Here is a 1,153,433-nt window from a genome sequence, read left to right as displayed (position 1 = left end):
TAATAACTTGGAGGGAAAAGGGGTTATATCTGCCACTTCAAGGGGGGCCTCTGCCTTCCCTAGCAGACACCTGTCTTTCAAAACCGAGACACAAGGGTACCAATACGTTTTCAAAGATCTAAAAACAAGCCAGGATATAACAGGAAGGCAGCAAAACCATGGCAAAATGCTTAAAATGCAGCAGCAAGAGCACACAGCCCTGCTGACATCCCTATCTGTGCTCGTGACTGGTAATGCCAGTGGATGTGTGGCTGCCGCACCTCCAGCATGTTCATTAGCATATGCACATTCACATGTCCCCTAAAATTTTGTCCTATTTAGTGCAAATTGTCCTTCTGTTCCCTTGTACCCTTGTGTGCATGGAGGCATCACCACAGAGCAGGCGAGAGGCAGGTCCAGAGCCTGTGCCAGACATTTCTCTGCTGCTGGTGGACAACAGGCAGAAAAAATTGTAATATACTGAAGGAAAGGAATAACAACTGGTACCTGCACCATCATGCTTTCTAGTAGCAAGAAGCCATTTGTTTTTCAGTTCATTTTCTAGCTGCTTACACAAACACAGCATCGCATGCACTCTTTTCTCCTCTGCTGCTATTTGCAGCAATAGAAGCCTTCAGGTTCTCTGCAGCACCTTGCACTTGTCTTGATTAAGGGTTTGTGCTCTCCATGGAGGGCCATCACTAGCTTATTCAAAATTAGTTGTCTCAGACTTTAATTAATTTAACGGAACTTATTTTATTTTATTTTATTTTATTTTATTTTATTTTATTTCCTCCCATGATTCTTCAATCAAAAGACAGCTTTTCTGCTTTCTGAGATGGTGAATACCTTCAAAACTACTGTTTAGGAAAAAACCCACAACACTTACAAATGGTTGCATTGTATTTTACTTAAAATCGTAGAGACATGCTTCAGTCCTGCAAACCTGGACTGTTGCTGAATCAGTTCTGCAGACATTGCCTATCTGTGCATCCACTGCCACAAGAATACCAGCCATCAGCTGGCACAGTTTTCATTAAGAAGTTTGAAAAGCTGCTGTATTTTCTCTCTGCTTCAAAGAGAACTCAGATGAGCAGAAGCCAAACAGTAAATCTCAAAAAAAGAGCTTTGTCTAAAGTATCACAGTAACCACAGTACTAACAGTGAATACCTGATGGAGGTAGTTGATTCCCAGATAAGCCCAAATCAATAAGTCAAGGATGAAGCTTGTGAGCATCAACAGTCTCCTTCCACCGGTGGCTGCAGCACAGGAGGGGGCAGGAGGTGGGCTCTGAGCAGGGCTGGTCTGGAATGTGCTTCCTAAATCGCATCCTTATCTATGCCTCTCACTGCAGCAGGAACACTCATGGCACGGAACAGCTGAAACAGAAAGCACAGAGAAAACAGAGTCCTTCCCAAAGCAATGGGTCTGCATCCTCCCTCACCAGCCTGTGACTATGGAAATTGTGGGAACTGTGACAATGTTTTTTCAGAAATGTTTTCCAACAGAGCCAGCACTGAAAAAAAATGTGTATGATACTCAGTTTTCCACAAAACCTCCATTTATTTCAATGGCCCAGATTAAACAAAGTGACCTTAATTTTGCCTATTAATATGCCCTTAATTTTGGCCTATTCTGTACCTCCGTAAAACAAACAGGGAGGGAATACTTCTGCCCCACAGAAATCAAACCTTTCCTAACCTTGCTCTGCAGATAACTGTTTGTGGGTAGTTTGAATGGCCAGAGTCTGAACACAAGGAAAGCACAGAGCATTTTCAGCTGGAACCAACAGCTGAAAAACACAGGGGTAGATGATGGGGTGCTGAATAACGTATGCTGAAGAACGGAAGAATGGAAGTGAAATATTGGATGCTCAGGACTTATTTAAATTTTAAAAAAATCTTATTAAAAAGCAGGCAAAGAATGTGGAAAAGATATAGAGAAAACGAGTCAACAACATTTCTTAAGCTATTTATACTGATGTTTTAGACTTAAACTCCTTGACATTACTTCAAACAAGCAGGCAGGCTAATCAAACTGACAACAGGAGCTATAGCAGCAGTTTGCTAGGAAAAAACTCACTCATTATAGGTCTTTGTACAAATACAATCCAGTTATATGAACTTAATACAAGGAGAAAACCTCTAGAAAGAAACCATTTTAATCTGAAAAGCAATTGTGTCACGTAAGTACCACTTCCAAATGACTGTAAGTGCCCTTCTGTCAAGATTTATAATTTTCAAGGATTTTTAGTACTATCAGATTTGTTCCTCATCCAGACAAGTGATCCCCTTCATGAGAGGGCACAAGCAGAAATCAGCCAAAGATCTTGCTGGTTAGAAGGACAGCAGTTTTGATAAGGTTCACTACAACTTCAATTGACATTGGTTGTGTATGTGACCACTGTGAGCAGAATGAGTGGCTCAGCACCAGGCACTTAAATGTTGCCATCCACCAGACTCTCACATGCCCCGATCTGAGCATTCCTTTGCCAGCTCCCCTTCTGCAGATATGTGATGACACACTAACTGGAGGAGGTGTAACATCAAAATATGCGAGCTGCACATCAAGTCTTGATGCTTAAAGCACCAAAATAATGGTTTCCTTTTCAAACAGAGACACTGAAGTCCTGCTGAACCACTGCAGTGTTGGAGGAGATGAGAGCATGGCAGAGCTTCCATCCTTTTCCACACAGCAGCTCTGCAGTTGGTCTACTCAGATGCTTTGAGATTAAGAAGGAACTTGTGGAAGGAGGGACTGAAGTCATTTAGATTTAATCTGACTCTTGGTATGCAACACTAAAATGTCAAGACAATAGATTTTGCATTATTTTTCTCTAAAATTCAGGGAAGTTGCCTTGGTTTCACATTTTTTCTTCTTCAGCCAGGCTCTTCACTGTGAAGTAAGAAGTTGACTTGGCTCTGTGATTTGAAAGGCTGGAATTTCTTTTTCTACATATGTGCATATCTCATCAGTTGCAAAACCATGTGAACCCCATGGCAGCCCCCCGAGGGCACGGCAGGACTGACAGCAGCCCTGCCAGCACTACAAGGAGGTGCAGCACTGAACTCACAGGTGACTCTGATGTGACACACCAAGCTGTCCAGGCACCTGAACTATTGACATTGATGGGGGAACCTGTGAATAAGAATACTTGTCAATTATGAATTTTGTGAATTTAGGCCCTGTTTACTCAACTTGCCCTTAAATCAAGTCTCAGATTGGAAAAACATGCCAAATGCTGTTATTTTTGTCATTTAACACATTGTGACTTAAGAACGTTAAAAAACCCCCAAGGCACATGTTATGCCAATTAGCTGCTTTCAATAGTTGATCACATCTGAATAATAAATTCAGTTACAACCTTTGTATGTGTGTTTTGCAAATGGGATGACACAAGGCCATACTGATGTTTATTTATCTGAGGATATACACTTAATGTGAGAAAAAAAACCCTTTTCCCACAGTGAAGTCCAGCCATACCCATTTCTTGCACAGGCCTGCAGAAACTGGTAGTCTCTTAAAGAGATTAACTGATTTGTGATAAACTCTTGTTCAAAGCTCTTGAGGTAGAAAAGACAGACATGTTGTGAATTATAACATGTCCTCTTTCTAATTTGAATTAACCTATGTTCCTTTAATTTTTTAGTTTCTACTTTTTTTTTGCTTTCACTGAAAAGCCGTATGAAAATCAAAACACCAGTCTTTAATAAAACTTGTAATGATTTGTTATTTATACTCTATAAATATATTAATGTTTGTTGAAATTTTTCTCTGCGGGTAAATGAGTCCAACAACTGTATTCTCAGCTCCAGACAGAGCACAAATTGTTTACACATGTATATTCAGTGAAAAGATGAAAATTTTCCTACTTTGTTTCCCCAATATTCTGAAGGCATGAAAATAAAACTTTGAGCACTGGACTCATAGACTAAGTAAACAAAGCATAGGGGAAACCTTGACTCCTTTACAGTTGTTGTGTTATAACTCCTCCAGACTGACCTGATCACTCTTGTCATAACCTTCTATTTAATTATGAGACAAATAATTACCTTGCACTAAGCATTGCATAAACTTCATATTAATCAATTTAGGGCACTAGAAGCAATTCCTGTTGAATCCCTATTTATCAAAGTTACCATAAATGAAAAGCAGGACATTTTAAAACACTGGCTGAAATTAAGGAAGCCTGGAGGCAGTGCTTCTTTGCAGCTGTCCATGCAGCCCCGCTGGTTTATGCCAGCTCTGAGGTGTCCCCTGGTGGTTATAACAGTAGCAGGACCAGCCACTAACCGGCCAAATCTTTCCTGAGAGATTAGATCAAATGCCCCAAAATGCAGAAAATGGATCAGTTTAGATGTAGGTAAAACATAAGAGATTTTAATTAAACAACAACAACAACAAAACTGAAAAAGCTTTTATATGATGAATTTTTTTCTTTCCTTGTTGCATGGGGAGCTGCCCACTCCTGAGGGTTTTCTATGTCATCTAACACATCTCTTGCTATGTCAGGGACCTAGCGTGACCTCTTTTCCTGAGCCACATTACAACTGCTTTGGTTATATTTTGCTTCAATATAGGAAGTACTGGCAAATACTCTGTGCCCTGCAACGTTCAGGTGTTTGCAGTGTAATGCAAACCTCATTCACATTACACAATGAGCAGCCCCTGGAATAGTTTGCTCCCTTCTGAATCTGCATTCCTCAAAATATTTCCTTGCAGAAGCTAAGCTTTATGATCCTGCCTTTTGGCACATCCTGTGCAAAGCTTTGCTTATTCAAACATACACTTTTTACTACACTATTGATGCTCAAAACAGTAAGAACAAACATAATATAACCCTTAGTGCAGCAGAGGAATTGCAGGTCAGAGATGTGAAGCCCCATCTCACAGATACTTACTACAGAGAAAATCTCTGTAGGGTAAACATTGTCTAGGTTAAAAGCAGAAAAGGAGTATGGACAGAAGGATAGAATAAATCAGCATCTTAGGAATACCTGAAAATGTGACCCGTGCTCTGTCTGTTCTGTTGACACTTGGTTCCTCACCTCTAACTGCAAATATGTATCCGAGGCTTGAGGGGATAGTAGGGTATAAAGTTTTGATTTGAGCTCACATGGCATGGCATGCCAAGAGAAATACAGCACCCAGGTCATCCATCTCAAATTAGTACCGATAAAACTTTTATGTACTTTCTCTGAGACTTGCGTGATGCTCTCATCTCAGTGCTAGTGGAGAACCATATAGCATCAAGTGCCTACACCACACTGCCATGATTCTGTCTCTGTTTCAGATGTTTTGGGTATTACTGCCCTGGAAGCCACAAAAAGGATGTAACTAATAAAAATGCATGGAGATATGAATGTTTTGAAGTTATTATTGAAGCAATTGTTTTATCTCTCTGCCTAAAAACCAAATATTTTATTTCTTCCAGGCCATGATGTCCCAACCACGCAAAATGCCGAAGAAGGTCCCCAGTAAAGGAAGTCTCAGTGGTGGAAAGCAAAACATGCCGTGGTGCTTTACTATACTATTGTGAGTGGCATAGCCACAGACTGACATTGAGGTGCAACCTGACCGCAGCCCACCTGCAAACCCATGGCACCAGTTCTGCCCTGCTGTTCTTCAGAGATGCCTGACCAGGAGCGAGGAGCCTGGGGAGGCCACAGGCAGCAGTGTCCCTCTGACACCGGATAGTCAGGGCATAATCCTAACCACCCTTTACTAGCCTTAAAGGGATGGAAACAGGGTTTTTTGAGCATGAGAACGTACTGACTTTAACAGCTACATAGACATTTTTAGAGTCAGAAATAGATGCTATATAGTACATAGAGAAACTGAAAATATCTCTGCTCTGGTAGTTGTACTTGAAACCTTGTGCATTTTTAAACTTTTTAATAGTGACAGACTGAATATTACTTTTTTAAATGTGGGGAAAGAAAGCAATATGAGAGAAAGAGAAAAAAAATGTAAAATCAGTAATGAAAAGAGGCTGTTTCAATGTGCTGAGTCCTTGAAAATTAGAGTTAATCCCAGAGAAAAGGAGTCACAGGTAAAGGGCAGGTGCATAAATCATTAGCACATTAATCTGTGCAATAACCTCATATTTACTGTAGCTGTCTGAGGAAGCTTAATTTATTCTCCTTCTGCTCACAGAATAACAACAGTTTTGGCCAGAGGTCGTTCTAATCAGTTATCTGCATTTGGTTGAACTTACTTAATCAGGAATACACTCCCTGATACAAAATGGCAACCCCGTTTCTCCTCCATTTTTAATATGTATTTTGAAAGGAAACTTGTCTCTGTGAAAAGATCACCCAGCAGGGATCAAAAAACTGACAAATACTACTGAGTTGTCAGGCTTAACACTCTCCTTTGGTCTTTCCCATTTCCTTCTGCCCCAGCTGTTTTCCTTAGTGGTGTAATGAATAAGCCAATTGATTTTGGTTTTAGTACAAGTTCCTTGCAGCTGCTGTTTTTAAGTATGAATTGGTCACTGAAACCCATGGTCATCATTGTGCCTCGAAGTTCTTCCTCTAGCTAATGTTGCCAGACTTAAATGTCTTGTTTTCAGGTGCATATAGTAAGCTTTAGCATTTGCACCAAAAATTTCAGGACTTGAGGCTTGGTTTGAGTTGTCCTTATTGTTGATTTTAAGCTTATAAGTCACTGTGATCCAGCTGTTTCAGGGAATTAAGGGAAAGTGTTGGTTGTAAAAAAAAAAATGAGGTATGACAGAGAGGGTCATGCTGGTGTCATCAGCATGCCCTGATCACTGTCAGGAAAATCTACCCACTCAAGTGTCATAAGTGGTGAGCATTAAAAAAGCAGAGTTTGTTTATAGCTGATAAAGACTCATTAGGGGGTTGACAGTGAATTTTCCAAACATGATTTAAACAGTTCTGAACAGTCCATGGCAGCAACTAATTAAACTTTTAAGAAGTGGAAGAAAGGAAGAAGGAAAAATAGAAAAACAGAGGTAGAGACAAAAGATCTGGGTCACCACCAGGGTTCCAGTGCTGTCTCTGGTCCAGTTCCTCCGGGTGGTGGGTACAAACACAGCCCCCTCTGTTGTGCTATTTATGGCATATGCACATTTTGTTATTCTTGAACCTGGAAGGGGGCTGGGGGCTGTTGTGGTTTAAATTCCCTTCCTCCCTGTTGGAGATGCAAATGCAATGCTGTCTCAAACTGTTTTTAGAGATAGTTACCAAGATAAGGAAGTCAGTCCCCCAAAAATGATATCCTGCCTCCACAAGACCCTCTTTTATAACCCCACTTTTTCACATTGGTATGGTAACATTCCCTTTTTCTTCTGTGCAGTGTTTGAGACATTAATTCCTTTAAGTTTACATTAACTCAGGTTTTCAGTCTCTCACAAGAAGCACATCCATGATGACTCACTATGCCAAATTTCACTTGCCACCACACAGCTGAGAACTCCTGAGTCTCAGTCTATGATCAGATTTTCTTTTATTGAAGAGAAACTATTTTTCACAAAGAGTCAGAAACATCAAGTAAACCTGAAAGGAAAATTAAACACAGAAGAGAGCTGGGGAACATACAGACTGCATAAATGCTTCAAGTCTTGCCTTGTATTCCACTTTACTCCATGGAAAACTGTGCCAAAGCACAGACCTGCAAACTGAGCCTTAAGGTGTCAGGGAAAAATGAACAAACTCTGCAACTACGTGTATAATTCCTCATAAAAAGAAGAATTCTTACTCCATAAGCTGATCCAGCATACTGATGTGGTGCAGCAGGACGAGACAGCCAGACAGTACTGGCGGCTTACAAAGCTTTTCAGAGTTTGGCACTCTGGCTTCTGTCAAGAGATTGCTTAAATTAGGGGTGAGCACACATGAAGCTCTTCAGTGGTGCACAGCACAAAAAGCATTGCCAGCACCTTTTCACAGGAAAACACAGACAGCACATTAGGACTGGGGAATGATCCTCTTGTCTGGCTCAGGAAATCCAGACCATACTCTCACTGACTGCTCTCTGCCCTTACTGGCTTCTCACCTGTGAAACTGGGCAATACTGCCTTTTGGCAATGTGCTTCCCATGTGAAACTGGTGTGAACGAGCAAGTGATTATTGTTTATTGCTACTCACAGTTGATACACCTAAACTGGGGAACCTGAGAAATGAACACATGGATGAGTGGCCAAGGAGAAAGCTAAACTGCACCCCACTGAACCTCCACTCATGATATGGGGCTTGGGAGATGCAGTCAAACACACTCATCCTACAGTTTAGAAAGAGTCTATTTAGCAACTGGCCTCACCCTTAATCCCTGTTAATTTAGTGGGACATTTTTCAGAACTGAATTTCCACAAGTGAGTGGAACTGCTCCAAGAGTACCAGTCCATCTCCAAATGCTCAGAACTGGATACATGCTAGAAATGCAAGTTGTGTTTACTTTCCACTGCTAACGTACACAAATCAGAAGCTCAGACTAAAAGTGCTTTCCCATGTTAGGCTTTTTCCTTAATCTTTTTCTGAAAGAAAAGATACACAAATTATTTTACACACCTCTATTGAAAATGTCTGAAAAATGTCATTGCATGCCACCAGTTTTGGACACATTTCTGTCAGAAGCACCCAGGTAGCAGAGGATGGATGATTTATGTGATGTTGCACTGTACTGACACAGATTGCAAAGTAAGTAGCACAAACATCAGTTTAAGAAAGGAAGTTAAAACTGTCTTCTAATACAGTTTTCAGGTGAGAACACGTATAAGACAGTATATAAATAGAAAAAAAAAGAATAAAAAAAGGTAAAATGAAGATACTATTAGGTAACACAGGCCAAATTCTTTTTTTACTTAATGTCTTTTCATTTAGTAATTCAAGACCCATGTGCTTCTTAAAGCACAGTATAAAATCTATAAAAGCAACTAAAGCAGTCATTCAAACTCTGTTTTCATGTCTGCAGCACACAGCAAGTGCTGAGGGTCACTGCAAGCTTACAGCCACTGCCACTGAGAGGAGAATTTGGTCAATGAGACCTCAAACTACTGGACTATCCATTGATTCTAATGCTTTTCAGTTCATGACTCCTTTCACTGAAATGAACTTTCCAAAGATAGGGTGAGAATATTCTTTTTCAAGATCTGACATTTACTTTTCTCCTCTTCCAATACACTGAAGTAATCTCTCAGTGGAGATCACAACAATACACCACCGGATAGCCCAGCACTTCCTGCCACCTTCTTCATTTTCTAATTTGTTTTTGCACACACCCGAACTCAAAAAGGTCAGCTCATGAACACTGCACACTCCTTTTGCTCTTCAGAGCTAGGCAGGTTTGGAGCAGCGAGCACAGGTTGAAAATGGGCAAATAGGAGCTGCATTGCAGCGGTGACAGTACTGCTGCATGGGGCATCTGGGCACTTGCCCCCTCTGATGCCACCAGAGACCCATGGTGACAGCCCATGCAGCCAGCTGGGGCTTTGGATGGAACTCAGGTGGAACTCGCATAGAACCAGAGAGTTTATGATCTTTGGAAGAAGGGACAGACACTTGGGAAGACTACACTGCCTTTGTGGTGTTGGGCAGAGTGAAAATCAGAAGGGCCAATGCCTGACTGGAAGTTAATTTGGCCAGTGCCCTAAAAAGACAATAAAAACTGTTTCCATAACTACATTAGCAACAAAAGGGCAGCTCAGGAGAACCTTCAAACTTTACTGGATGGAGGAAAATGACAGTGACAAAGGAGGAGGAGGAAGATGCTGAAGTACTTAATGCAAGGCCTGCTACACTACCCCGATCTCCTCCCAGGACAAGATGGCCCACTCAGCAGATGAGAGAAAGGCTGAGAGTATTCATTCCCTGGAGTTTAGAAAAGTGTTTAACACTGTTTCTCACAGCAACCTCCTGGAGAAACCGACTGCTCATAGTGTGCTCTTTGCTGGGTAAAATACCGGCTGTGGGGCTGGGCCCAGAGTGTGGTGGGGAATGGAGTCACATCCAGCTGCCAGACAGACACCAGTGGTGTTCCCCAGGGCTCAGCATTGGGGCCAGTCCTGTTTCATAAGGATGACTGAGGGAGCTTGAGGTGTTTAATCTGGAGAAGAACAAGCTCAGGGGTGACCTCACTGCTCTTTACATCTTACTGGATGTGGCACTTGGTGCCATGGTCTAGCTGAGAAGGTGGTGTTAGGTGAGACAGTCTTTGACTTCTACTCTGTCAACAAGCAGTTAATTCTCTGCTGAGTCTCAAGGACCAATAACAAATGGACAAATTAGAACAAAATGTGGCTGGAGAGAGGAGCCATGCAGAGATACTGCAGCATTTTTCTCTGAGGCCAGGCAAGGAAGGAAAGCAGCTGAATTATTACTGTTATTGAGGCAGGTGCAGAAAAATTACAGGAAGAAAAGGAGAAAAAAAAAAATTGGAAGAAAAGGTAGAGATGATGCTGAAGCAGGCTACTAATCCCCCAGCATTGTACAGATTAGAAAACTCATTACATCTCCTGAAGGAAGTGGAAATACAGGGAGTGATCCCTGTGATAAGGAACTAGGGGGAAATGATCCTTTATCTTTTTCAAATCCCCCCTGCCATGTGCATGAAGCCAGATCCACTATAAAACCTTGGGGTGGATGGGGACACCACACCCAGAGAATTATGCAGTTTGATCCAATTCAGGTGCCTAATTTGCAAGAGCCCTAAGTCAGGCAGGATTGAAATCCAGCAAATGGAATCCTATCAACGCAGACATAATAATGGCCCATACATTCAGATTCCAGTTGGTTCCTGTCAACTACAGTTGACAATTTCTAACAGATGCAGGAGAACAACACTCAATGCAGCAGGATGCTGAGAATGGGTGTATGACCTAGATGTCAATGAGTTAAAATCACTGGAGTAAATGGAGCAAGTGTTACCTGGTGAACCGAGAATTTACAGCTCTTGGGTGAGAGCAGGTGTCAGTCACTCACCTTGCAATTTAAGATCACAGTGAAAACATTTTGGGTTTCAGTGTTCTAAACTATGGAACCTGGTGTCTGCTGGACAGCAGTGTGTGGTCCTTCAGTTTAACGTTACCCCTAACACTAAAAGAAATCCAGAGGCTGCAGTGCACTCGCTCCATGGGGTGCCTGCATTCCCTGGTTCAAGGATTTCTGGTGTATCACAGTGCTGGATTTTGTTGTGGTGCAAGGTAGAATTCCTGCAGTTGATTTGGCCCCACTAACAGCTGCAGTACCAACACTGCAAACCTAACAGCCACAATAAAAGCAGCCAAGTGCTGGGGCATTGATGGGGTGGTACCAGACTGCAATACAAACTATAAAAAATGCCCTGTCTCTGAGAATTCCATGTTAAACCTGAGATGAGAGACAGAAGCAGTCACTAGAGGGAGACAGTGCAATTTCATAGAACAACAACTCCAGAAAACTTTTCAGTTGAAAAATTAATAACAAGCCAGAAAATCTATGCCTGGGGGTCTCATGGGTTAATTTGCTGGTATTACCTTGCCTAGTGAACTCAGAAGTACAGGATCAACAGATCAAGAAGATAATAGATACTACATAAAAAAAGAACTAGCCTGTCCATTTTTCTGTCTTAAGCAGTATTCACCTTTAAAATGCTTTTTCTGAGAGCCTAAGAGAAAAGACTGTCATATTCTCTGTACCTGAGTATATATTGCATGACTAAAAACTCTTCCTCCTCAAGTGATAACTCCTTTTATTTTGCATTTTTAGCCTCTGAATGAATTACTGTTCATTTAACCATGAAGAAATTAAAGGCCCTGGTACACATTTTCCTAACCCCTACTGACTCCTGATCTATGAAGTACTTAGTGATTTACAAATTTATTTGAAAGTGACAGACAAGCTTCTTCAGAAACAAAGCTTTGTGACCTACAAGGAACTGAGGAAACATGATGAGGCAGTCATAGAAATACATTTTTTATGCATTGGATTTAAAATACATTCAATTTTAAGGTCGAGGCAGGAAAGTTTACAAATTCACAAACTGCAGTTGTTCCTCTTCTTCATTCTCACTCCTTCCCTGTAGTTCTCTGTGTCATCCCTTTCCCCACTCTTCTTTGCCTTATGTTGCCTGTGTCAGCATTATCGATGACCTAAGGTTTAGCTTTCTGCATGTGTCCAATTGCAGACCAATCAGTTGAGTCTAATGAACGATGCACAATGATGACCATTTCACAAACAGCTTCATTAAGACTAAGGCCTGGATAAAGCAAATTGCATGCTGGATTCTTTGCCAGGAGTGCCTGGGTCAGTGAAGTCAACAGGTTTAACAGTAATGAGGAAATGCTGACAAAACACTGAGTGAGGGTTGGCAGTAAAATACTAGTTCCTGAGAGGGACTGTGAAAGGCTTGAAGATACTGCTGCCTCCAGGATGTCCTCACACTTCTCAAAGGTTTTTCCAATACAGAAAATTCCTATTAGTTTATCTGTGCCGAGTTAGCAATATTGTTCCAAGAGAGAATTGTTTATGCTAATCTAATCACCATTACTCATTTATAGCAGTATTTACACTGGGGGCTACCTAGCATGGTTATTTCAGTTTTTATAAAAATAATAACTAAAATGACACAAATCTAATTTTAGATGGACCTAGAAGTATGCAAAATCAGCACTGGATGCAAAAGGTGCTAGTCCAATATAACACATTTGTAAGATGCTTTACCAATATCCACGATAAGTGTAATTCATGGGGAAAATGCTGTTGCCCAAGGCCTGCTTTCTATTTATCTTTCAGACCCTTTTGAGAAAAAACTAAAGCATAATGAGCTTTGAACTATTTTGTGTTCTGAGTCTTCAGGGGAAATAATGATTCTACATGCTTCTCCTTCTGCCACTCGTGACAGCACTGAAAACATCCTCCTTGCTAGTTCTGCTTGCAGCCTCCAAGGGCTGCCCTCTAGTGTGACAAAGAATGTTTGTTATTTTCTTTTACTAAAATCACAGGTTTACTTTTTTTGTTAAAACTTTAAGAAAAAAAAAACCCTTATCCTCTCTTCAATCCTTTCATCCGATTAAATCTTATTCAAATGACAAAGGTAATTACATAAATTATAGAGAGTGAAAAGTGGTGTATTCATTTACTCAGGGCTGAAAATGAAGGGAATGAATATTCAAAGCAGTGTGATGTACCACCGTGTGAGGCAAAACCACACCAGCAATCTGAATTAACTGTTTATTGGCAGCACCTCTGAACTGGATCTGGTGGTTTTGAGTAATAATGTCACTTGTCACCTAGTTCTCACTGATGTCAGCAATCAGATGGAAGAGTGAACTGCCAGCTCCTGCCTTTCACCAGAAGCAAAATACCACACAGAGCAGTTTGCCTCCTTCTAAATTCACAGGATCTGGACAGATTCTGTAAGAATGAAAAGCATTTCTTGTGGAAACCCAGTTTCTGCTAAATTGGGTTTAGATGCACTCCTGCCTCAACCCCAAGGATTACACATTCTCAATATATTTTTAAAAATTCAAAGAAAAAGCACAGTTCAGAAACCCTACAGTTGGCATGCCTTAGTGGGTTTTTCCAAATCCTTGTCCCTTGTCACAGTATTTCACATTTTTCTTAGTTTGGGAGATTAGTTTGGTGCTGCCCTGGAGGAAGAGGTGAATTAATCTGCCTGATCCAACACAAAGAGCATGAATTCTCTGTGATGGTGGATGCGATTTTTAAAAGCAACAAGGTCAGCTAAGCCATGAGTGAGCAGTATACTCCTGAAGCAGTATGGACTTGAAACCCCCTGCCAAACAGACCTTTCTTGTCTCAGAGGAAGGATCTCTTGCTTTTTTGTCCTTGAGCTCTGATTTGTGGTTTTGCTCGAGGGAAGTGAAGAGCAGGCTGCTTGAATCATTTCAATTAAGTGGTTTCCATATCTTTAGAGCTGCCTGAACAGGCTTCTGTGTCATTACCAGGACTCTGACTGTACACACTATACACCAAAAAATCTTCAGATGGGAAAACAGATCAGATTTGGGTGAAAATTTGCATGAAGTTCCAAAAGCAGATAAACTAGCTGTCCAGCTTAGTGTGCAATCCACAGATTACAGAAGGTGGGCTCTGCTCCTGTTTCCATCCCTTTAAAACCCCTCTCTGCTGGGTCCTTCTTTGGCAGAGTAATAAAATTTTACTTACAGAAATACTATCAATGTTTATTTCAGAGCAACCTTACTGGATTTATTTACTTTCTAACAATTACTTCAGGCACTTCAAAATACTGTAAATAACTCAGATAACTAGCAAGAAGAATGCATAATTTATTTATATTCACTTGCCACTCCCAACCTAATTCAAGGTGTCATCTACAGATAAGAACTATTGCCACTAGTTTCATGCCTCTGTATGACACAGTAGACATTTGGAGAGATCATTAGGCTGAAGGTCTCTGTATCCCATGTTAATTCTAGCTTTTTACTGTTTCTGAATGCCATTCATTTATTACTGTGGATACAATTTCTGAAAATGCATTAGTGTTGGGAATCCCTAGATTGCTGTAAATTAGGGAATAACACTTTTATTTTCCAACAGGTGTTATTCAAATGTCACTACAAACCTCTATACCCCTGTTGCAAACTTCAACCTATTTTTCTCCTTGCTATTTGAAGGCATTCATCCAAAATTCCATGCTACCAAACATTAATTTGTTAAAAAAACAGTCTGGTTTTCTTCTACCACAATGTTTTGTTCAGTCATTGTAATTACTATTCATATCCTTACCCTAATTAGCATTATATTATCATGGCCTCATATCCTCACTGCTAATGCCCCAACTACCACATGCAGAATAGCTGCTCTCACCAACAGGTAGTTACACTGCTTTGCTGGAAATTGTAGCGCTCGGAATTGCACTAGACCACTTCAAAGCTTTTAAACTTAGTCATCAATCTAGCTTTCACCAGAAGTGCTTCTGAAGTGTTTCTTTTTCTAAATTGTTTCTTTTTTCCTCTGGTTCCTCCTGAGTGTGAAATTAAAAGTAACGAAGAAGCATCTGCGGGCTGTTCTGCAGTTTCTGCTGCCCTCCGATGGGCACAATGCTAGAGCAGCTTCGGGAACTCACTAATTTTACTGTGTTGTGCTTGTTCAATGTGAGGGATTTAAGGTCCTCTTTCTGCTCCTCAAGCGAATACTAAGCAAATACAAGTGAATACATGAGTTGTTGTTTATGCCCTCTCTTTCTCAGGTGGTCATTTGTATTTATGTAAAGGAAAGGAAAAAAAAATATAGTTACTCATTTCTTTAGAGAAAGAAAAGAAAAAATAAGGGATTTTAGGTTTCAGCTTTGGCATGGTTCTTACTTATACTTCAGCTTAAGTGTGTGGCCTCTCTGAAATCAGTCTAAACCTGGTGCACCATGAGATTAAACACTGTATGCTTGCTCTCCATCATAGAGTAACTTACCAGTTTCAAGCTGTCCTTTTTAGGTTTGAAGCCTCCCAAAGACACTTGTTTTGCCACACCTTGTCAGGTGGATCTTGCTCCTGCTTTAAAGTCCTTGCTCCTCCTAATTGCATGGGTGGTAGGAGCCAAACTCCTGTCTGCAACTCGAGCCTTGCACCAAGTGTTGATCCACTGAAGGTACCCACTCCAGCCCAAACCTTTCCCTCTCCCTGAAAAGGCTGAGAACTCCACTCATGCCTCCTCCCACAGCATACCAGTAGTTACTGCTGGTAAAAACCCATATTTTTTTCAAAAGGTACAGCTATTATGCTGCATCCTTGACCAAGCTGTGTATGAAAACTCCTTCATGAAGAGAATGGGTGGCAAAACTAAAAAAAAAACCTGTAACACTAGTGGCAAATTTCATAAGCATCAGCAAAGACAACAGTACGCTAAACATGATCTTAATTTGTGACATGCCTTTGAAGCTATGCTACATGCTGAGAATGCTGACACCATATACGTGGCATGTTCTATGCCCCCATCTGCACTGCTCTGCATTCAACATGAACGGGCAATCGCACTCAGAACTGAGAGAATCCAAATCAAAGCCAAGTCAAATATATGTATTTATTCATATCATGGATGGAAGTTATCAGGGTAAGAAAGTTTAGAATAGCAAGATGTTTTCCTTTGAAATAAATAAAGCAAATTTCCATGGTTTATTTTTAACATATTTTCATTCTCTTGAAGGACTTCTAATAAGAATTTCCAGTGAAATCTCCTGTTTACTCTCATGTCACACATACACTTGACAAAATTAAGTCAAAACTTCTCTCTATGACTGACTATGGTAGCCAAGCCTTGGTTCTAATTATGACAGGTACAGTACTTGCTGCTGATAGCTCTTTTAGCCTATCTGGATTGCTGTTAAAGCCATTGACAAGGATGCTATTTATTTAATTAACTTTCTACAGACCATTTTCTCTGACACAACTGTAACTTTGTCCAATCTGGACAAAGACTTTACCTACAGAAAGAACCAAAATATTATTTCTGTCTGATAACTTTTCCTCATCCCAATCAACTTTAGCCTGTAATCTGTATGTAGTTCTTTACTGTGTTGCAATTATGCTTTCTTTTTGCTTTTTAAGTTCCATTGCTATGCTTGGGATGTGTTGAAGGCTTCAAAGTAAAATGGTCTTGCCTCTAATGATCTTCTTTCAAACTTGATGGATATATAAAGAGAAGACAGGATACAATGAGAGCCAGACAGTTACTAATAAAAGTTGAGGTTTTTTTTTTATTTTCACCCCTGAAAAACAGAATCTAATCAAGAATATTTGTATAGCCCCAGCAATCCTATATGTTGCCCACACTTTGACCACAAAAAGAATCACTATGTTCACAGAAGCAGGGGAAAAAAAAAAAAAAAAAGATGAAGGCTTTTTGATTTGCAGTTAGAAACATTACACTATAAAGAGGTAAAAGAAAAACGAAGTAAGCTGCTTTCTATGTAGGAAGAAGATGAGATGGTGCCAGATGTGGAAAGATTCTAGCAGCAAAGAGTCCAAGTTTAACACCGACAGGGCCAACTAAAGCAACTAAAAGCAACACGTTCAGTACTTTTAGAAAACTTTAGAAATCAAAGCCATACAAACAAGGTGAAAGATTCTTAATAGCCTTCTGAAAATGAAGCAGCTACGGAAGGACACCGTTACACAAACATAACCCTGTTTAAAAAGGCCTGGGGTGGAGCTAGGAAATTATAGACCAGTTTGACCTTGGTGGTAGGCAAGATCCTAAAGATATTAATAAGAGATGAGATCACAAGGAACACAGACTGGGCAAAGTGATTAATGGACATAATCTACTTAGATTTCAAAAAAGTATTTGACATAAAACTGTAAAGTAGATTAATGTACCGTGGTAGCAAGCATAACACAGAAGGTGTCATCCTCGAGCGACTAACAAGAAGCACAAGTACTCCCTACATCTACCCTACATCTACTATCTGCACTCTTGGAGGAAGTACGATAAAATGTCATTCATTTGACATACAGACTGCAGACTGTGGCTAATTTACTGTCCTAAGGCTCCTGGTCTCTTAAAGATACAGGGGACACATTTTGCTCTCAGTCCCACAAGTGGAGTCAGTAGAATTACTCAAGCTGCGCAAAGTCTGGAATCTACCCTTGGTCACTTCCCTTTGCTTCAAAAGTGTGTTTCCTGTATTATTTTGCCAGAACCAGGTGTCTTGGTTGTTCCCCCCTGCTCTCAGTATACTGAACCAACTATTTTAGTGTCTCATCAATACCAGTGGACTGTGTGCTAGCACAGATTTACCACAGTGAGTGCTGAAGGCTATATATATTCTGTGTTAGGCATCATAGTTTCCTGTCAAACTAAATTATTTTGGTTTTTTGGTATTAGTTTGGGTTACAGCAGTGGAGATGAGATAAATATTTAGTCCTTCTTCCGCAGCATTGTGTTTTTTGAGAGTCACTTTTAGGGACCTGATCTGGTACCCTTCACTTGTATCAATATAAATCCTGGGCAAACCCAAGAAAGCTGTTGCACTAAAATGAATAAAAAACCCTAGCACTGAGAGCATTAAATGTGTACTTTGGGCCAGGTTGTCTGAAAAGTCAATTGCATCAATTACAAGAGAGAAATTGGCATATGTAGCTTCTTTACTGCTGATCCCTTGTAATGCCAAAAGGAAGTTCCAACACTGACAAGCTGACATATATAAAATGTGAATCCACTGGGACACTCTAAGTCTCCTTTGGAAACCCTGTCACCATCAACAGCTCAGGCTAATATCAGCAACTGCTGGGATAGTTGCTCAGAACAGTCATGCCTTTTCCAAAGTGTAAAGTTGAAATGGCAAGATAAAGTTGCTGCTTACACTCATGTTGCTGCTTCAGCCGGTTATATTTAACCCATTACTACTGGAGAGCTTGGCAGGTCGCTGAAGCATCGTGATGAACCAAAGTTAATGATAGCAGGGAAGCCAGCCCTGTTCCAGATTTGTCATGTGGATGTGATGCCATGTGCAGTGGACTGCAGTATCAATGAAAGGATCAGAAAGGAGTCAGCTGATCACTACAGATTCAGTCCCTAAAAACCACCCCACATCCACAACCTGAATTGCTCTCTGGGGGAAGAGGCAATACTACTGTGTACTTCTGGAACTAGGAGGGACTGCCAGCAGGAACAGGCCCAGAAGGGTGTGTGCCAAAGTGGCGATGGATCTCTAAGTTCAGCTGGGTAACTGAGAATGAAATTTGACTCAAATCTGCTGACAGCCATTCGTGTGCAAGTCACAGTGCCACTCATATGCATTCTCTTGGAAGTTTGGGTTATTTTGGTGGTGATGATGTTGCATAGAACATGTTCTGGAATTGGTTTTGGACTCTATTGGAAGTATTATCAGCACTTGAAAGTAAAAAAGTTCCAATAACTCTCTCTACATCAGGGACCTCACACAAACCCAGTCCTCTGACTTAGCAAAGTTGCACAACCTGGGTTGGGAAATGAAGGCTTCAGCTATTTACATTTACGTTTTTGCTAATGATGCTTACCTTTTGGATCTCTGCCAGGTAAGAATTTCACACATCCCTTGCCAAAAGGAAGAGAAAGCCACAGAAGCAATGTACTCAATCTGCTTCTCGCCCATGCCACAGATTTCTTATACAACTCATTATAAGGAGCCCTAGGGTGTACAATCCATGGCACCCTCTCTTGTGAACAAAATGCACTGTAAAAAAGAACTTTATATTTTTTTCTTTATTATATCTCCAGTCTTCATCAGAATAGTCATGAGCTGTTACAAATTAAAAGAAGGGAATCTTAGCTGCCAAGAGACTTTTGGAGATGACAAATAAAAAACCCCAATCTTTGCTCCCTGCAAACACTAAAAATGTTCAAGAGAAGTGTCTATCTATACTGGAGGCTGATATTTCAGTCTCTTTCTTTTCACTGGAAGCCTGGGCAATTTCTTGGCTACTGTTCTCTCAATCCTCCTCAACATCTCCTTCATTGATACTTCGAGCTTTGGTCATTCTGATAGGGTGGATTAGAAATAACATGTAAAGAAACGTGTAGGAACTAAGGTGACAAAGGAACTTGAACAGATGTAATTATGATGCTTAAGAAGAATCCAAATGCTTCACTACATGATTTAATGGAAGAGAAAACCAGATTCACATATTTTCTAAAGCAGAGAGAAAATGACCACTGCACAAAGAAATGGCACAATATTTATCCACTATGATACATCCCAATACAGAAAAATCAAATAAAGCCATGAGGAATAAGGTTTACTGAAATGATTAATGAGTATCAAAGGCCTGGGGAATGCAGGAGCTGGCACATAATATAAGACATTTCTGGAGAGTCATGGCTGAAACAATTTGTTTTCCCATGCATGAATAGGCTTTTCTTCTCTTTGGGCAACACAGTTCATCACAAAGAGTTACCAAAAATATAATCAAAAGTGACTTTTGACCCCATGACAAAAGCATTGTACATTAGTGCCAAGCTCTGCTAAGTTTTATTTTTCTTACATGGATTCTGAATTTGATATAGTTATGACTTTAGACCCTTGAGCTTTGTGGCCTAGAGCAAGCAGACGCAATCTATCCCAGAATTTAGACAGCACAGCGACAACATGAAAATATTTCTGTCCGCCTTATTCTTTGCTGGAGCTTTGTGCCAGGCTAAATAGAGAACGTGGTCCATTGTTCTGCATGACTTGAATTAGAATTGTTAACCAAACTGACACTCACTTAGGAAATATGTTCTTACTAAGAGTATTTCTGTTAAAACATTTAGACAGCAACAACACAGATACGTTAGCATATGAAATACTTCTCATCTGCATTCACCTAGCAATTTTATCAGGAAAAGGGTGCTACTCTCTAAACAGCTTACTCATAAAACATTTTATTAAATGACAATTATCAAACTGCAACTTTTCATGTAACACATTAGAATACAGAGGTGCTTGTACCTAGAAGTCAATTCTGCTGAGCCAAAGCTGCACAGTTTCAGATTCATGCAGCACCCCAGCCATAAAATTACCATGGCTTACCAGGCATAGTGAGAGGCTGGGCTTCTTCAGAGAACACACAGAAATCCAGGATGGGGAAACAGGGATGTCAATATCCTGAGCTTTCTGTAAAGCTGTGGGAAAAGATACACAAGACTAACAGATCCCTCCATCTTCATAGATGCTTGCCTCCTTTTGCTAGTAAGTAATGACCATGGAATTGCTCCCTTTTGGAGTGCTATCTATAAATTGAGGGCTGTGTTGCTGCACTGGAGGTTTAGCCGTAAGGATAGTGTGCTTTCTAAGACCTATAAAGGATTTCAGTAAGCAAGGGGTACTCCAAGCTGTGAGTCTGCCTGAATCTGTCTGTTCAGACTTGTGACTAATTGAGCATCTCACAAAATGAAGGAAACCGAGGGAAGGCAGTACTAACCAGGCATGCAAATTAAATTGTTACAAAGATATGTGTTGAACAACTTCAGATAAAATGAATCACGTTACTATGAAAAATTATAGGCTGTACAATTACAGAGACTGAAGATACTTCTAATTACCCAGTGTTAATTATCTACTTAAAATGCTTTGGGAAGGATGAATAGGAGATCTGTTAGGAAGTACACTTCTGTTTATTGTTTAGGAAGCAATCACTGTATATGAGCTAAACTGTCTGCTTGGTGAACAAAAAAAGGTGTTTTGTACTTTGGAAAGCAAATGTCTCAATAAAACTATTTAACCGTATGTCAAAATCACAAGAAAGAAAAAAATTAAACTTCCTCACAATTTGTAAGCCAATTTCGTGATCTGGTGACGTGTTACAAATGCTCTGGTGTAACTGACGCAGGTACTTTTCACTCTATTTAAGGAAAAAACATCCTGTATATTCTTTCTTGCCAGCATTAAATGGCTATGAAATTTTTCTATTCCAGCCCCATACACACTTTGACCCTGCTCTTCCCCATTCCAAATGAGAGGTGGTACAAGGTAATAAGTGCTTACATGCAATCCCACGTCAGTGCAAGCACACTTCCACAGCTGGTAGACAACAGCGTTAACAGAGCATTACATTATCTTAGAAATAATTGCAGAACAGAACTGGGATCTAACAACTCAGCGAGATGCTAAGGCCTCACAGAAACCAGAAGGAACAACAATTTGTACAGGAGAGAGGACTTCTACACCATAGCTGTAACATAGCAAGTGGTCCAAGATAAAAGATGAAGACATAGCTCAGGCAAAACCAACAGTTTGGTGAAATTTAAATTATATATATAAAAGAAGATATTAGACTAGAACTAACATTTCAGTTTTAATTACAAAGCTCACCCTGTAAACACTGACCAAAACTGAGCTGAGAAAACCTTCATTTCAGTTAGGATTCCAGGTTTCCACACTGCACACACAATGGCAAAAGAACAGGGATCTAAACAGACCTAATTATAGACTTTTCCTGTTCTCAAGCTACATGGAACCAAACTTCAAACAATTTAGCCTCTGGTAACCTTGACCTGGAAAGCAACTGCTGTTTTGGTCTATTAACAATCTTTAATGAGTGTATTGCCCAGGTTCTGGGTGGTCACTCAGTTTCCGGTGTATTAGCCTGCCATAGTAAAATCTAGGTAAGACTCTCAGCTTACAATGACAACTGAGAGGGCTGAAATGGAAATACGAATTGACAGTACAAGTTTCTCTGGTTTGCAGATCCTGTCTTTACCAACCAAAACTCACACAGCAAGGAAAATCTGCACATGGTCACAAATCACGGAGAAGAAAGCCCAGAAAAAAATTACCTTTAGGGAGAAGGACATTACATGTTTAAATCTCTTTCAACTGAGTATGTCTTTCTCTTGATTTTCTTCTCAGATATTAAGGGTCTGAGTCTATACACACCAAATCAGTGGAAAATCTTCCAGCTGTGTTAGGTTTAAATGTGCTCCTTAAAAATCTAAAAAATAAACCAGCCGTGATGGGTTTAAGAGTTCATTTCTGTACACAATGTAATTTTTCTACAGTTACTTGAAAAATAATCAATGCTGGTCCTGTTTGAATATTGTCCTAAAACCTGCCTCGTCCTTACACAAAACCAAACCAAACAACAAATCACACAGCTTTTTCAAGTCCTTGCAAGCATATTGACTTGGGTAATATTTTTATCTTAGTGAAGCTGCAGTGTTGACAGAATTCAATAGCACAAACTCACTCCTGGAACTACACCAGCTCCCTCTATGTACACCTTGGCAGACACATCTTCTGGCTGAAAGACTGCAATGAGATAGGAAATAGAAGTGGTGAAACTCAGCCTCAGCCTTCCCTATGCTGGTGGGTTCCAGAAGATTTATGGTGTTTCTAAGAAAGGCGCAGGGCCAGAAGTCCTGCAAACCCTTGCTCCGGGGATACTCGTGGAGTTTTGTCTATGCTTCAGGCCTGGCTGCCTTCCCATGCAAACGATGCATGAGGATTAGCTTCTGTGCCAAAGGAAGCACAGATAACTTTGCCTTGACTTGAATGTTAACAAGTAGCAGACCCCATGTGAGTGAGGTTTGAAAGGTAATTTTAAAAAGCAGCTGTTTCTTTAAACTTCACTGTACTTTCTAATTACAGTAAAGCTGAATGGCTTTCATTTGAAACCACATGCAATATAGCCTGGTAACTCTGGGTAACAGTTGGAGTGGAATCCTTGAATCCAAGGATGAATAACACCATTCCAGCTATTATATTGCTGAAGGTACATTTTCAAAGGCATACACAGACTCTGAAACAAAACATTTCCTTGGGGACAAGACAGATAAAAAAGTAACTTTTCAAACCTGCAGACCATTTAAAGCACAGTCTGCAATAGTAGTGGCTGTCAGCTGCTGTCTGATGTGAAAAATGTTAAGAACATGCTTTGTGTTTTACTGCAATAAAGGATTGTGTGGCAAAAGAAATTAAAAATACCTCGTTATCTGTCTGGAAATGAGCAGCTACCTTGTTTCACATATAATTGGAAGTGTTTGTTAAGAAAACAATTCTCACAGAGGTTGAAAGATACAAATTTTTATAGTCACATTATCATTAGTGAAAAGTGAAATACTTACCCTAATTTGTTCACAGCTTCACTTAGTCTCCTGATATTATTTGACTGAAATATGGAGTATTTACTTTCTCTTCTCCATTCATTTCATTGTAATAATGAAGATTTTAATTCTTTTTAACTTTTGTTTACTGTGTTTACTATTGTGTTGGCATAGATTTGACACAAAGGAAAATACATTGCTTGGAAAAGATGTTCTGTTTCTGTGGTGGAAAGCTGCATGTCAGATTAAAGGTTTATTTAAAAGGTGTTAGTTCCCTGCTGCATGTCTCTCTGAAAGTCAGCATTCATATTGTCTTCTTCCTTTTTTTTCTGGTTTGATTTTTTTCCCCTGTCCCCTGTGAACTTTGCCTATCTTTTCAAACTACTGGCTTGAAGAAAACCACCCACCCAGATTTTGTCTGGTCATATAACTCGGGAGAATTGCTGGAATTTTCTGTCCTTTCTTTTGCTTGCTCTTTTCTGCAGTACCTGACAGAAGGTTAATCAGAACTCTTTTTCATGCTCTGATAACCTGTGCAGAAAAAAAACACAGAAGGCTGGACTATGAAAGCCTTGATTAGTACATGTAGTACTAATCAATAGTACAATGTATCTTAAGCTATGCATGTTAGAATAGTTGCCCAATTCTATAAAATTTAAGTCTTCCATACAAAACCAGCAGCAGGAAGTTCTTCCTTGTCTTCAGAAAACTTACTTCTATTCATTAAGGAGAAAAACAGTGGAATGAATTTTAGAAGTGTATATTTTCAAAGAGAGCAGAAGGTGCTGAATCTTTATTATTAGTGTCTCAGGGAAAACCTTTCCATAGACCATCTGGAATTTCCTCAAAAGGGAACATTAATCTAATTCCACCTGATGACATCAGGATGTGTTTTCTATTTTCATATGCTTTATATTAGGTCCTGTAACTGGAAAAGCCAACGGTCTGTGGATCAAAAGAGAATCAATAGGTATTTGATACTGTGTGGCTTAATATTTTAACAGATTTAAAGTTATTACCAAGGAATCCATAGCAGCTAGCAAAAGGACCTCAGCAAAAAGACAGATGTAAGAAGATTTTTTTTCATCAGTTGTCTTTCCATTCCACTTCAATTAGATAAACCACATCAGAAGTGTTGGAAGCACCTGCTACTATTGATACCAGCATCACACAGAAAGAAGGGCCAGTGCTTTTCAGCTGGCTGGAGACAAGAGAAGCCCCTTGCTTGGGAACTAGTGCCCTCAGCAAGCAAGTTAACTAACAGCTCAAACCCTACATATGACCTGGTGTCACTCTGGAAATAAAAGCTGGTTTTCCCCACCTCTCCCGTGAGAAATGTCTGTGAGTGACTCTGCAAAATCTCCTTGCTGCACACACCAGTCCATGGTGTCTCGGCTGCAAAATCACAGAGGTCATGTTATGCACAGTCCTCGTGCACCACCAACACTGTCTTGTGCTCTGCTCTGGCCTTACATTATCATTACACCTGTAAAATACTCACATATGGCCCAGGCTGCTGGGAGTTCAATACTTTACTGATTGTTGTCCTGGGGTGAGAGTTTGGAACAGGGAGTCACAGATGCCTTCAGAGTTAAGTGTTAGTTTCTCAAGAATTGAGGGGAACTGTTTTAATGAAGTGTTGCAGCACAAGCTGTGTTTTAAAAAATGCCTCAGCCTCAACTCTCCCTGAAGTACCAGTGTTCTTCAACCACCTCAGTCTTCCTCCTAAAGTGGTGCTGCTGAGAACTGCTCTAGCTGTAAGCTGTTCTGCACTACAGCAAGATGCCATAAAGTGCAAATCAACAGTCAAAACACATTTAAATATTTAATTATATATAGGGCTCTACCTTAAAGCTTCCTTTTCAAGGTCCAAGAAGTTACATGCTTTGCCCAGTGACTTGAGACAAAATTCTCCATTACTACTTAGGAACACATGTAGGTCATAAATTACATTAACGTCCGGCTACTAACGCAGTCTGTACTATGACACCACTGCAGCCTCTCTGCAGATGCCTCTGCCACAAGAGCTGGTTCTGGTGTAGTGGGCACACTCACATTAACTTTTATCTAGCTAGAAACAGGAGTAATATAGACTCAGTAGCACACACTTCATCATTGACTGCACCAACCTGCAGAAAACCCTACCTATATATACACGTATATATATATATATATATATATATATATATATATATGAAGTCTGTGAGCCCTCACTATAACCTACAGTGCTATATTTATATGATTGTCAAATTGCATGCTAGCTGGATTTAACTTGGTGTGGTTATGTCCCATCATTTACTGAGTAAAGTTACTGCAAGTGCTGGCTCAATAGACTGATGCTGAAAGTGTTTTCCACACAACTTATGCTCTTATGCTGCCCCAAAATATTTTAGCATGGCTGAAACTAAACTTTCCATAGCAGGCTATAAAATACAATCAAAACAATCACATAATGAAATCTATTGTATTTTATATAATAAATAGGAACTTTGCCCAAACCTCATGTAAGTAGTTGGTTTTCATTCATATCCCGCAGCATGGTTGTACTTTTGTGTGGTATTACAGAGCATGGTTTGAAAATCATTTTCTATTACACTTGTGCATCTTTCTAGGAATATAACAACAGAGAACAAAAGGAAGTATTTGTTTCACAGTCAAAACACACTGTTCCTTCCCTCTGGAACAACTCACAGGGCTGTAACACCCCCTGTATCTCTCTTGCCCAACAGATGAGTAGGAAAGCAAGAAAGAGTGTAAAGAACATTTGATTCTTTGGCAGTAATGCTTTCTATATGTTGCACAGAACTCTCTTGCACTCCCATAAGGATGAGTATTTCGTTTCTACAGACTGGGCTTCTGTGCCCCAATCACTCGGACTGCTTTTACTAGCAACCATATCTGATGTGATGTGGTGATCTGCTATCTGCCCCTATTCCTGTTCACAGGATCAGCTCGCACTGAGCAATGGCTGGGCCACTGACAGTGTGTGATGATGAGTTTGGACAAGCAGTCAGTACAACTCAAAAGCACTATCTTCTTTTCAAATGTCACACTTCAGTGAAAAATCTGGGAACTGGAAAAAACACCCTGATGCTGTTAGATCTGATTACAGGAATTGAGGCAAAAATGTTACTTCCTCCTGAGGGAACTGCAAACCACTAAATCATACTAAGTTTAAAAATGCACATGCGGTCTTCTATTATGATAATTTACAAATGCGTTTCTTTTATTCTCAAGAATTTAAAAATCCTTAAAAGCAATTTTACAAATCAGACTCCCCAATGTAGGTGCATCTATGTACACATAAATGGCACAGTGGACTCCAACTAGTGGCATTGTGTGCACTGCGGAAGGACAGCCACACCTAAGATAAAAACAGAAGCTCATTTTATAGGATACAGTAGTCCCACACAATAGCACCGGCACAGAAGGAGTAAATGACGTCATTCATTTCAATTTCTGCTACCACAGGGGTACTCTAGGTATTCAGAAACTACATCCAAACAGAGCACCAGAACTAACAGCAATGGAAAACACCCCCAAGGGAATCAATTATATTTTTATATATCATCCAAAAGAAAAACACATCTTCATGTCACTTCAGGAAAAGAAATCACAGAGTCTATTTGAATTATTACTAAAGCCCTTGAACCCTAACAACAAAAATGCATGCTCATAAAAAGCATACACACAAGGATGTCTTTGCACTGTCCTCACACTACATATCCCATTCAAACACTGAGAAAACACTTATGCCACAACCACAATATGTTACTACTGATTTAATTCATCAGTCTTTCAGCACCAACTTAACAGCTCTAGTGACAACTATGCCAGGACTGTGGCTTTTAGGAAGTTTGTGCAAAGGAACACCTGAAATTTTCGTAAATTTTGAAGCATGCTTTTGAAGAACCTGTTCTTCCAAGTCACAGACTAATCTGAAAAGCAGCAAACTTAATTACAGAAATTGCAAAATAAAAAGTGAGGACTGCAAGCCAACAAAGAGATGGGGGCTGGCCCCCTGGGGGAGCAGCTCTACGGCTCTTCCCAGTGTCTGCCTTGTTCTCTAGGTTCAGAAGACCATTCCTGAAGAGCAGCAGAGCTCTGTCCCTGCCTGCTGGAGTCACTCACAGAAGTTTGGAGTACAAAGGCAGACCTTGAAAATGTTCTGGTACAGAGACAGATGTGATCACAGTGTTGTATGTGTGAAGTGGAGAATAGTGAGGGATAATGCCTTATCCTTTCCTGGACACACATGCGCACTGAAACATACACCAACAGGTTCCCCAAACTGTGTCAGGTGGCCCTTCTGAGGGTCTAACAATTCACAGTTATTTAGATCTGCACTTCATAAGGCAGCAAAAATTCCACCCTAAGATAAAGCAATAACATTTTTTACTGCTCTTGGGAATATTTTCCATTTTCTCAGAGGTTTATTTTGACTTCTCAGCTTCACTATTGCTGTGTTTACTAGTAAGTTCCAAGATATCTTCATTTTGAACTCAACTTCTTGATCCATGATCCCTGTTAAAACAAACATTTTCTTCTGCTACCTCAGTGACATGGCTGACAGCAAATCGAAATGAACAAATAACCAGGGTATCTAGCAGAGTCAAAACAGCTTTACAACAGCTTTGCAAACAGCTTTAGCAGAATGAAAAGTACAAAGGGTGATGCATAATTCCAAGAAGTTTTGATTAAATTTGGAATCCAGTAGATGAATTGTGCTCTAGAAATTGTTCTTCGGGTATAGAATTCACCTTAAGGTGAGGAAAGGCCAAGGATACATTCCTTCAATGTAATGAAACACAGAGAAGTGAGGAGGACTTACAAACCAATGGCATAGAACTTATTAAAGAATACGCAGGCAGAATTAGAATTATCATAGAGAGGATATTCTTGACTCTTGAGCTCCATAGGCTTCCACCTAAATAATCCTGGTTAGACCCTGAATTCTGCAATTTCTTGAACACAAACTACTACAGGGGTCAGCAGGATCTGACACTAACACAAAGCACTACCACAGACCTAGACATGACTGCTTAGAATTCATCCCAATGTAATTTCCTTCCATAAGGAAAATAATATGAAAAAAATGTACCTTCTTACTCTAGGCACACACTCCTGGTTTTTTTTTCATAATTGTGTTAAATACTTGAAGTGCTTTAGGACCAAAATATATTACTTCTTTTTTTGACTAAAACTCTGACAAATGGATACATTCCATTCCCACACAGTGGGACTGTATTCCCCTTCAGGCATCATGAAATAAACTTGTTTGGTGTATTTCAGTGACAAAACATCGGCCACGGTGTAACAGGGGGAAAGAACTCAGTCTGACTTTTTAGATTCAAGACTCAGTTTATGGTGCTTACATTGGAAAGTTATGCTTTTGATTTGTAAATGGAACTGAGTACAGGAACTATTCAGACAGAAAACGTATGGAACGGCCATTTTATCAAGATGCTTTTCTGACTGCAATTCCTAGGCACAAACATGCATAAAATTGCTTTCTTCCAAAATAGGAAAGTGGGTCTCTTGGATTGTTGCTCATAAAGAGAAAAGGGGAGCAGAAATAACTCCATTTTTGTTCTGCTTAAAATTAATGTAGCATGGAATTTAAATCCAAACCTGAGGCCTTTCAAAGATGGGTAGTAGTGACTGCCATAAGCATTAAATTAAAAAAAAAAAAATCACACAGAACCCAGAGGCATTTTCATCTAGAAGTTATTACAGGACTGGGTTTAACAAGGAATTCCATTTGACTTTGAGTTAACTGTCTGAGCTGCAAGTATTGAGGTCTAGCTTTCAAATTCTTCATTGCATATATTGCAATTTTTTAAAATACAGAAAAAAATGGGGATTTATTTCAGAGTCCTGATACTCTGCTTCCCACACAGCTGTCTAAGAACAGCCCTGATTACTCTGTGCCAGTGCTCCTTGTTTCCAGCTGCTAAATCCCATTAGAAGTAGCTAAAAATGAGTTAAGCGCTTTCCTAACATTACTTTTCCTTATAATCAATTTTTGTAGTTGTCATATGGATAAGAGACGGAAAGGCTGGATCAGCAATAAAATTAACTGCTCTCAGAGATGTGTTCAGCAAAGTTAGAACATACACAATCTTTGATTTCTGGGGTAATCAGGCACCTAATACCCATAAGGATTTTTTTCTTAAATTCTTGAGCACAGCCCTGCCTGTGCTATGATTAATTGTGAAGTTTCAAGACCGATTAATTTCCCAGTCTCACAATCCTGCTCTCAAGCCTACAACTAGCTAAGGGTAGATGAAAAATTCTGAGTATCTGCAATTTCTGTTGGAACACTCCTGCTTTGAAAGTGGGATAAAAGTCAGGCAATTGCTGGATTATAGTCCACCATTACAGTCCATTCCATAGGATTGCAGAGGAAAAGCATCATTTCCAAAGAAGCACTGGTTGTTTCTAAAGTGAAATGGAGCCCATTTTTATGAACCTACAGTGGTTTGCCAGGACACACTGGAGCTGTTAGTACAAGGAGTTTACAGAGAGGCAGTGACAAAGTGACTCAGACGTTGATTTGAAAAATCTGGAAGCAACAATGACAGGATGAATTAAGACAGTAGCTGGACAACACAAAAAACGCTGAAGAAGCCAGGGCCAGCACATATAAGTCACGGCACAGAGGCTCTCATGCACACAACATCAACAGCTGTACCAGGGGCTTTTTCTTACATTTTAAATGAGACTAGATATAGCTGCGGGAACTATTCATTGGCATCAACAGCGCATGCTTATATTTGGAAATTATGGATTTTTGCTGAGGAATATGCACTTCAGCATCTTGTTAATAGTTCCAATCACAGGATAAGAATCAATCTCTTTTAGATAAAAAGTATTGTTGCACCGAGATCCTGTTTACTTCCAGTTTTACATCTTGCCTCTCCAGAAATGTTAGTTAGGCTTGGCGTGTTTCCGATGTAGGGATTAGAGTACAGGAATTCCTTAATTAACTTCACACAACCTCTGACACAGGAGCCGAGGCCTCTGTACACGGAAGATGACGTGGAGAGTCAGTAACCGCAATACAAGACACACATCCCCCCCACACTTCCAGTTCTCTATCACAGAGAGACAGAAGGTGGTTACAGAGCTCTGCATCTGCTCTCATCGGTATCAGTGCAATGGTGTTTCTGTGGCTCTGAAACCGCGATAAGAAAAAAAAACTACACAAGACAGATACTGTCTAAACAAAGAAAAATATCTATACACACACACACAAATCCTGAAAAACACAAATCATGGTCTTTATCATTTAGTAAAAGATGCTTTACACCAGTTTACACTGGCACACAAAACAAATGTAATCTCAAGGCCCAGTCCGTGGATGAAAAATCAGTGTACACCCACTAAACCATCTGCAAGGCTCTGCCTCAACAGGAAGATTTCAGCCCCCATAGATGCCAATTACAAGTTCACGTTGGATCAATCCATATTAATCATAACAGCCCCAAGTCTGTCCTGCAAGCAGAGGGACACAAAAGTATTACTTCAACTGGCACAGGATCACGAGACACTTGGGTAGGAGCACAGCACACCCGCGTTTTTCTGCTCATAGCTAATCCATCCTATGTAAGAACACGTACTGGAACAGATTGTCCAGAGAGAGCATGGAGTCCCCCTCAGTGGAGACATTCCAGAACCGTCCGGACACAGCCCTGTCCCGTGTGCTCTGGGATGGCCCTGCATCAGCAGAGGCTGGGCCGGATGACCCACTGTGGTCTCTTCCAACCTGACACATTCTGTGATTCTGTGAATTGTGCCGCAACCACTGTGTCCACGCGCCCTATCGCTGCTGTCAATATTCAGAAAATAACACCTTAGTTCCAGTCACCGCCCAAGCATGCTCAGGCTTCCCTAGAGACGAAAGCCCTGGCGGAGGGTCAGTCCCCAAGCACCTCCAGCACCCAACGCGGTGCCCCGCCCAGGCTTCGGGGAAGCTTCGTTTAAAGGCGCTGAGTGCCCCCCGCGGTGACGGCACGGAGGAGGGACAGGAGTGAACCCCCAGGCCGGAGCCCCTTCACGCCAGGCCGGAGCCCCTTCACGTCAGGCCGGAGCCCCTTCACGTCAGGCGGGAGCCCCCTCACATCAGGCCGGAGCCCCTTCACGCCGCCCCAGAGCGGCCGCCCCACACGGGCCTGGCCCCGCCCCCGGGGCCGCCCCCGCCCCAGTCACGCCCTCCCCCGCTCTTGCCGCGCGCCGTCGCGCCCCCTCTCCTCCCCCCGCCGCTGCCTCCCCAAGTCTCGCGAGAGCCGCGCGGTCCGGCGCGCGCGGGCCGCGCCATGTCGGATGCCGTTGGGCGCAGCCGGGGCCCCGCCCCGCCCGGCGGCCCCAGCGCCCCGCACTGAGCCCGGAAGCGCTTCCCGGCCGCGCGCCCCGGGACTCCCGTCCCCGCTCCAGCCTCCGCTCCCCGCGCCCGGCGGGGCACGCGCCTCTCCCTTCCCCCTTCCTCAGGAGGAGCGGGGGGGCCCCCGCAGCGGGGCCCGGGCCAGAGCCAGGGGGCGGGAATGCAGCCGCCGGAGCCGGAGCCGCAGCCGAGCCCCCAGCGCAGCACGGTGAGAGAGGGCGGTGGTGAGGGAGAGGTGTGCGGGGCGAATTTGGGAGCGGGCAGGGCCGCCCCGCTGCCGGGGGTCAGTGAAGGGGGCTCGGGTGACACCCCCCCGCTGCCCCCATCCCGCCGGGCTGTGGGTGCCCCCCCTCCCCGGGTGGGAGCGGGCTGCAGCCGTCCCGGGGGACACGGACGGGCTGCCCCGGGGAGCAGGGGGTGTCCTGCCCTGCGTGGGCCCGGGTGCGGTGACGGGAGGCGGCTCGTGTTGATCCTGGCTCCTGTTTTGCTGCCGCACTCCCACGCACCGAGCAGGGAAAACTTTGGTCTTTGTTTTTGGAGCCCTTTGCGGAGCAAGGCGGGCGGGCTGCCCGGGGATCCCGTGCGGGTGTCCCCTCAGCAGGGGCTGTGGTGTCTGCTGGGCCACTGATGCTGTTCTTGCTGCGTAAAAATAAATAAATAATCAAAAAGCAAATGGATTCACAGGTAAACGCTGCCACTGCCCCTTGGACGTGACTGCAGCGCGATGCTGCTGCTGCTGCTGTGCCTTGGCTCTAGAAATAGAAGGGCCCCAAAGGTATCAAGGCCTTGGCTATGCTTTGTCCAGAATCTTGGCTTCAGATCGGGTTTGAGATCTTATCGACTGTTTGTATTTGCTCTGAGGAAGATTAACTCGAGTTTCATTTTGTTTGTTTTTTTTAATATGTATGGTGGATGGATGCAGCTCTTATTTATGCCTTGATACTGTTCACTGTTAGTGTAGGACTGTGCAGTCGCTGTGCTTTTTCCCCTGGTTCAAACATAACTTGTAACATGATATTGGCCGTTGTTTCCTTGGCTTTGGCAAGGAGAAAACAAGGAGACGAAAGGCAATTGCTTAGATGGCTTGGAAGTATCTGTATTTCATGGTTTGGTAGAGATGCCCTGTGTCCAGAAAAAAAACTGAATGGCAGAGATAGGCCACACTTGGAAAGTAATGGAAAAACTTAAAGTGAGACACTGTGTTCAGGTAAACATGCATAAAACTGTCATGGAAGGTCTCACAGGTGAGTGAGTGCTAACCAGTTTGAAGATGCTAGTCTTCTTCCATTCTAAATGACTATTGAGAGTGGTCAGGTCAACCTGTCCAGCTAATGTGTCAATATGTATTTGTTATTTTTAGTGCTGGTGTTTACTGTGACAAAATTGAGTAGTATTTCTTTATGGGCTTGTGTTCTGTAGCAGGTCCACCTGATCACTAATGTTTCCAGAGGACTTAGTATAACAGAACACTTAAAACTTACAGGTAAAGCTTGCATGATCAAAGGCCAGTCACTGTTCTGGTGACTTTAATTTTGTTTTCTAGATCTGCGAGAAAAGCAATGTTTTTTTTCTGCTCCTCCTTAAGTATATTTGCAGTTAACATATTTCATGTAAAAAGAAGAAATGTTAAATTCATTTCCTCTTTGTAGAGGGAGAGGAACAGGATTCTTAAAAATAAAATATTTCACAACATTTGTTAAAGCTTGCACTTTGTCCTGCCTTGTGAATGGTGTCTGTTGATAGCAGCAGTCTGAAGAGTGCCATAACAGCCTGTATTAATGTATATATAGACTGTCTCAGTTCATCCATAAAATTAACAATATACCAAATTTTGCATACATTATTGAGGAATAATCAGCATTTAAGCCTGCATTTAATCTTGAATCTTTTGGTTTAAACACAGGTAGCTGGATAAGTGTGATGTGTTCTCATTATGAAATTTTACTTTTATGATGTATTTTTTTCAGCTTGGGTCATAACCTTTACAGTTAATGATTGCGGGTAAATGTAAATAGGGTATTGTGAGATCTGTGTCCATTGTTGTTTCTTGGATCTCACTGAGGCTCCTTTTTCTTTCCATGAGTTTTCACCTTGGGGAAGACTAGATCAGTTGAATAGGTATTGTGAAAACATATCTGACTTTCAGCCAGCTTTGGTGATGTCTGTGCTGGTGTCTCTCTGTTGAGTTGCAAAGTAGAAGATAATCCTAATGGAAAAAGACTCCTTTGAAGTAAGCCAAGAGAATACATTAATGTGGTTCTTTGGGTTATCCAGTAATAACTTGCCTCTGTCCCCTCTCAAGAATTATGTAGTTTAAATGAAGTTTTTGGTTGCACTGGTCTGTAGACATTGTCCTGACTTCAAACCTGCAATGATTCATTTTGTATGTATTTGTAAACAGCATAAGTAGCCTCAAAGTATGACCTGCAAAAGTGTTCTTTGTTAGGGCAAGAGTTAGTGGGTATGTACTGCAGTACATAATAAATACGAAACCTAAGATGTTTTATTGAATTATTTTTCAAAGAGCTGTGTATTCAACTGGGATGATTTTCAAATCCCTACTTTCACAGCTGCAGTGTTTCAACAGAATCACTAACACAAGAAAAAGCCTTTGATTTACTTTTTTGACACCAAAGGTTTAGTGATGATCGAGTCATTGAGTAAATGATCAAATCTAGTAAGTTTTGGGTAACGTCAAGTCTATCGTGTGCTTAGTCATCCAACTCAACTATGCTATGACACATTCTGCTCTGGGAGCATCTATGGTGCTGCTGTTCCCACTGCTGTGAGCTGAAGTAGGTGCAGTGCCTGTGTGTGCACACATAAGTGCAGGTAAAGTGTAGCTAAAGGTGTCTGCAGTGGAAGTTATTTTTGTTACATGGTACGGTTAAAGGGCAGGTGACAAGTGGAGTGAAACTGAGAAGGTTGGTTCATGCAAAGCCTGAAAAATTATCACAAGCACCTTTTGGACTACTTTTGACTGCAAGTGTTTTAAGGTACATGGTAGAAATATCTCTGACTTGTGGTTTTGCAATATCTTTTCCTGTCCCTTTACTGTCTTTACTCAAACAGAAGAATAAAGCTGAACTGAAAATTTTTGGTGCTACCTGGTGTGGTAAACTGATACTAGGGATTGACTTTCAAATCCCTGCCAAAGTTTTCTATTATTGTCTTTCTTTTTTCTGAGTTGGAACTCTTGATTTTCTATATAATACAAATTTTCTGTAGACTTATTTCTGTATGGGCATAGCAGACTAAAATACTGTCCGAAGGGTAATATTGACTGTCTTGTTCTTGTGAGAGACTGAGAATAGTTCTGCAGAGGTTGAATGTGTGGTGATGTCATGGTGACAGTTCTAACGTGAGAAGCTCTCACCATAAATGGAAAGATGAGTTTTGAAATACTTGCTTAGACTTGCGTGTGCAAATGTTGAAGATGTTGGTTGAAAACACTGCTAGAATAGATTCTTGTAGTCTGCCAAACCTTGAAGCATCAGTCAAAGTTGTCCTTTGAAAGGCTTTCTAATTGGGAATGTGCTTGTAATACTTAGCAAACTGCTCTCTCCAGCTGCAGACAAACGGTAATAGAGTAGGTGGTTCTGTGGTACTGAATATCCGTCCTGGGTATCTCCTGTATGAGGGGAGGGTTGTTGGTCAGTAACTTCTGTGCTGTGTCAGTCAGTGTTTAAGAGGTGGCACTGTGGTATTGGTATCCAGGAGACTCATGTGCACAACTTCCAGAAAAAACATCACTGAGGCATTTTTATTGACTTGAGAAGCTGAAATACATGTCACAAAATTCAGTATGTAATAAGGGGACAATGCCACATTATTGCTGATACAGTTCAAGTTGTGCAGTGGGTTCTCATTGTTTGGTGTTTTGCTTGTTTTTTTTTTTTTTCTTTTTGAAGATGAATTATACTGGATTCATCACACTGTCTGTCTCAGCTTAATGTCAGTGGAAGTAACATTTCAGTACTCTTACACCTCATTGATTACTACATTGAATGCTTCTCCCTTTTCAAGTATTGTTTTACAATAGCCAGCATAGCACTAGACTATACAAGCGAAAAATGCCATTTCTGTTCAGGTTATGTACTGCTTTGTGTTTTTAAGAGGCATTAGTGTTCTTCAGTTCCTGGTGGGCTTTATTTTACTAAGGCCCTGAATTCAAAGTAGTGGGATTTTAAAAGCACTGAATTACCAGGTTTTGTCCTAATCTAGCTCTTTTGTAAGGAAAATTACTGCTCTTTTTCAGAGAGTTGTTTAAAGCAGGGAGCTTTGTAAGCAAATAGCAAAGTCACAGAGAGAGAGAGAGAGAGGTCATTCTGCTACAGTGGTATTGAGCAGCCTGGCTGCCACAGCTGAAGTACAGATGTTTTCCTATCTGTGTGTGGGCTTGCTGGTGGATCATTAAGAGTGTTTTCTTTAAAACACCTTTCTGCAGATTCTGTTCAGTCTGTCTTGTTCCACGCTCATAATGAAATACCTTCTTTCAAATGATATTGCATATCCACTAAAGTGTATATTAACTTGAAAAGTGGGTCAATTTCTGTGAAATCATGGTTGATCTAGGGACAAATTGAGAATTTTTAGAAAAAAAAACCCTGTTAGTATCAGTATTTGTCTTGGATGTTGTAGCAGGAAAAAACTTGAATGGTTTAATAAACTGCACTCAGTATTAGTCGACTGTTTCTTACCAGATTTGGTAAAAAGATCCACAGCAGTGCTGGTATTTTAATCTTGTTGCAACTTTAAGCTTAAGCATTTTTCCATTCCTTGGTTATATTCTGAGGTGATTTGCCCCCAAGTCTCATCTGTTTGAACAATTCTTCCTAGTTTACAGTGTCACAGCTGCATTAGACAATGGCTGGCACAAGGCTTGGTTTGCTCTATGTATGTTATTTGTCACATTGGTATAAATCTTCAAGTGTAATTCTTTGTGTTCAATGGGGAATTTGTATACTTTGGCTTGACTCAAGATGTGGACACTTTTTCCTAGCACTTGAAAGAGTTACAGATTTGTTTTGTTCTTTCGCATTGGGCATAGGATCAATAATAGTTGATAAATAGGAGGTGGTTGGTTTTTGTTGGCTTTTTTTTTTTACCTAGATGTTGTGCAAGTTATGAAAGAAATATAGAACTTGGCTTTCATGTGGATATTCTTGAAGATCAACTTGCAGAAATAGTAAGCCAGGCACTAGGCTTTTGCAGAGCATTGCATTAAAGTGTATCTGCCTTTTCTTCTTGAACTTCTTATGTTTATCTTGAAGGAATAGTAATTCTCACTGTAATCCTGCTAATGTTGGACCAGAAATGATGTGTCTAGATAAGGCAAAGTGTTAATTTGGTACAGTTTCACTCTGTTACTTCATATTTGCTCAAAAAAATATGGACAGGTTAAATTTCTACTAGGAAGCATTACATCAAATACCATCTTTCTTCTCACTGAGGATTTGAATGTGTTAAAAACTTTAAGTTATTTTCTGGACATTCTGCTGAAAAGTTACTTTATGTTCTTTCCTGGTAAAAATCAAGTTTTAGCTGATGGATGATCTGGAACTATGCAAATGTAACTTCAGTAATTGCTGAGTAAGTATTACAGCTGAATTCGGAACACTTACATTAAATTATATTTTAAAACTTAAATTTTTGTCAGTGCTTTTGTACATAAGCAGGGGTTTTTCAACTCATTAGTAAGTTTCAAATGGACAGGATGGGAACAGCTATTGTAGTCTTTTATCTATGCTTTGTTTCCTGCTGCTTGGGTAGCATCATGAAAATGTAAAAGTTTGCATGCTGTTACAACTTCATGAACATCAGTGTTTTATACAGGTGTTTCACAAGAAGTCTCATTGTTGGACTGAAAATGCTTCACGCACTGTGTGTTTAAGAGCTTTTTGAATAATTTTTCAGGAATATGTTTGTAGTTTTGCACTTTCTCCTGCGCTTACACTGAAGCGGTTAGTTGTCACTGTGTGCTGGTTTCAGTAGCAGGCAGTGACAGTGAGATAATTACCCCAGTTCACATCTAGTTTCCTTCTGTGTTGGTGTGAGTTCATTGACACTTTCTGCAACAAACATTTTTTAATTATTGTTTTCTTGGAATATCCAGTTTAAAGGAAGAGAGATCAGACAGGGAAGAGACTTTGTACCACATCTGTTGCAGTTGAATTGTTTATAAATGGCAGAATGTAGATTCTCTTAAATGAAATGTCTCTTTGCTTTTGAAGCCCATCCTCTAGATGCAGTAGATGCTTCTTTGGCTTTAAAGAAAGTTGCAAGTCAAGTAAATGTTCTACCTGCCAATCCTTTTCAAAATTTGACAGTTGAGGTAAAGGAGGCTGAAGGTAGCCTTAGGCCTGAGAGAGACCTAAGTAAGATCAGCTATTTTGGTCTGTCTTTAGAAGTTATGATCTACTATATTAAAAAAAAAGAGAGAGAAAAAGAGTCAAAAAATCACCCAAATGTTGAAATAAAGTTCCTTCATCTAGGAGTAAGGGGTCTGTGAGAAGTGGATGGCTTCTGTAGAGGACAACTTGGAAGTTTTCCGAAGAGAAGAATCATCTCAGCAACTCTGTACAGCAGGTCTTGATGTTCTTAGTTCCATCAGCTGGGTGACATCTTTCTATAGTAATGTGGACACTGAGGCATCTTCAGTGATCTCTGTTGTTGTTACTCATGGAGGCACTAGTACCCACAACACAGACGTTTCTGGTACTGTGGTAAACAGTACTTCTATTTCTGGAGGAACACCCAGTCACTTGAAAGCTGCTTTTCCTTAACTGAGACATTTTTCTGTAAAAATTGTAGCAAAAATTTATGACGCTTCTCCTAAGAGCATATGTTACCCAAGATGTGATCAGGACATGGAGGCTTGTGCTGTTTGGTTCTTATCTGTACCGTTCCGTTCTTGGGTTTTGTCTTCAGAAGTCCCAGTGCAGTTTGTTCTCATGTCCATCTGTTACTGAGAGGTTGAAACACAGCGTTACTGGACTGGCGTCTCCAGTCTGATGGAGGATTCCCATCCAGGAAACGCAGAGAAGATGGAGGAACAGCTCCTACTTCTCTTACCCTTTAAGAAATCCGTATCTTCTGAAAGAGAGAGTCTGCTCACTCTCCTGGTGGTTGGACAAGGTGGAGAAAACTTTTTATTGCCACTTCTGGGCTCACTGAAGCTGTGGTCTCTGTGGGGTTGCAGTTCACAGACTTGATGGCTCGGAGAACTAGCTGAAGGGAGATTAGTGTTGGGTAGCTGACAGGAAAGGATCAAAAGAAGTTTGACTCTGTTCTGTGAGCTGCGTTTTAGAAAGACCCCGCAAAACCAAGCAGTCCTTATGTGCTTTCCCCACCACTGAATCCTGTTAAAATCTATACCGTAGATATTGTTTGGTCCAGCTTCCTGTAAAGAAATCTAAAGAATGAGATTCTAGTCTCTAAATGTCTCTTGGTTTTGGAAGTTTTGAAAGGTAAGGTTTTTGTGAGCTCTAGAAAAAGAGGAAAGAAAAGGGTTAAGTGTTCTTCTGTGATTCAGGTGAGAAGAAAGTAGTTATTACATTGACATTTTGCTATGTTTTGTTCTTATGTTTTGATTATGTGCTAGAACACAGATTCCAGAAAGAACAGATGTGTCTCATGGGAGAAGTTGTGTCCTCGTGGCAGTAGCAAATTTCTGCTTTGGGGCTACTCTGAATAACTTGTCTTGAGCATAATCATTGGATTACTGTATCCACTTGTCCATGAATAGAATATTTGAGTTTAAGCTTTGCTAGTATCTTTAGTTAGTCAGCCTGGGAGTAAGGATTACAGATATTTTGAATTAGTTCCTAAGTGCTGCTTTCTGAACTTTTTTGCTGCTGTTGGTTGTAAGTGCCATCAGTAAAAATGGTTGACTGCCACATGCTTATGTAAGCTGCACTCATTTTTTAAGTGAAACTATTTATGGCACAGGCTGTTTAGTCTGTTCAGAAAATGAAAACTCTACATACTTAAGGGGAATGCATTTAGACTTGCTTAGGGCTTTCTTTTGTCTGCTTTTCTGAGTTTGGTTTTGTTTTGTTTTTTTCACCATAGCTGGTTTTGTGGTGGATGAGGGTGGTGTTTCTTTTGTTTTCCCAGCAAGTGTATGGTATACTTAGACTTGCAGGGCAAGTTATTTCTGTGTATAGTAGAATGAGTGAATTACGTAAGCATGTTACATGATCATAAATAATCTTAATTTTTATTAAACTATAGTAAATGTCAAGCAAGGAGAAAAACTTGATGTTTGGGATTATTTGTTCAGGACTAGTGATGATCCCATATTCTGTGCTACGAGCATCTTAGTTGTTTGGATAGCTGGTAGTATGTGCAGAGTGACAGAATGCTACTAGAAGACTATCCAGTAGACAAATACTCTGCCAAAAAATTGGATTTCTTTTTTAGATATTCAGAAAGTACTGTGATGATTTGAATAAAACATTCTTAAAAAGCAGTTAAACAGCTGTATTGCATTTGTAGTAAGCAGTATTTAATTTAAGTTCCTTTAATGGTTAATGATTTTGTTAGCTGTGAAAAAAAGACTGCTTAAACATTAAATGAGTTTACTAAGGTGTAAACCTCAAGGTTGAATTATAATAGGTTTTTATTATACATATATTCAAGTACATCAAATTTGTATTAGTTTCATGAAATGCTCAAAGATGAGTAACTTTTGAGTATATTACTGGGATTGTAAATCTGCAGAATAACTTTTCAGGAGGGATCTGGGAGGACTGCAAACTTGTCTTTAGATGTGTGTTTTAATTCTTACATGACACTGGATTAAACTCATATCAGTTCAATACATCTCAAAATACTAACATTTTTCAATCACAATATTAGTATTTTGTATTGTTTGCCCTGCTTTTTAGATTATTTTCTGTGTTCTGTGATTCGTATTTGCCAATCCCTGAAATTCATAACTAATCTGGTTTGATGGCTTTGTTTTTCCTGTGGTCAAGGCTAAGAACTTTTGCCAATTCTTACAAATAAAAAGAAAATGAAGATTCAGGAAGGAAGGTTTTCAGGAAGTTGAGAACCATCAATGCTTCTCCAAGGTTTAGATTTCTGGCTTGCTTGAATATAGATATCGGGATTTCACAGAGATGCTGATTGTTCTATCGTTTAACATGGAAAATAAGCCTTCTAGAAATGTTACGCGTTTTACTTCAGTGTCTAAATCACTGGGTAAAGTGTGACCAACCAGATACGTTGGTTGCAACCAGAACTGTTGATTGCATTGTTCCTTGCTACTATGAGGTTCCTGTGAGTAACAGGAAATCTGCTAAATGGAATCAAAGAGTTAAGACTTGAACTGTGACTTTGACTGCTTTCTTAATGGGAAAGTCTAATTTCTAGTAAGTTTTTCTGCCCTACCTGAAGGGAGAGTCTGTTCTGAGATCTTTGTGGTCAGATCCCATCCTGACACTTTGGTCTCACGTTTCTCTCTCTCTCTCCTTCCCTGGCTGCCTACTTCTGTCTCAAAGTTTTGTGTCTGTCTATAATGCAGGGTATTGCAGGGTTTTGAGGCAAGTCAGGTTGCTGATCCAGTTTGGGGGAGTATTTAGTGTTTGTAAATCAAAGTATAGCTTTAGTAATGTCCACATCACCATTTGGTCTCTAGATTTGTGGTGGTGTGTTGGGAGGAGCAAGCATTCAAAGGAAAGGAGAAGCAAATTCTTTCTTTAGAATTACTGTGTTTTTACTGGTTTAAAGTGATTATGAAACAGATGAAACTTCCTTTGTGACAATTTCTCTTGTGGAAGCGCCCAGAGTGTGTGCTATTGCGGAGCATTTTATGATGATAAATCTAGACAAAGATTTCACGCCCCGCTCCCCCAACTTATTTCCTGGAGTTAAAGGGTTTTGTGCCTAATATTCGCTTGTTTCAATTTTTTAATGTTTTTTCAGAGTTCAACAGCAATTTCAAAACCGCCTGTCTTTTGCTGGGATTGTTGTTTCCTTGGTGTATTCAGTCATGACACTGTATGCTGGGCAAAAAAATGGGTGGATTTGGATGTTCAGTGTTACTTTTCCCTTGTAACTGTGTATTTCTGTGTCTCTGCGTAGAAGGGAATTGGATTGCAGCCCTATGTTCCCAGTTTTAAAGTTTGTAAGAACCTTGGTATTTGAGTGTAATATGTTTGTAAATTTTGGTGTGGGTTTTTTTTTTTTTCCTTCTGTTAATTATTTTGTACTTTATGTTTAAGAATTTATTTTCTTTTTTTTTTTTTTTCCTGGAAGTAACATTCAATAGTATCTTACTCAGCAGTTCTCGTAGTCCAGAATTCACTGCTAAGTTGTCTTTCTACTGACTCCCAGACCAGTCTAGGATATGTTTATTATATAGTCTTCATTAGAGAGATATGGTCTTTTTTATGCTATTAATTTAAAAACTGATTTTAAAATCTAAAATACATTTAAAAATGTATTCAGTTTTATTTAGTTAAAAGCCAGTTTTATGAAAAATTTGCTAAATTAGGAAAATGTACTTTTGATTTCTAGTAATGAGATTTCCTTTAAATATTTGGTCCTTATTTGAAAAGAATAATTTGAATTTTAGAAGTCACTTTTTGTGATAAATAATGCAAGTTGAGAATTTTTAATAAAATTTAAGCATGCTTATTACGATTCTTTCATGATGTTATTGAAAGTTTACATAGTGAATAATAAGTAGAGTCAATATTACAGTGTTTGAACCTGTGGCTTAATTGTGCGCCTGTTTGGGGGGTTTTTTTGTGTGTAGTTTCTATTTATTCTGGACTTGATTCAGTTGAATTGAGCGTGTATTACTACAGAAAGAATGTCTTTATTCTCACACATACTTGGAAATGTGTTATTATAAAGGCAGTTTCTCATTAGGCTGTTTGGTCTATGGACTGTGTGCAGTTCATAAACTTCTCAAGTATGTAGAAAGTTGCTCTTATCAGAGTACATGGTTGAGTGTGGAAATCTGACAAGTAAAGTAATAGAGAATATGTATTTGAGGAAGTATGTACAGAGTTGAATGTGAATTTTCTTCTGCAAATGTTTAAATTTGTGTGAAATTTACTTTTAATCCATTTGAAAATTAGACAAAATATATAATAAGATATTTGAATTAAGAGTAACTCCATAGGTTAAACTGTGTAGACAGTGATGGAGATTTAGTGGGCGTTGAGTATCCAAAGTCTTGTGTATTCCCTGACTGGAGCCCAGTAACCCTTCTTGGCAGAAGTTGGCTGAAACAGAGAATCTGTAAGGTTGGAGGAGATGGTGCTACAATGTAAATCTGGTAACTGGGGGTTCTTTTCATTGTGGTTCTCAACTAAATATTGTTTTTAAAAAAAGATTCCATTGTTTTTCAGCCAAGAAAAACACCAAACTTTAAACAGTACTGAGTTTGGTTCACTATAATGGAAAACTGGTGGTGTGAAATAGTTGTGAAAATAAGCATCAATTATTTTTGTGTTGTCTGGGGATTTTAAAACATGAATTACCTTTGTTTTTTTAAAGCTGATGCTGAATCAAAAAACAGGCTTCTCAGAGGTATCTAATTACTTAATTTGCATATTTCTCCAGAAGTTGGAAGGAACACAGAATCTGCATATGATTTATAGTCAGACTTAACAGGTCTGTTATGGTATTGCTCAGCTTATCTGGCTATCCACGTACTGAATGTGTAGCATCGCTTTCCATCCTGTGGGGGAGGAATGACACAGAACAAAATAGAATCAGGCTTGTGCTTAAACAGCACTAAAAATGTCAAAGGTTTTCATCTCCTTCCTTCTCTTCCCTCTTCTTTAAAAGCGGCGAGAACCCAAAGCTTACACTTGAGTTTGGGTTGTGAAAATGCTTAGAGCTGAGTTTGCTTGCTGTTACGTTGTGAGAATTCTGAAGGAGTCATTGGGCTGTTTGGTGAAGCAGAGGGTGTGACTACTTGTGCTATGATTTTGGAATCAAGGCATCAGATTGCAATGTTATTTTAATACATTTTTGCTTTCAACTTGTTTGTTCGGTTTTTTTATTCAGGAATGTACAAATCTCTCACTTTGTGCTCTTTCGTCCAGGGCAGGCACTGTGTGTCACTTACTGGCCTCAGGGGAATACTCTGGTGACAATTGTGCTTGGCTGGCCAGGGGGAGACAGCAAGTTATTTTAAACTTTAGATTTTACTACTGTCTAACCTCCTGCTGTATATAAGAATGCATTGGCTTTGTGGAAAGATATGACCGTGATTTTTCTTCTTGTTTTTCCCCCTCTGCGTTTTTAGCAAACAATGCTCTTCTAAGACTCAAGGGAGTTATATGAAAAGACTGGTTTGAAAAGGTTGAAATTCTTAGTTACTAGAGGAAGAGCTGGGCATGCTCCACATTGTTGCATTCTACAAAACATATGGACACTGCCACTTCTCAACAGTAAAGAAATTGGGAGATTGGTTAAAGAACTAAACACCAAATCTCTTCCTTTGCTGTGGTATCTAAGCAAAGGAAACCACTGTGACAGATCAGGTGAAAGAAAGGTTTTTCCGTTCTTGTAGTGCATCTGAGACACTCATATTGTTGGGTGGGTGTCAGTTCCAATCTTCTGTTCTGGTGGAGGTGAAGAGCCCTGAGCACAGCACAAGTACCAGAGCAAGCTCAGTGTAGTGTAGAGAATGTTTCAACAGTTCTTTTGCTACTGCTTTACTGAGTTATCCACAAAACTCCATAGATCCTAAAAGAAGAGAGAGGTCTATTAAAGTAAAGGACATGGATTTTGGAGGCTGCACCTACCTTGAGCTGCTGGACAGCATCCTTTTGGTTTTGAGAAGAGAAATAATCCAAACCTCTTTAAGAATAGAATGAGTTAGTAACTATTTTAGGTTGAAGCTGCCTTTGAGCTCTAGTGTTTTTTTCTTCTTCTTCTAAAGCAGGATTATGAGGATAGCTTCCTAAAAGGGAAATGAAATCAGTGCAGTTTATCCTACCAACTTCAATGGAGTACAGTAAGGCAGATCAGTGTGGAAATTATTTGGCTTTAGAGAGATGCTGATTGCTTAAAGTGTTTAACGTGCATGTGTAACTTACATTTGGAAGGATATTTGTCATGTAGAATAAAAGTAAGTTATTGTAAAAAGCTGAAATTGTGAATAGGGACTTCTGGCTGAAATGCTTTGAGAAGTCAAGTACTGCTTATTCCTGAAAGTTTCAGAAAGTGTGCCTCATTCATTTTGTCTCATATGCAGATTTATACCTTTTTTTTCGGTATCTGTACCTGATGAAAGTGACATTTACTTGTAACTTCACCATCAGCCAGCCATGCAGTGTCAGCTTTGGAAAGACTGCCTAGTAGTCAAGGACCTCTTTCCCTCTACTTTGTATACTACAAGGCTGATTCTATAAAGCCACAGGGTTGTTTAACATGTTCTTGTTATAGCTTGCAGTCACAGCCTCTGTGGAAGAGGCATCCAGCTCTGTCCTCACAAAATTGGTCTTTTTATGCTTATCTGTATGTAAAAAGTTACACGTGTTCCAGCCAGGAATTGCGTTAATCTCATCACTTGGATTTGAAATTTTCTGGCCTGGTATCAGACCAACAAAAATAAACAAATGTTGTGATTGATGACCTGAATACTGCCAACCTGCCTTTGCAGGCAGTATCATTGAGTTGAGTAACTAAGGTGTCCAGACTGCAAACACAGCTTTGATTAACCTACCAGAGCCGTGACTTACAGCCTTGGAGAGAGAGCTAAAGTGTGGTTTTTACGAGGAGTTTGTGCTGTTACGTAGCTATAGCTGACCTATGAGTGATTATAATTCATTAACCTTCCAATTTAATCCTAGAAGAAAAAGAAAATTAGAAATATGTTAGAAAAAGTCAGTTTAAAATTGTGTCCTCAGCCCAGAGTGCACTGAAGAGCATGAAAGTTGACAATATGAAGACTGCTGCATTATTAGAATAGAATATTCATTAGCTGTAAGTATTGTTTTTTCAAATGTACAAACTTTGAATACTACATTGAGTTGGCAACAGAAGAATTTACCAAGTAGCTGTTAGATTTTTAATTTGGGAAAGGCAATAAATACAAGAAATATAAATAATTAATAAAAATATATTGACAAACATATATACATACACACAAACACACACTAAATATAAATCTAGTGAAAGGTGTCTCTGCCCATGGCATTGGGTTTGGATTTAGGTAATCTTTAAAATCCCTTCCAACCCAACCCATTCTGTGACTCTAAGCAGAAATTAATTCTGTTCATGAAAAGGTTTTGTGTAGGTGGCTGAAATTTTCCTGCTATTATCTGTAGTTTCTCAGGTGTTAAACCCAGAGCTCTCTGTAGGATACTCTAAAGCTTTCATCAGGTAAAGATATTGGATATTCCTCAAGGCCTTTGAAGCTGTACAAGAATTTTGGCAGGAATGCATCAGTGCATTTTAGGATGAGCAACTGTATTCATATTCTAGTTTTTCCATTATCTCTTTTGGCTTATCCTGTTTCTGTCCCAAGATTATGGAACAAGTGAAGCTGATATATCAAGACTTGGTTACAGAGATTTGCTGTTCAAGCTATTCCATAGACAGGACAGCTACAGCTTTATCTGAATGTTGATTCCTTAAATGTTACCTTACATACCAGTGTTTCTTGCTGCAACAGTTGTAACTTACGGAAAGAAGGGAAACTCACAGCTTTCCTTTCACCAGACCTTTTTTTTTGTATCCTGTTAGTATTTTTTAATAGAGAATGCTGAAGTCACTGTAGAATGAAAACGTTTAAAAATGACTGCATTGTGTAGTATCTAAGGTGCATCTCCCCAGAAAGTCAGTCTGGAGCTAAGCTGTAATAAAATAGTATTAATAGAGGATGATTGTAGTCTTAAAAGAAAACAAATCGTGTTGCTGAAACAAAAACCTAATTCTAGGGCTTTCTTCCCTCTCTGCCCCCAAAAGCAAAAGCAAAGAAAAAAAGTAAAAATAATAATGTAGGGCTTATATGACATCTGTATATATATAGATAGATATAGCTACATACACATACATGTCTGTATGTATTTATGTTGTTGGCAGATAATTTTTTATTTTAAGGTGTCTCCTGCTTTGTCCAAGGATATTGGGCACAGCAGTTCCTTGACTGTAGGACATGGTCAAGCATCTATACATGTACAGGTGTGATCATGGATAAACTCAATGTGTCAATGTTGTATTGCAATAAACATAAATAAATAACATTAATATAATGTGATATGTAACCTCTTGATGTGACTGTCTTGCAACACTCCCGTAGGCAGGTATTCATGCAAAGACTTGTCAGAAGATACCACAGAATCAGCAAGGTCTGTGTTACATTTCCTTATGTTAACAAATTCTTCTGGAATGATAGAAAAGACAGGCATGCTGCTTAACTTGTTCATTGTATATTATAGCAATTGTTCACGTCAAAGAAATTTACAGTCAGGCCACCAAAGCTTAATTCAAAACTTTGAAAATGGAAGTTGATGTTTTCTGCTGTAGTATGGTTCGTATTTTTCTGTACTGTTGTTCTGTATTGACTCCTGTCTGTTCCTTGTTTTTTTTCTCTATCAGCTTTCTCCCTTTTTCTGTCTTACTTTTTGTTCCTGTTTATATGTTCTTGTCTGCTTCCCTCCTCAGTTTCAGGTGTGGAGAGTCACATCCTCCATCAATTTTTGTTTGCTGGGGATCCTGAAAGATGGTTCTGTCGTCCCCTCACTCCTCTTCTTTCTAATCTAGGGTTTTTCTTTTTAGTTTCAGATGCCTAAGGTGAGGAGCGGCTGGTGTCATCAGGCCAGAGAGTGTTGAATGTTGTGCTTCCCAATATAATTTTCTCCTTTCTCAACTGGTCATATTGGGTGTAGAAATGTAGGGAATAAAGTGTGCAGGCAGTCTGCAATTGATGTTGCTTTTTGCAGAGTTGTCACTTATATGGGCTGCTAATAAACTTACACAGGTCACTTAACTTGAAACTAGTGCTAATTACAGTCTCTTCTGTCTCTGCAGGAAAAGGAATACTTCTGCTTTATGGGTGTAAATACACTTTGTGATCATTTTCTCAATAATGCAGAAAAATGTGAATGTTTAAGACAAGGTGTGTTACAGAAATTGTCTGCATCCTGTAAAGCTTTTCCATATATGCAGTTACCAACAAAATAGAAAGCTTTGATTCAGTGTATTGAATATAGAGTATTTTCAAGGTTTGTCATAGAAAAACTCATCAGAGAAACTGTACTAGTCTGTTTATTTTAAACTGTTGTTTGCAACACTACTATGGCAAGCCATCACAAAAGTCTTACGGCTATTTCAGAAGCAGGAAACCTGGTATTTAAGCAGTTGATTTAGAACTTTTTTCCTCTTCTCTCTGCCTTGATAATTGCTTAATTCTAATATGTCAAGTTTTAATTCAAATAGATGAAATTTTCTTTGGTAGCATAAACAATTGGGTTTTATTTTTTAAATTTTATGTTACTATAACTCATCCTATTGCTGATTTACTGCATGATTGACTAAAATAAGTGAATTTCAATTTTGTAGTTACTGCACAGCTTCAGCTCACTCTGAGAGGATGGCCAAGCTTTTTTTTGTAAAATTGTTTGCTGAGCCACCCAAGTAAAAAACTGGTGAAAAATTCAAATAGTGTAGCCCTGAATGTGTGAAGTGCAGTAGTGTGCCTTTTATAGAAGTATCTGCAGGCTCAGACAACTAACGTGATTGTGTTGCTTTTACTCTGCAAATGGAGCCTCTTTCAGATTTATTGATAGAAATTAGTTTGTTTAGAGCAGACATTTTTAATAGGAAGAAGCCCAAGCCAAAATGAAAAGGTAAAGAAAAGTGAGGGACACATATGGGCTAATTTTGTGATTAGCCATTGGAATGTGTAACAGCTGATGTATGAGCATAAGTAACCCCGAAACTTTACAAGTTCAGTGTGAGTAATCCAAATTTGGTGGGTTGGTTGTTTGGTTTTTTTTAAATTATGACTTTTGTCTTGAGTCTTTTTGCAAACTTCTGGCTTTAGTGAATTCTTACTGATCTGAACTCCTGCAAAAGTATGTGCAGTGTTCCATTTTGTAGAAGAGTCTTGTGGAGAGGCTCGTGTTTTTCCTGTTGTAAATATATCTTAGGAACAAAGCCTGTTCTGAATGTTTTACAGGTGAACTCAGTGCCTAGCAATGAGTTTGTCATGTAGGAGTAGGAGTTAATGCTGAGAGTCACCTTTTGTAGGAGCTATTAAACATCTCAAGCTGGAACAGCATTAAATTCCTGTTGAGCTGGTGAAGATTCAGACTGGTGCCCTGCAGATAACTCACTGTCCATAGTGATGTTTGGAGATACTGCTTCTTTGAGAAGTGTTAATCTCACAAGGAAGCTCACTTTCTCAAACAGATTGTGTATGAAACAAGAGTCCAGTATTTTTGCACTTTGTTAGCTCAGTTTCTCTCTTGTATAAACCTCAGCTTCAGTAATTGCTAAACTTGGAAATATGAATAGCAGACTGTATGTAAAGGTGAAGAAAAAGCTGAAGTTTATGATCCATGAATTTGCAGTAGACCTCCAGTGCTTTATACTATATACTCAGTGTCACATTTTCTGGTACCCTTTCTGGCTCATTTTGATTTCAAAAATAGGATATCACTACCAAAATCTTTTTGCATCATAAAACTGCTCTTAGCAGAGCCAACACAGAAGTTGATGAATTAGGAAATCTGACAGTATACTGTTCCCTGCAGGATTTTTCCCAGCCACAGGCTTATTTCACGAATGTTCAGTCAGAAATCATAGATCATATGTCCTAAGAAAGTTCATTGTTCTCATAGCTTTGGATACAACTGTGATACTTGTGGTAACCTCAAGATTATCTGTGAGCTGTACAAACTCACTTTGCGTTTGCAACTTCTGGTTGTGCCTGGTGTTCTGCAGAGCCCTTCTGGAAGCTGGTACTCGTGGCATAGTAGCATCATTCCTGAACTATCCCCTTACCTTGGAAGCTTTCTCTTTTGTAACTTCTCTCTGTAGTGAGAGCTGCTTCTATGTGCTCATTGGAGTGAGAGAACCATCAATTCCTTTGAAGTATTTACTGCTACCCTCTCAGTGTATGAGAGACTTAGAGGAAAGATTAAGGGAGACTTACCAGGGTCTGTCATGACAGGATGAGGGGCAATGGTTTTAAACTGAAAGACAGTAGTTTTAGATTGGACATAAGGAAGAAATTTCTGATGATGCGGGTGGGGAGGCACTGGAACAGTCTGCTCAGACAAGTGATGCCCCATCGTTAGCAGTGTGAGGCTGGACGGGGCTTTGAGCAACCTGGTCTAGCACCTCCTCAGCAGGGCTTTGGAAATGGAGTGATCTTTGAAGGTCCTGTCCGACCCAGACCATGCTGTGACTTACTTGGTAGAAGAATTACTGGCCAAGAACCTCTTAGCTACTTGCTAAAATGGGTATCATTGTTCCAGTTAAGTGGTTTTCTCATTATCATTCAGTTTTTACTATTTCCTGGTGTCATGTAGGTATTAAGAGTAAATTCTTCTTTGTGGAGATTTGACTTGTATATGGGGTAGAGATGAGTTCCACCCCTTTCGCTTCCAAAGCAATGGAATAAATAATGTCTCTATATAAATGTTTCATTTGAAAAGACAAGTTTTGGGTCCCTCATTCCAAGGACATTGAGGTGCTGGAGCATGTCCAGAGAAGGGCAATGGAGGTGATGAAGGGAACACAAGTCTCCTGAGGAGCAGCTGTGGGAGCCAGGTTTAGCCTGGAAAAAAGGAGGCCTCAGGGGTGACCTTATCGCTCACTTCACCTGCCTCAGAGGAGGTTCTAGCCATGTGGGGATCTGTCCCTTCTTCCCGATAACTAGAGGTAGAACTAAGGGAAATGAACCTCAGGGGAGGTTCAGGTTGGATGTTAGGAAAAATGTCTTCACTGAAAGAGTGGTTAAACATTGGAACAGGCTGCCCAGGGAAGGGTGGAGTCACCATCCCTGGAAGTGTTCAGAAAAGGAGTAGACATGGCACTCCGTGATATGGTTTAGTGGGCAGGGTGGTATTCAGTCAGAGGTTAGACTTGATCCTGGAGGTCTTTTCCAACCTTAATGATTTTGTGATGTAGATGGAAGAGAGAAAACAGTAAAGGAGTAACACCAAACACTAGTTCATTTAGATGTTGATGGCCCATAAGGATGGCAGTGTACTTAAAGGGAGGAAAGCAAAGCAAATACTAAAGCACACAAAATACGTGCCTAAGAGGGAATAGTGGTTATTTCTAAATTTTTGTAACAACCTGTGTAATTAACATGCGCACAGGTTACAGATGAAACCTTGTTATGCTTGAGTCATGTTTCTAGGCAGTGTCGCTGTTCTGCTGAAAATGGGTTTCCCCTGTCCAGGTTTCCATTACCTTGGAGTTATATATTGGTTTTTTGTGGTAAAGACACACCACACTGTATCACAATAGTCCTCATTTATAGAATCTGTGGAAAGAGTTTCAAACATGGATAAAACTGATCACTGCTTAAGTTTAAGCTACTGGGAAAAAAAACCAAACAAGTGAAGGAATGATTTTTGTTGCTCTACACTCCTTTTTCATCCGAGACAATAATATTCTAATCATGCTGACTTTAATGATTTACTTTCCATTTCAGTACTCTGAGCTGTTCTAGGCCATCACATGACACATCTGGGTAACTGTTGTGTGGATAAATGGACAGGGATATGGAATTGTCAGGAGAGCTTGTATAACTTTACCGTAAGAGATCGGTTGGTCAACAGTGATAGCTTGTCAGCTTTATTTTTAGTTTCATTCTGCTGTATACCTCTTCATTGTGCTTCACATCACCTTCCTACCATCTAGGGGATTGTGAATCTGTTGGTCTTTTACACAAGTGAATGACTCTTCATCAGAAGACAGCTTGCCAAACCATGAAGCTGTGGTTTTACTGACATAGCCAGTCGTTCAGAGCAGTGGCAGCAGAATGCTGAGCTCAGCTTTAAACGTTGACTGCTTTTATTTTACTTTGTTGAACTTTGTAACTCAGTATGAACTGACAAAATGTCTTTAAGTTTTGGTGTGTCTTTCCTACTATGTGAAGCAATACCGTCCCAAAGCTTTGGGATGTATCACCCTGTAAATAAAGAAAACTTCTCTAACAAATGGGCATTCTGATTTCTGAGGTGGGAAAGTTGTGCCTAGCTATATAGAATCCTAAAAATTATTTTAGCTGGACTGTTGCAGGGAAAAATAACTCTTGGTTTTTGTCATAGATCATGTTTATACAGTGAGTGTGTGACTGAAGATGGTTGTGAAGAAAAATTGCTCTTGGCACTGTGACAACACTTTAGTTTCTCATATTTCTGAGATTTTGAGATCTTCCAGCTAGCAAGTCTTTATGAAGGTGTCACATTACCATAAAATCATTTGCCTGCCTTTGCTGCAAGAGCAATCCAAGATTTTAGCTGGATGGATATGAGTGTTCTGGTATTTGCAGGATGAGTTAATTTTGTTTGAATGGTTAAATAAATGTAAACTTAGTGTACAAATCTGTTCTCTTTCTTTTTAGTATTGGAATTAGTAGATTGTGATGATTTTAAGCAATTACAGCCAGTGTAATTTTCTACTGCAGGCAGGCATCTTTGAATTTAAGGTAGCAGTGGTTCTAGAGGCTGCTTAAGGATTAGAGGTGGGATTACATGATTGCATCTGCAGCCAGGTCATATGCTGGGCACGTTTACAAGGCTATAATTGATGCCTATTAAATAATAGGTATGTGTGGGATGGGATGTTAAAAACCATGTTTTTTCATAGCTAATCCTTTGTGTGAAGCAACTTGGTTTGAATTTTTATCTTCAAATGACATGGTTCTATACAAGCTTATTTACAAAAGTGTTGCTCTTCAACAGCTTTTCTTCTGTGTGTTTGCAGTCATTGTAGGAAGTACCACAATAATTACACACCTTAACATCTACTTGAGTGTTGAAATATAGAAGTGGAATTGGGATGTGATGATGCAGTAATGGCTGAAATCATATTTATTTGTTAAAACCACAGTATTAGCTAAAACCCCAAAGATACTAATACTCAGTCTAATAAAGTGCTTTCTAAATGTGTTGGCTGAGCTAATTAGTCTCTTGTCTTCTCGTGTGTTGCTGTTGGCAAGCAGTATATGGACAGTATCCTGGCCTTTGGAAACATTTAACCAATGCGTCAGCAGAGATGTAGGGGGGGTAATCATTCCGGTGATAAAGAGCTGCTGCCTGTAATCAGTTGGTCTGTCATAGTTTTCAGGAAGAGTTTTGGTAGAGGATAGTGTTAGTGTTGCATGGACAGTAAGCAAGTGACGTGGAGCTTGAAGTGCAATTTCAGTTCTGACCTGGTATCTGGTGGTACCTTTGGAGCTCAGCTGACAGGCAGCTTTCTTGCAGTGCTACAGCATGGTCTCTGTCTAACTCCAATATTGACAGGACTTGGTTAAATCCCATCCTGGTTTAGTGCTGTTTGTACAAGAACAGCTTTGGCTTTTGTTCCAAGTCTGCTTCAGGTGAAGGTGTCTTTTTGTTACGGCTTTAATGAATCAGATGACTGACGTTTGCAGAAAAGAGGGGGGTGGTGTTCTTAGTTCTATATCCCTTTCCTCTTTTTATCTTCCCATCTTCCTGTACACAGCGGTGTGATGTTCAGGGGGTATGCATTGTGCAGGAAAAGCTTGTTAAACTAGTAAGAGGTGTTTGATTTGGTTTTTAAATTGTTTTAACAGGTTGAGCTAGTACGGTTGAGTTGACTGGAGGTGAGAAGAAAGGTGGAGAAAGTTGTTCAGTTGTATGTGTGTTGTAACTACCAAGGAGGCCATGAGAGTGGTGAAGGGTGAGGAGGAGCGGCTGAGGGCACTTGGCTTGCTTAGCCTGGAGGAGACTGAGGGAAGACCACACTGCAGTTACAACTTCCTCATGAAGGGAAAAGGACGGGCAGGCACTGATCTCTGCTCTGTGGTGACAGTGACAGAACCCAAGGGAATGGCCTGAAGCTGTGTCAGGGGAGGTTTAGGTTGGGTATTAGAAAAAGGTTCTTCACCCTGAGAGTGGTTGGGCACTGGAACAGGCTCCCCAAGACAGTGGTCATAGCACCAGCCTGACAGAGCTCAAGAAGAGTTTGGACAATGCTCTCAGGCACATGACGTGATTTTTGGGGCTGTCCTATGCAGGGCAAGGAGCTGGACTTTGATATTCCTTGTGGACTCCAGTATATTTATGATTATGTAAGCTGATTTTTTATTATTGTGTTCTGCCTCTTGATTTTTTCCTCTTACACTTCAATGCCCAATTATTGTTATAAACTCTTAACAATTAACTTTAAATTGTTAAGGCCTAAGAAACTGACTTCCAGGTAGCCTGTTTTCTGGAAATTCACTCAGGAATCACTTAATTGTTCCATACATTGTAATTGTATAAGTGCACATCAGTACATAATTTTTACATTTTCCAATAGTATTTACTGACATAATTTAGTTTTCAGTTGGATCTTATTCCTGATGATTTAGGTGTCTTCATTTTAATTGATTTAGTGCTTCAAAAATGACAGTAGTAGAATAGATTTTGTTCTCTACATATTTGAACAGATCTGTGGGGAGGATCAAGACTATAGTAGTTCTGCTTTTTTATTTATTTCAGAAAAGAGGCATCCGTTGGTTGATAGAACTGTTGGTTGTTTTCTTAACTTGTAATATACACAAATGGCTTAAGGAAAAGATTAAATGTAAATATATTGTTTTCACGTACATGTCATTTGGGCATGTAAAAGGTGTGAAAAAACAGATTATTGTATTTGTTTAGGACTTGAGTCATGGTCTGCATAATCCATGAGATTCTCTGAGTGTCTCCTGAGGTTGGCTCTGTGTGTTAACACAGTGGGACCAATTCTGTGACAATATGCTGTGGTTTTGCCATTAGAACTGCTGTGTATGTAGCACTGTTAATTTATTCCATCTTCATGAGATACTTTTCATCTAGAGTTTGGGTACCCTCAAATCATTTCTGAAAGCTACAGATGAAGCCTCTTGTTTTCATTTTGACTTTGGGTTGGTGTTTGATGCATTGAACTTTCAGAAATTACAAGGCTAGTCATGTAATGCACCTCAGTATGTCCCTTAGCCTGTGAATGCTGTGGAAGAAAGTCTTTGAAGGATTGCTTTCCTAGCCTGTTGTGGCTCAGCAGGAGTTCTTGTCTAAGCATCTTAGCTGCGTAGCCTTTGCTGTAAGCCCTTGGCTCTCTGAATAACTTGCGTCTCTGCCTGCCGTGTGCTGTGGGAGCAACATGGGAAGTGGGTATTGTATTCCAGCCAGTTCATGCCTGCTTAGAGTGGAAAATGTGCAGTCAGTTGTAGACAGGTCAAGCAGAATAAGCTGAACAAAATGCTGGACAATAGGTAGGACAAAAGGCTGGGCTTGTACATAATGACAATAGTGAATTCTGTGGTATTGGCTGGGAGGGGCAAAAACCCAACAAATTTCCACAGTAGCTTAGCCATGTAATCCAAGGATTTCAGAATGATTGTGTGTTAGTTCATGCTTCTCAACAGTTATTTTGTGTTTCTCATAGACTTTTTAAGGCTATCTGTGTAACTGTTAAGGCTGAAAGCTTCAACTCCTCAAAACGAAAACTGAAATTTGTTACCCATTGTGTTTAGAAGTCTGATAAAATTCATAGTTGGCCAGTAACTGCCAGTTACTTTGTGTTATACCTCTACTCACCACACATACTTGGGAAATGTTAGAAAACAAACAAAAAAATTAGCTTCTGTTGTTTTAAAACTGTAGTAGAAAAACACTGAATGTACTGATGATGGATCTTCAGTCCACATGTTACGTTTACACAGTCACCCGTGTTACATTTAAATTTTTATTTGAAGAGAGAAGTGATGCAAAGGCTCTTGTCCGTGTAAATGAAATTCTTATCATTATTAACTTCTGTTTCAGATGCTGTAATTTCTTATTCAACAGAGGTTTTAACTACAATTTATTCTGGTAGGGTACTCTTTCATTACTGCATTTCAGCCTTTGCATCTGGGGATAAGGAGAGTTGTCTAGAAACACATAGAGCTTGATTGCTGTCAGGTTTTCTTTGAGTATTCTTGTGATGCTCTGCCTTTCAGAGTATGATGTTTGTTTGTCATTTACAAAAAAGTAAGTTTTATGAAAGATCCCCTACTGTTAGTGTAGGTAGGAATTTTCTGGTAGAAGCTGGTGGAAGCTCCATTTCCTTTTAGAATAAAGCATTACTGCAGTGGACAGAAATGAATTGTGATATACAGTGTAAGTTTATTGCGGTACTTCTTAAGTCACAGCAATATAATTCACATATTTCACTGTTCTTTAAACTTGGCTCATTTATCTTGAAAAACTGTGTGATGTGGCAGGTGTCATAGTGGATACTGGAGATGGGACAGAGAGGGACCCTTTCTGTGAGGACACGTGGTGTTCAGTGAATGCTGATGGCAGCTGAGAGCTGTCCACATACACAGCCAGCAGATCGTGGACTGGACTTGCTTGACTCCTGCTTTTTTACTCCTAAAACTTTTACCAAGTTTGTTTTTTTTTTTTTTTTTTACCCTAAACCTGACACTTTCCTTTCTTTGAAGATATATATTCTGTTTTCTTGCTTATGAAAACAAGGAGACTTTCAGAGGAAAGATATAGGAAACTGTTGGAATACTGCCTAGAGGTATGTGTGCATTTGCTGGTCTGTTGTGCTGCTGGAGACTGCCGCTGGAGGTTGAGCTGATAAATGAAAGGCTGACTGGAACACCTGTGCCACGTGCCACCTGCAGATGCACTGAGGTTGAGATAAGCACGATTTAAACTTGGGTCTTTGGGTAGCTAATACATTATTAAACACCAGCTCTGCTGGTATCTGATTTTCGTTTCCTTTTTGAACAAAGCAGTGCATTCTCTGCAGTTAAGAATTCCACTGAGCAGTATTGTTGGAAAGGCTTTTGAAGTTTAGCAGTGATAGATGTGTAACAGGAGCTGTGTCATGCACCACCTCATGCAAAGTTTTTGTGAATCTTTGCCTAGACATCAGCTGCCTTTTGGTTACTGCTGTGATCTTGAGCCACAAGCGAAAAAAGCATTTGTTGACTGAGACTATATTTACCTTCCAGTAGCCCTTGGATACTGAAGTTCAGATAGAATCTTTTTGTTGTTGGATACAAGAATTTTGAAATGGAAAGTGTAGGGGGTTTTGTTTGGTTTTTGTCACTCATCATGTTAGTATGAATGTAATAGTTACTTTACAAAAATTTTACGTAGGTGATTATCTAATCCTGAAAAGGACTCTTTAAATTCTGTTTAATTCTTGTTCAGTTTCAGAAAAAATGCTTCAGGCTGCTTGGATTTGTAGTGATGTAAAGACAAAAGAGTTTGAGCTCTATTAATAGATGAGTATTTTTGGATAATTATGCTACTTAGTTTTCCAGACTGTTATTTCTAGTGTGTTGTAAATTAGACATCTATATTTTGTGATAGCTTCAACCTTTTCTGCAAACTGTGCAGAATTTCACTGGGAGTAAATATATAACAGTTCCATTTTACTCAGGTCAGACTAATTAAAGTTATGCCTACATGGTGGCACAGTGGGACTGAGTAAAGACCTGAACTAGCACATTCTAGTGCTATATAGACATACCTGTGATATGTTAAGTGTTTCAATGTCACTATTTGAGACATTATTCTCACCCTTGTGTTTAAGCTATTGTCTCTCTTGATAGCTAAAATGCATTAGATCTTGAATGCTAAAATGCATTATGGTAGTTTTTCTACACAAGCAGTTTAGGAAGGATGAAAAGGTGTGATGGCTTAAAAGATTGTATTTTCTTTCTTACAGAAAATGCCAGAAGCCTCAGAAGACCACAATCATTGGAAGGTCTGTTGACTTCCGTTTTCTGGTAATCTGGAACATCATCCATCTGGCATGGCGCAGGGCAGCCAACAGCTTGACGTGCAGGTACTCCACGATCTCCGGCAGCGTTTCCCTGAGATACCTGAAGGGGTGGTATCTCAGTGCATGCTTCAGGTATGGTAAAGAGTCTGTGTATTTTATTTTGGTATGAAATGTGTGTTTACTATGAGTATCCTTTTTAGTAGTACGCTTGGAGCATATATTTTTTTTCTCCTGGTTATATTTTAAAAGGTTGGAGGACTCCACTACTTGCATTTCTGTCTTGTCTTTTAGGTGTAAAAATTTTGTCATTCTTCACTTAGGTTTGTGGGGTTTTTTTGCATTGATGTTTTTTCGTTGTCTGTGTGACCTGTGACTGTATGCATTTGGGGAATAAAGAAAGTGGCTAATGGGATGTTAATTGGTGATGGCCACATAAATAACATACATATACTGGAGGAGGTTTTAATAAACAGTCACTCATCCTTCCAAGATAAGGAGCTGGACTTAGCTAGGAATCTGATAGTTTTCCCTCTTCATGGTGTCTTTTTCCCATGGCTCTCCAGAGGTTTAGTTTCACTTCTCTCTTTTTAGGTCAAGTGGTGGTTCTTCTCCCTGCACTCCTTTTCCTTTCCATTTCATCCTTCCACCTTCATCTAAAATCAGAAATTGGAAGTGATAATAAATTACCACATGTAATAAGTAGTGGTCATCTGGGAATATCTTCAGTGTAATGGGAAGATTCAGGAATGGAATAGAAACATGCAAGATCTGGTTTGGCTTTGGTGGCCATGGCTGAAGTTGGAAAGCTGTATTTGCATCCTGCCTGTCCCTGGTAGATGAGTAGGTTTACTTAGAACAGGGGTTGTAATTTTTGCATTTTGTCTTCTAAACCATATAAATAAAAATTAATTGCTTCCACAAAATGTAAAGCAGGGGAAGCCCTTCAGTTTAAAGCTTTATTTGTCCTGGCAGTCTCTCTTCTGTACTGTTAAGTACATGATCCTTTTGATGAACTGTGTTTGTCATAGACATTTTTAAACCAATAAAATTAAAGAACCCCTAATGCTGCAGAAGCATATGGTGTTCTGTGTCTATAATATGGCATTCTGGGTAGCTAGTTAACTTTGCACAGCAAATACTTGTTATGTTTTTAAGTATAGATTTTGTTACCAAACCCACTTTATATTTAAAGATGTGTGAGCTGGTTTCCAATAACCATTTGCAATAAATGCTCTAGATTTAAATCAGTTTTGAGTTTTAGGCCTGTCAAAAATTGCGGGTCCTTTGAAATGACAAATATATTCCATACCCTGATAAAATCAACTCGGAGCCTGTCCTATCTACATTCTCTTTACCTGCACCCTGACCAAGTGACCTAAGGAAGCTGAAGGCTCTGTTCATGAAATTCTGTTTAGATGGCCAGTGGCTGATGGTAGTGGTTCACATTTTTGAGACTCTTGTTTTGGCATTGTGGTGCTGGTTGTTATTACAAGGTCTGGTTTCCACATATTCTAGTCTTAATTTTTTAGTGATATGTCTGGATATTCCCACTGACAATTGAGGTCTAGAAGGAGAGCTCAGCATGAAGGGAGGTTGTCAGGGAGAAGTTATCTGTAGAGTGAGAGCTGTTCCTATTTAAGTGCTGGACTCTTCTGTCATGTTCAGTAGTAAGTCTTCAAATAAGATGCTGAATATGTGTGTTCATCTGATAGTGAAATCATATGAAATTTTGGGAAAGTCATCTTCACTCTGGTATTAAGACTGACTAGGTCCATGAGAAAAGAAACGTAACATGACTGTTCAGCCAGTGGATAAGCTGTTGAAAATTGTATTGCAAGGCAATATGTGTATTAATATGCATACAAGTTTATATATTGATAGTGTTTAAAATAGAAGTGCAGCCATTATTAATGTATATTCCTTAGAATGGTAATTTTAGCACACTGAGGAAAGCAGGGGTGTATGTTTATATATAAATACGTACACACTTGCTGTGGAGGGAGGTGCTCTCTGTCACAGAAGGTACCTTGGGTCATGTGTAACAAAGTTAGGGTGCTAAGAGCCAGATTTAGTTGAACTTAAAGTGAAATTTGTTTTCTTTAGCTACTATTACAATTAAAATCTGAACCACAGCTGAGGCAGGCTGTTACATGATAAAGTGGGGAGAAAAGAAGTCCACCATCTGGAATGCTTTCTAGTGATTTTACTTGTTTGGAAAAGCTATCATTTGTGTTGTTCTTTTAACGGATTACATTAAGCTAAAATGAGTGGAGAGGGCAAGAAGGGAAAAGGAATTCTCTGTTATATTTCTCATTTGATTAATAATTTATTGTCTGTATAGTTTCAACTGCTAGCACCACAGAACAAGTCTGTATAGTTTCAACTGCTAGCACCACAGAACAAATCAAACATTTAAAAGGGTTATTTGGTTTTTCACTGATGTATTGAATAAACCTTTTTTAGCCTTAAGCTTGAAATTCTTAAAGGCAGTTTAAATTTTGTTGGAGTTGTAATGTTCTTTGCAGAATCACCAGTACTTCTTCAAGCAGTACTTTGACTTCATTGTTGAGGTATTAAATACTGTTCTACCAATAAAAGCTGGTTTAAAATGTTGAGTTTTTAAACTTCCAGGTGAAAGAAATACTCAGATAAACAGTAAACTGAAAGTGAAAACAGTAGACACTCAGATAAACATTAAAATAATATCTGCATTTTTATTTTGCTTTTCCAGAGTTTGCATTTTTGATCTAGTTTAATTTGATTTGTATTGTTACTAGAAGTAGTTAATTTTACAGACCTGTTCCTTGAAGAACCCGCAAAGAGTTGTAACTGTTGCTTTCCTAAAACTGGACTGGTTTTTTTTAATATGTCATAATGTAACTAGTGTTACCAGAGCATTTTTCCAGATGCCATGTGAGCTATGTTTTACTTGCATACCATGTAGCAAATATCTTCATTTCACAATAACCTGTGTGTGAAACGTTACCCGTAGTTGTGTCCAGGCTGGACCTGGTTGTGGCCTCAGCTGAATGCTGAACATGGAGTGGTGACTCTTTCCTGTGCTCTGTGACAGTAATAGGTGTCTGTTCTTGCTCCTAGAACAACAACAACCTTGATGCCTGTTGTCGAGCCCTTGCGCAGGAGAGCAACAAGTATTTGTATATGGAGTACCACAGCCCTGATGACACCAGAATGAATAGAAATAGCCTTTTGCACATTAATCTGGGTATTCATCCTCATACCAGCTATCAAGCGGGGGATGGAGCTCAACTTAATGGTGGTCGTACACTGGTACACAGCTCAAGCGATGGACACATTGACCCGCAGCGCACGGCAGGTAAACAGCTGATTTGCTTAGTTCAAGAACCACATTCTGCTCCCGCCGTTGTGGCAGCTTCTCCTAGTTACAATCCATTTTTCATGAATGACCAGAATAGAAATGCAGCTACTCCTCCTCCACAGCCACCTCCACAGCCATCTTCCATACAACCAGGAATGAACACGTCTGCTATGCAAGGCCCTCCTCCCACGTATATGCACATACCTCGGTACAGTACAAATCCCATTACTGTTACAGTATCACAAAACCTCCCCTCTGGACAGAGTGTACCCAGAGCTCTACAAATTCTTCCACAGATTCCAAGCAATCTTTATGGGACTCCTGGCTCTATTTATATTAGACAAACATCTCAAAGTTCTTCAGGACGACAGACTCCTCAGAATACGCAGTGGCATTCATCGCCACAGGGCCCAGTTCCACATTATACTCCTCGTCCTCTACCTGTATATCCACATCAACAGAACTACCAACCTTCTCAGTATTCTCCAAAACAACCCCAGATCCCTCAGTCGGCTTTTCGATCACCACCGGCATCCCAGTGTCCCTCTCCCTTTGGCTCTCCTCAACACCAAGTTCAACCTCCTCAGCTGAGTCATCAGAGTTCACATGTTTTCATGCCTCCTAGCCCTTCCACTGTCCCACCCCATCCATATCAGCAAGCATCCCAGACTTTTCAAAAGCAAGGTGGTCACTCTGTATCATACCTTCCTCCTTTTGCTGGACCTAGTTTATCCAAAGGTTCCATGAATAAAATAGAAATTACAGTTGAGCCACCGCAAAGACCTGGGACTGCAATGAACAGAAGCCCTTCACCAATAAGTAATCAACCATCTCAGCGAAACCAGCACCCGCTGTATGCGCCCACTACTCCTCCTTCAAGCTCTCCATCCAGAGGTATGTCAGGACAACCCAAACCTCCATTTAGTGTTAATCCAGTATATATTACCTACACTCAACCAACTGGACCTGCAGGTGCACCAACACAGTCTCCTCGGGTAATGGTATCTCAGCCAAACCCAACCATTTTTAAAATCACAGTAGGTCGAGCACCGACTGAGAATCTTTTAAATTTAGTGGACCAAGAAGAGCGTTCTGCAGCACCAGAACCTATTCAGCCTATTTCTGTAATCCCAGGATCTGGAGGAGAAAAAGGAAGCCATAAGTATCAGAGAAGTTCTAGTTCTGGATCAGACGACTATGCTTACACTCAAGGTAAATGTTTCACCCTGCAAATTGTGGCATTGTAAAATGCATTTTCAGCTTGATTTTGCTACTTAGTGAGAATTTTTGAACCTGTACAGAGAAAAATAGACACTGTGTCAAAAATCAGAGTTTTTTTCTGATTTTTTTAAATACTGCCAAATTTCAGTCTAATACATAAAGAATTTCTAAGGGTCTTAACGTTGCTGTGGTTTTGATGTTAGGGGACTTTCTTAAAACACTGCAGTTAACAATGATAAGTAGTTTATTCATATGCTGTGTGTCAGTTTTGTGAATTCTGCATTGAAGAACCGAGTCATAAATTTACATGTGGATTTTTATAATTTTTTGTATTTGTTCCATATTCAAGTGTTCTAGAACACCTGAAGTACTGGCTTCTGTATTTGGTTTAGATTGAAGAATATTAAATGAAATAGGAGAGAGAGATAAGAATGCAGCTAAAAAAACTTTGTCAATACAAATATTTTTTTGAAAGGTAATAAAATAATACTTTGAAGAACTTAAAAGTTCACTTCTTCTACTTGAAATTTTCAAAGAGGAAGAAGAGATTGGCAGACAAATTTTAGGATATGTGTTCTGCTGCACAGGGATAAAACATAGTTTTAATGCCATATATAAATGAAGAATTCAGTAATTCAGTAAAGAAAAAAAGGGGAATTAAACCATAAGCTGAAAACTACTTTTCTTGGAGTCATCTGCTGTATAGATTTGTAATATTTAAAATTGAGCAAGCGAATCAATCTGCAAGCATTCAAACCAGTCATTTGGGTAATGACAGAATAATAACCTGCATCAGATATTTTCTGGATTTGTGCTTGGAAAAAAGAGTCTATCCCTCTGTTGTTCCTTCTAGCCTTTTTTTTACTTCAGTGAGCTGAAGTGAGACCTTATAGTGCTGCCCTGTAGTTATGCCTTTTGAGCTTTTCTAACTCATCAACAAAGCTGTTTTGTACATGGTAGACCCAATTAGAAAGTCTCTAGACCCAGTTCTTTAGTAAGAATTAGTGCCAGTAGGTCTGTGACTCTGAGGCCTTGTGCTTTATTTGGTAGTGTTACTATTACAGCTTCAGTGAAGGTTGTCATTTATGTCAGAAAAATACAAGTAGCTTCGCATAGCTGTGAAAAACATATTCTGAAACGTAAAACCTGGTTTTGCCTTTGTGTCTTCCACCAGATTTGTGTATCTGAAAAGCAAACCAAGTAAAATAATGAGTATATGCTTTTTGGGGTGTTTGCATTGGTGGCAATACCTACCTACCAGAGCTTTTTTTTATTGCTGCACTCTGAACTCTTGATAGAAATAAATTATAGAAGAAGAAACACTTTACTACCACAAAGGAGTCCTAGAAAAGAGTATATTTAACAGCTTAACAGGGAACAAGTTTATTTAATTTTCTCTTGAATGTGAACCATTGTAAAAAGCGTTACCAGAAATTCATCCTGGTGTCTGTACTTTGACTGCTTCTTTGTAATATGAGTCACGTTTGATGAGTTGTACTAGAGTATAATGTGAAGCTATGAAATGTAGTCACACCGTGTTAAGTTGGAGGAATCACACAAAGACAAGGTTTGGTAACAGTAGTGGAAAATTATTCAGTCTGGTATTGTACATTTTTTCTTAATTCTGCTTGCATGACTTATGCTACTTGAAAAAGTAGAGAACAGTTCTGTTCAATAATTCTGGTGCCAGAAGTATAAAAACACTTGGTGTTACTCTTTGCTAGGTTTTTGGGTGTTTGTTCTTTGGTTGTGAATTGGTGAATCCATACAAAATCCAAATTACAGTGCTACATTTTTGTGTGGAATGCTGATATCTGCTTCTAACAGGTTGGGTTGTTCTTAAGCTTTTGCAGTAAGTTGTCATGTTGCTGCTTATTTTTCTAACTCCTTTTAGCTCATATGTGAATATTCTTGTGTGTTACGTGCTTTTCCTTTGCCTTTGTTGGATGGGCTGAAGAAAAGGGCAAGTGCTGACTGGGGCTTTTCATGAAGTAGCTTTTGGCAGGTTCTGCAGCGTCCTTATTTTAAACAGTTTGCTGGAACATTGTTATATGAGCAGCATGTTTGTCTGAATACCCACATCAAATGTCTTATTTTTCTCTGTTCTAGCAGACTTCAATCACGTAAAACCAGCCTCATCAGAAAGGATTAAGCATCGCATTAACTTGGCCAGCTTTGCATCATGATGAAATACTGAGAAATGCTCTTCTTTAGGAAACTGAATATTATCTTCTAGCTAGTCAAAATTCTTTTCTTTGGTTCTCTGGGAGCCCAACATCAGCTTGTGACTGAGAGTCATAAATTTCAGTACCATGATGAAAATGAGGGAATGGCAAGCAGCAGAGAGAGGTTGGAGAAATCAATCTGTCGTAGAATTAGGAGTCTGAAGCACCTGAGCTGGCTCAACTTCTTATTTTCTGGGTTCTGTAGTAATTTTGTTAAAGCTCTATAGTATTTCCTTTGAACCCTGGGGAACTTACAGTATTGAGGATTACAGTATTCCCTAAAAAGCCAAGACTACTTAAGAGTTATACCACAGTTTGTAATAGCAGTGAAAAAAAACCAATTCAGGACTGACATTTGGCTAATGTCTCAAGGCTGGTGTGTCAGCTGCTGTTGAGCAGCAGGTATGAAGTGTGTGTTACCATCTGATCTTACCTCTGGTTTTTGTGTTGGTTTTTTTTTTTTTGTCAGTAGAGTATTAGTATAACTAGGTTGCTGTTTCATCCTGAGAAGTTGTCTCCTTGTACAGGTGCCTTTGTATTTTTGAGACGAGAAAGACCAAATGCAAAAAAAGAAGCTTTGACCAAAATGGTAATAACAACTTCAAGTTACTGTCTAAAATGTGTTTTTATTCTGGAAGAACTTTTTTCTAAATTGTAGTTCATTTGGCATGAAAGCATCTTCCCACTGATACTTGGCTGCATGTCTACAATCACTTTTTTTTTTTCCAGAAAGGTCACTCGTGAATCTTAAGCATAACTTAAGAATTCAGTGTTCCAGGTTTTTATGTGCTAGTAACTATTTCTTCTGTGTAAAACATTAGCCTTGCTGTTACATCAGCGAGCAAGGATGGAGAGATTAGCAAAGGAACTGAAGCTTGAGAAAGAAGAGCTCGAACGCCTGAAAACCGAAGTCAATGGTATGGAGCATGATCTGATGCAGAGGCGGCTTCGAAGAGTCAGCTGTACAACTGCAATTCCAACAGTAAGCAATTTGTTAGTATTTTAATTCAACATACACATTTATTTTTTGTGTTTTAATGAAACTAAAGTACTGTTCAAAAAATACTTTTGAGTATAAAATCTTCAATCTTTGGAGATGATTTAAGTACTTGATTTGTCATAAGGTAGTTGAACCAGATGTGTCCAGTTTTCTTAAGTGTTCCCAACAAAACTTCAGAAAGTTGTATGCATGTGCTCTTGTGGACCACAGAACTGAATATAGTTGCTTTCATAACAACCAATAAAAGTATGCCCAAGTCTATTCAATAAGCCTAAGCCATATAGAGCTTGGTGGTCATGCAGGAAGGTTTAACTTTTATTTTTAAAACAGTATTTTGTTGTTTGAGTAGTTGCTTCTCATAGACAGTATTTTCTCGTTTGGTATGTGCAGGATGTGCCAAATAACTTTTCACTGGCAGTGTTGCCTGAAAAAGTTGGAACTCTCCTATTTTCCTTGTTGATTCTTCTTATCTCTGTGACTTCCACCTGCAAGTGACTCTAGCTCAAATGTGTGTGGCTCTGATAAGGGAATGCATCTGGCTGAGAAGCAGCTTCCACTGTGTGCAGTTGTTAAGCAAATCAGCTCAGACTTACTGGCTGTGTTGACACAAACAGTGCACACAGGTGTAGGCTGGAAGGCACAGAAGGGCTGTTGGCTGCTTAACTACAGGGCAGCATTTGGCAAGGATGTACCTGGGAGAAGTGCAGAGGCGCTGAGTGTGCCAGGATGAGGTTAGGAAAGCCAGAGACCAACTGGAGTTGAATCTGGCACAGGATTTCAAAGACCAAAAGAAAGGCTTCTGTAGCTACCTAGGTGACAGCAGGAAGACCAGTGAAAATGTGGGCTCATGGATGAGCAAGATGGGAGAACTGGTTATGTAGGACATGGAAAAGGCTTCAGATACTGAATAAACTTGGCACAGTCTTTAAGGAATCCCAGGTCTCAGAGACCCTGGGAAAAGTGTGAAGCAAGGAAGGTATTCTCTTCCCTTAGTGGAAGAGAATCAGGTCAAGGAATGCTTAAGCAAAGCAGTCGTACACGAGGTCATAATCCTGGATGAGATGCACCTATGACTGCTAAGGGAGCTGGCAGGTGTCATTGCAAGGCCACTCCAGATAATCTTGAGTTGATTAATGGTGTTTGGGAAAGTGCCCAAAGACTAGAGGAGAGCAAATGTAACTGCTGTCTTCAAGAAGGGGAGGACCCAGGGAGCTACAGGCTGGTCAGCCTCACCTTGATCCTTGGGAAAGTGATTTGAGCAACTAATGCTGGTGCCTATTTCCAGGCACATGAAGGACAAGAAAGTGATCCGTAGTAGTCACATAGAATCACCAAGGGGAAGCCAAGCTTGACTGATTTGGTAAACTTCTAGGATGCAAAGTCTGTCCTGGTAACCTAGATAGACAGTGGTTATTGTCTGTCTAGACTTTGGCAAGGCTTTCAACATTGTCTCGTGTAAGATCTTTATAGAGAAGCTGATGAAGTATGGGCTGGATTAGCACTTAAGTTCATTGGAAACTGGATGAACAGCCAGGTCAAAAGTGTGGCAATCAGTGGCACAAAGTCTGGTTGGAGGCTTGGCAGAGCAGTTGGACCAGATGACCTCCAGAGGTCTCTTGCGACCTCAAATGTTCTGTAATTTTGTGACTGTGATGCTGCAATGTATCCTGGAATAAAACGTTAGTGATTGATGCTGCTAGCATTAAGAAAGCTTTGCATTCCAGTAACTTAGGGTTTCTTAATGATATGCAAATATATGCACTTAAATAACTGATTAGTCTGTTAATAATTACAATCTTTCATCATTGAATAATTTAAATATACTGGGCTAGAAGGTTTGGCTTCTTGGAGCTTCTTGGGTTGATGCAAATGAATAAAGCTTTTGACCTCATTCAGTTATAATTGAGTAATAGTTAATGTGGGCTACAGCTTGTATTCTATTTTCTGATCATCTTGATGCAAGGTAGCATCAGCAAGTCATCCATTTATACAGAATTTAGTGATGTGTGTGGTTTTATAAACTTGAGTTCAGCAACGTCATACTAACGAATTCTAGTATTAAGTAATTTGTCTGTTTGTTTTACTCATTACATGCCAATAGAAGAATGTTTTTTTGAGGGCAAATGAGTTAGGGGTAATGGGCCAGTTTGGCTTCTTTCAGTGCCCTGTCTATATTCAGTTTTTAATAAAGCTGTTAACAAAGATATAGCAATGTTATTTCTCTTTGAAATAAGATGCTGACTTTCCCACAATTACTATTTTGGGATGTTTCTTTCTAGCCTGAGGAAATGACCAGATTGAGAAGCCTCAACAGACAACTCCAGATAAATGTTGACTGTACACTGAAAGAAGTTGATCTCCTTCAATCTAGAGGTATTGAACTGATACTTTTTAAAAAACATCATTTGAATATGGACACAAATGTTAATCTGCTGGAGGGTAGGAGAGCTCTGCAGAGGTGTCTGGACAGATTGGATCAATGGGATGAGGTCAACTGTATGAGGTTCAACAAGACAAAGTGCTGGGTCCTGCACTTGGGTCACAACAACCCCAGGCAGAGCTGCAGGCTGGGGAAGAGTGGCTGGAAAGGTGCCTGGAGCAAAAGGGCCTGTGGGTGCTGGTCAACAGCAGCTGAACATGAGCCAGCTGTGCCCAGGGGTCCAAGAAGGCCAATGGCACCTGGCCTGGATCAGCAGTAGTGTGGCAGCAGGACCAGGGCAGTGATTGCCGCCCTGTGCTCGGCACTGGTGAGGCCACACCTCAAATCCTGTGTCCAGTTTTGGGCCGCTCACTACAAGAAAGGCATTGAGGGGCAGGAGTGAGTCCAGAGAAGGGCAATGGAGCTGGGGAAGGGTCTGGAGCACAAGTGTGATGAGGAGCAGCTGAGGGAGCTGAGGGTGTTCAGCCTGAAGAAAAGGAGGCTCAGGGGGACCTTATTGCTCTTTACAGTAATATGAAAGGAGGCTGTGGCAAGGTGGAGTCTCTTCTCCCAGGTAACAAGTGACAGATGAGAGAAACCAGCCTCAAGTTGCACCAGGGCAGGTTTAGATTGGATATTAGGGAAAATGTCTTCAGGGCAAGAGTTGTCAAGCATTCGAACAGGCTACCTAGGGAAGTGGTGGAGTTGCCATCCCTGGAGGTATTTAAAAAACCTGCAGATGTGGCAGCTGGGAACATGGGTTAGTGATTGACTTGGCAGTGCTGGGATAGTGGTTGGACTCAATGATTTTGGAAGTCTTTTCTAACCTAAATGATCCTATGATTCTAATATGGCATGTGCTTAAATGTGAATATTTGGAGTTTTTAGAGTTCAGTTTATATTAGCAATGACAACTTACCTTTAAAAGGTGAGGTTTTTTCAGTTGCAACCTAATAAGCTTGACTTGCTAATACTTTTGTTGGCCAAGTTAAATTCCAGTAGCAAGAAAGTGGTGACATAAAATGACTTTATCAAGAGCATATTAAAAAACCCCTATGCCTTTGTAAAGATCCTTTACTTAAAATTTTAATTTTTTGCTGGCAAAGGCTGTGGCCAAGTAATACAGAACTGAAGTATGAGTTGCAACCAGGAGGCTGGCAAACAAAAAATCTACTAGGGTCTTTAAAAATCTTTTTTGCGACAGAAACTTGTCTTAAATGGAAACAAACAGATTAGGATATCCACAGTCCTTTTTTATCAATGAAGTATCCTGTAGGAAGACATACGTTTCACATGTTTTCAAAGCAATACAAAATGTTCACTGGAGTTGATTTTTCAATATGGGGTTGTCTGGCTGAAAATTACTGTGATTGACAGAAAACTAAAAATATGTGACAAAACTTGTGAAAAAGCTAAGATACAGTGTCATAATAAAAAGATGTATAAAATAAGAAGCTTCTTGATGTTCATATCACTGGCATAGGCATTTAAATAACCTTCAAGTTACACTTTCTTTCCTTTCTTTTCGGACAGGAAACTTTGATCCGAAAGCCGCATGTAACTTCTATGATAACATAGAGCCTGGTCCTGTTGTGCCACCAAAGCCATATAAAAAAGGTAGGTCAACAAACAGGTATCATCACCTAATCTGCATTGAGTGAGGTTTTTTTTCTTTTTTAAAAAGTCCCTGTGGTGACAGGAAGCAACTCTACTTATTTAACTTTTCTCTCCATATAATTCAAACCAGAACACTTTTATCTAAGTGCAGTAATCCTAGCTACAGCTTGTTTTCCTCAGGCAGATTGTTGCAGATGAATGTTCTGTTAATACCACCTTGATTATAAGTAGTTATTCCCTATTAGAAAAAGAGCTGAAATAGCCAATGTGGAATGCTATGCTCTGATACAGAAAAACCAGCTGTCTTTTCCTGAAAATGGTATGTGTGATAAGATTTATAATATTGTGTCTCCTCTTGCTGTAACTAGCATGTACTGCACTTGTTAGTAAAAAAGAAGTAGCTCTTCTGAATCAGTAATCATACAGTCTCCCTGACACTCCATTTGTAAATAAATTCTGGTTGCTGATAAGCACTCCACAAAGGTTTCTGTAGGTGAATTTTGAATTCATATCAGGAAATTTTTCCCCTCTTTTGAAGCAAGTATCTTACTCCTCAATGTAATAAAAGTATTACTGTGTGGAAGTTTAAAAGAAAGGGAAAGCCCTGCTGCTTGTGGCTCAAAGAAAAGGTAGTACTGGGAGGAGTTCCCTGCATTAGGTAGCAGGGAGCATCAAGTGAGCCGTGGTGTGAAGGCAGCTGCCTGGGGTCACATTAAATTGCAGTGATCATCTGGTTGATTTAAGGACCTGTTGCTTTGTGATGCTTGAAGACATTCTCTTAATTACACTATCGTATTTGATTTATTATTTCAAAGCAAAATAATGTGCAAAACTGGCATGAAATAAGTTATTTTATTTAGTGGTTAGGAAGATAGTGCCTTGTACAACCAGCTTCCAGGTTTTGTCTGCCAGCTTATTAGAGATCGGTTCTAGGGCCGCTGTACTGTATTCAGAGCTTGGATTTTTACATGGAGACATCGGGTTTTGTTTTTTTCTTAAATAATAAATACTGTTTAATATTCAGCTGTTGAAAGTGTGGGCAGACAGACGAGGTGGGCAGACAAGGGTGTGCTCTATGCTGCCATCTGGCCAGTCAATGGAACGCAGTCAAGTGCCCACACTGCCCGGCTTACGAGGAATTTGTTGAGGTCAAGCACTGCTAATGTGACTGTGCAGCTTCTGGGCTGTTTTGTGTTTGCATCTAAGTGTTTGCATCTAAGCAAAGAGGTTACTTTTATTTCCTTTGTTTGTCTCTGAAGATTTAAGTACTGTTTGCACTAAGGTTGTCATCAGCAGTCTGCTGCATTTCTTAGCAGGTGGGGCAGCAACTGCAAATTACTTTGTGTGCAGTTAGAAATTGCAGGCCTTTGTTAGACATAAGTTCACAGATGTTTAGCAGCTGGGTATCTTAGCCATGCCTTCTAGGTATGCGTTAATGTTAATAAATATTAACATTTTGTAACATGCTGTGTTCCCACATCCTGGGAGTATTCCTTACTTATAGTAGATAACCTGAGATCTTGAGGTGGTGTCAGGAGACATGGAAAGCTAAGTGTTTCTGTGGGTTAAGACCTAATATGTGATTTGCATACATACTGGTTTTATGAATGAAAACAGACTTAAATGCTGCTTCATATACATACATCCCTGCTTCAAAGGCATGAGGAAGAATTGTCTTGTTTTGAAATAGGCCTGTCATTTTATTTTTAGATTGTATTCTTTTTCAGCCTGAATAAATGCTAGAAAAATGTCTTTTGTCAGACTGTTTGAAGGAACTAAGTTAGAAGTAGTTTTCCCCTTCAGGTAAAGCAAGGTTATTGTAGTTTAAAACTTGGAAATAGACTACTGTGTGTAAACCAGTGAAGTCTTTCCTTAACAGGATGGTGCTGCAATGCCAGTAACAAACTTGTATGTTTTAAGCTGTTAAACCTTTAGCAGGATCAGTGACCTAACAGTGGTGAGTGCTCTTCTTGGTTTTAAGGTGTTATGGTTAAGTGACTCTTCACAGAAATGAAACACTTTAAATATTCAGATTTCACAAACTGAATTAGAAGTGCCTTAGTAAAAGATTTCCATGTTAATTTTAAGACAGACTGTTTAATTAGATGACCTTCCAGTAGTGTGGTCTTGACTATTAACCCTTCTCTTCTGAAATAAAATGTTTTCTTTTGGCTTTTCTTTAGAGCATCAGAACAGCTCCAAACAGACTCCACGGACTCAGCCAAGAGATGAAGACTTTGAAGGGGCCCCATGGAATTGTGGTAGCTGCACCTTCCTAAATCACCCAGCACTAAATCGCTGTGAACAGTGTGAAATGCCACGATACACCTGAAATTCAGGAAGGGGCTGCATTGGGTTGAACACAGGCTTTCAAGCCAACAGCTGTAAGAGAAGGAAACATGGGGAACCTTTCAGTCCATCTGCCCGGCCTTTGCCAGTCAACAATCTTCATATTGCAAGGGGTGGGAGTAATGTGTTAGGATGTTTCTGCTTCTGCTGCACTAGAAAATAAATAAATTAAGGGTTAAATTCCTTCCCATTGCAGTGAGCAAAGCAGAAAACAAAACCTGAAAATGGGAAAGGATTAATTTTGAGAAGAATGTATGCAGGAAAGCAAATAACTACTGGTGTTTATTCCTGTGGTTATAGTTACTGCTTAGTGGCTCTAAAAAAAAACCAACCCACAACTACTGTTTTTTAAAAGAAAATTATAGGACTCTTAGTAATGGTGTGAAGTGTTACACTTAACCAGAAAAACTGAAGAGCCAGAGCTGACTTAACCTGGCCACAGCTAGCTGGAAAACAAAGGCTCCCTGTGCTTCTAGATTGTAAGCTACTGAAAAAGAAGACAGGTAAATGCAATGGTAAATTTTGCAATGTATAAAAAAACAAGGAGAAGGGTATTTGTAATTGCTGCTTTTTTTCAGGGTAATTTATGTCTACAAAAAATTGCTGATTGAAATAGTGACCTGAGGTGACTAAATGAGGAACTGTATGAGTGTTACAGAGAGTGTAATCAGAGGTAATTTTTTACAATCCCGTTTGCCTGTACAGTGCTCACGTGGCTGTGTCAACACTGGTAATAAACCGAGAATGAATTCTACCACGTTGCAGATGAAAATCCTGCTGCATGCTTTCATTGGGCCGTCGTGTTTCCAAGCTCAAAGGATGCTTTTCTACACAACCTTCTGAGCCTGTGCTGTGCAGCAGCATAGTGACATATGCCAAACACAGGCTACTCCAATTCTGCTTGGAAGACTTGGGCTCGGCCATGGTTGTGTTTGAGAAGAGTTTGTTCCCAGTTCCTTAGGCCTTTTCAGCTTCCAATTTGTGAAGAATTCATGATGTTTACAGCACAGAAGGTACTTTGTGCCCCAGATCAAAGTTAGCTGAAAAATAATTACTCAGCTCTTCAGTAAAGGTTTATTTGCACATTATTAATAAACCAGCCTGTACAAAACAGCAGATGCCAGATCCTGAAAAATTACACACTGCATTCTTTCTATTTTGGTCAGGAAATATTTGTCATAGGTTAAAGAACACGAGATGAGTTGAAAAATCCTACTGGTACTTTTCTGCCTATGATACACTGTATTCTAAAGGTGATGTTCAATCTGTCTGAATGCTTCAGGCTGCTGGAATAAAGCACTCGATACTTACGAGATCAAACATGGGTTTGGGCAGCTGAATGATTCTGTGACACAACCGTGTGATTGAGTAGGGTGTTCTGTGTGCTGGTCAGAGGCTGGTACAGTGCATTTGAGTTTTTATGGTATAACTTCATCACAATTCAGAGATGCAACCAAGCACTTCAGCTGAGTTATGGTAATTGACTTTGTAAAGCAAAATTTGCTGTTAACTTTACCATGAGAGTTTTAAACTACTTCATTTTAAGCTGTTCTTAGCTCATGGCAGCCACATCCATATTGTCAATTACCACAGTTCACTTGATGTGTGACAACATGCTAAGCTGTGGTAGAACAATCATATGTCTGAATCCTTATTTAAAATGAAGCAGCATTTGCAAGGGGTGGGTGGAGAAAAGCTCATCTTGACTGTATCGCTCAGTGTGGTGTTTCTCTCCCCGCAGTTTATAAAGACAACAGTAAGAACTGAACTGTTGATCTTAGATGAGGAACCAATATTTTATCTGGCATTTTTCAATATGTTCTTGCACTAACTAAATCTTCAGGATCATTTTAAATAAGCTAAGAGATCTCCAGCAATCACTGTGCACCACTGATGAGCAAAACAAAGTCAAAGGCATCAGAGATAGTTTTCCTTCCTTCCTAATGATTTACACTGCTGTGGGGGGAGCTCATCACATGTGGAAAGGGGTAAAAATGTTACTGTCAATTACTGTCAGCTGAAATGAAAAGATACTAATTTTGTGCATGTCAGTGGACAGTTTGACAGAACTGAGAACTAGAAAACAGATGAGCAGAAGCATTGCTGTTATCAGCTGTATCATGAATGGCTCCAAACAATACCAGTAACTTCATGGCTTTTCTATCCTAATGCCTTTGCCATTGTATTATTTCAATTTTCTGTTCATGTGTACTTCTGGTGAAGTTCTAGAAGCATTTGTTTTTGCTGGAATTACAAAAAGATAGCAACTGAAGTGACGGTCAGCAAATGAGAGTAGGGGTGTCATGCAAAAATACAGTTGTGCCATTTTCAGATAGAATAGATGCTACTTTTGAAGGAGGAGGTGCAAATATGCATTCAGTCCAAAAATGCCCTGAACTGCAATAACTATACATGGAGACTTGCAAATCTTAGTCCCAGCTTCACCAGAGGAAGAGAAGGAAGGCTGCCACCACAGCAAGATACTTTTTGAAAGAATGAGTGAGCGCCGTTAAATTGAAAAATAAGTCCTTTGTACCAATGATTTTCCTCGTTTTTTTCAATTACTCTCATTTGTTGCTTGTACAAACAAACAGAGAAAACCACCACACCCTTCTGTTGTATTCTTTTACATGTAAATGCCCATACTCAAACGTTAACAGTAAAGACTTGACATGGTGCTTGAATATTTCTAGTTTGTTAGAATGTAATTGTATTTTGAATATTGGAAGATCCATTTTCCTTCTGAAAGCAGGTGATGCCATTCAAACCCCAACTGAATTGTAGATTATACCAAAAAGATTGGTTTATGGAATATTTATTGAATGCACATAAAACCCTAATGTCAGCTGGCATACAAAATGCACTGTATTGTATAAAACGTGTGTGTGTGTGTGTGTGTGTGTGTGTGAGAATGGTGGGATGCTGATGCTGTTGTGTTAATGCACTACTTGTGTTTTCTTTTTTCCTTAATGACTGAGCTTTTCCTCAACCATGCTACTAGATTGGTAGTTTGTAACTGACTTGGACATTCAGTTATTCAAAATGATCTCACTGTTCATTGAAATTTTATAAAGCTTATTTTATATTTACTGTGCTCTTAAGATGAATTCCCTTTAATTATAGGATACTACTGTAGTTCTTTAAAAGTTTATTTAGAGTGGAGCTTGTGGAAAATTATTCAGAACATAGTCAACCAAAAGAAATCCTGAACTTTGGATCTACTTTTAATTTGATGTAATTATTAGTCTTGTTTGGGTGAAGAGGAAAGGGGTGGGAAGTCAAGCAAAAGGAAGTACTTTGTAAAATGTAGTCTTAGATCAGATTGAATTGTGTATCTGTGTGTCTGTGGTATGTGTGTGTTTCCCTTGAAAAATGGGAGGTGTGGTGAAAAGGTGTAATAATTCTTAAAAGAGCTGGTCTCAGTACTTTCTGATTATGATATGCTACTGAATCACGTTTTTTTTTTTAAAAAAAACCAACTTTTCTCTCAGTTACTTTATCTCTCCCAGCTATACATCTCTCCCTTCAATTTCTAAATACTTTTTCAATTTCTGAATACTTCTACATTTAATATTGATTGTAAAATCCCTTGAAACGGAAACAGAAATACTTGAGTTGAAATGGGGACAAAATAAAACCAATAAAGAATGTTTTAAAAAAGAATGTGAGAATATTAAATATGTTAAAAACAAGCTTGTCATCAGGATGATAGTTCTTTTTTTAAAATCCAGTGGTGTACCCTAGAATGTGAACATGACTATCCTGATGAGAAGTGGATGGTTGGACATAATTTAACAGCCAATTTGGTACCACAGAATTGATGTGCTCTGTACTTCAGTGACTCCAAATCCCACAAGGAAGGAAGACATGCACAGATATCACATCTCACAGTCAGTACTGTCTCTATGTGCAGCTGCATTTGTTTTCGTTTCAAATTGTCAATCTTACATGAACCCAGACATGGCTGAGTTTTGCCACAATTTCTTCAGTTGGGGCTTTCATTGCTGTTTATGTCCATAAATGCAAATATTTTTCTTGGAATAATCAGAAATCAATGGAGTTAATGCAATATTATAATCCTGGATTTCCAGTACCTTTGAAACCAATTTTAAAAAACTGTGTTCTTGAAACTTATTTATTTATGGTGGCACCAGTGTATCTAATCCATACTTCCTGCTGTGTGAAACCCTGTTAAATTTTTCATTAAAAAAAGAAGACACGATCTTGTTTAATCCTGTATATATGGTGTCTACATTCTAGATTTGTGTATGCTGTGAATGAACTTATTACTAAGAGATGAAATTGTATAAAAGCATTCAGAGGCTATGCATGCATGGTACCTCCAGAAAGTGCATACTCCAAGTTGCAGATTCCTGCAGAAATAAATTAATAAAACTAAGCAAACATCACATCCTGCATTTGTTTTTGTATGTAGTAGGAAACATTTTTAAAAGTACAGACTTTTTTGGCCTTCATAGCCTGATTGTTTCTGGTCTCCCACTTGAACCTGTAGCTATAGCAAGTTTGTTTCAGGGCTTTTGGAGTTTTTGTTTTTGCTGAATATTGAACTGGGGTCCAAATCCTGTTCCCATGGATGTGAATGAGCAGGAATCCCATTTAGACGATGGATATTCAGTGCAGCTTCTGGTGTGGAAACAGGACATAGCATGTTCAGAGTGTGAGGCTGACCTTAGCACTTCTCCCTTACTTTGGAGTGGAAGGTTGGTACTGAAGGAGTTGCTCTATCTTCTGTAGCACCTCTGGGCTGTAGCCTGGATGATGAGCTGGATTCCTGCTCATCAGCAGTGCTGAGTGTCTGCATCACAGAAGTCCCTCTCCTGCTTTAGCCTCTTGGAAAGGCACTGCTCTGGGAGAGGGTGGAGAGTTGGAAGAGCACAAATCCGAGTGCAGGCATTTTCTAGAGCAGTGTTCTCCATCGCCTCGATGGCATCAGCTCCCCACAACTCGAACCTCAGGATCTCCGGAGCTGTTCCCCTGCTGGGCTGTGTTCACACACACTGGAGGTTCTTCAGTGCCTTCCTGCTGACAAACCTGCTGCACTTCAGTCAATACACATAGGTAAGAATTTCATTTTGCATTCCTTTTGCTAAGTTGAGTTTATCACAATTTCAGGAGAGGTTTGTATTTTAATTTTTTTTTTTTCACTTTAGAAATCATTGCAGTTGAAACTGATTAAAAAAAAAAAAAACATACAAAAGTTAAGGTACCTGTAAAGTATACTGTGCTAATGGAAACCATACAGAGCCAAAAGACACCAGTCTAACAATGGGTGGTCACCATTTTTTGTTGTTTCCTTGAAGTCATGAGGAGGTGGATCTGCCTGAATTGCATAAAACTGGTTGATTTATTCCTCAGAATTACTTGGTTTTGGCAGCAGTGAACTATGTCTTAAACCTGTGGCTCTTGGAGAGATGGTTTGTCCTGTGGTCTGGTAAGTATTCCTGGAATTTAGTGCTGCTGCTTCTAGTCAGTTTAGTCCATGCTGTGATAGGTAAGTGCTGTGTATTCCTTACTGCACCATCTCTGGTTGTAAATGCACTTTTTAGAAGGAGGTGGTTGATATCTGATTTTGTCTGAACAGGTGCACTCAAAGTGTTGTGTACTCAATGGGTCACCTGACTTTTTGTGGAAGCCTTGTGAAGTTGTTAAAGAAGGGGCTTTGTTAATTTTTAGCTGGAGAGTCTGTGACTGTGACGTGTTCTAGTTTGATAGTAAAGCCAGGCCAGACTTGTAAAAGCCTCTTTCAGGAGTGCAACTCTGCTTCAGAAAATATTTTGTCTCTCTACAAAACATTAATGTATTGAGTAAAAAAAAAAAACTGCAAAAAACTGTGCAGGTAATTTTCCAGATAGGCAAGACTTACAACCGGGCACGTATTTGCTGCTTTTGCAAGTTCCATTTTGAAGATAAAATTAATTGTCCTTTTCTCTTGAAGTTAACAAAAGCTCTCTTGCCAGGTTTGCTTAAAAATTAAGTCAGTACAGTTCTGTTACTGCTTCGGAAATGAAACCACAATTCCTGGGAATTAAAAGATTTGCAATGCAGGTGCTGCTTTGCTTTTGACTAAAGGCTTCTTATTTTTTTGGAAGTGTTTTAGGAAAAGAAGTTTAGGCATGTGGGGGTTGGTTTTCTTTTTAGGAAAAGTATGGAATACTTCAGGAAAGAACCTGCTAGGTGAGGAAGGTTTTCATAGGTTTGAATGTGATACTCTGATTCCAGACTGGTACAGCCCAATGGTGTATGGTACAATTGGTGCCAAATTCTGGCATCGGTTGCAGTGATGGAATAGTCACAGCTGAAATATTCATCCCAAACTCTCAGTGGCTCTCTGCTGGATTGTTCTAAAGTATCCTAAACCAGTCTTGCACATTCCAGGCTTGGGGGATTATATTTCATTTCACCTGAAATTACTACTATCTGCTTTTGACCTATTCGGTTAAATCTAATGACTTTGCAAAGCAGAAGTTGCTTTTGGCAATACCCTGTGTGCTGGAGAGTGCCTGGTGTGACTGCCCACAGTCTGATCCATATGGAGGAGCTCCCCAGCCCCCAAGGACGGGGAGAGTGACAGTCAAATACATTTTCCAGGTGGATGATGGGAGTAAGCAGGGTCTGAGAAAACTTTGCAGAGAAGGACTTGTGCTTTATGACAGCTTGTGAATCCTTCCCTCCAATTAAGTTTTCATATATCCCTTACTTTGCTTCATGGTGAGAGCTGTGGTGGTGGAGAGCCTTGGGTGACTTTCATCACCGCAGATCCTGAAGCCTTATGGCTTGGTTACTGTTCCAGGTAACTGATTTTACATTTCCCCCCCCAACCCCCATTTGTCTCAAAACTGATTGTTCATAAGCCAAACAGACATCCTTTTATCTTTTTACCTTTTGTTTTTTTTTTTACCAAAAATGCTGTATGACCATGAAGCTGTCCCTGATCATCATCCTTCAACCTCTGAAAATTTCAAAGCTGCAGTGAGTAGGTAACAAGTTGTGTGTAGGTTCACACTCCTCACAACACTGGTACCTCAGGTCAGTGTTGTATCACACAGAAAGAACTAGATAAATATTCATGAATCAATAAAGAAAATCTAAAAAAATACATGTCATTTTGAAACTTACTGCAGGCTTTACTGTTCTTTTCAATGAAACTTAGAAGCAGACTGGCTGTCTTGATCCTGGTGCCCTTTTAAGAAAGTCAAGCCAATGCTGGTAGTAAAAATTGTTACCTCTAGTGAAACAGCGACTTCCAGCAAAATTTACATACCTTGTGTTGTGCACTGAAGTGAGATATTTGAAATAGGTTTTGTTTTTAAAATCTGTAAATTGGACTTAGCTTTTTATTTAATCTATCATGAGATTAGTGATTTGCATGCACAACACTGATCTAGCAGTCCGTGTATCACAATGTTAAAACTGAGGTCCATGATTCAAGAGAGTGATAGCAAAATCCTTTTTATTTTCAACTGCAGCACTACTAAACTTGCCAAACAAGATACCATGTGTCCTTTAAATGTTCTGTCATGTCTTCCCAGTTACTCGCCTTTCACTACTAATGTAAGATGAAATATATCCTGCTTTGGCCAATGAGGTTCCCCGTGTGTTTGATGGCTCCTTAACTGATGGATAGCAAAATTTTTCCGAATTAACAGCAGTTCTTGGTGTGAATGTTCACCTGGTAAGCATCAACTTCTCTCCAGCAGCACTTCTGTAAATGGAGTAGATTCTTAGAAGTGCAAAAATCCAAATAGATGAACTACGAACATTTAAAGTCAACCCTGGAGTGTTGAACAGCTGTGTGCAGGCAGGATATGTCATGAAAAACAGCCATTATTGAAACATTCTGAGGTGCTGCTCAATCTGGAATGGCAGCCAATGCAATTTATATCCCAGTACAAGAGCCTTCATTCATGTAGAACTTCAAGTTCTCTCTGAATTTAATACTGGAAGAAAAATGAGTTAACTGTATCAATGTGCTTTCTTGCTTGCTCTTTCCTAGGTTGCTAGTTAATGCCTAATTTTGGATTTTTCCCTTTCAGTGAGGCTGAGGTACAAAGCCCTAGTGTTTCTGATTTGTTATGATGTCTATTTTTTTTTTAACAAATTCTTAGTAGGAATTCAATTCTCTCTCATGAGAGGTTGACTGTTTCAAATCCAGCTGTATTCTCGATGTGTGGGGCTGAGAAACCGTGGTCACTCTGCTTTTTTGTCTTTGTGATCTGCTCCTACCTGTGCAGAAGGATCTGGTGTGAGGATCATACCCATGGCAGCACAGTAATGGCAGGCTGTTATGCTAAATATGGCTACGCTATTTAAGTATTCTGGTTGAGACTCGAATCATCTCTGCACCAAGGAGGGAAGTACAGATGTTTTCGTGAGCTATAGAAACCACCAAGTGTGTGGAATTCCCACATGGTGATGCTTGGCTTTAAAAATGAAAGCGAGTTTATTACAGCAGTAAATGCTGAGTGTGTAAATGTTTCCCAGTAGTTTTCAAAGCTGTTCTTTAAAACTGGATGTGAAAGATAACCCCTTTGCTCTTTTTCCAGCTTCCAAATTCTACTGACATCAAATTTGCTCTAGAAAAAAACTGTTTTGAAAGAAATTCTCTGCCCTGACAAATGAGGGACCTCTTCCATATCCAGACGAATAACTTACTGTCTCCCAGATATTAATTTTGTCTTGTCTGGGTTTTTCTAACTTCTGCAGATGTTCAGATTGTTATAATGCTCTTTTTCAGCTGTCACATTTTTCCACCTGCCTTTGCCCAGTTGCAGGCAAAGGCCTTTCCAGGCTCCTGCAGGCCACTACCCTGTGACAGACACGTGTGTGATCTAGATTAAGCGTCTAGTGACAGAATTTGTGAAGAACTACGGCCAGTTGCTATTTTTATTTACAATATTCAGTGTTCAGGTGTGAGAAGAGTAAGGTGATAGTGAGGAACATCAAGAGAAAGATGTGCTTTTACCTTGGTGTAGTTACTTACATTAAATACTGTGTTCAAAACATTGGTATTAACTTTTGCTGGTAGTGGTTATCTTTCCAGGTGGGTCTCATGAAAGCGGAGTAGAGGGACACAATCAGTTCCCTGGAGCTGCTGGCCACTCCTCTTTGATACAGCCCAGGACACCATTTGTTTTCCGGGGTACAAGTGCCCATGGCCAGCTCACTCCCAGCCTCTCATCCACCAGCACCCCCAAGTTGCCTGCAGTGCTACTCTCCCTGAGCTCTTCTCCCAGTCTGTGCTGGTGTCTGGAATTTCCCAGCCCAGGTGCAGCAGGTTCTGAAGGTCTTTAAAACCAATCAGCACTTCTACCTGTGCCCAAACACTTTATCCTATATCCTAAAAAGCCAGAATGGCCTGGAAAAATTGGTAAAGAGTGGTGTGAGTGCCAAGAGAAACCTGATGAGAAATTGATCATTGCGATGTCTGTGTAACAGCCTAAAAGTCAGGTAGAAGAGGGTACAGCAACTGCACTTCTTAACTTCTTGTGCAGTTCTAACTGCAGAGAAACCAACATTTTGTCTTCTGGGAATTGACTTCTGGTGTTTACAGTGCCTATAGTGTGTGTGTGTTCTCAGCAAATGAGACTGCAGTGGGCATTAACCTGAGCCACGCCCGGCCAATGCTAAGGCTGTTACCAGTAGTTGCTTGTAACACCAAGGCTGTCACTCAGCCAAAGCTTTCCATTCCAAATCCTGGCAAGACCACACATTACAAGGGCAAATTTCTGGAATATGACATAGTGCATCTTGATCATGTCATTGCAGGGGAAAAAATTTAGAATCAGAGACAGGCATTGGATCTGTAGGTATGGGGCTCTCAGGGCGATGTCTTGTCTTTTTAGGGGCTTAGTGGTCAGTTTTACTGAGCTTCATGAAGAGCCACGTGCCACAGCCCCTGTGCTGAGCAAACTTGCTGATATCGTCAGTCCTTTGCTGGATGTAGTAGAATTACCAAGTACAAACATGGTCAGCATCCTTCTCTGGAGGTCAGTGCTGTGCTGCTGTGTCACTTGTTAAAGCTGAGATAAGCCATAAGCCAAAGGAATGCCTGGAAGGCTTTTATTTCCCTCTCTCCCAACCAGACTCATCAAACAGTTCCATTAATCCCAGATGGGATAATGAAATAGTTGCTTTCCTAACAAAACAAGGGAAGGAAGCTATTTTTGAGCAGTTAAGCAGCTAACCTTCAAGCGGACAGCATTGACGCCAACGCATTCCCACAATATCCTCTGCCAGCAGCAGAGTGTTGCTGCTTCCCCACTGGAAGGGGTGAACCACAGGAACAAACATTGCACTGGCCCAGTGTCACACACCAGGGGCTGAACCCAAACCTGTCACACCCCGGTGTGACCCCAGCCATGGCATCGGGCCAGAAAACACCATCACTGCTTTCCGGATCAGTCCCATACAGCAAAATCAATACTATACAATCTTCATCTCAGAACAAGCTATTGGACAGCTGCTGAAGGAAATGATTGTGAACAAGTCATGGTTCATGGTGTTAAAAACACCTGCATCAACTTCTAGGTGCTATTAGAAAAATCTACTTTCATGAAAGCCAATATAATGTGAATCAACTACTTTATAGAATTACAAAATCATAGAATATCCTGAGTTGGAAGGGGCCCACAACGGTCATCACAGTCCAACTCCTTATGATTTACATGTGTTAACTAATTTTTAAAAAGATTCAATACAGGTAATAGGTAATACAAGCCTTGAAAATTAAGGAAAAGACTCTTTGCTACATCAAAATTAGAAACAAACAGAAATAGCCATTAATGTACTGAGGTAAAAGAAAACATAACCCCCTCTGTGGACAGATAAAATATGCCCAGCTGATCCTTACCAGTTTTCATGAAATTAAACTAGGTAAATGGAAAGTCTTAATACATAGAGAAGAGCAAAGTAAAAGATGTTTGCCTTCAGTCCATTCAAATTCAGTTATCCCCACAGTGGAAATGCATCAGCTCAGCCACAAACAGCTGTGGGGCTGCTGGGACTGAGCCTGTGTAGAGCAGCCCCACCTGAACTATTACTTTATTAGTGCATGAGTTTATGCTCACAAGAAATCATGTCTTCAGTATCAAGCCTGCAAAGGCATTTTTCACACTGAAAGAGAGCCTCCTGCACAAAATTGATTTCATTAAAGTTCTTAGTGTAAGGTACAAGGAGAAGGTTTCAAAACCAAGCTACAAAGGGAAATAAAAAATCTGCCTGCCTCCAAAACTTCAGCAAGAATCCAGTTGGTCACAGGTATGGCCTCTGTGTTACTGCCCCAAATTAGAGCCTCGGGGTAAATGAAACAGCTATCTCACAATCTCACAGGTTTTAATAGTATTTTGTTTCATATTATCTGAAGATATCTGACTTTAGGATATTCATATAATTCTGCCTGAAACAACTTAGATCCACATAACGCGAGCAAAACGTTTACTGAGAGTTGTCTAGCGCTGATTTGGATGTGTGACAACTCTTAACATGCTTTACAGCAATATTTATGAGAATGCAGTAAGCACAGTGTCCAGCAGTCAGTGTTCCATGTGCATTCCTGGAATATCTGAGCTGTAGCACTTACAGAGATTACACCACACAGTAAAAAGATATTACCCTGGAACACGCAGGTCTATTTATTTATAGAAGCTAATTTTATCTAACAGGAAAATATGGAATAAATCAGATCTAACATTAATGCAAGTTCTGATTTTCAGCACTAAAGCACCTTTGAAATCATGGAAATTCAGGGAAGAGTGTTAATGGAAAAAGTCTCATTGGTTCATGTGCTCAGTTCTCTTTTCAGTAAGAAAAAGAGGTTTTTGTCCAGGTCTTCTACAGATTTCAGTGCTTCCTTTTCAATCTATTTGTTACTTGTTTTGACAGCTTGGACTGTGCACATTAAGAAAGGCAGCAAAATTTGGTGCCAAAACACAGAGGTTACTTTATCTTGTAAACATAATGACAAGACATTTAGAGCAAGGCTGAATATTATCAAAGTAAACAGCAAATACCTACAAGTCCATTTATTCTCTCTTTCGTCCTGACAGGAATAATTACTGTTCAAAGCTCTCTACCTGAAGACCTATAATCTTCAGAAAAAATCAACAGAAATAATCACATCTTTCAAAACTGAGAAGAAATAAAACTACAAATTAAATTTTCCCAGTTTGTCAGCAATACCTGTGCATAATACAAGATGCAGCAAACAGTTGTCTCATTAAAAGAGCAAAAGAAGCATTTTTTTCACAAATAGAAAAAAGTCTTGAGAGTAGATTCTATGTAAATTACAGACATTAGGCACTGGAAGAAAATAAAAGATGCTCGGGTTGAGCTTCAGGTTTACTGTAACTCTCTTTTACTACAGCTCACAGAATTATTAAAGTAGACACTCAGCACAAAGCCCTTGTCAAAAAATCCCTATCTGCAGGGAAAGTTTGAAATTATTTTTTTCAAAGAAACCCTGAACACCATGTCTATTAACTGGGGCACCAAAACCTAAAATAAAAACAACTGAATAAATTATAGACACCTTGCTATTTTTACCATCCTGATCATCTTTTACCTGCAAAAAAGAAGAACCAATGGGGGCAGGGGTTTTGGGACAGTCATGGGTTAGCAAACATAGTCCCAGAAGTGATTTTCTTGCAAAGAGGTGCTTACAGCTTCCTCTGTGACTTGACAGAACCTATCAGCTGGCCAGTTTGAATATTGACAATTTTTTAAGCCACTTAGAATTTTGACCGCCTTATATGGTCCACATTTAAGAATGGACAAACCCTGGGAAGCTCTCCTTTGCTTCCGGCTTTGGGACAGGTAACTGGGCTGGGCCCGTACAGGGCCGGGCCACAGCCGTCCTGGAGCCGTGCAGCCCTGTTCCATCCGCGGCCCCCCACAGCCCCGTTACGTGCAGGCAGCGCAGCCCAGCTCCACACCCCCCATCCCTCCAGTGTGGCTGAAGATTCAGCTGAAGCTGCCCCGCTGCCCGGCAAAGCTCATGTGACCAACAGCGATAAGCGAACTCCAGCTGTGGGGCTGGGTGAGATTAACCCTTTTTTAGTGCTGTAAGTTTCCTCCAGAACAAATGAAGCCTGCAGACATTAAGTAAAGAAAGAAGAGCTGGGGTCCTGGGGGAGGAGAAAGAGGAGATGCTTGAAAGCTGGAATTCTGTTGTAAAGTTATGGTGGTGATAGACTATGATATATCAGAGTACCCGTTGTAATTTCATGAAAGCATGGGGGGTGGAGTGTTCAGACTGCAGTAGTGAGCAAAAGCACCTGCTCTGAGATAAGCAGATGCTGACGCAGCTGTAATTTGATAAGAAGTTTGAACAGGGAGAGATGGAAGCGATGAGAACTCTTGCACCAACTGGGAGGAGAAGACCTCAGTTCCTAGAGATGCTCCCAGAGATAGTCCTAGAGATGAAGATGATGAAGACCCTTTTTGCTCCCAGGGAAGGGGGAGGGCCTCTATTCTTAGAGATGAAGACGCTCCCAGAGATGGGTGAGGAGAACCTTTGTTTTGAACAGCTCAACCTTAAAATGGTACCCCAGTAGCTCAAGATTGGACCCTTGAAAGCAGCTGTGGAGAAAGCTGTAAGTTGGGGGAAGGGACTCTCACATGTGAGCAGAGAACCAACCTGGGCGGCTGGCTCGTGACACTGAAGCCATGAGAGAACTTCTTGTGGAGATGTCTCCATAGCATGAGCAAGAGAGACTCCTCTCCCTAAATGAACTGAACAGGTTATTGTGGAAGTGGTAAACTGACTGAACGTCTCAAGGGTTGTTTTTTTGCAGTGGGAAAAGGGGGAAAGGGAGGAGAGGTGTTCCGAAGGTGTGGTATGATTTTTTTTTTTTTCCCCTTCCTTTTAGGTCTGTTAATAAACTTCTTTGTATTCTTTTAAGTTTTGTGCCTGCTTTGCTTTTTCCTAATTCTTATCTCACAGAAAGTAAATAAGTAAGTGATAATTTGAACAGATCCACTACAGGGGCATTGGGGTTTTTTTTTTCTTTTTTTTTTCTGATCTTCACAACTCCCCAGTATAATACAGAATTAATTTAGCCAGTTTAGTCTTGCTTTATTCACAGGATCCAGGTGGAGCTATTTGCTGGTGCCTCACCAGGTACAGCTAAACACAGTTAGGGGCTAGGCCCACTGCGGTGCTGCCTAGCCCTTCATAGCACATTCCCCTTAATCTCATTCACAGAGTCATCTTTTCTAGGAAATTCCTTATGAACTATCAAGGTTTTAATTTATCATTCCCTAAACAATTCCTGGTTTTAACCCCAACACAGTAATTTAATCTCTGTTGACGGAAAGGGGTTATATGGAGCAGTTTATCATGATCTTGGTAGGCTATTAGGGGAAAAACTGAAATGGAGTTGTAAATCATAACAAGATAGAAAGCTCAATTTGGGGATTTCATTGTTCTTTATGTCCTACTGTATGTTAAATATTCAAAGATAATATTGTTTTCCTCATAAAGCAATAGAAGAAAAAAAGAAGGGCTAAGAAAATGTACTCATAAAGCAGAGAGGGCACTGAAATGAGATACTGAAAAAGGGATAGAGATTTTTTCTTTTTTTAAAGCATTTAAGTTTAAACTGTAATTAAACAGAAGGCTGGCTGGCAAGCTAATATAGAGAAGTTGTAAAATAAACATTGCACAATGGGAATTTTGGCTACTGCTACTACAACAGGGCTGCACATTGTCCTTTGGCTTGAGGGTCCGTGTGGGAAACCCAGGAATGAACAGTCCAAGCCCTGGAAACACTCACACAAATGCAGAGTTTGTCACGTTTCCTCAGGGGAGGGGGAAATTTTTAGCCATTCAGACGGTATTTGTTTTCTTTTACAGAGTCTCTGGTTAGTCCAGAGTTTATTTATAAAAAGTCCAACATGTAAATGCCAGGGGTTTTACATAAAATTGTAATAAAGAGGGTCACAAATCTGCTAATGGTGCAATGCTGGGTAATGATTAACTGAAAAGCCAAAGTAAATTAATAAACTATTTGTTAGGCTAGAATAATAATCTTCTTTTCAAACATAAAGGATGATGTATGAACCCTTCCAGACAGCAACAGAAACATCAGGCTTGTTGTCTGACAGCTGGGACTGTTCTCCCTTACATACTAGGTGGAACTAGTGGTTTTCCAAAAATAAACATTCCCTGTGATCTTGAGTGACAAATTTTGAGGGTGATAAAAGTCCTTAGCTTTTCAGGGCTCTTCTATCTAATTCAGTAATGACCTGCCAGTGCCTTTCAAAGGATAAATATAACATAAGAATCAATACTGAGGTACAGAAATCTTTGGTACCTTTCCCATTATTGATTAAACTCCTTTTAGAATTTAAGGCAATGAAACATTTATTACTCTTTCAAACTCTTTTTTTCCTGAAAAATTCTTACTCCGGTTTTGCCATCCTGTCCTTACATTTACTGTTCTCACTTTGCTTCAGGCACTCTGTATTTCAAAGAGCCAGTGATGTGAGATACACACTGAGATTTCCTCTACTTCTATTTGATCTGTCTGTTTCTACCAGGTCTCCTGAAAGGACTTAAGAGGCTGCTGTGCTGGATCTGCATATTCATTGTTCTCATTCAGCAAGGAATTCAGAGCTCCTGTCCCTCCTAGGGAGAAGGACTAAGCATGCAAATTGTTCAAAGCTGATTTTTCATTCTGGAAACACACACCTACGTCTTTCTCACTGAAGCTGATGATAATGTTAAAATACAGTTAAAATCCTTTTCTGAATGAAGGTATTTCCCTGGATCAGAGTATTACATCCAGCTCTTCATCCTGGGTATTATTTTTTTTTTCATTTGACTGTCCTTAAAGAAAAAATGCACTGTCAGGGGAAACTAAAATCCTTTGCTGTCCTTCACCTAAAAGATGGGAAAAGCACAAGAAGAAATACAACAAAAGTAATGACTAGACATCTTTTGATTTACAGATATTTATCTTAAATCATGATTAAATTATAAATAACATAACAATAATCTATTCCTTTATAGTTTTTTAATGAGGTTCTTAAGCTATCAAATGGAATCAATAGTTTTGTTTAGCTGCAAAAATAGAGATGCAGTCGCAGATACCAACAAATAGATGCCCTTGATTTAAACTCCAGCTTCATTCCATAGAAAAGATGCAGCCATGTTTCAGTGCTGGGTGAAAAGAGCTGTCAGGAAAATTAATCCACAAACACCAGAGGTTTATGTTCAAGAAGGAGACAGAGGAATCCTGTTACTTTATTCGCATAAAGGGAGAGGCCATGGGGCATTTTCCCTGGGGTCTCTCAAATTTTTGAAGGGCACAGCCTCCTATTTATCCTAATTTTCGACCGCATTTCCCCTCTCTCTTTCCCCATTGGCTGAGGTACTTGAGAGGTACAGGCTTCCTGAAATGCCTCATACCTAAGACTCCCTTCTAATGTATAACTCCACCTTTATTTTAATTCTTATGGAATTTATGGTTCTTCCCATTGTTTCTTTCATCTCTCAATATCCAATTTCATTTATCAGCAGACCTATAGTTTATTTGTAAAGACAAATCTCTTTCTTTCCATTCATCAATCAGTGGAATCCTTCCCATCGTTTCTTTTATCTCCCAGTACTAGTTTTATCTTCCAGCAGTCCCACAGCTTGTTTGTAAAGACAAGTCCCTCATTCCTTTCAGAGCTTATAAATTGTCAGGAAAGTGTTGATGTGTCTTGTAGAATTTAAAGTAATGGAATCATAGAATGAATTAGGTTGGAAGGGACCTTAAAGGTCATCTTCTCCTAACGTCCCTGCCCTGGGCAGGGAGGTTACTCACTAGGAGTAGGTTGCTCAGGGCCCCATCTAACCTGGCCTTGAACACATTCCAGGGATGGTGCACCCACAGCTTCCCTGGGCAACCTGTGCCAGGGCCTCACCACCCTCACAGTAAAGAATTTCTTGCTAAGATCTGATCTAAACCTGCCTTTTTTCACTTTAAAACCATTGCCCCTTGTCCTGTCACTCTGTCCCCATATAAGAAGTTCTTCCCTGTTGCAATCTGGTTTAGACCCAGGAAAGCAAAGCAAGCTAAGTCTCTGAGCATAAACCGGAAAGAACTTAGAAGGTTCAAAATATTCCCAGAAACGAGATTAAAACCAAACAACCTTAGATGTTGTTGCCAAAACATGGATGTATTTTATTTAATAGTAGAGAGGCAAAGAGAAGGGAAGAGAAAAGAAAGAGAGAAAGAAATAGGAAAAAGAAGTGTGTGGGGGGAGTGGGGGAACAGGGAGAGGTGACAGGGGTTAGGTGGAAGCATAGCACCTATCCAAGGGTCCCAATGACATCTTGTTGCTCCCCTCCATCTGGTCTGCTGGTGGTGAGGGTCCCCCATCGCTGCCGTGGCCACGCTGCCACACGCCAAAGAGTGCAGAATCCCGTGGATTAATACACGCTGTGGGCCAGGTGGGAACGCCCACGTGTCTCCCTTGCAGGGGCCGGCTTGACACTGTCCCCTGCAACACTGAGGGTCTGTTGCACCATCTCTGGTGCTCTGGTGCAGGGTCTGGGGACCCCTTTGAGGGGGGCCCCTGTGATGGGCCATGTCACCCCCTTCTGCTGTGGATAAGCTTCCCCTCCCCGGTGAGGACCCCTCAGCTGGGCTCCTCTGCACAGGGGAGGATGGGCAGTCACTGCTCCTCTCACCACAGGCTTTTCCAAGATAGCCAGAGCCTCTCCTCCCTCCACCCTTTGGTTTGAGGGTCTGTGCAAGACTGGCAGCTGATAGCCCTGGGGCTGTGGTCTCCACCTTGGAGGTGTTAAGCTTGTGCTTTGTGAATGTCGCCAGCGCTGAGTTGTTACTTTATCTTATCTTCATCATCATCGAGCAGTGTCAGGCCTCAGGGCCCCATTCAGGGTGTGGGAGTCTTCTCTGCAGCTTTTGTAATACAGTTTTAAAAGTCCTTTAAGAAAATGTTTAAGTCATAAAATAAAATATTTCAGTCTCTGACACTCCCCCTTCTTTTCCTAAACCACCTTAAGTTACTGGAATGCCACACTAACGTGTCCCGGCTCCTTCTCTTCTCCAGGCTGAAAAGCCAATAACTTTCCTCCTCTTAAAATCAAAATAAAACTCCTTCTGAGTTGCATTTACTAGGAACACAAGAAGCAAAAATTTTCCCTGTGCAAGTTAATATAAGAATAGAACTATTGTCCAATAAATGCAGAATTTGTAGCATTGTTTGAGGCTCGTGCTTGGGCAGGAGGAGGGTAAATCCTGTGTGCACTACTGTTGTGGGAGGTCCATGTCAGGCAGAAAGGGTGACTGGAGCGAGGGATTGACAGCTTCTTCATTTCAGTAACCAGACCATCATCATCCTCCCACCAGCAGCCCTCAACTCTGCTTTGCCAACACACCTGAAGGAAATGGTGAAATGGGATATACACACACCCCCACAACCTGCTCTCCTCAGCCTGCTGAAGCCTGTAGGATGACTGGACACTGGTGCCAGGCAGGGGGAAGTGCCACCAGGGTCAGCCCTGCAGCAGCTCCCCAGGTCTCAGCAGCCAGGAGTGACCCCTGTGCTGTGCAAAAGCCACACAGCAAGTCTTGTGCCCGTGGCCACTGCACAGGATTTTCTGGCAACAGGGCTACTAAAACCTCTGGTGGGCAGTCTTGTCGCTTCTGTTTCCACTCTTTGCACTTAATCTATTGTTTAGTGTGCTGGGTTACAACGGTGGGATGTAACTAAACTCTGAATTCTAGCCCCACTGCATTATTCCTGATGAACACTTAATGGTGGGTGGCTTGCAATGGCTGCCCGGGGCACACCCGACCCCCCAGGCTGCAAGCCGGGTGTCAGATAAGGGAAAGATCAAACCCTGCAGCAGGGCAGTGTTTCTTTGTCTTCACAAATGTATTCAACTGTGACAGCTACACCCGGCCTAAGGGGCTTATCTCTGCCAATGGCCCATAATGGCTCAAAGGCCCCAATGGGCAGCTGTAGTGACCTAGGCCATCAAGGAGTACCTAAAATATCCTGTGACTCATAGGATTACATCATTACATTGTGAAATTCCTTGCCCCGGGGGAGATACTGAACCTTCCTGCCTGAATCTGACCATATATAATCTGGGCACTTTGGGGACTTGGAGCAACCACCACTGGACAGATCCAGAGAAGGGCCAGACCTTCCACAAGAGGACCACGGCTTTTGACAGGACTGCAATCATCGCTTCACTAGGACTGCAACCACCGTCCTGACCACCATTTCTCCCGCTGGTTTACCTTCAAACCAGCTGAGATATAGGGAAAAGAAAACGAAACAGGCACTGTGTCCACGCAAACCATCACTGAGCCAGGACAGCCTAAGCGGGTAGCAGTCACCCCTGTTCAGAAAAGGAAACCCAAGACCAAACTGGCCTGCACAGCAACTGACAAGGAGGAGGCAGAAGGTGGCACAGCTCTTCATGGAAGGGGAACTGAGGAGAGCTGAGTTTGGAGCTGCGAGCGGGGCTGTCCAGCACCTGTCATGGCCAACCACACGGTGAAGGACGCGCACAGCATCCACGGCACCAACCCGCAGTACCTGGTGGATCATCCGCACCCGCATCTACGAGTCCAAGTACTGGAAGGAGGAGTGTTTTGGCCTCACAGCTGAGCTGGTGGTGGACACGGCCATGGAGCTGAAATATGTGGGGGCCGTCTATGGAGGGAACATTAAACCCACGCCCTTCTTGTGCCTGACACTGAAGCTGCTGCAGATCCAGCCTGAGAAGGACATCATCATGCAGTTCATAAAGAATGAGGACTTCAAGTACATTTGAATGCTTGGAGGGCTGTACATGAGATTGACAGGCACTGCCATCGACTGCTACAAGTACCTGGAACCACTGTACGATGACTATCGGAAAATAAAATGTCAGAACAGAAATGGGGAATTTGAGCTGATGCATGTGGACGAATTTATTGACGAGCTGCTCCATGAGGAACGTGTATGTGATATCATCCTGCCTCGACTGCAGAAATGGTACGTTCTGGAAGGAGCTGAGCAACTCGAGCCTCATGTTAGTGCTCTGGAAGAAGACATGGATGATGTAGAATCTAGTGAGGAGGAGGAGGAAGAGGAAGATAAAAAGCTGAAACGAATCCCGTCTCCTGACCACCACAGAAGAGGGTACAGAGACCTGGACAAACTCTGCAGATCTCCAGAGGTGCAGTACAGGCAGAGCCGGAGCAGGTCTCCAAGAAGGCACAGCTGCTCTCGAAAGAGAAGAAGGCCCTCACTGTGCCAGGAGAGGCATCATAGCAAAAGCCCAAGATGGCACCAGAGCAGATCCCAGGACAGGTGCCAGAGATCAAGATCTAAATCTCCAGCGCATCACCGTAGTCACAGACACATTCCATTGTGACATTCCCTACCCTGGGGAAGGTACTGGACCTTCCTACCTGAATCTGACCATATATCATCTGGGTGCTTTGGAGACTTGGGACACCACCACCACTGGACAGACCCAAAGGAGGACCTGAACTTCCACAGGAGGATCACACCTTCCATAGGACCACTGCTTTCAACAAGACTGCAACCATCACTCCACCAGGACTGCAACCACTGTTTAATTGGACTGCCACCACCACCCTCACCCTGACCAGCAGGGTGCCAGGCTGTACTCTGACTCTGTGGGTTTAAACCAGTTTTTCTGTATCATTGCATTTATTGTAATTTGTGGTGTTGTATTTCCCACTGATTCACATTTTAAATCTATGCCTTTCACATTGTTCCCCACCCTTTCCCCTGCCTCTAGCCCTGGCCACTCCCTCTGGCTCTCCCTGTTGGTTCCTGTACCCCAACTCCGCCCACGTACTGCCCCTGGGCCCTGAGAAAACCCCCCTGCTCCCTGACCACCAGGTCTCTCTGCCTCTGGGAATCGGCTTGTCATCGTGCAATAAAGGTTCCTTTGAGGCCCACATGGAAGGACCCTTCTCACCTCCTTTCCTGTTACTGTGTTGTGGGGCCAACAGCTAGCGGGAGCAGGTATGTGGGGCCATCCGGAAGGACTACGGAAGAGCGGAACTGCCGCTCTGTCCTAACCAGCCTCACAGCACTTCCCAAGAAGGCTGCTGCTTGCTAAACCAAACCAAGCACTGCAACAGTAATTCTATTATATTGTAACACCGACCTGAAATCTCTCACATCCACTGGTTTACTTTCAAACCAGCACGTTTAGTCATGGGAAGGAGAAAAAAGATGTCCTTGGGTGTAAGGATATGGAGCAGCAAGGAGTCCCCAGGCAAGGGCAAAGGAGGAACCTTATTTACAAAAACCTGGCCTTTTTATGCCATTCGTCAGTTGTTAGTTCACATAGTTTTAAGGCACAACAAACCCAATTTAACCAACCACCATACACCACAGTGCGGGCATGAGGCATTCACGCAGCATGCCTCACTTCCTCTATCCTAGCTGAGTCATTCTCCCACAGTCCATTTCTACTTAGGCTAAGTAACAGGCTGGAGCCATGATTTTACCAGGCCTTCTCTTTACAAAGCTCTACCTATCAGTCACACTTGGGCACTGCCATACTGCTCCAACAAGTGAGGAAAGTAAGGAGAGAACATCCTGTCTTCTCCTGAGCCCAGTTCATAGTCTTGGTAACTACTGGGGTAAACATTTCATCAGATTTAACCATGGCCCAGTCAACACCTAGGCATGTGCCCACATCCCCAAAACTTCCTCACTTATTCCCACTTTCTCCAATGAAGTTTCAGTGTTTGAAAATAAGCAAAGAAGTTGTTTAGAAGTAAATTTAGTTATTCATGAGCAAAGAAGACCTGAGCAAACCCCAAAGACATGTATAGACGCAATCAACTGCTCAGTACAAAATATTTATCCTGAAGCAGCTATGTGTGGCGGTGCAGGTGGCTCCAGCCACTCTTTCTCCTGAGCAGAACTCAGACAACCAGCTGTGGTGGTCAGCAACCCAAGTTTAGCATGTAACTTTGCAGTCATGGTGAGAACCCATGAGTCCCTTGCTCTGTCTTTTGCATGTTTTCTCATGATTAGTTAATGTTTTCCCCTGCCTGTTTTATGTATGAAGTTATGTATATTCATTTCCCTTCTTTAATATGTATTAGTTCTAGAAAGTTCCTTGTTCCTTGACACCCCATTGGATCCTTCCCTGAGTCCCTCCTATGTGTTCTTCCCATTGGTTCCCTTCCTGTCAATCCCACCTGCTTTTCTCTATCCATTGGCTGAGATCCCTCTCCCCACCTATTCTGTACCCAGTATAAGGTCCCTGGACCCTCCTGCCAATTGGGCTCTTCATCCCTGTCTTTTCGCGAGAATAAACCTGTGTGGAACACATACAGAGAGTCCCCTCTCTTTCTTCTTTGCCTGTGTGCCTGCTTAACAGCAACAGAAGGATACAGCCCCTTTTGGGTGAGGAGCTCTACCCCTTTTTCATTGTGTGATGGGCACTGAGTGCCGCCTTCCAGAGGGGTTTCAGTGTTGACCTCCGGGCTTTGTTGTGTCAGCATGCGAGGGGTAAAACCCCCTTCTGCCAGCTCTCAGTGGCTGAAAACCCCTCCAGCTACATAAACATCATTTGGGTGATTTCAAATGACTGTTCAGGGCTTGGAATAGAAATGTTCTCAGAAAAAGTTTTTTCTAACCAGCAATTAAATTCGGGGGTTTTAACTGCCTTTGGGGTATTTTGTACAAGTGCCGCTCATTAGCCCCATCAGGAAAAGCAGGAAGAGAATGAAGGTTATTTTGAAACTAAAATGAGCACTCAAAGAAAAGTACACTGGCTCAGAATTTAATCTGGAGCTGATCGCTCATCACAGTTAATAGGTAATAGATTTGTGACAGAATATAAATAATACAAGTCCCACCATGCAGTCTGGAAAGCACAATAATTGCAAGGATTTTACATATTCATCCACCTACTCACATTTTGATTTTAGAATAATTTTTTGACTTCTCGCATTCTAATAATGAACTGCTGTTTTCAATTTTCTGTGCCCCAATAGAAAAAAAAAATCAAACTACAACTTTTCAATGATTCATTTTGTTACAGATCAAATCCTAAAAAGCAGAAAATACCATTTAATTTTAAAAGGGAATAAAAAATAAAAATCAGCTATTTGACATATTACAGGTGTATGAAACACTGTAAGTGTAAGATTCTCTTTCAACACTTCACAAAGGGAGGCAATAGAAAAATAATTAACTTCAAGTAGAATAATCCTGACCTACTCACGCTACTCTACATCACAGAGAAAAAGAAAAGATACATAACGAGAAGATAATCCCTTGAAACCCAACAGACCTTCTATCTGAGAGCTGTCTTCCAAAGTCCAGTTAGAGGACATAAACATGCTGCCAAGTCCAACAACTCAAACACTACATGATTTGAAAAATAGAATTATTTTTATCTTCTTCTTGAAGCTTGAGAAGAGGTGAAAACAGAAGCCTTAAATATATACATATATACATAAGCATACATGCAATTGATATTTTTAATCCACAAGAGATTTCCACTGAGAAACCTGTATTAAAATAATTAAAGTTAACAGTGGCAATCCCATTAGGTGGAAGAGCGATCCCTAAGGAGGGAGAAAGTGGAAAAGCAAAAAATCAATGGCTGAGAAACCAGCTGCAGTCCCCTGGAGGAAGGGAATAAACCCTTTATCCTGCCTGTGCTCCTTAGGATATGCACCTATCTCATTTGCTAAATGCACCATCCCTGGGGCAGTGCTGAGATTTCATGACTTTCCTCACTAATTAAAAGGTTGGCAGTGAAAAACACCCACCCTTATCCCTCTGGGATGATCAATATATTAATTAAGAGCTTTACCTTCCACCACAGAACTACAACTGTATCACTGAAACCTGTTTGGGGCACAGCTGTAAATAATTAAATGCCACAGGCTGTGACTCATTTATTGATCATCCAGGAGTGCCACCAGGGCTTTTCCTAATGCATAAAACAAAGAGCAGCAGGGTCTCCTGTTGCCAGAGGAATGAGCAGTAATCAGGAGAAAAGCATGTATCAGGTGAAGGAATATGGAAGAACAGGGAAGTTCATCTTTAATATAACGTGGGGTACAGTAATACCCAGATAACACTGGATCCTGACCATCAGAGGGAACAAATAGAGACAGGCTGGCAATTCCTCTGCTTTGTGACCTTTTCCAGATGTATGCTCAGTGATGGCACTTTGTGTCTGACTGGAGCTAATCCTGCAAAATCTGGTCTTCAGCTACCGCCTCAAAGAAATTCCTCTTTGCTTGGCAACAGCTCCTTCCTGGGGAGAGCAACAAGCAGCAGCTGCTGCAAAAGGCTGAGCCTTTCCCTTTCTTATTTCTCAGAAACCATAAAAATTTCTCTATCTGCAAGGACAAGCACAAAAAAGCAGTAGAGAGAAAGACTAGGCCACATAAAAAACATTTCTATTTGTCCTTCCTCCTGCCAGTGGATCACAGAAAGGAAGAAAAAGAGATTGGGGTAAGAGGAGGAAAATTTCTCCTTGGATTTGCTGGGGTTTTTTCTGATGATTCTTTAGTTTGCATGATTGCCTGCAAGGAAGAAGGGCTCTGGGCTGGAGGGCAGCTCTCAGAGTGCCCTGGTCCCTGCAGAAGCTGAATATGGTGACCACCCACCCTGTCACAGCTGCCCTCTCCTCCCACAGCTCCAGGGGAGAGACGGATGGGAGGTTACCTCAACGCAGAGCTACTTGCATTAAGTCAGGCTCTTTGCCTAGAAATAAATGATGCAGGTCTTGTAGGAAGTATGCAGTAAATAGGAAGTATTAAAGATGGATTGTTAAACTCAGCGTGTTAAATGTGGAGCTGCTTCTTCCCTTTCCCTGCAGTGTCTGTAAATAAACCCAGTGCAACACTCCAGCTGCTATCCCCCTGAGCATCAGAGGGAAACAGCCAGGGCACCACTATCCCCCCATCCCCAGCTCCTGCCTGCCTCATCAGGAACATACCACACACCAGGAGTGTTTAAGCCTAATAAATATGTATGTCAGACCCTTGCTCAGGTGGCAGCCTTTGTGCTTCCTGGGGCAGTGCCAGACCACTTCTGCCACCTTAGGCCAAGGGGTGACACCTGCACAGTGACCACTGGTATTTAGTCCAGGTCAAGGCCAGAGTGCACCTGCAGAAAAACGAGTATTTAGTGAAATTGTAATGTGTGTGGCCACCACCTTCTTGTAGGTACCTCAAAAATCAGGTTATTTTGCAAGTTGTGCAGCTTTGACAGCTTGGATGTGTCAGAGCCAGGCCAGCACACAGCCTGCCTTCTGCTCCAGCTGTGACTTTGGGGCAGGGCAAGGGGAGAACAAGGGCTCTCCAGAGCAGGATGCTGCAGCCACCATTGTGGAGACAAGAGTGGTGTTTGGAAAAAGAGGGAACATAATAAACGTTGTCTGTCCTTTTGATATCAAAGTTACAGCTCCACTTGTGGAGGAGTTAGGCGTGAGGGGATTTGAGCACACGTGATGTAGGAGAGCTCCTCTCACAATTTTTGTGAGGTGGTTCAGACAACAGAAAGAAACGTAACCCAGAGGAAAAGAAAATCTGTTGAACATTAAGCATCAGTGCATTGCTTGTCAAGATATAGAAGGAAACCTCCAAAAATTCAGCTTCATTTTGCCAGAAAGCTGTAATTGGGAGTCAGTTAAGTGAGAACAGGGAAAATAAAGCTATGGCTCTGAAAAGGAGGCAGAAGGGAGGAGGAAGTGAAATGGAAGTGATGAAAGCACCACCTCCACTTTGAAGCCATTAATGATACCCAGCTGTTTTTCACCGCTGAGAATATTACTTTCCTCCCTCTGAAAGTTAAGCTAATGCATTCTATTAAACAGGAAAGAATTTGAATTGACTAATATCCACTCTTGTGCAGAGAGGTTTTGGCATGGTGTTTTCATCCTTCTCCTTCCTACTCTATCAGCAAAGCAGCAGAGAAAGCCATGTTGAGTAGCTTTACACAATTAATGCAATTTACGCACTAGCATTTTCATTAAATTCCTTTTGCCAAGATTTAATTATAAAAGTTCATGGTTTCCTTTTACATACTGAAATAAATTTTAATTTAAACTTTTGTAGTGCTTTAAGTCCACTTCCTTTACACAATTTATTTGATAAATTTGATAAACCTGAGAAATTGCAGTACTCTGGATTTTTAAATTAGTTTTATTTTTGTTGAAGATCCTGGCAGGTCTCTAAATGTCACCTGGGCAAAGCTGACATGGTGTGAGTGGCTGAGTGGGAGCTGCCTGTGGCTGCCATCCTGGTTAAGGACTTGGTCTTTGATCAGACTATACGTATCTGTTTAGGTCCTGCTGTTTGAGAGTCACAGCCCTGAACAAAAGAATCCTAGTGTGACCCCAGGTGGATTATTCAGTCTTACTGCAAACACAGAGCTTTGCTGCCTTTTAAGGCCCAAAATAATTCCTCAAAGTCCCTGAAGTGCCCCCCAAAGTACCAGCTTGTGCTGCCCACTGGGCACAAGTTTAGGGCCAGCTGCCCTGCTGTTAGTCTTATTTTGAGTCACTTAAACAGAGTGTGCCCATATCAAAACAGTCAGTGAATGAAGAGAAGTGAATGAAGGAAGGTGACTGAATGGGATCCAGAATGATGCCAGGTTGTTGCCTGACTGATCCAGCCACAGGGTGCTGACAGAAAGCCAGTGGTGTTTGCCCACCTGCTGATGATGGTGTTAAACACTCCTCCGTATCCATCCAACAAGGACGTACGCAGGGACAAAGTGTAATCTCACTCCACATCATCATGCCCAAAAAGATGGCCCAGATTTAATTGGCAGCAAGAATCTGCTTGGGTATGTGATGCACGAGGGTAAGAGAGCAAGACTTAGTGTGCTGCCTGCACATGGCTTCTTTTGTGAATAAACAAAGGGCTTCTGTTTGTCAAACTGCCAAGTGAGTGCCTTTAATTATAAATGAATTGAGCTTTCTTGAGAAATTAACACAGTCAACAAGTGTCTTTTCTTAAATTATAAACAGATGGTACTTTTCAGCAAAGGCAAAATGTGATTAAGAAAGCTCCTCTGTTCAGAAAATGCAATTTGTGCTTTAAACTTTCAATCAGTCAAAAGCTCCAGATTCAAAGCAGAACTTACCATTACCATGTGGATATTTTTTGTTCTGTTTTGTTTATATTATGGTTGTTTATAAATTGCACAATAATTTACTATGTCAAGTCACTTGTGGCATTAACTTAATGTTAACCCAGGTGGCACTAGCAAAGGATGAAAATGTCAAAGGAGCCAAACAAATATAGGCTTGTTGAAAATGAACATAGTAACATAGTAACTATCTATGCTAATGACTTCTGTGTATGAAATATGCATTGCTAAATGACAAGCCCCACACATGGGGCCAGGGATGTAGTTACTTGACTGATCAAACAGTATTTTCATATTTACCAGGACCACATTTCCTTAACATCTGCTCTGGTAAGAAAATGGCAGTGGTGACAAATCTATTTTTTGTTCTTTGGAAAATTTCCAAAGATGTGGGACGCTACTCAAGCTCAGTGTAAGGAAAAGGGGGACTGAGGAGTCAATCAATCTTACCTGTGCATAGACCCAAAATGAAGGGATTCTGCCACTGGGGGCTTTTGTAAACTATCACCATTAATTCTTTTCCTGCATTATTTGGAAGTTTGTCTTCACAGAAGAAAGATTAGTTTTAATAGACTGTATTTGTTCTAATTTGTTTAAATTAGAAGCATTATGTGACTTGCCCTGAAAAATGAGCTGTTGAAATTGCTCGATAACAGCCTGGTCTAGTTCAGGCCCAAGATGCCAAGGTGAGCTCTGCAAAAGCCTTTCTAAATGCAGAGAAACAGGTAACAGTAGAGCAGTTTTGTGGTGCTAGTACAGAGGTTTTAGACCAGTCCCCACCCCAATGCCCATGAAGCCAGTGAGAGCAGAGCGGTGCCGTTATGTGTAGTGTGTGCAGGCACCACATCATCAACCATGCCCAGAGCATCCTTCTGGCCATGGGCAGCACAGCTCTGCTGGCCAGGGGCTGCAGTGTGGGCCTGGCTTCAGCACTGAGCCTGGGAGTGAGCAGAAGTGTTTGAATTCATATAAATGCAGTGCATCAAACACTTATATTTTCTCTCCCAAATACTGTTTTCCAGAAGCAGTACTCTGTTCTTGACATGATGTAAACCAGACCTGTCAAAACCCCTACAAGATGCTACCCTGAAACCCAACAACCACTCAATGTGTGGACTTTGGCAGAACTCTTGTTTAGCTCATCCCTCCATATAGTGTTTCTTTTGGGCTGGAGTTACATATCTGACCATCAAGAGAAGGGACACACTATAAAGGTGAATAAAGGAGTACATGGTCTGAAACCGTGCTTTGAAAGTAGGATGTTGCCTGGCATCTGTGTGTGATTCCATATGCCCTAAGACTGCCACACATCATCTCACTGCAGTAACAGGGTGAGAGGACAGATTAAGAAACCCCAGCTCCTTGTTCCTGTTCTGAAACAGGAATGCTTTTACTGACACCAAGTCCAGACAGAGTGATGGAGTAGATAAGCAGACCCAAAATAATAATCCAGCAACTGTTAGCAGCCTTCTGAACATGTCTGTGTTGTTTACAGTGCCAGAAGAGAGCGAGAGAGAGGTACCTTGGAGGTGTGTATGCAAAGGTTGTAACTCAGTGTAATTTCAGTCCCATGTCTTATGCTCTACAAAACCTCTATCTTCAAAATAAAAGAGAAACAAGAGATCCACGGATCTTATATACGCCCTTTTTGTTCACTATGGAACATCAGTCATTTCAAAGTCTAGGCAGTGTCCAAAATGAAATACCCACTGAGAGAAAGAAATTATTAATTATACTTTAATGGGTATGGACTATTAAGTGTGTGTGTAACCTTAGCGCTGGTACTTCCTGACTTTTAGGTGAAAATTCATAATATTAACAATCTTAAGGGAATATCTGTAAATAGGAATTACCACACCACTTAGTTTTTAAAATTTTATTATGAAAGACCTCACCATCTTTCCTCATAAGTGTTTAGTACCACACATTTAGTGCAAACTAGTTTGTCAGTGCTGATCTACAGTGTGTAAGTGAGCTGCCTGCATGCTGATGTTATCTTTGTTTCTATTGTAAGGTAGTACAGCTGTGACTCATGTTTCTGCATAAATATTTAAATTATGATTTCAACATTTTCATTTTGACAATACCGTGCCAAATGCTGCTGTGACGGTTTCAACAGATTTTGAAAAGCAAGTGGGAATAACTGATTGGCTTTCTTTAATGAAGCTGTAATGAACTCTTCCAACAATTTTGGATATATCAAGGATATTCTGTAAACCAGTGTCATCCTACAGTTATGCCCTTTAATGATCCTGTTGCCTGTTATATGGATCTACTATTGTGTTACACTGTGTTCTGAACTGCTACAGTTCAGGTATGGTTTTTTCTACCTTTTCTAAGTGCTTACCACACACACAAAATAATAAAACCTGTCTTGGGGTGACTTTATGATGTGTATCCCATATCGCTGCCCCATGCCCAGAAATTAATTTTGTGCCTTTCTATGCGTTTAAACTGAGCCTGAGAGGGGAGAGAGAGACAAAACCGAGGGAACTTTCTAAGCAGTTTGCAGTTTGTTTTCATGTTTTCTAGGACACAGAGATAGAGACAGCTCTCTGTGTTCAGCTGCGGCAGCAGAGCGAGAGTGGGGAAGGCACCTTGCTTGCTTTCAGCCAGTTTTTCAGCTCCTTTTTTCTCCGGAGAGACACGGAGAGTTGAACTTTTGTTTTCCTGGGACTTCGTTTTTTTCTCTTTTCCTCTGCTGGACGATTTCAACATCAGAATACATCGGGAGGAATTTCCACCGAGGCCTTGGCCCTGGAGGTGGGCTCACCACCCCATCCCAGGTCCAAGGAGGGGAGAGAGAGATCTACGGAAGGACTCTGAAATTTTCCCAGGTTTTCTCTCTACAGTGAGAGGTTTCATTATTTAGCATTAGTATCCTTTTCCTGTGTATTTGTTAAATAAATAGTTTTATCTCTTTCCCTTTCCTTCGAGGAAAATTAATTTTTTCCTGAACCTGGTGGGGGAGGGGTGGTTGTAACCTGCCTTCTCTCAGAGGATGTATTTCCAAATTTGCCCAAACTGGCACAAAACCCTGTCTGCATATTCCAATATACAGCGTAGCTCATTTGCACATCAATTGTGACTCAGTATTTCACATCCTCATGAATAAGCAAATAACCTATTTCAAGATTAGCAAATAAAATCTTTCAGCACAATTACATTTCATTTAATTTAATCATTAATTATATTAATATGAACTGTGCTTAGCATTGCTTAACATTACTTAACATTTTGAAGTTTGAGAAACCCTGCCTTGTGTGCACTTGTTTGTTGGTGTGATATCTGCAGTCAAACGAAAAGCCTGGTAAGAGTCAAAGTAATGATGGCATGGTCCAAAATGTGTCGCTGGGTGTTGCAGCCCCTGACTTGAGCTGGAAGTTCAACAGTGAGCTGAAATCCAAAGCAAGACAAGGTGCTGTTTGTTTTCTTTAAGGTTTATGTGTTAAGTCACAGGGTAGAGGCATCAGATTCCACTTGAAGTGGTCTGCACCTCTTAGAAGACTAGAGTCCACATAAGAATAGCTTGTGTTGGGGATACAAACTTATTTCCGGGTGGAGAGACTTAAAAATATGTGTCTTGAACTTTAGCTGAGAACAATATTATAGTTATCATCTTGTATTTTGCTTCACAGTGACATGATTCTTGCACATTCCAAATTCCCCCCTTTTCCTCTTTTTCCTTAAAAAATACCCCATAAACTTGGAGAATATCTGATGCGTCTAGTATTTGTACTGTGAGATCTCTAAAAGCATTTTATTTTGTTGAAGCAGTTTCTTCTGCTGAAGAGTCAGTTCTTCAGAATTGTACAACTGAAGAATCAATTGCCCTTGAGGGCAACAAGGTTGACAAGCTGCACTGGTACATTCATTTCCTGAAAATGCTGTCCACAGATGACTTGGAGTTAGATTCTAGTTATAAGCTGATAGAGATTGAAGCAGTTTACATAGTTTTTCAAGTAACCTTCCTTCTTATTGGGGCAGCACTCAGCTTCAGCATTTGTGGAAGAAAGTGATGTTAATACTGAAACATCATGCAGGAAAGGGCATTAATATTTGTATTATGTATCCTCTCAACTGACTCCTGGTGTTGGAGTAGTAATAATGAAGGGATTTCTGTGCTCATAAAAGCTAAAGGCAAAGAGTTCATGAATCTGTATCTAATGATAAGCTCTGTGGCAATTTTTTAGCAATGGGTCCACCTGCAAGACAACTTATGCAAGAAGGAGGGATAGGACTGAAAGCTTAGAAAAAATAAGTGGCTGAAGTGATATATCCCAAATTCCTGAAGCTGTTTATGAAGTAGCAAAGGAAATGTGGGTGCTGTTGAGCATGCTGACTAACTCATCCTGTTGCCAAAACAAACAGAATACAACTGCAACTGGCTTTAGTGGTGGGAGGGAATATGCTTGTTCTAGACAGTGACAGCTGAGGGCCAGTGCCATCCTGTCTGTTTTCTAGTTGCACAAGACCTAGGACGTGTGTCAGGCGATCAGGAAGCCAGAGCTGCTGTATCCTCGGCTATCCGAGTGCCCCATCCCTGCAGAACTGAAAAGGAACAGTCCAGGAGATCCTTCCAGCTCAAGTGGATGTACTTTGAAGTCAGAGAAGGAACCCCCAGACCAGCAGCCCATAGATCTGAAGGAAAAAAACACTACAGAAAAACAAAATTAATTACTCCCAAACTGATGTCCTCAAAATTTTAAGGAACCCATACTTTCAGGTTTTTCTAACTGCAATTTAACTGTTACGTCTTTGGAAATGTGTTATCCCATGCTTGCCTTTTAGGCTCCTTTGAACCACCTGGTGGTGTGATTCCCTATGAAAAATAGGGTGTTAGATTAAAGTAATCATGAATCTGAAAAAGAGTCATTTTACTTAAACTCCCAGTGCAACTGCTTAAGAGAATGTCTCTCAGGATTAAACCAAGCAAGATAAGCAGCCCACACAGTTGGGCTGACTCTTCCAAAGCAAATACGTACACAGGGTAGCACAGTAATACTGCCAGCTAAAGAATGTTGAAATACAACAGTGAGTGACAGCTGGTTCATACAAACTGAACTGGTTTTGTCCAAATAAACCAGCATGGACTTTCCCTCAGCCTTTGTTCTGAGCTTGCTCAAGCCTTCAGCCTGAGCTGGGGATGAGCGGTGACTGATCTAACCAGCCCCACAGATGGACCAAGGCAGAAGGGCACCTCTGTCTGGGCCAGCCCTCTGCTCAGAGCATGGTCAGTGAGATCAGGGCTGTGTCCCATCAGGTTTTGAGTATCTTGGAGGATGGAGATCCCATCTTTCTGAGCAACCTGCTCCCTTGTGTGACCACCCTCAGAGTAAAAGATTGTTTTCCTTTGTTTGAATTGAGATTTTTTGTGCTCATTTGTGCCCTTTGTCTCTTGTTCTGTCACTGGACACCACTGAGAAGGGTCTGGCCTTTAGTCCCTGTGTAAGGAATTTATATCTGAGCTATCTCCAAGTTGAATATGCCCAGGTATCTCAACTTCTGACACATGACAAATGCTCCAACACTTCATCCACCTTTGTGGCCTGTCTGGTGTGTCTGTGTCTCTCTCATCCTGGCAATCCCAGAGCAGGATGTAGCACTCCAGGTATCACAGAATCATGGAATGCTTTGGGCTGGAAGGGACCTTATGATGATGTAGTTCTAACCGCTCTGCCATGGGCGGGGACACCTTCCACTAGACCAGGTTGCTCAAAGCCCCATCCAACCTGACACTGAACATTTGCAGGGGTGGGGCATCCACGGATTCTGTGGGCAACAGGTGTGTCTGAGGAGGGCTGAGTGAAGGATCACCTCTCCTGTCCTGCTGTGGACACTCGGCATGACCCAGCCCAAGATGCTGTTTGCCTTCTTTGTTGCAATTGCTGCAAACAAGGGTTCAACTTGGTGCCCACCAGAACCCCCCTGGACCTGTCCTGCAGAGCTGCTTCCCAGCAGGTTGGTCCCTGGCCTGTCCCAGTGCAGGGGTTTGCCCCTCCCAGGGGTGGGACTTGGCACTTCCCCTTGCAGAGCTCCGTCAGGTCCCCGTCAGCCCATTTCTCCAGCCTGTTGAGATCCCTCAGGACAGCACTGGGACCTCTGGACAAACCATTCCAGCAATGCTCCTGTGCCACTTCCCAGCTTTAAAGGGCTGCAACTCATTTGCCCATCCTTATCTCCACAATTGATGAGTACTACTTCCATAAATTCCAGTAATTTTTATTATATATAGTAATTAGAAAAACATATATGTACATATAGCAATCATACTGGGCCCAGGCTCCAGCTCATAATGGGACAGCATTCCAATAGCTGATACAGATCTAAGGCTCTTTAGATGGAAAGATTAGAGCTTGGATGCTGACACAGATATTAAGAAGCTTGCTTATACTGCATAGAGTTCCAGTAACAAACATTGTATTAGCTTTCACTGAAAAAAATTATAAACTTTAGAAACTAATTAAATTAATAAAATTCTAATAATAATATTCCAGCTTGATGAGTCATGAAATTTGAGTACACTCTTGTGCAGGGCAGCTCAGGGCAAGGTTGCAATTTTGCTGTGTGAAGACACTGGAGTCTCATGAGCAGAGAGAGAAGCCTGATATTGAGTTATAAAGTGCTGCCTCAGGCTTGTGTGCTGATGTGAAATTTAAACGTATTTTTGTTTCCAGGTGCATGTCTGTGTGTGTTTTGTTTCTGACTCTCACAACTGATTTCCATATAGGAGACTAACAATTTGTAAAGACTATGGATGAAGGCCATATCCTTCGATAATCATGGAGCACTGGATGTGTAGAAGGCAGCTGGAAGCCACAAGGAGACACAATCAGAATCCAGCAAGCACACTCCTTAAATGTTCCCATCAGATACACCCCATGCTCCTTTCTTAAAGTAACACAAACACCTTCTGCTCCCAGCTACCACCCCCAGCAATGTTTGCTATTTCATGAACTTCTGCCCCCAGCTCACAAAGGCTTTTGAACCTGTAGCAATCACCAGACTATGGTATAAAACCAAAACCTGTTCAGTGTATTGGCCCCACCCCACTTCTGCATCAAACCTGTACTATGACCGTGTTCCTTCCTGTCATTTTACTTGTATTTTCCTGCTTTTTCCTGAACATGGAGGGACTTGAGGAAATGTGATTTTTAATCCAGTCCTTGAGTCCTTGTATCACTGAAGCAGAATGCAGTACTGCATGTATTTCACCTGTACATCTGAGCAACTTAAAGCACATGTCTCAGAGAGGCTGCTCTAATGCTTTATTTGCATCAGTGTATACTCATGCCTCAGGTAAAAACATTAATGACAACGTGTCTGAAAGATGATGTGCAAGAATAAACCGACAACTTACATCAATTCATTTATGGTACTTTAATACCAAGTTAATGCATTTCTCAATTAGAATTTATAAACTGGTAATTCATAGAAAAAAAATAAATCACAGCTTCACAAAAAGCTAACTTGAACAGTTTGTCCCCTCCCCGCCAACAAGCAGTTTACAATATATTTCAACTATGTTGGTAGAAAGTTAACAGTGATGTGAAACTCTTAAAAAACATTTGCAACAGCAATTGAAAATAAAATAATGATTTTTACTCAGTGAAAAATTAATAGGAATTGTGTTTCCCACTAAAAGATAAGTCAGAAAAGCAGCAAAAAATCCCTCTCTTACTTGTTAGGTACGAGCTTTAGCCCGCCACATTTATCATAGGCAAAGGCAGCACTTCAGCATTATTCGTTCCCAGGTTCAGCACTTCAGTGGTTTTGGCAAGACTCAAAAGTCATACTCAGAGGTCCAGAGTTTGAGGTGTGTGCTGCCCCTGCTCCCTGTGCTCCACAGGCTGGTCTACTCCTCTTCCTCAGGGTACAGTGGGATCAGAAACAGCTCAGAGTAAAGGTAAGGAGTATGAAAATTTTTCTATTGGATCATATTCTTTCTTCACTCTTCACCTCTCCAATACAAACTGGAAACACCAGAAATTTTGGCTGTCACACTTCACATGTGAGTATTTACAGGAGAGACAGGATTTGGATGATGCTGTTATATTTTCACCTGTGTACAAAATCCCTTCTCTCTGCTGAGGTTATACATGCAACCACAGAACAAAAAATGTTCCTTCTCTAAGTCACATTTTCAAAAGTCATTGCACTTGACAATAAAAAGGCAATTAATATGCATTTGATATTAAATATATTGTACAGACCTGAACTTCTGTGCAACTCATTGCTTCGGACATATATAACATCCTTTTAAAAACTAAGCCTCTAATCATAGCTTAACAAAGAAAATCTTTGTTAAAGACAAAAATCTTTAAGAACAAACACACAAAAAACCGCTCCCTTTAACTCCTAGTGCATTTAAATAAATCTTTGAAATTCTCTATGTTGTTCCCACATTTAACCTCACTGCCATTCCATAATGATCTAATGACATTATACAAGAACACCTTTTCCTTGACCTAACCAATAAGGCTGGCATTTCGGATGCTGTTGGTACAAACAGGAAAGCTGAAGTTAAGATTATTATCTCACTCCTTTCACGTAGAAAACGAAAGGTTTCAATCAAGGTGGATGTAACTCAGTTGTCACCACTGTCTGTAAATTCCAGCGGTCCATTTCAGGTGCCAAGTACTTACTCTGCTGAGCCAGGGTTTTGGATTGTCCCAGCATATTTTGCAACAACTTGCAGTTAAACCTACGGACATGGAAACTGAAAGGGAGATTTTGGTCCCTGAGATATACTAAATGAAACCAAGACTAAAGTACTGATATTTAGTATGGAGTGGACCCTTTTTAATGAAAACTAAGTTATCTTCAACTTTCTAAAGTTTAACAAATAGTCACTTAAGCAAGATGACAGAATATATGCAGTATTGGTCAAGAAAAGTGCACTGTACAGAGTAGTTTGAAGAGTTACCAGTTACTGAGGACCAAGCAGCTGTCCTGTCAATAGCATGCTGTGTCAAACTTGTCTTTCCAAGCTAGCACAAAACCACAAGATGAAACATGGCCTTAACCAAAACTCTATCTTCTCTCATCTCTTTAAAGGTACAACTACAGGACTTGGTGTCATAAATACTTATGATGGGCCAAGTGACTACATGTGCCAGAGCCAAACCCAACTTTTTAACCTTGCAGCTGAACATTTCAGCAATACTCTGTGGACAATAGCAGCAAACTCCTCATTGCCAAACCAGTGGCAATGTGTGCAACTGGTAATCCCTCTTGGGCTAGTGTTTAAAAGGTTTGTACCATGGAAGGTGTTACAGACCAGTGGCAACTACAATAAAACATCTTTGGCAACCATTGACATATGAAAAGTAATTCACAGCAGCTGGAAGAATCGTAAGATGTTTATAAAGTTCCATAGTGCATCATGAACTTTCTGAAGTGTGTTGCATGAAGTACCAAACTCCTGAAAAGGACAGCTAAACATCTGCCATCATTACCTCAGAGATTGCAGGTTTTTTAATACCACTTTCTCAGACAAAGCTGGGCCTTGTGAAATTTTAGAGGATGATGTGAGATAGTTCACACAAAGGCTTCCAGTGCATTTGGAGTTGATTTGGGCAAGGGAACAGCATAATGAAGGGCTGAAGACTGAATTTTCAGTGCACCACCCGGAAATTACTCAGGGAGTAGTGACAGATGGATTCATGAATAGATTGAACCACAAAAGTAGCATAATCACGTTGGTGGTGGAATCTCTTCAGACAACAAAACAAACTGAAACAAAAAAATCAGCTGCATCCAGTGAGTCCACTAAGTAGCCTCATTTACCTTAAAGAAGAAAATGTGTGCATTAGGAACACAAAGCTTATTCTAAAACATTAGTAACACTCTATAACACAGCTGAGATATAAGAGGAATTCAGTAAAACCAACTTTTGTTTTTAACTACTGTAGTTATAAATTTGGTATGTCATGACACCAGATAAGCCAGCTCTTAAGTGCGTGGGATGTGCACACAGTAGGAGAGCAGAGACCACATTATTAAGATGGGTAAATTTTTAACAAGTAGAAGAATTGAAAGAAGATAATCTAAGCTTATTTTCTTCTAAATATGAGCTCAGCTTTCAGAACTTTGGAAAATATTATTGCAAGTATCTTGCAGAACTGCACAGTGATCCCTATATATAAATTAGGATGCAATTTGGCAGTAACTATCACAACACAAGAAACTAAAAAGGAAAAACAGAATCTTAAAAAAGCCCCCACAGGGTAATTAAGCAGACAGAATATAGTTTTGCTATCAGCACTGATGTCTCCTTCTGTGGGAATCAAGTCAAAGAACTTTATATCCCAGATGTCACATCAGACCCCATATATAGCCAATCCCCACTATACCTCCCTTGAAAGATGCCAATTTATGCCCACAAAGTAATTTATTTAAATTTGAGTCTAATAAAATATATGATCATTTTCAGTTAACTCCTAACCACCCCCTGAAAAAAAAAAAAAAAAGGTACAGCTATGGAATATATTGAAATCTTTCAGATATCCACTTCTAAAATGAGTGTGGAAAACATAAAAAAATCTCAGCATGAGGACTGCAGTTATTGTACACAGCTTGCTTCATTAGTGAAATAATACCATTCATTTCTCTCCAGGAAAGAAGAATGAAGACCATAAAATAAGGTACAAGTAATTGACCTGATTTTGATGAAATTATGAAATGCTATAATTAAATAGAGTATTGTTCAGTCATCAGGTGCCACATGAAAAGGCAGCTTAGCAGTTCTGTAAATGGGGTTTTGCTACGTTAGTGTTCTCTATTCGGGCACAGCAGATTTTTCCTTCACATTTCAGTAGCTGTAAAATCATGGTCCTGCCCTAGAGACGTGTTCAACATCAGCACTGTTGCTATGCGAGACTTACTGCTGTTTCAGCATGTGAAGCATGAATTCAATCCTCCCTAAATTCAATCCTCCAACCTACTACTCTGATGACTGCATTGGAGTTACAGTGTTTCACTAAAAGATAAAATGTAACAAAGTAATTAAATGGAGTTTCTGTACTGAATTAAAAGGAAAGCCTGGTCAGCAAGTTCTGCCTTTTAAATGCAAAAGGATATTTCCCAGAGCAAGTGTTTCAGGGGAAGCAGCCCTGCTCCACTTGACAATGCAAATTCTGTATTTCATGTTCTACACTAATGCACAGCTGGGCAAAACTGCAGCCTGTATGTACCATCACTGTTGCTGTTCCTTTTGAGACTTCATCATTTTTAAAACAAAGAACAGGAAATTTCTTACAACTTCTCCTGTCCCCAAGCTTACCATGTAAATAATAATGCAATATATTCACATATAAAGTAATTATATTGGTATGTATAACTATATACACATAGTATATCGATAGCTAGTGTTATCTGAAAACAAGGTCAAAAATGGGTTCTAAAGGCCACGGTGAGTTGAGATGAATATGTTTCCCACTTGTGAGTCAGCAAGGCACTGACAAGCTTAAGGTAGGGAGAAAAAGAAATCTTTTCTTATGAGTTCCAGCAGTGCAAGTTTAATATGCAAGTTACTGATTAGTTGTTTTTAGAAAGGAATTCCCAGAATTAAAGTTGCTTATCTGCTAATTTATCATTGATTTTCCATATTATTTTAGGTACCCTCTATGTGGTGAAGAACCTGACCTGGAATTTATATTCATATTACTTTGTTCAGCATGTTAAAAATTTACCCACTTATTCACAGCTGGTTTTATTTTATTCTTCATAACATAGATCTTTCTCACTCACAGATACATTCCAGAGTTAGTAAATGACTGTCAATCCATTTGTTCAGTTTGATTTTGGCTAGCACTTGTTTAGTTTGATTTTAGTTCTCCTACAAGCTGCAACCGTCTCTTCCATGCAAGGAAAATTACAATTGAATAGTTAATTCAGGCTGAATGAGTAGAAATAAAATACAAACACATCATCACAGGAGCATGCTAGAGTCCTCAACTGTCTAATTAACACCCTCTGCCTATCCCTCCAAAACCAAAACAAAAAAAGAAAACTAAACAACCCCCAAACAGCTTACTAAGCAGCAACAATGCCTATACTGTAAAATACTTCATTTGGAATGAAATTCTGCAACAAAAAGGAATAAATGACACCATCAAATAAACATCCTTTTCTTACTGTAAGAATATCTTAATGAAATGTCTTACTTCTGGCATAAGTAACTAACACTGTCTTCTATATTAAGAATTTTCTTTTAAAATAAATTGTATATTAACAGGTTGAAGATGCATCTTCATTGCATATGCACACAATCCCTTCCCAGTTTTGCAGCTAAGCCTTTTAGGGTCTCTTCTTTTTAGACTAATTTAATTCACTTCTCCATCAAGAGAAAAATACAAGAAGAATGTTTTATAGATTTAGTAGATGAAGATTTCTAACAATACAATAGTTTCAAGGGGTCTAGAAAAATCAAACAGGTGCATGAAGCCTTTCAGGACAGAAGAAAAAGTTTTCACTTAATTTAAATGAGATCCTCAAAATAATTAAAAACTGTGTAGGAAGAAACACAGGATAAAGAATGGAACCTTACTCTAACTGCAATGCACACTGTGAAGCAGGCAACACATAACTCTGCTAGGCTGCTCCAACCCAAACCCCTTTTATAAACTGTGTACAGTCTGCACAGAGAGACAAAGGGAGGGGAGAGTCCAAGGTTTCATGTACATCCAACAACTGCAAATTAAATGGCACGTGAGAATGGAGACAACATTCCCTTGGTTCTCTTAGGTAGATTATGCCTGAATGTTTGTGTGCATGAACAACAAAAAGCATCAGTCATTTTTGCTCCAAACAGATAGAATACAAAACCCCCCAAAACTTAAAATAGTGCAGATAGTTTTTAAAGTGATCTAGTTCAAATAATAACTAACCTGAGATGTACTTTGCTCCAATTAACATTACCATGCTACTCATAATAAAAATACCCAAAGGCAGACTAGAGAAGATACTAGTGTCACCTGATGGCATCCAGGGGACGGTGTTTCCAGTCAAGCAAATCAAAAGAGAAATATATATAAATTGCAATATAGGTGTTAAATACACAAAAAGTAACAAATGTAGTGACATTTGCAGAAGAACTAAAAAAATATTATGCATGAACCCCATAATAATTCAAAACAGGTTCTCCCTGTAAGAGTTCAAATCCAAATTCCCCTGTCAGCACTATCTAGGTTGAGCCCATTTCTAGTATTCTCCAATCCTACCCCTAAAGTATCAAAGAACTAAGGAAAAGAACAGGTGTTCTTTATTCTGAACCAGGTTTTCTGGTTTCCCCCCAGGTGTTAGTCCAGATAATCACTGAAGTAAGTTTTGATAAACATATGTCTTCACATTAATTGAAGAAAAAACCCCTAGTTTTATTTTCTGCAAGGCAGATTTTCCTTCAAAAGGAAATAAAGATATCTAAGTAAGATAAGCATCAGGTTAGATGTAAGGGTACTAAATCATAAAGGTCAATACTGAAGTGAATCATATTGCTCATGTTAAGTCACCTCTTCCCCTTCCCAATAGCCTTGGCAGAATTGTTTGTAAACCACAGTGTTAAATAAAATACTTAAACCAACATATAGGATGGCAAAAGGAAAATTTTAGCTTTCAAGAACAAAGTGACCACATGCAGCTTGAGGGCTCCAGCTGTGGATTTTGGATTGTGGGGGGAGTTTACATTTTGAGGATTCTTTACTTAATACTTTTCATTCTAATAGTTTTTCCAGCAAAAGGGAAATTAAATGAAGATAAAGCCTATAAATGATGTGTTCAGGATTGCTCAGGACTGAAAACTTATCCCAAAATAGTACTAAAATAAAAATTCAAATTATAGATCACAGAAGACTGCAGGTTTAATTTAATTAAAACATGGCAAATGAGAAAGCCCTCTACTTCAGAGGAAAGATCTTGTTCAGTCCCTCAAAAGTGTTTTCATATTTTCTCTATGTGAACAATAGGTCTGTGTAACTCTTGACTTCATTGATAACTTCCTGCTCTTACCCGCTACGGGTAAAATAGATTTTGATGTGGATAATCAATCCCTCCTTCCTACATAGCAAATAACGAAGGCAAGATACAGCAAGAAAAATCACAGGATGAAACTTTTCTCCTTTGTAGTGTGAGGTTATGGTATAAGAAATTTTACAAAATCCCTGCGCTCTTTGAATTGTGCTGTATCTAGTCTTGTAGGTGAGATTATTTTTCTTTTGTAAACCAGTACCATTCTGCAAAACCTGCAGCTGTTCTGTAAGATATTGCTTGTGCCCTCCTTTCAGGAGGAAGACCCAGCTTTCTATTTTCCTGCTCTGTTTCCACAGTGGATTTAAGTAATGATCTTTAAATCACTATAATAGTCCAGGGATGGTATGAACAGAAAAGGTCAACAAAAGCAAGATGAGCCACCTAGGCTAACTGGATAATTAATAATACTTGACCTGCATTAATTTTTGGTTTACCATTTGGACTGTCAGATGTCTCCCATCCCATAGATTTCATCACAGCTTTCTTCCATCTGGCATAGCGATATTCACTTTCTGAAATTAAGAAATCAGCAAACATCTCAATGCATAGGAATACAACTACAAGTATTTAAGAACCAGACACAGCAATACGAGTTTTTTACTCTTTTGCACAGTATCATTTGTTTGCACAGAGAAATTAATATAAAATCCTTTCTTGAATACAAAAAAACTCCACCCCAAACCCAGCAGTTATTCATAGTAACAAGAAATAAAAGACATTTTCTTCATGTTCACCAATAAGAAGATTTACAAGCAGAACAAAATGAAGCAATTGATATTTATGTAGAAACCCTTCAAATTCTGTCTTGAAGTAGGGATTTTAGACGTAATTATAATCAAAATGGTAAGACAAAATTATGCACCAAAAATTAAGAAACAACTGAAAAGACAAAAAAGCATTTATTTTGCACAGAGATTAATTATGTCAAGTAGATACTTTCTATCTCTACAAGCACTTAAAAATTGATGAGAAAGATAGCTAGCTAAAAAGCAATAATTAATGTAGGCTTTTTAAAGCCAAAAGAAGAGTATCCAAAACCAGTCCTTTCAATATCTGTGAAAAAAATAAGTTTGCAAGTCAGAAAACATGAAAAGGTTTTACCCTCTGGGTTGATCTGTGGTTCAAATCGTTCACATGTCACTGCTGTCAAATCTCCAGGATTCAGACTCCAAACTCCAACTCCTTCTGCAGCTCCTGCTGCCATAGCAGCTCCTAAAGCTGTTGTTTCAGGCATTGATGGTTTTACTGAAGCAAACCACAGAGAAGACCATAATGATTTTTAATGGAAGTCACCTTGATGACGTCAGAACTAAAGATTTACATATCTATCAAGATACAATAACAAAGCAAGCCATCCAATTTGCTCTCAACAGCCATTACAAACCAATGTTGTTGTCAGCATTAAAAAGAAAACAGGAGCTGTAAATTCATCTTACCTACTGGAATACAGAGGATGTCTGATTGGAGTTGCATGAGGATTTTGTTATTGGTCATTCCTCCATCTACTTGTAACTGACTTAGTGGAATCCCACAGTCCTTGTTCATGGCATCTAGAATCTAAAATATGAGTAACAGATGTTACAATTTAATTGCACAGAAGTGCTCTGATACCCTCCATGATACCCTCTGAGTGTAAAACACTGACAGTTCACCATTTGCTGAAGAGGGTTAAGTAGATCATTCCTCTCCCCTATAAAAAGCAAAACAGATGTAATGACAACACAGTTTTGTTTAATATACAGCACATGCATTCTGTTCATTACAGAAATCCTAGTGTAGAGATCTTTCTCCTCAGGTGCTCTAGATGTAGCCTATGTGCTGCTTATGTGGCCTAAGAAGAATTTTAAGAAAAGCTGATGTGAAAATTTATCAGAGCTAACAAGGGAAACAGCAGTAATAAATGGAGTCCTTCAGCTGATCACCCTTTGTCTAAATACTTTCTCTAATTTGATGGATTAAAGAATTGAAGAATTAAAACATTTGAACTGGCAATCTGGAAGACACTTCTGTAAGAACTGAGGAATATTCAAATGTTTTGAAAGAGCGACCTCTTCAAATATTTTCAGTTAGTTGTTGAAAACTGAGAATTTTATATCAAGCAATATAGACAGCAAAAATAAGCTGTTAGTATAATTTTTTGTAAAATTATGTTTCCTTTTGGGCACAGTCTGTAGCTGAAAAGTGTTGAAGTGTTTGCAAGGGATAATTAACTAAGACGGAGTATTTAATTCACTGATACCTCTCAATATGCTTTTTAGAGGATTTCCTAAAAACATCAGACCTGCCGCAAACCTTAGTTACTGGTAACACCATGGCATTACCCTACAAGCACCACTAAATACAGAATAGTGTTTTTTGTAGGGTTTTGTAAAAGCAATCAGTTAAATATCTCATTTACATTTTGTAAGGTTAGTGCATAATTTTTGTTGACAAGTTAGGCATTAAGAAGTGCAGAATGATTTTCTCTCTGTAATTTTTCAGTGTATTTAAATAAAAAAAGAGGTGTGCTTTTCTCAGCTTTAAATGACAAAACAACACAGACCACAAAAAAAGACCAAAACTACAACACATTCTGCCCTGTTCCGTAGCTACAAAGTACCCAGTAATACAATCCTTACCAGGAAAAGTCAACATGCTATTTAAAAATGAACAAAAAATTGTAGGCTTGCAAGACAGTGAAAACTACATGGAGATGAACTGTCCAGTAAATTTTCTCCCCATTTCCAGAAATTAAGCCAGCAAGGTCCGTAACCAGAAAAATCTTTAAAGGGGTGAAAGGAACTGCCCAGGATAAATAAAGGTTAAAAATCACAAGGTAAGGAGAGTAAGGCCAGTTTTCATGGTGGCAGCTTCTGCCCATGGCCCTGCACTGTTCAATGCACAAGAAATAAATTAGAAAACAGGATTCACAGCACAGCAGCAAAGTTTGCTGGCAATACTATACTAGTACTTATTTCCTTCACACATACCATTTTCCATTTGTCTAAGGCAATATTATCTGCCTTTTTTTACCGTTCAGAACTTCAGCACCATTGGAGGCTCTGGGTTTGTTTAACACTGTGTAAGGGCATGTGTAAGAGCACGCACTGTGTAAGAGCACGCACTCAGCAGAGATTAAAAAAATGAAAAGAATGCTAGAAGCCAGGAAGGGATGAAGGAACAAAACAAATCACGATCATGCTGCTGCTATCTATTGTACGGAGGTTGGATGAAGAGCAAGGATCCAAGTATGCAAATTTTGCCTAATGACAGCATTGTACAGCTCTTACAACTGAAAAATTGCTTATTTTGCCAAAATGCCTTCTGGAAGAAAAAATGTAACAAGTGTCATCTGCATAAGGAAGAAGCTTTTGGATAACAATGTACTCAGGAGCACTGAATGTCATGATAAAACAGGCAAGAATTCCAATGAATGTGACATGGACAGGTTTTCCTGAAGACTTCCATTTTCACTGGAATTAAAAGAACTTTATTTTTGACAACGCAGAACTAATGACGTATCTTTAGAAAGCATACATATATTTTACCTGTGTTGCTATGACTTAATCTGTTCATTTAAGAGTGTCCAGTGCCTGATCAGGCACTCCTGTCATTGTGGTAAAAGCACACTGAGTAAAGTATGGGGAAGTGTTAGATCTGTTCAAACAGTGAACTTCACCCTCACTCACTCTGACAGCTTTATTCCCCTCTCTCCTACTCCCAGCCACATGCCCAGCCTTGCATTCTGACATTTGCTGCATGCCTCTGTGAGGCAGCTGAGGTCATTAATCCAGCAGAAAAATAGCCCAGAAAAAAGGGATAATTTTCTGCTGAAAAGTTCACTGAGCTGTCACATGAGAGGGAATGGATGGGAGGATGGACAAGGAAAGAGGAGTAGACAACAAATCAGTTCACTTGCCTGTAACTTTACCCTTACTTCTAGTACAAGAATTAGAATGCTACTTCCAATTTCCTTCACAACCTTCTGAGGACTCAGAGGCTGTCAGCACAGCTTCAAAAGCAAAAGCCTGGGTGAAATTTCTGTCAGTCTTTTTCCATGAGTACTTTATTCTCTGTCACTAAAGAAACAGCACACTGGTCTCCTCATCTTACATGGTTTGAGCTGGGTGTTATTTTAAAAATCAGTATGTTTAAATAACAGCAGTTTAATTCATGCAATCAAATTAAGGTTTGATGGTTATCCTGCAGGGTCTAAGGATTTAATTTCCTCCTGTATTTGCACAGAACCCATGGACTGCAAACACAGGGAGGAGTAGATGGTGATATAAAGATTCAATGCTCATACTGATATCAATCCCTTTGATTTGGTTGGGGGATTCATTTCCTCTGTGAGAATTTCGGTTGGCTGTTGCAGAATGCCAGCTGAGGCAGTGAAGGATGGAACAGGCAGGAAGTGAATCCAGATTTCCCTTGGTATGTTTGCTGCTGTCTTACTTTAACTAGTTTTTGTTCTTGTGTACCAAAAGCAACATAAGTCCTCTCTGTCACAGCAGAGAGTATAAAGTGTAGTCTCCTACACTAATGATACTCTGTAGTTATGTCACTGCCCTGTCATTTAAATGATTCTATGTTCTGCCCCTCAAAACATTCACAAAATATGTTCACCTTATTTTACGTGCTGATAAAAAGCAGCATTACCACTCCAAAAAAATGTACCACTCAATTTTAGCTAAGTCCACAGGAGCAATTTTTCAACATTAGCAACAAGTAAAGACAAGAACAGCATCCAATTACAATATAAAGCATATGATTAATCTTCATTAAATCTTTTAGATCTCCTCTTTTCCTGGAGAGCTGCAGTTCCCGTTATCACACTAATTTACAATGAATTTAGGACCCAATTTGCCTTTACCTCTCGTGTTTGAAAGCAGACTGCTTCTAGTGCAGCGAACGCGATATGGCTTTTATTTGTAAACTGAGTAAGGCCACAGATGATACTGTTGAAGAGAGAAAAAAAAACCAATTAGGACACTCTTCTTTATCAGACATGAACCTATACTTCACACCTAGGTCTTATAATTCAAATCTCATTCAATTCCATTGTATGAAGATTACTTTTTAATATTAAAAAGCTTGTTTTTCTTTAATCTAAACAATCTCATTTTCCTGACAAGGTGCTTTCAGGGTCCAATCAATACAGTTACCATAAATTATGTTTTTTCCCAATCTGCATGCAGATGGATGTAGATTCATCCATACACACATACAAACACCCCCATAAATTCTAGTATGTCTTCAAGAAAAAAAAGATATGATTGAGGTTGATTTATCTTTAAAAAAATAATATACATTATCACTAAAATCTTAATAAATTCTCTAATGCTTTCAGTTCTTAAGGAAAAGCCCATATACATTGGTGCTGTGCTCTAAATGTTTGAAATTGTTTTCAGATCTAGTCTGATGATTAGTTGCTTCTGAACCTTCAAAGAGATTTTTGGATATGAGAAGTATGCTACATCTAACCATGAGTAAACTGAATTCTGCCAATGTACTCTGAAGTGCAGAGCAAATAACCATCCTTTATTCTATTTCAACATCTGAGGAGCAGCATGGTACTACACAGAAATACTGCTGCATACATGCAAGTTCAAAGATATTAAAGGATATTTTTCATTGTTACCACTCCAAAGATCAGTTTTTAACCATTAAAAAGTTAACCACTGTGATACGAAAAGCTGTAAAAACATCAAACTCTGAGATTTTTCTTTTTCCTTACATACAAGAAGCATCTGAATTCTAAAGATGCAACTACTTGAAACTTTGGGAACAAGATATCCTTTAAGACTTCTTTTTCCACTCTAGGAAAGTTATTCTATGTTTATATTTGTTATGCTTCCATGACTGGCATGTTGTGATTCCAACAACAGTAGCAAGCTCACAAGAGCAGAAAAGACAAATGAAAACATAGTTTGAAGTATTACCAGGTGGCTGAGTCTGAACTACCAGAAAAGGGACTGGAAAAAAGGAGTAGAAAAGAATTTTCAATAGACTGGAAAGAAAACTGTATATAAGGGGAAGGAGGCAAAGTGGGAAGGAGTTAAGTACTGAAACCGAACTCAAAACCACTAATCAGCACTAAATTCTTCCTTTAGTACTTTTGTTGCCTGACACAGTTCACAGGACTACAAACCTCTTCTTTTACTTGAGTGAGATGAAAATCCTTTCAAAACCAAAAATTGTTTTCCCTGCCCTAATCCCCCACACTGTTTTTTGGGGTTTTTTTTTGAGGAGTGGGACAAGGAGGGGAGATGAGGATGAGTAGCTGGGGTAGCTTTCCTCCCAGTAGCAGTTGCCGTTTTGAACAGTTTAAATACAAAACAGAAACAGTAGCCCATGAAGATACTACAAAGGACCATTTCACATACCTGGAAGGAATGGTATTTGTAAAATGATTAAATTCCCCTGCAAAAGCAGCGTTCAGTCAGATCCTTACCCCCTTGCACTGGGTTCCCAGTATGGTGCATACAGTCCTGAAAACGCTGGTACAAAGTAGCAGCCGTAAGAAGTTCCCACATCTGCAGCCAGTTTTTCTAATGCACACACAAAGCACTTACTTAGCTTTTCACAGCTGTACCAACACTTAATTACAGCACTTAATTATTATTTAAATAAGAAAAATATTCAGGATATCTTAGGTAGCTACAAATATAATCCAGACATGTATACAACTAGAAAATACAACCAATGCTGGCACTCTGTTCCTTGTTAACCAGTTTTCCTTTTGCAACAATATGAAAGGAAGAGATGGAGCATAGGGAGTTGTGGGAAATGTAAAATGCAAAATGCAAAATGAAAACTGAAACCCAATACTGTGTACTCAATATTCTGTCCTAGATTTTATGAGGTTTTCAAAGGTTATCTATCCTGTGGGTAAAGAATGCTGCCTTCAAAGCAGTCCAAAAGGTCACACTTTACTTACATTTAAGTCAAGGCAAGCAAGTGAAACTGGATCAAGACCAAAGGGAGTTAAGACCTAAATTCCCATCAATTTCAAATGGATTTAGAGCTCCAAATTGTCAGCTTAAGTATATAATCACAAGGCCAGCTACAAGGAAATCTGAAGTTTACTGATATGAGAACGGTAACTGTGGATGTATGAACTCCTCAATACTGAAATATTTGTAATTTTAAAAATTATATTAAGACATTTAGAATTACAGAAGAGATAATGCTAATGAACAGCTCTTTCCTAAAACAAGAAAGAAGAGCATTTTCTTTCTGCTTCTGCAGATTTCTTCTGTTTGCATTGATAATTGATCATCGATCATCTTTAAAAAGTCTTTCTAAAAGGATACTTTCATACAGACTCCACTTCAAAAAAGAGTGAAGGCAGAAGGATGGACAACAGTGACACAGAAAGAGATGATGAATCCCTACATGACTTTAACAACACTGGCAAGGTTAAAGGTCTTGAAACTTAGACCTTTCAAAGGTCTTGTCAAACTTGTGAAGAGGTACTATAGTGTCTCAACAACTGGCTAATTTATGTGACAGCAGTTTATATTCTTCTGTATGATCTTCAAAGCTTTCTTTCAAAAAAACAGCCTGATGCTCTAAGTTTTTGCTAAATCTTTGAAGTTTTACATAAAATTTTAATTCTAAATTTTCCCACCTTTGAATATGATATCAATTTATTAAAAATATGTAATGAATGTCTTTTTAATCCTAAATCTCATTAAATCAGTCACTTTCAAACTTTTGCCCTTGCATACTTCTGACATTTTTTGTTTTCCAAATTTTGGTATGTTCCTAGTTTTTATGTTACAAACCAGCTTGTTTCAGTTAATCTGAATCAGGAAACATCAGCTACACATATGCTAAAGGATTACTGCATTATTAGCCAAAACAGATTACCCTCCTCCACATCTTCTTAAAGAGACAACTTTGCAAACTGAGATCCCTACTTCAATGGATATGAAGCCTTCTACATAAATATTTGCACATGCAGGGCCTCAGGTTCTCACGTTTATGACAAGAATATGTAGGTTTAGGAACAAATATAGGCTGGTTTCTGTAATACAGACTTAAATACTCTTGGCTCTGTAAACTTCAACACTGTATAAAACCAGGAGATACTCAGTAAGTATAGTATCCTCCCGAATATGTGCTTACCGAGGAAACTACTAAAAAGTACAGATTGCAACAGAGCAAAGCTGACAAAGCATTTCCAAGACTGAGTTGATAGGCTCTATGAAATACATGTATCAATCAGTGAGCTCATGGATGCAAAGTAAATTTTTGTTGTGTTTAAACACAGCAAAATATATGCACCTTCCAGCTTTTCTTTACTTAAATATTTTGAGATTTCATTCACCAATAGAGACATCGTAACACTGGAAAATTTAAAAAACTGAACAACTCCATACTCACCAACTTCCTGTGAAGTCTTAGCAATACCCAGATTGTCCCTCAGCCAACGAACAACAGCACCAGCTATTGCAACAGATCCCTGAAAGAAACAAAGTCACTCCATTAGGAGACAACAACTGGTAGCTTTGCGCTGCTTTTTAAAAGACTGGGGAGGAGGGGTCGCTGTGGCCTCCAGCTGCAGGCTTACAGTCACAACTTGAAGCACTCCCAGGAATGCTCACAACCAAACCACAAAGTTTCTTGGCATCTGGAGACTGCCATGTAAAAAGGGCAGCCTGTTACACAGACTCCATGTAGAGAAGGTGTATATTGTATGCTTTTTTTTGTATGGGGGAAAGTTACAATGACATTTCCTAAGCAGTCTTCTTGTCTTTCTAATTTATGGCTTTTGAATATACAGTTATGAGGTTCAGTAGCCTCAGACTTCCTTTCCTGACACATTAATATTTTTATGCTTTGATTTAAAAAACAAGACTAATTATGTCTAATCTAAATACAAACATCCAGAAAGACAGAAAATTTAGGTGCTCATGCATTTGCCAGCAAATTTCTCTACTGCCTCAGCAAATGGCCCTGAAAGGCTTCATCACATCACAGACGAATGGCATCTAACCCCAAAGCCAAGTCCAGCAGACTAAGCTTCAAGTAAATCAGAAGCAGCATTATATTTTCATTCAAAGCCACTGTTAGAAGGGGCAGGGGTGTTTTCTATGCAGCTGGCTATTACAGTTACAAGATATCAGTTTGATTAAAGGAAAAGGCTGAATCCACATTTTTTGCCTCTCTGCAAAGTGTCTCAACCAGCAGATTGTACATGATTCTAGCATGGATACAGAACAAAGCACACTTAACAGCTTCTGTTGAAGCCATGTTTTCAGACAATATCATTAAAGACTTGGAGGTGAAGAAGCAGCAAAGTGCAGGTGTTTCAGCATGCAGGAATACAAATCACTCTCAAGACAGTTTCAGTTCTCGTTTTAAGAACACGGGTTAAAAATAAAACAAACCTCTCACACACCCACACACAACAAAAATCCCAGAGTTTGCTAGGTCATGGCAAATACAGGATTCACTTTCCTCAGAGAAGGAAAAGGAACTAAATGCAGCCTCCCACATCCTAATAAAGTACCATAAACCACAAACTATTCTCACAGTGAAAAAAATCCTGTGTTGTCTTTGTTTCACATGGAAAACACAGTCTGTCTACAAAAGCTCAATATCAGCATTCAGCGTATGTGTTTTGAGAATAATTATTATATTACAATACTTAGCACAGTAAGCAGCACAGATGGAAGAATAATCATTTTGCTGTTCCCATCAAAGCTTTGGTGCCAAATAGGTGCTCAGCTGATCTGTGCTTCAGAAGCAGAGCTATAGAACAATGAGCCCTGAAGTTTAAACATAAATACAATTTTCTATAGAATTTGGATGCCCTCAGACTTTCTCAGTTTGGAGAACTGAGAAACTGAATTCTGTAAGTAGGCACCTGAATCAGAGAGGTAAAAAAGCCAAATTGTTAGAGGATTTTTTCCCAGAAATTTGATTAAGATTTTTGAAAGTTAGAAGTAAAATCCATTAGAACAAAATAAAAAACATTTAGCTATGACTTTTTTAATGAGGTAATAACTGAAACACTAGTACTTCTCCCCCTTTTTTAAACCCAATTTAGTATTTAAAAAATCATGTCTTTTAATTAATATTTATTAAAGATTTGAGAGACTGAGTAGCAGAAAAAATGTTTTAGCCATCTAGCTCTGAAAGTATAAATGATGCAATGAAGAAATAGTTTTTATTAGATTACATGATATAGATTGGAGACAGGGATAACCAAAACCACACAGAAGCCTTCAGGCACACAAGCATAATACAGAGCTATTTTCATTTCCACACAGCTGAAGATACCATAAAAATACCAGATAACAGAAATAAACTAGATGTATCATTACAAAAAGGAAGAAACTACTGAACTTACCTCTAGTGCATAAAAAGCAGGTTTGTCTCTGCCCATTTTGTAAGCAATTGTGGTTATAAGACCATGCTCAGAAAACACAGACTAAATGGGGAAAGTGGAAAGAAAAGGTAAAGCATGAACAGAGGCTGAAAATATTGAAATAAAACCACTCAAATTATAATAAACAATGGACCAAACCTTCAAGCAAAATTTAAACAAAGTAATTTTCAGTCACTCTAAATAAACACCTAAGATAGAACACTCAGATTGCTGGTGCTAATTCTTGTTTCCACAAGCTGCTGCAGATCTTTCCATCCTCTTTATAGAAAAGAGTTGAGGGTCCTTAAGGGAAGATGTAAAGGAAAAGGAAGTCACAGTTTTGCGCTATTTATTCAACTCCAACTACAAAGAAATAATGAGAGAAAATGAAGGGAAGAAATAAAAGAGCAAAGACAAGGAAAAAAGCACATGGTTAAATAACATAACAATCCCGTCTGGGTGACGAGAAACATATAAAAGGGAAGAGCAAGAAACTTGTTAAGAAAAGTTCTGTTTGGAACCTTAAGGAGGTAGGAAATGGAGTCTTACAGAAATACGTTGAAAAAATTACTACTTTTATTCTTTCAGTTTTCAGTATGTGCTTTTCCCTATGTCTGGCAATATAATTGTTGTTAATAAGTCCAAGAATGGCTAACATACAGTTGTATTTCAGAACTTAAATAGAGATTGTGAAAAACAAAAAAGCAAACAAAAATGCAACTGACCTTCTGACCTGTATTGCACAGCAAGAAACAACCTGTTCCGTACCTAGCATGAAAGCAAAGCAAAGTTAAAACCACGATGTTTAAAGAATAACCTGTTACTGCAATCCATGAGTCCCCTGTGAGGAATCAACACACCACTTCCTGACCCTTGAAGGTTTTGCTACCATTAACTAATGATAAAACTATCCTCAAAAAGTTGATTTTAATGCAGCCTGAAGCTGAAAAATCTAGTCACATGTCTCTCTCTTTCTCTCTGGCTATTTTTTGTCTAACATTTGATCAAGGAGCAGATATGGCTGAAAACTAAGTGTAAATGCCTCTTTGGTGGCAGTGTTTACCTACTTCAATTTAAGCTGATTATGAGAGCGACTTTGTAAAATAAATATTTCACAATATTAAAGGGGAAATTTTAAGAAACTTTGTTCCTGTCACAAAGAAGAGGGTTTTCTTTAAACATATTCCATTAAAAAACTTCTAAAAATGCCATGTTTCCCATTTGAAGACCAAATCATAAATGTTTGTGCATAGACACTCATACAAGAACACAGTTTAATATAAGGAGTACAAAACCGCTCCAACTTACTCTAAGAAATTATTGTAGAGAAAAATGTTCCTTACCTTTTTAAAACCCTCAAAATTAGTATCTTAAACCAGTACTGAGATAGCCTTCAGTTATATTTGGAAAAAGAAATAGTAAAGAAATAACAGAAACAAATTTAAAAAAGATAGACTAATATGTAATCATACCTGTGAAACTCCCATACTGTGTATGTCCCTACATGCTTAGTTAAGCACCTGGTTGTAAATGGAGCAGTAAGTCATTTCAGCAGAGAGCTTTTCCTCCAATGATTGTTTGATTATACCAGTTGCCTGATTTAACTGATCAGCTATTTTAAACAAGGGACACTAGGAGGCTGAGAAACAGGAAAAAGCAAATTTAAAATTCTCCACTCTGAGCTAGACATAGAAGCAAAACTAAGCACTGCAACTGAAATGGACCTTTCCCATCTAGCAAATCTGTGTCATTCAAGTCTATGCAATCTAACTCACAGGCCTGTATTTGTTTAACCTTAGGTCACAATTTAAATGACACTGCAGCTGTTTTAATCTGTGTTTTGAAGAATGTTAAAATGAAACGCCCCCTGTCACATAGAGATTTTCTTCACACTGACTGTAACTAAATATACCTCAAAAGCCATGTAACTTTAATATCTTCATTACTTTATATAAGAGTCAAGACATGGTTTACTTTGAGGGTCAACACAGTCAAAAGGTAGATCTGCAATTACACGTTAAGAAAGCATTTGGCAGTTGCTTGAAAGAGAACATAATACTTAATTCAAAACAGAGCAGTATGTTTATCATACAACTTTCCTACTAACTTACGTGTTTTTTGCTTGTCCATCTCGAAAACACATTTGCCCAACAAGAGCAGCAGACTGGTCACCCAAGCACTGAAAGTGAAAGATTTTTTCATTTAGCAAATGTCCTCACATGAATTACATATTTGACTATAACTCTAATCTATGAGTAGCACACAGGTAATTGAAAGTGAGGAAAAACCTACAGAGAAAAGCTATGCTTTTTATTACTCTTCCCTCTGTAACAACTGCAAATGAAATGTGTTTTGATACTTACGGCGAACAATTTAAAGAAATAAAAACTAAAATTTACTACCTTTATACATGTTATTGGAAAAAGCTGAGAATTTGCCCTCCATTTCTGGATTATGTATATACTTCTTTTATATATATGAAGTAGAGCTTGCTTCCATTTTGTAATGTTACTCATTTACTTAGAGATGTAATATAAGTTTCCAGCAGCATTACACATATGCATTAAAGCTCTCATTTGTATTTCCAGAGCCAGACCTTAATAATAATGGATCAAGCCAATTAGTAATTCAAGAGTCTACTTCCTGTTTAACCTGAAGTAAAAAACCAAAATCTTAAATCATAGGAGGATTCACTCATCTTTAAAGCTTTTTCCTGTGAAGCTATGTTCATGCAGTCCCAGGTTGTCATGCCAGAATCTAAGTTGAAGTAGGACTTACCCCAGAAATTGGTACACCTGTCAAAGCTCCAGATTTCTGTTTTGCAAAAACAGAAGGCAAAACTCTGAGTTAGCTTTCCATGACTAGAATTGAAGGCAATGAAAAATAAGCTAAACTTCTAATGCTCAAAGGAAAACAAAGAAGGGTCATGTAAGCAACATGGTTCAATTCAGGTGTACACTTTGTTTCAGCTTAACGCAGCTCATGTCTCAACCACTAAGGAATGGAGAGCACGCAATTTAACAAATATACTTTATGTGACCTCAAAAGTTCATAGCATAAATTTTCTTAAAATATTACTATACAGCAAATCCAGTTCAGTGTAATCTGAGCAGTAAGTGCCAAGTGTAAAATGCAGAAGTGCAAAATGGCAAAGTGACTAAGAAAAAAACCGTGACATCCTAAGCAAAGACCGACGCCTGATTTTAAGATACAGTGTTTTAAATCTCATATAGAGTTTCTTCCAAACACTACCAGAGTTACTCAGTTACATTACTGTTACAGAATCATAAAATCATTTAAATTGGATAAGACCTCTAAGATCATCAAGTCCAACTGTTAAGTCAGCACTGCCAAGTTCACCGCTAACCCATGTCCCTAAGCGCCACATCTATACATCTTTTAAGCACCTCCAGGGATGGTGACTCCACCACTTCTCTGGGCAGCCTGTTTCAATTCTTGACCACCTGTGAAGGCTCTTTTTTTATCACTTGTTACCTGGGAGAAGAGACCAACCCCCACCTGGCCACAACCTTCTTTCAGGGAGTTGTAGAGAGTGGTAAGGTCCCCTCTGAGCCTCTTTTTCTCCAGGATGAACACCCCCATCTCCCTCAGCTGCTCCTCATCAAACTTGTGTTCCAGACCCTTCCCCAGCTCTGCTGCCCTTCTCTGGACTTGCTCCAGCTTCTCAATGCTTTTTTTGTAGTGAGGGGCCCAACACTCAGGTTCAAATCCTGAGCACAGGATTTGAGGTGTGGCCTCACCAGTGCCGAGCACAGGGTGGTCATGCTGCCACACTACTGCTGATCCAGGCCAGGTGCCATTGGCCTTCTTGGACCCCTGGGCACAGCTGGCTCATGTTCAGCTGCTGTTGACCAGCACCCACAGGCCCTTTTCCTCCAGGCACCTTTCCAGCCACTCTTCCCCAGCCTGCAGCTCTGCCTGGGGTTGTTGTGACCCAACAGCAGAACCCAGCACTTGGCCTTGTTGAACCTCATACAATTGGTCTCAGCCCATTGCTCCAGCCTGTCCGTCTGCAGAGCCTTCCTGCCCTCCAGCAGATCAACATTTCTGCCCAACTCCGTGTCATGTGCAAACTTAGTGAGGGTATCCTGAAAATTTTATTTAATTATTTAACTATTTCCTGACAATTTCTACTTGTTTCTTTAAATTGTTTCTTTGTGCAATTGTGAAAATGCATTTTCAGTAAAGCCATGCAAGTGTATTTCCAATCTGAATTTCTTTTTCTTTAATGCTCGTTTCAATTAACTGGATTTAAGATAACTGTGTTTATATAAATGCACTAAAAAAATCTACATGAATTTCATGTTTCGGTACTACAGAATTAGTATTTTTAAACAGAATGGACAGGTTTTCTCATTTATAAGATGTTACAGCTAACATTTATTAGCCAGTAACTGTATTTTTAGCTCACTATAAAAAGAAATATTCAAGTGTGGAAATTAAGACACATACATTGAGATAACATTTTAGAAATAATTTGGCATGAACTCTAATTGTATTATCTCAGATTTGGAAACACACAGCAAATTTATTGGTCTAGGAAGTGCACTTTTACTAATCCTTAAACCAATGAAAATGCACAGCATCTGAGCAGAATGGGCAAGATATACGTGGTCAGCCTAATGGAAGCCTCTACTCACCCGGCTAGGACAGATTTTCTACAGCCAGCAAAAGGAAGAAAAAGAAAAAAAAATGGAAAGAAAGGGGAAGAGAAACAGAAGTTCACATTTAAAGTGATGAGCAATTCTGTTCTGGTGGTCAGGCAGTATCTTTTTCCATTTACCTTGCTCATTCAGCTTAATACAATTCACTCTTATCTGACCTTCACATAAATTAACATCAGCGATGACTTCTAGTGGCATTTCCATTAACACACTAGCAAAAATATTTACATTTCAGGGAATTTAGAGTTCTATTTAAAAAAAAAAAAGTCTTGTAACTTTTCTTCATTACAAAATGCATGTATTTTTATTAAACAATAGCTCAAATTACCAGGAAAAAGAAGGCAAAAATCACAACATCCAGTTTATCCAATTTTGAAGATCACTAATTAGATGCAACTGTGTCAGAAGAGTTGGTGCTGCATTAAAGTAATCAAATACTCAACTTCCTATAATATTATATAACAGTAGGTAACAGCATATCAATCATAAATCAAACAATACTGGTCTAGAAAAAGCCATTAGTCCTAATCTATAGAATCTGTCAAATCCAAATGGGTACAGTTATATTTTTACAAGATTAATTTCACACAAATACCGGAAAACATACCATCAGGCCATAAACCTCAGAGGAGCTTCGTACGTTTGGAAGTATTTCCATAGGAATATCAAAGAACCTGAGCACAACAAAAAATTATGTATATTATATGTTCAGTGCTAAACCAGAAAGCATTTTGCATTTATTTCCTTAAATAAGTTTAAGCTATAAAGAAAAAAAAAACTATAAAAGGAACTTTTTTCTAGGTTTTAATCTATAGCTATGTGTTTTTCCACTTGTTACAGTGGACACTGAATTTTGGAGTAAAACAGCATATATTTCAATTTTTGAGGAATATCCAACTCTTTTACACAGAAATTTCATTCTTCTTCGAACAATATCTTAATAATACACTTGTTAATAAATTCAAATTTAAAATACAGACACTATCATTCTAGCTGCCTTACAAATTTGATTAAGTAATAAAGAAACTATTAAATCACAATATTCTGAGTTGGAAGGGACCCACAAGGATCACTGAGTCAAACTCTCAAGTGAATGGCCTGTACATGGATTGAACCCACAACCTGGGCATTATCAGTATCATGCCCTAACCAACTGAGCTAAATTGTTTCCATAAACCAGGCCTCCACCTACAGAAAGATTCTGCTACTTTTAGTTAATCCAGACCGTTGTAAATTGGACATCTGGAGAACAATGAATCTTAGTCATTAATTTCAACAGTAAATAGAACAGTACATGCTGATCCTAGTTCAGATAAGCGATTCTTACTTTTAAATGAGTTAGAAACTATTTAAATAACAGTATTACTGAAAAACTGAGCTTACTTGCAGAGCTCAGGATCCCATTCCAAGGAATGAATGTTGAACAACATCGTTCTACTGGCATTGGTGACATCTGTACAGTGAATGCCTCCATTCTTTCCACCTGTCAAACTCTGAACAAAAAAATAACGGCATTTGTCAAGGAGAGATATAGGTTTACTTCAACAAACTACAAAAAAAATTTCAAAATCACAAAGTTTTCAGCTTGGGACTGGGAACTCTGGTATTTCTGCAACAACCAAGAGGCAGGCCGAATACACCTTTCTAAAGTCCAAAGTTTTTCTGAAAGTGTGAGCAAAATTTTACAGCAACCTTTAATGGTAAACTACACATAAGCATCTAGACAAAAATATACTGGTACAGAGACAGTAAAAGTTCATCTTACAAGGAACTTTAATGGAATTTCTTTAGTGGCTTGTATTGGCATCATTGTGTCATCAGTGGGCATCGTGTACAACATGCACGGAGACTTGCATGATATGGAAATTGATTGTAAAAAGAGTGATAATAAACTCAAAAATACACACCCATATAAGCCATGAATCAATAGTCCCAAACATAGCTCTTCGATCCTCAACAGCTTTCCTAATCTCTTCCACATTATCCAAAAGCCACCGAAGTTTCACTGCACTAAAATAAGTGCTAAGTGGAAGACCAGTCTTAAACTGTAAAATTTAAAAAAAATCATTTAAACACCATGCAAGTATCTTTCCCCTAAATACTGTAGTTATATATAAAAATGGTGATAGTAGGGGGAAAAAAAAAGACACAAAACTCAGAGAAATTACACAAACTTGTTATTTAAATAAGTACTAAGCACACAACACACAAGTCTGAAAAAATCAAATGACCAGTGGAATAATGGACAAAGATCAAAGCTGATCTAAATGCAGTTCAAAGATCATTTATGTGGAAGAAGTTGTTTGCAGAAGGCCTGTCTTATCTAGGATATCTCTGTATCATTAAACAATAAGTAACAACAACAAAAATAAGCAGGACAACACAGGAAAGATGAAATTTGTATTCTACTAGAACCTGAAAATCTAGTTTATATACTAGTTTATATAAGTAAGTTTATATACTTTTTGACATCTGTTTCCTGCCTATAGGAAAACGTATGAAAAATACATAATACTTATACAATCAGTAAGAACAATATTAATCAAACAATTGCAACACCTTTTTGCAAGCAATTAGTTTCCAAATTGTTATATATTTGCTCACAAAAAAAGAATGAATTTGCTCTTTATGAATGATCTTCCTAGTTCTCAGATTGGATGCAATAATTTCAATATTAAGGCATGAGAATGCATAATACATTTCATACCAGTAAGTTATTTCCCAGTTTTTTTCTACTTGATCTCAATTTTTATGTGTAATGTTTCCTTAATATTGGCTAGATACCACAGGATTAGGTCTCACTATTACTGATTTAACTTCTCTAGTGAGAAATTAAAGGACTGTTAACCATTTATTTTAAGGAAATAAAAAATTTTCTAGTCTCAGATTGGTGTCTTAGGCCCATTTTTTATTATTTGACAAGCTAAGAAGAGACTAGAAACTACAGATGACTTTGTTTTGGGGATTTTTTAACACATAAAACCAAAAAAATACAAATTGCAGCAGCTAGCATTTAAATGTTCTGGAATATCTCTTACCTTAGAAAAAGTTTTGTTTTTTCCTGGAATTCTTTTAAGAAGACGTTCAACTGTTGACTGGGTTCTCAGGTCAAGCCACACTAAAACATGAATAAAATTAACTGATCAAGTGATTTAATACACAAAAAAATGACATGTTCAGCTTGCTTCTATGAAACCACAGCTCTTGCCAGTAAATTCCTGTCTCTTTTTATCTTTTCACGTAGTTGAAAGAATATTGTATTGCCATTGTATTTTAAAGTTACTGTTGTAAAAATTAAAAATGGTTAGATAAATTCATTTGATTTAGAAGAACAAACAATTTGAGAAACAAACAGGATTTACCACAAACAGGACATATACTTTATCAGAATATAAGCAAGTGACTACTGCTACTTTGCAGCAGATGAGTGTGATTAAAGCACATAGCAGGTTGATTATTTACTATTTCTATGTAAAATCTCAGCTAAAAGACTACATTGGAGTTATCAAGGCATAGCTGGTTTTAACACAAAGCTGTTAACTACATATATTTGACTACAGAAGAGTCCTGGTTTTACAGTCATACTATGCCAAACTACACCTGGCACTTGACATGACCTAAAAAGCCAATTCTAGACAATTAGCATTTTTCAGCTGACAAGATCTGAAAAGCTAAGGTAAGTCAAAAATAAAACTGAGTATTAATAAGTATTCATTAAGTCATCAATAAGTATTCATTAAGCCTACTTAACATGATTTTCCTTTAAAGTTAAATCAACAGCATACTGAAAATTTCCAAGGAAGTCTTTGGGTGCAAGTCAGAGCATTTTGTGCCAGGACCCCCTCAGGAACATTGGGGGTTTTTTTTTGAAAACCAATAAAGTGATTCATTAAGTAGTAATTTTTATGGAATATGCATTTTTAAACTGCACTGCTGTGTATACCAACACACATCTTACAACACAGATACCAAAAAATCCAAGAAATTACTAGGCTAGGCAACAACCAGATCTGCACAGGAAAATACAAAAGCATTTTTTCCACAACATGTTCATATTATGATATTACATATTTAGAAAGTAGCATAGTTACCAATAGCATTATAAAGAGGTTCTCCAGTTGTCTTGTCCCAAACCACTGTTGTTTCTCTCTGATTGGTGACTCCAATGGCTTCAGGACAAAATAGAAAGTATCCTTTTCAGAAGGTTTGTTTTCCCCTTTTGGGGGGGGGTGAGGGAGGGAATGGAGAGGTGGAGAGGAGGGAGGAACAGGTAAGGAGAAGAGGAAAGTAAATGGGAAATAAAAAGCTTCCAACTTTTTCAAGGTATAATCTAGAAATATTACTTCTAAGAACTCATCTTTGCTGATTAACCTATATGCTATAAACCTCTCTGTTTTTCGGCCACAAACTGAGACAACAACAACACTGACAGGGAAAACAGCTTTCCTGAATTAAAATCCTAAATTAAATTTCAGAATTTCTTCATCACCTGTCTCTGCGATTTTACAAGCTTAGGCTAAGTTTACTTTGTCGATTCTGCATTGCTAATATACACAAGGAACTTATTTTCTTATTATTCCTCCCCCAAAAAATGCTTTCAAATACAATTTAACGTTTTGTTTGAGGCTGGCACATGCTGCCACCTTTCTATTTATTAACTTAAAAACTATGGTATCTGAATTGCTCAACCATGAGCATGTTAAAGCCCTCTACCCATAAGTACCTCTTATGTTACCGATGTTTATGTTCAGTTGCTTCATTTTCTCACAGGTCTTTTCCACACATTCATAGACAGAGTTTAATATTTCCTTTGGATCTTGTTCCACCCATCTTTAACAAACAGTAAACACCAGTTAATAAAAAATAACATTAAAAAAAGAATACTAGTCTGAAAAACAAGCTGAGCATTTTAACACAATTATAGCTACAAAACATGTTTTACATACCTACAAAAAGTAAAAAGAATTTCAAACCCTTTTTAAACTGTAAGCTGTATTTTCACAAAAAAAAACCCCAAAACCATCTGCAGAAAACAATGAATTTTGTTTTGTTTTATTCTATACAGAGGGCATTGGCAGCAAATGGTAGGTCAGTTAGGAACAAACAAACAAAACCTCAGAGAACAAACTAAGATATTTCTATGGACCAAGCTGAAAACTGTGGTTCAACTGTAAAAATTACCAGCTTTATCACCTCAAATGAGATGTTAAGTCTTATTTAAACTTTAGTTTTAAACTTCAAAGTTTAGATGTTATGTATGTAAATGAGTGATCAGAGCAAAACACTAAGTACTTTTAGCTTCTGTAACTCAGGGCACATTCTGGACACCAAGTGGGAGCTATTTTATGACACTTTTTCTGCCCAGTCTTTTATAGCAGATACTGTGCTACTAAAAATTATTAAGCAGCTTCAGTTTTGATGACTCAGATAAAAATATATAAGCTCGACCAAAATGTACACAAATGAAAAAAAAAAAAATCATACCCTTCTCTAGGGAATTCTTGCTTTATTTCAACTTGATGGTGACTCAAGAGCTCTGCTGTTTTTGCATTAAAAACCTGCAAATAAATTACATAATGGAATTTTGTATGAACACAGAAGTTTAAACAACAATAATTAACATTTATTCTTTTGAACAAATGCAGTGCTGTGACAATGGACAGTAATTTTCTATCATCAACACCAATATCTATATAACCAGGATTCAGATATATGCATTTTTAAAACTAAGGTAGGCAAAGATTATTTTGGTAAACTTTGCTGTCAATCTGTCAATTTAAACTGCTTTTTTTTTTTCCTTGGTGGGTTGGAAAAGAACCAAATTTTTTCTTGTGGTGGTTATAGAAGTTAAATTCCTGATTCATTTTAGAATAGCTCTCAGTAAAATACCCACTGTTGTTGAAAATAACACCTCTTTAGCTCCTGTTGTGCCACTCTATTGCTGGAGGTATCTGTGTGTTTTCTTGGGTTAGCTCACTTTTAGGAAGAGTGAAAATCTGTGACAAATTATAGAAGGGACTAAACTGAAGAACAAGAAAGTACCTAGGCAAAACCCATTTTGTTTAAAAAAAACCTACAAGTACAGAGCTCATGAACAATCTGACAAGAAAAGAATGCCACTGCAGCAACACAACACATTAAAAAGAGAAGAACATGTAGAAAAGTAACTTAAATTTGGATATACTACAATAAAAACCAGCAGAGTAGAGAATCACGAGGACTCTATCAATGGGTATTCTTAAGGAATCACAAGTTAAGAGGTTCTGCCTTGCAGTAGAAGCTCATCGAGAATGCACAACAACCCTCATTAAGCACCAGCAGCCTGTTCCCAAAAGGAAGCTCTGCTGAGGCCAAGCTCAGGGACACCCAGTGAAACATTCAACTGAAGTGCACACTGAGTAAGCCAGAGTGCCTGGCTGGGGTGGTGGCATTCCTGTGGGAATGGCTTTCTCCCCAGGACCATGCAGAATCTTTTGTGGGAAGAACATTCTGGGACCTAGAAAGTAAAACCTAACAGCAGGTTCAGGTGAACTGCAGAACATGTCAGTGGCACACCATCCTACCTTTTTATGGCAAGCAGAGGTAAGCCAGATTTAGAAACCACTCTCATGCTAAAGAAACAAAATTCAGTTATAGCCATCCACCCTATAGGATACAACTGAATATTTTCTATACTTCCTTGTTAATGCTCTCTTCTCGTTCCACAAATTTTAGGAATTTCTCTTAAAGCTTTTAATCCACAAACTCTTGGTATCGTTTAGACAGTACACTTTACTCTGAAACTATCAGAACAATTCTGACAAAAAGGAGATGAAGTTCTGATTCTCCAGTTTCTTTGGAACCTTAAAGTGTATCTTTAGAGTGAAACTTTGAAGTTTAGAAACATTCTACTTATATATTAGAATTGCAGAATAATTCAGGCTGAGAGGGACCTTGAGACATCTCTAGTACAACCTCCTGCTCAAAGCAGGACCAGCAATGACATTAGATCATGTTGCTCAAGAACTTGTCTAGGCAGGTCTTGAAAACCTCCAAGGATGAAAACAGCACAAACGCTGGAAAACACTGAAAGCTCCACTGCCCAGAAAAGAAGCCTTAAAAAGGTACATGATCATTCTTTTCTGCTATCAGTTGGAAGGGTTGCATAGAAAGAGCACCACTGAATTCTTTTTACTATATTTACTTATCTGTGTTTCATCCACCAGCTCAGGCTTGACATGAATCTATCCTAATAAAAGAGAAAGCTCTGTCAGTACTACACATTTGGAAGGAACTTGCATAATGGGATATAGGTCTTAAAATGCTACACAACACAGTTAATAGGAGAGGCTGTTTTGCATGTATGCAGCAAGATTTTTTTACCTGAAATTGCCTTTCTGCCAAAAGCATATTCACATTTACTAGGTTTTTAGAATAAAGACAGAAAGACAGAAGATTTTTTATTTAACATGTATGTATATTTCTGACATACTAACAATGTTAATTATCATGTGGTAATCATTCATCATTAATCATTCAGTATTTCTTGAAACAGAAGACAATGCAAAGGATTCCTACTGGAAGCAGGAAGTCAGATTCAATTAGACAAAGTCATCAAGTGAAGGTGGATTGTGTGACTTGCAGACACAGCAATAAACTGTGACAGCAATACATTTTAAACAGAAGCAATAACACAATAAATGCACAGATATTTTCATGTCCATAGAGTAGAACTAGGCAAACACACTTCGCTAATGCATCACAAACAAACCTGCAAGCTTCTGACATTCTCAACAAAAGCAGTAGACAGTCCCTGTTATTCAGGGCAAGGGATTAAAAACTATCACTGGGAGCAATCCCTGTTTGAGGCCAGGTTGGATGGGGCCCTGTGCACCCTGGTCTAGTAGAAGCTGTCCCTGCCCATGGTGGGGGGTGAAACTAGGGAATCTTTAAGGTCCCTTCTGACCCAAATTATTCTATGACTGTGATTCTACACTCATAAACAGAATTCTGATATGTGAAAAGATGCCAAATATGAAAGAGTCACTAAATTTAAACCTACAAAATGATAAATAATGTAGGGAATAAATAGAACAAATGGGACCTCAAAGCCTTCCTTTCCCACTCCTTCCAAAAAACCACTACTGTTGTAAAAAAAAAATTCCCTATACAGTCTCTGTTTGACAGTGGAGAGATAGAAAAATAAGTGAGAGTAAGTCTGAATAATTCAGATAAGGTCAATACATCCCTGTTGAAACAGGTTTGAAGTGTATTTTTTGTAATTTGTTGGGACTAGAGGCTTTCAATCCTCCATTAAGAACTGATTCCAGTTTATGCTACTGATCTCTCAGTTGTTGTGTGTGGCAGGGGGAAAGCCAAAGTCAGTTTTGCCCTAATTTTATCAGCAGTAGTCATGAAGAATTGTCTAGGCTATTTGGACATGTACAGTTGTCTTGAACAGAGATGAAAGTGAAAGCCACCAGATACGTACTGAATTCTCTAGTGAGAGATTAAAGAAAAGGAATAAATAACATCCTTCCTCTACTCCCAACAAAGAATTAGAGCTTGAGCCTTGAGTCTCAGGACTGTAGAGAAGGAAGACCTACATAGGTGTGCTACATGTGAACAAGCAGAGAGGCACAAGGCCTGATCACTTAATTCAAGCTTTTTATAGGGTCTTTAATAGAATACATCACACCACATGAAGGGGTGTAGTTACATATTGTTACATGTTATTGTGTATTACATTCATGTTTTGTTATCTTAATGGAAAAGAATTCATATCAATCAGTTGTAGCAATTTTCAAGGAATGGCCATTAATATGAGGTTCATGGAAGCAATGCAAGAAGCTGCACAGCTGAAAAGACAATAATGAAAACAGATTTTAGAAGTAACTCTTCATATGTCTCAAGGTTTGTCATGTAACTCTGCAGAAAAGCTATTTCTGTTATTCTATGGTGTATCTTCATGAGTTTCTGTCAAGCTGGAACAGCCACGGCTCTGCAGCCAAACAAGCTCAGAGCTGGAGTTCTGAAATTTCATTGAAATCAACCCAGCTGGAAAAAGGATACCAGAAAAACAATAATTCCCTCTTTAGTACTTAACTACGAGTATCAGGCAGTCAGAATTTATGAAAAAGTACAGTTTAACAAGTCTCCTAGAAATTATCTTTCTTGGAAGGCTCATGATGAACAGATCTCCCTCCATCATCTAGAAGGTGCATACAATTATGGGCTTTACAGTAAAACTACACTGTATTTTAAGTGATAAGAGTGAGGGGAAAAACTGTATTTACAATATTTTTAACCCTTCTTGCTAGTTATAAAATCAAGTTTTTTTCTTTCCCAAAAGGTCATGTTACTTCAGTCGAGGGGTAAAATGGTTTCCCCTCTGAAGAGAAAGCTCAATGGGTATGAATGTCTTCCTTACTTAAAAATCAGGTTTTGTTTATTGAAAAGAATGCTTGCAGTGTGATATAGCTTTATTTGAATGTTTCTTCTAGAGAAAAGTAAAGGAAGAAAGAAATATTTCACAGAGGTGGAAAAAAATGTTCTGTGGCTGACTGACAAAACTAGAACGTAAAGTACTGTATAGGTACTTCACTGTGTATTTCAATTCTTGCTATTCCTGGATAAAATGACAGAAAGACTATCCAGAAAATATCTTTCAAGAAATCAAACAATGGTTCAGCTGGCCATTAGCTTCTGATCCTAAGACTTTTCACAAAAGAAGCTATAGGGTATTTTTTTATGATTCTTGAATAATATGAAATGGAACATGAGAGATGAAAGTATTAGGTGAAAATATTCAATGAAACATCTTGGCCAGAATTCAGTCATCTGGGTACACTTGTTTAGCCTACCCAATTTATTTTCCTGCTATAAGAAAATGAGCCTTAAACAATTGCACTGGTACTCGAAGCACTGTGCTCTCCCTGGTAACTCTGAATCTGGTTCCCGGTTCAACCCAACTTAACAGAAAAGTTGCAATCTCAAAAATAATTACAGCTTATTTTACAAAAGTAGCTAATAAAAATAAAGATCTAAAATAGGGTTTGTGGAGGGTAAAGCTACAGCATAAACTACCACTGTATGTGTGCTGTGTGAGAGGCAAGGCTAAATAAGGAGTGACAGTAACAGAAATGCACCTGAGTTCTGGTGCTTCTTTAGCCTCTGTGTTCATAGAGAGGAAGCAGGAGACTCAAAACTTGTGTCTGCGCACAGGATAATTTCTCTGAATCTCAGGAGTTCGCCTAGCCTAAATCGCTGCTCAGGTAAGCCTAAATTTAAGACCAAGCTGTTCAGGGTCTTTTCTAGCCAGGAACTAAGCATCTGCAAGGATGGAAGTTCGGAAGTTCCACACACTTTCTCGGCCCCTGATCCAATGTCCTCATAGTGAAACATTGTTTTGTTACATCTATTTGAAATTTCACTTGCTGCAACTTGTGTTCACTGCCCACTGTCTTTTTCTGTGCCCATCTGAGAAAAGGCTGGTTCTGTGTTCTCCACAAACTGTGGTTAGATAGCTGAGGACACCCCTTAGCCTTTCTTGGGAAGAAAGAACCCCCGATCTCCTAAACCCTCCTTCCACAGCTTTGTGCTGCAGTGCAGGGATCTTTCAGGGACCCCTTGCCTGGGTGAAATCCAGTTCTTCAAACTCTCTCATCTTCTGCAGGGTCCAACAGCAGACACAGTGTTCCAGATGCCACCTCCTAAGTGCTACACAGATGGTAAGAATTACTTTTTGAACTTTTCTTATGTGCACCACCACAAGGATGTCTTGCTCACATATATCTGACTTGCTGTCCAGCAGGAGCGTGTCTTTTTTCACTAAGCAGCTTCTTAGCATTCTGTCCCAAGTGCTAAACTTTGTTTAACTTTATTAATATTCTGGAAGCCCCCTTCTCCAACTGGAATTTCAGTCAACTGGTCACTCCCATCTGAGAGAACATTCCAACCCATCCCCATGGCTGTAGATGAAAGTACTATGGGGTATCAGCCCTTGCTACTGACTGCTAAGGAACACCATTGGTAAATCTGCCACTTGTAATAGTAAATTTACACTCTGAACTGCTGACACTACTCTTTGGCTCCATTGGACCAGACAGTTTTTCACCCAGAACTCTTTAACCCAGTCAAAAATCATATGTCTTCCACTTAAAAAATTAGGTAACAGTTGCACTGAACTACTGAATACACAAGTGCAAAGTAAGCAGCAAGTTGATTTTGACTTGTGACTTGGTGAAGACAAAAACTTTTGGAAACATTACATTTAAATTAACAAAAAGTAGATCAGTGAGAAGTGTAACCAAAACAACTAAAAGCAAAAGACCAAGAGGGAATAAGAAAGCCAAGGAAACAATCTGGGCACAAACAACAATACATTACATTCTGGCTTAAAATATTTCAAGGCAAAATCTCTTCTAACTGCAGTGATCCCCTTCCAGCACAGAATTCTCCAGATACATGTGTTGTTATCTGAATGACTGATGTGAGCTGTAGCAGATCTCTGCACATTTTGCCCTCTTCTTCCCCTCTCCCCCATGTTCTGATTTAATTCAGTGATCATGTATCTTATTTCCTCAAACCCGTGTAACTGTATTATCATAATGACATGATCACACTGCCAAGTTTAATACAATGCCGTATTTTGACATGAATTGAGAGAAACTGAGATGAATACAAGAAGAGACTTGAAGAGTGACAGACCCAATACACTTCTTGGAAAAATTAGGAATCATCTGAATCCTCATGTAGACAGGCAAAATCTCCCTGACTGCATAAATGCCATTGATGGATGTGTCTATTGTAAGAAATTCCTTCTAAGAGGAACTCGTAAAAATATTTGTATAAAGAGCTTAAGTTTTACTTCTACTACTGTTATCCTTTTAGGATAAGAAAAAAGTTAACTTGGCTTATACGTGAAAGCAGATAGAATTTATCTTCAGGTGTTACAGGGATCTTCTTCAAGTTTGTTCCCAAAAAGGACTCCTGACTGGCATCCAAGACAGCCCACTGGTGTCATTTGTCAGTTTGGAGTTTCTCTCCACCCCCAGATCTGTGTTTTGTCATTTGACAATCGCATGAAGGTCGTGATATTGAGTAATAATGGTAACATAGGTCAAGAAGATATTCTAGTCTCCTGCTTCATGAAGGAATGTTCCATGTGAGGGAAGCATTAAAAAAAAAAGCAAGGACAAACCAAAACATTCACCTTCCCAATTAACACTTTGCTCATTTGACAACATTTTTATCTAGATCTCTCCTTCCATGGAGGAAATTGTCACTGAGATTTAATTAAGTCAATCTACCATGACCTAACTGACTAGGGGACAGTATATTTGTAGACATTTGCAAGCAAAAGTATCTATAGTAATTTTCATACATAACAACATTAGTTACAGTCTATTGCATAATATAGAAATAACTAGATCCTTCAACTAAAGGGTCATATATAGATGATTAATATATTAATCCTCCCATCCTTATATCTTCCTCTAGTGTTTAAACAAATCAGTGTTTCACAAGGTGTGCAGGTTCAGCCACCTGAACACCGACAGTGCACAGGATGCACTGGCATTAGGGCTGGAACCGCAGCAGTCACTCCAGCAGGCCCCGGGTAGGTTTTAGCGGGGAACACAGCGGAGTCATCGCATTGTTTGAACACCAGCTAATCGCAGTCACCGAACTCGCACGGATCTATTTCCCCAGTGCCCGAGGACCTTGTCCACTTGATTCCACTCGGGGCGAGACACCCGACAGATTGAAAACCCGGCAGATGGCAAACGCAGCCTGCTCGAAACAGCGGGACCTCGCAGTCCCCTGGAGCAGCAGCAAGAGCCGCCGGTGCCCCAGACCGCTCCCCGCGGGACGGGCGCTGCTCCCCGCGCCGCGGCGGGAACGCGGCGGAGGGACAGCGGCGGATCCGGCACCCCCGGCCCGAGCAGCGCCGCTTCTCCGGGAGACAGGAGGCAGCAGCCGGGACCGCGCAGCCCGGCCCTGCGGGCCCGTTCCCCTGCCCTTCCCCAAGGGCACGGCAGAGGCCCCCGCCGGGATGTAGGGGAATAAAGGCGCGGAAGCCGCGGCTCCACTCAGGCCGCGGGGGCGCCGCCTGCCCCCGGTGCCGCCCCGATCGCCGCGCTGTGCTCACCAGGAAGCGGGTGGAGCTGGTGCCCTGATCGATGGCTCCCACCAGCGGCCCCAGCGCCGTGCGCTCGGACGCGGCCATGGGACCCCTCAGCGCCCGCTCCGCTCCCCGTAACGGCCGCGCCGGCACCGCGCGGGCAGCTCGCGGCCGGCGGCGCGTGGCGGCCGGGGTGAAGCCGGCGGGGGCGGGGCGGGGGCGCTGGCTCGCGCATTGTCAGCGCGCGGCCAATCGGCGCCCGGGGCGCGGCGGGGGCGGAGCGGGGGGCGGGGCCGGGCTCGCGGGAGGGGACGCAGGGGGTGTGTCACGTGACGCGCGGCGCGCGGCGCGGCCCCCTGCCCCGCCCCGCCCCAGCGGCCCGGCGGAGGGAGGGGGAGGCGGGAAAACTGAGGGGGCTCCTGAGGACAGCTCCGGCCGCTCCCGGGAGAGCAGCGGGGCCAGGTCCCGGGAATGCTTTTCGGGTAGCTTGTGCTGCCTTGAGGAGGTGTTCTACGGAGCGAAACGTGTCTCGCTCGTTATCGGGGAGAGTGGAAAGAAACCCCACGGAGGCGGTACCCCTCTGGGGAGGTGCCAAGCCGGCGTATCCGCTGGAAATCTTACTAGAGCGAATACTGCCGAGGAGCCGTGCAAGGCTGAGCGACCATGGATGACCGAGATACACATATTTATGATACAGCCCCAAAGCGGCTTCTATATTTTAAAGCTTTATCCTGCGTCGTGCAGATATTCATTGGCTTTAAAAAAATGGAATCTCGGTCTTCCTTCCTTACTGCGTGTTGGTAACTCGTGGTTCAAGAAAAACCGCTGGTGTTGTAAGAGCCGGGATGGAATTGCAAAAGCCGACAACGCTGACTGAACGGCCTGAAAAGTTACCAGTGACACGCGGTGCCAGTAAATCAGACCCCACAGACAACATTAAAATAGATATGCCTTCGCCATTACTCCACATTACTGGTGCTTGCCCAAACTTGGGGTGTTTTGCCGCAATTGCTCCGTGATAAGCAAAGTCTGATTGCTGCCACTTGGGAATGCTTTGCAAGATACCTTACCCAGCTCTCCCGACGTTTCCCTTCTTTGTTAGTGCTTCAGCTGGCGTCGAGGAGCCTTGGATGGGGCGGGAACAGCACTTGCTGCTCGTGTGTAATAGCAGGAATTTCATTGCAGCCTGTAACTGCAACATCTGAAATGAGGCAAATGCAGTCTTGTGGTAAGATCCACATCCACATTGTCAAGACTGACAGTAAGGAAACAATTGGGCCACTTGCCAAATATTATCAAAGATTTTCTATTATTCTCAAATTTTATAGCAAGACTGGTATTTTTTTGCTTGGAACTTAACTATAGCTAAGAGATTATCTTGCTCAGGAACATGCTGCAACCCTTAGAGAAGGTTCCACAGAGTTTGTACTAGAAGGTCATAATATCCTTTCTGGCTTTGCCAGAGATCCACCCTCTACTTCCCTCACTTGTCACAGGGAGCTTCTACTCTAAAGCCATGGACAACAACTGCAGTTTGTTAGGAAAATTTATGCAAGGCTACAGCATCTCCATGTAGATTAGTAATTCAAGGAATTAATCCCATGGGATTTTAGTTAAATCTGAATTAATTAGTATAATTCCTATTAAAAGTGTGGGGTTTGTGTTATTTCATTTGTCTCTTTTAAAAGCTGCAGTATTGTGTTCTGAGTGTATTCTAAGATGTGGCTCTTTTCAACAAAGGTTGAGGTCTCTCTAGATCCAAGAAAGGAGAAAGCAATATCATGACACACATTTATGTAAGACATGAAATACTACTGCCTTGGTAAGGATTACTGAGTTACAGAAATTCTCTAGGAGGTGCAGATCTGCCATTTCCTTATGTGTTTAGCAACGCCTATGAATGTTGATAGACCAGGAACAGGAGGGGTGACAGTAAATAACCTATGATATTTCCTTAACCCTCAACAGGCATGCAAGACAGGCAGAAGGGGGAAATATTTTAGTTCAAAACTAGAAAATACTGAGTCAGGGAGAATAGTTTATTCTTCCTAGCTCATTCAACGGTGTGTTCTCTCTTCCTTCACGTTCCTATTCAGTGTTTGAACAGAAGATTTTTCTCCTGTGGTATTTATTGTGCAACACTCTTTGCAGAGTGGGGATAGAGGGTACTGTCCCAGGGAAGCCTGCAGGGGAAGGAAGGACGGAGCTCTGGCCGTACCTTTACAGTAAGATGGGGTGAGGCCATGCTCGGGTGAGACACTTTTAAGGGAATTAGCTTCCTTTAAAGGAAGGAACGTGGGTACCCACGTGGACTGACTTCTTCTGCTTCTGGCTCAGATCTCACTGAGGCAAGTTCACACAATGCAGCTGAAGTTGTTAGCTGTTCTGTCTTCCTGATGAAGAACTTGCAAAACTGAAAAAAAAAAAAAAAGAAAATAAAGCTCAAGTGCTAGTCGAGAGCCTTGTATATATTTTTATCATGACAGAAGGAGAGATTTTGGAATTTAGATATACTTGCTGTAAGAATTTCCAGCCTGGTAGAAAATAATGGAGGCTCCCATTGATTTTGGGGGACTTAATTATAAGAAAGTTGAATTCAGTTCCTAAAAATGTAACATTTATAAAGTTGCTGATTATTTTCAACTGCCCACACAATGCAGATTCCTGTAAATGATGCTCTTTTTCCACATGCAGCTTTTTGACCTCTTGTTCTGTATACTGAACTAAAGTGGAAGGTTTTTCCATCTCCGAATACAGCCCCACTGCTTTTTTTTTTATGTGTATTTTTTAAGGTAGTGGCCACATTGGAAGACATTCATTAAGCACATAAATATTTGCAGCGCATTTTTCAGAGCCAACAATTTAGTTCCTAAAGAACTAGTTTCAGTAGCATATAAACCCAGTCGTTTGCTTCGTTTTGGGTTTTTTAGTTTCAGTTTGATTTTTGTCTTTTATCTCAGCAGAGTGAAGGGAAGTTGTCAATTACATTCTGCTCTTTCTGGCCGATTCTTCTTTACTGACCTCAAGTTAAGGACAAAATGTGACTCTGTCAGGCTACTCCAAGCATGTGATACAGTGTGAATTAAAGAGAGGATGCCAGAGGTCCATGTCTTTCCCTTCTGCCTCTTAGTGACAGAGAAGGCTTGGCCATCAAATCCTGCACTTCCTTACAGATATCGGATCCCTGGGTTCCCTCAGGAGGGACAGAAGGCACATATTTGGAGCTAGGCTGGAACAGGTGTAGTTGTAAAGTGTCCAGTGCACCAGGGCAACGAGTCACGCTGTCACATGCACCCTTTTGCCTGCTGGGAAGATGAGTGGTATATGTGGGGGTGCCTGTGCCTGCACAAGTGGATACAACCGTCTCTCTGGCGCAGGGAGCCAGCACAAACAGGTCGTGACCTTGGCTGCCAGTGCCTTCACATTTCTGTAGATCATCTGCAGCACCCGTGTGCAGGGAACATTTCCGTAGATCCCCAGGAGGGCAGGGCGATTGCAACGAACCACTCTGTGTTCCGTCTGCTACGTTTGTTTTGGAAGGTGTCCACATGCAGTACTCTGTCACCATTTGGCAAGAACTGTTTTATTATGAAGCCATGACTGTAGCGATGCAATGAATAGCAGGATATGTTTTACTTCTGACCTGGTATTAGACAATAGTTTTCCCTGAATGACATTTTATATTTAGAATCACTCTCGCAGTGTTCAAACCCTGAGTAATCGTTGTTGCAACTTCTGTCTTTCTCATGGATAATAAAATAAATAAATAATAAAAGTAAATTCACATTTTGAAGACAGCTAATGCTAAGTCCTTTGCAAAGCCATTATTAAGCCAGTAAGTCTTTACAAGAGTCATAGAATCACACAATGGCTTAGGTTGGAAGGGATGTCAAAGATCATCTAGTGATAATTTCCCTGTCAGTGAACAGGGACACCTTTCCCTAGACCAGGTTGCTCAAAGCACTATTATTCAAATCAAAATGGGGAAATCAAAAAAAAAACCCCACAATAATTTTGTATAGGTAAATGTTCTTGGGAATTAAAATGAATAATTCAAAGAAATATAAATATTCATTTGTGGTATAGTAGTTACTCATTGCCTCAAAATCCTTGACTGATGTACTTGGTCTTCTAGCTTCCATAAAAAATTATGGCAACTTACTGCAAAATTTACTCCTGAAATTATACACTGCACTGAAGGGACATATTAAAAATGTGTTAGCTTTCTACTGTTTTCATAACAACTGTATTTTGCTAGCTTTTTTTTTTTATTATTTTTATCAAATGAGTTAATCTAATTAGTGCTCCATAAGATGACGATAGGGCCAATTTTCATACGCTCATTCTGTACTTTACTTTAGCCTTAAGTTAGCAGAGGCAAGGCAAGTGCTGGATATAAAGGACATCTTTTCACTTTTTAGATTTTTTTGCACCGAATAGTGGATATCTCCAAAAATAAGCTTATGTGAAATTGCTATGTACAATAATAGGATTAGAAAACAGGTGAATTGCTCTAAATACTGATATTTGACAGTTTTGCCTCTAAATCCGTGTTGCAGGTTGAAAATCTAGTGATGTACACTCCAGGCTCTGGTTTTCATAGGTGGTGAAGATATTAAAACCACAAAGCAGCAGTGGAACTACATGAAGACCCTGAGACTGTTGCTAAAACAGGTTTAAATTTTGTTAATCCTGCACAAGTCTGAGCTCTTACATCATGTAGAAGAACTAAAACAAAGGAAGAGAATATAAAGTTTCAAGTGGGAGGTGCTGTATGTCTATAGGGAGTACAGAAGGGTAGTTTTTATTAAAGCATACTGTCAAATATATATTCTACTAAGAAAAATACATACCTAATAAAGAAAATATATCCCATGTTTTTGGTTCTCTATTTCAGTTTGGAGATGGTATGCTGAATAACTGTGCAACACCCTCAGATAGGCATTGAGAATTCAGTACTGATTATTATACAGTGATCCAGTCATTTACTCTAGGTAACTAGATGCCCTCAGGAACTGCACATTTGTCTATGAACATCAAAGGGTTTTTATGTACTATCTCTATGAAGCCTCTAGTGAAAATATAATGCCTCTGGCATTTTTTTCACAGATATGGAGATGGGCCCAGAGCAGCTAAATTACAGGCCAATGGTCACATAGCAAGTGCTTAGCAGAGCAGAGGTAAAGCACAGCTTTCTCTGAGGTCCAAAGGCATTGCTTTCCTTGGCCACTGCCTTTCTCAGGATCAGTAACTGCATTCCTGTTGCCCTTAGAGAGGACAGGACTGAATAAACTTGTAATAAGTGGCAGAGGCAGGATTCCACAAAGTGGATCTAGACTCACATAGACTCATCCTCACTAAAGGATGATGTTTTTACCACTACCATCCTGATCCTGCCCATGCAGTTTCCGCTTGTTGTGAAAGGGGTCTGGTTTTTACTGGATCCTTTCTTGAGTCCTCTGAGCTCATTAATATGGCAGAAAACATACCCAGACAAAATAAAAGCAGATTGTTCTCTGCCAAGAAGCTGAATTGACTCACTTGCTGTAATGAGTGCCAGAGCTGGTGGAAAAGCAGAGCTTACCACAGCAAGGAGCATGGGAAAGGTTAAGAATAAGTAGGAGATGATGTGGAGGAGACTGGAGACAGTATGAAATATTCAGCAGCTGCAACCTCTCAGATTGCCTCAGCTGCTGACAGACCTTCAGCCTCCATATCATCAAATCAAATGTTAGCTGTCTATTAGGAAACTCTAGAGATGTTAATGGCTGCATTATTATGAAGACTAGACTTTACTGTCTGCTTTTGAAAACAACTTTAATTCATTGATGTTTCCAATTTTACATCACAAAACAGGTGTATCTGTCATAAAACTGATGGAAGAGCTCAGCTACACTGAGGTCTTTTGGAGATTCTTTATGCTCTGCTTATACCATAAGGCAAAATGGTGTTAGTTACCTGCAGGTGGAGTTCTGGGGGACTCGTAGATAACGTAGAGACAGCTGCTAAGAGAAACGTGTTTACTTGGCCCTAGGAAGAGACAGCCTAGGGGACATCTCACTGCTGCCTATAATTTTACCTATTGGGAGAATATAGAGGAGATGGATCCCATCTCTTGTCTCTTGGAATGTCAGTGAGCCTCTCTTTGCGTGTAAATCACCCACTTTTTCTATGCTTTTGTTATTAATGCTGTTGTTGTCACTGTTCATTTTCTTATCTCATTGCTGTTTCCAGTAAATCATTCTTATCTCAACCTGTAATCTCTGCCTTTGTCTCTCTCGATGGAGTGGGGTGTCTTGTGGTTTTCTTTTTAGTGGGAATACTAAATTGAGCAATAGTATTTCTAACCCATGACAGCTGGAAAATATACCTCACTGGGGACACTGAAATGAACACCAGTCTTGCTGAGCTTCATAAAAGATGCCTTGCTGTGTTTGTATTGAGAATTGAATTGGATTTGAAATGAATATGGAAGATATTGCATAGCATGTATTTCTTTCTGTGGTTGCCAAAACAGAACCTCAAAGCTGTGCTCACGGAGAAAGAAAGTAACAACTCTGCTCTATAAAGAGAAGAAACTCAGATGTAATCCACTAAAATAAACTCCAAGAAAAACACAGAGAGAACGATAACTAAGCTGTCAATGAAACTGCCCAAGAGATAGAGGCTTTTCAGTAGTGGAGGATAACTGAGTTTGTGAGATAAACTCTAAAATATCCTGAAGAAAGCATGAGAAAGCCATGACATATCTAGTAGATACCATTAAGACAAAATGCCCACTTACCCAAAGAGAAAGTGGATGTGTGGACTGATCTTTAAAGACTGAATTTGACTTTTTGATGATTTATTGTATGCTTTCTGAGCATCTGCTGAGACCACATATTTTAAGCAATACTTAGGAACGCTGATCTAAAGGATGCACTTTCCCGGTGCACTGGTGGAGGAGCATGACACACAAAAAGAAGAAAACTGCTTGTCTGAAACAGTGACCAGTTCAGCTCTTGCTGCTACAATTCTGGAAGGTGAGGATGAACTGCTGACCATACTGTCCCGATCCAGCACAGACACCAGGCCTGTGTCAGTCCTGGAAACCCAGGGCAATGCTGGGGTTACCACTTGCTCTGTCAGAGCCAGCTGGTTTACAGCCAAACCTGCTGGGCAGGATGCTGGAGCAGAGGCAAAGATAAGGGGTGTCTCTCCCTGGGATGACCGTAAGGTAACACTTAGGTGGGAGCATTGCAGGCAAGGAGAGTGGTCAGGTTTGCATTCTGGACTCTAAAGCACAGACACTTGTGCAGCAGGAGATATTTGTTACAGGCTTATACATGCAACTTGAAGATGGCTCCACCTCTGCTATCACTTATGGCTATTTCAACAGATTGTTGTGGAGTTTTATACATGGTCAAATTATGTGAAGTTTATACACTGGCTGAATGGTTTCCCACCAGCAGGTTCCTGCTTTTCTTCAATATACCCCAAAACACAGTTTCCTGCTCAGGTTTCCTGAGGTGAGTTCTTGATAACTGTGGCACACTGCAGTCATGTTATCCCCTCGTATTCCAGGGCCTTTGACATTTCAATCTACCTATCAGTGGTTTGTTAACAGAATGTACGTCTATATCCATATTGCAGCTCCTTGTTTTCAACCTCTAATTGCAGTAATGCTCTTGGTCCATTATCAGAAGAGCTTATTCATAGCATTTGGTTCTTTCCAGACTACAGCGCTCTTCTGCAGGAGCAGAAGCTCCTTGGGGGCAGAGTTAGAGCTGGGGTGGAAACTGTCCCAGCTGCCTTATTTCTGAGTCATCCCTGTGAGTACATTAACTTCTTTTTAACTGCATTGATTCTTCTATGCAGTTTAATAAGATTCTAATGGTTACAAAAGAATGATTTGTCCATATATACTCCTTATTGAGGATATTAGGACAGAAGATAATAAGGGCATAGATAAAATCATAAGGCTATAAATTCACGTGATGAACATCCGTGTAGCAATGGTAAAATTCATCTATTTATTACAGAAGTAGAAAAATTATCTTTCTAACGACATAAGTTTCCTGTTATTCTAAGATAAATTTATATCTGGCTGTTCATTCTGTATGAAATTAATTTTGGTATAATAATACAAAGAAATTAAATTACTAACTTTAGCCTCTTTTATACATTTGTTTCTACAGGGTGTCAGCCTGAGGCAACACACTGCTCAGTGTTTCATATGCTATGTATGTAGTTTATTCTTTCTGTTCTATGGAGAAATAATTACGTAGCTAACGAGTGAGACACTGCACAGTGAGTGCACTACAGCTAAAAGCTTCAAAAATACTTTAGGAAAATTCTTGCTCCCCCTGCAGTCAAAGAAAGCTTTTGCAGTGAATTTAAGAAGGCATGGAGATGAGCCTTTCTTCTGTGGATGCCCGAAAATGGGCTCTATGTGTGTGTTTGCTTTGCTTAGTCACTGCTTACTTAAGAGAGAAACGAGATGAAAATGTTAGCATAAAAATGAGTTTCGTTCTGTTATCTTTGCTTACTGTTTTGTTTGCTGTACTTTTGTAAACAACATGAAAACAGTGAGTGAACAGAAAAGACCTATGCACATGGTGTATTTTGTACAGACTTCTCCGGTGGTGGAGTGTGTGAGTCTGCTAAAACAAAAGAGGACTGAGGGTATTAGAAATCTTGGAGGCATATGAAATGTAGAGAAATACAGTTCTATTACTTCAAAATAAAGGCATGAACTTTGAAAATAAATAGTATGTACACTAAATATTTATAATTAATAAACATATACATAACACATAATTGAGTAAATGTCTTCTATATATATGTAGTAAAAACAGGGAAAAAATTTTGTATAATATTTCCAGGTATTATATTAAAATAACATCCCAGCATAAATAGTAAGTGGATTTCTAATAATAAATACCATTATTTTAATAAAATAATTTAGGTTGGGAGGAAACTTAGAAAGTCACCCCATCACCCTCTTCTAAGGTGGAAAGCACCATCTGTTTTTTGCCTAGAGATTCAGTTATGCTATGCCTTCAGTTATCAAAGGACACAAAATCCAAATGAAAGAATTTCTTACGTATCTTCTCCAAAAAGACTGATTCCTATTTTCTTTATGCCTCTTCCTCTTTAAAATTTGTAATAATTAGAAGCCTGATACAAAACACAGAGCTCTTCTGTGGCTGAACAGGAGCAGAAGGTTTCACTTTTTTATAATTTTGACAACTGAGACAGTGTATGTAAAACAGGTGGTCCCAGCTAACAAAGCATATTTCTCCTGAGAGCTTTGTGGGCAGGAGAGGAAGGATTTAAGAATGGCACACTATCTTTTGGCTATGCAAAAAGTCCTCATCAGGTGGACTTTAAAAAACCAGCCTCCCAAAGTAATCTGATACGTAATCACTCACTGAGGAAGACGTTGTTGTGGAACAAAGGTGAGAAGATACTTTCCTTGAATGTGGTATGGCCTTCTGCACTGTCGTGGTTTGACGTGGTAGAGCAGCTGGTGTGTAGATACTGAACTTATTCCACAGTTGCTCTGCCTCTCATTTGTTGGTTCAAATTCACGGGCTGTCTTGATTATAGGCAATTTCACCAGTTGTGAAAAGTTCATTCTGCACTTTCACAAGCAATGCTCAGTTCATTTACCTCAGAAGGCAAAGAATGAGGAACTGGTCTGTGTTCTGCAACAGAAGCAGTTCAAAGGTGGAGTGTCCATTTATTAACAAATCCTATAAATTCTGTCTTATCTCATTAATTCAAATCTTAAGAGGTCCAAATGTTCCTTCTCATCTTTGTGCCTTTAGACATGCACCATGGAGCAGGTCAGTCCAATAATATTCTGTGGCTGTGGGCCTGAGGGCTGGAGAATTAAGGAAAAATAAAAAGTCAAATGTTGATTCTTTCCAGTCTTCAGGTAAAACAAGTTCTCAATTCTCAAGTGGTTTCATAAGAATACATTTTTTAGAGGACAGGACAAAGCTCCTTCCCTCCTGCTCTACAAAGATACCCACTGTTCCTCATGTCAGGTTGATGTTTATTGCATGAAGAAACATTCCACCCTGTAAGAGGTATGTCTGAATCATAAATAATTCAATTTAACACTTAAAACAGCAAAAGTGGTAACTTGGCTTCTCCTCCCCTTCCCTGCCCTCCAGAGCTGCCAGGGTTGTGAGTGCCTGGTAGTTCTGGTAGGTTGTCCTTTTTCCTGGGCTGCTCTAAGATCCCGCAGAGTTAATGGGAAGTGCCCATCCATTGCTGTGCAGAGCTGGTCAGACCTGCTCAGTTCATCCCAGAGGTCCCAATTGCTTGGCAGCAAAGCCAGAAACATAATGGCTAAAGTTGTCTCCTTTCTGTCCTCTCCTTAACCACAACTGGAAGGCAGCATGGCAGTGACCAAGCAGCCTCTGCTCTTCAGGATAGCTCGTGCTTCACACTGAAGATACAGCTGGGTCTGCAGAGAAACTGTGGCATGTAACTGGGGAGATATGGAGATATGGTCCCTTCCCAGTCTTCTCTTTAGAGTGACTTAGGTGATCCAAACACTTCAGTAAAAAAAAAAAATGTCCAACCCTTCAGGGCAGTCATCAGAGATCAGGACTGTTGACCTTAGCAGTCTTACTTTAGAGCTCCTTAGGGCTTCCAGAGAGCATTATCAATAATATGCCCACTTTTCTCTGCAGTCTCTGGGTGCTAAACAACCTGCTTTGACAGCAAGCAGCCTTAATCCTGAATTTTGCTGAGGCATAATAATATGGAGTTCAAAGTACTGTTCTAGTAAAAGATACAAATGTCCATGAAAATTGATTGCATCATGTATCACACATGGGTGAGTCAGGGATGTTGTGAAATGTTTTCCAGTTACTGGTAATAGTAAATCCATAGCAGAATGTGAATTATGCTCTCTAAGTGGTCCTTATCATGGTGTCTGGTATGTATAATTATTTTACAGACCTCTTCTATTATTTTATTTTACCCTGTGACTTAACACAAATGGCTCTTGAGTTTGATGAGGATACAGATGTCTGATAGTTCACTATAATTTTTAGGCTACAATTTCTGTGTTGTAAATAATGATGTTTGTGCAGCTTGATGTTATGGGAGATTTAAAAAAAAAAAAGCTAATACTAAACATCTCTAATTTCTGATGATTTATCTAGTTCTTCCCTAATAAATAGCTTTACCAAGTCATTAAAGATGCCAACTACCTAACATGAAATAAAAGATTAACAATTTAATTTAAAAAAATGAAAGAAATAGCCAATTTTACTTGACATCACAGCCTTACATTTTTTCAACATTTCTTTAATGCCCAGAAAGATACAAACATTCGTTAATACTGACTTAGGAGTCATCCACATTGTCCTGATCTTTAAGTTTCCTGCCTCTTATTGGTTTTCAGAAATTTCTCCACTCTTTTGGGATTCTTGATGCCAGCATTCATACCTTTTACTATGAAAATGTAATTATTTGGCCTGTGGCCACCACTTTTGGTGTTTTGCTTAGGGGTTACTGAAATCACTTGAATTTGTTTCCGTTTTTTGTAATCACACCCAAGAGATAGTCTTGTTTCTCTGAAAGTATTATGTAAACTCATGCTTGCTATTAAGTGATTTTATCAGTTGAGAAAATTAGTCACGTAATATTTACAGATCTCATTTGGAAACAGAGGATTTTGGCAGTGTTGCCAATATAGCCCCAGTTATCAAATATCAAATGCTGCTTTGAGAATAAAAATATTTCTTTACATTTAGTTTCCATTTTCCTCCTTTGTGGTTATTCTGCTACCACTTTGTCTAGTTTTATATCCAGCTTTTGTCTACTGTGTCATTGTGCTTACAGTCACACATATTTGTATATTTCGTTGTACTGTATTCACACATCAATGCTCTTTTATGCTGTAGTAGCAACAAAACTTTGCAGAGGAATATTCGTCGACTGTTGTATCAAATGCTGTATTTTCTATCTCCTTCCTATTTGGGATCACAGACCAGCTGAGGCAAGAAGGCAGCTGTGAAGATCCTCTGGTCCAAATATGTGTGCAGTTTGCTCAGGACGGTGTCCATTTGGTTTTGAGTATCTTCAAGGCTGGAGCAGAGTGGAAGGATCAGCTCTCTCAAACTGTAGACAATGCTCTATCTAATGCAGCACAAGATAATATTGGCCTTCTTTCTACAATGACATATTGCTGGCTCATAATTTAAATTTTTAAATTTAAAATGCTCTATCTTATTTTAAAATCTTTGTATTGTTTCTGTGCCAGTCTTCCTGAATATGTTTATGCATCTTCAGTAAATTCCCTAAGTACCACATCAAACATACACTTTTCATTAACTCACTGAGTTCCACCTTAGGGTAAATGTATTTGTTTTCTTCAGAAACCACATGGGATCCGTTTTTCTGAAATTGTTTTCCTCTTGTTTATGTAACTAAATAACCTTTTCCTACCAGTCTTCCTTGCAAAATTCTGGTTGCAGCCTCCATCTGAAAAAGCTTCCCTGGTTCTCCATGCCTGGGCAATTGATCAATTTCGTGTTTTTCTGCCCCTTTCCAGCAACCACCTCTTTCAAAAAAAAATCAACTCAGTGACCCTTTGCTTTCAATCTGCTTTTCAGAAAGTTTTTCATGATAACATTCCTCCCTCTCACTCCATTTGCCAGGTCTCTTGCCCCTGGATAATGCTCAGCAGCAGCAAACTGTGCTGAGCATCATTTCTTAGCAGATGGAACCAGTGATTTGTCCACACTTGTTCCAGACCCTCACATTTTCTGCTTTTCCTGTTTTTCTTTACTCATGGCATGGTTGCCCAGGATTACCTAACTCAAAAAAAACCCCCTTGGACAGTGATGGCTTCTGGTTTGCATGGACCAAAGTGGAGGAGGGTTTTCTATTATTAGTTTATTAAAAGTACTCAGCAGATCAACTGCTTTTTCTGTTGCTGCTTTCAGACACAATTTTCAAATGAATGTTACTGACATAGAATTTGGAATAACTGTAAAAGTTGACTGCTGAAAAGATGAAAGAGTAAGAAAGGGAGGGATGTAGAAATCAGTGTCAATTAAGAGCCAGTACTTGAGAAAAAAAATACATGAAATTCACCCAATTATCACAGGATGGCTCTACCGAGAAACTACTGACATGTGCCAAGACGCCTAAAGTAACCAGACCTCTGTAATACCTCTTGGATTTCTTCAATTTTTTGTGGTATTTTGATACACTAAAAAAAAAAAGTCCCTTCTTAGTAGTCCCTGACTGCCTCCAATTTTATTGTTACACAGAGATGTAGTAAAAATATAAAAAAGAAAGCCCTCATCTATTGCTCAGTCCTGTTTTACAGATAAAAGCTCTTTGCCTGATTGTAAAGCCTCACCACCAGTGAGTAGTTGTCACTGAACCAAGAAGTACATTAGCAGCCAGATGCATGATTTATTTTTAACAGAGACCTATTGCAAGCATTGGAATTAGAGTATGTATCATATTACAGGATTTTATACAGGTAGGCAGACTTTCAGACAATGTTTATTGTTCTTGGAAATGACATTTGAAACTTTTATAATATAATTAACCAGTTCTTCCTTCGGATTATCCTGTTTTATCCCACAGGGTGTCTGTAGCCACAGTGGGAATCTAGCAGAAAGCCAGGAAGAAAACTGCGAACACTGTACTGCACTCATCCTGCAGAGATGAATAGTCTTCCTTGTCCTCGAGGTGCAGCCAGGTGAAAGAACAAGCTCCTCCTCTTATCAGCTGGGTTTTGCTGAGGCTTAGATTTTATTAGATGTGGAGACCTGCTGAGAAGGCTATCATGAGCTCACCCAGAGGCAAAAAAGCAGAAAAAGATTCCTGTGAAAAGAAAGTCAAGCTCTGTCAAAATTGGTAAAACACTTCAGCTCTGCTGCCTAGGATGGTGTGGGCTGCTGGAATCTCTGCTTTAGACACTGCATCTGTAAAAAGACTCCTTCAATAGAAGGTGGAACCAGCAAAAATATTTCCTTCCCAACCTACTAGTTAGTCTTATCGGTAATCCAGTGGTACACCTTTCTATCTAAGAGGTAGGATGCAATTAGCTTCTACTTAATTAAGTGAGCATATGTGAGTTATCATTTCAGACTTGTGAAGCCAGGAGTGCAGTGTAACATCCCTGGGGGTTTCCTATGGTAGGAAGTGATCTGCCATAGTTAGGAACTCAAGCCCTTTTTATTCTGCAGGAGATGCTTTGGATTCAGGGATCTGGGGTATCTGTTTTATTTGTTTTCTACCTGAAATACTATTTTTGATCACTCCTATTTGCTATGCACACTCAGGTTTATAAAAAATTTGGTATTTTTTACATTGCTGAAATGATTTATGTGAATTTCAAGCATTTAAAGAAGTTTTCAATGTATGAAAACCATTAAATCTAAAACTGAGATAAACCACCAAACCTTCAGTGTATATGTATATATTTTGAAAATTTAAATACTTACAGAGGAATGATACATCTTAAGCAAAAATCACCCCTCCTTCAAAAAAAAAAAAAAAGTAATTGCTACAGCTACACTTCCTCTCTGAAAATCAACTTTTAAAGGAATGATGGGGCCTACCAGAACACAAATTCTGTGAAAGGATCAGAACCAATGTCTGCATCCCGGGAAACTTAAAAAATGACCCCAGAAGACTGTCTAACAAGTACTGGAAGGTACAAACATGGGAGTTAAAGGTGCTGATAAAGCCTTTTGCAGAGCTGGGTGGTGAGCTGGGGAAGAATATGCTTCATTGCTTGAGGAGTGGTTGTGGTTTGCATGCTCCCCAGTGTGCTGAGAGTCAGGCTTCTCTCTGCTGCTGACTGAAAGGCATCATTCCCTGGGGTATTTCAGTCAGCAGCACAGAGCAAGCCATGCACAGTATCTGTGGTATGCATCAGGATTTCAGGAAATATATTTCTATGTATCTGCACATTGTAGACCACCTCTAATGCACATTGTTATTTGAGGGCGCCAGAAAGTAGGTGGCATTTAGATATTCTTGGATGTTAGTTTAAAACCAACCATTTCTAAGTTATCAGGGTACTAGTTAGAAGACAAAAAAAAAAAAAAATATAAAAGAATAAAAAAAAGAGAAGTTTTTGGCTTCTGGCCAGACACTGACAGTGGAAAGAGGGCAGCTCGCCCAGCCTGCTGCCTTCTGATGCTTTACAGGCCACTCATGATTCATGCTCTGCAGTGCTTAAAGGCTTATATGCCCATGTGTGGTTATGCATGGAAACCTCAGGATAGTCTCTGCCATCAGTGGGATCACTTGTACAATAAGGTACTTTGTTCAGGATACATCAGTGCATTATTTATGACCATTAGAAAAAAAGGATATGGGCAGAACAGTTTGATCACTAAAGGTAGATAAGGGGTTATGAATGAAGAGAGGTTGAGACTGAAGGGAAAGATTTTTGAACTGTGACAAGATCAATCTCCTATTTCATGTAAATTAGTGAGAGAAGAAAAAAGACATGAACTGAAAAGACTTCATTAATTGGCTACTTGTTACTACAAAAGACTAATGCTGGGAACATAATGTAGAACAGCTTCAATATGCTATATCCAGTACTGTCATCTGTTCCCAAAGAAAACTCCCCTTGACCTTGGAGATTTTATCAGAGGGTGCAATGGTCTTGTTTATAATTTTCTCATATCAAAGGTCTTGCTTTTGTTTCCTTGATTTGCACATAGATTGAACCTGTAGAGATGTCTGCATATAACTAAATATTTATGTGATCCACAAAGGAGAAAAGAAATTTAACATAGGAATAAATTGTATATTTAATGGACTAGAAGGGGCATGAAAAGCAGCAAATGTTCCCTATTATTACCCTATTTGTACTTGAAGTACAAATGCCTCTCTAGTTAACGAAAAGATTTTGTGTGATGAAATGATTGCTTCATTTTGAAGTATCATACTCTGGGTGCAGAACTTGATGGACATAACTACATGGAAGGTGCTGTGCTCCCTGATTTCCTGGAGTTAAGGCTCTGGGCCCCAAGGACAGCCAGACTTCTCATTACTGCGTGGGCAATCACTGGCCATGGGCAGCTGGAAACAGCAAATATGTTTGGGCAACAAAACTCCTTCATCTCTTCTAGAATGGCAGGGCTCTCTGTGCATCCATGGTCTTTTTTTCCTCCTTGGAAGTGCATGGCCAAGAGAATGATTTCACAACCACCTTTTTTCCACACAACAGGTAAAGGGCTGGAGTAATTAATCCAGGAGACTCCCTTTGGCCTGAGATATCTCAAAACCAGACTTGCCTGGCACTCATTTGGAAGATGGGAATCCTCACATTTTACCTAGAAAATTCTACTGATCTATTTTCTACTACCAACAATGAAGGAGGAGGAAAGAAAACTCTGTGTGATGGAGGTTCTTCCCTGTTTAAAGACTGCTGGTTTACTCAAATAATTGATTATGCTGGTGCAATTAATGCATTGAAAATTGGGCTTTCAGGTCAAATGAAGTTAAACTTCCACATATACCGGGAAGCTTGAAATAGATCTGATTTTGCAGCTGTAAGGAATATAAATCATTCATGATTGTTTTTTATGATGAAGTACTGAGTAACATGCTTATCTCCTTCCCATAAAATCTTTCCTTCCAAAGGTCAAGAGACTTAAAAATATCCCTGTTGTCCTATTGCAAAAAGTACTTACAAACTAGGTAGTAATCTTAAGGTGGTATCTTTAACCTTTTTATTTCAAAATTCCTGGTTAAAGGTATAGACATATCAAATAAAAATACAGCTAAAATTGTTTGATAACCAGAGAGAGCTTGCTGTGTACATACCAGCTTGAGTATATGTACAGGAAAATTGATTTATTTTATGCACTTATTCCTACTATTAAGTTTAACAAAAAGCTATGGAATATTGTCTTATCAAAAGATCCCAATTTATCATTAATAGAATACAAACATTTTGCCTGCAAATGACAGGCACTGCCTTTGCACTCTCTGACCAAACAGGCCCAGGCTAAGCAGAGGCCAACCAAAGCAGAGTGAGGGCAAACAACTAACACATTTGTCTTGAAGATAAACTCTTGAACTTTAATAAAAAGCTAAGGATCAGAATTACTTAGGATCAAAATTAAAGCAATTTCCTCAAGGAAATTCCTTTTGAGTATATAATGTGGTAGAGAAGGAAACAAGGCAATTTACTTGAAATATTTTTATTTTTTTGGGGGTGGAGGTTAGGGATACACAATCTTGATGCATTGGGCTTGCTGTAGTGAATTACACTGAAAAAATAATTTGGCATGGCCTCAGACAATCTGAACTACATTTACAGATGAAGAGACTGACTGAAAGACTCCCTAAGGTGCTGAAGCTTTCTTCTCTTTCATTCTCTTTGTTTCGCTGGCTATGGGAGGCACAGCGCACACGGGGATCTTTGCAAAAGGGGTCAGGTGCTGCTATGTTGTACCCAGCTCATTGAGATCTGGATCTGGCCTCAGAGTGCTGCACTCAGAGCAGTTTATAAGCCACATGGCAAAAATTCATATAGGACAGTGCTGGTTAGCTGAGGACAACTCTTCCAAGGTCAGGAGTGAATGTGGAAAATGTCACTAGAGTAAGTGGGTATCCTGAAAGCCTAGACTGTCAGTATGTTGATGTGCATTTTCGGTGACAAGAAATGACAGTTTTACATCTGCCTTCTATAGGTACACAAAGCTGTTGTGCAGAAATGCAGGCAGTGTTTGAGTTCCTCTAGAGAACTGGAAACATTCCACACGCATGACAAAAAAAGGCCCCTTATTTTATCCAAATCTAGGTGCCTGAAGGTAAGTCTTAAAATCCATTCTTAGTTAAATCTATGAAAGTAGATTGATTTTACAGTGGTTCTGGGTAGCTGTGCTATTCTGGCACAGGAAGCACTTTTACTTTAAAATATCTGTCCATTTGTATCTTCCTGGTTTTGCTTTGATTTAGATTATTAAAAAAATATTTTGAGAATTCTCTGAGGACCTTTACAGAAATGCTTTTTTATTCTACCAAAGTTTTTTTCTCAACAGTCTAACTAGAAATATTGAGCTTCTGTGAATATAGAGCTCTCTGAATCTACAGAAGAGATAAAACCTCACAGATGTTTATTTCTTGCTCCCTTCAATGCATTTCATCCAGGTAAGGAAACATGGAAAAAAAGTGTTGGACCAGTATAAATTTGACAAGACCTGAGATTGGTCCATAGTACAAATGAGAGATCAGAGAAAAAATTACAATAATGTTAGTGCTAAGCATGAAGAGTTGATCTGTTACGGCAGTAGCTTTGTTTCCACAGGGAGCGCTTTTATAGCAAAGGTATCTGATAAGACTTGCATTAAACTGCCAGTGTTGTCCAGTTTTTGTGCTGTTTAGATGCTGTTGATCCTAGCCTGGCATATGACTGGGTACAATATTACTTATTAAACTGTTGTATAAATTAGCTACAGACGTGTAGGTAGGGCCAGACTGATATTTTTACTTTTTCCATACCTGTGCCTTAGAAGATTTTGGAAATGGCTTTGATATTAGTCCCAATAATATGTTGCATCATAGTGAATATTTAGGAAAATAATGTTAGTAGAAATATTGTTTCTGGCTGGCAGAGTTGGAGGCTTCTGAGAAAAACACATGGTACTGAATGAGGAAGCTAAAATTCACTGAGAATTAGAATATATTTCTGGTATATTTCTCTTATTATTGCAATGTATGGATGCATAATGATGCCTTTAAAAGCAAATTCCGTATGTCTGATTGGAATAAATTCAACCAGTCTGGTTATGTGTTTCAAACAGTATTTGTCTTCTGCCCCTTAAGGAACACTCCAACACCAATCTCAAAGCCAGATTCACTGTTGGCACACCTCACACTCGGAGGATGAATTCCTGCTTGCTCCAGGTATTTTCATCCACTGCCCCTGCTAAGACAAACTGCCTGGGTATGGTACTGAGTGCTAAAACAGACAAGGCCTAACTTTCAGGTCTAACTTTTGTCCTGGCAAGTGTTTCCAAGTTTGTCAAAGCAAAGCCTAATGAAGGAGCTGTGCTGTGCTGTTTGGTGGAAAATTATATGTGCAATGGTCCGCAGACAGCAAAGTAGGCCTGCTGTGCAATGCATTTCTGCTTTGGCACCTCACTCTTCTAACTTATTTGGCATGGCAGTCTTGACATGTCAAAATGTCTCACTGTGTCAGCTAAAAGGAGAGGGATGGATAGTGGCTGCAATGGGGTGCACTGTAAGCTGCCAGCAGATGAACTGTTTCTCTAAGATTGTTTTGAGTATTTGACCCAACAGAGTTTTTCTTACAACAGTCCATCTGCCTGGACTGAGTGTGGTGCAATCAGTTATTTTAGCAGTACACAGTTTCACAATGAAGTTTCATTTGGACATAAAAGAGGAAGCAAGTTCAGTGTGTTGCAGTTCAGCCAGTTATAAAACCCCCCCATCTCCTAAGGGACTTTCTTTCTATACTTCTTTGCTCTAGAGGATTAGAAGTAAAACAGATGTTATCTTAGAAGTGCAATTAAAAAGGAAATAAAAACAGAGCATTGCATTTTGGGGTAGGACAGACTCACAGGAAGCTTCAAACTAGTAAGAAGACATCAATTTTTCTGTACCTGGTCAGCTGCTGGATCTTTGGAGGTAAGAACTAAAATATACTGCACATTATAGAAATGTATGAAAATGTTGCTTTTGCTTATCAAAGTGTCTTGGTTCTGTTTTGTGGGACCACAGCTGATAGCTGGTAAAATGAAGATGCACTTTTTCTGTTTTAAATGCACGTGTTTGCAGAGTCTCAGCCGCTGTCCACAGGCAGTTTCTGCTGCCTTAAGAAGTGATGAGAACATTTCCGAGATGCCATCTTCACAAAAATGACCAACTGTGGTTGCAATGAGACTTCAAAATGAAAACAAATAAAATTTCTCCTCTGATATTTCTAAAGACTTTCATAAAATCAGACTAAACAGGCTTTTCAGACTATTTTTAAAGTGAGTCTTACTAGCTGTGTTGCATTTATCATAATTAAGATATTGTTATTGAAATTTCTGTGCATGTTACTGTACTAAGTAAAGTCCTCCAACTGGAGTACTCTATTTGTAGATTATAAATAAAAATAGGCACCAAAATAGATGAATATGGGCATCATATATTAAAAAGAAAAATCATAGAAAGAAAGATGAGACTTCTCTGAAAGCACGATGAAGTTAAAAATTATAAACAAAGAAACCTTATAACTACATTTTCCCAATTTTCAGTGAATTTCCTGGTTTGCTGGAAATTCTCAGCTCAACATGGGTGTACATGCACAACATTCCTCCTCTCCCCTCTTTTTCATGCTCTACAGCAAATGTGACTAACATTTCAATGCCTTTTTGTGGACCATTTCCATCACTCCTTCTGGGAGACACCTTCAGCCTTTTCTGTCTTTCTTGATTTACCCTTTAGTCTTTTCATTTCTAGAAACTGTATTCTCTTCAGTAAGAGTTCCCGTGGATTTATTGCCCCTTTACTTCAAATGCTTAGATATAAAATACTGTAATACATGTAGTTCAGTCGTAACAGCTAACAACTCATTAAAATAAACACAGACATCCAGAGACATGAAATTATTTCCACCCCAGGAAGAAAATAATAAAAGCACAGGGTAGAAATATTGTGTAGCCAAGTCTTCCTTGTGAATATGGAGCCTGATTCATTCCTGCCTCAGATTTCAAGCTGTTGTTTACAGCTGTGGATATGCGATGCAAAATGCTATTGAACAAGATTGATGGGGTCCTAAACCAACTTTGTCTAGGTGTAGATGATGAAGAAAGGTATGGAAAATGAACCAGGCTTGGTCTCTATGAAGTTTCTAACTAACTTGGATGGGAAACTTCCAGAGTTCACAAAGCTATATTTACAAATATACAGTTTTCATTGTATTTTTATGGAAGCATGTCCCCACAAACTCAACTTAGAGATACAACAGCATTCAAAAATACACTGAGAATGTGTTTCTAAATGAAAGAAGCTGAATGCTCCTGAAGCTCATTGTCATCCATTTAGCATGATCAAAACTGAGTAGGCACTTGTATAACAAGAGCATTCAACAGTATAGTAGACTTCTTGGGGAAGATGTCTCTCCTCTCTAGCTTCCTTTAGCCTGTACTTTCAGGAGATTCCCTCCTACTCTTGATATACAGGATTATTATCATCTCAAACCTACTTGTTCCCCTCAAACCAGCCCACATTCCCCCATGGGTGAGGAACTCCTAGGTTTTCTGCATATCTTCAACTGTCGACATGTGAATAAAGAAGATGAGCAGGGCTTATGTTTTCTCCTGTAGAAAGACCAAAAGATCAGAGTGAAGAGAGCTGTGAGGAGGGAACAAGAATGGTTTGGCTCACAGTGATTGCTGAAAGAGCCTCATGGTGCAGCTCTGCAGGCACCAGATCTTCCAGAGCCGCAGCAGCAGCAGCAGGGAGAGGAAGTGACACGTAGTGGGCAACATTCGGATGCTTGCACAAAACCACCCCCTGGCTATTCATCTTCTCCTCTGCTGTGGGCAAAGTGAGCCACTCTTACATCAAACAGCAGCCACTGCTCTTGTAGAATCATAGTCAGAGAGCAGCATAAATTGGACGGGACCTCAAAATATCATCTGATCCAACCTTTCATGGGAAAGGAAGCTTGAGATTATGTAGAGATTATGTAGAGATTATGTAGAACCTTGTCCAATCCCACCTTGAAAATAGTGAAGGGGACTCTACCATGTCTCTGGGGAAGTTGTTCCAGTCATTATTTGTTCTCACTGTAAAAAATTGCCTTCTCATATTGATATGAAACCTCTTCCCTCTTATGCCTGGGAGCATTAAAAATCATGTGGATGTGGCACTTGGGGACATGGTTTAGCAGTGAACATGGTGGTGCTGGATTAAGGGTTGGACTTGATGATCTTAGAGGCCTTTTCCAACCGAAGTGATTCTATTCCAATGCAACTTGTGCTCATTGCCACTTGTCTTCTCCATGTGGCCGCTTTTGAAGAGAGAGCCTCTGTCTTCTTTGCAGCTGCAAATACTGGAATACTGTGATGAGCTGTCCCCTTCCCCCAGTCTTCTTTTCTCTGGGCAGAAGAGTCCTAACTCCTTCAAACTTTCCTCACAAGGCAGATATTCCAGCCCTTTGATCATCTTCTTGGCCCTCCATTGGACCCTCTCCAGTCTGTCCACACCTTTTTTTATATTTTGGGGACCAGAATAGATGCTCCAGGGGCAGCTTGACAAATGCTGAGTGGGAAGATCCCGTCTCTATCTCAGCCAGCCGTGCCCCTGTGGGTGCAGCCCAGGATCTGATTTTCCTCATTACTGCAGCACTGCACTGCTGGCTCAGGGTCACCTTGCTGTGCACCAGGGCCCCCAGGTCCATCTCAGCAGGACTCCCCAGGCACACAGGTCCTGTGCTGGGCTCTTTGGTTGTGTCATCCCAGTGCAGAGTTGCCACTTGCCTTTGTTAAACCTGATGCTGTTATTGCTGGCCCACTTTCCAGCCTGTGCAGGTGTCCCTGTAACATATGTCCATCTCACCACAGTTTGGTGTCATCAGCATTATCTGTACCCAAGCCAAATGAGGTTCAGATACCAAAGATCTGTAGGTTTCAGGCATGAAAGAGAGCCTCTACTTACCCATGTGCACAGCTCATTATACTCATATACTTCACTATCCTGGTTTCCCCACTCTGACTGTCCTGAGGCTTCCTGGGAGCTGTTCCACACCAGCCCCAGGGGAAGGTGAGATATGGGTCCTGCAATACTTGTAAGCTTGCTGTACAGACTATCCTGCTTGCCAGGACTCCTGCATGTGTGTCTGGCAATCTCAGGTAGATCCCACACCTCACGGGGGGGATCTGTCTGTATCTCCACAGCCTGGAAAAAATGTCTCTTAAAATAGGGAAAAAATATTATGGATGGATCTATAGGATTTGAGTGCCCTCGAGACAGGGAGACTGTCATCTGGGATCCCATCTAGTAAATCAGATAGAACTCAAGGTATACCCTGTGGTAAGACTCAAGTTCCAGTCCCCAGCAGCACAACTTTAATGCCAGTCAGAGCCCTGCTCAGGGAACTGAAAGTCAGACACATCCAACACAGATTGTCTCTTCTGTCAGTTTCCATCCCCTCCTTTTGAAATGCAGAAGAATGTCCCTTTCCCCACGGAACTGCGATCGCAGCTAGCACCATGTAGTTTCCATTCTTTCTAGCAACTTTTCATCTTGCTCAGGTTTTTGAACAGGACACAATTTCTATCTCTTTGTGTTCACTTCTCAGGCTTTCCATAAGTGTTTTGCTTATCCTGGACCAAGAACTCCCATTCTGTTTTCCTGCTCTCAGACTGTAATCTGAGGTCTTTATGCAAACACTGGCACTGTGTATGAGCATTACAACCTAGCAAATTTGCTGCCACACACTGGTAATACCCCTGGATTCTCCATGTGACTTTAAACATTCATCCTGCCTTCAGGCTTTTCTTCTGCTGAAGAACTGAACAAAAACCTCAGGCAAGACATATGAGTTTTAAGATCATCTGACAGTAATAAAGACTATGTCAGATAGAAAAGACAGTGTAAACCAGACAGTTTTCTCCCTCTATCTCCACTAGGCTTAGACAACGTAGTCAGTGCCCATTGCCAGGGCAGTAGCTAAACAAGGAAAGTGTCTTTGTTCACCTCACATGCAAAATGTGCCAGATCAGAATTGTAAAAAGGACTGGTTTTCCTTGTGCAACAAAAAGTTATGCAATTATTTTCAGGCAGGTGAAAGTGAAATCTGGATTTGAGGAGCAAGAAACCCAAATATTAAAAGATATTAGATATAATCCCTGTGCCCTTGGAATCGTGGTGTATGTGTGTCTGTGGCACAGAGAGGGGATTAAGTGAAGAGGCACGAGAAAGCAGAATTAATGAGAACTGCAATCCTTATCAGATTTAAAATGCAAAAATTAAAGGTGACACAGTTGCATGACTTGGAATGACGGGATAATAACTTGACAGAGGTATATATTATATTAAGTACTAGGACAAGAGACACTACAGATACATGTGCCTCCCTTTTGTATTCATGCTCTCAACACTGCCTATCAAAACTTCAGTCAGATTTCCTTGTAGAGCTGGGAAAAGCCAGATTAGTGTGGCAGCCTTTTCCAGCTTCAGAGGGTAAGCTTGTAAGTCATTCAGCAGAACACACAACTCTGAGCACAATGAGACCCTAATATTTTTGAATTTGCCAGTTCTTTTTTTTCCACTTCTGTCTCAGACAGCGTGCCCCAACACTCTTAAAATAAGCATAACAGAATGCACTGCAAAGAAATGAAACCAGCAGTTTCATTTCCCTCATGTAGCACCTTATGGCAGAAACAACTCACATCTGGGGAGCAGGAAAGACCAAAGTGTCATGTGCTGCCCAAAGACAACTGCCTTTGCCTACGTTGGTTGAGCAGTGGACAGTTCATAAGTTACATTTCCACTCATTTCTCTGAATCCACGTTAAAAATAACGTGTGAATAAATGTATAACAGTTCCAGATTCAAGCTAGTCACAGTCAGTAGTGACTTTGCAATAAAGACATCTGGACCATAGATTGCTGGGGGAAGGGAACAGCCTTTGCAAAAGAGGGGAACAGAAGCAGAAGAGAGAGTTGACAACCTGAGCAGCTCTAGCATTTGGCTAAGATTTCTGTGGGGGCATCTTAATCAAAGCTAAAACCTAAAGTGAGACAACAGCAGCATACTGCAAGGACTGCCAAGCCCCAAACATTATTTTTTTCCCTTCTGTGTAAATAGGTCACTTTTAATTAAATGTTACTGCCTGTGAGAAATCTCACACAACTGCCAGCAACAAAGAGAATCCAGGGTCAGCAAGGCCAAACACCAAGATGTGTTTGGACACATCTAATTCCCATTAATATTTCTGCCTGAAGGAAGGTTATTTGCCCTTCAACCTTCTTCTTCATGGTGTGGAAGTGATTCCCTTTCCTCAAGGAAAGTGTTTTCTCACACTGTCTCCTTCTTAACGTCTGTGGAAAGTCTATCTCCATGCTTAGACAGGATTTAGCCAACAATTATTGTTGTAGCATTTTTCACTAGCGACTGTGGCACATGAAAAGCTTTACTAAGAAATGAGAGTCCCTTCACTCTTGGAAAAGACAATTTGTATTACATAAATAATTTTAATTTTAATTTATTTTCACTTTAAATCTGCTTTTTCTTTGCTGGACTAAACAATTTATTTAGAACATCTTTCCCATTGATTGTATCCTTGACATCTGTTACAAAAAAAAAAAAAAAAAGAGAGGTGGTCTTAAAACAATTTCGGTGATAGTGGAGCTGCTAAAACTTGGGCAGAAATTTACTGATGTGCAGATGCATGTATGTCCTTGCTAGCAAGTCCTGTCTTTAATTACTAACATGTCTGTGCAGCTTTTGGGTCTGAGCTGCCTGCTCAGAGAGTGGAGAGAGTTAGTGACTGCTGGAACTTGATTGTGCCTTTGCAGAAATGCAATGAAAACTGATTCCAGAGCTGTGGTACGACTAATCCCACAGTGAAAGAGTGATCTGGAGTACTTCTGAAGTGTGCACTTTCCTATGCATTGCACTGAAATCTGTCTCTTCAAAAGTACCCTGCAGATATCTACATCTAGGATCTAGTTTAAGATCCTTTTATAGCAGCTGGAGAGTGGTAAGCAAATCTAGGGCACAATTAATTTCATTTTGTTTTAGGTGTCTAAACCAGGCCAGATGAATCATGCCTCCAAAATATTTTGCTTTTTCCACTGACATTTTCATGTCTAAAAGTTGGAGACAATTAATTCCATCCTGATTGCAACGCAGAAGTGCAAAGTGCAAATTTAATGGTCTGAGATTTTTTAATGAAAAGGAACCACACCTACAGCTGTTGACTAGTCTGGAACAGAAGGGGTGATACTCTCAACATGAATCTTAAATCATCATAGTTCAGAGGCAGCTGACAAGCCATACACAACAAAAGTTGCTTCAAATCATATGAGAAAAAGGGGGAAACCCCTGGCTTCTTAAAAGCGTATGAGAAAAGGGGGAAGCCCCTGGCTTCTTATTGAATTCCAGAGCAAAATTAGATATATTTAAGTGTAAGCTATTACAGCAGCTGTTCCACAACAAAAGACTTCTTGTCTTCTCGCCATAACTCACTTGCCATTGGATGCATTGGATTTGCCACATCTTATTTTATACAGAATATGATTGATGAGATTGAGTTAATAGCACAACAGGGAGACTGGCTGATCACTTCACTCACTGACTCAAGTCCTCTAGCAAGGCAGAGACACTCTTGTTCATGTCCAAATCGGAGACTTCTCTTTGCAGCCAGTAACAGACTGGTGAGTGTAATCACAGCTCAGTGAGTTTAAAATGAACTGTTTGTAATTAACTTCTTCTTATCATTTTTCTGTCTGCTGGTGATTCCTTTCCTTTGGAGAAGGATGCTGTCAGAAGGTTATCTTCATAGAATCACCTACTTTTGTGAAGACCTGAACCCTGCACCCTACAAGAGTTTGCCTGATGAAGGGGTGTATGAAATGAGGTCCATTAATTATTCTTCCACGTGCGAAGCACAAGGAAAAAGCCTCCTTCAGAGATGCAGATCTGCTGGCAAGTGCATTTCCTCAGTCTGCTCTAGAGGTAGCAAGCACAGCAGAAGGCAGAAGGATAATCTCCCACAGCCTGTCCAGCACCCAACACCCACAGGGCAGCCACCTCCAGCTACACATGTCTGCGACGAGCTGATGAAAAAGGTCACCTACCTGGTTCCACCTTCCTGCAAGAGCATTTGTAAGAATTACAACGATTTGCATATAGCTGGGGACTATGTGGTGCCAATTAGCTCAGTCACAACAGATTTTGCTTGTGACAGCGGCATAGGCCCCTTCTTGGAGTCCTCAGAGATTCCTCCCGCCATGGAGTCTGTGAAGGCTCCCCCCCCAAGTGACACTGTCCGCAGGCCAGTCCAAGGCTACTCCTCGTGCTGGCGGCTGACGAGCTTAGGGCCCCACCTGCAGCCCCTCTCCGACTCCGCCCTGAACGACTACCTTGAGCAGAAGCTGGTGGAACTGTACAAGCAGTACATCATGGACAGCACAGCAAACAGGGCATCCCCCACCCAGATCCTGGCCTCGGAGCTAATCATGACTAACGTGGATCAAATCAGCATGCAGATATCACGGGAAAGGAACATGGAGGCTGTCAAAGCCAAAGACATTGTCATTAGCCGCTTCTTACAAATTGCCAGTGGGAAGATTTCCTCAGAAATGAGCACACCTACTCTGCATATTTCCCAATATAGTCACATTAATGCTTAGTGTTTGAATGTTAGAAAGTTTGTATATTTTTCAAAGTCAGTTTTTAGTTTAAGATACTTCTTAATAAAAATGTGTTTACCATCCACCACTTAAATAAAACCTTTGAGTACACATTAAATAAGGAAAACTACAGGTACTCCTGTCCTGTGCAGCTCCTATTGTGGACCAGTAAGTTGTTTGTTTTTTTTTTTTTTTTAAGTGTTTTTAGTGAACCTCAGACATTAAAAAAGTTTCATAGAAAAATGACTAGGAGCAGGTGAAGCTCTTCCACATGCTCAGGTGTTTGTTTTCTTCTTTCATACTTAGTGCATCATTTCAAATTTCCTCTCTCTGGCATCTGCCATCCTACCCTGGGTCTGTGCTTGTGCAGGCTGGCACTCATGCAAGGACAAGCAAGCACAGTGATGGCACAGCCACAGAAATACAGAATTTAGGATGCCATCTAGTTCACCTCCCTGCCCTTAAGGGCTTTACTTAGGACATCCTTCCCAGAAGGTTTTATAATTTGTTCTTAAAGATATTGAGGGATAGACACTTTGCTGTTCTTTCTATGCTAACCCTAATTATTTAATTGGTGTCTTCCTGTTCAAGAGTTTCCACCACTTTTTGTGAAGGACGAGCTCTGTTTCCAAACAGACATCATCCTCAGGAGTGTGTGTGTAAACCTCTGTGGTTTGCACTGACTTGAACCCTCACAATGAGCACTGGGGACCTGTGATCACAGACAGACACCACTTTTACCAGGTACTTACACACCTAACGCTGTGGAAGGGACATGTGGGGACAGTGGTGGTAATAAATAGAGAAGAGGAAGGAGAATTCAGCTTTGTTAAAAGAATTGCACTTTAAAGAAAAACGGTTACTCCAAAGTCCATTGGATTAATGTGATCAGTGCCCTGGAATGCAGAGGAAAAGCTGAAATGGAGGGCTCAACAGCATGGCTGAACACTTCTTTTGCTAGGATTGTTGTGTCATAGGTCAAGATCATTTGAACCTGATGTATTTCTGATAGAAGGTCCTATTTGGTAAAATTTCACCAAGTCTTAAAAAAGAAGAAAAAACAAATAAGCAGAGCTGCCTCATGGCAAGGGTTGGTACCTACTCTGTGTTCATAATGTAAAATGTATTGACAATGCCAATCCACCATTGGTTGAAGCTCTGTCAGTATAATATAAATACTAATTTATAGTAAATGTTCATAAAATGATTTTATGTTATTGTTTCCACAGTTTTGTTTTGGCTTTTGTGTGCTTTTTCTTTTTTTCTATTTTTTTTTTTTTTTTTAAATTTAAGGCAGGTTTTTATGTATATTTCAAAAACAAATGTAAGGTGATAAACATATCAGTTTATTCTACTGCTGCTGTTTTTCCAGAGATTACTAGGATAGCTCAGCATATTTTCCTGCATGTGCAGGTATACAAAAAAAGTTGCCATGAGAACCTGTGATGCTCGAATCCAGAGGGTGTGTCTCTGTTGCCATAACAGCCTACCCAAATACTATTATTCAGGATTTCAAGACAGACAATTTCTGGCATGCAATATTTCTAGACTGTGATCAAATGCTATTTACATATACAAAAAAACCTATTTTTAGAGGAAAATAGCAATCATGGTAATGCATAGGCACACACATACATTCTGCATGCAAAATCCATTAACAACAACCTGGAAAATGACTTGCAGAGGAGAGAAAAAGCAAGGAAGTGTAACAGTTTTTATTCTACAGATACAGATTCAGGCTTTTCAATATACGAGGCTTTTGTTCATGCCTATTGGCATTCACATCACTGAGTTTTAGTTCCAAAAGATGTAGTGGAAAACAACTTGCAGAGTTGAATGCGTAAATCAATACCCTTGCTGAAAGATCTGACTCCTTTATCAGAGGATGCAATCGATTCTTGCACTCAACTCTTCCCCACTCCACAGACCTCATCCTGCGCAAGCAAAACAGCATTTTATCGTCTCTTACTCAGAAATCCCAATGTTCATTTCCCCCCCAGACACGTGAGCAACACCTGGCCACCACGTCCCCTTTCTCAGAACTGAAGCAGGAGAGAGGGAAGGTGGCTGGACAACAGGAGCCAAGAGCTCTGCCAGAACCCGAGTGGAAACCTCCCCCAGCTGCTGTGTCAGGGGGCTGCAGCCAGAGCCAGGGGCTGTGCTCAGAGAGTAGCAGTGCAGAAGAACAACAAATCTTAAACACACAAAAGCAGGCTCATGCATATGAAGGGCATGTTTGATATTTATCAGTCAACTACAAACCGTTCCGTTCTCAGGCAGCTTTCTTCCAAGCAAATCACTTACTGCAGTCATATTGACCTTCAAGGAAAGATCTTGTTTTGTATTGTCAGACTGACATTACTAATTTTACTTTATTTTATAAAAAGGTCATAATCACTGCAGAAGCTGATTTATTCTGGAAAGATAGCATCAGCCACTTCTTCCCCACATAATGGTTATTTTATTTTCTCTGCCTAAATATAAATGCCCATTTCACTTTGAGCTCTTTAGTGTGCCTGTTTCTCATATGAATTACATACCAGCCACATCCCATTATCTGAAGCAGCTCTTGGATTTCAGGTAGTTTCTACATAAACAACTATTTCTTACATTCCACTACACTCAGATGAAAGTGCATTTATATCTCTGTCCTTCTTCCATTTAAAACTAATCTTGCTCTGCACAGGTGCCTCTCTAGGTGTGCCTGTTTCCTGCTGAAAGCACTTGGATAGCATCTAGGCTGTTATTACCATGACTCAGGTTGTTATCTAAAGCGATTATCATATTCTCTCTCCTCTCTTCCCCATCCCCCTTCTGCCTCAGGGTCAAACGTTTAAAGAGAGAGATCTCAATTTTTTCACAGCTCTCTTAAATAACTAATTTTTAGTCAGGGGCACATCATTTCTTGGCACGAGCTTGTCAAAATGCTGATAAGAGCCCTGGTGGCTGGGGAGTGTGTGTTGGAGAGGAGAGTTTGAATTCTGCCTCACAATACCTCCTAACATTATGGCTATTTTAATATGACTAACATAATTTAAGAAGGCAAAGAAAATTGTGATGAATATTTCAGTAACTCTTTGGTTGATATTTTGACCAACTGTCAAGAAACTGTTCTCAGAAGGATAGTTTATAGCCACCTTCAGCATACTCCAGCAGCTTCCTTAGGCGTTTTTTGCAGAACATATTACTCATTGCTGACAACATGATTACAGCAGCTAGGAATTTTATTGTTTATAGATGGTGCGACTGTGCCTCCAAGAGTCTGAACCCATCACTGTGGCAGATGAACATTACCTGTGGACTCTAGGAAGCCTGGACATGCAGCGTGACAAGAAAAATCTTTGTCGGAGGAAAAGAGAGGGAAAAGGGGTTTGTCAAATTTGTTGGAACCTGTAGGTCCTGCCTTTGGTTTTAACCCCTTTGCTGGCTCTAATTTCTTGTCTGTACCAAGAAACACTGGAGGGAAGAAAAAGGGATATAAAGTGCAGACTGGGCTTTGTGCTGAATGTGAAAGCAAGCATTTCATGTTCTGGTTGCTGGGTTCAGATGAAGGCAAAAAGCCAGGCATCTAAACCAGAAATAAATGAAGTTCTACAGTGCTGACTCCAGCCAGGATTGCTGGTATTTCACCGTGGGGACGCTGGCTCCTCTCAGCACCCCAAGGTTCATCTCATCTTCCTTCTGCTATCTTTTCAAAGATTGAAGCAATGGGGATTTATTTAGGACTATCACTTCCCTGAGCTTCTTCCCACCACAGGTTTCTTTCTGAGACAGGACCTGTTGGGGTTTAACCAGCTGCCAGTATAAGTGGCTTGGGCAGGAGGGGGTAAAAGGGACTGCAGGTTTTGTTATCTTGATTATCAGAATTGCTGTAACATGTCTTACTGGTATGGACGGTATGGGCTGGGAGGCATCCCTTGTTCTCCCAGATTCAGGAGGGATAATTATCAATTAAGGGAGATCAATCACCATGTTGCAGTAACATCTCACTGCAGATTTTAAACCAATGTTGAGATACGAAAGGATTGCTGCACTTTTGGTAACTTTGATGACCAGTGAAGTTACTAACTTGCCATACACCTTGTTAAATGCAACCTGTATGCCTACAACAGCTGGTGTGTGTCTGCTTGGCACTTCTCTGTTCACAGTCACCCCCTCTCTGACAGACTCATACAACAGCTATGGACAGTGCTCAGAAGGGACATGAATTTCTCCATCTGCATTAATTACACAGAGTGTGAGCACAACGAGCAGCTTAAGTCAATATATTGGCATCCAAACTGACAGGGCTGGCCTCTGGCTGGTGGAGACATGTCAGCTAACATGGACTGAGACCCGGTCCCCAATCTGTGTTGTGCTGGGTAAAACCATCACTGTCTTCAGAGAGCATTTGCAGTTTAGAAAGATGTAGCAAAAAATGACTAACGTAAAGGAACAGAAGTTTAGGTCAAACCAGAATTGTTCTGTGCACTGCAGTGTTACTTCTGCTTCTGCTGTACTGGGAAGAGCTGGCTTACTGTCTCTTAGGCATTTCTGCTGGCAGGATTAGGATGGCTTTTCGGAACATTAGGCAGGCTTTCTAAGGGCTGAAGGGAAAAAAGTTCTCGAGGCTCATTCTCAGACCTGCTTACATCTCTTTCAGGGCAAATATTGAATGAACTACCTTGATTGAAGTGGAAATCCCCTCTAGAAGTATTAAAAGTGCCTCATTTTGACTTAACATCTGGTTATTACTGAGCCCTGTGCTGCTGTCCTTCACAATGTGACACTCCTGCTTTAGCTTTCCACAGAGCTGGTCACTGAGGGCTCCTGCATTTCTGCCATGTCAGAACCTCCAGGACTGCCCCAGCGTTTCCCTCCATCCTCCTGCCATGCAACCCCACGTTTGGTGGTTTTGCAAGCTGCACTCCTGTGCTCTCTAACCTCCCCTTGCTGCTATAATCCTCCCTCACAGAAGATGATCCTGGGTCCCCTGACAACCAGAACCACCAGTGCAATGGCAGAATCAGATACTGAACTGGAGGGAAGCACTGGCAAAGGGAGAGGATGATGGGGAGACCTAAAGTGGTCTGGTGATGGCCTGAGTTCCTGTGGGAGAAGTGAAGGACTCCTGTGAAGGTGGAGGAAGCCCTTGCAGAGCAGAGTTTGTGAAACCTACTGGGAGATGGTGGGGAGCTGAGGAAAGAGGTTTCACAATTTTCCCTGTGAAGACAAGCCTGAGGGATGGCAGCATTTCCAGCCACTCCCTGGATGGAAGGAGCATCTCTGTATCTAAAAGACAGCAACCTCCCCAGCTCCACCCATGGCATTTTTCAAGCATGAAGAGTTGTAGAATCCAACATGAGGTTTCGTTCCTTCCCTCTGCAGCCACAAGGGGCCTCTGGCCACAGCAGTGCCCATCAGCTGTGCCAGACAGATGTGTTCCATTCTCTGTTCCTGCTCCTGGGGGTCACAATGGGGACTGGAGGAGCTGCTGGTGTGGCAGGAGCAGTGGCCACCCAGGCACTCCACAACTTTTCTCCAGACTGCCACACTGGCTTACTCAGCTCTGACCACCAGGTATTTTCCCCCTTCACTGAACTTTGCCTGCTAAACACAAACTGGGATAGGAGAGCTCTCTTAAGAACAAGCAATGAGAATGGGAAAGAAGGAATTACAAGCATTAATTTCATTACAAGCAATGAAAATGGGAAAGAGTCAGGCCATGCAGTGGCTTTTTTTACAGATTAATTTTTCTGTAACTAGAACTAGACTATATGAGTAAAATCATAGTTGTCAGAGCTGACTTTGATATTTTCACTGATGCAGTTGTGCAGTGTTCATCTTTCCAGACAAACTCCCTTGCCTGGAAATGGATCCTGTTTGGAGGGTAGGGGTGGAACAGGATAAAAAAACCAGTCAGTAATAATTTGATCAGTACCATTTTAACACAGGTGACACATTCCAATGCATTTCTACATCGAAATCATTTCAAAAAAAAAAAAAAAAAGAGCTTAACAAAGGTAGGCTCACCAATTTTAAGCAAGAGAGGTTAGAGGTTTACAGTTCCAGCACTTTTAATCTCAAGGTTTAATTGACCTATTTAGCAAAAGCTGGCTGAAGTGTCTCTTCAAAAGTCCAGTGCTTGACTAAAATACATTGAAGACCATGAAAGTATGCAACTCTAATTGTTATTAAGACGCTTAATTTTATATAAAGCTTCATGGTTCATTATAGACAGATGTGAGACTTGGAATGGGTGCAACAGTAGGAAGAAATTTATTAGTAGAAAAAAGAACTAGTTAATTACTTTTAATTCACAGAACTAATTTCTACTTCAAACTGTATTCTTCAAACCCATAGCATCAAATTTTCAGTTTTTACTCCAATGAAGCTACCAGCTCTTTGTATATATCTGCTTTATCATCTTCTCTTATCAACTTTGATTTGTGAGCACTTAAATTAATTTCATTTCCTCTGGTCTTGCTATTTTCTTTTTCTGTTACTTTGTCCTTTGGATATAGTCCTTTGGTCCAGGCAACTTGTGTGTCCTCCCTTGGCATAACAGTTGACATTACACAACTGAATCAATGGTGATACACAGAGCAGCCCTAAGGTAGCTTTTTTCCCCTTCCTACTTTTAACTCAGGCCTTGACCAGCTAAACTTAGATAAGAAGCTAGAGGTTTAGTCATTGGAAAAACTATTAAAATGAATCTATTAGAACAATATAAGCTCCTTAAAACAAGCATGGTAAAGTTTCTTATTTCTGTTAGCCTATGACTTATTGCAAAAAAAAAAAAAATTCCAGACTGAACATAGAATCCAGAGCACTCCTGTGGAAAACAGAAGGTCTGTTAATAAGTGTACTTTTGAAGACTGGAGCAAAGCAGAATGGTGCCTGATAGAATCATATTCATTAAATCAATTTGAAATTATTAAAGTTATAGAGTCACCCCTTTGTAAAATAATATATTACCTTTCAGCCAGAAACATGATTATTTACTAATTATTTTGTCATATTTCTAAGGTACTTGTGTAAAAATCAATTTATCTGATGTCAGCTGTCATTGCATACACTATAAAGGTTATTGAACCATTGATGTATAGAAATATGCAAGTGAAGATCAAAGGCAGTTGTAAGAAGATAAACCAGTTTGAGATTGCATTCTGTTTGCATGCCAGTTGTTATGTACTGTGAAATGAAGCTCACCAGTGACCTGTTTCCTTATTCTGCTCACAATGTGAACAACAGCATATGGGAAAAATCTATGAATCGTATTCTTTAATCTAAGGAAGTCACCCCTGATCCTTGACTGTTAGATGTGATTGATATATTTTAAAAAACAGTGAAGCAAAAGAAGAGGAAAAAAAAGTGCCATCTTTCAAATAAAAATTTTAAAATAATATTTAAAAGCCAACTTTTTTTATAGACAAGTTACATCATCTTGGCTCCAATTAAATAACAGTTTCCTTTGCAAGTCATGACCTCAGTGGACTAAGTCATGAAACAAAGTATTGCTCAGTTAAAGTAAGGCACCAGATGCAAGCCTTTAATACAAACAAAGAAAATTTATCCAAAATATATGAACAGTAACTTCAGTGATGTGACTATAACTGGTAGAGAAGCTATCTGTTAGATGTGCCGAGCTAGACTGAAGTTTTCACAATTAGGCATTTAAATCTCATTATCTTGGAGGTAGTGTGTTTCCATGCATCATTTGTTATTGTTATTATTATTTATTTATTTATTTAGCTTTTGATAGATGGAATAGGGTTAGGCTGTGAGGAGATGTAACACTACTTTTATTCATGTTTGATGATATGAAGGTAGGATAGCAGTGGAGGAATGAAGAAAGAAAAATTATGTGCTCAAAATTAGGAAATAGTAAAACAATCTTTGTAGAAGGGTAGGAAAGGCAGAAATGAATTAGTAAAGGATGTTGTAGTGCTTGAGAATGCAGTGTTGTAAAGTATTTAAACCTTGATAGTGTGCCCCAGCCAAACCATTTTTAGTTATTTTTACCAGAGCCCTCAGAGTGGGACCAGGCTGGAATTACCCTCACTGGCTTCACCTGGCCTTTCCACCTTCAGCTGCAGCACATCAGCCCCAAGAGGGTTTTTAAGCTCCAGTCTGAAGGCTTGAGGGGAGAGGTGGGGCAGGCTTATATTGGCTCTTTGTCATCTTGTTTGGCTTTCCTGGACTAACTTGGCTGCTGACCACTGGATGGGTTTTGTTGCTGTTAGCATCTCAATGCTGCTTGCCTGGATCAGGAGCCCCACCTGTTAGAGCCCTCAGGAATTCATCAAGGACTGAAAGGTAAACTGTGCTGAATTGGGAAAGAAGCTGAAAAATTAAATACCAAGACAGCAAGGAATTGATAAAAAAGAACTGTGCTGTGCTGGATTAAAACCAATCATATTATCAGAAAAGTGTGTGTGGAGCTCATGGACAGAATAGAGAAACCAATCAAGCAATGTGAGATCTCATGCACAGCAGTTGCAAAATGTATATGTACTGTATCCTGTAAAAGTAGGTAGAATGCATAAGTAAGAAAATGTAAAACTAGGTATTATATATAAGTAGTGTATTATGTATGAGTAGGTAAAGTGTATAAGTAAGTAAAATGTATAAGTACTGTGTTATGTAGAGGTTGTAAAAAGTATAAGTAGAGTGATATGTATATGTATAAGCAGTATAAGATAAGCAAGTGAAATGTATAAGTAAGCAAAGTGTATAAGTAGGGTATGATATCAAAGTTGTGAGATGTGTGAGTGGAGTGTATTTTAAACAATAAGAAGCTTCTGCGTAATCATATTGATTCATTAATCAGAAGGCATGAGCTCCCACAATGCAGAAGCTGAGAACTTGGACAAGAGCCAGCTGTATTTGTTGATGGACACCAGTTGTAACTGGAATGTGGAATAAACTGAAAGTAAAGGGACAATTTGCAGATGTAGTTATTGTGAAACCAAATAGAATTAAAGGAGGTTTTTTAAATTGTTGTTTAGACAGAATTGGATAAAACATCTTTGAACTGTGAAGGTAAAAATAGAAAAGAATTCAGGAGAAATGCAAAAGAAATGGTACTGGAGACATGAAGCTGTGAAGACAAACAGACGAGATCAAATTTAAAAAGGAGGGGGAATTGTACAAGAAAAATGAGGGCATGAAGAGGTAAAGTGTTATGGAATCGAGAGGTTAAAATGTAATTTTAATTTGGCATGCTCAACAGTTCTTTTATCAAGAAAAATAATGAAGGTGGAAATACGAAAAAGTGTGATGTCAGGTAAAAGATGTGAAAAGATCTAGAGCTGTGGTCAATGGATTTGCAAAAGCAGAGTAATTTGTCTAGGAGGACTTAGGAGTCGTGGCTGAAACAGGGAAAATACACAATTATGCTCGTAGGAAAAAGGAAAGAGAATAGAAAGGAGATATCTTTAGATGAAAAAATGTTATTGAACTGGGTGGCCATATAAAAGTTTGTGGCCCTGTTGGCTAGGGACAAGTGGGAAAGAAGCACAGAAAATGACAAGATTGGTAAAACACAAACAGTGAGAGATCAGAAGAAGACAGTGTTTGGTGAAAACAGCCCTGGAGACCTGACTGGGGCTGCCCAGTGTGTGGTGAAATGTATGGCAAAGGGTTTGTGTGAACACCTACCGCAGGAGCTGGAGGCAGAGACTGGAGAGAAAAAATATGTAAGTAGAATGAAATTGGGGAAGAAGACTCATGGGTTCAGGTTGCAGGAATTAGGAGGCATGAGGACAGAAGACCTTAAAATTTGTATTTAGATGAGAAGAAAGAGAGGAAAGGGAGAGAATGGAAGTGTTGAATAAGAGAGAAACCTGAGACTCCCAGAAAGTGCTCTGATCCAGGATGCACAATGTCAACTTGCAAGGAAAGGCAGTTACTTGAGTACCAATTTTAAAGACATAATTCCTTAAGAAAACTAAGTGCTTAAGGAAATGTCTAGAGACTCCAGATGCATGCTAACTTTTATAAATGGAGTGGTTACTCCAGAAATGGTAAGAGAACAGAGGGAAATAAAAATGAAGAAATGTAATTGTTCTGATGTGGCTTGTCATTCTGTATATCCAGATTCCACTTTTTGGCTAAAATGCAGATTGCTACCTTTCAGCATTTCCTCTAGAGATTTTTCCAACAGTGAACTCCAAATACTGAAGAGACTTACAGCAAGTAAAGATGTCATAATAATGTGCCAAGAGTATACTGAGCTATCTAGGACAAGAAGAGAGACTTTCAATTTTATATTATTGTTCCAATTTTAGTTTATGGAGTGAATTAATAATAAAAAGAAAGGAATGCAGTTGAGAAGTATACTAGTGTTATGTAGAGAAATCTATATTCTGGGTTAGGGATATTTTTGTGATGTTTAAATGGACTTTTGGATGCGAGCAATGGTTTGAGTATGTAAGTGTGCCTAGCCCTGAGAATGGGCTCCCAGTTCACCCTCGGACAGGGAAAGCTGGCAGCTTTCCTGCTGGCTTCCTCTTCCTCTTGAAGATGAAGATGGAGAAGAGAAATAGCTAGTCATTTCTTATTCCTTACTCACACTTAAAGGAGAACAGTCACACTGCAGGAAAGCTTTTCCTAGGCAGAATGCTCTGGAGATTGTTTTTAACCACTTGGAATTATTTAAGTTTCTTTAACATGTACTACATACCATGCCTGACTTCTCTGCTTCTCAGTTTCTCACTGGTGTGGGTGACTTGATGTGTCCCAAATGAGCACAGCTGTAGCATTGTTTGTGTCTGCTGTAGTGGGATCCAGAAAAACAAATGCATTTGAAAAATCAGGCCTCTAGATTTCAGCTGACTGGGGAGTAGTATGTGGAGAAGCAAACACAAATGAAAATGCTTCAGAGCAACTTGTCCTGATTAAAGGCATGCAACCACAGAGACCCTGGTATTCAACTTTGTGGAACCCCATCCAGCATGCACATGATCCTTACAGCCTACTGTGGCTGTGTGCTCTTTTGCAGCCTTTGAAGGAACAGATTAATTCAAAGCATAGATTGATTTTGCATTTATCTTCATTTCTACATTACTGACAGCTGTAGCAATGTAGGCTATGAAATGAAGGAGGCGATGAAATGAAAGCCACTGTGTCCAGATCCACATGCAAAAGGAAAACATGAATTTGCTCTTGGGGCAGAGAGACCTGTAGACTCCTTGACACTGTTCTTTCATAGTGCAGACTGAGAGATGATCTGAATGAATTTTGAGATTTCACAGCACTTGATGAATGAAGATCAGTATCTTTGACTGAAAGAAGGGTCATAAATTTGGTGTTCCTTGGGTGGCAAGCCTTGTTAAGGGTAAGAGATATTCTGCTGTGTAATTCTGAATTTTAATAAAACCAGAAGCCATGTTTGCTGTCTACCTTGGCAAATACCTTATTGATACTGAAGAAAGAAAATAAGACAGTTTATTGACTTTTGCCTGTGAGCTTTAAGGGGAAAGAATCAGTATGCAGCACTGTAGACAGAAAGCATGCAGAAATTACTGTTCTTACCTTTTTTCTACCTGATCTGAGTTTGTAGCTGGATGCGTTTTTATATAAAATGTGTATTATGAACAATATTTTGAAGCCATATTTAGTACTGTTCCTTTTCCATGTCTTGACTAAGGCTTAGTTTTGAAGTCTTCCTGATGCACATCATTAGAACTAATTTGAATCAGCTTTTTTTATCTTTTTTCAGTTTGTCTGTAAATTAGCAGAAGAAAGGCCTAATATATCTAGCATGACATATTTTGATGAATGTAAAATGTCATCTGGAAAGCTTCTTATTTCTTCAAAGTGGAATTAACTGTTCAAAAATACTCTCCAGAAATGGAAAACCTGTTGGGCTGTCTGTAGAAAGAAGTAGGAACATGGACTGATCCATAGCACCTTGGGAAATAAAAAGACTTTGGATCACTGAACTGTCATCTCTTAATTGTATACTCCTGTTCCAGAACTCCTTATGAAAAAAGAATAGATAACCCCTAATTAAAAATAATTATTTCAGACATATAATTTTTTTTCATACAAGTAAAATACAAGATGGTATGGGAATGAAAAGGACTTTTCAATCTTCCATTCTTCTAAGCACTTCTTCAGAAGTGTATTGCAGTATGGAAAAGGACATAATTTAAATTATCTGACCTCCATATTTTTTCCTTTCTTTCATTAAATTTAATCATGAGTGCAGTTTTGCTCTATAAGAAATGAGAAGAGACAGCAGTCTAAAGAAAAAGATCATTATAAGGTGAAGATTGTGGGTAGACAATAACCACTAAGCATTTTTTGTGTCTAACCACAGGAATTAAAACAGGCTCAAACTCTCAAATTAAGGTAAAAGTGAGTGATATTTAAGTTATGCCAAGGAAACACAGTTGGGGAAAAAACCTTAAAAAGTTGCCATCGGAGCCCTTCCACATGCAGATTAAGTAAAAAAAAAAACCTCTTCTTGAACTTTTCAGTCTTACACATTGAATTTATCTTTCACTCTTAGGAGGGAAAATATAGACTCTGCCATTACTTACAGCAGCATTTACAATTTATCTGGACTAATTGTGAAGCTGATATGCTTGAAAATATGATAGATATTTGATTTTTTTATTCAGAAGGGAGTGTGTACAATAAAGTGTGTGCATACTTTTTGCATAGCTTTTGATTCAGACCCAGGCGAATTTTGAAACAAATATTGTAAGTTAAACGAGAAAGAGGATCTGAATTTTAAATCTGCTTCAAGTGTACAAGCAAGGAATAAAATAACCTCTGAAGATTAGACCTTTATATTGAATTATTTGAGCAAAGGGTTTTTAGAGAAGACCAGACACATTTTCTGTGACAGTATTCAGTATCTGAACAATAAAAAGTATTCCATAATCACCTTAAATAATTAGCCGGACAATTCCTGTTTCTGCTTGCAGAAGGTGTAGTGAGAATGTTATTTTCTTGCATTTAGTCCACTGAAATGATATCTTAATAATTTCCTATTGGCATTTTATTCCACTGTGGAAGGACTCTGAACAGCTCAGTGTGAGTTGTCAGCTGAAATTCAAGCTGTGCCTGCTGATTGACCATATCAATGGAGTCAGGGAGCATTGATTTCTTGTCCTAATTGCAGGCTTTCCATAAGCTACCAGGACATCAAAACACTCAGAAGGATGCTGGATTGGATTAGGCAAGTTTAGAAGATCTGAAATTTCTCGTGGCTATACAAGCCTTATGTGCAGCATCTTTCTTAGAAAGAAACAAATTAGAGTCAAAATTTATTGGTTGGATGCAGAGTTTAGGTTTAAATTTTCCCCTGACCTTTCTGTGCAAAGTAAAGGTATTCCCCTAGCAGTGTCTGGGCTGTTCCAGGAGCAGATGTTTCCACCTGGGGCTCTCCAGCTTCAACAACACCTTAAACTAAATGAGCCTACTCAATGCCTTCAGTGACACAGGCATGTAAGGCTGGGATAAATGGAATGTGATTAAATTATCTAGTGTCTGGGGGTTACAAAATTGTCCTAAGCACTGATCTCTTCTCTCTAGTGACCAGTTTCAGGATTTCATTTGTTTAACCTCTTCTGCTTCCTTTTCACTGCATTTGGTGTCACTGCGGAGTAAATCTTCACCTGCTATACACCAACTCCACCTGTGAGTAAAAAAATTCCTAAATTTGCATCAAAAAAGCTAGCTTTGAGTCAAGTATTAATTCAGTATGCACACTGGTGCAATGATAGAGGTACCATTGCACACAAGATGAAGTGACTGAGTTCTGACTGAGCTAAATCTAAATAACAATCACTAAAAGACATGCAAAAACAAATCAGACAAAGTTATTTATCTTTTCCTTTTTATGAATGAATGACTGAAGAACTAGTGAGCATTTAGTCTGTGAAAGATTGAAGGTTGAGCAAAGCAAAATGAGAAGTCTTTTCATCAGAGTATTTAAAACAGTTTAGTTTTATCCAGTTTTGGGGGATTTCTATACTTGATCTTTTCACTTTTGGGCCTGGTGAACACATTGGACAAAGGGTATTAAGAAGAAGCAGAGATTTTTGTCTGCTTCTCAGAAATGGAAAAAAAATATATTTAAGGGATTTTAGCATTAATACATGCAACAGCCACAATTGAATTTAAGAACCAAATGACTAATTCTGAGGAAATATGTAAATAATCTTCCTCACATAAACAGTCTGATTTAATATTGTGGTTGTATTTAGGGTAGTGAAATTATATCTTGATGCATAGCTAAAAATGTATGAGTGCATGATTCAAGCAATTTGGTTTTAAATTCTTTTTATAATGTTTAGGCCATAATAAATTTAGGAACATGTTAGCTGTGCAGTGGTAATGTTAGTCCAAAGCTCCTGTAATTGAAACACATTGCACAACAGGGTTTTAAAGAAGGAATATTTCTTGGCTTAGCCATGACCTGATTGTAAGATCCAACTCACAGCAATTTCATTCAAGAGCTTTAATCTCAGATCACAGTTTTAAAACAAACCTCTTGTCCTCCCCAGAAGTTGCATGAATTTAACATCCCTTTTTCTTATGCACAAGTTCATAAAATACAGCAGTGGGCATGCTGTTATGATTTATTTATCAACTAAAGTGCAAGTTTGACTGGAGCTAAAAAGCGTTTTAAAATGAGCAGTGGATAGTTGAAATGAACCATCCCAAGAGCTATGGGAACATGTCTTAGCCTCTGGTGTGGTCGTGCAAAAATTACAGCCAGCTAATTGAAAAAGATTTTTTTTTTCCTTTTTTTTGTAGAGAGAGATCATGCAGCAGAGTTTGAATGTGACTCTATCCAGAATTTCCTTATCTCTCTGAGTCTGCTGGGAGTCTGAAAAACTGCTCTGAGCAAAGAAGTCAAGTATGAGCCATTTTCAAAAGATTTTTGATATATAGAACAGAAAAGGGGAGGAAGAAAGAGTCCAGAAAAATTCATCTGCTGCTGTTTCAAACTCGGGGACAGCAGCCCTGCTTCAATACTGCAGAAGGTATGTGGGGGTTCAGATGGTGTTGGAACCCTGGATTCTGAGAATTTCAGCCTTTCAGTGCTGAGAGGCAGTGATCCTCAGAAACACACTGTATTCGATCCAAAACCCTGGGAAAAGCTTCCTAAATTGTGTGATAACACTGAGGCTGTTGCTGTGTAATTAAAAGTTATGTCACTGGGTAAAATATGTAGAAATGTAGAAAATTAGATTTAGAGCATATAGGTAATAATAGGTTACAACATGGAGAATTTTGGGTGTGGATCTATGCCTTCTTCCTCCTCCTTCTTCACAAACCTGAATGTTCTGTCATTGGGTCAAAAGTTCTGCACTGCAGAACATGAAAAGTTAGTAATTGGATTGTAAGTAAAAACATCTCATAATTGATTAGTTTAGACTTCAAAAAGCTTGGAAAATTAAAACTCATGGCCATTTTCCACCCTTCCAACAAAGAGGCACACTCTGTGCAGCTGTATTACTGATAAGATATAATAAACAACTAAGTCCAAACAAGAATTCTTGATCTCCTGTGTCTCAATTCAAACTGTGAGGAAAAGAACTCGAGATGTAAAAAAAAAAAGAATAAAAAGTAATAAGATGGCACCTCCCTCAGCTGCCCTAGCCCACTTTTAAATGTCTTCATCCACATACCCACTTTCATTTCTGACTGGTTTCACCTCATCAAGGGCCGGGTGAGTCACAATATTTGGTATTTCACCACCACCAGCAGAAGTGTTTGAGCAGCACATGCTCAGTGGCCGGGCTGCAGTGGCAGGCAAGGGGTAAACAGGAATGACTGGTTGAATGCAAGGGTGTGGAAATGGAGGCAAAAAACAAAAGGTGCTCGTTACATTTTGAACATCTCTGCTCCACTTCAAGATGGTAAACCTGAGCCCATGCCATCTGGTTACTTGCCAGGTACTAGCTCAACCCTGGATAATTTTCTGGAGCTTTTTCTGTGGCTGTGTTTTGAGGGGAGGAATTCTGAGCTCTAGAAGCTCTTAATTCAAGCTCAAATATTAGTGCCAGGCAGCCTGTGGCAAGGAAAGATTTCATTATTTTTTTGTCAGGATTCCACATGTGTCAGGGGCTGTAGCAAATGAATTGTAAGAGGCTGGTGCAAGGGTTCATCTCATCTGCCATGCAGTTCACATGTTGCTTGTGTTAAAATGCCATTACTTCTCAAAGGGGTTTTACTAGGCAGGCAGATTCTGGAGGCTTTCTGAGGGGTTGACAAGCAGTGTCACTGATGCCTGAAGCTTTCAGCCTCCAGGTATTCCCAAAATCAGACCACCCTGAACCCCTAGTTTATGTGGTGGAGCAATGCTACCCTGAGGATTGAAGTGGCTGCAAATCAGAAGATTGGTAGCCCAAGGAAGCAAAAGGTCAGAAGAAACAGAGAGATTTGGGTACTTTCCAGGAACAAGAAATAAGAATATATTTAAAGGATTTTAGAAGATTCGGGATTTCATTATCTACTTCTGTGTTTAAGGTGGTAAAACATTAAAAATGCCACAGGTGTAGTTCACAACAGGGCCAAAGGATGTTAAATCTATCTCCAAACTCACAATAAGGATGGTTAATTCTCATTTGTGAGCTGTGAAAGTGCCACTCTTTATTAATTCCTTGAACTTTACAAACAGAAGGTAGGAACAAAGCAAGAAAGGAAGTCTCATTTGTTGTTTTTTCTCTGATGTAAAAATGAATGTTCATCAACTCACTTTAATGACTCAATGAGACAGCAAGCAAGTAAAAGCATCTCATTTGCTCTGTACATCAGGACATAAATATTCTATTTCCATGACACTGTAATAAAGAGTAAAAAAGCACATCCCTTTTTTTGGAGTTGCCTGGCTGTTTCAGTGTGCATAAGCATAATAACTGTTATTTTCTGTCATTTTCCAGCATTTTTATTTTCTCTTAAAAGCAGGCATGCAGGCAGTTGAGCTCCCTCATCTCTACTGAAAGTGGAAACCCAGAAATTGTCCCTGAAGTCAGATACCGATGTAAACTGAGTGAATACAGAACATACATAACAGGATGCTACACAATGGCAATAAAGCACATGTACAATGATCATGGAAAAACTCTCCTGCCTGTGAGCTTTGTAGCACTGCTGGATGCAAGAAGTATTCCAGCACCCAGGCGAGCTGGGCTTCAGGTGGGCCAAGAGGCATAAATAAATGGTGAGAAGAGGATTGGCTATTGTGAACTTGCCCTTGGCTCTTCTGCAGCTACAGGAGAGCTGGCAAAGCACAGGTGTAACTGAGGGCTGGTTTAGTCTCTGTCCGTAGAGCAAGTTTACAGGGACTGAAACTGGGAGGTGTAAATTGTCACATCTTTGCCCTGCTGAGCAGCAGTACCCCTCCCATCAGACAAATCTCCCAGTGGCACTTCACTTACCGGCCCCTCATGGATGATGAGGTGCAGGATGCCTCGTGTCAGGCTGTGATGTTTGAAAGATGCGAGATGAAGCAGAGCACATGCCAAGGCCTGCACTGCAGTCCTGAGCATGACATGAGGGTGGGATTTTTGGTTTAATGTGTGTTAGAGAAGCTCTGTGATTTTTTGGGTGTGCACTGCCTACAGCAGCAATCACTTAATGCTTCATTAGATCTTGCAGTAATTGGTGAGTACAAGCTCCTTTACAAGAGGAGAAGTGATTTCCACATTTTATGTAAGTGCACTATTAGTTATGTGCCACTGCTGATATATTTGACTTATTTGTTGTCTAATATTTGAGGTGAATGCTATTTAAGATTTATTTTGTAATTTCCACTGTGCCAATGTAAAACATATAGTTTGTTGCCATCAGGTTGGAAAAAAATTACCTCTTGATGCAAAAAGGGTGTCAAGATTTAAAACTCCCCAGTGACAAACGACAGAGGCACCAAATATACCTTGTTCCCGTATATCACTTCTTTGATGATGATGATGCGCTTTTTATATAACATTGTGGGTTTCATTCCTGTCCCCAGAATACCCTTGGAACTGAGTACTGCTGTCCCAGCAATGTTATTATGCTGACAAAAAGATTTTAATTTTTAGACTGTTATAAAATATATGAATGCAGGCATAATGTTTTAGTTGCATAATGTAATACCAGGAATAGCTCACCAGTCATCTTAATCAGATCATAATTCACTCAAAATCCCAGTAATTTGCAGTATAACTTGTCTAAATGGAGGTCAGAGAAGATACTGGTAAGGTCAGTAATCAGTGCTGGTACTGCAAGCTGGCACTCAGTAGATAGGAAAATATTTGTAAACAGTATAAAGTTTGAAATGTTTTACTCAAGAGGCTGCTACAATCTTGGGGTCTTTTTCAGTTTGTAGGAATTCTCATCCACTTATAGTCATTAATGCTTTCTGATTTGAAAAGATCCACAAATTAAAGGAAGAGCTGCCTTCAAGTCATTAGCTCTCCAGTCTTTTGGAGTTAATAGCATTGATATAAAATCACTATTATCAAGCCTTCTAAAATCTGATAAGAACTCTAAAGTGTCAGTGCACCACATCTGTTCCATTCAGTTATGACCATTTAAAATAATTACAATAGAAATTCCTCCTTACTGAGAAAACTCTGGACAGCTGGAGTCTTCCTTTTAACCTGCATGAAACAAACAGGCATCACATCTTTCTTGTTAGCAATTCTGCACATTTCTCCTGCCAGCCAGTGAATTTAAATCACCTGGTTGCCTGAAGTAAGGTCAAGGACATTGAAAAGAAGAGCAATTACTCTGAGTGTTTTTCAACAACATGAATATATTAGATAAGTGAAAACATTTATTATTCACTGCAAGAATAGTTACAGAACTATCTTGGAAATTTGCTGTATTCCTGAATAACAAGGGTCTAAATTATTCCCATCATTAGAAGGATGCTTTCAAACATTGTAAACATCAAGAACAATTTTAGATTAAAGATCTAAGCAAAAACTTGTAGCCGAAAACTTAGCTCATCAATAATTCAAAGTAGTTCTGGGAAATGTAATCTTTTTCTTGGCAATGCTTTATCTAAATCTGTGGCTGTGTGGGTTTGATTGCTCTTCTGTGCCACAAGGTGTCATTGTTTTACCATTATCAGCTTTTTAAAGCCACACTTTAGGAAAATTTGCAAAAATTCCTTCGTCTGGCATTTTAAGAACTTGGAAACAGACACAGATAATTATCTAGGTTTTAGTTGCCTGAGAAATGTAGAAAATAGCGACCTGTCAAAGACTAAATTAGAAAGATCTCTTTGACACCTACTAATGTACCAGCAGGCCTTCAAGGTCTTCAGGCTTGTTTTTCCCTTCCTAGTGTAGAGGCATTTTGTGTGGCCATTTGATCCCCTTACCTCGATAGCAGGTAAGGAACTTTAGTTCTGTTTTGATGGCTCGGAGGATGACGTGCCATTTGGGCAAACCCATATTTCTGTGCCCTCAGGCGAAGGTCAGGTTTCCTTCCACTGCATTCCCTGCCTGGCTGCTTGCCCTGGGAAGGCTGTCTCGCTGCTTGCTTGCTTGATCATGGAATGATTTGGGTCATCTTTAAGGGTCATCTAGTCCAGCCCCTCTGCCATGGGCAGGGACACCTTCCACTAGGCCAGGCTGCTCAGAGCCCCCCCAGCCAGGCCTTGAATGATTCCAGGTATGGGGATTTTACTACTTTTCAGGTCAACCTGTCCCAGTGCCTCATTACCCTCATCATAAAAAATGTCTTCCTAACATCTAATCTAAACCTCTTTCCATTTAAAGCCATTCCCCCTTGACCTATCACTGCAGACCTCATAGAAAGCCCTCCTCTGTCTTTCTTGTAGCCCCTTTAAGGTACTGAAAGGGGCTCTAAGGTCTCTCTGGAGCCTCATCTTCTCCAGGCAGCCCCAGCCCAAGCTCTCTCAGCCCGTGTAGCTGTGCTGGTATAATCAAAGCAGAGCTCCATGTGAGACTGAGCCTGTTATGCAGACATCAGGTACGACACTGCAAAGGAGAAATTCTGCTATTAAGAACATACAGGAAAGAATGGACTCAAGCATTAACACGGTAGTAAACCCCAGGAATATTTATGCATTCAGGAGATGTTCCAGATAGACACCTAGTTGCCAAAAAGTGGCTAGATATCTCAGGGAAAGTCTGGGGGAAAATGGGTATCCATCACTTTTACAGGGCTTGTCTGGTGCAGTGCTGGGAGTTGGCTGCTCAGCCAGGATTTCTCTGTTTTAAATGGGAACCACGTAGGGATCTCCTCAGCCAACTGGCTGTGCTCAGGGCAGCCAGAAACACTATTTCCAATGAGGTCATAACGCAAAAACCTTGAGAAAAAGCTAGGCGGTGAGAGAGGGGGGGAAAATGAGGGAGTAAGATGAGCTGGCTCACAAATACAGCAGGAGAGACCTGACATCCACTTGCAAGACTGGAAGAAGTGCTGGGAAAGAGGATGTAACAAGAAGAGTTGTAACAGAATGCTGTGCAGTGAATGAGGAGCTATTGCTTGGAATTTTTTGCCCAGGTACTTATGACCTTGGGGAGGACATTTGAGGTTCCCACCATGGGATGGTTTAATGGGAAATGTTGATGTGTCAATAGGAACCTGCTGGTGTACAACACAGGCATTCAATACTGAGATCAAAGACTGTGAGCTAAGAAGGCCAGATACAGCCATCCTATGTGTATCCAAAAATTATAAATCTAGCAACATACTGCTGAAATAAAATAAAACAAAATAAGATAAAATAAAATACAAAATAAAACAAACCAGATATCCTAGGCGTTAAATCATATCACTCTCACCTAAAAATGGATGTTTAAAATGGTGAGTAGATCTTTCATTTTGTAATTGGTCTTGGAAATCTCAGTGGACCTTCCAAAACTTCAAAACCACTGGAAATATTTCTTCCTCCTGGGATGAAGATTACTGACAGAATGGCACGTGAAAAGTTTGCTGGAAATTGCTGTCTAAATCACTATCTTTTCTGTGCAGAAGGAGTGACACACTGAAAAGTGTTGAAGTGTGGAAAAGAGGGGATTTATCCACAGGAGTTTGCTGGATTTCAGAAAGACGTTAGGCTGTGTAATTGCCTCAGTCAGTTTGCTGTAGGGAGAGGAAAATATGACTCTGTTGCATCAACTTTTCTTCTGAATTTTATCACTGGTTAGTTAGAGGTACATTTTTTGAGCAGCCAGAGAGCTGTCATTCAGTGTTGATACTAAAGAAGTCAGTAGTAAAAAAGCTTTATTCTCTCTGGGCCTCCTGCTTTTCTTTTCTTACCAGTGAATGTACCAAACATAGATTTTTTCTTCGATTTAATACACAAAACAAGTCACATTTTTTGTGCAGTATCTCTTACCAGAAGTTCCTGCAGGTGCTGGCAGCAGAGGTGAGCAGTGTGGCATCCACTGCACTGCGTGCTGCTGTCTCACCCAGCTCTGCTTCCAGCTCACACTGCTGCACATCTTCTCTGACAGGTTTCTCTGTGTTTAGCTATTTCATCCTACTTTTATTTCTGCTTTCATTAGGTTTCCCTAGCCAACATATGCATTCTTTTAAGTATCTAAACTGAAAATCAGCCTTCACAGAACCAATGTTGAATCTTGTACTGTCAGTCAGAGCATGACTTGTGTCACTGGGAGAGAAGGTCTTTATGAGGAATGCCTTTAGGACCTTTATGCGCTGTGTAAAACCTTTCCCCAGGCTGCCAAGGGTACCTATCACCTTTGCTAATGATTCTGCAAATGTCACCATGTTAATGATCTCTTTCCAGCTCAAACTGTAAGCCATAGATGTCTGTTTCTCTTGAGAGTGATAACTTTTGTATAAACTGCACCTCAAACCAAATGGAAAATAATAAATAGCAATAACATTTCTGATGGAAAATGCTTTCTAGAGAAGGGCTCAAAATGTCACATAACAGCTACAAAGATAATGTTTCCTCTATTATAAAAAACTCCCATCAGACCAGGAGCTTTTACTGTGCACTTTATTCATTGATCCTAGGAAGAGGTGAGGCTTCAGCCTTCTCTTTTGCCTCCTTGGGTGCCAGTGCAGATGCAGCAGTGGAGACTCTGTCCACTGATTGCAGCTGTGGCTGTGATGGCATTTGGGGATTTCTGGAGCAGGACCTCAGTCTGCTGCTGGCCAAATGTCTCAGCCTGGCCCTTCTTCCTCTGCTGTCCTGGGCAAAACAGCTCAAGTGCCCCAGTGCTGCTTCAGCCTCACTGAAAACACTTCTCTGGCCTTCAGAGCAGCAAGGGAAAGAAATGCCCCGGCTCTTTTCAGTGCTTAACAATCCTCATTTCATAAAAGCTTTTTGCGTTTGCCAGATCTGCAGCAGCTGATTAGGAGCTGCCTATGAAGGCACAGCTTGGTCCCTGAACACACTCCAGGCAAGGTGTCACCATGTATCCTGTTTGTGTGTCCTGCTGGATGCACAGTGGGGTATGTGGTAGATTCACTGAGAACCCTCAAGCTCTCGTGCATCAAAGAAAAGGACAAAAATCAAAGTATTTGTCCTTTCAGAGTCCTTCCAGGCTAAACAGACTGCCCACACAACCCCCCAGTAAAAACACTCAGTGCTTGGTCAGGTATTTCTCCTGAAATATGTATCCATGTAGAATAACCACCAACCATACTGAAGGCTCACATGAGTCACAGTGTTATGATGACAGAATTATCAGGGCAGTCAGACTGCCAAATTTTGGTACTCTTTGTCACATCACGCAAAACATTAGACCAGAGCTGTATGGATGCCAAATGCAGAAGCAGGTAAGATCAAAATTATCTTCAACATGGGGAAGAGAAAATCAGTGAGATTAGAGAGGACTTTCCTTATAGCCAAGTTTTACACTCACCAGGTTTAACCTGCATTTTCAGCTCCAAATCAGACTGTAGTGATTAATTGGACAGGTCAGTCAACTGTATGATTTTTCTCAGTGGAAAAATAAAGAGAAAAATGATGTGATCCCTTAGAGTATCTTGTCTCAATATAAAGAGGTACTGAAGACTGCATAAGAAGCAGGTTTCTGGTGACCAAAGTATTTTTTGTTCTTTCCCACTGTCATTATGTTAATCAAGAGATACGGGTGCTCATCTACCAATGTCTCATTAATGTTCAAAAGCACTTAACTCTTATTTTTGCCTTTGAAATTCTCCCCTCAGGGTACCAAACACATTTCCAGCAGTCCGTCATGCTCAGTGTTTATCACATACCCAGTAATCCCTACCTTCTCCAGCTTCTGTGCTGACAAACATTAGCCCTATATTTCAAAAAATTAATAACCACAGGGACACATTCAACTTAGCAGAAGCTCAGGGTTGTCTTGGTTTCCCACAGCAACCATTAGGAATACTGGAAGAAAATAGGTCAAATGAAAACGTTATTTCATGACAAAATCAGAGGCAGAGTTATCATAGTGTTATTTCTGAAAGCTGGTTGCACAATTGTTAAGATGGGATGTGCGTTACACACCAATTCCTCAAAATTATTTTAATTTTTAAAAAAAAGATTATACTGTAGGAATGTTTGACTAATTTTGGATAGAGAGCAAAATTAATGGGTCAAAGAAAAGCAACACTTTCACCTTTGTGTGGCATTTTAATGATACATTTTCTAAAACTTATGCACAGAGCAAATTCTGTTTTTCCTGTTTGGGAAATTGTTATAACGATTATAAATCTGACAGCTGCAACAATCTATAGTGCAGATAACAGAAAAATATTGATCTAGGATCAACAGGAATTTAACTTTAGCCTAAATTTCTTTTACCGTTTCCTTGGTTAGTAACATGTGAATACATCATAATTTTCTACTGCTTTTCTTGCTGCTATTTGTTATTTCATCCCAGAAGCATCTGGGAGAGTCTGTGATACTCTAGAAAATTCCTGTATAGAATACAGAGAGCAGAGGAGACTTTTTAAAATCATTATGATCCTTCCACAAAGATCATCTGTTCTTTGCAAAGGATAAGCTAAATGTGCTAGTGAATGAAGTGAATCTCTGAGAAAGTGTGAAGCAATGCAAACAGGGTTTAAATAGATCACGTGCTTGCATAAAAAATACAGTAGGACTAAATTTAGAAATAATTTGGTTAATAAATAGAGAGAAAATCCCAAATTTTCAATCAAGTGGGTCAAGTTTGAGAAAATATATGCGTTTAACATCATCACCTTATTTTGAGTAGGAATTGATTGCAATTAAGACAGTCAGTGTTCCTCTTGATAAACAGGCAAATTGAATTTCAGAACCTAGATGCCATCTTTATAAGCTCAGGAGAGCAAAACACTTCTCTCAATATAATGTATTGCTTTAGTTTTCCTCAAAACACTTTCTGTGGGAGAACAGAATTCTGTATTCACTGGATTGAATAGTGTGAAATGTTGATGAATGGTAGGGGTTTTGTTTGTTTCGTTGGTGTTTATACCTTTTTTTTTTTTTTTTCCACCTGGAAGCCATCATAGCACCCAAGTCTTTTATTTCTAGTTATGTGCATTATGGACCCAAGCTAAAGTTACCTCTTTCTTCTGCTGGTTCTGTTCAAAATCGCTGCATGATGAAATGTGGCATTGAAATTTTTAATTTGTTCATTTTGGTTTTGCTAAATTCTATTTCCATCCTTATACTTTTCTGTCTTCTGATCACAAATGCTAATTACAGAGTTATTCCTCTTCCCCTTTGGCCAGGTCCTGGCTTAAAATTTACCTCCTACCTAGGAGCAGCCTGGATTGAGTGGTCTTCTCTTATGGCACTGATCAACTTGTGCCACAAGACCTGTTTCCCTCCACCACTGGGACCTGCTCAGCCTCCATCCTACCTCCACAGAAACCCTGCCATAGTTCTGAGTTGAAGTGAGCAAAACCTCTTGCTTCTCACAGACTCTTATCTGGACTGTCATATCCTTTATCACAAACAGGAGACTTTGTGCTGTTCCATGTCTTTCAGGCATACGAATTTGAGATTTTTTTTCTATGCATGATTTAATACAAAGAGCATGATAGTCTGCTTTTACAAATAAACAGGAAGGAAATTAAGCATTAGACGCCAGCTGTTGAGTTTACTGTCAGCTACTTTGGAGCAAACTGTGACTAAATCTATGTAACAAGGGAACTTGCTTTAGAATTTGCTTTATTCTGCATTATAATGCAAATCTCTATGTCCTGTTACTCCAGCTACAGTATTTTATACCAAAATAGCTGATGATGCAAACCAGATTTCACTACTGTTGAGACCTTGCTCTCTGACATTTCTTCCATTCATTTGGGGAAAAAGCCCACAATTTCCTTCCAAATATCTCCCCCAAAAGCTTTTAAGAGATAGGCATTTTACCCCTGCTTTATTCTAATGTAAACTTGAACCCATAAAGTTTCATCAAAAGAGTGTAAATCTTTCCTCTCCAGAAGTTATCTGCCATGTTTCTTCTTATCCTTTGGATGACTGCAGTAATTTTTATGCTGTGCTGCCGGGAGTGTAATGTTAAGTGCTTCATTAATGATGATTTGTGCCACTGAAAAGTTTAAAATGGGCAGATCATGGCAAGGACCTGACGTTATTTATTTTCGCTCTTTGTATTAAACTCCGAAAAGAACATTTTAAGAGCAGTTTTGCTTCTACTTGGGGATGCCATAAGCAGTATTTTACATGCCATTGCCTCAGAGACAGCATTAACCAGGACAACAATAATAATGGCTGCACACATTGCTAATAAATATTTGCATAAAAGGGATACATTTCACTGTGTGAAAGGAAGGAGATAAGTAGAGAGATGCTTGTCTGCATTTGGAATAAATGATAATTCCAGAAATTTTCTGCTTGAAGGGTTAAGAACTAATAATTGTATCTCAAGGACTCAGGCCCTGCAGAGTGTGGTTCAGCAGTACAGCTGAGAGCAAATATAACTGGGAGCAGAGAATTGGCCTAGGAAACAGTCTGGGGCTCCCTGGGGTACCTTGCTAAAAATGAAAACGAAGGGATCTCACTTTGGATGTGGGGAGGCACAGGAAGCAGCAGGAGGAAGGAAGGGATGCCTCAACACTCCGATGTGTTGATGGATTTAGGTCCTGACCTGGCTTTTGGTTTGGGACCTGGTCCTGGGTTTGGGGGTGTCCAGCTTGTTGCTTGCCTGGAGAGTGAACCAGGGGGCAGAACTTGTGCTAAAATCCAGGTGGGATGATATAGTCACAGCACAACTCAGTACAGGAAAACTGAAAGACCTTTTTAGCATTTCACTATCTGTTTTCTCTTTCTCCCCACACTATATTAGAATATAAGAGGAAACAGAGACTCAATTGCTAAGCAAAAATCTTTTTTGCTAAGACCAGCACAGGGTGATATAATATGGTTTCTGTGCTCAACTACAATTTTTGCAAGATGTTGAAACAAACATAAATTTGAAACAAATCTGGAGGAAATGTAATTTTTTGTCTATTTGATACATAAATGGACATTTTGCTAAAGCTAACATTTCACATGACCTCATTTTGACACCAGGCACAGGGAATGCCAAATGGTAGGTTATTTCATTTGTGTGTTTTAGCTCACCAGGGCTGTATTTCTCTAGGCAGACTGGAGCTTAAGAATGTACATTGGGAAACTGAAGAGAATTACTTCTGAAGATTTGAAGCCCTTGTCTGTGGACTCCAAGGTGGCTTTCAGAAACAAATGATGAGAATTAGCTGCATTTCACAGTCAAAAAAAAAGGTTAAAAGTACAGGGTTCCAAAAATCAGTTTTAGGAACAGTATTAAATAAATTTGTAGGAAAGGAAAGGTCAAACATGGTATTAAAGGGCTCTGTATTTAATACCCTAGAGAAATTAAATTGTTAATAAAGACACTTAGAGCCCCTTTACAATTAGTGTTTCTTGGAACTTCGAAGAGACCAGATTGCCTGCGCAATGTAAAATGTCACTGCAAAAATATTCATTTAATCAGCATGGATTAAAATATATGAATCTTTGCCTGGTTCAGCTCAGCTGCAATAATTTTCCAGCACACATCTGTAGCAGTCAGACATCAGCCTAGATGAGTTTGGTCTTTGTAGTTCAATCATTCTTTGGTGTTCTTGTACGGGAAAAATCCAGAAATTAGTTTTATAGAGTGAAATTTTACAAGAATTACAATTCCCACAATAGAAATGTAAACAATAATTAGATATAAGGGGCCCTCACCAATTCCAGTGACCAGACTGCTACTTATTTCAATATGTCTGGAAAAAAACCCACACAAGTGGGTTTATGATGCAGGAATTATTTAGTACAGATTGTATTTAATTTTGCACTTGATCAGCAAGCATAATTTAATTTAATGGCGGAGAAACAGAGCAAACAAGGAGGTACTTGCCATGTGGGGAGGAAGAGACCCCATGAGGAGAGGAGTCACCAGGATGGAAAAGGAAGGAGGGAAGTCTAGCTGGAAGAGCACGCCAGTGCTGGTGCCTGCAGGGATCCCTCACATCTACCACACCTCTTCTGACATGAAATAGATCAACTTCTCACTCTCTCTGCAGGATGCAGCAACCTTGACACACTGCTACTCTGTGGGATGATGTAAAAGACAATAAAAGAAAGAAATGCATTCACTCTAATTGTCAGGGGAAAAAAATAATGAAGAAGCAAAGAAACTTCTGTGAACCAAATCTTATTAGGGTGCAGGCTCACCTTAGGAGTTGTCCAAGTGGTGCTATTCCCAATAAATCAAACTAATCTGAAGTACTGATGTTTATATCCAGGATTATGATGACCTCGCATGAGCAACAATTTGCTGGTAGTATTAACAGTGGAAGAACTGATACTCAGAAACTCCCAAAGTATTTAAAGCAACACAGATGTCTTATGTCTACTCCCAGTTAGCAGTACAAGACACTAGCAAGCTCAGTGATCAGTTTAAAAAAATTTTATAAATCCTGTATACATCCATTTGCCTTCTGAATAACGAAACTGCCTTGTGGGTTCATTTTCCCCTCCCATTTTCTCCACCTAAAAGCAGCAGTTTGGGAGGTTCATTTCCATTACAGATGCTGCATGTGCATAAAAGGAGAGTGCCTGTGGAGAAAGCTCCATTTTAGATGTGCTCCCTGTGGAGTGCATTTTTTATCAAAATCCATTTCTGATAAAACATGCTATTTGAGCTATTTTTCAGTTGTAAAGAATCTCATGCAAAACTGCTCCAGTTGGGCCACGGCGTGCAAAGTCTGGGGTGCCCAAGACTTGGTGCATGAACTGAAGCTGCAGCAGTGCTGGGTAAGGGTGTGGGGTCCAGCCAGGACACTGCAAATCACAAATACAGCTACATGGAATTTTTCAAATATATACATTACTCTCTTGAAATATATCTATAGACAAATCAAAATAATTTGTCAATATATTCTGAGTTTCATAAGTAATTCAGCCTTCCACACCTTCCCTTCTCCCCAGGTAGAAATGGAAATTGTTTTAGACCTACTTTTACATAATTCTTTCACCATAAACCTGTATCTGTTTGTAGATTTCAGATTGTCCACCTTGTGGAAATTTCAATTGTTATATTTTAACATATTAGGGAGCTGGATAGATAAGAAAAATACTTTATAGGCCCACTTTGAAAAAAGGTTGAAGTAAATATCCAGTTCATGTGAAGTATCTGAGGCTCCATACACAGAGAAAAGTGGATGCCTGTCCGAAAGGAAACATTTCAGGGAGAATTAATGCCTCATCACGTTTGTCACCTGAAACTCAACACAACTTATAAGCAATTAATCCTGTGGAAGCCAAAACTCATTTGGAGTTCCAGTCCTCATGACAGTAGAATCTAAACAAAGCTTCCTGACTTTTATGTCAAGTGATTGTAGAATTGTAGAATGGTTTGGGTTGGAGGGAACCTTGAAGATCATCTGCTTCCAACTCCCCTGCCATGGGCAGGGACACCTTCTACTAGACCAGACCCAAGGCTCCATCTAACCTGGCCTGGAACAGCTCCAGGGATGGGGGATCCACAGCTTCCCCAGGCAACCTGTGCCAGGGCCTCATCACCCTCACAGTAATGAATTTCTTCCCATTATCCCATCTAGAGCTACTCTCCTTCTGCTTAAGACCATTCCCCCTTGCCCCATCACTAAACATCCTTGTAAAAAGTCCCTCTATTTCTCTCTTGTAGGCTCCCTTTAGGTACTGGAGGTGCTCTAAGGTCTCCTTGGAGCCTTCTATTCTTCAAGATGACCAACCTCAACTCTCTCAGCCCATCTTCACAGGAGAGGTACTCCAGCCCTCTGATCATCTTCATTGGCCTTCCCTGGACTTGCTCCAAGAGGTCCATGTTCTTCCTGTGCTGGGATCCCAGAGCGGGATGGATTACTCCAGGAGGGTCTCACCAGAGCAGAGGGGCTGGATCAGCTCCCTTGACCTGCTGCTCACTGCTCATGTAAGGCAGTCCAGGATACATTTGTCTTTCTGGGCTGTGAGCCCACATTTCTGGGTCGTGTTGAGCTTCTCGTGAACCTTTGTCACCTTCATGAAGGCAGCAATTATCAATCTTAAAAATAATTAGTGTTTTTTGTCCTTATCAATTACAGAAACATTACTCCAGTGTCCCACCACTCTGGACAAGTGGGAAGAAAACAAGCAGCAAACAAGGCAGACAAAATTGGAAGTAATCACGAAAATATAGGGCGTTGAGGGAGTGGAAGGGAGGGAGAAAATGTTATCCTCATCTGAGCGGAAAAACTTAAAGAAACTGAGAAAGATGCTAAAGCATGACACAGCACTTACAGTCAGCAAATGTGGTGTTGGTGCTTCTTCTATAAAAGGAGAAATTTTGGGAGGTGATCTTTGCCTCACAGAATTGTTTAGAGGGGACAAGGAAATAAAGGAAGGAAAATCAGTCCGCTGTGGCCTAAACTGAGTATATATGTTTTTCCCTAAATTAAGACAGGGTATTTTTAAATCTTTATTTCCTAATAAGGGAATGTCATGGTTTCCTGGCAAACCTGTGAAATATGAGTTTGTTAACATCAGTGATGATTTTGACAGATAGACTAAAACATTTTCTGTCGTACATTAAAGAGAAGGAAGTTTATTAAAGGAATTTTTCTTCCAACTTTTTTATTAAGTCAGAATAAATTCAGTGGTTTTTGGCAGTTTGAATAAAAAAAAACATATACTGTGTGAATCAAACTCATGTTCTCTTTCAAACACTGGGAGCTTTTCTTTTGAAAAATATCTATATTTGTGAAGACTGAATATTTTGACATACTTTGTCTACAGAAAATGCAGAAAGCCATACAGGTATATCAACATGCCACACACATGAAATGACCATGTGTCTACTTTGGTATTTTAGTTTGAAACAGGGTTGCTTTTATGTCTCCTCTTTATGCATCTCACATCAGAGATTTGTCTTGGAGGATGCAAACTGGATTCCTTGATGAAAGTGAACTGGCAGACACTGTCCTGGTGGCTACGTAAGGCACTCCAGATGCTAATGAGCAATTATTCCATAAAGCCAGAGCAAAGCTGTTCTGGCATAACCCCCTCCCCAAAATTCTTATGGTGCATATGACACATGCTCAGCATCGACTGCTGCAGTCGGCAGATCTGCATTAGCAGTCTTGGTAATGGAAACAGCTTAGAAATGCCAGCACTCCATGCTCGAGTGCTGCACCAACCCGTGGAGCTAAAGTGCATTTGCCAGTCCTGGCTCTGGATGCTCAGCCTGGTCCTGTTTGGCCTCTGTGCCATGGTGAGACCACAGTGGCAGCATCGCAGGGAGATCTGGACCCACAGCCAGGGGCTGAGCTAAGATGCAGCTCCCCAGCTCCCTGGGCTGGACAACTCAGTGTCAGGCAGGTTGGGTCTATTATCCTAATAGAGACTGCCTGTCCAGAAGTGTAGCCACAGCTGGAGACAAAAAACTGCCCCTACACTCGGAGACTCAGAGGATGAGTTATTTGGGGTTTGTTTTTTATTACTCCTGAGAGCCCAATGTGTCAGTCTGCATGGTGTCTGTCTGACAAATTAAAGCTCTGCTCCTGCTGCTTTTCAGAAGTCACATCTGCCTTAGAAAAATTAGGATGTCTTACCTGAATGTACATTCCTATAAACTCTACTTTAAGTTCAAGTTAAACAGATAATGCTTGAGAAGCCATAAGTTACTGGTAATGTGTAAAAGGATGTCGTACCTTCTTCAAGGCAATCACAAAATTAAGGAAAAAACACAACAAGGAATACAGAGAAGGCCCCAATTTATTAGAGTAATCTTTTCTTTTTTTCACTAAAAAAAATGTCTGCCTTCTCAGGTGTAAGGCCCCATTCCAAGGGCTTTATTTTTAATGAAAAGAAACTACCTTGAAAAAACACGTAGTAGTATATAACCATACTAGACAGACAGACAGCTTTGTTAAATGATTTTTCCCTTCATAGATTTCTCAGGCATCTTAGACCATATGTGTGAGCAATGTAGCACATACAGAAAACAATTTTATTTTGGACACAGAAGAGGTCGAACACACATCACCATATTGACATTTGCACTCACTAATAAATGTACATGTATACTCACATGCACAGCCAAATAATCTTAAGCTTCTGCCTTTTGCCATTCTGGTATGTGTACAGCTATAGAAGTATCAGTATCTATATCATTTTGCCCATCTATATTTCTTTCTATGTATGATAAATAATTAGTGGTGTAGCTATAAAGCTTATGTATTTCTAGCCAATGACACCTTCAAGGTCCCTCTGCTGCCTACTGCTTGACCTTGGTTTAAAAGCACACAGAATGGAAACCTTGAAACCAAGATCAGCAGGATTCATTCTGACAGAAAACAGATGCAGCACAATGGAGAAAAATACACATTTAATTTTAATCCTTCTTTTTTTTTTAGCAGCCTGACTATTACCAGTTCTTAAAAAAATCCTAAGGTACAGACTGTCCTTCACAGAAGTATCATACATTCTAATACTCCAATTAAGTTTTGATTGGAAAACATTGTAACTGCAGTCACTAGCAATGTCTACATTATTCCTCCCTTTGGATACGGTAGCAGGGGAACACTGTGGAAGTAAGATAACAAAGGGCTGTGGCCTTAAGATGAGCCTTCTTAATGGAAGATTCCTGACTTCATCAAAGTACAATAAGAGGCATTTTATTTCATAATATTTGGACAGGAAGGTTACAAGACTGCAATATAGATAGATGACACACAGTGATGTGACCTTAAAGATACTGCTTTTGTCTTACATTACTTTTCCATTTTATGTTCTGTCTCAAGCCACCTTATCTTAGGTAGGGCTTAATAGGCTTCTTGTTTTCTGAAAGGGGATGGAAACAATTATCTTTACAAAGTGAGGAACAGTACTGAGGAACAGTCACATGTCACTGGTGCAGGACCATATGAAATGGACAAACCTATGCCTGGCTCTCCAGCAGCACTTGTCCATGGGAAATGATCACTGAATGGAAGTCTGCCTGAAGTCTTCCCACTAGAATGACTGCTTGCCACTGCACTGTTTGCTGCTCTTATAGAGAAGAAAATATAAACCTTTGCTGATATTGGTTGTCAATTGGTGCTTTTATTAGGAAGAAAAGATAAAGCTTTCTGGCTATTTTTGGCAACATCACAAAAATGAAAGGGTGCTTAAATAATGAAAAAAGGCAGATCACGTATCCTGGATTGCTCAAGCTATTGGTGACCAAAGAAGGAATGTCTTAATACTGCTAAAGCATGGAAAAAAAGAATAAGACAAGCTTGTATTACAATACAAGTGTTTAAGATTGTTCTGGAACGCAGCAATACTTAAAAGAATTAACTTAGTATAATGGTAAAAAGGACTGGCATTATATTTGAATGGAAAAAGGGGGATGTCCTAAAAGGATAGAAAAAGATACTCATAATGGTTGTAGGAACAACACTGGCAGACAGTGTAAATATCCAGAGTCCATTCTTCATAAGAGTGTGTGGGTATGGTTTGTGAAGGTCTTGAAGACCTTTCTAGTGATGTGTGTAATTAAGAACCACAATGTGAATGTCTGATTTTTGGAGACGGATGAAAATTGACTACATTCCACAAATGTTTAAAGACCCATAATAACAATAAATCTTGAGCCTACTTTGACAAAGCAAAAGATGGCTAACAAATTGGAAACATGGGAGGAAAGAATTGTTGTGACAATTGAATCTTTCTTTCTGTCATGCCACAAGACATTTCTGCAACAGAAAGGACTATTCCTTTCTTTTCCATGAGCATTAGAAAATCTAGTAATGCATGACTCAGACTTTCTCAATTTGTGAACATAGAACCATTTTTCAGTGCACATGCAGAGACTTCTAATAGTTTCATGTAGAAGATTAAAGATAAAGAATTTCTGAAATGGTGCCATTCCATAAATAATGTAAAAGCAGTAAGCAGGCTTCCAGAAGTTTCTTCATCACACATTAAGTATCACACTGTCTTCTTTTCTGTAATGGACATCTTTAGGGACCTCAAATCACCAATGTGGTCTCTTCCCAATCCCTTTTTCAATGTTTCTGTTTATCCAATTCAGTTCCAGCCTGGTGATGGTCTTAAGCCCTGTGATTAAGCCCTGAAAAATCAGGAATTGCCTGATGTTTCAAGCTTCCTTCTGGTGTTTTCAGGCATTTCCATGCCATGACTGGTCTCACAGTTCAGCACAGAACAAACCTCTTTTTCACTTTTAATAGGAGATTTATTCTCCGTTTCTTTAGGGATCACTGCCCTCAGGTATAGCCAGAGAGTCTTTGTCATGCTGATTTAGTAAGCTCTCTTTCATCTTTGCTTCCATTTCTGTGTGCACACATACTCAACGTATATTCATACCCATACCTGGATGTTTCAGAAGCTCAAAAAATTTGATTATAAAACTAAGTAAAATAGAGGAAAGGAACTGCTTTATTTATTCGGGGAATACAATTATGCATAGTTGAATGGGAGACTCTGCTGTATAACTACACACAGGTTTTTTTTTTCCTTTTCTATTTTCTTCTTTATAAAATTGAAAGTTTTTGTGGGGAAATGTGCAGATAATAATGAGAGCTCTAAGCACAAAATGTCTGATAATGACAAGAGCAATGAGAAGAGAAGCAGGATGGATAGAAGAATAAAGACACTGAAAGAAAGGCAGAAAAAAAATCCTGGAAACCTGCACACATGCTTGGGAGCATATTATTGAATCTGAACCATAAACTATATTTATGTAATTTTATCAAGTGCACTTAATTACAAGAGTGAATGCTGGCAGAGATAGAAAATACTTATCTGAATTGTCATGCTTATATTTCTCTCTCCTTATTTCTTTTTATTGTTAAACACTTTGAATTAACTTTTAGTTAAGACTGTTTAATCTATAAAACCATAAATGCCCTATAGCATGTTTTGGAAGGCAAAATAAGCTCTTAACCTGAGAGATGAGTAAGAGGAGCCTGAGGTATTTTTATCAAAGCAGCCTAAGAAATGGTGCATTGCAGACCTCAGCTAAGACAGTGCAATTAAAGGGAAAGTCAATTGATCACAGGAAGAGAATTACAAATATCAACATTTTCTTTGTTAATTAGACTTCTAAATTATTGTGTCAGATTCATGGTTTGGGGAAAGGTTAAAGCAAGAGATTTTGTAATGCAAGAATAAATATCTCTTGGGGAATTCATTGCTGATCTTCTGAGCAGTTTTCCACCCTTACGTTGCTGGAACAAAGCCTGGGGACCTCAGCGGCTGTTGTCACGCTGGGTAGGATGTGTCATTGCTTCTGACTGTACTAAACCACCATTAATTAGGTAGAAAGGGATGTATTTCACTCTTCAAAACAATGACATCAGTTAGAGATGATGTTTTGGGGTTTTTTACATGAACTGACCTTCACAGGTTTATCCACTCGGCAAAACCTTTGCTTTATATTTTTAGTTTTAAAACGATTCTTTAAGCTGCTTGAGCACGAGTAGAAATTTCCCACTGGAAGCTTCTTCTGTGGTTTTTGAAGAACTATTCATGAATAGGGCAAGTGTCATTTTCTTATCTTTTGAAGTGGTGTATCTCAAGGAGTCTGATTCAGGTTTAAATTAACCTGAAGTTCCTGTAGGCAAACACAAAGCATTGACAGTTCTATGAATAAAGAGAACTCTATAAATAAAGAGAGGGCAACTATTCATACACTCTGAAATGTATACTGATCACTGAGAAATAAGAAATGGACTTCAGAATATTGAAATACCTAGGACACATGGTCTTAATTAGATTTCTGTATCAATTTAGAGCTTAGAAGAACATCAAAAGGTTTGATTCAAAAGGAAAAAGCCAATACGTCTGATTTTCTAAGTAACAGCTGACAGTTTAATTTTACTGCCATCTTCTAGATTGTAATTTGGCAACAGGTTTTTTTTTCTATTTTAAATGAGGTTCTATAATAAATCCTACATTACACTGAAATAAATAAATTTGGCTTTGTTCAAGATCTTAGGCCAGAAATTGAAATTTTTCTATGATTTATCTTGAAATTAACATATCCAAGCTACTGTTTAAGCAATAAAACTACCTTTCCTTCCAAAATAATATGATTTATGTATTACCTGAAAATGTGGAGCAAAGCGTGAGGCTCCTGCTTATCGGCTGAGTTAAGCAGTTCAGCGAGTTCGACTTCAAGCATTTAGAAATTTTTAAGAAATGAACAAATTGAATCTACACTTCCTGGTCAATATGTATATATGGACTTGGCCATACTTTACTGACAGTGCAGGTAGCTGCCTCCCTTGTCAGTGCTCACCTCCAACCAGGTACTAGAGTGACCTGGATCTGAGAGTCCATAGTTAAACATAGCATTACATGTATTCTGCATTTACACAATAACCATAAGTCACTTTGGGCAGTCCATTTTCAGAAGGTGACTGCCTTGCTCTCCAGACTGAAATCTCTATTCTCTCAGCCTTGTGACTCATAATGCACCTTTAGTCATATTTTAACCTTCAGTATTGCACTCTCTGTCACATTTTATTGCTTAATTCATGCTGTTGAGCACAGCAACATCACACCACCAGATAAACCTCAGTGACTTCTGCATGAAAAACAACTTCACTCACCTTTTTAATGAGTTCCTTTTAATTTGAATGCTTAATATGAATGTTCCCCTTTGATATGAATGTTGCATTCATGCCCTTGACATAATCGCTCGATAACAACAACAATACTGTCTGTATACAAAAGCGTAAAAAGGGATATTTTTTGCCATATTATAAAACCATGTTGGTTCACTGGGTTTCATCTCATTAGTCTTAATACCTCCTTTTTTTTTTGAAGTTGACTGAGCTATAAAACACAATAGATTTGGGGATATTTCAGGAATGACTTGAATGCCTTTATATTCAAAGACACTTTCCCTACCATTGTGTATCTGATATGGAATTTAATGGAATAATGCTATCTGGGGAGAGGTAAAGGAACCCCCAAATGCAGTTGGTATTTCAGATGTAGCAATAATTTATTCTATGACTTTACAAACCATATGGATTTACAAACCTATATTCTATGGCAAACAAAAGGTCCTGGGCTTTTTCAAAAAAGAGAAGGTATCGAGCAATGTGATATGGAGTTGATAATCCTCACTGGTCAAACATCCCATTAATAAAAAGATAATGGGATTTTATCTGACATAATCTTCAAAGGCAATTTTTTTTCAATTTGTCTTTCAGTTGTTTTCACCCTTAGCTCAGTGTTCACCTCAAGCATAATTCCACTCAGATTTCAGAACCTGCTTGTAAGGATTTAGGGAGATTAATTGGTAAACCCCCTTTATGGGGAAGTGTATGAAGTTTATAGAAGTGAAGAGGTGATAAGCTTTACTCGTATCCTAGTGAGAGACAGTGAGAAGCTGAGTGGGATACTAGCAAACACAGACTGACCTCTGCAACTGTGGCCAATGAAAAGCATCATTAAATTCTCTGGCTTTTGCTTCATTAGTAGTTAGCACTTGCTATGGCCTCATTTTCACACCACAATAACCAGGAATGGGAGCTTGGCCAAAGCTCTGTAGAACTGGGCACAGTGTGGGGGCACAGACCACATCGATTCCCCTTGGGTGACCAGCCAGAGGCAGCTCCCTTAGCTGCATTTGTTTGCACTGATGTGTCCTGCAACTCCAAGGGTGGAGATAATTTATTCCCTGCTAACTCATTCAAGTTGCATCTTAGCTTAAAGCACAGTCCCCAGCTGTTAGAGTGAAACTCCAGCGGCTGACAGACACTGCTCCTTCCCTCTTGCCATGGGCTGCAGCACCACTACATGCACCCAAACTGAGTTACTTATAACCTCCTTAGCAGCCCTTCAATTAACTAAAAGATTTGCAAACAGCTTTCTTAGCTTTAATCTGCTTGCTTTCATCCTTTTCCTGCTGCTTTGATGGATTGTCCAGACAGGATAAGCAAGTGGCAAGACAAATGCTTTCAGAGGTGGGAAAGTATTGAGTTCACAGTGCAGAAAATACATGCCTGACAGTGATGGAGTCTAAATTTTAATTTATCAACTCTTATTTCTGGGAAAGAGTAAAAGGATGTCACATTTCATCCAGTCTACTGGATGTATTTAAATTAGCATTCTAACTTGGATCTGGAGTAAAATCTTGAAACTCTGCGCTCAGAGGGTGAGCGCCAAGTCTCCAGCTGGAATGGTTTCACTCTAGGGATTGTTTCCTGTCTGACCTGATGTGTGTCTGTAAACAGGCACAACATTGTGAATGTTCAAAGCTTGGACAGAGAAAGCAGTTCTTAGTGATGCTGCAAGAGAGCTCTTCTGCTGCTTAGGTCTGTTAATGTATAGCATGAATACATAGAGATACCCCAGGCTGGAGCTGCTTCTATCAAAGGCAGACTTTGGTAGCACAAATAAAATCCTAAAGTGAAGGGAAAAGTCAAGATTCCTGCATGGGGAAAGCAAATCTGCTTTGCTTTCCACATTTGGAACCAGCAGCATTGCTACCAGTGGGACAGAAGGACCTGTGCTCTTTTCTAGCTGTGTCCGAAGACAGCGCATAGGCACCACCAAAAAGTTCATTGGTAGTGCCAAAAGTAGTTCCTATTTTCTTGCTAACCTTGGAAGACTCCTTCATGAAATCTGAGCTAATTCTGGGCTGCATTTTTTTATTTTTTAATTTTTTAAATTTATCATCGATCAAAATAATGTAAAGAAATGTACAGCAGAAACTACAAAATATCAGCTTCCTCTGAGTATGTTTAATGAGGCAAATGGTTACTCTGTGCAAGAAATTTATTTTCATGCATCCTGAGAAGGTGGTAGCAAAGTCAGCCTGCATGTCTTGAGCCATCAAGGAAGACTGTCCAAAGTATGTCCAGTTCCTCTTTAGACCCACAAGATCTGAGTGCTCAGCGCCTTTCTGAAATCTAGAGGGGATGTATCAATGTGCAGCAGACTGCTGGTGATTAAATAAAAATATGTAAAGTAACTCTAAAATGCTTTCCAAAATCTGCTTTTACAGACTTAATATTCAAGGCTGAAAATAACTTCGTTTTTTAAAACCTGAAATTCATTAAGACAGTAAATAGTAAAACAAACACTACACATTAAATGAGGATATAAAAAATGTTGTTTTATTCAAAGTTTCACCTTAGAGAAAAGCAACAATCTCCTCAAATCACACAGGACTTGCAAGTACTGGAAAATATAATAAGAGAGAACTTGAGAAAATCATGCAGATATACTGTTTCACCATATTTACCCCTAATTGGAAAAAGGAAGGTAAAAATGAAGAGTCCTGTTTCCTCTTCCTGTGTTAAATGAAGAGAGATGACAAATAATATTGAACTGGATCATAAATAATACTCTCTGTAATCTTAAAAATATCCACTACAATGCCATGAGACATTTTAGCTCTAATAAACAATTATTTGGAAATATAAACTTATTTTCTTTTAGTTCTATGGGATTTTCTAAAAATGAAAGTATTTTTGATATTATTTAATACAGTCCAGAGAAAAGTTATTCTTTCTTAATAGAAGTTTCAGGGGACTTAAAGCTATCAAAATACTAATCTTTCATATGATGCATCATTAGCAGAACTAAAAATTCTCGTATTTTACAAGGTTTTGGAGCACAGCTCTAGAATACCCAGAGCACACCTCCCAGTAGCAGAAATTAAGCAGCTGGTTGCATGGTTTTGGACAGATCCCATCTCTATTATTCAAAAGCTTGCTTGTTGGAATAGAAATTTCACCCTTTCTGGTGAAGTGGGTAACACTCATTTCCAGCCCATACTTATATTGTTTGCTGGATCAAGACTGTCCCTGCGGTTCTTGATTTTCAGCAAAAGATTATATTTCAGAGGCACATGGAGAATCAGTGAAATAGTACTGACTTTGTAGCAGCTATATTTATTTAAAAAAAAATGGTGCTAAATTATTTTGTGATCTTTGGAAAAAAAAAAATCAAAAACTTCCCCCAGGAGCCTTTTTCTTGGTAGCCCCAAGTGCTGTGATTTGAAATAGGGCTTCAATAATGTTCTCAGTACAGAAAATTCTGAGTATTCCACTGGATATTAATAAAAGAACTAGAAGATTCCTGTTAAACAATGAGATTTTTAAAGATACAAAAAGAATTCAGGCCCTGTTTATGAGGCTGAGGAGAAACTTGTGAAGGAAAATGCTTAGTATGCAACTGTCTTTTTATAGTTGGAATAATCTCCTGACTCTTAAATAATTTCTTGCGTATCACCTTGTGCATGACAGAGGAGAGAGGAAGGAGAGGGAACTAGCTGATTCCTTCCTTTCTCTAGAACTGTCTCACTGCATAATCCTAAAACAAACTAAGATGCAAGGGACCTCTGAAGAGTACCTGGTCCAGGCTCCTGTATAAAGCAGACTGATTGTGATGTTATTTTATTCTTATGTTATTTTATAACACTATAATACTATATATGTTATTTTATAATATTATGATATGTTATTATTATGTTTTTTATGGTTATGTTGTTATATGTTATATTATATGTTATAGTATTATCTTGATGTTATTTTATTTATTTATGATTTCGATGCCCAGGCCTTGTCCAGCCACCATGTCCCTGGGCACCTGGCTACCAGCAGCACCAGAGAAGGGGGTGACTACTTGGCCCCTCCTAACCACATCCCCAGGCTGTGTCTGAAGAGGACTCTCAGAAAATTTACATCCCCTTGCCTCAAAGGATCAGAGAAGTTTGAGTCCACTTCTCTCTGCCTATCAGCTCCATATAGGATATTTCCCCTGCCTCTCTGGTCATGTGAAAGAGATTTGGAGCTCCCCCTCCTCTTCCTATCCAACACAGGGAGGACCCTGTCCTGCCATTGCACACAGACACATTCCTGCAAGCTTAGGTAGCACAGTTTGAAGAGGTAAAAATTGCAATCTCCAAGGCAGTCGTGTCAGCAGGACACCCCAGGGAGTTACACTTCTACTGCCAAAAATGCATTTTAAAAATATAGCTTCCTTTCCTCAAAATTCATGGCTTTACTGTGCTGCTTTTCTAACAAAAACAAGCCACAGGCCTACCAATATAACTGCAACTGCCTTCTGCCAGGGAAAGCAGACCCTAAAATAGCTTCTTGAAGATAAACAATACAATTTCTTCTACAAAAATAATGCCTACACCAAAAATTATACCCATATAACTGTACAGATGGAGCAGTAAGATTCCTCAGGATTGATCCTTCCCTGCACTTTCAAGTCTGGCTGCCTGAAGTTAGATCTCTCAATCTATTTTCTGGCACGTAGACAGGCAATCAGATTTTCATGAGTGCTCAGCACTCGTCAGATTCCCGGGAAACAGTTTACTTTTTAGTCACTAACGCCACTTCTAGAAACACTGAAAGACAGACAAATCTGAGTCAAAGGGTTTCCTCCAACAATTTACAAATTGTAATTTTTTTTTCTGGTCATCTTGCCTAAAAATAGAACGAATGCTACTGATTTAATGAATTTGAATGCCCTAAATTTAAAAAAAAAAAACCCACCCTTTTTTTAACAGTATCTCGCATTCTGACTTCAGAATGCCTCTGGGCATGGTACAAGCATGGGAAATGGTACAAGCAAAATGATATTCCTACCCCATGCGACATATGATTCCTCCAAGGGAAGAAAGTCGAGACCACAGATAACACATTCTCTCTTTCTAATTTTTATAGACGTTATTTAGCACTGCATGCAACTTTTTGCTCAAGTACTTATAAAGGTCTTCAACGAACTTTAAGGCAGAATGCTTCAAAATGAAAGATACCATTACCAGGGCTAGGTAATGGAGAAGAAAATAACAACTACAGAAGAAGAAAAGTGGGATTTATGGATTGTTTGTTGTTAATTAACTAGAATACATGTGTGCACACTCTCTCAGGAAGCACAGACCAGGAAGAGCAGTGGTGTGGGATTTGCTGCCTTCTGGTTTCTTTCCTGGGGGGCACCAGTCTGATCAGGATATCTGCTTGGGAAGGGAAGCCCAGACTGTTTTCTGAGAGGAGCAGTGGGTGATTGATATGGTTGGGATCACCAATTTGCTCTTCACTAGCTAATGTGACAATGTTAATACCCATTGCCCTTCATTTAGAATTTCTGGCACTGTCACAGCCTAGTCCTGATAAAATATGAAACAGTGCATTGTAGACTGTTACTGCACAGAGATTTTTGGTATGGCACATCCATATCTTTTTATGTCGTTTTACTTGCTGATATTTGAACACAATGAAGAAGTCTGCCTGCTTGCTCTAGTTAGCATTTGTAGTAGGGGTTTTTTAAAGTCATTTTTGACCTTGGTAATGTTGTTTAGTGTCCTTGAGCTTAGCTTTAATCTTAAATAAAAGCACAAGACATGCTATGTTTTCAAAGACACAGCTGAAAAGCCATTGACAACAAATATTTGCAATATTTTTATTCCACTTTACTAAACTCTTCTACTTGTTAAGAGCTCTGATTCAACCAAGTTAACAAGGTTATCAGATGATATGTCTATTGTCTTGTTATGACTTCCTTGGCTGAGCTCCTGCAGCAAACAATGCAGGAGTGATGCTTTGTTCGAACAGCAGGATGGAGGGAGCAGGGAGGAGGGAGCGGGGTGGGGATGGGGGTCAGGGAGCTGCCAAGGCCTCTGCAGCAGCCAGAGCTCCACCTGAGGTCAGGATTAATCAGTCTGGCTCCGGGGCTCCAGGCAGTCCCTGAGGGTCCGTGACAGCCCAGGACTCACCTCTGGGAATCTGCAAAACATCCTCGCACAATAGCAGGGATGCAAGCAAGCAGGACACTGAAGGCATGAGTTATTCAAGCTGACACATGCCAAAGACCTCGGAAGAGAGGTAATTAAAAGCATTTTAAGGGATTAAATCTATGCATTAGCTTAAAAATACATTTCCACTCCCCTCAACCTATGCCAGAGTGCCCAAGTTATAAGAATAACTGTTTAAATTACCTGTAAAAAGGCAAGATCATTTCATGCTCCCTTTTCTACTCTTCTGTATAAATGCCAGGTGCATTCAGCTTTCCCCTAAGCACTGTCATAAATTTGCTGTCTCCCTGCTGGCATAATTAATATATGCAACTGTTGCTATCTAAAGAACAGAGGGTGCCAGGGCAGCAGCTGCACAGCTGGAGGACTCTCATTAGCATCACGCCAGTTGGCTGACAATTCTAATCACTTTTGTACTGTCATGATACTTTGAGAAGCAGAAAAAATATTAGTTCCTTCTACAGTATCAGCTGGTAAAATGGAAGTAACCTCATGTGGCTACTGCAGGATTTACAGCATAGTTCAGTATTCAATTTTTTTCTGGAATGGTATACGTGGTACATAAGACACTATGGAACACTTTGATGGCCTTTTCCCTTCTTCTTCTGGCTCCCAGCAACTTTCAAGCAGGTAATGTTACTGTTTATGCTCCTTCCAGTGACTAGTGATTAGCTGAAGACACCAGTAGATCCCTTGAAATATTTTAGAGGTTTTATTTAACACCTGTAAAGACTAAAATCTGAGGTGTTTCTTTGAAATTTTGATGACTGAATGATAAGAAAACTCACTCTGCTTAGTTCTCCACTGACAATTAAGTTGTGGCCAGCATCCTGCCTCTGAACAGGATGGTTCAAAAATTGTATTCAAACCTGATCTCGGCTATAACATACCGAAGTTACTGCTGCCCCTATGAAAACCTTGTGCTGGCCAGGGCCAACAGCACCATAACTCAAACTGTGTGTGAAGCCGTCACCTCCAGCAGTGTTTTAGCAGGTGTGAGTACAGTGCCAGGCCCCAGCATCTTCTCCCCTAAAGGTGTGTGCCTTCAGCCGTGTCTCCAGCACTGTGCACTCCACCTGCCTCCCCTGTTCCTCCTCCTCCTGTGGCTGCCACTTGCCCTTGCAGTACCTGCCCAGCCCCACATGCTCTTCAGCACCTCTTGTCACTTTCTTATACATGTGCTGATTGCCCCTAAGTTGCCAGTATGTTTCTTCACTGTCCTCATTTTCTAAACGGTCTCTAAGCCTTTTTTAAATGCTTTTTCCAGGGGATGCTGCTTCAGTTTCAGCTTGTGGCTGCTGAAGTCTTTGCATGCACTGTGTGTTCCTCACCTTTTTAATTCAACTGTGCCTCAAACCCCATTCAGTCTTTCATGTCACTGTAGCTCTTGGCTTCACTTAGGAGAAAACCCCAATCCAACCCAACAATAACCCCCTGATGTTTTATTTCAGTGGGGTGCCTTCAGAAGGATGTAACCTGGCAGGGACAGGGAGTGTGGAACAGCCCTGCTGCCTGTAGCACTCTGCGTGTGCCAGTGAACCTCAGAGCTGCTGTCACAGAATTCAAACTCACAACCACCAAGAGATTTGCCAGAATAAAACACTCAATTGCCTTCAAAGCTAGGGGCAGACTGGGGTACTCATTACCCTTTATGCTCCTTTGTTGTGTGGCAATGTTGGAGGCCAAAGGTGGAGAGAAGCCAAGAGAAAGGATGGTGGATTCCTGCCCATTCCCTGCTCTCCCCTCACCTGAGAAAGAGGCAGCTGCTCTGAAACTGTTCGTGTCCTTATCCAGGTGTGCCCCTTGTTAGGACAAAATCTTCTCCACTCAGTAAAAGCCTACTGTAAAATGCTAATGAGGGCACTTCCAGACTGCTTTTTTTTTGGGTAGCAAAAGAAGTGTGTGTGTGTGGCATGGAAAAGAACAGATTTATAATTTCAAAAAAAACCTTGGCTCCAGACAAAGATTTGCTGTGTCACATTCATTTCAGGCCACTGTAGTGAGGTATTTAACTGAGGATGTTTGATGTTGCTTGCTTCCTAGAACTTCAAAATCAGTTTTACTTTCAGGTCAAATACAAACAGGGCGTGCACTGTTCATTACAACAAAGCATATGTTACTGGAATTCATACAGAGTCAAATGTGACTATTTCAAAGGCAAATGTCAGAGCATCCAGAAGGTTTTTGTCTGTATTTTTCTTCTAAATGCTGGTTTTCATCAGAACTTCACTCTTGACAATTTTCTTTGTGCTAGTAAAGTTTCAGTGAATAGAGCTGAAAACAACTCTCATGGGGACTCCACTAAAATGTCTTATCCCTATAGGAGCAGGTAACCAGGTCCAGTCTTTGTGGTTCAGGAAACAGTGATCTACACAAAGGGCACCAGATGCCTCTGCAGAGCCTTTGAGTCTCCAGATCCTTTGAGAATTTTATTTTCAAAACACTGCTGTGAAAGAAACATTTCAGTAACAGAGACACAGGTGACTAATCCACCACTGAGGTGTACAATGACACCTCAGTCTTCTGGGTTCCACAGGCTGAAACCCCTCTTGAAGAATTGTACTTGTAACCTTTCAAATCAAACACTGTGACATCCCCTACAACAGCTGAGACATATCCCCTCACCATCCCTTGCCTCTCCTCCATCCCCCACCAAAAAAAAAAAAAAACAAACAAAAAGCCAACCCAAAACCCCAAAGGACAAAAAAACCCAAACCCAAACTCTACAAAACAGAGAGAAAGAGAGGGAGAATGAGAGAAAAGACCATGTTTTGCATACAGAACTCCTGGATAGCACCCGACCATCAAAAATGTTCTTGGGACAACAGTGGAGGACAAATTCAGTGTGAGTCAGGAATGCCATATTGTGAAAAAGGCATACTAGAAATTAGGATGCATAAAAAGCACTACTGTTTTTAAGGCTTGTCAGACTGTTCCATCTTTACTCAGCATAGTGGAGACTTGGCTGTATCCAACTCTGGACACTGTGCTCAAAGTATAGAAAGTGTGCACAGAAGGGTAATAGGATGATCAGAATGATTCTTACACTCCTGGTATGGAAAAACACATCAGGTGTGTGTATTATTCTCCATTCTGTAAACAACAAGTCATTAACTTAAATATTCATAAAAAAAGGATGAAAAGACTGGATGGAGAAATGTGTACCAATAAAGCAAATTTGTTTTGGAAATCAAGGGAATTCTATCCATGTAGCATTTTAAGAGCAAGATAGACACAGCTCTGGTAGAAATGATATATACAGTTTTGGTTTCCTCAGGCAGAAGAGGAAATCTGTGTAATTCCCATTCTGCATAAGAGTTTACTCAACAAACTTCCAGGCGAAAGAGAACAAGTCATGTTTTGTGAAGTCTGCTTCACATGCTCAGCTGAAAGGGAGGCAGCTGGGACTTTGCTGAAGGGAGTTTTCAGATTTCAACTAGACACTGTCCAGCCTAGGGTCTTTTTTAGCATACCCTCAAGTAGCTTCTATGCTCCTGTGAATAAGTATTCGTGAAAGCTCGTAGGTTCAGGTTTCTCAGAGGTGAGTTGAAAGCAAGCAGGAATTTTGGAGGTATGAACTTTGGATGTGGTTACTTAGCAGAATTTTGGTTTCCCTGCATCCTTTAGAGAAAAGGCTTTCTTGGAAAGGTCATGGGCAAGAAGGAAGACCCAGGGAACTACAGGATCAGCCTGACCTCAGTCCCTGGGGTACCAATATTTTTGGAAGTCAATTCCAGCCACATGAACCAAGAAGGTGGATTTGCTAAGAGCAGATTATGCCTGACCTGATTTATCTGAGGGGCCGACTGACAGCGTGGATGAGGAGTGGATGTTTATCTTGCCTTTGGCAAAACCTTTGTCAGGGGCTCCTGGAGTATCCTTAAACTGGTGAGTTATGGATTGGATGGTGAGTTACAAATTGTCTGGGCTGTTGGGCTAAACCAGGGATAATCAGCAGTAAAAAGTCCAACCAGCAGCAGGGTAGTAGCTGGTGGTCCCTTCTAACCCAGAGGGCCCTATGCAAAACCCTGGACTGGAGTTTCCTTAGACAACATACTTAACACAGTGGGTTGTTTTGTAGATCAGGATGACTAAAGGACAGTTATAGCTATGTAATCCTTCTAGTTGAATGAAAACTAAATTTAAATGAAAACTAAGTGACCAGGCTATTGGGGATTAAGATGTTTTCCAGTGTTGAGACTGTGGTCTTGTAGTGTAAGTGAGCAGGGAATGTACAGTAAATCCTGGTGGGACATCAATCTTACTGGCAGCTCACCCTCCTATCTGCTTCTTAGCTGTTCTTCTGGGAGGTACGAGAAGAGAGAAAAGATCTCTTTGACAGCAGATGTTTTCCTTTGATGTTTGGTTAGGTGTCCTTGAATTTCTTAGCCTTTTCTCTCCTGGCAGCACGTTGGTGTGCATCCTGTTTTTCAGGAGGCAGTACATGCCTGCTAAATGTCAATCTCTCCCCTGCTTTCCTTCCATTATGGAACCAGGAAGGCAATGCATGAGTCTATAATTTATTTAACACTATTACATAAGTTTCACAACAAAGTCTGGCAGACTTGTCACAGCTAAACTACCATTCTTCAGGATTCAGCAATGATAAAGTGTATCTTGTACTAGAAAGAAATTTTAATTTGAATCACAAATTCTTTTGTGTCTGATTTATCAGCAGTATGTAGTGTGGTAGGGGTATTGGGAGTGAATCACTTTCCAGTCCAAGCTGTAAAATACTACTGGCCTATTGAAATTATATATAGAATACCCTTTGGGCATTTTAAGTTACTGCTAAAATTTCAATGGACAATTCCAAAGCATGCAATATTGTTAAGATGAGCTGGTGCTTCATTTGAAGTTCATGTCTATCAGCCAGAAGGCACAAGGCTTTGAATATAAAAATTATTTTAAAATAATCTTTTTAAAAAAGTTTTGGAAGGATGACAACTGAGTCATTTGTGGTTGGACATAGACATCATGCCATAACCCAATCAGAGAGGTAACATCTTCATCAACGTACTATAGAGCTCAACATCTCAACTGGGATAACCAAACCTTTATAACTCCAGACATGCAGGACTTATAAACTGATTAGGACTAATCTAACAGGTGACATCTCAGCTCATGACATGTCTTAGTTCAAAACTCAAAGCAGAGGAAAAAATAACCATCTTTCATGACACTAGAGTTTGGTACATTTTTTAAAATTTTCCAGCATAATTTCCTAGCAAAACATAGCTTTTGTGAGTTTGTCTGTTATTCCTCTTTAAACATTTTTTAAATTCCAGTAACAGCGATAGACATGTCATGGCCTCAGAGATGTGTTTATGTCTATGGCCCACATATGTTATCATTCCAAGCTATTATTTCTCATTGGTTTCATGCAGGATGGGCTTCCTGGGCCAAGAAATGCAAGACCAGAATTTCCATGAGACATGACATTTCAAAACCACCCCCAACAAGCCCCACATGCTATTCTGTAAGACTCTCAGCCTATTTTTATGTATTTCATGCACATACACAAAAATTTTAGTTGTTTCTCAGTGTTCAGTGAAATCTCAAATACAAGATTTAGTCATTATTGTTCCTAGTTTTAGAACAGAGCTACTGTTGGGATTAGATACCAATAAATATAATAATTAAACACTATAAAAAATTCTGCAAAACTCTGGGTAATGTCTCTGTTGTCAGACCTCCCCTTCTAATTTCTCTCTTTTCTACTTAAAGTGTAATCTTTGCAAGAATGGAACTCTCTCAAAATGCATTTTTGTAAAACCCTTGCCAGCTTGGTCCTCTGGGCATGAAAATAATAAGGAAAAAACTCTAGTAATAATATTTTTTCAGACTATTATGTGGGAAAAAACACAAATCCCTTATATGTGTAGGATTAATGTTCTGTTAGACTCACAGCTCTATCTTGTGTATGCCCGACTCTCTTGAGTAACGTGTTTGCTCTACTGAGCATAAGTAGACTTCTGTAAAATATACAAAACAGAAATCTTAATTTAAATTTCAGGAAAAAAAAGTTCTTATTCCAGCCATTACTCTCCCATCTTATTACAATTCAAGTCCTCAGGAAAGCCAAAATAAATCTAGGTAGTCCAGATTGGTTTGCATAGTGCTATTACAAAATATAAAAAATGTAGAAAAGAAGAAAATTAAGGAGAAAATAATTAATGACTAGTATCCCTTAGAAATGAAAGTGATTTAATGAACATTTTTAAACTCCTTAAGTAATTACCCATAAAAGAGGTGTGCCTTTTGGGAGAATTATAAATTTTAATTGTAGCAGTGTGATAGGTTTGACTCAATCACCTTGTGGTGTTTTGTTTTGTTTTTGGTTTTTAGAAATAGATTGCTCTTAGCCTGCAAACTCGTTGGGATTAGATCTCTCTTGCAGTCCAGTGTTTGCAGAGCCTAGCAATAGGTAGTAAAAATAATCATAACTTAGCCTAATTTATGCAGTTATAAATAAGGGTGGTTGATGGGTCATCCTGTCCCAGAAACATTTTCCTTACCAGTGCTGATTTGAAGCATTTTTGGCATTTTGTTATTACTTTTTTTCTGGTTTCCTTGTGGGTCATTTGCCTGGGAAAGATTTCTTGAGGGGATTTGGCAGCAGGCTTGACTGCTGGGCTTTATGAATGACTTCTTTTTCTCATCAGGGATATAAAGGAACAGGGCAATGCTATTTCATGTCATGTCAGTTTTGTGGGACCAGAGCTTGGAAGTGCAATATTCAGGTGAGCTTCCATGGCAAGTTAAGAAATGAAAAACCTGTGTTCTTTCACTCTCTCAAGTGCTTAAGATATAAGTTCTCTAACTTTGTGCAAGGTACTGAGAAATTTTTGGCAGTTATGATGAATTAGACATAGTACCCACGTACGACTTCTGACATTGGCTCTTTTTCTCTGGAATTTGACAAGCTGAACCAACTCAAACTTGTTTAACTTAATCCCTTTCGCCTCCCATGGAAATCTTTAACATGCTTCAATGTAGTTGTGGATTTGAAGGTCTTTCCTGCAGCCTTCTGGAAAAGTCTGTGAAGTCACTCCCTGATTTCAAGGTATATACAACAGAAACAAGAAAGAAAGAACCCAAGAACCAAGGGGGAAGCACATTTTTATATCTGTCTCCTTCCTTGCAGCACACCAAGGCACAGGGTGGAGGATCTGGGCACGTTCCAAAAGGTGCTGAACACAGCCGTGACGTCACCGCGTGAGTGGGATGCATTTTTCTGAGATAACACTCTGTGGGTCATGCCACACTGCTGCAGCCTCCAAGACGTGTGTTGTCCCCTCTGTGGTACACTCTGTAATGTCCTACCTTGTCCTTTCTCACCCTGATTGCTGTGCTGGCCAATACAGGCAGGTGGGAGGATAAGTGTATAGTTAGATAGCAACAAAGTGTACTTGCTAATTTTTCAGTGTGCTCAGTCCTTCTCTGGTGATGGAAATATGGCGATGAATTAAAGTTTTTGGTTTGGTTGGGTTTGTGGTTTTTTTATTTCTTTTCCTTTGTCTTTTGCTCGTCTACTTACGTCTTTTTACTGAAAGATATAGTCAAAGGCAGATCTGAAACTCCTTCCCTTTTTCCAAGGTCCAACAGACCTGAATTTTGTGCATGTTAAAAATCAAAGCTGTACCTAAGAATGATAAACAATTCAAATTTTCCAAATAATACAATAAAGAAAGTTTTTAAGCTGGAACAGTGCACACTACTGACATTGGAAAGGTTGGAGTTGGGGTGAGACAAGCTGATTTATGCTACCTGAGAACCTTGATCCCAAGCTGAAACCAGATTGTGACTGATACTACTTGGCTATGTACACCACAAGTTTCTTTAGTTTCTTGTCTGTCTTTAAACTGAAGTCCAACAGTGATTTTGTGGGCTGCAAAGAAATCCCAAGTCTTACAATTCCATCCTGAAAGACGCTGAACAGAGAACACACAAATTATTGGTGTTCTTCACATCAGTAGTAATACATCTTTTAGCAGGTTAATGGCAGCTTCTGAGTGTCTTAGTACTGGAAGAGAAATGACACTGAAGTTAGATTGTCTTTCCTTTCCTTTTTAAAAAAAAAACAACAAAATATTTGTTTATTCACCTTGAAAGTCCTTCAGAATAACATTTGCATTTGTTTAAACTGTGAGCAAAATGTAAAAGGTTAAGGCACTATTAGCCCATTCTACCACTTATGCTCAGATTTTCAGTTTTCATTATCTCCTGCTTCTTACAAGATTAACCAGAAAAGAATTAATTAGAATACCAAAGCTGAATAGATAACAGTGTTAATCCAGTGATTTTTTGTTTGCTCTGCTTCATAATTTTTATTCATCTTAAGAACTGACAAAAATTCATACAGATACAAATGTTTAAGGCACTGAGCTAGCCTGTGATTTGGAGGCTCATTCAGTTGCTTGATTTGAAAGACACTTCTATGACCTGAGGCTCTTGTAAAATGAAAATAATAGCACTCTGTAGCTCACAGAATGTTGTAAGAATTAATACATAAATATTTTGAGATGCTTCAGATGGATAGGGATTAGCTGGGTAATAAACGTAAACCAGCAGGTGAATTTATATCTATTTCTAAGAAGTAAATTAACTCTTTTAAAAGCACTGAGGGGACTACTTCAGGAAACCTCAGTTTTACAGTTTTAAGTTCTTGTAAAGAAATTTGGAGCAAAAATTACATAAAACCACAACAATTATAAGTTTTCAAACCTGCAGAAAAATAACCTCTTTTTTTCCCCTTGTTCATATAAAATGTGAAAGAGGGTTTTATTGCAATGTAAAAATAATTCTCAAGATTTTCAAGGTGCTTAATGCAATTTCAGATTTCTCAAGCAAGTTTTTCTGTAACACCACAAGTAATTTAAAATGTATTTAGACTCATGTCCAGATACACCCTAGGTCAGATGAATCTGAAGATTGGAATACGAAGGTCAGCTTATTTGTTCCTTCAAGCATTAAACAACAAAGTTTGGAAGATCACAGGAGACTAACAAACAGCAGATTGCATAAAACTTAGAGCTCAATGCAGAAGCATAAAACAAATGCCACAATATACTGAAGAATCACAATTTGTTTTAGAGACAATTTCATTTGAAGGAGTCCTGTTAATACTTGTAACTGATTCAGTAATGGCCTCAGCATATTTGTCAGGGGGAAAAAAATAATAAGCTTGTTTTCATGGTATCTAGGTGAACAAGGTCGAACTGAAGCATGGAATAAGATAATACCAATCCTAGTGTAAATATGAGAATGCTTTAGAGGCCAGTCAAAATACTGTGATGACTTTTCCAAAATGCACCTCTCCTATAGGAGGCTTGAATGGTATTTCTCTGCTGTCTTCAGGAGTATGTGTTTTCCATAAGAAACCCCAAAAATTGTCCATAATAAAATGAAAATGTTGTACTTCCAAGAATAATCAATATTTATGGTTTCAACAATCAAACCTTGCTGTTCTTTCTTGTAAAGGAGAAGTGCTGGTTTCTTTCAAGCCCTTTGAATTCTTTACTAAGCAATGCAGCTGATGATAGAGTAGCAGAATGTGCCTACTGTTGCTAACAAGGGAAATAAGTAAGGAGATGGTGTTTCCTAAAATTTACTATTGAGTACTGCTGTCTCTTAGGATGGAAGAGAAACTGCAAAGTAAGGCAGGACACAGCTCTCCCCATCCTCACCAATGTGCTGGCTCAGTCCACAGCCAGCTTCAGCTGAAGGTCCAGCACTTTGTTCTGTAACATGACTAATATGAGCTTATAACATATCATGGTGAAAAGATAGACTTTTTGGGTCATGGCACTCATTTAATTCTCCAAATTATTAAGATGAATAGTTACGGTAATTGCCATCTCAGCTATGGCAATTGCAGATGCTGTCCTTTGTATGTTGGAGCTTTTAAAAATCTAAATCATTTACTTCAAGTATGTGGTGACCGGTGAACATACACTACAAGGAACAGAGTAAGTAAGACAAGTCCCCAGTACCACAAGGACCACTTCATGTTAGGGAGACCAGAAAGGTTTCTCCCAGGACGCAGTGTTCTGTTATGTTAATCTACCCCAGTTTGGATTCCCCGGTTGCCTGTCAGCCTCTACCCCTCGTCACTCCTCCAGAGTTCCCCATTGGTCCCCGTTCCCTGGTCCCACCTTTTCCCCACCCCCAGATAAAACTGTGAGTTTTGGGATCATGTTTGTATTTGCCTCTGCACTCTTCGACAGTGTAGCAGCAATAAATGCTCCTGGCAGAACGCACCCAAATGCCCTTCTCGACTCTTTGCTGCCGACTGCAGCACTGAACCACCCGTGCGTCTGTGGGGGCACGCAGGACCCCACGGAGCTGGGCAGGGACAGTATTACAAGTACATTCTATTTTGGGTTTATTACTTTCTGTTTTCATAAAGGGACCTCTTGTCCTTCAAAGCAGGAGGGCTTGGTTGGCCTCCTCTGTTTTTCTCATTCTGTTGTATAACTGGCCCATACCTTTAAAAAAAAATTAATCTTTTAAATCTTCTTTTAAATGGGGAAACATGCTCCCTTCATTTCTGTTCATCATTCCATAGTGTCCTGGGTTGCAGTGTATTCTATTACCATCCTCATGAGGTGTTGAAATCAGGTGGGGCAGTGTTTCCTTGCCTCCTCCCCCCAGACTATCTTTCTGTTAATTGCCCATCATTGTCCTGCCGCCTGACTCAGAGATAACTCCCTCTGGACTATCTTCTGTTAATGAGCCTAATCAACACTCTGCCTCATGACTCATTACCCCATTGTGAGATGCTCCACCCAGAGGGAGGAACCAAGCATCCCATCGTGGATATAATCTGAGATTTTGAACAGCAGAGAGAACCCTTTCCATTGGATTTCCAGAGGACAGGAGCTACACAGCCACCACTGGACTTCCTGAGGAAGAGCAGACCCTTTTTCTACAGGATCACTGCTTCCAGAGGACTGCAGCCCCCATTCTACCAGACTGCTACCACCACCCTGCCTAACAGAGACTCAGGTTGTATCTTGACTCTGTCAGTTTGAACCAGTGTTTTCTTTTAGTTTTTTTCCTTTTCTTTAATTTCCCCATTAAATTGTTACTCTGACTTGGTGCCTCCCACTGGTTTGTTTTCAAACTAGTACACATAGTGTCACATTTTAATTTTTTTTTTTTAGCTTGGTTTCCTAAGGCTTGCATGTGAACTCACCTTCTTTGTAGATGCCTATATACCCTCATATGTTAATTTATAATGATATTCAATTCATTGACCAATTTTATCTAAATTTGTCAAGGGACAGAATCTCAAAGATGATTAGTTTCCTATAAATAACTTTTGAAGAAGTGTTAAGAGAAGATAGCAATGTGACCTCACCTTAGCAGACACCAGAAAATTCACAGCTGAAAGGGCCTGAGGGTGTTCCTGGGGAAAGTCTCCTTCAGAGGAGGTCTGATGCCCACTGGCAGACAGCTGCCAGGACATAATGGGAGTACCTGTTTTAATGAGTGGCTTAACGGAGAAAAGAGGAGAAATTGAGGAGCTTCCAGCATGTACTGGAAAAGTACTTGCATTTTCCCTCTTCTTCACTATAAATAGCTTTTGGAATTTTGTGCAGTAAGGGGCAAAACCCACTATGATCCTGTTCCTTGTGAGTTCCTTCAATCTTACATGATGACCCAGCTGTACCAGCCCCACAGGGCCAACCTCCTTGTGTGGAGCAGAAAGTAAGCCCAGAGCAGCTCTCAGGGCACTGGCTGCAGCCCAGCACAGGGATTATATGAGGAATTCACAGCCCTGCAGTCACCCTTGTTGTTGTTCCTGCTGCTGGGTGTGCTCCGTGTTAGTGCTGGAATCAGGAACCTGCTCACAGTCACAAAAACCCCACAATGGCAGTGGGGGCAATGTCAGGGAGCAGGAGCACTGAGCTGTGAGATCAGGCTCTGGTTTGGTGTGTATAAGGAGGTGTTAAACCCTAGAAATGGGCACTACCTCATAAGCATATATTTATTTTAGATCAACAAGGTCACATTTTCGTTTTCACACTCAATATATCCTACTCTGTTAATCCTGTAATAATGATATTAATTCTATTTTGAGTGTTCAGGAGAGTAAACAGTGTTTGAATTGGAAATTTATATTGTTCAACTCCAGCCAAACTGGAAATAGTAGGGGAGGTCAAAGAGGATGATAATGGTCTCTGTGTTGCTTATATGCATCCTTAGGGAATATTTTGCACTTTTTTTTCTTTTCACCTATAGTCTGTTATTACCACTACTATGAAATTTCAGTGTAGGGAATATGCTTGATCATTCCTAGTACTGCTAAATGCTTCTTCGTGTTAATCTCCTACAAGAGATGACTCCAGTGAAAAATAATTCAAGGACAGGGCCTGTGAAACTGAATAATCCTCTCTAATGTGAGCAGTGTCAAGGAAGAGAATTTTCCTCATGGCTGACAATTCAAGTACTATTTGCTTTGTATTAAAAGAAATTATTTTTTTTGCTTGCTCTCCTTCATACAAAACCAGTTCTAACTGCATGTGCTATCTGATAAGCAACTTGATGCTTATTGAGAGAGACTGATCCCCACCATACCAGCTGATCAGAGTGAAGAAGATTCCAGTTTCATATAATAGGGGAAAAAAAGTTGCCTATTTCCCCTAGAACACACAAACTGCTTTCACCTTTGCAGTCACTAATACTCATAAGGTGATGTTATCAGTTACTAAGGTAACATGGATCAAGAAACATATTTTCTTATCTTTCAAGGCCAGAAGGTTTTATCATAGTTAGGAGACAATGTTACATTAACCTAAACTTTCTGCTGCAACAGAAAACAATCTGAATTGTGCTTGGAATGTTTACTATTAGTTATACAAAACAATACAGCTTTAATTCTAATGATATCAGTTGTGATAAAAACTTCTAGCATGCAGTGTATTTAAAACTATTCCACCCATTTGGATATATATTTATAATTGACTTTTATTTAACATCAAACATCCTTTAAAAACACATAATTCTCATGTTTGTTCAATTCCTATAGTGCAAAATTTGCCAGATGGGCCCCTCCTCAAATGCCAAGGGATGTTTAAGATTGGTCTGGAAGCCCCTACAAATGGGAAGGGTAGAGCTGTCAGCCACATCTCTAATCTACCCTTTGTGCAGATCTGCTCTCTGCAGGGGCTCTGCTGAAATCCCAAAGTCAGTCTTACCAGCCTGTTCAAATAGGCAAGACTGTCCCTTCTAGGAAAAAGAAGTTAGATTTGACTTCTCTAGCAGTAGAATTGAAACAATTTTCAACGTAATTTTTTATTTTGACAATTCCAATAAATGTCTTACCTTGCTCACAGAGATGCTTCTGGAGCCACACACCCTTGAAGAACAATTAGGATGACTAAATCCATCAAAGTACCCTGAAAATCTTCCAAAAAGAAAGTAAAATTCATAGGAATAAATATAATTATCATGTTACTATCCTCACTGGGGTAAAAAAAAAATAAAAGGCGTTTTCTTTCAAAAATACGATTAGGATCATAGTTGCAATTGAAGCAATATTTTCACAATTAGAGAAATTTGAATGTAGGGGTTCTTTTCTATAACTAAATTTAATAATTCTGCCTAATCTCCACAGAATTTAATAGAATCAGGTACAAAATCCATCATACAGCAAAGTTTTCTTTGCACCTGTTTCCACAACTTGACATAATTTAATGCAGTTTTGTAGAGACAAATGCCCTGCTGCTCCAATGTCAGAGCTATCCTAAAGCCAGTGCTTCTGTAGTTGATTCCCATTGAGGAAATCCTTTATAGCATAAAATTCTGAGTATAGAACGAAACATTAGATTTTTCAGTTTTCATACAGAAGTCCAGGAAGGAAAAAAGCATTCTGTTATGCCTATATTAAAATACTTTTGCAACTGTTTACTTGAGAAGATTTATTGCTTAGGTCTTAGAACAGTGACCTTAAACAGGGCTGGAGGGCAGCTCTGCCACCAAGGCTCTGCCTACCATGTCTAACATTCCTGAATCTGGAAAAATTTAAACAAATAAGAAATCACATGTGTATGTGTTTCAAAGATGCGTTATCCAAACTGACTTAGTTAGAGGTTATCAGTCAGGAAATAAATTTATTTTGAGATTTCTTTGTACATGGCACACTTTGCTGTCCAGAGGTTAGAGCATAGGTCTTCCTGATTGTGCTGATCTTTGGCATCAAGTATTCATTTTCCCTGGATAAAAAACTGGAAAGAGGCTGTATATCCCCATTAAGTACTCATCCTTCTCTCTGGCAGGACTTGAGCAATACGGAGGAAAACAAAGAGGAAGCAGTTTCTCATTTTGCAGTACTTTGATTTTTAGAAATAGCAAAATCTCACATTTAAAGCAAGGAGCACTGAAAAGGATTATATTTATGGAAAGGTGAGCTAGCACAATTCTTTATTTTTCTTTTTGTCTTTTGCCAGCACTGGGGAAGTGCTTCTTGGCTGATGATATTGCTCATCAATTGCTATTGAAAGACTGATCAGGTGGTGAAGATACCCTTCAGACTGCAAGAAGGATTACAGTGACAATGACTGCTTTTGGGACACAAAGTAAAATTAACTTCTAGGTTATCCCCGTCAAGGACCATTAAGTCCTGAACTATGAGGGACACTGTGAACAAGTAATATTTTAACCTCCTGTGAGCACAAAAGCAGGCAGGTTCTTCTCCTCCCCCAACAAATCTGACCTTCAATGAAATTTATGTGAAAATGAAAAAATAAAAGAAAGCTGTAGCCCTGCCAAACTCTCATGAAGTGACTCATTTTAATTACTGGTATTTGGAAATTAAATGGCCTCAGTTTCATTCTGTAGTTTGCTGCAGGAAGAATGATTTAAGCAAGCTCCGGAGTTGCAGCACCTTTTACAGCGGGTGTGAAACAAGGCATTCATTTTTCTTTTAAGGGTGTCCTTGTAAGCGTAATAACAATTAGGAAGCCAGGGCTTCACATCAGAATCTCCTGTGCACTCTGGCATTACCTCCTTGGGCCACTTCATCACTTCTAATTTTCTCAACAAGTTCCTCAAACAAGAGCTTTAATAAAATGTCACTGAACAACATTAGATGTGGACAATTTCCCTAAAAGCAAAACATGTAAGAGACACAGACAGCCAGAACACATGCACTGCTAAAGGAAGTTTCTTAATTGACTGGACTTCTCCACCATGAATGCTTCCCCCAATCAGCTTCATTAAGCCAGAGTATCCACTGCACTCAAGCAGGGATTCTTCATTCTGTGTATAGAATTGCTGAGGAAACAAGAGCTGTCTTATGAGAGCAGTGCTGGGTTTCCTTGCTATTGCTAATTTTTTACGTAGTATTCATCTAACAGAAAAAGAGAAAGCATCAGAGGACTGTATTGTAGCAATGGTAGTACTGCCAACTACTTCTTATATATATTATATATTTAGTAGATCTTGAAAAAGCACAAATCAGCTTCAAAAGATACATGAGTTTGCAGTGCTATCTCAAAGAGAGATGGTGAACTCTCTTGAATAGAATTTTTCAGTACTGTTCAGTGTTTCTGATAATTTTTTATCCAGAAATATAAATTCTCACTTTTGAGAATAAGTAAATGAGGCACAGCTTTCAGATTTGAGGGGTGAAGGGAAGCTTAAAATGTTAATTAATTTGTGATTCTTAAGTTTACTCAGGATCCTGGAATAATTTAAAATATTTTTAAATATGTTTTGACTATAATTTACACTGATCGTTTTGAATATGATACTAATTATTTCCATTATTTTTATTAATGAGGAATTTCTACTCTTTTTATTAATGAGAAAAATGTACTATTTCAGACTATTAAGTACATATTGTTGTCAGCTTTTGAAACTGTATTCTATACCTCATCCAGTAACAGTAGGGAATAACCAAGGTATTTAAATCTGAACTTTACAATGATAGATAATGGAATAATTTCAGGAAGATGCTATTAGAGGGTACTAACCTGTATGCTTTTAAACTTACATTTTGAACACCAGTTAGGAATTAGTTATTAAATTTTCTTTATTAAGTATTAAATTTTTATTAAATATTAAATATTTATTAAATGAAAACATTTATGAAAAATCAAACACATTTTACTACAATACATAACTATCTCACAATAAAGAACAATCTTTCATCCTCAGTTTCATACATACTAAAACTTCTTTAAATGGTCTTCAACACTCTTGAACCATTTAAAGGTAAATTCTAAATAAAATTTCATGAGGGTCATACTGGCTTAAGTAGAAACCATGGAATAATAAACATTGCATCCGACTCCAAAAGACTGCAGAGTCCTGAAGATTCTTCTTTTAAGATAGTTTTTGTCCACATATTTTAAAAATACTGTGACTGGCTGAGATATTTTCTACCTTCCCTGGTGTTTCTTCATAGTTAGCAAAATTTCTACCATTATTGTTTCTTTGGGAGATCCTCCTCATAATACATCCACTTGAAGGCTGCTACTACAGGAATACATTTAAATTGTTGGTGCTCTAGTCCCAATAGTTGTGGTACAGAGAGCTTTGGAAGTGAAGTGTACTGTGCCACATCTCAGTTATGGAGTTATCCTGTAAGTCTGTACCCAATTGAAAAATCCAGAATTATTGATGGTCTAGTTCATCAGAGCAAAGAATGTCTGAAAAACAAATTACCCAGGAAGGATATGCAGTATGTACAGATTAAGGGAAGGTGCAAACAGATGTGCTCTGGAATGAGCAAAGTACCTGGTGCACTTTAAAAGGGGGGATCAATGTCAAATGGTGAGCAAATATATAAACTGCCATTTTTCACAGAAGTATTTCTGTCCACTAATATGAAAAAAATGATGGAAGTGAAGACTGGAATAGGAAAAGGTAGAACAGAGATGGATATTGTAACAGTGTTGCAAGTACTTAGTACTGAATTTAAATTATGCTGAAACATTACCTTGTTTTAGTGAAGTAAAAGCTAGTAAATAGAGAAGCGAAACTATGCTACAATAGTTTCTAGAGGAGAAGAGATCTCTACTTCTCTGTAGCATTGTTATTTTCACTGTTATAACTACATCAGTATTTCCATTCTTGCATTTTTGGAGGGCTTTTCCTGGTGTACAATATAAATTTTTGGGAAGGCTAGCACATAAGCACAGAGGAATGTACAAACAAAATGAGGTGAGTCTGTTCTATGGCAGATCTTATTCTGGGTTAATGGCTCCCAGCTTTCAGTGTGCACCTGGTCTGCTCCCTATCACTACTGGGCTTGGAGGAAAAAAAGGAGAGGGCAATATTTCATAGTCCCTTGGGATGGAGATGGATTAAGTAGAAGCTTAATTTCCTGTATACAAAGGGCAGCTTAATCATTATTCTGATGACTCTACTTTGACAGCTACATGCTCCATTGATTTATAATTTACTTGTATTCTTTGGCAGAAAGAAGTTGATACTCAATTTTGAACTGAGTCTATAGTCTGGAAAAAGAGTACTAAGTCTGATGATTTTGTTGAGAACAAGATTCATTAGTGTCAGGCCTTGTGATGCACACACCTGTCCTCTAAAGCTGTAACTCTGCTCTGAAATCAAATAACTGCATAATTCACAAAGAGCCACTAATACAAGAATGGTAGGATATGATTTCTCCTCTGGTGACATACAAATTAAGGTATTCTTTAAAAATCGTGCTTCCATGTATCCTATCACTTGGAATGTCCAAAGACTGTTATATTTATCTTTTCCCATATTTTCTATTGACTTTTAAAAATATCTAATTCAGCTCTTGTAATGCAAATTTTATCAGGAAGAAAAGGTATGTTAGAGGACCCAGCCTGTGTTTATTGACATAGTGCTATGATGAGATATAGCCTGTCAGTGCCAGGTGCATAGTTATATGGCCATTCTGATGACATGCACATGAAAAGAATGATTTTGCACATGAGATAATCACCTTGAATTATTCAAAGTGCAGCTTCTTCCTTCCATATCTATCATATATTACTGCTGGGTCAGGTAAGTCGGTGTTAGATGGTGGTGACATATTTCAGTCCAAAGTGGGCTTTTAAAGATGAATTATGAACCCCTAAAAATAAAATAGGAGTTTATCATGGGACCTTCAACTGCAGAATCACTAGTAAGCATAATTAATACTGAGCTCAAAAATGGGCAATATGCTGCAGTCCTGCACTGGAGAAGGAACATTACATGAATTAGAATGCCTCATGTAATGAAGAGAAAGAGATCTATTATTACCATAAACTTTCTGGTTCCATTATCTTCACCTCCAAATCTGTATCAAGTACCATAGTGGTATCTGTGGAAGGAATATGATCATTGCACACACGGTTGTCTCAGGAATTCTGAAATAAATACAGTCTGTGCTAAAGTTACAATGCATACTGAGACACCAGACTTTATTTAATGGTCAAAAAAGAAACAAGTACCAGAAATTGAGGAAAGGGTAACATCAAGGGTGAACTTGGGATAATTCTACCTGTGCTATATCTTTGTGGAGGAATAAAAGTGGACTGGCCTTGCCACTCAAGCTACAAGGACTTGATTAGACAAGCTGAGAGCAGGTAACAGAAGTACTCTTAAGAACAGGCTGACTCATAGCTCTTTGGAAAAAGCCCTTTTAACAAGGATTTATAAAAGAGGAGCATCTTTTGTTTGGCAACAGTGGAACACGATGTCAAACCTACCCTGATCCTCCTCTACGGATTCCTGAACAGTGGATTCCACTTATACTTGACCCATCAAAATACAGCTCTGAGTTTTACCACATACCTTGCATTATTCTTGTATTCATATTTATAGTTCTATATGTACTGTCACATATATTACTCACAAAAGACAGAGGCAACATTTTGCTTTATTAATGAAGAAACAGAAGCACAGCTCAAGTTTGTTGCCAAATTCATTTAAGTCAGCTGTAGATCTTTATTACCATTCACAAATATTAGCACAGGCTAACTGAAATATCTGTGTAAAATATGAACATTTTTTGAAAAATGACATTAATGAAACACAAAATAATTATTTTTAGACATGTCTACATATTTTTCATCTTTAAATTCTCTTTAAAAATGGAACATGGGGAAAATGGGTAGTAAATTTTATTATTTGGAAAAAAAAGATATAACAAAAAAAGCTTTCATTTCTTTTCAAAAAATACATCCTCACCAGTCTCTTCTTACATCTCCTGCTATCTCCACATTACATGGAGTGTGTGGTGTAGGTGTCCCTCACTTTCAAGAATTTATCTGTTTTAAGTGTCCTTCAAAACTATTTTTCAGTTATTATTTATATTTTCCCTGCCCACAAAACACCAGGATTGTCTCATGTGTTTCAAAAATAGAGTTATCTAATGTAATACAACTGAAGAAAATTTCTTTAGATCATTATAGCTGTAACAACATTGCAACTGCAAAATTGCAAAGATGGAAGTAAAAAAATATGCATAAAGAACAAAGAATCTCAAACAAGTACCTGATTTTTGAAGGACATATTTTATATTTATGATATACTAGTGGGCAGGAAATACCAATGTTTATTTATTTTCCTTGACATCCCAGTTGGTTTTAGTAAAAGATTTGTCTCTAGCACTATGCCTTGCTTTTATCCATCATGGCTGTAGCAGTGCTACTACTTTTTGAATATAGCCTTCACCTTGACTGAGGTCCATTTAATTCCTGATTTCTTTATTCTTACTGTACGAGTAGTGTGAGGAGTGCTGAGTAAGCATGGGGGTAGGGAAGGGCTTGAAGTGAATTCTTACCATGGAAGGGAAATAGGGGCTTTAACGTGGACATTTCAGAAGTTGTGGATCTCTGTCCTTGGAGACAGTTTTTCCTTTAAAGACCCAGCTATGCAAGCCCCTAAAAACCCAAACTCAGTGTTGAACCTAATTTGAGCAGGAGATTGGACTAGATGTGTTTCAAGGATTCATCCAAGCTGAGTGGTGCTGTGAGTCAGTGACAGCTGTACATGTGCAGTTCTGTAATGGGAGCTTGGTAGCAGAAATGAGCCAGGCCAGGTTGGACTGACTGTGCAGATTGATCTGTTCCAGCAGGTGAAGTCCTGTCCTTACCACAATTATCAGGAAGGCAGTGAGATTGCCAACACTGTTAGAAAGGACACTGTTGTGGCACAGGAAACTGAGTATTCAAGATGCACTGCATGTATGCAAGGCATTTGACCTATAGAAGCAACAGGATACAAAATTTTCCACTTAATCCCACATATTTTATATCATCTGTGGTCTTGGTGAGATTCTGCCCTTTGCTTCCTTTCTCCCTGAGTCTGAGAAGCTCTGGAGTGACAGACTACCCTCTGCATCTCTGACACACAGCCCCTTGCTGTGGAAGGGCTTATGTATATTCCTCCTCCATAGACAAAGCTGAGAACCATTTTTCTATTATCTACTGCTTTTTTGTCTTTTTTCTCTGTGCTGGAACTACTAAACTGGTATTTTTTAATTTGCTGCCTTGTTTTTATTTCTTGACGCATTTTTCAAGTTCTAGATACTGCTCCATGTTCTCCATCTAACTCTTTCTCTCTTCCACCACTTGATGTGTTAGTTAGCAATAACTTTCCTTGTATACTTCCCTGCTCCAAAGCAGTTTTGTTATTTTGCATCATTTAAAGTTTTTTTAAGCTTTCTTTCAAGGATTTTCACTTTTCCTTCAAGTTTTTCTCAGTAATTTTTCAATCACACCCGAATGTCACAAAGTCAGTTACATAGAAGGGTTACCAGTGTAAGAAAGCAGTTTAGTTTGTCACCCTTCTGGAGGCACATCCCCACCTGTGGGAACAGATTGTGTAGGCCATATATGGCTGCAATACTGCTCAAATTTTATCATATCTCAGGTGAGACACTGTAGGCCACAGCCTTGACTAGAAAATTCATAATGAAATGTGATGGAGGAGATGGAGAACCCTGTCATCCTTGTATTCCATATTACACATTGTCACCCTGTCAAGTTGAATCTAATATAAATGAATCACATTAATCAGAAAATGTGAATTTCTATTTGACAAGCTAAAGGAGCATAACGTCTTCAATTAGACTGGCTACCTAAAATTAGCTACTGACACAAGCAAATATACATGGTCAATTTGCCTGCCTGAAACTGAAAATCAAGTAAGACATATTAGATAATAGATAGTCCCAGAGTGAATGCAAGGCTGTAACTCACTCTGTGGGCCACACTGACATCAGGTGAAACCAAAATTAATTCAGCTATATATCCAGTTTGGGGTCATCTGTTGGTGTCTGATTTACAGTACATATTTTAATCTTAAATGGTTTATATTCTTCATCAATATTTCAGTTCTTTGGTTAGAAAATATGGTAGAAGCTGAGGTCCATCTTTGAGATGCATTCTTAAATCCTGGGCTGCTCTGAGATCCCAGCTATGAAAAAATGATAACAGGCTGGATAGGTCTTTTATTTTTGTTGGTTTAGTGCACAGTAGAAACTTATTTTCTGCAAGGTTATTAGGATGAAATAATGGGAAGAAAGGAAAATAGGAGAATATACTTCAGAGACATATGGGCAAGGGCATAAAATTCTTGAGTGTGGAAGATAAGGAAGGATGGTTTCTAGGTGCCCTCACCCTGAAGCTGAGGCTGGAAATTGCTGAGAACCTCACCAGGTAGGGTGCAAGCCCATGACCAGATGATTGCCCTGTCCTTGCAGAAGTGTGGGAATGTGTTTGTTCCCTTTCCAAATGGACAATACGAGACCAGTTCTTGGCACCCCTGTGCACCTTAGTATCAGTGTTTAGACAATCATTAGCCAATTACTGACTTAAAGATGCACAAATCTGCTTCTCGAGGCTAAATGAGCTCTTGCTATCAGTGTGGCAGAAAGAAATTAAATACACACTAGAGTCTTAGCAAAGATTATCAGATATTTCTGACCTTCACAGGGAATGAGAGCTCAATTCAGAGATTAGATTAATTGCTTTTCTTAGCATTTGCCTTCTGGATCTTCAGAAACTTAAACAAAATATATGAAGCTAAAAGTCTCTAACATTTCCATGTTTTAAAAAATCTATCTTCCTTCCATAAAGATCAGGACTATAATAATTATAGAAATAATAAATAGCAATTACAAGCCAAATAATAATCCAGCACTCACAGCATTAATTTCCTCTAGGCTTGTGCAACCATGAATATGTGATTGACACAGAAAGGTCTGTAACAGTTAAGTAAGTATCTGCTCTCTCACTTTTCTAGTTCTCTCTTGTCAGGTTTCTCTTCCCTCTCTTTTGCATATTCCTGGTGGTTTGATGTTTTTCAGTTCTCTGTCCTTCTGAGAGTAAGTTCCTTCGAGCTGTTACAATCAGTTTTATCTGATATGGGCTACTTCTATTTCCATAACAGTTAAAACTCCCTAATGATCCTAAACCTCAATTAGTCTGGCATCTTAATCACATCTAGAGAAATAAAATTCCGATAGAGAAGAATAAGCAGACTAAAGATACATGGATTTTGAGACCTGAGGGGAACACAGTGATCATGTGGTTTGACCTGCTGCACAATGTAAATTATTTTCTACTGATTGCAGCATCTTCATCAAGCTTTAAATTTCTCCCTGTAGTGATGTGTTATAGAGCGAAGAGCTTTTCCTCTAGTTAGCTTTTCTAATGTGTCACCTCTTCCTCCTGTGTGAACCTTCTCTTTAAAAGGAAATTTGATAAATATCACAGCTTGTCCTGTGACATTTACAGAATGGTCCTGCTAATATATGAGGAAAAAACAATGGCCACAGGCAGAGATTAGATAGTTTGGGCATAAAGTGAACAGGAAAAACATTGTTTTCCTTATTGTAACTGGACAAAGACAAAAGAGAACAGGTGAGTCCAGAAACAGAACACAGGATGAGACTGTACATGTTTATTGGGCAGATGGAAACCCCCTCAAATGTCTGGCTGCATCTGCCATATGACAGAAATGCACAGAACGGGGTAGAAGGCATAAGGAAGTGACTTCATATGCCAGAAATAATGCATTAAGCCACCTCTGTCCACTTCAATACAATACTGAAGGGACAGTTGGAGAACAGAGCATGAGACCAGTTGTTTGACAATTCTTCTGGTGGATTTATCCATCCTTCAGGCTGCAGACCAGTTTGAAGAACTGCTTCAGGGCTCAGGCCCATGAATGACTTACAGTAGCCCATCAGGAAATTTTACAGAGTGAGTTCATCATTCTTACCCTAGGACAGCAGTTTAGGATGAGATGAATGATGGCAAAGCGTGCCTCTGTCCCTGCGTTGGCTCTCTGAAGGGAGCCCAAATTACTTTGATTAAGTCTGCCTTTGGTTTAAGATGAATTTCACCTCATGAGGTGCAAGCTCATCCCTGTTGTACTGCTCAACCTAAGTATCAAAGGTCTGCCCTGAATAAAGGAAGGCCATTGTGCAGAAACCCTGACACAGATGATGAGCAGTAACATAATAGGAAGCTACAATCTGACTGTCAGATCTTTACAAAATGGAGTTCTGAGTTCCTAAAACCCTTTGAGAATAAATTGGATCTTTTTGCGTTGTGTCATCTTTGCTTTGAGAGCAGAAATTCTTTATAGATAGCACTTTCAGCCATAATTCACTGTACTAGCAAAAATAGATAATGAAGACCTTCAAAACTATATTTGTGGTCTGAAACCAGAAAAAAGACTTTTCACAACAACATCTTTTATCCTTTTCTTGGCATGGGTGTGCAATAATTTTGGAAAGCTCCAGAAAATCCCACAACTACAGGAAGAGTTTGACCCAGCTTGGATCCCACAGTTGAGTCAGAGGAGATTAAAAATCTCACTGGAAAGTTTGCTTTAATCTCAGGGAATTCTTTTTTCCCCATGTACTTGACTGGGAAAGAACGATAAGTTGAATACATATAAAAGGAATGCTATCATTTTCCATTTCAGTACCTTTACAGTTTTTAATTAAATACCTCCAGCATCTTTTGACAGTTTTGCTTAGGGTTTTTAACAAGTTAATTGAAAACAGAAACAGCCTTCAACTTTTTTTTTTTTTTTGTTATTCCTTTAGACTTAACCTTCTGTATCTCCCACAAATATAGAAATAGAGTCATAGAATATTCTGAGTTGGAAGGGACCCACAAGAATCATCATGTTCAACTCCTGGTCCTGCACAGGATCATCCCAAAGTGTCACATCATGTGCCTGAGAGGGTTGTCCAGACACTTCTTGAACTCTGTCAGGCTTGGTGCTGTGACCACTTTCCTGGGGAGCCTGTTCCAGTGCCCAGCCACTTTCAGGGTGAAGAACCTTTTTCTAATACCCAACCTAAACCTCCCCTGACACAGCTTCAGGCCATTCCCTTGGGTTCTGTCACTGTCACCACAGAGCAGAGATCAGCGCCTGCCCCTCCTTTTCCCTTCATGAGGAAGTTGTAACTGCAGTGAGGTCTCCCCTCAGTCTCCTCCAGGCTGAACAGACCAAGGGACCTCAGTCCCTCCTCACACAGCTTCTCCTCAAGGCCCTGACAGTACCATTATTATGAACTTCTTACTTCTAGTGTTTCTTTGGTAGATTGCTCTTCTCTTAGTTTCTCTGAAGTTGCAAGATGGATGCAACTTCCTATGTGGAAGTACAGAAGGAGGTGCCAGAAAGCAAATGCAATTTATTTGAAATACTTGTGAGTAATGCCATTTACTTGTGAGCTATTCAGCAGATCACTTGAAGAGGAGGCTGTCCAGGAGTTTGCAGTCGTATTTCATTTTACCACAAAAAATCTTTTCTGGTCAAAACTCTGTGACTTTTTCCAAAATCATAATTAACTGTGTCATTAGCAAATGAAAGAAATTTATATTGTTTTTACATTAATTTCTACAAGTAGTAGAAGTTTTTCATGCCTGTTTTCTGAGTGAAAATGTAACACAAACTTTTCTGAAATTGGGATAATATATATGGTAATGTAAATAAGATGCCTTCTAAGTTTTCTTACACCCTGTAGAACGCCATTTTATATTTCATTAAATGAAAATAGACATGATTGTTTATCAAAATGAAGTTTCTAGTTTTGATTTTTGTATTTCTTAGACTGATAGTGCGATTAAAATAATATTAAGAAAATGAAGAGTTGACATGAACCAGAGCCAAATGTTGTTTGGGGCTCAGTTGTTTGATTGTTACTGTACACAGAAAGGAGAGGATACCATCTATACAATAAATCATGCTATTATTAGCATGGATCATTAAAATATATGTATATCTTCATTCCCCAGAATTTTTTTGATAAAAGAAAGGATAATTCTTTATCACAGATATTCTCTGGTTTCAATCATGAAGGTCAAAAAACGAATGTTTTCAATTAAAAAAAAAAAAAAGGAAATTCACATAAGACATTAAGAAATAAGATTTTGAGTAATTTTCTTTCTGCCACTTAGGTACTGACTGTGCCATAGACTTTCACAGCTGTACTGAATATCCCTCACCTAAAGAGGGAAACACATAGGGAGAGTGCTGGCAGGCCCCCAGAGCAGCAGTTATTCCTGTTTCCTGACTACTGTAATTCTGTTCACATTCTTTTTTAATCCCACCCAATTGGACAACCTATAATTCAATTCCTTTAATTCAAATCCATTACCACTGTGTCTATCTAAGGATCTTCAGTTCTCCCAGAAACTTTGAATCCATTGGCAATGACCACATGGATTAAATGAAAAAAAAAAATAATTAAAAAAAAAAGACTTAAAACCCAAAAAGCAAATTAGCAGCAGCCACCAATATAAAAATAAACATAAAATTCTGTCCGGAGTCACCTCTCATCTGTCAAAGAAACCTGTAACACTGCATACTGATGAAAGATTTAAAAGTGAACTTCACAGACTGGATGCATCTCAGCCACTGATAATGCAGAAAAGATACTGGGCTTGTTTACTGAATAAACATCACATGAAAATCACAGAAAACCTTGGCTTGACTTATGCAAACATATTTATTTAGTTCACCTCACTCAGGGATTTTCCATTGTAGGTTTGACAGGAAACAGATTAATTTAATGAACTTTCCATGCAGTTACTGTGTGATTATTAAGGGCAAATGAATGTTTCATTCTGTCAGTCTATGTACTTCAGGTACTAACATCTCAGGACAGCTGTCAGCTTCACTTAGAATATAATCTTTAATTATAGGACAACAAAGAATGGACAAAAGGTGTAGATAGCAAGTACAAACCTTTTTTGCAACTGATGATTTGTCTGTCTTGGGCACTGCAACTTATCTAACCTCTTCACCGCCCAAAAATCCATATATTCTTTGGTCTAGCCTCAGTTTTCTCTTGCTACCTTTCAGAACAGAGGCCTGCTCAATAATATCCCTCCATAGGATGCCGGCCTTTCCTGCTGCTTGCTCAAACTGTGTTTCATTCACCTTTAAAATGTCTAATAAAAACTTTCTTGTTTCTCCCAAGATCTCAGCTACAGGAGGAGAAGACAAACAATGCTGATTTTGATCTTCACTGCTTTGAGGGAATTCTTGCAAAATGGAGAACTGCTGAAGCTCAGCTTCTACTTTCACTTTGATGAAAGCACTAGGTCAGTGATCTTTCCTTATGGCAAGGCTAGTATTAAAAATCACAGAAGAGGTTTTTACATGAAAGAACTTTATTAACTCACAGATTATTTGGAAATTTATAGTTGATATGATTTATTCAGCCTTGCAAAAGCAAAGCAATGAAGTTAAACCACCTGGTTACAACTTATCCATTCTTCTGACCACAACATGTTAGAAAATAGTAAATACTTGTAGTTTTATTTCTCCTTACTCAGCCTTCTCATCATTATATCCTGAGGAAGCTATTCTTATCAGCTGCTGAGGAATCTGGCACAGAAACATGTTGATGTGAGAGAAGACTGAATGGGAGAGGAAATCACAAATTTTAATGGTCTTATTAAGATTGTTTCAGCATGTGTGAAGAAAACATGCTGGTTTGAGACTCTGGCATTACTGCTCTTTGCAGGTAGGTTCTGTGAGTAGTTTTGAAACCTTCAAAACACAGTTTGTCATATATACGTTTTTAGAAATTTTTAATGCTTGGTAAAATACTTCAGACCTACTGATGAAGATGGATAAAGATGTTGTGAGCAGCTTGGAAAAAAAGAGCAACAGTGATCTGGAGATTTACAGACCAAGAAGAATTGCATACAAAGTCTCTGTGATGTATGTAAAATGCTGTTTTGCTATTTCTATCCAATGCCATAATTCTGTGTGAAAATTCACAATAAAGGTTTTTCAAGAACTACATTTTTGTTTCACAGAAAATCTATTCTGAAATGCAACTTTAGCTGTAGAATCACAGAACCTTTTGATATCTCCATATCTTTGCCAGTCATCCTCCTCAGCATATTGAAGGACACCCACTCAATCCCTTTATCTTAAATAGGACACACATTATCACCTCTTTTTTCCACGCTTTGCAGAAGGTTGGTCCAGCAGAGGCTCAGTTGCCTTCTCAGAGGAAGTTACACAAAAAAATTTGAGAAAAGCTTTTTTTAGCTAAAACTCAGACACTATTTTTGTTTCACACTGATTACTGAAATAGTGTTCAGCATTCATTTTCAAAGACCAAACAGGATATTCTCAATCTTTTTATGATTTTTCATCTTGTTTCTAGTATCTCTAAAAAAAAAAAGCCCAAACGAAAAACCCCTTCAGAAATCACTACATTGGTACTTACATTTTACTTCCCCCACCATCACTAGGTCTGACCCTGACAATGAAATATATACTCTGTTGAGAATATAAGCATATGAGCACTTTAGTGTTGTGATATGGCAGTGTAAAGAAAAGATCCTAACTTGTTTGTAAACTGATGTACTTCCACTGAAATAATGAAATTATGTTAGCTTCCTATTGATTGTGAAGATTTTTTAAAATAAATTGATTTAGAATTAAATGAGTTTACATACAAATTGGAAAAAAATAATTAGTTACCATTTCTTTCAAATAAATAGCATTGCCTATCCTTAAAGTAATCAACCTTTTTAACCTACCACAGCAGAGAAAGATATTTTTAAGGTCATTAACAATGAGCAGTACCTGATATAACACAAGTTAATCAGGCTGGCACCATGAAAATAGTACCTCCCTGAGAAAATAGTGTTTGTTGACATTATATATGGGGGAAACATGAGGAACAGGTGACTTTTTGAAAGACTGTGCTACTTGCAGAAATAGTTCATCAATGCACACATAACCTATTGAAAGATAAGAACATGCAGCCTCTCACAGAAAAATATAGAACTTATATTTGATTAAGGCCTCAGCAAAGCAAAATTATTTTGTTATTTACTCATTGAAAGAAAATCAATTGCTGCAACATAATCCTATTGACAAAACCTGCATGAATGTATGCCTATCAGCAACATAAACAATTACAGCACTAAAATAAATAAGCATTCAGACATTGAAAAATACCAACTAGTCATTTTGGTTTTACTGTTGAAATTGTCACACTATTATGCCAAACACCCACCAGGTTAACAAGTATTTATTTCAATTATTTCATGAGAATGAAAAGAATTCTGATTCATCTCTGCTGCCCTTCAAAAGCACTCCAAGCTGTGACCAAAGGACTCTGAACACTGGTTCCTCCTAAAAAGAATACTACTGTTTGTATCACCAGTATGTAGCACAGAAAGCAGCAGATGAGTCCATTTTTACTGGATGCAAGCTGAACTGACCAGCACTTTCCACATTAGTCTTTCTGGAGTGGATGATTGCAGCACAGAAATTTCTTAAGTTATGTAGGACTTGGACTCTACAAGACAGCTCTGTGAGCTTATGCAGAAAAATATTTTAAAGTAGATAAATTTTGACTATAATCCATACAGAGATGTGGGGCGGACAGAGATGTATAAAATATTTGCTAGTCCTTTATGAACTTTTACTCTACCTGCATTTTAACTTGTATCTCTATGGGAAAAAATAATAATTAGGCAATCACCCTAAATTTGCTCACCAGTCTGTCTAGCTGTTCTCCATCTCAGTAACTTTTAAGTCATGAAAACACTCCATTCCTATAATATGTGAAGTAACTTGACGCAGTGGGAAGGAACTCTATTAATGGTTCTACTTAAAAAAAAGGCTAATTTACATGTTTCTGTCTTTTTAGACATCAGAAAAATCTGTACTGGTACCTACTCCTGAGACCCAAAGGCAGACGTTTTTTTATTTTTAGCTGGCACTGAGAACACTGTGTGGGCCGTGTGCTTGTGCCACGAACAGGAAGCATTTAAACATTCCTGGGGCTTTCGCCTTTCTGAACATTTGAGAAATGCCTCACTCTCTGATAATCCTGGAAATGCTTATGCAGTGTCTGGATGTTCTCCAAGAAACTTTTCAGGCAGCCTTGGAAGAAGTCATCCAGAATTTCATTTTGCAAGAGAGTATGATACTGAACATGTTTCTTAATGCAGTAATTTAGCAATTCCCAATAACGGAGATTTCAGGACTATACCCACAATATTAGAAAAGCTAATAGGTGACATTAACTTCATCCCCAGAAGTAGAAGATGACTGGAGCAGCACTTTGTGAACTCCATCATCACAGATCCCTGGAACACATTTGCACTGTACAGCACCTATACAAAGGTCATGCATAGACTTCAAAGCTGTCTTCACTATAGAAGTCTTGTTTGAATCTTTGACCACAATTAAAATATTTCTTGCCTTCAGTAAAAAGATGAAGATTCATTATAAGATTTCACTGATCTCTTTTTAAAGACTTTTGAAAGGGAGTAACATTAGGTTTGGTTACATATAAAGTAAAAAAAAAAATCAATAGAAGCCCATCAGCTTTTGGATACACGGTGTGAAAATTAGAAATTCAGCCATTAAGTGCTATCACAAAGGCAAAATTCTTACAAACAGTAGATTCTAAGCATAATTATATAAAATTACAGTATTTACTGTGAATCCAATACTTGTATTCCTTCATTTCCTTGCACTACCTGCTCAATAACAAGTTCCTGGATGATTCCAGAAAGTGCTTCTGTATTTTCCACACCATGAAGGGCTTTGGGAACATCATATATCTGTTCATCATGCAAGAGAAAAAACTGTACTTAAATAGCAATCTGAAGATGGTGTTGCACCCATCAGAAATTTCTACATCATCAATAAGAAATATAAAAAGATGAATAGGACAGCTGGGAATGCATGAGCATGTACAGTGTTGGAGATCAGAAGCTTCGAAGAAGTAACAGTGTGGGTAGTGTAAGGGTGACTTTGAGAGTTAAGTTTCTTATTAACTTTTAAAATTAAGCCCTCATAAAGTGAATCATGGAAAAGTTTTTAATGGCTCACAAGTTTAACTGAATTACTTTAAAGTGCTGTAATGTCAATTTATTCTTTTGTGATTTATGTCATGCAAGAAGCCTTTACAAAGAAGCTGTTAGTATCTGTTGATCAATCATTGGAGGAATAACATAATTTAGGGGGAGAATCCATTTAGAGGAAATATTAAGAGACATTAAAATCAGACTTTTAAGGCGATCTTGAATTTTGAACACAGCTACAGCTGCAACTGCTTTCCTCTACAGAGCTGAACCTAAACTTGCATGCTACCAAAATATAAAAGAAAAGAAGGATGAAGATGAAATTTAGGAAAAATAAAGCAAATTTTAAGATGGGTTACAAGATATTATACAAATAAATGACACTTAAAAAAGATGAATTCTCATGTTAGGGAAAAAAAATTTTGCTTGCAGAAGTTGTGTTTTGTTTATCAAAATCCAAACTAGAGTATCATTATTTTTCCCACTAAGATCAAGTTAGAGTGCAGTCACTATTACCTACCCACTGTGTTTAGTTGAGTCTGCCAGCAGAAAAGAACATTTCAAAGTTATTTTTATATAACAGACATCCTCAACCTTACAGGAGAATGGAACTGAGACATAAGCTGATGACCTGATGAAATCACTTATTAGATCTAAATAAAGAAAATTCTATAGGCGTAAATTTATCTTAGAAAGACCCTCTCATGAAAGGGGTATCAAAACCACTCCACATCATGTCCTTTCAGGAAAGAGGGAGGATTTTATGTATTGGCAGGATTTTCTATCATTAAACACTGAGGTCTTTCTCCCTCTGGTAAGATGCAGCTTGGCTCTCCTGGGAAACTTTTCCACATTTAGTTTTGTCATGAGGGTCTTAAGCGTAGTACAGGTACTCTGGGACTGACACTTGTAGAAGTGTAAGTGGTATCTGTGACTTGGGAGGTCACCTCACAGATCAACTCTGTGCCTGCAAATACTGATACTTTTGTGCCAGCCTTTGATTCAGAACTCTTGCTTGACAGCAAGTTATTTTTAATACACATTGAGGAAATTTTTATGAAACTATGCATGATGATTAATGCTGCTGAGAAAAACTGCATGCAGGGGAAGAAGCAGTGCCCTTCTATGACTGTCTTTCCTCTATCAGCTTTATTCTTTCTAAAACCAAAATATCAGAGAAAGAAAAGATGTTCCTGGCTTCTTTGTGCATCTATGCTTTTTCTGTTCATTCAGTTTCCGAACCCTGGCCTGGTCACATAAAAATGCTGCTTTTCTGAAGAGTTGTCTCCTGCTGCTGACTCATCCCTCACAGGATTCCAGTTTATTCTCTTTTTCTCTCTGGGTACTCTATGTAATAGAGCTCCAAGAGCATCCTCAGCACTGAATGATTTTAGTTGTTGAAATGTAGCCTTAACCTTCCTTCCCTTGGAAGAATTTTGTCTCTCATCTGCCTCTTACTGGGATTTGCTACAACAATTGTGTCAGGGGTAGATGGACAACTTTCTGTAAAGTGGGAAGAGAATCACATTGTAGCCACATTAGCAAGCACTGCAGTGCAGCACAGTGGGAGGAACCAAACAGTGCTGAGGATTCAACAGTGATGTTGTCTGCATTCCAGGGGGTTTCCTGTGGGTTAACTCCAGTCTGGTCAGTTGAACCAATTCCATTAGCACTTGGAGAGCATCAGGTACATTCCTGGGGATAACATTTCAGTCTAGCTTTGCCCAGAAGAATCTAGTTTGCACAATCCAAAACCACTCTGTAACGCAGTCTGCAGGGATATTGAGCTGAACTGAAATACTGACTAGACTGCTGTATTAGGTTGTCAGGTTTCTGCGTGCTAGCTCAAAGAGAGCCCAGGGGTCTGGCCGCAACCCGACTGCACTACAGCAGGCACAGCCACACACAACAGCACAGGCAGACGGGGCTGCGCTCCTCTCTCGAGGGAGCCGTCCCTAAACAGGGTGTGAAGGCACGCAGAAAGAGGCAAAGAAGGGAGAGAGAGGGGACTCTCCATGTAATTCCTATTTAGAAGGTTTATTGATGCAAGACAATGAGGGAACAAGATGGAGAGCCAAGGATCTGACAAGGGTCCAGGGATTTTATAGTGGGGATAGGAAAGGCGGGGATAAGGGGTACAGCCAATGGGATACTTGACAGGAGGCAGGGTTGAGCACAAGGGAACCAATGGAAATAACACAAAGGAGGGATTTAGGGAAGGAACCAATGGGGCATCGAGGAACAAAGAACTTTCTAGAACTGGTAGATATTAAACTTGGGAAATGAATATACACAACCTCATATATAAAGCAAGGAGGGAAAAACATTAACCGGTCAGGGGAAAACATGCAAACAGCAGAACAAAGAATCATGGGTTCTCACCATGACTGCAAAGTTACATGCTAAACTTGGGTTACTGACCACCACAGCTGGTTGTTTGGGCTCTTCGAGAGACGGCGGTTGGAGCCACCTGCACTGCCACATTAAGGTTCTTTCTTCCCCACGTTTCTTTGTTTTTCTGAACTGGATGTGAAGCAAGCTGAGATAAATAAATAGCAATAGCAGCTGTGATGGTGGAAGCCAGAGCTGAGGAAATATTTTTAGCTCTATACTTCTCTTGATTTTCTGCTTAATATTTGCAGAAGCACATAGTAAAGCACTGTCTTGAATACTTTTAAAATAAGTGTCATGCAAAGACACACATCACAAGACTAGAAGAAAACAGCTAAGTCATTGTGAAAGAGTGTACACAGGAAAGCAAAATATATTTCAAATATCATCTTTAAATTTGACATTTATTATGCCTATATACTATTTCAGATGTTTCTGAACTATTAGGGGTGGCTTGTTCACTGGTATCAGAGAACAAGCTGTTTCTTCAGAAATGTGATCAATAAATTGGCAGAGCTGTCTAAGTTAAAAAGAAAGAAGACTAGTGAATACATAACTGTCACCAAAAAAAGTTAGGAAGGGATGAAATAGCATCAGCTATTAAATGAAGCAAGATTTTTAAAGAAGATAAGCAAGACAAAGATAGTAAATATTTATTCATTGCATCCTGGACAAGGCAAATGAATCAAAGTTTGCATTTTAGCTGATGTACACGGTATGAAGAAAATAGAAAAGTGAGAGTGAAAGTTGAAAATTGTCACTTAGAAGTTCCAGAAAATAAGTACATCAATTAATATACGGACAAAGGTGATTTTTAAAGTAAGTCTGTAGAGATGTAAGAAAATATATTCCCTTGAAAAAAAGACTGATCTGTAGCTTCAGAGAGAGGCCTTGAAGCTGTCCCTTGAATGAGTTTGCTCTTCTTACTGAAACTACTGCTTTTACTTTTCGTTTCACCTGCAATCAAACACTGATGAACCCAGGAGGGAGAATGACAAAAGAGAATCCCAGAAAACGCTAGAAATAAAGTGGCCATTTTCATCTCAAATCGCTGCAAGAAATTGTGAACACACCAATCAATTAAAAATGAATGTGATTACTTTATTCTCCCATAAATGTCACTGGCTTTATTACAATGTCACAATTTTTTCTTACTGATAACGTAATTTATTTGTAAACAGTTTTGTAGAAAAAAAATATCTAGGTTGAAGCAGTAAGGAAAAATAATACATCATGAGACTGCACTGCAGTAAACTGCCTTGTTCTGGGTATCAAATTTGCCTCTTACTCCCTCCAAAAAAATGGATATTCAGTGCATGGCTTCCTTTGGATCATATAGAAGGTGTCAGCAGAGACTCATTATTGAATGCATGCATGATAAACCTGTATGAAGCCAGTATCTCTTAACTGGTCAGGAGATTTGGCGCTTCCCTTATGAGTTTTCTGCCCTCTCTTACCTTTCCTTTTTAAAATCCGTAGTTTCCAAGCAAAAATTTAGAATATAAAAAATTACACAGTATCATGGTTTAAACACGTAAAAGACAATTCAGATTTCAAACTTCCAAAAACCTCATGAAAACCTTACATGTGTTTGCTGCCGCACCTTTTTTGTGTGCCTAAACAGGCTGAGATCAGGCTGTGCTGAAGAAGGAAGGAGATTCAAAGCACAGGCTTTGGAAAAAGAGAAAATCAGATTCAAAATGCAGCAGTGCACATGCACTTCTCAAACGATAAAAAGTATAAATTGGCAATAAGTTTTCACAAGAAAGATGAGGTCAGCTTGCCCTTGTGTGCTGTTGAAAGCTCTCAGTCATATAAAGCTGAGGACACTCTAATAGGTTGTACTTGTTGGTTGAAAAACTTTCTCCCTCGGTGGATCCAAATTAAGATTTTCCTGACCTTGACAGAAAGAAGCAATTAACTTGGAGTTTTCACTCATCTGCAGCCAACTTAAGGTTGGTCAGGCATGCTGTTATAGTATCTTTGTGAAGAAAACATAGCAAAAATAGATGAACTAGTGAAGAAAAAAGAAATACTGAATGCTAGGAAACTGCCTGTATAATTTCAAGACCTAGGCCTTCCCAGAATTATTTTTTTCATCCGCATACAATTTCACAGTTAAAGCAAAAAAATTCTACAACTCCATTTAGCCCAAATAATACCAAGTTCTTTTTATGTATGAGAATTTGCACAGTAAAACCCCAAAAGTAATTAAGATTTCTTATTCCTAATCTCTAATCATAACTAATTTGAAATGGAGAAAATGAAACTAACCACATCCAAGAAAAAAAATTAGAAAACATACTCCTAATCTACAAAAGATGAGATGTTTACTAATTTAATCAACTAAAAAGTTATAAAATAATAATAAAAAATAATTTCCCTCAGCAGTTTGTACACATTTTCATTAGTGCAGACCTTAAACCATATCCTTCTATCTGAGAAAAAAAGTGGTCATGCTCTTCAGAAATTCTAAAGCACAGGAGAATGAAGAGCTATGTACAGATATGAAAATCTGAAATCACTATTAGGAGCTAAAGGCAGTGTGAGATTAAGATTTTTGCCCAGCACAAATGCACATAGCACTGAGCCGGTGAGTGCATTTATTTTTAATGTAGTTTTTCCTTAGAGCAGACTTGGAATTTGAACAATGTTCCCTCCAGAAACTCGACTGAGCAATGTTTACACTATAAGCACACAGTCTAAGGGGAAAATACCCTTGAGTTCCATCCAGTCATGGTCTGCCAATATTAAACAGTAGAAATTCTTAACCCCTTAAAATATTTCAGTCCAACCTCTTCCTATGTCCTACTGACAGCTCATGGCCAATGCAAACCATGGATATCACAGTGACCCATGGTATTTTTCGTCTAAATGCTGGTGTAAGAAAACTGGCCTACAGATAGAAGAAAAATTTACAATACTAATAAAAGCAATGAAGAAAGGGATCTGGTGAGGTTCTCCATTGTCAGCTACCCTTAGGGCCATTTTAAGCATCTGGGCACATTATCTTTTATGTGTATCTATCTCAAAATATGAACTCCACCTAGATTTGCTTGTAATGCTTAAAAAGAAAGGTTAATGAAAATCAAAAGTTTGTAAAGATCAGTAACTGAATTTTCCGTAACTCAGCGCATAGTTTGGGATCACAGTTCCAGTTAGAAACCCATCGTGAAACTCATGAATTTCATCTGTCAGACAAAGACCCAGATGCAAAAAAGCTATATTAGTCTGAAACATTTGACAAAAAAAGACTGCTCATATTTATTGTCAACAAGGTGAAAAATGCCTTACAAAAGTTGCATTTCCTTCCTTCCTGCCTTCTTTCTACTGGGGGTAATTTCTGACCCATACTGACAGACCAGTATTACAGCTGGTGAGGGGTCAGTAGCTCTGACCAAGGAAGCTGTGACCAGTCAGGAGAGATGGTCCCAAAAGGAATCGCCTTCCCGAGGCCCGGTGTCTTCCCTCAGCTGCTGGCCAGGAGGGCCCGTGCAGAGACTGTCAGCTCTTCAGTGATTGTCAGCTCGTGATTCCAGCTCAGCTCTGCAGGGCATCCTCCAGACCAGAGCAGGGAGAGACAAGAGGCCCGTGTAGCTGTTCCACACAAAGTAACTTTATTGGTCCGCACTCCGGCGAAGGGGAACTAGGGATGAGTGACTCTCTGCCCTCGCAGGGGCAGGGGGCTAGCTTTATGGGGGTACATGGGATGGGTGTCGGAGGGTAAAGGCCAATGGGTTACAAAGGATCTGCATAGGGTCTCCCAGAGGATTCTGGGTCTGTCTTCTTCTCTCAATAACTGAAGAGTAGCTGCTTCCCAGGGTGGGTCCTGCTGGAAGATTGCTCCATCTCCTTATCTCAGCAGACATCCCTCCAGGGCAGTGGCTGGGCATACCCTACAGACCAGCACATACTTAGTGTTTGTATTAAAAGAGGAATCTTCAACACTGAGAATTCTTAATCAAGAACAAAGCATAAAACCTGTAGTTCCTGTTTGGAGTGTACTCTACAAAGACATACTTTTATATTTTGAAGTCCACACATGAACTAGTTTCACAAGAAGCTGTAAATAATTGCCCTTTTGTACTCTTTTTAAATACAATGCAAATCCTTATCCTATTTGGGACTGTTTTGGTGACCAGGAGCTCGTAACACAGTCTGAAATAAATTTTGAAAAACTATCTATCTCTGCAGTGTGGCAATATTTAGGTTTAAATACATTTTATAATTGGTCTTTGCATGGAACACCTGTTACAGAAGGTGTGATACCAGTAGAGCCCTATATTGTTACAACCACTTGCATTTTATACACCACCACAACTTTCATATTGCCAACGATAGCATCTCTGATCCTCTTGCAGCTGTTTTTTAAAAAGATGCTGTCCTTGCAAAACATGAGGAAAACCAAATAGAGCTGCCAGAAGATGGACTCTTCATAGCAGCTAAAACCTTTGGCATGCTTAGGGAACTGCTCTGAAAACAAAAGGGAAAACATACATGTTAAAAAAAGCCATTATGTTCAGTCATCAAAATTGTTGACTTAAGGCCTATCGAAAGGCAGAGGAATACTTCAAAGTTTATTTCTGGTCACTTTCATTAGCCACCACTCTCTTTTACCTATTTCAGAAGCTGGGTGTGAAGTAGCACCAAAGCCCAATACTGTCTGATCAGGTTCTTTTAGATATTCCATGGAGGCTGTAATGTTTAACATCAAATGTACTTATTTAAAGGTTGTGTTACATGGGAATTCTGATTTGTCAGAGTCATACAAAATATACTGCACAGCACAATACAAACGTAAGTTACACTTAGCTAAATGCATTTACAGGAGCTGCAATATGGAGTTCAATCACAATACCAAAGTGACGGGTTCAAGCCACCTCAGCCATGGGTTCAAGCCACCTCAGGCCTGTTGCTCCCTTTGAAACCATTTTGTTAGTTTTTCAGTTTCTGTACTCTGTGTTGAAGTAAGTCAGTATTCATTCCTCCCCCATGCTGATCTGTCCAACTCAGGGAGACATTCCCACTCTTCCAATGACATCAAGGAGAAACATTTACAACGCCTGTTGATCCACTCAACTGTTGATAGCTGTTTACCTAAAACAAAGGCCACCCTCTGGTCCCCTTTGTGCTAAGTCAGCTTCTATATAACAGCTTTGGTCATTCAAACCCTGCATTTTTCCCAAGCTTCTTGGGGAAATTTCCTTGCTCATCTCCTCTGCACCTTCTTCCCTTGTTGGGGTTTATTGGTCAGTCTCAATTAGTCTTAATTTACAGACTTAGAAAATCATCAAGGAGACTAAATTCAAATACAACTAAAAATATGAAACAGAAAAGAAAGAAAGAAAAAGAATAGTATGAATATAAATATGATAAAGCTGGATTTCAGTCATGCTCTGAGGTGTTGTACAGGAGCAGCCAGTTCTGGTAGGTAGAACCCCTCCTTCCCAGGCACACTATCCGTAACCTGTACCACTTCCTTGCGTTGCAGCTGGTGGAACTATCAAGTATCTGTATAAGCCTCCCTGAGCAACTGTTTCTCTGTCATGAATAAACATCACTTTCAAAACAGACCTCTGCAGCAGGAAGATATTTAGTCCCCTTTCACAGGCGGGAAATTGAAGTCTGAGACAGACTGTTTTATCCAAGGTCAGGCACAGTATCTGCTGTCTGAGCTGGGAGATGAGCAGAGACCTGCACAGCCATGCACCAGCACTCTGCCAGCATCCCATCTAGTTCTCTCATTATGTTTGTATTGAACATGACCTTAATTTAGACTTGCTATCAGTTTAAAATAAGGTGCTGCCTGAAAGCCTCCTCACAAGCTTGTAAGGGGTTAACACTGTGAGGCTAAAACATTCAGTAAATACAATTTATTTTAATTACAGCCCTCCACAGTATGACATTTTTTTCTCCAAACAACAAGAGCATAAGTCTCAATGCAATAACTTTTTCAAATGATTAATAAGAAAAGTGGGTCAATAGCAAGGATTAAATGGTACAGCAACACAAAGTTAATCAAAGTTAATATTTCATTCACCAGGAGAATAATCCTATTTTTTTATGTTCCAGACGATATTTTTAAATATAGTGCTAATATAGAAATAGAATTTCTTTTCAATTCTTTGCAATTCTAACATGAGCTCTGTAAGGTCACATCTTCCATTTCTGTTAAAGCACATTATACCACAGGGCCCATGTTTCCTGTAAAATAGTAAAATATGTAAGATCTAAATATGCACAGTAAAATATGTTAGATCTAAAATCTGAAATTAATAGTGCCATAATTATATTATTAAGCTGACTATGTGGACCTTTATAAGCAAGGTAACAGTTACAACTCTTTCAGTTTGTATATCCATAATTTTCATTTTCTTTATATGAAAAAAAATCAGAAACAAAAATTGCCAAAACCTTTTACACCACACTTTAGGATGGTGATTAACTAGAGAACCATTAACATGTGGAAGAAATAATTTAGCATCTAATGGTAAGCAGAAGGATGAAACAGGTGGTAAATGGAAATAAATAAAGGTTCTGTTAAGAGAGCACAAGAGGCAAATTAAATTAACATATTATTGTGAGATTCTTGAATTGCTTCATTGCACTGCCAGCATTTTTGTTAAACAATGCCCTTTTTTTTCCTCTCGGAGAAACATTTTATTTCTATTGTCCTTGGTATCTCTTGAAATTTTGTAATTATGAAATAATTTTAGAAGAGTGTTTCTAGTGAAAAGAACACTTGGCTTGTCACTGTTCTTTGCTTTCTGAATAATGTACATCATGTTTTTAAAGGTCATAGATGGAACTTTTAGTAAACAAGCTTTTCTTTTTCCCCTTTTTAGGTGTACCAAGTCATAAACATTTTTGGTTTTCATTTGTGTTTACCTGACAGTCAAAGCACAAACACTGAGATAGAAGCAGGGCTGTTCTGCTTATGTTTGTGCTCTGCCCATAACCCCTTTAAAGCTCAGAAAAACAAACTCAAAAATGTTTTGATACAATCACTAAGTCAAGGAAAGCAAGGAAATTGAAAAATAAATTAGTAAGTACAGGATACCCTTTTTCATTACTGAGTTGTGGGGGAAAAAGGCAAATCAAAATATTACAAACCAAGTTGTAGTCTCTGCTGTCACTACATGTTATGGTGATGTAGCTAAAGATGGTCACAGGAACCTAGGAACTCTATGCACAATATCCAAGCAAAGCTCCATTCATGCTAATGGAGCTCAGGGTAGCCCAGGACACCTTTAACAGATGCAATAAACTCCTCTGGACAGCAGCCTGCACTTCTACAATTCTGTGAATTAACATGTAAATTTATAACATATTAGAAATTGTCAGCATCATATGTCAAATATGAAAAACCTCTGCTCTGAAGGCTTGCTTTTCATTAAAGAAAACATGTCAGACTTTTGTGTACTTTAAATCCCTGGACCTTTGCTCTTTTCCCTTCCCAGCAGAACACATTGTGCGTGCATGTGACAGAATGTATCTGTGTGGTGTGCTTGAAACCCTTAGACTGACAGCTACGTGCCATAAACAGCAGTCTGAAAACAGCATTGATAATGTGCTGAAACGGTGTCTTGTTGAGGTAATTTAGAGCTGTAACACATTTCCCTTCACCTTGCCTGTGTCTATGCTCTGTGGTGCAGTTCTCAAGCACTGCAATTCCATTGCCCGGTGACCATCACAAAAGAGGGTATAGAGAAAGGTGAATTTCAAGTAAGCAGAATCAACAAATTCACTCAAAGAACTGTGTCATAAAAACAATGAATGTGGTGTGATAGACATGAGTCAACAAGGATGTTGTGCAAGGTAATCAGAAAAAAGCAGTGATTTTATGCACAGTTCATGAAGTATCATCGGACAAAAAAACAGAAGAAGAGGCTCTAACGTAATAAGAATTTAATTGCCTATTCTGTTGCTTAAATTCTCATCCTAATCTGGTGGATAGATTTGGTTTTAATGCCATTATAAAGAAGATACAGTTTTAAATATCAGATATTATTTTCCAAAGTCAAAAGAGGCCATAGTCTTAGCAGTGCAGGATTTGGCATGCTTAAGACTTTAATGATCTACTCTGAACAGTATTTGTGAGTATGTGGAGGGCCATGCTGAATATTTTTTCTAGATATTGATAACCTCTTCACTAAGACCACAAGCTGCTCATTGCATTTTACAAAGCATATCATCCTCCTGTGAATCCATTGCAGCTTTCACTGGGGTATGGACCAATTCTTTACAAATGGAATTTCAGCAGATAACATACAGACAAAAGGTATAGAAGACTGGGTACTCAGAAAAGGTACAAAGCCATCTACAGCTGTCTATATGCTTGCACCATGCAGGTTGGTAGTGTTGTTTTTGCACTTATGTGCATCGAATTTGCCCTTCCTTTGCTGATGTTTTGAGAAAAGTCTCACAGGCTTGTAGGAAAGCAGGAGAAAGCCAGCACAGTTTCATCATGTGCTGCTGATAAGAATGTCTGAACTATTACAGTCTATTTGGGAATGTCCTTGGAGTTTTAACTTAAGCTTCTCTAGGGGAAAGAGAAGTCCTAACAGATCATTCTTCTAATAGTGATGATAACAAATAGAACTTATATCAGTCAGCTGTTGTATATCAGGAAAAATTACCTCCTGTTTATTTTAAAATGATACAGTTGAACCACATCTGCACTGCCTTATCACACATTTTCTGGACAAAAGGCTTCTCCTTCTTGTTATTTAGTACTGGGATAATAATAGAAATAAAAAAAATAGTCAGTGGAAAATGGGCAGTAGAAGCTTTGCTGAAATAACCTGTGGTTATTCACAGTCTCTCTACCCATGACAACACTTGAGGTGTTTGAGACAGCAGGTGAAACAAACACTGTAGTCCTGCTTCACCAGTGATGCATGATACCATCTGTATTTCTGTTTATCCAGTAGTGACAGGAACATATTACTGCCTACTACCTGAAAAATGGTCCAGACGTTTTTGTTTGCTGATGAAATTTTTATTTAAGGAATAAAAAAACCTTCTCCATGTTGTGGAAAGACAAATTGCTTTGAGATAGTTTGAGTTAGGCCTGTCTGGCTGGACACAGATTAGTGTCACGCAAGTGCAGGGACAGGGAAAGAAACCAAAATTGATTAGTTTATCAGTATTCTTTGATTTTTTCATACACAACATGCTGTAGTGTTTCTTTAGTCTGAATTCTAAGTAACAGAGTGGTCCAATATTGTAATGGTTATGCAAATTATTGCAGAATGCTACTTCTGCATTCTTCTGCTAGAGCTCTTGTTGCTCTAAGATCCTCTTTATGCCATTCCCATCCATTCCCACTACATGAAGCTAGGACAGAAAGGCACAAATAAGGCAGAATTTCTTTATTTCACTTTATTCCACTGAAAATGATTGACAGCAGAAGTGCAGCCAAGAAGGCAGGAATAAACCAATCCAAGTATCCAAATCTATTTGAGTAATTTGATTTGAATTTAGGTATTATTGGACTAAATTGCAAGGTTATGATAAAGAGGTGAACTGATAGGGAGAGGTTTAATTTAATTTAATTAGGAGTCAAAAAGGCACATTCTCCAACATTCAAAGATTTCAAATATTATGCTCAGGGCAGATTTCTTGAATTTTTGTAAAAAATCAGATTTTTTAAAGTTAAAAGCACTGAGGTTAAAGTTAAGCAGTGAGAGAACTCTCCATAGGTTTAGGTCTTCTAGTGATGCTGTTAGCAACCATGGTAAAACGCAGGATGTGAAATGGAAAACTAGGGACTAACTCGACCCTGGAAAGGTGGGATGCAATTTATATGAACACTGGTCAAGCTTCTGCTCCCCCTGGTTACTGGCTGAGCATTACAAAGACTTGGCTCACCTATGACCTCTTCATACTCTACAGAATCTGAGTAAGAGAATAAAAAAATCACCATAACTAGAGGATTTAGTAGAAATTAACTCAAAACCATAAAATATATTAGTCATAGAAGAAACTAGTAGCTATGAAGGGAAAAGGATGGATGGATGGATGGCTCTCAGAGTCAAAATAAAATGAGCTACAGGGCAAACCAAGGTGTTCACAACCTCTCAGAACAACTTTCTGATAAACTGTATGTCTGAATCACACTGTGGTTCATGAATATTTTTCAGTCACTCATGTTATCCTGATGTTTTTTACTGTCTCTTCTTAAAATAATCTATTTTCTTGGACTTTAGATTTTTGTTTGTTGTTGTTTTTCTTTTCCCCTTACCCAGTTATTTTTCAAAACAGCAGGTTTACTTCAGTCATCTCAAATTTTTAACCAAAAGATGTAGAGCATCCTCAGATTGGTAAATTGAACATTGAGCTACAAGGTTCAAACAATTTACTTGTTCATTTTCAAAAATACTGGAAAATGGATTTGTATTCTTATTATACACTTGTATGATCTAAATGAAAATGAAAAGTAAAGCTGGCGGAGAAGACGACATTAAAATATGTGAATCTGATTGTGAATTGAATGAATCTCTGTTGCTCTGTGATGGTCTCTCTAGTTGCTTAGAATATTTTAAGGAAGCAATCAACTTTTCAGCAGTCATCAGATCTTGAAACTTTCAATTCATTAATCCAGCCATGGTCTTCTTCAGAAGCCCCTGCATTGTTTCAGAATGAAAGCACATCCATATGGTAATATGTATGAGTACATATTTCTGAAGCAAATTTAATATAATCCCTGGTATAAAAATTGCTATAAATTTATTGGTATGTAAATTTATGGAAATAGCTTATTTTCTCTTGATACAAAGAAAGAAAAGTAGAAAAGCTGGTTTGTTCCTTGAACTGGATTTTCTTCATTGCCCTGAGTTAAACACTGAATTCTCAGCACCAGAAAAAAGGGCTAGGAGTGTAAGATCATATGACTATAAAACTATTTAAATTAGAGCACAACTGCACCATTTTACTGAAAAAAGTCAAGAAACGTCTTCAGTCAGAATCACTCATTCAAGAGTGAATTTAATGGAAATAAAAATCACAGACTTCTTTCTTATTATTTACCTTTTAATTAAAAAAAATCATCACATTACTCTTGCATACATTTAAGTATCAAAGATTTTGATATAAGCAAACAGCCTTACCTAGTGGGAAACTGCAGACATGCTTTGACTCTACAAATTTTAATCTTCCTGTCCATTTCTACCCATCTTGTTTCCATTCCTTTCTGCATGACTCTTGGCCTGCAATGAAGCAGCTGAACAAATGTAAACCTGCTAAAGCAAAGAGGAATATCTTCTCTATACATAACTCCAAGGTTCATTATTTTTATACCTTTTTTCATCAGTTCACCATGGGACTCTTAAGCTGTAGTGTTTCACTGACCAAAATCACTTGACTGAGAAGTTACATGCCCTGATAGTAAATATGGGATGTATAGCAAGGCTTTCATGCAGGGACAACTTTAAACAGGGAAAATAGAGCCTCTCCCTCTTCATTAACCCACGATTTATCACTGGATTAAAACACTAAAGTTTTCACTCCTTTTTAGCAGTCAAATCTAGGATAACAGCATGCAAATTGTGTGTATTAAGTTGGAGTCTCAAAATGCTGGCTTTTTTTTCCTAGACAGTGTCCTTGAGGATGTTAATCATATTCTTAATTTCATCATAATGATAGGTTTCAACATAGGAAAATTATCTTCTCTTTCACTTGATCTTCTTCCTGCTTGTTCTTATTTAACTTCAGCAATTTATCACAAAGAACTAAAACCACTCTGATGGCTTTAGATGATTATGAAAGAACAGGCCCTCCTATCCAGCTTTTCTAAGCATTTTTTCTTCTCCCCAGGCCCCACTCCCCAGGAACAGTAAATGCTTTCAATAAATATGACACAGATGTGTATCAGTACCTTCTATGTTTTGGAGAAAACTACTACAGATATTACTGGATCCTGAAGTTAGGGGCCCTGTAATGCCTACAAAAGCATTTTCAGAGAAAAACTTGGGCTTTAGGGAATGAACACCTGCATGAAACCACCACACAAGGAAAAAAAAGAAGATTAATGAAAGTGAAATGGCAAATTTTGCAGAATTGATTCTGCACTGGACTGTTTACTGGGTGGAAAGGGCTCTGGCACATCACCAGTGGTGGACAAATAGGCAAATGTTTCCAGCATTGATACCAGAAATGCTGACTACTCCCTTTTATGTTAGCTTCCACTATTTCTCTGAAAGTGGGCCTTTGACCTGGAACATTTAATAGCCAGCATGATCTTTTGTGAATACTGCTCACACTTCTCAGTGCTTTACTGGTGAGGAAATTGGCCGATCTCTGTTTCAGCTGATTAGAGAACCAAGTTTCCAGTTTGGTTTTGAATGTTCAGCAAAGTGAACACGCTGTATTGAACATGGACTGCAGTATTTTAAAATGAAGGTGTATGCTAGGCCTGGTGTGGAAGGGAGGATAAATTGGGAAATCCGTAATATGTGGGATGAACCTTGACCTCATTGAACCTTTGAGAAAATTTATTGCTGGCTTAAACAAACTGGCAGATTTGCTTCATAATTCAGTTTTTGATTTAATAAATAATCTCAGGCAAATAATGTCACATCTTTGTTGCTTGTCCTCTCTGGTTTTGATCCTCTTCAGCCAATTGTGATAATCCCTGTGCCAAACTGTTGATAGTCTCTTATTACTAGTCAGAGATGCACACTGACACAATGGCACACTTATCTCAGTCTTTAGTTATCAGCATCCCACATAAACAGCAATATAAAAGCAGACTGTATCAGGAAATCCATGAGCACTCCTTACTTTCACTGGGGCCAGTTGCACAATTTCTGGGGATAATCACTTACACATGAACCTTCACAGAAGAATCTGTTGATGGTTACAGACCACAGCAAACACCTAATACAGAAAACTGAAGTGCTGAGAGACACGCAGCATTGAAAACAATGTATTGATACAAAGTACCTGTAAACCAGACACGGGGAGAGAATTTAGAATAGGCTGTCTCACTACATTCTCTTTCTTGCACTTGTAGCACAGATTACAGAGGATATGTCTGTTTCTGTGTCACAAAGCGTACTGAATGACAATACTTACCCAGGGCAGGGCAATTTACTACTTGAAATATGTCCTTTAAGTTTCCTTAATTGTCAGACTTTAACAGTTACCTTAAATTTAGTTCTGTTGCATTTAAGGTCCAGCTTTATGATGATATAATTTATTTTGGACATTACTGGTGACATTGCTCTGCCTGTCAGTGGAAACCTGAAAGAATATCATCATAATGAATATCCATGGACTTACATAAATCACTCAACATACTTCAGATACGTACAGAGATTTTCCATTGACCCTGTAATGATTTTATTAAAACTGTTTCTACATGAGCTGTGTCAGCAACAGAGACATGAAATGATGGTGCTTCAGCAACATCACCTCAGCTTTTAAATGTTTTGGGAAAACACTGTTAATTTTCTTTTAGTAGTGTATCATCCTTCCCAAATTACAGTCTCAGAGAAGAACACAGGCTCCATATGCTGGGAACACACAGGATTTCATTCTTCTGTTGCTTCATAACATCAGGGAGTTGTAGTTATGACTGGGAACAAATCAAAGTTATTAAGAGTATGTCTACTTATCAAAATGAAGATGTGAAGCCACTGCAGGTTTAATTTAACCATTAGAATGAAGGTGATATAGTTGACAGCCTAGAGGACTTGGACTGTGACTGTTGTTTCATTGTCATTGCTACTCCTCCTAGACTTAATAAAAATACCCTGGTTTAATTTTCTGGGATGGAAAAAACTCTAGAGGACTTGAACAGTCTGAGGCACCACAATTTTACATAGACCCTAACACTGGTGTAATTCCAGTGATCAGAGAAGAATGTCAGGAGTCAGGGTGGAGTCCAATAACTACTGTGGCAGTGGATAAGACTCTTCATATCCTCTAGTAAGCAAGACATTGGAAGAAAACTCACTCAGCCAGTTTCTGTTACAATAAGGTAATTTTTCTCTCTCCTTTCCAAATTTTTAATTGTAGTCTGACCTGCTTCTAAGTTAAGCCCTCTTTCCTTACCAGGAAAGACTGTCAAAAATTCAGACTGGCTATGACAGAAACTTTTAAAAGACCTGAACTGCCAAGGGATTTGGAGGTGGAGGGGAAGGAGGCAGATGGGAGACAAAGGTCTCCAGGGAACTTCTGGGATTTGTGTGTGTAAAGCACTAACCCTTGCTAAGTTTGGTAAAGGAAAGCATACAATTTTGCTTTAGGAGAAGTAGAAAGAAGCCACAAAATATCAGATTAAGTTTTCTATGCTTTATGTGAGAACTATTATTGTAAGGATAGAACATAGTTAATAATAAGTAAAAAGTCATACTTCAAATCAAAAGCAACCATGACTGTTTTACTCAAACTAACCCTCATGTAATTGGCAAAAGTTTTAAATATTAACATGTACAGTCAGCAACAGGTTGGATTCTCAGAACTACTGCAGTTCTGAGATTAAAAGGACAAAGTAATGATGTGATTTACTGTGCTACAGATGTGCAGAGAAAACTTAACTGTGAAAAAAGTGGAAGATTTAAACTGAGTATGTTCCTGGAAGTAAGAAATAGATAAAGAAGTGTCAATGATGACATTGTGGGGTGGTTTTTTTCTCCTTTTGAGGTGGACCCTCTGCATGGTGCATACCAGTAAGCAAAATAAACAACAAAAGTGTAAAAGAAGGAATTTGCAATCAGCTTCTTCTTCTGAATTTTCAGAGACAAAACCTAGAAAGATGCTTTGATAGGATAGAGAAAGTAGGGACATAGCAAAATAACCACATTCTGGTGAAATTTCACTAAAAAGAGAGATCTATGTGAAGTATGGTTTGTGCGAGAATAAAAGGAAAAGTATTTATCAATCTTTCCTATTTCTACGGGACCAACTGTCTTAATTCTGTCTATTCATGAAACGTATCCATCCCCTGTAAGTCATTCTGTATTTTCAGTTCTTTTTCCTTTTCCTTTCTTTATTTCTCATCACTTAATAATTTCTTCTTCCAGTTTTCTAAGCTAAAGTTTTCCTCTACATGCTCATTTTCTATGTCACATCTTATGGCTACTCTATCATCATCCAATGTACTTCCTTTATTACTAGATTAGTATTCAAGGCAGAACAACCAAAACATTATTAAATTGATTGCCTATTACATCCTTATTGACCTCTAAAATAGCATATGATCCTTGATGTGTCTGAGTTTTTCAGTGACATTTACATTATTGATTCCAGTGTTATTACCCCAATATTTAGAGGTTTCAGAATGTTTCAAGAAGTGGACCTAAAAAAATGCAACTCCTACCACACAGGTCTTTAGACATGAGAAGAACCAGAAGATTCAGACTCACAATTTTTTCTCTTCTTTTTTTTTTTTCTTTTTATCATAAAATACTGTATGTATCTTTCTAACATAATGCATTACATGAAACTTTTCAGTTATGAGGAGCCTAAATAAATTTTCTAATAAAAAGATGAAGCCTAAATTAATTTTTGTAGTTGTGCACTGTAATATTCAACTCTGTCTATGTCCAGCCAAAAGTAACCACTCAGATACAACATTCTTTATAATTCTGGTAAGGCATTTTTCTGAGTGACATGACATACCATTTAAAACATCAGCACTATGCCGTAGCAATAACTGACTTAAGAAATTTAGAATGGAAAAACACACTGAGGAAAATATTTCCATCTCCAACTCGATGGATATGTAGACGTTCATGGATGAAGATGAGGATCAATGGTGACGAGGAGAAGCAATTGAAGGCCTCCCCTTGAATTGCTGGACCTGTTCACATGGAACACATTATAATGCAGCCAAATGCAGAATTGAAACAAGAAAGACATCCTATCTCTGCTAATGAACAGCTCATAGAAATAAGATCAGAAAACTATGTAGGAAGTCATAGCAGAGAAGCAGTATAACATGAGTTCTCCGTGCAATATGCAATTAGGACCCCAAAAGACTAATGATTCTTTAATGTAACAGCCTAGAGTAATGAATGTGAGTTGGGAAGTTACTATGTCTCTTTCTCTGGCACTGGTGAGAACAGCACAAGTGGAGCCCTCTGTGAAGTTCTGATGTCCACACTTCAAAGGGTTTTAGAAACTGTCAAAAGCATTGCAATGGGCACAAGGGATATCAAAGAAACAGGTCTTAAGAGAAAAAAGACCTTCAAAGTTTTAGCTTGAAGGCTGTTTATAAGATAAAATATGTTTTACTTGTTAAAAAAAGGTGAATATTGACAGGGATTATTCCTGTGCCTTTAAATTAATAGGGAAATATGTATCAGGACCCTAGAAGTTAGAAGCTGAATCTGGAAAATAGTAACACAGTGCTAATTTTATACGGTAAGAGTGACAAAAACCTGGATAAACAATGAGTAGACTGGTGGCCTTTAATGTCTTGGACTGAATTTTCAAACTGAGATTGAATGGTTTCCTGCTGAGGCACAGAGCTGAGCAGAAGTTGTACTTCAGTCAGCAACAGCTCCGTGTTTAACAGTGCCCTCAGGAAATCAGAAAGGGGAATTGATGGTCCTCCTCAGCCTCAAAGTCTGAGTCACAGCCCAGCCAAGGATGCTGTCTGGCTGCAGCTCGGACAGATTAAGATGTGAGCACTTCCCACTGTACTTTGGGCTATCAATGACTGCAAGTACACCAAATGTACCAACAGAACTGCTGGGTCACTCCCTAATCCGGCTGTGTGGAAAAGATCTAGGTGAGAAAAATCCTTTCTTTAAAGAGGGTAAGCTAACATGATTATTTCAACAAAACTGAAGATGCAGTCTGTCTTGTCTGCCAGCAGACAGCAGAACAGAATGCCAAGTGATTTCCCTGTTAGCTACAGAATGGGTAGAAAATTTAGAAACCTGGTGAATGGTGATGGGAGCAAAGAATGCAAAGAACTGCAGAAGTTATTTGAAGAGCATAAGTATTTGAGATACAGATTATAGATGAAGCTGTAAATTAAATATGTACCTTTCAAACTCATGTTTGAAGAATAGTAAAAACCGAAGAAATACATTTTTAATACCATTACACAAATTATATATATATAATAGATATATTATATATAATTATATAATATATATTATTATATTATATGTATATAATATATATTATATACATACATATTATTATATATATTTTTATATAACATATATAAATATATATAATAGTGAGAAATTATTTCACTGATTCACCAGACGACAGTATTTTTAAATATCCAACTTGTGTGAAATATGTATGAATTAAAACCTATGGAAAGATGTATGGATTTTTAAAACCTGCACATTGATATTCAGATAAAATATATGCTAAATTATAGGCCTATTTGAATGTAAATTTGTATTTGCAGAATGTCCTATGATATCAGTCACAAATGACAGTGTATTTGTGAACTCACCAGTCTCAGACAATTAGAGGCAGTAACATACAGAACTTTAAGCTTAAAAATTGGTGCAGTGGATACATAGTATCCTCCTGCCACTGTAGAGCTGGAATGTGTTTTATTCTTTAAGCCACAACCTTGAACAGTATCTCGCTTAATTGAGCTTTTTGCCTGTTACCCATTTGTTATTCTGTATCAGAATGTATTCTTCAAAGTAAGTAACTGAAAGCTATTTCTACACTAATATTTTATAACACACTTCCCTTATTCGTGTCATCAGCAAGAGCACAGATCAATTTCTCATGGTATTTAAAAGAATAATTTAAAACCAAAGCTTGCTACAAGCCCTCTCCTAACACCTAATTTTTTCAACTGTCAAGCTTTAGGGTTTTACCTTCCTGAGGGAGCAGTTCCACTTGGTGGCTGAGAGGTGTTGCAGCGGGGATTACTGCAACATGCGTAAGATAGCGAGGCCCGTGGAAAAATAGGGACTGATTCTTGGTAGATGTTTTTCAGAGATGTTTATTTTCCAGCCACATGGCCGCGGTGCAGCCCAAGAACTGTGTCCATCATGGGACCAGCACGGTCCTTCCCGGGCAGGGGAACACAAAACAACCAATGAGGAACAAGGTTGACCGGGGAGTAGGGAAACTCCGTAAGCCCTGCCTCTACTCCAGGGTCCCCCTCCCCCTGGACCCCACACCAGGGTGGAGGAACCCCAACACTTCACCCTTTTGTTTTAACTAAAAGAGATTTAAAACTTAACATTGGAAAGAACTGGATGAACATAAGATAACAATTTCAAAAGAAAACAAGCCACCCTCCTGAGTCTCTAAATGTCCAAACAGATTTTTTTTTTTGCTGGAACATCTTAGTGCTGGCAGAAGGGAGACAGGACTCTCTGAGCATGCTTTGTGGGGAAACTGAGGCAGGAGACGGTTTCTTCCATTTGTACCTGTTGGAACTCTAAACAACAATAGTTAATTTCTTCCCTCCCCTTTTTCATCCCCACCTTGGTATCGGAGAGGAGTTGTGGGGAAAGGGAATTATATAGGAAAGCCATGGGGTGAAAAACGGATTAGGAATAAATTGGGGATGGGGTAAACTTAGGAAAGGGTACATATTGGGTATAGGGTAAAAGGGGAAAGTAGGTTGCGGGTAGGGAAGCTGCTGGGATGGATATTGTTTATAATTTTGTGCATAACGGCTGCCTTTGACTGGAATACCCCCAGGCCCTGTCACGTGGGCTGCCTGTGGGCCTTTTCTTCCTTGAACGATATCAAAGTGTACAACTTCCCCATCTCCTACACTTTGCAGGTAATTTTTAGGGTTACTCCTTTTAATGGCAGTTCTATGGATGAATAAATCTTCCCCTGTATCATCTCGTGTTACAAATCCATAGTTGTTTTTGACATTGTACCATTTCACAATTCCTGTGATTTTCGTTGCTACAACTTCTCCTATCATGTGCTTGCGTGTTTGTCGTGGGTGCTGGTCCTGCGCGGCCGCTGCCTTGCCGACTCCAAAGTCTCTGTCAGGCCCCCGCATTGTTGTTGCTCCGCACTCTCTGATCGGTGCTGCTTCGGTGTGTGTCTGGGCTCTGCGTGGCCCCGCGTTGCCATCGCTGCCGGCCCCGCGCCCTGTGAGCGGTTCCGCTCCGCGAAGTCCACACTGCTTTGAGAGCGGTCCCGTTTCGGCTCGGCGCTGCGCGGCTTCTCGTGTCGCTGTGGAAACCACCGCTTCTCCCTCCGCAGGGCTCTCCGAGCCGTGTGCTCAGAGCGGCCTGCCACGCCGATGCCCGGTTCCTGGCTGCACGTGGCCCACGGCACCCACGGCGCCTGCGGCATCGCTCCCTCACTTGCGGTCGCGTGGCCGGGGACCCCGAGACAGGGATGGGGCCCGCGATAAGGTGCGCGTTCCCGAGGGGGCCGGGAGCATCCAGCGCAGGCACCTCCACCCACACAGGCACGGGAGATCCTGTGGCTGCAGTCACGCGCCCCTGGGATGGCTGCCGCGTGGTTTCAGCCATGCGATGACGGTCATCTTCTGCCATAGAGGTAAAGGGACCATGCACGTGCTTCTCAAGAACTTCATTGATTACAGGAAGTGCACAGAGAAGTTCTATCATTACAGTATGTTTTGATTGAGCCATTACCTATCTATGATCTCGGTCCAAAAACTGAAGATACTAATTTTAGGAGGACTAACGTCAAAAAGTAAATCTCGAGAAACATAAGGGAAATTTTTGAAAAGCCAGTCAAAAAAATGTTCCAGATATCCTGGAGCAAGTTTCATGTTCTGCTGTGCCAGGATTTCTTTAATTTCTAGAGACATTTCCTTCTGTGGCTTAGACAGCCGCATTTCCCACGATTCTTCCATAGTCCAGAGAGAACAGCCAAACAGAAGGAAGAAGAGAAATCCAGAAAGTTTCTTTACTCACGAATGCTTGGGGATCTTCAAAATCTTGATAGTTTCAGCCGCTGACTCCAGGGAATCATTATCCCCAGCATCTCCACCATTGTTGCAGCAGGGATTACTGCAACATGCATACGACAGCGAGGCCTGTGGAAAAATAGGGACTGATTCTTGATAGATGTTTTAGAGGTGTTTATTTTCCAGCCGCATGGCCGGGGTCTTGCCCAAGAACTGTAGCAATCACGGGACAAGCCAGGGTCCTCCCCGCGCAGGGGAACACAAAACAACCAATGGGAAACAAGGTTGACCAGGAGTAGGGAGTGGAATACTGGTTTGCAGCAGTATTTCCTACTCTTTCCCCATTGTCCTGAAAGGGTGGTAAGGCTACACCTTTCCACTGGCTCTGGCACCCATTTCAGCCATAGCTGAATTCAGTTCAGTTCAATTAGCAGAAAACCACATTTTTTTCCTTGATGTGTTTGTTTTTTGCTGCCTCACCAGGCACAATTCTGCTGTTTCACAAGTGTTCCAACTTCTCAGGTTGGGCAGAAACTTCAAAAGTATCACTGGGTAAAATAAAGCACAGAGAGCCCATTTCAAGGTATCTCATTTTTCTGCTACTTTTCTTGTACTGGCTGTTACAAAAATGCTGCCAGATTAGAAAGAAGATTTTGCTCACCAAAGAACAAGGTGTGTGCCAGAGCTGGGGCAAGGAAAGCAGTGTCAGCAACACTCCTATGGGAGTCACCTCTCTGAGCTCCAGTGAGCTGCTAGATTGGCTGAGGAGGGCTTATGGGACTGCAACCTTAACCATTCCACACTGGCAGATATTTGGGAGCCCCATAAACCTGCTTTGGACCAAAATACAAGTTATTACTTGCCTCTAAACACTGAAACCCCAATAGCATATCTAAATATACAGTTTCGGATTGCTGAGGCCCACAGCTCTTTACAGACCCCAAAGATCAATTAATTTTTTTTTAATGGGAAACAACTGAGTGCCTTTCACTGCAAAAAGTTCACAAGACTGCTTCTTTCCCTGATTTTGCCGACCCCAAAACCTAATTAACCTACTCAGCATTTGCTGAGGGAAATTAGCATATGGGTACAAGAAAAAAAGGTCTGGGATATGCAAAGGTGTCCTTAAATTTGCTCTCTGCCAGTAGAAATACGACAGTAAAGTGTGTGGTCCAGTAAGAGGAAATTGAAATTGAGGATTGCTATTTTTGTATCCAAAATGTCATGGCCACATTTTACAAAGAACTGATCTGGCAACAACAACAATATATTCCCTTTTGCATGTTCTGGTTTGTTTAAGATATGTTAAAAGGCTGATTTTGCACCATTACAGTTTATACCGGATTAGACATCACCTGCTTTCAGGCAGCTGGCAGGAAGGTCTAAACCTGGGATAAACTCTTTTTTATATACTTTGGCTAATTCCATAGAAGTGTCACCATATGCTCATCCTGCTCCAGACCAAGCATACTGTTGGGGTTTTAGGAGTTCTCCTGGTTTTTTTCTGTTAAAGGAATTTTTCCCATTCGTGTTGCTAGGGGGACAAATTGCTGGGTATTTAAGAAAAACAAAAGACCTGCCTACAGAGGTGGGGTGCATCTGATTGCTCTTTATCACTTGGGTTGGTGGGCAGTCAGTTCCCAGCGTTTGGACGGAGAGAGAGGCTGCTTCTTAGGCTGCTTTCTTCCTACCAGAGAAACCCCGGGATCCCAAGCCTGCCTTCCCTGCCCCGCTGGGAGCTGGGCTGCAGCCGCCCTGACCCCGCCACTGCTGCGAGCCTTTGCTACTCTGTAGCCCTGTCGTGCCCTGTCGCGCCCTGCCTGCCAAGATCTTCGAGGGGTTCCCACCACAGCTTCTGAGTTTGGATACATCTTGTCTGCCACCCGGGATTTGTGCTCGTCCCTGCCACTCCAGCCTGCTGTTCCCGAGGGTCCGGCCGGACACCAGGATCGGCTGCCCAGGGGTCTGTGAAGCCTTTGTCCCATCTCTCCCCGGGATCCCAGGGCACCGGTGCCGCGTGCTCCCCGAGCTCGCTCCGGAGCGCCCCCTGCAGCCGCGGGGGAACCATCGCACCTGCCCTGCTCACCGGGAGCCGCCAGCGCCCCTGCCGGCTGCGAGCGGAACTGCACCCGAGGGGAAAGGGCCTGACAGCCGAGAAGGCTGGGACTGGGTTTGTGATTGTTTGCTGCTACTGCCATAGTTATTGCTGCTTGTTTGACTGGTTATACACATATAGATATATAATAGTAAAGAACTGTTATTCCTATTTCCCATATCTTTGCCTGAAAGCCCCCTTGATTTCAAAATTATAGTAACTCGAAGGGAAGAGGGTTGGTATCTGCCATTCCAAGGGAGGCTCCTGCCTTCCTTAGCAGACACCTGTCTTTCAAACCAAGACACACACACTGTTAGGTGAGCTGCTGGTGGGATACAGGAACACTGTCAAATCACAGCCTCAGGGAAGCTGGAACAGCTCTGGAAATTCTTGTCAGCATCTCTCAGCTGGGTCCACTTCAACTGTCTTTGCCTCAGGCTCTCAGTATGCTCCTCCTAAGGAATCCATTGCCCATCCAGGAAGGGGGCAGCAGTGCCATCAGGAGTATGTGGTACAACACATAGGTAGAACTACTTTTCCCTTAATCCCCACTTATTTCAAAAAACACCCCAGTAAAATAGGGGAAATATGAATGGTGGTCAATCTAACAAATGGATAGTCACAATGAGAAAAGCATGAAAAATACAAATATACTTCAATTCCAAAACCTTGTTTTAATAAAGCATTTATTTTTACAAAAGACATACTGCTAAACATATCCTTATAACAATATGCCACATAAAACTTTGTTTTTCTGTAGAGAAAATTTAACATCTCTTGAACTAATCACCAAATTGAGTCTATTTTACATCTGATCTTAAAATCAAATTTTATTTTTAAGCACTTATACTAAAAGGAAGAGTGTGTATTTATAGGACATGAGGATCAAATTCTACACTGGAAAAAAAGGCTTGTCTCATCTAATGGTGCACTGAAGCACTGATGGCATAAAAACAAATGCTTATTTGGTCTTGTTCTGAAACTGAAGTCTTGCCCTCTGGCCAAGAACCAAATGTGCTACCAGATGAGTGATACAGAGACACTGAGCAGCAACATGAGAGAGAGGCTGTCAAGACTGCACTCTATCACCTTCATATCCAAGGCTTTGTCTGAGTTAAAAAAACCCTGTAACCACACACGCACACACAAAACCAACCCAAACCAGCAACAATCAAAGAAAGCCCCAAACAATACAAACAAGTAATCCTTTGTCTGGAAGCTTGTAAACCCATTCATGACTGTACCACAAGGAGCTTGGTAATACCCATGCAACACCAGATCTTCCAGCAGAAACCAGGCACTTCCACTTCATGCTAAAAGGATTTTCATGCGTTTTCCATCAAATAGTTAGGTGTCTGTGAGGAATTTTGTTTTCTTTTTGGTTGTGAATAGAATGCTTGTTGACTTTAATTTAGCTTAAATGCTACGGACAGGCAGAACTCAGATTTTTAAATAAAGACTATAAATTGCTAAATACCAACATGAAAAACACAAATAAATATTTATGAGACATTCATAATGTTTTAGCTGGGAAAGAGATTATCTAACCTGAATAAAATAAACTTCCATGTACATCAGAATACATTAAGAATTAGAATGAGAGAAATGAGTGCTTAAATGCACTTGTCAGAGAAGGAAGTACACTTATAACTACAGCAGTGTGATTTCTGGCACTGAGTAGTAAATCAAGTTTCAGTTTCAGTGTGGGATACACATTTTGTTATAGTTATCAAAGACAAAGACTTTTTGTATAAGTCTGTTTAGAAAATGAAGAGTCAGAAAAATCATTATATAACAGAAGAATAGCATCTACATTTCAGACTTGTTTGAAAGAGAAATACCTTGAAAAATTAAAAACCTGCAACCAATATTGCTACATCAGGGAAAGAAAAATCTATTGTAGACTTGGTATAAAAGTTAAATATTTCCTTCGTCTATAGCCCTGTGTAAGCAGCATCCTCCCATAATAAGCAGAACATTCCCACAGCTGGAGTCCAAGGTCAAAGCTGCAAAGGCAATGATTCCAGTCTCAGCTGTACCATGCTTTCCCATAGATATTTTCCAAGTTAGACTCATAAAAAACACATCTAGATTCCACAGTCAGACTACTAATCTGTACTTCATAGGAGAAATGCTACTGAAGACAACTAAAAGCTTTGAGATGCTCTTTTTCTAAAAATTGGCAAGATTTACCTCTGAAGTAAGTGAACAACCCCTCCTCCCAAAAAAACTAAGAAGGAAAAAGACTAAAAAGGCTGAAAGAAACTATCTAAAACCCTAATGCTGAGGAAGCACTGATGACTATAACAGGAAACAACCTAGAATGGCAAAGAAAAATTCTAGACAAATAAGTGACTGTTTTCCCTTTACCAATTACACTATTCAAATGAAAAAATTGGTAATATTTGAAATTAATACATTTGTTTTGGATGTCTAACATCTTTTTTTTCTTAGAGGACGTTTGGTGAAACAACTGACCTATCAGCAAAGTGCAGACATCACTTAATTGGTGCAGTTCTCCACTACTGCAAAGCCAGTAAAGGGCTTTCTCTTGTTAGGGTCTGTGGAAAAGAAAATGCATTTCACAGGTAAAACCAGAAGTATGATAATCTAGATTTTGGACAGTTTGCATTTGGAAACAAGGTTTAGTTGAGGCAGGTAGCCCATCAGTGTTTTATATAACTTTATAGAAAAGTGCCTTACAAAAAGCACAAGCCATTTGTAAAAGACTTTTGTAAAGAATATCCCCTCTGAGTCCAATTGTGAAGAAACACTTGGAAAAGACTATATGACTCTATGCTTGTGTAAGCTGATAGGGTAGGATTGACTTCACAGGGAAAAGAAATTGCCAAGATGTAGCCCAAAATTATTTTGTTTCTACAAAATCCAAAGCACTCAATGGTATTTTCTTAAAAGAACATTAATAAGGTTATGGAAAGAAAATGCAGCTTTCCAAGGGTGATTTAATCTTCTCTTGGTAGAAGATACTAGTGGAGCAGGTACAGAATTTTGCTTAAAACCGGCTGCTTTCTCTAACTCTGTCAAGGCTCTTCCAGATTACATGAACCAGAAAATGTTTCTGTTTTAACCCATATGCAGCAGACAGAAGTAACTTTACTTTCTGTAGTGTTTATTTACTCCTCTTTGCTGCACCCACTTTTACTTAGCTTAGCTGAGAAGGTGCTTATTTTTCATTCAAAAGTCCACACTTGGACAATCACTATTCCCCTGTCCCTCCTGTGTAAACATCAAGGCCTGGAAGGATTATCTCCTTGCTTTGGAGTCCATATGTTACTCGGAGGAGATGGGTCACTGAAAGTATCTAAGAGGAAAGATTCATGGAGAAACAGAGCCTGAAGGGAAAATGAAAATATTTTAAATGCATGGATGGGACAACATGACATCAGAAAGATGGGCCATGTGTTGAAAGGCAGAGCAAGGGAATTATTAATGGGAGTGGTTCGGTGGGAGATCCCCGTGGGTGCTGCAGCGGCACCAGCCTCAGGGCACGCTGACAGAGCCTTGTTTGCACCCCTCACAGAGCACCCATTTGGGCAGGGACATGTCCGATCCTCTCTCCCCGCAGGGCAGCACTGAGGAGTTCAATTGGCACACAAGGCATCACTCCTTAGGGCAAGCATACACAAAAGTCCTCTGTGTCATTAGTGGTGTCACCTTTTACTCTCCTGCGGGAATTTAATTATTTGGACCAATTCAGCACTCCTTTCTTCACCAATACACCTTTCTCTCTCCTCCCCCAGGCCTCTCGGGTACTTGTGACGGCGGTGGGGCCGGTTGTCATTTCTCGGTGGGGTCCCGCGGGGATCGCGGAGGCGGGAGCTGCTCCCTACGGTGGCAAAACGAGAGAGCAGCGGGAGCTGCCCTGCCCTGCCCTGCTCTGAGCATTCCGGCATAACATCAGCCAGACCCCCTCGGAAAGTGGGGCCGGGAAGGGGCATCCCGTGGCCCCGCGCTGGGCGAGTAGGGTGCAATTTGCCGCTCATCACGCCGCAGCCTGCGGACCGAGGTGCCCGGCTCGCCGGCACCCCCGGGTATCGCTGTCTCAGCTAAGGAGGAGGAGGGTTTGGTTTGGTTTTCATCCCCCCTCCTCTCCTCCGCCTCTTTTCCAGTCAGTAAAGAGTGTCTGCCCCTTTGAACCGCCGGTACGGCGCCTGCGGCTGCACACACACCCCCAGACACAGGCACACACCCCCGCCGGCTATAAATAAGTTAAAGAGCCGGGCAGAGGGCGAGCAGTGCGCGTCCGTCGGCGGGCCCAGGAGGCAGGGACCGCCCCGCCGAGCCTCCCAGGCGGCTCAGCCCGGCCCCCGGGCGCCGGACCCGCGGGTACCATGGCGTGCGTGGAGCGCTGCTGCCGCTGCTGCGCGGAGGGCCGGCGGCACAGCAGCATCCTCTACAGCATCCTCCGCAGCGAGGAGCGGGCGGTGACGCCGGCCGGGCCAGCGCCCCAGGGCTGCCCGTGCGGGTCGCGGAGGCGGGTGGCCCTGCGGAGCCCGCAGGTGGCTTGCAAGGCGGCCTCGGCCGTGCTGGTGAAGACGCTGCGCTTCGTCCAGAACGTGCCCTGCTTCCAGGAGCTGCCGCTGGAGGAGCAGCTGCTGCTGGTCCGCAGCTGCTGGGCGCCGCTGCTGCTGCTGGGGCTGGCGCAGGACCGGGTGCAGCTGGAGACGGTGGAGAGCGCGGAGCCCAGCATGCTGCAGCGCATCCTCACCGCCCGGCAGCAGGGCGAGCAGCCCCCGCCGCGGGCACCGGCACCGGGCCGGCCGCAACACGGCCCTCACCTGCCCTCGGCCGGCGACATCCAGGCTATCAAGAGCTTCCTGGCCAAGTGCTGGAGCCTGGACATCAGCACCAAAGAGTACGCTTACCTCAAGGGGACGGTGCTCTTCAACCCGGGTGAGTGGCCGGGCGGGGCAGAGGGGTCTCTCTGCCACAGGGCAGCGGGGAGGGCGGAGAGACCCTCCTGTATCCCCAGGGGAGCGGGGCAGACCCGGGGCTTTCCTCAGGCTGAAAAAGGTGCTGGAGGAGAGGGACGCGGAACAAGGTTTCACCCTCTGCCCCCTCCTCAAGATCCCGGCCGCAGGCAGGAGGGGGTCCGGCAGAGGCTCGGTCTGGGGTCCTGAGGGCTGGCGCCCTCCACAGATGCTTTCCACGAACAAAGCGAATTCCAAGCGCCTGCCAGTTGATTAGGGAAAATTGGGAGTCAGCAGCGGCTCCTTGCTCGTTTCCCTCAGGGGAGCGGCGGGACCTCTGCTCCACCGCCCGAGGGCAGCGGGTCTGCCCGTGCCGTGCCCGGCGGTCTGCGCGCCCCGGGGAGCAAGGGAAGGCTCAGGGCTTCCACAACAAAGTGCTGTTTTGGCTTTTGGTGTAGCACTTATGATCGGGGTGTTTTTTGCCATTTCTCTTTGTGGAGACTCCCATGAACGCAGCTCTACCAAGGGACATATTATCATGTTGGTGACTTCGCCTGAAAGGTAGCTGTCAGGCTGGATATGGCACTTCCCAAGTATGGCAGTGCCCTGTTAAAGTGGGACAGGGCTCTTCCAGCACTCCCACAGCCAAACTGTTAGTTATTGATGGTTAGGTTCCTACAGTAGTACTTTGCATTTATCGTCCTGCTCCTGTAGCTTTGCTTCCTATACAGGTAAGAGAGAAAAAGTTACAATGGTGAAGCTTATGTTACACAAGGCAAATTTGGAAGCTGGTCTAATGTAAAATGATAGAGGCATTGTTCTGGTAGAAAAAAATTTATTCTCTGAAAGGGTGGTCAGGCTTTGGAAGAGGCTGCCCAGGGAAGTGGTTGAATCACCATCCCTGAAACTGTTCAAAAATATAGCTATGTTGCTCAGGAACATGGTTTAGTGGTGGACCTGGTAGTGTTAGGTTAGTGGTTGGACTCGCTGAATTTGGAGGTCTTTTCCATCCAAAATGATTCTGTGGTCACATATAGCCCTAATTCTGCACCTTCCATCTTTCAGTATCCTTACTATGGTTCATTGGGAAACTTCTGTTGTATGTTGGAGTCAGTACTTCTTGCCACTTATAAACTGGAGTAGAAACAGTTGTCAAAAGAAGCCTTAAATGTGAACAATGCATTTTTGTAGAAGTGAAAAACTGAAAAAGTTAATTTTATTGTCTTCTCCACTGTAATGGTGTTTTGGAGAGCATTCTTCAATCAAAGTTTTTATCAGCTAATTTGTTTAGCACTTAAGTGAATGTTGATGAACATTCATATTTAAGGTTTGTGAAGAAGAGTATGATATGATAAGAATTTGACGTGCCCAATAAAATTTGGCATGTTGACTTTGCATACAAGAAGTCCTCTAGCAATTTAATTTCCTTCTTTCCTTGTGTGATAATTACAATCTGTGGGCTGTTAGGAGTTGTTCTGTAAGAATAATGTTGTTTTATAAACAAAAATTATGTAAACGAAATAATTTGATTTCCTTTTCAGATCTACCTGGACTGCAGTGTACACAGTACATTGAAGGGCTGCAGAGGGAAGCACAACAAGCTCTAAAGGAACATGTCAGACTCGTTCACAGAGGTGATGAAGCCAGATTTGCCAAGCTGAATGTTGTTCTCTCCTTGTTAAGATCTATTAATGCTAATGTGGTTGCTGAATTATTCTTCAGGCCCATCATTGGAGCGGTGAACATGGATGACATGCTTTTGGAAATGCTTTGTGCAAAATTATAAAGGTGTGTAAAATAATGAAAATAAGTCCAGTGCAAAGGAAGCCACAGAGCAGGATAGTGTAAAGTATTGTAAATAAACTAACTTATTGTTTTTACATAGATAGTATTTTTGTATTCCATAATAAAATATTCTTCAAGTTCTGAAATTAATTTTTATTAAACACGGTGGTTTTGGAATAAGGTTATGATCATCAAAACAAGCTTTAAGGTTGTAGAGAATGTTCATATCCAAAGCTGACTGGCTATTCTTTTACCATGTCTCTGAATAAAGAACATATTTACTATATTGTACTCTCAAGGTGAGTAATCCCTGCTTTTTCAAAATAAGCAGTCTTACTGCAATTCTTACTACTATTGACTTTACAGAATCAGAGTCTATGAAGGTTATTAAATATTCACCTAAGGTTTTCTTCCATATGGGGAAGATGTATTAGGAGTATTTTGAGGCTTAATGAACCTTAAAGTAGCTTCATCAACTCTAATATTTGTAGTAAAACATTCCATTCAACATACTCTGGGCTCCAGGAAAATAAAATAAATCTGTTCCCCAAAACAACAAGCAAATAAAAACCACCTCTAAAAATAAGCAAACAGCCAATGCTGATTAGGGTCAGGAGAGCTAGCAGGGTGGACTTCACACTTATTTCATCTAGATAGCTGCTAACTGGAATTTCAATAGTCAGATTCTTCAGACTACTTATTCCTGTAGAAAAACAAAATTATTATGCTGAAACATGAGGTACCACTGGTACATCCATCACAGTTTGTCAGCTCATGTGATGATGTCTTAATTAAGCATTGAGCTTAAACTTTTTTTTTTTTTTTTTTGTCTTGGACTGGATCCTTTCTCCCAAAGTCATTGTGTTTTCATTGGAAAAATACTGTTTTAAAAATAAAATCAGAAAGGGAAAATCAGTGATTTAAGGGGATTTGTTTAATGGATTTCCTTTCTTTGCATGCAGTTTTCTAGCTTTTCCTCAGGGGAATATTGGTAAAGAAATAGAAAGTGAAGTGTGACAGTGTTCCCAAAGTAAAAGGTATCAGTAACTCCATGTATTGTTCAGACATATATTAACCACTAGCAACAGGTGGTTTTTGAAACACAATTAATAAAGTTGAAGGAGTTGCTCTCCTTAATAGGAGGTGTGCAGGGGAGAGAGGAGGGAGTTTGAAGAGCTTTCTTTTGCTGCCACCTTGCACAGAGGATAATCACAGGTCCTACACTAAGGTAAGGAGCAGGGGCACTTTTGTTGGCTTGTACCTACCCAGATAGAACTTAAGGGAAGCAGAAATTGTTTGAGAAGTAGCCAAACATTCCTAGGTATACAAGTTCATTCATAAATATCACTGAGATTTGTATTACCATGGCAATAAGAATCTCCTCATGGATTTGACACTGTCACTGAGGAAACAAAACCAAGTAAGAAACACAACCATCCCAAAAACCAATGGTGGTCTATAAATGAACGGTGTTCTGGTGCTCACATAACTGTGTATAGGCTTGTATACCATGTGGAGCTTCTCAAAAATTCAAAAGAAAAAATATGTACATAAAGTGATCTTACCTACCAGTCCAGACTTCAGACCAGTTCAGACCATAAGAGAGCAGGTTTTGTTTTTCTATTAGCTTGGTCCTTTTATATGTACACACACATGCTTATGCACACCCATAACAAACATCTACATATGGATAATATTTATTGTGCACGTGTAAATAGTCTGTGAGTTTACAATAGTTTTTGAGCTTACCTAATATCTCTGTTAACATAGCTATGTATATATATTTCCCTCTTTCTCTGTAGACAGCATATGACCTCACAGTAGTTAACTCTCAAGGATGCCTGACAAAGAAACCTGTTTCCACAAAAACACAAAGCATGACGCTGAAACATTTAAATAGTGGTTAGTGGCAGACGATGAATCTTGGGTAAGGACTAAAAAGAACTCCAACAGCCTCAGATTACAACAACTTTATTGCCACACAGAATTCATTAATACTCACAGTAGTGTTCAGACTTCTCTGCTAAGTGGCAGAAGAGACTTGTTGGCAGTACTCCTAACAATTAATTGTAATAGCTCAGCCTTGGTCACAGGCCAGTATTTTCAGCTGAACAGTCACCTTGAGACAGCGTGGGTCTATTGTGCCACTAAATACTGTAGTTTTCATGACTGAGGGGTACCTGCTTACATCCCCAGCTTTGATGTCTCAACAAATTCTATATTCTGCTTAATTTCCTGAAGCTGTCATGAAAAATATGCACTTCAAATCCACCTTGAACTGTACTCTATAATATCTGTCTTGGACCAGCAATACTGTTAGTCATTTGGCTGTTGTCTATTCTAATGGAAGCACCTGGGAACGGTAAGTAGGAAATCTGAATGGGAAAACAAATTTGTCAAGGCTTTTGCAGAGAACTGGCAAAAAAAAGTGTCTCTTTGTAGGCCAAAGGAAGAGGAATGACACAGCAAGACATTTAAAAGAGATTTGTAGGAGGAACCAAGCTAAAGACTTGGGAGAACTATGCAAGAATGGAAGAGAAGGGTCGGGTGTGGTTCTGGAATACAGTCGGGAAGGGTCTGATTTTAGTGTGGGGACAGTGTGCCAAGAGCTGAGTAGAAGGAGTTGGAGAGAGATTGTAGCTCACAAAACAAGCCAGAGACTGAGACAAAAGGTTGCTGTGGGAGGATCCTTCTGTCAAGTCCAGAAAATTTGCAGAAGCTGACACTGAAGAAGACACAGGCATCCTCACTGACCTGCTGGGACAAGTGGCCTGTTCTCTCCACTGCTGCTGCTGCTGCTGCAGAAGGGGTCATAATGGCAGCTGTGCAGGTGTGAAGAGTGAGCTGCTCAGCCTTCAACAGCATACAGTGCTCTCAGAATTAAGCAAAACCACTTGGTTGCTCCAGATTTTTGGCCCTGGGTGCTCTACAGCACATTTTTTTTTACTGGGTAGGAGAAGTACTGAAGTAGATCCTTTTCTGTCCTGTGCAGGGTGGGTGAACTCTGGCTGAGATAGCCTCGGATGGCCATGGCCACTGCTGTGACACAAGGGGTGATCTTTCTGGATATCCTGAGCAGCAGGGGTAGGACAACCTGCTGGAGGCTTCAGGGAGGCAGGGGCGAAAGGAAAGTGGCCATTAAAGGATGCTTCTTGGTAATGTAGCCTTTACGAGAAGAAAGGGGGCAGTTCAAGACCCTCCTGCAGCCTCAGGTAACACGTGAGAGCTCTGTCAGCTGCCTGCTTTTGACTCCTGCAGAGGACAAAAGCCTCCAGGCCTGCCTGCTTCTGAGCAATACTGGGAGCTCTGCACTGTGCTGGGAGCTCTGCATTGTGCTGAGAGCTCTGCACTGTCACGTGCAGCACAGAATTTCTCCTCATGTTCCTAAATGTCAGCATGTTCCTAAATGTTCCTAAAAGTTCCTAAAAGTAGTCCTAAAGACTACTTTTCAGATCAGATATTGACATGGCTTCTGAGGATATTTTAGCATTTTCTCTGTTTGCTCTCTATCCCTGTCATTCCGGGCATGAATCTCCTCAGGAGTACCATTTTTTTCAGCCCTCCAGGGTGTTAGAGACATTTTAGCTAAGAGCAGCCTCCCAAGCAATTTAATCCTGTGATCCCCACAGTGAGTGTCTCAGGCAGAAGCAGTGCTGTACAAAGAGCCATTCCCACTCACCTCTGCAGAGGTTCCCATTGCTCCTGGTCAGGACTGCCACTCCAGCAGGGCTTCTAATCACAAAGTACCATGTGGCAAAGTAGCCTTGCAATGTCCTTTTCTCTGCAGAGATCGGAAAGAGGATAATTTGAACTTGCATTTCCAGTTTTATGAGTGTTTCTTTTAGATAAGGAAAAACATAGCATTTATTTATAATCTTACTTTTCCAAGTTTAATTTATAACCTTTGTTTTGGTAACCTTTCTAATAGTTTGCTTTAAACTTTGCAGCATTTTGCTGTTGTGGGTAGACTGTGAACGTTGTTAATTGCTAATGAGTAATAACTTTCCTACCAAAGTTGGGATTCTGCAACTTAAATTTTCATGTTTTGAATTGGCCTCATATACTGGCTTGAAATTATGGTACTGTCAGTCACTTTAATCTCTTTTCAGAGAGAACTTATTCCTCTAGTGGACCTTCTGGGCATTGCAATATATGGCAAATAATAAAAATAAAGTAAAATAAAATGTCAGAAAACCAGTTGGCGATCAGTTTTTAATTCACTAAAAAAAAGTCCTGAACAGTGTAAGCAAATAGTATATCAAAAAATTTTGGAATTTCAAGATACAGCTTGAGATTTGAACACACATATTGTCTTAGGACTCCTAATATTTATTTTAAATTATGGAAGTGTAGTATTTTAAATCTGAAGTGTACATGAGTAAGATTCAATAGCTGAGAGAACTAGAGACTGTCAGAGGAACTTTGAGAAAAATATTCCTAAATCTACATGCTCTGTGAGGTCACAGAGCTATAACTTGTTAGCTCTATGCAAATCCACGAATCATTCACGTTGTTGACATAAATCACATTGTTGATAGGAATGAGTAGCCATTTCACTGCTTGTGTCAGTAATGAAATTGCCCCAGCTTCATTTACATATTCACAACATGCCTAGATGTAGGTAAATAACCACACAAGTGTTATGCAAGCAGAAATGATACACAGACCCTTTTTCTTCTGTGTGTACATATGTTATTTACTTATTTTATATAAGGGAAATTACACTAATTTCAGGTCCAGAAAAAAAGAGCCTCTTCTTTAATTGTATAGAATCACTTAATGTTTTGTCACACGGGGTTAATTTCACCTTTCTGAAACTAAACCGTCTGAAAATTTAACGTCTAGCCTAGTTGGGGCATCTGGGCTGTGTCTGGAGAGGACGGAGAGGCACAAAGACCTCCAGGTTCCTTTTGATCCCAGCACCCCTATTTTAGGGTGGCATCATGGATTCATAATTTGCAAAATAAGGCTGGATTCAAGTTATACACTGTACTGTCAATCACTACAATTTGGTAAAATGAAACTTTGGAGTCACCCTCACTTCTGCAAACCATCAGCCATCTTCTCCCAGCTGAGACCATAGTGAAGCTTCTCATATATGCATGTATCCGTACACATACACATAGCAAAATGTAGCAGGACAATTCATATTCTCTTCTTCTTGTGGGACTGGGTTAATAGAAATAACAAGAAAGTCAGTAAAGCCTGCAAGAGTAGAGAGGTGTTTAGAAAAAAGCTTTTGTACATGTAATTATGTTCACCCTCGGCGCAGGCCTGCTGCTCCAAGTTTTATGTATAAAACTAATATCTGCCATCTCTAAGTCAGAACTAGCTGAAGAAAATGAATCCATTTTTCAAAGAAAGAGACAATCCAGTTTATTTTGTGTCTTTGAAACTGGAATGAGTAGATAGGCTTGACTGATCAAATGACCAAAACAATCAGTACTGGAACAAGGCGGTTTTATCGTTGTTATTATAGGGGGTTTAAATTTTTTTTCCATTTTCCATGCTCTCTTTAACAGGTCAGGAAGATACAGGAATGGATGTGACTCTGCCTTCAAAATGTTGCAACTTAGCAGGCAGCAGCCATCCAGTGTACTGCTTCTTGTCAAGGACTTTTGTGTCCTGAAGAACCAGAGCTGGAGGAGATCTTTAAGAACTTCCAGAAAGATGAGGAGCAGTGTTGCATTTCTAATGCCTAGAATAATTAGGTGGAAATCCTGCTTGTCAATTAACTGACTCTCAAACAAGGTAAAGAGAAAAACCTATTTCAGGTGGGATCTGAGCTCATCTGAGCTGAAAACTTCAGCTGTTCTCAAACAAGATGAAATGGCTGAGATAGCATTTATGACTCGTAATTTATAAGTTGTTTCTAGCTGATTTCCAGACACACTAATCTGTGCAGAAATTGAGGGAGGTAAGAATGATGCCTGAGTGGTTTCTGATAAAGAAGTACCAAAACTCAAGAAGTTACTGCCTTTAAACTGATCCTCAACAGGTCCTTTCTATAATTTCTGAGATTTTTAGTTGTGAACAGAAAACTTTCACTGACATTTGCTGTGGTCAAATTATCACAGCCCAGTTAACACTTTGAATTAAGGTGCATCATACAGCCGAACTCTAAGACACTTAATGGCCATCAGCTGGAACTAGTTATTCTCTCTAGAAATCATGCTCAGAAAGAGCTTAGACTTTAAGAGTCCAGCTCAATTAGATATGTGCCCTCCTGTGACCAGAGGCACACCCAAGCTACAGCCCAGGTCTGCTCTGGGATGAAACCAATGTGGTGCTTGCAGTTTCCTCTCTCAGTTCTCTTCCTCCCTCCCTCACAGTGCTTTGGTTTTTATAGGACGTACATCAGACATGTAGGCTGAAAGAAGTTGGGGGTCCTTCCAGTTAGGTTGTTCTGGACAACCACACACACTGCATCTTGCCCTGCTTACTCCAGCTGCATCGTGGAAGTTGCAGATAACTTCTTTTCTCCTTTTTATTGAGAAAATCATGTTTCTGTTATTCATGTCTTTCCCTCCTTGTCACTATCTTGCACGTCGCGACAAATATCTGAAAGTATTTTCTACCTTGTTTATGGGACAAACCTAGAGCCCTTATAAGCATAAAGCAATTACTGATAGCATGAAGAAGGCACTGCTTACTTAGTTTTGCCTGGCTCCCAAAGAGTCCAGTATTCTTGGAGTTGCTATGGTCTCAATGTTTCCTTAATATAAACCATAGAAGTGATTCAGCAAAGAACCCCTTTTCCCATCAGTAATTTTATTACAGAACAGTAAAGGTGACAAGAAAAAAAATATGAAGAGAAGCAGTAAAGCTGAAACAGGCTATAAATTACAGTGGGTGTATATTCTGTTCTTCTACATAGTCATATGGCTGGAAGGGATTTCATGTGATCATCTAATCCATCCTCCTGTCCTGACAGGATGAATTGTACACTGTGTCATACACGGCAAGAGCTTCTCTAATCTGTCTTTAAACATTTTAGTGATGGGAACTCTGTGACACCTCCATTCAGTCTATTTTTGTGTCACTACCCTTAAAATTCTAAAGTTTTCCAGGCATCTGAGCTGACCCTTCTATAGTGTAGCATAATCTCAATTTTTCTTAACTTATTCACCAGCCACATGGACAAACTTTGTGGCAGAAAAGTCTCACATATTTGAAGGCTGTTAATCCTACGATTTGTGGAAAGCTACTCGCGTGGATTCTTTCAATCACCCATGTTCCCTGGACCTCTTACCTCCTTTACACACCCATTTTGTCAACATCTTTCCTGAACTGCAACTCACAGATTTTCTGCTGGAATAGGAAAAAAAAATACAAATTATGAATTATAGTCCTCTATGATCCATTTACACTATCATGTAATCATTTTTTAAGTAGCACAATGGACCCTTTATAGACATTTTTAAAAATGCTTATTTTATATCTCTTTAGCACTTTCTGATAGTCAATAACCACAGTTAAAGCATATTTTCCAGCTTCAGTTCTAAACATTCTGCATAGATACAAATTGTATTTATACTTTTCTAACCTCATGTTGTAGTATTGGATGTTATATGCAGTTATATCCGAAATATCTCTTGGATTTTCGTTTTTCAAGGTGGTCTTGACTCATGTGAAATTTAAAAATAAGACTGTTTAAAACACTTAGAAATTCCCTAGAGGGACTGTTCTTAAACTGTCAGTGTGGGTGGATGAGCTTGGTGGATGGGTAGTTTTCAGTGCCTAATTGCCCTGAGTCTATGAAATGCAGCTCATTGCATCATCAGCACATGCCATTGTCTCAATGACCATTATTATGTTTTCTTGGGACAAATAGGTTCCACTTTACAGTGGATTTTAATTTACTTGTTTAAACTGTCTTAAACAAAGAAAGGAAAGGGAACCAAGTGCATGTGTAACACAGCAGTTCCTCTGGAATTAGTATGCAGAGGATATGAAAGGAAAACAGCTAATCTTGTTTGCAACACGCACAAAGAAGAATGCTTTACATCAAAAGTGAAACATTATAATTTCTGCAGATCTTTTACTTCACAAACAACACAGGCTTTTATACATCAGGAATTTTGCTGGAGAAGAGGAAAAATGAAATAAAATAAAAAGAAGGCAGAAAGATTAAAGGAGCATATGATGGCTGCTACAGAGCCTGGCAAAATCTGCTACACAGCAGGTCTCCCTGTGTCTGCTATGCCATACTCTGTCAAAAGCCGTTCCCAAATGTGGTGAAGGAAATGTTAACATTGCTAATCTTGGAAGCATTCAATGGTGCCATCTCAGTTTCATCAAAAGCCTATAATAAAATACATCCAGAACATTTTCTCTCATGAAAGCTTAGTGAAACACAGATGTTGCTGCTCCATATTTTCCCAGAGACCCTCACCAACTCCTTTCACAGGGAATCTGGGCTTCCCATAACCCCATCATTGCCTCTAACAGCAGCCTGCCATTTCCATCAACATTTTGCTCTGCAGAATTGCTGTTATCGTGCAACACTGTGCTTTTCAGCACATTAAACTGGTTAGAACTGAGGCAGTAGAAACGTATCATTGCTATTGCTGGGGAAGAAAGCAGATGCTGTTCATATGCATACTAAGAAATGAGAAGAAAAAACCCCAACTGAAGACTGTTTTGAAACTTCCTTAGAGAAATGTGAAAAAAAGCACAGCCCAAAAGGCAAGGAGATTACACTAATCAATATTCACCTTAAGCCTGTGGAAGAACGATTGGGATCCATGCTGACATTATCAAAAGCTTTCTTTCTTGCTCATGTACTTTTCAACAACAGGCTTATTTTCTCTCTCTCTTGGGACTGGAATAGCCAATTGTCTTGGTTTGAAAGACAGGTGTCTGCTAAGGAAGGCAGGAGCCTCCCTTGGAATGGAAAATATAACCCCCTTCCCTCTGAATTATTATAATTTTGAAATTAAGGGGCTAATTATATGAGAAATAGGAATAGCAGTTCTTTACTACTATATGTAACAAGGCAATAGTACAGCAACACTGGCTTAACCTGACAGAGTCAGGATACGACCTGACACCCTGCCGGGCAGGGTGGTGGTAGCAGTCCCATTAAGTGGTGGCTGCATCCTCTTTGAAGTGGTTCTGGTGAAGTGGTGATCCTGTAGAAGGGTCTGACCCTCCTCTGCACATCCAGTGGTGGTTATGTATCTCTTGTCCTCTGGGAACCCAGTAGGTAAGGGCTGGCTGTGGTGTTCCAAACCTCAGATTATACCCAGGCAGGAATGCTTGGTTCCTCCCCCTGGGCGGGGCATCTCACAACGGGATGATGTAATTTTATGAGTCATGCAGTGAGGCTGGATGGCCCCTTAACAGCAGATACACCCCAGAGGGAGTTATCAGGGATGTGTCATGGAAGAGGTAAAGAACACTGCCCCACCTGGTTTTAACAGATGGTGATAAAATATACACTTTTGGTTACATCTTACATTGTAACCTAAGACACCAATTAAGGTTTTTAAACATCTATGGATTTTTTTTTCAGTAATCTACAGAATGAATATAATCATCTTCCATAACTTACAGTGCTGCTTCATGAAAGTCAGTATTTTTAGCTATTTTCTTCTGTGACATCTTTCAGTTTTCCTTAAAATCTGGTTTTTTTACTCTCTTGATTATTTTTCCTTAGTTTTAAGAGTTTTCTTCCTCACAATATTTTGCATATGAATATTAGTATGATTCTTTTTGAACACTTTCCAGTACTATCACAGGCACATGCATTCATATAAATTTTGTGTACCTAAGCAAGTCCTCATTAATGTGCTTAGTTATTAATTTAGAAGAGCAATCATTTCTTAGACATGGAATTTTGAAAACTAGACTCTGTAACTTGAAAGACCTTCTTCTATTTGTAACTCAACTGTCTGACATTTCATTATCTAACAATTAAATGGCAGGGTATATTAAGATATATTGATGCATTTGAATAGTTTTAATGGGGTGTTTTAAATCTGCACACTGTGGCTGTCAGCACCAAGTGAGAATCTCATGGCTATCATGGTGACCATTGGACTCTCAGGGTAGACATTTCTTCTGGCAAGTGAAATAAATCTGTCCTGTCAAAGGAAAGGACTGCATTCAGGAAGCTAAGTAGCAGACCTGCTCAGACTTGTTGAAAACTGGTGGTCATCATATATCTGGAAATTCCAAATATATAATGATAAAGTGTATCATGCTGGATCTGGCAGCTCAAGGAAGACAGGGCTGCTGCCACTCTGTGTCCCCAGGTCCAACTGATAACGAGGCTGAAAAATTATTCCCAGCAGGCACAGGGCACATATACAGAGAGCTGGCAGTGCAGGTCATCGACAGACACCCAGGGCATTCCCAAAGCATAGGCAGCACCAACAGCCCGGTCCTGCTGCTCTCTCTGGCTGGGCAGGACAGCAGACCATCAGTGGGAGTCCAGGAACACACACATGAGGTGGATCCAGCTGGCAGCAAGGCTGCTCACTCTCCCCAGCTGAGGGCACCTGGACATATGAGCTCCCAAGGATGCAGCCCCACTCCAGCTGCTGGGACCACAGATTCACAGGCAGGCAGGCAGACAGGGACACACACAGAGCAGGTGAAAAGTTCCTTACTGCAAAGCAGTTGGAGGTGGACTTTAATAAGTAGACAAGAAGACTGTGATGATCAAAGGCAAGACAACTGCACTGACCAGACCATGCTTATGTGTTAATGGACCCTTTTGCTCCCTTATCACGCCTCAAACTCCCCAAAACCCTTTTTCTCATCTTTGCATCCTCCCTAAGAATCCCATAGAAAATCCTGTGCAATCCTAAAACGTTCTTCCCCTGCACCCCGTGATGTATCCCACCCCTAGAAAGGAACCATCCTTAGTCCAAAAGATGATTCAGAGAGTTGTTCCCAGTGACTCATGGTGACAGGTTTCACACCTGGACACTGGGACTGAGGCTTTGCTGGGACAGCCCTGGGTAAGGGCCAGACAGGATTCCTTTCCCTTTTAATCTTGAACTGGGATTTCCCCCCTGCCTGATGTTGTCCCTCTGTGCTCCTCTGGGTTTGTGGCTACAGGGGTGGGCTTGCAACTGGCTAGACAGGGTGTTACTTTGAGTCTCTCTGCTCCATTTTCTCTCTGGGCCCTTTTGTGGGTGTGCAGGTGAGCTTTTATCAGATAACCTAACATGTTCATTTTGTCTTGTAACTACAGGGACCAAAAACTCAATAAGACTGAAAAAATCTCTCAGCTGTAAGAGAATAAAAGAGATCCTGAGCTCCTGCCTTCTGAGATATCCCATGTGATTTTTTTTAGTAATATATGATTGCTTGGGCCATTCTACTTCAGATATAATTTACATGTTAGATTGCTTTATCTCCCATCTCTCAAAATGCACTTCTACAGCTACAATTTTTTTTTTTCGGTATTTCTTTGAAGAAGTTCAGGATGATAACATCTCTTGATTAAATTTTGGTAGATCACAGATATTTTCACGAAAATTACATCAGTTATCATCCTGTCTACATTTGTTAGTTTTGGGGGCGGGTTACTGAGGAGATGTGATGATGGTGTGTCAATGGGTGCAAAGGCAGTTTTTGATTCCTAAGCACTTCATAAAAGTAATGTTCCTGCATGTAACTTCACAGTGTCACCCTTACTTCCTTCACTACACCTTGACCAATATGTTTAACCTGTAAACAATGTGAATCCGCTGTGTAATTACAAAGCAGTGAGCAAATTCAGGCTTAGATGAGGCTCTTTGTTGCTATATATTCATGCAACTTCACTGATTTTTCTGCAGGCTGGAGAAGCAACTTGAGCAGAACTTGGCCCATGGCATGACTGACATTTCACACCGCCATGGTGCCACTTCGCCCACCGCCTGTCCCCAGTGGTATTTCAGCAGAGCGTCTGAACACCAAACTCACTCTCCAGCTTCCTTGCACAGTTGTGGTGTGAGAGAACTCGGTAAAAACCTCCTTCATGTTTGAAGAGCTTAACAGAGTTTCCTAAGCGGCAAACATGTTAGAAGTGGATCTGAGAGACACCTACCCTGGACTGCAAAGTAGTGTTAAAACCAATGGGTAAGAAATGCTGTTAAGCGCCTGAAAAAAAATGACCTTTTCTACTCTGCCCCATACCATTCCATATAAATTCTTGTTCAACATTGTGTCCAGTGGGTGAGCAAGTGCTGCATAGAGTACATAAGTTGTAAGTCATGTTATGTTTACCTGCATAACATGATGAAAGTGTTCCCAGCTGCAGTGCTTGAACTTTTAACTGAATTCCTCTAGCACAACTGAAGCTGTAGTTTGAAAACTAAAGCTTGACTTGAACTGCAAGATAAGGGAAAACTTGAAGAGATTATAGAGATTATACTATCAAAGTAAGTGTCCTAAATTTTCTCAACAGATATGTATAAAAGTGAGTTTTTGCAGCAGGTTGTGATTAGTACCCAGAACAACCCCCCCCCTTTTCTTCTAACACAGCCTCAACTAATTCTCTGCAAAATGCAGTCATGGCTGTTTTATATTGACAGCAGTCCTAACCTTGCTCCTTTTGAAAATGAAATGGGAAAAAGCAGACAGAATGTAATGGAATTGCTTGAGCTGGAAGCTAGACATAATATCAAGGCTAGTAGTGAAGAACATACAACAGGATTTTCAACTGATAAAGAACTGGATCTTAACTCTTATTTTCAAAGGAAATACCTCTAACAAGCTGGCATTTTCCAACACAGTGAAAGGCAGGGATGTAAGGAGCAGACCCGAGGGAAGCATGCTGCCTAGTGAGTTACCAACACCTACACACTGCAGCATTTTGATTTTTTTGGAAGCTTCTCACCCAGATACTATCCAGCCCCATCTGTGCTCAGCTTGAGAGCTCTGCTGCAGCCAGAGCTCAAAGCTGCAGGCCAAATTGGAGATGCATGAACTGATCAAAATTTCCTCTAATCCCACCTCAAGAATAAGTGACTGAAATGAATTCCATCAACTCTATACATTTGCAGCACTGCCCCTGGCACATTCAAGCTGATTGGCTTATTGCCATAATGGTTTCAAAAATATACTGCACTATAAATGCATGAGTTCTTCACAGCAGTGCATTACAATCAAAATTCCTACACATCTACACCTGCTATTATTTAAATTGCTCACTGCAACTTCATTGAACATGGCACTTTATTACAATGGATGCTCAGCAAGAAAATCAAATAGAAGAGGACAAAGGGATAAAATCGCAAGAAAATGAGAGCAAGTAATCTAAGGAAAAAAAAAATATAACACTCTGGGATCTCCACTCTTATCCTCACAATATTAAATCATTCTCTTCTTGTCAGTAGGGGAGAATCTGAATGACTAAGAAGGCTAAATGTGAGTTTGCAATGCTGAAATAGACAGTAGCGGGTGAAAGAAATCATGAGTACTTAAAAATCATCATTGAGCCTCCCTGCAAAATCAGCATAACTAGGATTTTATTCCAAGTGACTAAAAGTGTCCAGAAAGAATTCCAAATAAGTTTAATACTTTTTTTTTACCTCCTAATTTGGAGCACCATGTAAATCATACCCTGCCTCTAGAGAGGGAAAATATATTCAAAAATATGATGTATATCAACGGTATTTTTCAAGGCTACACAGTCCAATGTCCTCATGGGGCCCATTCAGCAATCCAGCTGCATGAAGTCTTCTGCTTCTATAGGCAGCACAGGCGTGTGGCTCAACTGAGGCTTTTGGTTTTTTTCCTAATATGTGGGCCCTAGTGGCTACCTTTCTTCAGATTCAGCTTCTCAGTCAGAAGAAATAAATTGTCTGAGATTGTGTGATTCTATCAGTATTAAAGCCTCAGGAATTGTGTGCATTTGATAGGAATTTTATTTTAAAGGACATCTATCAATTTTTTTTATAGTCAAACATCCTTCTTAAAGGCACTGAAATGAGATGCATTTTTTTCAAATTGCTTGTCTCACTTTGTTTTCAACTTTACATTTGAGCTTTGATGTGTATCACTATAAAGTAGCAAGATATAGGTTTGGTTGACAGACAGCATTCTTCCCCTCCTCCCCTAAATGAGCTCCTTTACAGATTGTGTAAAAAAAATTTGATTGATTTAAAACAAAGAAAAATTTGAAATTCTCTGTGGAACAGAATTTCCGTATTTTATACAGCTTTACCATTAGACACTTTTTTTTTCACTAATGGCAGGTGAAATATTTGGACACACTGGGAAAATATTTTCCATTGGATATACTCTCCTGGCTAATAACTTCTCAGTTAGCAAATATATTACCTTAAATTGGCCTCTCCCAGGCATTTTGAACTTGGAAGAGACTCCTCAAAGTCCCAGAGTAAGAGAAATTGTTTAGTTTAAAACCTGTGGTGGTAGGGTTTCCCATGGCACATTAATACTTAAACAATAATAACCACCTTTATACTGACTCTTCAAAATCCATCTGACTGTGCTCTTTTCTATTTAACTACACAATTGATTTTTAAAAACAAGAAGATTATTAGTGAAATCTAAATTCTATACATACCTAATTTCAGTGCACCTCTTACACCAGCTAGCAGAGAACTGCATGACTGTGTAATAATCTGATGTATGCCTCTTCCTTTTCTACTTTCACCCCCCCTTGTTTATGAATCCATCCATGTTCTCAGATATATAATGGGAACTTATCATTCTGTGATATCTGTCACTGTTACACTGCTGTGCCATTTTTGCTGCTGACTGTTCTTGAAGACTCAAGGGCCAGAGTCACTTTGTGCCCACGTTATAAATCTTAGGCTGAAATGACTAAAGCTCAAGATTTTTTTGTATTAAGGAAAACAATTTGCCCCTATCTGGATATCAAATGCAAATATGTCAGCAGAATATGTCAGACTCCTTCTCAATTACTAAATATAAATTCTTTCTATACCACATACAAACGTTCTATATCTCAGCCCTTTCCAAGTCTTTTTCTATAGGCAGTAGTCTCATTATTCAAAGCTTAAACTGCAGGCATTTATGTCTCAGTAATATTCAAGTAATCAACTTGAAAACTGAGATACTTCTCAGTTTTAGTACAAGCCTCTCTCCAGGAGCTGAAGTTATGTTGATGTTATATTGCCAAAAAAAAAAAAAAAAAAGAATGTGACAAGTTGCTCTGTTGTCTTTGTATTCAGTAAAATCTTTGCTATATTTACTTCCCCCCAGCCCTGCCCCCCATTTCTAAAGCACTCATGGGCAGATCAAATACTTGACATCTGAATTGTTTAAACTTTGCCATGAAAGAAAGTGATATTATTACTTGAACAAATACAATCTGTGACTTGGCAATAAAAAGGGGCTATAACTGAGATATATGAATTGCTAAACATCATTTGAATTATGCATACAAACTTTATGGATCAACTTTTCAACAGATCATCTCCTGTTTGTCATTTGATGCATATTAACTTTATGAACTACTGCTTCAGCTGCTATTTCATTAGAATGTTTACCGACGTTTAAGGTATATTAATTCACAACAAAAATAAAAGTTCTTACAAGCTCATATTCTTTTCCCTTCAGCATGTGTAAAATTTATTTCCTTCAAAATTAAATACAAGAAGATAATGACAATAGAGTTATAACTTTTGTGGTTATGTAAGTATACTGTTTTCTTTTCTTCCAAGTTTTTTAATGTAAAAATCAATAATGGAAAAAAATTAGAACCTGCTTTTGAGGTTTTGTTCTGAATATTAATTTTTAAAAATGTGTGGTAATGGTAAGATTGGAACCAAGAGAATTGACTTGAGTCAGGGAACACATAGGCATAATTATTTCACTCAGAGTTCCTGTATTTTTTAGGCCTAAAGGAGAATTAAATTAGATATCTGGAATTCATATATATATGAAAATATATCTATATAAGAATATATACCCTACCCAAACAATGTCCACCCCCAATCCATCCTCAGACTAGTTTAAAATATCTGCAGTTTTTGAAGTGATATTTCAAGAAACAAGTAATTTTGCTTTGCACCTAAAAAATCTCTTATTTCTCTCAATATGGTGCTGGATGTGCAGTCCTGTTTTAAAACAAAGGCTTTATCTAAGTGCTCCAGTGCCTTCACATGGTATAAGAGTAGTCATCTTTAGCAGCATCACTTGGATTGGGAGTTTATCTTTGAAAGGGAATTTTCCAGTCACTCCCATTTACCATGCCTTGGCTCACACCATGGAATAGTCTTGAACAGCAGGAGCGGATTCCCTTCAGATGAAACTAAGATGGGAGGTGAGCTCACCTGCTTGTGGGCATGCAGTTCATGGGACTAGGCAAGAGTTATTTAAAAGTAAAATATCTTTTAGGCCAATAGTGTGAATAATAGGTCTTCAGTACACTTCTGTGTTGCTCTACTCCTATGTAGGCTTGCTCTTTGACCCTGCTGTGTCCTACCTTCTGCCACAAGCAGGTTTTGCTGCAGTTCTGGAGCCTGGATTCTGTCCTGACACTGGTGGGGAAAACCAAACAGAACCAAACCTGCTGTTAGTTGGTTAGATTAAAGCTTTACTAAATCTGTGTTGGAAAAGCCAACACGTCAGGTACTCATTGGTCATAGAGACTATTTCCCTCCCTTGGTTCTAATTTTGGGGCCATACCAAGGAAAAGGAAAATTAAAGTTCCTTTGATATTTGTTATGCCCATTTCACGAGAGAGGGAAGACAGTCTTTCCCCTGTATTGGATTTGCATGGCCAGGTTTGGTAACGGAGGGGCTACAGGGGTGGCTTCTGAGAGAAGCTTCCAGAAGCTTCCTCTGTGTCCAGCAGAGCCAATGCCAGATGGCTCCAGGATGGACCTGCTTCTGGCCAAGGCTGAGTCCATCAGGAATGTTGGTAATGCCTCTGTGATAACATACTTGAGAAGGGAAAAAAGTAGTTATTGTGCAGGTGTAACTGCAGGCAGAGAAGAAAGGAGTGAGAGTATGTGAGAGGAACAACTCTGACACCAAGGTCAGTGGAGAAGGAGGGGCAGGAGCTGCTCCAGGCACCAGAGCTGAGATTCCCCTGGAGCCCGTGGTGCAGCCCATGCTGAAGCAGCTGTGCTCCTGCAGCCAAGGGAGGAGACCCAGGCTGGAGCAGGTGGATGCCTGAGAGGAGGCTGTGAACTTGTGGGAGGCCCGTGATGGAACAGACTCCTGGTAGGTTTCCTGGTAGGACTTGTGACCCTGTGGGGGACCCATGCAGGAGCAGCCTGTCTTTGAAGGACTGACCCTGTGGAAGAGTGACCCACATTGCAGCAGTCTGTGGAGAACTATTGCCTGTGAGATGGACTCACACTGGAGAAGTTCATGGAGAACTGTCTCCTGTGGGAGGGACCCCACACTGATCAGGGAAAGGACCCCTCTCCTTGAGCAGCGGCAGGAAGAACCTGTGATGAACAGACCATAATCCACATTCCCTGTCTCCCTGCACTTCTGGGGGAGGAGTTAGAGCTGGGAAGAAGGGAAGGGATGAAAGAGGTATTTTTAAGATCTTATTTTACTTTTCATTATCCTGCTCTGTTTTTTTCAGTAATAAATTCAATTAATATCTCTAATTCTGGCCTGGTTTTACCCGTGATGGCATTTGATGAGTGATCTCTCCTGGCCCTTATCTCAACCCATGCATTCTTCTTTATACTTTCTCTCCCCTGTCCAGCTGTGGAAGGGAGTGATCGAGAGGCTTTGGTGGGTGCCTGGAATCCAGCCAAGGTCAACCCACTACAGCCCCTCTCCTTTCCTATTACCTTCTCAGAGTGTGTGCACAGAACACTCCTTGCAGTTGATAACTTCAATAATCCCCATAACATTATGGTCCATCTGGCTTTGTGCTCAGGCTGGGCCAAAACAGTTGTGAATCTTCTCCTTCACTATGGGTGTGATTTGTTATCGCCTTAGCATGATGGATGGAAGCTGATGCTTCCAACTGACAGATTTACATGTCCACAGGGAAACACAGTTACAATGTCTACACAACGAGGTGACATCTACATTTGCATGATTTTCATAAGAAATTAGAAGAGAGGGCTACCAGCTACAGAAAATACATAAATAAGGAATGTAATCTGGAAATCTGAGATAGCCTGGGGAGAGGAGGGACGGGAATGAAGCTTTCTGTAGTTGAGCACCACCAGTTCTGGGGGTTACAGGGCAGGTGCAGATGTGGACCTGATCAAAGGTCACCTACAGGTCACCCCATGTTGGCCAGAGTGGCCAGGTCACAGTGGTTCCCTCCCTAGGAATTCCACTGAAGGTCACACAGGCTCCTACATCAATGGACTTTTCTGTGACACATTGATGCTAAAGATCCTAGTAGTAAAGAAACCCTAAATGAAAATCTGTTGTAACCACTGGACTCTGCCTAGCAGGATGCTGAGGCCAGAAAGCTCAGTGAGGGTTTCCTAGGGCCATGCAATTGGTCACATCCCGGAGTCCATTTCGGACAGCCCCGCGATCTGGCTCCGGCAGCCAGCAGTGTTACAATGCAGTGGATGGTAAAGAAGGCAGAGAAGGGTCTCTCATGAGGGTTTGGGATGGCTTTATTCACATCTTGTCCCCACGATGTTCAGAGGTAGAGAGACAGCACGGTCTGGGTGGGATGGTTTTGTCAGGGGCCCAGGGGCGATCCCTGGGTGGGGTTGGGGTACAGAAGCAAATAGGGGGAAACCGAGGGAGTGGCCAAGGCTGGGAAGGGAACAAGAGGAACATACAGAATCACGGGGTTAACAGGTCACCACAAAAGTCCTTTTGAAAACTGTTTTGTTTTCATAGTTGTGCATAAAGCCAGCAGTTCCCTGTACTGCATATACTTCTATAATATTAGCCATATTCCAGTAAGTGAAAGAAGATATGCAGCTCCCATCAGAGATAAAAAAGGTGTGAAGGGCAACATGCTAAATACAATCACTGTCCTCTGAGGGAATTTGTGGTACTTTTCTGTCAGGTTTTAAACCAATACAGGGTTTCTCCTCAAGCAATTTGTCACAAGGGAATTTAATTTTTTTTCCAGGCAGTATTTTGTGGCTGCTGCTTCCTGTACTTCAGTGGAACACTAAATTTCATGGAAGTCTGCATCTTCCTTCCACTTGAAACATTAGGAAACAGGCTGCATAGTCTTTCAGAAAAATAAGAAAACCAAAGAGCTGTTCTTTTTTTAAAAAAGTATATTTATTCTTAAATATAGTCATTCCCAATTTTGAATTAAAATTTTATGTTTAAATTGCAAAGAAATAGTGTCTGAATTTTCTGTTGTGAAAAAAATAATCTTTTTGAAATATTCCTTTTTACTCCAATAATGTTAGTGCCAATGATAAGCACAAAAGGCACGAAAGACATAACAAATCAAATTGCATACCTGGATCAGGAACATTTTAGTTTTAATTCTGTATCCTCAAACGAACAAACCTGACATGAAATAGTTCTGTAGTGCCTACTTCTAATGTAGAGAAATACCTCAAATACAGTTCACTAAATGAGTGTCCTGTGGAGTATTGTTTTTTAAATTATGTAGAAAACAAAGTTCTGAAATTTCAGTCATTTCAAGATGAGCATATATGTATTTGTATACTTACATTTACTTTTTAAAAATACAAATATGTAATGCATTTATGTAAATATAGCTATATTGAATTTATATAAGGCTATACTTTTGCATAGATTTACATTAATATGATGCCCTTGCAGTACATTTTTATTCTGGATTTAATTTGGGTGGTATTACATTTATATAAATATACATTTATAAAATGTATAAATAGTAAGTGGCAGGAATAATGAAATAGCTGAGCTTCTTGTTTTGGCCTTTGCAGCCCAGACCATGTGCTGCTGCACTGTGATGAGGAGGTCTGGCCCCTCGCAGGAGCAGAGGTGCTGCACATCCCCTGAGCCTCTTTTAATTGTTGAGGATATGCCAGGTCTTGTCCTCTCACTCTCCTTAAGGTCTGAGAGCTCTGTTTTAGTGGCAGAGTAAATTTTGCTTTGTTTTCCCATAGGAGCATCATATATATTCTTCCTCTGTGTAACAGTGATGAAGGATGATGTCACTAAACCCTCTAAGCAGAACTAGGACAGAACTTATCACCTGCTTTGGGAACCTGAAGCCATGCAATTTGTACACCTACATCTGAATTTTTGATTCATGTCTTGCTCTGAATAAAGGAACTACCTTACACAGCCAGCTGGGTCCCTCAAAAATGTAGAAATGAGCTGACAGTACACATGTGTTTGCATGTAGAATAACATGGTCTTATAACAAAATTTTACTACACAGTTCTGGTAAGGATCTGTCAAACGGTACCTCTTGGCAGACCAGCTGCTGAGGAACAGGATGCTTAGTTTGTGCTCAAGGGTTAGAGGAGAAGGTTGAGGGATGCCTTTGAAACCTCTGCCTGAATTGTCAGAGGATTCGTCTGAGGATTCTTGTTGGGCATCCATTCATTACCCATATCAAAGCCTCTCTGCTCACATGAGATACTGTGCTCTCAGGTCAGAGATATAAATTCCACTGTCTTGCCCTCTTGCCAGTTTTCAGACACTGATACCACCTTTAAAACACTAATTTTCTTGTAAGCTGTCTGTAGCCTACTGAGAAAGTACAATGATCCTTGCTGCACTAGTAATAAAGAAAATAAAAATGCATTAAGAAGGTGGCAGAGGAGAGAACGGATCAGTGCTTTTGGGAAGCACAGTTAAACAGTCTTCTGTGCTTTGGTGTGGCACATGTGAAATGTGAAACTGGTGAAAAGCAGGTTTTGTACCTTAGGCAGTGCTTTGAAGACTGAGCAGGTGAAAGAGTCACTGGAACCCTGGGAAAATTTGGAACAGGGAGCAAGAAGCAGGAGGATTTGCAATATCAGCTTTTGTCTGTATTTGAAAGCACCGTAAGAACAATTTTGAGATAAACAAACAAATAAGCAAATATATCCTAAACCGTGAAATTTACTGAAAACTGACAAGAAATGCTCATTAGCATATGCTAATAAGAATTTCACAGATACATGGGAACAAAACCAGAAGTAGTACATGGTATTATTAAATAAATTGTTTATCCATCATCTTATCTGATCTCCTGTTCATCTTCCTTGATGTTTTTAGATGGCTTACTACAGCAATAAATACAAATTCTGTATGCTCAGAAGGATAAAAGATGTCTCTTTTTCTTCTCAATCTTAAGAATGCTTTTTATTATATACAATAGTATTCAGGTCCTACCCTTTGCAAGCATCATTATTTGACTCCTCACAGGAAACTGTCCAGATTTTATGCTCATTACTGGCTTTGATCTATTTTGTAAGGTAGGCAGGACAATTTTTGCTTTGTATTAGCTTCCTAAATACATTTTTTTCCCCATTTGATTAATTATTCTAATAATTTTTTACAGGCTTTCTAAGAAAGAGTTGTTGCAAATTATTACAACTATTTTATTGTCTTATATTATTGTCTTCCTCATAAATTATTTATGGTACTGCATAATTTTATTCCTTTACCTCAAAGCTGTCCTGCTTATACTAGTAAACTATCCTTCCCTTGAGAAAGTGGTGTTCTATATCTACCTTCTAAGTCTAAAATTTTTATTAAAAAAAAAAATCAGCATTTGCACATAGCTGGAAAACTTTCAGAACTCAGTAAGCAAACATTTCAGAACACTATGAAATGTCAAAAACTATCAGAAACCTAAGAACAGTTTACCATTTAGAAGGAAAGCAATCAACCTAACCTACAAGGCAACCACCTTGCTGGTTGCTAAATTTACCAGACACCAATGAGAAAAGCACTCTGGGAAAATCAATGTCAGAATACAAAGCCATACTGAAACATCCAGTGACACCTGCAGGGAACACTAATAAAAGAGATGCTACTGGGTCAGAGGCAATCTGAGAAACTGAAAAATTTGTCATGATTATGTCACTTTTCAAAATAATGTACTCCATTCTAATTAATTACTGTTTTTAAACTAAAACCATGTATGTGTGTGTATATATATATAATAAAAAAATTAATATAATTAAGTGACTTAAAAACTCAATTTCATCAATTTTAGTCATGATCCTGGAGATCAACACTAGTAAGTCTAAAAATTTTGGAGCACGTTTGAAGAAATATTATGGTAAACAAGGAAGGTAAATTAAACCAATCTTGTGAGAACAAGCTTAATTCTTTTCAGTAACAACAGAATTATAAAGAAATTTAACTTTTCTTCTATCATCACACCAAACTCATTTTTCCTGAATATTTCATTATTAGTTAATTATGACTGTATTATTTTTATAGACTGTAATGCATAAAAGCTTTTATTACCTATTATGACATAAATTTAATGAGTCCCCATTTTTAGTAGACCCTCTAACTTTTCAGTTTTATGGGTCCACTATACTTTGTAGAATAACTGCCAAATACCTAATCTTCCAGAGGAAAATGTAAACAGTCTAAGGGTCTGCGTGGTATATGTCATTAACATAACAAGACCTCTGTTTGCCAGCTGACCTGGTATGAAGGCTTCATTCAGATTCCTTGGTAAATCTTTTCATACAGGAAATTAAAAAAAAAAAAAAAAGGAAAGAGAAAAAAGGAAAGATATCAGCAATATATCAGCAATGTATGTTTATTGTAGATTGAAAATGTCATAAAGCATAGCCTATTAAGCTAAGTCCAGAAAGATTTCTGTGTAGGAATATGCAAATTAACAGTAAAGATATTTAACAATAAGGTTATGTGAAGTGCTGCTTTGCTGACCCTGCACCTTTTTAATCTCGTGTTCAGTCATTTCCTTATGCACATCTCCTTAGGGCATTTCAAACCTCTTTGTGGCTGACAAGGGTTCACGCTTTCTGATTTGGAGTGGCCCAGCCTCCAGCCTGTGAGCCACAATGGCTTTATGAAGCTGCATCCTTTAACCCCTACGTATTTCAGCTTTCAAGGGTTACAAGGCATGTGCCAGGGAATAATTATCCATTGCTCAGGTGGCACCTAAAAACTACTTTTTGAAGAGGCTCCTTTCCTGAGTTCTGTTAGTACGGGGTCGTGTTACCTGAAGCACCACTGTATCCATGTGATAAGAACGGATATTAAGGATAATCACCACGTGTTTCTGAATGTTTTTAGAAATGTTTGTGCTAGTTGTAGATCCTGGTAGTTCATACTGGGTGTTGTTCCTAAAGATGGCACCTCATTCCTAGCAGGTGTAGATAACTACTGATGAGAAACACCAACTTGTGTAACCCAGAGTGCACAGCATGCCTTGTGAAATACAAAGAGTTGTTTGCTCAGTCCTTCATAACTTTTAAGTTTCCAGCATAAGGAGGGCAAAAATTCTGATGCTGTTGAAGCCAAATATCTGTTTTGCTTTTCCTCCAGCAGGGCCAGCTGTTAGGCTCCCTATTTCCCCTAGGAAATAGGCAGCTGCATTCCTGCCTGGAACCAAAGCACAGATTTTCAGCTTAACTTTGAGATAAAATTTCAGAAAGAACATGCATTCACACACACACACACACACACACACATACACCCCCTGCAGACACCCACACAAAGCAAGTGCATATTAAACATGATGGTGAGGTCATTTATTTATGGATAATGGAAAATATTTTAAAGAAGGAGATTTTCTTCTGTAAAAATGGAATTGTAATAATGACATGGGAATGGAAGTAAAAAAATGATGATTAGTCAGGAACACATTTGGGTGTGGTGAAAAGACATCCCCCTACCATTTATTTCAAGGTTAAACTACCAAATGTTCAAATAGGTCTGCAACTGACTCAACAGCATTGTAGATGAATTGGCACTATGCAATCAGTATACATTATATCCCTACAGAGGCAGTCCAGGAGGAATGATGCTGATAAACAAGCCCATATTAAGAGGAGTGACAGAAAGACTAAAAATAAAGGTTTATTACAATGCAAAAATACATTTTTCTAAATATTTTATTGGAAGAATGCAATATTGGATCTGCCAGCACGAAAGATTATATAAAATTTTTGGATTTCAGGTTCTACTTCTTGTTCTGACAAAGTATCTGGCTAAATTACAGCATGAAGCAAGTATTTCAGGATAGAAATCAGACCTCAAACCAGCTTAAATTGTCCTGGAACACTTGGTGTGATTCTTCTCACTCTTCCCCCACTTTTCCACTCCTTCCCAGAGAGGTTCAAGGGAAGGCTGTGGAGGGCTTTTTCAGCTGACTGTAGGCTGCTTCCATACGTTTGGGTTTTCTTTCAATCCAAGCTTCTCTGAATGGTACCTTGTGCTGCAAAGGCTCAAAAGGGGCAGAATCAACTTCTCAATGTTCGTGTTTTCTGAGTCAGATTCCATAATGTTATCTCTAGTCTGATACAGACTATAAAATAAAACCTTTATGTGTAGTTTTCGCTAGTGTTAGCTTCTCTGGAAAGTTATTTTCCTCCTGCTGCAGGAGGAAAATAACTTCTGTAAATTTTCTATTCTTTTTATATATTTATCATATAGTTCACATGTGAAAATTTTGAATAACCAAAAGGATATTACATTAAATTGATAGAAAAATGGACCAAAGAAAAGGTATTAGACAGATGAGAAGGATCAGAGCAAAATCACCAGACCATCAATGAGTTTATAAACTCATCTAGGGACCACATTCTTGTTCTTCAGCATCTGAGCCTTGGGTGCCATATAACAAACACTTTGCCCTAGGCCAGTTTGGGTTCAGTTGTGACTGCAACTGGTTCAGTTTCAGTTCCAGTACAAACCCCTCAGAACTTTGAAAAAGGATTTGCTTTTTGTTCTGGTTTAAGCCAAAAATAAGAAGGAAAAAAAGACTACTATTTGTTCAACCCCATTGCTCTACTGTTCACTCATCCATTGTTCTAAAATCAGACTTTTCAATACGCGCATATTTTAAAGTGGGCTCAGTGATAGGGCACTTCACTTCTACTAACTCTTCTTTAATACTTGAGTCTGTGGATTGTGTACATCCAAAGAACACTTTGGGTAAGAGTTGGTGTGGCCCAGTATGGATGAGATGACTAGATAAGTAAAAACCTCTTCCACAGAGCAGGTTTCATCATATCTGAAATTGGCTGCATATTTGTCAACTTGAAGATAATGGAAGAACCATTTACAGCTCCTGCTTTTATCTCAGATTTTTATTCCTGCACCACTCTGAAACACATCCCCGATTCATCAATAAAAAGTTGAGCTTACACAAGTTATTTACTGTCAGTTCCAGTATTGGAGATTTACCTTTGCGTAGTACTGAATTCTTACAGTGGTACAAGTGGTGCTATGAACTTAAAAGGGTCAAGGTAAAGCACTGAGCTTCACTAAAGTCACATGCAGTAGGACTACTATCCATCTTTTTCTGCCCCCAGTCTGATTTCTGAATAGTTAATTCTCTTGCATATCTCCATGTTTTAGCTGTTTTCACTTGGCATTCCCACCCAGAATGGTTGCTATGTTCCCATTCATAGCATCCAGGGAATATGTGAACAGTGGTGAAAACAGCAGCAGGAAATGCAGAAATGATCCTAAGCAGCATATAGGCAGAAAAAGCAGGATTACTTTTTAAGCTACCAGAAACGTGCACCAAAAATTTAACAAGTCTGTACGCAGCAAGAAAGGTGGCACATCATCTTTATTGATTACCACTTTCAGAGCAGATATATGTAGTTCACAATAGCAAACATACCCTGCATTAAATTTCAATTTGTTCTAAATCCCTAGCAGGGATAAAAGAGTTAGGGAAAAGGGCATATACAGACCTTGCAATAAAAATGGTCATTCTGTACCCCTACTGTGTGATCTAATGATAATGTTGAGTCAAACATGAAGAGTGGAACAAAATTGGCCTGGCTAAACAGAGATATTTGCTGGAAGTCAGGACTAAAAGGAGAGTTTATGACTTTTGGAAGACAGGGAAGGCTACACAAAGGGACTACAAGGATGTTTTGAGGCCATGCAGGGAGAAAATGAGAAGACCCAAACCTTGACCGGATATTGTCTATATATATATAGTCTGATATGTCTACTGCTGTAAAAGACAATAAAACCTGTTCTATTAATACATTAGAAACCAAAGAAGGGCTAAGGAGATATAATACCTTTTATTGGATATGTGGCTGGGGGGAACACAGTGACAAAGGCTGGGGAAAAGACTGAGGCACTTCAAGCCTTGTTTGCCTCAGTAGTAGTAAGACCAGTTGTTTTCTTGGTGCTGATCTCCCTGAACTGGAAGACAGGAAAGGGAAGCAGAATGAAGCCCCCATAGTCCAAGGGGAAATGGTCAGCAGCCTGCTACACCCCTTAGGATACACACAAGTCTATGAGGCCTGATGGGATCCACCCAAGGGTACTGAGGGAGGTGGTGGAAGTGCTCACCAAGCCACTTTCCATGATTTACCAGCAGTCCTGGCTGACCAAGGAGATTCCAGTTGACTGGAAGGGACATAATGCGATGTCCATCTACAAGAAGGGCTGTAAGGAGGATCCAGGGATCTACAGGCCTGTCAGCCTGACCCCAGCCCAGTGCCCCGGAAGGATATGGAACAGATCATCCTGAGTGCCATCATGTGGCACAAAAGGGACAACCAGGGGATCAGGTCCAGCCAGCACGGGTTTAGGAATGGCAGATTCTACTTGACAAACCTGATCTGCTTCTATGACAAGGTGACTCACTTAGTGGATGAGAAAGAGGCTGTGACTGTTGTCTACCTGGATTTCAGTAAAGCCTTTAATACCATTTCCCACAGAATTCTCCTGGAGAAACTGGTTGCACATGACTTGGACAGCTGCACTATTTGCAGAAAGTGACATATTGGGCAGGAAGGCTCTAAAGAGGGATCTGGACAGACTGGATTGATGTTCCAAAGCCTCATTGCATGAGGGTCAACAAGGCCATTCTGCACTTGGGTCACAACAACCCCAGGCAGGGGAAGAGTGGCTGGAAAGGTGCCTGGAGGAAAAGGGCCTGTGGGTGCTGGTCAACAGCAGCTGAACATGAGCCAGCTGTGCCCAGAGGGCCAGGAAGGCCAATGGCACCTGGCCTGGATCAGCAGTAGTGTGGCAGCAGGACCAGGGCAGTGATTGCCACCCTGTGCTTGGCACTGGTGAGGTCACACCTCAAATCCTGTGCTCAGTTCTGGGCCCCTCACTACACAAGGGACATTGAGAAGCTGGAGTGTGTCCAGAGAAGGGCAATGGAGCTGGGGAAGGGTCTGGAGCACAAGTGTGCTGAGGAGCAGCTGAGGGAGCTGGGGGTGTTTAGCCTGGAGAAAAGGAGGCTTATGGAGGACCTTATCACTCTCTACAGCTGCCTGACAGGAAGTTGTGGTGAGGTGGGGGTCAGTCTCTTCTCCCAAGTAACAAATAGCAGGAGCAGAGGAAATGGCCTCAAGTTGTACCAGGGAAGATTTATTTTAGATATTAGGAAAATTTTCTTCAGGGAAAGGGTTGTCAAATGCTGGAACAGGCTGCCCAGGGAAGTGGTTGAGTCACCATCACGGGAAATATTTAAGAGATCTGTAGATGTGACACCTGGGGACCTGTTTTATTGATGGACTTGGCAGTGCTGGGATAATGGTTAGACTCAGTGGACTTAAATGTCTTTTCCAGTCAAAATCATTCTATAATTCTATTCTATGATTGCCAGTGATGATGATGATGAAGGGAAATAGGGTGACATCTTACAAACAGCATAAAGCCATAAAGTATTTCTACTTAGAGCAAGCTTAGCATAACCCTTGTCCCTTCGTAGTAATCAGTAGTCCTACTGATGTCAAACTGAGATAGGGCAGTAAAATTTGCATTCTTTTGATTAGAGAACTGAGATTAACATTGCAAGTCTCCTCTGATTATATCTGAGATGATGGGAAGTTGTATGAGAACTCCAGGGGGAATGTGACAGCCTTTAAATGAACACAATTTAAATGGAGGGTATCAGGTTTCTCATTCCTTTGAAGACAGAAAAAAGAATAGCTTCAAACTGGTACCATGTGAATATCATGCAGCTTATCTGATGTTCACTAACCACTTCTGGACTGCTGCCATTGCAAAGGCTGAGGCAAAATGTGATAGTAAGAAAAAAAAAGAAAGTGCAAAACACTGGTGATGGGCAGCACACCTGTGTCTGCTCATAATAGGGAAAAATCCTGAACTGAATGAGAGAATAATAGAAAGTCACTTTTAAGATTACTTGTGCTGATCCATTTCATGAGTAACAATGCTTTGCTTTTAGGCATAAAATGAAATGAAAGAAAATACATATTTCTTAGTCAACGACTTTTGATGAGTTCTACATCTCTGCTGATCACAGACTCCTCGTGAGTTTAAAGAGCTGGGGCAAGTGTAGGAAAATGCTTATTTGGGTTCCCCCAAAAAGGAGTAATAGACCTATTTATGTAATCCCTTTTATAGATTCCTTTTATAATTATGTAATAGAAGTGAAGAGTGACAAGGTTCATTTACTCATTCTCTCACATCTGTTGCAGCAGGCTTCTCTCCTAGCCTGCATGCCTAAATTTTGAGTTGTTTGTTTTTGGAAACAATCAAGCAAGATAACATGATTTTTTCTGATATGTTACAGTGAAGAAGGTTCCACACATAGCCCATTATTTTGCTTAATGCTAATTATGATTTAGACCTTTATTAGCCTTTTTAAATTTTTTTTTTGTATTTGAGATTTTAGTGTTGTATTAGGATTAGTTCCTGCAAGCACACTCAGATATTTCTATAAATAGAACTGTAATGGATGCACTGAGTGAGGTGAAAGTCCGCTGTACTTGGTTATCTTCTCCCTATTGGTAGCAAATACAGATGTACAGAGAACAAATACAAGAAATAGTGCACAAGAACTCATTCAAAGGGACTCAGAAATTTAGAGACTTCCTTGCAAAAATGGCCCCCAGATTAGTCCTATTCCTAGCATATAAGGACCAGCTGTTCCCATCTGTGCAGGCGTCTAACTCCTTTCTGAACACATATAAATCCAGGCTCCATGGTAACATCTGGCAGTAAATTCAACAAATCAGTGTGCTTTTTGTTTATTAATATTCTTCATAGTCATTGCTTTGGTACCTACCAGGGACATTTAATCTTCTGGTAGGACATCATGGATACACATTGCTCATCTGAAATCTCCTCAAGCCTGAAGACTTTTTTTAATAGATTTGTATTATGGAAAGAAGTATTTTCCTTTCAGCATTGAACCCTCTTGCTCTCAGAGCACATTGCAGCCCTGCAGATTTCAATTCCAAAATAAAGTACTCTCCCTTCTTCAGAAAAGCTGTCAGACTGTTGGGCATGCTAGAAAGAGCCCATAACCAGAGGAAATAATGGAGAACAAAATTTATTCTGTGTATCCCCAACAGGTAGTCAAATACATATGGCAGATTGCTGAGAGACCCTTCTTTAATTATTCATGTCTGCATCTGCAGAAGAGGACCATAACCATCCCTGTTGAGGGATACAGGGATACAACCTGTAGATGGCACTGCTCCCTCACTAGTTTTCTTCTCAAGCAAGCCGTGACTCACAGTTTGTACTGAAGACATTATTTTTTCTCCTAGGGACATGTTTACTTTGTGCATCCTGAGCCACAAACAGAAAAATGAGCTCTTCTTCAATGCAATATTAGCAATGAAAATCCTGTTAAACTGTTAAAGATTGGGATGGGTCATGTTTCACTTACCTTTTGCACCAGACTGCTCATACAGTTTAATAAAATTGCTCTTCCTGGTTCAGTGGACTAAAGCCCTTGCTTTCTGTCCAATTTAGTGTGGAGTTTCTTTGTTTCTAGAAAAAAAAAGCCACTTATAAAACTTACAGACCTTGTAATAGCATGAAGGCCTGGATGTTTCTCTAAGAAAAAAAAATATCTTTCAATTGATAAGCAAACAGGTTAATTGATTAAGGAATACATTTAAACACACACACACACACACACAGAGAAAATAAACAAACGTGTCCTACTTCAGGCAGCAGATTATATTTGATAAGGCTTTCACTGCAGATACAAAGCTAGCAAGTAAATTGAACAAGGAAGAGTTTTCCTCTCTGTTCCCTGCAGTGTGGCCCCTCAGTAAACAATGCTGGGTAGAATTTAACACCAGACTGTGGCAAGGGAAGCAGCATGCTGTAGTAATTTGGTGACTGCATGCTCTCCTTTTATCTATCTGCAGAGAGAGCAGTAATGCTTGCAGCTAACATTTCATAATGTTTTCCAGACTAAAGTTAGAAAAAGAGATGGTTTGCCTAAGTTACAGCATCTCCTATTGTTTCTTTGAAGAGCATTATTGTCTTTGTTTTTTTAGGCAATGGATTTCAATTTTCTCAGGGGACTAATCTCAAGGACATGAAGGTGGCCATTGCTTCTGCTTGATTGTTTACACTGATTTGACCAGCTTATAAAGCCTTTCAAAAACCATGTTCTTACATGCTTAGCAGAACTCTTTGGAGACTGGCTGTAAAAATCTTGCAGCATTCAATTTGTGCTAGGCATGCACTCAACTCTACAGAAGGCTCTGCAGGTATCTGTCTGGAGCAAAGCTTAAAAAATAGGACTGAAGATTGCTGCTGTAGGTACAGCTCCTAACGCTGCACAGACAGAACTGCAAAGCCTGCCTGCCTTCCGTGAGCATGCATGAGACAGGATGCCAGCAAGGGATTTCTACACCAGGGCAGCTCTCAAGGGTTTAATATGAATAGTAGCATTTAAGGGCTCCTAACAAGGCAGTGAGAGACAACCTATTCGATAAGGACACACAGCTGGAAAGGTGCGTACTCTTTTTGCTCCCCGTGTACCAATACTTAGTACTGAGTAGGCTGTAGCCACTTTTCCATGTTGCATATCACAAGGAGTTTGCCATGTCTGGGAAAATCCATCATTGTTTCTGCTCCTTCAGGTACACAGAAGAAGGGGAAGCCCAAATTCTTGACTTGTTGCATCTGTTTCAAGTCCAGTAAATTATAAACTGCTAGGTAATTGGGAGGCATGTCTCCTGTTAAAGACAGAAACTCTAATGGTTAATTTGCCCACATCTTAGCTAGATACAACTATAATTGAAGTCAACGAGCAGACTAAAGCTCAAAGCAGATCGAATCTAACATATTCCTGAGGAACTGCTAAATAGTTCCATCCTTTGCCTTTTCTCCTCACACTCTGGCTACGCTTTTTCTGCTTGCTGCTTGATTCCCTTTTTTTCTTTGTGTTTGCTTAATGATGGCTGCCATCTCCCCTCTCCATGAACAAACAAGCTCACCATTTTCTTTAATGTTCCTATTTGAATGATCTCTGTAAATTTACCAGAATGATAGAAGTGTCATTTTGCTATCTACCCCAACTGTGAGTCTTGCTGATTTAAACTCAAATATGCTAAAATGAGTTTTAGATGAGGATTCTTTGTTCTATTGTCTCTACAGAATTCACCGTTCCAAATGTGTTACTTTGAGGAGAAAAGAAAAATTAATATCCTGTGCTCAAGGCATTCTTGGAAAAAGCCAGTGGCCTATACGTATAAGGGACAGATACTTATCTGAATAAAATTATGTCTGTTAGACTTATGAAGACAGTCTCTATGCATTCTCCTTTGAAAAGCTGTCCTAGTCTCACCTACCCCACCTCATTTCCCTCTGGCTCATTCAAATCTGACTCCTCTGAAGTTTCCTTGACCTTTCCTTACTACTCTCTCTTGACTTTTCCATTTCATGTCTTTATATAAGGTAAATGAACAGTTTTCTTTGTATCTCTGACAGCTTTTTCTCTATAGCTGCCCCTGTGGTTTTGAATAGCATTTATCTCTGGGCAAAAAGGCTTTTAAATGGATTATTTAAAAACAGAAAAACAACAAACCAATTTATATGATGTTCCAAACTGAACTTTATAAGCAAGAAGGAGAAGGAAAATATTTATCAGGGCTCAAAAGTAAGCACTTCAGATAATGAAAGCGGATTGACAATTACTGCTGTATTTAAATGGAACAATTGGACTGAGGTATTTGGAACACCTGTTGTATGAGCTAATATTACAAGAGAAAAGCTTGAATTGTTGATGCACTAACAAAGCTAAGTGCTAATTCACTTTTAAAATGAATAGGTTTTAATACTTAGGAAAAGAAAGTTGTCAGAGGACTTGACAAACTATGACACACACAGAACATTGTTTGGTAAGTGATGTATTTAGGGTTGGCTTCAAGCATGCAGAAAAAAGGCAGTAGATCACATCAGCAGAGTAAAAGTAGGGAAAAGGAAAATTGCAAAGTGGCCGTGCCCCACTGATTGCTCTGCTGTGGTCAAGGTGAGAAACTTTGTGGATGTAGGGCAGTAAGTGCAGCTGTGAAGGAGTAAAACTCCTCTTGGAACTATCAGTTATTTCTGTATCTTTTGCCCTACCTCTGGCTGCAACAGGAGCAGCAAACCTGGTTCTCCAGAATCCACTTGATTCTGACACTTTCAGGAAGGAAAATGTTTTTCTCTCAGCCCTCCTTGGATGCCACCCCCATAGTTCTGCCTCTGCCTCTGGCTTCTTCTGTCCCTGTGGCAAAGTAGACCCATCTTGGCTCTATTGCTTTGCAGAAGCAAACCACCAATTCAGCTCAACTCTGGATATATATCTTTGCAACTGCTGTGAGTGCATTACACACCATATAGAAATAGATTATCAAAACTTCCAAGTCAAAGTCAAAGACATAGTGAAAATTATTGGCAATTTTTTGGCATAAATCATTCCAGAGCTTTCTGTGGAATGGGATTTGGTTCCTTCTCATTTCAGCCACCACTGTGATGATGTGACCAAAATAACTGTCAAGCACTGAGATGCATTAATGCAGATAGCTGTAGTAAACCCTGTGAGGAAGTTAATAATGCTTTATTTTCATAATGGGGAATTAATAATGTGCAGTAAAAAAAGACACAAGGACAGTGTTAAACAGAAAATGTAAATATATAATATATAAATACATAAAAATGCACACAGAGGACACATAAATACATAAATATATCTATAAAATAGTTGATTCAGTTAAAGAATCATCTATTGCTGTTAGTTGCAGTTGCAGTTGGGTTCCTTTGGAAAAAAAATGAAATGTAAATGTGTGTGCAACATGTAAATAAAGATAACCATATCTGCAACATCCACAGCTTGCAGTAGAAAAATAAAACATACATGGTACCTAATTCTTACCCATTCATTAACAATGATCTTTTGCATTTTTAAGCTTCTTGAGTTGAAACTGTCAAAGTTATAAAAAGAAGCAAAACAGAAAAACAATCATCCAGCTACTGCAGTCTGTGCCTCTGTTCCAGACACCTAGGCCCTCTGAGCTGACAGAATTTTGGATAGAATAGTTATCCCTTCCTCAGCAAAGCTCAGCTAGGGGCAAGATGCTCTACAGCAAGTTTCACAGTTATTGGCTGATAGCAGAGAAACCTAAAACTGGAGTCCTGTTTTCTGTTCCAAGCTCTGGGCATATGTTCTGCTGGGTACGTCTTCTTCTGCTTGTTTCTCTCTGGTATCATCACCTCTCCCGTCTTCAAAATTTTCCTCCTCAGTCCTGTCTCCTGAGATGCCTCCCCACAGTCTCACTTCACAGGGGATCATTCCCTGTTGCTGTGTTGGGTGTCTCCCTCCTTCCTGCATGAGGCCATTCTGCATTTGACTTTGCAAGAAAGTGCAGGTTTTAAAATCACTCTCACAAAGTTTGAGAGAGAGAGAAGAGGACAAACTTTCCACATTCAATTTCATTACCCGAATTAATTCCAGCATTCCTAGGAACAGTCCCTGCAGGAAAGATGTTCTCAAGTCCTCTTAGCCCTTTGCTGCAAGCTACTTCTCTTCCTGCAGAGATGGTGCACTCACTTCCCACCTGTATGAGTTGAGAGGGGAAGAAGTTATTTCCAGCTGAACAATCTAAGTAATTCTTGCTTTCAAAGGCTGATGTTAGTCCAGATGTCAGTGTATTTTCATGAGAAGGCCACTCCTGATATTGCCAAATATGAAACCACAGCACAGACACAGCATTTCAAATAAAATATTTGCATATTTTTTTAACATTTGCTAAACAATGTGTTTGCCTTATGTGGAATAGATCAAATTATGACAAAATACTACAAGCTCCTGAAAAAGTCCCTCCTTACGGGAAACACTGGACAAGTTTAACAGTAGAAGTTTCCACCTCCCCTATGTCTATTAATTAAATTCTGATTAATTTTACTTGCACATCTTTTAACATTTTCTTTGATTTTGGAAGACACATTTCTGAACACAACTCTAACGCTACTGGTTCTGTCCCATGGAAAGAAGAATGTAGCTTTGTAGATAAAGAACTAGAAATGAAAGTAGGAAATTCAGTTTTTAGATCTCACACAAATATAAACTTAAAGATGTCCTTTAATCTTTCCAATCTTTGTTTGCCAAAATACAAACAGTATTCTATACACAGCTTATGTCAGACTTCCAAAATAAAGACCTCCATAGTTAAAGGAAAGACAAGTTATTAAAAACTGAGCTTACTATCCACAGTTAGATGTTAGGTACCTCATTCCTTTATGTCCTTTTTTCAATTTATAAATCTAATTTGCAAGCTTTTAACAGGAGTTACTTTCTGTATTTATTTGTGTTTATTTATTTGGTTTTATTGTCCACAGCTTTTTTCATTCACGGGAGTAGAGAAATGCTAAGCTATGCTTAGACTGACTCCTAATGTGAAATAAAAATAGACAACTTGTAATTGCAATTGCAAATTTTGAAGTATGCTATATAAAATCTGCCCCAAGATGTGTATTTTCTCACAAGAATATGTATATCTCAAAAATACTGTCATAATTTTAGACATTCTGCCCATAGTCCTCAATATCTTGGGATTTTCACTCTTTCACGTTTCAAAATATCTTTCTTTCCTATCTTAAGTTATGATATGAAAGTCAACTGTACTCGATAGTAAGAGGACGATTTTGTAAAATTATTATAAATCAAATTACAATCTGGTAAGGTTGTACAAGGTTGAATGATTTAAACTACCTGACTTCTAGATTTATCTACCTGTCCTTCTGCATACCCCACTAGGTAATATCTGAGTTGCAAGAAAAGCAAAATATTTCCATGATCCATTCAGTCAATTATGCAATGTCCAACATTGTGACATTATCCTCTGTAGTTGTAATTTTGTGTTATCTGCAAATTACTTCCTTTGCTATGCCTTTAATAAACCCAGTACCAATAATGACACATACTGTTTCCCTGAGACAGGCTGAGGCTGAGAAGTATGCAGAGCATGATTAATTAACCAAGTGAAAGAAACAACCCAGCTGACAAAAGTAATCATTGGCCCAAATGACCTTTGATGTCTCAGTGCTTTTGGCCAGAGGGTTTGGCAACTGCAGGAGGGGAAATGCTAAAATAATCTACAACTAATGCATGAATTAACATCTGAAGATGCACTATTTTCACTGCAGAAACCACGGGTCTTAAGAGAAGCCATTTCTGTTCTTATAAAGCCTGGTAGATTCAGTATTCTGGTAAAAGATAGAGGGACTGGTGCCTTAGATTTTAATATATATTCCCTGTTTCTACAGTAAAAAAGAAACACCTTGACTTTTTTTTATTGGTCATGTATTTTTTAATAAAATTTTTACAGAGTAGTTTGCTGAGCATGCAGTCCAACTGTCATCCTGTGATTGGCCATGCACATCCCACAGTCATTCCCTGGTCTGCACATCCCCCTTTGAGCCCTACTGCTTCAGTGGCTGAAAAAACACCCTAAAGGTATCCGTACAGGGTTTGCACAGACTCAGCTGTTTGCTGGGGCGAGTGCCTTCCCTGCTCTGTCACTCAGCAGTTAACCACATGCATGACTAAATCCTTTTCCACCCAATGTCTAAGTCTCATCTCCTTTCTGCCAATTCTCTGTTAAATCACAGTTGTGAGTATGAAGTGCCCTGAGCTGCTGTGAATCTGCATTGCTCACCCACCGTATTTAATAAGAGTCTTGGTTTTTATTGCTACTGGCCTCTGCCTTCTAGCCTGCATAGTGTAATGGAGAGACATCCTAATCTGTAAGCATTTAAAGAAAATGGTACCACTTGTGACAAGTGAGAAAAAAGCGCATCTAGCTTAAATTTGGACTGTGAGAAAGATGTGGCCACTGTTAGTACTCCAGCACCTCCTCCTATATAAAGATGGTCCATGAAAGCATGAACATAAATGTATATACAGCGACATATACAAATTTCAACAGAGTTAAACTCATTTCCTAGGAATGGCTGACTTACAAAGTGCAGCTCAGACTCATCCTTCCCTGACACAACTTAGAAACCTTTTTTTGTGAAAATACTAATCTAATACTAAATCTAATCCAAGCACCTAAATGAAGCCTTAATGAGGCAAAAGGCAGACTTTGAGAGAAGAGGGTCAGGTGGTATTTTTACTTTAAAAACTATAACAAGCATCAGCTTTAACCTTTGCTCAATGTACTGAGGGAGGATATCACTGTCATTCTTCCATTTGAGAGCCCACTGCCACAGTTATACACCTTTTATCATCCCTTGGGACATAGATGCAGTCAGTCTCAAGGCCAGCAGGCCCTGAAGATATGCAATGCAGGAAATGCTGCCCATTAGCATGCAGCAAAGAGAAACTGCTCTTTCACTTGCTTTGCTGCAGAAGTCACAATTCTTTAAGGCTGAAAACATAATTATTGTATTATATGCTAATAAATACAACATATATTGTTAAAGATCCTGAGTAGACCTGGAACTATAAAAATCAGATGGCATGATGTGGATGTTCTTATAAACCACCACTTGAGAAACACTGTCTTATTTTAATATTAGTAACTGACATTTTGTCCAAGGAGGATTTTTAATTAGTAAATTGGAGAAATTAAAAATGCAGTGCACCAGCTATTCCTGTCCAACACATCTCTGATCCTTTTTTTGGATGACTTATATGTCTCATTTGCTACCAGAAATGATATAGTGATGTCCTTGGTATTTAGATAAAAGCAAAGCACTTAAGTTTATACGGAGGTGGTCTTCTCAAAACTACATTTTCATCAATACTTTTGAAACTTGTGGCACAGCTGACAGCTCAGCATTGTTAAGCTAACAAAGCTATTTTCCCTCTGAGCTTAGGACCACAGCCCTTTTATGCTGCCTGGTTGACCTTGCTCCTTTTTTTTTCTTTTTTAGAAAATACCTAAAATTCTTTAAATAATGAGGTCAAAGGAAGGCCATTATTTCACTTACTTTAATTGTGCCTCTGAGTGTCTATTATTAACTCCTTTCCTAAACAAACTGACCCACCCCAACCTACTGCTCAGATTTTTTTTAACTGTGAGAAGATTCAGCAGAACATTTGATGTTTTGCTGGTTAACCAGAGCAATACTTCAGACATTCTTCCTAATATACCTACAAAGCATCTACCTTGTGAAGCAAGTGAAAGAGCAGAAGGATAATTAGGATACGAAGAATTCCACTATGCCGATGTAATCCAGACAGCCATGTCTAATGAATGAGAACACAAAGGCATGCAGCAGCTGTCAGTTGAATGCATGCCACAGTGCAGAGCAGCTCTATAAATGCTTCTGAAAGATTTATAGACTTCTATTTCTATTCTGGTATTCTGAGAGCGTATGTTATTTGGAGGATAATGTAGGGGGAGATGGGATAAGGATGGAAGAAAATTAGATCCCAAATTAGATCACAGACTAAGATGAGGAGTAAAACTGCTCATGAATTATCATGGGCTCATAATAGAGCTACTGTATACTCAACACCCGAGAAAAGCACTTAATACCCTCTGCTCAGTGCCAGGGCGATTTTGGCTAAAAAAATAGAAATTAAGTGGAATTACAGCTTGCCTTCGCTAAGTATGCATCCAGTAATTAATGCACATTTGGAAGCACTGCTGAGGGCTTTGTTGCAGTTGTGAGGCTGTTGGGCTGCAGTTCTGCAGGCCTGTACACTGGGGCACACATCCATGTGTCTGTGTGCACTCCTGAGGATCCGAACAGGTGTCTGCTCACGAGGCCGTGTCTGCAGGAGGAGTGACTGACTGAAGCATATGGCTATGGAAGATATATTTGCTTCTTCTGAATTTTGTTTCTTCTCATTTCTGTCTGACATTCTCTGTCAGGTTTCCATGCTTAGCTTTGTCAGTCTTCATTTCCCTCCTCAGGCTCTCTGGGAGGAATTCAACTTGGGAAATCACTCTCTGGAACTTGCTAAATCAGAGCTCAACTAAAACGCCTTCATCTGCACCTCTTTTTTTTTTTTTTTTTTTTTTGTTACAATCAGTTAGATAATAGCTTAGGAAAAGTTACTATCACTCTGCACTAGGCCAGGATATACTCTCAATATAGAACCTGTGTATGTTTTATGTTTTTTCTAGTCTGCTCTGGAGTATTCCTAACGGTAGTCCCCCCCAGTTACCCCTCTTGGTAGAATTTTCTGTTGTCTAATAGTCCTTGTTTTTAGCGTTTTTATTCCTTGTGCGTAGCCTAAATTAATTTTCTTTCTTCGAGTTTCAGCCACTGATTCTTATTTTATTGCTCTTATAACTTGAAATACTTCCTCCCCATATTTTATGTTACTTCTCCTGAAGTAGTTAGACACACTCACCATATCTGCTCTCTGCCATTTTTCTCTTAGCTGTACAGGTTGCACTCCTTTCCTGTCACATTTTAGATTATGCCTGCTAAACTATTTATTATTTTTTACCATTTTCTCTAATTTGTTCCTGGGTTTTGTTTAGTCAGGAAGCCCACCATACAAATCCTGTGAAATAAAGGAAAAATGAACATGGAACTTCATTTTTAATACCCATTTTAAGAGTGTTTTGAAGGTTTATCAAGGTATTACATACCTAATTAGTCACTTTTACAAGTACTGGAGCACTGTGCTCTGTGTCAGCATAATTATGTTAATGAGTCTAATAAGTAGTTTGAACAATCAAACTATTTAAAAGTAAATATATCATTTCATACATAATTTTTGTTTGGTGTCCTGGCAGAATAATTCAAAAACTAACATGATCTCATGAATACTGCTGGATTTGTAATTATTCTGAGTTACACAAATAGTCTTGGAAAGAAAAGAAATTTCTGAATTAAGAAGGCTGCAGATGACATTCAAGGGGAAGAGACCAAATTCTTGGGTAACAAAAGCCAGTTAATGTCAGTAGAGAAAACTGCATCTCTGGCAATGAGAAAGCAGCTCTCATTTATGTTGAAAGTATCTTTCAAGATTCTTCAATCTGAGAAACAGTAATTTTTCAGAGAGGTTCTTACTGAAAAATAAATGCTATATAAAAGTAAAGCTTTGATAATCTGATTTTGTATGACCTTATTTTTGTCCTTGGGCAGGCATTTTCAGAAAGCTGCAACATATTTCAAAATTGGTAGATGTGTTTTAGAGCCACACCAAGAACCAGCAAGGTGTCTGACCATCAGCACTAACAGGGCCCACAGCAAAAAGGCTCTGAAGACCAGGGGATTGCTTCTAATGCTTCTTGAGCAGTTTCCTATAATCCAGAAGAATTTGGGAAGACTTAATGAGGACAGCTGTGGTAATTAGGCGTTGTAGTTGCTAGATTTAGTTTAGCAGGCTGCAGCTTTCCTGAGAGCTCAGCGGGGCTGCTTAGGGCAGTGCGACCATGGTCGCCCTCCCATAGTCCATTTCGGATGATCCCGCGATCTCGCTCCGGCAGCTAGCAGTGCCACAACGAGTGATAGCAAAGGAGGCAGGGAAGGGTCTCCCATGAGGGTTTAAGAAAACTTTTAATCACATCTTGTCCCAGCAGCCCTCAGAGGCAGAGAGACCTCAGGATCCAGTGCAGGAGGGTTTTGTCAGGGGCCCAGGGGTGGTACATGGGTGGAGTTGGGGTACAGGAACCAGTAGGGAGGAACCGAGGGAGTGGCCAGGACCAGGGCAGAGGAAAGAGGGAGGGGGGTATATGGGATCAGAAAAGCAGTGGGTAGGCAGATCACCACGATTAGAAGCCTGGTGTTATTGTTGGACACCAACATCAGGACATGCCTTTCACCACAAACTAAGAGGACATTTGGACAAACTGCTGGTTACGGCTAATTAATTCTGTCCCTATAGGGTAGGAAAGAAAGGTGGGTTCACATCTCTTCCACTTGTAATCTTGTTTTGTACTACCATAGGGGAACAATGGTATACTTACTGTATCCTGGAGTGTAACAGAGCCCAGCTGGAGCAGGAGATCTGACCTGTCACATGGGAGAGTGCCATTGTGCCATTGCAAAGGACATGGGCTAAATTCTTCTTCACTTCATGTAAATTGCAGGAAAGTTACTAAAAGAGACTTCAGGGATTTCTTTTTCTGGTATTCCAAGAACAAGTATGGTAAGAAGGATGAATCACAGCTTTACCCCCAAAACTGTTGGTTCTAGTGACAGGCTCCAGGAGACTTCATTGCATGTCTGTGATCAGAAGAATGACTGTGTTTTATATTTTAGAGAAACAAAACCAGCAGGACATGCTGAAGTCTGGCTAAGCTTTATGAATTTGCATTTTCATAAAAATCGATTGTGTTTTCATAAAAATCATTGCCTTCTTACACATTTTATGTACTTTTGCTTTTGGGTTTGCTTTTTTGTTTGTTTGGTTTGGTTTTTTAAAATTATTTTTGAGAACTAATGCACATGGAGACTTCCACATTGTCTATATTTCACTGGAGTCATGCCCTAAACAACATCACTTAAATAGGCCCCTTACAAAAAGGTGCAACTGTATGGTCAGTCCTGCAGCTCAGAGAATTTGTGTAACCTCATTAGGGAATAAATTGTAACTTTAATCTCAGGAGCATTTAACAGTCCTTCAGTTACACTGCCCAATCCTTAGAAAGGCCCAGCTGTATGTGACAATGTGTTATGTCTTCATGGAAATCTAGACTATAGTATTTGCAACTGCTCTGCATGGCATTGTGATGTACTAACCATTCCACTGCTGATGAAGACATTCATTCCAGAGACACATTCCTGTTTGGCTGCTCACTGGAGCCAGCCCGACCTGAAGCATATGCTGTGTGGACGAGGGAAATGGGATGAGAGCATGTGGGTGGGAGACCAGACTGATATTTTCCAAGATTCAGGTCCTTAAAAAAGCAGGGGGAACATTTAATCTAATTTAGTGGCAGAGTACCATGCTGGCAGCTTGCAGTCATTTCAGAAAACACAGTTGAGAGAAATGAAAAATCAACAAATATTATTGTCCATTTGAAAGGAACTATAGTTCAGGCAGTGCTCAACAAATGGATTATAGTTAGCTAGGATCTGGGGAGAGCTGCTCGTAGTGTAGGGCTGAGCTATACAGGCTGTTATTCCACAAAAGCTGATGTGTTTCTCACCTGACCAGATCCAGATTCACTTTCAAGAACAGCTGGTTCTATCTGTAGCTGTCAGGCTGGCGCTTGCTTGCACATACACCATTAAAAAAATAATGTATTTTATCATGCCCATTGGAAAACCTGATTGTCTCAGAAACTTAGGTCCCAAAAGTGCCCTAAAAGCATGCCATTTGGCTGATAGTCAAAGTGAGAATTCCATTAGTTTGAAAGAGAAAAGCTTAAGGAGATGAGCAAGAATTTCAATGTTCAGCAAACAGCAAAAGTGAAATTTTAATGCATGCTAAAGTTAAGTTTCAGTAGAGCTGCTGAAATGGGAGGTATGGTGTCAGAGACTGAAAATAGTTATTGCCTCAAACATTGATAAAGTTTTGCTCATTATAAAGAAGCTACAACCAAAGAAGCCTCCCTGAAGAGTGGGACTTTGGACTGAAAGTCAAACTGCTGATTAGATAAAGGGAAACCCATTCTTCAGTCATCTCAGGCTGAGGGAAAGGTGTGCATCCACAAAAGGCCAAAGCCACCAGCTGCAGCTATCCCCAGCTGAGTTTGGGGTGGGGGAGAGCACAGCTCACAGAAGCCAGGTTTACACAGACTGCCCCCAACCGAGGGGGGAGGAGGAGGTTTTGGGTGTGTGGTGCAACCCCTGGTGAGTGACAATAAACACCCATCCTCTGATTACACAAACTGGCCCAGCTGTGGAACCCCCAACCCCACAGGGCACATCCATGGGACTTTCACATGAGACAGCCAGGGGGGAGTCAGAATCCATCGAAGACCCCCCAAAGTGCTCCCCAGAGGCTTTGCACCACCGGATGCAACAGACCCAGAGTCTGCTGTGAGAGACTGCCCCCCTCCCCCAGGGAACATGCCTGGACCTGGCTCGAGGGTGTATAAACCCATGGGACTCTGTGCTTCCTGGGGGGACCTTCACCACCAAGAAGACCAGCTGGAGAGGATCAATGGAACATCGTTGGGATCCACAGAGTGGTGATATCTTCCTTCACTCTCTTTCTGTCCCCCCCCACCTATTTTTCTACTTCTTTCTTTCTTTCTCTCTCTCTCTCTCTCTCTCTGTGTCTCATATTTACCATCAAGTAAAACTCAAACTATTGACTGGCATATGGTCTCATTTGCACCTTAATTCGGGCAGAGGAATTTCTAAAGGACCCTAATAATCAGATCTTAACAGATGACTAGAACAAAATCAATATATCATCACACTGTTTTGAATAAAAATCTCTACATATGCTTCTATATGTAAGTCTAAGATTGCAAACCTCATGGAAGAGCCTGAAGGAAAAATCCAAACTGGAAAGGAACAGAACATGTTGTGTGTTTCACCACCGCTGCAACAATAAATGATGACTTCCCCTAGGTTAAAAGTACCTCATTTGGAAAACTGCTTTATAAACTCATTAAATGAAGAAGTTTTGATACAGTTTCCTTTTGATTAATAATTTAGGTAAATAATTTACATGAGAAAACAGTAATTTCTGGATTAAGAAAAAGAAGGTAAAGAGGTTTTGCTGGATAATGTTCTAAAACTTCTTTAGTTATTACTGTTAATTTCATCTGTCATTGTGATCTGGATACATTTTTAACAGTATTTAATTGTTTCGTTTCTGGGTATTGGCCCATGTGTATTTCAAACATAGGATGTATATTTCCAAACTTGTAATTAGTAATGATTTTAAAACTACTTTACTTTGATCGTGCCACGATTTTTCCAACATTCATCCTGTTTGGAAATACAGCCTCAATTTAATTTAGATATTTGAAAATTTAGGATTGTGCTGTCTTTTCAGTGCCATAAAGCCGCCCTGGAATTGGTTTCTTCCAAATTTTTATGCATGTATTTATTTACCTTGTACTCAACTGCTGTAGTTCTGATAAGTAACTAAATTTGAATTTAAAATAATCTTTGCTGAAGGCCTGGGGTTGGCAAATGTTTTTCATACAAATAACAACTGTTTCAATTTAGGTTTTCATTATTTCTGATAGAAAAGAATTACTAATACACTGGAACTGTGATAATGAAAATTGAACAGATGGAATTGGATGAATATGGCATAAATTTTTTTAATTATATCTGGTTTTTGACATGGAAAGGACTTAGTTGTTTTAATGAAAACAATGAAGAGGATTTTGTAGAAGATAATAGGATATAATCATATTTAATATGAAATAAAGCATTGCAAAGTAACTCAGTTGTCATTGAGAGTAACTTCGCAGGGAAGTCCTTCACTCTGCTCTCTCTCAAGAATACTGATAGGTTACAAAAGAAGCAGTCTGTATTCTTGCAAAGTTTTTTGATATTTCCACAATAAATGTTAATGTGTTCATTATGTTTCAAAATGAAGTATCTTTTGTTTTCTTTTTCATGTTCCACAAACTTGAAAACACCAATAAACAAAATCAGATTTAGATAGTAAAATCTTTCAGAATGATTAAGTCATGATTGTGCTCTCATTTGTGCCTTTATAACAACATATATAAATCCAAATATCCCAGTGTACATTATTCTTAGCTTACATTACAAAAGAAAAATTGAAAGATCATTTGCAGTTTTTCATACTATGCATTAAGTAGAAACCTTAATGGTCTATTCCACAGAACATCTGGAAATCTCAGTTAGATAAAATGTTCTTGTGTAAGGTTCTTACAAACATACTGTTGGGAAAAGTCCAACTCCAAAGGAGCTCTCACTCTCAGAAATGCTTGAGGATGGAAAAATAATGATTCGCTTTTTGTAGCTGCAGACACAAATCACAGAAAGGTGATGTGACTTGCCCAGGGATATACATGCAACCTCTGGCAGAACTGGAATTTATGCTTTCATCTTGCTGCTCAGTACCTTAATCGGAAAACCTTTATTCCTCTTGCAGCCTGAAAGTGACCAGCTTTGCTGGTCACTTTCCTGGGTCTGAGCAAATAGCATTGTCCAGCCCTTCTGAGTCCAAGTGTTCCATGAAATCTGCCTGCAAGATTTCCCAGTCTCCAAAATCTCCCTAGCTAAATTTGAGCTTTTAATTTAATTTAATTTAATTTAAATTTGAGGGTCGATTAGCAGAATTCACAATACACATTATTAGAGACTGAGGGGTTTAGCACAACTGTGGCAATGTATTTCCAGCTGGCATCACACGCATTAGCTATAAGTGCTGTCTGAGATCCCTCAATTGTTATATTAAAAAAAGTGACCAAGTTTATTGTAAAAGCATTTCTTCATCTATACTCATTGGTAATAGCTCTTCCCCAGTGTTCTTTGCATGCTATCCTTTTCTTCTGTAATTAATAAATTTGTATCCTCTAGAATATAACTGTGGGGTTTAGTTATTACAGTGTTTCCATTGACTGCCAACCATAGCATACAGTGAGGTTTGATATCATGTTGGGGTGAGGGGGCTGAGTTTCTCTGTGGGTAATGTGCTAAGAGCAAGGTTTGAAAGGGCAGATTTTTAAAACAGTGAGCAAAATTATTAACATGAGACTGAAGGGCAAAGTAATAAAACTTTAAAACCATTAAGTCTGGAGGCCATGTCAGAACAGTGTAGTAGAGGCACAGATGGTGTGCATACTGATGAGCAGGAAAACGTAAAAGAGTGAGCAAAACTGTATGGGTAAATAGAGAATTATGTAACTTTTACTGGGGCAACAGATTCATTATTTTCTAAAGCAAAAACTCACTGTAGGCAGCAAAGAGAAAATCAGAAGGAAATCTATAGTAATTTCACTACCAAAAGAAAATCAATGGGTGAAGCTGTGGAAAGAAAAAATAACATAAATATAACATAAAGATAGTGAAGTGACAATGGGAGATTTTGAGACATGGAAAGGAATTATGCAGGGTTAGCACATCTGGGAATGTGCCTCTGAGATTTCAGAATCTGCATTGATGGTATTGAAACTCAAGGTGTCTGTAGTCACCTTGTTGGGATGTCAAGGCTGAATGCTGAATTGTTGTATCATCAGTCCATGGCCTGTTTTCTTCTCATCTCCTGAAGCTGGTGAGCTTCTTGTCTTCTGCCTTTGGCTCTGAGCAATGTGTGTTGCTCTAACTGATTACACACAGTAATCACTCTGGAGGGAATTTTCTAAATCATCCCTTTATTTTCAGTTCAACTAAAGTGTTGATGACTTCATTCGTAACAGTAACAAAAAATTCTGCCCTCCTGCTCTCCTAATAGTGGTATATTCTGGATTTTAAGGTGATAGCTTTTGCAGTCTACAGAGGTGAAGCTGAGTACAGCAGATAAGCATGCAAATTCTCTGCAATTGCCTTGGAATAGCTGTCTCTGAATCTGGGTTTTCATTCCAAAGGTTATGTATATCTGCAACATCTACCATCATAAATACTCCCATAAATAAGTGGGAGTAATAAATGTATTAAATGGGATTAATAAAATGGTATTTTTTTCTGAATCCATCCTGCCAGAAAGTTCTGTGATCCACATAGTCCTGAGATCCCCATTATAATATAGCATGCTCATCTACTTGAAACGCTCAGATCTGGATAGGAAAACATCCCTGGGGACATTAGATGGATGTGTGGGAAGCAGAGCAATGAGGAAGATCAGGCAATCACAGAGGCTGCTGAAGCAACATTTCTCTTGTTTCCAACAGATCTTCTGAAGCACCTTAAAAGCCTCTACCCTTTGGTTAAACTCTTAAATGGTTGCTGTCTCCAGGGAGCACCATCAACAGATGCTAATTACGACTCTTGGGTTGCTATTACTTAATCTAGCCTATCAAATGTACTACTTCACAGCAACGGAAAAAGAAACTGAGAAAGTATTCCCAGTCCTTCTGTACAAAGACTGTCAGTGTGGTTTTCTTCACAGTCTTTCTTTGACACATCTCATTCTGGTCACCGGCTGTGTTCAAATCCTCAAAATAATTTCCTAAGTTTCCTTCATCTTTAAGTTTATCGCTGTTCTGCCAAAATGTAATCAGTTATTTTATTCCCCTTTACATTGTTCAGTGTCGACAATTTAGAAAACATTAAACATTAGTAATATCACCCCTTCTGTTCCCAAGCTGACACAGCATTCCTTGACCCTTGGGTATTTTCTGAGTTTCTCAGCTCTGCGTCTGAACTCAGCATGAAAAAGTGCCATGCACAACGGGAGAAGCAAGGAAAGGTGAAATTAATGCCATTTCACAGTCATCTAATATTATACTGATAGAAATTGAGGCATGTCCTTATGGATGTTGCACTTGGGATCTGCAATTGGATTGTTACCTTATAAAGATGACTCCTGTTTCATTATCCCTTAACTATCTAGGGTTGAAAAATAAATTGCCTAGTATACACATGTAATAAACAGTACTGCTGAAATGATGCAAAATCTTTAGAGATGTCATTGTGGTCTGTGTTAATGGATGTGTTTTCAGTGGAATTTTATTTTTATGTGTGCCTTCAAATTTCACAGCACTTTAAAAAAGATTAACAATGTTAGAAACATGGGTGAAATATACTTAATGAGCCTATCCTGTGCCAAAATTAAATCTCTGCCCTTAATTCAGTAGCTGTAACTTCTGCATCTATTCAGTATTTTAGGCAGGGGGGATGAAACTCAGAGACCGGACTTGGCCAGTGGCATGTACTGAACTTTCTGCTATTGTGAAGCCATGTTCTAGTGGTTTGTGTGGTCTGAATGCACTCTCTGATCCCTCTGTAGAGAAAGTCCAGTCAGCTATAGTCCTCTACCTTCCACACGTAGTGGATATACAGCTCACTGGGCCATGGCATCACTGCTCCTCTAGATATTCTGACAGGCTTTCAGCAAAACCGTTTTTTTTCAACAAGTTACCCAGAGCCTGCTGTGAGATGTGGTAGACAGCAATATGAGTTGGGCTTAAATAGCTGAGATACTTATTAAAAATATAACTGTATAACTTGCTTGATCCTTCTACATGGTGTTTCTGAATTCACTGAACTATGTTTACTGTGCACCTTACATTAATAGACAACACATTTCTATTCATAAGCTCTCAGTTCTAAAAGGAAACACAGGACACTTTATCAGGAGATGAAAGCAGCAGCAGTATATCTGAATGATTGCCAGGTGAATCACTCCTCTACCACAACACTGACAGCAGCATCTTCACGTGTTTCTCCCCTTGCAACAGGCTCTTTGTCACAGGCTTCCTCTCCTCCATTTATAATTCACCCCGTACAAGCTATGTCAGATGTCTCTACTCCCAGAAGCCAGCAGTGCTTTTGGGCAGTCCTGCTGTGTCAGGGCTCACTTGGCTCAGCTGTTGCAGTGCACAGTTTAGTGTGAGAGCTTCCTCCCCACCAGCCCCTGACCCACTGCCCTCTCACTGCTGCAAGGCCATTAAAACTCAGGGACAGGGCAGTGAGCAGGACACCAGAGTTACTGAGAGTGTCTTTCTTCCTGCTTCATTTTTTTCCCTCCAAATGCATTTCTGCTCTCTGGGTAGTATATGGTCATTTGTGTTGAATGCTAAAGTACTTTGTAGAAGTACTTTGGAGAAATCCTGGGTTGAACTCTTGTATGCACTGATACGTGGGAGTGGTTCTTGGTGTACCCCATCATCATCCCTGGCTCAGCTCTGCTCCTCACAGAGGGACCAGGCTGCCAGGGAGGGTCCTTGCTCCAATCTGTCCCACAGGCTCCTTTGGTACCTGCTCTGGCCGTGCTGCACCCTGACAGGAGACTCATGGATTGCAGGAAGAAGTCCAAAATGGGCACAGGCAGCTCTGTGGTCCTCACAGTCCTGACTCTCTGCTCACAGTGAAGAATACTCTGTGGGACAGTCACACAGATTTGCTTTGTCTTAGCCCTCCTTTCAGAATTGCTTCTCATGGTGAAAGGATGATCTATGCAGGCTGGAGATCATAAATAACACACAGAAATAAGAGAAAAGCATTGAGGGTATGTATTCTGGTGGATATTTATGGCAAAAGAATGGCATTTTAGAGTGGATTTTGCTGCTTAGTTCATCCGGCTAATAACCTTCTTTCCCTGCTTGAGTATCTTTCCCAAGAGCTCCTCAAAATCCATCTGCAGGCTTGACAAACTGCTCTGCTGGCAGTGACATCTCATTCTGTTTTTAATTTTTCCTGGGGGCCTTGTGATTGCTTTTGATTGTACAACATACCCAGACAGGAAGTCATAAAGGGGAAAGAAATAAATGGCCTTTGGAAAGCTAAAATCTAGGAAGGAGATGCCTCTGTCATTGCCAAAACAATTATTCTGGGTCTTCCCTGAGATTCCCAGACAGAGGCATCTTGCAGCAGTTCGTGTGGATTTCTCTGCTGGCTGCAGCTCATTTTTGGTTGCTCTGTGCTCTGGTACACTTCAGACATGGGCAGGAATCAATACCATGATGAATGGACTTTGCATGGAAACTCTGGAAATGTTATGCTATCCCTGTGTACAGGGTTCTCCATAGAAAATGTTTATTAGCTCTTTCAGATGAAAATTGAGCAGCACTTGCCCCTAAGAGCTACCTCATCTTTAGGTCTCACAGTGCCAGGTCCCAAATACCCAGCCCAATTTCAGCATTTCCTCAATTTGTGAGGGGTCCAGTAAATACTTTGTGTTGAATTCCATGGCCGAAAAGAAATGATACCCCAAAATGCTTATCTTCTTTAAGTTGCTTCCAATTACTTAACTATTTCCCACAGGCTTTTTTTCTCTGAAAATAACTGTTAGGTTCCCACCTATTTGGGGCGTTTCACTTTTACTGTGCAGGGATGGTTACTTGGCTAAGCATTGATCTTTACTTGTTAAAAAGGGTTTTATTTGCCACTAATAAAGTTAAATTCAACGGTAATACAGTAAAAACTCTACCTTGTTGGTGTGTCTGTGCTATGGGTGTGGGTTTTTAGCTTACAGCAGGTGAATTTAATGTGCAGATATTTTACAGAGGTTTTACATTCATCATTTGTTTTAAAGATAAGTTAATGAGACAAATAATAATAATTTTAACACATACAGCAAAACAACTTAAAACCAAAAGGTTCTCATAGCTAGAGCTGATGAAGATGTAGGGCTGTGTTGCTTTGAGGAAAAAAGGAGTAAAAAAAGAAAGCCTTGGAGTGAAAATTATTCTTGGATCAGAAAAAAGACACAAGGAACCATGCCAATTAAAAAATTAATTGTGCTTGCCTTGTGATTATTCCAAATTCTTTATGAGCCAAAAAAATTACATGTCTAATAATTCTAAATATTCAACATTAGATCATATTGTCCTCTGCAGAACACAACTACTGTTTCCAGCTGGTTCATACCATGACTTCCTAAATGCTCAGCCTTCCCCATCTTCACACTTGATGAAGTATAGGGAATACATAGGTTTAATATGTTAAATATTTTAGGCTAATTGAACTAATTACCTATGCTTAGAGTCAAGATATATATATATATAGCTATATATATCTATATATACTATATATAGATATAGGTATCTATAAATATCTGTAACTATTGGAAACAATAGGAGTAATGAGGCCAAGTGTTAAGTCTTGGGAAGCACTTTCTTCAACTTTTCAGGTAACATGAATTGCTTACTGAATGTTACAATTACATAAATATGCTGCAGCTATAGGACCGAGCCTCCTCAGTTCTCGTGTTCCTTTGAACAGTGTGTCTCTTCTTAAAATATAAGATTTTGAAAAAGCAGAATAAAATATTTAGTAGGAAAAATATTGAAAAATATTGGTTTATGATAACAATATTAATAATTCCTATGCTAAACCAGAAATTTTCATCTCTTCATAAAGAATTCATAGGTGAAAGAAACATTTTTAATTATGCAATAGTTCGTACTCCTGCCAATGAAAATTCAGTTTGTGCTTTCATGTTTTTACAAGGTACATGCTTTGTATCCAAATATTTGAATACATCTTTTCATCCTTTCTCTGCATCAATATTATCTTGATATTTATTTTCAACCTTCACTTGGCACTTCTTTTTTTTTTTTTAAACATTGGGGAACTGATTAAAAAAGTTAGCTTCTTTTATATGCATTGTTGTTTACTTCATTAATGCAATTCATGAAATCTTTAGTTTTTTGCCAAGAAGTGAATTTTTTAATTAATTCAGAAGCATTAATGGAAGAAGAATTGCTTTTCCTTGAGCAATGTTGCAGAAAATTCAAGCTTCATTTGCAAAAAGTTAATCATTGTTGTCTAAAATTTTTCTTCATCCCTGTTTTTAGATCTTGTAATTAGAAATATCACTCTTCTCCCATTTCACAAGCCAAAATATTATTATCTTCTATTTTTGTGATTATTGTGAAAAGTATTTTCTAGCCACCTTAAAAATATGAAATATAGCCACAGCAGGATTTTTGAACAACAATTTCCCTCTGGGAATGGGAAAATATAATTTATGTCAGCATTTTTATTGATTTAGTTTAGTATGAAGTTGCAGAGATAACCAACCCTGCTAATATTTTTCAAGCTGTAGGGTGACCTGGTTTGTAATGATTATCAGAGCTGTGGAGTTTGGGGAAGAGGTACTTTGGGTGCACTTCCTTGCAGCTGATGGGACCTACCCAGGGGACCAGCTCTGTGTGTCTGCACAGGACACAGTGGGATACTCGCAGAAGAAAAACAATGAAGGCCTAACAAATTATCCTATTTGTTTGTAAATGTGGGAAAAAATGAAATAGACCTGAAGCACAGAGCTCAACACAAATTCCTCTGGTTTATATTTCCCAGAGGAACTATTCATGAAACAGAATGAACAAGCTTTGATACCAGCAGCCACTGCCACACAGCTTTACTGATCTTGTCAGGGAAGGTTTCTTTGTCCCAGTGTCAAAGCAAAATAAGTTAACCCATCTGTGAAGTCCCTCAGAAGGCCAGGGGGCTCTCAGAAGTATTCTTGGAAGAGAAATGAGAGTGGAGAAGAACATGGTGGTGATTGAAGAATCAGCTGGTCAGTGGCAGTGACTGATGCCAGGGCAGTGCAGTACAGCTCAGCCCTGACTCAGCTCAGTCCATGACAACAGCCCACACCTCACAAAATCACAGAGTGCATCCAAGTTGGAAGGGACCTAAGCAGATTATCTAATCCAAGTACCCTGCTCGAAGCATGCTTCAGGGCAGACCTCCTGTAGGCGGATGACTGCAGTGAAAACAGCGCGCATGCTGAGATCCTAAGGGACAACTCCTCCTGTATTTTGTTATAAACTATGAGTTTCAAAATGATTACTCCCCTGCCTATGGGTGTCTTGGAGGTTGGAACAGTCATGGCACCATGCCAAAGAGTAGACTGAAATATAATTGCTGCGTTCCAATTGAGTCAGAAGTTATTTCCAATTGACAGCAAAACTAGTTGCACTATGTCCCAGTTAATATATTCATGATGATCTCAGATTTTGCATTATGGTGGCTGGATTCCCTGAAGGATGTGAATGACAGAATTACAAACCAGTACACTGATTTATGATCTTATAGCAGGCAGGGCAGGCAAACCAGCACATCTATTATAGTAATTTTTCCTTTAAAAATTAATCTTATAACTACCCCTGACAGTCTGAGTTTTTGTGAGACAAGCCACATAAATCCATGCTGCTGGTTCAAATATTGCTTGATGCACAGCAATGCAGGCTGCAGATGGTTGGCTGGGCATGCAGCAGGAAAACCTGCCTATAGCATCCCCTAGTGAGGGAGGAGCATCTTCTCCAGCAGTATACTGACCAAGTCCAGAGCTGAAAAGTCCAATTCCAAAGCTGTTGGACTGAACAGAAAAGTTATCCTAGTTCTCCCAGGGGTTCTGACAAAATGATCCATACCAGGATGCTACTTTACAAGATTTTATATAGCTTTCTCCATATGCCTGTTGTATTTGTCCTTCCTGATCTATGGAAAAGTGGGATGAGACTGTCATCTTAAAAGGCAGTAAAAATGTATGTTAAATAGCTTTGTTTTTTTTCTTTTTTTTTTCAGATTTCTGTGGCATACCTTCTGCATTCTCAGTTTAAATCTGAAAAATTAAAGACTCCAAACACACTCCTCTCCCAGGGGTATAGCTGATGCAAAAATATCTAAATGTCAGTTGAAACAACATCTAGGAGAGAAGTGAGTTTCATAGACCAAATCACCCCAAACTTCTTGCATAGCATACAGAGTTAGTATGCTTAAGTCTGCACTTTCTGTTTTAGACTGAGGTCTTTCATCGCCCTTCTGATACAGGGAAATCTTTGTTGTGTGCTAGGACCTAGCATTTTGAGATCAGTCCATGCAGATCTTTCCTATACAGAGAGCTATTTCAACTTCTAGCAAGATATGGTATTTTCTTTTATGCTCAATCTAGAATGATGAGGTTTCTGAACAGAGAAAACTAATACTAACTGGTAAGGAAGAGCAGTGAGAAGTATCCTAAACATGATTCTACCTGTATGTCAGTTTTGCCTTGATGATTTTCAAAAGGCTGTCTGTACACAAGCTTGCCCTTATACCAGAAGAATTTGACCTTGAGACCTGCTTGGTTTACTCCTTGCTGAGAATTTTATTCTCATGCCACACTTGGCAGCATCTAGAAACATTTGTTTCCTGAGCAAGTTCACTTATCCTCCAGGGTATACCAGCTGCTGCTTTTTTTTCTTTAAGGGAAGCAAGAAGAAACAATCCTGACTCTGTTCATCCAAAACACATTTTTCCAAATAAAATTAATTATATTGTGACTGCTGGGTTTATTTATGTTTCATGATTTCCAAGTGACTTCTCAAAAATATTGCTATTTTATTTAAGTCTAAAGCTACCAAAACAAAAGTTAAGAAATTAAAATTTCAGCAAATTATCACAATAGGGTTTATCTGTGTTGTACTGAAAAGTGATAACAAACTGACAAACCTATGACCAGAGTCCAAATAAGGCGCATTTCTTCAAAACCACTTGCAAAAAACTGTAGAAGAAAGAGCAGATGCAACAAAGCAAAACCTTTATTACAACACTCCCAGTCTGAATACAAGCATAAAACCCAATCAATCTGCTTTTTAATTCTATAGATTTTGGTATGATGCCAAGATAATTTCCAGCTCATTTTTTCTAATATTAAAATAAAATTGCACGGCAATCTTCTCCATGGTAATCAGGAACACCTCACATCTGCATTATGAAATAGACAACTTAAAATATTTATCTTAAGGCCATAATGCAAGACAAAGGGTGTCCTGTATATCACTCATCAAAACAACAGGACACCTGACTGCAAAAAAAAGAGATAATCTCATCAAAAAGGACAGCTGGCCATCCTCCTCTAACATTTGAATTGCTGATGTGCTTCTCATCTTCAGCATTATCCTGTAAAGGCCAGGAATGCCTTCTTTTCTTTACTTTATTTTTGGAAATGGGATGGCTTTGTCCAAATTTTAGAAATATTTCTTGGTATCACTTTAGGCACTGCTTCAGGACATATCGTGCTTGTGGCTGTGTGCAGGCAGAGGGTGTGTGATTCACAAGAAAAACCAAGTGTAAGCTCTCAAATTGAGGGCATCTCCTCTGGCTTGGGAGCCACCATCCCAGGCTGAGATTCTGGAGGCCAGAGGGACACTCATTGAAATTATCAGACAATGTCTCTCTGAGACATTGCTCTGGTCCTGTTTCTAGTGTTGGACCAGGATGTCTGGGATTTTGTGCTCATCCGGATTCCTTGTCACTGAAGGACAGACGAAAGATCCACCTTCACAGGAAGGCTGTAGGGTCCCTTTGGTCCCTTTCTGCCTCAACACTTGGGTTTGAAAGGAGTTGTCATTTAGTTACTCTGCATCCTGATACAAAAATATCCTCTGGATGCAGATGGATTCAAGCTGACATTACAGACAAAAAGAGGGACTAAATCCCAGCTTCAGCCTTCAACAAATGAGCTCATTGTCAGCCACGCTGGAGCTGCCTGAAGACTTTTTTAAAAATGATCATCACACCTCTAACTTCCTCCTGGAACGATTTGACTGTTAAAAATGTCCATGTCTAAGGGTCTATCAGGATGTGGCATTGGTGGGACAGGCAGTGGCAGGGGAGTGGGACAGGGACCTCCTGCAGTGGCCCCATCCCAGAAGAGGTGCCAGGGATGGTGACCAGGGCAGGTGAGTGAGCTGCCTGGGCTGGCAGGGACATAGCTCAGGCCAGGACCAGGAGAGGTCTGAGCTGAGGCAGCTCCTGGGCAAAGAGGATGAGAGTACACGAGAGGAGGATTCTGGTGAGGCTGGTCAGGGCCATCAAGACAAATTAGTGCACTCAGGGCCCTGACAATAAACTTGATTCAGAAATACTCCTTAGAGTCAACAAGAAACCAAATATCCTTTTGTCTGCAACCAAAGAGTGATGCTGGTAGGACAAGGAATAAGGCAGAAGACACTGAAACTTCTTGCCACAAATGCAAATTAAAATATGTTCAAAGCAAAACGTGTGCATTAATAAAAGATATCCTACTGAGATAATTAAGCTTATGAAATTATCTGTACAAGAATGCAACCAACTTTTTCATTTTCATGTAAAATGAAATAAAATAAAGTCTTTTCAGATCAGTATGTAAATCAAAACCTAAATAAAATCATGCAGTTGTAGACCATCTGCCTTCAGAGAATGTTTTTGACTGTGATAAGCTATTTAATGATGTTGCCCACACTAACAATGCCTATGAATTAGAGAAGTCATGTGCCTTGCAACAATTTGCTCTTACGTGCCTTTTCCTAAATACCTTTATTGTTGCTGTTACACCCTGTCACTGGATTTTGTCCAAAGCAGGGTGTAATTAAAGCTGGCTGAGAGCTTGGTTCTCAGAGCAGAATGTTGAGCTTGGTCAGATGAATGCTGTTTCATGCTTTGCCAATGATCACTGACTGATATTTCAGCAAAAGGCAATATTTAAAATAATATAATGTACCTGGTCATGTTTTGCAATATGTTCTATGGCTTATAAATTTTTGTTTGAACCCAATGTGATTTACTTTATCCTCTGTCACATGAATTTTGATTATCCAGCTTATTATGCATAACTGCAAACATTGCTCATAAGATTATCCACTCCTTCTTAAACTCAGCTGTAGCACATGAAGGCTTGAGCTTCTCTAGCAGTGGATTGTGAGAAGTCTACCTAAAAATCGTAAGTTATATTCACTTTAAATACACACATTTGTTATTAAATACATAGCATGGCTTACATGATTGCAAGAGAAACTGAATAAGAGATTTTGAGTTTTCATTTCAGGACACAATATGAAAGAAGGTGATATTACTGCCAGCACATGCCAGCAGCTAAAGCAAGCCCTAGGCTCAGGGACTCAGCTTCCTGGGAAAAAGAGGAATGTCAGCTCCACATAGCAGGGCTTCTAAACATGTAGATAATACATAGGATTAAATTCTTCAGATTTATCTCAAATCTTCCTAGGATAGTTGTGTTTGTGCCTATAGAAGTCACATTGTTGGGTTTTACTAAAGAGTGGGTTCAGTCATCACATTACTATCAAAGGCAAAATAAAATGAAATGAAGGGTCCAGAAAAACCCATCTCTGAAAGGGTTCTGGTGCCAACACATCTCATGAATGCTACAGTCAAGTCCTTCTGATGATAGTTATTTGCTTGGCTGCAGTAGAGGTGAAAAAAATGTCCCCAACAGTACTATAAACAATATGAAATATGCTTGTTTCTTACTTTTCATTGCAAATGAAATAATTCCTGTGATTTCCTTGAGATTCACAAAAAGCTTTTGAGTGAAAATGGGTCTTTGTCAAGAAGAGAAAAATTGGTACTGATAGCAAAAGCATTGAAAAAAATGCTAGTCTTTGCTATTCTCATGTGAGAGACTGTAAAACTCACCTGAGCTTTTTCTCATATTCTCTGATCCTTACGATGACTCTCAGGAGTCACAAATATAGGTGAAAAATGAAACATGAGACTCTAAATGATAACTTATCACATTTCACCATGCTTTATTTCTACAATTTATAGCTAAAATGGTAAGAGAGGAGAATTAACTCATTAAAGGGATAGAGATAATGCCTTAAAGAACTTGAAAAACCTCATTATTTTCATGTAAGATAGAGAGGGCCTGATTTGCATTTATGCAAATCCTCTGGAAAGGATGCAATTATACTAGCATAACTTAATGTGAAGATGAATCAAACTTGATGTCTTTCTTTATAGCTTCAGGGCAAAAAGCTGAATTTCACAAAGACCTTTAAGATGAAACTTAGGGTTTCTAGTTACTGAGTTATTCCAATGCTTTTGCCTCAGGAAAACATTTAAAATCATCTTTATTTTATTCCTTTTTGAAAGGTAAATTTGGGGACTGAGAGTTACTTTTAGGTTGTGTGCATATTGGTCACATATACTCTGTAACTCTGGTTAGCAGAGCTGGTCAGCAAAGCCCAGGTTTTTTTGCTTACTGGAGACATTATATGATGTTCTTAGTAACAGCCAGTTCTCTGGAGAACTTCAGAGAGGGAGCAGAATTTAAAGAGCTGTCACTCATTGAAACAACATCTTACAGTCAGCAAGGAAGTAGTTATCTGGAGCTATATTATTTTATGCATTTCAGATCAGACCTGTAAACCCCCATTTCTCAGAACAGCTATGTTATCACTGTATATCAGAAGCAAAAATTTCAGTAAGTACATTGGGAATACTCTATTCTATAAATAAGGGCCAGGGAAAGGATGCATTGTCTCCAAAAGATCTGACCTGAACAGATAGTGATGTATAACTGGTTGGTACCTTTTAAAGATATCATCCATCTATCTATCTATCTATCTATGAACACATAAACAAAGATATGTCAATATCTTTCAGCAATTAAATGTATCAACATTTATATATATGTGCCTATATTCATATATCAACAGTAATAAAATATGGTAAGTGAGAATAGAATCAACTTTTTAAAGTTAGATATTTTATACAAACAAAAAATACAATTTTTCATTTATTTTAGGGGCAAAAAAAATGGCCATTAAATAATCTCCAGCATAACAGAAGAACATTCAGACCAGCAAAACAGAAGAACATTCAGAAACTACCCACGAAGCTCTGAAAACATGATTACAGCAAGAAGCACTAAAAGGCTATGTCTATGCTTCAGTGTCATCAGCTTTATATCAGCTTAATTCAAGTACCAGAAACAACCTCATTGCCACAATTTGGGATTTCCTCAAGGTGTGTGTTGCTGAAGATACCCTATTTTTACAGCCCATACTCTTGTGTTTATAGCTAGCTCAGCTGTCTCTAGGTGAGGGTAAGGCATACGCAGTTCCATCCTTTTATATCCTTTTAAATGCTTGGTTTAATGCATTAACCCTAGGAAAAGAAAACCTAATGGGTATCCTGTCCCAGTTGCCACAGCACTGCAACAGCACCCTTGAAGTCACTGCAGAACTGAATTGGAGGCTCCTCGTCTTTATTACTAATTCAGACACAATTTTTTGGCAGGAAAATTTTAACAGGTAAGTAATCCTGTACATGATTTATACATAATGTCAGAGACATAATAATTTGTAATGCCAGAGGCATAATAATGTGTATAAACATAACTAGAAGAGCACTGTAGTTTGTTGCAGTTTGGGAACTAAATGGGGATTAAATTAAGTAACAGCATAAAAATCAACACTAGGAATGCACAAGTCACTTGATCCCAAATTACTACGTTACCTCTCAGCATAATCTCATGCACAGAATGTCAGATTTAATTATGTTATACTAGTTTAAAACTTCCATCATTTTTATATGTCCTCTTTAATTCATTTACCACTCAAATGTAGCAAACATGCTTATGAAATTTTCATAGAGATTCCTGTACTGCCTTGTACAAGTAAACACTGTGTTTAGTTGTTTTGACTTGTGAATTAAGAAAATGAAATGTGAAAATTGTGGTAGGATAATAAATGCAGTGTCTTGCAATGCCATTTTTACTGACACCGAGGTGTAAAAATGCCCTGGTTTTGATCTGTAACAGATAAAACCCAAAAATGTCTTTTCCCAATGAAATTTTTGGTTTTAGGTAATTGCCCTCTGGCTACCATGCTTGCTGGCTGTCCATATCTAATAACATGGGATTAAGGTAACCTAGGAAACCAGTATTAACAGATGTAAAGGTCTATTATTTTTCATATTTTCCCATTTCTGCTCTTATCTCAGAACCGTTGATATGGTACATAATAAAATTCTTGCTATTCCACCAATACATACATAAAGATGTTAGAGTACTCAGACTACTGGGGCAAAAAGGTCCTTCTGCAGGTGTGCAGAGAAGATATGAATTGTACTGGGGATTCAGAACATACATCCAAATGGCTGCTTCAGGAATGAATAAGGAAAATGTTTTTAGGATAGCTGCAATCACTGACAGTTCCAGCTACAAATAAAATGCTGAAAGTAGGGAACAGAGAATGGTTTTGTTTTACTAGAAGAGAATAGATATAGGCTGATTAGTTTGCTCATCATGCACTAGTGCATGGGTGAAAATACCTTCCTGTTGATGATAAAGACCAGATTCTGTGGTGTACAAGTTAAAGAGATGACCAGAATATTTTTTCAAATACAGCTCTTCTTTTCTAAGTGACTCTGCCAAGTGGCTGTGGTAAAAGAAAGAACATGGAAGTTTGATTGAGAGACCTCTCGCTTTCAAGTGGAGGTGGAGGGAAGGCGAATGGACAAATCCAAATGTTCCCTTACTCCTCACAGAATTTGTTCAAGAACAGAATAGCTAGCTACAAATTTCCTGACTTGTCCTGTCTGAGTGACAGTGTGTGTGCAAAAAAAAATGTTGCATGTCCCACCAGGAGACGTCTCTGGAAGCCACTGGATCTCCGTTGTTATGCGCTGACCAGTTTCTCTGTCCTCCTACTTGCCATGGCAATTACTGTGCCACCAGGAACTGGCAGCTTACAGCTTGATCTCAAGAGCAGACTGACCAATTTCCTTTGCTTAGGCAGAGTTTTCAAATAATTTTCAAACTACCACAGCACAACTGAACTGCATGTTCTACTTGAATATCTCCAGACCCAGAAAGGGTCCAGAAACATAAAAGGCCGAAATGGAGATCATGGCTTGGTCTCAAGCTGACTGTGGTTTGAAATGTTGCACTTCACAAATTTTGGATCTTCCCTTCAGCCTAAAACTTGAGAAGGACACCCACTAGCATACTGTTCATATCCCAGAAAAGATCTGAGCTTTCCTTGCATCTCACCAAGGAAGCTGCAAAAAACCTGGATTCCCAAGGTTTTCAGTTCACCTTAGGAGAATATGCTAGTCAAACACGGAGAAAACTGAGTTCATGTAGCAGTACAATACAAAACCTCTGCTTTCAAGTTAAAAGTATGGCCACAAACATCTGCCACTCTATACCTACAGAGTTGACCTGTGAGATTTTTTAGATGAACAGGAGATAAGACCTGCAGAAAGCTACAACACTCATGATACGTCTTTTCGGGAAGAACAAATAACTGGTACTGGTGTTTATTGTGGCAAAAGATGCTGGAATCCAATTTCTCCTCCTCAAGAAAGCAAATACAGAAGACTCATGCTCAGTAGTGCAGCTAAGGATTTCTCTTTTTTGGTAAGCAAGGCAGCTGAACTAAGCAATGAAGTGCTGTTTGTGTACATTATTTGGCAAGGCAAAAAAATCCCAGGGAGCATGGGAAACCTTTTAGTACAGTGCCAGAAGACAAGTGGGGGAACTAGCTTCAGAATAACCTTCTCTGACCTCCATCTCAAGAAAATCCACCCTCCCACCCAGTAAGAGGAGACTGTGGGAGGAAAGAAAGGTCTGACTCACAGCAGAAACAAAAAAGTAACGCAAAAAGAACAGCCTGCATATGCCTCAATAAAGAGATCTCGTATATCTTTAATTAGCTCATTATAGAAGAGTGTAAAGCACTAAAGGAACCCAATATGGAATTATCAAATCAAATGGTTTTAAAAAAGAAAGCAGGGAAGCAAGAAGTTGCTCATGGTACAGGTTTGCTGTTAGTGTGCTGTTCTCAGCAAAAGGGAAAAAGAGGAAAGAAGGAAGAAACAGAATAAAAAAGTTTGGACATAATCTGCTGTAATGGAAGTGTCCATAGGAGTGAGTGGGGAGATTATACTACTGCTTCCATCATTTTGTGTGCGTCTGCATTCCTAAAGAGGACTTCTCTTTCCATATTCATATTCATATTCAGCTCTCCAAACAATCTAATACCCCAGGTTAAAGAAATGCTAAAAATTTAGGTGGTATAACACAATATGTCAAAATGTAGACATCAAGTGTAACAATATCCTGACATTTAAAGATAAATGACATTAATTTCACGCTGGATCTACCTCAGCCTCTCTGATGTGCAATTCTGCAGCAAAAGAAATGAGATGAGCACTTTAGGTACTGTAAGTGGTGTGGCTGCAACTCACCATCAGCCTAAGTTTTACTTTCAGCTCTTTTCTCACAGAAATGACCTGATATTTTGGTACATGTATGCTTTGCACTTCTTTATATTCCCTTGACCTGCCAAAACAGAGCAAAAAGACAAATAGGCTTTAGAGACCAAACAAGCTCAGCAGCTTTTCCAAAAACATTCACAGAACAGTGTAAGGAACATGAAGAACTGCCTTTGAATTCATGCATCTCCTCTCAGTGCTAATGGAGTGGAAGTGTGCTATAGTAACCTTCTCTGTGCCCCTTGATACGAGCTGTGCGAGAGAGTGGTTGGCATGATATGGATCCTTGCAGGTTACGGACGGTCGGTGACGGAGACGAGAGATCTCTATAGTCTGATCTTGGGACACAGTCAGTTTATTGCAAAGGGCGTGGGTATTGGGGCACTGCTCAGAGCTGCCCGACTCAGCTCTGAGCAGGCCCAAGAGAGCAAGAGAGTAAGCGGATGAGAGAGAGAGAGAGAGTGTAAGAGCAAGAGTGGAAGTAAGAGCAAGAGAATAGAATGGAAGTAGTAGTAAGGAATGTCTGAAGTCCTGGTTACAATACAATAAATCATCTTCTGTACTGAATATTCTAATTGTCACTAACCAATCTAATACAAGATACAAATCCTATAGCATTTACATACAGCCTATAAGAGTTCTTATATTACCATAGAGTGTTACATCTTAACTTCTAAAAACTACTCTTTGGACCCCTTCTGCTGAGCTAGTAGGGTCTGCTCTGACCCTTGGACCTGCTTGCAAGCAGAGGGTATTGTTCCATCAAGAGGGGATTACCTTCAGTTGGCCATACCATTGTTTTCCAGTTGTTCAGTAACTAAGACTTGGTATTTCAAAAGTGGCTTTCATTTCGATGTTGCCTGTAGTTTTCATATTCCCAAAATCTTTTGTCAGGCAATCATATTTATAAGGCTTTCCTGTTTCATCTTCCCCAACAGATCCTAAATGGTATTTATTTACAGTACTCTCTGCTGTCTTCATTATCAATCAGAGTAGCTGAAATAATGAGTAATACTGTAAGAATTACCTAAAGGGAAGAAGATGTAAACTCAGTCAAAGGTGAGGAAAAGCAGGGGAAAGATTACAATTCTTCCCCCGGGGTGCAACACTTGGATGCATGATACAATGCTCAGCCATTCCTGTTAGACCCTTTACTAGCTAAATTACAATGCTGACATCTTTCTGGAAGGAAACACAGAACTTGCCATATTTTGGGTGTGCACTTTAAAATCAATGAATACATGCTGCAAATATGAATAATTCAGGAACTGACTTGTGAATGCCATCTCCTACATTTCAGTATGTTTGACCCTGTCCCTCCTCTGATACATCTCATCTTGGAGAGGGACCATTTCTTGAGGGTAAGCTACATGGGAGCTAGCTAGTTTCTTATGAACATATGATCAGCCAGGACAGGTGACCCCAACTCACCAGAGGGATATTCCAGACCATATGACATCATGATCATTCTATAAAGTGGGGGGAAGAAGAAGGAAGGCGGGGATATTTGGAGTGATGGAGTTTGTCTTCCCAAATTACCATTATGTGTGATGAAGCCCTGCTCTCCTGGGATGGCTGAACACCTGCCCAGCCATGGGAAGCAGTAAGTTAGTTCTTTGTTTTGCTTTACTTGTGGGCATGGCTTTTGCTTTCCATAGTGTTTAAAAGATGCTGAGTCCTGGTTGAGGGTTTCTGTTGTTTTCACATCTAATGACCAGACAGGCCTACCGCACTCCATTTTCCCACATGCAGTCAAAATCACTGACTTCTCTTATATAGAATATTATAAATAATTTCCAAAATTCCTGCAGCTATAGAACTTGATGAACATATACATTTATTTATACAGTTCAGTACCAACAGCAAGGACCCAGGTTTGTTGCAGCCTAAGGTGTGGGCAGTGAGCCCCCACTCATTTTCAGACCCCACTGAATGAATGGGAGCACAGCCCCATATCTGCCTGTCTGAATGGTGTCAACTTTCATCCTCTTCATTTGTGCCTGTGCAGAGCCAGCTTGAAGTTGTCTACACATTTCTGTTGGGAGGAAGCTCATTATGTCTCAGTGGCTCTTATCTGCATTCTTGGCTTATTCTTTCTTCCTCCTGTCAAACATCCTCACAGACCACAGGGTCAGAGGAACCTGTAGAAAGGTGCCCTGTTCACTTCTCACCTGGCTCAGACTCTAAGGCAATATCTCATTTACCTTAAAAAACACCCCAAAACTCTAAAACCAAACCGAGAGAGAAAGAAGCACAACTGTAATTCTAGAAAAAGGAAAAATCCCAGATGCTTTTAGACATTCAGAAGAAAAAGAAAAAAAAATTTGGTAAGTCAACTTCTAAAAGACCTCTGTCTCTCTAGAACTGGTGAAATACAAGGAATTTGTAATGGCTTTTGAAACCATGGCACAGAGCTATCCTATTTAATGACCTGTGAGATTCAGAAGAGCAATATGAAAAATGTGAGATAAATATCAAGGGCTTGATCCTGCCCTTTGATGCAGCAGTTGAGCATGACTTCCAGTTATTGAAAATCATCTTCTTACTGCATATGCCCTCGAAACATGGGAGGCAAAACAGGAAAAACTCCTTTGGCTGTGCATATTCACACAAAAGGTGATGGATTTTCATTCAGGAATTGCTGCAAGTGACTTTACCTTATTCTGTTATGTAGGAAATCTGGTATTGGGCTTTCATTTACACTGCCACCACAGAGCAATGCCACCACAGCTAAAATGTAAGAAAAGGTTCTGTAAAGAAAACAATCCCAACCATCCAAATTAACAGTGCCCACACAATGCACTATCTCTCAAAATCACTGGCACTGTACTGATTTTCTCCCCAACCTTTTTCAGAGATGCTGATTAGAATTTTTTATCTCGGTGTTCATTTGTCGCACCACTGAGTTTCCCAGACGTACATGTTCTCAGAAAGATAGTTTTAAAATTACTCATAAAAATAATTTGGAGTCATAACAGATTTTTTCATATGCCTGCATATTCTATTTGTTTCCAACCCTATTGACTCAAAGAACTCAAAAACATCAGGCTTTTCCTATATGACCAACATTCCATAATATCTGCTGTAGTGGAAGAAATATAAAAAGAGAAAGGGAAAAGGAATGATCAAAAGGAGAAGGGATACAGGACATGATCAGACAAGCAACACTAACAAAATACCTAAAGTAAATAAAGGGGAATGAGATGAACAGTATAGACAGCAGAACAAATGATGTACCGACACAAGCTAAACAAAGGAGTTAAAAATCTTCTACAGGAATACAGATGACAAAAAAGCAAAAGAAAAGGAAAGAATTTAGGAAAACAAAATCCCAGAGGAGAAGGAGAAATCCAAGTACATCTTCCTTTTTTTTGTAACACAAGCACTATTTTTCCATTTACTTGGATGGGAATCAGATAAGACTCTTAATGAAAAGCAGAGAAATGGAAAGCTTTCATGAAGATGAAGGAATGACAAGGAAATGTTCCTAGAGAAAAAAAAAAATTAATTCAACATTTTGAAGATGAAATGTACTCTAAACATCATACAAATTATTATTGGGAATTGTAAAACTGAAGAAATTGGAAAACAGAATTTATCACTCTCTTTCAACAAGTTACACTGGTTTCTATTTCTGTTCTAGAAAAGAGTCTCTGAAGAAGCACTGAAGTCAAAGAATCACAGCTTACAGTTCTGCCTCTTGCAAATGTTTGGCCTTTTGTCTCTTCTTTCCTCCCCCCATCCCCAACAAAATGAACCTCAAATGGGTCTCACTGTATGGAATTCCCCGGGCACCTTGATCACCAGGATATGTGACATTTTCATGCTCCTAAAATGTGCTCAGAGGGCACAGGAGAAATGTTTGCCTCTCTACTTCTCTGTAACAAATCTGGAAAAAAGATCAGTCCTTGACATGCCTATGGGGCTGAAAGTACTTTAATGATTCCTCTCCTATACAGCAGTGTGGTATGTAAACAGGATGAGGGAAGGCATTTTGTTACTGTCAGGAGGGTCTCAGGAGTCCAAACAGAAGGTTTAAAATACACCCCAGCATGGCCCTCCCACTTACTCATGGATGTATTTCTGTATGTATATTTATTTATATATTTTATATATTTATTACGTATATGCTCTTATATGTATATCAAAGTTCTGCCTTCCTCTTCCCATTGACTTTGTTTCTCCATAATAACAGTTTCCTCTTTTTTTCCTCTTGTAACTAGTTTATTTCTTTTATAAAGGGTGAGAGACCACCAAAAGTAATCAAAGACATAGAGAACTGACCACAAAGGGGCAAACATGACATCAATGGTTTCAGAAGTCATGCAGGATTCCCTTGGGAGGGGAGGAAAGCAATGGACATCATCTGAAAAGTCAAAAGCACAGAAGGCAGCAGAGCCTGAGTTGCAGAAGGAGGCACAGAAAACAAGTTTGGATCATGCTCCTTTGCTGAGAGGAATGAATATGAGCTGGGTTTAATGACAACACTATCAAGTGAAGTGTTTCTGCTGCAGCCAAAAAGCAAAATGTAGTTGGAACACATGTTTTGCTGGTAGGGACAAGAAGAATGACTGGATTTCACAGATATATTAGAAATAGCAGCAGGATTTAATGACAATGCTGAGGGGAAAAGAAATGAAGGGAGAAGTTGAAAAAAAAGCACCAACTTTGTGACACTGATGACTACAGGAGATGAGAGACTTGCCAGTGGTGATAAACAAAGCAGAGGATTTATGTGAAAAATGTGTAAGTTAGCCTCCAGGAAAATTTGAAGTATCAGCAAAATCTGGTAAAGGAGGTCTGTATTGGATGATTCATCTTGCAGGGGATCTTCTAAATGTTGTGGTAACTAACTTGAAGTCCTCAGTTTCAGAATATATTGGACACTTGCAGACCTGAGTTTTGCATTATTCCCTGAGTAACCAACAAAACTGTAACTTGAGTTATTTTGGTTTTATCTGTGTGAGTTCCTGGGAGTTGGGTAAATTAATGAAAGGAAAACAACATCACAGAAGCTTGAACTTGAGAAAGATTAGTCTGGTACTGAAAGGAATCACTTTAAAATAGCTCCCACTGTTTTCAGTACATTTTAGTCTAATGTAGAGGTTGGCTAACAGTCACTCCTCCTTAGTGACTTGGTTTGTCTGTGTTTCAAGTGCTCCTTGTTGGCTTCCAGCTGCCATTACTGCTGTATGGACTGCTGTCTTGTGACAGGAGAGGAAAACAGTTATATGGAATGTCTCAACATGGCATTTGCTTTTATTCCAGATGCATGCATGAGAGGGAATTTGTGTTAGGTTTGAGTAACTAGATCTCAGGTAATGAAAAGACATTGGACGTGATTGGTGCTTTGGGCTCTGGTTCCTTCCGTAGATTGCAGTTCTGGAGAGGTATGAAAGCAGTGTGAAATATTGCAATCCTTCCTGGGGAAGAGTCCTCTAGAACAGAAGGTGTGGAAATAGTCAGCAGCTCTGTGAAATCAGAAGTTTTAATGACTTCTTCTGCCTCAGTTTACCATCTGAAAAAAAAGGAACGCTAATTTACCTGCATTTTAGAGGTACTGTGGGAGGTAATGTACTTAAGGTTTGCAAACCATTTTCCTTTATAATTTTAAACAGTGTTATTTAGCTAAAATGAGAGCACTTGTAAACAATTGTAACCATGGGCTTGAATTCATAACTGTGAGCCATCCTTTGTTTAACAAATTCACACTCAGAACATTTGTAGCACCTTCACTGGTTTCAAGCACGTTAGTGAAGGTTTCAGACCAAATATTTGCCTCCATCTGAGTGAGAGATGCTTTTCCTCTAAATCTTGGCTTATGATCTATGGAATAACAAGAGTAATAGTAGTAGTAGTAGTGACAGCAATAATAGTAGCAATAAATAATGTCATTATAATAATGATTAACTCTGGGTTTGGTGACTGAGAATCTTCTCATTGGTTTCAGTGGATGCTAGATATACAATCAGCTCATCTAGACTTAACCTCCTTGACTGGAACTTTGGATAAAACTTTGTGTGGAACTCTTGTTGTCACTGTAGCAGCAGGAATTCACAAAATTTACCTTGCAAAGTCTAATGATCTCCAAAGATGCTAAAAGCCATTGAGTCAATTGAGATATTAGTTTTATGGCACACTGCAGTTTTTCCCAAGCTGTTTCCTGATAACTCAGTGTTCCATAGTTGATAATTACCAATTTCTCTTTATGTCCCACAGGAGCTGATGACCTTATCATCGCTTCTTTTTCTGACATCCCCTTTTTCCTGACTGGTGTCATCCACATTTTTCTTTCAGATTGTCTAATTGAGCAACATAATTAAATTAAACTCAGAGCAGGTATTTCCAGTTCAGAACTGCTTTGAAATTGCTATTTCAGAGCTAAAAAATATCTGTTATCTTCATCTATTTTTTTTCTAGAAACATAGACTGTATTGGTAGTTCAAAATGTGTTGTCACCTTTCTAAAAAAACCCAAAATCTCACTCATTGAAATCATTATCACCCTAATTGCATAGAACAAGAACAAAAAAAGAAGACATATGTATCCATATTTCAGATTTAATTCTGAGGTATTCTGAAATGTTTTCAATAGTCCCAGTTGAAGTCTGAGCACTGTTATTTAAGAGAAAAATGGGAAGGCCCTGTTCTGTAAATAGTCACACTTTATATAACGCAAACAAAACCCCCAGAAAATGGAAATGCCTGAAGGTCGTCGTTCAAGGCATCAATTTTCTGCTGAAACCTTAGAAATTCTGTATTTCCTATACATTAGTACAGTTGTAGAAAGAAAATGACTAGAGGATATATCTAACACAAAAATGTAATCATACCCAAATTAAATCAGAATTCTGATTTAGGTCTACATGCACAAATGTACATATTATCTTACTATGCTCTGTCATGATACTCGCTGTGACCTGAAACAAACATTTTCGAAACTGCCTTCTGTGACTCAAGGACAGGATGAACAACAAGAAAGTACAGCAATGTAAAGAAAAATCATGGTTTTAGCTAGCAACTGTTTGCTTGTTTGTTAGTTAATTTTCTACATAGCTTGACAGGGGTTTTTTGTGCTACTATCATATATCAAATTCTAAGTTAGTAAATGATCTGGTTTTCCAGCTATGACATTTACATTGTTGGTTGTCTTGGTTTCCAGGAAATACTCTTTCTCTGCTGTTCCTCGGGGAAGTGAAAGAGCAACAAAAAGAGAAGGCATAGTTACAGTTTCTCACACCAGAGCCCAGCCCTGCAGCTCTGGAAAGTGTCTGGCTTGAAGAAAATCTCTGGGAGCAGCACTGTCCCCAGGGGAGGAGTTGCCCAGACCTTGTTTATGCCCTGGGCTTGGTGGCAGTTCATGGCAGCTTGGCAGGGTTGCCATCCTGGCAGTTTCTGCTGTCAGCAGATCTCTCAAGACTGAAATACAGCCCTGTGATTACTCTCATTATATCCATTATCCCAGATCCATCCAGCTCAACACAGGAATAGAAAAAAAATTATGCTAATTAATCCCTAGTTATGACTGTTGTGGGGTAACAAATCCTTTCATATAAGTCATATGAGGAAAACTGGTGAAAGTTTAATAATATAAAGTGCTGACTTCCTTAGCAAATAAATTGTGTTTCATTCAGCTTTTTGAAGAGCAAAATTAGCAAGAGCAGACTCTCCCATGTGTATCTGCACGCCAACTCCATTTGCCTATTCTTCTGGGGAAATTGAATATCCACTAACCCTGTTTCTGAAATATGTTTTATTTTGGGACAGAATTTAGATCACAGGCCTCAATAATAATTTTTCCAGTGTACCGTGAGTGACAAGAAAGGGCTTGGTAAATCCACCTATATCAGCTAGGTAATGATTCCCTTCTCCATTTTAAATTTATTTACATTAATATAAGAAATTGTAACGCAGAGATATGGGCCTGTGACAAACATGCTACAGACTATAAAGTTACAGACAAGCAATTAATCTGTACTTACTGCCCTGGACAGACTCCTCTCACACAGTGTATTATGGGGTAGGAAATGTTTTCTCTCAAAGGCAAGAAACTTAACAAGAATTGCATTTTCCAGTGAATAACTGTGCAAATGACCTGGCTGTGTAAATTCATTCTCTAGCTTGCTTTGTGGTAGGTTGTTCACCAATTCATATACTAAAGCCTGACTACAAATGAATCTCCGCATCTTCATCTCTCTTAGCAATGCAAGTTGATTATGCTGGGAAAGTTTGTATGGTACGGTGGGAAGGTTGTACCAGCAGGAAGCACTGGTATAACTGCCTGGGATTGTAGCATTATATTACTAGCCCCTTTCATGTTGCAATCAATGCAGGCTAATGTAAAAATTGTGCATAGATTGGATCTAATATATATGCTAATGCACAATAGAACACTGCCACTCCTCTGCTTAAAATGATGAAATACTATGCAGAACAGATCACCTCCTCAAGCAAAAACATCACCATTTGGCTTTTGAGTGGCCCCATGATTACTAGAATAAAAATGGATTAAAGTTAATTTGCACCTTGTCACCTTGATAGAATCGACTGCTTGTATTTTGTATGTACCAATTTTTTTTTTTTGTAGATTAAATACAGACTAATTTCCTAAAATTTGATGCACACTATATGACAGTAAATGAACACACAGCTAATAAGCCCGTCATTTTTCCTCACTGAAAAGCAAACAAATGCAAAATAAATAATTTTCTTTATTATTTGAAGGGGGACTAATGAACTGGTTCATTTCAGATTATTTCAAAAGGAAGCAAACTGTTTTACTTTACATACTACAAGTACCAGCAATTTAGTGGTAGACATAGTCCTGATTTCAGACCTGGTGTTTTGCCAGTCTAGCACAATGATCTCAAATGGAGAATGATAACATTTTTGGGCACCACAAAAGATGCAAAGAGCTGCAAAATGTAAAAAAAGCAGTACTTTTACATTTGCCTAGTGCCTACTATACCAAGAAGAGGAGAAGTTGCTGCTAACACTAGCTACAAATATTTATTATATAAAGATATGTCAAGGGTAAAGTGAAGTGCCTTGGAGTGCTGCTCCTGGTGTAGCTCCCACAGGGAAGAGGAGTGAGCATTTACACCCACGTTGAATAACTGTAGAGTGTTCTCACTTTCCTGCCCCGGGTGGAGCTGATCTCCAGCCTCCACAGATAAGCTGAGATGGGGTTGCTCCTATGAGAAGTCTGAGATGCTTTACTACAAAAAGCCAGGCAAATGGAGAAAAAAGTCAATGGCAGTGACAAGTACTTAGCACCTTGGGCAGTCAGGCCAGAAAATATTCTCTTAATCTTCCCACAGGTGGATTAAATGGGAAAGAGACCATGAATAGTTCAAAGCTTTAGGAAGAACAAGTATACTTTGTCACTTTTTCAGTTCTGTGCTCTCCTCTCACCTTGCATTTTTGACATCTTTTCTAACTAAAACAGTAAGAGGAACAGCCTGCCCTGAAGCTGGTCTCTCTTGTTTAATTAAAAGCTTTTTTTCAGCTTTGTATAGACTCTGTGTGCCAAATCACAGCAATTTCAGCAAAGAATAATATTGTCTGCCCTCCCAACAGTCATCTCCAGGTCAACTGCATAGGTATGGTCCAGTGGAGGAACAAGGACAATTGAGATTACTTTCCAGCTCCAGTCACTTGCATCTTCTATTTCAACATCATATTTGTTTCACTTCTTCCTTCTCCGTTTTGTAGAGCACAAAATCTTTTGCTCTGCATTTTTTTTTTTTTTTGACACCCACTCCCCCAACAGCAGGATCAGGGAGAGAATTGGAAGGGTAAAAGCTGGAAAACTTATGGGTTAAGATAAAGACAGTTTAACTGGAAAGCAAAAAGCCATGCACACAAGCAAAGAAAAACAAAGTGCTTCCCATGGGCAGGCAGGTGTTCAGTCATCTCCAGGAAAGCCAGGATCCATCACACATGATGGTGACTTGGGAAGACAAAACACCATCACTCCAAACATCCCTGCCTTCCTCCTTCTTCCCCCCACTTTATATACTGAGCCATGATGTCACAGGGTCCAGAATATCCCTTTGGTCAGTTGGGGTCACCTGTCCCAGCTGTGTCTCCTTCCAACCTCCCAGACACCCTCAGCGCCCTCTCCAGAGTGACAGCATGAGAAGCAGAAAAGGCCTTGGCTCTGTGTGAGCCCTGCTCAGCAATAAAAAACATCCCTATATTAAAAAGAAATAATAATAATAAAAAAACCCAACAAAACTTCAATTGTCTTCGCATCCTAAATCCTGGTCAGTCCTTATGGAATCTAACTGGCATGTGACCATGCTCCATACGGACTGTATGTGTTAAGAATATCTGCAATGTTTGCAATGACAGCATCCCAAATGACAATGACAGTTCCTGATTTGAGCCCATCACCTTCAATCCTTTGCTCCACTGCAACTCCATTTTTTCCTGAGCCATGCAAAGTTCTCATTTTGCCATTCCTAAAGCTGGATGCCAAGTATGATGGACTATCTTTCTTCTCAGATTTGATATTTTCTCACTCATAAGCACCCAATATTCATAGCTAGCTGTGAATGCTAACCTCACTATACAATGGTAATTTTTTTTTGTCCCAAATCTGTTTACTTTCTTAGTTTTAAAAGTGAAAATTTGGCCTCAATCACACAGATTAGTTTGAATAGCATTTATCTTCAGATTGATTTTCTAATATGCAAAAAAACTATTGAAAATAATCTTTTGCAACATACAGTAGAGTTTATGACAGGTACAAGTGGATTAAAAATGGGCATTTTTTGATGGACTAAAAAGCAATAATATATTAGTTATGCAAACCTTTCTGTTGTAATCCATTCAAAAGCCATCTCATCATGGTCCTGAGCAGAGGGGTTGGACCAGATGGCCTCCAAAAGTTCCTTTCAACATCAACCACCCTGTGATTCTGTGATGTGCCTTGTCCCTAATGACACTGGGGACACGAGACACTTCATCATATAAACTCAAGAACTAAAGGCTGCTTCTGGACTTAGCTGGATTAAACAGGCGTGGATGGAGGACACAAAAATTCAAGACCCTGGTTTGAATGACAGAATTAATTCAGAATATCAAACTGTAGGTTTCCTATCTTACCACTCAGGTACTGACTGCTACTGTCTCCCGATGGATGGTTGGGTGGAGGGGAATTCCAGGAGATCGAACACCAAATTAGAAATATTTTCCAACATTTTGAAACCAGCCAGATTTTTTTTGACATATCAGCATTTCCTGTTTAAAGATTTATACAATATTTTCTAATTGCTAGACAGTTGGGATTTAGGGGGGAATTGTATTAGGAGATTGTTACGAAGATCATTAGTGTCAGTTACTATCCTAAAAATTAAATGTGTACAAAACTTTTACTTCAAAACTAAGACAAACAAGACACTTCCTACCTTTACATGGTATTTATTTAAGACACCAAAGAGGTTAATTTTGGAAGATATTTGAAAAGGTGTTCTTTCTAATAACAAGTTCTATGGTAATCAAGAAAAAAGAAAAAGATTGTCTGAGAAAAACCCAGATTTTAGGGCAACTGCAAAATCACTAAAGACAGGGGTAGACACACATTACAAAATTAAACAATTAGTTGTAATTGTTATAATGATTTTGAAGTATCCTTTTCTGATTTCAGACTTCACCAGTGATTTTGCCTGGGAAAAAAAAAAAAACAAACAGCAAATAAAGACTGAAGAATCTCAACCACTTGCTGCCAAAGCAGAAGAGCCACAAAGGTGACATTATGAGTTACATCTTAGCAGTGTCTTCTTCAATGCAACTGCTATGGTTGAAAGCCCTAAGTGCCACAGATCAGCAATCCTATCCATTTAGCCCTGCTGGCAATAGCTGAAAAATAGCCATGGTGAATACCTCAAACAAGAACAATTATGATGCCTTCCATGAGCTGGTTCATCCAAGTCTTACCTATACTGAATAATAATTTATTTCAGCTGGTTATTTCAGGAGAAGTCCTGCTGACCACAGAAGCAGAGCTGGTACATGCAGTGGGATACAGTTGTGTCTGTATGTGCAGCTCCTTGCACAGCATAGGGGCTGTAATGAAAGACTTTGCTTTGCTAAAAGCCAAGTTATTAATAGCTGGAGGTGCACATGAAAAGCAGAAGTATGTTTTAGGTAACAGAGTGAAGAGCAAAGCAATGCTAAAATATATTTGTGACTGAGATTGTACCTCACCTCAACAAATTTAGTCCCAGATGTGTAGATGTGTTTTCAGAGAAGTCAGAAACCAAAAGCTGACACTACAGCTTGTTCTGTCTCCCAGTCACCAGCCCATCCTCAGCCCTTGTTTCTGCTGCAGCCCTCTTGTCAGGTCCCCTTTGCCACTCCAGCTGCTATAATCTGTTTCAGTTCTACATCCAAGACAGATTTATTTTTTTTCAGTTTCAACATCTCCAGGTGAGCATACCCCATTTCCTTTCCTACACATCTTTTGTCTGTCCAAAGCAGTTTTCATTCAGGGATTGGAAAGCATTTCTCTCAGCATACGGGTGTCCTCAGTGCTACAAAAATGCAACAGTGAGAGCCTTTCACCTCCCATTGGCTTTTTCTCCTAAATGCTGATAACATTTATTTGTTGTCCTAGAGCAATGTACATATTTTTTGAGATGAATTGGGGGTGAGAAAACTATTGAAGTCCTCTTTCATCAGTCCCTGCTCTGCACTGCTGGCACAATCAGATGGTCACGGTGCCAAGTTCATTCTCTCCCTCCCTATGACACACTTGGACTCAATATTCCCAAGTTTTCTGGAGGAAAGGTTTAGTAAATAGGGAATCTTCTCCCCCTTAGCCAAACCCATAGAAGCCATCTTAGGAGCAGGTAAGGAGGGCGGCAAAAATCATTGGACTTGATTCACTGTTCCCAGGGAAGTCCATCTGATTCTGTGAACACACAGGTACTGATGTTATCAGTGACAAATGAAGGCTGGTAATAACAACTAAAATTGCATTCAGTACTGTTTTGCTCAGGTGCAGTGGATTTTATCTTCCTAAAACGATTGCAAATGACTCTCTTTAATTAAGTGATTAAAAAAGACCTGGTAATAACATGAAGCTGTGTGCAGCATGTGCTGTGTTCAGAGTGCTGCCTGAAATCACAAGAAAAGTTCAGTTCAAGACAAATCATACTGAAAAATAGTTCTGACAGCATCAGATACTCCTCAAAGTGTTTGAGAAGATATAAATTACTTTGGACATTGAAAAAAAACATTGTTTTTCTCTCTTTGCAACATAATTTGTTACTCTCAGTACATAATCAATCTAAAGGCTTGTTTGAATTCATAGAGATGTGCCTTTGGTCTGCATCAGAAAAGATTTCTCATTCCAAAACATTCCCCATTGCTCCTCCCCTGCCAGAAGGAAAAAGTGGATAGAACAGCCTTCTCACTGCCTTCTTTCTCTTTCTCTAGCCAATTATTTCACATAAACCTGAAAACAAATGATCTGTCTCTTTTCTCTCCTCTCCCTTCCTCCATTTGCTTTCACTCTGGACTGTATTTGGTACCTGAATGACACAAGCCTTAGGAGGGTGAAGGAAACACACAGGGCTGTGGGGCTGCCTCAGACAAAGCCCTGAGTCTACTCTCATCATTGGTGCAGAGTCCTTGCACCACATGTGCTCCAAAAGAAAATTAGCTTTGGGAGTGGAAATGCCACAGTTGTGTCAAAATGGTGCTGCAGTGGGGCTAGGAAGCTGTGCTCACTGGGACAGGGATTTTTATCTCACGGATTTGCTCCTTCTCTGACACCAACAATTGTCTCTGAGTTTCAACAAGGCTGCCCCTGCAGGGAATTTCCAGTGTTGGAATACCAATCTTTGTCGGTATGCAAATGTCTTAAGTGGTCACGATCTTGATTACTGCAAATGTATATACATATAAAATAAGTATAAATTCACACACATATCTATGTACACTTTTAGGTACATACATATGTATATACTCACATCTTCACACACATGTGCATCCTCACATCCTCCCTGTCAGCTGTGGTGGCACAAGTAAACCAACTTTATGACCAGTGAGACAATTTAACCGTAGATAACATGAACAGAGGCATAACCTGATGAAGTGGAACAAGGAACAAAGGTAAATTTGCCAATTTGAGAACATCTTACTGCACTTAGTATATTAGACAGGCATTCTGTTCCACCATCTCTTCCATAATGCAGCTAAGTCTCTCATCGATTTGTACTTGGAAATGTCAGAGTTCATTTAAATAATGATATAGAAGGGAGAAAAAACTTCACAGAGATGGGATTTAAAAGCATTTACAAGATGGAATGAAGGAGAGGGTGTCAGTCAACAGGATCTTCTACAGGGAACTGTAATTCCTGTTCAAGCGACACCTCCTATAACTGTGAAAAGAGACTTTACAGAGGGAAAGCGCTTCTACAGTGCAGAAAATCAGTTTTTAAAATTGAATCTAAGAAGTTAAATGTTTTGGTCTGGGAAAGTTCTTTGGTAATGTTTGAGGTTTTCCTGGCCTTTACTTGCCTAAGGCAAACTTTAACTGGAATAAGCACCAACTGTGTATACATGCATCACCATATAGTATGAAATAAAAGCCTCTTTTTATCCTTTCATTTTTGCTTGTGGATTAAACATTTATGAAAATTATACTACTTGATCTGAGGTATGATTTGTGTCTTGTTTCATGAAAGAGACTGCAGCTCAATTCATGCTCCATAAAGCTGCCAGATTTGTTAATAGAATCTGCAAATATAAGATCCTGGTATGTGCCAGGAAATATTTTTTAGTGGCACAGGAATTTGAATAATAAATCCAAAAGAAATCCTCCTGTCCTGCAGACTTTACAAACAACCTCATTAAATGTGAAGGCCTTTACATCCAGGAGGATTTGTGGAATCCCCAGTGCTTTTCCCATACCAGATGTTATCAACAAAATACTGAAAAAGGTTGTAGGATAGGGAACAAGTCTGCATAGGACAGGGAATAGACTGGTAAACTGAATAGTCTTTGACAATGATGAGATACCATCAAAAATCTACTGGAGATTACATGAGGGATTTAGAACAAAAATACAGTTTTAAAGAAATTTTAGTGAAGGAAAATTTTACAATAGATTCCTCAAACACTGTCTAATATTTTGGTCTGTGGATGACAATTCAAGTAAGAAATGGAAGTCTTCCATTGGACAAGAAGAATCTTTGTGAAGGATGTCATGCAGGAAAGAAAAAAGAATGTCAGATTTTATCTTTGATTTGAGGAATATACTTTTGTTGCATCTAACGATTATTGAAATCTAAAGGAAGATTTTAATCCCGCAATTTTTAGTTATGATGAAGACTGTATTAAAGTTTTAATATTTTATACTTATGTTTGAATATCATATCACTTAGTTTCTATGAAGTCAGGATAAGACTCTTAATGAAAAGCAGAGAAATGGAAAGCCTTCTTGAATTTGAAGGAATTACAAGGAAATGTTCCTAGAGAAAAAAAAAATTAATTCAACATTTTGAAGATGAAATGTACTCTAAACATCATACAAATTATTATTGGGAATTGTAAAACTGAAGAAATTGGAAAACAGAATTTATCACTCTCTTTCAACAAGTTACACTGGTTTCTATTTCTGTTCTAGAAAAGAGTCTCTGAAGAAGCACTGAAGTCAAAGAATCACAGCTTACAGTTCTGCCTCTTGCAAATGTTTGGCCTTTTGTCTCTTCTTTCCTCCCCCCATCCCCAACAAAATGAACCTCAAATGGGTCTCACTGTATGGAATTCCCCGGGCACCTTGATCACCAGGATATGTGACATTTTCATGCTCCTAAAATGTGCTCAGAGGGCACAGGAGAAATGTTTGCCTCTCTACTTCTCTGTAACAAATCTGGAAAAAAGATCAGTCCTTGACATGCCTATGGGGCTGAAAGTACTTTAATGATTCCTCTCCTATACAGCAGTGTGGTATGTAAACAGGATGAGGGAAGGCATTTTGTTACTGTCAGGAGGGTCTCAGGAGTCCAAACAGAAGGTTCAAAATACACCCCAGCATGGCCCTCCCACTTACTCATGGATGTATTTCTGTATGTATATTTATTTATATATTTTATATATTTATTACGTATATGCTCTTATATGTATATCAAAGTTCTGCCTTCCTCTTCCCATTGACTTTGCTTCCCCACTTGAACCTCTGTTCCCACCCCAGCCTATCTCCTGCTACTGCCTCATAAGCCCTTAATCCTCTCCAAAGCACTCCAGACCAGCACCTCTTCCCCACCAGAAGCTCCCTGAATGGCCTGAGCTTGGTCCTACCATCACAGTGTCAGATCACCCCTCACACCCCATCCTGCCCTCCTCCCAACATCCCCTGCACATTCTGTGACAGTGTCACCATCTGGGGAGCCCCTTTGTACCTGCTGGCCTGCACCAGACCTGTGTGCTACACATAACATCATGGATGGGTGTTTTTGGGTGTTTTATAACAACACACACACACACATACACGCACACACACACAGACACACCGATACAGTCTGGGAATAAAGGATGTGTGCTCTGCTCTCACTGATCCTGAGAGGCTGCAGATGTGTCTATTTTATGGTCAGTGTCACGACTTTGAATATTTTGTCATGCTTTTGAAAACTTTCAGTCATGAAGGATATTAGTCTGCATTTTCAGACTTTAGTCCCAGAGTCCAATGCAACAAGATGCAGAGGAGGGAGAGGAGGGAGAGGATGGGCAGTGTGAAGCATTAGACAGTCAACCATTGTGCAATGTGTGACACACTCCCCTGGAGAGGGAACAAAAAGTTACAGCTCTGTAAGCACCTTCAAACCTTGCAGTGAGTGTGTACCTGCTTCCTGATGAACTCGCACAACTGCTTTGTACTAAGCTTGAAAAACCCATGTGACCTACTCACAGGACTTTTTGCCTTTTTTTTTTTTTTTTTATTGGTTTAAGAATATAAATCATATATATCGTATAAATTCTCCTGTAAGGATAGGGCTTGTATCCTCAGGTAATGGGATCCTTTAGCTTTGAAATTCTCCTGAATCACTGAAAGCGTGTTAAATATTTTCTAGTAATACTTTTCAAAATAAAAGTAGAAAGGTCTTAAAACAATCCTTTAGACAATGCTCTCAGGGACATGAGTTGATTCTTGGCATGTCCTGTGCAGGGTCATGAGCTGGACCTGATGATCCTGATGGGTCCCTTCCAACTCAGCATATTTTATCATTTTATGATTATATGAAGTTTGCATGGTGATACATTTTGGATCAAAACACTTAGCCAAAAATGTCTACTTTTTTCTCTGTCATAAATCTTTGTACTCCAGTCCTTTCAATATTTCAACTGTTAAAATGAAAGGAAAATAAATGAAAAAAAGTAATGGGGAAATAAATAAGAAAATAAAAATCAGATAATAATGAGCTGGAAAAGTTTGAATTAAACAGTGTGGAAGCATTATATTTAATTTGGTTAATTTCTCTTAGGAAACACACAAAATCTTTCTACTTTAAAGGGAAAATCACTACAAACAGTAAAATTTTTAATATGCTTGAGGTTTTGCTTTTCAGCAAAGTGATCATTGACGGAAAAAACTATAAACAGTTCTTATTCTACTGAAGTCTATACTGCTTAGTTTGAACCACCACATGAATTTTACAGATTAGCTATAAATTGTCTAAAATAAACATTTCCTTTCATCAGTTTAAAATCTGACACTTTGTATTTGTGTAAGTGACAATAGAGAAGAGTTTTAAAATTATCCGCCTTATTTACCAGCTATGTAAGTTTTTATCTTCAGTACATTTACACAAAAAAAGTGCTGATCTACTTAATTAATGTGTTTGCAACTTTTACTTTTATAATGATTTTTATTACTTGTCGCTGAACAGTCACAATTTATATAATTTATATTTAGTTTGGATAACCAGAGCAGTGCTACAAGTCTGTGATCACACCCCACCATTACTCCTTTTTCCCTGCTGAAAAGTGACTTTTTTTTCCTACTTAGTTTTCTGTCTTTAGCTTTTCTTACTCCCCGACAGCACTTTATCTTTCATATCATGACAACTTAAGTTCTTTACTAGCTTCTTATAATGTACTTTTTCAGAAGTTTACAAAAATCTGATGAATCACAGGTTCAGACTGCTCTCTGAATATGCAAGGTCCAGGAAACAAAAAGGGAATTAGTACATAAAAGTAATTTTGAGTTATGCCATTAAATCCCAAACTGACTAGATTGCTTACCTAAAGAAATACTCTGCCTTCTGCAGGAAAGACATGGACTCTGAAAAATGACATGGAGTCTGAGGATTTTATTTTGGCGTGGGCATTAATGCACCAAATTGCTGATCTCTTTAAAAAAACAATTGGAAAATATCCCACCTAAAAGTCCAAATTGGTTCTCTGTTCTAAGGTTACAGACCTGGGTCCGTGTGCCTGATGAATGGTGATGGGAAGGGGATGAAAACAGCTTGGAAACTAAAGAATGGAGATGAAACACAGTTCTCGTACTGTCTAAGGCTTATGTCCACAGATACTCACAACTGAAAGCCTTTGACAGGAGATTTGTAGAAACACAATGGGAAATATGATTACTGCCATGGGTAGGCTGTACCTGACTGCCATGTGATAAACTCTTAATATTTACATTATGGTAGTGCTTGGGGGTTCCAGTTAGAAGCCAAGTTGTATTTCACAGTGTGCCTGCACATAGAAAACAGGTGTCCTGAGGAATGTTTCAGCCACCTTAGGTTTGGAACCAAACCCATCATTTCCTTCTTCCCTGGCACAGAAGTGGGAGCTATTTTCTGTGCTGGGTTCAGATGGAAGCTAAGTGTCACCAGAAATCAGAGCGACAAACTGAGCTAATTAGGAAACAGTTACCTTCTTTCTTCAACCCCTTCTCTCACACATCAGAGAAACTGTGGCTAAACCCCCAAACAGTAAACAAATCCATGAGGAAGTAATAAGTAGTTTACCATGAGATGATAACACCATGTCATCTGACAGTTGTAATTCATGGAGGTGAAAGTCTAGGTGACCCTAAAGGAAGCAAATATTAAGCTATCTTTCTCAAATCTACTGTAGTTTCCTTACTGTGATGGCCTCTGAGACATTGTTGTCCCCGAGGTCCTACAACCAGAATGTGTGAAGGACAGGGAAACCCAGCACAGAGCAATTTGTTATGGGAATACACTTGTCTTTCTTCAATTTATCCTTCAGGGCAATTTAAAATTTCTTTTAAGCCTTGAAAATTATATTCATCTCCCTTCCACTGTTCCTTTTCTTTTTAATGTTAATTCTGTAATGAGATCTTCTAATGCTCCAATTCTCCTCCTAGTTTTTTTCCCCTGTCTTCCGTAGTACTTATCAATGCAAACTACTAAATGAGAAAAATACAGAGAAGGCTCCCAAAATAACATCTGCAGTGGAGAACCTATGGTAGCTGCAGATTACATAGGTATACCCAAACTAGCTCTAAAATTTGCACATTTGGATGCAGCTAAGACTTATGCAGCAGCTTCTATAACACCTGCAGAGCCCTTTGCTGCTACTGCAGACTTGCCCTTGTCTAGCGCTAAAACTGCAGTGACTATTCAGTTGGACATTGTGACTGCACTTCCTGGAGGTGCCATGGTACCTTTGGCTACAGTGGAGACAGAACTGACAGTGATGATAATTCACTGCAAGCAGCAAAATTGTCTGCAAGTTAAGAATACAGAATGAAGCTGTACTCACCTGCAAATTTCCATTACAAGGATGAGAGCTTTTCTAAAACATAATATTCTTGAAGGATAAAAAGACAGTGGTTCCCATGGCGATGAGAAAAAGGATATTGGAATGAAAATGTGGAGGTCTCTTGAAATAACTAGCAAACAAATCTGTAAAGTTGATGATATGGTGAGTAAACACAGAACTATGGAAATCAAAAGAAAACTATTGAATCAAAAGAAAGGCACAATATATGGGCTGCTCTAAGGGTCAGGAAACACTTTGTTTTGTGGTGGTTAGATATACATGACTTTTATGTGTGGGAAAGCTATGTTAAATTTTGAATAAAATGTATAAACCTAATTTTTATTGCTAGAGATGGTTGCATATTTACCCCAAATTTTTTTTGGGTTAAAGAAAGAAAAGCTTTAGTTTTCCATAAGAGTCGTTTACACTATCTTATTAAAGGGCTCTTTTAACTTTTCAGAAATTGCAAAAATTATATTGCCTTTTTGAATGTCGTCAAATATACTGAATCTGAATTTTCATATCCAGAATTTCAAGAGATCATAGTGGTGGTACAAAGTTTAAGATCGATCTTGTATTCTTGAATATACTAGCATATACTAACGACTAAATATCGTTAAGCAGATATGTTGTTAAAAGAATATTTCTATAACATATTTTCCCCTTTCTCCTAATACTGTCCCTGCCCGGCTCCGTGGGATCCCGCGTGCCCCCACAGACGCACGGGTGGGTTCAGTGCTACAGTCGGCAGCAAAGAGTCGAGAAGGGCACTTGGGTGCATTCTGCCAGGAGCATTTATTGCTGCTACACTCTCAAAGGCTGCAGAAGCAAACACCAACATGATCCCAAAGCTCACAGTTTAATCCAGGGGCGGGGAAAAGGCGGGACTAGGGAACGGGGACCAATGGGGAAGCTCTGGGGGAGTGACAAGGGGTAGAGGCTGACAGGCAACCGGGGAATCCAAACTGGGATAGATTAACATAACAAAAAGGCATGCTGGGAGAAGCCTTTTTTGGTCACCCTAACATAAAGTGGTACTAGGGACTTGTCTTAGCGAAAACTCCCTGTCCCTTGTAATGTATGTTCCCCGGCCACCACATTCTCCCACGGAGTTAGTGCATGTTTGTAGATACAAAAATGCTGCTAGCAAGGATTTTCTTGCTATTTTCTAAGTCCGTGAGAGACTTTTCTCTCTCACAGAAGAGGTAGCAGAGTTATGCAAACAACCAAGCACCTACAACCTTGAAAAGTCTTGTTTATGGTACAGTAGAAAAATATTTTGAGAATGGATGTTTTAGGATTTTAGCCAATCACCCCAAGGGGTGGCTGATCCTTTGTCCAATTAGACTATGAAGAAAAAAAGTCTATAAAGGAGTTTGTAAAATAATTAAATAAATCAATCTTGCTGTACAATTCCTGCCTGCTGGATCTTCTCTCCTCCTCCTCCCTATGGCTGTGGGTCATGGTGATATACCCTAGGGCACAGGCCTGTGGTAATACATGTTAGCGAACTTATGTACATGGACTTCCAAAACAATGCTACAGCATGGCAAATCCCGATCTAATTTTCAAATTTTCAGACATGTTCAATCATCAGATTTGATGTCCTATCACCAGATTTTATGATCAAATGCCAAATGTGAGGCATAATGAAAGAGTGAAAAATCATTCTGTGATTTTGCCGAAGAAATAAGGCAAATGAAATATAGGTACAAAACTATTTGGCAGAAGAAAAATATGTCTTCTAAAGGAAATGTAAAAATGCTTCCAGTGTGGTTGAGAATATGACCTGAGAAAGAAAACAACAAGGAGAAAGAAGAGAAGAGCTACCTGAGAGCTGTATCCCTAACTAGTCAAAAACTTCACGGATTTATCTGGGCTTAGACAACATAAGAAAAGTTTGGTAGAAACACATATCACTTCTTTGAGTCTCTGACAACCTGGGGAGAGCACTGCAGGGGGTTGGGTTAGCATGAGTGCTGTACTATGCCTTTTAACTGAAGCTGGATCAAAATGTACCCTTTAAAAAATATTAGCAACTTCCTTACTTGCCTTATTATTCCTCTTGGAAAAATCCACTCAACTTTGTCTCAGAGTCTGTCAGCTGCTGATGGATTTAACCAGGTAGCCTTATTCACATCTTCCTGCTTGTGTGTTCTCCAGCTTTTAGAATCTCATGCAATTCCAGAGAGAGAGTATTTAGAACTAAATCTATCAAATGACCTCACACAGGAAATAATCCATTTTATTAAATTTCCTTTGCCATGGATTTAGCTTGAAGACTTGATACACAGAATCCTCATTTTTGGTGTACTAAACAAGATCAAAGGTGACTCTGACTATTCCAAATTCCTTTGAAAAGCTAATATGAATCATTATGCTTTAGACAACTTCTCTCCTAGGAGGCTTTTCTTTAATGAACCATTATTCACCATAGCACAGGGTCTGCTCAACTAAAATAAGCCCAAGCATCTTAGAATTTTACAGCTTCTGTAATTAAACCAACATTTTCAGACCAAACTTTTCTAAAATCTTGGAACTTAATTTTTTTGTGTTGTTACATATATGTATTAAATTTACTGGATCAGTCAAGAACATTTTCAGAAATATTTTAAATTGACATATAATTATCTGTTGCCAATATGCAAAAATTGAATAGGGAACCTAACCTAATTGAGTGTTCATTATGATTAAAAGCCCTTTTGAGTTCATTGCTTTGTTCAAGCAGAAAGCAAGAAATGGTCTTATGAAATGATAGGGCTCAATCCAGTGGAACTGAATTAAATAGAATTGAAAATGAAAGTGAATTGAAATCTTTAGGCTCTTTGTCTTTCAGCAGGTAATGCTGCAGTTAGAGGCAGCATTAAGAGCATCGAATTTCTTCTGAAAATATCTCTGGCAAGGATATCTCTTTAGTACTCCAAACATGGTAGCTGTAGGTACTGAAACACTCAAAGTATTGTCATGAAAGTATTCATAAGACTACTGGTTGAAAAGACAAGAATCCATCTTCCGTAAGAGAGTCTGATTCCATTATCTGATTTCCTTTAAGAAAATACGTGGGTAAGTTTTCATGTTTATTTATAGCTGCTGCTTTCATTACATCTTGCTTTCTTATGTGCCATTTCATGCATTATGCAGGAGTGAAAATGAAACAAGACCCAGTGAAAATTAGGCTACAGAGTATCCCTGAATTTCACCAGCTTAAATCCCCTGAAGTATTTGAAAAAGTGTGTATTTTGTGCTGCTGGTGAGAGAGGCATGGGCTGAGCTGAGGTTACCCAGGAGCAGGCAGTGCTTTCCCATCTGCTGAAAAGGAGGAAGGCACCAGCTCCCATCCTCTGGGGAGTGCATTGAAAAGGCAGCATCTAGGGGGTTCACACACAGCCAGCAACTCTGTGGCAATAAATGGAGAGTCATGTCTGAAAAATGATCATTTTTACATACACAAGGGAACAAAACTCAGTGGCTTTTTCTCTCGTTATCCAGACAGTTTTAAAATGTTGCTGCATCTAGTCAGCTGGACAGAATTTCCAGTTGCAAGAAGTTGATGTCTCCTTCAGCAGGCCATTGATAAGGTGCCATTGACAGGATGCATTTGTAGATTAACAGCACTGGATATGATTGACCAATTCTTACAGTCCCTTTTAGAAGTCTAAGGACACCCTTTGATTTTAACATTGGTTTAAAATAAACATTTTTTCTCTTTTCATTGGCTAACTTCTAGGAATTAAAAAAAATCATCCCCCCCAAATTCACATGACTCTATCTATCCTTTTTAATACATCCAGACTTCAAGATAAGTTTTATTCTTTTAACATTTGGTTTCATCACTCTTCTGTACATTTTCTGTAGGCTGAGAAAGCTCCATAAGGCATTTTATTGCAGGTATTAATATGACATCTGATTAATGCAGCCACCATTATAATTAAAAAGCCCTTGTTCCAAGAAGATAATTGCATTTCCTTTTCTTTTGATTCAATTATATTAGTATATTACCCTTACATTTCAAATTTTCATTTTTAAGGTATTACATTCTTATAGGTAAGTTTGATTTCTTTGCAATTTTGAGTGATTTTATTGGTCACAAAAATTAGACAACCGACAGAAAGCACACAGCTCTATATAGAAGAATTTGCTGTTACCAATACTACTACCAAATTTTTTCTCTAATTACGGACTTCAGCCAAAATTCACAAGAGGAAATGAAGTGCTGAATAAATGTTAAAAATTAATCACTTTCTGCTACATGGCAACTGATACTGAGCTTTCTGAGAGAGCCTGTCTGAGGATATGGCAACCTTCACTGTAGCTTCTCTGAACACAGCAGATCTAAATAATCATTTCTGTTAAATATAAAAACATAACCATTAATATTTTAATATAAGCAAAGTGATAAAGTTACTGAGAATGATGTCTCATCTTCAGCTGATGTCTTCTAACCATAGCTACCGCTCTCAGGCTAGAATGGTGCTTCAAAAGGCATATGCAGACACAAGATATTTGGGGAAAATCCTAAATATAAATAACCTCTCATGGAATCACAGAATAATTTATGTTGGAAAATAACTCTATGATCATTGAATGTAACCCCAGCACTGATAAGTCCACCATAAAACATGTTCCCAAGGGCCACATCTACGTCTTTTAAATACCTCTGGGGATGGTGGTTCAACCACTTCCCTGGACAGTCTGTTCCAATGCCATACAACTCTTTCCCTGAAGAAATTTTCCTGATATTCTCCATCTAAGCCTCCCCTGGTGCAACTTGAGGCAATTTCCTCTGCTCTTGTCACTTGTTACCTGGGAGGAGACTGACACCCACCTTGCCACAACCTCCTTTCAGGCAGTTGTAGAGAGCAATGAGATCCCCACTGAGCCTCTTTTTCTTCAGGCTAAACACCCCCAGCTCCCTCAGCTGCTCCTCAGCACACTTGTGCTCCAGACCCTTCCCCAGCTCCATTGCCCTTCTCTGGACACACTCCAGCTTCTTAATGTCCTTTGTGTAGTGAGAGGCCCAAAACTGAGCACAGGATTTGAGGTGTGACCTCACCAGTGCCAAGTACAGGAGGACAATCACTGCCCTGGTCATGCTGCCACACTACTGCTGATCCAGGCCAGGTGCCTTTGGCCTTCCTGGCCCTCTGGGCACAGCTGGCTCATGTTCAGCTGCTGTTGACCAGCACCCACAGGCCCTTTTCCTCCAGGCACCTTTCCAGTCTCTCTTCCCCAAGCCTGGAGCCTTGCTTGAGGTTGTCGTGACCCAAGTGCAGGACCTGGAATTTTGTCTTCTTGAACCTCATACAGTTGGCTTTGGATCATCCACACATCTTGTTCAGATCCCTCTACAAGAGCCCTTTACTCTCCAGAAGATCAACACTCCTACTCAACTCGATGTCATCTGCAAACATTCTGAGGGTACTTTTGATCCTCTCATCCAGGTTGTCAGTAAAGATGTGAAACAGGATTGGCTCCATTACTGAGCCCTGGGGAACACCACTGGTGACTGGCCCCAGCTGGATGTAACTCCACTGCCTACCACTCTCTGGGCCTGGCCCCACAGCCAGTTTTTATCCAGGAAAAAGAACACCCATCCAGTCCAACAGCCAGTTTCCCCCAGGAGAATGCTGTGGGAAATAGTGTCAAAGGCTTTACTGAAGTCCAGGTAGACAACATCCATGACCTTTCCCTCCTCCAGTGAACAGGTAACGTTGTCATAGAAGGAGATCAGGTTGGTCAGGCAGGACCTGCCCTCCATAAACCCATACTGGCTTGGTCTGATCCCCTGATTTTCCTGTCCACAATAGCATTCAGGATCCTCTGTTTCATATCCTTCCCTGGCACAGAGGTCAGGCTGACAGGCATCCTCCTTCTAGACCTTCTTGTAGATGGGCATCACATTTGCTGAGCTTCAGTCAACTGGAACCTTCCGGGTTATCCAGCACTCCTGGTAAATGACGTAAAATATCTCGGTAAGCTCTTCTACCATTTCCCTCAGTATCCTCTGAAGCTAAAGCAGAGTTAAAAGACTGTCCCTTGGGGGACTATCAAACAGTCTCCAAAACAGGCCAACATCTATCCTACAGAAATCCAAGGTGGTAGTTGTGCTGAGCATCCTTATGCCTCTGAGAATTGAGAATTTCTGATCACAAGATGGCAGCCAAATACCATTTCACCCACCAATCCTTCTCTGTTCACAAACAGCAGGTCCAGCAGGGCACCCTTCTCAGCTGGGTCCCTCACCAGCTGTATCAGAAAGTTCTCCTCCACACACTCCAGGAAACTCCTATGTGGTGCTGTATTTCCCCCTTTCCCCTGCCTCTAGCCCTGGCCACGCCCTCCAGTTCTCCCTATTGGTTCCTGTACCCCAACTCCGCCCATGTACCGCCCCTGGGCCCTGAGATCATTGGTCCATGTGCTTTCCCCGCCTCCCTCCTCCCCATATAAACCTTCAAGCTCCCAGACTACAAGGTCTCCCTGCCTCTGGGAATTGGCTTGTCATCCTGCAATAAAGGTTCCTCTGAGGCCCACATGGAGGGACCTTTCCTGTTACTGTGTTGTGGGGCCAACAGCTAGAGGGAGCAGGTATGTGGGGCCATCCGGAAGGACTACGGAAGAGTGGAACTGCCACTCTGTCCTAACCAGCCTCGCAGCGCTTCCCGAGAAGGCTGCTGCTTGCTAAACCAAACCAAGCAACGCAGCACTCTTACACTATTTCCTCTCCGCTGAATTGTGTTTCCAGCAGACGTCTGGTAAGCTGAAGTTCTCCATGAGAGAAAGGACCACTGATTATGATACTTCTCACAGCTGGTTATGGAATATTTCATCTTCCTCTTCTTCCTGGGTGGGAGGTCTGTAACGGTTGTGTGAGTCATCCCACCATATCTTGTGTTGACAACTATATGATCATTTTCCAGTTGCACAATAGTTTCCAGTTCCTTCTGTTAGTTGCCCATGTGCACTAGTGTGGGGGGATTTCAGCTGGGCTGGTGTTCCCAACACCCTTTTGAATGCCTAATTGCCCTAACTCCTGTGTGATCATTCTCAGACACTTCCACAATTCCTAACACATTAATAACCCTTGTGTCTTTACTGTTTCATAGCTCTCCAGCCCCACTGAGGCAGTAGACCAAAGGACCTCACCAGCAACTATCCTTCAAATATTGGTGTGCTTATCTTGAGTTTGGTTTTATCCCTTTTCCCCTTCAAATCCAGTTAAAGCTCTTTCACTGACCTCTGATAACTCCTGTGCAAAGATCTTTTTCTCTCTTTGAGGCAGGTGTAACCTGTCAAACATGCAACCTGCACTTAAATCTCACTCACTCGCAAGAAACTTCTGACTGTGGCAAAGCTTTAAAAGCCAGAGACCTCATGAGAGTTAGTCTGGGCAGAATCAATGATGTCTAGATTTACTTAAATTAGCACAATAGCTAGATGATTGATGAAATTGAGGTTGTAAGCATCACACACAAGTTAGATATTTTTTCCTTTTACAACTTGAAAGTTTTTCCTTTTCCTTCCTGCCTACACAATCATTTTTGTTAAAATCCTTCCACAGGGCTTTCTGGAAAAACATGAAACTGACATTTTGGAGACATTGGCATCTCTGCATGTGCACAGAACAAGGATCAGCACAAAAAAAAAATACAAATATCAAGGTACTGCCCCAGAAATGAAGTGTCAGTCTGACTCTGAACATTTATAAATCAAAGAAGTATGAGATTATTATCCACTTGGTTCTTTCTCCTTCAGGGTACCCAGAAGCATGCCAACTAGTGCCAGCTGTGCTGACAGCTATTCATTAAGTCTCTGAGGAAACTGTGCTGAGATTTAGGGGTTTGATTAATTCCTCTAAAAGCATCAGAGCAGGTGCTTTACTCCTACTGGGAAATCCGAATGCTTCCTTTCAAGACAGCTCATATATGCTTCAGTGTGGTCAATAATAATGTTTTTGAGGGTTATAAATGGTGGAATGCATTGCTTTCTTTGCTCTTGCCTAATGAAATAAGCAACAGGCACTTACTGGCACTCATAGCCCTGATGGTGAGTCCTCTCTGAATCTCACCATGCACATCTTGCACCTGAGCATGTGCTGCAGTCTGGTCAGGGATACATTCAGAACAAGCAAGCAAGCAAGATGACAGTAAAAAAATTTCCACTCTCAAGGATTTTTCTTTCCTTTTCAGGAAAAAGCAGATGGGATTCTCCTCCCTTCCTGCTCCCCAGATGGGTAACCTAAGCACCGGCCAACTGACCCTATAGAGACTACTTTCTCTTGGGGCAGTATTTGTCAGTGCAGAACCTCAACTATTTTCTGTTCTGGGATTCACTTGGATACATTCTCCATTAGCAATAGAAATTACAATGGATTATTTTCCTCTTTAGTTTAAGACATGAAGGATGAAAGTTAAATGCTTGATCCTTTTTCCTGACTTGCACAGTATGGATGTTATTATTATCCACATAAAGTTTCTTGCGTGCCTTGCATCCCAGTGATTACATTTTCCTCCAGAAACAAAGGAGCTCTTCACCTTGTATCCAATTTTTACTTAATGTCTCTCCACTTACTCTGTTTTATGAAATGTGAATTATTTGTAATGGCATCTGTTATTTTATGTATCTCTTTCGCTATATGTGCTTTGTATGTATTTTTATTACATGGCCTTTTTCTTGTAAACACATTAAAAAGGCTTGTCCATTGAAGTCAATCACAAATAATTAAGTTTTATAAATAATTTTTATTTCTTTTCTCTTAATTACTTCCTTAAGACAGAATGCCTGAACTGAAAATACTATTGGTACTAGGAGAGCAACAATAACTGATGTAATCTAAGAATCTCCACCTAAGCTTATCTCTATTTTTCTTATTTCCTTTTTCATGTTTGCAGAATGTTGGAGTTAAGACCTGAGACACAGAAAACAGTTTGCCTCTGAAAGTAATGTATGCATGGGTGATACTTTTTCTTCTTTTTTTTCTTTTTCTCTTTAACGAAGGCATTTCAATTTGCTTTTATTCATTCGTATACCAAGAAGTGTGAATTAAACAAAATGATTCCCGTTGTGGTTTTGAAATCTCAGATTTTCCAAATCTTTCCAGATGGGACAGGCATATTTATTATTAATAACCCTAATTTCACAGTCTCCCCATTTGCACACTGCCATGATCTTACATAGCTTTAACTGAAATTTGTGTGTATATACACATATATACGTATGGGTTACATGAAATTAAGAACTACCTAATAGTAATGGTGCATTTTTTCCCCTGAAATTACTAAATATAAATATCTAGCATGATATAATAATTTCAAAATTAATTGTATAACTCTTCAGGACTCACTGTAAAATTCCCATTGACACTTACAGGAGCAGAGTCAGTTGTGTGAGCCCAACGCTTCCAAAAGCTTTATGAAGACTCCATGTTGTACAAATGTTTGCAGGAACTCTAGGAGGAACCCAAGGCTTTTATTTTCTCAATCTATAATTTGTTAATGTGTTAGTCTGTGTTATCTCTGACTTTTTTTTCTCTTTATTGATGTTTATGACAGATTTTTCTGTCACTTTTCCTCAGCACTGGAAAAATAGACAATGTCAGAAAACATTTTACTGTCCAGACAAGTGTAATTGATATCTCTTTTTGTCTAGAAGTTAATAAAGCTTTGAGTTTTCCACATGAGAAATGCTTGTAAGGGTTTGGAATGGGGCTCTGTCCATCTGTATCCAACTAAGGGTAACTCTGTCCCTTTCTTGACAGCATTTATTGATTGTATCCATGTACTCAGGTGACATCGTATATCCACAAAAGAATTTATAAATATTAGAGGAAAACTGTGTTCCTGCTGAGAAATGTTAAAAACAGGAACTAGTTCTGAGACTGGCAATGTTTTGTTATAACCCTGAACTTTTCCACTGTAGAACAGTGAGTTTCAGCTGATCAGTTTATCTGTGAAATACTTCCTTATGCCATAAACTATAGGGGAGGATGGATGCTTTTCAAAAAACACATGGATACTGCTGCCAAAACGTCTTTTACTTAAATAGGATTGGAGTCCACATTTAATGATGAAAGTGCTTGTATGCGATGAAAGGGCTTCTACACTTGCACTGCCTTTCTGATTAACACTTCCCACAAAATGAACCAAAAGCAATGAATTTTATTTAACAGCTCCAAAATTATGACAGAATATAAGATTTACAGTGCTTTAAGTCTTTCTTTTTCTCCTAAAAGAATTAAATGATTTGCCTAAAATACTAAAAAAGTAATTTCTTAAGTTCAGTTGATAAGGGCCTTGAGAAATGAGGTTTCCAATCTTTTAGGAACTAAAGCCTTGGGTAAGGTACTTTGTCCCGAGGCTCCCTTTCCACAAAGGGCAAAGGGCTGAGAAGAGCTGTCAAAGGCAGCTAAAAAGAGAAAAGTAAGTACCTCATTCTGGCTGTGGTTCTTTCTCTTGAGCCTGATTTGAGGTTATGAGCTCATGTCAATCCTGTCTTATGATATACAGAGACACATGTAGCTTTTGAAGGAGAGACACAAGAAGTGGGGATGGGCAGAGGAATGAGAATTTTAGAAACCCACACCACTATGGTCCACTTTACTCAGGCAGGGACCCTCTGCCTCTGTGCCTCTGCCTGACTTAGTACAAGAATATATAAGAAGTTAAAGGAATATATAAGAATATACAAGAAGTATAAGAATAGCTGAAGTCTCAGACCCTTTATAGCCTACAGGAGCTTATGCACTGATTTTAATGGAAATGGGTTTTGAGTCAGAACTAGAGAACTTTTTTCACAAATACATTTATTAGATTGGAATGTAGTTTACCATAGGAAGTGTCAAATGCAGTAATAGAAATTCACTTCAAAAGCCTTTTTCCATTCAGCTTCTGTCATCCTATGAATATTTTGGTTTCCATTTCAATATGAGACTAAAAACTTACACATGTTAGGTGCCCTATTTGGATGAACTCTGCCTTATTAAATATCACATATTTCACCAGATTAAATGATGCAACATTTTCTTTAACAACCATGAAAATAATAAGAAAATAGGCAGAGTATATATTTAAACATATAGCCACAGTGCTAGACCCAACTGATAGGAGAATGTAGCAAAATGGTATTTATATTCTAAATAAATGTAACTAAATGAAGCATTTCAATTTATATTAAAAAAAAAATCTAAATTTTCTGTAGAGGAAGTAATTAAAATTTTTCTAACTAGCACTACTTCAGAAGACTTCATTTATGAAGACCATCATTCTGACCTCATTTACCAGCACAGAATTCACTTCAAACCGATTATAGTAGCAACTTATCTGTCATGCTCTTTTGAAATAAAAAGAACAAGAAAAATTAAATCAATGTAGTAATTATATTAAAATATCTTCATTTTTATAATTGGTTTTATATGTTAACAAGAGAGAACAATGTAACCAATGAAGTAATTACTTGCTTCTATCTGATCCCTATTTTTGTAAGAATCAAAGTTAAACCCTGAACTAATTATTTTAAAATTCTCCTTTTACCCAGCCTTACTTTTTATTTTCTGGAGCCCCAAATTGATGTTTTCAGTGGAATAATTAAGTTAAATGCTCCTCTTTTCTGCATGTATTCATGTAATTGGTGTTGAAGAGAGGAAACAACAAACAAGTCAATGAACAGACTACTGTAGAAATTGAAATCTTTCTACTCTTTCCTGCTTGGATAATCCTGCTTGGAAAGTAGGCTGAAAGGAAATACAATTTGATACCTTTACTAACACAGCTTTAGATGGGGTCTAAAGGCAAGGCTCGTACTGCTCCCTTTAGCTGAGGCTAAAGGCAGTGCTGAATCTTACTGCCTTCATAGCTGCACACATGTTAATATCAGAGCTAGGTGAGCCCTGTTTGACTTCTGAAGTGTATATAATCTGGTTGTGTCTCAGAGACATGGTAGGGCATTTTGAATTCAGCAACAAGTCAGTGTTCTGGGAGGTCTGGTGGCTTGATTTCTATTTCAACGTCGACTTAATAACATAGACTACCTCAAAATGACTTCTTTCTTCAAGAATGTAAGGAGTTAAGATACAATAGTCAATTCAGCTTCTTCAGTTTGGAACTGTTCCTGAAAACTAACTTAGATTCAGTCCTAAGCCAAAATTTAACTCTGTGAATACCTACATACATGTATATATATACGCATATATTCTATACATATATAGATCTTTACATATACACACGTGGAAACATGCCCACTCATGCACAACAAAGACTGCTATTACCCTGGAATGACAATAAAGTATTCAACTTACTGACAATTGCCTTTGCCCAGCCTGGAACAGCCATGAATTTAAATCAATCGTTAGTCCCTGCTCCCCTACAATGAATTCCTAACTCTGAATTAATTGTCATAACCTTGCAACTCCCATGTGTCTCCCTTAAACATTCCTATTGTCACTAATCCTCATTTTAGTATTAGAATTTAGGATATTCCCCATGTAGGCACTTCTGACTGCAATTTACACTGGAGCCAAATTACCACTACAGCAGAGTACCTCATTATCCCCTTAGCTGATGGTAATACATCGTTACAAACCCTTACTTTTGTCCTGTGGTATTTGAGCAACAAACTTGGCATTTCAGGTTCTGCTGAGTCCTAACTCCAAATTAAACACCAACATCAACATGAAATTTGATTGCTTCCAGAGGTGCAGTAAATCCTACCTGCTGTAAGAACTATGCCACTTTTTGCACTTATAAACAGGTTTAATGTGAATCCTCATTCCTTGCACTTCCTAACAGGAGATTGAGGTCTCCTACCTTTAACCTCAGCCAAACCCATAATGTAACTGTAAACATAATTAGTCTACAAATTTCCGTGGGTTACTATCATAACCCCAAAAATCAGATTTTCAATTATTTGTTTCTGCTGATGCCTCTGATCCCTGTATTAACTGCTTGAGAGGATCTAGAAATTAATGTACCTAATCAACTGCTTGAGATCAGCTTGAGAACTGATCCATGTTATACCAAAATCATGGCCTAGATACACCAATACAAGTTGGGACCATAAATCATAATCTCAGTTCCTGCTGACACCCAGGATTTTAACTCTATAAATTTGGAGTGCTACAGACACAAATCTAAGTCCCAAACTGTAATCTATCTCTGATCGCCAAGTATCTTTCTTTGCTTTTCTGAACTCTAACAGACTTCATTTTCTTGTTCAGAACTACCCTTAAAGTTGAAACTACACCATTGCAGCTCAGCCCAACCCTACAAGCCTTGTATCTTGCTCCTCTCAAAAAGCAAAAACCTTGCTCTTAGACCAGAGAGGATCATATTCCTCATTACTAAATGTAAACCTTTGTCTGACCATAGCAATAATCATATCTATTCAGTCTTTCCTGCCCTGACCGCTGAACTGAAGCTGAGCCACATCTTCTTCATCCAGAATTAATTAAAAAAATTAAGATTTTCTGCAAGTTTTCAGCATCTTAGCCACAAGGATATAGGATGATTTAAGCAGTAAAACTATTTATTTAGACATTACTGACTTTAATATATTTTGCTGACAAGTGAACCCATCCTGGTCCAGACTACAATATGATACTTATTTCTTTCCACCAGAGCATTTTCACCAGACTTGCGTGACCCAGTTTATTCATTATTCTTCTTTTTTCTGGATTGTATTCATGACACAAACTTTAATGCAATATTTAAAGCAGTCCTGTGACCTAAACCCTCTTAAAATATAGCCTAGCCTAGTCCTCACTCTGAAACAATTGCACATCTTAGACCAGTAATTGTGTCACGTCTATAAACACTCTTCCCTCCTGCTTTGGCAAGAAGATGAGCACGGGGTAAGAACAAAGAAGTTGTTATAGTTTGGACTGGCAAGATTTGAGTTAGAACTTGATTTTGCTTTACCACTTAAGACAGCAGGGCTTGGGGAGAATGAACTTTAGTATATAAAGGCCCTAACCTTCAAGTTAACCAGCATTAGGGGCTATCTAACCAGTGGTGGCTCAGAAGATCAACAGGTATAAACATATCATCACGTGTAAATTGGAAAGTTTTGTGGACACTTGGTCTTGATTGTGTGTCAAAAAGAAAAAATAGAGTTTTCTTTCTTTTCTTTTTTTTTTGAGGTATTATGGTTAGATTGCTGTTCTTAAAGCTATTTATATAAAATGCCAGACAAAGTGATATAAGTGGAAAACCAGTGGGAAAAGTTTATCTAACTAGCAATACCTGTGGTTTACTAAAGAATAAGAATCATTCTTCTTTGTATAAAATTACAGAGTCCAACATTTGTTTGACTTTTGCAGGAACCAAGGAGGAGCTAGGTGTTTGATGGGAGGAATGGTTCATTGATTATTTGTGAGGCTGTAATTTGACAATCCAAACACTACTGTTGGTTCATTAAATAAAGCTGACTACCATTTCTGTTAAATATGCTTGGTTCCTGCCTTTATGAATGTTACCTGGGTCTCTTTCTGAAACTGAAAATCTGAAAGCACATGTTTCTGATCCAGTAACTTGCTTGATTCTATAATGCCAGTATGACTGCCTCCAGGCTATCTGTGGCTCGTGACTAACATGAAGCCTAAGGACTGATAGAGAACTGGAGGTATTGATGATAACACTAGGATTTTATCCAGCAGAATTTGTTTTAGAATTTATGATTAAGACTGGTGCTCATGACTGCTGCCCCTCATGAAGGAGGATGCATGGTTTTCCCACTGGAGCCTGTAAGAGAAAGGGGAAAAAACCGATATGATAAGCACATAAAAGTTACAGCCTAACTCTGTGGATCTGTCATGATATAGATACAATTTGTTCTTTAAATCCTGTTACTTCTAGTCTTAACCCTAATGAAATTACAGTGCCACCACTCATCAATTCCTAACAGTGGCTTAAAACATTTGCTTGTGAAAAACTCCTACCCCAGCCTTACAGGAGTGAGCAATAAATCTCCCAGTGTCTTCTTGCTCTCCAGTCCTCTAACTCTAGTCTTAATCTCTTCTTGACAGTATACAGCAGAATCTGTCACTGGCTCAGGAATTAACATTAAGCTGCACGTTAGTACTGTGACTGACTTCTCTGAAAATGCCCAGCCAGGACAGTTTGTCAGAGCAGGAGCCGTCAGGAGATCCCTGCTACCACTGCTAGAGCAGCAGTAAAATTTAGAACAGTGGAGACAGCTGTATATTTTGGTCCTGCTAAGATCAATAAAGGTTGTTGCTGACATGGGCAAATACCTTACACAGAATTCAGGAGGAGAATGAATTAGAATGGTTTTCATTATGGCTCTGGTTAGGTGTGGAACGATCCCATTCTTCTGCCTGAAAATGCTGCATGTCTAACGGTGATGAGCAATCCTGGAACTGGGAAAGTGAATCATGGGGTGTTTGAGGACTTCCAGATTATCCCTAAGAGAGGAAGAAAGGCTGGCCTGATCCTGCAAGATGCCGGGCAAGGATTATTTTAACCAAGAGTTAGAACTCAGGATAACAGAAACTGAAGAACTAACTCCTAGATTAATTCTTCCAGATTCACTGTATAATTTATTCTGAGACTGTGAGGGGTGAGGGCTTTGTTGTGTTAAGGCTATATTTAGGCCTGTGGTGGGGTTTAGAACAGCTGAAGTAGGAGAATTAATATCAAGTATGAATTCTGCATGCCACACAGAGCTGGGCTTTTAGATATACTTTGTTCTGGTCCTGGTTAGATGGAGCTAATAAACTACTGTGTTAAATATAGGTTTGGCATTAGGCTTTAAGAAGAAGAATTATTGTATTTTATTGTACTAAGTAGGAGTGAATGCCAACAGAGGGCTGCTGGTTGACTCTGTTAAAGGTAGTGTTATATTTGAGTCAGACTTAATGTCAGTCTTTAGGAAAACAGCCTGAATTTGTCTGGCATTAGCTTAATTGCTTGCGTACATGAGAATAAACTAGCATGAAGTAAAAAACATGTTTTTGTCTTTAGATCTAGGTACTGCCACTGGAAGAAAAGTGTCACTGGAAAGGAACAAATCAAGTGAGCTATACATTTGTGATTATTGCTTGAGTTAATCAAGTTCATGACAGGATCTTGTTTTTATAGTAATGTCAGAATCTGGTTTAGAAGTAGAATCAAGTCTGACCACTGTGGTTCACTGAAAGATCCTACAAAGGCTGCAGAGATAAGATGAAGGTCAATACCAGCAGTGCCATTTGGCATTTGATTGATATCAGGACTGGGGAAGGTCACTGCACTTGTGTTTAATGGTTGTGTTAGGGCAGGCACCTGAAAGAGCAGAGCCAGGTTTATTGATTGAATTTCTAAGATTAGCAGGGCTAGGATGATATCTTAAATAGGTCATACTTAGTGCAGGGACTAACAAGAATTGCTGCTCTTCTGAGTTAAGTTTGTGATTAGCATTTGCTGTGTCAAGAACTAAAGAGCTGAAGCCAGTAGGCTCGAGAGGAGTCAAACTGAGAAGGTTGGCTTGTTGTTTGTTCTGGATATAATTATCTCTGGGCTGTGAGATACCTGATAGGATAACTATGTAGATGAGTCCCCATTTAAAAAAAAAAAAAAAAAAAAAAAAAAAAAAGGGGGGATGGGGATGACTGGGATAGTCCAGGTGATGAAAAGTTCTCAAAATACCTGTGCCTTTAAACTTATTGCATAACCTTACTTTTTTTTTACAATTTATAAAGCTCAGACTACCATGAATCCCCTCCACTTCAAAGCTGGAAATGTTGCATAGCTCAAATAAATGTAGCAAGAACAGATTTATCCTGCTCAGGTAGAGCACTGGATTCTAGCTAATAAGCCTTCTGAAATTTAGAGCACTGGAGAGCTCTGGCTGAGCAGAGACTCATTCTGCACCTGAGGCACATCAGGAGTTATTGTTTCAGATATAGCTGAGATTGCCCTGAAACATTTTGCTGTTTTGAAGCAGATCTCGGGGAGAAACAAAACAACATTAATCAAACATCCCCCTAATAAAATTAAATCCAACCAAAACACACAAATCTGATGACACAAAAACTGAGAGAATAATTGCAAGTAAATTTGGACTTGATGATCCTTGTGTTTCCCTTCCAACTCGGAATATTCCGTGATCTGGAAATAAAGTTAACAATATGCTACTTTGCAACCACAGTGTGACTATTTTAACTAAAATGCATGGTGTTCAGAGCTGCCTTCTACATATATGGATTTTTCTTTCCTAAATTTCTTTTTTGAAGGTAAACAACAACAAGAAGGAATTACATTCATAGTTCCCCTATGGAAATATTAATAAAATATAACTATCTACCTTTGTTTCAAATGGAACTTTCAGTTTAAGAAAATAAAACAAGTATTTCTAAAATCCCAGAAATTTAAATTTTTATTATGACATAAATATTCAATATCTAGCCATATAGCAGTTGAAAGGATCTGAATTAATATGTGAACTCATGTAAAAGCTTTGCAAAATGGTTTTGAACAACCATTTTGCTCTCTTTTGCTTTAAAGAGAGGTAAACTGAATTAAAATGAACTACTTGCTAATTTTCTCCATTAAATAAAAGGAATTACTGTGTACTCAGAAATAATGTGATGTAATTTTGGGAAGGGTGTGCAACCTTTTAAATATACTGACTAGCTGAAGCCCTGTTTCAAAACCAGGAAAATTCAACTGGCTAACCATTAGGGTTTCTTTGCCTTTGGTTCTGTGATAAGTGAGAATATATACTTGCACTAAAGCACCACAGAAACCTTCATTCCTACCTTAGAAACACTGGATAATCACAGGTGTAACATTCCAGGTAGGGCAATAGGATTTAATACGGTGCCCAAGGCAGCAGTGGTTACACTGATTTTATCTTTTCACTTTTGCAGTGGTACCCACAGTGTTGGAAAGAGGTTGGTAGAGCAATGAAGGTCAGGAAATGCCCCGAGGCTTACAATATTGTACAAGATGCTGCTACCCAATGGCCCACAAGAACCTGTTTCTTTGTTGACTCTGGTCCCATCTGAGCATCAAAAAGCAGCTGGTGTGAGCATTTCAAAGCAGTCAGATTATGAAACAGCATTGACAATGATGTTTAATTAATGAGGTCTGGGCTCATTCTAGACAAGGACAAGGCTGGGAAGGAAGAAAAGCTGATGGTTAATGGTGAACAGCTTTGACCTTAGCTCAGAAATCTGATCAAAAACCCATTTGTGTCAATGGAGTAATATCATATATGTGCAATCCTAATAAGTTAAAAAGAGGAAAGAATTAGGACTTGAAAACGGAAGCTAGCACTAATGAAAATATTTTTAAGGGAATTTTCTCATCCACCACAAAAATTTTAAATGGACACTGAGAATGGGACTTTTCATACTGAACTATGGTTACCTAACTAGTCAGCACATATTACAAGTTATAATCCCTTTTCAGCTGGAGAGATAACCATCCTCAGAATGGGATTAATTCCTCCTGGTTTAGCTCTTGAATGATCTTTGGATGAATTACTCTCTGGAGACATCCTAGCCTCCCAAGCTTGTTTAAAGTAATAACAAGGTAGGGAAGAAAGTGTGTGTTTTTATCTGGAATTACCTGTTTGTCTGTTGAAATGGAACCATAATATTTCAGTTGCAAGCACTCCAATATTAGAATGGTAACAAGTTCAAAGAGGTCATAATCCTGTCTCTGACATTTGGATAGTTTTAAAATTAAAAAAAAATCTGAGCAACAGGACATATTTTTTTGATCTTTAATGTAGACACTCAGCTAGATCTTTTGCAGCCTACTTCATTTCTCTCTCATATTATTAGTGCATTCATCATCTTACAAGTGCAGGCAAGTACTTTTGAAAATACCATATGAGGGTTCATGGGGTCTGCTGTCTGTAAAATCATTCTGTCTGACATTTTTATAAAAACTTCATCAAAAGTGCTCTCATGAGCCTGTACCCATTTAGATGAGGTCAGTATGTTCCTGTTCCTGTCTGGTAAACCTACTCATCTTTCTGAATATGAAATGATTTTCTAAAAAAAATGTCAATTGTAAAACAATCTTAACTGCAGTAATGCAGCATGTGGTAAAGATGGTTGTTCTCCAACCAAATTTGTGAGATCTTGTTCACTTAAGTGAAAAGTAACATGCATATATCTGCTTTAATCTTGATCTTTGAAAAAAATCAGTCCAACAGACATTAAGCAATCCTTGTGAAACTAATTTTATAAACAGACATTTGCATTTCATTACATGTACATTAGCATAGAGTGATTGACACCAAGTTTTTCCAGGGTTCATGTTCTCAGGCATTCAAATTTCATAACAACTTTATTTTGTAACCACAAAGAAGGAAAAAGAGGGATTATGTTTCTTTTCCCCAGTCAGGTTTAGCAATGTGAACAGCCCTGGAGAGCAAACCAGACAGTGCTGAGTACCCCACATCCAAACCAGACAGTGCTGAGTACCTCGTGTCCATGGTACACCCATTTCAAGCACTGGGAGGAGGAGGAGGTTTCAGGCCAGCTCTTGTCTGGTTCCATGGCCTGAATTCTCACTCACACAGGGGCACAGTAAGCGAACACTTGCAGAGTTCACTGAAGTTCAGTTCCCCCCAAAGGGAATTCAGATCAAGCATGCTGACCCAATTCCATAGTGTGCACCAAAGCATCATAAGCAGGGAGCATTAGAGAAACATTTTGAAATAGTATTCCTGATCCAAATGAAGCAGTAGTGCAATGCTCAATGAGAATAGATCAGGAAACTACTAATGAAAATAAACCAAATGTTGTTTTCACTTGCTTTGAGTTTTGAAGACACAAGAGTCAATTTACCTCTCACCATCACCAGCTAGCAGCAGAGATGAAGCAAAAAGATTCCTTTCCTGCTTGCTAATAAAAATTGAATTATCTTAAATTCTGCTTGCTGCGATTACAACAGGAAATTTTGAGACTTAGACTAACACTGCTAATTGCAGACAAGATACCAAAACATATCCAGGTGTGGAAATAAAACCCTTATTAAGTGAACAGCTGTAGAAATAGTCCCTTTCTTATTGAACAACTTGCTGATGCAGAGAGTCAGGTTATCCTCTTCTTTCATTAGCAGCAGAAATTTTAGGGGTAGCAAGGCACTCTGGGACAACATTACCAGGCGCCCAAGCAAAGGTTTTTCTTTTGTGAACTGTTGAAAAGCTAATGGTACCTATTTTACCTGTTCTCACGAATCTTTGTTGAAGTCATCAAACTGGTAGCAACTAAAGGAATATGTGATACAAGAAGCAGAATGTCCTTTGAGTTTGATGTATAATATATGGCCTGAAAAAAAGATTAAAATATGAGAAAATGAATTAAAAATAACTTAAACAGAATAAATACAGACCATGGAAAATATCAATGTGAAAAAGCCTTTTACTGATTTAAAATTTAATTGAATTTCAAAATGTTCCACCTCAGTAAAATGCTGAGGAAGCTTTGTTGTGTATTCCCAATTTCCTGGATGTCCTAGAACTGATTGATGACAAGCATGTTATAATTTTGTCACAAAAGACAGTTATATATGAAAAGAAAAAAGAAATATTTTCTCAGCACGAAAACTGCAAGTGTATTTAGCAAGAGACTTGTTTCTAATATGGTGTCGTTGCACTTTCTTAATAGGTAAGACATCCATGATCTATCACTTGGGCCTTAACACTCAAATAGATTTTGGAATGCTCGTGTTCAGCAGTCTAGCCCAAAATTACACCAGGGATATGAGTTTAAATGCTCTCATTTAGGTCATAGTAACCTATTATGGTTTAATCAATACACAGAAGCAATCGTTTACTCTTTGTGATAGTTAATGTTGTTTAATTCTGAGAATTAATGACTTGCTTAAAATGAAGAGTAAAAACCATATTCTAATTTGTGAATAAGGCAAGTTTCAGTTTCATAGAACTGCAAACTGTTAAAAAGAGTGAAATACAAGAAAATACCACTTCAATCACTACAATTACATAATTTCAACTTGGAGGGCATTTTTTAAGTACTGCAATAGGAAAAAAAAATGGAAAGAAAATTTGTGTTAGTCAAAGCACAAACCAGGTTTTTAATGAGGTATAAAAAAGGTCTCATAAAAACCACTGGAAGGTTGTTTGAAATGTCCAGTTTTGGTTCATAAAATTTACAGCTCTCAAGGGCATTAATTTGAAAGGATTTCACATGACTTAGAAGTCATGTAGCCAGACATAGTCCATTATGAAATTTGAAGTATTAGCATATTTACCAGTTAATACTGGAGACAGAATCATGGGGTTTATCATGAACACACCGGGTTTTGTGCCTGGTTTCTTTTCTCCCCCTCTGTGGCAAGACAAGTTGAACAGACCATAGCCACAAATAAAATAGCAAATAGTGTTATTGTTTTTCAAATACTGAATCATACTTGCTACTGCTTCCATTTAAACTTCCATTTTCTCTTCCATAAACTACTGCATTCACATGTGATTTGCTACGAGCTTGGTTAGCGATCAAAATAAATCAAATGTGATAATGTGTTGGAACTGGATTGTCATTGTAAATATGTTAGAAGTACTATTTTTAGTTTTATAACTGTAAGTCAATAAAAGCAAGCTTTATATGCCACAGAGTGTCAAGAAAAACAGATAAATCAACAGGTTTTTGTCTCTAATGTAGAAGAAAAATATAAGATGCCACTGTGACTAGGGACCTTCTAATAGACACTACACCCGTGCTTTTCAGGAACTAATGGATGTGAACATTTTTGTTATTTTAGATTTAAACTTTAGAAGATAGAATAAAATCTGAGGAACTTAATCAAACACTGAAATTAAGAGGATTCTGATTTACTTTCTCCTCAACAGAGACATTAACCTTTCTTTACAGCAGGTGCTCCATTGGAACGTTTCAAGTCAGGTTCCTGCTAAGAAAAAGCTGATCAGTGCCATGGTACCAGGGTATGTTCTCAGTGTCATGTGTTTTGTCTGGATGTTTTGTGTGTCCTCTGTAGTATGAATGGTCATAAATAACAAATTCCACTGGAAGTTGCCTCCCAGGTGGGGTAGGCTGTAGAGTAGGACAGGTGGGACAGCCCAGGCCATGGCTGCCTGTCTTGCTGAGAGGCACATAAGGCTTTCTTCAGGGTCCTCAGCTTTGTCACAATAGTCAGGGGCGGGGAAAAAAAAAGAGTCTCTGAAATTCACTATGTTCCTAGAATCTAGAACAGATATCTTTCCAACTTCCCATATGTGCCCCAAAGAAATAGGTGTGCAAAATCTAGAAATGAGAACGTTTCATTTTTTCAATGCATTATATGTAAACTCTATGTGCTTACATGCAAAAGCTGTATAATTATTCCCATCAGTTTTGTCAGCAGGAGGAAGAATAAGGTTGTGAAAATGAGTAAGGAATCACGTGATTGCACAAACACCTTCATGATGACCAGGTTATTCATGTTTTTAGAGATTACCTGTACCTACAGTGAATGCAAATCTAAGTTGAAGAGGACTGTGGAGAAAAGGAGAGGAGGGGAGGTGAAAGCTGCACTGTTGCTGCTGCTCTTCCCAGCACCTGCCCACATCAGGGAGTGGCTAAAACAGGTTTCTGCCTCTCCAAAACCCTTAGGCAGATGTGCACTGCCTGGGCATTCAGGGGCCTTCTTCAAGGGCCACAAGGCAATCTTTGCAGGCTTCTGTGCTTTCACACTTGGATGCTTCCACTTTAATTCATAAGGATGAAGGTAATGGATTAAACACAACCTTACAGTAAGTTCTCTGAAGTGAAAACAAATCTTTAACCAAGGATTTGAAATGAAAAATATTTATCCTTTATTCATTACCAAATTCCTCCAAAAATTTGGAAAGGTATTGCTGTCCAAATATTAAAGAGAAGCTAGTCCTGGAGACAAAAATCCAGAGGAGGCAAACTGAAGGGGACAAAAAAAGGGAAAAAATTGGTATGGAGCTGAGGTTTACATTCTCTGCAATATGTATTTGTGCCTCAGCTTATTTTTAGCCACTTTTTCTGTAGATAATGTAGATGTTCCTTTTATTCCCAGTAAACCCAGAAATGTTACCTTTATCTCAGCTTCATCATTATTGTTAGGTGTTCTTGAGGGATAATTCTCTCTCTGAGCTTCCCATAGCATAAAAATGGAAGGATACTGTCATTGAAGCTGAATTATATTTTATTTTTAAAAAGTTATTCATATTTAATCCAATTATATTGATTTAATATATATCATGTATATTAACCAGCTGTATATACAACCTAATTTGCAAAGAGATTAAAGAAAGCACTGATGTGTGCCCAGTGTTGGGAGTGTTCCCAAAAAAGACCTGTCACATTCCATCATTTGCTCACGGCACACAGCCTGAATTCAGCGGAGTTCCAGCTGCTGACAGGCCCAATGCTGCTGTAGCCAATATCAGGGGGTTTCTGGGAAAGGCTATGAGAGTCTTCTGTACCACGTGCCATCTCTGCAAGGGCATCTGGAATTTTCACAGAGTGCCAGGAAAATCCATTTGATAAGCATGTGCTGGGAAATATCCCAAGCGACACAATATGCTGGCAGTTTTCTTAAGGAGCTGCTAGCATGGATTATTCCAGAATGTGGCCCCAAAGCAAATTCGAAGAATATAGAAATACAGTAAACCTGGTAGGTATCCTGTCTGCAATAAAATTCACAGCTTTTCCAAAATATGACCATGAAAGCAGTAATAACAATCAACTGCCCTCTACACACACTAGAGAACACTCTGTTTTAGAGACCATGATACTCCATTTCAATTAATCCCATAGCAATTCCTCTTTAAGAAACGTAAGCAGACACAATAAAAATTTAGTCCATGATATTATGTACACATTTCACCTGAACCACATTTCCTGTTACCTGCCTGTTTTGTTGGACCCTGGATGGTTGCATAAGCAGTAATGTGGTTGAGAATGAGACCCACTGTGTTTTACACTTCACACAATTTTTATTGTTGTATATATGGAACAACAGGTGCATCTGATTCTTCACAGAGAAAGACCTACTCTGTTCAAACTGTCAGCAGTTTCTGTACAGCTCTTTCAAAAGACTGGGAGCAATCGAGCAAATAAAAAGTAGAAGTTTCTGAAACTTGGCAGTGGATACAGCTTCATACTGAAGATGACTTTCCATTCCTGATCCTTTGAGTGCTTCTGTCATGGCCCATAACAAGGCTGCTCAGAGCCCTCATTCTATTTCTCCCAACCTGTGACCATAGTGTTTTAATCTAGATGGTGACACGGTTTGTGGTAAGAGTCTATCCTGATATTCATTACTTTTCTGAATTTAGGCTCTCATCAAAGTTGTGCCAGTCTGTTTTAGTGAATGTGTGTCACCTCCTAGTAAGGATCATGTCTAGAGTATTACAGGGACTAAAAGATGTGAATGCCTACTCTGTTGCCTCTCTCTGATACAAACCTAAATGAAAACTGCAAAGAAGGGTTTAGTTTGTTGCTGCTTTTTAAAGGAATAAATGCACATAAATAGTTAATGTCTAGTACCCTATGCCACTTAGGGTAATAATTTTGAGAAATATGCTGTGTTAGTAATATTTAAAGTCACTCTGGTTTTAGTTCCACTTTTCTACATTGCTCAACTGAAATTTGGATTCTTTACTGTTGTTGAAAACAGACATAAACACTGACAGAAAATGATTAAGCTATTTGTCTAGGGTAACTTTATGTTTTGGACTTTTAGAAGGTTCAGGTTTTAAATAACTATAACAACCTCTTAAAATTGTATAATTATGCATTTAAAATTCTACTAATATTTAAGTTTCAAATTATAAAAGCAAATACATTTTCTTAATTTGATAAAAGTAATTAAACTAATTTCAAAATTCATCTCTAAACTCAAGAACATGAAGTTTGCTGTTGAAACAAGTGAGACTGTTTCAATCTTAGGTCACATGTGTGTTATAATTTGGTAATTGCTGGAAAATTAGTTTGAGACATTCTATTAAAGATGCTGCTGAAACACCATGTACTGCTCATTCATGTGATCACAAAAAATGAGCACAGAAAGAACTTATGACTTTGTTTATATTACTTATGGAGGTGATGATTTAGGTTATTCTTTAAGGTAGTTGGAGAGTCACTCTCCCTCTGTTACCAAAATGGATTTTTTCTTACCAGCAAGAAGATGACATTGGAAGATACGGAATAGGGAGGGGGGAAACAAGGGACAGATCAATGTTATATGAAAAATCATCCATCTGAAAAATGAATGAACACAATTCTCGACAATAGTCTCCTATGAATTACCTTCAAAGTACTTTGTCTGTTGTGAAATTTCTCTGTCCTAGAGGGCAGACTCCAATGTCAAGCCTGCCCCCAGAAGGTGCATCAATATTCCTTACTGCTGGAGCAAGAACCATCAGACAGAAGAGGAAATGTGGATGCTGAGCCTGAATATGGACCATGAAATTAGGAAAAAAAAAAAGCAATTTATATATATGTATGCATAGATTTTTTGATTTAGTTTTGCTGAAGACTTAAACTAACAAGAAATTATGTACCCATACATAATGTTACTTAGAGCTGCTTTAGAGCTCTGTATAACATTCAGACCCTTAAAAAACCGACCATTTCACACCTAAAATGCTTTAGGTTGATGCTGCATTTGCTCAAATCAGGGTTTATTCTTTTATTCCCTTGCAGGTTATTTTTGGTGAACTTTTCACATGCCTGCTTGTGCTGGTTTTGGCTTGGGTAGAGTTAATTTTCTCCATAGTAGCTGGTATGGGACTGTGTTTTGGTTTTGTGCTGGAAACGGTGCAGAAAACAGAGGGATGTTTTGGTCATTGCTGAGCAGTGTTTGCACAGTGTCAAGGCCCCCTCTGTTTCTCACCCACCCCACTGGTGAGGGGGCTGGGGGTGCACAAGATGTTGTGGGGTCACAGCTGGGACAGCTGACCCCAACTGACCACAGGGACATCCCAGACTGTCTGGGATATATGACTCAGCATGTAGAGCTGGGGGAAGAAGAGGGAAGAGGAGGATGTTCAGAGTGATGGTGTTTGTCACTGCCATGCATGACGGAGCCCAGCTTTCCTGGGATGGCTGAACACCTGCCTGCCCATGGGAAGCAGCAAATTAATTCCTTACTTTGCTCAGCTTTGCTTATGTGCATGGCTTTTGTGTACTCATTAAATTGTCTTTATCTCAACCCATGAGTTTTTCTCGCTTTTACGCTTTTGATTCCCTCCCCCTTTTGACCAGGGGCAAGTACAAGAGTGACTGCAGGAAGCTTAGTTGCCTGCTGGGGTAAACCATGACAGTACTACAATAAACTTCTTGTTGTCTTGGTATGTCATGTATTCTGCACCATACAGATGCCAGAGAGCTCCAGCTGAAAGATGCTATGCTTGGTGCAGAAAACATTGCTGAAAACACAGTGCCTAATTTAAGCTAGGTATCTGTCAGACCTGAGCTTGCTTGATAGCACAGAGCCTCGACAGAGTGTGTTACAAGATATGCAAAGCCTAACATGAGAAAGTTGAGCCTAAATACAGACTTTACTCAATTTTCAGGGTCTCTATTTGTGGGGCTAATACAGTAGTTGCCATTAACATCAGTACAGCACTACTAAGAAAACAAGAAGGTAAGGATAGTATAAATAAAGGTTTTTCTGAAGATGTTAAGTCAGAAGCAAGAATTTTTGCCCTGTTCTCACAGTCCATACCATTGTCTTCTTTAGTGCACCTGCTATCTGTGTCATGGTAGGCTTCAATAAATTTAAATTGCTATGCTTTCTCCATGTATCTGAACCCAATAACAATGAAAGCCCATTAAGATATCTATCTGACTCACAATACATTGCAAATAATTATGAAGTCACTTCACCCAATTTATTATATATCAGTACTTTTTGTTTGTTTGCATTACTACTCCTGTCATATATTTATAAGTTACTTGTTCCTGTTGGGTATACTTTTTCTCCTTTAATCTTTCAGGAAATTTGGAGAGGGAGAAAAACCAACAATATTAAAACTAACCCATTTAATTCCATCCAAAGAAAAGGGCTAGCAAGAGATTCCAAGGTAAGGCAGACAAGGAGGGAAAAGGGAAAAGTTTTTTATTAATAGATGTGAATCATCCTTAAGGGTAGGTAGTCTTAATACAGTTTTCCTTTTCATGCCTGAACAACTACAGAATTTTTCTTAACTTTGGGGTCAGTAAATTAATGAATAAGTATGTTTGACAGGTTTTTATGAAAACCTTCAAACTTCACAACAACAAATAAATTAAATTGAAGAAAGAACAATAAAGTAGTATAAGGAAAAGAGAAGGACTCTAGGAACTTTCTAACCTTTAATCAAAGCTGTAAGAAATTCCTTCTGTTTGAGACATGTTCTCAGACATGCTTCTTGATAGCCAAAAATCCTACCTAAGGGATTTTCTGGATACTCACCTCTCACTGAAATCTTTGCATGGTTAAGTATCTCTTCTCAGGTATTAATCTCATAATCTGTTTTATCCAGGCATATGTTATATGGATTTACGATGAAGTCATGAGAGACTTCTGAAAACTCAGCAATAATCTGGTGTCAAGTTTGTAAAAAAATTGTGTCCAGGCTTTTTTCTCAATCTTCAAGTAGAAAAAAACCTGCGGAAAACCCTCCTACAAGTATTATTATCTTGTCTTAGCAAAATAAAATTTGATGCTACTACTTTACTTAACTGCTTTGGAAAAGTGTATGAAGCAATACGTGACTGAAACAAATAGAACTGCAAAAAAATATCCATCTACAAAGCAAAAGGAAGGCTACATCCACTGAAAAAACCCCAGTACATTATGAGATCTAATGCTTTGGCTATCTCTTGTTGGTTGGAAAAAACTAATAGTTAATTTGCTGGAGAGGTTGAAGCTGCAAACTTTAGGCAATGCCTGAAAGGAATGAAGAGGGAAGGTAAATGAATTAGGACATCTTCATAAACAAGCTGCTTACCCACAAGCTACAAAGTCATTTTCCTATGCTTTCTTTGGACTACTGAATATTTAATTACTGTATAGAAAGTAGAATGGCTTCAATGGAAGGAATCTCTCCAGCCTCAAAAATCCTCACCTGGTAATGCTTAAATCAGTCCCATTGCCCTAAGCAGAAGCAGAAGAGGAAAAGAGTGAAGCCATCACAACCCTTGCACCAGTCTGAGTTTGAGAAGTTTTCATAGACACTCAGCTCAGGGGCTAAATTTCTGCTGGGGACAGACAATCTGTGTTGACCTCAGGGAATTGTCTAACTCTGAGAGAAAGGCACACTTTATTATATGTGTTTGTTCTCACAGTTTTGTATCCTCTGGCATAAATGCTCATTACTCCATGCACTATTTTCTGTGATTTGCCTTCTTAAACATGAGATTTTATTCCTGTACAGAGCAAAGAACATAAACCCTTAGGAAGGGCTGTGAATGTTGCCAGGTAACTGTGTACCATAAAGTTGGGCATTGCACTGTCAGTCTGCATTTTGAGATTAACTTCTCCTGAGCTGTTTCAAATTCCTCCGTAAGGACACAGCATACACCTGTGTTTTGACAGGTGGCAGTGATGCTGGCACTGCAATAGCCAACGATGGGCAGAGCATGCTAGCAAAATGATAATTTTGTTTTTCCTTCTCCATCCAACTTGAGGTACCAAAATCAGTCTTTTCCAACCTCCTTCTTCATTCTTTGTTCTCCGGGTCAAATCATACCCCTGTGTATACTTTTGGAACCCTGCTTATTTCCCCATTCCCTTGGTGACAGCTGTATAGTCACATTACCTTCATTTAGAGTCAGTTGTGGCACCTAGGCAGCCCCAGGGCATCAGCAAATTGGATCATTGCCTCAGATTGCATTCGGTGTTATTTTGTTTATTTCTGGGGAGAAACCTTCACTTGAACACAGCTGTAGCCGGCTATGCAGGAGTGATAACAGCAGAAGCAATAAAATCTTACATTTTTAACCACATTTAACAGATAATACTTTGAATAAGTAACATAAATGACCCCGTTTCATAGGTAAAAATGAAACATTTTTAATTTAGGTACTTTTGCAGCCCTGTTCTCTGCCCCAGTACCTTTCAAGAATATAAGTTGACAGAAGATAAAAAGATTTAAAATAATGCCTAACACATCATCCATAATCCTTACTGTGGTGCCATCTTCTTGCCCTCTTTTAATTTAGTTCAATACACTGGCAGGCAGCAAGGACATGTCAGGTGCCTTCACCTTAGATTTCTGGCCCCCTTAGAGTGCTGGGGTAATTTGTATTTCATTGGTACATTTCATACTAGAAAGGTACTTCCTCCTGTGTGGAAAGACAGTAAACACAGTCATAAAGAACCAAAAAAATGAATTCTAAACTGTTGTATGAGGCCATGTAGGAATTAGGATAAATGAAATATGCTTCTTCCAGGTGAAGCAAACTGAAATAATGTTGAATCATCTGTGCACAGATTTTACAGGGGAAGTATTGAAGAGTCAAAATTCAGTTAAAAGTACCTTAATTGGTATTCCTTTGGCTGTGATTATTTGGTTGATATTAAACCTAGATAATCAGTGCTTTCTAGAGAACAGCAATCATCTTTCAACATAATGCTGACTATATAAGCACTGAGCCTCTGTAAATTGGCACTATTTTCCTTGGGAAATACATGCAGTGACAACTTAGAAGAGAAACAGGAAAACTTTCCAACAAATGATGAGATTAACTCGTTGCAGATCACACTAATTGAATGTAGTGGGTGTACCTGGCTAGGTTTTGGTTGCAGGGAATCTGTGGCCCTGTGAGAGACCATGCTGGAGCAGAGCTGCTGGCAGGGCCTGTGGCCCCACAGAGGACCCACGCTGGAGAAGTTTGTGAAAAACTGCAGCCTGTGGGAAGGGCTCACGCTGGAGGAATTTTTGGAGGACTGTCTCCCGTGGGAGCGACTCCATGCTGGAGCAGAGGAAAAGTATGAGGAGAAAGAAGTGGCCCCTGGGGCTACTCAGAGAGAGGAGGTAGAGAAGTTGGGAATGAAGCTGAACCTGTGAAGAACAGAGATGTTTATAGATTTGTTCATATTTCTCATTATTCTACTCTGATTTGATCCTTAATAAATTAAACTGACTTCCCCAACTTGAATCTCTTTTGTTAATGACAGTAATGGGTGAGTGATGTCTCCCCTGTCCTTATCTCGACACAGAAGTCTTCCATGAAAATTTCTCTCCTTGTTGTGTTCAGGAGGGGGAGAGAAAGATCAGCTTGGGGGCACCCAGTGGTCAGCCAAGGTCAGTTCACCATATGAAAATAGAGAGAAAATCCAAGATTCTACAGGAACAGTTTCATAATAAACAAACAAACAAACAAATAAATAGCATCATAGCAACATGGATTAAGATATGTCAAATAAGAGAATTATTCGGCAATCCAGAAAATTCAGTTAAAATCAAAAGAAAATATCTTTAGTGGACTGTCCTTAAAACATATCCTGAAAGCTGCTAGTACAAGTAATAGTTGCGCAAGTTAGCATCTCAATAGTTCCACTACAGAAAAATGTCTCACAGGAATAGCTGCTTCACAGTGATAGCTCCACTTTTTTTTTTTATACTTAATTATTAGTGTGTTAATCCAGATCAGGAACTTTCTTAGGATACTTAAACTTCAACAGATTCAAATAGCATTACCATAAAAACATGGTATTTTTGAGGCCTAAATCATGTCTTGGAAAGGCTTGTTCAATAGTACAAAAAACAATGACTGGTGTTTCAAATGCAAAGTAAAAGATTTACTAACATGTACTGGCTTTTTCCCTTTATTTTTTTTCTCATATTGCACTACTAATAATGTATTTTTGTTTCAACTTGTGAATTAGCTGAGTCGCATTTTCATATGACACAGAATAAACCTCATGCTTTGCTTTCTAATTTTTTTTTTGCTTGTAGTTGGCTGTTCTCTCAAACCCATGAAACGCACATTTCAAATATTACTTGTGTTGTTGTTTTGTGCTTTCAGTTGATCCATAACCTGTCATTGTTTGTTACTTCATATCAGAAGTTGCTGCAGCCTTTGAGAAACTTATGTGCTGATTCATGTTCCAGCTCTGTTTTCTCCAGAAAAACACTCCAGATTATCAGTAGTTGGACTGAAAATGCAGAAGAAATTGCTCAAAACACCTTTCTTATTTCTTCAGTCTCGATTAAACCTGCTGGTATAGAAATGAGGAGAAAATAACAATCAGGGTTCAGAATACCTTTTATTGAAAGTCTTGGGTGCAAGTTGTAAGTGATATTTTTTTCTCCACTCGTAAATTAAAACAAACAAACAAATGAACCAAAACAACAAAACAAAACCACAAAACCAAACCAACCAAAAAAGGAATTTTTTTTTTGTAAGAGATAGTAAAACTATCCCAAAATATTTCTTTTAGAGTCTTTACACTTTAAGATATACTCCAAAATACGTGAAACTCATGATAAGATTGTGAGAATTAACAACTTTCTTTGCTCATTTGCAGGGAATGTGCAGGAAGAGCTGGGGAACTCAGTGACTCATCTACATGAGTTAATTAAACATTGCCTGTGGTGCTCTACTATCTTACTCTCATACTGTTAAAAGGGTCTCTGGCATGATTTTACTCTGGGCCACTAAGGGCTCTCCTATTCAGTGCCTAAGCAAGTCTTCATGATTGTTCCTAATAGACAATTTGGATAAGGCACCTCTTTTGCATGCCAAAAGGGTTTTAATTGTATCGATGCACCAGTTGGCCCCAGGGCCGAAGAATGGGCCAGTCACCATTTCCTTTGCTACTTTCAAGGTGACAAAAGTGAGGAAGCCTTGGAAAATGTGTAGGGAAAAGCAGTACAGTCCCTGGGAGAATCCCCTCCTCATAAAGAATAAAAAAATATCTAACCAAGAAATGTAAAAAAAGAGATATACATTTGCAAAGAGAACTTAGAAGTCTATGATCAGATAATATCAACAACAGCAAAAGTCAAGCTGATCTAGAACTCACAAATTCATTTATACCATAAAAATAGTCATTTAAATAATCAGGAAAAAAAAAGATGTCCCATCTCTACCCCCATGCCTGCTATATGGTAAGGATAGAGCACAGTATAAAGGCAGTGTTGGCATGAACCCAAGTGTAAATTTAAAGTTTTGTCTTTTTTCTGGTATGATTGATGAAAGAGATTAGCTAACTATCCCCCAAAATAATAAGAGGCACAGTAGGCAAGCAGAATTACTAAATCTAAGACTGAAGTAAAATTCAATTTGGAGATATCTCAATTTGGAGATATCCATTCCAGAGGTCTAATAAACTTGCACTTTAAATCTAAGTCAAATACCAAGAATTGTTAATACATTTATAAGATTGATAACTGTACCTATTGGCTAAACAATTGGAATTCTACCATCTACATTTAACAAATGGAGAAAGAGCAACAGCTTAATACAGTCCTTTATCTGACTTAAACAGTAGACAGGGATTTGGATTATTGAAAAAAAAAAAAACCTGCTGAGATGTCTGGAAGCATATAAAAATGACAGTGAGTAGTGTGGGTCTACCATCTATGCATTGTGCCATACCATCCAGGCAAGGCCTCTTAGAAAATGAAAATGAAATATAACTATTTGTAGAGGACCAGACCTATGAATGCTTTGTCTCAAATTCTGACTGTTATGACAGGAAAAATGGGATTGGAGCAGAGGGTTCTGTGGAAGTCAGGCAATGCTGGTCTCAGCCAACTTCCTGCTCTGCCTTAAGTCTCATGCTCAGCTCCCGCCATCCCCAAATCACTTCCTGGAAAAGGGCTGGCTGGGCACACACGAACAAAATGCATGAAAAGTCTAATTTACAGAAGAGGTGTGCACCTGGTGAGCTAAATAAGGGAGCAGATTGTGTCCTCTCCTGCTCTTTTCCCCTCTTCTGTTTCTCCTCTCCTTTCCTCTCTTTCAACTTCGTTGTCTAGCAACTCCAGCTCTGAACCATCCACACGGCAGGACCAATGTGGGATCTAAGGGCTGGTGACGTTCTTTGTCTTCTGAGGAAAACTTGTTTATCATATTTTACCCCATACTCCATACTGAACACTGTCGTGGGAGCAGGGGGATTATGGAGATGTGTTGTGACTTGTGAGCCAGAACCGTTGAATACTGACGTGTACTTTACAAAATTAAAGACTTGTTTGCCTCCACTCTTGTGGAAATCCATGGTATAAATTTAAGGGCTTGTTAACCAATGTCTTTCCAGTTTAAACAGTGGGGTGGTTGCCAAAGTTATGGTGACTGTAATAAAGCAAAAGAGTTCCCTGATAATGTGGTCCGGTGTCTTTCTTCAGCCTAACAAGAATTTACCAAACACCTTGCACTCCACCATTGGGTCGTGACACTTAATCAATCCAGATTTCAGTAAAACATGCATGAGAAATTATTAGACAATACAGATGAACTGATAAAATAATAGAGAGGATTATGTTGGACTATACTGAGAGCAAATCTTTCAGTCAGGAGAGGCCAGTAATGGAGCTTTTAGACCAGTATTGTGGACATTATATTGCATCCTGCCCTTGCTTTAAGTTGGAAAAGTTCTGATTCACAGCTTTGGGATGCACTGTCAATAAGTCTAAGAATAACACACACAAACAACAGAGGTCCTTAAGACTTAACTAAAGCCTGGAAGCTGATGAGGGATTATAACAATTGCATCCAGAAAAGAACCACCAAAAATAATGACTACGCCCAAAGTCTTATGTATAGAGCATTATGTATAGAGCATGTAGTTCATCATTAGGCAATTCTCAGTCATTGTTCTAGAAATTCATTAAAAGAAAAGATTATTTTAATCAGCAAAACTACATGTGAAACAGATAGACGTATCAGTGACATTTTACAAAGCGTTGGTGGAAGATTTCTTGTAGGTCCTCAACAGCATACCACACCAGAACCATCATGGAGAAACCTTATAGATGCTGAGGGGGAAGAGAATTATGGGAAGACCAGATAATCTTGTCTTGTTTATCTTAATTAAAAAAAGGCCAAGATGCATGGGTGATACATAGTACCTAATATTTTCTGAGTAAATGCAAAGAATGAGAGAATTAATTATGCCTAGAAACAAAACTGGCACAGAAAGAGAATATTCAGATTAATGTATAATGACTTCTGGACAGTAGAAATTGATGGCCCAGAGCAATAAATCTAAGAGAGTAATAATACTTGGATTTAAGTTTAAGAAATGTACCACACTGGGTACTTAGGGTACTGACAGTAAGGACTGGACTTGACAGCCAATAGCATTTGTCCTAGTGCAGTATTTGTAGGACTATCCTTTATTTCTGCTCTGTGGCACCTTCAAGAGCTATCTGAAGTAGGTACCAAGTCCTTTTTGGGCTTGTCTGGACTTCTTTTGTGTCTTGTCTTTTTTATAACTAATAAAGGAGATTTACATTTCTACTTCACACCTTCACAATTTATTTTCCACATTGGCCATATCCTACAAAGTATTTTAAGACAACAAGGTTCTCAAGAGAGAAAATATTTCCCCAGAAATAAATTCACAGTTTAAGAACGTGTGGGGAAATTACTTCACAACTGCTGTAAATTCATTCATAATTCTGGAAAGAGGGTTAAAGTCTCTCCCTCATATAATTAAGTGACCTACAAGTAGTAGTCAGAAGGAAAATCGACTTTTTTCCTGTTGTTCTGAGTGGATTTTTTTAAATCAAGACTAATATAGGGATGAACAGTTACTAAAACTCCTGATCTGTGAGTGCAATCTCTTCAGGAACAAAGCTGTCTCTTTCCACACTGAAATAAAATCTTTGCAACTCTATCCCTTGTGCTCCAGATTCTGCTGATGTACAAAACATATTAGATGTCAAGTCCTAAAAATTGTCTGCTTAAAGTTAAGCCAGCTTCAGACCACAATAGTTTTTGTAAAGTACTCTGTACAAGTTTGAAGACCAGACCTCATTTCTCATTTCTCATTTCTCATTCTCACATTAAAAACTCTGAAGGGAATGTCCAGGAACTGGCATTTTATTTTATTGAGAAAACAGAAATCAAGGGTAGAATATTCTTCTGGTTTGTTTACAGCTGATATCTTTTGTCACTTTTGAATCAAATCTTTGATAGTATTTAGTATTTGTTTAAAAGGATTTCACTTCTCCCATTTTTAATTAAAAGTTATAAAATCTGTTATTTACCCAGGAGATTAGATCAGAGCCATTTCATCCTATTTACAACAAAGAGAGTCTGTAATAAGCCCTTGAAACCCCTTCTAATCTCTAATATAAATATTTATTTAATCAGTTTAAAAATGATAATTATCTACCAGAGAGACTGAGACAACTTCTACAAAGTTATTATGGATGAAAACATAGTTTTTGAGGTTTTTTTGAAAACTTAATAACTTGAAACAGTTCCTTTAGAAGATGCTCAAATCTTTTTGGCAAATGATTATTTAGGTTGTTATCTTTTTATTGTATTTCACTTACGTGTAACCTAAGGGCAATTTTTTCCTAGGCATCTATTACTTACATTAATTGCTAATTAATTATTTGCTTGGAAGAGTATGTTTTGTCATTTCAATCATTAGAATAAATGCTGCACTTCGGTCCTGGTTTCAGCCTTAAAACTGTGCCATCTTCTTATGTTACTATTACTACAATTTCAAACAGTCTCACACCACTTGTACTGGGTTTGCATGGCAAGGTTTTCCTAGGAGGAGAGCCTTAGGGGTAACTTTTGGGAACTAGAGGGGTAACTTCTCTGAGAAGCTGCCAGAAGCTTCCCCCATGTCTGTCAGAGCAGACACCAGCTGCCTACAAGAGAGACCTGCCACCGCCGAAGGCTGAGCCCACCAGTGATGGTGGCAGTGCCACCAGGATAGCAAAGAAATGGAGGAAAAAATCCCAAATGTGCAACAAGCAGCAGCAGCCAGAGAAGAGAGGAGTGAGAATATATGAGCAACAGATCTGCAGGCACCCAGGGTCAGTGAAGCAGAAGTGGGAAGAGGTGGTCCAAGTGTCAGAGCAGAGATTCCCCTGCAGCCCATAATGAAGGCCATGGAGCTGCAGCTGTGCCCCTGCTGCACATGGAGCTCCACAATGGAGTAGTTATCCACCTGAAGCCCATGGAGGACCCCATTCCAGAGCAGGTGGATATCTAAAGTAAGATGTAACACCACAGGAAGCCTGTGCTAGAGCAAGTTCCTGGAAGGATCTGTGGACCCATGCTGGACCCATGCTGGAGCAGTCTATTCCTGAAGGACTGCACCCCATAGAAGTGATCCATGCTGAAGTTTGTGAAGGGCTGTAGCCTGTGGGAAGGACTCATGTTGAAGTAGTTCATGGAAGACTATGTCCTGTGGGAGGCAACCCACTCTAGAACAGGGGATGAGTGTGAAGAGTCCTCCCCCTGAGAAGGAAGGAGCAGCAGAGACAATGTGTGACGAAATGACTACAGCCCCCATTCCCTGTCCCCCTGCACTACTGCATGGGAGGAGGAGGAAGAGAGAATCAGGAATAAAGGTGAGCTCAGAAAGGAGGGAAGGGTGAGGGGCAGGTGTTTTAAGATTAGGTTTTTATTTCTCTTTCTATTACTCTGATTTTGATCAGAGTAATAAATTAATTTTCTCAAGAAAAGTCTGTTTTGCCCATGACGGTCATTGATGAGTGATCTTTACCTGTCCTTACCTCAACATATGAGCCTTTTGTTACATTTTCCCTCCCCTAGATGAGAAGAGCAGTGACAGGGTGGCTGGGATGGGCACCTGGTGTCCAGTCAAGGTAAAACCACCACATCACCAGATCCTCACTTTTGTACATCCAAACAAATTTATACTCTTTATCTTTACAACCAATTCTTCATAACAAAAATTTCCTCTTAGATTTGAAAAAAACAGGGTATCAAAACCAAAAACTGAAGACAGAAATGTAGTGTATTGATAGCACACAAAATTCCGTGGCCAAGTAGAACATATCATAATTAGTTACAGTTAGGGGAGTTTTGGAAGTTAACTTGAAGGAAGTCACCTCTTGCAGTGGGGAACACAAAGGTGTCTGAACTGGCACTGCCTGGAGGTGTTCAAACATTGTGGCTCAGCATTGTCTATTCATTTGTGGCCAGAAACCAGGACTGAGCAAGGCCTGGAGGAGGCAACAAGCAATTTATCATGTGGGATGAGAAGTCAACCAGCATAGGAGCAATAGTTCTTTTTCTTGCATCCTCCTTCATAGTATATTCTTCCTTTAATGCTTTTGTATTCTTTCCATTCTCTCCAGTAGATGTGGTGCTACTATCAGGTGCAAGATGATGCTCACTGGAGAACAAAAATATTGTGCTTGTTGTTGGCAGGGTATCCAGTGCTGCTGACAGAAAAGCCACAGTATATTCCCACATCAAATATTTGGGCTGTGTTGCTTCTGATAGCTGTCTCCACCACAGGCAATACTGAATCTGAAGACAGTCAACACCTGATTTCTCAAGACAGAAATGAGAGTGCTATATAAAGTAATCATAAGGGGCCCAGGCTTTGTCCTGGCTTTACCTTGCTCAGTGCTTATTTCCCTGCAGTATAAGTACGGAGAACAAGCTGAAGATTCATCAGCGTTCAGAGAAGAATAGCTATTTGATTTTGTGGTGTGCATATTGATTTAAAAGAATGAACCCATTCTGCAAGCAACCGGAAAGTAAAACACTTTAAAGATCTCTGACTAGTTTTCTGGAGCCTATTTTTCAATCTCTAGATAATGCATTTGGACATCACTTCTACACTGCTGTCTTATCTTCTCTGTTCACATTATTCTCAATACTCCAGTTCCTGTTCTGCAGAAAATATGTTTACTGTTCATTTTACTCTTGGAATCTGTTTTCACTGAGCTTTGAAATTAACCTGTGTACAATCCATGACTCTGTGTGAGGTAAGGGTGTATTTCTCAGAACTTCTGGAGCGATTTTGAAAACTTAAACTACAATTACAGATCAGTCTTGCATCATAATGTCTCTTGTTCTCAGCATCACCTTTTATAGTATATGACTATCAGGGTGTCTTTTACATTTCTTGCTTAACAGAAGCCCACCTCTTAAAATTCTCCAGTTGAAATTAAACAGCTTTTTACTTGCAAACAAGTTTTATTCACACTTCAGTGGATACTGTAAATACCTGAGCATTTAATTTTCAGTTATGTATGTATTACTTCAAATGATGTTCTGATCTCCCTAATCCAACAGTTGACATGCAGGCTCACAGCATGTGAATAGTTCCATTTCACAGCTCTGTTCATAAACCTGTTTCAATTACAGATACAACACTAAATTCCTAACAGAAACTTAGTACTTAAATGATATACTTTTTTTATTAACTACCAAAATCAATTATCTGTGCAAAATAAAGTAAGTATGAAAAAAACCCCTCCCAAATAAAAAACATATGTTGGGAAAAATAAAAAGTGGAAATAAGTACTCATAAAGAGAGGGAAAATTGAATTTAATTATTCAATGCAATTGATTATAAGAATAACTCTAAGTGGTCCATGTCAGGGGAATCTAAGAAAGATGTCCAGAAGTATTCTAAATAATTTGTTCAGTTTAGTGCTTTTAGTTGGTGCTTTTATTCTTTCTGTTTGTTTGTCTCTGTCTTTATTTATTTTTTTTTGAAACCAAAACTCCAGTGCTCTTCAAGCAATATTCTTGTGTACTTTTTTCATGTGATGGTCCCTCTTCAAGCATGCAGCCCTATGTGGCTTCCCAGGCTGTTCATACATGCATGATTTTGGGAGAGAATAGCAGCAATTAATAAAATCTTTGCACTTTTATTTGTCTCAGTCATGTGTCTAAGAGTTTCAAGGAGTGCAGAGCAATGCAGTAAAGAACAGAGAATTATGTTCTTCAATTCTTTTTTATTAATGTCTGTTAAATAGCAATATTTAAAAAATGTAACTAAATATACATAAATATTTTTTGAATTTACAGTGGATACCATATTTCTGTGCACGTCACATGCTGGTAGTTGAGTAATCATAACTCTTATGATGTCTAATTTAATGCTAAATGCATTTCCTGCCACCATACGAGGCCAATGAATCGTGTTGATATTGGTGAAATAATGATCATTTATTCAAATGATCTTACTGATATTTTGTATAGCAAAGATAAAAATCTCATGAGAAGTAGATGAAGCAGACAAAGTTCAAAGGGGTAACTGTCTGTAGAAACAATATTTTTTAATATAGTTCACCTTGACTCCAGACTCCAGACTGCAGGTGCAAAATACAGTAATATTAAAAATGCATTTTAATATGAGTTGCTGCAGGTAAACCAATTCAGTTGTCACATCTTAAAAGTCTTGTGATACTCATGAGCTACAGAGACACAGGGTGGTCTATGGCCTGGGCTTCTGGAGCCAGAAGATCACCAGCTCTTTTGACAACTTAAGCTCCAGCTATGGCATACAATAGACCTTTGTAAGAGCTGCTGTGCACTGGTGCCTGTCTCTTATTGCAAGGCCCCAAATTCTTGTGTTACAGACGTTCAAATTTGGAGCAATTCCCCTGGCATCTGAGGAGAATCACGGCTTTAAAAAAATAACAAAAGAGTGGAAACAAGTTCAGTGTTTCTTACATCTTTTAGGACTTCAGAAGGTGAGGGTCTTGATAGGAAGGCCAAAAAGAAGCTGATTGCAGTTCATGTGAGTGGTGTAACATGGGTATAAACCCATTGCCTTGGATAAGGATTTATGCCACTGCAGTTTAGAAGAGAACCACAGAGCTTACAGTCTGTTCGGAAACCCAAGGATGGAATTTGTCCTGACCCAGGCATGATGTCATATTCAACAAACTTAAAAATGAAAAGCGTTCATCCATTTTTTTCAGTAATGCCCTTTTTGACATTTTCCTTTTTGTTTTCATTGGTACAACGACAACATTGCTGTGATTTGAGCTCCTTCTGTTCCACTACAGTTTCTCTATCAGTCAGGGTCTTCCATGCTGCTCACACAAACACCACACACACACACGGACTGCTAAAAAGTACTCCCTACCATGGTACTCTATTCCCCACCATGTTACTGTATTCCCCTGCCACCCTGTGGTTCCAGTGGAGCTAAACTGTCACAAAACTTGAGCGATGCTGTAATAAATCAAACACATATGCACCACCCACACACAAACTCTTTGCCCCAGAAAGTTATGAGACTGCACTTCTTGCCTTACTATGATTATATCCATAACCCTTAGTGCTTCTAAGAAAAAAGAATCCACATTAAAAAATTATAAATCCTAAAGAAAATATCCTTATGAATTAAAACAGCAGAACAAGAGGAAGCAACAAGAAAGAAAATATTAGAAGTCAGGTTCTCAGCTGGTGTAAACTGCAGCAGCTCCATTGCCTCCAGGGGAGCTGTGCCAGCTTATCCAATGCGTATGCTCTGGCCCAGTATGCCCTTCTAGTCAAATCACTGAACTGGTATCTTTAAAGCCTTCCCTATCATGCTGTTAAATTTGTATTGCTACTAGCAACAATTTCTTTCAAAAAAAAAGTTTGCATACGCAAATTATTCACATTGCTTTATTTTTTCTTTGTCAGTTCACAAAAAGAGTATTTCAAGTTGTCATAACCTTGCATTTAGTCACTGAAAGAGTAATCTTGAAAGGAGAACATTGTTTTACAAACTGGATACATACCCTGTTTATTTTTCTCTAAAATTTGCACACTATAAAGCAAGTGGGGTTTTTTGTTTTGTTTTAAAACTTTCTTCATATATTATCATACAAAAATATTCATATGCAAGTAATAAAGATTTTTTTAAACATCCAACTTTTTTAAACCTAAATCAAAGTCACACCAAAAGGGTTTTTTTTTTTTGTTTGGTTTTGTGTTGTTTCGTCATTTTTTTTTTAATCTAGACAAAGTACACCTTGTGCTTTAACAAACCTATGGCATCATGTGCTCTTTACAAGGATTATATTGAATAAGCTCATGTGTCATTAAATAATGTAAAACTTGCCTACTTTTGTGGGTTTTATTTCCCCTAATCCTCTTTTTCCCCCCCTCTATGTGTTATTTGTGTTTGTATATATGTGTGGAAAAGTTAAGGCAAGTGCAATCAAAGTTACAAAAAAAAAAATCAATATTTCTATTGCTAACATGTGCAGCATTCCTATTTAGTGAGTGATGTCTTTTCTCCCGTAAGAATAAAATTGATGAAAATACAAAAATGTTTAATATGTTATCGTTATTACAATAAGCTGTTCTTTTTCTTTTTTTTTTTTTAATACCAGGCTTGGTGAATTTTCCAAAAGTTAGGATAACATAAAACATGTTCTTTTTAAAGTAACATACACTGAAACTAGGTAACATTTGGATCATGACTGTCTTTCTTCTCAGCAATAAGTATAGTATTACTATAAAAATGCAGTTCCTTTTACCTATGACCCATCTCATTTTTTAAAAAATAAATATAAGTTAATCTCTTTAGGTAAAATCTTCAATATACAGTAGGCATAAATATAGGTTGATGTATTTCTACTTAACTGTAGTGCTTCTATTTTAACTTTAATGATTTTGAAAAAAGTATGTAAAGAAAGAGACATATTTTCCAGTTTGTAGTCATACCTGTAGCCTTAAAGAAAACCTTGACAAGAATGCATATGATAATTTATGGTTTATATGGCAATAGTAATGGATGTTTGGAAAAGGTAATGATGCTGAATCTTCAATTATGTTGTAGAATAGCCAGAAATTTATTTCCACAAATTCTTAGCCTGATTCTGCTCTTTATTTTGCACCAGTTATACACAGCTGCACTTAATTCTGCTGACTTCAGTAGAATTTTTTTTTTTTTACTTTAATCGACTATTAAGCAAATTAAGATAAAAGGTGCCAAAGCCTAGCATGGCACTTCCTTTTTTTCCTTCCATCAATGCAAAATTAAAGATGGTAAGTATACATTTATATCTTCAATGTATGCGCATGTATTCAGTAGGAGCTACAGAGCAGTTCTACTCTGCTGGTTCCTGAGATTATGGAAGACCAGCTGAGAGCTTTATTAACAAAGTGCTTTATCAAGATGCTTATCCAGGTGTTAACTTTGAATAGTGGGGTCCCAAGAAGGGACTATTACTTTTTGAGTTGTGTTATGCACTCTGCTTATGGACAGTGAGCTCCTGCTGAGATGAATAAAGTAACATAATAAAATTAAAGAAAATTAATCCCCTAGACAAATTGCTTTATTTGTATTACTTTTGCAGCTTTTTTTATGAAACAGAACATGATGATTTTTTTCTTCTAGTGTTTCAACTAGACACATGTTCTTTCTGTTAAAGATCCTTGTGGTCATTTTGATTTCTTGTCGTCTGAAGAAGGTGCAGAACGTACAATATGCTAATAAAAATATTTACTTGTGAAATGGTGCATATGCTTAATTTTATGTATTATGAACAGTCTCATGGCACTAGTAACTGCACAGAATTTAATTGTATGCTTTTCTTGCAAAATTCATATGTGGCTCGAAACTGCTGCAAGTGACAGCAGCAGATATTTAGATGCCATGTTGAGAAGATAATTTAACTCCCTTTTCCTGTAAAAGCTAAGATTAGTATTTTGTCTTATAGCATCCTCCACTCACTAATTGTTGTTGCTTCACCACTTCCCAGCACTGGGCAGCTGCCTTCTTTAACTTTATTAGCATGCTCAACATGAATCATTAACAAATCTGCAAAACTTTATGATGAAGATGTTATATTAAACTATTTATGAGTTTGCTGATTAATGTAAAAATAAAAACATCTTAGGTCATATTTTTACAGGACATGTAAAATAAATTACAGCAAATGACTATCTAGGGCAGAAGAACCGTAAGAGTTACAGGAAGAAGGGGCAGATATCTGTGTTCTGGTAAGTTATTTGAAATAACTGATGATGATTTTGTACATTTCATAGATTCACCTTGAATTTGAAATATTTGATTTTATTTTATTCTCCAAGGATTTGGAGAGCCTTAGAAAGCTAACAAATAGCAGAAGGCTGGAGGAGGAAACCTCAGCGTTTCAAAGAAAGCTCATTTCTCAGTGAGCAGGGGCATCAGACTCACTGTGCCTGAGAGTCAGGTATAATGGCACCTGAAAGCACCATTTTCCCTTAGTTGGATTGGCTATGAAGTGGAGAATTTACTGAAGTGGGAGCTAAGGAAATCCAGCAGCTCTTTGAACAGCTGCCATGCGCATGGTTAGGAGATTTTCAGCCTTGTTTATGTCTGCTTTACTCCAGTTCTCTGGACTTCACTCCGTTCTTTCTAATAAACTCATGTAGTGCAATGGTATCTCAGTCCTGATGTCTCCTTATGAAAACAAAGCAAAATAAAGCAAAGCAAAGCCAAACAAACAAAAGCACAATTCAAGGAGCTACGAGGAATAAAAATATTCTCGAAAATTAAATGCATGTTCTCAATCTGTGTCCAACTCCTTATGCTCTAGATTGCTGTTTGAAGGGATCTTGAAAGACATATATCTGGTAAGGTGCCCAAGATGACTAAAAGGGAATTTTTCTCCAACATTCCCTAAAGAACAACTTGGCAAGCATCATTTCAAGCAGGTAGCATCTTTGCTGCTGCTTCTCAATCTTCAAATAACTAACAACATCAAAAAAATATAGGAGTGGTATTTGCTATGTGGCACTGAGAGCTGTTCACAAGCTCTTTTGTTTAGAATAGTGAAGAGGTAATCGGAGAAAATAGGAGATGAACTTAACTGACACCATTATTTACAATAGGAAATTTGGCAGATATTCAGGTAGGTCCTATTACCTAGAAAAGAAACATTTTCTGCCTCTAGCAAGATTATATAAATGGCTTCAGACAGCAAACAGGTGGTGAAGGAAGTATCTGATAAATTTGGGTTTCCAGGCAAAGGATATCTGTAATTTCCTGTGGCAGCAGGACTAGATGAGTGCTAGTCGTGTTCACCTACCTGGTCATGACATGACCAGAAAAGATCTTCCCTGTACCTCTCCCACCCCGTGTCACCCCAGCAATGTATCTGTGTCACATTATCCCGGCAATGGCTTGGTTACAAGTTTGTCTTCTCCTTGCAGCACATGGGTAATGTCATGCCATGAATAAACCCAGATTTTTGGGACTTCCTTGATTTTTTATGAATGCTACTTATTTTATTTTTTGTTGCACAGTTCTGTAATTAAATGGTTACAAATTAAAATACCTATGTACAGGAATAAAATTGTATAAAGTGCTTTTTGTGATGTGACTACGATTTGAGAGTGCTTATTGCAACAATTTTGTCCCAGATATCTGCACAGTTTGCAGATTCATGCGTTTTGCTGAGGTAGGCATAGGTTAGTGGTCTCAAAGAAGGAGCCTGATGTCGCTGAACTATTTTGCTGAGATAGATGGAGAGACAGTTGTGTCGCTGTTCTCCTTACTGCTTTGTATTTACATAATTGTTCCATTTGAAGTTGCCTGGGTCTTAAGATGACAAATGTACAATGTTCTAATGTGATGATGAAGGTAAACTTATAATACTAATTGTTTAAATTTTCTACTGAAGTGTTCCTAGGAACTCAGGGCTGCAGTTAGCTGTTCACCAGAGAATATTAACTCCAGCAAACAACTACTATATCTGTAAATTCATTGCCACTTGTGTTTTAAACTTACAATGAATAACGAGATTTCCTAAACAAATCTCTCTATGATTTACCTGTCATGCAAAGAATGGAGAGAAAATTTTGAAAAGTCTCTTACTTAACTTCCTACAAAACATCAGGAGGAAACAACCTTCCCTTTAAAAAGAATTGTGTAAACTCAGGTTTAAACAGGTTAAGTAATTGCATTGCTAATTTAATTTTCTTTATTTAGGTTTGCTTTTCAAGTGTGTGTGCAGACTTTGCAGCTCAATGGAATATTTTGAGCCCATAACTCATATTTTCAAGACTTTCTTTTTTACATTGTAGAAGGTCAGAATAGTATCAGGATGTTGCTTCATATAAGTAGTCTATGTGGATGTGAAAAATGGTGTGCTAACTGAGAAAAAAAATACAACCTTTTTTCAACTCAAAACTGCTCCTGTAACTCTCTTCTCAGGAAAGAAGACATCTACTCACCCTAAACATCTCTGCATAGAGTTTTCATGTGGACCCCAACCTTAGGCCTTACAGCAAGCTTTAAGTGCTTGTACTTCTAATTCAGTCTGCAAGGTAAACGGATATGAGAGGATGGGATGGGACAGGATAGGATGGAATGGGGCAGGATGGGATGGAAATTTCTGTGAGAGTGCTCAGGTGTGGTGTTAGCTGATTGAGATGGCAATTTCCTGTAGCTGTCATTTAGTGGATTGCACACTAACTTGGCAAGCTGACCTCTCTCTATGCTCGGTGCTGGTGTTTACTTTGAACATGGAACAAATGGGAAATATTGTCAGCTGTTCCTGCTCTTCTGGCTGCTTTGCCATAGGGTATCTGTCCCTCCACATCTGATGGTTCTCGCGTTTATTTTCATTAACATCAGTAGCAACTCACTGCCCACCTTCCCTGTGTGTTGCCTACTGCAAGTAGGACAGTGGTGGTATATCGAGCCCATGGTTCCTTCTGCACCCACCTGACATAGGAGTAACTAAACATGAGGCCAAAGGGGTCTGTGCTCTCCTTCTCCATGCACAGGAACACATTTTCCCCACTGTGGAGCTTTTCAGTCGCAGACATGTGGTGCAGCCGCCTGTTCTGGCTTGCACTTCTTTATGAGTCACAAAATGTGTTTGAGAGTATGGGCTCAGTAGGTATTAACTGCTCCTGGATGATTTTGTATTTTTGAGGGGGGCAGAGAGAGAGATAATAGTTGATTAACAGAAAAATAGAAGGTTAAAAAACATATCCATTTTATTTTTTTAATAATTTGTGTGTTCCTTTTGTCATGTCTTGATGGTTAAGAAATGTCTTTATAAAAAGGTATCAATAATACCCCCCTCAAATTCTTAGCTCTCACATTTTGCTTCAAATTGTTTTCCTAATACTAGTGATCAAGAAAAGAAATGTTTGTACTCTCTGTAAGCTCAGTACTAGATAACCTATTTTATTTAATATTGAGATCCTAGAGAATAATGTAACTCTTAGTTCCCCCAAATAAAAATATTTGAATTGACTATTGAATGTTTCTGAAATGATGTTATCTAAGGTATTGGCTATTTATTGTTAAGAATGCTGATAAGCTTTTGGAATGAGACTGGTTGTAATTACAAGTTGAATACTTCCCTTTAAAAAAACCTCAATCAAAATATACTCATTTTTTAGTAATCTGAACAGCTTCAGAATTGATATGTTTTCCACATAAGGTATCAGAGCTGCCTTTCTAATTTCTTCTCTAACTACTTCATGACCCTGTGGACTCTAAACCTAACCCCAGAGTTTATTAGTCCAGAGCAAAAGTCAAACTTTGTTATGAACAGGATTTAAACAAACAAACAAACAAAAAGGTATAGGAAAACTCTTAACAGTTGAAACATTTTTATCATTTTCACTCCCCAGGGCAACAAGCCTGAGTTTTGGAACATCAAGTCAAGGCTGTTTGGTGAAGTGTGATGCTGCCAACATCTTCTTGGAGGATAGAGCCAGAGTCAATGGAAAATGGCCCAGCAAAATTACATCATAAACAGTTCAGTATCCATGCTAAATTCATTGAATCTGAAATTAAAGACACAATGGTGTTCTTCAACCTCCACTCAGTGGGCTATTTAGGAGGTGAAGAGATGAGTTTATACAAAAAAAAAAAAAAAAGCAAGGGAGAACTTGCAGCCTTCATAATATAAGGAAACTCATTGTTATGAGGTTGCTTATATTTTTTCTGTTGCCAGCCACATTAACCTATTTCTCAACTGGGTTAGAAAAAGTGTTCTAATAACAGCACAACAGATAGGGGGTGGGAGTGAAGGAATATAGTTACTCTAGTTAATAAACTAAGTCTGTTACAGAGGGTTTTTTTAGTGCTGACAGATTTTTGCCATCCTCTTGATCACAACAGAAGACAAACAAAAATCTCTCTGTGCTAGACTATCAACAAGTACAAAATCATTCGGAAGTGTATTAGACATACAGGGACATATTTGTGTTGCTGATCTGTCTGGATGGCCTCCAAAAAAGCCAGTTGCTTGATGTAGGTCAGCCAGAGTACAGAGCTTTGCATGACAAAAAAACCACAATACAGTCAAAAAGCAAGTGGGTATTTTGCCCTTTATTCTTCATTGGCCTCTGTTCTATTTTGAGCTTACTTTACTATGGTGGGTTTTTCTTCCTTCTTTGGATTTTAATTAGAGTCTCCTTAGGTTTACTAACTTGATTTTTTTTTTTTTTTTTTTTTTTTTTTTTTTTTTTTTTTTTATTTTAGTTTAAAAATTAAGGACTCCTGTTTACTAGGCCACTTTCCCCCAAATCTCACTGCTTTATGTATAATTTAATGTGTCATTAATGCACAATATCCAAATAAAACTTTGTGAATTTTGATCAGGCGGGTATAACAAGCTTTCTGGCTATTTTGAAGCTGATTATCACCCATTATGTAACATATACATGGTTTTCACAGCTGTGCAGTAATAGAAAAATCTTACTTTGTATCTAAGCCTAACAATATTTAACTCTGAACCAGATCATATTGAAGGTGTTTGATGTTGGCTGCCAGGTGAGAACTGGGTCCCCACTAAAATTCAAAAGGCATTTTGGTGCTCCTTTCCTTGCAGCCAAGATTTCATCTTGCCACAGACTGCAAATATGAATTCTTTTTCTCTTTGTTTTTCCAATTTTCTTCTCCCACACAAATCAATCATACACTCATTCAGATTTATTAGATTGACTCTCAAATCATAGTGCTGCAACTGAGAACAGAATCAGACCCAGCAATGCATTTTGCCTTCAAAATAATTGGCTGCATTCTATACAGTCTCCTATTTCTGTCCAGCTATGTATGCTGTCTGGAGAACCTATATGCTGAATTTACACAAGCTGTGCAACAGAGTCCTTTTATAACACGGACTACCCTGATTAGAGAGAGCCTTATAAAGACAGAGCACCACACTTGGATAATTCACGTGCATAGAATCCACATACAGACCCAGTTTTTGACCAGGCAGAGTAAGTTTTTCTGATCATCACACTGTGCCTTTTTTAAAATAAAGTGCTATTTGCTTATGGCTAAACCTTATATGTGGCTATTGCATGCACAGTTCAGGCTGCATTGTCAAAAACCAAAACACCTTCATAAAAAATGATGTAGCCTAAGAATTAGGGCAATGACAGTTTTTGTTGGTTTTCGTTTGTTTGTTTGGGTTTTTTTCCATTTTATTTTTGTGTTCCAACAGAACTTATGTCAAGCATGGAGCACGTGAACACACAACACTTTCCTTCTCTGTTCCCCACACAGCTGTTCACAGAAGAGGAATACTTAGGAGGAATGTTTCTAAAGCCACAGACAGCTTCTCCATTTATTTCAGGTTTTGTGGTTTGTTTCTCTTTTCTTTTTGTTTGTTTTTCTTATATTTAATATTAAGACAAAACATTATAAGCAAAACTTTCTTTAAGTAGTGTGAGTATCAAATAGTATCTGTCAATCCCTGAATCATGCTATTCAAAGTGCTTAAATCTACACTAAAAGTAGAGGAACAGAAAAGTACTTCCCATGTGGCTAAGGAAACACCTACCAATTGTCTAAATGTGACTGTGGTCCGATAATTTCATCTTACATTTATTCCACATCCCAGTCTTTATACCAGGGCATGTAAAGGGGAAAAAAAATAATGCATTGCTTTCAGAGGATCCTGGGTATTTGGGACTGTTGTGGTTTAAGCCCAGATGGAAAATAAGTACCACACTGCCGCTCGCTCAACCCCTCCCCTTCTCCCCCTCTCAGCCCAGTGGAAACCAGGACAGGCATCCAGATGAATGAAGGAAAATGCCATCAGTGCCTGACAGGTGTCTGTAAGAGCAAATAAATAATAGCTTTCTTGAAGCAAAAATGCAAAGCTCTCTTAAAATTTTATGTGACTTGGCAGCCTAATTTCTATTTTGTGGATGTTTGGCACATGTCCAGAGACACCATAATAAAGAACAGATTGTAGAAAAGAACTTGAGCTAAATCTCAGAGAAATAAACATTTTAAGCAAATAAAAATCGGTGCACACCTCAAAAGTCTATTTTCTTCTTATGCAGATACTGAGATTTCTTGACTTTCACAACAGGAGCACATTCATTTCATCCCACACTGTCAGTTCTGGATTGCTCCCACAAACATCCCCCAAACTGCAGTCTCCCCGCTCACTTCTCATTAAGAAGACCAAAATATTATAGGATATACTTTTCTGGTTTGTGACAATCATGATAAGCAAACCCCACATATCCATTATATTGGCTGATATCATTCAGCTGCCATAAAAATATCTAAAGCTAATTAATTACATAAATAGACTCTAAGGTCTGTTTGCCAGGACACCAGTTACGATTCAGTGGGGGTAAATCAAACCCATGACTCTCTGACAGTGTGCTGCAACCTGTAACTCTACCCCAGCTCCTCTGCTTCTGCCAGCAGGGACTAGCAGAGAGCTTGGCCTGAGTATGTTGCAGAGCTGCACCACTCCTCTCTCTTTCTAAAACCAGAAAGGACTTCCTGTTATTTAAGACATAAATATGAGCAAGGTGCTCATTTAAGTTGTCTTAAAGATGTCTGGATGTAAACACAGTGGTGGGCTTTTTTTCTTCCCTGTCAGCCATGGTACATGCATTATTTGCAACTCCTCAAAGATAGAATCATACATAAAAATAAAACTAATTTATTTATTCATTAAAGTGAATAAAGTGTTTTTAATACTTCCAGGTCTGATTTAAATATTAATTTTGTATAAATAAAGTTTATTCTGAAAACAATTATATTTCTGGTAATCATGTCATTTTTTCTGCCTGAGTTCTTACTGAATTCATGTCAAAATTAATAAAGTTTTATTTATCGTTACAAGCTAAAACCAAATGAAAGAAGATTTCTTCGTCCTGAATATATCATTTTAAAGCAAATACAGTTTTTGTAACATTAAAATACAAGGGACTCTGAAACCCACAGGAAAATAATGTTTTGCTCTTATGGTTTTTTTGAAAATAACACTTTCTATAATACAACGTGACAAACCAACTGCAATACTGTCTTTTTTTATTCCCCTTTGGTTTGGAAGTCATCAGTGTACATATCAGCAGGACTCTGCACTTCAGTGCCTATTGCCTCACTTGTCTTACTTGCCTGACATTTGCAAATGTTATTTGCAGGATTTTGAAAGTTGGAAAAGAAAAAAAAAATTAAGTGCTTAAAAAATAAAATCCACAACCACATTAATACTTTCCAGGACATGTTAAAAATAGGGTTGCTTTTATATTTATAAAAGGGATACAACGAACTCATTCTTAAAATAAGAACTAAAAAAATCCCAAACCCAAGAAAGTGAAAACGAAACCGGCTCTAGTTTCTACACACTCTGTAGTGACTACCGTGAAGCAACTGATACAGATTGGGTATCTTCTTTTGTTTGACAGGTATCTATCAAGTTACATGTTAGATGATCAGACTCTAGTGTTACCCCAAATGAGGGTCTTTGTAAGGGCAGGGAAGGAGCAGTGCACATTACGGGAGTAGAAATGAAACTGGAGCTCTCAGTGAGCGATGGGGTCCTTCTAAGAACAAAAACTTTCCAAAAGAGGTGAGCTGCAGCAGGCATGGCCTTCAGGAATCAGACTAGGCAGGCCAACAAAATGGATGGTGCTTCTGATATCAACATAGCTTTGTCCAAGCATTCCCAAGAGAGGTTATAAACAAACAAACAAAAAGTCTAAAACTATACTAATGAAGCAAAAAAGTTTCCTATCTATACAGCAGTCTCTTCATTTAAAAAAAAAAGTAAATATACAAATTCCAATGACATATAAAACAAAGTCAAAAATGTGAATGGGAAGAGACATGGGTAAAACAGGAAGACTGATGCTACAAAGAAATTGCAAAAACATATGTACAAGACCCTGTTTTTCCTCGTTTATCGATTGTAATGCATGTTTAACAGCAGCAGTCGAGGATGTAGTTCCAGGCACCAGACTGCAGACTCTGCTCCTACTCAAGGGGGTTGACAGCCCCTTGCATGTCGGTCACCAAATGACACTTGATATACTGGTCTCCCGTGGCAAGAGGGGCAGTATGGCACTGTTTGTGTGAGCCTCTTCGGGGTTCTGCTCCCTGTTAGTTTTTGTCTGCGGCCGCTGCCCATTTATTAGTGTCATGGGGATGTTGCAGTAGGTGTGCTGGTTACCTATTGAGGTAAGCGGCAGGGTGCCGGCAGGAGGTACATCGTATTCATAGCTTCGATAATAGTGTTTCTGGCGCATCTGTGAATGATATGTGTTATGAAAGGTGGAGCGCAGGTCTGGATGGGCAGTGGCAAGAGCAGTGGAGGTGGCAGCAGCCATGGAAATTGCAGAGACTGTCTGCAGTTCCCCAAAGGGCCCCTGCTCACTGACATCTAAAACCTGCTCGTTTGTCATGGGTTCAATCCTCTTAAAAGGCATTTCGTACTGTAAACGTTTCCAGAACTTGGAATTCAGCTTGTTGCATTTTGGTCCATGCCATTTAATGACAGTGAGGAGCTTGATGGTATGTTTTAGGGCCTCAACCTCCTGGTAGTTCATAACTCCTCGTAGTTCACTGCATTCAATCAGTATCACTTTGATTTCTCCCGTGACTAACATATTTCGAAGCCTCGTTTCCAGTTCAAAGATGCTCCAACCTCTTCTTACCACGTAACTTGGAGTCATGACAATGATCAGTCGCTTGCTTTGGTCTACACATCTTGCCACATCTTCAATGTAGGCTACAAAACAAAACAATTGCTCAAAAAACAATCTAAGAAAACAGTCTGCTCTCATACATTGGTGAGAAAAAACAGAGGCAAATCCCTGCTCCCAGAAGATCTCACTGAAGTATGCAAAAACGTCAATGGCAAATGTGCCAAGCTGGCCTGGCAGAACATTGTCTTGAGCAACCTGCTCTATATGGCCCTGCTTGAGCAGGGAGGTTGGAAAAAGATGACCTCCACAGGCCCTTTCCAACCTCAACCATTCTGTGATCCTGCAAAACATCTATTCCCACACGTGCTATGAATTGTCAGTGTTTGTTCATGAGCTGTGGCTTTGTATCATCTATATCACTATTGGAACAAGTATGCCCATCATGATTTTTACCTTTAAAAAGGCAAAGTCACCCAGTTAGACAACAGAGCAGCAGCCATGTGCTTCAGGACCTCAGTCTCAAACCCAAATTATACTCTAAATTGTTTGGTAGGCTTAGATTCTGTTTTTCTTTCATGGCACTGCCACACACATTCATAAGAACAGTGTTGTCTCCTGTTAATTAGTGTTTAGTTTGCGGTGGATTTAAAAAATATCCATGAGATTGTTTGAAGTTGTATGTTGTGCTTTGTCCATACCAAGCATCCTTTCTTGTATCTTTTATTAAAGGTATTGAACTTAGTCAGTGTCCATGTGGTTACACTGAAGTCATGAATAATACTACAACAACTGACAAAACATTACTGTACTTATGTTGGAATATGTGAAAGAAACATGAAAAAGATCTACTTGTACCAGCTGGAATCAATTCTAGTTTCAGTCTCTGACAATGATCAAGTACATCCACTACACAGTGGTCTGCAGTGGACACTGACAGAATTCACTACTTTTGCCTGGTGTAGAAGTTATTACTCAGCCATTGTCTTAGTCCAAACACAACTTTTTCCTTCCTATCTGAATTTCTGCAATACTCAGAATCAAGGATATCTTTCCAAACAAAATCTAAGGAACTGAAAAGAAAGAACTCAGTATTCATTCCTAGAGATTCAAGCTCTTAAAAAAACTGAAAAATGTTAGTCTCTTTCATTTCCTTTACTTATGCATGCCCTTTCTGCACTGTTTTACCTTCAATTAAAACAATACAATTACTAAATAATAATCCTCTTATCTGGGAAATGCACATTAATGTTTGGTGTCTTCACCATTCTCTAAAACATGGGAGAAAAGATGACATTCTGAAGGAGTAGGTATATAAACAAGACTAAAACAATCACTGCAATCACTCATTTTCTCCTTCAAAACCACATGAGGATGATGACATTACTTACTTCCTGTGGGAATCAAATCTCTATCTGGTATGAACAACTTGTATCCATAATGCTTTTCCAGCATATCTGGTAGAATCTCAAGAGCAAATCTTTCTTCTTCTCCAGTTTCTTGATTCCACTGGTCAGGATCCACTTTGGTATAAGATAGATATGCATCATAGTCTTTGTTGTCTAGGGAAAGACAGAAATTAAGTTAGTTTATTCCTTATCCTAGCAGTTTTCCCAGATATTTCCCCAGGTATTACTTCTGGGAGACTTTTCCAGGAATAGGAAATGGTTTAGATTAAATGGCAAGCTTTCACCCAATCTACAGATATGCATCCGTTCAGATTTCCTGTTTCACCTGGTAGACATAATCCTTAGTTACACAGATGCAGGGAAGGAGGGGTCCATATCCATAGACAGAAGTCAGTTTATGTAAGAATCCAGATGAAGAAAATCCACTCAACTGCAAGGTGACAGCTCATAGCACAAAAGTCAAAAGTCACTGTGAAGAGTTTGCATTCTTCTCTAACATAAAAGGGGAAAGAAGAGCATGGAAATTCCTAAGCTAATGTGCAAATGTCTCTGCTGCACAGTACAAGCATTTCAGTCTTGCCAGAATTTTACTGTAAATTTAGGACCTGGGGCTGAAATGCTCTAATTGTACGTATAGAATTCCTTGTAAAACTCTTTAGCTCTCCAGGTCTGAAATTATTGCAAAGCTTAAATCTTTGCAGCGTCAGCTCCTGATAACGCAGTTTAAGTGTCTTGAATTCTGTGCATTTAAATTTGCAAATTTAATGTTGCATTAATGTACATTTCATTACTTAACTGTGCGTTACTTCACTTCAATATGAGAAATAACCATGCCTGTGTTTTAAATGTACTTGAAAGACTGAATCAAAAGAGCCACCATTAATTTTCATTAGGAGGTCAATAATACCAAGTGCTCTTGAACTAATTCAGTGGAATAAGAGGTCACGTTTTGACTTTTGTTGTGAAGAAAGCAGAGGAAAATCAATGGCAAGAGTAATGAAATGTTAACATCCTTCTAACTCTCTTGACAACATTATGCACAGACTACCGAGAATATCAATTGCTTGTAAAAGAGATCTGATTGAATACTCTAAATACTGTGTGTCATAAGTAATGTTATATTCAATCAGTGCTGACTTCATTTATTCATTGAGCTGGTCCTTTCTTCATTTTGCACCTTTTTGTAGTCGGGTAGCATTATTTAGAAAAGCCTGCCAGCTGTAGGGTGGATGCAAAGAGTGTAAATGAAATTAATTGAGCGGTGGTAATCTTGAACAGTCCTCTCTCCCTTCTGAGGAACCATGTGCACTATGCTCATTTGCAGATGACAAAACAAATTTGGTTGTACTATTACTACTTTTAAACTTTCTAATGTACTATTACTACTTTTAAACTTTCTAAACCCTCGACCATGTGCTCATTCTGTGCCCTGTGCATCTTTTGTGGGATATTATCTATTGGATTGTTATAGCCACAGAAAGAAAAACCCAAAACAAATAAAAAACAACAACCAAAACACAGCCAAAAAAGGAAACTAAGAAAAAAGAGAAGCCCTGCCTTTTATGGTTAACACTTTCCATGATTTTTTTGAGTATTTGTGAAAACGTGTCCTTTAATGACAGACAAGCACCTGCTGCCTTTGACAACACATTAAAATAAGACTGATTGGATCAAGTATGATATAGAGGGAAATTACACAGCAGGTTTTTGTTTCTACAGTAGGACAGTGTTAACCCAGCAAAAGAGTTGGCAGACAGTGAAGTCAAAAAATATGTGGGGAAGTTATTACAACTGGCAAAATGCTGGTGCTGCAATGCCATATTCTATTGTCACCTCAGTATTGGTCTTGACCATGGTACATGCTTGAGCCCAGTGTCGCTCTGTTCAAAGTCTTTGAGTAAAGATGAGAATGTATAATTTCACAAAGGGACAAAAAATAAGAAATTATGCAGAATTCAAACTGGTTTAAAGGCTGAGTATTGTCTGTTAAGATGATTTGCACAATCTTACTTGGAGGGGAAATTATTCATGCTATGACACATTCAAAGTACACTTTTTTCATATCATGGAGGCTCCAGCATCTCCACTAAATACAGCTGCATCATCCTGTATTGCAGGGAAAATATCTTTCCCTCCTGGTTTTATTAGTATTTGTAGGGCAAAGAATGGTTGGGGTCTAGGGTATATCTGAATAGATGCGTTCAGGCATCAGGCATGTGGAAGCTCTGGATTAGTTCGTCACAACGAGATCAAACGCAGCCTGTGCTCAGGCTGTGGTGCATTCAGTCCGCAAATGATTCAGTCAGCCCCAAACCACTGCTACAGCAAGACTCCAGGCAAAACAGACTGTGAGTTAGAAACTGTCATATCATTTCAACCATTACATGGGGTTCAAAGTGAGACGTTTGTAAGTGAGCAATGGTCATGGAGCTGTACTCAGCCACAGGTTTAGATAGACCTTAGGGGCAAACACTGAGGGTCAAATCTCAGCTTCATTAATAACACATGGAAAGATTACTTCATTTGGTGGCCCAGGATTTTAGCCAAAGTACCTGTTGCATCACTGGAATATGCATTCTTTAATGCTGTCCATTCCTTTTGATACTCATCCAAATGCAGAGTATGCTATCATACTCCCTGTAACTTTCTACAATGTTAATCCAGAAGAAGTGATATAAATTTTTAGGGGATGAAGCTATAAACGCTTCTTGTTATTCCAAGGATGTGCTCAGCAGCAGTCACTTAAAGGCTCAATGTAAGCATAAAATGAAACCCAGACTCTGTATGAATCTACTTTGTCACATGCAAATGGGATCTTTGGGTAAGTAAATTGCTATCAGACATCTAAGAGCTCATCTGTATGCATGCTCTCTTAACAGCTACACATGAAATGATAAGCTGGTGCCTACATAAAGAAAGACAAAATTTCCTCTTCTACAGGGACCACTGAACAGATTTAACTTCAAATTTGCATTATAGATGTACGTGTTTTCTAATGATTTCCATGTTGCACTGCAAGAAGTCAGCAGTTTGGGCCTGTGAGGGTTTATTAGACTTAAACATTGAAGATATTTCTGCTAATGGGAGCCAGAAAAATTATATATATACATGAAAAATTAAAAAAAATAAAAAAACCTTTATAGAGTAATTTTTTATCAGCCATGTTCAAGCCAGTGACAAATTCCGACTTTTAGCTGGCATGATACATTTTAGCACAACACAGATTAAGAGATCAAAACAAGGAGAAATCCTACAGTGTTGCATTTCACAGCGACCTTAATTTCAGTGAAGCCCTAAGACCGAGATGTCTGTGCATCCTGAAATCCTGAGCGTAGTTTGCAGAGCCTTCAGTAACACTGAGTGCACTGGAGGCAGCTGACCACGCACAAGGGTGCTCCACAGCTCAGTGTAGCCAGCAAGGCTGGGAAGAGCTTTCATTTCCCAATCAACAGGGAACTGGACAGCTGATTCCTTCAGCAGAGCACATGCTCTCCTCTTGAGTACTAGGATATTCATACAGGAATTAGGAGCAATGCACTGATTTAACTCAGTGTTTCAGGATTTCACAGGGAGTTTTTGGAGATAGGAGACTGGATCCTTCCAAATGCAGCAGGGAGGTGCAGCCAAACTGACACAGGAAGCTTTTGTCTTTAAAAAAACATTCTGTGTTCAGGAAAGGCTGCAAAGAACCTTTCAAAATTTCTCAGAGACTGTAGTTGCTTCAAAATTATGGCATTTCTTAACCTGTATTTACTTCACTGTTGTGGGAGCCACATTTAATATATACATTGGGATAGTGTTTATCCTTAATACAATGAAAAAATGTAATTTAAGGCTTAGTTGAACAAAATGCTCAAATCCTAGGTCTTTCAAAATACTTATACTTTTCGTCACACTATTTGCTGTTGCTGATGAAGCTCACTGTAACATTTTCTATTATTTTTAAATGTCAAGCCCTTTTAATGTTAATAAAAAATTAAGAACTACCTACACAATTTTTTCCATGGCATAGTATTTTTTAAATGTAACATTCCTCATGATAGTTCATATCCTTGTGCAGAGTGAGCAATGTTGAATTGCATGGTAGTTTTTTTTTTTTCTACTTTGCATCTGAACTTTCTAACCTATAACAATCTCTTCATTTGGAATATAAAGATGATTTGGTAATATTTTATTTTTTAAGAGAGATATATATATATCATATAGTACACATGCACTTTAAATGCTATGAAATAGGAAGAGAGGAAAAAAAGCGGGAATTTTCTTTTGAATTAGCACATTTCATGCACAGAATCTACAAAACCCCATATTCAGTGGAGACATAAATTGAGTTTTTATTGTTTGAATTGCATTTCAGATGTAAATAAATAGCATAAACAAGAAGAGTTAAAAGAAACAGTTTTCCAGCAATAAAATTGTAATTAAATAAGAGAAAAATCCCTTTTTGTAACCAGTAATGTTTAGAAAGAAGAGAGCTGTGTTTTTCTAAGGTGATTTTAATAGAATTTGAAATTGATATTCATAGAACAGGATTTCTTATCGTCACAATTTGCCAATAGCCAATAAGAATATATAAATGAGTGGTGAGACTGCTATTGCAAACTTATTTTGTGCGTCCCCAGGGAAGATTCAGTAATTGCAAAGTCACTAACTTCAGCAGTAATTTCAGTCTAGCTATACCTGCATAGCATAATCATTAACACAAGTGCTTTGATGGTGCTTAAACCAATAGTAAAAGTTACATTTGAAAGTTAATAACTTAGTCACACAGAAACCTGAAGCATCTCAAAGCATTGCCATTCCTTGCTGCTTAAGAGTTTTGCTGGGATGAAACCCAGGAAACGACTAACAAGTATTTCTTACCTGCTCTTCTCCTGGATTAATATATAATATAATATTATATTATATTATATTAATAATACCAGATATTATCTGGGAATTCCCATAGGTTCATCCATGAACCCTGCTGGTCTTTTGCAGTTAAATAATAGCAAGGACAAACATCATGATTACATAAGGACTCCCAGGTGCAACAGAAACTTCAGGGAAGAACCAGTTTCATCAGTCTCCTAATTTGTGCATTGATTTGCTTCCCCTCAGCAAGAAGTAGAAACTCATCTCTCATGAAAGGGCAAACAGCTCAGCCATGAAACAGTATAGCTGTCATGTACCAAATCCAAACCAGATTTCCTGAACCGAGAGAGCTCAGAAGCAGCACATTTTAATCTTATTAGGAGCACTTTGCTTTATTTCAGCAATGTGGTAGAAAGAAAAAAAAAAGCAGCCACTTTGCCACTTTCAGAACCAAAAGCGTAACTTGCCAGGCCTGGGCCCTGCTACCTTCCCTGTAACAGAGCTGCACAGAGGCCCCTGGCTTCCTTCAATTCACTAAGGTTTCCATGGCAAAGAAAGCTGAGAAGAAGACTGAGGACACCACAATGAGCTCCTGCCCAATATTGTAGGTGAAGGAACCTAAAGGCACCAAGGGTCATTGTGAACCTCATCATATCAGTTCTTAAACAAAGCTCTCGCTTTCTAGCTGTCAGCTGCCTATAGCCTTCTTTTTTTTCTTGAGCCTAAAGCTTGACTTCTTGTCAGCATAGCTGTGAGAGAGGATATTTATGCAAATTTCATTAGAAAACTATTTACAACACATTTGGTAAGATTTTGTCTTCAATTGCTACTTATTTTTGCCAGCCTGCTAGCATAAAATTTCTTCTATTTTCCTTTTATTTTTCTTTTAAGATAGTGTTCACCTTTACATATTAATTCTTTGATAAAAAAACTTCCACCAATTTAAAAAGTTAAAAATGTACCCAGGTAATGGTAGTGGCAGATACCTGAAAACTCTTTCTGCTGTTAGCTGTACCACATGCTCTTTCCTTTGAAACTGGAACCTGTAACACCAACGTGTGTGGAAGTTTTTAAGTAATTTTGTCTATCTGACCATGTCCAATGGTTTTTAGCCTGTCATCCATAGACTTCTGGATTTATCCATAACATAAATTAAAACTGGCATACAGATATCTACATATCCACTGGAACCTCTCAGATCTTGAAATGGCAAAAAAAAGTCAAAAGTAGCTGTTTTGGTCACTTTGAGACTCCTGTTCACTCTAAGGCAGGATCATAATGGGCACTACTGAGAGAAGTGGCTCCCCTCTCCACCTTCACTGTGGCTGCTGTGGCTGCCATGCCTGGGGACTGATCCTTGCACAGTTTGATGAGCAGGAACAGTACAACAAAGGAGAAAGTTGTCCCAGGTAAAATCATGAGAAAATTTCCACTGATTTTAGGGCGCCTGGAAGTCAGCTCATGTATTTAGATTTCTATACAGTAGTAATATCTCTTCTGATACAAATAGCTTTTAAGGTCACAGAGTGCAAGCTAGGAGGAAACCAGGACATGTGTTGATCGCAGATACTTGTAAATGGTTATTTTAATTTTCACTCTGTCAGTTAAAATACGATACATTTTTCATAAAGTCATTTAAAAACTGGGAATGGCAGAAAGAGAAGGTCCTTGGAAAATAAAAATACATAAAAAGCAACTGCTAAAACACTCCACAGAGAATGAACATGGTATAAAATCTCTTTTGTTGGAGCTCAGTGTACAAAAAAATAGAAGAAATTACCACTTCTAAAAGTGGATTTCGCTAACATCATGTTAGTCCCTAAAGTGTGCTCTATGGACAAGACTTTTTAAAGTAAGCTTTTAAGATTAAAGCTGCAAAACTAAAAGGGTTGCTTGACATTTGACAAAGATTAGCCCTCAGAAAATCCCAGTGAAGTATATATTTCTGAAAATGTTGTTGTTTTCAGAACAGTACAAACAGTTCTTCATTTGCATAGCACTTCAAGCTATCATCTTTACTGCATATGTGGAGAGATCTTGGACTGAATTTTTCCTCCAACAGATTTGGGAGTTTCTGACCACCAAACTGGTAGTGGTGAGTTATGGCTCTGAGATGCAAGGTCATGCCAAACACCTGTAAGTAAAAAAGCCTCTCCTTTGCAAGGGTCAGAGTGCTTCTCTTGCCCCTGTGCTCCAGTGACCAGGGGAGCTCTCGGACATTCACAGTGAGGTCCCCTGACAGGACATGGGCATGCTATGCTGCTCTGCACTGAAGGACACAATGTGGTGTCCATCACGTCATCCCCTGGGGTGGAGTCAGCTCCCACAGAGTTGGAGAGCACAGGCAAGGAGTCAGAGGAGAAGCACCAATATTATTATATTATAAATTAGTAGGGGAGGCAGGGAATCAACCACAAAAAGATAAAAGGGGGATTCAATTCCCATTCCCAGGACTGAGCTGCAGTGTCTGCAGGAGAGCGAAAAAACAGAAGTAAAGTCTAGTCCTTAGCCTGAGAATAAAACTTTGGGAAATTCAACACTGTAAATTCAAGAAATGAGGAATCAACAGCTGTGATCACTTGCTTGATCTTCAGTATCCCTAAAGAAAGTAATAAATCGAGTTCCATTAGCTGTAAGGGTTAAATACTTTGTTTTCAAATACTTCTCACAATTTACCCATGCCTCCCACAGAAATGTGTATGTTAGTTAGCCTGAGAAAAACTAATGTGTCTAAGGCTTGGAAAAGAAAAAGGAATAGTGATGAGATTTGACATCCTGAAGGGCTTGTTCTCTGATCAGGGAAGAAATGAAGCACTGAATTTTAAAAGAGATTTTCAACAGAAAATTTTAATTGCACCTCACCTTTAAAGGGTTTCAAATTCTCTCTGGGTACAATACAGTGCACATAAAAAAAAAGACTATGATATTTTGATGTTTGCTTATCTCCATGCTGTCCTGAAGTATGACAGAACATTGTGTAAATTATGAATAGAACGTGGGCGCTCTGCTGCTGCACTGCAGGAGATGCGATTAGAATAGGATTTTAGAGTTCAGCATTTTGTGTCTGTCAATAACAAACTAAGACAAAGGAAGGGATCTCAGTGTAGGTCTGCAATTTATTTCTGCACAAGCCATGGCTTGGGCTTTTGTGGAACATTTTCTCTCCATCTTTCTTCTTTTGCATGTGTAAGTGAAAGAGACAAAGTGAAATGTGCAGCTGAAGTCACTTCATTAGCACAATGGGTTTTATCCATGTTGCCAGCATATTGAACATGGTAGAAGCTACATGTTTTCATTAGGAATTTGTAAGTAGCATTTTTCTTTTTATATTGCTGTGGTTAAGCACCCAATCTATCAGTGTTTGCACTGATCTTCTGAGAATCCATTCTTGACCTTCTTTAACAATGACCTTTGCTCAGAAGGATAAACTGAATGGATATTGGTTTTCCTCCTTTTGAATCACAAAACAGTACACTTTAGAGGTCCCTTTTTTTGATGTTTAAAATGCATGACTCAAGTATTGTTGTTCCCAGGTGACCAATGTTTGGGATGGGACAAGAGAGAGAGGCAGGAGTGTAACACCTGGCGGAGTAAATCTGCAAATGAATTGGAGTGATTTGAGAAAATGATAAATGACAGCTATAAAAGCAAGAATTACTGATACTAATAGAGAAAAAATTGTTACATCTATCTAAACAGTTACTATTTAAAGTGTCTATTTCTGCATATTCTAATATGACTGTTATTAAATTCACACAATTTATGGAAGTAAACATGCCCATTTAAACTGGCGGCTGCTTTGTGGATAAGAGAGGATCTCAGCTTCTGAAAAAAAAGAAAGAAGGTGTCTGTCAAAATCCTCCATGACTCACAGTCCCTCTGGGCCTCAGTTTCCTCCTTGATAAAGTAAATAGAATAACCTGACTTTTTTCCTCACTGAGCGACCACATTAACGCATCTTTTTGTAAATCCCATAGAAGGTTACAAAATGTTCTGATGTTCTTGGGCTTGTTGTTCTGTGAATTTTCTATTTTGAATCCTTGTGCATTTTTAGATGAGAGGCAAAAATGGGTCATTCCCTAGTGATTTTATTATGGAAGTCTTATATAAGGACCTGTAATTCTGCAACTGCTCTTTTCCTTATCAGTGACAGATTTAGCCATCACTTGCTTATCAGTACACATTTATTTTAATATATCACAATGGCTTCTGCCTACAGGCTGTTACCTTGACCTGTAAAAAAACTTTAATTAGTATTTCTGCAGGAAAAAAGGTTCTGTCACCAAAGACATAGTGGCAGCACAAAACATCAGGAGCTCTGACCCAAGAAACCAAATCTAATTAATCAGAGCCTGCAGCTCAACCCAGTTTGCTGTTCAACAGCAATTTTGATTAGTAAGGCTAGAAGCAAAGAAGACCTCTTCCTTAAGTGCTTAGAAAGAGAAAGATGAAAATGCATGTATATGTTTGACAGAGCTGGTGCATATATTGTGGATCACTTTTGTTTAGGCTGGATATCCTTGAATCACAGAACAACTTTAATGACCATTTAGCAGCCCACTTCATGATTAAGCAAAAGAACTGCAGGGTACATTCCCAAACACTCAGAACAATTTATTGAAACTGATCAGTTTAAACAAGCAGTAAATTGAGATTCACTTCAACCTCTACCTATTTGTTGAATACAATTAGGGAGGACACCCCCTTGCTTACGGAGAAATAAAATTGGTTTTCAGTACTGACAGGAAGTGAAAATCTTTAATGCATCAATGTTGGCAATTTACATTCAGTGTCAGGAATAAAAATCTAAAAGACACGGATGTCTTCTGGAGCTCCAGAGAGCAGCACATACATCAGCTCAGCAGTGATTGTGCTTGTGTGCTGTATGAGGAATGTATATTCAAGTCAGCACCTAAAATTGGAGTTGTTAACACATCTTGAACTGAAATTAAATTTGGGCCTTGGTGGAGAGAAATAAAAGACAGATATTCTTAGAAAGTAGGAAATGTGCTGAGAAGCTGCCTTACCTCCATCTAGTTCTTCAGCTCCAAAATGATTTCTGTAGAAGAGCATAATCTCTATCTTGTAACACTTGTAGATAGTCACTAAACAAACAAGCAGCAGCAGAATAGCACCAAGCCCACCAGCAAGCTCAACTGTGTACATCAGCTCTGCAAAGAATTACAAAATGCAGTAACAACCACATTTCAAACCACAGAAAGATCAGCAACAGACCTTGCACTTTTGTTAAACATTAAAATAAAATAATGAATGATGAACCCCACATTTATGTATTTATTTCATTATAAGACCCTTGAATGAATACGTAATTGATTTTTCTTTATTCTTCAGTAAGTTTTTTTCCTTTGATACACCATTTGAATTGCTCATTTTAAAAATAAATATCACTGGGGAGAAGTATGCAGATAGATCACAGTTTGCTTTACCTAGATAAATGTTGCCATTCGACTTACAATGAAAGCAAAGGTGAATGTTTCCTTTTTGAGGACTATAATGCAAAACCAGCTCTTCCCTTACTCCTTATACAAATAGAATGTGAACAAACTGGACAAGATTAAGGGTTTGATTCTTTTTCCCAAATAAAAAAAACCCCAATATTAATAATAATTAAAAAACCCCACAAAACACTTGAGAGATGTGAAGACACATTATCCAAGGAACCCTACAACCTCACATCTCAGTTATGTGTTAATATTTTTAACACTGTTACCCAGAGGTCTGCAGTTCATCTTTATTCTCACTTTCCCCCAGTGGGCTTAGCCAATGTGTAGACACAGCAAATTGTCCTGACTTGTCTGTTGTGACATTCAGGCCAACCCCCTGGTGTCTTTGCTGCTGTCTGCTCACAGGGTGGATTGAGATCATCACCATGGAGCTCTGTTCCTGAGCATGGGGCCTGGTCAGTTGTGGCTGCCACAAGCGCCCAGCACCACCACCAGAGCCACTTGTTGGGCCAAAGGTAATATGCCACCATGGACTTTTACCTCCCTCAGTTGGAAACGTTGCACTCTCAAGGAAGCTCACAGAGCTCTGTTCCTTTTCATTTGCCTATTGACTGAAAACTGGCGGTGTCAAAAAAGGAGGGTGGGAGGAGGAAGAAACTTGCTAACAATTTTGTAATTTTAAATCACTACATGGCAAATCTGAAGGCCTTCCATGCTTTTCCAAATCACTCAGTTTTGAGGAATGAAAAAACCCCAGATCTTGGAAATCTAAGATACAGAATTTGCTTCATAAAAAAATCTGTGCTGGAGCAAGTGTTATTTTCACAGTGTCCTCTTCCAGTGGGCAGCTTGTCTGAGTGAAGTGCCATGAACCTGGAGTAACCTTTTTTGTGTATGTGTGTGGTTGTGCAGATTTGATAACCCAGCACAATGCAATTCAATTAGAGAAATAAAAGGTTAGAGGAAAAATTGACAATCGCATTTGTTTGACAGCTTCTACTGAGAATCACACACCTTTTTTTTTTTACTATTACAAGGCAACTGTAAGAAGATTTCATTGCTCTCTAGAAGACACTAAAAATGTAATAAAATAAAATAAAAAGGCATTTATATTCCATGTCATTCTTTCCAAAACTGTGATGGAAACTCCTTTGTGTTAGATATTTTTAACACTGACATGGTTATTTCAAACTCCCTATACTCTTCTGGTCCAGAGAGGGAAATGTTATTAAAAACACTCAACAAAATATGGTTTGCATAGACAAGTAATGCAGTATTTTAGAATATAAATGGAAATGGAAATTACTCTGCACTGGCTTACTATACCCTGCTTATCACTTTGTAATACAGGTGATGCAGCTGTTCAATGGTAACTAGAAGAAAGACTTTAATATTTTGGGTTGCTAGGCGCAAAATACTCCATTTATGTGCCTGCTGTTATGACTCACTAAAGGCAAAGAAAAACTTTACAACTGGAAAACAGAAGTTTTTTCTAAACTAAGGATTTTTATATTAAATGGAAAGAAATAACTGCAGATATTCATCTGTTTTCTGTCTCTATGCATGAAATCAGACTAATGCACTGCATCACTTTTGCCATCAGAGTCCCCCTTAGTTACATGTTTCCCCATAAAGTAAGATTATGCCTTTATGTTTGCTTCAGTAAAATCTATCTGAAAGCACACGAAACTGTCCTTAATTAGGCAATCGAAGCAAACAACAAAATTCTCTAGTCAGCCTGAAACATACTAGCAATTACCTTTTCATGTGCTGCTGCTGAGCCCATTGGGATCGTACAGAGATAAGGTGGTTCTTTCTTAAACATGTTTGTTTGAAAAGGAAGTTTCATGGTCTATTGATCTAACAGAGCCAGCTTGTATTTTCCTCTGTGCTGGACAGCATCTCTCAGCACAAGTTCACTCTGTGTCTTGGGTGCTGTTTGTCAGGGTTCAGAGGCAGAGAGGGGCAGTGATTAGCCCAGCAGATCGCTGCATCCTTACACCCAGCCCATGAGGTGCGTGAGCTAGCCCCAAAGTGCTGGAAGTGGGGCAGCCACATCCATGCAGCACCGTGGAAGGCAGGAGGGATTGGCCTGGGCACAGTGTCACAGAAGGTTGATTGTTTCCAGGCCTTGAGTTTGTGTTTCTGCAGGATGCTAAACTGTGCCCTAAGGGGTCACTGTCTGGCTCTTAGCTGCCTCAGGGATTTTAGGAGGTGCTCCTCTGTGTTGAGCTGAACTGAAGGTGCAAGAAGCAGAAGGCCTCCACTGTTGGCCCCTTAGGTGACTGAAGCCATTTCCCATTTCTGCGCCTTGGTTTTCCCAATGTGAACTGAGGAAGGCGCTCTGGCTCTTCCCTAGGAGAGGTTACTCCTGAAAGGTGCTCTGTGAGTGCCAAGGGTGCTGGTGATGTGTGTGCCAACAGTTTGAACAATGATGTAGTGACTGTTAAAGCCAAGCTAAAGAGTAGCAGCAAGGTTACAGCCCATGGTTACCTTCATAATAATATTTTTTTCTGCTGCTTTATTCTGCCTTTTACAGTGAGATTTGAGCACAGTTGCTGCAGCAGGCATTACCCTCCCTTTGAAGTGTGATCTGTTTTTCCTGCAAAAATTCAAGTTTCCTTTAGTGGCTACATACTAAAAAGATTCAATTTCAGCACAATTCCGCATCAGAAGCAAGACATGAGAAGTGCAAACCTTTTAAAATCTATTTAGACCCTGTGTTGTGTTGCTCAAATTACAGACCTGGCCCTCCTTAAGGAGCTGAGACTGAATGTAAAAAATACTTGAGGAAAATTACTTGGCTAACCCTTAGGGGGACAGGCATTCTGTTAAACACAACAAACGAGCAAGTGCCAGAGAGTTACATCCAGAAGCACAGCAACCATTTAGTTACAGGCAATTAACAAGAGTCTTCCACTAGTACAGGAGCAGTTCTACTCCAAGGAAAACACATTGATTTCTGTAGCAGTAGTAGATTGGTTTCTGAATAAATAGCTTCAATTTAAAATAAGATTTGTTACAAGCATTTTGACCAATGGCTACAATTTTTTCCTTATCAGGAGGCTTTGGCCAAGCAGCTCAGTGAAAGAGACAGCTAATTAAAAGAAGGCATGTGTCCTCTCCAAATATCTAGGACAATATGGCTGGTAATAAATACACTGATTTTATACCTTTTCCTTCCTAATTACTGGGCACATTTGTAGGATATATCTTTAATCTTCACCTGGCTCTAATATTTGATAAACTTCCATTCACTGTGTCATACAGGTAATTCACTTATCAGAGCTGAAGTTGTAAGAAGAAAGTAAATAAAAGTGTTCTGTCAAAGATTCTTATCTTTTAACTCATATAACATGCTTCAGGGGCTTTACATTTAATGATCTGGAAAAATTTAATATTAATTTTATTCATTATTTAGCCCTCATACAGCTGAGCTACTAAGAAAAATAATTATATTTCAAACACTCTTTTTTCATGATTTATAACTCTTTGAGCAGATGTGATTTATAGCTGTGTATTCAGTTTCTGAGCCTTTTTCAAAATCCAGTTACAGTCTAAGGTCTCAATTTTGCAATCGCTTACGCAGATTGCTCAACTTCATGGAGTATAAGTAATCCCTCTGAAGTCAACAGGACGATTCACAGAGCTTCAGGTTAGCACATAAATAAATCTTTGCAACTTTGTGGCCTAAACTGATTTCCATTCTCTGCCTGTCTTGGATGATTTAACTCACAAAGAGATAGGGTTTGGTTAGAGGCTGTTCTCAGTTTATTTAGGTATACTTTCACAGACTTCAATTATTAAAGGAACCATAAAGATAATGAATATAATTTTGAAGGAGAGCAGGGACTGATGTGTTACAACATGCAGGTTTGGTTATGAATGGGTGTGTTTCTTCTAGAGGAAGAAGGAAGCTTGCTAACACAGGAACACTTGTCTGAGTCTCATTTCATAAAGAGTAGGCAGAGTTTAAGTTAGCAACAAAGAAACCCATATTCACAGTTTTAAAATGAAAAAGTATGGGTTGTTTTCTATTTTCTTTTCTTTTTTTCTTTCTTTTTTTTTTTTTTTTTTTTTTTACATGCTTAGTAGAGTATTTGTTATGGCATGGCTGTAAAACAAATTATCTTCCCGAAGTATAGCATATGGAACCATGGCTGTATACAGCATATGCATATCCAATGCACATATGTATAAAATCTATTCTCTTTTTAGGGTTTCTTTTTCTTTATTTTTAGGATTTTTGTTTGTTTCAATTGCCGAACAAAATCTGGTTGTGCTAGATGGATATGTGTGAATATCCTACGTGGATATCCTATATGGATACTGCTGTGAATAATTACTGATTGATACTGTAGGAGAATAGTACTTCTGATAGCAGTAGAAGCGGATTTGGGCTACTTATTAGCTTGATTATGAAATAATTTCTTAGCACAAAGTATAGGCTTTCTGCCAGTGTGGGCCACGTGTGCCCATGGATGTCTGCAGAGTTGACGGAAGGTGGCTAAGTTTAGTTATGGTTTTCAATATGGTTTTCAGTGCAGCAGTTTCATTTTATTTATTAGAACTGTTGAGACCTGGCTGTCTTTGTTTATTTTTTGTATCAATAAATAATATATATTCCTGATTCCCTTATGAAAAAGAATTAGTCAGGTTGGGGATTATATATACATAAGCATGTACGTGTGCAAATGCAAGACAGCGATCCTGTTAATCTATTCATTAGTATGGCAGGAAACATATTTGAGCCTTGGTGCTGTTGGATTTCCAGTGTTATTAGAAGAGAGATAATAAATTATTATAATAGAAGTATATTCTTATCAATGAGATTTTTATTTCTGCTGAGAAGTACAGGATACCTGTTCCAGTAGAAGAGTAATTACACTGACTATCTCCAACAGTATGTTAGCTCAAAAGAGGATAAAGTTGGAAAAATATAGATGCTGCAATGTTACTGAAGCTTGCTACATTTAAATACATAACAATGCATTTTAAAGGCAGTTTATGATAAATATTGAAGGAAAAAAGTGTCATGGTGTGGAACTGCAGTAATCTTTGGTTATCTTCCCCAAATTAATGAATTGGGCATGACCTGAAGCCTTCCTGAGCAGGAGAGCTTCTATTTGTTAATTGTACTACAGAAATCAGACAAACCCACACTATTACTCCATTTAGATCTTCTGAAAGAAATGAATGTAAGAGGCAATGGGAAGTACTAAAAATGTGGGGGAAAAAAATTGAGTACCGAGTTCCAAGGATGTAAGATCATAAAACATACTGTTTACATTTTTTTTTTCTGAGGATAGCGTTAATGAATAATTTAGCTATGCAAGGATTATAGGAACAATTTGTGGCATTTTATTTTGAAATATTTTTGTCCTTGCCAATGCAGTTTAGACTTGCACTTAGACATTACATAAAAAGAAGAACTGTGATAAAAGTGGTGCAAAAGTTGTTTTAAAAAGCAATCCATTAAAGAAACCAACTAGTTTGACACATTGTCAGAACTAAGATTTGTCAGAGGAAAGCTAGATTTAGCAACATGCTGAGTAATCTTAAAAAAATTTTCACTGGAGTTATCTTAGTCCAATTTTCTAAAGGACGAGAAAAACTTTACTGATTAAAAGAATGGTCTTATGAAAAGTTTCATTCAGGCAGAGGTCTTTAGAATTCTATTCCTTGACTGATTTTAGATGAGGTTAAGCGTTAAACGACAGTCACTCTTAGTTGGGTTTGGGACAAGAAGGGAACTGATATTTGACTTTTGGCCCTGTGTCATGAACCTCTTGGGAGAATGAACCTTTGCACTGCCGAGCACAGTGACAACTTGAAGACCTCTTCAATGGCCATAGGTGAAAAAAAAAATAAATTCCATCAAATCCAATCCAATTTCAATTCCAATTCCAATTCTACAACCTGATGAGGATCTTAGAAAAGCTTTCCCTGCAGCACAGAATAAAAATCGAATGCTTTATATAGTGGAAGATAGACTCGTGTAATATCTGAACTGACCAAGTGGGTCGGAGTTCTTCAACAGTTTTGCTTCCATTGAGACTCAGAGGTTCACTGCAATGAACAAGTACTTAGGTCCAATTACCAGAAGCTGAAATATAACTCACTGCTCTCATATTTCACAGGATGAGTTTCCTTTCAGAAATTTCAGAAGCATTGTGAAGGTTTTTGGTAAAGGGAGATATAACACCTGGAGTTTCTTTGCAGAGGTTAGAAAAGAACTAGTTTCTTTTCTCTTTTAAGTCTTAATTGTCACTCATCACTACCAGTGTGTGAAATTGTGTTTCACTGTGTGAAATTGTGTCCAACTGACTGAAAATGCATATAACACATTCAAGTCTGTAAGTAACAAACCAGATTCACACTATTATGTCAATGTCATTGCAATTTAAGGTGCTTGTCTGCAATTCTATGACCATCAATAACCATATGAAGATAATTTGGTTTAATAAGCATATGAAGATAATTCTATTCAGAATTTGCTATTAGTTTGTACAGGAAATATTAATATGATGTTTATGCATTAAGAAATGATGAGTTTAAAATAAGGTAATTTTCCTCAAGATGCATTCCATCTAGGAAATATTATCTTGAATATTTTTCAAACATGTATTTTCATGGGCATTTCAAACAGAATCTTTCTCTAACCAATTTACTTCAGTGAAAATATATTTTTTTTTCCTGACAGAAGAAAAACTCCAAACTTGTTTTGACTATCCCTCATTAAGTTATAGTCAACAAGATTCATATGTGCTCACTGAGAACACCGATGACAGAGGAAAACAAACCAAAACCATAAAAGAGCCCCAGTGCAGGAAATTAGAGGATAATACTGTGTAGATGACAATGGAAAAAAGGGAAGTAAATAGTTTGAAAAAATGCATGAAAGCATATTACCTTAGTTCTGGTGCCTGTCCCAGGAAAAATACCAGTATATTATTAATGTTTTAAAATAATATCAATACCACTTAAAGAATAATGCCAGGATAGAATTTGAGATTATTTTTGCTGTGGAGTTCTACTTGCAGACATGCAGAGAAGCCTTTCAAAAAAATAATCACATAATTAGATAATAACCTGTATTTACAACACAATCTATTATTAAATGACATTATGAAGACTTTGATCCTGCATGAAAGTCATACTTGTCAATACATAACATTGCAGAAGAGCATACTTTTTCCCTATGCATTGCATTTTTTTCTCCTACATTGATAGACTATAATCTTGTCTTCTTTAATTGAAAAAATTATGAAAAAAATAGAATTATAGTCTGTGATCCACCTCTTATATAATCTGCAATCTCTGGTCTGTCATTAATAAATTTCTGCTTAGCTGCTGTCAGTACCACTCTCAGAATTAATTTCTAGAAGGTTCTTCTACCTGGCTGAAGATTAACCTGTAACTGCTATAGATGATTGATGGCACCTATCACCAGTAAGTAACAAAATCAACCTTAGATTATAACAAGTAGGTTTTTTTCCCATACAAAAGAGAAAATAACTTGATTATTGTAAAGGTGATAGGGATACGGTCAGAAGGTGGAGGAAAGGGATGAAAGTTAAATCTTCTGGGTTCTGATTGCTCTCTTTTTCCAATCTTTTTGGATAAATTTTGTTGGAATGAATGACAAAAGGAAACAGCATTGGCAATGTCGTGCTTAAGATACTCTACTGCCTTTAGCTTCGAGTTAAATGCTCCCTATGCACAGCATCTGTGGAAATTTAGGATTCCAGAAATGGTTAGCTGGAAGCAGAAAAACATAGATCATAGGTTTTCTCCACTGGTGTCAAAAAATAAAGAAGCTCAGGAGAAAATAAGGGCTGGGCTCCCTGAGATACTGAGCACTGGTGTTTGCACTAGAGGGAGGTGCCAGGAGCCTCAGCTTTTCCCAGTGCTGGTTGCTGAAATTGGGTTCACTTTTCCTGCACAAGTGTTGTTGGAGTCCAGGGGCACTGTGTTCTGCTCCCCTCCTGGAAGTTCATTTCAGGAAAGGAGAGGCTCTGGCTTTCCATTCCAATGTCATGTCAGGGGAAGAGCAGAAGCCCCCTTATCCCTGGCTGAATGTGCCAGGCTCTGGTTTGGGCAGGGACCACCCTCAGATGGACCCTGCTTGGGGTTTCTGTGAGGTGAGTGTGTGTCCTTGTTGGGCTGGCCAGTGGAAATATTAAGGACGATGCATCCAGGCTTTTTCTGATGGTTTAGACTGTTGACTTCTTGCCCTTTCAGGGCCTATGTAATTATAGGTATGTCTGAAATCTCCCCCTGGACTTTTTAATGTACAGAGACTCTACTGAGCTGAGCGAAGCAGCAGTTGCAATGGTGTTTGAAAGGCTCAAACTTTGTACCTGAATCCCCACTGCAGCGTTTAGCCCTAAATACCTCTTTTTCCAGGAACTCTATTTGTTCAGCAGCAGAGATTTCTGCTCTTCTGTCCCTTCTGATCCTGGTGATAATGTTCCACATAGGAAGTTTAAGAAGGATTATAATTTCTTTTTCAGGTATGCAGTGAACATTCCAGATTCAGCATTTTTGTATTCTTATACTGCTGGGAAAAAATATCACTAACTAAAAAACCAGCCAAAACTAATACATCTGAAAATGTCTTGGTGTTCGGGAAGCAAATTTACCTAATTTTTAGGTCTCAATTGTTCTAAGTCAGCCAAATAATCAGAAATTAATAAACAGCTAACTCATTTCTAGCAGAGACTAAATGTGGATCTAAACAAGGAAACCTAAACCGAAAGGTTGTCATGGTGATATACAAGAGACTAAACAAGCAGTGCAAAACTCCTCTTCCTAGGAGACCTGAGAAACTAGCTCAAATTTTTATCTGTCATGCTTAATTTATCATTTCACTGAAACAGTTGTCAACATGCAAAATGTGTAGAAGGCTTGTATCTGGTACCTTTTGTCTTTCGAGGGCACAACAGATTTTGCGTCAAGATCTATTTCAGATTCAGCCTTACTTAAAGAGGAAAAAAATATTTTTGGGAGCTTTTCTGCTATTTTTGTCCTTTTACTATTTATAAGGGCAATTAAATATTGAGATTACTCCCTCTTAAGCATGTCATCATGAGGCCACATACTGTGGTATGTTTCACTTACTGAGTTCTTTAAGAAAGGAAGCAAGGAAAGTAGATTCTTGCAAAATTCATGCATGCACAAAGTTAGATTAGTTAGAAATCTGGTGGTCACAGAACAGAGAAGACTTATGTGTTTTCATTCTTGGAGGTACTGCTTGTGTGGAAGATAAAATAAGGACTCATCATCAGCATGTGACTTAATAGATGCCAGTTAGTTAAGTATATGTTTTAAAGTAATTTAAGTTTTGAAATTCTTTCTTTTCGGTGTTCCATCAAGAAATTTGATTATTAAGAACAAACTGTTGGATTTCAGTGGTTTTTTTGGGTTAAGCTCTTGCTCTGAGTTCAAATGTCTCTGAACTAGAGTATATAACTACTAGCTGATATATAGTTGAGGTTCAATTACTTAATGTTAATTTCTCATCTCAGTAAATTCAAGAAAATAGGACAAATGCTAGTCTAAGCAGAACATCTGGTAATTCACATCTGCATCTTTTAAGAAGCAATGACAAGAGCTCAAAAAAATGGCTACAAATTAAGTTCTATTAAAATAATTGGAGGTACCCAACAATATGTTTAAATGAATTTATCACAATATCTTGATTTATGTTTTCCTTCTAAGCTTAGACAGACTTTGCATGCTACAAAACTAAATTTAGGGAAGATATCACTGCTTTGATATAAATTGGGATGCCACAAGTACTTCAGCACCCCAGTAAGATCCTGGTTTGCTCACCTTTACAAACAGTCTAAAAAAAACACAGTAATGACAGCAAAGTGCAGACTCTGCTGCTGCTTATTCTTTGCCCTCAAGCCAACGGGAAGCTGCATGAGGGTGGGGAGTGTCAATCCCAGGTATGTGGAGGACCCCCTGGAAGGTAAAGTGGACAAAGAGGGTGTGGGAGCTTTGATTTGCAGGCAGTTCTCCATCTCCCTGTAATCATCTCTGCAGGAGATGGCTGTGGCCATTAGGCAGGCTGGAATCATGGGATGTGAGTGGTGAGGGGAAACAGGAAGGTTCTTAGAAGTTTCTGTCATGGTGTTTCACTTCAGAAATGTTGATGTTAAACAAAAGTGTTAGAAGGAAAATATCCACAGTCAGGCTATGCAGGAGCCCCCCTGGCATGGGGTTTAGGTGATAGAAGTGGAATGGGATATTTTTTGTTTTCCTAAAATTTGATTTTATTTCTTACAGAAAATTATTACAGTTGTATCACCTGTGGTTTCCTACTATTTTTTTCTCTATTGAGCCTTTACTAATTTTAAAGTTAATGAATTATTAAATGCATCTTTTATAGAGATATAATTAAAAGGCGTTACTGTATTTTTTCCAGCGGCAGCCATAATTAGCGACATCCTTTCTCTTTTATTTTGCAAGTCATACAAATTCCTGGGGAAAAATAATCATTGACTAGTAATTTGGAAGCCAAAACTCATGCTTGCATCTGAGGGAATCTCTACAAACTGATCACCCCTACATTTCACCCTTTCATGGAGAAAAGCTGCATATTTACCCCTTTTATGTAGAAGAATACTGGCATGCCGGCGTCCATTGCCATTCTCGACGTAGCAGGAATAATTCCCCAGGTCTGCCTCTTCGACTGAGTCAAGAATCAATGAGATGGAAACCTCCTGTTCCCCGAGATGTTCCTTGAGAACCCTGAGGAAAAAAACCAACCACCACTGCTGTTCTGCTTGTACCACAGTGAAGCTTTAGATAATCATGACATAATAATGCTACTTACAACTCACGACTCTCTGGCTTCAAATTTGGCTATGGTTTGATGAAATCTTAATTTAATTATAACATGCCCTTTTCTTCCTCACTTCTAATGAGGAGGTTTGGCTTTGTAAATGTTAATGAGAGCTGCAGTTCATTGTCTTCTTTAAGCAGAATGATATGCACATGGATAATGTATCATTGCACACTTTGATGGTGACCCTGATCCATGAAGTCTTGGAATGGTAGAGGAGAGAATATCGAAAACAGTTATTCTGGGGGTTTAGAGTCACACCACAAGTCTGGGCCAAACACAATATTTGTGCTTTTTCTGAGGGTCTACAACACTCTACTCAGAAATAATATATTCATGCCATGGTCTGAGAGATAATTTCTAGAATGCCTTATAAAATTTGATCATGTTTTATCAAACAGTAGGAAGAACTGGTACACCAGGTGCCGCTTGCTCATACAGATTATAAATAAAAGGTGCCACCTGTCTTCCCATTACTTTCTTTCCCTCTTAGCAAGACCATCAGTGGTTTCAGGAACTCAGGAAAGCAAATGACAAATTATTCCAGGCTGTTCCCTCTTGTCACACCTGACAAAAGAAGTGGAAACGAGCTTTTCTGCTCCTCCCTCCACAAAACAAGAAAGTTGTACCAGGGCCATCAGATAGCCAAGCCACTTGCTGACAGACTTAGGAAAGGTTTCAGCACAAAATGTAGCTGACCTTATTGTCATATGCCATTTAGTGTATTGATCTTGACTTTTATACAATAAACTTAAAGTACACTGGGGTGCAATACACTTCCTTTTTGCCTGTATCTGGGGATGATGACCTTGAAAATCTCTGTGGTCTTCTTGATTTTGTAATTGTATTGCGCATAACTTCTTTTTCTTGGGTTTTATTCCTCTATCTCTCATTTTCATTACAATTATTATTAATAATATGTTTACTATTATAATTAGTATTACAATCTCTTATTTTGTCTCAATTATTAAACTGTTCTTACCTCAACCCACAAGTTTCACTTTTATTCTGGTACTTCTCCCCACCTGAGAGTGAGTGAGTGGCTGTGTGGAACTTAGCTGCTGGCTGAGGATAAACCATGGCATGCACACTTAATTTGCCTGAATTTCTGAGTTTGAATTTCTGAGTCTGAATTTCTATGATACATAGAAACAGTGATATACACACATACAGAGTTATAAATGAAAAAGGAATCTCTTCAGATCCAAGCAGATACTTCATATTGGATAGGATTTAGTATGCTATCTCAAGCATGTAATTCTCAATAAGAAACCACTTTTGTCCTTAATTTCCAAATGAGGCAGCACTTTTAGGAGCAGAAGTACACGGCGTGAATTGCCAGATCCTCTCCAAAACAAGTATTTCAGCAGATAGAAGCAGCCCACATAACAGGATGCTTGGCTCTCACAGGCCAGATAACATCCTAGGAAACTCAGATTTTTTTCATGAAGAAATCAAAACATTCTAAAAGGGAAGTCAGACTTCAGCATTTATTTAAGGCTTCATGTTTGAAAATACTTTTTTGAGCTGTTTTTCTCAAGATGTTTATTTTTTCTTTATTTTGTCTTACTGAGTCTATTAATGGTTGTTTTTGTAGATCACCACATTTTGAAAAGGTTACTACATAAATTCCAGCTGGTCAACACTACAGCTCTTTCTGGGTAGCTATTCTGCTTTTGCAAGTCTCTAACATCAGATTTGGCTGAGAAGGGCATTTTTCTGTTCTCTACTGGTGGAGTCAAAAAGGTAAAGCATGGATGTTGCAAAAACAGAGATCAGACCCAAAGTGCTCCTCAGTTAGTCTGTGATAAAAATTATTACATTAAATATAAAAAAAATGGAGGAAAAAAAAAAAAAAAAAAGCCTTTTCTTTTACCTAATGTCACTTTCCCAGACTCGACTGTCATCCAAATCTTCAATAAACTTCTCCCCTTTCATCCAGTAGATTAAAGGACTGACGTCTCCACTATATCCAAAAAAAGCTCGGCAGGTTAGATTAGCAGAACCACCTGTTGCAAAGAATGTAAGAAAATATGTTTATTTCAAATTTAAAATCAGTTGCTTTTTAAAAACCAAAATATTCATAGAGCTCCTTGATTTCCAGCTGCTCTTGAAAGTTTCCAAGAGTATCTGCTTGTCTTAACACTAGGTTCAATACATTTTCTGAAAATAAATCCAATAAAAATGAAATAAAATTATAGGTAAAAGCAGGATTTTTTTTTTTTTTTCAATAAGTTTTCTGTTTGGTAAGGAAATCAGAGACTATTTCAAAAGGAGATAATTTTACAAAATATTTCTATATTTTCTCTGAAAAAGTTAAAAGTTAGGTAAAATAGACATGCAATTACACCTGTGTTAGTTTGGCCTTGCAATGGTTTCTGCAAAGAGACTGGTATTCCTGTAGAGTTCCATTCCCAAGGGATATCTGGCAGAAACACGTGTGCTCTTTGCTAAACTACTTTAGCAGGGAAGTTTTAAACACTGACACTTGAAAAAAAGCACATGAGAACTAATTCTGAACATTGTAAGCCATAAGAATGGGAAGAGCCATTAGCAGAACATGCAGCAAGGAGCAGAAATTTCATATGTATGTACTGCATTACTTATTTAATCATTATAATGAGGATTTAAAAACCTAATATTCCTTTGATTATTTTCATTTCTGAATCTTACATTGTGTTTGTACCTCTTGGCTTTGGGCTTTCATCTTGAGCACATACAGGGATCAAAATGGCACCTTGCATACATTTTGTGTGTTGGTAAGACTGGATAAAGCAACAGGACAGGCACAGAGCTAAAGATCTCCCACTCACTGCTGTAAAGAGATTTGTTTCAACATGCACCAACTCTTCTAAACTGCCATGTGCATTCCTATAGTGGATAATTACACAGCGACTTAAGGAAGGTTGGGATTTAAGGTCTTTTCACTCCTGAAGAGAGTATATTCATGGAGTTTATTTTACTGCTGAGACTAAACTCATATTTTATTTACACTTTCAATCTTTTGATTTTTGGACTTAAAAGCTGACTGACCAAAATTCCTGGACAAAAAATAAGAAAAAAACATTGTTAGCACTACTTCATCTCTACCAAGGTGCCATAAATCCATCTGGGTTCAATGAATTTCCTCAGAAATACACTGTTTTGGGGCAGGACCTGGTCCGTCTCAAACATATGATATTCCAACATCTTATTTATTTTTAGCATGGAAACAAATGCAGAATTCTGTGTAACAAGAAGATGAATAATTATTAAATAAATGCCTTATTTATCTAAAATGATTTATCATCTTCTGTAAAGGTATCTGACTCCCCTGTCTGGCTTGAAGCCTCAAATTCATGCCATGAAAGGTGTGGAATCAAATGTTTGTGTTCAAAATGTGCAGCATCAAGCCAAGTACCTTCTCTGCTACTTTCACAATCTTTTTTGGAGCTTTAGGATCTCATTTCCTTTTAGTCATTTCAGGAAGGTTTGGTTGCTGCCAGATTTTTGCAAGCAATGCCTGCTAAGGAGACAGGAGTATCCCAGTACTTGAAAGTAGGATGGAGAGAAGGGCTTCATTCATAATCAAAAAGTATGAAATGGAATCTCTGAATAATGAGAAATTTTAATAATCTCACATATTCTACAGCAAAGTTGCCAAACGTAAAATGAGTATCTTCAATGAGAGGGCAAAAAGTCTCTTTCTAAAGACAAGCATAGCTCCTGTTTTCACACCCCAGGGAGTGATAGTCAGGACAGCTCCCCAGCAACTCAATTTCTCAATCTCTTCACAGCTCAAAAAGTGCCATTTAGAATCACTGGGGGAAAGATTTTTGCAATCTTGAAGCCATTTTCAGGGATTGAGAGGAGCATCGGGACACCACTTAATGTGGGTCAAGTTCATGAAAACCTGTAATGGAATGTGATAAATTTCTTGGTTCCTTGCTCAGGACATGCAAACCTGGTTTCTTAGAGCAGTTGCATTGCAGATATATACCAATTGGAGGGGGGAGGGTTTGGTTGGTTTTTGTTTTGGGGTTTGCTTTTTTTTTGGTTTTGCATCATAATTATGATACTTGAACTTGTGAAAATATAAAACCTTAAAGGATTATGAATGTCTTGGCCACAGTGGAATCTGTTCACTCTTGAAATGGGAGAAGGTACCTGCTCATCTAAAGCCAAAACAGGCTCCTGTGATAATTGGACCTGTGGCATTATCTACCAGACTTAGAGGGAAGAGTTCTACCTAATGCATCACTGCCACTTTTTGGGCTTTCTCCAGAGCTTTCCTACCAAGCCAAGGCCCTGTCAAAACTTTATAGCTTTTAAGAGCTGGCAAGATCACAGCTAGAGAGACTGTAACTTCTGGCTAACTTATCCATGATTCACAGAGATTAGACACCACAGGTGCTGAACCTTCAAAGCTCTCCAGGTTCCTGCAGCTAACAGGTACCCCATGAGAGATGATTTTTGCTCTGAGTGGGCTTCTGAGCCTTTTACAGATGAATATTATGAGCATAAATTTGTTCTTTAAAAATAAACATCTTCTGTTAAGGGCAAAAACTGTAAAAAAAAAAAGTTTGTAATCTTAAGGCTGTTTTCCTTATTACATTCTTAAAGAAGTTTTCCCCCTCAATAAAGCATGCAAACATATCTTTAAGCATAGAATCTGAAGTTTCCATTCAACATGAAATAGTTGCAACTGAGAAATAAATTAGGAAGAATGTAATGCCACTTAGTAGTGCTGTGTTGATTGCAGTTACTCAGTGAAGGCCATTAGCATGCTGGGGCTTCAGCTATAAATTACCTGCACCGTCTGTCTTGACCAAACCTCACAATAAGCCAGTGGGAAGTTCATTAGCTGGCCATCAAGGAAGATTCAGTGATCAGTTAATGACCAACTGTGACCATTAATAAGGGGATCTGGTACTCCAGAGCTCACAGCTCCTTGCAGAGGGCACAGTGCTCCCTTGGTGAAGAGGCTCCCAGCTGCAGGCACATGTAAATAAAGGCTGACTGAAGTGCAATGTTATGAATGGACAGAGTATTTTGGGAGCACACGTTGATCTCTACTCCAGAGCTGCTGTCATGACAGCGAGTGAGTGTGTGCTGTAGGAGGGGCCACATTTTTCCCTAGAAGTGCACCTCTGAAGTGCATGGACAATCTGCTTTTAAAAGCCTCAGATTTGTAGAAAACATACAACATATAATAAATATTAGAGCTGCTTTGTTTCATCTTTAAGCTAAGGTATAAACAACCCAGCAATCAATTAATAGAAATCCCTCATGGTTAACCTTAGGCAACTGTTTGTCTCCATGTGTTTTCTGTACTGAAAAAAAGTAGAGAAGAGATCTGAAAGTCATAGAAGATTCATGAATGGATATATAATGATTTCTATGCCATCAGTTTAAATTTTTCTGTAACTGCTGGATTACTACAGTTTACAGTCTATTTTTAAAGGATTTTAATTTCATGTTTTAAATTTACTAAATGTTTGCAATTAAATTACTGGGGAAATTAATCTATTTCTGGCCCTTTGCTGCAAGATGTAAATTCAAGTTAATTCCTGGGCAAACTGCTTTGTTTTGGTTTGGGTTTGTTTGATGTGGTCTTTTGTTTTGTTTTGTATTTTTTGGATGGACCCTGGAAAAGTCCAAAGGCATCAGAATAGAATTATTAAATTAAACTTATAGTCTTGCTATTTTTATTGGCATTCCCTCAAGAAAAACCCCAAGAAAATCAAAACTCCCTAAAGAAAGGATGAAGAGAAAAATAACACTTGATTTGTCAGTATAATTATAAATTTTTTAACTCTGAAATAATTCAATAAAGACATGTAAGAGAACATGTAACAAGTAAATTCAACTGCATTTTTCTTCATCTCCTTATTTCTGAAGATGAATATGCTCTTACAGTATTGAGCTTAAGTTTGTAAAAATTGGAATGTATAGCACTACATGTTCCTGCTGCTCATTGTGATAAAGTCACACTGTCAGCTCAAGCCAACTGGGTTCAAAATTAATTAGTCAAAAAGCTCTTTGCCATCCAAACTGAGACCAGTTTTTGTTGCACAGTAAGCTTCCAAGTAGAGCAGAATGCAAGACGGGACCACAACAAGGTGTGCTTCCTTGAAACCAGCAAATCCCTTGAGCAGAACAACTCAGATTTTGTGTCCATTTTCACGCATTGTCAACATTTGGGGCGTTTTGCACACTACTGCTATGGGAGCCTTGGCCCAGCAGAGGGCACTGTCTAACTTCAAAACATTATTTAAAAAAAAAAAAAGCAAAGTAAATTCCTAGTGTATAAGTTCTAATTAAAAACATAAGCCTGCTAAGAACGTGCTAGCTGTAATTAGAAAATCGTGAATGTTTTGTGGTTGGTGAAATGCCATCTTGCATGGTCAGTCGAAATTCCACTTTCACCATGACTCGTACAAGTTACTGTACAGCACCAGAGCACCTTCCTAACCTTTGATTTGACAGATTCTTCAGTGAAGGGCAACTATTTTTTTTGGCAGCAATTTTAATAATCAGACATGCTCTGCAACCTTTTTTTTAGAAGATCTCTCAAAGACATGTTATGGAAGTATTTGAGAACCATGCTCAACATTTAGTAATACTGAGGGCCAAAAGACCGAAAATGTTAAATGCACTGAAAGGTGGGACTTTCTTTTATTGTGCAGTATAAGCCATTTATACTACTTATGTACAGGAAATACCTAGGCAATACCTACACGCTTACAATTATGCCATTTATTTGTAATGTTAATGTCTCAAAATGAAATTATAAAAGGTCAAGACAGATGCAATCAAAATCTTGCACACAGGAATTAAATACTATTCTTTCCATTCGCATTTGAGAAAAAATACTGTCAAAATATCAGTCTTCCAAGTGGAGGGCTGTGAAAGCTGATAACTTCCTAGGTGTGACAGATCAGCATTGACAGAAACAAGTCAATGACCCACTTGTTTTGCCAATGTTATCTGACAAGGCCAGTGGGCAGGTGAGTAGAAGCTGCTCTCATTTTCAGAGAAGTCTTGTGTCCTAAAACAATTCAACAGTTCTTGAAATCCTTTATGTAAATGTGATTAAGAAAAAAAAACCTAAAAACCAAATAAAAATGAGGTACCATATGGTTTTCAGCCATGTGACTTGATCATATGATCATCTACCCTTGATCCGTAAGGATTCTCTTAGAGCAGGATGAACTGGAGAGATTCCTCTGGATTCCTTCCTTGCATACACAAAGCACTACCTACTGCTATCTGCCCTCCAGTTTACATACATATTCTTGCCAAGATACCAAGATCTTTTACTCCCTTACTATATTGTAAATGTCTTGCTGCATGTTTCATATAGTAGGTGAGGACAAAAAAAAAAAAAAGCAAAAAACCAAAGAAACAAAAAAAAAACCCCAACAAAACAAAAAAACCCCAAACAAATAATTATTTTCTGAAATATAACCGCAACCTGGGAACTGCAAAATTCTAATCTCATCACTGAGTAGTAATTTTTTCAGGTTCTTGGCAAGCCATCAGGTCTTGCATCCATACAATTGTGGAGATACAATGCGTAAATTCCCTCTATTGTGAATTCAGTGATATTTACATATCACTGAATGTAAGTTTGTAAGATGTAAGTTTGAGAGGGTTGGGTATAATCATTCCACTAAGTGTTATCATGCAAGCATCATACAAAGTGCTGAATGTGATTACGCAGCTATAGTTCTTCATTTACAGGCCTGGCCATATTTTGCTGTGCTGCAGAGTGGAATTTTGATTGCATTGGAATCTAAAGCACAATTTGAATATGTCCTTCAGGCCACAACTGTGTAGACTTAGAGTACAGAGTACCATTCCTCCACAATAAAAAAACATCAGGAGAAGGTTGTCAAGACCAGAGAGAGATAGTACTTTTTGAACTTTTACTGAATTTGTAAATATCACTATTTAGGGGAGAGGTTAAACAAATCCCTTCCTTCAATTTCTGATTATTTTTTCTTAATTGGAAAGAAAAAACCAAAAGCCTAATTCTTGTTCATTAGATTTTTCTTTGTTCTTTTTACTAAGCAGATAGTCCTCATTCACCATAGAGCTAAACTCATTCAGCTGTTCAGGGTTACCCATTACCATATGAAAAGCCCTTTGCCTTCCAGGGCTTACATCTGCCGAATCACAGTTCAGCAGCAGGACACCTAAAGGAGGTGTATGTGTGTTCCTGCTAACAGGTTCCTGCAATCACTCCTAAGATATTGGAGTCTGCAATACTTTATAAGGTGCTGAACTGAAACATACATGGTAAAGTCTAAGACTAACCTATTGATGCCTTTTCCTGGTCTTAAAATCAGGAGTCAAACACGGTTAGAAGGGAAAAAGGGATTTTACCTCTGTATTTATTTTAAGCATCCTTAGGCACACACCGCCAGGTCAAATGCACCTCAATTCACAGTGCAAAAGATCTGGTATAACATTATAGGTCTTACTAATTAACATATCTATCAAAGATTCCCCAATGAGAGGCTCAAATGAGCCCCCCTCCCCAAGGAACCTTCCCCTGGATGATTCTATCTTAGTTTACAGAATGTGTTCTGGAGAGGACCTTGGTATCTAGGGCATTTTGATCCCTAGCTACGAAGCTTCTAAAATGTTTAGTCTCCCAGCTTGACAAACAAGTCCAAGAATGTAAGCCAAAAACCACCAAGAATACAGAAGTTGTAAAAAGGTATAAAAGGGGTATAAAAGAGAAGGCAAAAAATCATCATGGCATCACTTATGAATATTAACAATTTTTAGTGGGCTGATGCATAGCTTGTGAAGGAAAAGAAACCCAAATCCTTTTCGCTTTGAAGGGGCTCTTTCACAGCAGGACTGTCAGAGAGAGAGAGAGTCACTGAAGAAAGCAACCACCAGAGCAGACTGCAGAAAAAGAAGTGATGTATGGGACTTGGGGTTCAAAATGCCCAGAACATCTCTGAGGTACATAGATTGTCAAACTTGCCCTCATTTCACAAGAGGTAACAAAACCCCTCAACCAATAATCTTGATTTTCTTAACAGCAGGTATCTCCTCTTGATAAATAGTAATGTCAGGCTGATAAATTAGCTGTTCAGCAAGTATTTTTCGCTCCTTCCTCTTCAGAAGTAGAGGCTGGAGTGGGAGAAAACTATCACAAGCATAAAGCAAGTATTGCTAAAGAAAAGGAAAGCCACTGCAATTATTTTAGAGGCTTGATTTAACTTTTACTCTAGAAGCTCATATTTTCTACTTTTTTTTTTAGAAAATGCATTTATAAACACTTTTTTACTGTTCCCTCTCTGTGAGATCAAAAGATAATTTGTTTTTAAACAACTTAGCTGTTTTTAGATATAAGTCACAAGAAAATATCCTAGATAACAAAATATCTCCAATTGAAAGAAAAAAAAAAGAGAAAGAGGGGGCTCTAAATGTCAAACTTCCTATGTTTGTTAGCTCTTACAGACTTGTGTCTTGGGAGCTTTAAATCTGTTCATATCATGCACAGCTCAATATTGTTCAGTGTTTTGTTTCTGGATTCTCTTTAAACCACACTGCCTTTGATTATGCTGTTGTGGTTTTTGCATTTTAGTGATATTACATGGTAAAAAAACAAGCCGTAACTGACAGCTCAAAGTTCCCATTGCACAAAGGAGTCCATAAGGGCTTCCATAAGGGATGATATGGTCTCTTCCTGTGCCTGGAAAGACTCCCCAAGTCACACAGCTGGGGCTGCCACTGCCCCTCAGCAGTCGCTGATCTCCATAAAAGCCTCGTGTCTTTAGCTTTGTGAAGTCCTGCTCTGAGTCATACTTTGGAAAACTCCTAGAAAAGCAGAGAGGTTTCCTGTTTAAGGCCTTCACATTTCAGAGAGTTTATATTGCAAAAAAAAAAAAAAGAAAAAGTTTCAATGTATGTCTCTCTGGTAAAGAATACTGATAAAAAATGCAATTAAGACCTATAAGCTCCTGGCGTTCTGTAGGTGGCTCTGGGCCTCAAGAAACTACAAAGCTAGAATAGTTTCTTTACTAGTAAGAAAAGACAGTTTCAAGCCATTACAGCTCTCACTACGTATTTCTCCATCCTAAACAGAATCCAGAGCTAAAGCAGCAGCAGGTTCAAAGAGGGACTTCAATGGCTGTCTTGGTCAGAACACTCAGCTGTTGCTGAGGAACTACTTGAATAACTCACAATAGCCACTTTATTTTCTTTTGCTTGTGAAAACTGTAGATATGATTGACTTTTCCTTTTTTTTTTTCTTTTTTAACCTGAAGAGTGTTGTTTCAGCAGATAAAAGCATTCAAAAGTTTTGCTGTTGAGGTTTTTTTATAAATCCTGTTTTCCTCTTCTTTCTGAACAGAATATAGTGGGTTTTCTTTGGTCTCTTGTGGGTGCTTGTCCATGTCAAAAAACTCTGCTCATAAATCATCACAACCAGTACCTTCTCCCAGTCTCCCTCTCAGGTGCACTGTACAACACTGTACAAAGAATAGCAGATGATGTTCTGGATTCTAGAAAATGATAAATAACATACTTATTTTCTCAAACTTCACAAACAACTTCATATGTCAGATCACACTTAAATGTAAATATCAACAGTCTTAAGGAACAGACATCAATTCAGGTTAAATACAAAATCAACTTCTTGTGGCTCTTTCAGCTCCTAACTGTTCATCCAGTTGATATCTTTGGACACAGAATTTAAGGAAGGACATTGGAAAATGTTTTTTTACTGGAATGCCTCATAATAGCTGCTCTTTAACTGCTTTGGAAAGAGGGACTGCAGTGTTTGTACCATCCTTAGGTAATTTGAGTGCATACATCCAATTCTCAGCTTTGGAGTCACGCATATATATTAAATAATAAGTTGTGGGTTTATTTTCCATTGGTCAGCCTGACTACTCTTTTCCTCTCTTTTCTCTTTCTTCATAAGCAAGTCTACCATGGACTGAGTAGGCTACAGGAAATTATTTGTGTAGGGAGGTATTCTGAAAAATGCTGTAGAGATAGGCTGCATATGGAAGATTAAAAAAAAAGAATAAATTAGAGCCTTTGAAAGTATCATGCACAGTGTCACCTACACCTGGGTTCATGCTAAGGAAACTGAGACTCCAACTTACAAACAGAAAATAATTAAACACTGTCATTCTCTGGTGGTCTTTCTCTTCAGCACACACTTGAAACACTAGCAGTTCTAAGATTTTAATGAATTAATCTGCTCTGTCAGATCAGATTATATGATGGAAAATGTCATTTAGAAAAGATCCAGACTAGTTTAGCAAATATTTGAATGGGGAAAACTACTGCTCCCATGAAGCACTGTGGCACAACAGGATAAATACAACTGAAATAAACCACATCTATTATGTAAATCAAAATACTTCAGTTTGGTTCTAAAATATATGACACCACTAGTCTGTTCAAATTTTCACCAGGAAAGCCATTAAGAACCACTGAAAATTGGAGCCCTGACGAACTGAACCTACTGATTATGAATAAAACAGATAAATAAAATCAACACCTACTTTCAGTTTTACTGCAGTAGAGCCTCTGATGCTAGAAAGGGATTTTATATTTATTCATACTAGGTTTTTCTACATGAACAAAAGAATGAAAAAGAGTGATATATATATATATATATACATATATATATATATATATACCTAGTTTAAATGTGCTCCTACTTTAGACCATGGTGTTCCTACCTTATATCAAGAAGGTACATTGCAATGGATAGAGAAAATACTAATTCTTAGCATAACCTCAGAAAAAGTTTGCCATTTAATTAAGTATCATATGGACTAGTATCTGTTTATATAATTTTAAAATCCTGGCACATCAAATGTTTCTATTGCATAAAAATGGAAATGCATGCTGTTCCTAAGAGCACTAGGCTTCCTGCTTTTACACAGTAGTCATTACATTATGTAGTCTTTCTATTTCTCTTGCATGTGTTAGTCCCCTGCTTTCCTAAGAAAACACTGAAACAAAATCCATTAGAACAAAACCCTCTCGTTCACAAAGATGAAAATGGAGAAACTCATTTGCTCCTCAGTGACAAATGTGCTGTACTCTTGGACCACACACATGCTGGAATATTCCACTGCTATTGATCAGCTTTCTTTCCACGTGAAAGGCAGACAGGCATTTTTTAGATTATACCTCAATATAATTGCAGATTGATAGACAATGCTTGGGGAAGGCAGCTGCACAAATGCCACCAATGGAATAAAAAAATCCAGCTAGCACTGCATAGGTGCTACCTGACTTTAAAGGAAAAAAGTTTAGAAATGGGGACAAGCTTGAGTTTTTGATGCTGTACCCTGCTTTCTGACCTGTGGAGCAGAGGACCTGAGTCACAGGATTTCCCACAGGGAGAAAGATGTCTGGCCAAAGGCAGGATTCCTGCCACACATTCCTGGGCCACACAGGTCCGAGCTCCAGGTCCTCACTCTGTATGAAGGCTCCTTCTCTATGGCTGTGCCTGCCTACTGCTCCAACCCCTTGTGTAAAGGGGGGTGAAACCAGTCTCATTCTGGTTTTGACGCGGGTGAAGACCAGTGAACTTCATTCCCCTCTGCAGAGAGTAGCTATTCTTGAATCTCACAGGCCAGAGTGGGAGAGGTGTTCTTGTACTCCTAAATAACACCTGACCAAGGGCTGGCTTCATGTTGGCTGTCATTCTTTAGCAGGAAAATGACCTGGCCAGACTGAGAGTACTGTAGGAAAAAGCAGAGCCTGATGTCCCTGTATGTGTTTGAAGTAAGTGCAGTCCTGGGAATCATAAAATGTGATTCTCCCAAAACAACTTCCTTCTCAAGAACAATTAATCATCAAATTATTTTGGTTTCCTGCATATTTTTGTCAGGAGGAGATGTTCTTGAATACTGGAAAGTCTCAACAGCAGCAAGGCTGAAATGATTTATCTTCTTGCAGCAGCCATATGGGCCTAGTTTCTCTAGTTCATCTTCATTCTCCTTTAGTTGAAATTTCCATGGTTGCACACAACAGGGTCCTGCCAGCTAAACTTCTGAGAGATTTAGGGGTCCTGTATCTGAAGCCAAATGCATGAGGTCAGCAAGAGGGATATTAATTCTCTTTACTTATATAATTGTGAATTTCCCGACCAGTCTGCACAACCCGCCCTCCTTGTGTGGCATGCCCATCAATGCTGTAATCTCTCCTTGTTGTATTGTATTGTTTTGGTTGTTTTTTGGGTGGTTTTTGGTTTTTTGGTTTTTGTTTGGGGTTTTTTTGTTTGTTTTTTTTTTGTTTGGTTGTTTTTTGGTTTTGTGTTTGGGTTTTTTTGTTGTTGATGTTGGGTGCTTTTTTTTTTTTTTTTAATATTTTCTAAGTGTTCTGAGAGGCATGGAAGTTATGGCATTTCTAAAAAGTAGAAGAAAATGAAGGAACATTTCACCTTGTTCCATTCAAGCCCTGGGAATACAGAGTACTGTCTACAATGTTGTTTGTGCTTTTAACAGTTTCTGCAGGTCTCAGAGCAAGGACTAAAAGCAGGGTTTGAGTGATAATAGAAATACAAGGTACCACAGCTGCTGGTTACAAGAACAGAGACAAATATTCATTTTGCAATATTTATGATACAAACTGTGCAAGGAGAGAGGTGGCAGGCTGGTGTCTGTGACAGTGCAGGTCTCTGCAGAGGTGCTGGTGCCACCACTCACCCAGTTCCCTGCCCCCAGAGCTGAGGCTGCCAGTCACCCCAAGCTGCATGATGGCTTTTTAATGTGGGCACCTGTCCACAAGGGACCAGAGTAACTTTGCAAAACTCATTTGTGTTTGTGGCTCAGAGATAGAATTTTAGTCCAGGTCTGGGGAGGAAGAAGAGGGTGTGTTAACCCTTGCACTCCATAGCCCATCACCAGCTCTAAAGAACAGCATTGCAGCTACAGGCTTTGATTTTTATTGATGCAATTATTTGCAAGTGCTGTTACAAACTACTGGCTAGTAAAACATTGATGGATTTTTAGAAAGTGCTTAGTACAGTGTTTACTTTCAGTCCTTTGTCATCTAAATGGTATCCATCCCTTTAAAAATGTGTTGTAAATGCAGACATGAAAATTAGTATTATTTATAAAACAGTCAAAAATGGATGGCCTTAAGCGTTAAGTATTGCATGATCAAATACCCAGCAAGTTTCCTGTATAGGTTTAGTGTACACTCTCAATGGAGTGTAAATCCATACTTAAAGGAAGTCATATGGATTATCTGAGGTGGGGATAGTGAGGAGAAAAAAACCACTTTAAAACACTGTAATGGTAATTCAGGATCATTGATCTACAAACACAAAAAGGGGGAAAGAAAACAGTCATCCATACTGAATCCATACTGATCTACTACCCCAGCATCCTGTACCTGTACCATTCAATAGCACGAGAGACAAATATCTAGATATGAGTGTCACAGTCCCTGAAAATAACCTTAATTTTATGATGAAAATTTTGACAGGCTTTAACTACAGCAATGCAAATAATAAAAAGCAATGTCATATGTTTGTCCTTTGTTAGCAGTTAGTCTGTCTGTTCTAACAGGATATGCATATAAAATAGGATCAGGAATCAGCTTCATTAGCACTGGGATAGAAAAAGAAAAAAAAATTAGGCCTTCTGATGGAAGTACAGCAATGTGCTTTTTAAAGAAAACATGCATTTATATAAGAATTTAAAAGATGTAAATTGGTATGATAAGAAGAAGCTAAGTGATCTAATGCAGTTGAGTGCTTTGCTTCCGACTTGTTATCATTTATTTTCTCCACCTCTCAGTATAATCAAAGATAGCTAAAACTCAAGTTTGGAGAGAGCTGTTTGGGATTTTTTTTTTTTTTTAAATGCATTAGATTTTGGATGGCAAGTATGTTGAACTATACTTCACATAAATTTTTGTCCTAAAACACTTTGTAATGTGAGACACTGAAGTTCAACTGCTAAATAATGAGCTCATTTAAGAAGCATGAAAAAACAGAGGAAAATAATAAAAGGCAGAGGGGAAAAAAGACAAAATTGCTCCTATTCGAGGTGGTCATTTAAAGATGAAATGAGGATTTTTTTCAAGACTGAGATGGCAGGCAGCACTTCCCTGGTGTCAAAGGCAGGTAAGAGGATGGCAGAGGGTGTTTGGTCCTTTATCTTTTCTATCTCCTTTCAGCCAGTCTCTAAAATGAATACCTGTCCTGATGAGTGTGAGGAAAAACCTAATTCAGTAGAAACAGCAATAACTTTTCAATGTCCCGCTCATTTTTTCCCCCTTACTCTGCAATAAGGAATTCTTGTAAAAGCTATTTTCATTTTGAATGTTTAGGTCTGTATTGTGTGGAAGGAGTAGCTGAGAAGCAGAAAAAGATTGCTTTAGAGGTTAGGACCTGGCTTCTTTGAGGATACGTACATGGAAAACTGGATGATGGTAATAAGGTACCTCTTAGACATGGGCTACTTGCACCTGCCCACTGACACTGCAGTACCCTAAATGCAGGTTCCAAAAAAAGGCTGAGCTGAAAGAGGAGGATATTGCTGTTTCTCCTCAAAACAAAAGCCCCCAACACTCCTGTTGTCCCCTGTTCCCACAGCCACCTTGTCTCATCCCATCCCTCCTCCCCATCCTAAAGGTGTCCTGCAATGTCCAATACCGCCCTGCGTGGAGGCAACTCCAGGCCTTGATCTCCAGCACCCAGGACAGCCAAGAGAAAGCCTGAACCCTGCTAATATGTAAATTTACCTTACACCTCAGTCTTCACACATAAAGTTAGGAAGGCTGGAACCTGCCAGGTGCCTAACAGAAGAGATCATTAAATATTATGAAATTACTTTGAGGTGTGATCATGAAAAATATAAAAGTCAACAAAATAAAGCAAAAGACTGCAAAAGAGGTGTGGGAGAACTGGTTGAGAACAGCCACTTTCCTTCATCCTTGAGAAAGATTCTATTGCTGTACATTTAAGAGTGGCATTACTAATAAGAACTAGCTAAGAGCAGCAGTTTTCCTTTCTGAATAAAGTGAATCATTCCTAATATGATTAGCACATGTTACATACTAGAATGAATCTGAAATTTAAGTTTGAAAAGAGCATTTGTCGAAAAGGCAGAAGAAAAAGGTTGACATGACATTTTCTGCATAAATGAAGACTGTGAAGGAAAAAAACCTCTGCTTTCTATATTCATTCTAGAGGTATTTCTATTAAAAAGCTATTAGTTACTCAAATGTCACTTTTATGAATAAAAACTTATCTTGGTGACATGGGAGATATTGCAGATGAGTTCTTGTTTGTGTAAAGAACTGCAAACCCACAGATTTTCACTAAGAAAGACAAAAAATGCAGAGCTACTAGCTCACCCTTTCTCTAAGTGGGAACATGAAAAGCTCCAATAGATTATTTAAAATTATAAAGGAAAATTGTTAAATTCACTAAACAGGAAAAAAAAAATCGTATATTTGATGGGATTTTTACAGTTTTATTTATCAACTGACCATAAATGAATAATTCATAGGCTGGACACGCCGGGTTCAACAGAATTAATTTTCTATATCTTAGACAGGGGGATGAAAAGCAGAGATTTCCAGGAGACAGGATTTCTGATAAAAAAGATTTGCCATTTTATTATATTGATTTTTTTCAGGTCTGCTAGTTTATTTAATTTGAATAGATCAGCACCTGAGAGCTGTTAGACCAGGATAGTCACAAAAGCAAGGCTGGCCTGTTAAAGGAGATTTGGGATCTCTCCCAGGACTTGCAGAATCTGAAATCAAGTGATGCAGAAAGCAGTTTGACAACCCAGTTGGACCTTGACCACCTTCAAGAGTTTTAAAATTCTTTTAAGGAGAATAAGTTACTTGGGGATGGGGATCCCAAGGTTTTCCTGCTAGAAAGCTTCATATCAATGATCTTGGAAAGTGTTATATGTCTTCTGCCTGGAAACACAAGACTTTGAAAGTCCAGTTTGAGCTTCTCAAAGCTGTAGCTTGTAGACTGCCTCCCTGTTGACCACCTCAAGACCCAGGATGCACCAAGACCACTGGCACACTGGTCATGTTGGACAGTAAGGCTTCTTCCAAGATGAAAATTGTAGCTCACAGGAAATTCAGACCTCCAGCTCTACTAAGCAGGTACAAAACATCCCTCATGACTTTCAGTATTCACGACCTGGGCAGTGTAAGCTTGGTGACCTTTAATGACTTTTCAAAAATCTAAGATGTTTGATTTACCAAAATGCTGAGAAGCCCATTTGTTCTGGCTGAGACTATCTTTTCCCAAAAATTACTGACCTCGACATTTAGATGTAATTCCAGCTCTGCTACATGTGTTCTGTAGGACTTTGGGATACTCACTGTCACCTTCTGTTCTAATTTACCTGCCAGCAAGGCTCAGAGAAATTTGTCCTCTAATCCTCTGTTTAGTTTAATTAAATTACAAGGGCAGCAAGTCAATGAGATTCCACAACTCTCCAGCACCAGCTGAATGAATGGGTAGGCCTGGGTATGTCCCACAGTAAGCCAATATTCACAAAATAATAGCTAAAATCCTGAAAGCAATACAGCTGTAAAATGCTGTATTGGATCATCTGTGCTGCTTCTGTACCAGAGCTTGTTCATTCTGAACCCCACTGGTGTTATAAGTGTAGCATGCATTGCTCCACTGGTAAATCTACCAGGCCTGTTTCTTCTGTGCAAATAGGATTTAAATTGCAATGGAACCTCCTTCTGGTGGAGGCCAGTAAGTGTCACTGTGATAACAAGCACTGCTAGTTACATTTGTGATTGCTCATTTCTTCATTCACTATTCCTTCATCTGTTTTCAAAGAGGTCACTTGTTTTTGGCAGGCTACTTGAAGAAGTGTGAAGAAAGGAGAATATTTATTAATGCATTTATATAAAGGGTGTCAACTTTAATTCAGTATAATCTGTAGGGCAATATTACTTTCAACTTATTAGGAAAAGAATAAATAAAATCAGAAGGCTAGGCACTGGAAAGGTCTCTAAACAAATTGGTAGTGAAACCTTAGCAGAGCACCCTTGTTATCACTCTGGTCTAGGCTATGCTTCTGCAATGAGGAAACTGCTTAACACTCTGTAAGCTCTGAGCTGACTCATATGCTTCAAATAAAGCATTTACATAACTGTTTATAGGCTGGGGGCGTTGCATCATAAGCTCCATGGGGGAAGAGAATAATCTCTCCCATGCTCATTACACACCGAAAACTTCATTCCTTTTCTAGAAGTCTTCTTGCTTCTACTAGGAATATCTTTGCAGTTTATGTTAAAACACATCGTTTTGCTTATTTTTTCTTTTCACTACTGACTTGTAGTAAACATAGTGCTTTTGGGACGCTTTTGTACCAGAAAGGCAAAGGTAAAATGAAAAAACACAAAGCAGTAAGGATGCAAATCAGGGAAAACCTTTTGCAACGTGATTCATTGTATTAGGGAAGGAAATATATGTGGAAGAAAAATTGGTGCTGGACACTACTCTGTTAATCTTACATTGATACTACATATTGTTGTACAATCTACAATGTAAATGAAAAATTTAGCTGCATATGCTAGAGAAATAGGTATATGTTCTTACATGGATGTTCATGTGCTGCTTAATGGCACAGGTACTATTTGAATGCATCTTTTAAAATACAACCTGTAAGCATAATTACTCTTGTGAGTAGTATTGTAATAGTGATAAATTTGGTTCCTAACACTATAATCTGATGGGGTTTTATTGGTTAGAGAACAGTATTTGCTAGAAGATGAAGATATGAAGAACTGGAAGCATTCATCTCAAAGTTAGGACAAATGCTTGTCCTGTCCACCTCTAATTAAAATCATTCTGACTTCCATGCTGTAAAACTGGTGTGTCTCCCATAAATTAATAGTTCACAGAATCATAGAATATTTTGTGTTTGAAGGGACCTCCCAAAACCAACAAATCCAACCTCCCTACAATGATTAAGAGGGTTCCTATTTTTTCACTGTTTTTTCCTATTGCTGCAATCCACTGGGAAAACTTGGCTCCCCAAATTACATAAAATTTTGTCTGTTTATTTTTACAAAATTATTAGTTTCACATCTTTTTCTATGGATATCATTTTGTATTTCTGTACTGTCTTTGTACAGACCACTTAAGGTATTCTGCAGTATTCTTAAATAGTACAACAACTTTTCTGATACAAATGGCTGGGTCTATATTTCCTGTTCAGTTGAACACAATTAATACACTTTTATGGTGACTAACATTGTGAGAACTGCTGAAGAACTATCCAGGCTGCCAGCAGAACTCCTATTCCAGTCTGGGATTTCACCCACTGTCTTCACAGCACCACAGCACTTTGCACAGTAATGTTCCATCTGTTTATGGCTGGCAAAATAACCCTCATCATCACCACTGCCCAGCTCAACAGCTGTAATAGTGTAATGAAACATAAAACCGTTTAAGCCTCCTATTGCTGTGAGATAAATGCATGAGGACAATCCATATAACTCCTTCTATGCAAAGGTGCATCGCTTTGGAGCCTTTTAAAATGGGTGAACAGTAGGGGAATGGAATCTGGGTATTTATGTGGACTAAGAACGAGGAGGTTTAGTCGATCACTCCTCCACGGGTCTCTGAACAATTTTCACTGCTCACAACAATTACTGATGTGCTTCTTGTATTTCTCACTCATGTTACCAAGTAGAGCCCTGTCCAGTGCTGCCTGTCTTCCCCACCAAATACCATTGTGATGACCACAGACAAAAAACCAGTGTGGTGAACTGGGAAAAGAAATATGACAATAGATCCTTTGAAAGCCAAGATGGATGAGTAAGTCTCAATCAGCTGGAGGAAAAGGCTGATTGTGAAGAGAGAGGAACAAAATCAACTTATACCTTGCCAGAGAGGATTTCATTTCTGGTGTTAGGGGATGAACACTTCCTGGTAATTTGAAAGGTAGTCATGGAAACATGGCGGCATGGAAACTGCTGCAGCAAAGACCTTTCAGACCACCAAGTCCACATCTTTCATGCAAGATATAGTTTTCATACTTCTAACATACTCAGTATATTTTACTGGAACTTAGCCTGAAGACCAGCAAGAAAGTTGTATAATTTTGAAAGAAGCCAGGACAAATCCTTTTCAATTAAATACTACAAAATTAGTTTATATTCACTATAAAATTCTCTAGAATTTATCCCCTTTATTGGTAGATTGAAATATACTCCTTTTGGGAGATTTTTAGTAGGAATATTTGCCCTCATGAAGTAAATACATATTCCCATTCTCTTCCCAACTGCCTGAGAAAACAGTTGTGGCAATGGTTCCTTTGCCAGCTTTGCCAGTAATCTCAGTGGCTTGCTTGGATACCATCTATACCTTCTTGTGAGGGTATGGCTAATAATTCAGTTTAATAATTCTGTCTTCCTCTTCTGATTTCATGGAAAACATAAGGTTTCTAAACAGTAAAGATATGGTAAGAAAATCCTTTGCTTTTTTATGCATAAAATGGAAGACTGTCCAGAGACTAGAACATCATGGGAATTGACCTATTTAGTAATTCTTCATAACTAATTCTTATCCTTCTAAGAAAGGCATCTTAAGTCAGTTAAAAGGTTCATGCATATAAATCACTTGGAGCTATTCAAGGATGATGATAAAAATATGGTGAAATTTGTAATCCTGTTGGTAGAGAGGGGAACTTTACAAATGGAAGAAACTGAGTGGGTGAAAGGAAGAAATACCCACTATAGACTCATTTGCAAAGAGAGACAGTCTAAACAGGGTTAATTTGCTCTCATTTAGAATTGTGATAATTCCAGTTACTCAGGAGATGGCAAGGAACAGAATTCCCAGTAAAACACTATACAGACCATGACTATTCCTACTTCCTCAGATGTGCACAAAGCTTTTACACAATTCACTTTGCCTTGACAGCAATGACTTCTTTTCAGTGAATGCCTAGTTATAGAAAGGAGGAAAGATGCAAAATTATTTGTGAGGGCAGATGAACTTTGGCTAAAGAAGGGTAGAAAAATATCAAGAGAGGTGTTTCTTACATTTTAAAATAAAGTTTTTCTATATTTCTTACTCTAATTTATTTTGGGAAATGACCCACCCTGACAAAGGAAGGATTTTTTAAAGGGGATTAAAAATCTTGAGAGGAAATGCAACTTATTATTTTGTGCTGAAAGACATAGTTGGCTACCCCAAAATGAGACACTGCATGACATCATAGTTACACCAAATATTCCTAAAAAGGTTATTTAATTTTAACCCTAAAATGTGCACTCATTTCTTAGCCAAGTATTGATCCTTGGCAGATTCAAATCACAGGGGTTGAACTGTGCTCATTATTGTGAGAACAGACTTCTTTAATGTTTTAAGTTCCCATATCTAAATTGTCCTTCGTATCTTCAGGCAAATGACATTTTTTACAGCAAGGAGGGAGGGAGAGGTATTGCATCTCCAGATACCTGAGTCCTGTCAAGGGGTGAGATGTGTAAACACAACCCAACATTCTGTATTCCTTAAAGCTCCTTAGGCTCAGGTTAAGCTATCTACTCTGAGTTCAAATTTCCTTTGAAATATGCCATGTGAGTGACCTGTGACAGTTTACATGTTTGTATGGTCACTGTCATCTTGTGTCAATGAAAAGCAGTGTGGACATTAAATTACACAGAGCCTAATTAAGAATAAATGAGCATTATGTGCAAAGACAAAAAAACTTAATCCAATAGAATATTATATTTGACAAAAGAAATTATAGGATATTTCCAGCACTGTGAGAAAAAAAAAAACCCTATTTTTAAATCCAGCTCAAAATTTTTTTATTTGTGAGCATTTTCATCATTTTTCATTATAGTTTGAATTCATATAGTGGGAACATAACCATGAAAAACAATTTTTAAGTATAATTTACCATGTTAGACATACTGTATATCTGAGTATAGAAAAGTAGCACAATCTTTCCAAAAAGGATGAATGATAAATATTTGGTAAAAATTACATTTTTATGATGATCAGATTAATTAAAAGAATTTCAGGTAATAAAAATATATAGAACCAAGTATGTATTCTAAAGTAGACCATACTCTTCTTTAATTAAACATATTTAAGTTGCACAGGTCAAGAAAATAGAAAGAAGTACAATTTTATGTTTTAAGCATTGGCTTACTTTACAGATTTTCATAATAAAAGGAGACTGTCCTTGCCAATCACAAAGTCCCTCCAAATCATTTAGTTATTAATATTGTTTTTTCTTGGTTTCAGAGTAATTCTTTGCAAAAGAATAAATCATTAAATACAGTAAGTCTTCTATTTAAAGATCCCAAAGGCAGGAGCTTAAAAATATTTGGCTTAGATGTGCACACAAATGGAAATTGTATCTGCAAAGAGAAAGACACAATCTGCTTACATGCAGTTTACTCTGAAATATTTAATTTGTACAGTTCTGGCTTTCAGTGACTAAAGGATAAATCTTCAGATTATAAGTATGTCTGCATTTAATGTGACCTTTATTAAAGTGTGAAACACTTTCAAACGACTGACAAAAATGTTATAAAAACCTATTTAATCCTCCTCTATCTTCCCATCCCACCCAGAAAGATAAGAGTCTATTCAAATACTATTCATATATGACACCATTCTTGAAAACAGGCAACATTAGTCTTGAGACCTACTGTCATTAATGAAGATGATATCTATGCTACAAAAAGGGGATTTGAGGGAAATAGATGTGAAAATTTTCAGTTCCTTGAAAGTTATTACTTTGGTTGTTGACCTCTTAAAAAAAATATTCTTTATAATCACGATCTGGATACTCTGTTGGTTTTATATTATTATAACAGAAAGTTTGAAATAGATTGACATAGTAGGATAAATACTACCACAATCTCCCTGGGTCTAAACACTGCAGAAATTTTTCTGCTGCCAATATATTCCACAATTTCATCTGAACACCAGATACATTTTAAGCAGGCACACACTCATGAGTCCCTCCTCTTTGGGCACTGCACCTTTTGGCTCCTTCCCTGTTGTTTCTGAGCAACTCGTAATAGAGTGTTCAATGGAAGAAAGACTTCAGGCAGAAGTCCAGAGAAAGAGGCAAGAAAAATGTGGCTGCTATATTTCAGCAGGCTCTAGAGTGTGAAATAACAGCAACTGACTACTGTGGACATATCACTCACGGGGAGAAACAGAAAAGAAATCTCCTGGTATGGAAAAGATTTTTACTCAAAGTAAATTCTATACGGTCACAGCTTCAACAGCCTTCATTAAAAGCATGCTACTTAAAACCCGAAACACATAGAGTAAAAACCCATGGATTTAGAGCACACTAACCCTTTTTCATAGCTGTCAGCACAATCACTGTCAACTAAAGAGGGACTCCACAGTAATCTGAAATCAATTTACATTACAAGAGTCATTGGACATCACTGTCTCATCATTTGTCACGATATGAAGCAATATAATATTCTGCCTTAGCAGGCACTCCACTCCAAATATTGAACACAAATTGCAAATCCTTTCCTATTTCTAAACTTCCTTTGAAGTATGAATTAGGATGAAGAGTGATCTCTAGTATCCCAGGATCCAATCTCTTTGATTTAAAATGTTGTAAACACACTGCTCATAAAAAATGAAAGAAAAAAATTTAAAAAAGGCTCTGCAGAATGTCGAGCAGGGAGACAGTAAAAGGGGAAATTACCTTATGAAGCCAAAAGAAAATTTCTTTACACCAAAGATTTGGATGCTTATCTACTTCTAAAAATGAGGAAATCAGGAATAGAAGAATTGGATGAAAACACCACCTGTTTTCTAAACCCACATATGGGAAAAGAAAATATAGTATGGCCTTTGACTGATGGCAATTTCTTGTGTGTGACAGAAGGAAAGCAATTGTGAACATATCCAGATCTTGTTCTTCCTCATGCCATGAATATATAATGTGCCTAAATCTTGTTAATTTCTTCTATAGCATTTGTGATATCTGCCCTTTCTGGACATCCCTAACCTCTGAAAATCCATATCTCATGTAATTTCTACACTAGCCTTCTCTCTAGCAGTCCTGTAGAATGTTCTCAACACATTGCCATAAAATCTAATTACTAAGATCTGCTTCTTTAAAAGCAGTTTTATCAAAAATCCTTCATGTCCCCACCTGCAATGTTATCCAAAATAATTTTATTCTCTCATTATTCAATCTTCTTTTTATTTTTTTTAAATTATCTAAACATTTTTTCACTCCTAAATTACTCCAAATAAAAAGTCCAACACAACCTTTTAAAAGGTAAACCTTTTGCTGGAAAAAGAAATTGAAGTTTTGTTTAAAAACGGAAACAAAAGTTTTAAAAGATCCACTCAGAAACTATGGTGAAAAGTTTTGACTGATCTGATTTATCTTGAGGTTTTAGTTCTTAAAAGCTTTTGTGATTTTGATTTTTTTTAATTCCAATTGAATAATATGGGGGAAAAGTCATTGTAGGGCATGAAAACTGCCTCTCAGTAGTTATGGCTCCTTGTATAGATGCTTCATTTTAAGTGTGTATGTACACTGCTACTAGACAGAAAGTGCTTTTACTACTTTCCTTTCATCTTAATCCTTTCTATTGACCAAGTTAGGGGGGGTTTCACTGGCAGAACAGAAATGATTGATGTATTACTATGGTTTCAATAGATTCAGGATAAAAGCGTAAATATCTAGTTCATGGCTTTAACTTCCTCCTTCCTGCCTCATGCTGCTAGTCTAAGGATTTGTAGTGTCAAGTAACTTGTATTTCTGGATAGAAACTTTTTTAGAGTTTAGCTGTGATAAATAAAGTTTAAAAAGGTTCAAGTTTTCAGTAAAAGAAATTCTTAACTAGAGATTTGAAAGAAAAAAACATTAGAAGCATGATTTCACTGTCTACTACTGGGCTTTAATCTTCATTAATGGCAAATGGATGAATGGATACAATTTTCACCTATTCATTTACCTATCCAGAAGTAGTATTTCAGGACACTTTTACTACCTTTGGAATTTGGATCTTCTACAGCTAACACAATCCTGCAAAGGTGCACACAAAGAAATGTCTGGAAGGCAGAGCTGACATGGGAACAGACAGAAGGTGGGATATTTAGGGCAGCACACAGAGTCAACCAAGACAAATCATCCATCTCTATCTCGGATTATCAGTAGACTGTTGCTCAGCTATTGATACCATAGGAGAAACCAGACACCAGATCCTTGCTAACTAGGGGAGGATCTGTAGGTCACCATCTGGTTGTTTGCAGAACTCACCTTCCATCTAAGCCTTTGACAGAGAAGAGGTCATAACTTGTGAGTTAAGCTAACATGACCATGTTGGAAATAACCCAAGGAAAAGTGACATAACCTGATTAGCTTTGCTGAGTGGAAATGCCTTTTGTCTCAGACTAGGTTATTACAAGATGGCAGATTTATTGTGCCTTCCACTGTTTAGATCACACATGCTTGGAAAACAAAGACATGGATTTTACCTAAATTCCTGGTCGTCAAAACTCACAGTGGCATTCACTGCACCATCTTCACATGCTCACTGTTCAAAATGGAACAATATTTTAAAGGTTGTCTCATGAACTTAAAAATTGGTGAGTTAGGAAAACTTCAGCATAAGCCCCCAGCTGGATGGTGTTTATCTCTGTCACACTAAATATGTGATATCTCAGCATTCAGGTTCATGCCAGCATCCCTTCACCCACCACTGCCCTCTTAAATGAGAATTAGTATTTGAACTACTTAGCTGTATTGGTACTTGTGCAGAAATAGATGACATTTTCATTTTTTCCTTCAAAGGATAGCTGTATTGGCTCACTATGGAGTTAATCTCATAGAAGTTTATCAAACCTAAGATTAAATGTGAATCATTTAGACCAGAAGTTTTAGAACTGCCCTGTTTTAGTTATCCTGAAATATCAATTTTCCTTCCTAATAAAACTCACTCAAGGAATATTAATATTTCCAACTCTTTTTGAACATAAACTAGCAGTTTGAATAAGATGTATATAGCTACACCCTTAGAAATGAAGAAAACTAGGCTGCCTGTATATTTTGCAGCACAAAGCTGAAACTAAACATGCCATTTTTCACCAAAATATTGTTTCCCATTACTGAAGAGAAGTGATGGGCCTGAAGGCCTCATGCATTACAAATCTCATGTGCTTTAAATTGCTAGTAAATCACTTGCAGTTTTGCCTTTAGTAGTTTCTGCCGAGCTCAGCATTTATTGCTTACAGCTGAATACAGCCACCTAAATCATCCATCACAATTTTATAACCTACTGTCACTTTCCATTTCATACACCAAAGAACTGGCACATCTTCAGAAAGGCAATGGGTGACCACACTCTATACACACTGAATAGTTCTGTATGTGCAGCTTGGTGCAGTTTTTTTGGCAGCACAGGGAGAGACACTGGTGAGTTTCAGCCATCAGCCTTTGAACTCACCCGAGCGGACAGAGATCCAGAGCAGAGCCTTGCCCACAGGATGGAGTTCACAGCCCTGGTGCTTGCTGCCATCATGTTGCTTACACTGACATGAACACTTCTGTTCCTCACGGACTCCACACAGGAAGTTAGGTGAAACTTCACCCAGTGGTACCAGAGATACCAATGGCCATGAAACACCGAGCAAACTTGCCTGGACGTGGTTTGCATGACAGGCCGAGATTTTGCCACGTTTAAGCTTCTGATTCCCTTGGCAGAACTCAAATATAAGCCAAAGTCTCTCCCTAGATGTAAAGTGTGTGTAGCTGGAGATAGCAAAATGTCTGGTTTTGGCATTTAAATCCCTAAGGAGGTAATACTGAAGTGACCAAATATAGAAAGAGGTAAAATTCAGATCTGTGCTCCAGGCTGGCACTTCTTTATTCCTCTGGGGGTACTGAACAGATCATGGTCACAGAGGAGTTGAGATGTTCAGAGGCTCTGGGTTTCTGGAGGCTAAATAGCAAAAATTCAAAAGTGTCAGTGAAGCCAGTGTTTAACCAGGTCCAAATTTGATGTCACTGTGTAGTACTCATAGATATAATTTATCTTCACCACTTGCTGTTGAAGGTTCTCTTGCCATATACATATTTTCTTGGGATCCAGCCATATTGACTCTAAATCATCTCGTTTATGGGGTTATTTCAAAAAGGTCTGATCCAGATTCTGAAAATGGATATTTTCCCTTCTCAAATTTCACATTGTCCTTGCATAACAGCAGCTGCGTTCAAAACGGTGAGGTTACACCTTATTATTCCAACCCTGAGTTTTACAATGAACAAATCATCTGTAGAATTTTCCTGAAAAAATTGCTACAAGCTTCATTTTAATGTCTCATCTGTTACCCTCTTAATAGCTGTCATTTCATACTGTGTTGAACTGCCTTTTTTTGCCTTGAATGGCAAACTAAATTCATAACATAATGGACATTTCCACACGTCTGTTATAAAGTGGTGGTTTAGATTATTACAAGCACATTACCTCAACAGCAGAATCATGTCCTGTTTGAATAGAGTTGGTAAAAAATTCCAGCAGGAATTACAGAGACTGTATCCAAATGCATGTTACAGACAAATCAAAGGCTCCATCCATTTACCCAACAACTGTAAAGTCACCTAGATACACTCTGAAAGAGAACAAGGAGCTCATTTTCCTGTAATTTGATTGATCTGCATTTTAGATGCTATGGGGATGGATGCTTAGGGAAACAGATAAATAATTTTACCGCAGATACACTAAAAGTGGAATTTATAATTATAATCAATAATTAATAATCACCATTAATAGTCAGTTAATAATTATTTAATAAATAATCACATCCACCTAAGTATCATTAACTGATCAGTTTTATCAAGTAATAGTTTATAACCTATTATTATTATCTAAAAGCAATACACCCCGCAAAGGGATGCTTTTTGTATTTTTCAAAACTTCTTTCTTGTTTATTTTCTTCCTCATACTTTTAAAGAGGGAACCCCTGTCCCAATTATATGTCCTTGGAACCTTTTGTTTGGGCCAGTATCAGCCTGCCACAAATTAGCCCCTTAGCCTTAATTTGTCCTGGCTAATTAACTCGTTCCAATGGAAGAATATTCATTAAAAAAAAAAAAAAAATTAAGAGTGAAAAAAAAGCGCCAGTCACTGAGCTGGTACTTCACTATTTGAATACAACTTGTGGCATATTCCGAAGAACTGATTGTCACTTCAGGAAATTTCAAGACATCTTCAATCAAAGCCCTTCAGAACCCTTCTTTTTTCAATGTTCTGATGTACACCTTTAGCTTTCTTAATTCTGAGTATCAAAGAAACATCTACAGGGGGTTAATGGGTTGTGTCACCCAGAAATTAGGAGCCCCTTTTCAACATGCTGAGGGTCTATCCAGGCAGAGGCAGCCTGATGCATAACAGATCTCACAGATTAATTTATGGAGATGTGAACAATAGAGTTGCTGTTTCTTCTAAGTATATCTACAGCTTTGCAGGTATATGTCAGAGTGCAGAGAGTGTATCAGGAAATTACATCTTGTTACGCTGGGCATAATACAACATTCTTAAATTTGTGTGAGTCATGCTGAACATTCAGGCTGTAAAATACCTTCATAAGTACAGAAATCTTCACCATGAAGACTTTACTGAGGAAAAATAATACTGAGTTTTTGTTACGGAAAAATAATAATGATATTCACTTCCTTTTTTTAGTTTAAGACGCTCCTGTTCACTAAATTCCTATAAAACAGGACACAAACAAAAGGAAAGTTAATGTCATAAAACTGGGAACTCTGATTTCAGAAGCCAATGTGTATTACCCAAGGTTAGACTGTGTTCATAAATGCATGCAATTCGTATTTTAATATCACTAATACAATTTAGTTCCATCGAAAGACCTTGAGTTTCAAAAATCAACACAGAAATCCAGAGAGCTATATGATGACTCATTGATTTAGGAAAAAAAACCCCAACAAAACAAAAAACCAAACCAAAAATGCAAAACCAAACAGATAAGAACTAAATGTGCTCAGAACAAATTCCCATTTTTTATTTGGTTTTCTACAAATAAAATGATGTTTGAAATGATTCTGAGCTGAATGTGGCTGTAGGTAGGTGATTAATAACATGAGGGAGGTCTCTGAATGCCCAATTAACTGACTTCCAGTTGTAGTTTGGGTCTTCTCTTTTTATTCAGACAATAGAAATGCTATAGCCATGCTGGATATGCTTCCAATCATGTTTATTCATCTGCTGTTTAGACCATAGTAGCTTTTCTGGCTATACCTTCATTCGAATAGTGGGAAAAAATAGAAGGAATAAACATGCCTGGTCCACAGCTGGTACAAATCAGTGCAGCTTCTCTGTCTTCAGTGGAATGACACCAATTTATAGCAGCTGAGGATCTGGCTCTTGAAGCCAAGTTATGAGCCAGATGAGCACAATGGGATGCAAAGAGAAGGCATAATGTGGCTATAAATTTGCTCAAAGGCTCTCCACATTTCAATGATAGTCTCTTTGTAGAATTCAATTAGCATTGCTGTTTCTACTCATAAAATATATGCTCTTCCTGAATAATTTTTTTCTTGTTCTTTTACACTGTCCACAGGCCAAATCTTACAGCTGCTGCTGAGACTAAATTCTATTGATTTCACAACATGCCTTCAGTATGTAAGCTGGACTATTTGAATCTCTATGTTAAACAATATTAACTTGGAAAGCAGTCTGGAAATATTCTTTGGAGTGCAGAATCTAACATTTGTCAGATGTCTCAGTCAGTCCCTCAAAGGTTCAACCCACAGTGCTGCCTTTTTGCAGTCATTTTATTTTTGCAATTTATCAATTACACTGTATGTCATGGTAGGTTTTGCGTTCTGATGTATTAAAAAAGGGTGTTTGTTTGTATGAAACGTATGCCATAAATCAACAAATAAAATAAAAAAGAGTCAGAAACAAGTATCTTACTGTATGGTAATAGTGAAAAAAATAAAAAGAGAAAATTACAGGAATAGCTTTTTCAATCTTTGTTGTAAAGCAAGGGAGAAAATAATCTAAAACATTTTCTGATAGTCTGCCATTTGCACACACCACTGCCTTCATAGGTTTATTAGAATTTTCAGTCTGTGTAAAGTTCAAAACTAAGAAAAACAGATACAAACCCCAGCAATATATCATCACTTTATTCATGCATTTTCTTGCCAATCTAATCTTAATAGCTAGTTTGAGCCTTTTGACTGAGTCAACAGCCTAGGAGGAGCAGCAATTTGACAGTCCCTCTCTGCTCTTCCTGGGCTGAAAAGTCATGGCAACTGCAAAGGCCAGATCATTATTTTCCTTACACGTTGCTGCCACTAGCTGCATTATTTAGGTGCTAAATCAAAACTCCTTTCTACCAGAGAGTAATATCTGCATCCCAAGAGTGGCTGACTTTCTCTAGCCTCTAGTATGTACTGTTCAGAAAGTTTTTCAAAAACATACTGCAGGAAAAGGAGAAAACCACAATTCCTTACACCACCCTAATATTCCCTTGAGGGTTTATGTTTGGTGTTTTTCCAATTACATTTCAAATTTAATCTTTCACTTTGCCTGTACAACTTTCTCTTTTGGTTCATTCTTTTTTCACACAGATGCTAATGCAACATGTGCCCCATCTCTTCCCTTTCCTTTCAAATACCTCCACAATACCTTTCCTTAGAGAACATCCACAGACTCTAACCAGATAGTTTAACAGTACTACTAAGGAACTGACAGGGATTTTAAAAACACTAGACTAGCATCTGGATATGAACGTTTTTAATAATATTAGAAAAGAAAATTTATTATAATTTTTGTTTCTAACATGCCTGTTCAGTCATTGCCCATCTACTTTGTCTTGAAATCTTTAGGGCAAGACCCATGCCTTCTTATATATCTACAGCATGTGGAGTTGGATGTGAGTGCTTCCCGAAGATGGACCATCACAATAAATGACAGATAGTGGTCTGAGTCCTAAGAAGTTCTTGGGCTGGAAACACAAAAACTTAAGAGCATTCCAAAAGAAACTGCAAGAGCTGGAGGATGTGATTACACCACTACAACACAGGACATTGAATCATTGAAGAGAGAATAGATCATAAGGTATAACATTTAGGAAAAACAAATCCTTCAAAATAAAAATCTGTAGTATGTTGGGAAATACTTGCTCAACACAGAAGGCTTCAAAAAGATAATTTTATAATCAAAACTAAAAAACATGCAAAATTTCTTAGAAACAAAGCCAGATATTCAACCGCGATAGAATTAAAAATATTCCAACAGGAAAAATAATGATGAAGTTAATAGTGCAATAATTCTTTATTAAAGTCATAGTGAGTTTTAAGATGATCTGTACAAGATTTTCTGTTCTATTTTATATGAGCACCAAAACCTTCTCAGAAAAAATTTAATCAATGAATATAAATTTCCCTTTAAAACACTTCCCCTGATTTGGAGGAGTAAATCTGCCATTTGCTTTCATGGTTTGCAATTTTTCATTATGACTGAATTTTTTTTCCCCATCCAGTCTTTTAATTGTGCAAACATAGAAAAAAGCCTTGTAAATTTTGCATGTTAATTTAGGCTAAACCTGTATTCAAACACAGTTTTTGTTTGCTGCCATTGACTTTGGAAGTGGCCAGGCAGCAAACAATTGCAGCAAATTTTGGATGATAAATTTCTATCTTATTCCTTATCCATACACCAGAAATGGGACTTTTTTTTCTCTTCTCTCATAATATCTGTTACATACATGAACAAATACATATTTTATCAAACAAAACTGGTTATGTTCATGTGATCTTATTCTGGTCTTCGTTCTTCATTATCTGTGGCCATTAATGTCTGTACAAAATGAGCATAATGAATCTAGGTTTTTTGGGCAGGATTTTATTTCCATACTTCTCAGTAAGCCGTCTGTCTATAAGAAACTAAGGTTCAAGAAAATTCCTTCCTCTCAACCCCTTTGTGCAGCTAGATTGCTAACCTAAGGATTTTTCCTCTTCAAGATACTTTCAAAAAAACCCCAAAACTATGAAAATGCAGGTGAAATTCTAGTTTCTGTTTATTTTTATTTTATTTTCAGTGATACTTGTTAGGCTCAGAAAATCCAAACAAAAAAGGCTTTAGTTCAGTTTCCCATCAAAAAAAGCTTTAATCCTGTTCCAGTTTCCAAGTGAATTTGTTCTAATGCACTGTCTAGATGCCTAAAAGAAATCATAGGAGAAACTAAGTATCTTCATCGGGCAGAAAAAGAAAAATTACCTTCTTTTCTCTCATTACAACGTGAACTCCCTCATCTGCAACATTTGCCAAAGACTGTTTTCTAATCCCATTTGATTTTTTTAATCCGATTTTACTAGTTAATAGTTTGAAGACACTAAAAGTAGAAAATAAATTATTCACCTAAAACATCAAAGTCAGGTGAAGATTTATCTTCTATATTTCGCCGGAGGATAACAAAGTCTGTGAATAACGCACGGTTAAAAAACTTTCAAACGACCATAGTAAATAACTGGGATTCAATACTAATATGAATTTATGGCAGTGTTCTATGGGTCTGAATTTTGATCATATGGCAATTTTAAAACAGGAATTTATGTTGCTTTACCAATTAATTTCCCATAGCAAAGTTATAAATGATTTTGAGTGAAGATTGTGAGTGAAGCTGTCAGTTTTGATTCTCAAACTATTAATATTTGATTAAGTGGAAATTTCAATACATAGTTGTGCCTATGTAGTTACATAGTCACATTCATAGTTGGTTCTTTTTCTGTCATTATAGAGATATTATTCCATAATTTTTCAAAATAATTATATGCCTAATGTAATTGATTTCTTCTTCTTTGTCAAGGGAGATTCCTTTGAACAAGAAGAGCCTTGCTCATGAGGGATATGACATTTTGTATTTTGTGAGGTGTGAAAGAAGAACACTGTAGGTTATATGCTTTCTTAACTGAGATGCTCTGCTAAATGGCATCTGAAATTCCTATGGCTATAGTAACATAGTATTAACAATTGTAAAGGGATAGCTAAATAATATCGGCAAATATTTTTTCTTTAAACAGTTTTGAACTTTCAAGAATGAAGGAAGAATGAAACACTGAATTTGTACAGTGATATTTCAGATCCTTAGAATATTTTAAGTATTATTTACATGTAAATATAGATAATGATTAAACAATAGTTAGCTAAACTAAAACTTCAATGACCTTTCTAGATTAATAACTGGTTATGGGGATTTTATTAATTTTTTACTTTAGAATCTTATACTTTTGTAGTTTTTGTATCCAATTTTCATAAAACAATATTCATGTCATAAGCCAGTGGCTAGGAATATGTTTAAGTGTTTTCTTCATCAGAGCTCTTAATGTACTTCTACAATCACACAACCTTGTACCTTCTGTGCTTCTTTTGTGCCTTTTTCTTTTCTGTTTTTACTCCCAGATCTGTGACATATCCTGAGAACTGCAGTTGGAAAAAGACAGCAGAGTGACAAAGCCCCCTGTGTGCTTGTTGTCTTATACTACAATCCAAGGTTTCCTGCCAGATGGCAATATCTCCACAGTGTACTTGCCTGTTGTCTAGTACAATTATTCCAGGGCACTATAAAAAGATATATATAAATAAATGAACAGCAAATCCAACATTGCAAGTCTGTTCAGATGTTTTGATACGCCTCATTTTTTGAAATCTTGTACGAAATTTGGATTAATAACCTGTTACTAAAGTTTTGGTTTAGAAATTCAGAGAAATATTCTTGTCCACTGAATTATTTATAAATATGATTTATTATTCTTGGGTTTGAGTCTTGTTGCTTATGTCATCCTGTCTTTGCTGTTCAGACAGAGGATGGAAACACTGCTTCTGCACGTGTCGGTATGATTATTTCCAGTCACTGAGTGCCACACAGACTGTGTCATCTTGGTGCATAGGACTCACCAAATGTTTAGGAATCCTGCGTTGAAAATCTATCTCATAACAGCTGGATTCTATCCACAGGCCAGTGATTGAACACAGGTTTCAGACAAACTCTATGCTTTTTCATCTTTCATCCTTTTATCACACTTATCTGCATGAAACACTAGGGACTTTTCCTGACAAGCTATTTCACAACTTTGGCTACTTTAAGTATGAATGATGTTCTAGCACTGGTTTTCAGCTATAGAAGTGCCTAATTGAAAGACATATGAAATTTTTCCCTAAATACTCAAAATTTTAGGAGGTAATTTAAGGTAAAAATATATTCTCAGATGCTTAGGAAGAGCCTTGACATCATCTTGGTTTCTTTCATTTTCCTACCTAAACGATTCTATTATTCTGTTATGCTGCTAAAAGTTTTAATTTCAGGGACCTGAAAATTTGAAACCATACTATTCTTGATATGGGAAGGATGGGTGAGCTTTTGTCTATAACAAGCCAAGAAGTTTTTAAGGAGGTATAGGCTGGTAATGCAGACATTTCTTTGATAAACCTTTATTACTCTCCTACATAAGGCTGTTGATGGATTCTCAAGTGATGCAAGCTGTCTGATCTTTATGGGAGGGCCCACAAAGAGAAGATAGGACAAGATTAAGCAATCTCCAATGGCAAGGACAGAAAAAATTATGTTAATAAGGTAGAAAGTGCTGGTGTTCCATGAATAATTCTTAAGATTCTCTATTTTTTATCATGTTTTTTTGGTTGTTTGTTTCATTGCTAGTTCTGATAATTTAATAAGAGATCATGAAAAGCTTCATCTTGAGTTCATCTCTTAAGACCATTATCATAACACACAAACAACTTGAGGTAGTCATTAAAGGTGCAGTTTTGCACCTTTTCTGCAGGGAGGAAAAAACAGGTTGGTATTTTACCTCAACAATTAAAAAACTGCTAGTTCTCCTTTGGAAGATGTCTTTACTCCACTCTATAAAATCTCTGGATTTGGTAATACAGGCTTTAAATTCAACACTCAGTGTGGATGATTGATAACTGGAATGAGCATGCAGAACAGAAGGATTATGGAGAAAAATACTGAAACGTGTAAGAGGTCTGAAGGGATTGACATGCAAGAATAGATTAAAATTTTAATATGTGTAGAGTAGCTAAGCAAAAACTGAGAAGGGATTGATAATCATGCAGGGAGTAAACACAATAACTTGAGGCAACTAAAGGAAATTAATCAGAAGAAAAATTAGTCAGAAAAAATTAGGAAAAGTAGAATTGATTAATTTCCCAGAACAAAAGGGGAATTCCCAACACTTCAAGCCTTAAATCCAATATAGAGGAAAAACATAATAGGGTGTTCTCTTGGGAGAATTCCCTCATTGCAAATAGATACTACTTTCTGACCTACTAGATCCTTTTATCACAAATTTCTCTGTATATGTAATTAACTTTTGGAAGAATGCCAGCAAAAACTGCAGCAAATCCTGTAGAATACTGTTTTACAGTCACATGGACAAAGGCGGTAATGATTAACCATGACATATTGTAAGAAACATTTCCTAATTCTGTGTTTTCTAAGAAAAAGATGGTAGAATATAAGATGGGCTGGAAGCTTCATGAATATTAAGTTTTTTTTTCCTTATTGTCCCTAGTTTGCCACCTGAACATTGTAGTATCTATTTCTCAAGAGGCTATCCAGAAACAGGCTTTGGGAATATATTGTCCCTTGAGAAATGTAATTAATTACTATTGTTTCACCTAGCACATTTCAATTTCAGATCATTTATTTTCTAGAGTCACTGATGAGCTGACTGGGAAAATTAAACACTTGAGTTTAACTACCAGTCAAAATTACAGCTTTCTAAGCAGGTACTTCATCTCATACCCTATTTCTATTTGTCTCTTCTTATGATATAATATGTAGTTATATCTGCTGCCTTTCACATTGTTAACATCTTACTACTGCTTTCAAGCCAAAAGGAATGATTTTAAGATGACTTAAGTGTGGCTTTAGAGTGCACTAAACAGAACAGTTTAAACTCTCACAGATGCTTACTTATTTTCCCATGACCAGTGCAGAAATGAAAAACCGAAAGTACTTAAAAATAACACATTGACATTAAAACTTTTAGGTATTTTCAAATATAAGTTTATGAAATATAATGTGAGACAAGGGATATAAACTGCATTATTAATTTCAGTGATACACTACCACAACTGCTGAAAGTAGAACTTGAAGCCAGATTCCCAGTGGAGAGACCATGCCCTCAGGACCCAAGCTCTGCTCCACAGTGTGAGCATCTTCAAGGTGGGGCTACTAATAACAAAACACATATCAACACTGTCAGCCTCCAAAAGACTAAAAATGTCAAGGAGTAATATTTTCATCACCACTGGGTTTATAAAATCAGATTCTTTTCCTGTAAAAGAATAGCTTTCTTCTTCCTCACTAGCTTGCCCAGTTATTTACAGATATTTTATTCTTTACATTGCATATTCTGGATAATTAAATGGAGTTGCATCTGATTAATTAGCTGAACTAATAATTCTTCATATTTGACCTCCATCTTCTATGTTGCCACTCTCATCTTCTCTGGTATGATCTTTGCACCATTATTCTTTCTTCTAAGAGATGGGAGAGATTAATTCAGTGTAGATGAAAAGGAGAAAATCAAATTTAGGAATTGACCACACTACAAGTCCAGCTCAAAATGCAATATTTGGTGTATTCCAAGTAGGAAAATGTTTACTGCTATGATCTATACCTTATAAATGATCATTAATTCTCATATGTATCTAAACATACTTCAGGAGTCTTTACCAGCAATTTTATTTTTTGCAGTTATGAATTAGAATTACTGGAGCTAAGCGAGCTGTTAATGGGATAGAGATGTCATAAAGTTAAAAACTGCATATCTTTAAAGATGATCAATATTTTCTTTTTCAGCATGGGTACAATTTATTCCTATTAATTGCAGATGTGAATTAATGAGACAAATACTATGATTTGAAACCATGTTGGGTTTCCATTTGCATCATGTTTTGCCTAGTGAGAGTGACAGAGAAAAGACGTAAGATCAGACAAGTATCAGGTAAATTCTTAGGATGTTGACTAACCATTTGATTATGTACAGTTTACTGAGTTCTAACAAATGCATGCATAAATTAGAATCAAAAATCTTCAGTACTGTTGCTGTTCATCTAACTATAAACAACACTCATTTCAAATTATTGTAATAAGAAAAATCTATGATGCTCAGTTGTTTGCTTATGTGTCACTGACTACACATCACTTTACTCTTGTCTCCAACAAGAAAATCTTCTGTGCTTTGATTTCTTTAGAATTCTGTCTCCTCCACTGAAAAAATCACCGACACAAATCTACCAATGACAAAAATGTCTCTCCACATACTATTTATAAATTGATCCATGTTTCTTATTTTTTACTTCTGGCTAATATACATGGCCACAAAAACACACATAAACAGAAACTGTCTCAGTTATCTCTTGGGTTTTACTTTTTGTTGGTTTTGGGCCAATAGGAAAAAAACCCACAAAATGACAACCCAAAAAAAGGACAAAAACTTGCTGAAATCAGCAGATTAGAGATGAGCTAAGGGAAAAACACACACACACACACATGCACACACACTCTTACATTCTCTTTCTTCCTGTTTCTCGGGTGTTTATTTATTTTATTTTGATGGTTTGAGATTACTAGGGTTTTTTTCAGTTTGGTTTGGTTTGGGTTTGGGCGGGGGGTTTTTTGTGTGTCTCATATACAAGATATTTCTCAAAGTTTTTCACATATAAAATTTGGTTTCTTGTAGTTAGTTATTTGATTTTCTAGATTTGAGACAGGGTACATGTGTTCCAAGTGAGCAAATGCTCAGAATTGGTAATTTCTCACAATGAATCAGGGGTGTTCTGGGTAATTTTGTCATCCCTTCCTGCCTCCCTGGTATCCCCTTTGGTCTTTATTAGCTTATGCTTTCAAGTTTCTGAAGTTTTGTATGTCCTGACTACTAATATTTTTGAAGGCAAAAATAACTTTTTCATTAACATTTATATAATTTTATTTTTAGAAGACAGAAGAGATTACATTATCCTAGTCATCAAGAAGGATAATAAAATCTTAAAAATACAGGGATTCAAATTAAGATGACAAGAAGAAGCACATTACATGTGAATGTATTAAATTAAATAGAATCCTCTGAAACATAAGGTCGCAGCATATAATACATCTTATAAAATATTTTGCACAGAGAATGGATTATGTGTCTATCCTTCAAGATCTATATAGATTTCAAATACAACAGTGTGAACTTTAGGAGTGAAAGTGCACGAGAGAAAACTCTGCATAATATTTTGATCAGGAGTAATTCATGTACAGAACAAAAGAAATGTCTTAGGTCATCAAATTTAATTCTCTCATGTTGTCAGCGAATAGAAACAACAGCCAAAATGCAGCATCCTTGCCTTAGGATGTGCAACACCTGTACCTTCAGGTTAAGATTAAAAGTTTTGCTAAACAACAGAGATTCAAGAATTCACAGTAACTTTTAACTAAGAGACAGAAACGAAAGAACTGGAAATGTGTTTGCTATGCGTTTCCAGTCATACTAAAAACCAGTTTTTTCTCAATAGATCACTACTGATCCCTGCAAAATGGCATATTCATCCTTCAGAAGGCAAGATTTCTAGAAGATGTTTAGAAAGCAAAATTTCCAAAGCAGCTTCTCCACTTTTCCCACTTCCATTACACCTACATTAGTACTAATCTTAAGAATAGGTTAAAGAATTAAGAACCCAGTTCTGGTCATTGCAGACACAGAAAGCTGGGAATTTTGTCATCCATTTTTATACAAAGATGCAACAATGTCAACTGTTAGGCAAGCTAGAATTAGATAGTTCACATTAAACAAACGAGGAATACCTAGTTGTGAGGATTTTGATCTGCCTCAGGCATTTTCCAGTGTTTCCTTAAAACCTCATGTTATTTTTCTTAGTCATAAAATATGCCATACAGGAATTCAGCCATTTATATATTAAAAAAAATATAAAATATGTTTTTTCTTGTTTTCCCACCATAACAAGGAAAAACAGGGTAGCTCCAATTTTATCATTATTATTTTTACTGTGTTAGCTAGGCAGGATGACTGCCACATTTCTGTTGGCAGTGCATAAGCACTGGGACAGCATATTCCCTACCCTTCAACATCAAAAGTCACAAGTCACTAAGTGGGAATCAGATCCAGCAACTTCCCATATCACCAGAATTTTCAATCTGATGTAAGAGATTCTTTGGCAAAGCTTAGACGTAAAAAGCTTTCCTTTGCCTCCTGTTTTAAGTAAGGAAAACTCCCACCTGCTGCAATGTATTTCTGACCTGTTTCCTGCATGGCTCACAGAGGGATGCATTTTCTTTATCCCAGCCTACATCATTTGAATGTGCTGTCGGTGTGATAATATCCGAGTCAGTAATTATTAATGAGGTGGAGTGAGTGTGCTGGTTTTGACTTGGGTAGAGTTAATTTTCTTCCCAGGGGCTGGTAAGGGGCTGTGTTTGGATTTGTGCTGACCACAGGGTTGATAATACAGAGATGTTTTAGTTACTGCTGAGCAGGGCTTACACAGAGCCAAGGCCTTTTCTGCTTTTCCTAGAGCCAGGCTGGTGAGGGGGCTGGGGATACATGGGAGGGTGGGAGGAGACACAGCTGGGACAGGTGACCCCAACTGTCCAAAGGGATATTCCAGACCATGTGACATCATGCTCAGTATATAAAGCTGAGGGAAGAAGGAAAAAGGGAAGGACTTTTGGAGTGTTGGAGTTTGTCTTCCCAAGTCACCGCTACATGTAACGAGGCCCTGCTCTCCTGGGATGGCTGAACACCTGCCCAGCCACGGGAGGCACTGAATTAATTCCTTGTTTTGCTTTTCCTGCACGTGCAGCTTTTGCTTTCCATATTAAACTGTCTTTATCTCAACCCACGAGTTTTCCAGCTTTTACCCTTCTGATTCTGTCCCCAATCTCTCTAGTGGGGAGTGAGCGAGCAGCTGCCTAGGGCTTGGCTGCTGTCTGGGGTTAAACCATGACAGTGAGTCCGTGGCTTTTCTGTCCTTTTTTCAGCTCAGATGCTCCCTGCAGAGGCAGCTATTGAGCCATCAAAGGCAGGAAGATGTTACGAGACCTGTAATGCCCCATAACTTTGATATGCAGCTCACCCAGACACCTCATTCATGCAATAAATATTTTAGAAGGGCAGCAGACAGATAAGTGAGTGAGTGAATTAATTCATGTGTTCTTATTTATGAAATGCTTGCTCCCAGATTCTGCTAAAATTTTACGTATTGGAGAAATGGAAATTTCCTTTCATGAAATGACCATCAGCTTCTCTCTACTGCAGAACTGGCACTGCAAGCAGCACACAGGCAAGGGCACGACCTCTTTTTGAAGAACAAAAGCCCTGAAAAAATTGTCCCAGTCTCATCACATCATTTCTGTGAGCAGATAGGCCTATCATTTAAGAACAAAAAAAAGTAATTTATTCTACTTATAGTTCATTTTCCTTGAACTTTAATTAACTTATAGAGGGTCAGAAATCCTGTTTACGCTTCAAACAAAGTTGCTTTTCCCCTTTGAGATACTTGGTCTCTTTCAACTTGTTTCCTGATAAAAATATGGTTGTGTTGAGGCTACCCTGATATGAAATACTCTCTTCTTTCTCTGTCCATCTGAGACCTCTGTAACTTGGAATATATATTTTTTCTGCAAAATATTTATCTATCACTTCATTATTGGTTTTGATCTGTTATAGAAATTGAATATATTTCCATTTTTCAATATATTTACCAGTGAGGCCTAATAAAAGATCCTTAATAAAAGCCAACATAATGGGGTGTATCAATTACAGGCATGTGGGCAGTTTGCATTTGAGGTCTTCAATCCTGAATGCAGTTACTAATGCTGATGCCAGTTCTTAGGCTAGCCCAAATCTGTTCATGCTGATGTTGTAACACATGGTGCACTTTTGCTCTGAGAAATGCCCTTCCTTCCAGGCAAGGCTATTTTCCTGAGTGAGAAGTGATAGTACAACAAGCAACGTCCGAACTTTTGACTGATTGTGGTAGGGTGACCCTGGCTGCTTTCCAGGTCTGTCATTCCCCACCTCTGCTGGACAGGAAAGAGAAAATATAACAAAAGGCTCATGGGTCAAGATAAGGGTGGGGAGATCCCTCACCAGCTACCATCATAGGCAAAACAGGCTTGTAGAGTAGAGTAAGGAGAAATAAAATCAAACTTTAAAACACATTTCATTCTTCTTCCAAGTCTCAACTTCACTCCAGATTTCTCTGCCTCCTCCTCCTCGCAGCAGTTCAGGGGGACTGCGAATGAGGGCTGTGGTCAGTTTATCCCATTTCTGCCACTCTGTCCTCCTCAGGGAAGGATTACTCACTCTTCATTCTGCTCTCTAACATTGTTCTGTCCATGTTTTGTCTGTTACCTCTTCCAGCTACTATCCTTATCTCAAATTCCTCATGCCCCATGTTGGGCACCAAAAGCAACTGTGGTGGGCTGACTTTGGCTGAACATCCAGTGCCCACCAATCCCTCATTTTCCCCCTCAGCCAGACAGTAGGGGAAGAAAATAAGATGGTAAAAGCTTGTGTGTGAAGATGAAGGCACTTAAAAAAAGCAAAAGCAAAGACGTGTATGGAAACAAAGAAAGACAGAAGATTTATACTTTATTTCCCATCAGCAGGTGATGTCCAGTCATTTAACATTTTACAGCAGCATTATGTTAAGTAGAAATAGATGCATTATTTATGTGAGCATAAGTCTCAAATAATAACTTGCTCCACAGGACATCTGGTCCTACAATGAATAGGATGTATAGTATTCCCCTATGTCCTGTGCCAAATCTTATGTCCTTACATTTCCAAGACACAACTTTTGCAGCAAAACTTCAAAATAGAAATAATTCTGAACAAAGATCCTGGAGCTGAAAAAGCCTAAATTCTGAGAAAATTAGGATTTGGCATCTGGCCACATTCTCCGAGTATCTATTTCAATTTTGCTTTAGGTAAAGGAATTGACAAACTTCATCACAGTTATTAGTTTTCAGTCCTTATTATTTCCTTTTTAGTAAGCCAGTAACACTGAAAAATGCTGGTTCATTTTAGCCATCAGTCCTTGATCAGTCAAGAACTTTTTATACTTTCTCTGTAACCTTTATTCTTCTTAGATTCCTTTCAATTTCCAGCATGGGCAACAAACCCACATCTTTAAATCTGAATTCTCTAGTTGAGAATTTATTTTTCTGAACTCATTCAGGAACTGTTATAACGATACAGTGAAGGTTTATGACATTTCGTTCATCATGCTCAAGATGTTTGTTTCATATCCCATGGGGTATAAACCAGCATTGTAATTTAAGAAGAAAATAGCATCTGAGATTAAAATCTGGCAGCAGGAAGAAGAAGAAAGCATTGCATGTTTGTAAAGCTTAGGCAGGAAAGGGATCTTTACAGTGATATGTAAAGCCCTCAGCTGAACCCATATTTTAAGAGAGAATAAATAAAAGAATTCTTAGCCAGCTGAAATTATTTGACTTAATTTTAAAAGCAGAGCCTTGCATTTATAGCTACTATGACCAAAAGAGAAGAAAATCCACTGGAGTTTTTTTAATACTTATTCCTTTTAGCAATAAATTGATATTTAAGTGTATGAAAGTCAAATCAGATAGGCACTATCCTGAGCTGACTGAATCTGGGGACAAGAAATGTTTTGGCTCAAGAGCTGAGCTCATGAGCTTCCCCATTCACCTTCTCTATTTTTGTAAGTCTCCACTAGAAATGGTAACAATCTCATCACACATTTTGCATTAAATAAATAAGTAAAGTTCTGCAGATTCCAAATGTATAATGCATAGGTACCCCAAAAACTTGCATGTCAGCTGAATTTTTAGTGCAAACTCTCTATACTTTTAAAATAAATCTTTGGAAAAAAAGCTCTGCTCCCCTTTCCCTGTAATACTGCAAAGAAAAATAAGCAAGACATTGTAAAATGCCAAGAGAGATGTCACCTAAGAGGATATTAAAGGCAACAAATAAATCGTTGTGAATTCACAGCAATGTTTCATTTCAAACAATTTTCCATTCTTGAGTGCTAGAAACGACCCACTGTTGAAAAGCAATGCCATTTGTGACAGTGGTGGTGTGAGTTCAATGCAGGAATCTGTAAACACACTTCAGTTCTATTTTAGTAATTGCTGAAACAGGCATAAAAGACCATTGTTAAAGATTCAGATTTTAGTTTTTTTTCATGTTTCTTAAATCTGTATTTAAGCAGGATACAAAAACCCCTTACTTTTCACCCTCATATTGAACTGCTCACAAATGACACAACGCTTCAGGAGAGAATGATATTGACAACTAAAGCTTCCCAAAAGTAAACATGTTGCAATTTATTCAGGGATACAAGCGTGCCTCACCTTGTCAGCTTTCAGACTGTCGAGCTGAGGAAAATAGGTGCAACTTTCCATTAAAGGTCTGCTTTAAGCCTAGTAGTTAAGAACATAAAAATGGTACCTTAAAGACGATTGCTAAATTCTGACTGTGAACCACTTAGAGCATTGATTTTCTAAAGTGCTGAGCACTCTGCAGTTCAGGACAAGGTAGTGCTGTCTGTGTGTCCAGCTTTAGGTGTTCATATACATGGATGCTTTGGGTATTCAGGCTACATGGTTAAGTGCTTAAATAGACTTTAGTAAAGTTGTTCTTTTTACTAAACTTTTTCTACAGGGATTTGTAGGCTAAACACTGGCTTTACCCAGATTTCAAGGTGTCAGATGGTGTGGTCTGCTAAAAAGCCCTGTTAAGAATTTTCAGATGTGAAAACTGGGAGTGTAATCAAGATGAAAACATGTGATAGAAGCATAATGATGAATGACTGCAATTTGTTTCTCTTGTTTACCTGATGATCTTAAGCCTTGAGTTGATATTCACAGTAGACAAAGATGTTTACATGCACTTATTCTAAGTTGAAATAGCTATACACTGTGTTTGGTTGGCTACAGAACGTTTTACAAATATATTCCAAGGTATTTTATTAAAGAGCTTTCAGTGACAGCCAACTCCAGACACTAAGAAATAGTGGATGGGATGGTTGTTCGTGACAACAAGAAATGACTGGCTAAAGGAAGGTTGGGAATGGTCTGTGCATGCTGGAAAAGAACAGTGGAAAGAGGAGGATTGATTCAGCTGGGGGATGAGATTGTGATAGGAAGCTAAGTCAAGTCAAGAGAAGAAGAAATAAAGGGAAAAGAAGTACAGTATGTGCAGATGAAAAGAAACTCGAAATAGAGATATCAGTGAGATTGCATATGGTTTTGTGATCAATAATTAATAGTTTTACCATGACGGAAAGGATAAAAACAGTCAATAAAGGGATTGAGAACAAGTGATGTGATCAGAGCAAGAGATAGGAGAGGAAGTTTTCTTTGGTAAATGCACTCAAATTAAAATGGAAAAGAGTAGCAGGCAGTGGGGGTACATAATTTCAGGAAATCAAATCAAGCTATGCTTAGCTCACAAACACATATGGATTTCAGCAATGTAGTACTCTGGAACCAGTGACTCCCAGAAGCACTAAATAGGAAAAAATTTGCATATTCTGTCTGAGTATATTTTTGGTTTAAAAGCACAGTAAAAACATACCGCAAGTGGGTCTTTACCTCACTGGAAGACCTATTTACCATGTAAAATTAAATTTCTTCCAAGAATCCTGAATCAAGGACATACTTCTGTTTGTCATCCTAAACTCTAGCCTTCATGACCTTAATGGATTTAACATAGACCCTTAATCACATATAATACTGTCCATTGCTGCAGTGATATTCCTCAGTCATAGAAGGAAGACAGGTAGTTGGCATCCTGCTCACACAATCATTGGCCACAACAGGCTGCTTTGTCTGGTGCTGAGTTTCTTTGCTGTGAGGTCAGGGGGACAGGGCCACCTGCCACAAGTCCTGATATTCAGTAAGGATGATCACAAGGAAACTACACTCTCATTGGTGGCCTGGTACCTCATTTTTCTATCTGTTAATTATGACTGAACTAGGGAAGGTCCAGGAGAGTTGCAGCTCTTATCTGCAGGAGGTGGTGATGCTGCTGCTGCTGCTGCTTTGTGCTCCTGTTTGCCAGCTGAGTGGGTTCCAGGTCTTTACACCCCAGATACCTGTAGCCTTGCATTGATACCACAGCGACACTTTCCACAAAGCCAAAAGACATCAGAGAAAGAGGTTAACTAGGCAAAGAATTCTGTCCCTAAACACTGAAGCAATTACTGTAATGATAAAGCCAATCTAATGAGGCAAGTAGGATGGACTTTGACACTGTGATCATGTCAGGCAGGTAAAATTAACCTGCTTTCCTTGATAAATTGTAAAATATATTTTTAACTAACAAAAGTCTTAGCTCAATGGAAGTCTTCAAGCATAGATAAAAAGTCGTTTCTTTCCTTTTTATCACTTTATGAAACATTCTTTCCTGTGTTCTGAGAAAATGGTCCACAGGTGAAAGGAAGATTGTCACTGACTCATGACATGAGTCACCTGGAAAAAACTTGGCTGTTAGTGCTGGTGTACAGATCTTTCTTTTTAGGTGTCTATATAAGACATCTCTGTGAAATTCTAACATATAACTTAGCAATATTTTTTAAATTCAGAGAATCTTTTCCACTACAGAAACATCTCAGTTCCTCTACGATGAATGTTATTATTCAAGTACTCAAGAAAGAAATTCAGTGAATCGTGTAAGTATGTTGTTATTTATTTTATTAAAACATACTCTCTAATTTTTGAGAGCAAAATGGGCAAAGCAAAACAGCAAGGCAATAAAACAACCAAATTCCATCCCCTTTTTAAAACAAATGAAAGGAGTCATTTTAGTGGAAAAGTAAATAGCAGGAAAAAACTATCTGAAAGACCTGAGGTAACTGGCAGTAAAATCAGCTACAACAAAAGCATCAAACCAAAGTCTCAGAAGAATCTGGCCTTCACATGTTGTCTCAGTCAATTCAAGACATCACAGAACTTGCAGTGACAAAGCACTGTTAAGACATGACAGCTTCTCCTGTATCTGAAACCCAGTCAGGTTTCAAGGTTAAAGCCATATTTATGTTTTCAGAGTTTTTCTTCCTAATTTTTGAGGTTATATCTATGAATATTATAATATCTAATCTGAAAATTTCTAACAGGTTAAAAGGTAATCTATCACCATTTCTGAAATGCGATGGTAAGAGCTTTATAGTTAAATTAGGCCATGAAAAATGGCTAAAAGTTGTCTATGAAAAAGCTCTTTTTTATGACAGAGATAATTGAACCCATAGAGAGGAAAGTATAAGCTGAAAATGATTTAGAAAATTCATCATGAAAGTGTGTCATTATATTAATTTAGAGAGAAAATAACTTTTTTTTACTATTTACCTATCTCTAATGAATTTATCTTTCTCTGAACAGACAGGATAAGTGAATGTCAAAATGTTAATGATGAGGAAGTTGAAAGTTAGACTTTAACCTTGTCATATTCTGCATGATGCTGAGCAGTTAAAAACTATTTCTGACATCCTTGCAATGCAACATGAGATGGATCTTTGTGAGCCTTTTTTTCTTTTTTTTTTTTTTTTTTTTTTTTTTTGAAGGACAAAAGAAAGATGTTGTGGAAAAATTAAATTCAATTTGTTAGCATTTTTTTTCCTTTTCTCATATCAGTGTATTATGCAATGAAAGAGTGTCCTAAGAGAACTGAGAATTTCACTTCAGCCTGCATATAAAATGACTTACATTATTCTCAAAACCTCATTCTTTATCACCTCAAGATAATGAAGGTGACAGAATGGAATATGAAGAAGGGAATTTAAAGTCCTGTTACTGATTTTTAGCTCTGCATATTAGCTGCAGTGCACACTGACTCAAAATTTTTCCATTTTATCAGTGTTTGTTGAGTCATTTATAGTCAGTGCCATTAATTGCCCAAGTGATGAAACCAATGAGAGCACCTCTGTAGTGAACAATAATGAGGCAGAACGTCCAAAGTACTGGGTAATAACAAAGCTATGTCAGACCCTGGAAGAGGTAACTTCTTTTTACAATGAGTGTTCAAATATCATTTAACTGTTCACTTAGACATTTTTCATAATGAAGCTTCATTTTAGTTCTTCATTTCCTTAGTGTGCAAAGATAAAAAAAAATTGAGCATCTCTGGTTAGTGTTAGGACTCCACACAATTTTGTGAATTCTCATAAGAAAAAGGCATTTTATTTTAATGAGTTTTAAACAATAAGTATGGACAATACCTCATTCATTAAAAAAAAAGAAAGAATTAAATTTTAAAAAATTTTTGAACCTACTTGATACTTTAGTAGTGTTCACCATTCCTTAAATAAATATTTTGCTATTTTTTCTATTTTGCTGAAGTACAGATTCAGCGGGAAAAGTTCTCCTCGTAAAGATGGAGTTGAAAGATCTCTTTAGACAGATTTTGTAAGAAAAAGAAGGTCGTGTGTGGGGTATGCCCAGCCCCTGCCATGGAGAGAGGCCTGCTGAGATAAAGAGATTGCTTAACCGCCCAGCAGGACTCTCCCTGGAAAGGGAGCTACTTTGCAGTTACGGTGAGAAGAAGACAGACCCAGAATGCTCTGGGAGACCCTATGCAGATCCTTTGTAACCCATTGGCTTTTATCCTCTGACACCCACCCCCTGGATCCCTATAAGAGCTAGCCCTCTGCCCCTGCGAGGAGAGAGAGCTCCTCCTTGGCCTCCCCTATGCAGGGTGTGGGCTAATAAAGCTGCCTCATGCAGAACTGCTATACGGGTCTCTCGTCTCACTCCTCCTGGTCTGGCCTGGAGATTGCCCAGCAGAGCAAAAAGCTGAAATTACGAGCTGACAATCACTAAAGAGCTGACAGCTTCTCTGCAAGGGTACTCCAGCTATGGCTGAGGGAAGACACCAGGCCTAGGGAAGACGATTCCTCACGGGATCATCTCTCCAGACTGGTCACAGCTTCCTGGGTCAGAGCTACTGACCCCACACCAGGCACATCAGTTGTGTATCTGGGGATATTTAAGTTTGAACTCGTGTGTCTTGAAAATCTTCTAAGTGTTGCAATGTATTATTGTGAACTACTGACATTTAACAGTACAAAATTTGGGCTGTTACTGCTCCCATTTACAAGGGTTTCATAAGAGCATATGCTGTTTGCCTCTGTTAAATCCATTTTAATTTACATAAGTGTATCTGAATGTAAAAAGGCGTCCATTTGGGTTATTTATTTCCCCATTATGTGCACATTTCTATACATTTCATTATAACCAAATCCCAGCTAAGGAGCTATTATAATGCACTTGGCCAAAGTTCAGGGCTGTTACACCTCTGTACCCTTCTTTCCAGTTTGCTAAATAGAACAGACCAAAAAATATCTATTTAGAAAAGGACAGGAAAATAAAATATGTTGTTCTGCCTATGCTTCTTTGTCAGTAGCTGAATACAGTGTAAAGGAATAACTGTGATGATCCTGTAGCAAGTTAGTGTTCCTTCACAGAGAGAAAATCAATAGTTCGATCAAACCAGCTATTAGGACAGCAGAGAACAAGCTCCCAAGACACAAGGGAGAAATTTTTTTACAATGAGGGTGGTGAAACACTGGGACACATTGTCCAGAGCAGTGAAACATAGTCCATCCCTGGAAACACTGAAAGTCAGGCTGCGCAGAGCTCTGAGCATCCTTATCTAGCTGGGGATGTCCTTGCTCATTGCAGGGGGGTTTGACTAAATGACCTTTAAAGGTCCCTTCAAACCCAAAGTATCCTGTGATTCTATGATGCCATGAAAAGAAATTGGTCTGCAAAAATGCACTTTTGCATTGCACAATTTTTTGTATGCATGGAGTTACAGAGGGACAAAAATAAAAGTACACGTCTTTCACGCACAGTGGATTTAAATCTTACGTTTGTCACTGAGGTACTTAATCAAAAAATACATTTTTAATCAATGTAATCAGAAAGTATATAGAAAAGCACATAAAAGTCTCAAAATTTCCTTTATATGAGAGTATAAAATGTGTGGACTTGCTTACATGAAATAAGAAACAGCTCAATAAAAGATTTATTACCTTTACTTCATAGATGATATTTTGCCATAAATGGAGGATCAAATGAGCAAAATATATTAACATGAGTATAATTTGGGAACACCTGTGACTTATTTCCATAACAAAGAACTGTGTATCAACACAAATGAGATGTTTATGCTGCCTGTAAAGGAGACCTAGCTGCAGATACTGAATCAATAACTCACTGCTTTATGAAGATGAATTTTAAGTTAATACAACTTATTCAGAGATATATTTTCAGATCTCCATGTAAGAACAAGAAAACACATTTCAGTATTGCAACCAAAGTGCTTGTCATTATCAGATAGAAAACAAAAATATCACTATTGAAAACAAACTACATGTGAAGTACTAACGACAAAAAGGGACCCATACTCCCTGTACTTAAATCCATGAGAAATGGTATAACACAAGAGAAAAGAAAATCTAGGAGTTTACAGTAATTCTCTTGAATATGTTGTACTTTTTAATTAAGAGGAGAATAACTTTTTTAGAACAACGTTCTTCAATCATTCAAACTAGTTTTCTCCAAGAAACATGATTACTAAATTCACTGCATGAGTTACTGTCACAGTTCCACCAATGAAGAAGAAAAGGAAAGGTCATCTTTTATGTTTCATATTAAGCATACCTTGTCAGTGCTGTTAAGTTATATTTCTGTGGATTAGATTCCTGTAAACTGGTTGATTTTTGCATATCATTACCTCAGAGCATTATGAACATCATGATAAGCACTAATAAAATACAACTTTTTTCACTAATAGACTGTCATTGTGATGCTCAGATAGATCTTTCCCTTGGTAATCTCTTGCTCTCTCTCTCTCAAATAAGTAAACCTCAGATGAAGAACAGCTAACCCAACACAAACATGCTCAAATAATTGGAATGTATCCCTTATATCTATGCCTTCTTTCACAAAGATTAATGCACAGAAGAGCAAGAGAAGTTGTATCTTCATCTGTCCTCAAGAAAGAGGAGAGAGTGCACAACCTCTCCACCCTGGGTACAATTTTGCTTCTAACAGGGAATGTACTTCAGTTTGGAAGTGCTTTTTCCAGAGATGCTTTTAGGCGGATAAAATACATGTTATGGAGTGTAAAGAAACCATACAGGTCATCATTACTCATATGGTCAGCCCAAGAAGCCTTTAGGTGTATTTTGGGTATCTGAAAGGGAACATTGAAGCATATGTACATAAACATTCTCATATGAATTTTAGATTTATTAGCATAACTACTAGGAGTGATCCCATATCTAAGTAAATTTTTAAGATTTTCTCAAACACTTCAGCCATGAAACATGATCCTTTAGTTTTCTTTACATCTGACTGTAAGTACCAAAGGCCTCACTGAGTATCCCAGAAGGATGTATTAATGGAAAAATGGCTAAAAATGCTTAAAATAAAATGTGCCATTGTGGGTAAGCTTCTAAGGAGCTCCCAAAATGGCAGTGCAGAATAAATATCCTCCCATGACATATTTCACCTTTCAGAGAAAAAGGAACGGATCATCATAATCTGTTTTTTCTGAGTTACAAAAAAGGCAACAAATATGACTAGTTTGTGCTGGTGTGTAATTAACAACGAGATTAATAATTTTTTGGAGTCTACAGTGTTGACTACAACTGCATTGACCACAGTAGCAACAAGCCTGGCCCATGTCGAGCCATGCACAGGTAGATATCTTAATCTGTAGATTCAGTATCAGTAACAAAATTGCAAAATCTGAAGAAATATAATGACAGATTTTACAATTCATGAGGAGATACTGGGCAAAAATTATCAAGCTGTGTAAGTGTTGAGAAAATAAGATAGTGGGTGCAGCATCAGAACTTGAGCAGAATATTAATTTCTGAACCTCTTATATACCAGGTATTTTGTCACAAAAATCAGGGAAATACAATGCTTGTACATCCTCCTTTTTTACCCTCTTTTTACTAAGCAAAGTCCATGTGGAATATATCTCTTGACTTTCCCAGAAAGACAAACTAGGTCCATGACCAGGGTAGTCTGAAGAAACTTATGGAAGAAGTCACATCACAGTGTACAGCATTTCAAAACACCTGTTTAGAATCACTGCATGTTTATCACAACTGAAGCAATGACCAAAAAAATAATAGTAATAGCTAACTCATGTTTTATCTAATAATTGCATGTATCTGGTGCACTTTTTAAATGAACCAGCTTTTCAGAGGAAGCATTTGAAGCATTATGAAGGTACCTAGAAAATCCCAGATTTTAAAAAGAGGTAGTTGCAAGACATGTTTCCAAAAGCAAGGTAGCATCAAAAAAGCAGTGTTGCTTTTTTTTTTTGCTCTGTCCTCCCCTGAATTCTTCAGTATCCTGATAAAACGCAGGGAGGTTGATTATGATGTCCAATGCAATTACCAATTTTTCTCAAACAACTTGTTTATTTGAACTTTTTTGTATTACATCTGAAATCGTAATAATTATAGTCCTTCCAACAGCCCTGCTTTTTTGTCTTCTTTTATTAAGATTTTATTGTTACAGTCTAGATAGAGGAAATATTTTGGAGCACTGATTTGATATTTTTCTTCTTTTTATCTCCTACTGCTCCAAGGGCAGCTTTACTAGTGCTCCCCTGCATCACAAATGAGAACGATTTTTCTGGATTTAGTTCAGTCTTTCTATTTACTTCAGATTCCTCTTCCTTGATCTTACTGAGTCTTTTGATGATCCATTTCATTGGTTCCATTTCAGATTTCAGACCCATGGTTCTGTTGTTTTAATCCAAGATCAGTCAAAAAGGTTTCTATACAAACAAATCATAAAATGCAAATCCTGCTAATTGGGATAAATTAAAAGGAATTGGAGTGAACTGCTATAGATCTAGGCCAAAGTGGCTTTTGTTTTCCATTTGAGATTTTAAAAAGCCAGTTCTCCTTTTCAGTTCTCTATGGCTATATCAGCAAAGAATTTAACTATTACATACAAAATTTTTAGGATAAAAATATTTAAGCTAAAATATATCTTAATATAAGGGATTATTGCAACAGTCTGCGTTACTGTATTCACATTGTTCATGCTTAGAAAGAATTGAGAGCCCTAAGCATAACCTTAAATGCATCTTAAATGAAGTGATCTTTCCTGAAGCACTAGCTAAATCCCTTCCATGACTTAAGTGACACTTTGCTCTTTTTCACATTCATGTCTTACACTTCTGTTGCACGATCAGCACTTGACCTGAGTTCATTTGCTGTCTGACTGCAGAGGAGCGTTAAATCAAATAGAGAAGGATCCAGGTATTACATGGTGATGAAAGTATCTGTGCACAACAATTTGTGCTTCGCTCTTTCCAGCATTTGACCACTCCATGATGGCAGGAGATGGTGCCTGTGGCTCAGTTCAGATAGCAGTGCATATGCACCAAGTACCAGCTCAGTTGCACTTACAGAAGGTGCTTTGTGGGAGGGGTTTGGGACACCTGTGTCCTGGCAGTTGCAGAAAGAATGGTCATAGCTAGTGAATCCTTCCCTACCTATCTTACAGGTTCAATTCACATTCCACAATTTCCTCTTAGTCAAGAGTTTGAATTTGAAGCTCATTCTTCAGTTTTTATTGCGGTAATACTTTCCTCCTTATATGACTGTTGCTTACATTCTCTTTTAGTGAGACTTCAAAACTCAACACCTGTTATCTCTCCAAGGAGCAGGTTCTGCACAATTAACTAGAGAAGTTTTTTGTTTGGTTGGTTGTTTTTTTATTCGGAGACACATGAACTAGGACATGCTGGAAAAGAAATCAGTCACTTCTGTAACTTTAGTCAAAACATAAGCACTAGAAAAACAGTACCACTGTCCTCATAGTAAAGGGCTGCACAGTCAATATAGAGCTCAGGACACCAAATATAAAAATATAAATATAAATATATGTATAGTATATGTACTCCAGCAAACTTTGGCACTTCTGATAAGCTCCAGACTGACAAAAAAATGCAACAATAGCGAGTCTTTCAGTGGTAACTGGCACTCTCCACACACATTTTAAAAACATCTGTTTTAAAGGTTACCATGATTGACTGGGGCTGAGACTGCTCATACTCAAAGGTCCCTCTAGCCCAGTACCCAGGTGTTGTGGTGGCTAAGTCCATTTTACACCCACCAAGTTGCCCTAAAAGTGGTCTCTCCCTACAACACTGTGCTAGAAGTTCTCCCTTTTTCTAGATTCTGCTGGTCACTGGCCCTCTCCCCCCTCCTATCCCTTTTGCCATTGGCCCCTGCTATGTCACTCAACCTTGCCTCTGCCCCCTAGCCCTCAGACTATTGGTTTTGGATGCTCTGCCCGCCTTTGGGATCTCTCGGGATAAAACCGGTGCAGGCTTTCAGTGTGGGGCTCTTCTTGCCTCTGTTGCCTTTGGGGTGTTGCCATTAAATGCCTCGAATTGCATGCAGAGAACCCCTTTCACCTCTTCATCTCTGGTTTGTGCTTAGACTGTGTGTGTGAGCGGCTGTTCACAACCTCCTGTGAGGGTGAGATCGTGTGCACGCGTAGGTGCTGGGAGAGCGCCGCCTGAGCGTGTCCATGAGGGACTCAGTAGGAATAAACGCGGCACCGATCCACCGAAGCCCTCCTTCCATACCCAGGCTTCATGGCAGGCAAATAGAGGGCTACAGAGGTCAAAACTGAAGCAGAAACCATGCTTGTTCTGCAATTAAGAAAATATTGCAGTGTATGTTAGGGCTTGTAGATGCTTTCTTGGCCATGCTCTCAAAGCTTCAAAGCATGTGAAAGTCTCCTCTTCTCTTAGCATTTAGACCTGTTTGTTCTCTGTTATTTTCTACAGGGTGAATAGATACAAGCAGGACTGTATTAAGAAACCATGAATCTATAGCCCATTAAAAAGTTCTTCCTATGGATTTCATCAAGCTGTTCAGAGCTGCAGTGCAGTTCTGCAAGCTGTCGTCTGCTCTGTTTACAATGTGTAGACAAAGTTTATGAAGAAGGCTCGAATCAAGCTCCTTTCAAAAAGAATACCATGCTTGCACCAAATCTGCTCCCTGTGGGCAGCTTTGAGCCACATACATGGAGGGGGCATGAAGTCACAGGCCGGGTCTGAATCTATTCTGAGGTAAAACTCCAAAATCTAAAAAGACACAAACTTTAGGTCTTGACACGAACCAGGTCAGTCTATTTGACTGCTGATATTGTACCAAATTATTTGTTAAGGGTAGAGATACTCACTGCCTCCAAGCTTCTCATTTCAGTTTATAAACTCCAGTATGAAAGTGATTTTCGGCTTCTTAAATCTCAGAATTCCCCACACTGGAAGGAAAACATTAGGATTGTGTATGTTGTATCTATCTTTCAACTGTCAGTATTATTAAACCATTCAGGGGCACAAATACAGCTTTTCATTTTAGATTAAAAGCCAAAGCAGATAAGCAGGACTCTTGACAGCAAGTTGTATGCTAATAGGAAACCAAAAGATGTTTATGAGTTGAAGTCCTTCCCAATCCCCTTTCTGATTATTGAATTCACTCTCAATTATTCACCTTTGATTTGAGCATAAAACACAATATAATTGTGTAGAGGCTGGTAAATTTGAACTCAGAATGTTAACTACAGATACAACATCTTTTATGGAAGCCAGTTACAGGTGAAATTGATACTTATGAGACACAAGGGCACTTCAGAAAAGCAAGAAAGCCATCAGTTTAAAAGACTACATGTGAACACATATGAGTATTGAGAGAAAAAAAGAAATTAGCATTTCTTCTGGAATGGGCAATATTTCTCTGGGGAAAGCATGGAAAATGTAGTCTTTTAAAAGTAAAGCAGATTTCAGATCTTTAGAGAACATCCAAAAACACTGGCAAGATTGGTGGGTTACAGGAGGTAATTACTATTTTTTTTTTTTAAATTTTCTAATTCTTAAAATTATTTTGTGACTAGGAAGTTATGGATACATTGTTAGCCAGCTTTGTGAGTGGCATGGTATTTTCCAGTAATGGCTATAGTACATTCTCTTTTGTAAAACTAATTTAGACTTCTTAAACCTGAAGTAATTTGTTTCAGGAAAAGGTGTATGGTATTCTTGTGAAAGGAATCCATACAGATGTTGGAGGACAATTGTGGACAATTATAAGCAGTTTAAAATAGACTGTCAGTATCCTCTGCGTATTCTCTGATTGGATGAAGAGGTTTGCATTCCCACTGTTTTGGCAGGTTTTGGCTATTTCACAGGGCAATAAAGCAAGAGACATTGCAAGAGAAACTTCTCACACCAGGAGGAAAAGGCCGCCAAGTAGTGGCAGTTATACAATAGCTTCTGAATCTAAAACAGGAGAGAAAAACAGGCTGCTGCAGTCCTCAGACTCAAATTCCACCAGTAACAGAGAAACAGAATATTAGTAAAACTGAAAAAACGAACAGCAGTTTTCCTGGCATCATTCAAATTGACTGAAATGGTATCAATGCAAAGCCATTTGCTTATTTTGTTTGTGCTTTCAAGAAGCAATTCATCCTCCTGTTAAAAAATTGAAATTTAATTGTGTAATGTAACCAGTGATAAGCTAGTTATATCTTGAACGTGTTAAAGCTTAGAAACATTTTTCAGGCATTTTTTCTCAGAAGAACTCATTAGTTTTTTCTCTCCCCTTCCTTTTGCTTTATGCTTTAGGCCAGGTCTTAAACTGTATTTGGAAAGAAGAGAATGTTGTAAGGTTCTTCAAAGGCAAAAGTTGGAGTCAATTGTCATAAATGTGGCCATCACTTCAGAGACACTAATCTACAATCACATCTGATCTCAGTTATGAGCTCATAATGAAAAAAGTATTAATCACCTTTATTTGTATAAATGAAGCTTGAAGCAATTAAAAGTGTTGTTTTATATCATTTGGTAAAGTATAAACTTTGATAAATGGAAATAAACTCCACCTGAAATATCTGTATTGCTGTACTAGGTAAGAAAGAACATTTTACTCAGAAGTTAATGACTTGCTGGTTTCAGGAAGAGCGAGAAGATATCTGTACCAATCCTGTCCAAACGACATTAGCATTTTAAGGGAAGTAAGAGCCACTGGTGATCCAGGAAAGAAACTTCATGGTAAGATGTCTGTCATTATTTTCAATGACAAGAAGGGATTTTTGAAGTTACATGAAAGTTAAATAAAAATGGCATAAACATGTAAGATAGCAGTCTGTCCGAAACATCTTTCATGTGAACATAATATGAAGATGTATAGCTTGCAGGAGATACAAGTTCCTGAAATGCAGGATAAGTATGTGTCAGTTTGGTACTAGCTCTAGAGGGATCTCCATCCAGCTCTACAGGGATTTAATCTTGAAAAAATCCAAATATTTTCTTTTCTGACACTTCTGTCTTTATAACTTTGGCTGTTTAAGTTAATTTGTTTTCCTAATGGCATGGCATTTATTTAGCATGATTTCAAGATATATGGGTCACATACACTTGTGAAATATACTTCCAAGATGTTCTTACAGCACACCAAATTTCTGCAGATAATCCACAGCATACTTCAGCACAGATGAGTTTGAGAGACACTATTGTGATGTCTAAATGGATCTGACATGAACTGGCAACTATTCTCAGCTGAGAAATTCCTCTTTTCTGAAGGAAGTTACACTTAAGGAGTACACTTAATTCTTGATAGGGCTAATGGAGTTTATGACATAAGTATGCAAAAAAAAAAACCTTAGAGGAATGAATCTCATAAAGATTATATATTTCAAATGTGTTGGATATTCTCCAGCTAAGTTAGAGGACAAAGATGTCATATAATGGTTCTTAAATTATATATCGCTAGAGAGGACAGAAGAGCTATTTTCAGTTATATAAAATAATGAAGCTACAATACTAATATGAGTGTTTTCTTCTGTAAAGATTTTGTGATGCTTTTTTTTTGAATCGTGGTGTTAAAGATTACATAGTAAAACCTATAGTTCTGGGGAAAAGTATTAGAGAAAAAGTCATCTCACTCTTTTATAATTAGTATGAGCTAAATATGGGCAAAGAACAGTTTTGGCATTCAAAAGATATAAATTAGACTGTATTTCATATCTATCTATGATAGTCTAGTGCATAGAATGTGAGCGGGTTCATAACAATTGCTTTCAGAAAAATTACTAAGTAACTTTTAGTTAGGAAACTCTGTGCATTGTCTTCCTAGATATTTTTAGGCTTCTGGTCTTTGATTCTGGTCTTTGTATCAAAGGGAAGTACTGAATGTGTATGGGATGAGGCAGATCTATTATCAGAAAAATTGATATTTAAAAGCACCAGATAGCTTGAGTGCCTACACATTTGCCCATTCATCTTACTGTCACTTTTCCTAAAGTGCACCTTATCAAGACTTTCTATTAGCAGCCCTACAATTCCCTTAAGCTACCTTAGGAACCCCTCAGTGTAGACAAAGAACACATAAGTAGATGATTTTGAACATCCTGGTCATCATTTTTATGAACACTGAAGCATAGAGTGAATAGGGATGATAGCTTTAAACTCACCAATATAACTCTATGAAATCAAATGTCCTTTTCTTTCTTTTTGCTTTTTCTCAAGAACTGCCTGTCTTTCACTGGGAGAGACAATGGAAAATAATAGGCCGCTTCTAATCCCAACAGGCAGGGATGACCATAGTCAAAATTTCATGTCATAAAAAGACAAGAAAAGATAACAAGTTAGTAGTAGCTTCCCATTTCTTCCTATTGCTTTCAGTCTCAGCAAAACCGCCACTGGGAGAAGTGACCACAAAAGAACAAGAAAATATGAGGATAAGGAGAAAAGCTTGTACAAATCCTAGAGCAAAAAATGCTGTATGTAAGGATCAACAGCTCAAACAACAGAAATAAACACTGGTATTTCCTGCAGGTTTCCCAGTAGCATCAAACTCTAAAGCAGATGAATTTGGAAAAATGACAGTAGTACATGTCCAGCAAAAATGCTAGTGACAGGAGACCTTCCAGGCTGGTGTCCAGAGGTTAGCTGATGCTACATCAAAAGAAACCATATCCAACAGTACTTCTGTCTGAGCACTCCCACCTCAGAAAGGCAACCAAATCCTGGGGCTGCATCAAAAGCAGTGTAGGCAGCAGGTCAAAGGAGGGAATTCTGCCTCTCTGTTCTGCTCTTGTGAGACCCCACCTGGAGTAGTGTGTACAGTTCTGGTGTCCCCAGTGTGAAAAGGAAATGGAAGTGTTGGAGCAAATCCAGAGGAGGCCATGACATTGATAAGAGGACCAAAGCACCTCCCCTATGAAGACAGGCAGAGAAAGTTGGTGCTGTTCAGCCTGGAGAAGAGAAGGTTGTGTGGAGATTGTTGCACTGGAATTAAATCACAGTGGAACTATAACCAATAGAAAGGGAGTTCAAGTGCAACAAAATGGGAACAAATGTTAAATTGTCAACATTGATGCGTGTGTTATACGGGAAAAACAAGGATTTATTTGTGAAAGTAATACCATCAAGACCTGAGACATTTGTCTTTGACACTGAACAAATGCAATTTTGAAATACATCCTGATGAAACTCCTGAAACTGTACTTGTATATGTTGGAAATAGATGTGTGTGTATGAGAACTATTTGTGGTGCTATCCTTACAGACAACACCACTGTAGAGATGACCAATCACTCAAATATCTGTAATTTTACCAAAATTGTGGGAAGTGACTAGCTATTCAGGTCATGTCACAACCTACCAACTGTTACAATCTAGCTGCACATCATATAAAGATTTACTGTGTACTCCCACTGGAATGAATCTTACATTGATAAGGAAACTACTGCAACGTGACGGCCTGTGTCAGCTGCTAGAACGTGCCTGAAACAATGGACAGAAAACTAATCCATGTTTGTCATGACAGAGAGAAGATATACTGTGTCCAGGAACGAGTGAAGGAGAATGAAATCAGTGCTGGTGGGACACCTTATTCATATGGTCAACAAACGTGACAGAGACTCTAAATCAGATGCTGCACCCCATAATAAATTTGCTAATTTCCATTGTATTATGATTGTTATTGAATATTATTCAGTATGTTAGAGTGTGGACAAAAGCTAGGTGGGTGACTCTGTACTCACTCACATTTAACAAAACCTTGATAATTAGGTAATCTAGCAAAAAAAATCCCTCAAATTACAAGTAGGATATTAATCTGTTTATAGGCATAGAGGCAAGAGTCAACCGCACTGCCATTTTGTGGCATCAAAAAAATCAAATGACACACTGTGATGGATAGGGGAATTTTTAACAGGTATGCCTTTATGCATTTAGATGTAGCTATCACTGTGTCCATGTGCGTGCATGTATTGATTTAAATACCCTCTAGCAAGTACAGTGTGAATGTTGCTGCTCCGAGCTATAATTAAATCACTGTTACAATTATAGTAAATTCTATCAAATCACTTTGTAAATGTTAAATTAGTCAATGATTAAGTGCTGCTAAACCCTTTTGCACCCTTACCCTTTTGCAACCCTGGTTTCCATGTAAGTCATTCTAAATTGCTTCTACCTTGATTTTCCTTTGCGTGTTTCACCGTATAGTGAGTAATAGAGTAAATCTTGCCATTGACTCTGTTAAAGTCTCACTTTCACAAATTTATAGTAAAATCTGCTTTGACCAGTACCTTTGACAATGATTCTTTGAGTGGCCTAAACCACTCCTTCATGACAAGAGAGGAGAGAGGGGCTCCTGAGTTCCAATTAATCACGCTTGTGATTCCTTAATGAAAAACATGCCAGGAGACAGCAAATGTAAATTCCTTTAAGAGCAAAGGAGTAATTAAGATTGGATCTTACTTTATTAACTTTTGCAAAGTCTACATTTGCACAGTCTGCCTCAAAGCTCACTGACCCTTGGTCAATGGAATTAAATTAGCACTTGTAAGATGCAATACATCTGACGTGTTTTGGACACCACTTGTGTTTGCTCCAAAGGACATCCAGATCAATCTATCAGAAGAAGATCCCTACATTGCTGATTCCTTAATTTGTTAAGATGACTTTCACTGCTTTCTTTGCATCGTGTAGGACTTGACTTCACTGTACAGAGAGTGCAGAGAGTGCAGAGAGTTCTGGGCACTGATGTGTAGTCACAGATGTGTCTGGTAATGAAAGCAAATAGCTGCTCTCAAATAAAGCTGAGGCTTCCCACTAGAGGTAGCAATGAAATGCTGTTTTCAAATATTACAATTCTTCCTGTAGAAGGTCTGAAGATCCCCTACACCTTTCAGTGCCTAACTTCTGGTACCAGAATATTGTAGAGGCAGCAGAACTAGGTTTTATGAAGGTTTTTTAAAATTATTTTTGTTTGGTTTGTTCTGTTCTGTTTATGACAACTTGTTTTCAATCTGATATCATAAATGTCTCCTGCTGGAGAGAGTTATGTTTGGCAATGTGTCAATACATTGCAGGCAAAATACTCTGAGGTTAATGAGTTGACCGTCCCAAATTGTCTTCTGAGACTATTCTACAAGCATGGGTTTTGTTACTTAACACAATTCTGAAACCTATATTTCTTAGTTTTAAGAGCCAAGCTGAAGAAGAACTATAAAAATCCGTCAGCCACCTGTGTATTTCCCGCTACTAGGCAAAATTCTCTTTTTTATTATTTTAATTTTAATATGTAATAAAGATTAGGAAACCATATTCCCACAGAAATGGAACTCTAAAATTGGCACATCTAGAGTTTTCTGTAGATTCTAAAGAAGACAGAGCTGCCTCATTTGGTTTTAAAATGGACGCATTGAATATAGCACATGTAGGGAAGAATTAACTAACTGTATCAAAATGTTTTTCACAACAGCTTCTCTCTGCTGGAAATCACACAATCATACTTAAAATCTAAGATAATGAGAAAGCCTTTAAGCTGAAAAAGCTCTCCCTTTAATCATTTCAATTGCAGTATAATATATAATTTTCTAAATCAGAACAGCCTTCTTTTTCCCAAATTCAATTTGAAATTCTTTTCAATTGCTAAGATATTATTTCTCTGCAGATCCTTATAATGCACTGCTACCCACGCTGGCATGAGTAAGAGCAAAGAGACTTGCTACACTTGGGACAACAGTAGTGACCACAAATATACAACAGCTCACTCAAAAAATCTGGAGTGGTAGGATATGGAGTGCCCATTGAGGTGGAACAACAAACAGCACAGCATTATAGCAACAGTCAGTGAGAAGATCACATGGATGTACACAGCAGCAGGATCTAGTCTGAAATAGCCGTGGTGAGAAATTTTGCCAACTCCAACAAGAGTTCTACTTATCTGGGAGGAATTTCACTCAGATGCAAGCTCCTGATACTCCAGTACTAAAGCTGTGGTGAGCTTCCCCTTCTGCTTATTTCACCATGAACAAATACAGAGGGTATAGGAGCACAGGATTTTCTGAGTGTGCTCTTTATAGTGCCTGACAGCCATTTAAAGATTGTACCTCTGCTTTAAAAAAATTCTAGGTTCCTTCTGGTATTTATATATATTTTCTGGGAGAAATTTAACCTTTCCAGGTTCATGTCTAAGAGGGGGTAAACTTCCATTGGATCATGTCCCTCTCTTGCCCATAAAGATATGACAGTGCTTAACATTCAGATAGGCAAAACTTGAATCCTGTCAAGTCTGGGGGGTGGAGCAGGAAAGCAGAAGAAGGGATGGAAGAGAGGAGGAGGTTTCTCATTAACGTTTATGTTCTTTTCCTGTAGTATCAAATATTTAACTAGCAAAGATTAATATTCATTCCTGTGAATAGAGCTTACAGTGCATGAAATAAATAGTATCTTATTTTAAAAAAACCTCCAAACATATTGAGAAACATTAATATATCAGTGTGATGGAGAAATCAAGAAGCTCCACATGCCTGAAAAACCTGGCAGCCACTTCACTTGTAAGTCTATTGACTGAAAGCAAAAATAATTTTCAAAATCTGATTCTGTTCCACATGTTTTGTCCTACAAAGTGGCAAAATGGAAAAGAGTGTAGATCAATAATGCAGATGAAGTTTCTGAGTGAATCCAAGGCTTTCAGCACACCTCCCCACCTCTCCACTGAAGAAGCACGTCAGGAATTTGGCTGCCATACTCGGATATGAACTGGAAATTTCTATATATGCAAAGTAGATCAACCTGACTTCCTAGAAGATATTAAATTATATCTAGACTGCTTTCCAAGTAGGAGAAAATGGTAAATGCCAGACATACTAGGCTTCATTAATGGACTTGAAGGATATAGCTTTTATTGTTTGATGGCATAATAACTTCTTTTTAAAAAAACAAGCTTTTTTATCACCAAAGGGCCAGCATCTATAAAAGTTTGATTTGACACTGTATTTGCAGAATTTGCATTACTAAACCTTTATTTCCATTATTGTAAACTTAGGCAAAACTATGTTTTCTCATTGTTTTGGTTGGGATAAAGTTGACCTTGTTTTTAGAACCCCATAAGTTGCTGTGGTTTGGATTTGTGTTGAAATCAGTGTTGATAACACAGGGTTGTTTCAGTTGCTGCTGAGCTGAGCTCACAGAGTGTCAGGACCTCCTCTGTCTGTTGCACCATTTTCCACCATGAGCAGGCTGAGAGTGCACATGAAAATGGGAGGAGACACAGCTGGGACAGCTAAACCCAAGTGACAACAGGGATATCCCAGACCATATGGAGCTCATGCCCAGCAATAAAATCTGGAGAGTCAAGAAGGAAGGGGAGCATTCAGAGTTATGGTATTTGTCTCTCCAAGTCACCATTATATTGATGGAGCCCAGCTTTCCTGCAGGTGGCTGAACACTTGCCTGCCCATGGGAAGTGGTGAACAAATTCCTTGTTTTGCTTTGCTCATGTGTGTGGCTTTTGCTGTACCTGTTAAACTGTCTTTATCTCAGTCCATGAGATTTCTCACTTCTGTCCTCCCAACCCACTGCAGAAGGAGTGAGAGAGGTGCTGTGTGGTGCTTGTCAGCCCAAAGAGGTTTAACCACAACCTATTTACCATGTCAAGACCACCTTTACAGAGGGAGAGGTTTTACATCCAAACATTTGTTATGGAGGGCAATTCCTACTGTGAACATATCCAAGATTTTAATGGGTAGATTTCTGCAGTCACTTGTGTGTGGAACATTCAAACATGAGTTCATATAATTTCACATAATTATGCAATAATATCCAAATCTGGGGGCATTATTGTTGGATTGCGCAAGAAATGTTTAATAAGATTGGATGTTCATGCAATTATTATGCTTCTTGTGTTTAGAAAATAAAATAAATATTTAGTAAACAAAAAATTTAAAATAATTATTTAAATTAAGAATAAAAGATATAATCTTAATATCTGAATATATTCTAGTCTATGACTTAGGCTATCTGCTGGTTTTTGCATTACATGCTTTAGATAGAGCAGCATTATAATGCAAGTATAAAACAGAGAGGCAAGTTAATAACGTTTGTGCAGTATATTTTTTTACAAGAAAGTATATGAGCTATTTCAAAAGCATGTTGTCAGTTTGCTAGTTATGTCTTCTGGAAATAGTCCCATAAAATGAATGCAAGCTGCCCTCTAAATTACAATGTAATTTTCTTATTTTAGTGGAAGGTAAGCATTTGGAATACCATCTTGTTTATCACAAATAGGGAACACCACATTTGCTCAATGGAAAATTTTAATCAGTTAAGTGAAGTTTGTGGATTCAGTTTAACCTTTTTTAGGAGTCTGTTTTTAATACTTAACTACAGAATATGCTGCAGTTTAATTGATGAAAATGACCTGTCTGCAGAATTACCATTATTGCACATGTAAAATTATGTACTGCAAGAGAATTTTTGCACACTGTAATATCAACTGGATTTATTTTAGCCAGTTACAAGAGAACATTCCAGAGCATGAAAAAATAGGATCTCCTATAGAATAAGTATTGTCCTCTGATCCAACTCATCTTCCACCTAATTTGGGTTATTTTGCCTGGATGTGGGGAGAAGAAGGGATCCATCTGTCCATTGCTTCAGGTAATGTTCATTTGAGTATTTACTTCTCTAAGAAGTCTCTAAGATATGTTGGACCTACTGTACTTGTATAACACTGATCAATTATTGTGAATAATTTTTCAGTTGAAGTTAATCTAATATATTTACCAAGGCAAACTTCATGAGCATGCTAAGATCACTTTCTTTGAGCATGCCACAAATCTCCCCAGATATGTCAGAGCCCTCTTCACTATGGAGCCCTCTTTATTTTATGCATGTTTTATATGTAAGAAGTAGGTCTTTTGTGTCCCAGCAAAACAAGCTCATTAAGTATATGCTATTCTATATATAAATAAATAATCAAGTCAGAAATATGGCATTCCTATCTGGAGAAGATGAATCACTACTCTGGGAAGTCATGTTTGGGTCCACTCTAAATGGACCACAAAAGTGTCACTATCCAGTTCTTGTAGCACTAAAGCCCAGAGTGTAGGAAAGGTTACCCTGTAAAAAGGCAGTTCCAGTGGCTTTACTGAGTAGAACTCAGGATGCTTCCATGGATTGAGTAACCCTGAGTAATCAGGGTTAAAAATTCCCCAAGGGCTTTCTTCTCCATGAGCAGAGGTCACTCATTACCCTGCACAAAGACAGGGTGGAATGGAGGTGGGAAAATAATGAACTAACACTAAAGACTGTAGAAGGATTTCTGTTGCAATCATAATATATGTCTTAGAAATTCAAATGTTATTTTGTTTACTGGTGCTGAAACAGAATGAGGTTGCAAAGCAGCATTCCTGGGAGCCAGATTCTGTTACACATATTGGACATGCAGTGTCAATGGCTTCAAAAGAAGTTAATTGCACAGGAAAATAATGTTCAGTATGAGAACGGACAACAGAATATAAACCTCAGAAGTTTCATAGGATTTTATCCGGGGGGAACCATTATGGTCATCCAAATTTGATTTCCTGCAAAACAGCCCCAAAAACTTCAACCACTTATTTCTCCACTTGGCTCACAAAGCTGGTGTTGGAGCATGTCTTTTAAAATGACAGCTAATCTTAATTTAAATACTTTAAATGGTGGAAGATGTGCTACAAACTCCAGTATATTTTGCATAGTTTAATTATATTTTATTCCTGAAAAATCTGCCTCATTGTGACTTTGAATTTATCAAGCTTCTGATTCCAGCCACTGGGTCTCATTCTCCATTCATCTGTAAGATTGAAGAGCCTTCTACCACCAAACTTTCCTCATGTGGGCAGCTGCAGACTACAAATAAATCACCTCTTAACCTTTTTGGTTAGTTGAGTAGATTAACTTTTTTTTAGTCTTTTACAGTTGAGACAGGTTTTTCAACCTTACATTATTTTTTGAGTTCTTTTCTAAATCATTTACAAACTGCTGACATCCTTTTTGTACTCTTTAAATCAGAACTGTACAAAGAATTTCAGTAAGTTCTTGTTAATATCATGGATAGTAGTAACCACCTCCTTGTTAGTCTCACCTTTATTAAAAAAAAGTCCATGCGTGGCTTCAGAGCCACAAAATCACTTTGTAACTGCAAGTTCAGATGATTGTGCCCTGTGACCTCCAACTGCTCTATGGGAACTGGTAAAGGTTCTTTTGAAATCTTTTACTTTAGTTGGAGATTTCTTTAAGCTGTACTTCTAAATAACTTTCAGACACAACCATGTTAAGAAATTCTTATATATATATACACACACACATATATATATATATATATGGAAAAAAATCTGCTTTTTTGCGTGTACTATTATGGGAATTAAACAATTCATTAGCTGAACAGGCAACAATTTAGTCCAAGATAAAATTAATATTTTTATTGATTTTAAAAGTTTACTTAAGCAGAAAAAGATCAAGTGATTATAAATAATCACTTAATTGCTTAAAAAAGCAGTTTCCACTTGGGTAATGTGAAAGGTTAAATCAGGGGCTTTAGCTATTGGCCATTAAATGCATAAACAACTCTATATTGGACAACTCTAAGCTGGACATTGAAGGATATACTGAATAGCTCTGACAAAAAGAGTTTTTAAACTAAAAGTGCCTGTCCAAGAAATCAGTTTGAGGTATTAAATATCTTCTCTCTATCTAAAACCTTTCTGTTTACAGCCAAACTGAAAGGAAAGCATTTCTTCTCCAAGTGAGTAGGCAAGCCAAACGGAAAATAGATATTTTCCGATTTTTTCTTATAACATTTTTACCACCCATGCTTTGGTACCCAAGCAGAAGAGAGATACTAGTTATGGTGGTTACTCATGGCAGGGCTTTTTTTAGAGCAACATTTCTGTCTTCACAGAATTTTGATGAATTATGCTACAAGACAACTGCTTAAATGTGAATTAAAGTTTGAATCGGTGGCTGAATTGGTTTTGTTCCAAAACAATTTTAAACGTGATTGTACAATTCACAGCCTAGTGATAAAGAAACATTGTTCTTGGCATCTGCCGTAATGATTGCCCATTTTCCTGAGGGCTGGGCTGATCCTCTCCTCAGCATAGTAAAGGTTTCCTTCCTGTGAATGAGGAATCTAGGGAGTATATTTTCCTTTGTATCATACTTCTCCCTAACTCCTTCTCACTTTGCTGCACAATATCTTTTGTGGAATGGACAAAGGACAGTAGTTTGTTCCTGCTATAGGTTTGTAGTCTACAAATTCTCCTTCTGTGGGACTTTAAACTTGTCAAGAGCTTGGAAAGAGAGCCATCTCCCTTTCTTCAGATTCGTTATGAACACACACTGACAAAAAAGAGCCACCAGGAATGAACACTATTACTTTCCTATTCCTGTTTTCCCTCTTATATTAGACAGCCAAGGAGAACCCACAGGCTTGTGCTGATCCATCCTCCACATGTTCAGACTGGCCCTTAGAGAGCAGTGGTTGTTCAGCAGCTGTTATTTCTTCTATATAACTGCTGCCTTTTTGATATTCTGAAATAACCTCTAATTTTCACACAGGTAAGAGAAGCTGCTGCACCCCTAGGGACTAGTGACATTTGTTAGGTGAACTGTATCTTTTATATTCCCCTTCTAAAGAAATTGAAATTGCTTCAGTGACACAAAACTGAGGATATTTTCCTTACTTACCCCATGATTTTTGGCAATTATTTATAAAAAAATGATTAGCTGCTTTCTCATTAGTAAAGTGTGAAACTGAAATCCTCACTTGCTGGAAAGAGTGCATTCAGTTCTTGTTTCTTTGACTTTTTGTCATTGTTGCTCTGCTTGTGCATGCTGAGGAACTTCTGTGAGAGCCCGATTATAAAACAGTCTAAACCTCAAACAAGACTGATGAATTTTGGTTTGCTTTACATATGAAACTATGTAAAGCCATGAACTCCTCACAGAATTGCAAACAGCATCTAAGTGCACAACTCATGTGCTTTTTAGAGCAGAGTCAAATCTGGATGCATTCCCAGGGGCTCTGCAGCCCTCCAGTTCCCCTGTCCTGTTACACTGGGTTTAAAGTTTTTCATAGTGCTAACATGTAACCTTTCTCATAGACGAAGGTGAATTTGCAGCCCTGTGGAGTTTTAAGGTGCTCCTTGTGGGGTCTATTTTGCAAGTACTGATTGCAGTCAATGATATAAATCGTAATTATAAGCATTGCTGTAGTTAGGTATCTTGATCTTGGGTCTAGTCGTAGAAAACAAAGCATTTCTGTTAAGAAATGTACAGAATCACAGTGAATTCCAAGTGCAAATATTTGATGTTATTTGTAAGGATTTCTTATCCTAACATCACAGGATCCTCATCTGTTTCATTGTCCCAGAGAAATATCCTAGACTGCATGTGAGTTCTGCACTGCTCCATGCCGAGATATAAATAATTCCTGTCAGGCTCAGAATAAAGTTTTGTAAGCCTTCTGAGCACCTGTATTACATGGAAGATTGACTTCACCTGCTGTCCATCATTATGGTCCCTGGAATAAATTTCAGAATGTTGCTAGATCTTGCTTCATGTCTTTAACTGAAAATGTGTTATTTTGCTGGAAGTGGATTTGTTCACATTTTTTTTCAAGATGATATTTTTAGGCTAAGTTTCTAATTTTTGCATAAATACTAAATCTCAATATAAATTTTATTATTTATTTGTGGCAATATTACCACATATTAATTCTCTCTCCTGTTTTATGTATCATCGGTAAAAACCATTCATGTGAAACTAATTCCAGCTTCCACAGCAAAAATTAAGATATTAATCAAGATGGATAATAAAATCATGTCCTGTGGAAAGCTACTAGACACTTCTAGTCAACAAAATGCTATTTATTCTAATTATTAACTTAGGATAAATTAAGCTATAATATAGGTTAATTATATAAATAAATCAGCTTGGACTTCTGAACAACGTAAAGCAATTTGTTGATATTTCCTGCACAGACTCTTGCCCTCCATAAAACAACCAGCATCCATTGTTAGGAAAGAAGAATGCAAAACTATTTGTACGAGTACCACAATTAGGTATTTATAGTTACTATGGAAACAAAGCAGAATCAAATAAGCATCAGTGCTTGTGTGATTATACTTTTGTTCATTTGACAGGCTATTGAACCATACTCTTGCTTTTAATAGCATTTTCTTTCAAGTATTAATAAAATTTGGTGTTATGGATTTCACATTCAGGTGTACCCTATATGATGACAATAAGTGGAAACATCTGAAGGCTTAAATTCTACTAACCTATTAACATAAGTAATGTGCAATGTAGGAAGTTTTGCTTGTCTAAAAGAATAATTTTCAAAGTAGGCTGTAGAACAGAAAATGTTGCTGCTCGTTGCCAGATGTTCTTTGCTGCAAAAAACCACCAAACTTCATGCTTTAACTTTTTGTTATGGTACAGGTGAAAATATGGGTTTATATGTAGGATCTATCAAATCACTAAAGATGAACCAAGAAGCAGATTAAAGAGAAGGCACTTAATGACAATTATGAAACATTAAAAAAATGTACAGCACAATTTATTATGTATGAAAGCTCTTGCAGTTTTTTACACAGCCTTTAGATGCAACTAATTTAAAATATAATAATTAATTTGGAAACAATCTCACTGTAAGGGTATTCAAATACAAAAAATACATTATGATCATCTTACTGCAGTCATCTCCAGGCAGGTACAGGACACATGTCCCTGACATTCAGCACAGATTCAGATGTATCCCATGGGTTTACTACTCTGACTGTTGGTATTGCTCGTGGGCATCCAGAAACACTTTGCTGTCTCACACACAAGCTATCCATCAGCCTGCTTTCCTGAGACTCATTCTATGATCTTCAGTATCTTCTGATTTTGTCTTTGCTCCCTTTCTTGATGGACTTCATCTTCACACCACTGACAGAACCACAAGACTGCTGCTATCCCACTGCTTCTATGCTCCTTCCACAAAAGCCCACAGGAATAAAACACTCCAAAGGAAAGACCAAGCTATGGATGAAAACTGATTCCCCCACGTACAGAAGCTGTAATTGTAATAGCAGCTTTATGGCAAGAAGAAGCACAAGCTCTTGGTTACTAGAGTCCAACTTGGTCTCACAACCAGAAAGACTCTTACTACAACCTGTGCTATGTTTCAATTAATCATGAGTTCAAAGATCCATTCCAGACATCATGTAAAGAGAATTACAATGATGGCAGCACCTAACTTTTCTAATGACAAGGGACTTGCAGGTAATAAGATTGCAATCAAAGTTTTAAAAATATTTTGACAGCATGTACACACATTACCATGGTATGGGATAATCGGCTTTTATCGGCACCACTTTGGAGAGTGTCCTGTTTCTCTTTTCTCCCTTCATGGTGATAAAAACATCAACAATCAGATTGCTTTTCCTTCACCCAGCTCTTGTCTCTAGTTCCTCTACTGGGCTTGTTGTAAGTTCCATATTTAAATCAGGTTTTCTGTTAAGAAGGAAATTACTTTATGGATGACATCCTGGTTCAATTTACATCAATAGCAATATTTCTTCCCTTCATTGGAGCCAGAATTTCATAACACAAGCTCAAATTAATTTAAAAATTATTACTGTAGGAAATGCAGCTTCCAGAGGCAGAATTTGTCTTGTTTCCCAATGCTTTTAATAACATAATAATGAACTATTTTTCACACTTTCCTATAAATAAAGTGTATCCTTGTCCAGAAAAAAAGGGGCAATGAAAGAGAAAAAAAAAATTTCCTATGGTGATACAAACAAAAGATAAAAAAACCCTTAAAGAGTAAATTAAGTATAATTGTGTGCCACAAATGCTATAACACATTAATCCACCTGATTTTTTTTTTGTAATGCCATTTCAGAAGAATGATATTCTGCAAGGCTATTTTAAAAGAATGTTTTAATCTATATTTCTATGTGTCCTGCTTTTCTATATTTGAAAATATTGGCTTTATTTTCAGTACAATGAGAACTGCTGAATTTTCTCACTATAGAAGTATCAAAAAATCCTTGTGATGTTCTTAGATGGGTTTCCAAAGAACAACAGCTTCTTGAATCTCTAATTTTAATTTGGACTTGAAACAAATATGCTATTATGCTGCTAATTGTTGTCATCAGTCAAATCCATGCTTGAAAAATATGTCTATCATTTTGGTGATTAATTTGCTTTGGAAGTGTTAATACCTTAATAAAGAAATCATTTAATACCAGATTTTTTTTTTCCCAAACTAAAACAGACATGTACATAAAGGTATTTGAAGTCTTGAAATTTAATAAAGATATATACATTTTTTAGAGCCTCTTTCAGGTCTTTTTCACATTTGATTTTCATTTTTCTGCCATCTTTCTCTATTTCTGACAACACCATGTTGGATGAAATGGAGTGAGTCAGTAAGAAAGAATGTGTTGCAGACTTCTGTTTATAAGCCAACATCTGACTGATTCATATTAGAACATCTTGTCAGCCACACAAGAGAGTACAATGTGTTTGTTAGCTGGATTCTTCATTTAGGATGTTTCTGGGTTTGTTGATACAAATTACTATTTCTCCAAATTCTGTATCATCAGGGAAAGAGGAATGTTTCCTCTTCCTATTACAATTAAAGGAGGTCTTCTGCTGCCAACAAATGTACTTGTGTTGGCTTCTAAAGATACAGTCCTCATGAAAGAATTGCAATAAATACATTTTGGTTGGGTTAAACAACAGATGGCTGACATCTTCTACAGTTTCATTTCTCTGGTGGTATTTTACCACCCTCTGAAAAGCTTGAGTTGTAGCATTTCTTGCATTTCTGTTGATTTTGCAATAGGAACCCAATCTGGGAAGGAGTAACTTACCTGTGAAGGGTAAATATTTTGCAGTAGTTTTATGTTTGTAAAATCTGAGATAGTGAAAATAATACATAATCTGAAAGGTTTACCTTTACATACATAGCTCATCTGGTGAGAGATTGGAGCAAACAAAAACTATGCTGGCAATAAATTCCTATAAATGGCAGTGTGCCTCCTTCCTCCTTATTGAAAAATGTGAGAGATTGTTGCAAACTTCCAGTTCTTATTGCTACACCAAGACTTTGGAAATAACTGACATTGTAAAAGATTCTTTTTTCTTCTCTAAGCAATTTAGGAATTGGAAGATGTAATGGAAAGTTGAATACAGATGGAAACACTGAATGATTTCTAGATGAATCAGAAACATTTGGTCTGAACTCAGAAACACCTTAGGCATGGATTCCCCAGTGAAAACATTTGGAGCAGCCAGCAGAAGTAAAAATCTAAAACTTACTCTTTGCAAACAAATGTTATCATGGTCGACCTTCCTGTGAAAGGAAGAGGGTTGTGCTGCACACAGCTCCTTCCATCCCCTGCTTAGGGTCAAGCAGTGCTGTCCTTGAGCTCCTCAGCAAGCAAAGCTCACCTGTCACCTTCACACATGAGCAGCAGAGACATGCTGGGACGGGCACTGTCTTCATGTCCTCCCACCCCTTACCTTCCCTGTACTCTGCACCACACACAAAATACCTTCTACGCTTCTGTAAGCTTTAATCTGTCATGGGCTATTCGAATGGATCGTCGGGAGGCTTGCACAGAGTAGATCATTGGCAAAAGCAGAATAAGTTGCTCTAAAGCACCATTAGGTAAATATCAAAATGTTTTTTGCAAAGATGAAAAAATGCCCAGAGATATGTCAGTTTAGACAAAGATGAACTTAAAAAAAAAGTTTGAAGAGAGAGAGAGAGAGAATTCAGGGTACAGGCATAAAGATACCCACATTCTCACCCAATATGCTCAGCCAGCATAATTCTGATATTCAGAAATGTTCAGGGGTTTTGTTTCCCTTCCAAGAACCAATTTCAAAAGAAAGAAACAAAACTGAAAGCTCCAACACCTTACTATTAGCTGCTTTGTTTTATTTTTCTTTCTTCCCACATTTCTTGAGCAGCATTTCTTAGCAAAGTATATCACGCCATCTGAGCTACAGAACAAGCTGAAAAAGGGCTACAAAGATTACTGTAAAAGTTATCTTTGGGGGAAAGAAAATAAGATCAAAGCACACTTCAGTATCCAACACATCCATATTGATTCAATGTAAAGATGTGCTGTGCTAGGAACTATGGTATGATACAAATTTACAACTTGGTCAGCAAAGGAAGAAGTATCTTGGAGTCTAAAATTTCCAGTGCTCATTTTTCCATTGCTCTCAGACCACAGGGCCATTTTTAAATGAAAACCATTTGGCTTTAAGAACATGGGATAAAAGAGACCAATACAGTGCACTAATCTCTGAGATAGAAAGCATTTTGAAGAAGCTTTCGGGAAAAGCAGTTAGTCATATTGGTTTGGAAGGCAAAGAAAGGAACTTACTGATATAGGAGGAAAGGCTAAAAAATTGTACTGGCTCTTAATGACCAGAGAATATGGGCTGCCCTGTACCGTTTTTCTAACTTTTTTTTTCAGGGGGATTCAAGGGTGATCCTAATGTTTAGTTAAAATAGAGATACTCTTTCAGGATTTGGGGTTTGGCTATTTTGTGTAAAGCTGACTTGCCTACCTTCTTGACAGAAATTAAGAGAATGAAGTAGCACTGGTTGTAGAAATCCCCTAGAGGTTCATCTTGAGGGACACTCGATGGAGTGGGAAATAGCACAGCTACAAGGAGATCACAAATAAATTCCCTTTTCATACCAGATGAACTGTACCAGTGTGAATTGGCCATCACAGTGATGGAGAAATGAAATGGAATGAGACACAACCTCTCTCTTTCCATGGCATACAGAACATAGGCCACTTTGGGAGGCCCTGCCTGGAACTCCAGAGCACTCCCGCTCGCCCTCTTTTCTTAGCAATTGGATGCTACTCCAGATGCAGACCCACCGGTGCCTAACGAAGGGAAAGGATCATTTCCACAGACATGCTGGTTCCACCACTGCCAACACAGCCCAGGGTGCTGGGGCTGCCTTTGCCACAGGGCCCACTGCTGGCTTGTGTTAAGCTGGGCTCCCTGGACCTTTCCTGCAGAGCTGTTTCCCAGCAGTTGTCTCCCACCTTGTGCTGTGTCATGCCATTCCAAAGCAAAAGGAGTCACTCTTTGCCCACACAGAGCATCTTTCAGTGCAACACCTTCAGCTTTTCCTTCTCATCTTGAGAAGGGCTCACAGGTCACGTGAAGAGAAGATATGAGAAAGAGCAGGACGAAATGTTACACCAACCCCTTTCTGAAGAGAGAATTGATTTTACTTTTTATAAACTGATAAATTAAAGATATCAGTGTGTTAGGCATATGGACTCATTAATACAGAGGGCAGAGAGGGGATTCAGCAAACAGATGAAAGGCTGGCTGCTGGTACTTCTCACCTTGTATCTTTCCTCCTAACTGTGAAAATGTTTTGTCCTGAGAAACAGATTCTTACAGGTACCGCACAGAGGCGTACTTGCCTCCACAGCTGTAGTAGTCCCAAACTTTTTATCACTGAGGTCAGTGAGGAGTAAACAAGGGTTTGAATTCACTGCACTGCTACCTGTGCATGAAACTGTGAGCAGGTGAAATAATGGGTATAAAAAAGTATTCATTCCTTTATGTTTAAGGTCAGAACTGTCTATTTCTGTCTCTCATAAAGAGACACTGGATAGAAATTCATAATGCAAATGGTCTCTCCTGCTAGAATAAAAGAGTCATAAAGATACAGCCATTCTATAGCCACTTTTTCATAGTAGGACAGTATTCTTATAAATGTTTGTTTTCAAGTATGAGAAGCAATGGAAAACTTTTTTAATTATTTGGCTGGAGTTATTAATTAAAAATATACAAACTAATAATACAACCAAGAAACAATACGAAGACTTGAATATAATGCAAAGAAATATTTTAATTTAGGACTTCCAAAATGAACTAAATCTAGTATACACAATTTATTAAAAAGATGAATAATGACATGGAATTGCTATTTTAATTGCTTTCCTAATCATAGGGGCATTATGCAAAGTTCTTTAAGATGAACAACTTAATTTGCATGTGTGCTATTGCTAATTAGCTTGATGCTTTGTCCTAACAGAATGGCCCCACAGCAAGAATGTATATTTAGAGTATTTGTAACAAGTAATTTATTAAAGTATAGTCTTCTACATTTGGTTATGGTGGAAGAGCTGAATGCTTGTTGAACACGGAATGCTGTTATTGCCCTTTCATGACTATGATAAAGGAGGGCAATGCACTGTCCTTAGAGATGGATGCAAAGAGGCGACAAGAGCCATTTATGCAGTCAGGAGAAAATAACCAATAGCACATTGTGAAAATGACATTTAGCAAAAAAAATATTAAAAACAATGACAGCTACAGGCTGTTGAAATTCATATCAATAACATCCTTGTTTTCCCCTAGCAACTAAGAAAAAATGAAGAAACACAATAAGTTGGATTACACAAAAAGTCCTTTTAAAGCTTTGTTTCCTGGGATGAATAACCAGGAGGGTGAAGCAAGGTTGGTAAACTCAAGGCCAGGTTGGATGGGGCTCTGAGCAACCTGGTGTAGTTGAAGTTGTCCCTGGCAGGGGGGTTGGAACTGGATGATCTTCAAGGCCTCATTCCAACCCAAACCATTCTATGATTCTATGAGGACACTCCTCCAGAGAACTACTTGAAAACATTAAGAAAAACAAAACCACCATGGTGCCATTAAAGAGTTTTCAATCTACTTTCAATTTGACAGAAAGCAAGTTAACATTGAATTAAATATATATGTCTATTATTACTTTGAATAAGGATTTTATTGTTATTGCATTGAATATTTTAATAAAGTTCAAGCAGCAAACACTGAAAAGAACATTATAGAAATCTCATTTATTTTAATTAGTCCTGTTATAAATTATACCAGTGACAGTGTTCAGCTGCCTAGAAGTAAGTAAAGTGCCATTTCTGAATTCACGTGTAAATAACTGTGAGTGATAGTTAAGAATATATTGATAAAGGAGTATATAATTACTTCTATTACCATTATACCTAGAAAACAACTGAGGACTGAGTTATACCTGTTAAAATAGAAAGCTCCTTTGAAGAGAAACCCCAAAATATTTTTTCACATGCTCATATCAATCCAGTTAATTATATGTTTAATGAATGCACAAGACAAACCAGTATGGAAAACAAAGCAATAAGGAACAAAGAAAAATATATTCATTTTTTGGAGGATTGCATATAATGAATTCTAACTTATCGTAATACGCATTTTAATTAGTCTGTGTTTGATGCAAGATGAGGATGAGAGGCAACAGATTTTTATTTAAGTTTTGCTTTTCTGTTGACATATTTTATTTGGTAACTGTAGGAGTTTGTGAGTAGATATGGACCAAACTTCTGCAAATATGAAGTAACTTCTTAATTCTTAATTTTTGCAATGAAAAGCTGCTTAGATTTAAAAATATATGTGCTTAAAAAGTAAAAATATTTAAAAACATTTTAAATGAGTATAATTCAGTTTGGTTTGCAGTTTCTTCAAATCTTTTTAGTAAATGTAACCAGAATTTATTAAAATAGTATAATTGTCATACAGCTATCTTGTTTTATGGTTAATTTGATACAAAAGTAGTAGTTTTGAGTTATCAGCAAATTGAAGGATGTTGTACATACTTATTTTTATATTAAGAACTCCAAACTTTTACTGCTGCTTACGTATCACACAAGTGATATTTATTAAAAAGACATCACATATGCTGGTGATATATTGACAAAGTTATAAAATATTAAATAATTATTTTCTTCATTTATTGGCCAGGAAACAAATACCAGTAATGGTGTAAACCAGTTTTGATTTGGTTGGTTTTTTTTTAAATTGTAATTTAAGTTTCTTAACTTCCATTACTCACATAATTGACATGTTAATTGCTTCTAGATAATGGGACGAATTAACCCTGTGTGCTCAGGAGTGTAAAAAAAGTCGATAAAAAATGGTGTTGTGTGCTGCCTACAGTGGCCTTCTCTGGTTATTTCTGTGGTGTGTCCATGGAAGACATATGTTTTCTACTGATTTTCTTCTCCTTTCCCTCCCATAAGAAGTCAAAATAGGATGAAGCCATTGTTTTTTTCCCAAGTGCTCTAAGCCCTTCTGCATTAGGGAGGTCCTAATTGCTTCTCACCACATCAGCAATACCATCATGATTCACAGGTTATTTATACTCCAACATTTCTGCCCCTAAATTCTGCCAATTTCCACCATCACATCCAGTCACAAAAATACACTCAGATATTTCTCTCAATATGCAGCAAGGATAGATTCAGCTGGGTTGTACATGGAGCACTGTGTGCCAATAATGCCCTTCCCTCATCTCTGAGCCTATAGTATGCTGAACTAGCTTTGTTAGTGTGTCATCTCCTTTCAGTTATGGGTCAGAAAGCTATGCCCAGTCACCACATTAAACCCGATCTATAACTGTGCCTGATTACCTAGGGTGTTCTGTCTGAAAAATTTTTAGAAACAGAGTCATTCTCAAATTGCTCTATGCTGATTTACTTGTCCTTAAAACCTGACATCAAATCACCATTGCTGATAAAAGTGGAGAGGAAGAAAATCTGTGCATAGCAGTTCCAAATGGAAGCACTTCAAGTAGAAAGATATGAATGCTGCTGGGAGCACTTGCAGCACTGACTGATCTGGTTATAGATTGATCTCTTTTGTTCAAGCCAAGCCTGCTGTCAGCAATAGCTTGTCTCTCTTTCAGCTGATTTTAAAAGAGTCACCCAGAAAATTAGGAAAATGAAAGGGGATGCTTCTCCTTTCTGAATCCCACACCATGCATGCTATACAGAACTTTGTATAGTCTGGCAAAAGAATGCAAAGCAATGAACTTTCAGGTAAAATTTAAGAATCCACAATGACTTCCAGCTGGAGAGTAGTGTTAGAAATTCCAGTGTCTGTGGATATAAAACATGGTTACCTATGGCTCCTGGAAATAGGGAGGGAGTAGTTCAGGAAGGGCTACATTTGCTGCTGGTGAAATGAATGATTACCAAGTAAAAAGAAATGCAGGAAAGACAGTCTAATACTCGCTTTTGAGAACAGAGTGGCAATGACAATATCCCTGTGCATCATTAAGCTCCCAGTCCAAATATTGATGGCAGTGGCAGAAGAATTTTATTATCTTGCTTTTTGACACGTAAAAGCTGAGTTTGATGGAAGACTGTGTCTGAAATTATTTCTCTTAGCTGTTCCATCAGATTCCTTCATTTTTGTAGAATTCAAAGCTTTTGAGAGTGGGCATGAATAACAAGTAAATAAGGAATTTAGTTGGTAATGCTCATGTGCCTTTTTCTCTCTTTGGTAACAAATGGTACAAACAGTGACACCAAGACATATATTGCTGCAGTATGCTATCAAACTTCATTGTGGATTCAAATGAAAGGGAAAGGAAAGTCAGAATATATTCTACTTGTAAACTTTCTGTAAAAAACAGATGCGATGCCATCCTAAGAACTATAATTTCCATGTTCCTTCTTTTCTACAGAGATGGAAAGGGATCATTAGGAATATATATAGCCCAGCAAGCAAAGGACTGTTTGATACCTCTAAATAGTGTATAATAAATCAGTGAACAAAACCCATGAAGATTCCACTGTTCAAAATATTGTTTTTAAAGCCCTATGACAGATGTAAATGGGTGGTCTAGCTTAAAAAAAATCCCCTCAAAATAAAAAATGTTCTTCCCAGCAGCAGAGTCCTCTCATTATTTCAAATCTCAGGTTTAAGGCTTGAGGAAGCAGCAGTAGGGTTATTATCCTCTGGAAGATTCAGTCTCCTGTGACAATTTTTTTGACACACTCTAACAGGATAACAAGGCATGCAAGGCTGACACAGGAGGATGATAATGCACTTGAGATTGCCTTTTGAGTAATTATGTGATCCCAATTAAATTAGTTTAGAATGTCTTAAAAGGCAAGTTAAAATTCAGTATTCATTGTCCATTTTTCTCTGTGAGTTGAAGTCCTGCTCAGTACACTGCATAATTGCCATGAAAGTAATGATTAGAGCCTCATTGCCAGGATTCATTACTGAGCTTCCTTTGCAGTGCTCACAGCTAAGGATCCTCCCCAGTTTTTCTTGCATTTGAATGTATGAGGTTCTGGTAATAAATGTCATTTAGGATATATGTAAAGGTACTGTCACCCCCGAGATAACTACAATCCTAATTAAGCATTTGCAATGTTTCTAGAAAAGAAAAGGTTACTTATGCTTGTCCTTTTAATGACATATGGATCTGGACTCTCTGCAGTCAAATACACCTTCTGATCATAATCAGAATGTGGATGCACTTTGGGAAAGCTATCCTTTCGTTAAAAATGAACTTTTACCAATTTTGTCTCAGAAGAGTTTTTGCACTAGTATTTCAGAAGTGCTTTTTCAAAGAAGCATGTTTTATCATGAAGGCATTTTTGATTCTTTTTCTGCATGAAGTACATGGATTATTTGTCCTAAAGGACAGCAACTGACAGCAAAGAGACTGTTTCATTTACTTTAAAGAAGAGGATTAACAGATCTCAGCTGTTCCCTCTTTTTATTGAGACAGCAAATGACTTGTGTTTGAATATATGCATAACTGCAATGTAATTATTTTGATCAGTGAAAAATAACTAACTCAGGCAGTTTAGCAAGAAATACAGGCCAGAATTGGTCAGTTAATTTGTTTTTGTAATTAACTGTACCCTCCTATGGTTCTCTCTTCTTGTTTTTACAGCCCCAAAATACCCTTGTAGTTAGCATCACTTATATAGTTTGTCATTCAAGTAGAAGCAATTGGGCCATCTACCAGCAGTGCATTTTCAGCTCAGATATCAGAGGATGATCAGAGGATGCTATTCAATAGCAGATTAGATGCAACTCCCTCTAGGCATGCACTGTCAAATCAGTCAAGGCCCACAATTTTTACTTGACTTAAATGATATCTTCCTCTGGTTTGAATTAAAAATATCAAAGCTTCATCAGCCTGCCCATACAAATGAGGGTCAACAGTGTTTACCTCTTAGAAAACCCTCAAACCATACCCAAGCTAATAAGAGGAAAATGTGAAAAGATCAATGACAAAAAAAGGCATGAGTATTCAGTAAAATTTGAATACTTATTTCAATTTGCATTAAATAACAAATTTGTGAGATTTGATAATTATTCTTTCTCAAATACCAGTTGCTGCAACATTATTTGGTCACTGAAGGAGACCACTGATAAACTCTATGTGCCTTAATGGCCTGAGATGGTCAATGCCTTCTTCTGGATGGGAGGGTGCTAAACTATTATTTGAGTAACACAGTAACACCGACTATTTAAAAACAATAACTTCTCATGAGATTGATTCCAGCAGTTTCTTTTGTGCATATATGTATAGAAATAATCTTAACATTACAAATATGATATGGCAATGTGCGATACTGTTCAAGCAGTTGCTATCTACTAAGAAATTCACACTTCTTAAAAAGCTTTCAAAATCCCAAATATCCCATTAGACCAAACAAAATAATCAAAAGAGTGTATGACCAAAAGCTTTTCAGAGTGTAAGTATTTGGGCTGCACAAGCAGAAACTTACTCAGACTCAGAGACAGAGGGGAAAGAGCGACAGAGGCTCAGTGACTTGCTATAATCCTTGATAATGAATTGTTACCATTAATTTAATAACTCACTTGTGAGTTGAAATCCAGAGGTGAAGCCAAGAGCATCTTAACATCTTCAACAATATTAAGAGTTGGAAAGTCAAGTTTGACCAGCTCATTTACTTAAATAAATTTTTAATTCTTTTAAAAATAAATAAAATCCATCTTTTTAGGAGCACATCCAGTGTGTGCAGCTGGAATTTTGTGAAGGAAAGAGCATGGTGTAACATTTGAGTTAATATAAGATTGGCCTTTCCCCAAGAGAAAATTATAGATTATTTTTCTACCAATCACAAAGTAACACAGAGTTTGCCAGACTTAAAGTGCTTAGCAATATTCTTGGCAAAGGCTGATATATAATCATCTGTCAATTACACTACTGCTGTGTGTTGGAAAAAGAATTAATTTTGACTACATTAAAATTTGATCTCCTTAATCCAGGCCTTGATATCTTTGTTCTAGAGGAATACATTTTTTTATGCAGCATAAAATAGAGATTTCAAGCTTTTCAGATCATTCCCACCATGCATTACCTGGAGTAAAAATTAAAAGTCAGGGGAATACTTTGCAATTCAAGTTGAAAAAATGGCAGCTACTAGAAGCATAATTTGAATTTTCTTTCAACAGAAAAATACATCAGTTTTAGTTCTAGCCTGGCTCAAAGATGGAAATCCAAGATCATCCAAAGCTTAAGGAAAAAAAGATGTATTACTTCACAGGCAACAGAAGGTTGTCTATTGCAACAATAAAACACATTTGTGATAGAGCTTTGGTCCTTATAAAATTAAAAAATGTTTCCATCATATAATTTCCATCTCTTGGTAGCTGTGGAAAGCTTTGTGTTTTTCTGATTTTCTGTCCACATATGTGAGCATCCCTCTGTATTCAGCTCTAATAAACTAAACTTGTTTCTACTTTAAGTTTGAGCTTCATGTAGTTGAATATTGTGATTCAGTCCTGATGATTCCTTTTTATACTTCTGATCCAACATTCTTCATTGAAAAATATTAATGTGTCCTCAATATAATATCATTAAGGAATTCAGAACTCTCCTGAGCCTCCCTTTTTAAAAAAATTTAGATTTTCCTCGTATAGTCTAACATACCAGTCCCTGGAGTTTTAAATTTGCTTTCTTTAGGCTTCTTGTCTCTGTTGTGATGTTCTTTCTCCTTTTTTCCTTGAGAATCATGGGGTCTCATGAGTCAGAATCAACTAATTCATTTCAGTGATCAGAGTCAAACTGAAAAGGTCTTTTTGTCCCTCCCTTTTGCAGTAAAAAAACCAACTTCAAGCAGTGTCAGACAATTTGTGCTTTGCTGCATTCTTCATCTGGCAGCTGCCTGAGTACATCAAGTTCCCCCTTACTACAAATCATGTATTTCTTTAATCACTAGGAAATATCATCTACATCTGTAAGATTCCTCCCTTTATGTGATTCTCCCTTTTACCATAAACACACATCTTTTTTCTATTGTACTAGGAAAATGAGAATTCAGTGTTACTTCTGGTAGGATTTTTTTGACACAGGCACACACAGAAAAACCCAGTGTCTAACTAGAACATAAAAAGATTTTAAGTAAACTTTAAATGAATATTTCAAGTCTTTGTTTTAGAGATGGAAAGAAAAAAAAAGTTGGGGAGAAAATGTCTTGCTTGCTCAGTACACTGAAATAGTTTGTTTAACAGTCTATTTCTTTTTAATCTCACAGACTGTTAGTAGTCTTACATAAATACTACTTTAAATCCTAGAATTTTATTTGTTTGAACACTATTCTATATAGTACAGAGTTGCATAGACTATTTACATGTTAAAAGTAGGACCTCCCATTTTGAATCTGTTGCATTTTCATTTTAAATGGCCTCTTCTTCTGGTATTGAAAAGGGCTATAGATTTTAGCCTATATGATTCATAAACTTATATATCACATGATGTGAAGTTTTGCTTTTCTTCCTACAGTAAAAAGGATTTCTCTACATAGTCTCTTAAGATAAAACCTTCTGTTGTTCCTGCCTCCAAACATAGTTTTGCAGTACTTTTCTGAATTTTTTTAATTCAATGTATTTGTGATATTAGCTAAAATAGACTTGTATGTCTAAATCCCATTGCAAATCACTGAGACCAGGTGTTATTAAAACTGCTGCCTCAGCTTTTCCTCTCCTTGCAAGGTGAATAGAATCTAGCATCTAGACTATAAACTTAATTGCCCCAACAGCTTGTTAATTTAAACTGTCTTCTTACTGTTAGCCTACCTCTTCTGAAAGGAAAGAAAATTTAAGATATTTTAAAAAACTGGAAATAAGGATGTCTCCTTTCCTTTTCTTTCTGTCCTAGAAGACAGTGGCTCCTTGATCTCTCAGCTGCATCATGGGCCTAGCTGTGCCGTGACATACAGGACTGTTTGCCACTGAGGATCTGCAGGACACCCTTGTGTATCCAAACAACCACATGTAGGTGCTGTTCCCATGGTGTAGCATAATGTTTATGGCTGTGCTCAGTGATCCAAAAGAGGGCTTTTCCAACATAAATGATTCTATCTCTGCACAAAGGATGCACCACTGAGACTGGTGCCTGCTTAAGGAAGCAGCTGAGGGAGATGGGGTTGTTTAGCCTGGGGAAAAGGAGGCTGAGGGGAGACCTTAATGCTCTCTACAAGTACCTGAAAGGAATTGTAGTCAGGTGGGGGCATTGGTCTCTTCACCAAGAGACCAACAAATAGCACGAAGGGAAATGGCTTCAAGTTGTCCCAGGGGATGTTTAGACTGGATATTAGGAGAAATTTCTTCACTGAAGTGGTGGTCCAGCATCCCAAAAGGCTGACCAGGGTGGTGGTGGAGTTACCATCCCAGGAAGTGTTCAAAAAAGCACATAGATGAAGCGCCTGGGAACGTGGTTTAGTGGTGAACTTGGCAATAGTGGGTTAATGGTTGGACTTAGCAATCTAAGAGTCTTTTCCAACCTAAATGATTCTGTGATTCAATGGGTTTTACTGCATTTTTTTTCTTCTTCTCCGTGGGTCATTAAGCTTTTGGTTAACCTCACATAATTTCAGGAAGTTATCTGATTTTTACTCTTCACAATTTACTGTAATTGATACTAGTTTTGTGTAGCTGCATTACACTCTTTTTTTCCCCTAAAAAAAGTTAAGCTTGAGGATTCAAGTCGCTATGTACAAGTTAATGATTAAGTTTAGAAGAATATACTGGGGAACTAATATATATTTGCTCGCTATGCTTTTGTTGCAGTCTCTCTTGAAATCAGCGCAAAGAACTAAAGACCTTTGTTTTGGTGTGGTTCACTGCTGGCATCCTTTTGTTTACCTTCTTGAAGCTTTCTTTAAATGTGCTTGTTAGCAATGCCCAAGAATAAGTTAACTGTATAATAAAGGACAAGAGACACACAACATTTGACTACAACCAAAGGAAAAGAAACAACAGATTGAGCAATCCACCCCTTCACACACCTGAGCACAAACACGCACAAACTGCACTGAAAAGCTTGGTTTCCCCTTACAAGTGAACTTGCCATGAACTCTTCAGGATGGCTTCCTGGATGAATGTCTGTATATGTTTTGCCTATGCACTTTGTTGGAATATAATAAAAAAAAAACACTATCTGAATTTAAGTAACTCACAAAAGCCGTTTATTGTTTAAAATTCTGTCATCACTAATTTTATGCTTCAATTAATTTCCTGCCATATTTTTCGTGTTATATGAGAAAGCTATTTGTACGAAGTCACCTTTTAAAAATCCGTTTCATTTTCCTTTCTGAAACAGACCATCTGCATGAGCATGCTGAGAAAATGAAAGGAAAAAATCACATCTTTAATTTTATAAATCAGAATTATTCATATGATGTAGAGTTTAAAAAACAAGCTGACTTGACATGCCCCTAACTTGCATAGCTGTCATCTCAGGAAAGTAACTTAGATACAGACTGTCTTACTGCACGTGGAATTAAGAATAGAAAGCCTTGGCAGAGGTGGGTAGAGGGGGCAGAAGATGGCCTTCCATTCTTTCTCATTGCCCAGGGTTTTATTTTTCCAAGGTGGGTGGTTGCCAGGAAACAGTAAATACAACTGCAGAAATGTATTTATTTGACGTGAATCCCTTAAGCAAGGTGAGGGAACAGAACACCATGCAATGACTAAGCTGAGGATCAGTTTGAGAAATCCACATTTGTTCAGGTGATTGCTGAGAAAGCTACACACAGTATTTTAGTTTTGCATCCTTCCCTGCCGTGTTTCCATCTCCTGAGAGAAAGGAAGATGAGAATAGCACTGGCAGCACTGTGAGCTTTGGAGGGAGCTTTTCTGGGGTGGTGCCTGCCATCTAAGAAACATCCCTATTGTTCTCACATGCTGGCAGGGACCCTGGGGGAGACAACCTGCTGGACTGTGCCTGTTAGGTACCAGGGTGCTCCCCACAGCCCCAGCTCCACTCCCACCTCTCTGACTCCTTTCCTTCTGTTCTTACCTTCTCCCTTTTCCTCCTTCCCCCACTTACAGCCATGGAAGTAATGTCTATTTTCTTCTAGCTCTGCTTACACAACATTCTGTGAAATATTCATTTCCCATGCACGTATTTCATCCAGACTGAAATTTGCTGGATGCAAAGCACATATCCTTCTTGGTATTTGTTTTCTTTTTGCTTTGTTTTTGTCTGGTACAATCAGGCGCTATTCTTGTTTGTTTCCATGCATCATCACTGCAATAAATATAAATAATAACAGTATGTGCAAATTATCCATGATTAACTGTTTCTGGGGTAAGATTATCAGTTCTCTGGGATACACCCCTCCCATAAGAAGTCTGTAATCTTATAGACATATTAAATCATTGAAATGATTCAGAAATTTTAAATCAGGAAGATTTCAACAAGGGAAGCTGAAATCTTCAGCTCCCTAATAACTGCTGTGACATTTTTATGTAAAGATATTTTTCAAAATACATTTTAATTGATGAATTTTGTTATAAAATTTGAGGCTATCCTACTCCAGTAATTATATGTACTATTAATTTGGAAGGGTGCTGGAGAAAAGAATTAGTGCAATTAATTTCACTGTAAAAATGGCTATCTGTGGACATATAATTTAACACACCATTCAGAAACATCACACTTTCTTTTATATCTATTCATTTTTGAAGATGATAATTGGTGAGGAATTCTTGTGTCGGGGCTCATATTTCTGATTTATGTTTGTTGTAAAGTTACAGACACATAATATTACAGGAGAGATGTTCCGAGCTGGGTAAAAAGATATGTCTACCTAAGCAGTTAAGGTTATAAAAACTCTGATGTTTCCAGGGCTTTAATATTTTATTCAAAGATTCTCAAAAGTTTAGACAGAAACTTTGATCTAAGTAGGGGTAATATAATTTATCTCTTCAAAAAATACCTGTAATTTATACAGATTAGAGTGGCGTAGGATATTCTTGACATTGAATTGTTTAATCTCAGAAATATCAGGTTTAACAATGAGCAAAAGAGAAAATTTTTCTCCAGTTAAAAAAGAAAAGCCATATTAAATTTATAAGAAATCCAGTTTTTCAGGGAAATTGGGAATTCAAAAGTGTAAATATATGTTGTAATGTGTAAACTTCTACATCAGTTCTGACATTAATGCATGCCCTGTTTTACTGCACACATTTTGCAGAGTAAGAAAGATGAAAGCATAAAATCTAGTCAGTACACTTGTACAACCCAGGCTCCTGAGAAAAGCAGGAGAAAAGCCTCACTTCTCATGGAGTCTGCAGGAGAACTGGCTGGATGTCTTTGGTGGCTTATGGAGCTGAAAAAGACACCATTTCCTGGAAGTGGTACCTGCCCTGCTGCCACAGGAGCTCATGCTATGGAAATCTGGCAGATGCTCACCCTGAGTAAAGTGGATGTCCACCAAAATAAAGAGATGTCATAGAGGTACAACTTACCCCAAGTGACTCGCCCTATGTCAGGGCACATACTGTCAGGGGCAGAGTGACCAGAAATCAAAATTTCCTGAATTTCAACCCTGTATTACTTCTGTCAAATCCCATTGCCTTAAGTGTTTACAATCTTTACAGTAAGATTTGCTGTAGGGAAATACTATCAAGGTAGGTCACACTGCAAGCCTATCAGTTCTGACAGTATCCTTCCAGAGCATTTCTTTTTCAAAGGATCAGTGTGAGCAACTGCCACTTCTTATCGTGTAAGAACACTTGCTGATCTTACTACTGCCAGCTTCTTCAGTGCATTGCTTACTGAAAATGTGGTGACAAGCTGGAGCTGTCAGGAAATCATGTCCTCTACAAATATCTGACTTTAGCAAACTACTAGCTCATACCAAATCCATACTATATTTGTATCATATAAATATATATGTTCCAATGCATACTTAATAAAACATTATTTAAACAACAAAAATGGGCATGGAAAATTTGCTATTTTCATGATGTATATGCACATTTGCAGAAAATAATTTTTTATAGCATTTTGCTATTGTTATTTTGGTTGGGTTTGCTGCTTTTGTTTTCTTGTTGTTATAAAATATTACTTTGAATTAAATAAAACTATGCAGCAAATTGCCTATTTTGTGTATGACGTGCATATACACAAATCCCTGAAATGACAAGAACCCAAAAATAATGCTTGAGCTGTTTTAGTTAGTTCCTTTGATGTTCTCAGTTTATCATTGTGCTCATCATGCTTTTCAGAATATCACCCATATCTTAATTCTGGTTTTTTTACATTTTTAATTTTTAAACATGAATCTTTAAACTGTCTAAAACAGGTCAGGTATTACTGCTGTTTTCTTAAGGAAAAATGAGGCAAAGGAACATGAAGTAACCTACTAATGGTCATACGATGTCAATAACAGTATTTGTCTTGCCAGAGGTTCACTTTCAGTTTTCTACACATGGTAAAGTGTTGCTCTTCTCTCTAGCACTGACTTTAAGTAGCTCAGCATTTCTCTGGACTGTCCAGTGGAATAATTTCTTAAAAAATATTTAGGACAAGAATCACACAGAAAATTTTTGTCTAAGCAAATTCCATGGGCCTTTTGCTGATGACTCTGATGTGTTGGTGGATTACATTTTTTTATTTGATTATAATGTCCTAATTACTTCTAAAAACAATATGTCGTTAAAGGTGTTTATGTCCAGGGAAGATAATTCATCCACATGTGTATGTATTTCCTTGTTTAGACAGGAGGCTCTATGAAAGCTGCAGGCATCAGGCATCTAGAACAGCATTCATTCCCTGCTTCCTGATATTGCTCTTTTCCTAGTGTGATATGAGAACAAGGCTGTGCATTCCTTCACTCGTTTTCCTATCCCTGAAATATGGGAAACACAATGCCACAGCTGGGCAAAATAATTCATCAATCTGCCTGTGATGGAAAGGCTTGTATAGATTTGACTTCAATAATCTGGAAATGTGGGTGTGGGGAAATGAAGCAGATGTGGGATGGTGGAAATGCATTGGAGGGAACATGACAGGAGAGAAGCAGAAGGAACAGAGATTCCTGTTTCCTCTGGCACTTTATTCTACTTGCTAATCCTAAACCTACAGATACCAATAGCATTCTTGGTCTGTCCATAACCAAGAGATCTATTATCTGTTGTCCAGATCCATTTAGATCCCAGACAATCTGTTCCTATACTTATTCCTACTTGTAATTAAAGTTGCAGCTATATCTATACAAGCAGCCAGGTGCCATAGAATACTCGATGATGGTAGCTTTATTCACTAGCAGCGTTTTCTAAGGCCTAATTTATAAAATAAAAATAGTATTTGCAATTGTGTTATTAAAAAATATGATTTCAAAATACACTTTGAGAAAAACATACTTCTCTACTTGAGAAGAAACTAAACACAACCACATACCAACTAATAAAGGAACCTTTTTTTTTCCAGCTTGCTTTTACAAATTTCTGAATAACTTTATCATTTGGAAAACATATTTTAAATTAGGAGTCTCTCCAGGTCAGGACTGACAAGAATGTTGAAGTTCAGTGTGCTTAATTATCTAAAATGAAGCGAAAGCTCAGGCTGTGTACATTTCATGTTGATGCACCTTTCCTATGGTTAAACTATGACACTTGCTCTTACTTCAAAGATTTTTTTAATAGAAAATCCAGTTAGTGTCACCCTCCACTGAAATTTGGCGCAAACATCAAATGTTTCTGACAGCACATGCTGACCTTGCATGACACTTCTACTTTTTGTAATATAGTATATAGCAAATGGCTGTAGCATGGTTCCAAAGCAATTTAAACTACAGTCTAATTTTAATTAACCAGGGGAAAAAAAACCAAAAAAACCAACAACCAAATAAAATCCACTCTTAGCAATTCTTTTCGATGAAATTATCCATTTCTGTCTCAGTTATTTGGAATAGGAACTTAAGCTAATTCAATTATTTTAAATACTTAGGGAAAATTAAGAAGAATTTTTTTCAAAAATTGCAGAATAAATTAAAACATGTCTAGACTAAATATAAATACACATAAATATATTTGCTTGTATTTCAAAACATCTGCAAAAGCAGCAGTAAATGTGTATTTTTAGCTTTTAAGAAACTTTTGTAGTAAGGATACTGGAGCCCCAAACAACCAACTTCACTCTCTATTATAGGCTTAAACTGCTTATAATGCTGTAGTGTAGTGTGCAGTGAAAGCAGAGAAAGTATAAACCAGCAAGCCTAGTAGAAAAAATATATTTCTCTTCTGAGTTTTGCTGAGAATTGATTCTGGATATTGCAGTGCCACACTACCAGCTCCATGTGATGCAGGCCCAGCTCATGGTCTCACTGGCATAAATGTTTGTGTCTTGCTCATTGATACCAGTCTTGGGAAAAACTCAAATACAGAACATTCTGATATAAAACTGTGATGTCCTGCTGGTTTAATTGATATCAATATGGTGTAAAATAAGGAATACACCTTCAAATTATAATTCTATTTGTTGGACAACAGTTGAATTTAAAGGATTGGCTTGTGCAGTGGATTGATGCCAGTCAGCAGCTAATCATCACTCATGTAACTTCTCACTCACTCCTTCCCTATGGTGGGATGGGGGAGAGAATGGGAAGGCAAAAAGAAAGAAAAAATTGTGAGTTGAGACAGACAATTTTACAAGTGAAGAGAAAAACCTAAAAGCAGTGCAAACTGCAAAAGGAGAAATCAGTCAATTCCTCAAACTGAACGTACAGTGAGAAAGGGAGTGAGCAACTGCAAGAGACTTAAAGTTCACAACTACATTAAACACTCTCTAGGCCACAGAAGGAACTTGCCATAAGCCACCACAGCAGCAACTTGAGATAAACAGAGAAGAGAGGAACTTGAAACAGGAACACCCAAAATCCAGGCCTAGCAGAGGTGAGCACAACCCAGTTAATGCATCCAGACAAAAATTTCCACTATAGCAGACTGTGGAAAAGGAAGGAACAGTGCAGGATCCACGAGATGGTGACTATCATCTTCTTGATCTCTGTCACTGTCTCTCCCTATCCCCCCCAATTTCCTGTTTCTTTCTATCTCTCTACCTCACATTTACTGTTAAAAAACCCCTGTACTTTGACACATGATCTCATTTGCACCTCTATTCAGGCAGAGGCATCTTTCAATAAATTGGATAACATCAACAAGTCAGGTGAAGGAGCAAATAAGTGAACATTGTGACCAGAAAGTAACAGCCCTCCAAGTCAGAGAAAAACTCATATAACAGCTTTAAATTCAGTCTAGCACACTTTGGTCAGATCTGTGATTATCTTGAATCCCTTGAGCCAGATAGAGCTGTGCTGGGTGGACACTACCAACAGCTAAGTGATGCTCACTCACTCCCTGCTCCAGAGGGACAGGGGAGAGAATAGGAAGAAAAAACATTAAGAAGGGCTGTGGGTCAAGTCAAAACAAATTTTCAAGTGAAAGAAAGAGAAAAAAAAGAATAAGCGATGCAAAGAAGGTCCCTCACCACCTCCTATAAGCAAACTAATGCCCAACCAGTTCTGAGCAAAGGTCACCTTAGAAGCCAAAATGAAAATCCCTTTCTTTTCCTCCACTTAGTTTTTGTTGCTGAGCATGATAATAATATGGCATTGAATATCCCTTTAACCAGTCCAGATCAGCTGTTCAGGCTGTGTCCCTTCCCAACTTCTTACCCACACCCCCCCTGCCTACTTGCCTGGGGGGACGGAGACACAGTGGGAAAAATAGAAAGCCTCAGTGCTGTGCAAGCACAGTTCAGTGAAAGCCAAAACATTAGTTACCAACACTGCTTTAAACACAATTCCAAAACATAACAACATATGGGTTGCTATGAGGAAAGTTAACTCCATCCCAGCCAGAGCAAGTACAACTTGCTACAGAAGATACTTAATCACTTATTCTGCAAAATTAGCAAAGAAATAGCAATTAGGCAAAGAAACTGTTATTTATGTCCCTTAGTGCAACAGAATTTGTAAGAGGGCCCAACTAAGCCCTGCCTAGCCCCAGGGGTTTCTTGGACAAACCCTGAAGACCCTACTGAACCCAAAGGAAGAGGTAATTTGAAGGAAATTCTTCTCCACATGGGAGGTGTTTGGATGACTACAGCATTGGTTGAGTAGATCTCACATCCTGCTGCATAAATGTCTGGCTTTGATACAGAAGCTGGATTCTGGGCTTCCTGTAATTTGAGGGAATTACACTAGACTGTTTGGATGGGAAATGCAGTGCATCTCCTGACTGCATTTCAGGTGACATCACCTGACTTTTAAATGCTGTCTTAAAGCTGGACAATCAAGGACGCTCAGTAGTCACTGAACGGTATAATATATTTCCTTAGGGAATTCAGCCAATTTATTTATAGCAGTGCCAGGAAGGGATAAGTCATCCACTTTAGGTACTTACTGCTCTCCAGGTATTGATGTACTTGTCTAAGTGCTGAAATTCAGCATCAGAAAGAAAAACTGAACATCACTAATTGAAGAACCATCTTGAAACAAACCTCAAAAATATATAATTTAGCAAATCTGACCAATGTAGTCACAGTTCATAGAATCATAGAATAATAGAATCGAGGCCAAAAGGGACCTTTAAGACCATTCAGTTTCACCATCAGCCCAACACTATACACTGTAACCATTAAACCACTAAAGCACATCAGCCAGTGTCAGATCCTGGTGCCTCTTGACCTCCTGGTCTGGTGACTCCACACCTCCCTGGGCAGCTCATTCCAATGCCTGACCACCCTAAGAGGGAAATTTTTTTCTAATATCTAGTCTGAATCTCCTCTGTCTCAGCTTAAGGCCATTTCCTCTGATCCTCTCACTGCAGGCATGGTATAAGAGGTCTGCCCCCACCTCACTATGACCTCTTTTCAGGGAATTATAGAACAATGAGGTCCATAACTGATTATGGGTTCATCACTGATTAGGATTTATTTGATGTTACTGACTGGAATGTTTCTTCTCCAAGAAGGAAATAAAACCAAAACACAACCAACAAAATGGAACTAAAACCATGATCAACAAAGACATATGAAAAACCAGATGACTGTTGGACATTTTCAACTGTAAAATAAATTTTGGGCACAATTTTCTGTCACTAGAAAGTGGTTCTCCAACACTAGTAAAATGGAGACCAGTCTTTCATATAAAGTGAATTTACTTCAAGCAAGCTGAACTGAGAAACTTCATAAAATGAATTGTTATTAAAACTAGGGTGGGGGGGAGAAATTATTTTAGGTTTATTACACAAGACATAATATTTCTAAATATTCAGTTAACATTTCTAAAAAATAATTAATTCACTTTACTTAGGTTAAATAAATAGATGACAAACAAGCACTTTGATGGTTCTTATCAGATACCTTCACTCCAAACTCTCCAGTGCCTTTATTGCCGCTAATTAGTATGCTGCAATATTGTCAGAATAATAATTAACTTACAAAAAATACAAGCAAGTCTGGTAAATACAATCACCCACTCTGACAGTCATTTATGCTATAGTCATTAGTAATTAAAGGCAAGAAGGCAGACAAATTTATGAAATTTTCATCCACGTAAATAAGACATAACAAGCCTGGTGAAGAGCACCATTCAAGCACACACCTGAGACACACTGTTCTTTCCTCAGGCTTAGGAGATTTTTTGTTTTCCCTACATTAAACCCTTGTTCTGTTTGAAACCATATTAAAGACCATAGTAGTATCACATGGTTGTAAAAATAGTTTTATTTATTCTAGAGGACCTAGCACAGGGTGGCACTGAAAGAGGATAAGGAGCAACTATTTAAAGTTTATAAATATTATTTCAGAGACCACTTATTTTCTCTGGACAACTTTAACATGGCTCCAATTTCCTTTCTTAAGTTGGGATAATATGGAAAACCTCACAGGAATGAACACTGAGAGGATTCTGGCCCTGACACCAAAGCCATCAGCCTTTAAAACCCTCCTTAGAGGAGAGCACCCATCTGTAAGCTGTGAGGCAGGAGTCCTGCAGGCTTCCTTTCTAGCCTGCCCTGCTCTAAGTCTCTGTCTTTCTAACCCGAACTGGTGTGCCAATAGAAAAAAACAGGTATGGACAAGCTTTCTTCTGGTTTTTATTACAACAATGTTAAAACGCTTTTTGATAATTAACCTGGATTGCTTTTCTGGTAATTTTTTGGTGTTGAAGAAAATGAATAATTTATTTCTGCAATTATAGCTAATAAAACTGCATTAAAAAAGGGATAACAACATTTTTTACAAATTAGAGCTGAATTTTTCCAGATGATAATGACACCACAGAGATGCTCTACTACTTGCAAAACATAAAAATACCTCATAGCATAGAACTAAGAAATTTTTCTCTCAAGTGAGATATAATTCATAATATTATGCTTTTAATTATAACCTCAACATTTTTATTTTAATTTTTGGTGCCTTTTTGGGAGGTGGAGAGGGGATATTCAGTAAAAGATGCACTGAAGAAATTAACAAATTATGGTTTCATTTATATGTACTCTTGTCAATACCAACTCTGGAAAAGAGTCTGCAGTCTCTAATGTAAGATACAATGGAGAAAGGAGAAAAAAAAGTGATCTTTACTGTTTCTGTAATATTTTACACACTTGTTCCAGAAGTGTTACATGGTCTGTGAGAGCCTGAAAAAGTTACAGATGAAGTAAGAAAAAGGTCTAGTAAATCACAAACCTTTTATTTCAGACTATCAATTCTCAAATGCCCAGGCTGAAATATAACCTGTACAAGGCAAGTATTCATTGCAGAGGGTGTTTTGGTGTGCTTGTTTTTGTTGGTTGTTTTTTTTTTTTTTTTAAGGTGACATTTTACCCATCTTCTTTTTTTTTTTTTTTGCTTTGGGTAACTTGTGTAAAAACTCAAAGCCTTTTCCGTGATGCAGCCGCTTTCCAATTTTCCATAAAGCCTTAGTATTACATCTAAAATTAACAGTCCTCTTCTATGCAAATACACAAATGATGTTTTTATAATGAGTGTGGAAGATAACAAAACACTTAAAAATTATGTGCCTGAGAAAATACTCAAGGCTCTTCAGACTCCCAGAGAAGCTGTTCAGAAACTATTAAAATAAAAATCAATCCTCTCCATCCTGAAATTTATGGCTCACTGCCTCTGCTGTCTTTGAAGATACCATCCTCAAGGGTCAACACATTGCCAATGTTAGCTCTCGTCTGAGAATCAGCTATAGTGCAATTCCTAAAAGAGTCATCCATCCCATGTGAGGTCCAATCTTTCTTATGCTCTTCACTTTTCACTACCTGGAAAACCTGAATAGAATTTAGCATTTTAAAGGCTGTTTGATAATTATATTTGACAAAATAGGTAAGTTTTGCAAATTAACAGTTGACTTCTGAAATATATTATGGACGTTCTTCCTTTTTGTCCAGTTTGTAGACAAAAAGAATTTTTATCTAAATGAAGACCGTCTTTAAATTGTTGGGCTCTCTCCTCAACTCTTGAGATTGAATGGACAAGATTGCATCTAAACCCCTGAAAAAGAACAGCAATTAGTATTCCAGTGACTATTAATTCTCTTCCGATGAAAGATACAGCTCAGCCACAGCCAGTCTAGGTGAAATATTAAGTGGGTGGCACATGAACAAATGCATTTATTCCACATCAGTCAGGATGAAACCAGTAAGATTCTAAATTAACAAACCACTACTAATTCACCTAAGAATAGTGTCATCTGCATGGAATTTCTGAAAACTTCAGTGTTTGTCACTATCATTTATATGCTTGTATATATACGTTTTTCATTTTTCTTTATATATTTATTTTCATATGAATTTATAAAATAGGGTTTATTGCATGATTTTCTGGATTTCACATTTATGTCTCAGTGGTTATTTCCTCTTTTATCAAATACACTAATTGATATAAAATCTCAGCATTCACCAGCAATTAAGGATATTCACACAGTTTGTGATAAAGCGATATTATCCTCATCCCTGGAAGTGTTGCAGGTCAGGCTGGACAGGTCTTTGAGCAACCAGGTGTATTTTAAGGTGTCCCTGCCCATGGCAGGAGTGTTGGAACTAGATGATTTTTAAGGTCTCTTCCAAACCCAAACATTCTGTGATTCTGTGATCCTACATCTCCAACATCTCAAGCAGTGGTCATAGATTATTATACAAAAATGTATTAAGATAACTTAGACATATAGAGATATGGAATGTTTCAATTAGCTGAGGATTTTCTGGGAAAGATCAATCCAGTTATTAAAAATGAGAATCCACTTTACAAGTTGATCAGAAGGATGTCAACATCTTTTTTCTGTAAAATTGCCTATTTTTAGAATATGTGTAGTGACCCTTTTTTAATTCACAGGAGTCCTAGAAGCCTTCAGTGCTGAGAAAACATTGTTTCTTGGGTAAGTGGTAAGACAGCTGTGTAAAGCATTTTTCCTAACCAGGCCAATGTGACAAATGAGCTACTCTTTAGAGTATTTTAACAGATTCAGTGAACTGCAACAGGAGGTGAAGAGCCACCCCATTGTCCAACCTGTATATCTCAGGGATAGGCATCAGCATGATTTATTACAAGAGCTTGAACTGAGCCTGCAGCAAAGGAGAAGCAGTTTCAGATCACTAGGGAGGGCTGGGCTGGGCTAACTACTTCACTGGAGTCAATCACTCTTACACAAAGCATCTGCCAGAACTCTGCTTTGAGACATTTACAAATCAGGGATCATGAGAAGTACAGAATGTTCTGTGCTGCTTCTTCTGTTTTTTTTCTTGTTGAAGTTAGCAGTAAGATGATTTCTATTCAGTGCTCTTGTTTTTCACCATGCTACAGCCTATTTTCCTTTAAGTGCAGTTCAAAATTTCTCACCATAGCTTGGGCAAATTAACTCAAGTTTTTCCCTGATTTTGCTTATGTAAAGGTGCTCTATGAGAGATCACTGGGAACAGGCACACTGCACTTGGTTAACAGTGCACATACAAAAAGAATTCCTCTGCCCTCCCTCACTGTCCTTTAAAATGACTTCAGCATATGTCCTGAAGCCAAGCTCTGCCATGGAGCTGACTTCATAGCTTGTGGTTAGAGTAAAACCATACCATATGGAAGCCAGTTACTTGGCTTCACACTAAATAGATACCACCATTTTGGCAACAACACTTGCCAAAGCCTCTGTGTTCCTCCATGCTTTTACACAGTATTTTTTTTTATGTCAGCAACTTATGAATGTGATAAAATATAATTATCCATAATGGGATACAAAGTGTAGCACTATTGCTTTGCAATGGTTGTCAAAGTTGCATTTAGAAAACTGTATGGGGTGCATTTATGAATGCACTTCCACTGCTGCCTCAGTGAATCTGGCAGTAAATATTGCTAGTCATGCTTCAACAGAAAATCAGGAAATTAGGTATCAGAATGTAAGAAATTGTATGACCCCAAGTGATTTTGAATGAAAGATGGTGAGCATGCTAGATATTTTCATGCCTAAGCTTAAAAAATCCACATGTCCTAATTAACTAGTTTAAGCTGTACTATACTTCCAGTATTTTACCCATAGTGTTTTGGGATTTTTTCTCTGTATTTGAATGAAAAACAGTATGAAGAGGATTGGTAGGGCATTTCCATTATCATTCAAAATATGGTCCATATTTTATAATGTAATATACCCTATATTTGGCATGATAAATGTAGAATTAATCATGCTGGATATCATATTCTTGATGCAAAAAATCAGAATGTTCTAACAATTCTTAAAGCAACAAAACCAGATTACATTTTCTAAAAGCATAGATTTACCCCAGGATGAGTCTGAAAAGGACAGATAATTTTTTCTATTCTTACACAGGGAGGTAATAAAGAGCCAGAAAAGCATTCATGAGTATTTTATATCGTTGTTGGATTCCTAAATAGGTGTAAAAAAGTAAACAAGTTGAGCCTGGCTGAATTACAGAATAGAGAGCACAGTTCCTTCAGTGTGTATGAAAGCAGCTTTACTCATTCTGAATTTGTAAAGGATGGGAAAAGGCGACAATTGTCAGTACTTATGCAACACTTTGTCGAACATGAAATGTGCTCCCTGCCAGGAAGTGTCTTTTCAGTTTAACCTCAAAATGTCAAAATATCTCTGTTTCCTAAGTTTCCTGATCAGCTCTTTTCCCAGTGAAGCCTGTTCATAGCAGAAGAAAGAAAGGAAGGGGTTTAGTTTGCTGCAGAAGGTGTCTAAGAATAAATATTCTAACACAGATTTCAAAAGCTTGGTGATTGGCTGCTTTACACTGATTTTATGGTACCATGTTATGTTCAGCAGTGATCTTTGGGCCACTAAGTATAAAAACTTCTAAACTTAAAATATATATAGTTGCCAAAAAGTAAGCTTATGGTTGGAATGCACTATATATCTTGCCCAAGAGCTGACAAAAAAGGGTTTTGATGGCTTTGTGTTCTAATTGGCAAAAGCACAAAGTGTGCACTCCAATTTCAGGAACTGCATCCTGATTTCAACTAAAACATGTTGGTTCAAGACAATTACCTAATTAGTCTTCTTCCACTGTAGCCAACAGATGGAGTATTCATCCCAAAATTAAAGAAAAACAAGACTGACAGCCAATAATACTGTTTAAGGGTTCTTCTAATGTATATTTTTGCTTTGTAATGAAACTAGCTTTCCTTCTCTTCAGTCTTTACTACACAGGTTACATTGCAGTTAATCTTCTCTGCTGATAGATTGAAAGAGTAAGAACTACAAGAAATATCTTCTCAGTGTGATCCCAGAAGTCATTCTGCGTTAGATTTTACTTAGAAATAAATAAAAATTATGGACATTTCAACAGCTGAAACAGCTTTTTGGAGTAGTTTTGCTTTATCTACATTAAACAAAGACACAGCATAATATTCCTTTTGAAAAAGGAACACATTGAAAGAATTTGCCTCTATTAATCTCTCATATATAAGCTTTGGAATGGACATAGCAGAAAGAGACATAAATTTAGAGAGGAGATTTATATTCTTCTGTTGCCAGCCTAATGCCAATAGGGACACAGTAAAACCTAACTAGGATATAAATAATTATTTTTGTACACTGGAGCCAAAAAAATTTGCTCCCCACTAGAAACCAGACTGCAGATAAAGCATCCTGAAGTCCCTGTGATGCACAGATTTATACCAGATGGGAATTTCTACCAGCTTTTTTAGGCTGGCAGTATTAGAGTTTTCAGTATGTCCCTTTTAGGCTTGGCTATGGGTCTTAAAAAAACTTCCTTAATCTGCTCCTAAACTGATTTTTTTCTTACATAGGGCCCTTTAAAGACTTCTGGATGGGTGAAACATTATGTGCATTCTTCCCAATAGGATATTTATTTTTATATTTATATGTAGTAATACATCATATAACAGTAGTAGTAGTAGTAGTAGTAGAGTAGTAGTAGTAGCATCAGCAATAGTAGCAGTAATATCATTATTATTATTATTATTACTGATTTTTACCACTATTAATGCATATTTTTAAATATTTGATATTTGTATCTTTATATATACACAAACGTATATGTAAACACATATATGTGTATGTAAACATGTTTGCATGTGTGTTTGTACATAAAGTGTATTTTTATATATATGTGTGTATTTATATCTCTAGAAAAACAACTTTACATATAACCATGTATATACAGATAGATATTAGGGCCCTCAAAGTGCTAAGTCTCAGAAAGTGTGTAAAAGCAGACACATAATTCCTGTGGCAGCCTAAATTATACCCAGTGCATGATGAGAGAGTTGATATTACATACATCTGAGATGTGACAAATCACAGCTTTCTGGGACTCTCAAAGAAAAATATCAGCCTTTTTTATTTTGTGTGTTCACAGTACTTAAGTGTAAGTACATAGAATTTCTGAAAAAACATGTTAACATTGGAAGATAAAAGAACCTGCTGACTTTTACAGAAGAAAGTTACTTCTAACAATAAAGTGTTTCATTTTCTTCCATTTTCATTTCTAAATGACTAATACCATAAAATAGTAGTAAATTTCAAAATAATTATAACACTACCATGCAATGTAAACCCTGTTGGAAAAAATACATATTATAGATAAAATTTGCCATCAGAGAGACTTTCAATTTGATATGTGAGCAATTTTACATTGTAATTTAATGTGATTTATGAAAACAATTTTTTTACAGAAGTAAAAAGATGTTATTAACGGAAAATGGAAGTATGATAACAAACAGTGGTTTGAGTAAATGTTCTGCCTCTATCATTTGTACATATGTGTTTATCTGAGAATTTAATTTAAAAAATATTTTCTAACTATTAATTGAAGTACTACAAAACCAGGTAACTCCATAATAAAAAACAGCTGAAAGCTGAATGAAAATATTATGTAAATCCCTATTTTAAATGTTTCTTGAAGAATAAGAATATATTAGATACTCCATACTGTTGCCTTATAAATTGACTTTCAAGTCCAAGAAGATGGAAACTAGCACAGTGGGGGGGGGAAGAGAAAGGGATACATCTGCAACCATATTTTCCTTACATTCAATTCCAAAGGATATCTTTTTCTGCCACTTCATAAACTCTGTTAAGAACAGAAAACTGCCATGTAACACTGGCAGTAAATAGGTTAACCAGTCTCGTGACCTGTTCATGCTGTGACAGGACTTGTTTGGGTCAAACCAGACAATCGATGGCACCAGTTCTGTTTCCATAGATGACAAAGGGCACATCCTCGTGTGCATCCTTAACAGAATAAAGAAAACACTCTCATCTTGGGGATGCAAAGTAAGCTTGGTTGCTACTCTGGTTATTCCACATGTTATACACAGAGCATTCCTAAATTTAGTATCTGTCCTGATGCTTCATCTATTTTCCAGTGGTTTCTTTTCCTCCTAACAAGCCAGATCTCCTTTGTGGGAAACTGCTGCTAAAGGAGTTCCACTTGATGTCGTCAAAAAGAGGACACCTGAGTAAAGAGCTAATCCTGCATTCCATCCCATCTCTGGGGGATTGAGGACGAGTTCTACCTGTCAGTAGTGAGCAAGGTGGAAAATATGTTATCAGTGGCTGATAGCAGTCATATGCTGAACAGAAAATGCTTGATGTTACTCTCAGAACACTCTGTTACACACTGTGGGGCTGCAGTCTGCAATATCACCTCAGGGATTGCGTGACAAAGGGGAAATGGAAAGAGGATTGTCAGTCACTTCAAAGAAAGTTACCTGAGAGGTGCTTTTGGCTTGGGCAAATCTCTTGGTATTGCATAATTGATAAGCTATTTTCTTGCAGTCTGACAAACTTTAAGTAATGGCTTTTAGTTTTAAAGGAATATTTTTGTTCTCTTAAGAAGCACAGAGTTTATAAATTGAGGGAGAAAGTATTGTAACAAGTAGTTGTCTACTTCTGTTCAGAGTTAGTTATTATCATTTGAGAAGAGTACTGAATAGAAGTCAATAAATACAATTTTCCTTCACGTACAATAATAGTCACTTCTGGAGAGATTCAAACTATATACAAATATTCCTTATTTTACCCCAGGAAGAAACCTAAAATTCACATTATACACCTGAGCACTTGGCCTGGTGATGCTGGGGTGGAGGTTTTATAGGTATCAGACCTAACTTCTTTAAGGCTATGACTTCAGCTTTAAGAATAATCATAAACACTAATAAATACATTCTGAATCCTAGAGAATCGGGAGTATCTCAGAGGATACTCCATGACAAAGGGGAAAAGAAACTTTCTTATTTCTCTGGGAAGCAAGAGTAGGGGAATTAGAGGAATTTGTGACTTAGAGGCAATGTAACTCGTTTTCTTGCCTAATCCTAAGGCTAACTCTTTTTCTTCAGAGGATGTTATAGTGTTGTGATACACCCTTAATACCTTTTCTTGTGCAGCAGCAACACAAGGAAGCCTTGCTTCCCGGATGGTAGTTCCAACCGGAATGCAAACACTGATGCTATGTTTATTATGAGACTGAGTTATCCTTCAAAAATAATAAAAGTTTGGAGGTCTCTTGTTTAATCTTTTTGACATGTTTCAGAAGTACACAGTTGTTTTTCTGAAAGAAAAATACAAATTTTTATTACTGACCAGTAAACCTTACCCTGCTCCAAGTGCTTCACAGAAAGACTATCCCAAAATGTTAGTTTTATCAGAGATCATCTGCCATATATTTTTGTATATTTCCTTTGAATGAGTGGTTTGATGACTAAAGCAGAAGACATTTTCTAAAATTCAACGTCTCTAAAATTCCAATAATCATTTAACTACAGCAACTATGGATATTTCATTTTGTAAACATTTCCCATTGTTTTTCAGTTATACAGCATTAACTTTTGCAGATATGGCCAATATTCTAACCCACACATTTTATTAAACTGTATTTATTTTTGTGGGTTTTCTGAAATGTCTGATTCTCTTACTGCTTATTTCGCTTGCTTCAGGACTTGCTGGTTATCTGAATCAATATGTTTATATTCCTCTTCCTGATCAGAGCTGCTAGTTGATATGCGACTAATATTCAACTACTGATATTCAACTATTACCTCCAAAAAATGTAAGGGTTTAAGCAACAAATAAAACTGGTCATTATATTTAACTGAAAAGTGGAGACTTCTTCACTGCCAGAAACGTGTCAAGAAGCCTGTGTGGAGAATGAATGTAAGAGGTATGCTGAAGTTGGAGAGAGCACATTCCCTGGTGCCCTTCAGGACACCTTGTAGGGCCAAGCACTTCCCAGGCACAGGGAAAGCATCACCATCACTGTTAGGACTTTCTAAATTATTGTTTCTCTTGCAAATATTGTCTTCTAGCAGTTTGAAACATCTATCTGGTTAAGCATTAATAGGGAAAAGCCAGAATTACTGTTTTGGTTGCAAACTTTTATAAACATGAACAGATAGCAAAATATAGGTGATTTAACAGATTTTGCAAATATTTTAACCTAAGCATTCGCATTATTTATCTTTTCATAGCCATTAGACTGTCTATTATGCAATAATTACTTGAAAAAAACCCAGCATATTCTATGAAGGAAAGTTTGCAGATAACACGAAAGAATGTTTAAGTATTTAATGTGTTTTAACATGAGTTCATGGGGTTTTTTTTTTTACTCAATATTCATTGAACTCTGCTGGCAAGCTTTAGAAAACCTTAAATAAATGTGAACAGAAACAAACCCAATTCCTCTATGCAATTCACACCTCCCAAGATCTTGTATAAATCTCTTAGATTTCTGTGCACCCTGTAAAAGCAGGTAGCTGCAGGGTTTTCTGTAGATCATTTTAAATTGTGAACTTTTCAAAACACACTGAAACATTTCCTTACTGCTGGCCTGAAAAATTCATTCATTCATTCATCCATTCATTCATTCATTCATTTATGTTCTATATATACTTATACTAAATTTACGTAACCATGAAAATGATAATAAAATAATAAAAAACCCCAATTATTTTGAAATTATTAAAATAATTTATTGCTAAGGATATGTATTTTAAAAAGGTTGAGGGCAGGTGATTTTGGTATATTTTGCCTGAGGCTTTGAAAGTGCTTTTTGGACATTAATGCTTCCTCACAAGACTGCAACAGAGATTGTAAATGATTTTCCTCATTTTGTCACAGAGCAAACACTTTAAAAAGATACATTCTGTTAGATGACAGAACCATTGTATTATTTTGTGATGAAAGATTTCTTCACCAGAACAGAAGCATTTTAATTTTTTTTTTTTTCCCCCTTCACCTGTGAGGATGTTATTTTGGCCACTTCTGGTACTCTAGGTTTGCATGTAGAAATAGGATAAATAGAGCTTCATGATTCTGTTTGATTCAATCTCCTTCCTCACATCTCTTTTAAAGATATTTTACTGTCTGTGAATAAATATACACATATTGTTGTGTTTTTTAAAGAAGAAATAGGAGCACCCTCCCCCATCAAACAAGACTTTTCAGAATGAAACAACTGTGACAAGATATGAGCTTTCCTCATTGCTGTCTTTTCAACAATGTTATAAGCAGCTTTCCTCTTTAACTGATGAAACCTGAAAACATTCTATAAAAAAGAATTATAATTTTATATTTCCTAGCTTTTAGCTGTAAGTGCAGGGCAATGAAATCATAATCTCTGGGCTCTGACAAATGATGATAATTGACATTAGTATAATGTCTAAGAATTTCAACCATGTAGCAGACCATTATCATTGCAGACTGCAACACTCACAGTTGATCTTTACCTTGATGTTCTTAAATCTATAATATACACTTAAGATTAGAGGTAGCAGATTGTTATAGGCAGATGGAAAAATGCAAGGGAAAATGAGATGATGGCATTAAAACCAGCAGTATTCTCATAGTAGTTATCTATTTTCCAAATTTCATCACAGCATAACAGCAAAGGAGAGTATTAGGGTGGATTTTGAAGGAGGATGTTAACATATCTTTGTGGAAGTTCTTTCTAGCAGTAAGGACACCACAAAAGAAAGCTGAAAATTCTTTCTTGATAACTTGGGCCATGTAAGTGAAGCATTCATCTGACAGAAGAAGAAAATATCTGAGATAGGTCAAATGTGGATTAGCCTACAAGTCTAGATGGGCCAGCTATCCATAGATGAGCATGGAGAATAAGACCTGCAAAAGAAATCAAAGGAAACAAGTAATAATATGGATTTAAAGGGCAGAACAAGAGGATCAGATTCCAAATGAGAATACAGAGAATCCTGTGCCCAATGGATCCCATCCTACTCCAGAGTCTAAAAATGACAACTCCATCTCAGATCAGTCTCACCATGTCCCATATTTTAAATATTTTACATTCCAGGCAGATGCAGACTTAGTCTGCTCATAGCTTTAACCAGCCAGATGAAAATCTACTCTGAATTGAAAGGCAAGATATTTGAGCTTCTCACTCACACTGCCAGGTATGGCTGCATTTCTGGCTAAGCTGACATCCAATAATATCCAATAACCAATGCTGGCATCCATATATGGACAGTGGAGGAGGTGGTATAATGCTTCTTCTGAAGAGACAGTCTAGACACATCATAAAAGTCCTGACTAGCTAATGTCCAGGTCATATTTGATTTTGTTTGCAAAATAGTTGTCTAGTACTATCCACTCCATCAAAAGCATGTATATTATTTGCCCCCTCCAATGGCAGGTAATAGCACTGCAACTGTCACCACTTGTCAGAGGGAACTTAAATTAGCGATGGAAAGATGGATCACTGCAGGTGAATCACTTCTGCTTCTTGATAGGTAGCAAGGTGCTTCCTTGACTCCCTATGGACTTACTAGTTCGGCATAAGTGTAGGAGGAAGTATCTGCCAAAAGGTCATGAGGAGTTTCCACAGATGTGTCCTACCTGATGGCTCAAAAAGTATTCAGCTTTTCTCTTCACAGCACTAATAAATACACTTTGTAACTGTTTCTCTCTTTTATACTTTTTCACTGATTTTGTCGACCTACTTAGTTTAACAAAATGAAAAATGTTGTTTGGAGTTCTCTGAGGCCACTGTAAGGGGAATGGAAAAAAATTTGGGCAACCTAAGAATATTACCAAGTGAAGGACCACCCTTGTGTTGGAAGCAGAGCAGAAGTTGCCTTGCATTGTGCTGCAAGAGCAGGTGCTGCCATGAAGCTGCTTACAAGTGAATACCAGGTTAGATGAAGATGTAGAGGCTTAAGGAGAAAGGATGAGTAAGTGCAGAGTTGTAAATGAAGCAACCATATCAACCCATAAAGATGACCCATAACTAATTAGAGGGTTTAGAATGTTTACTCAGTTATGTTCTTTAAAAAAACCCAAGCAAACTCTATGGAGCAATGTGACTTTCAGATTTAAACATATATGCCCACAGAAACACACAAACAAAGCCAGTGAGGGTGCAGAGTTCATAAGGGTACAGAGTTTTCACAATATTTTTTGGCTGACTATTTGATATATCCACATGTGTGAGAATAAAGATGCCTGGTCAGCAGCACAAAGTTTATGTGTGTAGTTTTGCAATTATTGAGTACGTAATTTAATTACCAAGTACATATTTGGTAGAAATATCAATAGGATTGACTTGCAGCAGAAAACATGAAGCAAAGTTTAAAGAAATGTATAATTTATGATCATCACTGCCACTGAAATCCTTATTTACATTGGCACTTATAATTTTATTTAAATGAATTCTAATATAAAGCAACGGATATATATGGTTAATACTAAGCATGCATGATACTGCTAATATTTAAAAGGTCTCACCCACCCAAATGTTTAACTAACTTCCAATTTTTATTGCTTTTCATGGAAACTATTAGATGTTACTGAATACAAATGCATAATCCATAAACTCATACTATGGTACTCTGACTAATTCAGAGAACATAAAAATTATCCATGCTTTTTGCATCTAGTTCCACTTGTATCTTAAAACTGTGGAATTGTTATTATACTCCAGAGGGTCATGGATGCTAAGAAATACTTTCTTGTTTTTTTCTTTATTGAAACTTTTAGTCAGAAAGCTTTTACAGAATTAAAGATTTTACAATTTTAGTTATGAAAATTTCATTTCTGAAAGGAAAAGCCTATGCTTTTTTACTGTATTCTTCTTTGGACAATAAACCTGGAATCCCTGAATTCTTCTTTATAGTGGCAAATTTGAATATTTAAGAGCCTGAAGGAGTCTATTACTACCTTGCTGTGCAAATGAAAGTGCTGTAAACATGAGCTTGGGTTGTGCATATTTCATGGTGAGAACAGATTCTTCTTATATTTGGAGTGGTAAAGCAAATTGCATACCCCATCTTGCATCAATACTAATAGGAAAAATATATGAAAGGTATAAATTGAAGTTTGCAGGTGAAGCTGCAGAAATCAAATGAGCTCAATTGTGCAATTTATGTGAACAGTTTGTTTTTGATACGAAAATGAGAGTTTGTCAGCCACTCCAATGGACTCCTTATAAGAAAGGTGGATCAATTTAAGCTTTCATCTCTATTCCTACACACTGGACTTCTTCCATTTCCTTTTCTAGCACTTCAAAGCTGACATTGGTAAAAGATGCTCTGCTTCATTCTTACACATGCCTCATTTTCCACCCTTTTCCACCCTGCGCTCCTTATCTTTCTTTCACAGTATGAGACTGGTGTGAGCTCTTTTAAGAGAAGTGAATTTACCTTGATTTAGTCCCTTTTGCTATAAAGGGATGGTAAACCTCGCTCTACGGCTTTCTCATGGACAGCTACACTCCACTGTTAGAGTGTGCTGGTCTCTTTACACTGACTGCCACATTGTTTTTATTAAACACAGATTTCCAGACTCTGATATCCAGGACCAAATTTCAGTCCATGATTTCCTAGTGCAAGGTTTCCTAGGTTTCCTTTCCCATCAGCATCTTCCTCAGCTGTTCATTCCTGAGGCCAGCTGAAGGAGGAGGTATGGTGTCTGCACAACCTTTTTGGCAAATGTAGCCCATGTGTCTGAGTTCTGTGCAGTGAGTGATAAACTCGGGTTATACTTCTTCATTCCACATCACCATGGGGCTTGTCCAGAGTGGATAGGTATCCTGGAAAGGAGTAGTTCTTCAGATTATTAACATGAGCTAGACAAATAGATCTGCCGTTTGAGGGCAAATTACCAAAATAAGCAGTGGAGAGAAACAGGTATTTTCAGAGATGGATGGAGAGTAAGAAATTATTCAAAATGCTCTGTGCCGCTTTTGGAAATTTTTGACTCACAAAGGAGAGGAGGCACTGTAAAAGCTGCACAGAGGAGGGATGAAGAGATATCCAAAATCCTTCTGAGCTTTGAAGAAACAGCCCACAGCACATCCATTGGTAAGAGGGATGGGTGAAAAGGTCATGTGCAAAGTACTGGGTGAAGAGTTTTGAGTTTTCCTTACAATAATGCAGTGCATTAATGACCAAGAATAAACAGTGCTTTGTCATCTTCCCTGAGGGCCAGACACTAATCTGCGACATTAATCTGTACATCATGAAAAGAAGGCAGATAGACAGCCAGGGCTTGTCTGCTTTGCTAATGTTTCTGGCTTTTTTCTGAACTACAAAAAAAGAGACAATCCTCCTTGCAGTGACAGCATGTCCCATAAAATTCGTTAGAAAAAGCTTATGTTCTTGAGCATTAACCATGAATAATCATTTAAATGCTAAACAACAATGGAGATTGACCTCAAATTTAAAAAAAAAGCTTTGAAGTACAGTATTAATGAGATACCAAGATATTGCACATTCTCAGTGGTAAAACTATGTTATTGTTTAGTCAATGTAAGTGAAGAATAAATACTTCCATTGATTACTGAAATATATAAACCAAAATCTCATGAAAAGAAAATTTCAGACCCTAATTGACATAATGAAATATGAAAGCTAAACTATATTGAGTAACAAGCAGGGATTTTTCTTTTCTCATTCTCTGTTGTGTGCAGGGCAACACCACTTAGATACCCACCAGTGCCAGGAAGGCCATGGAGCAGCTCGGAATGAGTGCCATGACACGGTACATGCAGGACCAGGTGATGTGTAGATGTGGCACTTGGGGACGGGTTTAAGGGTGGACTTGGCAGTGCTGGGGTAATGGTTGGACTCAGGGATCTTAAAGGGGTTTTCTCCATCCTAAATGATTCCATGAGTCTAAGGCGTCATCTAGCCTAGAGCTGAGTAAAGAACAACAAAGCAAGGAACTGTACTTTGTTTCAAACTTATGTATGTCTCTTCTAGTTTCATCATTAGTTTCCAGAGTACAATTTTTATTCCTCCTTTCTGTGAGTTAACATCTAATTTCTTGATAGCATAACAAATATACTCTCAAAAAATCTATTTCAGTTTTTTTGGCCTTCTTGCCAGAATTTAATTCTATTTTTTATCAACTCTCCAATCCCCTTTCATGAAACAGAGAAAGGGTGATCCAAACATTTCTGCTGCCCTTTTTATTCTTCTGAGAGGAAAAAAATCTTAAGCATTCTCAAATGTTCTGGTAGACCTATTCATTGATCTCATGTTTTCTGAAATGCAGAGGCAGCACAGTACAAAGTTTCAAGCAGACATTGATCTTCTTTCAATACCCAGGTCCAAAAACTCTGAACGAGAATAAACCTAAGGGTGATTTGAACAGACACTTTCATTTATATCTTCCACCTCTGCAAGTTCAGCAGTAGGGTATTCATATGAGGCCAGAATCTATGCGTTGAAATCCACAGCACTCCGTGCAGAACAGTGGATTTCGACCTATAAATTGTCTTTAAGCTTTGCTGCTTAAAGATATCATGATCTGCTGAGTGATTCCTCTGGTCTGGAGCACTACTCCTGAGGTGGAACACATCAATTGTCCTGGGATATTTGGGTACCTGGTAAGAGGTTTACTTTTATCAGTGAAGATACAGTCACAAATGTTAGGAAGGCTATATCTATGATGTGAACACATGTATATGTGTGTCTCAAAGATTACTGAATAGTAATATAGTCTATTAATGAATAGTAATATTGCTGAATGACTTAAATGCAATTAATGGATCACATAATCTGCTCAGGTTTTCACATTTCTGTCTGCACTTGAACTACATTTGTATTTAGCACATTTTCTGCTAACTTCATTTATAAAATTATTGTATTAATACTGAAATAACAGTATAACCTTTCACTCAACAAGAGCATATCTGAACTTTGAAACTCCTGTTCCTATTAGCAAAAAGATACTACTTCACTCTCAAAAGATGGGGGAAAATAAGACTGTCTTTGAAGGCAATTGGTCACAAAGAGTGGTTACACAAAAACATTTTGCCTATGTCTAAACCTTGGACAACTGAAACTTATCCTTTCTATTAATGCTAGTCAGGTAATACAACTGTGCCTATCTCATGGTTGCATTTTTAAGTAAACAACAATAAATCAAAGAAATTATCTTTCTAAAACTGCAAAGAAACCACTTTCATTTATTCTGCAAAATAGACTTAGGTATTGTTATCTTAGCTTTCAAATCTACTGACTTAAGCAGGGAAAGATTCATTAATAATGCATTCTAACTTCACAGATTTTATACAAATTTTTCAGTTATCTCCATACATTAAAGAGCATGGGAAGAGCTTACAAGAAAAGAAGACCCCTCAGGAAAATAAACCTTACATACTTAGCAAATGTATCTGAGAGCTACACTTTGAATTCATGCTTGTGATATGTGTTATTACATCTGCTTAGGCAGCAGTTAAAGTCTAATTAATATTTAATTGTGAGAAACAATTACACAGAGAAAGTAGAAAATTCAATCTGTTTGGCCAGTGGTGGGTCTCTGACAGCTTTAGGTATAGTCTGTTTTTAATGGGTTTGTTGTTTATTTAATCTGTTCTATTTTTTCCACTGAAAAAAATATCTCACTGATCCATTAATAACTTTGACGCCTTCTTTTCTTCCCTTTGAATTTAGTTGCACTGGTATTGCTAGAAAATACATAAGGACTGTTTGCACATAGGAGCCTTCTCTGCTGCTGTAAAATGTTCTTCAATACACAGAAATAGGAGATAAGCAGTTACCCAGAATAATCTGTATTTTCTTGTTATTCACTTAAACAATGTGTTTTGTGATATCTTTGATTTGAAATAAAATTTGTAGTTATAATCTCATCTATTCTTTTTTTTTTTTTAAGGTTTAAAATCAAATGGATTTTGAAAAGTACAAAGTACTTCATATTAGTTAAATTGTGGGTGTTTTGTTGTTTTTCACATTTTAAAATTCATATTTTATCTAATGAAATGAAACTTGAAATGACCCTTATATAAAGTAAAGGTGTGTGGCTACAATGTATTGTATATCTATTTCACTGATCTTCAAAACTTGATCTGGGTCTACAGTGAATTTCCAAAAATGTAAGTACAATGGACATACGTGGAGCATAGCTGTTCACAATTTAAAGTCAATAATTGAATAACTCCTTTAGAAGCTCTAAGGGATTTTCTTTTAGCTACCACTTTGTTTCTTACTTATAAATAGAATGATTCTACCTCTGTGAATGGGCACAAGAACAACTTGGTAGCTGTCAAACATCAACCAATACCACAACTGTAAGTGATTTTTAAGTGAATTGTGAGTGAATTGTAAGCCAACACATACACACAGGAGCCATGCTTGTACTGCTGTTCAAAGACAAGCTATTACAGCATAGGCAAGAGACACACAAGAAAGTTATGCAAATGGGAATAGACAACATGTTTTGAAAGAGGTTCTTTTTTTCAGCTGTTCTGAATAGCAACTGCAAAAATATGACATATCTACTAAACATAAGCAATAATATAAAGATGTAATTTAAACATTTACCTCTTTTTAAGAAATGTGTTAGGTAAAATAAAAAAATAAAAGAGGCATCTTAGTCTAAAAAATGCTGAAAATGGATTGCCTTGGTGGATCTCAGTAGACATATAAACCAAAAAAAAAGGCAAATAACTAGAGGACAGTTAACCACACTCACAAATGGGACTCCTTTTACAATACAGCTCAGTACTGGTTTCAAGGACGTGACAGAACTTATGAAAAGAATCCCATCTGAGTTTAATTTGAAGTCACTGGAAGTTAGTCTTGAAGCAGAAAATTATTAATTATAATTATTTTCTATTTTACTTGAGGGTGGTGGTGTTGGGAGGGGGGTATTTTACCTCTTCACAACAGAATGCATAGGAAAAAGAGCCCAAATATTCAGTAGGTCAGTGAGAAGTCTGAAACCTGATTGTACCCTTACAGAAATCAATTGTCAAGTGTGTACTTATATTTTTTTTTTAATTTGGGAATTAGTATGTTCAAAAATACACAGCTCTCTGTTTTGTCAACCTGATAATACTTTTGATTTAGCTTTTGATTTTCTTTGAGTTATTCCAAAGAGGGAAAGTTCATAACAGTTACTGCCAACAGGTAGATGAGCGTGTTCCTACCCACGTTTGGTGCTGATTCTCATCCCATTTGACTTTTACCAATATCATAGTGGTAGCACTTGGCATTTCTGTTCCCTGCTCATCCCATGAATGCACAGGCCAGTAATTGCAATGTCTTTTCAGTGACCAAATACTATGGATTACTGAGGATACAGTCCCTGGAAACACATTTGTGAATCTTTCACAAGATAAGGCTGAGCACCAAGCCTCTCCTCTGGGCTATCTGAGGAGATTTGGTTTTGTCTCCTGGCCCTGAAAAATGCATGGCTTTTAGACAGATTTCCCAAGAGAGACACCTTAAAACCCGCTTTTCTTGAGATGGAATTCAGGACTCTGAGAAAAAAAAAAAAAAAAAACAAACCAAAACAAAGTATAACCCAGCAATGTGAGATCTACTTTTTGAGATTTTGGTGAGTTGGCTGTAAATCACAAAGTTCTAGCTTCCTGACAGAGCTGTCCAGTGCCAAGTCCAAAAGCCTCCAAACCTGGGCTTTAGTGGAGGCTGGACAGTACAGGGTAGAGTCTGGCCTGTGCAAAAAGCACAAAAGCCTCAGCAGCCACTATATAATTTTTAAGTCCTTTTTTACTTATTTATGCAGAGTGTGAGAGCACACACATATGGTCACCAAGGCACAGGCACGTCTGTGTTTTAGGTGTGCTCAGGGTAGCGGTGGAATGTTACCAATGAGATGTTTCGTGACTTGCATGCCCACCCAAACACCCACCACCACCAACACTGATGCTTCAACATTACTTACTATCAAACTTCCTGCACAAAGGACTAAGGTAGGTCATAAAATGAACGTGTGACCAAGACCACGGCTGTGTCATCCTTAATGTCCTTAAGAGTAGAAGATGCCCCAGAGGTAGAATTCTGTCATAACCTATGACAGCACTGGGTTTCTCTCCTTCTCTGCTCTTTGTTCAGGTTATTGCACTCTACCCAAACCATCTAAGGACCCAGAATCCCATCATTTGTGCTGCTGAGGAGCAGCTTTATTGCAGCAACAGGGAAAGAACAAATCTAACTTTTGTGATCCCAGCTCCTGGTAGGGTGGGAAAGAAAGGGTTATTGCTTTAGATATAGGGAAAGCAAAGAGGCACAGGACAAGGCCAGCCTGCAGGTAGAGCATAAGATGAAAGATGGTTGGGTCACAAAATTGCTTCAGCAATGAGCAATGAGCAAGTCTGGTATCCTTCAGCTAATGCAAATTTAAAATCACTGCGCTACCACCCAGTTGATAGATTGCTTGTCACTTGTTTAACAGCTTTCTGAGACAAACTATAAAACAAATATTAAAAAGAACAGCTTCAGAAACAGCCATATAGTCAAAGAAAGCAATAGGAGTGGAAATAGGATAAGAAAAGAAATCTCTTCAGGATGATGACAAAACACACTGTGAACTATATGGTGAAAGTATCCACCCCTCACTGTTACTGAGCAGCTCATATACACAGCAAACTGTTCCTGGAAGTCAGTAGCTACTCATCTCACACAAATATTACAAGATGAAAAGGAGGTGGGGCAAAAACATTAAATACTTTTGAAAGAAAAATGGACCACAGTGCACTTACTGATTCTGATCATTTAAAATATGCAATTGTTGAATACTTTGAAAGCATAGCTCCTCTATAAAAATAGAGATACAGTATTATAGTGTTAACTACTGAATTATGATTTGTTGACTCTTTTAGAGTGACAGGCAGCTTCTGTAGCTTTTACTCATGAATGGCCATGTTGGACTTCTCTTCCTCAGGACACTAAGAGATAACACTACAGACAGATCATCTGGCCCTTTACAAAGCAGGTGGATGTATTTGCTAGTAAAAGAGAGACTTTGGCATGAGGTTAAGTGAGAGTAACAGCCGGCAGACTTTCCTGGATAGAATTGGAATGTTTTAATAAAATGCCACGTGCACAGTGGAGGTGTTATTATCCTGCATGTGGTGATTGAACTGAGGACACACTAAAGAGGGTCAGCCCTGTTTACCCATGGGGATGGCAACCTGAGCTAAGCAAGAGAAACAAGCAGTTAAGGTAAGCCTACAAGGAATTCTTTTCCCCATGTTTTCCACCTAGTTTCTTTTTCATCAGGAATTAGGTATATTTCTCAAGAAAATATTTCCATTACACAGCCTAAAAGTATTTGTGGGTTTAAGGAAAATCCTTGTGGACATTACATGTGGTGCTTCAAATTAAACTGTTTTATTTAGGTTATGAAGAGAAAATTTTGCTAAAAGATGGAAGACTTTAAGGTTTCATTTAACATTAAAACCCAGTCTCATATAAAAGAGTTACCTTTGCTGCACAAGGGGGTACAAAGAAGTAATTTATATCCCCATGATTCAGGACATAGGAATTAGAAAATCCCTATGCTTTTCTTATATAAGGGAAGGAATTTTGTCAATGCATCTGGGGAAGCACTATTTCAAATGCTGGGGACAAAAGTGAATAGTAATTTATTTTTCCATGGGGAGGCAGGATACCCAGAGCATCTCTAATGTCTTTCCATGCTGCATGAGCAATAGAGCTTCACGTCCAAAGTTTTCCCAGCCCCAGCATGATAAGTGAGCTTTCCATCTTCCTTTGACTCAGATTTTTATTCTGCCTGAAGAAGAACACATCTTTCACATACTGTGAGTCAATAGAAGGTTGTTGCCCTCCCCGCCTCTTTTCTGTCCTTAGATCATATTTTAAGAACCCATTCCTCATCCGATGAAAATCATGAAATATCATGGAAAATATAGAATATGGACAAACTATATGATAGCTGTTCTACCTACAGACACGTACAGGAAACCATAAAACCTACGTGTTAAAAATCAAAAGAATTTATAAATATTTAATTAAAGCTTATTTTAGAACTGCATTTTTAAGTAACTTTTTACTGTTGGAGGACATTCCACAATAAGTAGCCACACTGAAATAACTGAGGATTCCCATTGTGCTTTTACACAATACTGCTCTGATGTTAGCTCTTTATCCCCATAACTTTCCTGACAGCTCAATGATTAATGGAAAAGAAGTGATTTGTTAAATATTTAGCTTTCCTGTCTTGTATTCTCTTGACAGAGAGTGACAGACAGTAAGAGTCACACATATGAAAAAATCCTTTGAAATGTTTCACTTATGAAATTATTTTCTAAACCTTTTCAGAAATCAAAAATGGAAAAAAAACCACTCCATTAGTTTTATATGCTGTGAAAATGTCAGAAAAGCTAAGAACTCATTATCATGTGTTCATTTATGTTTGAATCAGGAAGAGTGTTACCAGTATATACAATATTCTCAACACTATCTCCCATAGCTTTTAATGGAAATATATCTCCCATTTTTCAAACACTTTAGGCATAAGAGGAAATGACTACTTAACCACGATTTTCTTGTTTCCTTCTATTTTAAGATATGTATTTTGATTTAAAAAATATGACTTTATCCTGGTTGTCCTATTCTATTTAGACACTTAGACACAAGCAGCACCCATGTTTCTCATTCTGACAGCTCTTTGACACTGTACCTCAGAGGTGCACTACTGCATCCAAACCTCAGGTTGTGGGGCGCTTTTTCATCAGCATTTTTCAAAATAAGTTGTTACAGGGACACTGAAGAAGCTCCTCCCAGCTAATGCCACCACTGACCTAAAACAGTCAGCTCTATACAAGGCACTGATTAGTTATTGGTAACTCTGCAATGGCTCTTTCTGCTCTTTTCTGACAAGGGATAGCCCTGAATGTGTACAGTGAAAGTGGAAGTGGCAGGGAAGGGAAAGTCACTTGACTACGGTAGACCACCAGGCTCATGAGGAAATGTCCACATCTCCCAACCCTGGCCCATCTTGGGAGGTGACAGTAATTCCTTTTCTCCAGCCAACCCAAGCCTTTGCCTCTCTGCAAGGACTGCAAAATGAATGTTGGTGGCCTACAGGTAGACCCCATGTAAAAGCCTTGCTTGGGGAGTTAATGAGTTGGATTCACACAAATGACTCCTGGGGGAAAAAAATTATACATTTCTCAGCTGTTCCAATCAGCTGAACCAAAACTTTAATGAAGAATTAGCTCCTGAAAGTTCCAGGATTCAGCTTATCAAAGCTTTGTCAACATGACAAATTGCTGGACAAAATCTCTTTTTTATCTAAGAACTGCTTGTGTGTATCAGTGGGTGAATGAATATATGTAAAGGGGCAGTGAAACTTTAGGAACAGACTCTCTGCCTGATGATAATTGCAAAACTACTTCTGGCCTCTAAAGGCATTTCTGTTCTGCTTGGATTTGATGACTGCACAGATTTTGCTTCCAAGCACAGAGAAAAATGTGAGCAACAGAGAGAATTTGGCACAGACTATCACAGACCAATACAGAACCAAATGCAATTTCCCATGGTCAGCATCGTCCAGAGAGGTACAGAGAAACAAGGCGAGCACACCCTTGTCGAAGCTAGTGCAGAGCTCTCCTAGACAGGATCTACATCATCCTCCACAGCTGATTTTAGTCATGAGCAGTCATTCTCACAAATCTTATGTGACAGTAATAAGCTTAAAAATGAAAAACAATAGTTAAGATAAATGGATAGAAATGCTAGAGCTTCAAAGGCCAAGTGAAGACTGCCCTATCAATCAAGAGCACTTGCTGACCACCTTTTTTTCTTCATCTTATCTACTTTTTCTTTCTTTTTCTCCTATTTTCTCATACATGCATCTTATTTTCTGATACTTACACTTATTGAAATCTGCTTTTATGTATAAGTATTCAACAGAAACACAACTGGATAACTATATACCCATCATGGTGGTCTAATATAATTCACACATTAATATATTTCCTGCAACAGAATTTATTTACATTTCTTTCAGTTTTCATTTAAGAAACAGAAGAAATTAGTATTAGCCTTGCAGGCTGACATTAACTTAATTAGAATGTTATTAAGGGATCTCTCACTTAATATCTATTGTAATCCTGGCATCATGAACAAGACAGGTTCTTTGTGCCCTTTCATTACAGTCATAACTCTACACATAGACATAAGCCACAATACAAATCCTCCCTTTTCTTCTGCATTTAGCTGCTGCTTGTAGTGCAGTCCAGTACCCCAAAGAGGGAGTCTGTGGATTTCATTTTCCTCTGCCACAACATGGGGACTATGTGTTGTCCTAATGATATTCTCATAATGGACTGTGGATATGTTGCACTGTGTGATTCCCTCCTCCTTTTCTGCTGTTTGCCTGTATTTACTTGTTTTAGCTCAACCCCTGCAGAGATTTTGTGGGCTTCCTGCATTCCAACCGCCTCATGCCTGAACCTCTGGTTTTGAACAGGCTGGATCTTTCATTTTGCTGGAGGCTCTCAGTTTATGCCTGTTACACCTACACATAATCTACTTATTTCTTGCACTAATTGCTACACATATTTTTCTGCTTTCTCAGAGCCAGTTGTCTGGCTAGAGGTCTTTGAAAGACACTTCAAATGACTCTGAAGTTATTTCTAAAGTTTAGGTTGTTCACTGAAATTTGACCAAAACACCAGGCATGATATATTGGAAGATTTCTAAATATCAGAATTATCAATAAAAATCAGGTGAGCTAAACTCAGTAATATGCATTTTAGTGTCTTTACTTATAATCTAATCCCTTCCAGAAGCTAGTGTTCTCTGTGCTGCTGAAACATCAGGAGGCTTTGGCCTGCAAATAATGGGTTCATTTGGGATCAGTGTGGAGCAGAGTACTAATAAATAGTGCTTTGAAATCTGTGCTCTCTACGCGTAGTGTTTACTGCACATTTGCATGTGAAAGATTTTCTCTACATTTTATTTTCTATTAAAATTGGCGGTGTGGTAGATGGTGGATGCACCCAAACACATGGTCTGATTCCTTGAAAAGCTGCTGAAATTCCAAATGAAAGCTATACTAAGCAGCATATTTTTGGATCTTAGTGCAAGGACTCATTCTGAGATTACACCACAACCTGAGAGAGTTTTCAGCATCCAAAGATGCCAATCAAATGAAAAATACAAAGGCCCACTGGTAGCTTCCATCTTTGTCAAGTCCTGTGGGATGCCTGGCAGTTGTAAAATGTCTTCTAATAAGAAGGGCATTGATTGTGTAGAATTTTTTATTTATCCCATTTAATTTTTAGGGACACTTTTACTGTACAGAATAAGTTTGCTCTTCTTTGCCTTTCTTCCTCTTCTTGGCTGGGAAGATAGTGGTAAGGGAATGAGGAAGAAGGCAATGTCCTTTACAGGGTTTACACCTTTATAAGGTTCATGGAGTGCACTGGAGAAGGAGGGCCTAAGGAGCAATAACTTTAACCTAAAGCTCTTTCCAAGGAAAGAGCAAAACAATTATTGCTGTTGTGGTAGCAGCTGCCATGACCAGGTACGACTAGTTGGGTGTGGCTCTACAGAGTTCATACATAGCAGAATAGAAGTATTTCCTCAAGAAATTTGCAGTTCGTGTGACAAAGAAAGATACAGAAAATCATGAGGAGACTGTGAATCAAACAAGTTTTAATAATTTCGGTCACATTTTGTCCTTGTCTGGCCATTGCCAAAAAATGTATTTCATTGATAAGTGGTCTTAAAGAGGATGACGCTTGTCTTAGCTACATCTGCCATGTATGAAATGCATGAGTGGGTGTCAGAGGATTCTTGGTGTTCAGAGTTCTTGAATTTCTAATGAGGTAAGGTAAGGATGTGGGAGGATGAAGATGTTTCTGAGATAATGATTTTGTCTTGTTCAATGACTGTCACTTTTATGGAGGATACTGGGGAAGGAGAAATTCTCTTCTACTCTCAGGGTATTTGGGTGAAACTTCAGCAGGAGAGAAGTCCCTTTCATTACAAGAACTACCACTTGTGAAGACTTTGCTGTTCCAGAAAATGCACTTTCACAGAAATCTTTCTTGCTTTACTGATACCAGAAGTGTCTGTCCCACCTTTGCTAGCAGTATAACCAAAGACTAATTGGAAACTGAATTCTTTAAAATACTTCTCAGACAGAAAAGTGGAGAACAGTCCACCGCTAGCAGGTATTATAGCTCTGCAAAAGGCACAGTGTTTGAATTCCAGGTAATCCTTTGCAGTTACATTAGAATAACTCTTGAGAATAATAACAGTAAAAGAAGGCAGAACACAGACTAGAAAATCATAATTATTCATGACAAGAGACAAATATTTATGATAAGGGTGGTAGGGACTGTTTAAATATAGAAAGCTAGCTATTTTTGAAGAGAAACATAAGAAACAGAATTGGAATCAAGGAAAAATTTGATAGCTATGGCCTTTATGGGAAGGAAATATATGGTAGCAGTATTGCATGTAAAAGCCTCTATCTCCAGCAGGCAGGGAAGATTACTAAAGGGAAAAGTGTACAGCCCTCTAGACAGAGAAGCCTGGGAAGGAGAGAAGGTACATTTTACACGTAGTTAGCATAAAATATTGAGAGTAGTGCTTTTTAAGTCTTTAAAGAATCAATTTTATTGTTTTTCCAATACAGAATTGTTTCAATTGTCCTCAGGCTTCTGAATCATTTATATCTATAAAGAGATACACAATCTAGAATCTCTACTTCTCTTATGCACTGGCAAGGGTTTGAATTGCAAAGACAACTGAAGATGATTGACTTTGGAGAATCAAAAAAAGTTTGAGACTTTAGAAACTCTTATAATGCCTTTCTATATCATGCTTCTGAAATAAGTTTAATCATTACTTATATATGCCAGACTTCTACCTCAGGATATTTTTAACGTATGACTCCAAGCAGTTTGTTTTTAAAAGTGAAATCCTAAGAAAAACACACACAATTTAAACATTTTTAATAGTATTTTCCACTTAAATCAAAATTAATGTATAGATTCTGACAGAGTCACTTTCTCCCAGCATTAGTCATTAAGGGAAAAAAATCCTAACATTAATGCAACACAAATTATTTCCTTTAGCTACACATTAGAGAGTCTTTCTCAAGCCACCTAGTTCTGTTATCATCTTATGTTTTTAAGGAGGCAGCACAGACCTTTACAAGTCTTGACCTTTATTAATGATTGACTGATTCTTTTTATTTTTTCCTTCTCCAATCTTTGCTTAGAGCAAAATAAATGTTCTCTAGACCAATGTTTTAAGTAGACAGAACTGAGTAGCACAGATGCATAACGGAGGATGAAACCTATTGAAAAAAAATTCTTTTTATTGTATTTCCCCGTTTATGTTTAAACAAAAAATTAAAAAAAAAATGTAAAAAATATATTTTTAAAAATATATTTTCTTATCTATTAGAAAACATTCAAAAATGGTAAAACCCAACTTCTCTTTGTTTGTTAAAACATATTTATGGCTTACTACCATAAAGACAATGAAGCAGGATGTGGGTTTTCATATCTGCATAAGAAAATGTTTGTTTTTTTAAATTTATTGTTGTTCTGTACAGCCTGTAAAATCTACAGCTACAGTAATCTGATCCTACTCATGCCTATAATATACATGGGCTACATGTGGATGCCATAATCACACACTTTCCCTTTAAAAAAGCTACTTTTAAAGGTAGACTGCTCACTTTAAAATAATTTATCCTTCTATAGCCTTCATAAAATAAAAATATTATTTTATGTATAGAATTTACCAGGGAATAAAACTGATTATAGGTATCATGTTGGATTTTTACTCTTTAGACTCTCTAGTCCCACATTTCCTCTAGTTTAGACTGTAAAAAATTTGTAAAAAAATAGTTTTACTTTGGCTCAGATTTTAATACTTTTTTTTTTTTTTAACCTAGTTGCATGTATTTCTGTGCTGCAAAATATGAACTGCAGAAAAAGCTGGTAATAATTTTTAGATTATTGTCTGTGTTTGGTTTCCTAATTAATTTTGAAACAACCCCAGAATTTTAATTCTAGTATAATATCATGTATTTTCATAAGCAAGGCAAATTTATCTACAAAAGTTTGCCTATATGATAGATAATGCATTTGGGGGTAGGTAAATTAACGATCATAAATAAATAAACTAGGCATTACTAACTGTGAAGGAGCTGTTACATACTGAATAGACAAACACGATATTAGATGCTTTAGTAAGGATTCTGTATTGTTCTTTAAATCACAAATGTGGTACCACAGTTCAAGGAATTGCAAAACACCTGTGCCACAGAAAGTGGCAACACGTACTGTGAGCCTTTTGAAAAGCAAAGAAAACCCTACTGCCTTGAACTTCAGCAGTGATTTACCTTCCATTTACCATGCACTGAATACAAGTCTCAGGAAATGCTGCTGGGGTCAAGTACTGAGGCTCAGCTCATCTACAAGTCAGTCACACTTGAGACCCCGATTAAGCGACGTCCAAGTAACCAGTAATTACACACACACCAGCTTCCCTCCTCAGACATCTCTAACTACTGAAGTCCTTATTTTCATCTGTGGGTTGCTTATAAATTGCTACTGGCAGTTCAATGCTTTGTATCTCCTCATCCATTAGGTTAATTTGGAACGAATCATACTGAATTTAGGACACAAAACCTCATGAATTACATTTCATGCCTTGGGATATTATGACAGCTCAGAGGAGTTGGTCCACACCCACACTTGTTAACAGATTGCCACAAAGCAAAACCAGAGATAGGGGCAAGGATAGTGCAGAGTGGTGGGCGATGGATCAGGCAGTGACAGCATTTGCCATAATAAAGATAACACTTCTAAATGACAAGCGAAGTTCAACGGAGGGGATGCTCAAGCTTGGAGAGATCCTGACTTCTCTTGGTACAGTCTTCTCTTTTGATCTACTTCAGGCTGGAACCCTTATTTTCTAATTACATAAAAATGGAATTGAGGAAAAGAATGTGTGCAAAGACTCACTGAATGAGGTGAGGGTGGGGTTTTGGTAGTTTGCCACGTGCAGTGAGGATACAGCAGCTCGCTTTTCCTACAGAAAAATCTAGTTTCCAGTGTAAAGAGAAAAGGGAAGAATTTCAAAACAGAAGTGATTTACTCTTGAAATTATTAATTTGGAACCATTTTCTTTGATACTTGCCTGCAACATTAAGTCAGACAAAGGTAAAATTAAGATATCCCTCAATCCTTACATTAACCATACAATACTTTTTCAATGTACTGTACAGATAAGGTTGAGTCAACAACCTTACTGTCCAGGTTGTATTAAAATCAGTGTATTTTTTCATAACAAAGCAATGTTTCAAATGCAGAAAAAAAAATTTTTTTCATGGCACTAAGAGAAACAACTAAAAAATGTCTGCAAGTCTTCTGACATGACAGCATTAAGACTGAAAATGTACCAAAGAAAATATCATCTTCCTAAATTAAAATTAGCTTTAAATTTTGCTGAGCTGCAGAAGTATGACCATCAAAAATTATTTGCTATGTATTTCTCAGTACCAATAATTTCTCATGTGCACTTCTGCTGAAAAACAAGAACCATCATCCAGTGTGCTTGTTACTCATATTGATGAGTACAAAGCAAGAACAATGGAAAAACAAAATTAACTTAACAACTAATTAAATAGTTGATATGAGTAATACCCTCTTTTCTTTTATCACAGTTAAATGTCTGCCTTGCTCTCAAGCTTCTGTAACTGGATACCAGATAGTTAATTAAGTAGCAGTGTGATTCATATATAGCTTTAAATAATACCAAAATAATGATGTCCTTGTCATGGTCATGGTAAATCATTAACGCATCCCAGTTAATGGAGCTATTTCAATGAATTTAGCAGTCAAAAATGCAAACACATTAGAAGACCTGGGCTATAAATTTCTATGATGTACCATACCTTTTGCATCTCCTCTTATAAAATTCTTGTTAAATGGCTCAATGTAAAATATTTCTGAAAGTTATATTTTAAATATTTTTGGAATTTGGCATTCATTCACCTGCTGTATAGAGGTGTCATGAAAGAAGACATTCATACCCTTCAAGTTCAGGTATGTCATCCTAGATGGCTAAAAAAATAGTCTAAAATCCAACAAGTTGTCAATTTGCCAAAGTCCATGCAAAGCCACCTTTATGGGAAGATGCAAAGAAGTTCCACTCTGGTGTGATATGTTTTATGTCACACAGATGCCTCTTGATTCATATTGACATTTTTGGGAATCTACTGTGACCAAGTGTGAACTTAGAGTGATGTTTCATTATCCGTTTGAGCCAAAACACCTTCTCCCACCTTTTCTCCCTGGCTATAATTCCCACTCTCACCACATATTGGCATGAGGGTTTGTTGCACTCATGTGAACATCAGCATAGAAATTCATACAGCTTAAATTGCTTCTCTTTCCTTTAAATCACTTTTCAGCCCTGTAAGGAAGAGTGCTGAAGCTGGATGGAATAAGAGGAGTGTGACAGGAGGCAAGTGTCAGAGTAGCACAGATTTACACCTCTTTAAAGCAATCACGAAACATCACACCATTAATGGCTGACACAGCTGCCAGGAGAAATTGTGTCCTCTCCAGAGGCTCTACCGACTAATTCAGGAGCCTATTTGAGCCAGAGGTATCAACTGAAAAAAAAGTGAGCATTCTGCCTAATATAAAAATAGCAGGAACACAAAGGTATTGACAGCAACAGAAGTTAGGCATCTTAATGTGTTTTGTGCATCTTACTCTAAAAGGGGTTTAGGGGTCTTATGTCGGGGTTTTTGGTAATTTTCTCTTTTATGATGACTGTTTCAAAATCATTTTAAACAGAAAATAACAAAACCAAGGCGTTTGCATGTCCAGAAACTGCAGGAAACAGTAGCAAAATGTTCCTCCTCTCCAGGCCCCTTTCTGCTGTACAAGTAGGAGCCTGTATAGTTCCCTCTTGAACTGTTGGCTCAGTCTGCCCTGGAAACCAAACTCCATTTTTTACCTCCATTTTCCACTTTACCTCAAGGAGAAACTGATATAAGGAACTCCCAAATAAAACAGCTGTGAAAAAAGATGCAAGTATTCATGAAACCAAAATCCAGGCAGTGAATTGTAATTGGTATCAACACTCTTAGAAAAGTCTTTCAAATACACTGAGTTATGCCTTAAACATGTCCCTCCAGTAACTACTACAATAGCATTTTAGTCCTCATCTTAGTTTTTGATTTAAACTAGGTTGAACTGTTATTGTTGGTAACATATTTGTAAGTGTGTTCACTATAGTAAGTAAATTATTCTGAACATTTGAAAAAAACCTAAAGATCATTCATTCCCTAACAGCAGTTCCAAAATATTTTGTCTTGGATTTTGTCCTTCTAAATGTGACTTCTGTTTGGTTTTTTTTGTAAAGAAGAATAATGTCACTGTTTTGAGTATCACATGATGGAAATTATTTGCATTTATAACCTTTTTTAAGTGCCTGACCTTTCAAAAGCATTGGGAGACTGTAAATGGCACTTTGAATACTGTAGCTATGATAAAATATCAGTTGTGAGAATAATTGCCACTCGAAAAAGGTAGAAAAAACTATAATATTGGCTGCTGTATTTTTAAGTCATCTTGCTTTGTATGAGTATTGAATGTCTTTATTAAAAGTTGAAAAGGTCTTCCAAACAGAAATTCTCTAATTTTGACTTAAGTGGGATGAATGCTCTGTTTAATAAAAACTAGTGGGAGATTAAAACCACACGCAAAAACCCCACAAAAATTCTCTACTATAAACCTATAGGTATCTTTGTATCAAGCTCTGAACATACTATAAAATTAGCAAGAAGCTAATGAGGAGAAATGTACCATGCATGCTCTTAGATATCTCATGAAAAATCTGACCGTGAATGAATGATTAAAAATTACAAGCATTTATTACTTCAAATTAATTGCTTTGAAAGCTGTGAAAGAAACAAAACTTATGACCCTACAGCCTCACATCTCCAATCTATTCATTATATTAGCGTACAGAGAAGTAATTTTGCAATGCTTGTTATAATTTTTTCTAAATAAGCCTAATGTGGTTAACTGAAGTATATGCTTCATTTATTTCTGTAGTGAACATGAATAGTCACTTGATATGTTTTATTTCATGGTAAGTATAACATTTTCCTAATATTTCTTTTCCAATATTTTCAGTTGTTGCACACTAGCTGTTGGAATCACACCAGTATATTGGTAATATAGTACATAACCATGTGAAGGATACTTTAGGCATCTGAAATGACTGATTCATTAGAAGGTGACATTTGCTGCAGAGCTCCAGGAAGATGCTCAAGGCTTCACAAATAACTGTATCCTGTAAATTTAAATTTTGGGCTTACTGAACTCCATGCTTTCTCTCTCTAACTTCCTAGCTCCGTGGTTCTCAAGAGTTACCTCTGAGCAGTGAAACAAGTGTTTAACACCTGGGGTTTTTTGCATTTGGTCTTTTACTTGTGTATACTTACAGACTGGCATGAAAACTAAGTGCTTCATAAATCTCTCTTTTCAGGTGATATTTTATTTTCTTGTGTGGAAATGAACAAAAGTACCTAAGTAGTCCATTGTCAGAATTTTACCTCAGGCAAAAGAATAAAAAATTAAAAGAGGACAGATTGTGGAAAATACTGCTGTGTTATCTTTTGTTTATAACTCTTTAGAGCATTCTAAAACAGATACAGGACACCAGTTATGGCTGGTATGTGAATGTTGAACACATTGCTGGTCATTTTTTATCAATATGAAATTTAGACTAGTAATGATGTGTATCCTAATATTCTCAAGCCTACCCCATAACAAAGGAATGCACTGACCTATCGTTCATCATCATGCATTCATTAGAAACAAAATGCTATATAAAGGTTTATAATACATGCCATATGTAAACTGTTGTTGGAATTATTTTCATATTTTAATATCAGCTATGCTACATAGCATCAAATAGAATTTCTGGTTGTTTTTTTTTTTTATTTTCAGGTTCCTCAGATATTAATTATGTAAAATTAAATAGCTAAAAATTGGATATTTATGACAAATATGTGTTGATTGTATCTTGAGGTTATATATCCTGTGTATTCATCCATCATATCCTATGAAAATAGAGAGGAATAGCACTTCAGAATGCACAATCTGGAGTCTCAATGTTACACATCTCTTAACAAACATAAAAAAGATCCTGTTCAGCTGATTGCTTCAAAATATTCATAGTACTGTTTCCTAAACTATAAGAGTTTATCTAAAGCATTTAAGCCCTCCAGACCCTTAGTGTTCCTTCAAATAACTTTCCATTTTCTGGTGACAAGACAAGCCAAATCCCCGATAATTATTGCAATTAAGAATTCCTGCAGATTTAGATCGATTTTTCAGAATGAAACCTGTGTGCAGCACTAAATCTTGATACAGCTCCACACTATGTCTAAGACAAAAACAGTGTTCGATACAGCTCCATGCAAAACTCCTTCTCTGAACTGCATGAGCATATGCTGACTTTACCAATAAGGCTGGAAAGCATTTATTCTAGAACTGGAAAGCAGATTAATTCCTGTGAAAACTGTAAATTCCTGAGTAAATCTGTAAATTCCTGAGTAAAAACTGTAGTACTGTTTGTCATTTAACCAATACATTATTCTTGAGATCAGTTTTATGTATGAATAACTTTGCTGCTCACAAGAGATCTGTTTTCCTATAGCAAGATATTCTGGAGGAGTTAGTTAATTTAAATATAGTTATTAATGATGGTACCCAATATTAAATTTTGAGTTTGTCATTTGCTGTTTAACATTTTAATGTTTTTGCATAGCACCATTGTATGATGGTTTGGGTTTTTTTTTAATGCAAAGAAACACACGTGTTTTTCAGCATCATATATGAAAAAGTCCCTACATATAATTCAGAAACACAAAGTATAACTTGAAGCAAAAAATCTGGCAAAAAATGATTACACAACCATATGATTCCTGATGTTTCAAATTTATAAAATTCCAGTCTTTTTAGGACTAAAATTTCACATGAAATAATGTATGATATATGCCTAAATTGCATTTCTTGGTATGTGGGACTCTGTACTTATTGTGATCTTGGCTACAATAAGTTATACCTTGCTTCCACAGAGTATTCCTACAGAGGTTTTGCTGTATCTGATTATATTTCACTCCACTAGTAAGGAACAAATGATTTTTGATATTTTAACTCTTTTATAGGAACCCAATCTTCTGGATTACCCAACTGATATGTCAAGTCTTCTCAGGTTCCATAGCCTTCTCTCATCTTATCAAAATAAACTGGTTGTATTGCACAAACAATCTGAAATAGAATATTCTCATACTTCTAATCTGTACATAAAGAATCAAGTGTACATAGTTGCAGAGGTACTGAACAGACACAGTTGATTCCATTAAATCCTGCTTAGATTTTTAAAAGAGAAGTATGGTACATAGTACTTTCTAGAGCAGACATTACTCAACGGATTATAACCTAGCAGGAATAAAAAAGTTTTATTATTCCACCCTTAAATCAGATAAATATCTCCCAGAGGAAGCATTGATAAAGTGGGATAAAATTTGAACAAATGTATTGTCAAAATGTATTGTCAAGTTTTGTCCATGCATAAAAAAATATGTGAGATATATATATATATATATATATATGTAGATAGATAGATAGATAGATAGATAGGGAGAGATTAGGTATACATGTATATATATTTATTCTCAGACACACACAAGTGCATAAAGAGAGAAAAAGAAGCCTTTAAAATACATATGCTATTTTTAATATCTTAACCATGACGTTTTAGGATTTGATTAAGTAAGGGAAAAGAGTGGAAGGAAAATCAGCTGATGTTATCACTGGGCTGTAAGCACAAACTTTTTCTTAGTGCAGTTGAATGTTTCTGACTCACTTATTGTCTCTTTAGTAAACTATATTAGGGCCTTCATGGATAGCCTCAGCTACAGAATAGCTGTATTAATGCAATCTGAAGGTTGAAAGTTTAAAGAAGGGAGTTTAGGGTACCTTGCAAACACTTTTTTTTTTTTTTTTTTTGGATAGTCAGATTTTAGAGATTAAAACATCCCTTATCACTCTCTTCACTAGATTTTTTTTTCCTAAATCAAGACCTTTGTTGGGAGCACACTTTAATGCTATACTTCTCCATCTGGAATTTGAAAGCTGAGCTGAAAATTTCAATTAAAAAATTTAAAGTTATTTTCTCTCTTTAAAGTAGAATGTGTAAAAGAACCCACATGCAATTTTGGTCAGGTTGTATCTGGTTTGACTGAAAAAATGTACATACATGCTAAAGACCTTCCTAATAGCACTGCTTCAGAGAAATAAAGAGAAGGTTTTTTTAATCTTTTCTTCCCTTCCAACCAAATGATCCTGCTTATGCACGTTTATAAAAACCAGAAGATAATACTTATATTTACTAAATTTGCTTAAATTTACTAAAAACCCCTCATTGTTATTATTGCTGTTTCTGACACTTCATGGGCTCTCCATTTTTCCACGTCTCTCCCATAATAGTCCTCAGAGTCTACATCAACAAGTCTTGAACTGGTTAGCACATCTAGCTATTATCACTGACAAAAAGACAGCAAAATTGACAGCAATATGCAAACTTCTGCTGCAATCGGATAAATATTGCCCTGTATATGATTTTCCTGAATGCTTGGTTTATATTTTCATGTATATCTTGGTAGGAAAAATTGTCAAAGACACTTTTAGGTTTGTTTGGGTTTTTTTGTTTTTGTTTGTTTATTGAATATTCTTTCAATTCAATTTCCATCCTGAAAGGAGTCACTGATTGCTAGTTATCTCATGTCACTTTAGTTAATTTATTTATACATCTACTGTTTGATCTAGTTAAGGACGGCTTTTATCATTAACAAGGTCAATTTGTGTGGAAGGTTTTAATGCAACACAACGCTATAAATGAACCAGCATTCTCCTGTCCCTGATGGGGAGCTTCTTTCTATTACTGCTTTAGAAATAATATATTAAAAGTAGTCCAACGAAACTTTTTCTTGAATCTATGCAGGGAAGGGTGAGAAAGAAGGAATCCCCAATTCACTATGTAGTAATTAATTTAATTTTATCAAAATAATTCCTTAGATAAAAACAGGACAGGTATTCACTGCGTATTTGGTCACAAGTAACTTTTTTTGGGTTGGATACAATTCAGGAGGATCAGTTTATTCAGATCATCAGGGAAAGTGTCTTGCTTCCTGTACAAACTTATCTTTTAGGTCCATTCATATAGTGCTGGAAATACTTTATTCCTTTTTTTTGTTTTGTTTCTCTTCTCTAACATCAAGCCTACCTAGCTAAAAATAATTCAACAATAGCTTTATTTTCCTGGGTGAATTTTGCATGTCAAATTACAGCCTTGTGCAGAAGCAGAAGATACATTGAAAAAGTGGGGAGGACAGAGGCTAACTAGCTTGTGAGGTGTTTAAAATAATTATTTCATGTTTTGTAATGTTTTAATCCAGATCCATTACTATCTGTTGTGGAATCACATCTGTCTTCTCTAGTAACATGACATGAACCAACTGGTTACTAAAATCAGACTTTCTTGAGTCAGGCTAATAGTATTCTTTGTTTCCTTGATGGGAGCATTTATTGGACAGCATTAGTGGGAAAAACACTGTAACCTGAAAGGTGAAACTGAAAAAACTCAGAATTTACCAATAAAAAATCCCAGAATATATATATTTTAAAATACATTTACAAATCATGGATATTATATATTTCTATCATAAATACATAACATCTGCATGACCCTAGAATTAAAAATAGTTACCCAAAATTTTTGGATTTCAGATATATAAGAAACAATGTTAATTAATGCCTTCCTGAACAGGTCTGTGTTTGTATTTTCAGATTTTTGTTTTCATTACTATTACAAGGGGGTTTTATATTAGCAGGGATTTGTACACATGATTTGGTTAGCTGTGGAATGCAGTTCCTTGGATCATCATGTTCTTATTCCCACACTGTGCCTCCCCTGGCCACCTGTTCACTGCCAGCTTTTCTCCCCTCCCTGGCCTATGCTGCCACCAGACCACAGAGTGGCTTAGAGCTGAAAACACTCTTCATCTTCTTACAGCTCCAAGCTTTGCAGTACATGATCTTTTAAGGACTGTATTTACCATAATATTTTATCTGGAGATGTGTTTCCAGAGAAGTAGTTTATAGTGGGGTCACATATCTACCTAAAAGCCCTTTTAACAGGAGAAAAACTTGAAAGTAATTAGCATTTTTTACCCTTGCAACAGGATTAAGTAATTGATTGCAAAATTGGAAGTGAAGTAACAAACAAAAAACATAAAGTCCAGAAACTAATCTTTCTTTCCTCATCTAGGTTTTCTCTACTTCGTTCCTTGGCTCTCCCACGTTGTTTTTTACGAAAAGCCTTTAAGAAATTAACTTCTCCTTCAATTTTATCCTGTGCTTCCATCTCATGCATTTCTGGTTACTATTCAGTGTAATAAAAAGATATTTCTGATGAATTCTCCAGATACCAGTGACTCTCTAAAGTTTCTGATTGCAGTGCAGCCATGCTTAACACACTCCAAATACCAGTTGAATAGCAGGACAACTTTTCCTCAAAGAACTGTGGATAACTTGAGCATGATGGGAGCCTGTGGGTTCCTAGGATTGAGGTGTGCAGATTCTTCGGCTCTGGTTTCTTACCTTTTGCCTTAGCAAGTCAGACTGCAGATGACTTATGCCATATCAGTCACCCCTTAGAGAAACTCCTTCCTGCAGTCACATCTCAGTCTGATGCTGTTTTATGGAAGCCAAGCAAGACAATAACACAACAGGTGTGTGGTCCCATGACATTAATTTTAGTTGCTGGTGTATAGAAGAAGCCACTATGTCTTTTATCTCTGTCACTCAGCAGTGCTGTAGCCAAATGAGTAAGTTATGTCTTAGACATGTCTTGGGAGTTAGATACACCTTGGTTTAGATACTGCATGGAGGTGTTCTATTTAAGAACTGAAGTCCAGTAGCTCTTTCAACAGAAAATGTGCTGATATTACTGAGGTCTTCCTCAGAAGTGTGCCCAGCACTGCTCCACAGGGGCCTGCCAGCAGGGGAAGATTTGGAGGTGAATCATCACTATTGACTTTCCAGTACACCATGTGCACCTGGAGCTACACAAATCCCTGTAAGGTAGGTATGTACATCCCAGAACATCCCCTGACACACGTAACCTGCTTCGTTTCCAACTCAGGCTGGAGGACTGCAAGGTGAGAAGGACAGAAATGTGGGAGGGGAGAAGGGATTGCCCCAGATCCCCACCAACTGGTGACCTGCTAAAGAAATCCTGGGCTGCCCCAAGCTCCTAGTTCCTTGCTCTGTCTTTTCTTTTGGAATGGGAATATCACCCATTCCACTTCTTCAGTGTCCACCAACACATTTATTTGCCAAGTAAGGGACAAACACACCATTCCAAACACATTCTGGAGGATTAACATTTTCTGGCTGTATCTAGACTGGTCACAAAATGTGGTGACCCCAAGACTCATCTGAGTAGGATTCGCCTGGCTTCGAGAACTATCCAAGTGAATCTTGGCATTATTCCAACATTAAAGTATTCTCATCTTTTGCAAGGTATGAACTGACCCTCAGAAATGAACACTGGCTTTCCTCAGGGAAACACAGACCTTTTGAAGGTTATCCAGCAGGACCAAGGCATTAAATATAAGAGCAGAACAACACAGTTTTCATGTTAGGGAACTATCAATTTTTTTCACTCATTCCAGTTCTCAAAGGCTTTTTCACAGGCTTTTAAACAACAAATTAATATATTCTTGTAGCTTCTTGATATAAGGCTAAGTACTGTAACTTCACATTAATTTATGGTCAGACTTTCCCATTTGTGTCTGAAAATGACATTTTCAAGTTAACTCTTTTATATCCACCAACAGCTATTTAGTTTTCTGAAAAGTATCTTTTTCAAACCCAGCTCTTTTCAAATTATTTTATATGTTTCTTAGAACTTTGAGAAAACAAAACTGAGACTAATTCTAAAACTCGTAGACAAAAAAGCCTCTAGCTAGCCATTAATAATTACACTCTTCTTGAAATAGTCTCACCATACAGTATATTTAGCAGGACAACATTCTAGCCCAGAAATGTTCTGCCTTTTGTTTTTGATTTTTTTTCATCAAAAATATCTCAGTAAGCAACATTAGTTGAAAAACAAATGTGCAGAGTCACTTTGTTCTCTGTTCCCTAGTCTTGTGTTCAAACAACATGAAATCATTAAGGACTGGCATACAGGAAAGGTTTTCTGAGTCAGTATATCAGAAACAATACCTTCAGAACAACAGAAAGTAGCTCTAGAAGGAAACATGCTACAAGTGTCCTTTTCTATATAATAGTTTCTGAAAAAACCTGTATATTAGCATATCAGAATTTTACCTGGCTAGCCTGAATCATTCAAAGTAATAGTTTATTAATATCAAAGAAAAGATGAGTTATTCTCTGGACATTATTGGCCATTAACTAGTAATCCCCATAAAATGCTCTGCCAACGACTGTCAGAATTAATTTGCAAGCCTTCTGCTTTGTCTGATGTTGTGTTGCAGAATGCACTGAGCTTTATATTTTCTTTCTATGAGATTTATATATTTTTTTTTCTATGAGGTTTGTTTCCACCAGGCTGGTTTGCATTTTCTCCTGTAGCCGACATGCTAGAAAATCTATCACTAGGTTACTGTTCTGACACCATAATTCCAGTGCAACCTACTCTTTGTTTCTTACAAGTTGCCCTCATTGCCAATACAAAAAAGAGATAAATTGCTATATCCTGCAAAATCTAGTAACTCATGCACTCAGCTTCTCCAGAAGTAGGACACTAAAGTGACCAATCATACCCACCAGCCACTAGACTAGAAAAAAGGAACCAAAATGCTTTCTTCATGCATCAATTTCTCTTCATTCATCTATACATAAATATCCACGAATTCAGAATAATCAGATGTTATTATGATAACACTACTGTTTGCTGGATGATTTGACTGGCACAACCTTTGTCATTACAAAATATTTTGCAATTCTGTAAGCAGCCACCAAAGCACAGAAGTCTTCCGAGCAGAACTTAAATCACAAAATCCCAATGAAACCCACAGCACGTATGAATATACAGAAGAGGGAAAGTTTAGAAAGAAAAGTTCAGATACTCTTGTAATTGTTGACTTTCAGCAAGATAAAACCCAGTGTCAGTAATCAAAAGCTAGCATTCAGTATGAATTATTAAAAGTTTTTTATGAACAACGGTCTTCTAGATGATATATCATACATCTCTGTATAGAATAAACATATTTTTAATGCCTTTTCAATTAAATTATTAATGCCAACATGCCATCACATTACCATAATACATTAACATGTCAAATACCTTCATATAATTTGAACAGAGGTTATGTTTGCTACTTACCTAACTGGGTCTCCTGAATTGTTAGCTTACTCTCCAAGGGGTGTAAAAGCTTTGGTGGTTTATCTGTTAGTGGTGCTAGAAAAGAAAGAAATTCACATATATAGTGTTCTGATTATTATTGGATAGACTAAGACTTGGTTTTATACCTATTGTATCAGGAAGTCTTTGGTTTTTCTTTTGTTTCAATAATGTTCATGCCTTCAGTAGCTGTAAATGTTTTTGCTTAGACAGTAAATATGGCACCAAAATTAAAGGCCCTTGTATGAAAAAAAGTAATTTCTTTAAACTCCCACAAAAAACCCCCAAGCAACAAAACAAAAACAACAAAATCCCCAAAACTAACTAACTAAAAAAAAAATGCAGTGACATTGCAATTTTCTATTTTTGTAAATATTATCCAGAATTTCATAGTTTTCTGTGATGTTTAATTACTTTTCTATAAAGTACAGTCATTAACAGATAAATAACATCAAATCAATTACTGTAAAACAAGTTTGAATATTTGACAAAAATTTTATTTGAAAAGATATTACCAACACTGAAGCTTTGTGAAGGGGAGTACTAGAAAAAGGCTAAGTTTTCAAAATCAAAGGAATGGATACAATGAAATAATGTCAAGATTCCTAACAAGATGCCTTCCCTCTTCCCTTTTGGTCTACCCTGAAATAATATTAGTAGACTTACGCAATAGTGGAATAGGAAGAATTTTGTAGTGGTCAAAAACCTTCTGAAGGTTGATGAAGTGTGTTCAAACCATGCATGTATATAAACAATGCTGTTCTACTAAATATAACATCTGTCTACTTAATTCATAGAAGCACCATTGATTCTTACTACTTTTGTTCTTAGCAAGTGTCCTCTTTGCTATGTCTGACAGATGAGTGCATGCCATATGAAAAAAAAAAGAATGATTTTTTTTCTTTTAATACTGATAGTAAATATTCATGGCAAATTTCCAACTTTTCTAGTCACCTGCAACATTTTGATATTCTGCTTTTCAACATCAATTCATACTTCAGTTCTTAACACAGATTATGGGCTGTCGCAGATTTAAAATACATTTGACATTTTGATATAGCTCTAGAATATTTGTTCCCTTCAACTTGTCAAAATCAATGCTCCTTTTCTTACTGACATACACACACACCCATATGTGTATGGGCTTAATCTACTAAACACATTCATCTCCTGTCAGTGGAATAGCAGAAGTTTAGTTGCATTCTCTTCACTATGTTTCCTCTGGTCTTTTAGTAAATTATCAATGTTCTTTAAAAGGTACAGCATTTAATTTCAACTTTGAGACAATTACAGAATAGAACCATTATCAACTCTTGTTTCTGCTTTACAGAGATTATCCTTTATATGATAAAAGCATAAACCCACTCAGCTGGTATCAGGGGTGTTAACCCATCAGATCTAGCAATGAATCAAAATTCAGGAATCAGAAAAGATGTGTACTTGGCCCACAGACCTTCTTTCAGTTCATTCTTCTTACAGCTTCTAGTCTCTATGGGAAATCATTCTGCACTACAGACTGTGGAGACAGCTGCAGTTGTGAAGGACTTTTTGACATCATCTCTGGGTTGCTACTTTTCTTTACACCAGTGTTAATTCTTTTTACTTCTTTTTGTCTCTCTGTCTTTTTTTCCTTAAAGGCCAAAGTGGGTGGAAGGGAAAAGGATTCAAAATATATTTTCTTCTTAAACTGTAAAATTAGTCATTCCCATTTCTTAACTTCTCTGTAAAGGCTCATAATGCATCAGCACATCGGTATTTTTTAAACATCCACTATGAATTTAAATTTAATTTTGCAGTTCTGTCATTCTCAACTCAATTACTATTCATCAGATAATGTCTTCTGAGTCATTGTTGTTCTAAATCTGTTTTGAAACTGTGATCAGATTTTAAGTAAAGATATAGTAACTTGTGGAGTTAATGCAACAAATAAGAAGATTAGAAACCAGCATTTTTTATCAGTTTAAGCCAAGATCAACATTACTTTTATGGTCCTATAACTCAGGTCTCAAAGAGGTTTTCTACTTTTAAATGAATAGGCCCAGGATGTGTGGAGGTAAATCATCCTTCAACAGAAGTATGAAGTTTTTATAAAAATTTTGCCCAGTTTAATTTTCCCATAATTTATGAGATTTAATACAAAATTTAACAAAACAAATGCTACTGAAAATAATAATTTAGACACATAACTGGTGTATCAGAATCACAGGAGCATGTAGGCTAGAAGGATCCTTTGGAAGCCGAGTGATCCAACCTCCTGTTGGAAGCAGGTCCAATAGAGGACATTTTGAACATCGTCGTGGATGCAGATTTCACCACTTTGGGTGTTCCAGCTGCCAACCACCCAGTGGCCCTGCACAGGACTCAGTCCAGTACATCTGTCATTTGAACAGCAAAGGGCTCAAATTCGTCAGTGTCCCAGGTGAGGCCTCACAGACACTACAGGGCTGGGAATGATCACCCTCCCAGACATGCTGGATAAATTCTTGCCAAGAGCTGTGCAGTTGGACTTTGCCAACTCATGCTCAACTTACTGTCCACCTGGGCTGACAGGACCATTCCTGCAAAGCTTTTTCCTACTCAGTCAGTCTCAGCTTCTACTCTGCTGGACGGGATTATTCCACTTCTAGACAAAGACATTGCCTTTGTTGGACTCCATGATTTTCTCCAACTTTTCAAGGCTTCCTGAAGGAGCATCTCTATTCTCTAGTTTGTCACCCATTCCTCCCATTTTGCTGAGAGTGAACCCTGTTTCATCCTTCAGGAGTACAAAACCCCCCTAATCAATAGTAAAACAAAGATAAAATAGAAGTTGTGTCACATGCTTATTTTAAAGGGATAGTTACCAATCTTTGTAGCCAGTAAGAGTTAATATTTAGTAAGATGATGCAACTCTAAAAACTCTAAATTGGGGAAAGCATCCCAGCATTGCATTCCTTTTGATGTCTACCAACCTCACACTGTTGTGACTATGTCTATACTATAAGCAATCACATTTCCCAGGGCCAACTCCTTCACCTGTCCAGAAAAGTAAAAATATCCTTGGGTACTCTGCATTCCAGGGTTTTAGACTGTAGGGAAATACTGTGAATGTGAGTAATATAGGCAAGGAAAAGAATTTTAATAACTGATGTGCTTAAACTATCAAATTTTCCAAGCTGATCTGAAAATTTTTCTCAGTCAGTCAGGGCCGTTAATGTCTGCTATTTGATCCATTTCTTATCCTGAAGATGTGTGTAAGTATGTTCTCGCATATTAATCCCTGTGGACTGATGCAGAGAATTTCTCTAGCTGCCTCTCCACCTCTCAAGTGTACACTCTCCCCAGATAGCAATATTAATGGAGAGCACAGAGTTAGCACAATCCTCATTTAGTTTAGAACCTCTGGAGTAGACCTATGTGTCTCCTATAAGCTTTTTCCTATCATTAAAACCATGGGGAATGACTTCTTTACTAGGTCATGTGAGAAGCTATTCAAAATCAATATTCTTTTCAGATGGATATATTGAGGCACAGTTACCTACTAAATTGAACACCAAAACCATATTTTAATCCTTTCTTCCTAAACTTTTATTAAATAGCAAGAACCTAACAAAATTTATAAAACTTAAAACTACATCTGGTCTCTTTAACAACTTAAATACCTTTTATTCTTTTTTTTTATAAATAGAGGTAGGAAGGCAATAATTTTCATGTCCTACAAAAATATCCAGGATTTCAAAGCACTTCCTGTTCTGCACTCTATGCAAAGAACAAAAATTCTTTTGAATATGTTTAAAAATATAAAGAGAAGATCCTCTTCCCACCAGGTAGTACTTATCAATGTGGCTGTCATAGAGGAGGAACAAAGTGCTCAGATTCCTATTCTTGCATGAGGGAATTCTCAAGTCTCTTGGCAAGAATCTTAGTCCCTAGATATTATTATCTACTGATGCATGGATTCACTTTTCCCTTCCTCCCTCTTGGTTTTTTCTTTCTCTTCTCACTTTTTTTTTTGGTTTTGTTTTTCACTCGCCCCATAGCCCCCACTTAAGAGTCAAGAACATTATCCCAGACACAGTTTACCAAAATTGGTATATTCCTCTCTGAAAAAAAAAAAGGGGGGTTTGATAGGTCAGTGCCTTTTAAAGGAAAGCTGTTTGATCATAAATCAAGTTTACAGCTCATCTTATATTTGACTTCTGAACCATCTTTGATGAATGGTTTGAAAACAAATATGTGTCAAACTTGAAGTAAACTAAAGTTAAAAAAATAAAAAGGTGAAGTAACCAATTCTGAAGATTTATTAAAAATTAATATACAAGTTTAGAGATACCAGTCAGCTGCAGACATATTGATCCTGCTCAGAGAAAAAGTGACTAAATTCACATTCCATGTCTATCAGATTGGATGTACATTTAGAATATATTGAACAATTTGTCTTGTGGTAATGAAAGTGAAAGCCACCACAATCAGTCACCCAGCTGGAAACAACCAGAAGATAATATTTTTATATCAGCCACTGACTTCCATACTCCTCTTCCCACACTGCTGCTTTAGCTTTAGATGAATGTGGTCACATGATACGTACATAGACCTGCTCTGTGCAAAACACTGTTACTAGGAGAGACCAGCCAACTGTTAGATTTCAACATGTGTAATGAAGATATCTTAATTCAACCTGTACATCAAAACAGCACTAATCTGGATATCAAAACTGAGCTACCTCAAAATGCACAAGCTTTATAATAGAAAAACTATAATTCCAAAGATCTAGGTTTACATCTGTTTTACGAAGTGCTCACGGATTCTCCCTTGAAAATAACTACAAAAGGTTTTAATTTCTTAGAGGAAGACGCGGTTGTGTGGAATTGCCTGCAAATCAGAAAGCCAGTTTATTGTCTGGACATTTCATCCAAGGGCAAAAAATCACAGGAATAGTTGCCTTACTTGTCCAGTCTGAGTTATACATATTTTAGAACATTTCTGCTTCAACTGTTTTATTGAAGTAGAAATTGTTTTTTGAGGATGAAAATCCTTTTGATCTCTCTGAGATTTGAGATAACACAATGAGATTAAGCCTCTTATGTTTATGAATTTAGACCACTTTTAGAAAAAATGACTGACATGTCCCTGGAAGATATTGTAACCATAGCACAGGAGTAAATAAGGGGAAGAATTCATTGCTATGCAAAGGAAAATAGTCCTACACTTTGAAATCAAAGGACATCAGAGACATGGAGTTCTTTTCATGAAGTCAGCACTGCTTCTTTGAATTCAACCCACAGTTCAAAAAGACTCCCCATCTCTTGGTTTGTGTTTAGAAAACTAAGAGAATTCCTCATTTCTGTGTACTTTCTTGCTAATTTTCTGTGCGTCTTTTTCTCCTGTATTTGTCATGCCAATTTTGTCATATGCAGATAACTGTGAAGACAAGGTATTTCCATCAGAGGAGGGATATCTGAGGGGGATATAGAGGAGGCCTGACTGAACAAGTTGCCCAGGGAAGCTGTGGCTGCCCCATCCCTGGAAGTGTTCAAGGTCAGGCTGGATGGGGCTCTGAGCAACCTGTTCTAGTGGAAGGCGACCCTGTCCATGGCAGAAGGTTTGAAACTAGATAATGCCTGAAGTTCCTTCCAAACCACACCATTCTATGATTCTGTGGCAGTGCCTGGCACTGCTGCCTGCTCCACACGTTCTCAGAGTTGTCCTAGGGCTGGCTGTGAAGTGCATGGGGTGCACTCACCCTCCCAACTACCTCATCTGAACATTTATTCAAGCATTGTCAAGCATGATTGTCTTATACCAACATCAGTGGAGAAGGTTTGAAACTAGAGTAAAACAATGGGTTTGGGTTTTAGATTGCTATGTTAAAGTGTCTACTTCATGAGAGGGCTCTGAAAATAAAGCACTGTCATTGGAAAGCCATCAGTTATGAAAAGTTAGCATCGATTGCCATATTCAGGAATCATAAGTAATTATAAGAATAGGAAGAAAAACTGTAGCATTCCAGTTGATAATAGCAGTGCCTTGAAATTCTCTGATGTATACTTTTATGTTTCATTTCTTTGTTTTAATAGAATTGACTGTAAAAGAAAAGGCAGTAGCAGTAGTCTACAGTAGATTGTAATACAATTAATTATGTGCAGCCTGAAGCTGCAGTCTTGAAACATTAATCTACACAGTCACTGTCCAGATGAATATTGATACTGAGAACTCTGAGATTCCTCAGAGCAAATGTGAGCAGAGCAAAAAAGTTATGCAATGCAAGGATGCTCGTTTTTTTCTTTATTTCTCCTCACATAGGTATAGCCCTATGTATTCAGATATATCAGTAGAGAAATCAATGCTTTTTAAAAACTAAATATATGGCAAGGTCTTTCATAAGAAGGGAATTCTTTATACCTGCTTGAGACTTTTAACAACCTTAAATCTCAGTTCTCAGTTACATTCAGATAAGTTTTTATTCACAAGGGCATCATTTAAAGTCATATATGCCATGAATTGCAGCACTCCGTAAGAATATTCTGCTTCACTGTGTGAATGCTGAATCAAACAGTTGAAACTGAGGGCAGATACATGTAAGGATACTGAAGATATGTGTGTGAAGCCATAGGCATATGACAGTAAATGTGTTGTCTAATGTGACTTAGTTTCCACTATGACTGACTGAAGTTCAGCTTTTATCTTCTGAAATGTTCCCATAAATCTTGCATTGCAAGACAAAAGCATCTCTCCTTTCAGTTTCTGTCTTATTGTCTTCTCCTTACCACACATTAAAAAAACAAAAAACCAACAAAACAATTCCCCACCCCTATTGCTTTGGGCATATAAATGAAAATGGTTTTTATTTCTCATAACTAATCATTTCTTCTGATGTTTTTCCCAAACTGGCTATAATCTTTAATTTTTTCAATAAGAATTTTTTTTTTCAAAAAAAAACCCTTATAGTGCTTTGATTGGAATATTAGCCCTTCCTAAAAGAAAGTGCAGAAATAGCTGAACCTGTAATCAATAAAGAGGTTGCAAAAGTTTTCATGATGCATATTGAGAAGAGGCATTGCTAAAATTAAATCTAAAAGATGGGAAGAATATTTCCAAGAAGCCTTTTAGAATGTTTTAAGCCTGTGAGTCCCCTGCGATTAACAACACGCTGAATACTGGAGAAGAGCAGATGCAGCCAGATGTTAATATTCTCATTATCTGCTCATCTCTAATTGAATCTGATGTGACACTTGTGCCATCTTCAGAGGAGGTGTTAGTTTTCTTGAACACAGAGTGACCTTTCCCAGAGATCATCTCCATGGAAAAAGAACAAATAATCAAAATGCTGCCATGGAAGATGTTAATGCAGTCTTGAAATACAAAAGAACCAAAGAGTATATGTAGTTAACTATTGAGTGAAGTATCAGTCTAACATTTTGATAGGCTCTTGGTCTCTTTCTTTGTGGCAGATTTAGGATTTATATATTGATCTTATAAAGAAAAAGGGAAGGAATAAAGCAAAGCTTTGATTCTAAAATATTTTTTTAATTATAGTGACAGGATTTCCCCTCTCCCACAAAAAAAAAAAAACACAAACAAACAAAAAAAAGTCTCATAATAAAAAAAACCCTCAAATAAAAATATTAAAGTATCTAAAATATCAAAAATATTTTTTGTCTCGTGCATAAAGTTTCTCTGCACTACACCAATGTTTTTGTACAAAACTGATCCCTAAAGCAGGATAATGGAAATGAGATTTCCTATGTAGATCTATGAAAAGGATGTCATGCTAAAGCCTGATCTATCTGCATGGTCTGTTAAAATTTTCCTTGCACTTATTTCTTAGAGGTATCAGATCATCTGGGGAAAGAAAGAAATGGTTGCTGCTGTTGTTGATATAAAAAAGCAGGTGATATATTACCGGTGCATTTAATGAAAATAAATGTTACCAAAATAATTAAATGATGTATCAAGGAGCATTTCCACCAGCACATCCTCTGATGTTTCACCTTAATGATGCAGCCCACCAGCACGTCATTCAGCAGCAATGCAGTTAGAACCTGTCAGGGAATTTGCTCCTGTATCTACATGTTAGGTCATGCCTTTGTTTAGAAGAGTCTTCAGGGAAGTGGTGTGTTTATAACTCTCACATAAGGCTTGTGAAACAAACAGAAACACACACAGTATTCTTAAAAACCAGGCTACCTGAAAAGATGTAATATTCATGAAGGAAAACGGAGTTATATAAATGAAAATTATTTAGGCAAACTTATAAGAAAAGACAGACAAATACATTATCATCAAGCAAGCATTTTGCAACACACTATTAAAATTTCTCTGCATATCATCATAGATTCCCTTCTCATATCGTTACCCTAATCTCTTCTCCTTCCTTTTATCTCTAGGTTAAAGCACAGGAAATATGGGGATGGAAGTATCATAATGTTATATCCTCTGTGACTAGACAAAATATACATTTTCTTAACAATTACTCTATTTTTATTTCCAGATGACCCCACAAATATCTCATTTATACAGTCCAATTATTCAGTGATACCTACATTTTCTTGTTCTTCACACTTGTCATTGAATTTAAGTATTTACTATTATTTCTTGTCCTCAATCTTTTCACAATCATTGCATTTTCCCCCTGAAATTTAGCAATAGTTTCCATTTTTTTTTTGCCTAGTACTTGTATACCATCTCAGATTTAGATTTCAAACCCAAGGAAATGGAGTGTGTTTTAGAATGATTTGAACCATAGAGCTTGGAAAAGACCTTTAAGATCATTGAGTCCAACTGTTAACCCAGCACTGTCAATCCACTAATCCATGTCCTCAAGTGCCACATCTACAGGTCTTTTAAGTACCTCCTGTTCCAATGCCTGTTTTGTGGGCACATTCCAGCCCCTCAAAGTCTTTCTGGTACTGAGGGGCCTAAAATTGGACACAGGATTTGAGGTGTGGCCTCACCACTGCCGAGTACAGGGTGACTATCTGCTGGTCATGCTATTGCTGATCCAGGCCAGATGCCATTGGCCTTCTGGGCCACCCATGCACACCTGGCTCAAGTTCAGCTATCTGTTGACTAGCATCTCCAGGTACTTTTCCACCAGGAAGATTTTTCAGCCACAATTTAAAGTACCTCACTGAAAGTAGCATCAGTAGAACAATGATTTTAGGAAATGAATAGTAATATTGGGAAACTTGCTCCTGCCTTGCTTTTATTATTCTTTCCTTTTTTTGGAGTTAGGGCAGATAGTTCTTGGATATACACTAGCTCATGACCTTTGAAGACAAATTCTAGATACTCTATTTTTTAAAAATAATTAAATCTTTCTGCTGATAATGCTGACATTTCAAAGTAAAACTTCTCAGCCTCTGAGGAGGTCTTGTAAAGAAAATGGAACCCTACGCTCCCTGACTGCTTCGAGTCTTCCAGTGAGCTGACATTTAAAGGCCTTGGAATTAAAGATTTTACATATTTCAAAAACATAGAGTTTTCTCTTTCAAGATTTGTATTCAACCTTTTAATTCCATTGCTCTATTTAAAAACCATCTGATTTAAAAGGTGACCTGCTCTCATTCTTTCTGTTCGGGTTCTGTCTTAGACCTGTAATATCAGAACAATTACTTTGTTCTCCTAGTAATTTCAGTGATTTAGTCCTCTGAATCTATCTTTGCTCTGCTAGGAATTTGGACATATGATCATTTCTTGTGACCCAAAAATTGGAAAAAATCCACTTTCATGAACAGTGAGAAGACTTTTTTTTTTTTTTTGGTACTTCTCATTGAGTGCACCTGTTTTTTCTGTCCTCTCAGGCAGCGTTTTTTGATCTGCTCCATTGAGACAGGGATTTTACTTTTAAGCTGAGAGATTTTGGACTGTAAGAAAGCAAATATCACTCCTAATCTTCAAGAAAGGCTAGAAGGAGAATCTTGGCAGCATGGGCTGGCCAGCCTTTCCTTGATCCCTAGGAAGATGATGGAACAAATAGTCCTGAAAACTATTACCAAGATTATTAAGGACAAGATTGATGGTTGAGAATAATCAGTGTGGATTTACAAAGCTAAAATTGTGCTTAACCCACCTGTTAGCCTTCAGTGATGAGATGACTGGCTCAGTGGACCTGCAGGCAGCACTTGTTGCTGTTTATCTTGACATAAGAATGGCTTTTGCCTCACTGACAAACTGGTAAACTATGGAATTTGTATATGGATTGGGAGATTGTTGAAAACTGAGTGAACTCTTGGACTAAGAAGGCTGCAACCAGCAGAACAAAGCTTTTTGGGCAGCCTGTACCCCAAATATTAATGCTGGTTCACCACTTCTTTAGTGACCTGGATAACAGAACACAAAACTGGAAGAGTGGTTGATGACCGACAGGGGTGCTGCCACTCATAGGGACCTTGACAGCCTGGAGAAATGGTCTGACTCTGACAGGAACTTCATGAAGGTCAACAAGGTGAATCGCCAAGTTCTGTCCTAGGGGAGCAAAAATCCCAAACTTCAACATAGGCCTGGAGCCAAGCAGCTGAAAATCAGATTAGCATGGAAAGACCTTGGATTCATAGACCACAAGTTAGCCACAAGCCAGCAATGTGCTCTTGCAGCAGTGGAAACCACCAGCACCCTGGGCTGCATCAAGCAGAGCATGGCCAGCAAGTTGAAGGCAATCCTCCCTCTTTGCTCAGATGTGATGAGACACATCTGGAGTGTTGGGCCCAGCCCTGGACTCTCCAACACAAGAGAGATATAGACATACTGGGATAAGGGCAGTGAAGGGCCACAGTGATGAATAAGGATTGCAGCATTTCAGACAAGGAGAGACCAAGAGAGCTGAGACTGCTCAGCCTGGAGAAGAGATCCCTCAAAGGGATCTTGTCCATGTGTAAAAAAACGTAATGGGGGAAGTCAAGACAACAGAACCATACTCTTCTCAGGGTAAGGGACAGACTACGAAGCAATGGCACAGGAAAAAAAAACTACTGGAAATTCCACTTAAACATAAGAAAAATACTGTTCACAACACAGGTGGTCACCCACAGGAACAGGTTGACCAGAGATACAGTATTGTCTCCATCAGTGGAGGTATTCAAAACCCAACTGGATGTGACCCTCAGGAAACAGCCCTCGCTGAGCCTGTTAGGAGCAGGGCATTGAACCAAAATATTTCTAGCAGGTCTCCACTTGTTATTTAATTTTTAGCAAATATTTTCACTGTACAACCAGGTTTAGAAAGCCTGGAGAATTCCCCAGGTACCCTGAGAACTTTGTGTCTGTGCAGCAGGTGGAAGGAGGACATGCCATGCAAATTGCACTATACAGCACCAAAGTTTATCATACAGATGATGTGCCTGGTTCCATACTGTGTGTACAGACCCTCCCATTATAACAGCAGACACCCTGGCACAGAGGACTTCAGGTTTGCATTATCTCTATACAAATCTTGTCTGAAGTCTCAGCTGTGCAGATTTAGTTTCCATACCTTTTCTGGTTTGTAATATGGTAGGAAAACAAGGTCTACCATAGGACATGAAAACCAAAGATAAGCTACACAGTCCATGTAAGGGGAGGGAGGAGAACATGCCTGAGAACAATATCTGACACATATTGTCCATTTAACATGCCAAGCTTTAAATAAAGCTCTCTCTACAAACCCAGTATGGCAGATGTTATATTAGCACATATCATATGGTTACTTGGCAACAAACAGAGATTAGACATCATAAACATTTTGTCTGCAGAAATGTTACCAGAGCTGGTGATTACACAACCATATTTAATGCTTGGTGCATAAAAATATCCACCTAGTTGTGCATATACTAATTTACTGTAAAGCAAACTCCAAACTCTTTCATTGAAGGGTCTAGTTGAATATGTTAGAATTTTCTAATCTATTCCAGAGTCTGTCTACAAGACACTATTCAGTGTCATACAGAGGATCCCCATTAGAAAAGATGCTGTCTGGCTAAAATATTCTATTTCAGAAGTTCAATAATGTGTGTTGGTGAGCAAGGGAAGGGTGCACTGGCAACAAACACATGCTACTTCTAGCGTTTGAGGTCCATGCCACTGCACAATACTTACTATAGCGTATCACCAGGAATTCAGAAGCTTTCCTGCAGTTTCCAAAAATGGTGTAGATACCTAGGAGCCCAAGTGTCATGCCAGTTCTCAGAAACTTGTTATGGATCCCCTTTATCTAATTCCCATGCTTTTGTAAATCCCACTTAGTGCCATAATCCTTGTATAAATCTAAGAGCAGGAATCTAAATCCCCATACAACAAATGACTTGCCTGTAAAGTTCTTTTGGAAAATGTAATTTTCTAGCAAGTTAAACTTTTTCCCAATGGATAAGAAATCTGGAATGCAGAGTCTGTATAGAAAGTAGCAGCATAACCCATTTTGCATCAAATACTCTTGGCTTCTGTTTATATGGCTGACTTTTCTCTGTATGTTCAAAGTACATTACATGCCTTGCTAGGGAAATGAGAAAATTAGTTGTCACTTCAAATACAAGATAACAAAAACCCCCAAACACGTATGGAACCTAAAAGTGTAGATCTGTAGCACTCTTATAAGAAATGAAATTATTTTTACAAGGAACTAGAGAAAGAAAAAGATCAGATCAGAAGTGTATCGATTTTTAAAGATGACAAATAAAAATTAGAGAGAGAATAGAAAAATTTTGTTTTCATGAGAAAATACTCAGTCATATATTGATTGGGAGACTGTTCCTCAGAAGTATTTCATCTTTCTGTTCCATTTTGATAGCAAGGAACAAATTTTCTTTCCACAAACAGCTGCGTGTAGTAGCTATTATATTACGTGGCTCTGGGTCTTTTAAGGAGAGAAAGAAGGCAAGTAAAAGTTATTACCCAGCAGTAATAGCCATATCTTTGCTACTAGTGCACTGGCTGGGAACAGTCTTTCCAAAAATCTGACATCTCAGTTTAACACTTTTAAATTCTCAGTAATAAAAACAGACCTTATGTTACTATTAATATTTAGGCAGTAAAGATTGGTACACAATGCCTCCACAGACAGGACAGCAAGCTATGATATCAGAGGCAGAATAAAAGATGTTCTGAGTCAAATGAACAACCGATGATACCTCCTGCTCCTACATTACATTCATAGAATCAGATTGGGTTGGAAGGCATGGCCAAGATCATCTAGTTCCAACACCCCCTCAACACAGGCAGGGACACCTTCCACTAGACCAAGTTGCTCAGAGCTCTATCCAAACTGACCGAGAACGGTTCCAGGAATGGGGCATCCACAACTTCTCCAGCAACCTGTTCCAGTGTCTCACCACCCTTACAATAAACAATTTCTTCCTTATATCTGATATAAATCTCCCCTCTTTCAGTTGAAAGCCATTCTTTCTTGTTCTATCACTATGGGCCCTTGAAAAAGCCCCTCTCCAGCTATTTTCTAGGCCCCCTTTAGGTGCTGGAAGGCTGCTATAAGGTCTCCTTGAAGCCTTCTCTTCTCCAGGCTGAAAAATCCCAGTTGTCTCAGCCTTTCCTCATAGGAGAGGTGCTCCATCTTGGTGGCCTCCTCTGGCCTCGCTCCAACAGGTTGATGACCTTCCTGTGCTGAGGACCCCAGACCTGGATGCAGAAGAACTCCAGGTAAGGTTTCATGAGAGTGGAGAAGAGGGGGAGAATCACCTCCCTTGACATGCTGGTCGTGCCTCTTCTGAGGCAACCCAGGACATAGCTGACTTTCTGGGCTGCAAGGGCACATTGCTGGGTCATGCTGAGCTTTTTGTCAACCAACACCCTCAAATCCTTCTCCCAGGGCTACTCTCAATCCATTCTCTGGCCCTCCTGTATTTGGGCTTGCGATTGCCCTGACCCAGGAGAAGGACTTTGCACCTGACCTTGTTGAACTTCATGAGATTCTCATGGGCCCACCTCTCAAGCCTGTCAAGGTTCCTTTAGAATTTGACCACACAACACAGCTTGGTGTCATCAGCAAACTTCCTGAGGGTGCACTCAATCCCACTGTCCATGTCACCAGGCACTGAGGTGAGACTGACCAGTTGGTAGTTCCTTTTTTGCCTTTTTAAAATGGGGGTTACGTTTCCCTTTTTCCTGTCAATGGGAACTTCACTGAACTGCCATGACATCTCAAAAATGATTGATAGTGGCTTAACCACTTCATCTCTCAGTTCCCTCAGGACAAAAGGATGCATCTCCTATTCAGGTCCCATGGACTTGAGGACTTTGAGCTTCTTTAGATATTCTCTAACCTGACCTTCTGCAGCAGGCAGTTCTTCATGCTCCCAGCCCCTGCCTCTGTCTTCTCAGACTTGTGTAGTGTGGCTGGACAACTTGCCAGTGAAGATTGAGTCAAAGGAGATGTTGAGTATATGAGCCTTTTCCATACCTCAGGTAACCAGGTATTCTGTTTCCTTCCAGAGAGGGCCCACATTCCATGAAAAAGTAAAATAAACCCAGGGGAAAACAGTACAGGAAACAAAACCAAAAAGATTAGCCTCCTATCTATTTCAAATAGAAATAGTTACTCACTTAGGTAGTGGTTTTACATATGCTTTGTATTCACAATAATTATATCAGTATCTTCCACGCGGTTTAAGGGATGAGAAACAAGAGTTATAAAGGTTTATATTTTAATTACTAAAATATGCAGATGGATTATCATGATTAGATAGATTTTCAAAGTCTCTGTGAAACACAGATTTAGAAGAAACAAAGATTTTAGTTATAGGCTAGCTGTGTTGAAATTAGTTAGAATAGGAAGGAATTTGGGCCCAGCTAGAGTTAAGAGAGCTGGACCTGAAATGGGTTTTAAGATGTTAGTAACTGATTACCAAGTAACTGAAAATAAGTCATTTTTATGTTTGCTTAGCTGTGCTTAGAACAAGGAATAGAAACATTGATAAGTTGGTGTAGGGAACAAGGACAATTACCAATTTCCTCCCTTGGTGGGAACCTTTTCAAAAGTCACACAAGAGGAAATTTGGAGGTCACTAAAGTAATTAGGATTGTTAAAGTTCAGGGAGGCAAAGAGGTCAAAATGAGGAAGATGAGTTACTTCATCTTTTTAGGATCACTGACCCAATTCAAGACCACCGACTCCATTCAGAACACACACTACGCATGCTTAATGACATTTAAGCTCATTTCCATACGAAGCGGAGAATGGGAGGTGTTAATGTTATGAATATGCATTGTATTTCAGATAGTCATAATTTTTGTAAATAAAAAGCTTTGTGTTTGCTTGGATCAGGGCCGTGCGTCTTAGGGAGCTATCCCACGCAGTGCCTGGCGCCGAATAAAACATACACTTTCTAACTCTAAACTGTTAGAGAGTTTGTGTCCATCTCAGTTGGATATCGATATTAGATCGATATTCATATTTTGGTAAATCATCTGGATATCACATTCCCATTGTTCCCCACAGGTACCTGGCATTTAGGAAGACTAGGCAGACTTGTATTATGTATAAACAGTCCAAATACTTGTCAAAGCCATAATAACGGTTCTAATGTTTTCTTTCTGACTAAGTTACATCTCTGTTGTATATAGTTACAATATTTGTTGTTTTCTTCCATGTAACATCTTCCAGAGAGGATCCAGAAATTATTGCCTCTATCAGAGGTTTAATTTTCCTGTAACACTTGTTAGTGGAACACAGGGAAGATGTCTCTGGTATCGTATCATACACAATACAGGTAGCTGGCATAGTTTTTACTATTGCAAATGGGTTTCACTAGGACTTCAAAAGTTAGTTTTCTTTTCATGCCCAATTCCTAGTATATAATCCTGGGAAGAAACAGTGAAAGTAGCAGACCAGTGCTGAAAAATACTGCTAACTTTTTTTTTTTTCCCAGAAGTGTCTAATACAAATTCAGGTAAAGTCTCATTATAGGTTTTAGAGCTGACCACTGGGGAACACAGTAAACAGTGATGTAACAGGGAATGGTGCCTCAGCTAGGATGGTGGCAAGCTGAATAGGCTCTAGGGCACTAACTGAAATTAGTCATTGGGTGAACTAATCACAGATTGCTAATGTAGAGCCCACCACAACGGAGGTTCAAAAGAGTGAAAACGCGCTTCACAAAAAGGAAACCCAAGGGTACTTTCTGTGTTAGGACTATGCATCATATGTCTTCAGAGATAAAAATTTAGAAAAAGGAAAGCAAAACACTCCCAAATTGACTTTGCATAAGGAAGAATGGAGGAATATATGACAACATCACACATTTCTAGTGAATTTATCTGCTTGATGTGTAAGTGCAACATGCAGCACTTGGAGCTTCTCCCCCTATTGTTCCTTTGCTACTTATTCTGACAAAAGTAGATTTATCAAGTGTTGGTGAGGTCCCAAACCAATTCCATCCAATTCCAATTATCCTTCATGCATATTTCAAAAATGCTTATCAATATGCTACAGGTTAACTATTGTTCAGCCAGACTCACTTGTGATAAATTTGAAATTAATATATTTTACTTATGGCAGCAACCGAAAAATAAATAATTAAAACAATAAAAATTATGTGAAGCCAGATACATTATTCTGAGATTCTTCCTGAGAGTAGAATTGACATTAAAGTACCAGGTGGATTGAAGCTATCAGAAACCAACAAGCGAGAAATTGAAAGAATTTTTGGTGTGGAAGAACTCTGGAGCCATAGTCATTTTTCCAGGGGAAAATCTCATACTAGGAAGCAAATGTGGAAGGCAAAAGGAGTCTCAGGGAATGTGTGATTCTTGATATATTCACATCATTTTTACTCCTACCTTCTTATTTTTTAAAGGGAAAGGCAGAAAAGGAGATACTTCAAATGAAAACAAAACATATTCACCAGAGATACTTCAAATGAAAACAAAACATATTCACCAGAGAACAAAAAAAGCAATATAAGGAAAAGAAAAAAAATAAAGCATATATAGAAAATCACAATAGAAAATTGTCAAGTGTACTGTTGGACAGATTTCAAAAAACCTATTTCATAAGCAAATATTGTAAAGATATTAAAAGCAGGCTGCAATAAATCACTTTGAAAAGAGTCACTGAAAAATTGTAAATTTTTCAATACGAGGTGCCTTATTCATATATTAATCAGAATACCTCATCAACATGTGGATATTTGAAAGAGGATTTCTAAGTGTGCACTTATTGTGTGAAATACCAGAATCAAATCAAGGTGAGGCTGCAAAGAACTGCAACCTGGAGGTCATCTAGTCCAAAACCCTTGCTCAAAACAGGGCAAAATTACCAACTCCTGTTCTAAGAGCCTTCAAGAAATAATTTTTGTTATATTATTAAATTTTAATCTTATAATCTTGCTGTATTTTCTTTGATAAAGATGTTTTGGAAGAAGAAAGAAGGCTGTTTAGTTCCCATCCACTTCTGCTTTGCCCATGAGAGAACAGCCACATGCTGGAGTTCTGACATAGGAACTTGCGGGAGTATGAAACTCTTCCAAACTTTTCTGAAACAGGTTTTTCATGGCTAAACTTTGTGCAAAGAAAATAAGGGCCAATTTCTCTGTGAAGTGTTGTCATTTTTTGAAAAACAGACTTACTAAAAGCTGCCTGCAAGTGATAGCCAAGTTATTAATAGCTGAGCATTGGCAGCAGATTTAGGAACATTTAAAATATGTTTTTAATCTCAAGAATTATTTAATCCAATAGATTTTATTTTATTAATCAGACTCAGAAAAACGTTACTTTGAAGTTAAGAACAATCAGATATTCCAAGATCATTTACTTGCATGCTAGCATTTTTATTATTTTAAATGCACCTTGAGATGCACTTAGTAAAATGATTTTACCTCATTAATAAGAATTTCCACTCTTGTAATCTTCTGTATAAACTGTTGTCTGTATAGCTTGCAGATATGTTTTAGCTTCTCCATTTCCCATCCTTCCCAGATATTTAAGTAGTTTTAATGTGCATTTCTTGGATTTTGGACATATGCAAATGGAAAAAGACAGGAGCTGAATATGGAAAGGATAGACGAATGGCTATATACTTATTTCAAAATAAGTAATAAATTGTTGATGGCCAGATGGGGTTAACAATGATAACGTCATCTTTCTGTAACTCTGGGATGGCTAAAAGTTGGAACAATTAGTAGACAGATAACACTGACCTCTAAAGAAAGTAGGACATTCATGGAAATATAATAGACTATTATCTTCTGCCTATAAGCAGAAAAAAGTGCTGGTTTTGAGAAGTGAAAATTATAATGTGCAAAACCCACATTATCCTTCCTCTGTTGAGAATTATTTGGTTATAAAGTATTAAGCTAATTATGTCAATAATGTCTCAAATATGTTTATTTTTCTTAAAGATTTTCCTGCTGCTCAGCACTTTGTCTGCATTTTACATTCAATCATTGAACTTCTCCTCAGCAGAAATAACTTCCACAGATTTTTAAAGTGAATCTGTATTCAAGACCGACAGCTCTTTAGAGATGTAGATGGCTTGCACTAAAATCATGAACGGTGCTTACAACCTCCCCACAGGTTTAGAGAGACCAAGCTCTTCCTCTGGGCCAATTGGTCCAATCTGAGACCAATGTGTGAGCTGGTGCAAAACCAGGAGCCTGTTCTTCTGTTTTATCTGTAGGTAACAGGTTGTTATGATCCAGTTTTAAGGTTCTTAGAAATGCCTCTGACCAAATTAAAGTGCAAATGAGACCATATGCCAGTGACAATAGTAAGGGTTTTATTTGATGGTAAATACGAGAGAGAGAGAGAGAGAGAAAGAGAAAAAGGAAGAAAGAAGTAGAAAATAGGTGGGGGAGACAGAAAGAGTGACAGGGACAGAGTAAGGAAACTATCACCACTCTGTGGGTCCCAATGATATTTGTTGATCCTCTCCAGCTGGTCTCTTGGTGGTGAAGGTCCCCCCGGAAGGCACAGAGTCCCATGGGTGTACATGCTCAGGCTGGGTGGGCATGTCGGGGGCAGTCTCTCACAGCAGACTCCGGGTCTGTTGCACCACATGCAGCCCTGTGGGGCCAAGCCTCTCACGTGGAAGTCCCGTGGATGTGCCCTGTGGGGTTGGGGGTTCCACAGCTGGGCCAGTTTGTGTAATCAGAGGATGGGTGTTTATTGCCTCTCACCAGGGGTTGCACCACACACCCAAAACCTCCTCCTCCCCCCTCGGTTGGGGGCAGTCTGTGTAAACCTGGCTTCTGTGAGCTGTGCTCTCCCCCACCCCAAACTCAGCTGGGGATAGCTGCAGCTGGTGGCTTTGGCCGTTTGTGGATGCACACCTTTCCCTCAGCCTGAGATGACTGAAGAATGGGTTTCCCTTTATCTAATCAGCAGTTTGACTTTCAGTCCAAAGTCCCACTCTTCAGGGAGGCTTCTTTGGTTGTAGCTTCTTTATAATGAGCATAACCTTATATCAGTGTTTGAGTCATGAACTATTTTCAGTCTCTGACACACGTACACTGAGCAAACTAATTCATCATCATGGAGCTCCTCTAAAGTTGGTTGTTTCACTAAGAATGGAAGTTGGGTTTCTTAAAATTTTATTTGATAGGCACCACTGGCTTAGATATTAAAAAAAAAAAAAATCCTTGCATAATAAATGAAAAAGAAATACTTAATTCTACATTAGAGTGAAGAAAAAACATCAAGAGATCCATGTTTTCCCAAACTGTGAACAATACAGGATATAAAACTTAGAGAAAAAAGAAGCTCACAGTTTGGACTTACAGTGAGAATATGGGAAACACTTCATAGGTCTTATCCACAAATTTCTGTATCTTTTCATTAAAGTAATTAATATGGTTAAGTACAGTTTTCCCATCTGATTTAATTAGCTGTAATCATACCAAACTATTGTAAGTTGGGCATTCAAGCTATATGACACATCTTTTCAAATACGTGTACAATTATTGTGAAAATGAGTGTAACAGTAGCATTCACTAGCCCAAGGCAATTACGAGAAGTGCTTGTTTGGTAAAAGGTCACAATCTGATGCCTTGCATTCGCCTGAAATAGTCTTGTCACTCCACAAATTCTAACAGTGAAAGCATATTTTTAGCAACCATGATTTAATAATTTAACTTAAGAACTAATTCCATGTTCTTCTGAATATTTTAATAGCAAAAATTTAAAATATATTATCTTGACAGAAATGATGGATTAAAATTTTAAACTACTTTTTCTTTTTTTATTCAAGCAGTTTATACATTTACCTATAGGCATATTGATGAATAAATTATGCCAGTTTTATGAAACACCAACACTCTGACCACGATAATTCCTTAACACTGTGTGAATCACTGAGAACTTTTTTAATGACCCTTTCCAAATTACATTAATCCTCAAGTTTCTTCCCACTGTCTCCTGATTAATTCACTTGCATTTTGCTGCAGGCAACATGCATAAAGTCGTTGCCTTCAGCTGGATGGCTGGGGAGGATGCTTTTGGTAAAGTCCACATCGCATCAATCAAGGAGAAGTGCTCTTCCTGTCCAGCCATTCTGTGTTAGTGACCTGGTTCCTGAAGCCACAACTCTTCCAGAAACCCATTTTCTTGCCTGCACTGTAACACACTACAGCTGCAGAGGATGTAATGTAATTAGTCACTTTAACATTTGCTGTTAGCAACTTGTCAAGCACTATTTGGGGAGAGGAAGAGGAACAGTATAGAAATGAAGAGAAATCTTGGAGTAGATTTTTAGGAAAATGAACAATTTTTGAGCATCCTGTGTCTCAAGAAGAAAATGGAATTATAATGAAGATTAATCTGGCTCTTGTTTGAAAAATGTGGAAAACGAAAATGCAAAATGTTCTTGGTTCACATAATGAATTAACCACAAAAAACCTGCCAAACCCATTAAATATGCAAAATTCTACGTGTGGGGGTAAAAAAAAAAAAAAAAAGAAAAAGGATTATGAAATTGATAATGCATCCCTACTAAAAAATGGCTATTTGTCATAGATTTTTCCAACTGTGCAGTAAACATCGAATTTCTTAGAAGATGGTTACATTTTTTTCCCTGTCATAGGTTAGCAAGCATAGTCCCGGAAGGGACGTCCTTGCTAAGGGGTGCTTACAGTTTCCTCTGGGAACTGATAGAACCTATCAGCTGGCCAGTTTGAATATGGACAATTCTCTAAGCCACTTAAAGTTGTGACCTCCTCTGTGATCCACATTTAAGAATAGGCAAACGCCCCCTCCAAGCTCTCTCTCGTTTCCGGCGCTGGGACAGGCGGCTGCAGGCCCCGTGTGGGGGCCAGCGGGCCCAGCCAGGCCCTGCTTGGGCCAGGCCGGGCCGGGCCACGGCCATCCTGGAGCCGATGGACCTGTTCCAGCCATGGAACCCCCCCCACTGCCTTGCCGTGGGCAGCCGGAGCGGCTCGGCTCTCCCCCCTCTCCACTGCGATAAGAAACATTCAACATTCCAGCTGCAAAGCTGCAAGGCCGAGATGAGATTAACCCTTTTATTGCTGTGAAGAGCTGAAAACCTGAGGGAAGAGAGAGAGGAGATGCTTAAAGCTGAAATTCTGTTGTGAAGCTATGATATATCAGAGTATCCTGTTGTAATTTCATGAAGATATGGGGGGTGGAGTGTTCAACTCGTAAGCAAAAGCACCTGCGCTGAGATAGGCAGATGCTGACGCAGCTGTAATTTCATGAGAAGTTTGGACAGGGAGAGATGACCCAGATGAGGACTTTTGCTCCAAACGGGAAAGGAGAAAACCTCAGTCCGTAGAGATGAACCAAATGAGGACTTTTGCTCCAAACGGGAAAGGAGAAAACCTCAGTCCCTAGAGATGCTCCCAGAGATAGTCCTAAAGATGAAGATGATGAAGACCCTTTGCTCCCAGGGAAGGAGAAGGGCCTCTGTTTTTGTTTCTGAACGGCTCAACCTTAAAATTGTACGCCAAAAAACTTCAAGAGTGGACCCTTGAAAGCAGTTGCAGGAAAAGCTGCAAGTCGGGGAAAAGGACTCACACGCAGGCAGAGAGACTCCTCTTCCTAAATGGACTGAACAATATTTGGAAGTGGGCGGCTGTCTCGTTGTGATAATGGTTTCATAGCATGAGCAAGAAGAGACTTCTCTTTCTAAATGGACTGAACAAGGTTATTATGGAAGTGGTAAACAGACTGAACATCTCAAGGGTTGTCTTTTTACATTGTCAGTGGGAGAAGGGAGGAAGGTGGGGGGAGGAGGAGAGTTCTGAAGGTGGTATAATTTTTTTCTTTCCTCTTTTAGGTCTGTTAATAAACTTCTTTATATTCTTTCAAGTTTGGTGCCTGCTTTGCATTTCTCCTAATTCTTATCTCACAGCAGATAAACAGTAATGAGTATTTTGGACCAAACCACTACACTAAATTGGTGTTTCTGCCCGGTTACAAACCAAACCCGCAACATTCCCTTTTGATTTATTAGTAAAAAGCCAAATAATATGCATAATTTAAAGATGCTATTATAAGCTGCTAGCAAAAAAATGCTGTGATATAAGTGTGTACTGAAAAAGTATGGTTTCTCTCTTGTTGACTACATGTCGAGGTGAAATGTAATGCAAATTGTCTTTAAACTAGGTATCCTGTACCAAAGCACAGTATGGATATTTGGAATGCCAAAGTATCCTAACAAATAAGCAGAAGAGAAGAAAGAGAATACAATTAGAGAATATGCAAATCTAATTCAAAAATCTACAACTTAATGAATTATAATTATAATTCTATTACCTTGAATAACCTCACACAGTGACCTGTGTCATTGTTTCATCCATTTCACCTCCTACTTCATCTTTTTTCCAGACATGTAATGAATATATTGAACACCACCTGCTTTCCTATGAAACCTGTATCCTTTGTTTTCATGAAAACACACACTTTTCATTTTCCTTTGGAAAAACAATTCATTAATAGCTGAACACCTCTCTAGTTTGAAACCTAAATCTATCTAGCATTTAATATACAAAATTCTTTATCTCATGAACCGGACAAACAAAATAATATATTAAACCCCCACATTTTAAAGTTTCACAGCTATTGACCATATCTCTACCCCAGGAATTTTCACAGAAAGGAATAGGCTTTTTCAGCAGCAAAATTAAACTGGGGATTTTGTTTACACTTATGTTTTCCGAAACAGGATCAAGTTGCCATTAAACTAATATAAGTATCTAGTTTTCTTTATGACTGAAATATTTATTGATTCACAGACAGACACATTGCAACGAATAATAGCCTTCTACCTCCCTCTATACTCTTCTCCAAATAAAATTATAGTCAGGAGAATTATTCAATCTTCTTAAAAAATAATTGACAATGATATCTGAAGGCATTATTACCCCCACAAAAAAATTACCTTTTCCCACAACATATATTCTTCTGCATAAGAATCTATAATCTCTGTTCTATCTTAAAAAATAGACTCAGTTCATGTACGACTTATAAAACCTCCTTTGTATTTTGAAATTATTTATCTTGCTTAGACACCTGGGACAAACAGGGGTTAGTGTCAATGCATTTCTCATCCATGAATATGTGTAGCAAATATCATAGGTCTGTGTAAGCAAGAGCAAGTTCGTGAGCAATACACAAAAAAGTTCTTGGGGCACTCAGCCATAGATACTTTGGTCTGCTTAGTAATAACCAAGTGGTTATACAAGGGAAAGGACTTGTGAATCATCAACATAGGCAACTATCCCTACCTGTGCAGTGAGTGTTTTGGCAAGTGGTATTTACAGTGTTTCATTTATTTCACAGCTAGATAATATAAACCCAAAAAATATCTTTTAAAACCAAAATATGTTATGTAGACTTCAGGAGATCTGTTGCCTGAATGCAAGCCCTGTTTTTCTTTAAAGAGACCCTAACTGCGGTTGGAGCATGAATGATACTTCAGAACAAACCAAACCAAACCCAATACTTTTAGTACCTGTTCTGGAAGCACACTTTCCCTGGAGTGGTAGGGAAACACAGACCAGAAATCATAGTAAAGAAATATGCAGGCACACACCCCAGCTTTTTAATCAGGCATTTTAAGGAAGGGTTATCACAAATAGGTCACTGGCAGGTTCTGAAAGGTGGTCAAATATGAGCTCTAAAACTGACATGTTTTTCTATCATTGGCCACAGATCCTGAAATGCAGTCACTACAGACATAAGAACTCTCTGTCAGAAAGGGTTTGCAGGAATCTATAAAGATTTTTCCACTGCACAGTATTTATGAATATCTGTATATGTAGATGTATATGTGTGGATGTATATTCAAGAACACATTTGCAAAGGTAGTTTGCTGCAATTCAAATAACACTTTTTCTGAAGACCTAAGGACCAGAGGGATTTTGGAGCACTGGAACTGCTTTGGATTAAGTCCCAAACAAGGGATACTCCAAAGTCCTGACCTTGTGAAAGACACAAAACTAATTTTTAAAATGTAATTTTTCTTTCCAAAGAAGACTACAGAATTAAGGTTCGGATACAAGGCTCCTTCAACATGTTTCTTTATAAATTTTCTTCTGTGAGTCACCAGCCCATGAAATAAATATGCTCCTAAAGAGTTCTTTTAGAAGAAAAGAAAGAACTTTCTCTCTCTCTTGTAATTCTGAAATAATATATGAAATGAATCAGAAGTAAACAGAGCAACAAATGGAGTCACATCTCTCCCAGCCTGAAATCATAAATGCTGAAAGCATTGTGTGTTCTGATTCATCACAATGAACATCCCCAGGAATCTGAAAAAGGTCATTCAAATCTTAAACAACCCACTGTTTCTCTCAGCTAAAAGCACACTGTAGCTCTATGGTATAATCCTAAAATGGCATCTCAGCTGCCAAGTGCCCCTGATGTCTCCAGTTGCAGCTTAACTAATGGTAAGCTGATGACACAGTTTTCTTCTCTACTGCCTGAACTAGGGCTAATTGTTATGAGAATGTCAGTGGTTAAAAACCTGACAGGAACACCTTAGACATTTAAGTGTGGGGAGTTGCTATTGAGAACTAGTAACTCTTAGACTGAGGTGCACTTCAAGGCAGAAGAGTAGAGCCTCTAAAGCAGAAATCTCTTATAGGGTTTACTCCTCACAAACTGACCCCAGTCACCCTGTATAAACAGGAATTAAATATGCTCTGGGCTAAGGGAACTTGTTCCAAGTTTTATAGGATTACCATATTCAAATCTGTACATGATGCAATAGACGTTTGGGGGCAGGAACTGTGTCCCACAGCCCTTCCTGCCAGGGGCTGCACACCAGCATCAGCCATCGTTCCAGCTTTCAGCAGGTCTGCCTGAAGATGCTGGCCAGGCATCCTGAAGTGTCCTGTTGACTGGGTTGAATTGTCAGTCTCTGTCTTAGAAGACGAATTGCTACCCACGGTCACACTGTATCAAATCTTTAGAAGGTTATGCAGATGAGATTGAGTACTTTTAACTTGATGAGACATTCTTCAGATCATTAAGTCTTCATCAAAAAGCCAGTAAACATTATACTGTTATTTGCTCATCAACAGGTTGGGATGGAAACAATAGCAAATATCTTCATTATAATTTCCTTGCTGCTTTCAAATTTGCTGCCATATACTACATGGAAATCACATTCATTTAATTGGCTAATTAGTTGCAAGCAACCTTTGATCTTTGCTAAAGATTAAAAGTACATTTGTTAATGAAATCTGTCTTGAATACATCTTTTTGGAGTAATTCAGAATATCTAAAAGAAGAGCATTATGTTTTACCAAGTTTACTGTGGAGATTGAATTTATGCACTTGTAACACTACTATGACCTATATTAAAGACAAATGGATAATCATTGCCATGGTAACCAAAAAGCTTCAGAGATCTAATAAAAGTTTTCATGTGAGAATTTAAAGATAACAACTCTATACTTTCCTTTTTATTCCAAAAAGTCAATCAGCTCTAAGCAAACAATTGTTTTATATATGCATATATATTTAAAAATATAGCAAAACATGAAAGTGTCTTGCAAAATTAATTATATCCATATATTTAATGCTAAAGCAGGTAGCTACATAAATTCTTCTTTGCAAGAAATCTATATTTTGCAATAAAATTAGAAAATCTATTCTCTCAGTCCAAAAGGAAGGTATTTATAATTAACTCAAAGACATCTCCCACCACTGGTCTCAAGTAGTTAATAACACATATATTATACATGACTTAAATGGTTGTACTGTTTTTTTGGCAATTATATCAGCAGGTTGTTGGGGTTTTTTATGTTATCACAAATCATTCAGGCATTCAGACCAAACCAAATAGTATGAAGACATATCTTTCCTGCAAACGCTTGGATTCCTATCACTTTGCTGCTTAATGTTACTCCAGTTGCGAAGAAGAAAATTTCACTAATTTGATGTAAAGTTGGTTAGCTCCATAAATTGTGAAATTCATTACTTAGCATTTCCTCTTGAAGCAATTTCAGTCTCAGCTATGATACATAAAGGAATAGACTGGTTCCAGCCTCTATTTAACTTCAGACAATGTGTAAGCCATAAATATATTTTCAAAAATGCTTTTCTCCTCAATGCGCTGTTCTAATATATATTCTGGAATTCACAAAGGTAATCTTTTTATAAAATCAGCAAAGGAACATATATTATTTATAAACCTGAGTATTTTTGCTAAAACCAACCTTGCATTTGTTATCTATCATGCTTACAGCTGTAATAATATACCTTTTGTAAAGTATCTGGAATGTATTGTACGTATTATATTTTTATCCCATATAACATTATCTATACTTACAAATGTATATTCTTAAATGTGATATATTCAGTTTCAATATTGTAAGCATGCAAGTATAATAATTTATGTTAAAGCCCAAATGAATATAGTCAATAAAAATTTCAGTGTCATGCAGTGGTTGTAGATAATCTTGTCAAATACTCATAGAATGCATTGTCATTGTGCTTGGGTAAACAAGCTGAATTGAAAAACTTATGGAACTTCCCTTGAATGACCACCCAATGTTCCAAATAGTTGAATAGAATTACAAAAGGAGTCTTCATATTTTTATTTCTTCCCTGTTCCACTTGTTCCAGTCTAGGGAAAAGTCAGGGAACAGTTCTTCAAGTATTTCCACAGCCACAATGCAAAAGTGGTGGTTTAGAATAACATCCAATAAACATTCAACATCCAACAAATACTTTAGATTTCTATTGAATCAGAATGATATCTGAACTCTGTGAAAAGCACCATAGGGATAACTTCTATACACGTGATAACTTACAGAATATAGATGAATACAGATACTTTACTTTCTTTTTTTCTAAAGTCAACAGCACTAAAAGTGTTGATAAAGGGAAAAATCATTTAACAGCTCTGTTCCTGTACTTCAGGTTCTTCATACAGGTTAAATGTAAGAGCTGTTTCAATGATGTGGGTTTGATGATTTTTTAGATAAGTAGTTGAACACTCATGCTCTAAAATGATATGGTGAAAAGCGCAATGAAATGCTGAAGTATTGAGAAATTTTGAGTCATTTAAAGAGTAATAGGCTGAAATCACACTATCATATGTGGCAATTATATCTAGAGATTTCCTGCATTTTGCTTATAAAAAACTATTGCCACATAACATTAGGAGTCTAATATAAATAAGCTCCTTGTGTATTCATTAATTATCATATATGGAAGTAGAAATGAGAAGCTTTTAAAAACATGGCCATCTATCATTTTCTGTTAGAAATCCACAGAGATTGCTATCCATAGTAGACATTGAGGATTAACCAGTTCTTGGCCTCACAGCCCCCCAGTAAAAGTCTCTCCCAGATACCAAATCATGATGGCCAAACGATTGGTCCACCTCAGAATACGGATTTCCAGGGGCTGTTTTCACATTGGACAAGACACATAGAACATTGTTTTTTTCTAAACTTGCACCATCCACTTGTCTTGTATGTATCTGACTGTGCAAGAAGGGTCAGTGCTTAGCATGCACACTCAATCATGATGTCAGTGCTTAAGCCCTATTTTTAGGTGTAGGAACACCTGAACCAGCCGCTCAAATCAGCTATAGTGAACAGAACTGTCAGTGCAAAGCCCAAAGTTAGCAAGGTGCCTTCTTCTCAACACCTCAGCTAAACAGAAATGAAACCTGGCCCTTAGGAGTCCTTCTTTCTCAGGTCATTCAAATTATGGGTCCACAATCCATACAGGCTGACTCAGAAAGGCACACATGAAAGATGAGGGTTGACAAAAAGACCTATCTTTATTTGGGGAGATGTTACAAATACACAAACAAAAGATAACTAATTTTCAGATATGGTTGGACCCCAATAAAATACTAAAAGCTGTATTTTAAGAATAGTAGGATTATCAGAGTATATGTGCTGAAGTCAATACATGTTTATCTTGTGCCGAAAAGCAAAACATCCCTGAGTGGCTCAACACACTCACAATGTGTTTGTGTACTGTTGCTCTTTGTAAGTACTCTACTAATTACCTAATGATTCTGAAGTATGTTTAAGTGCAATAAAAGAGCCAATTACCAGCACAGTTGTATTATTTTGTTATGGGACACTTATTTGAAGGAGAGTGACATCTTTCTCTACTATTCACTCTATAAGGCTGAAATTACTACTAAATCTGAAATTTTATATGATAATAATGCTTATAATAAGAGGAAAGATACATAGACCTATTTGCAAAGTAATACATTCATTAAGTCATATCACGTCAAACAACTGATTATAGACAGAAGATAAAAGAGGGAATTCTGGTTCTAAATTCAGTCCTGCTAGAAGCAGATTCGCACATATTCCAATCATCACAAAAACATGAGTTATCAATTATTGTTCACTATAATTCTCAATGTAATCAATGCCAATTTTCTTTTAGCAAAATATCATTGCATATATCCCTGAAAGTGTGAAACCAACCCTGACCACATGATTTGTTGTATCTGAACTAAGGCACATGTATTGAAGTGTTGGAAAAGTCAGATATTTTGCAGTTATTGTGATGCTACTGTCAGAGTTGCCTAACCCAGATTAAGGTACAGGACTCTGTGTGACTAGACAGAGTGTACAAAGATGTATCAGTATTCAAGCTTTTGTCCAACCCAAAAAACCAGGATATTTTGTGACTGTCATCACATGCACCAAACAGATATAGTCAATGAAGTCCATGAGATTAACTTTCTGTGTAGAGACCAGGCTACATAAATCCCCCAAATTCCCCTGCCAAACCCAAACTTACTTTTTCTATATTGCTTTTCAATTTTAATCCTATTTTGAAACTAGTTCTACTCATGAGAATTGCCCATCAGAGTTCAACTGGACATTAGTATTAGAAACAGCAATCCTATTTTTAGATTTTCATAAAGGTTATCAATCCACATTTAATGTTGCTTTGAATAAGCATGCTGCTTTGAAAAGCATAAAAAATTGAAAACATTGTGATAGTCAAAATTACGGCAATTTTTGTTTCACAATCCACTTCTAAGGAAGTGTTACGGTCACAGTAATTGGTGTTAGCATACAGTCCATCAAGCCACCTGGTTTTGAATATCCTGCAGCAGATTTCTGTTATCTATAGAGGTGATTAAGCTGAGATTTTTCATTCTTTCCACTAGAATTTCCAGCACATATGTAAAACCAAAGGGTTTTCTACTGTTTGAGCCAGTTTGATTGTAATCCCTTAAAATGCTTACCAAATCTACAGAGAAAGAAGTACAAAGCTAGCTTTTTCATGCAGGAGGACCACTGAGACTTAGGCAGCCATCAAGCTCTCAGGATGAGCACTCACAGCAACGCTCCTGCCACTTCCTTCTGGGTACATTCCTAATTTCCAGTCTTCCTGTCCTGATGCCCAGGAAATTATTTTTTCACAGTGTAAAAGAATTTACTCTAAAGGACTCAGATATGCACTTGGAAACACAGCTAACTGCTGATCAATCCTCTGACTTTGGAAAGCCAGATACAAAATCTTCCTTAAAGGGGGCCACTCACTAAATGAACAGTTCATTATTCTCCTCACAGCCAAAACTAAAACTGTAATTACCACTCCAAAAGCTTCTCTACATTTTTTAATGGTCTGAAGGCATAATTAACATCCATCCAGAATAAGGAAACATGGACAGTTACAAAAACTATGAAATGTTCAAATGTTGACTTTCAGCATCTAAATGAAATAAGTATTATATTTCAACAAAGCTTTAATGCAGGACTGTAATTTGTACTGAAGAAGGGCATCTAACAATAATATTCCCTACTCAATCAAATTGTAGGGGAACACATTTTAATAGAGAGTATGTAAGCCATTTCCTGTTTCCTACTTACATGGCCAAATCACTCCCACCTAAGGAAAGTCTTTTCTGAAAGTTTAGGATATGATAATTTTTCCCATGTAATTTCACACTAATTAAGTAGAAGCGATGGTCAGTGGAACAGTTATTTTAAAACATAGCATATTCTTATATGAAATGACACAAATAACCCACTTTTGTGTTTTGGGGTTTTTTTTATAAGTTGCCAGAGACCAGTAAAAGTTATATAGCATAACTAAAATCATTGTACAGCTGTTGTTTACACTGAAGGATAGTGCATTAGAAATACATCTAATTAAACACTTCTGCTTATTAAAGTGACTCTTTTTGCATAACATTTGCTTAGTTACTCAAAAGTTAGTTGGCCTTTCATTTAGATGTCGTGAATGATTTGGCACAATGATATATAAAATGTAACAAATAATTTTGAGGTAGAAGGTAAAAGCTTTATACAGCAGCAGCGATGGATCTTCATTGTCCAAAAATAATACTGAAAATAGGATATATAGCTAGTATATATCTCAAACCTCCTATGACAAATTAATATTTTGTTTCTTACTGCTTACAGTGACAGGAGCTTGTGCCATGAACCACGTATTGTGTTTGCTAAAAGCCTATATAAATTGTCAGTTTATGTCTCATAGTGGCAATTGCCTCCCATGCCAAATTCTTAATAAATCAGATGAAGTATTTTTAAATTGCGGTATTTGTCTTGTGGAAATTTTGTAAAAAACCCCTAGGAATTTCTGAACTTTATTTCTAGCTCTCTGATGCTTTTGCTGTTCCACTTGGATTGGAGCTATTGATTCCAAATGTGAAATTATAGAGCCTGGAGACACAGGATAGATACTTGTGAAGTTCATCACAAGGCAGGTGTTTCAGCAATACCAGTGTCCTGTTGGTTGGTTGTCAGTGGCAGCTATTCTTGAGAAAATGTAACTCTGCACGATCATTAGAAAAGTAACACAAGAAATTCTATGCAGCAGTTTTACTGATAGAGGGAAGGATATCTGCCTGTGAGACAGATATAATAGCAATATAACTTTTATCTTCCATTTGCGTCTGATTTAATATTTTTTTTCAATTCAGGAACTTGTTGAATGCTGCTTTTTTGTTTTGATTGCACACCTTAAACAAATATAGTTAATTCCAGTCTTTGAGTGATTGAAGACAAATACAAAAAAACAAACAAACAAAAAAAAAAAGACTTGACAGCGGAAAAATTTATTAATAAAAGTCCCACTAATATTACTCTGGACAAGATTATATTGTTAATGTTACCATTTTACTCACCATGTATCAATGAAGAGAAGGGAAAGAGTAAGTCAGAAACATAAGAGACTGTCCCCATCACCACAAAACCTAAGGCTGAATAAGCTGCATGAGTGGTGCAAAGATTAAAGATGAACAATAAGCAAGCAGCAAAACATGGTGAGATCGCAGAGACTTTTTTTGTTTTTGAAGGACTCCTACAACTGAATGCTCTCTCTGAGACTCATGTAAAGGATATCCGTTCATGTAATTTTAAAAATTCAAATAAACTTTGCAAACGTGGGCTGAGTTTAGGCATCTAATTTCACTTTGTGTATGACCCTATCATACTTTGTTACAATCTCTATGCAGACCTACAGCATATCTGAAGTACAGGAGATGAACCAGGGAGGATGGAAGTCATGACTTCATTCAGCTACTGTGACACATTTTCAGAACTTTTCCCATGGTGATCCCATGGAATTTTGTACCATCTTACTTTTTTTTTTTCTCATCTCTATGCCAGTGAGAAAAAGAATGAGCCTGCCTGGAACAGTTGTTATAATAGCAAGAGAAAAATCACCCAAGTATATGATGGTACATTGGAAATTCAGGAAGAAGTAATCGCTATGTGTGCATGTCTATATATTTGTGCATGTTACTTTGCCCCATGGACTTATATTTTATTTTGCAAACCAAAACATAACTCTAATTTTAATTTCTGAATTCACTGCAGTATAAAAAATTATTACAGAAACTATGTAATAGGATTTCATAAATGCTATTAGTTCTCTCTAGCCTTTTCTGCATCTGTAGCTTGTTCCCAGAATCCTCTCCTGATGAGGTCTTGCTGAGGAAATCGGGAAAAGAGTAACTAATTTCAAAATTGGAAAGTGATAAACAAAGGACATCATGCTCATACAGCTCTCTTCTCAAAACAATAAAATGTTATGCTAGTAATTGATGGTGGTAGTATGGCAAAAGTTTACCACATAATGAGCTTACTTTCATAGTAAATTTTTTAATTGCAGTTTATCTATATTAAAACTATGTTGTAAAGCTCCCCAGCTCCTCTACCATAAAACAACCTTCAGCAAGTGTTGCAGGACATAATCTCTGGATAATCTTTTCTGAAGAATGCATAAAATCCCCCATCCATTTCAAGTTGTATTACCATGTCATTTATAAAATCCCACAGCCATGTTGAACTGTAATCAACTTTACTGTGATGTGCTGCTATTAAACAAAGCTAGTACTGCCTGCTTTCTTTGCTTCATCCCTGAAGTCAATTACACCATCAGGACACTTAAGTGCAGCACACAGTTCACCACAGCTTTCCATTCAGGTTAAAGGAGCTGCAAGACCTGAGTATGACCAGAATGGAAATACATGGAAAAAAACCCCATAATTTAGCAGTGTTTCTCTGCTACAGCTAATGACGTTGTTACCAAGAAGTGTCATATTGCACACACAGCAGGTATATTTTGGCAGGTACCATTTTCTGGGGTGTTTCAAAATAATTTTACTTCAAATTTAATGAGCCAACTGCAGTACAGAGAGGCGCAGAAGAGGCTGAAAAGAACTGTGGAGAGAGAAAATCAAAGACTGAGAGGTCTCCTCCTCAGTCCGTAGAACCTGCTAAACCCTATTGGAGTACAGCTGGAGACATAAAAAGAAAAGTGTCAGGTGGGAAGAGACAGAGAAGATCTCCTACACAGTAAAGAAGATGTACGTAATTTCTAATCAGTATAATATTTATTTAGCCTGTATTAACTTTTTTAGAGCAATAATGTTTGTGAAGTTCTGGGAACGCAGGGAGTATATGAAAATGTAAAAGAAAGGTTTGTTTTCATATAAAATTATTTCATAACATAAAATCCACCTGCTGCTGACAGATTATAGCACTCATCTTGTGGATCTGCACCTCAGCACAGTTTTTTAAACTGTGGAAAAAGAAAATGTATTGGGAACTTTCTGTTCTAATGGACAGACTGAAATCACAAGAACTTATGTTTTCTATTTCTGCAGACGCTGGAAGTAGAAGGAAATCTCCATCTGTATATTTCCAAAAGAATCCAGCTTAAACTGTTTATTTTTGGAATGTAGGTATACACTATGGGACTGAGAGCACCAGACAGGGGGTTCTCCATTATTTATTAGCTCCTAAAAGTAGACAAAATATAAAGGTAGGTTAACCCACATTATTTACTGGTACCTAGAGATGAAGTAGCACTTTGATTATATTCTGTGTTGCAGTTTGAAACTAGAAAAGTTGGAGTGTGTGCCAAAAACAGCAGTGTGATGTGTCCTGCAGGGTCCTTCATTAAGGTATTGATAGAAATATGTGGAGATAATGAGTATGCAACCCCCACGGCTGTATCAATGACTGCCCACATGCTAGCTTCTGTGTTAATCACCAGTGAAGAAAGATTAATCCAAATACAGTGCTGTAGCATCTCTTTGTAATGACAATAAGCTATTAATTCGTTTTTAGATAGGAAATTATACTGGTACAAACTATCTGATAAAATTAAAATAATCAAGCACGGTATCAAGATTTGTATAAACTCCAGTGAAATGAAAAAAGCAAACAAAAAGCCGTATTTTTTTCCTCTCAGGAACACAAAATTTAGTTTTATCTGATTTGTTAGTATTTTTTTTAATATTTTTTTAAAGAACATGAGATGCCCTGAATTCTACCTTTTGCAAGTACTTCAGTTAAACAAAAATCCCTCTTCCCTCAACAAAAAAATACTTAAGTATCTGCATAGTCTATGATATTATGGATGAAAGTAGTGACTCTGTTTCCACTCACACAACTCATTTTGTGTATGTTTGAAGCTCTGATGCCATAAATAAGCAAATATTATACAATCATACAGTGTTTCCTTAGATACAGTGTAAGAGGTTGACAGCTGCATTACCTTCTCTTTGTAATGGCAACATGGACTAAATACATAATTATGATGAGTGCATAAACAAATCCCCCAGAATTATTAAATTTATTTTTAACAGAAAATTTCTTACTTTTCCTTTCTGATTGTATCACTGTAGGGCAGAATTTAAATACATCTCCATTCCTTCCCATACTTCAGATGTTCTCCCCACTTAATCTAAGCCATGTTTTTTCTCAATTTTCAAGTAGAATTCTACTAATAACTGCTTTATGGATTTCCCTTTTAGTTCATGAGCAGCTCCCTCCATAAAATGAAGGAGATGGGGATGCTGTGCAGCCCAGTATTCACATTAGTCATAAAGAAAGTGGGAGTATGAGAAGGATTCCAGGCACTGTGACTGGAACATCTGATGTGGGCTGGAGCATAACAGGATCCCAAACCCTGCCATGTTAATAACTGGACACCAGCAGCAAATCTGCATCTGAGGGATAGTGAGACTAATTTTAGTTTAAACTGAAGGAAGTTTTGTCCATCCATCATGGGGAAATTGCTATTGACAAATACTTTAATGTGCATTGTAGATCTTGATTGATAACTACTTCCTATTCTAGGAATACCTAAATGATATTTAATAGTTTAATAGCAATTGGGAGGCCTTTTGTCTTTGTTATTTTAATATTTTTTTTTTCAGCAACCAATATTTATACATGAATAAGGAGATAAGCAAAGATTCTACCAGGCAGAATTTTTCTCACACAGATTTCTTTTAAATGCTTGGTTTAAGTAGGACTGAAGCTACTGATATGTGATTTTAAAACTAATTCTGTCTTAATATATATTTTTTTCTTGAAATATAATGTAAAACTACTCAGTATATTTGCAATCCACATAAAGTGGGAATAAATGTTAAATCTTCCCCCAGAAGTCATTATGCACTGAATGGGTTTCTATGAATCATTTGGACATTAGTCAATTATTTTAAAATTAGTCAGATGCATGTTCAAAATTTCCTAATCTCCTTATTTTAAAGACCTATGTCTAGCTGTCAGAACTGATGGATTTATATTTTTTGTCTAAATGTAGAATTACACTTTATTATTCAATAACCATGAATTTTCTGCTGAATGTGAGGAAAATTGCCATGTGCAAGAATAATGTACTTCTGTAGTTATGCAATATGAAAGTGATGAGAGACATCAGTTGTTTTCGTCTGTTTATAATCAGCTTCCATAGTAGAACGTCACCATTCTCACCTGTTTCCTACTTAAAATATTCACTGAAACAGACACATCAGAACATGCACCTCAGGATGAAGAGAAGTGTGAAAATTGAAACAAATGCTTCATATTGATGTTTTAGAAAAGAGCAAATCCTTCCAGGAGACTTAATTTATATTAAGATCATAAAAGATATAGAAATCATAATAGATCAGAGTAACAGACTGAAGAAAACAGCAGAATAAAAAGAATATTTCCCTTTCAGTGTGAGCTGCAGGTAGGGAATACACTCAGGTACAGCAAATAATAACATCGATTTACATTTGTTTGGATGAACTAATGGAAATTCTGATCAAGGCACTGATATTGCCATCTTCTCTTTGACAGCTTTATGTGTTTTGAGAAGGCCTGGAAAAAGGCCAATAAAAATGACTGCACATTCAGAGCCAGAGATAAACTGTAAAATCTTTGTAGTTGCATAATTAAATGGGAAAGTTTCCTTTTGTTAGACTAATTGCTGAGAAACTCATCATGTGTTTTTTAACCTCTAAATTATAACAAATAAATCTGACAAACTCCTCTTTTCCTGTAGTATTCATAGCAAATGAATCCCTACAGCAATTGGGAAAAACACTTTCCATTCAGAGTCTCTGACACAAGGAAATAAGATATCAAATAAAAGATTGAGTAACAAAAAATGAACAAACAAACAAGGTTTGGAAGATGATTATGGCTAAAAAATTGAGCAACAGTAATTCATACTTTGGTCGAATGACAATATGGCTAGTTTATGACATATTGTCTTCTTTTCACAAAAACGTTGTAATTCACTTAATAGTACTTTAAAAAATTGAACACAAAGACTGGTAAGCCAATGTGACAAGAGAGCTGAAGAACGAAGCTTACATTTTACATATCATCAGACATATTACATATCATCAGTTATTAGGGCCTTTCAACTTTTTAAGTTGTGTTTGAACAAATGTCTTGATGCAGACTACAAAAAACTAAATTAGAAAGAACAGAAAATACTTAATTCTTTATGAAAGTTCTGACCCAATCAATTAAGCCAAATCAAGATTTTCTGCTTTAATCATGGAGTCCTTTTTTTTGACCTGACCAAAGTAAATTTAGTGGAACAGACAAAAAGAGAAAGCTACACAAAATCAAGCTAAAAGAAAAAATAAAATATATGTACAAGATAAATGATTTTTGCCTTTACTAAAGCAATATTTTAATCCTAACATAGGTTTACTGTCAAAAGCTTGACTAATTCATTGGATTTACAATACAAGTGTTTCTTTGTTTCATTTTAGTCATGATGGAAGTGCTTGGAAGCTGTTACGTGCATTTGCATACAATTTTCTTAAATGAAAAGCTACAGTCTTAGAGGATAGATTGCTCTGCACTTCAAAAAAGATCACGTTATTATACCTTCACATACACATACTCACTGCACCTATTACACTGTCACAGTGCTACTATGATTAAGAGGTTAGAGACCTCATCTGCATATATTTCTGATTTGTTTGGTACAATCGAATATTCCTCTGTGGTATTGTCCTACACCGCAATACACCAAAGCAGCATGGAAATAACTAGCAACAAGAAAGCACTGCCATATGGACCAACCTATATTTTTCAGAATGTTTCTCTCAGTGTTTACTGCATCTGAACATTCACCAGACATTACTGGGTTTTCTCCTATCCTGTATAAAATACGTGGATTTTCTACCACGTATTTCATAACCTGGAAAAGCATTTTGCATGAAAAACCTGTTGATGTCTTTCCCCCTACAAACACTACTACCAGAACTACATATTACTAAACACTCCTACATTTTAATGACACACCTTGTTCCTGTAAGATAACTAGGATGAAAACTGAGAGTTTTCCAAAAAAGGTGGAGATTACATTCACACATTTATACTGACTGCCTGACAGAAAATGAAAAAGGGATGGCAATGGACATTCCTGCATGAAAAAGACACAAAGCCAACCTAAAGAGATAAAGAATAACAGAGAGACACAGTCATGCGAAACAATAATAAAATAAAAACCATGAAAACAATTCTTCTTCTACCATCTCAGGATGAAAGATAATTGCAAGAACAACAGCTAGGATCAACCCAAATAGAGTTCAAATTGCTTAAGAAAGTTTTCTAAAAATAACAGAAAAATCAAGTCTTAAAATAAGATCAAAGATATTTTCTTCACACTTAGAGCCCGATTCAATTAGGCAGTAGTTTATAGTATCAAATACAATTTATATGCAATTTGAAACCAAATACATTTTGACAGGAAATATATCATGTTTTCTAAAGAAAGAAGCAATATGAAAATTCTGAGATTTAAGTAACTACATTTTTACCAGAATAAAAAACATTTTGTATCTTGTCTTTGAATGCAATATGTTTATTCCATTTTCTTAATCAAGTCTTCTCCCTGGACCTATAGGAATAACAGTGCAATATTTTAGATTTCTCACATGGAAACGTTTTAATCACACATATATTGATGATATATTAGAAATGTAATCTATGATTTCCTTAGACTGTCATTGGAATTAGAAGGATACGGATACCATCACACACAACTAATTTATGGAACCTATGCATCATATCTTTCTGTGATATTCTCATGAACACAATTATAACACAAAAAATACCTCTTATGAATAATACGAGGTGCTCACACCCCTGCAGATCGTGTCCAGCAAGACCAAATTTCTGCCCTAGCAGAGTGGCAAGACCAGTGTCTGGTACAGGACTCAGCCATTTAGTCTCCCCTGCTGATTCATGTAGAGGAACAAATTTTGCATTTTTTAGAACTTTTAATCTTTTTTTTCTTTGCAGCTGTGCAGCTTGGGAAGCTGTATTACCGAAGAAAACCGGTAACAAAATACAAATGAAAAATATAAATTAAAAGCAAAACCAAAATGATACATTTTAAGTGTAATAACTAGAGCACTCCTAAGTTCATATTGTCTAACTAACTCTCCTTTAAGAAAAGTTTGGTTACTTGTTTGTTGGTTTGGGGTTTTTTCCTTCCTTTAATTTGCTAAGTATTGATAAACAGTCTCAGACCTTATTTATAATTAGATTGATTTCTTCAGCTCAATAGCTGGATTTTGGACTCATCTCTTGGCATTATCTTAATGTATTTATACTTTTTAAACCTATCTCATTTTTTGCAGCTGGAGCTATGCAGATAAGACATGCCCTGGACATAAGAATTCTCCTGAGAATTCTCTCAGCCCTGTTTTTCATGGGCAGAGCCCTAAATCCCTATATTTAAGCATGTTTCAGTACCCTATATTTTGAAGTATCTTGTGTCAGTAGAGACAAGTCTAAAGTGGCATGAAAATAGGATTGTCATTCAATAACATCTGGAACATGTCTGCTGTTCTTCCTCAGGTTTGTGATCACAGGACACAAAATTTAAAGGTGCTCACCCTTAACTAAGCAGAAAAAAAGAAATAGAAACAGATTATTTTTGCCAATTTCATGCTTTAGTCTCTGAAAATAAAATTGTTTGTACGTAATACAAAAGTCATGGAAAATCCAGCGAAAGTATTTGTCTGTCATAAATGTAAAGGAAAGTCATAAATGAAAGACAGATTTTATATGGGAAGAGCAGCATATAACCTATATGGATTTAATTTCTTCACTTCAAATGTTATATTTATCAAATATCTTCTCTGCAAAAATACTAAAGTGAATCTTTTTCAATGTAACTGCAGGATGACTGTCTCTTAAATAACAATTTATTTGGAAATATATGAAAAAGAATTAGGATCTACGGGGGTATACAAAAAATGCTCCTAACAAATATTAACAAATATTTCTGGAAAATTAAAGAGAATATAAATGTTCCTAAAGGATTTTTGCACTATGAAACAATGGAATTTTTCCAATACATAAATATCACAATTTTTTTTACAAGAAGCGTAATTTTTCAAGTTCTATTCTAATTTATCTTGTGATAATTATACATTTCTCTTGGTAAATAACAACCATGAAATTTTCCTACAAAGTAGTGACATTGCCATGTTTTTAGTGGACACCCACAATACTTTCAGATACTTTCAGTTTATGGATCTTGCTGAAAAATTAGTTATATGCCTGTAGATAACCATAGCAACAATCAATATGTTTATCTAGCAAACAGGTTCAAAGTCAGAAAACCTCCTTCAGAAGAGAAGATTTTACCCTTAAACCATTAGATTGATGTTTTATAGGAACAAGCTCATCAGGAAAATATTTACATTGAAATGAGAACAACATATGGATGTGCATTCAGAAGATAATAAAAATACCCAAAAAAGTAATTGCATAAGGTGTTAAAAAATAATTGCAAACTCTCTAATGATGTTTTTCTAGGAAGTAAAGCTAAAACACAAAACAGAAGGAAATATACGCTATATTTACAGTTCAGAGCTTTCAGAAATTAAAAGGCTGCCACCCTCAGTCTTCCAGTTTCCTTTTAGCAAACATAGTGGAATGAATGGCTCATCTATTCTTCACATTTCTTATTGATTCATTAGCATTAAACATGAATGGTTGTGACACAGTAGCAGTTAAAGACTAATTTACAAGGACACAAACAGCATTTTATGTAGTAGAAAGACACTAATAGAATAGATGCTGGTTTGCTCAATTCATTTCCCTATTACTGTACTTACATAAAACATGACCATACTGTACAAAATTTACATAATTGCTACAATGGGTTCCTAAGTCCAGAAAATATTTTCCCAGGTCTCTTGCCTACAGTCTAAATTTCATTATATTTTTCTTTGGCTCTCCTTGGGCAAGTTCCTTTTCTACTAAACAAAAAAATAAAAAAAAAAAAAAGAAACCAACCAACAAACAGACAAACAAACAAAAACAACAAAAAATAAAACCAACCAAAATAACAAGATAAAAAGTCCACCAAACTAACCTCAGACTACACAAAAAATACAAGATGTACTAATATAATTTGCACACTGTAAACTTAACCATACAGATATTAAAGACACAAGAGATAGAGGCAAAGCGGGAAAGTATCACCACTTTTTACTACACAACACTGCTTATCTAAGGGATCTGAAACACTGAACAGATAGACTATAATGACTTCTCACTGAAATAGACAGAAGAAGTCACTGGAACATAAACTCATCCCTGTGCCTATTTGAAGGAAACTAGGAAAGGAATGAGAAAAAAGATACAAATTTCATACAGATATGCTGCAGGCTGTTGAAAGAGGGAAGGGCAATAGGGGGAGAGTTGTGATGGTACTGGCTCATTATTTCCTTCCTGAAATGTCCTTCTCTCACACATCATTCATTTAAAATGGAGAAAGGTTATCAAAGACTTATTAAGGATAAACAGCAATTGCTCTTTTCACAAAACCCAAACATCTCTGATAATACTTTGTAAAAATTACTTGCTGCTCTTTCATTTCTTAAAAGAAAAAAAAAAAAAAGGCACAAAAGTCCCTTTTTTGTGATTGTTAAGAGTATTTTCATTTTGAGCAGGCTCATAACCATGAGATTAATTCTACTCAAAGGGATATACTGAGTCCTGTTCACATTTTTTTCCCAGTAATTAAAAGCAACAACCAAACAACACAGAATTATCCCATGAAAAGAAGGATCTAAAAAGGGGCCAATCCTCTCCTAAGTATAGAAAAATATACAGCCCTAATTAAAAACAGTACATGGTAAAACTCAAAATGAGTGTACATTCACACATTTACAGTGGACTGAAAAAAATCAGACTTTGTCCAACCATCCAAAGATCCTTGAAGCTTCCCTTTGTTTAGCAGAGATTTGTATACTTAGATTGAACTTAATGGAATAATATTTCCTAGATAATTGGCAATATGAGAATAACAAGGTGTGATCTGAGAGGAAAATGAAATTTCCTATCAGGCCCAAGTCATAAAAAGCAAAAGCAGTTCTTTATGGTGGTGCATGCACAGGAAAGGCTCCCAGGGTCCACTCTGCAAGCACAGAGCAGGGAGAAAGCTACATTTGTTTATGTTCCCTGACATTAAAGAGGATCTAAAGAAGGACATGAGACATCTGTGAAAGCATACAGAGTTAGCAGGAGGGCAGCAGCACACCAACATCTATGTCTTCAAGGTTGGAAGGCAGGAAATAAAGCACCATTTGTGGGGCATTGCATAGAGCACCAAGAGCTGGGGACAGGTAGGACTGGGAAGGCAGTGGTGGGGTGTGGGATACCCACAGGTGGTCAAAACCACTGTGAGATGCTGTGAAAGAGAAGTTCAAGGGGGATGTAGGGATGAAGAGGAGAAAATGGGCAACCTAAGAAAGGGAAAAGTCGGGATAAATCTAAAAGTGGCAGTTGTGGTCGGTAGACAGGTTTAGTGCTGCCTGTTTGCACAACCGCCAGCTATAAATGATTAAACAGCATGACAGCACTGGGTAGTCACCAGTATTTTCTCCATGTTGGATCTCAGTGCAGAGCTATCACTACAACACTTTTAGCCCACCAGAATAAGAAAATGGATGAACAGCTCATATTCAAAACAGAATCAGATATTTTTACCCTATGACCAGGGAACTTCACAAATCAGTATTTCTTTATCTCACACATGAGGTATTTTCACTTTGTAGGTAAAGACTAAGGTGCAGACACTTTAGTTCATGTACTCAAGGTGATACAGGATGCCTTTGGTAATAGTAGAAAGTAAGATATGTCACATGGCTAGGCTAGTGTCCTAACAAACCTTCAGAAAAAATGCAGCACAAATTCAGTTAAGTGCTCACTTACATATTGTGGTTTTCCCTCCATGATGTCCAGATATACAGTGTACTTTATTTAAGTCATAATGTCATGTAAAGTATGCATAAATGAAAATCTTAAATGGAAATTTGTCAAGCAAATTTTGAGGTAAGAAAAATAAAAATAAAAGGAAAAAAATACAGATTTACTCTTATGCTTGCACTTATGCTGACCATATTGTTTTTACGTCAGAAAAAAATCAGTAACTAGGAATTTTCTGACAACATATTTTATAATGAAGCCCTTGTTGGAAAACAGTTTTCCTATCAAATGTCTGGTAATGAGCTCTGCAGCCAGAAACAAGCACAAATTTGGCACCAACCAAAGATATCAGACATGCTGTTTGGATCCCAGTATTACATCAGCAGATGATTAAAAAAAAAAAACAAAAAAAACCAAAAAGCAACAAACCAAAACAAAAACCAAAAAACCAAAAAAGACAGCATTAAAAACTAGCTGAAAAATTCTGATGGTCTCCAGAATTCATTACTGTGTCTTTCTGTCACAGACATGAGCAGAAAAGACCTGTACCTTCCTCCAGCTGCAGGGCTGGATGCAAGCAGTGCTTTGTGGCTGTGCAGTTCTCAGAACTGCTGTGAAGGAAAGGTGGGCTGGGGATACGAAGTGACATCAGCAGGCAGAATAAGATGACAGAAGGAAAAGGATCTTGCTGTCACATTGAATCAAGATTAAACTGTGGCATATGGTAACTAACTGCACAAGAGATGCTATACCCTTTTGGCATGGACCCTGGATACAAAAGTGGAAAGGGAGAGCCTGTGTTTAGTCATTAGTCCCTGCTCTGTATCAGGGTAAGTGAACTGGGTTGGAAAATAATACCTAGCACAAGTAGTAATTTTGAAATACATTTTTTAATCACTTGTAGAAAAACCTAAAGAACCCTTTCAAAAAAAGATGTCTATTTCTTTTTTGTTTCAACTGAGAAAAATTTTACTATTGGATTCTCCCAGACATCCCACCTCATTAGATCTTGAAAAAGGGGAAGGAAAAAAGTCATCTTTGCTCTGTTTTCCCCAGGGGAGTACCCATACCAACACAGCTTTTGCAGGCAGAGCATCACTGCACCTCAGACTCTTGAAATGAGGCACAGCTGGCTGGCTGAACCCAGCTTTCAAGAAGTGGCTGGTAGAGTGGATCTCGGGCTAAGGTGGGAAAGAGCAAGTAAGATGAGAAGTGATCTAAGCTAAAATTTCACTGGAAAGCCTGGTTCCTTCATCTGCCTTCTGCTTAACTGCAGCTCTACTTTCATGTTCACTTCAGTAGTTATGGACATTCCTTTAAGAAGTAACTTCAGTCATTTTAGTGGCACTAACTTTCTAGCAAGCTTATTTCCTATGGCCTGTGTGCTGCTTTGTTTTAGCAAGTTTATAACGCAGCATAGACAAGATTCACATTCAGAAAGTCATTTATTGAAAAAAAAAAAAAAGAGAGAAAACATCTTAGTAATGTAAAATGTCTGAGGAAAAAAGAAATAAAGAAATGTAGGCAATAAGAATATAATTAATACTATGTGACGTGGTAAGATTTCTGGTTTTGAGCATTAGCATTCCTACAGCTTTGTCTGTCCAGGAATAATGAGGGTAATGGGGTGCTTTTCTCTGACTGCAATCATAAGGTATGGAAATTAAAGAAATCTCTACAGAGTCTGAACCTGAAACTATAATAATGAAAGTTCTCTTGTACCCTGGAATTAACTAATGACGCATTTTCTGAGAGGAAAAAAAAAGCAGTTCCCAGCACCACATCAAGTGTCTTGTTGATGGTGTGTAACACACTCTCCAGCCCCTACTCTTATTCTGATCATGGAATGAGAAAAAGCACTTTGATGCACAAGGGCCTAAGGTTTTATATGGCAGTGCTTACAGTTCATATTTTCTGCCCCACAATTATTTTTTTCCCCATGCAGATTTTTGTGCAGGTCATTAGCACTAAGGATCCCAGCTTCACAGAAAGACAGACACGAAAGCATGGACCCCCAAGGTACTACTAAACATGCTATACTTGGGAGAAGAGGGTTCTACTGAGCCCTGTCCTTTATTCTCTGAGTGGGGATGACTCAAGAAATCCTTTCAAGATTAGGGTGAAATCAGGGAAGCAACACCTGTGGCTCAGTGGCAGGAAGGAGGGATTCTAATAAAACTTTGGGTTGGAGACCTTGAAAATAAAAATCTGATGTACAATGTAATTTTTCTATTTCTTTTATAGGAATTACAACAACTACTTTTTTCCAGAACTGTTATCTACCATTTATTTTAAAACACTTTTTCATTTCTGAAGTGAATATTTGCTATAGAAGGCTTTGTAGTGGCATTTTTGGATCACTCTGTAAGAAATAAGGCAAACATATTATGACATTCAAAATCTATAAAATTTAATTATCACTGGACACGCAGAATGATTTCATCTGTGTGTTAATAAAATTTTCCTATGAACAGCAGCAGAAATGTTAACATTTTCTCACCAAGATTATTAAACAACCCATTTTTAAAAATTCGATCTTAGCAAATGAACTGGAGCTTTTTTGAAAGATAAAGAAAAGAAAAAGAAACTTTAAAGCACATGTAGGTGAAAACTGTGATAAACCCCTTTTAGACAACAATAAAAGAAAATAGGTGGATTCTAAACCAGTGACATAAATAGGTTTCTTTCCTATTTTTAACTAAACAAAGAGGAAGAATAAAAATATTGCTTTAATTCAACACTAAAATTTAAAAAGTGGGTTTTTTTAAAAAGAGTTCTGGGAAACTAGTTGGATGGAAAAAATATAAGGATGGAAAGCAGACATATCGCTGAATATACTTTTTATGTTTTTACTTTCTCATATCAAGGAAATGCTTTTAAAGTCAAATGAACATCATACTTGGTCATATAAGATTATTTTTAAATCTGGAATTTGAATATTGCCTCAATTCACATCTATTTCACAAGACCCCTCTCACTTTTGCCACACTAAGCCATCATATGAAAAGCTTATAAGCAGTAATTGGAAGCAACTTTTCAAAGAGTAAAATTAGCTTAAATAGGTAACTCCTGAAGAGTATTTGAGGAAATAACCCCTTGTGCTCATACCTTTTGCACAGCTTTGGGTTTGGGCAATGGCAGAAGGGATTCCCAAATTACCCCCAGGGGGTCTCAGATTTTTTTTTGAACAATCATCACTAAGTATAAGAATTTGTGCTTAGAAAAAATCTCCAGTGCAACAGAACAGAATATGAGGTAAAACCAGAAATGGTAGCAGCAAACCATGTACTCACTTGGAACCCTGGGAAAACCACTTACCTCTTTACACATGTTGCTAATTCAGCTCTGCAAAGGTTCCTCAAACTAATTGGTGTGTGGGTATTTTGATTGCAAATATGCTTGTCAGCAACCTGGATTTTAACAGAGTTTCTGTTTAAAAAGCTCTCAAAATAGAGCATGTAATTTGTCCATTTTTAATAACCTTCATTGAAAAAGATCATATCAACAGTGAAGAGAGTGCAAAGAGCAAGTGAAATAATGAGGTAATCCAGAAAAGCCTTGTAAGGATTACAAGACAGAAAAAACATTTGAAATAGCTCTAATGAATATGTCCTTAAATGATGAGTTATGTTTTAGAGCAATGCATGATTTCAATTGACAGCTGCAATGTAAAACATGACATAGGAGCAAATATCTATGTATATATTTATGTGTAACTGATACATAACTATATGCATACATAGTTAAATAGATAACTATGAGCTCAATTCTGACATTCAGAGTCACCCTGATACTCTTTTGCTGACTTTACTCTAATCTACTGGATCTGACATATTAAGCATGTACCTCAAATAAATTAATCAAATTCATTCTATTTTAGATGTCATTGCTTTAGTTTATGTTTCTATGCTTGCATCCTGAAAAGAGCTAAACGTCTCAATATTAAGATTTTTGGAAAGTGCAGGAAAAAATGGGATTTGAGTGTGGAAAGTAAGAGAATAACAGAGTTGCTTTAACTGGACATGCTTTATGTGAAAACTGCAGAAGGTGTAGATGAAATAGAAGTTTCTTTACCACTTTATTTTTAACTAGCACTTCTTATTTTTTATTTCTTGCCCTATCTTCTCTTTTCAATTTGTGGAGTATTTAGGCACTAATAATTTATTTCACAAGTCTGGACACTGTGGTAACATTTAGGCTGATCTCCTAAATCTATGGGCCAAAAAACCCCACCAGCGTATTCTGGAAATACTTCATCTAAAAAATATTTTTATATTGTTGTTGAAAATTCATAATATAGTATGAATTATTGGAAAGTATTGTTTGATACTGAATAATAGATAATGGAAAGCAGAGTTGGCAAAGCATTTGCAACAGTGCTAATGGAAGGAAACTTTTCCACTTAATTTCTAGCTTGATAAGGAATGGAAATAAAGATAGTGATTTTGAATATATTATAGATGAAGCAAATTTGACAGATACTAAAAGAATTTGAAGTTTTGTCTTAGTTTGACCTTTCTCTTGTCTGTCTGCATGGTATTATCTTTGTGAGTAAAATAATTCACAGAAGTTCAGGAAGATTACTTTTGTGCAACAAGGACTTAATCATGTAATTTTTCTGAATTGTAACTTGGTTTAAAAAAGATATATAACACAGGGAAACAGAAAGAAGACAGAATGAAAGAGAAAATTAATCTTTTCTGTGAAGGCCATGTACAACAGTACAATGAATACAAAAAGTAAGGATTTGCTGCAATAATAATTCCTATTACTAGCCTGAGAAGCATTCAGAAAGGTCAGAATTTTTATATATACAATCTAAATTATCCTATACTGATACAAAAGATGAAAATATTATTTCTCATGTTGTTTTGTCCACATTTGTAATCATTTTGAATCCATTAGAATATGTTGTCTGAGGGATCCCAGAGTATCTTCAATGACCCTCATTCTTTCAAAGTTGAGTGCAGAAGTGGCCAAAAAAGGGATAATGCACTATGGATATGTAATTATTATTTAAATTTTAATATCAAGAAACAATTCACTTCAAGCCTTAAATCCAGATATTTTGGATTAAATGGACAATACCCATAACTAAAAGTAATTAACCACTACTCAACAGAAAAAAATCTTTTGTCAAGAGAGCTGAGTGGCTCTGCCAGAAGTTCTTTGCTGTATGTCCTGAAAAGTGCATTGGCCTAATTTAAACTTTAAAAAGAAGTTCAAAAGTTATATAAAATATCATTGCAAGTAATTCCATGTAGGGTTTTTTAATACACTTTAATTAGTTGGTTTTATTACATTTATGGGGGGGTTTTGACCTTTTTTAACATTTATTTATACTGTTGATAGTTTTAGCCTGACAAAGCATGCCCCAGGTATTTTTTGTTTTCCCACAGTGCAGAAGGGACAGAAGGGTGTTTCAGAAAATGGTGGAACTAGCATGAGGTCAGTGGCTCCAGTGATTGAGCAGTCTAAAAATGGCTTTGCAGAACTGAGTATGGACATTAAAATTTGTCTTCTGAATTAAGTGCAGAAATACAAAGAGCTTTAACTAAGCTGAGAACAGTTCACCTTTGCTTGAACATACAAATGGAAATTCCTGAAGGTTCATGGCTTTTTCTTTAGGCGCCTAAATATGTTAAAAATTAAATTTTGTCAGACTATTTCAGGACATCTGTCAGAAAGGTTGTGGCAGACCGTGGCATTGTGCCCAAACCCCTCACACAGCTTTGTTACCTCCGTCCAGCAGATCAAAATTCTTCTTGAAGTTATGGTATTGTACATTTTACCAAAACTGTTGAAGAAGGTAACACTTAGTCATCTAGACATGTGGGTCTTCACAGCCATATAAATATAGCTGTCTATGAGCAAATATAGAATATTCTTCATATTCAGACTCTTGATTTACTACATGAATCAGTGCTAAAAATAGTTAATCACTTTCTACTCTTCTGGAACTGACAGACCAAATGTGACAAAGATTAGCCGTCTTAATGTGTTAAACACGCTCTAAAGTTCCCACTGAAATGTATGATTCAGCTGCTTTGATATGCACATTTTGCTGAAACAGCACAATTATTTATCTTCAGAAAAGTGTACAATTGAAAGAGCAAAGTCTGCTTTTGATCATCACTTTGAAATCTTCATTAGCACAATTTTATTCAGAGCTGCAGCTGCTTCTCTTTGCTGGTGGAAACTAATCAATCAAACTGCAAACTTACTTCTGAAAGACTACAAAGCAGCAGCCAAGTATCAGTATATTTTTGGTGTGGCTTTAAAGCACACTAATAAGGAACAGAATATGTAATTCTCTTTATACTAAATACACTATTCACAGCAATGACAGTTAATTAGCAAGTAAAACGCACAAGTAAATATTTGGCAAGATTACAACTTTTAAGCAAAGGAGTGTAAATGAACTACTGGGGCTAGTAACAGATGTTTCCATAATGTGTACCTGACAGGAGGGTTTTTTAAATGAGGTCAGCAACAAATTTTTTCAATTATATTTTTATTTTCATTCTGGTTAGAAAGGATTATTTAGTAACTTATCCTCTGTGATAACTTGTAATTTATTAACTGGAAGCTTCTCTAGAGTTGTTGGTTTTTATCTCTTGACTGCCTCGGGCTATAGGCATACTTGACACAGCCAAACACCAGAACTTACTGGAAGGAAGTTGTGAAGAACTTTGTCTGGTTTTCCATCAGCAAATGCACTAGCATGGCCAAAAACTTTAATATTCATTTTGGCTGGGCAATGTTGTCTTTCATCACTTATAAGAAAGATGATAACCCTTTGTACAACTTTGCTGAGGATTTATGAATATGTAGCAAGCTGAAAATTCTATTTTGCATACTCCTTTGCATGAAAATGTTATATAATCTCAATTAGTTCAATGGAACAGAGCAGATGTCAACCCTGGGTATATATTAATTGGTAAAAATACATGTGGGACAAGTACAGATGTCTCTGTATGGCCATGTGGTGCACAATGAAAACACACTCCAGATAGAATAGATATGCTAGATAGAATAAGGCTGGAAGTAAAGATACATCTGGGGATGTGTCAGTAAAGACACACACTGCACTGCCAGAAAAGGAAATTATAAATTATTCATGGGGGAAAGTATTGTAATTTTTGAATAATTAAGAGGGGCAGAATTAGCTTGCTCAGACAGGGTTCCCTTAACTCTTCTGCAGCACTCAATAAACACTATTTTGCCAATAGAAAGGCAAACATGGCCACAAAGGCAACTTGGTTTGATATAAATCCCAAGCTGCACAAAGCTGTGCACAGAACAAGCTTACATGGGCCTGACAGATGTCCCTCAACCACCCAGGGCCCTGCAGGGAAAAAGGCCTGTGGGATCTACCCTGATTCCGGGCTGTCTTGCTTGGGATGCCACTGAATTACAGCTGCCCATATCACGTGGGCATCTCAGCCCTGTGACTCTATATAGACAAACCTGAAGCAATGAAAAACACCAATAGGAAGGAAATTTTGCAATGCTAACAAAGTATGAAACACAGTAGATAATCAGTGCAAAACCATTGCTGCATGGAAACCTAATGTATATGGTTCCTTGTTTTACTTATATGCATTCAAAATAGGTACAATAGGACTGAAGACAGCAAAGATATGAAATATTCTTTTTTCTAGAGCATCTTTAAAGATGCAAAAGTAGCTGGTATATACATTCATAATTTTTAGCCTGGTAACTGAAGAGTTGCAGTGATTTTAGCAAAATCCTTAGCATTTGCAATAACTGAGTTAGTTGACAGTGTCAATGCACCGTGAAATAATGCAAAATGACAATAAATTATTTTTTAGATCTTCAGGACAAAATCCTTATGTATCCTTGACTCTATTCTCTGAAAACAAAGTGTCAACTGATGAGATTTTCCTTATGGTAATCTCTTTTATGGTACCAAACCCACAAAGTGGTCATTTTTTGTGGTATTCTTTTCTCAGCTTCAACAAAGAAGCCGTAATAAATCACCTGAACTTAAAAACTCTGGTTGTCACACATTAGGAAGTTACAAGCCACTGAAAAATGCCTTTCAAAATGGAAACAGTCAACATGAAGTTCAATAATATTTTCTGAGAAGAACATATGCAAGTGAATAATCCTTGTTCTGATATGTAGTTTGGCAAGCCTCTGGGATAAGTAAATGCTATGTGAATGAAGAAAAATTTGTAGCTTTTCAAAGAGTGATTTTTGTTAATATAATAGGTATATGAACAGGGGTAAAGTCCTCCCTTTTATTTCCCTCTCCAAGATTGTTTTCAAACAGTTATTTCACTCTGCCATAGACAATCTAATAAAAGAAGATATATTTTTCTTCAGACACTATTAAAGTAGCCTGTATAATTTTTTAAAACCAATTTGCAACAGACATTTTATTGCTCCAGAATTTTCATAGATGTCAGCCACTATAAAATAATGGGCACATTACTCACAAACACAGGCTGCAGAAAAACAGTTTTTCCAGAAATTCCGATCTCATTCTGTCATTCGGAAAGAATTCCCATTTTTCTAATATGTAGAAATCTTCAAAGTTAGCACAACATGTACACCTGTGATTGGAAGATGTGTTAATTTAAATGGACAGCAAGAGGTCCAGCAAACTTTGACCCTTTCACTGATATTCCTTTGATGATAACGTAAGAAATGAATTGTGGTAGCCAACTGGCCTGTGGCACAAGGGACAGAGAGAGCTCTTGGTAAGTCAGTCTCCGGTGCCAGAGACTTATGGTGAGAGAAAGAGGCTTCTCCCAGGACGCAGTGTTCTGTTATGTTAATCTACCCCAGTTTGGATTCCCCGGTTGCCTGTCAGCCTCTACCCCCTCGTCACTCCTCCAGAGTTCCCCATTGGTCCCCGTTCCCTGGTCCCGCCTTTTCCCCATCCCCAGATAAAACTCTTGAGTTTCAGGATCATGTTGGTATTTGCCCCTGCAGCCTTCGGCAGTGTAGCAGCAATAAATGCTCCTGGTGGAACGCACATAAATGCCCTTCTCGACTCTTTGCTACCGACTGTAGCACTGAACCCACCTGTGCATCTGTGGGGGCACGCATATGCCTCACAGAGCCAGATAGAGACAGTAATAATGAATGGGTGGTGATTTAATTTAAAAAAATGAACTCTTCCTGGTTATGCATGATTAAGTTCACAGATCAATAAAGATTAACACTTAACATTTGCTTGTTTTAACAATGCTCCATGGGCCTGTAGAACTGCATGAGGAGAGCATTTTCTCATGTAAAAGCCTACAGTATTGCAGTGGTGGGTCCAGAATGACTCAAAATGGCTGGTCTGTAGAGAAGATTTTTAGGTGAAAAGTAATCACAGGCATTAAAAATCAGTCTAGGACTTTCAAAGGAGAAAACCTAAACCAAAACAAAACCTGTCAGGCTTTTAGTGTCATCCTTCCGCCAATGCCTCTCACCACCAAAGTTATGGCACACATAACTGTGTTAACAGGGTAGGGGTTCTTAACATTTCCTATTTATATGCAATTTCATATGTACGCTAGCAAGTCTGGATAAAGAAATGAAACCCCCTTTTTTCCACGTATATTCAGTACACACATAACTCAGAGAGAAATTAGATTTCCCCTAGTGCTGGAAATTAGTTAACAGAATTATCCTGGTTTAGTTTTTAAAACATATATATTAGTAAGTAACGCTGTCCTTAACACATGTAAATAAGAAAGAGAGAAAGACATTCCCCCAGGTGAAATTAAACTGTTATTAACCTCATGAAACACAACATTGACACAGAACTCTAAAGTTGTAGCAAAAAGTCCTAAAGTTAATGCAGCATTTGTGCCCTTCAGCTTTGGAGATATAAAAATTAAGCACATAACTAGTGTAACCAGCTGATTTTCTTCTGGAGTTCCTATCATCTTAACATCCTATCATCCTAGCACTGATATAACACTTCGATGTGATGAAATCCTTGTAGAGATTCTTATCTGCCTTTTGTAAATATTGCAGGACTTAGCCACCAGATTTTTTTTCAATTGCCATCACAAAAAATAGTCCATAAGACTCCTTAAGCATATTAAAACAAGATTGGAAAAAGCCCTTAAGGATCACTTGGTCCAAACTTGGTAAAACCACACATACTCATTGATGAAATGGGAGGGAGGAGAGGGGGTCAGGAAGAGAACTAGACCAAGAATAAAGCAAGTTTTGCCAGAGACCTTAGAACAAGAAAGATTTCATCAGAGTTCCCACTCCTTCATGAGAAGAAACTCCACAGCAAGAGCAGATTAAAGTTTTGCTGATGTGGCAGGAAATTCAGGAAAATATTTTGCTGAAACAGAACAAACATTTGTGGCAGGAAAGCTGACAAGCCCAGTTACAATAAGAGCCTCCTTCTATCTTATGTGTTCAGACAATGAGAAGAACTATCACCTTGCAAGTAAACTAGTAAATATTAAAGTTGCAACATTAAAACAGAAGTTTTACTTCTCCAGCTTTGACTTATTTACAAATAGAAAAATGTATAAATTGGTGCAAAGCTGCCTATAAAGGTTTAAATGTGTACAAGAGTACAAACACTAAGTACAGGGATTTTCTATTTTCTTTGCTGTCTGGTTTTGGGATGTAAAATGGCTGCTATAATTTTAATTTACTCTAAAATATGTTGTTCAAAAGCACATGTCACTTATTTTGATAGAGCCCAAACAAACTGCTGAAAGCATAAATTATTCATTACCCATCTGAAATCAATTTTAAAAACCCCAGACTCCTCCCCATAAAATAACACAGTTGACTAATATGTATCTCCAGAGGATATCTTTCTGTGGATTAATTTAAGAACTATTGCTATGATGACAAAAGATGGCTTGTTCATATATGTACAGATTTTACATACTCAACAACGTAATTTTCTCTTGTAGCGTGCCCTTTCTCTGGGAATATTGATGCTTGTTGCAGTGCAGATGGCAGTGGCCACTGCAGCAGAGCATTCAGGGGACCGGTGGACAGGCCTCCAGAACACAGAGGTCTGATCCTCACCCCGTGGTTATGGCGAGTTCCCATGTTCCTAGTGGTTCTTAGTTTACATGTTTTAAGTTTATTGGTTCAGGAATTCTCCACCCAGTTGTATGTATAAGGTCATGTTTATGTATTTCCCCTAGTTGCTTATGTATTAGTTCTGGAAAGTTCTCCCTTCTTCGATGCCCCATTGGTCTACTCATGGAATTCATTCCCTTAAGTTATCCCCATTGGTGATTCCCCTGTTATCTCCTCCTTCTCATTCTATCCCCATTGGTTGTTTCCCTTTGTTCCACCCCCATATAAATTGTGTGCTCTCTCACTGCCTTGTCTTTGCCCCTGGACCCTGCACTGGTAATGAGCCAGCTGGAGCTTACACAGAGACTCCTCTCTTGTCCTTTGCCTCTGCCGACGCTTTTACACCACCTTTGTTTGGGGCTCGCTTCTTGCGAAGGAGCCAGCTTTCCCTGCTTGCTGCAGCTGACAGCTTTCCCTGCTTGCTGCAGCCAACCCCTGCCTGTTGCAGCTGACAGCTTTCCCTGCTTGCTGCAGCTGACAGCTTTCCCTGCTTGCTGCAGCTGACAGCTTTCCCTGCTAGCTGCAGCTGACCCCTGCCTGCAGCAGCAGAAGCCAAGGACGTCTGCAGCTGGATGCTCTGCTGCCTTGGACAGCCCCAACAGTGTCAGGAGCTGATGAGAAAAAAATACTGTGGAAAAAGAAATTCCTGCATGGAAAATGAAAGTTTCACTGCCTGCAATATTTAACAACTGCAGAAGGCACAATCCTAAATGCTCCAACCAAAGTAACTCTTGCTACAGATGTTTTGAATCTTGCATTCCTTTAAATAATGTCTCCTCACTTGAATATCTAGTTCAACTCAATGTTCAGAGAGGTGGTCAGAGGAAGAAGCTGACACATCGTGTATGAGATCCCATAGAGTTATATTGACTTAGTATCTTACAAAAAGTTACATTTTTGTCTTCCTCTCAGCTTCTAAGGAGGCTGCAGGAACTTAAGAACCTGAAAAACACTTACTATAAGTCAACCAAACTGTGATTGCATCGATGTTTTTGGAAAGATTAGAAAACACGTTCTGTGGTGATGACCTAGGATGGTTATGGCTACACCTGTCGTCTGACATCTTAAGGATAACTTGAGGGGTTTCCTTCTTGGTTCTGCACTAGTGAAGGCTACTCAGGTACCAACAGCCCAGGCATGGTCAAGAGTTCACACCTTCTCATACAAAAGTCTTGAGCAGACCGTGTATTTTGTGCCATGAGGTTTGATTAACCCAGCTCAGGTACAAAAGCACCCATCTGGAAGAAGAGCCATAACTAGCACAATGCAAAAGGCCATCTCCCTAGCCACCATGAGAGCACATTATCCTTCCTTGTGAATACTTTCTTCCAGATGAATTGAGAGATCAGCTCAATCTATCTGCTCTGATCTCTAAAGCTATCTGCAGCAGTTGACTTCCCCTGGCAGGTATTATCTCTCCCCTGGTAATCTTCTGCAGCATTCTCCCCTGTAATCAAACTGCTGACCCACACGAAGCCCCATGAGTGCAGGGGACAACTTTTGTGTTTCAGAGAGAGTGGAGAATGACATTTCTGTTCCTAAGGTACAAGGAGGACACCGATTAGCACAACTTCCACAACTGAAAATTTGGTATTTCCAAAATGCAATAGTCCTTTCAAAAATTTTATGTAGAATACAACTCAGACTCATCTTCCCTGCTATAAATGATTAAACAGTGAACTAATAGAGCTAATTTTATAGGCGAAAGACATTTCTAATATAAATCCAGACAGCAGAACTTTGCATAATATAATCTGACATCTTGCACAATACAGGGCTGAAGATTTCATTGTGTTTCTTTCCATTTAAAATAAAATTATCTACTCCACATATTAAAAAAATCAAAGCCTCATTTAAATGGTATTAAAGAAAACCCCCCAAAATCTAATTTTTATTGTTTTCAGTCAAAAGTTCTTACATATCCAGGAATTCAATGCTTTGATAGAGCTTAGATTGACTTTATTCCACACGACACTATTCTTACATAAAATAGTCTCTGCCAATTAAGAGAAGTATTAAAAAATGATTACTTTGTAAAATAAATTTTATATATGCTGGACTTTTAATCTACACCCATTCTGAACTGGGAGTTACAAAATAAGGTGAAAACAATACTAAGTTATTGGCAACAGAAGTTTACTTGTTTATCATTATTTTTAATTCTGTGTGCCAGTACAAATGTAATGACCCAGCCATTTATAACAAGGTACAACCAGCAAATTCGAAAACATTTTAATTAAAAAGCATAATGGTGAGAAGTATGTCTGTCTTAACTAAAACATTTTAATTATAAACAAAATGTTGTAGTGAATGACCAGATGCAAATATGTTAAGCTCCCAAAAAACTCTTACATCCACCCATTCCTCTCAAGCTCCCCCATTTTTAGACTCAAAAGTGCTTTGTTCTATTAGATTAACACTAGAAGCTTTAGCTTTATTCAGTGAAAAACTTAAAGCCATTAGAGAAGACAGAGCTGCAATAGCAGCAGCAGTTTTCATCCTTCTGTGCCTTTCTGCATGGCAGAAAGCCCTGTATTTCCCTGCCTCAGTCCAAGGAAATTCCTCCACCACCTGAGTGAGGAGATGCCCTGCTTCCCACAGCCCCAGGCTGTGCTGGTGGCTGAGGCTTGGCTCCTTCCTGTGCCCAGTCTTCAGCAAGGACCTCAGCAAAGCCACCAGTAGCTGTCCAGATTTTTTATACAGCAGCGAAAATACGCACCCATGCATTGTCACTTACCTGATAAATAAAAAGTCTGACCTTGTATTTCACGCTGGTCTTGTAGCCTGACTTTTTTTAAAATACCATAGTACTGAGAATTGAAGCAAATCTTTCATTTTCTCTGTTTTTCTGTAGATAAAACTTTCTGGATTTTCATTGTGACAGATTAAAATTATGGAAACATTTATTCAAGAAAAGAAGCCGTATAACCCTAGTATCTTTATTTATATTGATCCTGTGTTCTTGTACAAACACATTAACCATAAACACAAATGGGCCATGTTTTAATGATTTACTGAAGATATTTTTTTGTTATAATATCCCTGTTTCCCTTTTGAAGAGTTTCATGAGCCATTAAATCAGCCAAGAGTGCACATACAATAGAATATCAAGTAAAAGGAAATAATTTAAAAGACATTTAGTTTTATTAATAATAGCAACAACAACAGAAAACTCACTGTTAAATGCTGACTTCTCATTAAAAATTGATTTTATCTCTATGCTGAGTTTTATATTATTTCCTGTGCATTGCATAATCACATCTCCATGTCATCACAGGATGCTGTTCTGATTGTTGGCCCATTTACAATCCACAGTATACTAAAATGTACTCAAATCATAACTAATAAGGATGAAATTTTTACACAAATTCAGAAATATAGTGCAAATCTGGGAATATTTTTATTTAATTCCTTAGACAATTAAGCCAGACAGTGTGATTCAATTTAAGTACTAGCAAATGGAATGTAATAGAGACTGCAAACTGTTTAGATTAATGTAAAGCCAAGGGTGTTGGTTATGCAATTATCTTTTGCAATCAACTGTCACTTTTGTTTCATTTCAGATAAGTAAAACATCTAATAACTTTAATTTCCATGCAGAATTTTGGGAAAAAAGAGGCAAGCACAAAGGCACATAGCAAAACACAGAGATAAAACTCTTTTATCAATGGCAGTGGTTATTTCTTTTGTCAAAAATTCTGGCAATATTCGGCATTCCAAATATTGATACTAATATATGAATATTAGATGTCAGTAGTTTGCTTCCTTAATAACATATATATTTTAAATATGAAAAGGAAAAAAATTAAAGTAGCTACTACATATTCAGAGGAATACACTTCTAAAAGAGTGCTAGTGCTAAAAGCCAACTCTCTGATTAATACTATATACAAGTATTTGAGGGTCCTTGCAAAATTTTCTGGAGAATACATTAAAAGCTCCTTGTGATTTTGTAGTTAATTCTTCATGTAATTCCTGTAAGTCATTCTTTTGTATAAAAACCAAGAATTTGACAAGCATACAGGGATGTAAAAATATAGGAGAGGTGAGTCCTAGTAGGAATTTAGGCACAGGCGTAAGTGAAATACAGGCTTGGGGCAAAATTTGCAGTCTAATAGATAAGACCAGAGAGAGATTCAGCAAAGACTAAAGACATTTTTACATGTAAGGCAGTCGTTGCAATTAATGCAGCCTTAAAAAAATGTGTGTTAAATAGAAGCACACTCATCTAAATTAGCTTAGGAAAAATGTTTTGTATGCAAGGGATTACTTGGGAGAAAATGTGTTGTACTTCCAGACTGATGCTGTGCCTGGAATTCAGAAAGGGGGATAAATAATGCTATGAGAGGTAATTTAAATGTATTTTCAACTGTTTCTCTTGAAAGTATCTTAAAGAAAAAAAAGTAAAATGAAGTGTTATATATAACAATTACATTTGGCAGACAATTGGTGTTGGAGTGGGTTCATTTATAATAGATTAATTCCTGTTTAAATAGTAAATGGAGGCATTTGTCTAGATCATGGCATTCTTTAAACTTTTTTTTAATAGAAAAATCTGCATTTATCTGGATATGAATTCTAAATTTGCTGGTACATATCTGAGATATAAGCAAATACTCCATAACCATTTTCAGGCTGCATAGTTTGTCTACATTTTGGTAGATTAGTAACATCAAACAAAATCTTAGTGACTGTAGGTATTTTCACAGAATCATAGAATCACAGAATGGTTTGGGTTGGAAGGAACCTTAAAGATCATCTCGTTCCAACCCCGCTGCTGTGGGCAGGGACACCTTTCACTAGACCAGGTTACTCAGAGCCCCATCCAACTTGGCCTTGAACACTTCCAGGGATGGGGCATCCACAGCTTCTCTGGGCAACTTGTGCCAGAGTCTCACCTCCCTCACAGTAAAGAATTTATTCCTAATATTTCATACAAACCCACTCTCTTTTCACCTTGAAGTGACAAATTCCCCTTGTCTTGTCACTCCAGGCCCTTGCAAAAAGTCTTTCTCCATCTTTCTTGTAGACTCCCTTCAAATACTGGAAGGCCAAAATTAGGTCACCCCTAAGCCTTCTCTTTTCCAGGCTGAAGAATCCAAATTCTCTCATGGGAGAGGTGCTCCATACTTCTGATTTTCTTGGTGGCCCTCCTCCTACATGCATTTACATTGCATGTATTTACATGCATTTTCCCTGTTGCATTTACACCATCATTAAAATAATCAACGTGTAGTTTATATATGAATGCAGCTGAACAAAAATAACAGGAGCAGTAATTACAATTAGTCCTATTCTGATCCCATAGATCTATCAGTGACCATTTACAGCTTCTACAGCTGATGTGCATTAACATGTGCAATATAATGTGAGAATTGTTATTCATTGGGCGGGAGACTACTTAAGCTCACAGCTCCTCAAGGGTTTATTTTAAGCTTTTTCTCATCAGTGTAGCATTTAAACTTCCTAGGTGACATTTAGAAGTGCTTTTTTGGTTTTCTTGGACTAAAATGCTTTGGAAATTTTTGTCCTAATTCTGTATGGTGTCACAGACTTCTATGTTACTGCTTGATCAGACACAGTTCAATAATCTTAGCACAAAAACAGTAATGGCAATTTATTTTGCAATGGAGCAGATCAGTGTCTCCCCTTCTCCACACCTCTACAAACCATAAAGAGTTATGAAAACTTTGGGAGTTTTAAAGAATAGAAATAGATTTTGAAGTTTGTATGTACATGACACATTTAGTTCAGTGCATGCCTAGTGAACTATCAATATATGATTTTCTATTTTATATCCAGAAACCAACAAATTATTATGATATAATTTTGCATAGCTTTACATGTCATCAAAATAAACGAAATAATTTTAATTAACTGTGTTTATTGTGTAACAATATTGCAGTGATATGTTTCTTTAAAAAGTACCAAGTTTAAGGGCTTATTTGAGGAAAAAAAGAGATTAATAGACACAAATTGTTACACAGCAAAAGAACAGAATAAATAGAAACAGAACCAGTTGTTTATAATTAACAGCTTTTTAAATGTGAGATGCAGAGGATTGATAGATGAAAAATGTAGAAGATATACCCCTCTATAGCATGTGAAACACAGTTTTAGAGAAAATTTCCCCTGATCCCACTCCTGTAATTGTAATATATTGGAACTGCAGAAAATGTTAATTAGTGTCCACAATTCACTGCAAACATAACATTTTTGTAAATTAAAAAAAATGGGGAAAGCTTTAATGTCATTTTGAAAATTTTTCACTACAGCTGTATTTATCAAAGCTTTTTTGTGCATACTGGATTATATAAGTGAACAGCAAATGAATAAGTAATACTGATGTAAAAGCCAGCATATAATACCTGAAACCACTTTCCCTTATTTCCAGAGACTATTTTACTGTACTGTCTAAATCTTCCCTCCATCTCATCTAAACCCCTGAGATTAATCCAGCAGTTATTTTGAAGCTGATAGTGTATACTGCTCTGGGTTTACAGGTCTTGAATAGTCCCTTGTGTTAAACAAGAAGAAAAATGGAGATTTACAAAGTGTGATATTTTGAGATGGCACTGATTGCTTGTCCAATAAGCACTGCACTAAAGGCATGACTGTTATAACTCACACAAAATCATCTCCCCAAACCAAATAGTTATCTGAATGCATAAATTAAACTACTGGACTGATGCAGACAAGTTTAAGACAAGCCATATGGGAGTAAAAAAAGGCAAAACGTCTAAATTTTTAAAAGAAAACATCTGAAATAACTCCAGTATACAATATTCTGCTTACAAGCAGGATTTCTCCTCTTATCTCCAGCTCCCTTTCCCAGCAGCCCTGTCTTGGGCTTTCACTACACTCCTATTCAGAGTGGCAGTGACCGTCCACAGCTCCCATCAGACCTGTATCAGACTGTCAGTCATTTTAGCATTTTAAATTATTCTGCTTTAAATTCATTGTAATGCTTTTGCTGAACAATGCATGGACAAGTTCCATGTACTATAGTGTTCTCGTTGAAAATATGAGCAGGAATAAACACAGCAGGATTAAACAGGAAAAAGGTATTTGAAAGCATTATTTCAAAACAGTGAAATATTTCCAAAAGATACTGAAAGATGGTATTTGACACATTCTGTCTTCCAATGAATGTTTAGACAGCAAGTTTTAAAATGTAATTATTTACACTGGCTTAATCATTTTATATCCTTGTTTTCACTATCTCTGACTATTATTAGCACTAAATATCACCAAAATATTATTCTTTCAGAGAGCTTATTTAAAATAAATCATCTTAGTTTGTCATTTGGAGAATGGTGTGGACTAGATTTTATTTGTTAATATTGACTATATATAATAAATCATTTATGCCAAAATCCAGATGTGTCTTGCTCTTATCTCATTACAAGCTGTATCGCTACAGAAGTGACTGCTTACAACTTGTTCTAAATTGAATCTATGAAGCAAATGATAATCTCTGACATCTCAAGAATCGCAATATGTTAGAGGCATGCAACAAAAACTTTTCTTGCTGCAATTTCTGAAGACTGTTGAGCCAGCTACAACTTTTACCTGGATTCTTGGCAAGTGCTGTGCATCAGTTAATAGGAAAATCACAAAAGCAATGATAACTGTCTTTTATAAATAAGTTTTTTTAAAGATTATTAAATGTTTGTACTTAATGTTAACTTCAGTTATTTAACTGTAATTGTACTCATAAGGTATGAAAAACTACAAACTTAGGTTTGCAAAAATGGAAGGAAAATTCAAATGTACCTTCTAAGACTATCCTTTAAGATTATCGAAATTATCCTTCAAACTTTATGAACCTGGATAAGTTTTTTTTGCAGTTTCCTGACAGAGTTAAATAAAGCACTCAGCCAAGAGCAGATGTGTAGTTCTGCAATGGAAGGGGGGGCAGGGGAACTGAGAAGTAATATTATTTACTTGGTTTTCTCGTTCATAGTCTAGAGAATAAAGTCTTTCATTGACTGCAGTACTCATGACTCCTTCAGAATTTTTAAGGCTCATTATTTAACAAATGATTTAATAAGTTATTCATACATTAGGCTGTACAATACATTCAAAATGCAAGGATAGAAGAAACTAAATATTTTATAAGATAGAAAAATTTCTAAGTAACGCCAGTTCCAATGTGATTTCATGAAAATTTGCTTTTATGTGTATATTTAGGAATAGGTATCCAGAGAGAAAGCTATCCTTGTTAAAAAGTCACAAAATATCTGCATATATTGCAAATTTTATTCTTGATACAGTAGCTTACTAAAACATTTTACAGAAATTGTTCTAGAAAAAAAAATAGCGTCCTTGCCTTAAGTGTGCCTTAAGAACATTAAAAAATGTAACTTTAAAGCCTCCATTCAGGGTTACAATAGTTCATCCACCAGCAGATGTTTTCTCTTTGACAGAACTCTTATACTCCAAATACCACTGCTAGAGTCTGAAAGAATACACAGTGCTTTAGTGCTGAAGACTGAAACCCAAATGAAATTTATATGGGTTCATGCCCTATTTAGGAAATGTATTTTTAAAGGGGACTTGGAAATAACTTGGAAATAACTAAAAGGATCTTGAAAGACAACAGCATTCACTGTGTGCCACCACTGAATAATGAATTATTCAATAGCATGATCCTCTAAAAGACCACAATATATATAGCCTGGATGAAGCCTGAGCAGGCAGGGTGTTTCAGTGCTGCCCTGCGCAGTGTGGGTGTGTGAGTATGGGAGAGAATTTGGGAGATCCCAGAAAAGGCTCACACCAAAAGCATAATGTGTTAAATTCCAGTAGGCTTTCCAGGAAGAATTCACCTTTCCATTTTGGTGCTTCTGATGAAAGCCAGAAAGAGACAGAAATACAAAAATTATTGGAAAGACAAAGAAGTTGATTTGAGTTTGGTTTTGGTTTTCCTGCAGTGGGGGGAAGAAAGCCTCCAACAACCAACCACAGATGAAACATGGAGGACTTTAAATCCCACATTATATTACTCTACCTGGGTCTGCCAGAGCAAAAATCCTTGCTGTTCCCCACACAGTTCACTGCTGGATTTTGAGGAACATCCAGGGTTGCCCTCTCCCAGGTGCCAGATTCTGCATCTGGTCCAGGGCAGCTCTGAATGTACATACAAATGAGATGCTGGAAAGTAGTGATGTGGAAAGGGACCTCGGGTCCTAGTTGATGGCAAGTTGAACATGAGCCAGCAGTGCCCTGGCAGCCAGGAGGGGCAGGATCCTGGGGGCATCAGGCACAGCATCGCCAGCCGGGCGAGGGAGGGATTGTCCTGCTCTGCTCTGCACTGGGGTGGCCTCTCCTTGAGTGCTGGGGCAGTTTTGGGTGCCACAATGTAACAAAGACACTCAGCTGATAGAGAGCATCCAAAGGAGGGCAGCAAAGATGGTGAACAGTCTAAAGGGGAAGCCATACAAGGAGGGTCTGAGGGCACTTGGTCTGTTCACCCTGGAGGAGACTGCGGGGAGACCTCACTGCAGTTACACCTTCCTCGTGGAGGGAAGAGGAGGGGCAGGCACTGATCTCTGCTCTCTGTGACCAGTGTAAGACCCAAGGGAATGGCCTGAAGCTGTGTCAGGGGAGGTTTAGGTTGGATATTAGAAAAAGGTTCTTCTCCCAGAGGGTGGTTGGGCACTGGAACAGGCTCCCCAGGGCAGTGGTCATAGCACCAACCTGCCAGAGCTCAAGAAGTGTGTCTAACATTCTCTCAGGTCGTGGTGTGATTCTTAGGGTTGTGTTGTGCAGGGCCAGGAATTGGACTTGAACCTTGTGGGTCCCTTCCAACTTAGGACTTCTATTATTCTATGAGATTTTGACAATTATAGGGGTTTTTTTTAACCACAGTTTTACTAACTGTTTTCATCAATAAGTTTACTGGGCAATGAAAAGAGAGAGCCTTGGTTTTGTTGGCTAAGCTGTCTCATTAAAGAAGACAAAATATCCGATAGCTGCATTATTTTGCCATATATATGTATATACATATATATATATATAAAATTTAAGAAGGAATGAGACATACCTATTCCAGAACATCAAATCCCTTGTGTTTATGTAGGAAGCTGAAGTCCCTGATTTGAATTTCTAACGTATCTTTTAGTCATTTTCTTTCAGTAAATCTTGTCCTTCCCTTGGGGTCCCCTAGCACAGTTACTTTCCAGGGAGTACTAAACAGGAATGAACATTTTCAGCCTTCCCCACGTGTAATTTTCTAATTCTCTCCTGATATGTTCCAAGTTTCCAGTTTATCTTGAAATATAGACCCCCTCCCTCCTAGGCGTTGTCTGTCCTTTATTCTTCCCCGTCTACATTTAAAAAAACTCAAACGAAGTAGACAGTAATACTTTCATTATCTGTCCATATTCTTGTGCTCCTGGGAGTTTTTCGGGTTTCCATTACCCTTTCCTCTCCCTGTGTGGGGATTAACACTCAGTCCCTTTCCCTAAAACATACTGTGTCCACTCTGACAAAAGAAAATGTTGCAACTTCATTATTTATTTTTTTAAATACTTGCTAACAGCAAAATCAGTAAAAGATAGCCATGGAAAAAGCTGTAAAATAGCTCAGCTTAAACAAATTTGTACATTCTGTCTTTATCTATTGGAGTTGTAAAGCCTGTAATAAAACATTATGGCAGGGTTGGTAAAATGCTGATATTAAATATTGTTTATAAGGAAAAAATTGTTATACAAATTGCATTTTGCAATCATCTCTTGTAAACAGCTACCTTGCTGATTCACTGGTCTTTTTGTCTAACTTTCCTATCAGGAAAAAAGCATTTCAGTAATCATATGTTCTCTTGAGGTGATTTCCAGAATAAATATGCTCTGTTGAATTAAAAATATGTTAGAAGATCAGTGGACTAGAGAGGAGGAACAGGAAATAAAGCAAGCTTGACTAAATGTGTTTGCTAAGTCAAAATCTCATGTCCTTTCTAGAAAGGTGACTGGAAAATAAGATAAGTGTACACTATAATCTCAACATATCTGTACAGTGAAGATAGTTCCATATTTTGTACACTTAAATGTGCCTCCTATAAATTATTCAAATATGTTCTTTCCACTGGAACTTTTCAAAAATATTTCTGTGTAGAAACTGAGTATTATAGACTAGATTGCAATACAGCCAGACCAAGTCAGGCAGAATTTCTGGGCCCATCAACTGTATCAAACTGCTTTTCAGAAAGACGAGGGTCACCAGTAAAATACTAATTCTCATCCTTCCAATTTTGATGATCAATTAGATAAGGATATTTCTTAGGTGATTTTTAAATTATTATTGCTATTTCTTGAAAAGAAGACAGAAGGCAGTTGAGACAAGCTGATAGCCTGGTGCTTACCATGTCCCCGACAGATCCATGAGACCAAGGCAGACCAAGGCAGTGTACCCAGTTCAAGGAGCAGTCAAACCATTTCAAGACTGCTGTGTGCAAACAGCTACACACTGCATCATGTTTGCATCAATTGTCATTATGTTTGTGTCTTGGGGTGACTTTATGATGTTGTATCCCATATCGCTGTTCTATGCCCAGAAATTAATTTTTTATCTTTCTGTGCCTTTAAACTGAGCCTGAGAGGGGGGAGAGGAAAAAAACCCGAGTGAACTCTTCAAAGCAGTTTGTTCAAGGACACAGAAACAGACTTCTCTGCTTCTAACAGCAGCAAGAGGGAAGGAAGCACCCTGCTTGCTTTCCAGCCAGTTTTTTTCAGCCCTTTTTCTCCGGAGAGAGATGGAGATTTGAACTTTGTTCTCCTGGAACTTTGGCTTTTTTTCGCTTCTTCTTTTTTGGACTGTTTCAACATCAGAACACATTGGGAGAGTTCTCCATTGAGGCCCAGAGGTGGGCCCACCACGACCCAGCTCCAAGGAGGGGGAGAGAGACTATGGAAGGACTCTTAAATTTTCCCAGGTTTCTCTCAGCAAAGCAAGAAGTTTCATTATTTAGCATTCTTATGCTCTTCCAGTGTGTTTGTTAAATAAAGTCTTTATCTCTTTCACTTTCCTTCGAGGAAAATTTATTTTTTCCCAAACCTGGTGGGGGAGGGCTGGTTGTAACCTGCCTTCTATCAGAGGATATTTTTCCTCCAAATTTGTCCAAACCAGCACAGTTTGCCAGTCATGTCCATCAGAATCTCTCCTTTGCTATGATTCTGCTAGATACCATCCTCCAAACTTGTTTCCCTTTCCCACTTTTCATCATAACTTCTGATTCATATTTACTGCATATTTCTTTGTCATCAGTATGTGTTTTAGTTATCCTACCTGTCACAAGAACCTTAACGAAACTTGATTTTACCACTAATTTTTCTGTAGCTTCTGTGAGCTTACTCTAGAAAAAATCTTCCTTATTTTCACCACTGCTCCATGGCAAAGGTGCATTTTCCCAAGTCTCAGCTTTGTCTGCCCTTTCTCCTACTCTTACAAGATATCCTCTTTAATCAGTTTGATTCCTTTACATTCATTTCACACACTTTCCCAGTAAGGCATTAAATCAAGTTTAAATCCATTCTCATATACCTTTTAACATCTGCCACATCCAATTCTGTTCATAAGGTGCTATCATTTTTTGTAGTACTACCACTGTTTTTTCCTATAAACAGGATCACCCTGTTCTGTAGTTAAAAAAAAAGAACACGACATTCTCCTTTTTTTGCTTTCTCCCACTCTATTTCTCATTGGGACACAGAATTATCTGCTTGTGTCATGCTTTTCTCAATCACTATTTGTATTTTAGCACCTCTTAATGTTGATATTGGGGGAGAAAAGTTTATAGCTGTTTAAGGAAAAAAAAAAGTTTATATATGAAGCATATATGCAGTTAGTACCAATATTTTACATAGAATGCCACATGGAAGCACAGCTGTAGCTGATAAAGTTGTAGCAACTACTTTTCCTTAAGTTTCGTAGTCTGGGATTGAAATAACTCTGATATGACAATTGGCAGAGGATAACTAATAAACTCAGTGGTACACAATCACGATGAGTATTAGCAACGTAGTGTTGTGGTTACTGCAAGCACTACCAGACCCGTTAGAATGAGCAGTCCCAGTTTCCTAAGGTCATCTCAACTTGCAAAGGACTGTAAGATCTGGTCAGCCCTGCAAGCCCATGGGTGTTCTGCTGGTGTGCAAAGGCTGCCAGGAGAAGGTGTTCACCTCCCTGGTACCAGTTGTTGCTCACAGCCTGGCTCTGCAAGGCTCATTCTCCACTGCTGTCCCCTTCTTTACTGCAGCTTTTGAGTGGCCTTGGTCACTCCCCTTCCTCTCTCTGCAGCCTACAGCTTCATGTCCTTTCCCAAGTTTCTCCTGACAGATGGTTCACTGTTCCCAGTGAGATACTTCTTACTCTGATCCAAAGAAAATTGATCACTCAGTCCTTGGTTGCAACTCCAGGAATAATCCACAGACAATGAGTTATGAGGTTTTTTTAGTCATGATGGTGTCATGCTGTTAATGTGTAACCCATTGAATTGGTATTTATGTTCATTCAGTAATTCAACAAACAATGTCTGGCTTCTGTCTTGCCACAAGCAATTCTCTTTGTGCTGGGTTAACAATTTGTTTCTAGACCCTTCTCACTTCAGCATCTGCCATTTCTCCAGATATGGTCGGAAGCCTTTCCTGACATGAAAAGAGATTTAATTTTCCTTCTGCAGCTTATCATGCCAGATCTAAATTCATCTCTGTATTTCTCCTTTAGTTTTCACTCTCCTCAACTGCATCTTACTCTAAGAGCATAATAAATGTCCAGGTGTGTGAGACAATGTTGCTCCTAGCTCAGAAATCTGTTTTGCTCTAGCTGAGCAACATCAATGAGAAATGTTATTTAGAGACTTGCCACTTTCTGCAAACCATTCTCCCACAGAGTTGATCACCCTTTGTCCCCTTTTGCTTCATACAAACATGGTCAAGTCACCTCCATTTTCTAAAGAAAAAGACATTCATTGTTCCCCTCCAGCGACATTTTTTTTGTCCTTTCTCTTCAATTACTATGGGCACAGAATATTACAATAGCTATCCCTAGCTGAGTTTCCATATATTTTCCAGAAACCAATAAAGCAAAGTCCTTAGTACACTCTGCAGATTATATGAAAAGAAGTGCCCCATTTTTCTTCTTTGATTTAAGAACTTCTTCAAGTTAAATTTCTTCCCCTGTCTTTGTCTTTCTTCTGCTATTTGATCCTTTCTCAAATTTCTTTTTACTTCACCTGAATCACTATTTCAGTCTATTCTAAACATAAAAATATGATCTCAAATCCTGTGGTAATTTTCTCCATGGTTACCAGACTCCCCTTGCCCTTTCGCATTTTCCTTTTAAATTATTTCTTTCATGAAACCTCTCCACAGAAAACAAATTTCCTTTCCATTGTTACATGGCAACACATCCCAGCACTGTATTCTCGCCCAAAAATTTACCACATGTAACTTCAGCACACTTATACCTGTAGTAGAAAACCACACCTCTCCTAGTATTTATAGCAGAAAAAAAGCCCAAACAAACCCAGTGTTTGCACTGACCTGTTTCAGATGACTATTTTAGAAAGAATGGCTTCCTAGTTGTGTTTTATTTCAGCTATGAAAGAGTTTGGGTGGTTACCTGATAGAGTCAGGTAGCCCCATTCAGGATATCAAAGCTAAGATCTCCATTTGACTTTTGATTAATATTTTACTGGATCCCCAATAGTAAATTTAATTTCAGTTGCCTAAAACCAAACTTTTTCACACTGTTCCTTCTTGCTGCCTTGCTCTCGTCACCAAAAATCTCTATCCATCTCCCTCAATCCAGACTTTTTTTCTTGGATATCAATTTCGAATCATATTTCTTACTTAAGTCATCATATCAAGGTTATCTATATCTTGACAAGTTTTATTTTTACAACCAAGACCATTTCTATCATTTTAATCTTTATTAGCTTAGTCGTTTTTTTTCAATCTCAAATGAAAAGCTATTCATGATGCATGTGCCAAATTCATAATTCACTCCTATTACTTTGATGATACAAGTTCCCTCTTTTTATTTCTCTGTCAAATTCCCCTCTTTATCATATCATAAATGAAGTAGAGAAAAAAGGCTTCATAGTATATCGATAGTCTTATCATTTATCCTTCAATATCAAGATTCACTTTGCACTTCCCACTCACAAAGTGCTCACAAAGAAATTCCCCCTCCATGTCCTCAAGGGCAGTTAACTTTATAATTAACAATGACTTATTGTTTCCTTGTGATTGTTTATGTTTTAGTCATAATGTTATTATGGGTCCTTTTTCATCCTTACATTGCAAGCTATTTAGGGAAAGAAGAGCTTTTCTTCATTATACAAACACCTGTTAAGTGGGGTCTGCATAAGATCTTCTTCTGTTGTGAAAATAGAAATACCAAATGAGAACTATATAATAAAAAATATATTTTATTGATTAATAATTTTTGGGTGCATACTTTATATAACAGGAAAGTTTTATACCAAAAAGTCATGGAAAGACACGGGGAGCCATTAGTTCTCTTCCTCAATGGATCTTCTGTGCTCCACAGTTAAATGAATTAGCTCAATAAATTTATATATCTGAATCCTTATTATTAAACTCTCAATTGCTATCTAAAAATTACTTCAACTGAAGTAACATTAGCAAAATACAGTCCATAGGTATTCTGTGAGCTGTACTGTCATATTCTGACAATTATTTTTGATATAAATACTAGATATTAGATATTAATATAGTCATGAGCAGTAACATTATCTTCTAATAAAAATGCAGCATTTTTACTTTCTAGTGTTCTTCTCATTCACATTTAATGAAATAATTCCAATATTCTGACAATAAAGTGAAATTTAAGTTCTTTTTGGGTTTTTATTGGCCAATAATTGTGATGTAATTTTGAACACTAAGGAAAACGGTAAATTGAGTAAAAACCACATAATTAATTGATGCATTTAATGAAATAAGAGGGAACAGCCCAGGAGGCACAAAACTACTTCAGAGTGAAGAAAGTTCTTATCATCTATGGGTTTTTCATGTCATCAGAGGGCACAGTAAGAGTGTGATATCAATAGGGTGAAATAATGGAAAATTTCAGTGTCGCACGGGAAGATCATCTGAAATATTTGTATCAGGAATTAATCTATCATACCATATCATGCTATGGTGCAATACATGAGATTTCCATGCAAAACCACAAAAAGGGCAAGTGAGTGCACACTTAGTTCACCTCTGACCAAATTCACCCTGTTGGGGATTGACATCAGAGAGCTGTCATATGCAGGTCAATTATTCATGTTCAGAGAGGAACTGTATTTCTTGTGACTAGATTTAAATTCACAACTGCACTTAGTGTCAAGGCACTTAATGCAGCCTGTGAGAAAACATTCACAAGATTATCAGCCTAGACATAAATATAGTGGAGGAACCATTCACAAAAGGCTGGTATCACACAGCTGGTGCACGAGGCACATATGCATGAGGCACATCCATGTTTCACGGCGACAGAGCAGGAGAAGGAATTTTAACTAAGAAACCCCAGGTACCATTCTTGAAGGAGATCTTGATGGATCTTTCTATTTTCTAAATTTTAGTCAGCTGCTAAGAGCTAAGAAAGAGGCCTCCTGTGCAAATCAGATCAATTTCTAAACAGGTTATGTGGGACATACCATTAATTAATCAATTGATATTTTTCCCCCCAACAATTTTCTGAGTAGTTTGCATAACATATGAAACTATCTCTGGGAATAAAATGTGGAGGCAGGAGGTATATGAAACTTAAACTACAAGTCTCTGAGTTTTCAGGAAAACTGAATATAAAAACAATGATTGATTACAGATATTTCCTTGCAATTTCCAGGCTGAAACATCTTAGCATAGTAAAACAATATGAGCATTCCTTAAAGCTTACATTTCTTATCAATCTAAGGTTGAAATTAAGAAAATTATTAATTTCTTTAAAATGTTTTTCGCTGTACATATAAATTAACTTTTATCTCCATGACAGTTTGTTTTCACAGCTGGTCTTTTAACTTCTAATCCTCAATTTGGCTCCTGAACAGAATCCACACTTCAGGTTTTTCATTTGATATTTAATCCCTTTCCTAACGCTTGTCAGAAACCAACTTTTGAACAGGAAAGCATATAGAAGTGCATTTTAATCATTCATTAAAAGCCTTTTGTGCAATTTTTAAGTGCTAGGAGACCAGCAAGAAAACCCTGAACAGTCATACCTCCTTCCATGAAGTTCTGGATTTGCACACAAGAATAATTTTGCAATCTATTCTACCTCAGTTTTCAGAAACATTTGTCAAGTGTAATATTATATATTTAAGAAAACATGTAAGCAAAAAGCTTTTATTTTCAAGTAATTAATTTATATCAAGTGTGTCTTTGTCTCTCAAGATGGATTAATGTGGGTAGAATAATGAGACATCATAAAATATGCTCAACAACAGCCATACTCAAAGTTCATAAAACAAAGAAAGATTAATCCCTAATAATTACCATTCTGTAAAAACCTGTTGTAGTATTACAAGCAAAAGGACTTGCAAAGATAAGATTTCAAAATAAAAAATACAAATGATTAAAAAAATATTATTATATTCTTTGTTAGTGCCAAGTAGAGAATCATGAGAAATAACAATGTATGTGAACCTTATAAAATCTCACTTATATTGAATACACCAATAAAGATATACATACAAGCTACTGCATTATTACATTAATGAGCTTTTATAATAATCAATTTTTATAAGATACATGAGCATCAGTTCTGTTTTGTTTCAATTTGTTAGTTCTTCCTTTCCATTATCAGTTGTCAAACTAGAGCATTAATAAAATCACGTAGTGTTACTTTGCTCTGTGTGAAATATTTAAAGTATGTAACTTGTCAGCTGTCGCTGTTGTACTGAGAACGGCAAGAAGAACGACACGATTCAAGTCAGGAGAATAGTTCTATCTAATTAATTATGAACAGGTTTATATAACATGGTCTGCAAGAGTGGTAGGAGGTCATTGGTCCTTTGACCAACCACCCACCCCTTAGAAGGATTGGCTGAGGTTCTGTAACACCCATTCAAAATATTTTTTCCAGTATACCAAAACAAGACTGGAAAACAAACCCCAGGTACAGAGATAGAGAATTAGTTTACAAAACCATCTTCACTGTTTCTCAGCCAGCTGTATGAGAAAGGAAAAACTTCACAGAATTGTGCAGCAGCTGGAAAATTCCTCTGCTCCTAGCTTTTTAGCATCCACAGTCAGCATCTTTCAGATGATGAAGAGAGATCCAGAAGAATCAAATATTACCCTTACTTATTTTAATATATATTTTTTTCTTTAAGCAGCTCAAAAAAAGCTGCTTTAATTTTCATGATTCAGGTTTCGTTTGAACCACAAACTGGGAATTCAAGAACGATTGCCCATTCTTTTAGCTTCAACATCTGAACAGCTTAAAAAAATAAATTGTGCAGAGGAAAAAAACAGATTTTAAATCTATATTCTTTCATAATTATTTTTCAGTTGTTTTGTGTAGGTTGTTGAGGTTTTGCCTGCTTGCTCATTTTGGGTGGGTTTTTTGCTTGTTCATTTTTTCATTTGTTTGGGTTCTTTTGATTTGGGTTTTTTTTTTAAGTGTAGCTATTGAACAAGTATAATGCCTACAGCTTTGTTCTTTGCTCCTCCAAAGGAAGCATGAGACCTGAAACTCATTAATCATGAAGGGGCTGTGCTTTACATTGTGACATTGATCATGCCAGCCCCTAATCGATCAAAAGCACTGTAGGGGCATTTAACTCAGTTTGAGGTCTAGAGAGGAAAACCATACATTATTCAGAGATGTCTGAAACTCAAGGGTCAGGAAGACAGATTGCATAAAGAACTGCAAAACTAAAGGAGTTTTAGGTTCTGACAGGGATGCAATAATTTCAGAGAAGATGAAAAGTGTGGAATAACAGTAATGGAAACTTTATTTATTTACCAAAACTACTGTAGTACAAGTTTCTTATCTCAGTGAGCTAAAGATAATAATGATCTTCAGATGCAATTGACCTGTGTGAATTTAAACTCATGACCTGAATGTGACAGATCATATATCTCCCTATGACTTCTTGAAGACAGCAATCTGGCATTTGGAACTACTGTTTAGAAATAGATAAAAGCATACCGATCTTTGCATGGCATAAACAGGGATCACACAATATATGCTAAAACCTTTGTGAAAATACATTTATTTTAAGCAACTCTTGATAAAAAGATTAAGAAATTGATAAATGGCCCTCATGTCACAGAATTATTAGATACTTGGCTTTGTAAGCTATGAAGCAGATCCAAGTTGAGAAGCATTCATAAATGCAACAGATAAATTACAATTCCAGTTCTATCATAGAGCTACTCAGAGATACTTTAGAAACTCAAAGAAAATAATTTAAAAAAAAAATTAATACAATGCAGTCAGTCTGAAGGAGAGACATTTTGACGGACCATCATTCCAGACTGATTATAATATAGACTTCTGGTAGTCTTAAAAAGATTAATGGAAGAGGGCTGGCTCCTCTCTTTTTTTCCCTCTGTTTTTATCTTTTTGTAAACCCACAGAATCGTTAAGCTTGGAAAAGGCTACTAATACTATTGAGTCTGACTGCTAACCCAGCAACACTGTGTTCACCACTGAACCTACGTGCCACACTTACAAGTCTTTTAAATACCTCCAGGGATGGCAATTCCACCACTTCCTTCGGGAACCTGTTAAAGTGCTTGATACTCCCTTTTCCATGAAGAAATTTTTTCCTAATATCCAGTCTAAACTTCCGCTAATGCAACTTGAGACCATTTCTTCTTGTCCTATAGCTTTTGGCTTGGGAAAAGAGACTGACCTCTGCCTTGCTACAATCATCTTTCAGGGAGTTGTAGAGAGTGATAAGGTCTCCCCCAAACCCCCTTTTCTCCAGACTAAACGACCCCAGCTCCCTGAGGCAATCCTCCTAACATTTGTGTTTCAGACCTTTCCCCAGCTCTGTTTCCTTCTCTGGACTCACTCCAGCACCTCAAAGTCTTTCTTGTACCGAGGGGCAAAAAACTGAACACAGGATTTGAGGTGTGGCCTCACCAGTGCCGAGCACAGGGTGGCAATCACTGCCCTGGTCCTGCTGCCACACTACTGCTGATCCAGGCCAGGTGCCATTGGCCTTCTTGGACCCCTGGGCACAGCTGGCTCATGTTCAGCTGCTGTTGACCTCCACCCCCTGGTCCTTTTCCCTTGGGCAGCTTTCCAGCCATTCTGCCTCCAAACCTGGAGCATTGCCTGGGGTTGTTGAGACCCAAGTGCAGGATCCAGCATTTGACCTTTTTGAAACTCATGCAGTTTGCCTCGGTCCATCGATCCAGTCTGTCCAAATCCCTCTGCAGAGCCTTCCTGCACTCCAGCAAATCGACACTCCTGCCCAACTTGTTAATCTGCAAGCTGACTGAGGGTACCCTGCAGCCCCTCATCCAGATCATCAAAAAAGATTCAACAGGACTGGCCCCCATGCTAAATCCTGGAGAATATGTGTCCATCCCCGGCTGGATGTAGCTCCATCTCTCACCAATTTCTGGGCTCAGTCATCCAGTCAGTGTTTATCTAGGAAACAGGCACCTGTGCAAGCTATGAGCAGCCAATTTCTCCAGGAGAAAGCTGTTGGAAATGGTGTCAAAGGGTTTTCTAAAGCCAGGGAAACAATATCCACAGCCTCTCCTTTATCTACTAAGTAGATCATCTTGTCATAGAAAGAGATCAGATGAGTCAAGTGGGACTTGCATTAAATACCTCAGCCTCTTTTTTTTGCTTTGTCACTATGTTTCCCTCCACACTTAAAGGATGAAGATTTTCCTTAACTGTCCTTTGGTTGTTAATGTATTTATATAAATATTTCTATTGTCTTTTATGACAGTAGCCAAATTAACTTCCAGTTGGACCCAGCCCTTCTGATTTTATCCCTTCATAACCTCCTGACATCCTTGTAACCCTCCTGAGTGGTCTTCCCCTTCTTCCAAGGGTGATAAACTCTCTTCCTTTTGTTTCCTGAATTCCAGCTGGGTTCCAGCCAAATCTCTCTGTTCAGCCAAACCAGTCTTCTTCCCTGTCAGCTCATCTTTTAGCAAATAGACACTCCTGCCCCTTGAAATTTTCCATCTTGAAGAATGTTCAACCTTCCTGGATTTCTCTGGCCTTCAGGACTACCTCTAAAGGGACTTTGTCAACCAGTCTCTTAAACAGTCTTCCCTCCAGAAGTCAAAATAGCTGTTCTGCTGACCCCCCTCCTTTCTTTCACCAATTATTCATCTGATTATACTGAATTGTTTTACTTCACGATGAACAACCATTCTGTAATATCAGTTACTATATTCCTACATTCAATTTATCTAATTGGCTAAAATGGACAGAAATTTGCTTTTTCAACCTCCAGAGAACATTCAACTTCCAAATGATTTAGTCTGCTTTATGAGTGGAAAATTGATATTGCCAGCTGACCAGTCATGTCTGATCAGGTAGCTCACAACTAAATAAACAACCAAAGAAGCATTCTTCAGGATGATTTACATGAACAACAAATAGCAATTCTAGTTAATTCTGAAGTGAAAACATACACTTAGTAAACGTGAATGTTAAAAGAACTTCTATCTATCAATTTGTATTTAGAAAAAAATACTAATTTCTTCTCAGTTATTTGTGTCTGTTATCACTATTGTTCACTGATAAACAAGTAAAACATTATTTTCTGCACATTTCAAGGTCACAAGCAGCACTTAAAAAAGCACGGATAACAAACAGTGTTCTATCCTTCAAATACGTAGATTGGCCTGCTATAAATATTTAATAGAAACTTCAGCTAAAAATCCTCAGGCCTTTACTTTCATCTAATTTAATTTCTAATTTCTTTGCTTCTTGTTTCAGTTTACCTGACAGATTATGATGGACTTTGTTGCCTGTTAAAAGCCCTGATCAAACCTTATCCAAGATGGTTGGACCCCTTTCTTTTCTTGTATGCAGACTTACGCATAATAAGACAAAACTTGATACCTGCCAGCATTTTCCTGTAAGCAAATTGGTTTATAGGAAAATAAATTGTCACATTTACAAAACCATAATATTTCAAGTGTGTTTTTTTGGTGGTGACTGTATGAAATGCCACCCTAGGGTATTCTAAAGGTTTCATTGACAGCATCTGATAGAACTTCTATGAGAAATAGATACTTGGGTAGGCCTTTGCTTTCAGCAAGCATTTCATTTGAAAAATCAGTAAACTCTCCCCTATGAAATTATCATTCTGTATAAACTCCTCAAATTTTAAAAATAGTGTGATTTTCAGCCAGCTTTCAAAGCACGTTAATACTCAATGGTGTGGTTTCACCAAAGCTCTGAAAGTCAGCCACAGTACCTCTAAGTATCCTCTGCTCTGCCTGTGCTTTACCACAACCAAGCACTTGTTTAATGCCTATCAAACAATTTCAAAAGAAAAAAAAACCAAACACATATAAACTCTCCTCATGGTTTGCACTTTCCTTCTCTAGTCTGTGTTTCATCATTTCCTCCAGAATTAGAAAACGTTCACAAGAGTTTAATATTCCCTCCATTAAAAAAGGCCTGCTATAGTAACACAATATTTGTCTTCCAGAATTTCTTGCATCTTGGATATGTCTCTAGTATTCTTGTAATGGAATTTCCATTTAAATTGATGTTATCTACATCATTAAGATGTGGAGATAGAGATGCAAATACTGAAAAAATATCATTCTCATATAAAGCATCTTTACAAGATAAATTGTTGAACATTTTACGGAGTTCAGTCAAAGCTCAACAATGTTATTATTAATTAACTAAGCTGTGCTAAAAATTTGTGACTGCTTCCCAAGACTTGGGAGAGTTTTTGAGAAGGAAAGACTCATCTATATGGAATATATCCATGACTATATCTCTTATATATATAGAATATATCACTGATTAAATCCAAAGTTAAGATCTTTCAGCAACTGCTCACATGAAGACAAAGAGTCTCTTAATGATTACTGTCACATTAATGTATTTTACAAACCACCAATATAAACTGGCATACAGAGAGGGAAGACATGTTCCTTTATTCATTACTACACAAAGGTTAAGGGAAGAGCATGACCAAGTCCTTGTTTGCATGGGACTGAAGAATATGGGATGCATTTCTCCATTTATTATAGTGGGTGCCTTATAATGCATTTGTTTAAAAGATTTATTCGTTGTTTAAAAAAACAATTTCTTCTTAAAAAAGACATTACATGATATTTTATTAAAGAGTTCTAGTTCAGAGAACATGAAAAGCACTAAATTCATCAGTGCCTCCCTATCATCTTTAAGCAGAAGCATTATAGCAAAGAAATGTTTTTTTCTGTGCCTTATCTTCAGTCTCACAGGGAGAAGACTATGGCAGACCTAATTATATTCACAATGAACTCAGAGGAAAGTGGTTCAGAGGTGAGATTTTCAATAAAACAATTATTCATATCACCATATGTTAATTCATAAACAGATGCTGAACTGTAGGATGAGGAGTTTCTAATATGTATCAACTATATTTAGTGTTAATGAGCTTTTTAAATAGTTGTCATGAGAAGTCATGTACCTGGAAATTTGATAAATTCCAGTGACACAGAGGAGTGGACCCATTCAGACAGTGAGCCTTCAAACTATATTCAAAGCATGACATTTTCCTCCATGCTGTATCCGAATTACCCATTAACCAAGATAAGGGGAAACAATTTGACACCAAATGTCATCAGCAAGATACATAAAGGTCATTAGCTTCTTAATGTTACATTCAGCACTTGTGCAACATTGGATGGCGGCACTTCCATTGCATGCCCCAAGAAGAGCAATGATACAGAACAATGAAACATCATTTGAGAAGACATGAAGGTGAGTATTCAATAGTAGAAAATAGATTGACAATAATTGTCTTACATGTTCAGAAGTCAAAATTTAGGGCACAATTTTTGACATAAATTTGAAGTTAAAAAAATTTTAGCAGTTTCTTCGTGGTTATTTTGGGCAGTATTTAGTAATATCTAATACTGCATGGCAGCTTGTATATTTTTTATTACCTTTGAAGTTCATCTCTAAAAGTTATTTCTCATTGACATGACTAGGACATTGCAAACTTTAGCATCTCTCTTCAAATCAAGTAATCCCTTCGGTCTAGTTGATATTGCAAAATGTGCTCCAGGCATTTTCTTTTTAGCACCATAAATGAGATAGCATTCAGCTCTCTTGCATACTTATGCTGCATATGAAAGTGAGGAACATTTATAACTATTGCTGAAATAGGGTGATGCTAAAAATCTAAATTTAACCTTCAGAAATGTGAAAAATGATGCATCTATTTCTATATTTTCACTTGGATTATAAGATACTTAAAAAATACAGAAGATCTGCCAATGTCTGGGCTCATGAAGAATTAAAGTGTTCTGATGTCCTTAGCTGTACATCTATGACCAAAATCATAAAAGAAATTAGGTTACCAAGGAGGCAGAAAAACAGTTTGCCACTACTTTTGGTTATTGTCAAATGCATATTGGATTACTGGAAAATATGCCATTTCTTTTAAAATAAAATAATGATTTATAAGGTTTTTTTTCACAACCACTTATGCTCATATGCTCAAATGCAATAGGCATCTAATATTAAACTCAGTCTAAGCACCTGTCTCAGTAAATATAGATTGAATTGAAAGTCAGGCATCTCAATATCATTTGGGATTTGAGTCATGGTAAACAATGAAAAAGCAAACTAAATGAGGTTCACAATATCAATGTTATTTCAGAGGAGTAGAAAAAAAACCAACTCAAGACTGTGAATTTTGACATACTATGTTATTTTTTTCCACAATAGAGTTACTTTACAGACTCTATTGTGAGCACTTATGCAGAAGCTCACGCCAAAATGTGGGTTTCAGTGAGTGAATTACATCTTTGGGAGGAAGAACACAGGGGAATTTCAGAACAGCCCTGCAGGTTCAAGCTATGCAGTAATTTTTCTGTATATTCATCTGTGTTGGAGGCATACAGCTTCAATACCATTTAAAATTACAAATTTCTTTTCCCCAGCCTCCCCTACATTTACCCCTGCAAATCAGTGGTTGATATGTATGTCCTCTCTGCTATTTTGAGTTAATTTTATGTTGTATTAAAAATATAATCTGTCTGAAAGTTTTCTATAGGGATATATAGGTTTTCTTCAGTATTGCTAAGGTGGTGCCCTTTAAATACAATTTTCATCAGCAGAAACATAAAAGACTTTGAAGTGGCTGGTGAGATAGAGAGGTGACACAACACACCATCTGCATTTTCCACAGAAGCTGCTGTAACTGTGGCACACCTATGGTGTACTTCTACCACTGAGTGTAAGGGAAACATGCCATACCTTTCTCTGCTGGCGAGCTGAGATATCAGCTATTCTACTTTCTGCTCTCTCATTCTCTTTGAAATACTTGGGAAAGCAGTGAATCTGAAAATTATTAAACTACATATCATAAATAACTGTTAAGCTATATTACAGTTTTTATTTAGCAGGATCTTGTAATAAGAGAAACCAGTTGCGTTAATAAATATGCACACATGTATATCCAGAGAGAAGAAGAGGAAAAGGGAGGAAGAGAGGGAAGAATCATTTCATTTTCTACTGAAGTACAGCATTCTCTGGTATAAAATGAAGCAATTAACAACAGTTCACAGAATTGCACAAGACCGGAAGTGATTATCACAGCCAATTAAAGGTGCAGAGGATAATTACATTTGGCAGACTGCAAGCCCTTGCTGGAATCTGTCCAGAACACAGGTCCAGACCATCAGCTCAGTTAGTCTGGAAGCTGCTTCCAAATAGCAAGCGCCCAGGGTGAGTGTGCTGAACATTGGCTTTCACACAGGCAGCTGCTTACTCACGAGCTGGCCAACGAAGCTGTCACAAGAATGGTGCAGCAAAAAGACATTGTCAGCATCTATCAGGCAATAATTAAACCTCTTCTCTTTACTTTTTTTCAGGCATGTACTTCCTTTCTGTGCATCAGCTGACTAAATAATTGTCACAATTAAAGGTGCTTCAGTCAACAGACATTTCAGCTGATTGATAATTTCAATGAAGCTTCAAAAAACAACCACTGATACAACTTTATCTTTTTCCAGCTGGCATCACCAAAAGAAGGTGATGATCAGGAAGCTATTATATTGACAGTCAAGTTTAACTTGACATTTTCTGAATGCAACTGTCAGACGTTTATTTTTTGTTATCACATTGAAATTCTGTCTGTCCTGTGTATGGCTACTAATGTCAGTAAAGAATTCACCAAATAAAAAAGAAATATAAAACATTCAGGCATAACCTAAACTCATCTCTTGTGCTTTTTCTACCTCCTTTTGTATTTGCTTGCAATGACCTCAGCAGCCTCCCAGTAAATAAATGAGATGCATGAGGCAAGAAGCATGGGACAGAACAATGTTCAACAAAGGCATTCATACTTCTTATCCACATCTATTCATGTTACCATGGTTTTTTCACTGATATATTTTCAAAGATACAGAGACTGGGTGTGCCTGGCAGGCACCTCTGGAGATTGCGTGGTCCAAGCCTCTGCTTCGAACAGAGTCCATGACAGCAGGTTGCTCAAGGCCTTCCCAGTTGTGTTTTGAATATCTCCAAGGATGGGTACTCCACAACATCTCTGGGCAATCTGTTCTTGTGTGTGACCACCCTCATAGTGAAGACATTTTTTCTTGTTTTTAATATTTAAGTGGAATTTCCTGTGTTTCAGTTTGTGTCTATTGCTTCTCATCCCTCTCTGGGCGCCACAGAGAAGTCTGTCTCTGTTGTCTTTACTGCTCAATCAGGTATTTATGTGCATGTATAAGTCCCCCCTGAGCCCTCTCTTCTCGAGGCTGAGTGGTCCCAGCTCTCTCAGCTTCTCAGCCTCTCCTCATTTGTCACATGCTAAAGATCCTTAATTTTTGTGGCACTTCCCTGGGCTTGCTCCAGTAAGTAACGTCTCACTTTAACTGATAAATCCAATTTTTGTTTAGTTAATTTTCTGAGATTTATTTTCTAAGAGAAGAAGTACAACTTCTCTGTCACATCCATTTGAGAAGTAGATACAATTTAATTTTATGGTCCGAAAACAGCAGCAACACGCCTAAAATACCGGCCATGAAATTTCTTACCAATGTCAGCAAAAACACCACAACATTTATTAAGGAGTTTTCTAAACAAATGTATGAACATATTTTGTATGTAACTTAGTTCTTTAATTCAGTTCCTAGTTTTGGTATCCATAATTACTCATTTTACTGTGAATCTCCCTTAATTTTGTAATTTATTTTCAGTTTTCTTCTCAATGGAAGAGGTTCTTTTGGTACTGCTGATTTTGTATATGTTACTATATATGTAATAAGTTACTCAATCCTATCTAATTCATTTTTCACAAGTAAACAAAAAAAAAAAAAAGAAAAGGCTTAAAGGGTATTGGGTCTCAAGGTATATCAAACTGTGACAGGTTTATGTGTTTTTCTCCAATTTGTTGCTGACATAAAAGAATATTTGTAATGAATGATGAATGGGTTTGTCCCTGTAAAAAAATACGGATAATATCATACCTGAGAGTTTACTAATGTATTTAAAGCTTGTGTTTACTAGTTAATATATAAAATCATGAAAATACCTTTATCATTTTCTCATCTAAGTCCAAAGTTTGTTTGCATTTAATCTCAGAAGTTTCAGCATTTCCAGAAAAAAAGAAATTGACTTGAAAATGAATGAGAAAGGTAAAGGGATGGAAATGCTTCTTATAAAGTAATAATACCGATGTATTCTAAAGTGTCTAGGAACAATGTTATATTCATGTCTCTTTCATCATGTTTATCCAAAAAATATCATCAGAATTAATTACCATAAAATCATTAAGAAGTACTGTAAATGCATTTAAGAAATTAGGTGGTTAATTGAATCAACTATGTGAAGATTTCTTTCTAGTTCAGGGTGGATCCAGCAGAGAGTATTTTGGAAGACACAGTAGGTGGAAGGGTATGTGCTGCCCCATCTGAACCCCTCTGACCCACAATGAGAATGTATTTATCAGAAGCTGTAGAATTGCAGAGCTGGAGTAACGACGTCCAGTGCCTGTTTCACGCCCTTCTGAGTGTTACCATCAATATGACAAAGCATAAGAAAGTTCCATAGAAGGCTTTAGAATAGTCATCAGCCTCAGTGAGAGGTGCTGCCAACTGGACTTTTTCTCTGTGTGTGGGAATTAAGTGAGAAAGAAGAAGAAATGAAGAGTAAGGACAAATGAACATACAAGGGAAAAATAGATGAAGCATTTGAAAACTACCATTAGGAAATTTTCTGCTTAACATTTCTATAATATTTATGGAAAATTTCTTTGCTGCAGTAAAAATTATTTCACTTGGCAAATTCAAGCATGACTACTGAAGACTTAATGTAATGTATCAGGAGGGCATGGAAACAGTTTAGAAATAAGCAAGAGAGCTCAGTGTTTTATGACTCTCTGGGACCTATTGCTATTATTTCCCAAGTCGTCTCACCAATTACAGGCCTTACTGGAGACTGCATGCCTCAGTGAGAGCAGGAATAGATATATTGCTCCCTATAAAAAATAACCCATTTTCTGTAGATGGTGTCATCAAAAAAGAGTCACAACTTCCATCCCAAAATGACAATATAGCTCATGTTCTTAAGCATGCATTGCAATGGATCCATATAAATATAATATTGTTGCTACATAATATACTGGATTCACTTTTACCATCTCTGAAATTCACATACAGTTCCAATTGGCATGACTAATTTGATCCTATTTTCAGTCACCTGAAAATTTCAACTTTCCTATAAAGCTTGACAAGGACATAAACAGTAATCATAATGATAAATCAAATGTTAGGAAAAATATTTAAACTATATTTAAGATAGCACTATTGTAATGGAAATACTTTTTAATTCATTGGACTTCTATTTAAAATAATATAATAATTTTAATTTGAATAATCAATGAGAATTGTAGCATAGGAGCTTAATAATATTAAATATATTGTACACTGAACAGAATAATAGTATCCCTCAAATCTCATTTTATTGTATTTTATACTGGAGAATGACTTTCAACCCCAGACTACTTCTGCACTTCTGTAAAATTATCTGAGAAAGAGGAACATCTTGACATGATTCAAACCCTAAACAGGGCCTTATATTTGGAAAACTTACTCTTTCCTCAGTACTTTTCAGTTCAGCCAGAAGATGCTCCTCCTACTCACTTAAACAGTAAAATGCACTGGACAGAGATCTTTTCTATTCCTTTTAATACAGAGCTAGATCAGGAACTATACAAGCAAAGATGAGAGTTTGGAAATCTGGACATTTGGAAATGTTGGATTGAAAGGAGCTGAAGGCTGCTGCATGTTAATGTGCACAGTGAGTTTAAAAAGAAAACACACAAAGGAATCTTGTGTGGGGAACCAGTGAAGAATCAGGTTCTCTTGTGGTGTGTTATTGCTTTTCAAGTTAGGAGCACCTAAGCTAAATATTTTGTGTCAGGGAGACCAGCTTATAATATCCAATTTGTTTTGAAATATAATTACATGGAGATGCCAAAGAAGACACCTCAAATCCATTTTTTCCTGATAATGTTTTATGCTTTATTGGGTGAAAGGAAAATATGTGTGCTGGTTTACTGATTTCAGCACATAAGAGTTCAATAGAATTCAGCAAATGATTAACTGTTGCTAAAAACCTCTAAGACAATATTTTCCTTATAGGCATGGCATTGTTAAACACTCATCCCAGTATCTGAACTCAGTTTTTGCAATTTGATTGAGCCCACTAAAAGACTTTCACTATTTAGTGTTTCAGGGGGTAGATTTACAGAAGACAGAAGTTGGAAATATGAAGTGGGAGTTCAGTGGTTAATCACAGAAACCAATGATAAATTGATAAAATTAAGTTTTCTGTGCTCATACCATTGTCACCAGACTATTAAGGAGTAACGACAAATTCACCCTCTTCGTCAACTGTCTTTAGTCTATTAAATCCTATTATTTCATTTTACTGAAAAATCAAAGTTTTTACATATCATCCAGTTGTTATAAAAGAGGATGAGCTACATTTGAATAAAAGATAGCACATAGTACTAAACTCTAAACGCCTTTAAGACTGACAAAGTAAATGTCAAAAAAAATGGGGTTCACAAGGAAGATACTTTGAAACCTTCAAAGATACTTGATTTTCTGCTCCCATCAAATCTTCAAAACCACTTCTCCATCACCTTCTTTATGGATAAAATATTCCATCCCATGCAAATAAGAACAGCAAAGGAAAATAGTGAAGAGAGAGATGAATTTGAGCACCAGTCTTAATACCACCTTCAATTTTTAAACCTGGTGAGCTTCTGAAAAATCTGCATGCTTTGGTACTGTTTACAATGTTGTAGGCAGAAAACACCCAGAGATATGGTGTTACAGTCTGAAAATATGTTCAATGAAAACTGGTGAGAAAATACCAATTCTCTGGTCCCAACCATATTAATTCAGCAGCAAAACTAATATAAGAAATTTATTAGGAGTGTCAAAAAATAAAATATGTCAGATTTTTGATCCTTGAAACTCTTATTATTGCCTCTACTTTTATTTAGAACAGATTTAACGTTTCCATCACAGAAATTCTCCAATATTAGTTGCACTAAGTAGCGTATTTCATAGGCATCAGAGTTTAATTTTCAGACATAAGCCTAACTCTGTTCACTGGGTGTTTAATGAGGTTAAGATACATATTATCAGATGGGAGTATTTCTTATTAGCATTCTCCTCATCCTAATTGTGCTGTACTACAGCGGCACAGGAAATTGTTGATCAGTTTCAAATCTTGCCCTAACATAGTCTTTCTGAGTAGTCATTTTATTTGACAAGATCTTTGTAATTATGTGATCAAGTTTTAATTCCTGTGTGCTGTGGCACCTCTACATGAGAAGTGCATGGCCTACATCTCTCCAGAGTGTTACTACAATTATTTTACACTGGTATAGAATCAAGGATGAGAGTAAGGGTAGAGTGGAAGAATCTGATCAAATAGAAAAAACTTGTTCTAGTTTTACCACATTGGACCTCTTTTGCCTTGCTTAATGGCAACTATGCATTGGACATTTTTATTAAATTAAAAAAAAAAAAAGATGCTTCATTTTTCTTCATTTGATGATGAATAATGTGAAATCCTTTCATGTGAGGAATTGAAAGCTTATTTTGTGGATTTGGATATTCGGGTACCTGAGTAATTGGCTATGAGTAACTTCGTATTTAGTTTGCTGTCCTACTAATTTCTGGATTGGGAGCAACAAGGAAAAAGGGTTAGATGAAAAAATTATTATTTTTCAAAAAGGTAATGTGTCTTAAATGTGGCATATCTGGTAGGGAACACTGTCACTTAGTATTTATGTTGCTGAACTTGCAAGAGACCTCAACAGATAGTAAAAAAGAAAAGGACAATCTAAAGAAATATATTGTCTGAAAAGCAAGAAAAGGAAAGCACCATTGCGTCCTCTTTTCAAAGGAAAATGAAGGTACATAAGGTAAATGTCAGAATGAAAAACAGTAGTAGAAAGCTGAGAGCACCTGAGCACATCAGCCATGAGCCTGCTCTTTATCTCATTTATAACAGTGGAGCTGCCATCAGTTCCAAGCGACTGGTGGTTTCTGCTGACCCTGAATGGATATAATCTCACTAACCACAGCCATGGGAAGTGAATACAGTCTGCCCTAACTGCGGTAAGCAAGAAACAGACACGTCTGTGGGAATCAACCCTTCCCTGATTGTGGCAAGAGCCCAGATGATCAGCTCAGATTAATCACTGGTGGTTTTCTGGGCCAATGGCTATAAACAGGTGAGACAAAGCTAGGTACTGACCACCACCATGTCCATTATGTGTGTTTGTCTGTGCTTTTGTGAAATTTAGTTCTCCTGAGGGTCTTCAAGATAACTTCAGACTTTGGGAGTGTATCTAAGTGACAGCCTTACACAACTGGTGTTTTAAATTGGTCACTATTTTATCTGTATGCTTTAACTTCTGAGGTTGTAAAATAAGTAAACACTCTAAGTAAAGCTATGAATAAATACTGACAGATTAAAGAACTCCAAAGCAGCCAGAACTCCAAAGTCTGACTTTACATCCTTCTTGAGCAACTTAAAATACCAGGGAGCAGAATTTTTGAGAGCTAGTTTGTAACTCTGAGAATTATGAAGTATTTTCATTGGTTTGAGCATCCTTTGCATGGCCATTTAGTTGAAGGATTTGAAATCATGTACTTTTAGATTTGAGAACTAGAATATTCAATAGCATAACAACTGCATCTCTTTGAAGCCTCTGTTAAAAGTGTTAAAGCAGCTTTGTTCTTGGTTTTCAGCAATGTAACTGAGAATAAAATCAGTCACTAACTACTAACAGAATGAGGTTTCAAGCCAAGAAAAATACCATTTTTCACACAATGCTTTATTAAGAGTTGAATTCCTTCCTGCAAGATCTTGTGGAGGGTTCAAAGGTACATAGAATTGTAAAAAAAAAGTTAAATAGAGTTTGGAAAAAGACTATTTTTACAGTCAGCAGTGCAAAAAATCACTAAACTCCAAGAAGACTGAAAGGTATTCTCAGGAAATGTCATGGTCATGACATTCAGATCTTTCATCTCTACTTATGCAACTACTATAGGCCAAATGTGGAGATACGGATTCATTCAGGGTAGAATTAATACCTTTAAGAAGAGCTTCTGAAAAGTTCTGTAATTAAATCACAGGATCCTCTAACTGAAAACCAGTTCCCAAGACTAAAAATAAGAAGAAAGCTTATTTCCATGAGCTACAGTACATGATAAAAGGGCTTTAAAATATTAAATGATATATGCAACCAATAATAAACACATTCTGTATGAATGTGTCCTATTTAAATTTCTCAGCATTTGCCTTCGATGCCGAATTCAGTAGCTCCTTCATTTGTCTAAGATAAAAAATAAAGACACACAGTAACTACTCTCATTACTTCAATGAAAAATTCATGTCTTAGGCTACAAATCTATGTTTTGTTCACTAAGTTTGCTATCTATTGGGAAATTAGTGTTGCAATTCTGCTTTTTGAAATTATTTGGGTGTTCAGGGACAGAGAGAGAACATGAAGGAAAGCTGATTATTCATCTTGTTTTACATACATTTAATCCAATACTACTTGTATATACTATTTGTTTATAGCTCTAAGAGCAGTACCGCTGGTCAATAGTATCAGTTTTAAGACAAAATCACTCCTTATTTAATTACTACTGCAATAGAAGATTTTTTTTCTTCTTTACTTAATTTTAATTCAAAGTATTCAGAATTACTCAAATACTCTTAACTATGCTAAAAAAAAGCAATCAGGATATCTGTCAATTAAGAAGGTGATAAATGTGCTCATAAAAAGCTTAAAAAAATTACATTCCTTGAAATACTATTAAATTAGAGTGATGAATATACCAGGAAAATTTACAAAAATAAAACAAAATCTTCAAGAAGTTTTTGGCATTAGTAAATTAGTATCTTAGTAATAATTTTATATTTGGGTTTGTAGAAGAATGTATTGGGTCTGTAAGTCACGTCACACCTACTCGTCTGGAAACTACTAATTTAATGAAGATGTTCAGCATTAAGATATATACATTTTTATCCCTTAAATTACTTATTCAAAAGCAAAAGTTAGGCCAGTTTTATTGTATTTCTTCTTTCACTAATTTATGCACTCTTACCATTTCAAAAGCAGAACACATATTCATGTTGTCATTACAATAAATCTAAATGTACCCTTTGGTTCTGATTTAAATAAGAGGAGAGACTGGATGACAACAGGAAAAATGAGGAATGTAAAAGAGATGCAAATACAAAGCACATCATAAATAGAAATATCATGCACCATTAAAAGTTACTCAAAACCTAAAATTCAGCAACAGCCCAAAGTGATGTCAGCTATTGGCAGCGGACTCTGTGATAACAGGGACTTCCAGTCAGTTGGATCATAGATGTATTTCCCCAGAGAGGATCAAGATATGCTGTAAGTAACTGATAGATGCAAACATAAGTCAGTTCCAGTGCCAACTAAAAAATAAAACAGTCTCACATCAATACAAACCTTTAAAGACTCTTTTGCATGAATAATATATTTTTCTAAGGGAAGTTTATCAGAGAATGGAGCTTCTGATGGACAGACAGAAATACTTCATGAAGGAAGCTGGCAACTGTGGAATGGATATCAATATCGAAAAGCAATTTATGAGAGTTTTTTCTCCCTTCTTACAGCTAAACCTGATCTAAAATCACAATTAGGCCTAGGTATCATTATGCTTTGAAACATAATTCTGACACATACTGGGTAGTAATTTCAGTGTTTCTAAGGAGACGATTAGTCATGTCAGTGAGGTTTGACTTGCCAAACCACAGCCCTACTGCCTAAAATTGACTTTTCTTCCATAAAATATACTAACACTAATGTTCATTCATTTGAGAGGCAGTATCTTTCAATTCTTTTCAGAAAGGAAACACTCTACTGACTTCCATCTCTCGCTATGAAGAAAGAACCGTCATTTTTCAGGTCCTATAAAACAGCAACAGTGAGGAAGCTTCTGTCCAAGGGGCCTTCAATGCCATCCTATGTTTGTCAGTATAAATTTCTCTTCTTTGAGAATACAGCTAAGATTATTCATGCTCCTCATCCCCTCTTCCCCCCCCCCCTCAATTGGCCTCTGTCATTATTACTTTTAACATGTATACCTCAAAGAAAGAAATCAGAAAAGAGACTGCTTGGAAAACATGCTGCATAGTTTTCCAATAGAAGCATTAGCTCAAATTCAAAGAGATTTTTTAAAAAAAGAACAAACTAAACCAAAACCAACCAATCAAAAAATCCCTGAACAAAAAACCCAACAACCTGTCTTGGTATTTCTGTAATAATGATTATTTTTCGAAACAACTTCAGCAATAGATTATATCTCTATATTAGCTGCAGCCTATCATATTAGAAAAGCTTTTGCCAACCTGAGACCCATTTTAAATGCCAATTGCAGAGGAAATATTCCTCCTACCTCCAAGCAGTTGCTTCTGCTTCATATTTCTACAGTTAATGACATTTATTACAATGTTTGCCTAGGGACCAGAAATAGAAATATTTATCCTTTAAGGAACAGAAGTGTTGAAGAAAATGTATTTACCCAAATTTCATGTCTTTTCTTTTTTTCTCTGTCATTCTATTTTTTTTTGGGTTTTTTACATTTTTTTTTGGCAAAGAACTGTAAACTTGTGAATGGCTAAAATATAAGCTGTTTTGAAAGAAAAGGACCGTCATTCTAAGGCTATCTTGCTGCACAGCCTCTTTCCAAAGTGATTTGTTTTTTTAATTATGATTATTAAACAGCTCTTTCCATGTTTTAAAAAGCTTATTTATTTACTTATTTATTTTTTTGAGAAGCAAATTTAAAAAGATCAATCAATGCAATGGAGAGTGCTACTCCAGTATGATTGTGTTCTGGTCCTTCAGGTGACCACAGTTCTAATCTAATTCATGCAAATTTATTTCAGTGAAATCATAAGAGAACAGAGCAAAACAATTTTATTTTCATAATTCTTATTTTTCTGGGAGGTCACTCTAAACAAGGCAGCAGTGCTGTAGTGAAGAGAATCACTGGAACGAACTGGAAATTTATAGTTAATATGTTAAAGGTGAGAATTGTTGACAATTAAAAACGGTAACCAAGGGCCGGATGTACCATGACTGGCACCAGAGATGACCAGGAAAGATGTAGTCTTCAGTTTGGGTCAAAGTTAGGGGGAAAGTTTGATTCATAGGAATTATGTTTCAGGTCTGAACAACCTGTCATTATTCTTGCTTCCTTGTATCCTATGTGTACTTATGTATACATAAATGGTTCTTAGAATCTTGTGCCTATTTTTCACTTCATAAGGTATCTAGTTCCTTGATAAGCAAGAGTCAGAGAGGAAAGGTTTACATGAAGAGTTTAAAGACAGCTTAGTCCTGGTTCATGGGTAATTATTTTTTGTTACAAAGCAGCACTAATGGCAGAGAGAGGCTTCTTCTAACACTAAGCCTTGACCTCCTGGTGAAGCAGAATGACAGTCCCATTTGACCCACCTCTTCACTGTCATGTGAGGGGAAGGGAATGTAATTCTTAAAACGGTATGAGGGTCAGTGAGGGGCTAATGAAAGTTTTCCATGAACAATGATGATCTAGGAAGGAACGGTAGCCCACACTATTATCCAGGCAATACCTACTGGGTAAATAAAGTTGCAACTACCTCTCCTATAGCTCTACATATTTCACAGGTGTCCTTTTCTATGTCTGCAATTATGAAACTCAGAGCAGTATTAATTCAAAACATTTTATTTTTTAAATAGCTAGTTTAACTTTAAAAGAAAAACAGTCTTTCTATAAATCATTCAGGGTGACTGATGCATTACTTTGATGTCCAAATACTGTTTAGCATATAATAAAATTATGAACCCAGCTGGAATTACAGAATCTGAAGTGAATATCTGAAGACTTTTCAGAATGTGATCAGAAGAGTTTGTGACTGGGAAGACAAGCACACAAAGCATTGCATGACTCTACTTGTAATAAAGATATTGGAAAATGTGTTCAAAAATATTTTCTGCATTTTACTGAGTACGAAGCTAAGGATTGGCCCCAGCACATCTAACCTGTCTTCATAACAGCCTGCAAATAACTAGAAAAATCTAGATTAGCTAGAAATGAGCGGCTCTTACCTGCCAACATCACTCCGGGAGGTTTGACAGTCCCAGGCAACCGTGTATTGTGCAGTTTTCACTGCCAGTTTGACATGCTGCCTGGTTTAGAAGCACTGGAAACTTTAGGCAGAAAAACAATTACCAAGTGGGTGCTGCTGGAAAGCATTTTGCACAGCTCATTTTCAAGGAGGAGGGCTGTGGGCAGTCTGAGATCCAGCAGGGAGAGAGACTTGTAGCAGCACAGGAAAATTTCAGCTGACCTTTATGGAAAATTCCAATGTCTGTCTTAGCTCTCAGAGAGAAGTTCAGTGTTTAATTTTGTAGCAGTTTTGATGAGATAGGAGCTTTAGAAGTGCAATGCAGCCATGAACTTAAAGGCAATGGCTTGAAATTTGGGCAGTATACTGCCAGCAGAATGCAAGCATTCTGCTTTCCTTTCACATTTTGGGATGGGCAGAACAGGCTATCACTAACTTCTCCTGTTAGCTGTTGGGGATCTGGTTTTTTGTTTTGAAGTAATACTCCCTTTCTTAGTGCAAATACTGATTTTACCATATGAATTGCTATTTGAAAACAATTATCAATGATTTAAACAAAACGACTTTCAATTTAATGATTTTAATACCATTAAAATATATATGTAACCACACTGGTCTCATGATAACTGTCTTCGACTTAATTTTAAACCTACAAAATATTATTTGCAGTTACACCTTCAGAGAATACCAACTGAAGTCTGGGATCATGATAGAGAAATGAGTTTGAAATGCAAAGAGAAAAGAATCACCTTCTTTTCAGGCTATTGTCAAGAGTTAGTGCACACGTATAATACTGATACCTACTGTCAGCAGTTGAACAATGTGGCTGCAAAATATGGCTGGGCTGAAGGGATCTTGTAGTGACATAAAAGAATACCACAGGTATTTTCATAGAATCATGGTATCACAGAATTGTTTAGATTGGAAAAGACCCTTAAGTTCATCAAGTCCAACTGTTAAAAACATGGTTAAACAAATAGTAAAGCTGACACACTGCACAAGCTGAGCAGAATACATCATAGTCCTTCTGCATAAATGTTTGTGGTTTAGCTTAACTCTGGCTGATCCCCAGGTAGACGACCACCTAGGAGTAATTTGGGTATCTCCTTAAGTAAGGATCAATACATTTAAATTAAATTCTAACCCAGGTAATCCAATTTTCTTCTTTTCTGTGTGAAAAAAACCATTTTGAATCTAGGCAACACTTCAGTAAAAATCTTGATTTGTCATTCAAGCATTATTTTTTCCATTTCTATATCAGCTGCAGGAAAACTATTGAAAGATGTCTAGAAACAAGACAGAGACCATTTAATTTCAAATGAAGTTATTTATCCTGAGTAGCAAACAATCAGGCTATCATAAACCAAATTATATTCTTTATCTACAAACCAGAGCAGAGAGGTTTCTTCATCCTCCCTGTACTCTGATGTACTTTTGGGACTCTGCCTAATAGTGAGGGTGGTAGTGCAGGCTCCAAAACTATTCAAGTCTCATCTTCTCTGAGATTACCAAAGAGGGTGCCAATTATTGCTGACTGTAATAGCATTTTCTGTGATGTAGACATTGCCAGACAGGAATCAAAATGAGATATGCCTGTTAATTTATAAACAGGAATTTAGTGTCTTTTCGTCCCTCTTCTCATTAATCTAGTACAGATGGTTGAGAGATAAAGAGAGATTTTGAGTTCTGAGTCTTTGAATTCATTGGTAGTGAAATTAAAGTTGCTTTTTTTTTTTTATCTCCAAACCTGGAACTGTCTGAACACACCCAGAAAGCTCCTGCCTATGACTGCTCTTGTAATGCAGTATTGCAGTAGCTATTAGAATGTGGTTTTATTTATTTTTTTGGTCAGCCTGTTTTTCAAGAATGACTGACAGACGGGTGACATTTCACAGACTCCAACAGTGTCACAAAAATCATCATTTGACAGAACTACTATGCAAATAACAAAATTATGTCATTCAGAAGAAAGACTTTGTGAATATCGTGATCTTTCAGGCAGCACATCCTAATAGTTAATTGCCACTAGTATTACTAAGAGTTTTTGAGCCTCATTTGCTGCAATATCTGCCTTCTCTTACATTTGCTCCTCCCGAATTTCTTCACTTCCACACAGTTTAAGTTCTCAATTATATTTTTTCATTTACTTCTGCATTCGTATTTCATTGATCATTAAGACTTGACTCACAACTCTGAAAAAAAAGAGATTCTAAATAATTTTAGTTAATTTTTCCTGGTGTATTAGGCAGAGATAAATATTCCGGAAAGAAAACAAGGGAATAGCAAGCAATTTTTAAAAGCCTGATTTATAATGTAAGCATTCACTTTCTCACAGATGACACATGAAAAAAAGATTAGAAGAATTCTAAATGCTTTTCTAGCTGTCGAGCTGCTTCAGACTCACAATTTCAATATTTACAGCTTGCACTCTAACCTGTTTAACAATGCTTGGTGAAGTACTAGATGTGGATCAAGTCTCAAAGGACAATCAAGGTTATTTAAAACCAATTTGGTATGTGGATGCAAAAGTCTCACCTTATTTTTAGCAGAAAAAATTAATAATATTTCTAATTTTTCCTAGCTAAGTTGTTCTGCTTTTATTCAGTGCAGCAGGGGGCAGAGGGCTTACTGGATGCAACAGATTATTTGTATAATAAAGCCATATTAAACATTAATTTTGTCTTCTAAAAACCTATTCTAATATTCTTCATGCATTTATATTTCAATATTGTTTAGCATTTGTGCACAAGATGCAGAGATATCTCTCAAATGTCTGTATAGGTAGCTAACATAACCTTAGGGAGAGAGAAAAATAGATTTATATGACAGTGTAGTTTACTTTGCTATAATGACATTTCTAGAATAAAAGCAACTAAGCAAGCAAAGGAACACCATGCCCTGGATTACACAGTAATAGCTTCAAGGGCAATTTGGAGCCTCTCATTTTCCACGTTCCTTAGAATGAGCACAACAGTTATAAAGGTTTTCAAACAGGAAAAGGCTGCATGCTGCAGTCAAAGTATTTCATGATGACAGGTAAAGGCAAAGCTGACAGGTAAAGGCAAAGCTCTTCAATGGATTTCATATAAATTCTAAAATTATTTTGAAAACTACCCTTTGGAGGGGGAGAGGGAAATCATGATTTTTTTAAACAAGTAAATGAATGACTAGCTGTGCTTTTGGCTGATGTTTTCACTGTATCATTCTATACAAACTTGGGCACCAAACTTTCACGAAAGCATCATTTCAATGAGATTCAGGTAGGGTACATTCATCACCAGCTAATATATACAGAAATAAATAATGCAAAAATTTAACTAAATCTCTATCACCTTTGAATTTCTCAGTAGTTAGAATCTAACTACTCATAGCTTAAACTGAACAACTCTTGTATAAGAGTTGTGCTACAGTCTGCTGGTACATAAATGATAAATCAAAAGCTTTGCATAACCTTATTTTTTAACAAATTAGAAAAAATTTGGTGCAATAGCTCTGACAATCCTAATGATATAGCAATATTCAATTTAAAAAATCAATTTTAATAGTTTAAAGAGTGCCAAATAGTCTCTGCTATAGCTGTAGCAGTATTTTACCCTTCCCATGTATTCGTCTTTAATTACTTTTCACAGAGGTTTGTCTTGTTTTTCTTTCCCTCTGCTATTTCTTTTTATAAATCAGTTGTACAGAGTAAAAAGAAATCTTAGCATATTCATTCCACTCATATTTTTTTCTTTAATGGAATGTCAACAGCTATTGTAGTTCTGAAGAGCTCAATTGTACCATGGACTGTGGAAGCCAACAGCGGGTTTTAAAAGCTGTGATTATAGCAGCCATTCATGATGACAGATACAACTGTATTCACCTAAATATACTCAGAACTTCTGACTACCTCACCAGCCTTTAGTGTCAATACCATGTTGTGAAAAATGGTACAGATTCCCACAGCAGGGAAACTCATAACTGCATTTACATTGGGCTTCCTATTAAAAAAAAAAAAAAAAACACTGCATTTTCTGTATGTATTTTATGTATTTTTCCCATCTCTACTGGTGGAAGTCTCCTGCTCCTTCCACATTTGCATATTCATTTTCTCCCATACACCCCAAATCTTTAAGGCTGTGTTGCTGCAGTCTTCCCAGGCTCCCATTGCACAGTAGAAAGAAATATATGTTTGTCCTAAACAAATGCTCTATCCACAGATATTCTACTGCCTTGGTTTGAATTCACAGCTACCCTTCCCCTGCACCCAGCAAAACTGTTATCTTATTTAGGAAAGAGTTGGTGTATTACTATAGGCATTAAAAGTCTGCCTTTTATCTCATAGCAGAGCTTCCTAAAAATATAGCAGGAGTTTAAAATTATCTTTCTCTTGTTAAAAGTTTATTTTCCTTCCAGGGCAGGAAGTCCCAGATATTTCTTCAAAGATGTGTTACTCAAAATTTGGTAAAGGTCAAATATAGCTAAGCATTTTTAAAACGGTGTTTGTTTTTTCTCCTCACAAAACAAACAATCATAAAAGCAACCTCTGTTTTGCTTGTGTCTCCTCTCCTCTCCTCTCCTCTCCTCTCCTCTCCTCTCCTCGGGGCAAAAGTTTTGGAGAATGAAAAGAGGAGGGTTTTTTTTAAATGGGAAGGTTTTCCGTTGCCTTGGAATCAGCAAACTCTGTTCAAATTTAGTGAGTGTGTGTGTGTATCTCTTTAATTAAAACAAATATTTATATTTAAAAGTACAAGAAGTAAAACTGATTTCAATAATCATGTGCCTATGGTTTTTATTTGAATAGATAAAAAATCACAAAATGCCTCTTAGCCGTAGAAGAGTACACTTTTCACCTGCTTTCAAATTTATAACATAACAGCCCACCAGTGCAGTGCAAATGATTTTTTTCTTTTCTCAAAATCCTTCAGAGACTACAGGCTTAGCACTGGCCTAGCTTCTCTTTTAATGACTGAAATTGCAGAAAACAATTTTTTTCCATACTAACTTGCTGATAATGCTGAAAGGCCTCTAAGAAAATAAATACCCTTTTTCTATGCATGTTGAAGATACAATCCATATCCTGAAAATGCGACAGTAGTTCAGTTAATTTACCTAGATGTTATCAATTGCCATAAAAAACCCAAGAATTAAGACCACCTCCAATTCTGTTTTTGAATCAGAATTGCATTACTCTACTCATTTTATTTATTCTTCCATAATGTACATGAGCAGGAACTATAAGGACCTTCCACACATGTAGTTCTTCATTCTGCAACAATTTACTTATTAAAAAAACCTCTCCTTTCTGCCCACAAAATCCTTTTAAAATACCAAAAGTAAATTCGTCATTTTTCTGTTGACTCTGTATGGTATTTTTAATCAAGTTAATGCAAGTTTTCTGCCCTTGGATACTCTGAAGCACTCAGTTTAATAAGGGAACCAGATCAGCTGTCATGTTCTCTTAGAGGAGTGACTTTGCCATACATTCAAAAATGGAAAGAAAACTTTCAAGTCATGAAAGTCTTAATTTGGCCTGTAAGACCCAACCGACCCACAATTTATATTGTTTGGGTTAGTTTTATTTTTTAATTAAGTAATATTTTTAAGAACTGCTGCTTTCAAAGGACAGATCATAAAAACTCAACACTTATCATGTGTCTTCTGGAACTACTAAGTTATAACAGGACCCTGAATGTGTATTTATAATATTTTATTCCAATTTATATATACTATAGTCTAAAGTAAGTCATCTTCAGTGCATTATGCTTGCTGTCCACCCCCTAGCAGGCACTTCTGCCTGTGTATCTTTCTGAGTTGAGTTTATAAATCCTTGTTCTCTCAGCTTTATGTGCATATCAAAATTACTATGACAGATCACAAAGATGTTTTTAAACCACATAGACAAGAAAATACCTAGAGCAGAACATTACAGACATTAGCTTTTGAAAATATGAGGTGTAATCTGCCAACTATCATTTATAATATATTAGAATAAGACATTGCAGAACACATGCAAAAGCATTTTGAAATGTCCTTGACTTTTCAAAAGCCAGACTAGGTCTTTCAAGCATTTTTCTTCATCTTTTGAGCCTCTCTTAGTAAGAGAAATAGTTGCATAGGACTATTTCCTATTAAGTGTACAGCTTTTTATTTGTGCACGAGAATAGGGAAGAAATGAATGCTTTTCCTGTGTTGATCATATAATCTCCACTAAATGTCAAATTATCCACATTTTGCAAGTGTCTTTTCTTCCTAAATCTCTGTTCCTGCCCTCTCATTCATCCCACTAAACTGTCACTGCTCAAATATAAGCAAAAAGTCTAGATAGTGCTAGCTGTATGAAAATGACAAACAGTTCACATAGCCTTAATTTTTCTTTCTTCCTGGTGGTGTCAGAGTAGCTCCTCAGAAAACTGAATTTACTCATAAAAATATAGATATTAAATTAAAAAAATAAAAAAAGCATATGCAACCCACACAGAGGAATGAGCCTGTTTCTATTTAAATTAGCTTATCATAATGCATTTTTTGCCCTTTGCCTAGTTATTAATGAGTGACTTTTTGAATTCTGAATGTTAGCTCAAAAATTCTGAAAAACTGATGGAATTGTTTTGAAGGAACAAAACGCCTGAAAATTAAAAACAGTGTTTCACCAACGCTCTGCCACTGCAGGGAGGGGTGGCTGCTGGGCTGGAGGATCTGTCCAGGTGGGAAGGTGCTTGCTTTGACCCCGCAGGAGCAGTGGTCCCTGCTGCCTCCATCTCAGGGGTTATTTTTGTGCTGCCTTTCTTCCCAAGCCTTGGATCCTGTGCTGTGTCTACCCGAGTTTTGCCCAGGGCGGGATGGGCAGGTTTGCTGGAGGGCAGGAAAAACCAGAGCAGCGTTTGTGGGGAGCCAGGGTGGCCCCCACAAAGGTACCTCCTCCTGCTGCATGTCTTAGGTGTGACGCCAAGACCCGAAGTGCGTCGCTGGTTTGTGCTTTCATGGGGCAGGCTATGCAAAGAGGTTTTGAGAGAGGATGGTTTGGGCCACTGAAATCACAAACTGAGAGGCAATTACCAACTCCAAAACACAAAAATAGAAGCCTTTCAGTGAAAATGCAAAGAGTCAGAGGGGGTGGCTTATTAGGACAGGTCCAGCCAGCATGGGATGCCATAAGGCAACTGGTGCTTGGGCTTTAGTGCCAGGCTCAAAGCTGTGGAGGAACCAGATGTTCACGGAAAGTTGCACTTCCATCTTGGATGTGTGTGGAAGAGACAAGTTTTCTTGGCAGAGGTATATGAAAAGAAAACAAAAATCACTTCTCTCCTCAGGTTCTTTACCCACCTGGGCATTAAAGACTATTGATAGCAACATTAAAAATGCCCGGTTAGAAGATACGTGTAAGTACCGAACAGAAGTAGGAACTTATAATAAATTTACCATCTCTACAGTGAAGCATCATAACCCACCCACTTTCTAATAAAACATTTATTCTGTTTACTGCAGCTCTCAAACTAAAACCTTTGTTTTCAAAGAGTACTCATTTTTCTTTGTTTAGTTTGCATTGAATTGAGAATAGTGAAGTATAAAAGGAAAGCTTCCAGTTGTCTTGTAGCCGCAATCATCACTTTCAAAGAAAGCACAGAATGAAAAAAGGAAACTTTGTGTTACATCTGAAGCAGTTTATTCTAACTGCCAATATTAATCAAAACAGCAATATTTTAATAAAAAACCCTATACTTATTTTGTACACTGCAGCTAGCTTAAAGAAATGCATGCTGTGATTCCATCCTAAGAAAACTGAAATACCATGAAAAATAATAACAGTAATGTCACTTTAGACATAACAAGGTAGAAGCAATATATTTTATTAGACCAACTTGTGTATTAAGCCCCTGAGATCTAAAGACAGTCTTGTACACCCAAAAGCTTGCAGGTTTTTTTTTCTCCCAGCTGTACATCTCGTTTAAAAAAACAAATATTTCTACTACAGATTTGTACTTGTCTGCTTTGAAAAGCTGACATGAATTTTTGTGCTTGTTTTATAACAAGAAAATATTATGTAGAGCCAGCTTACCATTTCCAAAGGTTATAACCATAACAACCGTGAAATGTTAGAGCAGGATTCATGTGATTTAGATGCCTATATTATAAATCTACATTTGAGTTTGTTAACTAAAACCCTTGGACAGTCAAGAAATGGAAGTGGAATTCTGTAGAATTCAACTCATCTGACGTTCAGTGCATTGGCATAAAGAGGGTATCAGTCATGCCATGGAGTTGCCAGGAACAGCAGACAGCTCCTATTCCACTGGGTGTAAATATTAAACTTTGGTGAAAGGATTTTTACCTCTAGGAAGAAAAAGCATGCAACAAATCATGTAATCACTATAAATAAACCTTCCACAACTTGAGTAAAATTGTGCTGTGGGAGTAGTGGCTCCATAAAGGGCTTATTAAGGACTGGGAATTTTTGTTGTCATATCGTGTGTCTGGAGAAATATGATCCTCTTGTTTAACATGGGAAGAATGCAGTGAGGTGAACAGAATGATTTAGAAAAGGAGAAAACTCATAGCCATCTTTCTACTCTAGTTCTTCTGTCTTCATTTTGTTTAAAGAATGTGGAGGAAATGCACCAATTTATATCACTCTTGAATCATCTTTCTATGAAGTTGTATCTAATATTTTTAAATTAATCCAGTTCCGGATGTGAATATAATACTCCAAAGCAAAAGGAAAAACTGCATTAAAGAAATGGGAAAGTGTCATTGCTGGTTCCAATTTACTTTTCATATTCAAACAATTATTGTGTGTTATCACATTCACACAGAAAAAAAAACAAGCTGGTAAAATTGTTTTCCTGTATTAAGCTCTCACATAGATAAGTAAAACATCGGAAATTAAATTATTACACAATTTTTATTTAGTAATTTCTATCCCTTTTCACATATCTTTAATTTTTAAACTTTTCAGATAAAGTACCCTAGAATACAGAGTGAATTCTCTTGACTGCTTAATTTTAGCCCTGTAGTCAGTAGGTGTTTTACCCAAATTTATTCCACTAAGAACTGTCTACCAAAGTGAGTAAACTGGGAAGAACTATAGTTTTAGCCAGATTCAAAACTAAAATCTGTACTTTAGAGTAATGTAGAAATAGATGGGCAGGGTTTCCCTTTCTATTATGGTATAAAAAAAATTTAGTCTGCTGTTCATCCTGTCTTGGAGGGTCACTATGCAGCTACCATGCATTTTGCCAGTTACTAAAGCATGAAGAAAGAATATTTAAATTACCTTTAGAAAATGATTTCATTCATTAATTGAAAGAAATTGAATGACAGAATAACCAATAAAACATCAAGGTGATCTGCAGAGCTGGAATTTAAAAAAGACTGATTTCAATTTTTAAAAGTAACATCAATTCTCATCTTCCATAACCAGAAAGTCAAAAGATGAAATATTAACTCTTTAAGTCAATGAGCAAATGGAATCAGTCACAGAGAAACTAAGATTTCAGTCTTGATTCACACTTGTAATAGAATTCCAAGTAAAAGTTGTTTGTTAATTTTGATATACACTGTTTTTCTATTGTTTACATACTACATTTTGGGTGATTAATTAATAGTATAAGACAATAGCATGAAAAAAAGCCTTTTTTTTTCCTTGGGGGGGTGGTGAAGGGGAGATGACAATATTTCTGAGGATTTTAAGAGAATTTACTCTTTTAATATAGTGGAATATATATTAGATACCTTCTAAATGATTTTGAGTGTTCTGTTAACACTCTCCCCATCTGATATTGCTGCAGTTAAAATAGGATGTCTTTTCTTCTGTAAAAATTTTCTGCTTCTAAAAACAATTGCAACTATTTCAGATACATGTATTGTCTGAAATTTCTCCCTGAACATATGTACTATCAAAGTCATTGTGCTCAGTAGCTCTGAGATTAGAACTTGCCTAAGCCAAATGAAAACCATTAAAAGCATTGGAAAAGTGCTCTCCATTTTAAAGCTAAATATTCAGTTAGTCTAATAGTGTATAGACTGTTTTTAAGAGTGTGTACAGATTGTTTTTAGGATGGGAGCAACACAAGGTCCATATGCTATTGTACTGGTACATATTAAACTCTGGTTTATTAAAGTACCATCCTAGAAGACTCCACTGTACATATAAATTATCTAAAGCAGTATAAGAAAAGCTTTGGAAATGATAAATGCTTGGTTAGGATAGTATTGGTGGATTTAAAATACTCTAGGGGAATGTAAAAGTAAAATGAAATCTTCTGATTCCATAGCAATAATGTGAAACATTAACATTCAATGTAATTTATCTACTTTTTAAAAGGTTGTTTAACATGCATCTTGGATGCCTGAACAACAGATTTATTTAATTTTTGCAAGATATTATTGAGCTATGGGTTCATATGTCTTTTATGTCTTTAGTAGTCACTAACACATTTTTGTGATAAACATTTTTGTCTGCAGCTTCTCTCTCTCTGTAGAATGGAGTTCATCTTAACAACTTCACTACACTAAACTGAAACAATGGGAAGCACAATCATGGTAACAACACTGTTTTTGTTTCAATATTCTCATATGACTCATGAAGAAAGGGAAATTGACTCACACAAATGAACTTTCATAACTTTGGAAATGTCATTTCCCTACTTTTTTTACTCTCACCTGATGTAATAAAATAGATTTGGTTGGAGTTATTATTTTAACCTTTAAGTCTTTAATTTTACAAACAAGATTGAAAAAAACCCTCAACATATTCAGGAAAAAAAAAAAAAAGACATCAGGTCTATAATAGTAATGCTGTGATTAGAAATAAGCAAAATTGGCATAATTTAACAATCGTATGCACAGTAATGCACTGGACTTCTTGCATAATATCTAATTTATTAATTTAAGTGGAATTCTTCATTTTGATTATGGAATAAGATTTTTTCTATTTCTTACCAATTATTGAAACACACCCCTAACTTTTACTGGCACCATATTATCCATAGGGAGTACAGGACTCCAGAAGAAGTCATGACTGCATCATCGACTATTAGAGGCCACGTCCTATCTGTTTTATTAAATAAGTTTTGACCATCCAGCTTTGTCTCCTTATTTGACTTACAGTCTAGAGGATCTTCTCTCTACCCTGACTATGATGGGAATAATCTCTGATAATTAAAATTGGTCTTTGTGAGCACCTCAATTCAGCATATCATGAAGGAAGAAATGCCAGAAAGTCACCAGCAGCAAGATTGAATATTAATCTGGAATTTTGTCTCCCTTTAACTTTTGCATCTCTTCTTTGGCTAAATTGCTGAAGCTGGTTTTCTAATTCATAATTTTAATTCATAACATAAATAACATGACATCATCTGCACTTCCTTTGAAGTAAAACACATAAAGCTTTGCTCATTGCTGTCTTCATATGAGGCTGGTTTGGAATAACCCTCTAAACTGATTTACAATAAATATGTTAAATAAACAATCATAGAGAACATTTTAATCAAACATCTACATAATGTTTTGATTATTATTACTCAAATGCACACAGGAAATTAATTTAGACCCTTGTTTTCAGGAGTACTAAAATGATTGCACTATAAAAGATCACTCATTTCTAATTTAAAAAAAAAACATTCATCCCATTCTACTGCCATAAATTTGGTAAACCTACAGGATTTTATGCATTTTAAAATGCTAGGTTAGGATTTCGAACATGCTGCTTTCATAATGAATCTGTTGTTTGCTTTATATTTTATTATTCTTTGCACAGAATAATGTTAAATAGAACTTCTATCTGAGTATGTTCTGGAATTGAATTTAATTAATGATGAACCAAAGGAAAGAACATCAGTTCTGATAATTATTAGGATCAGCTGAATCAAGGAGTCGCTGGGTACACTCAGTATGGTTTATCCCTGTCATTAACTTCAGAAACCAAGCAGAGTTTGCGCTAAAGCTATAAATGCCTGGAAAACAACCCTCTTTGTTCTTTAATACTTTTCTCACCTAGCACCTGCTAAAAATAAAGAGGAACATACTTATGGCAGCACCTCTCGGCATTGCGATTTATTGAATGAGAAAGAGCAGCACACCTGGAAAAAAATCGAAGCCAACTTTTTTGGGGAAAAAGATGGTGAACATTTTGTCTTATACAGTTAGAATACACTCCACTTGAAGCAGGCTACAACTTTCAAAGTATATGCTTGTGTGTGTGTGTGTGTGTCCCTTTCTTTGTTTTTTCTTTGGTTTTTTATTCACAATATATGGTGGCTGGCTGTGCATAAAACATCCACATGTCATGAGCTGTGAGGCAATGTATATAATTTATTCATAATTATTTCTTCATACTATTTATTTTTACAGTGATCTTTCCAGCCCTTAAAATACATACATACGTGTAGTCATTTAAGATTTCTTACTAAGCTAATGAAGACTAAATCTGTCAGAAAGCAAAAGAGACAAAACTTATTCAACATATCCCAAATTTTAAGCAACACTAAGAGTTGACTACTGCGTAACTGAAAGAGAAAAATTGCATTCCTTTTTTTGCCAAAAGAAACTAAAAATGAAAAAAAGTAATGGCTTGAAGATGGAAAAGAGTGAACTGGCACTTTCAAGGTTATTGCAGAAATTCGTTAAACCAAGCAGGCTGAATATAAATAATAAAAAATATATATTCCTATAGCTTGATTGTAAACATGCTGAAATCTGTAAATCTGAAATTGTGCTCATTCCAGCAGGAGTTTTTTTCAAGGGAACTTCTAGGGGTCTAATCATTGAATAAAGAAAATAAAGGGTATCTCTGAGGAAAGGCTTCAGGATTAAGAATCTACTGATTAGCTCTGATTCCATCTGCAAGATATAAGGTCTTCTTACTTTTAACAGAATGGAAGAAGTATTTTAATATTTAAAACTAAAACGGTCATGGAGGAAGTGAATAAGTAATGTTCCAACTGCAAGGCTGATGGGGTCTGTTGGTTTTGTGATGTTCATGATGGAGAACTATATTTTATTGCAGTAGGGACAGGTATATTCTCTCTCAGACACAGGCTGGACTTCATTTGACCTGGAGGAAACCCTTCAAAAGTGGAAAGAGTTTGCAAATGCCTTGGTACTATAATTAAAAAAAAAAAGAATACTATTAAACCTAGTATTTAAATAAATCACTGAAGGAAAATATTTTTGACCCATGTTGTGCACTATGACTAAACTAACACCATACTTTTCTAATAGGATTCTTTCCCAGTACTAAACATACTCTTAATCAAGTATGTCGGAGAGGGCAGGTATGCCTTAATTAAAATTCCATACATAAAAGAAAAACTGCTAATCTGAAGTATAAAAGCCTAGAAATGACTTTGTAAATTGGAGGACATTTTAGAATGTTTAATTGCATAACCACAAACCAAATAACCTACCAATTATGCTTTTTATGTGAATATTTTCATTAGTTACAAGCTAAAATAATCAGTGAATAATTTTTGTTTTGAAAAATGGTAATTTCTAAGTCCAACCTTAGAACAATTAGGAAATTGATTCAAATTACTAAGACAATAATATATTTTCAGTGTGAGATACAGATCTTCAAAAACATTTAAAAGTTTCCATTAAGATCAATGAAAAAACAACCAAACCCAAAACAAAACAAAAACCCCAAAAACAACAAACAAAAAAGTGAGCCATGAAATAGTTGTTACTATAAAGGTGTACCCAAGGTGGCACTGAGTGCTTATAATTTAAGCTAAGAAGGGGCAATTTTTTCTCATTTTTTAAAAGGTATGAAAGTTATCTTTTTCCATGGCTTATAGATTTTCAACTTCTATATTTAGATTAGATGGATACAGCCTATTAAGTGAGTTTGCTCTTTTTCAAAATGTGTGAATTCCCTTCTTATCTTTCAACTTTAATGAAAAATCAGAATATGAGCCATTCCACGTCTCACTATGAGGCACACAGGTATTTAGGTGTAAAGCACTGAGGCTATCATAACAAGAATATACAATACCAATATTGAAAAGAACGTGTGTATATAATTACATCCATAGTTAATAGTCTGTAAGGGCAGCAGGCTGCCCTACAGAAGACAGCAATTCTGCCAAAATGCATTGTGTGGGAAAAAGAAGGGAATCCTTAAGTGGGTGACCATCCACATTTGCCCAGAGAGAAGAAATGGTGAGGAACAGGTGTAACAAAAATTAGTAGTACTGTGAGTAAATCTATTTGCTTGTTCTATTTATTCACATAATATTATAAAGATAATATGAAGACCCACAGTACTACCAAAGGAGTTTACTAACTTGGAGGTTGTCCTTAAACTGCTGGGGTTTGCAGAGGTGGAAATTGAATATTTCCCTCCCTATGCATTCATTCATTTTTAGCACATCAAAATCAGCCAAGTCTCTTTCTGTCTCTGTCTAGTTAAACATTAAATACTGAACTCCTACCTACAGTATGAGCAATGAATTACATTTTTTTAAACTATTCCTACAAATAGTAACATGAATCTGCTTCCAATGCTTTTTTTTTTCTTTCTCTTTTCTGTCAGTCTGAGCCTGTTGAAATACTGCTGTGCAGTGGAACACCAGCCACAGGGACAGAAGGGGTCACTTAAAGATGCAGTGAATATGTACTCTCCAAGTCCAGGAATCAAATATTGCAAAAGATAATTGACAACCTCCTTCTGGTATGAATCACACACTTGAAGAACCTTTCTCTGCTTTCTTTATATCAGAGTCAATCAAACAGAGTATATGGATGTTTATTGTGAGATTAATCACTTGACAGTAATTGCCTGTCTGTACTGATCAAATAAATCAATGCTATACAACAACAAAGAGATCCTGCTTATTGAGCTTAAATAAATATGATTGATTACTTGTAATCTCCCAAAAGAACATAAACAGTATGATTTCCAGACTTATCTAATAGGAAAACTGCATTCCTTAATTCACTGTAATTTCTGTTAATGTGGAGGGAGAATGGGATACATTGAAACAGAAAACAAACTTTTCACCATTAAAGGAAATTTGCAAGTCAACCTAATGCTTAATATAAGTGTGTTACTAGTAGCTGGTGTGCCTCAGATTTATATATTAGATACAAAAAAGGATGAAGAGCAACCTATATAATTATTCTTGAAGATTTGTTTCTCGGTTTACTAGATACTTTGAAGGTGCAAGAACTCATACATGCAAGCCTCTTTGTCAACCACATGGATTTAGTTCACCTCTAATTTGCCAGGAAAATCCCCATTCTGCTTTTTTTTACAAAATATACCATGAAATTACACAGCATTACATAGATCATGAGGTACTCCTGCCTTCCATTGTAATCCTATAATTGTAAAAGCTCATTTTCTAACTTACATGTATGTTCAGCTATATGTTTTACATTACTGTACAATGGAGTTTAGAGGTCTGGTGAAGAACTGAAAATTCAATGGACCACTCTTTACACTGTTCTGCTGCTGTGGACATTACTATTAGAGTGTATAGTTTGTTTTCATTGATAATGGATCTTAAATAATGATATGGTAGTTTTAAAGGCAGGTTACATTAAATGCATCTTATGCAATTTCTGTTTGCTGAATTATAGTGTTTATTCATGTTACATAATTACTATGTGGAACTTGATACTTCAAAATGTTTTTGAAGCCAAGACTAAATGGATTAAAAAAATAATCAGACTAATGTAAAATAGATTAATTGATAACCACAGTGCATAACGATTGAGATCAGGAAGTTCTTGAAATACGAACTAGAGAAAGTAGGGAGAGAATAACAGTAAAAATGCTCCTGTCCCTTATCATGTGCTGCTCAAGCACCTGTCACACCCTTGCAATGGTCTCTCTGGGACGAGCTACTGCTCTGGGGTTGTGGCTACAGCTGTTCTCATGTCCAAAGAAAATTAGAGCTTGTAGCATGGAGTTACTGCTACACCTATTTTTATGTCCCAAGTAATTTAATCACATGACAGAGTAGGAAGAATTAATGATTTATTTTTTTTCTGTTAGAGTTCATGCTTTCTGAATTCACTTGTTCCTTGACCACACTTCCCACTCAATGGAGAGAGAGAGAAAAAAAAAAAAAAAAAAAAAAGCTGCCCACAAGCTTTTGGAACAGAAAAAAACCAGACTTGTCAAGGTATTACAGATACCACTGTGAAGTATTCAGGACAGCTTTAATGTATCAACCATTCATACCTAGGCACACAGCAAAGTTGTGTGCAAATGGTACGACTCAAAAACACCCAACTTGAACCACAATATTCAGTGGGCTTTTTTTCCTAAATAAAAGAGATAGAAAGAGCCTGTAATTACCTGTAACCGTCAACTCTGTCGTTCTTCTGACAACAAAGAATCCATATTTTAGCTCACAAGTGTAATTTCCAATGTCATCCTCTCTAACTTCCCGAATGACAAGAGTGTCCTTTTTAAACACAATACTTGATCTCCACGTCTTTGACTTGCATTCCTGTTTAAAGAGAATATAAAACTTCAGTGATTGCATTCTTACACTTAAACTGGACCACTGTGGACAATGCTACCCAAAGCCAAGGTGGCTAGGCAAGAGCCCCGGCTAGTTATAAATTTATATAAACTAAATATCTAAAAATCCACTCTATTTAGGTGTTGATTAAAAAGAATTTTATTAGCTGATTTGATATTTATGCCTCTGGCAAGAAAAGGGAGTTGATTCCTTTGGTGGGTTTTTTTTTTTTTTAATATTATTTTGCTGAGTGGCTCCTATTTAATTTATTTATTTATCATTACATTTATGTCTGCAATCTATGACTTTGATATTACCAGCAGCTCAGGCTGCAGAGGATAATTATATTTTTCTTTTTAATTCAATTAAAAAAATATATAATTAAAAAATGTAGAGAAACAGAAGAAGATGAGAATGAGGAGAAATAAGGATGCTATATATCTCTTTCTAAAAACATCTTAGAATCAACACCCTCTGAACCTAGAAAAGGTGCATTCTTAATCTACAAAAATATTTTATTACAGACACAAATTCTAAGATGAGAATAAGCAAATAGTTGGCTACATTTCTCCTATCTTAGATATGCTATCAGTTAATTTGGACATTAACTTTCCAGGCCATACAATTTTACTTTTTAGGTAGCATAGCCTTGTATACCATAATAAATTGTCCTGCACTGCCACCAGGCAACACTATTTGCAAGAACTTGGCCCTTAAGTAATGATCTAGAAATCAGTACACAATATTAAATAAAGTTATTTATAAAAAAACAATGAAATTATATATGCAAATATAACTTTAAGTATATATATAGAAAGCAAAGTTTTGGTAGTCCTTGCTGAATTTTATTCTGCAAAATTAAGCTGTTCATTCAGGTAAAGCATGCATAGGTATCTTATAAAGTTTACCAAAGGAAGCATTTGAATTTCATCTCTAATGAGTTCATTCTTTTCTATCATTGGTTCTGTTGTTTTTTCTTGATGAAATTTTAAAAAATCAAAGTTTCATAACACTTTTAGATCAAGAAAATCATAAGAACATAATATATTTTTTAAGCTATAAATCTCTTGCAGTCCTTACCTTGTACCACAGAATTTCAGGCTCCCTAAATGGAAATAAAAAATCCTCAATTTCAGGACATGAGATTTCCTTGCTTTTGCTAAGTTCAGCTTTTTCAAAATATTTCATCTTTGAATTGTAGCAGAGTCCAGTGTCATTTTCACCCACCGTCAGCGAAATGGACACTTTCATACAGTAAGTTGAGTTTCTGTAATGCAATAAAAATAGAAAGAAAAGTCTAATATGAAAAAAAAAATAAATGCCAATGTACATGAAATTGGTTTTCATTTGAAGCAAAATTTAGGAAATCTGACATATTTTGTGTCTGTTTTATAGCTGGCCACCATAGTTATGCTTCTTTCTCTTGACTAATTACAATATTTAGAAGGCATTGGTTGGCCTTACTCTGTAACTAAGGGTTTGTCTCTCCCTTTCATCAAAATCCTTCTAACATTAGTGTCATTACTGTATATTTGAGAACAATTTCCCCAAAAATAAGTAAACAACAAAAGATCCATGTATTTACCAGTGAAACTAGACACACAGTCTGCTCACAGACACCATTATGGCAGCTCTCAGGGTTGGAGACACCATTTTGTGGTACCACAGGAAAATGACAAATTGGAACTCAAGCAACACACCAAGAGCCACATATTCATCAGCTCTGAGCATGCCTTAAAATGGAAGTGGCAACGTTTTGCAGCCTTAATTAAAAAGAATCTTGTGATTAATTATAGAATGAAGGATGTTTCAATCCAAGGCAAGGCACTGCCAATTCGTTGACCGTAGCCTTCAATGCCCATACTCCCAGGACAAAATGTTCTGCATTACCCACAGATTTCATGAGCTTGTGTTCTCTCCTCAAACTTGTTACTACATCTGCTTCTGGATGTTGATAAGCAAGGCAGCCAGAGAATAGTGAACTTTGTCTGCCTTCCCACATTCCACTATGTGATTCAATCAGGAAAAAAGACAAAATTACTTGAATTGATTTTCTTTTCTTTTTCATTTGAGTTTCCAGGTGGGGAGCAAATGAGTGTATAAAGTTGAGTACTCCCCAGAAGCACACTGTGATGGTGTAAGATTTCTCTCCTACTGTTTCGTAAATGCATTTTACCCCTGACCTGCTGACAGAAGATCCTGCAGAGAGCACTGAGGAAACATTCATCTCCTTATCACCATTCTCAGCCTCTATAAGCTGATTGCTTATTTATAATGGACTTGTGTGTATCAGACATGGCAGAATCTCAAAGATCAATTTCTTAATATCTGTTTCCTTTTTCTGTTCGATAAGAGGGGATAGAAATGCTTAAGGATAAAGAATAAGAAAACTCAATTCAAAGAACTCTAGAGTCCAATTTCTTACAGAAAATGTAACTCTGTAAGTAACTATCAAATTAGAAAAGAGTCTTAGAAACATAAATTCTTGAACAGAATGACCCTTAGCTATTGATCTGATTCATGGGCAAGGAAAACAAACACAAAATTATTTCCTTATAATGAAGCAGTAAGTATAATCTGTTATCGTGTTCAAGAATCTGGCTGTGTAAAGAAAATAAAGTTGTTTAAGCTTTATGCAAATCAAAGAATGGATCCACTGAATATTGAACAGTCTTGCTGCTTTTAAGCTGGTAAAGAGCCAATTTCCATTCTTACTTGTACATGTAATTAAAAATCACTGATTTTTAAGGAATACTTTTCATTAGTGTACCTTAGGTTATTTCTCCATTAAGGTGTCACTTGGAATATTTTATTTTTTTGTTTATCATGTGTCTTGAAAATACCATAAAAAGTAACTTAATTATGATTTTCCAAATTGGAAAAATGCTTTTCCTTTGTTCTTGGAAGACTTATGCCTTGGAAACAGGTTCTGAACAATTCATCAAGCTCTGAGGTTTCAGAGTAAGCTAACTAGATGAGAGTATCCTGTTATTGGATGACAGCAGTATATAGGGAGCTGTTTGGCTATAAAATTTTCACATTTAAATATTCTCTTTAATTCCTTCCCATGTGTTTAAGCATCATGTTTGTTCATGTTACTAAATCTCATTATTTAAATATTTCTAGAAGGACATGGCAGGGGAAAAAAAAGGGAGGACAATTTACTGCCTTCCCAGTCTCTGAAGAAGCAAGGTAAGTAAAATTTTTGCATAGGCATCCTTCAGTATTCACAGTGAATTGTGCAAAAATTATGATTTAATGTTTTGATGTACTAAAGAACTCTGTTCTGCAACAGTGACAATGTCAATTGCCAGAGACAGAATTCTATCTGAAGCACATCCAAGTTTCCATCGCAACAGCAGATCCTTTAGCAGATGCAGCTAAGGCTTCCTGCTCCATAAGAGAAGCATTCTGGAAATGTTTCAGAATGTTTAAATTCATTGTTTGAAGTGATCTTTCTAAACTGTCAGATACAAGATACTGAAAAATTTTGGGTAGATTTTTGTCGGCTGAGTTCACGACCAGAATTTTCTCTCAAAATCCCAAAGTATCATCAAAAAAACCTACAGTTTCAGATGCCCACTGGTGACACAGACTTCCTTATTTCAATTCTAAATACTAACTGCACTGTCAATCTGACTCATCTCACACTCTGTGTTGGAAACCAAGGCTGTTGGGATGAAACAAAACTCAAAGAGGCTGGTACAGAAGGCAGAGCAACACAAATAGTATAAGGTAAGAAAACAAAGCTAATAGGCTCAGAGTACAGAAAGAGAGAAAGAAAACTAAATAGTCCCTGGGTAGGAATGAAGGAGGGAGTGATTTTGCTGATTACTGCTAGAGCATGAAGGATACAATAGATGTCAAACATCTCAGGTAGCAGAAAAAGCAGGCAGCAGAGCCCTCTGGAGCATACACATACTGTTGAGAGTAAAAAATGCTCATGTGTTAGAAGTAAGAAAGTTTTCCATATGTCTCTTACTAGAGGGACCAGATAAGAAACAAATAAAACAAATGAAAAACCCTTCGACATGAGCTTAAGGAATTTCAATAACTGGCGTTAGCTAAACTAACTGTGGTTTAACTCAAGTTATCATGTGATACTTTTGGTGGGTTTCTTTTGTTAGTTTGTTTGCCTTTATTTTTTCCTGAACATGGTGATAAGAAGAGGTGACAAATTATTGAATTAGTTTTTCCCTAATCTGACCGGTCACAAATGTTTGCAAGTATAAAATTAGCTAGAAAGTTTTTGTGCATATAAATGACGTTTTCATTTTCATCTTTTATTCAATGGATTTTCAAGTGCTAAAATAATGAGATCTAAAAGTACAAAATACAAAACAGGAAGCCAAAAGCTGTTTGGTAATTTTATTTAAGACAAAAAATCCATTTAAATTAAATTTATCTTAAAATGAAGTCAAATTAACAGGTAACAGAGAGAAAAGGAGAAGCAAGGAGACACAAGTACAGACAAAAGAATGCACACAGACCAAAAATAGCTTCTCTAAACTTTACCTTTTGCAACATTCACATCTACATTTAAAGGAATTGCTTAGAGAATTAAGCACTTAAATCATGGTTTCTTTATAAATATATCTCTAAAATGGGCCAGATGTGTTTATGCTTACAAAACTCTGCTTTTTTTCCTCATAAAAACACCTCTGGTAATTGTCAATTTCCTCTACAGCCTCAGCAGTAGATTTTTACAGCTCAGTTCTGTCCAGGAAGCATTCCTCATCATCCCTATTCATAACAGAAGGGAAAGTGGGACTCTTCCCATTACTTGTCCACTCCAGTGCTTTGTCATCATACTCTTTACCAGAGTAAACAAACTGGGGAGCAAACAGCTAACCAGAAAATTTCTCCAAAGTTTCTCCTCATCATACAAACTGAGTTGGAAAAGTAGTTTTATTTCCAGCTCCTTTTAAACTGGAAATTTAAAAAAAAATCTGAGAAAACTCTTTTCTTTGCAGTTTTATTTTAAATTTTAGTAAGTGAGCTTAGCCACTGATGTCCATATCCACTTTCTATAAATGGTCCGCCACATTTCCTGGGCAAACTTTTGTTGACATCATTAATTAGTTTTTTCATGATTTTGCAGAAACAATTTTGCCCTTTTTAAGTCCAAGTAACTTCTGTTAGAGTTATTTGGATGCCTGAAAGCTGGAGAGTAAAGCATTCATTCAAGACCGAAACAAAAACACTTTATTGACAATCTACTCGTGCTCTTGGCCCGTAGCTCCAAGGGCTCTTTGTGAGCTTTAAAACTTTTGCACAAAAATTTTTAAAGCCTCTACATAGCAGCAGGGTTTTTTGAGGACACGCCTGAGGCCTTGGGCATGTGGTGAGGGAGGAAGGCCAGTGTACCACAGGGCAGCCAGGATTGCTCTCATGCACTGAGGGCTCCTTGGTGGCAGGATCTGATGGCCCCAGCAGGTGGCTGCCCCCACAGCGGCTTCTGGCCCATTTCTCCAGGACAGCAGTTCACAAACTTTATATACAGTATCCGCTTTTATTGGATTTAGGTTTTGTTTGTTGTTTGGGGCTTTTTTCCCCAAACTCTGGAATGGCTGACTCCCACACTCTCTGACTCAGATATCTGAAATCACAGATATCCCTCACCACATGCCCAAGGCCTTTTCCACAAAGCTTCCAGATCCAACAGAGCTGCAAGTGCTAGGGCAGTGCTTCAGGCATGGGGAAAAGAGAAGTGGAGGGAGATGGACAGAAGCAGGCTGGAATTTTCCTCTGTGCCTTAGAAATTATCTCCTGCTTCCGTACCCTGGGGGGCCAACCCAGTTTGGAAACTGCTTTTGACCTCAATTGAATTACATAAGCACTGATTTCTTCCCTCAAGGGTCACCTAATTATATGCATGATACTATGAAATAACCCAGTGCACACGAGCCTCCAGGACTATTTGAATATCAATACTCTGCAAGATACTTGTTTTAATAGGTTTGAATTAAGACACACCAGAAAATACTGTTTAGTTTTAATGCCCGCTCCCATTCTTGGAAGCCAAACCTTCACATTTAATCTTTTCCTGATAGAAGTGGTATGCACTGCCATCCTGAGTTTCCCCTTCACTCCAAACCTGTCAAAAGAGAATGTCAAAAATGCCAAGTCTAACTGCATTAGAATAATGCCTTCCTTGTGTCAGAGGGAGCTACGGACGGAAAGGCCTTTTATTGATGTTCTGAACAATAAAAATTAAATAAAATTTAGCCTTTACAAAGGGAAATTAACTTTCTCACCTTTATAATACCCTAGAGCTTCTTTTTTAGGTAAACTAGAATAAAAATGTACATTTTTATGTTATTGATTTTTCTGTATTATCTCCTTCTTTTTTAAAGTCAACGTGAAACATTTCTTTATGAGAACTGGAATCAATCTGTTATTGATTTCCACATTTTATTAAAACATCACTTTCTTAGTACAAAATACTCAAACAAAATTATGACAATAACATTAATTACGAACTTGTACTGTCAATTACATGGAAAGCAAAAATACACAAAATTAACTAATTTCCCCATCAAAAATTCTTTAACATTAAAGCTTTCCTTCAGATACATTAAAAGAAAAACGTCCATAATCTTACTCTACAGGAAAAAAAAATATTCCTATAATGTAACTCTGTCTGTACTTCTACAGTATATGAATATAAATCTAAATACATTTTATTTGAAGTTAAAGCTTTCTTACAGAGAAAATGTGTCTATGTGCCTATACATACATACCTATAAACTGGTCATATGGGTATATTGGGGATTTCAATAACTGAAAAATTAATACCAGGGGTATGTGATTCAAGAAAATTAACACATAAAAATTTTAATATAAAAATTAGTATACCTATGTGTTATTCAGTATGAGAAATGTTCAATTTTAAAAACAACTTCCTATTAAACTATTTGGTATTGGAACTTCAGAGAATAGCACTTATATATGGATTGCAGGTAAAAATGCTAGAGGTAATTAAAAAGGATAGCAATTAATCAAAAAAGCATTGTACTGCACAGGACATATAGGGTGAGTAAAATAGGGATTGCCACTAGTCTAAATTTAATTGTACATTTGATATTTTAGTGCTAGTTACAAATTTAGTGCTAAATTACCTACTCATTTCAGCAAGACTTCCCAGGATTGTTAGTGAAGAAATTTTGGGCCAGTGAGTCATAAAGTGCTAAAATGGAGACGTATCAGAATGATACTAAATGTTTTCACTGCAGCGGATCAATGTATATTTCCAGAGGAGATAGAAGTATGAAGAGCTGTGCAAAAGTGTAACCTTACAGATGAAAATCCCTTTAGCTTTCAACAGACTGCAGTAGGGAGATAATACCGTAGCATGAAATGCCTCTAGGTATACTATCTCCTCATAATTCAGCAGATGATGGCACTTGCTTTTTCTTGGGAACCAATGATCCTGGAGTAATTTTTATACCCTCACTTAGCACCATATGCCAGAATAGCAGAAATGCTTCTTTCGAAAATTACAAGTTAATAGAGTTTTGTTATTCCTCCCATTTCTTTCACTTATAGAATCATAGAATCACAAAATGCTTGAAATCGGAAGGGAACTCTGGATGTCATCTGCTCCAACTCTCCTGATCAAGTAGAGCTACTTAGATCTGCTTGCCCAGGAGTGTGTTCAGATTGCTTTTGAATATCGCCAAGGATGGAGACTCCACAACTTCCTGGGCAACCTGTGCCAGGGTTCAGTCACCCTCACAGGGAAAAGTGTTTCCTGTTGTTCAAATGGAATATTCTGTGTTCCAGTTTGTGCCCATTACCTCTAGTGCTGTCACCAAGCAGCACTGAAAAGAAGCTGGCTCCATCCGGTTGGCACCCTCCCTTCAGAAATGTATATCCATCAGCAAGATTCTCCTGCTCCTTCTCCAGGCTAGAGTCCCAGCCCTCCCAGCCTGTGCTCACAGCAGAGATGCTCCAGTTCCTTTATCATCTTCATGCCTCTTCGTTGGACTCTGTGTTTTTCTTGCACCAGTGAGTCTGGAACATGACACTGTACTCCAGTGGTGTCACCACTGCTGAGTAAAGAGGAAGGGCCACCTCGCCTGGTGTGCTGGCAATACTTTGTCTAGCGCAGCACAGCTCATCATTAGCCTTTTTTGTTGCAGGGGCACATTGCTGGTTCATGTTCAACTGGGTTTTCACCAGAACCCCCAGGTCCTCTTCTGCAAAGTTGCATATAGTGTTGTTCATGGAAAATCTGTTTTCTTGGGTGGTTTTTTCACTCACAGGGGATGGATGGGAACCATTGAACAAAAAACTAGTTTTTCCAAGTATTACATTAAAAGTACATAAAAAAAATTTTGGTTGGAATGAGAATGACCAGAAAAAATGCAGACTTTTTGAAGGTAGAGGTCCTTAAAATTATGTTTATGGTATGGTGCTCCAGAGCCTGCTCAAGCAGCTGTGCTTCTGTGTTCAGGAACAATTGAGTGTTACTACATCCTGATGACTCAGAAGGTCAACACATACTGGAATATCTTTATCACCAAATCATTCCTTTTGCAAATACAACTGGCCTTCTTTTATAGTACTAAAACTGAGAACATTTTTGAAAACGTGGTGCTGCTGAATGGCTTCTCCCTTGTTCCCTCTTTTTGCTTGATGAATTCACACAGTTCTCAGATAAAGATAGATCCTGTCATTCAGTCTCAAATGCTAAGTTAGTTTTCTGTTCAGCTGTCAAGCAGATACATAAAGAATATCCCATGAAGGTATCTGTCTTGTTTCTGAATGATTAGATATTTATCTGTTGCTAACTCTGCATGAGTGTGTTCTTTTCCAAATAGAAAGGTTACTCATTAAAGGTAGATATGTACCAAGATATCCAACAATTGCATTTATTATAGATATTAGAAGAACGACATTTGCATATGAATAATATTCCCTTGAAATCTCTCCATAATTCTTTCCCATATCTACCCAGTAAAAATGGGAATATATAAAAAATCATCACATTTATTAGGTTTAAGGTTATTTCCTAGCATACTGATGACACTTTTCCAGACTCCTGAAAATTCTTTAATGGGATTTAATGAATATTCTGAATTTAAAAACCTAAATAGTTCCTAGATTTAAGCTCCTACATTTGTTAAAAAAACCCAACCCCCCCAAAAAAAACCAACAAAAAAACCCTAAGCAAACAAACCCCAAACAAAAAATAAAACAAACCCCAACAGTTTTAGTCATGCTTGTTTTACACCTACTTTCCTAAGAAGAAACAGCAATTCAGAAATCAGTCAGTCTTCCATACCAGTCAGAGGATTTAAAAGAAGACAGTAGTATGACACCTCACAGATAAATGTAAGAGCATTGCTGTGTGCAGACTGAGCTAGAACTCAAAAGAAAGTGGCAATTTTCTGAAGAAAGGTCAGTCTTTGGAAAAACATAACCTGCTACTAAAGCAGAAATTTAGAAATGTGCAAGAATTTTTATGAAATTTATATAACTGAAGACCTCAGAGCAAGTCCTGAATTTCCAAAGGCATCAGGATTTGAAGGGACAAATCAATAAACAAAGGGATATAACACAATTTGGATTTTTCCTTCATTTGAGGACAATAAAGGACAAAGGAGACTTATCTATTAATCATTTTTGACTGTGTTCATATGAACATATTCCCTTAGAATAGTTTCCAAAATTGCCTCAGTGTGATCTGTAACGATGCAATAAATATTTTTATTTCACTCTAATTTTAAGCTCTAAGATGTGATCTTGATACATTTCAGGCTGTAGCTGAAGATCAGAGTTATGGAAGCCCAGGCAATATAAATCAGTATTTGCATTATGTTCATATCAACAGTATCCCTGAAGACAAACAAGGGCAAGCAAGGACTTCCACCCACCCCAGCTACCAACTCTGCCCAGCATTGAAAGTACTGGTTCTCAGTTCAGCTTCCAGAGCTTCTATACAGTTTGTATGCCTGGTCTTAAAGGTATTAAACCCCATCTTTATGTCCATAGAGTCAAAGGAAATTGCAGAAAAATAATCATTCTTACAGAGAAGTAAAAAGAGCTCAGTGAGCCATTTTAGATAAACATTATTTAAGGATCTTTGGAAATATTTTCTTGAAGAGGCTGGGACAGCCAGAGGAGCACGGTTTTTGTTGTAAGGCTTTCAAAGCATGAGTTTTTACTCCATGCTAAAGAATTATTAATTCATTTCTTCTACAGGATCCTCAAAAAAATTAATTCTTGTTTTCCTCAGCATAATGTAAAAAACCAACACCCGTGGACCTTCACGCCTAATGTCACATTTCCATCTCCAGTGACTGAACCTAAGTACACCATGACACATTTGAGAATTCAGCAGAGAGTCAAGTTTCAAGTATATGAAATTATACTATTATTTGTCCCATATTATTATCTACCATCAAGGTAAACAACTCTGATGTGACAAATGAAAAGGTTTCAGAGGCATCACCTGCCCAAACAGAGTATGAGGATTAAGGTAGGTGCCTGACACCATAGCTATATATTTTAATTTCTTGATTTAGCTTTCAAGCTTGCTGCTTGTCATCCTCAGAAGCATGAATCACCCAGAATATCCAAACATGAAAATCCAAAGTCATGTGAACAGCAGCAATATGTATGAGAGAATTTTTGCACAGTAGTTTTGAATAATTTCACCTAAATCAAGTGTGCTCACGTAAGCTATTTTCATTTCACAAAAATGAGGTTTGCTTTACACATTTTAATTCATATCTCAAACATAAAAGGTAAACTGAACAAGTTTAAATACATTTCAGATAATTGAAAGTCATTTCTTTTTCAGTTGGACTACGATGCAACAGTCATGTGCCAGAGTACACCTCCTTTCAGCACAGATGCAGGAGGGACGGTAGCAGACACCTCTCTCATACATATTTTTTCTTGGTGGTGGACTCACAGAAAAGTCCACTTCATTTGTCAGAAATGCAGAGTCTTCACTTTGGATTGTCTGGCTGCTTCCTCCTATAGCAGGACACAGCTTCCAGCTGGGCTGGTGCTGCCAGCTTAATCATCTGCTGTTCTTTGTCACCTAGCTTCACCCACAAATTCCCCACTACCTAAATATAGGAATAGCTGTATAACAAAGTTTAGTTCCATTTATAAATACATTATGGATCAAACCCCTGCCATCAGTTTTTACAATAGGTACAGAAAGAAAGAATATATAAACTCCTTATGAATAGAAAACTTAACCTATATATATATCATTTATATACCACATTTTCTGGTTTCTATTTTTGTTTCTGCAGTCTATTTCAGTTACTTTTTTTCTTCATATCGGGAAAGAACAAAGAGAGCATGGGAATTCCTGTATTGATTAAACACTGTCACATTTTTCATGGGTGAATTAATATCCATTTACAAGTATTTTAATATTCAGAGCAATCTGAATTAAATAGCTATTTTCTTGACATTTGTTCAGAAACACTTCTGCTTACACTCTTGATGTCTTTGTCAGAGTCAGGTGAATCTATTTACCAGAGAGCTGAGGAGAGGCTGCAGCACATGCACCGGGTTCATACAGCAGAAGGGCTAAGCACAGGTACCTCACAGATGAGCACACACACACACGAGTTCACAGGGTGGGTCACACAGACAGACACCTGCACAGATGCCCTGTGCTTGTTGAAATACTGAACTGCAGAGCTGACCCAGCCCAGTGCCTGCCCTACAGCTGATCAAGGTGAAGTCAGCAAGTGGAATACATACATACACAAAAACTCAGTGTGGGAGCCTCTAGCAACAGGCCTCAGACTCTCAGCCCAGGAGCTGGCCCAGGTCCACTGCTCACCCCAGATTCTGGCACTGGCACATGAGATTTGCAGTCCCCACCAGCTGCCGGTCCTCAGACAGCTCACCCTGCTCCCCAGCCAGGTCAGCTCAAAGTTCACTAGCATGCACCAACACCTGCTTCGTGTAGACAACACACTCACATGGAGAATTGAAATGCTCTTTAATGAGAAGATGGGACAAATTATATGGCTCAGACTAGAGTACCCACCATCAGCATATGTACACTGAACAGCTCTTTATCTCCTTTTCCTACCATCCCCTTGACTTTTATACTCCATTTTTTTTTTTCCATCTCTTTGTACCTCTGGTCTGTACTTTTTGTCTCTTTGTACCTCTGGTCCTTCCCCTAAATAAGATTCATGCATCCTCAGAATCACTTCAAAGGATCATTCAGTAATATTTTTTACATGAACAAAAAGTGCTTTTCCTCCCTGCATCCCATAGGAAGCCCCATACACTCTTTAGTCTGAAGGCCTTTCCAGGAGGGAGCATCTCCAAGCAATTGGGTGGCTTTCCACTTACAGGTCATAAGGATTTCTTACCCATCTCTGCTTCTCTAACCCCTCATTGAGCCTTTGTGTTTTCCACAATCGTCTTTAGGCACTAGAGTGTGATTAACTTAGCACTACATGTGTGATAGCAGACAAGGTATCAGTATATTTATTTTAAAACAGAAGACCATCAGCCAGTTCTCAAAGACCATAAGGGTAACATTCTTGACAAGTTACTGATTTCTTCCCAGTATCCCTTGTTTTCCTAGCTGTGTCTTTCCCTGTCTCTCTTTATAAATGGTCTCTTCTGCTCACTCTCCTGGCAAAGATCCCAACAGGTTTCTCTGTAAGACTATTTTTTTTATAAAGTATTCACTGTCCTTTCTTCATTATTTAATCTGAAGACTTCCAAATCACAGCATCCTGTGGTAAAAGTAGTCACAGTTTGTGAGTATAATCATAACTACTTTTGAATGCTTCATATTCTGGTAATCCTGTTTTCTAATGATTTTCTGAAAGTTTCTATAATGTAAAGCAAATGCACACAAAATGTCTAATCAGTTTCTGCATCTTCCTAAAAAACTTGAAATACAACTTCTGTTTTCTTAAACTTCAGTTTTACAGCAGTACTTCTTCTACCAGGTTTTTGTCTGAAGTTTAAACTTTCCTTTTACCTACCATTTTTACCCCCATTCTAATATATTTCAACCATGATTTTTTTACACTATGTAAACATTATGTCTACATCAGTATATAAAAAATTATAAATATATAGATAACGTACCAATATAACTTCCTTAAATCCTAAGTATTCTCGAAACTTTTAATTTTTTGTGGTCAAAAAACCCCAGAAGTATTTCTCCTAAGCTAACCCATTTCAGAGCTACTACAAACAAAACAAATATAAAATACTATCAAAAATTCCTGATAAAATTTCAGGATAGAATAATTATAAATGTTACCAAGAAAACTGTACTGTGAGGAGAGACCAAAAGCACACAAAAATCAGAAGAATCTATTTCTTTCTGAGCCACTTAGGAGTTGTTTGTTTTTTAGCAGAGCTTGTTATGGGAAAACTGCCATTGTAATTATGGATCAGCAACTGCTACTCTGTAATACTGATGTTTTCTGTATAATTTTTCCCTTTCCTTTTTTTTTCTTTTTGAGGAGAAGAATAAATCATAAATATTTCAATTTCCAATTTCTGAAAGATGAGGAGCAACAGTGAAATGGTGAGGTCTTTAAGAGCACAAATTGGAGTACACCAAAGAAAATATCCAAGGAAAATGTTTTTTGAACTGTGCAAGACACTGATGCAACACAGATGTCTCGAGGAACATGACTTTGAAGCCCTCATATTATATACTGCTTCTTTCAACTGCTGGTTGAAATGTATGAGAGACTCTTGATACTATTAAGAACAGTATCAGAAGCCCTACAGCCTTCAATCTACAGAGGCAGATATTTCCATTTTACATGTTACAATTTCCTACTCATTGATGTTAGTGACAAGAATATTATTATTGTTGTTATAAAATGTGCTGACAACAGAATATTTGGCCCTTAAGAATCTATCTGCACCTTCTTTAAGGATTCACATCAAATTACCAACTTTTCTGTTACTTTATTAAGTCATTTTCTAAATAGATAATTTTTGAACCTGTCACAAAATACCAATGTCTGTAGTACAGTTGTTAATCAAATGCATGCATATATGCATATTGAAATGTAAATTGCCTCAGAAGTGAAAGCTATGTTATGAAAAGTGGAACAATAAATAGAAGTTTTCTACATTTTATGTATGTTTGAATCAGGAAATGAATTAGCTCATTTCTCCTAAATTCAAAGTATCGGAAAGTATCTAGTTTTATGTAGAAGGCCAGAACTCAAAAATATGTTGAAATATATTGCAGCATAACAGCAAGCATCAATTTTAATGTATGATAGCTCTGATAAACATCAGGGTTACTCCAGGAGCCCTTCAGCATGGAAACAACCCAGTCTATTATTCTGAAAATAAAACTATTATAAAACCAGTTGTTTCACACAAAAGACACTCATAGGAAAACAGTATGGGAATCCAGCTTTCCTGGATTCATATGTTATTTTTTAGTTTTTCAGCTATTTCACAATGCCTTTTAATGATACTAGTCTTCCACAGTAAACACGGGAACTGCAAAAAACCGTAAGAAACCACAACCAAACTTGCACCTAAAAGTACTATTGACACATGAATGTTACCTGTGACAACAAGATAAAAGTTGAGTAGAAATAAAATATTTGATTGTTCCTTATTCCTGCAGCTGCTCATTTCAGACCATGGAGCTGAACCAAACTACTAGGATGACTTAATTCCACAGTTTCTGGGGTTTGTGTGTATTCTTCCTTCAGAGCATCAGCATACACAATTATTCAAAGAAGACGTGTGTTTGAAGGAAAAGCCATATCCCGTGGTTATACTTTGTTTAGAAACAATTGAGGCTATGTCACTATTTATAAGATAGTCCAGAAAGCTCTTGAATTTCTGAGGAATGTCTCTCCTTTTTAGATTTGTTGTAAGCTGTCATTTCCAGAGAAGCAAGACTGGACACATAAAAGTAAGTCTGGTTTTGGAAGATTTTACTTATTTAAACAGATTTTCTCAATTTTTGTGCAAGTTAATACAGCTTCATATCAGCAGCTATGAATCTCCCTGCAGAGAACAGATTTGGTTTTTATTTCTTGGTGGGGAAAAGTTATGCAATGGAGTTCTGTTCCTGTCTCAGCTCAGTGACAGCTCATCATTACTTTGTGACTGAAGATTGTGCTGAACACTTGGCAGAACAGGGCTTATTCTGTTGACAAAGCAGAATTTTGCCACTATCTGCTGATATGCCCAACCAGAGGTGGGGTAGGCTGCCTATTCCAGCACAGATTCCTCCAAGACACTTCCCTGCTGTAGTTCTCTGCACAGCTAGACTCAAGTCTCAAGTAAAAATATCTGTGGTGGTTTCAGCCAGTAAGATGGTTTGTGATATTCAAGAGCAGAGGGAAGTCCCTACAGTGGCATGCAGCATATGCACATTTAGGTATAGACATAATGTTTTAAAACCAGGAGAATTTTTACAAATTTCGTTATAAAAGCATTGTCTTGATTATGTCACTAAAACAAAAATTAGCAAGTCCCTGACTTAAATGATTACTATATACCTTTGGCTCTACCTTCCTGTGTACTTACATTATGACTAAGTTGTTAGCTAAATGATTATACTTTACTTTTCATCGTGAACTTAACTCATTTACATGCACAGTATAGACTAGTGTTTCCCAATGCTTAACATTTCACACTATGAAACATGGCTTCAATACTTTCAAACATTACTCTCAATTATTAAATCTCATTGGATGGGTTGAAATTCAGAGATGTTGCTATGAGGCATGCCATGGAGAGGCTCAGGAGGCCCTAAATTCAGCATGGTATAATCTGACACAGGAAAGAAAAAGGGAAAAAGAAAAAAAAGAAAAGGGCAGGAAAAAGAAAGGAAAAAGGAAGCTATTTCAGGGCAGAGAAAAAGTCACATTATTTTCCAGAATGTCTCCAAGGCTACTGAGGCCCTCAAGTTAAAATACAGGCATGGAGAGATCCTGTATATCAAGTCTATCTCAGCAGAGAAAAGAGTTGTTATATAATCCCTATATCCTCTCTCCTCACAAAAAAATCCCTGAATAAGATTGTTTTGGTGGGGAAAGTGTCAGATCTGACTGCAGCACCACTAAAATATCATTCTTTTATCGCTTGCCCTCATTTCAGTTTTAATAAGCTCTCTTGGCTCTCTTATCTTTTTATGTTCACTCCACAGCAATTAAATAGAAATGCAAATGTCATACCCATTTTTATAATAGTGTTTCTTATAAAACTGCAATGAAGACAGCAAATTATATATTTGTTAAATGATCTTTTTGTCAACAAAATCTAGCTAATATGAAGATAATGCCCCTATATGTACCATATGTGTGTTTGCATGTTTTATAAACATGGGAAGATTATTGGTTACAATTCTAGCACAACTTCCGAGAAAACATTAGACTTTGAAAGCTCAAATCAGTTAAATCAGGCAGGAAGAGAGTTTATGAATATTCAGTGTGGATTTCTAAACAGCTGCTCTATTTGACCATTATAAAAATTACCACCTTTTTTATTCACTAAATACAAACATCCAGTAAAGTGATATTGCATTCACACAAATATCTGATAACTACTTTAATTCAGATGTGTTTTCATAGAGCCATCTTCCCTCTTTAAAGGGAAACCACATCATAAAAAAAACCCAAGAAAATTCAGATTTATTTTTCTGTGTTTGTCTCTGAAAGTAATCCAGCAATCCAACTGAGACATAGAGAGTAGAGCACACAAAATAATTCACTAACCATCTATCTTAAACAATGAACAACATGCTGTCACAACGGCAACATCTGATCACTACCACCAGTAGAAAAAATCTCCCCCAAAGTATGAGGGGTACACTTTGCCACTAGAAGTTTTCTGACACAGATTGTCATCCATCTTCTGCTCAGGTATTTGCCTGTGACCTCAACCAAAGGTAACCAAGTGTTTCACACTCTGTAATACATTTACCTCATCATCTGTGAAGTGTAAAAGTGTTATGTTGAAGAGGAGGAACTCAAACAGAAAGACTACTTCCCCACTCCTCACAAATAGTAATATGACAAAATATCACAAAAATAATTTAAATCCAGGTCTAAACATTTACCCTCCAAAATCAACTCCATTTCTAAATTAACACATCACAGGATGAAAAAGCCAGAAAGAATATATGAAAGAAAAAGCTACCTTCCTGCTTTATTTGGAGCATCTTCGTGACTGTCCCATTTTGTCCTCCACTTGTTCAATCTTTATACAAACTATTCACAGCCGTGTGTAACAGCAGGGTGATAACATCAGGAAAATAGCAGGACTGAAATCAAGATAGAGGTAGACTAAATAGCAGGGACTAAGACTGTGTCAAACAGCAGATAGATTAGGAGAACAGCAGGTAGATTAGAAGAAACAGCCAAAATAAAGGGCTGTATTGTGTTTATAGGGCAAGGTGTTACCAGCAGGGGGCTGCAGAGGTGTGAGAAGAGACCAGGGCTGACCCAGGTTAGACAGACCTTGTTCCACCTGCCTCCAATAAATCTACCTCAGGGCACAGCTGAACTCAGCACCCAAGCTGGCCATGTCCCTAGGAAAGTTTATTCAAGAATGCATTTCAGAAAAACCACAGTGCAACTGCTGTGAGAGAAGACTGAGAGACAAGTGGGAGAAACAGCCTTGCAGACTCTAAGCATGGTGAAAAGGGAAGGGGAAAATGTTCTCTAGGTGCTGGAGCAGAGAATCCCCTGCAGATGACCATGACGACACAGGCTGTCTCCCTGCATCTCATGGAGGATCACGTTGGAGCCTATATGCACCTGCAGCCCACGGAGGACCCCACGCTGGAGCAGGTGGACAGTCCATGAAGGAAGCTGAGCCCAGGGGAATCCTGTACAGAAGTAGGTTTTCTGGCAGGAGCTGCATTTCATGGGGGACCCATGCTAAAGCAATCTGTTCCTGAAGGACTGTACCCTGTGGAAAAGACTCCTGTGCAGTAAATCTTGAAGAACCACAGCCCACAGAAGTACCCACACTGGGTATCCTCATGAAAGACTGTATCCCATGGAAGGGGCTCCACAATGGAGCAGGGTAAAAGTGTGAGGAAGGAGTGGCAGAGATGAACTGCTATGACCTGACAGCAACCCTCAATCCCCATCCCCCTGTGCCACACTGGGTTGGTGGACAGAGGACTTGAGAAAGAGGAATAAAATTGAGCCTGGGCAGGAGGAGACTGGGAGAAGCCGTTCTTAGTTTTGCCATTTTTTCTCACAATCCTACACTTAATTTTCCCCCAGTCAAGTCTGTTTTTCTCATGGAAGTAATTGGTAAATGATCTCCCTGTTTTTATCTTGACCCACAAACTTTTTCATCCTATTTTTTCCCCCATCCTGTTGAGCGAGGGGAGTGTGAGAGCAGCTGGGTGGGCATATGGCAGCCAGCCAAGTTTAACACACCACAAGGGTAAATCACTAACTTCCTAATGGCACTGAAAGTAATTTTGAATCCCAAAGCTATGATAAAAAAATCTGGTTTTAATTTTTACTGCCCTTTAATACTCTCATGATATTTTATTAGCTATATTATCCTCCTCAGCAATGCCCTCATGTATTAAAAAGGACTTTGTTTTAGATAGGCTATTATATATTGTAAGTTTGAACATGACATGAGTTGCCTGATTTTCTGCAGAGTTACAGAACGAATACAAAGATAACATGGTAGGCAGGAGCATTACTTGCTTAAGCATCACTTTTGGAGACTAGACAAGAACATCACTTTGATGTACAATACCAAGTGTTTTTGAATACTAAAAGGCAGAAAAAGACCATAAAATGTAGCATGACTGAAAATCTGTCCTTAGAAAGACCAGAATAGAACTGCATTGCAATAGAAATGAAATTGGGGGGTCATATAGGAAGGACTATAAAAGGACTATACCTACAGCTTGGTGAAACCAGAGCTCTTTTCTAAATTTGAAACTATTTATTTTGTCTATTAATTTTTAAAGATGTATTTGCTGCTTTCTCTTTATGTATTACTGAAATTTTAACTTTGTCTTCCTTTTTTTTTTAAAATCTAGACGGCAACAATAGCAAAAACATCTTGAATGTTATCTTAATGTGTCATATAATGCAATGAACAGACAAATAAATGCAGAATCACACAAGTTTTCAATAGTAATTCTCAAATGCTTTCTGAAACACTGGCAGCACTGGCTCAAAGATGATATGTCTTGAGATAGAGGAGTAGCTGCCAGTACATAGCCACCTCTCCAATATACAATAGTATGTAGTTTGAAAATGCATTTTTTTAATAGAATAGTTGGTGTTTTTCAAAATTATTAACCTTCACTTCTGTAAGTATAGTATTAATAATAATAACAAGAACAACAATAAACAACTAAAAGGTACAAAAATAATTTTAATCGATGGATCATCCAAAATAAATCACTCCAAAAGACATGGAACAATCCTGCTTAGCCATACTTTGATGTTGTTATTCAAACACATTGCATCTCTCTGTGAAACTCGCGTTTCATTTAATCTTATATTCTAATTAGCACACAGGAGTAACTGAAAAGAAGGCCAAGCAGCATGAGTGCACAGCAGAACTAGCCCAGTTACTGTTCTAGGTCCCGAGAGGCAGCGGTGTTATACTGCACGCAAACGATCTGGCCTGCTCCCTAAGGAAGAAGACTGAATGGGACATAGCATTCTAAAAGGTTGGATCAAGAGTTTGGATGCTTTCATTTTCTAGCCAACCGAACCAACTTGGATGCAGCTGCTATTTACTAAGCAGGCTGGCCTCTATGATCATTTCAATGGGTCACAGATACTCCACAACAAAGACATATAAATGTTTATAACTGAGCACAGATTTTACAGAATCTGTCTCTCTCTCTACACATCAGTTTTAAACCCACTCTTACAAATTCCTTTACACTGAAAATTAAGAGAAATCCCATATGTTTTTCCTGTAGTTCAAGTCTTAGGATTGTAATGTATTATTTGTATTCTAGTAGTGTCAAATTCTCCACTCAAAATCAATGCCTCCCTATTTTAGGTGTTGTGTATAAACACTCAAGAAGAAAGCACATGACTGAAGGTTTTACATAAAAGAAGAATAGACCTGTCATAAAGAGGAGGAAGAGTGTTTAGGACACAAAGTTACATGGCTTGTTTTTTCTTGTTTACCTTTTTTTTCTAAAATTGAAAAAATGAGTAAGATGAGTGTGTGTAGACTGCAACTGGTGACAGGTAAATCACTGATAAAAAGAAAAAGCTGGACTTTTAAGGAAGTTTTTAAAAGCATTTGTATCTTAAGGAGAAGCAGAATGTAGGCAGAGAGGGCAGAAAGCCTGGCAGGAAGAGAGACCTAGAGGAAGTGCAGCTCTGAGATGAGTGATCTCTGAAGCATGACAGAAAAGTTCCTGATCTAAAGACAGTTGCAGTGAGATTTTTAACATTTAACTGCGTAAGTTTGAAGCAGGGCTGGTTTTTTTGGTTTCTTTCCTATCTGAGGAGGAAGAAAAGCTGGTGCAAATTCTTTAAGAAATCAGTCAGCTTGCCACCATGTGCCTTCACAAGGGCTTAATTAGGCTCCATGTCTCTGCTCACCCCACAAGAGCCAATATTGGAAAAATGTGTATAAAGTTGCTGCTGAGCATAAAGACCCATATGGGTCTTATATATTTTAAGTAGATAGGAATGGGATAAGCTGCAACATGAAGTGGACACTGAGCTCCAGAAACAATCAGTAAAATATGTGTTTGTCTGGGTCTTTAAGTAGCAGTTAAATCAGCATCTCATGAGACACAGGTTAAAGAGAGATTTAGGCTTCCAGATAGTACATTTATAAAATGGGAAAGACAATACAGAGAAGACATGGCAAAGACATCCTGAAACAGCCCACCTCTGTTGAATGCATTTTTAAATACCTTCCTCTATCACATTAGAGAAAATGCTGTGACAGTACAATTTCTTGTTTTCCGAGAAATGAAACAAAATAGCCTTGAGAGCAGAGAGAAAAAAAACCTCACTTTGAGAATTATTGCCTTTGTCAGCAGCTGTTACTCAGATTTCTTACGTATGGTGCCAAGAAAAAATACGCTTCTTCAGACATAGTACAGTGCATCATGTAATTTTGACAGATATTTTTTTCAGATATTTACTTCTTGAATCCTGTTCAGAAGAATACATGTACTAAAACTGAACAGAACTTAAAGTTACTTGGAAGAGTCAAAGCTAACAGAGTAAAAAACCCATATGCCAATATATAGCCCACCCAAGAAAGTAACAGTTGTGTACACAGAAGCAAAATCACACAGGACATACTATAATAAAAAATCTCTACTGACTGCAAGCAGATACTCTTCCAAGGAAAATCAAGGATTAAAAAGAAAAATCTTTTCCATGAGAAAAAAAATTCTGCAATTACTTTGAGGAAAAATAAATACTTCCATTAATTAAAAAAAAACCTAAAACCACCCAGACTGATTTGCCAGTAATCCATTCAAGTACACCTTTATTACCTGTGTGAAGACCTTTCCTATGATTTGCCACAGAAGGTATCCTCTGTAGGGAAGGTGGATGATTGCAGCAACCTGGGATTAGAGGAACATGAAGCTCAACTATGGGACTACTCAGGTATGAATGCAGATTATGAAACAAAAATTGAAAGCTGCAACCAAGCAGACAAGGTTCAGGAAGCACAACAGCTTCAGCAAGTCGGTCACCTGTGGTGCTTCCCAGGGCTAAGTTTTGGGTCGGGTCCTGTTCAGCACCTTTACTGATGATCTGGATATGGGAATTGAATGTACATTATTTCATTGTATCCATTCCTTGGATTTTGAAAACATCTTTTTTCTAGTACTCCACTTTACAGAGCTTCTATGTTGGTAATATCTTTTCAAATAAAATTTTCATCAAATATTCAAAATTGCTTTACAGTAACTTAGTTTATGTTATTTATGCTTCATGATCAGGTTAAGCTAAAAACATATGATGTTTTCACATGATCAGATACTAGATCTGTACATTTCTATATCAAATTATCTACTCTTTAATAACCAGCAATTTATACCTGTAGATAGAATGTTATCTGCTCATTCTGGCTTTAAAAGTCAGCATGTTTTTATATGAGAATGTGCAATTATTAACTGGTCAGAGAATAGTAAGAATAAAGGCCATAGCTTGGGGACTATTAAAAATCATTAAAGAGATAAGACTCACATTGTCAGTAGAGCAATATTAAAAACTTACTCTGAAACCTTTCAAAATTAATCTGATATTTTACATAAACAATGAAACTGACATTTTATAAGCATAAGAATGACATTAATATTCATAGATAATTTATATAGAATATATTAAATTCAGTAAAACAATGAGTAAGCATCTGAGAGGTAAGGGACTTGAATAAGTTTACCAGGATGAGTTAAAAGTAATGTTATTTAGCCTTTCCTCAATACTTCCATGAGTATGCATTTTTCAGTGTTACAACTACAAAAGCTGAACTAGGAATACAATTTTGAACCATGAAATCCATATTCCACTCCCAAAGAGAAACCAAATCAAAAGACCACCTATAAAGCAAAATCCTCAGTCTTTTAAAGTCTATATTGGGGATTTGATACTCTCTTTAGCAGCTTTTTCAGTGTTGCTATTATTAGATGGAGACATTTCAGAAGGAATGGTACATTAGGAACTCTCAAAGATAGTTGAAACACATTATTTTCCTATCTACTAGTGTTCCTCATTCCTTCCTGGGGATTTTGGTACATGGATAATGGTACACAGTACTTCACTAGCACAGTCTGAATTTTACATTTTGTTTGGATATCCCTGCTCTCCTCAGACCAGGGATTCAACTGTCTAATCCACAGTGATGCATGTGCAGTGTAGCTCTTAAAGATGTCTTACATATTTGTATTAAAAAACCTTGGAAATATATTTTATCAGACTGCCTAGAAAATAAGCAACAGAATCACTAGCATCTGAATACACTACATACTTCATTTCTTTTTCTTTGGTTTTTTTTTTTTTTTTTTTTTTGTAAATAATAAGCATGACAAAATCCTGAGCACTACATGCTGGTCCTTTCCATTGGAACAGAAGAAAGTAACAGTTAGGATCAAATAAACCCCTGGAAGATATCCTGCAAAGTAACGGAATGTCATCTGCCTTAGAAAAGCCTTTGCTGACTGGGCTGCTGTCTACTTTTGCAGAAGTCATCAGTATATATATCAAATTTACTATATACATCAAGTTGTGTGCTTGTGTATTGTGCTCCATGAAAACTGTTTCTTCTGTTATTATTCTTCTCTGAGCATACACTTGTTGCTGCAACTTCTATTGATTTTCCCAGTTAGGGACAGGAACCAGGCTGTACAAAGAAGTGCTCTATTATTACAGGTGGGAAATGAACTGTTTCCTATTCCATCTTTCATATAACTATCCACTGAAACATCCATCTGCAACCACCCTTGCACACACTTCTCAGTGCAGGAGAGATGTTGCGGTGAACCATGGCCAAAGCCAGGGTCAGCTGGATCAAGTGGACCCAAAGGTCCAGTGGTTTGATGCTGCCCCAGCCCAAAAGCCCTGAGCATTCATAAGGCTGTGAAAAATACATAAATCCCTGCCTTACCATTGGCTGCAGCCCTCCCCTCCTCTTATTCCTCATATTTGGTTGTATTTCCAGAGAGTTCTATGTTCTTCGGTTGTTAATTGGTCCTTATCATTCCTCCCCGCCTACCCCTTCTCCCATTTGCTGTAATTCCTTCTCCCCACCTCGGTAACACCCCCTGGCTGATGTTCCATTGGTTACTGTGTGTTTGCCACGCCCATTTCATGGGGGTATAAGGTCCCCTGTGAGGCACACAGCTTCAGCTTTCTCTGTGGATTTCCCATTTCTTCAGTAAAGCGCTTCTCCCACGAAGAAGTCCGCGTGTTTCTTACCTCCTTCTCATACCTTTGCAATCGGTGGGCAAGGCGAACCTGACCCGAAGCTTCGCCTGCCCTCCTGCGCCGTGGTCGGCTCCGTCCAGCCCCATTGGGAGCAGGCAGAAGATTGCCCGGTGCCCGGGACAGGGTACTAGCCAGCACGGTGCTGCGGCAGCGAGTCATATTCTGGATAATTTTGTAACTCCTTACAGTAATTTCAGTCACACAGGAGCAAAAAAGAATCAAAAGCGAAAGGCTAAAAGAAGTGCTTTCTACATTGTGTGTCCCTTTGCAGCTGCTGTATGGTTTTGGCTCTACATAAGATACCTTATATAGGAAACTCACTCAGGCCAAACTAAATGTCTTTTTTGTAACCAAATATTTTTATTCAGATTACCTAAAGTATTAAGTCTGTATTGCCAGACACAGGACAGTATATTCTCAAACTTCTTGTTGTTCTCCTGACCAATTAGTGATAAGTGTTAACTGTTTCTATGTTTAGTACATTTTGTGGTAATTTTACATTACTAAAGTCATCTCCAAGATTCCTATACCAGGATTTCCACTTACCCATTATATTGAAGATACAGATACTTATTTTTTTTAAAGCGCAGTGGGGTTTTTTTTTTGCATGAGCTCAAATGCCAAGTATTTAACTTTTTTAAAGTTAATATAAAGACTCTTTAGTAATCCCTATCAGGAGTATATTTTTAATTTTCTTAATATCATCTGGCTATGGCTGCCTTAGTGAAAATAATAAATATAGTAGAAAAAAATACAGCATAGAATAATTGAACATGTATACTCACAGATGTAGGCCGTTTCTTTGATTTTCATAATGAGAGATTTTAACTAATTATTAAAACACAGGCATTTGATCTCTCTGCTGCTGTATAGGTAAGCAGATCATTGATAGTAAACAGCGATAAAATTGTTTTATACGCACAGAGGTATTTCTACACTATAAAGCTGCTTCCATACTGAAATAAACATCAGATTCTCCCCATGTGATTGCTTGTAGGACATGTATTCAGTTAGAATAAATTTTTCTGTAGGTTATCAAGTGACTCACAAAATCGTCCATTTCATGGGGTTCCTGGTCATAACTGAAAGAAAATATGTATATTAGAAAACAACCAAGTATGGTGCACAGTGTGTATTGTCTATACAGCCACTACTGTACTGATTGGCACTTGAGGTGTGCATTGTACGTGGATAAAAAATAAAAGTGTATCCATTGTGATGATATATTCCAAATAAAAGATAATTAGGAGGTAAAAATCTTGAAGCAACGCCTAAGGAATAGTGTAAAAATAATAGAAAGCCGGATTCCAGGCTTGGCTCTCAGCTGTTTGATAGTTTGACTTCACTGAACACTACCAATTTCAGCATTAGTATGTATGCTTGCTATTAGCCATTGTGTTTGAATAAGGTGTCCTATGGGATAAGTTCCGATTTAAACCTGTCTTTAGGGTTTATCAAGTAAGCTAAAGGTCTTTTTTTGGTTGGTTTTTTTTGGTTTTGTTTTTTTGTTTGTTTGTTTGTTTGGGGTTTTTTTGTGACAGAGAAGAATACTGGAGTGCTTAGTATTAATAGTCAATATTTTTCAAGTGGCTGATCATGAAAGACCCCAGAATAGCACAGGTTCTTCACTATGCTGAGTAAAATAGCAATCAAAATCTTAAATTATAATCCTATAAAAGGGCTGCATGAGAAAGATAAGCCAGAAGATATATCATAGATAGATAGACAGATAGATATAGACAGATAGATAGATAGATAGATAGATAAAAAAGTCAGAATTTAAATTCATTATGAGGAAAAAATTTTCCTTAAGATGGACCAAACCACTACAGATGTGAAGAAAAATCCTGTCAAAACATTACCAATGCTTGTGCCAGGAGAGACAGCACCTAGGCCATGCATGCCTTCCTAAGTATGGACTCCACCATTACTGAAAAAAAAGACTCTTATGGAGTATTTCCCAAAATGGAACCATTCATTTTCCAAAACCTCATAAAACTTCTTTTAGTCTTCATTTCTTCTGGGTTTCCCTCAAGATCAATAAATTCTTAAGGTTTTATGATGAATTAAAGATGAAATTTCTGCTATCTGATACAAAATTATTAAAAATACATGCCCCTTGCAAGCAGATATACATGTAAATGGTTGTGAAAAAACTGGAAAACTGCAAAAAGCCACTTTATAGAATTGATCTAAATGCCTCCATTGACCATAGAGGCAATGTCAGTGTAAAACAATGGAGACATCATTATTTGCATGCCTTTTAGAGCCATTTTCATGTAGTGTTATGACTGAAAAACAATTAAAATTCAGATCTTTAGAGACCCAATGGCAATGCTGTCACAATGCAATTTTAGACTATTCAATTTAGATGCAGCAGCTGCTTTTCAATGAGATTTTGATGTTTACCCAATTTTGCTGCTGGGTTAATTGAGTCATATTGAGGTCAAGTGGCTTGTCTGCAATCACCCAGATGCAGGCTCACTGAGAATTACAGCTCAGGACTATCACATCTATAAACCTCTCTTTTACCCAAGAGGGCAAAAATACAAACAGAAATAAACCAATCAATGAAACACTCTCAGTAGGAAATTATGTCAGCTGCCACAGCAACAGATTACTTGAGTTACTTGTGTTACTGAAGAACAACGACTAAGTAAAATGGAAGAAAATACATTAACATGAAAATGCAAATAACAGAAAAGAAAATATTTTACAATTTATCTTATCTTAACAAACTGACTTATTTTAAAAATGTCAACAAGTTAAACTTGAATAATAACCCAAGCAGTAAAGTTTAAATAAAACCTCTTGCTTTAGCCACAGGACAAAACAATTTCTTGCTGAACTCATTGCATCAACTGACTGCTCCTCTGTCTGAAAGCCATATCCAGAATTATAGAAAATGTGAAAAAAACACTTACTCAAAGAATAGCTTGAGCTTCTCAAACCCATTGCTGGATTCAGATCAGCTGAAACTATTCTGGGAAAAGGTGTCATGGAAAATGGTCCTAGTACAGCTGCAATCTCAGCTGCAGCAATAAATAATCTAAAAAAATTGTAACTTCCCAGTGGCAGACATAAATAATTAAAATTATTGTATTTTTACTCTGAATATCATATTCCTCTCACAAAACCATATTTCAAACTGCTAAGTAATCCTAGTTTGGAATTTACATATCCATGACTAAGTTGCAAGTTACAGTAGGAACTACTAGAGCATAACTCTGCCTTTAGAATCCTTTGTAAAAACTACCTCAGAGGTGATGTAGGGAATTAAAATACACACCATACAGAACCAGGTAAAAAACAAAAGAGTTTTTGCATGTGACTAAAAGAAAAAAAAAAAAAATTACTATTACTTCAGGTTTGGGTCACATTCTTGTGAAGGGAATGTATTTTAGAAGGTATTCGGTCTCTATTTTAAAGGTGGTCTCTCTCTACAGCTGGTATTTCAGTTGGTTCACCAACTTTCTTCTCTGGAGTTGTTTTGTACCAGAGACACAATCCTCTGATTTCCAAATACCGTTTTAAAATTGACTTTTTATCTTCATATTTAATTGTTATATGGAAATTGGATAAATACCATCTTGTAGTTGTGTTGAAAATCTCTATTTAAAACAACACACTGCTTACCATTTAGATTTTGGCAAAGAAAAATGATAGGAAGATTACTGATAAATGACAGGTAGAAAATAAAGCAATTCATTCTGGTCACATAAAGCCAAAGAGGGAATATAAGGCTTAAAATTTATTAATCAGACACAAAAATTTCATTAATAAAATAAATGTTTCTCTTTAATTTTTGGGTTTAGAATGTTTTATCAGTTGAAATATTCATAATCACATTTTTAAAAATCTATTTGCAAGCATGAATAATAAAAATAACCAATTAAGAGACCATTATATTTTCCTGTTTTTTCTACCTTATTTTAGAAGATACTTTAAGACTTATTACAATGATTTTTTGGGGTGGAATTGGAACTGGCAACTGAGAAAACCAAGTTAAACTCTTTCTAAGTTGTCAAAAAACACCATGTGTGTAAATAGTCATCAACAAATTGTTACTGAAATATGCTTTTAACTAATTTATCTTATTAAAAATTTTCTAGAATTTCAGCAATTATAAACTTCAGAATGAGTAAAACTCTAAAATACTTCTATCACAAAAAGAGATGCTGTAATATGGTACAAGTAGAAAATATCACATAGACTGAGAATATCACAACTGTATATAATGGGGAGAAAGACTTTCCAAAACTCTTCTCCCCATTTGCAACCCCTTTGGTTAGTACTAGTTTTAGTAATTTAGAGATTATTTTTCTTGAATCGCTGCAATGGAAGTTGTCTAAACTAACCCTAAATTTCTTAGTGTTCCTCTGAACACAAAATTTCTCTTTTTCATGTTTTCTACCTTTAAAACACCTTCCAAAAATCTTTATGGCAAGGTACTGAATGTTCTTATCAGGAAACACAGACCAAAGATTAGAGAAGCAAGAAGATCAGACATGTTACAGACTTGAGATCAGAGACTGATGATGCACAAGCAGAATTATTAGTGCGTGATCATTATTTCACCAGGACTTTATGATTGTAAGACAGATAATCAAGCTTTCAAATATTGTATGGCCCTGTTTCATTTTTCAAAATCTTCTGTGATTCTGTAGTGACTTTAGTTACTGACAGAGGAGAGTTTGAAATTCAGCTGTTGAATAAACGCAGGAAAAACTTAAAAGTACTTGCACAGGAAGGCCTTGTTGATTGATAGGATGCTATTTATTTCATTATTTTCCAGAATTAAGATTTCATGAAAGAGAGAAAGAAGAGGAATGGAAAGAACTGAGCCCCTTTCAGTGAAGCAGAGTCCCTAAAGAAAATATTAGGAAACTTCAGATTAAAATAACAGACAGTTGATAGAAAACCAATGATAAGCTTTTAGTTATTTTGTTTAAAAAATAGGCAATTTGCAGGAATGCCTTATTATTCATATCAGGTCTATTATCTAGTTCATATCATAATAATCTTGTTCATATCAGGTATATTATCTAGCTCAACAAGGATAAGTCCTGCACCTGGGAAGGAACCGCTCTGGGTACCAAATTGTGCTGGGAGACACCCAGAAGTTGTGGAGCAAAGGACCTGAGGGTCCTGGGGAACATCAACTTGAACATGAACCAGCAATGTGCCCTTGCAGCAAAACAGGCCAATGATATCCTCTGCTGCATGAGATAGAGCACTGCCAGCAGACGGAGGTGGTGCCACATCTGGGGTAGAGTATCCAGTTGTGCATTCCCTGGGTCAAGAGAGACAGGGACACACTGGAAGGGCCACTAAATTGGTTAAGAGACTGTGTCAGAGACTGAAATATTATAGTTTATGACTTAAAATTTTTCTTAAAGGACTTTTAAAACTGTATTACAAAAGCTGCAGAGAGGACTACCACACCCTGAATGGGGGGGCCCTGACTGAGGCCTGACACTGCTTGCTGATGAAGATAAGATAAAGTAACAACTCAGCGCTGGGGACTTTCACAAAGCACAAGCTTAACACCTCCAAGGTGGAGACCACAGCCCCAGGGCTATCAGCTGCCAGGCTTGCACAGACCCTCAAACCAAAGGGTGGAGGGAGGAGAGGCTCTGGCTATCTTGGAAAAGCCTGTGGTGAGAGGAGCAGTGACCTCCCATCCTCCCCTGTGCAGAGGAGCCCAGCTGAGGGGTCCTCACCGGGGAGGGGAAGCTTATCCACAGCAGAAGGGGGTGACATGGCCCATCACAGGGGCCCCCCTCAAAGGGGTCCCCAGACCCTGCACCAGAGCACCAGAGATGGTGCAACAGACCCTCAGTGTTGCAAGGGACAGTGTCAAGCCAGCCCCTGCAAGGGAGACACGTGGGCGTTCCCACCTGGCCCACAGCGTGTATTAATCCACGGGATTCTGCACTCTTTGGCGTGTGGCAGCGTGGCCACGGCAGCGATGGGGGACCCTCACCATGAGCAGATCAGATGGAGGGGAGCAACAAGATGTCATTGGGACCCTTGGATAGGTGCTATGCTTCCACCTAACCCCTGTCACCTCTCCCTGTCCCCCACCCCCCACGCATACTTCTTTCTCTATTTCTTGCTTGCTTTATTTCTTTCTTTTCTCTTCCCTTCTCTTTGCCTCTTTTACTATTAAATAAAATACATCCATTTTTTGGCATCAACATCTAACCTCGTTTGGTTTTAATCTCGTTTCTGGGAATATTTTGAGCCTTCTGAGTTCTTTCCAATTTGTGCACGGAGACTTAGCTTGCTTTGCTTTTCTGGGTTTAAACCGGATCGTAACAGACTGGAGCACCTCCACATGAAAGGCAAGGCAAAGAGAGCTGGGAATTTCTAGCCAGAAGAAGAGAAGTCTCAGGGGGATCTCACTGATATATATAAACACTTGAAGGGAGGGTGTGAAGAAGATGGAGCCTGGCTTTTTTCAGTGTACCTAGTCACAGGAAAAGAAACAAAGTTCTATCCAAAGTCAGGAACACCTTTATCTATTTGTTTTTTATGTCCTACGCTCTTGAGATCAAGGCTGCCATTATGAGACAAGTGTGTGGTATAACACAGAAGCTGCCACAGGGATTAGTTATCATGGATTAGGATCTTTTTCTTGCAAACAGCTCCATGTCAGCCTGCAAGATGTAAATGTAACTGCAAGAGAAATGAAGCCTAACATTAATTCCTTGTTCTTAGAGCATCATATGCACTAATTTTCCTGGTACACACTTTATATCTTTTTAGGCGTATTTTGGTATGGTTGAAGAAGTTCAGCTATTCTGGATGAGAGAGGATGAGATGCTATTTTATTTAATTTTTGTCTGTCTAACTCACATGGCTGATGCCTCAAGACTTGGATGAGTGTCCCTTCTTTTGTCATCAAAATTGTCATTAATTCCCGTGTCAGAAGAATCCAGTTTCAACCAGGAGATGCAATTGATCACAATTTTAAAAAATGTAATAGGAAATGGTGTGGAAAGCTTATCATTCTGACCTTGCAAGTGAATCATGAAAATAATGTTTAAAGAGATCTACAAGTTCTGTGTTACATAGTACATACTGTGATTTTTAAAAATTGTATTATTTATATTTGAATTGAAATTTTCAACTACAAATTTTGACCTTTTATAATGAGAAATATAATAATAGAAGGAGACAATTCCTCAAGGAGAGTAGTTGTCTTTATTAATGCATCATGATAGTCCAATCTTACCTTGACTTTTACATACACATACATGTATATACAAACACTGTATGTATATACTAAAACACCTCAGTTTGTTTACTGACTCCAAGAACATTAGCATTTGCTTTTTCTATATTAGCAAGATGAATAGATAATATTCATGTTGCTTGTGTATGCTAAGCAATAAATTTTTCTGGCAGTTCATTAAATACTAGACCAAAGCCAATAAACTTAATCAATGCACAAAGCCCTTGAATGTTGTTTGGAAATTGCACTGTCATGAATTTTAGTGATACTCTGACAAAAATAAAATATTTATGGACAACATGAGCCTACAACCCCCCTTTTCTTATTTTCCAAGATGTAAATGTGCTGTGGTAGCTACAAAATTTGTAATCTGCAATGTTCTTCACAATCCAAATTTAAGTACATACATATCTAAGATTTATTAATTGGTTTCACGTTATTTTTGTCTCTCACACATACCCTCTCATGTAGAAGAAAGAAATAAAGTAAATTTTCAGATAAAATCCCAATGAATCAATCTCATTCATACTATTCACATTATTTGTTTAATTTCAAAAATTCACAGGCCACCTTGGCTGCCTGTCCATTAACTTCAGTGAAGCATCTCTTCAAAATCACCTACGCAGTTTTGTCTTTTCATGTATAGTGTGAATTATGTACCATCAAACTAACCTACAACATGAGCCAAATGATTATAAATTCAAAATCTGATAAATATTTATAATGATCTGCCTCAGAATTCCTGCAGTTCAAAGCATGTAAATAAGTATATCCTATGTCCTGGAATTCTTTGGAACCTTTGTTTTTATTTTTTTGCTGTTCGTAAATTCTTTTTTCATCTTGTATGACTGGACATTTACATGTTATCATACACACATCATGTCTTGTTTCACTACAATATTAAAAAGAAAGATGGAATAAAATAACAATGAAGAACGAATGAGCATAAATGAATAATAAGGCTGAAGGTCAGACACAAACCCTTTTTAAGAACAAGAATACAAATCCCAACTATTTCACAGCATTAAGCTCATTATTTTCTTCAGGTCTATCAAGGCCTCTTGTTAAGTTTCCTGGATCTAACTACGGATCTATTTCCCAATAATAATATTAAGGTGCATCCTGAGGAATAAAAGCTGTGGTTCCATTGACAAATACATATTTTTTTTTCACATCCAAAGAGGTCATACTATAACCCTGTAGTCTAACATCTACATGAAGTACACTATGAAATGCATGATTTTAGTATCAGAATGTAACTTATGTTTGAGGTGTAGCATGCATTTTACAAAGATAATTTTATTCAGTTTAAATATTCCAGCAAATGAACAATTCATCAAACCAAAAAGTAAATGGCTCTGACTATACTAGTCATAAGTCAGTCATTTTCCTAGCCTGAGTGCATGTTGCTCAACTTGCTTGCCACAAAACCTCATCCTGCCTTTCATTGAGCCATCCTACTTGATGTTCCCATCCTCTGTCACATATTTAGGGTAATAGATGCAGAAACAAAACAGGAGTTCAAGTCTGAGCATTATTATTAAATGACTACACAGACCTTTTCAGTCACTGCACTCCTGGGCAGAGTGTCTCATCCTGTGCATGTGAAACATTCTCTGTTCTAGAAATTTTGATGCATATATGATGGGATTAAATGGTCACATTTTGGAGTAGGCTTACATTATGAAAATTAAAATCAGTGTTTACAACTATATGATTTATCATCTGCCAAATGTCTCACTTGCATAAATCTTCCAGGAGTAGTTGTATATTTTGTCTAGAAAAAGGAAATCTGTAATGGCCAGAGAAGGAAGTGTTTAAACAAATACTGTGCTAACGCAGTGGGGTTATCTCTGGCTGTTTTCAGTCAAGGTTCTCAACCTTATCTCATACCATCCTGGATGTGATTTAGTTCATTAGTTATCTTCTGCTGGACATGACATAACTGGTGCAGTGGTGCACTTATTTCAACTGAGCACCTAATATTTCCTCATTTAAAAAAATGCATGTATAATAATAATAAAGTATCTACGTATTTATAGACTTGACTACACACTTAAACTTTTCAAGCTAAAACAAAACTTTCAAGTTGATGGCAAGATCCTTGTCTGCTAGTGTTTTGAGTTTATAATAGTGGCAGCTACAGTAGTGTTTGCACAACAAATGAAAGCAGAAAAACATGGATCACAGTATGGTTTGGTTAAATAGCTGTTTTTATACTACACTTCTTTACACTTACTGCATTCGTGATTTTACTTGGATTCAAAACCGCATTGTGTAAGTGATCAGATTGTTTTTCACAAAATTTTACTAGATGTTTAGCCAGATATTTTTGTTTGGTTTTCTCTATTGAAATTAAAAATATTTTTAAGGTATGATTATGTCATAGGATGTCTTTAGGTTCCCTCAAGTTCAAAATTCTTACAATTAGATAAGGCAGTGATCTCTAACGGCTTCGATCCACTTAAATTTTCTTTCATGTCTAAGGGTCCTACATAATGGAAGAATGAATGGGCTGTGAACTAGAAGAGAACACCTTCAATTGTCCCTATTTCACTGTGTGTTATGAACATATATATTCTACACAAAATCCTAAACACGCTGTCATAAGTCAGCAAGCATAGTCCCAGAAGGGGTGTCCTTGCAAAGGGATGCTTACAGCTTCCTCTGGGACCTGACCTGACAGAACCTATCAGTGGCCAGTTTGAATATGGACAATTCTTTAAGCCACTTAAAGTTGTGACCGCCTCTGCGATTCACACTTAAGAATAGACAGAATCCCCCCCCAAGCTCTCTTTTGTTTCCGGCACTGGGACAGGTGGCTGCGGGCCCCCATGTGAGGGCCAGTGGGCCCGGGCCAGGCCCTGCTCAGGCCAGGCCGGGCCGGGCCACGGCCATCCTGGAGCCGATGGGCCCTGTTCCACCTGCAGAACCACCCCACAGCCCTGCTGTGGGCAGCTGGAGTGGCTCGGCTCTCCCCCCTCTCCACTGTGATAAGCAACATTCAACATTCCAGCTGCAAAGCTGCAAGGCTGAGGTGAGATTAACCCTTTTATTGCTGTGAAGAGCTGAAAACCTGAGGGAAGAGAAAGAGGAGATGCTTAAAGCTGAAAGTCTGTTGTGAAGCTATGATATATCAGAGTATCCCGTTGTAATTTCATGAATATATGGGGGGTGGAGTGTTCAACTCGTAAGCAAAAGCACCTGTGCTGAGATAGGCAGATGCTGACGCAGCTGTAATTTCATGAGAAGTTTGGACAGGGAGAGATGAACCAGATGAGGACTTTTGCTCCAAACGGGAAAGGAGAAAACCTCAGTCCGTAGAGATGCTCCCAGAGATAGTCCTAACGATGAAGATGAGGAAAACCCTTTGCTCCCAGGGAAGGAGAAGGGCCTCTGTTCTTAGAGATTAAATGCTCCCAGAGATGGGTGAAGAGAACTTTTGTTTCTGAACGGCTCAACCTTAAAATTGAACCCCAAAAATCTTCAAGAGTGGACCCTCGAAAGCAGTTGTGGGAAAAGCTGCAAGTTGGGGGAAGGGACTCACATGCGAGCAGAGAGACTCCTCTTCCTAAATGGACTGAACAAAGTTATTTGCAAGTGGGCGGCTGTCTCGTTGTGATAATGTGTTCATAGCACGAGCAAGAGAGACTCTTCTTTTTAAATGGACTGAACAAGGTTATTATAGAAGTGGTAAACAGACTGAACATCTTAAGGATTGTCTTTTTACATTGTCAGTGGGAGAAGGGAGGAAGGTGGAGGGAGGAGAAGAGTTCTAAAGGTGTGGTATATTTTTTTTTTCCCTCTTTTAGGTCTGTTAACAAACTTCTTTATATTCTTTCAAGTTTGGTGCCTGCTTTGCATTTCTCCTAATTCTTATCTCACAGAAGATAAACAGTAATGAGTATTTTAGGCCAAACCACTACACACGCATATCCCCCTCTTCCACCTTTCTTGTGCACACCACAGAGAACTGGAAACATATGATGTTACGTTTGGAAAATGTTGGGCAGGTCTCCACGTGAAGCCATTTATCCCTATCAAGAAGCTCACCTGTCAGATTGACAGAAGATAACCATGCCTGTGCATACTGCCTGTTCTCTAAGCTGTAAAAGTTTAAAAAAAGGAGGCATCATTTTCATTGTCTCTGTAGAGAAATATGTATCTTCAAGGCTATAGTATAGGATGAAAATTCCATGGTGAACACAGAATCATGGATTATCTTAAATTGAAGTGGACACATAATGATTGAGTCCAACTCTCTGCTCCTCACAGGGCTACCTAAAACTATATCATATAGGAATACAGGGGTAAACATAGAAATTTTAAGTAAATATAAATAATGTGAATCATAGTATCTTTATTTATTTGTTGTCTTTGGAGGTTTGACTCATTTTAAACAAGATGGAGATTATGTTTTGCATAATTGCCAGTTCCACTTTTCTAAATGCACTAATTCATATAAAGTTCATGACCTCATTAGGATCATAAAGTTTTATAACATACTCTTCATGTCAACCTCTAACTTTTAACTGAAGTGATAATTTGCCAATTAATGAAGCTGAAATGACTGAAATAAATACACCCTTTATGCACTTAAAGAGAGTATAGAAAAATAAGTTGCAACAATTCTGACCGTAATACACAATGAGCAAATCACCCATATTTGATTGTGATTGTTACTTAAATTGCCATCCCAAAAATACTCTAAACACATGAAAATTACTTCCCTGCCAATTTTTATCTAACAGGTATTGAGCACCTTACGCTAAATATTTTATCCTTTTTTTTTCTGCTGACAAAAAGTCAAACCCGTCATACAATTCTCAGTGGCTATTTGCCCACTTTAAAGAAATACCATCCACTATATGATTCAGATTTACACAAATGCAAAGATATATCATTACTGTATTATGCCTTGCGAAAGCTGCAAATTTGATATACAGTACTTCAGCAAACATAACTTTGACTCTCACATGTCTTCCAAATAGAACTACTGAAGAGTCAGAAAGAGTTAGATGCTGGTTCATGTAAAATGCTCAAAACTATATTAATCATGTAGCTGTTCACTCAAAAACATTACTTCTCCTTTAGCAGTCTTCACTGTTAAGAGAGTCTATAATATAGTAATTCTGTCACTCAAATTAAATTTCTTTGATGTATTTTCTGAGCACCAAAGAACAAAACATGATGGTCAAAGTAAGTACTGCATGTCAGTGAGATTCTCAGTGGCAACTGAAACACAAGCAGATTGCTCATTTAAAGTCACCATTCATATGAGACTTTGAGAAGAGAGATTGACAGTAGGATTTGCTGTAGTTTCCCAGAGTTAAGGTTTTAATGCAGTATTTGCTGTTCTGTGTCATGCACAAATGCTACACCGCCATCTGCTACAGAGCCTTATCCACCTATTCCCCCTCCCATCATTATAGAGGGAAGACATACATTGTTGGATACCCTCCATATCCCACATAAGACAAAACCCACTGTCCTGTGTAAATCACTTTATGTCAAGTCTTTTGTAGGACATACAGTAGGAACCCGCTGTCCAGCCCAGCGTATTTCATTTGTCAGTCAGCTGTGCCTGTTCTGCCCTGAGGGGACTGAGGGACTCCAATTTTCAGTGCTTGAAGAACACCTTCCAAAAATTCTAGGTCATAACATATTTTCCTCATATGCAATTGTGTCTTATCTCTTTCACTGACACAATGAAACTTTCATTAAAGCTGGTTCAATTCATGTCTTTAGACCATATTATGTCCACAGAAATGGCATTTATTGATTAATCATGTTGATCACACTATTTTGACTATAAATACATTAATCCAAACTCTTCTATTTCAGCTGATTTAATTTCATTTGGCCTTTGCTGATTTTCCTCATGTGCTAAACATCCACAAGATTTGAACATGTGGGTGTATTTTTCTCATAAAGAATAGGAAAGCGCAGCTTAAAAGTACCACTCTAAACAAATTGTACGTTGTTGCATACAGTGCCAGTTTATTGCTCTAATTAACAACTAGGTATTTTCTCTCTGGTTCGCTGTATGAGAGGTTAAAAGAGTCCTTGTTTTCATTCATTCCCTATTGAAGCCTTCCTATGACCAACAGGTTTAGTGCTGGGACCTGTATGATTTTAGAATGATTCCCTAAATAAAATTCCCACAAAAAAATAAACACAAATCTGCTCTGATAAGGAAAATTATTTGTAGTGGAAAAACAATGCTTTTTTAAAAGCACTAGACAATATTTCAGGCCAGACAACTGCTCTATAATGTAACACCTCTTGAATAATGAACAGGCTTGAGTTTGAGAGGGTGTTCCTGAGGCCCATAAAGGAGTCTGCACGCTGTTTTGGCTTCAGCACTTGAGAGCCAAATGGAAAAATTAGCAATTTCAATAAGCACAAATGGAGTATTTACTGTCAGTGTATCATAGCAGTCCAGTAGATCTCACATTTGTTTGAGGCCATTCTTCTTCTCACTTCAAATGATGAATTGCTCAATACAACATTGCTGTTGCAGAAAAAGAGACTGTCACTTACCAAGCATGAAGGCAGTGCTACTGTGAAGGAAATCTTTTGGGGAGAGGGTATTTTGGCATGTAGAAGCAAGTGCTCTGCAGTGGGGAGGTTGGATACATACTCAGTGTCCCCTCCAGCATCAGTTGTGCCTGCCTGAGGACACCTGGCCCTCTCATTCCTCACCTGGGAGACTAAGAGAATGGTACACCCTAAAAATGTGAAAGACGTGCATCCCTATTAAATCTCACAGCCATCTTAGAGATGTTTTTACCAAGGACAAGGATTCAACATAATTTTGTATAGCAGTAAAGGCATAAAATTTCTTAATAACTTTTCTACCTATAGTGCTACAGAGCCTGGGGTAAAATTCACAGGGCAGAATAGTGGGAGATAACATATTAATTTTAGCAAGGTATGCACACCCCATTGAAATTAAAATTGTAAAACTCTACTGCCACGTAATCTATATATTTTAAATACCTGAACAAAAAACATGAAGTAAAAAACCTAGATGTAAAGAAATGCAGTAATTAAAGCTTCCTTAATCCTTCCACCCTGTGTGCCTATATTACAATGTTATCTTTAAATAGCATGAGCACTCTTCTTTTTCCCCAGTCTTTCCTCCACTCAGCCACTTGCTTTTCTGATTTGGTACTCTGGATGTGCAAGCCCCAGTAAATGTTCTCTGATCTCATCTTTCTTTCTATCTTACTGCTCAGTATGCAGGTCCTGGTTTTACTTACTGCATAGCCTGAACTGAATACAAAGGATTTCATTTCCTTATAAACTCGTATATAGTTTTATCACTTCACTATCCAGGTTTTTCATTAACCTTTTACCTTTCAAACCATAATACTTAGCTGCAATCTCCCAGGGAAAACTTTTTCCTTTTTCTGCCCAACCTGAAAACTTAGGCCAAATGATTGTTAAAGAGCTCGTTTTTTCACTGCGGAGTTAACTAAAATTTTTGATCCTTAGATCAACTCCTCTCAAATAAACCTTGACTGAATGCAAGTGACCATTAAATGGCATGTACTTGGAATGACTGCATGAGCAGCTGAAAAAGCTCGATGGGTAAGTAATGCAGACTCAATTCCTGAGTTCCAGCTGCTTAACTGAACATGCAGTGAGCACTGTGAGTACTCTCACATTCAAGTTTAGACTCTAAGTGGTTATGAAGGACGTTTCCAGCAACTCTTGAATTTTGCTTCAAATGAAAACACTTTTCCTTCAAATGTGATAGAAAGAAAGAATGTGTTTGTAGTTTTTAACAGCTCTGAAGCTTTTAAGACAAACAGGTAACTGCAAATCCAGGTCCCACTGGAGTTATTAGCCATTTTCCAGGGACTAAGAAGTCAGAATCTTAGACAAAAACTCAGACACTTTGAGAGGGAAGAGTTTTCTACTGAAAAGGACTTGTATTTTCTGCACTTTGGTAGCAGTGTAAGCCCTTGCTTGTTGGGGAAAGAGTTACTCCTAAAGCAAATGAGATTCAGATGCCTTGGAGCCAGAACAGTGGCTCAGTTAAAGCCTTTTTTTTTTTTTTCCCCCCCAGTATTGGTTTAAGTGCTCATTCTCAAGATATTTTTTTCCACCTCAGCTAAGAATAGTGGCAAATCCAACGTCTGTTAGTGTTGGAATATTGCCTATCCAGGGCTCCTGTAGCAAATTAAGCAAAGATGCTGGTTTAGAAGCCTCGCCTTTTGATTTTCACACTTTGTTATTAGTATTATGCAGAATCATACTGCAGGACAGTGTATCATCACACATATGCCTTGCCTGTATTCTGGTAGAAAGATCTGGGGGGTTCTGAGGCTGAGAATCTGCTCTGTTCTGGTGCTGAAGAGATACAGGGCCTATGGTCTATGCACCTTATCCTTCTTTCCTCAGCATTGAATAGAAAGGGATTCTGGAAGCATACTTTCACTAAAAAATGAGATTAGGGCTTTTATTTTTAATTTGCCCCAATATAAAATATTATGCTGAAATAAACTCAATTTTTGTAAACCCTTGTCTTTTTCCAAGCATCCACAAACAGAAAAACAGTACAAGAAAACTGTAGCCAAAAGCAAAGATGTTTCTAGCAAGCTAATTTTAGTATGTAACACTGATAATGAGCTTTGAATGCATTTGATTAAACTTTTGCCTGTAAAGTGCCATGTTAATAGTCATACTTTAAACAACACTGAAGATAACATGAACAATAGCTATTTTAGTAGATATAATGTCACACACAGAGAAACTGCCTGTGAGTGTCACTACTCATTATCAACCACCACGAGGGTGTATTTGACTATGTGCTCTTCATTTAATAATATACCACAGCTGGGGATTACTGACTGCTATTTGAAACATGTAAGAATTATGTTCATGGCATCTAGATTGAGAATAGCTGTGAACCTGGACCTGAAAATTATTAATCCTATTATTTCCTGCATATACATTTGCATGTGTGTCTGGGGCCTTCAGCACAAGAACGATGTGAGAGGTTAGAGAGGGTTAGAGAGGGTCCAGAGAAAGGCCATGAAGGTGATCTGAGACACCTATGCTATGGACAGGCTGAGACAGCTTTGTTAGCTCAGCCTGGAAATGAGAGACTCTGAGGAGACTTTCCAATACTTAAAGGGAGCTTAAAGAAAGATGGAGAGTGACTTTTTCCATGGGCAGATAGTGATATGACGAGGGGGAATGGTTTTAAGCTAAAAAAGGATAGGTCTAGTTTAGTTTTAGAAAGAAATTCTTTATCCAGAGGGTAATGAGGTGCTGGAACAGGTTGCCCAAAGAAGTTGTGGATGCCCCGTCCCTGGAACTGTTCAAGACCAGGCTGGATGGGGCTCTGAGCAATCTGGTCTGGTGAAAGGTGTCCCTGAACATGGCAAAGGGTTGGAAACAGATGATCATTAATGTTCCTTCCAACCCAAAGTATTCTCTGATTCTATTATTATATACAAATAGATATAGGCATATTCAAATCTGTATGTATGCTGTTGTGCCACTATGTGTGTGTATGTGTGTATTAATGCATGTATTTATATGCATAAACTAGCTCTTGCAGTAAGTGAAAATAGGAGCCCTTCTCACTGTCTAATCTTAATTTTCTAACTGAAGTCCAAATTTAGCACTCAATTGCTATATCATAATGCTTACTACCTTAAAAGGCTGAATGAAGATTATAGAGACAGACTTGACCTTTGATAATCTCACCTTTTGCAATTAAATACCACAAGATTTGTTTGGTCATTCTAATCACCTTTGAAATTAGTGGCATGAGGCTATATTCCTTTGACAGATGGTAACACTAAACATGCACCAAATATGCAAATTTCATTAGTTTCTCTCAGTAGTGGGAATATCTGAACAATATCATTTTCAGTGTTACAAATAAGTTCTATCTGTTAAGTCTGCTTGTAAGCTTTAAAAGAAGACATTAAAAACTAAAGTAAATTTATCATTTTCAGACTACCATCAATTATGGACATATTTACCACAAAAGAGTTACTCTTTAGTCATTCTATAGACACCATGGAATTGAAGAAACAATTAATTATGAAATGGAATAATTGCATTCCATTGAAATGGAATCATGGATCTTTATTTGTCTCTTGCTTACATGTGAACTCTGATTTTATGGTAATAGAACAAAGAAGTGAAATATTTGAATACAAATGATTTAGGTGTTACAAGATGTCATTTTATTACTTCTAGCACATCACATCTGGAGTCACTTTGAGATCTCACATGACTTCAAGTACTCTACTCTTCACACTGAACTCTTGAATCATGTGCATCAGCAATCCTTTGAAAAACCTGCTATTTTGACATTGTCAGACTCAGCAAGTAACTTGCTTCTCTCATGCCCTACATTTCCAAGGCAATATTTCATTAACATACAGGCTGTGTAAATATGTATCTGTTCCTTTTTTGTTCCTCCAGTTCCCTCCAAACTCTGTTACTTGTGCTGTTGATTAGGAGCCAGAATTCCTATAAAATTATTTACTGGATGGCCAAAAAAAAAATAGAATCTGTTAGATATATTGGAAAACTTAAATGAAATTAATTCATTAATTAATTAAATTTTATTTAATTGCAGTCTATTTATTTTCACTGCCAATTTTACCACTGTTTTCTCCTTCATTGATTTAATTTTGAATATAACAACTATCCAAATGTCCATCTGATTTGCATCCAAATTTTTTTGAAAACTTCTCCACACAGATATAAAATAAAAAAACCTTTTTTTTTTTTCTCACCATGACATCCTCTTATATTTACTAAATTTTCTATAGCACACAAAAACACTCCCTAGATAAATAATTAAGCCCCAGCTTGAAGACTTGCGATAAAGATTTCTCCTTTCTTTCTGTATCAGATAAAGATGAAATCACCACCTTTTTTTTTTTCTTTGTGATTTAATCAAAATAAAGGAGAAGATTGAAAAGAAGGGAAAGAGGGACAGAGGCCTTCACCTTTCCACTCTTCTTTATGCTGGGAACTACACAATCTCTTCTCCATTATTGGTAATATTGGGTGCCTGTCTCTGCCTTGTGAATGGAGAGGAGAGAGAAGCAAGGGTCAAGACCATGAACAAACTTCTCACTGCTGCTAGGACTGCCTTAGATCAGTCTTGGCTTGGGGAAAATAGTCTAATCGTTGAGAGCTGTGGATAGAATTGTTCCAAAGACATCCTGAAAACACACCACTTTTTTCCCAACTTTACTTACTCTTACCATAATGGGAGCAGAAAGCAGTCAAGTTCTCTACAGTCTCCCTACTTGTGTTAGTAACATTTCTGGGTAATGGCATATACCCCCTTTTCAGATTGAACCCTTTGAGAAAGTAATGCAAAACTTCACCATAGATTATCTAATACTTGATACTTCTGGGAGCCTGACAAAAGATTCGCAGCTGCTGCTTTTCTTTCCCTTTTCTAAAGGAGGATTTGTAATATTTACTTGGTCAGAAGCCTTGGAAATGCTAAACTAATTACCAAAAGTCTTGTTTGTTGAATTAAGGCTTTTAAGTCAGTCCGATGAATTTTTTTGAGCCTCAATCACTATTTTAGATTTGCAGTTCAGAAGAATTATGATTATAAATTAATTCAATTCCATTACTTTCTTAAATTATAAACTCATCAAGTAAGTTTAATATTTTAAAATGCCAGCCTCATGCCATAGTAATAAGTACAGAGATATGTCCCTTAACTCTCACATCAGCCACTGCATTTCAATGTATGTGATGGGAGCACACAAAGGAAGTTATTTTAATTTGGAATTCAGTTTAAGATACTTCAGTTCTGTCATCCACTTACATTCATACACCTGTGTACCACATCTAATCTCCTGCTGTAGCTGTCAGTCTGCCTGATGGAGCCTAGAAAATGGTTTAGCTGAAAAGCACAAAAAAGCTCATTTTATTTACCTTAGAGTGGGTAAGTAGTGGCATGTGGCTTACCCAAATGTATCCCACATGCCGCCTCCTGCAGATCTAGTGTAAATATGGCCTTCCCTTGGAAGTGTCCTGGAAATGCTCCTAGAGCCTCTAAAATAGCAATAGGCACCTATCCCCATATAATGGAATCAAACCTTAGCTATATTTTAACATCAGTTAAATTGCTTTCTCTCCTGAGAAAAAGGAAAATTAAAAAAGGAAACAACTGACATGCAGCTTTTCAGAACCTAGATGCTTCAACTGAATTTGATGTCCACAGATTGCTTATATACAAAGAGGTAAGCATTTGCAGGGCAGATTCAAAATACAATGTTAAATAAGATATTAAGAGCAAATTTAAATGACCAAGTAGGTGGTCCATATTATTACTAGCAATACAAATTTGTTGTTTTGAATTCTGTGAGAGGAAACAATTAAAAAAAATCTGTAAAAATTTGAAAAAATGAAAAGCCACTGTTTGGAAAATGAGTGAAAGTCATTTTAGTTCTTTGCCTTTGTCTCCCATTTTTTCTAGCATTGTGAAGAAAATGATCTGTCCTTGACTTAAATATCTATTATATGGAATTAACTTTATCTGTATTTTCTCCTTCTCCTGCATTTGCTAAAGAAGCAGCTGGAAAGCCACTTCTTTCATTCTTGCTTTTTTGGTCAGAATTATTAATCTAGTTGTGACAAGAAGAACCTTGACAATAAAAGGGCAAATCTAGTTTGCTGAAAGTGTTCTTAAGAAAAAACTAACAAACCTCTAATAAAATAGTGGAAGCAATAGTCAACTGTTATTTGTTACATTGTTGTATTTAAGCAAATATCTCAACAAAAAGAGAATTAGCAGTAAAAGAAACTGGGTATCGCATAACAGGCTTTTCTTTAAATCTTTCTTCAGGCATTATTTATGCCACTCCTCTAAGTTCAGAGCTGTTAAAATGCACTATTATCAAGGCCTTCTGCTCAGTCAAATACATCAAACTCTTCTTTTCCAATATCAACATTCATCTCCTATTCTGTGCAAGTACAGGCATTTGATATTTTCCCCTCAGTAAAAATTAATATATCCTTTAGTTAAGCCTTACATAAAAGAACTATCTGGACTAACCTGCTCAGTTCTAGCTCATCAAGACTCCTCACTTATTCATGACTCCACCCACAGTAAGGATGATATTGCTCCTTTTTCTATTCATCACCATTGCTTGTTTTTCATCTTGAGTTCTCACTCAGCCAAGAAAATAGCAAACACATGCTGGAATTTAGCTTTATGCATAAGTTATACCAACTCCATAATGACAAGATGTACATTGCACTCACCTGCTTATCTCCTCAGTATTAGATATTTGTTTTGTCCTAACACATGTGGAAGGTGTTTATCATGTACAATGAAGATGCTCATGTCAGACAGCTGACCTCCTGCAGTGTCAGAGGGACAGGGCAGTGGAGAATGAGTGGATTTCAATCTCCTGACTTTCAACAAGCATTAACTTCAAGAAAATCCCACATTTATTTCTAGGAGCAACTGCTTTTGCCATCTGTACAGGACACTTAATGTACGCTCCAGCTACCCAACCTGTGTAAATTCCTAATGTTCGCCTGAAGGCTTTTTTCTACTCACCAAGCCTCCCTAAGTCACAGTCAAAATTTTCATGGATATTTGACTACCCTACCAAGCTGGCATTTGAAAGGGATGGATCAAACATAAGAAAACATCTCCATAAGAGCCAGATTCCTTGTGATGGTTACCATTTTCACAAAAGGAAAAGACCATGGAAAAAGCTCAGGCAAGCTTACAAATGGAGTGTAAAAATAACAAAGGCAGAGTAAATAGCCCCCTGCACTCTCTATAAACCAAATGAACAGAAAGGCAAGGACCAAGGAAATTCATCTCATATGTTGAAAAAGGTTCTCCTGAGCTTGCACACCATCTCAAGAGGCTGTCAGAGTTGCTGTCTTAGAACCATAGAATTGCTAAGGTTGGAAAAGACCTTCAAGATCCTCGAGTCCAACTGTTAATGTAGCACGTCCACAGTCACCGCCGTGCAGCTGTTTCCTCTTGTCCTGTCACTTGTTACCTGGGAGAATGAGTGGTGTTACTGCCTTAAAGGATTTGATAGAATAACAAGCTCTTCTGAGACTTCTTTTGTAGTATTACTAGCTCATTTGGTATTCCTTTGAGAAAGCTTAATTCTCTTATCCATTTTCAGATTCCTTTGTCAGTAATACGCATAAACATAACCAAGGATCTCATGCAGATCTAGAAAACACCACATTTTTGAACTTTTAAGACAAACTGTTTTAAGACTTCATTTTCAGATACTTTCTCCCTTTTTTTTTGTTTTTGGGTTTTTTTGGTTAGGTTTTTTGGTTTTTTTTGGTTTTGATTTTCATAGAGATTTGATATGTAGTTATTATATGAATGGTTACTCTTTTCTTAAGATAATCACTGGTAAAAACTCTATAAAGAAATAAAAATATTTATAAGCATGTATGACCACGATAAAAGCCCCTCCTAGAGTAAGACAGATTTCAAAAATGGTTGGTACCCAGAAATAGCAATTCCTATTTGTAAACATGTTTTACATTATTCAAGATAATGAAGAAATGATTCTTCCACCAGGTTAATGAAAAATTGATTCTATTTCTTTTCTTTGCTCACCATTTCCTTCAGTAAAGCAAAGATTTCCTCATACATTCTGTGTTCAATGTTTCTGATAATTAATTAAACAATCGTGCGTACATGAAATATGTAAAAATACATATTCTTCTTAAATTTAATTGGTAATTGAACAAGTTCCTACTGTGGATGTTTAGCCTCCATGACAGAGAAAGAGAGAAAGAGAAAGAGAAAGAGAGAAAGAGAAAGAGAAAGAGAAAGAGAAAGAGAAAGAGAGAAAGAGAAAGAGAAAGAGAGGAAGGAAGGAAGGAAGGAAGGAAGGAAGGAAGGAAGGAAGGAAGGAAGGAAGGAAGAAAGAAAGAAAGAAAGAAAGAAAGAAAGAAAGAAAAAAGAAAAAAGAAAAAAGAAAAAAAGAAAAAAAGAAAAAAAGAAAAAAAGAAAAAAAGAAAAAGAAAAAAAGAAAAAGAAAAACTGACTAAGGGAGTTTTTACCAAAACTTAATTGCACGTGTTATTTTAAACTTCCCATTTATTAATTCAGGTTTATTTCAAAAAATAACTATGTGTTGATAACAACACATCATTCATATAACTGCAATTATTTTAGCTAACTGTACAGAAATTAACAGTTGAATAGTTACATTGGTTAAGCTGTAATTGACATGATTTACAGAATTAGATCTTTAAAATTACAGAAAACCAATACTTCATATTTGAAGATGAACACATCCTATCTAAAAAAATAAATTTATGCTATCTAAACCTAAAATTAATTTTCACATGATGAAGATAAAGAACTAGTTTTTCATAAACTCAACAAGCGTGCATTTCAAATCATGGTGGGGGGAAAAATAAAAGTATTCTATATTGTGATTGTTACCCTTTTCAAAGATAATTTGGAAGCAGTTTTAACTGACAGTTTTTGGAGACTATTAATATTCTTTTATTTAAAATATCTCTGTGACATTTTATTTTATTTCTGTCAAATACACTGAACTATATGGCAGGGAAGTTATGTGACTCAACAACATAATATCTGTATGTGTGGATGCACATGCATATCTACATGTAAATATAAAAACAGAATATAAAACTGCTGTGAATTTGAATAGAGATATTTTAAATACAGCTAAAGACCAAAAATTAAAGCTGACCTTAAAAATTAGTTAGAAATACTTCTACATTTGAAGCTTTTACCTTCAGACATGCAAGGCGATAGCAAGGGTGATAAACCTAAATGCAAGAGTAGACAATAATTTGATTTCCTTCCTTCCTTCCTTCTTTCCTTCCTTTGTAAAATCAGAAAATTCTGTACACTTCAAAATATTTGTCTAAAATGTTGTACTGTGTGTTACTAATAGAAACAGTTAAAGATACTGAAGCAGACGCTCAGGTTCTTTACCAGCTGGGGATGAAAATAGATTTGAACGATCTCCATAGATGCTGTTATTCCCTGTTTGAACCTTGCTGTTATCTGAATTTGAATCTTCAAAGCTGAATATCTCTGAATTAATTATAGGCAGTATTTTTATGGCTAATAAGTACCTAATGAATTTATTTTAAGTATGTTAAAGATGGAGAAGGTTTTTCATCTATAATATAATTTGTAATATTTTATTTAAACTTCTGTTGTTATCTCTATTTGTCTGTATCCTATGGATTCTTTATAGACACTCTTATGTTTCTGAACAAGACTTAGTTGTTTGTGTGCACTTTTCTCCACTAAATATTACAGCTTAACAAAGCAATTAATGTTCATAAACATTAATCATGTTCATAAATATAAATCATGTCTGGATGGCTGGGTCCCGAGAGTCATGGTGAATGGTGCTACATCCAGTTGTTGGCCATCACTAGTTAGGTTCCTTAAGGTTCACTACTGGGGCCAGTTCTATTTGTATTTTTATTAATGATTTAGAAGAGTGCATTGAGAGCACCCTCAGTAATTTTGCAGGTGACAGTGAGTTGGGCAGGAATGCTGATCTGCTGGATAGTACAAAGGATCTGCAGAGAGATTGGGACAGGCTGGATCAATGGGCTGAGGACAACTGTATGAGATAAGGCAAAGTGACAGGTCCTGCACTTTGGTCACAACAGCCCCATGCAGTGCTACAAGATGGGGAAAGAGCGGCTCAAAAGCGGCCCAGGAGGAAAGGATCTTGAGGTTGTGGTCAACAGCCCAGGTGACTAAGAAGGGCAATGGCATTCTGGCCCGTATCATCAATAGTGTGGCCAACAAGACCAGGGCATGATTGTTCCCCTGCACTCAGCACAGGTGAGGCAACATCTCAAATCCTGTGTCCAGTTTTGGGCCCCTCACTGCAAGAAAGACTTTGAGGTGCTGGAGGGTGTCCAGAGAAGGGCAACAGAGCTGGTGTAGGGTCTAGAGAGTGAGTCACATGAGTGGCAGAGTGATCTGGGACTGTTTGGTCTAAAGAAGAGGAGGCTCAAGAGAGATCTTATTGCTCTCTAAAACTACCCGAAAGGAGGCTATAGCCAGGTGGGGGTCAGCCTTTTCTCTCAGGCGACCAGTGACAGGACAAGAGGAAATGGCCTCAAGCTGTGTCAGGGGAAGTTCAGGTTGGACATGAGGAAGAATTTCTTCACTGAAAGGTAGTTAAGCATTGGAATGGAGAGCCCAGAGAAGTGGTGGAGTCACCATCCCTGGAAGCGTTCAAGAAACAACTGGATGTGGGACTTAATGCCATAATTTAGTTGTGTGGTGGTCCTTGTTAAAATATTGGACTTCACGATCTTGGAGATCTTTTCCAACCCAAATTATTCTATGATTCTATGATTCGAAATTATATAGATCTTCACAAGGACCTTGCTACTGAACTCCAGTTTCACTGACCTGTGCTGATATTATGTTGGGCAGCTACTGGAGACACTGTAATTGCTGTTTTCAGGCAGGGAAGGAAAAGAATACATGAAGGAAGTGTTCTCTTGACAGGAACAATATTTCAGCTATTTTTGAAACTTTAAAGGCAGAATTTTTGACAGAAACTACTTATTACTTACTATTGTACCAAGTGTGTGTAATAAATACATAATTTATGGGAGCTGGCCTTGAATATATACATTAACTCTTAGTGCACCTTATCCAGCTATATTCACTGTCCATATACCATAAGTAAGAAGCAACCCTGTGATGTGACATCCCTCTCTTCATTGCAGGGGTGGTGGCTGGGATTGGCCTGCAGACCCCATCCTCTACCATCATCGCCCATCCCCTTCCCATTCCTCAGGTGTGGCTCTGGGAAATGGTTCTGACCAGAAGCAAATGTAGCCTGAGCCCAAGTGGAGCGGAGTGGTCAAAAGTGGCGGCACTGGTGTGAGAAGCAGCTGTGGGGAACAAAACAGTGGCAAAACCAACCCTAGGGGAGCTGAGCCCAGTGCAACAGAGTGGCAGCGCAGTGCAACATGAACGATTTAGCTTTCAGGGGTTTGTCCATCATTTTTTTCCATTGTCTTGGACTTGGGAATTGGGAAGCTCCTGCCAACTTTTCTTTGCGAAAAGGCACATGGTGGTGAGCACAGGAATGGCTGCCATCTTATCTTTGGGTGGGGAAAGCCACATGGCTCCAACTACGGGGAGTGTCACCATCTTGGCTTTGTCCTGGTGGCCATGCAGAACTAGGTCGAGGTGATGAGCACCTTTTGCGTGTAAAGCACCTTTTTATTTGTTATTAGTATTGCTGCTATTACTGTGCATTTCTTATTCCACAGCTCTTTGCTTTTGGTAAATTGTTATCTCAACCCATAGTCTCTGCCTTTGTCCCTCTCTTGCCAAAGGGGGTGGTGGGAAGTGGGGTGGTTTATTTGTAGGTCTAATTTCTGACTGGTAGCAAACCACCACAGTAGTTTAAAGCAGATTAGAACATGCTCTTACCTACCTTTGGATTAAATAAAAATCCATGCAAAAAAAAAGCATGAATACAGGTTGAGATGATAAACATATATTAAAGTATGTCTCAGTAGCTAAATTCAGCATTTATCTATATTTGCTGGAAAGCACAACATCAGATAATTAAGGTTTTCTTTATATAAACCGAGGAGATTAATTACGGTATTTTAAATATCATTATGGAATAATTGACAAATCTGTTTCCATTTTCATGGCTACTCTTACACATTTATCAGAAAATATTAATCTAAATATAACTAAACATTCTCCTTCAGGAGCTTAACTTCTAGGTTATTGTGATTTCCTTTTAAAGAGAACTGTCATCATCAGAAAAACCATGTTGAATATGCTATTGGACAAACAATATGATATGAAATGTCTCACACATTATATAAGCAGCTCATAGAATAATGCTTTTATAAACACATTATTTATTAAAAATCTCCTTCAGCACACACAAGCCAGAGAGCAATCCTCCTCCCTCTACCCAAGACAAAAACTGAAACAAACCAAAAAAAAAAAAAAAAAAAAAAAGTATGGCAGATAGTAAACCTTTCCAGTTGCTGATAAAACAATTTCCTCATTTTCCTTGCATCACTGGACTAACTGCATCATGAATTTCTTTTCTAGCCACTCATTTGCTTTACACTTTGTTTTTGACTCTTTCTATTGCATATTAGTAGGAAGACCACTTTTATATCCAGATCCAGATAGAGAGAAACACTGTAAAGGGCTGAAAAAATCAGTGTAATCAGTATTAAAGATGCAGAAAGAAGCCTTGTTTCATATTTGGTCAATTAAAATGCAGTATAATTAAATATAGTACCTTATAACACATGCATAGAGCCCGCTGTCTTGTACCACTGTTGGTCGGAACCAAATGGAGTCTTCTTCTTTGCTCATTCTGGTTCCATCAAAAGCTATAGGTTCCTCAAAATCTCCGGGTCCAGAGCTTTTGTACCACATCAAACTAAGTCCAGCACTTTGGGCTAGGGAGTAATTAGCTCTAATATATCCATAAAAGAGTGCACATTTTATACGAACAGGTTCTCCCACTAGAACTTGATATTTCTTGTAATCCACAGACCAGTCAGTGCATCCATCAGCTACAAGAGAAGAGAAAATGACAAGAGATTGTCAAAGGCTTTGGAAAGCACTACTCACACAGCAGTCTTTATTGTGGGAAAGTATTGCCTTTGAAAAAAGTCCATTGAGGGACTAGCAGTGTGCTTTTTATCCCTGAAAATTTAACTGCATTTTCATTATGTTTATGTCATGTACTTGTCTATAGTGGACAGAGCTATTAGGACACACATTGCTAAATGTTGATAATTTCTGAGCTAACTGAGCAATTGCTCTTTTGTCTTTTGTGGAACTCCAGCATGACCAGTTATAAAATACTGAAGTGAAATTAGTGCAACACAGAGGGCATGTGGTTCACAGGGTGTCACTATCTAATTTGAATCAATCAAGTATCTTCAAGGTTACCAGGTAAATGAAAGTCTCAGAAGATATTAGGACAAGGAGCTGTAGTCTGAACCACAAAGTGTGAAAGTATGGGATAGATTTGAAGGAGAAGACACTGTCTTTACAATAAGACCAGATGTGAAAAAAGATACTTCCAGGAAAATTGCTATCAGTAATTTTAATGGGTAATTCAAGGACATTTTTAACAGATCTTAGTTGGAACTCCTGACCTTCCAGAACTACATTACAAATTATGGTTAATAATGTTTTCATTTTTTTCCTGTTGAATAGCATCAGCCCCTACCAATACTGTCCCACAATAACTGTTCATCAGAAAGCAATGCTAGATTTATTTGACATTCTGAACCCCAGTAACAAAACTAAACCCCAAGGCCAAAAAAACACCAACCTCAAACCATTTTCCCCTGCTTTTTTAATTAAGAATACCAAAACAACAGAAGGAAAAGAGCAGTTTTCTACAATGCCTTCCTTAAAAAAAGCTTATAATTTTTTTCTTAAGGAATTTCAACCATGAAAATTCACCACTAGGTTCATGCACTGAAAAACTCAGTGTCCAGTCTCAGCTAGTTAACTAGGCCCCAATCCAGTCAGTAGAAAGCAATCAGTACATCCAAAGGACAAATAATTTCATCTTAAAATTAGTATCTGTCTCAAATAAATATTTTGTCTTTGAATTTGATACTTTATTAACTTTAAAAGAACTCAGATAGATAACTAGCTTAGAAAATCAACTTTTGCAAAGCTCAAGTTTCATCCGAGAATTGGTTGAATACTGACTTTAACAGAGAATTCAAACTGCTGTGCAAGATAAAGCAGTATTAGCATTTTAAACCTAGACAATATTTGATCTGTTACTTGGGAGAAAAACTTACTAGATAGTGATTTTTTGAGATTTTCCTATATTTGGATAATGCCACAGTACTTATTATACATAGCAAAATAAGAAAGACTCAGACATCTTCACACATCCCTGTGTATGCAATAACCTAAGTTGATCCAACATAGAAGGATGGAGCAAAAAAAATAATAAAAATTTTAGAGTGAATTTGCATTGTGAACAGGATTCACACAAACAAATATTTCATATATCTTTGGACTGTCTCCTCCTGCATTTACTTTTACAACCAGGAAGGGAAAATAATATGTCCCTGTTCCAATTTTCCTACTCAACAGTTCCTAAAAATTAGTAACCATTACAAGGCCTTAATAAGACTTAGTTTTACTCTTGCATAAATTGAAGTGAATGGAAACAAAGCTACACTATTAGCTTCCCCTTAGGACTAAAGAAACTAACTTTCATTTATTTCAGAATTCAATTACATCTTTTATCATTTCATTTTTACCTTTCTGAAAGAGCATTTTCTGTCTCTCATCTGAGTTTATTACTCTCTGCTTCTAAGTCCCAATGCAAAAAATGAATTAACAGCCACATCTAAGCAGTGTTAATTTCATTATATAAGTTACCAGGTAATATCTTCTTCATCATATTTTATCATCAAATTGTAATCTTGCTTTTCACTGCTTAATTTAGCTAGTACACTTCGATTTACATTATTAGTCTGTTAGTTATGTCTTCTCTCTCAGGATATTCTGTTCTAATCGTTCCCAATTCCTTTCACTTGCAGAATCTGTGAGAATATATTGCTGAATAACACAAACTCTGTTTCAAGCCCTTTGACTGGATGAAGGATTAACTATGCAGGGTAGATACCACTGACTTTGTTTCAGTATTATTTTTTTCATGAGGGACCTGGGGGTCCTGATGGATGGAAAGTTAAACATGAGTCACCAGTGCCCTGGCAGCCAAGAGGGCCAACCATGTCGTGAGGGGCATCAGGCACAGCATCACTAGCTGGGCGAGGGAGGGGATTGTCCTGCTCTGCTCTGCACCAGGGCAGCCTCACCTTGAGTCCTGGAGACAGTTTTTGGCACCACAATATAAAAAAGCAATTAAGCTGTTAGAGCATGTCCAAAGGAGGGCCATGAGGATGGTGACGGGACTGGATGGGAAGCTGTATGAGGTCACTTGTCTTACTTAGCCTGGGAAGAGGATCCCAAGTCAAGACCTCATTGAGGTGTTCAACATCCTCATGAGGGAGGGATTGAGCAAGTGGCTGCATGTTGCTTAATTTTTGGCTGGGCTTAAGCACACGACACTACTCAAACTATTATGAATATTTTCATGCTCATGTTACGGATTTATATTATATCTTTTATCTAGTGGTGCTTGTCAAGGGTCAATACTGGGTCCAGTCCTGTTTAACATCTTCAGTAATGTCTGGATGATGGAGCAGAGTGTACCTTCAGCAAGCTTGATGATGACACAAAACTAAAAGGAGTGACTGATACATCAGATGTGCTATCTTGTGGGTCCTCAAGAGTCTGGAAAAGTGAGCTGACAGGAACATAATGAAGTTCAACAGGAAACCAAGGGGATGGACATGAAACAGCTGGTCTGCATTGGTCAAAGTATTGCCTGTAGGTTGAGGGAGTTGGTTGCCCTTTCTATTCAGCACTAGTGAGCCCACACCTGGAGTGCTGTGTCCAGCTCTGGGCTCCTGAATACAAGAAATATGTGCAGACTGCAGTGTCCAACAAAGGTCCACACAGCTGATTAAGGGACTGGAGCACCTGTGCAAAGAGCACAGGCTGAGAGCTGAGACTGTTCAGCCTGGAGAAGGCTCAGGAGGGATCTTGGAAATGAATACAAATATCTGAAGGGAAGGTGCAAAGAGCCAGGCTCTTTCCACTGGTTCCCAGTAACAGGACGAGAGGCAGTGGGCACATACTGAAATATGGCAGGCTCTTTCTGAACACCAGGAAACAATTTGTTTTTGCTGTAAGGGTTACTGAAAATTCCCACAGGTGTCCTAGAGAGGTTGTGGATTCTCCATCCTTGGAGATATTTAGAAGCCAGAGACACATAGTGCTGAAAAAACATTTCTAGGTGGCCCTGCCTGAGCAGCAGGGGTTTGGACCATATGACCTTCAGAGGTCTCTTCCAACCTAAACTGTTCTGTAATTCTGTGTTTTATTACAGTTACACTCAGTGATAATCTTAAGAAAACATATGTCCTCTTCTAAAAGTGGTCTTTGAATGAAGTGAACATGAGAGTGTTTCTCTTCCTGCTTAGAGAAATATTGTACCAGTTAAATTGCCACCACTGACATTCAAGTCACTTAGAACTGTATTAACCTTATTACAGCTGGAAGGCTTAATACCTTAAAAATCTTCTAGGAAAATCCCCACACTACTGCTTAGCCAATGTGCTAATCTATGTGAAGGTGCTAATTCAATTTTTTCAGATGTAATAGAAGTTCATCATTCCCATCATAAGACACAGACATCCTCCTGTGATATTTTCTGATAACTGATACTTCAGGGGATAACTGTTGATCTCAGCATAAAATGCTCCCAATTCCATCGTAACTGAGGAATATAAACAGAAGCTTAAAACCACATAATGAAAAGAAAAACAGACTTTCATATCCTTAAAAATTATACTACTGTGAACACTCAGATGATGATAGCACACATGCACCATAGCAAACACTTTCTATGTACACTCTGCATGTGGTGTGTAGAGTACACGTGCATTTTTCAGTCTAGAAAAACTTGAATGCATCAAAAACTAAGAAACATTTAAAAAGACCCAAACGTTTATTCAGAGAATTCTTTTCATTTTTATATTGACATTGCTACCTTAAAAATGTTACATCTTTACGTGTTAAACGTGTGTTAGTCTTTGTAAATAGGGACAGAAAACAAAAGCTTAATGTTCATTCAGATTTTTAATATCAAAAAGATTACTTATATTCAGTTTCATATTGTAACTGTGTCCATTTCTACTTTGACTGGATTTTTTTTTCTTTTTTTTGTGCATAAGTAGGGCACTGACCACAGAAATTATCTAATGTTTCCTTTCTTAATTATGGCTGCTACTGACACAAAATCAACACCTACAATTATGGGGGTTCAAAACAACTATGGGGAAAAAAATAACAATACTTTTTGATGTTTTTATTTATATCATCGCACCATCAAGCAGTCAATCATCTTGTATTTTATAAAATGGAAAATACTTGAATAATTCAACAGCTTTGAAATTTCAGAACTGCCTTCAAAAGAATGGTTGTAGTCCCTGATCTCTATTTTAATATGCTGCTAGTTATTGCTACACATAATAGCACAATAGAGGGCCCAGGATAAATATCATTCACTCTGTTATTTCCTTGAGTGATTTCAGGGTATGAAACAAACCACACTGCATCACTGTCCTAATAATGAGATCATTCTTCTCAATGAACAAGCATCTTGCAGGCTGCACCTGCTGGATAGGACCCAACATAGAATATTTAACATTACTAAGAAGGTCTTCCCCTTAATTTTTTGGTACCATATGTATCATTTTCAAGGTAAAATTCAGTGCTGAAAAGGACAAAATATAAAGCTAATAACTCCTGGGTCTGCTCCTACAGCCTAGTCTCATTCAAAAGCTTCAGTTTAAAATACAGGTTTCAAGGTTAGAAAAGGTCTTCAAGTTTTCAATACATTGGTTAAAATCTGATTTCCAGACATCTAAACAAATTAGGTCTGACAGTTGAAAACAGTTCTAAAACATTTGCAACAGAAATAGCAAGTTATTCTAAATTTATTTCACTTAATAGTACTTAATAAAATAAAAATTAGCAGATTTATTTTTTCCTGCTTATCCATGTTTGTAATTCTGTTCTTAATTTAATTTTATATAAAGAGGATTATGCAATGTCACCGTGTCTTCTATTTTTCAGCCACTTCAGGGATTTTTAATAAGGCATTTGCAAACCTGACAAAGTGATATCATAAGTAACAAAAAAATTCTGAAAAGTGGGTATGTAAAGGAGAAAGCACCAGCTCTTGTTCCTAAAGCTGGAAAATTGTCAAGAAGGGCCCTAGGGGATGCAGAAATAAGATGGCAGTATGTACGGAGAGTAAATACGATGGGTAGAGAAAGCAAACAAAGGATATTGCATACGTGCAGTAAGATTTTTGGGTAGGGTGGAGAATAGGAGGCATAACAGGTCAAGAAAACAGGCTTTCCTTAACTGGCTGCTCATGAAACAGCATTTCAAAAGTTCATTGAGCAATGCATAAGACTCAAAGTGACCTTTAAAACAAGTTTCTCAACAATATTTTACCGTCGAAATCACAGTCTGTTCTGGATTACCCCTCTTTACCCTGCTTGTTACTTTCTGCTTTTTGCTTAGACTAGCTAGCATTACAATAAAAAAATGAAACTGAAGTTTTTATACTTTATAGCACACTCATTACAGTGCCTGAGCCAATTAACTCTATGCAACATAACACATGGTATTCCAGTGTGGGTTCTCATTATGAAGACATGCAAAGATTGTCTATTTTTGTTTTGCATATGCTTTTATTTAATTAAAAAATAAGCTCTGACAGGAATAAAGAAGCAGAGCTTAAAAACACAACACATTATGGGAATGACAGAAAACATGGTCAGTTCTATTCTTAAACTGCTTAGATTTTGTTTTTTCAAAGTACTACCAGTATAAAATTGGAAAAATGAAAAAAAAAAGAATAATTATTAGTACGAATATTATCAAATGATCACATCAGGTATTTATACACAATTAAATTTCCTTATGCACTGACTTCTGTTACAGCTTTGCATATTGCTATGCTGCACTTCTGTTGCATATAGCATTTTCATTTTGAAAAGGCATTTTTCATTCTCTTGAAAACTCATGTAAAAATTACATTTGAGGCTAAAAACATATATTTTGTTCTCAGTCTAAAACTGCGTAGTGGCTGTCATGAGAGGGTGCCAGTAATGGAAAGAGATGTTGGATGTCATTTCAGGGAAACAGAAAAATTATTTTGGATATTGTCATCTATTAAAGAAGTTAGTTCCTAAAATTTGCACTTCTCCCAAATCCAGTTAAGTTTTAAAAGTGGTAGATTTGGTCATTGAGGAATCTTGGCAAATGCACTAGCCCATAAGAAGAGGAAAAATGAAAAAAGAAATGTATGTCTTGCCATAAATTAATTAAAAATGCTGTGTTTCTTGGCTTCAGAATACTGCATTAACATGAAACAGAGTATATATGCCTATGCATTGGGCTACTTAGAGGCATAATAAGCATGAAAATACCCTTATGTCAATCTGGTAGGAAGTTTTTTATGTCATTCTCTCTTTTATCTTATCCAAGACAAATTAAATAGATTTTTTTTCTGAATTATTAATAATCCTTTAATTACCACAGTTATGTTCTAGAAAAAATTAAACCAAGAAAGCTATTTTAAGAAAAAAAAAATAGAATAAATATACTGTTCAAGACAGACAAATGCAGGAGCAAATGCTGCACTTCCTAAGTTCCTACTGATGCCATGATGATTTTTTGCCTTTTCTTTTATACCCCTGTGATACCTTTTACAACTTCTGTATTCTTAGTGCTTTTTGCCTACAGTATTGGACTTGTTTGTTCAGCTAGGAGACTAAACATTTTAGAAGCTTTGTAGTTAGAGATCAGTGTGCCCCAGACCCCAAGGTCCTCTCCAGAACATATTCTGTAAACCAAGATAGAACCATCCAGGGGAAGGTTCCTTGGGGAGGGGGGCTCACTCAAGCCTCTCATTGGGAAATCTTTGATAGATATGCTAATTAGTAAAACATACAATGTTATACCAGATCTTTTGGGGGTGTGCATTGCAGTGTGCATTGAGGTGCATTTGACGTAGACGTAGTGCACCTAAGGATCCTTAAAATAAATACCAAGGTAAAATCCCTTTTTCCCTTCTAACCATGTTTGACTCTTGATTTTAAGACCAAGAAAAGGCATTACTACTCTAAATCAGGAGTTTTCCCCTGTTGCTTATTCAGTCCCTTTTGCTTCTTCCAAATTCTCCTATTCTGTTTCACCATGTCATATAAATTAGGAAGCTTCATAAACACACACTTTAAAGGTATCCTGGCTGGACTGACTGATCAGGTTCTGCTGGATTGACCCCAGGCCAGCAGCCAAGCATCCCACAGCTTCTCAATCACTAAGCCACATATGCAACAGAACAGGGGAAAGAATAGGAAAAGCAAAAGCGAGAAAATTCATTGGTCAAGATAAAAGTAGTTTAATAAGTGAAGAGAAAAAAACCCATGAGTGATGTATAAGCACACCCTCATTATCTCCCACAACCCACAAGCAGACCAATGCCCAGCTGGTCTCTGAACAATGGCTACCTCAATCGCCAAAACCTCCCAACTTTTATTTCTGATCATGATGTTATTTGGTGTGGAATATCCCTTTGGCCAGTTTTCCCAGCAGAGTCCCCTCTCAATCTCTTTCCCCCACCCCTAAGGAGTAGAATGGGAAAAAGAGAAGTCTTGATGTGGTGCAAGCACTGCTCAGCAGTAGTCAAAACATTGGTGTGTTACCAATACATTTTTAGTACAAATCCAAAACAGAGCACCATAAAGGCTGCTGTGAATAAACATAACTCCATCTCGGCCAGACCTGGTACACAGGTCCCTAATCTTCTGCGTGCTTCTGTCTGCTACTTTCTTTCAATTATTCATTTTCAGCTCAGGGACTGTACGTACATTTACACTTACAGCATAGAGATGGCAGCATAATTTAATCAACAGCCACAAAACACAATAGTTTGCTTACTAGATTAATTTCCAAAGCCTGATATTAAACTGCATTAATTTCTGTGCCCATCTGAAATGAGCTGGTTCTTCTTCATTATATTTACTATACAACTTTATTTGAGGGCAGTTCTACATCCTCTTTCACAGAATGACAGAATAGTCTGAGCTGGAAGGGACCCACAAGGATCATCAAGACCAGCTCTTAAGTAAATGGCCCATATTGGGATCAAACCCACAACTTTGGTGTTATTAGCACCAAATCCTTTGTATTCTTTTTTTGGCTATACCAGTATATCTGTGGTTCTTTTTGAACCTTAAGAGTGCAAGTTTCTTTCCTCCTTGCTCCCCAAACATACTGTGATTTATTTTGAAAGACAACTTCCACCCAGTGTCACTATCACACAATTTCTATATAATGTGTAACTTTTTATATAATCTTTCATATATATTACATATATACCTTTAGAATCTCAACATAAGTATGTGAGGAGGTCAAGTCTGGTACATGCCGGTCTTAAACCTCCCTCTGGAATGACTAAACAAAGTAACTGAAACAAAATAGTAACTAAGCCTGAAGAGAACTACCACGGGGAGAGATTACACTGATTTCTAAAAATTGAACGAGCACATGTAAGGGTACTTTTTTCCTTTAGAAAGGAGATTTCCCAGAAAAGAGAATCTCTGGGCCATACTGGTGTATCATGTTGCATAGCAGATGGCAAATTATTTAATCTCTTCCGTAATCTCTCTTTATTGAAACTATTTCTGAAAATACATTCTGTTCACCAGCAGCTTTGTTTTGGAGATTATGAGGAAGACCAAGGAGTTTTTCATGTTGGAATTTCGGTAGCACTCGAGTAACATCTGCACTGTATACCTCTAAACTTTTTCCTACAAAGAACTCAGTTGCTTAATATCACAAAGTTGCTGAATATCAGCTGAACTGCAATAACTAAATATCTGAGAACTATCCTCTTGGAGTAAATATAAGAAAATTCAGCAGATTAGTTCATAACACAAGAGGATTAAAATTAATCAAATTACAACATGTGCATAGGAGAGCACAATTACCTTGTTGCTGTGACTTATCTGGTGGAAATTTCTTAAACTGCATTATCATGACTATGTGACTAGCACTGTACAGAAATGCAAAGAATTGCAGTGAGAGCTTCAGAAAGAGCTGAAACCCAAAGAAATACTTTATTTCAAAAAGACTTTGAATCCAAGTATCATTTTTACTTTAAAATTTCAAAGATTGAAAAAGTTCTAACCATAAAAAGTATAAATAGGCCATGATGTTACCAAGAATATATATATTTTTAAAAATTACATATTTCTGTTTATTATTCTGTTCTACATTACTTTCACTCCAAAAATACTGGGAGAAAGTAATGTATGGAAACTGGGATCTTAGATTTAAAATATCAATATTTTTTGTGAAAGAATATGTTAACTGCATACAACTCCTAGTGATTTTGATGGCTGTTTCTTGCTTGCTGGTAGCCCTGCTAGACTGAAACTGCAGATATGGATTTATTTAAAGCCATATCTATGTCAGACAGCTATTTGTGTCTATACCTGCAACTAAATATAAGTTAGAATGCAGTACAAGCATCAGAGAGCACAAAGCAGTTCTAGGAAGTTTTTATTTTTCTTTACTCAATATGACAAAGTAATTCATTTTTCCCAAAGCAGGCAAGAATTTTTTTAATAATCTTCAGCATATATCACTGCTTCAGTTTGATTTACTGTGAGTGCATTTGCATGCAGAAAGAATTGACCTAGCAACAGCAGTGTTCTTGAACAGGGATATGATGTCAATATTTATATCAGTATGTTAATACAAATGTATGGTGCCATTAGGAATCTGTTAAGCAAGGCTTTAGTAATCATCAGCAGTTTTGAGATGCTCCAGAAACATTTAAACACTTGGAGAGAGAATAATGTCCTCTTCCCATAGATGTTTTGGGGTAGGTCAGTGAAGCAGAGGTGGAGGGAAAGGCTGAGTCTGGGAGGAAGGAAGGAGGCACAGGGCAGAGAGGTCTGGAAGGGCAGATGCTCCGTGGCCTGGTTACGGCTGTCAGGACCCCCTGGTGTGGCCTGGATATGAACATCATTGCACTGGGAGACAGTGTCAGATCAGGACCTGCATTTTGCTGCCATCAGACAGGGCAAATAATGACTAAAGATGGAGAAAATCCTCACAAACTGCACCCTTCATGCAGCTGTGTCTTCAGCAGGTGACACATTTACTTTAAAATGTTATTGTCCTTGTAACTGTCTATTCTGTTATTACATATCTTAGTTTCAAAAAATATACACTGATAATAGATGCTGGTACACTGCTTTTTGTATATGTGGACAAGCATCCAGCTTTTGGGAAAGACACATTTTCCTTCTCTTTTGCATTTCTTTTTAGTCACAAGAGCCCTTTAACATTTTCTGTGTGAATGACTGAAAGGAAAAATAAATTCTTGACTTTACTCTGAAGCTTACTACCAGCACACAGAACAGCACCAGCTACCATAATGATTAGGAAATACGTATTAACCAAAAGGAACTTAGGAAGTGCAGCATTTGCTCCTGCATTGGTCTGTCTTGAACTTCATGAAAGACTTAGAAAGAAACAACAACATTAACTGAACTTTAAAGAGAAAATATTAACTATGGTAAATCTGCACTCCAGGATTACAAAAAGTCATTATAAATCTGTTTGTACACTTTTTTTCTGTTTTAGAAGAACCCATATTATTACAGCATCTGGCATTTTCCTTCCTTTTTTTTTTTTTTGGTCCATATTAAGTCAAGAAGCTAAAGCTTATGAAAGTTATTAAATTTTGTAAATCTTTGCTCCCCTCTTTGACATTTCCTCTGTTCCCATATGCCACATTTGCCACACTTGAGACAGCTTACCAAAGAGAAAGAGGTCACCAGAGTAATACAGTAGTTCAGTACTTTAATCTCATTAGGCAAAGGAAATTAAAACCACTACTATTTGAGTTTTAGAAGAAAACTTTACACCTTTCACCAAAGTTTACTTTAAAGCTTAGTATGAATGCTTTGTTTGAAGCAAATCTAAAGAAATATAAAGGATTTAATTGAGTTAGGAATCCAAATCCCACAAGACTCAGATAAAAAGGCTCCTCAGGTACCTCGGTGGATCAGGTAAGCACACTGATGTGCTTAGCTGCATTGAATTTCAAAGACAAAATCAAAACATCAGAGTATTTCCTTTTCTTTCTTTATGCTATATTCTAGAATACATTCAAAATTAAAACTTAGTAGATAAAGCAAACAAAATACATTATTGTACCGAAATACATTTTTGCACCCTGATTCTAAGGATACCCTGGAAATATTTTTCGAATGAAATTCTGAAAACATTTTCAATGAGAAAAGGTTGTCATCTTCAATTGAAAGACAAATTTTTGATGTATTATAAAACAAATTTTTCATTCTGGTTAAATGAACAGACACAAGAATATTTATTTCATTGTGGAACTGCTTTTTCCTACATGTCCATTGTGACTCATGATCAGGTTAGATGGCTCAAATTTGCCCTAGCAAGAGCTTTCCCAAAGGGGAATGAGAGTACCCAAAAGCTGAGTCAATGGGAAGATGAGAGATACCAGGAACTGTCCCAGTGGGAAGATGAGAGACACCAGGGGTTGTCCCAATGGGGAGAAAATGCCAGAAAGAAATTCATAAACCCAGCTCAGCAACCATGCTGAAATGAAGTCCAACAGGTACTTCTGGCAGGGAGAGATCATGACCACTGGCTCCTGGTTCATCAATCCAAGAAACCTACTGACTCAAAGGAAGAGAAAGACTGAGCATGCAGACTAATTTGCATATAAAATGAGGGAATCTTTTAAACAATAGAAGATAGAACACTAATTAACTAGAGAATCATATAATTTTTAGTCAATGAACATTAATGCCTTGGTTTGCTAATATATGTAAATAACGCCAAGTATTGATAGTTGTGGTGCTGGCTTTGTAGATTTGTCATCCAGCACACCTTTCTGTGCAGACTGAAAATAAATCCCTCCACTCCGTGGGGGAATGGCTTCTTACACAGCATGAAAGAACCCACTTTTGGATAACAGCTTTACCATGGACACATTACTAAAACATGCTGATTTTCCAACTGTGCTCACCTATGCCTGGTCCATCTTGAGAGCAAGACAAGTGCAGACAAGACACCTGGTATTTGAAACGTAATCATTGCACAGTTGCTGTGACCAGGATGGTCACCAATCACCACCTTATCCACAAGAGCCTCTCTGGGAACAAGCAACAAATCACGCAGGGCACCTCTCCAAGTCAGCTCCCTGAGTCCTGGACCAAGAAACAGTCATCCAGGTGTTTTAGGAATCTCCTGGGCCTGTTTCTACTAGCTGCATGGTGTTCCCAATTAACACCCACAAGCTGAATTCCCCCATGAGGACAAGGGCAGTTGATTTGGAGGCATCCCTAGGTTCCTCAAAAAATGAATTTTTGGTGCCACTGTCTTGGCTGGGTGGCCAAGAGCCAGCCCCCCATGACGATAGCCACTTCATTTGTTTTTTCCTCAGTCCTTACCCAGAGGCCTGGACATTGCAGCCCTTTCATTACATCCAATGCTCACAACAGTGCCTGGAACACATTCACAGTGGTGCCCTGCACGCTCACACGCTGCAGAGCTGAACCAGACAATCACAATGGGGCCTTGCACACTCCTCTGCTACCGCTGTGCCCTTCACACCACACTGCAGCAGTGCACTGGTGCTCACAACAGTGAGCTGTGCACACTCATACTCAGCGGGGTCGTGCCTCTTTGCACACTCACAGGGGTGCCCTGCCTGCACACCCCACTCGTGCTCACGATCCCGCTCTGCACACACCCCTTCCTTAAGGAACCTGGCCTGCAAATTCACAGTGAGCCTTTCCAGCCTCTGAAGGAATGAATGCTTGTATAAAGGAATTCAATGAAATTAGAAATGGTTGTAAGAGCACCTTATAACCCAAATATTCCTCTGAGACTAGCTTTTATTGAGTGATGCTTCACTCTGTTTGATCTCTGTACTGTCTTTTTGCTACCTCAAATGCACTGAGGTAAAGAAAATGCTAGTATATTTTTCAAGATAAGGTCAGAGAGCTGAAATAGATTTTGATCTGTGATTATTTAAAACTTCTTCAGGGATTTTTCTATTTAAGAACTAATTCACCTTCTATGTATCTTCACTGTCCTCCTCTGCACATATAGGCACACTCAAATATACAATTTAATTATTAATGACTAATTTTGCTGCACGGTATAAGAAATACCAATGAGAATGATATCTGAGTGCAATCTGGAGCTGCACATTTTGAAGGTCACTACTGTCATAGCCCTCTGCTAATACCATGGGAAGGCAACAGGTGGAATGTACAAATACAGGATCATATTTATTTCAGAAGAAAGGAGATGTGACTGAATAAGCCAAATAGCTATAGATCCCATCATCTGTACAGCCAAACATGAATTTGTGGGTTTATATCCAGATGGAGAGGAGAAAAAAGACTAGGGACTTTTTCTATTAGGAAAAAAAGAAAGTGCTTCCATCTTTCTCTTCCAAACTAAAATAAATAAAATTAAGGATAATGAAGTGGAAAAAGTATATCAAAAATATGAGAAAGAACCAAGACTGGATAATCCTGAAGAGCAGACAAGACATATGAAAAAACAACATATTTAATAAAGTTCCATATGCTTTTCATTAACAGAAGTGTTTATATTGCTCCTAGTCTTGTTTTGTTTTGTTTCTCCTCAGCATCCAAGTTTTCTCATGTGAATACAATAGCAAACAAGTGCTTTCCTGCAACAGCTCATATTATCTCCCCATCTTTTCTGGGATATATAATATGTACCAGTTTAGAAAATGTTCCAACACAAAGTTCACGCATTAACATGTTTGACTGTTTTATGATGTGTTAAACTTAAGGTCTCTCTCTTTCTGGAGAGAACTGCAAATTCTGGTAGACAGATAGAAGAAGATATAGAAGAGCCTAAATTTGCAAGACTGAGTTCTGAATTTCTAAGCAATTGAAACAGTGGGGAGGAAATTTAGCCTAAATACAAATTCCCTTGTGTTAATCAAGTTATTTATTTTGCTTAGACTTCCTACAGCTTTTATGCCTTTGGATAAAAATGCTAGGGTCATTCTAGTGTCTTCAGTCGGTGTTTAGACCAAGTTAACTGCCTGAAATACGGTTACAGTAGGAGAGCAAAAGTCTACCAGGACTCTCTAAGAAGCTAGGAGAAAAAACCAAAACTTATGCAAATATACATATGTACATGTTTTCTTTTTTTGTTTGGTTGTTTTGGGGTTTTTTTTGGTTTGGATTTTTTTGGTTTTGGTTTGCTTTGTTTTGTTTTGTTTTTTTTTTTTCCTTGTACCTATTCCATTACTATTCTGAGTAAGAAAAAGACAACTTACATATTTTTATAAGGCAGGATAAGGTTGGCTCGACTGGGCCTGCACTGACTGGGCATGAAACAGCCCAAAATTAGCACAGTAATGCACAAGCTGTTAAGTTTTGTACTTCAGGTTGGGAGTAGCTCTGTGCTGATGAGACTGCACAGCTTCCAGCCTGGAGAGCTGCAAAGCTCACAATTGTCAGTGCAGGCATCTCCACTTAACACATAACTTCTACTTCCCCTTTGAAGATGAGCTCAGCCTCTGAAAGCCGTCAGAGCAGTTACAGCAACCCCTCATTCATTTGTTCACACACCTTCCCCAGGGTTTCATGAGTACTGCCATCCATTGTCCCATTTTACAGCAATAAATTAGTGCCAGTCCAGCAGCTCAAGATGGCTGTTCACATGGTATTTCTCAGCACATTAGACAAACAGTAGGAAAAGGCATTCCTGCCTCTCATTGAGTCTCATTTTACACTTTGGTTTGCCAACAGAGTAAGAAATAGTATTTATCAAGCTTGTCCTCAACACAGTCTTCTTAATATCAAGGGAAAATTGTCTTTGAGAGTAAAATTGTCTCCAGCTGAGCACTGTTTTCTGCACTGCTATGTTGCAGTGTGTAAGTAAACTTAGTTCTTACACTGGTCATCAGCAGCTTAATTACCACATTCCTCTAAGGCTTGATCTTTAATGACAACAAACATACCTGAGGAAAAGTTTAATTCCTTTGTGGCTTAACCACAGCAAACAAAGTCTTTCACCAACATGAATAAAAAAGATTACAGCTTTACAGAAAAGACTGATTAATACAAATGACCCTGATATGTAAGATTTTGACACAAATCTTTTTCTCTTTCAGCTAACCTTTGAAATTGAGGCCAACATTTTTCTAGAGGATTATTTTTGTTTAGAAAAAGTCACATTATAATACACAGATCTACTAGCAGCAAAACAGAATAAAGAAAATCTAAGGTAAGATTAGATGCCTCCTAAAATGGCAATTGCAAATCTGTTCTTTAATGTGCCACGAACCCAGAGGGGCAGGTAAGGAAATAAAATCAAAATATGAACACATCCACTGTATAATTTGTATGAAATTTGATGTGATTGAACCTCACTGTATGGCATACGTTGTATTATTTCACATATTTAGTAGAGAAAATAAATGGGATAAAGTACGTAAGTATTAATCCCAAGATTCTCACAGACTTCATCCTCAGGAGTTTTGTTTTCTCTTTCCTCAGAACTGATTTTTTAAATGGTGACAGAAGAAAGAAAGAAAGGCTATTTTTACTTGTAGGAATTGAATGATCGAAACTAAAATCCAGGTCTCCTATTTAACTCAGGACACTTTAGATGATTATATATGAACTCTAGATGATATGACATTTTCATTATTATAAAAATATTATTGGTAACTCCATAGTTAAGGACACACTGAGATTTTTTGCTGAAAGTGATTCAAATTCTTCCATTTCACACTTCATTGATTGAATCCCTTTTCCAGAGTTAACACAGTACCTTCATAGCAGAACTGATTTTCTTTTTCTCAAAAATATTATCTCTGAGAGAAAAAAACCCAACACATTAAACCGATCCCTTCCGGATTTTTCTTTCATCTTCTAAACGCCGGCTATATTCCTTCTCAAAATCATGACAATCACACAGTTCAAATGTACATTATATAGCTTTGTATATAACCACATCTTAGACAGGTCAAATTTCAAAACACATTTTAGTCCATTTATGCATTATAACTCTCTCATAAGAAGTGAATTAGAAACCTAAACCTTCTTTTCTCTTTTCTACTATTCAGCATCTCACCCGATCTCTATCCCTACCTATTATCCAGTTTTTTGAAGAAGAGATAACTACAGAATCCAGCAAAGTTATCTGTTCAATTCACTGAAATCAGGTTCAAAATTAGGTCAGTCTTAATAAAAAAATTATTTTTGGAATGAAAAATGGAAAAGAAAACAAGGGGACAACATTAAAGTCAAAAATATATTCACGTTTCCCTGCCAAATAATTGTAATTTATATTCATATTACTGCAGAACAACATTAAACTTCATGTAAAATATCAGTACTTGAAATAAAAAATTTAATAGGCTTGGTTTTTTTTCTCTTTTGTTTATGACAAAATGGTCAAACATTGCTATTTATAACAAATCCAGATTTTAAAGTGAACACTCCTTCACAAAATTGTATTACCAACCTCTGGATTTTCCTTATCTAGTAAAAATTCCTGTTTTCCTTCCATTGGAAATCTCCTCTTCTATAAAGAAGCCCCCTGACTTGATGCTTAGTCAGGAATCACTTAACTACCTGCATGTGGACTGCTGTGGTGGGTTGACCCCAGCCAGATGCAAGGTGTCCACCAAAGCTGCTCTATCACTCCCTCCTCTGCTGGGCAGGGGAAAGAAAATACAGCAAAAGGCTAGTGAGCTGAGATAATGACAGTGAGAGATCCCTCACCAAATACTGCCACAGGCAAAACAAACTCAGCTTGGGAAAATCAGTTTCATTTATTGCCAATCAAAATCAGAGTAGGATAATGAGATGCAAAACAAGTCTTAAAAATGCCTTCTTCCCATCCCTTGGTCCTTCTTGAGCTTAACTTTACTCCTGATTCTCCACCTGTGTCTCTCCAGTGGCACAGGGAGATGGGCAATGGGTGTTATGGTCAGTTCATCACACGTTGATCACATCTTCTGCTGCTTACTCCTCGGAGAGAGGAGTCCTTCTCCTGCTCCAGCGTGGGGTCCCTCCCACAGGAGACAGTCCTCCACAAACTTCTCCAACTTGAGTCCCCCAGAAGAAAGTTCTTCATGAACAAGAGACCAGTTGGTCTCTATCTTTTTTCCTTGCCTGTCATCACTTTTCCATCTGTATTGGAGTGTGGTTTCTGATTAGTGGGAAAGAGGGCATTCATATTTTGTGTCTAGTCCATTACACAGATGTCAGGTATATATCTCTTCTCAGTTATCTTAAATCTTTTCCTGTTCTGCTGTTGCTGGAGGGGGCCAGCACAACAGATGAACTACAGCCCAGCTAACTGACAGAGGTATTAAAAAATGTATTTGTCTAAAAAAGAGCAGAACTTACTCCACTGCAGCCAAGTATACTAAAACTGTCAGAAATGATCAAATTAGTAATTCCCTTAAACACTCGTGAGAGAGCAAGGGTTTCGTTTTGGCAAAAAGGTTTTAGAAATATAATATTTTTTTGCTGTTCTTCGATTTCCAGACATACCGGAAATTTTCAGCCTGACTAGAAAATGAATTAATTTATAAATTCTTCACTTCATCTTTGAGTCTGATGCTTTCTATTTTAAGGTATTATTTTACCTGTTTTTTTGTTTGTTTCTTTGTTTTGGGGGGCTTTTGGGTTTATTTTTGTTTATTTTTAATTTTGTCACATATATCCAACATAGCACTATGGAGTTAATAAATAGTCTGCTGTGGAAAACTTTCAGTGTAATATAAATTTGTTCCTATTATGATACAAATAAACCTCTTGACAAGGAAATAGAAAAAAGTTTTCAGAACTAACTCACTGCGTTATGTGACAGATTTTTTGTTTCCAGTGTGAAATATCCTGCAGATCTACTGTGGAAAGCATGTTTTAAAGACCCATTTGAATACCAGCTCCCATCACGGCATTCAATGATGTAGAATTATTAACCTCTTTGTGAATCTAGCCCTATTGAAAAGGTGGCTACATAATGTTATTACATTAATAAGTAAAAAGAATTAACCACTGCAGATAAAAGGCATTGAAATTAAATTTTAAAATGTTAGTATCAAAAAAGTTACATAGTAAACATAAGGTAATGAAAAATCATCCAAAAGTAAATAAGGAACTGAAGATTTCATAAGTTAGTATTTTGATCTATTTCTTGAGTTGCCAACAGCAGCTTAGCTTTTAATTTAATCTGCATATAAATGCATTATTCTATCATTTATTAGAAAAATCATAAGATCCATTTCACTAAAATGAATATGTAGAGATACTGGAGGTTAATGAAAATAACCTTTCACATGAAAATATGTGATATATACTCAAATATTAAATAAAATGAATTTTGCACAAACAAAAATGAAATTCATCAAGTTTTATCACAAAAAACCTACTCCTAAATACTATTGTACAGTGCACCTACTAGGTACAGACTTTGAAATAATTTAAAAACGCACACTTTTTCTCTTCCGTTATAAAGTAATCCAATTATTTTAATGGCAGAACAGGGCCAGTTCTTCTGAGTTAATATTTCTTGTTGTCTATCAACTACAAAGGAGGAAATAGAGATTCTTACACTAATTCTTACGTCAAAAGCACTTTTTGTTTTTTTCTGAAACTCCTGATGGAAATTGCTTCATAGTATCCATCTTTGAGTTTTTAGAAACTATCTTGTATTTCACAGCACATACTTAATTTATACCTTACATTTATCTGTGGTCAGTTTATATTTGAACTTCTTTGTGCAAGTGTACTTAATTTATTATCTCTTAGTTGTGACTAGCAATTTGGGAAAGCCCTACAGCCACCTTATGGTCATCTCTTACGCTTATCTGAAATGGAGAGAAAAAACAATTTGACTCATCAGCGTGTATCTTGATCATTGTAGCACAAGGAACACTCCCCTTTGAACATGTGGAATATTACCAGTAGTACTAAGAAGCCTACTTGTAGCATCAAATTATACTAACAAAAAAATGTTGGTTTTTTTTTTTTTTGAAGATACATTAAAATCTTGGAACCAGAGTACTTCAAAGGCAGAATTACAAAACAGCAGCACTGAAAATAATTGCTTCAGCTACTGATGCTACAAGTTGCCCCAGATGGGTCTAGCACTGTCAAAGAAAAATGCAAATTTATTAATTTTAGTAAATGCTTAAAGAAAACCTTGTCAATATCGTTATCAATTCTCCATATGATCACATCAGACTGAAGTCAGTTATTTCCTTTAGGCTTTCTCTAGTTTGATTAAAACAAGTATATGCTGCCTGGCAGATTTGAGATCACTGCAAGAGAACTATTACATACAATTTTCATTGCCCATTTTGTCATTATGATTTATTACTGACATTTTACACCTTTTGCTAAAGTACAAACACGGAAGTGGTGAATCTCAATGTAACAATATCAAAGATTGGAGAGATGAAGAGATGCTCTTGTAAGAGAGAGAGAAAAAAATATAAGCTCTATATTTTCTTCATTTTACCACAAAATGATTATTAAGAATTATTTAATTCATAAAATGTAAAAAAATATGGAAAATTTACATTTTGGGTAGTGACTACTCAGACTGTCTACTTTAGGTATCTCATTTGAACGCCCAACAGAAACTTGGTTTCCTGATTACTCAGTAGAGAAAGGTCTGCAAGGCGGCAAACTGGTATGTGAAAATTAAGCAGTTAAAATTAGGTGATGACTAAATTGCCCATGTTTGCAGATGGAGACCTTGAGCACTGAATCCTGGGAGGAGACACTTCACCACGGGGTTGCAACAGCAACACCTGCCCCTCCTATCCTCTGCTGATGGGACAGGCCACCTGCTTGAGTAGAAGCTAATGAGCAAAGACAAGTTTCAGCACAAGAGATGAACTGAAACCAAGATTGTTACCAGTTTATCCAATGATATGAGATCCTGAACTGTGATGGGTCCTGTAACAAGGGTGTGAAAACATGAAGGATTGTTTTGCTGTGTAGCCACAGATAAGAACCCCTACAATTCCTAAGACAGAGGGTCAGCAGTTGTAAAGCAGAACAAGCACCCATGTTTCCTAAAGGATATTTCCTTTTTGCTAGAAGGACACAGTAATCCCCAGTCTGCCAGTGAAAGAAATTATCTCCATATCTCAGCTTTTTGGTTTTGTAGTCCATACATAGTCACTAACAATATACTTCCTCATCCATTTCCCCACACCACTGCCAACAGCAGGATTAGAGAGGAAGAGGAAAAACCAAGGTGGCATAGTTTCTGAAGACCACTGGTTAAGGATATTTCCCCTCCTTTCAGCAAAACACAAAATTACTCCCCCCTTCCCACCTCCCGTGAGTATAAGATATCAAAAATCAGCTCTCAGCAGCTGTAAAGCAGGAGCTAAGCTAGCTAGCCTATGTGAAGAAATCAGACAACCGAACAAACCCAGGGGCTGAAATCAACCCCCAGTTCTTCACAGATATTGTACTCAAAAACATTTCAAAATATACACAGATACATTACAGCAGATCGGGTTCACCCAGTGAGAAACAAATTAACATCTGTCTAGAAAATGATGCTCTGTTGTACAGTTTGTCTTTCTCTGCAACTCCCCCTCCAGTTTTCATTCAATTTTAATTCCTGCTCAATTCTGTTTTTCTGAAGAGCGAACAACTCGGGGATTGCAACTCTGAACTGCATGTTTTCTAGCTAGTGAAAAATGTATGTGTTCTAGTCGGTGTTCTTGCCAAGACAAATAAAATGTTAAAACATAGTGATTTTCATTATTAAGCCTCCTTTGTCAGATATGGGCTTTTTAGAGTCCCTAAATTCAGTAATAATATCTGCTATAAGAGATCGGGTAGGCAAGTGCTAATTAAACTGCTGGACAACAGCCAAGCTATCACTGCTAAACAAGAGATACCTGAACAAATGTGTCTCAAACAAAGGCAGGAGATGCTACTTCAAATAATTTTATGGTTTTTCAGTTCACCAAGCCTATCAGGTGAAACAGCCTTAAGCTTAAAAAGATAATGGATTTTGTCTTTTGGTTTTGGAAAAAATTAAGAAAACAGTTGAACTTTAAAAAAAAACAACCCCAAAACATACTCTAAGTGGCATAAAAACTGCAATACAACATATGTGTGATTTCTATTAATTTTGTAAGTTTCTGCAAGATTATCCCAATACCTTGCCCCTTTCCTTTCAGGAAGAGTTTATATTTCACCCACCTTTAGATCAATGTAATAGAAATAGAGACTGATGACATTACCTCCTAATTTTGGTTAATACTAATGGTAGTAGTAGAGATTAATAGTAGTAGTAGTAATAATAATAATAGTAATAATAATTTTTTTTTTTAGAAGGCAAACTATAGGATGGTGAAAGCAAAAAAATCACAGTTTGACAGACATAGAAACTACCTCACTGTCTCTCACTAACCATTTTCCAGTGGTCATTTGGTCACACGGATTCAGAATCTAAATTCTGATTAAAGTGAGTGAAGTGTTATAGGCAGTTTCCTGTTACCCATTGTGAAAATCAGGAATTTCAGCACTATGATCAAGTCTTTTGAAGGCCATTACAATTTTCACCTGGATCTTCACTTTGATAGCTAGACCTGTTCAGCACTTTTTCATGCTTTTTATAAATGTGAGGAAGTGCTTGTATTGATGAAAAGGAGTGTCTCGGTTTTGAAAGACAGGTGTCTGCTAAGGAAGGCAGAGGCCCCCCTTGAAGTGGCAGATATAACCCCTTTTCCCTCCAAGTTATTATATTTTGAAATCAAGGGCCTTTAGGCAAAGATGTGGGAAATAGGAATAACAGTTCTTTACTCTCTCTATATATATGTATATAACCAGTCAAACAAAACAACAACAACTATGGCAGTAACAGCAATCACAAACCCAGTCCCAGCCTTCTCGGCTGTCAGGCCCTTTCCCCTCGGGTGGAGTTCCGCTCGCAGCCGGCAGGGGCGCTGGCGGCTCCCGGTGAGCAGGGCAGGTGCGATGGTTCCCCCGCGGCTGCAGGGGGCGCTCCGGAGCGAGCTCGGGAAACCCGCGGCTCTGGTGCCCTGGGATCCCGGGAAGGGATGGAACAAAGGCTTCACAAACCCCTGGGCAGTTGATCCCGGGCTCTCAGGAACAGCAGGCTGGAGCGGCAGGGACGGACGCAAATCCCGGGTGGCAGACGAGATGTATCCAGATGGGAGAACCCCACGGAGGCCCAGGCAGGCAGGGCGAGCAGGGCTACAGCGTAGCGGAAGCTCAAAACAGCAGCGGGGCAGGGCAGCCACAGCCCAGTCTCCAGCAGGGCAGGGAAAGCGGCTTTTGGGGGTCCCGGCGTTGTTTCCAGCAGGAAGAAAGAACGGCCAAAAAGAAAGAAGCAGCAGCTCCTTTCTCTGCAGCTTCTCTCTCCGGACGCTCAGAGCGAACTGACCCCACACCCAGGTGTAGACAAAGGAGTAGCCAGGTCCGCCCCACTCCCCTTTTGTCTTTCTTAAGTACAGCTATTTGTCCCCTAGCAACATGCATATGGGAGAAAATTCCTTTAACAGGAAAAAAAAACAGACTAAACTAAAACCCCAACATTATCCACCTCGAATTTTTTCCCATACTAACATGTTACATGAAACTTAACTTTTTTAACCATATAAATCTATGCATTACCCAAATTATATACAAATATACATGCTGATACTGATACAAGTACAGAGCCATGGGTAGTTCACCCTAAAACAAGGTCCCCTTGAGGTAAGCATCGGGTCTCTCCATCCTTTTGCATCACCCACCAGGTGCAACCTGGTCCCTGAGCAAAAACAACCCCACGGATGGGTTTGTCTTTGCTCAAGGCAGACTTTACCCAAACAGTTTTTCCAAGCATACCTCTCATGTGCACCACTGGAACCTTATCCCCGTCTGTTGTTTGTAGGGGTTCAGATTGGGCAGGGCCTGCTCGGCTGGTGGAACCTCGAGTGTTAACTAACCAGGTGGCTCTTGCTAAATGCATCTCCCAGTTTTTGAAAGTCCCCCCACCCAGTGCCTTCAAGGTGGTTTTAAGCAGTCCATTACACCGCTCAACCTTCCCAGCTGCTGGTGCATAGTAAGGGATGTGGTACACCCACTCTATGCCATGTTCTCTAGCCCAGGTGTTTATAAGGCTGTTCTTGAAATGAGTCCCATTGTCAGACTCGATTCTCTCAGGGGTGCCATGCCTCCAAAGGACTTGCTTTTCCAGGCCCAGGATGGTGTTCCGGGCAGTAGCGTGAGGCACAGGGTAGGTCTCCAGCCATCCAGTGGTGGCTTCTACCATTGTGAGCACATAGCGCTTGCCTTGGCGGGTTTGAGGCAGTGTGATGTAATCAATCTGCCAGGCCTCCCTATACTTGTATTTGGACCATCGCCCGCCATACCACAGAGGCTTCACCCGCTTGGCCTGCTTGATCGCAGCGCATGTCTCACAATCATGGATAACCTGGGAGATACTGTTCATGGTTAGATCCACCCCTCGGTCTCGTGCCCACTTATAGGTGGCATCTCTGCCCTGATGACCTGAGGCATCATGGGCCCATCGAGCTAGGAACGATTCTCCTTTATGTTGCCAATCCAAGTCTATCTGGGACACCTCTATTTTCGCAGCCTGATCTACCTGTTTGTTGTTACGATGTTCTTCATTAGCCCGGCTCTTGGGGATGTGAGCATCTACATGACGGACCTTCACGGATAGCTTCTCTACCCGAGTGGCAATGTCTTTCCACTCTTCAGCAGCCCAGATTGGTTTTCCTCTGCGCTGCCAGTTTGCCTTATTCCACCTTTCCAGCCAACCCCACAGAGCATTGGCTACCATCCATGAATCAGTGTAGAGGTAGAGCTTTGGCCACTTCTCTCTTTCAGCTATGTCCAGAGCTAATTGGACAGCTTTGAGCTCAGCAAATTGGCTCGATCCACCTTCTCCTTCAGTAGCCTGTGCAACTTGTCGTGTGGGGCTCCATACAGCGGCTTTCCATTTCCGGCTAGCGCCTACAATTCGGCAGGAACCATCGGTGAAGAGGGCGTATTGTCTTTCACTCTCTGGTAGCTCGTTATATGGTGGGGCTTCTTCGGCACGTGTCACCTGCTCCTCTTCTTCTTCAGAAGATAACTCAAAAGTCTCACCTTCCGGCCAGTTCGTAATTATTTCCAAGATCCCAGGGCGACTTGGGTTTCCAATTCGGGCGCGCTGCGTGATGAGGGCAATCCATTTGCTCCAAGTAGCGTCGGTGGCGTGATGCGTGGAGGGAACCTTTCCTTTGAACATCCACCCTAGCACCGGTAGTCGGGGTGCCAGGAGGAGTTGTGCCTCTGTGCCGATTACTTCTGAGGCAGCCTGGACTCCTTCATAAGCTGCCAGGATTTCCTTCTCTGTGGGAGTGTAGTTGGCTTCAGATCCTCTGTAGCTTCGGCTCCAGAATCCCAGTGGTCGGCCCCGAGTCTCACCAGGCACTTTCTGCCAGAGGCTCCAGGACAGACCATTGTTCCCGGCTGCAGAGTAGAGCACATTCTTCACCTCTGGTCCTGTCCTGACTGGGCCAAGGGCTACGGCGTGAGCAATTTCCTGTTTGATCTGGGCGAAGGCTTGCTGCTGTTCTGGGCCCCAGTGGAAATCATTCTTCTTGCGGGTAACCAGGTAGAGAGGACTCATGATCTGGCTGTACTCGGGAATGTGCATCCTCCAGAAACCTATAGCACCTAGGAAAGCTTGTGTTTCCTTCTTGTTGGTCGGCGGAGACATTGCTGTGATCTTATTGATGACCTCAATGGGAATCTGACGTCGTCCATCTTGCCACTTTACTCCCAGGAACTGGATCTCTCGGGCAGGTCCCTTGACCTTGCTCTTCTTGATGGCAAAACCAGCTTGCAGGAGAATTTGAATTATTCTCTCTCCTTTCTCAAACACTTCGGTTGCGGTGTTCCCCCACACAATGATGTCATCAATGTACTGCAGATGTTCTGGAGCCTCACACTTCTCTAGTGCAGTCTGGATCAGTCCATGACAGATGGTGGGACTGTGCTTCCACCCCTGGGGCAGTCGGTTCCAGGTGTACTGCACGCCCCTCCAGGTGAAGGCAAACTGAGGCCTGCACTCTGCTGCCAGAGGAATGGAGAAGAATGCATTGGCAATGTCAATAGTGGCGTACCACTTCGCTGCTTTGGACTCCAGCTCGTACTGGAGCTCCAACATGTCTGGCACGGCAGCGCTCAACGGTGGAGTCACTTCATTCAGGGCACGATAGTCCACAGTCAATCTCCATTCCCCGTCAGACTTACGCACAGGCCAGATGGGGCTGTTGAAGGGTGAGTGGGTCTTGCTGACCACCCCTTGACTCTCCAGCTCGCGGATCATCTTGTGGATGGGGATCACAGCATCTCGATTTGTCCAATACTGCCGGCGGTGCACTGTCGAGGTGGCAATTGGCACTCGTTGCTCTTCCACTTTCAGGAGCCCAACTGCAGAAGGATTCTCAGATAGTCCAGGCAGGGTGTTCAATTGCCTAATGCCCTCTGCCTCCACAGCAGCAATCCCAAATGCCCATCTGAGTCCTTTTGGGTCTTTGTAGTAGCCATTCCGGAGGAAGTCTATGCCCAGAATACACGGGGCCTCTGGGCCGGTCACAATCGGATGCTTTTGCCACTCCTTCTCAGTCAGGCTCACCTCAGCTTCCAAAAGGGTCAACTGCTGTGATCCCCCGGTCACCCCAGTGATGGATACAGGTTCCGCCCCCACATGTCCCGATGGCATTAAAGTACACTGTGCCCCAGTATCAACCAATGCGTCATATTTTTGTGGCTCTGATGTGCCAGGCCATCGGATCCACACCGTCCAGAAAACTCAGTTCTCCCGTGCCTCTTCCTGGCTAGAGGCAGGGCCCCTCTAGCCCTGGTTATCATTCTTTCCCTGGGTGTACATGCTCGAGGTACCTTCAAGGGGATCCGACATATCATCCTCCCTTCTGTAATGCCTGGCAGCTCGGTCACGGGAGGCTGAGGCTACCTTCACCTTAGCGGAACCCCCTCGGTTAGTGCCTCCCTCCTTGAGTTCACGCACCCGCGCTGCCAGGGCAGAGGTGGGTTTCCCATCCCACCTTCTCATGTCTTCCCCATGCTCACACAGGAAAAACCATAGCTCAGCTCGTGGGGTGTACCCTCTCTCTCTAGCAGGGGGACGATGGGCTCTGACTTGGGGGCCTGTGACTCGCACTGGTGCCACACTGACCCTCCTCATCTCCTCCCTCATCTCCTCCCTCATCTCCTCCCTCATTTCCTTCCTCATCTCCTTCATCTCCTCTTTCAGGTCCTGGACCACAGCAGAGACATGAGCTTTCAGCGGGCCATTGATCATGCTGTCATAATGCCTGAGCCTGTTGGCAACAGAGCCCACTGTTTCTCGGGTATTGTCAGCATCAATCGTTGCAATGAAGGTGGTGTATTGCGATGGCCCTAGCCTTGCCAGGTTCCACATCATCTGTCCTGTGCACCTGACCTTATCGGGGTCATTATCATGCTGTCCATCCTTCCCAAAGAGTACCTCTAATATTGCCACCTCTCTTAGCTGTTGGATCCCTTGCTCGAGTGTCTTCCACTGCATCCTATGATGATACTCCTGCATTCTTTCTTTGTGAATGAACCTTTCTCTCACACTCATTAAGAGCCGCTCCCAGAGAGAGAGAGGCCCTGGCTCCCTCACAAATATCTGGTCCACACCTGGGTCCTGGGTCAACGATCCCAGATACCTTGCCTCACCACTATCCAGTTGCACACTTGTGCCCATAAGGTCCCAAACCCGAAGCAGCCAGGTGGTATAAGGCTCACGCCCCCTTCGCACAATGTCGTTTCGCATAGCACGGAGACTGTCGTGCGACAGGGACTCAGTGATGATTTCTGGCTCTGGCTCTCCTGCTGGTTGTGAGGGCCCTGGTTGCCCATCATCATTAACTGGTCGTACTGATTTGGTCTTATACTTCCTCCTTTGCACAGGGGCGACTGCTGCTGGCTGTGGTTGTCCTTGTGGTTCAGCTGAAGCCTGGACGGTTGTAACATCCGTGGGTTCCACTGCTGCACCATCGGACTCACCCTCTTTGGGGCAGGGAGAGGGTTTTTCACTAGCTGAGGAGGTGTATTCCCTTAGCAATTGGCATATCTCCTGGCGCACCTGGCCCATCTCCTGGCACATCTCCTTGCGCACCTGGCCCATCTCCTGGCACATCTCCTGCATCCCTTTTGCCAGTACCCCCACCCAGTTTGGGTAGTCCATTTCTGAGGTGGACTGTTGGGCAGTATCAGTCTGTGGGGCGGGATCTCTAGTGTCTGGGGCTGTGGCAGGCTCTGGCTCTGGGGTAGGATCTCTAGTGTCTGGGGCCGTGTCAGGTTCTGGGGTAGGATCTCTAGTGTCTGGGGCCGTGTCAGGCTCTGGGGCAGGATCAGGCTCTGGGGTAGGAACTCTACTCTCTGAGGCCATGTCAGGTTCTGGGGCAGGATCTCTAGTCTCTGGGGCTGGTGTCCGGGTAGATATCCAAGCCAATCTCAACTTATCCTTGAATGCTAAATAGAGTAGGCCTATCAGCAGCAGATGGTTAGTATTCAGAGGGAATTTAAACCCTTCGAAAATTGATGGGGTGGGCCCAAAGAACTGGTTGAGGGGTTGGGAGAAAACTTCCCCTGGTGTCATTTCCTCACAGAAAGTACCATTGTTAACATAACCCCAAAAACATGTGCTCAGTGTGTGATAGCTGTTTATCCATGTGCCCACATTCCGGAGGAAGTTAAAAACCCATGAATTCCTCACCTTCTCGACCCATAACGCAAGCTGGATAACAGCAATGGTAGCCTTAGTCAGAGGACCCATATTCAAGTAAGGAGCTGCAAAGGGGAAGAATATAGCCACGGCTACATGCCACCCAAACCAGGGTAAACTAGACCACATAGTGCTGCCTAACAAGGTTCCAATATCCAGCACACAAAATAAAGTTATCGAGGAACTGTTATTCCTTTTTCACCTCTATCTCTTAATGCCCTCGGGCCCCACGTTGGGCGCCAAGATCTGTCTCGGTTTTGAAAGACAGGTGTCTGCTAAGGAAGGCAGAGGCCCCCCTTGAAGTGGCAGATATAACCCCTTTTCCCTCCAAGTTATTATATTTTGAAATCAAGGGCCTTTAGGCAAAGATGTGGGAAATAGGAATAACAGTTCTTTACTCTCTCTATATATATGTATATAACCAGTCAAACAAAACAACAACAACTATGGCAGTAACAGCAATCACAAACCCAGTGCCAGCCTTCTCGGCTGTCAGGCCCTTTCCCCTCGGGTGCAGTTCCGCTCGCAGCCGGCAGGGGCGCTGGCGGCTCCCGGTGAGCAGGGCAGGTGCAATGGTTCCCCCGCGGCTGCAGGGGGCGCTCCGGAGCGAGCTCGGGGAGCACGCGGCACCGGTGCCCTGGGATCCCGGGAAGGGATGGGACCAAGGCTTCACAAACCCCTGGGCAGTTGATCCCGGGCTCTCAGGAACAGCAGGCTGGAGCGGCAGGGACGGACGCAAATCCCGGGTGGCAGACGAGATGTATCCAGATGGGAGAACCCCACGGAGGCCCAGGCAGGCAGGGCGAGCAGGGCTACAGCGTAGCGGAAGCTCAAAACAGCAGCGGGGCAGGGCAGCCACAGCCCAGTCTCCAGCAGGGCAGGGAAAGCGGCTTTTGGGGGTCCCGGCGTTGTTTCCAGCAGGAAGAAAGAACGGCCAAAAAGAAAGAAGCAGCAGCTCCTTTCTCTGCAGCTTCTCTCTCCGGACGCTCAGAGCGAACTGACCCCACACCCAGGTGTAGACAAAGGAGTAGCCAGGTCCGCCCCACTCCCCTTTTGTCTTTCTTAAGTACAGCTATTTGTCCCCTAGCAACATGCGTATGGGAGAAAATTCCTTTAACAGGAAAAAAAAACAGACTAAACTAAAACCCCAACAAGGAGTATTGCTACTTTCTTCTCAAAGAGTAAAGTTTCTATGTATATTTTTAGAGAGAAGTCACTGCATCATCATTAGCTTATAATAAGTTTATTAGTTTGCAATCAAAGGCATAACTGGAAATAAATAAAATCTTTGTGAGAATTGATGTTTACTATTTTGCAGAGCAGAAATATCCATATCCATGCATATTTTGGTTTTGGTATAAAATTAATTCTTCCTGTAGGTCACCTGCAGGCATGCAGTTCAGTGCCAATAAGATGTACTGTTGACCAAGAAAACAAACTTTCTAGTAGCATTTACAAAGCAACGGTGCTCCAATGTGCGTGACTATTGCAATATTAATTAATAATATTAATAATTAAATAATAAAAACTGCAATATATTAAATGTATGCTAGATTAAGCATCACAAAAGAGTGATACTACCAAACCATATTTTCTCTCCTTTGACAGAGAGGTTGAACTTCACAGGTATGGTGTTTTCAGGCAGATGATGAAAAAACTCAAAACCTCTTAACTTTTCCTTATTACCTACACTTAGCAAACAATTCCTTTTGTCTTATGAGCGTTCAGAAGTCCCTTAAGTGAACATTCCTAACTCTTCAGTGTCACCATCTTTTTACTTAAAGAAAAGTGACCACTTATAGCTTGGGGTACTTAGCTATTAAACAAAAAAATTAACAGTGCAGATAAACAAGCTTTTATCTGCATTCAGTTCCACTTTTACACAGGAATGATTAGGTCAATTTTCATAATTTCAGATGAAAAGTTGTCAAAAATATGCTTTTCCCCCTCCTGATTGATCTTGAAAAAAGCACTACCTCTCTCCTACTAAATTATTCAAAATCTCTTACCAGAATATTTAGTGTTCTTTAAAAAAAAAAAAGAAAACAGAAAACATGTAGTTGTGCAATATAAAGCTGTGTATGATGCATACACATTATAGGAATTCATTAAAAGTGCCACTGCTCTCATGCATCAGTTCAAGTACTGCACATATATATGTCACGATTCTCAAAGGGCAGTAAGAGAGTATCTATAGAGAGAACGTTAATTAATATTTAAAACTCCTAAGTTTTGAATCCAGTAAAAGAAATCAGTGAAACATCTTTTTCTTGAAATAATTCTGATCGTGCTTCTTTCCCACACATACTAAAAAGATATTTTAGATATTAAATGAGGCACTGTGCCATGACCATATTGATGCAGGGAAAAAACCCCAGTCTACTCCCACTACTTTCCTGTCTGACCATCCAGGTGCCACTCTGACAGCCATTCTCTCACCCTGGGCTGGGACCTTCACAGCTACACAGACCACACTCCCATAGTCAGACAAGGTTTCCTTACTAGCTCAGCGCCAGTTTTCCCAGATCAGAGCCTCAGATATCTCGATCCTTAAAATATTTTAATCATGGTGCAAGAACAAAATGACAGCTCCAGCTGGGTGTCTCTGAGGAGGGAACCCGAGCAAGGGAAACCCTGAGGTTTTATGCCCTCACAGTCTAAATGCTGGAAAGTCTGGGGGGTTGGTGGCTCCTGACATGTCTCTGGGTGTCCCTTGCCTGGCTGGGCCACAGGTCCTGGGCCATTTGTTGTGCAAAGGGTCATTGCCCCTTCATAGACTCTTTCCTCAGGCTCCTGTCCCCCAGGGCTCAGCCTGCTGCTCACTCTGCAGGTGGACTCTGAGCTCCCTTCCCTGAATATATTCATTGACACCATTTCCACTGTACTATGCTGGTAGTTAAAGTTCAGGAGTCATAAAAAATACCTGGTTTTCACTTCTATTTTTCTTTACAAATTTCTTTCCATTCATTTGAAAGTATATTTTTCCTTACTGAGTTCTATTCTTAGTTATATACATTTTTATTAATGTTTATAGTCTAACTTTGCCACTTTGGGGGTTTGCTAAGGCCTCCTCCAGTGAGATCTGAACCTGACAAGGAAAAATCATTGAATAATAGAATCATTAAAGGTTGGAAAAGACTTCCATGATCATGGAGCCCAAACTTCAACCAATCAACTAGACCTTGTAAGCACTGTGAATTAGACCGCAGCACTAAATGCCACATACAGTCAATTCTAGAATACATCCAGGGCCAGTGACTCCATCACTTTCCTGGGCAGTCCATTCCAAAGCTTAACTACCCTTTCAGTGAAGGAATTCTTCCTGATGTTTAGCCTGAACCTCCCTTGGTGCAGCTTGAGGCCATTTTGTCTTGTCCTGTCTCTAGTTCCCTGGGAGAAAAGTCTGATTCCTCTCTTTTCTATAACCCCCTTTCAGGCAGAGGGCAATGAGGTCTGCTCTGAGCCTTTCTCCAGACTAAACACCCCCAGCTCCCTCAGCTGCTCCTCATATGACTGACTCCCTAAACTCTTCCCCATCTCTGTTCCCTTCTCTGGACACACGCTCCAGCCACCCAATGTCTTTCTTGTACCAAGGGGCCCAAAACTGGACACAGGATTTGAGGTGTGTCCTCACCAGTGCCGAGTACAGGGGGACAGTCACTGCCCTGGTCCTGCTGCCACACTACTGCTGATCCAGGCCAGGTGCCTTTGGCCTTCTTGGCCACCTGGGCATATGCTGGATCAAGAAGAGGAAGAGAAGGGTGCACAGCTATCAGCAAGTGCCACTGTATGCTAACTGCTGTAGTCATGGCAGGTCTTCTCTGGATATTACAACCTCGATTCTAAAATACATACACACTATTAAAGAATTTGAATGACTAAAATTGATAAGACCTCCCATATACTGAGGGTTTTTCAGATGTCAAATGTCAGCAAAACTGAGACCACACTCTTTCCAACTTCTATTTCTTTTCTGCTTTTTCACCTTCCCTTCAACAATTTCAAGCAGATCAGAAGCTGTAAGGCAGATTTTATATGGCAAAGCACACTAAGACAGGGACAGGTTTATGAATGGTATTTGCAGTTTTAATGTGCTAGGCAGAAGCTAATCTTCCTCTGTTGTATCCTTGGCTTACAGAAACCCACAGTGTGATTAGTGCGCCTTCCCCAGTGCCAGTGAGAAGCCCCATTTTCTGAAGCTTTTGTCAGAGCAGGTAGAAATGAGCCAGCATCTTGCAGCATAGAGGCTCTCAAAATCTTTCAATGCCTTAGACATCAGTAATTATTTAGTCAGGAAGCATACAGAGGAATTAATCCCTACCTGAGAACCATTTGTTGTTGCGGCAATAAAAACCCTTATATCAGCATGAGTCGTCCATACTTTCATAATAGAGTTCTTTTTTTTTCCCTCTAAGCTTCATGTAATTACATATTCAGAAAAATTCAGTGCAGCAGACTTCATATTTACCTATCACATGTCTTACAGACCTCATTAGGGGAAAAAAAGTAATTGCGTAAGAAAACCAATTCATGTTATGCTTTCAAACACATTAAATTTGCAGGTGGATGTTAGAATTTTGTATCATTTTTCTCTGGCATACATATTCATCATGTCTCTATAAGCATAAGTGTAAGTATAAGTATGACTAACCTTAAAGAGTGTTAAGGATGCTTTTAATCTGGTAACAACAAACATTAAAGCTAGCAGAGTTTTTCTATTTTCTTCTGTTTACTTCCTCATTTCAAAGAAGGCCTCCTTTCCCCCTTGTTCAAAAAGGAACAGGAAAATCACTTGCCAGAAAAACAAACACACACACATGCATAGACAAAAAAAAAAAAAAAAAAAAAGGAAATAGTTAAAAAATCAAACTCTGGTCTGAGATTCAGAAATAAATAAAATAAAAACAAAAACAAAACAAAAACACAAACAAAAAACCCCAACTAATCAAACAAACAAAAACCTAACACCCTCCCCCACCCATCCCCCCCCAAAAAAAAAACCACAAAAAAACAGCCCAAGATGGTTAAATCAAAAACACCCAAGTCACTTTTACTTTCTTGGTGCTGTTTCACACACATACATTGGGTTAATTACTTTTTCGTCCTCTTACTATATTTAAACCATGACCCATTTTCTACTATTCATTTTAACCTAAGTCATGAAAAATCCACAGGATTTTCATGAAATATAAGAAAACATGGTTGGAAAAAGAATGTTCATTGAGTTTGAAGTGATTGATTGATCTAACTTGTTCAAGCTGCTTTTGTCAGATATATTACAGAGGTATCAGTAGCAACACTACAGTTAATGCTGTATTGAAATGAGCACTTAAAGCAGGATTAAAATTCTCCCATTTCATCCTTCAGTGATTAAAATTAGACTCCAAATGATGTAACAACTCTTCAAAAGATAAGTACATACCAGGCAAATTACAGATGAACATTTAAAAATAATGCCTTATTAAACATTTTCCCCAAGAGCCTTAATGTGCTGGCATCACCTTAATATCAGAAATGTAGAAATGTTTCAGAAATTCACCCTACGCTTTCAAATGCAAAACATTTTTTAGATAAACATTTAAACATTGTTATTAGCCCAGTTTCTCTTTTTTCTTGTAAAAGTCAAACAAGATCATGTGCTGAACATTTCAGCAGTGCCTAGGCCATGAAAATACTTCTGTGTTTTCTTTGCACTACTGCCTACTCACCTCCATAGGTCTGACTGTAATTTTTACCAAAATCTTTCTTCAGATTGATCATAAAAAGAAAAAATTCATGTGAACACTGAGAAGTTCTTAGGTGTTCCCAACAATTTCTTTTGTTACTGGAAAACGCAAAAAAAAAAATCATGCAATTCCCTAAGTCAAAAGAAAAAATAAATTCATAATAGGCTGCTTTCAATTTTAAAAATAATAATAGCCATGCATTTTATATTGCCTTCCTCAAGTACCTATTCCTCTCTTGGATGAGGGATGTTCTGAGGTGGTTACATGTGTGCACAGAAGGGCTGTGATAGCCCAGTGGGAGCTGCAGGCAGACAAAAGAAAGTAGAATTGCAGTTCACCTCAGCCACCTGGTCATATATTTCCCAGGGAACAGCTATTACAATATCTTGGAAATCAGTTCTGACACATTTAAAGAAACAAACAAATGCAGTATTTCATAATAATATTTAAACCTTTTAGCTTGTTACAGAGTTTTTCTGTTTCAGATGATCGTATTGTGTTCAAGAAGGAACGAACACTGGATAAAAGCCAAGTTTATACATTAACAGCATTCACATAAATTAGAGGCATTGAATAGATCTTTGTGAATATCTTCAGCAAATCTACAGTGCTGGTAAAATAGCTACAAATAACTCAAGGTATTTTCTAAAATCTTTTTGTGCCCTATAGCACAAGGGCATTTTCCTTCAGAAAGACCTTATTAGTTTTATCAACTTACGGTGAAGCACATTTTAATGTGATTATAGTTTCAATTTATGGATACCAAGATCATTCAAATGACATGAATGTGTATTGGATTTGTACTGCCCTTTATGTTGAAGCCCTACAGTGTTTGCCAAAAATATTAAAATTTATATCAAAGCAATATATTCTTGCAGGATCTTATCTAGTTGAGTTACCAGTGGCTCCTTGAATATAAATCCTAAGTGCAGTTGTTGTGCAAACTGTCATTTTAATCACCTTAGTTTCTTTTAACATCTTAACATGCCTGTATTATTTGCTGAAACCTCAACAAGTTTTTCTCTGGGTGTTGTGCAAGATTGCATAATAAAATCTTCACAATAGCACCTTACTGTGTAAAATAAGAATTTTTTTTCATAGAATACATTATTTTTTTTCCAATATTCATTGTCTTGCATGCAAGCATTAAAGCCAAGAAAAACCCTGTGACTTTTATATTGTCCTTTTGTCCTAAAATAAAATTTATTTAGTTTAGACAGCCTTACTGTGTGTCAGGGTAAAAATTACCAGTAGAATACACAAAATCTCAACCTAAATATTTGCAAGACCAGAGTATGCAGCAGGTTAAAGAGAAAAATGGTGGGAAAGATGGCCGAAAAGAGCCGTTGCAGGTTCTTAATCTTAGGTTCTGAATCTCTAAGTAAACTCCAGTTATTTAAAAACCATTACTTGTCTGATGGGTCTGCTGGACAAGCTCATCAACAGGACTGAAAAGCTAATTGGTAAATATCTGGTTGTTGTCAGATCCAGCTTTTTGTTTGCATGACAAGTCACAAATTCAGTTTTGGACTTCTCACAGTGGTCTCATTCATGACTTGCCCTAGAAAAATTGTTCTGAAGCAAAATAGCATAAGCTGAAAGACAGTTCATTTTATTCACTTTGTTTAATTTCTGTTTGATTTGGACCTGCAGAGGTACTTGGGTCATCTCTTTCTCTGAGATACAGTTCTCTGAGTATAACTTAATTGGAAATCTTGGAAATCTTGCCATGCTGTTCTTTCCAAGGGTTTTTGAATTTTGCACCCAGTTTTAGGTCTGCTTAAGCTTTGCATTACTCCTAGGCACCTACAAAGTCTAGTGTTAAGAAACCTAACATCACAGCAAATAAGGATGTACTTGACTCAAACAGTACTCTAAGTAATGTATTTCCTCAAGTGTCTTTCCTGTAGCTCTTCCATAACAGGGAAGCCAGACAGTTCCCTGATGAGTCATTAATGAAACTTTCCAGTGTCCCACTCTTCCTCCCAACCTATTCAAGTGGCACCGATTTTGAGTATAGCGAAAAAACTCCACTCTGAAATATGATCAGGAATTGGACACACACGATTACTACCGCACTTAGCCACCACAAAAAAAAAAAAAAAAAAAAAAAAAAAAAAAAAAAAAAAGAAAAAAAAAAAGTTTTTGGTTTATTTTGCTGTTCTCAGGCATTCCTGCTGCCAAAAATCAAATGACACTGCTGGAAATCATAATGCTCCATAGAGATGGCAGGCTTTTTTTTTGCATTTCATTTAGAGAGAAGTAATTGTGGAGGCTGCTCTGTTTCTAAAAATAGATAACTGCAAAACAAATTAATTTTACATTTGCATTTTATAGCCTCTTCACTTTCCCTCAAAATACGTGAATTTAAGAAAAGTGACACACTTAGTCACTTTTTCAAAGACACCAAATGTGCAATACATATTATCTAAAAGCCTCTACTTTATCTTACAGCTTCAAGTTTCTTTTTTGAAATGTTTTACATGAAATACATGATTGAATTGTCACCTTATTTTTGAGTTTATGATATAAACAAGGTCACCGTATAATTCAGAGGATAAAAACCTTTTCTGATGGGGAAAAAAGTTTAGTCTTTCTGCCACACTGTAAAGTTAATTGGGCCACTGGGAAAAGATATGTCAGGTAAGTAGCTACAGTAGATATTTCTTTGCCACCATGTAGAGATATTTTTCCCTGAATCCATCAGTTTACTTGTATTTTCTCTAAGAGAGTAACTTAAATTATGCATAAAGCTTCTCTCTAACCTATTTTATACTATTATCAATACAACGTTATCTTCAGCAAGATGTTCTTGCTGGAAAACCAAGTTCACTGCAAAAGGCTGTTAACATGGAGTTGTGAGGGCCCCTTTCTTGTTTTCTCGACCTGTTCTTCTCAGCACTGATTACACTGATTCACTCTTCCGGACAGGATAACTGCTATAGCATGCTGGCTTGAAGTGCTTTGCAGTTATTCTAAGCAGAAGCACAGAGGCTGCAACCAGATCAAGTAAGTCCAGAGCAATTGTTCCTCATTATTACTTTCAGTACTAATAGTATTCCACTTAAGGCAGAACGATTGATTATTGGTCAGGTCTTTTGGTGAAGTTGAAAACCAAGGAAGAACTAATTCAAGCTAAGAGGACAGGTGATGGAATCCTTAAAGAGATGATTTATCCATGGGAAATGGTAGCCTTCTATGATGGAATGACTGAAACAGTTGATGAGGAAAGACTGACTGATGTCATCTACCCAGACCTCTTCAAGGCCTTTGACATGGTTCCACATGACATCCATCTCTCTAAATTGGAGAGAAATGGATTTGAAGGATGGACTATTTGGTGCATTAAGAATTGGCTTGATGGGTGCAGCCAGAGAGTAGTGATCAACCTTTCTTTGTCCAGGAAGAGGCTGGTGACTAGTGCTTTCCCTCAGGGCTCTGTCCTGGAATGGATGTTCTTTAATATCTTTATCAATGACATAGAGAATGAGATCAAGTGAACCCTCAGCAGATTTGTAGATGACGCAAAGCTCAGCAGTGCAACTGACACAACAGAAGGACAGGATGCCACCCAGAGGGACCTGGACAAGCTCAATAAGTGGGCCCAGGTCACCTTCATGAGGTTCAACAAGGCCAAGTGCTGCACCTGAGTCGGGGCAATCCCAGACATGACTACAGACTGGGAGAACCACTCACTGAGAGCACTCTGTGGAGAAGGACTTGGGGGTTCTGGACATGAGCCAACAGTGAATGATCGCAGCCAAGAAAGACAATTGTATCCTGGGCTGCATCCAAAAATACTTGGGCAGCAGGTCAAGGGAGGGGATTCGACCCTCTACTCTGCTCTGGTGAGACCCTACCTGGAGCACTGTGTCCATCTGTGAGGTCCTCATGATAGGAAGGGGATGGTCCTTTTGGAGCAAGTCCAGAGGTGGACCATGTAGGTGATCAGAGGACTGGAGCACCTCTCCTATGAAGACAGGCTGAGGGAGTTGGGGTTGTTCCACCTTGAGAAGATAAGGTTCCAGGCATACCCCATAACAACCTTGCAGTACCTAAAGGGGGCCTAAAAAAGAACTGGAAAGAGACTTTTTACACAGGTATGTGATGATAGGACAAGTGGGAATAGCTTTAAACTGAAAGAGAAGAGATTTGAGTTAGATGTTAGCAGGAAACTTTTTACTCAGGAGGTGGTGAGGAGGTGGCAACATTCTCTGGATGTTGCCAAGAGAAGTCAATTCATCACCCCTTAAAGTGTTCAAGGCAGGTTGAGTGGAGCCCTGAGCAACTTGGTGGAGTGGAAGATGTCACTGCCCACAGCAGGGGGATTGGAACTGCTCAGAGTTTGAAGGCCCCTTTGGTGCCAAATTATTTTATGATTCATTCTATCATTCAATGACTCTTGTGACTAGGACTAAAATTTACAGTGATGGAATCATCAAGTGACTGTGATGCTCACTGTGATGCATATTTAAAATAAGAAATGCTAGCTTAGGCTAGAGGCACATAGTCAAGCTTTAAAGTTCCTTTAGACCTACCTGTAAATCTGATATTAGCCTTCCCTTACTTGCTTAACTTTTGCTTACTGCAAAAGTAAATATTCTTGAAGAATGAAAAGAAGTATAAGTTTTATGTTTTTAGTAAAGCAGGAGATGGAAATGAGGAAAAGAGAATAGGAAGGATTGATTACTCAAAAGAATTTTTTTTTCCAAAGCACTGCCATAGCTCATTGTCAAAAGCCCACATTTGGGCAGGGTTAAAAATATTTCTGTTCTCCTTTAAGGAGTTATGCCACAGTCTGTACAAATACAAGAATATATTACACATGAAGCATTTCTGATGCTAATTGTTTCCATTAGATTTTTCAATTATAATGTTGGTATAACATTATGAGGTACAATCTGGAATAAAAAGAATGACTGCAAGAGTGAATAGTAAGTTACATTAAGAAGTACTTCCAGCTGGCAGTGTTTTGCTTTAAGTGACTCCTTGAAAATACAATGCAAATTAAAGGCCAGCTTGTGTAACAGAATTTGATACCAGTTCATTGATATTTTTTTAATACAAAAATTCCTGTCTATGAGAGCAAACACTTATTTTTAGGCAAACATGATCATGCATCTTCACAGCCATAAAAATTAGAGAGGAAAACAAAACATTGTCAGATTTAATCTACATTTCATTTTCTACACAGATTTTTTTATATGGGACAGTCCTTTTAATATCTTTCCAGGTGTTTTTCCCCACTTCACACAAACGAGATCTTTAAACATTAAGACTAAACTGTCAGGCAGTGAAGGTCTAGCTGTATTGCTAGAATCATGATGCATGAATCCCATGGACAGGCTGCAAGCATCTGCACAAGCAACATTTATTCTGCATCTTTGTACTTCTCATCTGCATTATAATCATCAATAGATCTTTCCCTTCCTCAATTGTTTTAACAATATCAACCTCTCTGCATGTGTTCAGAAGCATCCTATTACAAAACCATTTTGCTTTTTCTCCTCCAAATGTTGATTTTTTTTCCCCCCACCAGTTCACATTATTGTGAGATCTAGGACAGACATCACTCAGTCCTAAGCCTGAAAAAAACAGAGGATCTTTGGATACTGCTGAGTCAGAAAGGGTTTCTTTATGCCACAGGAAGGCAGTAAATGACAGCTTCATAATAGAATTCACTACAGGAGGTAAACACAAAGTAGAGGAGTTATTTCATGCTAGGTATACTAGTTTGCTAATTTTGATTATATAACGTTATTGGCACATAATGAAAGAAACTCAAAGGTAAAAAAAATCTTTTTAAGATTATTGAAAGATATATTTGTAGAACTAATTTTCTAAAACTTCATTTACATAAGGAAAATTCACCATTAGTCCCTTGCTGTGAGAAAATACAAAACTAAATCAGGAAGCTCAAGGTTCAGGCATTTCACATTTTATGTTTGATGGTAAGTACAAAGAATAGCAGAGGTACTTTTGATTTTATTACCTTCAGAAGGATTTCACTGGTGTCATTCAGTAGCCAACTACTACAAACTTATATTGCAGCCCTTAGCAAATTCTGCCCTTCATCAGTTCTTCATATTGAAAATTGTTCTCTCATAGCTTTCTTTCAATTTGTTCCATGGAGTTTGCAAGGTATTTAGGGCTGGGATAGTGCCTTTATGGGCATGTATACACAGTGCTGACCACTGCCAGATTCTGGCCTGTAGCAGACACCATAGAGACACTATGATTATGACTTATCACACTCCTTTCATCCATGAGCAGTATCACAAAATAAATTAAAATTGTTATTGCTTTTGATACTTTTTTTTTTTAATGACAAATATGGGAAGACACTTTTTACTTGGTAACTGTCTCTTGAGATTTAAACAAGAGCTAAAACCTCAAAAGGCACAATTAAATGCTGTTTTAAGATAAGAACACAGGTGGAGAATTATGAAAAATAGAACACTCCTTTTACATCTCTGTCAAACCTGAGATTTTTTTTATAACTATTTAAGGAATACAGATGGGAACTATTACTACACCAAGGATGAAATGTCTATTAAATGATATTTCTGTGAAAAGAAAGGCTGGGTAAAAAAATAGTACTGAAAGAAATGTTGCGTAACATAGAAAAATTTTTAAAATCAGTTTTGTTTTCACACTCCTTAATTTCCAATAATGTAAGAAATCAGTCCACAGCACTTAATAGGATTGGCAAATTTTACCAAAGACTGGTTTGCAACTGAAAAATAATGTTGGTTAAGGGCCTCCTTAGTGCTCTCTTACCCACAAAGATGATCTATTTCTGCAAGTCAAGCTGTACATAATTTGTGCTGTGTCAGAAAGCAGACTCATGCACTCACACTGTGCCCCATAAGTAAACAAGAGTAATTATAATAATAGTGGAAACATCCCCACTTATTAGTATTTCAGTTTCTCCCTAGATTTGCCTTAAAGGAAAGGAAAAAAATTCTTGGTTTTTACTGTGATTTTATGATGATTTTGGTGTTACTTTCCCATTATCAAGAGCATCAGTGCTGTAAAAAATTCTGCTTATCACAGTATATATTTCTGTAATCTCTGACCTCTGTGTGCTCTGAGCCCAGAACAGTCCCATAACCTTCAGCAGTATTTCTGTATTTACTTTCACTAGGTATACTGGGATAAACCTTTCTGGCAGCCTCTGACAGACCGCTCAGTCACAATTTTAATTTGAACGATAAATCTTTCTTTAAAAAGGTATTTGTTTAGCTTATGTACTCAACAATTTTGGGGGGTTTGGTTTGTTTGTTTGTTTGTTTGTTTGTTTTCCTTCCCCTCCAAAACAGAGAAAGTCTGAAAGTCTGGAATATGTTAGCTGTAAAGTCTGTAAACCTTATTGACATATATAAGATGATTAATTTACCTTCACAGACATATGTCATATTAACCAGACTTGTTAACTTTTTCTTGGCTCTTATATATATATTTTTTTTTTCATTAATGTGCTACTGTCATATTTTGGACTTTCAACCCCGTGGCTATGACCATCTCTGTGTACATATTCATGCCACTGCTACCTGTAACTGTGGATGTACTAACACAATACAAATATCAAAGTGTAACAGCAATATTTAAACTACTTTTAACACCTTTGTCTCCCAAATGTTTTTTCTATTTGTCCATCCAAATTCAGTAAGGCTGATGGTTTATAAACCATTTAGGTCATGACCTTTATCATTAGAAGTTTTTCACATGTATAATCAAAAGTACTGATAAAATAAATGTAATTTAGCATTATCAACCTTCTAGGAAATTAATCTTAATTTCCTGAAAAAAAGGAATCTTCCCTGCTCCTCCCTATATTTCTTCAAGAACTTTCTCAGTTTCCAGATCATGTCAAAAAACTACTAAATCTTTCTTCTGTAGCTTGAAAGAGACACTGACTTGGGCTGAAATTTGACCAGACATTTTAAGACAAGTTTGGAAGTGTCTCATTTGTAATTCGGTTGTTGATGCAAATATAAGTACACTAATCTAATTTTAAAGGCAAAACATTTGTCTATCCAAAGTTAATTTTAACAGCACATAAATTAAGGTCAAAAGGAAACTGCCTTTCCTCCTCAAGTCTCAGACTGCCATCAAACATAATGTTTATAGTGCTTTCTCCAGCTGACTACAAACCATTACAAATCCCATATTTTTACCAGAATGCTACCTCTGGAAAACATAAAGTCACACAGGCCAGTAACTGTCTGTACTACAGTTCATGAAGTACTGCAGTTACCCAGATTCTTCTTGTTACCAAAGGCTAAGCAGTAATTTTATAATAATTTTTCTATGTAACTTCTCAGAGGCCCATTAGACTCAATACTCATTTGTCTTTTTATGTAAGAATAATATGTACTGGGTAAAAAAATTTGACAGGTTTGGGATTTTAAGATGTGGCCCGACTAGAACTTGTTACCTACTTGCAAAGGATCCTTCCCAAACCCACAGTCTTGTTCGGTTTACTCATTTCACATATTTTCCTTTTTCTTCCTGATCACTTGTAATTTCTTAGCTAGTTTACTTTGCAATTTATCTACCACATTTATTTTTGCCTGTTTATAATTCCTCCCTTCCCTAAGCTTCCTTCACAAGGCAACAATAATTTTCTAATACCACATACTATACTACCTCTTATCTCAGCATTTTAGCTACAAGTTTCAAAATTAACACCTTGGAGAAAAGAGATTGGAGAGTGATACAAAACATATTTGCAGTAAGACATACAGAAATACCTGTAGAGTCCACTCAAGGCCCATCCATAACTCCATCAAAACTTTCTAAAAAATTCAGAAAGATAAAATTATTGCCTGTCATCCTCTTACATAAATCTTCATCACCTGATAACCTATTTTAGTTACCAAAATTTTTCATATGATCTAAACCTCAATAATTGAACTTTCCAAACTATATGCATAAAATAAATACCTGATCACTCTAAAAATCAAAATGTGTAAATTAAATATTTGATGATAAAACCAGGGCTTTCTTTTCCATGATAGTGTGAAATCATAAGATACATGCCTAGAAATTATCCAGATTGACTTCTTAGGCAGATTAGTCTGTGTAAGAGGTTACTTTTTAACCTTAGTGTAAGTGTGCTATCGGAAAGAACCTCCACCACATTTATATTCCTTGTATAAATTTCTTGCAGGCACACTTTAAAAAAAAAAGTCCTTATTCTCAAACGTAGACTGCAAATGGGAGGACAACTTGTTATCTCAAAAAAAAAAAAAAAAATTCATACAGAAATCTAAAAAGCTGATAAGCAGCTGTTGAGACATCAGATGTAGCAACCAAGAGGATTCTTCATTGGAAACAGTAGAAGACTGAGTGTTATTTCTCTAAAGAGAGACTAGGACAATGAAATGCTTTGAGCAGAAAAGTGGGAAAGTATCTATTGCAGGTTTAGGGGGCTCCTTTTTCCTTTTCTCTTGAGAAAGGAAAAAAAAAATGTCTAGGAAACAATGTGCCATTCTGCATGCATAGAGGTATTCAATGGGATGCTCATAAAAGAACTGATAAAGAACAATTTGTCCTATGCAGCAAAATAAAAGAGCATAAATAGGCTCACACGATGAATCACAGCATCTGTGCAGGCCAATCTATATGGAATTAAAAGGAACTATTATAATATTCCATCTTGAATCTAGGGGAAAAAAGGGAAGTGACTTAATTCAGTTGCTTCCTAGGTAGATTAAATAATTTTGTCCTTGAAAAAATGGAAAAAAAGACATTAAAATTACTATTAGATAAATATTTTTCTGATTTTTAGGATTATGTACAAAGGAGTATACTTGTCTCCCTCCATCTATGTAAGCCTGGATACTTGCAACTTTGACCTAGTCTTTTTAATATACTCACAGAAAACCTTCCAGCCTGCCTGTTTCTGCATAACTTTAACCTAAGAATACTCTGTCCCTGGAAAAGCATGAATGCTTTGAAGAAAATATATAACTTATATTTATCTTTATTTAACGATGCCATTATTTTTCTTCATCTACATTAGTTTAAGACAAAATTATATTCTTTCCCGTTGGGGAAAAAAATTCATGGGCATTTTTTTCTCTAAGGTAAAACACGTAAGTTCTGGTAGATTGTGTGACTGTCATGAGAAGATACCTAAGTAGGGCAGGAAGATCAGAACTTTGACTCAGAAATGAGCTAGGATTTCTTAATTTCAAGCACCTGTTTATAGCTCAAGCTTATAAGCACAGTTTTGGGGTCCAGATTTCCTTTCCTTGTAATACGAGCTCTTCTAATTCAAGCTCTTCAATGCTCAGAAGTCTCCACATGATGGCACCATAAATACCTGAAACTGTTTTTCTTGACTGAAGTCAGGTGGAAAACCTGGGCCAGTGCAATGAGATGTTGGCATCATTGTTACACTACACCTGTACACCACAACATTTTATCAGGTAATGGTTAGTTCCTAATGTTAACCAATTTTGAATATTTCTCTCTAGCCAAGAAGCTGAATATGATCTTGTTCAAAGTTTTTTTTTCTTTGAGCAATGTACATGACAAGTAAAAATATTTCCTCTTCAAGGACAAATAATTCTGTTGCTAATATGAAGATTTTTTTTAATAGCTTTTATTAGCCCCAAGATTTTTGACCAAATGTATCAGGAGGAGTAGCTTAGAGGTGATTTGAATTATGCAATAATACCTTTTTTTAAGAAAAAAAAGTTGTTAAAAATTTAGTTTCATCCAAAGAACTGAAGCCAGTTGTAAGCTGACTAATAACATCGTACTTTTACAGGCAATAAGGAAGAGCTACTTATCCTTCTATCTGACAGGAAAACTCAGTAGTATTTCCTTGTTAAGTTGCTTCTGATAGCAAATTTTGCATTAATTAAACTATTTTTAGAAGTTCCATGAATCAGACCTTATCTGAAAAAGATTTTTTTTCATGCAAAGTCTGAGAATTTCAATTTTGGAAAAACTAGAGGCAAGATTTGAAAAATAAAACATGGAAGATTCACACATTTATAGCAGGCTCCAGACAACTTCAGAGAACTTCCACCAAAATTATGGAAGAGGGTAACTTTCACTGAATTTTCTCAGTCCCTTTCACTTCCTTCCTCTTCACAAATACAGCCCACCTTCCACACTTAGAGAAGTAAAAGGTGATTAAATAAAACAATTTTAAGATGGAACCAGAAAAATGCCATCAATAGCTTAGAGAATTTATATAATACTATTCTAACAATAGCTGACTGCATCAGCAATATAAAGCATACAATTTACTTTAATGAAATTAGTGGTTTGAAAGAAATCCAACAGTCTGTTTTATTCCAATGACAGAGCAATGGATCTTCTGATGCCCTGTCATCTTAGACACAGAATGAATACTCTTTTCCTACTGCTTTTATTTGATTGTTTGTTTTTTGGGGGTTTTTTTTGGTGGTATTTTCACTGGGCTGTGTGAAATTCCCTGTTGGGAAGATGAGCAACAGTAGGTGTCTCAAGAAGGAAGTTGACTAAAATGTTTGTCATGCAGTCCTTCAAGATTACCTATTTGTGTGAACTCCAAAATCAAACTACCCTGCCCCCCTCTCCCAAGGCTGAGGGCTTAACTCTCCTATTGACTTTAAATCTCAAATCTTATAGCCCTTCTTTTATTTGTTGAATTATGTAGGTACTGTACAAGCACCTTACAGAACAAAGTACATTATAATTTTTATCTGCACTGAGGACCATGTCAAAATTAAGAGAAAAATTCTATGTATTCAGCTTGTTTCTGAAAACTAACATGCAGTTGTTTTCATCAGAGGAGCTGTTGGAGAAGACTCAGGTCATGAAATAAGCCACCATTTTCCTCCTCAGTTATGACATAATTTTGAGGGCCTTTTACCATAGCCTGCAAACAAGATCCAATAGAATTTCCACCCTGAAAATATGTATACAGATTTCTAACAGCCATAACTAAACCAAGATCTGACATTTACAGTTTCATAAAACTGCAACGAGCTCCCTGGTCCCAGCTACAAAGAGCAGTAACTCTGTCTATTTGCTAAAAAACTGCATGTCTTTTCCTACTGAGAGACATGTGAAAGCAGCAAAAACTTTCATTCTGCTCCAAGAAATTATTAAATTCTTTTAGTTGCCTCTGCTGTGTCTGCAGAACAGCAATCTCCTTAAATGCTTGCAATGATTTGGAATATAAGAGCAGCAGCCAGAATGGGGAAATAGGGTATTTATTAACTTGTTTAATATATTTTCATTATCATCAATTGGAACGCATTCTAAGTGTAGTCCTCTACCTCAACATACAAGGGATTATCACAATATATCAGTACAGAAAGCACAGTAACAAAAAATTATTGTCAGTAAAAACCAGTACAGCTTATTATAAGCTCAGAGGCAATTTGGAACAAGTTTAAAATAGACTCTTTCACATGCAGTTGGTCTTGAGTGACTTATTTTATTTTTGCTAATGGAACAAGGTTAAAATGACATGATGATAAGGAGTCTCAACTTTTTAATTATGTATCTCCTTTCATTTTAAGCCTTCATTCTAGTATAATTTCTCTTCACTGACATAGGCTCTGGCATGACTGGTGAAAGCAGCCTCCATCTGCTGTTACTCATCAGCTGCACAGTCACTGCCTGTGCCTGGGCATGGGAAGGCTGCTGCCACAGGGATTAGAGAGTGTGGCTTTCTCCTGGAAATACAGCCTTGTTCTAGTCATGCCAGATCTTGTCTAGGGACATCATTTTCGTCCTCTTCCTCCTCTTCCTCATCCTTTTCCTCTTTCTCCTTCTTACCGGACCTGAAACTAGGAACTAACGGGTTTCAACCCTTAGGTTGAAACCTCACACAGTCCTGCTCGCTTGAGGGTATATACGAAACCATCAGACATTAAAGATGGAAAAGTTTAAAGCAGTGTTACTTTTATGTACAACACAAGCATTTCATTTTATATTTATGACAGAACATCCCTGATTTGGTATTTAAGTGAATCAGCATATTTCCAAATAATTTTTATTAATATTTTGAATGATTATTACTTATGCATAGAATTTCTCATTTTGGCATATTTAAGTTGAAAAAGGGTTAATTCCCTCACATTTCTGACCTTCCTTTCAAGAAGTTGAAAGAGAGAGGGACATCAAGGGTGTCTTTGCATTCCACATTTTTCCTCTTATATTTGGGGTCCCCTGATGCCCATACAAGGACAAAACAGTTTCTTAAATCATCCTTAGGGAAGTTCTGAAGTGTGGGAATGTAGGAATACTGGTAAGAGGTAGTGGGAATCAAGTGCTTTGCAGAGGCTGGAGTTACGCAAGGGAACTTAATTCTAACACAAGACATGAAGCAGCTGAGTGATGGCATGTGGAAATCTTCAGCTTTGTCCCTTCATGCCCTACAGGGATTGTGCTGATTTTGACAGGCCACACCATGCAGCAGTTTGTCAAGCCAGTCTGTCAAGGTGTCTCCTAGGATGCTGTTCTGAACTTACATAAATGGGAACAACTGTGATCTAGAAATTGCAAAACTGACTGCCGTCCTCCCACCCAAGACAACTGTTGATGCTGTAGGCATCACTGTTGCATCACTGTGATCTTGCAATATGCTACTGACATATTAGCTGTTAGAATTTATGTTTCAATAGTGTACTCCTTTAAGTAATATCTGCTGTCTCACGTTTCAATCCTCTGTTACAAATGTGTTCAGCATGGCTTCCTTAGAAATCAATCTATCTGAGAAAACCAGAGGAAGTAAACACAATGCAACTTTCATGACTGGAATCCTTATCTCCTTTCTTTCAATATGATGAAATTAGTCAGTTATTAGTGCTTGTCAAGGGATGGTTCCACTTCTTTTATATCTGCTCCACAGAAAATATTTTCTTTTCTGTGAATGAAGGGAAAACTAGAAACACTGGGTTTGTGATGTTATTGCTATGGTTCATGGGAGTTGCAGTTCAGAAAACAGCCATAGAGCTGTGAAAAGCTGTTTCCCAGGTGAACAAACATCTTATTTACAATGAGTTATGGGAGATACATTGGATTCCACTCTGAGAATAAAACTGAAATAGTTGTATAAGATAACATGAAGATCAGCATAAATACATACATTACATTTGCTTATTTATATATAAACATTATTTTTCCACAATCAGCAAAATTTGCATTTGATACTGTGTAACTCTGAGGATTTGTACTGATGATTTGGATTTCTTTTTCATGCTTATGTTTCCCTTTTTTAAAAAAAAAGTTTATCTCTGAATCTACTTCGTCAAATATCAGTGTAACATTAATAAAATAAAATATCGGCTCTACTTCAGAATACTTTAGTATCATTTCATAATTTATTAAGCCTTTTTCTTCATCCATGCACTTCTAAATATCATAGAATCATAGAAACAGAATACCTCGTGTTGGAAGGGAACTTTAGAGGTCACTTAGTCCAACCTCTCTGCAATGAGCAGGGACATCCCCAAAGAGATGAGGTTGTTCAGAGCCCAGTCCAACCTGACCTTGGAGCATTTACCACTTCTTTGGGCAACTTGTTCCAGTGTTTTATCAGCCTCATAGCAAAAAATTCCCTTCTTCCTTATATCTAGTTTAAATCTAACCTCTTTTGGTTTAAAACTGCTATTCCTTCTCCTTTAACACTACCTCTGCTAAAAAGTTTCCCCCCTTTTAAGCCTCATTTAAATACTAATAGCTGCAATGTCATTTCTCTGGAGCCTTCTCCAGGCTGAATAATTCTACTCTATCAAGCTGTCTCCATAGCAGAGATGCTCTAGCTCTCTGATCATCTTTGTTTCCTCCTCTGGATTCACTCCTACAGCTCCATGTCCTTCCTGTGCTGCGACCCCAGAGCTGGATGCAGCACTGCAGGTGGGGTCTCACCTGAGTGGGGTGGAGAGGCAAAATCCCCTCTCTCACCTGCTGCCCACGGTGCTTTGGATGCAGCCCAGGACCCATTTGTTTCTCTGGGCTGCAAGGGCACATGGCCAGCTCATGTCCAGCCTGTTGTCCACCAACACCCCCAAATCCTTCTCAGCAGGGCTGATCTCAATCTGTTCATCCCCAGCCTGGATTGATATCAGCAGTTGCCCTGACACAGGCTTAGGATCTTGCGTGAACTTGTTGAAGCTCATGGAGTTCCCATGGGCCACTTCTTGAGCTTGTCCAGGTCCCTCTGGATTGCATCACACCCCACAGAGACGTCATCCACACCACCCAGCACGGTGTCAGCTGCAGATTTGCTGAGGGTGCAAGCTGTCCTGTCCAAACTATCACACTGTATATGTCATTGTTGAAGATATTAAATACTACTGATCCCAATACCAATGCCTGGGGGTAATAACGATTTAATGATTTAATTATGATGCTTATGAGATGTCAGTGACTTCAATGTGAAAAACCCAGCATATCACATCACATCATCTCCGGTTCGTAAAAAATGAACTCCATTTGTCATGAAGTTTAAATTCATTTAAATTCATTTAACTTCAATCAATATATTTATGGCTTTTAGGAAAATTTACTATTTTTAATTTTTTCTCCCATGAAACAGTAACCTTAATCTTGACGAGGAAGAAATATCCCTACCTATAACAGTAATAGGAGTTCCACTGATGTCAACAGTCACTTTTCATTATTAGCTGCATATATAATTTCAGTTATTTAAATTTACATGCTCTTGACCTAGTTTCCTTTTATTTTTAATCTAAATAGCTCAAATATCTAGGAAAAGACTAAAATATTTCTGTGGAGATTGACAACTTTGACCATATGATGATATGAATGCTGCAAATGGGTATTTACTTATGTGTTACCACCCTGCTTCAATATAAAAAACTGAACCAAATGAGGAAAGTAAGAAATAGGCAAAGCAATGTCAAGGATGGCATTGCTATACTATTTCATGAGGGGCATGAAATAAACAGCCTGACACCTGCTCAAGGCTGAGTTGCAAGCAGTCCTTTGAAAGACAAAATCAGTCTAATCAAGGAAGATGGGATAAATTGGTCTAAAAGGAATTGTCAAAAGCACACAAGGAAGTATCTCAGTTTAGGATTGACATGTAAGTATTCTGTAATTTTTTAATTGGTTTGAATGTCTTTCTTCAATAGGATATAACTTGGGATGGATGAATAAACTATATGTGGGAAAATCTTATGGTTGGTTCTCTGATGAAAAAGCTGTTTCATCACACATTTATTTTTTGAAGGCGCAAGGGCCTTTGATTGGCCTCAGGCTAACAGATTTTAGAACCAGCAAGATTTCCGCCCAATGATGCATTCAAAAGTGGCTAGGTGGTATGGCTTCTACTCAGAATGAGGAGCAGAAAACAAGATTTGTCATTAGAAGGTGCACTCAAGAGTAATTAAAACAAATTTGAAGTACAGTCCTCCCTGGTACTATAACATCTGTTTTGTATTACCACATATTTGGAGTAACAGTTGGTCTTTGCTCTTTATAGCTTCATAATGAACTGAACCTTAAGAACTAATTCCTAAACATCAATAGTCTGGGTTCCTAAGCATGCCCAATTATATGCTTTCTCATGCCCAGAAAGGGTAACTATCTTCTTATTATGGATAAAATATAAATATGGAGGGGATTGCTGCTTTTTGCCAAGACAGAATGTTTTAAAAGAGAGCATCATATATAATTTTTACTGCATGCTACAGCTGCAACTGTAAAGCATCAATAAACACTTAAATCTTAACCACCCTGTGTTTTGCTAATATGAGATGGGAATAACCTGTCATTTAATCATACAAGTTGGAGTGGAGTATGTTCTGGTAAAGCTTAATATTATTAAATAATGCAAGTTCTTGGGTCTAAATTGATGCATATTTTACAGCTAGTTTATGCAGCATTTGATTTGTATCTTTTGTATCTTTTGTCTTATTTCAATGGGTTTTCTTAAAATATGAAAACTTGCTGAATGCATGGTTCTTTGTAGAAAGCTTTATGTTTTTAGAATATACTGGGCATCCATCCATATAAATTAAATACAATGTTTCACACAACATTTTGAATACTAATGAATTGCAAAGGTGATCTCTTGAAATACAAGAATATGGTTCTTCTGCTAACGAGTCATAGTTCAGCTTTCAAAACACAAAATATTTAAAGAACATTAAAGAAAGGAAGGAGAAAATGAGGTTATAATTTTAAACTGATTTAGTTAGAACTCTATTTTACATTCATTGAACTTCACAGCAAACTCCCAGTGGCATCAGTTTTATTGGATTAGATATTAAGTGACAACTCTACACTGCAGTTTGACTGCCAAAGCCAATGTGGTTTCCTACACTGCTTTTAATCTTCATTTCATTATTTCTGACCACTTCTTTTTTATATTCCTTGACTACCAATAATAGTTTCTCTATTTTTAAATTGCTGCAGTCACAGGAACTTAGTTTTAAATAGTATTATTCTGCATCAGTTATCAGCTCATCTGTTCCTCTTTTTCTGTTACATTCAGGTGAAAGTTCTGGAGCACAAGTCTTACGAGGTGCAGTTGAGGGAACTAGGGTTGTTTAGTCTGGAGAAAAGAAAGCTCAAGGGAGACATGATCACTCTACAACTGCCTGAAAGGAGGTTGCAGCAAGGTAGGCAAGTAGCAAGTGATAAGATGAGAGGGAATGGCCTCAAGTTGCACCAGGGGAGGTTAAAGTTAATTATTGAAAAAAAATTATTCTTTGCAAGGGTAATTGAGCATTGGAACATGATGCCTTGGGAAGTGGTGGAGTCACCACCCCTGAAGGTATCTGAAAGGTATGCAGATGTGGCACTAAATGACATGGCTTAATGGTGAGCTTGGCAGTGTTATGTTAGCAGTTGGACTCAATGATCTTAAAGGTCTTTTTTAAAACAATCAATTCCATGATTCTATGTTATCATCACACAGTTTAAGGTACTTCAGACAAATATTTACTTCTTGCATGGTTTTGATTTTTTAATTCAGAATTGAAATTTGTGTTTGGATGTAATTTCACAATGATGAATTTAACTAAAGCTTTCTTGGTTTTGCTTTTCTTCCTCTGCAATGAAGAATTATACCCAGAGTGGAAGAGATTTGTATCCTCACAGACTGTTCTGGTGAGACTTGCTATAGTCTTATAAAAATGAAAAAGACAAAAAAGAGAATTACAGACCAGTCTGTCTGTCTTGTGGTGATTTTATGATAATACTGTATTTCCCTGTCTGCTTTATGCCCAGAAATGGGTCCCATAGCTTTAAGCTGTGTCCAGGAGAGGGGGGAGAGAAGCCGGGTGAATTCTTCAGCGCAGTTTGTGTTCAAGGACTCACGCACACTTCCCCACGTTCTCACTGCTGCAGAGGCAAGGGAGCACCTTCCTGCTTTTAGCCAGCCTGGTAGCTGAGGCAAGAAATTTTCCCATATCAGCATAGCAAAATCCTCCAGTAACAACTTCTTCCTCTTCTGGAACTGTTCGGCCTAGCTGTGATTGGAGAACCAGATCACTGGACCCTGTGGACGAGCAGGGAGGCTGGGGTGACACCGCATCCCGGCCTCAGACCTCGGGAGGGCCCGAGCCAGCTACAGAGGGAACTCTAAATCCACCAGCTTTCTCTGCAGAGAGGAGGTTTATTATCTGACATTACTCATATTTTTCCTGTGCCCTGTGCTGGCACTCTGCTTGTTAAATCAAAAGTTTTTTTAACTTTCATCCAAGAATTTCCTTTCGTATCAGTGGGGGAGGGAGTGCTGAAACCTGTCTTCTGTGGAGGAGATGTCCCTTACAGGGCGCTTCCCCCTAAACTTGTCTCAAACCGAGACACTGTCTCACCTTAGAGCCCTGAAAAAGCATAAGGCAGATCGTCCTGGAAACTGTGCTAAGATACATGGAAAACAGAGAGGGAATCTGTGGCAGCCCACATGGCTTCACTGAGGGCAAATTGTGCCTGTCAAATTTGGTGGCTTTCTATGATTGGGTTACAGTATTGGTGGATAGGAGAGACCAGCTGCTGTCATCTACCCGGACTTGTGCAAAGCATTTCCTACTGTGTCACACAACATGCTTGTCTTCAAACTGCAGAAACATGGGCTTGGTGGGTGGACTTCTCAATGTATAAGAAATTGGCTGGATGGTCATACTCAAAGATTTCAGTCAACGGCTTGATGTCCAGGTGGAGAATAGCAAAGAATCACATGCCTCAGGGATCCATATTGGAATTGATATTATTTAACACCTTTGTCAGGAAAATGGACAGTGGGAGTGAGTGCACACTCAGCAAGGCTGCAGACGCTACCAAGCTGACTAGTGTGGTTGATACTCTAGAGGGAAGAGATGCCATTCAGAGGGACCATGACCAGCTAGAAAGATGGGCCCATGATCATTGGGACACTGATCATTGTCATAAAAGCCCAAAATTGTTAAAAGTCTTGCAAAGTTAAGTCTCCTTGGACAGTAAATCTCGAGATATTGTTTTTAGCTTTCTTCTTGCCATCTTTAGCAGTAAATATATATACAATATATTCCCTTCACCCACTAATACTGTCCCTGCCCAGCTCCGTGGGGTCCTGCGTGCCCCCACAGACGCACGAGTGGGTTCAGTATTGGAGTCGGTAGCAAAGAGTCGAGAAGGGCATTTGTGTGCGTTCCGCCAGGAGCGTTTATTGCTGCTACACTCTCAAAGGCTGCAGAAGCAAACACCAACATGATCCCAAAGCTCACAGTTTAATCCAGGGGCGGGGAAAAGGCGGGACAAGGGAACGGGGGCCAATGGGGAAGCTCTGGGGGAGTGACAAGGGGTAGAGGCTGACAGCCAACCGGGGAATCCAAACTGAGATAGATTAACATAACAGAACAAGCATCCTGGGAGAAGCCTTTTTGGTCAGCCTAACATGAAGTGCTTCTTGTGGTACTGGGGACTTGTCTTACTGAAAACCCTTTGTCCCTTGTAATGTATGTTCACCGGCCACCACACCCCACCATCACAGTAAGTACTTTTAAGACAAAATGATAAACCAAACTCTTTCTGCTGTCAACTAATCAGTGCTTCAAAATATTGTCTCCATAAGATATCTGTACTCCAAGGAAATCAAAATCCTTACATTTTCTGATGAAAATGAAAAAACAGCTCTCCAAGAACTACAAAGTTTGCGGCGTGCACTATTTTTACATGCTTCAATTAGTTGCCAAATACATTGATACAAGAAGCGAGAGGGGTTTTTTTCTTTTTCTTTCTAACATATTCTACAAAAATATCCCTGCTGGGGAGACTTCAAGTGAGCAGATATATAGAGCCATGAGTAAATACCCTGTATTTTAGAAACTGACATTTCTACATTAAAGTCAGGGAAAGACATCTGGATGTGTGTGCTATGATGTTAAAGATTTGCAGAGGAGTTGTGTAGGACTGCATTGAACTTAACATATTTGTTGGACGACACAGAATTGGTAGATGGCTTTCAGGGGAATTTTAAAAATGGGCAAGAAATATAAATAGCAACATTCTACTAATGTAGACAGCCAGAAATTACCTAATGGAGTGTTGTGTGCTTTTCTGTTCTAACTCAGCAGAAAAAAATTCTCCAAATTCAGGATGCACATCAGAAGCACTCAGTTTCCTTAGCAAAGAGAGGCATCACTTTCCAGTCTCTGTCTCATCTTCTATGACAATGTGACAAACATGAAGTTTACTTGCTTACATGCTTTTTATCCACCATAAATTTATTTTTAAGAAAACTTCAGTGGCAGAAAAAATCTCATTCTTTTCCCTCTAAATTATTTCGTACCCTTACATTACTGTATTCTTTTATAGTATATTCCACTCTAAGCCTCTGCAGCCACTGTGATTTCCTCCACCATGTTTTCTTATTGTGCAAATCTTTTTTCTAATTATAACTTATTTGAGCCCAAATTTCTTTGTTTTATTTTCAAAGCATTAAAGCATGCTAACACAGAGCTCAAAATAAACAGAGTCAACCCCCATCCGCCCCATCCTACATAATGCCATGATGCCCAGGACACTTGCAAGATTATACAAAAATTTCAGTTTCTATGTGTTCTGCTAAATTCTGTGGGTAAGTTTTAAAAGGAGAAGCTTCTCTCATTCATGTCATTTTAGTTCAGCATCTGTTTACAGCTGCAGGTCTATCCAACACTTGCTTAGAGCTCCCTCGCCTCTCAGAAGTTCTCAGAAAGAATATCACATTTTATACATCCTTAGTTAACTACAAGTCCAGAACTTTTGCCAGTACAATTCTTCAAAACTGTCAAGGAAAAAAAAAAAAAAAAAAAAAAAAAATCCTTGTTTTATTTAAAGTACTGGTAGAAATCACACAAATTTTGCTTGAAAGAGATTTTCACAAAAAATATGGCAGTTAGCAGGTTAAAGAGCAATGGTTTAAAGTTTCACTCATGTCATCCTGTGATGGTAACAGCCTAGTCCAAAACTGTTGCATAAACTGAAGTTAAATGCTTTTACTTTCTGGTACCAAAACACAGTATTACCAAAACGTTCTTTGAAATCTCAACCTGAAATCACTGTTGTTAGAAAATTATGAGAGGAAAGAAGTTAAATATACATCCTAAAATTACTGCACCACAATATTTTATTCACCACGATATTTTTATGCCTAAACACCCTGTAATGCTGGTGTTGAAAAATCAAAACACTTTGAACAACTTTCTCTGAAGAGCTGAGTTTCGAACTTGACATGATTGTTTAGTCTTGCCTGTGGTCACTAATGTTAGCATGAGAGTACTTAGGATGAAGTAGTTTTAGTAATACTTTTGTCTTTACTGTTGCAAAAGTATATTGTGTTCTGTTTTATCAGGAATGGTCGTAGTAGTGGTGTTCAGCTTGGAAAGAAAAACATTTCTGAAAGTTCAAATTTAAAACCCATGATTGATCGAACACTGAGTTTGGAGAAAAGAGGCATTGGGGAATATGACGATGATGAAAACAGATTAGGAAAGTTTTACAAATGTCTTTTGTGAAAGACAAAATTATGTGTCTGGATTCCTTGTTTGACTGGTTGTCTCTCAACCGTAGCCTTTTTAATGATTCTAAACATTTAGCTTTTTATTAGAAAAATTATAGTGAGATCAAATTTGGCTTTTAAATCAATGGATTGTTTTTAAATCCCAGTTTGATATAATTTTCAGAAAAGGGAGAATGCTAATGTTATACTTTTTAATGTTATAATTATTTTGAGTTTGTTTTGAACATAGAAAATAAAATGTCACATATCTTTATTTTAAAAAGGATCATTAAACACTTCCATAAAGCAAAATAACCAATCTCCAGACCCCTGTTGTTACACAAAAAGGAACAACAATGAAAGTGGCAGCAAACCTCTTCCTGCTTTAATTGTTTCACTTAAAGGTAGAGGCAAACAAGAAAATCAATTACACACCATAAGTGGGTGTGAATAACTTCTCAGAAAGTTCTTTTCAGGATAATTCTTCAAAGGAAACTGAGGAGATTAGTACAAAACTTTAGAGATATTCAGATGGATATTTAATATACCTGTGTCTGACTTGTATTTTAAACTGTAGAATAAATGAGCAACTTGGGCAATGTAGCAAAATTTATGCCAAAGACATATAAGCTTTTAAATACAGTTGATGTGTATGCATGATGATTTACAGGATTTTCCCTTACAACGCAGAACATCTGAATTCAGTACAGTGATAGCTGCTATTTTGAGGAAAGCACAAACTTCTCAAAAAACCAGATAATTATTTCTGAGGACATGACAGATAGGATATCAACATTTTATAACCAAAAATCTATTATAGAAAATATCAAAAAAACACCACAGGAAAACACACCAAGAGCATTGCTGCCCCAAAAACTTTATGTTGAATAGTTTTATGTTTAAGACTTTGCAGAAGACTGTTATTTAAAAAGCTCTTACTAAATTTTAGTAAACACCAAAAACATTTTTCTTCTGCATTATCCATTGCATTACCTTCTACATTTTCTCCAGGATGAATATAGATGGATCACACACCCAAAATCAAATTCTAAGGAAGTGATAGTGGCAATAAACCCCTGTATTAAAGAAAGATAGTTTCATTTTTCTCAAATCAAAATAAATTGATCAAAGAAACCCTAAAAAAAAAACCCTAAAAAAAAATTTATGATAAAGGGGTTTATAGGTAGGAGTGAATCTTCTTAGCAAGCAGGTATAAAGATTTTTGGTAAAAGAAGCCTCACTGTACTGGTTTTTGTTAGCAGCTTTCTGCAAGTTTTACTGGAAAAATATGTGTTCAAAATGTAAATATTACTTTACATTTTATTTTCACACCAAACCTCCACCAAAACAGATATTTCATTGCTTATTCCTGAAATAAGTAGCCCAGAGAACTAGGTGAGTGCTACAAATGTGCAGCCCGGTAGACCAGCCAGCTTTGGTGTCACACAGTCCTTCAGGGGCTCCTGTTCCACAACCCAGGTGCCCGAGTTGCTTTGAGGCTGGATGGGACTGTAGCTGTGTGTGCCTGGGACCCTCAGCCTCTGCAATGCTGGGAACAGAGACAGGCAAGAGATTGTCTTCCTGAGCTGAACTCAGTATTTCATGGGGAGGTGTTGGGTTTGGGTTGTGCGTTTCCCTGACCAAGATCAAGTGGATACGGCTGGAATCAGGAATGCTGCACAAACCTGGATGGAGACAAGATGTGCCAAAAGACTTGGTGACATTAGTGACTTTTCAGTGGGGGTGATCTTTTCTTTCTCTTGATATTCTGATTACTCCTTTGTAGAGTAAATTCAGATACTCAGCATTTCACATATGATCATGCATTCTGCTTTAACTCCAGCACACGACAGTGTTGGGGTTCCTCCCCTCTGGCATGGGGTTCGGGGTTTGGGGGACCATGGCGGGGAGGCCTGGGGTTTCCCTACTTCCCGGTCAACCTCGTTCCCCATTGGTTGTTTTGTGTTCTCCTGCCTGGGAAGGACCCTGCTGGTCCTGTGATGGACACAGTTCTTGGGCTGCACCCTGGCCATGCGGCTGGAAAATAAACATCTCTGAAAAATATCTATCAAGAATCAGTCCCTTTTTTTCCACAGGCCTTGCTGTCTTATGCATGTTGCAAAAATCCCCACTGCAACACGACAGAGTCCCTTCTGGGTCTGTACTGCTCATAACAGTCCAAGATCTTCTCTAGGTATAACTGCATAGCCCCCATCAAATAACGAGGTACCTCATGACATGTGCTTAGTTTATGTATTAACTTCTTTCCTTGCCATGTTCTGCCAAGGTGACAACATATTATGAAACTTGAAAGAAAATCCAAGGTGTAAGCATGAATTTCGCAGGCCTGTACAAATAGGCAGATTGAGTGCTGTAGGCTCTGACATATGTATACTTCTGCTTATCAAATCAGAGAAGGTAACATTTCCAACAGGTAGCTGGGTAAATCTTGTGTTCTGAATACCAAAAGGACACCTTGAATGAGATTCTTTGAGCTAGGAGAAGGAATAAAACCTGCAGGTTAAAGGACACAATCAACCATACCCAACTGAAAACTCAGAATGTTCAGTTTGCTAAAAAAAATTAAAAAAAGGAAGTGACTAAGACTGGTACTTTGATATGACCACACTATCCTGCCATGTTTTTAGTATGAATAAGTGTATTAAATTCAGAAAAAAATGGCAGTCATGATAAATGGGGAAAAAAGGTGTACGTCATCCCTCAAAAAAAAGAGTCTTTGTTTTCATGGATTCTTTTAACAGAAATTTTCAATACTTGCAATGCTATATTATGAAGTACATGAGATTCATCGTTTGTCCTGATAAGTGAATTTGTTTGCAGTGAGAAAAAGTAAGATTTCCTTACATACTTTTACAAATTCTGTGGCAGAGAAAAGACTAAATGCAAAATGAAAGTCCATATTGTATCTCGTCTCTAGGAGCAATTTCAAACAAATGAAAGTACAAGACTACATTGTTCTAGTTTTAATTTTAAAGCTAAAACTACACCTTTGATACAGCTGCAGTCACAGAAATTACAGAATGCAACCTTATAATATATTCTAAGGAAAGAAGGGTAGCAAATGTGTTAATGTTAAATAAGAACATTTTTAACCTTTTAAAAGAGAAAAATGCTATCTTTGAAGGTTAACATCAGTGTATAGCAAAATTGTAGTCTCTTTCTTATTTTTTAATAAAATTCGAATAATAAGGTAATCACTTATGCTTGTACTTTCGGCTCTCTAATTTCTGAGCCTCCTTCTCAAATGTGCTATTAGTACCACTGACAATAAAAACTAAAATGCTTCTTTTAGTAATAAAGCTAGAGATTTTCTATGATCATTATTTCCAAAATAGTATTAGAAGTCTATGATACGAAAAAAATTCACAAAACTATAGCATAGTTGTTCACTTCTAGACATTGCTGCATACATGGAATCTGTCTGCTTACCAGAAATTCATTAGTCACAACTTTATTATTTTTCAAGTGTTCAGGACCTTCCTCCACAGGATACCAGAAAGGTGATATACAGACCATGCTACTGACATGTAAGAAAAAAAATCACTTACTGAGAAACAGAAGATTTCAGACAAGTTGTTCATTTCAACATCACCAGTATAACAGAAAATTAAACTGCCTTGATTTTCAATATTCTTGCAATTTTCCTTTACTGGAAAACACTATTACCCCAGTGATTGTTTAAGAAAACTGAAGAGAAGAACCCTACAGGCACAACTCCTACCTGCACACACATGTACTTTCATCCCACCTCTTACTTAGCGATACCCAAGTCTTCAATTTAGTAATAAATCTTTTTACGTATTGAAAGTAGCATGCTTATAATGTAGAAAGTATTCTTTTTGACACACATTTTTTTAGTAAATATTTTTTACATGTTAAAAAATCTTTAGAAACTGACAGAAAAGTTTTCAAATAATGTTTGAAACGTGAGGAGTCAATCCAGATTTTAGACATGTAGAACATAAAAATACAGCAGGAGTTAAGTGTTCCAAAGCCAAGGAAAAAACCACAATCCAAACCCTAAACTACTATATTTAATAACAGAAACTTCATGGAAATATAATCTATAATAGAATCTAACTAGAGTCCATGTCAGCAGATTAAAATATTTTAAATGCAAATTGAACTTACAATAAATCTGTCTAATACAGAATTACAATTAAAACTGCAACCTTACCAATAGTTGCAAATAATCGGAGTATACATTATTCATTTCCCAAGCACATTTCATTGACTAAAAGTAGAGGGCTTTTTTAATTAAACGTGTGAGTATATTTATATGGTTTTTTGTGTGGACACTTAAAATTCCCTTAATTGAAATATGATAGTAAAGAGTATATGAAAATTGTTAATTAAACCAGTCTAATATTAGAAATATAATTATGAAATGCATCCTTAGAAGAAATGTTATATATTATTTTATATAGTAATATTATTATTAAACAAGAATCACTAACTACCTAAAAGTGAAAGATTAGCTAGATTGCAAGGTTACAATATATTTTTTATCTAAATTATTCTTATAGGGAAGGAAAAAAGTTACATGTATTTCTTTAAGACAGAAACAGAATGAAATTATTAAATTGGCTATGTTATATTCTTCCCCTTCCTGCACCAGATCTTGCTTCTTGTGATATTCTAGCTAATGCTCCAAGATTCAGACCTCTATGCAATTACAAGCAGTGTCAGGTGGCAGTTATCTGAGCGAAGCGGATAATCCTTGTTCACTTCTATTACAGCCTAAAATCTTTTTTTTTTCTTTTTCTTTTCTTCAATCAGATGCTCTGTGTCATCTAAAGAAAACAATTTGATCACACAGGAATGGAAATCACTATGAAACATAAGGCATGGCAAATGAAACAGACAAGTTCCTCTTTTATGAATATTTTATAACAGCTTGACTATCCAAGCAATGTCTTTCACAATTTTCTCAACTTTTCCTATTTCTCACTTTTCCTTTTTTTCCCCCTTTATGTTTTCTTCTCTACCATGTCTTTATTGCTAAAACAAGACCATTCATAAAAAAAAAACCAACCAAAACAAAACCGAACAAAAACACAAAAAAAATTCCCACCAAAACCCCAAATCCAGAATCAAAACAGTATTTTTGTAAGAACTGCTCTTTAATCTCAGTTCTACATTCTGCTTATTAGTACTGGGTGCTTGTTGACGAGTTGCTTTCGTAAGGCAATATTTTATATGCCAAATACAGATAACAAAACTCACACAATTAATCATTCTCTGAAATGAAGCCTTTGTAAGCCAAATATCAATTATTTAGATATTGACCAAATCAGTGCATTTTATAGAGGTACCTGAAGTAAAAGCTTGCAGGGGTCATGAAACCAGTCTCTAATGTACTCCTAATGTTAGGATGGACACACTGTATCCTGCTGGTCTTGAATAGGTTGAAGATGATGATGAAAAGTTTAATTCTATTGAATTCACAATAAGTTTTCTAGTACTGAATATCCAATAACTTTACCATTCTACTTTTACCTGCTCTCTTTGAAAAGGTTTTTCACCCAGAGGGTGGTTAGGCAGTGGAACAGGATCCCCAGGGAAATGGTCACAGCACCAAGCCTGACAAAGCTCAAGAAATGTGGTCAGGCACACGGTGTGGACTCTTGGAGTGTCCTGCACAGGGGCAGGAGTTGGACTTGATGACCCTGATGGGTCCATTCTGATTCAGTATATTCTATGATTCTATGATACAGAGGCTTTGCCTGCTTAATTCACTATCATTTAAAGGAATCTGCAATTATACAGTCTTCCAAAACAGAGAACAAAAATTTCTTCCCCTCCCTGCCATCATAACTGAGGAAATGTTAAGACCTAGGAATATAAATTTAATGTTACATTCTAAATTCTTTTCATTTGCTTTTTGTCACTGCCAAAGTATACTGAGATGACATTTATCTAGAAGGCAGATACAAATGTAGGTTGAGCACAATGTGTTTTAGAAGTAAACCTGAAGTTCATTGTAGAATAATCAATAAGAAAAAAGATTTTAGAACCATAACACAAATTGCTGAAACAACTCAAGATTTATATAATCCTTAAGTACAAACATAATTTATAATTTTCAGTGTTCTTCTAAATAATATTTTCAGTTAGGTCTGTTTATCTTGTGAAATATGTATTATTACTAATCAGTCATTTGATCATAAAATTAGGTCTAAGTTCACAAAAACTTTACTATCTTAAGAGGCTTTTTCTCTTTTTTATTAAATAAACATCTCTAAGTATGAAGTTGTAGCTGGCTAATTTCCTAGTATGTCACAGATATTATCAGTTTTACAGAATAAGAGACCTTGAAACAAAACAGCATCTAAATCTATAAAGACTCTAGAACAGAACAGAAATTATATTCCTGTATCCATAACCTTATTCATCCAAAAGCCAGTATTCAGAAACTTGCTCCTAAACACAGCTCAGGTAGGAGGTAAAAACAACATTTCGAAAACCTGGATTTATCATCCATCATGCAGTATTTTTTATTACATTCAAAAGTCCTGCAATTACTAGGTTAAATTTGCCCTGTCCCAGCTGTCTCATTAATCCAATACAGACACTTTCTTCAGTATGTCATTCACCATATATTGGAATAAGATGTTCAAGAAATCCATATAACTGATCATGCTTCACTTAATGTGTTCCACCACCAAGTCGTGTTAAAGCTGGGGCTTCATCGAGTGACTGCTGACAAACACCAGTTAAAACTCTGCCTTTCTGACAGCTGCGAAAACACTGTGAACAAACTTCTGGTGTAAAGGAGTAGTCAGTCACTATCACATTTCTTAGGTTACTAATTTAAAAATATGCATTATTATCATTAAACAACCCCCCAAAATAATTACTTTGCATCAGAATCTAGAGCAGGTTAGCATGTCACTTACAGTTATCACTTAACAAACCTCTGCTTTGTAGGATTTGTGACTTCTAGGGTCAGGGAATGAATGTTTCATTCAGGGAAACATTTTACTTTCCCTAACAATAACCATGACATATTGTATCTATGTAGAGCTTTTCCATCCCTTGTGAGAATAAGTGGTTAATAATAAGAAAAAAAAAAAAAATTCAATTAAAACCCCAAGTACACAGCCTGTAGTGTAGTATTAGGCTCTGTGAATTAAAATATTTTGGTCGGTACTTCCTAGCTTAAAACTAATTGTTTACAATTATGTCTTCTAAATTATTCCCACAGAACCCAGACTGATCTGTGGTATGATACCTGAGGTTTGTGATAAATATCTAATGAGAATAAATACACCAAGACAAATCATGCTTTTATTTACAATAAATCATTGTATTTACTTCAGCTTCTGTCAAGATCTGAAACCCAAATGCAGACACAGTTCACACATTTATGCCACAAATGTTAAAATATAATGACTTAAATTGCTACTGTTCAATTAATTAAAAATATTTTGGTGAAGTTATAAGCAAACCTTTAAAAAAAGTTTAGCAATGTTTATATGTTACAAGTAATCACCATGCACTGTCTGTAATTTTCCATAGAGCTTCATATTTTTTAATTGAGTAAAACAATAGTAAACACCTTTTTTCAGGTGTTGCACATGAACAGAAATGAAAGTTTCTGTTTTATTTTGAATTAGTTGATTTACCATCATCAGAAAATATTAACATATCATTATTTATTACGTAGATGTCAATGAACTAAAATGAACAATCAAAAAAATTATCCTCCACCAGTTGTAACAAAAGGCAATTATTACTGAAATTTAAAATCTTCTTGCATTATGGGATTTTTGGTTTTATTTTTTTTTTATTATTTGTTTGATTGCAGTTTTTATTTCTTTCCTTTTTCTTTCTTAATTAAAGCTTTATCAAAGAAAACACTCCTCACATATAGAATGAAACAACTGTATCTTCTTAGCACCTCAGGGCACTTCAGTGGTGCTACAGACTCAGGACCTTTATAACAAAAGCTGTACTAACAAAAATGGTCCACATAAACAAATGGCTGAATAAATCTTTGTACCTGTTCTTCTGAAAAATCTGGAGTAAAGCTCTTGGCAGGATGCTTGCCATGAACCTTAATATAACTCACAGTTTCACCTGTTTTCATAGTCTTAATAATTCTGGATATTGAAAAAATACAGAATAGTTTTTTAATTAATGTCATAAACAGCTCGTGGACTATTATTCCATAAATCTAAAAGTGAAACAAGAACTATTTCTTTAATTCGATAACTAGCTTTGAAATACAAATTTCTGAGTCCCATTTTTGTGAGAAACAGGTTTTTTAGGACAAATATGAACAGGACTTATTTAAATGAGCCATAAAGTGACCAATATCCATTATTAGGTATCATGTCAAAACTGGTGTATCTCCTACGGAATTTAGTTTAAAGATCTGAGAGATTCTCTTTATACAATTTTAGGAACAAAGCTCTCCTTTATCCTCAGTTGTCTGTGAGAAAATCCTCATCTTGTTAACTCTAGCCAGGTACACAAAACCCAAGATCAACACTACTCTCAAGGATTATTCAATTATATGCTAGTAAAAAACATGAAAAATAAACCTTTGCCATAACACAGGTCTCTTCAGAATGAGCAACAGAAATTAATAATATATGGGATGAAATGAAATATTTACTCTTACATGCCAGGGGAGGCCTACTGGTATTTTTGACAAGAAAGTGCAAATGGGAGGTGAGCTAAATGAGAAAAGGAGCTTCCTACTGTACATCTTCAGCTGCATATGATTACTGCACATGCATGTATGGCAAAAAAAGGTTTTGCAGTTTGAATTTGAATTCTGGCTGTTCAAATGTCCCTAGGACCTTTCTGACAGATTTCCACTGTTCAGGGTATAGGCCAAGTCACTATTTTTTTTTTCCTGTGGCTTTTATTATCTAATTTAAATAAATTAACCCAGATGGCAGGATTCCTGGCACTCACACCTTTAACTGCCCAACTGGACTGACCCACAAAGAGTAGAAGCGAGCTCAGGGAGCTGCCAGCCATAATGAAGAGTTATGAAAAGGAGATTTCTGTAGATGCAAGGAGTCGATTAACTTTCTTACATGAAGTGTTATTTAGAAAGAGGTGAACAGAATTCTGTGTATATTTGCTAATTTACTCTTATGTCAATTCATTGATATGGATAAAAAATAGCTTGATGACTTTCAAAAACTTACTAACTATCCTCATATTGATGTTCTAAATTCTCAGTGGGGTGCTATTCATCCCCCCATTAATACAGGAGTAGGACCTATAATACATTTTAACTACTCAGACCAGTTAGACTGTGAAAGCCAGATCCAAAAATCATACTACTGATGTAAAGCAGATATGTAAATGAAAGATGACTGTACGTACTGTACAAAGTAATCTAGAAATTGTTAAAAACAGATTCCCATCCAACTGAATCCAGTGTAAATTTCCTAATTGATTTCAGTTTGAGTGGGTTTTAGAACCAGATATTTAATGACTGGTCATGCTTTCCGTTTGGGGATATAAACAATAAAGGAAATATTCAATTTTATTTTAAATTATGCAATGATTTCTATTGAAAATTGGCAGCTGTGAGCATTCCAGAAAATGAAACTGCTAATTTATATGCCAAAATAGAAACATTTAGCTGCTGAGAGACTTGATAAATCTATCTCTAAATGCTTATTTGCAAAATCAAGTACATATTTATAATGTGTAAGATTATATTATTTCTCCAAGCATGAAACTGGGAATGAGAAGTTTTCTGCATAGAAACTGATCCACTGGATTTAATATGACCCCTTAACAGATGCTATACTGCTGAAAATATGTTAATTATAAGATCTGGCCTGACGTTACCCAGACCTTATTTTCCTGTCAAAATAATCAAGGAACACTTTATTATAACAAACAAGAATATTATTTTATTGGGCAAGATTTAACTTAGAGATCAGATTTAAGGAATAATGCTAAAACTGTTAGTTTACTGTCCTTAGTGATGTCTAACTGTAATATCTCAGAATACACTGAAAGACATTAAAATGTATTCACCATACAAGGTACAATAAAATTTATCTGGATTTCCAAAGCTAAGCTTTCATTTCCTAACAAATACAAACAGAGGAACTTGAGTTACTTTGGAATTCCAAACAGTGACAGAAAAAAATGTATTGTACCAGATTAGGGTCCCTAAACTTAAACCTTTTATTTGCTATTACTCCTCCTAGTGATTAGTGTCTGCAGAATAAATTGAAGTTAACATGATAAATACACAAAACCCAATTTAATTTTCACACATGTAATAATTTCATATCAAATTACAATGGTAATCATGAATGGTAAAATTATAATCAATTTAAGTTAGCTTTTATAAATCAAATATGTTTAAGTTGTCAAACAATAACACTGAAATATTTTGTCTCACATCTTAGGTGAGATAGTATTTTGCTTGTTTTCTCTAGTCATATTTTTAAGAGACATCTGATTTAAATGGTAGTTATAGTAACCTTAAGATGAACTTTTCAAAAAGTTAAAATTGACTAATTTTCATCTGCACTTAATTTACAATACCTTTTTATTGTTTTTCTTTTCATGGTTTAATTATGGTCCTTGAAAGCTACTTACACCTAAGATCTTAGTTTCACCAAATTTCTTTCACCTCAGGTCATTCTGTACCTATAAGAATGGAATTAATATTAAACATGAGAAGGTGTTCTTACAGTAAAGCCAAAGTTCCTATGGAATTATTTCAAAGAAGTCAGAGATAATAGCTTTACAGTCATTTTTCCATGAAAACTACTTTTTGTCACCAAGCTTGACTACAGCAATAGTTTTCATAAGTGTGAGAAAACACAGATGGTATAGTAAAGTGACTTGATATAAATAAACTACCTTGCCTCTATGTATTGATTTTGCCAAGTTTCCACTATTTCAGTTCTTTTTTGAGAGTCAAAAATAAATAGTGATCCTATGATTTCACTTGTTTGCATAACTTAAGGTGCAGCCAAGTCTGATAATCATGACTGGGAGTTGATCAGTTGATATCCTTTCTTGCGATAATTATTGACACAGAGAACAAGAAAAGCCCTGCACATTGTCCCCTCCCTCTCTCCAAGTGGATCTCTCATTGGCCTACCAATTTTACTCCAGTTTGTAAGATCACAACTTACATTGTACAACAGAGAAGCAGTGTTTCGTAATCCCACTACCAAACAACGCCTTCCATAAATATATATGCAAACACATTGACGCAGATGAAACATACAACTTCAGAAGAGAAAGCAAGAAAATGCAAAAAGAATGCTGTATGTATATACAATTAAGTTTCAGCCTTCTACTGATGATTTATGGAGCCTTTCTTCTTCAAGCTGATTGGCATAAATGAGCTTGAAAATGATTTTTGTTGAACATCTTAGTGAACACAAAGCTTTAAAAGAAATGTATTGACAGTACTGAGCTCAATGGTTTGAATATTTTGGTGAATTTATGTAATGGTTTAAGTAAGGTCTCATACAATTAAGTTAATAATTATGAACTGATGAAGATTTACTTTTCATAAATGCTTCAGAATTCATACTAGATGTTTGGAATTCACAGCTCTTGGCATTGCAGCAAATATAATGGTAACTCCTAAAGTCACTGCATGGCACAGCATCATAGAATGTCCTGAGCTGGAAGGGACCCACAGGGATCATCCACTCCAACTTCTGGTTTTGCACAAGACAACCCCAAGAGTCACACCATGTGCTGCAAGTGTCCAAATGCTTTTTGAGCTCTGTCAGACTTGGTGCTGTGACCACTTCCCTGGGGAGCCCGATTCAGTGCCCAGCCACCCTCTGGGTGAAAAACCTTTTCCTAATAAAAAGCAAGACTTCATTCTACTCAGTTTCAGACAACTTTTAGGTTGTTTTGTTTGTCTGTTTTGACTGATCATTTTCTCTACAATTTAGTTTTCCAAGTTCTATTTCTTTTCTTAATTTTTTGTTTGGAATACTTGTTCTACCTCTAACACACGATTTCTTCTTCTGTTTTCCCTACCCATAATAACTTTGCAGGATTTTTCATCTTATTATATGTTTGCAGTGCCAAACTTTTGCATAAAAGATCTTTCTCTTTCCAATCTCCATAACCCTAGAAACCCACTGAAAGATATCTTACAAATATAGCCTTGAGTATCTGACTTCCTCATCTTACGTGTCTTCTCAGTCTTATCTAGCAGTCTCTTCTTCATGTTCTTACGTACCACATTTCTGCATTTTATGCTGTCAAAGCTTTTAATCCAAAATTTCAAAAGATACAACTTTCAATTTGACAGCCTATGTAAATCACACAGATTTCTAATTTCTCAGAGAATTTAATGTTCTTCTAATTAGGCTGACCTAATTATGACAAAAATTAAAGTAAAAATACTTCTCTTTTTGAAGTGTCTTTAAGGTACTTCTGCATGGAGCTGGTATTTAACTAAGGTACTATTGATGAATTCAGGTGTTTAAGCCCGCCCTAGCAATTCAGGAAGTTTTAGGAGCTTAACACTTAAGCTCAAGCTAGTTAATTCAAGGAATCAATCCTTTTATGAAAGCCCTTTAGGGAACATTGTTTCAGTTTAGGGCTTTAAGGAATCTGTTTTGATTTAAATTAAATGAGTTCTTGAGTATTTAAAGTAGCTTATCTGCCATTTTCCAGCTTCTGGAAATTCTAAATTTGAGTCTATTTTAATAACAGTTACTACAAATTACAGAAACAGTTCAATATATAGGTCACATTATTTACACCTCAAGTTCTGTCAGTGTTAAATAGAAGAAAAATAAATTTGCTCTGCCTCTTCCTATGATTAACCTGACCTTTACCAACAAATGCACAGCCTGTTGATGTTGAACAGTGCCTTATACACCTGTGGAACCTTAGAAAAACCTTTCAGCAGCATTGTGAGGGAACAACATGCAAATAAAGAACCTTTTACAATGCTAACAGGAACTGGGTGATTCACAAGCTAAAAGAAAATTCTTCTGAGTATCTGTGAGCTGAGCTAGATCTATAGAGTTGATTAAGTGACAACTAATAATAATATTTTATTTCTTTCCCAAAGAAACGAGATGTGATAGACACTATACAAGGATAAGATCTGATACTGCTTATGTGGGACATTCTTAATTAGGTCCTGCACTGCATATCAGCTTAGTCTAACATGGTGAAACTCAATTAAGCTGCTTTAACTCAGACAAGCCCTTGAACTAGTTGAAGTCCTTAAAATGGTATACCATTTGCTTTAAAAGTTAAACAAGTTGTAAAGTAGTGACTCAACTTCTAAAATGTGTCTATTGACATTTGACATTGTTCCTTTGAATGTGTTACAAATATAGAATCATCATTTATCCACTCAGTTTAATGACTAAGCTAGTTTTACTTTTTTTTCCTGTTGATTTCTAATGGCCCTGCATAGCCAATTTGCTGATGTGAACGACAGCTGGAAGCTCTCATGTTTTATGAATGGTAAAGCAAAACTCTGACCTCAGTTTAAACTGTGCAGGATTACTGACAGCAACAAGAAAAGTGGGAACATAATGTAAAGAAAAATGTTCTGCATTTGAAACAGAATGGCTAATTTGGCTTTTTAATCTATTTCTGTCACAAGGTTTTGCAGTTTTCTGTGCAAAAGGAGGAATCCCACAATTTATTTTGAATCATGCTCCCCTTCCCCAAGGGAAAACCCAGAAGAAAAGTGAAAGTCTTGGAGGGGAACGCAAGCCACTTTGAACAAAAAATGTTTGTCTGCACCTATAGCTAGTCATTCAACATGATACCAAGTCGTTTTAGGTTAGTACAACGAACTGCATTGCAAAACAAGTCAGAACACAGCAGGACTTTGTCTTGGTTTCTCTGCATGGAAAACAGTTTAAAAACTTCATAATATCAAGTGCTAATTCGAACAGCTTTGAACTGAAAGTCAATGATATGCAGCAAATATGCAAACCCAAAAATACTGAATTAGGAAACACTTTTGGATGAGAGTCACTTGTGAGCAGGAAATGCAGTCTTAGGAGCTAAAAAATAGTACAGCTTATATTGAAAATTATTAGCTTCTTCTGAGGACCTAATAAAATTTGAGACCACAGGACTGAAAGACATAATTCAAAACACCCATACATAAAATGATTGAAAATAATTTCTTCATTCTTCATTTTTTTTCCTGTGATAACTCAGAATTTTCTGGTTTATGTTTTTCTTTCAAATTTTATTACTTATAAACCTCAGGTGTACCTTGTGTGTTACTCACCTGTTAATACCTGGAGAAGACTATGAAGCTTACACTCATTAAATAATAATTTCTGCTGTCTCTCTCTGTCTTCCTCTCCTGCTATCTTCTTAGCCTACTGAGAACCTTCGACCCAACTGTGGAGAGAGAGGACCGGGAAGCAAATTGAAGGGACGCACACAATTCTTCTAGTCCCATTCAGAAATTTCTGTGACAACCACAGCTTGCATCAACTCCATTCATAGCTGATTAAATACAGCAGTCAAATCTCTACCAAGACTGTTTCTCTGGAACTGTTGCACTAAGGACCAGTCACATCTACAACCTGCCACATTTATCAGGCTCATGAAGCTATGAGGCATTCCTACAAACATCACACTCTGCAGAGCTCTGTAGGAAACAATAGCAAGGTTTCTTAACCATTCATTGTCACAATTTAGGTTAAATCTAGAAGGTTCTATTCATTTTCTGAGCTAAGGCTAAAAAATCAGATAGAGGGTGGCTGGGCACTGGAATAGGCTTCCCAGAGGAGTGATCATGACACCAAGCTTAACAGAGTGAAGAAATTCTTGGAAAACAGTTTCAGCACATGGTGTTATTTATGGGGCTGTCCTGTGCAGGGCCAGGAGGTGGACTCAGTGATCCTTGAGGGTCCCTTACAATTCAGGATATTTTATGAGTCTGTGGGCTGAGGGTTTGCAGTATGAACAAGTATCAGCATGTTTTAATTAAGACTTGCAGTGGTGATGGTTTTAAGTCACAGAACTTAGACAGGTTCTTGAGCTTTAAATAAATTTTTCATGTCATTTTGAGTTAGAACATGACACTGAGTGTACCTAACGTCTTACAAAATCTACCCACCTACAGCAAGTTCCAAATTTATAAGACTTCCCCAATTGTGAACAAATTCTTACTGAATATGCTGTATAGCTGCATACCATGTGCTCTGAGGGAAATTAATGATTTTAGAGAGATATTTTTCCAGAAGCAGAAATAGAAGGAAAGAGGAAAGATTTCATTAGAAGAGTCCACTATTTTTTTGTTTATTAATTTGTATAATCTCTTTATTTTGTAGGAGGAGCATCAGGATTTTGCCAGCATTCAGAACGCTTGATCAGTTTGCTTTAGTAATTAGCAACATCACAATGTTGAAAAATTCCTTATACATAAAACTCCCATGTCTTCTTAATTCAATAAGAAGTTTCAGACAGAGATATATCTTTATCATATGAATATTGTGTTTCTTGAAAAATGAGAGTGGGGAACAAGTATAATGCTATTTGTAAAATCTATAAGAAATTAGTAGAACTCTTCTGAATTGTACAGACTTGTGATTTTTACCTGGCATTTTAACTACCTACTTTACATGACAAAAGTGTCAAACGATGTTTGTGTTTCATATATCCAGACTCAGTATTTAACCTGTGTAAGTACACTAAGCCTAATAGTAAAATAACTAACCTCCTGAAGAGGAAGACCTACAACCACACTAAATGTCAGCTCTCCATTCTCTTATCATGACATGCTTCCTCTCCTGAGCATTAGATTTTATTTTTTAATAGCTCCAAGAAGTAAAACTCTGAAAATGGTTTCATTTTGAAGTCTTATCCCATACTTGGGGTGGTTAAAACATCTTCAGGGAGGTTACAGGCAGTTTAAGAGTCTTTTTTACAGATAAGAACCAAGACACAATATAGCCTTCACTTTAGCTGCCATAAGGATAAAGTAATTGAGATTTCTGAGGTTTTTGGATCCCTTGGCAACAGAAGCCCTACAAACTTAAGTTAAATTGTTGCAGTAGATAGCTTTCTACCTCTGCCGTTGGGTGCTGTCTCATGTGATCATACATTGCCCTATGACATTTTAGAGGGGAAAACAAGCAAGTTCATCAAATGAACTTAGTCATATTTCTTTTTTCTTGACAGTTTCTAGTGTCCAAACCCACATGAACAGTTCTGAAAGCCTCTTTCTTTTTATGCAGCATGGATTTCTACTTAGTTTCTATGCAAAATCCTTAGAATCTGATGATGTGGCTTGATAAAAATGCATTTCATATCTCCTACAATGCTCTCTCTTTCATTTATAATCTCTGACCTAAAAACTTTTTTGGTTACTGTTGTTCTAGCAATAAGTGTTACAGTGCTATGTATAAGATACTTGTTAAAGTGACAAAGAAAACCTATAAAGAGAAAAATTTGGTTTAGCTGTCTGAAAGGCAAACACTAAGAGAGGTACAGCACATGGTATTACATTTTTCCCTTCGATTTGGGAACAGGAACAGTGAGAAAAAAATGATCTTGAAAGGTGGCATCCAGACCATGCTCAGTACATATTTTCCTTTACTTTTTTCCTGAGTGTCATTTGGTATATCCATCCCTTTTTTTTTAATGCTGGAAACCTTGAATAGCTTTTCCCCTCCCAGCTGTTGTGAGCTTTATTAAGCATTGTATATATGTCCAATTTTCATTTGAACTTAGCAACATAGTCTTTCAGGTCATATAAGTAAGCATCAGAAAAAAAGCATCCTGCCATATTAAAACAAGTATGAGCTGCTGCCTGTAAATGTAATTATGATCTTAATTCTGAACACATTCTTTTGTCATGGAGATTTAATTTCCCTTTTGAAGTAATCAGTCATCTCTAGAAGAACTGAGGCAGCATTGATCAAATTTTAAGCCCCTACAAAACAAAGATAGTAACAAAATTTAAGTGCATTATTAAGTGTAAGAATAATAAAACAGACATTTTATAAAACTCAGCTTTTCCTCTCTATTCATCTATTCTTCTTTACCTTCTTGCCCAGCTATTCCCCTTCCAGTCATTTGTAGCTTTCCTCTGAAACAGTTTTATCTGGCATCTTAATCTGTGTTTATGCCAAGCTAGGATACATCAGAGAAAGAAGACAAACTGTAAATGTTGGACATATATTTTTTAAAGTTTAGAAAATGCTTGCAGCAATTATTTTAAAAAGGGTTGACTGCTTTTGTTGGTTTTGGGTTTTTCTTTTGTGTAAACTAGCAAGTGCAATGGCAAGAGTTCCAGTGTTCTTTGGTGGGGTGGCAAATAAGGGACTGGAAAGGGTGGGGAAGGTTTTGGGACCACCATAAGGAGTCTGGTGAAGGAGGCAGAATAGCAGTCACCACCCACCCCCTTCTTGGTGCTCCAGCCCACTACCAGCTCCAGTGGAAACTGAAAATATCACTTTTCCCACTGATATGCCGTCTCCTAATAATATCCCAGTCAATATGGAGCATCCTGTTGCTCTTTATACTCATGTTCACATACCTGAGCTTCTGTGGAGCTCACTAGCATGAGTCTCTTATAATTATGCTAATTTTCTGTTTGGAAAGGGATGTGGTTTTTATTTCTTTTCGCCTGCCATATTTGAAGGCAGCTGCTATAGCCAAAATGTACTCTATTCTAATGGATTCCCAAACCACAAACACAAGAGAAAAATATGGCATTTTAAAATATAGAGCAATCCTGTAGAGTGTTTTATTTCTTGTCTGAGAAATCACTGGAGACTGAGACAAAAAAATAGAGTAATTTTTTTCCTGCAAGTTGCATTTAAAAAATCCTACATATTGAATGAATTAAAACCTAATTTTGTTTTCTATTACTCCTCTGTTTAGGCTGGCCTACTAAAGAAAATGTTATTATCTAAAAGTCAAGTGTAGAAAAGTCCTAAAACTGAAGATTAAAATCAAATTGTGTAAAGGAAAATTTGAAGAAGGCATCTATGGTTTTGTACATCTTTTGTTTTATAGACAAATTAGTCACTAAACATCTACAGTCAAGCTGGTTTCAAATGTTTTTCACATAGTTTAGGCCTGTGACCAAATTCCAATTTTCTGTGACCAAATTCTAAACATGGTCTTCCCTCCCCCTGTCCCTGGTTAGGTAATATTCGATATTAGTAATATTATTTTCTATTTCCAGGTTAACAATGCCTTCAGAAAATTAGCTAATAAAGAATCATCCAGATTTTTTTTTTTTCCAGTCCATTTAATCATCACCTTATGATTTTATGGGTGATAAATAAGAAGTTTTATTTTATACACACTGTCAGGAAGATGTTTATTTATAAATTCATATTTATATATGCTTTCATTGAATAGTAAATTAAAAAATGATGGTATACATAATTTAATGGAATGACCTCATGTTTATGTTCCCCAAAGGGACAAAAGGTGGAAGCTTGTCTTTTAAGCTGGGAAAACTGTTCCAATACAGTTCTCACTACAAATTTTAAAAATTCCTCATGCTTTGAAAATTATGGATTTTTCTACACATATATTACTTCCTCACACTTCGCTTATGAATTGCATGATTTCAAAGAGAAGTAGAATTTGTCTTCTGTTCTGCTCTCACCAGGAATATGAGACATGAAGAAAGATCATCTTTGCTTTTGTCGTTATAGAGAAACATCACAATACTGTTTTTTGAGAGTTTTCAATGTCAACAACAAAAATCTATCAGTACTGCATTCAGAACAAGTAGAAGGATGAGGTCCTTTCAGTGTCAGTACAGGCCTCCTTGATTCTCATGCTTTTCCTTCAGAAACCTCCAGCTCGTATTTTTCCAGTACTACCTCAATGGTCCTACTACTTAGTTGATTTATAAACTCAACAGAAACCTAAATGCTGAAGGAAATTGTTTATATATTTAGGGTTTCTATTTGTTTTTTGCATGGGGAATGAACATACTCAATTCAACTACAGAAATATTCATTCAAAATAGTTAAACAAAGAAAACAAATCAATTTCTGTCTAATGAGAAGATCAAATCCTTTCACTGTTTTTTCTGGTAAACTGGGGGAGGACAGAGGCACATGGGAATGGTGGAGACCCCGGCCCAACCTTTACCCAAGATATGACAGGAGATGACCAGCCCCATGGCTGGGGTGGATACCCATTGCTGCCAGGCCAGGGAAAAACTCTCAGGTACCTGAGTGGTTTGGGGAGGAACAATTCTAGGAAAACAGAGGGATGAGGGGATAGAATAAGCTGGTAACAAGCAGGGGTTCAACACTTTGTCTGGCCATTCCCTGTACCTGATCTGTCCTGTCATCTTATTAAACTCCATTTCTGACTATTTTCCTGTGCGAGAGGCTCTCTGTCTTGTAAACATGTGTGTGGGATGTCTGAGCTGCAGCAACTGGAGGAGGAGGAGAGCCTACAGGAGCCAAAATGTGGGGGCCACCACTGGAATGTGTGACATTCTGTATGTCAGCACATGTCAAGAGAAACACCAGGCTGGACTGGGTGGTGAGTTGAATAATTGGCCTGGGATCCAGGGATCAAAGAGGCCATAAATCTGTGCAAAGAGATGGAAAGACCAGAGCGTTAAAGGTGGCTACTGGAAGTGCCAGGGCAGAGAACTGAGAGGGAAGCGTGTGTGGGCACACATGCGTGCGTGCGTGAAAATGTGTCTTTGGGTTGAGAAGGCCCCACTAGTGGGTAGGCTGAGTCTGACATGACATCTAAAGGCCAGTTACTGGGTGCACACATGAATTTGTGTGTGTGGTTATGCTTGGTAGTAGCTGGACCTGGGGACACAGAGCTATGGCAGCTTCACCTCTACCTGATACAGCTTTCACAAAATTCATGCAAAACTTCTCTGTGTTTAAGAAGTGTTTACTATCATAGCCTTGGAAAATCATCTTTGTTTTTAAATATTTTAAAACAGAAAGGCTCTAGTTGACACCCAAATAATTGAAATAATCCATTAAACTCTTGACTTCAATCAACACAAAATTATTTCTACTGCTTCCTCAATATAGTTCTTTAATCTTCAGACATTTCAATAGATCATGTGTTACAAGAGGAACAAAGATGAGTAAGCTCAATAAGACACAACACCAATCTTAACTAAAATATCTTCAAATACAAGATAGGTGGTCTTCCAGAACACCTACCATTTTCTTTCACAGCTTTCATTTGTGGAAAAAAAGCTTAAATGTCATGAACAAGTATTGAAGATTCTCTTTTCAAAGCACTCAGGTACCAATTAAAATTTATTTTTCCTTCAAAATCACACTGTTTTAGGAAAGAAGAAATACTAATAACTGGATAAGGCACCTTACCTTACAGGGTAAATTTTCTGTTACTGCTGTTTCACTATTTCCATAACCAAAATTTCTCACTTTTAAGAAAATCAAGCAAGCAGAAAAATCCCTTGCTTTAAAAAGCCATGACATAGAGAAAGTCCCCTCCACTCTCCAAACAATGAACACTTTATTTATTCTGACAACAGTTTTATAGCTCAGGAGCTGTTCTTTACCTGAACAATGATCCGGAATTAAGGACAGAAATTTTGCAAAATTAAAGTCTTATATGAGAAAGGGTTGTGCTAATTACAGTCATATCTAGGTTCAGTAAATGCAGCAGTGACACTGTGTAGCGGGGGGGGGTCCCGGGAGCAGGGGAATCCAGCCAGAGTCACGATACAAACACCGATACGATTTGAGCATCGCGCTCCCCTTTATTATCCCGTTACACCAAGTTATACTTTTTTTCCAAAGTTCACGCCCCTTTCCCACGAGAAAGCCTCTAAGCAGCGGGGGAGCTGACCAGTGTATACCTTTTCCCAAGGCTGTTCAAGGCTGCTGGCTGGCAGGTGCCTAGCAAGCCTGTTTTCAGCCTGAGGCCCCATCAGGGGTACTTCTGCAACAGCCCTGGGATGCCCAAGCCCTCCTGGGGTATCCTATATTCCACAAGGAATCCCTCTACAACACTACAACCAGTCTAAGTAACTTTGAAGAAAACTGGGATCATTAGACTGTTTCAAGTAGTTGCAAAGGGCTAAGTATAGATCGTTAAAATTTCGTTTATGCATGCACACACATACTTATATGTATACATACGCACATATACACACACAGAATAAGATTGTAGGCAATATATGGGAAAAAATTACTAATAAGTCTATTAAGGGTTAAATAGACATCTTTAGATTTATTACATCAATGTTTACATTTCTACCTCTAGTTAGCAAGTAGGCAGCACATAATCTGTTTCATCAATTATCCCTTGTTCACATCATTTTCTTAGATTCATCTACGAAATGCCAATGCACTGAATCTTAGATCACAAAACCACAATAATATGAAACTCCTCTCAGCTGGAATAAAACATTTGAACTGCTTTACAGACGGTCAGTCAGTCCCCTATTGAAAGGTTTTGTACTGGGGAGGAGGGCAATGATCTGACGAGAGTGAGAACCTCCAAGGGACATGGACAAAGATTTCAAACAACAAGAAGTTAGCACTCTCTTTAACATGTCTCTCTACTGTTGACAAATAAAAAGGTAAGCATCCATTGCACCTTGAAAAAAGGCTTGCCTTTTTGTCCATTATCTCCAGGCCTCCAAAAGTCTTTTGAGACCAAATCTGACAGGAGCAGGAGTCCTCCTCTTCTGGACAGCTCTCTTGTTCATTATTAGTAAGCGCACAAACTATTTTTCCCCTTTACTTATCCCTCCAGAGGGCTATTACAAGTGAATTAGATGTTATCCAGTATTTATTCTTCAGAAGAATTATGGGATTGGAGATATTCATAATGGAATAACCTGACAATGGAACAGCTAAATATTCATAGATGATAAACAGAATTTCTGTCTGACAAAATGCAACTGTAAGACAAATGCCTGCCTATGCAAAAAAATGAGTTTAAAATTGAAGCTCTTTTTACTGAGAATTCCTTCAAAAGGGCAAAGAAAATAATGAAACTCAGTGAATATTCAGGTGCATATTCAGACTTCTGTTATTAGAACAATTACATATATTATAATGGTCTGATTCAAATCACAAACCCACTTTAAATAAAATTGCATATACCACAGCAATTTAAAGCAGAGAGTTGTTTGGCATACTTCTTGAGATCTTTAATGTTTTAACTGTATTTGTCTTGACCAGATACTGTGAACTGCCTGTCTTGAACTTTCTCTTTTACAGTATATCATGCTACAACAAGGCCACTCTAGTAATCTTTTTTTACTATACAACAGTCTTCAGATTGTGTTTAAGACCAATAAAATCTACATCCTTATAAAAATTTAAATAATCTCACTTATATAAAATTTGAGCATTTTTACAGCCCTTTCCATACATGTAAGTTCTTGATGGTCACAAAGGGACGATCTAGTAACCACAAAGCAAGAAATATTGTTATTTACTTAGTTTAAGAAGGACCTGCTTAATGAAAGCCAAGAAGACACTCAGACTGCTCTAAAGGGAAAAAAATAGGAGAGCACTGAAAAGAGAACGTGTGGGTTTTTTGCTTTATCACAGCAGAGCCAATTCTCAGTGTGAAGCCCAAAACAGCAGTGGTTGTTGAACAACTGACTAGATGCAGTAGTTCAGACAAACTCCAGGGAAGCAGAAATAATTACTTGTCTGACATAAGAGTTTTTTTCTGAATTACTATTTAAATTTAGAAATAAAATATAAAAGAAATAACAGTAAGAATAATCATGATGTTTTATCAGTTTTATGAGGCACAATTTCCAAAGCGTCTTACTTTATTCATTCTAATAGAGAAGAATTTTTACCTTTCTTCCCCTGCCCATGAAATACTACATACTTTAATTTCTACCATTTTCCTCTAGTAATATTAACTCAAAAATGCTTAAGGGGATGCACATTTCTAGACCACCACTCTGTGTGATGTCACCTTCAAGACCTACCATGGTTTGGAAGGTCCCACCAGACCTTTCTAACTGAAGATTAAGTACAGCTATAGCAAAGAAAGGCAGTAAATTCAAGTCATTCTTCTGTAGGCTAAAAACTCTCAAATTCATGAGTAGAGGGAGCAATTTTACCAAGAGGAGTTAGAATTTCTGTTGCTGTTCATAACCTTCTTTATAGTGTCACACTAACTCCTCTGTGAGGGAACAAAATGAATGCTCTGCCTTTGCCACTACAGGCCCCACTTCGTTGTCAATTGGTCAAGGTCCTTAATATGGTCAAAATACATAAAAATACAGAGTAGAATTAAAAAGAAGCTGAATTAATAAATGAACAGGCACTGCAGATGGCACATGTGTACATCATAGTAGACATAATTTTAGAAATTAGGTCCTGCTTAAAAGAGTACAGGCAGGTTTTACTGCTTTCCCAGATGACTTGGAATTTCCTGTATGCATTTTTTATGTACAAAAGTGAAAAATATTGCTTGGTAAATTCTCAAAAAACAGCCTACAAATCGAATTCTGGGGATGTAAGATTTGTCATCACAAATACCTAAGTGATGTTTATTTGCAATTATTGCTTGTTAACATCACATAAATATTTAGTGACTTGATTTCTATGCTTCAGTAGCCATCCTGGAATGACCTGACTGTAAATCTGGAGGGAAGCTACAAAGTTTGTTTTCCCAAAATAGAGATGAGTTTTCTTCTCTTCAATATTTTCAACTTTTTGACAGCAAAGAATGCTTAAAAATGTAGTTCTATTATTATCCACCAGCTCTATTAGTCTAGCTCTTTGGAAAGTACTTTCACTCAGACTTTGTATAAATCAGAAAAAAAGTTATTATCTTCTATCAGAGTAAAAACCATTCTTCCCCTTCAATGAAAATTTGCATTAAAATTATTTAAAAAGCAACTGCATTTTCATCACTCAGTTTTCTTTTTCTCTATTTTGAAGATATTTGGAAGCATTATTCTATTAGCATCTCTCCATGCAGTTATCACATTTGTAAACAATTCTTTCTTGATCATATACCCACATATTTGTATGTATGGAATGGAGAAATAATGATTAAAAAAATCAAATTAGGATGGAGAAATAGTATTCTAGGAGCAAAATTCTGTTTGTCTTTTGATGTGCCAACCTTGTTATAAATCTACATGGCAGCTGGATTGCAAATGGTGTATGGTCACACAGTTGACAAATTAGACCAGACAACAGCTGCAAAGAGAGGAAAATGGAGGGAATTTCACTGAAGGAAAAAAAAAAGGCAGACCTTCTTCTTTGATCTTAATTTACATAAAAACATAGCGTGTTGTTTAAAACAAACACATGCAAACAAAGTATGTTAGAAAAAACAGTCCTCAGACAGGAACCCTTAATAACAATAGCCTCGTGAATGGAACATTGAATCAACCCATGGACAAAAAGCTTGCTACCAATCTCTCTTTCTTTTCCTCCAATCCAGTGAAGCAGAATAATACCCCATTGCCTGTATAGTCTTTTCATTCTAGGCCAGGAAAAACATATACTACCTGACAGAGCCTGAGATTCCCTGGTGCCAACTTTCAATTTAATTATACAGACAGAAAGGATTCTGAAAAGACTGATGTGTCAGTAGCTATCAAGATCATTAAATCCAATTCCTGTGGATAAAATCTTGAGTCATTTTCAAGAGGCTGAAATGGAATGGCTCCTGGCTTTTATAAACTAGTTTTGAATCAATACCAAGGCTACCTCTGCTTATCGCATACAGAATATGTTTTCATAAAAATCTGGGTCGAGAAAAAGTATTTTGGCCCTTGTGAAGAACAGGCTCCAGGGCTGTAGCCTGCACACTGACAAGTTGTTCACCAGGTTTGCTCTATTTGCATCCCACACTTAGATGAGCTCATTTGGTAGCAGAGCTCCCAGGTGTACATTACTTTGATTTCTGGACCCTGTGACTAACCCACACACATCTGCTAAAATAAATTAAAGTCTGATACCATTTCCTGACTTAACATTTCCAAAACTAATGCAAATTCATTATTGATTAGGTTACACTCATGAAAGAATTTTGAATCCTGATTCTAGTCTCCTTCTGGTGTTTCTCCAGTGCATGGCCCTTAAGACTATTAGAGTCACTCCTGATTTATACCTGCACGTATAAGAAGATTACTGATGCTGTGTTAAGAGCATATGTGAGTATTGGCCAGAAAAAAAGCTATTTTCATTCACTAAATTTAATTGAAAGAACCTATTGGCTTTTAAGCATTGATTCAATTATATGCATCCAGAAGCCTGAGAATATATAGGTTTTTATTTAAGTGAAAAACTGAGTACCTCACAGGATCACAGAATTCAGTAGGCCATGTCTTTATTTCAAAGCTTTAAAATGCTTTCACTAAACACATCAATAGGGAAAGACAGTGTAAGGAAGAACATGGGCATGTTTTCTGAAATGTGAGAAAGAAGGCACTCAGTTAAATTTTAAACTTTTTACATCTTTTCATGCTCTGTTGTTTCAGTTTCCTTTCATGCATTTTTAAAGAAAATGACCTTGAATATATTTGAATGCATAGCTTTCCATCTTCTCATGACAATTATCCTAACAAAGATTTCTGTTCTCAACTTGAAACCTATAGATTTAAAGAAGTTGTGTGTCTAATTTGAATGAGAATCTCTCCAGAATGCCTGAGAAGATCCAGAGAGCTGAGTCAGTGTAACATAAGCAACAGTCACTACAACATAAGCAATAATCAGTATAATATAAGATGCACGCATATTATTTGAGGCCATAAATGGTCAGACAGCTTCAAGACCTCCCCTCTAACAAGTGACTACAACAAAAGGAGGAATGGGAAAAATCAGATCATGTCCTTTTTCTCCTTCTCTTGTGAAATACGTCACTCCAGTAACAAACGATTAAGAGGAACTAAAACAGAGGTAGATAGTCTTTCCTATAGTATCTGCATGCTCAGTATGGGAAATTCTAATATGGGTTATTCTAGTATAATAAGACAAATTTTTGAACCCCAATGTACCCATAAAAATAAGTAAAACAAATGCTGATAATGTGACATGATTGTGTTTGTGTCCCAAACCTTTGATCTATTACTCATGCAGTGAAAGCACAAGAATATTTTTCTATTTTACAAAGAATATAAGAGGTTCTAGTGATAGCATCTGAGCTATAGGATTTGGAAGTTTGCAGCCATATTCTGTTTTCATTTCAGACTAAGCCTATATGTGCACAAGTTCATCTACCTCTCAGCTGAACTGTGGTTTTGATGGAAAGGAAATGCAAATTTGTGCCTTGGATAGAAATCTCAGAGTGTATATGCAGATCCAGCTAAATATGTTAAATAAAAAATCATAAGCATCTGGAAATACTGGAAAAGGAAGTTGGTATCATGTAACACAAGTTCAAAGTATGTTCTTTGGTATGGATGAAGAGCAACTTGAAGCAAGTAAGTGGAATTTCTCCAGAATTAAAAATGTGTGAGAGTACAATTAGTCTTTCTTTGTTCTCTGTAGTGATTTGCCAAAATAAAAACTGTAAATACAGCTTTCAATTTAAATGCAGCCCGTTGAGATTACAAAGTGTGCCAATCTTTTTCCCCCTATAGAGCAGCATCATACATTAATGGAAATTAAGTGAAGAAAGAACTTCATATAGCTGATCAAATCTCACTTCATTAATTTATTTATATCCTAAATTTAATAACTTGCAGGAAGTTTCTTGAGTAGATAAATACACACTATATTAAAAAATATAGGCCTTATTTACTGTTTGAATTTGGCATCAGCTTGTAGGTGTTGATTCTTTCTATACCTTTCTCCCTGACTCTTTCTATATCTTTCTCCCTTACATTTTTTCTATATTGTTTTTCTCCATAAATGGCTATTTATATGATGAAATAAGGTCTTTACATCATTTATTTCTTTAAAAAAAAGGAAAAAGCTGGATGAGTGATGATTTTTCTTAATGGCATTTTCACCAGGTTTGTGGACTTCTTAGTGAGTTTGTTTCTACTTCAGGTTTTCCATAAATTTTAGTAAATTGAAGATTATGTCACTTTTATCTTTCAATGAAATAAAAATATACTGTGGGAAATAAGAAGTGAAAAAGTAATTTTCAATGGTCCAGAAAATAATCCACATTAACATAGGTATATTCACAACATTTGCTCTCCTAGTTGTGTATTTAGTGATTCTTCTGCTTCACTGTAAAGGTGTCAATATGTCAGAACAATTTCATACCCAGTTCCAGTAGCCAAACTCTTGCATTTCATGTGTGTCACTCCATTCTTGCATGAACTGCTTCCAGATGCTTCTGGTCCTCACCTCTCCCATCAGAAGCTCTTACCAATGAGCCCTCTTTGGATTTTTTTCAGACTTCACTATGGAAAGGAAGATACTACTGTGCACTATTTGAGTACTACCATCTGCCTATCTCCTTTCCATCTCATGCTTTCTCAATGGGTAAGTCTTTCTGAAACTAAAATATTATACCTGCCTATTGTAAAAGTGACAGATAAAGTATATTTTGTGATATGGACTCTTGTACTGACCCCTCAGAGGCCTTCTCTCATCCAGGTTTCAAGAATTTGTAACTTGCTTGACAGTCAAAATTGTAAAATAAATGTTCATTTCCTACTTTACCTAATTCAAAATTATCTTTTGGGTCTAGAGAATTTGCGTTTCATTAAATAGGAATCTTAGAATAAAAGTTTAAAGAAACTGTCTTTCCTAAACCAAGATATATGGGAGGATTAAAAAACTGGGAAGTTGCTAAAAATAGAAGGCAAAACTGAGGATATTTCCATTGTAGTAAAGCTGGGGAATGATTCTATTATAAAGAGGAAGAGAATATTGAAATCTCTTGAGAAAACATCATTAAAAAGAGGTGAGGCTTCTCCCTCTGACACAGAGAAGAACTTATTAATTTGGTGATTTATGTATTAACGATACAAATTCTTAAACAAAATTCTGAATTCATGTAATGAGCACTACAGAATGAGTATTCATTCTGTATTATGTTCTCTTTCTTCATATTGAGACAATTCTATTTAGTGCCACATGAACACCTTTGGGCTACCTTACACAACCTGACTAGAATATCACAGTTTCTTATCTAAGATAAAACATGTAAATGTCTTTTGCTTTTTATCCACTAAATCTTTCTGTTTAAGTATAGATCTATTTGAACTTCAACATACTTTCCTTTTCCAAACATGGTTAAGAGAAAATATGCCTATTTTTATGTCTTTTATGTTTCAGGCAAAAGTACCTATTTCTTCCATGATTTTTTTGGGTTTTTTTGGGTTTTTTTGGGTTCTGGTTTTTTTTTTTTTGGCAGTAGAGTTTAGTGGGAGGGCTCAAAAGGCTGAGATGAGGCCAGTCTGAAGAAATCTTTATTTTAACTATCCTTTTCCTGTGATGGACTGGAACAACTAGATGGAAGAACAGCACTGTTTAATTTCTTTTCCTCTGGAAAGTGTTTTCTGTTATCTGTCTATAACAAAAATTATTTTCGTACTCATCCATTTGATAAACATACCAAACCAAAATGAAAGCTATTTAACAACTGTATTTATATAAACCACTTTGCACTGATAGGCTGTATCATTATAGCTGTGAAAACAGTTCATTCATATTTTCTGTCTCGTAAATGACATCTCAGGTTTGATGATCACCCTGTTACTTTAAAATGTACTAAGCTTTCACTTTTATTTCATATGAGTTACTTATCCACTGCACTAACCTTATATAACATTGCTGTTTAATGAACAGAAAGAACTCATGCTCAAAAAACACTCAGAAAACCAGCTTGCTAAACAAATGTGATTCAATTACAGTATCAGTAGCTATTTGTGATAGGCTAAAAGGAAACTGTTCTGGAAGAATCTTCATTTTAAGATGTTTTGACAGTACTGCACATTCCCTGATGAAGGTTGCAAATGAACTATACAACAGATAAATGCATATTTTAACCAAATCATAAGTCACAACAGTAAGATTTTAATTTTTATGTTTTCCAATAAAATTATTTTCTTACTCTATTAATTTCTTGCCCTTTTTCATAAATAAAAATTACAATATTTTAGAGACATAAGTCCTTCTAAAATTTTTACATTTTTAAAATATGAGTGCCCTCTTCATTGTAGGACAAATATTACAGCATCCCAAGGACTAGTTTTGCTCTTTAATAAACTTGTTGCCACACACTCCCAAATCAAAAGATTTAATCTAATCTACTCTGCCATTCACGTTTCTCATGAGGTCTGATACATTTTACACAGATGGCAAATTACTCAATGTTTCTGATTATGACAAACTCATGCATCTAAAAAAATAATTTTCTGCCTACAAATTGTCTGCTAATAACAAAAGTATTCATTTGAATAAGTTCCGTGAATGAGGAAGGATCTTTTTCTTTTACAGCATTAACAGAAAGCTCCTCCATGACTTTTGACATTCATATTGATTGTGTTCTTTTGATCCACCCCCTCCAAGAAGCTGAGGGAGTAGGTCATGAACTCCCCTGTGATGTTAGAACTTGCTATGTATTTTATAAACTATTTTCAGCAATACCCATTTCTGTTACTAGTCTTTTATGTATTTTTTTAAATTAAGACTTGCTGAAGATACTTGCCTTAATCTTTTCCTGTCTCCACAAAACCATCTCAGAGCTGAAGAAAAAAATAGCTCATTCTGAGAAACACCTAGTTCTGGGTTTTTGCTTGCATTCTGCTTTGGTCTTACTGTGTTTCTTTCCATTAAAGCTATTAATCCTTTTTGTTTCTCCATAGGGGACATTTTGTTACCATCTCCCCTTAAAAGTCTTTTATCAGATAGAAGGGGTCAAGTTACAACGACAAATGGACCAACATACAACTCTAATTTGAGACTAGAGCTTTGCTGACCCTCGTTATTTTTCAGCTATAAATGTTTTGCTTTCCTTCACTCTTTCATTCTCTTCTATCTGCCCCTTAGTGTCAAAAGGAGGATGTTCTCTTATCTGTCTCATTAATCATCTCTGACACTCAGCTAGAAGCCTTATCCACAGCAATCTTTCTATAGCATGCTACAAGCTGAGTTCACCTCACCATAGAATAGGACTGAGCCTGTGACACTGTGAGCTACAGGCACAGCCTAGGTGCACTATTTGGCTTTTTCAGTGGTTTTTTTATGTGGAATCTTCCTCATACAGGACTTGTCAACCTACATTACTTAAGTGTGACAAGATGAGAGAACACCAGCCTTGAGTATGACAGACAGGAACTTTCATGCTCTTGTGTGATGACACTGACTGATAAAACTGCTATAATGAAAATTATCAAGCTTTTGTCAAAGTAATTTAAAGACAATTCATATTGCACCTTTTAGTTCATTTGCATATTTCTTCATCCTACAGCCAGGTAAATAACATGCAGTAAGAATGCTGTGCAGGGTGGATTTAGCAGCTCAGGTTGCTCATATCTAAAGATCAGTAGCTGTTTAAACCAGTCTCTTGCATAAGCACTGGAGAAAAGCAGCAGTGCTTACCCAGTCCACTAATCAGACTTCCTGGTGGGACTGGTGGCAATGGAACTACAATGGTAATAACTTTTAGACACAGCATAGTGATTTTTCTGGTAGAAAACTGCAAATTCACTGTTACTCCCAAGAGGCAGAGGATGTTTAAGGATCACCTGGCTTTGGCAATCATGAATCAATACATCTCCTGGACATTAAGAAAACTAATAATTTTCATATTTGTGCAAATAATTTCTAATGGAAAATAGCAATTGCTGCATCCTACATTCTATTACTATGTGCTGAAAACAAGGTAATTTTGTACACACCTCAATGTAATAGGACTGTATTGACAATATTCTTAAAAATATAAACCAGCAAAGTTTAGAGGGGTTTTTTTTGTAAGTATAGATTCCATTAAATATCTTTAGATTAATAACTTAGTAATTTTTTAATGTAACTCATATTAATCCTTCAGGATTCACAAGACAGGTGAAAATTAATAAAAAATGGCTATTTTTGGAGCATTTACAGTGACTGAAAGATTGAATAAATTTTTTACTTATCTTGGAAAAGACATCATTTTCTTTTGCAAAGAAAAAAAATCTTACTTTAAACTTTTCTTTTCTGTTTCCTTCAGAACCCTGACATAGCCCATGAAGAGTTTCAAAAATACTGTATTTTGGGAAAAAAAGGCAGAAAAATGAGAACTGGTTATCAGTCATTTAATGATAACACAAGTCACAATCTTTGTGTAAACACTAGTCCAAAACTGACCTAAATTTCTTCTACTCTCAGGTCCTGAAACCTCAAATTAAGTATCACATACTGAAAGCGAGCAACCAACCAACCAGACACAACACCAAAAACATGAGAGTGTATTGGCAAAGGGGAGGAAGAGAAGGGACTGTAACTCACAGGGATATTAGGACTGTTTATTTCTAAAATATATCACGTCAGAACAGCCAGACAACCCCATTTATCCCTTTGAAAGAAGAAAATACATTGGGCATAAAGAAAAATCTGACTCAGTGCAGACCTATCAAAATGTCATTAAGAATTGCAATACAAATAAAAAATATGGCCTAAAAGTGTTGCAGAAGAACTCCTCATGGACTGTATTAAATGCAAAAATAATGCTAAAGAGTGATAAAGAATCTGAAAATCTGGTTTCCCACCAAGGATATGACGAAAGAAATACTTACTCCCTAAACCCCATAACTCATCATTCAAAGCATTTCTGAAGTCTTTGTGTTTTTCCAAACTAGAGGATGTGTTGTCAGTTCCTTAAATATATTTCAGAACTTGGCATCATTTAGGAAATATGCAGTCATTTCAAAATATAGTGACCTATGGCATATTGAGTCATGAACATTTTGACCTTTGGTCTATTAAATAATGCATCCTTTGTGTAATGCTTTTGGACAGTGTCTCCAAAAACTACATATACGAGGGCGTAAGTGTAACACTAGAAAACAGAGACTTTTAAAATTTAGACTTAATATTATGGAATCTATCAAATAATTAAGAAAAGGGTGGGGCAAGTATCATGTAACAGAAAAAATGACAAAGATTTTATTGCCTGTAATATCAACGTATTTTAATGCATTATAAACTGTTTACCTAATTGGTATTGAGCATAATAAGTGGCAACAATATAGGATTCAGACTTCACTTTTGAACACTTGCAATACGTGCCTGAGTTACAGAGTCCAAGAGTCTCTAGTTTCAGTAGGTCAAAGCTTTCTGCCCCATTAATACTTTGACAAAGCACCTGTAAACTGAACAATCCTTATAGATGATAAATTTCTGTATAATATTAGCAGCCATTCCAAAAAGCCATGGTGTCCCACAAAATGACTCAGATTCTGACAGAACACTTATATAATAGGTCATCAAAACCAGATGACTGAGATATTGCCCATAAAAATTGTTTTGATGGGACATATCTCTGGTAATGCCTTAGCACAGCCTTGTGAGTATCATGACTCCCACACAGCTACATTCCCAGTGACTGTGGCTCTCAGGAGCTCTTATAAGAAAAAAGGGTTCTTCCACAATTACTCTCAGTCTGGCCCCAGGCTTTATCCATTTCAGTTTCCTTAGTTTCTCATGTGAAGTCACTCTATGGGAAAATCAATAGGACGTCCAAAGATATGATGCAGTAGGATCAACAAATTTGGCCTTCTTTACCTGAAAAACTGTGTGCAGTATTTTCTCTGTATAGATGTGCAAATGGAACTGCAATCTGGTCTAACACTTGCAGGGGACTCATAAATGACTCAATACAAATACATTTTTGTGCACTGTTTTTTCCTGCAGTAAAGTGATTTTGTTCCCTTAAAAAGGGGTCAATGTAAAGTGTTTACATTGCTGTATCTTAATATTTCCCATGTGCTTCTCCTAACAGGATGAAGGAAGTAACAAAGTGTCAGTTGTGTTGCAGACTTCAGTAAGATGTTATTTCAGTATAAAATTTTTTTTTAACAAGAGTTTCATTTCCCAGGAAATGGAGGCAGGAGTAAAACTCAGTGACGTTAGGTTTAATGTATGAGTCATCTAAGCACATTAACTATTTCTCCTGTATATAAAACATTACTCACTTCAAGACATAAATATATCATTAAAAATATAACAGTCTACAAATAGAAATGCAAGCACATACTTAAAGTTTTCTCAGATAGCTACAATATCTTACCTTCAACATTTCAGCAAGTCAGTTCAGTAATTTAAAAGTCTGGTTTTTTGTCTAAGTATTATAATTACTGTAAGGAAATCTATTCAGGGTGTTACATGGCCAGTAGCTAACCATTAGTGTGAACAACTCTAGCAATTTGTCAGAAAGCAAAGAAACCCCAGAGCGCACCTGTGTTTCAGTATAAAATGTAATCCTGCAGCAATAAAGGTAAGCCTCTATTATATTCACTGAGTTTTGAAACCACAAAAAGGGGCTAGAGAACTTGAGCCTTTGCCTTTTCAAGAACGATGCAATGACACTGCATCAGTGCTTGTCTGTCAACTAGGGATTTTTAAAATTAAATTCCCCTGGGTTAGAGTGCCATGCAGCCATGGGGCATGACAGTTCTCCAGGCAAAGAGAGCCAAACTCAGGAACAGGTAACACAGGTGTGAGCAGAGTGGCACTGTGCATGGAGGCAATTATGTTTCTTCATCCCAAAGTGTCGTCACTGCTCCCTGTTTTCAAGCAGTGAATGTGAAGTGTGGAATAAGAGTCAGCATCTTTCTCTGCTGTCCCATCTCTCCCTTGGTTAGCAGAGGTGCCAGACATACTGTCAGGGCACACTGCACCATACTAAGATAAATTATTCTTTTTGTGTACCCTGAGCAGCTCAGGGTGATGTTCTGTTCTTCCAAAAGCAGTAACTCCCAGTGGGTCCACAAGGCAAGCAGAGATCTGCATGACCCTGACTGGATCCATCCCCAAACAGGCACAGTCTGGCACCCCAACAACCAAGAGACTTCCAGAAAGTGGCATCAGCAGTTTATTTCAGAGAAAGTAACAGATTTGTCTAATTCATAAAGAAAAAACGAGGTGAGAAATTCCCACAAAAGAGGGTTTCATTCCAAAAAGCACTAGTAACCCGTGCTCTCTCTAAGCCAATCCACACCAGGCAAATGATGTCTGAGTCTTGTAAAAGGAACTTTTTTTGAACAGCTTCATTGCTATTATGAACCTTACAATGGGAGTTTGGCTTTTAGCATATGTGAAAGTATGGTGTGCTCTGCTTTATGTATATAAACAATTTCCCCATAGTAACAGAGTAAACATTGCACAAACTAGATTTGGCCATGAAGCCCAAGCACCTCCCTTCAGTGCCTAGCACTTTTGAATGACTCCTTGTTGATCGAGTTTTGAAACAAACCAACAAACAAAAAGTCTTTCAATAAGTCTTTCAAAAAATTTTATTTTAGTTATTGTGGATAGTAGTTATTGTGGATATAGAAAAGGGGGGTACATTTGGGGTAAAAAAGGGAAAGGCAAGAAAACGTAAGGCAGATCTCTAACCTTGTCGTGACTTAAACAACAGACAAACTGCTGAGAAGAGGAAAAAACAGACCATGCTGTAGGATCCAGCACATTTAGAGGGTCTTGGTATGTAAGGGCAGTTGTATAGGACTTTTATGCTGTGAAAGAGGCAAAACCATGTGCATGGTATGCTGCTCATTCTGCACACAATAGCTGGAACAGAGAGTAATGTACAGGGTTCTGAAGGAAGTTGCACTTCTTTTCTAGAAGTATTTAGAACCTCAAACTTATTGAGAAATGCAGGATACCCTAATACAGGGAGTGCTCATAGAAAAAAAGCAAAAATCAAAATCAAAACCCAAAAGAGATTCTTTTAAGCACTTTTTGTGCCACCCTACGTATTTCAGAAGTTCTAGAACATTGTCTTAAGGGTCGAGTCTGGTCTGCTTTACTGGAGTGCATTCATAAAAGGCCAAGACTGATCTCCAGTGGCACTATCTAAGCGTACAGGAACTGATCACAGTTCAAGGCTCTGAGGATAAGAATGCACCTCCATGATTACACATGATTTTGAAGTGAGGTAGGAAGATCTCTTTTTAATAACCTAAAAGGCATCTATTCAACTTGTGAATACATATTCAATCTATTCTGTTTACAAGATGTTTTGAAACAAAACCCAAAACCAGATAACTTTTATGAATTTCATATTTGTAACACAAAAGAAAAGAAAAAAGGTTTTCTTCATCTCAGAGTAACAAATTGCTCTAAGATAATGGGAAACCTTTACACTCTTGACACAGAGGCCTTCTGGGCCTTACCAGCTGCCTACAAAGCCTTCTTCAAAAAGGCTGCTTACAAAGGATTGAGACTTAAACAATCTAAAAACAAGATACTGTTACTCTTTGACTTGTAGAATCAATCATTCACTGTTAAATATTGTGGCCTCTCTATCACCTTTCCCTTTTCCATGACTTTTATTTACCACACAAGCTTCTTCTCTTTTTCTTCTCTATTTTCCTTCTTTCATAGGCTCAAACGGCTGTAACAGATTTAAACGTCACCTAATCTACCCTGTTGGGGCAGTGTCAACAAGCCAGTCCCTGTGGGCCACACTTTCTTTCTTTAACTGCTTCTTTTGAAAACTGCTTCATCCCCCTCTAGATTGACTGGGAAATTTTACAGCTTTCCAAAACATAATAAAGCTTTTCAACCACTTGTCTGCATATTATGAAAAAAACCCGCTAAAAATTAGGTTATCAAAAATTCAGCATCCAAAGACACACATGGCTTGTATTTTATCAAACTAATCAAAACAAAGAACCTTTGAAATATGTATCAATGTACTTAATGCATTTTCCACACATCTTTCCTCTAACACAGAGATATTCATTAATGTGGACCTAACTGCTTTTTAAGCAAATATTCTACAGACCTTGATGAAAAAACTTTGAATGTATTATGCTGCCCCAGTATCTTCAAGCAGTAGAATAACCAATGATTTATGGACTGAGAGAGTCTGAAGGGCTTCCACAGAAAACAGAAAGGAATAAATAATGACAGAAAATACTGACAGTGATGTATAAGTCAAGGCATTTTTTTTTCTCAGTAGACAAGGGACAACCATTTTTTTTGTAAATAGGAATTTCATCATGTCTCTGGTCAGCCTGGTGACATCACCCTAGCCTTGATGAGAATTCCATAGCACGCCTGAAGAATAAGTATCAGACACTAAATCAAGGCCCCTTTGTGTCTACACTATAAGGCAATAAAGCATAATTAGAGCAGAATTTCCCAGTTTCCTTTCATATTTTTATTTCTTTGAAACAGAGAAAGTTAGAGTTGTTGCTGTTTGGTTTTGGTTTTTTTTAATGTATATTTATAATATCTGGCTGTTTCCAGCAACTGAAAACCAGAATCAAATTAATATTTTTCTGTATTTTGTGGAAATTTCAACTTTGCAAAATTTTTTATAAGTATAGGAAAATTAAAAAAAAACTCATAATAAACTTTACTTAGATTTTTCTTTTACTCACATTTTTCTTTTCTAAAAAAAACCACTTGTATGAACTCATGTCCACATGTTTAAAATCTTGATGTATGCATAAGCATTATGATGGATTAAGGCTGTGATTAATTAAAGCTGCAGGTTTAGCTAATTATCTCAAAATTTAATTTTCTTCAAAATCCCTCAAACTTTAATATTAATATTGGAAAGAAAAGTAGAGTGACATCTTTTTGTTCATTTCCCAGTTAGCCAGAATGGGGGCCTTTTATCAGCACTTTTCAGGCAGGGAAAATTGATGAAATGGAGTTTGGAGCAATCAGAAAAGTAAGTCAGTCAGATTTTTTTTAGACAAGTCCACAGACATGTTAGCAAAAAATACAAAGAGGCAGATAAAGTGGGTTGTTTCTGTCCTTTAGGGTTCTTGGGGCAATGCCTTATTCTTCATTCATGTAAGCAGCAACACCCCTTCTAAACTGTGTGCCAACAGTGGTCAGCCTTAGCCTCAATGGTCAGGTGGACAAGGTTCTTGTAACAGAATTTGGAACAGTTCAGCTTCTCAGAATAAAATAAAAAAGTAATATTTCTAGAAATTAGGTCTATTTGACATATACAAGAGTTTGAAAGCAATGCAGAGCTTCCTTATGTGTTTTTTACATCACATATATATGTGATGTAAAATGATCTGTGCCATGTTAGATGTGTATTAAAATGATAGCATGTACTTTGATAGGTCAGTGATCATTACAATAATGGAATATTATGCAAAGTTATATTTCTTTTTTAAAACTAGGCAAAAAAGGTTGCATAAAACATGAAATCAAATTTTGCAAGTTTTCATTGTATAGATTTAAAAGGTACTAATTTGTTTTAGTTTTGAAGACTCTTTATACAAATCAAAAACTGGGTGAGCTTTCAACGCAACATGAAAAATAAATGAAAGCAGGTTCAGTGACAACCTAGCATAGCAACATTGGGATTAGTAGGATGAACTAGAATTGACTGTTTTTTCAACATAATATGGTAGTTGTAAGCTCAACATAGTTCTAGAGAGAAATATTTTTGACCTAAAATTTTAGTTAGTTTTGATCAGTTCAGAAGAAAACCTTTCTATTTTTGATATACTGAAAATGACAACAGAGAATGTACTGCCACTAAAGAAAAAACGGCCCATTCGGTTTCTGCTCCGTTCTTTATTTTCTGAACCCAACATGACTATAATTTATGTGTCAAGTAAAATTATGTTAGACAGGTTTTCCTTGCCCTTGTTTGTTCACATCACAACATTGGTGTGTTTTTCCAGTTCAGCTGCAAAGAAACAAGAGATTTGAACTAAGGGACTCAGGTTTGAAATGACAGTAATGGAAGGAGAAGTCGAAGCACTATTTTTCTGCACCACACTTATCTGTAAGAACTTTGAATAAATATCTACTTTATGGACACAGGTCTAGTTCAGAGTGACCAATAATTATATCCTGAGTCCTTGAATGAGAGAAAAAACATGACCTAAATGCTTACTTTGATCCCATAGCAAAGCCAAGGCTTTTTATTCTCCTCCCCTCCTCCCCATCCCAGAGCTGCATAGCAGAAAGCACACAGTGCTTGGTGGTGGCTCAATACAACATATTGTTTCATATCCCACCTCCAAGCTGGATTTGAAGGAAGGTTTTCTGTTTTAGACCTTCATAGAGTAGCTGTGAGGAAAGATTAATCTGCAAACTCAGAGAAAGTCTGACTTATGCCCTATAGCTTCTTTTACCCATTTCAATATCAATAGTTAAGTTTCAATACCAAAAACTCTTTCATCATATATCAATGATTACTGTTTTTTCTAAATGCCTGATAAGACACCGTCACCATGAATTACACATTTTGCTATAAAAATGAATTAAAAAGTATTTCTTCTTTCAATTACTATGATCATAGAATCACAGAATTGTTGGGGTTGGAAGGGAGCTCTGGAGATCACCCAGTCCAACCCCCCTGCCAAGGCAGGGTCACCCAGAGCAGGTGACACAGGAACACATCCAGGTGGGGTTTGAATGTCTCCAGAGAGGGAGACTCCATGACCTCCCTGGGCAGCAGCCCCAGTGCTCTGCCACCCTCAGTGTAAAGAAATTCTTCCTCTTGCTGGGGTGGAACTTCTTGTGTTTTAGTTCATGGCCATTACTATTTGATTTTCTGCTGTTATTATGGTAAATTTATTCTGTATCTTTCTATTTTGCCTCCCTTCTTTCTAATGAAAAATTTTACCTTCTCAAATATTATTTAATATCTTATTTTCTTCCTAACAATTTTATTCAGATTCTCTGACTCTATTACACATTTTTAAAGATCTAATAACTGCAAAACATTTGAAGTATGGATTTTGAGGACTATTGATTTACTGTTTATTACCTCCACATCACCAGATGTTCTATACGTCACTCATGTAGTGTAGCTTGGGGATGACTGTAACATTAATGAATTCATTTTAGCCTCATGGAGTTTCTTTCCCTATCATCTAGATAGACCCATTATGACAGGGGAATTTTCTGTGTTGGATTCACAGATTCTACATCTTCAAAAATTATTATTATCATGGAACAGAAACATTTTAAGTATATGTTTATTAAGAGGAAACTGAAATGATATTACAGGAAGGAAAGGTTTGCACTGAAACACTATCTGAAAGACAACATGGGGATTTGGAGATATATAGAAGTTGATGTTGATGATATAGAGATAAGTATTGGAGATGGAAATAAAAGTTTTAACTGAAATATTTGAAATCTAATTTTTCTGTTTGAGTGTTGCTATTTTTTATAACTTGAAAAGAGAAATCTTTAAATTCTAATACAAAATTGTGTAATTTCTTTGTTCCTATACACTTTTCATCTCTCAGAAGTGATGCTTTTCCTCAGCATTGCCAATAATTTCGTAATTCCAAGTCCTTACATCAGACGATCTGTGCATTTGAGACATGAGAAGGGCGTGGATACAACTGTGACTCAGACAAGACCTGAGGAGGAGGTGTTAAGGAAGCTGCGGCTCCAAGGGAAGTTCTGAGCTGTTACCCCTCTTACACAAGTCTGTAGGCCATGAGTCTTCCATTTTCTTCCAGATTTAAATAATGATGTGCAAATTTGTATTCATCTGTTTGAAACGTTTTAGGTGGGTTAAAGCCAAACATTCTCTGTGTGTACACTCTAGAGTAGACCTCTGAGGACACATGCCAGAGACACACAGCTCAACTTGCAATCTTGCCCTTTGAATGCATCAGAAATAGTGAACCAAAGTAGAGACAAAATTTTGCTTCTTGTTCTTTCAATCAGCCTCCTTCAATCACTTAAAACATAGGCTTTTGCACATATTTTAACTCCCTGTAACTTTTTTCCTTATCTGTAACACAGAGGTAGCAGCAGATGTACCACAGTCTGAATGCAAAATAAATATTCTGAAGAACGTTTTGAGATCCTAAGGTAGAAGGCATATTGTAAATGCTAAACATTATTATAATTATACATACTAATGTATCTTTTTGTCACTATGAAATTACCTTAATAGAGCAGAATTTTCTTAATTGCCATATACCCTTGTGGAATCAGGAATGTGCCATTTGGCCAATTGTCCTAATTATTTGAGATCCTGAGAAATATATCACACTGGGAGATTTTTTAAATTACTATGGAAAGAGGCCTAGGTGATGGAACAAATCTCTCCCTATGTACATGCTTGATAACATAATAAAAAAAAGCCATGCCAAAAAATGAAGTTAGAAACAGTAATGCATGATGAAGCCCTAAATGTTTTGTTCAACAATCCTCTTGACAGGGTGGAAAAAAGCTGAAGTCAAAGAAGAGGCTGACAAAGTAGGGTGTCTGTGTAGAAAATTGTTCTTGTTAACCTCAGTGAATTAAATTTTGCACCAGGCAAACCGTTCTACCATTTAATCAGACCAACCATCACGTTCATCCACTGCTTTTAATTAAAATACCCACTGTACTGTTACTTCATGTTGCCTCTTCACTTTCACTTATTTCTTCTGAATGTTTTGCCAGGACTAGGAGTTTTCTCATTTAGGCATCTTTAAAGCACTAGCACTTGCACAGCCCTGGTATATTATGTATAAGCAGTTGTAACACAAATAAAAGTGATGCTGGAGTACCTTAATCTCTTCTAGAGTTCCCTTTATCAGAGTATTTCGTCAGCTTTTTATTTTATACCAAAGGACTCAGATATTACTCTAAATAAAGGTACTCCCATTTTGTATTATTACTGTCTTACTTCTACTATACTGTTAGCATTCCCCACGGCTCTCTCATCTCCCCTTCTCCTCCCTCCCTCCCTCTCTCCCTTCATTATTATTACTACTATTATTATTAATAATAATATTACTACTACTACTACTACTACTACTACAGACAGTCATTTTAAAGCAAGGAAGCACATTTGTGTGTCATACCCAAAATTAGAAAATTTCTTAGATTCTACTTGGCATGACCCGACCCCTTCAGAGCAGGTGGGATAAGTACTCCTCTACTACTTGCAGATAGCACTATAATACAGAAGTGAAGGCCTGGATATGACTGTTATAAATAATTCAAAAATTATAATTAGATAAAAATTACATTTCACTAAGAATGAATAAGCATCTGTGTTAACAGAAAAAAACAAGTTAAAACCCATTAGGTCCCACGTAAATTACAGGCAGTGCCACAACCCTCTTTACACTTGAAAGAATGGCTATCAAAGAAAACAGGCAAAGGGCCATCTAAGAATGAGGCTTCATATCTTTGCTCAGTGATGGGGCTTCTCCTTTCCAACAGGGTACATGCTGTTATTAATTCTTATTTCCCTTTTAAGACTCGTGCTGCAGTCTTGATCACAAATTTGCATAATATGTTATGGTACCTGCTCTGACAGATTAAAAAGGGAATACCACTATGAAAACGATAAAAAAAAATCCCAGCTGCAATCACATATGTCCATAAGCTCCACAATCTAAGTCATTCAGCTCCCAGTTTACAAGGGACCAGCCCAGAGGCCTGAGGTAAGCAAAAAGTGCAATAAAAGATCCAAGAATCACACTTGCCCCTGTGATGAGAAGAAAAATACCCTGGCAGGTTCATAAGCCAGCAGTTTCCTGAAAGGCAAAATCCTTTTCCCAGACAGCTTGATTTTTGCTGTGTCAGGGGAAATCCGAAATGAACATTAGGAACTGGAACAGACTTTCCTGGGAAGTGGTCATGGCACCAAGCCTGTTATAGTTCAAGGAATGTCTAGACAATGCATTTTTTCATGTGTTTTAGTTTTAAGTAGTCCTGCAATGATTACTTGATGATCCTCATGAGTTCCTTCCAACTTGAGATATTCTAAGATTCTATAAAATCATGTGATTTCAGTCACACCATGGTGAGAAATTACTCCCTGTTGGGAATTATTAAAGGATCAGGGACATGGATCATTCATAGAATTATGGGATCAATAAAAGAACTGTAGCAAGAGCCTGCAAGCAGAAGGCCTGTGTGTGAGAAAAACTCTCCATGAGAAAAATCTCTGTGAGAACCAATCTGGGAACAAGAAGGGAGCTTTGAGAAGGTACAGCTGTGTAGATAAGACCGAGAGAGAAGGAAGATAAACTCTGAATTCTTTTAATCATAACGTAACTGTAGAAGCTTGCCAATGTAAGTCCAATTATGTAGAAGCAGAAATGTGCTTTGATAAGCTTTATGCCACTTAAGAGTTAACAAGCTGGTATACTATATAAGTGCCTTTGGATTGCTAATAAACGGAGTTTTGCTCTTATCAACCATATTGGTTTGGACTGCATTTCTCCCTCTGCCGGAGCCCGGGCCTCTCTTCTTTTTACAATTCCAACAACTCCCCTTTTCCTAGCTTTAAAAATACATTACTTTTGAATCCACAGGTATGCAATTAGTTGTTTATGTGTTGGCAGTTTGTTTGAGAACAAGAATATGTAGTGCCTGCAAAGAAAATTTTCAGTTTCCTTCCATCAGATATTTGCTGTTGCTTACCAGCCACAAAAATCAGGCAAGCCCAGTACCAACATATCTCTGGCAATTCAAGAATGGGCAATATGGGCTTTAATGCTAGTTAGTTAGAAAAAAAAGACAATTTCTGATGTGCATAGAAAGTATATAATGATTCCTTCAATCTAAAACTACACAAAAATTATGTACATAAGCAAGCTTAAAAAATCACCTGTTGTCTGTTACATCCAAGAACAAGAAGCCCTGGATCTATGTACAAGCCACTTGTACACTATCTAGCTGAAGACCTTTTCTTCCTCTGCATTCCATTTATTACATTCTTTGTCTTCTTGTAATTTTGAATTTTAGCTCAATTCCTCACTGTTTGCCTAAAGGATATATTAAAGATTAAGTAGATCTTCCAAAATGTTGCACAAAATAATTGCTTTTCATTAGGAAGTATCGGGTGAATTGGCTAGTTATATTTCTTCAATTCTAAACATTAGCTAAAATATGCAACTAGTTGGTTAATTCTAATCTACTATTTCATACAGTTAATGAATTATTCATAGGTTCATGCAGCTGCTGAAGTACTGCAAAAGCTTAAATTTAGCACTCAGATGGCACACGTGGCAACTTGGCAATTATTACTTTTTGGAATATGGCTTTAATTTAAATTCATATGTGATTGATGTGATATGACATGCTGAGAGTACAACAGATAGTTTAATCAACAAATGGTCCTTATGAATAATGTTGATGGTAAAAGTTCTATTCAATTTCATGTCACTTTCCTTATCCTAAAAATGAATTTCTGTTCTTGTTCAGCTCTTGATATTCAATGTGTTTTCTTTCATTAGAAATACTGAAGGAGGATGGACAGAAATGCAAATACAAAATAGATTATGATAATATTTAATATTTCCTATGAGTTTCATTTCCATTTCTACTTATTTATCTTCACTGTCTTGGACTCAGTCTAGTGTTTTCTACCAACAATTGTAGTAAAGTTTTATATCAGAACAATGATATATCAATATATAAAAAAATATGGAAAAGTGTTGCTCTAATTGGCATGAATATTTTTATATATAAGAAGAGATTTTAATGACAGTTAGTAAAGATTCTTAATTCATAATGGTTGAAATAGTATTAAGAGGTAGAGCAATTATTTTCACGACACTTGAGGGGGCTTCCCTTTAAAGATACTATGGCAGCAAGAAACACATTTTTAATAAGCTAGATACTTCCATGGAAACATGGAAGTGTCAAATATATTTCACAATAAATTGTATAAACGTTTGTTTTGTAAGAACTAAAATTCAAGTAGCTATTTTTTTGAAAAGTAAAGGAGAAAATGAAGGCAGGATTATGGGTATTAGCTTGGTCTAGAAAAGGTAAATGTATGATCTTCACATATGCAGGTTGCTGCAGATGCAAAATGCTGCCTCCAGCATAAATGTTATGCTGCCATTCATAAGTCAGTAAATAACTGTTAATCCTCAAAAACATGGCTCCAAAATGAAGATGAATACAGGAAGAAAAATCACAGAAAGTGATTTCCAGGCATTATTACCATGCTTTTGCACACTGCTCCTGTGTAAAGACATTGAGTAAAAGACACAGCGAGGCTTATTTTGCCCCTTGGATTACACCCTGAATACGTGCCCATTCCTCCTGAACCACCTTTCCCCAAGTGGGAAGGGCGCTTCCCACAAGCATGTGTCTGTACATCCCTACAAACACTGCTGAAGGTAGCAGCTTCTGCTTGCTGAAGGTGCTGGATGCACTTCCAATATCTTTATTTCTGTTATCCCCACTCTTACCCCACTCCCATTGTGCACTAAGGCATGTAACCTACATCCTTCTCTAAGAGCAAGAACTAGGATCCAGATATGTCCTTGTTATGTTGCTTTACGTTCCAAGTGTCCTTTTAAAAGCCACCTAATGATGTTTCCAGCATTACTGGAGAATAACACACATCATCTTCTTAGTTATGATAGAAACAAGGAACTGATGGGATTTAAGAACATTACAGTGAAGATACATTGTTGAGGGTAGATAAAGGCTGACAGTCTTTTAGGTATTATTTCTTTCAGTAATTGGCTAGGAAAATAATTTTAGTTAGTCATCTCATTGTTCTATTCCTCTGTAAAATTTAACAGTTCTAGGAAGATTCTACTCAAATCAGAGACGTTGACTGGGAAAAATATTCTGTGATCATCCAAATAGCAAAATTTTAAGAATATAGAACCTAATCTTTTGCAAGCCCATCTTGCTTTTCTTTTTTCAGGTCATCTAATATTTGCTCTTTTAGAGCAGGCACTTAAAGCATGGATGCTCTTCTTATATGACTTAGAAAAAAGTACTGTGCCGGTTTGGCCAAATTTAGAAATACATCCTCTGAGAGAAGGCAGGTCACCACCCCTCCCCCACCAGGTTCGGGATAGAATAAATTTTCCTCGAAGGAAAGTGAAAGAAATAAAAACTATTTATTTAACAAACACACGGGAAAAGGATAATAATGCTAAATGACAAAATCTCTCGCTGTGGAGAAAAAACCTGGGGAAGTGTTAGAGTCCTCCCTTTGGTCTCCTTGGAGCTGGGGCTTGGCCCAGGGCCAGCTCCTCTGTGCTCAGTGGAAAGTCCTCCCGATGTGCTCTGATATTGAAGCAGTCCAGTGGAAAAGGGAAAAAATCCGAAATTCTAGGGAAGGAAAAAAATTTCAACTCTCAGTCTTCCTTCGGAGAAAAAGAAGCTGAAACTGGCCAAAAACTGACCTGGGAGCAGCAAGCCGGGTGCTTCCTCGCTCCCCTGCTGCAGCTGGAAAAAAAAGTTGCTATCTCTGTGTGACCTTGAACAGACTGCAAACTGCTTTGGAAAAGTTTTGCTCAGTTTTTCCTTCCCCCTCTCAGACTCAGTTTAGAGGCATAGAAAGGCACAAGAATTAATTTCTGGGCATAGGGCAGCGATACACATCATAAAGTCACCCCAAGACAAGTACCTATTTGAGACATAGAAAAATATTTTCTGTTTAAATTGACTTGTTGAGAATTCACATATGAATAGAATGAATAAATGTTCTACATGAGGAGTACCTCTGACACACAGAAATTCCCCAAGTGCATGAGCAGATGGCACAATCTACACTTCAACATAGGGGCTGCATGCCCTGCTGAAAAACATTAAGGTGTATTTGTTATCTTTAACAGCATTTATTTCAACTAAAATAAAAAAACCCACCTTTTATGCAGTATCATGAATTTATTTGTTGTGTGATAGAAATTACAAGAAAAAAAAGGAGGGAAGAAAACTATTTCAGAGGAAAATCTCAAAAATAATACCATTATAATTGATATGCAGAAACTTCTTGGATTTTGTACTCTTTTTTGTGGAGTTATTCTTCCCCCTCCACTGCTTCTATAGATCTTAGAGTCTGCAGCATGACAGCAGGAGTGGGACACCATAGCATGTCATCAGCAATCCATGTCCTTCCCTCAGGTGTTGATGTTGACAGCTACTTGCTTCTCATTTCAGGTCAAATTTCTATTATTTCTAACATAGTTTTTCTCCCTTGTTCGTGTTTTTTGTTTTGGTTTTGGTTTGGTTTTGTTTTATTTTGTTGGAGTTTTGTGGTGGTTTATTTGTCCCTAATATATCTTAATTTCCCATATGTCAAACAAACATCTTTCCTACCTTGCATACTTGTTCTCTGTTCTCCTGTTACTTCTAAAACACTGGTTTTACCCAGGTGTGAAGGTAATATTTCTCTATCAATAGGTAATTGACCACTCATGAGTTCTTGATAGCCCTGGTCGTCATATCACCAGGTGCTGCCTCTTATCATCATCCCATCTCTACACTGCATGCTCTTTCCCCACATTTAAGGGTTCTGCTTCACTCCCATTACACCACATCATTATGGTATGGTCATAAATAGTTCATTCTACACAAAACAATTACTTAGTAGTATTATCTATACAAAAATTATGGTTATACTACTTGGTTACACAAAGCTCAGCAAAAGTAAAACAAATTAGGAAATAGCCATTAGAAAATAGGTCATTAGAATATTGCTTTTACAGCTGAACAATGTGAAACATAGCTCTGAGCACGCCAAGGGAAGTCCTGACAAAGCATAAAAAATCCCAAGGATTTGCAGAGCTACTGCAAAGCCTGAAATCTGTCATTAGCAAGGCCAATAATGTATTTATTGGGTTACAGGTCTTGATTTTTGGATTGTCTCATAAACATTCAGAATAGCAAGGCTTGCCTAGAACATATGATGGATTTTTGCAGAATAATATATTAATTTATTTGACAATGAAATGCAACACAAACAAAGTTACTGGAGGTTTGCAATTTATGATACTCTCCTGAAAGAAGAGAGATAACTGAATGGCTCATCTAAAATACACACAGAATAATCATAAATGGCTATTTTTGCTGCAGAAAATTATTTTTATCAAGGGCCAAGCTTTGCCCTTAGTTACATTCGCACAACTGCTACTGATGCCAATTGAAGTTATGGTGATGTGTATCCGAGTAAAGAATCTGTTTATGAATAGGGATGGAAACTGTATTATTACTTGCTTTTAGGAAATAATAAGACTCTGGAACCTCACATTTTTCATATATATAAGAAAAGGAATTGCTTGATAGGTCTAAAAATCAATTGGAACAGATTCTATCACCTTTGTGGAGTAGTACTTATTTGCCTATCTGACAAACAATCTTTCTGATTCAGTAGAATTAAATCCTATATAAGAAGTATTCAACATGAATAAGAGAAAGGAAAAAAAAGTATCTTGGGAGCTATAAACATTTCCCAAAGTTCATGTATTATTCTCTAGAAAAAGCAGAATACTTTAAGAGAACTCCTTTCTGAAACCCTTTTTATGCATGACGTTCTTTTTATAAATGCAGGTTCCATTACTTTAGATTCAGGCAGCTCCTCTCCCATCAATTTAAAGCATTTCAAACTTGAAACAGAATCGCTTTGCCACCCTCATTATGTAGAACTGCCAACACATATGTGAGATTTATATTGAAAAACTATTCATCAGAAACTCAGATGACCAAAAAGACATTAGGACAAATAACTCAAAAGATCTTTCAATTAAATCCACATGAACTTGTTGTGACTTGCGTTTATGGAGTCTAAATAACACCATATATATGTTCCCGTCTTTTAAGTTCTGCTTCTTTTCTCCTTAATATGTTCCAAAACTCTGAACTTTTCAAATTTCATCTGAAAAGTTCATGCACTCATGCAATTTGATAGAAATAGACACAGTCTAATGTGCAGCCTATATCTCTGTTTTCCCATAAATTAACCCACAATGTCAGCAGTACAAGAATACCTATTTGCAATGCATTGTAGTAAAAGCAGTTTAATAAGAACAAATAAAATGATCAACTTTTTAATATACAAAATATTTAAAACTTCATGGATCACCTAAATCATTTGAATCTAAGCATTTTAGAAAATACCATCACTATTTTGCTGATTATACAAGCTTTATGCAAAACAATAATTTATTTCAGTCACTGAGCATGAAGTTGCCCAAAGATGTGCCCAAACGGTTTTCAAGTACAATTTGTGGTTTTTTACCTTTCTAAAATATACCAACTTTTCTTTTACTTTTGACATGGAAACAGGAGGCCCCAAATTTACTGCAAATATTCCAATAAGATTGAGAGGGTAAATGTGGAAAGGTAGAGAGTAAGGTTCAGTTGAACACATTATCCTTATCCTTCTCCGTGTAATAAATATTATGTGTGTAATAATTGTTTGTGTTCATTGTTAAAAACATAGATATATATATTTTAATTTCTTTTTAAGGTGATCATGAGAATGAGAATGACCTCTCTGTATTCTCAGTGTAGAAAAGTGCAGCATTGTCATGTGAAAACAGGCAAGCTGCTGCCCTCTCCCTTCAGTTTCATAGGACTATGACAGAAGTGAACACAGAACAGTTTTTTGCTCTTTGCCTGGCTCTTTGTTGCAATCCAAAGTTATTTTTACCTCCTGTCTTTCTGAGTGGGAATTTATTTTAACAGTAGTGTCAAATTGGTAGAAATTAAGCAGGACTTAGAGGCTGATAACAGTGAAGACAGAAGGAGCAATAGGATTTCAATAGCAGCAGTGAGTTGTTGAAGCAGCTCAGCTTGTGGAGCTAAGTTCTTAGTCAGTAATATGCCTTGGTTGACATGAAATTTGATGGAAATAAAAAAACCCCTGTGAGTAGTTGTCAAGCTGACTGACACAGCTCATTCCAGAACTATTGGTTTTATGTCCCACTGGAAAAAAGAAAATAAAAAAAGAAAGCAGAAAAGAAAAGAAAAGAAAAGAGAAAAAAGAAAAAAGAAAAAAGAAAAGGAAAAAGAAAGTGGTTTTAAGGAGTGTCACAGTGAAAGGGGGATAAAAAGAACAGTCAATATATGTTTGCCATGTTATTATGAAAATATTGTTTCGATGTTAATGCCTTGACCTGCAGCACTAGGCTTCAGAGACAGGGCATAACCAAGGACAGGTCACTCCATTGCATACCCAGCAATGTTTTGGTTTATCTCTGTTTCCTCTGTGTTTTCAGACATGCTTTCACACAGGCACAACCTAAATATTTTGGAACTTGTCAATTGACAATCCCAAAAATAAAAGTTCCAATTTCAGCGAAATTCAGTTCCTCAGCAGCAGTTTGTATCAGCCAAAGCTGGTACAGTCTTTCAAGGCATTACATCCATTAAGTAACAGAATCTAAATTTGGGGATTTGGGGTTTGTCTTTCTGTTTCAGCCATCTAGATTTAAGTATGATATATCTTATTTTGGAGGAAAAAAATCTGTGGCCAGCTGTACCAAGCTACCCACAGGAAAAAATAATAATTACCAGAGGGAAAATAAAACAACCCAGACATTAGACTCCAACTAAGTTTCTAGCTTTACTATCACTCATGTTTAAAGGAAATGAATGTGTATATAACCTCAGAATTTGGGAGAGGCACAGGTCTCTGCTGGCAGGGCATTTTGAAAGCAATTAATTTGTTCTGGGTTTTACTACGCTGTGCCAAAAAAAATAGCATTACTCTTCCATGACCTACTTCATCAGGCTGATGGGAATGTTTGCTGAACTATGTAGAGAACTTTAAAAATATACAACGATGTAGAAAACTTACTATTTTAACTGAAAACAAAAATGGGATTTTTAAAAAGAGAAGGGATATTTACTACCCAGAATAAAGTCAGTGGGCTAATTCTGAAATTCTCCTTAATATTAATTTGATCACTTACTCTACCGAGATAGCTAAGAGTGAGGAAAAGCAAAACTCAGGTTTCTTGTTGTTTAAGTTTTGTTTGGTGTTTTAGCCTTCCATGCCTTCCTGTAGGTTTTCAAGCAAATCATTTCAAAGCTAAAGTGTGGTCTTTCATATATATTTCTAATTCTTTAAAGCTTTGACCTTAATAAATTCACAATAGAAAAGGTTTAGATGTTATAAAATAAGGTGTCATTGCTGTAATCTTAAATACACACACACACGAAAGATTCCCATATGTATTACTATACCTCAAAATCTAAATCTCCAAAATTACTACATTATATTCCCTTCTTTAGAAAATTGAACATATATATATCAAATGAGTGTCTTTGGAAAAAAAATATTTATTTCTCTGATCCTAATATGATAAGGCTATGCAAAAGAGAAAACACAGGCATTATTAAATATTCATGGTGTCTGATTACAGGAGGTGGTTGTGTTTTTAAGGGTTAAGAACAGAAAATTTGTGTTAGGAATTCTTATGCTCTGAAGAGAGCTGTGTCATTCTGTTAAAAAGTAGAGAATAATCAGGGTAACATCCCACTTGGTAGTAAGCCACTTATAGATGTCAACAAATATATTTACCTTGTTAGGGAAATTGCCTCAAACAACTGTGATCCTGAGATACAGAGAGCAATCTCCCCGGACTCAGCCGCTTTTAGGGATCCAGAAATCGTAACAGCACATCTAAGTGAAGAATGAGTAAAGACATACTGGACACACTTCTTGTGTATTTAGTAGTACAGCTTTATCAGAAAGATACTGAAGGATAAACAATCGCTGCTGATTTGGGAGATGGAAACTAAAATGCTCTAAGCACCAGACACAGAAATATATGGTGCCATTCTGTCCTTCTCCCATTTGAACCCAGAAAATAGCCTATATGTCCACCCTTTGATGATTTTTATCAATAGGCATGTAAGCATGTACTATTTCTGTATATATAAAGGTTGTATGGACCAATCTCAATCAAAATGCAACTTTAAAAAATGGCACTGAAAATTAATTCAAGTCTGCGTGTAGTTTGATAATCTTGCTTGTTTTTCTGTCCTTAAAAGCATCTCTTAGGAAAAAATTATTTATCTAAAACCAGACCTATACTAAGTTCTGTTCCATACATTAAAAAGTCAGAAAGGTATGGCAATGAGGGAGTAAGTATTTAACCAAAGCAGAAGGTTCTTGCTCTGATAAATAACAAAGGAAATAGAGAAACAGTGTTTCCAAACCAATGTATTGTATGGGTTGAAAACAGTAAAGGGTTCTTTACTGTTTTCAGGTTTGTACATAAAAAATTATGATTATGCAATTCTGAAAATTTTTCTAAATTTCCCATATAAGACTGACAAAATTTCTTTGATAGTGAAGAATGAGCATCTACACTGAAGTACTTTTTTATTTCATTTTTTTTCAGATTTGAACAGCTAATCACTACAATGATACCAATACTAATATATAATCAGGCTGACTTTCTCTCTTGGAAAGATAAAACCAAGAGCTAAGATGTATCTAAACCACCAAAAAAAATGTGTAAACTCTTTATGGTATTTAGGCACAATGATCTCGGAGGACCTACACTGCAAAAAAGCTTATCAGTGTTTACAGACCTCAGTACAATATTTAACACAGGATTAAAGACAAACAGGAATGCATATCACATGACTCTTGGGGTTTCTGGCCACCAGCAGCTAAATTTGTTTGTAATCGGTGCATATGGAAAAAACCAGAAACATAAATCATGTTTATTCTCCTCCTGTTTGCTTCTGTTTTCTTTAACCAAAAAGAAAATTTTATTTAGAAATTATTTCATCTTCCACCAATTTTTCACACTTCTCCCCAAAATGGTTTTCAGTCAGAGTGGACCGTGGTAGAACAGCTGATCACTTCTTGCTTTAGACCAAAAAAAGTAGCTTTAAGATTTGTCATTGTTCGGGCTCAATTTCAAAGTAGCATTTATTGAAGGCTCTCTTCAACACAAGTATTTCAGCATAGCTGTACAGCAGAAGGCAATATATTTTACCTTAGACTGCTAAAATATATTTTCAAAGGATACAGGAATCTTGAGAATACTAATAAAGCCTAATGAAGCTATTTTCTCTGAGATAAAAGTAAACAGAGAAGGTTGTAAAGTAGTTTTCAGTTTATTTGCAGGATTTATGAAATGTTCTATGCTATGTTGTCCTTCTCTTAACTGTGAAAAAACTAGGTTTTATTTTTGCATTTGAAATGCAAAGTTATGTGTTTCTTTCATGAACTATAACCAGTCTATGTGGGTTTTTCTAGATACTTGGTATTTGGCACTCACAAAAGGATATAGTCCCAAAGTATAAAGAGTTAAAGATGTAAAAAGGTTGAAATTACAGCAGAATTATTTAAAACTAAATTATGTATTCAGGGAAATATGATAATAAATTAAATTTCTGAACTCATGAGAGGGGACTGAAGTTCCAGGAAATTTGCTGAATTCTCCTAATATATATATTTTTTCTCTTCATGCTTTATACACTTCCCACTTTTGGCAGGAGGCAAAAGTGCTGCCATTGCTGTAAAGGACATTTCCACAGTGTCTTTAAACTTGATCCTAAGGAGGGAATGTTATAGATCGCTTGAATTAATTCACCTAACTTTTTAGCCTAGTTTTGAAAACTTTATCAACCTGTGATCTTTGGGTATAATTAGCTGAAACTCCAAGCTTTGGATCAATACTTTGAATTGGCATGCCTTTGAGATTTGTTAAATCATTGTCTTAAAATACCATAAAAACTGTGAAGTTCTTGGTGAATAATTTATCCAAAGTAACTTCAGTAATTCACTCTATAGCAAGTCTTATTGATCTTGATAACATTGCATGAGGCATGACTTGGCTGAACTGATCTAAAGGTTATCTCAGAAGCAGGAATATTTCCTTTTCCCTTCTTCCTGGTTTGAGAAAGAGATGATCCTTGCCAGAATCTGTGTTAGCTTTAATTTTTTGATGGCAGCATTTTCAAATATTCCATTTTGCATATTTTAGAACAGAAATTCAGTGTTAATGGAAAAGCTAAATATTTATTCTATCATTGCATTAAATATGAGTGAAGAAATGTAGGGAGTACATTATAGGTGCTTATCCTTTTATCTCTTCAAAGTTATTGTGAAGGATTGCCATTATCAAACTGCAATCTACAGAAGAAAATAGATATCACACATAAAAGTAAAAAAAAGACATTTACAATTAAAAGTGAGGGTTATCATTATTATGTGGCATTGTCCCCTAGGAACTTGAACAAATTTTCTTCATATAATTTTAATACCCAAAGAGTGGTAGAGTGAAGAAGTCCAAGAGAATGTATTTTAGTCATTTGAGATTGAGGGTAAAGGGAAAGAGTAAGCTAGAGTACTTTTTAATATCTTAGAAACTTAAATGTTGTCTCGTAAACTTCTGAATTTTTTCTTTCTCCAAACTTACAATCCAATCAGAAATATAAACATAGGCTCCTTTCTTAAAGTTGAAAAAAATAGCTTTTAGGGTAAAGTTTGTTTGTGACCTACCGATAAATGAGGAAAAATCATTGGTCATAATGGTTGTCAATGTGATTCAAGTCTGGCACAAAAATTTGGGAATGCAGGAATAGTTTTAGTTCTAACTTTCTAAAAGGAAAAACCAAGTCCCTGGAAGGGCATCCTCCTCATCATTTGCTGCCATTCAAGAGGATCATTGTTTTTGAACTAGTTCTTGACCTGCTGGAAAGAAATGATGAGGGCTCAGACAAGCTGCATGAATTCCTCAGCATTGATATTGCTGGTGGCATGCACAGTTCTTGACTTTCTTCATTACCGCACTTGCATGCTGTGATAGAGATAGAAGGAATAATTAGGAACAACTACTTTGATTTTCACACTTTTCAAGTTTGCAGGATACCTTGTTGAAATATAGAAACATACACACACAGAAATATAGTATATGCATGCACAAGCACACACATGCAAACAAACACACAAAAACATCCATCCATAAAATGAAATAATGCAAAAAAAAATCAATTGATGCTGTACTGAATGTAGGTTACATTTTCAATGTTCCTTTATTTCTTCCATATCAGAAAAAAAATGGCCTTTTGCTGCACTCCTTCTGAATGCTTAAGAACCTCCATTGATCAACAAATCACAGCCTGATAGACATTGCTGTGTCACAGAAGTAGCTCATTATTTTTCCTATATGAAGCCGGTGCACTGCACTATTTATGTACATCCTTTATAACTATAACAGATCTTTCAGCTGAGATTGCTGAATGAGATTCCTGAGGTTTAACCCAAAAAGTAATCCTCTCAAACTACTTGGAAACACGATTATCATGCAAGCCCTGCAGGCTTTTCTCATTGCACAGACTATGACAAAGACCAATGTTTAGGCAGAAGGGAGGGAGAGGAACTGAACTAGGGATTAGAAGAAAAGTGGCATTTTGAAAATTTTGTGTTTTGAAAATTTCTTTAAAACTTTGCAGAAAAAATGCTGAGTGACTGCCACTTAATTTACAAGAAAAAGCAAGACATGTAGGTACAATGTCCATGAAAATAGAGCTAGATTCCTATAGTAGACTGCGCTGGTTTAAACTGGTACTTCATTTAATTACAAATTTTTAATAACTGCAGATACTCTGAGCAAAGATAGTAGTGAAATTTACAAACTTGAGCCTCTTCTCTCCGCTTTTCCTTTGTTCATTTTTTTCTTAGCTCAGGAAGATAACAGCGTACAAGTATTTTTAAGAACTTAACTATACAAAAATTGATATTAGCAATGATACTACAGTGTGTGTACTTCTCTGCAAATTTCCTATGTTCAGAGCCACTGGAGCAGTCCAGGGGAGGACTTGTAGTGTGATTAAAGAATCAGAAACAGCTATCAAATGGAAGAAGGCTATACTACGTGTGGAAACCTAATGTGTGGCTAGATAAGGCTACAAAGGCTAGGTAAGGCTGCAGAACCAATGGGGAAAGATGGCCTGTGATATTTCCTACTGGCAGGGAGTGGGAAGGAGAGGGGGTCAGAGAAAGAGAAGAAGAAAGAACAGAAAGTGAAAACTGCTTTTTAAACTAAAGCGCCAGACTGACACAAAAATAAATGGATGCAAATAGCCAGGAAGACAGAAGTGTGATTTTATAGGGCATATGGACTGCAAAACTAAGGTGGACTTTTGCCAATTGCTAAAGGTGTGATCCCAGAGTTCAAAAGAATTAGACTTGATTACCCTGAATGTCTTGTTCTGAAGAAGCCAGATTATCAGAGTATCTCTTCTTTTAGATACCAACATAAACATAAATATTATCTGGTTAATGGTTGGACTTGATGACTTTTGAGATATTTTCCAACCTTAATAATTCTGATTTGAATATTTTATGATCTATATGCTGATTCAAGTACATTTGCAGATCTATACTTACCAAGTATATGTGAGGCATTACAGTGGCAATTTCCTAATATGATTTGCTACCTTTAGTGGTTGGATCCTGCCTGGCCATAAGTCATGAGTACAAGAAAACAGCCATACATTGTGCACTTGGATAATACACGGCTGTGAAATAACAGTTTCTGTGAAAAAAAAAGAATGCTCATATGGACATCAAAGCAGCAGGGCTTACTTGAAGCTTGGTACTAAAATATTTTCCGATCCAGTATTTACAGATGCAAACACTTCCTTTTATTTCTGCCATTCCTTTCCTTTTTATCACCTTATTGTCTAACACATTGTCACCCCTGATGGAGAAATCTTTGGTAATGTTCGATTTCCAAGGGCACAACAAGAACAAGAGTAATAAAAGTCATTCAAGAGGACAGCAGCTGAATTTGGTCTCATGCAAGAGCTCTAACAGGTAGTATAATGAAGTTTAATTTCTCAAACATCATTGAACTTCTTGAAGAACAGGGCAAAATAAATACAAAAGTGTTCTGAACTAAAAAACAGAGTGACCACTGAGGTCTGAAAAGGAAGACTAACATAAACTACAATAACTTATCTCTTTATCATTTGACAATGATGTGACTTTTAGATGACCATCTACTGAAAACTTCAGTACTGAAAATTGAAATTAGGTTTATTGAAACAAAGTCCAACACAAAGAGCATGAACAATATTATTCAAAATTTTCATAGTTTAAGATCAATGTCACGATAGTTTAAAAACAGTTAGGCTTTGGTTTTTAAACAGTACTTTTTTCATCAATAGGGAAGAAGAGTTTTCTCAAAAATAGATGAAATGACAAAGACAACTCAAAAAACTAATGGAAACATTTTGATCTGATAGTCAAGATGGTGGGAAGGCTGTTTCAATATAATGGTCTGAATACAACTTTTTTCATAAGCAATGAATGTCAATTCTACAACATCACACAGATTCTCCCTCGGGTAATTATACTAGTGCCAATATCGTTCAGCATTATAATTAATGATCCAGATGATGGGATACAGCACACCCTCAGTGATTTTACAGATGATACAAAACTTGAAAGCGTGGCTGATGCACCATATTGGTGTCCTATTATTCAGGAGGACCTCAAAAGGCTGGAGAAATGGGCCAAAAGTTCTGGAGATCAACAACAGTAAAGGCCACATCCTGACAATGAGGAGGAATAACCCCAGGTACCAGTGTATGCCCCATCTGGAAAGCAGTTTGGCAGGGAGTGTCCTGGGTGTCCTGGTGAACACAAAGTTGGACATGAGTCAGCAATTTGCCTTTGCAGCCAAGAAGGCTAAAGGTAACCTGGGCTGCATTAGGTGAGAGTGTCGATAGCAGGTCAAGGGAAGTGATTATTTTTCTCTACTTGACTCTGGCAAGAGAAATCTGAAGTGCTGGGTCCAATCCTGGGCTCCCCAGTATGAGAGAGACGTGAACATACTGGAGTGAATCCAACGAAGGGGCTCAAGGACTGAAGCATCTGGCATAGAGGAAGAGGCTGAAAGAACTGTGACTTGTCAGTCTGGAAAAGAGAATGATCAGAGGGATCGCACTCCCTGATGGGGTGTAAAGAGGACAGAGACAGACTTTTCTCGGGGGCACAAAATTAAACTTAAACATAAGTAAAATCTTCTTTGAGAGGAGGAAGGTCACACACAGAAAGGTTGTCTAGGGTTGTGGAGTCTCAATATTTAGATATATTAAAAACCCAGCTGGACAAATTCCTGGCTACCCTGCTCTTGCTGACCCTGATCTGAGCAGAGGCTTGGACTAGGTGATCTCCAGAGCTGCCTTCCTGCCCCAGCCAGTCTGTGAGTTGGTCATTCAGTGTTTTAATGAACAAGTTATATGGCTCAAACTTATTTTCCAGAGAGCTAATCGTATCTCTAGATTGCAATCTTTTCTTCCATGCTTCCCTCTCATTAAACTTGACAGCATCACAGATGTTTTTATATTGCTGATAACAAATTTCTAGCTACCTAATGCAAACAGCATTGTGTAAGTCCAGAGAACCAATTCCAGTGAACAGTGTCAGCTCCACAGACACTACACTCTTTATGTTTTCAGTCATAAAAATGAATTCTGATGACTTATTATCTAGAGGGACACAAAGTAAAACTTTTCAACCATCTTTTCTTTATGCTTGGCAGTGTGTGTGCACATAGCAGAGGGAGTGCTCCAAGAGCCTGTTAAGGGGATTTATATGGGCATAACTCAGATGTTTCTCAACAGATTTAGTTGCCAGGGTAATATGAGTGTCCAATGAGTTACTGTCCCTCTAATGAGTCATAAGGAAAATAAAGGCTTTGGAAGAAGATCCATAGTTTTACAAAATCTTTTGAATACTTAGAAAAAAAAAAAAAAAAATTCCCATAGATTGAGAGTTAGGGGTTATAGGGGCTTTATATATATGTGTATGCGTGTGTGTAAAATGTACCAAAGTTATGGCAAAATCCTGGGAGTGAAACTGGGTATTTGAGTACCACAGCAACTTGAAGACTTGGGAGAGATTTTTTATGTAATACCATATTTTGGTTTGGGGATTTTTTGGTTTTTTTTCATCTGAATAGTGTATCGTCAAGAAGCACTTTATTCAAGACTTAAGACAAGGTTGTTTTGTGTCCATGTGACTGATGCCAGACTGGCAAGTAGTCTTGAGGGAAGGGCTGTTATTTCCAGAGGAACAGAACTCAGCTTGATCTGACTAGAGACTTCGTGCTGGCTTGGACCAGGACAAGGTAAGTTTCTCATGTGGACATGGTCCAAGTCTCAGATCAATGTAAATTCTCTCGGGCATGAACCTGTTAAAGTAATATCACCTCATCCAACATTTGGAAACAGCTGTTGTGAGTGAGCAAGTGAGGTTCGGATGCCTGTCTTCTGCAACACGCTCTAAAAATCGAGAAAGGAAAAGGACAACCTAGCCACTGTGTATGAGGCAAACATAGAGACAAGTTGTGAGAAATCCAGGTTAGTCAGGACAAGATGATTCCAACTAGTAGGAAGCTGTTCATAAGTTTACCTGATTGAAGAACTGCTCACAGCTTGTCAGAACTTCAGAGCTCTGTAACAGAATTGAAATGAATATGTAGCAGCTTTCATTACACAGAAGCAAAAAATAATTGACATAGACCACCTGCTGAGAGAACATCAGCACTAATGTAATGAACTTCAATTTGCAGAAGACAAAAAGTGCTTTGTCACAGTGATGAACTGATATTACTGTACACTAGACTTCTGAAAGTGTCATGAAGAGCTGGAGTCCTTGGAAACAGCACCAAAGGAAAATCATGTGCTGTGATAGTTTTAGAGCTAGCCCCTCTGGCAGCGAGGCGCTGTGTGCCTCCTTATATGCCTAAATATGCCATTATGAATATCCATACATGCATATTCTATATATGTTATGCATAAACATATGAGTGTGTATACATATTTGTTCTTATGCATACACTTATATACATGTGCATATACAAACACATATTTGTATATCTACACACAAACTTATGTAATTGCAGTATATATTCATCCAAGAGGGCAAACTGGAAAGCACAATGATTGGTCATGAAGAATAATAAGAGAAGAGCTCATAGTTCCTAGAAAATCCTTGAAAGAGAACTAAAATATGTACAAAAATATAAGAATCCTCAAAACAGATGAGTACAATTATGTGAAGTGTTTCAGAGTCTCCAAGTGCATTAAGAGTTCCAGTAACAAATAAAATAAGAGTAAAATAGCACCAATGTTTGAAAACTTGGTATGCTCTGATAAAAGAAGGAAGAATCAGCAGGAGGAGTGCATTCTACATAGCTTCCCAAAACTATCATGCAAATGCAAAATTAACAAATCTACAAATCAGTCTGTGGAAGATATTGAGAGAAATGAATTCAGAGGATAAAAGGTCACTAGAGCTGTTTAAATTTCTAAACTAATGGTAAACAGAGAGAGAAAATATTTCAGTATTTATCTACACAGGCCTATGAGCTGAATTTTTTTGAAATGTAGATGATGGTGATAAATAAATATATGTCACAGGAGCACTGACTTTAAACCAAACAAGGATTTGACCCACTAATGCTGAAAATGTCTAACTGGGGATGAAATGGAAGAATTAGACTTGATAGAAGGTCAGAAATTATAGAAAATAATGAATTACAGTTTGTGTCTTTAATAGCATATTGTCATGCAAAAACACTCCTGCACTTCTGACTGTAGACTCTGATGCAATAGTTGCTAAGAGCCACCACCATTCTGGTAAGCACTTCTGAAAAAGATCAGGATTGAAGAAGCATGACAAAACTTAATTTTTATTTCCTTACCCACCAGTGGTTTTTTTCTTTATCTGATGTGTTCCTTACTCAAGCTGTGCTGCTTATTATGCTTTATGCAGTGAAAAACATCACATCAGGGAGCCCTTTTTTTACAGAAATTTCATATAGACACACATGTTCTGTCCTTAAACATATGCAGGTGAAAGCAAAATTTGGTTGTATGTCTTCACCTGCAAAGGAGTTTATACAGTATTTGATATCTGTGCACACTGTTGGTTAAAAACACTTGAATAAGTCTGATAGTTAGGATACCTTTTGCTGCAAGAGAGTGAGCATTTATTTGAGTTGAATATGCTTTTTTCTGTGCACTCTGTACAAGAAAACTAAGTCCTGTGATTTTTATCTTCAGGAGAATCACAGGAAAATGAAAACTAGCGAACAGAGATAAAGCTAGTATGCTATATAAGAATGCACAATTAAGATAATAATTAATGTAGTGAGTGTACCAGGTTTTATAACAGAAAAAAAACCCCACAGAATTATATGATCACTGATGTGTTAAGTGGCACCATGACCAAGAGAGACACACCTTATTTATGGGAGACTAGTACTGCCCTTCACAGGGATACTAAACTCTATATGGAAAAAATATCTGGAAATGGCATTGATTCAAATTACCATATTGTCTCATATTTAAGATAATTTCGAAAATTTTAAATTGGTGATGTGGCAATTAGAGAAAAATCTATGCAGAAATAAGCTGATCATTTCTGTGAATCCACACTGCATTAAAAAAGGGGTCAGTAGTCTTAGAAGATCAATGGAGAATTGGACTGTTCCAACTTTCCATAAATGTCTACTAAATTATTTTCAACTTTCATGATTATAAAAACTTCAAATTTAATCTACAAGAGGCATGAAGATACCTTGTAGAGTTCAGGAAAAGTACATTTTGAAATATATATATGGAGCAATAAACATCTGAATAGTTGAATGAAATAGGAACAAAATATCATCGTCAGGTACACATTATCTGAAGTTTTTCAACTCAGACAGAAGGAAGGTATTCAGGTTTGGAAGTTATGTAAGTGTTATGTACTTATTTCTAGAGTAAGAGAAACAGAACTGAGAGACTGAACACATTTTAAAAAGTAATGAAAGGTAATAATCCTTAAAAATATAAACTTAAGTATCTCATGCTGTTTTGAACGCAGCCATGTTGACACTTAAGGGTGGGTCTGTATTTTGCATGACATTGCCTTTTATTCATAGGTCATGTTGGAAATTTTATGAAATTCTATAGAATCCATGTGAGCCAACTTTTCCTCCTGAAAAATTTTCAGTGTGTCTGAAGTCTTGTTCTACACTGTGTAGAAAAAAAAAGCAATTTTAAAAATCTTCCCTCAAATCCTGTAATTGACACGCATTCCATGGAAATAGTATATTCTCTCCATATGGCTTAAATTCCAAACAACAGTCATTTTTGAAAAATGTGTGCTAGCCAATCCATAAATCATCCTCTAATCAGACAAAATTTAAAGTATTTCCTGAAGGAGTATCTTGATATATGGCTTCTAGACAGTTACATGAAATGACTTAATGGTTTTAACTCTGTAAGACAATGAAAACTATAAAACAATTTTAAAAGTCAACAGATGACTCAAGAAAACTTCAAACACTCTGAATCTTATTCAAAGTACAGCCCAAAAAACATGCAAGCGATAAATACATATTTAATTTTTCTGGTGAATCAATGTCTCTTTTTGTGAAGCATCTTAACTAAGGGACATTTGAGGATTTTAACTGAGAAAACTGCTGGATTAGGATGATCATTGGTCTCCGATCTTTAATCAGATGATCACTTAGTGTGATTTGTGGTTTGAGTTTATCACACCACCTCTGTGAGTTAGAAAGAGATCATAGTTCCCATTTTCAGTTGGCAAGAAAGTGCTAAACAATTTACTGGACACAAAGCAGAGATTTACTCATGATGGAGCAGAAAATCGAACTGTCCCAATTTTTATTTGGTTGTTGAAAGTATTTTGTAGACAAAGAACAGTTATTATTTTCACTTATGATGCCAGCACTTTTAAATTAAAGAAACAGTAACAGCAATCTTCAATTCCAGTCTGCAGTTGTCTTCTCCATTCCACAGAGACAAGAAAAATATTTATAAAAATAATTTAAATTACTTATCTCATAAAAAAGCTTTTTGAAAAATTAAAGAAATTATAACCTTTACTTCCAGTAGAAAAAAAATTATTCATGAATACTTGCACAATTTGAATCAAGGGTATAAAATCCAGTATTGTATTACTGAATTTCATACCAGCACATATATTTACAAAGGGATAAGGTATAAAATGACATACAAGTACAGTCAATTGGCTTTTTTGACATGTATTACTATGTGTTTTCAGATGGAATTATGTACTATTGACAGGAAATTCTGTACTTAGAGTGGATCATCTGTTATCTTATAGGATCTGCTATGCTGGAGCAGACCTCTGATTAGCTCAGCACTCTATCTTTAACATGGGCCAGGGCCACATACATCAGAGGAAGATGCAATGTACCCATGTGGAAAATGATGGAGGAACCTGCCTCCTTAAAATGCAGCTTTGTGCCCTTGTTAGCTAAAGATTACCTTGTGCCCTGAAGAGCAATGGAAATTACCTGAAGGATGAAGGATTGAAGCTTCTTGTTTCAAGCTGTAAAATCTGATAAATACAAAAAGAAATACACTGTCCAAACGGGTTGTTGCAAATATGTCTGCTACAGCACTCTCTGAAACATATTGGCTTCAACAGCACCAAAAAGAAAATACTGGATTAGATGGACTGCCAGATCGGTCATATCTGCTTTCCATTTCCTTTACAATAAGGAGAATTTCTTGCTACCCTTCAGGTGTTTTACTATACAATTTTATACATATAAGGGTAGCCAATGATGAGGATTAATATTTTGTAGACAACTGTTTTCTAGGCATGGGTATAAAATATACTATGTTCTGTGCTAAAAATTTGTCAATGTCAGAGTTAAAACACTGAATATTTTTACATGTCCCAACCTCAAATGAACAAGAATATTTTTTCAATTAAATGAGCAGAGTGTTGGAAAAACTGTCAAAAGGCGAAGAAGAATAATGCGATAGTACTTGGTAGTACAATGAATAAACCAATACTGAACACATTAAAATTTTGAACACTGAAGAAAGCAATCCTAATTTTTTCATGGAAACAGTAAAAAGGAGTTACCACTGGTTGTCAGTAAATACCAGTTGTTAACCTTACCACTTAGCCAAAGATTTGCAATTATAATGAAGAGTTCTATGACAGTATTATCTAAAGGGTAAAGAGTAAAAAGGGTGAAGAATGAAAAATAAAACCAAAACATATAAAAATGATAAGGAAAGAAAGTATAAAATACTTGTGGTCCTCATATCCCAAAAGGATAATAAGATTTGAAAAGAAGAGAAGAAGGGCAGCAAGAATTCTCAAAGAGGTACAAACACTTCTGAATGAGATCTGACCTTTAAACCTCAGGCATGAAACAGAAGTCTGTGAAATCATGGATGCCAAGAAGAAGGTGAATAAGGAATGAGTGTTTAGTTTTCGTCATAAAACAAAAACTGAATCAAAGGACTGAAATCATCCGACTAGAGTTTTAAAACAGGAAATATGCTATCACTTTGCTCATAGTTGAACTCTGGGCATGCAGGTAAATGATTGCCTCAGCTTGCATAGGATCAAAACATTTCTCCTAACTCAGGGGAGAAAAAAACAAGGAATGAGTCAAGACAGTAATAGCGGTCTTGGACAGCTATTGGACATAATGGACCATATGAGTACATCTGAAAAATATAATACTATGCTTGCTTTTTCCCTGTCAGCCACAGACTGGGATCAAAACTGAGGTACTGAAATGTAATTTTTTTCTGACTTGATATGGCTAATTTCATACAACCCAATAGTAAATTCAAACTATTATTTTTCCCAATCTCTCCACAGTTGCTTCCTGTATCTTGCCCTCAACTATTATACCATCATCCTTGTTTTATTTGCTTCTCATTAAGGGACTGTATTTAATTCCATCTTTAGGCATGTCTCATTTTCAAATGTTCCTATACCTTTAATAATACATATATTGTGTTTATATATATACGTATATATATCTCACATATTTTTATATATATGATATATACACCCACAATTTTATGTACATTAGGGTGTGATACAACTTTAATATAGCTATTGTTAGCCCTTTTCTGCTTGGTTCAAGGGATACTAAAAACTACTAGGTAATTTCATGATAGTGGGTGGTGTGGTTCTAGAACTCATTTCTGAACTTTAATGAGGAATTTTGTATCCTTATTATATTTTCTACTGAATTCCAAGTTCAGGAAACTAACTGAGAAAAACAAAAACTTTAGTCATAAGAAAGTTTTGGATTCAGCTGCAAAATTTGACACTGATTTGAGGCAAAGCATTTTCCCTTATGGCAAAATATTACTGCTCCAAAATAACAACCATGAATGTCTTCCAGCTTCCTGCAACAGATTTTGTCCTAAATTCTGACAAGACATGCGACAGAGATGGTTTATGACTTTCCTTTTTTGTTATATAGTCATGTCTGTGATTGATATTCTAGGCCAATATTTAAAAATATACACTCTTATTTTTATGTCTCTAAGTGTTTTAATATAATCAGTAGAATAAAAGGTATTATTCTGTTGACTGGACTTCAAGACAAACAAAAAGTTTATTGTGAAAATTGCAGGTAAGAGGCCCCAGCTTTTTCCATTGTTCTCTTGGAATAAGATCCAATTTTTTAAATAGAAAAAACACATAGCTCTAATCAGATTATACAAACGTCACATTTTCCTTGTTGTTTCTCTGGTTTATGTTTTTAAATGACTGTGGAACTTGTAAAAGTTGCCAGACGCATTGCTCTGGAGGTAGTGTTTGAAGGTACGACTTCAGTGCGCCCTTATCCTATTTATGGTAATGCAAGACATACTGTTCCTTACTGTCTTAACACTTTGAAGAAGCAGCAATACCTATTTAAAAAGCCATCAATGCAAACTTTTCATTATAGGCAGTGAAATCATGATCTTTAGAGAACATCTAGAGAACCCTACATATGCAGGGTAATGCTGCTTGTTTCATTTACATAAAAATAGAAATATATGTGTCTTTAGTCACTGTTAAATGATAATGATCCCTGGCAGTCTGAATTCACTTAAAGTTTTATGGAAACAAAACAAACCATTTGGCATTCTCAAGGCACCATTCTCAAACATACTGAAGCACAACTTAGATTAGGTGAGCAAAACACACACTTATCCATAAGTGGCAAATTATACATAAAAAGACGTTTTCAACTATGACTTTAATTTTGATACACACACAAATACAGAAAACTATGAAAAACAAAATGAATAAAAAGTAACACCATTACTTGAATTCCATTTTGTTCATATAGGAATGTAACAAGACAAAAGTAACATAAGCATGCTTTTCAAAATTTGTCTTTTAAACTTAAATGTAGAATTTCTACATTAAACAAAACAAAATTCCAGTCCAATAATTCAGTCATGTAATATGTTTATTACATGCATAGGCAACTAGCCTGAGCTCAGCTCTATACCACCACCCTTACCAGGAACACCCAACTCTAGGAACAAACCCAGGCAGATCATAAAAACCCAGCCAAACAGGGTCTACAATTCAGTGTAAGAATTCCTCTCTTATTCTCCTCTTTCCATCTCTTCCACTTACATCCTCAGAGTATATCAATCAATTCCAATCAAAAGTCTGTTAAATTCTTATCCTTAATTCAGCAGCAGAGCAGGAGTGGACCAATGGTGACATTGTCTCTCCAAATGTCCCTCCAGTTCCAGCCCAGGCCCAGACCAACACTCTGTGGCCCCAGGCCTCCGCCACCTTTGTGTGGGTGAGCACACAGAAGAAGGGCTTGTGTGATATATCCCACACGCTCTGCTTGCCACTCCTTGCCTTGATTCTGCCTTTGAATGTACTGCTTCCTTGCAACTATTTTCTGTGGCACAGCAGAAATGTTTTGATTTGTTTGGCTTTTTTTTCCGATCTTAAGGCAACTGGAGGCATAAAACTGGGTAAAATTATAAAAAGTTACTTCCCCTGTTCTGACTGAGAATATGCAAGAACATATGAAGACTCCACAGCAGGAGAGTTTTTCCCTGTAGATATATACATGAAGCATTGCTGTAAGTAAACAACAAACAAAAGCACAAAACAAATAGCAAGGAAAGAAGACACCCAGAACCATACTAAAGAAGTTTGTTTTTTCAACATGGTTATATTTATAGAATGGGTCCTTTATTGCTGTTTTGTTTTGTCTACTTTCAAAAATAAAATTGAGAAGTCCATCTGCTTAGTTACCTGGATTGTCTCTTCCTGGTTTTGATTCAGCTAAGGATAATTTTCCAAGGAAATTTGTATTTCATTTTATCCTCAGTAAAGATTGAATGATCTCAGTCCTGACAACCCAACATGGCATCTAAGTGCCTGCTGCAGACAAAGAAATGACCAGTTTCTTTGCCAGGTGCTCTGTAGCTCTCCAGTTCTATTTACCAGCTCCAACTTATCACTGAGCTGCTCAAGGTGCACATCGTAAATGGGTCTGTAGAAACTCCTTCCAAATCAATTGAGTTCTTTTTTGTTTATGAAATATCAGTCATAGACTGGTGGATATGGTCTCACAAAAGACATCCTAGACTAGACGTTGTGGTGAGCCACCATGGGTTTTGAGTTGGTTTATGCTGGATAGGTGAAAGTGCTTAAAGCAACATAGTAGAGACAAAAAAAGCCAATGCTTATTTTCCAGCTCTAAAGATTTCTTTTTAAATGGTTGCTTGTTGCTTTGCCAATTCAGAGGCTTTACATTTCAATGGAATACAGAAGAAAAGGTAAGCATTTCAGCAGTGCTAGGTTTGATAATACCAGAACTCAGCTTCCCTAACATAATTTTGCAAGTTTTTCACCAGTTGAATACCTGACTTATCCCTTAGAAGTAAACAGCTTATATTCAATACTGTTAATAAAGCAGCTGTTTTATTCTGCAGTAACTTACACCAACAGCATTTCCAACACCATAGCATTGCTGTCTCACCAGGTAACTCCCAGAAACCAACTGATAATACCCTAACAAAATGAATGATTAAGTTCAAAAAATCATGTATAGGAATCCAATGTAAGGGATTTAATAATGGTAAAGTGAGAAGGTAAAGGGTTAAGAAATTATAATCCTTTCTCCTCTGCTACCCATACAGAATGTAGAATATATACCTTAATATTAACTGTTATATTTACAGTTATATTTACAGTCATGATTTACATAAATAAATATGTAAAGTTACATAAATAATGTCATCATATAACATAATAAACGTCATTTTATAGCAAATTTTACCTTACATTTAACTTTACTCGTCTTTAACTTTGCTGGGCAATTGAGGACATCAGCATTCCCAGAACAATATAAGCTTTCACTCCAGAAGCCTTGATCAGCACAAAATCAGCTACCACGATGGCTATTGACTGTTGCTCGACAGACTGAATTTTTTGTTCAATCACTTGCACAGCACAGAGTGCCAAAAGATTTCATGATTGCAAGTCCTATTTCCTTTACTGACACAAAACCAAAATGTGTTTTTCATCATCACAAAGCTAACAGGAGAAAAAGCACTATTAAGCGGAGAAATGTACTGATTAAATGTAAAGGTTAGGTTAGAGCCACCTCAGTTCTGTCAGTGCAGCAGTTTCCTGCACAAGAATTTCTGATATTTAATACCTGTAAGTGTTTGCTGTTAAGTGTCTAATAAAACATACTGATTAGCGTGTCATGAAGGAAAAGATTAGACACCATTTCTTTGATTTCTCACTTCTAACATAATTTCAGCATTTAGATTACAATGTTCCTTTCTAAAATTTAACTTATGGCTCAGAATGAAAGTCATGGTGAATGCATTTGTATCTACTGTCTGTTTGAAAGTAATTGGTAGCTTGCCATGCTGTAATTCAGCCCTTTAAACCTCAATTGTCACTAAATGACTCTTTTATTGTTATTGTTATTATTATTAGTGGAAGGTGAAAGAATATGTGCACAGAGGTTGGCACCTTAGCATGAACAAAGAAGAAACTGCAGGTGATGGTGTATTTTAGAAACATCTGGAAAGCTTATTCAAAAACTCTCAAAAATGTAACAAAGAAGAGACAATCACTTATGTATGCACTTATGGTAAATGTCTTCTGGGAAATGAGTATGAGCAACTCCTGTCAAACATTTATAATCCTTATTTTCATAATTCAATCTGCAAGTTTTTCCATTTGAAACAAAGACACTGAAAGCACAAGACAGTATTTCCATGTTGGAAAGTGGTCAGTACCTTTTGCATTCTGGTCTATGAGGTATTTCTTAATTTAAAAACCCGCCTTCAACAAACAGAAATCTGCAAATAAAAAACATAAACTCCTATTTCTTCATCACACACACAAAAAAACCCCAACAAACTATGGTTTGTCCTTCAGTAGATGCACCCCTATCTTTGTCAGACTGCTGGGGACAGGCACTGCTGCTGCTGGGCTACAGGAGACAAAGTGTGGCTCCACTCTCCAGTCACAGGACAGATCACATACAGGATAGTGACAGGTAATTACGATAAGATAATAACTAATTAGAAAAGTGGATTACTTGACCTTCTGGAAGACCCATCAGGATTATGAATAGTGTTAAAAAGGTCCTGTGCAAGCAGAAGCAAGTTCTAGGCTGCTAACAGGCTGGTTTATTATAAGAAATGTTGCATTTATTTGTATACATTAATAAATCATTCGAATTCTATGAACTATCTTAAGAGAAAGATAAACAACTTTTTTTACAAATATTCAAAAAAATTATCCCCAAACTAACAGTCATATCTGAAAATACCTTTTTCTCAATACTGATGTTTTTCATTTTAACTGAGCTAAGCATTACCATATCTATTTATGTTCATTAACTTTATTAAAGCAAACACAAATAATCCAACCTTTGAAGAGACATGGGTGAAATTCTAATGATGATAAAATATCTTAAAATGTATACATTTCTTTATTTATTTTAATACAGAATTTTTCTCTAATAACTTAGAAATATTGTAGCATGACAAACAATCATCCCCCCAGATACCAACTTTTTTTGGCATCTTATATTTTAAAGGACATTTTAATAGATGACACTGTTTTTCAGAGTTACTTATTGAAAATACTTTAATTCTTTATTGGGTTTAAAGATTTTGTTTCGGGAAATGTTCTTTCTTTTCATGAACAAGTGTTTCACTCTGCTTTAGTGATTTGTGATAATAAAGCAGCTATAGATAAATCTGATAAAATTAATATCAGAATATTTTGATGTAAAATAGCCAGGCATTTATTTTCCACAAATTTACTGCTGTAAAAGGAAGTCATACCTTTTTTTTTCCTCTTAAGTTTTCCTTTGTGCCTTTTTGCAAGAAAGTCTTTATACGTTCTGAAAGTTGCAAAAGACTTTTTTACTTCATTAGCTCTTCATATTTTTTTTCACTCCAGGAGAGATACGAAATGAATTGACCTCAGACAATCCTACATCTTCTTTCCAGAACTTTTGAGATACATATTGCTGTTACTCTTAGTATATGGTTCAGGTATGTTCAGGACAATTCAGTGAACCAAACCCCCTCCCAGACAAACAGAGGCTATGTTTAGAAGAAAATACCTCATTTTTTAACATTAACTGTGAGGATCTTTAAGTCCATGCACAAACGGACCACAATATATATTCTGCCTACTGTCAAAATATATAAACATAATTTGTAGAAGAGAAGCACAACAACTAGAAATACAACAAAAAGTCTATATGTTGCATAGTAAGTCTGCCACAATGCTGGAGACACCAGCTAAGCTCTGCATGAAACACAAACCAAAGAAAATATCCACGGAGAGCACCCACTAATGAATTACCCATTTTGCACAAGAGCTTTTGGGGCTGAGGACAGTGCCAGAAATTTCTTCCCTCATCTTCACCACTTTATTGCCAATATGGTCAAATTGTAAAGGCAAAATTGTCACAGTCCTGCGAGGGACTTCAACTTGCAGCTGAGGCAAGAAAGCAAGGAAGCAAGAGAGGATATAAGATTCACTTTCTGCTGTCTTGATTTTCAGATTTTGGAGTAACTACACAATAATGTTTTCCTTCTTGGTGCATGTTTCTCTTTAGGACTCCCTAGAGTCTGAGTAGGCACTCCCAAGACACAGAATCTCTACCTGATGCAATCCTGCAAGAGTCATATTTGTACTTAAGAGTTCTGGCATTGTTTAATATCATAATCACCTAAAAATGCATTATATTTTATTTCAGAATCCCATCTTTAAAAGTTTAATATCAATATCCCAGAAGAACTTCCTGTCTTTTAACACACTGTCAACAAGTTAAAAACCCATAATTTTTGGAAGGGTTACTGTTATCACACTGTTATTCATGTGAGAGCTCAGCAGTTTTAGAAGTGAAGGAAGAGAAAGAAAAAAGATTGATGACTAAAATAAATGAAAAATAGATGCTTCTTTCATCCACCAAATTTCCTGCCTTTCAACACTTACTTACATAGTGTTTCCCTCTCTCCCTGTATTCTCTACGCTCCTTGAATTGTACGCTTACTGACTTTTGTATTGCTCCCTCCCTTTCTGTCATGAAATGTGTAATCATGCCCCAGGTTAACCATTCCCATGCTGAAGTCAGCACATAATGGCTGAAAGAGTGTAGAATCTGGGATGACAACAGGTCAAACACTAAATCAAAGACTAAATCAGGGATTTTCTTTGTGATGCTTCTGTTTCTTTGAACAAAACCTCCTGTGCTCAGCCAAGTAATTGTTTAGTTGTGTATTTCCATGTCTATCTGATGGTTTATTTTAGAACATAATGCACCATAAAAATTTGTGAGAGTTTGAGGATTGTGATTATTGTATCTTTCTGCAGGTATTAGGAAAATCATAATTATATCCTAACACACATTATGAAGCCTGGTCTCTCTTTGTTTTTTGGGTTTTTTTGTTTGTTTTTTTAGTTATTATTTTAGTAGCTGTCAATAATACTGCTGACTAAAATGTGAACTCATGATTCCTTTCTACTTTGCACACCAGGAATTGCAATGCTTAACAACTCTACCACAGAATTTTGTGTACACTGTACTTCACATCAATACATATTGTCCAGAACAAGTTTAATAATATAGGCAATGTCTCCTCCCGAGCACAGGAAGGAATAGATCTGCAAATGGGGCATTATTCTCCAGTCACTCCACACTCAGGAAATTCTCCTTCTAAACTTTAGTCTTGCCACACTTTCCTCTGATGTCAGCCCCTGCTATATTATGTATGATTTCTAAACTAATGTCCTTCTGCATAGTTTGTTTTTGCAGAGGGAAGAAAACCACTTCCTTAATAGAAGTACAATCCCACAACTTTTCTAATCAAGATATGAACAATTTTTTTTTCCTTACTTATGTACTTTATAGATTTTTCAAATACATACAGATCTAGAGGATATTCCTCTAACAAAATTGTTATCATGTTGGTTTCAGCACTGTTTTACTTGAATTATAATGACCCTGCCAGTGAATCCTGTGCTTTAGTAGACAAAATATCATCCACAAACTTTGGAGAGTAAATCATACCAGCCTACCCTTCTGAGTAGATAGAAAATCAGTAGATTTAACAATTCATTGATTAAAGTGTCCTTCTGATGGAAAAAGTGTAATTTAATACATTACAAAAACACATCAATTTTTTACTTATCCAGATATCTCAGGGAAAGCTCAGTTTCTATCACACTTTTGCATTAGGTATTTTTTTTTGTAGGGAGTGGATGATGAAAAAACCCAATGATGAAAATGATCAATAAATGACATTCCTTCCTGCTAAACCTCATTTCCTTATCATTCAAAGATGGGAGAACATATGCATTGTACTTAAGAGATAATGCACAGACAGTAAAAAAAACAATCCTACTTTTTAAAATATTATTTATATTGATAAAACCATCAAGGAAATGGTCTTATTTTTTTGCAACACATTTCAATGTGATAAATTGAAACAGGGGAAGTTTCAACTGCACTTAGGTTTAAAAATTTCCCTCTACAGATTATTCACTTTCCATTCTTTCAACTGATGAGAAGCACGGACTGTTAAAAAAAAAAATTTCCCTGAAGATAATTAAGCAATGATTCAGGTCATCCAGAGGGGTTGGGGAATATTAATTCTTGTACATTTTTCAAGACCTTACACAACAAAGCCTTAAGTAACCTGACTTGAATTCAGTATTGTTTGGAGCTCCTGGCTGAGCAAAGGTTGGGTTAGAAGTGGTCTCTTCTCTCCTGAGCGATCCTAAGATTTGTCAGTGAAGAAAATTGCTCAGATCATGATTCATATCATTTTTTGGAAATCAATCCACAGTTCAGCATGGCATCAGGGTGAGCTGCTGTGTTTGGATTGCACAAAAGGAAGCTTTCCTCCACCTGTAGAGTCAGTATGATTTTAAGGATGTGTACTGTCTGGACCAGAAAATTATTTGCACATGACTTTCTAACTCATAAAATTGATACTCATGTTTTTAAAGACTTCAAAAAAAAAGCACACTTCAAAATAAAAAGCAAATAGAAATATATTAGGTACTCATTTATTGTGCTTATCTTCGCAATTATTTAAAATAAGTTGGAAAGATTCCTGAGATCTGAAGGTCATATTTTTGCCTAGACTTAGATGACTATGGCATAGTTAGATACTGGGCTGTTTTCCAAAGCACCCACTTACTAAGCTTTAATGAGAATTATGTTCTGACCCTATTTCAGTTCTTCTGAAAAATGCAGCTATTCACTTACCTTAATTTTAGTGAATGTATATGCATTTCAAATTAGCTTTACATTGACTAGTCTTTGAATTAAAGGCTTAATTTTTTTCATTACTCAGTCTAAAATCCTTTTAAAAATATTTAATTTTTTTTTAAACCTGCTGTAAAATGTTGCCTTTCTTCTATCTTGCATTCACTGTTTAATATGAGTGATCAAAATTAGTACTTACTTTTGAAGGAAAAATAGTAATTATCTTGACCTTTAAAATTAGGTTTCTCTGAAACACAAGTGACCAAAGACCATTATTTACCTGCACTTTATTGTCCTACAATAAGCAAAACATTTTCCTACAACACAGGCACTGTATATATCCTGTTATCACAGACATAAGGCTGAATCTGACGGAGGGAGTTCAGCTGCTCTCACACAGATTAGGCATGTTTGATCCTGTTTCAACTTGCTGAGGTATTTGGTAGGCATGGATTGTAGAAGGAGTATTTCACCTTCTGGGCAAGCAACTGGAGACCAGAAAAACACTGTGGAGTGTCTAATATAATGCTAAATATTTGCATTAAAGAATTGCTCCCTAGTAGCTCTCATGCAAGATTAACTCATTAAATAGTGGAATGTTAATTGACAGACTTTGTCTGTGACTTCACAGCTCTTTTATTTTAATTATGGTAAAAAAGACTTAACCTTTTATACCATCTATGTATACTCACTATGAAACAAGTAATATACATAAATAAAATATTTATCACTGATATATACAATCATTTACATATTAAATACATATTAAAAATAATGACACTCTGGAAAGAAGTTATTCAGTGACTTTCCAACTGATGCTAGATATTCCATACACTATTCTCCCTTATAGGCATCTTTTGTTACTCTGGTGGGTTTGTAAGGGATTGATTACACATGGTCTCTTAAAGATAACATTTATTTCAAAATTCCTGTAGTTACACAGAATTACACTGCAGTCCACAATTTCTTTAAGGAACTGTTATATTTAATTCTGTCAGTCATACCAGCAGATTTTGTTCTTTGGTCAACAATTTGTCCACAAAGACTTAACCACCAAATGTAACCACTGTGGGTGCATCCAGTGGATAATACATCAAGCTTCATCCTTCCTGAGGTGGAAGATGCAGCAAAGTCCTCTTTCATTAATAATATGCTTTATGGGCTTGTAGTGTATGAAGAGCAACTAACTGGCAGCCTCCCATATGAGTTTGATATCACATGATTACATGGGTCCAGCCCATAGAACAGAATATCATGTGAACTGTTACCTCCTACTTATAAAGCACACAGAGGCAGAGTGAGTTTCATCTCCCCTGCAAGGAAGTCATCAGGGTCTGAGCTTTCTAAAGAGCTGGAGAAAAACAGTCACTGACTCTGCTGTCCTTTTTTTCTTTATTTCCCTACCTTGAACTGTTTGCTGTGGTTGACACCACTGGGCTATACTACAGATTATTCACTTTCCATTCTTGCAACTGAGGAGAAGCACTGCCTGTTACAAAAAAAAAAAATTCCATCCAGTTGCATGCAGGGTCCACACTCTTCACACACTCATTATTGAGGTGTGTGTAGTTTCTTCGATACCCATATTTTCAGACAATGATGGATCCCTGTCAGAATGGATCATGTTAAATCAACAATGTCCACTAAAATTATTATTTGTGCTTTTTCAAGTAAGAGTTTTCTTCCCAAATCAATTAATCTTGATGCTCTTATTTACAATAAATCTATCACATCTTAATTTATTATTCTACATGCTACAGTTCTCTACAACACCTAGTAAAACAATTAATGACAATTATTGACATTTTTCAAAGTCTCTTTTGTGTTTCTTGTTCCATGAACCACCAACAAATAATAAAGTTGTTTAGGGAAATTAGATTTCTTCTGTCTGCAGTGGAGAATACACCTGAATAAAATTATACAGGCTTAACAAATACAATGTAACTATGTCCACCCAAATATGAAATTACATAACCCCATCAGAGTGAGTAAGATATTGCTTAAGCAAATTTTTAATGACTTCTGTTGAGGTTTAGAAATGTTTTAGTTAGTTTATAAAGAAATATAATTTATTTAAATTATGTGATTTATCTGGTTTTGGTGGTGGTATTTGTAAGTGATAGTGATTTCTTTCCTACCAAATTAACATGCTGGTTTTTTTGAAATGATGATTTTCCCATTAGATTCTGTAAATAGGAGGAATATTGATTTTTTCTTTTCAGTGATGGTCTGTTTGTATCGTATTTCAATTGTTTTAACTTTCCTTTAAATAAATAAACTGCAATCATTTAAAATGTATGCAAATCTATCTTATCATTTGCTTAGATGTCAGAAGCTTTATTTATGTTAACAATGAGGTATGACCTTTAGTTCTCTCTGCTGGAAAAACTGCATTTCCCTGCAACGTTTTATAAGTTCCCAAGTATTTCTAAAAATAAGGTGGCCTTGAAAACTATAAACCCCTTAATGTTAATGTTCACTGCTCAAAAGGATAAGGTCAATGTTTTTCCAGCGATCAGCTTATCTGATAAAAGCACTAATAATTATTTGCTCAAATGAGACACATGGCTTTGAATCTGAATATTTTATTTAAACTTTAGAGAAAATCCTAAAATAAAATGAGGAAAAATGTGTTAATAAACCATTTTAACCACAAAATCATTACATTATCATGAGGTGAAGTGAAATTTCTGAGTTTAATTGAGAAGTAATCTATTCACAACTCAATCTATCTAATACATTAGATATTCTGTAGGTATTGGATAAAGTTAGGTATGATACGACACCTTTGAATACACATGAAAATATTTAGGCAAAAATCTATGGTTTTAGAAAGAAACTGTATGTGAATCTATAGTTTATTAAAATAATTCATAAATTGCCATTTTCCCCTCAATTTTCGTGTTCTTTAAGTTATAGAGACACACCATATACTCTACCCCATTTTTTGGGAAAATAAGGAAAACCTGCTTTCAGAAATTAATTTTCTATCTCACCCTGGGCACAAAATCTAGTTATTCTACAGAAATCAAATGCATTAGTGTGCAGTTTCATAGAAAATCATCAAACTCAGGTTTGCCCTAAGCCTCTGGCAGATAGTGGAAGAACTTTGCAGAGGTGAATAGATGTGTACCTTGCTACAATGTTCTGAACAACAGTAAATCCTTCTTTCTATAGAAACTTCAATAACCAGAAGATATTTTGTATTTTTTTTTTTTTTTTGCTTTATTCAATTGCTCAAATAAAGCAAATAGCAAGAAAATTACCTTTTGTCTAGGCAAAATATAACTCAGAATTTGTATTTTGAAATTTTGGGATCAGAAGAATGGAAAATTTTGGAACTGATTACAAAATGAAATTAAAAGGACACATTTCAAATCTAGTCAATGCTTTTGGTATATTCAGCATTTTTTAAGACTTATTTGGACAAACTTGAGATTTTCTTATTCAGTATATAAGGATGACTGGTAATGTGTATGTTCCAGAATGAGTCACTGGAGCAGTGGACTCTAATACACTTGCAAATGCCATGAACCAAAAAAAAAGCCCCAATTTTTAAAAATTCACTGATAAAGAGGAATTGATTTGATTGTAGCATGCAAATAGGACTGAAAGTACAGCTCTAAACACATAATTTCAATTGCCACCATTGACTTATGGAAGTACCCAGTTCCCATTGCCAAAATATTATTAAGGGAAGGTGGGGCTTTTTTCTCCTGAAATATGCAAATTGCCCATGCACCAGAGTCTGCCAGGTGTACTGGTGGCAATATGAAATGCAAGAAGCCAGAGAAACCATTTTAACAGAAGATGGATTCCTGAAGTTGCCTGACTGGAAACAAAGCTACATCTGTGCATCTGATTTCAAGTGCGTCTGCTGCAGAAGGCTGGGTAGAACCTGTAAGAACATATGTTGTACTCTATCTTAACTGCTTCTTCTGGAAAATACACCTTGTTAAAGCTAATTTAAAAGGAGTTCTGGCCTTCTCACATAAAATAACAAATTAGACATGCTCTACACATATGATTGCTCTGCAGATTGGTGCTTTTCCAGCTGGGTAGTTGCTATAGCAGAGCACCAATTAATCAATTAACTTTGATTAACTTGGAGAAAAAAGAAAAGCCAACAGAATAATGAAAACACAGTTCCTGCAAAATCAAACAGACGATCACAAGGGCTTAGCAGAGAATTTTTAGGCTCTTCATACGTGCCTGCCTAGAGTATATAGGGGGACTGGGGGCTGAGGGCAGCTGTGAACCCAAACAAGGTAGATCTCCCCACAGAGCACACCAGCCACAGAATATTAAGACTTGAGATATAGTGAAAGTTGGAATGAAGGAGTTCCTTGCAGTGCATACATTTTCTGCCACAGTGGTGGAAAACCTGGAAGAGGAGATGGAGATAAATAAAAGACAAGGGATATAGACAGAGATACAAGGGAGAAAAATGAGAGCAGATAATCAAAAGAGTATCTGAAAACTCCTTTGACAGGAACTGCTCCTATTGCTTCTTTCTGTTCCACCATCTGCAATAATTTTGTTACTCTGTGAAAACCAAGGGAATTTATTCCATTGAAGCCCTTCTGTAAAGCTTCTGGGATAATTAACACCTAGGATTTTCTTCCTGATATCAGAATTTCTATGCATTCCTACTCATATACCTTGTATTTAATACAAGGAATGACTGGAACAGTCATTTACTAAGATACTCTGAAGGAAAAGAAACAATCCCCAACATAACCCCTCTTTAAGGAATTCCTTTGATGAAGGCAAAATTTGCATTCTGTAAGGTCTAGATCATACATCTAAGAAACATTATTTCTTGGTTTCATGTAAACCCATTAAGATATGATGAAGTTGTACTATTTTTCACTTTCAGAGATAGAAAAAATATATGATAATGAAATTAAAGATTACATTATAATTCAGATATTACAGAAATAAAGGTTCTTGAGAAATGCTTTACTTTTTACTTCTCTTTGCACCTATATTATCTGTTTTTTCACTCGTCCTACACCAACTTTCTGTGATCTCTGTGCCTGTGCTATCTCTTCCTGAATTGATCTAGAGCTGCTTCTGTGACAGAAAAGTATCTTGTTGTTTATTAGCTGGGATAAGAGCGTTCCAGTGGGCAGATCAACATAACAAAATAGAAAAGAGAAAGCCTGCAAATAAACTAGAGAAGAAATGTGAAATCTTTTAGCACAGGATCAAAGACCATGACTCTCAAAAGATTGAGAGCAGTTTGGCAAACTGTTCATTCAAAAAAAAAAAAAAAATCAATTCTATGACTAAAGATAGTGACTTAAATTCTGCTCTTTAAAAGCATGGTGTTGATACTGTTTCTTTTCTTCTTTTCTCTAGATAATATTGTGGAGAAATTTTTATACATGCTCACAGACACACATAGTGTGCATGTAAAAGTGATTATTGCAAACCAGTACTTTTATTTTTAGATCCCTGAGATAAAAGATTGTTGGTCTGTTCTTCCACCACTTCTCTTAGTTCGCTTACAGTTGGAGTATTGGTGTTTTTTCTTGTGTAAAATTATTGTGTTCTATGTAACAGCTGGGAGTTTTTTTCAGATTTACTAAGAATAGGATTGAAGAAGTGTCAGTGTCCCTGATTTTAGTCACGAAGATGAGGGAGAATTTTGTAAACTGTGTTTATAAAAATCAGTATCCTTCTAAAAGACCCCACTCTAGTTTGTGTTGTGACAAGGAAAAAGCAGTCTTCACCAAAATAGTTTTTGTACATTACTCATAAGAAAGAAAGAAAGTGAGAGAAAGTGCACAGAACTGTAGGGCAGAACTCAACTCTAAGTCTACAGCTGCAAGTTGACAGATAGAGTGGAAGCGAGAGAAGAAGTATTTTGACAAATGAGAAATTTTCTACCTTAAGATGGTCTTGGATAAAGACTACTCTGAAGCCCTTTTGCCAAAATTGGCAGTTAAGCAATGAAATTTTGTGGCAGTTCATATACATTAATGACAAGCAAACATAATTTATTGCTGAAGAAATGTCAGTACCTATATTTGGCCCACAGTCCAAAAAAGATATTGAGTAACTATTCTAAAATATAGCATGCACTGGTAGTGATCTGATCCTTTCAAATGTTTTGCTTTCTAAAATGTATATAATCTGTCTTGGGGTGACTTTATGATGTGTATGGCCTATGGCTGCTCTATGCCCAGAAATGATTCCTGTGCCTTTCTGTGCCTTTAAAACTGGGTGCGAGAGAAAAAAAAGCCAGATGAACTTTTCAAAGCAGTTTGTGCTCCGAGGTCACTCTATCTCCTCTGTGTGCTTCTGCAGCAGCAAGAGCAGAGGAAAGCACCTTCCTGCTTTTTCCCAGCTCTCAGCTCCTTTTCTCAGGAAACAGATGGAGAGTTAAACTCCTTTGCTTTTCAGCTCGTCTGCGAGCTGAGGCAAGAAAGTTTTATTTTCCCTGGGACTTCGGGTTCTTCTTCTTCTCTTCCGGAACTGTTCAGAACACCAGAACTCACCGGGAGAACTTTCCTCCAAGGCCCAGAGGGGGCCCAGGCCGACCCAGCTCCGAAGAGGAGAGAGAGAGACCACACCCAAAGAAAGGACTCTGAGAATTTACCAGGTTCTCTCCACAGCAAGAGGTTTTGTTATTTAGCATTATTGTTTTCCCATTGTGCACTGTGTTTGTTAAATAAATTGTTTTCTTTCCTTTCACTTTCCTCTGAGGAAAATTTTTTTTCCTGGACCTGGTGGGGGAGGGGCAGCTGAAACCTGCCTTCTATCAGAGGATGTTCATTTTGGACATTCTTCCGAATTTGTCTCAAACCGGGACATATTCCTAAACCATTTTTATTTGGTAAAGATTTTCAAAAGGTAGTATAAAAATAGTAGAGATTGAAACATAACAAAACCGACGAGATTTTACTTAACCTCTTTTTAAAACATTGTATAACGATGTAACAATAATAGCAGTAAAATCAAAATATTTTTATTACACTCCAACTCAGTCAAAAAACTGCCATGAACTTGAGGTTATACACTGATTCTTTCTGTACAATCTCTTCCTGAAATGAAAAGTTATAGCAAGGCAAGATGAAACTTGGTTTAATTTGCCTAATATTTCCTCAGTAGTACTCTGTGAAGAACACTCCTACTTCCTTAAATCTGAACACTCATCTGACATACTGATGAGTAAGTCCAGTACATAACGCATGACCATTTAAGGAAAAAGTTCTAAAATTCAGGCTTGTTCCTGACTGCATTTGGCTTACACAACCTCCACATAAACCACTCAAGCTTAATGCTAATACTCTTCCACTGCTGTACTGAAAGTTGCTTCTGGGTTTTAGTCTTCTAAACACAACACAAACACATTTATATTTTACTCAATGCTAACTAAACTATGGAAAATATCAATCTACAAGGCAAGACCCTTGTATCTATAGCAGCCAGCACCAAAATAGGCCACATATAGTTCCCTGATACATGTTCCAAATGCATCAAAAGCTCTTGAATTCTGTCTCTAGCAAACCCATCAATTAGTGTGGTTGCACCTCTGAGTAGTAACATCTATAATATGTTACTATCAGTTTAAACAAGACTTCCTTTTCCTTGTATATTTTTCACACTTCTTCATAAGTTTTTCTAGCCAGAAAACACAACTAGTTCATGCTATCCCTTAGCATGAACTAAGAGGCTGTTAAATTATTACTGCTTCTATGTGTTAAATTCACCACTTTCTGACAGCCTGGATTCCCAAAAAGAGATAAAGAACCTGCCATCAGCTGGAAACTTGTGACCCTTTGAACCTCTTCTTGTTCCCAGTATCACTTCTGGAGGGCACAGAGGAAGGAACAGTGTTTTCTCCAACCCATGTTCTCAGAGATCTCCATTTCTCTTGCCTAAACTGAGGTACAAATAGTGCCCAGGGAAGAAGAGAACAATGGAGCTGTGTGGCCATGGAGGTATTTCCACTGTGTGCAGAAAAGAGTATAAGTAATTGAGCGATACTAATAGTGGGGAAAGATGTCAATCCATACATCAAGTTGTCCTGGGTTGCAGTGTATTCTATTACCATCCCCATCAGCTGTTAAAATCAGGTGGGGCAGTGTTTCCTTGCCTCCTCCCCCCAGACTATCTTTCTGTTAATTGCCCATCATTGTCCTGCCGCCTGACTCAGAGATAACTCCCTCCGGATTATCTTCTGTTAATGAGCCTAATCAACACTCTGCCTCATGACTTGTTACCCCATTGTGAGATGCTCCACCCAGAGGGAGGAACCAAGCATCCCAGCGTGGATATAAGCTGAGGCTGAACACCAGAGACACGGGCTTCCCACTGGATTTCCAGAGGACAGGAGCTACACAGCCACCACTGGACTTCCAGAGGAAGAGCAGACTGTTTCACTACAGGATCACTGCTTCAGAGGACTGCAGCCACCATTCTACCAGACTGCTACCACCACCCTGCCTAACAGGGTGTCAGGTTGTACCTTGACTCTGTCAGTTTGATAGTGTTTTCTTTTACCTTTTTTTTTCTCCTTTTCTTTAATTTCCATTAAATTGTTATTCTGACTTGGTGCCTCCCACTGGTTTGTTTTCAAACTAGCACATAATTTGGCGCCCAACGTGGGGCAGCTCTGAGAGAAAGTCAGAATTACAATTTTGTGTTAACGGAAACCTATTCACCATGGTGCTCAGCTTGTCTATGTGGGTACTGTATCTTGCTCTCTATATTTTTCCTCACATGGGGAACTACCTGCTTGTAGTATTACTCCTGTTAAAACCAGGGAATGGTATGAGAATTGCTTTAATGGTTTATTATGTCTACAGCATAATAACCTGTGAGGCGATGAATACCATTCGGAGTATATACTCAGTTTTGTTTGGCTGTCCTAGTCTGGGCTCCTATGTCTGGGATCTCCTCAACAATCGCACCCAGCCCCTGGTGGGAGGAGTAGAGAGTGGTTTCTTCCAGCCTTTCAGGCCAGGCACAGCAGTTTTTGAAAATATTGAATTCCCTCTGGATGTCAAAGACGGCATAAACTTGCTGTCAGTTCTGCTTTGTCTTCTCTGTACAGCCTGCACCATGTACACCATGCTTAGAATCAGAGCTATGGCACAGCATCCTCAGGATGAGGGAGGGAAAAAGAGCAGAGCAACAAACACCATGCCTACGCAGACTGACACAGAGGAGAAAGGAACCAAATGCAAAGCAACAGCGTCCATGTCTACGCAGACTGTCACCGAGGAGAAAGAACCCAGATGCAAGACAACAGCGTCCATGTCTACGCAGACTGACACAGAGGAGAAAGAAACCAAATGCAAAACAACAGCGTCCATGTCCACGCAGACTGACACAGAGGAGAAAGAACCCAGACACAAGACAACAGCGTCCATGTCCACGCAGACTGACACAGAGGAGAAGGGAACCAAAAGCACTGTCAGCGTCCCCACGCAAACCATCACTGAACCAGAACAGCCTAAACCGATTGCAGTTGCCCCCGTGCAGAAGAAGAAATCAAAAAGCAAATCAGTCCGCATAGTGACTGACGAGGATGCAGCAGGACCTTCGCACCCAGCAGAAGAGGCAGAGCCAGAGATCATCACTCGGTCGCTATCCCTGGGTGAGCTGCGAGACCTGCGGAGGGAATTCACCCGCCAGACGAACGAGTCTATCCTGACCTGGCTGCTCCGCATCTGGGACGCTGCAGCCAATGACACCATTCTGGACGGAATTGAGGCCAGGCAACTGGGATCTCTGTCCCGGGATGTGGTCATTGACCAGGGGATCGGGAGAACCCAAGAAACCCTCAGCCTCTGGCGGCGACTGCTTACAAGTGTAAGGGACAGGTACCTTTGTAAAGAAGACCTCCAGGTGCACCAAGGAAAATGGAGCACAATGGAACAAGGTATCCGGTGCCTGAGGGAATTGGCTGTGCTGGAGATCATTTTCTCAGAAGATGAGAGATTTCCTAAGAGCCCAGATGGTGTCCAGTGCACGTCACAGATGTGGCTGAGGTTCGCACGCCTTGGACCAGAGATATACTCCCGTTACCTGGCAACACTGCAATGGAGGGAAGGCGAGGACAGGGTGGGCGTCTTGGTGAACAAACTGAGGATTTACGAGGACACCGTCACAGCCCCGTTTCGCACCCATGTCTCATCCGTGGAAACAAGTCTTTTGGCTGAGCAAGTCCGGAGCTTGATTGAAGAAGGCCATCAGAAACTGAAAAAGGAACTTAAGGAAGAGATTTACCACATCCCACCAGAACCAACAAGAGTCTCTGCCATTAGGAGCCGGCGACCCCCAACCAGGGAGAGAGGATACACCCCACGAGGTAATCTCTGGTTTTTCCTTCGGGAACATGGAGAAGACATGAGTAAGTGGGATGGAAAACCCACCTCCTCCTTAGCAGCTCGGGTACGTGAACTAAAAAGAGGGACAACTACCACAAGAAGCGCATCTAGAGTCAACATTGCTCCGGTCTCCCGCACACAGAACTCCAGACGGTACCGGAATGATACTATGACCGATCCTCTTGAAGGGACCTCAGGAACATATTCACCGGAAGGGAGCAACATGCAACATGACCAGGAATAGAGGGGCCCTGCCTCTAGCCAGGTAGAGGAAAGGGAGAATCGGGTCTTTTGGACTGTGTGGGTCCGATGGCCTGGCACATCTGACCCACAAAGATACACGGCTTTGGTTGACACCGGTGCTCAATGTACTCTGATGCCATCAAGGTATGTGGGAGCAGAACCCATTTCTATTTCTGGGGTGACAGGAGGATCCCAGCAGCTGACTGTACTGGAAGCTGAAGTGAGTTTAACTGGGAACGAGTGGCAGAAACACCCCATCGTGACTGGCCCGGAGGCCCCGTGCATTCTCGGCATAGACTATCTCAGAAATGGATATTTCAAGGACCCAAAAGGACATCGTTGGGCTTTTGGGATAGCTGCTGTGGAGACAGAAGATATCAGACAACTGAGTACATTGCCTGGCCTCTCTGATGACCCCTCTGCCGTGGGACTGCTAAGAGTTGCAGAACAACAGGTGCCAATCGCCACAGCAACAGTGCACCGTCGGCAATACCGCACCGACAGAGACTCTATGGTTCCCATCCATGAGATGATTCGCAAACTGGAGAGCCAAGGGGTGGTCAGCAAGGCCCATTCACCTTTCAACAGCCCTATATGGCCAGTGCGTAAGTCCAGTGGAGAATGGAGGCTGACGGTGGACTACCGTGGCCTGAATGAGGTCACGCCACCATTGAGCGCCGCTGTGCCGGACATGTTGGAACTTCAGTACGAGCTGGAGTCCAAAGCAGCGAAGTGGTACGCCACTATTGACATTGCCAATGCCTTCTTCTCCATTCCTTTGGCAGCAGAATGCAGGCCCCAGTTTGCTTTTACCTGGAAGGGTGTGCAATACACCTGGAACCGACTGCCCCAGGGGTGGAAGCACAGTCCCACCATTTGCCACGGACTGATCCAGACTGCATTGGAAAAGGGTGAGGCTCCAGAACATCTGCAATACATTGATGACATCATCGTGTGGGGAAACACAGCAAAGGAAGTGTTTGAGAAAGGAGAGAAAATCATCCAGATTCTCCTGGAAGCTGGCTTTGCCATCAAAAGGAGCAAAGTCAAGGGACCTGCCCGAGAGATCCAGTTCCTGGGAGTAAAGTGGCAAGATGGACGACGTCAGATTCCCACTGAGGTCATCAATAAGATCACTGCGATGTCTCCACCGACCAGCAAGAAGGAAACACAAGCTTTCCTAGGCGCCATAGGTTTCTGGAGGATGCACATTCCCGAGTACAGCCAGATCGTGAGCCCTCTCTACCTGGTTACCCGCAAGAAGAATGATTTCCACTGGGGCCCCGAACAGCAGCAAGCCTTTGCCCAGATCAAGCAGGAAATCGCTCATGCGGTAGCCCTTGGCCCAGTCAGGACAGGACCAGAGGTGAAGAATGTGCTCTACTCTGCAGCCGGGAACAATGGTCTGTCCTGGAGCCTCTGGCAGAAGGTGCCTGGTGAGACTCGGGGCCGACCACTGGGATTCTGGAGCCGAAGCTACAGAGGGTCTGAAGCCAACTACACTCCCACAGAGAAGGAAATCTTGGCAGCCTATGAAGGAGTCCAAGCTGCCTCAGAGGTAATTGGCACTGAAGCACAGTTGCTTCTGGCACCCCGACTACCGGTGCTGGGTTGGATGTTCAAGGGAAAGGTTCCTTCCACGCATCATGCCACCGACACCACATGGAGCAAGTGGATCGCCCTCATCACACAGCGTGCCCGTATTGGAAACCCGAATCGCCCTGGGATTCTAGAAATTATAACAAATTGGCCTGAAGGTGAGACTTTTGGATTATCCTCTGAAGAAGAGGAAGAGCAAGTGACCCGTGCTGAGGAAGCCCCACCATATAATGAGCTACCGGAGACTGAAAGACGTTATGCCCTCTTCACTGATGGTTCCTGCCGAATTGTAGGCGCTAATCGAAAGTGGAAAGCTGCAGTATGGAGCCCCACACGACGAGTTGCACAGGCTACCGAGGGACAAGGTGGATCGAGTCAGGTTGCAGAGCTTAAAGCCGTCCAGCTGGCTTTGGATATTGCTGAACGAGAGAAGTGGCCGAGGCTCTATCTCTACACCGACTCATGGATGGTAGCTAATGCTCTGTGGGGATGGCTGGATCGCTGGAGAAAGGCCAACTGGCAGCGCAGAGGGAAACCCATCTGGGCCGCTGAGATTTGGCAGGACATCGCCGCCCGAGTAGAGAAGCTGACCGTGAAGGTTCGACACGTGGATGCGCACGTGCCCAAGAGTCGGGCTAATGAAGAACATCGCAACAACGAGCAGGTGGACCGAGCTGCCAAGGTGAAAGTATCACAGGTGGATCTGGACTGGCAGCACAAGGGAGAATTATTCCTAGCTCGCTGGGCCCATGATGCCTCTGGTCATCAGGGGAGAGATGCAACATACCGATGGGCCCGTGACCGAGGGGTGGACCTTTCCATGGACAGCATCTCACAGGTCATCCACAGTTGTGAGACCTGTGCTGCAATCAAACAGGCCAAGCGGGTGAAGCCTCTGTGGTATGGTGGACGATGGTCAAAGTACAGGTATGGTGAAGCCTGGCAAGTTGACTACATCACCCTTCCCCAAACCCGCCAAGGCAAGCACTACGTGTTGACCATGGTTGAAGCAACCACTGGATGGCTGGAGACCTACCCTGTGCCTCATGCTACAGCCCGGAACACCATCCTGGGCCTGGAAAAGCAAGTCCTGTGGAGACATGGCACCCCTGATAGGATCGAGTCAGACAACGGGACTCATTTCAAGAACAGCCTTATCAACACCTGGGCCAGAGAACACGGTATTGAATGGATATATCATATTCCTTATCATGCACCAGCTGCTGGAAAAGTTGAACGCTGCAATGGACTACTTAAAACTACCCTAAAGGCACTTGGTGGGGGGACCTTCAAAAATTGGGAAGTGAACTTAGCAAAGGCCACCTGGATAGTCAATACCCGAGGGTCCATCAATCGAGCTGGTCCTGCCGAGTCTGAACCCTTGCACACAGTGGATGGAGATAGAGTCCCTGTGGTACACCTGAGAGGTATTTTAGGAAAGACTGTTTGGATTAATCCCACCTCAGGCAAAGACAAACCCATCCGTGGGATTGTCTTTGCTCAAGGACCTGGTTGCACTTGGTGGGTAATGCAGAAAGATGGGGAAACCCGTTGTGTACCACAAGGAGACCTAATCTTAGGTGAGAACGGTGTGTAGGTTTCACTGTGTATATATATATATATATATATATATATATATATATGTATGCGTGTTTTAGAGTTTAAGAAGGTATTGATTTGGGATAATGTAGATGGTAATAGAATAAGGGGTGGATAATGTCCTGGGTTGCAGTGTATTCTATTACCATCCCCATCAGCTGTTAAAATCAGGTGGGGCAGTGTTTCCTTGCCTCCTCCCCCCAGACTATCTTTCTGTTAATTGCCCATCATTGTCCTGCCGCCTGACTCAGAGATAACTCCCTCCGGATTATCTTCTGTTAATGAGCCTAATCAACACTCTGCCTCATGACTTGTTACCCCATTGTGAGATGCTCCACCCAGAGGGAGGAACCAAGCATCCCAGCGTGGATATAAGCTGAGGCTGAACACCAGAGACACGGGCTTCCCACTGGATTTCCAGAGGACAGGAGCTACACAGCCACCACTGGACTTCCAGAGGAAGAGCAGACTGTTTCACTACAGGATCACTGCTTCAGAGGACTGCAGCCACCATTCTACCAGACTGCTACCACCACCCTGCCTAACAGGGTGTCAGGTTGTACCTTGACTCTGTCAGTTTGATAGTGTTTTCTTTTACCTTTTTTTTTCTCCTTTTCTTTAATTTCCATTAAATTGTTATTCTGACTTGGTGCCTCCCACTGGTTTGTTTTCAAACTAGCACATAATTCTTACAGAATAAATCTGTGGCTTGCTTTAATATTTCATATTCTGATTTTTAGAAGTTTAAATTTAATAACTTCTTCCTCTATAAGTGGGCAAGACATGATTGAGCAACTTTGATTGTGTCAACAGCATTTTACAGTAATTATTAAAATGACAGATTTTTATTAGGTTTTTAATTCACAATGTGCTGCAAACGTGATTAAAGAGGAACTTTGTGAAGCTAGTATTACTATTTTCTCATATGGCAAGAGATACGTATTTTTGAAGGGTGCTGCAGAGTACGTGATTACATGATCAAAATTAAATTTGTGATAGCCTCCCTTATAGCCAAGCAAACCACTAAACAGAGTCCTCAGATGCATCTGAGAAAATGCAGTTTTGCACTGTGATATATGGAATGAGAATAAGTGGGAAATAACAGTAGCTCAAAATGCTCATCATCCAGGAAAAGGACAAAAATAGCTCCCAGTTCCTTGCTAACATAATGATAAGAAGCAGGTACTGCTTTTGTCTTGGAGGCAAAAAGTGATCTTATCATATATATGTGGATGGGGATGATTCCAGACACTGGCAAACACCTGTAGAGCTGAACAAAGGATCAGCCATGCTGCAGAAGACCAGTTAGAAGGGGATTAATAGAGAGAAGGGAACTAATGTATCAGAGATAATAATTAGGCACTTCTGTTTCTAGAAGATCCTTGAACATTAGTATTTTCCTTTTTTGGTATGATTTAGAAAAGGTCAACTCAAGTTTTCTGAAAATGTGATTCTCCTTTTTAACTTACCATCTTTTTGTAATCTCCTAAGGGTTCAAATTTATAGAATGTTACTGTCAAACAATAACTTCAGGGAGTGATATATATTGCAGTTATAGACATAGATGATACAGATATAGAGAAAAGTTCTCTATTTTTTTTTCTTTAAAATATATTTTCCAAATACTTGCAAGCACTTTTGAATCCTTTTATGACCTTGCCAAAGAAACATTTAAGTGGAGTCACTTCTCTGAGACCACCACTTTGCAGTCTTGCAGGGCAGTCAACAGGTATTTCAGACTTGGCACATAAAGCAAAAATAGAACACACCAAAAGCAAATATACAGGGTAGGGAATGTATTTTACTCACATGTCAGTTGACAGTATTTGTGTTCTGCTTTCTCCTGGCAGGTTTTTTTCCCTAACAAATGTATTGTGAGCATTCAATGAGAGGTCAAAGACTACTTCATGAGATAAAACCTTGTGGGTTTTTTTAGCTTACCAGGGCACAGTATAGCAGAAACAACATTCTCAGAACACATAAACCCTGTTTTAGCATGATTCATTGTGACAACTTGCTTAAACACAACATTTTTCTTATATTAACATCAGAAAAATCTGAACATACAGAATTTACTCCAAACTTTTCTGACAAATGCAATTTTTCAAACATTTTTTTGCAAACTCTTGTCAGAGACCAAAATATTATAATTTATGACTTAAACGTTTTTTTGTTAAGACTATTACAAAAGCTGCAGAGAAGACTGCCACACCCTGAATGGGGCCCTGACTGAGGCCTTACACTGCTCACTGATGAAGATAAGATAAAGTAACAAACCAGGGCTGGGGACATTCACAAAGCACAAGCTTAACACCTCCAAGGTGGAGACCACAGCCCCAGGGCTATCAGCTGCCAGGCTTGCACAGACCCTCAAACCAAAGGGTGGAGGGAGGAGATGCTCTGGCTATCTTGGAAAAGCCTGTGGTGAGAGGAGCAGTGACCGCCCATCCTCCCCTGTGCAGAGGAGCCCAGCTGAGGGGTCCTCACCGGGGAGGGGAAGCTTATCCACAGCAGAAGGGGGTGACATGGCCCATCACAGGGGCCCCCCTCAAAGGGGTCCCCAGACCCTGCACCAGAGCACCAGAGATGGTGCAACAGACCCTCAGTGTTGCAAGGGACAGTGTCAAGCCAGCCCCTGCAAGGGAGACACGTGGGCGTTCCCACCTGGCCCACAGCGTGTATTAATCCACGGGATTCTGCACTCTTTGGCGTGTGGCAGCGTGGCCACGGCAGCGATGGGGGACCCTCACCATGAGCAGATCAGATGGAGGGGAGCAACGAGACATCATTGGGACCCTTGGATGGGTGCTATGCTTCCACCTAACCCCTGTCACCTCTCCCTGTCCCCCACCTCCCATGCACACTTCTTTTTTCCATTTCTCTCTTTATTTTCTCTTTCCTTCTCTTTGCCTCTTTTACTATTAAATAAAATACATCCATTTTTTTGGCATCAACATCTGACCTCGTTTGGTTTAAATCTCATTTCTGGGAATATTTTGAACCTTCTAAGTTCTTTTCGGTTTATGCACAGAGATTTAGCTTGCTTTGCTTTTCTAAGTTTAAACCGGATCGTAACAACTCTATCAAGTTTAATAGAAATTTATGCAGACAAAAAATATTTCACCATCTTAGTAATTTTATAATGTTCTGATCACAGAGATTGCTCATAAAAATCTGACCATATATTTTCTCTTCTTAGCTTTTCTTTTGTCCCTCAGATATTCGTAGTGCCCTAAACAAAAACGCTAGAAAAGTTGTCTGTCCTAAAAAAGTATGAGATCAGCTATTGCAAACTGCAACAACAACAAAAAAATCAAATTAAATTAATTTAGCGATTTATAGTTGTATGCTACTTGAGTTCAGAAATATTTCACACAACTAATTATCCTTCTTTCTCTTTCTTCAAGCATGCAGTAACTAAACTGCCAAGTTAAATGTGATGTGGAGTAAAATTAACCTTTCATTCTGAAAAAGAAAAGTTCCAGTTTTCATAACTTTAGGACCTAAAAATTGTGATTTGAGTAGTAAGTTAAATAAAAAATGGCTGTGTGAATGACTAATACATCTTTTCCAATGAAAAATTTACTTGAAATTTCCTACGTATCTGTCATCCAATGATCTCTTCCTTGCCCCGTTAATTTGTAACACTGTTTTCCCCGCTATATTAAAATTCTACGAAATGGTAATGGCTTTCAAATTATAGAAGAGGACAAATGGCAGAACTATACTCAGAATGTTGTAAGAACAATGCATGGTTCAAAGAGGAAACATGCAGTGTTTTGTCAGGAATTCCTAGACTTTACTCCAACTTGTACATTAAAAAAATTTCTGCTTCCAGGCTATGTATATGTTCCACTTAAATATCATATTTAATCTTACATAAATGGAAAACAGAAATATAAAGCAACAAAAAAGTATAAGCTGCTAATTTCAACAGTTCTTCTTGTTGTTTTCTCTCTTCTCTTTTTTTCTTGCAGACGCACTTTACATATGACATAAACAAGATCAGTCTTAGCAAGAGGTTCTTTCTGAGAGGTATTTCAAATGTAATATAGGCACTTATGAAAGAAAAATGTCTTTTCCACTGAAAATTCATTGGACTTTATTTGAAAGGGCCAAAAGAAATTTGTGCTCTTACTATTCATGAGAATTCTGCTCTAAACTGTGGTTTCTAGCTTATTTTCAGCCCATGAACTCCCACTGATGCAATATTTTTTTTTTTTTTTTTTTTTTTTTAGAATTCTTACTGGGAGTCTAATATCTTCACTGTCTTCAAAAAATCACCTTTGTGCAGCTGAGGTATTTTTCAAAATTCAAGCAACACTCAAAAGACCACTTTAGAGCTCCAAAATACCTAGTTTCTTATCAGCTTTTTTCTTCTTGGTACAGGTTTGCACTAATTTTTACCCTCAGCTTGTTCCTTAGACAGCGTACTCTTTGAGAAGATTTTGGCATGAAATACAACTCAAGAGGAAATACTGTATATTAAAAATAGCAGAGATTTCACATACATAAAAGGCCTGCACTCACTTGTATTTACGTGTATTTACTTTTAGTCTTCACTCCAAGATGTGGAAGCTTTTATGAAACACAGAGTAAAAAAATCACAGCATATGAATTTACCAGCCACCTTGAATTGCATGTACCCCACACATATATGTTTCATATAAGGCTATTTCCTACAGAGACTAACTGGATTTTTTCATTTATATTTTCCTTAATACCTCATTTCAGCTCACCATGGGAAAAATGAAGAATGTTATATTATTACCTCAAAGTCATCAGATCAGAGTCTGTCACAGCAGAACAGTGAATTCCTAAATCTAGGGTACCTGACAGAAAAATACAAGTCATCCTGAAAAGCAAATTAATGTAATGTTACTTGTGTTTCATGTTGAATTCAGAATGGAAATAATGATCAACTTATTCAGTAAATAGCACAGTTGGCCTTGAAGGGAATTACTGCATGTGAGGGTTATAATACAATCTTTTCCATTTGACATTTTGTCTTCTCTGTGAGTCAAAAAGGTTTTTGCTTTGTTTTTCTTCAGTCTTTTCCTTTGCTCTAATATATCTTTGGATGCATTATTTTTTCTCGACTCTGATGGTCAGTAGTGATTGGTTTTGTGATTACTAATAGTCTAAGAGATGTGGGATGGTGACAAAGTAAGTGCCAGGATTGTGGGTAGGCCTGGACCTAACACTGAAGTTTAACATTTTTGTCTTTCTGAAACTTTTTCAGAACTATTTATAAGGAAAGATTACTGCAGACACCTACCCTTTCCAAAAATTATTGAGAAATAAAAGGTTATTTAAAATCTTATCAGGATATTTACAAAACAGAAAAAAAAAAAAAGAAAAGACTGAATTGCAAGATAGTGAATAAAAGGAAAAAAATAAAGCCCACTGTTAACAGAAAAATGATGGGCTCCACTTAATTCTGAATCAAGATCCAATGAAACATTTTGACTTTTCCAACATATTTGAAAATGCATACAGTTAAAACCAAATTTTTATGTCTCTAATATACTTAAAAACATTTAAAAGTTAATCCTAAATTTTAAATGTTGTCATTGGGCTTTTCTAGTGCAGCAATACAAATTATTTAGATATAAGGCTCTTGGAAAGGCATTTTTATTACAAAAGCTTGTGGTTCTAGAGGTCATGGTAGAATGAAGTAGTCCCAGCATCCTCATTCTCTTTTCTCCCCAGTGGGGAAAAATAAAAAAGGCTAAAACTGTACAGTTTAATATAATGGTCACAGATATCTTTTAGCCAGGCACTTCTGACAGTTTTTTGGGAGCATGGCACCACTGAAAAGGCTCAGCTAACCTAACAGAGTATGGCTTCAGGCAGTTGGTGTTCTCAGCAGACACTGAAACGGAGTAAAACAGATTCTCTAAGCTCAGATTTAACCTTCCCTTCTCTTTCAATCACTTTGATTCATATAAGCTCTTGATCACTCCCTCCCTGTGGCTTGCAGAGTGCACATGGGGCCACAGCCTCCAAAGAACAAGACAGACATGGTGGTGTAGCACCAGCAACAACATGTGGGAAACAAATCTGTCACCTGGTCACCTTCTGACACTTCTTGGGCATTCCTCTCTTACTCAGAATGCCAGCTCCCCCTGTACCTTTCTGAAACATTGACTGAATTATCCTAGTACCTATCCTTATTAGCCAAGATTGATCAGTTTTAAAATATAGAAGCTACATAATTATTAACAAAATTCTTTTTTTCCCCTCTAATTTCATCAAATTAAACAAAAAGCCAGATTCATCAATAAATAAATTAGGCAGAAAGAAAAGTGTATTATAGAAATTCACACCTTGCAGTCTCAGTTCTTTACACTGAGAAAAAGATATACTGCAATTGCACAGTTGTTTTGTTTTCAGTAGTCCTTGATAGAACTGAAGGGAATATGATTAAAGTGAGATTAAGCGTTTTCATTGGTGATAAAGGACATATATCTTTATATACACACACACATACATATTCACCTCAGTTCAATAAAACTGTTAGCCTGGACTTAACTTTCTCCCTGCTTGGTAAAGTACATAAAAGTGTATTTATCTCTTTAAGGCATGTAGAAAAACTATTTCCTCTGATGTTGGCTGTGCTAGTTTTGGCTGGGATAGAGTTAATCTTCATAGTAGCTAGAATGGGGCTACAGTTTGGATTTGTGCAAAAAACAGTGTTGATAACACAGGGGTGTCTGAGATTTTGCTGAGCAGCACTTGCACAGCGTCAAGACCTTTTCTGTCTCTCACCCTACCCTCTCAGCAAGGGAATTCAGGGTGCACGAGAATTTGGGAGGGGACACAGATGGAACAGCTGACCAACTGACCAAAGGGATATCCCAACTGACCAAAGGGATATTCCATACCATATGGCATCATGGTCAGCATAGAGAGCTGGGGGAAGAAAGAAGAATGGGGGGACATTCAGAGGGATGGTGTTTGTCTTCCCAAGTCACCATTACATATGATGGATCCCAGCTTTCCTGGGAATGGTTGAACACCTGCCTGGCCGTGGTAAGTGGTGAATGAATTCCTTGGTTTTCTTCCCTTGCATGCATGGCTTTTGCTTTCCCTATTAAACTGTCTTTATCTCAAGCAATGTTTCCTCACTTTTCCGATTCTCTCCCCCACAACACCACACGGGAGTGACCAAGTGCCTGGATGGGGCTGAGTTTCTGACTGAAGCTAAACCACAGCACTGCCTCATTTGCTGCTCACAGAAACAGCAGTTTAATGGTTTCTGAATTTCACAGTTTCCACTCTCTAAGTACAAGTTTACATGTCCAAGATACATGAAATGGGAGTGATCAATAGAGATTTACACAGGAGTGTGTGTGTGTGTTGGGAAAACATTAACCTTGATTTAGTCTAGTCATTATTTCACTCAAAAAATTACAAAAATCCCTGAAAAATAGCAAAATGGCAGGTCCTATTTGTACTTAACTTCCTACAAGCAGGAAACCAGGGGTGGGAGGTAGGCATTGTGTGTTTAATTTCTTATCCTTTGCCAGGTAGCCTACACCACTGAGATAGGTGCATTGTGAAGTTTAAATTCTGAAAAGAATTCCATTCTTCTATTTTGGGCAGTAGAGGTAACCCATCTTCTTGAGACCTGGAGTGCCAAAACTGCTCATCGTTACATTACTGTGTTTATGGCCATTTCCCCTGTTTTAACCTGGTCACACAGCCATGCTAACATACCATTTCTGGTTGTGGATCCCACATTCCCTCTGAATACTTCCTTCTCTGCCCTTTCTTGCTCTGCAAGTTTGCCCAGCATCTTAGGAAATGTTGCACCTGACCTTTTCAAAAGGGCAAGGCTATATCTTTGTTTATACTACAGATAACCACAGACCTCAGACTAAATGTCCACCTCTGTTTCAACAGTGCTAGACATAAATATCCTGCAAGCTTTATCAACACTGTTCTTCCAGCTGGCAATCAATCTGTGTTACGGTGTTGTGGTGAAGTCAGTCTTTGTTTTTCAAACCACAGAACATGCTTAGCACAAATGATGCTCTTCCACAACACACGAATCTCTTCAACTTTGTCAACTAAATTATACCCTGCAGTTCTTCCTGTCATTTCTGGTATTTTTGAAAGTTCAAGTGTTTGTTTGCATTGCATATGCAAGACTTATTTATTTGAAGTTTGAAGGCATTTGAATTTTACAGCCTATGCATGTATCAAAATACAAACTTTAGTGAAAAAATGACCCTTCAGTTTTCTTACCCCTAAAATGTTCACAGATTAGGTGAGCTTTCTTTTCTGTCCTTTGTGTACTGAGAGTGACAATGAATAATTTGAAAATTGTTTTTATTCAACTGGAGTTGAAATGTGTGTGTTGGGGGGGGGGGGGTGTGTGTATGCACATGTGCAAGTATGCATGCATGTGAATAGGTATGCATGTCAGCTGAGAAAATAACCCAAATATTTATCTTCATAGAAGATTACAGCTACTAAGATATTAATGGTGTTGAGGAGGAAGTCAGTTCAGAAAGCCATGACCTGTAAGGTTGGGCCAAATACACAATATTAAAATTGAGCAAAATGCACATCTAATCTTGACAGGTTTTAAATAGGTCACCATCCTCTCTACCTTTTTGCTTTTTCTCACTTGATAAATAATATTAAATGCAAAAAGGAAATAGTACCCCAAGCACATTCAATGAAATTATATTCAATGAAATTAACACTCATGTTTGGACTTGCTTATAATATATTTCTCATTCCCAGGATTAAATATGCTACTTCACTATAGGGACAAAAACCCATGTTCATATACAATGATGTAACCTTTAAGCCTCAAGAAATTTTCTCATCTATTGAAAAATCTGACACCTGGAAAAAAAAAGTCAACTAAATGCGATACCAAATAATTTGTTCTATTAGCTAAAATAACAACAACAAAAAGTTGAAAAAATTGGATTACTCTTCATTTGCATGAATAAATGAAGTTACAGTCCAATTACCATGCTAATCTAATTACTACTGGACAGATCTCTGAGTACATCTGCAGACTTTTTTTGTCAGAACTGAAAGAGAAAACAGGGAAAAATGTGACTATATTTGTATTGTCTAAATCCCTTTGGCAGCTGCAGTCTAATTTGTTTTGTAAGACAGAGCAACCACAAAACTGCTCCAAACTGTTTTGCCTAATAATTGTCTCACAGGGGCTGTTACATTGTCCTCACCTATCAAACCACATGGACATTAGCTGCAATGCCTTCATTTTAGCCTAGTATTCTGTGACCTCTAAGCAATCCTTAGTTTTCCAGTTTAGGAAAATTTCTGGCTTCATATGCCATCAAGATTTGATATAATTTTGGCCTATTTGACACAATCTCTCTTACAAACTTTCATTTAATTTCTATTTGTGAAAATGGAAATAGGGCAAAGGAGAAAACTAATTCTTCTGTGTCATACTGAACGATATCATTTTAAGTGCTTAACCTTTCCTAATATGCTCAAAGCATCAAAAAATAAATAGCTGCTGTCCTTGTTTTAACCATTCTTTAATGAGATAGAACACAGTACACAAACCCATATTTTATATGAGATTACATTATATCAAATGACTCTCAAGAATACCGTAGATATTTTAAAAATATTTATTTTTTTTAAAGTGAAGCATTTGCCAAAAAGTTCAACATACACTTAGAACATTTAGAGTACATATTTAAGCCCAGATCATATTAAATCTTTTGGATAAAATCCATTTGCAGTCTCTAAAACTGACTTCTAATGTGATAACTCTAAAACTTGGATGTCACGTTTCTTTGCGTGTCTTGGCTTTGGCACACCATAGTTTGCATTCTTACCTTCTAAAAGCATAAGCACCCATTATGACTGAATGAGACCCCCCAGCTCAGAACAAAGAGAGGGCAGGCATGGGCTTCAGCCTCTTGTATTGCAGATGGCAGAGCACAGGGGTCCCACAGTGTGGGTTACTGCAATGCACAAAGAAACTTTCAGATGATAGTAGGGGTACAGGGGTCTACAGAAAAGCATTACTAAATTCCCATTGAGGTTTAGAATGGAGAAATATCTCTAGTCCATTTTTAAAGGAAATAACTTAGGTGTCTAGATAGAGACAACCCAACAACACAGGGTATTTCCACATTCATAAATTCTATACCAAAAACCCTCAAAGAGCAAAAGGCATTAAGATGTACCTCTATACTCTGTATTCAGTATTTTCTATTGACTGAAAATTTAGCATGCAAGCTATTATGGCTTGCTCCCTGAAATAACGCTCCACAGACCTTGTATAAGAAGGAGTCTGATCAGCCTAACCAGTTCACAGATACAGATCCCAGTCTCCCAGTGCTTCGGAAACAATCAGACCAAAAGCTCCTAAAAGTCACCTTCTGAAGGCAGGAAGGGTTATTGAACCTGTACAGCAAATACAGATCTGAACTCTTCCAGGAGCTGTGGACCACTTTGTCCTACATCTCCATGTCCTTTCCACAGAAATCAGGGCAAAGAGGGAAGATTGCATGTTATCCAGTCTTGGCTGCATGGGGTCAGGATGCAACCCAGACATTGTTTCAAGAGAGAGAAGATGGTAATTGTTCCAATACACAGAGTTGAAACACAATCTAGGAGAGTTGGATTTTCAAGAATGTTACAGAAATATGGCATTATTAGGCTAATATGGCTAAAATTTCAGTATTCAAAACGAGCAGGTAAAACTTCAGAATTTCATTTTAGCTTAACACTTCTCTTATAAAGTTTATATAGTGTAATTCTAAGGCAAACGTGCTTCAGAGGCTAAAAGCTAGAAATTGATTTGTATGCTATCAGATGCTGTTAAAAGGAAAGTATTAACAAATTTCTCACTTTTATCTAACTGACATTTTAGCCCTGAAATATGAGATTACAGTTCTCTTAAGAAGTCTAAGTACGATCTAACACCCAGTGAGGAACTTGGCAAATACAGAAAAGAAAAACTGTGACGAGTCATAAAATCAATATAAAAACAGATTTCACAATGGTAAAAATAATTACTGTTCTGACCAATCCTTCCAGGCAATGACAAACTCAGTAATTAGATATCTGACCTTTCCCATTGTTCACACTACAGAGTGTTAAACTTCCCACATTACATATTAATGTTTTTTTTAATGATTCAGTGATCTAGATGTTCAGCATATTCTGCCTAAGAATCAAAGTGTTCCTTCTTTCACGTGCTCTATTTTCAGTAGTTTATCAATTTGCATATGACAATATCCCATTTTCACATGAAATGGCCCGTATTTTTGGCTCAAATTTGCAATCATTTGTAATAAATTTCTTGTGTGTATTATTTCATTGCTACAAGGTGTTGATTCAGAGAATAATAATGAATTTAAGATTAGCAGAAAATATTATAAAAATAGAAATCTTTCAATCCACTCTAAACTCCACTTGTTATGACTAGCTTTACTGTGCAGCATATAAAATTTGCTTCCTCATGACTTTTTTTCAGCTGAAAAATTTGTCTGAACAAATAGGTAATTATTATCATGAATAATAATTAATATTATTCAGAAAGTAGAAACTGCAATAACAAATTCTGTGTATGTCACCACATTAGTATGAAGGACCATTTATAGCAAGGAAATGATAGCGTCCTTCCAATTGGGCTGGAAACATGACTTACAATTTGCACAATGAAGGGAATTTTTCAGCAGTAGAAGATGAAAGGGGAATATATATTGCAAATTAAATGGGAAATTAAAAATAAACAGGCTGTGAAGAGTCTTGCAATCTATTTTGTCCTTAAGCATCAACTCCTTATCCTTTTGGTTTTCCCCAGCTTGTGTCGCTGCAGCACTGAGGACAGACTATGCCTTGTGAAGGGAATAGTGTGTGTATGATACATTGTTCAAGTTTGTTTGGTTTATTTTATTGTCTGCAATGCTACCTTGTTTAAGGTTTTCTGTACGGACAATTTTTCATGTTCCTCTGTAGACCAACATATCTATTAAAGGGAGCAGGAAGCCTAATGAGATTGATCCACACACAAAAGTGAATAATGTTTTCCTATATACAGTTTGACCTTAAAAGTTCATTATTTTTAGAAACCTAATATCGCTGGAAACATGGAACTCTTTTATCTTGGCCACATCTATGATTTTGAATTTTTACTCAGAGTACTTCCTGAAATGGAAAATGTAAATGAACAAAGTTGTATTTTGTTTATTTGGCTATATTTCTTTGAGTTAATTTGGCTATATTTCTTTTGAGTTCACCCTCACATACAGATATCCACCTTTGCATGCCTCATTTTCATGGACACCCATTAAGATCAATCAGAATTAACTTTAAAAATGGATTAGTTAAACTATATTAAACTCCTGCCTGGACACTCTCATTCAGAATTAAAGAGGGCTTGCATTTGGTTTAATTTAATTTATTCAGGATGTGAATCCACTAATCTACTTTAATTAATGATCTCTGAATTCACTACTTTAGTCAATTTGGGTTAACTTTCACAATTGCATTAATGTAGACAAGTCCTAATGTAATTCCAAACATAAGGCAGTATTACCCTAATATTATATATTGTGACTCTATGTCCAAAGCCAAGATATATTTCATGAGCTCCTGGATGAATTTCATGGGTTTGTGAAGCTAGAAAGGCCAAGATGCAATCTAAATTCACAGAAGACACAGCTTTTCTTTTGAGCCCACAAAAAAAAAAAAAACAAAACCTGTTTGAACAACTGGATGGAGGTAAATGCTTCTAGATGAAAGATAGGTGATAGACACTTTAAGCACGTGGGTCACTAAGTATCCCACAACACTTTTCACAGGATTAAAAGTGTTATTCCCAAGACACCCTGAGTAATTACCTCCTGTCTTTCTAGCTCCACTTGCAATTTAAGTCACCTGAAGTATTCTCTGCTTGGCAGTGTAAGAAGGGGAATTCTGCTCTGTGCTCCTGAGTAGCTGCCACTTTGCACTTCAGTGGTGGATTAAGCAACCTGTGTAACCTGCAATGGTTAACAACCTCAGAATCCTCAGAAAGAAAAAAATATATAACTGTTCATACACAGTATGTTTTCTCTTGCATTTGCTGTTTTCCCTGAACTGAAGGGCACTACATATTGGTATTTCAGTAATGGGGAGACTTGACAGGGACTCTGTGCTTTGCAGTATACCAAATGCTTGCATGAAAAGAAGTCTAAATACACACGAAGGAAGTCACAATAAAAATAATCTTAATTAATTGGAAATTTAGTTAACATTTTAGTTAACATTTTAATTCCATAAGCATCAATGCTTAAATTTGTTAAATACTAACTTTAGGAAACTTCAAAAATTCAAAAAGTCCTTTTAAATTCCACTAGCCTAAAAGTAACTGAGTTCTTCAGCTACTAGAAATGAACATTTCTCTTTCATGCCTGCATTTTTCTGTTTGTTAATTTAACAACACATTTTTATGTTCTCTTAGAACAAAGCCATAGCTAACACTACACCATTTACAAGTAAGTAGCAGGTGCAATTGTTTCTTAGTCAAAAGATATTTTTATTCTTGCAACTAATCTTTTTTATTGATAAAAGAAACATGACATTATATAGCTAAGTATAATGGCTAAATGACTGAACAAAATCATTAAAAAATTACCCGTATTTACTGAAAGCTATTTAAAAAGTAAATTACTTTACACGTCCTCAGAGCCTCAGGATGATGCCCTTCCATCCCCCCATACATACAGTTGTGGCTTTGTTTTCTAAAAAACCCCATTCAAAAGAGTAGGATATCTGCTTTCTCATTTCAAATATAGTGCAACTATTGCAGCGTACTGTCCTATAGCATAGTGTAAAATTTGTGAATCTATACGTTTCTAAGGTGAGAGAAAACTTAATAAAAAACAAATTTCATATATAATTTGTTTTAATCAATAAAAAAGTAAAAAAATATTTTTAAAAGTATTTTTGAAAAAACGTATTTTGTGAGTTCATACTTGCAAAAAACTCTTGCATGTTGTCTATAAAATCACCTGTCTGGTGATTTTTCTCTTTTCTCTCCTCCTTTACTTACTGCCACTAGAGTAGCTTTTCTGATTTTCATCCAATAAGCAGTCAGGTGGTGTTTGAATTGCAGCTAGAAGTATGAATAATGTTCAGTATAGGTGTTTTTTGTTTTTTTTTTTGTTTTACTAACAGGTGACAACATGGACATCACAGTATGGTAGCATTTAGAAAATCGATTGGGTACCAGGCAAATGGAAACCCTGATCTCCTAAAAGCCTAATAAAAGCACTACCTTTCTTTGAAATTGCTACTATGAATGTCTTTCCCTTCTACATGTGGTGATGGTGAATGCATTATACATGCAGTGATAGTGGATGTAACACTCCTACTTGTACAGCACATTCTGGTCCAGAGTTCTGAATACACTGTTCAAAAATGTGTAAATAATCTGTATTCTCTTTTTAAATACAGAGCAACACCTGTGTGGAGACCTTAAACATTTCACCCATGGCCACTGAATGGTTTATTTCCATCACAGAAGGGCTCAGTGGTGGTGGTAGAACAGGGCACATTAGTTCATACACCAAGAATGTTCTTTTTCCTATGTAAGTTGTTATCATCTACCTGCCACAACAAGTTGCTACCAGGAAACTATTCTGATTTGAAAACTTTAGGATGTAAACATCTTTCAGTTGAAAACTTGTAGAGTGGAAACTGCTCTATCAGAAAAAGCTCAGAATGATTATTAATCATAGCACTTGAGCAGGTTGGGTCTCCTAAGGACCTGAAAAATCCCGTGCAGAAAAACGAACTAGGTCCCACATGAATGATCAGGAGGAATCCATGAACATAGTGCAGTGGTAACTGAGGATTTGTAATTGGACTACTTGAAGGATTATGATTTTACAAAAGTATCATTTCAGATGTAGGGTCTAAACGCAGGTCTCACTGAAAAAGCCAAGGGACACGACAAAGTTTAAGAGCTGATATTTTGAGTCTAAATTCCTGAGATGGATGATATTGATCTTGTGTTTTTAAAAATAACTGGGGGACTTTCTCATATTCTTGTCACTCTACCACTTATTTACGTTTTTCTGTTGCATTTGAAAGATTTTTGAGGATGTTCTGCTAAACACTTCTAGTTTTGTCAGTCTGAAGCTTCCAAGCTCTGAAGCATCTCCAGGCATTGTGTGGCAATTGATTAGTCTTTTTTGGACAAGGACCATGAACAGCTGGAACAGTTTACAAACTGAAAAATCCTTAAAGTGCAAGGGAAACAGGGAAATATATTTCTGTAACAATCATATATGTGTAGTGACTCTTTAAATAGTATGTTGAGTTTGTACTAAAAACTCACACATTTCTATATACAATAAAGTCAATTAACCCATTTACAGTATCAAAAAAACGTTGATGACTCTGCTGATAAAACTTAGGGCCACTCAAGGTTGTTTTAAAATTGTAAAAATTACCAAGAGGCAGTTGAAGTGAGCTTGCTGGACTATTGTTTGGGATACCTCAACAGTATTGTTAAAGTGTCAATTTCAACACTGTTCCATTAATAATTCTTATAAAGCCTATGACTGAAGCCCTCCAACATCGACCACAAGGGTTTCTCAGGAAAAATACAATTTAATGCAGCTCTATTAAAAACATTTTTCAGTAGAGCAGCAGCCAGGAGGAACTGGTTGCTTAGCAATAGTAACTTGGAAGGAAAAGTGTCTGGTCCTTTAAACATATGTAGGGTTCATGTGTATTTCTGTTGGTGCATCCATTCACATATATATATATATATATATATATACAGACACACATATAAACCCCGATGAAATGTGCATGATTCTCATTTTTAAAGAGATATGCTTAATGAAGAGAAGAAGAAGAAAAGAAAGAATATTAGTTCAGACATTATTTAAATTAGTTTTCTGATAAGTAATTTAGGATGTTCATCTACAGCAGTGCTGTGTACTATGACAGAAAACCCAGTAGGTTTAAGAAGAAAGAAAAGCCAAATTGAAATACTAGGGTGATGGGTTTTATCAGCCACGACAACCTCAGGCAAGACACTTAAACTTTTCTGTCACAAAGAGTTCTATCAATATTGAATGCTACAAAGTTAGATAGCAAAGATGGCTTTTCCAGTCAGTGATTGTACAAATCCATGTTTTTAGTGATTGTCTGGAAAAAATGAGGAGGTTTATCTAATTTTTTCTGTCAAGCTTTTTATTGCTCTGTACTAGAAAAAGTTAAAGATGAACTCTTCCTTGATATCTTCCCCAAATTTCAATATTTCAGAACAGAAATTATCTCTAAGTTATCTCTACGTTGAGACTCAGATTAAATTATTTTGTTTCTCATTTTACAAAATGGCTTTGCCTAGTCAGCATCCATATTTGAATTTGTATTTGCTTATTTCTTGCAGACAGTCACTCATTAGGAGTTGATACAGAAGGCTAGACATAATGATGCTGCTTAATCTCACAGGTTTTATTGCAAACTGTTAAATGTTTACCATCTTGCTGTAGTTGAGTCTGAAGATAACAGACTTTACAGCTTCGTTATTTAAATCCAGAGCTGATTTTTAGGCATAATTTTGACATCAAGTCTGCAAAGGAGTTCCAAGTACATCTGCTAAAACTGACCTGCAATGAATACTTTTTGTTCCAGAGCCATGAGTAAATGATCTTAAGACCGCTTAGAAAACAACCAAAGAACCAAGCTACCATCCATCTTAATGCCACATGACTCACTGATGAGGCTCAGAAATTCATTTGAGATTGAACTAGATAATCAGATACATTCTTCTAGTTTGTCCAAACATTGTTCAGTGCCCAGTTCTTCAACCAAAGTGTCTTTCAGGCGAAACTGGAAAACAAAGGCTTACAGAATTGTCTAGTAATAGAGTAATTTTTTCTGCCATTTCCCGTGGGTTTTGTATTGACGTGAGAGTACATAATTAGAAGGCAATTAGTAGCATATGTGGAAAGTAGCAGTGGAGACTCTATCGTGCCTAGAAAAGAGAAGGCTTTGGGGTGATCTAATTGCAGCCTTCCAGTACCTGAAGGGAACTTACAGGAAAGATGGAGCATGACAATTTAAAAGAGCACATAGTGACAGGACAAGGCAGAATGGCTTCTGTTGCAGTGGGGATACTGCAACACGCATATATCAAACCAGGAGTCCCGTGGAAAGGAAATATATATGGACAGACAGATTCTTGATAGCTGTTTCAGAGATGTTTATTTCTCCAGCCGCAGTGTCGGGGCTCTGCTGAGGAACTGTTCCAGTCACGGGACCAAGGGTCCTTCTGCCCGCGCAGGGAACACAAACCAACCAATGGGAACGAGGCTGAGCAGGGGCAGGGAAGCCCCGTGTCTGTGCCCTCAGGGCCCCTCTCCCAGGGCTACACGGCGGGGGAGGGACCCCAACACCTCACCCATTTTATTTTTATAAAAGGAGAATGAAAACAACTGGATAAACATAACAAGAACAGTTTCAAAACAAAACAAGCCACCCTCCTGAGTCTTTAAATGTCCAAACAGATTCTCTGGAACATCTTAGGGCTGACAGAAGGGAGACAGAATTCTCTGAGCATGCTTTGTGGGGAAACTGAGGCAGGAGAGGGTTTAACTTCTTCCCTCCCCCTTTTCATCCCCCACTCGGCATTGGAAAGGGATTTTTGGGGAAACAACTGGCAAAAGCATGGTTTTGTGAGGGAAACCATGGATGAAAAAACGGATTGGGAATACACTGGGGGTAATAGGACATAGGGTAAAAGGGAAAGGTGGGATTAGGAAAGGGAAACTGTAGAGGGGGCTTACAATGGAGATATTGTCTAACATGACTACGATTTTTTGCATATATACTGCCTTTTACAGGAACACCATCAGGCCCAGTGACCTGCGATGCTTGTAACCCTTTTCTCCCTAGTACAATATTAAATTCCACCACCTCTCCATCTCCCAAGCTTGGAATGTATTTTTCAGGGTTATTCTTTTTAATAGCAGTTCTATGCACGAATATGTCTTGCTGGTTGTCACACCTTGTTATAAAACCATAATTTTGCTTAACATTATACCATTTTACTATCCCTAAGGTCTTAGTTACTATGATCTTTTTCCGAGTGGCTGCTGTTTTCTGTCTCGCTGCGTCTTTGCTCTCTCCTTCGGTCGCTCCCGTGTTGGAATTGTCGGGGCTGCTGGTGCCTGCGCGCTCTTCCCGGGGTCGCGTTCGGGGCTGCGCGGGCCGGGCCGGGCCATGCCGCTCAGTTCTCCGCGCGTCGCCTCCTCTGGTCGCAGCTTCGCTGCCGATGCCGGGTGCTGCACCCACGTCTCGGCCGGGCCCCCGAGCGATGACCCCCCCGCGCCCTGCTCCAGCGCACGTCTCGGCTGGGCGCAGCTCCGTTCCACCGCCGCTGCCGCCAGCCGCCGCCCGCGCGCCGCCCCTCTCGGTCGGGCGTTCACGGGGCTCGCTCCACCACGCGCTGCACAGGACCGGGCGGGCACCGCCGGGCCCCGCCGCTCCCGCCGCTCCTCGCTCCACCACCGACACTGTGGCTCGCGTGGCTCTGCCCGCGCGCGGGAACTGCCTCGCTGCTGCTCGGAGAGCGCTCGGTGCACGTGGCCTGGGCCGCACGGTCCCTGCGCCAGGCTTCCCTTCGCCAGGACACAGCTGACATTGCTCAACCGTCTCGGTAACTAAATAATATTCACGAAAATATTCTTCCATCGGCATATATTTTGACTCCAGTATTAACTGTGTCCAAACGGTTTTCCAAAAGCCCTTGGTAAGAATTAAATCCCAAGAAACATAGAAAAAGTTCTTAAACAACCATGCCAGGAAGTGTTTCAGTTCTTTTTGAGCTTGAATCAAGCTAAAATTTACAAATCGTTGTTCAAGAATCATTTTAAGTTTAAGATAAATGTCCATATGCGGCTCGGAGAGCCAAGAGTCTTCCCACTGTTCCTCCATAGTTTAGATACGGAATAGCAAAGCAAAACCAAGAAGAGGAATCCAAAGTTTCCAGGGTTTACTCACACAAATCAGTCGCTTAGGGATCGGGGATCGTTCTGCTCTCAATTCTCCACCATTTGTTGCAGTGGGGATACTGCAACACGCATATATCAAACCAGGAGTCCCGTGGAAAGGAAATATATACGGACAGACAGATTCTTGATAGCTGTTTCAGAGATGTTTATTTCTCCAGCCGCAAGGCCGGGGCTCAGCGGAGGAACTGTCCCAGTCACGGGACCAAGGGTCCTTCTGCCCGCGCAGGGAACACAAACCAACCAATGGGAACGAGGCTGAGCAGGGGCAGGGAAGCCCCGTGTCTGTGCCCTCAGGGCCCCTCTCCCAGGGCTACACGGCGGGGGAGGGACCCCAACAGGCTTCAACCTGAAAGATAGGTGGTTTAGATTAGATAAGTGAAGGTATGCACTGGAACAGGGAAGTTGGTGATGCCACATCCCTGGAAGTGTTCAAGGCTGGGCTGCATGGGGCTCTGAGCAACCTGGCCTAGTGGAAGGTATCATTGCCCATGGCAGAGGGTTTAGAACAAGATGATCTTCAGGATCTTCTTCCAACCCAAACCATGGTTCTATGACTGATTCTATATGATTCTATGTCTCTTGGGAGGTTGTTCCAGTGATCAATTGTTCCTGCTGTAAAAATTTCTTTCTTATGTTGAGATAAAGTTTTTCCCAGTACCCTCTGGCCCTTATGTTGTTTATGTGGCTACTTGTGAAGAGACTGTGTTCTTTTCTATCTTTAGAGACCAGAATATAAACAGGTCTTAAGCGAGGCCCTATCAATGACTAAAATCAGGATAGACTTTTCCAGAGGTATATAATATTTGCAGTTTGGTCATCCCTAAGAGACTGATTCAACGAGAGATATTTCCTGAGCCGCCATCTCTAACTGATGTGCATTTGGATTGTATCATTATTAACTATGAAATGCCCCAGTTCTCTTCAATACCACCAGAAACCCTATGGCATATTTGCCCTCCTTCCGGTAATGTCATTAATCAACATACTAATGAGGATGAATATGAAAAATCATCCTTGAAAAATTTCATTACTAATGCCTATTTAGAGAACTCTTAATATAAACATTTTGCATTCTCTTGGTTAGCCAGTTCTTTAGCTCTCTTACAGCTCTTCACTTTATTTCTATGAGGTACAACTTAAGTCACTCTACAGTAGCAATTAAGCAAATTTTCTATTTAAATCTAGCTAAGTTAGAAAACTCACATTGTATTTGTTTTATAATTTTCGGCTTGGGGTTTTTATTTGCTATAGAAGCATATTTAAATAATTGTCATTTACCTTTGATATAATAGTGTATATTTTATCACTATTTGTTCCCCCATGCTAATTTGCTGTCCTTGAGAATATATGAAGAGATGTTTGAAATTTGGGCACCAAAATTAATGCCACTTAATTTTTTCACAGTTACAGAGGCTGAGGTGAAAGGTTGCAGAAGGGCTTGAAGAAACAGAAAAATAATTTTGCATATTATTACCTCAATACCTTATATTCAAATTCTGAACAAAGTAAATCGAATGTTAAGTAATAATGCATAATTACACATCCAGAGAGATGATAATAAAGAGTAAAGTACAACAAACTGTAATCCAATCACAAAGGCAAAGCATGCAAATGAAACAATCAGGTTAAAGATGCTGAATTTGCAGTGTTTAATAAAGATTTATAGAGAAAGAATATAATTTAGCATAGCAGAAAAAAAGAATCTATTAGCAAATATAATCTCCCTGATGCAATTCCTTTTTGGTACATGTTAATTCTTCTATTAACAAATCTCCAATGATTTTGCATTGAATATTCAAGGGAACTGAGTCAATATTAGGGAATCATAATTTCCTGCCAGAAAGGAACGGATTCATTACAGCTACTGAAAATGCATTTGAACACATGAAATAAAATATTGCCAAGTATTAAGTGATACAGGATCCAAGTGCTTGAGACCTATGGAGTTTTCACGGTAACCACCACCCCTGAATCCAGGACATATGATATCTGATCTGGAAGCAGTCTGCCTCATTGTTGCCATCTTGATTTAGATTTTTGTTGGTTTCATTCAATTATTATGTTCCAAAGTACAGTACTTTGTACAAAGATTTACATATACAAGAAAACAAGAAATCAATATATTTTATATTTGATCCTAATGAAGACCCACCTTAGTGGTTGTGTGGGGGCCAGTACCATGCCCTGTTTCTGGCCTGAAAACTTTTAAAAGATCCTTACCTACTAAAAAATTACATCCTACTTCTCAAAATGAGTACAACTAAAGCACTTTGTTGAATAGATATGAGTGATTGATTGACTTTGTGCACAGGTAAGAGGAACATACTTTTAAAATTACCTTTAAATTAACTTTGCTTTTTTATTTAAGAAAATAGAGGAATTCAAAATGCATCCATTGACTATTGACATTCTAGAAAATGTAGCAGAAAATCTTTCCTCTTTTGTGTGATTCTATCACTGGATTTTGACTCACCACAATTAAAACATACCTAAGTAACACGCATAGAATAAAATACAGGTAAATTTGGTTTTTAATTGGCAAAAATGACCAGAAAGCATTTAGATTCTTTGATGATGTCTGAATTATTCATACACACTGCAGTATGTTTCTCACTGTTCATGATTCCTACACAAAATAAAAATTAATTACATTCAGAAAACATTTATCATACAGTTACTCTCATTCTCTACTAACAAGTAATATACACTCTGTACTCCTTTAAAAATACTCTGTAATCTAAGTTAGGGAAGGGGCCGGATCCGTAAAGTGTTGGCATTTGAGGTTCAAGCCAATAACCACAACCGAGTTCCTAATGTCATTTGTGTCACAGTTACAGACGGAAGATAATTTTAGCTAGAATTCAAGCATTTGGATCTGGAACACAAACTGGTTTATAGCCAGCACAAATCATGCAAGCATTTAATCTTCCTGAGGGACCAGAAATTATATTAGCTGTTCACATGCCATAACACTGCCAGGCTGCAATTACTGCTGAAGGGCTCAACACAGGACTTGAGCCCCTTGAAACCCAAGGGCAATGTGGCATTTAAGTAAAACCTTATAAAATGAAGGCCTTGTTGCCTTTGTAAAATTATGGCTCAGGCCTGTTACTTCGGCTAGAGAAAGACTGTGAGAAAAGTCCGTGAGATGAAAAACAATTAGTTTTTACCCATGAGAATGTAGTATCAACAGAAGCAAGAAAGGTAAACAGTAGAAGGAGAAAAACAGCAACATATCTGCACCTGTTATTTTTCTGAATGCTTGAATGCTTATGCTATAGGTGGCCAATGGCAGTATGTTGTAGTTAGTAACAGCCAATGAGTCTATTGTAGTCATTGAGCAGCCAATGAATCTGCAACACGAATGATAACACACAAAAGGTGTATAAGAGAGGCTGCTCTGTTTAATGAACGGCTTTTTGGCCCTTGAAAGAGGCACTGTGTGTGTCATGACCGCCCCAACAACGACAAATGGTGCCCCATGTGAGGAACTGCAAGATAATTGGCCCCCAGGGGAGAGCGGAGGGGGCGGAGCCCTGTAGCCAAGAGCACCAGGGAGAGGTGCCAAAAGTCCCAGGACAACAAAATATTAAAGGTAGGCTACAGGGGACCATGGGAAATCAAATATCCCAAGAAGAGAAGGCTATAGTAAATATGGACACTGATGCTAAACAACCATGATATTAAGTAGGACAAACATTCTTTAAAAACTTTATTACTGTGGTGTAAGAGCCACAGACTTGAAGCCACTTGTTCAGGTGCTTTTAAGGTGATAACCTGGGAAAAAGGTGGACTGCAAATTCTTGATTTCGCTTCCCAGGGTGATGGGACTGGTAAATCTTTGCTGGCTACCTGAAGGGTGGTGCTGGAGACCTCAAAAGAGGTGAAAGAGGAGCTGGATTTTGAACTGCAAACCTCTGTGGATGCAGGGGGTGAGGTTGCAGGCAGGTAAAACTGGCGAAGAGCAGAGCTGCATGATGGAGCGCCGACCGAGCCCGCTTGTGAGCCTTGTGTTGAACCACCTTGTGTTGAACTTGGCTGGGTGCCACCTACAAGCCCTAGGACAGACTGCCCTACTTCTCCCATTCCCGCGAAACCGCTTTATCCACCCTTGCCTGCGGATGAGTGGAGCAATTAGAACAACCCTTGGTACCGTGTTTGGAACCCTCTGGTACTCTCTGTGGGATGGGGCGGCTCCAGTGGCAGCTGCAGTGGCTCTGTCCGAGGCCCTGGCAGAGTGCCAAGGAACAGCAGCAGCTTCTTTCCCCCCCTTCTTCCCCCGCTGCTGCATTTTCGCTGTGTATCACCGAGCTGAACAGGGCAGCAGGAGGGGGAGGCAGGTGAGCCCTGGCATCCTCCCCACACTCTGCTCCCCAGACACCTGTGAGAGGGGCCCAGGGGGGCTCATTCAGGGCTGCGCAGCTCCAGTCCTGCATGTTTTTTCAAGGTGTTTTTTAATTAATGAAATTGAGTTGCAGGGAATTTGTTTGACTCGAAGAAAGGGAAAGACCAGCTTCCAGCTTTTGTCCTGCTCTTCCTCTCCCTTCCTGTGTTCATGATATGGAAAGGTTACCACTGGAAGAGCTTCTGGGAAATGCTTGCTTTGTCCCAACCTTAGTGCCCTTGCAAATGCATATTATATGTGTTAAAAAATACATTTTACTATGCCTCTCAAGAACATTTATGGCTTCTGTTAAAAGTAACTTATATTTTCAGTAAGCTGTGGATTCTGATAGGATTTACTGGAGAGGTCATAGGGCGCTACTGGGCACCAGTGCTTTGGGGCTCCCCAGATGGACTTTTACCCCCTCCCTGGTGTTTTCGGCATGTTTTCACTCCTCCTGTTTCCTATTCCACACTTAAACAACAAGAACCCTCACTTTAGCACTTAATGACTAGAGAAAGGGGTGTGTGAGGAGCAGAGAACAAAACTAAAGTTCAGTATGTCCCTCTGGTAATTTAATAATCAAAAATGTTTCCTCTATAACCTTGTTCAGAGCAGCACTTAAGTTTCTCTGAAATCTGTGGCTTTATTCACACTTTAAAGTGAAGTGCTTTGTTGGACAAGGGTCTTCATAGAGATAATAAATTCACTTTTCCTATTCCCATCCAGGAGCTCAAGAACATTCCTTAGGCAATAACTAAGAAAAAAAATTTAGAAAGCCTTTTTACTGTAACAACAAAAATTTATTTTGACTTTGAAATAGGATAGAAAATTTTTGCCTTCAGTGAAAAGTCTAAGCATTTCATCAAGAAACTGAAAACAAAACCCCAGATACTCTTGCTTCTATTGCTTTTAGATGTCTGTTTTCTCTACATTAGAAGAAAGAAGAGTGTTTAAAGACACTTTTTTTTATATTTAGTCAACATTTACATTTCCTGGGAAGAAATGATCAAAACTATCTGACAAAGACCTGCATCAATCAATTAAGAATTCTAGATATTTTTTTATACTTTAAGAAGGATTTTTCATTGAGCTAGTTTCCTTATGACAATAGGCTTACATCCTGTAAGAATTGCTGCCATGGTGAATGTGTTTGATAGTGGGCATGTGCTTCCTGCTTTTCTTTCTTGGTGTGAAACAGGAAAATTTTGTACTGTGACAGCTCAACTTCTTACAGTCACCCTGAAGTCGCACACAGAGAAACACAGTCTAGGCAGCATCAGGATAAACTTGCCTCTCCAATAACTGAGCTGCTAATACCAGAGTAGTAATGTGCAATCAAAGAGGTAGAGTATCAGTGAACAGTAAGATATTCTGATATTGAAGTCATTTTTCACACCTCTAGTAAAGCGACTATATTACATTCATTCATCTGTGTTGAACCTTAATTGTCAACCTGCATTTATGGACTCACTGGGCTTTTAAAAATACTTGTCATCAGAAGGTGTGCACTATTACAAATTTCATTAAAAGCATATTTAAGGCATGCCAAATTGTGTTCTTCATCACCAAAAAGTAATGATCCATTGCATATTTATTTTTGCAGCCAGCTAATGAAATGCAATGAAAAGTGACACAGCAATGCCTAGTTGCTGAACAAGTGTATATGTTTTCAGGATGAATGAAGTTCTTACAATGCTCACTACTGTCAGACTTAGCCAGTGATCAGAATTAAAAAAAATTCTCTCTCCTTATTGATGTGCAGTTTTAGTCACATACATATATGTTTTAATAACTTGAGTTCTCAGTTTCATCATAGATGTAACTAAATCAGAGTAAACTGGGGATTTTCAAGGTGCCCTTTGCAGAAATATGTGCTACTTCTTCAAACAGAGATACATCTCCTAACTGGTACATTCTTTGCACTGCAATCAGTGTGCTGTGGTAGTCCTAATACTGTACTGTAGTACAGTGTACACTGTATTACATAGCTTTACATACTGGCTTAGTGCAAGACAAAAAAATAATAATCACCAAAAGAAATATTTTCCTGAGTTAGGAATCATAAAATTATTAATAAATCTCAGTAGATTTCATGCTCATAGCATAGATAGTATTCTGTCATTGGATCTGGGCTAAAATCTCCCTGGAGAAACCTCTCCAGCAATGAAACTCCTTTGACCTGGCATTCAGTCAGTACTGTGGGAACAAGCCTTGGCAGTGTGCACTCTTTGGAGTCATAGCTGTGAAAAAATAATGCAGATGCAATTTCATATATTTTTGGGTAGGCAACCCTAGTCTAGCTGTAGGGCAGATTTCAAGTCACTCAACTTCAAGGCAAATCAAAGCAGAGAGGAATAATTTCCTGACTCTTTGACAGGGACACAAACTCTGAACAGAGTACGGTCACATTCTGCCTGGAAACTGTAACAGCTGCAGCAAACATATGGAGCTGCCATGGAAGAAAAGCTGTTTGGTTTGTGGAGTGAGACCCTAATCAAAGTGATTGATGCTGGATATGATGCAGAAATGCAGTAGATATCACTTTTGAAGGAAGATACTTGAGAGATAAATACAAAATGCTCTAAAAAATGGAACAGGCTGAAACACCTGTAATACCTCTAGGATAGATGTTAAAATCACTTAGCGTTATATTAGCAATGAATCATTTTCCTTAATATAAAATATAAAATATTTAAAGTAACAATGAATCACTGATCCAATATTAACCATGACATATCTGATTTTTTACACTATTATTTTGTTCTCTTTTTGGTAGTTGAAGCTGTTATGCTACATATTGGAAAAAGGTGTGATACAGCAATTTATTTTTAATAGGATACAAAAGCAGGATATAGCCAATTAATCTCTTGTTAAAGGCCAGTTTTTTAAAGTCATTGGACCTTTGCCATTGTTATTCTTTTTGAGTAATTAGCTCAGTATTCTGAAGACCCAACACATAATTTCCCACTAATGAATCAACAATACACAAGTATGATACGTCATGCTAATTTTCATCTTTGTTACAAGACAGTGGCATGAGCAATAATGGTTGCAGTTTCAGAAATTCTTCAGAGACTAAGAGAAAAGCTGAGAAAGGCTATTTCTAACTCACTATTTTCATGAAGAGCTGGTACAATCAGGGTACCCTTGTTCCACACATGTAAACTGAAAATACTGATTTTGAGGGTGAGAATGGCACAGGCTTCTTTTCTAAAAGAGTTTTGATTGAATTTCATGCTGCTTTTCTTTCCATATATCTTTTATTTTTTATCATATGTAAGGAAAATGGTAAATCATTCTTATTAGATGCCTATTTGACTGGGTAGGATGCTACTTAAAACAATATTTGGGAAAGCCATATTCAGGCAACAGATTTTTTTAGCTTCCAATATCATTTAGAATACTTATAAGCTTTAAGTCGTCAACCTTAATCGAACAATAAAGAAAATTACATTAGTTTGAGTAAATGATTAAATAAAATCTCAAGTGCAACAGAAGTATTCTACTGTGAGACTGAGAGATGGGTCTGGATCCAAGCTAACAATATTCTGTGCATCCTCAGGCTCTAGAAAATGACCCCTAGACAATATACCTGTTGCTCTGCTAGAAATAACATGTGAAGTAAAAAAAAACACATAAAAACTTTGTGGTAACTAAAATGAGGGAAGTAACTTAGAATGGACAACTATCTTATAAGTAATTCAATTCACAGGAGATTTTTTCACAGTCACTATATCAGAGTTTTCAGCTGTCTGCAGGAAGTTTTCTATCTGGATGAACATATTTTCATTCATAGTCCAGGTGGTAAAGTGACTGCCAGTAAAAACATGTGCTTCCAGATACAGTAAATCTCTTTTGTATATTTATGATATTTGGCAAATGTCCTGCTCTTAAAATCATGAGTGCATTTACCTCCTGCTGAAGTAATTGAAAGCCAACAATTCTCTGGATGAATATAGCCAGGATCACCAACTACAGGACTATAAAATTATCTCAGTCAAGTCCTTTCTTGTATAAGCAGGCTTTAGGATAGATGAAATGAATTTTCTTTCAGAAATATTTTAATTGCATAGCAATCTGTTTGATATCAAGACTTCTTTGCAATGAAAAGTAGCAAAGGCTTTTTGGGCAATCACCAAAGGCTCACATTTTTCCTTGTAATAATTTTACTGTATAGTCCAAGCAATTATATATAATTTAACACATATTACATCTTGAAAGGAAAGTCAATAGCTCACCTATCATCCTAACCTTTAAAATCTGATGAAAAATATCCATGACAATGGAAATAATCCTGTATTTGTCCAACCACATATTTAGGGACAAGACTACAAAAAGGTTTATGTTACAATTTTCCTCCACTCCATTGCTCTAAAGAGAATGATGCATTTAGTTGGGCACATGCAGTTGCTGGTGCTCTGTTCACACAGTCACACAGCATCCTCACGTGAGCAGAGAGCAGGGAGACCAGCTTACATCCAGCTCCTCCCTTCACATTTTACTGACAGTAAAGTCAGTATCTGCATAACTCTGGAACTGACCCATGGCATGGGACCCAGGAAATTGTACCTAATTTCTGAAGTAATATATATATTTTTAAAAAGCCCTATTGCACTCAAGGGTAGTTCTCCAAAGATTTCTTTCCTCTCACATGTAGTTTCTCACTTTCAAAAACTGTGAAGAGTCTTACTGATGAATGTTGTGTTAAAAGTTTGTCTTCCTTATATTTATTCTAGATATGCTTTAGACTTTAGATATATTAGACTTCTTGAAATACTGAAGTTGCACTCTACACCAAGATAGAAGCATATTCTGAGGAATAGTCATGAGCAAGTTGAAAACTCATGGGTAAGAGTCAGAGACCAAGGCAACAAAGGGAAATCAGTGTTTGGAGTCTGCTGCTTCTCAATCAAGAGGAGCCTGTTGCCAAAACCTTCTCCCTCCAGCTACAGGGTCTTTTCCTGCTGGGGGGACTTCAGCCACCCTAACATCTGCTGGACAAGTAGCCCAGTGAGCTATAGGCATGCCAGGAGAATCCTGGAATGCATGGAGGATAACTTCCTAAGACAGCTAAGTCTATGAGAGGGGATGTAATTTAGTAATATGAGTGAAAACATAAGCATACAGAAATATACCTTTTAAAAAAGAATATGCATTTTCAAATGACATATGTTGCAAAATACTTCACTGTATTCTAACTGTATTTAGATATGACCAGCAACATGTGAATTTGTCAGCAGATGACATGACTCTGAAATAAAAGATTCCTCCTTGCTTATCCAAGAAAAAGAGATCAGGGAACATTGTTTCATCGAAATTCTACTTAAAAATGCAGCTTTGAAATTATACAGTTCAGATTTTAGAGAACTAAGTGCAGCATGTGCAATAACTAAGTAGCAAGTATGTATTGGTAGGAGTACTGGTATTAGCAGCAAGCACAGTAGGCGACTGGAATTCTTTCCATAAAAGATAAGTATTCATAGTTGGCAAAGCATCCAAGTATTGTTTAATCTTTCTTTCCAAAGGACATTATTTTCTGTCTTTCTCATAGAGGCAACAGTTGCTACTAAACTCCATTCTTCAGTTTTGTTGTCTTTCCACTATCTGAACATATTATCTTTTTATCCTTACAAGACCCCTAACTCAAGGTGCAATTGCTGCTGTCTAATCATTATTGAAGATAGTTGTTTTCTTCATCTTCTAGGATACAGATTTTTTAAAATTTATTTTGATTCATTCTAGAAATAAAAGATAACTACTCTATTACTGATTTAGTGAAAGGTCTCAATAAATCAAGAGAATTCTGCAAGAGGAAGGAGGGATAGTCTAACTCTCAGACATCTAACTTTACATTTAAAAGTCCCTATTCCCTTCAGAGTAATATGTCTGTAATAAGTTGTCATAGACAAATGAGGTTTTAGGGAACTGCATCAAATTCATTGACAGGTAGAAATTACAGTTGTGACCCTATCTAAAGCCTAATCCTTTGCTAAGTCAGTTCCTTCTCTTCCTCCTCTTATCTGTCAGTTTCTTATGTAGGCTACTGTAGCTTGCAATGGATTGATTTCCTACATCCAAGGTCTTCCAGTTTTGCAATATAGCTTTTTTTCCCCAAAATTTTTTAGGTTTGGCATCTTGCTTTTTCCTCATTGCCCTCTAAATGTTATTCATCGTGTTCCTTAGCAAAGTTCCCAGCTTCAGCTGGACTTTCACTTTCTTCAATTTTTATCAATCCTTGTCTCTCAAATATCATTTACTCTCCCAAACTGACACAGTGCCAAAACATTGCAACATTGCAGTAAGATCTTGTCAACTCTTCCTCTTTCCATCTTGAGTGGTCTTTGGATTATTCTCCTCCAAAGTTATATGAAGTTTAAAGATAGACAAACCTGGACTCAGAGAAGTTTATAATACTGCTATCCTTTCTTAAGTACTGCCATGCGATAAGTATCTTTCTCAGATATGTATCAATATCTTAAAGCTCATGAATATTTTGGCGCTAAAATACCAGTGGCTATATCTAAAATTTGCCAATAATGACTGTTTGAGCAACAAGTGAATACAGCTGACATCTGCTTCTCTTTTATTCCTTGCCTATGAGAGATGTAAATTCCCAGGAAAGCCTAAACTTGAGTGAGACTCTCCTTTTCCTCTCTATTTCTACTACAACAGCTTCCTATTCAATCACTTTATCCTAAATCTTTATGGTTTCCCTTTCAGTGGAATTTTTGAGTGGTTAAATATCAGATAAATAATTGTATCTGTGAATTAACATTTGCTTGTCTCCCATGACTCACTCAGGTTCCAGAAAATCAGAAAGCTGAAGAAGTTTACCAAGAATTGAACTGCATTATTTGACTCTAAGGAAAGAATGTAATATTATCACACATCGTTTTATGTATATACTTTATGTATGATTATTATATGCAGTTAAAAAGATGCTTGTGTTCACTGTTTAAAAAAAAAAAAAAGTAAGCATTCCTTACCTAATTTTCTTTTGTAGAAAACAAAAAGTATTGGTTAATTTTCAAGGGAGTTATTACCAGAAAAATGGAATGTGAAACTCATAACCAGCACAATAAATGAGGAAATTGATATTAATTTCAGTAGGAGAAGAGCTGGACCTAAGTTTGATATACAAGTAAATACAAGATATAAGCAGATAAAGAATTCTCAAAGAACATTGAAGTCAAATGTCCACCTGTTTCCAACTATATTATTTACTTGACTTCACTTGACACTCATCCTCTCTTGAAAGAGAAAGCAAAATCAGTACAAAATCTTCTAAACCTGATCAAGAAATTCATGTGAAAATAAACATGAAAATAGCCACACTTTGATTTGGAACATGTTTTCAGCACACATAAGTGAGAAGATAAACACTTATTTGGGAATTACAGCTGTATTTATTTGTCCTTACAGATTTTGAACAAATGAGTCTTTACATTTATAACAGTTTTTGACAATGTAGTATCTGTATTTTAACAAGACACAGCTCATTAGTATTCATTTTTAGCCACAAACATAAGTCATACTGCTGAATATATCGAAACCTGTAAATCCTACTAATTAGTAACATTGGCAGTTGTGTGATATTTTATTGTCATTCATCAGACAGCTTTATTTTGGTTTAAAAATGATAAAACTAAATGGCTTGTATCCTCTGCCATTCTTCATTTACAATCTGATGTGGGGACAAACCCACACAGAAAAACCCACACATAATATGGTCTTATTAACCGAAAGCAAATGCAACTGAAAAAATCTCTTCTGATAAAATAACTTTTTTGCAATTTCTGACAACACAATAGACAAATTGGCAATCCAGCAATTCAAGACGATGTGTATCCGAGAAAAAAAGGTGAATTTAGCTGATAACATTATAAATCTTATATCTCTTTTAAAGTAACGTTTACAGAAGTCCTTATTATCTTTATATAAACTCAAACAACACAGCCTGACTTCATTCTCACTGTAATAAAATCAGATATTTCTTTCTGTATCCATTAGAAAATCTTGCATCTGTTTTATTTAGTTGGCTTTGTTAGTAATTCATCATCTTACCTTTTGAAACACACAGCACAATAAAGCATAAAGTAGTCTAGATCTAGTCAAGTATCTCAATGCTTGTACTTTAAGAAAAACTAAATAGGCATAAAGTCAGTCCCTCAGTTTGAACATGAAGTCGGGAATATAAACCCATGCAAAAATAAGAAACCAACATTTACAGGTGCTTCAGTAAGTGCTTCTCTTAAGCACTCATACAACTCTGAAGTCACAAACCTCTCTCACTTGGAGAGAATAAGTTTGTTTAACAGAAACTTCTACCTCAAAATAGTCAAACACCTTTAAACAGATATTATTAGGCAGCAATTTTAAGCAGTGTGTCAAGTGTTGCTCTGGCAGCCAGCAAACCCTGCACAGTAGCCTGGTTCAGCAGCCTAAGCAGATGCATAAATTGCCAGCTGAAAGGTATCCCTCATTCACACCACCCAGAGACGTGCAAGTCTCTGCAGGCTGTGTCACACACCAGCATCAGGATGTCTCAGCTACCCCAGCACACCTCAAATGCCAATAGGTGGCCACATGGAAGTCATACACCTAGTCAATACAGGTATTGGCCTGAGGCAAGAGATTCATTTTATGACTCAATGTGACCACTTCAGAAGGAGAGCAATTGCTCCTTAAATATTTAATTTAGCAGGTGCTCATTTATGATAATGACATTTTGAACACACAGCAGAGCTGTGGTTATCCTTGTGACACCTGAAGACTGATAACTTATTCCAGAATGGTATCCCTGCCTCAGACATTCAGTGTCACAGAGTCCCCAGAAAAAATACCAGCACCAGCCAATTGATCTTAAATGCAGTAAAGACTAATGAAATGTCTTTACAAAGAGGTGTCAAAAAGAAAAGTGAAATTATACAGATTGGAATCTCTATTAATACCAAGTATGAGTATGAAAGCCTAAGTGAAATGAACAGAAAATAAATAGCCAAGAACAAATGATTTCCAGAGTATGGAATAAAAAACTGCTGAAAATTATCAAGGTAATAGCTGAGTTATGAGGGAGCTGGGAAAATGTACTCTTTTGAGGGGCAAGAAATGTTATTTTTCTTCTATTTATCTCCAGAACTCCTAAAAAATGTAAGCATTTAATTCTTGAAAGGTCAAAAGTAGGCCCCCCAGGGCCTTCTTCTTTCTCATGAAGAAGACAGAGATTTTATTTACAATTTTAAGTCTAAAGAAAACTTAATTTTGAAATGTCACATCAGAAGGTCATTAGAGAAGCTTGATTTCAGAAAAGACATCTTGCTGCAACATATCACTATCATTTCACAAAATAAATGCCTTCAAAAAATATTTTTTTTAAAAAAAAGCTTCATTCTAATGAGTAGAAGCACATAAACCATGCATAAAATTAACTTGTTACAAATCCAAATGGTGGATTCCTAGATAAATGTCTTCAGGTTTCTCACACAAAATTTAGATAATTTGGTGAGACTAAATCTAAAAGAAGCATCTAAAACAAGCACCTCCATATTGAGCTAGAACTTGTAAGAGCTCTTCCTCTCTAGTCTTAAGAAAAAAAAAAAGAATTTTTTTTCTGCTAGAAATTAAATATTTGTGCTTACATGACAGTTGAAATACCACAGCAGAAGGAGACTTATATTGCTCAAAAATGTGTTCAGCCAAAAAAATATCAGTCCCAGCTTAATTGTTCTCTATGTTTTGTATAACAGTTCAGCAACTACCAAACTAATACTTGAGGTTTCATTTCATAAAAAACTGTTTACTCTCAGGGAGCTGTTGTATTTTATAGAATGTAATTAACAAAATAATGTCTTGTGAATGTCTGTTTCACTGGGAGTTGTCATAGGAAAAGACTGAATGTCTAATCTTGTATAGTGACATTATACTGGCTTGTTTTCAAAGATGAAAGTCTTGAATTCTATTTAAAATGAGATGATGTTCCACAGCAATATATAAAAACCAGTCTACTGGACAGGTGGAAGAAAACAAAGGCATTCATCACAAAGAGATCTGACTGCTTAAAGAGAAAAAGGAAAGCAGCACAGATACATGGATTTATGTCCATCGGGCCAGAAGCAGCAACAATTTTGCTCATGTCACAGACTTTGAATTTGAGTTATTCCTAAAATGAAATGATGAAGTGGAATCATGATCCGGTGCTTGCTAAGCTGAATGTACTTCACTGTTCCTAACTATCTGCATTTTTTTCAGTCTAGCTGTCTCTTTATTTATGATCAAGGAAAGAAGAGAGAATGAGAGATATTCTTTCAAAAACTAATCCTTGTCTTTCTACTAGAAACCACTTAAGTCGACTGAAATTATGAACATTAAAAAAGGGCAGGCTGAGACTTTATTCTGCTGCAATTCTACAGAGAAAAAAACCTAGTGAAGAGGAGTAGAGGCACTGTCATGATACACCATAGCATGAATTCAGAATTGATTTTCTTTACTTGCTGGACAAGAGCACATTTTTATACAAAGCTCTGTTCATGTCCCATAGCTATTTAGGGTCTGTAGGAGGAAATGTTGACAGTCTCTTTCTTAAGCCTTCTTGTAGCTAATACTGCAGCCTCTGCCAACTTGGCATTGCAAGGCTTCTATTGGACTCTGTGTGGGATTTGTAAAGCCCAACAAAACGAGAAAAATACTTGCCTCAGAGAAACTTCAGGATTTTCTCTTAGGAGAGAAGTATTATGAAATGCATGTTGCTTTAATGATTTAATTTTCTAGCATTGAGATGGGACACAAACCTGTGGACATACAGTAATTAAAATCTACACTTTAAAATACATATTTGTGTTCAAAAGAAGAATTTTGTATCTTTTAATATCTCTGCAGTAAAAATATGGGAAGATTTGCAGTGACTCTCAAGAGGAAGTAACAGGTATAATGTCAAGATGCTAAACTATTTATTGTTTTAATTAAATTAACAATTACATTATAATACAATTTATAGATGTTTAACTCTTTCCTTTTTTCAGTAATACTAATCAAATGGACACTTGCAACAAAGAGCAGATACAATTTACAGAGTGCCAGTAACAGCCTGTGTGCTGCAGACATCATCGAGCTCCAGAATGGTCAATCCTTTTGCTTTTTGAACAGGCATAAGGTTCATGAACAAGCAGAAAGTGGGAGGAAATTACTGATATTTTTGCTGAAGAATTTTATTACGTATTTCTGGACTCTTATTCCATGAAAGAGCTGTTCATACTGTACTTGTCACATATTCTGAAGATATAAAAGAACACAGAAATGGCTTCTGTCAGATCAGAATCTCATCAAGCCCAGTTTCCTTCCCAGAGTGGCCAGTAGCAGATGACTAAATAAGAAAAATGACATCCTAGCATGGTGTGTGCCAGCACTCTCCCAGTCTCCAGCTCTGCTATTCTGCAAGGAAACTTTTGGTTCAGATTTCATTAAAAAAGAAGAAATGTCTATGTAACTATATGAAGCCACTTAAGTATTCACTGTCACAAAGCAATTACTGTCCTCCTTTAACTAAATCTAAGATGGATTTGAATATCAACAGGTCATAAGTACAACATTGTTTATTGTAAATTGGAAAGAAAACAGCCTGGGAAAAAAACAGCTGTTTCTCAACTTTGTATGCTGAAGCTGTTTCATGTGCACAGGTTTTCATTTACCTGTAAAAAATCAAGGGGAGAAGTCACAGCACCAAAGGCAAGAGAACTGGTGCTGGTGGCTGTACAAAACGTGAAGAGGTCTGTGGCTTTCCAGGTACTGCATTCAGGTGAACTTTTAATGTAGTACCTTACTACTGCTAATACAGTTTAGAATGGAGTAAAGTCAAATCACTGAAAACTGTGGCATATAGCTAAGCATTAATCCACCCGTCTGGTATTTCACTAAATTCTAGAAGGTAAAGCTAATCCTACACAGTGTTTTCATCTACAAAGCTCTGATTTTAAAGTATTGGTATATTGTCATGCACAGAGTAAAGCCATTTTCTGAAATGTTTACAACTTCAAAAATATGCTTTCAGTTACACTGTATTAAAAGTTTTGTCAGATCAAAAAATCCTGTGCAATTGATTCTCCTATTATTGGTAATGTTGGGGTTTTTTCCCTCATTTTTGTTAAAATTGCTGCTGCTATGAAAATGAGATCAAACCTTTAGGCACATTGGACCTGTACTTCTGATAGAAAATCAGCTGCTGCTTTTACATACCTTTGTCTCTTTCTTCAGAGTGAAAACCATTAGAGGCAAGAATTTACCTTGACATGCGCATCTATTTCCTTAACAACAGAAGTTGTTTAAAAATTTAAAATGGCAATGATCGGTGAACCACAAGAGTAAGTGAAATCAATAATGCAAACAGCTTTATTAGCTCTCTAACTGCTTCTGTCTCCCTATGGATCTTCTGTAAACTTGTTACTCTTTCTTTCAGGTTCTAGAAGGATGTTTCACATTGGGTTGGGAGGGGACACAGCTTATCATACTGAAATAGGAGCCTGAATTAACAAGTGTTTCTGTTTTGATCATGGAAGCAATTCTGGGTTTCCCTTGCCTATAGAGAGCCTGAAATTACATTAGATTCACAGTTCCATTACCAAGAGTTGGGCAGTGGGAATAGGTAACACTTTGAAACCTGCTTAAACAGCCACGAGGATGACAGAGACTCATTAAAGTTCCATACATCTTACAGCCCATTAACGTTTCTGGACACCCAACAGTCTTGTTCAATTGTGTATATACATGTTTACAGAAGATGAGAGTCATAAAACATGAGAAGGAGAGATTTAGTGTCTACAGTACTTTACAATGGAAGGTATGACTCTGGGCTGTAAATCTACTTTTATATATAAGCTTTATAAATACATAAGAAGATTTGACTGCAGATATGTACAAATCTATGTGACACTTATGTTCAAGCATACCCAAAAAAGTATGGGTATGCATTTCAATGAAACAGTAATTTCATTGTTTCCAATCCAAGCTATTATGCTGAATCTACTCTCTAAAGACTCTAAGTATATTATGCAATGTTTGCTTCATCACCTTGTCTAATAACTAAAACTAATTTAAGAATTCATAAGTTCCGAAGACCTCGTAGACTGTCAATAATACATAAGAGATTTGCCTTAATAATATCTAACTAATGCAATAATTCCATTTACTCCTTTACTGCTTGCGCGGACAGGAACAGATTTAATTATAAAAGCAAAAGTATACAGATTTTAGCAAATTGCTAGTTTCATTCATTAAAGAAAAAGAAAAAAAAAATATAAGCCAAGCCCTCCTGTAATCACAAACCCCTGGATTCTAAAGACTACAATAAATAAATACAGCATTTAGTATACATCAATATGTACCACAGAAATGGATGTGGACAACAAGAGCTTGTGTTGTGCACCTTATGTCTGTATACATTTTTCCAGGTTTTACTTTAGACTCGTTGTATTCTAGCTTCAGAGACTGAACATAAAATCATGACTGGAGATTTGGATTTATTTTCATGCAAAAGAAGCCAAACTATTCATTCCAAGAATGTCCAAAGACACAAATCAAAGTACAGTAAGTGAGGAAAATAAGGCCACTGACAATAGTGTAACATTTATTGCTCCTTTAGCACTACTGTAAAATGAAATGTCCTCACTAAGATATTTCATTTAGCATTGGTATCCATTTAATGAACGGGGAATATTCTAATCAAGTATACAGCATTGGTTAAACAGCTCTTGGCTATTTACACCTCTTTGAACGTCACATTAGCAGAGCAAAGGCTCAAAGCCACAATACCTAAGTAAGCATCATCTACTTCAAGAATATGTGATCCATATGCTATAAATCTGGGGTGTCTGAAGACTTGCAAATTTTAACAGAAAAGCTTTGGAATAATTTTGAAAAAGTTGAATTTTTCTGTAATTCACAATCTAAGCATCAATTAGCTAAACATTATAGTAGAGGAATACAGTATATTAGAAGACTATTTTTTCTTTCACCGGTTAAGAAAAGTCTTAAATTTCTTACAACCATTGCTGAAACCATTTATGTATTTTCAAATCTACATATAAAAAATCCTGATATGTTCATCTTCCCCTGAAAAGATCACTAAATCTTCTGGAATAGTTTCTTCTAGTTAAGCGTGTGCCCCAATTCCTAGAGCACATTCCTGAGATCTGCCAGCCTCCCCAAGATGCACCCATACTGTCAGCTAAGCCGTGGGGCCTGAAACGGTGTGCACATACTCTTATAATTGGAAAGAGTAATTTGATGTTCACTATTTTATTCCATTGCCAATAAGGATCCAACTCTCAATATTCTTTTAAATAAAAAGTCTTCTTAGGCTGAAAAAAATCATAGAAATGTCTGGTTTAGTGAGACAGAAGCAAATGAAAGTCCAAACGTTAAGTGAAATGAGTCATTATCTTCACCAAAAGTCATATCAAAGACTGAAGAAAATGTTTACACTTTAATTTTGCTATTTCTACAGACATTAGAATATGATAATTTAAGAAATTTTAGCTTGTGTGAATTTATTTGGGTGAGTGGAGAAGAGTAGAATTTCCTATTTAATAACACTGTGCTGAACAGACAGAACCTGTTGGTAGCTGAGAGGGACAGGTCTTTTCATAGGGTGTAGTAGGGTCCTGATTCTTCTCCATGTCCAGGAAATTTGGAATAGCTTGAAATGAAATGTCATTTACAAAGATAGAGAACTGAGATCAGTTATTTTTGTTCGACTGTGGAACATTTCAGTTGCTTACAAGTCAGCATATCATTTGGGGCAACTGATAGAGAGGAAAAAAATGATTGACTATAATCACTTCCACGATTTGGAAGTTGCCACAAAACTGTGCAACTTACAGTGATAGGAGACTTTCTAATGAAAACACCCAGAAGCTGGAAGCTACAGACACAGTGACTTAGAAGCCTTGACACAGGATTTTTAGGATCTCTGCAATGGAGTCATGCTCAGATAAGCCTCTAAAATCAAAATTCTAGACACAGACATATTTGTCATTTTATTTCAACACACCCTGTAGTGCAGCTGTGGGGACTTCCAAACACCATGCTCTGAGCTGGAAGATCTTCCTCCCAGCCCAAGAACCTGACGCTGAAACCAAAACACTGAAAGATTTGAATGCATTTCTACTGCCCACAGATCTCGGAAAACCCTGCCATGCATGTTTTCTTGGCATTTTAGGCTTACAGCTGATTCTCTGCTCTATCCTTCTGCTCTCAGCTTCAGCTGTGGCAAAAAAAGTACAATCAGGTATTTTCATAACCAATTTTCCCTTTCAGATATACAACAATCAGTCTGAATATTCAAACAAAGCAGAAAAGGTATCATTTCTTCTTTTTTAATTCTAATTAATTATAATTTAATTCTAATTTAATTCTGCACAATTAAAATATTCTAGATTTTTTTTCTTATAAAATAGTATAAGTTGTGTAAAATAGTATAGATGGCATACATTTTGCTTTCTATAGCTTTGGAGTACAATATATTAAGACTGAAATATTATCCACCTGGTTTATTCACTTTTATTTTCCAGGTAAACATACTAATATTATCATTCATATAGGATGTAATAAATATACAAAACCAGTATAAAGTTAGTGCACACAATAAAACATCCCTAAAGAACATTTTCCTGGGAAGTTACACATTCCAGTTTCTAGTAACCAAATCTGCAACAACAATTTCTTCTCGGATATAAATACATCATTCATATACACACATATATCTTTTAATAATATTGGTTTCCATTTATTCAGTCAGTTTTCCTGGCAGAAGATTTCTATTTATGACTCATTGTTAACGGGTAAAAAAGTACTATGTGATAGTCAGATTATAGCTAGGGTGAAATTACCATACATTAATGTCAGAATAAAATGTAACAAATTACCAAATTAAAATTTTATTTTCACACAATGCTGAATCACTATTTTTGCTGGTTATTATCTATATTCTGTGCAAGATATTCTACCCCTACATTAGACTGCAATTTAAAGAGGGAGAAAAGACATATGGAATTTTATCATGAAGAACCATGCATGGATTTCAGAGATGTTATGCAGATACAATTAGGAACATGTTTTCTGATTTTATGTTGAAAAATTCTATGAAAAATCTAACATGCCACACAGAAAGTTTCTATGAAATAAATGAAAAAAAATCTAGTGCCATCTCAAGTTTAGCTACTGAAGTATTTAGTTATTATTTCTAGAAAAATTAAGACAAAGTTATTTTATCTGGCCTGAAAATGCATTAATTGGAATCCTTACAATCAGATATTATTTTATTGCTATCTGACGCATCATTACCCTCTGACATCTCTTTTGCACATGAGTACCTAACTGCCTTGTGCAAGGCAGTTATCTTACATATCTTTTGGATGCATTAATATCTTCTTTATTCTCCTGCTGTTTCCTTCTTTTCATTTTGTCCAAGATCTATCTAGACATGAAACTTTTGAGTAGACTGATTTTACTGTATTTTTTTTATATGTTACCATATGAAAAGAGTAATTTCTCTGAATTTGTATGATGTAACTTAAAAGCTCCAAACTCATGGCAAATAATACTTTCTGACAAAAAGAACTCTGAAGAGTTAAGTCTACTGTAAGTATTCATGACCACACACTATACTTTCATTACTCTGTTCAATATCCACAAAATCTCACTTATAAGCAGGAAATGTGCAGAAAGACAATTTTTTTGTACTTGTCTTTAAAGTACTCACCTATTTGGGATAGTTTTAAAACAGCCAGTTTCTAGAAATGCATTCCAGAATTTCAACTCATTCACCTTATGGGCTAACAGCAACTGATATGCAATCTAGTGATCCTATTGCATTCCATTCCAGCCAGTAGAATTATTTTTAGTGTCTTGAAGTGGAAATGTATTGAATCTGGAATAAACATGCTGTAGAAACAGATTTTACATGCACTATTGAAACATTAGTAATGTTTTACCCTCACACAATCACTAATGGAGAAGTTTACAAAACATTACAATCTAGTGATTTGCACTCCAATATTTAGAAAAATACTGTGGAGAGGTAAAAAACCAAACAGTTATTTTTTACTGAAGGTACGTAACACAAAAATCCTCCATCATCTCCCCCTTTTTTGATAATTGTACTCTGTTCTATACCTAATAAAAATAATATTTCTTCAAAGATTTATATCAAGATATTCACTATTTCAGTTTTTATATGTGTAGGAAAAATTAGGAGCTTGCTGCTCTATTTCCTTCCATTTGCAGATGCATAAAGCAGTCGCTTTAGAAAATGAACCCTGTTAAATTTATAGCAAATGTGTTCTCATTTAGTCTAATCTCTGCTGGCTCAGCGTAACATGCTGTCTTTACAGAGTGCCTACCAGAAAAGGAACCTTAACAAATTTTGTAACAGCTAAGGAAGAAAAGTAAAATCCTCACGTTAAATGTTAGTATATTTTATAGAAATATAATGGTTTAATATTTGCATAATAAAGGTACCATAAACAAAATAAATAAAGGTATAATGCATTTTTTCATTCAGTAGCTGAGCACCTGAACACAGAATCGTTTCTTTCATAGCAAATTGTTTACCTTTTTATATTAAAGAGGAAGTAATTAATTTTGAGAACTTCATTAAAGACCCAGATAGTGTACTGTCAATAGTCTCTTGATCTCAGATAAAGTAACTGCAAGCTTACATCAGCTATAATCCTTGGAAATACCTTTCACAGTACTACACTGCGACTCTGGAAAATTATCTCCATTAATTGATTAAGCTATGTAGATGTTAGATGCCAGGCTTAACTGCAAAACAAATTTTTTTCTTCTGACCTCAGAATGTGAGGAATGTTCACAGTCTAAATTATTTTAATTGCAATGTACTGAACCCCCAACCAGAGCAGAGCCTTCAGCTCTTGGATTACCAACACAGAAAGGACATGGACCTGTTGGAGTGAGTCCAGAGCAGGCCACAAAGATGATCAGAGGGATGGAGCACCTCTTCTATGAGGAAAGGCTGAAGCACCTCTTCTATGAGGAAAGGCTGAGAGAACTGAGGCTACTCAACCTGGAGAAGAGAGAGCTTCAGGGTACCCTTATAGCACCTTCCAGTGCCTAAAGGCGGCTACAAGGGAGACATTGAGGCTTTTTACAGGGGCATGTAGCCATAGGGCAAGGGGAAATGGCTTCAAATTGAAAGAGGGTAGGTATAGATCAAACATATGGAAGATACTCTTCGCTGTCAGGGTGGTGAGATGTTGGGGTCCCTCCCCTGCCATGTAGCCCTGGGAGAGGGGCCCTGAGGGCACAGACACGGGGTTTCCCTGCCCCTGCTCAGCCTCGTTCCCATTGGTTGGTTTGTGTTCCCTGCGCGGGCAGAAGGACCCTTGGTCCCGTGACTGGGACAGTTCCTGGGCAGAGCCCCAGCCATGCGGCTGGAGAAATAAACATCTCTGAAACATCTAGCAAGAATCTGTCTCTCCATATATATTTCCTTTCCACGGGACTCCTGGTTTGATATATGCGTGTTGCAGTATCCCCACTGCAACATAATGGTGGAGAATTGAGAGCAGAACGATCCCCGATCCCAAAGCGACTGATTTGTGTGAGTAAACCCTGGAAACTTTGGATTCCTCTTCTTGGTTTTGCTTTGCTATTCCGTATCTAAACTATGGAGGAACGGTGGGAAGACTCTTGGCTCTCAGAGCCGCATATGGACATTTATCTTAAAATGATTCTTGAACAACGATTTGTGAATTTTAGCTTGATTCCAGCTCAAAAAGAACTGAAACACTTCCTGGCATGGTTGTTTAAGAACTTTTTCTATGTTTCTTGGGATTTAATTCTTACCAAGGGCTTTTGGAAAACTGTTTGGACACAGTTAATACTGGAGTCAAAATATATGCCGATGGAAGAATATTTTCGTGAATATTATTTAGTTACCGAGACTGTTGAGCAATGTCAGCTGTGTCCTGGCGAAGGGAAGCCTGGCGCAGGGACCGTGCGGCCCAGGCCACGTGCACCGAGCGCTCTCCGAGCAGCAGCGAGGCAGTTCCTGCGTGCGGGCGGAGCCACGCGAGCCGCAGTGTCGGTGGCGGAGCGAGGCACGGCGGGAGCGGCAGGACCCGGCGGTGCCCGCACGGCCCCGCGCAGCGCGTGGTGGAGCGAGCCCCGTGAATGCCCGACCGAGAGGGGCGGCGCGCGGGCAGCGGCGGGCGGCGGTGGCGATGGAACGGAGCTGCGCCCAGCCGAGACGTGCACTGGAGCAGGGCTCGAGGGGGTCATCGCTCGGGGGCCCGGCCGAGACGTGGGTGCAGCGCCTGGCAGCGGCAGCGAAGCTGCGACCAGAGGAGGTGACGCACGGAGAACTGAGCGGCGCGGCCCGGCCCAGCCCGCGCAGCCCCGAACGCGACCCCGGGAAGAGCGCGCAGGCACCAGCAGCCCCGACAATTCCAACACGGGAGCAACCGAAGGAGAGAGCAAAGACGCAGCGAGACAGAAAACAGCAGCCACTCGGAAAAAGGAAAAGATCATAGTAACTAAGACCTTAGGGATAGTAAAATGGTATAATGTTAAGCAAAATTATGGTTTTATAACAAGGTGTGACAACCAGCAAGACATATTCGTGCATAGAACTGCTATTAAAAAGAATAACCCTGAAAAATGCATCCCAAGCTTGGGAGATCGAGAAGTCGTGGAATTCAAAATTATACGAGGTAGAAAAGGGTTACAAGCATCGCAGGTCACTGGGCCTGATGGTGTTCCTGTAAAAGGCAGTATATATGCAAAAAATCGTAGTCATGTTAGACAGTATCTCTATCGTAAGTCCCCCCTACAGTCTCCCTTTCCTAATCCCACCTTTCCCTTTTACCCTATGTCCTATTACCCCCAGTGTATTCCCAATCCGTTTTTTCATCCATGGTTTCCCTCTCAAAACCATGCTTTTGCCAACTGTTTCCCCAAAAATCCCTTTCCAATGCCGAGTGGGGGATGAAAAGTGGGGGAGGGAAGAAGTTAAACCCTCTCCTGCCTCAGTTTCCCCACAAAGCATGCTCAGAGAGTTCTGTCTCCCTTCTGTCAGCCCTAAGATGTTCCACAGAATCTGATTGGACATTTAAAGACTCAGGAGGGTGGCTTGTTTTGTCTTGAAACTGTTCTTGTTATGTTTATCCATTTGTTTTCATTCTCCTTTTATTAAAATAAAACGGGTGAGGTGTTGGGGTCCCTCCCCCGCCGTGTAGCCCTGGGAGAGGGGCCCTGAGGGCACAGACACGGGGCTTCCCTGTCCCTGCTCAGCCTCGTTCCCATTGGTTGGTTTGTGTTCCCTGCGCGGGCAGAAGGACCCTTGGTCCCGTGACTGGGACAGTTCCTCAGCAGAGCCCCGGCCATGCGGCTGGAGAAATAAACATCTCTGAAACATCTAGCAAGAATCTGTCTGTCCATATATATTTCCTTTCCACGGGACTCCTGGTTTGATATATGCGTGTTGCAGGATCACCACTGCAACAGTGAGACACTGGCACAGGTTGCCCAGAGAAGCCCCATCCCTGGAAGTGTTCAAAGCCAGGTTGGACAGGGCTTTGAGCAACCTGGTCTATTGGAAGTTGTCCCTTCCTGTGGCAGGAGTGTTGGAACTAGATAATCTTTAACATGCATTCCTAATTCTATGACTGCTGAAAAACTTTTGTCTTTTAGCTAATTTTTTGCACACTAGAATGTTCACCTTGCCTGCTTACATGTTTAAATAAACTCATGAGGCAGCAGCAACACTTGAAAACAATGTCATTAGTTGGATTAAAAGAAGATATTAGTAACAAGATCATTGTTGCATGAAGATAAAAAGCTCAGCAAATGTTAAGCACGGAATTGGCTTGAACTTCAAAGTTTTCTGACTCCTGTCTGTGTTTCCAACTGTACAACTAACAACTCATATTTCTGCAAATCCCCTTCTGTTATAGTAAGTTGCTGGGAGCATCTTGGACTCAAGCCCCAGCTAAAATTACACTTCTTTTTTTATGCCTCAAGCACTCAATACAGTCTTGAAATCTTCCCCCATTTTTCTTCACAGAAAAACCCAACTCTAAGACCTGATGGAGAAATCAGACCTGATAAGGTGCAGATCTCTTATCACTCATGAAAATGAGGATCACAGGAAAATTTGGTCCTCAGTATGAGAACAGTCTCTATATATCCATTTGAACACTGATGATCTATTTACAGTTCTGATTATTTTCTTATGTGAATCAGAAAATATAGTTAAATCATTAATATACTTTGCATTAAAATTGTTGAAAGATTATATTCTAAATACTGCAACTGAAAGTAGAGGAAAAGATAAATCTCTTTATCTGAATAAGTCATAGCTTCAAAAACAATGTGAAAAGAAAAAAGAAATAAATTAACTACTTAAGCTAGAAGAAAAAATGCCTTTTTTTTTTTCCCTCAGAGAACATAGACTATGAAACATACCCTTTCATTTTTCCTCAAATTTTGTAAGATTGAGGGTAAGGAGGGTAACTATGCATTTCTAGGTTGATGAGTAAGTTAAGCAAGCCCTCTTCCTCAGCAAGAAATTCACAGAAGGGGCATTTCTCTTTTTTCTTTATTATTTTTTTTTTTAATCTATAGAAACAAGAGCAAAATACACCTTTCTGCACTATAGGATTTTGACCTTTTAAAGTAACATTTCTCAGGCATGCTTTCCTGTTATTTCCCACATTTCTATATTGAAACTGCATCTTAAAAATATGAACAGATTTTGTAAACCTGTGGAAGAGATGCTTAATTGGTGATGGGAACATTTTGTATCACTTCTCCATTTCTTTCAATAGACATTTTTCTGTAATAAAGTTGAGTTATTGTCTCTGTTAACTAAAACATTAAAATAATTCTCTAATTTTGGAGACTATCCACACTAACTAATGTATGAACACTTCAATCAATTAAATTTTTCTCCTTTTAATTTTCTGGTTTTGAAATCTGTAACAATTAGAAAATGCTTGATTAAAAATACAATATTTAATAGATGTATTATCACTAGATCTTTGTTCTTACATAATAACAATTATTTAAGCCTAGGAAAAATGCAAGATAAATGTTAGCCTACTATACATATTCTAAGTAGTGGCATAAAAATTAAATTAAATTTTCAATATAGTATGATAGATTTAGGAGAAAATACATGCAATTGTAGCAAACTGAATTTAAGGACTCCTTTGAGAGAAGTTTTATATCAATTTCAGATTTTCATATATTTCTCCTACAAAGAGTTAGTTAAAAGTATTATAGCAAAAATGCACTAGGGGTTCAGGCTGACATCAAGAGATGTCAGAAAAGAAAATCCTTAAAATCTGTCAATTCTTTGAGAGGAACCTAACAAAATGTTGTTTTATTGGGATTGTAGAATTTTCTATTCAGTTCAACAGCCATGCAATTATAGTGAAAGAAGAGGCAGCACCTTAAGGTTAGAGGAGGACAGAGAGACCCTACAGGCACATGCACATGCACTCAAATTCCCCCCAAGGTCCCAAGCAAACCAGACATGAAGAAAAGCAAACGTTGGGTCATCTTTGTAATTTCTTTTCCTAATTTGCTTGTCCATTGCTGGGAATATACCATGCATGTTTAACTTATTAAAACAGCTTACTCATGTCTCCAATACACAAAATTGATACATCTGAATTCTCATTTATTAATTGAAACTCAAGTATAGAGACTGAGTTTTAAATGGTATCTCAGCATATTTTTTTAGGAGAAGCACTATCGATGTGGGCTCTTCGGGTGAGGTAAGTTCTGCTTTTAAGCAGATACATTTTGATATAAGTGATGTAGAAAGAATATCTCACCCTTGCAATAGTTAGGAAGGTTTAATTTTGGCAATGCTTTTGGATTACATAATGAATAACTTCTAGAATAAAAATGTCTCAAAGAAGAAGTTCAGGAAATCACTTGACAAGACTATATGGATAACATTGTGGGATTGCACCAAGACAGAACCAAATAATATTAAAACTCACTTTTTAAAAAACCAGAAAAGTCTATGTACAATGCTTTTACACCACATTCTAGGTCCTCAGACTTGTGAATAAAGAAAACTTGAAGTAATAGTGATATGGATTGCGATAGGGGTAACAATAGCAACAGTGTAACAACCTTATTTGGTTCTTCTTATCTTCCAAATAGGAATTAGGAAGAGGGAAGGGAAGAAGAAAAGGCAAGAAGAACAGAAGGAACAAAGCTCAACATATGGAAAATATCTTTTTACCTCAGTAATCTGTCTCTCAAAATAATTTGACCTTTATTCAATGTTTTTAAAAAGGTCTGCATACCAATATATTGTGTCTTTGTTTTTCTCTTGTCACGGATGGTTCAATAGAACCATCTGCATTGTTTTAGGCAGTTTCTTTTTATTTCTTTTTACTATTAGGTTACTCAAATAGCTGAAGCAAAAAAACCAAAAAATTCCAGATATTTTCTGTGATAGCAAACAAAAAACACAAAGCCATTTTCGTTATTCAGGAGAGATGTTACTCTCATCTTATTTACCTGAATTAGATGAAATAAGCCCTTTGAATCTGAAAAATTGAGTCACAAATCTGAGTTTCCATAGTGATCATAATTACAGTTCAAATAATGAGACTAGTGGCATTATTAAAAAGTTTAACAGTTGAGAAAAAACAATCTTATGATTTTGGTCAATACACTTTGGAATGTAAGAAATTTTAGGAATATTTTCCAGCATAAGTAAGCAGTACATTTTGAACTAGGGATCTATCAGATCTATAATACTGCTCTTTGAAAACCCTCAGTGGCATGTATATCTCCAACCATTAATAACCACTAGTACATTTCATTTACATACAGCAGCCAGAGCTTAGTGGATGTAAATTCTGCAGAACATGTGTTCTCAAGAAAAAAACCAAAAATTAACCTGACCTGGAATGTCAATTCTCATTATTTATCCCAGGTCTATGGCATAAATTTCTTCTCACTTATAGCATTACACTGAGAGAGGTTTTGTAAAAGGAAAAATGAAAATAGAACCTAAATACAATGAGGCCTTTAAGAGGACACCAATATGTGGAAAAACCCTCAGTGTTAGAATGAGACACATCTTGATGCTCCTAAATTTTGATATCACTGAAGTGTCAGGCAAAGCTTGCATCTAACTTAAATGGTAGGATGATTCCTTTAATTTTGTTGCAAAATTCAGTGTTGGGAACCAAATTTTGAAGAGTGAGCAGTTCTGGGTTGCCAAAAGGGGTCTCATTATTAATATTTTAACTGCAGATCTACTTGCTTATGATAGCTTTAGTTTGAAGGGAATTATCAATCATCCAGAAACTAGGTGTACTATTTAAATCTGTAGCTATTCTAGTGGAAGCTTTCATTATTTAAATTCTATTCGGTATTTTCTTTTAGAAGTCATAATTCAGACTGAAATCTCTGTCTTTTGTTTTTGTTTTGAAAACAAAACAAAAAAGGTGGTCTTTTCACTATGCTAGTAGTACACAAATGTGTCTTTCACTTACATCGCCTTGCTTTCTCACCTGCAGGCTTGCAGATAGCCTTACCAGGTGGAGCAGATGCAGGAAGAGGGAGCCATGGAATGAATTTAGGGCATTCACACCTAAACCTTATACAGTTCTGCTTTGTGGCAGCTTCTTTCCTTAGGGGCCGGAGTCAAAAAAGAAAGCAAAACAAAAACCAGCTAGAAACTGAACTAGATGATTTATGAATCCAGGATGTTATGGCTGTTAATGGCCTTAAACGGGATTTTTTTCAGCATTGGCATTGCTTCAGGGGTCACAAATGATTTACTTGTATCATCAATCATCTTGAAAAGACGAGTTCTGAGTTTGGCTGCAGGAACTAGAGAAATGCATAGATACTGTACTCCTTGGGATATGTTGGAAGATAGTTTCTACAGAGAAGGTTTGGGAAACCTGCCATCAGCTTGAGCTATACGGATACCAGACCTAGCAAAATCAGAGAGCATTTCAACAAACTGAGACTGAATTCAGCAATAAAACAAACAAATAATAACAAACAATGAAACAAACAAAACCCCGAACAGTTTCTAGGAAGTTTCCTCTCAAGCAAATATCATGACAACATGATCACTGAAAGAGAGGAAGTAAAATATACATTAGAATAGGTCACAGAATCACAGAATATTCTGAGTTGGAAGGAATCCACAAGGATCAAGTCTAGATCTTAAGTGAATAGCCTGTACAGGGATTAAACCCACAACCCTGGCACTATTAGCACCATCCTCTTACCAGCTGAGCTGATCTCAAGGAAAAGGAAGCCTTTATGTCACCAGAAGCAACAAAGATGAACAACAGAACCTTTAAGTAATGCATTTCCTTCTAGAGAAAAGGAAAGGACATTCTCTGACTACCACAAAATAAAAAAAATTGGGAAGAGCCACAAAGAATGGAAAATTGGAAATGTAGAACTTTAGTTGAACCTGTTTTAAAATGGGTAATGGTTTTAAACCAAAAGAGAGCAGATTCAGACAAGATATAAGGATGAAATTTTTTCAAATGAAGTGAGTGAAACAATGGAACATATTCTTCAGATAACCCAGAAAGGTTATCTGGGGTAGACACCCCACCTCTGGAAACATTCCAGGTCAGGCTGGATGGGGCTCTGAGCAATCAGATCTAGTTGAAGATGTCCCTGCTCATTGCAGAGAGGTTGGACTAGAATACCTTTAAAGGCCTCTTCCAACCCAAAATATTCTGTTTTCCTATGAACACAGTATTAATTGTGAAGCACATAGTTAGATTTTTAAAAAGGTCCCCTTGGTTGTGAAAAGTGGAAGTGAGACACAAGAAGTGTGAAGTTTCCCTGAAGAGCAGATAAGTTAGGATCTCAGACTTGCACCTACAACCAAATCTGCCAGCTGCTTCCCACACTGACCTCCTCATTTTAGCACTGTGTATGAGATAAAAATTATATATTTAATAAACAAACCAGCATCTGGTTACTTGATTAAAGAAAAGATTTTAAGATTTTACACCCTCAGTTTTTGCTTGTATATAAATTTATAGCAACATTGGCTATTATAGCTCTTTCTCACAAAGATACTTAATGTCAAATGGAAAGTATTACAGAATTATCCCGAAACATTTATCTTTCTTTTTTTTTTCAGGTCTGTATTAAGTCTGACAGACTATGAAATATTGCAGATGGAAGGTTGTTAATGTTCTTAACGCTTTATTATAAAAAAAAAGAAAGATGTTCTCATTTGAAAAGTTTGGAATGTCTGTGAAGGTTATCTGAAATAACCAAATGAGAAGAAAGAGAAGCAGGCAATTGATATCTTCCCTGAGGACTGAGAAATCTTCACTACTAGGGAGAAAGTTATCTTTCCCTTTATCATGTTGTGGAAAGATTATTTTAATATATAGAACTACAATTAATTTTCTCTAGTTGAGGTAGTACTAAACAAAAAAAAAAAATTCATAAATTTTTTTACTAGGTAAACACTTATTTCTCCCATGGAACTATACTCCATCACAAAAATACTCAAACTGAAGCTCTGAAGCTATAATAATTAATTGCACTTTGAAATGTACAATATATTAAACGAACTTTTGAAACTTAACTAAACCAAAATTGTCTAAAAGAAAATAAAAACCTGGGATATTTCAGGAAATAAAATTAATCATAATTGGAAGATTTTATTAATATATGCCTAGCTTTTAATTCAAGTCTCTCAGCATAAATTAGGAATGGATAAATAAGATAGAATAAACTTAATAATGTGAATCTGTTGAACATTATTCTCTTAGCTGTGAAATAGAAAGTCAGAGAGTTCAATGTAAAAAGTCTAATAGGTAATTTCAATAGGACCCTGGTGGCATCCTTCCTTCCACTTCTCAGAACCAACTTTTACATTTCAAAACATGAAAATGTATCAAATTATTTACTGAGATATTATGGTGGTTCCAACTCTCTCTACAGTGCCCATGAACTGTCTGCTAACACAGCTGAAAGTCCATGGACAGATTCTCCCCTACAGGTAACAAAGGCAGTCCATCTTACTGTAACTAATTATATGGCAAAAAGAAAGCCATGCTCTGACTGCTACATCGTGAGAATAGTCTCAAGTGTCTTTTTAAAGTCACATCTTAAAACAAAAAATATCTGAGATATTTAACTTATCTTCTATCTAATCCCGAAATTTTGTACTTCGTAATCAGTGTCATTACTATCACCTGAGGAACTTCAAAGTAGCTTCTTGTTCTGATGCTCTTTCTACATTTGAACTTGTTCAGAAATACTATGGTCCTAGATCAGGAAAAAAATTAGAATATGACCCAGGAACCTAAATTTTTAATCCTAAAAGAACACAGTCTGGTACTATGACAATTTGCAGTTATCTGATACAGTTATATTTTAAAGCAAAGCTGTAGGAAATGTTTGTAACCACTAATTATGATTGTCTTATAGAGGAAATAAGTATTACTCCTGTATTTGAAATTAAAGGTGGGTCACCTTGCTGAAGGGAACTCCAGTATGAGGTTTACAAATACCAGGGAAACAGGAACTTGACTTTGTTTCTCAGTGGTAAATCTCTTTATCTGGGAGGATGGAGATATGGGATCTGATTTCTGGCCTCTTGGACCAGTTTCAAACTAAATGTCTAAATTTGTACAAATATATTGATGCCTGTGGAAGCAAGGGGTAAAACTGACAACTCCAAACATTTGAATGGTCTACTGGGAAAATTACTGTCTTTCATGTTATTTTCTGTACCTAATGAAACTTCCTTTATTCTTCAGCGCAGGAGAGCTGCACAGAGGAGGAGCAGAGCACGCCCTTCTGCACAGGTGTGGGATGAAATCCCTCCCAAATATGCCAGACACATAAGTGAAAGCTCAAGCCATATAAAGGAGCTATCCTTATCTAGACTCTAGAAAAAACAAATGATAAAACAAATGCCACATTTCTGTCTTACTGGATAGTTGTAATAAACACACTCATTTGGGACTGTTCTCAGTTTGCTTTCTGGTGCTTTATGATGCTACTCTAACATGCTCAACCATTCCTGTGCGATGTACGACACCGTTCTCTGAAACAGAGCTCTGAATTTTGTTCCAGTGATCAGACTCTATATGTACTATTACAAGCTTTCCCAAGTACAGAATACATAATCTTTAATGGACATAGTCCGAATTATTCCTGTACTGAATGGCATGATAGTCTGTCCTACCAGAACTGACGTGATCCTGCAGCAGTCCAGCTAACAGTCATAGGGATACCTCATCCCACTGGGATGGTGTGTCACCATTCTATTGTTTTTCATCTACAGGACAAAAAAAGATGGAAACCTCAAGAACTGAGTATCTCCCTTATCCCTGATATTTATCACTGTATTCATATAGACCTAAGTTGCCACCTGGCCCTCATTGCTGAATAGATGGCACCCCCCAATAGCAGGCTAAAGGATGATTAGGTTCTCTCTGAAGCTACTGACTCTTTCTCCAATAAAAATGAACAGTAGTTTTGTATTACTTTGTTCCTGTATCCTGCTGCACTACAGATGGAAATACAGTGAATATTGAAAACATCCTGGCCACTTGTATTCTTTGCTTGTTTAGGACATCTGGAAAATTTATAAGGTCTTTCCATGCACTTAGGATTAAAGGTATGAATTTATGTGAAGAAATTATTTTGTCTTCCAGTCTTACTGTTGTTTTAAGATATTTAGGGGTTTTGAAGTTAATTCCCAAGTTTACAGCCTGCAGTTAAGAGAGTGCTTGGAATAGCACACACTTTGTCTTCCACACTGTAAATCTTAACAGTGCAGAGCACTCCATGTTTCACAGACCACGTAAAAGATACATCATAGCCATTAACCTTCCCCTCAGCTGCTGATAAAGTAAAATAGGCCCATTCTTTACAGTAACAGTAATGTATCTGTTCAGATAAATATTCCTCTTGCTGCAATAAAGTGCAGCATTTTACAGCTGCACACCATCTTTGCAAACTATAACGTGGCAATTAAAATTGAAAATGAACAGAATACTAAGTGAAAATTTGAAGGCAAAAGGGAATGAAAGACCTTTTCCTAAAACTTTCCTCAGCAAAATCTGAAGTTCAACATTTAAATCAATGTTTGCTTATGTGAATTTTTGGGTCTACAGCAAAGATATAATATTAAATTAATTTCTGGAAATCACTTCTTGAAGATTGTTAATTTGATATAGTTAAGCATCCAACATTTATACGCCTGGCATTTTTTTATTGCACACAAACTAGTTCTATCAGAAGGCTGTAACTAAAGGACTGGTATAACTGAAAATTTAAGAAGATATTTTATAAATATAGAAACAGAATTATACTTAACAATATTAATAATTTAATAAATGCATTATGATTTCATAATTGATCATAAGTGGTTCAGAAGCTCTAGCCTTGTCTCTTTTACTATGTAGCCCAGTGCAAATCACTAACAGTCAGTTTCTCTCATTTTCCCACACCCACAAGACAAACTTCTGTATTTCCCTACCAAGAAGCATATTTAGGATCACATCAACACTGACTGGGAGGATTGGTTCATCACATTTATGTGCAAGGGTTAGTTAGTGGCCTAAACCAGTGAGATCCACTTACAGACTGCCTTGTACATTTATGTGTACAAGGTACATTTATCCTTAACTGATTCCAGATAAAGATTTGTGATGCTATTACACCTGAGGAGATATTCAGGATTTGCACTTTATAGTAATACTAATACTTCTGAAAAAAAAATCCATTGATGGATCTTATAGTATAACCTTAGAGCCACGTGTTTTATTTTTTACTGGGTGTGGCATGAAAACAATACTTGCACATTTTTCCTCATGCTTATAACTCTGAAAGACTCTTTTGATTTACTTCTGTGAAAGAAAATAATAGATTCAGAAACATAGCAGCATACGACTACATGTAATCTTATGTATGTCTATGAAACTATTGGGAAATAAATGTTCAAATACTGTTTTCAGATATCACTGTTAGCATCATTTTAATCTCATGTGTCAAAATCCACTTCAACAGCCAGATTTTTCAAAACAATAATTTATCATAAATTTCATTATCAACAAAGTAAGAAGACAAAGTCCTTTTTCTATGACTCTTTAGCTGCTTATCCCACAGGACCACAGACTTCATGCCACACAGAAACTTCCAGCAACACATTTTGCCTAAGTAAATGAACCAAGAGAAATGTATAGGATTAGAGCCTAACAGTCCAACCATTTATTTTCAAGTGTACAGACATGAGATGATAGCATTAAATAGAAGGCACAAGGACAAATAAATGAATGTAGTCAGTTTGATGTATTCTTGGGTTCAAAGATTATAAAATAACTTAAGTCTCTGCATATACCCATGTGTTTCAGAGAAGCTGTGAAGTTAAAAGCCGTGCTGAACTAATTAAAAAACATTTCTCATCCCTTTTGTGCTCTGAAAAATGTAATTCCCAAAATAACAGAACAAAATAACATGAAGTGAAATGAGCTATACATAGGTGACTGCCACAGATATTATTTTTAAAAAGAAAAAATAAGAAAATATCTATTTTTGCCAGTCAAAACTATTTCAATCACAGTGCTGTTATGCTTCTTTCCACACTACCAGATGAAAAGTAAGAAAGCAATATAAAAACCTTTTCTTGCTCAATCCCCTGGACTCTCAAATATTGAGATAATTTGAACTGGAAGGAAAATTATCAATATATATTTCAGCATTATTAAATTATTAAATCTATAGATATTGGGGAAAAATAAGCTGTTTTCTAAAATCTCCCTGATTTTTAGGCTTACAGCTGCTGAACACTTAAATATCGAAATACACTTTAGTCAAATTCCACCTTGCAGACAAATAAGATATCTAATAAGAAGTAAGAAACAGGAAATTGTCATGTGTCTGAAGGTAGATTAAAACCTTGTGTGCACAGTTAAAGGGACATGCAATATGAAGCACACACATTTTAAACATGCATGAGATAAATATGAACATGGTGTGTGTGTGAGTGGTGCTCATGCATGCCCAGGAGATACTTGTGTAGTGCATGACAAACATGCAAGTGTAGCTCAGGCAGCCTGTATGGTTTTAAATTGCCCCTAGGTCCTGCTAAGGTGATTCACAGAGGTGAATGTGGCATAGCATTGGGGCTGTATGTAGGGCTCATGTTTATTTTTACCTTGGAATTTGTTGCAGTTATGAAGTACTGCATATAAAGCAGAATTTTAGAAGGGGATGTAGATTTTACTAAAGTCCATAAAAATACTCTCAAGCCTTGGTGTGGACATTATTAAACTGTAGAACTTGAAATACTCCAAGTGATTGTTTACTGTTTTACTCATGATCTTTGCCTGATGTTTTTTCCATTGCTGTGCTTATAGGTGCTATGAATACTTTTCTGCTTTAACCATACCTAAATGCATACCTTTTATGGGACAAAAAAAAAACCAAAAAACCAAAATCCAAAAAAACCAATACCAAAAAAACCCTCCAAAACCTAAAACCAAGCCAACAAACCACATACCACCCACAAAAAAAATGACCACATATTCTATTTTTAAGATATATAAAAAGAAAATAGGAATGGGAGTAGTGTCCTTATAAACAATAGGTATCCTTGGTCCTGACTGCCAGAACTTTTCACTGTGCATCTCTCTTTCTGCTTTCCTTATATCGTGTGCAAGGGCTTTTTTTTTTTTTCTGTCCAGCTCTGAGTTTAGTTTGCTACTGATCTTGCAACTTCAAGAAACAAGAGAAAATACAAAGTGAAAACTGCACTTCTGACAGTAAATGCCAGCGAACAACTAGGAGCAACTTTTACCTTCTGAGCATCAACTGTCACCTTTTCCTTAAACCTTCAACTAATATAAACTATTATTAAACTACTACATTAACAGTTTTCTGTTAACCATCTCCCAGCACTGTTGTGGAGGCTGGAATGTTTAGCTGTTAGCTGCTGTAATAATACCAATACTTGGTATTCCAAGTATGACATTCCAAATCTCATGCTTTATACAGGTGGTTTATACTAATTTCAGCTGTGAGTGATAATTTGCTTGCAGTCAGCTCTGACAACTTATTGATGGTGGCTGTCCTATTGTTTAAAGTTCATCTACACCTATAGATCTGACCCAATGGTGAAATTTCACTTATTCCCTCATGCTGGCACAGGCACTTGCACACCAGCCCACTGAGTCAGATTACAGACTTGACACGGTATCAAACAAATCTTCAATTCCATTCCACATCTTATTTAGTTTCCAGTTTAGTTTTTCTAAAAGTGTCTCTTCAGATTAATTAAAATGATACCTATGAATACTACAAAATTCACCCATAAATTCTATGCAGTTTTCCCCTCATAATTTGTAAAAGGTTATATGTGTTAACCCCAGACAAAACTGCACCCCAAAGAGTTAGAGAGGATCACTAATGTTTTTACGAAAGCAGACAAAGAGAATGAAAAAGTTTCACAGACTGGTAAAGTGCTTTGGGATATATTATACTATTTAATTACTGTGGAAACCCTGAACATCTGATTGGCAAAAAACACCAAAACTTTTACAAGGTGACAACTGTTGCAAGCACTGAAGGAAAGAGGAGAAGGCAATTGTGAGCACTGAAACGGGAAACAAAAGAGTAATTTCTGTGGTTAGTACAGCAGCTTTGATGAATGCTGCCAGCACATGAAAAGCCTTTCTTGCTTCTAGAAAGGAAAGGATCAATACAGAAAGATCATCCAGAAAGTCCATCAGTGGCGTTGCTCTTTAGATGCTGCTGCAGTCTTGTGTAAGGAAAGTCTGATTAAATGCAACTGTCTCTCAGTTTAAATATTATATACACGTACATACCTGACTGTTTTGCTGCATCTGTAGTAAAGGTTAGGTCTAACTCAGTTCCTCAATTCCACTAATGTCATCTTTTTGGCTTGCAAAAGGCAGGGTCTTAATGTTAAAATTACTTAATAAAAATCCTATTTTGAGATAGACTCGAGAATTTTGCACTTACAAAGACAGATTTTTGTATGAACAAGGAATTTTTACTCTGGAATTTTACATTCCATACTCTGACATGTGAAAGTCAACTCTCTATTTGAAGAAACTTTCAACTTCTTTGAAACCTATTATTTTAAAATTTTATCATAGCATATTTAAAATAAGTTCATTGAAAGTCATTTTGCTATAGATCAAGCAGAGCATCCAACCTAATATTCTTTTAATGCTCAGAGAAACAGGAAATTACAGGTTATTTTAAGCCTATGTTAATTCCATGACAAACTTTTCTGAAATAAATGTTTAAAAATAGTTCATTGGATCTGTAATAACATTCTAATTTACTATGTCCAATTTTTTTTGTTAGTCACACTTTCTCTCTCAAGGCACAAAGAGAACCGAGGTAAGTATCTATAAGAAAATCTGACTCTTTCTGAGTCTACTTTTATGAAAAAAATCTTGCATCTAAGTGATCCTTTTACTGACAGTGATTAATTGTACATGCTATCAGAAGGAAAATTGGGGAAAATATTAGAAAGAATCTTCATTTATAAAGATTTACATAACTTTGTATCCTTAGTCACGACTTGTAGAAAAAATAGTGAATTATAAATAATGGCTTTTAATATGAATTAAATATTTAGTCATAGTTTGTAGGCAGTACTTACAATCTTTCAGCAGCTTGGATGCTTAGTCATTTTCCTCATTTAACAAGATACTTTTATATACTTCAGAACAAAATAATACAGTAATTTTTAAAAACCAATAATTTTAAAAAAGCATAAGCTCTGCAATTTCCTTTTATTCCTCTTGCCACTAACTGTAAATATCCTAAATGTTCTGGAAGGATTTCTTCTGTACAACAGAAAGTTTGAATGGAGGCAGGAGAAAGGGCCAGTGACTGATAGCTGAACAGTCACCTAGTAAAGGATCTCTCTGCAAATCTGTTGAAGAAAAGCAAAGGTTTTCATTTAACAAAGTCCAGATTAGATTTGCAGAAAAGAGAAATGAAAAAATGGCAGATAGGTCATCTGCTCCTGTAGACATGGGAAGAAGCTTCATGCTTACTTGTACTGCTTTGTCAAGATTTATGGAGCTCACATAAATAAGGACTCCACTTTATTCTCTATTCAGTTGTGAAAGTAGTATTATTAGCAGCATGTTAAAATGTTTTAAAGAAGAATATTTTTAATCTCAGACAAAGAATTGTTCTCATTGTTAGGTATATTTTCTTGTGGTTTATATATATAAGTGGATTTTAATTTATCTTGAAAAAAATATGATTCTGATTGTAAAAGCCACTACAGAGATAATGAGTTTTAGCAAATACTAAACATCAGAGTAAACAATATGTCATTATCTAGGAATATCTTTTCACTGTGTGATATTTCTATCATTGTTTAACTCCAAATCACCATTTTTTATTCTCAATCATTCTAATGTTTATTTCCTATGACAAAAATCTGAATTTAGAAACAGTGCTCAACAGTAATCACTATTTGCTTCAGTTTTTGCTGTTTCCCCCTCTTTTGCTTCTCTAGTTGTTTAAAAATGGGTTTGTTTGCCATTATAAAATCTGCTACTGTAGCTGGTAGTTTACTTTATTGCAGAAGATAGGGAATGACACAACTCTTCCAAGTAATACCTTTTTGAAGGAAAAAAATATCTTCAGCCAAGATTGACTGTCAATGTAGTGTTTCCTAAGTGTTTTTCTTTTCAATGTAGTGGGTTTTTTGTTAATGCAAAAAAAAAATTAAAATATAATATAATTTATCCTGGCCCATACCAGGATAAAAAGCTAATGGGACAAGGGTAAGGGAGCCATCATGATGTACAAGACATAGGAGTATGCTGTAAATTATTTGTGATGCAGAGCCCTCGCCATTCAAAGGCACCACAACAAATTTTTTCTTCAAAAGGAAATTCTAATTCTGAAGAAATAATGTGATATAAATAACATTTTTTTCATGAGGGTGACAAATAAGCATTACGAAGATATTTAAGGTATGTGGGAAACAGTAGAGATTTTGTAACAAAGCAAAACAAGTATTTGTGAAGGTGTGCATTTCTAATTTATAAATCATAATTGAAGTACCTGCAGGGAAGGGTCCACTTCATGTCTAATGTTGAAGAACTGCAATTTACATAATTCTAGGAGAAACCTAGACCTGAGGTCATACAGTCAAGAAAGGTAAAATGAAGAATATGCCTGAAGGAGTAACTGGTCAAACTGAGGTGTTACCCCCAAAGGGTCTGAAGTTTTGCCACTGCAAAGCAAGAGTCCTGTTGAAATTTTTACCAAACTAAACCATGTGCAATTCTCTCACTACTGGCAATAATTTACATACTGTATTGTTCTTAAATTATTAGAATTATTTCATTTCAATTACTTAGAACCAGAAAATGGTATGTGGATAAGAATGATGTTTACAGAGATTGAAAATGAAAAATCAAAAAATTTGAATTTAATCACCATAGAAAAGAGAAAATAGTTAAAAGAGCAACCTCATACTTGATTTGTGAATAATGGGAACATTTGCATTATATTTATTGTTATTGTGTGCCTTTTTCACTTTTATTGTTGTGCTGCAGTGTAGCCCTTTGAAGGTCTGCCAAACCACTGCGGCTTACTCAAATGCAGGGCTGAATTTTAATTAAGCTTAGCAAAATACTCATTGAATTTGCTGAGCCTGATTAGGCCAGTCATCCTGATAGACGTGCAGAGGGCATCTTGCTTACTTGTTTTAACAACTGACAAAGACAATTAATAGATTCTTGTAAAATAGTTAAATGTGAAAAATACAGAATGTCATCACCTCTTTTAATTGGTTTTTTTATGTATTCAACATGGCTAGAAAAAAAATTTTGGAATTGAAATAATGAAGCACTGAAGAATAATTCAGTATTTGCATTCATGAAGATTAAATCACAAAGATATGCACTTTGTTCCACTAAAGTATTGCCCATAAAATCACAGACCAGTGAAGAGGAGTTTCCATGGTGTCTGCAGGGTAATATTAAATATGTATGCAAGTGGATGCCTTCTTACAGATGACTTTTCACTTTTTCATAGAAGAGATACTAGGACTTCTCTCCAGCTTATGAAGTTAGAATATCCTCTCTATACATATATCCTATTATCTTCAAACTTTCCTGTGAAGTGTAACCACCAATTGCAAACCCAAATATTCTTTATGTCTGTTCTCTGTGAGAGTGACAGTTTCATTTTTTAGAAGTTTCATAGTCAGGTGAATTTTGACTTAGTAGCAATGTCCTTAGTACATTCCTCTGCATTCCTTAGGAATGCTGGTTTGGCTGTTTTCTCCTACCTATTGACACAAGTTTAGGGGGGAAAAAAAGCTTGTGATGTATTATGAAAAAATGTGTAATACCTGCTGTGTCAACCAACCTGTTATCCCTAGAACACTGTAAGAAAGGAATAGTACTAGACGGAAAAGGCAAGCAAGGTGAACAAGACCATTGATATTCTTTGAATGCAACTTCAATATTTTTGTCATGAAAGGATATGGAAAGTACAAAATTAACAGAATTTTCATTCACTTCAAGTTGTTTAGTATTGGGCTAGTAAGTAACAAAAAATTTAACCATAAAGATAAAAAATTCTTATATGGTGACTGAACTTCAGTGATCAAAAAATCTCAGAGTAAACAAGAGTGATTTGCAGCAGAAGCAAGAATAGCAAATAAATTACCACAAATGACAAAACTTAAAGAATGAATTGCAGAGACCAAAGAGATGTCTTCCCTCTGACTGAAAAGGTGTGGGAAACAGAAACGGGGAAGATGTCCAGTGTAGAAATGGAATACGTAGAGTTAAAAGAACAGCAGCAAATTTGTAATTTAATGTCCTTCAGTACAACTAATACACAAAGGCAGAGGGTGGAAAAGATGGTGCTAATATTTGATTCCACTGCAAAACAGCAATTTTCATAGATTTTGGTGTGCTAATTCTAGGCTGAGGGTAGCAAAAATACAGAAGTACTTGGGATAAAAATTTTCTTAGAGGACTTTGTCTGCATGCAAAAGACAAGGAAACAGACTAATTCAAAACAGAGTTTTAAAAAATATTGTTGATTACACTCTTCCCTCTGTCTCTTGTAATTAATAGTCTTTGTTATTAATCAAGTTAAGAAGACAAGCCCCTATGTAATCCTTACTATTTTCTTATTAATAGGGGTATTTTTATGTCTAAGCAAAGGATTTGCTTTTAATAAGCATACCAGAATTGGATAAAACAGCATCAGAAGAGAAACAAATTAAAAAAACCAAACCAAATAACACAAAGCCCTTTTACTGATTACTTAATCTAATGACAGGGAGAAGTTATACAGCAAAGATCATGTGCAGTATAGTGAAAATTTCCAGAAATACTAGCTAAGAAAAAATTTTGCTTGGAGTAGAAGTACTTAAACTTCTTTTCTGGAATTTTACTGACACATAAAAGGGGAAATGAACACTTACATGCACTGTCATCACTGTGGTCACTGCTGCTATCCACAGCATTTTCACATTGTCACTTTTACAAGGGTCCGTCATATCCCCCAGGTGGTGTCTTATTAAGGATGAAGTGTTTATTTTTCAAAGGACTGATGAAGTGTAGAAAAAAATTAGCATATTTCAAACTCTTTACCATGTTGTTTACAGGAATTTCCCTTTGAGTGCTGTATCTTTGTTATGCAAATTCTTTCCTGTGTCACTGCCTAGCTTCACCCCTTTCAATCCATATTTATAAAGCAAATCCCACTACTAGTGCTTATTTTAAATCAAGCTGTATAAGGGTAATTGAGCTTAATGCAACTCATTATTTCAATTTTTCATCCTATATCTCTTTGCCACAGAGATATTCTGTATTTTTTATTTTAAAAAATCTACAGAATTAGGATAAATATTACATTATACTGTTCAGTAGACAGATCAAGGTCACAAAATAAGTTAAAAAAAGAAGAAATAACATTCAAATATATAGTAATTGTTTAACCTCATGGAGTTTTTTCAAAATGATCTGAAAACTACTAGCATTTTGGGTCTATGTCTAGAAGAACACTGTTGGCATGGTTTAACATATTTAAGAAGCATTAATGAAAAAATTAGTTCTAATAAAGTTATATGCGACTTTAATTTGATAAAATTATAGATGCCTCTACTAACAGTAAGGATTTATCATTTGTTTTTCTAAACGTGCAAATAAACATTTTTTTCAAGAGATGTCATGAAATAATTTTGCAGGTTCTATTTCAACATCAAAATGCAGTCTCTTTTTTTTTTTTTTAATCCTAAACCAGCATTGTTCATTGCAATTTTTTGTGAAATCTAGGCAGCTATCAAGCTATTTGTTCTCAGTAGGTGCCTGCCCATCACTATCATTATGATTTTGGCAGCTTTCCAAGAAAGATACCCTCCATCTGTTACTGTTTCACAGAAATGGTACCTTGAGGTCCACTTGACCTATGAGCCCTCAGACTCACCAGCAATTTAATAATAATTTTTTCTCAGTCAATTAGGTTGACAGAAAGTGCTGCATGGAAACATCTCAGGTTCTACATTTTTTTCCATGGAGTTCTCTGATCCTCTATTTCTTTCAGGTCTTCATTTTCAAGCTAAGACTTTTAGACTCTCCCTTGTGGCAAGATTATGGGAAAGCCCCAAGAAAAGAAGGTGCTGAAATTTTCCCTGAATCCTAAAAAAAAAAAAATGAAAGGGTTGTAAAGCCTGTGGCTCTCTTGATCCAGGGCTGTGATCTCTAGTGAGTGAACATGGTAATGGTGAGGTTGAGAGACTCTGGCTTAGATTCCTTATTTACAAAGGTTTGAAGACCACCTTTGAAAAGAGGAATAAATATTGTAGTTTCAAAGGCCATGCGATTGTTGGGATTACTCAAGGATTACAAAGTTACAGAAATTAAAACAAAAAATTCTGCTACCACAAGCATGAATAATTCACAAGTGTGATGGGATGTTCTACTTCCCAATGGGTAACAAAGCATCAAAATTAATTTTTATTCAAAAATATTAACCGTGCTGATACATAAAGAGAGATTTAAGATGTGACACCACAGAAAATGTGGTTTTATTACTCTGATAATTAAATTCATAAGGTTTCTGCATGGATGACAGATTTTCTGCTCATCATTTCTTTTGCATTTATCACAGAGAATCTATTGATGAATAAATATTGAAGAACTCTTCTTAGTTTCAGAGGAATCATAATACCACAGATTCAACAAACAAACTCTAACAGCTGGCGATTTGACATGGGACATCCCTATGTTAGATCTCTGATTTTTTGGCAAAGACAAATTGTTTGATTGTGGCATCAATTTTCAAAGATTGTGTCTTGAGTTGTCTGGTTATCTAATGTATCTTAAAAGTTCCAGTCACCCTACAGCAAAATACTAGGAAGACAAAGAATATAGTAGAAACGAAGGTTGATTATTTAATTCTTGTCTTTGCTCTGCTCTGGAGCTTGGGCAAACACATAGTATGGAGGAATCAATAAAAAGGGAAGGAGAAAAAAATGGCAGAGTGGAAATAAGCTAGCTGTTTCATCTCAACATTCAGAAATATTCTACATTCCCACCACTGGGGACAAGTTCTGAAAATAGCATGTGCATTTTTTTAGATGGCTACTTCATGTCTTGAGAGTATCTGATGCAACCTACTTCCAATTATATTAATGTGAAGAGTAGCAGTCACTGACATTCTGATATAGCTTGATACCACCAAACTTATTGGCAAACAAGCAGAGAGAATTTGCATTGCTTCAGAATAGCAAGAAACCTTAAGGAGGGAAAAGCTCACACACACATGCACACACAGATGCAGTGATGCTCTGCAGTTAGAAACTGTATTAACAGAACATTGTTTTCACTCATAGTAAATGCACATCTTCATGGAGAGTACATTATCTATTGTTGCTCCAAAAAGGGAAGACTTAAAGCTATGAGATGAACATTTCCTTCAAGTTGCTTTCTTATAAAGTCACTTGGAAAGAATAAAAAAAAAATCTTAAGTGTTTTTACCTACTGAAAAGAATTTTTTACTTATAAAATACTATGCATGAATCAAGCTGAAGTACATACAACAAACACAAGTCAAGCTGAAGTAGAAATTAGAGCAGAGAGATTTTTGGGTCATCTATTTTTATACATGTACTTGCATGGGTGTGCATGTCTGTGCACAGAGAAAGAAAAAGAGAAAGGATACATTGCAGCAGGAGCTTGTTCTGAGGAGACGTGGGAAATCATCACTTAAATTCCAACAGCTGTGTAAAAACTGCTATGGATCAACAAGTGGTGTGCACAGGTCTGACATAAATAGAAGCTAGTCTACTTTTCTCTGGATTATTAGGGTTTTCTTGAAAATAACAAGGAAGTACGCTGACGTTTCAAAAGTTTACATGGCAAAGCAATAGACTTATAGCTTCATTTTCAAACATACAGAGGAGATTTTGTCGTATCAAGTCCTTTTACTTTAGCTCTTATACTCAAATATCTTGCTGATCTGGCAAACACATGAGTACTATAGAAATAAACTGAGTAATCCAACTTTATTTAATGAAGGTGTCTGCTTTTGGACTTTGTAAACCAAAGAATATCTTCCTGAAATGAAATTTAAGTCCACTGCAGAATGTTATGTGACTTCCTTGTCATCTTCATAACTGGGACCCTTTTCTGAAAGCATTATGACTGACCAAAAAACCCCTGCAATGGAAAGAGGCACAGAGAGGATGGGCAAGGAGAAGTTTCATGAAGCTCAGGGAATAATGCAGGGTTTGGCTGACCAAAGCTGTTTTATAGAAGCTGACAGCACCAAGGGGACCAGAGGGTGGTCTTTGTTTCAGGTAAACAGCTATCAACAGTTGAGTGGGTCAACAGGCACTGTAAATGTTTCTCCCTGAGTTATTTAGAAGAGTGGGAATGTCTCCCTGAATTGGCCAGATCAGCACAGGGAGAATTGAATATCTGAAGAAGAGAAGCTGTGGCTTAGCCCAACATAGAGTATAAAACCCCAAAAAATAACAAAATAGTTTTGAAGAGCTCAACAGGCTTGAGTTGGCTTCAACCAACACATATGCCTTCCTGACGAGGGGGGATGCCCAGCATGGTGATGGTGAGAGTATTACAGACTTGTGACTGGACTGTATATATTGCTGTATTTTGCTAAGTGTAACTTACATTTGTATTGTGTTATACTGTACTGTTTGTACTGTCCCTCTAGATCAGAAATCCCATGGAACACCAGCTGTCTTTGTATAGGTAAATTATATATCCCTCCACATGTGGAATATCTAAAAGAACCTGGTCAGAGATCCTGGAGGTCTGACAAATATGCAAATAGAAGACAGTGCCCAAACGAGACAGAATAATTATTCACAAAACATTCACCTCCAATTTGTCATGCAGAACAGTTTTTTAGTAACGTGCCATGGACAAGACAAACTCATTGCTTGAAGAACATATTTCAAGAAGAAAAAACATTTCTATACTGAATGACAGAAACTAATGTTAGTCAATGGGTAATGCTCACACAATATACAACAAAGGTTTGTTCATGTTGTCTTTTCAGAGGTAAAAGTGGAGGGTATGGAACAATTCTATCATGTTGAAAAATCTGTAGTGAACACTGATGCTTTTTATTAGCTTGAAAAACAAGCGAACAAAACCTACTGTAACATTAAAGCGCCAACATGGAAACCCTTTTTTTTCTCTGACCTCCAGTAATTACTGCCTGTTTACACACAGAGTGAGACAGGTGTTTAAGGTCTTTCAAAATGAGGGCTCCATTCTATTTCCACTGAAATCAGATTACAATACTTCATCTGATATTAATATGAACAGCACCAGTACCTCAGAGAAAAAGTTTTGGGGTGTCTCACCCCAATATGTGTCACAATAGACTACCTCATTTCTATTCCTACACCTTTGCTCAGATTTACTTCTGGTTATAGTAGTTTAAATTAAACATAAAATAAACAAATCACAAAGAAATAGTGGTCATGACTAAATTGTAAGAATAAGGCTGATTGACTTCAAAAAGACATGACTCCATTTTTATCCCTCTTGTCTCCTCTCTAGCTCCTTGGAATAAATGTTATATTTCATTAAAATATTACTAAAGACTTTTTTTTTAATGACTTCATAAAGAATAATTTTCAGGCAAATATTAATGCTTACAAAATTAGAATAAAATCTTGCAAACGTGGCAGTGTCCTATAATTCAAAATCTTAGGCAAAATAGCAGAAACGAACAACTAAATCTCCTAATATCTTACCATTTTTCTAACCCAGACTAACTATTGATTTTTTAAACAAGAAAATTAGCAAGATGTCAATAACTTGAATTCTAACCATATATGTATTTCATCTGATCTTTTCTGATTACTGCTCCCTAGCCTTTTATGATTTTCAAGAATCCGGAAAGTATCAATTATGGTGGAATTTTTCTAACAATTTAAGCTCTACATCATCTGAAATACTACTGCTATTTCTTATTTTAGCTATTGAGAAATACTGCAAGTATGATTCTGAGATAATTGATAGCAAATGTTGACATTTTAATAGCATCTACAAAAACAGGTAATATCAAGGCCAGAATGGATGAGCTATTACTCCTGAAGCCTAAATATAAATGGTATTTCTATGATTTATGAGTAAATTTAATAGCTTTCCTCTTTACTGTGTTCTACATGTAAGGAAAAGTGAAAACAGAAAAAAAAAAATCAAAATTCACACCAAACAATGCTTTCAAAAAATCTAAAGCTATAATACTCTCATATCCTTTTAAGAAGATTACAAAGTGAGATGAAACATTAGTTTTTAACCGCAGGTTAGAATAATGATTGCTTTTCAACTTACTCATGACAGATAATTGGGCAAAATTTTCCTTGAATTTGTTTTTCTAGAAATAAGACATAATGAATATATTCCATTAACTGTTTACTACCTGGTCTAAAAACCTTTTGATTGTTCCTTCTTTAAATGCAAAACATTCTTAGAAAATCTCTCAGGAAAACTGCTTAAAAATAAAGAAGTAATACACAGTGTCATACTTGCCTGCACACTCAGTTTCTGTCCCAATGCTTGTATAAATGCACACTCAACACGACTGTGAATGCACAGAGAAACTGGCTTTTCTCCCACCAGGATTTTTTTCTGAGCCTGAAGTTTCTGATTTGATAATGAAAGTAAAGAAAATTCACAGCATACCTTACTTGACTTTTCAAAAAAAGTTTTACTCATACGGTGCATATACCAATTCAAAGGCAAATAAAAACTAAATCCATTGTCTTCATCACGTAGGGCACAACAGAGAGATGAACTAACCAATAGGGAAGCAATATATTGTCTCCAAACAGGATCATTTCACTAGGTCTCCTGTGGTCATTTGAAAATCTGTGACCACTTTTTTCTCTAACAAGCAACAACATGACAATCAAAACAAGAAACAAAAAGCACACAGGTTTAATCTTCCCAAAATATGGAAACTTAAGCATTGTGGGTAAGAAGAGGAAGACATTTTTAACAGGTACACTACTACTGCCTCAGTTCTGATCAGTCTTTCACAGAGAAGTACTATAGGCTTTATCTGAAGTCCATGTCAGACTCACAGAAACGATGAGGCAACTCCATGGATAGCTTAGCCCAGCCCCTGCTCAGAGCAGCATCCAGGCTGTGTCCAGGGCTGGGTTTTAAGTATCTCCAGGAATGGAGACTCCACAGCCTCTCTGGGAAACCTGTCCTACAGTTTATCCTCACAGTATAAAAGCACCTTTTGTGTTCACAAGGTATTTCATCAGTTTCGTTTTGTGCCCACTGGCATCTGCCCTGTCAGAGGGCACCACCGAGAAGAGTCTGGTTCCCTCTGGATTCCTTCCCATCAAATATTTCCCAAGCTGCCTTCTAGCCACCCCTTGTCTGCACTGGTGGCTGGTGCTGTTCTTCCCCATGGACAGGATTTGGCACTGCCTTTTGTTGAATATCATACCACTCTACACAAAGCTCTGGGCACAGATGTTCAGCTGATTTTCCGTTCACCTCACTGTCCACTCATTTAAGCCACATTTCATCAGCATGTCTATGATGATGCTAAGAGGCAGACTCAAAAGTCTTGCTAAAGTCAAGATAAATAATGCTCACTCTTCTCCCCTCACCCATCAAACCCGTCATCTCATTGTCAAAAGCTGTCAGACCAGGTAAATGGAAGGAAGAGTTTATTTCAGGTCTTTGGTTTCTAGGTGAAAGGAAATGGATGGAAGAGGTAAGGATAAGAAAAAGAAGATTTAGACCAATTGCATATTTTGCAAATAGTATTTTGTTTTATTAGATTACTGATTACTATTTTGCACTCAAGGCAGGGATGAAATGGGCATTCTCTTAGCTCCATTTCTTCTTCCTCTTTTCTCTCTTAAATAATTAACCAAAACATTGAAGTGTTGAATACTTACAATTCCCCAAATCAGTACTGTTTCTGACATGCTCTGCTCAATTTCATGTGTTATGAACAGTGACAGAAGAATGTCTCCCTATAAATTAATGTGATTACATAGGTAACTGTTTTATCCTATTTCAACGAATTCAAAGCATTTTGCTGGAAAAACAAAAGCACTGTCTGTACTCTAAAAAAGAAGCAATAGTGAAATGCCACTTTCAAACATCTTTGAAACAGTAAAATAAAAATACAAACCTTCAATATTTAGATAAGTTTTTCTTAAGCAGGTAGTAGTTAGATCCATTAATAATAAAATGCAAAGTTTTGCCAGACATTATCAGAACTCTAAAGAAAAATGTTGACTTTCCTGAAGAAAGAAGGTAAATTTGGCTTTACTATTTTATACAACAGCCTCCTCCGAAAGAGTATGTCAGAGTGGGATTAGAAATCTTTTGGGCAGTAGACTCGGATTTGGAAAAGGATTTGTCCAAGTACTTTAAGCATATGACTTCTCTGCTGAAGGACTTCAACCATGTATTTTTCAGTGCTCTGCTGAACAATAGAGCAACAAACTTTTATTTTGCTTGTGTGCTTGATCAGTTGATTGGTTTTGTTCCTTCACACATAAAAGTGGCAAAATGAAAGCACCTGCCATTTGATGACGTTTGAGACTGTGATTTCCATCATTATATCTCAACACCAGTTACTTTCCATGTTGGGCTTAATGCTGTTCCCTTACAAATTTCTCTGCTATGTAACTGAAATAAGAAAACGGATCAGTGTATTATCTTTTGTTAAACAAAAGTAATTCATCAAATGAAAACATTCAAACATAGTTGATGAGGAATGGAAAAGTCAGGTGAAACATGGAATTTAGAGGGTGTAAACCAGCTCCCAAAGCTGGCCAAAAGTCATGCCAGGTGAGGCTAATGGAAAGGAGGGAGACAGGAAGCATGTAGCTAAGGCAGGTCTATCTGAAGTTAGAACTGAAAAGGCTGTTATTTAAAAAAAAGAAATTATATACTAGAATTTTCAGAATCAGGTTTGAAATGTCTATTATTTTTTTATTCTTTTTTTTTTCTCTTTTTTTTTTTTTCTGGTAAATGCACATACAGTTCAAATATTCGCAGTATGTTCCAGTGATTTTTAACTCCCTGCACATTCTACAGTGTAGGTTATCAAGGAAAAAAATAACCCTATACCTCTATTTTAAGGATAAAAAAATATGTATAAAGATAGCTATGTTTCTTACATAGAAATTATTAATGATGGAAAAACTTAAAACACAAAAAAAGAGGATGTTCTACCTGAACAGCATCCAAGATGAAGTCTTGTTTATTTATTTAAAACATAAAATGTTTAATTCCTGTGGCTAAAATCAGTTAAGAAAAATAAATAAAAACCTCTTGGAGGGAAATCCTTTTACTACTAACTTGCTTCAAGTTTCCCATGGATGTCAATGGACTCAGGATGTATAAGTGAGGTATTAGCAGTTCCCTCTGTTATACATGTCTCTGCTTAGTTGCACCTGCATAAAGCAGAAATTAATTTTTTCTCCATTGAACACAACTATGAGTAAAGATACACTTAGTAGATACCAACCAAATATTCTAAAAAAAACCACTTAGAGTATTGCTAAACCGAGTCCTGAATATTCTAACCCCTTTGCACATGCACATTTTATTGACATTGTAATATATCATTTTTTCCCCTAGAATCCCTGCTGCATTCAATCACATAATGGGTGGAACTTTCTTAATGACAAATTACTCAATATCCTCTTTCCTCTTCATTGTTAGACCCTTCAAACTATTTTCTGGAAACAAATTGCAGTATCTCATCAGATTTTTTGACTCTACATAGTTATCAATATATTAATTTCTGCACCATTATGAGGCAAGACTTCATCACTATCCCATTCTACAGCAGAGAAATAGAACCACAGAAAGAAAATTACAAGTGTCTTCTAATTTCAGGTGTCTAAATTTACAACAAGCACTTGATATTTTCAATGATATGTTCCCACTGGTTACTAATCAGACTTCAAGATCTGAAGTTCAAAACTTGAAAACAAAAACTCATTCATTATTAGACAGGAAAATGGTGGTTCTGAGAAGCTATTCACATAGGAACTCTCTGGCAGAGAGACAAAATCTAGCTCTGCAGAGCAATATTTGAGTTCTTTAACCATCTCTATTGCTGGATTGTTTTTTTTTTTGGTACTCTTTTTCAGTATCAATCACTAATATAAACCCATAGACCTGTGACTATTTCCTCTTCTTTTGTTTAGATGAAGAAGGACTTCTATTTTAGGAATTGTTTACTGACATGCTCCTACTCCAACAATCATTGAAGTAATGTATTTTAAAAATGCCTCCTCCTAATATATTTCTTCTTTCTCCTGCATGCCAGAGCTCAAATTAGACCACACTGACCACTCAGATCTGTACAGATTTAGTGCTTTGATTAAATATTTATAGTAAGTATGCAAATGGAGCAGTACTGAAGCTGTGAACTTCCTAATGACTTCTTGTAGTTCTATAATATTAATTAAACCAGCATTACATCTGTTATTTTAGTACATTTTATAAATTTAATTTCTATGATTTTAATAGTAAATAGTTGGACAAAATTTGTCAAATTAATCATGACTAAAAATATAAATTATTATTGACAGATATATGAAACAGAGTAACTGACAATAGCAGCAATTTACTGTCTCCAGATCACAGTAGTGAGACATTGTTTGAAAAATATGTCTATCTTCTAACATCAGAGGAATGGTTAAATGTGGATTTGTCTTCAAATATTAAGACTTTTCTACCTACTCTCTTTGACTTTTCACTTGTTGCCTCAGGCATTTTGTTTTACATGCTTCATCCAAATACCACCTTTCTAGATAAACTGTTTCATAATTTCTTCCCTTTTCTTATACAGTAATTCCCCTGGTTTTGTCTCAGATTCCTTGATCCATGTTCACTTCCCCAGATGCCCCATTCCTGCATCTGATTTCCCAAAACTACCTCCAATAGTTGTGTTGCTGCTCACCTCTCACCTTCCAGGCACTAACATCTCCCCTGTCCATCCACTAACAGCAGTCTCAGTCCTTTCAGTCCCATTGTCCGCTTGGGTCTCCCCCTCAGACCCACGCTCTTGAATGCCTTCTTCACTCTTTTTCCTCCTCTTGCTCAAGTTTCTTTCTCAGCCTTCCAGTGGGATTTGAAGGATGTCTCCCATATCTCCCTGTTCCAATTCACTTCCCATGAAAAGGGCCAAGGTTGTCTCCTGAGCTTTTCATTCCCTTTAAACATAGTGCATTTCCTCACACCACTCCCCCCCTCACAGTGGGCTGTTCCCCATGGCCTCTCTCCTAGGACTCACAGATCTCCCCTCCCAGTCACACTTTAGAGGGATGTATTAGTGGGTGCAGGAGAGAGGAAAGACGCTGAGACTCTCATACAACCTTATCCTCCTGTGGGAAAGGAGTTCATGGAGCTCCATGGTAATTCTACAGAGATAGAGTGGGTTTTGCTGGGGAAAACAGGGAGGAAATGCAGCAAAAAATACAGAATTGCTGAAATCAGGCCTGGGAAAGTATAGCAAGAGAGCAAGACGACTGTAATTAATAATATTTCATTATTAATAGTGTTGATATCTAATGGACCAGATTGTCATTGGTATTATGTACACAGAGGGTAAGGCTATGAACACATTGGCTGTATGATGCTGCACTGTACTTAGGGTAGGAGGCTCCTATTGACAGCACAGAAGAGTCTGTTTTCTCCTTTCACTTGCTTTTGGTTTGGGTCCCTGAATCTAGACTTAGCATGACCCTAGGAAAGCCTTTTGCTGCTCCACAAGGCCACACTCCAGCTATCCAGGGCTGCCACTGCACCAGCACCAGCTGTGCCCTGTCCAAAACTCATGCCTTCATCAGCTGGGCTGTGAAATCCTGGGAAAGGCAAGACTGGTACAAAATCCCTGCCAAGGCTCAAGTGTCTGTAACATGTGCCAGACCTTTCTAACAAACAGCTGCCAGAATGATTACTTTTAAGCGGGGTAAATCTGCAGCTTTTCCCTGTTATTTGTCTTGAAAACTGCTCATCAGTTTGGCCCCAAGTGAGTGAAAACTGCCTTGAAGTGAATCAGCAGTTAAGCACTAATTCCTGTGCCAAAGACAGAGAAGTAAGAAGGAGAGAATGTCCTGCTTAATTACAGAGCAGATTTCATTTTCCTTAGGTATTTACTCCGTACATTACACTTGCACACCTCTCAAACCTGTGCATCCATCTGAACAGCCCTGGCTGCACACTGGATCAATAACTGCTGATCTAAAGGGTCTCGAGAGGTTTGTTTTACATCAGCTTTACATAAAGACAAAATGTTAAGTTTTGTTTTTTTGTTTCCACTTAAATCACTCCATTTCAGAATCAGAGGGTATGCAGACCTGAAAAAAAAGGGGTTTTTCTCCTTTATTTAGATATTTGGACTACTTCTCTTAGGGTAAGAGAAATGCCACGGATTTTATCTCTTTTGCTGAAGCAAAAATTATGAAACTTAAAGCACATTCTCCTCAAGTCTACCAGACTGTTCATCCTCACAGCATTAATATTACTCACAAAACCTGACTTAAATCCCATAATCACCCTGCCATAGGCAATTTGCTTTGCCTACATGCTCATGAAAAACTTAGAAATTTCCAGATATTTCCATTATTGTCAGTAAATTCTAAGTTGCCATAGAAAAGGAATTAGGTTTCTCTCTATCCCCACTATTATTTTAATAGTCTGTATTTTTTAATTTAATATTTTCAGGTTGAATAATTTCAAGTAGACATGTCCTATGACTCACTAATGGTTAACAATTTAAAAAGCAGTAATTAATATTCTGCAAATCCCACTGACAATTCCAATTAAATAGCACTGTATTCTCCTTTGAATACATTTCAGATTATGAAGTGGAAGGAAAGTCTGCACTCCTTATTCTCACTTTGTTTTGGGCTTAGGAGAAATGAAATTTACATATTTATATCATTGTGATGCCATAATTTATAGATTCCTGGCTGGAATGTAAATGATCAAGTTTCTAATTTCAGACTTTCTATATTTTTGCTTATCTTCCCCATCTGTCAGAATAAGAAAGGCACTTTGGGACCTTCATCTAATTTGATATTGTTGGTCTATTTTCTCAGTTTACAGGTCTTTAATGTTATTTCCACTATCAGTAGAATCTGTTGAGATTCATCAAAAAGAAAAAGTAATTGTGACTTTAAAATGAAAATGAAAACATGCTAACATGTAATAAAAACAGATATACTGCCAATCAAACAACACTTTTAAAAAATATATATTTTCAGTATGTGTTTTCTAGGAGTCAAATATCAAATCCTCAGTAAGAATCCAGATTTTTTTTTTTTTTTAATGGCTGTCTTCATAAACTGTTAGTGCATACAGTGAGCAAAAGCAGGTATTCCAATGCTAGTGTGTGTGTGTGTGGGTTTCAGCTTACTGGATGAAGTCTTGTGGACTTTGTGAATTTATTCTTCTGCATTACTCTAATTTTTACTCCTCTGCTTGTCTGGCTCAGGCTTTTGCTGTTCTGTTAAGATGAATAAAGCAAAAAAGTTTTCTTTCATTTGAGCATTACTTCAGGAAAGTTGGTACAATTTAGGATTTGAGAACAAAGCTGCAAAATTTTCAATTGTGAATAGTACTTCACATTCTTTCATCAAATACTTATGACCAGAATAATTACAAGCAAAATGTACATAATTATATATATTTTTTAGCTATAAATAATAAAAAATTATCACTAAAGTAAAATTAGTATAAGTTTAAAAACTCAATTGTAACTTTTTAATCTCACACAAACATTAACATCTCAAGTGAGGTCAGCAAAATAGGCCCAACCTTTATCAGTCAGTGCTTTGCCTATGAAAATAACTATTTTCTTACATAAAATCTCAGAAATCCAATGGAAATTGTCATAATGTCATAATTATAAATGAGTCTTACAGTTACTTTCACAATTATTAAAAGGAAAATTGTACATAATATTGCCTAGAGTTCAGGAAAAATGCCAACGTTTTGTAGAATTTGCTGTTACTTTGTTTATATCCAGTGACACATTTGGCTGGTTCTCAAAATATTTTCATAAAGTGCTTATATTTCCATTAAATCCTAAGGCAGGACAAAAAGTTACACCACCCCTCAAATAATTTTTAAGCTATATCGTTTTTTGGCTGTAAGTATATTTCACTGAAACACTAACCAAACATATTGATGCAAGATAAATGTTTAGCCAGTATTTACATACTCTGAAAATACTGGTGCTCTTTTTTTATTCTGCTTTTAATGGCAAATGATTTAACACATCTACATTTAAATTAGGAGGGAAAAAAGTCAGAAGTGTGTGTGTTCTGCTTATCTCATCACAGTAGTTTACATGTAAATCCAGAGATAAGGAACAAAACTCCTCGGGAAGGGACCTCACAGGTTTCATCTCATAGCAGAGATGCCAGCACTTTTCTATCCTTCTCATGTAAACTTTTAGTTAAAATGTTGTCTCAGAGTAGTACAGACACTTGAAAAAGCATCGCACTTTGCTTCAGAAGTCTTTCACTGCATTTTGATGAAATTTGCTTGAAAGTCAGGAGTTGAAAATGCCATGGATACACATCAATTTGTATTAAGGACTGGTATTCCCGGTGAGGTTGGTATCCTTATGCTTGACTGTAGAAATTGGGTGTTTGGAGCTTTTTTCCTGAATTTTATTAAGTGTAAGTCTTACTTTGTGATGCTTGGTTGAATAGTTTATAAAACCTACAGGAGAGTTAGACAAAATGCAAAGAATAGCAACCAAAAAGCATAAAGAGGATAAAACGTGTGAGGAAAACTGAGACATAAAGGAGCAGAGTAGTCTCTACAAAACCTGAAAATTCCAGGGAATGGATCATATCTTCAAGGTAACAATACAAATGAGATTGCCCTTTTTCTGAAACAGTGAAATGAAGAACAATCACCCATGGAAGAAAAAGTGTGGACTGGGATAAACTAAAAAGTAAGAACATCATAAATGAGAGTGGATGAGAAGCATCATAAAAAAATATTTATGAGCAGTATGGCTGTAGTTGCTTAACTGACAGTGTTGGTGGTCCTGCAGTGGCCAGGACCACAGACAAATCACATTCTCTATTATGTTCCAGATTAATCCTCTGTGTATACAATAACATTCAAGCTAGGACAGCTCCCACTGGGAACAACAGCATCTCTAGGGAACAGGGCTCTACAGCTGAGTCAGAAATACTTGCTTGTCACTTGAATCAGTTCAAACAGAAAATTCGAAATCTCAAAATATAATGACAGTTCATAACCTTTCTCAGAAAATCATCTGAAAGCACTTTGATATGATTGAACAAAATGCAGCACCTTTTGGAGATGAGAGAAAAACTGATTTCCATTTTGTATTTTAATAATTTTAGAAAAATAAATCTTCTAAAGATGCTTTAACAACTGAGCACTTAAATACACTCCTGAACCCCTCTCTTATTTAATCACTAGATATTTATATCACTAATGTTTCAACAAAACCAATACACAAAATGTGCAATTCTGGACTGCATGCTCGTTTATCATGATGTCAGTATTTCTATTATGAGGGTTACAGGCAAGAAAGAAAAACCCCAAACAACTCAAATTTTGCATGCCTGTCTTTTCTGGAATTAAACTTCCCCAAAGAGATACCTCAAAAGCAGCTCAGTTCTAAAAAAAACATGATTCTGAAAATCCCTGACAGTGTAGATTTTTCTGCTTATATTTTGTCTTCAACTTTATACTGAAATTTACCTATGGAAAAGATACTGAGCTTTTCAGGCGTTTCAGAAAATATGGTAAGCAGAAAAGAATCACAATACTACTTTCTACAATAAATAAAGTTTTAATTTAAATCATGCCTCTCACAACATACATGCAATCTTATTCAATCCATCTCACCTGGACAATCTTTCAGAACATCTAAAAGGAGTACTAATGACTAAGGCACAAAAAATCAGTTTTAAGGGCGAATCTTATGAATGTTAAGAAATATTCTCAGGTTAACTTAAAGCTGTTGGGTAGTTACCTGTCAAGATGCAGAAATAATTTCGTTGCAGCCTCACCACACAGCTAAACTGTGCAGGCAGGACACTGGAGAATAAAGTGTGAAGCATCCTGAGAGTTCTGCTCTGCTTCCTTCAGCTCTCTCTACATCAACATCAGCACCACAATCTCTACTCATAAATATGACATTATTATTTAAATTAACTGCCCAGTTGCAGTTCACTTTGTTGAATAATAAACTGGAGCCTTTCTAAAGTAATTTTAATTCTGCATGAGATAATCTGCATATGTTTAAATATGCTTAAATGTATGTATGTTTACTTCGTATCTTGAGCGTTTAAAATAATTTTAATTATATTTTACCTGTGAAGGTGGTTTGTCTGATTTGTCTGAATCTTGGTCTTAGTAAGACCAAGCAGCAATGTGTGTTTACATTTATTCTCCTCACAAGGGAATAAGGGCTAAAATAGTGAAGCCCATAATTAGCCTCATAGGTGATGAATTATACAGCAAATGTGGAGGACTGGATCTGAAGAACAGTCATGACACACAGTTTAAAGCAATATCAATAGAAATATATTTATAGAAAGAAAAGAGCGCAATTAGAAAAAATCAAGCATGCATGCACTTTTTCTTTTATGCCTCAAAAATCTTGGTATTCAGGAAAGAGATTTTCTTCCCAGTTTTTTGAATGAATTGCTAATTATTACTTGCTCAAGTTGCAATTACTATATTCACCAACTATATTGAGGAAAAGATAAAATCTCATTGCTTGAGATTAAACTAATTTAACTTTGTTTCATTTTATACTTACAATTTATTTTGAAAACAACACAAAACATAATAAACCTTCTCCCTGTGTCAAATGTTTAGGCTTAAGAATTCCTCTGACAACATAAACAACTTTCAGGTGAGTATTTCAAGACATGGCATAAAAACAGCTCAGTGTGATGTCCTCACCGTATTTTCTGTTGAAAGAATAAGGATGTCTCCAAAGCCAGTAACACCTCAAAAAAGCCCTCCCATTTTACTTACTACTGGTTGGTGGAATATCACTCAATTACATGAAAGTTTTCGGGATTTGAAATACATTAATACCCCAACCACAGTAGAAGATGGGGAGGGAAAAAGGAGCAGTGAACCTTCTCCTGAGCCCATCATGCCACCACCACAGTGAAGGATTATGGAATATTGTGACTCTGACTCTCAATCAGTTCTTTAGTCTCACACCACATCCTTTTTTACACTTAGGTTACAAAATTCCATCTTGGACCCAATAAATGATTCTAGTGCATATAGAAACACATTTACATAAAGCAGGTTGTTGGTAAAATGGAAGTTTGGAATTCCTGTCTGAATTCCTTTCTTAATTCTTAACTTCACAACTTGGCTTCCAATCTCAACATATCAGACCCGCCTAGTGAGGTTTAAATAAATGCTAAATAAATTGACAGTTTTCTCTTAAAATTTTTACAATTTAATGATTTATATGTAACTTCTGATTTGTATATACTTTTTGATACAACTATAGAGGGTTGCATGAGTTTTCACCTGATATACAAAGAGAATAGGATGTGAGAAATGAAGATTAGGAACTCTGATTAATAAAGGAACAACTTTATTAATTAGTGAGTCTGTCTTTCTACTTCAGAGAGCAAAGTGCAGATCAATGGGTAGTCTGTGGCTCTTCACAATTTTCAGTACCAGCTTCTGAATTATCAATGTCTAAACATCTGAATGAAAGAAGGGAGAGGTTGAACCTGGTAGTTTGTTGACTATACAGGTATTATGGATCATTCCCTTTTGAATTTTCTTTTTGCGTATGAACCATGAAAGAGTTCTGAATTCCGGGTGAGTAAGTAGATGAAATGTCAAAATTCCTATATTGAGATCTGCAAGGCCCATTGAAATAAAGTATTTTTTAAAGGACTTGCAAGCAAAATTGGACTCAAAGATAGGAACATTCTATTTATTTTGTAAGAAGCACAGCATGTTAGCAATTAATCAGGCACAAAAAGTATGCCAACTGACCTTTTGTTTATCATAAATTTAAACATAAAATATGTTTTTGTATATTCTTTGCTGGCATTTTGATGCATTTATTAAATATCAATATTTTAATCTGTGAGGCATTTTTTATGTAGCACAGTGTACATATTGCATCAAGGATAGATATACTAATTCTGTAACACCAACACTGCAGCTCATTTAGCTGTGTAAAACACGTCTTTTCATATGTTGCTCCTTCTTTATAATTTGCCCAGTAGCCAGCCATCAGCAACAAGAAAGAGGAATTCATTTCTCAATTAAACACTAGGTAACAAAATATTGCTAGGGATTTATCCTAAGGTTTGAATTCCTTGTAAATCTAGTCCTTGATCTTAGTCTTCAGAATAATTCTGTAATTACAGGAATTTGTCTACTCTGTCTACCATAATTCCAGTATTTCAAGTACTTGAGCTTTCTGAATTTACAGTGAATTTCCTACTGTGAAATTATTTTCTGTGATTATAACCACAGTATTTGAATACTTTACCCAAAATGACGCATAGGTAAAGAAAAAACTTTTAAAAGTGTACATTTGATCATAATCTCATTATGGAAACTCATGTCCTGGGAAGAAAAAAATGTATAATTTTCTATTTTCCTGCTGACTTTTTTTAAAACCAGGCTTTGACTTATGCTGGTTCAATTCCCAGACATATGTTAAAAGGCTTTTTAACCTATATAGTGTTGTAAAAGTACATTACCCTATGTCCCAGAGAAGACATATTCTAAAAGAGTAAGTTTTTGGGGAATCTTTATTAGCTACTCTTAGTCGTGTCAACAACTCATTCTTTGGCTTTGGGCACGTAAAACTTGTCTACTTTGTAACCCCACACATAAACTGGATTACAAGCAATCTGTTTTAATTTTTTTGTTTGTTTTTTTTTTAGATCTTCCTCCTATTGTAAGCATGAGAGATCAATTTCTGTACCTATTTTCTATAGCTCTTTTATTTTACAGTGCATATACTGCTCTAACACATAAACAGCCCTAATTGTATTTTCGGTAAAGTCTTTCTGGACCTTTCAAAAATAGATTGTGAGGGGTTTTGTTCCTCTTTTTAATTAAGACAGAGATGGTACAAACTTAAGCACTATGGTATGTGTTTTCAGGAGCAAAAGGAGATATACTACAAAGTTACTGGTATCTGGTATTTTAGTTTTTCAAGCTAGACCAATATGGAAACAAATGAGCCACAGTCATTAAAAATGATCCAGGAATGTGTCTCTGGCCCCTCCAGACTGAAAGTATCCACAGCCACCTACACGGTAATCACAGTAAAACTTGAACAGAAAACAGAGACAGGGGAGAATCAGTGTGAGGGGGAAATCCTAATGTTGGTCTTTCTGAATTTGGCTTTGCTTTCTCAATCTTTTATCCTTGGAAAACAAACAAACAAACAAAAATTCAGTGAATTAAAAAGCATCAACATGATTTAAAATTCATTTTCTGTTTTCATAATACGAGTTCATATTCTGTTTTCAGTCTAGGATTACAAAAAGCTGCAGTCATTATATGTTCTACTACTGGTGTTCACAGGGAGGCTGTTATTATATTTATACATTTGATTATTCCTTACAAGCACCAAGACATCTGCACACTACAAAGAAATCGCTCATAAAATACAGCTCTGCAATATATGAGCAGAGGCTGCCAGAACCAAGTTCTGACAGTATACTTGACATTTATGATTCAAAACATTGCAGATTCACCAGGGCAGTGAAGATCTGTGTAAAGCTAGCAGATAAAGCACAGGCAAATCCCTGGAGGAAAGAAGAACATGCACACTTCACAGTTCCACAGGAAATTACTATCCTTAACCCAGCATTTTCGAATCTGGTTTATTGTTTTTGTTGGGTTGGGTCTTTTGGGTTTTTTTTCCAAAATGTGTGATGGTTCAAATATTGGGGATTCAAACTGAATCTGAGATTCAAAAGTAACTAAGTTTCAATCAGTTTTTCAGTTTAATGTGTATGCAATATCAAAGTTCTCTTATACCCAACTTTAATCCCAAATTTTTAATTTAAGGTTGTTCTTGTTCATTGGGCAGTGGATCTTTTTTATTTTTTTTTTAGTTGGTTTGGGGCTTTGTGGATTTTTTAAGGGGTTTGGATTTTTTTTTTTTAAATGACTCATACTCAGCTTCCTTCTTAAAATTAAATTTCCAGAAGTTCATAATTCATGAAAAACTTTACAAACTATAGAACATTGATTAAACATCACTGGAAATTTAAACACATCATGCACTGACTAGAGGTAAGAAAACTGAGTGCTTTTTCATTGCATTTTAACATCCACTGTGTATATTTTGGGCAATGAGTATACTTATAAAGGAAGAGAAAAATAATGTTTTGTTAGAGGCTTTGAAATGGGAACAAAGGCTTAAAGGGAAGTTTCTTAATGAAAAGCTTTTTCTAAATATACTTATATTTGCCTAATGATGAACAAATACACTAATAACCTAAGAAAAATATAACATATGTTTTTCTCCTTACTTCCTTCTCTTCCATTTAATTACAACCTTGTTGGCTCAAGGTTTATTTCTTTTTATAGTTTTTTGCCTATGTAATATATGGGAGCACCCATGCATGCTTATATTTGTTTCTCCAGGATGGTTCTGAAGCGCCCGTGGGCTGTACGTTTACTTTGTTTGACCTCATCCCTAACTTGTTAATTCACTTTCCTTCAAGGGCTTTCTTCTGCTTTTGTTTCTAGTTTATCCTAAACTAATTGAAAAGTAAACTACATCAAGGATATGAAGTCTGAAAAAAAATCTGTCTCAGAAATAAGAATACATTCATGTGCCATAGATAATCTGTGCACACAGAGCAGCAAAATTTATGGTAAGAAGTATTTTTCCAATCTGCCCATTCCTGTATAAATAGTTCACTTTAAAGAGATCCCAGAAAGACCAGTCCAGAAAAGGCAGAAGGACAAACATATTCTTAAATATATGTGTTCCTGCCAATAACTCTCTGAATAACTTGATACTGAAATTATACTGCAAAAATTAACTAAACTTCACTGCACATAAAAATTAAGCAAGAGATTCTGAAACAGATAATTTACAAAAACAAGTAGGACAAGGAATAGGCTGCAACACATACAAGTTAGAGAGACAATTTCTCAGTTTTCAACAAAGTTTTTGAAGAAGAATCAGCATCATAGCTAAATCTGGAAAGATACATCAGAAAAAAAGTGACGTATAAACTGTAGATAATCCTATAAAATTTATAAGTGAATTTTCTGAGAAAAATAAGTCACCACTTCTACAACAAAGTTCATGGGGGGTGTGTCTTGAGCTTCATAAACTTGTTAGGATTCGAAACTTAGGAATAGCCTTCTGCAATTAAAGTATGTAGTTTTCAGCTGGATTCCACAACAGCATAGCTCATGGATACACCTGTGATGTGGCAAGCAGCATGAACAAATATTCTTGCATCTCAGAAAGCATTCTCAGGCTCCCCAGCACTAAACTGCTTTGCAAAAGTTTTCAAGCTTCAGCAAATTGTCTGTACTGCTGGTATATGGCAACTGTTTCTGGGTTAAAGACCTCTCCACACAGAGAATGGAGAGGGCCTTGGAAAGGGACAGGATATGGGAAACCAACGACACATATCCCATTATGGAAAAGGTCATGGGCGCTGTATAGTGTAAGTCTCTATGTAGCTACTATATAGTGATACTAATACCAAGAAAAAAACCAAACAAACAAAAAACCAACCAACCAAACAAAAAATCCCCAAAACCCAAAACCAAACCAACCAACCAACCAAACAAAAACCCCAAACAAAAAACACACAGACACAAAAACCCCAAAAAACCCCGCAAAAAACCCTAAAACAAAAAAACCAACCAACTAAACAAACAAAAAAATCTAGTGAAAGGTAACTGGGTTAAACACTGTAGAGGTGTCAGCTAGGAAAAGTACACTGGGAGTTTGCAAACATACATAGCAAGTACAGATTACTGAGATAAAACTATGTCATAATTCTTTGGTTCACTAGAAGGATGGTTTCTTTTTGAAATTCATGAATTTTGTAAAATTTGTGAGATAGGAGGAGGTATTTCCAGATATCACTTGGAAAACCAGGACATTTCACTATTATGCATAAATAGAAAGGTCCACCTACCTGAAGTCAAATGTTGCTTTCATGCTAATACCAACACTGTCTGTTTCCATTATGCTAAATAGATGTTATGTTTAAGTGACTATGAACCACTTACCACTATTACTAGAAAGCAGAGTAGCAAGCCTTTTCTCAGGCTAGAGACAAATATTTCTTTGGAACTAGAGAATTTGAGAGCTAGGCTTCAGACACTTGCAACACAAAGGAAAAAATAAAATCTCTTTGCTTTGACTGTTATTGCCTGTAATACCAGTTATGATGGAACACTGAAGAAAATAAGTAGGGGTAGCAGTAAAGAATGCCCAGGACACTATGTTCTCAACCCTTTCATCAATTTAACAGACACACAACAAAATATAAGGTGGATTTTTACTTAAAGACACTATGTCACTGACTTCAAGTGATGCAGAAAAAAAAAAAAAAAGTCAAAAATTTATGAAATTGACTTGAATACTGAGAAATAAAGGAGATAATTCATACTGGCCTCAGAAAAAATATTGTTTTTGAAGAAAAGTACTTGTTTCGTGTAAGCAGAATTCATTCTACATTAAGCAAAGAAATCCATATTCCTGGCATGCAGCAGTTGAGGTTATGCAAGACTGCTCCTTCACAACTACCTCTGCTAATTGACATAGGGAAAGTGTTGAAGATTAGTGTCCTTTTTCACTTCTGGTCTTAATCTTTTATTATAAATCTGCCATCCAGTTAACAGACAATCTGAAAACTCCATTGTACATACAATTCTCAAGGAGTAGTAGAGTTTTAGTATCCAAATCAAAGTTCCCTATTTTTCAAATACTGTTAAATATAAGGTGAGGTTTCACAAAAGACAAACAGTACTTAAGCTGAAACCTTCAATGAAAGTCAGCTGTCAGCATTTTATGACTCAGAAACATCCCCCAGATAGAGTTTTGAATGGATCTGATTACTTAAAATGCATGCTATAGCAGTACTTAATTTCCAACATCAGAAACTGCTTCCTAGAGAGTAACTCATCTAAGAATGCTAAAATGACAGTCTTTATCCCAAATAGATTCCAATCTACTAATGAATGCTGCAGGACTCAAAATTGGTAATGTGAAATAAACAAATATGTTTAACAGATATGGCAAGGGGAAAAGGTAGAAGTCTGAGACTACAGTTTGAAGTGAGCAAAGATTTACTACCTGCCAGGTAATAAATGCATTGCAGGAACTAATAAAATTGACAACAAATTACCTAAACCCTATGGTCTGCACATAAAACAACATGAAGGGTTTTTTTGGTTTTTTTTAAATTGACTGCTATGTTAACCTATAACTTATATACAATCTTAAAATAATTTCCAATAAACTCAAGTAAATATTATATTTAATGACCAGGTTGGAGAAGACACTCGGCTATTAATGAATTTGAGGGGCTGTGACCCTCAGAAGAATGATGAAGAAATCCCAGACTAAATATTCACAAACTATGAATACTAAAAAGACAAGTCTCCTTCTCCACCTGACTCTGGTACACTGATGCTTTGAGAGACTGTTTTGGCTAGACAGTGCAATTATTTTCTTATTACTTCCTGCCTGTGATTTGTAGTTCTGACTAATCTCTGTTGAAACTTCCAGAACAGGGAAATGAGAAGAAGGAAGAGATGTATATTTTTTGGAAATTCTTGGTTTAGGCAGAGTTGAAGACTATTTTGCTGAAATTACAAGCATCAAGCTAGAACTTGAAACATTCCAGTTTCAAAAGGAAGGTGTTTACCAGCAGCTACCAGTTGCTAAAGTTGGAAATTATATCCTCCTTACAACCATGTCAAGAGATATGCCTTATCTTATGAGCAGCTGGGATGTTATGATATCTGCATCAAAAACACCTATTTCAATAAGTCTAAAGTATCTGGTTTTCAAACATTTGGTCATCTCTTAATTTTCAGAATCTTCGCGAAATTATTTGGTGAAGAAGTGAAATCCCACGCCCAGTCATGTTGCTGGTTTGGAGCACCTGCACAGTAGCTTTAACTGCGCAGCTAAAAATCAACAAATAACAGACATCTCTGAAATATGTGGAACATTGAACGGCAGAGAATACGGGTGATAATTTTGGATGTTCTGGAAACAACTTTCACTGAAAGCCCGACAACTGTACACACATTGCTAGGCAGAAAATTTGATATTGCCAAATATCCTTCCACCTTCTGACTTCTCCAGCAGAGCCTAATGTCCTACCACACCTACTATGGTGTATTCTCACACCTTTCATCTCATATGCTTCTTCATGCTGGAAACCAAACACCTCACACCAAAACCCCCAGGTCCTCCTCTGGCTTGGAAAAATCCAGCACCACACCTCACATCCTGTCCTCCATCTCCCATGACTAATTAGAAGTTCAGGGCTCAGAAGGCACATGATAGGGCAAAAGTACATCCACAAAAGTAAACTGCAAAATGAAAGGACCAAAGTTGTGCACTTTGCCAACACCTTATGCTGGTTTTCCACACACATATAATTATGAATATATGTCTTCATCCAGTTAAACTTTACTGGGAACTAATTATATCTAATTTTATTTTCTGAAATTGTGAATAAAAAGCTATATAAAATAAATTTTCCTCATTAATGATGATGGTGTCTGTATTTCCCCCCATTTTAATTTTTAGAAGGTGAAATATGTATTCTAGACCAGAGAAATGCTTCCTTTCAGGGATTTTCTCAAACATTTTACAGTACATAAGCAAGTTTTACCCTAATCAATGCACGCAACTGCACCCTTCAAATGTTTTCAGGAGAAAAAGGTCTGACCTCGTGTTGCAAATCCATGATGAAAGTAAATGATTACCATCACACTCTCAACTTAGTGATTGCTGATTACAACCATGTATTGAGGACAAGACAGAATGAAGATTCTCAGCTGCTAGAATTCAAGAGTCCCAACAACCAGGCACAGCATCAGAAGGGGGCTGAGTGCTGGGCTTCTCCCCCCATGGGTAAGACCTTGACAGCAAGGCTGAGCTGGTAGAGTATCCCTCTGTAGGAACAGTTATATCCCAGCACATCTCCAGTTAGCCCTTCCAGCCATTGGTGGCTCAAAGACTTCCCAAGACAACACTTATAAACCTTGGCTTCAATATCCCTTAAAGGACAACTTTTTCATGTGCTGATCATTGTGCACCCACTTTAGCAACGATCTGTAATGGATCGCTTCCCATGCCTTTGCTCTGTGATGAAAGATTTCTGAGGATGGTGATGACGGTCTGAGAAATCAAAGAATATAACATTTTGTGACTGAGAATCCAAACACAGCCTTTATATAACCATAACATTCAAATTTGTTAGGTTAGGAATGCAGCATGAAATAAATGGAAACTCAAAGAACACCTTGACATCCAATTCAATTATTATGAAGTGGTGAAATTTTAGCAGAACATTTTCAGTTTTATATAGCTGCACTTTCTATGATGTGGGAGTTACAGAGAAAATATTTATAATGAGGGAAACTACTACATGAATTTAAAAATATTTTGCTTTCAATGTAATAATGGAGAAACACCATGCTTTATTCTGAGACAAAAATTTAAAAGGTAATTTAATTATTCTTTTCTGCCTAAACGTAACTTTGTGTAATACCAGTCAGTATTTAGAATCAATCGTAAGAATTTTTAATGGAGAAATAATTTTGAATTATTTAAAATATGACAGGGATTTTTAGCTGACATTTATAGTACCAGAAAATCATTGCTCTCCTTCTTTAAGACTAATGTTGATGGTTTTGATTACTAAGACTTTCTAAGCAAGGCTTGACATGAGTGATATGATATAACAATACACATTTTAAAAACTGTCTAACATGTCTGGATCAATGAATGAATTTTATTCTCTAAATCTTTATTAAGTAAGCAATGCAGTATATAACTTTAAAAAATACTAAAATATGTGCAAAGGAAAGATTCAGTTTCAGCCTCCAAAGACAGAAAAAATCAATGAATAAAAGAAGGTAAAGATGAGGTTAAAAATGAATACCAGTGCAAACTCTGCCCTGAATAGCAATATATTTACTAAAGGGCTCTTCTGTCTTTTGATGGGACAGATTGAAGGACAGGTGCATTTTATGAAAAGCAAACAAGATTCTCAGTTTTAATATGGTACTTCACAGCATCTAACCAGAGAAAGCTGACAGAACATGCTTATCTCACATTGAAATTCTGATAGTGCATGAGATATTAATAACAAGGTGGTACCAAAGCAATTAGAGAACCACAGAATGTCTGAGGTCAGGTGTCTCAGGAGGTCATATTATCAAGCAGGGCCTCAAGCAGGGCCACATGGAGCTGATTGCCCAGGACCATGTCCAGACAGCTTTTAAATATCTGAGTTATAGATATCACAACATTCAATAAACTAAGACAAGAACATGAGGGGGCAAGCTAAAAAATACATTTCAACAATTTTTTTTTTTTTAATCGATATTTATTATTTCAAAATGAATTAGTAAAAAAGTGTGGGCATTTGGTTTCTTAGGGTTTGCATGGTTTTGTTTTCTTTGATGACTGGAAAAACCAAGAGGAAATATGACAGGACTTCAGTGGAATTGGAGGGTAGTTTAGCTCATAATGCCATCAAAGTTGAAATGCTATGGTAGCACTGATTCAATGAACTAAATAGAACTTCTTCTCATTGATTTTGAGCAGAAATTTTACCCAGAGAATCTGAGAAAATTCACCCCAGAAATTTCAAAATTCCCTCTTAGAAATTTTTTATTTTAATAAAATAAGTTCTCTGGTGAAAATTCTTAATGTAAAGAACAAACAAAGAAAACTAAAGCCAACACCACCAGCACAGTTTGTGCCTTAGTTTAATGGAGTAACCCACTACATATGCTATTTCCTCACCTGCCACAAATTATAAAAACACAAATGCAAAGAAATACAAAACCATTAAGATAATTTAAATAGAAAGTACCAAATAAAAGCATAAATAATAGTAGAGGGCTTTGGGCAGGCCAAGTCAAAGTTAATATTGTATATTTTATCAGAGCTTCAATTGTCTTCTCTCATGGACAGTGAAATATGGCACATATGACACCATTTTAATTACTTCTTGGGCTTAGATTAGTTATTTTATTATGTAAAGTGTTATATTGTTAAGGTATGTTTCAAACAGATTTATAGATCATTAGCTAATTATATCTAATATGAAACATGGTGATTAAATTCTCATTAATGAAATTTAATTTGATGTTATTAAAAAGTGATAATTTTATTCTACTTAATTTTAGTGGAGAAATGAAGTGCAATATAGCTTAATTACAACTATGCAAATAATTTAAATAAACTAAGTTAGAAGTGTTCTAATAATAGCATCTTTTCTCCTTTTAAAGGTACCTTCATTTACTTTGGTCTTAGTCTGAAATTCAGCAATTTGCATTATGCTTCCTTAATTAATGAATACGTCAAGAAATGACACAGCAAGTAGTACTGCAAGCACTGGAGACAAAGCATTCTGGTATAATGTATTGCTGTAAGCATTTCCATACTGTAGGGAATGGAACAGATACATCAGTTCTGTAATCTGTGACTTGGAAAAGATTATTTCAAGCAACACTCACCTCTAAAATGAACAAATATATCATAATGATAAACACAGAAAATTATGTAGATTGCACTTGAGACTTTCTACATCATCATAGTCATTGATTATTCCAGGAAACTTGTTGATGTGCCCTAGAAATTTGTATTTATTTGTTTGGGATTTGATTCTGTACTCTTCTGAGGAGCAGGGCATTACTCCTCTACTTATCTTTCTAATCTGTAATTTAAAACTCTCTGTTAATCTGAACGTGCATGTCAACTTTACCTAAATGAAATAACCCAAACAAACTCTTAAATTTAAACTTTAATTGACAGGAAAATACACTTTAAGCTACTAAGGATGCAATGTTTCCCTTTTCAGAAAAGGATTTTTCACAATCTGTGTAACAATGCAAACAATTCAGTGCTTAATATTAAATAAAATATTTGACCTTGCAACAGTGATTTTCTTTTTTCCATTCCTCTAAATTATCAATTGGCAGATTTCTCTTTCAGTGAATGGGAATTCATATATATTTGTTCATGTGTGAGTAATTGTACTGTTTTCACCTACATCATTTCATTCTGATCGGATAAAACTTTGGCTATACGGAAAAAATGTAATCATGTTCATTTGTCAGGAAACTTCTTCCTAATTTATGCAGCTGTCAGAAATAAATTACATTTATCCTGATTTTTTTTTCACCTTTTGCAGGTTAGTGCTGGTCTGTGTTACTGACAGAACTTCAGTATTTCCCCAACAGGATGAAATTTTGTTCTTTGAAATAGGCAGACCTTTTCAAAGACTTAAAAATGGAAGGGATATACGGAGAGTTAAAAAAAGTTATTGTTTGAAAAATTAATAAATTACACATCAGCAAGGTTACATACACCGATAGTCCTTGGCCCTGACAGAGGAAATTAATTAATCCATCTAATTTATTGATCAATTTAGATGTACAAACACTTCAGAGCTAAAATTAGTCTTTCAGTCACCCTGAGTTATGAAGTAGAATTTACTACATAACTTCCATAAAAGGGATATTAAAAAAAAACCACCTATCAGTCACCTAAAAGGTGCTACATGATGGTAAATTTGTTTCTAAAAGCTGTACCAAGTCTTAAATTTATAGTGGTTTCTATTTCCTGCCAATTTCTACCAGAAACAAATCTGTAAGATTAATTACTTTCTATACCTTCTAAACAGTATTGATAACAGGGATCTGCAGTGTTATTCATGTTTTCCAGTTAGGAAAGGAGGTTAAACAGACACTCATAGGCTTATAAAAGAAAAATCCCTGAGCTATCTGAATATTTAATTATATAATGCCAAAAGTGTTTTATTCCAGGTACTTCCTTTGATACTCAGAAATTCTCAGGAAAAACAATGAAACCACATATTCCAAGACACTCTGACACCTAAACAGAACAGAAGTTGTACTTTAAGTGAATTTGAGTCACAGCAGTTTCATATACAAATAAGTCAAATAAATTGCTATGTCATGGTTCTTTACCAACTATAAGATATATTTAAGATATTTCTTTTATCCTGAACTCTGATTCAGCTCCAAAGTCTATTCCACCAAAAAGAGATTGCTTAAAGAATCATAAGAGATCTTGATATAAAGGAAGATGTGATATGCTTACCACACACACAGAGCTTTGTGTATTAGATTAACACAAAAATAGATCCACTAGCAGAAACCCAAGTCTGAATTGCATTTTGTCATTTTTTATGTCTTTCTGTGCTGAAATAACAAGAAGATTAATGTTATTTCTTACTCTCACAGGTACCCTCTAAAAGATACATAAATACTTTTTAAGTAGAATTTTACTCTGTGTCAATAAATGACTGTAGCACTGGTAAGGTCTCAGTCCCTTAAAGCTCATCTTTCTTCCATATGTAGAAAGAAAATAACTTTTTTAAAGCACTGTGATATTTCAATGACATTGGTGCTATAGAAATGCAGAACTGTAGATGCATTCTTCTTCATTTGATGCAAAACATTGTTAAGATTTCTTCTGTACTATTAGATTATTCAGATGGAAGAAAATATGTCAGAATTACAGCACAGTATAGAAAAAAATAATCTCTCTCCATATATTCCCTTAACTACTTCATTATTCTTTTCAAGGTCTGTGAACAAAAAGTAAATTGAAATCTTGCATGTTTAAAAATGTGATGAAAATGATTGTTGTAAACACAAAGTGAAAGACTGGTGAGATAGTACTTGTTAAAAATTAAGAGCATCCAAGTCAGGAAAATGTCTGCTAAAACCAGGAAATGAAGGATAAAAGTATGAATGCATAAAAACACACCTTTGCTTTGGATCTTGAAAGAACCAGTCAGTAAGAACTGTCTACATATGCAAGCTCTGATAATGTTATTACATGAAACAATGCAGAATTATAATGAGACTAGCAGAAAACAAACAAATACCTATATATATATATATATATATATAAAAAGTACTGTATACTGTATATGCATACATATTTTCCTTTAAGACAGCCAGAGGAAGGAGAAATGCTGTTCACTTTATAGAATAACAGAAACCAAACACAATGTTGCATGCAAACAGAGAGGTGAGGTTTTTTTAATCAAATTTTATAGCAATTTTAATTGTATATAAAAATCCTGATTTATAATCACCTGCATCGGAGATTATGGAAGTGGGAAAGGCATGGTCAACTAATCATTTAATTAATGTATCTTTTACTTGATTGAACACAAAGCAGAGCCCTTAATCATCAGTTTTTCTGTCTGTCCTACTTTTTTCAGGGACCATCTGAAATGACCAACTGGAATTATATAGTATTTAAAATCAGAAAGAAAATAATTTTATTTTCTTTTTCTTAATAACTATGCTCTGACACACAACTGCAGTTCAAGCAAGACAAGCAATACCTTTGATACAGTAGTTAGCACTCTTCACACAGAGGCCTTTAATGCTTTGCAGGTTATTAAACTATTTCCTCTTCTCCAGGAGAGTTGCAGTTAAATGACAGAAAGTAAATGCCAGAGGTAGTTTTCAAAGACACCCCTAAAACAATTAGAAAACTTTTTACTTCTAGTTATAGAACAGATTTATTTAACAGCATTGGGCATGCAAGATTGGGAGAAATTCTGCTATCTTTGAGGTATTTTCCTTCACTGAATTGCTTCCACAGGAGCTAGGAAGAAACTGTGGGGATACTTTTTTTTGAAAAGAAGCCTACAAGGTAAAAAAAGGAAAGTAATTTCAATAGAAAAAGTAGGCAGGAAAAAGGAAGGAACTTTATCTTCTGAAGCTCCTGCTCAGAGCACAGCCAGAGGAGTGCTCTCCTGGCTCTGCACAGCCAGGTGCCATACTACCATATTTTATAAGCAAAAAATAGTAGACTAATAAATGAAGATTTAGAGTTAAAATACTTCATATTAAATAAGGTGTGCCTTTCAGAATGCAATGACTCAAGTCTCCGATTACTTTTGCTCTTTTGTTGACATAATTTATATATTCAAACAGTAACTTTAAGAAGAATTCTTGACTATGGAGCAGCACCATGAGTATTAAACAGAGCTACACCCCACTTTAAGGAAAATACAGGCAAGGGAGTTATGAAGGCAAGCAAATGCATCCTTTCATGATGGCAACCACACCATCCTGCATGTCAGGATTAAGACAGTAAATGTCCACAGAGAAGCTGAGCTGACAGCTATCAAGAACAGTGTAGAAAGTGATAAACCTTATGTAGCTTACACAAAAATCTAAATGGGAAAGAAAAAGGATGAGGTCAAGAAACCTGATGTTTTCTTTTTTCAATTTTGATGTTTCACTTACCATGATGGGATCCTCTTTCCTAGAGCATTACATGAGATATTTACATAAATGTAAAACCACAAACACATATATAGCACATATGCATTTACCCAAAAATGAATGTCATATATTACATATAACACATATAGGGGTTTTTTTTTCCTTAGTATTGCTTTACTCTCCCATGATAGCTTCTAAATTCCAAGGTTTCTTATGACAAGGTGCAAATCTTTACATGTAAAAAAGGAGAAAAAATTTTACAATTTTGAAGTCACCCAGAGAAGTTCTGGATGTTCCATCCCCCGAACTGTTCAAGCCCAGGTTGGATGGGGCTTTGAGAGACCTGGCCTAGGGGAAGGTGTCCCTGCCCATGGCAGGGGGTGGACCCAGATGGTCATTAAGGTCCCTCCAAATGCAAAAGATTCTATGATTCTATATACACTATAATACATATCTACCCATTCCCTGAATACAATGAATTGTATTACCAGACTTAATGACAATTCCTTCTTCAGAATACAATGCCTGTAGTTACATGGATTCCCGTGTTTTACCACTGTTTTGGAGACTGACTTATCCTAAAAAGGATTCATAATTAAATTGCAAATTAATATTCAAGAAAATTTATTATTATAACAAATAAACTCCTAAGCTTTCTAAGGTAAATCTAAAAGTCAAACATTTTCTTATAAATTAGAATTTATTTCTCTTCAGAACAGTTTTAAATTTCAGTAGTAATTTTTGTACTGGACAATGGACATTGAATATGTTGAAAACATAGGCCAAAGAGTAATCAGAATTCCTATGAAGAATAAATTTTTCACAGTAAAGTGATTTTTTGAGGACGGATGGACCATATTAGAGAAATGAGATTGCAGTAATGTTAAATTTAATGAAAATATGGAATAACAACACAAAACCAAAAACACTGATATTCTGATTTTTATCGATTCAGAAAGAATATGAGCCTGTGCCATATACAATTGAAATGGAAAAGGTATAGACAAATGAGAGAAAATGCATCATATTCCTTTTTAAAAGGACATTCATTTTATTTAAAAACAAAATTTATTTTATTTTATTATTTTTTTAAATTTTATTTAATTTTATCTTTACAGTGAAGGAAAACTTCCAACATTTCATTTTTTGTTTTGTTTTTCCTTTAAAATATGGAATAAAATGGTTCCATTCTGTAGCTTTGCAGTCCAAAATTACACAAAAAGAAATATCTTAAAACCAAGTGAAATTTTTGTTGTATTTTTGACATTAAATATGATAAAATTTAAAAAGCAGCTGAATCTGCCTCATTGTTTTCCTCAGCTACATCATGAGGAGAACCCTGGGATTTCATTGAAAAAAATTAAAATCACAGGTTAAATACAGGAATTTTAAGAAACTGAAGTAAACCACATCATAATAAGACAATTAAACTAATATTCAAGAGCACCAGAAAAAACCAATCCTGTCACAGAGGAGCTTGCATGAACAATGATGACCTTCTTCTTCATGTTGGGGTGCTTTGCCACACAGCAGCATGCAGCACTGTGGTATTCCAGTTTTGGAAATTTTATCTTTCATTTTCCAGATTAAGGCAATTTGTTTGGCCTGTTGGTGATACACCAGGGTAGGAGTTCTGCACTCAGTTAATTTCAGCAGCTACTCAGCCCAGTCCTATGTCTCTGGAATTTTCTTTTTGGTATTTTCCCTTCTACAAAATGAGTAAGAGTTTAATTTCAGGAAAGGATAATAGCCAGAGAAATAAAAAAAGTCTGTCATTAGAGAAGAGGTAAAGCCAAAAGGCCTATTGGCAAGGAAGAAAGGAAAGGTTGAATAAGAAAAAACCCAAAACTGCAGGACCTAAGAACATTATCAGATCACTCAGGAAAAATGTGGAAGAGAAACGTCTCGATTTTTGCTTTTTTGTTTTTTTTATTATTCAGGTGAATTATAATGTTATGGAGGAAGATAAGGAAAAGGTATATCCTACCCCAAAGACTTTGCAGAATACATAGAATTAAACATTTCAATTCACAAAAAAGCCTAAACACCACATTAAATTTTGAATTATCTGTTTAGAGGAGTAACAATTGTTCTGCAAAAAGGCTTTTAAAAGCAAACAAAAAAGAGTTTGTAAAAAACATAGAATCTCTTGACACCAAGAGAATACAAGGATGAACAGAGCATTTTTTGTTCATTAGCTTGTTTTTTGTTTAGGACATCTGTGTCTGGTATAATAAGCTGTACTGAAGAGACCCCTTACTGTAACAGAAATTTTATGGATATTAATGAAATCCCAGGCTGGTGTGTTATGTATATACTTACACAAGGTGCTAATCTGTTAGCAGCCCACACACATATATCACACACAAGCTTGTCAGCAAGATGGTGATTAATAGAGTACTTCTTATTAGCATTGGACTGCTAACTTTTTCTGACTCATGTTGGCAGGTGTGTCTCTATTGCTGGAGGCAACTGTGATAAAGACAGGGAGATCTGGAAGAAATCATTGAAACAGCCAGGTTTGGGAACTGAATCAGAGATTTGAAATCTGTTCTTATGATTTCAGTCATGAGGAAAATAAATCCAACTATGTGAATTTGAACTTTTGCACCATTCACAGCTCTTATCAGCATGAGAAAGCAACCCCTCAGAGTTTGGTATTTTCACACACAGGCATTGTGAAGCTTTATTGTTGTGTTTGATAGCACAGGGATTGTGAGATTCCATGTGGCTCTGCCCCAAAGGCAGCTCTCAAAAGGCCTACTGTCTCAACTCTGAGTCACTCGGACTGCCTCTGGCACTCAGAAAGGCTCAGCAGTGCTGATGATACCAGGAGTCTTTGCCATCCAGATGAGATCAGTCCTCCAGACTGATGCAAAATGGAAAGAATGAAGAGTGTTTTCACTAGAATCCTCCTTATGTGTCACGGCACACACTATGCTCCTAGGCAGGAAAAGCCAGAAAATGTCCTGCATGAGCAAATGAAAAGCAGGAGCACTTTTAACATGAAGAATTAAATCACAGTAAGCAATACGTATGTAGAATAGAATATGATCTACATACAAACCACAAATGTATCAGCTATTCATACTATTCTCCTCTTATAAATACATAGGAAAGGGACTTCTGATGCACAGAGAGAGAATATTTCTGAATAATTCAAGAAGGACTTTTTAAATGCAAGTTGATACACAACTGCCCTAGCTGGGCACAGAAAGCATTCATTTGGCTACCAGGAACACAATTGCATGAGCAACAGCTGGAATTAACATGGGGTGTTAATCCTACAAATAGTAACAGATACCACCAGTCTGGTGGTTTTTCCTGAGAGATGCAGCAGACTGCTGGCACATCAGACAAGGACAGTCACACTCCCATGCTCAAGCTGTGCTTCATAAGCCATATTGGCACTTCACAATAAAAAAATAAACTGAGGTTATATACAGCACTGTGCAACCAAAGATATTACTTACTGTTTTTCTCCATCTAAATTTTAGGTTTTACATGGGAACATACAGTGATATAGGGATTTATTTTCTTAGATATCTGAGGAAGTGCCACTGCATCTTTAGAAATGCTAATCCAATCAATAAACGTAAAATGTCAGGGGGCTAAAAGAAAACTGTGAATGTTTAATATCTATAAACACTGCTCATACAGAAAAAAATAGCCTGTCAAGTACTTACTAAAAGGTGACTAAGATAGAAAGACTCCCAATTAACATACACTGCTGGTATGCCATTATAGTCTTATTTTAAAGGGACTTTTTTGCTGTTCAGAACAACTGCAGGACTTAATGTGCAAAATATGTCCAACAGAAAGTTTTTACACTCATACAAAAATCTCAGAGGTGTATTTTAAATGTATGCCAGTTATAACCCGTGAAAAATTTGAAAATACTTCAATTTTTTATTAATTCATATTTCCTATCATAAAGGAATGATAAGAGTGAATTATTTACTTTGTCCTTGCCCAAAGACAAAGAAATAATCAGGAGCACTGCATGTATAGACTTCTATTTAGAACCATCAAATAAAAACCACAAACAGTTGCCTTAAGCATGAAAGACACCTTTGGGATTAGTACTTTGTACAATTCTTTTGGCTTAATAGACAAATGGCTGTTTATCTATTATATAGATAAGCTCCTATTCCTCAGACACTTAAATTCTCTACTCAGAGAAAAGGTACATAGTTTGTGATTACATATCCATTGGCACAATCACCAAGCAAATAATCATAAATAAGGTTGGGAGAGAAGAAAGTCTGTGTTTCAGGCTTGCAGATGTTACCCAAATTTAGGGCTAGATTTGAGCCACAGTTACTCATACTTTTTCCCCCAAAATATCTATTCGCTTTACAGAAATTGATTGCATGTCCTATATTCAGAACTGCAACTTTTTGCCAGTGTTCTTTGCAACAACTACAGCAAAGCTAAAATGGAAAATACCAAAAACTTGAACCACTGGGGTTTTATCTGAATCTCAGACCCTGAATTCCTGAAGTCAAATGATTTGAAAAGAAAACGAAAAAAAAGAAACCAGACCTCCAATCTGTCTGAGATAGAGAGAAAGGAGGGAATGGCAGGGAAGAGGATAAATTCTTAACCCAAGTCTAAAAATGCATTTAGTTTCTTGCATTTGGAAATACAGAGGAATGTAGGGATTAAGATGAAAAAAGGCGAAACAGATCAAATGAATCCAGATAAAAAATCCAATAGAATAAATAGAAAAAGGCAGATTTATTTTAAGCCTAATATTTCTAATCAAAGCTTTAATTTCCAAAGGTCTGTAACATAATCACAGAGCTTTGAAAAAGCACTGAGTCTATCAGTGTAGCATTTATTATGTATCTTAAATATAAGTACACTTTTTCAAAAGATAAACAGACTGAATTGATAAATAAAAAATGCTCTTTGACAATTAGAAATATTCACACTAAAAATTCAGAAACACAGTAAGTGTTTTGTCAGGTCAGCTGAAACTCTTTTATGCATCTCGGGCATAGTAGACAAAGCAATGCCATATTCATTCTATCTTTAAAAAACTGACATCTTGTTAAAAAATATTCAATGGGAAGATATGCATAAATATAGTTTTGTAATAATGTGAGGTAGTGTCTTTAGATTTAAGAAGAACCTGAATCTGTCAGTGTACTTTTGCTCAGTGTTTATCAACAATTCAAATATCCTGAAACAAAAAAGGTCCATTAACGTCCAAACATATGCATAAAACTAGCTATAGGAGAGTTTTAAATTTATTTCTATTCAAACTGGAAAATATTTTTAGGAGGAAAAAACTCCTTGAGGTGGATTGACCTTGGCTACCTGAAACCCACACAGCCATCTTTGTTATAAAAGAGAACCCACCACAACCATTCTTCCAAAGGTTATTATGTTACCATTCTTCCAAAGGTTAACCAATCACAGTATAAAATGTTTGCCTGACAGCTAATCTGGTTTTCTAGCTCCCACTTCCAGCCATGGTGAAACTTCCAGCATTCATGATTTTTCCTCCTACATCACAGATATTTGCATTAATGTCAGTGTGTATTAGGAAGAATGATGATTTTAAGAATTAATTTTCATAATTTCATTTGCTATTCAGTGCAATAACAGTAGTTGAAATAAATTTGTTTTGTATTAATGCAGATGCCATACCTATTTTCAAAAAAACTTTGTTCTAATCTACATTGGTTTACTATTAAAATTAGGTGCCACCAGACAATTCACTAAAGATTTGTGCTGTAGACATATAACATTAGCAAATCATTGCCTGATTATTCATTAAAAAATGACTCCATAGAGGCTGTGTAGATCATCCCAAAACTTACCATCAGGAAGGTTTAATTGATTAAATTCTGGAATAATATCCTATAATAAATAAACAAACTGCAGCACTCAAAAATCCATCCCTGACTATTCAGCTTCTGCCTAAAAAATCTGTAACTCTGCAAAATATACATATAGAACTATCAGTTGGTCAGTTTTGAAATACTAAAATGCAGTACATCCTCTGCCCTTTCCTCTGAGGATGTAATGAATGCCAAAGATCCCTTCTCACAACAATCATCATATCCAGTATAATGGAAAAAGTACCCTTTTGCCACAAAAACCCCTTTTTGTTGTTGATGCTGTTTAAAGCACACCAAAGCAATCAGACAGACAACTAAAAATAAAATTTGTTTAAGAAAAAAAAGTTAATGAAAATGAAGGAGTAAGGATCACTATACCTCTTATTTTATAGGATATTTTTTTAGTACCATAGAAAAGTGCTGACAGATCTCTGACATGAAGTTTTGGAGACTTTCCAGTCTTGAAATTTGTCCCAGTATTTCAACATATTTTTTAAAACTTTGTCATTAAAAAAAAAAAAGAATTATTAAATGCCAGCAGAATAGAGGTTTTGTTTGTTGGCTTGGGGTTTTATTAATACATAATTATCAGCTCTTCAGAATTATATAAATGTCAGTGTCATACTTGTTTTAACTAACTCTTTCAACATCACACAGCGAGACAGAAATCAGGTTGCAAAATAAATGAGGATAAAACTGCCCTCTACCAGCTGTTTTGGTGATTCACTGATTAAAGGTTTTTAAAAACAGAGTAAACCAGAATTTCATGCCAGATTGCTCAGGTTAATTAGTCTCTCTGAAGAGTCTAATAGTATAACCTGAGTGACAGCATTTAGAAGGATAAGTTGTCTCTTTATCACAGTAATCATTAGGACACAAAAATATACAAATACTATGCATGATTAAGACTGGTAAGAAGTGGGACTAATTTCACAAAAGGACAGAGCCGTTCTGCATGTCCATGCAACAACCAATAGAGCAGACAAACCATAATGCACCTCACAGACCTGAACACTTACTGAGATTAGTTGTTGGGGGTAGGGAAAGAATAGAGCAACAACCAGAAAATTCTCACATTCAAAACAGTAGAAGTGAATTTTTACAACGGTGAGGTTGTGGATCTGCTCTCCTGGGAGGTTTCCAAAGATAAAGACACCTCCACTGAGCAGGAAAGCTACTACAATAGTCTGGGAGCAGAGCCTTATCCAACAGCCTCCAGGAACACTTCTTTTACTCCAGTCTTCTGTGAGCATTTTTGATTGACTGGACATCTGAATCTTTGAGGATTTTTTTTTTTTTCTGTTGGAATTCATGGAACTATGCAGGGTTAACTAAAGACTATGCCAAGCAAGCAACTTGCCTGTGTCTCAGAAGGACCTATTTGTACTCAGGAACATCATGTGTAATTAACAGAATTTAGATTGAATGTATCTTGTGTGCCTGAATTTGTTAATAACCAATGAACTTAAATGTCTAAAATTTGAGTTGCATAATTTTAACATTAAATTTCCACTTAGCTGTGCATTGCCATTCAGAAGTCTTGTAAGCAATTCACCAGCTGCTGAAAGGATGAAACACAGAATTGAATGATCAGATTAAATAGTTTTGGTTTCCTTAGACATCCTGATTATTTAGGGTTTCTGTTAGTGGCAAAAGCATCACACCTGGCACTCTATTGTCTGCCAAGGCATGAAAAATGATAAAATAAGATGTTCTGAATACTCACACCTCATGTCCCAGACATCACAGAGCAGTACTTTCACCACTCAGGAACATATTTTAAAAAGTCATGGTATGCTTCTTGCAAGAGCTCAGGATTTTGAGTCACAGCTGATCACCTATCTTTACAGGTGAATCTTATTAAAATGGTTTGTGTTTTGTTTTTTGTGGCCTGTTTGTTTGTGGCTTTTATTCCATAAGTGGTAACCTAGACACAGGAAAACTTTCTCCTTCATGGTACATAAGATCTAAAGCCAAGCTGCTGAGATGTGCAAAAGAAAAAGGACTTGGACACGACAGATGCCAAAGATTCTGTAAAATGAAAAATAATATCAAATTAAAATACTACTGGCTTAACACTAAATATTGAAACCAGACCACATTAATAGTAGTATGTTGCTGCCTGTTTTGAGCTTCCCCTCCCCCCTCCCAAAGACATGTGCTCATAGCTCCTTTGTTCCAAGCGCGGGCAAAGCCAAATGTAACTCAGACTCTTCAGCAGTGTCTGATTGGCCGCTCGCCCCGGGTCCGCCCCCAGTCCTCCCCTTTCCCCTTCTCCTAATAAAAGATCGTCGAGGGAAAGCAAAGGCTCTCTCTCAGCTCAGCTACTTTCCTGTAAACATCTCTGGTCGTCTGTCTCATTTGAAGGCTTCTAACTGCAGGGAATTGAGCGAGCAGGGAGCTATATTTCTCCCTCTTTGCTTCTGCTGATGGTATTTGCTCTGCAGCTGATTCAGGTACCGATTTTAGAGCTACTAAAGTGCTAGATTGCCCGTGCTACCTCTCAAGGCTGCTCGAGGCTTTCTAAGGCATTGAAATACAAGCGCTAGCCGGTATAAAGCTGAAAAGATACCTTCCGCAGTAGTAATAGGCAAGACATGAACCAATAAAAAAATTTATAAATAAATTGATGGTATTCCTCTTTTAGATTTATTAGGACTCTGTACATCATATGAAAAGTAAATACAAATTATGTTACCTTTGATGAAGATAAATGCCGTTGGGTCACAATATATTTTTATGGGAAGACAATCTATCTAACATGTACAGGCGTGTCACATTTTCAGTAGAACTCTAAATTACATAATTTCCGTTGTATCATGACAAACAAAGAACAAGAAAGACAGACTATATTGTATAAACTGTTTATTTGGATCACTGTTTCTTGTAATTTCTTCAAAGAAATCTATCAAATTCCATACATAATTCTCCCTCAAGGAAAATTAAGCCAAAACTCCTTAAATTTAGATATCACTCTCTTTTTTTGAAAGGAATTCTGTGTTAAAGACAAATGGAGGTATTGAATAAAAAGATGTTTGCCTAGCTTTCTTTAGGACTGAAGTATTGACTTATGAAGGGAGAACTTATCACAGATAAAGTGACAAATAATTATTTGTATACAGGATAATTACAACAAATCTACGTGGGTTTTATTTTTCTTTATCTTTGTATTTTGTTTCTCATCAGATAAAAACTAATTTCCATGACACATTCAATTTTTATAAACCAGAGTATCTTTCACAGGTGACAAAAGCCTCACTTAAATTCACATACACACAGTTTCAGCATGAAAGCCTTCTGCTTAAAAATCACTAATCAACAGTGATGCTTTCAGTTTGCCTGAATAACTGCAGAAATTTCATCACACACAAATGAAACCTGACCAGAAGAGATGTCAAGCCTTGATGCATTTGTCAAAGAGAGTGCATGATTTGGCTTCATAATTGAGACCTTGTAGTGATCCGTAAAAGAAATTGGAATCTGAGCACATTTTCTCTTTGTGCTCTGCTTCTCCTCCAATGGAAGTCAACATTTGATAAAGAACTATCACCTTCTAGTGATAAATGAACCACAGAAACGCTGTCTCTAGTGAGGTGAGATGCCTCAAAACAGTTTTTTTACTATTTTTTCTTCTATAATTTTTACTGCAGCTTAAGGTGTTCTGTCTCTGATCAGGTGGGTTTTTTTGGTAAAATGAATTTTCACCACCTCAGGGATGTTAAAAAAAAGGAAAAGAAACCCAAACCTAAACAAGCTAAGAGTATGTTGGAGGAAGAAAGCTGTAGTTCCATTCAGGATTTCCTCCTTAACTTTGGAGAAGCAATCCAGTAAAAGAGGGAGGCATGACCTAACCACCAGGTTGGTTGGCACTACTCAAATAACTGGTGAAGCTGTGGGATTTTAACAGATAAGCAAGAATAATTAAGAGAAATTTGGGGCATGGGAATAGTACCTAGGCTGTCTTAAGGAAATTTACTTTGAAGAATGAGAAGAATGGATGCTAGAAACAGACCTGGATATGTTCCGGGTTTATCACACTAGGTTTATTTTAAAATATGCATAGTTAGTGTAATCAAATACAACCAACCAACCAGATACAGAAAAGGTTTAATTACATTAAAATGTGAATGGACTTTAATAGTGTGAACTGAAGCACAAATCCACAGGGAAAATATGTGATTATGAGCAATCTGATGACATCTCAATAACTTGTCCTCCTACTTGTCACAATTGATTCCTCCCATGGTGTTTAGCATGAGTTATACTGAAAAATACTCATAAAGTTATCAATGATGCTGAAAAGTTGCCATGAACCTTTTGAAAATTCTCCCATAATTGTTTTTTATTTACTCTGAAGAGCCGTACTGCTATCACATTTACAGAATCAGTCCTGTACTTAAGAGGTCTCAGTATATTTCAGAGGAAAAAAAGTTTGTCTATGATTTGTCTTATTTTTCAGGATAAATACTTCACTGTAAATCATCATTGCATAGACAAACTCCATGCAGCTACTTCTTGCAACTAGGTTATCCAAAAACCAGACTAACTAATGCACTGAACTTTGCTTTCAGTTCAGGTGTTTCTGGGAAGAAAGCTTTAGAGATGATGGTGAAATATTAATTTTTTTTTATGCTTGCATGAAAAACAAGTAACAATGTTCAATGCCTCGTTGCCATGGGAGGAGGTAGGGGGGTTGGAAGGTTAGAAGGAATCTCTGCTTCACTATTTGTGTATTAAAGTAATCAGCTCTGTGGCACGATCCAGTAAATAAATGCAGAGTTTGCCAGTTTTCTTATGACAAGGATTTGGAAGACAACTTTGTCAGAAAGCAGAGATAGTTAGAGGCTAAACATTTTATTGTACTAAAGACACTTCTCTCTTCCTCAACCTTTTACCTTAAAATAAAGAGAAGGGAATGTGGCATGAATATGCCTCATGTTTTCTTTTGGGGTGTTCAATTATCTATTATTTCTGAGAGTACTTAGACACCCAATATACAGCATCAAGTCTGAAAACAAATGCTATTCAGGCAGGGAAAAATGGGTCCTAGGTAAGAGAAGTTAATAATACTCTCACCCAGATAAACTACAGACTGTGGATCCTAAAGTCTTTCCCAACTTTATAGCCCAAGAAAGAGTCCCTGTCCCGAAGAACCTACATTCTTATCAGTGATTTTTATAGCACTCTTTTATATTCCCCTGTAATGGCATTCATTGCAAGCTGATAATAGTTCTGTTCAAAGACTATGGTTTTCAGTAGGCCTTGTTCCTTCATATATATAGATACTTTTAAAAGTTCCACCTTCACAGCTGCAATTCTATGCATGGGTAATGGTATCAATATTCATAAGAGAAAATCACTGATACAAAAACTAGCACTCTACACAGGCACACATTATGTTGCAAAACATAATGAGATACTAGGAAAGAAAGTGAATGCCAGGAAAAAAAAAAAAAAAAGCTAAAGATGCAGATTTCTATTTGACTGGAGTTCTATAGAAAGTCGAAATAAGAAACAAGGGTTATGTAACTGTTTAGCAAAAGCAATTTTTTGGCCCATTGGCTCTGTATATTTTATTTTAGAGTTCACAACTGAAGAACATAAATTTTTCCTCTTTTTCAGGCTGCCTTAATTTAATTTTTTTTGTCTTGATTTTTATGTCTAAGTAAAATGGGTAGGTAATTATTAGTAATGGAAGAAATAATTACATGTTCACAATTACTTCAGTGAATAAACTGTAATCATTGAGCCTTCTGTGAGAACACATTGGACATTAAGCTCTTCAAGTGTAAGTTATACCATGTACTCTTAAAGTCATTATTATATTTCTTTCTGAACAAGTAAAGGGAAGGGTTGATTGGACTTACAGTCTATCTCTTGTATTATTATGGCATATTTCCTATATTTACAACTGAAGGAAAGCTTGCTGTCCAGGCACTAAGTGATATAAATTGTCAACGTTTATTGCAGTCAATAAGGACAGTGAATTTATACCAACTAAAGATGCATTCTACCTTTTTTAAAGGTTGATTTAAAATGTAATGCAGAAAGGAATGAAGATAAGCTAGTTGTAAACTTTTTTTTAATGCTTTAAACATACATTGTGTTCATTTGTGAGAAAAGAGTAGTGAAAATTAACAGAAAACCCAAATACAACTAGAGGGGCACTTTATTAGCTAAGCCAGAGCACAGTAAAACCCCGGTACCATTTTGGGAATATAAGCTTTTAGTAAATAATTTCCTTGAAAACAGCAAGATGCAAAGGAACATATTTTTCACCAGGTACTTTTGTTTCCTACACTCTCCTTCAAAAATACTTCGTAGATGAGCTAGTCTACGTCTGCAAGCCTGTTCTTTTTCCATTATGCAAAATGAAGAGAAATAATTAACTTGAATGCATTCATTTCACAAAGACATCCTCTACTACCATGTAGGAAATTGTACTTATTGAGTAAATTTCTGTAAAGCTTGTGCTATGATAAATTTCTTTAGAAAAGAGAAAATACTATGTATATGAAAAGCGGATACTATAAGACCTTGGTTTAATAAACTGAAAAAACCTTATTTAGATGTTTAAATTATGGAAACATTTTGCTGCATCAAGAAGGTTTTAACACTAGGTTGTAATGACATTACAATAGTAGACTGTAAGCATTATTAATTAAATAAAGCATGTTTTCTTTGATTTTTACCATAGAGAAGCCTTAAAACCCAAACACCCTGATCATGTTCATACTTAACCTAGCCATCAAACCTTACAAGCTCTTTCTTCTTCTCTGACCTTTTCTTTGCTTTCAAACAGAAAAAGAAAAAAAAATGCAGGAAACAGAAATTTTGACCTCTAGAAAGACTTTGCTTTACCATATAGAAAGCTTTGGCGACACACAGGAGGGTGGAAAAGGGAGAATGCGTAACCTAGGCTGGGTGGGTGTTTCCTCTAAAGGTTATTCTTTCACTGTACATATATAGGGTATACTTGGCAAGTTTTTGGTAGTGGGAGAGCCACAGGGCTGGATTCTGTGGGAAGATGCCAGAGCCATTCCACACAGCTCCACGACTGACCCATCACTGGCCAAGGCCAAGCTTATGGGCTACACTGCTAGTCCCTATGGAATAACATATTTAAGAAGGGGAAAAAATGATACACAAATGTAGCTGGGAAAGAGGTGTGAAAATATGTGAGAGAAGCAGACCTGGAGACACCAGTGAAGAAGGAGGGGCAGGAGGTGCTACAGGCACTCAGGAGCAGAGATTCCCCTGCAGACAGTGGTGAGGTAGGCTGTCCTCCTTCAGCCTACAGAAGTACACAGTGGAGGAGTTATCCACATGCAGCCTATGGAGGACCTCACACAGAGCAGGCAGATGTGCCCTGAAGGAAGCTGTGACCCTGTGGAGAGCCCACACTCGAGCAGTTTTCCTGGGAGTACCTGTGGCTCTGTAGAGAGGAGCTCACACTGGAACAGGTTTGCTGACAGGACTTGTGACCCCATGGGGGACCCATGCTAAAGCAGCCTCTTCCTGAAGGAATTCACCCTGTGGAAAGTATTCCTGTGGGGGCAGTTCATGAAGGACTGTCTCCTATGGGAAGGACACTACACTGGAGCGAGCAAAGAGTTTGAAGAGGAAAGAGCAACAGAGACAACGTGTGATGAGCTGACTACAGCCCCCATTCCCTGCGCACCTGCACTGCAGGGAGGGAAGAGTTGGAGGAATCAAGAGTGAAGTTGAGTCTCATACAGGGAAGGAAGGGAAGGTGTTTTTTAGACTGATCTTTATTATCCTATTGTCTTATTAGTTATCAATAAATTCCATTAATTTTCTCAATTCAAGTCTGTTTTACCCAAGACAGTAACTGATTAGTGATCTCCTTCTGTCCTTTATCTTGATTCATGAGCTTTTTGTCCTATTTTCTCATCCTCTCCAGTTGAGGAGAGGGAGTGGTAGAGCAGCTTGGTAGGCACCTGACATCCAGTCAAGGTTAATCCACCACAATATCATATTAATCTTTGCCATGTTCCTGTTCTGTGTTCAATTATTTTATCTGTTGTTATGAGATGCTTTTCACATTAAACACATATTCCTTTATCACTACTTTTTACCATGCAACCTATCATCTCTGAGAAATCATTGAAAAGTCTGATTCTGTGTCTGTTATCCTGAGTTTGAAATTTGATTGCTGTATTTTGAAATGAGATCCTTTGCGGGGTTTTTTCTGAGACAAAGAGGAGTTTTCCACAAACCTCAAAGTGGACACTTTAAATACAGGACACACACGTCACTCAGAAAAAGAAATTCCTCAAGCCCCACAGCTGAAAGATGGCAAGGGAGCCAATTACTTTGGAGTATAAATACTAAACACCAGTCAAGAAGAAATGAAAAATGGACATAAAACTAGTCATGTTTACAATGAATTACCAATTATTCTACTTCAGCTCATGCTGCACTGGGCCTTAGTTAATAAGTAGTGCCACCAAGATGAATTCACTAGACACTTAGACTATTAGTAAGACTGAATTTTCTTGGCAGTAGGAAAAACTTGGCTTACATTCCTCTGCTTTTCCAGAACCAAATGAAATGGAAAGTAATGCTTTTCTCATCCCCAATCTCTCAATGTATTTTATAAGCCATTTGCACATACTGAGTAATATAGGAAAAGCACAAGAATCGCCCTTTCTTCCCTAGGTAATATTTATGGTGAAATCCTAGGACGCCTTCTTAGCTTCAGAACTGCAGTGGCTAAGAAACGTTCACAGCATTTTTGCATAAAATAGTGAGAATAAAATATGCATAGAAGTCATCTTGCCTCACTGATCAGCAGGGAAGGAGAGGAATGGTGGATAAAAAAGCCACAGTAAGATTTCTTCCATTCATCAAATTATATAAAGTTAAACCCACAGTGGGCATTGATGATTTAGATTTTTGAAAAAGTCAACAAAGTTACACAGATCAAACTCTAAAACACAAAATGCAAAATTTCCACGTTATGGATGAATTGACCACACATTTTGCACTACTGAAACACCTTTGAACAGAAATTTATCTCACTGACATCTCATTGAGTCAAAACATGGATCTTTGTTTGTTCAACATGCATTGTATAAGTGCTGATTTTGCATTACTTTTCAGTATGAGGCTGAACACCAGAAAGATGATCTGCTTCATCCTGACTGTTGCCCTGTGGTTCAAATGAGGATGCTTCTGGGTAAAAGGGCATAGTTCTGTTCTTGAGAGTAATGGTGTGTGCTCAGAAATAATCTCTGAGTGTAAATGCACAGCTCAGAATAAGACCATAATCATGGGATCAATAGAGCCAGCACAGCTGAGAAGTGCCCAGTGAAGGCCAGCAGTCCCAGAAATTTCAAAAGTAATCAAGAATCCAAAATCTTCCTATAGATCCAGAGAAGACTACAAAATTTTTGCAAACGAAGGAGCCACTGAAAACTAGTGGAATGAGCACCTATCCTGACAGGACACAGCAGACTGGGAAGACCTAATTTCAAACACCTTGTATTAATCTGCCAGATCCAGAATATCTAGGATTTGTTGATGGACAAAATTGCCTTTTGCAGTTGAATTCCACCACAGATGTACATTTGGCCATTAGCTCCTTTCACAGGGTTATTGGCCTCCATAGTTAAGGGAAAGGATGGGGCTCTTCCCCCTCATTGGTGAGTCATTACTCCATCACACATTAATATCAGTAGGACAAGAACTTTCTTAACGAACTGGAAAATTTGGTAACAGTTAACAGGTGCTCATGCTGGTAAAAGAAGCCTGTCCAGAAAATGGCTGTGAGAAATTAAGTGGAAGAGTATATCCTTCTGAAAACAGAAATTTTCCCTATATTATCCTCATTTTTTATTTTGTTAGCTAAACAAAAGTAATTTTTTTTTTCCATGAAAAATAATATCAGTTTATGCTTTTACACTTTACACAAGAAGATCACTACTTTGTAATGAAGGAGTTGCAGAGAGCTTTGATGCCAAGCTGAGGACAATAGGGAAAATATGACAAAATTAGAGGGTGCAAAGTCAAAGGATAATCAATTTGAAAGCTGGGAACTCACAGAAGGAAAGTAGAAAATTGGTTGAGAGGGAAAAGTTAGGGAAAGCAATAACCTCTATGAACACTGCAGTTGGTAAAGGCTCTCTCATGACTTGCTTCATCCTTAGATGACAGTACTTAAGTAGCCTTTTTTACTAAACTTTATTAAATGAAGTCCTATTCTATATCCAAATGAAAACAACCTGAAACACTACTCAACAAAAGACTTTCTGTATATGTAAGTATGGAACTCTGACTTTGTCCTAATCTAAAGCTAAAATAATTCTTTCCATAGGAGTTCTACCATATCAAAATTGTATGGAGAAGGCCATGGAAAGAAATCAAAGGTTCTCATGAGGCAGATGCACTTTTATTTCATTACATCTGTTTGTCCCCAGCAGTCAAGAGATGGCCAGGCACTCTGTCACCCAACAGGGAGGAACAGCAAGTCAGTTCCGTCTTGTACTGTGAAATCTACCACACTGGCCTTCTGTGGAATAAAATAGATGAATCTATAGAACAGATTTCTTCAAATGGGCTTCAAATTTCCCACAAAATAATATTCTGCATCAAGTTTTTCATACGTTTCATATAACAAAAATGTTCATGTTCATGAAGCATCAATGTGCAGCAATATGCATAAACTGAAGCCAAACATGGGCAAGACCTTGAACCTTTGCAAGCCTAAGACCTTCTTAGATAGCAATGTTGTAGCTGATACATATTAGCAAACACTGTGATCTGGACTGGAAGATCATGAAATGAATAACATGAGCAGCAAAACAGTTGCAGGAATCACCACCACTTTTTTGTATTCTTCAACCTGGCATCCAACCTGAAAAGCCTCAGGCTGAAGATTCCTTGCAGTTTATTATATGGGCATAATAGCTCACATGCAAGCCTTACAAGGAGGGATGTCCTACTGCTGTGTTACCAGGATTTGACTCTTTCCACTTTTGTTGGGACTCCTTTTTTCCTAGTCAAATCTGTATTTTCCATGTATTCATCAGTACCTAATGGGACCTGCAAGCGACATAAGGAAAGAGGCTCTAAGGAAAGACTCACTGCATCCTGAGAGCAGGAAAGTCTCCACCTCTACATAGAATTCGCTCTCTCCAGACTTCAAACAGGAAGCTGGAAGGACTAGATTAAACCAAAATCAGGAGAGATCAATACAGAATCACAGAACCACAGAATCATAGAATCACTAAGGTTGGAAAAGACCTCCAAGATCATCAAGGACAACCATTAACCCAGCACCATTTGCATTCACCACTAAATCATGTCTCCAAGTCCACAATCACATGCCTTTCGAATACTTCCTGGGATGGCCACGTCCTAAGTGTTACCCCTCAGAAACATCTGTTTACATGGACAGAACAAGTCAGTCACGAGACATCCTAATTAAGGTATGGTTTCAAGTAAATTACACAATTTCAAATACACACTTAAGACCTGATGACTCCATAATTGGAATATTTTCTTTACATTTTTGTTTTCATTTCAGGCCATTCTAGGATGTCTGTAAAAGAACTTTCCTGAGCAAACTCTCAGCTCACTAAACTATTCCTGAAAAGGAAAAAAAAAAATTAAAAATCGCTTCTCTGCCTGACTGATAAGCCTTAGGGTTCATTCACATCAGCCAGATCTGAGGGGAATGGGTGTTGAGGCTGACAGCAGGTCTAGAGGCTTCACAGACCTTAATTTGGACATGGTTAACTTCTATTCATGAGAAAAGCCCATGAGAAGAAAAGCAGTTAGTTTTTACCCATGAGAATGTAGTATCAACAGAAGCAAGAAAGTTAAACAGAAGGAGAAAAACAGCAACATATCTGCACCTGTTATTGTTCTGAATGCTTGAATGCTTATGCTATAAGTAGCCAATGGCAGTATGTTGTAGTTAGTAACAGCCAATGAGTCTATTGTAGTAGTTTAGCAGCCAATGGATCTGCAACACGAATGATAACACACAAAAAGTGTATAAAAGAGGCTGCTCTGTTTAATAAATGGCTTTCTGCCCTTTGTCCGAGGCACTGTCCATGTGTGTCATGACCGCCCCAACAGTGACAAATGGGTGCATCAGTGCACTTGGTAGAAGATTCCTGGCATCTCTTAGAGGCTATTTTTAGGATGCCTGTTTGCTGGGAAGTGGGCCTTCACCTGTACATGACAGTAAATAGCTGTCAGTTCTCAGTCATCAATAACCCAGCAACATATGAAGTTCAGCTTTTCTGTGAAATATGTAATATACAATTATAATATTTAGGTTAATCAACAATACTTTAAAATATTTTTAGACAAGCTGAAAGGGAAAAATTTTTTTTTTCAGCATTATATCATGCTTTTCACTGATAAAAGCAAACCTATTAGGAAGTAAATATTCATGGCTAACTCCCACATATTCTTTGTGCCAAGACAGTGAGAAAAAATATGTGTACATTACTGCCACAGTAGGATTGTTTGAGAATGGATTCATGGATGAATGAAGAAGAAAATATAAGATATCAAAAAAATGCTGAGGACTAAGATAACACTTCAAGCACTATTATCTCATTATCTTTTCAATAGATGTACAACGTCCTTGCACTTTTCCTAGTAGAAAAGGAATAAAAATTCCCTTAAACACTTAGGTCCCACAAATAAGCAACCTAAGCAGTGAGCATTACTGAAAAACTAAATAGTTTGCTTTATTTTCTTCCTTCAGCCCACAGACATTTGATCTCAGCATGTTGTACATTTGCTTCATGTCCAGCGTATAAAAACTAAGTACAACAGATATCATTTACATGTGTCTTCTCAGCATTTACTTGTGATAAAAAGCTGCACAAGCCACACTTAAAGCTGTTCTTGATATTAAGTGAATGGTCTGTCAGAGATAAAATGAAATAAATTGCACTTTGGAATTCAAGCTGAAGAGACTAACACCAGAAGATGTTTATACGCTACTGTTGCCAACAGAGTTCCCTTTGGTAAATGGAAGTGCTGTTGTTTTTCTTCCTCCAACCTTTTCACACACCTCATTGCCCATCTACACAATCCTCCCGAGATGGCAAAATATTCTAAAGTACAAGACATGTTTCCTCTTAAAAATCATTTGGGCACAATACTTGCCAATTTCAGGCTGCAAAGTTGCATTATATCTTAATAAAAGGATACAAAAATTTTGTATTTACTTATAAACATAACAAAGCAAGGAGCTGCATACACAAGGGATACCTTTAAGTACGGAAATGGATATCACCTGATGGTGAAATTCCATGCAATATCCAATTCTTTTGTTAAATACTGTATTTTCATCAATGTTGATAAAGACATTAGAGTGAATATTTTGACAGGCATCACTAAATATAGCCTCAGAAGTATTACAAAATCTTGGAGGATCTTTAAACTCTAGAAATCTTCCAAGAGGCCTCTACTATATTTTGTGTCCATATTGCTAAGTGCTTTTTGGAACAGTGACTGCCAGCTGCCAACATCCAGATGGTGAAAACTAAGAAAAGTAAGAAAAAATAAGTTAAGTACTTGGGTTTAAAAAAAACCCCACAAACAAACCAAATAAAAAACGCCCAAGCAAATCTGTAGGAAAAGAAATCTCCACTTGTTTAATGAATACACTCCATAGGACTTCATTTAGCAGGTAATAGCGAACCTTGAATTACCATTAAGTAGTCATGTTAGACATACTAATTTTGTACAAGTCTATGTTAATATTAGTTTCAATTTCAGTACATATTGACATCAAAGCAGGATGCAGAAAACAACTCACAAAGGAAAAGAAGCAACACAAAGGCTGGCTATTTTAACTGTTGACACATCCATCAGTGTCTGATATTTTTTCCCTTATTGATATTTAATGACTCTTTCTTGCATGGGTTAGATGGTGTTATTTTCAACGGCCAAAATCAATAAAAAATGTTATTTCTTTCACAAATATCTATGAAGAAGAATAAAGACAGAAAATTTATTTTCATTGAGGTCTTTTCACCAGAAAAATTGCTGCTTATACTTACCACATTTGATTTTGAAGGGTCTGAGCAAGCATCCATGGAAATACACTACACTGATGTTCAACAGACTTGAATTTAGCCTTTAGTAAATTGTCAACTTTTACTCAGAAAAATGAGTGCGTGGTTGAAATTACATTAGAGGCTGCTGCACTTCTCAACATACAGGTTCACACTAACATTATTGTGTTGCCCAAATGCAATCAGGAGATAGTGGCCCTGTGATGTCTGTGGCCAATGTGGAGCAAGCAGCAAGTGATAAATGTACAGCCTCCTGGAATACACCTTAACTCTGTGAAGTAAATGATGTAGTAGAGAGGTAGCTCAATCCTAATTTAGGAGACAAATTGTAGGAATAGCACTTGAAAGCAGAAAGAATGCAATGACATGGGTGTAGACATAAAATGATATAAAAGTATCTGGACTGAATTCTTTCCAAAATCAGGATCTTCACTGTTACTCTAAAAAATGGAGTTCTACTATGGAATCCAGTTCCATAGGTAATCTCAGTAAAGTTCAGGAGCATCTTTTTATTGATCCCAGAGAATACTGAAAAAAATATTTATAGTGGATAGATTTTAATATTTGTCTTAAATAATTCAAGGCAGTAAATATCAGGAAGTTCTTTAATCATCATGCAAGGTATTCAATTTGAAAAAAATCTAAATTAGACAACTGGAAAGTCTTAATGATTAGGCTTGAACAAGAAATGTATTAAACTGCTATATTTCAGTGAAAATATGTCTATTAAATGATCAAATTCTATTTTTTGTAAAATATTTTATTATAACAATATTCTATTATGTGTTAAAGCATAAAAGTACTATGAATCTGATATTAGATATCTCATTATATATGTTATATGCTCTTATGTATAATTAATTTCAAATTTTTTAATTTTTTTTCTTCCCCAATCATTTCTTTGGCAGTTATTTCTTTGGGGAATGGAATTTATGGCAGCCTCCATAATGATCAATGTAAAAGAAATCCCTAAATTCCTGGCCTCATGGGAATCTCTGCTGTCACCACACTCATTCCAGGGAGAGCCAGATAGTCTGGCAACTCTGAATGTTCTGTTATGAACAATTTTTGGTGATCACTCTATCATGACTGATCTATGAAGTATGTATGCACATAGGGTACAAGCAAGTGAAAAAAAAAACCAAACCAAAAACCTAAAACTTGTAATAAAAATAAATTCATAAGCATTAAATAATCTTCTGAAAAACAAAGGTAAGATCACAATCTGAGAGTAATCAAAAACAGAACAGAAATCATCAACTAATTGCCATGAATGATAGGGATGTTGAGATTATACTTCTAACATCTAATTAAGTCATTTCAGTTTTTCTCAGTAGTCTTCTCAGGCTTTCCTCCCCAAATCTTTTGCTGGCTAAATACAATTAAGAATGTTTTTTGCCTCCAACTTTCATATAAATTATATCCTTGTTTTTGTCAGTCTCTTAACTTCTGTAAAATGTACTCAGAGCTGGTAAAATGGCATCACAGAGAAGAAACATGTGATTTGACTAGTTTGATGTACTTTGCACCATAGATCTTACATAACAATAGCTATTCATTATCGCTTACCCTTAAAAATGCATTGCTTGCTTCCAACAGGTAGCATCCTAAAAATGTTAAGTATTCAATAATCTTTAAAGGATATTGCCACAGCAAAATGCACCACCAATATTCAGGTACTTGTTTCAGAAAATAAATCTTGCATTTACTTGTTGATATTTTACTGTTGAGTTGGTTTTTATTTTCTCCTCCTGTATATAAATATTTCTGCTATAATCTATAGTAAGGCTAAGCATGACATTCTTCAGAAAGAAAATGTCAACAGTCACCAAATGTTACCACTCTGGCATGTCTGCCTTCTTATATCAACTTATTTATATTCAGGTGCCAGAGCTTCAGGTCAAAGGGGAGACCTTGAGGCTTCTAAACTTTGGTGTGTTATTTATGGGCTGACCACAGGGCCAGTACTGCTGTCCCTTTTCTCAAGAAAGGAAGAAAAAGGAGGTAGGGAGACAGTAATGCATTAAATGTAATCTTGCTTTGTGGGGGAAAACTATTCTGAATTTGTGTGGTATAGTGAGAGAAATAACATATGGAAGTGATCATAAGGGAGTGATCTATCTATATTAATCAGATATTGAAAACATTTTAATCAATACATGAATCTACTTAAGACAGAAAATACCTATGCTTAGGGACAAAGGTAAAGCAGCAAAAGAAATGTTTTCCACTAGCTCTAAGGAAAAGGCTTATATAGTGACATAAAGGAATGTAAGATAGCAACTATTAACAGCTGTGAACAATTATACTGTTCTGTTAAACATAATTCTTAGCATTTAAGTCATGTGGACCAAAAAGAAGGTTCCTAAAGTTCTACTGTTGTTCATTAGAGCAGGGATTACTAGATTGTATGTATTCACTCATCCACTCAAATGCATCAGACTCTTAAAAGATAACTTTCTGTAGTTTTAATAGAATTTTTATTGAAGTAATTTATCCTCAGTGCACCAAGTTCAAAGAGCACAACTCTACCTACAAAACAATTATCTAGAAAAACAGAACATAGCATATTCAGTCTAGTGGCCATAAGTGATTTTGTAACTTCTTTAATTAGGATCTTAGGACAGTGCCATACAGTTTGCTCCTGTCCCACATCCCCCTGTTCTTCCCTAGTTACTCAACACAAACCTATACGCAACAGCTGAGTTACCAAGTGTGCATTCTACATGCAACAACATGTTGCTTCCTCACAGGAAATATAATATTTATATCAGGACTGTATTTTATTCCTTGATTCTCAGACATTTCTTGATGGTGTGACATGCTCATTTAATTTCTGCTGAGAATATGCAGTGAAATTACAATGCACATGCTTTTAATATTGACTGCATAAGTAATTCATCTTCTCTATTAATGTTTCCATCAAGGGTCACAGTTGCATGGAGTTACACATAATAGAGGTACTCACAAATACTTGATTTGGTGAAGAACAAAAAACATTCAGATATTTTGTAGTATTTTGTAGTAGGAAGGGAAATATTTTCTAGTGGATTTGTACTGAGCAGTCTACCAAAGAAAAAGAGGCAAGATAAATGAGAGGTAAAATCAAGACAATGAGAAGGAAAATAATGGCAAGAGGTATTAAGGGAGGAAAAGAGTCTTGATATTTTAATAGAGTTGAAGAAACTGTATGAAACAAGTGAGAGTTATCAATAAATAAGTTTTAAAAGTGCACAGTGTGTATAGAAACAGACAGTTACTTCAGTAAGGTTTCCAGCAGAGCTTGACCATTTGATATATGGACCAGAAGAGGAATTGAAGTAGAGTCAAAACAGTTTACTCAAAAGGACATGAGGGAATGGAATTTTGCCAGAATGCTTTTTACTTCAATGTTAGAAATTTGAGGATTTTGCTATGATGCAAAACTGCAAAACTATCCAACAGAATACTTAGCTATTTCACACTATTTCCACACCCCTCCAGATATTCCAGTTGCTTCAATAGCCCAAATACCCTAATACAACATTTTTATCAAACCAAAAGACCCCATTTTTTGCTGGTTGGGTTCTGCTTTTTCTTGTGGTGACAGAAAAATCACACATTCCCAACCCCTCCCCAACATCATTATAAAGTTTCAGCTTTCATCAAGAGAAAGGAAATATAAACAAAAACATTCAGAAAATTGGTTTCTATTAATAGACAAATTTGACATTAAGTTGTTAGGACCAACACCTACAACAGCAGTGGACAGACAACACAGAACAGATCAATAAAGCTAGTAAGATGTTCAAATAATCCTTTCCTCATAAAGAATTTAAAGGAAAATCTTTAAAAGTGCGCTTAATTTGGTATAAATTTCAGTTTAACAGGACATGAAAGACCTATCAACACTTGCAATGTTTTGGCTTTATCAGATGTGCTAAAATAACACTATTATGTTCAGTATATTTTCCTAATCTTTAGTTTGGTATTTCATTAGAGGTTAGTGTTAGGACAGCTGAGTTTCTTGTCTTTTTAAATACAATTAGACATTCACACTTGATTTAACAACCTTCCACACTTGCAGAATAAACAAAATTAATTTTCACACCTTTTATCCATCAAAGTTGGCAAAAACTTTATCAGGTATACTGTTTAAACTTTTGATTTTAGCAGAAAACCCCTGCTTTTGGAAGAGTTCATCAACAACCTCAAACTTATCCAGATTTATTTGCTTTGTGGACAATCCATGATTTCAACTACATCAACTTTTTCAGGACTGGAAATACTGACTCACTTATTGGCTCTCTTGCAAGTAATTATATTATCCTCCTTATCTTCTTTTTTTGAGAACTTCACATATTGTTCTGAGCACTTATAGAATGCTCTGGTAATCCCATCTTTAACATGAAAAAAAATCCATTGCCAAGTTATTGAGCATCCTATTATCAACATAGATTTTTTCAAAATATAAAGAAGATATTAATTTGACCCCAATATGTACCAACTTGTTTTCAATTAATTATATGTAAATTCTAAAATATCTGAGTTGCTTAGGCCTTAGTAAACTGCAAGTTAAATGGGTTTTTTAGGAACTTCTCTGAGTTAAAACTCTTAATATTTATCTCTGGGAATGATTCTACCCTTCTGGTGCAGGGGAAAGGTGGACCAAAAAAGTTAATAATTTTACTGAAGCAAAAATATATGCCAGCAACAGTAACAATTTTCATTTATATCATTTTATGCAATCTTCCTAAAATGAGCGTCTGAGGCACTGCTAAATTAACGCTTTGGTGTGAAGACATTTCTGGGTTTTTTTTCTATCTGCAAGGCTCCAACACAAGCCATAAGTTTGACAATGTGCTCTTTTTTTTAATTGCAGAATAGCCTATATTTTCTTCTCTCTTTCAACATCATGGACATGGCCTTGCTTTCTTTATCCCCAACATGATCACAGCAAAGGTAAAGTGAGTAATCAAGAACGATGTGAAGATAATTGTAAAACTGAAAGTAAAACTGCATCTGCTTTGAAGAAACAAAAGCCACCATATGCTCATTAATTTATCCTCTACTCTCAAGGGAAATTGTTTTTGCTACCTTTTTTGCCATAACAAAAGACTTCTGCTGGAAAAGTTACAAAAATTTCACATCCAAATTGTAGCTTATGTAACTTACATTACAGTCAAAAGAAAAGTTTTACTCTTCAATGGAATATTAAACAACTTTATAATGACTTCAGGTAATCAGTAGGAGAGTTTAATTGAAGTGGAAGCTATTTTTGTACACTATTCTTAGGATCTTAACCTCTTGGGTCAATGTCTACTGAAATAGCCTGGATAATAATGATAATAATGACAGCAATGATAATAATGATGATAATCACCATCATCATCATCATCATCATCTTTTCAAAGCATAAGATTGTCTGCAGGCTATTTCCCTTCTTGTCACTGACCCAGATTTGAAACACATGCTCAAGTTAATTCAGAACATACAGTGTCAGAAAGTAGGTTTTGCATTCTTGTACTGAAGGGCTCTTTAGCAGTTCTTGGTAGAGCTTGCCAGCCATATTTATTAGGTAGAGTACTAGTGTAGCTGAACAGTAAGAAAATGTGTGTGCACTCTTCAGATTCCCAGTCAGAACTTAGTAATGCATGCAGGAAAATATTCAGCAGTTAACGTTTACTTCTTTAAGGAAAGATAGTCCAGTAGAAGTTAAATAGGTGTCCCCTTAAAACAATTTTCTGGAAGAGATAGCATAATAATAAAGGCTTTGTGAATATTCTAGAGATCTGTGACCTAAAAGAATGGAAAAAGATGTTCAAGGACAAACCTAATAGTTTTAAATTACTCCCTCCACCACTTTTGAAAGAATCATGGAGTTTTTATGTGCACAGATATTATTCCACTGAAAAGAAATAAAACCAGCATATTCTCAGAGTGGGAATATCTTCAGCATCCTTCCTTTTCCTTTTTAAGTTTCTATCTAGCAAGACCTTTTACAAAGACAAAACAACAGGAAATTGTAATTCACAGATACCACCAAAGTTAGCAAAGATTGCATTCTCATGTCACATAGCTAAATTATTAGAATTTCTCTGATAATCGTTGGCTCTTTATTTCTCTGCTTTGTCTGAAACTACATAGCACTTCCTGTCCTCTTGGAATCAAAGTGAAACAAATAAATCATCACTTAGTTTCTATAGCAATAGGAAAACCACTTGGAAACACTCAGGGTGCAGTAATTCCTGTCTTGCTCTTGTTTACAACAGTTTTGAAAATTTTCTCTATTTGAATAGCATGCCTATGATTTAAATGTTTTATGTAAATTAGAAGCTCACAAATTAGCCAATCCCAAGGTCTCTCTTACTACTCACTTCAGAACACAACTGCTTTTTTTTACTGCTCCCTTTAACTGATGCTTTCCCCTAATTCAAGAATGGGTAATACGAAAAAAGAAAATAGGAATCACTGAGGCTACAATCCTGCATATATATAGAGCTTTCCACCGTCCTTAGACTGCCTTGTAAATGAAACCAGTGAAAAATGTGAGAGTCATAGTCCATAATATTTGCTGGAACTATCTAGATCAGTAAGAGTTACCAAGATTAAGGAGGGAAGTTCAAATATTTTCTTGTAAAAAAATCAATTCCAATTTCCACAGTCCTCAGAGTAAGAACATGTTGTCTGTCTCAAATAGCATACATTTTCACAGAACACCACTTATAAAATTTAGAGACTCAGTCTTTCAACCAGAATTTCAAACAGGTCTCCAACTAAAGTCAGTGAATCTTCATTTAGTTTCATTATTAATAAATTGATTGAAATAAAATAACTTAATTTGTAACAAGAATTTTGTAATATAGGAAGCTTTCTTGTAATGTTCGTTTCTAAAATTGCTAAAAAATTTCTAAATTCAGAAACACACATAAATATCAACTGTCACTTAACATGGTCTTAATCAACATATGACTGTCTACTGTTTCATTTATGTTCATTTCTGCTGACCTAAACCAACAAAGAGACACCACAGGGAATAGTGCAATGGTTTGGATAGATGCATCTTTTCTCTAAAAACCCAGTTTGCTTTCAGGCATAAAGTGGGTTATGATAAGTCACACAGAGGTTGCAATATTAATATGTCATACAAAATACCCAGAGAGAATGAATGTTATCACATTTTTAATGTGTATTATTAATGTATTAAATATCTATATTATATTCAAAATTAAGTAAAGTTAAATCATCAAAAGGTAACAAATAAGTGTAAAAATGACAGAAGTTGAAAGCATACTTCATTTTTTAAACTTTTTTTTTTAATGTTGCACATTGAACAAAAAGTAATAGTATTCAGCATCATGAATAGTGAATTGCCATGGAAAACAGATTCAAACTGTTCCCGATGAAGACTTTCAAGACCTCCTAATTTCATTCCTTGCATTATTCACTGGCTCCGTAGCTTATCTATATGTACAGCAGCAATAATTTACCTGAACTTAGAATGTCAATCATTCTAAATTATTTTAGTTTGTGGATTTAAAAAGGAATTCATATACTAAAATAATATTTAGTCACATTAGGGATGTCTGAGTAAGAATAAATCACTACCCCCATATGGAGTCAGCAGTTCTATTACCCTGAAGAAAACTGCAAGTAAATATTGTATAATACAGCCATGAGTAATCTATGAGTCTGATGTGTCATTTCAAAGGTCATAATTTTTTTCATAATTTTAGTGTCTGCACAGTACCTGTTGGTGAAATCTCTAGGTTCTGACAGTAAAATTACTGATTATAGATTAGTAGTCTCTGGAGTGATTCATGCTTGCATTGAATTGTTCATTATTTCCTCAAGCTCCCATTAAACATTGTTACAAGCCAACTGTGACTTTTTCAGTTTGCCTTCTAAGAAAGTTAACTGGGTTTTACAGAGGCTGCTCTGTAAATATATATTTATGGAATACCTTTACTCCTTCAGGTCTTACTGTAAAGAACTGACATCAAAAGCCCAATAATTTTCAGCAAAAGAAGTAGCAGATAGGTCCGCAGAGGATTGAGCTGGGCTAAGGGAAGCATTACACGCTACACCACTGCAGAGTCACACACAGAAGTGAAGCTAGATATTGATTTTAACTATACACACCCTTCAGAAGTAAGTCAGCATGGATGAAGGGTTCACTGCAACTCATAACCATCATAACTGATCCAAGAGTAAAGCAGTTGTTTTACTTCATTTACTCCACCCTTGTTTATTCTCATCTTAAACTCCCAGTCTGGAGCCTCCTTTCCCCATTAATCAGTGGTCTGGGCAGCTCAGATCTTCCTTTGAGGCTGGCAGAAGCCAAGGTCAGAATTTGCTTCTGAAATCAGGAACTGCAGCAAGCATTTGTTCTCGAGGTAAAATATGCTTAGTGGTTAAATCCTACAGTATAGCATAGTCACCAACTTCAGAAAATCCCCAAGGGTGACTTGAGTAACTGTGAATGTGTTGGCTCTGTAGTCTACTGGAATATTAAGCATCACATACAATAGATACAACAGATGCTGAAAAAAGGAGATTTTTGGGTAAAAAAACCCCGAAATAAATAAAGGTCCTTCTACTTAGAAGTTTGAAGCATCAAAAATATTCAAATCATCACATATTAAACAAGATTCCAAACACTATTTTTCATATTATTGAAAAGTTGTCCTTTCCCTAAATATTTCTCATAATTTTCTCACATGTCACATGCAACATAATAAACACAATGGAAAGAGAAAATAATTTAGTACAACAATACCACAGCATATGCAATATGAAAACATGCCTGAAATACACAAGCCTCTGACACAAATTGCATAAATAACATGCAATATATAAAAGGGAATGAATCACATTTGTTTGCACATGTAGGCAGAGTTTTATCTAAATCATCAATATTCCTTTTAATAATGACAGCATTATTGCTGGATAAATGGTAGCTATGAATATATCATTTATGAAGGGCTTCTTTATCATAGAAAAATTAATTTGATCTTTTTTAATTGGAATGAAGACCAACAAATTCTACTTACGCCTTCTATTTTTAAATGCCTTTGTGTTAATTTTCTATTAGAACTGCAATTTTATCGATGTATTACAGAGTAGTTTCCTTTCATAGTGAAAGAATATGATGCAGTTACTTTGGATAATGTGTGTCCTATCCAGCCAGAATCCTCTGGCTACTTCCTTGACCCTGGGAAGTGAAAAATTCTCTGAATAGGGGTTTCTAAACAGATATGATTTACAAATAAAAAAAATGGCTAATGCCTTCCCTACCAGTTTTCCAGGTATTTCCTTTAATGGCAAAAGTATTCAGTTAAGGCAGAAATGTCCAAGATATTTTGTTTCCTAAATATTTCTGGTTAAAACTTTGCTGTAGAGTTTCAGACAGCCATATGTCTGCTGTTCCACTCTTATGCTCTGTTTTATACAGTAAGCTTCCCAGGTATTCTACAGTTCATCCCTTCATGAATTCCGGAGATGCACAGTCTGCCATTTAGAAAAAGGAAGATGATCGAATGCAGAGGATTCGGATACAGGGACTGTGTGCATGATGAAGTTAGAATCACACATCCTATAAACTGGCAAACATCAACAAGGAATTCTTTTTAAGCTTTGGCTGTTATATTCTAGGAGAGGAACATTTGAAACCAAATATGTCTATATACACAGATGTACAGACACAGAGTTCAGCAGAAACTTATATCTCACAAGTTTTATTAGGTACATGCAAATTAAAAAAGAAAAAATCAGAATCGATATTCTGTTATATACTATAAATGCTTTAGACTTTGTTATGAAGTGTTAGTAAGAGAAAACAAGGTTTTGATTTTAATTTATCCTTCTGTAGAAGGATAACTGCCTACTGCCTTAACCATTTACATCAGAGACTCAGATGGATGCACCTGTTCAAATCAGCCAACTAAAAATATCCTATATCCTGAATAATAGTGCTTATGGTGCTATAAAGGTATTTACTATTCTGTGCCATATTTATTTCTTTTGAGCTAATATTCCATTTCAGATCAGAAAATATTTGCAGTCAAAATTTTTAATTTATACATCAGGATTTCTTGCCAAAAAAAAAAAAAAAAAGCTAAAACCTTAGAACAACTCCACTAGCCAGATAAAGTATTCCTAACTTCCCTTTTTTCTGTTTTGTTTTTTTTTTTTTAATTCTATGATTCTGTTTCAGGACCTTAATCTGAAATCATAAGGTATACGAATAAGTATCCTATTTAGGGTGTTGCAGGCTTCAAAGTAATTTAATACCTGAATTTTTTCTTTTGATTGCCTCATTCTGACATAAAGGATGCCCAGTGAGGATTATTTTTGTATTGTAATTGAACAGTATGGTCTTAATTTTAAGTGTTTTTCTTTTATTTTTTTAATAATTTTTAATAATTATATTTTCTGAGAAGTTATTTTTCATATTCATGTTCAATTATATGCGGTTTGGTTATCTATTTACCAATTTTTAAACAGGGATACCCAAGACTTGGTAACTATTGTGTCTTAAATTCATAGGTAATACATATAAAACCAAGTATTTCTTTATGCAATGGAATTTGCAAGAAGAGACCAGAGACTGCAGAAGTTCATGTGCCTAGTGTTATTTCTTTTTCTAATAAGTTTCATGGATCTAGACTTATGCATATATTTACTTACATATTTCTAATCCATTTATGAAGATCTAAATCCAAATATTAATAAACTAGATTAAATGACACTAGTAGTAGAGGACAATGGATTATTCTCTATTCTTTAACATCTTCCTGTTCTCCTCCACAATAGTACACTTATGCAGCGCTTCATACTTTCAAAGACCTTCATGTCTTTAATCCTGCCTACAATATTGCTTTTAAGAATGTCAGTGTGTTGTATATTCTGTTTTAAATTCAAGGTGCTGAATTTGAACTTTAAATCCACAGAGAAAAGTGATAAAGAAATACTTTTCTGAATAATTTGTTTCAAAGACCATAGCTCTTAGGTGACAATATTGTCTTCCTTCCTGTGTTCCATATAAAACAAAAAGTTAACTAGGGGAATCAAAAGTATGCACAAATTTAGAATAATGCATCTGGATGGTGTCTTGATGATGTGAGTATATTTATGGTTGAAAAGGCTAAAAGTGAGTACTAGAATAAATGACAGGACTGTAGACTTTTAGTGAAAATTATTCAAGAGAAACACACTTTAATTATCATTAAATAAATTAATTGGGAAATATGTTCTGATTTAAGGGTATTGTACAACCACAAGAACCACAAAATGGCTTAGTCACAGGCTGTGTAGAGGCTGCTGTATTGGGTTTGTATGGTAAGGTTTGATAGTGGGGGGCTACAGTGGGGGCTTCTCGAAGAAGCTGCCAGAAGTTTCTCTCATGTCCAAGAGAGAAACTGGCTCCAAGATGGACCTGTTACAGGCCAAGACAAAGCCCATCAGCAATGGTGGTAGTGCCTCTGTGATAACGTGTCAGAGAAGGGGTGGAAAAACCAAACTACAATAGCGGCTGGAGAGAGGAGTGAGAGTATGTGAGAGCGACAGCCCTGCAGACACCAAGGTCAGTGCAGAAGGAGGGGCAGGAGGTGCTCCAGGAGCAGGAGCTGAGATTCCACTGCAGCCCGTGGGGAAGACCAGGGTGAGACAGCTGTGCCCCTGTAGCACGGGGAGGACCACAGTGTCCCTCTAGTCATCTTAGTAGCCCTCCCCTGGACTTTCTCATGAATAGCATGAAAGATGAAAAGCCAAATATTTTTCCTTTTTTATTAGTTCCATCAAGATTTTTTATAAAATGGAAAATATTAGAATTGTTACATCTTCCAATTATTCATTTTTGTGCCATAAAACTACAATATAGTCCTACTGGAAATACAACCCGAGTTTCAAACATTCTATCTGTACTTAGATTAATTTCTGGTTTCACTTAGTAGGATAGAGAAACAATTAGAACAAAGTGCATACTCTTCATTCTGATCTGTAGAAGAACATTTTTGAAATGTGCCTTGCTCTAGCCTTGTGTCTCCCATCATTTAACAAAAGATGCAAGCTTTCAGATAATGGAAAAGTACAGCAATATTAGTCTGTGAAGTTACATGTAAAAATACTGTTTTACCAAAGTATGACTGGTACTAAGAAGATACTTTTTGTTTCTGTATATTTTGAGATAAAGTTTTACAAATGGTTTGATACTATCTACCTGTAATCTTTCTTCTCCCTGTTCCCAGTCTTTGTCCATGTATTCCCACCTGTCACTCCTTTTTGCTATTTCCCTCCTGTCAGATTTTTCAGCCTGTGTGACTTTCTGCATGGACACGTAATTGCCAGTGCTGATACCAGAGTTGTCAGGTGGGGCAGAATCTCCTCTGTCACTAGCAGCCTTAGACCAAAAAAACCCTCCAACTTCAGCTGTGGCACCAGGGGCAAAGGAATAAGGCAGAAGGAACATTGAGTTCTCTAGGGCATTTGTAGAATCTCACTCAGGGTAGTATAACCAATGGCCATTCTAAAGTGTTTGCTATACAACAAAATAATGAATCAATCTACAAGTTATATTTTCTACATTAAAAAGAGGCATATTTCAGAAAGAAAAATATTTTTATGAACTACTCTCTTACATAATCCCAAACTTTGAAAAGTTTATACCCACACACAAATATAAAATTAAAGATAAAAGTTACACACACACACACACACGCACACCAGCTCCTTATATATTTGGAGACCAGTTAAAATTTTAATACAATATAATACAGAAAATATCAGACTTATCCTCTTGATTCTAACACTTCTTTTTTCCTCCTGTCAGAAAATGCATGATGGCATGACCATCATGCCAGATGGTCAGGCAGAGGCTCACACATTTACAGACGCTCAAAATTTCCCACTTGCCTGTGGTTGGCAGATGTGATGCTGGAGTAAAGGAAGGCTCCACATGGGCAGCTGGAAGCCAGGCCGGAGTCCTCACAGCATCTTAAACAGTTTTACACAGTCACATTTAGACACCTGAGTATAGCCCTGAAAAACTGTTCCACCACTAACACCAAAAGAAAATAAGCTCTTAATTGTACATAAATAAGAAAGGTCCCACCTGTTGGCTAACCAGTTTAAACACTGAAATTTCATTTTCTTCATGGAGCACCATTATCCCCAACAATACCCACGGCAATGATGGAAATTAACAAATCATTCTTCTAAAAGATATTTTATCACTACCAATTACAACTAGCTTGTGGTGTTTAAACAGCTTTGAAAACAGCATTTAGACTGCCAGATATGCCACAATTCATACAAGCAGCCTAGGAAAAGGAGGAGGCAATCAGCTCCAAGTCTCCTTATATCCCAGGCTGGTTCCCAGATGCTGATTTCCTCATTCCATTCCAACAATTATTGCAATAAATTGGCACTCTCAACTCAACAGTGCTGCTTCACAGAATCATGGAATCTTAAGAGTGGCTTGGGTTGGAAGGGACCCTAATGATCATCTAGTTCCAAACCCCCTGCTGTGGACAGTGGTGCCTCTCACTAGACCAGGTTGCTCAGAGCCCCATCCAACCTGGCCTTGAACACTTCCAGGGATGAGACATCCACAACTTCTCTCGGCAACCTGTTCCAGTTTCTCAGCACACTCATGGTAAAGAATTTCTTCCCAGTATCTCATCTAAACCTACTCTGTTTCAGTTTGAAGCCATTCCCCCTTATCCTGTCACTACACACTCTTGCAAAAAGTCTCTCTCCATCCTTCTTGTAGTCTCCCTTCAGGTACTGGAAGGCCACAATTAGGTCCCCTTGAAGCCTTCTCTTCTCCAAGCTGAACAATTCCAATCTCTCAGCCTTTCCTCATAGGAGAGGTTCTCTACCTCTAATTATCTTGGCCCTCCTCTAGCAATGACCAAAGGGTGACAGTAGGAATGTCAGAAAATGGAAACCTATCCCTTAAAAATTCTCTTTTGTTAAGTGGCTGACAACGAAGTTGTTTGTTTTGTTTAAGAAGAGAATTTCCTCAGGAGAACATTCTTGTCACTTTTAATATCAGGAGGTATAAAAATCATATGTGCAAAGCTGTGAGTCACTTCTATGCCACACGAGGTAAATTTCAGTTTATCCTTCTCCCTACCTTAGTATTTCTTTCGTTACACATACAGCTTCAGAAGTTTGTCTTCTTTTTTTTTTTCTTCCATATCGTATCTTTTAAATTATTCATTTCCCTGCTAATTAATTCAAATATGCATTTGTGCATATTGTGTTTACAGTAGTGAATTATTCAGCCTATGTACTTAAATGTCAACTAATACTAATAATTACAAATGTACACGCATATTAACAGGAATATTGAATAACAGGAAACATCCACAAGTGATACAGCATCTCCACTACAAGAGAAGGGGCTATAAACTAGGAAACCAGAAGAAAGTTTTAAAAAATTCCACCCTTTTGGCATACTTTCTGGCAGCCTCTAGTAATGACTATACTCATTCTGAATTGCCTTCATCATACTCATGTGAGGGTTATACTGAGATTCCTGGATTCTCTTTAATCCATCTGAAATAAAGTATGTGCTTGTATTTGTTACATCCATAGTAGCATTTATAGAAGAAAACTATTTGTCTCAGGGTTTTCTTAAAAGACTTATTTATCTGAAAGTTCTGCTGCTAAGAGTATTGTCCCAATTCTTATCTTGTTACATCATATTATAATGTTCAAAATTAAGTTGTGAAAGGTCAAGAGAATATCTGACACGTTTAACTAAAGAGTTATTAAACTGGATGACATGAAACTCATATTTTACCTAGGAGCTTTTCATAGTCAATGCACCATTTTTCATTGTTCTCCTGAAGTGGCTCCAATCCCACGGGATTCCTCTATGACACAAAAGAGCTCAATAGATGATAGCAGGAATGAGCTATTAAGGAACAATACAATGAAATGCAGAAAAATCTGTGTAAGACAGAATCTACATAAACAACCTTTTCTATTAAATTATCCAAGAGTTATATCTGATATGACTATTGATAGGAGAGAGATGAAAACATTTCTAAAACACCCACTTTAGTGACCTGAGTGTTTTTTCTGTACAACTACAAGGCAAACACTAAGTTAAAAATAATTTTGGAAGAAATTGTTGCTGGGTGAAGCCAATATTTATGATAAAATACCTGCCCATAATGTGTTTATTTTTTTTCTAGATAGGTCGTACTGAGCATATTCATGTCTTTTGTTAAACCTTATGATTGTTCTTGCTCTGTGTTACTCAAAATAATATCTAAATTTATACACTGCCTACCTAGACAAAAAAATCTAAGCCTGAAATTCTTGCAAGGGATTTAATATGCATGGCGGTTCTTTTATTTCTCTAGAAAGCTCTTGTGCAAGATATTTTAGTGTTAGAATTTTTAATATGTCAACCTACAGCAAGAAGTTTCACCTTCATGAATCAAGATCAAATAGGTAAATGTAAGGGGAAAAGAAAGTTATATCTATAAAATCAGATGGTGGTATGTAGAGGTGATTGCTGGAATTAATTGATCGGCTTCAGCCAGAAAAGTTTTGAGTACTTCCTTTAATTTTATTTGTCAGTGACTTCTACTTGGTTTTTATGTGTTTCAGAAGAAACTCTTATCTGTGCCCTCTCTGAGATGACAGGGCCCCAACACTGCTGGCTCCTACCTGGGGGACTCTGTCATCCCAGTGCCCCCACTGCGAGGGAGTTCAGCCTGCTCTGGTTCTGCCATTTAACAGTGTGAATTAGGGAGCAAAGAACTCAGGCAGAATGGAAATCAGGCAGCATGGAAATCAGGCAGCACAGGATTTTGGCAAATCATTTCTTACATCACATCAGCACAAGGAGAAGGTTGAAAGAAATATAGTTGTGTGTCCATCTCTCCTATGGCTTTGTACACTAAAATGCTTCATTGCTTTGCTTTTGCCAGTTACACTTCCTAGGGGAAGATGATTTTATTAAATAGTGCTTTATGGAAGCACAGGTATTTTCATGTGGGACCAGGAATTACACTGGTACACAAATTTTTACTTGGGAAGATCCTTCCATACTAAGGCTCCTTCAGTATGAAGGAAAAATAAATTACACCACGGTTAAAATTAAAAAGCAGCACTTCAAGTATAGACACTTCATTTAGCACAAGAAAAAGAAAGGGAGGCAACAAATTGGTAAGTGAACTAAGTACTGAGTTTGTTAATAGGACCTAGGGGAGAGTAAGAATTTTTTACAAGGTCATTTGATTATCAAATTATACTACCTTCATAAATGTGTAATTCTATTAACTGAGACCCACCATAAATTAAAAAAATGAAGCAATAAATCTTTTCTTTATATTTTAAGAAACACATAAAACATCCTTCCTTAGCTAAAAATAATATTGAGACTTTAGAAAAGAAACCTTTATAACACATGATAAACAACTCTTTTTGGCTGTGGTAAATCTGTTGAAGGCACAGATTTTTTTCCAATTTTACACAGACTATTAGACTATTTAAAATATCTTCAAAATGACTGTTAATATTGTTAATCCTTCCAGTCATTGAGTTGTATTCACAGAGAACTATTTCTCGTTGCCCTAACCCACCTAATCCTCATGGCAGGAAAAGTAGGAAATCAAGTTTAGTTTTGAGGAGCCTAAGCAAAAATTAGAAAGAAAGAATTAAAAAACCCAAAAAAAACCCCAAAAAACCCCAACAAACAAACCAAAACACAAACCAAACCAAAACCCACAAAAAAACCCTTATAACAATATATTCAAAAATAATGTCAATATTTATGCATGTGGTACTGAGTTAGGCTCTTAAATTTCCAAGACTTCTTGAAACATTCAGATTTCATTCCTCCTTATGGCACTGGCAACCTTCTAGATGAAAATTTTCACAAAACATGCCGTAAAACACCCACAAGAACCCAAAAGTTTTTGAATAACAACACCATCATTTGGCCCAGGGAACCCTCAAACACCTTTATGAGTACAATAAATGTAGCAGCGAAATCTCAGGCATAGTAGGCATAAAATGAATTAAAGCATATTTAAGATCATTTATTGACAGAAAATCTTTCACCTTGTGCAACGCTGGAGTAAGACCACTGCTGCTGAACATAGGGATTATAATTTGCCCTTCTTCTGTTAAAAAAAAAAACAACACAGAACATAACTAGGCAGTATATCTTATGCTTTCTGGGTTGACTGAAACACCATCATAATCTGGGATGTTTTGTTTTACAAAAAAAAAGAGTAATTGTACCTAACCAAGACTACTATTGCAGCACATACTAAGGATAGAATAAGTATCAGTTCGTAATCAAAACAATTACTTGTAGAAGTGAGGTCTGAACAAAATTCAGTCTGTATTCTTAATGCAGTTCTTGGTGCCCATCTCGCTGCCCCAGCCCCGCAGTGGGCTGGGTCATGCCAACAAATTCTTTCACAAAAACCTCTGTTTATTTACTTTGTCCTCTTATGGATCCTCAGCTACACTCACAGCTTGTTACTTCAAGAAGCTATAATAAAAATAATTCATTACAACCTTTGTGAGTGAAGTAATGCAAGTTTCATGAAAAAGAGTACATAAATTAAACAAGCTCAGTTACATTATCTAATTTAACTCAAACCAAGATATCACCACATGGCAGATTTTAAAAGTTTTAAGCCTTAGAAGTGGAACATGGAGGATATCCCACAGTTTCCAAGCACTGCCAGAGGTATAGTCATGTGGTGGAAAAGGCCCAGGTAAAGGATACTCAATCTATTCTCAGCAATTCTCTCAAAATACAGGTCTGCGAGAAAAGAACCATCTGGAATTAAACATGAAACATACTAAAACAATGTTGTCTAACTGAAGTGAAGGATAAAAATAAATAAATCATTTAGTGTTGCTGAAGAGCATGGGAACTGATGCAAAGGTAACTGCTGAAGAAAGCTCAGTATTTTTGGAGGAATGTTGCAAGTAACTTGTTTTCTGTAACTCCTTTTTCTTTGGCGGTACAAGCACGTATTTGATTTGACTCCAGAAGACACATCCTGACACACAGTTGCACTCTGGTAGTACATTCAAATCACTCATATTACAATGTTTCTGGAACTGCCTTGAGTAATTGCACAGACAGAAAATTAAACAATTCTTTTTGTGACAGCGTGTGGTAAAGGTTTGTGAACAGCCGGTGAATTTGGGGGATTTAAAAATTGTAAATTTCAGCTCCCTAGCTAAAAGAAATTGGTTAAACTCTATGGATATAATTATTTCAGTGTATATTAGCATCATACACCGTTCCCTAAAGCTGCATTCACACCAAAAGAAAACACAAAGGAAGTGAGGGTTTACCTTTAAGTAATTAAATTTTCACCGCTAAAGAAGTGTCTTGGTCCCAGCTACATGCTTTGGACATTTTAAAAGTTAAAATAATTAGACTAAAAGGCAATCCTACATGTGTTTTTAGGACATATTTTAACCTTTTCTGTGTTTGAAAAAATTCACTGATACCGCTAAAAATTTGGATTTGAGAAGATGCTGACTATATAGCTTTACTTGATTTGATAATGAAAGGAGTTGGTTTGGAGTTGGATGTAGCAGGTTGAACAGGACACTGGTTAGAAGGCGATAGTAAAGAACTAGAAGTAGGGAAGGTAGTTTTAGATTTCGCAAGTGACAAATGTGAAAACCTTTTTGAACTTATAGGAAGGTTGGGTTTTTTTCTTAAAAGAAAAATAGGGCAAAAAGACAGAAGTGCCAAAATAGAGCCATTAACAGCTCTACAATAAATCAAATCCTCATATATTGACCTATGTATAGACATGTTCCAATTTAAAACACAATGCTTTTGCTTTTCAAACGTGAAAAAACAGCAGCTTATTAGTTGAAATGTTTATTGACTAAAGTATTCATACAGGAGTAACATAATGTAACTTTCTGCCACTATTTATACAGGACTGCACCAAGATCTGCAGATGTGTCCTCTTATAAAAATAAACCAAACTTAAACCCCTTTTTGTTTTCATGTTCTGTGACTTTTTAAATCATTTTATTCCTTTTTAACTTGTTAGTGGAGCACTAAAAGATAAAGACCATACTTTCCCTGGCCCTTCATTAATCACTTCATTATTTTTTCTTTTCTTCAAAGCTCAGAAATTTTAAGAAATAATACTTTTGTCTTTTTCTTTCCTTAAAAAAAAAAACCAACAAACTAACACAAGAAACAAGGAAACAAAACAACCTGAACATCTACTTGTATAAGCTTAAACATTGACATCTGAAAATTCAGAACCAGAAGATGACAAAACAGTAGTTATAATTCTGAAAAATGCATTCCTATTACGCAAGTATGCAACCGAGTGCAGAAAGTAACTACATGGAACACTACAGTTTGCACCATAAAAGATGAGATAATGCAATATTCCCCTTCAGGCTTTAATTTAATAGATTTTATTAAAACAAATATTTTACTACAAAATTTTGTCTGGTCTCATAGTGATTACTGGGATTTCACACATTTATCCAGAGGAGGTTATTCTCTAAATTATTCCATTTAGAGATTTATTATTAAAATAAAGGTATCAGTTGAGGACTTTTCAGTTTGTCTGAATCTGTTGCCTCTGCTCTACTAGATGAAAAAAAAGAATCAATAAATGTATTTTGATTGTCATGAAGGATGACAGCACTCTAATTAGAATGGTAAGTCAGGAAAAGGTGACACCACGAGAATATTTTTTACACATTTGAAAAAATGAAACCACCCCATGGTCATTACTGGATTTATTAGTACTTAATGAAATGCTAATTTCTTCATCTGACAAACAGTGCTTAAGCAAGTTACTTTTATTTAAACTAGGGAAAAAAAAAAGAGAGAAGGTATGCTAAAATGTTAACTTTATTTAATATTTGTAGTAAGAGATGATAGAGTCTGCATTGTAATCACTTTTCTAACTTTATCCTAGCTGCACTTATCGATAAATAAGTTGTTTCAATACTCCTGACAGGTAGATTTAATTAAATGCATGTATAACTAGGGCATAATATAAAATGTTTTCAAAGACTTTGCCAATAAACGTAAAGTGATGGAATTTTTTTTTCCAAATTTCAGGGAAATGATGAAAAAAGATGAAGACATCTTCATATCCTTTGATTTTAACAAATGATTGAATAATCTAATTAGGTCACGCAAGCTCTCTATGTGCTGTATTGCATCTGTTCTTACTACACATTAAATTCCAAAACAGAGCTCTTAAAACCTAAGTAACCAGCCTTCATTTATTAATTGCACGTGGGTAGTCAATTTTATATTGTGGTGGCAAGGTCTGAAAGGACAGGAAAGGCTAATTTATTACTGCACAGATCTCACACTACCCAACCTACTTAGAGACTGCCAAATTCTGAATTTAGTCCCACTGAGCAGTAAATAAACTGAATCTAATACTGATCCTGACAAAGAGTCAAAAGTAAGTGTTAAAAATGACATTATGTTATCATGTATAAGATTCAGTTTGTATTAGAATAATTTTTGTTTTGAAAAGATGCTGTGATTTAGTCCTTAAGTATTTCTGGACAAACTTGCTTATCTCCTAAATGAATTGACTGTAGTTAAAAATCTGGATTTCAAGAAGTATTGGCTGTAACTTTATTTATAAACTAGTTCAGGACATCAAGCCATATATAGGAATGATTTTCAGACCACGGAAAAATTTATTCATAGAATGAGAGGTATGATCATAGACTGTACTTGACCTTTTTAAAGCAAATTTTGCTGAGCTATTAATTTTCCAGCAGAGTTAAAATGCATTGTCTGTTTCCTGGCAGAACAAAGAGCCTTTTACATTAGTGAGGGTTTGCAGTGCAACACACCTGAAATACATTCTTTAAACCTCAGGGGAAGTTATGAGGATCATGTAGCAACACCAAATAGGCTACATATCATTTGAGATGCTTCTAAAAAGGATGTGAATGTCAATGTTTCCAAGAAATATTTTCTTAATTGCCCCTACCTTCAAGTTACCTAACATTTTAAATTACTTTTATACTATTCTTTAAGCATAAAGGTATAAAATATTTTAAAACATGATAAAACACCAACTTTTTCTTTTTATTTCCATTGACTATAACTAGAAATAACTATTTCCACTCTTAGAAAATTGTATACCAAGTAATTTACACAACACCACTGTGGATAACATCCTTATAGTAAACACTGCAAGTTAGAAGAACCTATTTTCTTGAGAATCAGCTAAAGAATACCATATTACCCATCTGAGAATCTTCTGTATGATTTCAGAGTGGCCTGGGTTCCTAATGAAAAGAAACTCCTTACCTGCCCCCAAAAATCTACAAAACGAACAGAAGTGCCACAAGTTGTTTGCATTGTACTTTTTCCTCTCTCATGTGAAGTGCTGAGATCCATAAGGACTCCCTGGCAACAGGACTTCACACTACTGTTCTACTTGTTCTAAAGCTGAAGAAAAAAGCCCACGTCTCGCTTTTTTACAGGAAAAGATTTCCTGATTACTGGTGCTCTTCAACCTCAGAAAACTAGGGTCCAGTAAGAACACAGAGTATAAATATTTTTATTGCAGCACCTCCAGCAGTTCCTTAGGAGTTTGAAGACACTTCATGAAATATCTGTCTTTGCTATAATTGCATTTTCACTGTGCTTTACTGTGACACGATGAAAATTCATACAGCAAGTTGAGAAACAAAAATAAAAAATTATCCTCCACTTAATTTTCCACAGTTTTATCTTACCAGCCTCTTGGAAAGAGCAGGTACACTACTGAGATATAACCAGGAGAACTGAGCTTGTAACCACACTGCGCCCTTGATCAAAGCAATGGAACAGTAGAGGAGGAATTATGTGAATTATAAAAAATGCATTCTGCATCTATTTCCAAATTTTATAAGGAAAACTGCTATAGATTTTGTAATAAGTGAAGATTAACATGGTTTTAATTATAACAGCTAGAATAGAATTTGGAAATCAGAACAATCCAAATTCCATTTTTTCTTTCTGATATTTAATTTTACCCTAAACATGAGAGCACCACCATCAACCAAAAATTAATCTCAAAAACACATTAAACCAGTTAAATTAAGCAAATAGGTAATTATGCATTCATGGCCCCATTAATCTATTTTGTTTTGCAGTAATGATAGATACTCATGTAAACCCATTCTAGTGTTTTGTTTCACAGTCTGAAAGACAAGAAAAGACTGATAACTAATATATTCTCATTTAGTAACTGTTTTTAACAACTTTGATATAAGACATACAATCTGTTATGGGGTTTTTATCCTCAGTATTCATGTACATGTGTAATTTTTTTTCCGGCCCACTAAATGTTCTCCACCTTAATAGAAATTCTTCAGCTGAAAACATACATTGAATTTTCCTTCTTTCCTTCCCTCCTGTAACAAATGATATTTCTCATTAAAAAGATAAACCTCCTAATTTTGTACTGGATAAATGGCACCTTCAGATCAGGTACAAGGTTCACATTAAACTCCATTTACTACAATTTTCAGTTTCCTTCCTTTTCTCAAATGCTTTAGTTTTCACAGAGACAAAGAGACACATTCAGCTTTGAAATATGAACACTATTTATTGACAAAATCAAAGACCATGCTTCCATCCAAACATAATCAGTCAAGTCCAGAATTGCCCTACTACTATTGTAAAATTTTACATTTGTAGGCAAGGAAAGAAGAAATTCTAATTCTAAAAAAAGAAAGTATTATTTTGACACCAAGTTATTAATTTTTTTTTTTTTTACAGGTAAAGCATTGTTTTATTTGTTTTTGGGAATTCCCTGTGAAAACAATTATGCTGAAAAAAACCCCAGGAATTGCTTTACTGTTCTGCTCCTCTTAACCCTTTTGTTTTTTTTAATTTAATCCTTGAGAGGAAACATTGCTATGAAACAATCTGTCATTTAGACAAATAGAAGAGTGACAAGCTCAACTTTAATGATCTCTAAAAGCATAAAAAGCTCCAGAGATAAAAGAATCTGGATTTCTCTTCAGATTCTTTAAATTCTGCAAACTCTTCTTCTTCTCTCAGTTGACTTCTACATCTTTCATGTTAACAGGTATAGAGCAACCTGGATTGATTGCAATTGTTACGAGGATCCAATTGTGAAGACCATAATCAGAATTAATTATCACAGAAAAAAAAATAAATCTGATGCACACACTAGTGGATGACTTAAATAGCACCAGTTGTGTAACTAACCACATTTCTGGAAGAGGAATTCTGAATTAAGATGAATAATTTTAACACATAGCATCCTCAGAAAAATAAACTAAATTAAGAAAAATTGGAGTAAAATGTGATTTATTCTACCTGTAAATTTGAATTAGCCTTTGCCTTAAATGAATTACATATAGAGGTGCTACAGTATTCCATTTTCCAATTTCTATTAGCTCTGAAAGACTTTTCAAAACGGCGTAGTTCTATTGTTAAAAAAAAAAAAGGTACATTTCCTGTAGCATCTCTTATTTCACTAAAACATGAACAACTAAAGAACTGAGAATTGTTTTGTTTCTAGAGGTTACACACTGAGTTTACACTACTTAAATGTGTCAGAAACAAGAAACGTCACACTACCAGACTTCTTTGTTTGAAGATTAAGAAAGTACTCATATTAAAGTATCCTTTGCAGTATTCCTTTTCTTTTTTTCTAATTACTATACCAGACACACAGATTAATTTTGTCATTAATGTGTGGACAGAAATGACATTGGAATGCAGCTTTTGTAAATGTTTATGAACACCTAGAAGCTCATATCAAAAGCCCTTAAAAAGAAAAAAAACAAGTAGTTTACTGAATTTGGTATATATTTGGAAAAACATGCATATTCTATTTCACTATTCTATTTCTTGTATCATTTACCCCTGTGAATCTCAGACAAACCCTTGAAATGCCCTGTGGAATGCTGAAATTACAGCTGCTTGAACACCATTTGATTGCAAGCCATTCCAATTAATTAAAAAACTCTACGGATTCTGGTGAGACTATTTTTTTTACTGAATCACTGTATCACAGTAATTTCCATTTACTTGTCTCTATCGCTTATTAAAATACATAATATAACAATTTAGTTTCTGATTAGCATTGCCATGTCAGACCTTTGTCTGAGGGTCTGACTCATAAGTAATCAGGAGATAATAACTCTATGAGAGTCAGAAAGATCCTTAAAATGGTGCAAATGAGGAGAATCAGTCTACACTAGACTGGTCATTTAACACAAGCTTCAATTATTTTTCTTTTCAATTCTCTGAAGCTCCAAGGACAGCAGAAATCAGAAGACTAAAACTGGTTTCCATTATAGCATAATAAACATGAAAAATCTCCATGTGTTGAATGAAAAGAAAACATCGGAAATCAAAAATTGCCAGAAATAAGAGCTGAAATTATTGAAACTTACTTGAGTATATTTAGGACTATCAGTAATCTGTGTAGCTGAAAAAAATGTTCCTTTATTTTAAGGGAATATATCTGAAAGAGTATATATCTGAAAGAGTATGTTAACTCATTCCAGAATATGGAATCAAGTCACAGCTTGTAGAATCAGGCATCACATAAAGTAAAACTCAATTTCTGTAATGTCAGCATAGTCAAGGGAAAAAATCTAAAGAAATCAGAATTCTGTGATTTTTTGTGTACTTATCTTGACATCAGTGAGAAAAATGTTTATCATATCCTCTTCAGCATTTAGTTTAGAACTTAAGTATTTTTCTAAGAAGACTGAAAGGATACTTCCATGAATTTTTCAGTGTCTAAAAAATTAAACAGGAAGGACAGGGTTAATCTATTGATTAAGAGTTAAACCAAGAAACTTCCTGCTTTCTACGGGCTAGTAGCTAATGAATGCTTAATGAACTGTAAAAAATCATCCCCACAGGACTGATTCAGATGAACATTGCTCTTGTGATGAAGCTAAATTGGCTAAAGAGAATTTTAAAGCATTAAATAAGATTCACAATAAATTAATGGAAATTAGAGTGGTGGTGTCCTGCATTCAACAACTGAATAGGTTTCCGTAGAGGATGTGACAGAGTGTGTCAAAATTGAATAAATCATAATTTTTTGTACTTCTGACTAAAATAATGTGTCAAGTGGCTCTCTGACAAATCCCTACATGGCTTCAAGTATTTGTCTCTTTCATTTACATCGGCGCTCAGATGTTGATTTTTGCCTTTGATCTAACTTCTACCAAATTCTTTGGACAGGACACAAAATGCCTGTGAAAGTTGAAGTGTATTCTCAATGTTTGCCAGTTAAACATGCATCATCCTATTGAAAATAATCTTTTGCTTTCATTCATATATATGGGTAAGTATACAACCACAGACAGGTATATTCTTCTGGAAACTTCAAGGTAAATGCCGACATTAATATGGTCAAATAAAAACTAAAACTGTTTTTTTCAGAATTTGATCACCTTGAGATGCCATTAAGACTTGTGTTGTGAAAATAAACACATGCTTCCTTTTCTACAGGACAGGACTAAATTAAAGGCATCCTTTTTCATCACAAAGCAGTGAAAAAGGACTGCGCAGTTACTCCTAGCATACACCAAAATATACCTGATCAGGCATTATAAATCTAAAGATGCAAAAGAGACACAACTCTGGATGGACTGCAAACCTATTGGAATTTTACATACAGAAGCACCTTATGAAGCTACTTACAGTGTTTGGAAGTAGAGAGAGAACTGTAAGCACCAATCTTTCAAAAAAAGAAAATATACTTTTTGTAGGCATTTTGTTCTCTATTTCATATGTGGAATTTAAAAACTGATGACAGAAAGATGTCGCTTTTAAAGACAGCTTTGTAGGTCTGCTTACTTCAAAGATAGATTAATTCAGTAATCAAAGAAATTAAAATATTGACTTAGTTTCTCAACATTTTGAAGAAGGTTGAATTTGAAGGTAAGAATACGAATTTCATAAATTTAAATTCAACTTCTGAGTATTTGAAAAACTGATAGCGAAAAATAAGATATTTTCAGTGATTTTGATCTTCCCTTCTCTCTGCATACTTCATTTAAGCAAGTACAAATGGATGTAGTTATTATATAATTAGAGCCAAGGAAAATACTTTAAAATAACATAATATAGGAAGCAAACTCTGAGAAGTGTAGCTGGACAAAGGTACATAAATATATTTAATGGTCAGTTTCTGCCTGGGGAAAAGAAATGTGAAGCAATGTGCATTGGAGTCAGGAGCTCAGAGGAAAAGAGCAAAACTATTTTTTTTCCTTGGAACACCGAGATCAAATACTACGTCATATTACTCAGAAGAACATTACCTTCATTAGACCACTCTGAGTTCCTATGTGCAATGACAATGATGTTAGATGTTTAGAAAATTCTAGTAGGGTTAGTGTTTCTGAAAAGATGAAAAACAAGCTTGAATAAAGACCGTTGTCTTCTGCTCTACACATACATCATGGAAGAAACGTGTCTTCTTTAAAGACTATCAGATGGTTTTATCAATTGACTAGATATTGGAGGAAAGGAAGGGAGGGAAGTGCTTCAAACCATTTGTGGAAGTGTATGGTACTGGCATCTGTGAGGCTTAGATTTGCTAGGGGATGTTGGGAAGCCTCTAAGGCTAAAGATCCCTAGAGATGTTCTCACATGTTCCCTGATGATGAGGGTTCCTCTTCAACACCTCCTCTTAGGTTTTGTGGAATTGAATGTCAGTGTATAAACTGGCCCTATGCTCTTGATGCTAAAAGTAAAGAGTCTGTACAAAACCACCATTGCTGAGACCTCAGTCATGTTTCTCAGCAATTTTTAACTTTCTGTCGAAACAAGGCTGAAATTTTGAAATGTGCGCAAACATTTCCACATAAATGATAGCCACATGTATTATAAAATAGTGAATCACACTCAGACTTAAAAACAGGATCACTGCCTTTATGCCAAGTAATCTTTAACTCTATTCTCAAAATATAAAGTATTTAGTTAAATAGGAAGACTTCTTTACTTAACTATGTTACGCCGGTTTGATACAACATCATTAAAGACAATCTGCTTCAACACTATCTGCTTAACTTTTTAAAATAAGAAATTATAAAATTTATCTCCAGAATAAAAGTAGTCCACATCCCCAAATCCTGGAAATAACACACAGAGAAGTAAGAGAATTCTGAATTATGTTAAAAATGGAGTTGAACGAGATTTTTCCCTCAATGAATTAATTAACTGACACCTATAACAACATCTGTTGGGTTTAGGAGAGTTATTACCATTTCAGTTAAAATACATGCTTCAAACCTTCCTCTTCTGCTCTGTTAAATACAAAACCTAAAGTGACTGCCATGTCTATTATTAGAAATTACTATACATCAATTCTTTAGCTGGTAATTTACAGCATCTCTACCATATGAGCTCCCATCAATGGCAGAAAAGGTTCAAAAATAGTTGAGACACATGTTCTACCTGAGATATTTAAATCAAGAAACACCTGATTCCAAAATTCTATGTGACATGTAACTTTTAATATCTAAATTTCGTCTCAAAGTATTTTATAGAACCTGAAATAGGCTAAAAGGTTTTTGTTTAACTTTATTCGTTAATAATATAACACTGCACTGTCATGGCTTTGAATTATGGTGCATTTATAAAAGTCAAACATCAGAAAAGAAAATTACTCCTCCCTGTGATCATAACATAAATTTAAAAGTGGAGCCAAATTTTATGGGATTGAAAATGATGTGGCTATTAATTTAACACAATGATTTTGTAGAAATGCCAAATATACCATGCAGTCTGCTTGACTGCTGCCCTGTCAGTCCTCTCCGCCATCAATCACACTGGTTATCCCATTGTGTTATTTTTGGTCTACTAACCTATTTCAGATTAGACTGCACAAACATACACTACACAGAACAGAAACAAATGTGATGTCATATAATAGAATCTCTCCTAGAACCATAATATTTCAGGAAATGTTTTATTACTTTACAAAAAGTTCTCAGTCAGCATATCAGGGATGTGCAGTGCAACACAGTAAAATAAATTAAAAGGTGGATAGCCATGCATAGTGAAACAAAAATTAGAAAAATCCTCTTTGATGGTCAAAAAGAGAATTTTGGAAGTCAAATTCTGACTTCTGACATTTCATAATAATTTTTGGGTTTTTAATCAGTCCATAGTTTCACTGATCTGTTTTGTTTTACAGACACTGAAGGAAAGCCAGCTGCCACCAAAAGATTAGAAATTGTCTTTAAAACATTAAGTAAACACAAGAAAAGTGTACATGAAAAGTTGAACTACCAGTAAAGCTAATTTAACATCACCGCTCTATTGTTTGTCAGTTTCTAACATGTACTTATAAATGTCAAAACACAACAGACCTCATACAGGAAAGAAATTAAAATGGAAGGGCTCAGCTGCTCCTGAACAAGGCACTTTCCTAAGGCTAATGCAATGCAACATCTCCCTTCATTCCTTGTTCAGTCTGTCAAAAACTTGGATCAGTGAGCTTTTTCCAGCCAGAGAAGTAAAGTTACACAGATAGGAAGAGAAGGTAGGGGAGAAACTGTAAACTTTGAGCAAGTAAATTTAGGCCAGCAGCAAACTGCTACCTCCTTGCCCAGATCAAGAATGACACTGTAGCTCAGAAAGGTGTCTGAATTTTGATGGCTCTAGGGCATCTCATGAAATAATGCAGTTCAGCTGCTGCACTTTCTATGCTTAACAAAGGCAATACAATGCCAGAATCAGTTATTGGGAGAAACTATAAAAAAGTTCAGGTTATTTTAAAATATATAGGGGACCGTATCAATGTAAGTATCTGAAGGTAATTCTACCACAAGCCAGGTGAGTAGGCCTCTGCCTCCTGGACACAAAGATTCTATAATCTTTCTTTCTTGGGGGAGAAAGACTGGCCCATTGGTAACCAAAGCCAAGGGCCCACAGGTGACACTAATAGGGTTATTTATCGTATGAAGAGATGTGGGGCTATTCACATAAGTCTTTGCAGCTGTTGCTTAGTGTGCAAACAGCAACACTTTGTAACACTCAGGGAAGGGGAAACCTTTTGTTGTATGAAAACCAAAAAAACTCTGAGTTTGACACTGGTGTCTTTGGCAGGCCGAAGGAGAACACCTCTCCTGCCCACTCTCCCTAAGGACAGTCCCCCTTTTTGCCCATCCTTGGCACCACTCTTCTTGCCCTGCTCTGCCTGTTCTGGATGGTAGGGCAGAGCGTGCCTTCGGCAAGTTTGCTGGTGACACAAAACTGTGTCTCCAACCAGGTGTCTCCAACCACACCAGCAGGTAATGTTTGCTAATGTCCATTTATGTTCTCTGTATCTTCTGGCTAGTCCCAACCTGTAGATGCTAAACTTTCAGAGTCTAGGAATCTTCTTATTGTTGATTGAAGCCCATCAGGCCTCAGCCAGCAAAATGCAAAGCCTTGGTGAAAAGAGTGTTTTGAAGAAAACCTTCAAACCCCCTACCTTGGCAAAGGTGAACAAACCCATGACAAAAGTGACTTAAAAATTTTAGAAGTTGTATCATTTCCAAAAGAACCACTGCCCACAGCCCTCTGGCTGTGTCCATCTGGCCAATGGCTCACGCCCCAGACAGCCCAGCCTCCAAAGCCAGGGCTCTGCAGTGTGCGGCTCGGGCTGTTGTGTGGGACCGTGTCCAAAGCCTCACAGGGCTCTGGGCACATCAGGAGCTACAAGTGCCCGAGTCCGAGGACTGCTCCATGCCAGTTCCAGTGCGTTTGGCTGTCGAAGGGATGTCAGGTGTGGCCCTTTGTGACCCAGGCGCGTTGTGTCAAGGCCCTTGGTGATGCGGGACACTGTGGTGCCCAGAGGCCATTGTGACATGGCAGAGCCCCGCCCTGCTTGAGGGGTGTCTAAGGGGCACAGAGCCCTGGGGTCCCCATTCCCGGGAGAGCCGCTGTCTTACGAGGAAGCAGTTCTCCTGAGAGCCTCTGCAGCAGAGCATGATGGAGATGCTCAGAGAGGAGACGAACCCCAACTCCCCCCCTGCCACAGAGCAGCCGGGCCTGTGCATGAGGGCCGAGGTGACAGCCAGCCCTGGAGGGAGAGGGGACGGAGGGAGCTGGGGTGGAGCCGGAGAGCAGCTGCCTGGGGGCCAGGGCCTTGTAGCCCCTGATGTGCCAAGGCTGTCGACTCCTTCCTCCACAGCCGGGGCACAGAGCCAGGGCCCTGCCCCGCACAGCCCCTGCTGGCCCCCAGGCCTCTCCCCTGGGTGGTGGCTGCAAGAGCTCATAGAGGAGTGGGAGAGAACAATTAAGTGGATCGAGTGGGACTGGGCCAAGGAGGAGGGAGAGGAGAACCCCTCCATGGGCCAGGAACTGCACCAGTGGGAAAATCTGTCCCAATGGAAATCTGAGAGACGCCGAGAGCTGTCCCAGCAGCTAGACATGGCAGCTTCTCCAGCCTTGGCTGAGCACGGGAAGGCAGCAGGGGCACAGAGCCAGGGTCCTGCCCCACACAGCCCCTGCTGCCCCAAGGGCCCCTCAGCTCCCCAGCCAGGAGCCCTCAGGGAGCAATGGGAGGGGGCAGCAGAGGGGGCAGAGCTGCCAGGGCCGCAGACTGCGAAGTGCGACTTGGCCACAGAGAATGGGAAGTGGAAACACTACATGGACCAAGAGCCATTCCAGAGGGAAGACAAGACAGATGAAGAGCTGTCCCAAGAAGAAGACGACAGTCACAAAGTGCCTTCCCACTGGGAGCTCTCCACTGACCAAGAGTTGTCCAAAGGGGAAGTCAGACAAGGCCCCATCTTGTTTCAAGATGGAGATGACAGCAACAAAGTGGAGTCTCAGAACAGCATGGAGTGCATCACGATCCACACCATCTGGGTCAACCCCAAGTACCCACAGCTCCTGCAGGACCCTGACGCTGCTCCCCAGGAGTCGGCCAAGGCAGCGGCTTCTCCGGCCTCGGCTGAGCAGGGGAAGGCAGCAGGGGCACAGAGCCAGGGTCCTGCCCCGCACAGCCCCTGCTGCCCCCCAGGCCCCTCAGCTCCCCAGCCGGGAGCCCTCGGGCAGCAGCCGGCTCCCCCCAAGAAACGCCCGTCCCGCTTCAGGCGGGCGCTGCGGGCGCTGCGGGCGCTGCTCTGCTGCCCCTGCTTGAGGCCACGGCCGGACGAGTAGCACAGGTGGCGGCCGGCCCGGAGCCTGCCCGGTGTCCTGAGGGAGCCACACGGGCTGCCTCTGCCTGGACGTGTCCCTCCAGGCCCAGCAGGACTGCCACACAAACCATCCTCCCATTACAATGAAAGCTGGGCTTAGGACACAGTAGTAGTAAGAAAAAAAAACCAAAACCAACCAAAAAACCATGAATAACAAGACTAGGGATAAGAAGATGATGAAGAAAGAGTAGTAATAAATAATAAGAAGAAAAAGAATAATAAAAATAGTAAGTTGAATAAGAATAATAAAAATAAGAAGAATACAAAGGAGAAGAAGAAATCATAGTAGTAGTAGTAGTAGTAGTAAATGAAGAAGAAGAAGATGAAGATGATGAACAGGGAGAAATATTAGTGGAAAATTAGAAGAATAAGAAGTATAAGAAAAACAATATGAAGAATAAGAAAAATAAGAATGACTAAGGTGAAGAAAAAGAAATAGTAGTAGTAGTGAAGAAGAAGAACACTAAGATGAAGATGAGATACTACTGGTAGTAAATAATAATATCAAATTAAAATACACATCCACACATCTAGAATCACAGAATGAAACGAAGGGCCTTAAAGATTACCTAGTACCAAGTGATTATTTTCTGCTCTCTCTCAGACACCTCTTTCTTATTTCTTTCTCTCTATCTCCCCTTTCTTGTTAAATAAAATCCATGTTAAACAAAATCTGTATGTTGTCATCATATGCTCTCATTTGCACCCTCACTGGGGCAGAGGCATCTCTGCCTAATGGGATCATAACACCTGTGCAGGGTCCCTTCCAGCTGCAAGCATTCCATGATTCTGTCAGCTCCTCGCTTCCCTTTCCTTCTTCCCTCTTTTTTGAGCTGGGAATGTGTTTGAAAATGTCCAGCAAACAAACATTTGCTGTCTGCTCTGAGAGCCCACATAGCTTCAGGACCCTGTCACCTGCACAGCTCCCATGTGAGGCATGGTAGAAACAGCACCCTGGGAGCCTCGGTAATTCCCCTCTGTGATCCGTGGCATACAGTGCAATGGTCTGGAATTCCAGCTTCCAGCAAGGAAAAGATGTTCCTGCCCTTTAAGGCAAAGCTCTGAAAGGGCCAAAACCCAAGTAGAGCAGGATCTTACAATGACATTTCATAACCCGCCTTCATAACTTAAGGGTTGTTTTAGCATGTGAGTTGGGAAAAATGATTTGGAGAGGGTCTTTGGCAGTAGCTGCCATGGGTACATATAGACACTAAGAAAGAAACAGAGCAGGCAAAGAAAGGCTGAAGAGAAAGGAGGACACAAACAGCACTAAGCTGAGAAGGTGGCACTCTGAAAACCAAAGCAGAACTTACTGAAAAGGAATGGGACAGAAATAAAGAATTCTGCAACTTTTATTTACTATCCAAATAAAATTTCCTCCCTTTATCACAAACCTACTGATAACAAGTTATCCAGCATGGTTTTCAGAAAGTACTTAGCTCTGAATTGATGTTGCAGGCTGCAGACACAATGAAACACAGAACAGCATTTTTCCTCATTCTCCTCAGTAGAGGACATGACGAGGCACTAGGAAGAAAAGGGCAGTTTGCGTTCACCTTTCAATGGGACATGGAAGGGCAAAAAGGTCTTGTAATCTCTTTAGCTGTTCCCACAGTGATGCGAAGGCTGATCCCAGACCCCAAGTATCACATTAAGGTGTGCCTTCATGCAATGCTTGCTTGGTATTGAGGGGCAGCGTGGCAATTTTATTCACTGGCTGTTCTCAGTGGTGCCAAGCAAGAGAACAAGAGGCAACAGGCAGAAACTGATGCACAGGAAGTTCCACCTGAATATGAGGAAGAACTTCTTCACTGTGCAGTGACTGTATACTGGAACAGATTGCCCAGAGAAGTTGTGGAGTCTCCTCACTGGAGATATTTAAGAGCCAACTGAGTACAGTCCTATACCACGTGCTCTGGGACGGCCCTGCTAGAGCATGGAGATTGGACCAGATGACCAGATGTGGTCCCTTCCAACCTTACCCATTCTATGATTCTGTGATTCCTAAGGACTATAATTGAGCAATTTGTCATTTTGTTTCTTCTTCTTCTGATGCTAAAGATCAAAGTGATGTACAATTCACCAGAAACCTACTGAGTTTCTTTAAGCAGAAAAGATTTACTTCTGTTCTGAACATATTCTAAAGATTTTTGAGGAATTTGATTGTCAAGAGCAGTGATCTTGAAATGCAACTAGAGGAAGTACTTTCTGTTCACAGAGATTGTCAAGGAGAGAAGATCAGTAACAGCTCAAAAGTGAAGAGGGAAACTTGCCAAAAAATTGGATTGTTGGGTAGAAACAAGGGAGAGCATCCAGAAAGAAGGAAGTAATAGACTTGAAAAGGTAAAGAACATTAGATTGCATTTAGTTAAAAGCTATAAAATTGTCTTGGTAGACTAAAGACTGAGAATTTTATGTTTCCTGCCTTTTTTTTTTTTTTTTAACAAATACACAGTTCTCATGGAAGTATCTAATTTGGAAAGTTAACATTTTTCTTATAAAATATTTCATGTGGGAATATATTTGCCATACTTAACTATATTAAATTCAATATTTAAGTTATACCTTTTACTTGTTCAGGGTAAATATGTTCCCCAGTTCTTCCAACATTTGAAATAAACTAACATAGCTGGTTTTAAATAAGGAGTATTTGGCAGTTAAATATAACTGACTGGAAGATTCCAAATTACTATATTTTGAGATCTCTTCAGACTGATGCTGCACACCATCTCTCTCTCTCTCTCTCTCTCTCTCCAGTTGTAGCTGGTTCATTACGTAGATATTTCACATACATGAAGCAGACTGACACCACTGATAATTTGTATGGGACTTGCAATTCATTGCAAGGTAAATTTAAAGTTCCTCATTCAGATTTTGTTTTAAACAAATTAGCTCTCCCTTCATCTCAAAGTGCTTCACCTCTTTATAATCCCATGTTACCTGCAGGCAGCCAAGACTGAGAGAAAATCACTAACTGAACACTAGTAAAAACCAGTTTGAAGTCCCACTGTTAAACATGAAGCACACTGCTTTAGAATTATATTTGTATTTTATTCTAATTATCCTTTCAGACACAGCTATATAACTGTGTTGGGAACTGAGTAAAATGGAATGTTACATAAAACAAAATTAATTCAGAATTTGTTTTTTCATTTAGTTTGAGCTTTTTTGTTTGTTATTAAATTGTCTCCTCTCCTACCTCTGCCCAGGGTTTATCTCTGTTTTTTTCCAGTGGAAGCAGTTCAACCCTTCTTTAAGACTCTGAGTTCAGCTGCACATGAATCAATTTAATTACCTGTGATTAGCTCCTCAGATGACACACTAATCCATTTGGATACCAACATCAGAAGGAAAAGAAAATAAACAAAGAAAAAACCACTGTTTGAAGGGTTCATCCTTGAGCATGATAGACACCCAGCTGAGTCCTGAGGAAAGTATTAGATCCCGTGATACCCAATTCAGAAGACCAGAAAAAGTGCTCTTTCCACTTTTTAAAAAAAAAAGTTTAAACTATAGACTAAAATGGTGTTGAAAAGTCAGCTGTGGTCAAGGAGATTCATCTGCAAATGTTTTTAGTGCTTACCATGAAAACATATTATATCCATTGATCCAATCTGAAACAGAAAACATCCCTAACCATACTGGAGCTTCTTGAATGCTTAAATTTTGTGATCTAGGATTTTTGTGCCTATATTCTAATTAAAAGGAGTAATATGAATTAAAACCACACAAAAAGTTGGTTTGATTTTGTGATTATTTTGGGGAGGGTTTTTTATTTTTCTTGAGGAGCAAAATGTAAGTATTAAGTATTATTGCCCTCTTTCAGATAGTCACAAGTTAGCTAATGAAAACCTAAGCTTCTTGCTCAATAATTAGTATCACTCATTGTTTCAATGATGCATTCTAGTATGCTCAATACCTATCAACTGAACAGTTTTCTGATAGTAGAAGTTTTATTGACAGGGTTAGCTACACTTCATGGAATTCTTCCCAATCACACAGTTTGTTTCAAAGGTCTTATTTTAACCAATAATATATTAGAGAAATCAGAGTTGCAATTCATTTTAAAAACCCTTCATTTAATATAACAAATTTTTAAGTTATTGCAATGAATTTAAATAACTTTATATGTAAACAAAATAAAAAATGGATGGGTCTATCAGGTTTCTACTTACGTCAGGAACTTCATCCCTACTAGCCTTTAACAGAAGCAGTAAATTGCCTTAAGGAAAAGAAAAAAATTAAATTATGCAGAAAGTTGAACTAATAGAATATTAAATTATCTCTTTTGATTTCATTATAAAGCCTTTTTTTAAGGAAAAAGTTAATTTATTTTCATTTAGATTAATTCTTTATTTTACTGCAGATAACCAGGCCTGTTATCAACTGGCTGATTTTGTCTTTATTTTCCCTTTTTCAGATTTTCTTACGATATTGGGTCTACTAGACTTAGTTTTTAACTCATGCATTAGGTCATTCTGAACTATAAAAGAGTATTTTGAGACTCCTAGCAGAAGGCAAGAGTCCATATGTAACTGAGTCAGTTTCCCAGAGAATTTGTGCAAGCTCTGTCCCTGGAAGTTTTAATAGACTCACATGGATAAAGTCCTGAGAAATCTGGCCTGATGTCAGAGCTGACCCTACTTTAAACCTGAGACATCCAAAGATCTCTTCCAACCTGAATTATCCTATAGAAGAAATCTGACAAAATCTAAACTATTACTTGGCTCAGCCATCTTCAGTTCATGACTAAACCTTTGTGCCAACAAAACCACATAAATACAAAAAAACCCTTCAGTTGTGGTCAAAAAGCACTTCAATATTATTCTAACAACTGTAGCAAAGGAAATCCACACCAGTTACTGGAATGGTAGATTCCAGGTAATGGAATTTGGCTCCGCATTTGTTTATATTTCATACATACAGGCAACTTTGATCATTCATATTTAGATTGTGTCAATTTACTACAAGTCAAATATAGACTTGTTCAGCAGGTATTACAATTTCACCCCAAAATTTAAAAAAAATATACGGCACTGCACTGCTTATACCAAAACTAACTACAGTTAAAAATAAAAAATCCATAACCAATCCACAAACGCAATGAAACTCAGCAACAACAGTCTTCAAGTAGAAGGAAAAGGCAAGAGTTTTTCTTTGCTTTGACAGAAGTAAATGTAAACAGAAACTACTCTCATATGTGACTGGCCATTCAGAATTGCTCAAAGCAGTGAAGGACTGTGAACAAAGCATACGTAAAACATTATTCTTCTCTCTAGAGCGTGATGGAAATTGATGCCTGATGTTTCCCCTAAGCGAGAGACAAGATTTAAAGTTTTCATATTAAATTTGGCATAGAAATTAAGATCAGGCAAATGGGAGAGAAAATAAAGAGCTATTTTCAGTGAACATATCAATGAAATCAACCTAATAAAACATAAATTCAATTATTTTTAATAGTTGCAGGTAGAAAAAGAAAATAACTGGCAAGTTCTCAGAGTATAACAAAGCATCTTTGATGGAAGTAAATAATTAGAGAATCATATACTTTTAAAATTACATAGAATCATAAAAGTTGGAAAAGACCCCTAAGAACATTGAGTCCAACCTTGGACTGAACATCATCACGCCAACTGAATCACTTCACTAAGTGCCACGCCCAGGCATTTCTTGAGCACCTCCCCTGATGGTGACTCTACCACTTCCCCAGGCAGCCCATCCCAATGCTTCACCATCCTTTCAGTGAAGAAGTTGCTCCTGATGTTCAGCCTGAACCTCGGTGCAGCCTGACCCCCACGTCTACACCTTCTTTCAGGCAGTTATAGAGAGTGATAAGGTCCACCCCACGCCTCCTTTTGTTCAGACCAAACACCTCCAGCTCCCTCAGCTGCTCCTCATCATACTTGTGTTCCAGCCCCTTCCCCCGCTCTGTTCCCTTCTCTGGACTCACTCCTGCCCCTCAATGCTTTTCTTGTAGTGAGAGGCCCAAAACTGGACACAGGATTTGAGGTGTGGCCTCACCAGTGCCGAGCACAGGGTGGCAATCACTGCCCTGGTCCTGCTGCCACACTACTGCTGATCCAGGCCAGGTGCCATTGGCCTTCTTGGACCCCTGGGCACAGCTGGCTCATGTTCAGCTGCTGTCAAACAGGACCCCCAGGTCCCTTTCCTCCAGGCACCTTTCCAGCCACTCTTCCCCAAGCTTGCCTGGGGTTGTTGTGACCCAAGCGCAGAACCTGGAACTTGCACTTACTGAACTCCATACAACTGCCCTCAGCCCATGAATCCAACCTATCCAGATTCCTCTCCCAGATGGCACAGCTTGTCACAGTAATTCACTTCCAAGAGTTCCTATAATTTACTAACATTTGCAGCTGTCTCTATCAGGAAAAGTAATTCAGAACTTGGACATAAAATCCTCAACAGCAATGTTTTTGGTGAGGAGGGTTGTTGCACTGCCTATGGTTACGTAGGATGTTATGTGCAGCAGACAAACTCTTTCTCTCTATTGATCACAACTGACAATATCTTGAAGTTGATGACTATATCCTGTCACAGAAAAACAGGTTTTAAACCCTTTCTTGAGTTTCTGAGCCCAGGAACATCTAACAATTTGCTGTCCAGTGATGGGTAACTACCTTACCCTGTTAACATCTTTCCTCTTGTACATCTATACAGAAGGAAGGAAATGGGAAAAAGGCTCAAAAGTACTACGGAATCTGAATTTCTTTCTCATCTAACTTGTAGTGAAAGACTGACTCACAGAGAACAACTAAAACCAACCACTGAATCAAGCAGAAAAAGTGATTATTTCTGGAGACTTAGCACGACTTCAATATTTTCCTTGGATCTCATGAGTTACCAGAAAGAAAAAATTGAGATGTTTCAAACAAGCAATATTTTTATAGTGAGAAAGTAATCCTTTCAAATGGTCTTGTTCAAGCACAGTTGGAAATGAATAAATAATACTCCCTAGTGAAAGCAGTAGCATTTGTAGGTATGAGCCATCATAGATCCTCCATGCACCATCTACTGCAGAGTTGGTACGGACAGCAGCATTTTAACCATCTTCAATACCAGACACACACAAAACATGCTGGCTTTGTACATGGATGAGTATCAGCTACTTTCAAATGCAAAGGTTTATTACACGTGCATTACTTAACAGTGACAAACTGAAACACAGCCATGAATGAATAACGCAGTCCAGCTAGTTAAATATGCATAAAATTTCATTTATTTTCTGTTTCCCTGAATTACAGATAGCACGACACTAGTCAGATGATAATAGGAGAGCTGCTTTTTCATGAAGTGTTATTGTGAAGGAGGGCTAACAGCTTCTCTAGGCATTGTAAAAGTGTAATCACACTGAGATTCAGTCACTTACATCCTGAAAATTGTCCACTAGTTTAATTTTTTTTTTTTTTTTTTTGTGAAAGTGTTTGGGCAATGACCTTGCATTTTGATGTACTGTTGAGCAAACTCTTAGTGATAAATTTTTAGGTTGATAAATAACACCCTGTCCAAACTATTTTTTGTTATGACATCTCATTATCTTTATGTCATTGCACAGACTTATGATAATTTAACTAGGAATTTTAAGAAAAAAAGTTCAGATAACAGTAACGGTGGCTATTTCAAGGGAACCAATAATTAATATTAATTTATTAATATTTTTGTCATAAATTTGTTTACTTTGAAAATTTGAGAAAAAGAAGTAAGAAGTGTTTTCCCTAATCTCCAACATTACATATTATTTTTAAGTGGATTTTATGGTATATATTTCAAATGTATAGAGAAAAAAATATTATCATTAAAAAAAATAAGCCATCCTATTTTATCATTCCTAATCAGCAGAAGCAATTTTTTCCTTCTCTCCTTGACATGAGAGCTATTTCTCACAATAAAAATGTATTTTCTGACAAACATGGTTTGCCATGGAATTTTTTACAGACTTTCTCTAGTTTTAAGCTTCCTGCTTCATCCATTAATAGTCTCATTTTGCTAAAAATTCGCAGGAAGGAGTACACTAAAAAATGAAAGCATGCATATTTGTAAATTCATACCAGCTAGCATTTCTGCTGAATAATTGTTTCAAAAAATGTTTATTACTGAACTAGAATGTCTTGTTACTGACCCTTATTCAATTTCCTAGAAAAATACAAAGTTTAAGATTTCTTTTGTCTCTCGAATAACAAAAATAGAAATTGCATTTTAAACCCTGCCAATGGCAAAAATAAACATACGACACAAAAAAAGTGATATTTTTGCAGTGTGTGTGAAGTGCCTGGCACAGCCAGCAGAATGAAAGCAATGCACTCACTGGCCTCCATGCTGGCCTGCCCCTTGTGAACCCATGAGCTATGCATTAGTCACTTCTAGAAATGACAGTTTGACTCCTTCTCATACCTGGCTCAGATTGATTGATTAGAAAGGGCTCAGAAGTTAACACTGCTGTTCCATGTTTCCCCTCCTCCTCTGCTGTGCTGCACCCCAGCTATCAGCTGTGTGAAAGCTTAACAGTGTCACCATAGGCTCCACGATCTGTAGGAAGGAACTAAGCCTTCCCTCACAGCACAGATATCTCTACATACATATATAGGGATTTTGCATTATTCTTCCCTGTCTGTTTTGCCTTCAGAATTCACTCTGGGTTATACCACCAATGGCATTCAGCAGAAAATTTGGAATTTAAGACAAGTCTACCTTGTACTTTTTTAAAAATAGTATTAACAATAGCTTTACTGCTGGCTGCTCTCTTTTGATCTGACCAAACCATGTATGTTGCTAGTTTTTAAAAAATTTGGTATGTTATGGCCTGCTCTTTTATTTTTAATATCCCAAAGTCACTGTCTTTGTTTTCCTTGCTATGATAAACCTCATAAAAAAAAGAAATATACTGAATTATACAAAAGTGTTCAAAGGTAGGATGCCCAGCATTAGCAAATTACTTTTCCCATAAGAAAAATAGTGTGTTCCTTGTATTAATAAGCATATTAACTATGGTTAAAAGTGAGGCAGGAAAGCAATGGTAAAGTAAAATGCTAAATGTTAAATATGCTCATTTTTTCATGCAGCTTCATACATGCCTCATTTATTGTCTCATGTTTCAGCAGACTTTCAATATATTTGTAGTTTTCAAGAGATACCTAATCTTACTGTGAAAGAACTGAACATTCTGAGCAGGTACCAAGAAATTTTAACTAAGGCTGCTTGTGGGTAGTTCAGATTTCAGAACCTGACATGACAATAGCTCCAGGTGTTTTCTTAATATGTTGCAACTCCACATTAGAGCAATTCAGAGCTACTAGCCTAAACGTGTCACAGTTTCCACTGGAAGACGAGGCAACCCATGATGAGTATGTTCAGGGAAATTTTTATCTGGAAAAACAAAGGGTCTGCAGCATGTACATATAACCTTTAGGAGGTTTTCCTAAATTTCTTAAAAAGACACTGTTTAGTAAAAAGTCCTGAAGACAATTCAGCTGTGCACAGTCCTGAGCAACCTGCAGTAGCTACCATTACTTGATCCAAGGGGGTTGTACTAGATGATATTAAGAGCTGACTTCCAACCTAAATGACTCTGTAATCAAAACTGGAATTATCAATTGGAAGTATTTTAACTGGAATTAAAATAGATTTGAAAGAGAGTAAAACCTGCTCCTTTTCAGCAAGAATGAAAAAGAGTCATTTGTGGAAGTGAGCTAATCCACTAAATGAATTTTCAGATCACTTCGACACAATTGTCTGCTTTGTATCTGTACAACCAACAGTTTCTTGAAATGAGTAATGCATTCAGAGCAAGGTGATGAAATTACAGGAGCACTCATCTCTCCATAACATTAACTGTGTTGTAATTTACCATGACAGCAGTCTGATATTTCTCATAATTGCAAAAAAATACTTTGAAAAAAATTATAAAAATACAAATCTTACAAGAGCTTGTGTATCCTGCTTTTGGAGCAAAGACCGTCACAGCTAAAACGAGTCTGAACAAGAATGGATGAAGAATTCAGAACTTCAATCTAAAGGACAACCTCTTCTTTTCAGGCTTAGCTGGTTCTCATATATCTGTGTATGCAGCACTGGTAGCACTTTCTCTATCCTTCAGGAAGAGCAAGTCAGAAAGTATTTTAATAGGACAGATTTAATAAATTTTAATTTCCTCTAGGTATAACAACAAAATATATTCTAATGGGCAGAACCTTTTTTCACCCCTATTATATCTATATTTTAATAATATTTCACAACTGAGTACACTTAAATAAAAGGGACAAATACATCAGATGGCCAGTACTTGTCCTTGAGGGTTTTTTTGCCTTCTTATTCTCCACAGTCATTATTCAACATAAAATTGACAGGATAATATTCAAATAAATAAATCTTCTGCAACAGTGATTTCTGATCAGAGGTCACTGGCTCTTTTAAATGTTTTAGGCCATTTGCCAACAGATGCCAATCAGTAAAACAATCACTAACAGTTCCCCAGGGAAAATAGGGACTGTGGAAGAAAAGAGTCATCCTAAGCAGCTACTAAAACTCAATGACCGAACTATGCAAGAATATCTATTACTGTCCTTTTGGCTTCAGATTTTGTTTTGTCTCCTTTACTACCATTAGTCATTTCTTAATATATATTGCACATTATAAAACATTGACCCTTTGCTAAAACACAGACAGTCCTTTCACATACTGTGGTATTATGCACAATCTCACAGGACTCTGAAAAGTATCAGGATGGATCCTAGAAACAACAAAAGGTCATATAACTATTTTTAAAATGCCAGCCATCCTGTTCATAAATGCTTGCAGGAAAAGTAACAGTTACTGCTTTCATAGAGTCTCCAAAATAAGTAATGTGTCACAAAGGATTTATGCTTGAGATGCAATCATTCCTTACTGTCCAAATTCTCCATTGGAAGAGAATTATATTTCTTTCTTTCTTTACAGTATAGTCTCCCCACTACCCTTTGGTACACAATCCTCATATTTGCTGTTCATCTGACATACTGAATAGCATCCTTAGCTTGTAAAAGCAGAGTAGAGACCTTTGGAGCCAAGCCATCCCCATGCCCAAGCACTGTTTAAGCTAACAAGCAAAACTTGGTGTTCTTTCCATCAAGAATATTATTCAGCATTTTTTAAATGAAAACTGTACATTGAAAATTACATCGTAGCAGTGCAACACAAAATATTCTGTAGCTAAATAAATATGCAGTATTGTAAAATATTATTCTTCTTAAAAAATCTAATGCTTCCCATATACTGTTGACATAAACAAGCAAACAGAAAAAAAACCCAAATAAACCTCATGTTCAAAACCATATTCTAAAGGAACCCTCTAATTTCCTTAATATGCAGAAATTTACTAAATAAGTTGATTCTTCACTCCTACTTTCTTCCACTATCTCTTGATTCACAAAGAGCAAGTCAGGCCTTTTCACCCAACAATAATCAAATGGAGGTTTACCTTCATAAACTAAGAAAGAAATTGAGGATCATACCAAAATTGGTGTAAATGGCTTTGTCAGAATTACTGCAGGATGGGTATATGGATACTTTTGATGTCTAAAAGAGGTGCTAAAGGACACTAATTGCTCTTCTGACATCCTGGTGCCGTGTAGTAATAGCAAGCTGTAAAAACTTTCTGTGGATTATTTCAGAAGTTCTCTCACAGTTGTCTCCAATAGACAATGAAAGTTCAGGACAAAGAGTGCAAGTGTTGAAGAAGGAGGCAGAGCATTTTCATAATCTTTGCATCTCTAGATCATCTAGGCCTGTCTCCCAGAGGGCATAAGAAGAAATCATTTATTTCAGTTGAATCCATTACTGTATTGCTTTTGAAGGTTTTCTACCTTTAAAAGAAACGTGCAAGTAAGAAAGCCAGTAACCCCCTCCTCCACTAACACACAACTATCTTACAGAATAATTAGGAAAAATCCAAGGAAGTGGATACACTCAGTTAATTAATTCTTCAACCATGAAGAGGAAGTTTTAACATTAAAAATTAAACAGTGATCTCTACTACACATTTAAATGGGGAGGAATAACCATCTTTAAATCAAAACAAAACAGGTACAAAAAGAAAACTAAAACATCTTTTATTCTTAGGATAAAACTCAGAAGAATATTAGTGTTAATAAAATCAATATGGAATGAATTAATAGATCACAGTATAAGAAAGTTGCCTGAGAATGAAACAAGGATTTCTGTTTATCTCTATTGTATTTCTAACTGTAAAGATTCAGCCTCATCTTTTTCTCTCTTCTCCCTCAAAAAGAAAAATATTTCTCAGAGTTTTCCCCATTCAGCCCCACAGCTACAAGCATAAACTAGGCTGCATATTTATGTGCCAATTCAAAATGAGGTTTTTTGAAACAATCCTCATAAGAAGCAAGGTTCACTTCTTAATCAGGTCATGATGCAAAAATAATTCCATTCCCCAGTGCAATAAGAAAGGTACACACATATTTGCTTAGGACTGATATTCACTATACTTTTTCTTGCTGTCACCAGAGAGATAGGAAAAAAGGTTTTGATAGCAATAACAGTAGTCTTGATCGTTCCAGTTCAAAAAGTCATTGCTCATGGAAATTAATCTTGTACATCAAATAGACATAGACTCTAAATATTATGTCAGGTTCTGCATAACCACACAACAAGCCACAAGTCTCATCAATTAATAATGGAAAACTAACATCCTGTAACAGAGTGAAAACAACAGCTAGGAGCCATTAATATCAATTGACATAAACTCCTATGGTTTACAAGAAGCATATCCTTTAATTGTTGTAATTGCTTTGCTCCAAGCTCACAGGACCTGGAGTACCTTATATGTGAGTGTTCTGCTTATAAATTGTATAAAAAAAACAACAGGTACATTAATTTATTTTTGAACCATCTTATTGCTATTCAGTGAACACCAGATCCAATACGACATCCATTAACTAATTACCTTTTGACAAGAAGCCAAAAGGAAAATACTTAGGCAACCAAAACACAAGCAGAATTAAAACCAGAATGGAATTACCAAAAGGGAGATATTAAGAAGAACAGGACTATTTATGTAGTACCACACAATTAGGACACTAAATCTCACCTGGAAGGCTTAAAAAAATTAATAAAAAATAAAAATACTCAAATACAGGGTACCAGATCTCTGCTAAGCCTCAGCACTTAATTATGTGCAATTTCGCAAACTGTTTTTGGTCATGTAAACTGGATTTTATATATATATAAATAAATATCTTCTGTAAAATAGTGACAATTCAATGATTAAGCACAAATGAGTAAACTTAATTCAAAAATTGTTCCTAGATGCAAAGTGTTCTCATACTCCCTTGACTTACTTATATTCCTTATTTTTTTTATAATGACATTGTTGCGTTCTCATTATGACATTTCTCATGAGGTGCAAAATCTTGGCTCTGTTGATGTTAAGGCCTATATTGCACAGATATGCTTCCACTTAAAAAAAAATTCAAAAACCAGCAGCTGTCTTTTAATGCAGAGATATTCTTTATACATATGTTATTATGATTGAAAATATAATTATTATTTCACGAGCAATAAATCATAAAAATTCATGGATGGCCATAATTTAGAAGAATATCTTCATATAGTTCTTAAAGAACAACTATTTGAGATTTTAGTATATATTTCCAGTCTGTTCCTCAGAATTCCACTACTTTTATAACAAAACTCTTGATTTATTTTTACCTCATTAAAATTAATATTTTGCTCCTACAAAAACATAGTAAAATTCAATGATACCATCTCGAAGTCTTTACTACCTTATTTTCATAATATTGATCTTTCATCCAAGTGCAACAACAAGAACCACCCATATTGAGTAATAATAGCTAAGGCACAAAAATACTAGACATTAGAAAGAGAAGTAATCTTCTGCTACACGACAAAATATGTATCTAGACTCAAGTCTCATCATAATGATGTGAAGAATCTCATACATATCCCAAAATCCCATCATTTTCCTTCCAGCTAAATCATTCCATCATAGAATAAATTTGATCTAGAAAAGAAAATTTCTATTAACAATAGCAGAACTGAACACAGAATGTTAAATGACTCATAATGCAAAATAATCCGTAGAAAAGCAGAAAATTAGAGGCAGTAATAACAACTCTCACCGCTTTTGATACAAGGCAACCAGATTGTTATTAGGCAATCTGAGCATGAAAAAAAGCGAATACAATAATACTGCCTGAATGTCCTGATCAGCTCATAATTGGTTTTATGTAATAAAATCTCTTTTCATACTTTTTCCCACATTTTCCCTTTTACCACGTTTAAAAAAAAAAAGAAAAAGAAAAAAAATTCCTAAACCTTTCTTTTGTCTATTCAGCATCCTTGGAAAAAACCACCAGATGGCAATGAAGTGTTCAAGTATTTCATTTAACATATATATTATAGGGAAAAAAGTCTATACGCATCAGCATAAGGCTCTCTTTCCTAACCTACTTCCTCTTTGATGAATATTAAATAATTCATAAGCCAAAACTCTATTCACCACAAGTAAGTGATCAAACACCATTCAACCTGTAAAGAAGAGACTTTTAGAAATCTAAGTTTCTATGGACGTAAAACCACATGACTTTAAAAAAATCAACAATTTAGTTCAAACCATGAAACTGGATAATTTCAGGTTAAAATCACTGAAAGGAAAACATTTAGAAATGCATTACCATAAAGTTCCCAAAATACTATCAAGGACTGAACTGAACTCCACAAAAAGTAAATCTACAACTTTTTAGGCATATCACAAATGTATATGTAGTTTGGTTTCAAGCTAAGAAACAGGCATTAATTTCTGTATTTTTGAAGTTTAAGTCAATTCCTGTAAAAATCAATTCCTGTAAAACTATGTGCTGAACGAATCAAAATATGTAGGTTTTAAGTATTTATTCTTCCTTTGCATCAAGCAGATCACAGTGATCAGACAGGAAGGAAGATGCTTTAAGATATTTGAGGGAGCTGAGAAGTAGTGCAAGAGTCAGCTTTTCATTTAGAAGATCTTATCTGAGATCTACTATGTGCCAAATGAAAGTTCCTCTTTGCAGTTACTGTTGCAGGCTCTGAAGTCTCTCCGATTCAGGGAGGCTTCACTGAATACCTGAAACACCCAATTAATAAACACGACGTCCACTGTGAAGTTAGTGGTTGGAACAGGGAAGCCTGCAGCAAAGAATACTTTCTTTCTTGAGAAAATACTACAACTTGTAGGTATTGTATGGTCAACTATAATTGACAGGAGAAGTTAGGGTGTGCTTAAGTCTTTTGCATACGCGGATTAAGAAGAAGCTTCGAGCATCATCAGTACATAGTAATGGAATTGTTGCTACAACTGCTCACCCATCCATTCTCCTGTAATGAGCACAGTCATCACATGCTCTCAATGTAAAAGAAATCCAATGTCTATTAAAGAGTAGCTTGAAACTGTTCAGAACTTATTTAAAACATTAACTGGGAAAAAAAAGAAGTATCTTCTGTCAGATAGAAACACAATCATACAAGATAAAGTGTTAAACAGGTAAGTTGAAAAGCTGTGAGCAAACTAATTGAAAATATGTTTTCTAGCTAATGTAATAAATATTTGATAATGCTGTTCCCTTTATTCCCTATATTATTATATTTAACTGATTCATAGCACACAGCAGTAGAAAGATTCAAAGACTACCTTTAAGTAATTTAATTTAAGCGCTTCGGATAAGGACTGCTCTCAAGATCAGAGATCTAACCCAATGCAGCACAACCTAAGATTTCTTCTATTGTAAAGTCTTTTTAACCTTCTTTTCAAACAAACAAAACCAAGAATACTATATTGATTCTAATTGTTTTCACACACACCTAATTATATGATATAACTTCAGTCCTGAAAGCCAATAGACAGTCAGAATTGCTATGCATTTTTAAAAAAATGACTTTCTGAAGGTAGGTTTTCATATTCTTGAAAAATAAGAGAAGTGGTTGGGAATATATCTCTACCAGATGGAGAAACTCATACTTTTATTTACTATCCTTTTAGCACAGCTGATAAATAAACTTAGAAAAGAGGTGAAGTACTTTAGCAGGAAAAACCCAACTGGCAGTATTGCAAAGACATATTTTCAAGGACAGATCTCTTTTTAATATCAAATACTGAATATACAAAATAAACATAAAATATATAATAATATATATTCAATAAATATTTTTAAAATATGTAATATGTATGAAAATATATAAACTGAATAAATAAATAAATAAAGAACACAAGATCTGTGGTTTTAGGTTTGGTCATTAGAAATAGGATCAACAAAAGCGAATTAGAAGGAGTAAGTCCCAATCAGAACAACTATTTAGCATAGTAATGCAACAACTTCTTTATTATATTCCTGTAATTTACAACAGAGAAGGAAGTAAATAAAAGCAATACATCTTGAAAAGGTGGATACTGAAAATCCATGTTTCTAACAATTCATAAGTATAAAAATATTACTTTTTTTTTTCTTTTTTTTCTTATTTTTTCTTGCTAGTCACTTTGCTTTCATGGTGACATTTCAAGGACAAAATGCACTCACAAGTAGAACTGACTGAAGAGATGTAAACCATGCCCTCACCATGCTCTGCCTCTGGTTAACATAAGTTCTACTTTCCAAGTTGATTTTTTTTCCTACTTCTGAGTTGCACAAACTTTAGGAAACCATCTATATTTTCACAGTACAGGTGATTCAATCTTATTTTGTTAAAACTTCTGTTAAAGTAAATAAGGTTTTCCTTGTAGAAACACTTCAGGATTACAAAAATAGCCCCCCTGAGCAGCCAAGAGAGGTAAAAAAATCAACCCAAGCCAAACAAAATCAAGCCAAACAACAAAAGCAAACCAAGAAGCACTACACATTACTACAGTCCACCTACCACTGAAGAACTTCTTCAAATCTAAAATCACAAAGCAACATGGCCAAAGGCAGAAGGATCTGAGATTTCAGTAAATCAGACATTTCTCCTTTGCACACACAGTGTAACAAACTGCCCCCATGGTGATACATCTAACTGAAGCTTTATACAGGAGAAGCAGATTTCATGCAAAAACATCAAGACCCCATGTTACAGTAAGGTATGATCCAAAGATTTCCATCATAGTTTTTCCTTTTTATTACAGCACCAGGATGAAAACACGTTCTAGATATCTTGAACCATTTTGTATGTTTTTTTCTTTTGCTGGACAGCAATTATATTACTTTCCCAAACATAAATTAAATTGTATATTTACCATTTTTTCCTTCCATTGGTTAATCAGATGAAGAGGATACAGGCAAACATTTATGAAATAAAATGCAAAGACAATCCAAGTTCTTATAATTGTCACTTTTAAGTAACAGGTGTTGGCTGGACTTTTGTTAGTTCCTTAAAAATGGATGTCTTTGTAAAATTTACTTTAAGATGATCGACAATGTTTCTACTAAATTTGGATTAGGAGGCCTTGACTTAAAACTTAGAAGTATTAAATCTTAAAAAGAACAATCTTAGCCAGACACATTCAAAGGATATCTAAATGATCTATCTAGGCTACAGCATCCTATAAACACATCAACCCATTGCCAGATCCTTCGCTCTGCACACAGTCTGTGTATTTCAGTTTTCTTGAGTTTAAATAACCTCAAATATACTTTAATCTCAAGTTTTCATTGAGAAATACCTTACTTTGTAGTAGTACTCCATATTTGCCTTCCACATCAACATTTGCCTTCTACATCAACATTTCCAGCTACTAAAATATTGGAGACATAATCTGTTTCATTCTGTTGTTAGAAATATAATCCATTGAAAATGCGAGGTATAATTTAAGATGTTGCCAAAAATGTATAAAGAGCTGTGTTCTCCCCAAGCACCAGTTTACAACTACTACCAACCAAAACACAAAAATAGATCAGAGACAGACTTCTGGAACAGCACAACAAAAGCTACCTAAAACACTCCAATGCCAAAAGAAAACTTACAACTGAAAACAAACTTAATTAACTAATTCAATCAACATGGGATTAAGACTTTCATTAACCCAACAATATGGAATTAAGACTTTCATTAAGGATTTTGTTTTCTTTAGTGCAATACAGCAAGAGAGGTTGCAGAAGTAGTATCCTATTTTTTTCATTATTCAATGAAAAGCCAAAGAGAGTAAAATTAGAATTTCAGGGTGAGACACAGAAAAAATTAATCCAAAACTACCCAACTATCTGAGTACTGACTATTTTTCTTTGCTGGATTAAACTCTTCAACCACATATTAGGTGGTATCCCTTTCAAAAACACATTTTGCTGTTCACTTTTCATGGTTATTAAATTTAATGTGTTTGATCTATTTGATGTTGCTTAAACCCGAACTCCACAATCTTAATTTCCCAAAGTATATAGTAAAACAGATAAATTCAGTAAGCCAACAACACTGATTGCAACATAGTCTTTTAAGTAAGTTAGAAAGTTCTGGGAAGAACTTTCCTTAAGCAGATGAATGGTTGTATTCACTTCACATTACATATCTGATTTTTTTTCATCAAGTCCACATGACACAAAGTCTAAAAATATATAGAAGCTGCCAACTCTTTCTGCTGCAGAATTTGAAATCCTCTTAACTATATTCCAAACCACCATAACAACACCCTAGTACATACTTGCAAACATTAAGCACTTCGTACCAAGCCACATTGTAACCAGAGATAAAGATTTACTTACCTGATCCCCTTTTGGTTACAACCTTCAAGCTCTGAGTCAGAGTAGCATACAAGAGAACCAAATTGGGACTAGGAGCTTTCATCTTCTGTCTTTCCGTGGTTGCTTCCTACAATACCACAAAAAAGAAAGAAACACTGGTTGAACATTGGTGCTGAAAAAGTCTTGAAATAAATAGTCATGAAACGACATTGTGGAAAAGCTAAATACAGTTTTGTGATCAATTTAAGGCACTAAAAATGTTTTGTTCTTTCTTTAAAAAAGTATGTAAACTAAAATCACCATAAAACAAACACATGCACACACTACATTTAACCCTGGAACTTAAGCTAAAATTTTGTCTACACATTGAAAATTCATTGAGTCCCTGCTAAAACTTTATAACAGATCTCCTGAAACATCTCTTTATCTCTTTTTATCACATAACCTTTTCCACGCACCAACAGGAAAAAGAAAATAATGCCCTTCTTCATTAGTTTTACTCTTATTTATTAATACCACAAATTGAGCACAAGATTCACAAAAAAACCCCAAACATTTGATTTAAAAAAATTCTGATCATCTTAGGAACAGAGAAAGGGGAAAAATAAGAGCACATCAAAGTAACCAGCAGAGACACTTGTAACTTGCATTTAGATTATCAAATCTCCATGCAAGTTCAAACTACCATATTCACTGCACTAAAATGGAGATAAGCAAAGCACAGATGTGGCAGTGCAGGGAGCTCCAACCACTCTGTTTCCTGAGGCCAACTCAGACAACCACCTACAGTGGTCAGCAACACAAGCTTGCATCTACCGCAGTCAAGGTGAGAACTGGTGAGTCCCTTTTTCTGTCTTTTGCATGTTTTCCCCTAATTGGTTAGTGTTTTCCCGTTCCTGTTTTATGTATATTCATTTCCCTTCTTTAATATGTATTAGTTCTAGAAAGTTCTTTGTTCCTCGACACCCCATTGGATCCTTCCCTAAGTCCCTCCTATGTGTTGTTCCCATTGGTTCCCTTCCTGTCAATCCCACCTGCTTTTCTCTATCCATTGGCCGAGATCCCTTTCCCCACCTATTCTGTACCCAGTATAAGGTCCCTGGACCCTCCTACCAATTGGCCTCTTTGTCCTTGTTGTTTTACCAGACTAAGCTTGCGTGGGACACATACAGCGTCCCCTCTCTTTCTTCTTTGCCTTTGCCTGCATGCCTGCCTGACAGTGACAGGAAGATACAGCCCCTTCAGGGTGAGGAGTTCTACCCCTTTTCATTGTGTGTTGGGCACTGAGTGCTGCCTTCCAGAGGGGTTTCAGCATTGACCCCCGGGCTTCTTTGTGTAGGCACACGAGGGGTAAAACCCCCTTCTGACAGCTCTCAGTGGCTGAAAACCCCTCCACACAGACTGTGTGTTAGCCTTCACCTCCAACATGCGAATAAAAGCTTTGCATTTCTATGTGCTTACTCTGGGGATTAAGTGGTAATAGCTTCTGGTGAAAGCAGGGACTAAACATTTTGTTAATTACTCATGTAAGTAAGAGGATGTCATCTAGTCATGGTGATTTTCAACTTTCTTCAGGATAGGTTGGTAGGGCTAACACCTTATCTTTCAGTGTGTTGAAAGAGAAGACAAATCTGCCTATTTAAGCTAGACAGCAGCTTATCTATGCTATCTATATTCATTAGAGTAGCTTACACAAAAATATTCTTGTCTAATGGGGATGAGAAAGGACTGGGATCAGTGGTTCTTTAATATTGTAACTAAGACCCAGATTAAACCAATGCGGTTTTGATCCTGGCCTCTTTTAATCACAACACTGGACAGCAACTGAACAAATTCTCGGAAGGTAGCACATAGTACAATTTTGATTTCTAAAGAGACTGTGAATCTTTTGCACTTTCATTGATAATTAGGTTACTGAGTACCCAAGACATTTTTTGAAAGTAGTATCTTAAAATATCTTCATCTTAGAAGAGAACAGGTTAGAAATAAGAAACAGTAGGGGTATGAAAAAAGACATTATGGGAAGAATTGCTTAAAAAATGATGACCTCGTATATAATCCGTATTACAGCTTTACATTTCAAGACATTTCAGAAGTAAGCACAAACCTACATTCATTATTATGAATTTAATAAAGATGAGGAAATGAGATAATATATTTTGACAACAGTTTGTAATGTCTTAGTTTTTATAACAATATTTGTACTCACAGAAAAATATACAAATGTTTGTTCATTCATTGTCTTTAACAAGCATCAGCATTTTAGCATCACAGTAAAAGACTTTCATTTGCCTACATTCTCATGTTACTTCAGAAAATTTAGGAAACTTAGAAATTAAATATGAAATATGGGATTGCTAGGAGGTAAATCATGTGTAATGCTAACATTTTTAGTTAAGTTTAAAATTTAACAAAATAGCATGACTACTGGCAGTTATAAATAATAAAGATCTTTAGAAATTTAGAAGCTAGCAATAAAGGTTAGTTTTCCAGGGGCACAGTGAGTAGACGCCACAATGTGTTATGCCACATTTTGCTGCAGACCTTAGTCAAGTTTTCTGAAATCAAAATCTCATTTCTCAGTCACTGCACTAACTGATGCTGCAGGAAATCCTGAAGCTGATATCTTCAGCCTCCAGGGTACTAGCAAGAGTCAGCTCCTTGCTCTGTGTGAGCCTAATAAATATTGCCCAAAGAACTACGGGATCTTACTATGCAACTACAAATCCAGTAAATAGGTTCTGACAGTGAAAGCATATCCAAACACATCCTGTTTGGGCATACATCAAAAGATAATATTGCTGATCACTGTGAACAAATGTAAATATGTACATATATTTGCATATGTATATGTATGCATGTATTCATTTGTATTTATAAGTATTTTTGTAGGAAACCGTGGAGCAGCTATAAAGATTGATTCTATCAAAGTGAGCCTCAGTAAATACAATAATATCAATAAGAAACTGTTCAGTAAGTTAAAATCTTATTTTGCCCCATGCATATATCAGGAATTTAAGTTGTCAAGTCAACAAGGAGAACCATTATTACAATAATATAGCAGAAATTGCATTTCAAATGTCACTATGGAAGCCATTCTCATGTACATTTATTCTCAGAGATTCAGGTCTAACTTAAAGGCATAAGCAAAACTGGCTGCTGCCTACCTGGCTTGTGGTAAATCCCTAGAAAATAAAGTCTGCTATTGTCTTTGGAAATACCAGAAAGAACTTACTACTAAAGGGAAGAAAGAAGGGAGGGATGACTCCCAACAGCAGTCACTGCCTCCTTACAGCAATATAAGCAACAAATCAGGTCTTACATAGGCTCTCCCCAGAGCCTTCCAACCCTTCTCTTCTGTTTATACTCCTTTTTATGAAGGAGAAGTATTTCTAGTCTTTTCTTCATTTTAAAAATCAAACGCTCAACCAAAGGAAATACAAAGATCAGTTTATTGGAGCTGGTGCCTCACGGCTCTGGAAGTTGTCTGGGTGGTTGGAAAATCTGCCTCATGTTATTCATATGAGTGATTCAAAACAGATATTTAACAGCTCTTGTCCCTTGTTCCGGGTGAATGCCTCGGAAATTGACTATTCTAGAAAATGTCACCCTTGTGAAATTGGTTGTGAAAACAAAATAAGCAAGTCAGAAGAAAATATAAACGGAACATCCCAAGGGGAATCCCACAACAAGTCAACAAAGTCAACAGAAAATGCCTTCACTGCTGCAATGAGTATGCCCGAGGCTTAGATACTGTAACATATTCAGATAGCTTTTGAACTAGAAAACAAAATAAAAGGCATAATCCTGAGAAGTCAAATTCTTAACACGAACTCAAGTGTGATATCTCATGAATTGGAAATAGCCTTCTTTCAGCAATGAATTTTTTAAGGAAGAGATTATTTTACTAGTCGTTTAGCTGTAATTTATTTGTTTTTTTAAAAGAACATTAAGAAATTCGGATTTTAACAAGCAGAACAAGTCTGCTGTTTCTTTAAGCAATAGGCAAGTAGCTTACATGTACATCTACAAAAGTCATTTTTATGTGGTTTTTTTTTCTGATTTTCATTTACTTCTACTAAAAGCCAAGACAATGTATGGTAGTTATAAACTTAATTGCTGGTTTTTAAGCTGAATCGATTTTAGCATGTTTTACATACCCTTTGGGTATAAGACTGCTATACTCCATGGGTGAATAGTAGACTAAGAAAGTCTTTTAGAAACAGGGATTTTTGGTTGATTTTTCTTTATAAAATAGCAAAGATTGAAATATTTTTTCATCTTTAGGCAGTATTCACGACTTCAAATTTTCAGCAGTGGGTTGTTTGTTTGCATGAACCAAAGCACTGAAAAAAATGTTAAATATTTCTGCATAAATATGTTGCACACAAATTTGAACTGGGCATATTAATAATTTTTTTAAATTATTTTCTGTAGAAGGTGTCATTGCTTGACACAAAAGTGCCATAGCATACCATTTGCATCACCAAGTATCTAATTTTCCAGTTGAGACAGAAATAGAAATACAGCTGTATGTCAAGACTAAAATTCTTTGGGGAAATGCCAAGAATGCTTTTCCTCTTCAATTGTCATAAATACTCACTGTGAGGAAAATGCATACATATAGACACATGCTTCCCAAAACAGCTCAGCAGACATTAAATTAACAATAGTTAGGCAGTTCCTCATAAGACAGGAAAACAGAAAAGAAAATTTTGATTTCCTTATTTTACTTATGTTTATTATGGGCCTTTGCCAAAACTTGAATTAAACTTAACTGAAGTAAGAAATTTTCCATGGGCTCAGTCATTTACAGTAACTTTAAGGGGTTGATTCTCAGTTAGCCTATTAATGCTAGCTGATGTCCGTTAACTAATTATTTGAAAATAATTTTTCTTCCCATACTGTTGTTCTAACTTTGAAGAATGTTTTTTTATATGTGTTCAAAACTGCTGCATTATCTTTCTCCATCATATGCCCTTCAAAGAAAAAGAAAAAAAACAAAAGAATTGCAACATCCTCTGAACTCTGCAAGGTATTTCATGACTGTTCTGTGGTAATCACACGGAAGTGCCAGTAAATAATGAATGAATAACAAAATTACAAAGAACCACCACCTGAATACATAAGAAAAAACCAAAAAATATGCCTGTTCAGTAATAGTCTCTTTTTATGTGGAAGTTCTTCACAAATGCCTGAATAGAATGACATTAGATCTAACAAGGTGTAAAGGACAGTTTGGTACGTCCAGAACATAACTCAACAACTTAAAGAAAATTCTTTAAATTCTTAAAGTTCAAGGAAAAACTAAAATTAGAATTAATGTGCTTTCATAAATGTGTCAATTCATTGTCATGATCTGACCTAGAACAGTGAGACAACCCAAGCAATTCTTAAAATGTTAGCTAGAAGAAAATATACCTGTTTCAAATACAAAAGTCCATAAAATCAGTCCTTTCCAGAGTCCCAGTAAGCAAAAAGATTCAGCAACCAAGTTATGAACTAATGAGAAACCAGCCAAAAGCAACAGGAAGGCAATAAGCTACTGCATTTACTTTCCAAGTCATCCTTGTTTCTTCATGCTAAGCACCATTCCTAAGTTCAAGCAAGTTGTGGTTCATGACAAAAAAAAAAGCAAAGGAGATGATTAAACAAGCAGTAAGGGTTGAAGGAATGATGACAGTGTTTTGATAAACAAAACCCAATATGCCACCTGTCCTGCAGACCACACTGGAATAGGAACTCACTGGAGCCTCTAGAGAGGTTTCCAACGGACTGCATTATGACTTTTCCCATTAAACCTGGTACTTATTATTACCTTCTTTTAAAGATACTTTTTTATTGACTCCATCTATCGTACAAGACATAGTAAACATGGCAATCTGTCTGGAGAAGTTTAAGATTATTCCATATATCTCTGAATATGAAAATATAATCTACTGTTCCCAAAAGCTTCCATTAAGAAACATGCATTTAAACATATAAAAGAATCAAAAATTATTCTACAATGAAAAAATATCCTGATACAGGCTGAATATTATTTTCTTAATCCTGTGTAAAAAACTAATATCAACAAGAGTATTTGAACGGAATGTGATGGACTAGAAAACATTGATATTTTGCACACTGTTTAGACTGCTTAATGTGTTTCTAAATATTTCATTAAGTGGGTTTTTTTTTTTCTGTACCAGGTAATGAATAAGATTTCTGGATTGTCCTTTTACTATTATGAGACAAATAAATTGTAGCAGATTGCAGATACCTGAAATTTAACACATCATATGATTGAGAAACCTCTTTTGAAGAAACTGTTGAACATTTTGTCCTTCTGAACCGCAGACTGAAATAGTTACATAGCTGAAAACAATTTGACATATGTTTTGGGGAACTGCAGGGGCTAAGAAGAGGAAGTACAGGTTCAGGAAAGATATAAGAAAGGGAGATGACAGTCTCTTTCCAATGGTCTAATAGGATCTTGTGGATCAAGGCCAGCAGGGTGTCCTTGCCAGTCCCAGATAATTCACCAATGTGGCTCAGTCACTCAGAAGTGCTGATGCAAATAGAGCAGGAAAGAAAATCCTTACACAGTGCAGTGAGTTATTTACTATCAGGGTAAGGGAACAAAGGATGGACAGGAGTCTCTGTTCATTTCTAGGAGCCTTTACTTGAGATAAAGAAACACTTAAGCCTAAGTTTAAAACAGTCTAGTATTGTTATTAGAAGTAGATGACTCCCTCTTAATAGTTCACAACTCATGCTCACAAAGAAATAAGAATCTGAAACTCAAGAAAGGTTTTTTTCAACAAAAAATATAACCAAACTGGACTAACATACTTGATGTTCCCAACATATCTAGTAGGATACATAAGAAATGTGTTCTCATGATGCGGATTAGGCCAATGGAAAATTTGAAGCCATAATTTCTTTTTCTGGACAGAAAACAAAAAAAACCATTATAGCAACCTGGCAGCAAATTTACAGACAATATTCAAAAAGTCTAGCTCAACAGCAGTGTTTAAAGGAAGATAGTTGGAAGATGATTGCTGTGTTACTTAACTTCTAAAGGGAGATGTAGAAGATAATAAATAAAACAATTCGCCCTTTTTATTGTCTTAAATACGTAAAGTCAGATAAAGAGGAAAAATTCAAAGAATATCAGTGTGATTTTGAAATGCTGCCCTTCCAAAAGAAGAAAAAGGCCTTCCTTCCAGATCTGTGTGCATGGGTAACCATCACTCAATTTACGTCATGATTTTGGGATGCGAGGTATGTAACACCACTTACCTACTCTTGTGTTGGTTCCTTGACCACTCTGTATCTTTGCTTTGTGAGGGTGAGTAGTCACCTTCTTGTGTCGAGATGAAATTCCACCTCTGCCTAAACTGGCAAAGTTTTAGTACTGCGAATATATTTTTGTTGGATAATTCTGTTTGTGTTTTCAGGCTACTAAATGAGCTCCTGGAATATTTACAATAGCAGTAGAATAATAGAAACATAAAATCATAGAATGGTTTGAGTGGGAAGGGACCTTAAAATTGCTGACATGTCCACATCACTGACGAAGATGTTAAACAATGCTTGTCCCAGTACCAACCCCCTGAGGAATGCCACCCATCACCAGTCTCCACTTGGAAATTGATGGACGACAACTCTTCCAGTGAGACCATGCAGATAATTCTTTATCCACTGACTGGTCCACCCATCAAATTAATATCTCTCCAGTTTAGAGACAGGGATGTCGTGCAGGACAGTGTCAGATGCTTTGCATAGGTCCAGGTAGAGGAGATCAGCTGCTCTTCCCCCATCTGCCACCACTGAAAACCTGCCAGAGAAGACCCTCAAATTTGTCAGGCATGATTTGGCCTCAGTGAAGCCACGTTGGCTGTCAGCAATCATCTTAATTTCTACGTGCCTTAGCATAGCTTCCAGGTGGATCTGCTCCATGATCTTGCCAGGCACCAAGGTGAGACTGGCCATAGTGTAGTTTCCCAGATCTTTATTTCCCTTTTTAAAAATTGAGGTTATATTTCCCTTTTTCCAATCTGTGCTAAGTATAGTCACTTCAAGGGCTTGTGGAATTCAATCTCGTTTTCTGCAAATGGCAAGTTTTCAAAGAGTAGCTATTTGCAGCAAAACCATGGCAGAACAGCTGGATTCTCTAGTTTCCTATATGAGTACTTTTCTTCCATTTTCTAATTTATGAAGAGTAGCAGTTATGTAACAACGTAATATGTTTGAAAAATAAATTTGCAAGATGTAACTTAAATGAAGAACTCTAATTTTGAGCTTATGTTAGGATAAAGCACTTTTGAAAAGTTCAGTCTTCAGGAAATGTTCTGAATAGTTACTTGATAAAATAAGTGAATTGTTTCTCAGACGCTGACAGAAGATTCTAAGTATTTTGACTATCAGTAAGCATTACAAGAATGATTTATTTCCAAAAATTCTCTAAATAGTATCTCCCATCCGAGTCACTAATGAGAAAGATATTTTCCCTCAAAATGAAGAAGGACAGAAGGGTATGGAGGATGAAGCTCCACTGTGGATATTCTGACAGAATGCTTACATACAAAATAATAACCCCCCTTACCATCACTCAGGTTATCAGTTTGCATCACACCAACATCAATGGTTTTCCACAGCTGATACTTGAAACACAATTTTACTAACACAAGATAATCTTAGACCCTTACACGTGATGTGTTTCTAATTTAATGCATACTCTATCCTGCCATTTTAGTTGTTAGGGAAGTGGTCTGTAATTTACATTACACTTCATACTATATGAGCTCCCTTTGCACTTTAGAGTTGTGAAAAGGAAGAAACAAGTGTTTCATTTATCCCCTCTCTCTCACAGACTAACTGACAAGCCCTTTACACTTGTTCAAACCAGATTTTGACAACCTGTTGTCAGATCCTGAGATCAGTACTGGGCCTGAGTGTCCCTGCCCAGCCTACCCTGAGACCTCCCTCGATGGGCCTGGGATCCCCTTTCAGCTCATTCTGGGGATGTCAGTCCCTTCTTCTGTGACACTGCAGGAGTGCTGGGCTCCAGCTCCACCTCTGGCCCTGCCTGGATGGTGTCACTCACTCAAGGTAGCCTGTCTCAGCATGGATTCCCTGTACATGTGCTACCTCCAGCCCTCTCTCATGTCATCCTCTGTAGAGCCCCTGGCCATGGCTCACCACTGCCATGCCAGGGGCTGTTGACAGACCCCATAACCAACCCCCATGTTCAAAGACTCTGGAACTGCACCCCATGGGTGAGGGCATGGGCTATGCCAGTCACTCTCGGAGCTGGACAGTCAGCCTTCACCATACCCTGACACCTTGCTCCTCAAAAGGGTCTGAAATTCAGAACAACTATTCACCAATGTCTATTTCAAACCTGTTCATTTCCAATGGCAGAAAATTTCTCATATTTTAATACTATAAATAACCTGAGAAGAGTTGCTGCTTCCTCTTGAAAATGTATTGATTGTAAACAGTTTTTTATTTACAGAAATAATAATAAAAACCTTTAGAAGTTCACTATTTTATTGATTATGATATAATTCTGTTAAGATGTCAGCAGATTGTAAGAAAGATTACATATAAAAACATTTGAGCAGCAGCAATTCAGTATCTGTGTGGGATTTCACAGACAAGTTACTGCCTGACAAAGACAGGAGTCCATATGATGAACTTGCCATTCGGACATGAACAAGGATCTGAAGAAAAATATGCATACAAAGGATAAAGCAGCTTTACCATTTAGATACAGCACCCTGTGTACCATAATTAAAAGCAGAGCAATTTCTACTGTAGAGGGATTCCTTGTGGAATATAGGATACCCCAGGAGGGCTTGGGCATCCCAGGGCTGTTGCAGAAGTACCCCTGACGGGGCCTCAGGCTGAAAACAGGCTTGCTAGGCACCTGCCAGCCAGCAGCCTTGAACAGCCTTGGGAAAAGGTATACACTGGTCAGCTCCCCCGCTGCTTAGAGGCTTTCTCGTGGGAAAGGGGCTGGATTCCCCTGCTCCCGGGACCCCCCCCTGCTACATTCTACAAAGATTATCATCATTAAATTGATTTGTAAAGGATGCAGGTATTGATGATATGTAACTTTACCAATGGTGGATAAAGCACAGCAGCTCTTTCTGCTCTGTTCTCCACCCCATCAATGTAAGTCACCTTTCCTGCAACACTGACAATCACATCACAATTTCGTAAGTCTGATCTATTATTATAAAGAAGAGTAGAAGGGTAAAAGGAAGAAAGGATTGCAAATGGGACTAAAATGTCTCCCATTAAAACTGTGAAGCATTTAGCTGCACTGAATGAGATAATTTTGAAACTGCCCAGACCCATCATTCCATTTGGGATGGCATTCCTTAGCCCTGCTTCATTTTTAGGGTTGATCCTTTAGCTTTGTTTAGCTACTTTTTGAAAATCATATCTCAGTGCCTTTAATTTCTAGCCCAACTCTGCTTGATACTTCACTGCTCTAGCACCAACCAGCTACCTAATAACCCCAACACAGGAAAAACTTTCATTGCTTGAGTAGAAAGTAGCAGATCTATGACTATTGCTTGCTTTCAGCTGTAATCTCAGCCTGTACTGAGATCAAGGTCACAAAGCAGTGTGGCTGGCCTAACTAACTACTGCATTTAAGTTCCTTACAGTTATTTACAGTTTTAAGCTGCTGAATAGTACTGTTTATTAATAGCTGCAGTTTATGATTTGACACTAAGAGGAAGCTGACAGTTTCAGAAGAGGCAGAGCTTCCAGTTTACCAATTATGTATTACTAATTAGTAGTCATGAAATACATAATGTCTGAATGTAACACCACAACAGCCTGAGAATTAACAATAGCTGTTCCAAAATCAAAATTTCAGACTATAACAGTGGAAAATATAAATCAGGTAAAGACTTACATATATTCAGGTCACAAGCTAAGTAGCACAAGTATCAGGTCAAACTAAATTGCATTCAGTATGTTGATGGTAATTTTCATAGCTGGCAGATACTATTGTGATATTCTTCAAAATCTTAATTTGAGAATAATGATCAAAAATAAAAAACCTTCTCAAAAATAACTCCTCTGGAAAATAGTAATATTTTCTCCCACCATGACAAGTATCTATCAGGCCCTTCCAAACTGGAATTTTAAATACTCAGACTGAGAATCACTCTAGTCTTACTCACTCTGGTAGATCAGACTTGGGATTCCAAGCCCTTAATTCAAAACCTTTTGTCTTAAAATGGGTGAAATGCATATCAGAAGTAACAGGAGAAAATACTGTAATGCTGGGACTCCTCCTTTTCTATAGAAGTGCTAAAACTATTAAGCCAGAACTTGTCTCCTTTTGCTACTTTTTCCAGGCCCTTGGGTTTAGCATGCACAGCACCTTGTTTTCCCCAGAAATTACAGCGATTGCTGTCACCAAAATAATTGGGTGAGGCATTTGGGACATGTGGGTTCAGCTCCTTCAAATCAAGAAGACTTACAAAATAATGCTTCCATTTCCTGGGCATGTGTTGTACTTCCATAACACGTACACACATTGTGTGCTTTCAAAGGAACAGTTTGTGATGAGCAAAATGTTAACTTGTAAAATAAATGCAGCAAATGTTTATGGGTAGCTCGTTCAAAACTATTCAGTTAATTTCTGCCCTGTTGTACTGGGTAGAATGATTCTCATCATACTCTAAACATAAAAGTGGAGCATTCCATAAAATTTTATCAGCTCCTATTGTGAAAGCCCCCAGGAAGCTCTAAACGCTCACTAGAAATGCATCTAGTTTCCACAGAATTCAAAACTTAGCATAAGTGTATTTGCCCATGAATCTATGCTGTTGACTGACTACTATTATGCCAATAAATCATAAATACAAAATCTATATCAGGATAACACTGCTGAGGTTTTACCTCCTTGAGAAACTATGTTTAAAATAAAAGATTTTTGGTACATTCTAAAAATACACGCCACAACAGCTGATGCTTATATTATTTCCACAGGATTTTGAACTCAAGTACATACTCCCCCCATGCGCCTTGAGCAGCAACATGATCACTCCCTCTCCGACAGCAGCCAGACCAGCCTCTGTAAATGAGCTGGGAACACAGCATTTTTGGGTTGCTGCCGAAGTAGCAGAAGACCCACAGGAAGTGACAATCATCTGTCTGTTCCTGGCTCTCCGTTGTCCAAGGCTGTTGTGCTCACACATCGACTGAGGGATTACAAGTGAATGCAGATGCAAGGTAAATTTATTTCACAGTCAGTGAATTTCATACCACACACACAAATCTTATTAACTCTTCATTGATTATAACATCAGGAGATTAATAGGAGCTATAAGAGGTATTAGGTAAACTAAAAGTAGAACAGTTTATGGGGTTCCAGTGATTTCTTTTTTAAAATTTATTTTATTTTTACATTTAGTTAGAGAAGATTATTCTCATGAAGGAATGTGAGCTAGAGCTTCCAGAATCAAATTCTGAAGAGAAAGTCTCCCATTGTTTCATCAGAATGACCAAAGGCCAATACTTTGGAAGTCCAGATACCAAGTGGACTTCTACACAGCCAGTTGTTAGCTCAGCATTATTTATTAATTGTTTACATGATGGGAAAATATTTTGATTATTACATTTCCAGATGAAACAAGGTGGGATGAAATGCATAACTGTTTGAGGTTATTGACATTATTGAAAATTATCCTGACAGACTACAGATATAATACGAAAAAACCAGATAAAACTCTAGAGAAAAAAGTGTAAATTGCCAATTTAAGAAGATCTAATCAACCAAATGCAGGGAGGATAAATAACAGCTGGCTAGGTATTGGTTCTGTAGGAAAGGATCTATCAATTACAGTAGATTAAAAGCTGAATACCAGTCAGACTACATTTCCTCAAATAAAATTGTCATCCTGAGATGTACACAGAGCTGGGTAATTGTGGAACCTTTACTTTAGGCTCTACGAATCTTTTAAAAAGTACATTTAACATTTATACACAATGAATGAGTGTAGCTGACCTTGACACTGGGCAGTGGAATAGTTTCATTCCATGCTTTTGATTGTATAAAACTTCCTCTGAAAATAAGAGTTGGATGTCTATGAAGTCCACACATTCCGGAAAGCTCTTCTTCAAAGCAAACAAACAGGCAATATCAGAGTTGTTAAGAGAGAGGGCAAGAGCATAAAGCTGAGACAGTGGGCAGTTCACCAGTAGTGGCAGTAGCCAGTGCCCAGAATGTGTCATTTAGAAACAAATTATGATACTGTAAGGACTCATTCAGCAGCCAGTGCAGTCAACACAAGTAGAAATACTGGTTTTGTCTCACCTGTTCAACATTATTTGAAGACAATAATCATTCCTAGAGTAAATACTGCCACTGCTGACATTTGCCCACAGTTCTTGGATAAGAAATTCTGACGTGGATCTAAAAGACATGTGCTTCATGTGCTATGGCATTGTGGCTCATGACAGTGCCAAAAGAAAAAAAAAAAAAAAACACTAAAATAAAGGAATCCTGGTAATTCTTTGTTTAGAAAACAAAGAATCCTTATCTTGAAATGAAAGAACGTGGAAATAAGTCTTCAATATCTGGCCCACCTACGAATTTAAAGCCTGTGAACTATGCCTCTTAGCTAATGCATCACAGCTCAGCAATAACCACAATATTAACTCATCTTGTATGTTGTGATAGGAAGATAACCTTCCCAAGGTTTTTTAAGAAAAGACAAATGAAGGGAAGGGAAGGGAAGGGAAGGGAAGGGAAGGGAAGGGAAGGGAAGGGAAGGGAAGGGAAGGGAAGGGAAGGGAAGGGAAGGGAAGGGAAGGGAAGGGAAGGGAAGGGAAGGGAAGGGAAGGGAAAGAAATGGTTTAGAGGAGATGAAAAGACACTCAAGGAAGATCATTACATCAGTGTTATTGATTTATGATAAAGCACAGGAAAATGTGGGCCTCTATAAGGGTTGTAACTGCTGGTTGAAGAAGTGGATATTTAGCTCTGGAACATTGAATCAGGCAAAAAGTAGCAAGGAGAAAATGTGATTTAGGAGAGTGAAAAAAATCGGGAATAAAAGATCTGCTAAATTAAAGATTTTTAGTTGCGGGTATTGTGTCTAGCAGAGACAATCATGCTTGATTGACAGTAACTTCCATTTTTAGTCTCACCAGAGAGAATATATGGATAATGTAAGAATTCAGTGAGGTGTCTCACAGATCTGTATTAGATCCACTTTAAACAAAAGATACAGGTATAGCATCCTTCCTCCAGCCATTGCCTATTATTCATTGCCTTATACATCCTGTTTACAGCTGTGCACACTTTTCTGTGTGATGCCTAATAGCTGCAATCATTGCATACAATGGGGCCCCAGCTAAAGGAGTCAGGAGAGTACATTCTTTAATGAGGTTTGTCCATTCAGGACAGAAGCCTATTTTCTGTTTAATGTGCATGCATTGTCAGTACTTATGTGCAAATGAACAGTTAATGAAAACAACTGTAATAAGAAAATCCTGACTTTTTAGCAAGTGGAGGATATTAGCACAGCTCTAATGGAACAAGTATTAGCTGTTCACCAGGAAGCTTTTAGCTCTCTTGTATACAAGCCAGTAGATACTGACAAAGTTTTGACTATTATCTTGTCTCCATCAACTAACTTGAACTTCTTCATTATAAGAGTGGTGAGGCTCTGGAACAGGTCACCCAGAGAAGCTGTCGGTGCCCATCTCTGGAACTGTTCAAGGCCTGGTTGGACAGGCAACCTGGTCTAGAGGAAGGTGTCCTTGCCTGAGGTAGGAGGAGGGGGACTGGATGATCTTTAAGGTCCTTTCCAAACCAAACCATTCTATGATTCTATGAACTTCAATTTGTAATATAAATATTTTTAAAAATGTGCTTTGGTCCCATGCCAATCAATTAATTTCCAGCTTTGAAAGTAGAGGTCACAATAAGCATTTAGCATTCTCTGCTGTACTCTGATTTTTGTATCTGCTATCAGTCACTGACACTTTCTAACTTACATGAAATCTTATCAGCAAATGAAGTATTTAAAGATATTTCAGACAGTCTACAATATCTAAAAACTAATCTGTTACAAGGATGATTATTTTTTTAGGAATGTATATTAGGACAAGCAAGGTAATTCTCTTACTTTCATACTGTGTTCATACTTAGTCTTTCTTGCAAACTTAAAGAACAGAATATCAAAAAACTTTGCTGCAACCCATAATAGCATAAGCAGAGGACAATTCCCAGAGAAATGGAGATGCTGTCTGCCCTGACAAAAACCCCAAGTAGTAAGGTTATTTTTAAGCAATTATTAGTTCCATGCATGTTCAATATTATCAGGGCACAATACATCCTTTTCAATACTACTGATTTTAGGGCTTGTCAATAATAATTACTTTGTCCAGAGAGTGCAGAGGTAGATGAGGAGCTTATGACTCCTACTTACCAAGAGAACTGATAGCTTATCCTTAGCACTAACTCTGATGCCCACACAGATTCATGAAAGAAATTTAGATATGAATTATCAAGGGTTCTCAATTGTTCACTTATAGAAGGTCAGGCAACTAGTAAAAAAGGCTGCCTCCTGCAAAAAAAACCCTTGCCTTTTTTTTTTTTTTTAAATAGGATCCTTTTTTAGTTTTTTTTTTTTTCAGGAGAGCTTGTTTAGTGTACAGCTAACATAGGGTGAAGCTGTGGTTTCAATGATGAACTGAGCACCCCAGCTTGCATTATGACAGAAATCCTCATTGCGTCCTTCTCAGTTTTATGACACAAAGCCTAGAGGAACATATATGACAGTAAAGGTCTAAGGCATCAAAGTAATCTTTAAATCTCTTACTAAACTGCATTTATTTTCTTCTTTAAAAACATTAAACAAATTGTGTGAAGCAGTGTCTTGTGCTCTGACTGAGCAGACCCGCTGGGGCACTGTGATGGCTGCAGGTCCTCATGGGCTGGGGCCATTTCAGGGCTCCCCATGTCCCATGCCCCAGCCAGGAGCAGCTGTGGGTACCAGGGCAGTCCCAGTCCCAGTCCCAGTCCCAGTCCCAGTCCCAGGCATTGGGCACTTCCCATGGGGCCACTCTCAGGGCCAGGAAGTGGAACCTGAGCCCCTGGCTCAATTCCTTCATGAACCTGGACCCATGGCACTCCGTAGGCCTGTGTATAGAGTAGCTGCACCCAAGTTATGCCTCTTATTTAAGGCTCTTTAGAAGAACAGCAAAATATTATGGAACTTTGCAATCCACTACACTATTCTATAGGGTTAATATTTTCAAACCACATGAAAACATGAACTTATCAATACTTCAGATAAAAATCCAGAATAAAAGGTAGATGGGTGTACGGACTAAGGAAAATCTATTTCCAAATTTTTGTTTGATTTACTGAAGCAACAGGGTCCTTATTTCTAACACTACTTTTACTCTTTCTTCCATCATGCTTCATAAGCTGAGACAAGACTTGTACCAAGGGTCTTGTGAAGCACTAGCCTGACAGCCACATCAGCATATTCTCATACACTGGAGAGCTAAAGCACTACTCAGGAGCTAGGAGAACTAAAAGTATTAACCACATTGAAGAAAAAAACCATATTTTCTCCACCCTGTGTCACGAAGTATGATCTAAAGGACAGAAGTTCTCAAAGCAGAGTTAAAAAACACTTGTTTGAGCAAAGGACAAAGACACCACCTCCTCACAAAAAATCTATAGCACTTGTAAAGGCTGAGAGGAAGAACTCTTAAAAGCACAGGGACAAATAAGGCAGAATCAGAGGAAGAGCAGATGGAGGCTTGAGGCACAGCTGCAGACACTGCACAGTCAAACAGGAGTCTTGAAACATCATCTTGCTCCATCATGCCCTGCCTGTGGTTCCCTTCATCTTGTATATACATTTTGTGCTAGTTAAGAAATTCTAAATGTATTTTATTTGCCAGCATTGTGGTGCATCTCCCAAGACAGGACAACAAGGATAAACGTGGTGGTGTGGTAATTAAGAAGCTTTGCAGAGAGTTCCAAAGAGATGGTGAAAGGCAGGAAAGTCAGGTTGTAATATCTCACTTTAAATGAAGTGGCTAATTAGCACTGCAGGAAACAGAAGGCATGGTAGAAGTCAATGCAAGATGCCATTCAGACTCTTCAAGTTTTAAATACAGAGACTTAATACAGTGAAATTCTACAGCAGTTTGACAGGTGTCCACCAAAAGAAATTTAACTTCAATTGTCACGGTTAGATTAAAAAATTGATTTGTTAAAGTAAAACAAGTCAGATCCAACATGCAGATTATAGTGTAGGTACATCGTTACGTTTACTTAAACATTTATCTTTCAAGCACATTGAAAGAACATAAATATTCCTTTGATTTTAACTCTTAATTTTTTCCTCGTTTGATTCTACAGCTGAAAAATATCTACTGAGCAGTTCCACTTCCACTTTTGCCTCTACCTGCCTTTGGGCCAGCACTGAGCATACATTTATTTCACTGAACTGGGTGAGCATGTTGTAAACAAGGAATATTCAAGGAAGCATCAGATGATGTGGGAGAAAGAGAAGAGATGAAAGTCAGTAGCAGACTGGTAGGACTCCCTGAACCCCTGGTTTAACTTGCTTACAAAGTTCATGATGCCATCCTTTTATCTTGCTGACTAACTTGACCTACTGCAATGTCTGAGTACAGCTCTGCATCAGCAAACCAAGTTAGGGGACTGGGCAATGCATTTGTTAATTCTGGATTAATATCCTGGGATATCAGGCAGCAATGAACTGTCTGTAGAGTTCACAAACAAGTAGTTATCTTCATAAAACAGTCACCCCGGAGGAGAATTACATTTTCAGCTTGCTGACAGGTCCTGACCCCATACATACAAAAAGAGGTCTCCCCAAATCTCCAGTGTTTGTGAAGCACAGTTTCTGAATTTAAAAGACTGCATTTGAACCAACAAAGACCTTTAATATGAATTTGAGGGCATGCTCAATAAGACTTCACTAAACAAACTAGATCTTAGTTTGATTAGTCTACAGAATTTCCATTCTGTAAGCAGATGATGCAAAGTATTTTTCAATAAAAGTGGCCTAAAGAAATTTTGTAGTGGTAGGAACCAGACCAAATCAGAATGCTGTCAAAGTCATGTGTTTTTTACTTTTAAAAAGTAAAAATAAAGAGATAGCTCTGACCTGCTGGTCACACTTTTTCTTGATACAGCCCAAAACAGTTGGCTTTCTGCACTTTTTAAGCACACAGTAACAGTTCATGTTGAGCTTCTCATCAAGCAACAACCCCAAGTCCTTCTCCTCAGGGAAGCTTTCAGTCCATTCTCTGCCCAGCCTGTATTTGTGCTGGGATATATTTCTGCTGCTCTGAACCAGACAGTACTTTGCACTTGGCCTTGTTGGACTTCACTAGGTTTGCACAGACCCACCTCTCAAGCCTGTCAAGGTCCCTCTGGATGGCATCCCTTCCCTTCAGCATGTTGACCACATAAGAGTTTGGTATCATTGGCAAACTTGCTGAGGGTGCCCTCAATCCCACTGTCCATGTCACCAACTAAGGTGTTAAACAGCTCTGGTCCTAACACTGACCCCTGAGGAGCATCACTTGTCACTGGTTTCCACTTGGACACCCAGCTGTCAACCACAACCTTGAGTGTGGCCATCCAGTCAAGTGCTTATTCACCAAGTGGTCCATCCATCCAATCCATGTCTCTCACTATAAACATGTATTTAGACAGGTAATAGAGATTAGTACATGTATCTAAAGTTGTTAGTGTTGTACTTACAATAAAAATAAGCTACAAAAACGCTACTGTAATAATTTAATAATTCCTTTACTGACATATTTCCTACAGAATTATTAAAAATATATTCTTGAAATAAAATATGCTATTTTTTTTTGTTGCATTTACCTTAGGTGGAATATTTTGTGCATCTCTTCCTCTAAACTGTACATTAAATGGAAGCTTTGCAGTCATGTCCACATATTATTATCTCTGGTTTATCATCCACACCAATTTGCTAATAATTTTGTCTCCCCACTGTGAAAAAAATCAGTATTACAGCTAAGAAAGTCCTTCCTCTGACTGTTGCTAGCGTAAAATTATTTGGCTTACAGTTTTCTCAAAAAGGTTAATTATCCATTATTTGTGAACATGTATAATTAGCAATGGGAGGTTTTTTAGATAACAGGGATGACTTCCTTCAAATTGTAGTACCTCTTCACCCCAAGTAGTTGCAAGTTTGGACTGAAGAAGAGCAGACTGTAGGTCTCATTTAAATTCATTAATGCTGTTCTGAAATCATTTAGCTGTTTTATGTATTACAGCAGCTGCTAGTGTAGCTTAAAATAAAATGGGAAGGGATCATTCTGCTTTCAATAGAACAGTCTTTATGGCCTTGAATTTGGTAAAGACATCATGCTGTTTTTGATGACTATTCCCTGGATGACTATCTCCCTAACAACAGATGATGCTTGTGTGATATTGCCTGAAACAAAAGGGCTTCAGTTTGTAATCCCACTCTCAGCCGAGTTTGATTACTAAAACTGGCAAGACAAGGAGCCAGATTACTGAAAAGAGTTATCCTCTCACCACCACTCCCAAACCAGATCTGAGGATCCTTCTCAGAAGAACCACACCACTTATTAGAATTAGGATTAATAGACCTCTCTTGTTTTCCCTTGCACTTTTTAAAAAGGCAAATTGTTTCCAAGCAGATGAAAATTCCTGTTTTGTTCCTAGAAGCTGAAGTACTCACCAAAGTCTCTGAAGACAATAATCTGTATAAATTCCACCAGAATAAACTTTCACTTTGTATGAGACCATAGACATAAAAATTCAAGGACTTCTTCATAATTTATTTTCTTATACTTTCTTTTGCAACTATTTGTTCTCAAATGCTTTTTTTTTCCAGGTTTGCTACCCTTCACTAAAATCAGAAATCTGATAAGAAAACAAAGATTTAAACATATCAACAGTACACATTAATGTTTTCCCAAAAATCTAAATATTTCCTTTACTCATTACAGCCCATATAGATCCAAAGATATACTTTCAAGCCACTAGCTCATGGGTCAGTTGCTGAGTACCACCCCAAATAAATACAACATAATGTTTGTTATTCAATATATATTAAAAAAAATCCTTTGTCCATTTCTCTAAGGGCCTCTATCCAGAACATGAAGGGCAGACTTGGAAGGAGAGTGGAAATACTCTCTGACAGCTAAAAAAAAAATGGTAAATTATAAAAGGAAATTAATTAAAAATTTTAAAAAACACTAAAAAAAAACCCTAAACAAAAATATTTGCCAGCTTCATGCTTATTCAAAGGTTGGAAAATAAAAGCAAAGCTTATTTGAATAAATTCTGAAATACCACCCATTGTGAGGGACTGAAAGAAGTTCATGAAATTTAATAATTAACCTTCACAGGGGATGTAACACTGTGCCTTTAGATTTTTATACATGAGGCAAAACATCAACAAGGTACAGATATCTCTGAGAACCCACCTAGAGATTCCATTTTCATAGAAAAATACATTTGTCAAACAACATCACTTATTTTTAAGGAAAGAGCAGTAAGTCACTTAGGAATCTGAACTAGAAAAGATCAGAGTAATAAAATCTTTTAAGATTTTCTTTTAAGATTTTATTACTTATCACAAGCTTCAGTGTTTGGACATATGACTTCTAGGAAGGTAAACTTGGAAAATCCTGAATAATTCTGCTGTAGTACTGTTTGGAACAATCCCTGACCTTTCAAACAAATCAATTAGTTATGAAAGTGTGAATGCTTTGTTTACAATTGCATCTGTAGTTTTAGGAAGTGCTAGAGTAAACATAATTTTGGTGTTTAATACCAGCCTAATAAATTCTGAGTAATACAGCAGAAAGAACAAGAGAATAAATTTGCCAAAACTGTAATTAAACAGTAATGTGTTTTAAGATTCTAGAAGTGAGTAAGTGTGTGTGGAAAGAAGAGATATCAAATTATAAAAGGATGTCATCTGTCAGATCCACTTGGGCCCAAGGGGAGGGTTATGCTGAGCCTTGCAGGGAATATCCATTACCGTGTGCATCATTCCTTGCAGGCTGTGCTGTGGAATCAGCAAGAATGCACTCTGACCTTATCTTTTAATATGTGGTATAATTCTGAGTACACCTTCTCTGCTACAAATGGAAGAGAATTTTTAGATTCATGTTTGATTGCCAAATTTTGCCCTGAATTTAGGAAAGATGCTTGCATTTAGAATATTAACAATAAAAAAGAAAGTTTCTTTTTATTAACTTAACTTACTAACTTCCTAACATCTTAACCTTTTATTCCCTATTCCTGCTTATTAAAATGAAAATGAATAAATGCTGAATTGTTTCATGTTTAGGATGACAGAAATACTTAGTTTTAATTTCTGGTAAAATTGTTCATATACACTCATCACTTATTCATTTTAACATTGAGTGTTTCCCTGTTTTCCTGTGCTTTAAGATTTATTGAACATCTTTCCAAATAAAAATTACAAAGTATGTATATTCTGGGTATTTCTAGACAGAAGATATTTACTATATATATGTAAAATAAGAAAAGTACATGAGCTAAGTGCTCATCTCTTTAATTTGCTGATACTCAGGACTAAAAGACACAGTCAACAGTAGAAACTGGAATGAACAGAAAAACTCTGTAGTCAGAATTTGCTTGATCTGTTCCTTCACCATTACAAAGGGCAGAACAATGGGCTGGCAAAGTCTAAATCTGTCAGCTCACAGCAACTGTCCTTAAGGGAATTAAGAATGACCTCCAAAGCATGCCTTATTCCTAGATAGTCCCTGCTAAATTGAAATAATGTTATGCCATTTTAACAATCCAAATCACATTTTGTATTTCTTCTCCTACATAGCAATAAAAAGAATATGAAAATTACTGGGCTAAGCTTTCAGGAAATCACCAGTGACCCACTTCATAAAAGAATGCTGCCACATTGTCTTGAAATGATTGTTGGGCTTAGAACTTTGAGTAACTGGTGATTTTTCTAAGGAAGTGTTAGTTTAAATTGCTAAGACCACTGAATACCCACCAATCCTTAAAAGGTTTTTTTTAGTTTAATGACATTATTTATCTTCACACTACAAACTGTACTTGGCAGCAGATTTCTAATGTTTAAAAGATACACATCTTCTCATAAAAGCAGAGAATAATCTCCTAACACAGAAAATGTCTGACTTTTATACTAGCAGCTGCATACTCCTTCAAGGGCTATTGCAGAAGAATGAGACTGGAGAAATCTAATCTAATAACAGGAACAAAGGAGATCAGTTGGAATCATGACATTCCATAGACTTTTTCAAAATGCTTCTTTTCACAGGATTATAAAACAAAATAAAATAAAATAAATGCAGAGAGGAAATGCTAGTCTTTTTAAAGTATAATCTCTATGGCAGCACTAACAATAGCTATTCATTTCAAAGAATAAATAGTTTCTAGGCAATCTGATTTTGTTAATTCTTTATTTTTTTTCTTTTCCAAAGAAGATCATTATGTCTTTACAATCCTGCAACAGATTAAAAATTGCAAAAAAACATGCCCTTGGTATACTGAGGTTATATACATATGAGGTTATATATATATGGCTTGGTAGAGCAGTTGAGATGTTCCACCAACACCTCTTTGGTGACCTCTGGATAATGTATTCCCCTAGGATAGTCACCAATACAAATATATTCCTCTACAGAATGCTATACAGCAAATTTCTTTAGTGTACTCCCTTTTCTTTCATTTACATGGGAATTCTAAAAGAAAGATTTGCTTCTCCTCTCCCTGTATTGTCCCAAGGAGACAAGAAAATGAAAATAATGTTAAAATAGTTAGACCTCCCTGCCTACTTTTAAAAGACTGAGACTTTTAGATGGGAGTTGAGTATTTTTGAAGCTCAATAGAATACGAGATTCCCCATTAGCTTTGTTGCTTCCTAACCTAGAGGAAAAAACTGCACACATTTCCAGTAGATTTTTGTAAATGAAAAGCTGCTTCCCAGTTCCTGGGCTAGCAGTTCTCAATTTCTGGCTATCTTACTCAGAACTTGTTTCTGTGAAATACAGTTGTTCCTGTACTCCCCAAACCTTTTCATTCCCAGCCTGATATCCCTGGTAGTATGTGTCCCATGGGTTAGCACAAAATAATCATGCCTCTCCATGAAATAGTGATGACATGGAAATGGACCACAAGAGTAAAATCCCTTCAGAAGGGACATACTTGTCACAGAGGCAGGAGGCTTATAAACTGTATTTAATTGTCTGGTATATAGTTGAGAAAAGCTGTATCAGGAACAGAATCAAGCATTTAAGCTATTTCAGCCCTTTGCCCAGTGCCACGTGCCTCTGTACAATGTTAGACATTCACAAGTTAACATCCTGCCCATACAGAAGTCCAGTCCTCAAAATAAAACATTTTCTTTCATTTACTTCTCATCAAATAGGCTGATATTCTAAGATTTATAATGTGATGCTAATTTTTCTTAGTAGAAGCATGGAAAATTACATTCTTTTTAAAATTACATTACTTTCTTTTCTATCCATTCCTTCTTAAAGCACAGAGAAGGACTATTTATTAGCCACACCTATCTCCTTAAAAAAAAGGAAAATAGAGAAAGAATGATGGGGTAAAGGTAAATAATCTTTCTCAATTTATTCTTGCAGGCCTGTGACATTTATTGAAGTTTTAATGGCAAAAAGAGCTCCATCTCACAACCACTACAAATATAGGAACACTGTTTAGGTGAAGTTTGTGGCTGACTTTCATTAAAAAAAAAATATGCTAAGACTGCACTGCTTAAGCAATTCTGCTGGCCACAGTGCTCTGCAAATTACATTTTATGAGCTGTCTAGTGCAGATGAGTCAGAAAAAGTTGTATCAAATTATTTTTAGTACACATAAAGGACTCATATTGAACAAATAATAAATGAATCCAAGTGAATGAGACCTGATGTGTGTAAACAATGTAAACTATCCTCATACAGTATTTCTTTCCATGTTATAGTCAATTTTCTAACTATTATAATAAACTCTTCATGAAGTAAATAAACAGCTAGAAGCTTTCCATTTATTTCAAAAAAAACAAAATGGAGATTCAAAAAAAGTGTTTAAAGCAATAAAACATTTCTGAATTACAGAGGAAAGTACATTGCAACTATAATAATTCAGATGGGCTTTATCACACCAAGAAAACTAAGTTTGTTTTGTGGGTAGGAGAACTGCAAAAGAGAAAAGAAGGTTGGTAGAGTCACATGTGACATGGAGCAGAGGAGTGCAATTTTTTCACCATTGCCCTTATTTGTAAACTGGCAATTTCACCTCAGGAAGGTTGTTTCTAATGTGCACCAGTGTAAGAGAAGTGTAACACTATGTTGCTCTTTCTTTTCATTGTATGGGGAATGGAGCGGGGAACAAGATCTTATCACCTTAGGATAGTCTTGACACATACAGCCTGCTAAATAGACACATGGGCTAAACAGAAAATATGCTGAAGCCAGCTGATATTAAAAATCCACAGTAGCAAGTTTGCATCTAATGAGGTGACATGTACAAGCTTAGCAGGTATTTGGGTCAGAGTGTTACTGGTATAAACTTGCCCTATTTTGCTCACTTGCATGGAGCTGCAGAAATTTCTGTGTCAGAGTGTAAGCAGAGGTACATGCTCATTTTACAGTGAAAAAATACACATTTGATTCAAGCAGCCGTGCAAATACAACAGACATTTTATAAGCTGTCTTTACAGAATATAAATAGTAAAACATTTAAATTAAATCTGCTTCCATAACATTTTTACTGATGCACTTCTATATTGTTCTTTTGGAATTGACCAAATCAGGAATGATATTTAGATACCCCAACATAATTCCCATGCATGATTAACACTTTGCAAGGTAAGGGCACAATGGTTTTCTCCATCAGCAGTACATCTCTGTCTAATACTGAGATCCCATATGCTCCTTGTAGCTCCTGCCAAAAATCCCAGTGTACCGTGGAGAGAAATTCAGCATGGAGAATTGGAGCTCCCGAAGGACAATGCTTATTACAATAATACTCTGAGGGGAAATGCTTTGTAGAGTTGGGTATTTGCAGAAAACCACTCATTAACTCAGTTTGTTCAAATAACAACGAAGACACCCCCACTCCCAGCATCACTCCCTTTCTGCTTCACATACACATGCACTCACTCATTCACAAGCATAACTGTTTTCCAAAGACTTCTTAATAATTCTCAAAGAATAATTTAATTAAATTCAGTGGAAGATAAGGATATGGTTATGTAGTGAAGCAATTCAAAGGAAGGGAATGAAAAAAGGAAACTTCAGTCTTCAGCTGGCAGCTTTGTCTAAATGTAAGGCCGCATGTGAAGAACATCCAAAAGCCAGATGATGCAATTAGCTAATAGCCACTATTGACACGTAAAATCAATTTATGACAGCTATCATAGTAAAGCCAAGCCAGATAATGCACTAGATAGTGCACCATTCACTTTGAAAGTTTTATCATTATTAGTATCATACGAAAGACAAATTATGTGTGTACAGCCTGTTTGTATATGTACAGTGGGTACCTGGCAGTCATGATACAATATAACATTAGAATGCAGCCAGCCTACTATTGTCCTTGAGAGACTAGAAAATTCAGCTGTGGCACTGCTGTTTTGCAAATAGTTGCCTCCAGTTTTGAGAGCAGAATTCCTTGGTAAGGTCTACTCTGGAACAGAGCGCTGTTGCAGAACAGTCTGGGGCTAACTGCCAAATATGACCTCAGTTCTTGCCCCAACAATGAAAGTCATTGTTAAGACTGGTATTGAAAATGTTCAAATTTTCTTTCTTCTTTCTCCTACCATCAGCAAGGAATCTATTATCAGATATTTCTTCCTTGAGAACAGTAAAGTGAGGTAAACAGCAAAGCTCTACAGCATTAAAAAGAGAGTTATAATATTAAAATCTAGCTAGATTTACGTTTTCGTAAAAATTGTGTGGCAGCTTATAATTGGCTCTCTACTTGTTAAGCCATACATTTGTGAGCTTTCAAAATATATATTCACAGCAAGGAGGACTCAGCTAGAAGGTTTTATCAGATGAAGCTAAGGCAAACATTTATCTGGGGGACAGAATACAATTGTCAAGATCCATGCAACCTTAAAGCATTTGAATAATTGCATTGTATCTGGGAGTTCTAACTTCAACAATTGTTTGTGCAAGTAAAGATTATACAAGTGGATAAGCATCAGTAAGTCAGCCCCAGTATGTGTACTCTTTGAAGTGTACACATTTCTAGAATAGAACTGGGAACATGTCTCTTGCATACAGAAGTAGGCTATAGGTTTTTATTTTGCAACACTGAGGGTGTGCTAAAGCCAAAACGAAATTATCATGAAATGATATGAAATTGTTATGTTATCAGAAACTGTATCACAGAGAATTATTTTCAAGCATGTTAAAAATATTCTCTAACACTTCACTGCTACAAAAGTTATCGATACAAATTTAATATGTCCGGAATTCCACCTATTTCAGTGAGAATGAAGAGGATATAAACCAGCACAAAACATGTTCTTTCTGCATTCAGTAGGCATGAAATAATAGTATCAAGGAGACTGGACTAAAGTTTTTGAAAGGAAACAGGAGAGGGAAATAGATATATATCTGCTTTGTATGTTAGAATCTTTACAAGACTGATAAGATTGAACAAGCACTGAATAAATAATTTCATTTTCTGTGTACATTGATTTTACTCAGCTTTCAGATTAGTGTTGATAACACAGCAAAAGATTTCAATGAAAATTAAACTAAAGATACAATGTCCTCTAGCATGGAATAAATTAATGCCTTCACTGGGAAAACCTATACTGCATTCAACAGAAAGTAAATCCCTCACCTTGAAACAGCAATAGAAGGTGAGTATACAGAAAGGTGAAAAATAAAAATCAATACAGTCAGACAGAAGAATAAGAACTAAAAGGTAGTATGTGTTGTGGTAGAACTCTCATATTTTCCAGTGTTTTCCCAAAATTCTTATTTTCCCTTGTCTGTTGAGAAATAAAGTTTTCCTTTGCTTCTTTTTAAGATGCATGATGAACAATTTGCATTCTTTCCTCACAAGTAAATATTTTTCATGAAGCAATTGTACAAAGGCAAAGGAAGAAAAATATTTTTCATTCATGACAGCTATTCTTCCTGTGACCAGGAACATCACAAAGAGCAAAAGTTCTTACTCCAGTTCTCCCTGACAAGTACAAAAAGCAAATAAAGAAATGTCTCCTACATGAATTCTGACAAATGCTGGAGAAAGTCTATCTCCAAACAACTACAAGAGTTTTAAATTCACGTTCTATGCTTCACACCTGTGTGATCCATCATTTTCCAGGACCTCCTCCACTCTCCTTGGACAACATGCCTCCATGGCACCTCCTGTTACAGCTTGGAGCAGCTGAGAAACAGAAATGCCCATAGTATTGTGATACCCCTTAACCTTGCAGGTGAGTGTGTGTGATGGGTGGACTGTACTTTAAACTAAGTACTCTCTAACTTTGTCAGAGCTGAGATATGGATGTCTGAGAAACCCAGTAAAGCCTAATTATGTTTTCTGTGTCCTAAGGATACATCTTCAGCAGCAGCTCTTGCAGCTATCTGGCCTCCCTACAGTTCCTTTCCAGCTCCCACCAGAGTACCCTGCAATATTCCCTGCAAAGCTCTCGAGCAGGAAGGCAGGTTAGAGACACTACACAACATGTGGCCTTCTTACATCAGCAGCTAGGCTCTCCAAAACCGTGTAAATGGAACTTACAAAACCATTGCTAGCTTTTATCCAAAAATTATTTGGCAACATGTAACAGAATAAGTTAGGTACTAGATAGAAATGAAGATTGCACACTTGGGTGTATTCTAAGGTAGTGTGAGATTTTAGTTATTCATGGTAACAGGAAATCCTAATGTTGTCTAAAAAGACTCAGGGATGTAAAATTTGCATTCGTTTTTCTCTTGTTTTAGGTGAAATGAAGAAGAAAAGTTGACTTTGTTAACACAGAAACATCCCAACCTTGAATAATCAGGTCAGTGGACTTTATGTCAAAAAGGCAGTGGTAGGTAGCAGTACAGAGTTGCTGACTTCTCTAATAGAGATTTACTGGAGTGGCAACGTGAGTTTTACCAGTACATATGACAGCTCTTTAATGGAACTATTCACTACTCCAAGTTTCCATTACTTGCAAGCATCAGTGCTTTATTATTTATAGAACAGTTTCCTTCTCCTCTAACCTTTTCTGACATCCATAGTTCCTGCTTAATCTGTGTTCTTCTGAGTGTCATGTGTACTTCTTAGTCTTCTGTACGTTTGATCATCTTCCCAAAAGCATTTGCTGCTGGTCTTATTTCTTCCTCCATCCACCATCCTGTTCATATTTCTACCCTTCCTCTGGCACTACACAATTACAGGATTTCTGTGTGACCATAAATATCTTTGCCTAAATCGTCAAGCAGTGCAGGACCTCTTAGGGGGAACAACCACAAGGAATTCCTGTTCAGTTCCTGCAGGCATAAGCCATATGGGGTCAGCATAAAAACGCTCTATAAACATGAGCAGCTTTGTAGCATATGCAGACTAATTAAACCTAATACGCACTTTCACATATGACATGCTATATATAAGAAAAACCACACTTACTGAACTTAAGATTCATCTTCCAGAGCATGGAGATATGTGGATACAATATTGCTGCTAGCAAGAATTTTCTTGCTTCTTTCTAAGCCCGTGGGATACTTTTCTCTCTCACGAAGAGATTAGCAGAAGTTCTATAAACTACGAACACCTGAGACCTTGCAAAACCTTTTTTATAGTACAGTAGAAAAATATTTTGACAATGGATGTTTAGGATTTCTAGCCAATCACCCCCAAGGGGTGGCTGATCCTTGTCCAATTAGACTATGAAGAAAAAAGTCTATAAAAGAGTTTGTAAAATAATTAAATAAATCAATCTTGCTGCACAATTCCTGCCTGCTGGATCTCCTCTCCTCCCTATGACTGTGGGATACAGTATTAGAGATACTATAAAATTTAAAAATATATGTAATTTTTAACTTTTTTTAACTTACTGTTGCATAACCTTACTAAAGGTGATGTTCATTATCGAGATAGTCTGAACTATTTTATAACTACTTGTATCCAGGCTCTCTGGGAAAAATTGGATGTAAAAGTTGCACTAACTAAACAGCCATATTCAACAGCAACATGCAAATAATATCAGTAATTCCTTAATATTTTCGATTGTCTGCCATTTCCAAACTTCGTCTTCTAGTATGCAGTAAATCTACAGAGAGTTTCCTCTCCTTTAATATGAGAATGAGCAGCATCAGAGAGATCAAAGCAATACAAAGCATTATGATTTCACTAAGTTTCTGGAAGTAAAACCAATTTTTGTAGAGGTGGAGGTGCATAAGCTCTAAGCATTTTCTTTAGCATATTTCATGTCACAGTTCAAAACAGAGAATCAAAGAATCTGAAAGCATCAACCTGCAGTGGTTAATGGAAACAGAGGTACTTGAAATCACATATATAAAAACCACATTTCTTATGTATATAAAATCTGTTTTCTGTATAAGAACCCATCCACATACAGATTGGTAATGCTTTAAGGATAAGTTAATTGAAAAAAAAGAGTTTTCTTTCCTTACAGCTTAAGAGCTATTACCACATTTTCATAAACATCACTTGACCTCCATTTAGACCTTACAAATCCTGTCACTTTGAGTATGATGTCTGCTCTCTCCATACTTTTTTCTTCTTTCAGAGCCTCACAACATTTCAAGAGACAGAGATGCAAGTGAAGTTAAATCAGCAAACTCTGAAATCACATTTAGACTGTTTTATCTTTTTTTTTCCTGTTCCATATACTTGGTTGAGGGTGTGAGAGCTGGATGGGAGAGGAGAAGAAGGAAGGAGTAAAGCAGAGAATTAAAAGTAATGCCTTTTGTACAGGTCAGTCAGAAATCATGAGTTTTCTCAGTCATCAGTTCATAATTCACTGATGGTTTTCTAGACAGCTTTATTCCCTGAAGGAGAGCATATTGTCTCCTTATTTTTACTGCTATTTCAATGTGGGTTTTTTAACTAAGCCTGAAGGTTATTACAGTCTGCCATGCTTCTCATTGACAACAAAAGGGGATAAAGCCAACAATAAGGCTTCAAGTCAGGCTTTTTGCATTCTTTACTAACTTAGACTGGTATTAGCACACAACTGGATAGATCTGCAATCTCAATTCTTACAGATAAGGCTTGCTCAATATAATTTGTGTATTTTCCTGCTGTACAGCATCACTCTCATTTCAGTGATTTAGAATAGAGCTTTATCTTAAACTGTGGCAGCTCAGCACATGCTGCAGGAGGATGACAAGGATCAGTAGACAGTAACAGGAGTAGTGCAGCCTTTGTTAATTACTAGTCAATCCTGTGATTGAATACAAGATGGTTGTGAGAGGGGGAGCTTAAACACATGCCAGAGACATGCTGAAGACAAGCAAGGAGAGGGCTTGTTATTATCTGTCAGATTTTTTCATCCAACAAATATTCATAAAGATGATGAAATGCATTCTTTCCTTCCTCTGCCTCTGAAAGGCCTGAGTCATTGCACTTCCTAAACCTTTACCTTCTCTCCCAGTGACTTCCACCTGTCTGAAAAGCTGTCTTTGTTTCTGATGTTTAGAAAGAAGAGCAGGAACCCAGAAAGTCTCTAAACATATTATCTAACATAATAGAGCAGAGCACACAATTCCCACTGAATCTCTAATTTTTGAAGTACCTTCTCATAATTTAAGACACACACCCCAGTAGGAATATAAGAAACCAGTTTCCACACATTCTCGGAGCCATTCTGCAGGAAAACCTGGTCAGCTCACAGCAGAGCCTGGTGAATGGGCAGTGCTGGCAGCTTCTCGATGTGCCCACTCTTAGAAAGGCTTAGCCAGACCTGTACAGTGCCACAGACATTGCAGGTCTTGTAAGGTGCAGTAGGAAGGTTAAATTCAGAAGTGATGTATCAAAAACAGCGACCCACAGTGAACTGAGCTGGGCATTTAATCTAGATCAGCTGGTACAGCAACTGGTGTAGCAAGCTGCTTGCTTACAGCTCACTGTACCTCCCCTGCATGTTTCATTCTACACAGAAAGATGTAAAAAGCAGCACAGCCAAGGACTGGCTGTTGGTTTGCTCCTTCTACTCTGCTCCAGCACCAGAGAGGAGCATTTGCTTCCCTGAGAGCAACTTTGCACAGGTATCCATCCTTCCTTTGGAGAAATCTGCTTGGAAGGTACAATGAGCAGTTGGCCTGTACTGGAGATTTGGACAGTACTAAACTGCTTCAGAATCTAAAGTAAAGCCATGTGTGCACTGCTGCTTCCCTCCCCCTGCTGCTGCCTATCTGAACTGGCAGACTTTTGAGGGAAACAGAGTACTGCTTGCAGTCAGGAGCAAGTCCACAGCAAATTTTCAGAGGCAGTGGAAAGACAGCATGATCCTTATGGATTTCACCAGTGTTTGGTGAAACGAGAAACTCACAGCAGGTTTTCAGGCTGACACCAAGACTGAAGGAATGGATTTTGCTTGTCGTGACAAAGGTGGCATGGGACAGGCTTGTTTTCAAACTTGCTGTTAGACACAACAGGATAAAGAGATCCTTCAACAAACTCTTTGCTCTACCAAAATTTTAAAGCTAAAGTAAATGGAATGTGTGCATTGCTGGGATATCATTCCCCCCACTGCTGTTTAGGCAGTAACCGTGCTGGAAGAAAACCTTTTCTGATTCACCTTCAAGTTTTGACCATGAAAAGAATTGAAGAAATAGAAACAATACCGTATTTTTCTCTCCAGAGACTGAAAAAAAGCATCAGTTGTTTAATTATGGAAGTGGCAGGATGACTCATATGGCCAAAAAAAAAAAATTGTTTTTGTTAACAACAATAAAATTTTCACTGTGTCCTGATTATAAATATGTAAAATAAGCTAAAATATTCTTCTAATTAAATTGCAGCTATTTCAGCTAATAGTTTTGAAGAAAAAGAGAGATCCAGAGACTGCTGCACTCCTTTATATCATTCTAAATCACAGTTCCATAACAGAACACCTAACTTTTTAGTTGGCTTAGGAAAAGGCAAAGGAAGACAAATTAATTCATATTTAACCCTCAGTGATGTAAAATGTTTCCCAGGAAAGTGTGACACCTGTGGAATATGGTAAAAAGCACCGTGGTGCTTTCACACTATTTTATACATTATTATTTTGTACCATTATTTTAATTAATTGCAGGTTCATTAATCATTCGTGCAGCCAGAGTGTTAAATTATGCCAAAAGTGAAAATTAAGTAATTAAAATAAACTGTTGCAGTCCTTTTGTGAAGAAGTTTAAAAAGGTGCTATGCATATGTGCAGTGAATTGGGTATTTTGTTAATTCAGTGATGTGTTCCACTCTGTGAACTGTGGTTTACAGTTCTGTGAACTGTTCTACAGTCACATCCAATGGGTAACTACAGTTCACTGCTAAATCCCTTCAGTACCCTCATGAGACGTGATGATGTTTATTAACCAATAATGCTGTGCAGGAGCAGTATTCTTTTATGTATTCAATTTCTACTTTTTTTTAAAAATCTTTATTTTTTTAATCCCCAATACATCTCCTGTTCCCCTAGTTCTCTTCCTGGGTAACCATATCACCTAAATCTTGCCAGCTCTTCTATGCAGAATGCACCGTGGTTTCCTTATTAAAAGATATCAAATGTTTGAAAACACTTGCTCAGAGATAATGATAATTATTTGTGTAATGTTATCAGTATGTGACACATGTAGAGAAAGTCTTCACAGAGGCACAACAGATCAATTTGTATTTCTTAGAGACACTTTTAGAAGTGCTACATTGTTATTCCCTATTGTTATAGGGAAAAGAAAAGAAAAACAAAAGGTAACCTTGTCCAACCTTGAATTTTGAAATGCAAACCAGGCCTAATCCTGACAGGTACTGAGCTCTTCTGTCTCTTGACTGGAGCAACTGTTAATATTGAATTATCAGAACTTCCCAAAAGCTTAAGGATTCGAAAAATTTTTTTGCTGAGAAGTAGTGTTCTCCAAATAGCATCCTGCAAGTCCAAACCAATTATTATTGTGTTTCTACAATAAACAGCACATTAGTCAGTGATGTTTTATGATTACATATGAATGTCAAAATCTTTTAATAAAGATTATGTATCTGATTTCATAAACATGGAATTGCCAGGGTGCCATCAGCTGAAACTGAAGTATGAGGGAATTATTCACAGCCAGTCAGCTGTAGCAACAGACATATTTGGCTTTATCATCGAACAACTTTTGAGCTACATGTAACTATTAATGGACTTTGCAACAATTTCTTGTCTAAACTTTCTACTGACAGGAGATCTTTGAACTTGGGGCTTATTTTTTTTTCCTTTCTACAGCTATATGTGCCTATAAATCTTCATTTATTCCCTCAAACATTTCTTTAATGTTTTGTTTACATAAAAAAAACAAAACCCCAGTGAACCAAACAGAAAAAACCTATAAACCAAACTAATCACTGTTGCTTTCATTTGAATCTAACTCCTATGGTTAGAAATGCTACAGTCCATCTTGCTGTTGAAATGTGTGCTGTTCAGAAGTTCACTCCCTTACTCTCCCCATGCAGACTTATTTGTTATATTAATTACTCTTGATCATATAAAATTCATACATTACTTTTACCACCTCCCTGCCCTGTAACATACCTATCTCTTTCTCTCCCACTTCCCCCTATCCATAGCCTATGACAAAACTGCTCCAGAGATGACTTTACTCATACCCAGTACTGTGTAAGAAGAATTGCAATCTATAATTAATAGCTTACAATGACAATGGAAATTTAGCTTGGTTTTTATAATCTACTGAAGACATATGCATGCTTAAGAAGCTTAAATTACACTCAAATCCTGGAACATACTAATCCTTTGAATGAATAACACTAAGACTTTATTTCTTTCTTAGTTGTGATCCCACTGGGGACAAGCCTGAAACCCAGAAACGAACCCTCCGAATCCAAATATGAGTTAAGATTTGAATACAACCAAGCCTAACCTGTATTTCAGTTGCTGACCATGCTTGTTTAACCATTCTCAAGTACAAAGTTTCCTTGCTGAAAGATTAAGCTTTCCTTGCCTTTCTTCTAAAGCGTAAATGATAACCATAATATTCATTCTTCTGACATTTCACCAGTACCCCTGTATTTCTTTTGCTTGCAACGCAATAAAGTTTTTATTCAGAACTATGAATGAAATATATCCCCATTAAGTTATCCTAGGTATGTAACAGTTCATCCTTGATATGATACCTACTGGCCTGGCACGCAAGCCTTTTAGGTAGCATTGTATCAGTGCTTTTTAGAGTCCACACTCATTCTGCCTATAGTTTCCTGTGCCTTTGGTACCTTTTCACATGCACATGGAATCATTTAGGTTAGAAAAGATGTCTAAGATCATGGAGTCCAAGCGCTAACACAGCATTGCCAAATCCACCACTAACACATCCCTAGGTGCCTCATCTATGCATCTTTTAAATACCTCCTGGGATGGTGATGCAAACGCTGTCCTGGGAAGCCTGTTTTCAATGCTTGATAACACTTTCTGTGAAGAGGTTTTTCCTAATATCCACTCCAAGCCTCCCCTGGTTCTACTTCAGGCCATTTCCTCTTGTCCTATTGCTTGCTACTTGGGAGATGAGACCTCTCCGCACCTCTCTACATCTTCCTTTTGTGTAGTTGAAGAGAGTGATAAGAACCTGAAGTGTACCTCCTTTTGTCCAGGTCGAACAACCCCAGCTCCCTCAGTCATTCCTCACAGCACTTGTGCTCCAGACCCTTTACATACACACACACAGAGACACACACACACACAGAGATACACACACACTCTCAAGCTTTGTTAAACATGAGTCTCTCCGTTAATTTTGCACCCCTTCATCTTAATTATGTCCTACCTTTGGGAAAGGGGAGGAATACTGTGGTCCCTGAATACTTATTTCTTCCATTGCATTGCACATGAGGGTCTTTGTAACCCTCCAAACAGTTTCATTCTAGTGAAATGCTGTATACATGGGTAACTCCCAAAGCAGTTGCTGCAACGTTTTTAGCATTCTGAATGTGCCTCATCTGTCTTTGTCAATCATTAGACATTTCTTGATCACCATTTTTCTTCCATGAACCTGATTGCTGTAATTATTTCCCTATACTTTTCTTGAGTCAGGTATTACCTCTTTTTAGTTTATGTCATTCATCACCAAAATTTCTAAATACCACAGCAAATAACTTTCTATTTTTATTCCAATGAGTAGTTGTTATGTTTACATGAGAAGAATCCCAAAGCAACTAATCTATAAACCAAACCATAAGCCTGCAAATTGGCAAGAATTCTTTCCACAGTGGACAAAACATCCAGAGAAAACTATTAATCTGCTGTCCATTCTCCTTTTCCTCAAAGACTCAAGTTTTATTGCAAAAATAAGTTACTTTAATGTAAGATCACTGCATAGTCATGACTCTATGACATGATTCCTACACAGTAATATTTTTACAATAATCTGCCTAAGGCACTTGCTTTTTCTTCTCCTTTCTACTCTGCATCCAGATCTGCTATACTGGCTACATGTGCTTAATTTTAAGCCCTGAATTAAGATCCACATGAGGACCATTTAGTTCACAAGTATAACAACTAGGTAAAATCTCATCATTCTTAAATTTCAGAGAAAATTCAAAAATTGAAAACCTGAATTCAAATGTGCTAGTGGCTTTACAATGTACAATGTAAGAAATTTGCCAGAATTCTGAGGGTCATTTTTCAGGCTCATTTTTTGTGACTAAATGCAATTTAACTGAATCAGTGGCACTTAGACAATATGTGTTTTAAGCAACACAGGAAATAAATTATCTTCATCAAGTTATAAAGAGAAAACACACTAAATGATTGAAACCAGGAGACATTTCAGCAAGGCTGAATGTAATTAACAGTGTGACTAGGAATTTCTTTGAAAACTGCCTGGAGATGCCTGGTTTGGATCAAGTAACCTTTTCCTCATTACGCAGTATTAACCCTGAATGTTATTTCTGTTGGGAATCCCACTGACTTATTGCAGTAAGATAAGCTGTAGAATTTGAACAGCTCTAAACTCTTATAGATGAAAATGCTTTTCTTAACATAATTGCATAAATGTATGTTGAACACTGACTACTTTGAACTGCAGTTTCAAATAATATTTTCCCTTCCATCTCTTGCAGGACAGTCTTGGGAATTGAAGTAATTATCTATCTTTTTTGGACATGCAAAAGGTAAGTTTGATACTAAGTTATTTTTACTTTACTGTGACTGACTGTGAAAGGTGAATTACTTGAAATCTACAACAAAAGGGGTCCAAACCCCCTACATTTGCCTACTTCCTGTGAAGTTACCTTTTGCTGGTGTGGCAAGTGGACCTTGGCTAACTAACAAGGGTCCACCAAGCCACAATATCACACCACACCCAATGAAACTAAGGGAGAAAATTCGATAATAAACTTGTGGGTTGATACAAGGACTGGGATATTACTTATCCATGGGCAAAACAGACTCAGCTGGGAGAAATTAATTGAATGAATTTCTGATTAATAAGAGAGTAGGATAATGAGAATCAAGACCAAAACTAAAAACACCTCCTTTCTTCTAGGGCTCAACTTCACCCCCAGCCTCTTAACCTCCTTTCCCCAAGCAGCAGTGCAGGGGCACAGGGAATGGGGGCTGTGGCCAGTCCATTATGCATTGCCTCTGCTGCTCCTTCCTCCTCAAGCTCTTCCCTTCTCCAACATGGGGTTCCATTAATGGGAGACAGTTCTTCATGCACTGCCCCAAGGCAGGTCCATCTCACAGGCTTCAGCTCTTCAAAAAATGCTCCAACACAGGACAAGTCCTTCAGGAAGAGGCTACTCCAGCGTGGGTCCCTTACAATGTCACAAGTCCTGCCAGTGAACCTGCTCCAGCATGGGCTTCTCTCTCCACAGGTCCACAGGTACTAACAGGAGCCTCACAGTCAGTCTGTTAATACTTACTGCTCTGAAACACTGTGGCAGGTTTGCTTTCAATTACCTTACTTATTCTTGAATGAATAGCCCATTAAAAATTTTTTTTGGTAAATGTTTCTATCCAGGGAGGATGTCTGTTTTCCAGAAGTCTATAAGATATATATATATTATAAAGATTCTATATACCAAATACCATAAGTTCACTTTGTGATAATTAAACTGCAGCCATGGGATGTGTAGAATACATATTAAAAATTTATTAAAATCTTGAAAGGAGAGATGTAGAAGATACACCCAACGGTTCATGTAATTATTTGGAAATTACTCATTAGGTTATGTCACACATCTTTGTTGCTTTAATAAGGAAGGCTTTCCTTCCTTGAATCTCTTAGAGATCTCTTAGTATCTCTATCAGCAGTACCTTCTCCTTTTTTTTCCCTCTTTTTCTTTAACATTTTGAGAGAGAAGAGAAATTTTAATACATTTTTTATTAAAGATGCTGGTCTCACTGCAAAGCTTTAGAATGATGCTTTATTGTCATGAGATATATTCATTTAATTTGAGGGAAAACTGTTCAGCAAGAATTCAGAATATGTAATATGGATCCCCACCCTGAATGGGAACATAGTAACTAAGGACACACAAAGAATATATCATTCCTGTGGGTAAACCTATATTTCCTCTGGTTATTCTACTTTTTGAGGGAGCAGTTGTCATATGATTCTGATATTCTGAGCTGGGAAAATAAAATGTCTTGTGGCTCTCCCATGAGAGAGGTTTTTATACTGAGTAGACCTAAGAAAATATTTTTACTACGATTGTTATTTTCCCTATCTGCTGTAGGGATATTTCCCTATCTACTGATGGACTCAATATTTATAATATTCTTCTTCCTTTTTTAAGTCTTCCTTTCTTTGTAGGTTTTCTTTCCCAGAGGTTGGAGCAGACAAACTTTTGAGGTCCCTTCTAACCCGGGCCGATCTACGGTTTTGTGGTTCTAAGTCTGAAGGAGAACTACAATAACTTGGACAAGAAGTTGGACAGACAGTGCCATTACCTGAAGATCAGATGCAGTATTGGACAGAACCTAGTAGAGAAATGCCCTTGGAGGAGGAGGTGAAAGGTGGCTCTTAGATGTCAACCAACTGATCTCTAGGACCTACCATGGGGTTGCATTAGGTTAAGTGTCAGATTTGAAGTTAGCAGTATGAAAACAGACTGGTCAAGATACTGGATCAGGAGGTATTTGACCACAGAGAAGAAAGGTGGGCCTAAAAGACACAGAATTTCAGTGGGGCATAGCAAAAGAAATGTACAGCAGGAAGACACTGACTTAGCAATACTTAGCAATTCCTATAGAATGCATGTTTAAAAGGCCAATGCTCAGTTTGTCTGATGATTTGAACTGGCCATCCTGTAGACGTAGGGGGCTTACTTGTATCCAAATACCTTTAGTAATTTTTCTTCTCAGCAGACAATCCCAGCACTCTGTGTAGAAACTGGAAGATGGGGAGAGGTAGCAAGATAGCTTATGACTTCTGCTGTTTGGGTGCCTGCCTGCCCACTCCTTTCACAAGCATTTCCCTGTGGCAAGCAGCTCCCTGAAAGCTGGTAAAAGGCTTTGAACTGTTTTACAAAATGCAGTTGGCAGAGGAAAAGTGCTTTCCATCAAGAAAGCTGGAGCACCGTGTTTTCCCAGCTGCTCTGAGGCACCATATGTTTGCAGTATGGCTACTAATGCTACTCTTATTTCTTTAGGAGACATTACAGATGTAAGTCTCTGCAGCGATAATTGTACGAGGATAAGCAAACTTCTGGCATGTGGCAGTATTTCACTGGGGTTAATGCCAGGGTCAGCCCTGTCAAAGCAGCTGACACAACAGTGCCTTGAGGAATATGGAGATCACGACCATCAGTACGACCAGTTTCATTTGACACTGTAAGACCTCAGGAGCAAGATTTGCAAATCTCTCTGGCTTGGTCAGCACAGTAACTGAGAGTCAGCTGACCAGGATACTGTAAGGATGTTCTTCCAATGGCATTTTAGAAGTTTCCATTGCAATATTTGTTAACAATAATTAGAATTTAGTACAGTGAAATCACGTGGTGTATAACCAACTGTATTTGCCTTGCCCATGTTTCCAAACCTTTACTGGGATGGCTACTTGTCAAGCAGTCAAAGCATTCCTCCTCAAGGTGTGAAGATACACTTTTCTGTCCCAACTAGCAGTCCAGAAAATAAACAGGAATTCACAACACCAGATGGGGAATAAGGTGCTGAGCAAATGCAGGATCTGTTTCAGGGCTCTCCCTGGGGACTGGAAGGATGACAATCACCAAGAAGAAAAAAAAGTGACTAGTCAAGCATGAGGGAGAGTCAGGGTGAATGGCAGTTGCTTAGGGTTTCAAAAGGAAAACAGTTAGAAGAATATAAGACAAAAACAACAATGTGCTGCAAGGAGTGTTGACAAAAATCTCTCTAAAACTTGCCATAAAAACAGACACATGAATCTTCTCTCTTGGCAGGCTTTGAGACATTCTTATATAGCATAACATGAAGAGGCCAGATGTCATATTATGGTTAGAGATTTGCAGTCAATGGAAGGGCTAAAAATAATATGACACTGAGAGAGTATAGGGAGAGTTACCTAGAGGAAGGGAAACTGGCCAACGTTTTAAAGTTTCAAGGCTCTGTTTTCCAGAATGATACTGGCAGGGGAGTCCACATCCATTTCTCCTATAGCTCCTCAGTAAATTATGGCAACGATTCAAAACTGCTTTAAACTATAACCCATCTTTCATTGACTTGGCTGCAGTTACAATCAGGAATTGGGGCTTGGTTAAGTGTAGCACTAATACTCTGTTCTGCTTCCTACAGAAGTCAAACACAGTTCTGTCTTTTAATCTGCTTGTATGTCAGACCTCCAGTAAGCAACCTGGGATAAGGGCTGGGCTTACTGCAGTCTGGATAAGGAGAAACAAAAATAGGAAAGAGGAAGGCAACTTTGAGGAGCCAGCACAGAAGAACTTATGCAGGAACAGGATTGCAGTGCACAGTGGATAAACCCCACCTCCTTCATGATGCAAATTAAACACCTAATTTTCAAGGAGGAAAGCAGTCAGGAAACTCTTTGCCAGCCAGAGTAGTGCCTGGTAGTGTCACCTCACCAAGGTAGTCCCTGCAGACTACAGATGTTGCACAGGCATACACTGTCATCTCAGGGTGACCAGAGCTATGAATGATGATGACAAGAAACCATGAGCCAATATAGTAGTGTTATCATAAAACAATAGTATTTTGTGTAATAAAAGTAACGGTCAGATTTGAGTGGGGAATTTGGAATTGCAGGTCATGCTGGACTAAATTTTTAAAGATCAATGAGGTTCTCATAAAAGGCCAACAGTAAGCAAAGTGAATCAGAGATTTTTTTCTCTATTTGATCGTAGAATTGGTATGAAAACTGAAAACAGAAAACAAGCAAACAAACCAACCAACCCTCACACCTTGTTTTTCCTTTAACATAAAGTAGTGATGTGGCTATGTCGCTGGTGGGATCAGTCCTTCATGTATGACAGGGCCAACATTAGTATTTGCTGCCTTGAAATCCTATAGCTGACACAGATATTCAGTGGGATGAGGAAAACTTCAGAGAGCTTACTGGTATGGAATTACGTGTAAGAGAAAAGAAGGCTCCTGGATGGCTCTGGATGGATTATATTGGTGCCATAGTATCTGATCTAGTCAGGCATCCAGTTGACAGAGGTAGGTACTGTGACATGGACTTCATCACAAGGATTCGTCATCAGAATGTGCCAAACACTAAATCAATAGATTGTGAATATATCTGAAAGTACCAAAATAGTGTGCATTGTAAAATATTGTGGCCGAGTAAATTTAGTGATGATGGACTTCATCTATCAGATAAAGATTAAGAAAAAAGCCACCAACTCTTTAAATTATGTATTGACCAACTGAACTTACTAAACACAAGGAAAAAAAAAATTAATGTTTTCCAAGCATAATGTCGATTTATGTATGCAGTGCATTTCAGATATATGGCAAATGGTCAGCCCTCAGAAGTAAGAGATCCAGTGACAGACTTATGATCTGAGACACAGTAGAATAAAATGTTGAGAAATTGGGTAGTGGATTTTTTTGCTTAAAGTAGAGAAGAGGAAGCAAGCCTGAGGAGACACATGGCCCAGGTTTTCAACTCTGTTAATCATTTATGGTCATTCCATAAGACACATGACTGGCTACATGCATATGATCATAAAGCTGCAGACTGCAATACAGTCACACCTTAGTTTCTGTCATTCAATGTTGGATTGTCTGAGTCAATGTCTGTGAAGACTTAAAGCCAGTCATATAGAAATGTGGATTTTCCTCAAACAATTTTCTGGTGAAATTTTTATTTGCTTGTCCTTTCAGACTGGCTAAACTAATTATTTTGAAACTGTTCCTCTTTATTACATATATTAACTGACCAGGAAAGAAAAACAAACAAACAAATAATCAAACATAAACTCATGTATTTACAATGAATTCAGAGGTATTCATGCCTACCAGAAAGACTTAATTACAATGCTGAAGCAAGTAGACCCTTCATCTTCACTTTTGCTTAAAAAGCTAAAATTCAGTGTGAAAATCATGGGCTTCTGTTGCAGCTGCACAAGAACAAAGCACTGAAAAACCAAACACCAATATATACCTACCACATATATAAAAAAAAACCCAAACAGAATATACCAAACATGTTGAGCACAATCATCAATAAATACAACCTCTTACCAGGATGAAAATCTTACTGTATTGTATATAAAATCTTCATATGCAAATTATCTTTTAAGTCAGCTTGGCAGAAAGTAGAGTAGGAGTAGGAGCTATTTTAACATTAAAGTATAATTAATTTGAACTTGAAAAACATATACCAGGCAATAAGGGGTGTGGGATAAGTTTCAGTGAAACACTTAAAAGTTCAGCTGTTTCTATGCCAGCATTTTAAACATTCTGAAACCAACAAGGCTTAAGCACTGGCAAACAGAAAGCAACAGGGAAGTACCTTCTCCAAATTAAGTCTTTCAGAAAACTAGCAGCTGCAAACTGTTCATGTAGAAATTGAGACTAAGTTTTCACAAAGACCCCTGCAAGCAGTAGTTTGAGCTCAAAAGAAATGAGATTTACCTTGCCTATTTAAGAAGTTATAATATCCTTAAAAACTAAAGTTAATGGTCTTGCAAACATAGTCTTTGGGGGCCTGTTTCCAAAAATGAGTCTTCTAAGTATAAAGGAAAGAAAGGATGTAAAAAATACCTTTTCCTCCCTAGCTCCTCTTTAATTAATGTTCATAGCTCAAGGATTAGGGGTATAATTTTTTTCCCCACATAGCTGAATGCCAGCCTGATTTCAGGCTACTGTTACTATAGAAGTGATTGTGAAGAAGCTTCTCCCAGTGCTTTTCTCACCTCTTAGTTTCTCTGCTGGAATAAAATTGATTGAACATAGAAGAAAGGACACAGAACACCTTAAGCAGATGAAGTAAGGCTGCACATATGTTTTAGAATTTTCTTCTCATTGAAACGAATTGCTTTGCATGATGCTGATTTTATACTGCAGTTTTTGAAGCACCCTTTAGCAGCACTGTGGTTACATGGATATATCCACAATTTACAGGGGGGAGATTGTCAAAATATACCTTCAATTTATTGTTTTAGTAAATGAACTTAAAATATTGCACAGGGATTCTTTGGTAATGCATTTCTTCTGATCTTGACAAGAAGTTCAACAGGAGCCAGCAGTGTGCCCTTGGAACCCAGGCCAGGCTGGATGGGGCTTAGAGCAACCAGGTCTAGGGAAAGAGTCCCTGCCCATGGCAGGGGGATTGGAACCATATGATCTTTAAAGGTCCCCTCCAACCCAAACCACTCCATGATTCTGTGACTTCAGAACTTTGCATTTCAACTGTTTTAATTAGTACACTCTAATAAATACATTTTGAGACAACTCTAGCACATTTTGGTTTCAAAACCAGGGGCTTAATGTAAACAGTTTACATAGCATTCTACAGAGATACCAATTATGTAGAATTATAAGGTGAATAACTAAATCAAGGATACGACCTGTAGAAAACATAATTTGCTTTATAAATATAGGAAGGATAGCTTTTAGAGTAACAGTGACATGCTAGTGATAATTATGAGTAACAGTGTGAACCTAGTGAGATCTAGAAAAGTAAATTGCCAATGCAGAGAGAGAGTGCTATAAAAGCCCAGGGCACCAGCTTTCAGTGGGTAGGTTCACTGTGCTGACTCTCAGCTCTTAGAATTCCACAGGTACTTTACAGGAATTAGATTAATTGCTACAGCAGGGTGTTTTAGGCCACATGTTATTCTTTACATTGTGTGCCTGCTGCCCAGATGTAAAGGAACATGCAGATAAGTCATGTAATATGCAATATGTAACTGGGTAGATCTTGTGATAATATGTAAAAACACAAGAAATATTAAAAAAAATCAGCTAATAGATAAATCCCAAGGAAAAAGCAAAGTACTATAATTTGATTATCTTAAGATTAAGAAAGATAACCAATGTTCAAAGCTTTACTTGGAAAAATTTGAATTAGGTTATTTTACACCTGCTGGCATGAACATGCTTTTATTGATGAAGTTTTGGTGCATTTAGGCAAGATGAGTTGCAACTTTACAATCGGATTTTTAAAAATGAAATTAATAAAAAAATAATAGGGACAAAAAAAAAGAGAAAAAAAAGACAAATCTAGTTGGCATTAGCTTCCAGAATGAGAAAATTAACTAATTAAAAAAAAAAGTATGTTCTTTATGATGCAAAGGCTCAGTTTTGAAAACCTGGAGCATGCTCTCTTCTGTCCCTGAGACAAGCTGAAAAGAAATCATAAAATCTCTACTGGGCAAACTCTGTTTTGTTACTTCATGCTGTCACTGTTCTATTGAAGCTTTCTTTTCTTAAGTGTAGGGCGACTATATACTAACATTGCTTCGTGCTGCTGGAGTCTGTGTAGCTTTTCAGCTTCTGTTTGAAGTATTATCTGATGTCCCTTTCCTCTCATCTCACTGATGTCATTTTACTACTATTCTCCTCAAAGAGACACTTGTCTCTTGATCACTCCTTTAGGCACATGTCAGAAAGAAGAGAAGGCCTGTGAAAAGTGACATGCTGGATATTTGCTTATATCCCTGCCACTGAAGAGCATGCTCTCAGAGTTACCTGAATCAGTTTTATTATCCAAAATGCTTTGCTCCACAGGTAAGTCACAGGTGTGGAAATGTACCTGCATTTGTGCATGCATGTTTGCATATAACCAATTTAGGCTGGCAGATGAAACTGACCCACTTCTAGGCTAAAAACCCAGTTAAAAGCAGAAATAATCATTTGACTGGTAAAGTGTTAAAGCAGAAAGCTGCAGAAAGTCTTTTACATGCTAATCTGGAACACAGGCAGAATGTTTGCAGAAATACTTAGAACTGGGTCAAAAAAAGGGCCATTAAGCAAATAGAAGTGTTACTATGAGTTAATTATTGGAACAACAGATAAATAGGAAAAGGAAGGAACTTTATCCTAATAAAAAGCAAAGCACTAATAACTCTGACTTCAAGCAGATAGACACACTAATGCTTGCAATGCCCCACCAGTGCTCATCAGCTCTGACCTGCAAATGTCTTAACACTGAACCTCTGTTGAGGAGATACTGCCAGGAGAGTCAAGCTGCGTCACATTATGTTCCAGTCTTCTGAAAGTGAGTACACAGGAAGGAAGCAGAGATAAAGTGACCTAAATTAAAAGCTGAATTTGTGTTTTCTGAAGTGAAACCTCTGTGTGCTAATTTCTACATTTAACTTCAAAATCAACTGACTAAGGATACTCAGATATTACATGGATTAATTGAAAAGAATACTAAGTACCCTTTCCTATCAAGTATCACATCTGGAATAGTTTGGCACTTCTTGTGCAATATCTCAATTCATAAAAGCCAAAATAATTCACTCTTTCATGTAGGTATGTTGAAAGTTCTGAATTTAAAGTTAAGTTGTATTCTTAAATTTTAAACAATATTTAGTTCCTGAAATAAGTAGCTGCAGAAACAGAAACCTTAGCTAGCTCTCATGTAGATTTGTTACCTCTGGATAACTTGAAACATGAACAAAGTCTGGATAGTGCAGTTTAAGTAGTAGTCTGGATCCTGATTTTCAGATTCGCACTTCTTGTTGTTTTGTTTTTCTCATTCAAAAACCCCAACAACTCAGAACTCCCCAAACTCTGAGCCTCTTCTGATCTGGTGCCGACTATTCAAGAGGGCTTCTCAGTGACTTGGCTGCACTGCTGATCAGCTCCTCAGTGAGCCTGGAAATCTTAGTGATGACACAGAACGTTGATGGCTCCATATGAAAGGTTGCTTTCTTTGGTATCTTTTTGACTGATGTGAAGCAAAATACCTCAGACACAGACCAAGATTTTTTCTTCCAGCTGGTGGCATGATATGTCAGATGTTTGACACACGCATGTCTTTACCTCATAATAATTTCTCTATTTTCTCTAAGTTCAAATATATGCACCCTTGAATACCTGTTCCGATCAAACAGATTCAAACAAGTCCTCATTTTAGCCTTTAGGAATAATAGCAGAAGTTAATGTCAAGTTTATGTCAAATTTAACATAACTATTCAACATCCTTGGCATTTGTGGTGCTGTGCAGGTAGATTGAAAAATATCGAGTGCTAAATGAATGCACAGTGAATGCAAGGAAAGCAGACAACTATAATCAGCTTCTCTGTATCACTGGGGGCAGTTTTAAGAAGGGCGAAATGCTTCACACACAACTTCATTCCCAAGGAATCTACAATTTTAAACCTTTGAAAGATCTACAGAAAGAGGTAAGTACAGCTTTCTTTTTATTGTGACAAACAGAAGGATTTATACTAAATCAGATATTCCTCCTGACAAACTCAAAGACCAATGTTTTGAAGGCAATTTATTGAAACCCTCTTTTAAGAGCAAACACAGACAATGTTCTGATGCCTGATTTTGTTTAAGTCCTATTTATGAAACTCCTGGAGAGAAGAAATATTTTTATCAAATATTTAAAAACTGTGGGGTTAAGGAAATACCACCATATTTTTAATGCATTGAACATTGGAATCTAAACATTTTATATGAATGTATTTTAACTTGGGAAATATTATACTATCTCTCTTAGAATTCTAGACTACTATTACTTGTAACCTGCTTAGCCTTTTCTAATATCTCATGTTTTTTCTGCTTATGGATTAGAAGGTTAAGAATGCCAACAAAAGGAATATTATGAGAACAGAAAGCAAAGTGTCCTGTGGTGCAAAACTTTATATGGGTTCTTATTTTTTACTGGACCACTTTTGAATTCAACAGTTATTCTTACATGAGTAGATCATCTGTGTGAATATTCAGTGACTAGACAGTACCATACATAGCACAGAAGTCAGTATTTTTTTCCAAAACAACATAAAGGTGCTACCTATATTTTTGCCCATCTTTTTTATATTTCAAAACTCATAGTAGATGAGTGATAATCAACACATCATCTTGCCCAATTTAAGCTTTCTTCCTCACCCTAAAATAATAATGATTAAAAATAAAGATAACTTGACAACAATTTCCCCTTTCTGAAGCAGGGGAATTAATTTCAGTTGTGATTGCACCACATGGGTAGCACTGAAACCAGGCCCTAATTCATATCAGGTTCTTTAGGTCGAGGCCAGCACCCCAACCTCTATCCAAAATGTAATCATCCATCAGAGAAAGGTCTGCAGCATTGTATGAAGTAGACCTTAGAAACTGGCCAGCTGTATTCTTGACTTTTTCTATTTCCCAGACAGTGCCAAGATGTTATCTAATCACTTTGTACAGAGAAGAGAGAAAGGCATTACAAGTACACTGAACTGAATTCTTACAGCATGAAAGCAACTATTTTACTTCAGTACCTCACAGACCATATAGTGGATATTTCCTGCAAGAAAAACAACTACTAGGAGTAAAAACAGACTAGTCCAGATCCTACATTTATTCAATTCAATAATCCTTCACTTCTCTTAAACGTTCATATGAAGGAAAGAAAATAGGTCTTAAAATGGAAACTTAGTCAATGTAAGACTAATTGTATAAGAGAAGGAATAAATCTCACTTTGAAGCACATTGTCTCTGGAAAATTAGCCTGAACAAAAGTGTGCATTTGTCCTTGAAATAAAACTATAAGACTGCAAATCAAAGTAATGAGGAGACATCTTGCAAATATGAATTTTAAAGAAAATGTGCTCCTCAATAGAGAAATTATGTCAATGCCTAGAGGAGTAAAAGAGTAGTGACTGTATAATAAACCTCATTCTCACTTTAGCACTATTAGTACTGGAGCTGTAATTCAGTTAAGCTACAAGAACACCAGCAGAGAATGAGAGAGCAAATCTGCAAAAGATTTGTCATGGATGAACACGCCCAACAGTCACATTTAGTCTTTGAATGCTACCAAATATCAGAAGAGCTAGACTGGGAGATACACAAGAGCCATGCTGGAAACTTGATTATGCTTTGTACTGACATTTCATGTACCTTGGGACCTGTTTCTGGGCTCCTCCTAGAGCACTCCACTGGGCCATGCCTTATCCCAGTGTGCATAGCTGCAGGAAAGCTGTATGTTTCTTGCTTCTTGTAGCACCAGTAAATATATGAAAAGCAAAATAATTAAGATGGACAGAAGGTAACAAAACTTAACGGGCAGTATTTCAAAGCTGTATGTGTGTGAATGTGCATTCACTTCCAAGAACATGTGCATCAACACTAAAGGTTTGTGTCTTTGATTTGACCAGTCCCAAGTATCTTCTGTTTATACTCATACTGTCTTTTACATCTTGTCTAGTTAGATGAGAATACAATTGTCTACCAAGTGTTCAAGTCTGTGAAAAAAGCCTGAATATTTGTTAGTTTTGAGAGTGTCTATCAGCTCTTAAAATGTCAGATCACTTTGATTACTTTGAGGCAAACACAGTTTTCCTAAGAAAAGGTGATTTTCTTTTCCTAAGAAAGGGCGAGTCTAGGTTGTACAACTCCTATCCAGACAAAAAATACCAAGCTTTTGTAATCCACTCATTGTTCAGTGACCCTACAAACAACCAATACACATAGTGTTACAAGAACCTGCATTTTCTTAAATTCATTGCAATAACTGTTGAGAGATAATGCCATTGTTTCAAGGAGAACAGCAATTCTCCAGATTTTGGAAAATAAATGATAACTCACTGACACAACTGAGGAAGTGGAAGTCAATAGAATATAATTTTCTGACATAATAATTGGTTAGGGCAAGCACTGTTTTTCTAAAGCCTCCTATCCAATCTAGAATAACCACTTGAGGGCACCTCTTTATTGTAAGGTCATTTTAAAAGGCATCAGCTTTCAAAAGCAACTTAAGAGATTTTGGTGCTGAAAATATTAAAAGGAAAGACTGCCACCTACTGAATCTTTTTGTCCCTATTCCTCTAAGCCCCAAGAACATTACTCATCCTTTAGGCACTGGAAAGTACAATCTTTTCTTTGCTAAATTTATTCAACCAGTAAGATAATATCAAAAGAAAAAGAAAAAAGATTTTTTTATCCTAATGAAACTTCTATAGTACTCAAATTTAAATATTGGACATGTGACCTTGGTTTTCAACCAGTTTCTCTTTCATGAGTTCTTTTTTAAAAAAAACCCCACTACTTCAGGGTGTAGATACATTATGTGCTAAATATATGTACCCTTAATTATTTGAAGCTAAAAAAGCCTTCCAAAACCATAGCACTTCGACAGTAACTTCAAAGACTACCTTATAAAAAATCCCATTTAGACTCTGTATTTGTTTTCCTGGTTTTCAAAATTAGGCCAGGGACATTTTTTAAATAGTGGCTTGGCATATTCTTCATTTTACATTCTTAAAAAAACCCTTATAGTTCCAATAGAAATGATTAAATTATGGTTCCTTAGCAGTAAAGACAACAGCAAGATCATCAGAAGCAAAAAACACTAGACTGGCTTTTTCCACTACATAAATAGTGCTTATCAAAGGCAATTGAAAGTAAAAAATGCATTATATGCTTGTAAGGTGTTAGATAATGCTCCCAACCTAGAGATTACTGCTCATTTCTCAGGATTATACACTCAGTTATAGAAAATATCCAGGGCTGTTACTGGGTTGATTGAATACCAAAACTGGGGAAGTTTTTTATTTCAGTCTGTCAGCCCTCAGGTGGCTGTGCTGAAATGTTCAGTCCTCCATTAATTACATTTATCTAACATAAACCAAACAGCTATGAAATTGCTTGAAACTGGTTTACATTTAATTATATCACAATATTTTCATAGAAAAGACATGATTTATCACAATAAATTTTTAATGCAGGATCTTTGTTTCCACCCCGTGTTCTATCTCTGATATATCCGTATTTAAAGGAAGAAATGCTTCCTTACTGTCTAATCTGAACTGAAACATTACGAAGCTTTTCTTAGCATCTTTTGTTTCCACTAGTGCTTAGACAACTTGGATGAAATTAAATAATTTAAAGAACTGTTTTCAGTCAAAATGAATTAAAAAGCTTTTTTGTTACTCAGCTTTTCTCTAGTTTGCAGTCTAGACATTAATCAGAAGACCACAGAGTAGGCTTCATAGCTGAGGAATAACTAAGACTAGTTCTACTTTTTTGTTTCACCTTGTATTTGTATTTGTCATGATTGCATAGCTACTTCACTTAAGTACAGGCTGTATGACACAATGTCTAAACAGAAAAAAGATACCATCATTTTTTGTGGAAGTTACATCTCATTAATAGATCTGGTAAGACAATTTTCATTTTTGTCACTAGGAAAATGTTCTCTTCAAAATGTTAAATGGTATCAAGGAAAGGGTAGACAGTATGCCCAAAGAAAGTAGTAAGCATGAATAAGTATGGAAGACCAGAGAGGACAATGCTCCACATAATTTCTAGAATCAGTAATGGTCTAGCAACATTTCTACTGGGACATTCATTGGAGAAGAGCTTTGTATTGTAATATCTAATCTAAGTCTAGAGTTGAATCCCAAACCTATTGCCTTTCTTTAGCAGGCTTCTAACAGGTTTTATATTGGTGGGGTGGTGTAAGGAGGGAAAGGGAAGGGCTCTGACTGGCAACCTATCAGTCACCATGAAGGTCACTAGACTTTTCTGAACCTTTTCAAAAAGTTAGCCTATTAGTAGATATTACTTGTCATAACAATATAAGTTGCTTAACCTCAAAAGACTTATATTTCATAAATGTAAATTTAAATTTAGGTGTCTCCAAAATTTAGCATTGCAATATTGTAGATGATTTGTAGATAAAGGAATGTGTTTCCATTAGTTGCTAGATCCAATACATCCTTCTACATACGTACACACACATGTCATCAATAACTGTGTCAACTCTGACAAAATGCCATAAAGGTAACATAAAACAGAAATAAGACCCTGGAAGAGACTCTATACACATATATATGTGATCAGCTCACGAATATTGTTCCAGTCTTATCATATTCTGCATCTAAGGGCAACTAAGCAAGGTACACACTGTATTGCAGCTGGCAAATGCTTTGTTCAGGAGGTTGGAGCTGGTGTCTGGAGACTGGCTGGTAAGAGCTGGAAGGTGTTAAGACTGGAAGGTGTTAGGAGCTGGAAATTATTTTTGCACTGTATACTTGGAGAGGAGGTAATCACCTTTAGATGGTACCATATCAAAAGGCAGAACCAAATAAAATAAAAAGCCCAGTCAACAAAAATAGCCAGTCAAGATTTATAGAGTCTCCCACTTGGCAACCTCCAGCCTAGCAGTGTCTGAATGACTGGTTTAAATGAACAGGTTCCTCATGAATGTTAGAAGATACTTTCTGAATCTTAAGCCTTGCATACAGCAGGATAAGGTAAGAGGAAGATATTACTCTTAGGCTGTTCTTGGATTTAGGAATGACAATTAAGGTAAGATTTTAGACTTGAAATATGGATCCTATCTCTGCTTAAACTGGAGAACAGACTGAATTTACATGACTGTCCTGCCAGATTATTGGTTTAATCACCAAACTGTGGTGTATTCTGACCATTATTCTCTACAATACTCTCGTATTGTTTAAAACATACCATATATGACACACTGGGCCTGATAGATGAAATTTTTAGCCATGGTACACGTCTATAAGCCCAGAATTTCAGTTCTTGCATCAAGCAATACTTAAGTGTTTTATCCAATGGAGATTAAATTTAAGAGGTACCACTAAGGAATTATTACTCAGAATAGCCTGCAATGCAGGAAAACATTTAGGATTCGAGTGATCAAGTTCAGCCACTTGCTTCATAGTACCTGTTCCTTTATCCATGCAGAATGGACATGAAATGTTAGTTCTATATGAATGCCTGAAGCACAGCATGAAGAAACTCATCATATACATTTCCTGAATGTTGGTGTCTAGGTGAGTCATGATCCCCTTAAGGGACATGCAACAGGAGCAAACTGAAACACAGGAGGTTCTTTCTCTCTGAACATCAGGAAACACTTTCATTCTGAGTGTGACTAAGCTCTGGCACAGGTTGCCCAGGGAGGCTGTGGCATCTAAAACCTTGGAGATACTCAAAAGCCATCTGGACATGGCTCCGGCTCACCCTGCTGCAGGTGCAGCAGTTGACATCCACCAGCCTCTTCCAAACTTAACATTCTGTGCTTCTGTGATTTCTTATTATCAAATTTGCTTTCTCTACAGTTGAGGTGAAGTGTCTATCTTGTGAATTTTGACACTGGGTTTCCATGGCAGGAACATAAGCTTCAAGATCATTTGTTTCTTCCAAACTATTGTGTTATTTTCAATTTATCACCACTAGGTTAATGTTTTGAAAAATCTTAGAAATATGCAATGTTGCAATAAGAAGTTTAATATGATGGTTATATACAGAGGTTTTAGTGTATTTATCCCAAAATGAATGACAAAGGAATCAGAAATATTTATTAGAAGTCAGTCTACACAACTGAAGTACCGATGAGGAAATGTAAAAGACCTCGATGGAGATGGGAAATGGAAATTTTACCTTCAATGATCCTTCCTGAGACGTAACATAAAACAAAGGACTATTAAACATACTGCAGTGATCAGAGAGACAATGTCCGCATTATATTTATCTATTCTCGGATCTGATGTGCTGAGTCCAGAAGAGATTTATGTTTGATGACAACAGCCAGTGCTAATGATGTCATACTGGAGTAATTTCTGTATTAAAAAGTACCTTAAAATTACAATGGGGACTTAAAATGAATTTTTTTTAGCAAGACTACTGTAAGGAATGGAGGCACTATTGCTTTGGTCATCCCCTAGGCAGTGAAAGGGCATGGCACTCCCAGGGCCATGGAAGGCTGCTGCAGACCTGACTGTGATCCTTCCTCTACTTAGCTTTTCAGTCTTAGAAATCCTATCACATATCAGTTAACTGGCAAAAGCTGGAATTACCAAGGATTGGATGTAATTGTCTGCTGCTGTTTTCTGTCTCCCTCTCATTACAAGATACACAAATTATGTCTGAAACTTGAGGATGCATGATATGAGTGCAAGAGAGCGACAATGTTTCAATTGGTACTTGACTTACTGAAGTTTTCTTTCTTGCTTGCTTTTTGTTCTCTCTTTGCCTCCTTTTATTTATTTATTTATTTATTTATTCCCTTCTGTCTGTACACTTTGATTACTTAAAATATATGCAAAATGAAAGCCCTGAACACTAAATGATGCATGAAAAAGAAATGAAAATATACTTGCCTTCTGTGTGGTGCTATGCAACCACTGCTCTGCTCTTAGTGTTCTTAGTACTCACACTAATTCATGTGTGTATCTGCAATATTAAGCTCAGATCCATGCAGAAAGAACATAAATGTAGTTTCTCCTCTCTCACAGGCAGCCAACCTCAGAGCTCACTCTGAAGTGCTCCAAGCAATGCAGCAGCGTCTAAGACCAAAATGCCTTCACTTTGGTGGGAATAAGTACATAAATCTGAGATCCTTCTACAGGTAAACGCGGCAGTGACACTTCCTTCTTCCTGGTTAAACATTCTTGAAAGTACTTTTCATGCTCATATTTTGAATTTGGTTCCATTTCTAGCAAATCCTTGAAACATTCACACTCATTTCCAACTGAACAGTGATACAGATGAGTTGTTTGGCTAGTCTGCAAAAAGGGACCTTTCACATGTTCATCTCTTGTTGCATCCATCCATGACTGTCTGACCTGTTTGATGAGCATGAAGGAAAAAAAGACTAGGACTCTTTTTTCTTTTTTATTTTCTTGGAAATGCTATTAGCATACCAGCATTTACTAGTCTTGATTCTGACTGCAGTCAGAACTATATAATTATATGTTATTACAGCTCTAATGACTTCTAAAAATTCTCTAACAGATGTGGAAATCTGTATTTCTCCCTGTCTTCCTTAGTTTAATGGGATGGTGTTTCTTGTACTAAAACGGAATTTAATCCAGGATAGTATGAATCTTAAGTAAATATTTAAAAGTTGATGTGTGGCACCACAAAAAATTTTCAATTGAATGAAAAAAAAAAGAAAATATTATATCTTTATTTGAACAATAACTTTTCAATCCATGTGTTTGTTTGCTTCTTAGCATTCAGCAAAATACAGCCTATTTCTTAGAACATGTTCATTCTGTGCTTCTAACTTCAGCTTCAACCTGAAGTACAAAATACCAAAGGTTTTTTACATTTCTCATTTGCTAACTAGACCAGCAGAAGCAAAATGCATTAGTAATCTGGTGACATCCCCACACTCATTAGCAGGTCTGAAAGGCTTTGATAAACTTTTACAATGGGTTTCCCAAAGATGTAATAAACATGACCTTTAGAAATCCAACTGAATCTCAAATACGCAACATCCATTACAGGCATTTGATAAATTACAGTCAATTTGTAACAAGTACTTAGAGAAAGAAAATAGCATATGCGTGAGGGAAAACAATACACTTTGTTTGTAAACACAGAGAAAGCACAGAAATAACCTCTCTGGGGTGATATTCAGATAGTGTTATTTGTGTTCATACAGTGAGACATGAGGGATGATGGATTACAAAAAACGATAATCAGGTAATATATTATTGTCATGAGAGAAGAAAGTACGGGAAAGGGGTGTTGTTTTTTGGGTTTTTTTGCTGTTGTTGGTTTTCCCCAGAATTACCTCTTAAAACGAATGCTGAGAGTTCAGTACATTCATAAAGAACGTGTCTGTGTAACACAGACTGTATTTCTGAAGGTCTTGACAGGAATTTCTTTAAATATGCAATAGAGCATTCATTTCTGGAATTATAAGTACAATGAAAAATCCTTCTGGGAGAAAAAGAAAACAATGGTCCATAGTGCTCCTCTAGCTATGTGAAAATAAAAGCATCTGGTAGTATAATGAGTGTGTTGTTGACTCAGTGCAGTCGATCATCTCTGTTTCCACAAGCTCATGTACTCCAGTCAGTGGAAATCACTGCGGGAAGTACCTGGGGATGCAATGACAATTTGTCCACTCAAAATGTGTATTTTATTCAGTAAAAGGTAAATGTTGTGATAAAATACTGGAACCTTGGCTAGCAAGATTGTCTAAAAGAAACTAAGGTTTTACGTAACTTTGAAAGTGGGAGTAATTGATATCATCACTACTATTCCTACTGATAGAAAGCAGAAGTTGAGCTCTGAAAGTTTTAAAAAATAAGTAAACAAATAAATGGAAAAGTAAAAGAATGAAGGACCTGACTCAGATGAATCACCTTTAACCCAAACCTTTGAACTCTGAACGGAAAGGTGTAGCCATGGGAAAAGATGAACATCCTTATCAGCTGAGATGTAGTTTACATTTTTCTTCTAATTTAGTGTAAATAGGTAATAGCTGCTTCTATTCACAACTTATAGATATATCTGGTCTGAAAAGTTATTTAAATATTGTGATATGACTATAATTTTCTTACCAATTATTTTCAGGTCAAAACCTCTTGGATTCAAACTAGAAATAAGGCTTTTTGAACTGCCAGCTATGCAAATACATTCCTGAACATGCAAGTCAGACTGCTCCTCTCCTCCTCATCTCTTCAATCTATTTTCTTTCCCTCCCTTACTATCTTCTGCAGTAACAGTACCTTATCCTGAAATTAATTTGAGGGGCCTAGAATGGAACCTTGTGGCTTTGCCTGAATTGTATCAAATCTTTAGTGCCAGCAGAAGTGACAAGTAGCCAAAATTATCTCAGAAAGTCATCAGAGGTGACACATATAAACACAAAGGTCAGGCCTGTTGAAGAAGATTCACTTTTCTGTAGTGTATAAGGAAGCAGAATCTGCTTTAGAGAAAGCTTGGAATAGATGACCTCCAGAACTCCCTTCCAACCCCAACCATTCTATGTTTCTTGGAACAAAAGATAGAAAGGGCAAAAATTTAAACTAAACTAGGGTACATTTAGGTTGGATGCAAGGATGAATTTTTTTTACAATGAGAGTAGTGAGACATTGAGAGTTTCCCCAGAGAAATTGTGGATGCTCTATGACCTGCAGTGAGGTTGGGTGGGCTTTGGGCAACATATTCAGGTTAAAGATGTCCCTGCCTAGGAGGTTGGCCTAGACAATCTCAGAAGCTCCCTTACAAAACAAACCATTCTACAATTCTGTGATGAAGTGGAGTTTATAAGGATTTTACATTGCCCCAAATGTTGTCTCTACAAACACTATGTCTATACATTGATTTTTATATAATTTTAGTTTTACCATCTATCTAAATCCACATTTCCCCTCACATATATGCCAATGTTGATTCAGAATGCAAAAAAGCTAAGCATAAACTTTTCTGGATCCTAGCCATAACTCTTTTAGATGATTGCATGAAAATAAGCCTTTCTGATAAAGGCTCTTTGATCAATAGAGGGGAAAAAAATGTTCTCCTTGCCAGCTCTCAAAGTGGAGTTTTACCTACAGTTGTAATAAATGCTATTACATTTATAAGTTCAAGCCCTAATGGCTGTGAGGATGACAGCATGAGGATACTCTAAGGTGTTTACCAAGCTCTGGGGACCCTGTCCTTGGAGAGCTGCTATTCTGTACAGGAGTGTGTGGTCCACTGGCTCTTCTACACACACAACAGTCAGGTCTAAAACTTTTATAAAGCCTTACACCTTAAAGCAAACTATAGAAATTGTACTGACAACCTGCTGTGCCCGCATTAACAATCATATTTGCCCTGTGTAAAACATCAAGCAGGGCATTTTAATATGTTGAAACCAAAATGAGCTATAGTATGGCAGACAGGAAAATGTTAACATATGCTGAAATAGAAGTTTTATCTAGTGGAAGATAGTCCAATATTTGCAATTGTCATGTTCTGGCATGCAAAGGTACATATTTTTCATAAGGGAAATAATTAGAAATCCCAAAATAAACAGCAAGCTGAATAAAAAATGGCGAGAGATGGAAACTAACAGCAAAAATCAACCACTATATGCACAAGATGTAAGCAAATAATAAAATCTGCATTATCTCCTAAAAAATCCATCTAGAAATGTTTGCATTTGGGGGAGGTTAATTCCCACCTTACCTAAGCATCTCTTGAAAGTCATGCTGTAACTGCTGATGCTTAGCATGGGGAAAAATATCTCAGTGTTTTGTATTATTTTGGTTTTGATGTGATCTGTGTAACTGACAGCACTTGGAAAATCCACTTTTCTTTCTAAAATTCCAGAAACCTGGAGAAAAGTGTTATCTTACTTGTTTGGGGACAAACACATCCCTGCTATTACTTATACTATTTCTATAAATATATCCATCAGTACCTAGGAGTGCCAGCTTCATTTTTTGGCACTTTCTAAGAAGATGTGGGCAATCTTCTTTGACCCCAGAGCCTATTCAAAAATGTACATCATGGTAAAAGAGCAGGAGAAGAGATCTAATTCTGATAAACTACATGTCATATGTTCCAGTTGAAGTACCACTATAGGGCATAGGTCACTAAAAAGAGATACTACTCCCTCTTTCCAAACCTTTGCAACACCAATTTCGTGATACTTTGGCTTGGTATATATGATTCCTTTACAGTAAAACAAACTCTAGCCTGTAATATTTCACTGAATCATTTAGATTAGAAAAGACTTTTAAGATCTATCGAGCCTGATTGTTAACTCAGCACTGCCAAGTCCATCACTAAATCATGTCCCTGAGTGTCACATCCAGACACCTCTTGAAAACACTCAAAGTGTCTCAACCACTTCCCTGGGCAACCTGTTTCAATGCTTGGCAGCCCTTTCAGGGAAGAAGTATTTCCTATTATCCAACCTAAAGTTCACCTAGTGCAGTTTGAGGCCATTTCCTCTTGTCCTATCCCTTGATATGTGGGAGAAGAGACAACCCCTACCTCACTACAACCTCATTTCAGGTTAGAAAGAGGGTGTTAAGGGTGTAGAGGGTGTTAAGGTCCCTCGAGCCTCCCTTTCTCCAGGCTAAACCCCCCCAGCTCCCTCAGCTGCTCCTCATCAGACCTGTGCTCCAGACCCTTCCCGAGCTCTGCCCCTTCTCTGGACTCACTCCGGCCCTTCAATGCCTTTCTTGCAGTGAGAGGCCCAAAACTGAACACAGGATTTGATGTGCAGCCTCAACAGTGCTGAGTACAAAGAGATGGTCCCTGCCCTGGTCCAACTGGCCACACTGTTTCAGGCCTTCTTGTCCCCCTGGGCAGCCTTCCAATTCATAATCAGTCAGCTGTTGACCAGCAGCCCCAGGCCATTTTTGACTGGGCAGCTTTTCAGCCACTCTTCCCCAAGCCTGGAATACTTCATGGGGTTGTGATCCAAGTGCAGGTCCAAGTACTGGACCTCAAACAATTGGCCTTGGCCCATCAATCCAGCCTGTGCAGATCCCTCTTTAGAGCCTTCCTGCCCTCGAGCAGATCAACACTCCTGCTGAGTGTGGGGTTGTCTGCAAACTGACTTGAGGGTGCTCTCAATCCCATTGTCCAGATCATGGATGAAGATGTTAAACAAGACTGGCCCCAGTGTTGAGCCCTGGTGACCAGCCCCAGCTGGAGGTAACTCTATTCCCCACCCATCTCTGGGACCTGCCATCCAGCTATTTTCTTACCCATGGAACAGTGCAGACAACCAAGCCATGAGCAGCCAGGTTCTCCAGGAGAATGCGGTGGGAGACACTTCGAAATGCTAAAGTCCAGTCAGGCAACATCCACAGCCTTTTCCTCATTCACCAAGTGTCACCATATCATAGAAGGAGTCCTGGTAAGTCATGAAGGACCTGCCTTTCATAAAGTTTCATAAGCTTCCCACTGGATGCTTTGAAAATTTAAGCATAAATATCCAAGTGTAGGAATAATAAAGAGATTTATCTTAACGTCAATAATCATTAAGAAAATATTATGAGATAGCATACTTTAAAATTGTCTGTACAATACCTTGTAAAAGATACATGATTGCATGCCTTTTTAAGAAAGGTAAAGCTGAAGCCCCTTCTTGTCCATGAAACCCTGCATGTATTTTAAATCAGTCGCTAAATATTGATCAACTTTTACCTGCCTTGTAGATAAGGTAGGGTAAATATGCATATTACTGGACAGCAAAAACTTGTAAGCAGCTTTACAATAAATTTGGAACCAATGAAGCATCATGGTTCATTATTATTTTAATGCATGTTGCTAGAATTTTTCAGTTACAGCATAGATATCTTCACCTGTTTTGCTTTTTTTTTTGCTATAAATTTTCATTAAAAACTCAACTGTAAACATGCTGTAGAATAAAAATACTATGGGGGCATTTTTAAAGACCCATTCCATTTTCTTATTTGAAATTTTAAATGAGCATATTTGAATGCTTGAGCATCTCAATTAACTGTGTTTGATTTTTTAAAATATATTTTCCTATTTTCAAAAGTACCAATAATAAAACATTAGAATAAAAACATACATTAAAACATCCTCTTTCTTCAAATATTACTATTTGTATTGTTAGTGCCTAAGGTGCACCATCATGACAGGATCTCTACGAACAGTTTGTCCTCATCCTCAGATACCTTTCAGTCTGAGCATTACCAATTTAGGCCTACACAAAAGAAACCTAACTTGCACTGAATTTCAATTAAGCTGTTTTGTGAACCCAGCCTACAATAAAAACAAACAAACAAACAAACTCTCTGCCATACTGTTGCACTAATGTAATGCTTGCAACCCAGTTAAATTACTGGGAGGAAGGAACAGCTATCTTTTTTGTTTCTTGTCTTTATATTTTTCTTTTACCATTGATGAAAGCTAAACAGAAGCTCACTGAATACAAAACCTGAATATTATACTCTTTCTGCATGAAAAAAAGGGAATTTCTCCTTTACTATGTGCCTTAAATTATCAAATATTATCAGCTACACCAGTAACATTTAAAGCACCTAGACTGGAGGTACTGTCTGTGAGTCCTGCCATTAAACCTCCTTTGAAGGCCTTGGGTGTTTGCAAAGATACCAGGCCTTGGCTCTATAACCACTTATCCATATGAATAACCTCAGTTACATGAGAAAACTTGATAAACTTGGCAGTATCATTAAAAACTCACAGAACTGGCTCTAAGCCAACACATGAAAGCCAAGCTGATATTTATATGTTAATAGTAATGATCCTCACTGTTTTCAAAGACGTAAATGAAAAGATGAACATATTTACCTAATGTATAAATAGATGCATGTAACAGACACTGTCTTTTGTTTTAATTAAAACTGTCTTTTCCAACATCATCTGTCATGCTACAAGCAAGCTTCAAGGATTCCTGGGGATGCTCCTGTATGGGTGGGAGGAGTGATCCTGGTCTCCTTCCAGCTCAGATCACAGCACTGTTTGCCCTTAGCCCTTCCTCTCTCACACTGTCAGGTGGAGTGAAGGAGGCACACACAGCATGGTCCTCACTTCTTCACCTCCTGTTTTGCTTTCCATTACCTTGTCTCACTGCCTCACTGTCTCTGGAAAGAGATACATCTATATTGAAAATGCAATAGCAAATAAAGGTATCTGTGTTACATCTATAAGACTTCTATGTATGGCAAACCATTGCAGCATAGAGATGATAAAACCAACAAGAACAACTAATTGCAGGTGTCCTTAAAGATATTTAATAACAGGATAATGGCAGCTATTTCAATGCACAGAGAAAAAAAAAAATCATAGCAGATTAAATCAGGAAAATTGTACCTTTTTGAGGTCTGGAAACAAAATTTAAAATAAACTTTGTAGTTTTGCAGAACTTAAGTGTCCACTAATTTTCATATCTATCATTAAGGGAGATGTATTTCATTTCACATTAGCTAGACAAATAAAAATAAAACTTGTAAAATAATATATTTGAATCATTTTTGAGAGCATAAACAGACCACCTTATACCTAAAGAACTACTTCAGAAAGTCTTCTACAAGCTCTTTCAAATCTGAACACAGAAAAATATAATGTTCTCCAGGATCAGATACTGAAAGTCACTTGCTCTGTTTCATGATAGTAACAGGGAACCACCAAACATATCCTCATCCTTGATTAATCAAAATCAAAGCTAAACTGATTCTGTCAAATGGCTCACCCTAAGGCAGCAAAGTAAATAAAACAAGCTTAATCCAGTATACTAATTTACAGAGAAACATGATGATTTTTTTATAACTTATTTATATGTCCATCCAGCAAAAATGTTCTTCATCTGCTTAACTCTAACCAATAAGAAAAACTGAAGGCTTGAGTGAAGGCATTTAAGGACTTGAGCATGTGCTTCATTGCATGAATGCCAGAGCACTTGGCAACCTGTAGAATCATTCTTTCACATGTAAGAACAACAACAAAATCCCTTGTTCTACTCAACAGTTACAGCTAAAAATCAAAAAGAGTTAGCTAGGAATTATTAACCAATGCAGACTGGCTAAGTTCAGACTGTTACAGTGTTATCTTTTGTTTCAGGTCTGCCATGTGATTCATCACCTCCTTCTAGATTGTGAAATTGTGAAATACAATGAATATTAATCAACCTTCTTCAAGAGTGTTGATCAAACACAGATTTCTCTGAATGGCTATTAAATTGTTAAGCCCAGACTCGTATTTTTCATTTGCAAACCAGACCAAAAAAACCTATTCATTAGAAGTATTTTGAATATTTTGTGTAATACTCAAATACATCTTCACTCTTACTCTACAAGACTTTCATGGGGTTAAATTTTGTTCCTTACTTTTGTATAAAATATTCTTTTAAAAAAATATTTCTTTTTAGTTACCATGAATTAGCATTCTTTAAGTCATTAAAATGGTTGTCATGGTTAAGATTCCTCTTTGGAAATACATCATACTGGGGATGTCAAGACTCTGACAGCACTAAGCAATATATCAAGACAATACAAAAAAGGTCAAGATTTTATGATACAGGTAAATTTATTTATTTTTGGCTAATGCAAATACAGTTTGGCTAATGCAAAATCTTCTTTAGAAACTAAACAAAAAGAAATACATGAAGAATCAACCTTGCAGATTTTTTATCTCCTGGAGCAATTCCATGTGGGTATAAATTTCACTTCCAGCAAGAGGCCATGGCATCTTAAACCCAGGCCTATCCACACAAGCTCCTGCCGGCTCCCTTCCCCTTTCCTGCTGCACTGCAGGGGAATTCAGGCTGCTCGGTAGCAGGCAGGAGCAGCATCCACCCCCTGGATGCTGTTTATGTTTTGGAAGAGTTTTATAGTAGTTGCTTAGGAACTTGTTTAGTGAGACCAGAGGATGGCTGGAAAGCAATGAAAAACAGGCCGAAGAAATGAAGGGTAACTGAGCAGACCACAACAGGAGAATCGGATGCTCCCTGCACACTGGGAACGAGGTGCCAAGGAGCTACTCTGTACTCTGGGCTCAATAGCTTTTATTAAGGCAATAATAAAGTAAGCCTTGTTTGTCTATGCAGCTGGTGAAGTCTCCTCAAGTCGCCATCTTCCAGCTCCTAATCTAACATCTCTTCCCTTTAGTAAAGGAACGACCGTCAACTAACCTTCTTACGACAAAGAACAGTTTAGAGTTAAGTAGTGAACAGAATTTATGTCAATAAATGCACAAAGAAGCATTAAATTATAGTAACAGCATCTGGACTCTAATTCGCAAATATTGCAATTAAAATAACAGGGAAAAGTGCCATTTAAAAAAAAAATGTAATGTTATATATGTTTACAGAAGAAAATGTAAAATTTAACACCTGCTTTGTGTTTTTACTATTAAGACACCATTTGCTATTAAGACAGCATTGACTATCAACTACTTCTTAAATTCTACAGACCAATTTAGAACTCCAAATTTAAATTTGGGTATGAAATGTATAATGCAATAAATGCAAACTCATTATATAACAGCATACACATCTCCAAAATTTCTTAGGTCTTTGTAGGTTCTAGTAAATGGTGCTACTTTAACAGTCAGAAACAAAAACAAGCAGATGCAATTTTTCTAGTAACATATTAACTGCAACTATCATAGTTCAGTTGGACAGAATTTACAGCTGCGAAAATTGGTTGTCTTTGTAGTGCCATTACTCCAATGTTGCAGGTCAAATCCAACAAACAGCTGTTCAATATCTGAGGATTCTACTAAATAATGCAATACTACACAAACAATGGGATATGTACTGAACCAGCCTCAGAGGAAAGCAGAACATGGGAAAACAATTACTTTTAATCTTGTTATGGATTAAAGGGCTGTATTATATAATGCATCTTTACAAAACCTGGCAAAATAGTGCTATGAAATGTGTAAATCTCCTCTTCCTATTTTCATGAGTTTTTTTCTTTCTTTTCTTCTTGAACCAAAGTGTCATTTCAGCTGTTTTAATACTATTTGCAAAACTGGGTCAAATCCTAAACCAAATTCTGCTTAAGAAAATTTGGTTGTCAGATTTACAGACCATCTCAAGAAGCAGAAACCTGCTTTAACCCAGAAGGGCAGGATGGGGAGGCTGGAACATGCATGCCCACAGTTGATGTTCCTGTTTTAACAGGAGCAATGGCAGCTCTAGAAAAAAAAACTTCAGGCTAAGCAGTTAAAAAAGATTAGCCCACATGGCAGTACTTTTCTGAAATTTTATTTAATTTGTTGAAGAGGGGTTTACAGGATTAAATGAATGGTAAAACACTTAGTAATTATTACTCATTTTCATTTTTACTAGGAAGCTAATTTCTCCCATAAAGGTAAAGGTGCTTCTTCACTCAATTCACTTTATTTTACTGGTCCTTCATGCATTTACCAGCATTCACATAAATTGCCTTCACTTATTCTGGTATCATATCATTGGCCTTTTCCCCCTTTTTTTAACAGTAACAACTAAAAATAACCCCAAAAAAACCAAAAAAATAAACCAAACCACTTCCTATTATCAGGTCCTGGTGAAGAGAATGAAACAATAATTAGATCAAATCATGAGGCATGTAAGCCCCAATTTCTTCACTGTGTAGTAGATTGCACTTCAGAATAGGTTTTATCTTGCCCTTGGAAGCAGCTCCAGGCTGCTTGAAGGTTCAGCCTGGGGCTTCAGTGCACACATGCCTGATGGGGATCCAAACCCTCCTGCCACAGAGGGGAATGGAGCTGCCAACAGTGCTCTGTTCTACAGGGCCACCTGTTTCACATCATACTAAAGCTGCCCTGGAAACTGAACTGACATGTGGAAGTGGGAACAACCACAGGATGTCCTTCGAGACTCTGCTACTGCATCAAACCAAAGTGCTAAGGCAGACAGAGCCCACTGCAACTCATGTAATTGAGAACTTTCTCTGACATTCAGCTTAATTGCCATTCAACCCAGAGCAACATTCACTCTGACCCAGCTGTACGGGGTTTAAGGGGCAAGGTTTTGGTAATGGGGGGATACAGGGTGGCTTCCCTGATAAGCTGCCAGAAGTTTTGCCCTTGTCTGACAGAGCCAAAGCCAGCTGGCTACAAGACAGACAGACAGACCCACTGCTGGCAAAGACCAAGCCAATCAGTGAGAGCAGCAGCACCCTATGGGATAACATATTTAAGAAAAGGAAAAAATATGCTGTGCAACAACAGCCAAAGAGAGGAATGAGAAGGTGAGAGGACCAGCCCTGCAGGCACCAAGGCCAGCAAAGAAGGGGGAGGAGGTGCTCCAGGTGCTGGAGCAGTGATTTCCCTGCAGCCTGTAGGAAGAACGTGGTGAGGCAGCTGTGCCCCTGCAGCCCATGGAGGTCCATGCTGGAGCAGAGATCCACCTGCAGCCCACAGAGGGACCCCCCCACACTGGAACAGGTGGATGCCCCAGGGACACTGAGACCCTGTGGGAAGCCCATGCTGGAGCAGGCTCCTGGCAGGACCTGTGGACCCATGGAGAGAAAGGCCCACACTGGAGCAGTCTCTACCTGAAGCAATGCACCCCTTGGAACAAACCAATAGTGGAGCAGTTTGTGAAGAACTGCAGCCCATGGGAAGGACTCATATTGGAGAAGCTTGTTGAGGACTGCCTCTTATGAGAGGCAGCCCATACTGGAATAGGGTAAGAGTTTGAGCAGGAAGGACCAGCAGTGACAATGTGTGATGAACTGACCGCAGCTCCCATTCCCTGTCCCCTTGTGCCACTGGAAGGAAGGAGGCAGAGAAATCAGGTATGAAGTTAAGCCCAGAAAGAAGAGAGGGGTGAGGGGAAGGTGTTTTCTAAGATTTGGTTTTATTCGTCGACATCCTACTCTGATTCACCTGGAAATAAATTCAGTTAATTTCCCCAAGTTGAGTCTGTTTTGCCCACGACAGTAACTGGGGAGTGATCTCTCCCTGTCCTTATCTCTCAAGCCACGTGCCTTTCATTTTATTTTCTCTTCCCTGTCCAGCTCAGGAGGGGAGTGACAGAACAGCTTTGGTATCAAGCCAAGGCAAACCCACCCACCCAGCACAAAAACAGATGATTTGGGGTTTTTTGTTGGGTTTCTTCAGTTGTTCTTCAGAGTGCTCTGCTCTTTGTTTTTATGAATTTTGGAGAAATTTCTGAGAGAAAAGTGCATGAATTCTCTTTGGAATCTCATGTACAGAGAACACCATACTACATCAAAAATATACCATTTCACTTTTTTTTGTATACAATAGTGGTTTAAACTCTACTTCATGGAGCAATATAAATCCTCTCTTTTTCGGAAACTGGAAAAGAAATATTGTGAAATTACTACTTGGGGAAACATACTAATTTCTTGTGCTCTATGTGCAGTTTGTTTCCTCTAGTGATACAGAAATGTGCATTCTGTTTACCTTGAAAATACTCAAAATTATGTGTAAATGTTGTGATTACAATAACTTCGCATTTATTAACTTCACTAATGCACAATACTAATTTCTGCAGTGCAAAGTAAAATCCAACCAAAATAAAATTTGGCAAACATCTATTTCTTTCCTGTCATTTTTCTTCAGGTAGTGTCTGGGGAGACTCATTTGATGTGGGTGTATTACTACAAGCAAGTGCCAAACAGTTTTACCTAAGGGGCTGGGGAGAAGATGTAAGCCTGAAAAATCAGCGGCCTTGCTCTTCTGGAAATACTGTTCACCTCTGGCTAGTTCCTCCACACTTCTGCAACTGCCTTAAAGCAATCCTTCCTCCTCCTGCTGCTTCCTTGGGCAATTACTACATCTTGTGCTAGGATGAATACACATCTGCCTACCTGATTAAATATACTTGGGATTAGTAAGAAGAGCAATTTTTGCTACATGCCCAGTTGTGAGACAGAAGGGCCTGTGAAGGTGCTCCCCACCTAGATATGTCTCATTTGGCTCTCCTTTTTCTGATGTAGCTAGTAACATTGTTTCTGGACTGCTTTTTCCTATCTGTCCTTTCCCATCTTACACATTAATGAAGAAATATTATACCATTTTTATGCAACATGGGACTTGTTCCCTATATTACAGCTTTAGTAATTTCTTCTTTTAAACTTCTTAATTTACCTTAATAAAGAATTTTATGCCCGTACTCTCACCGTTGCACCATATATATACTAGGACACCCTTAATGCCCTTGATTTCTCCTGCTCTCTTTCTGTGGCACATCATAATTTCTGGGGCTTTTTTTATTCTAATTAATTATAGGATGTTGGGAGTTATTAGCTTGGAACTTCTGGCATGTAAGTGGTGTGGGGTTGGTGCTCTGAAGTAATTTTTAAACTGACTGTGTATTACGTTTTTGCAGTTATCCAGACTACCCAGCTGCACCAGTACTAAAGGAAACAAAGCCAGGACTAAAGCTCAAATGCTGGATCTGCAGCCATTCCCACTGCTCCCATGCCAGTGCTCTCCCTAGCATATTATGGTTTGGGGTGGGAGGGGGGGACTGAAGTGGTCCATGGATCTGCTGTATTCACCACTGTAGGCATGGCTGCTTCTCCAGATGGTTTCTGGCATCTTAATCCTACAATTTAAAATTATCTGGTGCCCCCTCCTAGCCTCACTCCTGTGCTTAAAGGCCATTCTGAAATGCTAAGTGCCTAACGTAACTGGATTTTTTAACACTGGTTATGCAAATGAGATTATACAATCATGGCTGGGGGTTCATAATGTAGTTTTATTCTTGTGTCTGACAGATGTCACCATCATTGATGATCCTATTTCACACTGGCTATACTGTAATTTTACATCTTCAGTAAAGCTTAATTGCATGTAAGTTGAAGTGTTTTTTCACAAAAATTTGGTATATGATGAGGCCATAACACTGAGGAACCACAAACAAACTATTTAGGACATTAAACACAGAGTTTGCCACAGTTGCTCTACAAAGGCTACTCTACATTACTCCTAGCTAAACTTAGCCAAATCCTAGGGGTTTAATACTTAAAATTATGTTGATATTACACTTTACCATCACTTGACTTTCCCAGAATCCCTTTTTTTTGGAAGCTAGTACTCCTCTTATGCCTTAGGTTTTAACTTTCATATTTTTCAAATCCTGTACTGCCTAGTGTGTAACTCTGAAGTTTCTTGTAGCCTGTTAATTTCTGCTCTCTCATGCCAGGTAGACATAACAAAGCTTCTCCAGGTCTGCCTTCCAAGGACACTCAGACCATCCTAGGCCCAAAAGCCTCTAAAGGGGGGGAAAGCTTGGGGAAATTACATCATTAACTGAAGCTTTAATTGGAGAATTAACCCTGATATGCAAATGAACCAAACATATAAAAGTGTGAAGAACTCCTGACTTGGGGTCCATCTTGGGGTCCATTTCGACAGTAGCTTCTGGCTCCCCAGGGGGTACCTTTGAAGGCCCTTCAAATAAATACCAAACTTTATACCCTTATTCTTGTCTAGTCTGTTTTTTAGGTGGCCGCATCAGGCATCAGTGCCAAGTGGATTGTTCTTTCTTGACTTTTTAATAATGGAGTATCTGAGTATTGCATCTCTAAACATATGCCATGTGAAGTTTCTGTAGGTCTGAAATTAAAAAAAAAAAAAAATTCTTAGCTGCATTTCTGACTTGCATTAAAATGCCAGATTTTCTGGCATGGTTTTAGAGCTGAGAGGAGGGGATTTTTAAATAGTATCTGATAACTATAGGAACCAATGAGAAATACAGCATCTTATTATGGGAAGACAACGTATATTCAATGAGGTCTGAGCTTCACACATACCACTGTTTCTGGTGATCCAGTGAATGTACTCAGATTCCACGAGCAAGAATGACCTGTTCAATCTTACATACCTATATGTTAGTAGCTACCATGACATCCTGCAATGATACATGCTATGAAATAGCACTGAAATATTCTATCCTTCTGGTACCATGATGAATTTTTAGACCAGCTTATGAACAATTAATTCCAGTCCCCACTTTGCCAGAAGAACTGTTAAGGACACTTAAAGAGCTGAGAGGGCAATACTTTTGGCTACTGTTCAGATTCCAGGCAGATTCTCAGCACTAAATACACACTTTAGTTAAAATGGTAAAGTGTCACAGGCTGGCTGGGACAGCCACAGACTGACAATAAAGCACAGCCATCAGAAAACCTGCATGGAATAAGTACAATAGCTTAAGTAAAAAATCAGAATGACATATTACTGAAAAGCTGCAAATTTAGCATCTGCACTTGAAGACAGGTGTATGGGAGAGCTACTGCAAATGACATTAGCAAGACCTCCTCTAGCATAATGTAGAGGCTTCTGGTCAGTATTCTCCAAAAGATGAACTCGGATCACAAGTGCAAAGGCAGCTGTTAGAGCACATAAGGGGAACAGAAGTCTAATAGAATACTTTAGCTTGTTTATTGTGATAAATATCAGAGAAGTTAGGATTTCTTCCTGTATACCACCAGGGAACAGACATGAGTCAGAGGAAAAGTCATGTCAATTAAGGGCACTGAATCTGAGCTGTCCAGTAACTATTTTGGCCTTGAAAGCAGAAACCAGATTAGAAGGACAAGCCTAAAAGAAAACTGTTTTGAGAGAGTAGGGGCTGCATAACAATAAGGCCCTATCCTTTATTCCTAAGAATGGGTGCATATATTAAAAACTGGAGTATATCCTGAGTAACAAATGATAAACAGTTGGAAATTAAAGTTTATGAATCATTGTAAAATAAAACTTTAAAAATAAATAGAAAGACAACTTGTTTCAGGAATCACTCATCTGCTGAACAATTTTACTGTATTTGGGTTAAACTTAATGTGGCACCAGGAACATGTATCTATAAATTCATGTGGTGGTTAGTATTATGTACCAACAGTGTCCTGTCTTACATGGAAATAACTAGACAGAAATAAAGAAATTAAATATATCTCATATGTGATTTATGTTAATTCATGCTAGAAATAGAAAACTGTATGTTTTAAAAAAGGATCTAACAGGAAAACTTTAAAAAGAGGCTTGGAATAGCTGCCTTCTTACTCAGCTTTACTGTGCAAACACCCATCATTCAGAAGACATCTTTCTACAAATTTCTTCTGGCGACTCCTGTCTAGTCTGGGGATGGCTACTGGAGGACAATTTATAGGTCAATGCATTTTTCAGAAGCAGACATCATGATCTACAAGTAATACTCACAATTCAATTAATTATTTCTGACTGATAAAGGTAATAATGATGATATACTCAATTTAGATTGTCATAAGGTGTTTCATTTCGTACCATGTGACCTGATTATGAAGTAAAATGACACAAACTCTACATTAAAAATTAAAAATCCTTCAAATTAAAACTTGCTTATTAATATGAGGTCAAAAGTCCAAATTCAAACTAAGAGCCCAAATATTTTAAATACTCTGAATACTGTGTAATATAAAATCATGCTCAACTCCTCATTAGTGATAGTTTAGTTTTCTATTTTCTAAACTGAGATTTCAGTGATGGGGGAGTGATTTATGGTACAGAATTCAGGTTTTTGCAGAAATTTATTCTCCTACAGCTAAAATCAACTTACAGAACCACCGTGATTTTGAACAAGTTAATTGTTTTGATAGTTCAATGAAAACTGGGCTGTTTTCTTCTTAAGTGACATCTGTAGGTGGCCTGGCATTGCAGAAGCTTTGTGCTCTTTCTACAGACAGACAATTTGTGACAATTGGCTACTACGAAATTAAGCCTGAGGTGGCTTTCTATAGCCGTCCTCAATCATTCAAGCAGACTAAAAATACAATGAACTCCATTCTCTGTTCCTTCAAATCTGTTCTCCACTGTGATGCCTACAAAAAATTGAGAAGGAAGCAGTAGCTGATGGCTACTGTCAAGAGTGTTGCCAATGTGGTTTTGTTATTACCTCATGCTCTCCAGCTGCCCCAATCCAATTTCTCTCTCTTGTAAGCTCTATGGCATGGGTTCTGAGCATGCACAACACAGAGGGAAATGGAAACCAGGCAATTATGGGCAATCTTGTAATAGAAAGGAATCAAAGTAATTCCTCCACCAACATTAAAATCCTTGTTCCTATCCAAACCCAAACCACAATGTTTGCTTCCTCCCACAGCAGACACTATTTCCAATTCAGACAGAGCAAGGTAAAAGAATTTCTTCCACAATTTAATCACAAAAGTTTTTTAAGGGTATAGGCAGATGCACATTTCGTCTGTACAAAGACATTTTATGGAGCTATGTATGGAGTGGAAAATAAAAAATCTGCTCTGGAAGAAGTCCAGCTTGGCCTCTAAAAGCACTAACACCTTTAATTGAAACCTGCTGAACAAACATGATCTGCTAGAGTGCCAAAAGTAGTGCAGTTTTCCTACAAATGGAAAGTACAGCTGTGTCAAATGGAATTGTTTCACCAAACCTTTGTTTCACCAGCCTTTTTGTGGCAGGGAAATTTGTGGAAATGAGTGTACCAGACCAAAAAGCCTTGTAGCTTACTTCTGAAGAGTATCTGTGTTACAGGATGATGCCCCAAATGGGACCTGCACTGGAGACCCATTTGCCTTCCCAGTCCTGATTCAGAGAGCAGCAGGCACACACACTGACCAGACTGATGGAGAGAAACAGGCAGGGGAAATGGTACTCAGCTCTGCATGGACCTGTCTCAACAGCATTTCGGTGATGACAGTCCTGTTTCTGGGGCTTTTCAAAGAGCAATAAAAAAAAAAAGATGCACAGGTATCTTAAAAACTCAGATATAGGCAGACTGAGCTTCAATCTGTAAGGCTCAGAGTGAGCTACTTTATGTCAGGAAAAAAAATCTGTTTATAAATATGCTTTTCTTATTGAGTTAGATTACCCCTCTCTATTTCACTATTCCCTTTCATGTGTGCATGAGTCTTAAAATGTGTTAATCAGAAAATACCATCTGCATAACAAAATCCCCAGAAACAACTGCAGAGCCTGTAACTACTCACTCTCATTTCAGAGGAAGGATGCAGCACATATTAATGCTTTACTGAAGGGAACTCATCCATCTTCTCAGACAGGAGTCTGTCTTTTGCACTCTCATCACACCACAAAACACCACATCTTACCATATCTTCACATCTCACAGTCTCTAATGTGTCTGTTCCCTTAGTGTGCCAGGGAGGTGAGAAATGCTATCACCCCATTCTGCTCCTGGGAATCCAAGTCAGGCAACACGTCTGCACTGCCAAGCAGTGCAGTCCTTGAGTAAACTTCCTCACACAGATCATCACAGTGTGAGTTCACTGCTGGCTTCTGGCATCAACAGGTGAGGGAGGGCAGTTCACTCCAAGAACCACCTCCAACACCAAGGTGACAGGCTTGGTTTGGCCTGTGTTGAACAGTCCTCTGATACCATTCTATCCCTAAGCTTATCCCTGCACATAGCCTAGGACACACAACATCTACTACCAGTTTTGTGTCTGAAAAAACTGTAATGCAGGGGAGGCTGCACTTCACACAAACAAAACTAAAAATAACCCCATAAACCTACAGAAAAAACCCAACAGTAATAGTAATAACTAAAAGTAGGAGTCCACCACAGGTGGCTGAGAAGGAACCCAAAGCCAAATGACAAATATTGTAGTCCTGGTCAACCTGTTTGAGAGGGTATGAGCATCAGGCAGTGTGGCTATGAACTGCTCTCCACCACTAGGAAAAATTTAACTCTATTGCAGCCAAAACCAGCACAAGCTTGCTGTCCCCCTTCTTGCCACCTAGCCAGCTGGCCCCAGAGAGCAGGGTCGGGGAACAGCCTCCCAGCCAAGCTCTCTTCTTTACTTGGGAGCTGATGTTAAACCAAGGCTTGACATTGGCCAAGGAGACAGGAATCTCTCCTTAGGGATGATGTATGCAGCAGAAAAGCTGTGATCAAACCAGAGGCCACTGACCGACACCAAGGATTTCTCTATGTCTTCATTATTAATAGCTTTTCTTTAATATCCATCTTAGAGCAGCCTTTCCCAAGCCTGTTAGCTGCTGCACAGGTCATGTGGCAACTACAGGGCTGCACAAGATGGGAAGGCAGTGCTCTGCTGACCATTCCCCATGGCTGTCCAAGCACCCTTCCTGGGGGCACTGCCTGCACACTCTGTGCCACCCATCTGGGGCACCAGATGTGCTCCCTGCCAGCCAGGCACTGCCAGCTCATAATCTCCCTCTGGAAGGAGGTTGAATTTCATCAAAACCTGTCACGCAATCTAATTGTAGAGCTCAGTTATCTTAACTGGCAGGTATACAGCTAATTGTTCACCTGGGGTATGAAATCTCAGGAACAACGTGCTACATAAATACAGAATTTTTGTATAATGTAAGCAATGTGTGCAGCAGGGTGTCACAATCACTGTCGGTGACTGGTGACAGCTAGAATGTCTCATCTGATGGAGATAAATAAATTCCACATTGCTGAAGGTAATGCATGGGTTTATTTGTGTATCACAGCACATAAAATACAAGACCATTTAAGGATATTTTCTCCTCTATGTCTTTGTTTTCAAATAAAATTTAGTTTTCACTAAAAAAGAGGAGTGTAAAGCCAGACAAAATGAAGCCCCCATTTGCTCATGGGAACTGATAAAATAGTTCTTGTTTCATGTGTGTATTCACCATAAAAGCCATGTACCACACACACACCATGTAACAGTAAAAGTGAGCTACAATTCCTGACATCAACAAAACACAATCTCCTGCTGAAATCAGTTATTCCATATGTAAGAACTCCCATAACTCTGTTATAAAACTTTTGAATTCCATAAACTAAATTTTATGGAATGCCCTAGAGGTATATGCAATTTTGATACTGAGATCAGTGATGGTTCTCTGCTATATTTTAACTATTTCTGACCATCTAAAGGAAAGTGAGTATTTCTTGACAGCGTATTTTGTTTAATTTTATTCTTTGATAAGGACTGAGCAAAAATTGTGCCCCTTCATAGTGAAGCTATCTTAAAAATGAGCTTTAAATAGTAAGAGGGTCTGTCTGCCCTCTAAGATAAGCAGAAAGACAATTTGTACTTTAAAACAAATTGTGGACTTAAATAAATGGGTATCTAAATTTAATTACAAAAATTTATCTTTCTTTCTGGTGTGCCCCTTTCCCTTTTCTCTGGGGGAAACTTGTGTGGGTTGTTTTTGTCTTTTTAATTAGAGCCTTAATAGATAACCCTCAAAGCAAAATCTAAAGCTTTTGGGTTCTAAAAACTGCTATTATTTGAACTTAGTCTTGCCATACTATTTTTACGGTATTTTTCCTCTATCCTGAGAGAACATTTACACTATGAATTTTCAGTAAAAGAATAAATAATGAAAAAACCTTCCTTTTTAAGCTAAGAATATTATGTCAACCTTGATAGCAAAAATACAAGGTAATTCTATAATGAACTGTCTCTGGTTGAAAATTCAGTCATCCTCATTCATCAAAACAAAGCATGAAGTTGAAAGCTTATTTGAGAGCATTCTGAGGGGGGTCAATAAAAATAGCAATAAAAGTGAGGATTGTAGAACCACAGTTGCTGCCAAATAAGCAATAAATTCACTTATTTACATATTTCAGGTGGCACTGATACAGCCTGATACACTTTGGGCTACATTATTTGCATTCCTGCATTCAGGTTTCATTATTAGATAAACCACAGTCTAGCTTTTACCTATATATATACATATATATATATATATATGTGTGTATATATATGTATATATATATATATGTGTGTATATATATATATATATATAAAACTTTTAAGCAATGGTTTTCATACTCTGTATCACTGTGGGATAAAACACACCAAAATATATGTTAAAATCTTGACTCCAGCAGTAATCTAAAGCCAGCTACACAGCTACACAGCAAGCAGCTCCTGCCAAACTCTGAGATGCACTGCCCACAGCTTCCCCTATTATGAAACGCAGACTCCCTCTGAGTTATGAATTCAGGACTAGCACAGAGACAGTAGCCTGTCTTGCACATGTCAAGATACTGTCATTCAGGTGACTGGTGGCTTCTTGACTCCTTGACTTCCAGAAACTTTGAACCAGCTCCTGTGGTAATGCATGAAGGAGCTTGGATGGAAAAACCTGTGTAGGTCTAAACCAGACATGCAGGTTAGACTGCGCAGTGGGTCCTGGTGGAGTAGGCAAACCTCCAATACAGTGCTCTTGAATTCCCTAAGAACAAATTAATGGAGCATTTTCTGTCTAGCAGTGAGTTGGACCAGGCAGGAAAGCACAAGAAAAGTAAAACCCTAGTGGTTAAACAGCCCGTAACTGTGCAAATAAAATGATAAAAAATAATGGCAAAAATAACATATGAGAGTTGACATAATGGTTGTATTTTCAATATTAACACCTATGATTTTTATAACAAAAGGTGTGTATATACATTCATACCTCTACTTATATTTATATATATGCTTGTATATATACATCAGTATTATCTGAAACCCATCAAAATAAACACAAACTAAAGCTAAAAGATTCATTTTAATACGAGGCATTTCAGATGGCTGGCAAGCCTTATTTACACATTTCCTGTATTTTTATATATTTAAAGAAACATCAAAGGTTTTTAACAAGAAAATTATATTCTCATAGCCATAAAGTATACTCTTGTGATTGCTTTAGAGTGGCTGTGCAATATAACGTCTTTGCTGGCTGACAATGGTTTTTGCTATGTTAATTAAATAAGTCTGTGATCTTTATTCATTAAAATTAATGCAATAATATCTATGTTGAAGGTTCACATTGGACTCAGTCTGGCAAGCCGAATGAAACAACTTCACTGGAGTTACTCTAGCATTATTCTTGACGAAACAGAGCTCTGACAGGAGATTCTGTGTGAAATCGGTTTACCCTTGCTTGACTTAATATTATTCCAAATCAGCAAACACGAGTATCTTCAGAGCAGACAAAAATGTCTTCTATTAAACAAAGCTATGGAAACCACAAGTCTCCAGGCGACAGGTTGTGCCAGGCACGGAGCCCGCTGGCTGGGGCATTCCTGCTGTGATGGGGAAATGCCGCCGGCGTCACCGCGGAGCTCTGCGGTCCAGCCCTGGTCGAAAGCCGTCAGCTGGAATTAGCCCAAAGGATGGCACTGAGCATGGCTTGTCAATTCCAGTAACAAGACCTGAAAAAAACAGCAAAGGTTTCATGTACGAAACCCAAGATCCCTTCACCTCTGGGACTGTCTCCCAGAGAGATACAGGAGCTGCCCTGCTCCTGCTTTCCCATTGGGAAAGCTGCTCTTTGGAAGGCAGGCAGTACCTGCGAGCATGCAGCCGGTGATGGCTCTGTGCCGACAGGCAAATGCACTGCATGAAATATGAGAACCTTGCTGCTAAGATTTTAAAATTCCCAAATCTAATTCACTACACACTGTGAGAGCAACAGCAGCCTTTCCCACAACTCCCCGGGCACTGGATTAAGGTTTGATGAATAAGAGCAAACACAGAGTCAAAGTTCAGCATCAAAACCAGAAAGCCTTATCACTATTAACATTTTTGTTCTGTTAACCAGGTGGGTTACACCAGAACCCTGGTAGAAATGAAAACCACAAGCTACCTTTGATTCATGACCATCCATATTTTATATACAATTAATTCAGGCAACAGGGTAAAATAAGAAGATGAATAGTGAAGTAATCTCAAATTAAAAAGACTGATTAGTATTTAGGAAACAGGCAGCTGACCCAGCCACCCCCAGTAGTATGACTCACAGTACTATTTTCATATTTGTATTATTTAGCATCTAAGGACCTTAGCTGAGAGTCCTGTTCTGCTAAGAACTTGCATAAAGTACTCTGAAAATATCTTCCCCAATTAATTTTCTACCGAGCAGAAAATGTTTTCATTAAAATTTTATGTCTAAAATGGCACCTTTTGATTCAATCCTCCCAAAATATAAGTGCTAAATAAATAAAATATATTAAAAAATCCACCCTCCAACCAACATGGAAATTACTTCTTTTCTGGAGGCTGGAAGAATGGAAATACTTTCTATGATTTCCAAGAGCTGGCAAAAAATTGAATTTCCACTGAGGTAGGAAGAAGAAATTGACATTAACTTTTTCTCTAACCCTACTTCATAGACAATAAAATAGAAATATTAAGCAGAGAGTTTATATTATAAATAGATGAAACACTAAAAAATACAAGAAGGCAGAATGTGTTTATGTCTTTCAGTGTTTAGAGACAAGAAATTGAAGTATGGACAAATTCAGCGAATTTTTACAGAGTAGCAATATTTGGAACTAGTGAAAGGGCCTGATTTTAAACACCAAAGAAATAAAAGACATTCATTGCATTAGCAAACATGGAAGTCTTAAGCATTAAGTGATACTACAAATGGACAAAATCAAGAGAAAACAGTAATTAAGGAAGGTCCCCTTTAAGTGAACAGCCATAAGTAGAAGTAGAGTGTCTGTCCATTGAGTCATGAGACTGTTCTTTGACAGAATATACGATATTATATATAATAAATATATGATACATTTTTACATATACGAAGGACTGAAGAAGCAGTATGAAAGAGGATAAGTTAAACTAACTAAAGACTGAAACCTATCTATATTTTGATTAACCTGACAATTTTTTAGAAGGAACTAGCCCAGGATGTACACTAACACTGTATAATCACTAAATATATTTTTAGTGATTGATTTTAACAATCTTTATGAGTTTTCCATCACAGCAACTGAAAGTACTTGAGACCAGGGGTGGTGTTACAACCTTTTAAGAAACTAGACATTCCTTTCCCTGAATAAACAATATATGGGGTTTGCATACCCTTTAATGATGGAAATTAATGACTGTTTGTACTGTCAATGATATAGTAAAGCTTTACTGGATTCTGTTAAAGTTTACAAGATTTTCTTTTTCTAATCTATGTTACTCTATTAAACATAAGCAGTATGAGGGTTTTTTTCCACAGAAAATAACAAAAATGAGGAAATTAGATGATAAAGCTGGAGATAGAGCCAATATCTACAGAGTGCAGTAGGCCTCGTTCCATTTCCATCACTGTGTTTTGGACCAGGACTTTAGTAATGAGGACTTGAACAGCAAAATTAGGTTGTTCAGTCAACATTAAAAAATCTTTATTAAGCAGTAGCACAATTGCTGGGTTGGTAAAATGAACAGAGAGTGAAGAACTACAGTCTGAAGAACACACAGTCCATCTAGTCAGATAGCAGACCTCCAAGGGAAGCCAGGGACAAATCCTCTGGAAGAAGCATCCTTTAACACTTCAGAAATCACAGACACATACATCCACTGATTACACCATAACTGGAGTACACATTGAGACAGCCTTCTAACTGTCTATTACACAGCCTGATAATCTTCTTACCTAGGTATCTACTGTAATGCAACATCTCAAAATCTTGTTTTTATCAAGATATTCTAATCCATTAGAGCTTTCTCTTCACTGTATCCTTGTCCATAGGAGACAAAGGATTTGAACGAGCTATGTAAAGGAGTGCTTTCCTTTACTCATTTTTCATTTTCCACAATTAAATTTTATTGGTCATCAGGAAAACAATATTTAAGATAACCCAAAGTATCTTTCCATAGCCTTCAATACCCCTGCATCACCTGTTTTTCCATATTGTATCTTCCTCTTTTCTCTGAATAAAACAAAACCTTCCAACCTTCCTCTCTTTCTCCAGATGGGAATCTTTTCATGTGGAATACTTTTTTTTTTTTTTTTTTTTTTTTTTTTTTTTTTTTTTTTTCTGTTATTCTCTGGTCTTTTCTTCTTTCTTAGTAGGTTTCTGGATAAGAAGTGACCAAAGGCAGACATATTATTCATACTGAGTATGAGAGTGAAGAGTTGCTGAGTGTTATACAAGAAATACTACACAAAATTTTACATTTCTTTGATAATATATATATATAAACTTTCTTCTACTATAAACTGAGCAAATACCCAGTTGACCTTTTCTACAACAAGGGGCAAGAGACTTTTGATAGTATCTGTTGTTCTGTCAGGAGAGATATACAGGAAACATTTAGATTGTATCTTCCAAAGTTTTACCATGTAGATTTCTAAAATTACATTTGATACCATGTAGCCCATTGATGTCCTTTCAAAGTATGTTTCTGCTTTGACATTCCAAAATACATTTGTGTTGTCTTCAAACATGCTGTATTTACAGACCATTCAAAAAATAAATACTAGATCAACCTTAAAACACAGCTACTGTCTCATGGCTTCTTTGAATGATGCTTGTTTTCCTACATTTAGCATAAGAAAAAACTACAGTATTTCCTGTTTATGGCTTGCTCTCAGTCTTCCTCTGGGCATGTATGTAAGTGCACAGGTAAAGGCGTATGTGTGCACAGGCATAAGTAAGTATCTGTATTTGTGCATGTGTACATGTGCATAATTCTCCTCTAGTGACCAGCTACAGAAACAATCTCTGAAAGTATACATGAAGCTATTAGAGAGTATCCAAAGTATGGCCACAAGGATGGTGAAGGGTCTAGAAGGCAAACCTTATGAGGAGGGGTTGAGGTCACTTGGTCTGTTCAGCCTGGAGGAGACTGAGGGGAGACCTCATTGCAGTTACAACTTCCTCATGAGGGGAAGAGGAGGTGACAATAATGATCTCTTCACTCGTATGACCAGTGACAGGACTCAAGGAAATGGCCTAAAGTTGTGTCAGGGGAGGTCTAGGTTGGGTATCAGGAAAAAAGTTTTTCACCCAGAGGGTGGTTGGGCATCAGAACAGGCTCCCCAGGAAACTGGTGACAGCACCAAGCCTGTCTGAGACCAAAAAGTGTTTGGACACTGCTCTCAGGCACACAGTGTGACTCTTGAGGAGTCCTGTGCAGGGCCAGGAGTTGGACTCAATGATCCTGATGGGTCTCCTTCGAATCAGCATATTCTATGATTCTATGATAACTTAATATATAGGTATGTGCAGAAAGACAGTGTGAATCAGCCAGCCTGATTTAACATTGGTGTAAGCACACCACTTTCAGCTATGGAACCTCCAAAGAAATGTCTAGTAGGAAGTTCACAGGCCTTGTCTGTTTTGTAAAAGATGTTGAACAAAATAAACTCTGTGTATACTGAACATGCAGATCTTATTGACAGATTGATACACACACATATCTCCATCACATGCACAACTTTCTGGAAAGGAAATGCCATGCATTTCCACTTATGCCATTCTAAAATGAGCAAAGGAGTTTCTGGGCGGGGGGGGGGGAAGTTTTAATGTGGGAGGAGACAGCCAGAAAGCATTAAAGGAAAGTCGAAGATGCAGAATGCCAAGGTGCTGTATGGTAACAGCTGTGCTCTGCTGCCATCCTGAAATTCTGTGCACTGAGCAGCAACCTGACAGACACATGGCTAAAATTGCTGCCAGGGATCAGTGCCACACAAAAGCATCCTGGCCAAACACATTCCTGTGCAGACATTGTGGCTCTATCCCAAGGCTTCCATCATACCAACAGATCTTGGTGTAGGAATTATCCCTGAGGCATATGATCTGAGCTCAGAGTCAAAACCAGTAAAGGTGCACTGTCAAATGGATGTAGGCAGGAACAAATGTACGTGCAGGTCCCTTACAGCACTCAGGCACAGCAACTCTCAGTCTGAGGCAACTGGTATGGGAACTCAGGTCACAGCTGGTTAAGATCACTCCTAACCACCAGTAGAAGCCTTTCCTTGCACATGACAACGGATGCACATTACTATGACTTCATTTTCCCTGAAACAGTCTAAACTTCTGGTTGGAATTAAGAAGAAATTGTCACTGACTCTCCAAGCACACATTACTAAGTGAATTTAATAGGGGAAACTGAGATACTGAGTTTTTACACAGCAGTGGCACTAACTTTGTAAGTCAGTCAGTACCTCTGCCAGTCTTGCAAGAGAACTGTGAGATTTTTGTTGAAAATTCCAAAGTTTGTACTTTGTCAGAGGAAAGTCTGATTTCTGGAAATTATCAGTCTTTTCTTAAATTTTTGGCCATTTCTTTTCAGTCTTTTCACTTAACAGAAAACATTCTTTCTCTCATGTTCCTGACATTCATTTATTATTTTATGGAGAAGCACCTCAAATTGCCTCAACTGAGAGATCACCGTCTCATTGCGTGACTGGAAACAGGCATGAAAACAAAAAGGTGATGGCCCTTGCACTGAAGACTTTAAGGATTCTCAAAAAAAACAAAACAAAATCAAGCACTGGGAGTTGGGAACTGCAATAACTTTAAGCATCTGGGTATCACTAGTAAAGAACAGACAAGAGGAATATAGAAATATAGTCCATCTCTGAAGATAGAGAAGATACTTCACCATTATCTGCACATTTACAAGCTTTTCTGCCCCCATTTTAACCCGCTCTGCAGTCTCCATCTTCTTCCTCTTTCACCATGCTCTATTTGCTGTGGACAGCTTTGAAGGACCAGAGAACAGAAAACTTTGACACCACTACCCCTTGTCTACCTGCTGATTGTATATATTTGTAGAGATGGTATTGGTCTTCTCAACACACGAATTAGGTTTCTGTATTTCTTTTCATAAGCTACACTGAGCATTTCCTAAATTATTCCCAGAAGTAAAAAACAAAATGGAAAGAATATCTACTTCATTGGCAAAAATCTAAATGTTTTCATGTTCTCCCTTTCTCCTATTTCATCCCAATTTAAAAATCTTTGTGAGTAAATGCTGTAGTTGATGCTACAACCATCAAAGGATTATTGTCTGTGTGCTGTTCCTATAAACATGAAACTTTAAAGCACATAAAGCAGTAAGACTGATGCGCTTGGTTCGTTTGTTCAGACCTAGTTATTGAGGCATAAATACTGTGCTGCATAACACCATGGAATGACCTAGGAGTGCCTATAATACACAGGTACAGTGAGACCTAGAAAAGCAGAGTACTCAATGTTAAAACAGAGAGCCAGCACTACCTGATTTCCTTGCCCTGGTCTTACTGAGCTTTGGCAAATGACACAGGATTTTCCCTTTCTGCAGGATGGAGTTCCATATGTGACTACCTATGCAAAGCTTGAATATTAACATTAAAAACCCACAAGTTTTCATCTTCATTATTCTCTCCTTCCTCCCCACCCCCAAAGGAGTTTTCACCTAAATGTAAATTAATTTTAAGCTGTCACAAATAAAATTAATTGGTGTATTTCATCTGTTTTTCTTTTAGGAGTATGAAAACGACATGAAAGTGCATAAAAAATGATATGTTAAATGATCCCTCCTAAGTCACTAAGTCACTGTGGTCCATCACTGCATATTTAATTACATTTTAAATTAAAAGTATACACTTGAATTGATAAGAGCATAATGGCTGCTTTGGTGCTGCTGTAGACATTCACATAAAGACTTAAAGAAATACATGGATTACTGACCTGACAGTCCATGACAGTAACCTAACACAGCCATTATGGTCTCTACTATGAATTCTTCTTATTTCATAGACCCCTGACACAAGGGATGGAAACAGGACAGAGGTTTATAATAGAAATGCTGACACAACCTTACCTATAGCTGTGCAAATGGTGCCTCTAAAATTAAACTTTACAACTTCAGCACCACTAGATAAGTTGCTGGTTTTTAATCATATTAATCACAGCTTCATGTTTCAATTGCCATATATTATCATGCAGTGTGAACTATAAAAATAAAATTATTCCCAGCCACTAAAGATCATAGCTGTTATGAAACACAGAAGTATATCCAAATACTTCTCTGTAAGTGCAAATACACTGAAGGAAAACCTCAGTTGATTATACTTTTTTTTTTTCCCTAATACATGGGTTCAACATAATGGCCACAGAAAGCACTCTGAATACATTACAAGACTAACACTGAATAGTAAAAAAGCTTCATTAAGATCTGTCTTGTATGTTTCAAATTTTCTTATCAGCAGTAAAACAAGTCTACTGTCTTCAGTGACAATGACAGTCAGAAGCCTGCTCTTTCAGAGGAAGGCACTGAGATTATTCTTCATGCACTGCTGTTTTCTTTAACAGCCAGCTCTCCAGCAATAGCGAGGAGTGGGTGGCCAAACTCTCACTGCTTTCAGTGGTCTGCGATTTGGAGCCTGGAAATGTTTTATGTAAATATTTCTCTTCACATTTTCTCTTCATTTGTCCGAGTGATTTACAGCTTTACTTCAGCAAGGAAAGTTTCCTCTTGAAAAAGCTATATTTGGTGCAAACTGAACAGATATTTCATTGGAGCTGAAACACTCTATTTTTACCAAGTGGCCATTGCTAACTACAACAATAAAATTAATCTAGAAATAAACTGGGTGGCTTACCACTCTCTATTGTCCTGAATTTGCAAATCCTTGCATGCTGCATGCCACTTTACATGTATCATGTGATACATTCCCACACTGTCAGTGCCTACTCCTCTACAGCACCAGTTTTATAACACCTTCTGGAGACAATTGTGCTTTCCTTTAAGATGGGTGGCACAGGTATGTAGCCTGTGTGTCACAAGGGGTCTGGTAAGGAATCAACGGAAAGAGCATGCCTGTAATTATGTGAGGCAGAACAGAGTATGCAATGGACATTTCTGAAAATTATAAGAGCTGTAGCAATGCATAGGAGTTGCCATAGTGTTATTCTGACCCCTGAAGGATGGAAACAGAGTTAACTTCATATCCTTTTTTTTCCAGTTTACTCAGATACTAGATGAACGTCAAACTCTAAACTGCATTAGCAGGATTTTTTAGCGCTTGCCCAGACCTATCCTCCAGAAATATGAAAACAGTCATGAACTAATGCTGAACCAACTTTAAAATACTGACGTTTTCAGGGAAGCAGAAAAAAAATATTTTTCAGGCTGCTGTAGGATAAAATTACTGTGAGTTTGATAGTGCATTAAATCTAGTAGGTATGTGAAGATCATGTTTATCAAGAGATGTAAAACCCACTCTGCCCTCACCTCCTCTCAACTGAAAAGTATTTTAGTGACATTTTGCTAGAATGAATTCAGAGTGAAGTGGGGAAGGACACAGGTCAGTGATGATAAGATCACTCATTTCAGCTAAGATTTCATCAGGCTTATATTTTTCAAAAAATGCATCTGTTAGAGGTATGGGCCCTCAGCAGTGCCTTTGTGAGTTTATCTGTCTTCAAGGAGTGCTCTTCCCCTCCCCCTGAACAGATAGGAAAAGTGATTCAGGATTCTAAAAGGGGCATTTAGGCATATCCTGACACTGCTATCTTTGAGCACAATTTGCTGAAAAAGTCTGAGTTAAACAAATGGGACTCCTGTTACACCTTTGCTCTTCACCTACTCACTTCTAAGATGCTTGAAATGTGCTAATGGATCACCTTTTAGGTTCCTGTAAATGTAACAGGTGTACGAAGCTGTTGTATCTGACAATACTTTTTTCTCACGTCAGTCACGCTGTATTGTAACATACTGAAGCAGCACCCTGCCAAAGCTGTGAGCAGTCACTGCTCACACCGAGAGAGACACAACGCTGTCTGTGCTGGGCGCCGCACACACCCGGGCGAAGCGGCACCAGCTCTGCCTTGAGCACTGGGAGAGAGGTCAGCAGAATGCCGTGCTTGGAGGTAGGCGACGGCGAGGGGAGAGGAGGAGGACCAATTTTAATTTGGGTTTTGTTCCTCCTCCGCTCAGCTGTTGCCATGCACCCCAGTCCCAGGTTGCGGTGTGACCTTGCCGAGCAGCGCGCAGCCCGGGCTGCTCAATGGGACCATTGTGCAGCCTTGCAGGGGCTCTTCGGGAGCCTCTCCCCGGGTGTGGCTGAACCAGCGCCTCGGCAGCCTCCTCCTCCTCCTCCGTGAACTCCTTGTCCCGGGGAAACTCCGCCAGCAGCATGCTGATGCAAAAGGCAGCCTGCGAGAGGCAAACCCCTTGTCAGGAGCTGAGCAAGGATCTCCCCTCCTCTGCCCAGGTCTCCATCCCTCGCTGCCGGGAGCGCTACAAAGTTAACCCAAGTGATCGATACGCTATAGGAGCATATTATTCCACTATCGGCGACTGATGCCACTGATGTAATCAAGTTACATAATCGCCGTCTTTGCACAAATACATCCATCTTCCTACAGACAGATCTGCATATCTTCTTCCATCCATTATGCATGAACTCACCAGCAGTATATAAGGGTACATATTTTCGCACACACTATGTAACTTTAGCATTGCAGTGTATTGCACTGCACAACGTCATCACTATCGATTCCCTCAACCTTCCCCCATTCCCTCTTATCAGAACTGATTTTGCAGAGAGAGATTACCAATGTGCATTGCTCAGATCCCTTTAAATCTTTAAAGGCTGAAGTGCTTCCCTCACTCGCTACTGTTCTTAAGAAGACGATCTTTTCTTTTTCTTCCGTCTCGCTTCACACCACAAGTAACAGGAATGAATTCCCACACAGTCCCTCAGCCAGATGTATGTATGTATGCATGAAATACCGAAGATAGCATCTCTGTTTGCACATCTTCCAATTCCCATACACGTGGTCCGAGGTTTCAGTAGGTAAGTTATTGGGTAAAAAAAGATGTTTTGTAAGAGTAGCTGGATGAGAGATTTTCAGGCTAGTGACATTTATGGTATTTCTCTACTATGAAGCTGAGGGGATTTTGTCCTTACCGCCCCTCACTTCATAATTTCCTTGCAGGATTTACAGGAACAGTTGTAATCCCAAATTACCAGTGCAATTTAACCCCTTTAGCACCAGTGCATTGTACCACGATCAGTAAGGACCACCACCTTAAAGTTTAACAACTTGAAAAGCAGGTTTTCTCTACCTCTGTTGCAGCTATGAAATGCAGCAGAACGCTGCACAGAGTTGGAAACATCTATTTAAGCAGAGGATGGGATCCGATCTCATATTAATTAGATTCCATCACAGAGAGCTTCTTTACTGTCACATACCCTTTCCAGTCAAATATATTACAACCAGGAAAATAAATAAAAAAAAAAATTAAAAAAAAAAAGAGGGAAAATGAAAGACTCCTTGCTCTTACAGTACTCTCCCAAATCCAGAGGGTGCATGAATACAGAGGGATGAGATTTTTTTTTTTTTTTTTTTTTTTTTTAAATCGCAAAAAGCACTCACCAGAAGACCTACTGCAGTTATTCCACTCAACTGCCAATAGCGGCTGGAGCCCCTCGCATCAGGGTAATGCAGCAATCCCGAAAGTGCCCATTTCAGTCACCCGCCACCAAGTTTAGCAATGCCGGGCTTTTGCCTGTATAAAATGACCTTACCCACAGGAGTCTCCCGAAATATTCCTCCGGTGCGATCAGTCAGCGAGGCGAGTGCCGGTCACCACACTGCGCAGTCGGCCGGAGAAGCCCCGTGTTTACTCCTGGGGCTCAGCTGGCCGCGAGTGCCGCGGACGCGGCGCCCATCCATCCACCGCTGCCAGCTCCGCCGCGGGCGCAGGTAATTCCATACAGACTTCGGCGCCCCCCCACCCCCCCGAGTCGCCCCTTCCTTCCTAGTTCAGAAAGTGCCCGCGTCGCCGGCGGGAGGTACCATCCAGGTGCGGCGAGGGGGGGCAGGGGGGAAGGGGGCGGCCGGCCTGGGGGCCCCCGCGCCGCCCGCGGGCAGCTCCGCGCCCAGCGCGCCGCCGCCGCCGAGGGCCGGGTCCCGGCTGCCCGCACAAGTATCCGGCGAGGGACGGTCCGGAGGGGGTTCCTTTCCCGGTGCTGGTGGCTGTGGGGAAAACGCTCCGGGGGGGGCCGGGGGAGGGTGCTTGCCGGGTCCTAGCACCAGCACCGCAGCGCCAAAAAAAAAAAAAAAAAAAAAAAAAAAAAAAAAAAAAAAAAAAAAAGGAGGGGGAGGTTTGGGGGGAAAATTCTCCAAATGGAAAAGAAGAAAGGAAAAAAAAAAATCAGTTGTCCGCTTGCCCCGAACGATACTAATCCCGGGTGAAAATGACAAGTGATCAGCACAGAAGAGGAGGTCTTGATTGATAACCACAATCCACCCAAAATATCCTCGGGAGCAGAGGAAGAGAGGGAGGGAGAGAGGCGAGAGAAACTGCAGTGCATAAACGATCCCTGTGTTCCTACGAGACGGGCTCGCTCGCTCGGCTGAACGCGCCCTCCGCCGGGCCGGCAGGAAGGGGCCGGCACTGCCACCCGATGGACACCGCCGCACTCGCGCCGTTCTGCGGGGGGAGCTGCCGGGGAGGGCCCTTGCGAAGGGATCCTGGAGAAACTCCTGGGGAGCGGGGCCTCCCTCCCTCCGCCCCGGCGCCGCCCGCCTCCCCGCGCCGCCTCGGTCCGCAGCGCCGGCGCCGCTCCGGTCCGCGCCTGCCGGGACAGCGGCGGGGGCACGGCCGGGAGAGGATCGCCGGACGCGCAACGCGCGCGGGGGTCAGCCTGCTCTGCTTTACCTCTTGTGCTTTATTTTATTTTTCTCCCCCGTTCCCCTCCGGTTTCCCAAGCGAAGTGTTTTAGGAGAGATGATACATTATCTATTCTTGGATTTTTATAAGGCAAACTGTGGGCCTCGCTGTTGCCATGGGATCTTCTTTGTGCGAACTCTCTGAACTGTGTGGGAACAGTTTTATTTCCTTCCCTTCAGATTTTTGTCTTTATTTTTTTTTTCCCTTCTCTTCTGTAACTCTGCTGAGGATATGTATCAAAATGTAACTGCATTATTGCCAATTTAGATTAACAGCAGCTGCAAGGTGCATCTAATTAGGAATGTTAATTACTTCATGAAATAAATAGTCATTTGCAGATGTTTATTGTACTAAACAAATGTTCTATAAAACATAACTCAAATTCTGACACTCCCCCTCAGTAAATTTGTTCCCATTCCTGCACAAAGGTGCAGGGGACTAGGCACCTCTTTGTCAATTGCATCTACCCTTCAGGTGCAAACTCAAAGGGAAGAGATAGACAGAGTTGCCTGTGCATAGGTACAGGTTTGGATCAGAGGCATTTTGAACTCTTACAACCCGTTGTATGGGGTGGGAGCATGGAGGAGCAGGAAATAGCTGAGCAATGTGAGATAAACGTGTACAGTAATGTATATGTTTATATCTTTGTAAATACTGCTCTCCAAAACTGGAACAAAGAGACTTGGCAGCATTCATTTACCTCTTAATCCATCCCGGCTTCTTGTAGGGCCACAGAGAGGAATCCAAACTGCTGAAGTTACTAAACTCCCAGTATCTTACAAGGGAAGGGAGAAAAGAAAAAGCTGCATGTGGGAGAATGTGATTTTATTACAGAACATGATAAAGGATTATCGATAGGCAGATAATGTGCCATGCAGAGTCAGTGGGTTGCAGGAGGGGTGGGAGCTGTTGCAGAATTTGTGGAACTTGCTCACACCCCACCCCACCTTGCCTTATAACAGAACAGCATTCTTCAGATAAAAAAATAGATGAAACTAGAAATGAGTGCAGCAACCAGTAGTCAAAATCCAATGTTAAAACACAAAAATTAATGTGATTGGTTAAACCAGGCATTCAGATACTACTATGATGAGTGATCCATATGTGTGGGCAGGTAAAAGACATATGAAAAACTTTATGGGATTCTCTCTGTGGATCAGTACAGGGCATTTTAAGTTAGCTAAATGACTCATACCATATACTTTAGAGAGCCTGTTTGGGTGCTTGATTTAGATGCCCATCCATCCTAGCTGTTTGACAGAGTGAGAGGGAAAGACAGAGAGGTTCTCAACTTTGATTCTCACCGTTATCCTTTGGGAGAGCTGCTTTCTCACCATGGAGGTGAGACAACAGACTCCCAGCACAGGCATCTCCATGGCAGGACTTCTGAGAGTCTGCTTTGTGCCTTGACAGAGCAACAGATGCTTGAGGCTGCTCATCCTCTGCCTAGGGCAGAGAGTAGGAAGGAGGTACTTGGGGCTAACCCTAACCATTTGCCTTCAGTTCCTGATACTTTGAAGATTTGTCTTCTACTGATAGTAGAAGTCATTTAATGTCTCCATCCTTTTTTTTCCTTCTCTGTATAATGTGAATTAACACTGTTCTTATTCATAAGGGTGCAATGAAGATAAAAAGGCATTAATGTCTGTTAGGTGTTCTTACACAGTGGTCATGGGAGCTATATAAGTTCCCAGAGAGGCTGATTAAGTGTCTTGCAGAAGAAACGGAAAATGAAAAAGGGTGGAAGCCAAAAGCTCTGAACAAAATACAATGGAATTGCTAAAATGGCTGAAACCAGACTAATAACACAGAAAAGCTGTAGACCATTCACATGTGCAGAATACAAACCACCTGTGTTCTTCAGTTAAATTTATCCCAGGGTTAAAGAAACTAGATTCAGTTCATTTCTCAGTTACTGAATTGCTCTGAATAGCAATGCAATTGTATGGACATAAGTATAAGAGATTTTAAATTTAATTTTTTTTGTCAGCCACACGCCTAATCTCTAATTGGCTTCATCCTCCCCTTAATAAGTGTGGCTTTCATAATATAGAAGGGAATCTCCTTTGTCCTCATCATGACTTGTGTTTTCAAGATAGTTCATCAAAGAGAAAAGCATAATCTTGTCTGTTTTGTAAACATTGTTTTAATTCCATGGCATTCAGTGCATGCTGAAATGTATACTATCAATGAGTAGTGTATCTTGTACCTGAACCATGTGTGAGATCTTGAGGCCTTGTGTCCCTTGAGATAAGGAAGAGGCACAAACCACATCCTCATATATACTTTAGTAAGTGTCTTTAAAAGGATCATCACATTTAGTGTGTCTCAAGGAAAGCGAAACAGTACAGTCAAAGTAAGCTTCCTTTTCTAAAAGTAATACATATTTAAAATGAAAGGGCTGACAGAATACATGGCTATGAAGAATGGTAACATCATGCAGAATGCTCTTGATTAGTAAATCCAATCTGCTTGAATAGGTACTGCCCAAGAGCTGATACCATCCCTGAGCTGCCAGTTCTACAAAACTTCATCGCCTCATGCTTACCCTGCCAGCAAATCTGTCTAGAAGGTCCAAAGAGTGACAGATCTTGATTTCTTGCTACCTGCCTGTGGATTTTAGGTAGTAAATATTGTTTACATTTGTGTATTTATTTTCCACTTTTTAGCAAATGTAGTGGGAGAAACAGAGGAACACAAAACACCAGCACTTGCACATTCTCTTGCTGAGTGTGCATATGCAATAGAACTATGACATTATATGAATCTGACAGCATGGAAGACAAGCGTAGATTTTTAGATTAAAAAAGTAATGAAATCAGAATTTCCAAAATGTGCCTTCACTCCCCCACTAAAAACACCAAACAGAACCCCTGCTCATGTAAAAATCTACATCTGAACCCCTTTTATCCTGTATACTGCATTCTCAAACTAATTACTAAACAGTTTCAGTAAAGCAAAAAGGTCAGCATTTTATCTATCTTTTTGCTTTTCTTTTCTTTTCCCCTTTTCAAAACACAATTACATAGATCTTATTAGAAACAGGCTCCATTTTTGTCGTCTTCTGGCAGACTAAGTAGACTTGAATGCTTCAGAGAGAACAAAGTAAAACCTAAAATCTGCTATGTGAATAACTTCCTAGTTCTTGAGTTCTTGTGTATATTTTCTATTTTAAAATTTTTGTATATTTTAAGTTATATATAATTACATTTTATTTGTTGTGTGCTTTATGTATTGTACTTTACATATTACATCCTTTTCATAAGTCTAGGCAAGAGTGTTCAAGAAAGAAGATATTTTTAAAAGAATAATCTCTAATTCCATGCAATGTGAAAATTTCAAAAGCAATTTCCTTTACAGAGGAGCCTGACTCTAAAGAGTACATACCTAGTGAGGGAATAATACTCATCTCATAAAAAAGAGGTTTAATCACAAAAAGTCATTTTTATACTCTTAATTGCAATTATGTTTTTCTTTTCCTGAACCACTGTTGGGTTTGCATGGCCAGGTTTTGGTAGTGCGGAAAGGAGGAGCTACAGGGGTGGCTTCTGTGAGAAGCTGCTGGAAGCTCCCTCCATGTCCAGCAGAGCCAATGCCAGCCAGCTCCAGGATGGACTCGCTGCTGACCAAGGCTGAGCTCATCAGGAATGGTGGGAACCTCTGTGATAACATATTTGAGAAGAAGAAAAAAAAAAATTATTGTGACGTTGTAATCACAACCAGAGAAGAGCAAGGTGAGAACATGTGAGAGGAACAACACTGACCTTGGTGTCTGCAGAGGAGGGGAGCAATAGAGAGGCTTTGGTGGGTGGGTGGGTGGCATCCAGCCAGTGTCAACCCACCACAGCCACATACACCTTTCCGTAAGTATAAGCGTGCTGTGCTCATTGCTGAGCTGTGTTGTCCCAAATGCTACAGTTGTACCATGCTGTTCTTGTTGGTACCATTTTTGTGTGACTAATTTGGCGTCTTTGTGCAGAGAGTGTCAGACAGCTCAGGCTATTTGGTACCCAGCTCTGCCAGGGCCTCGCTGCTGAGACAAACCTTCTGCGTCAGATACTCATCAGCTGTAGATGGCCTGAGCAAAGCATTACAGCACCTATGGATGAAAAGTGATGTTGCATAAAAGCTAGTAGTAACAAATATCTTGTTGCTACTTTAGCACGTGCATTTCATTGATTTTCAATGTTTAAAGAAAACAGAATTTACATATCTATATATATCTATATCTATCTATCTATCTATATATATAAGCTTTGTTGTCCTGCAACTTATTGCTTTAACCTAATATAGCAAAGGATAATGTCAATGTAATTAAATGCTCATCTCTTGCCCATTTTTAATTTTGTAGAATAAATGGTTACTTGCTGTTCCCCTAGTCTCTCATTAGAGTTTCTCAAATGAAGATAATACCCATCCATAAGCTGCTTAGAACATATACCTCATCTATTTAATTAAACAGTACTCTATCACAAGATGAGAAAACTGAAACGATGGGGTGCATTCATGCATTTAAAAAATTGCGTATGTTTCAGTTCAGAGTTGGGGTTTTTTTCCCTCAAGGAGCTAACAGAAGGCAGCAATAAGGGATTATTTTCCTTTGGGGGTCTGTTTAGTTTTAGAGTATTCAGAAATAGAAATCTAATCCAATTCCTATAAAGTCTATAGAAAGACTTATATTGCTTCAGTAGGTGTTACAGCAGTCTAGCACTACTGTTGTCTAATCAAAGATCATAAATTGGAGATTTTAAATAAGAGCATTATTTGGAAAAGAGTTGCCTAAGAATGACTGACCCAAGTTACCAGAGTAATCTCTCAGGCGGTGATGTGTCCCAGCAGTGGCCAGGGCTGGATGGCTGCAGGTGAAAAGGCAGGGCTGGTGACAACCAAAAGCAATTCTCATGTAATGCCCCTCCCACCTTATGACAGCTGCCAGTAGAGGGATTTTCACTTTTCATCATGAGAAAATGCTAGTCACAAATGTGAAAAGCATTAGCAATTAAGAAACAAATTGATCTGAAAAAAACCCCAAACAACCCAACACCCAAACCCTAAAGGAAAAAGCAAGACCACAAGCAAAACTTTGCTGAGTCATCACCTGCTTTGTGAAAAACTTTTAGTCTATTCATTTTTTCTTTTTTCATTCTAAAAATCGCCAAAAGGTGGAAAATGTGCCAGGAGAACAGATCCCATGGGCTGCTGCTCCCTCCCTACTGTGCTTGCTCCCCTGCTCAGCAGACTCCCCAGCACCTCCTTCCCAGCCCACTCCAGCCACTGAGCCCTTCTATTGCTGAAAGCTTTTCTCAGGAGGATGGGGATATTTCCACAGCCTCCTGCCCACCTGTGGGCAGGGCATGGCAGGCAGTGGCAGGGCAGGTATCAGGAACCTTCCCCAGCAGCCCCATCCAATCCATCCATGTGGATATTATACACCAATTAATAAATATTGTTTCTATGCACTCCTGGACATCTGTCAGCACCTGCCCGTTCTCACTCTGAGATGTGGTAACGGTCCTGTTTGCATGAATGGGGTGCACATGGTCATCATGTCATTAATGACTGCATAATGCAAATTTTGTTCTTTTGACTGCAGAGTCATCTGTTGAAGCATTCACTCCCTCACCACTGAAATTACTTTTGCAGCCTTGGTGCAGCTTGACAAACCAAAATGTGAAGTCATGCAGGTCAGGGGAGCAATGGGACTGCCAGGAGCAGTAAGGTGCTCACTCAGATGCAGCTCCATATGAGCAAGTTCCCAAAGAAGTATCGCTACTTTCATCCTGAAGTACATTAAGCACTAAACTTTCATGTATCAAAGAGCGTGACTGACAAAAACAAAACCAAATCTAGAAATTGCCTGTGTAGATGTAAACCACTTTGACAGGAGCAGACTAAAATTTAACTGGTTTAATGTTCCTGAGTAAAAATATCCTTTGGAAAGTTATGAAGCAGAATAAGAGATTGCTAAAATCAAAGATGTGTGAATTATCTACCTCACAGAGCCCGTGAATCAATTACATATAAAGCTATACATGTCAAAATTAATTAACCTAAGAAGTGTTTATTACTCAGTGTTGTTGATTTTCTGTCTCCTCTCTATACATGCACACGTGCGCATTGCAAGGAACTTGATTTTGTGCTTACCAATGCATCAGTTTAGCAGCTGCAAAGGTTTGTCCCAGTTATTAATATAGGGGATTAAAGTCATCTGCAGTCAGTATGTTTTGTAGCTTCATTTTGCTATTTGGATGCCACGAGGAGATCTAGACTTCTACATATAGACCTGGGCTGCACACGTGGGAATAACTTACTTGAGGGCAGGCAGGGACAGCACACGCAATGGAAAGAAGGAGGGGAAAAATCAACATCTTTATTACGTGTATGACAGTTCTTGGTTGCAAAATCTGGGTGAGAAGAATGTATCAATACAGCTGTACTATGGACCACCTATCTAAGGTGGGAACAATGATTGTAAAGGATATTAGAAAGATTAGGAAGGAAAGCAAAGAAAATGATAGCGATACAAAACCTCAGCTGCTTTATGTGGATTGCATGTTATGGTGGAACATGGTGATTAAAGTTTAGGACATAATAAACAGTTGCTCTTTGGAGCAGCTAAGCAAAGAACTCACAAGAGGAGAAGCAGCTCTTTAAACAGTGCACAAGACCAAGTTCAAGAGCCAATTATTTAAGTACCACTGTACAATAATCACTGTGAAGTATGCAAATTCCTGAAGCAAATCTCCCTGGATCTCTCCAAATATGTATCAAAACAATCTCACCTTCTCTTACTGAAATATTGCTTTACTGTAAAGAGGGGCAATACCTAAATATAATGGAAGTTATTTAAAATGAACTTTAAAAAAATACACTCCAAATGGTAAAAATATTAGTTGGTGCAAAGGATGCTGTTCAAAGACATCATGTTACAGGATTGGTGAAAGAACCCATCAGATCCTTAAAAAGGGCTAGCTTGATCCTGACAAATAGTAAAGGGTCTTTCAGAGATTAAAAACCCCCTTCCTTCCAACATGAAAATCACAGCCCAATAATTGGAAATTATATATAGTAAATTAAATGTAAAGCTATAGCAACTCAGCCCTGACAAAAATGTTGAGAATCAACCCACTAACAGCATATAGCATAGAGAAAAAATATTTTCAAACTCATTAGAAGATGAAGCTTGCCATCATTGGTAACAGCAGATGATTCAGTAGGATGAGAATTAGCAGAAAAAAACCCAGTCAATAGAGCAGTAACAAGTTGAAAAATAGTCCATTTGCAGATTTTTTTCTAGTACATTTGAGATGTTTTAGCATCTAAGGGTGTTAAAATTATTATTGCTATCATAGTTTAAAGTATTTTTGGTTTCACAAAAATCTTATAGTACTCATAAAGGAAACTATCAATATCACTATCAAAGTTTCACAAAAATGTCAGCTTAATGTTAAACAATTTCCATCAATCAAAACATCAAGAATTATTGGGACAAGAAATGACAAATAAACTGAAAAGAAACATTATTCCACAGTATAAATCTGTAGTGAACTTTTTTCTGGAAAATGACATATGATTGGGTCACCCTGTCTGAAAAAAAGTCTTAATTAATAATTAGTATTAAGCAAAGCAACTAGCAAGGGAATAGTCAAATAGAACATGTTTGCTTAGAGGAATGGAGGATGACTGAACAGACCAGGTCTATTTGGTTTGAAAAGATGATACAAAGAGAAATATGTGAGATCTGTAAGGTAATAAGCAGTGTAAGGACCAATGTTTTCAGTACACAAGAATGAGGAGGCAGCCAGTGAAATTATGTTATGACATTTTCAAAACAGATGCATAACAAATAAGTAAATTGTATAATTCATTCATTGCCTCAGGACATGTTGAAGGCCAAAGTATAATCAGTTATGAAAGATTAAGTACATTCTTGTTGGAGAGACCTCTCTTTTGTATTAAAAAATAATCTGACTACAACTTGCCAGCCAGAAATGCCTAAACTGTGTGCAGCCAAGGCAGAAGGACACACCAGAGAAAGACAGTCTGCTTCACTTATTTCTTTCACCCTTTGCCCAGGTTTCCTGTATTAGTCATTCTTAGAGATGACACAGTGGGCTGGCTGGGTCTTTGTGCTGAATCTCCATGGACGTGGTTTTTTTTGGTTTTTTTTTTTTTTTTATGGCATCTGGAACTTGAAAGTTTTGCATTTTTGGAAGAGTTAATGCACATTATTCATGGTTAATGCAACACAGAATCTAGAAATAAATGACAATGAATGTCACTTGCCTGGGTTACTGTACAGAAATTTCATTTTCCAATGGTGTTTACTTCTGGCTAAAAAGGGATTAAAACTCTGCTACCAGGTAAGAATTCCTGAATTTATTCAATGTTTATGTTTCAGATATAAGTAAGCAGACATGAATGCAATAGGAAGAAAGAGGAGAGATCCTGAGAAAGCAGGAAATTCAGGCTCAATTTCACTTCTATCAGGCACTGTTAAATATATTGAGCCATATTAATTATACCACTCCATTTAAACTGGTACAAAGCCTCCCACTTTTACATATTTTGGTTTGGGTTTTTAAAATCATTTATTCATGGCCTACAACCTGTAACCTTACTAGTAGAGTTTCTAGTATTTCAGGAAGGTTAAAAAACTGTTCATATGACAGAAACCTTCCTAACATCCCCTCAGATCTGGAGTGAATAAAAATTGCATTTGTGGGTGATGGCAGCATGGCAGGGCCTCTGTGTTATTTGCAGCAAAAGGGTTAAAGGAAATGGGTTTTAATATGGTTATGTGGGGGTTCTGTTGCTATCTGAATCTTTCTTCAAGTCTGTGCAGGACCATGAGAGCCTTGGTAGGAGAGTATTGTACCCTCCTGAAATGCGATGTAGCTACAGAACAACTTCACAGCACAAACAAATTTGAGGCCTCACACAGCTAAGTAAGGGTGCCAGCTTTTCCTGACGTGGATCTGTAAACAATTCTGTCAAACTTTTGTTATCCATAGTGTGAAATTCAAATTTCCCAGGTCCAACATTTTTGTTCTTCCAGCTTTATTTTTTACATTAAATATTCTCTTGAAATAACAGCAAAAATAAATGCTACAATTTTAGCATGATTGTTACAAAAGGTCTGTGACAGCACAGAAAGCAAGCTGCAGACAATGAAAAATGAAGGATCAGAAATTACTAAGATTTAAAAGAACACTCCTGTATAACTTTGTTTGGCGGACGTGCAAAAAACGTAACTTCCATTTCAATGTGTAGTTTTGCCTTGCTTAATCTTAAAATGCCAATTTTTTTCAAGGGCCAGGATTCTTTCTTCTAACAGGGGACAACAAGCTGTTCCTTCTGAGATCAACAGTGACGGTGTAGCATTTCCTGAAAGGAGAGAGACAACTGTCAAAGCAAAGGAGAAAGTTTTGTTTTCAGCAGTGAAGAGAGACAAATCAGAATAAGAAAAAAGAATGAAGGCAGAGGATAGTGGCGAGGTCTGAAACGAAGGCAATGTGATCTGAATGCTGATGAAGAGGCATTGACAAGATGAAAGATCTCTCTCTGTCGTGCTCTCGCTCTCTCATTTCCAGTGTGTAAAATCTGTCCTGTTGACACACTCCTGCACTCTTTTTATATCACAAAACTGGAACAAACAGGATTCACAATCAGTGGTGGTGACACAGCCCCTGTGAAATATAGTCACTAAGGGAAGGGCTCAGCACCTGCCTCCCATTCTCCCCCACTTTTTGAGGTCCTTCCATCCCTGTAACTGGACTTTATCAAGGTTTTAGAATGCTTCTCTGAGTAATTCAGGCTGATTACAAACAGAGGTCTATGAGGTACTCACAATTCACGTCCACTAGCCAGGGCATACAGTATAGTTAAATATTCAGGTGTTTTACTTATATGTAATTTAAGTGTATTCATAATGTAACACAGTTCTCTGTTGGATGTCAGTAGTCACAGGAAATCCCATTTTTCAAAACAAAACAAAACAACAAAAACAAGCAGACATATCATGTTTGAAAATTAAAGTTTGCCAAACTTTAAAAATAATTTAAAAAACACCTTTAATAGTAGATACATTGAGGCCTGCTTAAGTTCTTTCTTCAACATATGCATATGTTGGTAAAATGGTAAAATGTATTAATGGTAAAATGTCACTTTCCAGCCATCAAGCCATTGGTTTCAATGGCAGTTCCTTTCAAAGAATCAGAGTCTTCAAATCTCCTTTCAAAGTATCAGCTATTGCTCAGAACAGTGTGTATTCTTGCAGAAAATACTTTCTCACGGTGTAGAACAGCCTATAGTGGCAGATATCAGTATAACATGAGTCTAAATGTGTTGTCTTATTTTGAAGTATGCAATATACGGACAACAGAACTGTGCATTGCAGTTAAAAATAATTCTAAGTTTTATGTTGTATCTGAGGTAGTACTGGCTTAATTGTCCTTCTGTATAATGACTTTTTAAAACCAGTGCATAAGTAGCTTTTTAGTTTTTCCCCCTCTATAATACAGCTGTAGGGAAACTGTGATTTCACTGGAATCAATCAAGAAGATCAAGGAAACTAAGGTCCTTTTTCAAATCCTTCACTCTTTAGTAAAAGGCTTGTTCACTTTTGTGGCTAATTTGCCTAAAAAGAGTAAAATTAAATTATACATTTATCTGCATTATATATAGGAGTCATGAGGTTTAGTTAGTTAATACTTATAGAGGTTTTCATAAAGGTGAAGTACATTTTATTATTGTTGAATATTTAACAGCAAGTAGTATGCAAAACAGTTTCATTAGAATTTTTCAAAGGCACTTCTGGAAGGTTTCCCTGAAATTCAGTAAGTCTTGGATCCACTCTGATTTTCTGAGATGCTTGAATCAAAGAAGAGTTGTTACCTTGATATATATCTGTGTGTACATTGTTATTTCATCACCAAAAAAAAAGGGTTGTTTAAATTTGTCCATGTGCAGTTACAGAAAATAAATATGACTACAGAGGATAGAAAATTGCTAGGACATCTCAAACAAAATTGTTGGCTGGTAGGCGTTGCCTGGAACATCAGACTTCTGGGTACTATAAAATGGCTGTAACCTTGCTTCCTGTTTTGCCATATTAGAGCCTCAGAAAGCCTGGTTTGCTGCTGATAGTGACCATGTGGTAACATGGATTTGTGGAAATGCATTGACTCTGGGCTCCTCATCTTTTGAGGAATAAAATTCAAAATTAAGTATTCCCCTGAGAAGCACAAATTTGCTCTAGAAGAAACGACAACTGCCCAGCCTCACCTTCTGTTGCTGCCTGTTTTGAGCTTCCCCTCCCCCCTCCCAAAGACATGTGCTCCGAGCTCCTTTGTTCCAAGCGCGGGCAAAGCCAAATGTAACTCAGACTCTTCAGCAGTGTCTCATTGGCCGCTCACCCCGGGTCCGCCCCCAGTCCTCCCCTTTCCCCTTCTCCTAATAAAGATGGTCGAGGGGAGGCAAACGCCCTCTCTCAGCTCAGCGACTTTCCTGTGAACATCTCTGGTCGTCTGTCTCATTTGAAGGCTTCTAACTGCAGGGAATTGAGTGAGCAGGGAGCTATATTTCTCCCTCTTTGCTTCTGCTGATGGTATTTGCTCTGCAGCTGATTCAGGTACCGATTTTAGAGCTACTAAAGTGCTAGATCGCCCTTGCTACCTCTCTAGGCTGCTCGAGGCTTTCTAAGGCATTGAAATACAAGCGCTAGCCGGTATAAAGCTGAAAAGATACCTTCCGCATTTGGCGCCCAGCGTGCTATCTCTGAACTCCGGTTCTGAGAGATTTTCAGGGTGTCCCAGCAGCTGTGTCTGCTGGAGTTAGCTCTGCACGTCCTGCTGTGCCAGCTCTGTGTGGCGAGGTGTTACTTTTTGTGTAACATCGAGCCCAGAGCCTCAGCCTGTACCCTCCCCCACGCCACGTGGCGAGGGAACGGCTGGAAAGCAGAAGACCCTTCTCGCGTTTTTTTTTTCTCCGGACCTGCTTTCCTGTGATAAATCCAGAATTCTGGTGAGTATTTCCCTGCTGGTTTAGGGGCTCCTGTCTTAAGCTGGTGCCGGTGCAAACTTTCTCTTTTTTTTCCTCCTTTTTGGCGAGTTGGGGTTGAGGTTTGGTGGTGCATTTATAATGGGATCTGAAGTTTCTGCACACCATAGAGAAATATACCACCAAGTTCAAAGTTACCTTTCTTTAACTGGGCATAAATACCCTAAAAATCTAGTTCAATCTTTTGTACAATGGCTTTTTCAGTACTTTCCTAATCTGACCTCCGAAGACATAAGATCTGCTGAATTTTGGGATAAGGTGGGGAGAAAACTCTCCTCTCTGAGGCGTGCAGGAGATGAAACAGTTTCAAAATTCTTTCCTCTCCTGTTACTAAGTTATACTTTGCCGGATAAAAAGGCAGTACATGAAAAGCCACTGCAAAACCCCCCTGTTAATTCCCTTATACCCTCTTCTAACCCCTGTGTCCCGGACCCCTCTTCCCCTACGCTGGCAAACACAGCTAGAGCAGACTGCTTCTCAGCACAGGAGAGCTATCGTCCTCCTGGCTCACCCGTGTTTCCTCAGCACCCTGCCTTGGATGGGAATCCGGAGCCCATCCCAGGACCTTCCCGACCCCTTTTCTCCACTCCCTTTTCCCCAGTTTCTAGCCCTCATGTTTCAAGCGCGCGTAAAAACCCCTTCTCCCCTGATCTCTTTGTTCCCAGGGACGGCCATTGCCACGTGCTCGCAGGCCAGGAAAAAACCCCTCCCCCCAACCGCGTTTCTCCCAGTTTGTTTGTCTCCAGTAATGGCGGACGCAATGGTCCTTCCTCTCCAAACTACACCTCCCACAATCCCTTTCTCCCCCATCCCACAAATCCCTTCTTGTCCCCATCCCCTCCCACTCCTGCGTCACACCCTGACCCCGACCCCGCCCCCACAGCGTCGTGTTTCACCCCTCCCTCTGTTCCCGCCCACGGCTCAAGTGCCGCCCCTGCCTCCCACAACCCCGCCCCCGACCCCTCCCCTCCTCCGGCCGTGTCCCCGCCTCCACTCCCCGCCCCTGCCCCTCCACTCCCCGCCCCTGCTTCCCATTGTCCCGCCCCAGGTTCCCACAGTCCTGTGACTGCCCCTCTGAATCCGGGAGCCCATGGCTACCAGGAAGTAACTCCAACTGCTTCTGCTACACTCTCTTGTACTAGCAATGGAGCTAACCCTGACTGGAAATCCCTTTCTTATTCTGATATTAAGGATTTGTGCAAGGCAATTAAGGAGTTTGGAATGCATAGTAATTATTTTAAGAGCCTTTTAAGTGCTACTTTTGCAACTCACTTACTTGTACCTCATGATTTACTTACATTAATGCAAACTCTTCTCACACCTGGTGATTTTATGGTGTGGAAAAAGCAATGGAAAATAATTTTATCTGATTTATTAAAAATTTTGTGGCAAACTCCAGATAATTACCTGGATTTTGAAAACAATTATATCACATTAGACCCTTTATCTGGTGACAATAATATGGCAAATCCTCAAAAACAAGCAATGCTTATCCCTCGTCCAGTTCTTACTGAAATCACACGTGCTGCTGAAAAGGCCTTAACATTATTACCATCTCAAACTCCTCATTCTCATTATACCACCATCAAGCAATTGCCAAATGAAAATATTATTCACTTTTATAACCGTTTGTACGAAGCTGTCTCTTCCCAGGTCCCTAATCCTGACCTCCAACAAGCGCTCCTACTCGAACTTCTCCAAGTTAATACGAATGATGCTTGCAAACAAGTCATTCTCACTCTCCCGCTGTATCCTCCTCCTACTGTTGAATCCATCCTTGAAGTCTGTACAAAGAAGGTGCAGCTGAACACAGCTGCTCCCTTTTTGAAAAAAGTGGGGATGGTTGGGGAGGTTGTGGAGAATGTTACAGGTACAGGAGAAACTCAATCGCGCGGTAACTTTGTATGCTATCGTTGTCAGAAAAAGGGACATGTAGCTCGCAATTGCAGAGCAATTATAACTGCTGATAAAAACTCTCCAAAGACTGTTTCCCCAGGTCAACAGCAGGGAAACTAGCGACTCAACGCGTCCTAACAGCTCCGCGTTCAGACATAAATAGGGCTGCAGACAAAGCAACTTGGACTTCTGGACTCAGGTTTAAGGTAACCTGTGATAAAGCACACCATTTCAACAACAACAAACAGACTGTAATACCCATTTCATTCCAGAATGTGGACCACATGCCAGAATTTACATACCTTTTTGTTATTGGGGACACTCGGGAAACACCTGCTGGGATAGAGGTTACACCCACACTGATGAAAGTGGATCAGAACGGGTGTTCTAACCTAATGGTACAATGTATATATCCACCGTATTTTATGCCTAAAGGTCAAGTCATTGCACAGGCCTTTCCACTGCCCAAATACCTGCCCACAGATGGTCATATCCCAGCCATCTGTTGGACTGAGGTTTTGGGAAACAACAAACCTGTAATAGAATGTAAGCTCCGTTACAAATCACATAAAATCAGTATAATGGGAATGTTAGACACAGGTGCTGATGTGTCTGTCATTCCATTTGATAAGTGGCCTACGCAATGGGAATTGCAATCTCAGGGCATCATACAAGGGATTGGAGGTACCCAAATTGCAAAGCAGTCCAAACACACCATCCAAATTGAAGGTCCTGAAGGACAAATAGCGACACTTCGTCCGTATGTCCTAGACACCAAATTCACCCTGTGGGGAAGGGATGCCATGTCTCAGTGGGGAACAAAAATTGATATCACGCCTAGACATCAAAATTTTCCCTTGCAGGCCACTGAAGCAGAGTGCCATCCACATAAATTAACTTGGAAAACAGATGAACCCGTGTGGGTTAACCAGTGGTCGTTAAAAAAAGAAAACTTAGAGGCACTCAAAACATTAGTGGCTGAACAATTGGCTAAAGGAAATATAGTTCCAACTAACAGCCCATGGAACACACCCGTGTTTGTAATACAAAAACCGGGAAAGAACAAATATAGGCTACTCCAAGATCTTAGAGAAGTTAATAAGGTTATTGAAGACATGGGACCCCTTCAACCAGGTATGCCATCACCTTCAATGCTCCCACAACATTGGCATTTAGCTGTTCTTGACATTAAAGATTGCTTCTTTCATATTCCGCTCCACCCTGCAGATGCCCCCCGATTTGCATTTTCTGTACCATCTCTTAATCGTGAAACTCCCATGGAACGTTATCATTGGCTTGTGCTTCCCCAAGGTATGAAAAATTCCCCAACTCTCTGCCAAGAGTATATTGCTAAAATTCTATCTCCCATCCGTGCCAAAGCAGAGAAGGCCATCATCCTGCATTACATGGATGATGTGCTGGTGTGTGCTCCCAATAATCAGTATCTCGAGCAGACACTTAACATGGTGGTTGAGGCCCTAGAGGCCAAGGGCTTTGAATTACAACCTGAAAAAATGCAGAGAACAAGCCCTTGGAAATACCTCGGACTCAAAATCACAGAAACCTCTATCACCCCAACACCCGTCACCATTAATAATAACCCAAAAACATTAGAGGAAGTGCAACAGATCTGTGGGACACTGAAGTATTTAAGGTCCTGGTTAGGACTCACCACAGAGGATGTAGCTCCTATTGCAAACCTAGTAAAAGGGGAAGGCGGTCCAGCATCCCCTCGATCCCTGACAGAAGAGGCAAGGCAGTCTCTCAAAAAGATTCAAGAGCTCATTTCCACCAGACAAGCGCACAGGTATCAGCCCTCCCTCCCCTTTAAGCTTGTCATTCTAGGGAAGGTACCACGCTTTCATGGCCTCATATTTCAGTGGGACAAAGAGCAGAAGGAACCCCTCATCATAATTGAATGGGTATTCCTTCCACTCCAACCTCCTAAAACCATCACACAGCCACAAGAACTAATGGCAAAAATTATCATGAAGGGTAGAGCAAGGCTCCGCACCCTGGCAGGATGTGACTTTGCATGCATCTATTTACCTGTAACAACTGATGCATTAGATCACCTACTCCAAAATAATATAAATTTACAATTTGCATTAGATAGTTACTCAGGCCAAATCTCAAATCATTACCCAAAACATGACATGTTTAATCTACCATTTTCTTTCATCCCTCGAGAGATTCAAAGTAGAAAACCCCTTGATGCGATTACCATTTTTACTGATGCCTCAGGAAAAAGTAAAAAGTCCGTGGTCACATGGAAAAATCCAAAGACGCAAAAGTGGGAATCTGACATTGAGGTAATCCAGGGATCACCACAAGTAGCTGAATTAGCAGCTGTCGTTAGAGCATTTGAGAGGTTCAAAGAACCCTTTAATTTGGTCACAGACTCAGCATATGTAGCTGGAGTAACTGTTAGAGCTGAGCATGCTCTCCTAAAAGAAATCTCAAACAAGAAAATTTATGATTTACTCTCAAAATTAATTTATCTGGTTTCCCACAGAGAGCATCCCTATTTTGTCATGCATGTGAGGTCACATACAAACCTGCCAGGATTTATTGCGGAGGGTAATCGTAGAGCTGATGCTCTGGCTATGCCAGCAGACATAGTTCTATCAGCCGACTTACCAAAGCTCCCCCAAGTTTTTGAACAAGCAAAATTGAGCCATGCCATGTACCATCAAAATATTCCTGCTCTTATCCGCATGTTCCATCTGTCGCGGACACAAGCAAAAGCAATAGTGGCAACATGTCCCAACTGCCAGAAGCTACAGCTTCCATCACTGGGCATGGGGGTCAATCCCAGAGGCATTAATAGTGGTGAAGTGTGGCAAATGGACGTCACACATTTCCCTGAATTTGGAAGATTAAAATACGTTCATGTTTCTATTGATACCTTCTCTGGTGCTATGTATGCCTCTGCACATGCAGGTGAAAAGGCTAAGGATGTTGAAAAACATCTTGTCCAAGCTTTTGCTGTGCTCGGTATACCTGAGGAGATAAAAACTGATAATGGACCTGCCTACACCTCCCAGGAGTTTAAAAACTTTCGTCAGCAGTGGGGATTTCGACATGTTACAGGTATTCCTCACTCCCCAACTGGACAAGGCATTGTTGAACGTGCCCATCAAACCCTCAAGCGAATGCTGCTACAACAATCAGGGACCACCAAAATTAACTCACCTGTCCTCAGACTCAGCAAAGCACTGTTTACCATAAACTTCCTGAATGGCACCTTTGAGGATCCAAACCCTCCCATCTATCGTCATTTCCAGAACACCAGGAGACAGAAACTGCAGGAAAATCCAGAAGTCCTGATCCGGGACCCAGAGACTCAAAAAATCCAAGGACCGTACAAACTTGTAACTTGGGGACGTGGGTATGCCAGTGTATCTACCCCTCAAGGACTGAGATGGATCCCAGGCAAGTGGGTAAAACCTTATGTCACTTCCTCAAAAGTTAAGGAGGTTAAAACTGCCTCCTGGAAGAGACGCCGTAAAAAGAATCCTGATTTTGCACCTTCATGTAAACCCCCTACTGCAGATCTTTATGTCAATCCCTTAAGTTAAGTTGCACTGTTTTGCACTCAGGTTTTGCACTGTATTTTGTAAATCTTTGTCCTGATACTCCATACCATAGATGTCCTGACTAAACCCCTGAGTTTTGACTGGGGAACTAGTTTAAAGGCATCCTAGGTACTGTTGAGTTGTAGGGACGATAGATTACAATTATATTTTGCACTGTTTTGTTACTGTTCTATGCACTTTTAAGTTACTAAGAGTTACAACCCAGCTTTAAAGAAAAAAAAATAGGGAATTGTTGCTGCCTGTTTTGAGCTTCCCCTCCCCCCTCCCAAAGACATGTGCTCATAGCTCCTTTGTTCCAAGCGCGGGCAAAGCCAAATGTAACTCAGACTCTTCAGCAGTGTCTCATTGGCCGCTCACCCCGGGTCCGCCCCCAGTCCTCCCCTTTCCCCTTCTCCTAATAAAAGATCGTCGAGGGGAAGCAAAGGCTCTCTCTCAGCTCAGCTACTTTCCTGTAAACATCTCTGGTCGTCTGTCTCATTTGAAGGCTTCTAACTGCAGGGAATTGAGTGAGCAGGGAGCTATATTTCTCCCTCTTTGCTTCTGCTGATGGTATTTGCTCTGCAGCTGATTCAGGTACCGATTTTAGAGCTACTAAAGTGCTAGATCGCCCTTGCTACCTCTCTAGGCTGCTCGAGGCTTTCTAAGGCATTGAAATACAAGCGCTAGCCGGTATAAAGCTGAAAAGATACCTTCCGCAACCTTCATCTGCTTCCACACAAAGATCAGCGCGTCACAGTGCTGTCACTGCTATCACATCTTAATCTAATCACACCCAGGCTGAGCAAAAGGTAAAAATTGCAAAATAAACTGATAATATTAATTAAACACTGATCTGTTAGGATAATTAGGAAATTCCAATCTTTGTTGTCAACCATGTTATGAAGATGGGGAAAATGCAGTGAAAAGACAACCAAAATCATAAATCAAACCAAGTTTCTTTGAGTGACTTCCTATTCACATTTTCTATTCTGAACAGAATACCTGACAGGCAGAAGGACAAATTCAAATATTAGTGTTCAAAACCTGAATGTTTTTGAATTATCTGATGTTATGTTTTCTATATCAAGCTATTTTATGGAAAATTAAAATTCCTACCAGTCTGAAAACACTTACTAGCAATATCCCATTAAAAAAAAAAATAATGCATAATCACATATGGAAAAATGTACATCTCTTTTATGACTGCATGTACTATTAGGGTTTGGTACTACAAGCTGTTAATAAGCAATGCATTTTCTCAGGATATGGGGGGTTGGAATTCATGGGTCAATGAATACTCTGTAAATTTCCAGTAATTTTACTATCTCTGGTCAGTACGTTTACACTATATCACACACATTTTCACACTGTGTAGTAGGGGCATCTTCTTGCTGATAAAGAGAGATACAACAGAGAATGATTTAAAGTTAATTGATGGATTATGGATTGAGAGGGTTTTTTCAGGTAATTTGTTTCATCTCTCCTGTTTCATTTCCCTGCAGTTCTTCCCCAAAATGGCCTCTCTCTCACATATTTATTTTGTGTGGTTTGACATTATATTAAAAACATCCCACTGAAATAAATGACCAGTATTTAACTGTCAGGTTGTTCTGAATCTGTGGCTTATGTCTGACCACATATCTATGAATTTTTAAAATGGAAATACTTACAGTAAAAGCCCCAGACAGAGATTGGAAAAAAGCCAAAAACCACCTGAAAACCAAACACCAAACCAAACCAAGCTTCAATTCCCATACAAAACAAAATCTGATTTAGTGATATCAGCTGTGATGGAAACAGTTTCAGGTGTTTTCACAAGGGCATTATATATACAAATATATATATAAATAAAAGGCAGTCTCTTAAGAGAAAAAGTAAAACATTCTTAAGCTAGTCTTTGGTTTTAAATAGAGGTCTGACTATCATTAATGACTGTGAATACATTAATCTTTGACAGTGGAACACAAGTTTAATACTTGTATTGGATTTCAAAGATTTGTCAGAATTGATACTGGGAAGACTTTGCAACGTATTGTAACAAATCAAAACAAATTTTCTGCCACTCCAATTTGTGGTGCTAACTCTGGTAATTAGGGCAGAACTAATCTACCATAACTTTAGGCTCTCATCATCATCATCGGAGTGTCATCGTCATCCTGAGCTCCAGACTACCTTTATAGGCATGGGGGAGAAGCAGAAGCTGGTTTAGAATTATTCAGCTCATTCTACTGTAGACATCTTAAGTGAATCTCACCTTTGAAGGATCTATTTCACTCTCTCAACTAGACAGGAAAGTGGATTAAAAGCTTGGAAATAGAAAGTATATGACGGATGCCTAAGTCTGCATGAGGTTATTCCTTAACCTTGAGGTCATTAATATGTAAAGAGGATATAAAATAATAAGCAGAAGTGAATTTCTTAATTTAGAAAGTACAACATTGCACAAAAAAAAAGGAGAGTGATTTTTCAATAGTTACAATAGTGTTTGCAAGTAAAATTTTAGTAAAATGTATGGAGATTATTAAAAATAATTTACCCTACCTTTGTGGCCTTGTATGCAATACAAGGATTCCAAGGGGTTGCTAAAAAATCCTTCTCACTTGCAGAAATAGCTTTTTACGTGCCTAGGAACATAGGAAAACATATTTTTTTGTTGTTTTTTGGTGATGCTTTATAATAGCATACTTATACAGACACTCAATGACTCTTTCAAAATAGGAACTCAGTACTAATATCCTGAAATCTCTAAACACTTGAAGAACAATTAGGGAATTGTGACTAATAGCCATCAGCTCTAAAAATAAACCTAAAGGCACTTTTTTGTAACCCACAAATAGATCTCTTCTTATACATTCTGTTTACATCTGACATGATGATCAAAGCCTTATAGAAGGAACCTATTTATTTCTTTAAAAAGGAGAATAAAGTAAAGATTATAATAAAGTTTCTAAGGAAACTCACTGTTGAAATGTGCTCCAGTATCTACACTGCTCTGTCAGTGAACATCAGTAAAACTCAGGTAAACAATGTCACTTTTGTTTTTCAGGGATTACTGCATCTCCAAAGGGAGGGAAACAACAGAAGTCACTCTCTTTTCAAGAACAAGCTGTTTGATACAGTTTCACTGGTTTCTTCTATCTATCTATGGCCAAGGATGATAAAGCACATAACGGATAGTTTACATCAGAAAGTAGGAATTAAATATTCCATGCTCCTGGTTTTGCATGGGATTATTCTTTGGGGATTTCAGCTGATTGCCTTTAAATGTACAACTTAAGTTATTTTAACTTTTATGAGTGATTTTAAATACTTATGTAACTATGTCAGAGAGGATAGAAAATAGACCAAGAACTGGAGAAAGGCTTATGCATCTCTTATGCTTACTTCCCAGCACATAATCAAAAAACCAACAGCTATTACTTTTCCTTGGGGTTACGCCACTTTAGCTGGTTTATTTTAATCACTCATAACCAGCTCAAATTTCTTTTTCTCTTCTAAGTGGCAAGGTACTGCAATTTTCAATTGCACAAGAGAACAAAATTAGAATGTTTCAACAATAAGCAATATTTATCAAGTCACTTTTTCTTTTCCCTCTTTTCCAGACTGAACTTTGGTTCGCACCCATAACATTTATTTAGCTTCAAATACTGCCTGATGTTATCATGTGTAGTGGGTTGAACCTGAGTTGATGGACAGTCTTTTAGACTAATGACGCTTCTCACAATTTACATATTTAAACCATGCAGAAAGGTGAGAATTTATTTTTGTTTCAGAACGAAAGGTGAGGGAAGGTGGGGGGGCCTCTGAGCCTCTGGGCCCCACCGAGCCGGGCCGGGGCACCCTTTCCCAATGCCGCGGTATGGACCCTGGGTCGCTGGGGGGGGAATATCCCAGAGCCACAGGCAGCTAAAACCAGCCATGGACTGCCACACAGCTCAAACCAGCCATGAACTGCCACACAGCTCAAACCAGCCATGGGCTGCCACACAGCTAAACCCATCCAGCATGGCTTCTTGGGACTGGCGGGTCCTTCTCCTCTCCACGCGGAGCCAGCGGGAGCTGGCGGAGCCTCCTGTCTGCAGCCAGCACACTTCGTGCTGAACTGAAGAAGACACCACGCAGCCAGCAGCACAGAGGGACGAGGCTTTCTCCACCGTAAACCCCGAACAAGAACACCCTTCAACATGGTGGCTTCAGAGTCAGAGAGAAAGAGAAAGTGAGTCACGTGGGACGGAGCTGGAAATGGTGATGAGAGAAAAGAGGGCGGTGCCGCAATTCTCGTGTGTAGCTTAAAAAAAACTTCTTGCATACTGTGGTAAGAAACTGTAATACCACAAACTGTTTGTCTCTTTAATCCATTTGGAATGCATGGGGAGGGTGGAGAATTCACGTGTGGCCCATGAAGATTGTGAAGAGTGCCTATGCCAGGCTATACAGAAGCAGTGAGAGGTTACTTTTTTTTTTAGAGATTTATGGTGAAGAAAGCCTTTGTGTTCAGGCAAAAATAACTCATCCTTAAAAAAGATTAATAACCCCATGTGATGGCCCATGTTTTGCAGTGGGAAGGAACTGTGAGATTTTGCATGGGAGAGATGTTTTACACCACAGCAGATTGGTTCTTTCCGGGCGGGTCTGCTGTTGGTGGCAGTTTGGGAACCGCGTGAAGCAGAAGAAAACCCCTTTTTCCTTAAGCATAAGAAAGAGACTTTTCAAGAGCTGCAACACTGACTAAAACCCCATGTTCTTTTACTCTTTGTGCGAGTTGGGTAAAAGGAGGGAAGTGCTGGAAGAGGGGGGTGGTTTGCTTTAATTTCTTATTATTTCTTTTCACTTTTAATTCTGTTAGTAATAAACTTTTTCTTTGTACAGCAACTGTTTAAGTTTGAACCTGTTTTGCCTTGCAGCTCTCTAGTTTTCCTCAATATTTTCTTATTTTCCCCTTATGAAAATAACAGATTTCGTGTGCTTGACACTTAGCTGCATCATCATGCAATACTAAGGCTTATAAGAATCTACACATATAAACAAGGAATGATACTGGAGATTATGCTTCCATAAGATGGCATCTAATGGCATCTAATAGCTATTGTTTAATTGTGAAGAAAGCAGCAATCTTTGAAGCTGTTTTATTACTTGAGATTATTAATTTTGACCCTGTACCTGTAATATTTCCCTGCAGCCATATTTTCAGATGTTTTTACAGATTATTATAAGAGAAAAGAACTCAGTTTTTAGGGGGAATGCCACCTTTGTCCATTAAAGCCAAAAGGAAAAAAAAATTAATTAAAAATCTCTCCCCAAATTTCTCTCCTTGCCAAAAGGACAGCATGACATAGCATGAATAAATTCTTAACTGAGCTATATTCTGCCAATAAAATTCCAATTTCATGGAGACTGAAGCAAAAAGACATCAAAGCTAAGGTTGTAGCTCATTTGTTTTGTCAAGAAGTGGTTGAAAGTGCTTAAGATATCTTTGAATTGCAATCAATGTCCTTTTCTCTTACAAATACACTGCTTTTTTTTTCTTGTGGTTACAACTATTTGGTCATTAATTGATTTTTTCAAAGCTTGGTTAATTATAATTTGCCTGCAAATGTAGCAAGTTTAGACTAAGATAAAGAGAGGGTCTTCAGTTAAACAGGAGTAAACAGAAGAAAAATGGCTTTTTGGAAAAGGGGTGTGCTTATTATCAGAAGAAGGGGTCTAGAAAGAGAAAAAGAAATAAAGGAAATTCCCAGTTCATGTTTAAAATTTTTATGAGTCAGGCCTTCCTCTTCAGAGTTGGAACTCTGAGCAAACACACACACACACACACACACACACACACAGAGTCTCCTTATTAATCCAATCTGGTTTTTCACCAATTAGTGATAGAAAGGACACTCTTAGGAGGAAATCCACTTTTTTTGTTGTTCAATTTTGCAATTTGTTCTTCCCTATTAATTGTATTTAGAGCAGATATATACTTGTCCATTCCCTTCTCAGGCTGCTGAACCTTCAAATTGCTATGATACCTAAATTTCCAGCTGACTTTGGGAGTCCTGAGAATGCTGACACTTTCCTTTCATATCCTTAAGGACATATCATATGATTTGCACCTCTCCTGCCCTGGTATTTTTTCATAATTACTGTGTGCTGTTCAGAAACTCCCATGTTCAGCTCTCTATATTTGAAATGGAGCTGAAATTTGTTCAGAGACCTCTTATGGTTCACTGAATTTGCTTACAACTCCCTTGGGAGCTTCTGAATAGGAGGAGGGCTGGGGGATGACACCAGTATCCTTATTTGTACACCCAAAAGAATGAAAGAATTTGATGTCCCCGATGTAGAACCAAGTATTCCCCATGTCAGGTAAGCCCTGAGCAGGCAATCTCTGCTAACAAGAAAAGGATTCAGACCAATCCTTATCACTCTTCAGCAAGCACAGGATAACTCAGGATGTTCTTGGCCCAGATAAGCAGTCATGCCTGCCCTAGATCAGTGGAAAGGCTGAAGCCAGAATGGGACTTCTCATCCTTGCAATATTTAAAATAAACTACATTATGAAAAAGGTGTTGTAACATTTGTTAAAAGGCTGTATTTGAACTGCTGAGTAGCAAAGGCCTTTTAATACTTTTTTCCTTATTTTTCCCTTGGAATTGTTAGCTAAGGACACACAACAAAGAGGAGATATAAAAAATCCTTCAACTTTTCTGTGAAGCAGCGGGGTTGCCAAAGATTCATGCTCAATCCATCTCCAAATAATCCTCAGTAGAGAAGTCTTATTATCACTGATCCCTGAGGACAATGGAGCTGAGAGTAAGGCAGTTGCACAGAAGCTCCCCCTCCCTCAAGGTGTCTTTAGAAATTTCTCACTCATGAGAACTAGGTCTGTGTGACCAGAGGATGAAGACAAAATGCATGGCTTCATTTGGCTCCATGCTATGGATCTTCCTTAGCCCCAGGATTTGTTCCTCAGCCATTTAAATCAACATAGCATTAAAATATGACAGGATTATGTTCTATGGACTCGTTAACACATTCCTCTGGTGCAATGGGAGAGAAGGGATGCTTGAACATTCAACCACCCGAGGCATGTATTAATGTCACTGATACCCCCTGCAGTGTCTCAATACATTGAAATAAGACTCCTACTGAATACAACATTTGAAATTTACATGCAATTTTTCAAATGTACCATGAAAGTATTTATCTTTTCATTCCACCAAGTAATTCTCAGGTTTGTGATGGGAGAAGCAGCAGTTTTTTCTATGAACCTACTATTAGCTTGTAATACTTTCATCATTCATGTGCTTTTCCTTTCTGTCATAATTTTCTTGCCTAACTCCCATGAATTTAGCAAAGCAAACTATAATGCTTCTCATTTTTCCCCATGATCACTTTACCTGGCTGCTGCACTCAACCACCTTTCAAAGGCAGGCTGAGATGCTTTCAGGCTTGTTTATTGTTAGAAAGCCAAATGGAAAGCTGATCACTGTTTCCCATTCTTTTTTTTTTAATTCAAGCAGCTCCACAGTTTTGTTTGTAAATACAAACAACCATAAAAGCAACTGGCCACCTCTGAATCTCTATTAAGCCTACAGGCAGTGGAGGATGCAAAAACTTGGAACCAGAAGATACCAGCTGTAAGCCACACTTACCTACAGATCATTAGGTGGCACTCTTCCCTCTGGCTTAGTACTGAAAGCAGAGGAGCAGAAAATGAAGTCTGGTTTTGGAGCTGCCATTGTTTTAAAAATGCTAAGCTACAAAACTGTGATTATTGGGATGTGTAGTCATTAAAAATGTGCAACCATTTTGAAAAGAATAAGGTTGTTGGGCCTAGTAACTTGACCACAATCCAATAGAAAGGTTCTCTATGTCTAGACATATTTTTCTGGCCTCAGTACTTGTGCATGCTACTACAGGTCATCATGTAACAAACAGACAAAGACATAACATAGGGAGTGTAAAAAAGCATGGCTGTACCTTAAAGTGTAAGTACCAATTGTTACATATGCCTACTATGACATTCATGTCCAATTTCTATTGTTATCAACAAGCAAGAATGCCCTTACACAAAAAAACCAACCAAACAAAAAAATTCTTTTTAAAACCCAAAGACATTTGAAAACCAAAAAGGTGAATAAATTTCAGAGGTCAGTTTAACAGATTTATGCATGCATTTTTCTCTACACACACGTATGTACAGGGCAAATCAATTACTGTGAGTCAAAATTTTCTTTCAGTATGGCATATTTTAAAGCCTAAGGAATGCAAGAATCTATCTTCTCATAGTCCTTAGGAGGTAAAACAGATTATCCCCATTTTGCTGAATGTTTAAGCATTTTAGCAGTGGTCAATCAGATAGTTTGTAGCAAGGCCAGGAGTGGAAGCAGATCCTGATCTTCAGGTCTCCTTCCTTATCTGTAATTCCTTTTGAGAAGAAAGCCTGCAGTGCCCTCTCCAAGATATTATTCAAGTAAAATTTGATATCACTTGGACCTAAGTCTATGTTTGAGACCCTAGGTATCTACTGAGCTGTTTTATCCAAGATTGAGAAGGAAAGCTCTCTTGCTGTGTTTTGCTGCAAATGCTGCAATTTACAAGTGTCTTAAGTTTAAAATTCAGTGGAAGCTGAGAAGTGCTTATTTTTTGGATGAAATCTTGGACCTTTACCTGTGATTGCAAAAGACCTTGAGTCTTCTGGTAAATTCTTGTCCTGTGTTTCTGTGTGAAGAAAGTTTTTCCATAAGTTTGTCTTCCATAATCACCTTTTATCCTGCTTGCAACACAATCTCTTTGCATCTAGAAGACTGCGTGGCAGACAGCATCATACTTTAGTGTTCCTTTGGGTTCACTTTGACCTTTTTAACTTTGTGGGGCTGTAAATTACACTGGAGGGCTCATGGGCTGAGAACTGTCACCTGATTGAAACAAGGTACCTGTAACTTCTCTTTTTAACACAGACAGAAAGCTACAATTTCAGCTTCACAGAGGAAACTGGGATCGGACAGTAAAAATTAATTGGGCCCTATAGTATGGATGAATAGAAAGCTGAAGGACATCCCAAGTCTGGTGATATTTTTGCACTTGGCTTGCCTCATGCTACATTGTTACTTGTGATACAAATACACAAAGAAGCATAAAACATGATAAAATTAATGTCTCAGTCTACTTTTAAATGTTTTCATTCCACCATGAATCTGTGCATGAAGTCAAAAAGCTGCAGCACTGTTGGCAAGTTTGAGGCAAATGTAGAACTTAAAGATTTCTGGCTTTCATTACACACTGAAAATGTTTAGCCATGTCTCTCTACATTTCAAAATAATGAAGGTGAGAACCTACCCTTTTGCCATCAACAGGTGCTCATTTTGCAAACAGCTGCTTCAGTTAAAGTCTTTAACACCATCCATATGCCTATCATCTTCAGCTGTGATGGGAGAAGGATCACAGGAGCACTTTGTAACCTCATTTACATGAAGCCAGCCAGCTAAGTTTTTATACCAAAAAGCTAATTTCATTATTTTGCTTGATTTTGTCTGAACTACTCACAGAAGTTTTTATGCTACCAAAGGTATAGAAGAACAACATCCTGTAGTGCATGGTGTATACAAATAGAAGTAATAGCTTTAATCAGCTCCATAGCTTCAGTAAAATATCCGTTTGCTGAATTATTTATCCTTTGTTATTATTTATCCTTTGTTATTATTTATCTTACTGCAAACAGGGAAAGTAACAACTTTCTTGACTGAAAAATTGAAAATTTTACTTCAAGGGTAAAGTATTAAGTAAATGTTAAGAAATGTGAATACATTGCTTTAATCTTTATGAAATCATCAGAGAAGAGCTTTGCTTGGCTTCTAATTCATTACTTTGTAAAATGCCTTATATTTTTATTTTGTTTTTAATGGACAAATTTTAACAATTTTTAAACTACGGTAAATAAGCCTTTATTTAACACTGAAAGTTCAGCATGCTGGATTGTCTACGTGTTATCTTATAGCTTTTCTGTGACAACATGTCTTCTCCCAATTTTATAGAAGTATGTAAGATAAAGAAAACTTTTCAAAGCAAACCTATATAGACTTAACTGTTCTTTTAAAGGCTCTCTTGCATTTGGTTTTGGTTGGGCTTTGTGTTTTTTTGGTTGGGATATGAATTTGTTTTTTTAGGGTTTTTTTTAATCAAACATTGGATCCTTGCAGTTATAGAACACCCAATATCCAAGGGTAAAACCACTCCATTGTTTCTAATGCTTCTTGAAATGCAATAACACTGGCTTAATGTTAAAAGGCTGAAATAAAGTCTGAAAAGAGTCAAAAGAATGCATAGAATGAAATAATAGATGCCTTTTTTGTTTTACTTGTCTACTGTTAGACATTGAGCTATTTTTCAAAACTGTAAATCATTGAATTTATGAGGGTCAGTTGTGCTTCCTGTCAGCAGCATGAAACTGTAAGCAAGAAATATTTTTTTTTTCTGACTGGTTAAATTAATTAGAATTAGCCTGATTAAAATGTCTGCTTGGCACTACATACATATACACACCTTGTGCAATGCAATGCTGTGAACCAATGCATGATGAGAAATCATGGCTGTGGTCCTCTTAAATTCAGTACCGTGAGACTTTGGTTATTCAGTGTACACCAGTGGTTTTAGTGGTTTGCTCTACAAGAAATGTGAGCTTATTTCTGCTAACAGGAGAAGAAAATAGTATTGAGGAAAAAATGTTTGTGTTTGGACAAACACTATTAAGTTTGTTCATATGTGGTAAATATTTCACTTTTTTTTTTCCTTAAGAACACAGTAAAATATATTTTTGTATTTCTGCACCATCTTTTCATAAAGATACTTGAAGTTGAATTCTAAATTAAATTAGGCTGCAATCTGACTGGAGATACTAAATCCCTGATGTTTAATCCATGGATAGGCTTTTTCATCATTTGCATTAGGACGAAAAATTTTTGAAAATTTATGGAAGATTTTCAGAAATAGTTATAAAGAGACATTCTTTACTAAAAATATTATTACATAAGCACAAAAGATAAAAAATTTGTCTTCTTAGGGTTATATGTATGTGTATATATATGCCTTCAGTTTGTTCATATACACAAGCTTCTCCTTTTGTAAGCAAGGAAAGGAAAAGAAAAAAGGGAAAAAAAGAGAGAAGTAATGCCTGCCTTCCTTCTGAAAAAATGTTATCTATTCTCCCAGCTGACGGAGTATGATCCTTCCTGTATTTGCCATACCTTTTTTTATAGATGATAAATAACGTTCTCAAGCTTTTAGGAAGAAAAGGAAAAGATATTATTTAGTGAATATACGAGAAATAGTTTGTAGCAGAAAGGTAATTAAAACTTGTCCTCACTGACCTGGCTTTTTAATTAGTATGTTTAACTATATTTAGTAGAAGTATATAGCACAAGTATCCTGACTTGCAATATATCATTTAGACATTCCAGTGCTTTTATTGACTTGAAAACAATGCTAGTTTAATTATGAAAAAAAAGTTCTTCTCTGATTCTTTATTCATCAGATTGTTTCTTCGAGAATGGTTTGAACCCCTACTCTCTCAAAATTTCCATAAAATATTTATATTGCTAATGTTCAACATAGGCTGTCAAATATGCATGCTGAAAGGAAACTACAGAAGGCAAGATTTGGCTGCCTTCATGTGGCTGAATATTTACTCTATAAAACATTCTTGTAAATTTGGTGAAATTATACAGTGGCCAACATTATTTCAGGGAGTAGAGGTTGTAGAAACTCAAAGTGCAGAAGAGGGGTATGCAATTTTAGGTACAAAATATCATAGTGTTCACAAGTGGCCTTTTAAATTTTTCTTATTTAAATTGAAAGAGAGAAAACATAAAATAATTCTGTGGAAATATAGAAAGAAAAATTTTATTACTTAATTATACATTTAAAATGTAAAAAAAATCAAAGACAATTTTGATATATTTTCATTTTTCAGAAATGTAATATTGAGTGTGGCCTGATCTTCTGTTTTCTGGTCCTGTAAAAGAACAGTCGGCTTCCAGCTCAGAGTTAATTTCATTCCTGTGCTTTCTGTTTGTATCAAGGCATAAATGAACATGAGATAAGAGAAATATAGTTACTTGCTTATATACATTTATGTTTAGCATAAAAATATGATAATTCTGTTTTTCTGAAGGAATTCTTGGAGCAATTTTCAGATCTGTCATTATATACTTTCTCATTAAGCCAAGTTAGCCCTCAATACTTCCTATTCCTTCCATATTTAAAGAATAAGATGCCAGAATGTTTCATTACACAGCATCATTTCTTAAAGCAGTCATGGTAAATTATGGACCTCTTCAATCTTCCACCAAAGCAAAAAAAAAAAAATTAGAAAGGAGAGATTACAGTTCCTTCCAGGGATCTGACTAAGTCTCCAGCTGTTAGGACAGATGGAAAATTCTGTACAATTTACATGGTAGCCCAAAGAATTGTAAATTTGTAGTCAACTTTTCATAGTTCCTTATTCAGCTATCCTTGAATGAAAAAATGAGTATGAGTATGAGAAAGGCAAAAAGAGGAGTATTTGGTATTGTTTTTTCATGCCATTGTGGCAGATGGAGGAGAATATTAGAACTACATATAAATCCTTTATTTTAAGATGTCTACTGTTAGTTTTTAAATTATTTTTTTTTCTAAGAAAGCTCATTTTGGGCTGTACCTATAGCAAACAGAAATTAGCTTTAATTGAGTAATATGAATATTTATCTGATGAGGGTATATTCCATTGGAAAGATTTCTGGTGTAATGCATCAACAATGTGTTTCTAGAAACTATTTCTGCTACAAAAGAAATAAATAACAGAAACATAACAGGAGATAAAACAGAAAAATGAAACAGCTTCTACATTCCATCTCACTGTGAAATATTAGTTATGTATTGGTGGGCCAGTCACATTGTATAAACATCCAACAATGCTCAGAATCTAACATCACCTTCTGTTTATAGTTCTCATTCCATGTTCATTATTCTAAAAGGACTCTTGACTTAGTAAAGCTGAAAATAAAAGAAAGAGAATGTATATTGTCAGATAAAAAACAGAAAACCTGGCAGTTAGTGGATCGTGGCATGCTAGCAAGGAAAGTGCTCTCTTGTTTTTCTGAGTGTGTTTTTGTTGGAACAATGTGATTTATATGGGGGGTTGTGGAAAAAAAGGAAAAAATGTCATGACTAAAATTGGTAAATAGACCAGGTACTTAAAATATTATATCTGCTTAACACATAAACATGTTTTTGATTTGTGCTTATTGATGCTCTTTTCAGGTCCTTTCATTCTCAAATATTTTACTGAATATCCAAAATAGCTTGAAGTCTGCCTTCGACAAAGAAGGTTTGCTTTAAGACCAGTTTTTAGTCTAACTGGTAGATTTTTATGGTATGAAGTCAGGGGAGGTTTAATTTGGGTATCAGGAAAAGGTTCTTTCCCCAGAGGGTGGTTGGGCACTGGAACAGGCTCCTCAGGGCAGTGGTCACAGCACCAAGCCTGACAGAGCTCAAGAAGTGTTTGGACAATGATCTCAGGTATGTTGTGTGACCCTTGGAATGACCTGTGCTGTGCCAGGAGTTGGACTTTGATCCTTGTGAAGTCAATTCCAACTCAGCATATTCTGTGATTTGTTTAATTTTAGACCATCAGTTCATATACTGGGCACTTAAATTTTATTTCTGAATACAGAAGTTCATAGATGCTACTTTATTGACCAATTTACTGGACATTCATTTCCCTTGTGTCTTTAAAGGCAATAGTCATTAGTTCAGATTTTGTATTTGGTGTCATTGGCTATTCGGCCCCCTCTGAGAAAGGAAACAACCACTCCTAAGTGATTTGCCTTAAAAAATCCCAGTGTTTCTCCCATGTTCCCAAGAAACTTTAACCGAGGCTCATTTCTACCTTTTTTTTGTGTTGTGTTTCAGTGCTTTGTTTCATTGGAAATTGTTGCCATACCAACATTAAACCCAAGAATTAGTAATACCATTAAGTGGTACCATTTAAGTGTTCAAGGCCAGGTTGGATGGGGCTCGGAGTAGCCTGCTCTAGTGAAAGTTGTTCCTGCTTATGGCAGGGAGGTTGGAAGTAGAAGATCTTTAACGTTCCTTCCAACCCAGACCATTCTATGACTACCATTGTATAATAGCTGTAAAATTGGTCAGCCTAGTCTGAGGAACTTCAGATTTATTACAAAAATATTATTGAGGGTACACAGTGTCTGTGCTGCTTTGTGATAGTGAAGACTCTTTCTGTAAATTACTTTGCTGTCATGATTTTTCTTCTCAGTTTTATAATATGTGCTGTATCTACTCTGCTCATCTTTCCCCATTTTTCACCACAACAGAATTTCTGCATGTAAGGGAGGAAGAAATGCACTAGGACAGAAATCCGTCAACTAACCTGAAATTCTTTCCATTCCTAATTCCCTCAGGTCAAATATATAAACTTCAAATTCTTTAACTCTTTAAAAAAACTTAATTCTTTAAAAACTTTAGTTGTTAGCTCCTGAGCAAATCGAAGTACAGAATGGACTCTTGGAGGTCACCTTGTCCTCCACCTGCTCAAGCAGGGCCACTTAGGGCTGGTTGCCCAGGTCAGTGCAGAGATAATTTTGAACACCTCCAATGATGGAGACTCCACAACCTCTCATGAGCAACCTGTTCCAGGGCTCAGTCATCCTCACAGGGTGACAGGATGATTACTACATGTCTAGAATGATGAAGAACTGAACGTAACCTATTCAAAATACGTGGAGAATGTAACAATTAATAAAGATACATAGAATGGAATAATAACAACAATAATAATAGAGCAGCCAATCCAATAAATACTTTAATACATTAAACTTTATTCAAGATCAGTCATCTCTGGGATCTCATTGGGTGTTTATTTCATAGATAGCACTATGCAAATTAACCATATTTGCCCTAATAATTTGCATAATTTAAGAAAAAACAAAAGAAAAAAACAGTAATAAAATTAGCGCAATTTCTATGTATATGTCTCCAGAAAGTCTATGTCACTGTCAGATTTAGCAGGTTGTAATTCAAATCATAGCATATTGAAATAAATTTATTTTCAAATATCAAGTTTGAACATATCACTACTGAAAAATCTTTTGGACTATCTGCAGTAAGCTGAAAACCTACAGTCCTTAAGTATTCTTATTGTACCTCAGTTTGGAAACTCTTGAAGGTTTATATACCTTCATTGTTTATGTGAATAAGTCACACAAAACATTTTTTTGAGATTATAAAAGGGAAAGAAAAGAAATGTTTTTTAATAAAATCTTTCAATTTCTTTTCTTCTAAATGTTCTTCATATACCTTCTCCATGACTACAAAACATAAAGTAGTCTGTTTCTTGAAACATTAAAATCTTCTCTATTAAATCACAGGAAGATTTCTCTATTTAAATACTTATTGTAGACAAGAAAAAGAGGTGCTATGGAAAAGCCTCATCTTAAGCAGCACAAAGTCCCAGCAATGCTCACAATCAGGAAATTGCTTCCCTTTGATGCTAAAATGTGCCTGTTTTATTCTCTCCTTTTACCTTCCTTGTTTCTTGCTGACCAGTGAATACATTGAGCTTTGATAAAATAGAAGAGGGGAGACTTCTTGTTGAATTCAGAGTTTTCATGGCATCTTTCCTACCTCTTTTGTCTTTTATATGGGAGAAATAAAGGTGCTTGTGTTGTGCTAAACTTGCTGCAGAATTAGCGTTCTTCACTCTCTTGTTATCTCAACACCTTCTTAAGGTGTTTTTGCCTGCAGCATGTGCACGTTTTCAAGAAACTCTGTAAATGTGGTGGAAGGATGTGAGAATGGGAGAAAAATAGTTCTCTTTAGTTCTAATAAAGTTGCCAGTACCTGAATGAATATATAGTTTTCATAATGTTGCTTTAGTTGATTTTTAGTAGGCATTGTTCTTGCAAAAAGTTTTCAGAGTATCTCAAAACTGAAAGAAATGAAAAAAAAAATCACTTCTTTATTAGCCGTTTCTTACTCTCAAGACTTCAGTAGGAATTGGAAATCTATTTCCAGTGAGCCCAAACAACCTTACTTTTATATAGAATCTTTTATCATTGGGGAAAAAAATGTCCTTGAGAATGAAGGAGAATACAAAACTTAAAACATTTCTTAAAAGTATTTTTCTCCATGTTATGTGAAGGTGATTGAAATTTTTCTAAAGGGAGGAAGAGGCTGAAGTGTTGTCAATTTTTTTTAATCAATTGGAAATAATAATAATAATAATAATAATGTGGTTTTCTACCTAAATGTCTCCATAAACCCACTTGTCATGTTTGTATGTAGGTCTACATAAACCAATTATTTTTTATTACAGGTGAGGAGAAAACTAATACTTGTTCTACTTGAGTATGTTTAATGGAATTAGTCCCTCTAGTGCCAGATATAGTTTTGGAGGGATCTATTGTGTAACCTATTTAGCATAATTGAAATGGTACAGTTTTAATATTTGGAAAAAAAACCCAACAAAACCAACATATTAAGACCATGCCTATTCCATTTCCCTTGGAAATAGCATATTGAAAAATTATGAAAGTGTCAAGGACAGGGAAACAATATTAAAAACAAACAAAACAGAAAAAAAAACAAAAACAAAAAACAAAAAAAGCCTTGGGAGCACAAATGAAGAGCAAATCAAAAAATTTCTCTTGTTAGTGCTCAATATCCCAAACAATCTGAAATATCTGTTTTAATGGTATAAACAAATAAGTCAGAAGATAGTGCTAAGTCAGAAAGGGACTTGATTACTGTATACAGAAAAAGCTATTCTATTGAAAAAAGAGTGAGAATTGACTAAATGCCAAATAATTCTAATGCTAAAAAAGCCTTGCACACAAGTTTAGTAGACCTGAAAAAAAGGGCTTTCTGTCCAAGAGGAGGGGTTTGGGGTTTCTTTTACAATTATCTAAGCTAAACTTATAAAAAACATTACTGACATTTCAATGTTTAGTTTAATGCATTCCCTTGGCACTAGGTACAGTTAATCAGAGTGAGAACACTTAAATATTTCCTAGATTAAAACCTCACATGCAAGCAAGAGGCTAGCATAAAAAATAGTTTCAAATGCATTTCAAAGAGTCATTTCAAATTCTCTGTAGCACTGCAGAGACTAATAAAAAGAAGTAACAAGTTAATATAAAAAATGCAAGTTATTGAATCCTTTAGAGAAATTACTTTTTTCCCCAGGTTTGTGATCATTAAAGTAATTAGAAATTTATTTTTGGTTTTTGAAAGAGTTCAGATTTGGGCAATACTGCTCCACTGCCCAGGGAGATCTTTGTCACGCCAACGTGGAATTCTACTGTGGATAAAGGATGTAGGACTGCACTGGGAAGAAATTTTATGGGGTTCTCCGTGGCTCTATTCTGCATCTCTAGTACACACTGGTATACAATAATGCAGGCTATTATTTGACTAAGAAAGCACATTCACTGGGAATGGATTAGAAAGTGACGTGAAATGAAGTGGAAGAGAGCTGGATAAAGAAATATTCATGTAAGAGGTTAGAAAGCACTAACTGCACAACAATTTTGGGAAAGCAGTCTTGTCCTTGTAATTGAAAATGTATTAGTGAATTGTCACAATGGTTGGGAAAGATGATAAATGCTTTTTTGAATCCATGCCATAATGGCTGTAACAGGATGCTATTTCTAACATCAATATGTCTGTTTGAATGCGTTATTGCCACCATGTATCTATGCTATGAAAGCCAAAATTGCAAGTAGTTTGATTGAAGCAAGTAATTTCAAGTATAAAGCCATGACCTAATTGAAATTTTATATCCTCTCAAACTATGTCAAGGTATGTTCATAGACCCCAAGACTGCTGTGTCTCTGCTGAACTATGTACACAGGCATACAGCACAGGTGTTACAACCTCCCTAGACAGATGTATGTAGGCATTTACCATTGCCATTGGCTAACTCCCAGATAAAAGGCAAATTGAGAGCCATTTTTATTCCATTTTGTGTGATCAGTCCTTTAGAGCTTAAATTGAGCTTGTTTAATAAGGACCACCTCCACATTCAGGGGTTTTTATCTTCTCATAGGGAAGTCTGCCTTTAATTCGCAGTTTCTCTCACCCACCTTTGAGTGGTTTAAGCAGCAAAGGATGCTTGTGGAAAGATACAGATTTCCAAAGTGAATAACTTGAGACAGAAGACCTGAATTAATAATTCACAACATTGTGTCTTACTGATATTGAATCTTCAGACTTCTAATGAAGTCCAAGTTTTCATCTAGAAACAAATGCAACAAAAAACCCCCAGAGATTTCTTCCTGTAGGTTAAAAAATCCGCAAACCCACAAAAAACCCCTTTAATTTAATTTCATGTTTTATGGGGCCAAAAGTCTTGGTTAAACAATTTTTAATGTAATTTATATGCAAATAAGCAAATCATCTGTGTCTTGATTTCCTAAACTAAGAAATAGTATTAACTACATTCCTTCTAAATGTCATTAACCTAAGAACTGAAATATGCAATACTGAAATATGTTTTTGGTGTTTAGCTTTTACACAGCCACTCTAACTTTTCCTCCCAGAGGATTTCTCTTAATAAACCTGTATTTATTGTCTTTTGAAGAGCTTTCACTTGGTGGAAGTATGGGACAGGCCTGAGTTGTGATCCTCACTAATATATTTTATATTATAGTCCTATTTACTTGTGTTTTGGAGAAGGTCTGAATCAGGAATGTTCTCTTTCCACAAGAGTTGTACCCTAAATCATGAAGGCAGTAACACTTGCAGGTTCTTTCTTTTCCTATTACCGTCAGCTTTGCTTAAAGACTTTTACAAATGGCAGTCATAACTGCACATCCCTTTCCTTACTTCTGTGCTTTGGCCTCTTGTTTCAGGTTCATTCTTTCTATAGCAGATTATAGTGGATCATTCTGTACTGGTGACGTATGTACCTCCTGATTCCTTCATTACTCTGTTTGCCCTTACATTTCTGGACAAGAATTTAAAAGAAATAGCTACCCTGATCATTGTTTGGATGGCATTTAAAAATAAAAGAAAAATAAAACCCTGCCTTTCAGGAGGATGTTCCAGGTTCTGAACCTGGCAACTGCATTTGAGTCAACCTGAATTACAGTGATTGAATGCAGCAGAGCATTTACTGGCAGATGAAAGACACTGCAACGTGATATTTTGAACAATCACTGAAGGCTTTGGGTGAATAAGTCAATGAAACTGGCCCAAATATATTTTAAGAACACCTCCTTTCTGATCCCCTGAAAGGCATCACCTTGTCTCTAATTCTTTGTAGAAAGCAGACATTTTCACACTAAGATTTGAATTTAGCTGTTAATGTTTTCAAAACATTATTTTTGCAACTTTTTTCCACCCCAAAATTTTAAGGCACAGAAAAGGTTTAATTGGGGTATTAGAAATAATTTTCCTGTTTTTAATTAAACAGAAAAATAAATTTTGAAGCTCTTACAATATCTATTTTCAAGCAGGTAGTTTCTGAACAGAATTTGGCTTTGTTCCTGTTTGTTGAAATGCTGAGCTCATAAACCATGAAACAATTAGTTGGACTACAAATTAAGTAAGAATCTCTTTCCATTATTGCAGTTAATTCTTGAATGCCAGCTCAACATGAACAAAATTGGCTGGTAGCACACCTGTTGCAGACAGTGATAAACTCTCTTTCAGCCTTTTGCCTTGCACAGTTAAGATTTAAGAGGCTGATTTGGCCAAGCCTGTTTAAAGCAATAACATCATTTTGCAGGTAAAACAGTACTTCATTCCACATTAGCAACAGACTGTTTCACTGATTGTGAGGAGGAGAATATCAATGAGTTTTAAAAATACATTAGAAATGTTTTACTAGTCCTTAAAATAAAACATTAAACTCAAGATTTGCAATCTGCTCCCTTTCCAGTGCTCATTGGGATAGATGTTGAGAGGCGATTTTTGTATGGAAAATGCTAATTCATGTGAATAGAGGTGATACACACAGGGTCTTTGTACATTACCTTCCCTCACAAACATTAATAATTTGTGCAATATTTGGCAAGAACAGGAGCCTCTTCCTTTCATAAAGTGTTAACATTACTGTGTTTTCCTAACTAGATAACAAAATCCAGCAATAAATACAATTATTGGGTCATCTGATACTTACATTTACATGCTAAAATGTGTATTAGTAAATCCAAAATCATTCCCTGCTATTCCCAGCCTCCCTGGTATTTTATCTGAAACCACATTACTCACTGTGTGATTCAGTTTAAAAGGTGCAATGTTTAAATTAATTATTATGCACCTCCTTGCAAAATAAATTTTTACAATATTTGACAGAGAAAAAGACAAAGAGGACACAGAATCTCTGAATTACTTTAAACAATTTGTACCTAGGACCCATGAGGCTGGATAGAGAAGCAAGGGTAGAAGCCCTTTTCTTTGTGGTAGCTTTGGGAGTCATGTCATCTGTAAATGAAAAGCTCAGGTATGAGTTGGATTTGTACCAAAAGGGCATTATTGAGGATGGTCAGTGTACTGGACGTCAGAAAAAAGTATCAGGCCTAATCTAGCACTCATAAATGGGAATGGAAAGCTTCCGCTTTATTTCAAGGAGATCTATCAGGCCTATGCTGCAAATTTCATTTCAGCCTGGAGCAATTTAGGCCTGAAAGTTAGCCCTGGGCACTGCAGAACTCCATTGTGTAGCTGCAGGAGCTCTGAGACTTGGATGCACACATTTTGATCCATTTTGACACAGATACATTTATGATTAGTCTCATACAGAAAACAGATTATCTTTAGGCCTTAGAGGCCTGAATTCTTTGTTATTCAGAGTTATATCCCTTGGCAGGGAAATTTACTCCCCTTGTCTTTGGCATTTGTTACCTCTTGGTCACGGTTTTACCTCAATTTTTATCTCTGATATAGTGAGTTTTAACTTCTCTTCATCTATGTGTCTGACTTTGTCTCAGTCCAGATGTCATTTTTAGTGACTAGGTAATGAAAGCTCATCTTCCAGCTTTTGTTACAAGAAAGTGCTCTTTCATACGTATTCTAGTATCCTGCATCAAAGCAGGATTTTTTATTTCAGAATCGCAGTAAGATGCACCTATTTTTTCTCCATCTCTCTAAGTCAAGGAAGTATTCCATACTCCTTTCTGACAAAAAAGGGCAAAACCAAATATACACCAATAAGCAATGCCTGCAGCTTTAAGTCTAAGCTGGCATTCAGTGAGGGTAAATCATGCAAATTCTTTGTTATCAAGCAGGTGTTAATGAAATATGAGCTCAGATGAACAGGAAAAAAGAAAATCTCAAATTACTTGATTTTAAAACCTTAATATTAAACCAATAGGAAAAAATCTGAAGAAGCCTAAAAAGAGAAAATAAGAGGAAAGGAGGCCCCCTCCACAGATGCTACATCAAGGGAACTACCTCTTCAAAAATTATGTGATTAAGTCTCCTTTCACTCTAATCTGCACTCTTATCACTCAGTGTATAATAATTTTATCAACTGATTTAACCTGCTGTGAACTGGGGAGAAATCAGGTCCATCTGTCAGCACAAAAATGTTTTGATTGAGGAGTAAAATAGTTATTCAAAATGAAAAAACGAAAAAAATAAAACAGAAAAAAGTTTCTATCCTCATGCCTGTCTCACAGTTCTGCCATTAATATATAATGTAAAGTGTTTCCTTTCTGTAATAAGGAGGTGATAAAATGAAGCTAAACAGCCAGGTAAATAGACACACTTTCTGCTTTTTCTGCTTTTGTAAGAGAAACAGGTGGAAGAATCTTCCTGAACTGAGCTCTGAAGGGGCTGCAGAGGGAAAACTTAATTTAGCAAACCCAAAATGAATTGAGAATGAACTAAACTGGAACATGTCATCATCTCTGAAGGCTGAATCATATTTCCAGGCTCATGCAGAAGCAGAAACTGATGTGTCTAGAAATTTTGTAGAAAACTTGAATGCATCAGGATGACTGCTTAAAGTCATTTCCTCCCTTGTGGTACCAAACCTCACGTGTTGCACGTCACGCTGATGCCTGTTGGTGTCACAGATGGTCCATTTCCTTTCTCCAGATGTAAAGGATCTGTAAACTCAGCCTAACTTGCATTAGCAACTTCCACGCTTCTGCAACAGCTCCTACCACAGATTTCTGATAGCATAATCTAGCAAATTTGGTCCTTTTGCAAGCAAAAGAAACAGTTTGGGGCAATATATTCTACCTTCTGAGTGATAAATTTGCAGAGTTGAGTTGCTCTGGTCTGCTTCAGTGGAGCTTCGATTAAGTCAATTTGCTACTTAAAGAGAGGAAGTGCCCTTACACCCTGCACTCAAGAGTAACTCTGACCGAGTGTTACAGAGGAGATGTTATAATCTATACTTTCCTTACTCCAGTCTTGATGTCTAATGCCCCTGCTTAAAGAGAAAAACAAAAAATCCCATTTTCCATATTCATTTTTTGGACTTCATGATTTGCTTTCTCATTTTTGCAAAGCACAGAGAGCTCTCCTGATGAAAGTCAGCCTAAATAAGACTGAATAAGTCTAGTTGCCTGACAAACTGATGAAGTTAGTTTAGTTTTTGTCAAAACTAAACTCAAAAATCTATTCTGGCTGTCTGACTCAACAAATGACAGAAGTACATACTTAGACTTCTAAAATATCCGTTGCAGTAGGCAGTGATTACTACACGCCAACAAAAAGCATTGGTATGTTCAGCTAGGGTAGAGGAAGGATAGATTCTCTTTCCATTTTTCCTTAATTATTCATGTGTGTTTTTTCTAATGAGCAGGAGTAACCTTAAAAGACTGTGTAAAAGGCTATGGCCCACAGAGTTCTCCATAGCTACTCTTTTTTGTACAGATTAAAAGTGTTTATTGAAAAGATGTTTTTTCTGTTGTCAGCATGCCTTGTATAATGTAATTAAACTGGGAATTCAAGAGGAAGAGAATACCTTATGCCCCACAGTGTCAAAAATCTAATTCCAGTAAAATTTTTCAGCTGAGCCTTTTTGGCCCACCGAAGCCAGATTTACTAATAGATTCCAAGGAAACATACTTGGTTTTAATAGCAGAAAACTGGAAAATGGGTTAGCTGATACATGTTGTCCTGTGTTAATGTGACAATGAAGAATTGATCCCTGAAAGTCAGAAATGTTAGATTGTTGTAAAACGGACGAGGTTTTGTACTGTTTCTTCTTTCTTTCTTTCTTTTTATTACTCTGTATTCATGCCATTGATCACTTCTGAGGGTGTTCAAGATTACATTTACAAGTAATGGCAGAGCAGCAGCTCTTCTGCAGGCTCTGTGTAAAAGATTGCAGTTCAAGTCAGCTATTGTTCCTTTTGTTTTTGTCAGCTGTGATAGTGGCTGAGACTAGAAAATCCTCCTCACTATGGACAGTTGCTTGAAAGATCATAGATAATGAATTTCAAAGCTGAAGTGGTCTTCAACTGTTTTTGACTCCTGACTAGAATTCTAGGAATTAATCTACCACCTTTTGAGTGCACTGGGCTACGTGTGCTAATGCTGACTGAACAACATTTTTGGCATGTATTGGCTCATTTAGGAATCTCAGAACAGTGCAGCAGCAGAGAGGGAAGGGTCCTTTTAGTAGCTTTTATTTGGGAGATACGTAGCCTCTTAAGAGAGAACTTGGCAGCTTTCATCTAATGTAAAATAATTGCATTTAACTATTACACTGAGAGTAAATGAAGTCTTTGAAGACTTCTACTTCACATTGAATCAGAGTCGACTCCAACTAAGAAAAATGGATCTGTAGATACCCTATATTTATTCTTAAAGCAAACATCTAAGCCCTACTTCTTGTTGGGTTACAAAGTAGAGATTTATGAGGTGGAGGAATCATTCACTTCTTTAAAGCTCAAATTTTAAAAAAAAGGCTGTTATTTACATTTAATGTTAAATGTAGTTTTAAAAAAGAATGCAATGTAAGTATACAAACACAGAGAAACTGCTAATACCATTTATTAAAAAAAAATCCCTTCAGGATGCAATAAACTTGTTACTTCTGGGATAGGTTGTCACAAAGTAGTTCTCAGAAAGCTGAAGTCGGGTGCTTCCACTGAGCAGATTAAAGCAGCTGAAAACCTAGCCCCCCTTGTATGGATGAGCACTTCAAGTTCATAAAGGTGAGCGTGGTGCTCTAATGCTACCAACTTCAAAGGACTATTGCATGACAGAAAAGTTATCACATAGCTTGATGCTGCACTGTCAACCCTTCCTCATCTCTGGAATAGTGCTGTTGGTGCTGTTGCTGGTGTTTTCTTGGTGGCTTTCAGCTGCTTTCTACATTACAGAAGCTTGTGGTGATTCTGTTGCCTTAGTTTCTCAAATGTCTTCCTGTTACATTAGTAACTAGAGAGGAAAAGAGTACTCAGTGAGAGCCACCACAGCATTAGTTATCATTAGAAAGCATTAGAATGTCATTAGCATTGTAGTCTGTGACTTTCAGAGTCTAGTTAAAAAGTGCTTAAAAGCCACATTTTTTTTTGTAGATCTGGTATCTCCCACATTCCAACAACTCCCAGTTTCTAAGGTCTTATCCATGTAAATGTGGAAAACAGTGCAGATCCGGTGCTTTTCCATTATAAGTCTGTACAGCACATTCTCTATTGCTTAAAAAAAAAAATCAAATCTAAAAGAATGTAATTCAATTCTCTATAGAATTAAAAGCTGAAGATTTTAAAATACTTTTTTAATCTCATCCAGTGAAAAGATCCTTTGCCTTTCTATCACATAACAGACATCTTCAAATATTCCCCTTAAATACTCTTAGAGCATTTTTTTTTACTGGTATCACTGTGATCCTGCTACTATCTCAAAAGTGAAATTAAATGTATGCTGCTTCTCCTCTGCTGGAGAGCATTAAACATATGCATGCACATGCAATAGTATATCACTAAACCACATCTTGCTGGATTTTTTTTTTTCTATGGTTCTTTGTCTTAACTAGCAAACTTGTCTTCATATTCTAGGTCAGTGAGAATCATTTTTGTTTTCTATAGTTGCAGCATCAGCCTAGTAGGTTGGTGGCTGACAAAAGAAGCTGTCGTTATATGCTTTTTTCCCTAGAGCAAAATTGATTCATTTTTCTTGGCTTCTTTAAATTATCCGTAGACAATACTGCAAGGATTAACATATTATCAATAGACAATACCACAAGGATTAACATCACTTCTCTTCCAAAAGTACATAACTCTCTGACCTAAATTCTTCCCAAAATTCATAAGTGGTGCTCACAATACGCGTGCTCAGACTGAGGGTATTTAGGAAATGTAACTGATGTCAGACAGAAGGCAAAATACCTGACAATAGGCAAGGCCAGTGACCAAAATGTGCTATTATTGTACATCTATTTGCCTTTCTCTGCTTCTTGTATATTTTACTGAACTCTTCTATGTGATAGTTTACTGGTGTGGACCGGGAGTAAGTACACGTGCCCTACCAACTCTGTTGCCTAACACAAGTTCCTCAAATACATATACACAGTGGACAGAGAAAAGCATGCCCCCAGCTACAAAAGGCAGAGCATAAAGATCTGCTAAGTATTATCTTCATGCTTAAGTATCATGGAGGTGTCTTCTGAGGTTACCTCCTTCCACTCATCCCATAAGATGTCTTAAAAAATATGGTCCTGACTGCAGCACACGGGTGAAAATAGGAAGTGCAAAGGTTTATCTGTGGTACAGGAGTGCTTCCACCATCAGGCTCAAAGTTGAAGGAAAGGTAAAGGAAACTGAAAAGAAGGAAGGAGCATGACTCCTAGGTTTTCTCAGGAAAGACTGTGCAGACCAGACAGAGAGACTTCATGAGGACCAAGGGAACAGTGACAGGTGGAGGACTTCTAGTAGCCTCAGCAGTGAAAATCTAATCAGTGAAAATTACAGAACACTGAATCAGCTGTCCCTAAAACTATCAAAGGAGAAGGACAGGACCACTGAACATGGTATAAAACCCAAAAATATGAATCAGTGAAAGAAACTCTCTTTGTACCACCATGTAATTAAAATGGACTCCTGCCTATGGGATAGAGGATGGAAGAGCATTTGGGGATCGTGTAAAACCTTTTATGGGATGTTTTGAGGATTGTTTGGGGGAGGGAGCAAGGTAGGTACAAGAGGCACAAATATGAGAAAATAAAAGGAAAAGGAGATTAAAAGGGACTAGTGATGCCAGAACAGGTTACTGGCAGCACAGCTCATCCTGTCGTCTAACTGAATCCCATTTCCAACTGTTTTAAATGCACATGCACTCTGTGTTAGTGATCTGTGTGCATGGCCACAGATGAACAGCAAGGCGGCTTGGCTGAGGGGTGTGGGGTTATGCCAAGTGCCAGCCTACAAGAGAGGCATGAGGTTGAGGGGACTGTAGGGCCCAGGCCAGCTGCTGCAGATGTGCAGTTCTAAGGACATCAAGTGTCTATAGTGCAGACTGGACACCACTGAGTCCCCTGTGTGAGTGTGCATTAGACATTCTTGATTCGATGTGAAGAAGGCTCCAAAGGCTTCAGTTCCTCTCAGTGTAACAGTTAAATGCCAGATCCAGCAGCCAAATTTCATTTTAAAGGCTGTGTCTAAAACATCAAAATTGTTAGAAGGGACTTTTTCTGTCAACTACTCTTTTGAGAATCTTATATGAACAATCAGAGGGGGTGGGCAATATCCCCTACATCCTGAAATCCACTGGGTCTGGGTACCTCTAGCAATAACAAGCGTGTGCAATTACTTCAAAAGGTAGTGTTGGGGAAAGCCAAACCTCCAGGCTTCCACCTGATACAAGTCGAATGCCATCTATGTAATCATTCTACTTGATGCACTGATTCAGCAATGTACTTACACATGCTGCAAAAATTAAGAAAAGGTTAAAGTGGGATGTGGATCGAATAGCAAAGGAAATATTAATCTTATAATGGTTTATGCATATATTTGTACTTGGGATGGACATTCAGCTTGCCCCCAGTAAAGCTTGTGCATTATCTAGCCTTTAATCCTTTAGGGTGTTAAATCTGGGATATTTTTCACAGAGTAGTGCTATCTGTTCATTATAAAAAATGGTGAATTGCACCTGAGTGGTTTTTAGGCACTACAGTTAAAATATCTAAGACAGTTCTCAGCGGCCAGGTCTATTGTCCTGCCTCACTGGACTTTAAAATCTTGATGATATTTTTTTAACACCCACCTTGGTTTTATATTTAAAAGGGACTTTTTGCAACTTTCTTACAACTAAAAAATGCTATAATATAAGTAAAGGTAAGACTTGGTAGAGCACCTGGGATTTTCAAATATAACTGATAAGATTACTTACTTTTAGAGCATTTTTGAGTTTTGAATCTAAGTGTGAAAGTCAGAGATTCCAGTGCAGTCATTGAGACTATGTATTCTTAAAGAAGTGGCACTTAATACTTCCCCAAAGGAAATATTCCTTTTCTCCAAGGACCCCTCTATGAAAGGAGTCTTGGTTTTGAGGCATGATATGTTAATATATAAAGATATTAAAATCTAATGTTAATATGGTTGTTATTCAGTTTGGAGGGGAGAAAAGAAAGGGAATCTGAAATTAGAAGTAAGATTTCTGTCATTTTTCAGGGACCAGATCTAAAGTGTAGGTATTACCCGTTTCCAAAATACAACATACTACCAGTGTGTTGTGTCCTTTCCTGGATGACAGAGGTTAACCATGATGTTCTCACTCATATCCTCTCCACCTGCACCCACATTATATATACACACACACACACACACAACCACAGTGTCACTTAAAAAAAATAAAATCAGACCGTGCTTAAATAAAGCCAAATAATACCTCTGCTAGTTCTTCTGCAAAATACTCACATTAAATGTCTATACTTTATGTAGAGTCTGTCCAGACTGAAACAGGATGCTCCTTAACTTTGCAAAAAACTAACAAATAGACACAGCTTGAAGTACATATCAATATAAAGAACATCTCATACACTGATTACAAGATAAAATATCATCATTAAGAGGTAGGAGACCTGCATAGGAGTTGACCGATTAAAGCAAAAAGACAAAACAGTTCTAAGACATAATTGCTTTCAATTAATTTCCCAAAATGAGCAGAAGTCAGGAGAGGTGGACATTTAATGGAAACAATTCAGTAGCCTGGAGAATAGCCTTAATTAAATTGGTTTTATTCAATATTTTGTCCTAGGGGGCAGGAAGAAAAAGATTTTGCATCTTACTCAACATCAAAAAATTTCCAGGCATCTAATCTGTAATAACAGAATTGTTCAATTTGCGATTATGATATGGCCTTGGCCTTTTGCAATTACCTCGTTTTTTCAGACACAATGAATACTTGCCATTCAAATTAGTACAGTGTTTCAGAAGAAAAAAAAAAAAAAAAAAAAACTTTCCAGAGATTTTAATAATATAATCTCTTCATTTAGCAATAAAACCTATTCACGACCATTTGGTCAGGTTAGAAACAGTTCACTGATGCAATTGCTCTGGTCAGCACTCAGGACACTTACCCAAAACTGTCCTTAGCTGATGGATTGTAGGAGTGCTAGAAGTCTGACAAACACATTACTATCAAATCCATCTGCAGCAAGGCAGCTCCTAAGAGAGTTATTGTAACAGTTTATGTTGTCACCTTCCACTCTCACTTTTAAAGCTTCTCAGGGCAGAGTGGAAACACCCAGATTCCTTTGGGTAAAAACCAGTGTGATTTCAAGGGCAGAGAAAAATTTATTAATTCTCCTGTCCTTTCTCATTTAATGCAGTGAAACTGTTTTGCAGAGAAGCAGCAGGATGGAGACGTGTAGACATCCTAATGTAGAAAAAAATGAAATAAAAACTAAGGTGATAAGCTCATCTTTTCCTCTGAAACTGTAGAGTAACATATGCAGGATGCAATAACAATTTCCAAAGTGAAAACTTTCACACAGAACAGCTTATCTGCTAAACAGAAAGAAAACATGCGCTGCCCGGGTGTTCTTAAAATGCTGCTTATTTCCAACTTGACTGCAAGTAGAGAAGAAAGTAGCACAAACTTTGTCTTTCTTAATTTTCTTCACAGAAAAAGCAGGTGACAAGGAATTTGCTTTCTTTAAATACAGGCTGTGCAGCTATCTTGTTATCAGAGGGTGAAACAACTGGTTTTGTTACTTATCAACCCACTTTTCTGTGAGATACCTCTTGCCCCTTGCTTACAGTAGTAATATCTGGCATTTAAATGTTGTTATCTTTAAATAATTTCATAGTTATTCATCTGTAATATTAATATTCATTGTTATGTTGTACTGATATTATGTAGAATTTTGTCTGACAGAAACTGTCACACCAGTTAATGGCTTAGTTAAAATTAGATCTTAAAGGATGCTGGAAGTCAAAACCAGGTATATTTCCAGGCTGTATTTAGGTCAAGATATATATTTCTTTACTGTAAAATTTTCAATTAAAATTGGAGATCTAGTCTCTGCAAATACAACTGGACATGAACACTCCTCAACACCTTGGGAATTTTTGTTCCAGTTCCTCATTTTGTTTGTGACAATTTCCACAGTTAACAATCTAATTACATTTCCAGGTTAGCTATTTTAGTCTTGTTCTTTTAAATCTAAGAAAAAGTTGAATTTTTACAATATTCTATTCCTACAAATAAAGCTATATGCAGTAGTATGTATCTGTTCTCTAATAACATTGTAGATGTTGTTCTGTTAGATTTAATTTCTTTGTTTCTTGTGTACAAGGGGCTCCAATGACCCTTCTGTAACTTGTTATATCATTATTTGGACTGACTTCATTCTATAAATTTTACCGTCATATTGATGGTGCTTAGACATCCTGTATGTCAACATATTTCTAACATTGTCATCTGAATTCTGAAAATGTTGGGTGTTTCTAAGACCATCCTTGCTGTCATTCAAGCCTGTAAGAGACTTTGTTTTTACCTGAACTTTGTCTTTGAAATACATATCTGTGTGATCTTTAAGTATTTTTGATCCATTTTCCCTAAGACTGCCAACATACGAAATTTCCTCTTTATGTAATACCTTTTGCTCCATTAGAACTGTTTTAAGTAAGTGTTTCTGGTATAACACACTCTTGTCCTTAACTTGTCTCTATGAA

The 1,153,433-nt window shown here is 37.8% G+C and overlaps 5 protein-coding genes, 1 long non-coding RNA gene and 1 pseudogene across 16 annotated transcripts; 5 read left to right on the top strand and 2 right to left on the bottom strand.

Annotated features, from left to right (window-relative positions):
• Positions 1–31,806: 31,806 nt before the first annotated feature.
• On the top strand, positions 31,807–76,355 carry TAB3 (TGF-beta activated kinase 1 (MAP3K7) binding protein 3). Of its 2 annotated transcripts, none has more exons than XR_004238526.1 (7): positions 31,807–32,051; positions 57,719–57,907; positions 60,875–62,327; positions 65,383–65,554; positions 67,841–67,934; positions 69,514–69,597; positions 71,781–76,355. XR_004238526.1 is itself a non-coding variant. In XM_032100876.1 (7 exons), the coding sequence occupies exons 2-7, from the start codon at positions 57,806–57,808 to the stop codon at positions 71,927–71,929; spliced, it is 2,043 nt and encodes a 680-aa protein (XP_031956767.1). In that variant the 5' UTR covers positions 31,809–32,051; positions 57,719–57,805; the 3' UTR covers positions 71,930–76,355. The 2 variants fall into 2 exon arrangements, 1 of the variants encoding a protein (XP_031956767.1); XM_032100876.1 differs by having other exon boundaries at positions 31,809–32,051; positions 65,383–65,543.
• Positions 76,356–91,470: 15,115 nt separating this feature from the next.
• Positions 91,471–92,355, top strand: LOC116440282 (annotated as a pseudogene).
• A 14,096-nt stretch (positions 92,356–106,451) lies between these two features.
• GK (glycerol kinase) lies at positions 106,452–141,447 on the bottom strand. Of its 5 annotated transcripts, none has more exons than XM_032100871.1 (21): positions 141,293–141,447; positions 133,648–133,721; positions 132,887–132,993; positions 132,255–132,332; positions 131,202–131,281; positions 130,071–130,208; positions 129,547–129,656; positions 128,771–128,837; positions 128,140–128,157; positions 126,257–126,292; positions 125,590–125,657; positions 124,204–124,246; positions 123,461–123,541; positions 121,489–121,567; positions 119,552–119,648; positions 117,971–118,055; positions 114,555–114,675; positions 114,220–114,363; positions 113,553–113,630; positions 111,981–112,067; positions 106,452–108,879 (listed from the first exon to the last, which is right to left on the bottom strand). In XM_032100871.1, exons 1-21 carry the CDS (start codon positions 141,368–141,370, stop codon positions 108,872–108,874), a joined length of 1,677 nt encoding a protein of 558 aa, XP_031956762.1. In that variant the 5' UTR covers positions 141,371–141,447; the 3' UTR covers positions 106,452–108,871. The 5 variants fall into 5 exon arrangements, with proteins under 5 accessions (XP_031956762.1, XP_031956766.1, XP_031956763.1 ...); XM_032100875.1 differs by lacking the exon at positions 141,293–141,447 and adding an exon at positions 135,347–135,391; XM_032100872.1 differs by lacking the exon at positions 128,140–128,157.
• Positions 141,448–160,721: 19,274 nt separating this feature from the next.
• On the top strand, positions 160,722–169,842 carry C2HXorf21 (chromosome 2 CXorf21 homolog). The gene is made up of 2 exons (XM_032100870.1): positions 160,722–160,912; positions 167,759–169,842. Exon 2 carries the CDS (start codon positions 167,760–167,762, stop codon positions 168,633–168,635), a length of 876 nt encoding a protein of 291 aa, XP_031956761.1. The 5' UTR covers positions 160,722–160,912; position 167,759; the 3' UTR covers positions 168,636–169,842.
• A 99,768-nt stretch (positions 169,843–269,610) lies between these two features.
• NR0B1 (nuclear receptor subfamily 0 group B member 1) lies at positions 269,611–272,471 on the top strand. 2 transcript variants are annotated; one of them, XM_032100868.1, is made up of 3 exons: positions 269,611–270,371; positions 271,930–272,022; positions 272,111–272,471. In XM_032100868.1, exons 1-3 carry the CDS (start codon positions 269,810–269,812, stop codon positions 272,128–272,130), a joined length of 675 nt encoding a protein of 224 aa, XP_031956759.1. In that variant the 5' UTR covers positions 269,611–269,809; the 3' UTR covers positions 272,131–272,471. The 2 variants fall into 2 exon arrangements, with proteins under 2 accessions (XP_031956759.1, XP_031956758.1); XM_032100867.1 differs by having other exon boundaries at positions 269,621–270,371; positions 271,930–272,471.
• Positions 272,472–327,526: 55,055 nt separating this feature from the next.
• Positions 327,527–344,572, top strand: LOC116440278. Of its 4 annotated transcripts, none has more exons than XR_004238523.1 (5): positions 327,527–327,593; positions 329,421–329,641; positions 329,787–329,928; positions 338,270–338,453; positions 340,058–341,433. It is a non-coding gene; the product is annotated as an uncharacterized LOC116440278 (long non-coding RNA). The 4 variants fall into 4 exon arrangements; XR_004238522.1 differs by having other exon boundaries at positions 338,270–338,465; XR_004238525.1 differs by lacking the exons at positions 338,270–338,453; positions 340,058–341,433 and adding an exon at positions 344,549–344,572.
• Positions 344,573–393,824: 49,252 nt separating this feature from the next.
• Positions 393,825–1,104,964, bottom strand: IL1RAPL1 (interleukin 1 receptor accessory protein like 1). Of its 2 annotated transcripts, none has more exons than XM_032100865.1 (11): positions 1,104,630–1,104,964; positions 1,019,389–1,019,494; positions 715,974–716,253; positions 666,601–666,787; positions 665,352–665,505; positions 558,729–558,803; positions 428,849–428,981; positions 426,733–426,878; positions 415,680–415,823; positions 405,781–405,951; positions 393,825–404,475 (listed from the first exon to the last, which is right to left on the bottom strand). In XM_032100865.1, exons 2-11 carry the CDS (start codon positions 1,019,468–1,019,470, stop codon positions 403,757–403,759), a joined length of 2,091 nt encoding a protein of 696 aa, XP_031956756.1. In that variant the 5' UTR covers positions 1,019,471–1,019,494; positions 1,104,630–1,104,964; the 3' UTR covers positions 393,825–403,756. The 2 variants fall into 2 exon arrangements, with proteins under 2 accessions (XP_031956756.1, XP_031956757.1); XM_032100866.1 differs by lacking the exon at positions 1,104,630–1,104,964 and adding an exon at positions 830,099–830,140 and having other exon boundaries at positions 1,019,389–1,019,460.
• Positions 1,104,965–1,153,433: the final 48,469 nt, after the last annotated feature.

Source organism: Corvus moneduloides, chromosome 2 (genome assembly GCF_009650955.1).
Source record: "Corvus moneduloides isolate bCorMon1 chromosome 2, bCorMon1.pri, whole genome shotgun sequence".
Classification (NCBI taxonomy): Eukaryota; Metazoa; Chordata; class Aves; order Passeriformes; family Corvidae; genus Corvus; species Corvus moneduloides.
Note: the sequence above shows the minus strand (reverse complement) of the source record. Positions and strands in the feature narration are given on the sequence as shown.

Bases quoted from the DNA above. Each gene is read 5' to 3' on its own strand.
- GK (XM_032100871.1), bottom strand. From the start codon at position 141,370: ATGGCCGCGTCCGAGCGCACGGCGCTGGGGCCGCTGGTGGGAGCCATC. The intron at 132,333-132,886 runs GTACTTATGGGT...TTTGTCCTGAAG, and splicing joins AAACATCGGTAACATAAGAG to CCATTGGAGTCACCAATCAG. The intron at 113,631-114,219 runs GTAAAACCTTTT...TCTTAATTTCAG, and splicing joins ACCACAGATCAACCCAGAGG to AAAGTGAATATCGCTATGCC.
- IL1RAPL1 (XM_032100865.1), bottom strand. From the start codon at position 1,019,470: ATGAAAGCTCCTAGTCCCAATTTGGTTCTCTTGTATGCTACTCTGACT. The intron at 428,982-558,728 runs GTAAGTAGCAAA...TCTTTGCAACAG, and splicing joins AATTCAGGAGACCCAGTTAG to GTGGTTCTGCTAATCTAACC. The intron at 415,824-426,732 runs GTAAATATGCAG...AATTCTTTGCAG, and splicing joins TATTCTTCTACATAAAAGGG to AGCTGATGTACACAGTTGAG.
- NR0B1 (XM_032100867.1), top strand. From the start codon at position 269,810: ATGGCGTGCGTGGAGCGCTGCTGCCGCTGCTGCGCGGAGGGCCGGCGG. The intron at 270,372-271,929 runs GTGAGTGGCCGG...TTTCCTTTTCAG, and splicing joins GACGGTGCTCTTCAACCCGG to ATCTACCTGGACTGCAGTGT.
- TAB3 (XM_032100876.1), top strand. From the start codon at position 57,806: ATGGCGCAGGGCAGCCAACAGCTTGACGTGCAGGTACTCCACGATCTC. The intron at 65,544-67,840 runs GTAAGCAATTTG...GTTTCTTTCTAG, and splicing joins GTACAACTGCAATTCCAACA to CCTGAGGAAATGACCAGATT. The intron at 67,935-69,513 runs GTATTGAACTGA...CTTTTCGGACAG, and splicing joins TGATCTCCTTCAATCTAGAG to GAAACTTTGATCCGAAAGCC.
- C2HXorf21 (XM_032100870.1), top strand. From the start codon at position 167,760: ATGCTGTCAGAAGGTTATCTTCATAGAATCACCTACTTTTGTGAAGAC.